This window comes from Cyanidioschyzon merolae, chromosome 14 (assembly GCF_000091205.1).
Source record: "Cyanidioschyzon merolae strain 10D DNA, chromosome 14, complete genome".
Taxonomy (NCBI): Eukaryota; Rhodophyta; class Bangiophyceae; order Cyanidiales; family Cyanidiaceae; genus Cyanidioschyzon; species Cyanidioschyzon merolae.
Genome location: NC_010140.1, coordinates 1 through 852,727, shown reverse-complemented (window position 1 = coordinate 852,727; position 852,727 = coordinate 1). Strand labels below are relative to the sequence as shown.

General features: G+C 56.0%; 253 protein-coding genes and 30 non-coding genes across 283 annotated transcripts, besides 64 other annotated features; 152 read left to right on the top strand and 131 right to left on the bottom strand.

The window, feature by feature from the left end:
• Positions 1-3,324: 3,324 nt before the first annotated feature.
• Positions 3,325-5,514, bottom strand: CYME_CMN340C (similar to hedgehog protein; the record flags this gene model as incomplete). Its single annotated transcript, XM_005537383.1, has 1 exon — positions 3,325-5,514. One exon carries the CDS (start codon positions 5,512-5,514, stop codon positions 3,325-3,327), a length of 2,190 nt encoding a protein of 729 aa, XP_005537440.1.
• Positions 5,505-7,383: a sequence feature (pseudo-gene of trefoil factor).
• Positions 7,384-7,961: 578 nt separating this feature from the next.
• CYME_CMN338C (NADPH:protochlorophyllide oxidoreductase, chloroplast precursor) lies at positions 7,962-9,173 on the bottom strand (the record flags this gene model as incomplete). The annotated part of the gene is made up of 1 exon (XM_005537382.1): positions 7,962-9,173. The coding sequence occupies one exon, from the start codon at positions 9,171-9,173 to the stop codon at positions 7,962-7,964; it is 1,212 nt and encodes a 403-aa protein (XP_005537439.1).
• Positions 9,174-10,946: 1,773 nt separating this feature from the next.
• Positions 10,947-12,711: a sequence feature (repetitive element).
• Positions 12,712-13,076: 365 nt separating this feature from the next.
• On the bottom strand, positions 13,077-16,157 carry CYME_CMN336C (acetyl-CoA synthetase; the record flags this gene model as incomplete). The annotated part of the gene is made up of 1 exon (XM_005537381.1): positions 13,077-16,157. The coding sequence occupies one exon, from the start codon at positions 16,155-16,157 to the stop codon at positions 13,077-13,079; it is 3,081 nt and encodes a 1,026-aa protein (XP_005537438.1).
• Positions 16,158-17,300: 1,143 nt separating this feature from the next.
• Positions 17,301-19,507: a sequence feature (repetitive element).
• A 73-nt stretch (positions 19,508-19,580) lies between these two features.
• On the top strand, positions 19,581-20,789 carry CYME_CMN334C (hypothetical protein; the record flags this gene model as incomplete). The annotated part of the gene is made up of 1 exon (XM_005537380.1): positions 19,581-20,789. One exon carries the CDS (start codon positions 19,581-19,583, stop codon positions 20,787-20,789), a length of 1,209 nt encoding a protein of 402 aa, XP_005537437.1.
• A 1,525-nt stretch (positions 20,790-22,314) lies between these two features.
• On the top strand, positions 22,315-24,681 carry CYME_CMN333C (phosphatidylinositol-4-phosphate 5-kinase; the record flags this gene model as incomplete). Its single annotated transcript, XM_005537379.1, has 1 exon — positions 22,315-24,681. The coding sequence occupies one exon, from the start codon at positions 22,315-22,317 to the stop codon at positions 24,679-24,681; it is 2,367 nt and encodes a 788-aa protein (XP_005537436.1).
• A 1,194-nt stretch (positions 24,682-25,875) lies between these two features.
• CYME_CMN332C (serine hydroxymethyltransferase, cytosolic) lies at positions 25,876-27,273 on the bottom strand (the record flags this gene model as incomplete). Its single annotated transcript, XM_005537378.1, has 1 exon — positions 25,876-27,273. The coding sequence occupies one exon, from the start codon at positions 27,271-27,273 to the stop codon at positions 25,876-25,878; it is 1,398 nt and encodes a 465-aa protein (XP_005537435.1).
• Positions 27,274-28,460: 1,187 nt separating this feature from the next.
• Positions 28,461-30,063: a sequence feature (possible transcribed region).
• A 626-nt stretch (positions 30,064-30,689) lies between these two features.
• On the bottom strand, positions 30,690-30,971 carry CYME_CMN330C (hypothetical protein, conserved; the record flags this gene model as incomplete). The annotated part of the gene is made up of 1 exon (XM_005537377.1): positions 30,690-30,971. One exon carries the CDS (start codon positions 30,969-30,971, stop codon positions 30,690-30,692), a length of 282 nt encoding a protein of 93 aa, XP_005537434.1.
• Positions 30,972-32,552: 1,581 nt separating this feature from the next.
• On the top strand, positions 32,553-32,903 carry CYME_CMN329C (hypothetical protein; the record flags this gene model as incomplete). The annotated part of the gene is made up of 1 exon (XM_005537376.1): positions 32,553-32,903. The coding sequence occupies one exon, from the start codon at positions 32,553-32,555 to the stop codon at positions 32,901-32,903; it is 351 nt and encodes a 116-aa protein (XP_005537433.1).
• Positions 32,904-33,977: 1,074 nt separating this feature from the next.
• CYME_CMN328C (probable phosphate/phosphoenolpyruvate translocator precursor) lies at positions 33,978-35,162 on the top strand (the record flags this gene model as incomplete). Its single annotated transcript, XM_005537375.1, has 1 exon — positions 33,978-35,162. One exon carries the CDS (start codon positions 33,978-33,980, stop codon positions 35,160-35,162), a length of 1,185 nt encoding a protein of 394 aa, XP_005537432.1.
• Positions 35,163-37,709: 2,547 nt separating this feature from the next.
• Positions 37,710-38,500: a sequence feature (possible transcribed region).
• A 1,269-nt stretch (positions 38,501-39,769) lies between these two features.
• Positions 39,770-42,167: a sequence feature (repetitive element).
• Positions 42,168-43,038: 871 nt separating this feature from the next.
• Positions 43,039-45,513, top strand: CYME_CMN326C (similar to MAP kinase phosphatase-1; the record flags this gene model as incomplete). The annotated part of the gene is made up of 1 exon (XM_005537374.1): positions 43,039-45,513. The coding sequence occupies one exon, from the start codon at positions 43,039-43,041 to the stop codon at positions 45,511-45,513; it is 2,475 nt and encodes an 824-aa protein (XP_005537431.1).
• A 1,329-nt stretch (positions 45,514-46,842) lies between these two features.
• CYME_CMN325C (ATP-binding cassette, sub-family B, member 10, mitochondrial precursor) lies at positions 46,843-49,434 on the bottom strand (the record flags this gene model as incomplete). Its single annotated transcript, XM_005537373.1, has 1 exon — positions 46,843-49,434. One exon carries the CDS (start codon positions 49,432-49,434, stop codon positions 46,843-46,845), a length of 2,592 nt encoding a protein of 863 aa, XP_005537430.1.
• Positions 49,435-49,609: 175 nt separating this feature from the next.
• Positions 49,610-50,737, top strand: CYME_CMN324C (developmentally regulated GTP binding protein; the record flags this gene model as incomplete). The annotated part of the gene is made up of 1 exon (XM_005537372.1): positions 49,610-50,737. The coding sequence occupies one exon, from the start codon at positions 49,610-49,612 to the stop codon at positions 50,735-50,737; it is 1,128 nt and encodes a 375-aa protein (XP_005537429.1).
• Positions 50,738-52,554: 1,817 nt separating this feature from the next.
• Positions 52,555-53,979, bottom strand: CYME_CMN323C (probable aspartate aminotransferase; the record flags this gene model as incomplete). The annotated part of the gene is made up of 1 exon (XM_005537371.1): positions 52,555-53,979. The coding sequence occupies one exon, from the start codon at positions 53,977-53,979 to the stop codon at positions 52,555-52,557; it is 1,425 nt and encodes a 474-aa protein (XP_005537428.1).
• A 1,126-nt stretch (positions 53,980-55,105) lies between these two features.
• On the top strand, positions 55,106-55,618 carry CYME_CMN322C (hypothetical protein; the record flags this gene model as incomplete). The annotated part of the gene is made up of 1 exon (XM_005537370.1): positions 55,106-55,618. One exon carries the CDS (start codon positions 55,106-55,108, stop codon positions 55,616-55,618), a length of 513 nt encoding a protein of 170 aa, XP_005537427.1.
• A 3,501-nt stretch (positions 55,619-59,119) lies between these two features.
• On the top strand, positions 59,120-59,821 carry CYME_CMN321C (hypothetical protein, conserved; the record flags this gene model as incomplete). The annotated part of the gene is made up of 1 exon (XM_005537369.1): positions 59,120-59,821. One exon carries the CDS (start codon positions 59,120-59,122, stop codon positions 59,819-59,821), a length of 702 nt encoding a protein of 233 aa, XP_005537426.1.
• A 224-nt stretch (positions 59,822-60,045) lies between these two features.
• CYME_CMN320C (NADH dehydrogenase I iron-sulfur protein 13kDa subunit) lies at positions 60,046-60,504 on the bottom strand (the record flags this gene model as incomplete). Its single annotated transcript, XM_005537368.1, has 1 exon — positions 60,046-60,504. One exon carries the CDS (start codon positions 60,502-60,504, stop codon positions 60,046-60,048), a length of 459 nt encoding a protein of 152 aa, XP_005537425.1.
• Positions 60,505-62,578: 2,074 nt separating this feature from the next.
• On the top strand, positions 62,579-64,138 carry CYME_CMN319C (hypothetical protein; the record flags this gene model as incomplete). The annotated part of the gene is made up of 1 exon (XM_005537367.1): positions 62,579-64,138. One exon carries the CDS (start codon positions 62,579-62,581, stop codon positions 64,136-64,138), a length of 1,560 nt encoding a protein of 519 aa, XP_005537424.1.
• A 2,988-nt stretch (positions 64,139-67,126) lies between these two features.
• On the bottom strand, positions 67,127-68,962 carry CYME_CMN318C (folate monoglutamate transporter; the record flags this gene model as incomplete). The annotated part of the gene is made up of 1 exon (XM_005537366.1): positions 67,127-68,962. One exon carries the CDS (start codon positions 68,960-68,962, stop codon positions 67,127-67,129), a length of 1,836 nt encoding a protein of 611 aa, XP_005537423.1.
• Positions 68,963-70,318: 1,356 nt separating this feature from the next.
• Positions 70,319-72,379, top strand: CYME_CMN317C (hypothetical protein; the record flags this gene model as incomplete). The annotated part of the gene is made up of 1 exon (XM_005537365.1): positions 70,319-72,379. The coding sequence occupies one exon, from the start codon at positions 70,319-70,321 to the stop codon at positions 72,377-72,379; it is 2,061 nt and encodes a 686-aa protein (XP_005537422.1).
• Positions 72,380-73,631: 1,252 nt separating this feature from the next.
• On the bottom strand, positions 73,632-74,528 carry CYME_CMN316C (hypothetical protein; the record flags this gene model as incomplete). The annotated part of the gene is made up of 1 exon (XM_005537364.1): positions 73,632-74,528. The coding sequence occupies one exon, from the start codon at positions 74,526-74,528 to the stop codon at positions 73,632-73,634; it is 897 nt and encodes a 298-aa protein (XP_005537421.1).
• Positions 74,529-77,605: 3,077 nt separating this feature from the next.
• Positions 77,606-77,884, bottom strand: CYME_CMN315C (60S ribosomal protein L37A; the record flags this gene model as incomplete). The annotated part of the gene is made up of 1 exon (XM_005537363.1): positions 77,606-77,884. The coding sequence occupies one exon, from the start codon at positions 77,882-77,884 to the stop codon at positions 77,606-77,608; it is 279 nt and encodes a 92-aa protein (XP_005537420.1).
• Positions 77,885-77,921: 37 nt separating this feature from the next.
• Positions 77,922-80,820: a sequence feature (repetitive element).
• Positions 80,821-83,150: 2,330 nt separating this feature from the next.
• Positions 83,151-87,215, top strand: CYME_CMN313C (similar to histone methyltransferase Set2p; the record flags this gene model as incomplete). Its single annotated transcript, XM_005537362.1, has 1 exon — positions 83,151-87,215. One exon carries the CDS (start codon positions 83,151-83,153, stop codon positions 87,213-87,215), a length of 4,065 nt encoding a protein of 1,354 aa, XP_005537419.1.
• Positions 85,807-87,701: a sequence feature (possible transcribed region).
• A 490-nt stretch (positions 87,702-88,191) lies between these two features.
• CYME_CMN311C (similar to phosphoglycerate mutase) lies at positions 88,192-89,145 on the top strand (the record flags this gene model as incomplete). The annotated part of the gene is made up of 1 exon (XM_005537361.1): positions 88,192-89,145. The coding sequence occupies one exon, from the start codon at positions 88,192-88,194 to the stop codon at positions 89,143-89,145; it is 954 nt and encodes a 317-aa protein (XP_005537418.1).
• Positions 89,146-89,824: 679 nt separating this feature from the next.
• CYME_CMN310C (hypothetical protein) lies at positions 89,825-92,176 on the bottom strand (the record flags this gene model as incomplete). Its single annotated transcript, XM_005537360.1, has 1 exon — positions 89,825-92,176. The coding sequence occupies one exon, from the start codon at positions 92,174-92,176 to the stop codon at positions 89,825-89,827; it is 2,352 nt and encodes a 783-aa protein (XP_005537417.1).
• A 1,302-nt stretch (positions 92,177-93,478) lies between these two features.
• CYME_CMN309C (hypothetical protein, conserved) lies at positions 93,479-95,302 on the bottom strand (the record flags this gene model as incomplete). Its single annotated transcript, XM_005537359.1, has 1 exon — positions 93,479-95,302. One exon carries the CDS (start codon positions 95,300-95,302, stop codon positions 93,479-93,481), a length of 1,824 nt encoding a protein of 607 aa, XP_005537416.1.
• Positions 95,303-95,983: 681 nt separating this feature from the next.
• Positions 95,984-96,175, top strand: CYME_CMN308C (hypothetical protein; the record flags this gene model as incomplete). The annotated part of the gene is made up of 1 exon (XM_005537358.1): positions 95,984-96,175. The coding sequence occupies one exon, from the start codon at positions 95,984-95,986 to the stop codon at positions 96,173-96,175; it is 192 nt and encodes a 63-aa protein (XP_005537415.1).
• A 2,201-nt stretch (positions 96,176-98,376) lies between these two features.
• On the bottom strand, positions 98,377-99,414 carry CYME_CMN307C (hypothetical protein; the record flags this gene model as incomplete). The annotated part of the gene is made up of 1 exon (XM_005537357.1): positions 98,377-99,414. The coding sequence occupies one exon, from the start codon at positions 99,412-99,414 to the stop codon at positions 98,377-98,379; it is 1,038 nt and encodes a 345-aa protein (XP_005537414.1).
• An 899-nt stretch (positions 99,415-100,313) lies between these two features.
• On the top strand, positions 100,314-104,591 carry CYME_CMN306C (hypothetical protein, conserved; the record flags this gene model as incomplete). The annotated part of the gene is made up of 1 exon (XM_005537356.1): positions 100,314-104,591. One exon carries the CDS (start codon positions 100,314-100,316, stop codon positions 104,589-104,591), a length of 4,278 nt encoding a protein of 1,425 aa, XP_005537413.1.
• Positions 104,592-104,636: 45 nt separating this feature from the next.
• CYME_CMN305C (hypothetical protein) lies at positions 104,637-105,776 on the bottom strand (the record flags this gene model as incomplete). The annotated part of the gene is made up of 1 exon (XM_005537355.1): positions 104,637-105,776. One exon carries the CDS (start codon positions 105,774-105,776, stop codon positions 104,637-104,639), a length of 1,140 nt encoding a protein of 379 aa, XP_005537412.1.
• A 289-nt stretch (positions 105,777-106,065) lies between these two features.
• CYME_CMN304C (gamma-tubulin) lies at positions 106,066-107,634 on the top strand (the record flags this gene model as incomplete). The annotated part of the gene is made up of 1 exon (XM_005537354.1): positions 106,066-107,634. One exon carries the CDS (start codon positions 106,066-106,068, stop codon positions 107,632-107,634), a length of 1,569 nt encoding a protein of 522 aa, XP_005537411.1.
• Positions 106,179-108,094: a sequence feature (possible transcribed region).
• A 173-nt stretch (positions 108,095-108,267) lies between these two features.
• Positions 108,268-109,266, top strand: CYME_CMN302C (similar to Sm protein D2; the record flags this gene model as incomplete). The annotated part of the gene is made up of 1 exon (XM_005537353.1): positions 108,268-109,266. The coding sequence occupies one exon, from the start codon at positions 108,268-108,270 to the stop codon at positions 109,264-109,266; it is 999 nt and encodes a 332-aa protein (XP_005537410.1).
• A 197-nt stretch (positions 109,267-109,463) lies between these two features.
• CYME_CMN301C (similar to oxysterol-binding protein) lies at positions 109,464-111,428 on the bottom strand (the record flags this gene model as incomplete). The annotated part of the gene is made up of 1 exon (XM_005537352.1): positions 109,464-111,428. The coding sequence occupies one exon, from the start codon at positions 111,426-111,428 to the stop codon at positions 109,464-109,466; it is 1,965 nt and encodes a 654-aa protein (XP_005537409.1).
• Positions 111,429-114,172: 2,744 nt separating this feature from the next.
• CYME_CMN300C (similar to hedgehog protein) lies at positions 114,173-115,954 on the top strand (the record flags this gene model as incomplete). Its single annotated transcript, XM_005537351.1, has 1 exon — positions 114,173-115,954. One exon carries the CDS (start codon positions 114,173-114,175, stop codon positions 115,952-115,954), a length of 1,782 nt encoding a protein of 593 aa, XP_005537408.1.
• A 2,251-nt stretch (positions 115,955-118,205) lies between these two features.
• On the top strand, positions 118,206-119,699 carry CYME_CMN299C (similar to hedgehog protein; the record flags this gene model as incomplete). Its single annotated transcript, XM_005537350.1, has 1 exon — positions 118,206-119,699. The coding sequence occupies one exon, from the start codon at positions 118,206-118,208 to the stop codon at positions 119,697-119,699; it is 1,494 nt and encodes a 497-aa protein (XP_005537407.1).
• Positions 119,700-119,791: 92 nt separating this feature from the next.
• Positions 119,792-121,704: a sequence feature (possible transcribed region).
• A 621-nt stretch (positions 121,705-122,325) lies between these two features.
• On the top strand, positions 122,326-123,507 carry CYME_CMN297C (hypothetical protein; the record flags this gene model as incomplete). Its single annotated transcript, XM_005537349.1, has 1 exon — positions 122,326-123,507. The coding sequence occupies one exon, from the start codon at positions 122,326-122,328 to the stop codon at positions 123,505-123,507; it is 1,182 nt and encodes a 393-aa protein (XP_005537406.1).
• A 1,179-nt stretch (positions 123,508-124,686) lies between these two features.
• CYME_CMN296C (hypothetical protein) lies at positions 124,687-124,962 on the top strand (the record flags this gene model as incomplete). Its single annotated transcript, XM_005537348.1, has 1 exon — positions 124,687-124,962. The coding sequence occupies one exon, from the start codon at positions 124,687-124,689 to the stop codon at positions 124,960-124,962; it is 276 nt and encodes a 91-aa protein (XP_005537405.1).
• A 448-nt stretch (positions 124,963-125,410) lies between these two features.
• Positions 125,411-127,936, bottom strand: CYME_CMN295C (ATP-binding cassette, sub-family G; the record flags this gene model as incomplete). The annotated part of the gene is made up of 1 exon (XM_005537347.1): positions 125,411-127,936. The coding sequence occupies one exon, from the start codon at positions 127,934-127,936 to the stop codon at positions 125,411-125,413; it is 2,526 nt and encodes an 841-aa protein (XP_005537404.1).
• An 882-nt stretch (positions 127,937-128,818) lies between these two features.
• Positions 128,819-129,535, top strand: CYME_CMN294C (hypothetical protein; the record flags this gene model as incomplete). The annotated part of the gene is made up of 1 exon (XM_005537346.1): positions 128,819-129,535. The coding sequence occupies one exon, from the start codon at positions 128,819-128,821 to the stop codon at positions 129,533-129,535; it is 717 nt and encodes a 238-aa protein (XP_005537403.1).
• A 1,268-nt stretch (positions 129,536-130,803) lies between these two features.
• Positions 130,804-131,190, bottom strand: CYME_CMN293C (hypothetical protein; the record flags this gene model as incomplete). The annotated part of the gene is made up of 1 exon (XM_005537345.1): positions 130,804-131,190. The coding sequence occupies one exon, from the start codon at positions 131,188-131,190 to the stop codon at positions 130,804-130,806; it is 387 nt and encodes a 128-aa protein (XP_005537402.1).
• A 289-nt stretch (positions 131,191-131,479) lies between these two features.
• Positions 131,480-132,199: a sequence feature (possible transcribed region).
• A 1,770-nt stretch (positions 132,200-133,969) lies between these two features.
• Positions 133,970-134,275, top strand: CYME_CMN291C (hypothetical protein; the record flags this gene model as incomplete). Its single annotated transcript, XM_005537344.1, has 1 exon — positions 133,970-134,275. One exon carries the CDS (start codon positions 133,970-133,972, stop codon positions 134,273-134,275), a length of 306 nt encoding a protein of 101 aa, XP_005537401.1.
• Positions 134,276-134,432: 157 nt separating this feature from the next.
• CYME_CMN290C (photosystem II oxygen-evolving complex 23K protein) lies at positions 134,433-135,194 on the bottom strand (the record flags this gene model as incomplete). Its single annotated transcript, XM_005537343.1, has 1 exon — positions 134,433-135,194. One exon carries the CDS (start codon positions 135,192-135,194, stop codon positions 134,433-134,435), a length of 762 nt encoding a protein of 253 aa, XP_005537400.1.
• A 393-nt stretch (positions 135,195-135,587) lies between these two features.
• Positions 135,588-136,170: a sequence feature (possible transcribed region).
• A 1,953-nt stretch (positions 136,171-138,123) lies between these two features.
• CYME_CMN288C (hypothetical protein, conserved) lies at positions 138,124-139,785 on the bottom strand (the record flags this gene model as incomplete). Its single annotated transcript, XM_005537342.1, has 1 exon — positions 138,124-139,785. The coding sequence occupies one exon, from the start codon at positions 139,783-139,785 to the stop codon at positions 138,124-138,126; it is 1,662 nt and encodes a 553-aa protein (XP_005537399.1).
• Positions 139,786-140,045: 260 nt separating this feature from the next.
• Positions 140,046-140,276, top strand: CYME_CMN287C (hypothetical protein, conserved; the record flags this gene model as incomplete). The annotated part of the gene is made up of 1 exon (XM_005537341.1): positions 140,046-140,276. The coding sequence occupies one exon, from the start codon at positions 140,046-140,048 to the stop codon at positions 140,274-140,276; it is 231 nt and encodes a 76-aa protein (XP_005537398.1).
• A 901-nt stretch (positions 140,277-141,177) lies between these two features.
• CYME_CMN286C (sodium/hydrogen antiporter NHE8) lies at positions 141,178-143,469 on the bottom strand (the record flags this gene model as incomplete). Its single annotated transcript, XM_005537340.1, has 1 exon — positions 141,178-143,469. One exon carries the CDS (start codon positions 143,467-143,469, stop codon positions 141,178-141,180), a length of 2,292 nt encoding a protein of 763 aa, XP_005537397.1.
• Positions 143,470-144,007: 538 nt separating this feature from the next.
• CYME_CMN285C (phosphoenolpyruvate carboxykinase) lies at positions 144,008-145,833 on the top strand (the record flags this gene model as incomplete). Its single annotated transcript, XM_005537339.1, has 2 exons — positions 144,008-144,825; positions 144,903-145,833. 2 exons carry the CDS (start codon positions 144,008-144,010, stop codon positions 145,831-145,833), a joined length of 1,749 nt encoding a protein of 582 aa, XP_005537396.1.
• An 803-nt stretch (positions 145,834-146,636) lies between these two features.
• On the top strand, positions 146,637-147,731 carry CYME_CMN284C (probable cinnamyl-alcohol dehydrogenase; the record flags this gene model as incomplete). The annotated part of the gene is made up of 1 exon (XM_005537338.1): positions 146,637-147,731. The coding sequence occupies one exon, from the start codon at positions 146,637-146,639 to the stop codon at positions 147,729-147,731; it is 1,095 nt and encodes a 364-aa protein (XP_005537395.1).
• Positions 147,732-149,536: 1,805 nt separating this feature from the next.
• On the bottom strand, positions 149,537-150,184 carry CYME_CMN283C (hypothetical protein; the record flags this gene model as incomplete). The annotated part of the gene is made up of 1 exon (XM_005537337.1): positions 149,537-150,184. The coding sequence occupies one exon, from the start codon at positions 150,182-150,184 to the stop codon at positions 149,537-149,539; it is 648 nt and encodes a 215-aa protein (XP_005537394.1).
• A 916-nt stretch (positions 150,185-151,100) lies between these two features.
• Positions 151,101-152,707: a sequence feature (possible transcribed region).
• Positions 152,516-155,145: a sequence feature (repetitive element).
• Positions 155,146-155,199: 54 nt separating this feature from the next.
• Positions 155,200-156,321, top strand: CYME_CMN280C (hypothetical protein; the record flags this gene model as incomplete). The annotated part of the gene is made up of 1 exon (XM_005537336.1): positions 155,200-156,321. The coding sequence occupies one exon, from the start codon at positions 155,200-155,202 to the stop codon at positions 156,319-156,321; it is 1,122 nt and encodes a 373-aa protein (XP_005537393.1).
• A 2,166-nt stretch (positions 156,322-158,487) lies between these two features.
• On the top strand, positions 158,488-159,063 carry CYME_CMN279C (similar to thioredoxin f; the record flags this gene model as incomplete). Its single annotated transcript, XM_005537335.1, has 1 exon — positions 158,488-159,063. One exon carries the CDS (start codon positions 158,488-158,490, stop codon positions 159,061-159,063), a length of 576 nt encoding a protein of 191 aa, XP_005537392.1.
• Positions 159,064-159,717: 654 nt separating this feature from the next.
• Positions 159,718-160,780: a sequence feature (pseudo-gene of 3-oxo-5-alpha-steroid 4-dehydrogenase).
• Positions 160,569-163,938: a sequence feature (repetitive element).
• An 86-nt stretch (positions 163,939-164,024) lies between these two features.
• On the top strand, positions 164,025-164,774 carry CYME_CMN276C (hypothetical protein; the record flags this gene model as incomplete). The annotated part of the gene is made up of 1 exon (XM_005537334.1): positions 164,025-164,774. The coding sequence occupies one exon, from the start codon at positions 164,025-164,027 to the stop codon at positions 164,772-164,774; it is 750 nt and encodes a 249-aa protein (XP_005537391.1).
• Positions 164,775-165,996: 1,222 nt separating this feature from the next.
• Positions 165,997-167,982, bottom strand: CYME_CMN275C (hypothetical protein, conserved; the record flags this gene model as incomplete). Its single annotated transcript, XM_005537333.1, has 1 exon — positions 165,997-167,982. The coding sequence occupies one exon, from the start codon at positions 167,980-167,982 to the stop codon at positions 165,997-165,999; it is 1,986 nt and encodes a 661-aa protein (XP_005537390.1).
• Positions 167,983-168,028: 46 nt separating this feature from the next.
• Positions 168,029-169,366: a sequence feature (possible transcribed region).
• On the bottom strand, positions 169,169-179,683 carry CYME_CMN273C (hypothetical protein; the record flags this gene model as incomplete). The annotated part of the gene is made up of 1 exon (XM_005537332.1): positions 169,169-179,683. The coding sequence occupies one exon, from the start codon at positions 179,681-179,683 to the stop codon at positions 169,169-169,171; it is 10,515 nt and encodes a 3,504-aa protein (XP_005537389.1).
• Positions 179,684-181,594: 1,911 nt separating this feature from the next.
• On the bottom strand, positions 181,595-183,054 carry CYME_CMN272T. The gene has a single exon (XR_002461487.1). It is a non-coding gene; the product is annotated as a hypothetical transcript (transcript).
• Positions 183,055-183,803: 749 nt separating this feature from the next.
• CYME_CMN271C (hypothetical protein) lies at positions 183,804-184,169 on the top strand (the record flags this gene model as incomplete). The annotated part of the gene is made up of 1 exon (XM_005537331.1): positions 183,804-184,169. One exon carries the CDS (start codon positions 183,804-183,806, stop codon positions 184,167-184,169), a length of 366 nt encoding a protein of 121 aa, XP_005537388.1.
• Positions 183,842-185,718: a sequence feature (possible transcribed region).
• Positions 185,719-186,178: 460 nt separating this feature from the next.
• On the top strand, positions 186,179-187,180 carry CYME_CMN269C (hypothetical protein; the record flags this gene model as incomplete). Its single annotated transcript, XM_005537330.1, has 1 exon — positions 186,179-187,180. The coding sequence occupies one exon, from the start codon at positions 186,179-186,181 to the stop codon at positions 187,178-187,180; it is 1,002 nt and encodes a 333-aa protein (XP_005537387.1).
• Positions 187,181-188,580: 1,400 nt separating this feature from the next.
• CYME_CMN268C (probable carotenoid cis-trans isomerase, CrtH) lies at positions 188,581-190,947 on the bottom strand (the record flags this gene model as incomplete). The annotated part of the gene is made up of 1 exon (XM_005537329.1): positions 188,581-190,947. The coding sequence occupies one exon, from the start codon at positions 190,945-190,947 to the stop codon at positions 188,581-188,583; it is 2,367 nt and encodes a 788-aa protein (XP_005537386.1).
• Positions 190,948-192,141: 1,194 nt separating this feature from the next.
• Positions 192,142-192,816, top strand: CYME_CMN267C (hypothetical protein; the record flags this gene model as incomplete). Its single annotated transcript, XM_005537328.1, has 1 exon — positions 192,142-192,816. The coding sequence occupies one exon, from the start codon at positions 192,142-192,144 to the stop codon at positions 192,814-192,816; it is 675 nt and encodes a 224-aa protein (XP_005537385.1).
• A 766-nt stretch (positions 192,817-193,582) lies between these two features.
• CYME_CMN266C (hypothetical protein, conserved) lies at positions 193,583-194,515 on the bottom strand (the record flags this gene model as incomplete). Its single annotated transcript, XM_005537327.1, has 1 exon — positions 193,583-194,515. The coding sequence occupies one exon, from the start codon at positions 194,513-194,515 to the stop codon at positions 193,583-193,585; it is 933 nt and encodes a 310-aa protein (XP_005537384.1).
• A 1,178-nt stretch (positions 194,516-195,693) lies between these two features.
• Positions 195,694-197,694, bottom strand: CYME_CMN265C (hypothetical protein; the record flags this gene model as incomplete). Its single annotated transcript, XM_005537326.1, has 1 exon — positions 195,694-197,694. One exon carries the CDS (start codon positions 197,692-197,694, stop codon positions 195,694-195,696), a length of 2,001 nt encoding a protein of 666 aa, XP_005537383.1.
• Positions 197,695-198,663: 969 nt separating this feature from the next.
• CYME_CMN264C (phosphoribosylformylglycinamidine cyclo-ligase) lies at positions 198,664-200,019 on the top strand (the record flags this gene model as incomplete). The annotated part of the gene is made up of 1 exon (XM_005537325.1): positions 198,664-200,019. The coding sequence occupies one exon, from the start codon at positions 198,664-198,666 to the stop codon at positions 200,017-200,019; it is 1,356 nt and encodes a 451-aa protein (XP_005537382.1).
• Positions 200,020-200,796: 777 nt separating this feature from the next.
• Positions 200,797-202,182, bottom strand: CYME_CMN263C (beta-tubulin; the record flags this gene model as incomplete). Its single annotated transcript, XM_005537324.1, has 1 exon — positions 200,797-202,182. One exon carries the CDS (start codon positions 202,180-202,182, stop codon positions 200,797-200,799), a length of 1,386 nt encoding a protein of 461 aa, XP_005537381.1.
• Positions 202,183-202,528: 346 nt separating this feature from the next.
• Positions 202,529-203,400: a sequence feature (possible transcribed region).
• Positions 203,401-204,111: 711 nt separating this feature from the next.
• Positions 204,112-204,846: a sequence feature (possible transcribed region).
• Positions 204,847-205,102: 256 nt separating this feature from the next.
• CYME_CMN262C (dynamin-related protein involved in chloroplast division CmDnm2/DRP5) lies at positions 205,103-207,991 on the top strand (the record flags this gene model as incomplete). The annotated part of the gene is made up of 1 exon (XM_005537323.1): positions 205,103-207,991. One exon carries the CDS (start codon positions 205,103-205,105, stop codon positions 207,989-207,991), a length of 2,889 nt encoding a protein of 962 aa, XP_005537380.1.
• Positions 205,378-208,332: a sequence feature (possible transcribed region).
• Positions 208,333-208,523: 191 nt separating this feature from the next.
• CYME_CMN260C (hypothetical protein, conserved) lies at positions 208,524-209,363 on the top strand (the record flags this gene model as incomplete). The annotated part of the gene is made up of 1 exon (XM_005537322.1): positions 208,524-209,363. The coding sequence occupies one exon, from the start codon at positions 208,524-208,526 to the stop codon at positions 209,361-209,363; it is 840 nt and encodes a 279-aa protein (XP_005537379.1).
• Positions 209,364-211,156: 1,793 nt separating this feature from the next.
• CYME_CMN259C (similar to phospholpid scramblase) lies at positions 211,157-212,722 on the top strand (the record flags this gene model as incomplete). Its single annotated transcript, XM_005537321.1, has 1 exon — positions 211,157-212,722. The coding sequence occupies one exon, from the start codon at positions 211,157-211,159 to the stop codon at positions 212,720-212,722; it is 1,566 nt and encodes a 521-aa protein (XP_005537378.1).
• Positions 212,723-213,707: 985 nt separating this feature from the next.
• CYME_CMN258C (dihydrodipicolinate reductase) lies at positions 213,708-214,709 on the bottom strand (the record flags this gene model as incomplete). Its single annotated transcript, XM_005537320.1, has 1 exon — positions 213,708-214,709. The coding sequence occupies one exon, from the start codon at positions 214,707-214,709 to the stop codon at positions 213,708-213,710; it is 1,002 nt and encodes a 333-aa protein (XP_005537377.1).
• Positions 214,710-216,849: 2,140 nt separating this feature from the next.
• On the top strand, positions 216,850-218,358 carry CYME_CMN257C (similar to DNMT1 associated protein 1; the record flags this gene model as incomplete). The annotated part of the gene is made up of 1 exon (XM_005537319.1): positions 216,850-218,358. One exon carries the CDS (start codon positions 216,850-216,852, stop codon positions 218,356-218,358), a length of 1,509 nt encoding a protein of 502 aa, XP_005537376.1.
• Positions 218,359-221,292: 2,934 nt separating this feature from the next.
• Positions 221,293-222,372, top strand: CYME_CMN256C (reverse transcriptase; the record flags this gene model as incomplete). The annotated part of the gene is made up of 1 exon (XM_005537318.1): positions 221,293-222,372. One exon carries the CDS (start codon positions 221,293-221,295, stop codon positions 222,370-222,372), a length of 1,080 nt encoding a protein of 359 aa, XP_005537375.1.
• Positions 221,980-222,663, bottom strand: CYME_CMN255C (hypothetical protein; the record flags this gene model as incomplete). The annotated part of the gene is made up of 1 exon (XM_005537317.1): positions 221,980-222,663. The coding sequence occupies one exon, from the start codon at positions 222,661-222,663 to the stop codon at positions 221,980-221,982; it is 684 nt and encodes a 227-aa protein (XP_005537374.1).
• Positions 222,664-226,050: 3,387 nt separating this feature from the next.
• On the top strand, positions 226,051-229,347 carry CYME_CMN254C (hypothetical protein; the record flags this gene model as incomplete). Its single annotated transcript, XM_005537316.1, has 1 exon — positions 226,051-229,347. One exon carries the CDS (start codon positions 226,051-226,053, stop codon positions 229,345-229,347), a length of 3,297 nt encoding a protein of 1,098 aa, XP_005537373.1.
• A 671-nt stretch (positions 229,348-230,018) lies between these two features.
• Positions 230,019-231,702: a sequence feature (possible transcribed region).
• On the bottom strand, positions 230,782-231,573 carry CYME_CMN252C (similar to CpcE-related prtein; the record flags this gene model as incomplete). Its single annotated transcript, XM_005537315.1, has 1 exon — positions 230,782-231,573. One exon carries the CDS (start codon positions 231,571-231,573, stop codon positions 230,782-230,784), a length of 792 nt encoding a protein of 263 aa, XP_005537372.1.
• Positions 231,703-234,230: 2,528 nt separating the features above from the next.
• CYME_CMN251C (ATP-binding cassette, sub-family C, member 1) lies at positions 234,231-239,621 on the top strand (the record flags this gene model as incomplete). Its single annotated transcript, XM_005537314.1, has 1 exon — positions 234,231-239,621. The coding sequence occupies one exon, from the start codon at positions 234,231-234,233 to the stop codon at positions 239,619-239,621; it is 5,391 nt and encodes a 1,796-aa protein (XP_005537371.1).
• A 3,808-nt stretch (positions 239,622-243,429) lies between these two features.
• Positions 243,430-244,845, top strand: CYME_CMN250C (chloroplast signal recognition particle receptor FtsY; the record flags this gene model as incomplete). The annotated part of the gene is made up of 1 exon (XM_005537313.1): positions 243,430-244,845. One exon carries the CDS (start codon positions 243,430-243,432, stop codon positions 244,843-244,845), a length of 1,416 nt encoding a protein of 471 aa, XP_005537370.1.
• Positions 243,805-245,708: a sequence feature (possible transcribed region).
• Positions 245,709-246,484: 776 nt separating this feature from the next.
• Positions 246,485-247,888, bottom strand: CYME_CMN248C (hypothetical protein; the record flags this gene model as incomplete). Its single annotated transcript, XM_005537312.1, has 1 exon — positions 246,485-247,888. The coding sequence occupies one exon, from the start codon at positions 247,886-247,888 to the stop codon at positions 246,485-246,487; it is 1,404 nt and encodes a 467-aa protein (XP_005537369.1).
• A 1,192-nt stretch (positions 247,889-249,080) lies between these two features.
• Positions 249,081-249,698, top strand: CYME_CMN247C (coatomer protein complex, subunit zeta; the record flags this gene model as incomplete). The annotated part of the gene is made up of 1 exon (XM_005537311.1): positions 249,081-249,698. The coding sequence occupies one exon, from the start codon at positions 249,081-249,083 to the stop codon at positions 249,696-249,698; it is 618 nt and encodes a 205-aa protein (XP_005537368.1).
• Positions 249,699-250,592: 894 nt separating this feature from the next.
• Positions 250,593-252,929, bottom strand: CYME_CMN246C (hypothetical protein; the record flags this gene model as incomplete). The annotated part of the gene is made up of 1 exon (XM_005537310.1): positions 250,593-252,929. One exon carries the CDS (start codon positions 252,927-252,929, stop codon positions 250,593-250,595), a length of 2,337 nt encoding a protein of 778 aa, XP_005537367.1.
• A 2,151-nt stretch (positions 252,930-255,080) lies between these two features.
• On the bottom strand, positions 255,081-255,767 carry CYME_CMN245C (similar to mutator MutT protein; the record flags this gene model as incomplete). Its single annotated transcript, XM_005537309.1, has 1 exon — positions 255,081-255,767. The coding sequence occupies one exon, from the start codon at positions 255,765-255,767 to the stop codon at positions 255,081-255,083; it is 687 nt and encodes a 228-aa protein (XP_005537366.1).
• On the top strand, positions 255,277-258,282 carry CYME_CMN244T. The gene has a single exon (XR_002461486.1). It is a non-coding gene; the product is annotated as a hypothetical transcript (transcript).
• CYME_CMN243C (propionyl-Coenzyme A carboxylase, alpha subunit, mitochondrial precursor) lies at positions 256,343-258,361 on the bottom strand (the record flags this gene model as incomplete). Its single annotated transcript, XM_005537308.1, has 1 exon — positions 256,343-258,361. The coding sequence occupies one exon, from the start codon at positions 258,359-258,361 to the stop codon at positions 256,343-256,345; it is 2,019 nt and encodes a 672-aa protein (XP_005537365.1).
• A 4,978-nt stretch (positions 258,362-263,339) lies between these two features.
• Positions 263,340-265,095: a sequence feature (possible transcribed region).
• Positions 264,011-264,594: a sequence feature (possible transcribed region).
• CYME_CMN240C (hypothetical protein, conserved) lies at positions 265,082-265,576 on the top strand (the record flags this gene model as incomplete). The annotated part of the gene is made up of 1 exon (XM_005537307.1): positions 265,082-265,576. The coding sequence occupies one exon, from the start codon at positions 265,082-265,084 to the stop codon at positions 265,574-265,576; it is 495 nt and encodes a 164-aa protein (XP_005537364.1).
• A 347-nt stretch (positions 265,577-265,923) lies between these two features.
• Positions 265,924-268,846: a sequence feature (possible transcribed region).
• A 266-nt stretch (positions 268,847-269,112) lies between these two features.
• On the top strand, positions 269,113-269,239 carry CYME_CMN238R. The gene is made up of 2 exons: positions 269,113-269,149; positions 269,182-269,239. It is a non-coding gene; the product is annotated as a tRNA-Arg (tRNA).
• Positions 269,240-269,690: 451 nt separating this feature from the next.
• CYME_CMN237C (ATP-dependent Clp protease proteolytic subunit) lies at positions 269,691-270,470 on the bottom strand (the record flags this gene model as incomplete). Its single annotated transcript, XM_005537306.1, has 1 exon — positions 269,691-270,470. One exon carries the CDS (start codon positions 270,468-270,470, stop codon positions 269,691-269,693), a length of 780 nt encoding a protein of 259 aa, XP_005537363.1.
• A 378-nt stretch (positions 270,471-270,848) lies between these two features.
• On the top strand, positions 270,849-272,214 carry CYME_CMN236T. Its single transcript, XR_002461485.1, has one exon. It is a non-coding gene; the product is annotated as a hypothetical transcript (transcript).
• Positions 271,169-272,940: a sequence feature (pseudo-gene of chlorophyll a/b-binding protein, CP24).
• A 629-nt stretch (positions 272,941-273,569) lies between these two features.
• CYME_CMN234C (similar to chlorophyll a/b-binding protein, CP24) lies at positions 273,570-274,238 on the top strand (the record flags this gene model as incomplete). The annotated part of the gene is made up of 1 exon (XM_005537305.1): positions 273,570-274,238. The coding sequence occupies one exon, from the start codon at positions 273,570-273,572 to the stop codon at positions 274,236-274,238; it is 669 nt and encodes a 222-aa protein (XP_005537362.1).
• A 1,013-nt stretch (positions 274,239-275,251) lies between these two features.
• On the bottom strand, positions 275,252-277,573 carry CYME_CMN233C (dihydrolipoamide S-acetyltransferase, chloroplast precursor; the record flags this gene model as incomplete). Its single annotated transcript, XM_005537304.1, has 1 exon — positions 275,252-277,573. The coding sequence occupies one exon, from the start codon at positions 277,571-277,573 to the stop codon at positions 275,252-275,254; it is 2,322 nt and encodes a 773-aa protein (XP_005537361.1).
• A 3,883-nt stretch (positions 277,574-281,456) lies between these two features.
• On the top strand, positions 281,457-283,190 carry CYME_CMN232C (hypothetical protein, conserved; the record flags this gene model as incomplete). The annotated part of the gene is made up of 1 exon (XM_005537303.1): positions 281,457-283,190. One exon carries the CDS (start codon positions 281,457-281,459, stop codon positions 283,188-283,190), a length of 1,734 nt encoding a protein of 577 aa, XP_005537360.1.
• Positions 283,191-283,762: 572 nt separating this feature from the next.
• CYME_CMN231C (probable tRNA splicing endonuclease subunit Sen2) lies at positions 283,763-284,503 on the bottom strand (the record flags this gene model as incomplete). The annotated part of the gene is made up of 1 exon (XM_005537302.1): positions 283,763-284,503. One exon carries the CDS (start codon positions 284,501-284,503, stop codon positions 283,763-283,765), a length of 741 nt encoding a protein of 246 aa, XP_005537359.1.
• A 2,582-nt stretch (positions 284,504-287,085) lies between these two features.
• On the bottom strand, positions 287,086-288,012 carry CYME_CMN230C (hypothetical protein; the record flags this gene model as incomplete). Its single annotated transcript, XM_005537301.1, has 1 exon — positions 287,086-288,012. One exon carries the CDS (start codon positions 288,010-288,012, stop codon positions 287,086-287,088), a length of 927 nt encoding a protein of 308 aa, XP_005537358.1.
• A 340-nt stretch (positions 288,013-288,352) lies between these two features.
• CYME_CMN229T lies at positions 288,353-289,949 on the top strand. The gene has a single exon (XR_002461484.1). It is a non-coding gene; the product is annotated as a hypothetical transcript (transcript).
• A 40-nt stretch (positions 289,950-289,989) lies between these two features.
• Positions 289,990-291,933, bottom strand: CYME_CMN228C (anthranilate synthase component I; the record flags this gene model as incomplete). Its single annotated transcript, XM_005537300.1, has 1 exon — positions 289,990-291,933. The coding sequence occupies one exon, from the start codon at positions 291,931-291,933 to the stop codon at positions 289,990-289,992; it is 1,944 nt and encodes a 647-aa protein (XP_005537357.1).
• Positions 291,934-293,908: 1,975 nt separating this feature from the next.
• Positions 293,909-295,090, bottom strand: CYME_CMN227C (S-adenosylmethionine synthetase; the record flags this gene model as incomplete). Its single annotated transcript, XM_005537299.1, has 1 exon — positions 293,909-295,090. The coding sequence occupies one exon, from the start codon at positions 295,088-295,090 to the stop codon at positions 293,909-293,911; it is 1,182 nt and encodes a 393-aa protein (XP_005537356.1).
• Positions 295,091-296,411: 1,321 nt separating this feature from the next.
• Positions 296,412-297,476, top strand: CYME_CMN226C (similar to N6-adenine-specific methylase; the record flags this gene model as incomplete). Its single annotated transcript, XM_005537298.1, has 1 exon — positions 296,412-297,476. One exon carries the CDS (start codon positions 296,412-296,414, stop codon positions 297,474-297,476), a length of 1,065 nt encoding a protein of 354 aa, XP_005537355.1.
• Positions 297,477-300,811: 3,335 nt separating this feature from the next.
• Positions 300,812-301,976: a sequence feature (repetitive element).
• A 2,416-nt stretch (positions 301,977-304,392) lies between these two features.
• On the top strand, positions 304,393-305,421 carry CYME_CMN224C (hypothetical protein; the record flags this gene model as incomplete). Its single annotated transcript, XM_005537297.1, has 1 exon — positions 304,393-305,421. The coding sequence occupies one exon, from the start codon at positions 304,393-304,395 to the stop codon at positions 305,419-305,421; it is 1,029 nt and encodes a 342-aa protein (XP_005537354.1).
• Positions 305,422-305,677: 256 nt separating this feature from the next.
• On the bottom strand, positions 305,678-305,929 carry CYME_CMN223C (mitochondrial F-type ATPase F1 subunit epsilon, precursor; the record flags this gene model as incomplete). Its single annotated transcript, XM_005537296.1, has 1 exon — positions 305,678-305,929. One exon carries the CDS (start codon positions 305,927-305,929, stop codon positions 305,678-305,680), a length of 252 nt encoding a protein of 83 aa, XP_005537353.1.
• A 2,407-nt stretch (positions 305,930-308,336) lies between these two features.
• CYME_CMN222C (hypothetical protein, conserved) lies at positions 308,337-311,033 on the bottom strand (the record flags this gene model as incomplete). Its single annotated transcript, XM_005537295.1, has 1 exon — positions 308,337-311,033. One exon carries the CDS (start codon positions 311,031-311,033, stop codon positions 308,337-308,339), a length of 2,697 nt encoding a protein of 898 aa, XP_005537352.1.
• CYME_CMN221T lies at positions 310,140-311,916 on the top strand. Its single transcript, XR_002461483.1, has one exon. It is a non-coding gene; the product is annotated as a hypothetical transcript (transcript).
• Positions 311,602-313,067: a sequence feature (repetitive element).
• A 545-nt stretch (positions 313,068-313,612) lies between these two features.
• On the top strand, positions 313,613-314,803 carry CYME_CMN219C (hypothetical protein, conserved; the record flags this gene model as incomplete). Its single annotated transcript, XM_005537294.1, has 1 exon — positions 313,613-314,803. The coding sequence occupies one exon, from the start codon at positions 313,613-313,615 to the stop codon at positions 314,801-314,803; it is 1,191 nt and encodes a 396-aa protein (XP_005537351.1).
• Positions 314,804-315,850: 1,047 nt separating this feature from the next.
• On the bottom strand, positions 315,851-316,495 carry CYME_CMN218C (similar to maf protein; the record flags this gene model as incomplete). Its single annotated transcript, XM_005537293.1, has 1 exon — positions 315,851-316,495. The coding sequence occupies one exon, from the start codon at positions 316,493-316,495 to the stop codon at positions 315,851-315,853; it is 645 nt and encodes a 214-aa protein (XP_005537350.1).
• Positions 316,280-318,331, top strand: CYME_CMN217T. The gene has a single exon (XR_002461482.1). It is a non-coding gene; the product is annotated as a hypothetical transcript (transcript).
• On the bottom strand, positions 316,501-318,398 carry CYME_CMN216T. Its single transcript, XR_002461481.1, has one exon. It is a non-coding gene; the product is annotated as a hypothetical transcript (transcript).
• A 298-nt stretch (positions 318,399-318,696) lies between these two features.
• CYME_CMN215C (phosphatidate cytidylyltransferase) lies at positions 318,697-320,325 on the top strand (the record flags this gene model as incomplete). Its single annotated transcript, XM_005537292.1, has 1 exon — positions 318,697-320,325. One exon carries the CDS (start codon positions 318,697-318,699, stop codon positions 320,323-320,325), a length of 1,629 nt encoding a protein of 542 aa, XP_005537349.1.
• A 74-nt stretch (positions 320,326-320,399) lies between these two features.
• On the bottom strand, positions 320,400-322,134 carry CYME_CMN214T. Its single transcript, XR_002461480.1, has one exon. It is a non-coding gene; the product is annotated as a hypothetical transcript (transcript).
• CYME_CMN213C (similar to molybdenum cofactor biosynthesis protein C) lies at positions 321,771-322,325 on the top strand (the record flags this gene model as incomplete). Its single annotated transcript, XM_005537291.1, has 1 exon — positions 321,771-322,325. One exon carries the CDS (start codon positions 321,771-321,773, stop codon positions 322,323-322,325), a length of 555 nt encoding a protein of 184 aa, XP_005537348.1.
• Positions 322,326-322,383: 58 nt separating this feature from the next.
• On the bottom strand, positions 322,384-325,134 carry CYME_CMN212C (similar to diaphanous-related formin; the record flags this gene model as incomplete). Its single annotated transcript, XM_005537290.1, has 1 exon — positions 322,384-325,134. The coding sequence occupies one exon, from the start codon at positions 325,132-325,134 to the stop codon at positions 322,384-322,386; it is 2,751 nt and encodes a 916-aa protein (XP_005537347.1).
• A 2,017-nt stretch (positions 325,135-327,151) lies between these two features.
• On the top strand, positions 327,152-328,447 carry CYME_CMN211C (hypothetical protein; the record flags this gene model as incomplete). Its single annotated transcript, XM_005537289.1, has 1 exon — positions 327,152-328,447. The coding sequence occupies one exon, from the start codon at positions 327,152-327,154 to the stop codon at positions 328,445-328,447; it is 1,296 nt and encodes a 431-aa protein (XP_005537346.1).
• A 3,138-nt stretch (positions 328,448-331,585) lies between these two features.
• Positions 331,586-332,560, top strand: CYME_CMN210C (eukaryotic translation initiation factor eIF-2 alpha subunit; the record flags this gene model as incomplete). The annotated part of the gene is made up of 1 exon (XM_005537288.1): positions 331,586-332,560. The coding sequence occupies one exon, from the start codon at positions 331,586-331,588 to the stop codon at positions 332,558-332,560; it is 975 nt and encodes a 324-aa protein (XP_005537345.1).
• Positions 332,561-333,808: 1,248 nt separating this feature from the next.
• Positions 333,809-336,342: a sequence feature (repetitive element).
• A 319-nt stretch (positions 336,343-336,661) lies between these two features.
• Positions 336,662-337,501, top strand: CYME_CMN208C (20S core proteasome subunit alpha 1; the record flags this gene model as incomplete). The annotated part of the gene is made up of 1 exon (XM_005537287.1): positions 336,662-337,501. The coding sequence occupies one exon, from the start codon at positions 336,662-336,664 to the stop codon at positions 337,499-337,501; it is 840 nt and encodes a 279-aa protein (XP_005537344.1).
• Positions 337,502-337,854: 353 nt separating this feature from the next.
• Positions 337,855-339,558, top strand: CYME_CMN207C (similar to ribulose-1,5 bisphosphate carboxylase/oxygenase large subunit N-methyltransferase, chloroplast precursor; the record flags this gene model as incomplete). The annotated part of the gene is made up of 1 exon (XM_005537286.1): positions 337,855-339,558. The coding sequence occupies one exon, from the start codon at positions 337,855-337,857 to the stop codon at positions 339,556-339,558; it is 1,704 nt and encodes a 567-aa protein (XP_005537343.1).
• Positions 339,559-339,563: 5 nt separating this feature from the next.
• On the bottom strand, positions 339,564-341,432 carry CYME_CMN206C (hypothetical protein; the record flags this gene model as incomplete). Its single annotated transcript, XM_005537285.1, has 1 exon — positions 339,564-341,432. The coding sequence occupies one exon, from the start codon at positions 341,430-341,432 to the stop codon at positions 339,564-339,566; it is 1,869 nt and encodes a 622-aa protein (XP_005537342.1).
• A 602-nt stretch (positions 341,433-342,034) lies between these two features.
• Positions 342,035-344,104, top strand: CYME_CMN205C (hypothetical protein; the record flags this gene model as incomplete). The annotated part of the gene is made up of 1 exon (XM_005537284.1): positions 342,035-344,104. The coding sequence occupies one exon, from the start codon at positions 342,035-342,037 to the stop codon at positions 344,102-344,104; it is 2,070 nt and encodes a 689-aa protein (XP_005537341.1).
• A 153-nt stretch (positions 344,105-344,257) lies between these two features.
• CYME_CMN204C (hypothetical protein, conserved) lies at positions 344,258-344,674 on the bottom strand (the record flags this gene model as incomplete). Its single annotated transcript, XM_005537283.1, has 1 exon — positions 344,258-344,674. One exon carries the CDS (start codon positions 344,672-344,674, stop codon positions 344,258-344,260), a length of 417 nt encoding a protein of 138 aa, XP_005537340.1.
• A 99-nt stretch (positions 344,675-344,773) lies between these two features.
• On the top strand, positions 344,774-345,736 carry CYME_CMN203C (cytochrome c reductase Rieske iron-sulfur subunit; the record flags this gene model as incomplete). The annotated part of the gene is made up of 1 exon (XM_005537282.1): positions 344,774-345,736. The coding sequence occupies one exon, from the start codon at positions 344,774-344,776 to the stop codon at positions 345,734-345,736; it is 963 nt and encodes a 320-aa protein (XP_005537339.1).
• Positions 345,737-349,568: 3,832 nt separating this feature from the next.
• CYME_CMN202C (hypothetical protein, conserved) lies at positions 349,569-350,810 on the bottom strand (the record flags this gene model as incomplete). Its single annotated transcript, XM_005537281.1, has 1 exon — positions 349,569-350,810. The coding sequence occupies one exon, from the start codon at positions 350,808-350,810 to the stop codon at positions 349,569-349,571; it is 1,242 nt and encodes a 413-aa protein (XP_005537338.1).
• A 114-nt stretch (positions 350,811-350,924) lies between these two features.
• CYME_CMN201C (GTP-binding protein of Era family) lies at positions 350,925-352,076 on the top strand (the record flags this gene model as incomplete). Its single annotated transcript, XM_005537280.1, has 1 exon — positions 350,925-352,076. The coding sequence occupies one exon, from the start codon at positions 350,925-350,927 to the stop codon at positions 352,074-352,076; it is 1,152 nt and encodes a 383-aa protein (XP_005537337.1).
• A 291-nt stretch (positions 352,077-352,367) lies between these two features.
• On the bottom strand, positions 352,368-353,399 carry CYME_CMN200C (hypothetical protein, conserved; the record flags this gene model as incomplete). Its single annotated transcript, XM_005537279.1, has 1 exon — positions 352,368-353,399. One exon carries the CDS (start codon positions 353,397-353,399, stop codon positions 352,368-352,370), a length of 1,032 nt encoding a protein of 343 aa, XP_005537336.1.
• A 2,699-nt stretch (positions 353,400-356,098) lies between these two features.
• CYME_CMN199C (DNA polymerase delta, catalytic subunit) lies at positions 356,099-359,353 on the top strand (the record flags this gene model as incomplete). The annotated part of the gene is made up of 1 exon (XM_005537278.1): positions 356,099-359,353. The coding sequence occupies one exon, from the start codon at positions 356,099-356,101 to the stop codon at positions 359,351-359,353; it is 3,255 nt and encodes a 1,084-aa protein (XP_005537335.1).
• A 30-nt stretch (positions 359,354-359,383) lies between these two features.
• CYME_CMN198C (galactokinase) lies at positions 359,384-360,622 on the bottom strand (the record flags this gene model as incomplete). The annotated part of the gene is made up of 1 exon (XM_005537277.1): positions 359,384-360,622. One exon carries the CDS (start codon positions 360,620-360,622, stop codon positions 359,384-359,386), a length of 1,239 nt encoding a protein of 412 aa, XP_005537334.1.
• A 2,052-nt stretch (positions 360,623-362,674) lies between these two features.
• CYME_CMN197C (hypothetical protein, conserved) lies at positions 362,675-363,148 on the top strand (the record flags this gene model as incomplete). The annotated part of the gene is made up of 1 exon (XM_005537276.1): positions 362,675-363,148. One exon carries the CDS (start codon positions 362,675-362,677, stop codon positions 363,146-363,148), a length of 474 nt encoding a protein of 157 aa, XP_005537333.1.
• Positions 363,149-365,315: 2,167 nt separating this feature from the next.
• On the top strand, positions 365,316-365,942 carry CYME_CMN196C (CDP-diacylglycerol--glycerol-3-phosphate 3-phosphatidyltransferase; the record flags this gene model as incomplete). The annotated part of the gene is made up of 1 exon (XM_005537275.1): positions 365,316-365,942. The coding sequence occupies one exon, from the start codon at positions 365,316-365,318 to the stop codon at positions 365,940-365,942; it is 627 nt and encodes a 208-aa protein (XP_005537332.1).
• Positions 365,943-367,032: 1,090 nt separating this feature from the next.
• Positions 367,033-367,962, bottom strand: CYME_CMN195C (probable glycosylasparaginase precursor; the record flags this gene model as incomplete). Its single annotated transcript, XM_005537274.1, has 1 exon — positions 367,033-367,962. The coding sequence occupies one exon, from the start codon at positions 367,960-367,962 to the stop codon at positions 367,033-367,035; it is 930 nt and encodes a 309-aa protein (XP_005537331.1).
• Positions 367,963-368,440: 478 nt separating this feature from the next.
• On the top strand, positions 368,441-369,868 carry CYME_CMN194C (cathepsin D precursor; the record flags this gene model as incomplete). The annotated part of the gene is made up of 1 exon (XM_005537273.1): positions 368,441-369,868. One exon carries the CDS (start codon positions 368,441-368,443, stop codon positions 369,866-369,868), a length of 1,428 nt encoding a protein of 475 aa, XP_005537330.1.
• Positions 369,869-373,144: 3,276 nt separating this feature from the next.
• CYME_CMN193C (pepsin A precursor) lies at positions 373,145-374,839 on the top strand (the record flags this gene model as incomplete). Its single annotated transcript, XM_005537272.1, has 1 exon — positions 373,145-374,839. The coding sequence occupies one exon, from the start codon at positions 373,145-373,147 to the stop codon at positions 374,837-374,839; it is 1,695 nt and encodes a 564-aa protein (XP_005537329.1).
• Positions 374,840-376,384: 1,545 nt separating this feature from the next.
• CYME_CMN192C (mutS family DNA mismatch repair protein MSH5) lies at positions 376,385-379,093 on the top strand (the record flags this gene model as incomplete). Its single annotated transcript, XM_005537271.1, has 1 exon — positions 376,385-379,093. The coding sequence occupies one exon, from the start codon at positions 376,385-376,387 to the stop codon at positions 379,091-379,093; it is 2,709 nt and encodes a 902-aa protein (XP_005537328.1).
• CYME_CMN191T lies at positions 377,038-379,562 on the bottom strand. The gene has a single exon (XR_002461479.1). It is a non-coding gene; the product is annotated as a hypothetical transcript (transcript).
• Positions 379,510-380,247: a sequence feature (repetitive element).
• A 1-nt stretch (position 380,248) lies between these two features.
• Positions 380,249-381,373: a sequence feature (repetitive element).
• Positions 381,374-381,560: 187 nt separating this feature from the next.
• On the top strand, positions 381,561-382,049 carry CYME_CMN188C (similar to steroid binding protein; the record flags this gene model as incomplete). The annotated part of the gene is made up of 1 exon (XM_005537270.1): positions 381,561-382,049. One exon carries the CDS (start codon positions 381,561-381,563, stop codon positions 382,047-382,049), a length of 489 nt encoding a protein of 162 aa, XP_005537327.1.
• Positions 381,936-383,580: a sequence feature (possible transcribed region).
• Positions 383,580-383,663, bottom strand: CYME_CMN186R. Its single transcript is given in 2 exon segments — positions 383,580-383,615; positions 383,628-383,663. It is a non-coding gene; the product is annotated as a tRNA-Trp (tRNA).
• Positions 383,664-383,789: 126 nt separating this feature from the next.
• Positions 383,790-385,310, top strand: CYME_CMN185C (hypothetical protein, conserved; the record flags this gene model as incomplete). Its single annotated transcript, XM_005537269.1, has 1 exon — positions 383,790-385,310. One exon carries the CDS (start codon positions 383,790-383,792, stop codon positions 385,308-385,310), a length of 1,521 nt encoding a protein of 506 aa, XP_005537326.1.
• Positions 385,311-388,380: 3,070 nt separating this feature from the next.
• CYME_CMN184C (hypothetical protein) lies at positions 388,381-389,289 on the bottom strand (the record flags this gene model as incomplete). Its single annotated transcript, XM_005537268.1, has 1 exon — positions 388,381-389,289. One exon carries the CDS (start codon positions 389,287-389,289, stop codon positions 388,381-388,383), a length of 909 nt encoding a protein of 302 aa, XP_005537325.1.
• A 1,527-nt stretch (positions 389,290-390,816) lies between these two features.
• Positions 390,817-391,329, bottom strand: CYME_CMN183C (similar to histone H1; the record flags this gene model as incomplete). The annotated part of the gene is made up of 1 exon (XM_005537267.1): positions 390,817-391,329. The coding sequence occupies one exon, from the start codon at positions 391,327-391,329 to the stop codon at positions 390,817-390,819; it is 513 nt and encodes a 170-aa protein (XP_005537324.1).
• A 2,129-nt stretch (positions 391,330-393,458) lies between these two features.
• Positions 393,459-394,628, top strand: CYME_CMN182C (queuine tRNA-ribosyltransferase; the record flags this gene model as incomplete). The annotated part of the gene is made up of 1 exon (XM_005537266.1): positions 393,459-394,628. The coding sequence occupies one exon, from the start codon at positions 393,459-393,461 to the stop codon at positions 394,626-394,628; it is 1,170 nt and encodes a 389-aa protein (XP_005537323.1).
• On the bottom strand, positions 394,574-396,013 carry CYME_CMN181C (branched-chain-amino-acid transaminase, mitochondrial precursor; the record flags this gene model as incomplete). Its single annotated transcript, XM_005537265.1, has 1 exon — positions 394,574-396,013. One exon carries the CDS (start codon positions 396,011-396,013, stop codon positions 394,574-394,576), a length of 1,440 nt encoding a protein of 479 aa, XP_005537322.1.
• A 2,099-nt stretch (positions 396,014-398,112) lies between these two features.
• Positions 398,113-398,787, top strand: CYME_CMN180C (similar to methyl transferase; the record flags this gene model as incomplete). The annotated part of the gene is made up of 1 exon (XM_005537264.1): positions 398,113-398,787. One exon carries the CDS (start codon positions 398,113-398,115, stop codon positions 398,785-398,787), a length of 675 nt encoding a protein of 224 aa, XP_005537321.1.
• Positions 398,788-400,161: 1,374 nt separating this feature from the next.
• CYME_CMN179C (mitochondrial presequence translocase subunit Tim50) lies at positions 400,162-401,376 on the bottom strand (the record flags this gene model as incomplete). The annotated part of the gene is made up of 1 exon (XM_005537263.1): positions 400,162-401,376. The coding sequence occupies one exon, from the start codon at positions 401,374-401,376 to the stop codon at positions 400,162-400,164; it is 1,215 nt and encodes a 404-aa protein (XP_005537320.1).
• Positions 401,377-402,539: 1,163 nt separating this feature from the next.
• On the top strand, positions 402,540-403,970 carry CYME_CMN178C (serine--tRNA ligase, cytoplasmic; the record flags this gene model as incomplete). Its single annotated transcript, XM_005537262.1, has 1 exon — positions 402,540-403,970. One exon carries the CDS (start codon positions 402,540-402,542, stop codon positions 403,968-403,970), a length of 1,431 nt encoding a protein of 476 aa, XP_005537319.1.
• A 1,578-nt stretch (positions 403,971-405,548) lies between these two features.
• On the top strand, positions 405,549-407,678 carry CYME_CMN177C (arginine--tRNA ligase; the record flags this gene model as incomplete). The annotated part of the gene is made up of 1 exon (XM_005537261.1): positions 405,549-407,678. One exon carries the CDS (start codon positions 405,549-405,551, stop codon positions 407,676-407,678), a length of 2,130 nt encoding a protein of 709 aa, XP_005537318.1.
• Positions 407,679-408,262: 584 nt separating this feature from the next.
• CYME_CMN176C (histone H3) lies at positions 408,263-408,673 on the bottom strand (the record flags this gene model as incomplete). Its single annotated transcript, XM_005537260.1, has 1 exon — positions 408,263-408,673. One exon carries the CDS (start codon positions 408,671-408,673, stop codon positions 408,263-408,265), a length of 411 nt encoding a protein of 136 aa, XP_005537317.1.
• Positions 408,674-410,067: 1,394 nt separating this feature from the next.
• Positions 410,068-411,066, top strand: CYME_CMN175C (similar to cyclin C; the record flags this gene model as incomplete). The annotated part of the gene is made up of 1 exon (XM_005537259.1): positions 410,068-411,066. The coding sequence occupies one exon, from the start codon at positions 410,068-410,070 to the stop codon at positions 411,064-411,066; it is 999 nt and encodes a 332-aa protein (XP_005537316.1).
• Positions 411,067-411,298: 232 nt separating this feature from the next.
• On the bottom strand, positions 411,299-411,934 carry CYME_CMN174C (histone H2A; the record flags this gene model as incomplete). The annotated part of the gene is made up of 1 exon (XM_005537258.1): positions 411,299-411,934. The coding sequence occupies one exon, from the start codon at positions 411,932-411,934 to the stop codon at positions 411,299-411,301; it is 636 nt and encodes a 211-aa protein (XP_005537315.1).
• Positions 411,935-413,334: 1,400 nt separating this feature from the next.
• CYME_CMN173C (histone H2B) lies at positions 413,335-413,691 on the top strand (the record flags this gene model as incomplete). The annotated part of the gene is made up of 1 exon (XM_005537257.1): positions 413,335-413,691. One exon carries the CDS (start codon positions 413,335-413,337, stop codon positions 413,689-413,691), a length of 357 nt encoding a protein of 118 aa, XP_005537314.1.
• A 2-nt stretch (positions 413,692-413,693) lies between these two features.
• Positions 413,694-414,771: a sequence feature (possible transcribed region).
• Positions 414,432-414,830, top strand: CYME_CMN171C (hypothetical protein; the record flags this gene model as incomplete). The annotated part of the gene is made up of 1 exon (XM_005537256.1): positions 414,432-414,830. The coding sequence occupies one exon, from the start codon at positions 414,432-414,434 to the stop codon at positions 414,828-414,830; it is 399 nt and encodes a 132-aa protein (XP_005537313.1).
• Positions 414,831-415,442: 612 nt separating this feature from the next.
• CYME_CMN345C (histone H3) lies at positions 415,443-415,853 on the bottom strand (the record flags this gene model as incomplete). The annotated part of the gene is made up of 1 exon (XM_005537255.1): positions 415,443-415,853. One exon carries the CDS (start codon positions 415,851-415,853, stop codon positions 415,443-415,445), a length of 411 nt encoding a protein of 136 aa, XP_005537312.1.
• A 2,672-nt stretch (positions 415,854-418,525) lies between these two features.
• Positions 418,526-418,837, top strand: CYME_CMN166C (histone H4; the record flags this gene model as incomplete). Its single annotated transcript, XM_005537254.1, has 1 exon — positions 418,526-418,837. One exon carries the CDS (start codon positions 418,526-418,528, stop codon positions 418,835-418,837), a length of 312 nt encoding a protein of 103 aa, XP_005537311.1.
• A 192-nt stretch (positions 418,838-419,029) lies between these two features.
• Positions 419,030-420,559, bottom strand: CYME_CMN167C (RIO-like serine/threonine protein kinase; the record flags this gene model as incomplete). The annotated part of the gene is made up of 1 exon (XM_005537253.1): positions 419,030-420,559. One exon carries the CDS (start codon positions 420,557-420,559, stop codon positions 419,030-419,032), a length of 1,530 nt encoding a protein of 509 aa, XP_005537310.1.
• Positions 420,560-421,254: 695 nt separating this feature from the next.
• On the top strand, positions 421,255-422,043 carry CYME_CMN148C (40S ribosomal protein S3; the record flags this gene model as incomplete). Its single annotated transcript, XM_005537252.1, has 1 exon — positions 421,255-422,043. One exon carries the CDS (start codon positions 421,255-421,257, stop codon positions 422,041-422,043), a length of 789 nt encoding a protein of 262 aa, XP_005537309.1.
• A 2,536-nt stretch (positions 422,044-424,579) lies between these two features.
• On the top strand, positions 424,580-425,854 carry CYME_CMN344C (MYB-related protein; the record flags this gene model as incomplete). The annotated part of the gene is made up of 1 exon (XM_005537251.1): positions 424,580-425,854. One exon carries the CDS (start codon positions 424,580-424,582, stop codon positions 425,852-425,854), a length of 1,275 nt encoding a protein of 424 aa, XP_005537308.1.
• A 920-nt stretch (positions 425,855-426,774) lies between these two features.
• Positions 426,775-427,239, bottom strand: CYME_CMN147C (actin depolymerizing factor; the record flags this gene model as incomplete). Its single annotated transcript, XM_005537250.1, has 1 exon — positions 426,775-427,239. One exon carries the CDS (start codon positions 427,237-427,239, stop codon positions 426,775-426,777), a length of 465 nt encoding a protein of 154 aa, XP_005537307.1.
• Positions 427,240-429,634: 2,395 nt separating this feature from the next.
• On the top strand, positions 429,635-430,261 carry CYME_CMN146C (hypothetical protein, conserved; the record flags this gene model as incomplete). The annotated part of the gene is made up of 1 exon (XM_005537249.1): positions 429,635-430,261. One exon carries the CDS (start codon positions 429,635-429,637, stop codon positions 430,259-430,261), a length of 627 nt encoding a protein of 208 aa, XP_005537306.1.
• Positions 430,262-431,098: 837 nt separating this feature from the next.
• Positions 431,099-431,455, bottom strand: CYME_CMN145C (histone H2B; the record flags this gene model as incomplete). The annotated part of the gene is made up of 1 exon (XM_005537248.1): positions 431,099-431,455. The coding sequence occupies one exon, from the start codon at positions 431,453-431,455 to the stop codon at positions 431,099-431,101; it is 357 nt and encodes a 118-aa protein (XP_005537305.1).
• A 1,764-nt stretch (positions 431,456-433,219) lies between these two features.
• CYME_CMN170C (histone H2A) lies at positions 433,220-433,573 on the top strand (the record flags this gene model as incomplete). The annotated part of the gene is made up of 1 exon (XM_005537247.1): positions 433,220-433,573. The coding sequence occupies one exon, from the start codon at positions 433,220-433,222 to the stop codon at positions 433,571-433,573; it is 354 nt and encodes a 117-aa protein (XP_005537304.1).
• A 606-nt stretch (positions 433,574-434,179) lies between these two features.
• CYME_CMN169C (histone H4) lies at positions 434,180-434,491 on the bottom strand (the record flags this gene model as incomplete). The annotated part of the gene is made up of 1 exon (XM_005537246.1): positions 434,180-434,491. The coding sequence occupies one exon, from the start codon at positions 434,489-434,491 to the stop codon at positions 434,180-434,182; it is 312 nt and encodes a 103-aa protein (XP_005537303.1).
• Positions 434,492-436,822: 2,331 nt separating this feature from the next.
• CYME_CMN165C (histone H3) lies at positions 436,823-437,233 on the top strand (the record flags this gene model as incomplete). The annotated part of the gene is made up of 1 exon (XM_005537245.1): positions 436,823-437,233. One exon carries the CDS (start codon positions 436,823-436,825, stop codon positions 437,231-437,233), a length of 411 nt encoding a protein of 136 aa, XP_005537302.1.
• A 1,665-nt stretch (positions 437,234-438,898) lies between these two features.
• On the bottom strand, positions 438,899-439,834 carry CYME_CMN164C (hypothetical protein; the record flags this gene model as incomplete). The annotated part of the gene is made up of 1 exon (XM_005537244.1): positions 438,899-439,834. The coding sequence occupies one exon, from the start codon at positions 439,832-439,834 to the stop codon at positions 438,899-438,901; it is 936 nt and encodes a 311-aa protein (XP_005537301.1).
• A 594-nt stretch (positions 439,835-440,428) lies between these two features.
• Positions 440,429-442,021, top strand: CYME_CMN163C (similar to variable flagellar number protein; the record flags this gene model as incomplete). The annotated part of the gene is made up of 1 exon (XM_005537243.1): positions 440,429-442,021. The coding sequence occupies one exon, from the start codon at positions 440,429-440,431 to the stop codon at positions 442,019-442,021; it is 1,593 nt and encodes a 530-aa protein (XP_005537300.1).
• Positions 442,022-442,261: 240 nt separating this feature from the next.
• Positions 442,262-444,133, bottom strand: CYME_CMN162C (similar to oxidoreductase; the record flags this gene model as incomplete). The annotated part of the gene is made up of 1 exon (XM_005537242.1): positions 442,262-444,133. One exon carries the CDS (start codon positions 444,131-444,133, stop codon positions 442,262-442,264), a length of 1,872 nt encoding a protein of 623 aa, XP_005537299.1.
• A 732-nt stretch (positions 444,134-444,865) lies between these two features.
• Positions 444,866-447,118, top strand: CYME_CMN161C (similar to vegetatible incompatibility protein HET-E-1; the record flags this gene model as incomplete). The annotated part of the gene is made up of 1 exon (XM_005537241.1): positions 444,866-447,118. The coding sequence occupies one exon, from the start codon at positions 444,866-444,868 to the stop codon at positions 447,116-447,118; it is 2,253 nt and encodes a 750-aa protein (XP_005537298.1).
• A 298-nt stretch (positions 447,119-447,416) lies between these two features.
• On the bottom strand, positions 447,417-448,451 carry CYME_CMN160C (hypothetical protein; the record flags this gene model as incomplete). Its single annotated transcript, XM_005537240.1, has 1 exon — positions 447,417-448,451. One exon carries the CDS (start codon positions 448,449-448,451, stop codon positions 447,417-447,419), a length of 1,035 nt encoding a protein of 344 aa, XP_005537297.1.
• A 1,482-nt stretch (positions 448,452-449,933) lies between these two features.
• CYME_CMN159C (unknown kinase with aarF domain) lies at positions 449,934-451,448 on the bottom strand (the record flags this gene model as incomplete). Its single annotated transcript, XM_005537239.1, has 1 exon — positions 449,934-451,448. The coding sequence occupies one exon, from the start codon at positions 451,446-451,448 to the stop codon at positions 449,934-449,936; it is 1,515 nt and encodes a 504-aa protein (XP_005537296.1).
• A 1,595-nt stretch (positions 451,449-453,043) lies between these two features.
• On the top strand, positions 453,044-453,592 carry CYME_CMN158C (chloroplast ribosomal protein S15 precursor; the record flags this gene model as incomplete). The annotated part of the gene is made up of 1 exon (XM_005537238.1): positions 453,044-453,592. The coding sequence occupies one exon, from the start codon at positions 453,044-453,046 to the stop codon at positions 453,590-453,592; it is 549 nt and encodes a 182-aa protein (XP_005537295.1).
• Positions 453,593-456,198: 2,606 nt separating this feature from the next.
• Positions 456,199-458,022, top strand: CYME_CMN157C (hypothetical protein; the record flags this gene model as incomplete). The annotated part of the gene is made up of 1 exon (XM_005537237.1): positions 456,199-458,022. The coding sequence occupies one exon, from the start codon at positions 456,199-456,201 to the stop codon at positions 458,020-458,022; it is 1,824 nt and encodes a 607-aa protein (XP_005537294.1).
• Positions 458,023-460,774: 2,752 nt separating this feature from the next.
• Positions 460,775-462,448, top strand: CYME_CMN156C (hypothetical protein, conserved; the record flags this gene model as incomplete). The annotated part of the gene is made up of 1 exon (XM_005537236.1): positions 460,775-462,448. The coding sequence occupies one exon, from the start codon at positions 460,775-460,777 to the stop codon at positions 462,446-462,448; it is 1,674 nt and encodes a 557-aa protein (XP_005537293.1).
• Positions 462,449-463,845: 1,397 nt separating this feature from the next.
• CYME_CMN155C (probable beta-alanine synthase, closer) lies at positions 463,846-464,832 on the bottom strand (the record flags this gene model as incomplete). Its single annotated transcript, XM_005537235.1, has 1 exon — positions 463,846-464,832. The coding sequence occupies one exon, from the start codon at positions 464,830-464,832 to the stop codon at positions 463,846-463,848; it is 987 nt and encodes a 328-aa protein (XP_005537292.1).
• A 100-nt stretch (positions 464,833-464,932) lies between these two features.
• CYME_CMN154T lies at positions 464,933-466,615 on the top strand. The gene has a single exon (XR_002461478.1). It is a non-coding gene; the product is annotated as a hypothetical transcript (transcript).
• Positions 466,616-467,832: 1,217 nt separating this feature from the next.
• Positions 467,833-468,597, bottom strand: CYME_CMN153C (hypothetical protein; the record flags this gene model as incomplete). Its single annotated transcript, XM_005537234.1, has 1 exon — positions 467,833-468,597. One exon carries the CDS (start codon positions 468,595-468,597, stop codon positions 467,833-467,835), a length of 765 nt encoding a protein of 254 aa, XP_005537291.1.
• Positions 468,598-468,905: 308 nt separating this feature from the next.
• Positions 468,906-470,217: a sequence feature (possible transcribed region).
• CYME_CMN151C (probable ribonuclease R) lies at positions 468,923-471,709 on the top strand (the record flags this gene model as incomplete). The annotated part of the gene is made up of 1 exon (XM_005537233.1): positions 468,923-471,709. The coding sequence occupies one exon, from the start codon at positions 468,923-468,925 to the stop codon at positions 471,707-471,709; it is 2,787 nt and encodes a 928-aa protein (XP_005537290.1).
• Positions 471,710-471,824: 115 nt separating this feature from the next.
• CYME_CMN150C (probable adenylate kinase) lies at positions 471,825-472,817 on the top strand (the record flags this gene model as incomplete). Its single annotated transcript, XM_005537232.1, has 1 exon — positions 471,825-472,817. One exon carries the CDS (start codon positions 471,825-471,827, stop codon positions 472,815-472,817), a length of 993 nt encoding a protein of 330 aa, XP_005537289.1.
• A 1,789-nt stretch (positions 472,818-474,606) lies between these two features.
• Positions 474,607-476,353, top strand: CYME_CMN149T. The gene has a single exon (XR_002461477.1). It is a non-coding gene; the product is annotated as a hypothetical transcript (transcript).
• Positions 476,354-477,473: 1,120 nt separating this feature from the next.
• CYME_CMN144C (similar to lysyl oxidase) lies at positions 477,474-478,754 on the top strand (the record flags this gene model as incomplete). Its single annotated transcript, XM_005537231.1, has 1 exon — positions 477,474-478,754. The coding sequence occupies one exon, from the start codon at positions 477,474-477,476 to the stop codon at positions 478,752-478,754; it is 1,281 nt and encodes a 426-aa protein (XP_005537288.1).
• Positions 478,755-480,423: 1,669 nt separating this feature from the next.
• CYME_CMN143C (similar to t-SNARE SED5) lies at positions 480,424-481,509 on the bottom strand (the record flags this gene model as incomplete). The annotated part of the gene is made up of 1 exon (XM_005537230.1): positions 480,424-481,509. The coding sequence occupies one exon, from the start codon at positions 481,507-481,509 to the stop codon at positions 480,424-480,426; it is 1,086 nt and encodes a 361-aa protein (XP_005537287.1).
• On the top strand, positions 481,070-482,780 carry CYME_CMN142T. Its single transcript, XR_002461476.1, has one exon. It is a non-coding gene; the product is annotated as a hypothetical transcript (transcript).
• Positions 482,781-483,877: 1,097 nt separating this feature from the next.
• CYME_CMN141C (hypothetical protein, conserved) lies at positions 483,878-486,184 on the top strand (the record flags this gene model as incomplete). Its single annotated transcript, XM_005537229.1, has 1 exon — positions 483,878-486,184. The coding sequence occupies one exon, from the start codon at positions 483,878-483,880 to the stop codon at positions 486,182-486,184; it is 2,307 nt and encodes a 768-aa protein (XP_005537286.1).
• A 704-nt stretch (positions 486,185-486,888) lies between these two features.
• Positions 486,889-488,292: a sequence feature (transposon).
• A 433-nt stretch (positions 488,293-488,725) lies between these two features.
• CYME_CMN139C (CDK-activating kinase) lies at positions 488,726-489,712 on the bottom strand (the record flags this gene model as incomplete). The annotated part of the gene is made up of 1 exon (XM_005537228.1): positions 488,726-489,712. One exon carries the CDS (start codon positions 489,710-489,712, stop codon positions 488,726-488,728), a length of 987 nt encoding a protein of 328 aa, XP_005537285.1.
• A 2,492-nt stretch (positions 489,713-492,204) lies between these two features.
• Positions 492,205-493,863, top strand: CYME_CMN138C (probable AAA protein spastin; the record flags this gene model as incomplete). Its single annotated transcript, XM_005537227.1, has 1 exon — positions 492,205-493,863. One exon carries the CDS (start codon positions 492,205-492,207, stop codon positions 493,861-493,863), a length of 1,659 nt encoding a protein of 552 aa, XP_005537284.1.
• Positions 493,864-494,816: 953 nt separating this feature from the next.
• Positions 494,817-496,361, bottom strand: CYME_CMN137C (hypothetical protein; the record flags this gene model as incomplete). The annotated part of the gene is made up of 1 exon (XM_005537226.1): positions 494,817-496,361. One exon carries the CDS (start codon positions 496,359-496,361, stop codon positions 494,817-494,819), a length of 1,545 nt encoding a protein of 514 aa, XP_005537283.1.
• Positions 496,362-497,771: 1,410 nt separating this feature from the next.
• On the top strand, positions 497,772-498,080 carry CYME_CMN136C (hypothetical protein, conserved; the record flags this gene model as incomplete). The annotated part of the gene is made up of 1 exon (XM_005537225.1): positions 497,772-498,080. One exon carries the CDS (start codon positions 497,772-497,774, stop codon positions 498,078-498,080), a length of 309 nt encoding a protein of 102 aa, XP_005537282.1.
• Positions 498,081-498,557: 477 nt separating this feature from the next.
• Positions 498,558-500,469: a sequence feature (transposon).
• A 274-nt stretch (positions 500,470-500,743) lies between these two features.
• On the top strand, positions 500,744-501,709 carry CYME_CMN134C (hypothetical protein; the record flags this gene model as incomplete). The annotated part of the gene is made up of 1 exon (XM_005537224.1): positions 500,744-501,709. One exon carries the CDS (start codon positions 500,744-500,746, stop codon positions 501,707-501,709), a length of 966 nt encoding a protein of 321 aa, XP_005537281.1.
• On the bottom strand, positions 501,185-502,915 carry CYME_CMN133T. The gene has a single exon (XR_002461475.1). It is a non-coding gene; the product is annotated as a hypothetical transcript (transcript).
• A 259-nt stretch (positions 502,916-503,174) lies between these two features.
• Positions 503,175-503,738, top strand: CYME_CMN132C (box H/ACA snoRNP component NHP2; the record flags this gene model as incomplete). Its single annotated transcript, XM_005537223.1, has 1 exon — positions 503,175-503,738. The coding sequence occupies one exon, from the start codon at positions 503,175-503,177 to the stop codon at positions 503,736-503,738; it is 564 nt and encodes a 187-aa protein (XP_005537280.1).
• Positions 503,739-508,059: 4,321 nt separating this feature from the next.
• Positions 508,060-509,448, bottom strand: CYME_CMN131C (similar to monooxygenase; the record flags this gene model as incomplete). The annotated part of the gene is made up of 1 exon (XM_005537222.1): positions 508,060-509,448. The coding sequence occupies one exon, from the start codon at positions 509,446-509,448 to the stop codon at positions 508,060-508,062; it is 1,389 nt and encodes a 462-aa protein (XP_005537279.1).
• Positions 509,449-510,220: 772 nt separating this feature from the next.
• Positions 510,221-515,671, top strand: CYME_CMN130C (hypothetical protein, conserved; the record flags this gene model as incomplete). Its single annotated transcript, XM_005537221.1, has 1 exon — positions 510,221-515,671. The coding sequence occupies one exon, from the start codon at positions 510,221-510,223 to the stop codon at positions 515,669-515,671; it is 5,451 nt and encodes a 1,816-aa protein (XP_005537278.1).
• Positions 515,672-516,365: 694 nt separating this feature from the next.
• On the bottom strand, positions 516,366-519,440 carry CYME_CMN129C (fusion protein of aspartate kinase and homoserine dehydrogenase; the record flags this gene model as incomplete). The annotated part of the gene is made up of 1 exon (XM_005537220.1): positions 516,366-519,440. One exon carries the CDS (start codon positions 519,438-519,440, stop codon positions 516,366-516,368), a length of 3,075 nt encoding a protein of 1,024 aa, XP_005537277.1.
• A 419-nt stretch (positions 519,441-519,859) lies between these two features.
• Positions 519,860-520,609: a sequence feature (possible transcribed region).
• A 1,778-nt stretch (positions 520,610-522,387) lies between these two features.
• CYME_CMN128C (hypothetical protein, conserved) lies at positions 522,388-523,266 on the top strand (the record flags this gene model as incomplete). The annotated part of the gene is made up of 1 exon (XM_005537219.1): positions 522,388-523,266. One exon carries the CDS (start codon positions 522,388-522,390, stop codon positions 523,264-523,266), a length of 879 nt encoding a protein of 292 aa, XP_005537276.1.
• Positions 523,267-524,344: 1,078 nt separating this feature from the next.
• Positions 524,345-524,902, bottom strand: CYME_CMN127C (mitochondrial F-type ATPase F1 subunit delta, precursor; the record flags this gene model as incomplete). The annotated part of the gene is made up of 1 exon (XM_005537218.1): positions 524,345-524,902. One exon carries the CDS (start codon positions 524,900-524,902, stop codon positions 524,345-524,347), a length of 558 nt encoding a protein of 185 aa, XP_005537275.1.
• A 257-nt stretch (positions 524,903-525,159) lies between these two features.
• CYME_CMN126C (40S ribosomal protein S26) lies at positions 525,160-525,558 on the top strand (the record flags this gene model as incomplete). The annotated part of the gene is made up of 1 exon (XM_005537217.1): positions 525,160-525,558. The coding sequence occupies one exon, from the start codon at positions 525,160-525,162 to the stop codon at positions 525,556-525,558; it is 399 nt and encodes a 132-aa protein (XP_005537274.1).
• Positions 525,559-525,802: 244 nt separating this feature from the next.
• On the bottom strand, positions 525,803-526,273 carry CYME_CMN125C (40S ribosomal protein S27A, ubiquitin fusion protein; the record flags this gene model as incomplete). Its single annotated transcript, XM_005537216.1, has 1 exon — positions 525,803-526,273. The coding sequence occupies one exon, from the start codon at positions 526,271-526,273 to the stop codon at positions 525,803-525,805; it is 471 nt and encodes a 156-aa protein (XP_005537273.1).
• A 3,341-nt stretch (positions 526,274-529,614) lies between these two features.
• Positions 529,615-531,009, top strand: CYME_CMN124C (hypothetical protein; the record flags this gene model as incomplete). Its single annotated transcript, XM_005537215.1, has 1 exon — positions 529,615-531,009. One exon carries the CDS (start codon positions 529,615-529,617, stop codon positions 531,007-531,009), a length of 1,395 nt encoding a protein of 464 aa, XP_005537272.1.
• Positions 531,010-531,450: 441 nt separating this feature from the next.
• Positions 531,451-537,567, bottom strand: CYME_CMN123C (eIF-2alpha kinase GCN2; the record flags this gene model as incomplete). Its single annotated transcript, XM_005537214.1, has 1 exon — positions 531,451-537,567. The coding sequence occupies one exon, from the start codon at positions 537,565-537,567 to the stop codon at positions 531,451-531,453; it is 6,117 nt and encodes a 2,038-aa protein (XP_005537271.1).
• Positions 537,568-538,185: 618 nt separating this feature from the next.
• Positions 538,186-539,590: a sequence feature (possible transcribed region).
• Positions 539,591-540,471: 881 nt separating this feature from the next.
• CYME_CMN121C (hypothetical protein) lies at positions 540,472-541,695 on the top strand (the record flags this gene model as incomplete). Its single annotated transcript, XM_005537213.1, has 1 exon — positions 540,472-541,695. One exon carries the CDS (start codon positions 540,472-540,474, stop codon positions 541,693-541,695), a length of 1,224 nt encoding a protein of 407 aa, XP_005537270.1.
• Positions 541,696-541,931: 236 nt separating this feature from the next.
• Positions 541,932-542,600, bottom strand: CYME_CMN120C (similar to vacuolar protein sorting-associated protein VPS28; the record flags this gene model as incomplete). The annotated part of the gene is made up of 1 exon (XM_005537212.1): positions 541,932-542,600. One exon carries the CDS (start codon positions 542,598-542,600, stop codon positions 541,932-541,934), a length of 669 nt encoding a protein of 222 aa, XP_005537269.1.
• Positions 542,601-542,937: 337 nt separating this feature from the next.
• On the top strand, positions 542,938-544,023 carry CYME_CMN119T. The gene has a single exon (XR_002461474.1). It is a non-coding gene; the product is annotated as a hypothetical transcript (transcript).
• Positions 544,024-544,464: 441 nt separating this feature from the next.
• On the top strand, positions 544,465-546,528 carry CYME_CMN118C (hypothetical protein, conserved; the record flags this gene model as incomplete). The annotated part of the gene is made up of 1 exon (XM_005537211.1): positions 544,465-546,528. One exon carries the CDS (start codon positions 544,465-544,467, stop codon positions 546,526-546,528), a length of 2,064 nt encoding a protein of 687 aa, XP_005537268.1.
• Positions 544,762-546,719: a sequence feature (possible transcribed region).
• A 2,169-nt stretch (positions 546,720-548,888) lies between these two features.
• Positions 548,889-549,788, bottom strand: CYME_CMN116C (hypothetical protein; the record flags this gene model as incomplete). Its single annotated transcript, XM_005537210.1, has 1 exon — positions 548,889-549,788. The coding sequence occupies one exon, from the start codon at positions 549,786-549,788 to the stop codon at positions 548,889-548,891; it is 900 nt and encodes a 299-aa protein (XP_005537267.1).
• Positions 549,789-551,106: 1,318 nt separating this feature from the next.
• CYME_CMN115C (similar to Na+-driven multidrug efflux pump) lies at positions 551,107-553,269 on the top strand (the record flags this gene model as incomplete). Its single annotated transcript, XM_005537209.1, has 1 exon — positions 551,107-553,269. The coding sequence occupies one exon, from the start codon at positions 551,107-551,109 to the stop codon at positions 553,267-553,269; it is 2,163 nt and encodes a 720-aa protein (XP_005537266.1).
• A 558-nt stretch (positions 553,270-553,827) lies between these two features.
• CYME_CMN114T lies at positions 553,828-555,871 on the bottom strand. Its single transcript, XR_002461473.1, has one exon. It is a non-coding gene; the product is annotated as a hypothetical transcript (transcript).
• A 153-nt stretch (positions 555,872-556,024) lies between these two features.
• CYME_CMN113C (cullin 4) lies at positions 556,025-558,283 on the top strand (the record flags this gene model as incomplete). Its single annotated transcript, XM_005537208.1, has 1 exon — positions 556,025-558,283. One exon carries the CDS (start codon positions 556,025-556,027, stop codon positions 558,281-558,283), a length of 2,259 nt encoding a protein of 752 aa, XP_005537265.1.
• Positions 558,284-561,437: 3,154 nt separating this feature from the next.
• On the top strand, positions 561,438-561,782 carry CYME_CMN112C (mitochondrial ribosomal protein L23 precursor; the record flags this gene model as incomplete). The annotated part of the gene is made up of 1 exon (XM_005537207.1): positions 561,438-561,782. The coding sequence occupies one exon, from the start codon at positions 561,438-561,440 to the stop codon at positions 561,780-561,782; it is 345 nt and encodes a 114-aa protein (XP_005537264.1).
• Positions 561,783-562,640: 858 nt separating this feature from the next.
• Positions 562,641-563,915, bottom strand: CYME_CMN111C (similar to protein disulfide isomerase-related protein P5 precursor; the record flags this gene model as incomplete). The annotated part of the gene is made up of 1 exon (XM_005537206.1): positions 562,641-563,915. The coding sequence occupies one exon, from the start codon at positions 563,913-563,915 to the stop codon at positions 562,641-562,643; it is 1,275 nt and encodes a 424-aa protein (XP_005537263.1).
• Positions 563,916-565,328: 1,413 nt separating this feature from the next.
• Positions 565,329-566,636, top strand: CYME_CMN110C (hypothetical protein, conserved; the record flags this gene model as incomplete). Its single annotated transcript, XM_005537205.1, has 1 exon — positions 565,329-566,636. The coding sequence occupies one exon, from the start codon at positions 565,329-565,331 to the stop codon at positions 566,634-566,636; it is 1,308 nt and encodes a 435-aa protein (XP_005537262.1).
• A 374-nt stretch (positions 566,637-567,010) lies between these two features.
• CYME_CMN109C (similar to AhpC/TSA family protein) lies at positions 567,011-567,748 on the bottom strand (the record flags this gene model as incomplete). The annotated part of the gene is made up of 1 exon (XM_005537204.1): positions 567,011-567,748. One exon carries the CDS (start codon positions 567,746-567,748, stop codon positions 567,011-567,013), a length of 738 nt encoding a protein of 245 aa, XP_005537261.1.
• Positions 567,749-569,472: 1,724 nt separating this feature from the next.
• On the bottom strand, positions 569,473-570,027 carry CYME_CMN108C (similar to 60S ribosomal subunit biogenesis protein Nip7p; the record flags this gene model as incomplete). The annotated part of the gene is made up of 1 exon (XM_005537203.1): positions 569,473-570,027. The coding sequence occupies one exon, from the start codon at positions 570,025-570,027 to the stop codon at positions 569,473-569,475; it is 555 nt and encodes a 184-aa protein (XP_005537260.1).
• A 1,814-nt stretch (positions 570,028-571,841) lies between these two features.
• CYME_CMN106C (similar to regulator of nonsense transcript stability) lies at positions 571,842-575,783 on the top strand (the record flags this gene model as incomplete). The annotated part of the gene is made up of 1 exon (XM_005537202.1): positions 571,842-575,783. One exon carries the CDS (start codon positions 571,842-571,844, stop codon positions 575,781-575,783), a length of 3,942 nt encoding a protein of 1,313 aa, XP_005537259.1.
• Positions 572,298-575,132: a sequence feature (possible transcribed region).
• A 2,183-nt stretch (positions 575,784-577,966) lies between the features above and the next one.
• On the top strand, positions 577,967-580,216 carry CYME_CMN105C (ATP-binding cassette, sub-family B; the record flags this gene model as incomplete). The annotated part of the gene is made up of 1 exon (XM_005537201.1): positions 577,967-580,216. One exon carries the CDS (start codon positions 577,967-577,969, stop codon positions 580,214-580,216), a length of 2,250 nt encoding a protein of 749 aa, XP_005537258.1.
• A 4,047-nt stretch (positions 580,217-584,263) lies between these two features.
• On the bottom strand, positions 584,264-585,790 carry CYME_CMN104C (hypothetical protein; the record flags this gene model as incomplete). Its single annotated transcript, XM_005537200.1, has 1 exon — positions 584,264-585,790. One exon carries the CDS (start codon positions 585,788-585,790, stop codon positions 584,264-584,266), a length of 1,527 nt encoding a protein of 508 aa, XP_005537257.1.
• Positions 585,791-588,303: 2,513 nt separating this feature from the next.
• CYME_CMN103T lies at positions 588,304-590,343 on the bottom strand. The gene has a single exon (XR_002461472.1). It is a non-coding gene; the product is annotated as a hypothetical transcript (transcript).
• Positions 590,314-593,498: a sequence feature (repetitive element).
• CYME_CMN101T lies at positions 592,922-596,199 on the top strand. The gene has a single exon (XR_002461471.1). It is a non-coding gene; the product is annotated as a hypothetical transcript (transcript).
• CYME_CMN100C (unknown hydrolase) lies at positions 594,997-596,049 on the bottom strand (the record flags this gene model as incomplete). The annotated part of the gene is made up of 1 exon (XM_005537199.1): positions 594,997-596,049. One exon carries the CDS (start codon positions 596,047-596,049, stop codon positions 594,997-594,999), a length of 1,053 nt encoding a protein of 350 aa, XP_005537256.1.
• Positions 596,200-596,812: 613 nt separating the features above from the next.
• Positions 596,813-600,127: a sequence feature (repetitive element).
• Positions 600,128-601,003: 876 nt separating this feature from the next.
• Positions 601,004-601,308: a sequence feature (pseudo-gene of 3-oxo-5-alpha-steroid 4-dehydrogenase).
• A 166-nt stretch (positions 601,309-601,474) lies between these two features.
• On the top strand, positions 601,475-603,529 carry CYME_CMN097C (probable trehalase; the record flags this gene model as incomplete). Its single annotated transcript, XM_005537198.1, has 1 exon — positions 601,475-603,529. One exon carries the CDS (start codon positions 601,475-601,477, stop codon positions 603,527-603,529), a length of 2,055 nt encoding a protein of 684 aa, XP_005537255.1.
• Positions 603,530-604,171: 642 nt separating this feature from the next.
• CYME_CMN096C (hypothetical protein) lies at positions 604,172-606,892 on the bottom strand (the record flags this gene model as incomplete). The annotated part of the gene is made up of 1 exon (XM_005537197.1): positions 604,172-606,892. The coding sequence occupies one exon, from the start codon at positions 606,890-606,892 to the stop codon at positions 604,172-604,174; it is 2,721 nt and encodes a 906-aa protein (XP_005537254.1).
• Positions 606,893-606,924: 32 nt separating this feature from the next.
• Positions 606,925-607,428, top strand: CYME_CMN095C (similar to splicing factor 3a subunit 2; the record flags this gene model as incomplete). The annotated part of the gene is made up of 1 exon (XM_005537196.1): positions 606,925-607,428. One exon carries the CDS (start codon positions 606,925-606,927, stop codon positions 607,426-607,428), a length of 504 nt encoding a protein of 167 aa, XP_005537253.1.
• Positions 607,429-608,492: 1,064 nt separating this feature from the next.
• On the bottom strand, positions 608,493-609,407 carry CYME_CMN094C (probable short-chain dehydrogenase; the record flags this gene model as incomplete). Its single annotated transcript, XM_005537195.1, has 1 exon — positions 608,493-609,407. One exon carries the CDS (start codon positions 609,405-609,407, stop codon positions 608,493-608,495), a length of 915 nt encoding a protein of 304 aa, XP_005537252.1.
• A 180-nt stretch (positions 609,408-609,587) lies between these two features.
• On the top strand, positions 609,588-611,052 carry CYME_CMN093T. The gene has a single exon (XR_002461470.1). It is a non-coding gene; the product is annotated as a hypothetical transcript (transcript).
• A 259-nt stretch (positions 611,053-611,311) lies between these two features.
• CYME_CMN092C (similar to calcium-activated potassium channel) lies at positions 611,312-615,691 on the top strand (the record flags this gene model as incomplete). Its single annotated transcript, XM_005537194.1, has 1 exon — positions 611,312-615,691. The coding sequence occupies one exon, from the start codon at positions 611,312-611,314 to the stop codon at positions 615,689-615,691; it is 4,380 nt and encodes a 1,459-aa protein (XP_005537251.1).
• A 1,343-nt stretch (positions 615,692-617,034) lies between these two features.
• CYME_CMN091C (similar to iron-sulfur cluster-binding protein) lies at positions 617,035-618,705 on the bottom strand (the record flags this gene model as incomplete). The annotated part of the gene is made up of 1 exon (XM_005537193.1): positions 617,035-618,705. One exon carries the CDS (start codon positions 618,703-618,705, stop codon positions 617,035-617,037), a length of 1,671 nt encoding a protein of 556 aa, XP_005537250.1.
• Positions 618,706-620,619: 1,914 nt separating this feature from the next.
• Positions 620,620-624,507, top strand: CYME_CMN090C (similar to syntaxin binding protein; the record flags this gene model as incomplete). Its single annotated transcript, XM_005537192.1, has 1 exon — positions 620,620-624,507. The coding sequence occupies one exon, from the start codon at positions 620,620-620,622 to the stop codon at positions 624,505-624,507; it is 3,888 nt and encodes a 1,295-aa protein (XP_005537249.1).
• Positions 622,328-624,048: a sequence feature (possible transcribed region).
• Positions 624,508-627,515: 3,008 nt separating the features above from the next.
• CYME_CMN088C (hypothetical protein, conserved) lies at positions 627,516-629,258 on the bottom strand (the record flags this gene model as incomplete). Its single annotated transcript, XM_005537191.1, has 1 exon — positions 627,516-629,258. One exon carries the CDS (start codon positions 629,256-629,258, stop codon positions 627,516-627,518), a length of 1,743 nt encoding a protein of 580 aa, XP_005537248.1.
• A 214-nt stretch (positions 629,259-629,472) lies between these two features.
• CYME_CMN087C (hypothetical protein) lies at positions 629,473-630,390 on the top strand (the record flags this gene model as incomplete). The annotated part of the gene is made up of 1 exon (XM_005537190.1): positions 629,473-630,390. One exon carries the CDS (start codon positions 629,473-629,475, stop codon positions 630,388-630,390), a length of 918 nt encoding a protein of 305 aa, XP_005537247.1.
• Positions 630,391-632,783: 2,393 nt separating this feature from the next.
• CYME_CMN086C (hypothetical protein, conserved) lies at positions 632,784-635,093 on the bottom strand (the record flags this gene model as incomplete). The annotated part of the gene is made up of 1 exon (XM_005537189.1): positions 632,784-635,093. The coding sequence occupies one exon, from the start codon at positions 635,091-635,093 to the stop codon at positions 632,784-632,786; it is 2,310 nt and encodes a 769-aa protein (XP_005537246.1).
• Positions 635,094-636,143: 1,050 nt separating this feature from the next.
• CYME_CMN085C (fructose-6-phosphate 2-kinase/fructose-2,6-bisphosphatase) lies at positions 636,144-638,825 on the top strand (the record flags this gene model as incomplete). Its single annotated transcript, XM_005537188.1, has 1 exon — positions 636,144-638,825. One exon carries the CDS (start codon positions 636,144-636,146, stop codon positions 638,823-638,825), a length of 2,682 nt encoding a protein of 893 aa, XP_005537245.1.
• Positions 638,826-640,216: 1,391 nt separating this feature from the next.
• CYME_CMN084C (ADP/ATP translocase) lies at positions 640,217-641,200 on the bottom strand (the record flags this gene model as incomplete). The annotated part of the gene is made up of 1 exon (XM_005537187.1): positions 640,217-641,200. The coding sequence occupies one exon, from the start codon at positions 641,198-641,200 to the stop codon at positions 640,217-640,219; it is 984 nt and encodes a 327-aa protein (XP_005537244.1).
• A 458-nt stretch (positions 641,201-641,658) lies between these two features.
• Positions 641,659-643,357, bottom strand: CYME_CMN083T. Its single transcript, XR_002461469.1, has one exon. It is a non-coding gene; the product is annotated as a hypothetical transcript (transcript).
• Positions 643,358-643,602: 245 nt separating this feature from the next.
• CYME_CMN082C (similar to GTP pyrophosphokinase) lies at positions 643,603-646,524 on the top strand (the record flags this gene model as incomplete). The annotated part of the gene is made up of 1 exon (XM_005537186.1): positions 643,603-646,524. One exon carries the CDS (start codon positions 643,603-643,605, stop codon positions 646,522-646,524), a length of 2,922 nt encoding a protein of 973 aa, XP_005537243.1.
• Positions 646,525-652,786: 6,262 nt separating this feature from the next.
• CYME_CMN081C (hypothetical protein) lies at positions 652,787-653,419 on the top strand (the record flags this gene model as incomplete). The annotated part of the gene is made up of 1 exon (XM_005537185.1): positions 652,787-653,419. One exon carries the CDS (start codon positions 652,787-652,789, stop codon positions 653,417-653,419), a length of 633 nt encoding a protein of 210 aa, XP_005537242.1.
• A 1,773-nt stretch (positions 653,420-655,192) lies between these two features.
• Positions 655,193-656,374: a sequence feature (possible transcribed region).
• A 42-nt stretch (positions 656,375-656,416) lies between these two features.
• Positions 656,417-657,034, top strand: CYME_CMN079C (hypothetical protein, conserved; the record flags this gene model as incomplete). Its single annotated transcript, XM_005537184.1, has 1 exon — positions 656,417-657,034. The coding sequence occupies one exon, from the start codon at positions 656,417-656,419 to the stop codon at positions 657,032-657,034; it is 618 nt and encodes a 205-aa protein (XP_005537241.1).
• Positions 657,035-657,463: 429 nt separating this feature from the next.
• Positions 657,464-657,763, bottom strand: CYME_CMN078C (hypothetical protein; the record flags this gene model as incomplete). Its single annotated transcript, XM_005537183.1, has 1 exon — positions 657,464-657,763. The coding sequence occupies one exon, from the start codon at positions 657,761-657,763 to the stop codon at positions 657,464-657,466; it is 300 nt and encodes a 99-aa protein (XP_005537240.1).
• A 3,445-nt stretch (positions 657,764-661,208) lies between these two features.
• Positions 661,209-662,778: a sequence feature (possible transcribed region).
• A 494-nt stretch (positions 662,779-663,272) lies between these two features.
• Positions 663,273-665,077: a sequence feature (possible transcribed region).
• A 131-nt stretch (positions 665,078-665,208) lies between these two features.
• CYME_CMN075C (similar to DNA damage checkpoint kinase RAD3) lies at positions 665,209-674,034 on the top strand (the record flags this gene model as incomplete). The annotated part of the gene is made up of 1 exon (XM_005537182.1): positions 665,209-674,034. The coding sequence occupies one exon, from the start codon at positions 665,209-665,211 to the stop codon at positions 674,032-674,034; it is 8,826 nt and encodes a 2,941-aa protein (XP_005537239.1).
• A 920-nt stretch (positions 674,035-674,954) lies between these two features.
• Positions 674,955-676,025, bottom strand: CYME_CMN074C (box C/D snoRNP rRNA methylase component fibrillarin; the record flags this gene model as incomplete). Its single annotated transcript, XM_005537181.1, has 1 exon — positions 674,955-676,025. The coding sequence occupies one exon, from the start codon at positions 676,023-676,025 to the stop codon at positions 674,955-674,957; it is 1,071 nt and encodes a 356-aa protein (XP_005537238.1).
• Positions 676,026-677,993: 1,968 nt separating this feature from the next.
• Positions 677,994-679,861: a sequence feature (possible transcribed region).
• On the bottom strand, positions 678,497-681,202 carry CYME_CMN072C (similar to mitochondrial distribution and morphology mutant Mdm38; the record flags this gene model as incomplete). The annotated part of the gene is made up of 1 exon (XM_005537180.1): positions 678,497-681,202. One exon carries the CDS (start codon positions 681,200-681,202, stop codon positions 678,497-678,499), a length of 2,706 nt encoding a protein of 901 aa, XP_005537237.1.
• A 287-nt stretch (positions 681,203-681,489) lies between these two features.
• On the top strand, positions 681,490-683,173 carry CYME_CMN071T. Its single transcript, XR_002461468.1, has one exon. It is a non-coding gene; the product is annotated as a hypothetical transcript (transcript).
• CYME_CMN070T lies at positions 682,008-684,380 on the bottom strand. Its single transcript, XR_002461467.1, has one exon. It is a non-coding gene; the product is annotated as a hypothetical transcript (transcript).
• Positions 684,267-685,361, top strand: CYME_CMN069C (hypothetical protein, conserved; the record flags this gene model as incomplete). The annotated part of the gene is made up of 1 exon (XM_005537179.1): positions 684,267-685,361. The coding sequence occupies one exon, from the start codon at positions 684,267-684,269 to the stop codon at positions 685,359-685,361; it is 1,095 nt and encodes a 364-aa protein (XP_005537236.1).
• Positions 685,362-686,021: 660 nt separating this feature from the next.
• On the bottom strand, positions 686,022-696,611 carry CYME_CMN068C (similar to U3 snoRNP protein Utp20p; the record flags this gene model as incomplete). The annotated part of the gene is made up of 1 exon (XM_005537178.1): positions 686,022-696,611. The coding sequence occupies one exon, from the start codon at positions 696,609-696,611 to the stop codon at positions 686,022-686,024; it is 10,590 nt and encodes a 3,529-aa protein (XP_005537235.1).
• Positions 696,612-696,785: 174 nt separating this feature from the next.
• Positions 696,786-696,859, top strand: CYME_CMN067R. Its single transcript has one exon. It is a non-coding gene; the product is annotated as a tRNA-Val (tRNA).
• A 1,287-nt stretch (positions 696,860-698,146) lies between these two features.
• On the bottom strand, positions 698,147-699,484 carry CYME_CMN066C (hypothetical protein, conserved; the record flags this gene model as incomplete). The annotated part of the gene is made up of 1 exon (XM_005537177.1): positions 698,147-699,484. The coding sequence occupies one exon, from the start codon at positions 699,482-699,484 to the stop codon at positions 698,147-698,149; it is 1,338 nt and encodes a 445-aa protein (XP_005537234.1).
• A 2,461-nt stretch (positions 699,485-701,945) lies between these two features.
• On the bottom strand, positions 701,946-702,929 carry CYME_CMN065C (hypothetical protein; the record flags this gene model as incomplete). The annotated part of the gene is made up of 1 exon (XM_005537176.1): positions 701,946-702,929. The coding sequence occupies one exon, from the start codon at positions 702,927-702,929 to the stop codon at positions 701,946-701,948; it is 984 nt and encodes a 327-aa protein (XP_005537233.1).
• A 1,181-nt stretch (positions 702,930-704,110) lies between these two features.
• Positions 704,111-706,147, top strand: CYME_CMN064C (hypothetical protein; the record flags this gene model as incomplete). Its single annotated transcript, XM_005537175.1, has 1 exon — positions 704,111-706,147. One exon carries the CDS (start codon positions 704,111-704,113, stop codon positions 706,145-706,147), a length of 2,037 nt encoding a protein of 678 aa, XP_005537232.1.
• A 705-nt stretch (positions 706,148-706,852) lies between these two features.
• CYME_CMN063C (hypothetical protein) lies at positions 706,853-708,340 on the bottom strand (the record flags this gene model as incomplete). The annotated part of the gene is made up of 1 exon (XM_005537174.1): positions 706,853-708,340. One exon carries the CDS (start codon positions 708,338-708,340, stop codon positions 706,853-706,855), a length of 1,488 nt encoding a protein of 495 aa, XP_005537231.1.
• Positions 708,341-709,387: 1,047 nt separating this feature from the next.
• Positions 709,388-710,641, top strand: CYME_CMN062C (hypothetical protein; the record flags this gene model as incomplete). The annotated part of the gene is made up of 1 exon (XM_005537173.1): positions 709,388-710,641. One exon carries the CDS (start codon positions 709,388-709,390, stop codon positions 710,639-710,641), a length of 1,254 nt encoding a protein of 417 aa, XP_005537230.1.
• A 372-nt stretch (positions 710,642-711,013) lies between these two features.
• CYME_CMN061C (hypothetical protein, conserved) lies at positions 711,014-713,848 on the bottom strand (the record flags this gene model as incomplete). Its single annotated transcript, XM_005537172.1, has 1 exon — positions 711,014-713,848. The coding sequence occupies one exon, from the start codon at positions 713,846-713,848 to the stop codon at positions 711,014-711,016; it is 2,835 nt and encodes a 944-aa protein (XP_005537229.1).
• CYME_CMN060C (hypothetical protein) lies at positions 713,576-714,583 on the top strand (the record flags this gene model as incomplete). The annotated part of the gene is made up of 1 exon (XM_005537171.1): positions 713,576-714,583. The coding sequence occupies one exon, from the start codon at positions 713,576-713,578 to the stop codon at positions 714,581-714,583; it is 1,008 nt and encodes a 335-aa protein (XP_005537228.1).
• A 465-nt stretch (positions 714,584-715,048) lies between these two features.
• CYME_CMN059C (similar to COP9 signalosome subunit Csn5) lies at positions 715,049-716,320 on the top strand (the record flags this gene model as incomplete). Its single annotated transcript, XM_005537170.1, has 1 exon — positions 715,049-716,320. The coding sequence occupies one exon, from the start codon at positions 715,049-715,051 to the stop codon at positions 716,318-716,320; it is 1,272 nt and encodes a 423-aa protein (XP_005537227.1).
• A 494-nt stretch (positions 716,321-716,814) lies between these two features.
• On the bottom strand, positions 716,815-718,131 carry CYME_CMN058C (hypothetical protein; the record flags this gene model as incomplete). Its single annotated transcript, XM_005537169.1, has 1 exon — positions 716,815-718,131. The coding sequence occupies one exon, from the start codon at positions 718,129-718,131 to the stop codon at positions 716,815-716,817; it is 1,317 nt and encodes a 438-aa protein (XP_005537226.1).
• A 1,116-nt stretch (positions 718,132-719,247) lies between these two features.
• CYME_CMN057C (hypothetical protein) lies at positions 719,248-719,772 on the bottom strand (the record flags this gene model as incomplete). Its single annotated transcript, XM_005537168.1, has 1 exon — positions 719,248-719,772. The coding sequence occupies one exon, from the start codon at positions 719,770-719,772 to the stop codon at positions 719,248-719,250; it is 525 nt and encodes a 174-aa protein (XP_005537225.1).
• Positions 719,773-720,154: 382 nt separating this feature from the next.
• CYME_CMN055T lies at positions 720,155-721,896 on the bottom strand. The gene has a single exon (XR_002461466.1). It is a non-coding gene; the product is annotated as a hypothetical transcript (transcript).
• Positions 720,179-721,318, top strand: CYME_CMN056C (hypothetical protein, conserved; the record flags this gene model as incomplete). The annotated part of the gene is made up of 1 exon (XM_005537167.1): positions 720,179-721,318. The coding sequence occupies one exon, from the start codon at positions 720,179-720,181 to the stop codon at positions 721,316-721,318; it is 1,140 nt and encodes a 379-aa protein (XP_005537224.1).
• Positions 721,897-721,955: 59 nt separating the features above from the next.
• CYME_CMN054C (similar to cell cycle checkpoint and DNA repair exonuclease RAD1) lies at positions 721,956-723,077 on the top strand (the record flags this gene model as incomplete). The annotated part of the gene is made up of 1 exon (XM_005537166.1): positions 721,956-723,077. The coding sequence occupies one exon, from the start codon at positions 721,956-721,958 to the stop codon at positions 723,075-723,077; it is 1,122 nt and encodes a 373-aa protein (XP_005537223.1).
• Positions 723,078-723,767: 690 nt separating this feature from the next.
• Positions 723,768-725,009, top strand: CYME_CMN053C (similar to DNA repair and recombination protein Rad57p/XRCC2; the record flags this gene model as incomplete). The annotated part of the gene is made up of 1 exon (XM_005537165.1): positions 723,768-725,009. The coding sequence occupies one exon, from the start codon at positions 723,768-723,770 to the stop codon at positions 725,007-725,009; it is 1,242 nt and encodes a 413-aa protein (XP_005537222.1).
• Positions 725,010-727,858: 2,849 nt separating this feature from the next.
• Positions 727,859-728,730: a sequence feature (possible transcribed region).
• A 1,019-nt stretch (positions 728,731-729,749) lies between these two features.
• Positions 729,750-730,427, top strand: CYME_CMN051C (similar to 6-pyruvoyltetrahydropterin synthase; the record flags this gene model as incomplete). The annotated part of the gene is made up of 1 exon (XM_005537164.1): positions 729,750-730,427. One exon carries the CDS (start codon positions 729,750-729,752, stop codon positions 730,425-730,427), a length of 678 nt encoding a protein of 225 aa, XP_005537221.1.
• A 1,974-nt stretch (positions 730,428-732,401) lies between these two features.
• On the bottom strand, positions 732,402-733,019 carry CYME_CMN050C (eukaryotic translation initiation factor eIF-4E; the record flags this gene model as incomplete). The annotated part of the gene is made up of 1 exon (XM_005537163.1): positions 732,402-733,019. One exon carries the CDS (start codon positions 733,017-733,019, stop codon positions 732,402-732,404), a length of 618 nt encoding a protein of 205 aa, XP_005537220.1.
• A 2,967-nt stretch (positions 733,020-735,986) lies between these two features.
• On the top strand, positions 735,987-739,238 carry CYME_CMN049C (similar to formin; the record flags this gene model as incomplete). Its single annotated transcript, XM_005537162.1, has 1 exon — positions 735,987-739,238. The coding sequence occupies one exon, from the start codon at positions 735,987-735,989 to the stop codon at positions 739,236-739,238; it is 3,252 nt and encodes a 1,083-aa protein (XP_005537219.1).
• Positions 739,239-741,387: 2,149 nt separating this feature from the next.
• Positions 741,388-742,662, bottom strand: CYME_CMN048C (N-acetyl-gamma-glutamyl-phosphate reductase; the record flags this gene model as incomplete). Its single annotated transcript, XM_005537161.1, has 1 exon — positions 741,388-742,662. One exon carries the CDS (start codon positions 742,660-742,662, stop codon positions 741,388-741,390), a length of 1,275 nt encoding a protein of 424 aa, XP_005537218.1.
• A 93-nt stretch (positions 742,663-742,755) lies between these two features.
• Positions 742,756-744,636: a sequence feature (possible transcribed region).
• CYME_CMN046C (sporulation-induced transcript 4-associated protein SAPLb) lies at positions 743,362-746,448 on the bottom strand (the record flags this gene model as incomplete). Its single annotated transcript, XM_005537160.1, has 1 exon — positions 743,362-746,448. One exon carries the CDS (start codon positions 746,446-746,448, stop codon positions 743,362-743,364), a length of 3,087 nt encoding a protein of 1,028 aa, XP_005537217.1.
• A 759-nt stretch (positions 746,449-747,207) lies between these two features.
• Positions 747,208-748,079: a sequence feature (possible transcribed region).
• Positions 747,501-749,018: a sequence feature (possible transcribed region).
• On the bottom strand, positions 748,931-750,490 carry CYME_CMN044T. The gene has a single exon (XR_002461465.1). It is a non-coding gene; the product is annotated as a hypothetical transcript (transcript).
• A 281-nt stretch (positions 750,491-750,771) lies between these two features.
• Positions 750,772-751,482, top strand: CYME_CMN043C (hypothetical protein; the record flags this gene model as incomplete). The annotated part of the gene is made up of 1 exon (XM_005537159.1): positions 750,772-751,482. The coding sequence occupies one exon, from the start codon at positions 750,772-750,774 to the stop codon at positions 751,480-751,482; it is 711 nt and encodes a 236-aa protein (XP_005537216.1).
• Positions 751,483-753,583: 2,101 nt separating this feature from the next.
• On the top strand, positions 753,584-756,058 carry CYME_CMN042C (hypothetical protein; the record flags this gene model as incomplete). Its single annotated transcript, XM_005537158.1, has 1 exon — positions 753,584-756,058. The coding sequence occupies one exon, from the start codon at positions 753,584-753,586 to the stop codon at positions 756,056-756,058; it is 2,475 nt and encodes an 824-aa protein (XP_005537215.1).
• A 46-nt stretch (positions 756,059-756,104) lies between these two features.
• CYME_CMN041C (hypothetical protein) lies at positions 756,105-758,327 on the bottom strand (the record flags this gene model as incomplete). The annotated part of the gene is made up of 1 exon (XM_005537157.1): positions 756,105-758,327. One exon carries the CDS (start codon positions 758,325-758,327, stop codon positions 756,105-756,107), a length of 2,223 nt encoding a protein of 740 aa, XP_005537214.1.
• Positions 758,328-758,802: 475 nt separating this feature from the next.
• Positions 758,803-760,021: a sequence feature (possible transcribed region).
• A 420-nt stretch (positions 760,022-760,441) lies between these two features.
• On the top strand, positions 760,442-762,586 carry CYME_CMN039C (probable endopeptidase IV, signal peptide peptidase, SppA; the record flags this gene model as incomplete). Its single annotated transcript, XM_005537156.1, has 1 exon — positions 760,442-762,586. The coding sequence occupies one exon, from the start codon at positions 760,442-760,444 to the stop codon at positions 762,584-762,586; it is 2,145 nt and encodes a 714-aa protein (XP_005537213.1).
• A 624-nt stretch (positions 762,587-763,210) lies between these two features.
• CYME_CMN038C (hypothetical protein, conserved) lies at positions 763,211-763,768 on the bottom strand (the record flags this gene model as incomplete). Its single annotated transcript, XM_005537155.1, has 1 exon — positions 763,211-763,768. One exon carries the CDS (start codon positions 763,766-763,768, stop codon positions 763,211-763,213), a length of 558 nt encoding a protein of 185 aa, XP_005537212.1.
• A 33-nt stretch (positions 763,769-763,801) lies between these two features.
• Positions 763,802-766,046: a sequence feature (repetitive element).
• Positions 766,047-767,257: 1,211 nt separating this feature from the next.
• Positions 767,258-769,438: a sequence feature (repetitive element).
• A 119-nt stretch (positions 769,439-769,557) lies between these two features.
• Positions 769,558-771,786: a sequence feature (possible transcribed region).
• On the bottom strand, positions 770,187-770,822 carry CYME_CMN035C (hypothetical protein; the record flags this gene model as incomplete). Its single annotated transcript, XM_005537154.1, has 1 exon — positions 770,187-770,822. One exon carries the CDS (start codon positions 770,820-770,822, stop codon positions 770,187-770,189), a length of 636 nt encoding a protein of 211 aa, XP_005537211.1.
• A 230-nt stretch (positions 771,787-772,016) lies between the features above and the next one.
• On the top strand, positions 772,017-772,442 carry CYME_CMN033C (thioredoxin-like U5 snRNP compornent dim1; the record flags this gene model as incomplete). The annotated part of the gene is made up of 1 exon (XM_005537153.1): positions 772,017-772,442. One exon carries the CDS (start codon positions 772,017-772,019, stop codon positions 772,440-772,442), a length of 426 nt encoding a protein of 141 aa, XP_005537210.1.
• An 884-nt stretch (positions 772,443-773,326) lies between these two features.
• On the bottom strand, positions 773,327-774,496 carry CYME_CMN032C (similar to isoamyl acetate-hydrolyzing esterase; the record flags this gene model as incomplete). The annotated part of the gene is made up of 1 exon (XM_005537152.1): positions 773,327-774,496. The coding sequence occupies one exon, from the start codon at positions 774,494-774,496 to the stop codon at positions 773,327-773,329; it is 1,170 nt and encodes a 389-aa protein (XP_005537209.1).
• A 21-nt stretch (positions 774,497-774,517) lies between these two features.
• Positions 774,518-775,171, top strand: CYME_CMN031C (similar to glucosamine-phosphate N-acetyltransferase; the record flags this gene model as incomplete). The annotated part of the gene is made up of 1 exon (XM_005537151.1): positions 774,518-775,171. The coding sequence occupies one exon, from the start codon at positions 774,518-774,520 to the stop codon at positions 775,169-775,171; it is 654 nt and encodes a 217-aa protein (XP_005537208.1).
• Positions 775,172-775,812: 641 nt separating this feature from the next.
• Positions 775,813-778,296, bottom strand: CYME_CMN030C (hypothetical protein, conserved; the record flags this gene model as incomplete). Its single annotated transcript, XM_005537150.1, has 1 exon — positions 775,813-778,296. One exon carries the CDS (start codon positions 778,294-778,296, stop codon positions 775,813-775,815), a length of 2,484 nt encoding a protein of 827 aa, XP_005537207.1.
• Positions 778,297-782,137: 3,841 nt separating this feature from the next.
• Positions 782,138-785,540, bottom strand: CYME_CMN028T. Its single transcript, XR_002461464.1, has one exon. It is a non-coding gene; the product is annotated as a hypothetical transcript (transcript).
• On the top strand, positions 782,912-784,357 carry CYME_CMN029C (hypothetical protein; the record flags this gene model as incomplete). The annotated part of the gene is made up of 1 exon (XM_005537149.1): positions 782,912-784,357. The coding sequence occupies one exon, from the start codon at positions 782,912-782,914 to the stop codon at positions 784,355-784,357; it is 1,446 nt and encodes a 481-aa protein (XP_005537206.1).
• A 701-nt stretch (positions 785,541-786,241) lies between the features above and the next one.
• On the top strand, positions 786,242-789,292 carry CYME_CMN027C (probable chromosome segregation protein CSE1; the record flags this gene model as incomplete). The annotated part of the gene is made up of 1 exon (XM_005537148.1): positions 786,242-789,292. One exon carries the CDS (start codon positions 786,242-786,244, stop codon positions 789,290-789,292), a length of 3,051 nt encoding a protein of 1,016 aa, XP_005537205.1.
• On the bottom strand, positions 789,278-791,015 carry CYME_CMN026T. The gene has a single exon (XR_002461463.1). It is a non-coding gene; the product is annotated as a hypothetical transcript (transcript).
• Positions 790,340-794,831: a sequence feature (repetitive element).
• Positions 794,832-794,860: 29 nt separating this feature from the next.
• CYME_CMN024C (hypothetical protein, conserved) lies at positions 794,861-800,170 on the top strand (the record flags this gene model as incomplete). Its single annotated transcript, XM_005537147.1, has 1 exon — positions 794,861-800,170. One exon carries the CDS (start codon positions 794,861-794,863, stop codon positions 800,168-800,170), a length of 5,310 nt encoding a protein of 1,769 aa, XP_005537204.1.
• A 738-nt stretch (positions 800,171-800,908) lies between these two features.
• On the bottom strand, positions 800,909-801,583 carry CYME_CMN023C (manganese superoxide dismutase; the record flags this gene model as incomplete). The annotated part of the gene is made up of 1 exon (XM_005537146.1): positions 800,909-801,583. One exon carries the CDS (start codon positions 801,581-801,583, stop codon positions 800,909-800,911), a length of 675 nt encoding a protein of 224 aa, XP_005537203.1.
• Positions 801,584-802,133: 550 nt separating this feature from the next.
• On the top strand, positions 802,134-803,411 carry CYME_CMN022C (hypothetical protein; the record flags this gene model as incomplete). The annotated part of the gene is made up of 1 exon (XM_005537145.1): positions 802,134-803,411. One exon carries the CDS (start codon positions 802,134-802,136, stop codon positions 803,409-803,411), a length of 1,278 nt encoding a protein of 425 aa, XP_005537202.1.
• On the bottom strand, positions 803,377-804,312 carry CYME_CMN021C (similar to UDP-sugar transporter; the record flags this gene model as incomplete). The annotated part of the gene is made up of 1 exon (XM_005537144.1): positions 803,377-804,312. The coding sequence occupies one exon, from the start codon at positions 804,310-804,312 to the stop codon at positions 803,377-803,379; it is 936 nt and encodes a 311-aa protein (XP_005537201.1).
• A 348-nt stretch (positions 804,313-804,660) lies between these two features.
• Positions 804,661-806,796: a sequence feature (repetitive element).
• A 263-nt stretch (positions 806,797-807,059) lies between these two features.
• Positions 807,060-808,976, top strand: CYME_CMN019C (probable inorganic phosphate transporter; the record flags this gene model as incomplete). The annotated part of the gene is made up of 1 exon (XM_005537143.1): positions 807,060-808,976. The coding sequence occupies one exon, from the start codon at positions 807,060-807,062 to the stop codon at positions 808,974-808,976; it is 1,917 nt and encodes a 638-aa protein (XP_005537200.1).
• A 1,167-nt stretch (positions 808,977-810,143) lies between these two features.
• CYME_CMN018C (hypothetical protein, conserved) lies at positions 810,144-811,394 on the top strand (the record flags this gene model as incomplete). Its single annotated transcript, XM_005537142.1, has 1 exon — positions 810,144-811,394. One exon carries the CDS (start codon positions 810,144-810,146, stop codon positions 811,392-811,394), a length of 1,251 nt encoding a protein of 416 aa, XP_005537199.1.
• A 951-nt stretch (positions 811,395-812,345) lies between these two features.
• Positions 812,346-813,806, bottom strand: CYME_CMN017C (dihydrolipoamide S-acetyltransferase; the record flags this gene model as incomplete). The annotated part of the gene is made up of 1 exon (XM_005537141.1): positions 812,346-813,806. One exon carries the CDS (start codon positions 813,804-813,806, stop codon positions 812,346-812,348), a length of 1,461 nt encoding a protein of 486 aa, XP_005537198.1.
• A 617-nt stretch (positions 813,807-814,423) lies between these two features.
• CYME_CMN016C (hypothetical protein) lies at positions 814,424-815,344 on the bottom strand (the record flags this gene model as incomplete). The annotated part of the gene is made up of 1 exon (XM_005537140.1): positions 814,424-815,344. One exon carries the CDS (start codon positions 815,342-815,344, stop codon positions 814,424-814,426), a length of 921 nt encoding a protein of 306 aa, XP_005537197.1.
• Positions 815,345-815,808: 464 nt separating this feature from the next.
• Positions 815,809-818,083: a sequence feature (repetitive element).
• Positions 818,084-819,567: 1,484 nt separating this feature from the next.
• Positions 819,568-821,484, top strand: CYME_CMN014C (probable serine palmitoyltransferase; the record flags this gene model as incomplete). Its single annotated transcript, XM_005537139.1, has 1 exon — positions 819,568-821,484. The coding sequence occupies one exon, from the start codon at positions 819,568-819,570 to the stop codon at positions 821,482-821,484; it is 1,917 nt and encodes a 638-aa protein (XP_005537196.1).
• Positions 820,507-823,433: a sequence feature (repetitive element).
• A 60-nt stretch (positions 823,434-823,493) lies between these two features.
• CYME_CMN012C (mitochondrial ribosomal protein L35 precursor) lies at positions 823,494-823,802 on the top strand (the record flags this gene model as incomplete). Its single annotated transcript, XM_005537138.1, has 1 exon — positions 823,494-823,802. One exon carries the CDS (start codon positions 823,494-823,496, stop codon positions 823,800-823,802), a length of 309 nt encoding a protein of 102 aa, XP_005537195.1.
• A 313-nt stretch (positions 823,803-824,115) lies between these two features.
• CYME_CMN011C (similar to ubiquinone/menaquinone biosynthesis methlytransferase family protein) lies at positions 824,116-825,507 on the bottom strand (the record flags this gene model as incomplete). The annotated part of the gene is made up of 1 exon (XM_005537137.1): positions 824,116-825,507. The coding sequence occupies one exon, from the start codon at positions 825,505-825,507 to the stop codon at positions 824,116-824,118; it is 1,392 nt and encodes a 463-aa protein (XP_005537194.1).
• Positions 825,508-825,593: 86 nt separating this feature from the next.
• Positions 825,594-829,691: a sequence feature (repetitive element).
• Positions 829,692-830,369: 678 nt separating this feature from the next.
• Positions 830,370-831,176, top strand: CYME_CMN009C (hypothetical protein; the record flags this gene model as incomplete). Its single annotated transcript, XM_005537136.1, has 1 exon — positions 830,370-831,176. The coding sequence occupies one exon, from the start codon at positions 830,370-830,372 to the stop codon at positions 831,174-831,176; it is 807 nt and encodes a 268-aa protein (XP_005537193.1).
• Positions 831,156-831,898: a sequence feature (repetitive element).
• A 631-nt stretch (positions 831,899-832,529) lies between these two features.
• Positions 832,530-834,067, bottom strand: CYME_CMN007T. Its single transcript, XR_002461462.1, has one exon. It is a non-coding gene; the product is annotated as a hypothetical transcript (transcript).
• A 510-nt stretch (positions 834,068-834,577) lies between these two features.
• CYME_CMN005T lies at positions 834,578-838,536 on the top strand. The gene has a single exon (XR_002461461.1). It is a non-coding gene; the product is annotated as a hypothetical transcript (transcript).
• CYME_CMN006C (dTDP-glucose 4,6-dehydratase) lies at positions 835,966-837,096 on the bottom strand (the record flags this gene model as incomplete). The annotated part of the gene is made up of 1 exon (XM_005537135.1): positions 835,966-837,096. The coding sequence occupies one exon, from the start codon at positions 837,094-837,096 to the stop codon at positions 835,966-835,968; it is 1,131 nt and encodes a 376-aa protein (XP_005537192.1).
• CYME_CMN004C (similar to dTDP-4-dehydrorhamnose reductase) lies at positions 838,307-839,542 on the bottom strand (the record flags this gene model as incomplete). Its single annotated transcript, XM_005537134.1, has 1 exon — positions 838,307-839,542. One exon carries the CDS (start codon positions 839,540-839,542, stop codon positions 838,307-838,309), a length of 1,236 nt encoding a protein of 411 aa, XP_005537191.1.
• Positions 839,543-839,886: 344 nt separating this feature from the next.
• On the bottom strand, positions 839,887-841,182 carry CYME_CMN003C (similar to high-affinity iron permease; the record flags this gene model as incomplete). Its single annotated transcript, XM_005537133.1, has 1 exon — positions 839,887-841,182. One exon carries the CDS (start codon positions 841,180-841,182, stop codon positions 839,887-839,889), a length of 1,296 nt encoding a protein of 431 aa, XP_005537190.1.
• Positions 841,183-845,187: 4,005 nt separating this feature from the next.
• On the top strand, positions 845,188-845,703 carry CYME_CMN002C (hypothetical protein; the record flags this gene model as incomplete). Its single annotated transcript, XM_005537132.1, has 1 exon — positions 845,188-845,703. The coding sequence occupies one exon, from the start codon at positions 845,188-845,190 to the stop codon at positions 845,701-845,703; it is 516 nt and encodes a 171-aa protein (XP_005537189.1).
• Positions 845,704-847,199: 1,496 nt separating this feature from the next.
• CYME_CMN001C (similar to dolichyl-phosphate-mannose:protein mannosyltransferase) lies at positions 847,200-848,897 on the bottom strand (the record flags this gene model as incomplete). Its single annotated transcript, XM_005537131.1, has 1 exon — positions 847,200-848,897. One exon carries the CDS (start codon positions 848,895-848,897, stop codon positions 847,200-847,202), a length of 1,698 nt encoding a protein of 565 aa, XP_005537188.1.
• A 476-nt stretch (positions 848,898-849,373) lies between these two features.
• Positions 849,374-851,971: a sequence feature (repetitive element).
• Between the last annotated feature and the right edge of the window lie 756 nt (positions 851,972-852,727).

Sequence of the window (852,727 nt, the reverse complement as noted above, 5' to 3'; positions counted from 1 at the left end):
CCCCCCATTCCAGTATTAATGTCTCTAGCGATTGATCCGAGGGGAATCTTTTCCATCATTGGACTGTGTGTGGCCACCTGGATACTCCAGTACGCGCAGTAGTATCGATGCATTTTAGCTTGACCGCCTCGTCGTTTCCTATGTTTTGGGCCCCGGCCTTCGCGCGTGGTCTGAATCGCGCGCTCGCTTGTGTTGGTTTCGTGTGTGTCGTTCTTCAACATTTTTTGTCTCCGTTTTCTTCTCTCAACATCTCACAGTACTTAAATGCTGCTTTTTCGGTGCTAGGTTGTCTCCATTGTTACACAAATATCTTAACTGAACAAAGAAAGTGCTCTTTTCATGTTATTTTCGATATATTTCTGCTTATATTCTTGTCGAATTGTGTTCCCATCGTACCTAATGAATGGCCTTTTATCTGCACATGGCTTGGTATTGTTGAGCTTTCAATTATCTGCGACTTCAGACCAGCCCAATGGCTGTGTGCGTTGTTTGCTCCGCTTAGTAACTCTGCTATCCTCATCGTTTTTCTTCACACGATTTTGATGGTTGTTTGCAAGCCCTTCGTCCATACATTCATATCCACCGCGTTTCAGAGCTTTCCGAATATCCACAGTAGTCATCATTGTTCGTATTTCTTTCATTGTTATGAACTTGCTGTAAGTCACCCTACTCAGCTGCAAGCACAAAGCTACATATCTTTTTTGGAACATCTTCTCAGTTGCAACTCTATCTCTTCCCTGTCAGCGTTCCTAGCACTAGCCGTAACTAAGCTCAAATTTGCTAGTGGCTAGCTTCCAGGCGACTCTGGTGCGGTTTCTTCGTCGACAGCTTGTAGGTCCGGGACCTGTTGTTGCCTGCGTGTGGATCCGATTCATGGATGATCCGAGAGCAATGTTGGAAAAAAAAGACGACCCGGCCCTTGGGTCTCAGGCAGCAATACAGTAGCGGTGGGCACGTTACTTCTATTAGGAGCTCCAATCTCCTTTTCGGCCTACCGATCATTGTGTAGGAGGCGCTCGTAATCACTTTGCGCGGTCGCTATGCAGCACGCAGCACACCGGAATAGGCGCCACTGCGAACAGCAGCTGCGCGTCGCACGTCGACAGGGCAGGCCTCCGGAGGAATCGCCGTATACGGGAATGCGACCCTACGTATCGATGCGCGTGCCGTGGTTGTTCAGACAAAGTACATGGATATAATTTGTTGGGTCTATTCAGGATTTGAATGTACGTCTAGCTTCGCGTCCTTACCATAAGCATCCACAGGCGCTAAGCGTACGTTATAACTGTTTTTCTGCTGCCGACCCGTATTCAGCATTCCGACTCGGATACCGTTTTCAGTGAAGTTGAGAAGATCCAGTACAGCTGATTACCCTCCCCCATGCCCATCAATACGGTCTAGCAATGCACCTCAGTCTATCGCTTTGGCAGTGCTTGCGGTACCAGGCATATTTTCATACAAGCTGAGATCCAACATTGTTTACCATCAATATAGATTGTTTACAGGAATGAACACATTGTCGCAGGGCAGCATGCAGGGAACTACATGTGCACTAGAAACAGACCATGATCGAGGCCTCTTTTTCTGGTCTGTATTCTGATTCGTTGGATTCACGCACAACATTGTTCCCTATGCTCTTTCTTGTACGCGTACACTGAATTCACGCACCACTGTTCACTAATCTATCTAGTTATTGCCCCTACACATCTCTAGAGTAGCAATAGCAATGTTCCGCGCTACCGTTCCTGGAAGGCGGAATCAGCCACCGCGCCGCCTCGGCATCGAAGAGCAGCTGGCCCCGATATGACAATGAGCTTTTCGCCCATACAGGTCTGCTTGCGGCTGCTTCAGGGATGCTTGGTTGGAGGCAAAGATCGCGAGCACCCAAACTCTGACCTTAGCGTCCTTGCTTCTTGTTTATTTTTCAAAGCTTGCTGCTTGGCGTCTCGCCTTCATTCCTTATGACCCAGAGTTTACCGGATGCAGCTCCTGGCACATGCTGGCTGCACCGTATCCACAAAGCACAGACTGGCTTCACCTGTAGCTCACTCCGGACATGTAGCGGTTTTTGCCGATAAACGCACTAGAGCCAGAACTCGAACAACTCCAAACGCGTGTACCGCGGCAGACTCGGAGCTTGTCAGGACGAGACTGTAGCAAACTCCAAGGTACCAGTTGAATGTCGCGCGCCCACTTGAGCTTCATCTAGACTTACATCATGGACTTTCTGACTAGCTCCACTGTATGCAGGATTCGCTCTGCGGTACGCCTCGTCGGTCGGAGTCGTGGCGACAGGCCCAATCAGGTCGATCGTTCCATAAGCACCGGTTTGTTGCTACCAGTAGGCTGCCTTGTGCGATCAGCAGGACTGGCACGACTGAGCTCATCAGCACGGGAACTTGCTTTACATTAATTATGAAGTATATACATACTGTGCACCCTCCAGGGCACCAGAACATAAATATAAACATCTTCTTACACAAAGTTTGGAGCAGTGTGCAGAGCCTCTGGCACAGTACACTCTGCCTTATAACTATGGGGATCAGGCTGTGGTTACGTTCTTTCTAGTGAAGTCTACTGACAGCCAGGTTCATTTCACTGCCGATATTTTTCCTGGTAGTCCTTCTCATCTGCAGTGCATCAACGGAATAACCGTGAGATATTTACTCCTTGGCCTTATAACTTTCCGTTTTCATGCTTTCCACTGCAGGAGCTGTAGAATTGTACGACTATAACCAATTCTATTTCTCCACATTCAGTCGCGAATCTTGATCATATTGCATTCAATACAGCTCTTCTTTCTTGAAAAAATTTTCATAGATTTTTCTCGTATCTTCCCAACTGTGAAATCCTTATCGCTCTCACTGCACCGTTCCAAGAACCACGCCCCAGTGCTAAGAGCCAATTTTCATATCTGAATATATGTCCGAGCGGAGCGTTCCACAACTACCCAGCCACAATACTATTTCGAAGCATAGATGCATGCAAACCTCTGCTCACTCAGTCTCATGTAACCGGCAGCTGCTGCTATTGCTCTCCGCAAGTATTAGCGCTACAGTACATCTTGGTACATAAAACTGTATTTCGCGGCGTGCCTCGATTACACACACACACGAATACTTCTTTGCAACTCCGCTCGTTTATATAAGTGGATCTGGTACCATCACATATCAAAAATGCCTGGCAATATGCTGCGGGATGCTTTTTCGCGATAGAGCGCGTTTTACCATCATTGCTCAAACACTATCCTATGGCAGAAAAAGCAGCACCTAGAGTGGTACCATCGGTACTGTTCGCCCCTGTCCTGCAGGGCAGATTGCCAGCTCAGCAGGCTGCAACTACAACACTTACGCGAGCCTCCGTTAAAACACGTGCTGCACTCGTCCAAATGTGATAGAGCCTTTCTGCATACGGCATGATACCCACAATACCCTCTGTGCCGAGCCCTGATCCCCATACCTTGCGCAGAGCATCGACCCGCGCAGGCCACAACACTGCATGTGCCACGGCATGCGATGCGTACGTCCCGTAGCAGCTCACGAGAACACCGTCGACCGCAAGGCGCCCTGAGCGAGTCAACGGCGCATAGAGACCATTGTGCGTTACTAAAGTCTCGATTGCCACAACGGGGTCCGGCAGCTGCGCAGCAACGTCCAGCAGAGCGTCGCCAACGCGGATATCTTCCGCGAAAACTGCCACAACGGCGGAGGTACCCAGCTCAAGGCTCTGACCTACGTGCTTCTGATGCTGCTGCTGCTGCTTCTGTGAAATACACGAGAAAGCGGTCGTCATACTATCAAAGTCTCTAGAGTGTTCGATCACTCGATATACCAGATGCTGTCTCGTCAGACGCAGCTGCTTTCCGGAAAGCGTCTTGATCGCAAGAATCTCTGCAGTAGCGCCGGGCTCGTTATGCAACCATCCTAGTACACTGTCTTCGACCAGTTGCCCACGCCCATTGACGCCGATCACGGCCATACCTGATCGAAGCTCGCTTATAAGCAGACTGTTGCCCAGACCATCGATCAGCACCGAGGCATCCGCGGGGAAGCAGACCGCAGAACCTTCGCCTACAGCGGTCTGCGTCACATTCGTTGTTGCCGACGGTGATGCAGTAACGGAGGGCGTCGGTGATGCCGTCGGAGTCGGTGTTGCGGTCGGCATAGGCGTCGATGTTGCGATGTATAATGTGAAGAGGTCGTTATAGCTACCGGAGCTGCCTTGGCCTCCGAATAGGACCGGGTCGTTTTGATCGGTATTCCAAAGAACTGCACCGTATCGCGGAGGTGGAAGCGTTGTATTGCTTGTCTTGTTAACCTCGCCGTAGCTATAGGCTCCATTCGTTGTATCGTCACCGTCTACCCAAGTCCATTCAAGACTCGTAATATTGAACGTCCACAGGTCGTTGCAGACACCGGGTGAACTACCACCGAAGAGATACAGAGTGTTTGACGAGTCTACAAATCCAGAGGAACCGGATCTGTACCCCGGAGTGTTGCTCGATGACGGCACTCCTTTCTCGCCGTATACCGACCCATTCGAACCAACACTGTCATTTCCAGACATCCAAGTCCATTCTTTGGAGCTGACATTGTACAGCCATAAATCATTGAGAAGATTGCTAGATCCGACAATCTGTCCGAAACCTCCAAAGAGCCAAAAGTTCCCATCAAGGTCTCGCCACGATGTGGCTCCGGCACGTCCAGCGGGATAATTGTTCGGCGATGCCTGGCGAAACGTACCATAGCTTCCAGAGGGAGTCTGCTGTTGAGTGCCACCTATCCAGCTCCATTCGTTGGTCACTGTGTTGTACTGCCACAGGTCACCGTAAAAATGACCAAAAGGATAAAATCCACCAAAGAGATAAAACTGGCCATCTAGGCCAACCCAGGTCGCGGGTTGGTAACGACCGCCAGGCGTGTTGCTTGAAGACGACTTCCCAAGAGGACCATATGTCGGGGGAACATTGGTCTCGTTGGATCCCTGCACCCATGTCCATTCGCCCGACGATACATTATACATCCACATATCACTATAGCCCAAGTTCAAATTCCAGCCTCCATATAACCAAAGGTTTCCGTTGCTGTCACTCCAAGCAGCGGATTCCGTCCTCGAAGGCGGATAGTTGCTCTTGTTGGGAACTCCGAGGGAGCCGTATACCCCTCCAGAGTTGAGGGATGAAGAGCCTCCAACCCAGGTCCAAGAGAACGTGCTTAGATTGTAGTTCCAGAGATCACCGAAGACGTCTCTCAAGTCGCTGCCACCTCCAAACAACCAGAGCACCCCGTCAGCGCCGTTCCAGAAGGCCGCACCGAACCGCGCCGGAGGCACGTTGCTGGTGTTCGGCACACCCTGAACACCGTAGCTACCTGAACTGCCGTTAGAGCTACTACCACCGATCCAGGTCCATAATACAGTATTCTCTGCGGACAAAACTCCACGAACTGTGTGTGTTCCCGACACAACCAATACTATAACCAGGAGTCTCACAATAGAAAAATACCTTTTTCGCATATAGGATAAGAAAGGGGTTCTGCACCAGTGAAAAGTAAACGCCTCCCAGAGAAACAAGTTGCTTACTATCTATTGGGATAGGGGAGCCTCCAGCTGCTGGTACTGTTGTCACTGTTGTCTCCGTCCGTACCCCTACGAGCCTCCACGAAGTATTCTGAGGTAAGCAGTACGGGAGCGGGTCAAGCACCGCCGTCTGAATGACGCAGATCTGCGCACGGCGCTCCCACAACAGGACATTTCTATAATAAACGGACAAAGATATTTTGCAGCGTCTTCTACCGAGTTTCATGAAGGCGCTCTCGTAATGGCAATACAAAGTAGCAGTCTACGCCGCAGTCGTATTTCAGATACCCATGCAGAGTCCAAACATCCAAAAAGGCTAATGGCATGCCCGTCGCACATTCGGACCCGACCCGCTATGACGCAGTACGAAAAACTCCCTCTTTCTGCAGGCCATCTGCATATTTGTTGACATCCCGTCTAGGGGTATGTTTGGTGTCCAGATACCCTCAACATTAAATTATGGGCCCCCAACCCGGACTGAAAGGTTGCTTGCATGCACGTGCGAACTATATTGTACACCCACGTTCCTCATGGAATGAGTATATCAATAACTGAAACATATATTTAGTTCTGGGTTCGCGCGCGCGGGGCCGTACAGATAGCTGCCGTCTACGCAGTGGTTCATACTGAAGTACTTGCTGAGGCACGCGTCGAGGTCGACACCAATACCAACGCACTTGCAGACGCAGTTGCAGTCGCAATAACGGCACTCGGAGACGGCGTAGGACTAATCATCATACACTTGTTGTTGATGCACTCCTCGCCAGAGCGGCAGCAACGCACCTTGTGCACAAGGTTATCCGAAGCGATCAGGTACGTCCCGGACTGAACTGTAGGGTCCTTGCACACACAGAATGACGGCAACAGCACCTGCTGTTGCTGCAGTTGCTGGTTATTGTTGTTACTGAACGGGTTTTACGTGCAGTTCTGCGTCTCGGCGTTGCAGCACTCGGAGCCGCATGGAATATACGTCGAGTTCGACACTTTGCCGGTCGTGCCGCTCAGCGAGTTCGACGCATACCCATAGGTCTGGCAAACATACTCAGTAACCGGCTGGAAGCACTCGTTGCCGATCCCCAGGCAGCAACCAGCCTCCAGACACTGCTGCGACGCGTAGCTCGTGCGCTGCGTCCCGTGCTGCTCTCCGTAAAGGACCGTGTTCAGCAGACGCACAAACTGGCTACTGTTGATGTTATTGTTGCTCCGCTGCTGGTTCTGATTCACCACGTTATTTCACGGCTGGCGCTCAAACTCGCCCACCGCGCACGTCTTCTCAGGCTGGAAGCAGTACGGGTTCGACGCAAAGTCGCTCTGCTGCTTGCCGTTCTGCACCCACTGGTTCTGCGCCTGCGAGTCGTAGCAGGAGCCCTGGGCATAGTAGGTAAACTGGTTGATACCCACGTCGCCGCATGGCTGGCGCTGCGCTCCCGGTGATGCGCAGACGGGAACCGGTGCCTGCATCTCCTGCAGCGCTACGGAAGCCTGCGGTGCATGGTTGATGTCGTAGTAGCACCAGGGTGCCAGGATGCCGTTTGCCGTTGGCTGCCAGCAGCATCCCGGTATCGCAGTGCACTCGTCGGGGTAGATATAGTTCCAGCCGCAGGGGACGCGTTGCGTCACTTCAACAGCGCTGCACGCCGCTGAGACGCTCTTCAGGATGCACGCGTTTGTCTGGGAGTTAAAGCAGCACCCGACTTGCTCGCATGCGTCCTGGTTGATGCACTGTCCTGGAGATCCGCAGAGCTCATTGGAGCAATGGGGTGGGTGTCCGCGTAGGTTTCGGTGTTGGAGTAGGGAATGTTTTCTTTAATGCAAAGACATCATTGAGAAAGTCACTGCCGCTCGTGTTTATGTATCCATTTCCAACAAATACGATCGGATCAGTCCTACTAGTGTCCCAGAAAGCTGATCCATAGCGAGTACTTGGTACACTATTCGGGCCTGACTCGCTCAATGCCCCATATACTGCTAGAGTATTCACTACCGAGCTTCCATTAATCCATGCCCGTTGACCCAGTTTGATATCGAATACCCACAGAGCGTTCAAAAGTCTGCAAGTGCGCTTCTATTGCCGTATTCTTCACCGCACAAAATTACCCAAATAAACGCGCTCTGCCCTCTTGAACGACCGCAGTTGGCAGTCTCTGGCGCATTCGATGCGAAGTAGGTCATAGCTATAGCTATATTAATCACTACTGCAGTACGCTTTATGACTTGCGAAGCAATTTTGGTTCTCCACATCAGGAGGAGTGCCCACCCATCCGTCCGCTATCCGATTGTGACAGTGGGGTGTCGTCTCATCGTTACGCTGTTGCTCTTACATCTGTTCTTGAAGCAGCGGTCTGCGCTCCGAAGCCGCATCTCATTTTCATCACTAACAAACCTTAGACAGGGGCCAAGATAGTCGACTTGAGGCCTCGCCTCCGTAACGCCTGGTCGATCAGATCAAGACTCAGTTCGTAAAGCTGATCTGCCTTGTCGATTTCGTAAGTTGGTTCAATAACCTGCGGTTTCGTCTTCTCTCGACCTTCAGTATATTTGCCACGCCACTGATAATACGAGCCCGAGTCAGAGAACTGTCCCTGGGTCGCCACTTCGGCTACGCGGCGGCCGGCCTCATCATTCGGAACGTATTGCCGAGTGATATACTTCTGAAGAATCGGGAAGAATACGTGCCGGAACCAGCCACGCTTTTCGCGGAAGAGGTTGCTGTCGGCGACACATCCCGGGAAGATTGCCACAGAGGTCACCCCGTCGCGGCCGTATCGATCACTGAGCGCCTTCATTGTCAACACGTTCGCGGCTTTGGCGTCTTTGTAGGCTTTTGTGGGCTCAAACGGGCCACTGTCCACCATGCCCGTCGTCTGCGGACCAAGCCCCGCGGCTAGACCAGACAAATCACCGAGACGAGCCTGCGGGGGGATCTTTCCCGGCAACGAATTCGGCGAGTGTGTCTGAGTCGTCAGAAACACAATGCGCCCGCGCGATATTTTCAGCTTCGGCAACAGCTCCCGACATAGAAGCAAATGGCTCAGATGGCATACCTGCATGGTTTCCTCGATGCCGTCCACCGTGAAACGCGGTTTCTTGTCCCGCGGATGCCAGATTGCGGCATTGCAGATCAGGGCATCCAGGTGATCGACGCGCGCCACACTTGACAGCTCTCTCACAAACTTTAGTACAGAGGCGAAATCAGCCAGATCACAATGCAGCACTGTATAGGCGTCCTTTGGGAGGTTCACGCTGTCTGCTGCGCGCTCCGCCCGATCAATGTCACGACATGCCATGACGATGTGCCAGTTGCCCTTGTTGACCAGAGCGCGAGCTGCATACAGACCGACCCCAGAGGACGCGCCAGTGATCACAGCGATCTGCGACTGTTTCGGGCCCATACGAAGATGCAGCGCGTGGTGCCGGCGCGCTACAGGCAAACGCTGCACCACCAAAGGAAGCGGATGCTGGCAGTGGTGACAATGTCCAGCTGCGAAGCACCCGTTACGAGGCGTACGCAGCGGGAACGGTGCTCGAGTTGCAGCGCGCGCGCGAACAATGTATCTTTCCTGGTACAACGGGACAGAAACGAAAAGGGCTTGCATTTTCTTGGATTAGGTTTTCTCCGGTGCAAAGCTGCCGAGTGCGTCACCACCTAGGAAGGTTCGCGTAAGCGTGCGTATCCAGTCAAAAACCTCTGTTGTGTAGCTGCACGAGTGATCGTCCGTCAATTGCACAGATTCTTACCTAAGCCTCCTGTAGAATTTCAAGCTTTGAGTGGAACTAGCACAAGTGGTCTATGTCCTTTTCAGAAACTAGGTAAAGCTCCCAGTTTTCCGACCAGTAACCTCGCAAGTACTTCGCGCTAAGCGCTGCGCAACGTTCCGCTCGGAGATCACGACGATCGTGGATAAACTTCGCCGCTGAACGCAAGGGCTCGGCCCAGCGGAAGTATAAGGGAATTCCCTCCGGCAGGATGATATCAGCGCATACGCACTGCCAAGGCGATGCTTCGAACACCAGAGCCATTAAGGAATTCCCTCCCGCGATATGCTTTCTTTAGTTCGACAGAACATTTCCACTGACCATGTATCCCAGCTTGCCGGATCGATATTGCCTTTCGGGAAAGCGTCCATCATGCTGAGCAATATCTGTACGTTCCATCGCTTTTACCAGTTCTCGAATGCACTGGCCGTTTCATACGTTCTCTCGTGCGTCGAGTGCCAGTCGTATGCACCCACCGTCGCGATTAAGGCGCTGGTGCGGATGCGCTACGGAAACAGAACAGCCTTGGTATACCACTGAGCGCGTCAGAAGAGGCTTGGTTCACGCAAAACGGAATCAGGGCTATTTATATTTCTGGGAGCCCCCAAGCTGTACATGCAGACCATCAGCCTGCGGTTGCGCGAAGCGGTATACTAGGAGTCCACCGCGACCAAGGTGACGCCCAAATGCAGCACACCCGCTCCTAGTCCCAGAACCATACGCGATTCGGACGAGATACTCAGGTGCGTCACATTCTCCACCACTAAGAGTCACGCGGAGCAAAAGCAGGTAGCGTCTTCCGGTTTGTGGGACCCTCCACCTCTAAGGTAATCGTTAGACCATGAGCAAAAGGTTCCTCTTTTCAAGGTCTGCAACAGATGTGGAAAGGAACCGTTACCTCGTTGCTAGTAATCGGCCACACTCCGTTCTTTTTTTGTATTGTGTGGCCCGTACGCGAACCACGATATGTGGCCGTCACAACACGCAACCTGTCTCGCCGGTGAAGAGAAATGCGATAATGGCTACTTTTTGACCTGCGGCTGTATCGGGGCCAGTTGTGTTTGCGATCAAATGGTAGCAAAGTGTCGGTATTACTTCAATCGTGTTTCAATATTCAAGTTAAAGTATTTTACTGCTTTGCCGCCGTTTAAACTAGAAGCGTCCATAATGTTTTTTATAAAATAGAAAACTTATGGAACTGGAGGTAGAAGGTTTTTGGATGACCGGTATTGCCGGCCGCCGGAAGAGAACAAAGGACTGTGCCGAGTGTAGAGGAATAGCATAACGCAAAGAAGCAAAAAAGGGAGGCCCTACGTCAAATGCTGCAAGAAAGACGACAGAGCGATGAAATGGTGATGAAATCGTGTCTTCTTGGGCATGGTAAGGATCCGTACAAGGAAAAGTTGCGAGAGGCCTTCAGAAACGATGGCGATTCGTGCTCAAGCTATGTTTGTAACGCGTCTTTTGGGACTGGTGCATTTGGAGAGGGAGAAATTTTCAACACGACCTTTGTCAGCCAGTTGATGTTTGGCACCTGGGAAACTTCGTGGAGAAATGGGACAGTCCATGCTCTCCGAAAAATTACGCAAACTCGCGCTTTTACGGTGCCAAATACAAGGGTGGCGCAGATACATACGAATACAGGGCAATGAGGTGCCTCACGAATGTGAGGAAAAATAAGATCGTATACCTCGATTGTTTCATGGTACGCGCCGTCCTTGCGCTGTATCCGGGCCTGTTTCGTGAAGGGATATGCGCAATCATCGATGGTATGAAAAACGATCGCCAGCATGAACAGGAGATTGAATTCATCGACAAGGGTACATCATGCTGTAGAAAAAATAGGGCTTCTGTTATCCGCGCGACTATTCAAAAGCATCCTTCGGTCTTGGGGCTTGTCAACCCAAGAGGAGAATTGTCAGATATGAGAAAAAACGAAGAGAGATGTTATCCCTTATTCTCCCCTACTTCATGTTTTTGGACCAATTTCGGACGCATGGCCGAAATGGAGCTGAGTATGGAAAAAATGAAGAGTTGGAGAGATGATATTCAATCGCTTCTACGGTTGCGCTTCATTGGTGTTCGGTTATGCGAGTTCAAGTCACATTTTGTGAATATCTACTCCATCGTCCTTTACAACTTCATGAAGGAGATCTGTCCAGAGCTCGATGTAACCAACAAAGAGATCATCAGCGAAGACCGGGACACCTACTGGCAGAATATCTTCGATTCCAAGCGTCCCAAACCGGGCAAAAAAAGGTATTCACTGGGACAATCGATAACGATGGAGTATACATATGTGTACACTATCAGCGGATGAAGGCAGGTCGTCCTATCCCGTCTTCATTATCTCACTTGCCGAAGCACGAAAACAAGAAGACGGGCCATGGGACGTATAATCCCAACGAAAACAACTTTGTCTTCGGCCTTAGTCCCTGGAACACGAATATCATAACCATCGCTGTACCCAAGCGTCGGGAAGATGGCACTGAATGAAACTTACGTAGGTAAAACCTGCGTCATTTGAGGTTCTCGAGAGCGAGATACAATCGAGAATCGGGAATCATGAATGCAAGGAAGAAAATCGGGAATTGGAATTCAGGAATGAAGGATCAAATGGAAGCTTTGAGCGAGGTGACGATCCGTGGAGCGGACTTTGAAGCTTTCCGGAAATTCATGGAAGTTCGTGTTGTCCATTGGGATGCGCTGTGGGAGGAGTATACCAAGCCCCGGTGGGCTCGTCTGCGAATGAACTTGTACTGTGGGAAGCAGCGTGCATTCGCGAATTTTTTCAATGAGTTGAGCGCCTTGAAGGAGGATGAAAGTCAGAGGCTCGTAGTAGCGTACGGACAGGGGCGCTTGAAGACCCAAAAAGGGACTACGCCAGCTCCAACGACAAGAACGTACAAGGAGTGCGCAAGGCGTTTTGTTACAATACCCGTAGATGACTTCCGAACGTCCCATACACACCATGAACTGGGGTGCGCACTTCAGATTGTGGAGATGGAATAGCGCCAGCGGAGCCCCGAGGATATACAAAAGTACGGACCGCTGACGGAGGAGCAAATGAAAAAGATGGCGAAAGTTCGTGGACTACTTGCATTAGTAAGTACAACGAATGATGGCAAGAAACGTATGGATTTCGTGAACCGAGACTTTAACGCCGCAATCATTATACGGAGATGTGCGGTGATGGAGAAAAGACCTCCACAGTTGACAGGCTAGAATTTTGTTGGACAACCTCTCAAAGTGGAACTATATGAAAAAAAGTTGAAGTCAGTAGTAGGTGGCCGGTCGAGAAAGACGGGGAGGCGTCTGCACGTCAGTTGGAGACGTCATGTCTAGGACGCGTTCACCGCTACCACTGTACACCGCTGCGAAGGTCGCACCGAAGTTGGATAAAAAGCGATGAGGCAAGACCATTGACAGATCTTTCCCCAGCATAATCTGAATACTCAGGCAGCACCAGCTCAAAAGTTTGTAATGGATTTACGCGTACCACAGCGATCTTTCCAGTACGCGGCAGGCTATTCGAAGCGCGCAATCAAGTCGTATTGTAAAAGCGTCGCGAAGCAAAACATGCTTTAAACCGTCCTTCCTATAAAACTGCATCAAACGTTATACGCTTTCCCCGTTCGGCTTCGTCACCCCCCTCCCCCCTTCAGGCAGTCGCTCGAGCCCGATACTCCGCACACGCTTCGCAGTAAAAAGCTGGACACGAGCAAGCACCTCCGACAAAACCTTCACGCGCTCAAAACGTACTCGGCGAGAATATTGCCATTCTCCTGGTCTGGTAATGGTCCCAGCTGGAAACCGAGTTTCTCACAAATGCGCTGCATAGCCCGATTCTCCGGTGCGATCTCGCTCCATATTCGAGTCAAGCCCTCGCGACGCGCAATATCCATGAGTCGGCGGAGCATCTCTGTCCCGAGGCCGTGCCCACGGTCCGTGTCCAAGACGTTAATCGCAAAATGACCGGGGTCCGGCTCCGGCTCCAAACGCAGCTGGGCTAGAGCGTGGATTGCAGCGCTCCCTTCGGCATCACGGGCCTCGGCGATGATCACCATTTCCGAGTTAAAGTCGCAAAAGGCTATGCGAAGCAAACGATTGCGCAGCCATCGATCCCGTAGGTTCACGTCACGAGTGGGCGCTGCGGCAACGACTTGTGGCACTAAATAACCAGTGCCTGTTGTTGACAGAGCGTCCCAGAACTCTAAAAGCTTTGGTGTATCCGAGGGATGGATGGGCCGAATCACCACCGGGAGGTTCCCCATACTGTCGCCGCTCCAGGGGCTGACATACTCCGAGGGGTACGGGCGGATGGCCGGCTGCGGTACAGTATCCAGTGACACGTGCGGGTCATGCAAGACGACACGGGCATCAATTGCCACAATACCGCGTGGAGTCACAAACAGCGGATTGATATCACACTCTTTGATAAGGCGTTGTTCGCACACCATTCGAGAGAAGCGAGATACCACTGTTTGCAGCTGCTCAAGATCAGCCGGGTCATGGCCCCGCACGCCCTTCAGTGCATTGTAAATGCGAGTTCGTTCCATCATTTGACGCGCGAGCGCAGAGTTCAGCGGCGGTATGCCGAGACTGACGTCCCTGTAGACTTCCACAAGGGTTCCACCGGTGCCAAACGCCACAATAGGTCCTGCTTGCGGGTCGAGTGTACTCCCCAACAAGACCTCGTATCCTCCGGGGCGAAGATCGATCATTCGTTCCAGAATAACGCCCTGGAAGTGTTCTGCGCCGCGGAGCTTGGTGACGCTCTCGCGAATCGAATGGAAGGCTTCGACAACTTGATCCGGTGTGTGGAGATTCACCTTCACGCCACCAACGTCGGTCTTGTGTGTGATCGTGTGGCTCAACAGCTTGGCTACGACCGGAAAACCAATACGTTTCGCGATCTCAACGGCTTCATCCTCCGAATGCGCTAGCTTCGCCTCCAAAACTGGAATTTCGTACATGCTGAGAAGTCTCTTGCTCTCGTACTCGTTCAGCACGATTCGCCCTGCTTGGCGTGCTTGCTCGAGCATTTCTTCTGCAGAACGCTTAATCTGGCGCATCCCTGCAACACGGGTTGAGGGGCCCTCTGGTACCTCGTAGAGGCTCTCGAGAATCGAATTGTAACGATGAAGATAGTTCCAAATGCGAACAGCCACGTCCGCGAACGCGAAGTTGGGGATCTCGTTGCGTTTCAGAATTTCCTGGCCCGCTAAAACATCAATGCCCCCCATCCAGCTCGCAAGCACTGGTTTGTCCTCGGCACGCGCTGTGGCTGCCGCGCGTACCAGAATATCTGCGGTTGCAGTAGCATCGGTCATGACCTGCGGCGTCAGAATCACAAGCGTGCCGTCCGTGTTCACATCCTTGGAGCAGATCTCAAGCGCCTTCGCATACGTTTCTGGTGTCGCATCTCCAATGATATCAACCGGGTTCGCATGCGACCAGGCTGCCGGGAGCACCTTGTCCAGTGCATCCATGGTTTCTGATGAGAGCTCGGTGAGCGCACCACCACCCGAAACCAACTCATCTGCCGCTAGGATCCCCGGCCCTCCCGCATTCGTTATGATCGTAAGATTTTTTCCGCGAGGTCGAGGTTGCTGCGCCAGCACTCTTGCAGTGAGGAAGAGATCATCGATTCGATCCACGCGCAGCACTCCGGCACGGCGCAAGACCTCCCCAATCACTTCGTCCGACCCAGTAAGGTTGCCGGTGTGTGACGCTGCTGCCGCAGCCGCAGCGGGCGTGCGTCCAGCTTTAATCACCACAATTGGCTTCGTGGTTGCAACCTCTCGAGCAGCCGAGATGAAGGCGCGAACATTCCCAATCGATTCAACGTAGGCAACAATCGACCTCGAATGCGTATCCTCACCGATATACCGAATCATATCCGCCCAGTCGACGTCGCACATCGTTCCTAACGATGCAACTTTGCTGAAACCAAATCGTTCCTTCAGTGCCCAGTCGAGAAGCGAGCAGACCAAAGCTCCGCTCTGACTCAGCAGAGCCACATCGCCTTTAACGTACTCTGCCCGTGCACCAAACGACGCATTCATCCCTGTCGAGATATTGAGGATACCCAAACAGTTTGGTCCGATGATACGCGTGCCTCCACGCCGAGCCTCTGCGAGTGTCTCATCGAGAAGCTTTCGACCCTCGCCACCAACCTGCGCCTCGGCGAAACCCGCCGAAATAATCACACAGCCTGGAACGCGGTTGTCAGCGAGTTCGTGCATAATCGACGGCACTGTTCTCGCGGGTGTCGTGATAACAGCGAGATCTATTGGCTCCGGAATTGACGACACATTCGGATATGCGCGTATACCCAAAATGTGGCTTCGTTTGGGATTCACAGGGTACACGGCACCGCCGAAAGGCGAGAGCAGGTTCTGGAAAATATTGCGACCGACGGAGCCGGGCTTTTCCGTCGCACCAATCACTGCCACAGCTCGTGGTTTGAAAATTGCGTCCAGCTGCTCTCGGACGCGAGTCCGACGCGTCACGATGTGCACAGACGGATCGAAGCGCGGCACGCTCGCGCTGCGTTCGCTCGCAGCAGTGCCCGTTTCTCCAGCGCATGACGAGGACAGTCTCTGCACCGAAACCGCCGTCGGTACCCCCATTTTCCGTGATCCCACACTATCGGCAGGTGAGATGAGCTGCGTGATCAAACGTTTGCCTCCTAGGCGGTAACCCCCGGCAGCATCACAAGCTGTAACCTGTGCGTACCACGCCCGCAAGCCCGAAACTTGCCCCTTCTGCCAAACAGTCGCTAAAGTCGCTCTTCCAAGCTCTCTACTGCAATTCAACATATCTGAGTTAGTTGTGGATTGCCATGGCCAAGCAGCACAAAGCAGCTATCCCACGAAACTCCTCTGACGCTGGCGCTGCCGCTACCACAAGTTCCAGGGCCGATACCGCCTCGCGCTCGCTATTTAATTGACGTGAGCGCTTCGATGCCGTGCGTCGCTCTGGTGTCCGATTTGTTTTCGAAACCAAAACGTTTACATGGTCCATACATTCCAGATTTTGGGATGTATGGATAATGGCTATTGAGAAAGCGTCCATCATGATGGGCTTATCTTCAAGTTCCATCACCTGTACTCAGATGTAGTGGTCGCTTTGTACGTTCTATCGTGAGCCGCGTGTCTATCGTAAGTACCCAGCATACCGCCTATCTTACTGGAGCCGATGCATCGCGGCGACAGGACGTTTTTGCCATACCATTGAGAGCGTGGGCTCTAGGGGTGGTGCACTCGACACGGGGTCGCGATTCATAAGCACTCTGGGAACCAGCAAGTTGCGCAGACAGGCGTACTGCCTGCGGCAGCGGGAAGCGATTTACAAGGAGTCCAGCGTGACCAGTGTGACGCCCAGACGCAGCCTATCTGCCCGTTCTACAAGAATAAACTACGTTGGGGACGAGCAGCTCAGGTCGCGTCACGCCACTCGCCACTGCAGAGTTGCACGGAGCGCAAGCCCGGCAGACACCCTGATCCCAAGACCCTCTGCCTTGAAGGTAAACTTTCGATAGATGGAAACCTTTTCTCCGTTCAGCGTTTATCGTAGAGGGCAAAGAAATTGTTATCTCGGTGCTAGTTAGTAGCTGGTCTCTGTTTATCGTGGTATATAGTGCGGTCGGTCAGCGCACCTCGTGATCTGGCAGTCACGAGCACGACGCGCATGTTACCGTTGAGAAGAGCGACGCTATCATGATCACTCGTTGACTTGTTGTTCTAACGGCCCAGTTGTATATGCGTAAAAGTCAGAGCAAACTATAGTCTTTCAATTCAGTCGTGTTTAAACCCTCAAGTAAGTTAATTCAATTGATTTTTCGCGGTTTACAGCAAAACCCTTCCATGTGCGTTCGTCTTCAAAAATAAAGAGAAGATAAGTTATGGAAATGGAAATGGAGGATCCTGAAGCGCCAGTAACGCTGGCTGGCGGAAAGAAACGAAAAACAGAGCCAAGCAAAGAGGAACGAGACAAGGCGGAGAAGCCATGGCAGGAGGCCCTACGTCACAGGTTGCAAGAAAGACGATCATACGACGTTATGGTGGTGAAATCCTGTCTTCTCGGCCATATCAAGGATCCCTGCCAGCAAAAGTTGCGAGAAGCGATGAGAAACCGTGTCGAGTCTTACCCCATGAGTGTTCACATCGCTTCTTTAGCACTGATGCATTTGGTGAGGAAGATGTATCGCGATATGAAGGACGTCAAAATAGTCGGCGTTCTGGGAGAGTTTTTCAACAAGTCCTTTATTCGTCACTTGATGTTCGGCACTGGGGAAACGTCGAGGAGAAACGATCGAGCGCATGCCCTCCACGAAAAATACCCCAACTACCGCCTCAACGGTACTCGCTAGAAGTATAACACGGATATTTGCGCATAGGGGGCGATCAAGTGCGTCAAGAACCTGAACGAACATTTGACTTTGAATCTCGAACGTTTCATGATAAGCGCCGTGATTGCACTCTGCCCGGGCCTATCTCGCAAAGGGATATGGGCCATCATCAATGGCATCAAGAACGATCGCTTCCATGAACGGGAGATCGAATTCTTCGACAAGAGGACATTACGCAGGAGAAAGAATGAAGCTTCTGTGATCTGTGCCGCTGTTCAAGAGCGCCGTGCAGTCTTGGGGCTGGCGAATACAGCGGAAAAGGTATCAGCTACGAAAAAAGATAAGAAAAATGTTATCCGTTCTTCCTGCGCTATTTTGTGTTTTTGGACCGGGAACTCGAACGCAAGGCCGAAAGGCAGCTGAGTGGGGAAAATGAAGCGTTGTTGGAACGGATAGCTGCCCGGATGGGGAAGTGCTTCAACGTCGTTCCGAGGTGCGAGATCAAGTCGCATTTTATGCCAATCGACTCCAGAGTCCTGTACAGCATAATGAGAGAAACCTGTCCGGAGTTCAATGTAAGGATGACAGAGTTCACCGGCGAGAACCGGGAGACGTGCTGGAAGAATATCTTTGATTTCAAACGTCTCAAAGTGAGCAAGCAAAATGTATTCACTGGGATGAGCGAAACTGATGGAGTAGCCATGTGTGTACACTATCGGCGTTTGAAGACAGATCGGCCATTTCCGACCTCGGCTTCGCCCGTGGCGAAGCAAGAAGATGAGAAGGAGGCGGGTCTTTCGGAACAGAAAGTGCATGAGAGCGACTCTGTCGTTGACGCGGACCCTGGGAATACGAATGTCATCACCATTGCGGTACCCAAGCGTGTGGAAGATGGTGCTGATGGTAAATTACGTCAGAAAGCCATGCGTCTGTTGAGGTTCTCAAGAGCAAGATTCTATCGAGAAGTCGGTATAATGAATGCGAGGAAGAAAATTGCTGCATGGAATGCAGGAATGATGGATCACCTGGAAGCTATGGGCGAGGTGACGAGCCGCAGAGCGGACTTTCAAGCTTTTCGGAAATTCATGGAAGTTCGCATTGCTCATTGGGATGCGCTGTGGAATGAATATACCAAGCTCCAGTGGACCCGTTTTGTGTATGAATTTGTATTGTGGGAAGCAGCGGGCATTTGCCAACTTTTCCAATCATTTGAGCGACTTGAAGGAGGATGAAAGTCAAAGGCTGGTTGCGGCTTATGGGGCAGGGCGTTCGGCGTCGAAAAATGGGACCACGCCAGCTCCAACGACGAGGGCGTACAAGGAGTTTGCACGGCATTTTGTTATGATACCTGTAGATGAGTTTCGAACGTCGTATACACACCATGACCTGGGTAGTACACTTCAGAGAGTGGAGATGGAAAAGTGGCAGCGGAGTCCTGAGGAAATAGCAAAGTACGGACCGCTGACGGAAGAGCAAATGGAAAGGAGGGCAAAAGTGTGAGGGCTACTTAAACTAGTGAGTACAATCAATGGCAAGAAACGGATGGAAGTCGTGAACCGAGATTTTAATGCCGCCATTAAATATATGGAGATGTGCGGTGCTGGAGAAGAGACCTCCAGAGACGCCAAGAACGAACTTTGTTGGACAACCTCTCAAAGTGGAACTATATGAGAAGAATATGTAAGATGTAGTCGGTGGCCGGCCCAGAAAGACAGGGAGGCGTCTGCACGTCAGTTGCAGACTTCTTGGCCAGGGCGAGTTTCTCGCCACTACTGTACACTGACGTCGGTCGACGTAGAACGGCGTTGTTGGTGTGTGTGGCCGGTGTCACTTTCGACTTGAGCAGCGAGTCTTGAAAAACGGCTCAACTAGTGCAGCTAGTGGCTGCATCATGCAAGTTCGGTTGCGATTTCTGGTACCACGGCCAGTCGCCAGCTGCGAAGGTGGGGACGTAAGCGTGCTACTCCAGCGGAGTGAGCGTGCTTCACCAGACGAGCAGCCGCAGACTTGTGTGCGAGCAGCTGACGCCTCAGAGGGTGCGCTCACAGCTGAGACGCTCTGGGGCTACCCGCACCATGGGCGGCTTTCCTACTGCTATGGTTACCAGGATCGCCAGAGTTGCCGCCTTGAGCGAACTGTACCCGTGCGGTGGCTGGTTGCCGTGCTCGGAGATAACACTGAGCCCCACGCAGCTCCGCAAGTACCTGTATACAGTTTCGACGATACGATCGTACGTGTTCGCTTCGCTTTGAAGGTTCATACAGCTTTTGGACGCTTCGTAGTGGTAAAGTGCTGCGAGAGTGTCTGCGTCTTGCAGTGGTCCGCAACCGATATCTGGCGTGGCGAAATGACTATTGACAGCTCAGAGGTACTGTGGGGCGACGATCTTGCTTATCAATGGGCGGACCTTCCCGAGGCCGAAGCGATGACGGTCACCGCGGCGGACGCGTGCTGGAGCCGGAGCACCATGCAGCTCCTGAAACTTGAATCCAACACCGCCGTTCGAGAGCGCCCTGAGGAGCCCTGCAGGAGCGCACCAGACGATGCCATACCAGAGCCGCCAATCAGTCTCTCTCTGACTCCAGGTGTGCCCGTGACGCCGTGGCCTCAATATGTTAAAAATGTAGGCGACCTGCGCATCGAACGTCTCTACACTTCCTGGTTGCAACTGAGGATCGCCCCAGCAAACAATTCAAATGGCGAAGGCGACGCTTCACTTGATAGCGAACTCCATGGTCTGGTGAGCGAAGAGGAATGGAGGGCTTTGAGTCGTTTTGGACAGCGCCTCTCGCCTACTTCAGCATGGAGCCAGGAGCCGATGATGACGATTCCACGCGAAAAAATCGATGAAAATACCCGTTTAATGGACGAACCGTCCTTCAGTATCGGGCAGCCTCCGAAAGCATCGAAAAAGAACCAAGCCGCAGAATCGCCTTCGGGGCCACAACCGCATCAGCAACAACGCCCGCGTCGATGGCGTCTCCTGCTTTTCTGTCTGCTCTGGTCGTGGGCGGCGGTGGGAGCGTTATACGCTTACAGGCAGAACTTTGCTCCAACTGAAAGGTTCGCTGGAAAGCGCCACTCGCTAAAGCGGCAATGATACCGCACCCGCGTGCGAAACGGCAGGCTCGCACGTGACCGGCAGCCTCCGCAACGAGCGCTCACGGGGCTTTCTCAGGTTGGCACACTACCCTCCCCCAGTACCGAAGCATAGGATCTGGTGCGCCTGGATCTTATGGAACGAATCGCAAACGATTAGCGGGATACCTGCTAATGCGTCTGCAGACTGAACAGCCCCAGCGACGCTGAGCTCAGACGTGGCGTGGATACAGGCAGCTGGCCACCACCGGAACTTCAGGTTTACTGTTTGATCATGTAACATCGATGAACCTAACGAGAATGCCCTGAATGTGCGTTTGCTGTCGTCAGCCTGGAGAACGAGCTTCAATCTGATCGAGACCCTCTGCGTACCGCCAACCGTATACCGGAAACAGGTTCATGGCGAGCCATTTGCGATGCAGTCGATCGCCTCGCAGGCGGTGACGCCTGCGAGGCGATCTTTCCCTGTCGCCTCTGCAGTAACGCGCGAGGGCGAAGATCGCCGTATTGCATACAAGTTAATGGCCATAGCATCATGTTTTGGGTGCACCCCAGGATCACAAGTGGGATTCAATGTTTTTAAACTGCGGTTTTCTGCTCGTCAATGACCCTGAGCGCATCTGTCAACAATGCGCTCTCTAATCTCGCAGCTAGATGGAGTGTTGATGCGCTCGAAGCGGCTACGATCCCCTGCATCTGGCCTGCTGCGGTTCCTCCGGATGTGCATTAGGCCAGTTGCCTCCAGTACCGCAGGTCATGGGATCGCTTCTCAGACGACTACCCGCAGCTTCGTATGCGCCTGCTGAGCGCGCAGCACGCGCTGCTCCGACACTGTGAACGTATGGTGCAGGTGCGCGTCAAAGCGGCATTGCGGGCGAATACCACACCAAATACGCTGTTGATCGCTGTCAGTCTTCTAGCCGATGACGACCAAAGAAGTTTCGCTTCCTTTTCGGAACACTCAGGCGGGGGCGATATGTTTCCAGAAGCAGCAGGAAGGCTTCAGCACAAGATTGAATATTCGTATGCAATGCCTGCTCAGTTCTCAACCTTTGACCCGAAAGTCTGCTTTACGAGATTGATAAGTCTATGAGCATCGTTCGTAGTAAGTGAACTTCAGGGCCTCGACACCAAAAGAAACAAATTTCTACATGTGGCGATCACACACAAAAGTACGTTCAAGTTTAAAGGTGCAGTGGCCCAGTCACTCCGTCATACAGACAAAATACCTGCACAGAAAGAACGCTGTCTAGCAGAGATCAAACATACAAAAAAACCTGCTCTAGGCCAGAGTTGCTGTAACCTGCTCACTTATAAATACAGACACAACATCTTCACAAGAAAAGATCCACCCGAGTCAAGCGCCACAGCATAGACTGCAGCTACAAAACCCCAGATTTACAAGAGCACCAGCAGCGTTCGCCAGCGGCGCCAGCGGCATTCGTCGACAACCGTTTTGTCTTTCAACTGGATTTGAGCTTTCTCCGACGCAGTGCCATGATTTCCGGACGATTGTTGTAAACTTTATGGGCGTCGCTCTTTCTCTGGAGGATACTCATACTGAAACCTCTAGATTGTCCCGAACATCTGGCAAAGAGAAGGAGCAGCATGTGTCTATGGCGCGAACACTGACGACCGAGCTGGGCGCTGCCGCTGAGGACGCCAACAACACTGAGGAGGTCCATTTCACCGACCCCAAAAACAACAGCTCGTTGTCTAATGATGCGGGAAGCTATCTAGCTACCGTTGAGGCAGCAGAAAGCTTACAGAAAGCGGCCGTTGCGCCTGCAGTTGCTGGTTCTCTTTTGGTGTCCAGCGCTTGCGCAGCGCCTGCCTCGGACACACCCGAAAAGCAGGGAACAATGGAACAGGGCGGCAGCGACCGCAGTGGTAGCGGTAGCGCTGGCACAACACTCGACGACGCAACAGACGACTCGGACGCACGCAAACGTGCGGAAAGCAGAACTGAAGTGCGAATGTCGCTTGGTAGACGACTTCGACGACCGCCACCGCTTCAGGTCACTGTTGCAGCTACCGAAGAGAACGCCGAACCAACAAAGTCAAGGCTAGTCTTGTTGACGAACGCCGAAAATAACTCTGTACACTCCGGAACGACCAATAGCACGTATTCACAGCAATCGGGTACCCTGGAAGTAGCGCCCCTGAGCGTCTCGACAAGCGCTACCTCGCGCGTCATGCGCGCCGAGCACGCTATGGGTACCGCGCATAGCTCATCCATTGAACCACAATCATCTTCGAGTGCTAGCAGTGGGCAGCAACTTTCTGTGAACGGATTCGCCTCGGTGCCTTTTTCCGAATCCAGGCCGGCCACCATTGTAGGTGCTGCAGGCCTCGGGGACGGCAGTTTCGAGCATGGCGCCTATGCCGCTGTGCATGCCGATGCGCGAAGTACACACCGCCGACGCGACGTGAGACGCGGATCCCATACGGTGCTGCCGCCACCGTTGCCGCCGCTCGTTGTGGAACCCGCCGTGCACCTGTACATTGATGCGCTGCCGGCGATGCCGCCCAAGTCGCCGCTTCCGGGGTCTGCACGGGGCGCGCTCCAACCGGTTGGCCATGCGTCAGCAACTGGATCGTGCCATTCAGCCGGTGTCATTGGCACCTACAACCTACTGCATCCATTCACCAGGCGCGGCAATTTCCAAATCCGCCACGGCGAGGTCATCTACAAGGGTCATCGCTCTTATCATTTGATGATGCAGATCAAAGCTGGAATACGCTACACGGTGGAGCGACAGAACGCGTTGGCGCCGCGGAACCTCTGCATGGCTGATTTTCGGACCAGCAACACGATCCGCTTTCCGGCAGTGGGCTCATCAGACACGCCCCCCATCGAGAAGTGCTTCACTTTCAAAGACTATGCCCCGATGGTATTCCGCCAATTGAGGCAGCGTTATGGGATTAGTCCTACATCGTATCTGCGCTCGCTGTGCGGCGAGGAGGCCCTCAGGGAGGCGACCACTGCCGGAAAGAGCGGCTCGCTCTTCTACTACAGCAGCGATGACCGTTTCATTCTGAAGACACTGTCCAAGCAGGAAGCCAGTGTCCTGCTCAGCATTCTTCCCCAGTACTACTTTCACATGATGAAGAATCCGGAATCTCTCATCACGCGCTTTTTCGGCCTGCATCGTGTAACGACCCACCGTCTTGGATTGCGGCGGCGTCGCATCCGTATGGTCGTCATGAGCAATTTCCTGCCAACCCGAACACCAATTCATTTGCGCTATGATCTCAAAGGCAGTACGCATGGCAGGTTTTCACGGACTCCGGCGTCGCATGTTCTCTCAAACGACGACGAGCAGCAGACGGCCCCGCAGCAGCGGTTTCGACCAAGCCTTCTCTGCAGAGCGTCCCAGGAGTTGGATCCAAGACAACCCCGAAAGGACCTAGACCTGTTTCGAGACGGTGTGGGTCCTATCGCTATTGACCGACGACTGAGACGCAGAATGCTCAACCAAATCGATATGGATTGCCTGTTCCTGGAAAGCGTTCATATCATGGATTACTCTTTTCTGCTCGGCTTGCAGTACGTGGACACATCGGCAAACTTGCCGGTTTCAGCAGAATCATGGCGCCGTCTGCGCGAACGGGACGCCCGACATGCAAACAGTTGGGTCGGTTTGCTGGAGAACGGGGAGGAGGCGCGGCTCTTTTTCGGTATTATCGACGTCCTCGATCGATATAATGCAGAAAAGAAACTCGAACATTTCGGGAAAGCGCACCTACTCTGTCTTCACGATAGCATTAGTGTTATCGAACCGAGCTCGTATGCGCGGCGATTTCGCCGCTTTCTCGAAAAAGTATTCGTGCCAGTGCCGCGTTCACCATACGCGGCCGTGCAGGATGACGCGAGCACGGGGCTGCGATAGCGCCGGTTGCCGAGTCGCGGAGTTTGTCACCGTATGCTAGCGACTGGAGGATTGCTCGCTCGCCAGCACAGTGTCCATGAAGAGATTGGTGCATGCGATTCATATCATGGAACACAGACATTCAGAGAAGAGCATATTGTAGGCGATCAGGAAATCTGTTGCTGTATGTTCACGTGTTTATGCGGTTACCCGATGCATTGCTGTGCGATGTGTACGTTTCGAGCACGGCGCATCGAGCGGGACTGCACATCTCATAGAAGACGAGTGTACCGGGCCATTCGGTGCTGCCGCGCTACGCCTCTGGCGCCCTAATCGAGACGTTCGTCAAGGCATCCGAACAATGCCGGTATGCCCGAACAGCCCTCGTGATGTGCGCTTGACATGCGCATGGGGTATTCCCGGAAAAAGCACGATGGCCGGTGGGAATGCGAGGCCGATTTGCGCACTGGACATAGGTACGTTACCTATCCAGATCCGTTTCCGACGGAATAGCGGCCAAAATGCGCACGGTCAAGTGACGATGCCTCATGATAGCGACAGGTTACCTCTGCGAGCAGTGAGTCACTACAGCCTCGCGAGACGCGTCCGAAGAAGCGCTGTTTAGCGCCATTCTTGGATGCGAAACGGTGTGGAACGCTTCACCCGACGACACCATGCGTGTGTCGCTGATACCCATCACATGCGTGTCGTAGACGCGTCATGCGTGTCCATTGACGCAAATGACGTGCACAGCGAAGACGCACCAGGCGTGTCTGGGAGAGAACGACGCAACGCTCCGAGTGCCTCGTCTAACCGGCTGCGATGGCAATCGTCTCTTGTGTAAACTGTGCCTCCGGCGCTGATATTGGTACGATAATGGATGAAGAACGCCAGGGTCTCGGCATCTGTCGCACGGCAGCGCTCCATGGATGCCGATTAAAGGCAGAATACGCGGACTTTGTCCACTGTGGAGAGTGGTCTAGAAAACGGAGGTTTCCGCGCAGCTCGAGCAGACTCCATTAGGCCATATCTAATGGCAATGCGGAATCCACGAAGATGCTCAACACCAGGTCTCTTGTTTAGAATCCAAGCAAATGTACACTGGGATTGCATTTGTCCGCCCAATGGTATTTGCGCACTGTGCAGATGAAAGCGAGAGAGTCTCATCGGAATAAGCGCATGACCAGCATGTTCTGCTTCGAGGTATAGTCCACATTAACGCGGCCCGCCGGGCATTGGAAACCGCAAGGCAAAGGCCCGCACTTGGTCGCGCAGCGTTGCGAGCTCAGGACGACCTTCAAGGGCACGCTCGAAATCTGCAAGCTTCTTTCCGGAATCCTTTTGGATTTTGAGACAAAGTTGGACGGCCTGGTGGAGAAACTCAGCCACCTGCTCAAAGTCCTTTTCCCTGAAACCACGGCTAGTGAGCGCAGGCGTGCCTAGACGCACGCCGCCAGGAGAGAGTGCGTTCGTATCACCAGGAACCGCGTTCATATTCAGGGTTATGTTGATTTGATCGCAGAGCTTCTGAACTTTGTTACCCGTGAGGCCCTCTGGCCTCAGGTCCCAAAGCACTAGGTGGTTATCCGTACCACCGGTGACGATTGTATAGCCCCGGGCCTGCAATGCCCCGGCGAGTGCTTTCGCATTTGCGCGAACCTGCTGCTGATAGGCGCGAAACTCAGGCGTCATCGCTTCTTTCAAAGCAACACCAAGCGCTGCCATTGTTGCATTGTGAGGGCCTCCCTGACACCCCGGGAAGACCGCCTCATTTATATCCGCTTCGTACTGACGGCGACAGAAAATCATGCCCTGTCTTGGCCCGCGCAGCGACTTGTGCGTAGTTGTCGTTACAACATCGCAGAACGGAAACGGCGAAGTGAGCTCCCCTGCAGCGACGAGACCCGAGTAGTGCGCCATGTCGCACATGAGCATCGCGCCGGCCTTGTCGGCGATCTCGCGCATCCGCGCATAGTCCCAGTCGCGTGCGTACGCCGACGCCCCACAGATAATGAGTCGAGGGCGGTACAGCAGTGCCAGCTCTTCTAGACGATCGTAGTCAACATAACCTGTCTGAGGATGGACCTGGTACGGAAGGGACTCGAAGTATATCGAGGTTGCGGAGATCCGCTTTCCTTTCGCAGTGTAAAAGCCGTGCGTCAAGTGCCCACCCGAGGGTAACCCCAGGCCCATGATTCGATCATGCGGCTTTAGTAACGCGGTGTACACTGCAAAGTTGGCCGGCGACCCAGAGTACGGTTGGACATTAACCGCCCACTCTTGTGGGTCGAGCCCAAAGAGGCTCAGCGCACGTTGCTGCACCAGGCGCTCCAATTCATCAACAACCTCCGTGCCACCATAGTATCGCTTTCCAGGATACCCTTCCGAGTATTTATTTGTGAAACATGATCCAAGTGCTTCCATAACGGCCCTTGAGGTAAAGTTCTCGGAGGCTATCAGTTCCAAACCGCCGGCCTGACGTTGTTTCTCGGCCCGGATGAGCGTCACAACCTCGGGATCTACTTCTTCCAGAGGACGGTTCCCAATGAACCCCTCAAACTCCGGTCGATAGTGACTGTCATCATAGCACTCTCTATACACAGAGTTAACCATGTTGATAGCGCAAAAGTGAACAACTGTGGCTTGCGAAAACTGTGCTTCACACCGAATCGTAAGCACTAGTGTCGTGGATACGATTCTGGATTGGCACGGCCCACGGCGCGTACCGGCATCGGCTGCGGGGCCGGTGCCGAGGGCAGGCCCCGAGGCCGTGCGCCAGCTCCCCGCGGCGACGATCAGAGCAAGTGGCCAGTAGTGTCCAGTTATGTACATAATCGACGCACGTTCGCAAGCACGCGGATGCGTTGCATACCTACACCCATATCAGACGAAACGGGAAGGCCTACAAACAGATGACTCGAGCGTCCGTTCAAAAGTTCGGGTCTATTGCCAATGCCTTCCAACATGGGCCTCCGCGTGCCTTTGAGCTGCCTGCTGTTTTCGCTCTCTCTTACCTTCGGATTTACATGCGCCTGTCGCTCATGAACCTCTCCCAGCTGCGATGTCAGCCGTCGACAGATGTCGACGGGAGCGTTCAAGTCCCGACTGCGCCGTTCCCGGCAGTTGTCGACGCATTTCGTGCACGAGCGGAAGTTGCAATGCACAACCCGTCTGCCGTTTTTCATCCTCTCTGTACTCGGACGCAGACTGCCCGTCACCACGATGACATTTGATCGCACTCAGGTGTTTTCGCAGGTTAAGAACACGTGCCTCTCTGAACGCCGCTCTGTGGCGCGTGAACGCTTGCCTCAGTGCTCGGTAGACGCCCTTGGCGGGTGCAGGAGGCTCCACTCGATGCACTCTTCCATATCCCCGCCCAGTGCCGTACATCTGAATCACGGGCTTGTTCTGGGCGGTGCCTTTGGTATCTACGTTGTTCGCTGTATGTGCACGCGCACGGTGCTCGCTCCAATAAAGGACTTGCGGGACGCCTTCTTGCCCATATGAAACAAGTGCCAGAGGGAAGTCCGGCCAGACGAAGAATTCGCGGCGGTGCGATTCGCCCACGCGCGCGTCTTGCACAGCGCTGACGCGTTCTCCAGTGGAGGCGCTCGCTGCGATAACTAGGGTCCGAGTCCAGTACACGGTGCTGTGTAGGCACAGGAGCCGCGATGCTCTGTGAGCGTACTCCCTGACAGGCGACATGCTGCTGTTGAATGCCGCTGGGTCGATGGCCACGAACCAAAGAGCATCTGCCTTCGGAACCAGGTCAATGATCTCAGGTGACAAGCACAGTGAGCTTTAGGCATCGTGCTGTGAGCAAGATGTCGAAAGCAGACTTTGAGCGTTTCTCGGCGTCCATAAAGCAGCGCAGGCCTCTGCGCCAACGTGTTGCCTTGAAACAGAAATGCAGGATAGCTGACGCATATGTGATTTGAGCATTCTGCACATAAGGAAAGGAGAAGTGTGCAGGCGTGAATGTAGGTATTGGATCATGGTATTGGTTTTGCTACAAACCGCTGTCCCATGATGTCGCGAGTCGCCTAGAGTCCGGTGAGCCACCGAATACCAGCGCCAGAGTGCCGAGGGAGGCATTCCAAAAATACTGCCGACGATACTGAAACGACGTCTGACTTCGTCTGCGCGTATTGCTGCACTTCAAATGCCGAGGTTGCAAGTCTAAAAAAGTATAGCAAAAATAGAAAGACAGGAACAGAGCGAGCAGATCAGTGTTCCATTTTCATCGCACGCAAGTACAGTACGTAGATGCGACGTGTCTCAGGCGGTCGCTGAATGCCCAATCGTTCGTCCATGGCCCGATCCGGCTATAGAATGCACCAGTTGGACAACCAGGATAGAAGTCAGAGCGAGCTTCTCTCCACGGGACGAGTGGGGTAAATGCAGCGCCGTGGGCACCAAGCGCTCCAGTTTCCAAAGATTCGAAATTCCTCCATCAACAGGTACACTCGAGGCTCACGCGGATTGCATTTAAAGTGATAGCGAGGCTCCGACCCAGTGTCCCGATAGTTTGAACGAATCCAAGCCAGCAGCGTCACCATCAGGATGATACGGATCTGTACACTCTGCATCATCGGCTGGTGCATTTCCTTTCCGCAGCGACGTCCAAAAACTGGAGACATGTTCGGTAACGGGTCGCTGTTCCGATTCGAATGCTGCAACATGCTGAAGATCAAAAGAGTAGCCATTTTTGCATAGGAGTGCACGAGCTGTGCTCAGCTTGGTTCGCAAACGTGCAGGATATGCAGCAGACTCACTGTAGATTCATGCGCTGCAACGCGCTGGATGTAGAGGACAAGAGCTGTCTTGAGCCCAGGAGCCGAAAGCGGTTCTGTAGAATATAGCGGGAAAGTGTTCTCATCAGACGCCAGGGATAACGTTCCGCTCGGTAAGGCAGCAGCGAGCACGCCGGGTACGCCTCATGAAAGGGGCGTCGCTCTGTAAACGACGCCTCGTGCCTTGTGCGAGGCGAACGGCCTCGATCGCTCTGGATCCCTCTGTTCAAAGGTATACATTGGTGCAGACCCTCCCCAATCGAAAGACTTAGCTGCAGGATCACTGATCAGGTCCGTGATGGAACAGACGGACACGTTCCCTCCCTGCTTCCCGTTGGATCCCTTGCCGCGCCGCCTCTTCTTTTATATGTCAAGAGCCCGCTCCGTGTCAGGTCGAGTCGCCTTATCCGACACGACTGGCGGCCAAAACAACGAGTAACAGGCACGTCCAAAACTAACCGGGAACTCTAAGTCCTCTCGACGCACCTGTGGCTCTAGGGTGAACGGCTTCGCTCTAACGAAGAGCGTGCTGGTATCGAAGAGCCGTTGGCAAGTTTGCTCTCGTGTGGGGCATTCCTTACGGGCGTCAGCAGCTTCTATCAGCAAGAGTGTCCGATCTTCGCAGCATAAATTAATCAGAATTGGAAACCCTTCATTCGGAAACCCTCAGGCCGCAAAATGGAATACAATCAAAACGAGCCCCAGTATTCGTCGTGGAACACATTCCAGAAAATCCCCTGACCATTCATTTGACCGGGAGTTCCAACCATGACACGAGAGAACTATTTAGGAACCATTCGGGATCTTTACTTCCTCTGGTACGGCTGCTAGTCACGTTGAGTCCGATGCAAGCGGCTCACAATTCGTTGCTGCAATATCTTTGGCTCAAACTATCTTTCATCACAGAGAACGTCGATTCTATGCATAGTTTCGGAATTAGAGAAACCTGACGGACTCATCGATCCGCCACGAACCCTCCGCGTACGGAGAAAACTTCGGCCTGCCTCTGGAGACCCTGCACGTGGCCTGCAAAGTATCAGCTGTGGCGGCCGAAACAGGCGACGAACCGTGGGAAGGCTCAGGACGATGTCCAGAAAACAAAACCAGTACGAGTTGCGGTCATACAGGAGCAAATAGTTCAAGGGCGCGGACCTCAAGAGCCTGAACGCTTACCGATTCAACAAATACAGCACGAAAAAGCCATCGTGGCTTAGCAGCGCTCCGGTGAAGGAAAGCTCACTCTCCCATGGACACTTGGTTGTCTGCGCCCAAACCGCCACCCCCGCCGCTGGTTCGAGCGGTTTTGTGCTCCTGCTCTAGCTGCGCCTTCGTCTGCTGAATGAGAACACGCATTTCTTGTGCAATTTCTCGCAACCTTAAAAGCTTCTTACGAGCACGAACGGCTGCGGCCTTGTTCCCTTTCTCGAAAAACTTTGTCGTGTCCTCATACACGTCCTCGAAAGCTGCCTTTAACTCCAGAAACTTCGCCATTCCTGCTTCCGTATTATTACCAACCATTTGATGACCTTTCCAATTAAAATACTCACGAAACAGTGAAAACTATGAACTTCACTTCAGTTCCCTGGTGTTTTGCCGACCTGAGCTAAGCAGCGGGTAAAACGTGGCGGCGCGAACCGGATAACGGACTCGTCAGGTTTCGGTGGCGCGACTCCTCGGTTCGAGAGAGAAACACTTGTTCTATGCGCTGAATCCACTAAGATATCAAGGCGGTAAAGTCGTCCTTGAAAGTTTCTATCTAGTACGTACGTAGACGCCTTGCGGAAACCTCGTTAGGTTAGCCTCTGGGTCAAAGACACCAAACAACACGTTTGCGCGCTCTGAGGAGGGTGCGCGCGCACGAACTGCCGCGCGCGCAGACCCGGATTCAAATCGTCTCAATCTGAACGGCGCAGCGTCCGGGTGCGGCTGCGGAAAACGCGCTGAGCGCCACCATGCAGGCATGCCGGCTGGCGAAGCCATGCGGCGATCGCCGGTCGATGGATCTGTGTCCTTTTTGTCTCAGAAAAGAGGTGGTGTCGACGGCCTGCGACGCTGCCCGGTGTGAAGCGCCCGCGGAGCGCGGCGCAGGCGATGATCGATGCGGATGCGTTCTAGCAGCTGGCGGTGCGCCCTGGTACAATGTTGTCTCAAAAGCTGTTGTCTGAGACGGGCGACGAGACGCTTCGCCGGTGCCGAGCCCATCGCACGCAGCGTATGCGCGACACCCGTTTCAGATATGGATAGAACACTGATCTGCTCGATCTGTTCCTGCCTTTCGATTTTTTCTTAACATTTCTTGGGTGCACCGCATTGGTATTTAAAGTGCAGTATGGAGGGCCTGCAGATGCATGCAGAATTCCGGGAGTCTCGGTCGTGTTTTAGGAGTAGCTTCTTCGCGTGTTTTTTTTTGTTTGAAATTGGTATTCGGTGGCTCACCGGACTCTAGGCGACTCGCGACATCATGGGACAGCGGTTTGTAGCAAAACCAATACCATGATCCAATACCTACATTCACGCCTGCACACTTCTCCTTTCCTTATGTGCAGAATGCTCAAATCACATATGCGTCAGCTATCCTGCATTTCTGTTTCAAGGCAACACGTTGGCGCAGAGGCCTGCGCTGCTTTATGGACGCCGAGAAACGCTCAAAGTCTGCTTTCGACATCTTGCTCACAGCACGATGCCTAAAGCTCACTGTGCTTGTCGCCGGAGATCATTGACCTGGTTCCGAAGGCAGATGCTCTTTGGTTCGTGGCCATCGACCCAGCGGCATTCAGCAGCAGCATGTTGCCTCTCAGGGAGTACGCTCACAGAGCATCGCGGCTCCTGTGCCTACACAGCACCGTGTACTGGACTCGGACCCTAGTTATCGCAGCGAGCGCCTCCACTGGAGAACGCGTCAGCGCTGTGCAAGACGCGCGCGTGGGCGAATCGCACCGCCGCGAATTCTTCGTCTGGCCGGACTTCCCTCTGGCACTTGTTTCATATGGGCAAGAAGGCGTCCCGCAAGTCCTTTATTGGAGCGAGCACCGTGCGCGTGCACATACAGCGAACAACGTAGATACCAAAGGCACCGCCCAGAACAAGCCCGTGATTCAGATGTACGGCACTGGGCGGGGATATGGAAGAGTGCATCGAGTGGAGCCTCCTGCACCCGCCAAGGGCGTCTACCGAGCACTGAGGCAAGCGTTCACGCGCCACAGAGCGGCGTTCAGAGAGGCACGTGTTCTTAACCTGCGAAAACACCTGAGTGCGATCAAATGTCATCGTGGTGACGGGCAGTCTGCGTCCGAGTACAGAGAGGATGAAAAACGGCAGACGGGTTGTGCATTGCAACTTCCGCTCGTGCACGAAATGCGTCGACAACTGCCGGGAACGGCGCAGTCGGGACTTGAACGCTCCCGTCGACATCTGTCGACGGCTGACATCGCAGCTGGGAGAGGTTCATGAGCGACAGGCGCATGTAAATCCGAAGGTAAGAGAGAGCGAAAACAGCAGGCAGCTCAAAGGCACGCGGAGGCCCATGTTGGATGGCATTGGCAATAGACCCGAACTTTTGAACGGACGCTCGAGTCATCTGTTTGTAGGCCTTCCCGTTTCGTCTGATATGGGTGCAATGTCCGAGAGACCAGATCGCTGACCAAGAGATCCGAACACCTGCCAGTCACCCGGCCTTGTTTTGGCTACGACGGTGCTAATCCTCTGCTGTGAACGAGGACTTTCGTACACATACTTTATGTTTTCCGCAGAACGACCATCGGGGCTCAAAGCCAACGCCTACCAGGTGCACTATACTTGCTAGGAATACAAATGTGCATTATTTAGTGCGCACCAACGAAGGTCGTATGCTGCCTGTCACGTCGTCCCGGGTAGGCGGATCTACCCAAATTCTTGCAAATGCGTAAGTGCCGCTTGTAATCGGGCGTGCAGGGATCGTTGCCGATCTGCACCAATTCCGCCGGGAATAGACTATGCGTCACCCCTGCTTTAATGATGGAAGCTCGATGCACTCCATCGGAATCCCAGCGCATACGCGAGTTCTCCCAGCAGCCGCGAAAAAGATCATCTAGTATATCCTGTACCTGTTTCATTCCACCAGCCTCAGACTGGTCCGATCGTTAGGGATCCCAGCTCGATCATGCAACGCTCCAGGTACCAAGCTCGCGATCAATGAACAACACGAATCGTCCACAACATCCCTATGTCCGTCTGATCTCAAAACTGACATAAATGTACAGTCTGTACGAAATGCCCCTCTGCTCTTCAATGCAACGACGATCGGCGAATATACGCGGCCTGTGCTGATGGCACAACTGCGGCGGCGACGGCGGCGGCGGCGGCGGCGGCGATCCGTTTCCAGGCACTGCTCTTATCCGCCTTCGCAGCTCGACGGATACGAAACCCTCCACTGGACGCGCAGCTTGCCGGCCACGCAACTGGGTAAGCGTTGTGCGAGATCGTAACTAGTTCACAGAATCTTGAAGCCTCGTTCATCATCAACTCAATTTAGGAGAACAAATAAAAATGGAGCCAGCATTTGTGATGACGTCGCCTGCGCCGTGCTGGCGGCTATCGGGTGCAGCCTTTCGCTCGAACACGGCACCAGCGAGCACGAGGCGCTGGCAGTCGATTCAGTACAAGCGCTGTAGTCTTTTTCCTGGAAAGACCAAGACCCACGTGATTGAACGTCATACTCAGCATTGCTCGCCCGCAACGCTGCAGATGACGGCATCAGAGCCAGCGGCGAGCGGCACGAGTGCGCCGACTGATCTCAGCGCCTCACTTGGGCGCCGTCTGGCCCTAGGAGCATACATCGCCTGTTGGTATGCTGCAAACATTGGTTTTAACATCGTCAACAAGACGCTGATGAAGTCATTCCCGCTCTTCGTGAGTGTCACCGCCGTACAAATGCTCGCCGGGGCAACTATTTCGCTTTTTCTGTGGGGCACGCGCATGCATCGGTTTCAACGCGCGACACCCGCCGACTTGCGGAAAATCTATCCGCTGGCATTAGCGCATCTCTTTGGAAACCTCTTCACGAACTTCTCCCTGCGACAAATGGCGGTTAGTTTCACCCATGTCATCAAGGCAAGCGAACCTTTCTTCTCCGTGGTTCTGGCGAAAATTTTTCTTCCCGGTACTACCTTCTCCTGGCCAATCTATGCATCGCTGGTTCCAATTGTATTCGGTGTTGTTCTCGCCTCCGTGAGCGAAGTCAGCTTCAACTGGCCCGGTTTTCTTACTGCAGTTGCGAGCAACGTGTCCTTCCAGTCCCGCAACGTCCTAAGCAAAAAATTCATGAAAGGCGTGGAGTTCGATGACGTCAACCTTTTCGGCTGGATATCCTGCTTAGCTGCGATTACAGCTATCCCATTAGCCATAGTCGTCGATTACACGAAGTATGCAGGTGTGTGGAGTGCTGCGAATGCGTCCATTGGAGGTCTTTCATTGCTAGGGATGCTTGCGCTCTGTGGACTCCTGCATTACCTCTACAACCAGTTCTCCTATGTGGTCTTGCAGCGCGTCTCGCCGGTGACGCATTCGATCGGAAACACCGTGAAACGTGTCGCGGTTATTGTGAGCTCCGTGCTCTTTTTCCGAAATCCCGTTTCACGACAGAACATCATTGGGACTGTCATCGCACTCGCTGGAGTTGCCATTTACTCCCAGGTGAAGACGCTGCGAGGCGGTAAGGTGAAAAAAGCCTGATCCATGAAACAAACTCTTCGAGAAAAAGCGCGACGGCGAAATGTAAAAGACCATAGTTCACTCCATCTCTTGACAAGGTCCTGTATCCTTGTTGTTTTCTTGCCGCTATATCCTAGTGCATTCTGGTGTATACTGCTGCGATTTTGGCACTCATGCGTTGAACCGGTCCGCTTCTAAGTCACATCGAAACATGGAGCACCATAATCGTCTATCGATGAACCAGGAATCAAATTCCAGGTATATGCATGCGGCGGTCCAGCGCCTCTGGCTTGTCGAAGCGGACTGTACCAGTGCCTTGCTTCGGGTGCGCATCCAACTGCCACTGTACTGGCGACTGGTTTTTTCATAACAAGTTTTCAGCGTTTCCGCATAACGTCTACTCAGAGTACTCAACGCTTCCGTCCAAGGCTTGCTTGAATTAAAGCGTGTGAACGCTCCAGAAGCACGAGATATTTTCGGATGTTGATTGAGGCGCTGAAGACTTGGTGCATAAAATGCTTGCGCGCATCGTTGGTGGTGCTCGCACACACCCCCGTGCAGGCCTGTCTTATTCTATTGTATCCTCATTTGACGTCTGTTCGTCTTCAAGGACACCATCTCGTGCATTCAGCTCTGTTTGAAGCTTTCCTGCTCAGCCTGCTTCAGCGTCTTCCTCGAATCTTGAAACGTGTACGTCATCTAGAGCGCATCGATGCGAATCGTACAGAAGAGATTCCAGCACTCGATTCGGGTGCTGGCGGGGGCCCCAGGAGTGCAGCCTTTGCGCGCTACAGCACGTCCAGCGCGATTGGCTACGAGCAAATGACACAACCAGTGGGTCATTTCTTTTTCCAAGTCATTAGAGACGTTGACGAATGCAAACGTCGCGAATCCTTGTAACCGAAACTGTTGGCGGCCCAGGCGCGCTCTCACGTATTCTCCAGACGAGGCGTTCAAAGTGTCCGCGCCTGCATGGCATGGTGCCCAGAGCATCAAGGTAGGCCGTGTCGTCGTCATTCCAGTTGGCGATGTGCTTCCTGGGGTCCATCAAGCCCGACTCTCGATGATACCAAGTCCATGAAGAGCTGAGCGGCGTCATCTGGTTACGGTTCAGGTATTTGGCTCCGCCCTCGTGATCTAACGGTAGGGCGAAGGCCTTGACGCCTTTCAGCAAACAAATTCCCTTATTCTATTACGAACGGTTCAGAATACGGGGTGGTTACTCGAGCCTGTCCTGGTGTTCGAAACGTGCATTAATCGTGATATTCCATCGGGTTCTATCGTTCATGTCCATTTGTTTCTTATTTTCTCAGTGTGTAGGAAAAACCACAAATGAGTCTCGCCAACGCTAATCGTAAAGTTGTTCGAAAGCTTCATATCTGCTCGCAGAGACCAGCTCCTTCTATTCCTTATCGTCCTCCTGACGAATTGGTATGGTTATGACCGCTACACGTCTTATTCGTTTTTCGCACCGCACGCATATGCACTAGGTTCACTGTGGAACGGCTGCGCACCTTTTCAATATATGTATCTTCAATTCGCCAGTTACTTTTCCGTCACCTCCTCCGTCCCGAGGACGCCCGCGAACCGGGACGCGTCGTTTCGCTCCTTTCCGCACTCATACTGACGAACAACGGACCAGTTGCCAACTGGTGAAGATTCAGAACGACGTGCCGAAGCATATTTACTCGAAGAACGGTATCACTGATGCCAACGACTCGTCTATGGATCCGTGGGCGCAAACGTGGCGTTTGACAACGTAGAAAACGCCCGCGATTGGATTGACCCAGAGAGCAATCGCTGGCACGAAGAGCAGATCTATGCCAATCTGAGCTGCGTATTCTTTAGCTGCATTTGAATGATGAAAAACCGAATTGTGTATGAGCAGGACGGAAGAATGTGAAGAAAGAAGCCAGGAATTGCTTCGACATGGATTGGGTGTTACAAAATTCGGTCCGTTTGCGACTTGTCGTCGACGAGACGACTGAATTGCCGCTGAGTCCAACGTTTTCGGAATGCACGCAATGCGCTTCTCGACGAACAATGGTCTCCTCTCTTTGATAGCCTATGTAAAGGTCTACCTCTTCTGCTGAATGCGATGTCTTCGAGTGACGCGAAAACCCGTTGCTCTTGTAATAGACATTCGCGTTTCAGCACAAAGTAGATTGCGTCGTATTCAACGCGCGATGGTCTCCCATACAAACGCGCTATTTTCTTTGCCCATCCTGGTCTTCATCTCCGTTCGTATCAACGATACGCAAACTTCAACGCCTGCTGCTTTGGTCTTTTTTGATAAAGAACGAATGGAGTGGAACGAATTGGCGAGGAGACGATCGTAAAGAAAGATTTTGATAAAACATGGTTTAGGTGCACGATGTGCAGGTTACCCACGTCGAGAAGGGCGGCTCATCGTCCAGCTGACCGTTGATCGACTGACCTGAATGCATAACGAGATAATTTTCCAGCTAGCACAGACAACATCGACGCTTTCAGCAACACTTCTCCAATCAACACCATGAACGCCGTCGTTGAATTCCTTCAAGAAAACAACAAAAACAAACAGAGCGTTCTAGTGCAGATACTCCAGGATTCTCTGCTCTGATGGATAACGGCAAGTCACATGCAAGGTCGTTCGCAAAACGCTGCATATCGTATAGCACTTATTCTGCCGCCAAATTCTGTGTCGCGGTGTGAAGCTCCTAGAATAGCAAAACCGCCCGATAGACGTCCTCCACTGCATTTCAGGGTTCATGGCAGAGCGTCGGTGTTAGACGCTCGGAGGAGCGGAGCTAGTCTCGAGTTCACCGACTGCCGCACAGACACTCTCGCGAACACTGCATAGCAGTGCTTCCTGGACAGATTCTGGAATTGCGAGGAATATTTGCGAGGTAGCCTTATCAATAAGTTCGTCAAGATCAAGTTGACTCAGGAGAAAGGGACCCTGGGCTTGAGGCGAGGACGAGTCTTCGGCGAGCGTCGCTGTGGCTCCAGCACGCTGTTCGGCTTCACGCACAAGTCTACGGAAGCGCCGTTTCACCGCATCACGCCAGCCACAGTCCTCAAGCTGCTCTCTAAAAAGTCGACGCAGTCTCCACCACTCGCCGCTCGCCTTCAACGTCTCGAGCACGTCTGCCCGAACGTCGTGGGCCAGAGGAGGCTCCACCACCTCGTCAACGGCGCCCATGGGAAACGCACGCGCAACACTCGGTTGTCGCTGCTCCTGCGCCGAGCACCTCTGACTACCGCTTACACCAAGACGGAGCGCCCGAAAACAAAACCTACCTAACCCGAACGGCAACAGGTAGGCGTAACACTGTGGCGCTGCACGACAGCGTACGCGTCATCTGCGTTAGGACTGCGCAAGCCGGAGGCGCAGCAGGTGGACGGCTACAGCACCACCGGCGCTTTGGGGATCGTCTACACAGGCAAGTTTTATCACTCATGGGGAACATTTCACTAGGATTCGGAATTCAGGGATGATGGGCGCTACGCTCACAAGTGCATCTGGGTGATCGAGTGATAATCTACGTGACAAGAGGTAGCAGCGACCACTAACCGTTCCTGTTGTTCGCGCAGCGTGCTCGCTGGCAACGCTCTCTCTCCTGCTGATTAGAGAATTAAAAACCATCGTCTCTATCCTATATCATACAGGATTCTGTCATGCTATGCTTACGTTTCCGGACATGGCCGGTTCATAAAGAAATAGCCTTGCGGAGACGGGGTGTTGTCCTGTTGACACCAGCAAGTCAGCATTGGAGCGATGGCCGTGGCTGGGCATACTTGGACCTTGAACATATGAGCATCATAGCGATGTGCCAGGGGTGGCATGCATGCTCGCCTGGCACTGCGTCGGGAGTGGCTCAGGTCCATAGTCCTCGCCTAGCAGACAGCGAATCTCGCAAACCAGCCACGGAATGCTTGGCGCTCCTCTGCTGCGATTTCCGAATACGATGCCAACAGAATTGTACGGTATCGCCTTTTAAGGTCCGCAACGAGAAAACCCGCTCCCAGAGGCTTTTTGATCGAAGCTTTTGAAGGTTAGTCCGTGGAGCGAGAAGCCTGTTCGCCGATTCACCGACGCCCATAACGCAGCATCAGTGCATGGCCGCAGCGCTTGTGCATGAATCGATGAGAGTGGTACCTCAGTTCGCGGGATACATACAGCGGCTGCACCTGCACCATGAAGTAACAGCGATGCAACCCGCTACCGCCAATCGTTGCGTTACACAGTTCCAAGTCATTGTAGAAGCGTGCATCGCGCTGCACCCAATGCACAGCCACCAAATGAACCTGCACCGCGCAGACATGACAGGCGGGATACTCGTAGGCGCCTGCTCCTGCCCTGACGTATCTTTTCTCCTTGCGATGCAACGACGCAGGCCGGAGTTTGTGCGTCCTGCGCATCGCAGCACCACCACCACCAGCACAGGCATGCCGTTCAATCATCAAACGCTGCATAACCGGTGCACATTAGTGGCGAGTGACCGCCATAGACAATACATCTCCAACTGACGTGCAGACGCCTCCAGTCTTTTTGGACCGGCCCTCTGCTACTGGTTTCAGTTTCTCGTTGTACACCTCGACACTGCACGGCTGCCCTGCGAATTTTAGATCGTGTTAGCGCGTCGGGTCTCTTCTCCGGGACCGCATATCTCGTTCTATTGATTGCGGCGAGAACAAGTCACCGTTCTCGAACTCCATGCGTTTCTTGCCCCCGTTGGTTGTACCCACCAGTGCAAGGAGTTCTCGAACCTGTGCCCTCCGTTCCATTTCCTGTTCTTTCAGCGCTCCGTACTTTTTTACATCCTTAGAGCTCCGCTGGCACTTTTCCATCTCGACCCTCTGGAGTATACACCCCAGCTCGAAGTGTGTATACGACGCTCAGAACTCATCTACCCGTATCGTGAGAAAACGATGTGTGCACTCCTTGTACACTCTTGTCGATGGAACAGGTATGCTCCTTTTTTGGAAGCCTAGCGTCCTGCTCCGTATGCTGTTACAAGCCTCCGCCTTTCATCCTCTTTGAGGGCGCTCAATTCATTGAAGAAGTTCGCGACGCGAAGCTGCTTCCCACAGTACAGTCTCATACACTTACGAGCTAATCGTGACTTGGTGTACTCCCCTCACAGCGCATCCCAATGAGCAATGCGAACTTCCATGAATTCCCGAAAATAGTCAAAGCCCGCTCCGCGGTTCGTCACCGCGCTCATAGCTTCCAGGCGCTCCTTCACTCCTGCATTCCAAGTCCCAAATTTCTTCCTTGCATTCATTATTCACGATTCTAGGCGATACCTCGCCCTTGAGAACTTTACAAGACGCATGTCCTTCTGACGTCAGTTGCCGTCGTCACCATGTTCCGCACACTTGGGTGCTTCAATGGTTGTGATATTCAAGTTCCCGGGGGCCGCGCCAACGACAAAGTCGTTGTCCTGCACTTTCTGTGTCGCAGGATCCGCCACCTTCTTTTCTTCATGCTTCGCCGAGGGCGAAGCCGAGGACGGAACTGGACGATCTGCTTTCAAGCGCCGATGATGTACGCAGATGGCTTCTCCATCGGTTTCGATCATCCCAGTGAACTGCTTTTGCTTGCTCACTTTGAGACGTTTGAAATCGAAGATATTCTTCCAGTACGTCTCCCGCGTTTCATCGGTGAACTCTATCTTGCTTACATCGAACTCCGGACTGATCTCCCTTACGATGCCATGAACGACTCCGGAGTCGATAGTCACAAAATGTGACTTGATGTTGCACAACGGAACCACGTTGAAGCGCTTCCACATCAGGAAAGCCTTCCGTTCCAACGACTCTTCATTTTTTCTCACGCCCAGCTCCATCTCTGCCTTGCGTTCGAGTTCTCGGTCCAGAAGCACGAAATAGCTTAGGATGAGGTGATAACATCTTTTTTCATTTCCGTTACCTTTTCTGCAGGATTCGCCAGTCCCCGTACCGCACGATGCTCCTGTATAGCCGTACGCAATACAGAAGCTTCATTCCTGCTCCTGCGTGATGTCTTGTCGTCGACGGATTGGATCCTATCTTCATGCTGGCGATTGTTCGTGATACTTTCGATGATGCCCCATATCCCATTGCGAGACAGGCCCGGGTACAGCGCAAAGATAGAACGTAACATGAAACGTTCGAGGATACTGAGCATATTGTTCTTCAGATTCGTGAGGTACTTCATTGCCCCGCATCCGTAAATATCCGCATCACCCATGTATCGAGTACCGTCGAAGCGGAATTCGGCGAATTTTTCGTAGAGGGCGTGCATTCCCTCATCTCTTCTCGACGCTGCCCCTGTGCCAACAATCAGGTGGCGAAAAAAGGTCTTGTTGAATAAACCTTCCGGAACCACGCGTCTTTTGATTTCCATCAGGTCCCGATACAGCTCCTTCACCAAATGCATTAGCCCTGACGAAGCCTTTATACCACTCATGGAGTACGAATCTACACAGTTTCTGATGGCCTCTCGTAACTTTTGCTTGTACAGATCCTTGATTTATCCAAGAAGACAGGCTTTTACAACAATCTCGTAGTATTGTCATCTTTCTCGCAGCCTTTGGCGTCGGGCCTTCTTCTTCTGCTTCTTCGTCATGTCTTGTTCCTCTACGTTTGACTCTGTTTTTCGTTTTTTTCCACCAGCAGGTGACACCGCGCCTCCGGGATCCTCTACTTCCATTTCGATTACTTTTCTTTTTTATTTTTGAAAAAGATCCTATTTCGAATGCGTCCGCTATAAATCGTGGAAAATCACTTGAATGTACTTGCTTGAGGGCTGAAACACGATTGAATCGAGAGAGCATACTCTGCTATGACTTCAACCATAATACAACTTGTAGGTTAGAGCTGCACACTAAAGGTCAGGATCTCGTTTCCCCTCAACAGCGAGATGCACGTCGTGTCTCATGCCTGCCAGATATGGAGATGCGCGTATCGACCGCACAATACGGAAAAAAGAAAAGAGACTAATCATTAAATAGCAAAGATGTAACGATTTCATTCCCCCTCAACGATAAACATGAAAAGAGGGAAAATCTTCCCGTATTGTCGAAAGGTTGCCGCCTGTGCGGAAGGTCCCGCACGCGAGACGAGTCTCCCACGCTCGTGCTTGATGCTCGCCCCATTTGCACGTGCTTTAGTGAGATCTGAGCGACTCGTCCCCAATGCAGTCTACGCTGGGACGAGGAGCGGGTAGGCACCGTCTGGGCGTCGCTCTGGTCGCGATGGTCTCCTTGCATATCGCTTCCCATTACCGCAAGCTCTTGGTCTGTCTGCGCAGTTTGCAGGCTTCCACAATGATGATATACACCGACCCCGTGCCGGATGATGCTCGCCTCGAGCCAACGCCCTCAGTGGTACGGAAAAAGCCGTTCTGTCTCCGTGATGCATTCGCTCAAGTGGTACAGGCGCTACGGCGGCTGCTCAAAGCAGGAACTCAGCGCACGATAGAACGTACTAGACGAGCAGTACAGCCGAAAGGAAGCGTGAATAATGGAAACTGAAGATAGGGTGCAGCGGCATGATGGACGCTTTCCTGAAAGCCAATATCCATCAACTCCGCATTCTGCGATCCATGGTCAATGTGAGCGATCTGTCAAACCGTAAAAATCGTCGCAGCCGTCTCCGTGCTCCGAGCACATCCAGATGAGGCTGACGCTTCTATTTCATTTTTGTATCATTTAATACATTTAAATACAATTATTGGACGTTTCTCGTTAACACCAGTCAACAGACGAAAGCGTGACGCTGCGCAATGGCGCGCGCCGCCTCAAGCCCCTCCCGGAGATCGCGTCGCCCGGGTCACCAGCCCGCGAGCAATTCTCCGTTATACTCCCCCGAGGCGTACCAGGAGCGTTGCAGGCACTAGCGCACACACACACTTTGGCCGGCAGGAAGAATGCGCGCCGCTGAAGCTGCTTCTGACACTCAGAAGAGCGAGGCTGCCCCGAGGCTTCAGCTAGCGACGTGCGGTGCGCCCCTAGACTGGAAGGGAGCAACAGAGTCCGAAACGGAGGCAGGCGCAGGGCGCCTATCGACAAGTCTGTGTGCGCCGCTGACGTCCCCGCGCCAACACTCGTCGAGCCGCTGGTGTCTGAAACATTTATCTGCCGCGGAGCGCTGTCTAGGGTTCGAGTCAACCTCTACCGGTAAGTCGCTATGCCTGAATTGGGGACACGCTCCGCACGGGTACCGTTTCGTGAGCTGCACTTCCAGCGCAGGTAATGCGGCGGCATGCACTTGGCACGGAGCCGTCCGGGAGCAACCGGGCAGCCGTGCCGTTTTGACGGCTCCCGAACTGGAACATTGGTCCGTGACAACGCTGGCGGAGGCGGCCGGTTCTGTTAGCTTTCTAGCACCTCAGGCGGAAACCAGCGAGCACACAGCCAGCACACCAGCGGCTGCACACCCTCTGGGACGTGCGGCTTGGTCTCCAGGACTTTTCCATAATACGGCACGTCTGAGTTTGCTGAGCGACCAGCATTCAACACAGAACCCAGAGTTCGTTACCATCCAGGCGGCATGTGACGTGCCCGAGGGATGTGGTGCTGGGCGCTGGGGCGAACCCCCTGCGTGCAGTCTTGAGCTCGCGACGAGCCCAGTTGATGAACAGCCACCGCTGAAGCTCGATGTTCAGCTTGACACGGAGACGCGAAACATCGCCACAAGCTTCATTGAGGACAGCTTTCTCGAATCTGAGCAGGTGCCTCCTATTGAGGGATGCGTCAAAAAAGCAGACAGCGCGTCGCATGCATCGGCACTGGAGAAACGCCACCAGCCCTGGACTGCGTGCTCGCGTGCGTGTGCACGTTCGATGCACGCGGAAGAAGCAACGTGTCCTGAGATGCTTTTCCCGCGCTTAGCGGCGCAAGCTGACACGGGTGACAGGCGTGCGGATTCGGACGCAGGGCTGGGGGCTCGGACGCTGCGCATGATGCGGCCGCCAGGCGCTTTCTGTGAAGAGCAGAAAGCCCAGGATGGAGATTCGACAGAGGAATCGACAACAACAACAACAACAACAACAACAACGGTACCGTCGAAACCGGGAGCACGCTGGAATCATCGGCTGGGATCACCTGAAGACGATTCAAGAGTCATTAGCAGCGGGCAGCTGAATTGGTCCGACTCGAACGGCGTTTCCGGCTATTGCTGTGCTGCGGAGCAGCAACTGAAACAGCCGAGGAGTCCGGCATCATCAGCACTATTGGAGCCGTGCGAACTAGCCAGTTATCTGGATCGCATGACTGAGCAAGCTGACAAGGAACAGCGGCGACTGACCGCGCTTTCAGAAACAGGTGCCCCGATCGAATCACCACGCGAAGCTGCACTGCAGCAGGAGCAGTGCGCAAGTGCAGCGTCTTCACCGGAAGAGGCTACGAAAGGTGCCGCCTCGCAAGGCGTCGTACACGGAGGTACGCACGAACAGCAGCGTACCGCGAAGCAGCTCTTGGTGCTCGATGTACGGCCCCGGATGTCGTTCGTGTTCGAGCATATCCGCCACGCGGAGCACCTCTGGGTCGAACCTGACCGCTACTCGAGCGACGAGAAACGGGAGCTGGCCTTTGTGAGACATGTCTGTAAGCGCGTTCGGCAGGAAAGCGGTCCGCTGGACTTGGTGGTCCTCTACGACCACTGTACAGAGTCGATGGACAAACCGCTGTCGATCGCTGCAAAACTTGTCTGTCTGCTGAACGCAGAGTTTGCGCTCCGCAACCTGCAAGTGCGTCGCGTATGTCTGCTTAGAGGAGGATTCACTGCGATGTCTCGCGCACACCATCAACATATCATCCGCGTCTGCGACGATGATATCGGTATGAACCTCTGTGCAGCGATGCGCACTCGTGTTGGACCGCTGTTCGAGCGGCTGCTACATCAGTTTTTACACGAGCGGGCGCAGCCTGCAAGTCGTATACTGCCCTATCTCTATGTTGGTAGCGAGCGCGATGCATCGGATTGGAGTTTCCTGCAGTTCGCTGGTATCACACATATTCTCGTTGTGGGCAGCGAGCTGCGGCCGCACTTTCCTGGAGCGCTCACCTACAAACAGCTGCCTGCTCTCGACTCGAGTGATGAAGCGCTCGACAGCTTGTATCCAGCGATATTCGCCTTTATCGATGAGAGCCGTCGCGACCCGGACAGCACTATACTGGTCCATTGCTACGCTGGAATCAGCCGCAGTGTCAGCGCAGTGCTTGCCTACCTAGTTTACAGCGGCTGGACACTATCTGCAGCATGGGAATTGATGCGTGAGCGACGCTCCATCAGTCGACCGAATCTTGGATTCTGGCGCCAGCTCATGGCTTTCGAGAAGCAACGCCACGGCGTGCAGACGCTGTTGGAGCCTCCTTGCGTCTCTACGTTAGGGTTTTGCTGATGCTGCTGGTATTGAAGCTGCGGGGCGCAGCGCTTCTTATGCCGCGATTCCGACGCGGAACGAAGCTCATGAAACACTCCACCGGGATGGTCTTCTCAGTGACAACCTGCGTTCGAGCGCCTTTTCCTTTTCTGTCCGGCTGCTGAAGCGCGGCCTCGCTAAAACAGTTTGCCAAGGGCTTGCGCGGGCGTGCAGTGCCCTTGAGCGCCGCCACCAGTGCAGGCAACGAGCAACAGACGCGACGAATACAAGCGGCCTGCTGGCTACCGTTGCGTGCTGGTGAATTCATCAAGGCATTACGAATAGTTGGCGTTGCTGCTGCAGTTGAATCCGACACATGCCGACACGAATTCAAACGTGTAGACCGGAATGAAAGCGCCCCCGAGCGTCGCATGGTTGCATGGATACTTCATTCATCACGCTTCCGTTGTCGACGCGGGGTAGCGCTTGATAGGTGCACGTCCGGATCGGAAACCTGCGGGATGTCGTGGGCGGCAGAACGATTGTCTGCCGCTGCTGGTACCGCAGCCGCTTCGCCATCCACAGCATCTTGATCAACGCCGACGATCTATACAGCAAATCCATGACCGAACACGACGTGCTGAAAGAGCGCTGGGGCACCATCGGCGAGCACTCGTCTGCGATAACCGCCGCACCATCCACGGCCTTTCAGCGATTGCAAGATTTGAGTGGACCATTTGTCGACTTGGAGCTCCGTGGCAGCTTCTCGAGTCCGTATCGCTCTGAAGAGAACAGCGTCCACGAAATCGAGCGCTCTGACAAAGAGCGCCTCATCTATGTACAAACCATTGCCAACTTTGACTTGCGTAAAGCTCGTCGCCCGAACAACATATCTGGAATCGGTACAGGATGCCCTCGGAGATGGTATGCAAGGCGTTGGAGGCAGCGGCGGCAACGCTACCCACGAATGCAACCTATGCAAGCAGCAGGAAGCGGCGCTCAGCCGGCGTCCAAGACCATGCCGCAGCTGGCGCAGTGGCACGCCAGCAACGCCGGTCACACCATCTCCTGCCTATCGCCAGTTGTCTCCGCGACGTTGCGCAGCCAATCACCGCTACTGCTATCTTCGGGACGGTATCCGTTGGAATGCACACTGCGTCCAGCTGGTACCCAAGGTGCGCTGATATCTCGACCAGATGCACTACAAACCCACGCCCCGCAAACAGTGAGGAAAGTCCAGTTTCGAAGCGGCAGAAGAGCGCTACCGCCTCAGCAGCTGGCGTCCAGTCTCAGACGCCAGCCATAAGCAATGGCGTCTGCGCAGTACGCAACTGCCTTCAGCGCCGCTTCCATGACCCCGCTGACCTATCAGGCAGTGGCGCTCGCAATCGAAGCTTTCGAGGCTCCCGTTCGTCCAGCCAGAAGCGACTCCTGAGCCGAGAGCAGCATTCGCGGCAGGACGCCGTGCGGGTTCTGGATCAGGGTCGCGAACGAGCCCTGCTCAGCGCAGACGCCGCCTGCGAGCACCACCACGCGGTCGGCAACTTTCATGATCGGGACCCGGTGGGTTATCACCAGCGTCGTCAGTCGACGCTCTCGAATCACGCGCACGAGGTTCTCGAGTACTCGGAGCTCGGTCTCCAGATCAAGCGCCGAGGTGCACTCGTCAAGCGTCAGAGCAGTGGGTTCGTGAAATAACGCCCTTGCGATCGCAATACGTTGAATCTGGCCACCAGAAAGGCCCGCGCCTCGCTCACCAATCCGAGTTTGATAGCCGCCCGGGAGCTCAGAGATGAACTCGTGGGCAGCAGCCGCCTCAGCAGCGCGACGCAGGGCGTCAGCATCCAGCGCAGAAACCCTGTCTGCAGCTGCGTCGGGCGCCGCGGGAAAACGTTGTGCATCTCGTCCGTAGCTGATGTTCGCAGCTATTGTACCAGCGAAAAGCACCGGCTCCTGCTGCACTATTCCAAGTTGTCGCCGAAGCCACGCAGTATCCAAAACGCGCAGATCATGGCCAGCAAAGCGTATTGTCCCGTGATCCGGGTCGTACAACCGGGCCAGGAGCATGTGCAATGTCGACTTGCCGGATCCAGAGCCACCCACGAGGGCGCACAGCTCACCAGGTTCAATGGCTAATTGAAAACCGCGCAGTATGGGTGTATCGGGGCGAGTCGGATACCGAAAATGCACCTTGTCGTATTCAATGGCCGGTGGGGCGTACCCCACCGGCAGCACGATGCCTCCTGTACGGCATCCGGCGCTACCGCTGCGATCGTTGGGATGCTCTGGACGCGCGCTCAACGAACGCTCAACAGCAGCGACTTTCCCGGACGGCAGAGGACGCTCTGGAGCGGGCGTTCCCGTGTCGCTGTCTGGTTTCGCGCTCGTGGTTGTCGAGCCTGCATCACAGGAGTCACGATCGAGGACTTCAAAGATGCGCGCTGCCGCGCCCTGGGCTCGCACAAGCTGCCCAATAGCCGAGCTCAGCGATGTGACGCCAACTCCCAGGTTCACAGCATACATCGCAAAAGAGGTGAGTGCGCCAACCGTCAGGGAGCCGTGGTAGACCATTGTGCCTCCGTACCAGAGGACCCCAAGCAGCGATGTCTGCGCAGTCAGGAAGCCCGCCCCCATGTAGATTCCTTCAATGACGGCTACCCGTCGGGCAATATCATAGGTGTCATCGATACGACGGTCGTATCGGGCCTGTTCCAATTGCTCTGCTGCAAACAATCGAACAGTTCGAATAGCTGCGATGCGTTCCGCCGCCACTTGATTCGCTGCTGCCAGCGCGTCTAGTAGTTGGCGACTCAACCGCCGAGCGTATCGGCCGAAAAGAGCAACGCCTGCGGCAAAGGCCGGGACCATGCACAGTGAAACTGTGGTGAGTTGCGGCGACAAATACACCAGGAAACCTATCGCTGATACAGTCGTAATAGAGGCGCGAATGCTGCGTGCGAGATTGTCCGTTAGGGTTCGCGCCACAGCAGAGGCATCCGCCGAGAGGCGGTTAACAAGCTCACCCGTAGAACGCGCATCGAAAAACGAAGTATCCTGCCGAAGCATCGCACTGAAGAGGTCCTTGCGGAGCGCTCGCGCGACTCGCTCGCCGGTGATGTTCAGGAGCAGCACCCGGGCACCGACGGCGAAGGCGCCCAGCACGAATACCACCGCCATGATCACAGCGACTTGTCGGAGCTGCTCGAGGCCGTCTGCTGCAGTGAGAGCATCAATCATGCGTCCAACAGCGAGTGGAAACGCCATGGTGGAGAGCGCCGAGGCGACCTGCGTCGCTACTGCTCCCGCTAGAAGCCGGCTATGCGGCTGTGCTAGGCGCAGTAAGCGTCGAATGGACACTGCGTCTGGTAGCTTGAAGCGGAATTCGAGTTCGCTCGCACCATTCGTCGAGGCGTTGGTGCTGTGCTGCGGACCTTCTGCCGCTCGTCCCGTTGGTGTCGCCTCGCTGGTGCTGCGGCTGGTCGACAGATTCTGGCGGCGAACGCGTGCCTCGTGCGCTCGCGAAGCGTTGAAGCGCCCTTTCAATCCCTGCTCAAACCGAGTCCACCCTGACGCTACCTGCGTCCGGTAGTCCTGTTGCAGCGCTCTGGACAGTTCGCTGTGCAGCGGTGCGCTCGCGCATGCTCGGAGCCGAAGAGCAGCGCTTGCCTGTAGCTGGCGCTCAGCAGAGTCCTCAAGCCGTGCATTTCTAGGCCCGTACTCCGCAAATCGTAACCGCTGCCGGTGCACATTCCTAGGAGTTCGTCCTATCGCGTGCACCAGGCTTGCAAGCCGACCACTCATGAACGACTGCACGTGTAGCGCACGTACCGAGGACAAATGCCCCGCAACTCCGCACCGGTGAACGCAGTCTGCAGACTCCGCCAACCCAAACCGCTGCAAGTGCGCACTCCAGGTTGTTCGTCCTACAGTGTGCACCAGGCTTGCAAGCCGGCCTCTCATAAACGGATGCTCGTTTAACGCAGCTAACGAGGTCCGGGAAAGCTTCAACTTCGCTTCGCTGCGCTGCCTGCAGCTGGCGAATAGCTAGAGCCGCAGCCACCATGGCGCAACAATGCATGCAGGCTCCGCGTGAGCATCAATCCCTCCCTCGAGTTTTGTTGAAGCGTAACAAACCATGGGCATCCTGGATCGAATTCGTGACATAGAGCTGGAGCTCAAGCGGACTCAGGTAAATAAGGCTACCATGGGCCATATTTGCAGGCTAAAGTCGCGCCTGGCGCGCCTGCGAACACAGCTGCTTCTGGACGAGGAGAAGGCACGGAAGCAGGGCGCCGGCAGCGCCGAGGGCTTCGAGGTCCCCAAACAAGGTGACGCCCGGGTAATCATGCTCGGTGCACCATCCATAGGCAAGTCGACGTTTGTATCGCAGGTAACCGGTATCGACAGTGCCGTGGCTGCGTACGAGTTCACGACTGTGGACTGCATCCCCGGTGAGCTGCACTTGCGCGGAGCTCGCATCCAGCTGCTCGACCTGCCCGGGATCATCGAAGGCGCTGCACAGGGGCGCGGCCGTGGACGACAGGTTATTGCGCTGGCACGCTCTGCGGACCTGGTACTTATGATGCTCGACGTCGGTAAGGACGTGGACGCGCAACGGCGGTTCATCGAAAGGGAAGTTGAATTGGCCGGTATTCGCTTGAACAGGCGCCCGCCGAACGTCATGTTCCAGCTGAAGAAAGCGGGCGGGGGCATCACCTTTAACGCTACCTGCCCGCTCAGCCATTTGGATGAAAAGCTGGTGTACGCTATCCTTCAAGAGTATCGAATTTATAACGCCGACATCCTGGTTCGTGAAGATGTAAACGTGGATGAGTTTATTGACGTCATTGAGGGGAACAGAGTGTATGTTCCGTGCATCCACGTCTATAATAAGATTGACTTGATCACCATAGAGGAGCTGGACCGCCTGGCGCGGTCGGATCCGTACCACGGCGTGGTGCTCAGTTGCGCACTTCGCTTGAATATGGATGAGGTCTTGGAGAAAATATGGCGAGCGCTGAAGATCGTCCGAGTCTACACCAAGAAACGCGGAGAACCGCCAGACTTTGAGCGACCTCTGATTCTGCGCTCCAGCCAGGCGCGGGTAGCGGACGCCTGTCGCAAGATCCATCGATCCCTAGCCGACCCGACACAGTTCCGCTACGCACTGGTCTGGGGACGCAGCACGAAACACGACCCTCAACGAGTAGGTCTATCTCATCAGCTTGCCGATGAGGATGTCCTCTGTGTAGTCACGAAATAGACGTGGGTACTTGTTTTTCATTTGTATGCGATGGGTCGATGCCAACAGACGCATCGGGACGCTGCGCGAGCGGTGCCCTTTGCCAAGGATTTTCCTCATGGGTTACCGCGGACGCTACCACGCTCCACAGTATCCAGTACGGTGTTCGCTCATCGATCACAGACATATCTGATCCAGTGAATGAACGGATAATGCGCGTACCGCAGACGTTCGTTCTGACGCTGAGCGTGCTACCTAGCGTGTGTGTCGCTTACGGATGGTGCGGCACCCCTGGCCGTACGCCTGAAGGAGGCGATCTGCTGCGCGAGTGGTATCGTTGCGCGCTTCGCGAATACGCACCGCGGATATGCACCCTATGAAGTCATGCAGTGGCGCGCATGGACACGCACGCTACGAGCATGCGTGCGTGCATGCGTGCATGCGTGCATGCGTGCATGTCATCCGAATGCCTTCGAAGGCGTCGTGTGCGAGCGCATGCTTCGCTTTTACGTGTGCGCATGGACGTATCACTTGTTGTAGGTGTTATGTGCGTTAGCAAAGCGGTAGCGTTTTCCAAGAAACGGATAGATCGAAGCAAGCAAGCTTCGATCCGCGAACGACTGGACCAGCTTCGCTATGCGCGTCGTGCTGGTGCCATTGGAGCGCGCGCGCGCTCTTTCTCTCTCGTGAATAGCGGGAACCCCGGAACGTTCCGTGAATCTAAGCGCTCGTGACGCACTGCATTTTTTGCATTTACGAGACTCTAGCGAGAACAGGGACCTTTGCGGTAGGCTTCTTCGTAGCGCGGTCCGCATTCGCTATACAGCAGTGTGAGGCGGTGAACGCATTTCCATGGTAAGGGCACGCGATAACCTAGCGCAGCCGCTCTTGCGTAGCTGAATCGATGGCGAGATTGCAGGAGCGGTTGTGCAGCGGGCTGCCCGCGGGTACGACGCCCGACTCACTGCCCATTTGCGGGTCGTGCACGAGCGCTCGATCCCTCGCGGTGCGCCGGCGCGCTTGCCATCGCATCCCTTTCGATGGAGCTCTGGTTCGGAATTACTGGATGTCAATGGCAGGGCGATACGAAGCCAGCGTATGACTGCGATGAAGACGCAAACTTCCTGAAGCTTTGAACAGAAAACCGTATCATATTCTCGAATGATCAATTGAAACGAGCCACGGCCGGAGCGGTGAGAAGAGCATCGTGCGTGCACGATTTAGAGGACCTTCTGCATCTTTATGCGTCTTACGGAGCCAATTTGATGTCGATTCATTTCGGGGAATGAACCGGTACTGCCGCGAGCATCCCGCCACCGCCGCGCGAACATTGCCAGGAGCCTACAATCGGGTACCCCCCGAAAGCGCTCGACCGTCGCGTGTGCGCCTCGAAACTCGCACAAGCGGCCGTCGAATTCCTCGAATACCGAAGCGGCTACGGCTCGAGGTGGTCGTGAATCACACCCGAACTCGATGGGAAACGGACCACTCCACGAAAGCTGTGTGAGCGCGTGGGTTACGGCTCCGGAGCGCCAACGGACTGCGCCAAGAAGAGAGGCAGCGCCGCAGTTCTGGCCCCCAAGCACCTCGGCATGGCGATATACAGAGATCAGAGGAAGAAATTTCGGATGAGATCGAGGAACTGCACGACGAGCCACAAGAAGGATTCAAGCTTTTGACAGTGAGGCACAGGTTTGCGGGCCCCCGAATCTGTAAAACAGCCGGCCGGTGTGTCGTACGATTCCACCAAGTGTGTACAGTCCATGATCTTTCTCTCCCCTGCTAGTCGCTGAAGCGCCTCGACGACGGCGCGCACGGAGTCCAACCCCGATGACCAGTCACTGGAATGATGAGGCGGCAATCGGGTCGGCAGGGCGGCCCCCGAACGCTGTCTGGATGCGACGCACAGCCTCTTGGCAGGCCTCGCGCGGCGCAAACGCCGACAGACGCACATACTCGACGCCTGCTGGGCCAAATCCTGCCCCAGGGACCGTAACGACCTGGCACTTTTCCAAAAACTCGGTGAACACGTCCCAGCTCGAGCGACCGGGAAAGCGGACCCAAATATAGGGTGCATTGCGGCCGCCGTAGACCGAGAACCCAAGCGATTCCATACCCTCTCGCAGGATGCGGGTGTTCTCCAGGTAGTAGGATATGAGTTGCTCGATCTCCGCGAGACCTTCATCATCTAGGCACGCCATGCCTCCTTGCTGTGCGATATTACTCGCACCGTTAAAAGCCGTGTTCATGACTCGCCCAAAGTCCTTCGCGACTGGTGTTCCGTCAGCAAAACGAAGCGCTGAAGGCACAACTGTCCAGCCGAGGCGTACACCCGTGAAACCCGCGTACTTGCTGAATGAGTTCACTTCAATAGCGCATTCAAGTGCTCCATCGATTTCCAGAATAGAGCGCGGGACGGCGGGATCACGAATAAACGGCGCATATGCTGCATCGTACACAATGATGCTGCCGTTGTGTCGCGCGAAGGCCACCAACTCTGCCAGTTGCTCTCTCGTTGCGGCAGCTCCAGTTGGATTGTTCGGCGAACAAAAGAAAATGAGATCCGTGCGCGGTGTCTTAGACAAGTCCGGGAAAAAGTCATTGGCAGCGTCGCAGCGCATGTACACGATGCCGGCATACTGGCGGGTATCGGCATTGATACGACCAGTCTGGCCCGTCATAACCGCAGTGTCCACGTACACAGGATAACTGGGGTCCTGCACCGCCACAGTGACCTCGCTACCGAAGACCATCTGGAGACGGGCGATGTCGCACTTGGCACCGTCGGAAACAAACACCTCCTCCGGCCTGATGCGATCGCCATAGAGACGTGAAGCGATGCTTTTTCGGAGCGCATACAGACCCTCGCCATCGCCGTAACCGCTATAGCCTTCTTTCGTGGCAAGTTTCTTAGCGCCTTGCGTCAATCCCGCGCAGATATGCGGAGGTATAGGCTGCGTCGTATCGCCAATACCTAACGAGATAAGCGCTGCATCTGGGTGCTTCTCCAGGTACTCTCGTCGTCTTTGAGCTATTTGTGGAAACAGGTACCCACCCTGGAGCTTCGAAAAGTTTTCGTTGCGCGGCACCCGGGTATGCATGGCGAGGAAACGCCGCAGCGGCGACGAAGCGCGGCAGTTGGCGTGTCGCGCTACCCGGCACACACCCACTTGGTGGAAGCTCGCTCCAGCATCTTGAGACCTATTACCTAAGAACGATGCTTTCTGGAGCCAACCGCTTCCACATAAGGAGTTTACGTACATGACAAGTTCCGATACAGGTGCCTGCTTGTTCCACAACAGAACGCTGAGAAACGCTCCGCATTACCAAGACGTCCGCGACGACGGGCCGCGCGCGCTCATCCAGCTATAAGGGCGCCCCGCCGACGGATCGCTGCAGCGACGCCATTTCGCGCTGCGGCATGGGAACACGGCGCTTGAGTACGGAATGCTCGATCCTGGATGATAAGATATTCTTCTACCGATGAACGATGTATGCAAGGAGACGCATTGCGGTATGTGATCCGTGAATGCTACACGATTGCTCCTTGTGTAATCAAAAGTGCACTCAATGATCGATCCTGGATCATAAGATATTCTTCTACCGATGAACGATGTATGCAAGGAGACGCATTGCGATATGTGATCCGTGAATGCTACACGATTGCTCCTTGTGTAATCAAAAGTGCACTCAATGATCGATCCTGGATGATAAGATATTCTTCTACCGATGAACGATATATGCAAGGAGACGCATTGCGGTATGTAATCCGTGAATGCTACACGATTGCTCCTTGTGTAATCAAAAGTGCACTCAATGCTCGATCCTGGATGATAAGATATTCTTCTCCGGTCTGAGATCAGTGAATGGCACTGCACTTGTCCCGTGTGCTGAAGCGCTCACAGCCATTGGTACCTACGCATCCCAGACTTTAGACATTTGGAAAAGGCGCATCTGAATAGGACAACTCGAAGAAGCGGCAGCGACTGGATACAGTACACTCGAGCGACGTTTCCAGTGCGGCTGGTGCGAGCTACTCGACGCACGGCGCTTCCGCGACAGAACTTGCACTGCTCTCTGTGCTGAAAGCGTTATCCCGTGAACGCGCGTCAAGTGTCCCGCTCTTGTGTTCGCATTGACGTTGACTTGCCTTGGACTATAGTTTGCTTCGGGGAACTCTATTCACGGCTCTCTTAGAGTTGCCTGCACTGAGTCAGCGGTCCACGCAAGGCCGTAACCTCAACCGGTGACCCGGCGAGGTCGTTGCCGCTGCCTCGTGCACGCTCCAGTATCCGGCTACGTACAGACGCTGGGCTGTCTGCGCTACCCGTTCTTCAGCTACGCATAAGGGGCGTAGACTGAGCGACGCAACCGATTGCACAAGTGCTTATGCTGAGGTTGCCCCGGCTGCTCCTGGCTCCAGGCAAGCGAACGATAGACTTGATCCTGCGCCACGAACCTCGGGGGATCGTGAGAGAGCTCACCGTTCGAGTTCGCTTATCGGGACCGCTGGGCCCTGGTCCAGTCATCGTACCAGCGACAGAACAAGGTAACTGGTTCCGAGAAATCCGGGGGCTTCCGCCCTACGACCCCGTGGCGGACGCGCAGTTCCCCAGTGTTCCCGCAGATACCGAGACAGAGACGCATCTGCCGATCCATCTGCGTTGCTCTAGCGGCATCGGGCTGGTTCGCGTCTATATTCAAGAGTGTGACGCGGATATTGGTATACCGGTCCATATTCCGCGTCCCGATGCGGAGGTGACCCGAGGAATCCCGTCGATCGTGCCGTATCCCGTCGAGCTGAAACACGTGGAACGCACCGCCACCGCCACGACCCGCGAGGACTTTGACGGTGAGGCTTTCACGACTGTCCACCTGCCCCCCGAGGAAGAACACTCATGAGAAACGCTCGCAACCGGAGCCTCCTTGGGATCGATGATGCGATCGGCACCAGGGATGCCTTTTGAACTTTCCTGGAGCGCGTAGGCCAGCACGTGGCGGATGCTCGATGGGAAATCGGCGCGTTCCTTGTTGGCTAACTTCAAGAAGAGTCTTTCCGGTTCACCTTTACATTGCCTATTTGCCCACTGTGTACGCATCGGCGAGCGCGCGCATATCCAGTCACGATGGGGCCACCTTCATGCTATCGCTGAAAGCAATGCTCGAGCAGCGTCATGTATGCATCACCGCCTGTCACACGATTATGCTTCGCTGCTGCGCCTCGGTGTCGCGGAACATCGTAACCTGGTCCCCGCTGGCGCCACGATTCATGCAGCCGCATGGCCCTTGCTGCCTGCAGCCTGACAGCTTTCGCTCTGCAGGCGCACGCCGTGTGCAGTCGTCGTCCTGTTCCAAGACCTGAACGCGCCGCAGATTAGGTTCCAAGGCAGTGCTGGGTGCTATCCTTCCCAAAGAATATGATTATGTAAAGGTTCGTTGCGGAAGAGTTCCCTGCAACTGGCTGCAGCGCGCTGCTGATGCCTGCCAGGCCATCGCTATGAAACAGCGCGGCCGCGCGCTCTACTTCTGGTTTGATGCGCTCAGCAACTAGCTTGGCGATGCCAATCAGAATGTCGTAGTCGCCAGGACCAACCCCACCGGATCCAGTCGAGTTCAGAGAGTCCAAATGGAACGGGAGCTGCGACGCCTCAGACAGCACTTCGATAGCCGGACTTGTCCAGCCGCGATCAAGGAGAGCTCGATCAGCAGCTCCCTGCACCACATCGCTGCAGTTTCCGTCCTGAACGTCTACCGGTGTGCACTGCGCTTCCACGGCCAATACGACACGATCGGCGGCCTCTTGAAGAATACGCGTGAAACACAACCCCTGCGCAACGTGGTCGATGGGGTGGCTGGCGTTCGCTCCCCCGCTCTCGCTCAAGTGCCGCGTGGTGTTCACCCAGGTTTTATTGACCTCTTGTAGCAAGGCAGAGTCGAAACTCGTTATGTTTAGAGAAACGCGATCCACTGGAAAAAGGAGCTCCTTTGCCGCAGCTATTTCCAAGTCTCCAGCGGGCAGAAAGCGGAGGTCAACTGCAGCTGCGGTAGCCGGCGCGACGGCACCGTAGTGGAGCAGTGTGAGCGTCACCGACACCAGTAATAGTACCGTCCAATCGCGCATTTGCAACGAGAGCTTATTTGGACAAAGAAAGCGCATTGCAATTCGAAGAAAAACGAGCACTACAAGTGCAGCAAAGTGCAGGGTGGATGCAGTGCGTGCAAGCGCTCAGACACGTGGTAGAGAAAACGCCACGCCAATGGAAGCAGTGCGCTCGCGCCGCCCTCTCTGCGAGACACGCGCCCCGGCAGGGGTTGCGCTCTGACACGGCGACATTTTTTTCGTTTGACAGTTTGCAACGCTCTGCTCGGATTCAGAGCGTAGATACTCCAGAATACTACATCCATGTCAGACAAGACCGAAACAGGGATGCCTGGCTAACTCGGGGTATACACTAAAGTTTGGGTCTTTTCTACGTGTAACCAGCACAAGCATTTGTGGGCAAGTTCTGCGAATGCTCCCTTGTCCTTTGTCTTAACTCCGGCTTTCATTTCGCAGGTTTCTCCTTGGCCCCAGCATTGTTATACGCAGAAAAAGATGCTGATGATAGCATGAAAGTCGCGATTTCCCTAATTCTGGCTGTTGTCAACACAGGGTATGCATAGGTGGTCGTTGGAATGTGCGCTTCGCTTGCCATTCTTATCTTATTTGTAGACTGATCGGTGCGCATTTTGCCTCGGTGACACTTGACTATGGTCAGATTGTCGGGTATGTTCACCGCTTCTCGGCGTCCGAGGTCCGGTCTATGACGCCTGAACGCTTGCTGCATCGCTCGGTGCATGCGGTTGATGGGTACACAAGGCTCGTCTCGATGCCATGCTTCGTTTCGCACATGGTACAGTATTCCACGATCACGGGATTCTCCAGGGTGACCCCGTCGAAAGAGTGGTTGCGGTGCACGAACAACAACCCCTAAGCACAGTCAAGGGTTATCGATGCGAAGAGCGCACCGTCGCTGTCTACGGCAGAGGACCGAAACGGCAGCTGAAGCTTAGATTGAAGCTTCCGACTGGGGACAATATGCGTCGACCACACCTCGAAGCAGTGAAGTCGGGACCCTAACGCTGAAATCAGTATTCTTTGACTGCGAGCAACAGAGCTGGAAGGAAAGGAGAGACCCCGTAGTAAAAATCGGATATCGCAGACCGGAAAGCGAAACAGTCGCACGAAAATTCCGAACAGGCTGCTGTTCACGACTTTGGAAAGAGACCCATACATTATTCTTTACATCCAAGTTACTCCACCTGGTGCGTTTCTTTCTTACAGTGTAGTGAGATGGCTGTTGCACGCACCTGTTCACCGTTCGTCGAAGAGTGCGCCTCGTCCAAGTCGCCGCTCTCTACGATGTTTGCATCTGTGCTGCCGATCCACATCGCACAATCGGACACCCAGTTCCTATAAACGTTCTGCCAGTCAAAAAAAGATCATATTTGCAGGGTGGGTGCATCCGCGGCTGCGTCTGCTAGTGCCAAACGCTGCCTGTAGGTAACCGGTGGCAGCGAATACCAGTAAGGTTTCAGGACTGCGTCACAGACAAATGAGGATGTATCTCGGCATCGCCGGGTCAAGACTCTTTGTTCCAAGGGATAGCTTTCGTCAAAGCCCCGATACCATGGAATCGGAACGAGCACTTGTGCTGCGCATCCAAAACCTGGGTGCGTTGCTCACCTCTTCGAATGCAGCGTGTTGTTATCATTGCTACTGCTGAGGTTCAACGTATCTACGGCACTTTGATCGCGACGCAGGAGCCCGTGGAACGCGTTGGAATCCGGCCAACTTTACAAATGCACTTCCCAAGAGGGAAACACAGCTGATCGAGGGCATCACCAGCGCATCTCGAATCGATGCCCCTAGAGGTACCACGTACCCGCGCGTGCGCGCTCTCTACAGCAACTTGGGCAACGATACATCCAGCACCGCCACGAGCATCCTCAGAAGACTGGCAACAAGAAAAAGTCGCCGGATCGATCAAAGCTCTATCGCAAGGCCTAAAACCGGTCTGGAGCTATTGGAATGCGAAAGGGATCACGAACGAACGCTAGTCGCTTCTCTGGTTATCGATCCTGTTTCGAGCAGGGAAACGGCACCGATGCATCTGAGCAGCCACCTATCCCGCTATGGCTGGTCGCGACGGCAGGCGGCAAGCCGCTCTTGTGACTGTGGAAAGGGCGCTACGCAGCAACCAGGTACCTCTCAGACAACCTGGGTGCAGTGCAGATGTCTGTGCGTTTTTCCCGACGAACACACTCCTGGCTTACTTCGTGTAACCGCTTGAAGGCGTAGGTGCTCTCAGGGGCACCCGGTGTGTACCAGCGCGTCTGCTGCGTTCTTCGACAAGAGCGAGGATGAACGCTCAGGCCACGAGTGAGGGCGCACCAGTAGTGCTGCTCGACTCGGCCGTGCTAGACTTTCTTCTTATGGAACTGGTTGCCGAAAATACCGCATCGCTGTTGCCTGCTTCAGCAGCGGGTTTTGGAAAACCGGACGCACCAGTGCGCCACGGGTCGGTACCAGCACCGCTGTGGCAGCGACCACGAAAACCTCAGCACCTCCACACGACAAGCGAGAACGACCAGGGCACTGAAGCACTCACAACCGAGACCCTGGCGCTCGCTCGAGTCGAGGAGGCCGGCTTCTACGTCGGCGAGCGACTTGGCCCCCGAGTGCCAAGGGTCGGGGCCCTCGCTGGAAACCCCGTCTCAGAGCTCGATGCCTTGAAAGTACTTTGTCGTGACCTGTGGCGAACTGTTTTCGGCAAACAAGTGGACAGCCTGAAAACAAACCACCGTGGCGTTTACGTGATTTTCGATGCGAGCTTTCGCTGGCTTCGCCATGTGCAGGAACTTCCCGAGAGCGTAGGAGCACCATCCTGGTACTGTGTGTTTCCAGCCGGCCTTATTCGGGGCTTTCTCGCCCAGCTTGGACACCCGTGTACGGTGCAGGGCGTCTGCGAGCCGGCACCACCGAGTGCGGTGTTCACTGTTCGCATGCACTCCTCATCCGCTCCGGATTCAGAGACTGTAGCGAGCGAGCCCAGACAAACGTAAAAGCTATCATTGAGATGCCTGTGTGTTTCAGGGAGCAACCGCAGCAACGGACAAGAGCGTGCCGAATTTTCCAGTCGAGCGTTTGCGATAGGCGTTGCCGAGTGAACCGTCCGAGTTGGAGCTTCCACGCAGGTTCATGAGCAGTACGCACCCATCGTATGTGAAAAACCGGTGCCAGCCAGTACAGGATTCCCGGTCTGCTTTCCCGCTACCGGAAGCAGACTTTAGGGATGCTCGGATCCAGCCTCTGCGGTGGCAGCGTGCCGATGGATGTAGCGCAAACCGCAGTACTTGCACACGCTGGGTGCTGGATCCGCAGCATCCACACGAATGTATTCGATGGGATGACCCATGGCAACGTTGGGTCCACCGTTGCATGCGATGACCTCGCGTTCGACGACAAGCGGCGGAACCTGCTCGATGAGCTCCATGGCGTCGGAGTGCCACTTGGACCTCACAAGGTTCCGGTCAACCTTGGGCGGTACCTGTCCGTCGGGATAGTGCATTCGATACCGAATCAACCCGTCTTTGAGTGCGAGGGCGTCGGTTGCAAAGCTTCGCCCCAACAGCGGCAAAGGCGTGGTCAAGTGCGGGGTGCTCGGCACGAGCCCGGGCAACGACGGGGTGACGGCGCGCCACACCAGCGCGCCTGTGCTTCCACGCACCAGTACAGTTCGCCACATGTGCACCAGTACTATGTAAGAATACTTTTATAAAGGCCACTCACTGCAGCGAAATCGATGCCAAGCCCAGTTTCTCGGCAAGACGCCCGGTGGTAGCGACGACTTGCCGGTGCCGAGTCCGAAGCGCGCGTTTTGCCGCGTATAAACTCCTGAATGGGACAGCAACTACGAAAACGCTGGCAGTGCCCTGTATGGCGACTCGATGTCGTTGCTCAGTACGACCCGTCGAATACCAACACCTATCGAGTCCCAGCAAATGCGAACTGGGCGCAGCTGAAGTGCACCAGAAGCTTGCGGTTGAGACACGATGCGGCCCGATTGGGCGTTGCGCCTGTTTCTCTTCATGGACGGAAGGTTTGCCCGAGTCCGCGGATCCCCGACTGCGCAGTTGTCATCGACCTTCGGGAGAGCGTCCGCGGTTCCCGCACCATATCTTCAGGGCCCACCCACTGCCACAAACCATACGTATTTTCGAAACGGAGCGACAGTGTCGTTGCGCTAACGCTATGCCGGGCTGGGTGCCACCGTAACGCAAAAGCACCCGTGTCGATGGGAGCCTCATGCTTAATACGTCGCGTATGTGGTGCTTCTTCAGCGAAGAACTGCGGCATTCGTTTAACGCTTTAGATCCTCGTGTGCTACACACACACACACAGCACACACGTGTCGATGGCGCTGGGTCGATGCGTCGAGGCACCCACCCTGGGCATATGCAAATGCTCGCGGTTCACTGGACGTAAACCTCACCTCTTCCGCGTACGATGCTGCTTCAGGTTACATCCCGACGACTAGAGCGTGGTGTAGTCAAGGCGCTCGTTGGATGCCGAGGTCACCGAAGACCTTAGAAGCAGGGACAACAGAAGCGCGCCAAGCGCATGCCGAGTGGCTCCCCAAGTGGCATCGCGGTGCGACCGACAACACCCTGGACGGTGATCCGAGCACCCCGGCAGCCAGAGGACATTCAGCGCTGGCAACAGCACTGTAAAAGCACTATTGCGAAAACTCATAGGAGAAACGTCGCACGATGGAACGTACGGAATGACCAGTATCGTCGTGGGGAAGTACGAAGAGTGGCTTCCAGAACTTGAACCAAGGGTATGGACCGACAGATGCATTACCGGTTACCCGAATCCATACCGCAATACAGCGTCCCTGGTCATGTTGAGCGTTCTGTCCATCAAAAGGAAAAGCACCCTTGTGTTCAATGAAACGAAAAAACTGTAGATCCATAGAGTGTAAAGAAATATACTCCCTCTCAGACGCCTCCCGGCCTTTTTTGACTGGCCGCCTGCAGCCGTTTTCAGTTTCTCCTAGCACACTTCGCATCTGAGAGGTTTCCCAACAAACATAGATGGCCTCATATCGTCAGCAGTCGTCTTCAGCACCACACATCGTCTGGTATTGATGGTGGCGTTAAAGTCAAAGTTCACGATCTCCATGCGTGCATTGCCTCTGGTTGAACTCACCATCGCAAGGATTGCCAGAACTCGTGGCCTCTATTCGACTACAGTCTCGTCATCATCCTGTCGGACAAACATCTTTTGTCATCTACCTACCCTGTTCTTCTTCTTCTTCGTCACTTGCACTTCTCCCTCGATGGTCGGCGAGAAGATCGAAATTTTCGTCCTTTTTCTCTGGCATCCGGCGATGACGGCCTCCAGGATCCTTCACTTCCATTCCCGTAAGTTTATTTTTTAAAAAGAACACACTCTGAATGCTCCAGCTACAAACCCTGAAAAATCACTTGATTACACTTACTTGAGGATTGAAACACGATTCAAATGAAAGACTCTAAGAACCTGAGAGGCGACCCGAGGTACGGCGCTGTCGCCTGCAGCACCGGCGCATGCTCGGGCAACAATGTGGGGCTGCAATCCGTCCATCCACTCGACACTCGTTCCTTTCTTGGTAAAAGACTTTTCTGTTTACCAATAAGGCGTTTCCTGGTGTTTGAAGGTCTTTTTCTTTGACTCATCATTTTGGCACTTTGATACGCACCAGTTGTTGCACGAGTCAAGGACTGCAAGTGTGAGTCGCCGTAGAAAGCAGGCTCGCTGAAGACTTTCGCCACAGTATGCCTCAGCGGCGGTTCACTGCAGCGTCAGAGAACAAGCCGCGGAAAACGATCTTCGATGGTCTCGAGTCTGGGCCTCTGCGGAGCATAGCGCAGAATCCAGCGAGTCGACTCGCCAGCTCCGTCGAGACGCTCGCGAGTGCCGGCGCTTTCCCTGGCGGAGTTTCGGGGCTCTCTGCCGTCGGCCAGGAGGCACTGCTCGTGCTCAACTATCGATTTCACGAATACAGAGCGTCGGGCTATCAGGGACAGGTCATCTGGTCGCGAACATGTTACTGCGAGACGCAGCCGTGCGCCGGTCTGTGTATGTTCGCGGAGCATCGCGTTCCTCGAGCCGGTCGAGTCGAAAGCAAGCAAGGCGCGCGCGAACATTACGAAACGCTTTCGTGCTCAGCGTACAGCTCAAAAGATCCATGTCGCAATGACGAATGCTGTATAGCTTCAGCGACGGCAAAGACGAAGAGGACGACGACGCGGATACCCCACTCAAACTCGAGCGCATCAGGCGCAGAGATTCGAAACATCTTCATCCATTCGGTGGATCGTCGACTTTTCATGCCGGTGTACCAGATGCAGCCGACCATTCGAGTTCGACCCCGTATGATCATCGCAGCGCTTCATCGTCATCTCTGCGCTGTTCTGGAACCCGAACGCCTGCTGATACAGGATTTCGACTGCGAGCATGCTCGCATCCTGCATCGAATGGTGTCTGGTCGGCTCACGGGGCCAGAAACAGATCCAGGAGAGGCGTTTGGATTTCGTGCCCTTGCAGCGATGCTCCATACCTGCGTTCAGTCGAATGAGCGCAAGCTGCAGTGGATCAAACAGCAGCTGCAGCACGGCCAACTGCACATCAATACCGTGGAAAAGTCCGCGGCTCCGCGGCTTTTACAAGGCGCAGCACGACAAGTGGCACTCGTAGCGCTGCGAGCCCGGAACCTCCGTGTCTGCCTGGAGGAGAGCCTCGACGACGGTATTGCGGAAACCGTCGCAGCCTGGGTCGGAGAGTGCATCCCCGGCGATGACGCTGGGATGCGGGCATCATTTGCCTCGACTCAAGAGAGCGTCTACACGCTGATTGAATGGGCGCTATGGCAGTGCCATGATCATGAAATGTCTGCAGCTGCCTTGCGGAAGCAGCTGCACAACATTGAAGAACTGACAGTGATTGCGCTCGCAGCGAAACAGACTCGGCTATGGACAGTGAACATCAGCTGTCATCTGTGGTTCTGTACGATCCTGATAATGCTGATTCCGGCGGATTTTTTCGGAATGAACATTGCGATTCCAGCCTATGAGGAAACGGCTCCCTCCTGGCCGTGGTTTGTCGTCGTTGCCGTCTCGCTGGTCCTCGGTGCTGGATTTTTGATGATGGGGATTCTTTATTGGAAGCGGAAAGGGATGATGTCGATTCTGTTCGCAAAGAGCTCGCCGCCGCCGCCGCCGCCGCCGCCGCAGCAGCAGCAGCAGCAGCCCAGATGCTCGTTGTGTGAGCGAGGCGATGAAACGGTCACTTCTGGGAGTACGAGTGCAGCGATTGATGCTGCAGAATGCTGCTAGGGTATAATGCTTGTACGTGCTCGGTTGGTGCCCCGAAGACCTGCACACAAACACGTACGCAGCCAGAAACGAGTGACTTGGTGCTCGCGCGCTTCGCGATGCGAATACAATATCGCCGTTCAAGTATTGCAGGTTTGTATGCAATGTGTGCTCGCTTTCGAGACGCAGCTGAATTGCGAACAATTGGAGGAAGGTAAAATTTTGTGGCCTACGGCCGGGTTTATCGGAGGCCCAGATGGTGATCTATCTCCAGCGTTGGTGTCCTGGATTCTGGAGCACGCCTGCACCTACCAATGGCATCTCTAGTTACCCTATATACAATCGGTGCCGTTTTCTCGGCTTTGCAGAAACTCGAATGTGACCCGAATCGGTACGTCGTTGCTTCGCGAACACAGTATCCGTGAAATGGGATCCTGCCTCGAATTCGTGTCACTGGAAGGTTTTCCTGAGTCCATGGTAGGGTAACATGGAAAGGGTCGTCTGACTCGGGCGTTCACCCCAAAGCTCTGACCTCCTCCCAGTATCATCGATACCAACGTAAGTGGGCTGGTTCCGTGAATGCTTCCTTCTCGTCGCGCTTCGCTTCCGCCTTGAATACATCGGTCTCTGCATTTGCCTCCAGCTCCGTTGCCAGCAGTCAAAGGATGTCGATGACGGCATTGAAGACCCGATTCCCCTGATTCTATCTGTTATCAAATCACTCTATGCATTGCGGGGGCCGTTTCGATCTACACCTCACTTGCGATGCTCATTGTCGTTGTAAACAGCTCGGTGTGCCTCTTGTTCAGGTGACACTTGATTGTTGTCAGGTTTTCACGTATGTTCATCACAATGACTCCTGCAAGGTCCGGCCTATGGTACGCCAATACTTGCTTCACGGCTCGGTACCTGCACTCGACGGGCACAGACGTCTTCCATCTTTGCCCTGCTCGCTCGAAGCACCCGATGCAATGTACTGCGAATATAGTCGTCGTCTGCGTGATCCCCCGGAGGAGTACCCTGTCCGTCGCACGCGCGAGCCCGTGCTTTCCCATTCCATAAGGCATTGACGGAACCAGATTTTATCGACAGTGAAACATGTACCAGAATGAAAATCCGGGCTAGAGATCAAGTCGAGGGTTGGCGAACCGTCTGGGCTTTCTTCGTGCAAACCGGTGACGCCCTCTCGACTGGAAGCGGTCACTAGGATAAGTCCGATCCCAAGCGGATTTTCGGCGCACTCTGAAGACATAGGAGCCTCTGGGAGCATATCCCATGAGAAGTATTGTGCAGGTATCGAATGCAGTTTCGTCGATGACCACAGAGACTAGAGTATTCGTATTTCTAACAAAGTCTATCATCGAATGAAGTGACATGTTTCATGAAATTTCGACATGAGCGTATGAACAAGTCATTACGGGACAACATCACGTTTCTTCTTTCGTCGTCAATGCAACGATACGCATGGCTGCGCCCACGACTTGCCTCGAACCAGAAAAATCGAAAACTCGAAGCAATCGTGATTTGCGCATGTTCCACATCAGGGCATGAGAAGATTGAATACTTGTACGTATGCAGTGGACAATAATGTCGATTACTTTACAAAGCCCTGTTCACGTGCTTCGAGAATCATCATCATTCTGATGACGCATCGAATGCCAAAGGCAAAGCGTCGAAGACTCAACTTTGAAACCCTGATCGAGAATCCGGAAACTACGTATGCATTCCTAAGCCCCTATTGCTGGGCTTTGCATCCCGCGTACGCATATCTTAGCAAGTTCGGAAAAATGATCAAGGTGCTTGAACAGAGCGAGCAGTTCAGTGTTCCATTTTTATGTCGCACAGGTGAAGCTGGATCGTCTATCGGGTACGCGCTGACTTGTCACGCGCGCTGACGCATAGGCAGCGCACCTGACGGACCCGCGTTATACCATGAAACGTCGCATATATGCACACGCGTCGGTCAAAAGCCACCTGCTCGCATTCACCCGAGCGATGCTTAACGGGACAGGAAGAAGCAACACAGTAATGCGTCGGCACTCAAGCTCATGCAAAGCGTGGCATCGGAAACAGCACTTGGAAAATACACGACCCCGCGTTCGGGAACCGCACAAGCAGCGCAATGATGAGGATAGGATTCCGTTTGTATGAAGACGTCTGGGTCATGGCGGGTGATAGGACGCGAGCGTCTACGTTATATCGGTTGCAGGCAATCCAGAAGCGTTGCACGCACTGAGAGACTACCATGGACGCGAGGAATGCCGCAAGCGCAGCTGCTCAGAGAGATTACAGTCAACGTGCTTTGACTGAAGTTGTTCGGGCCTTGGCGAGAAGATCACCAGATACTACGACTGAACCGCTCGCTACGGTATGCCCGTACTGAAGCAAACGAATCACCACCGCGAGAAACTAGCGTCATCGTTACTCGTTGCGTCGTTACTGAGGCTCTGCGCTGACCACAACCGTTCGCTGAGGCAAGTACGTTGCAGTGCTGTCGCTGCTGCTCCTTTGTACCTGATACAGGACTAGTCTGAAACACGAACGCAAGTCGTCTTGCATAGGAGTGTGCTGGACATGGGTCGCCAGCGCGCGCATACGCAAATCCCTGCAAATTTTTCGCATAGAGCATTGGGCATCCATTGCAAGCAACGGACTCATCTCCTTTGTCAGAAAGAAGCGCTGAATCTCGAAGAGGTGCTTTCCACGAACACGCGTATGGAGCGATCCGCTACCCAGATACGATAACAGGAGAGGTTCCCGACTAGCGCTCTATATGCAGGACGCGCGAACTACTGCACTTTCAGGGCTACGTTGCTGTCGGCCGATGTACGTCACTTGCACCGATCGTGCGTACCATGCACCAGCAAGGCGCTAGCGACGCCCTAGCCGAGGCAATGTACTCTTGCAAGCGATGCCACGCACTGTCCTCCAGTACACGGCCTGAATTCCCGTGCAAGCGCATTGGGTTCACAATCTCCGGACGGCTATTTTAGCAATACAGAGCGACCTTCATCGCCGAGAACGAGCGTTCGCATTCTTTGTCGACTCGGTTACCGAAGAGTGGCCCCGCTCGAGGCCATCCAGATCGGTAAACTCTTCGGACGCTGCAGCGGCCGTATCTGTGGAAGACATTGCAGCGTTCCGATCGATGGGTGCACGATCAAGGAAATCGATAAACAGCAGCGGTAGCAAAGACGATAGATTACAGATCGTGATGAGCGCCCAAAGGTTCGTAAAGTTTTGCTCTGTCACCCCGAGCACCTGCGTCAGCAGCGCGCCCATTTCGGTGCCCAAGACCCCGCTCGCGTTGTACAGGGACATGAGCGTCGCGAAGACGACAGATTCTGCACCTGGGGGACACAATCGAGCCGCCAGCACCAAAGTAGGCATGAAGGCGACCTGACCCAAAGCGGTCAGTACCGCAGCATCCCCAAGCACGAACCAGGAATTCGGGATTCCCCATCGGGTGTTCAGACCTGTTACGAGAATGAGCTGCGAGAGACCCAGCGGTACGCTGAGGATGGTGCTCCAACGAAGCATCGATTTGATCGGCACGCGTTGCAGGAAACGATTATAAACGAAAACGCCGACGAGCATTGCCGCACTTGAGATGATGCGAATGCGGCCGAGGAATTCTGGTCCAAAGTGAAGCTCATTTGTCATGTAGTAAAAGAACGCGGTCTCTGCGGAAGGGGTTGCTTGCCACAGGAAGACAAACGCCGTTGGATAGAGGATGGATGGCTGTCGAATAGCATTCCAAAGCTTGCTCAGCAGTTCCCTGGCGTCTCGCGCGACCTGCTCACTATACCGGGACCATTTTGTCGCCTGGTGGACGCGGCTTCCATCTTGACTCGCAGCGCTGCCGGTCGACCGCTCTTGGACGAGCGCTTGCTCGCTATAAGACGGTCGCTCATCGATGAAGAAGGACACGGTGCTAATCATGAGGGGAAACGTTGCCGTCATAAGAAAAATCTGACGAGGCGTGAAGCGTTCCAGTAATGATCCCGAGAAATACGAGGTCACGAGACCTCCGAACGCCGATATGCCCCAGCAGAGACTCTGCAGTGAACCGGCACGTTCCTGTGAGTTCTCGCGGACCCGCTCAACAACGAGACCGTCGGCAACAACATCACTGATGGCTACGGCGAGCGATGCTAGTGTAGAGCAGAGCAGCGCCTGAGCCGGCGTATGGGCCCAGGTTGCAAGGCCCAACCAGGACGCGGCTCCTAACGCCCCTGCGAGGCTAAGATAGGATCGTCGATGATAGCCGAAGAGCGGCACCGCATCAGAGAGAAAACCATAGAGGGGTTTGATGGTCCACGGCAACGTCTGGACACCACTCAGCATTGCGAGTTGTGAAGGTGACAGCTTCAGCTCATCCTTGAAGTAAAATACGGTGGCTAGTCGAGCCAAACCAAGGACGCCTTGTACTAGATACACGAGCAAGATAGACGCGAGCTCAGGCGTTGGTTCATAACCTTGAAGCAGTCGCTCGAGAAGGAGAGTTCGGAGTTTGGCCAGCTTTCTGCGGCTTGCAGCCACAAACCGCACAGAACGACGGGAAGCGAGAACAGGTCGCTCACGCTTCATCAATAGCCGAAACCGCCCATGGCGCCACGCAGGCCAACGCATGCGTCGAATGCAAGGAGCAGGCTTTGAGATGTGCAGGTTTCCCGGTGTGAAGGTGTCCAGAGACAAGGTCTCTTGCGCTGCTTCAGGCGGTGCGCTGCGCGTCTGCACTCCGCACGCCTGCTGCTGTGACCGTGCTCGCCAGGGAGCAGCAGCTGTGCTGAACGCGAGTCGGTAAACTTGCGGCGCAACCGGGCCCTTAGCCCGTGCATGCATTCACGTTGGCAGGGCCTTTCCCAGTCGACTCTGAACCAAAGAGTATGGCCTCCGCCCGCGGCCGACGACAAGCCCAGCGTCTCACTCGTCCGCAACGTGCACTTGTTCAGTAAGCGTCCGATAGCACGCTAAAAATTGGTCCAGTGTTTCTGCTAGCTCGTGTAGCGTGCAGAGTCTAACTGAGACTCCCGAGGCTCAGCCTCGTGTCCGACCGACGGAAGCAGAAGGCCAACTCCCCGTGCGCACCGTCACGAAGCCGCGTCCGTTTGTATTTCGTGTTTGACGCCGCCTCACCGAGACCTATTCGATATTGAGACAAGTCCAGGCTGCTAAACTTGCCGCACAATGGGCATTACGCCAAAGTCTCAGAACCGTTATCGTTGAAGTGTGTCAACCAACTCCAAACCGCATTGTTTCTGGTGTGTCAATCCGCAGATGACGTTGGACGGCAATCTGTTGGTACGGTTGCCATTGTGGCGTTGATGCGATCCCGAGGATGTACGCAAGAGAAAGCATCGGTACATGAAGGCGAGCGGTCGATAGAGGACGCTCTTGATGCACGGATCAAGTGCATGCAGGCCTATGCACATACATACACGTGTCCTAGAATGCGTGCACCTGCGGATGCGTGCACGAGTACATGTCGCATGGAATCTTCCAGAGTGCTGCATCGCAGTGCTCTTGATGCACGGATCAAGTGCATGCAGGCCTATGCACATACATACACGTGTCCTAGAATGCGTGCACCCGCGGATGCGTGCACGAGTACATGTCGCATGGAATCTTCCAGAGTGCTGCATCGCAGTGCTCTTGATGCACGGATCAAGTGCATGCAGGCCTATGCACATACATACACGTGTCCTAGAATGCGTGCACCCGCGGATGCGTGCACGAGTACATGTCGCATGGAATCTTCCAGAGTGCTGCATCGCAGTGCTCTTGATGCACGGATCAAGTGCATGCAGGCCTATGCACATACATACACGTGTCCTAGAATGCGTGCACCTGCGGATGCGTGCACGAGTACATGTCGCATGGAATCTTCCAGAGTGCTGCATCGCAGTGCTCTTGATGCACGGATCAAGTGCATGCAGGCCTATGCACATACATACACGTGTCCTAGAATGCGTGCACCCGCGGATGCGTGCACGAGTACATGTCGCATGGAATCTTCCAGAGTGCTGCATCGCAGTGCTCTCAAGTCTCTTGCTCTGCGCGTGCTGGGACAGCTTGCTATTCCTTTCTCTGTTCGCGAGATAAATGCTTGCCCTGCGCACGGGCAAGCACTGAGCGTTTCCCAAAACGAGAGCATCTTTTAGGGGAAGCGTTTGTCGCTGCGGTTGCTAGTGTTGGTTTATGTGGCAGACGAACTGGGTAGCACGCCCAGCGAGCGGCTTTGGAGCTACCAGGGCGTTGCCGTCACGCCACGCACAGCTAGCTTGTTCGGCAACCGCGTCGCCGTGCCGCACGAAGAACCGAACAGGTCCCGGGTTGGCGAAGCTGCGGCTCGCTAACGGCCAGCGGCACACATACAGAAACGCACTATGTTCCTGCGCTTCATCTGGGCCCGAATCCGGCAGTGATCAAAAGCTGCCACCTCAAACCAAGCTTAGCGCACTGCTCGAGCAAGCAGAGGAACTCGGCTTGGATACTGCGGGCCCTCCGCTCCTGCCGGAGCTTGTTCGACATTTCTTGGACATTGAGCCTCGCGTCTGGCGTCGAGGACAGTCGCTTCGAGATCGTTTACGGGAACACTGCATATTCCCTGGTATGCCGATTCCGGAAGACGTGGATCTCAGTGATACGCTGGGCGCGAGAGACCCATCAGCAGCACCCGCGGAAAGAAAATTCGACTACAACCTCTTTTTGAACTGGCTCGGCTTTCGGGACAGAGACGAGGCGGTTGCATACATGGACGAACGCCGTCTGTATCGAAAACGCGTCCGCCGGTTCAAACGGCGGCTCGGCTTCGTGCTAATGCTACTCGCCGTGACAGGGCATGCGGGAAGCCTGCTGCGGGCTGCGAGCCGCACACCCGGCGGATACGCTATAGCCCTGACGATTGGTGCCACACTGGACGCATTTCTGGTGACGGGGTGTATCATGGTAGCGATACCGGTCGTGTTGCTCGCGTGGGATTTTCTGAGCGCCCCAGTGGCGCGGCGCTTTGATCCGCGGCGTCTACCAGGATACCGCGCAAGCGATGCAGTGCGGCGACTCCTCTTGATGTATGCTTTCATGGTCTGGCCACTGCTCGGTTCAGCAGCCGCAATCGGTAATGCATGCACATTCGTGCACGACCCCGTCATTCTCACCTCATCGTGGATACAAGGAGGCTTAACCGAAATCGGTATCTTTTGGCTGCTTGTGGGTATTTCGGCGCGGGCAGCGGCCATTCCGGCGCTGTGGCAATGGCCAGACCTGAATCAGGAGGTACGCATCATGGCCAGCGGTCGCCAGAATCGACTAGTGCACGCGTTCTGTCTCTGGCGCTGGCTCGTCACGGCATCATGTCTGTGGGCAATACTCTTGCGTTGCAGTGCTCTTGTGCGCCCTCGTACAGGACTCGTAGCCATGCAGTATCCGTGTTGCTGGGGCCTCACACTGCTGGCAAGGCATCGCCCATTGTGGTTGGGTGCATGGCTGGAACAGGGGCTTCACCAGATCGTCTTGGTGGTAGCGGCATGTACCATTGTCGCTTATCTCTGCTACGCCCTCTATTACTTGAATTTTGTGGTTCCCAAAATGCCGGATCTGGACCACCCCAAAATCGACGATCCAGACGATCTGCTTTCGATGGATCCGCTGAACAGGGTCCTGGCAGAGTGCTCGCCGCCGGGCGCAAGGCAACGCTTCTCGCCGATTCGGGCACTGCTCGTGCGATTGCGGCTCATTGATGACGATAGCCCCGAGAAAGAATACAGCCCGTTCGGAGAGGGGCTTGTTGAACGGCCAAGCAATCGGTCTGCCCTCTGTCGACTGGCGTCTGATCCGATCATTCTCGATGATGACGATGAGCTTCTACGTGCTCTGGACGCGCTGCAACCCAACTCCTACGTGAATCGTCTTCTAGACGCCGAGAAGAGAGCTTATGAGCAGGCGGGCCGCCCGATAGACTCGCTTTTCAAACCGCGCTGGGAATGGCTTCAGGTTTCCGAAGAGGAGGCACGAGCGTTGACCAAACGTATTCGCGCGCCGCCCCCGCCACCGGACCAACGTCCACTGGTTGAGCTCGTCGAGAGCGATCCATTCGAGCAGGCAACGGAGTCTGCGACTCTAGAGCCAAGTTTTCTCGACGGGGCCGGTAGCGGAATACGTCAGCGAGACTCCCCAGCCGATCCTGAGTCGGACACCGAAAGTGACAGAGACGATGATGGCGAGAGCGGGCCAGCTAGATCTGATATTTACCACGCCTAGGATGGGTCTGGTCTTGTTCCCGCTGCGGATCGCAGCAGGAAGCTCCAGAGCGCTGCTTGCGTCATAACGTGACCTTGTTTGCGTCTCCGACCCGGCACATGATGACTGTGTATTGCTGGTGGTGGTGCGGCGAAGACCGCGAAACCTGCATGCCTGCAGTACATGCAGACGGTACGCAAGGGCACGGCTTGCGAAAAATGCGCAAGTCCCAGATTGCCATCAGCGACGCACGTGGCAGTTTGCGTTCCTGCTGTTGTAGCTTAATTGCGTGCGGCCCGAGATTCCGACGGCAACCAAGAGTTATCATATCGCAGTGGTTGTCCCGGCGATGACTGAAACGTTTTGTGAACAAGTCTCGTCCGTTCTGACCCCTCTGCGGGCGGCAAGGCTTGCACCAATGCAATACCGGGACCTTTCGCCGGCGCCTTGGGAACGCTGCCCATGGTCCCAGTCGACACGAACGCGCCTCAGCAACGCGTCGTCCCGCCAGATGAAACCCGTGGTCTTCAAGTGCTGTTACATTATATCCGTTGCCTTGGGAATGTTCACGGGAAGCACTTGATTGTCTCATCAAAACGCTATCTGAGCCGGACTCGACAGCGAAAAAGAGGCGCGAAACTGGGTAACGGTGCGCATGATCCATACGAAACGCTCATCGATGCATCGCGCCTTGCAGAGGCGAGACTCGAAAAGGTTGTTGATGCAAGTTTGTACCTGTGGAGGCGCCGGCGCACGGATGAAGCGCTGTGTGTTTCCATTCGGACCCGAATGTGTTAGCACGAAACCTCTCGTTCGAGCTTCCTTCCACTATGTTGATTCAAAGCCAGTGCTCGAAACACAACGAGCACGAGCGCATCGCTTTCCTGTCCCTGCGCAATTTGTCGTATCATGGTGTCTGTCTCGAGCGAGCGCCGAGACATGTCCACTCGTGAGAGCCGCGCTCGCATCTATTGACTCAGCGTTGATCTGGTTTACAGCGCTGCGGTATCCTAGACACGTCACGCCGCTGTGACGCCCATTTTGCGCACGGAACGCAACCTGTGGGACGCACGTATGCTATCATCTTTTGGCAGTGTCTCGGTCCAAGAGATTCCGACCGATGCCGGGTTGGTTTGTGCTTTTGCATGACCTTGCAAAGCCTTTCCGCTGCCTTTTCGTGAACGCAGAGGCCGTCGGCCCCAATCATCTCGTTTCGTGAATCGTCGCCAAATGCGCAAGGCGGGTTGCTGCTGCTGCTGCTGCTGCTGCGCCTTCACGGGCCGCTAAGCGGATCCAGCATCGAGGTCACTGTGCCTATGAGCAAAAGCGTCCCGATGAGTGCCGCTAACACCAACAGCTGTCGTTTGCGCTCCGCTTCTGATTCGAATTCTACTAGAATCTGCGATAGGTCACTCACCTCGCCACTATTATCAATGTCGCTTACGCGATAAACCCAGGTTCCCGTAGCCTCTGGCGGTGTATCGATGAAGCGATAGGCTCCACCTTGTGCGCCCTTGCTTCGCAGCGTGTCGGGGGCGCTTTTGTAGTCTGCGATCACTTCCCAGTCCGTGGACTTGCCACGCCGCCGTGAAACCTGAAATCCCGCGTTATTGGTCTCACCCTCGGTGCGCCACAGTAGCTCGACGTCCCGGTCGTCCACAATCCTGGCGCGCAAGCCGATACCCGCAATTTCCTGTGCTTGAGGGTCACCAGCGAGTCGCCCTCGTGCATCTGTGCGTGAAGCGAGACCCTTCTCCTTTGAGGGTTCCTCCTCCACTAATCCAATCATCCAGGGTGCGTAGGGCGTTCCGTCTGGCCGATACAGCGACGCCTTGCCGCCAATTTTCTTGTCCTTGGGTGGCCGTTTGCTCTCAAGCTTCTCACGCAGCTGTGCAACTGCCTGCTCACGTGACACGCCCATGCGCTCCAGGTCCCGAAAGTATCCAGGATATGGCTCTTTGACAGGCGGCAGCTCGGATTCCGCAGACTCGTCCTCAACGGCACGTAGGAAAAGCGCTCCAGTGCTCCGCGACGAACGTCGACGCAGCTGCGCCCAGCGGCGGCTACGTGAACTGCGTGCTTTGCACCCTCTGGACGTGGATGCCAAAGCGCGCCCTTTATAGAGTGCAACATCACTCAACAAATTATACGTGAATCCAAGCAGAGTCATCTTCGAGGTCGGAAGTGTGCACCTCGTGCCTCGGCTCCAGACCAGAAAAGCGCCACGAGTGGTGCAGCGATGCGCATAGCATCGTATACGGCGCTTTGACGCGCCGTGCGTCTCTAGGCTTTCTGGTGCGTTGGTGCTCGTGCGCAGCGCAGCGCTGCGCGCTCGGTAGGGTATTTCCCTAAGGGCGCGTCGAACGAAAAGGGAATACCGTAGTGCTCGCGCTGTTTCCGCCTTGTGATTTCGTTTCGAAGGATTTTTCGATGCATAGCCTCTAGATGGAAAAGAGCGGCGAAAAGAGGTTACGAATTCCTATGGAGTTCGAGGATTTTCGTGGATTTTGGTTATTCGGAATGGCTCCTCCAAGGATTTTGCCGCTGGATTTCGATATGGCACCGGAATCGAGATGATTCGCGACGCCCTCGAACATGGGTTCCCCCGCTGACCGACTTTTGAATCCAGTGCATATCTATAGGTTTCGAGTCTTCTCGTTTTCCTACAGTTTGCATTCTCAAATCACATATTCTTCATGGTTCTGATCTTTCCGTTTCGAGGCAAGGTGTGGGGCCAGCAATACGAAAGGGAAAAGCTCGACATTGTCCGTTGATGTTCTGTTCACGCGCTCCTGCTGAATGTTCACTGAACTGCTCGAGTGCAATACTCGATTTCGTTACAAAGGCAAATTCGCCTCCGCTCATGTCTATCGACGAGGCCGGATTCGACAGCACCAATATGATCCCTCTCAGGAGGAAACTTCCCAGTGGCTCCCGTTTCTTCTTTTTGCGTGGAAAAAGGTCTTGGCCTGGGACTCTAGTCATCGCTGGGATCGCTTCCCGTGGATCATGCATCGGCGCTCTGCACGAAGGAAGTGAAGACGGATCAAAATTTCATATCTTGTTGATCAGCGTGCATTTCCTTCCGAAACTCTCTCTACTATGAACAAAATCGATTTCCACAAATCCTCAAAAGAATGGAAGAGCGATCGCTTGCGTGTGCGACGTGCACCAAGTTCGCTTTGGGTAACACCCCGAAGAGGCCCGTGAGCGCAGGGTACGGTATTGGGCATGAAAACAGATAAGCGCAAACAGTTAGGCCCTCTCTACACGTCGCCGACGAGCACCAATGGACGAAGCGAGCGTTCACGCGCCCCAGCGTGGCACTTGGAGAAGTAGGCGCTGTGGACATATCTGCGTATCTGACTGCAGTCAATGGACATCGCTGCGCAGGGTGCACCGGTGCACTAGACATAGTGGGTGCAACAGACAAACGAATTTGGATCGCAACTTGCGTCTGTGCACGAAATACGTTGACACCAGACGGAAGCAGCGATATCGGCACAGTATGGCTGGCATCAGCATCAATCGACAGCAAACAACGAAACGGGAAGGACGCAAGAGGCCAGCGAATTGAATGCCGGAGTTTATGGAGGGTAAGAGGAAGCTGTTGCTGAAAAAGCCCACGACGGCTAATATTGATGACCTTGACGACATGTCCAGGCTTGAGAGTGCGCAGCCGAGATAGTGTACCTGTTCCATTCTAGTCTGACATGTGTTTAACCATCTAACGCGGGGCTGCGCTCGCTCGCATTACGATCCGGCCTTTCGTGTGGGCCCCAGCATCGACACGACGACTTGCGCTGTTTCCGTGCGGCGACAGTGGCAACACATTCAGCACTGTAGCAAGCGTTCATCGCAGTCTCGCGCTCCATTTTATGGCTCCCGGCTGCATGATAATCCATGCGCACTGGAGCATGACGATGGACTGAGCTCGGAAAGCCACCACGTGTTCTGGGCGATACCTACAACTGCGTCATCATCGGACGTATCGAGAACCGCGCATCGCATGCTGTATCTCCGTAGTGGCAGTTCTGGCGTGCCTGCAGCGTTGCAACAGCAGCGTGCGAGCATCCGAGTGCAACGTACTTGGCGCCGCTGCCTCTGCACAGTCCAGACAGAAAGCCATATCCGCTCAGGGAGATATGGTAGCTTCACGTGAAAAGCTCTTCGTTCGCGCATGTCCAGTGAATCGATGTGCTCAGCGAGCCGGTAGGTAAGCAAATCTCAATCACCTGCGTTCAGCGCTGCTGTCGTCACGAGCACACGCACTGGTGCCGGGCGACTCTGGGTAGTCGCGCCCTGTAGCGAACACAGGCTCGCAGCAGTCATTCAAAAGTGAGCACTCGCGGCAAGGCGCACACCGGGGTTGCCGGCAGGTTTGCTTACGTGCTGTGGCAACCTAGTCAGCAGGTAACGACAGTTTCGATGCCGAGTCCCATTTGACTGCATCTAAATCGTCTGCAGAGAAGCATGACGCATCATCGATGCAGGGGCTCGATCTTCGCCCCTGCCACCGAGGCCGCCCGTGAGCGCCTGCAAACGTCGGCAAGTACGCGTTTCCACAGGCATCCCGATCGCTCTGACCAGGCGTCCGCGGATGCTAATCGTGTCGTAGATCGCTGTCCTTTCAGGCGGGCCCAGTTTTACACAAACCATCGAAGAACACTGTGGTCGTTCATGCGCTCGAGACTGACACCAAGCCGTGCGCTCTTTACTGCGTACAGTGTTTAGGAGCGAAAAGCTACACGCGTCTTGTACGCTAGATACTCGCTTCTTTACCGCTAACGTTTCGACAAGCTAGTCGTTCATGTATCATCGGATAATCAAGCTCTAGCGGGCGGAATGCGCGGGACTCTTATCTCGCGCAACACCTTACGAACGGTGGACGCTCGACAGGCGCACGCTACACTCAAAGCGGCATGCGAAACGTATCACCACACAGGACCAGTAATCTCCAAGTGATGCGCGTGGCGGCGTGCCACTCCGAATATCAATTCGACAAGTGCCCACAGTACAAGCTCGAGAGGTCGCGCGCGCTCACTCGGAGCACTCTCGTTGGGTGTCGAACGCGCTGCATACCTCACGCTGCTATCTCGTGGCGTTCATTACCAAGCGAACCGCGCGTAGGCGATACGAATTAGCTAGTGCTCCCAGCACAGGCCGCATTCGCCTTGAACTAGACACATCCTCGCCGACTTTCATCCAAGACGCCACCCAGTGCTCGTTGTCCTTCTCCGAACAGCCTCACTGCTCCACGGTCTCGCGCAGACGACGAATCGTCGTGCGCACTGTTGCCGCTGCGGTGGTGTTCAGGACCCAGGCGCCACCAGCTATCCGCTTCCGACAGCGCTTGCACTCCCATACGCCGACTGCCTTCCGCTTCACTGCATCCTTCGCGCAAAACGGACACGTGTACTTGGCGTGCTGGGTGATTTCCATCTTCTTCACGGTTTTTCGCAGTGACGCTCCATACCTCGTACCGTACTTGCCGCAGATGCCCACTTTCCGTGTGCGTTTGCCCATTGCTTGCAACTGGAACTGCAGACTTGTCGCCACGACTAAACGCCTTTCGAGAGTCGAACGACGTCGGCGGCGTACAGTAATGGCGGCGAACGCGCCTTAGACAAATCGTCTCTGACTGATGTGCAGACGCCTGCCCGTCTTTTTGGACCGGCCACCCACTACTGCTTCCAACATTTTCTCATATAGTTCGACTTTGAGAGGTTGTCCAATAAAGTTCTCTCTTGTCTACTCTGGAGGTCTCTTGTCCAGTACCGCACATTTCCGTAGATTGATTGCGGCATTAAAATCTCGGTTCACAAACTCCATACGTTTCTTCCCGTCCGGAGTTATACTCACTAAAGCGAGTAGTCCACGAACTTTCGCACTCCTTTCCGTTTGCGCCTCCGTCAGCGGTCCGTACTTTGCTATTTCCTCAGCGCTCCTCTGGCACTTTTCCATCTCGACTCTCTGAAGTGTACAACCCAGTTCATGGTGTGCATAGGACGTTCGGAACTCATCTACAGGTATCGTAACGAAACGCCGTGCGCACTCCCTGTATGTTCTTGTCGTTGGAGCTGGAGTAGTCCCTTTTTGGGTCTTCCAGCGCCCTGCTCCGTATGCTACGACGAGCCTCTGATTTTCATCCTCCTTCAAGGCGCTCAAGTTATTGAATAAATTCGCGAACCCCCGCTGCTTCCCACAATACAAATTCATACGCAAACGAGCCCACCGGGCCTTGGTATACTCCTCCCACAGTGCATCCCAATGGACAATGCAAACTTCCATGAATTTCCGAAAAGCTTGAAAGTCCGCTCTTCGGCTAGTCACCTCACTCAAAGCTTCCAGGTGATCCTTCATTCCTGCATTCCATGTAGCAATTTTCTTCCTCGCATTCATTATTCCCGATTCTCGATAGTATCTCGCTCTCGAGATCCTCAAAACTCGCATGTCTTTCTGACGTACGTTACCATCAGTACCATCTTCCGCACGCTTCGGTGCTGCGATGGTGATGATATTCGTGTTCCCAGGGTCCGCGCAAACGACAAAGTCGTTATCCTCCACCTCCTGCGTCTCAGGATCCGCCTCCTTCTCATCTTCATCCTTCGCCGCATCAACGACAAGGTCGTTATCTTGCACCTTCTGTGTCGCAGGATCCGCCTCCTTCTCATCTTCATCCTTCGTCACTTCAACGACAAAGTCGTTATCCTCCACCTCCTGCGTCTCAGGATCCGCCTCTTTCTTTTCTGCACCCTTCGTCACGGGCGCAGCCGAGGGCGGAACTGGCCGATCTTTCTTCAACCGCCGATAGTGTACACACAAGGCTACTCCATCGGTTTCGATCATCCCAGTGAACAACTTTTGCTTGTTCACTCTCAGACGTTTGAAATTGGAGATGTTCTTCAAGTACGTCTCCCGGTTTTCGCCGGTGAAGTTCTCCCTGCTGACACTGAACTCCGGACTGATGTCCCTCATGATGCCGTAGAGGACGCCGGAGTCGATAGTCACAAAATGTGACTTGATCTTGCACACTGGAACCACATCGAAGCGCTTCCCCATTAGGGCAGCCTTCCGTCTCTCCCACTCTTCATTTTTTCCTTCACTTAGCTTCGTTTCTGCCTTGCGTTCGAGCTCTCGGTCCAGAAACACGAAATATCGCAGGATGAGGCGATAGTATCTTTCCTTATCTTTTTCAACGCTGATATCTTGTCTGTTGGATACGCCAGCCCCAGTACCGCACGATGCTCTTGTATAACCGCACGGATTACAGAAGCTTCATTCGTGTTCTCGTTTGGCGCTTTCTTGTCGACAAATTCGACCTCATCTTCATGCTTGCGATCGCTCGTGATGCCGTTGATCATCGCCCATTTTCCATTGCGAGAGATGTCCGGATACAGCGCAAACACGGCGCGTACCATGAAACGTTCGAAGTTCTCTGTCAAATGGTTCTTCAGGTTCGTGGGGTACTTCATCGCCCCGTAGCCGTAAATACCCCGGTCACCCTTGTATCGAGTACCATTGAAGCTGTAAAAGGGATATTTTTCGTGGAGGGCGCGCACCCGCTCATTTTCCCTCCGCACTTCCCCTGTGCCAAGCATCAGCTGACGAATAAAGGTTTGTCGAAAAACTCGTCTGGAATCTCGACCGTTTCCATGTTCGCGACGTCTTCGTACATCTCCCTTGCTAAATGCATCAGTCCTGACGACGCCTTTATAATATTCTTGGAGTATGACGCAACACGTTTTTCGATAGCGTCTCGCAACTTTTCCCTGTACGGATCCTTGATATGTCCAAGAAGAAAGGTTTTCACCACCATCTCGTCGTACAGTCGTCTTTCTTGCCGCCTTCGACGTAGGACCTCCGCCTTTCGGTCCTTCTTCTCTTCCTTTTCTTCTGGACTCGGCACTATTTTTTTCTGGCAGCCGGCGAACCTGGGCCTCCAGGATCGTGCATTTGCTTTTTCATAGCGTTCCTTTTTCCGTTTTTTTATTTTTATATTTCTTGAACGCTCTTTAAACCCTTCTGTTATATACTGCGAAAAAACATTTGACTAGACTTGTTTGAAGTTTGAAACAAAAACGAACTGAAAACTATATTTTTGTTCGACTCCAGCGCGAATACAACTTTTACAGCTGAACAACACACCAGAGATCAGGATCGCGTTTCCCTTCAGCGGCGGCACGCGCGTCGTGTCTTATGCCTGCCTGATCTCCCAGGAACGCTCACTTAGCGCACTGCGTGCACCGCGCGAGACGCCTCACCGATCGATGAAGGACACGTGTCCGACACCCCGCACTCGCACGTGCGTGTTCGCATCGCACTGCAGCGAAAATCAGGTGTCGTAGCTCGGAAGCTCACGTAGAGTAATCTCTTGCTGCAGGCTCTGTCGCTGGTGCGCGTCGCGGTGCCGCCTTTGACACACAAGGTAATATTGGGGCCTGGCACGATACCTCGCGATGATTCCAGCTGGCACGCTCCGCCATGATCGATCATCTGGAGCACGGCGAGGCGCCCGGGCGAACGCAGGCGGAACCCAGCAATAGGAAGACGTCATGGTAGAGCATTGTTGAATCTAACGAGGAATCCCCGAGTGTCGGATGGTTACCAAGTGCTCAGGACCGCGAGTGTGATTCCTAATGGTGTAGGATTTTGGAATCTAACCTCTGATCCCCAATGATGTGATGGTTATCGGCATCCGGGAAGCAAGCCTACATGGCGCACCAAATCCTCCCAGTCCTCTTTACCGTTATCCAAGCATTGATTCGGGGATAGTGGTCCGCCCACACGATCCTCCGTTCCAGCGACAGCATGGCGTCGCAGTGTCGCTGCGGATTCCCAGGCCGAGCGTTGGCGAACGCAGCGACTGGTCCGAGACTGCGATTCGCCTCGTGTAGTGAACACTCTCGAACTGGGCCAACCGAGCCCTACGAACGGATACGTTGATTCGCCAGCGCGCGACGGCGTCAAGGCGCTCGCACGCTCCACGACACGCGCTTTGTCCATGGACTGTATGTACGGACAAAATTGTACCCGCAGGTTCAGCACCGCGCAGTCCGACCGTCGATTCCAGTCGGGATGCTGCACCAGGTTCTCCGTCTGCGAGCAGTGATTCGCATGCGAACAATAGACACACTGCTCTGGTCGAAGGTTAGGCGCAGTAGCAGGCGAATGGCGTGCGGCTGTGTATCGATTCCGCGCGGAGCGCTGCTGCAGGAACATTTGCCGGGTTCAGCGCGCTGGTCAGTACTCTATGCAAAGTTTTAGATGCTGTGCCTGCAGGAAGCAACTTGGCACTTTGTAGACGACCGCAACGTTCAAGCTATTTTTTCATCCTTGCAGAGCAGCAGAAACTGAGGCTTGATCGCAGCGATCAAGCCCCAGTTTCGCCACGTTCGGTTGGTAGGAATGCATCGCTTGCGCGGACGGAAGCTGAGATCTGCGATCCTTTTCCCATCGCCTTCTTCTTTGCATGGTACCCTCGGTGTGTCCTGCGCAGCAGTGACACTCGGTGGAGGTCAAGTGCCCAAATGTATCCGCAATACTTTCTCTACCAACGGCCGTTCTCTGGCACATGAGCGCATGTTTCACTGCACGGTACGTGCCCTGGACGGGTAGAGAAGGTTTCCCTACATGCTTTACTCCGTTTCCGCGCTCGGTGCTGTACCCCAGGATCACAAGCTCTATCTGCGAGATATCCTCGGAGAGTCTTCCGTCAGCTGCGCACGCAAGCGCACGCTGTTCCATTCCATGGAGGATTGTCGGAACGCGATGTTGTTCATGATGAAACAATGAACGGGACGAAAATCCGGGATGGAAATCAAGTCGAGAAACTCCGATCCGACAGCGCTGCCTTCACGCAAAGCGCTGACGCATTCTCCGCCAGAAGCGATCGCCCCGATGACGCAAGCGCGAGTCCAGGGCGCTTTACCGTGCAAAGAGAAGTGACAGAAGCCGCTGCGAGCAGATCCCGCGACTGGTATCCTACTGCTATGGAATGCAGTTTCGTGGGTATTCAGAAAGACTGGAGAATTTGTTTTTCGACAGCATCGATTATTCGACCTGCCAAGTTCCATCAACTTTCGGGATAGGCTTGAACAGCGGTCGTCAATGCAAGACTGTACGATTTGATCCGCGGTAATCCGGAGCGACGCGCGAGCAGCTGCACCCGCGAGTTGCCGTGGACCAGGAAGACCGTAAAAAACTTGAAGAATGCGTGATTTGAACATGCTACACGTAAGAAGAAAAGACTCATAGAGGCCCGTATTGATGAATCCATTAATTTTGTCGCTCATTTTACGAACCATTCTTTGCGAGCTTCCGCGAATCACCACGATTCGCATGACGTAACCGATTCCAGTGATCGAGGGTCATCTGTGCCATTCCGAAAAACAAATTCAACCACGAATCCTAGAACGACGTATGCATCCCTAACCTCTCATCGCCACGCTTTGAATGTCAAGGCTGTACAACTAAAACAAGAGCTGAAAAATACAAAATCGGAAACAGAACGAACAGTTCAATGATCTCCTCGAATCTGAGACACATGGAGGAGCTGGATTTTGGCTTCATTCCATGGTAGTGGCGCCAAACGTGGCTATGCTCCGCCACGCCCCGACACGCTGAGGCGTACGTCGGCCTCGCAGGAATCCACTCTATCCTTGGCTTTTCGAACATCGACTCGGCAGATCCCTGGGGTGCCTTTGCAGCGTCCTGATTAACGAGACGCTCTCCAGAGTAGCGGTTTGTGTATACGTATTCGTGGGTTGCTTCATGCTCGCGGGCCCACCTGATGCTGGGGCGCAAAACGTCAACCCCGACTGACGCTGCCGTAGCGCTTCCAGTTTGGCTGAAGCGAGGTCGCTGCGTCGAGGTACGCACCGCAGAAGGACTCTGGGAGAGCGGCACCGTCCAATCCATTCGAGAACGTGACGGTGAGATCTGGATTAAGCTGCGGCTTTTTGGGAAAGAAGCAAGTTATCCGCTTCGTAACGTTCACTTGCGCTGTGGTTCCCAGGAGTTTCCCACAGCTATCGCGGACGAACGGAAAAAGACTGAAACCCTAGGGTGCAAAAACGGCACGGTTTCGGTAACCAATGGTCACGCTCCAGAGTGTACGGGCTCGGTGTCGAGTTCGCCACAGCAACCGACACGTCCTTGTTTTGCAGCTGAACTTTTGTCCCAGAGGCGCTCTCCTGGCCCTAACGCTGAAAGCGTCCCCGTGCTCGCACCGAATACCCAAAGCCTCGACGAGGTGCTGCTGCAGCGCTCGGACTGGCAAGAAGCTGCAAAAAAACTAGTGGAGTTGTTCGCGCTCAATGACTTCACGCTCTATGCCTCACTGCTGAAGATCGACTTGACAACAGATGCGGTCTGCTTTCAAGTATCACCGTGTCTCGACCGCGTTGACTTGCTGGAACTCATTGTCCACGAGTGTCGGGCGCAGCGCTCACAGCGCCTCAACGCGATATCATTGCCGTCCGCTGGGGTAACTGTGCAACAGCCCGCATTGCCAGAAGCTGTATTCGCAGAGCTGCTCTCGACAGTCACTTTTCTCTGTGATGGCGAGCACCCAGAGACAAAGCACTTGCTTGCCTGCCTGCAGAGGCGCGGCGAACTGCTTCCGACGCTGCAGGCATACATCTGCGAGCGCTTGCATGACTTGGTTGGTGCTGCCCGAAAAGCCGCACGCGCACCGCAAGAGGAACGGATGACGAGCCCAGAGAAATCGTCGAGGCTGGTAACCGATGCATCCAGTGGCGCTGCGGAGCATCTGAAAGTACCGCAGACCCTGGGCGATCCCTCTTTCATCGCTTTGAATTTGTTCATTACTGCATCAAATCTTCTCGATACTGCAATCCGTGACCTGGCGAAGGAGCAACGAGCGCTTCCACCTGCGACCTCTGGGCAAGAGCGGAACGCTTCCCTGGCTCGTGGCGTTCTGGAGGCGCTCCTCCCGTCGCCTGCGTTCATGCAAAAGCATCTCGTGACCGTACTCGATTGGGTTGACCTGCTCCAGCAGGAGTCCTCCACGAGTCCGAAAAGCGTCATGGGAGAGCGACTCGCGGAGGAACTCGACGAGCATCTGCGGCTATTGCTGGGTGGCTGGATGCTCATGACCGACTCCGACCTGGCGGCGCTTTCGGTTGTGGTCTCGGATCTGCGGATTGCGCAACACTTCTTCCGTCTCTACTCAGTGGAGAGATTACTTGACTCGCTGAGCCGCAGCGATCAAGAACGACTCCGAGGTGAGACTGATGAGGTCGATCCGGCGCTCTGGGCGATGGTGCGCATCTGGCCTGATCTTGTAGCTGCCCAGGAGCTGTGTTGGTTGCCCAACAGCGGGTACACGCTGCTTCTGCACTGCCAGAAGATCTGCAAGGAGGCCTGGGGCACCAGTTCGGCCCGGCAGCTGGAGCGCTACGGCGCAAGCACCCTCAGGCATCAACTTTTGGAGACCTTCACCCGTCTGTGTTGTGCGGATTCCAAGCTCCTGCTTCGAGCGCTCAGCGAAGCGAGTGCAGTATCGACCTGGGCAGACCTGCTGAGGCGTCTCTGGGAACTGCTGACAGAGGGCCTGCGCGAAGACGACATCGAGGATTCGTCCAGCGACGAGACTCTCACCGAAGACGCCCTTGCACAACAGACGATGCGCGTCGTTCGAGATGCCTTCTTCCCAGCGGTGATGCGCTTTCTGGCCAGCTGCCACGTAGCCTGTTTGCGCGAATCGTCCGAGCTGTTTCTGCAACGAGTCTGCAATGCCTTGGGCTTCTCCAGTCGCCGCGGACTCGATCGACTACTGGCGGTTCTCCGGCGACTGCCGCTTGTCGCTGGACGCCTGACCAATACCGACGATCGCGCTGCCTACATGGTGCTCCTCCACGGATTGGAGAATCGGCGACGGGAGGCGTCGGTTGCAGCGGGCTTGCACCCTCTCCACACCAGTGTAGAAGCAGTAGACGTGTCGCAGGAAAGGCCGTCGACAGCACCTGACGCCGCTGAGCCTTCCACTTGTCTCCGACTGCCAGACTGGGACTGGTCCCGTTTGTCCGCTGGAGACTTTGGCGAGCGTAGCTGGTATACGCTGCTCTCCTACCGACTGGCCATTCTCGAGGACAGGAAGCAGCGGATGCTGGATACGGATGACGGGAAACCGTCACCGTTTATCCATTTAACGGCGAACGAGTATCTGGTTCCACCGTCCGTTGCACCAGCACATGCCGATGTGTGTCAGTGCATTGGAGCATGCGTACCCGGAGTCTGCCTGAACAGCACTGTGTGCGTGGAATGCAATCCGGCGACATGCCCAGTTGCTCGGTCGCGGAGCAGTACGGATCCGCAATGTGGCAACATGCGATTCCAGCGACAAGCCTATGCTCCCGTGGAGCTCTTCTTCAGTCCAAACGGCCGTGGTTGTGGTATCCGCAGCCGAGCGCCGCTCAAGAAAGGTGACTTTATCGTGGAGTACATGGGTGAAGTGATTGGCCCGACGGAACTTGCTCGCCGGAAGCGCGATCACGCCCTCGAACGACATGTCTATTTCATGACGCTTGACCAGAGCACGTTTCTCGATGCAAGTCGCAAAGGAACCTGGGGTCGGTTTCTGAACCACTCGTGCGAGCCGAACTGCCACACGCAGAAATGGCTCGTGCTTGGCAAAGTTCGCGTCGGTATCTTTGCCAGTCGTGATATCGCGGCTGGCGAGGAGCTCACCTTCGACTACCGAATGGAGAGACGCGCTGCTGCTGCTGCTGCCGCCGAGGAGACGTCGCTGTTGCAGCGGGTATCACCGCGTCGCGACCTGGATCTTAATGAGAGCGACGCTTCTGTTCCGATTCGATGCCTCTGTCAAGCAGCCTCGTGCAGCGGTTGGATCAGCGGGGGACCCTTCGCCAGCGCGCTCGACGAACAACAGGCGATGGAGGCGGTTGAGCATCGCCGTGCTGCCTCGTTGCAACACATTACCGAGCAGATTGCGGGGATCAGAAAAGCCCTAGGGCCTCGTCGACGATCAGTTTCAGCGGAAGAGGATACCGGGGCGGCCGTCGACGCCGCCGCCAAGCTTCTCCTCACCGCCTGGGACGACGGCGACGACGACATGAATCGCGAGACACCAGCAGCAGGGGGTCAGCAGGTGCCGGCTTCTGCATCGGTGACATCCGCTATGCTGGTGGATGTATCCGCTGTGCCGTATATTCCGCGGCGGAAACGAGCGTTTCCCCAGGACGACACCACGGACGCGAAAAGGACGCAGCGCTCCGAGGGAAACGTCGCGTCGTCGTCGTCGTCGTCGGAAGAACGTGCAGCAATGCAACAGCATGCCGCGCTTCCCGACAGGAACGGTGCTGATAAGCACTCGGGTCGCGAGTCTGCGACAGAACAAGCGGCTGCGCCCGCGGGCACCAGTATCATCGAAAAAAGCGCTCCGGAGGGAGTCGTTGCCGGTGTATCACATCGTTCCGCGAGGATCACTTGTTTTGCTTGCGGCAAAATCGGCCATAAGCGGCGAGACTGCCCTGCTTCGAAAGCAGGTATTCCTCGTCTGCCGTCGATCGGTCGCATTGCATCGAACGGAATCACTGAGCAGAAGCAAGCTGCAGGTCAAATGTTTCAGGGACGAAACATGTGCTCGACCATACATCCGAAAGACGCCGCGGGAAGGCCGGTACAGCACGACCCCAGCGCACAGTGGGCACGTTCAGCGGTTCACGCGAGTTCGGTGCCGCTGGAGACATCTCTGCAAACGCTACAACAACAGGGCTCCGCTTATGGCATGTTCCGTTTTGAAACGAGCACGTATCGAGGTGTTCTCGACGGCTACGCGAGCGACGCAAGCTGTGGACAGGAGCATCGTTGATACTGGGCGCTGGTCAAGCGCTGGGAAACGTGTGCCCCGCCTGCTTGCGTTCTGTAAAGCGACCGTATTCAGGAAGGTCGTGAAGGCGTTCTCTGTGTGTGCAGACGCTTCCGTCGAGAGCAGGCGAGCGTCAACACAACCCCGTTGCGGTAGCGGTGTGTGTGTGTATGTGTGTGCTGTGATCCTCGACGGGCCCGCTTGAGCGCGTTCAGTGTCCCAGTGCCGTGAGACGCGACGCCACTGTGCCTGTTGGCTTGCAGGACCCAAGACGGCCTAGGCACACAGGCGATTGACTGCCGGGTGAGCGACGGATGCGAATGTTCGCCGACACCTCAGAGTGGCAAGTGCGCACACGGCTTACGAGCTTTGTTGAACGCGGTAGAGGAACGGCACGTCCAAGTTGTGCTCTGAGAATTCAGACAGACCCATTTGCGTATACTGAGTATCTCTCTCTGGGAGAGCGCTCTGCTCAGGAGATACGGCAGTGGAGCGTCGATGCAGCTTTGAGACGATTCCTTCATGGGCGCTCCCTTGCACCCCAGGGCGTTGCGGAGCGCTCTGAACGAGGCCCCGTTTAGAGATACCCTCTGCAGTCCTCGTTTTTATCGTATAAGATCAGAAGGTAAAACAAGCGCATGCGAAGGTGCGCGAACGTCTCCGGTGAGCTGGCAAATGACCTCAGCTTACCGTGAAACGTTTGTATTCCCCATAGAGTATAGTCGCGTACGCCCGTCCGAGATACACACCAGACAAGCCAGCTGCTCAAGACATACCGTGAGATTCCACAACACCGGATCCATATTTAAACTATCGAATAATCGTTCGTTCGTTCGTTCGACACTACAGGTGCAGGATGCAACGCAGGCTTCAGCTGCTACCGCTCGACCATCGCTGAAGCGACCATATGCTCGTGGGCGAGCGAGCTGCGATTACCGCGATACACGCGTGGACTCGGAGCGTTCCTTGCCAGTGCTTCATGTTCATTCTTGTGCTATCCGGTGCAACACTTCTCATTCGACACGGTGAAACTGACTGGAACCGAAGTGGTCGGGCCCAGGGTCAGAGCAACGAACCACGCCTGACGAGCACTGGGCACGAGCAGGCGGCACAGACGGCCAAGTGGGTTACCGCGAGTGCTGCGGAGAGAATTCACACCCTGGCGGTGTCAACGCTCAGTCGAGCACAGGAAACTGCCAAGTACTTCGACACGTTTGCAGCGAAACGGAGGAACTGGGTACGTTGGGACACCGAACTGCTCTGGGAGGTTTCCGTGCCCTGGCAGGGTCAACAGCGGGGCGACATTGACGACAAATACGCTGAAGCGTATCGTATTCATCGCAAGGAGCCCGAGAACTGTCCACATTTTGCGGAGCTCTATGCAAGGGCCCAAAAGTTCTGGGAAACTCGAGACTCGGCAAGCGTATCCGCAGTGTCGCCCGCAAACCACTGGGTCGTGATCGCGCATCAACAGAGTATTCGCGCTTTGTTGAACACTGCTATTGGCCAGCCACGTTCGTACCATCGCATATGGAAGATCTCGAACGCAGGTTGCACGCTCTTAGATCAGCAGAGGCGTGTACACCTCGTGAACGGACCCGCGAGAAGCGCACACGTTCCCGATGATCGCGACCTGGAACTCTATTGCGAGTCGGTGCAGACACTGCACGTGGAGCGTGGTGAGAGAGGTCAGCTCCAGGTGTATGGTCCAGTAGCCGCGTTGCAGGAGTATCTCGCGAAAAATGTCCCAGGAATACAAGCGCAAAGGTTTGTATGGTACCCAGGCGGTCGGAGCTGTTTCCGGATTTCCGCAGGAACGCAATCTCAAGCTTCTGGTGCGGTCTGGTATCATAACATTGAACCAGTCGATGTGGATTGGTCACTTGCTCAGTATCTGGAGGAATGCGAGCGAATGGCTGCCGCTCAGGTTTAGGAGAGCGCGATCAGGCTTGCTAGGAAATGATACGTACCGGCACTGGACGCTAGTACGCGAAGCTACCCAGGCAATACTTACGGAAAGCGTGCTCCCCTGGCAAGCGATACTTGTTCGGAAATGAGCCGTCCAGTGCCGCTCGATGCCGAGACCTTTACTTTGCTGCAACGCACGCTGGCCAGGTTCCAGATGATAGCGATACCGCCGAGCGTTGTGGTATCGCGTTGGCATTATTTTGGCGCTATGCAGTTACAATCTGGGCATCGTCTGCTTCGGACTGACCACAACGCCAAAGCGCTTGTCGAGCAGCGTTGAACGGCTGTGGCTGGCAGTAACCCGCGAGAATCCGCGAGCGAAGCAGCGGCCGCTGCTATTGCGGTACCAGGAAACTCGCCAGCGGCGGCGGGTGCTCCTTGGAAGCTGCACTAGTCCTGCTCCCCGTCCGCTGGTGCCTATTTCCAGGTCCCAGCGTACCATCGCTTCCGTTGCCGATCTATGCACAAGAATGTGCACCTTCGCGTAAAGCGAGTCGAACAGGAATCAGAGCGACTTGTTCGTACGCTACCAAAGATAACGAGTTCTGCGAATGGCACATGCTGCCTCCTTATCAATAGTTGAGAGCATCGCTGTCAAGGAGCTGCCGCCTCTGCTGCGCTGCCTCATACGCTATCTCGCGTGTCTAGGATGCTGGTAGCGCGTCATCGGAGACCGCACCATTACCCTGAATCTGCTGCATTCGCTGGCGCAGCTGCTGGAGTTGACGGCAAAGTGCGCGACCGTTTCGATCAACAACACTTGGGAGCTGAAGCTCAACCTCAAGCGCCGCGATTTTGCTCCGAAGCGTTTTGAGGCGACGATACGGCCAGTGTGCAATACCGTTGCGACGAGCAATCTTTTTGAGGAGCGTCACGCAGATTCCAAGATGCCTAGCCACCACGTCACGGGGCAAATGAAAGAAAGAGCGCAAGTCGGAGAGCGTGATTGCGTAGAGCGTGAAACGTTTCGATTTGCCACGAATTCGTTCACGAACCCGGGCAAAAGCCTGCGCTGTGTCCGGGTCCACTGCAGGCTGCGAATCAATGCCATGTGAATCGCTGGAAGCGTGTCCGGGCGTTCCGCTCGCCGACGAGTGCGGACTAGTGGCTGATGGTGGCTTGCATGCAACCCCTACGCCCGGGAAATCTGGCTTTTCCAGGGGGCAGCATTCACGTTCAGCGACAAGCTGCTCTGTCGCTAGCGAAGACCTCGGTTCCACAGCGGCAACTGGCTCGAAAGAGTCCAGCGAAAAAGACCACAGTGCATACGTTTCTGCTTGTTCAACGCTGGACCAGGCGTCTGTAACTGGACTCACTCGAGAGGCTGCTGCGCGGGCGCTGGCGCCCTCCAGCGCACAGCAACTCTGGAATGGAGCATCGCTCTCGATACCGAGAGCGGCAGCGTTCACACCGGATGCCCTGCGCGGGTGTACCGGAGCATCGGGAGCGTGTTTGACGCTCCTCGGGCAAGGCTGCGAAGAGGCTCGAGATGGAGACCCTGCGAGAGCGCAGTTCGCCGCAGGTCTCCAGAAGACATCGAACATGTCGAGCGGTGCGGCGAGCTCCGTTTCATTGGGCGCCTGCGAGAGCCCCGCGGTGACTGGATCGTGAAGTGATGTCGGAAGCAACCAGGTTGCGCGCTGCCAGGATGCTTCGGGGATTCCACGCATCCGCTCTCTGCTCCAGTTGCTGGCGCGCTCACAGGTTACCTGCAGACGACCGATTGGGTTGTTCCGGTCTGTAACGTTTCCCCCAGAAATGGTGACATACACAAAGTGAGGGCTTGCCAGGGGCGTCCGTTGTTGATCGAAAGCGAACAGCGTGCAGCCGAAACGCGTCTCTGATGCCACCTTGATGCGCATATGCAGGTAGATCTCCAGTTCGCAGACGCCGTTTGATGCCAGGCGGCATCCGCAGGGTATACGGAGTACGTGGAGCCGGCTCTCTGCAGCGCGAGGCTGCTTTGGGCGACTGTGTCGTGCGGTCAGCGCCACCGCCGCCGTCTGTCTCAGCGGTGGCGATGCTGGTGCGTCGCTGCCGAAAATCGTCACCCTGGCAAATGACGCATCCGGAGCATCTTGGTGAACTGGTTGCGAGGCGGTATGCCGCAGGTGCGTATTCCGATCTGGGGCCAGCGTCGTGTGCCATTCATGTGCTGGGCTGCCTTCGAGGTCGTGATCAAGATCAGGACAGATGCTCTGCCACTGGGTACCGTTTTTCGCCCGAATCTCCAGCATTGAGTGTTGTGCAATCTCCGCAGGGCAGTCTCCGTGGAGGACCGCTTCAACCCAAATGCAACGATGCAGTACAGGGCCATGGCGCTCTGGTATCTCGTCGGTGCTGATGTACCCGGGCGCCGCGTCGATGCCGGGTGCCGTTTCAGAGTGCGAACAGAGCGAGAGATCGGGCATATTCGAGTTCCGTTTCCCAGCGATGCCTTCAAGTCTCTCGGTTGAAGCTTGAGATAGGACTGCTTCGTCCACGGGAGCCAGGTCATCTTGCCGTCTGTCGGAATGGAATCCAACAAAAGCGCGCTCCATCGAATCGGTGGAGCGCGACTGCCGCATCGCATGCAAACAATTGGATCTATCCTTCGTTGTTGGCATCGTTGATCCTCGCAGGCCAGCACCCGATGAGGGCACATAGCGCCCGTCGTGTAGCGGATACGTCGTGCTACAGCTCGCAGTTTCCGCAGTGTGCGAATGTGAGCACGCAGCGATGGCCCACTGCGGATCCACGACCGCCCCGTAGCTTCTCCGCTCGCTGCTTCCGCCGGGCTTGGGCGGCCGCCGCTCCCCCAGTCGCCGCTTTTGGATGACTGGGTCACCGGTGCCGGTACCTGCAAGCAGCCCCGACAACCGAAGCGGTGGCCCCGGCGGAGGGAGCAGCGCCTCCGCCGAGCCGCTTTCGCAAGCCGCATCGTTCCCTGAACCAAACGAGGAGTCAAAGTCATTCCACGCTAAAAATAACCCCGCAGACCCTGGGAAACGTCTCATCGGAACCCAAAGCCGCAATCTTCGACACGATATCCAACAGAAATAAGAAAACGTGACCGCCAACCGCAAGCACCTATCCCAACGGAAAAATCTCGTTAGCTGATTTAGAACACTGACTCGGGTAGAAGCTCAACGTTTGATCTACTGAGCATCCAGAAGATACAAGCACGAGTGTAGCCTGCAAACGAAACGCCTCCCCCGAAGAGACGCGTTGCACCGGCGAGATCGGATGCTCAGCGCCAGGCAGGCAGGCAGGCAGGCAGGCAGGCAGGTTGCAATTTCCGGTGCTCGACGGAGGCGACGTCACGCATCGCGCCACCGGCCGGGTGATACGCGGCATCCGAGAACCCCTCGTGCGTGCGTCCAGGGCGCTTTTCTTCGACGTCGATTTGACGATGGACGCGGGCGGCGTGTCCGCGTATCTGCCGGGGATGCGGCGATCGCGGACAGCACGTGCCTCCGTCGCTGGACAGAGCGCCACGTGGCTGGAACGGCGTGCCTGTTGCCGCGATCTCGCAGCGTTGCCATCGAGATTCTTGACCGATGCGTGCGCGACGCACCTACGCACGAGACGGGCAAGCACAGAAACGAATCACGAACTCGTCAATCGATAAAAATTTCATTCCAGGCGTACGGTACGCGTTAAAAGGGGGAAAAGGTCTCTGTATTGTCGAAAGATTATCTCAGAGACGGAAGGTCCCGTAAGCCGGACGAGAATACCGGGCTCGTGGTTCGTGTTCGCGCCAAGCGTCTAGTGCTGTCGTGAGATCTGAGCAACTCGTCTGAAACGCTGCTTATGCTGGGACTAGGGCCAGGTATGCTGCGTCTGCGTGTCGCCGCCCTGGTCGCTGTGGACGCCTAGTATATCGGTTCGCGCTACAGCAGGCGGTACATCCATATGCACAGCTTGCAGGCTCCCTGCATGATGATGTCCTGTGATCCCGTGTCGGATAAACGACACTACGAGCCGACAACCTTGTGGTACGACCAAGCCGTTCTGTCTCTGTGCTGGATCCGCTGCAGCGGTATAGACGCTACGGCGGGTGCAGCAAGGCAGGCACTTGGTGCACGATGGAGCGTATAAAATGACTCGTACGTACGAGAGGAAGCAGGAGTGATGGAACTTGGAGGTAGGATTTAGCACCATGATGGACGCTCTCCCGAAAGCCAATATTCAGCCTCAACCTGGGATATTTGGTCCGTGTAACCGATCTATCAAACAGAGAATCTATGCACGAGCTGTGTACCATCGCATTCCGGGGCCTTTGCGTCGACCTTTACAACAAGAGACGGTCACCAGTGTTACTGGGACGCCTTGCCATTGTGCTCTTCCGCTAATGCATACTCAAATGCGAGATCGAGGCGGCTGCTCGGAGCAGCGGCAGTGACGTATTTGACGAATCGCAAAACGTCGTGATCCCGAAGGACTAGGCTCAAGGCATTCGATACCGGTGGTAGATTCAGCAGTTGGTTCGCGTTCCCGTTAGCGTCATCTGCATCGTCGACATCTCGATAAACGCTGGGGTCACCGTCTCCGTCGCCACTATCCATGTAGCATTCATAGCCGCCACACTCGCCGCTCCGCCAAGCTTCCGCACTGTCCTGCTCTCGGTCGTCGACGAAGCAGAGCGTTGCGTCAAGAAGGCAGGGCTCTGTCCGCGGCACCAGCGTCTCATAGGTTGCTAGTGTGTAGTCGAGTCCCGGTCGGAATCGGCGGATGTTGCAACGATACCCCCGAATACGCCCGTATGAGGCATCCAAGCCAGTCAGGACCATGAGGAAGCGAGCCATGCTTCGAGATGCAAAGAGTGCCTGGAAACAATTCAGGGTTCCCTCTAGAATCGAAACAGGCGGCCCAGAATCCAGATATCCCTGATACTCCAGATATCGCTGGCGGTGTGGCGGGCCAACGGTTCGCCACCCAGACGGATCGTCACTGCTTTCGCCGCCAGCTGCAAGTCGTTGCCATCTGACTCGAGCGTCGCTATCGGTCTCATGCAAAGCTGCCACCAGCGCCGAGGCCTCTCCGCTAATTTTCAGAAAATCATGCAGTTGAACGCTGCTTTCGCGGCGAAATCGTTTCCGAATAGCTCGCACGTGGGCGTCCTCAAAATACACTGGCTGTATGTAGGTGCGCAAATACTCCAGTTCAGCAGTGGAGAGCGCCGCATCTAGCAGCGTCCGGGCGCGATCTGACCCCTGAGATAGCACAGCACAAGACGCTGACAACTCGGCCGACAGCGGCAAAAACGGTCTATGGGCGCCCGTCTGCAGCTGCCTCAACGATGCCGCCGGGTCCACTGGAGTCTTATCGTCGGGCGCGCGGACATGGTACCAACCACTGATGCTTAGGCGTGGCATCTCGTCCGTGCGCACCTCCTCTACCGCGTGAAAACTGCGCCCCGGTAATACCTGGAAAACTGCTAGCGTGTTCCACTCCGGCAACAGCGAAGTGTGCGAGTAGTTCTCCGGCTCTGGTATCGCGCCCTGAACCGGTTTCCCATCTCGAAGCCGAAACAACTGCAGGGATCCGCCATCTTCCTGCGTCCATGTATGCTCCGGTTCCGTCAAATACAGGATATAGCTCAGACGTCGCGTCCCGATGGCGTCGTCGTGGCAGAGCAGATGGCATCCTCTCGTGTACACGTTGATCGAGCAATCGATGAGATCCCCGTCGAGGCATTCGCCACACGACTCATCACAGCAACCGGTAAGCGCCATCAAAAATTTTCGGAAGCGCTCTGAATAGAGTATATCCCGGAGGACCCGCAGGTTGCGCAGACGTCGCTGCTCTTCAGTGCTGAGGGCGTCGAGATTACGGAGCTCTCCCGTTTGATAGACTTTGTAAATATCGGTTTCTTTCAAAGATCCGGTACAGTTGCTAATGATCTCGTTACGCACTGCATTAAGAAAAACCTCATCAAAAACTTCGCGCAGCTGGATATGTGAAAAAGGTTCTGCGCTGGTGTATTTCTCGCGCAAGCTGATCAGACGATCTGACTGGTCCAGCAGTGTGCACGGGACTGACACCTGGCCTGCGTCCGACGAGCCCTTAGCGTGCGTGGACCGTTTCTTTTCGTGCTGTGTGCTCGTCGCGCCGTTGCCCTGTCGCTTGGAGCGCTTCATCTCAAGCAACTGAACAGCGGCCTCACGAGTGCCTTGCCCCAGAAAAAATCGAGCTTGTTCCACGCGGGCGAGCACTCAGGGCGTGCGTGGTAAGCAATTTCGGAAAGCCAGCACGGTCATTCCTGATCTTGGTTCCGACGACAATGAATACACAGCAAAAAAGAGTGCACTAAGAACTAGTCTGGCACACACAGCTCAATAGAGAAAGTACCGGGTTCGCGGAGATGTCTCGTACGAGCGAATCGCCGAGGCAGGCGCGGCATCGTTGAAGCCCATGGACGAGGCGCCGCGGAAACGCGACGGTAGAATGGATCGAAGGTCCATTTTGAATATCATTGAATACTATCATATAGAGATGGATAGGATCAAAGATCGCACCATTGCTGCACCATGACACCATCGACGTGACTAGCACCTTCGCCGAACGCAGAGGCGCACCACTACTAATCTGTACAATCATGAATCTTTTGCGTAGAATTTGCATAAAGCAGTCTCATGCATTCGGTACGATCCAAAGCGGCGCATCACTGGTCAGCAGAGTCCGGATACATCGACGGAAGCACTGCCGACCGATTCCTTGTGGTCATCGGGATGTGAGCACGTGATTCTGCTGCTGCTGCTGCTGCTGCTGCTGCCCAGAACTTTGCAAATACCAACGGAAAACTTCACATACTTTGGAAAATGAGTACACACAGGATAGTGGATGGGCTGTTCTACTTGACGAGCGGCTCCCTTGCAGCCTTTGGGATCGGAGGCGCCGTCTTCCTTCTCGCGAACTTTGCCCGCAACATGGGGCCGCGACCTCGAGCAGGCACGCCAGACTCGGAGACCGTGTTTTCCAGGCCGCAAACTAGTGGCTCCGCGGACTCTTAAACTGGCAGATGCTCGACGGAGTCGGTCACTGTAAGAACGAGTACGCTTACAGACGAGACGCGAGGCGCGAGCACGCCGCGACGGCGTGCGACAGCAGGGGAGCGGTCGTCCTCCTCTGCCCGCGATCCTTACGCGGTTTCTCTGCAAGGTTTGTGAGGTCAACTCTTGGATTGCGTCGGAGCTGGCGGCAGCCAGACGACTAGGACGTGAGCACGAACGTGAATATGGGATTTTCACTCTACCCGTGTCAGATGAAACTGAGGACTAGAGTGGACGATCTGTTCCAGCCTGTGGTCTTTTTTTGAGTTTTTCTAGCTGTACAGTATCTAGATTCGAAGTACAGCAATAAAGGCTAAAGGTTACGTAAGCAGGTTTAGGATGCTTGGCCATCGTACCGCAATGACCCCAACGACGCCTTGTCACTGGACGTGGTCACGATACCGGAATCATGACGCTTCGCGATGCCGACCAACAAGCTCCCGTGAAATAGCGAATACCATTATCCAATTCATTCGCGTAAGCCTGCATGCTTCTCATTTCCTTATGTTTGGCGTACGCATAGCGCAAGCATGCTTCAAATCCACGATCTCTCCGTTAAAACGCAGCTCGTTGGCGCACCGTTTCGATCGGCCGGATTGACGATTAAAGAGACTCAACGTCTTACGTTGATGGCCGCTTTGGATGCTCATGCCAAACGTTCACTGAACTTGTCATGTCAAACAATCGAAGCCGTTCGGAAGACAAATCATTCTCTCTCTTCGTAACTATGAACGAAACGGCACTCCACAGCACCATGGTACCTGTCATGGGTGCGCTCGCAGCGGCTCGCGTCACTTCTGTATGCATGAAAGCGGGTCTTGGACTCGGACTCTAGTCATCGCAGCGATCGCGTCCAGTGAACTGTATGCCACCGAGTGGCATGAAAGGAGCGCGAACTGATCGAAATTTCTCGAAATCCTCCCAGGACTAGATTCTCCTCCCGGTACTTGTTTCACTATGGACAATATCGCGTATGACACATCCCGTATCGAATGGAGCAGCATACGCATGGGCATGCTGCCGGCAGAGTACTTGACCAGGGGATCGCCCAGAACAGGTCCGTGATCGAGGGGTACGGCAGCGGGCGCTGAAACGAAGGAGGTCATTTGTATGGGCTCATCTGTACCCGTCAAGGATATGTACTGAGTGGTCAAACAAGCTTTCAAGCGCCACAGGGTAGCACTCGGAGGGCGATATGCAATGCACCTACAGCAACAGTTGACAACACCCAGGTGTCATCACTGCGGAGGGCCCACTAAGGCTGTATCCAAAGAAGATCGACATGGAAAGCGAAGTGTAGATCGCAACTTCCGTCTACGTATCAGAGGCGTCGACAACAGCCGGAATCGGCGGTATCGGGAATGCAACGCAACCATCAACATCCCGCGAAAGCGAATGACGGCGCCAGTGGGAAAGCAGAGTCCGGTGTACGTAAAGCCACAAATGAGAATGATGAAGAGGAAGCAGCCACTGCGAAAAACCCTCAAAAGGTTGATGTTGATGACTGCTCGAAGAGATTTAAATTTTAGACTATACGCCCGTATTCCATGAACTCCCTACTCGTACTCTTGCATGGGTGAAGTCAAGCATTGCGCGAAGCATCTCTGTCTGAGGCAGGCTGCTGTCGAAGCGCATGTGGCGTGCGCCGAGTACCACCTCGCACACGACATGCCTATTCGACAACCAGGGATCCGGAAATCCCATCTGGCTCACAGATCACACTCATCGGGGAGAAAGCGCGTGTACTGCTCGCCACAAGCTTGGGGGGTTCAGTCACCGGCAACATACGTTGCCACGGCGGTGTCCAAGTCGCTCGTTCGCTCGCGCTTCGACATCCCTCACCAAACGCGTCATCCGATCGAGGCTCAAGTCAGTGTCGGCGTTTTCGCTCAAGGAAGCGCTTTGGATGCTGTCGTTGGTGGCGTTCAGATCGCATTGAACGTCACCCGCGCCCTGCCGTGCACTCGCCGAAAGCATGTGCGAATGGTCCCATCATGCACGCGTATCCAACGTGTTCCACCATAGAGACAAGCGTGGTCCACAATTTCCCGCGTTTCCAGCATGTGACGAGTCCACGGTTCGCGCGCTGGCGCTTTTAGCGCCGGCTCTGCTTCCGAGATTGCACGGTAGACGATTCGTCCTGGGCGATGACGTGCACTCAGCTAATCACCAGCGTTGTTCCGTGGAGCAAAGCGAAGTCGGACGCTCTTCCAAAAGGCGGTATAGTTCTGGAGGGTGGTCCAAACACCGCCGTCACTACGTCGCACCTCGAAGAAGCGCCATGCTGCTCGGCGAATTCGCACATGGCCCACTCGAATGTCCATCATTCGGGCCCTGCCAATAGGGTTCATCATTCGCGTCTCCTCGGTCTCGATGAGGAAAGTATCATTGACGGAACCAGGCGGAAAATAATACCGACCATCCGTAAAAACGTAGTCGTAGGTCTCGGCAATCACTTGGCCGCAAAGTATTGCTTGGAGCGCTCTTCGTCTCCGCTGGCGAGAGACATTGTTCTGATTGCGCTCGAACATCCGCTGTCGAGTAGAAACCCGGTTGGGACGCGTGAAATAGCGCGGGTTCGTCTGCATATCCGGTTTCGCAGGATCAAGCGGGGCCGACGAGTCATCCGCCTGGTCACTCGCACAGCGAACGCACCGGACCGCTCCTAACCGAAGCTGTCGGTTCGGATGCGATCGCACTGTGGTTCTAGCTCGTGATATCGGAACTAGTGCGCCACAAGTGGTCAGGCCCGCCACGAGCGGACGCCACGCGGCAACGAAACACGGTGTACTGGGGTGCACGCAAGGGGGCGGCGGCGGCTGTCGGCGCGCTTGTAACCAGGAGTACATCGCTTTCACGAGCAACCTCCGTTCCCTGTTGACAAAATCTTCACAATGAAGTGGAAAGCGTTGCGCCAGTGGCTCCAAAACTTCCGGAGCAGGGGACGGAGGCGCGGGTTTAGTTTCAGTGTTTGAGTTACGAACCTGCTTTCGAGTAAAGGTGCTCGTTCCAGGCAACCTTGGCCAGCACACGACGAACAGCAGATCAAACAACGGTTCCGAGTGCGCAGCCTTTGAGGTTTCCTCTCTTGAACTGGAGAGACAGCGACCCGCGGCGTCCGTGCGACGTACTCGAAAAGCTCGTGGTTTGTCTCCCTGAGCGGAAGCGCACCAGTGCCCGTGCCGGACGCACTGGTCCATGAACGTCGTGCGATCCTTCCGATCCGCAGGGCATGTAGAGTTACCAGAGATCCTCGATTGCGCAGCTGATACCAACACCCATGGGAGCGTGTATCATTTTTTATCTTACCTCCGATTTCGGCCAGCTGCCTCCCATACGTGCTTTCAGATATGGCGTTCATTGGCCAGCGATGGCATCAAGGCGCCACTGGACAGCGATGCGCTACGACTGAAGGTTGTGCTCGGTTCATGGGAGTCGAGAGAGTTCGGGAACAGGGCAGGGCGGGCGCCACTTTGCCACCACAGAAGCTCACTGGTAGAGAACGCAGCGACCTGGCTCACCTGTCCGCAACGTCGCACGCAATCAGACCGGTCAGTCCGACAGAAACGTCAACGCCAGACCTTAAAGCAGCGTTTCCCCCTGATCCAGAGCATCCGCTTGTACGGAATCCGTCTGGCACGAGAGCGGCATCGCCAACTCGTCTTTGCACATCAGGTTCAGATTCATCGGTCAACCGTGAGAAGCAAAGGGCACCGTCGCCTGGAAAACGCTTCGCTGGTCGTGCGTGGCAAGTCAATGACGCCCGAGTTGGTTCGGCTGTGCGGTCGCCGTACGCACTGCATGCAGCGCCAGTGCAGCGAGCACATCAACCCACTGAGCTGTAGGGGTGTCGAAGCGAGCGCCCACGCTAGGCGCGGCATACCAAATAGCATTTGCACGAACCGTGATCTGGAAAGGAAAGAATGCAGTATCACTGGCGCGCCTTGAAATTCTGGTGCGACGTGATGGACGCCGCCTCCCATGCCAATAACCATCACGCAATCGGAGATCCCCGGGTTCCTTGCACCGACCGTATACTCCAAAAAGAAACTGAGCAGTTACCGCAGCCTACCGGGAGCCGCTTACTGAAACTGAACGCATGCGTGCTCTCCAGTTCGATGCGTGCAATGCACGCATGCACGCACGCATTGCACGCACGCATTGCCGCAGCGCGATCGATCGTCGAACTGCGGCGCGCGAACACGTTCATTGCAATTGCCGTTGTTGCGTACGGGAGCGTCGCAACAGCACTTGCATGGAACCTAACGCGCGTATCCTACCACTTGACGAGTCGCAAGACCCACTGGTCTGCTATCTTCCGGCTACCTTGGTGGTCAAGTTAAACCAGGTTGGGCTTCGGCTGCTTCACTGGCCTGGGCGTGGGGGCTTACACGAGACGTGTTATGTTGTGGAGTCCGTGGCTGCGCTGGAGCGACTCTGCACCGCGCTGACGGCCGAAATTGAAGCACCCGGTGAGTCCGACCCGCAAACCTCAACAGCTCAAGAGGAAACTGCTTGTCGAGCTTCCAGACTGGTTGATGCTATCGAAAAGGCATGGAAAACGGACGACGCAGCACTAACGCGCTCGCTGACACCCATTGCCGAGCTGCAGTTTCCGGCGTCTGATGATCGCGCATCAACGGTCGTATCCCTTGACGCGAAGCGGTGCGAGCTCGAGCTCAGGTCAACTGGCGTCAGTTTCAGCTGTCTGCTGTTGCGGATTCGAGGACTTCGTCTCGGAGCAGCTCGCGCACTGCTGCAGGAAGCGCTGGAGCGAGACCTGGGCTCCTCGTCCGTGGATCCGAGCGAAGCCGCCAAGTCGACGCTAGCGCTGAGCTGTGCGTCTGCGTTGCGATGGTTGAACTCTGACCTGTCGCTGTCGCATATCCTACCCATGCAGCTCGGCAGCGAAAGAGTCATTGCGCACCAGAGCGCTGCGGAAGAATCTGGCGGCTTGGGCGCATTGATCGAAAGTATTCTGGGCGCGCTTGGCATCGTGTCGCCCGATTTACAAATGACGCTCCTCGAGATACTGCCAGAGCTGGTGCAGCAATCGTTTGACGCAGAGCGCCACGAGCTCGCTTTGGCCAACTCGCTTCCAGGTCTCTTGCAGGGAGCTGCTCGAGGAGAAAAATGCAACGTGCGCCTCATGAATACGGTTGTAGATACAGCAAACGCTCTGCAAACGGCGACAGCCAGACGTGCTGTGCGCAAATCGTTGCTCAGCGAGATCCTGAGCATCGTCCCTGGTTTGTACAGCCCAGAGAGCCTGGCAATGGGGTTGCAGTTTCTGGTAGGAGCGCTCGAGTCCCTGGGCGCTACCTCCGATGCGGAAAGCGCTCTGCTGACTGGGAACGAGGTCGATTGTCTTGAGACATCCGCTGAAAATGCGATTATGGCGGCGCTTCGCGAAAATCTTCTAGCAGAGCGGCAGCAGCTGCATCAACAGCAGACAGCGACATCGCATGATGCGGTCATTGTTACCAGTGCGGTTGCGTGCGCGCTTCAGCACAGCCAACAGGCCGTCAAGCGTATGCTTGCCTGGTATTCTCAGAGCGCCTACGGCCTTGTCTGTCGAGCGCTTCAAGAGTGGACCGACGGGGCCAGTGCCGACGCTACCCCTCAACCGGCAGATCTTTTCCTGCTACTGGCTTTGTATCGGGCGAATCCAGAGAGTTTCGAAATGAAAGCACATCGGGCGAGGCCAGCGACGGGTACGCATCGCATGCCGTGTCCTCTCGAAGCCGCGACGGCATACATCCTATGCGGTGATCAAGGTCGAAGAGCGATACTTCGCTGGGGAAGCATTCTGCATACGCACGATGGATCCGCACTGCTTCAGCTATTGAATCTTATCTGCCGGTCCGGACCGAAAATGACCGCGCACGCACCCCTTGTTGGTCATGTTGAGACGCTCGCTCAGCTCATAGCCGCGTTCTTCAAGGCCGTGCCCGCGCTCCGCCAAGACTGTCTGTTGAGTTTCCTGGAACTTGCACACAGCGAATCAGAGTACTGCCGCCTTCTCAGTCTGCATGCGTTCGTGTGTATCGCGCGGGAGACGCCGGCAGAACTGGCTCCATTCGCTCCGCTTGTGCATGGACTCGCAGAGCTATGTGAGAGCCTGGCACCGTCCACGTGGCAACATGATTTCGGGCGCGCTCCTTCGCCATGCGCCAACATTCAAGGCGCACTCAAGACGCCCGGCGCGCTCCCTCTGACCCTGATGTATAGCACCTTTGCGCTCATGCATCGCACCGTGAATACGCATGCGTGCGCTTCCATAGAAGCGCCGGAGCGCCTCGAAACGTTCTTGCCTCTGATGGTTCGGAAGCTGCTGACACACCCCGACGCACTCTATCAACGTTGCGGATGCCTGGCGACAGCGATCCTCGTCGAGACCTGGAGCCAGCGTGAGGCAGACTACTCCAAAGCCCAGGATTTGCTGGAACTCGCGCTTCAGTGCACGGCGAGACGCCCCGCGATAGCCGCGCAGCTATATGCAGAACTCGCTGCAGCCTGGATGCCATCGCTGGGTACCGCTGCCAGCAGCAGTTCGTCAGATTTGCACAGGGCACCCGCGCCCGCTCTGTGGCTTTTAACACACACATTGCAACAGTTTGCCAGTCTATTCATCTGGATGCCATCGAGCGACGCAGAAGCGCATGAAGCGTCGATCCCATCAGAGGCGCGATTCGGCCTCGCCATGGAGGGCTCCCTGGACCTCGTGATTCCGGTCGCAAATCTCGTGCATTCGAAGAAGGACGGCTTTGCAAATCTCGTGCTTCTGGTACCTCTACTACGCTTGATATGGTGCATTGGTGTTGGCCAACACGGCTACACAAGCCATTGGTTTCAGAAGGAGTTGTGCCCGCTGCTGGGCGCAGCAGTTCAACTCCCGGTGGCGCCATTCTCGAAGCCGACCGCTTCGATTCCATGTGCGCAGCTCCGAGACCAAATGCAAAGTCTCGCGATCGCTTCGAACTGGTTGGGGGCGCAAGTGCATTTCTTCGCTGTGCTCGCAAAGCAGGATATGCACGGCGCTCGATCGCATTTAGTAGAGAGGATCAGGCATTTGATTGCAGTGGAAACAGCTGCAGAGCACTTGGCGATGGAGGCTGCGGCAAACGCTCTCCCGATCGTCCTGGAGATGCCGCAGGAGCCCTGCCTACCAGGCTCCCTGCTGTCGTGGCTGCTCGCCGAGACCGCTGCTGATGCCGCCGATCCAGAGATCCTACTGTGGACGCTCCGACACGTCCGCCGATGCGATGCTGCGGTCATTGACGCCAACCTCAAAGTCCTGATACGTATCGCAAAGGCGCCCCCAGCGTGCAAGGCTCGCGACACTCTTCACCAGGTGCTGCGGGTGCTCGAATCGGCGTCCGGCCTTGATGCCGAGCTCTTCTGTGACGCGTTCCTGACGCAGACATCACCCCTGGACTGGAGTGATGACGAGACCTCACTGCTTTTACTGGCAATCATGATGAGGCTAGAAGGAGTGTCGTTCGATAGAGCCGTAATATTGCAGCAATGGCTCGAGTCAAACTTGTACAGTCAGGCTTTCGAAGACCTACGCTTCACAGAAGCCGTTCTCAAAGCCGCATTGCATCTCATTGAAGCAGCTGTTGATACGGCTGCAACGGAACCGACGTTCGAATGGGCGCTCGCCACCTTGGAGCGCTACATGCCGGCTCGTCACATTTGCCAGAACCAGGGGCCGCGTTGCATCTCGTGCTTTTTGGACGCTCGACCTGCTCGATTCGTACTGGTTGCCCAGGCACTGGAGCGATGCTTTCGAATCTGGTGTCAACAACAACAACAACAACAACAAGCACCTGGTCGGCGCGCTGCCCGCTCGAATGCAGCGGTATGCGTGACGGCGCCGCTGGACTCGGCCCATTTCAAGCTCTTTCGCCGATTTGCGCAGTTGCTCAAGACGCTGCTTGACAAGGCTGTTCGTGGAAGGGACCATCGCGCGCTCGGAGCGAGCATGCGCCTGGGTCGAATCTTTGCCGACAGCCTGAATCGTTCCCTCGTGCCGTTGTGGATCGTGCACTTTCAGGTCTGTGCGGCAGATATAGCGAGCGCCTGTGCAGCCTTCCAAAAGAGCACGAGAATTCTCCAACGTGTGTGCGTCTTTGCGAAAGAGCAACGAGATCGGAGTTTGATCGCGCTGACGCCGCCCTTGAAAAGAGCCCTAGAGCTTTTCCTCTACCGGGTGAAGGAGATGCTAAGCGCAAACGCCTCTCTTTCATCGTTTTGGATGGGGACACTACGCCACAAGAACCTGGATGGCGAGGTAGTGAGTAGCCAGCTCCGCATCGACAGCGATCCGAGTCAGAGCGATGATGACGCTGAGGAAACCCTGTCAGCGGCTTGAGCGCATCACACACGAGCGACGGCTTCGAAACACGTTCTCTCGTTCTCAGCACGAGCGGTGCAGGGCGCGACGAAGCGCGTCCACTGCATCCAGACTATCGACTCGGGTGGCTTTCGTGTGCGCATCGAAGATGCGCTCGAGCTCTAGCGGCGGACGCACCAGTGCGCCCTGTGCACCAACATCGGATCCGCCAGCAGCTGCGGGTACCGTTCCGGACGGCGGAGCGCCACCGCTTGCCGCCGAGGAACGATCCCCCAGGAATTGGTCTCTGCACGAGCGCACAACCGCCTCAAGCTCAGAGACCGCGCGGGCGATGGTTACAACCTGCTTTGCAAGCGCGTCGCAGTCACCGGACGGATCTTCCGGCTCCGTTGGTATCAAAGTCGAAGCCAGTCGCGACTGCAGCGCACCCTCCAGCCGATGAAAAGCGCCCTCCAGGACGGATCGCTCTCTGCACAGCCGTTGTAGACGCTGCCGCGCAACCCGAAGGGATTGGCGCAGTGCGACGAGCTCCTGATCAACAGCATGCTCATCCTCTGCGTTGGCATCGATCTGCACACTGGAAGGGTCGATGCCGAGTGCCTGCTCCCAGTTCTCGACAAGATCCTCGGAAGTATTCACATTGGGAATGCGTAAACCGGGCGGAATGTGGAAAACATTGCGCAAAAGGTATACTTGCAAGCGATCCATCTGGTCGTAAAATGCGGTGAAGAGCGCATCTCGAAGACGCATGAGACCTTGCTGCAGCAGCAGGCGCTTCGCATGCTCGTGCTCGCTGGTAACCGCGTTCTCCTGTAAAGCGTCAAACGCTAGCGCACACTCGCGGAATAGGCTCGTCTCGAGGCCGTCCAGCGCGTCTTCCAAGAGGTCGCGCACGCAGTCTTCGACTTGTTCAACGAGTTTGCATGGGTGGAAACCAAAAAAGCGCTCTTCTAGCGGCATGGATGGATACGCTGTATCAGCACAGTCATCCAGGGTTTCTACGGCTTGAGCGGAAACCGTAGCAAGCACCTCAGGCTCCGCAGCTTTCGACGACGTCGGCACACACAGTGCATCCATGTTATTCCTGGTGTTCGTGTCGATTGCCTGAGGCGTGAGCGTCGGTTCCCCTTTCCGATTTCCTGCTACGTACCCTTCAATCAACTCCGAGTGCGCCGGGTAATCGTTCTTTCCTCCTTCACTCATGAGTACGGCTGCAGGTCGCACGCCCCGGGCCCCAGTGCCTCGCGCACTGCCTACGGGTGACGCACGCACGACGTGCCGAGCGTCGACAACGCTATCGCCGCTATCGCGCCACCGCAGCTGGCATCATCACGCGGCGATTCAGGAACGCGAGCGAATTTTGAATTTCCGGCGGGGCGCGCGCGCGCATCGATCCGCTCGACGCACGCCGGCACGCAGCGCTGACGCGCGCGGGTACACAAGCGCTGCGCTTCCGCAGTGAGGCGGCAGCGGCTTCGTACCTGAAACCTCGATGCCGCGCGAGGTGCTTACGCTGCAAGTAGGACAGTGTGGGAATCAGATTGGTCTCGAGTTTTGGAAGCAGCTATGTTTGGAGCACGCCATAGGGCCGGATGGGCGGCTAGAACCTTACGCAGCCCCGAACGTGGACCGCAAGGACGCCTTCTTTTATGAAGCGGACGATCGCAGGCACGTTCCACGAGCACTGCTTATTGACCTGGAGCCTCGCGTGATTCAATCGATTAAGAACTCCGCCTACGGGTCACTGTTCAACCCTGAAAACTATTTTCTTGACATTCGGGATCGAGGTGGCGCGGGCAACAACTGGGCGAGCGGCTATACCCAGGGACAGATGCTCGACGAGCTCCTCTTCGATATGATCGACCGTGAGGCGGAGAACGCCGAGTGCTTAGCAGGCTTTCAAATTTGCCACTCGGTTGCTGGCGGGACCGGAAGCGGTCTCGGCTCCTACGTTATGGAACAGCTTCACGATCGCTACCCGAAGCAGGTCGTGCAGACCTATTCTATCCTTCCGAACCAGTCGTACGCAGTGGCCTCGGGCGAACGCCATGCAGACGCAAGGGATTATGCGAACAGCGGCAGCGCCGCCACGGGGCTAGCCAGCGGTGGCGGCAGCGGCGCTGAAGAAGACGATGCGAACGCCATGTTCAGCGATGTTGTTGTGCAGCCGTACAACTCGCTACTGACCTTGCGACGACTCGTTGAATTTGCGGATATGGTCACGGTGCTCGATAATGCAGCACTAAACCGCATCGCGAGTGAGCGTTTGTACGTGGACAACCCTACCTTCGACCAGACGAACGCCCTCGTGTCGATGGTCATGGCAGCGTCGACCACGACGATGCGATTCCCAGCGTACAGCCACCAAGATCTGCGGGAGCTGATGTCTACATTGGTGCCGCTCCCGCCTTGTCACTTTCTGGTGGCAAGTTGTACACCGCTCACGATTTACACAGGCGCTGGCGCCAACCAGATGAACGCCAAACATGTGGACACTAACCAGATCGCGTCCGGTGTCGACTGCCTGCCGCAAGTGCTCCCGGTCGCTGAAAGCCGTATTCGAAAAACCTCTGTATACGATGTGATGCGACGCCTAGTCCAGCCAAAAAGCTTGATGGCGAGCTGCCCGCTTCGTCGTGGCTCCTACCTTTCCCTGCTGGGTGTTCTACAGGGTGAAATCGAGGACCCCTCCGAAGTGCAGAGGAGCTTGCAGCGACTGATGGAGCGTGAAAACCTCGGTTTCACACCACTTACATCAGCAAACGTACAGGTGACGCTCGCTCGCAAGTCCCCCTACTTGAAATGCACCCACCGCGTCCGCGGCCTTATGCTCGCAAACCACACTGGCATCTCGACGTTGTTGGGACGCACCATCGCTGCCTACGACAAGCTTCGCAGACGCAACGCTTTTCTGGACAACTACTGCCGAGAACCGCCCTTTGCGTCGAACTTGGACGAGTTTGATCTCGCGAGGGAAACCGCTCAACAGCTTTGCGACGTCTACGCTCAGTTGGAGAACCAAGTTGCAACGCCGCAGGTCAGCGACGATACCCGGTTATGATCTCCGGCTTAGGTCGTCGCCAAAGCACCACCACCGCCGCCCTTTCGGCGCCTCCAGGCGAAAGCAGTACGTCTGTTGAGCTGCGGCACGCAGTGTGCGCTGCTTGTCACGGCCAAGGGGCCTTTCACGTGTGCACTCCTGAAACAGCAAGTCCGCTTCAACGCGCCGACAGCGTAAACACTACACCTTAGCGTGGTGCATACCTCGGATTCAGACGCGTTTTCAGGTTCAAACCAGCACCCAGTACTAGATCCGAACCCATCCCGCCAGACTGGTGCCCAGCGACAAGGCTTCGAGCCCGTGAAGCAGCGGCGCCCCCTCTCGTGGCTAACTCAGAGTTCTCATTGTGGAGAACAACACGACCTACCCAGTGCTTACCTGTAAGCGTCTCGTCTGCCCAAAAACAAAACAATGACAACACCAGGAGCAACTGTTCTACAGAGGCGTGAAAGCCCCGCACCAACAACGCTTGATCCTAGCTGCTGCAATGCCACCTGGGCGCGGCGTCGGAACACGCGTTTCTGCGAACGCCCTGCGAATGGATCGCATTCCGTGACGTTCGTTGTAAAGCTGGTGCAATCGTCAACGCTGGTCGTTTAATGACGCCCAAATAAGCACTCTTGGCGAGCAGGAATGCCTCCAGTTGATCAGCCCACTGCTTTAGAAGCGGGGGCTGTAGCGGGACTGACGGTGGCGCAGCTCCGTCGGGAGCTTGCCGCGCGAGAAGCTCCAACCAGCGGTAGAAAGGCTGAACTCCAAAAACGTTTGCTGGACCTGTTAGGTGTGAAACTCGAACAAGAGGCTCGCGATGAGGACTCTAGCGTCGCGCCTGGAGCCACACAGGGAGAAGCTGGTCGGGCTACCAACCTTGGAGACGCAACGACGACATCGTCCGCGCAGCAGCAGGAGCAGCAGCAGGAGCAGCAGCAGGAGCAGCAGCAGGAGCAGCAGCAGGAGCAGCAGCAGGAGCAGCAGCAGGAGCAGCAGCAGGAGCAGAAGTTGGCTCAAACCCTGGACCCTGCTGCTCTATCGCCGTCACCGATCCAGTCTAGCGCGTATCCACAGAGCACGACCACCACGCAACGACGAAAACGACGCTGGGCGGAGCCGGCCAGCGCCCCGCCTACCGCGCCCCGGAAACGAAGACCCCTTGATGCACACGACACGCACTTGGATCAAGCTGGGGCAACGCCTGCCGCATCAGAGCTCAGCGCTGCAGCAGAAGCTTCGACATCCTACCAAACGCTAATCGCAGCGACGACCCCAGCAACGACGCAGAGCATTCCGAATAGCAGCGAAAGCGCTGCGTCAGCTCTGAAGCCAGCAGTGCATGCCGCAAACGGCTCGCCGCGAACACCGTTCACGCTGCTCGACCGGTGCATCACCGATCGAGTGCCGTGTCTCGTGAGCTGTCGTCATAATAAAAAGCTCTACGGCACGCTGCGCGCCTATGATAAGCACTTTAACCTCATTATGGAGCATGTACGGGAAATCTGGCAGGAGTCACAACCCGATCGGCCTCCAGACTTGCGCGAGCGATTCATCTCGCGCCTGTTTGTGCGCGGTGACGGCGTGATTTTTATCGTTCGACCCTGCGTATCTGCAACGAGTACAGCGCGCGCACAGCCGTAACGCTGCAGCAGCCGGCATCAATCGGGCGGTGCCGCACGCCTGCCAATGGCTGGTGCTGGTAGCGTCGCAGCGCCTCGATGCATGCAGCGCATGGATGCACGCATGAATGCATGGATGCGTGCGTCCGAAAAGCCGATCGATGCGTGCTCGTGCAAGCCCTGGAGCGTCGAACATGTGGCACTTTGCATACAACCTCTTCAAGGCCAGTAACACGTATCTTCGCGGAGAATGCGCTCAGGAACAAATGCGTTGGATTCTTTGATGCCACGCTCGCGGCGACCTCGTTCGCGAAGGACCCGATCTGCACGCTGTTGATTCTCCACGCGTTCTTTTGCTGCTTGCGCCTTCATCATGCGATCGCTTTGCTCTCGCTCACTTAACCCAGGCTGCAGTGCGCCTGCAAGCGCCCGCGCATCTTCGCGGAAACGGCTATCGCTGGGCAGCGCCTCCTCGAGCGGCACCGGAAGCGGCGCCTCACCTGGCATATCACGAATATCCCAGTATCGTTGCCCATCAAAATCAACGAATCCGAGGTATGTGCCCTCGAAACTACATAATACAACGGGATCGAGGGCGCTGTGGGAACGCTGGCGTCTGCCGGCGCCCCGGTACGGATCGTTGCGTGCCGATGAAGCCAATGAGGACGACGACAACGACGAACGCTGCAGGTTTGCATCGGAGACGCCATCGGTGACCGACAGACTCGGCGCTTGCTCTCGAACGGCAACCTGGTCCACGTCTTGGCTCGCTCGCCAGTCCATGGACGACCATGGACTGGAGGCAAGCGGACCATTACGCGTAGCAAACTCTGCCAGAAGCTGCTTGACCTGCCGGCGGGTAATTCTTTTGCGTCGCTGTGCGTTCAGTATGGGTTGCCCGGGCCTGCCTGGCTGACTTGGAGTCGTGCTCGAGTCGTCACCGGCAAGATAGCCAGCGTTCGGTGTCTGTGGTGCATCCACACTAGCGATGATGCCACGAAACACATCTGTTGGTATCGGACGGCTCGTATCCAACCCCGATATGGCGCCATTCGAAGCTCGCCCTGTCGGGTAGCTAACGGGACGGCCACCTGCGACTGGGGTTCTCTTGCTGACATTGGCATTGGTGTTAGCGTTAGCGTTATTGCTGCTGCTGTTGTTGTTGTTACGACCGCCAAACATGCGACCGATGCCGCGTGCAACGCCACGAAGCGTGCCAACGAATCCAGTTTTTTCGCTGTTCAGAAGCATGACCGCAACGAGCGCTCGATCCGGCTCCGCAAAAGTCTCGCTGCTTCGCCGTTGTTCGGTGTTTTCACCGTCTGAGAGCGAGGCTCGGCTCGGTATACCGGATGTCGTGAAATTGCGTGGCGGTTCGTACAAGAACACCGCCTTTCCTAGATATTCCAAGCGCCGCTCGCCAAACACAATGCCATGTATTTTCATGTAGGGTAGCCAGAAAATAATGCGCGATCCATCGCGAAAATGGACAACGTTGACGCCGAGGCGTTGTGCGCGAATCGCGTTCTCAAATAGCTGCACGCGAGCGCTGTACGCGCCGAAACCGGTGAACTCATAGGATCGGTCTGCGGCACGGATGCGCCAGTGCGTCACCGGCGGGTGATGACAAGTTTGCTCCAGATAAATCCGGGTTCCATCACTAGGCATACACGCTTGAAAGGTCTCCCCAAGCAAAGGATTGAACGGTTTGAACATGGTTGCCGACTTGTGTAGACCCGCAATGGCAAACGCAATCGTTAACTTGAAGCGATCGAGTGTGTCGGTCGCGTGCGCAGCTGCTTTCAATAGCGTTGAGCAATACGCCCAATCATCGGTTAGGCGCTGAAGGAACGAGCGCGGCTCAAACAGACGAATCGGTAAACTTACGTTCACGAGGTCTTTGCCTTCAATGAAGCTAGAACCAACCTGCCGAAGCATATCCCGGACAACGTGGCGCTGTCGCTCGAGCTCTGCTCGATCAGAGAACCCGACTCCGCCGGCGCTTGCCGCATTCGGAATCCGGTACCAGTCACGTCGCTTCGGGAGCTGAAGCTGCGCCTCTTGTGGCGCGGTTCGCGGTGAGGTATCCACTGGCGACACACTACTGCCGTTGCTGCGTGTTTCCGGCGAGTCGTCCTTCCGTATGCGGGAGGTCGGTGTCGGTTTGGGCCCCACGAAGCTCATGGTGCCTCACGGCGCGGCGGCTGGAGTAGTTGTTGGTAGTCACCAGCCGCCGTCGTTGGCACGAAAGCCCTTGCACAGGATCGTACACTAGCCCGAAGTTTCAAACTTCACCCACAGGCTTTCCACGTCAACTACAATGGATGAATACTAGAGGAACCGCAACCAATTTGCGGGAAAACGGCAGCTGCGGTGCAACGGCCTCCAAGCGACCGCGTTGTTCGTTCGAGTGCTTGCGGGTCGCTCCAAACGCGGTAACGGAGCGGAACTCTGTTCCAAATCCCGTTTAAGTGGGCCTTTCGCTCGTTTGCGTTACTACCCTTCGTCCGCCGGGCGTCCCAAACAACTCCACAAAGCAAAATAGATTCACCGTACGTTTCCGCTGGTGCAACGACTTGTCTACCGCACCTGGTACCCGGCAATGATGAAGCGCTCGGGTAAACGCTACCAGCCAACGCGTCATCTGTGGCCGCTGGGTAATGCGATGCCGCAGCGCCATCCCTGCAGGGCCGCGGGCCGGGCCTTCACCGTTCGTGTGACGGAATCGAACGCATCGCGTGACACGCCAAGTGTCTAGTCTAGCGCCCAAAGCCGCAGAGGTTGCAACGGGCGCGAGTTAGCGCAGTCGCAGCAGTAGGAGCCCCCATATGAACCTTATAAAGTACTGGATTTCTCGTTTGATGGAAGATCCCGAGGAACGGGAGCGAAAGCTAGAAAGTTATGTAATGGAAGCGTCCAAGGGTATCACACTTGCTATGGAGCTCGGCAGACCGACGGAGAGAACGGCGGGGAGTCTGGGAACCACACAGTCGTCACGAGGTATACGTGGCGCGACTGGTGCTGTAACAGAGAGCCGGCCTACCACGATGCAGCGTGTGCTTGCTCTTCTGAAGGCATACGATGAAAAAGCCTCGGCGCCTTGACGTTTCTGAGAAACGCGTTTCGCAGCAAGTTCGTGCAAAGAAGCCAAACGTACTTCCGAGTAGCAGAGACGCTTTGTCTTTACAAGCTTTTTAATATGGGACTCACGAGAGGCCGGTCGACGATGGAGTGTGCGGATTGTAGGTTGATGCGAACCTCACATGCCGAAGACGTTTTCCAAGAGAAGAGTCGTTGCTCGCGAGCTGTAAGCGACATACTGTACGTTGCTGTTGCCAGGATTCATCGGCGACGAACGGCCTGAGAAGCAGAACCAACCAATATCATGCCCTCACTGGCGCCGCCACAGAGAAATCAAAGTCAATGCAACGAAAAGATGCTGTGAAGGCACTGCGCTACTCGGTGCCTCGCACCTCATTGGTTGAAGCAGGCATCAGGTGCATGTGCGCAGCGTTCTACAACAAACAGTCTCTGGTATTTTCACGAGAAATTCTTCCCGAAATCGATGTAAACGCAGTGCACATTCCTTGCTGAGGAATAGCGGATACGAATTCTAAAATAGGGCGCTCGCGACGCGTTCTGTGAAAGACAGAGCAAAAGCCTTTGCTTTGTGTACGCATTGACGATCCCACGACTGGTCTAGACGGAGCTCGTCGAGAATCAGCGGGTGTTGTTGGTGGCGGGTTCTTGACATTCCGCTGCGCAGACCCGGATGTCGAGGATTCACGGCATGCAGGCGCGGTTGCGGCATGCACATCGTCCGCTGACACGTGGAGTGCCATTCCGCGCCATGCGACTCCATGGCGCCAATGCTCGACCTCCTGTGAAGCGAGCCCGATGAACCATGACATTTGCCAAAGGAATGCCGCCCGCAGCGCCCCTGCAGATCCGGGAGCTTTGCATGCGCATTCGAGCATGGCCAAGTGATTGAACCGAGCGACTCTCGCTTGCCCGCTGGCGCACAGGTTTTTTCACAGGCGGGAGTTTCACTGTAGATTCTGATGCCGCAGACGCTCGAAAATGACTCTGGCATTCGTGGCATGTGTGCATCGCGGAAGGAGAGCAGCATATCTGGCAGCTTCAACAGCCTAGTTTTCAATCGATGTGCACCAAGTTCGGTTCTTTGAACCCAGCGCTGGGCATCTTAGACGTCGGTGTTGCGCCTGCAGTGAATGTGGTGCGCGTATGGAAGCACATTCACAGCTCCCGGTTGCGAGAGATTGTCCACGATGCAGGAGGATTGTGCTGGCAGGATTTGAAATCGGTGCCAATGCGTCTCCGCTTGCGTCCAGAAGCGCCGTTCCTCGGCGCTCGCCATGGCTCGCGCCCGATTCCGCGACCTGAATCGCTACGAGCGCACCCCGAGCTCAGCATGAACAGTGATGCTCGCGTCTGCTCACAGCAGCGCGAAGAGCTCCCTTTTTACAGCTTTTCATCGTCATCCTGATCAGGAAAGGCTTTGGCGGCATCTCGTAGAGTCTGGGCAAGGAGCGAGACCAGCTGGTCTGTCAACGCTGAACTCGATACCTCGGCAGATGGTCGCTTATGCTCGTGTTCGGGGCGTCGCCTTCGTTCGAGCGACGCAGTTCAAAGAGGCTGCGGGTACGGGAACGCAAGCACCCCGCTACGAAGCACCCCCGTCCGTACAATCGTCCAGGAAAATCGCGAAAACGCATGCATGCACGACGGACACGTGTCCAGACACGTTCGAGATTCTGCAGACACGCACGCGCATCCATGCGTGAACGCTCGAACATCCGTCCGTGGGCATGGCGGGAAACATGCGTGAAACGCATGTACAACTTCACCGACAACGCAACATGGAATTTTCGCCTCTGTGAAGTGCTTTACCAACTAGAGCAGTCCCCATGATTTCAACGAGAAGGTTTCGCTCGCTTTTGATGCTCTGGTGGCTCTCGAGCAGTGCATTTGTTCAGCACTTGGCAGCGGCTCAATCACGCTCTTTCTCCGTGAGGCAAACAGAGTGCAGTACCGGGTCGGGATGGACACGTAACGCAGAATCCGCACGCGTGGTGAACGCATCGTTTCGCACAGAGACGCCAAACGGAACAAGCTCAACTTGGTTATCCGCATTGGAGCATGGAGAACGATCCGTGGGCATGCTCAAATTCACGTTTCCGTCTCTGCCTCCGGTTTCTTTTGGGCAGATTCCCTCGCTCAATGCGCAGATCCCGAGCATACCCACCATTGGCTACCCGTGCTGTATGTCGTGCTGTACTCGCGATTGCTGTTGCTGTGGCTGCTCGACGGTACCGACACCCACGCTGGTTCAGACTCCATCTCAGCGGCAATCGGACACGCCATCGACACCTTCGTCACAGTCGAGAACAGTCAGCGCGCCTCCATCGCCGATTTCGAGCCCGACCAGCACCGGCTTCTTCTGTCAGAGTGGGCGTGGAATCCAGGTCCACTGGACTTGGGTGGATCAAGCAGCGGGCTTGGTACGCTGGACGTTCCAGAACCCTACTGAATCACAAGGCGTCGTGGTGCTCACCCGCGGTGTTCTCGGCAGCGGCTGGTACGCATTCGGGAACGCCTTCTGGCCAGCGTACCTGGAAACCGGCCTGACACACATTGGCACTGGGCCGTACGCCCCAATTGAAGGCCCCGTGCAGAACTTGCCGCTGGCGCTCGTCGGCATCCGCCATCCGGGCGTTGCCTTCGTGTTCCCGATTCGCGGGGGCGCAACAATCACCGTCGACGAAGGCGGCTATGCGGGCTCCGAGCCGTACTGCCACGAGCTCGTCGATGTGAACTTCATACAAAACAGCGCATACCAGATCACGTACAACGTGGCGTTCCAGTGCCACGATTTTGCGGGAACGACGCGCTGCCCGCCGGATCCCTACCTGAACACGTTTCCCGTGTATGCCCCGATCGACGGATCCCTGGAGGGTGCGTTCTGGCCCTCGGCGGGTGACCTCATTTTGCCGGCTGTGGTCGTGCGCGAACGGGCGACGCTACCGCGTCGAGGCAACTGCCTCTCGGGAGAAATGCAGGTGCGCTTGCGCAACGGCTCGATGCGAGCCCTTCGAGAGCTGCGTGTCGGCGAATGGATATGGACACGTGCCGCCACTGAGCCGCACGCTCGTCTGCTGACGCAAGTGTACGGATTTGCAGACTATGAACCCGAGGACTATGGAGTCTTCTATCTCCGGATCACTACGGATCATGGCACATTGGAACTCTCTGCGGATCATTTGGTGGCGGTGAAATCCCCCTCCGATGGCCAGATCAAGATGGTACCAGCGTGCAGGTTGGAGGTCGGCTCCAGGCTGCTCGTGGAGGCGCTGACCACCGCCATTGTCGTGCGGATTGATCAAACCACTGTGCATGGTGCATTGGCACCACTCACCGATACAGGGACGCTTCTCGTGAACGATCATCTGGTATCTTGCTACAGCGGCCGCGTTTCGCAGGTATGGGCGCACCTCGCGTTTCTCCCTCTCCGCGTCTACCATCGGGTCAAGCGGTACACTGCGAGCGCCTGGTCGATCGCGCCTCATGCGCAAACGCAAACCCCGCCCCAACCGACGTTCAGCAGAAGCGGAATTCATCCGTATGCCCGCTTCCTCATCATGATTTGTCGTGCGTTGGGACCGCTCTGCCCCGCACGCGATGCGCTCTGATCGAGATACTCCAGTCACGCACCTTAAACGCTCTCATCGCTTCGCATTTGACGAATACATCACGACTTGAATGAGGAAAATGCTGTGAAAAACGACTGGGTTCGGATCCTATGCGAGATGTCCTCGAGGTGCTCGTGTACCATGAATGAAGCGTGCGACCTCAGGTCTGTGCTGGTATCCGGGTACGGGGTGGTATCGCGCTCGGCGCGTGCAACCATGCAGCCTTGCCAACAACAACGCACAGGTTTGCACGCGGAGTGTGCGATAACCAGGGACTAGGCGCGTCTTGCAGCCGAAACTGCGCTTGATTTCGTCCGGGACGTGTCGCCGCAGCGGGTACGGCTTCTTGAATCTGGTAGTCACTGGGACACAACCCGCTAGGCGTCTAGGTGCAAAGAGGATGCCCGTCGGAGAGTGCCGATTGCGCGGCACGGTTGCGTAGCGATTCACCAGCGGCAGAGGCAGAGCTCAGGTCCAACACAGCCATCACGGGACGTGGTACCCGCTCCACAGCGTTTGTGTTCCGCGTCGACGCCTGATACGCCTCCACGCATCCCAACAGACAGGATCGGTGGCTCTCTAGTCGGAAGTCTCGCCCTGGAAGAGACTCCCTGCAAGGTTGCGTTCTCGGTTCGCCCTGGGCCGACACGATCCGCTTACGGACCAGACACCAGTGGGCGTAGCGGACAGCCTGTTCCGACGCGCGCACCGCAGTCACCACGCCACAGACTGTGCAACAGACGACTGGACACGATCTCGGTGTTCGCGTTCATCTAGAACCAGCTCTCATGTCTTCTTGATCGGTACGGATTGGACGCGTGGACTGGTTCTTGCATCGAGGCTGTACGTATCTCCGGCCAGTCGTAGCGCTGCGTCTGCAGCAATGCGTTTACGGCCTCTGATTTTGCTTCGATTCCACGAGAATACTGGCATGCAGAGACCATAAACACAAGTGTGAGACCGCTGTTCTGTGATCTATTGAAGAGGGATTGTCTAGCGCATAGCAAGGCGCTATAACGATTACGCGTTCCAGGGAAACGGCAGGCGCTCCCGGAAGCCGCACGGCAGAGGTCCCGACCCCGGTCCCAGACTTTCGTAAAGGTTCAAGGTGCTCGGCACACGGACATGCTTTCCAAAAGTGTAGGTGCTATGAGCCAAGACCATCAAGACTCGATCGAAACACTCGCCTGGAACGCTTCTGATGCATCAAGGCAGGCGTATTCCATTTGGTCGACGGAAACAGTACTGCATATGTCGCTGCCCGAGCTGCAGTGCTGGTACGCGTGTCAGCCGCGAAGGCCGCGTGGTGTTCGCCTCATGCCCCCAGTACGACAAAGCAAAACGGTTTCCGCTCTGCAGACCGAGGATCCGATGAACGACTTGAAGAGCGTGCTCCAGGGTGCGCGTCCGCAGAGCGCTTCAGCGAACTCGTCATATGGAAGCGAACGTGCTTGCAGTCTGCAGTCACGCTGATGGCGCAGCAGGCGTCGAGAGTGCCGTCTTCCATGACTCGAAACGCGAGTGCGTACTTCAACGGACAAGAGCCTCGAGCTGACGCCCTGAGAAGCACCCCAAAGCCGTTGTATCTGTATCAGAAGACCGTTGCAGCGGCAGCATCAACAGCAACAGCGCACGATCCGAGAATACGGTAGGCAAGTATATCAGGCTCCGATGCCTGCGAGCCCCTGGATAGTTCCAATTATTGATGCAGACAGCAAGTCTGGTGCGGGTAACGTGTACGTCGCGGTGCGTCGAGACGAGTGGTGGTCGCTTCTATCGTGTTACATAGCATTCGCGCCTGCAGAGGAACTCAGGTAGACTCGGACAACTTGCACCAAAGGAGAGCACCCGCTGAATCACTACATCGATCCGGCGTCTACTCGCCGTAGAAAGAATGGACTGGACTGGACTGGACTAGTATGGGCATTGTGGATCGTAGAAGCGCCCATTGAGAAACTGCAGGCGCTTCTCTGATCGAGAACGGCAAATACATATCCGAGCAGCACTCCACGATATACCCGTATACCATCTTCGGACAAAATCTGAACATGATGAAATGTCGCTGCTTCATCCACGCCAGGCGAGCGCGCTGGCTGGCGGCGCACTAGCCATCACACGCGTGAAGAGTTTTCTCCTCAATGGACACGCGTCAGATTCTCGACCGTCGCCTCGACAGCTTGTGGCTACGTGTCACTCGTGTAGGCAAAAAATTGGATTGTAACTTTAGGGCCTCAGCGGCTTCTTTCACTTCATGACTAGAAACGGTACGCAAATAGTACTGGCGATAGTACTGGTTCTGAGCCTCAGCAGCCTCGTCAGTAGTGCTGTCGTTACTCGTCGTGAAGTGTTCGGTGCGGCGACGCAACCCGAAAGTGGCCGAGGGCGTACCGGGCGGGGCTGTGCAAGCCGGCTCGTATTGAATGTAGACGCGGAGCTGGAAACCCTTGGGAGATCAGCGCCGGCGCCGTCTCCGGTAAGCCCGCCACCGGCTCCGCTCGAAGACGGTCAGGAGTGTGTGAGCGACCAGGGGCTGCGTGTGAGCTGGAAGTGGCTCAACCAGAACGAGGGCGTTGTCATGTGGACCTTCGAAAACCCGACGAACGAGAGCGGTGCTGTTGCTCTCAACCGCGGCATTCTCCAGCAGCCGGGGTCAACGTATTGTCTCGGTGATGCGTTCTGGCCCGCGTACCTGGAGGACAACCTCGCTTTCATCGCCGCGGGACCGTACCCTGCGTTGACAGGCTCGAGTGCGAGTTTACCAATTGCTGCCATAGGCCAGGATAGTCGAGTCATATGCTTTGTATTCACACTGAATCCCGGTGAGAGCTATGACTTGCCGGAGGCAGGTTTCGTTGGCATCTCGCCACAGTGCACCGCACTTCTCGACCTGCGATTTGTTTCCAATATCAACATGACGATCGCCTATGACACTCAAAACCAGTGTCGAGAGTTCAACGGAAACTCGAAATGTCCCCCAAATCCGGTACAAACCGAAATTCCGCTGTATCAGCCGCACAGCGGTAAGGCAGCGGGTGCGTTCCAGCCCTCGTATTCGAGTGGATCCGGATTTGTCTGTTTCCCGGGTGATGCGCTGGTCGAGCGCCCCGACGGCAGCGCTGTGCGTATGCGCGAACTTCGCGTCGGAGACCAAGTCATGACCCTGAGCGCGGGTGAGCACCCATCGGGGACGCCCAGGCGAGTAGCCACTCGCGTCTACGGCTTCGTAGATCGTATCCCACACGGTAGCGCAATTCCGTATTTGCGCATCACGACGACGAGGCAGCTGCTCGAGATCACGGAAAATCATTTAATATGGGCTACAGATGCACCTCTGGGGGCTGGGGGGTATCGACTGGCCCGGCGCCTGCACCCGGGCGTGTACGTGCGCAGCGCGAACGGACACCTCGAGCGCATCGAGTCGATGACGCGCGTGCGGCACGCAGATGCCTATGCGCCGCTGACGGAGGCGGGAACGCTGCTGGTGAACGGCGTGCTGGTGTCGTGTTATGGGAACTTGGAGTCGCATGAAATCGCTCATGCTGCGTTCGTACCGCTGCGTGTCCTCGAATGGATATGGAACTTGTATATAAGCAGGTTTGCGGGCACGCTGGGCATTGGGCGCGAACGCTTCCTCGTGACGCCGCCGAGGCAGGGCCTTCATCCATATGCTCGGGCGCTGGTAGGGATGTACGCTGCCATCAGGCACCTTTCCGGAGGTGTTCTGGCCCCGTTGCAATCCAACTGAATAGTGCTATAGCCGCGTAAGAATAAAAAGTGGAACAGGTTTTGTGACTCGGGCGCACACGCTAAAATTTGGTGGTGTTCCAGTGTCGTGAATGTAGGTCTTTACGGGCTAGTTTTCTGCGTCTGCTTCCTGTCCGTATCTCTTATTTCCGGTTTTCCATGAACCAGTCTTTTGTCTTTGTCCTACTGATACGCTTTTGGCGCTCGACGGATCGTGATGGTGGCTTTCAAGTCCCGATTTCGCTGCTTCCAGCTGTAGTTCGCGCACGACATGCACACGCGCACGTTGCGATCAACGCTTCGCTGCCGATTTTCATCTTCCTTGCATTCAGCCTCGATGTGCTGTTTGCAGCGCCCACACTCGACTGTGTTCTGTTGGTGCTGGATATTCAACATACCGCTTCCCCATCGAGGGGCGCGCCCTGTGGCGCGTGAACGCTTGCCCCAGCGCTCGGTGCATGCCTCTGGCGGGTGGTGAAGGCTTCGATCGATGCCCTGCTCCGTTTCCATGCCTGATGCCTCCGCCTACGATCAGGGGCTCGCTCTGGGCGATGCCCTGGCCAAGTTATCTGTCCGCTAGACACGCAAACGCACGCTGTTCCATTCAATAGAGGACTTGTGGCGCACGATATTGTTCATGATGAAACAAGTGCAGGGAGGAAAATCCACACTGACGCACGAGTCGATAAATATCGACCCGTCTCTACTCCATTCGCGCAACGCGGTGCGGCACCATGTACCGGACGCGATCGCTACCATGACGCAAGCCCGTGCACCTGACCTTTTTCCATGCAACCAGAAGAGACGGGTTCCTCTGCAATCATATCCCAGGATGGATGACAATCCGCTTTGGAGTGCCTTTTCTTTGATGGCCTCAAAGAGAGGAGGATTTGTCTTTCGTTACGTGAACGGCTCCGGAGCTCTGTACATCGATCCGAGGTCGCGGTCTCTGATCACCAGGCGATGTCGAGTCTGCGTAGGCTCCTGACCCTGTCGGACGTGCGACGCGTTTCCCACGGAGCCCAGCATCCGCTGCGGAACACCCGTTTGCGACTCAGCGTTACCCTATTCTCAGATGCGCGTGCATCCAAGTGCCATCGGATGAGAGGCACGGAACTGGAACGCGTGGCGTCGCGAGCATTTGGCGTCAAGTCTCTAGCCCTGGATGCGGGCGAGGACCCGTTTGTAGCTAGTGCCTGCTGCCTGCGGCACCAGACGCATGACATGAATGCAGTTGGTGTATCCGTAGTGATCGTGCCGGGGCATTGGCCTAATCGACTGGACTTGGGCGTCATCTTGTGGTACATGTGGTTCGGCGCCCGTTTTCGACACGGAATGAGGCAAACGACAAGCGACTCTCGGCTTCGGCGACGGACTGGAATCTGCCAACGATGACCCGCACCTCAGCCATTAGAGAATCCGTCGGCATGCGAAGCGTACCGGCATCGAGTACGCGCCCCGAGCGACGCAAATGCCTGCCTCGAACGCTGGACGCATGCGAATGACTGTTACGTCAAGTGGCGGCTTTTGCAGAGAATGGTCTTCGGAGGGTGGCCCTTCTGGAACCCGAGACTGCCCTCTGGGCCTGTCTCGCGCCGCCCTGCCTCGCGTCACTACAACGAAGGGTTGCTCGCACGATCCGAACAATGATGAGGCACGCGGGTGTCGGTCGTTCTTCGACCAGGACTTGGTGCTTGGCAGAACCTGAATCCTAGTCGGGCACGGATGCTGCGCGATCGCTGCAGTATATCCTCCTGGGCAACGCTCGAGCCTGAACAAATGCTCTTCTGGCACTCCGACGCCCCGAGATGCACGAGAAGCCGCCGCCGCCGCCGCCCTCAGTGCCAGCCCAATCCCCAACCTGCATGCACAGCCGAGATAATCCAGTTCTCTTTTTCATGGAAAAAACCTGAACACAGACCCACGTTCCCCGCCTGTGCGCTTATGATCGGCACGCGGTGAAGCAACCAACGTTCTACGCCCTGCTCCCAAGTTGCATATCCCAAACTTCTTCTCGGATATACTGGTCGCTTCATACGTTCTATCGTTCGCCGAATGCTTGTCCTGCTGCATCCGCAACGGCGCCTCTGCCGCTGATACCAATGCATCACGGAGACAGAACGCTTTGCCATATATAGCAGTGGGCATCGGCGCGAGCAAAATCCCCAGTGTCCTTCACGCACTATCAGAAACAAGCACGCAGCGGCTGTGCACCCGATGCACACTTGACCCATCGAGTACACCCCAGCCGGACAGAAACACCAGCACCTGCTCCAACCGTCTGCGCTGTTTCCCGTTCCCAGATGCATCACACTGACGCAGTGATCTCGGGCCCGTGCGGCATCCTCCTACTCCTACTCCTCCTACTCCTCCTCCTCCTACTCCTACTCCTCCTACTCCTCCTCCTACTCAGCACCGCAGCGCGCTGAGCGCAACTAGGCACCGCAAGGCCCGCACCAGAAACGACTGCAGCAGCCGCAGCAGCAACGCGTTGCCCGACTCCAGCGCCAGCTGCGCACCGGCGATCCAACGTCAACCGACATGCTGCTCCAGCAAGGGACTGCGGCGTTATACTGCGAGCCAGCGGAAACCTGAACCGGGTTGCATGCTTCCTTCCATTCCTGTCTATGGCCCGGATAATGGCAAACGCGCCGACCTGGGCAGTCGTTCTGGGAACTATGCGCACGGACGAGTTGAGCGGTGCAGCCTGGAGTGCGGTGCGCCCGTGGGTCTCGTCTGCGGCATCGGCGCTGGTGACACTCGTGCAACTGGGGCAGTTTATACCGCAACATATTGAGTTATATCAACGCAAGAGTGTTGTAGGGCTTTCTGCGTGGACGATCTTTTTCGGCTCCCTGTACACGTACCTGACCATGATCGACTACCTCGTGCAGAGCCGCGGAGTATGGCTCCGAGCGTGCACCCGAGGTTGGCTGGTGTGCTTCACTGAGATCCAGCCGTTTGTGCAGGTCGTTGGTTCGTGGCTGCTCGTGAGCCTGCTCTGGTTCTGGTACCTACGTTACGAGAAACTGGATGAGGCGCGCGAATTGCAGCGAATCCGAGCCGGCATCGTGTTCTCTGACTCTCCAGCGGACGCTCACTGGAAGAGCCCACGGACGGAAACCGTCTCCAAGTTGACGAGTCCGCGTCCAGGGCCGTCGACGCCTCTGCTGAGCACCGATGAGAACTCGGCCAGCGACCCCGAGGCCGACGCGACCCCCGACCCGCAGTGGTGGCATGCAGTCCCGCGCGAGCACCGTCGGCACGCGCACTATCGTCACCACCGCTATTATTTCGACGATTCCGCACATGCGGCGCTCTTTTTCAAGATATTCTTGCTGGTAGTGGTGCTGGTGGCGGTCCCTGCTGCCGGTCTGATTGGCGGCTACGACACTGGGTCGGGCTGGCTCACCGTCCTGTTCGCTGATGTGTGCGGCTACCTGGCGACGCTTTTGTGTACAGTGATGTGGATACCCCAGATTATTACCACTTACACCTACGGACATCGTGGAAGTTTGTCCACGTTGTGGGTTCTCTTCACGTTCATATCGGACGTTGTCTATAGCTTGTATTTGGCTGCGCTGGGGGTTCCCTTCAGCGTCTGGGCGAACAATGTTCCGGACGGGCTCTGCGCAGTCTTTCTCTTCTTCCTGATTCGGGTCGAGGAACGACGGGAACGTGAGAACACCTCTAAGTTGCATGCACCTGCAGGTGCTAGCGTAGAGCCCAATGAATCTCCGGGCGGGTGCAGTGGTGTCTGTGATCGGTTACGGGACAGTCAAAGGTCCAGCGAATGCCCGTCAATGTGATGGGTGATTCCTGGTAGTGCGAGATCCACGGAACATACTGGATGCCGCGGATACGCACATGCTGCGCTCACCCAGGAAAAGGATCTCCGTACACGCACGGGCGCTGCTGCAGTCTAGAGGGCCCGCGCCACGTTTCTCCATAGGTATAGAGATCTGTGCGTTCCGGTCATTTTCCACGTGAGGCCCCGCGCCACGTTTCTCCATAGGTATAGAGATCCGTCCGTTCCGGTCATTTTGCACGTGCTGGGCGTATCGCAGGCGCTTGCGACGATACTGGATGTGCAGCTGTGGTCGCTGCACCGAGCCAGAACGGCATTGTGGTGCTTCTAGGGGCATCGGCACGAGGCCGTATGTTCCCCGGCGCCTCGAGTGATCTCAGCGTGAAAGCGGGCACGGCTTTCGACGCTGCCTCTTCGATCACGCCGTCCTGTGCATTGATATGCCGTCCAGATATACAAGCGGGCATGCAGCGGGGTGGTCGCTTGGTCGGGAGAGTCGCGTTTCCCTGGACGCTACTGGCGGGAATCTCGATGAGCGCTCGGAGACCCGGGCTGTGCGCCTCCACGTCGCACTCCCGAGAGATACAAGCGGAAACGATCAGAGGCGGCAGAACCTCTGTGCACTGGACTGCAACTTGTATCAACGATTCATGAAAGCATTGCTGGTACCGGACAAACACCGATCACGAGAAGACCTTTCATTGCAGCGCGTAGCACGGCACATCTCCCGAACAGTAGCATCCATGCGGCATAGCACGCACGAGGCGATGCGCAATCTGGAATGCCATTTGCAGGACAATAAAGAGTTCAGCGGTCATCAGTTCCTTGCCACCGCTTATCGCTTCCAGGAACCATCTGTCAGGACCCATGCTGGACGATATCGTTCCTCTCATGCATAGACTGAAGCGAAGAACAGGCAAACGCGCATGGTCCCTGTATCCACACGTGTGTGTGTATGTTTGTTTGTTTGTGTGTACGCGGTGAAAATCGAACAGCAGCGCGGCATCGAAGGCATATCGCAGAGGGCATTTTTTTTCATGGACAAAACGGTTACTTAGGCCAGCGTTCTCCGATGATGCGCATTTTTCTTTTCTTACGTTTCTTCTGTATCGCAGAGCACATGGCGTGCATGCGGCGACAGCAGCGCACGCCCAACGCAATTATCCGCTGCGTTTCGTTCATGGGAAAGTCCGCAAAGATCAGTAAAGTTTCTCGCACAGGGCGTTTACCGTTTAAGCAGAAAAGGCTTAAACGGGAGCTGTTGAAGCGTCGAGCCCAAAATCAGGACACGAAGGAGCCAGACTTGTGGAGTACTACCGACGAGCTGACGCATCTGCGTGCGTGGCGGCAACGGAAAAAACAACGCGCACTAGATGTGAAAGAAGCGGCACCCACTACTTCAGATGCAAACGCAGGATCAAAGAAATCGGAAGAGAGCTGGGTTTCGTCTGACTAGGCGGCTTTTCGATAGTAAGACGCTATCTTCGACGCGCGCCGGCGCCTTGACGCCGGGAATAGGCCATCAGTCGGAGACGCCCCAGCCAAGCTCTCGGTTAACCGGGTGATGCCAACGCGAGACAGGGCCTTGATCAAGTGCGCTTGGGTATGAAAGCCGTGGAAAGGGAGCACTGGAAACGACCTGGTGATGGAACGCTGCCCGTGGTCGTGCGGCTGCCGCTGCGAACGCTCGCTGAGCGCATACCCGCTGCCGCGCGATGGGGCATCGCTCCAGCGTCATGCCCTTGAAGGAACGCTTGCGACTCCTCACTATATCCGTGTCTTTTATCGATGATCTAGGATGCGTTCCAATATCCGGCAGTGCACGAGTCAGTACAGTGCTATAGGGTTCAGGCGCGGGGAGCATGGCCGCTAGACCAGCAATGATGGCGCCAAATGCTGCGGCCTCACTTGCGTACAGCTTGAATGTACTTCAAACTCAAATACGCGAAAAATCGCAAAACGACGAGAAACATGATCAACATGCCGATACTCCCTCCGATGCCGAACACTGTGTTCACACTGTATGCCTGATAGACCTCGTGCGGGGTGATGGGTTGCGGCGGCGATTGCGCGCATGACGGGTACGACTTGGCCGTGGAGCTGTCGCTAACACATGCGTACGTCGAGCCCTGGAATTCATTCATCACAAGACCCACGTAACCGTAGTATACAAAGGACACATAACGAATCCATCGGATCCACACCGGAATCTGCGATTCGCTGATATAGAAACCAGCGACCAGCATCGAAGCCAGCATCCAGATGGACGCGATAACCTGAGCTTGTTTGAACTCCATCACCATGCTGCTGATCCAGTAGCCCATGGACTGCGCAACGAGCGTCAAGAGCGAGAGCAGGATCACGAAAAGGAAGAACGCTCGGGCCGTTCGTTGCAGATCCGTGGCGAAATAAACAATGAGTATGTATAGGTATGGGTAGATGAGCTCGAGTGGGCTCTCCACGGATGTCTTGGCGAGAAAATACGCGGACAGCATGTAGCTACCGGAGGATCGGTCTTTGGCGAGCACCGCCCGCTCTGACGGGAACGAGGTGATGCTGTTGAAGAGCGCGAAGAACGCCCAGAATATTCCCGAAAAGAACGCCAGACCGAAACGCTGATGAATGCCATTCGCGTTGTTCGGTGAATTGATCCAGATTAGCATCACTAGCACCGATATAATGACGCACTGGATAAGCGTTGGGAACGTAAACAAGACACCCTTTCGCTGATGCATAGCGCGGATAGCTAGTGCGCGGAACTGCTGCAGCCATGAAACTGGATACTTGTGTCGTTCGATCTCTTCCAGTTCCGCGGTATCGTCTTCATCGAACTCATTGATAGCTGAATCTAGCTTGATTACGACGTGGTTGTTCTCGTCGTCGTCGTTGGTGCGCGCTGTTTGACGATCCGGACCTGTTGGAAGGTGCGAGCGGATTCTGTGCAGCACATTGCGCAGCGACTCTGTTGGTCGCGTCCGCTCAACGTCGTTTGCTGCGCGTTCCATTTCTCGTTTGGAGGCATCTGCAGCTCGAGCGATTGTGGAATGCTCGCGAATTCTTTCCTCGTACAGTTTCCGTTCGCGTGCAAGCATTTCCTCCTCGTGCAGCCGCCAAGCCGCTCGGAGCACCATCGATGCAGTTAAGTTATAGTCGTTCTCTACTGGATACATGGACGGGTCTTCGAACTGATCGAGACCACCGAAAAGGCGTCGAGTCTCCCACCGAACCTGATCCGGAACTGTGGTCCACCGCTCCTCGGTCATCCGACCTCCACTGTGCACGCCGCTCACGAGCAAGTCCAGCAGGTAATCCGCCGGGTTGTACCCGTAGGGCAGACGGAAACCTTGCTTCTCAAAATAATCCGTCGCATCTCTGGCTTGTCCAAAGTAGACCACACTGCCTTCCGCGAGAAGCAGAACCTTGTCGAATTCAGCCCACATGATGGAGCTCGGCTGGTGGATTGTCGCGATGACGGTGCGCCCTTCAGTGATCGCTAGATCCTTTAGCAGCCGCACTACTGCCAGCGCAGTTGTTGAATCGAGACCGCTGGTCGGCTCATCCAGAAGCAGAAGCGATGGATTCGTCAGCAGCGTTTCCGCAATATTGGTTCGCTTCCGCTCACCACCGCTGATGCCTTTGCGGAACTGCTGGTCACCAATGATCGTGTCTTTTGCCTTTGATAAATTAAGGAACTGCAGCACCTCATCGACGCGTTCCCGCTTCTCCTGGGCAGACATGGTTCGTGGCAACCGGATGTCGGCCGTGAACTGGAGCGTCTGTCCAACAGTCAGATTGCTGAAGAAAATGTCGTCCTGCATGACATAGCCGATAAGGCGTCTCGTCGCATGGGTTCGCGGTCTCCCATTAAACAGGATCGAGCCTTCCGATATGGGTACCGCCGATCGACCGGCGAGAGCGTTCAACAGCGTGGTTTTCCCTGCCCCCGAGCCGCCCAGAATAGCGCAAAATTCTCCGGGTCGAACGATGCCGCTGATGCCGTGCAGAAGCTCAACGCTTCCGTACGTACGCTCGGAGATGGATGCGGGCAAGAAGGAACGCAACGGCCGGGTGACGTAGCGCTCCCAACGGCTCCGTGGCGGCGGCGGTCGCCGGAGAGGAACCTTGTAGTGGATGTTGTGAAACTCCAAACTAATTGCCTTGCGGCAACGAGCTAGCCTCAGTTGCGTCCTTGTGGATGCACCCGTGAAAAGTTTCGCGTGGTTACGGTCCTTTTTGTCGTCCGCGTCGTCCGGCGTCACGTCGGGTGAATTGCTCTCCAGCGACCCAGTGCCGGGGCTAGTGCCCCTTGTACGTCCTTGAAGCAAGTCTTCCGCTGAAAAAGGCAGCTCTTGGGCGCCCTCTCTTGTCTGAATGCCCTGATGCAACGAAATTGAAGCTTCTCTTCCGATGTTATCTGATGTATCCGCCATAAAATACAATACCCCCTTCACGTTTCACCCTTGATGGCAAAAGGCGCAAGATGTGTCTGGAGCGGCGCGTCGCGCGCACTGACGTACGTGACGGGGGAATGCGGGCGTCTCGAACGAGGGCGATTGCCGCGACGCCATGCTGTTTTTTAGTTTGGAAAAACGTTGACACGGAACAAGGATCCATACCTCCTGTGCTGTTGTTTGGTTTGACGAAACCTAGCCTCTGAAAAGGGATCCGTAAAATCCCTGTGAATGCCAACAGAGCGATGCGTCGCGGCTCCGACCAGGTCGCGGCAGCGGTGACACGACTCGGCGAGCGGGCACCCGCAGGGGTACCACAGAGACGTTCTGTTTCCGTTCGGCATTCACGTCCATCGTACACGCGCTGTTCAAGGGACTCAAGCCAAGTTCGGCGCCCGTAAATTCTTTTGAGTGAAACACGATCCCTAGGTTCCGTCCGAGACGCTGGTACCTAGCGCTACTTGGAGGTCTGATGCGGCATGATGTATGCTTCCCTGGATGCCGGTAAACATCGCGCACCTAAGGATAACCGCTTGCGCTCTCAACCAGCCTGCGCACCACAGAAATTCGGCACGCATGCACGTTCGCTCCATCCGTGAGGTACATAACTGTACAAATAAGAATAATCTATCCAATACCGTACCACTCGAACGCGTACGCGAGCAGCAGCGGGACCGTATACCGATGCGAGGCGCAGAGCGAGAATCGCAGCGCCCAAATTCTCACACCATTCCGTCCGGTTGGTGGCGTGTGGTTGGAACAAACGTTCGCAGAAGCGTTGTCTAGTACCTGATAGCCAAGCTCGAGGCCGGGCTAGAACCTGCTTGACGCCCGGTACAGCAACGGGGGCGCTTTTTTCACATGGCTTCCCTCGCCGCTGTTGTGCGGGCGCTCCTGCGCCGAGAGTCACAGCGGGCTACAGGCTACGCACTGCGCGAGTGGACGATGTTGACGGCGCGGCACCTGCCGTACCTTCAAGGTCAACTGACACTTGGACGCATCGCCGCTGTGGGACATCTTCAACGTAGCACGCTCGGTCGCTCCGAGTGGCACACGAGCTCCGCACCGCTGTTCGGTGAAGGACGCGGACGTTGGCACTGGGGGCTGTCCACCAGCGACGTCGTCGACGGGAGCGACCACGAGCACCACTCTACGGAAACTGGCGGGCGGGAGCTGCCGTCCTTCAAAACCGGGGAGTTGGGCTCCGACGTCGACGGCGACCGAGCCGCCCTGGAAGCATGGCTGGCGCAGATCCGCGACGAGACGAGCGGCTGGCCGGAGCTGAGCTTGGACGCCCTTCGCGACGAGCTCGACGAGGAACTCGAAGGCGATGATGATGATAACGACGACGACGACGACGAAACGTATGAGAATGAGGAGTTGCTGAAAGCCCTGCAAGAGGCGGTAAACAGGCATCGAACGCCGGTTGTGGCCCTGGTATCTGGAAGGGTTGTGCATCTTCGGCGGACTGCAGCCCCGAAACGGAGCCCGCGCGCCGGCCGCGTACCACGAAACGAACCACAAACCACGTCGCGAGACACCACCAAGGCCGACGCTAACGACAACGAGTGCACATGAGCGCTGCGTGACCAGGTTATCCATACGGTCAGGTCCCTGGAGTGCACAGTCGGAGAAGGCTCAGAGCCATGATGCAGCGCACTCAAGGCATACGCTCCGACGTGAAATCCTAGCTGTACTGAGCACCGTGCGATACGTACGCGCAATAGCCAGCTGCTCTAGAGGCAACATGCTTTGGTATTGTTATGCTGCACGATGCGGTGTTTGCCCCAGGGCAATCCTATCCCGAGTGCGAAGCGCGACGCCTTGCAAGCATCACGAGCAGAGGAATCGTCAGCTCAAACAGAGATGTGGTAACGCAGCAAACAGGCGTCGATTGCCCCCGTGCTTTTGCTCAGATGAACGCGCTTCACGCCCTGCGGGCATATTGATGAGCGCGCTAAAGTTCCAAGGACGTGTCGTTTTTCCACAGACTCTCAACAGCGAACCGATTCGGTTGTTTAACGTTCGCGTGCTCGGGAATCCGTAACCGATCAGCAACGCAGCATCTGTCCAGGGACACCTCTGCGCTCTGCAACGCTATCCGTGCCAAGTCGACGGTAGAAAATCAGTCAAAACTGTGCGCCGTCGAGCACCACGAGGACCCGCTTCAGAAGTTTCCTTACTATAACGACCCCGCGGCGGCCGAGAATAGCGACAGGTACATGTTCAAGCTGGACATGTGCCGAAGTCGTACCACCCCTTCGAATCGTGAGCCCGACGCCCCGCCGCATCTTCCATACGAGCGCCGATTCGAAAGCCTCGCAAGGCCTAGTGCGTCACTTGATACCATTGCTCGTTGTTTTACAATCAGCGGTGGAAGCAAATCCTGAATGGATGAAGCGATGCTCCTGGGCAGGTGTACAGCGGTGCTTTTGCGAGAACGCTTGCCGATGTGCCGCTGCACCGGTATTCGACGCCGGCGCCGTCATCGAGACGCCTGCCCACTGCGAGATGCACTCCACGCCCTGCAGCAGACCCCGATCGACCACGCGACTTTCCTGCTTCCGCATACACAGACCAGTGATGTTCGGAAACCTCCCGCTGATCCCCCTTGAGCGACGACCGCATGGCTCGGGTGCAGACCGTGCGCTCCTGGTCGACGTCGCGTCCACCAGCAAAGCCGCGCAAAGCCTCGTGTCGCTCGTTCAGGCATGATGATTCGTCGGCGCGTCCTCGCTACGCCCTTCAAGGCCAAGTCGTGCATAGGCTTCGCGCGTACCAGAGGCCAGTCACCTCAGCGTCCTATCAATCGCTTTATGTTTAGGGCACCGAAGCGCGCGCGGGTGCTATCGTTCGCTCTTTGGTCGCTTGGCAGGTGTCGCTGCTTGGTGCGTTCCCAGCTTATCCCGTTTCCGTCTGTCCCGTTTCGTTTTCTTCATTCTGTGACGTCTCTCGTGGAGCTTGCGAAAAACGTCATCGAGCGAGAGCTTACTCGTGTCGTCCATAACCTCTGTCTGGAGCGGTTCTACCCAGGTTGGCAGCTGGGACAAAACGATGCTCAGGTCTGCGGGTGCTGCGTCCGAGGCCTTGGCGCCAATGCCACAGGTATCGAACTTCGGCTGTGCCAATAAAGGTTTCTGGCGGCCCTGTTCGAGAGCACCGAGACCCTTGCCCTCTGACCAACCGAGCTTGCGCATTAGCGACGCCCCGACAGGGCACCGATCCGCGACCATTCCGAACAGGGATCAGGGTCTCGACCACGCGGCAAGGCAGAGTTTGCGCACACGTACACGTCGAGCGGCAGCGTCACGGTAAGGGAGGCTCGCGGTTCCCTATCAATGGCCCTAGCGTAGGCCCCTAGGCAGACGTAAGGTTGTTTGCTTTTGCTGTTGCTGTTGCGGTCGCGGCGACGCAAGGAACGCCTCGCAACGCCGGTACGGCGATCGTCGCGCTGGACACCCGAACGACCTGATTCGTTCACGCAGGCGCTTTTCGATGCTGGTGTACTCATGATGAAATGAACCTGGTTTACGAGGTAGCTCGGATATGTTCGGTAACCGGTGAAGAGATTCCAGTGCACTAATGTCGAATGCCATGTCGTTTGCGAGTCTGGCAGTCGGGCCAGTCGATCGTGAATCTTTTCCCATATCTGTGCCGATCCTCGGTGTCGCAGACTAGAGCAGGCACATATGCGAATGAGGCGCTCTGCTCGCGTTCGCAGCAATACTTGCGAAACCTAACCAACCATAAACACATGAGATGAACGGAGACAACTGGTAGGATATGAGTATGGCTTGCAAGCCCGTAAGCAAATCACGCCTCGAACGAGCACTAGCCCTGATGTGCTGCGAGTCGCCGCGGCTTGGGGTGCACGATCGCGTGCGGGTACCGTGCTCAGGTGGGGCGCGCTGCTGAATCCCAACATCCGTCACTTCGCTGCTATGTCTCGTGATTCTAGTCGAGAAACCATTTCTGGTTTACCCCGAGGGGCGTCACAACCGACGCGCTAAGGTGATCCAGTGCGTTGGTAATGTGGGCGCTGCAACGAGCGGCGACGCTCGTCGACATCAGTCTTGTACGTCTACGCTTCGAACTGGCTTGTGAAATGCCGCCGAAAGACCCCGTATGTTGGTATTCGGTATGGAGCTACAAGTAAAGTTGTGTTTTGATTTTGTTCATGTTTGTGTTGCGAATTCGCTTGCATAGCAGCAGAGACGCTCTGGTAGAACGCGAGGAGCACATGCACTGCCCGCCAGCTCCAGAAGGATATGGTGATCGCGCGGAACGCTATGCGCAGAGGTTTCGGGCGCTAGAGTTCCATAGACCGGGTTGTTAGTCCATCGCGGAACACTGCGCTGAAGATGGTAGAACGTACAAGTGCTTGCAAAAGAGTCGAGGACTTGGTGCGCGCAGCTGAAAAAGTTCAATCAGGCTCATCGATTATCCAGTGCTGCACCTGTGCCAGATTAAAATGGAAAACTGAACTGTTCGCTCTGTACCTGCCAGGCGAATTTCCTCGTACTTTTTTCTATATGTACACCGTTGACATTCTTGGTTCGCGAATGACGCTTTACGGACTCGCACGTAGCCTGAGAATTCTCGGTCGTGTTATCGGAGTGGCCCGTTCGTGCGACACTTTGCCGCTACCACACGGTACGTCGTCGTGATCAGCATGATTCGCGACGCACGCGAACCTGGCTCTCTCCAGCGACCCATATCGTGGCCCAATTCATATTCAGAACGCTCCATTCTTCGCCGTATCTTCGATACCAGATGCTTGAATCACATGTTCTTCAAGTTTCCGATCTGTCTGTTCCAGGGCATCTCGTGGGCGCAACAATTCGAGCTGCCGGCCTGGCGACGAAAAATCCTCGACGCTGTCCCCGGACGACTTGGCCAGCTGCTCATGTCGTATGTTCACTGAAATTGTCACGCCACTGAATCGATTTTGAATCGAAAGACAAATCCGTCTCGCTTTGCGGCTACGAGAGAAACGCCATTCGACTGCATTAGCAAGAATCCTCTGACTGGATATACGCTCAGAGGCTGCCACCTCTTCTGTTTGCATGGAAAAGGGGGCTTGAACACGGATTTCAGTCATTGTAGCGATCTTTTCCAATGGAAATTAGGCGGATTCAAATTTCCCGGCTTGTGCTACAGCCCGAATTTTCCTTCCGGTACCTATGTCATTATGAGCAACATCGCATTCCAAAAATCCTCCCTCGAATGGAGCAGCATCTGCATGCGTGAGCAGCAGACAGCGTACGCGCCAACTGCGTCGCCCAGCACGAGCCTGTGTTCCTGGCGAATGATACCCGGCCCGGAAACAGATGACGGTATCGATGAGCGCCAGCTTTACCTGTCAAGGGCATGAACCAAGCGTTTGCTGAAGCCGTCATCCACCACAGCGTGAATCTCGATGCATCCAGTGTCGTGGCTGTATATGAAAGCAGACGACCACAGCATGGTGCCAGCGCAACGATGCGCGCACCGATGCTTCATACAATGAAAATGATAACGGCAAGAGGAGCGTCGACCACAACGACCATGTGTGCATGAAATGCGTTGACATGAACTGCATACCGTGAAATCGGGACCCGACTACGGCCTTCATCAATATCCTCAGACCGCTGACACCAGAGCTGGAGGCAAAACCGCGGATCAGAAGGAGAAGAAGGAAACAATCACACACTATGCCCACGAACGTTGATGTGAATGACCCTTTAAAAAGACACATGCCTATGGTACGTACGTAACAATGAGAAGACCTGTTCCATTTCACATTGACCAGGGTGTCGACGACCTCATCGATGACTGCCTCCGTGGCAGGCTGCCGCCGAACGCGCTGCAGGCGGCGCCCGGCGAACGCGTCGTACGAGCGACGTGCTGCCTCACCAGCGCGTGTCAGCGCTTGTGTGTGTGTGTGTGTGTGCGAACGCTGTTCGAGTGCTTGCAGTGCATTTCGTAAAACCTGGACAAGCACTGGTTCAGAGGCAAGGCTTTTAAGTCGCCATGCGAGACTATTCACCTTCAGAGCAGGTTCTCGCGGATGCATGGGACCGTGCGCTCGAGACTGGCATCAAGTGGGCGGTGTACGGGCTCGCCGCTGGCGGTGCGCTTGGACTGCTTCTCTTTCGCGGTGGACACGCCCGCGCCGGCATCGCTGGACTCGGCAGCGGCATCGGTATGGGTATGGCGTATGCTGACGCTCGTCGGGAGTTTCAGCGGCTCGCCAGCGGCGCCAATGAGCGCTCACTCGCTGCCGCCTCCCTGGGGACAACGGACAGCACCCTGGCACGGATCGGATCTGAGGACTGAGACGTTTTCGCGCCTGCCACAAACAACCACAATCTAGTCCATAGGCGCTGACGAACGACCCCTGGATACCGTTTAGACGCCAATCCTAAACCCCTCGGATCTTAGACGCTGCCGCGTGGATCAGTCTACGATAGAAGCCACAGCTCTCTGTTACGACCTAGAGCTGTGGGACGAAGCTATCAACAACTGCTCGCAGGAGCTTTTCCAGCCTTTTCCATCTCGCCTCACTCGCACAGGCGTTCACGCTGAACAAGCGGCCGCGGTTGATCGTTAGCAGACTCAGCTGATGTGCAGGCTCTCGCACGTACTCGAACACGTAGTAAAGAATACCGTCCGACTCCTTCTGGTTGGCAGCGACAAGCGTTGCGCCGCGCTGCTCCGCAAGACGCTTCCCGACAGCTTCCGCATCGCCGAGGCTCGCCAGCGTTTTACCCGGTTTCACAGGGATCGAGAACACGGTCACAAACTCCAGGGGCTGAATGATGTCTTGGAATTTTTTCTCGTATTTCGTATTCCCTGGGTCTCCGTCAAACTCGTTCCAGCCCTTCGGGCGATACATCTTGTAACCGCGCTGAAGATCCACGTACAGCTCGAGCTGGTTGCGAACGTCCCGCGGAACTGCTGGTGCTTCCGCTGTCGCCTTCTCCGCGAGAGCAGGTGAACCCGCCACACAGCCCGCAGCCAACAACAGCGTTGTTTGAATCAGCGAGCGCCGGGTCCAGTGCAGCGCTCCAGTCGTTGCACCAGACGACGGAAGCGCAGACGCAGGCCGTTCCGTGCGTTCGCCGCTGCAGCTGCTGAACAGCCTCTGAGAAGGTGCTCCCGCAGCCACCCAGGAATGCTGCTTCCTCTCTGAACTGGTTGAAGGACGCAGGGCAGCCACACGACTTGGCGCCGGACTTGTCTGGGCCAAAAACATGGGTTCGGCCTCCAAAAACGAAACCAGTTCACGCCAGTACTGCGACTGCGTACAAATGGCGCACGATACGCAGCATGGCGCTCATTCATCGGCTGGGGCGCGCGCAGGCGTCGCCACCAGCAGTTGCTGCTCCCGGTGCATACTGCTCGACATCGTGCATAGCTCCAATAGCGAGTAATCATGCTATGCAGCGTTCGAATGAGCGTGCTGCCACGTCTGCAAAGCATCCACAGGAACTCGGTGTTTGTCATTGTTTCTGGTGGTGCAGAGCGCTTTCTAGTTGGGATGTCTCTTTAGTCGCATAAAGTACATAAAGTTCCAGATTAGAAACATGCCTGCTGCTGCGCAGTGTGCGTACCTGGCTCCTAACCGAGACGCCCCGCGAAGCGCACTGTCGTAGACGCACGAGACACTGGCCCGCGTATCGCGTCTCTCAGCGGACCAGCTTCTGAACCTAGAAGGACACCCGGAACCCTCCTGATCCGTTGCCGGGCTTCGAGCTCCCGGTGCAGTGGCACGTCTGCGCTCGGAGCGGTCGTTCGTTCGGCGCGGCGTCTAGTGTGCAGCCACCTCAGCCGAGTATATGGCTGCACCGGTCTCCCGTTGGAGTCCATGGATCGCTTTTGGGAGCGGTTTTTTTCTAGCATTTGCCTTCCTTGGTAATATATACGTGCCAGATCCCTACGTTTTTCATGGAGATAGGCGATACTCCCGCTTAGATCGGGTCATTGAGTCTCTGCTGGATCCCAGGAACCAACGGTATTACGGAAGTCTGCAGGTTGCGGCTGCCACGGCTCGCAACGACCCTTTTAACTGGTTGGTGCTAGCAGCGCACTTTGATAGTATCGGACGCGCGGATGTGGGGTATCTGCTGAAGGAGCAGGCCTATCTGCAGAGCAACGGCAAGCTCGAGTACTGGGGCTCGTTGAAGCGTGCGTTTACCGAGCTGTGACGAAAGGGCGCTGGAAACCGGCAGCGCTTCAATATTGGTATTGGTCTGAGCCCGTGATCCCGCCATGAAAGACTCAGGAACGTTTTATTGTACATGAATGCACAGCATGGTCGCTATGCATCCATAATGTATCGTTCACTTGCGGTCATCGGTGCGCTGCGTCGACGGCCTCCCGACCTGGCATTGTGTGACCAGGTGCCTGCTCGCGTGTTCGAGCATACCCCAGAACTCATCGATGTACAGATGTAGAAACGCATGGATAGATGAACAGGGGCGCAGACCGTTCGTTGAGGATACGTTCTCAGGGCCGGGGGGGACGAATCCCCTGCGAGCTGTCGCGCGTCTTGGTGCCTGGAGGGCACGCCAGTCGCCATCTGGGCGGAAATGCGTCACGGAGAACGACGATGCAGCCGTGTGCGACATAAAATCCTGTGTCTGTATACAAGTCGCTCCCTGGAAAACGCAGAAACCGGCTGCACACAGCAGCAGCAGCAGCAGCAGCAGCAGCAGCAGCAGCAAATATTGCCCAAGGCCTTTCAGAGACCAGCGACGCTCGTCACGATAGCGCATACGAGTGAGGACGTTCACGATCCGCAGCAAAGCCCTGGGTTCATTCGATAATGAGCCCGATGCCTCTGACGTTGTTGAACCAAAAGCAACACCCGCGCGCTATGATGAATCCACTGGAATCGCGGTTCCAGAACCTTGTTCGTACCAGACAGAGAGCGTGCGGTATCGAGAAGGTGCCGCTCCTCGGGGACGAATCTTATGAAACCTTTTCTCTGAGCGCGCACGCAGGCGTTTATTCCAGGGGCAAGTGCACGATTTGCGGTGTCGCACTCGCTTCTCGTTCGCGACTTGGTCTGAAACGATGGATCGCACGTGATCTATGCTGCGGCGACGGGTTCTCGATTCTTGAGCGTCGGAAACGTCGTCCGATGATACCGCCAAAGTGGCGAGGCAGCTCCTGATGCGCATGACTTGGCGTTCGGGGCATCGTGGGGAATTCGGACGCTTCGAAGACCGTGGATCCACTGCAAAGAGGCTGTTCCGAAGGATGCCCATTCAAGTACGTGAAAAGTGGCGCACTGGAATGGACGGGTATCCGCACGAAATCCAGAACAGACCCAAAGTCGTCCATGTCTTTAGGACGCTCTTGCGTAGCGCGATCGTAGAAACCTCTAGCATCATTAGCCTATAATCCGACGGGTTCGCGTCATCATCACCATCATCATCATCATCATCATTGGATGTCTGTTCTGGGATTCCATTCCCCTGTGCCCAAATTGAATACAAGGCGGCATTCCATGCGCTCGACGAGCTGTAGATACTAGGTGCGCTTGGAACACAAGCTATCCTGGTAACCGGGATAAATCCTTGGAGATTCGATACCGCTTGCAATGCAGACGAGAACCAGCCGCCGGGAAACACGCTCGGGTGATCAGCGATCAACGTGGAAGATGCCAGCCTCCTGCGATCCGATACCCATAAAAGCATCGCAAAGCAGTGCTGACTGTGCTCGGCGACTTTTGGGTCAAGCTCGGCATTCGGGGGTCTTTTGTTTTCTGCTCTATCGAAGCGCTATTCCCGACGCGGAGACCGGTCCGGAATTCGCACCATACAGAAGCGTCTGTATATGATCTCAAATCGCTTCAGCGATGTCTGGTCGCTCTCTTGTATCCGCAGAAATCTCATGATACACATCGGTATGACAGCGTCCAAAACTTCTAGCAGTTAGCGTGCCGTCGGGAGTCAATACCCCGCTCGTCATTGCACTGCATCCAGTAGCTTGCGTTCGAAAACGATCCTGTACCTACAAGCCAGCAACCAGGTCTGTTGCGCACGACCTCATCGCCAACCTTTCCGAAAACGCCAAGTGCAGCGCTTGGTTGCGCGTTTCACGGTTATCGTCACCATTGCCACCGTTCCCATCGGTAGAGAGCGGAGCACTCATTGCCCTGGACCCGTGCAAAACGCTCAGGATGAGCTAGCGGGCTGCTGTTGAACTGAGAGGCGAGCTCGTTGCCGCTCCAGCTCCGCTAGCGCCTCCTCGAAGCAACCCAGAGGCCCCTGGAGTGTCACGCGGTACTTGCATCGTTCAGTCTCTGTTACGGTCAGGATGCTCAGGTTCGGGTCACACTCGACGATCACGGTAGCTTCGCGCTGGGGTCCATTCCAACACATATCCCCGCCCAGGTACTGGAGGGCCAGTTTATCAGGTGAACCGCTCCAGTTCACCGAAACGTGCTCCGCGTACGCAAAACTTCCCAGCACGATGCCGGTGTGGCTCCCTCTGCTCACTCGTTCATACTGTTTCACGTGTTGCAAAAGACACACTTCGTAGTCGTACTGTCCAACAGTCTTCCGTAAGCAAGGATGATCCCGCATACCCAACAATACATCCTGAGGGCCCAGATAAGCATCTTCGAGGCGCTGCGCTTCCTCGAGCGCCCGCGCAGCCTCCTCGCGCTCTCGGTGGGCGCGTGCAACGCCCCCCTGCGCTAGACGCAGACAAGTGCGGATGTGCCGATGCTGAACACTGCGTTTCAGCAGCGGAGCTGCAAAGCGCCCAACGCTTCGTCGAATGCGTTCCATTGGTGCCAGGTGTTGTCCCCAGAGTCTTTCGAAGCGCTGCACGACCCAGATGGGCGCCTGCAGTCGCATCAGTCGCATACAAGCAGTGCTCTCGAGATCGACCGGCTCATCCAGTTCAACGATGGGTGCGCTCGAGTCGGACGCCCCGATGAAGCGTTCCCAGAAGTGGTGCCGCCGCCACGACCACCACCACCACCGTCGCCAGAGAGGCTTCGCCTGGGGTGCGGTGGTAAGGTCGCGCTCGCTCGGAACTGCCGCCAACTCGCGCTCGACTTCGGAAGTGACCATTTCTGCCAGCCCAGAAGGCGATGCCTGCTGCTGTGCATCCTGTTGCTGTGCAGGTGGTCGTTCTCCAGCGTCAGCAAGCGCTTCCGTAGAAGTATCGAACCAGCGGAGCCAGGTTTCAAAGAACCTTCGCTTCTGTTCGATGGCGGCTAGGGTGCGTTCCGCTTCGGCGAGTCGTTGTCGCTTCGTCACTACGAGCTGGTTGCCTTCCGCCTGTCGGATCCGAGCTGCCTCTTCAACAAGCTCGGCTCGCTTCTCTAGGCCTTGTCGGTAACGAGCTAACTGCAGCTCGAGCTCCCGAAGGCGTTCCGAGCGCAGCACGTCGCAAACGTTCTCACATTGGACACCTGAGAGCCACTCGTCCGAGCCGTCGCAGCAGTCGCACTGGCCGTCGTTCACCCAGGAGAGCGGCAGCGTCTGCTTATCGTTGTCTTCTCCGGGGCAGAAGAACTTTTGGGAGAGCGGAGCGAGGCCAGCACAGGCTGCCGTGCCCGGTTCATCAGCACCGTTCGGGCAGTCGCAGTAGTCATCGTTTAAAAAAGAAGGCGGCAGCAGCGTTCCGCTGTCGTTCGAACACCGGAATCCTCCCAACGAAGCGATCTGGGCGATGAAACGTCTCTCGGTTTCAGGGTCAGCGCCAATAACCCGCTGAATCGTGCCTGCAGCAACGAACTCCGTCAAGAGTGCGCAGAGCCACAAGAGACACCACACGTGCAAAGCGGGTCGCATGACTGGTGTTCCTAGCCGCCCGAGCTTCATCCTAGACTGCTTTATCGTGACAGAGAGGTTTTTCGGTTTCAAACTGCCACCAAAACGCCGTCCGCGACTCTCTAGCAGTGCCGCTCCCGTAACGCCCCGCAGCAAGCGCGTTTGTGATGCCGTTGCGCGGGCTGCAACTAGTCAGTCAGTCAGTCGGTCGGTCAGTCAGAGACGTTCGTAGTCAACGCTTGCAGCGTTGTGCAGGTTATTATCACTGTTTGTTGAGTTTAAATTTTGTTGCTGGATTTGCAGCCGTGCACATGCATCCCGTGTTGAAAGCCAGTGATCACCCGTTGTGTCGGGAGCTGATCAAGCAGTTGGAAGATTGCCACTATCATCACAAGGTCCTCAAATTCTTCGGTAAGTGCAACGCTTGCAAGCGTGAACTGGATCAATGTCTTGCAAAAGAACTGCTGGTGAAACGTGAGCTGAACTATCTCGCAAGTGAAGCACGACGACCACGTTCACCAGCCTCCTCTCAATCAAACTGAACGCTCCTCACTTATACTGCAGTGCTTGCACCTGGCCGCGAGAGGTGCCTTCGAGTACGCAGCGTCTACACGGGGTCCCAGGCGGGTGTGGCGTTCAGGAAACCGACTAGTGGACGCAACGCGCGGCCTCTCGGTTATGCTGTGCTCCATACTGCACTGGGTACAACACTGGCTCGACGGGTTACAGCGTGCGGCCAGCGAAGCAATGGGACGTACTCTTAAAGTCGACGATGAAGCACCTTGCAACGTGGAACAGCGACGCTTTCGTGCTCAGTAAGCACAACGCAACGACGTATGATGTGTTTCGCAGGCGGCATCCGAGTGCTGCGCATCCACCTCTCCAGTCGATGATGACGTTGTTGTTGTTGTTGTTAGGTTGATCATCGCTGTTCAGCGTTGCATGCAGCCGAGCTGCCGCAAGCCGACGTACCGGCTGCAGACGGGCGCTGACTTGTCTCGAGGGGAACGCAGGCGCCGCGCTTGTTGCGAACAGGCCCCAAGGGGTTTGCCTGAACGACCCGACCTCGACGGCACGTGCATGCTCTTGCGATGCCGGTTTCCTGCTGTGTACCTATCGCCCAGAACATGAAGCGCAGCGCGAGTTCCATAGCGTCTCTGTGAGCACTAGAGACCGCCGTCACCAGAGACGCATTGTCTCTGGAATTACCTGGGCAGCTCGTAAACTGTGACGGATCGCTCGGGAGAAACAGTGCAAGCATTGCGTTTATACGATGAGTCCAATGCTGCTCCCGGCATGCCGCGTGCCCTGTCGCTGGTCGTCAGGGCCACACACGAGAACGCCGAACACCAACAATAACGAGCAAACTCGTGAACAAATGTATATATGCAGCATCATGTGCCCGCTAAACCGCAAGGATTGCGCACAAGCGAGTGCGCGCGGTTACCGACCCGATGTCGAGCCATCTTCCAGTGTCTGTTGCCCCAGTTGACCCATTTCCGCATGTTCTGCGGTCTCGGGCAGGGACGATCCGGTATCCTCGTCGCTCTCATCCCAAGCAGCTCGGGAGACGATCTGGGCAAGTTCCGTGGGCGACAAAAGCCGACGTTCCCCGTCCTTGAGAAACCGCTCTATACCTTGGCGCCCAACTTGTCGATGCTGCGCTCGGAAGAATGGCTGGAGGATTCGTTCATCCAGGCGCTGCAGCCACGACATGCTCTCCTCAGCAGTCATCGATGCAGCATGCCCAGACGCAACGGGGTGCTGCAAAGACGAAGCACTCGCCGCCGCTTCTCGGTGCGCGTCCATGGATGTTTGTATCGTCGGGGCGTTCCATGTCGCCGAGCCGTCCCCTGTCGTTGTCGCGTCTTGTGCCGGACGAAAAACAGGCGAGTCTGTTTCAAAGCCCACAAAGATAGCGGTTCTTTGGCCAGCAGCATCAGCGTCCGCAAAGCTCACCGTGGTCGCTGCCGCCTGATCCGTTGAACTTACGGCGTCGGCGTGCACCCGGGACATTTCATAGTTGTCTGCGGACTCTGCTTGCTCGACGCGAAGCAATCGAAGTAGGGGCAAAGTTCCACCGCCCAGCACGATCACTGTGAAGATCACAATAGCCAGCGTTGTGGAGATAATCGCTCGCCGGGTTTCCAGATCTCGGGCAGGGTCTCCCGAGTCCGCCGACGGAAAGTTCAACGACAGCGCGAAAGCGATCGCGCCTCGGAGCCCGGAGAACCACAGCACGAACTGATTCGTGGCGTTGATCTTCTCACGGCGATATCGGTTGAGAATCGCCGATAAAGGGAACACGTTCACAAACCGGGACAGAAGCGTCAACAGGATACCCCAGAAAACAGTCATGAAATGCCAAGAGTGGGCGAAGAGCGTCAGCGCGAGACCCAGGTAGATGAAAATAAACGTCTCCGTAATGAAAGCGATCATCTTAAACGATTGCTGTGAAGTCAGTTTGGTCACTGAGGAAAGGTTGTGGTGCGTGTAGTGGGCCATCATGACACCATTTGCCAAAATGCTCATGATGCCGCTCAAGCCGAGTCCCTCGCAAAATGTATAAGGCAAGTACGCTACCAGAAGCAACGTACTCAGTTCCAGGACTGGATAGCGGTAGAGGCGGGTGTACTTGAACATGAGCGCTGAAAGCATGCCAACCGCGGCGCCGATCGCTGTGCTCCCCAGAAAAATATACACGAAATGACCAACTGGTTGCCACCAGGAGGTTGCGCTCTCGCTGCCAACCATGCCCCCAAAAGTCTGGAACAACACAATCGCGACCGCGTCATTGAGCACCGACTCGCCGAAAACCAAGTAATGAAGTGTACGGTTCACCTTGAGGGCATTGAAGATCGCAATGGTGGCCACCGGGTCCACAGCCGATATCAGAGATCCGAAAGCGAGTGCCTCAAATAAATACAACCGGTACGAGAGGTGGAGCACGCCTAGGAACCACATGCCCAGTCCAAACGCTAGAGCGGAAATGATGGTTCCAAACACCGCGAAGCTAATAATGGAACCAGCCTGTGCAAAAAAGTCGCCTTTGTTCAGCGAATACCCAGCTTCGAAGATCACAGGGGGCAATATGAAGAGCATAAACTGTTCCTGGTTCGGGAGCGCTCGCGATACCGCTGCGTAGTCGTCTCCAGCGAGCCGCAAAAACCCGCCAACAGTCAGACCAATGATCACATACACGATGCAGTCTGGTAGAGCGTGAAACCCGTATTGCAGCAGAAGATAAGAGAGCAAGATGCCTATCAGGAGCGCCACTATCGAGTAGAAGAGACCGAGGCCAAGGTGCTTCTCCGCGTGCGGATCCGTGCGCGGTGGCCCCGTTGCCCCGTCAGCAGCACTGGTGTCCGGCGGATGCTCTGGAGACGACGCCGACCCAGCCGCCTTGGCCTCATCCGCCGTGACCGTCTCGGCCAGCGACGCTACACCACCCCAGCTGCCAGCGGCCGCACCGCCAGAACCCAGCATTGCGGCCGGTACCGCCTCTTCCGGCCGTGACACAACGTTCTGCGCTTCAGGAGGCCCATTTGCAACTGCTTCCTGCACTGAATGTAAGCAGACCAGGAACTGGCCAAGCGCCAAGCCCATCAGGAGTGTCACCAGCACTGGGAAGCAGCGTCTCCTGTAGACAGCGACGTCCTTTGACCGCTCTTTACGCCGTACACTTCCAGCAGACTCAAGTTGTTGCGCTATTGTTGCCCTTTTAGACAAGTCCATGATGGTGTGCGTGGCGCGTTCGTCTCTGTGGCTGACGCTGCAGTCCGAAAATACCGTCCAGCAGGCGAGGTCATTCAGCTATCGTCTGGAAGATGTAGTCGCTTTTCGCTGGGGATGGCGCACTGCGCTGCGCGCTTCCATGGACCTCTTGCACCAACGGTACAGAACTATATAATATTAAATGTTTTGCGACAATATAGACGGAGGCAGTGCGATCAATGCGCGCCAGCGCACTGTATGGCTGTTCGGCGGATTCCACGTGCGACATCGCGCATGCGTTGCATGCATTGCGATGAACGACCAGTACATCCGAGAAGAAGTATGTGTAATGCAACTGGGAAGTAGGGGACCTGATAGATACGTCATCGCGCACTGAAGAAAAACAAAAAAAAAAGAAAAGCACACAATCGGAGAACGCTGGCCTTGGTAAACGTTTCGCCAATTGAGCAATCTGAGGCGCGAACATCGTTATGGCCGCCTCCATCGACCTAGAGCGCTCGCTGGACACGGACGCTATCCAGGAGCTCAATAGAATATAATGTGGTTTCCTCGCCTTCGAACCAGCTTGAGAAGCGGTCCACGGTTGCTTCGCACTTGGCAACGCCGCCTAAGCAGCGGCGGAACGTCTCCGGAAACCGTAGAGCAGTTCTTGGTGAGGCAGCTAGGCTTCCAGCGTGCGCCTGGTGCCATTCACCGGAACCTGCCGTTCTCCGAGGCGAAAGCACTGGCGTTACAACGACGTGAGGGCGTTGAAGCGAGAGACCCACCGGGTGCACTTTGCGTGGATACCGGAGAGTTCACGGGCCGGTCGCCGCGTGACCGCTACATCGAACGTCGCGAGGGCTCGCCCCTAGCGGAACGCATCGACTGGGGCGAGGTCAACCAGCCAATAGAGCGAACAATCGTCGACGAACTTCAGAAACAGGTTGCCAACTATTTATCAGCCTTGCCTGAGCTGTTCGTCTTCGACGGGCTCGTATCCAGCGGACCGAACCGTCTCAAGCTCCGCGTCGTGACCGAACTCGCCTGGCATCATGCCTTCGCCAGCAACATATTTATACCGCTATCGAGTCCGGCGGAGGCAGCGAGCTTCGGCGAGCCGGACTTTACCGTGGTTTACGCTAGCGGCTTGCGCAATCGACATTATCGGGCAATGGGACTGAACTCGGATATATTTATTGTGCTCGGTTTCGAGCGTCGCTTGGCGCTTATCGCTGGCACGAGCTACGCGGGTGAAATGAAAAAATCGGTGTTCACCATCATGAACGGAATGCTGCCGCTGAAAGGCATTTTGCCGTTACACTGCGCAGCGACGCGCTCCCTATCGGACACGAATCCGGACACTATTTGTTTTGCGTAAGTTTGGAACATCGCAGAAGCACGCAGCAGGCCGATTCAGCAAAACGGAACACTAACCATTGCGTGAAATCTAGCGGCTTGTCGGGAACCGGAAAATCAACGTTATCCGCGGACCCCGAGCGGAAACTCATCGGGGACGACGAGCACTCCTGGGACGAAACGGCGATCCGCAACATGGAGGGTGGTATATACGTCAAAGTGATCCGCCTGTCGCCGGAGAAGGAACCGATTCTTTACAGTGCAATTCGAAAGCCGTCCACGATTCTCGAAAACGTCGTCGTGGATGGACACGGCGTTGTCCAGTTTGATGACGCTTCCAAAACCGAGAACACCCGAGCGACCTGCCCAATCCACAATATACCGCAGTGGGAGGCATCACGCCAGGGTCCACCGCCCAAGGCATTCATTTTCCTCGTATGCGATGCTTTTGGCGTCTTGCCCCCGGTGTCTGTGTTGACACCACTCCAGGCTGCTTATCATTTTATTCTAGCGTACACTGCCAAGGTTGCTGGAACGGAGCGTGGTGTGCTGAGGCCGACCGCCACTTTCAGCACCTGTTTTGGAGCAGCGTTCATGCCGTTGAATGGTCAAGTCTATGCACAATTGCTCAATGAGAAACTGGAGCGTCACGGCACCCAGGTGTACCTGGTGAATACCGGTTGGGCGGGCGGCGGCGCTGCCGACGGTGCCGCACGCATGGACCTGGAGGTTTCGCGGGCAATCGTGCGTGCCATCGCCACGGATGCGATCCCTACGAGTCAGGTGTCCGCGCCAGATCCGATTTTCGGATTGCGGGTGCCGCGTGCGATTCCCGGGCTCGATTCGCGCCTTCTGCACCCGGCTACCTACTGGGCAGATGCGCGCCTCTACGAACAACGCGCGCGCTATCTCGCGGAACGCATGCATGCCGAGTATCTGCGGAAAGGTTACAATCCAGAATGGGCGGCTGGTGGGCCACTTTGGCCCTCCAGATTGGCGAGTCATCGGGGAACGCAGGCAAACTAGGTCTGTTGATAAAAGATAGTCGACAACTGTGGTGTTTTCACGTTGGCCGCAACGGTGCTGCAGTGATTCAACGCGGGTTGGCCATGGAGCACTGTCCAGATTTTGGGCAGCTTTTATCAACGGCGCGTCAAAGGACTTGTGTCGGTCTCTGAGGTCTGGTGTGCACGTCGTCGCTGATGCGGCGAACAGGCGGCGCAAAAGCTGTGTGTCGCCACACTAGCGCGTATTCCCGGCTGTAAAGCATCTCCTCGCTCCTGTGACCGAGAATCCAGCGATGCATTGCAGGAACAACAACAGGAAGATGGGCGATGTCACTGGATGTACGCCGGCGCCACAGCACCGATAGCTGCTGCATACTAGAATCCCGACAAAACACGCACACGCCTAGCGCATGAGACTCGGAGATGCTACCAGCATATGCAGAAGCACTTCACTCATAGCGTTCCGTTGATCCATCGCCGCAAGCCAAGCGCGCTGGGCACAGCGCCCCGTTAAAAACGCGCAAAGCCTAGTTCCCCGACACTGGTCTACCCGTCGGGCAAAGAGGCAAGGCGCAAGGCTGCTGGCGGCGCGAGCGCTTGCGCCCGGGTCCGAGCTCGACCTCCGCGACCACTGGGTCAGTCTTTTCTGTGCTGGGTAACGTGCCTCAGTGAGTGCACAGCCTAACGCGTTTGCGTAACCCCGAGTGACGCGCACCGCACAACAAATCTGCCGCGTGTAGGGCGGCAACCCGCCGCCGAACGCTGCTGCACCCCAGACGGCAGTACCCACGCGCTCGAGTCGTGCACCTATGTTTGCTCCAGATGACTTCTTCTGCAGATAAATCGGTCTGTGTCACAGGTGCAAGCGGTTACATCGGATGCTGGCTCGTAAAGTACCTTCTAGAGCAGGGATACACCGTTCACGCCACAGTTCGGGACTTGAACCGGAAAACAGAGCCCCTGAAGAGGCTCGCAGAGGAGCACGCTTCGCAGGGCGGACAACTCGTCCTTCACCAAGCGAACCTGCTGGACGCGGAAAGCTTCAATGAACCAATCAAGCAGTGCTCAGTGGTCTACCATACTGCGTCACCTTTCCAAATCAGCAAGTCTCGAGAAAGTGGTCAGAAACGCTTTATCGACCCGGCTGTCCGGGGAACGGAGAACGTGTTGCGTGCTTGTTTGCGGCCTGAGACGCGCCGGACTCTCCGTCGCGTTGTGGTGACGTCGTCCATCGCTGCCGTCACCGGCTTCTATGATCAGAAGCACGGCAACCCGGTGCCTACCTATGACGAGACCGACTGGAACACCACATCAACGCCGCAGAATGATCCGTACAGCTTCAGCAAGACGGCAGCAGAGCGGCGCGCTTGGGAACTCGCGCATGCCCCTGAGAACCGGGACAAGAGCTGGGACTTGGTCACCATCCTGCCGGGATTCGTCCTGGGGCCTTCGTTAACCACGGAGACCGAGTCCGGTTCAGTCGAGTTCATGCGAGAGCTGCTTGGCGGCCGCTTGGCATTGGGTGTGCCCGCCTGGCAGCAGTCCATCGTGGACGTTCGGGACGTTGCGCTGGCGCATCTCCGTGCTGGCAGCGATAAGAAGCGCGTCCCCAGTGGCCGGTATATTGTCGTTGCTGGGTACAAGTCCATTCTGGAAGTGGCGTCTGCGGTGCGAGCCGAATGGGGTCAGCGCTTCCGATTACCACAACGAGAGCTTCCCAAGTGGCTCATGTACTTGGCGGGTCCATTTATCGGACTGCCGTGGGAGATGATTCGTCATCGAGTTGGTATTCCGATTTGCTTCAATGTCGCGAAATCGAAGACGCTTCTTGGCATGGAGTATCGCGGTGTCGATCTGACGATTCGAGAGCATGTTCAGCAGATGATTGCGGATGGCCTGGTTCCGTTGCAGCGCTAGTTTTCGTGGTAATGGTGATAATGGCGAAGGCGGTGGCAGTGTTGGCATCCCGGAAATGATCTTTGCCTGCGGGAAAGCGGCGCTCTTTGCATAAGCGAGCTGGGTCAGCAACGCGACGCGGTCGGTAGCGCGTTTGCGCAGCGGTTCACGCTGCAAAACTCGAGCAACGAGACCTCTGCGCCCGCGCAGGGCGCAGCATGCACTACATTCTTTGTCTGTGAAACAAGCTGGATCCGCCTAATCAGGATTCTTAGGATGTGCGAGTGGTGCCTGTTACCACGGAAGCGATCTCGCATCAGCCGCAGACGCTTCTATGTGCTACGAACCCGAGACCGGTCTCGTCGTCGGGCTTTGACCTTTGATTGACCAAGCAATAAAAGACCTCGAGATGCCGTGCCTGAGATAAAAGTCGCCAACCGCAGATCGCACAGTATTGCGGTGCCGTTGCGGCTATCGACCCGAAGTGCAGCGCCTTCGTCGCCGCTCCCATCATCACTGCATCGATGCGGTGCGACCGTCGATAAACGCGTTCGCACATGGACCTGACTGGGGTAGACCTCGTGGACCGCGTCTGGAATTCAAGGACCTAGGTATGCGCGCTTTGCAAAATCAGAAGCGCTGTCGCTTTCCTGACAACGATCGACGAGGGCGATACCCCGTAGTGTCATTTTTGGATGGCGCGGGACGCATGCGACGGAGCTGCACCCCTCGGATGCGCATGTACAGTCCACGAGAAGGCCGCACAGACACGGGATTCATTGCAAAGCCGTCGGGATCGCTTCACTGGATCGCAACTCTGTTTCTGCGATTCCTGTTCCGATTCACAGGCGCAAGCAATGGATTCGACGAAGGTATCCAGCATACGTCAGGGTTTTCACAAAAATAGAGTATGTTTGTGGGGAAACGCACAGGCAGTCGATATGATCATCATGCAAAATGCGTTCTGCAGTATGTCAGGGTTTTCACCAAAATAGAGTATGTTTACGGGGAAGACGCACAGGCAGTCGATATGATCATCCCGTAAAATGCGTTCAGCAGCCGCTTCAACTTGACCGCATGCATGCATGCATCGAGCTGCATGCCCGCCAGTGCGTGCAGCCGAGTCGCGACGCGCACGCCTCGGAATCGATGCTGCCTCATCCTGCCGAGAGACGGTGCGCATCAGTGGGCTGCTAGTAAAAGTGGGTGTCCCAAAAATACCCCAGAAATGTGATAGGGAGCATTCGCGTCGACGACATAGAAACGACATCCGACTGCAGCAGACAAAAGCTAATAAACACACGATGCGGATCCCACGTCACGTCCACCGCTGGTTTGCACTCGAATGCCGTCCGTATCTCCCGCAGCACGCTCTCGAGAGCGAGCACCATTGCGTGCAGAACATGCCCCGATGCGCTTTCCGTCGGCGGCGCCTGGTGCCTGCAGAAGGCGCCAAGATACCAAGGATCGCACGCTAGCCTTCGTGGCGCTGTCACAAGCGTCGATGCACGGACACGTCTGCACGCACGCGTGTCCCGTATCCGCATAGCTCACATGGCGATACTCCAAGGTGTCGAGTTTGTCGGTGCTCCAGCACCGAGGATTCCAACCATACACGTTTCCAATACACAGGCAGCAAAGCACAGCACGGCATGGCACGGTGTCTGTCGCCGGCACTCGCTGCGTCACAGCGCGGAGCGAGCATTCCCATGGGGTACCGCTGTGCGCAGTGATGGGCAGCGCCTCGTACATCCCGCTCACCGTGCAGATCGACACCATGCGCCCGTTCGCAAGCCCGATGCCTGCATGCCACGATACGCCGTTCACTAGCTCGCTTCGTAGCAGTGTTGCGATGGATCCCCGCCCAGGGCAACCATCGCGTACACGTAGTCTGTGCGGAGAGCCACTGCACCTACCCCAACCAGGTTGAGTTGTCCACTATGTAGGTAAGGCCGCAGTTGGTTCACAACGTATGGTGCAGCTTGAAGACCGACGTGGTACGCTTGCAGACCCGAGAGCCCGTCACTGGTCGACCAATTGAAATACCTTGCTGGCACCTTGGCTGCGAGGTCCACGAGCTGGATATTCGTGCTGGTCCATCCCGCAGCGAGCAGCGTCCGAGCGATAGCACCGGGCGTCAGAGCGCTACAGCTGTTATTCCCAACCTGATCTGGCGTGCAGTAGGTGAGGAGATCCGCCAGGTTCGCTGCCGCAACTGACAAGGCATAGTTCAGGCATATATGCGGGTTGATTTTATACAGTGAGTTTGCGAGCGTGTACTCGAACTGCGTGTAGTTGAGCGCCGCTGCAACGGCATCGGGGAGGTGGTGCGTTCTGTTCTCTGCAGCGCGTACCTGGGTGCTCAGCGGCAGCGCTGAGGTTCCCCGATAGACAGCAGCGTCCCAGATCATAGTAAAGAGTATCAGCGCAAGAGCGAGCACGGCTAGCCTAAACGCAGACCTGTTCGAAACCATCGGAATAATAAACGACTTGTAGTCGAAGACACAGGTTAGCCTTGAAGTATCTGCTACAGTCGCAAAAAAACATGCAAATGCGTTCGTGTCGATACACACCGAGCGTTTCGCACCGCATCCACATCCCAATACAACACACAGCGCTGCCAAATTCGGCACGTGCACGTCACCGCGCCGCTGTGGGACACGTGTCACGCATTCCATGGTGCGCGCGCTCATGAGCCGCTCCGAATCCCCGTCTTTCGATGCCTTTGCTGCACGCGATTTTGTGAAGCAAACACCGACGCGTTCGGGTCGAGGCGCGCCCACAGCAAGGCGACGTCGTTCAGCGCGCACAGTGGCTCCTGTCGATGGCGCGATGATTTCCGCCGCTGGCAAATTGCCGTGCACGGCGGCAGGCGATGGATGCGCGCGTCGAGCTCATACGCGTGCCAGGCTCTCAACTGGAGCACTGAACTGCTCACTCTGCTCCTGCTTTCCGACTCTATTCCGAACGCGTTCTTGGGTCTACAACCGCGGTATTCTAAGCGCAACAATACGGGCGTACGGATGGATATGTAGGTCAGTGATTCTCGGCCATATTTACTTTGGGAGGCTCTTTCGATACAGTACAGAGCTGGAATTCGTGACGTCCGTTGAATCGCGATGATTTGCGACGCCCTCGAGCGAGGGTTCGTGAAATAACCGATATCGTTATCCAATGCATACCTGTGTTCCTCCGTCCTTTTCCGATCCCTACGTGCCCCACGCTCAAACCATGTATTCTTCAAGTTTTCGATCAATATCCTGCATGGAAACTCGTGCGCGCGGCAACTCGCCCCGCTGGAATGACGCAGAAGCATCCTCGACGTCGCACCATGACCTCTTGATCAAAAACTCTTGCCAAAAGACCACTGAACTTGTCATGTCAATTTATCGATTCCGTTCGAAAAACACAAATCCGCCTCTTTTAGCGGTCGTCTACGAAAAGAAATCTCACACCTGTACGAAACATTTTGCGGGAACTGCTCCAGCGGGCTCTCGTCCCGTGTGTTCGCATGGAAAATCGTCTTGGATTCAGAGTGCGACTTGCGTCATCGAAGCGACCGCTCCCTTTAGAGAGTGCGTCATTGCTGTGCGCGAAGGGAACGGAGACGGATCGAATGTTCTCAACTTTTCTCTAAACTGGATTACCCTTCCCGCACTTGTTTGATTACGGACGATATCGGGTGCCGCTAATCCCGTATCGAGTGGAACAGCCTTCGCTTGCATGTGCGGTGGACAGAGTACTCGCCGAGGGAATCGTCTGACGCGAGCCGTGATCACTGGGCACAGCACCGGGCGCGGCGCCTGATGAAAACATCGAAAAGAGCCATCTGTACCAGTCGAGGACACGTACCGAGCGCTGATGCAAGCGTTCATGCGCCACATCGCAAAAAAACCTTGGAGGAGGAGGAGAAAGGGTCTAGTGATGGATATACGAAAACACCTCACCACAGTCACGTATGACGGCTGTGAAGAGCACACCGACGCTCCATACAATGAAGCAGAAAAAGGAAAGCGAATCGTAGATAGGAACTTGCGCCTCTGCGTAAAATGCTCCAACAGCAGTGGGAAACAACGAAACGCGGGCTCCAACGCTGTCATCAACATCCTTCCGCTGCTGACACCGCAGCTGAGGCGAGACACGGCACCGGCGTATTCCGAGGCCGATATGCGAGATACGAAAAGGAAGCGGGCGCGGAAGATGTCCGCAAAAGCTGGTGCGCATCACAAGGGAAAGAAATCAAAACTTCAGCGAATACACCCGAATCAGCACACCAGCTCCATTTCTCTCTGACACTGGAGCAGCGCATGATCATTGAGCTCCGTTGCCGCTAGCGCCTAGCGAAAGCACTGTATTCGGTTCGAGCAACCGTATATGGGCACTGGTGCCAAAAATCCAGAAAGTAAAGCGGACTGCATGCTTCTTGAACCTTGCGCGGTTTCGCAACGCACCGATACCAAAGCGCCCGATCTATCAGCCTCTATGCCCGGTATGCTGGACAGTGCACCTCGAAGCGATATTCGTCCATTCGTACAGCAAAGCTGTCCCTTCTGCGCTCAGCAACCGCGGGGAAACGGAAACGGTTAAACCACTATCTCTGAGAGGAACACCAGTCCGGCACCAGTGGTTCACTTGGAAGCATCCGTGGAGGTACGAGCGTCGTGTACCACGTTGCCCGCGCCTGCGGTGCACACACACCCGTGACGAGCCCAACTCGACTTGCTAAATTCGCACCTTCAAACGCGCATGAGACAAACGGCAAGAGCACCACGAACAACAAACGCTTTCCAAAAGAACAACGCTGCCGCCAGCGGTGTACAGCAGTGGCGGCGAACTCGTCCTAGACGAGACGTCTCCAACTGAAATGCAGACGCCTCCCCGTCTTTCTCGACCGGCCACCTACTACTGACTTCAGCTTCGTATCGTATAATTCCACCTTGAGAGGTTGCCCCATAAAATTCTCTCTTGTCAACTCCGCAGGTCTCGTCTCCATCGCCGCACATCTCCTTCTATTGATGGCGGCGTTAAAGTCTCGGTTCACGAATTCGATACGTTTCTTGCCATTGATTGTACTCGCCAATGCGATCAGTCCACGAACTTTCGCTTTCCTTTCCATTTGCTCTTCCGTTTGCGCTCCGTACTTTTTTATATCCTCAGGGCTCCTCTGGCGCTTTTTCATCTCGACTCTCTGGAGCGTACATCACCGTTCATGGTGTGTATACGATGTTCGGAACTCATCAACAGGTATTGTAGCAAAACGCCGTGCACACTCCTTATACGTTCTTGTCGATGGAGCTGGCGTAGTCCTTTTTTGGATCTTCCAGCGCCCTGCTCCGTATGCTACTACGAGCCTCTGACTTTCATCCTCTTTGAGGGCGCTCAACTGATTGAAAAAATTCGCGAACGCGCGCCGCTTACCACAGTATAGTTTCATACGTTGACGAGCCCACCGAGGCTTTGTATACTCCTCCCACAGCGCATCCCAACGAGCAACGCGAAGTTTCATGATTTTCAGAAAAGCGTTAAAGTCCCCGCCGCGGCTCGTCACCTCGCTCAAAGCTTCCGGGTGATCCTTCATTACTGCATTCCATGTCTCAATTTTCTTCCTTGCATTCATGATACCGGATTCTCGATAGCATTTTGCTCTCGAGCACCTCAAAAGTCGCATGTCTTCTGACGCAAGTTGCCGTCAGTACCATCTTCTGCACGCTTGGATACAGCGATGGTTATGATATTCGTGTTCCCGGGGTTCACGCCTACCACAAAGTCGTTATCCTCCACCTCATGCGTCGCAGGATCCTCCTCCTCCTCATCTTTATGCTTCGCCGCACCAACGACAAAGTCGTTTTCCTGCACTTTCTACGTGGCAGGAACCGCCTCCGTCTCATCTTCGTGGTTCGCCGAGGGCGGACCAGGACGATCTTTCTTCAAACGCTGATAGTGTATACACATGGCTACTCCATCGGTTTCGATCAACCCAGTAAATACCTTTTGTTTGGTCACTTTGAGACGTTTGAAATTGAAGATATTCTTCCAGTATGTCTCCCGGTTTTCACCGGTGAACTCTGTCTCCCTTATATCGAACTCCGGACAGATCTCCCTGATGATGCCATGAAGGATCCTGGAGTCGATACTCACAAAATGTGACTTGATGTTGCACATTGGAACGAGGTTGAAGCGCTTCCCATTAGGAAAGCCCTCCGTCTCTCCCACTCGTCATTTTTCCCATTCAGCTTCACCTCTGCCTTGCGTTCGAGCTCTCGGTCCAGAAACACAAAATATCGCGGGACGAGGCGATAGTATCTTTCCTTATCTTTTTTTAAATCTGATATCTTTTCCGTTGGACTCGCCAGCCCCAGTACCGCACGGTGCTCTTGTACAACCGCACGGATTACAGAATCCTCATTCGTGCTCCTGCGTGACGGCTTCTTGTCGACGAATTCGACCTCATCTTTATGCTTACGATCCTTCGTGATGCCATTGATAATCGCCCGTATTTCTTTGCGAGACAGGCCCGGGTAGAGTGGAAACACGGCGCGTATCATGAAACGTTCGAGGTTCACTGTAAAATGGTTCTTCGGGTTCGTGATGTACTTCATTACCCCGCATGTGTAAATATTTCCGTCATCGCTGTATCGATTACCCTGGAAGCTGTAAAAGGGATGTTTTTCGTGGGGGCCATGCACTAGCACATTTTCCCTCCGCGCTTCCCCTGTGCCAAGCATCAGGTGTCGAATAAAGGTGATGTCGAAAAACTCGTCCGGAAGCTCGACCGTTTCGATGTGCGTCACGTCGCGATACATCTCCCTCGCCAAATGCATGAGCCCTGACGACGCCTTGACAATACTCTTGGGGTACGAGTCGACGCGTTTTTCGATAGCGTCTCGCAACTTTTCCCTGTACGGATCCCTGATATGGCCAAGAAGAAAGGCTCTCATCACCTTCTCGTCGTACAGTCGTCTTTCTTGCCGCCTTCGACGTAGGACCTCTCCCCTTCGGTTCTTTTTCTTCTCCTTTTCTTCTGGGCACGGCACTGTTTTTCGTTTTTTCTGGCAGCCAGCGACACTGGGCCTCCAGGATCGTCGACTTGCTTTTTCATAACTTTCCTTTTTTTAGATTTTTTTTTGAAAAAGAACGTTCTTTGAACGCTTCTGTTATATACCGCGAGAAAACACTTGACTACGCTTGTTTTAAGGGTGAAGCACAATTGAAATAAAAACTATACCTGGATACGAACTCAATGAAATTACAATTTTACATTGCGGCTACACGTTACTGATCAAGATCACGTTTCCCCTCATTGGCGACATACGCGTCGCGTCAATGGACTGCCTGATCTCCGGGGTGCGCTCACCGAGCGCGATGCGTGCACTGCACGAGACGCTGCTCCGATCGATGAAGCACACGTGTCCGAAGCCGCATTGGCACATGCGTGTTCGCATCGCACTGCAGCTGAAATCAGGTGTCCTAGATTGGAAATTCACGTAGAATGCACTCCTGCTCTATGCTATGTCGCTGGTGCCGACGCTCCTGCCCATCTCAGTACCGCCCTCACCTAAGTGGAGATGCAGGCGCCCGCAGCCACCACCACCGACATCGACGCGTCGACGCCTGGAACGTCGGAAACAGCGCGCGCCGGCACGCATCGCTTCCTAATCTGGCGCCGATCGCTGATGCTGGTGGCGCCGCCGACGTCCCGAACGCCCATTTTGGCGCTGCCGCTGGGCCTGTTCGATCGCCACGGATCGAGTGTGCCGGCTCCCGAGGCGTGCGCCGGTGGTGCCACCGCGGCGTCTCGCAGGGCCTGCACCGGGGCCTGTTCGCCGCAGGGCGCTCCGCGCACAGACGCACGCACACGCGGTGCGCCTTGATCCCCAATGCAGCACCACCCACGATAGAGACATTGCTGTTTTTCCTGGAACGTGGCTCTGTTCTGATTAATATGCGAGCGTGGCTTCTTTTCGCTTTTCTTAGCCTGTGGGGGCTTGCGGGATGTTTGTCTCGTTGTGCTGCGACAGTGGTTACGCCGCTGAACCTCGAGACGCTCGAAGAGAGTATCCTGCGGGTGCCGAGCAGGGCGCTCGGTGGCATCTACATCAACGAGACCGACGCTATGGCCCTGAACGTGTCGCAATACGACTTTACCATCATGAATGCGCTTGCAGACCTTGATCATGACCTGTGTCTGAACAAGGGACTGATCATTGGTGCTGCGAACGTCGTGGATAACATGGTGGAGTGTCCGATAGCAGACGTGGCCGCTGGCAACTGCAGTGCGCTCGGACGGGCAGCTGTCGAGTCAGCGCTCGCCGTGGGCGGCTGGACCAGCACCGACTATATGGGCGCTGCGCATGCCACAAAGTTGCCAGCGCACTATTTCAACTGGTCGAGTCCGTATGCATACGGCGGCGAGGGCCTCTTTGGACGGGAGGCCTTTGAAGCTGCAATGCTGGTGGTTCCAGAGATGGAACGGGTATTCCGTTCAGCGCTGACCTCTGGTCGGTACAAGTTTATCGCATCGTATACCGCACAAATGCTGAACGACGAAATTTACACCTACGTCATCTTGGGCTCGGATCCCAGCCAGCATTGTTACAGCGCTGGTGCTTGAGCGCTGGCTTACCGACGGCCGCGACAGCGCCGGCGCGTCTCAGGACAGAAGGCATAGAACGGTGGCAGTGAAGGCTCATGCACCTGCCATAGGGGCTCGTCATTTCTAGGCATTTCCCGATAGGCTCCCTTGAATGACCGCGCGTTCAGCAAATGACTTGCCTGGGGAAATACCGGCGATGTCTGGTTTCGCGGATGTGTGCCTCCGGTTGTCTGCGCAATAGTCAGGCGGCGCATCTGTTAGAGCTGGGCGCGTCGTGTGAGCACTGAGCGTGGATGACGCAGCACTATAGTGTGGATGATGTACAAGGAACGACGCGCTCATGCTGGTTAGGGAATCACGATCTCGGACGGTACGCACTGATCGCTGACGATCGTCGCGATGCACCCGGCAGCGGGCCTGTTGACTTTTGATGTGCGCAAGGCTCAAAAGACCCGAGGCAGCGTGCGTGTTTATGATAATGCTGTGTTTCCTGCGACGATGCATGACGGACTCTGTTCGATGCAGTTTCTCTGGTGCGACTTCGCGTCGAACGAGCACGCATCGGAGCATTCGCGGACTGGAAGGAAGAAAGCGATCGAGCGACGCTCAGCAGATGCTGTGTATTGGTCACGAAAGAGCGCGTCCGTTTGCCTGCTTGACATGGGATCCAGTTCGTGGTCCATACAAGCCGAGCATACGGATGCATCCGTGGTATATGAAGAGAGGCAGTTGCTTCAAGCGCGAAACGCAAACGCTGATCGATACCCAACACGCTGATGATGACTGGGAACGGGTACATGCGAACGGCTTCACCGAGTGACCCATGGGCAGTGGAATCCGTTCGACCCCTTTGATCGACACCTCTTCCTGCGGCCGTAATGTGTTGCGCTCGCGCAGGTCGCTGCTCACCTCACAGTGCCGAGTGCCGCGTGCCCGCGATGCTCAGCGCCAGAAACAGCATCGAGCGGAAGCTTGATGCGGGCCGTCTATGGATGCACGCAAGCAAACCCCATTGGAACATTGAGTACCTGCTTTCCGTTTTGCATGTCACTAAAGTGAAAATGACCCTCATGACCTAATGCGTGACTTTCAGACTCGAATAGACTGCCATCCAGACCAAGTCGCAACCGAGCAGCAACATGCGCAATGGTTGCACAAAAGCGCTCCGCTGAGCAAAGCCGAGCGCGTCGCATCCAGATACCCACCGCCTACGCGTGTACACAGAGGCAGTGCGCAGCGTCCTAGCAGCGCTTTCAGACGATTCGTCACTAGTCTCGCTGCTGAGCCGGTCGTTGAATCCGAAAGGCAGCGCTCGAAGGCGGGGATCGAAAACCGGAGCTGGGCATCCCGCGGCAGCGCGAGCCCTCGGTATCAGGTGTCGAACCGTGTCAAAATAATACTAGCAGACCACAAACGGCACAATCGCAGCGCCAGGACTGCAGCATCGTCGTTGCTTATGAATAGGGGCACGCTGCGACGCTTCACCACGAGGCCGATGTCGCCCAGTGAGGCGCTCGCTCAGTGGGGACACGTGTTGCGAGCGCTCGCGTACTGGGGTGCTCCTCGGTTCCAGTATTCGCGATTGCAATCTATCTGGTACACGAGACCGATCATGCTTTCGATACCCGAATGATCTCTCGATCATTGGCGTATCATCAACAGCATCCGATCCGAAGTCGAGATCACCCTGGCCTTGTCAAGCAACGGACGCATCCATACAGGAAATATCATGCGTTAGGAGGTGTACATCCGCTTCTAGAAATGCTTCATCTGGCAAACGATCGCAATCGACGCTCATCCAATGCAGCGCCCATCGACACACCGTATGTTCACTGATATACGTCCGCACCCCGTGCGCGTGACACCCAAAGCAGCGCCCATCGACACATCGTATGTTCACTGATATACTTCGGAACCCCGTGCGCGTGACACCCAAAGCAGCACCCATCGACACACCGTATGTTCGTTGGTATATGTCCGCACCCCGTGCTCGTGACACCTGCTGCCGCTGCCGCCGCTGCCGCCGCTGATGTCCACTTCCAGGCGCCGCGATCTCGCCTCGATGAGATGCGGCAGTGCGCCAGCCGCAGCGCACAGGCGCGGAGATCGTTGTGGCGACTGCTCTACGCTGGTGCTTTGCTGGGCAACGTGTACTCCACACAAGCAGGACCCTGAGAGACGGAAATGGTAGGAATCAGTTGCTTTGTATCAGTACCTGTTGCGGGATCGGTCGGGAAACGCGCTGACCTCGGTAGTGGCGCGGTGTGTACACGGGCCTTGCTTGCTAGTGGCAGTAAAGCGCCGCTATGGCGCCGACACGCCCTCGGAACGGTGCAGCAGGGCGTTGGGTCTGGACACCACCACCACCACCACCACCGCTGCAGCTACAGCTACAGCCGCCGCAGGCCTCTGGGTTCGCTTCGGCCTAGGATGGCGGTTCGGGAAGTTGATTCACAAGAGGAAATGGAACGCATCCTGTCGGAAGCGGGGAACAAGCTCATTGTTGTCGATTACGGGACCACCTGGTGCGGGCCGTGCAAACTCATGGAACCGAAGATGGAATCATGGAGTGAGGAGTACACCGACGTGGTGTTCTTAAAAGTGGTGGGGGATAAGTCCAAGGAAACATCTATGATGATGAAGGCCGCTGGTATTCGCAGCGTACCGAGCTTTCATTTCTACAAGAATGGTGACCGCGTGCTCACGATTAACGGCGCCAAGGCCGAAGAAATCCTCCGTGGCATCGAAGCGCACATGTGAGCGCAGAGTCGCGGCGGTTGGATATTGCGCTCAGGCGCCGCGCAATCGATACCTGTGTCAGCAGCACCTGCGCGAGTAGCTACTGCGGTTTCCGATACCGAACCAGAGGAGTACGTATATTTTGCGGACACAAGCTGCGACGCAGCGTCGTTTTCCAGCCCAGAGCGCGCATCGTTTGTGCACGCACACACTTGCTCTGCAGTTCCCTGGCGAGGCGCATGCCGAACCGTGTTGCAGACCGATCAACTACGAGCTCTACAGGTATCCGTGTGCCTTGCAGTGCCGATATCCGATGACGAGCGCAACGTCGTATCGCCTGCTCGATTCGCTGCCAGCGGACTCGTTTGCAAGAGATGCTGTCCGGCCCTGCCGACGGGCTACTCGACACTGACGCGCGCTCCCGTGAGGCAAAAGCAGGTTTCCCGAACGCCGCCCGTAAAGCGCATCACAGCAGCGCACCGCACGCAACGATCCATGCAGCTATCTGCCGCATTCAACGAAAGCACATCGTAGCTGCGCAACGCATGCTCACCATCCACGCACACCCCTAGATGCACTCTGCTGCTGCTACTGCTGCTGCATTATATGAATATGCGCGCTGCACCACTCGTTTGCCCAAATGGCTTGCGGGAGCGGTTTGCAATCGGGTTTCGCGGCCGCTGCTGGTGGCGGATCCCATTCGGCTTGCTTTTCGAGTTCGTGTCGTATCCGAACTGCATATTTGAGGTACTGGCGTGGGTAGGATTGATCTCGATGATGCGAACAATCGCAGGCATCCTGTGTATGCTCGTGGGCACACTGCAGATGCTGGTCTGGGTTCGGACGAAACATCGGCAGTATCTGAAGGAATTCGGAACCCTCTATCCCTGGTCGAGGAAACGCATGTTTCCTTTCGTTTTTGGTGAAAGCACAGCAGGGCACGAAATTTGTTTGCGTGCTGGTGGGCACGTCCTGACCTGGAGGTGCGAGCCCGGTACGCTTGTAAATTTTCGTCACTTTTGGATGATGGTGGATTCGATGATCGTTGCAACTCGTGCAGTGAAACGCACCCATACACGTGATGATGCTCGATGTTCGAACAACCATAGCGCACTCGGATGATTTTCCCAGAATGCCGTAGCGGCGACTCGTCATCACACTGAACCCGAACGTTTCGAATACGTGCTTGGTTTACGTACTAGGAAACCGTGGCATGCTGTGCGACTTCGTCACGCACTATTCACGGCCAGCATGTAGGCATCAGAGCACCTGGTGCCGGCTGCAGCCCTCAGCTTCTGGTACCGCTCGTTTGATAGCGTCGGTCAAGATTGATCGCTTCTTGACCTCAGCTCTATCACGAGCGTTTCAGACAAAACGCCATCAATATCAGATGATGAATGGTGATGAACGCGCGACCGGCGGAGCTGACGCGGTCCAACTTTCTGGGGGAACCTCCCAGGCCAGAGGTGAACAAGGAGAAGCTGAAACCGATAGCAGGGGGCCGGTCGAGTGTGCTATGCCTCTGCCAAGATCACCGGATCCGGAGGACGAAGCAGGCACCATAAGTTAGACAACGACAGCAGCATGGAAATGACTTGAACGGTCATCAGTACCAGCCTATGACGCAGGATAGAAGCACAATTCAGGTCAGTTCCTCATTCCAGCGTCAGTGTAGCATGCGTGACAAGCATCGGCATTAAACGTATGTCCGTGTTCAGGAATCCCACCGTACCTAGTTTGGTTACGATGAATAAAACTAACGAAATTCCTAGTGAGAAGAGTGATGCATACGTCATCCACACAACGGTAAGCCGCAGAGAACGCTACGCTTTTGATAGAAGCATCACGAGGTATCGCGTTAGGTCCCAACATTTCCATGTATGTCCAGGCGGTACTGCGATGGGCAGTAGCTTCGGCACCAGCGACAGCGTCTATAGCAAGAGATCGTTCTACGTGAGTTTCCTATCTACGATACTTTAGTTTGGCTGCAATGCGATGCGAACACGCATGTGCCAATGCGGGGTGTCGGACACGTGTCCTTCATCGACTGGAGTGGCGTCTCGTGCGATGGACGCATTGCGCTTAATGAACGCATCTCGGAGATCAGGCAGTCAACTGACGCGATGCACATGCCGCCGTTGAAAGGAACCGCGATGCTGACCAGGAGCGTGTTGTTCAGCTGTAAAAGTTGTATTTGCGTCGGAGTCGAACAAAAATATAGTTTTCAGTTCATTGGTGTTTCAACCCTCAAACAAGTCTGGCCAAGTGTTTTTTCGCAGTATATAACCGAAGCATTCACAGCGGGTTCATTTAAAAAAACTGAAAAAGGAAAGCTATGAAAAAGCAAGTCGACGATCCTGGAGGCCCAGTATCGCTGGCTGCCAGAAAAAACGAAAAACAGTGCCGAGCCCAGAAGAAAAGGAGAAGAAAAAGAACCGAAGGGGAGAGGTCCTACGTCGAAGGCGGCAAGAAAGACGACTGTACGACGAGAAGGTGATGAGAGCCTTTCTTCTTGGCCATATCAAGGATCCGTACAGGGAAAAGTTGCGAGACGCTATCGAAAAACGCGTCGACTCGTACTCCAAGAGTATTGTCAAGGCGTCGTCAGGGCTGATGCATTTGGCGAGGGAGATGTACAAAGACGTGACGCACATCGAAACGGTCGAGATTCCAGACGAGTTTTTCGACATCACCTTTATTCGACACCTGATGCTTGGTGGAGAGAAAACGCGGAGGGAAAATGTGCTAGTGCATGGCCCCCACGAAAAACATCCCTTTTACAGCTTCAACGGTACTCGATACAAGGGTGACCGGGGTATTTACGGCTACGGGGCGATGAAGCACATCACGAACCTGAAGAACCATTTGACAATGAACCTCGAACGTTTCATAATACGCACCGTGTTTCCACTCTACCCGGGCCTGTCTCGCAAAGGAATATGGGCGATTATCAATGGCATCACGAACGATCGAAAGTATGAAGATGAGGTCGAATTTGTCGACAAGAAGGCGCCAAACGAGAGCACGAATGAGGCTTCTGTAATCCGTGCGGTTATACAAGAGCACCGTGCAGTCATGGGGCTGGCGAATCCAACAGAAAAAATATCAGAGTTCAAAAAAGATGAAAAAAGATGCTATCAACTCATCCTGCTCTATTTCGTATTCCTGAATCGAGAACTCGAACGCAAGGCGGAGATGAAGCTGAGTGAGGAAAAATGAAGAGTGGGAGAGACAGAAGGCTTTCCTAATGGGTAAGCGGTTCAACGTGGTTCCGTTGTGCAACATCAAGTCACATTTTGTGAGTATCGACTCCAGGATCCTTCATGGCATCATGAAGGAGATCTGTCCGGAGTTCAATGTTAGCAACAAGGAGTTCTCCGGTGATAACCGGGAGACGTACTGGAAGAATATCTTCAATTTCAAACGTCTCAAAGAGACCAAACAAAAGGTATTTACTGGGTTGATCGAAACCGATGGAGTAGCCATGTGTATACACTATCGGCGGTTGAAGAAAGATCGTCCAATTCCGCCCTCGACTGCGCCCATGACGAAGGATGAAGAAAACAAAGAGGAGGATCCTCTCATGCAGGAGGTGGAAGATAACGACCATGTCGTTGATGCGGCGAGGCATGAAGATGAGAAGGAGGCGCACCCTGCTACGCAGGAGACGGAGGATAACGACTTTGTCGTTGACGCGGCGGAGCATGAAGAAAAGAAAGAGGAGGATCCTGCGACGCAGGAGGTGGAGGATAACCACATTGTCGTTGACGCGGCGGAGCATGAAGAAAAGAAAGAGGAGGATCCTGCGACCCAGAAAGTGGAAGATAACGACTTTGTCGTTGGCGCGACGAAGCATGAAGAAAACAAGAAGGCGGATCCTGCGGCACAGAAAGTACAAGATAACGACTTTGTCGTTGGCGCGGACCCCGGGAATACGAATATCATCACCATCGCAGCACCGAAGCGTGCGGAAGATAGTACTGGTGGTAACTTTCGTTAGAGAGACATGCGTCTTTTGAGGTTCTCGAGACCAAGATACTATCGAGAATCCGGTATAATGAATGCAAGGAAGAAAATCGAGAAATGGAATTCAGGAGTGAAGGATCACATGGAAGCTTTGAGCGAGGTGACTAGCCGAGGAGCGGACTTTGAAGCTTTTCGGAAATTCATGAAAGTTCGCGCTGCTCATTGGGAGGCGCTGTGGGAGGAGTATACCAAGCCCCGGTGGGCTCGTTTGTGAATGAACTTGTATTGTGGGAAGCAGCGGGCGTTCGCGAATTTTTTCAATCAGTTGAGCGCCCTGAAGGAGGATGAAAGTCAGAGGCTCGTAGTAGCGTACAGAGCAGGGTGCTCGGCGTCGAAAAAAGGGACTGCGCCAGTTCCAACGGCAAGAACATACAAAGAGTGCGCAAGGCGTTTCTTCACGATACCTGTACATGAGTTCCGAACGTCCTATACACACCATGAAATGGGTTGTACACTTCAGACAGTGGAGATGGAAAAGTGCCAACGAGCCGTTCGGAAATAGCAAAGCACGAACCGCTGACGGAAGAGCAAATTGAAAGGAGAGCGAAAGTTCGTGGACTACTTGCATCAGAAAGTACAACCAGAGATTGCAGGAGACGTATGGATTTTGTGAATCGTGACTTTAACGCCGCTATCAATATCCGGAGATGGGCAGTGCTGGAGAACAGACCTCCAGAGTAGACAAGAGGGAATTTTGTTGGACAATCTCGAAAAGTAGAAGTATATGAGACGAAATTAGAAGAAATAGTACGTGGCCCGCCGAGAAACGCTGGGAGGCGTCTGCACACCAGCTGGAAGCGTTACGTCTAGGCCGCCGGTCGCCGCTACTGTACACGCCCGACGTCGTTCGACTTTCGAAAGGCGTTTGGCTGCGGCGCCCGTACGTACTATCTACTGCGCATAAGTGTTGCTGAAAGTTGCACATCGTGACGCTCGACTCTGGCGTAAACACCGGTATGGTTTTCGTCGTGTGTACCTTGCAACGCCTACAACCTGGGCACCGTTGGAGCGTCAGCGGAGCGCCCGCGGGCGTGGTTGCTCCGAAGCGTCGGCGCTGTTCGTGTTACGCTAGTACAGCGGCGAGCGGCAGCAGTGACGACGGTGTTGATGAGGAGCGTCGTTTTGGGCAACCTCCTGAGCAGCACGCAGCAACGCCCAATGGGAGTCCTCACGGAAACGCACAACCGGCTCGACCTGCGCCTGCAGTTGTTCGCGTGCAGCTGATGGTGCTGTTGGAGACCACGGCAGCGTGGCTTGCTGCCCGACGACGAGGCGCTCCGCGCGCCTCTGCTCGCGAGTTGGAACGCGTCCAACGCTTGCCGTCTTTCTTCCGTGATACTAAGGGAGAGTCCAGTCGCAGCGCTCCGGCGAACGCTGCTGTCGCCGCTGCGCCCAGCGCCGCTGGAGCCAGCAGCGCCCAGCCGTCGACCACAGGCCCCGAAAACTGGACGATACGCGCGCCGGTCTATCGAGTTGTGCTCTTCCGAGCACAGACGCTCGAGCAGGGCCACTCCACGGAGCACGTTGTGCGCGCTCTCGTAAGCCATGTCCCGCAAATGGGCTTTGGCACGGCCGTGGCGACCGCTCGAATACTGGAGCGGTGCGGACGAGCCGAGGTGCTCATGCCGAGTGAGCGGCTCGCCGAGTGCTGCTGTGGACGTCTGCTAGCAGAGGGCATCATGGCCAGCGTGGAGCCTGTATCCTAACCCCAACGATCTGGACTCTGGAGCATGGGATCACGGGACACCATTTTTGTTCACGAAAATTCCAGGAACTCCGTTGCCGGTGTATCTGTATGGTGCCCCAGCCTTGCTTGGCTGTTGACCGCACCAGAAGAGTGCCTCGATCCAAGCGAGATTTCAACGCCTCGATTCTGGCAACTGATACTTTGCATCGAAACTCTGCAGCGTTTCAGCGCAGGGCCCAAACTGAGTACTAAACGATTCACTCGCCAGTTCGCTCCACACAAAACCGACGGGCGCTCTCGAAGCACAATACATTTCCGGTGTTCGTCGGGGCATGCGATTCCCCATATAGAACGTACATGGGTGCTTCGTAGCTGATGGAATCACACAAACACATACACACACACACACCTGTGCAAGCCCGTTGGATTCACTTGGAACCCATGCTGACGTACGCTCAGCATACCGTACACCATTTCATGCATCCGTCTCTGTTGCGCTCTCTTCTTCTCTACGTATTTCAATTTTGACCAGAGCTCGTGATGCCTGTACGTCGTCCTGAATGAGTTGACGTGAATCTTGCAGCATCGATTCCTGCACTCGTTCTACGCGCTCCTCGAAGCAGCAGAGACCAGGCAGCTCTTGCGCGCAACCGCACATCCATCGCTGGAGGCTACCACCACATGACGCGAATTGGGAGTCATTTTTTATTTTCCAACGCATTGAACAAGTTAGCGAATGCACGCCTCTTGCCTTCATGCAGAAGAAACGCTTTGCAACCCCAGTGCAGCACCATGTACACCTACCAAAGATCGTCCGCGTGTGCCACTGGATCGCTCGTGTGCTCACGGCATGAAGTGTGCCAGGTATTCCGCGCTTCTCGATACGGCCCTGAGAGCGCGCATGCCCAACGCTCGACAATACCGAGCCCTGGGATAGTCAGGTCGCTCATTATCGCAAGCCAATAGCGACCACAACATCAAAGCTTTCCGCGATCTCTGTCCAGTCCACGAGACACATTCCTTTTATTGAACTCCTTGCACGAGAAACAAACGAAAACAATAAGGATAAACTGGTACAAGCATTCCAGCATGCACCGCTCTGTACAGAAGAGGTGTCCGTTGGTGCCAAAGACACGAATCTACAAGTCCCGCGTTTACAATGATACATCGAGAAATATCTGTGCTGCTCATAGAGCGCCACCTCCACCGCCTCTCCCGCGCGATGAGTGTCGTCATTGCTATCAGGGCGACAAGCGATCCCGCAATAACGTGATATCCGTCGACGTGAAGGCAGCGGCAACCGCTGGCGTCATCAGGTGCGCTTTCGCCTGCGGAATCGTTGACGCTTCGCCAGATGACGCCCATGCTTCGTCGGCAATGGTACCCGCGGAGATGGACGGCAGTGCCCAGGAGCGCTGCCAAGCATCGCTGGCTCCACGGCTCTCGACTCGAGTGACCGCAGTTCCGTGATGCACTCTCCACGACGACTGCCGTCGAGTATCGTCCGTGGAGGTAGCGGAGCGCCACCAGCGCATCCAAGCCTGGCGAAGCGAATGCAGCCCCAGCCCCGCGTCCAGCTCCTCGAAGGAGGCGCGCATCGAATGTTGTTGTTGCTGTTGTTCATCGACGGCAGTCGGCATGCTCGACGCGTACCGCAACACATGTCCCAGTGCGTTGCGTCGCAGCGTCGCATGTGCCCTATGCAATGAAGCGTGCCAGCGTCGAAAATGCGTTGTATGACGATTCCAGTGCTGGAAAAACGGGAGACCTAGTTCATCGATCAGAGCAGGTTGCTGTTCAGCGGGCATGGGGGCATCATCACCAGCCACTGCAGCTATCAAGGCAAGCTTCACGATGTACCATTGAAGGCGTGCTCGCACTGCTGACTCGTTCAGTGCTCCGCGTGCAGTCGCATGGACCAGCTCATCTATGAAACGTTTCTCTGAACGAGTTAGCTCTAAAAGTGACGCGAGTTCCGGCGTGAAATAGACCCGACCTCGCTCAAGGTGCACCAGTGCATCTGGCGGCTGCGGGAAGGCGTTCATCGGCCGCCACGAAGCCTTGGCTGGCCTGGTGTCGCTGCGCTCCGGAGACATCGACTCAGGTACCGAGTGTGGTGTCTGCGCAGACGCCGAGCGCCCTGTTACGAATAGGGATCGCACCGGTGAGCGTTCAAAGACCCCAGCAGACCGACAAGCATCCGCAAATAGTCGACCGACAGGTGTAGATACCCCAACGATCCAGCGCGTTGTTGTGGCAGCAGCAGTATCAGCGTCTCGTTCGGCTAACGTTGGTTGTAGAGACGCCAGCGGCACATACGGTTCAACACGAATCACGCCCGTGCTTCCATACAGGTCGAACAGACCAAAAGGAAGTTGTGCTAGTGTACAGCACGTCGCTAGGTCAAGTGCAGCGTCCCGCCCCGAGTTCGGTGGCGGCTCCAGACACTCGGCCGGGAAAACGCTGACCAGCGAAAGCACTGCCTTAGCCACGAGCTCGACTGGTGACCCAACGACCAAAACGCGCCTTTCTAATAAAACGAGTTTGATCAGGCGCAACAAGTCCCGTCGAAGCCGCGTCACCAGCTGTTGGAGACACGTGTCGCCAAAGACGTAGCGATCCAGGCACGCTGGTAGTCGCTGCACTGGCACTGGTGTCGATACCGGCAGTCGTTGCACTTCAGGGTCGCCCAATGCAGCCGCTACCTCTTCATTCAGCGTCGTAACCAAGGTCCGGAAGCAGTCTACCTGCCCAAAGTTATGTTTCGCAAAGTAACTGGCAACCACCGGCTCTAGTCGACTCGCTAGAAGCGCATACAGAGGCCAGCGACTCAACAATACCACAGACTTTTGGACGAGACCTCGGGCTGTTGCAGCAGCCTCCTCAGCGCTAGCGATGCGACTGCAGTCCACCTGACGCTGTCGGTAGCAAGCTACACCGTACAACGTGTCGACAGTGACGCAGTGTCGAACGGTGAAGTACACGATGTCGTGGTCGCGTTCATGGGCACCGTCGGGAAGCGCTCGCACGGCCACCTCGCGAAGCCAGTCATTGCTGAGGTTCTGCGCTGAAGCTCCGGAGCGTTCTTCTGGCTGGTTCACTTGCCAGTTCACCGACAGCTCATCCGCTAACTCTGCACATTCAATTTGGTGTCCATGTTTGGCGTGAAACCCGACGAGAACCCAGCTCAGAACCGTCGGCGAGTGCACGGTCCAGCCGGTGAGCATGCCCTCTGCCACGAGCACCCCTTCTTCGGTGCTTCTGCACACGCCCACGCTACGCCCTTGGGCACGTTGTGGAACTCAACTAGCAGCAGCAGCAGCAGCAGTCTTCTAAGATCCAAAAGAGCGGCTGAACACTTTACCACTCCGGTATTCGACACGAAAACAAACTCAAATGGCCAATAAGCGTTGTCAACGTTCAGTTCGCGTCCAACAGAAGCGCCGACGTCGGTGGCGGGTCGTTTTTGCGCTATTGCGATGTCGACGTTGGGGTTAGAGAGGATCTGTTACTGGCAAGTCCACCTTGACTAGTACACTTTATTCAGTACTTGGATCCGTTTCCAGCATTCTTTGATAAGGAGCAACTATCTAGCAACACGATCTATTGCATGCGAGAAGAAAGAGGTCAGCACGTTGGGGTTAGAGAGGATCTGTTACTGGCAAGTCCACCTTGACTAGTACACTTTATTCAGTACTTGGATCCGTTTCCAGCATTCTTTGATAAGGAGCAACTATCTAGCAACACGATCTATTGCATGCGAGAAGAAAGAGGTCAGCACGTTGGGGTTAGAGAGGATCTGTTACTGGCAAGTCCACCTTGACTAGTACACTTTATTCAGTACTTGGATCCGTTTCCAGCATTCTTTGATAAGGAGCAACTATCTAGCAACACGATCTATTGCATGCGAGAAGAAAGAGGTCAGCACGTTGGGGTTAGAGAGGATCTGTTACTGGCAAGTCCACCTTGACTAGTACACTTTATTCAGTACTTGGATCCGTTTCCCGCATTCTTTGATAAGGAGCAACTATCTAGCAACACGATCTATTGCATGCGAGAAGAGAATTCCAGTACATCTACTCAAACAAACACCAGTTCCTCCTAATCTATTCTCGCTTTGGTAACACAAAACCGGGAAAGAGCTCGGACTCAGAGTTCAGGATCAATGCCCGCGTCTTTGGCGTTACTGCTTCACGAGTCTAGTCTTGAATCTGGACTAGCGTTCCGGCGTCTACGCAGCGTTGCACGACTGATCCCAGAACACACAGTCTATTTACAAGAATCACCTTGGACGCGCTGTACACGTCGCCTTGTGCCACCATGACAGCGAGAAAAACCCCGCGAGTCTCCGTCAAGTACAGGAAATGAGCATCGAAGCCAACGTTCCCGTTCTCAACATCCATTCTGATCCGGTTAGCGTTCAGGTACAGACCAGCACAACCATGGCGGTGGCGTCCTCGTCGTCGTCGTAGCGTCTTTCATTCCATCGAAGACGCTAGGTCCAGCGGTCCGCCAGATATCACCGGGTCGCCGACGCCAGCAAGCCGCTCTCTCCACTACGTCATTGACTTGTATCACCAGCCAGTTTCGACAACAACTAGGATGGGTAAACAACTTGGCGTCCATCGCTTCCTTGCGAGCGAGTCGCTCCAGATGATCCGTCCATACCGCGTGTACCGCTGCGCAGGCAGAGCGTGCTCGCTGTTCCGCCAGTCGACGACGTAGCAACTGCACGCGCTCGTCAGACGATATCGATGCCGGACTTGGATCGTCACCGCAATGTGGACATGAACCGGCACTGACATGTGCAGCTAGCGCTTCCAGCAGCAATGCCAACGTCTCCTCGCATGTCGCTTGAGCGGGGGCATCCACTCGGGTGCTTGCCGCGAGCCACTCCATTAGAGCAGCAGCCAAGTCGACGCTGTTGCGAAAACGCTGTGCAAATCGTCGGCCCGAGCACTGGTCGCTGATCACTTCCGTCGCCACTCGGTCTGCAGGGCGCAACGCCGCCCTGTGTTGTTGTTGTTGTTGTTGCTGTTCTGGCGTCGTCGTCGTCGTCGTCGTCATCGATGGTGAACCTGCGTGATTCAGACGCACAGCAACGTGGCGCATGCAACCGGACCACCAGGCAACGGCAAGCGTTCTCGCCATCGTTGCGTAATACACAGCACCGCTGAGATGCGACAAGCACGACTGACGGGTACACGTCAAAAGCCGACCTTGGAGCCAGCGCTGCAACAGGTTCACACAACGCTCGGACTGCGCCTGGGCTAGGCACCGGCTGCACAGATCGCTTAGCCACTCCTGTTGAAAACGTTCCAGTCGCTGCAGAGCAGCAGTGCCTGCAGGGAACAGCGTCTCCGGTCGACAGTACCAATCGAGCAGGGCGAGCAACGCAGTCGCCTCAGCAGCGGCATCCGACTCGCGAACACAAGCACCAACCGCTGGTCGTTCGGACCTGGCAGCCGTGCTCTCGCCGACCGGCTGCTGCAACAAAGTCGGTGACAAACCAGGCCATAGACCCAGTACAAGCGCATCCAGGGCATCCTGGGCGAGGCTTGCCGCAATCAAGTGTCGCCGAAAACTCGCATAGTAGCTATCGTTAGGCACTAGATCCATCTGGGCGAGACCTCGCAATACCGTAGCGATCCAGACACAACGCAAGTGTTCCAGGGAACGCGACCTACCAGGCGCATAGGACGTTTCTGTCTGTAGCAGTTGCCGCCGTTGACCAGCAACGATGTTTGCGTACTCCTCCAGCGCTCGACGACCAAGACGAATCACTCGCGACCAGAACGGAGCGCGCCCTGGTACCCGCAAAAGGCGCGCACACAACACCAAAAGAATACCAGCAAACTCCACGAGGTACTGGAACAGTTGCAGAGCAGCTCGCGACAGAGCAGGTGTTTCATCACCCGTGACTGCCGCACGCCGCCCCTGCAACCACATATGATTCCAGGCGAGCGCACTTGTCAGCAGCGCCTCCAGCTCGTCTACCAGCTTGGCCAGCAGCGTCGACACCTGGTGCCGGCGCCAGCTTGTTTCGCTGTTAACCGTCGCAGCCGAAGCTGTAGGCACCAGCTGCCGCAAACGCGCCAGCAACGGTAGCCAGAGGTGCCGCACATGCGTCAGCGGTGCTGCAGCCGCTATTGTTGTCGATGTTGCTACGCTTGTCGCTGGATGCCGCACCAGCCCGTTGCAGAAGCGTGCTGCATACCGCGCCAGAAAGAGCGGCCACGACGGCATTGCTGCTGCTGCTGCTGCTCCTGCATCCTCGTCTTCAACATCGCCGCTCTGGCAAAGGGCGCGCACAAGCGGCTCCATGCTCGACCATAGGCGACTGGCCGGTCGTTCACGAGCGCCGGCCTGTTCCGAGGCCCAAAGCAGCGGCGAGGCTACCAGTCCATGCAGCAGCGTCTGTGTCAGAAGATGCTGCAACGCGGCCGCCAGTCGCAGTGCTGCCTCCTGGTCGCTACACAGAGCGTTTGCCGACGACTCGCCCAGCGCTCCGTAAGCGTCAGCAGTCTCGCTGCATTCGTCGCTGCCGCAGCAGTGGATTTCGGACGCTGATACGCCTCTGGGAGCGTGCACGTTGCCAGGTATGCGTACCGGCTCTTGCAGTTTCGCCAAAAACACCAGTCGAGTGAGAAATCCGATCGACCAACGCCGTTGACAGGCCCGAATGCCCGTCCAGCTTTCCAGGTATTCAGAGCGTCCTCCAAGGAGAGGCGTCAGCCGCGTCAAGAAACGATGGACCGTCGCAGCGCCTTCGACCTGATGCAAGAGACGCACCATATCGGCAACGAGGTGCGCGTGTGCCTCCTGCAGTGACGCTGGAACAAACCAGAGCAGACCAGTCGAGTTACCAGCAGCACCAGACTGGTTTTGCGGAAGCACCAGCTCGAGAAACGCGGCGAGGCGCTCACTCGACGGGCCAATCGCGTGTAACAGCAGTGCGCGCTGGGTGTGTGCTGCCCACCAGTCGACCGTTGTCGTTGCCGTCATTTCTGGTGCCCATATCCATGCGTCTGGGTCACGCGGTGGATCCCGCGCATCATCCGACTGGGCGCCTGCGCTCTCTGCACAGGGCGTCAGCTCGAGCAGCGCACTCGCCAGTACCACTTGAATGAAACGGGCGACGCGTACAACGACACCGCTGGTGACCATGCTTAGTGCAGGCGTGATCGCGTACCGCGTGCTGGGCGCAGTCGATCCGCTGCTCCCAAGCGCAGCGTTTTCCAAGACTCGCGTCAGCCATGTCCAGTACCAAGGCAGCGCTTGCCACAGCGTCTCCCAGCACGTCCAAGTGGACGCGCCAATCGCACATTTGCCGACACTCGGGATGGTGTTGTTCGTGCGGCTGTTGCTGCTGCTGCTGCTGCTGTTGCTGCTGCTTGCCACGCAACGCTCGACCCATGCGGTCACATGATCGAGCGCTGGAATCTGTCCAAGCATCACGCGGTTGGTCTCGAGCCGCTGCGCAAGGACGCGTTGCGCCAAGACTGCCGGCAGGGGCGCGCGTTCCGATGCATACGCCATACCCGCTGACGGAAGCAATCCGGCTGGTGCCGCACCAGCCGTCTCCAGCCAGCGCAGCAATTGCTGCGAAAGCGTCACCCATTCCGTCGCATGCACATGGACAAGTCCATGCAGCAGCAGCAGCAGCAGCGGCGGCGTTGCACTGCCTGGAGACGCCATCGCCGTTTCGTTTGCAGATGATGCCGCATGCTGCGACGTCTCGAGGAATCGCACACGAGTGCAGCACCATATCATAAACGCCCCGTGTAGACGCAGGAGCGTCGGCAGTATCCAGTTAGGGCAGCGATGCCGCACCTGTCTGTAGAGTGCCTGCCGTTCTGGATCAGGGAGCATCTGCGCCAGCAGCGCTGTCCCGTACAGGTAGAACACATATGGGCCGTAGCTACGGTCGATCCAGTGGCAGACACCATCGCCTGCTGTGTCGTCTGCGGGCCCGCTGACCTGCCAGAGACGTGCCAACGACGCGCGTAGCAACTGCAGCCAGCGTCGTTCGAGTGTGCTGGCTAGCAAGCGCGCTCCAGCATGGGTGGCGTTCGCGTCGTCCACCACCACGCTGCATGCTGCCACCGGACTCGATGCATTGGTGATGAAACGCTGCCAGCAGCTTGTTCTCCAGACGGCCAACATCTCCAGAGCAGAGCGTAGCACGCCAAATAACGCGCCAAGAGTGACAGGTGCGCTCAGCGCCGCAGCGCCCTGGACATAGAATCCGTCGACTGATGTGGACGGCTGCGAAAACGGCGCACCCAGCGTATTCGAATGCCATGCATTGGGTACGCCCGCCAGGGCAACTACAGCGGTTGACGAGTCAACATTGCAGATATTTTGGAGCGATGCGGGTGTACCGTGATCATCATGACCGTCGTTATGATTACCATCATAATCGGCGGCGGCGGCAGCAGCAGCAGCAGCAGCAGCAGCAGGACGCAGCACCGTGCAGCCAAGCGCGTCACTTTCGGGACTGAACGGTCGCATCAGCTCCGTGGCCCATTCGTCCAGCGCCTGTGCCTGCAGACGCCAATCATGACGACCAAGCCGACGCTGAGCAGCATGTCCTAGTGTTGTTTCAGCGTTCGTGGTGGTTGCTAGCGGAAAAGCGATCCAGGTCGCGGCCTCAGCGCCGAGGTGAAGCGCCTGCTCCAGCAGCGGAGCACAGGTGTCCAACGAGAAGCCGCCAGTATGATGCGTACATGCCGCATTCACAACCTGGCGCCAGTGTCGGGTGCAGCACGCAAGCACCCGCTCATGCCAGCGTGCGAGAAGCGCCGCCAACGCAGGCATCGTCAACGTTGCTGACCCCGACGACGACGACGACGACGACGACGACGTGCATTCCTGACGCAGTGTCCGCCATCCTTGGAGGCTTTCGGCCAGCGCCGATGCTCCAAGGCGCCAGCACATCGGACTTGTCAGCAACACGGGCGCACAATGAAGCGCTTCGCTACAAAGCAGGTGCCAGCAGAAAAGACGTAGTGCCGAACGTAGCTGCTGCTGGGCATTTGCTTGCTCATTCACGCTTTCCGCCGCGTTTGCAGCGGTTACCGGTATCGTTTGCGGAATCGTCAACGGTAACGTCGGGAGACGAACATGCGCTGCCGATGCTCGCTCAAGACCAACAGCGACGGCTATCCACAGGGCGTCTCGCGCGCAACATATTCCCGACGACGAGGCACTGGTGCCGTCGAGCGCCTCGTGCACACACGTCGCCAGCGAATGCGCCGCCACAACGACTTGCGTGTCGGCATGCAGCGCCGTCAATCGCATCACCAGCTGTATGAGGTGCGGGAGAGCGGGCTCCGCTCCCTCTTGACCATCGGCGAAGCGAGAACCCGATTGTCGCAGCCACTGTCCTAGCACTGGGTCCGCGTCCGTGTACAAGAGCACCACGTCGTTCGCCAGCCGTTCCAACAGCGTTTGCAACATCGGCCAGAGCGTGAACTGGCAGCTCGTGTCGCGTGTCGAAAGCGAACAGCTCCACGCTTGCGACGCACCGGTTCCAGAAGCATGCTCGTCGTGCGCGTTCCACGCACCGCTCACATTCGTTTCCGCATGCGGATCTGCAGGAGCATCCCCGCAGCGCCGTTGAAGGATTCTCTGCAACATTTGATTCAAGTAGCCACTCCAGGCTGCGTAGAAGCTAGAGTCTGGGTTATCGCCAGCATACCGGCTGCGTCCAGCTGCGTCTGTAGCGGTTGCTGGCGGCGCGCTGTCCTGCTGCAACAACGACGACGACGCATCCACACCGTCCAAGCCGTCAATAAAAGCGTCAGCAGCATTCCACGAATCTGTAGCCTGCGAGCGCGTCCCTGCTGCCGTCACAGTCGAACGTTCCGCGACAATCAGCGGTAGAGGGTGTGATCTGCCAGCGTCGAAGCACTCGGGGTGCGCGAGTGTCGCCCGTTCGAGCGGCACCCCGGCTGGTGGAAGCCCGAGCGCATTATCGCACCACGCATTCGATAACGACGACGACGACGACGACGACAAGTCCAGCAATCGACAAAGTCGCAACAAATGGTCCGAAAGCGTCTGCGGACGCCATTCCGGGAGGCGTGTCTGTTGCTTACTGGCTCTGAACGCAGGTACGATGCTCGCGGGTGAACGCTGCTGATGCTGGTGCGCCCAGAATCGACTTGTACGCTGATGCGCAGCGTCGCCTTCATCACCCGGCAAGTCGTTTCCTGTCTCTTGTACAATCTGTTCCGTGTAACAATGCTGTGCGACTGCTGACCTCTGTGCAGAGCGGGTCTCCGTTTCCATCGGCGGCACTATTGCACCAGATGCGTTCATCGCTGCTGCTGCTGCTGCTGCTGCTCCTGTCGTCGTCGTCGTCGCCGCCGTCTGTCCAGCAATGAGTAGTCGTTGTGGTTGGCGGCGTTTGCGGCCAGAATGCCCCTCTGCTGTCGCCAACGGTGCCGGTAACCTCTGCGATGTTCCGCCGACCGCTCCAGAAGATGCCTCCAACGCTGGGAGTAGCGCGGTGCGCTGAGGCTGATCAGCTGCCCCAACCAGGTGACGCAGGCGCTGTACGCGCCAGTCGGGAGCTTCATGCACTGGTGAAGTGCTGCCCGACAAGGACGCTTCTTTGCCATCTGACATGGACGCCTGCAACAGCGAATGCACCGGCGCAGGTGCTGGTCCCCGCGTGGACGCCTTGCCTGCCCGAATCCGTTCCAGAATGCTTTCTAGTCGCTGCCTGCGGGCAGTCATAGAGCGCATGGAGCGAACGACACCAATAGCAACCTTGTCGAGGTTTGCATTGCAGCGGTCGCTTCTCTGGCCTGATGGTGCACCCAGCGAGGTGCCAGCATGCTCTGCCTCAAGAACGATACGATTCGGGCGCTGCTGATACCGCATCGCTGTTGCATTATGGCTCTCTGGAGATGCCACAGTAGGACAGCGCGCGTCATCGACTCCAAATGCATCCTGGTCAACAAGGTCGGATTCTGGTGAGGCGAGACGTCGAAGACGGCGCCGCTGCGGTACAGCCACTGGGTCTGCGGCGGGCGCTTGCATCACTTCCATCAGCGCGCCTCCGTCGACCTCAACAAAGGCCAGTTCGGGCGTTTCCGCTTGCGATCGAGAACGCAAAGTTTGGCGGCTGCCAGTGCGCGACTCAAGGCGTCGCTGATCAGGTGCAGGTGCGACCACACAGCATCCTGTCGAGGCGACGGAGGCGGAACGATACGCGAGTCTGCGTTCGCGTCGATGCCGCACATCCGCTTCTTCGTATGCTGCATCAGTTGTGGTGATGTATGCGTCGGGGTACGACCCAAGCAGGTCGATGTGTGTCGCTGGCAGTGAGCGGCGAATACTGCGCGCCTGTCGCTGTCCACCAGAGGCAGCGCGCACGTTGCGTCGTTGCGGTTCGCCTGCAGGGCGCTGCTGTCGATACCAATTTGCATTCAGAGCCAGGCTCGGATGCAGTTCCCGAATCCACGTATCGACTTGCCGCTCCATGGACTGGATCTCGGGCCACTGCCAGACCTCGCTGAGACAATTCAGCGCGTCAGGCGGAGCGCGCGTGTTCGGGTCCTCGCGCTCCGGATAAAGTCGCTTCAGCTCTCCTCGGGCATTGAAGCCGTACGTTGGATCGTGGATCTCGCCGCTGCGGATACATGCCCGGTAAAAATTGGAACACTGGTAGCCGCATCGTGACGGAATCGCTTTGCTGAAAATGCCCCAGCAGGTGCCTAGGCGCCATTGGTTGGCACGCCAGCGATCTAGTTCAGCGAAAAATAGGCGCCGTTCCGCAGGCGTCCACGTGTGGAGCGACTGCGTCTCCTCGCCCTCAAATTCACCAGGATCGGTATGCCGGTAGTAGTAGGCATTTGCGTTCTCGTGGCGATCTCGCCACGCTTTGAGGGCCGCTTCTGACCAGGAGGCAACGGCCTCACGAGTCCACTGGCGACTCACAACGCGGCGCAGGGTGTGCACGCGTCGTTGCGCATCCGGAGCCAGACGCAATAGTTGTCGATGCGGAACGCGAGCGAGTCCGACAATCGCCTGAACAGGTTCAAGGCGGTGAAGCTCGCTGCGCCCGCGAGCCCGGATGCGGGCACTCTGCACGAGACGCTCCCGGAATTGCCCCATATCCCTGGGCGGCAACAGCGACGAGCGACGCAAGCACCATGCTGCATCATCAAACGAGAGCCACGATGCTGCCTGCAGTCGATGCGCGTCTGTAGCGCCGCTGTCATACCACAGTCGTCTGCCGTACGACATGGGCACCCGCACACAACCCGACTCCATCAACAAGCGAAGACGGCGCAAGTTCCGCGCCGCCACCCGGAGAAACAGCGGAGCTTTTGTCGCTCGTGAATACCCAAGCGTCAGAACTGCACGTCGCCATTCGTTCGTATCACGCTGAACGGCGCTCTCGAATTCCTGGATCAGGTCTAGCAAATGGGAAAGATTCAGGACACTTGGAGCATCAGAGGCTGCAACGTGGAACTTCGGGCTCAGGGCGGGCGCTTGGCGCCGTGGCGGCCCTGGCGAGACTCTCTTCTCCAGGTGTGTTCGGGGCAGCGGTTGCACCGCATCCCACGCTGTTGAGCCATACGTTCCGAACTTGGCATCCGGTGAGGAAATCGAACCCGTCTCCAATTTCGTTGCGGTGGAAGCGCCAGTTACGCGAGTATCCGTCTTTGGAGTGGTCCCAGGGGAGCGCGTTTCTGGCCATGAACATGGCTCATGCTTGATGCGCTTGCCGCAGACACTTGCCATCATCGGACTGGAACTTGTGGAGACATCATCACAGTCTAGCGAGGATCGCGGAGACGCTTTGCTGTCCACAGGAATTCGTTCGGGCGATTCCACTCGAGTTTCGACGCGCGCTCGAGACTCTGGAAGCGCCCGGTGCGAAGACGCTCCCGCTGTCTGCGCTTCGACTGAATGAGATGCCACTCCCTCTGGCGTCGTCGGGGACGCTATCGAGCCGAATAAAACCCTTCTGGTGGTGCAGCGTGAAGTGCCGTCGTGCGTTTCTATCGATTGATGAATACGTTGGCGCTTACGTGGCGACAGCGTCCGCGTACCGTGCGCCGGCAAAGCAGCCGTGGCTCGTTCGCGCGCTTGCCAAAGGCCTTTGAGATCGAACTCATCAAAGGGACTTGCCGACCCGTCTGCAGCTGCATCATCTGGAGTCTGACGGTACGGTGGCCAGCAAGCGTTCTCAATAGACCCGCTCGGAGAGTGGTCGCTCAGCGGCGCGCAGGAGCGGTTGTCTTCGCTGAGCGTACCCAGGACTCGTGTGAACGACGCGCTGCATGAGTTGTCTGGGTCTTGCCGAGTGATCCCGTCCCGGCGAATGCCAGACAGCTGCTCGAGGGGGGCCTCGTCCTCGAGTGCCGTGAGAGTCCCAGAATCTGCTGCAGGCAACAGCGCAATCTCGCCGCTACTTCGGGATTCTGACTCACCTAGAGCGTGAGCCGCGGCGAATTTTGTCGCCACGATTCGAGCGGATCGGGTAGAGCTGCCGCTGCTGCTGTTGTTGCTGGAAGCAACGGGCGTCGAGCCATATGATGTAAAAATTCCGGTGTTGCCAGTTGTGTCGGGATGCTTCAGAGTGACAGCATGCGTCTCGTCTTGCGAAAGTAATGAGTTTGAAGGGAGCCTCTGTGCACCGACCCCGTGCCGTACCTCTCCCAGTGCATCATCATCATGGCAAGCTGACTCGAGCACGCTCCCATCTGGAGATAGCGTGCCGGATAACGCTCCGCTTGGTCGCTGCTGGAGGCATTCAGCGCGTTGAGCCGCAAGCACGGTCGCCGGCGCTGGCGCATCCGACAATTCCTGCCGCTCACCCGGACTTTGTCGCAGGCGACCCGCAGACGGCGACGGGTCACTGGACGGAACCGCCTCGTTCTTCGTGGAAGTCGCCGTCTCCGTCCATGCCAGCGCGGATACGCACGTGGAATTCTCACCGCCAGAAGAGCCGAATCTGCAACTATTTGTAGCATGATGACTCTCCGAACCTGGGATGTTTCGAGTCGTTCGCAATTGAGCAAAGCGAAGCTGCTCGTCAGCGCAGCCAATGAGGCCCACTACAATATCCAGAGCGCTAAGCCATCGGCCTTGTTGCATCTCAAGGCAACTGGTATTTGGTGGAATTCTGTTTTGCCCATTCTCGCTGTACACTTCGACAACGACATCGATCGAGTGATCAGACGCTGTGCAGGTTGACCCGACGCCGCAGAGCTCGGCACCGGTAGCCCGAACAATGGCAGCAACGGCGCGCGCATTGGAAGCAACAGCGACCATCCATGAGGCACACGTCCTCCCCCGCGATTCATTAGATGCTCCGTTGACAGCTGGGCAGAGCAAATAAACCCGCAAATCTTGCAACAGGCGTTTGCACCGACCGCTCTGTAATGACTCACGCCACCATCGTGCGGCAGACGCGACGCTGCGTTCTGCATCGCTCAGCGACTCTAGTGAAGCTGCCCATTCATGGTCGATCTCATTGTCGAGCCAACAGCCCGCACTCGCGGATGCCCGCAGGTATGATGCCCGCAGGATCCAGTGGCCAGTCGCTATCGCACACAATAAGCGAGCGCCGTGTGCTATCTCAAAGCGCGCGGGTAGAAGCTCAGTGACGATTGTATGGGTGACCTGGGTGGCTTCTTCAAACCAGTCGTTGCTGTGAACAGCACTTTCGCTGACCGCTCCGGTTTTCCGTCGGTCCGCTGAGGCTCGCTCCGTGACGCTCGATCCGCTCCCGTCAGGATAGATCCACGTTCCGTGGATAGAGCGTGCCGTTCCTACCCACGCCGTACAGAGTTCCTGAAGTCCCAGGGATCCTCTTCGTGTAAGAATGAAACTGATTCGCCGCGAACTGGGATCCCCAACGGTTGCTGAACCGCACACCGCGGCGCTAGCGCTTGACTGCATGCATAGGCGCGCTTCCCGTTGCTACAAGTTATATCCAATCAACGTGCTCTTTCACTGCAACTGCTTCGGTAACCTCTTCAAAATCAACAACCACACCTATTTCCCTATGACTTTTGGTAGAGAACGGCACTGGTAGCCGAGAGCGCGCTCCCGAAGAGGAGCCAAAACGGTGCGCTGCGCACTGCCGCTTCCGGACCCCGCGTGCGCGCCAAGGCAGCGCAGTGACGATTTCGGGCGAGCACGCAGGGCGCCGAACAGCGATGCGTGCACGGACACGTATGCATAGCGATGCGTGCACGGACACGTATGCATAGCGATGCGTGCACTGTATGAACGTATGCATAGCGATGCGTGCACTGTATGAACGTATGCATAGCGATGCGTGCACGGACACGTATGCATAGCGATGTGTGCACTGTATGAACGTATGCATAGCGATGCGTGCACTGTATGAACGTCGATGCATGCACAGGTACACGTTTGCATCCGCAGGGGCGCACTCCATTCAGTGCAAGCAGCGCTTTCAAGATCAACTAGAACGTCGCAAGACGCGTACCAAGCACGGGTGCCCGAAGATAACGTCTGCCACGAACTGGGATAGAGTTATCGCCAACCACAAGCTCTTTCTGTCACTCCAGAATAGAACCTATGTATGTAAGTCAAACGCAAAATGTTCTACGGTCATGTGGATGAAATGGATACCCTCGTGCTGACACCACCCAGCCTTTTTGGATCGCTCACCTGCTATCGGCTTCAGTTCATCCAGGCGCAATTCCTGCCTGAGAGGCTGCTCCACAAAGCTGGATGGCGTCAGCTCTTTAAGTCTCGTCATCAGCACAACACATCGCCTCATATAATTCGTGGCGTGCAAGTCTCGGTTCACGCACTCCACGTGTCCGTTACCTGTGGTGGAACTCATCAATTCAAGAAGTCCTCGAACTTTCGCCTCCATTTCGACGTTCTGATGTGTGCACCCCAGCGCATCCACTTATTTTCGAAATCGAATACACTCCATTGTGCCGGTAGGCGAGGACGTTCCTGGAGGAAGTAGGACTTGCGGATGGGAGACGAATTGTGTCTCCGTACGTCACTGTGTGATGAACGCTGCAGCGATTCGCCCAATGCAGCGATCATTGCGTATCACAAGAGAAAACTCTGCTTCGATGGGTTTCAACCGCGGGCTGTACAGAGGAATGAAAAGGAGCTCCATTAACCGCCAGAATCGGCAAAAACTCGGACGCAATCGGAATGGTGAAATGTCTTGTGGTTCAGCGGAGGAACGTAGCCAGGTGTCCGGTGAAAGTCATCAATAATTCGACAAAGTGAATGCTGTTGCTGCTTGGGCCTCGCATTCGACTTTCGGTCGTACATACAACGGGCTCCCTCTCCGCGCATACCCATATACGCTCCGACGGTTTTATCCGAGCAGAGTCTCGTCGAAGAAAAAGGAAACAACCCGACGCCCCCATGCTTCATCCCGATTGCGACGTTCCAGAAACGCTGGCGTTGCGATTTCGGTCGAAGATGGCCGTGCTTGAACTAGGACGTTTTTGCGATTTTATCCCTGTTTTTTCAGGACCACACGAATAAGATATAGAGTATCAGACACACCCATGGTGTCTATTATCATCGCTTTTGGTTTCCGTAAAAGGTTATCTACGGATGTTGTTCTATCGTTGACCGCAAGCACGCTTTGAGAATATCGGGTTTTGGCGCGGAGCGCATATTCTTGGTTCTTCCAGTGTTCCTCAACCGTTGGAGCAAGGTGCTATGACTGACCTGAAGGAGAAATCCATTCCACCGTGCACTGTTCAGTTAAGAATATATCTCGTACGGGCAATTCGTCCACGATCTATACTATGCATTGCATCGTGATGTCGATCTCCTGCAGTGCACCATAGGGAGAGTGGAATAAATTTTATTCTTGAAAAACTATGATTCGCTGCGTTTCTAAGCGTCCGTGAAGAGCACTAGGCACAGCGACTAGCAGCTTGCGCAAACGGTCTACAGTACACATAGCACCCATTGCAAACTGTTCATGCATCCGTGTCGGCGAATGCGTGTCGTGCACGATGCGTGCATCGCGCAGCGGCATCGACGCCAACAGACACGCTCGCAGTGACATGTTGGACAGCACCCCAGCAACAGGCCATAGGGCACTGATTGCCTGGCACGCACCCAACGGCGAGCTGCGAATGCGTGCTCTCGGGCAAGGCTGCGGCGAAACTGCCCAGAGCCGCAACATCGGCCAAGCGTCCACGTTACGTCGATGCGGCATAGAAGCCCCCAGGTATGGCTGATGCGTGCCTCTTGCTGGCATGGCATCTGAGATGGAAATTGGAGCGTAAAGTAGGTGAAAAGGCGGCTGCGGCACCTTCACGGAAAGCGCTGTGTTGGGCGCTCCGATTTCCGTCCCACACGGTGCCACGACAGAGGCAACTCCTCGAAATGCTTCGCACTGGTACCTGATAGACTCGCTGGAAGAACAATATTTCCTCCAACCGACACCATGAGAGTCATCGCAAAGTCGTCGCGCCTCTGTAACAAGTCTACAGCAGCACACGCACTGGCGATTCCCTCTAGCGCGGGTAGTCAACGCTACTACCGTAGGAGCGCAAGATGGACCAGGTCGCTTTTCCATTCGGGTGCACTGTACTGTGAGCGCGAGAGCATCGAAACGCCCATGAAGAAACCAAAGTGCCTGTCCAAACGGCTGGTACAAGTAGCCTCATCGGGGTATCCTGCTTTGATCCATCGGTTCTGCACCGTCAAACGGAAGCAATATGCAGACGTCGGTGTAGAAACTGAGAACCATCCCATGTGCCAGAGAACCTGCACCGTGCAGCGAGGAACGAAGCATAAGCTGGGTCCTCATTTCGGGTGTCAAGCACCTGGAAGTGTCACTGGCCTCTGGTCGGGTGCTCTGCGATGCGTGAGCGTCCCCCCGCTGGCGATGATGCCGTCCTAGGGCGTCGTCAACGTCGCGATCGCGCAAACAACCTCGCCTCGGAGTCGCCCTCAGAACTGAGCAGGGCGTGCGCTTGGAGTACCTGTATCGCGGCTGGCTTCGCTGCTGCACACCTGTCTCGATATCTGTTGCCAATTATACTTACGATTCATATACGTTTCTGTACAAGCAGCAGCGGCTGAGTACCCCGCACTCGATGCCGCGTGCCGGCCTCGCGCCTCGCCAAGTTTTTGGTGGACAGAACAGTCATACTGAGCAGAAAACCCCAATCGCTCGTTGGACAGCATCATACAGGAAAGCAACCATTACTGCACACCATATCTCCAAGATCTGGTACCCACCGCCAATACTTCGGAACGGAGCTACTGGTCGTTGTGTGCACGTCCCAGGCCAGCGCGTCCTCGAGCAGTCGCAGTCGCAGTCGCAGTCGGCGAACGTTTCGAACGGCACTGCACTGCACTGCACTGACAGCGTTCGATACTCGCTGTAGCTCGACCGAGTTTTGCTTTGAACAAATGCGGCGAAAACGACCGCACAGTCTCCGCGACAGCTCCTCAGAGGATGGTTCGGAAAGTTCTTCGGAAACAGCGTCCACAGAGAGTAGCGATCCAACGACCTGGTTGGCAACAGCTCGAGAGCTGCGTGCTCGGATTGACGCTTTGTTAGAGGCCCGCGCACGCTTACACAAGCCACTCCAGACTGCAGCGAAGCTTCCGCATGCCCCACTGTACAGAGCTTTCTGCGAATCCAGTCCGGAAACTCAGGATTTGTGCGTTCAGTCTTCCACTGCCGCGCGAAGAGTGCTCGAGTTGTGGCTTCGCGAGGCGGCGGGCCAGCAGGCGCAACAGGCACCGGCGAGCAGCCAAGCGCTCGAGGCGTCGCTGGCCCAGAGGCACCAAAAGCTGCTTGGGCTGCGTAAAAGCGTACTGGAGCGCATACATCAAGAGATAGTGGTACCTGAACAAACACCAACGACGACTGGGCGAAACGAGGCGCTGACGACCTTGGGACAGGGTCTTGAAAGCCAGCTGCAGCGCCTGCTGTCGGACGTGCACTCTCGCGAACGCATTCGTCGCATTTTCCAGGCCCGACGCAAAGGAAGTGAGCCGGTTGTCAACAGAGGAGTCGCACAGGCGGGAAATTCCGGTAGGTATGATCCGGAGCATTTCGATGACGCGGAACTTTTCTATCGCATCATGCAGCAACGAATCGCTGAGAATGACTGGGACAAGAGCTCTTTGCCGGCCGAAAGATCAAAAGGCACCATGGCGAGCCTCATACACAACGAACATCTGGATCCAACAACAGCGCTCATCATTGAGCGGGCAAAGCATCGGCTGCGCAAGTATGCTGCGGAAGAGCGCCACGCTAGCAAGGGACGGCGGCTCGTGTATACCGTTCACGATCGCTTGGTGGGATTCATGGCACCGCGACCACTGCCACAAGTCCGTCCGCTACCAGGTGCGATGCCCATGGAGACCTGAACTATTCCCGTGTCTTGCATGGCGGGCGAGATGACCGCAGCGAGCACTGAGGAGTTCGATGGCAAGCAGGCGAACCTGGTGGAAGCGCGCCATCGTCCCGGTGCTACCGCGAGGCCTAACACAGTGCCTGCCGCCTGGAATGAGCATATTCGGACATGCCTCGTCGCAGCGTGCTCCGCACGCTCATAGAGAGATGTTACGAACCGACGTCAGCAGAGCGTGAGCCAGTAATGACGAGCCTAACAGTTGCTCTTCTGATGCGATTCCAGAAGCCTCTGACGATCGCTTCGCAGAGATTCGATGTCCTTGCCCTGGAATCAGTCTCGTGTTCGAATTCGGTGTTGTGTATTCCATAGCCAAGAGCTGGCGAAGCGTTCGTAGCATGAGCTCGTCAGCTCTCATGTCTAGCGGATGGCAACGCTGCCGTGGAGCGGCGACCTGATCTTCGGCGTTCGCCCAGGAAACCTGTGCTAGTCGTAGGATTCGTCCTTGATACCCATTTCAGAGTCAAATGGAAGGGGCATGCTGACTCGAGCGTGCACTCTAAAGTTTGGGTCTGCTCCCATTGTGATGAATACCAGATTTTGCGAGCTCTTTCTGCAGCCTCTTCCGTTTCTGAACGCTTATCTCCGACGTTCAATATATCGGTATCTCCTGTCACTCGAGCTCAAATGACAGCAGTCGATGGAATATTGCTGGGAGCGTTCAAGTCCGGGTTTCGCAGCTTCCGTCAGGTGTCGACGTATGGCATGCTCAGGCGGAAGTTGCGCTCTCGGCTTTGCATGACATTTTCACCTCCTTTTGAACACAGCGCCGGTGCATCCTGAAACTTGCAGGGAAACAGGGCATGAAACATAGACGCATGCACGATCTGGTATTCTTCATGCTGACTGAGCATCACATGGCGAGGCAATGGAAGGCAAGTGACTCGCGATAACGTGAAAACACTAGTAAGCATGCGCGAAGGCACGTGCTGCACCGAGACTTGAACGCCTCGACCAGCGTCCGGAAACGTCTCCTGGTTCGGAGCGTGCAACAGCTTTGTGTCAAGCGAACTTTCGAGGAGATCGTTTTGTGTTTCTTGTGTGTATTGTGGTGAAACGCGGAAGACTTGCGCGATAAAATCACTAGACAGGAGGTAGGGCATCGGACGCTCGAAAAGACCAAGGCACTCGTATCATACAGTTCAGAAATCTAGCAGGGCTGGAGCGCCTTGAAGAAACACTGGTAAAGACTTTTCCCGGCAGTCGATAGACAATAATGGTTTCTCCTAGTCTGATATTACTGAGAACATTCCGCTGCGTACTTCTTTGGATAGCCGCATCGAGAGTTTTTTCAAACGTCTTGTCCGCTGCTGATGAGGCCGGCTTGCCTGTGGCACCATAAAGCCTGTCTCTCTGAGCGCACACACGTTTAAACCGGCCGAAGAACTGGACGCTGTACACCGCGCAGCCTCTAGAAAAATGCCGGCGTTCATGACAGACCCTATACAACGTCCGGAGCGCAGCACGAACTTACACCCACGAGTGCGTGGACGGATTGCCGGCGCCTCTTCTCGATACTACCTATGAACGACAAACTAACGTCCCTTTCGTACATGGATCTCGTTGGTAGCAGCTGCACCACGCGCAAAATAACCTGAAGAGCCGTGGTTGGAGGTACCTCGCTCGTTGCAACGAGTCGGTGCTTCCAACATACTTCTCGACGCCGTCTCCAGTGCTCGTCTCTACGCGTGCTTACGATCCCTATTTCCCTAAAACCAAGACATGCACCTTATGTATGTACTGTTTAGCAATCAAAACAGAGATTCGTCTCCGCTATGGTGCACAGACCCTGGTCTTCATCTTCCAACGCAGTCGAGTGCGCAGCCGGTTTCCGAAGAAAATCTGCCTCGTCTTTGCAAACAATCTCCGTTACGGTCGTACGTCGACACTTGCACAGACTATGTTTGCGGTGACCCGCGGAGCTCAGTCTCTTCTCTTTCGGAACGTTATGTGCGCTTGAAAGGTGTTTCAATTCCGCCACTAGCCACTTTTTCTCGGCATGCAACACCAAGTATGTTGCTTGCGAGAGGTGCTCGCAACGACCGACGGTCGTGATAAAGTCTACCGCCTGGTTCAATTTACTGCAAAGTTCGTGCGCGGACCCTATACTGAACTGCTTATAAAAGATCCGGAGCGTGTTCCACTACTTGCACAAAAAGCGCTCACTTTGGAACTGGTGCTCGCAGATGGTCGGAAGCTCTTTCGTTTGGCTCGCGGCCTCAACGTGCTTGCAAAGTACTGGAACCACCAACGCACCACAAAGGGCGGCACACTTGAACTGATCTTTGGAACACCAATTTTGCAGCTGCTGGCTGATTTGGGCCTTTTCTGTTACTTTGGTTTTGATCATCTCGTCTGGTTATACAGAACGGGACTGTTTTTGGAACCTCCTGGCCAAAAGCGCGCACGCTTCTGGGGTCGCTGTGCGGGATACAGCCTCCTCCTATCCAGCCTTGCCTCATTTGCGCTCTATGTTTATCAGCTCTGGTCTATTCTTAATCGGAAACGACGCTCTGATGAAAAGGGTGCCAAGGACTCGATCTCAGCACTGGCAGCTACTGCGTTGGAGCCTGAGCGACCACCTCCCGGAAGCTTTGAGACTGGCGTGCTCGCCAGAGCTGTGCGTTACGGATGTGACATCCTTGTAGGCTTGAATATGGCCGAACCAGGACAGCATTCTCAGACACTTGTAGGGGCTGCTGGCGTCCTGTCCTCTGTGCTCCAGCTCGCCCAGCTCTGGCCTCGGCGTCGTTCGCGGATCACGGAAGGCACACCTACTGCTGGAATGGACAAACTAGGAGCGACAGCTACGGTGCATGCTACAGCAGAAACGCTACCGACAACAGGGCCCGCTACAGAAACCTCGCACGCGGTTCCTAACTCCTTGAATGCCGCTGCTGAGCAGCAGTCCAGCGAAAGCGGAAACCATTCGCCCAAGCCGCGTCATCGCAGTCGCCGCAGGGGTCCCCCACGAGCATCGCGACCGTCGACATCTTCGTAACGAGGACATTTACGTTCGAGACCAAATCGAGAAGCATTTGGCGTATTCCATGCGTTCCAGCGACAAAGCTCATGACGTAAGCCAAGTGCATACCCGCCTGCTTTGCGATCGTTCAGCATGGCGCAGTGGGTTTTTCTCCCGCCCCGAAACGACGCTGCTCAAAAAGCGGACAAGTTTTCACAGCCGAGTAAAGACCTGCTGTTCGTAGCTACTTCAGAAGCAGTTGTGCTGCGCGACCAGGGTTGCGCTCTCTGGTGTGCGGCGGAGGAACGTAGAGAGAGCCACATGATTCTTAGAGAAGCGCATCCTACACAGCGCGGGAGCCTCCACGACAAGGAGCTATGACGAACCGGCAGTCTTGGATCTGGCAGCTGATGAAGAGCTCTCTAGTTGATATGCGAATGCGCAGAAGAAGCGAATGAACGTCCCGAAAGCAGGTTTGGAATGCACTGCACGTATGCACCCCCGAGAGCGGGCGCATTACAAGCCAGCTGCGAGGATGAAAACTCGCCAAAACGCCTGTTGCCGGTTGCAGCGAAGGAACGTTTCTTTCGTGCACTTTTTATAAAAGGAATACGCAGACACCCGCCAATGTGCCACATGTAGCGAACAATGAGCTACATGCATAGATGGATATCTAAATGCTTCCATATCTAAATGCTTTCGTTGATGCATTTACCTATGCAGATATAGTTGCTTGTATGGATACATAAACTGGTGCTCGCGTTGATTCATGCAATCTTTTCGAAATACAAGACCCTTGAGTCCATCAACACGCTCCCAGAGTCGTAAACACTGCTGTTTATCGAAGCCGCAACTATAACCCCTCCACAGATACTTTTATTTCCAGCAAGCAAAGTCGAGCTTCTTCCTGGGACATTCTGACTCGCTCGTCTGCTCCTCTAGAAGCCATGCGCTTAGTGCTTGCCCGCAACTGCGCTGAACACACCACTGTGGGCAACTTGCTTTTAAAGAATAGCAACGCTGGATCGCTTCTTCTGGAGGGTGTCGGCATGAAACGTGGACGACTCGACGCCGGTGCATGTAGGCGACCACATTTCGCTTCAGAGCAGCATGCGCAGCAGCACATCATATGACCAGAGCTGTTCATAGAGAAACTTTTGTTTCTCAACATACCAAAGTCTACATCGCCACGACGGACAGATGGCGCTCGCGCGAGGAAGCGGTCGTAGACCTTCATTGCACCGTTCCGCCAGACTCTTCATCGGATTCAGCGTTTACACGGACTCTGGTCAGCGTCAAAACCTCTCAACAACATGAATGCCCGTTTATGAGATCGAGCACATATCACTTTCCGAAGCAGTGCACTGGAATCGATGTCTTCCGTTTACACACACGAAGCGAAAAAACTTGTGGCTTTGGCAGTAGCAAACGCTGACTCAAGTGCGAAGCATTCTGCGACTAAACCAGTTCACGCGCTTGATCGCAATCAAGTCAACAAGCCAATCGTCAATGAACTTCGGTAAACGCGGCTCCAGGCCCAAGTCGGCAGCGACTCGGTGCGCAGCAGCGAAACCGCTGAACGCTACCGCATTGAGACCCTGGCCGGGAAACGAGCTATCACCGACGCAGTACAGACCACGCACTGCAGTACAGTTGAAAGGCATCGTGAATAAGCCTTGAAGCAGGCGATGCGTCATTGGACCGTAGGTTCCGTCTTGCCTACCTAGAAAACGCCGGTGCGTGCGAGGCGTCCCCACATGCATTTCCTCGATGCCTGCAGCAAGTCCAGGAAAATGGGGCTCGAGACGCTCCAACAGTCGCGCCGCATAGCGCTCCTTCTGCTCCCGGTACGCGGTCGGCGATAAATGTTTCCACTCCTCCATCCACGATGGCGTAAAGACGTGAAAGATGTGGCGGCCCTCGGGGGCAACGCTCTGGTCGAGAACTGTGGGTATCGAAACAAACAGCGTGCCCAGCGCGCCATGCGCTGTCTCCATATCCTCCCAGCGCTCCAGAATGATATGATGGCAGTCCTCGAGGTTGCCATCCTTATTTGAGAGCGCATCTCTCCTAACGCCGATATGCACCGACAGGAAAGAAGGTGCTTTCACGTAGAGTTGCGACCAGAGACGCTCTATTTCCGGAACGTGTTCAGCGTTCACGAGTGCCCGTCGTCCTGGCCTAAACTCTTGCGCGCCTGCTCCAGAAACAGCTGCAGCAGCTCTAAAGTGCTCTCCAGTCTTGCGATCATGCGAAGAAACTGTCGTCGTGGGTGATGAAAATTCCGGCGATACGGCAGGTTCATACGAACGGCTCTTCTGAGGCAGCAGCGCTTCTAATACCGTTCCCGAGTTGTCCGCGACGCTGCCGCGTGTTGGTGTGTCAGCAACGACCGCTGCTGCTACCGGAAGCGAGGCATGCGCTGCGGTGGTCGCACTAGCCACTTCCTGCACCGTCTCTGGCTCAAGGCCAAACGTGTCCCAGCGTGTTGCATTCGAAATAATAGCTCTGGCTCGAAAACGCCTGCCATCCGCGAGCCGAACGCCTACCGCTCGTTTGCCACCTGGAGCACTAGGATCCGACATCATCTCTATCTCGGTCACACGAGCACCGTAAAAGACCTTGCAGCCTGGAAAGCACCTCTCGAGACCTGCAGCAAGCCGCTGGGCAATCTGGCCTACACCGCCACGAGGGTAGTTGACGCCTCCATAGTGGCGATCACAGAAGACCATACCGGCATTGATCATTGGGGTGCGATCCGCGGGCATCACCGACCATACATAACAATCAATATCGATAAAACGGAGCAAGGTCTCATCGCGGATGTGCCTGCGAGCGATCGTACCGACATTGACCCCGAGGTAGCGCAGGAGCGTGAAACAAGCACCAGGATTTTGGCGAAAAACTCGCAAGAGGTAACGAGGCTCCTCGAGAGAGCGCAGCTCCAATGCATTGAGTGCTCGAAACACTTGCCAGCACTCGCCGTAGAAACGATGAATCCCCTCTTTTTCTGCAGGAAAGCGCTCCGTGAGCGCTTGCAGCCATCGCTTTTCATCTCGATAGACAAGGAGATGTTGCAGCACAGGATCAGGGCAATGGTAATGAATCTGTACCGGGTCGGGGATGGTTTCCAGGTGTTCGCCAACTGCAGCGAGTGCCTTAGTTAGCAGGTTCGTGGAGCCAGGCTGTTCTCCGAGGCCAAAGATCATGGATGCTCCCACGTCGAAAGTGTAGCCACCGCGCCGAAAAAAACCAGCGGAGCCTCCTGGAATCAAATAACGCTCAAATACAGCGACTTTGGCGCCTCTCTGGGCCAGCTGCGTCGCTGTGACCAGTCCACCAATCCCGGAACCTATGACGAGTGCGTCAAAAGCTGTGCGTATCTCCGGAGCTGCAGTAGCAACTGCAGCTGCTCCATCGTCTACGTTAGCGCTCAGCTGTGGTGCTCCGTGCCGCTCAGGACGCTGACGAGCGGTCTGGTACTGGCGCCCAGCCCCGGAGCAAGTCCGTTGGAAACGACGTGTGGGCTGTCTCCAGCCTCGCTGAGGCGTGAACCGCCTTAGATGAGATAGACTCGGTGACCATGACGTCAAAAAAGCATAACCTCTATCGTGAGCTGCAGGCATTGAAGTGCTCCGAGCTGCAACGTATACCCGAGGCGGTGTTGCTGGCCCCGCAGACCGCAGTTCAGTCACTCTGGGCAAAGGAGGCGACCAAAGCTGCGCATAGCTCTGGTGCATCTGCAGCAGCCGTTGCGGCTCTTGAGGCTCACGTTTTTGATCCCGTCCACGATGCTTGGACATGTTCAAGCGTTTCCTAGGGAGCTGTCAATGATAGCGGCCGAGTGCCCAGATCAAGGCCCCCGAAACGCAAACGGCTCGATATAGCTCCTGAGCCTCGACCGCCGTGTTCCGCCTAGCATGACGGAGGCTCGGATGTATCGCGGTTGGGGCGTGAGGCTCTCTCCTCGGTTTGAAAGAAAGACGAGCACATTGGAGTGTTCGGCACGTTTCCAGACGCGTTCTGGCATCTCTTATAAAGTTTGAAGCACATCGTAAAGACCAAGCTCTGGATACTCACTCTGCAGGTACATGAGGAATGACTCTATCATATTACCGTACGGCTGCATTGGAACGAGTGAGATGGGAAGAGTTCTCTGCTGATCTAGAAAACGAATCAACTTATTCCACAACCTCCGAGGTGAATCTCTGGCCGTCACCGCTGTAACTTTTATAATCACGGGGAAGTTCCTCAGGATGACCACTGAGCGCTATCCGCTAATGGCTCGCACAACCAACTGGACGCATGCTGAGGACTATCCAGATATTTCCTACTCTTCGGTGTCGAGACGAGTGCCTCTCCAGTGCACTTGTCAAATAAGTGCCCTCAGACTTGCCGCTTGCTCAGTGACTCAGAATATTGCGAGTCACAAGTTTCTGTGCTGCGCTTGCGAGTCTGCCATCGGGGCGAGCGCATGCTGCAAGTGAGATGTACATCGTCTTCCGAGGAAGATGCTCAACAGGTATGCAACCGAGAACTACTCCATGCATCGACATAGACGAATATCCTTGCCTGCTCTGTGCAGCATCCAGCAAGCAGGTGTACCGCAGGTGCGCTACGAAGCCCTCACCCATTCACCGGTATATCCGTACATCGCTCTCCAGTCGGTGCATCGTGCAGCGAATATTGCTGTTCTCGACCTTCAGGACAATGACGCGTAGGGTCGTCCAAGCCCCGCCGACTTTAGATTAGCTTTGACGGCGCACGAAACGACAATACCTTGGCTGCCTCTGAGGTGACTTGCTGGACACCTCCGCCAGTACGCACACCTGCTGCGTGTGAGCAACGAGCCGCACTGTAGACAAGCTGCTTCGTCGCCGTTGCTGAGGACAGGATTTCAGAGTTTCTGCGTTCATTGTGAACCCTCGCAGGGCATTATTTACTATGCGAGCGCTCGACGCATGTAAAAATTGTGTTCCAGACGACAGATTTCGGACATGAACGCAGAGCCACCTGGCACAGAACGTAAACGGGGAGCGGACGCACAAACACCGTTTTCGTCCGTTTCGGAACGTCACCCGCACCCGGTGCTCACAACGACCCAGCAACGGAAACGACTGGTACTGCCCTACACACTGCAGTGTTTACGGTGTCAGACTTATATACAGCGGGGACGCAAGCTAACCGTTCGGCGAGAGTCGAGTACTGCGGTGCACGCTCCATCGGAGCACCGCAACTGGCGGTACCTGCTGTGCTGTCCTCGGTGTCGCGCTAGGTTCGCCCTCCGACCGAGAAAAGATGCCCATCTATATAGCTTGGAGAGCAGCGACTCAACAGAACCTCTGCTCGTTCGAAATGCAGACCTGATAGCGCCACAAGCGCACGAGAATCCGAGCTCCGTCCCGGACGAACTTGACGCAGCTATCACTGGGTTTATGCAAGAGATGCAGAACCCGCGTAACGTCCGCACAGAGCACGAGACACTTCCATACAAGTTGACAGATACAAGCGCAAAATCATCTGTGGTGAAGCGAGCTCGACGTGCATCCAGGTCGCTGCCGGGGCCGAGCCTCGCCCAGTTCCTCACTTCGGCTGAGTCCATCTTCGATGAGGAGCCTCTCTGGAACAACAGCTCATCTGTGGATAACTCGACTAGCAATTTCAACGTGTAAGGCAGCGTGATCCACTGCAAAGTAATGCGACTAGCCAGCTGACTTGCATGCTCCCCGTCACAGAAGCGCTGTGCTGACCGCGGCATAAGTTTCGCGAGCAGCACCGACTTCTAAAGCAGGACCCAACTCCATGCCTGCTGAAGCTCGTCAATCGAAGAAAATGTTCTGGAAACAAGTCAAAACTCGGCGATATATCGCCAGTGTCCAGAACCTCGCTTTGTGATGATGCCGCGTAACACGCCGAACATGCGAGTTTTCGAGACGTCGCTACACTGCGACAGTTACCGCGTTTCCCGCTGAGATCTGCTTCGTAAAAGCTTCATTCGATAACGGGAACCGCTGCAAGGCACAGAGGCTCGTATTGGTAGAACAACAAACCGCTGCGGAAAGAGGCCATCCCGAGCGTCGCCATTCCTAATGCCACGTAGAACGCCCCCTAAAGTCTTTCCTGAATGCAGCATCGAACAGAGAAGAAGCTCGCATTCGCGTCCTTGACCAGCGCTCGGCGCTGAGCGGCTCGGATCCCGAGCAGGTGACAGGTCGCAGCATAGTCATCCTTTCGTGGACACCGCGTGACTACGAAGATGAAGGTCGCAGCATAGTCATCCTTTCGTGGACACCGCGTGACTACGAAGATGCAGGTCCTTGCGGTCGGCAGAGAGCTTTGCGGCAGTCTGGAGGATTTCGCGCCGACGCCTCACCGTTCACAACGCCGTGCCTTAGTGCTTCCGAATAGTTGCACAAGAACGACCTTCCATACACTAGCTCAACGTCGATCAGTGCTCTCGGCTTCCGTATCCGGGTCTCCGGCTACTTTGTACCTCTCGTTCCTGAACGCAACACCAGCGAGTTTGTAGTCAAACAACGCATCATCACCTTGTGCGAGCAGGAACTGCGCTGTTGCCTCCATGACAGACGGCGCATACAATAACATGTGATGAGGCAGCCGCACCCGCAGGAACCAATGTCGACTCGGTAGCCAGGTCTCATGAACGCCCACAATACCATCACTTGGTGCAACCTCCGACGCTGCACTGCTGATAATTTGTCCACGCCCCCATGCAGACTCTTGGGACCGGACCTCGGGAGACCGCGTTCGCGTAATAAGTGGGTTAATGGGTCCCATGTCGCCGGCAATCACCAACACAGGCATGGAATCGGGCATGCCTCCTCGGCGGAGAAACCATTCGGCAGGCATTTCGAGCAACTCACGACCCGCGGCAGGCCCCAGTAGTGTCCTCGCAAGCCGTTCGATAATTCGATACGGCATTCGGCCGTGAGCCTCACGGTGTCGAAGCGCTCGGGCAAGTGCAACACCACCAAACGGTGGTCCCAGACAGACTGCTCGCCCTCGACGTGCAGCCTCTGGCGTCAAGCGTGCCGTGTGCCAGGCGGTACCCGTGAGCGCCTCCCGCAGCACCACGCCACCGAAGCTATGTGTTACGAAGGAGATGGAACCGAGTCGTGTCGGAAAAGCGTCTGATCTGAGACCGGACTCAGTGGCAATAGAAGCGAGGAACGCTGCCAAGTGCAGTCCATGCTCCTCAAGCGTGTGCTTTCGGGCAGCGTAGCCGTAGTTGTACACGTTGAAGCCGCAGCGCTTGAGGGAGCTCGCGAGCGGTACGAGTTGCCAGCGGAATCCGCCAAACCCATGAATGCACACGACAATTCGTGAAGGTTGTGCTGCGGCTGGGTGCATGCAGCATAGAACCACTTACGGAGAACGCAGTCTCGCTTGTGTGCAGCGCATAAAACAGAACAAGGCGTCGAGCGGCGAGCGCAGCGGTGCAAGTCGACAGCCCCGAACAGGCTCGAAAGGTCCGGTGAACTTGCTCCGGGTTTTGTGCTGGGCTTTGCATCCGGTGACACGAACTTGACAGTCAAGAATAAACCTGTTGCTTCCAAGGAATTGACACGCTTGTTTGCGAAGGTACGACTTCGGAAACGCCGAGTAGTCCACGAAAACTCGGCACTGTAGAAGAACACTGTTGCTTTCAGGGACTTGCTCGCGCGAGAAGACACATCGTCGAAAACAACACACGGTTTACCACATCGCAGCAGCGTGAGAGAGGGCTTTTGCTTCCGAGGAGTCGAGTCACATGTCAGAGGGTCTCTTTCGTCTACCCTGTACAATAGCTCGGGACGGTGCGCTGACCGCGCACTCCGTGGCATACTGGGTTGTGCGGAAGAGCGCCACGGACACCGGACAGCAACAGGGACCAGAAAGTGAACTCTGGGAGAGTTCGTTCCGAGGTCACCGCCTCTGTGGCGAGCAGGTCACCCTGAACGAGTCCGTTAGCCCGACATGCGGTCCGTGTCCGACAGACTGCCCCCAGTTTACCGTCATCGGTCCAAGCAGCGCTGCTCCTGGCTCCGATCATGACTGGAGACGACTGAATCTAGTATACACTACCGATAACGTCATTGCATTCGGATGGGATACTCCAAGTGGACAGCGAGGTACCCTGGAAGCCGTTGCACTGCGCTGGAGAGCGTTAGCGGCTTTGGCGAGCCTGCCCAGCGCGGACACCAGTGAAGAAGCGAGCGATATCGCCGTACCGGAAGAAATCTAGGTTTCATTCGTGCTCACCTGTGAAAGGTGTGCCCGCGAGAGCAGATCATTCCAGGTCGTTGAAGGATCAACGAGCATGGCTCACTCGCGAGCGATGCCGCTGCTCGCCGAGAACAGACTGCATCAGCGATCGAGAAGCCGCGTCTACTTCCCAAAGAACGCAATTCATGTCGACAAGCTGCATCCCGTGCTGAAAATTGGCACCTTGCCCGCTCGAGAATGTGCTTCTTCCGTCAGCAGACTACAGGGGCGATTGCTGCATATGAAAATTTCTTCGGAAAGGATCACTCGCTCTCGAGACTCGCCTAACACAAAGCTGCGGTAACGCTCGTAGACTCCGCGCGAATAATCCGGACTGCCTGTTCGGTCACAAGATATCGCTCAACTTGCGTCATCCAATCCTTACAGATTCGCGAGACCAGTGAGTCTGCAGGAATCTGCTGAAGGTGCTGGAGCGCGTGCCGAAGATCACCGCGTTCCACGCAACGGCGAGCCCACAGCAGCCGCTGCTCCATCGTTAGCGCCAAACCTGTGCCTGGCTTTGTTTGCTCTTCCGCTCTTGCGTCTTCGGCGTCCAGAATCTGGATGACGCTGACTTGGTCAAGGTTCTCTTCAAGTCGATTGGTCTTCAACCAGGCAGCTATTCTTGCCAGCCAGTAACCCCAGACCCCTCGATTGGCCGGCATGAGCGCTGCGACTCGGCTCTCCGGAAAGACGTGATTGAGGAAACGTTCCTGGAGAGCGCTCGCTGGTGGTATACCCTGCATCGCAATGGCAGGGGCCAAACCCGAGAGCACGCACTCAACCAAGGCGGCGGACTGTTGCCAAGTATCGAGCGAACTTTCAGGGTTTTCTTTGGAGGTTGCTAATGAGCGCCAGGCTTGTTGCATAGCCGAAAGTTCAGCGAAAAATGGCTCTCCCCGCGTGAGCCGCACAGCGAGAGCCTGCCACAACAGCGCAGTCCGTTGCGCCCAGTGTGCATACTGTTTGTAGAGGCGGTCGCGGAGCGCTCGAGCCTCCACGCGCTCCATCAACATTTGCAACTCTAAAAGTCGATCGACCTGCTCACGCTGCAGTGCCAATCGTTGTGTATCGAGCTCATCTTGCATCTGCTGCCGCAGCAGAGCCTCGTGGTCGCTCCAGGCCTTCTCGAACTGCGGACGCAGTTGGGCAAGGATTTGGGGCTCCAGCGCTTGCCGTAGGTGCTTTTCCAGACGCCGCAGGGCCCGTTCCAGGTCCTGCTGGAGAGCGGTTTCCTCTTTCATGAGCATTAAAGCCAGCTGACGTCGTTGCTCCACCGGATTCGCTCCGCGTCCGCCAAGTAACCCGGACTTAGACTGCGACTCTAGGGGTTTCACAAGTTCCCGTACACGTAGGGCTTCTGCCAAAACTAGCACACTAAGTTGCTCGACAAGCGCTTGCATTTCCACGGCAGTTGGAAGGATATGTTCCCGCGACGCGGACAACTCGGATGTGTCTGGGGCATGCTGCGCAGTTGCCTCTGCTTCTGTGGACGCGCTTAACGTGGTGCTCGTCGATGTCAAAGCGCTTGCTTGCTTTGTGCTGACCGGTGAAGCCTCCTCGTGCTCGCTCGACTCGGCTGCAGTCATCTGCTGCGTCGTGGAGGCATGCGCTGAAGATGTAGCAGATCCCTCATCTGCAGCTCCCTGGAGTTCAGCTGATTCAGAAGATTGTGCTTCTTCGAAACCAGCCGAAGCGGAGATGTTCAACATGTCTTTCTCATGCGAGGCGATCTGCGTCGCAGCAGTTTCTGCGTCTGCTCGTATACTATCGGTTGACTCGTGACCTATGAACGACTTGTCCGTTGGCGGTGCCTCCTCGAGACGCAACTCGTTGTCCAGCTGCGTAGCAGCCGCGTGAAGCAGCCGGGAACGCTGGACCGTCGCTTTGTGAATCCTATCTTTCTCGCTTGATTGACCATACGGTTTCCCGGTAAGCTGGCTGAGCCAGCGCGTCGTTCCCGGCAGGAGCCGCTCTGCCCGTGCTCGAAACGCATCGTTCAAGTCCAGCGCGACGAGCACACCACCCAAAGTCAGGGATGGCACCACAAGCGCGACGTACCATAGCGAGAGACGGTGATTCCGTGTGGTAGGCTTCACGGTTGAACGACTCGGAGTCGCTGTGGAGGCCGTTGTCGACGCAGGCGGTTGCTCGGAAGCGGCGCTGCTCGAGCGACGAAGCCACTGCCTCCTCAAAAGCCCTCTGTAAACGCTCTTCTGCAGTGATCCCGCACAAACATGGGTCTTTACGCTTCTAATCAAGTTCATCAGTCGAGCCTGATTCATGAAGAAAAAGGGATACAAACAAGGAAGGCCTTTGTCGGTAACGCTTGCGCAACGTTAGCTGCGATGCCAGGATGTCGACGTTCGGTGCTAACAGGAATCGCTTCGCAGGCTTGCGGACTTGGCGAGACGATGCGCGGAGAGCTTCAAAGCGACTTTGGCGGGAGGAGAGACCGCTCTTAGCCGCTGATGCCTCGCCTTTCTACCCGTATCAGCATACAATCAACGAGGATGTCGTACACGGGCATACGCACGAAAGTGTAGTTCTTTTCCGACTGTCGCCTCGTAGGGCTTTTCTGCGGGAAGAATTTGTAACTCGGACGGAATCGAATACAAGACTTGACACGCTCAGTAAGGTTTCGGCATCAGCTTTTGAACAAGTCCTCTAGGGAACGAAGTTGACTTTCTTTTCGTCGTCGATCGAGCGGCACAAGTTGCTGCGTCCGCGAGATGCCCTGAAACAGAAAGATCGAAAACTTGAGGAATGCGAGCTTTGAGCATCCACACGCAAGGAATTCAGAATATTTGGGGCTTGTGCGCTTGTTTTGGATAATGATTTCAGGTATGTTACGAATGCGTTATTCGAGGTCGTCGCAAATGATCTGGAATCCGGAGCAATAACGAATTCCAAAACCAAACAGCGAAAGGAGCAACTTCGAAATAACGCCCAAAATTCCTATTACCGTGTATGCATCCGTGAGCCCCTATTGCTGCCTTTTTTTGACGATCAAGGCCATCCACGCCCAAAAAGTTCGGAAAAGCGATCGAAATGGATGAAAAGCGCAAACAGTTCAGCGTTCCATTTCAATCGCAAACGGGTGCAGCTGATACGCCTCTTACCATGTCGCTCGGTTTGCGTTGCACACAACGCTCTATTTTACGCAGTTTGAAAGTTTGGCGCACCAGAGAAATCAATTAAAGGCGTTTTCGGGATTCCCCAGACAGCATAACACTTCACGCGGTCGCTTCGCAATGCCCTCACGTCAACGCTCGATCGTGGCCTTCAAGAACGCGCTCTTCACGCCTGGTCTTCGAGCAGCGGCCAGCACGCGCCAAGTGAAAGCGCGAGTACGTCATTCGCAACCTTCGAGATCGTCGGTGCGCTTTGTTTGTCGCAGAAGAAGCGGTCTGGGGACACGACCTGGAATAGCTGCTGCTGCAGCGATAAAAGCAACGGCTCCGTCGCCGAGCTATGCAGAGTCGGGCGTGGATCTGGACGTCGAGTCTGCCTCTGTGAGAGCGCTTGTCAAAGCGCTGGGTGCACCGGGCCGAACCCCACCTGCGCTAGGCGCGCCAGCCGACCAACTAGGGGGCTTCTCCGGTTTGATCGACTTTGGACCAAACACACTGCTCGCCCTATGCACTGATGGTGTTGGCTCCAAACTCGTACTCGCTACACAGCTCGGTTTGTATGATGGCATCCCGTACGATTGCGTTGCCATGAATGTGAACGATCTGCTTTGTATCGGGGCGGAGCCACTCGCCTTTGTGGACTACATCGCAGCGCCGCATCCGGAACCAGCCCTCTGGGCTACACTGGGGAAAGCACTCGGTGCAGCGTGTCGACTTGCTCGCGTTACCCTAGCAGGCGGCGAAACCGCTAGTCTGCCGGATATGGTGACCCACTTGGACATGAGTGGAACAGCGCTTGGTTGGCTCCCACGCGGAGCGCAGCTCGACGGTAGGCGCATCGAGCCAGGTGACTTGCTCCTAGGCCTGCCCTCATCGGGCCTTCACAGTAACGGGTATTCGCTGGTTCGCAAAGTTGTGGCGCGTTCAGGCGCTGACCTGAACGCACCGCCACCCTTCGATGTAGCTACAGAAGCGTCAGCATGCATGCGTTTCATGGTATCCGGCGAGGAGCACCAACCGACTTGGTCGATGACCACGCTGGGGCAGGTGCTCCTGTACCCAACGGCAATCTATGTGAACCCAATAGCCGATCTTGTGCGTCTCTGCAGAGAGCAACACGCGCAAGCACCTTGCTCCTATGAGGCGCTCCACGGGCTCGCACACATCACGGGCGGTGGCCTCAGCAACCTCCTGCGTTGGCGATCAGATCTTGGTTTTGATATTGAGAATCCGTTGCCGGTTCATCCGGAGTTCCGCTGGCTGCAATTTGCTGCAGGATCTATCAGCGATGCGGAAATGTATCGTGTATTTAACATGGGCATGGGCATGGTGTTGGTGGTCGAAACCAGCGCTGCTGCTCAGGTCTGTGGCTGGTTGGCTGAGCGTGTTCCCGGTGTTCAGATCGTCGGTAGGGTAACCGAGAGTGGTCGGGTACGGCACTGCCCGAGCGGTGTAGAGTACGATCAGTACGGTTAAGTAGTCTAAACTGAGAACAGCCCTTCTATTGGAACTGTTTCCTGTAATGTAAAGTACCACACGAGGACAACGCCAGGTGGATGTCGGGATCCTGCCCGGCTACAGGTCAACGCTCGAACGGAGATGATTCTGTAGTTCAGCGGAGGCGTTGAGGTTCCATGCAGCTGAGCGGAGCCTGCCTGGACTCGAGCGCGGTGGTCTATAAAAGCTCTGTAGGCGCTTGGGGAATGTTCTATACGTGCGCTGCAAGTGCTGAACAGGAGTTCCGGACTTGCTCTGTATGAACTTCAGGAGCGCTGTCCAGGTGCACGCTGCGTGTTGAGCGCGAGCCCAGTCGCCTTTGAAAGTGGCTCTGAATAGTGCCTTGTGCAACTCTACTGGACGACAAAAGCGTCTCGCCATTCACAGCCGTGGCCCAAAGATGCTTTCGCACTGGAGACTTTGGTAACGCCGAAACCTGAACTTGAATTATCCGTTATGGCGAGGAGCTGATCTCAGGTCAAGAGCGTCCGGCGCGGTGTGCAGCGGCGGCTCCGTACGCTTCCTGATGCTGCCTTGTACCGAGCATGTCGCGCTCCAGACACTTTTTGCCTGCACAAGTTTTCGTACGCTCTGGTCAATACCGCAGCAACTTCTCCCGTATAAAGCGATGTTTTGTTCGAGAGCTGGTCGATAACGTGCTGGTTGCAATTCAACACAAAACGTCATGAGTGTTTTACCGGGTTTCAACGCAAAAACATGTGCTTATGAATGATATGTACCAGATAAATAGCTAGTTTAACTCATGATCGAGCTTTCGATAGCTGTTCTGTCCTCTTCGCCAGTTCTGTAGGCTCCAAACTCCTGCTCAACGTCTTCATCTTCGTCCTCTGCTACGGCCTGCTCGTACTGTTGGTACTCGCTTACGAGGTCATTCATATTGCTCTCTGCTTCTGTGAACTCCATGGGATCCATGCCTTCGCCTGTGTACCAATGAAGGAAAGCTTTGCGCCGGAACATGGCAGAGAACTGCTCCCCGACCCGTTTGAAGATCTCTTGCACGGCAGTCGTGTTGCCGACGAACACGCAGGACATATCGAGACCCTTCGGTGGAACGCCGCACACGGAGCTCTTGATATTGTGCGGAATCCACTCGACAAAGTACGCCGAGTTCTTGCTCTGCACCATGCTCATCTGCTCATCGACATCTTTGGTCGAGATACGCGAGCCGCGGAAGTAAGCCGCTGCTGTGAGGTAACGACCCTGGCGTGGATCACAGGCCACAAACTGGTTCTTCGCATCAAACATTTGTTGCGTCAGATCCGCAATAGACAGGTGACGGTATGCAGTGCTTGCAGTTGCCGTCAGAGGCGCCAAGGAGACCGAGAAGAAGTGTAAGCGCGGGAAGGGAATGAGATTGACAGCCAATTTGCGCAAATCTGAGTTGAGCTGGCCAGGGAACCGAAGGGAACAGGTGATTCCACTCATCACACCGGAAACCAGCTTGTTCAGGTCCGCGTATGATGGATTCGTCAGTTTCAGCGTGCGCTGGCAAATATCGTAGAGTGCCTCATTGTCAATGCAGAATACCTCATCAGCGTTCTCGACAAGTTGATGGATCGAAAGCGTTGCATTGTACGGTTCCACAACAGTATCACTCACTTTTGGGGACGGCATCACGCTGTATGTGCACATCATCCGATCGGGATACTCCTCGCGAATCTTGCTGATAAGCAGCGTCCCAAGGCCGGAACCAGTGCCGCCGCCGAGAGAGTGCGTAACCTGAAATCCCTGCAGACACTCGCAGCTCTCACACTCCTTACGAACAACATCCATCACTGCGTCAACAAGCTCAGCACCTTCTGTGTAGTGACCCTTCGCCCAGTTGTTCCCAGCACCGGACTGACCGTAGACAAAGTTATCGGGCCGGAAAAGCGTACCGTACTCGGAAGCGCGCACTGCGTCCATCGTCCCTGGCTCAAGGTCAACGAGCACCGCTCGCGGGACATAGCGACCAGTGCTAGCCTCGTTGTAGTAGACGCTGATCCGTTCGAGCTGCTGCTCCGAGTCGCCGTGATAGAAGCCTTGGGCGTCGACCCCATGCTCCTCGGAGATCACTTCCCAGAACTTGCGCCCGATCTGGTTTCCACACTGACCAACCTGAATATGCAGTATCTCACGCATGACCTATTCTTTCTTCACCAGCAAGAGAAGGAAACGTTTGGGTCGCGGTTTCGGTAGCGAACGCCAACAACGTAGCGCACTACCTGCACAGCAGTGCCGCGCAACGGCCGCAGTGCACAGCCCGCGCTGCGCGCGCGCGAATCGCCCCGCCTGCTGCGCGACACGCGGGGGAATTTGAATCCAAACGATCGTGCGCTGGCCGCTGCACGGCGCGTGTAACGATCGCGTCCTAAACGGCACGAATGTCACAGAAGCGCCGCTCGCGATCGCAGATCCTTACAGCATCGTAGACGCGCCGCCGGCCGCATGCGTGCGTGCGCGGCGATCGATGCACATTCGCACGGCCACGCTTTGACAACCAGGTAACGTTGTGGGTGCGTGGCTAGGCGGCTGCGGACTGCACGAAATGGCTAGCATAATGGGAATCCGTAAGCGTTTGAGGGCGAATGTTCGCTCCCAGTGTGAACGGTGAACGGGAAATGCGTCCCGCAGATCGTTCAGGTGTCCGATGAGGCGCACGATCTCCAAGTCGCGGCTGGGGCTCTGGCGCGACTCGGTGATCGAGCAACGGTACATTGCACTCCTAGCGTTCCCATGCCGCGTGTGACGGGTGCGGTTGGCGTGCGCTCTGCTACACACGCAGACATCGGGAAGCGCCGGGATCACTGTTGCGCTGGCGATGCCTCTTTGGTATCAAATTCTGCGAAGCGGGTTCACTGTTCAAGGATGGATCGGCCGTTGGCGCTGAATGCGAGCCTGTCGTTGCACAGCGCAGCGGTGGACACGTATGCGCTGACGGACTTGCGCTGTGGAAGCGCCTAGCCTAGCATTTGACAGCGTCCATGCCGATTTTGGGGTCGACACCTCGCATCGCGTGCGTCGTCCGGGGCATCCTGGGCAGACGGCAGGAAACCCAATCGAGCCTTGCCTGTCCGTTTGGTAAAGTATAGCACTTCATTCGGGGACATATCGGAACAGATGCCGCAGTGCTGTGTTGCGTGCACGCATGCGATCGGGTGAGGCGGATGACACGCATCGCGCTGGCCAGCAACGCTTCTGTCGTGATCGGCTGGAACAGCGCGAAGCAGTACGTTCACCAAAATATTGCTCGATGCAAAATATGCTCCATTTGTGGACTGGGAACGAACAGCTTTCGGTCCGCCGTCAATCTAGGTACGGAACCAGTTCAGTAGTATTCGTCGAGGCGTCAAACTTTTACGGAGGTCGGAGATACTCTCGCACGCACCTGCCGCGCGATAATCATGGAGATGTAAAAATTTCTGGCTCCCAGGCCAACATATTTCTAGTCTGAAGAGAGAGTCGGTAGCTCGTGGGCGAGCGAGCTGCATGCTTGCACACTGGCTTCAGCGAGCCTAGCTGCCAAGAACAATGCGAACGCGAATTCAACGGGAACCAGGGTCCAAGCTGAAGTGCATTGCGGGGCCCAGTGGATTCCAAACCGATCCCTTTTCTGGGGGCAAGGATTCAGGTCTTCCGTTCCATCATGAAGGATTGATATCCTCGCCATTGGTCGATGATAACCGAACGGGCGAGTGCATATGATAGAAATCGGGCTGTAGTACGTAGAGCTCAAGGACGGCGATTCGATCGCCGACATGCGAAGCACGCAGGAAACTGACTTTAGGAGAGCGTTCAAGTGGGTGTCTAGATCCGCAGGTTTCGGGAGCGCCACCGCGCCATCATACAGCCCGCAGGCGATTCACCGGCGACTCGCAGTGAGGTACTGGAATGCTCTGGAAACAAACCAGCGGCATGCATGGTGAGTATGGCGAGAAACGTTTTTGTTCCCGAAAAGAAGCTGTGGATCATCTGCTGAGCAGATCTCCACGGCCGCGTAACCGTTCCATCCGCGGCATTCGAATACGATGGCGTTGCCCATTACTTGCTCACCATTCGCTACAATTCATAAGAGGTCTGTCTGCATCAGTACGGATACTGCTGCCTTTCACTCAATGGTAACGTGTACATTCCGCATCGCTTTAAAAAAATGGTGAGCAAATTCGAAGACCGCACCACAAAAGCAAGAGTACCCGATCTGATCACTGCGGATGCAGAGATGGTGCCCGGAGTCAGAGCCGAGCATTGCACCCGTTTTCACGGCGGGAGCAAACTTCATGGTCTTGGAAACACTGGCTCCGCACGTTGCCGCAGAGTACCTGACCTGTGCCAAAGAGTGAAAAATCACCCTAATGACAGCGTTCCAGTGCTTCTCAGGCATAATACTCTTGGAGCTGCATCAGCGGATCACCTCCAGGCGCCAGCCCCGAGGCCTTCCATGAGGCCCCGCGTGACGCTAGACGCCTCGCGCAGTCCGTACGCTTCCGCCACTCGCTGGCTCGCTGCTGCAAGTATCACCAAATTCCACTATGAGGCGCCAACCGCACGAGGCCGGCTGTGAGAAACCCGTATCGCGTACGTTTCAGCGCTCGGCGTGTCGCTGGATCGATAGGGGATCAAGTCACTTGGCGCTTACCGCCCCGAACATGGTAGAACCTGAAGGCGCCCACGTTCGTTACAAGCTTTCCGCCCGGCATTCTACATCACGCGTGTATGCAGCAGAGCCAGCCGGCAGGCCACTGGTAAGCGCTCTTTCACGAATCCGAGCGTTCTCTGCGCCTCGCACTTGGAAGACGCACAAGCCTTGTATATAGAAGGCGCCCCGCTTGCGGGGACCACGAGCTGGAGCTTCAGATCTTCGCTGCTGCACACAGGCATCAAAATTTGAGACAGAACGAACTTTCGACGATGGCTGTCGCCTCCAGCGCTCGCGCCATCTGTCGATGGCAGCCGCTGCGCTTTCGAAATTTCAAATCGCCAAACATGAAGGCGCCACAGCGGATAGGGCGGCGCGCATGCCAGGAGGCGCTCTCTTGTCGAAGCGTTTGGCGCTGTCCCGGCCATGACCGCAAGGCGTTTGAATCTCTCTGGAATGGAAGAGAACTTTGACCCCGCATGGGAAAACTTCGGTACAGGGAGTGGTGGACTGAGTACATCAAACTATGCCAACGAAGCCGCTTTGAATTCGAGTGGAATGCTCGGGAGCCGTCGTCAGCCGCGTGTTGCCGACAACTCGCTTGGCGGAGGTCTTGCCGCGCCGCGTACACCACTCGCCGAAGAGAGAACGATGAACCGCACGTCTTTCGGCACGACGTCAGGGGAACACGCGGATCCTACGATTTTGAACGCCTCTGCTCACGAGGAGCTTTACTCGGCATATAACTTGCTGCATGCACTGGCGCAGGACTTCAAGAAACCGTTCGACGCCCCTGCAATCGTCGTGATCGGCCACCAAACGGATGGAAAATCTGCACTGATTGAGGCACTCGTTGGGTTCCAGTTCTCGCACGTCGGTGGCGGCACGAAAACGCGTCGGCCAGTCACGCTTCATATGCAGTACAATCCACGCTGTGCGCAGCCACTCTGTTTTCTCTCCACCGATCAAGGCGAAGAACAGCGATCGCTTGCCGAAATCCAGGCCTACATCGAGGCGGAGAATCTCAAACTAGAAACTGATCCGTTTCGCTCCTTCGACCCAGAGGAGATCATCATCCGCATAGAATACAAATACTGCCCAAACTTGACGCTTATTGATACACCGGGGTTGCTCTCACCACCGCCGGTTGGACGCCGGGCAAATCCCCAGCAACAACAAGCTATTCAAGCGAGCCGCGAAGTCGAAGACCTGGTGCTGGCAAAAATATCGCGCCCCGAGTACATCATCCTTTGCTTAGAGGACACAGCAGACTGGCATACGGCAACGACGCGACGTATTGCAATGCAGGTCGACCCGGACTTGTCTCGGACGGTGCTCGTGAACACCAAGCTGGACGCCAAGCTGCCACAATTCGCACTGGGTGCCGACCTTGAGCAGTTTCTTCTCGCTCGCCCGGTTCTGAACGCCCACCCGGAGCTTCTCGGAGGTCCATTCTACACGGCAGTTCCGGCAGGGCGGGTTGGCCATACACGGGAGCATGTTTTTGAGAGTAACGAGCGCTTCCGTCAAGCGATCGCCCGCCGTGAAGCTGAAGATCGTGCTTATATCGAGCGCAAAATCGGCAAGCCGCTTCCTCGTGCGCTCCGTGATCGCATAGGAGTCAGTAAGTTACGGGCTTTTCTGGAAGACCTTTTGCAGACTCGGTACATGCAAAGCGTGCCATCTATAGTGCCTTTGCTGCAGGGCGAGTTCCGCAACGTCGACCAGGCGCTCCGGCGCACGCTCGAGGAGCTCGAGTCCATGAGTCTCGAGCGCCTAAAAGAAAAGGGGCGCGTCTACGCAGAAGACTTTCTCCGCCGGCTCGCAGCCGTCATCAAGGGCACGATTCGCGCACCGCCTACACTCTGGGGCGAATCTCTGGCCGATGAGCGCATTCGTGGAGGCTCTTATCATGACCTGGGAAGTGTTGGTACCAATCTTCAGTCCGCGCAAGCTGGCGGTATAGCACGACTGGCCATTTCGTCCCGGGGCGAGTCGCGCGTGGAAAACGAAGAAGCGCGGCTCTTTGGTGGTGCCCAGTACTACCGCGCTCTCCGAGAATTTAAGACTGTTGTCGCTGAGATGGAACGTCCACCAGTCACACCCGAGGAAATCGTCAACGCAACTGGTATCGACGACGCTCACGACGGTGCGAACTACATGCGAGCGGCTTGCGTCATTGCGGTGGAGAAAGCGCGCGATGCCTTCGATCCGCTCCTTGAGCGCCTAACCCTGCGTTGCCTACATATTTTCCGACGCATGTTTCCGGTCGTCGAATTTATCATGAGGCGTGATAATCTCACCCTCAACGAGGCACTCGATATCCCATTCAGGCGCATTATGGAACAGATCTTCTGTGAGTTTTTGGACCGAACAGCCGCGAACGTGCAGCGCATTTGCCGCGAAGACCTCGAGAGCATGACGCGTTTTGTTACTTGGAACCTGAGCCAGCCCAGCAAGGCTGCACTGCGGCGCTTCCTTCAGCCCGTCGCTGAAGAGCTCGGCGCCCCGGCTGCAATTCAGGAGAGCCTATTCGGATCACCGGTTAGTCCCGAACAGGCAGCTTCCGAGGCAGTGGATGAGTTTTATGCGAGTCAGCAATATGGAGCGCATGACTCCGACGGCACGAGCGCAGGTGCTGGAACTGCGAAAGCGTATGCGCATCCCGCTGCTGGGCGGTTAGCAGGCAGCGCTGGGTCACGGGTTATGCTGCCACGGAAACTAGAACGCGGCAAGGATGGTAAGCTGATCCTTCCCAGCCGCGTTGCAGCTCAGGAAGTCATCCTGCAGTTCATGGACGACCTCCTCCTGAGTCGCGTCGTGACGCCCTCCAGCATGGCAGTCGTGTCCTCGCTTGTTGACCATATTGTCGACGCCTGGCGGATGCACTTTGCCAAAGTTGTAGAACTCAAGTTCAATTGCTTCTTCCTGATGCCAGTTGTAGAGGAGTTCCCACGTTTCTGCCGCGAAAAGCTCGACCGTCTCTATGGCGGCGACCTCAACGATGTCTTCAATATCGCTGAGGCGCGGGCAGCTCTCGAACGTCGTCGCGAGGAACTACTCCAGGAAAGACGACGTGTCGAGAAACTCCAGGAGATGTTCAACGCGATCAACTCTCAACTCACTGGCTACCACGCGGGATTGCCTTACCCGCAAGACTCGGCAGGTGCGGGTGCTGCGCTATCGTCTGCGTCCGCTCCGGGAGCAGCGGCGGCAGCTTCACAACCAGGTGGTGTTAGCGCTGGGCTCGGGGCCACTGTTCGTTACCCCGATCTGCGGCGCTTCGAACAAGGAAGCCTTCAACGGGCCTGGTAGCACAACCATGGGGAATAAAAACGTCTATCCTTCGCGACAAGCAAAGCCCGCAAAGCTCCCACCCCAACTGCTCCGTCATCGCTCCTCAGTAACAGTCTGGGTGAGCGCCATGCCCCCCAGTACCTTGTCCAGAAGCGAGCCTCGCTAGCCGCTTCCAGGTACCCGACTACTGGGGGTTATCGGAAACAGCTCGCGCCTGGACGCACTCCTTGGACCCAAACCAGGCTCAGCGACCTGCACCGTGCTGCTCCTCCACAGAACCGTCATCTGCCGCTGCACCTGCTATCCTTCTGGTTAACGAGTCGTACGCGAGTCTCCCTGGGCGCTCTCCGAAACGCACACGCTGTCCGGGGTATCGGGAAGAAGCGCATGGGCTTCCACTCCGTGCCCCAGAAACGTGCTCCGGACCATGCGCAACGCGTTCAGCGCACCCGAGAGCGCTCGTCGACCCCCGAGCCCGCTTTATTGGCGTTCACTCAAGCGTCCTCCTAGACTGCTTTACGTTCTTCGCGGACCGTGAGTCCCGATCTATATGCGTCTTTCGTGCCAAGTAACGAGCACTGCTTATCTGACGCTACCGAGCCTTTCGAAAGCGATAGTAGGCAGACCAGCGGTAACGGCAGCAGCGACTCCCCGAGCCTGCACTGGACGGTATTACGGATTTGCGCACACACGTGCGTGGACTAGCGCTCACAAGCTATTATCGAAATCCTTGCGTATCGACATTCGAATGGCAGCGACCAGTACAGCTACACCGCTACCCAAGCGGCCGGTGACGGTACCGTTCTATGGCGAGCGCCCGTACCCGCAGGTACTCGTCGAAGTGTTCCTGGACTACAACTGCCCCTACAGCAAAAAAGCTTTTCTAACGCTCTGGCAGGAAGTTCTGCCACACTATCGTGCTGATTCGCGGGTGCAGTTTGCGTTCGGCCTCGTGCCGCAACCGTGGCACGCTCAGACCTGCTACATGCACGAGGCAGCGTTAGCAGCGCGGCAAGTGAGTGGTGATGCGGGTTTCTGGAAAGCGAGCGCTGCACTCTTCGCGCAGCAGGAAGACTGGGTCGATGAGAAAGTACTCGACAAGACACGTCGCCAAGTTTACGAGGAGTTGGCACAGTGCTTGGCGAAAGCCGGCGTTGTATCGTCCGCGTCGCTGATTACGGAACGCCTGCTCACTGCATCCGGCAACAGCGGGAACGCAGTCGGTGCTGATGTCAAGTTCGCGTGTCGCTACCATCGTGTTCGCGGGGTTCACGTGACGCCCACAGTACACATCAATGGTATTCCGGAATTAAATGCATCAAGTTCGTGGACAGTGCAGGAATGGAAGGAACGTATCGATTCGCTCTTGTCAAGCGAGTTGTCGCAGTGACTCGCGCGGACGATGCGGGAGCGGTTTTTGTTATAGGAGGCGCTGCACGCCAGCGTCCGCTCCTGAGAGTGCTGCTGCGGATATTCCAGTTGGAAACCCGATTGCATCGAGTCGACGGCATCGCGGAGGCGGTTAGGATCCCAAGCGGTATGGATAAAGTCTCTGTGCAAGTGGCGGCTTCGCGCACTTGTGATACGGATCATACGAATCGGCGTCTTGGTGACCATACCATCGGTGGGTTCGTTTCGCAGAAGTTTGACGTTGCGGTAAAGGGAAACTTTGTGCGCAGAGCACAGAAGATCGCTTCTTGTGTGGAAGCACATAGCCTCGGTCTCTCCGAGGATGCACACTCGAACGCGCCCCCGATGCCTACAGCCGGAACGCGCTCAGAAAACAAATGACGCATTCCAGTGAAAGTACTCGCGCTGTGCATCAAAAAGTGCGTCGCATGGCAGGTCTTGGATGCAGGTACTCTGAATGACCCGGTGCGACGGCCACGGTTGCTCACATTGGAAACGACGATCAGGCGCGAAAGCGGACAACACCCAGCAGCGCCATGGCCTTCAGCGACAATGTCAGAGCCCACACGAACGGCGCTACCGTTAAAACTCTGGAAACGAGAATGGAGAATAAAGCCCAGAGCAACCAGCAGCAGCCTCCAGATCCTACTCTACCTTTCAAGCTCTAGACACGACGGTCGCGAAGAAAGCTATAGAACAATCAGCAGCAGTGTCCAGGTCTGCTCGAGTAGGTGGAGAGGCATCCATGTCGCCGCCTGTAGGCTCGAGGGCTCGAATGCAACACTAACGTGACATCGGCTTGTCATCGCAGTACGCTGTGCTGCCAGGTTTCAAGCTTTTCACGCTATGTCATTCATGTTTCGTGTTCAGGTACTCTCCATGCATTGTTCAGCATGTATCGCGTATTCCGAAACGCTTCAGCAACCAAGGCACCAGGCCCCACGAACTGCTCTTCAAAGTGCACCTTGCGTTTCCAGTCGCGCTCTATCGTAGTCACTTTCTCTCTCCGGGAAGCAGTTTGATCAGCACTTCATCGACTGAGCAACTGCTCAAAATCCTGAACCGAACCGCTCAATACCGAAAGAAAATAACTGGCAATCTTCCTGGGCATAGCGCCGGGGGCACGAGTTCGCCACTGGGCCTCCAGCACCGACCCCGAGAAGCAGCCAACAGGCTTCCGTTCCGTGTTCGGTGCACGCCACAGCTACCGACTACCTCCGTTCGGTTGCACACACTTGACACACATAGCGATCGCAAGAACGTTCTCATCAAGTCCGACGCTTGCGCTCTAGCCTTGTTGTCCGGGCGTGCGTCGTGAAGCTTCCGCGGCCTCGCAATATCCCGAAGTTATGTGTGCGCCACGAGTACAGGTGCGCTTAGCAGCGACTTGTTCCGGACCTGTGCCCAGACTTGTGGCTAGCGCACGACTCGCTGCCCAGTGCTCGTTCACGTGCAAAGCTTGACAGCGGAACAGTCCCGAAAAAGTCAAGGTTTCACCAGCGCTGCTATAGCACGCCTTGGCGCCCCGTGCTCGTTCAGGTACGTTGACTTGACGGGTGCTCCGAAGGTCAGTTTTGTGGTACCGCTGCTGTTACGCGCCTTATTGCCCAGTGTTTTTGTACACCCGAAGCTTGGCAGCGGCTGGGATTCCGGAAGGTAAACGTTGCGGTTACGCGATCATTCAAAGAGGTTCGAGTTGAGGGCACGAACTTTGGCAGGGCTCGTTACCGGTGCGGTAACGCTGTTCTGGAGGCCGCCTGACGCAACCCAGCCATGCGCAGCTTGAGCTCAGCGTCGTGGTTGCTGAGCAACGCAAAGACTTTCACTCCGCCAGCAGCGAGCGTCTGGGGTGCTGCACTCTGGAACCTGGTCGTCCAGCGCCGCAAGAGCTCCCTGGAGCCGGCCCGGACGCCTTCGGTACCTGCAGAGAACGGTGCGCAGCCGCACGCTGCTGCTGAGGCGGATAAAGCGGCCGACTCGGTTACTCCAGAGACACAAGCGGATATTTCGCAACTCGCCTCGGTGCTTGACCATCCACTTCTTGTCGTGACTCGCGAAATTGAATGGGGAAACCTGTTGATCGGATTCGAACAAGCCAATAAGTATGCCATTCGACTGGCGGATGGACGCATTGTTGGCTTTATTGCAGAGGAATCATCGCTTGGGCGAGCTATTTTACGACAAGCACTCCGCACACATCGCGCTTTTCAGGCGACGGTCATGGACGCAATGGGAACGCCAGTTCTTCGGGTGCATCGACCGGCGTACCTGATTTCCTCATCGATTTCGGTGTATCGTTTGTTTGGAGACACGGTGGGTCCACTGCTTGGCGAAGTGCATATGAACTGGCACCTGTGGCGTCGTCGCTATGATCTGTTCGATGCCCAAGGTCGTCAGTTTGGCGAAATCGACGCGCCTCTCTTATCGGTTCAGTTTCCCATTCGAGGTGAAGGTGCGGGTTCCACGGAAGGGCCAGGTGTTCTCGCTTCGATTGATAAGGACTGGACAGGCCTCGGAAGAGAACTTTTCACGGACGCCCGGCAGTACGTGATTCGAATGGACCCAGCAGTGACACCTCAAGGCGTTATCGCAGATGCGCAACGTAAGCTCGGTTTACCGGAGGGCGCCCCGCTAGCCTCGGCCTCAGGTCCGGTGGAGCCCGCTCAGGCGGCCGTACCAAGCCGCCTAGAGACTCCCGCGGAGGCTCTCCAGCGGGAACGAGAACGTCATCGTCAGTCACTGGAGCATGACGGGCACGCTGGACGACTCTACGCGCCGTATGCATCGACAAGTACCGCTTCGGACTGCAGCCTGAGCGAGCTGGACATGGCCAAACGCGCAGTTATTTTAGCAGCAGCCATTAGCATTGATTTCGACTATTTCTCGCTACACAGCGGAAGTCCTGGTATGTTCCACATGCCTTTCTTTTTCCCGATACCCATTCCCGGATTCGGAGGTGCTGCCAAAGCAGAGAACGATGCGCCGCCCGCGGATACATCTTCGTCGAGTGCGACTAGCACCGGAACCAGCGGCGCTGAAGCGGCAGCAGCAAGCGGCAGCACCGAAACACCACCATGGATGCAACGTGGTGCTCAGGATGGATCAGGAGGCGGAGCAGCGTCTACTGGCCCGAATCCGGACAAAGCAGCAGATCCCTGGGCAACGTTCGAGCCCGGAGTCGAGGACCCATCGCAAGGCAACAGCTTTGATACCGATATCGACGCTGGCTACGACGAGGGCGCCTGGGACACATCACCCGACGCGGATACCTCTGGTGGATTCATAGAATCTCTCTGGGGGGCACTTTCGGGCGACGACGACGACGACGACGAAGACTAGCAGAAGCTGGACATGATGCCTGGCGACTTGCTCCGGGGGTCGCCTGAAGCGCAACGTTGCACAATCCGTTGTTGATGGTGATGCGGCCTGAACTGAACGAATGTATCCCTGTACCATGGGTAGAGGAGCATTGCACGACTGTTGCGTGCATCCGCTTGTCTCGAGCAATGTAAAACAAAAGTCTTCACTGGATCTGCGGGGCAAACTCCCGGGGGCTTCCACAAGAACGCGAGACAGTAATGCAGTGCGAGGAAGCTCGCGCCGTCGGCATACGCCTACTGCACGGCAACAGCTGCCCAGTACTGCTGCTTTCTTTACCTACATCTGATCCATGCATCCGAAGCGGTGATGTTGTTGCTCGCAAATGTGCGCGACGGCACAAGCCTAATGATGGATAGAACGCTTTGGCTGCAAAGTTTGCGCCTGCTTTTTCCGATACAAACTTTTGGGTGGGTCTGTGCACATCGCCTGGCTAAAATATCGCTCGGCAGGTCTGGGCATGCCCATGGACGCATGCCCTGTGCAGTTGACGCTTCATCGTGGTGATACGGTTGCCGTGCTTTTCCTCAAGAGTCGGTCACAAGTCGTAGTTTGCAGAAAGTGACCGTCATCGGTGACAGCGCTAGCCGCGTCGATCTGTAGCCCGAGGCGGCAATGCGCTGGAGCTTGCGCGTCCATAGCGCAGTGGCACAATCTGCGACTCGACAGAAAACACAAGCGAACAGCGGCTACTATATCACCGTTTCTCGACCTAATTGCCCGTCAAGTGCTGGACTCTCGCAGCAGCATGAAAAACAAGGCAGCCTACATTATACAGATCACATGGAAAACATCCGATCTTGTCCAGGGTTTTCAAGAAACGGACCCGCATCCCGCCGGGGCACCATGTGTGAACACAACCGATAAGCGGCACGGCGTCTTTCCCGGTGCAAATCTTGACACGATATACTTAAACCTCTACCACGCGACCGCAAAAGCATACGCCCTATAACATACCACCGCTACGTAGTACGTCGATCATGTCGTAGATCTTCTGATCGGCACCAGCCCGGCGCTGCCGATCGAGAAAACACACTGCGTCAATCGTGCCTTCAGCGTAGACTCGACGTCCACATACGTTGTGCTGAAATACGAACCGCACACTGCCGTCTGGACTTGTCAAGCGATACGTGTGAAAAGCATGGCCTTGCAGGCACGACTCCGGAACACCCATGCGCGAGACCTGCAACGCTGGATCGCGAATCTTCTGAATATCCTGTTCACCGCCAAAGCCTGTAATTCCCCAGCTTTGCAGCATGGAGGCTACTACTGCTTTAGCAGTGCCACTTGTGTCCAGCTTGGATGCCTGATGCGACTCGATGACCTCGAGTCGATAGCCTCGGAATGCGTTGGGAAACTCGCGCCCCAGCAGCTCCACCAAGGCTTGAAAGGCAACAATCTGCTTCGCCATGTTCGGTGCGATGACGGCGTAGCGAGCGCTGCGCGCTACCATCTGGTACAACGCTGAAGTATCACCGCCAGTGGTGCCCATGACGAAGTCGAACCCGTTCTCGACGTACCAGGCTGCGTTCGGAATTACCGCCTGCGGCTGGGTAAAGTCAACACAGATTACGTTCGGATATTCCTTCTTCAACTTGGTAGCCAGTTGTGCGCGCTCGGCTGGACGAACCAGCTGCACCTGGACACTGCGCTCCGTTCCGGTAGTGTCGTCACGAGCGGTGCACTCCACGGCGGCGGTTGCAGTGCGCTCACCAGTGAGCGAGAACGGGACCAGCTCAAGACCCCGTCGCAGAGCTGCCTGGGCGACTTCCAGCGCCATACGGCCCGGCAGACCGTTCGAGACTAGAGCCAGTCTGCTGGACACACTTGCATCGTCTCCGCAAGCAAACAAAACAGCGCCTCCTCGGGTACGCGTGGAGCGTCCCGCGCACTCGGCGGTGCCCTGGCGCCTGCACAGACGCCAGCGCGGGAGCGCACCCACGAACATGATGCGTAAACTACCGTGGAGATTCGCGTCAGCGCAGCTGCACCTTGTACCTCACCACCCACAACCAAGTAGCAACCGGCAATAGATCGCTTTCTCTCGTCGTCAAGGTCAGTGCACAGACGAAACGCTGAAAGTCTGCAGCAGAGTTTCGCACCAGGCAGGCGATTGATCGGCTCGAAGCCGCACCTGCCGCTGCAGCGAGCATGGCGGTATCTTGTTCTAAAATGGACAATGCAGACATGATTGAAAAAGCACCTCAAAGCTGCCTGCTGCACGTTGGACACCTATGCGGATACGTCGCACGGGGGAGGCGGCGACCCCCTATGATGCGCTCTCTTCGCTTCTCGAGTAGGACTGTGGCATCATGAGGGGCATTGCAGGAGATGTGCGCGCTGCGGGCTTTCCATGTGCAGCGCTCAGCTCCCTGATGGGCGCATCCAGCTAGGCAGCAGCTGCAGATCGGCGCTGGCGTGTGATTTCCTGTTGCCGGATCGATGCCCCCCGACGGATATCTCTTGAGCCGAGCATAAGGCCAGTAGCCAAGAGGGCTACGTTTCTGCTTTGGTGGGAGCGTCTGCATTTCACCCTGCTAGGAATTGTATATGCCTGCAGAATTGGGGCCTATCGATTCGGTCATGCCGCCGATGCTCGGCTTATGACGAGCGCTCGCCCCAGCGTGTCGCCCGCATGCCTAGAGGTTGCCCAAACGCAAGACGACAGCTCCATGTCGTTGTTTTCATACGCAGCGGCGAGGCATGGGCAAGATGGCGCGGGGCCGGGACTCGAGTCCGCGCTGGACCCGAGTCCAGCAATAGGAACTGATACCTGCGATCGCAGGCAGTGGGTGCAACGTTTCCAACGGCGAATCGCAGCAACCTTGAATCTGTGTGAGGCCGTGGAGAAGCCGCCATATGCGCGCTAAGGGTGTACGCTCCAGCTTGCAGTCGATCAGAGCCTGAGCATCATACGGCACTTGGGCGTACCTGCGCTGCGTTTCCGAAACTGGGGCATCCATTGTAGCACCAAACGCTTCCACTCGTCGAGAGCACGCGCAGCGATTGAGACGCGAGCGTACGGAATCCGCATATATGGAGCGTGACAGAAGGTCGCTCCACGCAATCACTGCGAGCCTCGGAGCCTAAAAAACGTTGTACCGGGAAACATCTATCGTAGAGCACACGCTTCTTACAGTCACATGATTGAATCCCGACGAGTTTTCGAGACTATACACGAAAAAAGACGATAATTCTTGTGCTGTACTGAACAGCGCTCGTCGCTGAATCTCATGGATTGCTAGCTTTTTTCCATACCATGTTGATGGCTTTCAGCAGATTCATGAGGCGGCTCTCCACAGCTCCCAGTAAAAGTGTACTAAAGAATCAGCAGCGTGCTGGGGTGGCATGTTTGCAGGAGCGTGACGCATTCGTCTACCTGAGCCCGCGCTAGTCGCGGACTCTCAAACGAAGCTCAGAGCAAAAGCATGGAGAGGCTCGGACGCAGCAGCCAACCCCGGAGCGCGCTGTTGTATGGACGCGAATGGAAAAGCTCGCGAGCCTCCATGGCAGTGCTTGCAGGGATCCAGTCGCGGGTCTTTTATAGAAGCGTAGCATCTTCTAAACACGAACCGGGAATCCTCGATTCCGGGATGCTTATCGGTCTCCTGGGGAGCATCCATTCTTCTGCACCAGGCGTTCAAGCTCCATCCGCCTCTAGAAAGGCGTCGGTGAACTGGGATGCATGTGGCGCTTCAGCGTTTTTTCTTCGGCGCGAGTACTCGCCTGGGAATGCGCACACTGCACACACCGATCGATAAAGCGTACGAAATCCCGTTCTTCCTGTTGTTGTTGTGGCTGCTGCTTTGAGATCACGTGACGCGACAGCTCCAGTGGAAGCGTTGAGGTTTGCACGCCGTTTCCCGACAGCTCTCGCGTATCCCAGAGCATTCGTTAGAAATCATTCATCCCGTCTGCGCTAAAAAGAAAACGTCAGTGTAGTCGTCTTAGAGTACGATAGCGTGCGCAGCATCACTCGGAGTTCTGGCGGGCTGGAGACGATGCACGTGTAGCAACAGGACACGATTGCGAGTTGGTATCGTCGTATCATTCCAATAAGAGCGATACGAGCCGGAACTCCGCAATCTATGTCTGCGAGGTCTCCGGTTGAGAGCCAAGCGCTTCCAGGGACTGTGGGCGCGAGCACTGTAGCTTCCCTCGCAGAGCTGGTGACTGGGGAACCAACCCCAGAGAGCTCGGCGCCGAACTCACGAGCCCAGCGACTCGTGCCATACTCAGGCGCCGCAGAGCCTCCCGACAACACCCGGCAAGATCGACCTGCAAAGCTCAGAGGGCTCCGTCGGGAAGTGTACGCGCTTACGGGCTCTGCAGCGCCGCCGTTGGCGCCTCGGGTTGCGCTACAGTCGCGACTGCCGGCGGCAAGCGCTCAAGTGCACTATGCAAAACGACCTTTTTCGAATCCAGCGCATCCTGCTGGTGCTGCCTTTCAGCTCTGGCACTGGGAACGTCATTCTCTGACGCAACGGAAAGACGCAGAGGCTTCTTTGACCCCTGAGGAAGGCGAGGCGGCATCTGCCGTTTACCCATTCGCACGTTTCGGCAAAAAACTGGAAACGCTTCGGTATACCGACGAGGAGTACAGCCGCTATCTGGCGACAATGCCTGTGCAGGGTTCTAGAGAACCATGGACGAAGGAAGAAACTGACACTTTGTTCCAGCTTGCGGAACGGTTTAACTTGCACTTCGTCGTCATGGCTGACCGTTGGTCGGTTTTTAGTCCCTCCCCGAAGCGGAAACGGTCTGTGAATGAGCTCAAAGATCGATACTACACCGTTGTGCGTTCGCTGGCCCAGGCCCGTGCTGTCAGCGACCCCGGGTTCCCGCATTCGTCCCAAGATGCACTGCAGAAACACTGTCGAGCAATGTTGGCAAATCCGTATGATATAGAGTACGAAGACCGACGCAAAGCTCAATACGAAGAGCAATGCCGTCGACCTCGTTCTGAGCTCTTGCGCGAGGAAGCGGTTGTGCAACAGGCGCAGGAGATACTACGGGCCCGAAGGCTGAAACAGCGGGAGCGCCGCCGCTTGGAGCGACTCTTCCGTCGAGCGCTACCCGCACCACCAACGATACCATATGCCGAAGCAGCGGCATCGCTCGAGACCGTACAGCGGACCGAAATCCCAGGAGGGCAGTCGGCTTCGTGGGCGTCGACGGCTGCTTCGTCCGCGGGCTCGCAAGAAGCACCGCCCAACATCGCCAGGACGGCGAGCAATGTCGTCTCTGCAGCGAGTGCAGCCGTGGCCTCACGTAGGCCGAGGCGGGCTTCGCATCTCGCCGTCTTTGTACGGAGCAGTATGATGTTGGCTCCAGTGAGTCAATCGCAGCGTGTGCAGCGCCAGGTCGACCAAATGCTCGACGAATTGGGGGTGGGTATCCGTCCGACGCCCACCAGGGAGATTTGCGAAGCATTCGACGTGCTTCGCCAGGAAATACTCGTCCTGATTGAGCTTCAACGTCTGCTGAAACGGAAAGAAGACGAATTGCGAGCTGTGCGTCAGCAGAACAACTCCGCACCCGCTGAGCATCGAGCTCGAAGCAAGCGTCGCGGGAAACGCGACCACTCCGCGGAATGAAGCGTTCTTTAATGGAGATCACGCTCCTGTCAATGCTCTAGGCGTATCCCGAGCAGGCTGGAACCGCACGCGAGGAACTCGTCAGCAGCAAGTTGCTGGCTCGCTGCAACCCGAGCTTGTTCACGAATTTGGCAATGGGTATTATCCCGTACACGAATGGGTCCCTCTGCTGCACAGCGCTTTGGGTATGGTGCAGCTCGATGCCAGCCGCTGATCATATACCGACCCTGTGCTGGGCCTGGTACTAGAGAACCCACGAGGGAAACCCTCAGGCGCTATCTGTGTTGCCAGATGGTATGGTGTCGCTCGGAGAATGCGCGCGATCGGATGTTCTGCTGCCTATAGAGATTGAAACATGAGCTCACCCGATTTTACGGAGCGGAATGGATGAATCTTACGAGAATCTTTCGAATGCTCAGTGGGTGCCAGCAGATATCCCAGCGGTATTTCCGCTGACGTCGTTGCACAAAACGGTACCAGAGCCGCATCGCCGTGGACGCATCTTTGGCGAAAGCAGTTCCATATGCGCTTGGTCCCAAGTGGTTTGTTCGCCGCGCACCTTTTCAGTTTGCGAGCCGAGCCACAGCATCACCGGGTCGCAGTGACGCTCGGCGTCTAGTGGCTTCACCGGCCGGAGCGGTCCGCTGCTGCTGGGGACCTCCCTGCTCTGCATTCTTTTTGACGTGATTGACGAGATCCAGCTGTCTCATTGCAACTTCAAGCGTACGGGCTACTGCTTTTGCGCATCCGGCTTTCACAGGATCCGGGCCTGTGATGACTTCACAGAACGCTCGATAGAGAATACTTCGTTTGCGCAGAATCCTGTCCAGGTGCATCGCAGAGAGCATTAGCAACTTCGACAAGCTGCATAATTCTGTCTTCGATGTACGGACGATCGTCCTCGTACCTGATACCGGATCGATCTTGACGGACGATCGGCAGGCTACGGCCGAATCATGCAGGAAACCGCGGCAAGCATTGTCTGAAGCTGGCATGATGACATCGAGTGGTGCATCCGGCCCGGATTCCCCGCAAAACCGCATTGTCCTAATGATCGCTTCTAACATGGCCTCGCTCATGTTCTTGAGTGTTTCATGGAATCGCAGGAGTTCAGCAGCTGCTTGCCATTCCTGTCCGAAAGTTCGCCGATTGGTAGAAATCAGCGTCAGGTGCGATATCTCATATCCGTCTTCCAAAAACAGCTCAATGCTTGACCGAGACGCGTAAAATCGGATCTCATCCGGATCTTCGGAAACTGAAGACTCACGGATACGCGCCAGATATTTTTCTTGCCTGAACGCTTGCGAGACAAGCAATCCACCCTCATCGAATGATAAAGTATTTATGTCCTACTGGGATGAGTCGGGATCTGCAATCCTCATGAATTCTCCGACAATACGCGTAAGTTTTTTCTCCATCTCCTCGGTGTACTTGGAGGGTGAGCCCGCCTTCAAGAAGGTCTCCATATCGTACAAAATGAGCACTCCGAACACAGACTCAAACGCATCTTGGCCCATAGCGTCCAATGCCGACTCCAAGACCGCTTCCGGATCAGATATGAATACCTCTGTGGCTGCACCAGGATGTTTGCTGCAATGCTGTGGGTTCTTTACCACGGCTTGTTTCCTGGGCGCCGAAGCAGGCGTCGCTCTGGAATCGATCGGCTTTGTCGCCGCACCTGTGGTAGGTGCCGTATCCGCGTCATACCAAAGTTCCCAAGTCGCATCGCAAAGGAGGCAGATCTCTTCGCCTCGCGGATAATCATCAGCGAGCTCGTGACAACACGGACGTGGCATGGCGAGCCTTGCAAACTACGCTACCGGCAAGCAGATACCGTATCCGCCGTTAAGCAGGAATACAATAGCTTGCCACGACTTGGTGCACAGGATGCAAAAGCGTCTCTGGTAGACGCGCAATCGAAATTCGATCGTTTCTTTACTTGAAACGATTCGTTAGATAAAAAGGATAAAACGGATCATTTAAAATTCCCACAGGTCGATGTCGCATGGCGAGATGACCCTCCGAAGCATCGGTGCAATGGTGTGCGCTTCAGCACTCAAGCCGCCGCATCAGAACAGAGCCGTGTATGCTATTTATTCATGAAAGGACTCCCAAAACAGTCCACTGATCGGAGCACCGTAGCGCTCTGAGCGAGAGGCTCCAAAGACTTTGGATATGAGTTCACAATTGAAGAATCCGGCAGTTCCCCTGGGAAACCCCTATTGGCGAGCTCCGAGGCGGGAGCTCAGGAGAACCCTCAAACAGTCCACTGCCGAGGTCCCAAGGCTACACGCTCGAGCAGCCATGCACGCGAATACGCAGACCAATGTGCAGGTGAAGTCGTTGGCAAGACCCATGAGATCTGCAGAAAACCGGGACCTGTCGGACCAGAACGCAAAAGCAGCAAAGCGTTCCGATTGACGCGACACACGAAGGCACAGATTGATCGGCGGAACGAGCTTCGGAAGGTCCTCGTGAGTATCTGCACACGAGCCGAAGCCGGCACCACTGCAACAGCCGCATCTCTCAAGGCACTGGAGAAAGCATACGACGAGTTGCGCAGGGAAACGAAGCAACTCGTCCGAGCAGACAAACGATCGTCAGCGAACAGTAAAAATGCCCATAAGGTCGAGCCCTTACACGAAAACAACAAGGAGCATGCGATCTGGAGCAAGGCCCGGATAGTGCAAGACGCCCGGTGCCGCAGCGCGACGTAGAACCGATCTACTACAAAGAAAAAAAATAAGAACGGCATTATCCCAGGTGCAGGAAGCGCGGACAAACCGCCGCAGCGAGCTCGTCGCGGAGGTCACTGCACATCGTCAAGATCCAAAATACTTGCACGAATACGCCGTTGGAGTCTCTCAAAAGGACCCTCTACCAACAACGAATAACCAGATCACTGGGCAGGGGAAATGCGAGGCCCAGCGCTGCATGAGTGACAGCCGGGCGCCGGGCACCGACGACGTGCCCCCTGAGTTGCTCAAACAGAAGCTCTCAGAATCTGATGCATCTGGCTCACCAGCAATGTCAGATGAGCCCGCTAGAGAACTGGCCAAGCGCTCGCTGGAGGTCTTGCAACGCATGGATGCTGAAGCGGCCATTCCAGAAATTTGGAACACGGCCGAGGTCGTGCCCATCCCCAACGGATATCCGCTAACGGATATGAATAACTATCGACTTGTTTACTTGATCCCGTCGATGATAAAGCGAATGTGCAGCATTGTTGCGAATCGCATTCATCGAGCTCTCGCTGAAAGCACATTCTTCGTTCCGGAGCAGGCCGATTTTCGGAGCCGTCAGGAGTGCATGAGCCACGTACTGATGGTAGTCGACGCAATGCAACGCCGCTTCATTCGGGAACAACAACCAACTTACGCATGCTTTATCGATTTCGGAGCGACTTTCGTCACGATTCCGCACGAGGCGTTATTTCTGAAAATGTATCTAGCTGGTATCCGCGATCGGAACCTCGCTTTCTTCCGCGCACTCTACCTAGACTCATGGTTTTGTGTGCGCCTGGGCGACGGCGCGAGAACCCCAAAGATACGGATGAAACGCGGTATGCGCGAGGGTGATCCTTCATCACCGCTTCTATTCAAAATTTTTATCAACGATATCTTAGATCGGTGCCGAGAGTACGGTGTAGAGTTTGATTGCGCAAGCGCTGACAAGCCAGAGAAGGAGGGTCCTCACGGGCGCCGCCTTGCGGGGCTCATATTTGTCGACAAAGTTCTGCTGCTGGCGCCGAACCCGGAGGCGCTCGCTGCAAGTATGCGCGAGGTCAGTTCCTGGGCCGACCGCTCGGAGTTGACCATCGGTGCATCCAACTGCGGGGTCATGGTCATACACGGAGACTCGAAGAGCACCCGCGACCGCCCATGGCGTCTGCAGGATAAGGACGTTCCGATCGTGGACAAGTACCGTTTGCTGCGGATGCACATCACGCCTACGCTCGACGTGCGAGCGCAACTTCGAGGGATAATCGCTGAGATGAAAAGCGCAGAGCACTAGTGCATCTCTTCCTTTGGAATTCGTCGATACCACTCGAGGTCTGGGGAAAGGTACCCGAGATTCGTACCATCTAGGCAGCGACCTCGAGCGGTGAATGGTGAGCTCTGCGCACGTCGTACCCGCATCGCGCATGCAGACTGCAGCCAACGTCGTGATGCGTATCTTGCCTGTATGTTTAGAAGGGCAGACTGCACCCAGTCCGCTCGCACTCGGATGTGAAATACAAAGCGTCCCGAAGGAAGCGATAGCGATCGGCTGCCGAGCACCTGTATGGTCTAAAAGGCTCAGCATGGACAATCTAGTTCAACCGGAATGTCACATTCACCGCGAAGCATGCAAAGCATACGTGGGTCAGGTGCATGCGAATGTAGATGAGTCGACTGCGCGGTGCGGAGAGACTCCAAACACTCGTTAGGAACGTAGAAGGTCTCAATACCTCCAAAGAACAGTTCGCAAGATAGTATGGACTTGCCAGTGAGGAAAGTGTCGAGTCTCCTACGTTGGTTGGTCGCTATTTGTAGCATACAATCGAACATGTGCGAACAACGACCGGTGCAAGGTGCTGGCGCCGCCTTTCGTCACCCGATACACACTCTGACTCGCTAAGGCGCACGTTGGAATGCCGCTGACCGATCCTGGCCCCGTGTCATATCCGAACGCCACCCGGTTTCCTGGGAATTCACTGCAGCTACTGTCGGGAAGCGAATGCTGAGACTCTGACATACTTACGCGTGCAGTGCTCACGTTGTCAAAAAGTGCGAACCCGCTGTTTTGAATGACTGCAACTTCTACACGTAGTTTTCGTTGATGAGGGGCGAGCGCTCACACTGAGCGCAGCGCCTGCACCCGTTGGCTCACCTTCCGAGCAACGTCGCTCGCGAATATCCTCACCAAATACACAAACCACTCTCGAGGCGGAAGGTATCGCGACCCGCGGGAGCATGCAGGCCCAGCGACTCGCGCACCTCCTTCTGTTTTCCGCCGAGCACAGGTTCGTGTCTCTAAACGGTGACGCGTTCCAGACTTGATTCCAAAGCTGAGACTCGGTTACCCGGACTCATTCTAAAGCAGATATTCATCAACAGCGTCCTGATGAGAAGGCAGTCTTGCATGCAAAGATTCTCGGAGAACAAACTGATGATGATCATGAGATACGAAACTGCGTCAGTTGAACCATGACACGAGCCGATGTCCTCAGGGATACGGAAAAAACGCTCTGTCTCGATGCGGTGTCCGTTCTGGCGCTATGGGTACGCTCAGAATGCTCGGCTCGTGAATGATCGCATGGATGAGTCACAATCCAAAGGAAAAACTCTGGGTTGCGTTTCGTGGATCGTATCGTGACTGGAATGGAATGATGGATGCTTTCCTGAACCCGTGGCGAAAAAATCGAATAGGTCTGCTTTGCTAACTTGGGTATAGACGCTAACGTTTGGATGCCTTGCAAGTGTCATCGACAGAAGCGCTTGCACGCGTTTTTCGTCGATGACTGTTTCAGTGTGTGTGTGTGTGTGTCCTCTCTGTTGCCCGTATATCCGGATTCCAGTACACTGGTCTCGATGCATCTGCGTCCAGTTCTGTCGCCTTTGGACGACAAATATTGATGGTAGCGTGCAGGTCCCGGTTGCTCCGCCTCCGGCTGTTGCCGACGCATACCAGGCTCATACGAATGTTGCGATCAGCACTGCGCTTGCAGTGTTCTTTTTCTGCGTTTACAACCTCGGTGCGCGCTTTGCAGCTGTGACAAATGACTGAGGTCAGGTGTTTTCGTATGGCCACCAGACCGTCCCCTCCGAGATCCGCGCTGTGGCACGTGGACGGTTGCATCATCGACCAGTACGTACACCTGACGTGTCCAGCAGGCGCCCGTCGACGCCTTGCTCTGGTGCTGTGCTCGGTACCGTACCCAGCGATCGCGAGGCTTGTTCTGGACGATCTCGTCGACGAGTGCAGTGTCCGCTGCTCACGCGTGAGCGGTCACTGCTCCGTTCAGTGGGGTATTGGCGGCAAACGATGTTGTTTACGATGAAACAAGTCCTCGAAGAAATATCCAGGCTGGAGATGGAGTCGAGAAATTCCGATCAGTCTCCGATCCCTTCGTGCTAAGCGATGACGCATGCCCCACTGGAAGCGATCGCTACGATGACGCAACTCGGTGTGTCCCAGACACTTTTCCATGCAAATAGAAGCAACCACAGCGTTCCAGAGCATATCCGCTTTGAGGTATGATGTTCTTGTCGAACGCGGTTCCGTCGATAATCTCGAAGCGGGGAGCATTTGTCTTCCAAATCGGAGTCGATTACTTGACGTGACATGTTCTGTGAACTTGAGGCATGAGCGCTCGAAGTAGTCGTCAAGCGACGACACCCATGATTCCGCTTTCCGTATGAAAGTGGCGCGAATGGCAGCGCCCGTCAGTTGCCTCGGGATCGACTGATCCAAAACCTGAAGAATGTGTGCGATTCGAGCATGCTGCACGCAAGGCAAGGCAAATGCTGGAGTCTTACGCGTCTGAAAAGGATAATCATATCTGTTATTCCGCGAGCGCTTGTTCGTGTGCATACCGAGTCATGTTGCTACAGGTGACGCTCCGCGTGCCAAGCGCGGTAGACCCGAACGCGCCGCTCCGAAAGCGAGTCACAGATTCCGTAAACGACCTCTGAAACGGTACGCCTTTACTGCTGCACGTCGAACGTCGAGCATGCTCATTTAAAAAAGCACCCGAAATAGCTCAACATCCAGGTATAGGGCGATCAATTCAGTGTCTCGTGTTCATCCGACACGAGTGAAGATGAAGCACCCTTCGTTGGTATATTCTGGAATCCCTCATAGGTCTCGGGGGCTCTCTCAAAAGCTCCCATACGAAAGCATGCCAAAAGACTTGACTTCTGCGAGGTCTCTAGCAAGCCGCTTTGTAAAGCGAGCTGGAAAACAGCCTTGCCAGGCGCTTCCTGCGGCTGCCGCACTCCCTTCTCAGCGGCACTGCCTGCGACGTTGCTGGGCATGCCGCTGCGCCGACGACGCCGACGACGCCGACGACGCCGACGTTACCGAAACGTTTGACTGTCGAAGAGCGCTGGCTAGCGACCACAGACGCAGCGCAGCATAACTCTAGCGTCGTGGTGGTGTCACCAGTGAACCTTGCTTGGGGTGGTTGCTGAACAACCAGCCACCAGCGACTGCAGACGCAGCGCAACGTTACCCTAGTGTCGTGGTGGTGTCACCAGTGAGCCTTGCTTGGGGAGGTTGCTGAACAACCAATCAGCACAGACGGCCAGCTCTTGAGCTCTAAACTGGACAACCAATCACCAGCGACTCTAGACGCAACGCAGGGTTGCCCTAGCGTCGTTGTAGTGTCATCAGTGAACCTTGCTTGGGGAGTTTGCGGAGCAACCAAACACCGCAACGGCCAGCTCTTGAGCTACAATCTTGGAGTACACTCGGTTAGCCTTTCCGGGAGCGCTGCAGAGCGCCCTATCACCATAGACGAATTTTATTTGTTCCAAGCGCTTCCAAGTATAAGCAGAAGACGCACTCAAGTGCAGTGCTCGCGTCTGCTGTACCAGAGGCGCCCGCTCCGCAGCATCCGTGGGCGAGAGGCCCTAAAAGGGCCAGTGCTTTCGGACCCAGCGTGGATCCTAAGCCAGGCGCGTCCTCTCTACCTCACGGTCCAGAGGAATGATCGATCCATCAACAGGCGACCTCGAACTGGCGGCATTCTACGCGCTGAACCCACCGTTGGGGATCGCACCGAGCCACGCCGAGGAGGCGCGGGCTGTTCTCGAGCGAGTCACCGCCGCTACTGAGGACGGTGGCTTTACGCTCTGCTGGTCACTGGCGGTGTCCGATGAAAGGATTCTTAGGCCAGAACTGGTGTTTTGGTGTCTACAGGTGCTGCTTTCCACGAGACAACGACTGAGTTTGCAGCAAGTGCTTGCGCTTTCACGCTCACCGCAGACCAGCGGGCACGCGCCTGGCTATGTGAAGAACAAAGCTGCACAGCTGATCGCAGAGCTTGTTGTAGAGCGATATCCGCTGAACTGGCCGAATGCTGTCGTTGATTTATTGCAAGCATTAGATGCGGATGCCATGTTGCGTTTCTTACGGGCACTTCATGAACAGGTGCTCGCCCGCGAAGCCCAGCGGCATGTTGAAGCGTCTCGGTTGAAGGAGGCCATGCGTGCTGACGGCTCCGCTCTGCTGCTGCTAGACTGGTGGGCATATCTGCTCCGAGCTGCGCTGCAGACGGATGCGGAAGGTATCGAACTTCCCGAGGCTGTTTCAGCGGTGATGCGCTCCTCAGGTGAACCGAAAAAACCGGGCACGATGCTATCGACAACGGAGCTGGTAGTTGGGGTTCTAGAGCTGCTCGCGGACTATGCATTCTGGATGGATCTCTCGGCAATTGTGGAGCGGTTTCAGCAACCGCTGCTCCAACTGGTATCAAACGCAGCGGGGCAACACTGGCCAGTGACGGTGGTTTCGGCAGCAGTGACAGCTCTAGAGCGAATGCTTTTGCGCAAAGTTGCCCATCCGGGAGAGAAAGTACATGTCTGCAAATCGTTGCATCTCGTTGAGCTCGTTATGAATGCGTCAAACGCTGATTCGGATGCTTTGCCTTCGTGGTCATCCTTACTGGGCTCATTGCTCATGGAGCTGCTTGAACTTTACGAAACGAGTGAAGCGACGGTCAGCAACTGGGCGGCAAACGCGTTGCGAACGCTGCTGGATGCGCTTCTGGGCGCGACAACATCGCCAACAACGAACGCACAAGCGCTGCTGTTCAGTGCACCTGTACTCTCGGCAATGTCGAGTTTGACGCGAAGACTGCAAACTGTCGACTGGGACGCTCTCAGCAGAAGGCTGTTAACGGCGATCCTGCAACACCTTCTGGCCCTGGAAACCAACGAGCGCGATACTTCAGACGCCGCCACCAGTGAACCGAACGGCGTACGCACCGACGTGCCGTTGGCCTCAGTCCACGAGGCACCGACTCTTGCGAGGGATCAGGTAAGCGACGCGGTGAGTCAGCTGAGTACCAGCAGTGACGATTGCTCCACCGAGATCATGAGCGTACTGGGTCATGTGGTGAAACGTTCCCCGACATTGGTGCTAGAAACACTGCAACAACTGCCGGCCCGACGGCTGCAAGCACGTCTGCTGCTCGAGCTCGCGAGCAGCTTCCCGGAAAACGCCCGCGAACTTGTGCTGGAGAATGCTCGCCAGGTGCTCAGTGATCCGGTGATGGATTTGGTCTACTTTGATGTGGTTGCACGTTTCGGTGCGGTGCTGCTACCAAAGTCGCCCCCGCTGTATGCGTACGTGTTGCCGATGCTCGTCTCTTCGCTCCAGTCGGAGAGCACTCGTCTGCGCGAGCATGCTGCGAATACCTGTGTGCGACTGGTGCAGGCGCTCCGCGATGTGCTCCCGCGCGACCCTGAACACATCCGCGAGCAAGCCGGGGTCGTTGCCGCTGCTCCGGTCGCTGCAACAGGAACACGCCGCGAACCCTCGCCCGCAGACAGCGGCATCCCAGCGGATAGCGCGACCCGCGTGGCGACTGGCTGGAAAAGCTTATTGCCAGAGCGTGTGCCTTCAGCAGCGCTGTCGTCGATGCTCATTCAGAACGGACGTTTCCGGGTAGAGTACCTGCTGCACCATTTCCAAGACCTGGTGCATCTGGACGGCCAGGACCCCGATCTGAACCTGGTACAGTTACCACTGGTGGAGTGCATCTCGCTGCTGATTTCCAGTGAAGCACTCTCCGCCGATACCCGCCTCCATTACCTGGAAAGTTGCCTCGTTCCCATGCATAGCAGCGGCCTCTTTCGCAGCGCATCCGGTTTGCGTGCAGTACTCCACCTGAGCAAGGGCTTTTCTCCGGCCCAGTGCCAGCAGGACGTGCGTCTGAGCCAGATCTGGTTGACCTGTCTGGACTGGGTCCTCGAAGCAGCTCCAAGTCCAGCCTATGGGCTGGACGCAGACGCACGTCCGCTGCTGCACCGACTTGCGGAGCTGCTGTCGGAGCCGCAAACAGGCGACCGCATCGCCACATTCATCGAGACGCGTCTGGAGCTCGGCAGAGAAGCGCTGCCGCTTGAACAGGATCTGCAGGCACTGGTGCTGTTAGAGAATCAACTATGTGATCGCTTTCAGACGGCTTGTGTTTCCAGTCAGCGACGCCTTTTCGAGCCGCTCGTGCGAGCACTGCTCTCCTGGTTTCCGCTGCTTCCAGCGGATGCGCCCGCAGAGTCGACTGATGGACGATTACCTAACGTGAGCACTTCTCGAGGTGCTCCCAGCGGTACTCCGGTGCTTTCGGAAGAGGCACGCGAGCGCTACACATTGCGCAATCTCTTCTACACGTACTTGGGCCAACTACTGAACAACGGCCTCGCGTCGATCATTGTGGATGATACACACCAAGGGCTGTGGCCGTGTCTGCTGCACGTTGTTGTCGCTGGGGCGGTTGGCATCCATTTCCAGTCGATCGAGCTGGTTGCTCGTCAGTGGCAGCCGACGGGGCCGCCAGCGATGCTCCCCGAACCCGAAAGCGCAGCACTAACCCGAGCGGCGTTGAGTGTTCTTCGGCGCTTCGCTGAGCACTGGGCCGGAAGCGGCACGGTCCCGTCGCTCGATGCGGCACTCTTGCAGGCGCTTCCCGAGTTGTTCCGTTGTGCGCCCGCTGCAGTCTGTCGCGAGAATGTTGAGCTCCAGATCGTGTTGCTAACGCGTCTCCCCCAAGTTGAGCGCGTCCTTGAGCTGATTCTGGAGGAGGCAACTTCCCGCGGTTGTGCAGCGTCCACCTGCATGCAATATCTACGCATACTCTCGCAGTTCTCACAGCTTCGCCGCGAACGCGAGCGACGAGGAAGCGCGTTCGACGGCATCGACAGCAAACAGACTGCAGCGGTGTTGCCGCTACTTCGACAGCTGGTTCAGACGTTCAGCAGTTCGGACACGGATCAGGCGTGATATCGCTTTCAAGCAACAGATGCGCTCTGGGTCACGAGCATCGAACGGTACGAGGTTTCTTGCAGACCTGTGTATCGATGCCGTGCACCAGGCACGGACGCTCGCGGTGCGGTGCTTGGCGAGCGTCAAGTTGAGCGGCGTTGGTCGTCGTGGGCACGAACCGGATGCACCTCGTGAGCAGCCAGCGCTTCACTGGAGCTGGTGCTGTGGACTTGAACGCGCTGCGGCACGCTGCAGTCCCCTGGATCTTGCGTTTACGTCGACTGGGAGCGCTGCGACGTTCGGTGCTGCGGCGGCAGGCATTCAGCATTCGGAGGACTGTACAAACGAACCATAATTGCCAAAGGGGAGTACCATTGGTTACCGCTGGGGCTCGGAGGTCTCGTGCATGATCATGGCGGACGCTCTCCCAGATGCCGTTAACCATGGTGATGCTACATCGGGGATATCCCTGGTTCATGTAAACAGAATTCTATGCTGCGCCTCGCCGACATGCCTACTCGAAAGCACTGATTATGATCATCATCTTTATATTCATGATGGTTGACGGGGGCGGTGATTCTGTAAACAACGATTCATTCAGTTTCATGAAAGATAGGGCACTGGTCGAAGCGGGTATCATCTGGGTCTCAGCTCAAGGTTGTGTGTTTTCTGGCTTTCGAATCCGAAGGATCGCTTCTACGTTGGTCCAGCACATGCAACTCCACGCAGTTCGAGGCGTTTTCTGAAGGCAGTTACCAGGAGCACGAGAACTAGCACCACAAGCATCGGTTATACATCGTGCGGACGCTCTCGAGGCTACTCGTGGGGACACAAGCTGCTTGACACTACGGTGGTCGCGTGTCGTGCCGCCGCAGCACGGGTAGGTCTCGTGAGCGCGAAAGCCTTCGAGCTCTGGCTCGAGCGAAGCGGTGCAAACGCCGCCCCAAAATCTCACGAATGACTTTCAGTATTTTGGATGAAGCCTCGATAGAATAGGAGCTCGCGACATACGCACTCTCCAGGTTATCGTCAGAGCGCAGTTGAACCTGTCAATGCTTGCTTTTTTTTGTGGAGCAGGAATCTGCGTCGCTCGTCTGCCCGTCGCCTCTGCTGCCAACAAGCACGATGTGCAGCGCTCTACCTATGCAACTTCGCGCTCTTGGATGTGATGCTTCTGTGGGGTTCACAGGCGACGTTCCACCTAGCTCCGTTGCGTCTGCCTTTGCCAGGTGCACTGCGCAGAGCACCAAGCGTGCTTTGCATGTTCAGGGAGCGTTTCGTGCCGGTTTCACAATCCATTCCAAGTCAGTAATGCCCAACTCTTTAAGTAGAAGGTCTCTTGTCTAGAATCCAAGCAGCGCTGACGCAGTTCATGACGCCCGGCTGCTTAGAGACCGTTCACATTTCCCCGCCAACACCCAGCGCCTCGTACTGAAGACGTGGTGTTGCGTCCTAAGTGCGCTCGCTGCCTCTTGCGTCCAGGGCATCCAAGGCGAAACGCGCTCGCTCCACAATCGAGGCATCGGAACTGTTCACGAGCGGTTCGAGGTAGACCCGCGCTCGTTCATCGCCGAGTTCACCGAGCGCACCAATCGCTGCAAGCTGGACCAGCGGCTCTTTGTTCGCATGCAATGCCTCGACCAGTATAGGGAACGCTTCTCGAACACCCATTTCCCCTAGAGCAGCGATGATGCTGAACCGCACCACCCAGTCCTTCGACTCGTGGAAGAGCTTTTCCAGGTCTGGGAAGGCCTCGTGGAACCGGAGACCGCCCAGCACGTCAGCTGCTCCAGCGCGCACAGATGCATCCTCTTCTGTGTTCCATAGTATCTTGCGAACGGCTTTCAGGGTCCTTTGGCGATCGTGCGAGCCGACCGTTGCAAGCTGCGTAACAGCAGCATAGCGAACTTGGGGATCGGTATCCTCCATCATCTCCAGAAGGATATCGTAGCGAGTGCTCTCGTCCAGGTAGCGTGCATAGTTGATACCCAGCGCTCGCTCTGCAGGTGAGTTAGAGCGTAAGTGTTCACGTACTTCCGCTTCAGACTTGGGGTCCAGCGGGTCCGCGAGGCCGCTTTGCAACTGAAGCGCGTTGACCCGCACCCGGCGAGGCCGCTGCGGGGCTCCAGGACAACAGCGCCGGCGCTGCCGACACCCGCTCGAGACCGAGTAACCGGTGCAGCCCTCCGCGAGACGTCTGAAAACCTGCGTACCTGAAAGGCGTTGCGCGCTGAGAATGAACATCGGGCATCCACTGTCTTGATCGTGAGGCGAGGGCGTAAGCGCTCGTTTGCAGAGCGTGAGGGCGTCGGGCGATCTGCGCCAGCGCGCACGCGAAGTGGCCATCACCGAGGCGCCATTCATAAACAGTACATTTATGTATATGATAGTACAATAAGGATTCGTGCTTTAGAGCGTCCCGCAACACACGCGAACCCCAGGCGACGCTGCATCCGTGGATGCCCTGCTCCTTTGGGCTCCTGTTGCATCTGTCTGTTGACGCTGTGCATCGGAGGAGCTATGGACGCTGACAGCATCAAGCTACTGTGCAGTTTAGCAGAGAGCATCACGGATCTTGCACGAATCTAGTCGATTTGAAAAGTTTTGTACGCTATGGAAGCGCGTAGAGTCGATGAGTGGCGACGGCGCATGCGAAATGCATGCATCAGCTCAAAAAACATTTATCCACACGGATGACGACCCCGGTGTTGGTGCCGCCTTCTCCACGGCTGGAGTAGCGTGGCCTTGGGTTAGTTCGCATTCGGTGGGGAAAATGGCGTCTCCAGGTTTCATCTACCTGCTTGTTGTATCCTGATGCATCTCGCTCGCATACGTTGAACTTCAAAGCATGTGGCATTCAGCACAGCCTGGAACGACCGTAAAAAAGCGATTCTCGCTGAGCGATGCACCCGTATAACGCTAGGCTCGGCATGCTCAATAGCTTGAGGAAACAGAACTGGTGGCTCGTGCGTCTTTTCGCGGACAGTTTTTGTTCTGGCGACGCATGCGCTGGTACCGAGTATAATGCAACTGTTGACGCTGCGGCTGACTCTCGTGCATATTTAGCCCTCTCAATTCGTTTCGCTTCGTCCGAACAATTGACCCGATCTGAATTCGATAGCGAGAATACGCCATGATCATTGTCATCATCGGAGAATGCACAAGGCAGGTGTGATATCCCAAAGGCGGCATGTTTCCTTTTCGCCAGCGTAGCGAGATGGCGTCAACTGGTACTAGCGAGCCGTTTCGTCACCTCAATATTCCCTGCGGATTGCGTACAGAATACGCCCTTGCTGCGTACACAATGATTCAAACTCGTCAGCGAGTGCCAAAAAAGAGAACTCTTTTTCGGTATTTCATGTGTCACATGGAAAACCTGAGTTATAGCTTTCATGCTCGGACGCATACGAGGAGACACAGCAAGTAAACTAGTCTGTCGAGTTTCTTCTTCGTAAAGCATGGAAAAATCTGAGATGCTCATATCCCGCTAAGAAGCATGCGACGACACGTACCAGTCGATCGAGCTTGTTCTTCAGGCACGCTCCTGCAAGAACATGCTGTCTCAAAAGCCGCCGAGTCTCTGTACGAGGTCCAGTTTGGCGGCGCATGCAGCAACGCGGCGAGTCCTCGGGACAGCTCTGGATGCACGTCGTATCGCCAGATCGATCGAGCGTCTATTCCTCATCGGTAAATAGAACTTGGGCCAGCGGAACTTGGAGGCGTCTATGGAAGCACTGGAGCACCTTTGTTGGCCACTGACAGCATCTGCGTGCGTCTCAGGAATGCTTTACAGGTTCCTAGATCCTCCGACGTGAAACAGAGGCACTAATTTGAATAGGCGCTGGGGCACCTTTCATGGCAGTGACACCGGCACTGCCGCTCTAGCGAGGCGGTGCGACTGCTGGTTTTTTTCCAGGAACTTGGAGATCCTCTCCATGAACCAGGCATCTTAAGCATCGCTTCGGGTATTTCCATCCAGGGAAGTAGCATGCAGAGAGCTATCACATGCCTTCTTAGGGACTTGGAGATCCTCTCCATGAACCAGGCATCTTAAGTATCGCTTTGGGTATTTCCATCCAGGGAAGTAGCATACAGAAAGCTATCACATGCCTTCTTAGGGACTTGGAGATCCTCTCCATGAACCAGGCATCTTAAGCATCGCTTTGGGTATTTCCATCCAGGGAAGTAGCATGCAGAAAGCTATCACATGCCTTCTCAGGGACTTGGAGATCCTCTCCATGAACCAGGCATCTTAAGCATCGCTTTGGGTATTTCCATCCAGGGAAGTAGCATACAGAAAGCGCTTGAAAGTACGCTTGTGATCGCGCGATACCTTCAACACCTGCCCTGGCTGAACGGAGCGCTGGGCTGGCGGCACGTCGTCGCCCGGCGCAGGCGCTGATTCACGCCGCACCGGTCATTCATCGAGGAACGCCACCGAATGCCACTGCTCTACAGGCAGCTGCATAGAAACGCGGGCCGAGACGCAGTGAACCATTAGAAAGTTCAACTTTCGTCAGGTTCTTGTGACTTGTGTGTGTGTGATACATTGGAGCGTGATACAGTCTACAGAGTTGCTGCTTGGTAAAAACCGGTGGATTCACTTTGAATAGAACGTGCTTCAGGGTCGCCGCTTCCAGCGCTGCACCACGTCGAGCGTGAAGCGGCGCCTCATTCACCGAAAAGCGCATCGCCCAAGGTTTCAAGTCATTTAGGCCTACTACGCATTTTTGACATATACACAGTACGTTACTGGTGGACTAGCACCGACGTGAGCACCATTGTCAACGAGCCCCGGTTCTCGCTGACGCTGGCTGTGTACCGAGAGGCCTCACGAGACGCCTCAGTCCGGCGACGTGTCGCCGCCGACTGGACGTGCAAACGCGAAACACGACTTGGCTATGGACACACAACCAGGTCAAAACGGGGAAGGCGCCGCTGATCGCGAAGGTGTTCAAGAAACAGCAGCACGACATGGGGCTGACGCATCCGCTTCCCGTAGCGCTCAGCCGGAGTGGCCCTATTCAGGGCAGCCTGCAGAAAGTGTACACGAAGCACAGCCATCAGTACCGGACGATGAATTCGCCGAGCAGCTGGATATTGCTGTCGCGGAAACAGCCGAACAGAATGATCTGACTCTTGGACGGGAGCGGATGTCGCTGGTGCGTCATGAAGTGCTCTCTACACCGCTCGCAGCTGAAGAAGATCCAAATGTGGACGGTGTGCCTCGCACTGCGGTTCAGGAAGCAGCGCAAGCAGATGGTATTGGGATTGATCCGGCGTCGCAGGAGAAACACCCGAAGCATGCAGCAGACGCTTTAGAGAGCCAGTCCACATCAGCCATTGCCACAGCCGGCTCTGCATACTTTCAATACCAGGGACGCCAGGCTGGCGTTACGGACTATCACCGGTACGCTCAGGACCAAATGCGAAGGATTGCTGAAGCGGCAGCATTGACGGCAACAGGAGACTCGGCATCGCGCAAGCCGCTCCCCGAATTAGAGGCATCCTGGCTCTCGCGGTGGACATTTTGGTGGTTCGGCTCCCTCATATGGCGTGGTTGGCGTCGAACCCTGGACGACTCCGACCTGTATGAACTGGCACCGGATGATCGCGCCCAGCCGCTGTCCGAGCGCTTTGCAGTGGCCTGGGTGGATTTCCTGGAACGTCAGGAGGAACGCATTACCAGAGAGTTGGAACGCGAGCGTCAAGCTCGAACAGCGAAAACTGGTGCACTCGACGGAGTTGCGCCCCGCAAAGACGACTCTCTGGACCATGTTGATGAGGAGCAGCTCCGCATCCAGCGACGTTCGCGTTGGCCCATGTTCTGGGTCATCCTGCGGGTGCACACGCGCATTATCATTGTGTCCGGTATCCTGAAATTCTTTGATGTCGGTCTAGGTCAGGTTTCTCCAGTCTTCCTGAACAAGCTCTTGATCTGGCTGGAAACGCCCGGAGCGCCCACATACCAGGGGTATCTCTGGGTGCTTGCAATCTTTCTGGCCCCGTTCCTGAAAGCGTTCGTGGAGAACCAATACTTTTACCTGACGTTTCGGTTGGCGGTGCGAATTCGTGGAGAGGTTCAGTCCGCGGTCTACGACAAGTCGCTGCGGTTGAGCGCAAGTGCGCGCGCGCAGACCACCACAGGTGAAGTCGTGAACCATATGCAGCTCGATGCTCAGCGTCTGAGTGACTTTATGCAGTATGCCCACGTCCTCTGGGCTGCGCTCTTGCAGATCGGTGGAGCACTTGCCCTGCTCATTGTATACTTGGGCTATAGCGGCCTCATTGGCTTCCTCGCGGCGGTGCTGACGGTGCCGCTTCAAGGATACCTGGTGAAGAGACTGTCGGGATTTCGCAGGCTAACCTTCGGAATCACTGACCGTCGAGTGAAACTCTTGAATGAAATGTTTCAAGGCATCAAGACGCTGAAATTCTATGCTTGGGAAGAGCCATTTGCCGTCAAAGTTACGGAGATTCGGGAGCAGGAACTTGCCGCTTACCGCAGGACTGTTTTTGTTCGCACCCTCTTCTACGTGGTGCTATTTGTGACGCCAGTGCTCGTCTCTGCGGTGACGTTTGGGTTTTATGGTGGCGTATTTCACAACCAACTGAACCCAGCGTTTATTTTTGCTGGACTGAGCGTGCTGAATAATTTGCGTTTTCCGCTGATTCAGTATCCGTTCGTATTTACTGCGCTCGTGGATGCCCGCATCGGCGTTCAGCGTTTGCAGCGGTTTTTCGCGCTGGAGGAAATCGAGCCTTCTCCAGCGACGGAGCGTCTTAGCACGGATGCAAAGAGCTCGAGTTCAAGCTCCGACCTCATGGGCGATCCCGCTCAGAAGCTAACAGACAAACAGAAGCGAACACCGTCTGCTGAAGATGCGCAGGTGCCGCCTGCACCGCACCAACCCGAGTCAACCCGCTCCCGTTGGCGTTTCTTTTGGCGGAAACCGGTCGAGCGAGCCGCCAAGCACTCCGCACCATCGTCTGAGCATCCAACAGATGCAATTGATGGTGCTGATGCCAGCGGTAGTGTTATGACGCGAGCTCGCGAACCCTCTGGAGCGATTCCTGCCGAGGAAGCATCATCGCTGCCTGGCGCCTTGCACTGGGGTCCGTCCATTGAGCTCCCAGGCGAATCAGCGGCTTTTCACGAGCAAGCTGAAACGAGTACAATCCTGATGGACTCTACAGATACAGCAGAGAACGGCCAGGGCACCGGAATGCTGCTCGATAAGCCTAGCAAGGATCTCAGCTCAGGACTGGGTAGAGCGTCGTCGTCGTTTCGGAAGGAGCCCATGTACGTCATCGAGATCGAGCACGGGTGCTTCGACTGGACGCTCAGCAAGGAGCAGCCAGCTCCGGCTTCTGCCTCTGCTTCTGCCACAGAAGGACAGCAGCTGCCCAAGCGCCGCCTAGCGCTTTTCCAGCGCCTCTGGCATCGACGCGAGCTGCGCAGACAACCTCCCCAGCCGGAGGTGCGATTGAAACCCGTCGAGTTTGTACCCGCTCTGGAAGATGTGAACCTGCGGATACCGCCACGCGCGCTAGTGGCTGTTGTGGGGCGCGTCGGCTCTGGTAAGTCATCGCTGGTGTCCGCCATACTCGGCGAACTGCAACGACGATCGGGCACGGTTCGGGTTCACGGCTCTGTGGCTTATTCTGCACAAGCAGCTTGGATCTATAACGGGACAGTGCGCGACAATATTCTCTTCGGGCTTCCATATGAACCAAAGCGATACAGGCGAGCCATATACGTGAGTGCGCTGAATGCCGACTTGGAGATTTTACCAGCTGGCGACTTGACTGAGATTGGTGAAAAAGGAATCAACCTCAGCGGTGGACAGAAGCAACGCGTCAGTCTGGCTCGCCTCGTGTACGCAAATGCAGATGTGAACATTTTGGATGACCCGCTATCCGCCCTGGATGCGCATGTCGGAGATCACGTCTTTCAGAAGATTCTCTCCAACGAGCACGGCGTCCTACGACGTAAGACGCGAGTGCTGGTCACCAATCATCTGCAGTATGCCTCGCGTTGTGACTGGATTGTTTTGATGGAAAATGGCCGCATCGCAGGTCAGGGGACGTTGCAGCACTTGACAACGAGCTCACCGCGCTTTGTGGAGATGCTTGCGGCAATGACAGCGACGCGTTCCACGCAATCCAAGACGCAGGTCGGGGATCCGAACACCGAACCCGCCGAAGACGACCTCCACCGGCTGGACGCAGACGACGCAGACGGGCATCGAGAACGCTCGGAATCAACGAAAGAGAGAACGAGTTTCTTCTCAAGCAGTGGCGTCGGCAGCGGCGACCCGAGCGTCACTGGACGTGAAACCCAGAAATCCACTGACAGGGGTCAGCTGGTCGTTACCGAGGAAATCAACAAAGGTCACGTAGCACTCTCCGTCTACTGGGGCTATGCGAAGCGCTGTGGGAATCCGTATCTCTTCATCGCGATCTTGTCGTTATTCTTTGTGTCGGCCGGCGAGGCAGTGGTCAACAACTGGTGGCTCAGCTTCTGGAGCGAGCACGAGCAGCAGTACACATTGGGCTTCTTCCTCGGCATCTACTTCGCGCTTGCCGCGGGTCACGCGATTATCTCTTTCTTCCGCACGTACTGGTTTCTGCTGTTGACGCTGGTAGCGGCGCGTTACCTGCATGCAGAGCTGCTGGACTCGGTGCTGCGAGCACCAATGGCCTTTTACGATGTGACACCTGTCGGACGTATTCTGGTTCGCTTCAGTCGCGATATCATGCAGATTGACTTTCAGTTACCGCAGCAGTACATCTCATTCCTGCAGCAGATCGCCTCGATCATTGCCGCCTATGTTTTCATCGCTGTTATATTTCCGATCTTCGTGGCGGCCATGGTGCCCATTACTGTGCTGTATTTCGTGCTGCAGCAGATCTATAATCCCGCGAATATTCAGTTTCGGCGGCTGGACAGCATCAGCAAGGGTCCCATCTACAGTCACTTTAGCGAAACCCTGAATGGACTGACCACCATCCGCGCCTACCGTCGACAGGCTTACATGCAAGCGGTCAACCGCTTCCGCATCGATATCAACCAGCGAGCTTACTACCACCAGGTAACCGGCAACCGTTGGCTTGCGCTGCGTCTCGAGGTGCTCGGCGCTCTTCTGGTCTTTATCACGGGGATCTTTGGAGTGACCTCCAAGAACACCACCTACGTCGGGTTGACTGGCTTGGCGCTTACCTACGCGCTCCAGGTGACGTCGGCGCTGAGTTTAGCGGTGCGATCGATCACCGAAGTCGAGCAGCTGATGAACTCGGTGGAGCGCAACTTTTACTACACGGACTCGATTCCGCACGAGAACCTGGACGGCGAGGAGCCGCCTCCCAGTTGGCCCCAGGTGGGCGAAATCGTTTTCGAGGACGTTTCGCTGCGGTATCGTCCTCAGTTGCCGTTAGTGCTGCAGGATGTGACGTTCCGCGTCGCCGGTGGCGAACGTGTCGGTATCCTGGGACGCACGGGTTCCGGCAAGTCCTCCATCATTGTCGCGCTCTTTCGACTCGTCGAGATACCAGTGAATGAAACGACAGGCAAGCCGATGGGTCGCATCCTCATCGATGGACTCGATATCAGCAAACTGCGAGTGCGCTCGTTGCGTTCCCGGCTCACGATTATACCGCAGGATCCGGTGCTTTTCTCGGGGAGCATTCGACTCAATTTGGATCCGTTTGGGCTGTACACAGACGCGGAGCTCTGGAGTGCGCTGCGCTACGCCCATTTGGACGACGCAGTGCACGCTATGCCCGGTGGCCTCGAGGCCCAGGTCGCCGAGTACGGAGAGAACCTATCCGCTGGCCAGAGGCAGTTAATCTGTCTGGCTCGGGCGCTGTTGCGGCATCCGCGGATTCTCATCAGCGACGAAGCCACCTCTAGTGTGGACTTTCAAACCGACAAGGTCATTCAGGACGTTATTCGGCAGCAGTTTGAGGATGCAACCTTGCTGGCGATTGCGCATCGCCTCTTTACGCTTGCCGCGTTCGACACCTGCCTCGTCATGCATCATGGGCGCGTGGCGGAGTACGGCGATCCCGAGGAGCTGCTCTCCACACGTCCAGACGGTCAGTTCAGTCGACTTGTGTACTCTCTGGGGCCACGTGCTAGCGCTCGATTCCGTGCGCTCCTTCGTGAGCATGCACCCCAGCGACGCCATCGTCAGTCAAGTCGGAAGGGCCGCGCACTTTCAATGACGGCAACCAGCGGCAGCGCTCTGGAGGCAGAACCCGATTCTGTGCATCCTGAAATCGATCCGTAAACTCAAGCGGAAGCGCTTTTTTTCTAAGTGGGGAATGGCTTTTTTGAGCGGCTGCGGTGTGCTGTGACCTGGCGCTGTGCGCTCGGTTCCATGCAAGGCATCCATGTCTTTGCCGGATGAACATGGAACACTGACCCGTGGACTCTGTTTCAGCACTTTGATTTTGTGAAGTGTTTCCAGATATGCACGCTCAGCATTTGAAATGTAACGGCCACTTGTTACGGAATCATGCGAGAAATTCGGATTCTGAGTCCGTGGTATCGGAGTGGCGCTCATTCGACGATTCGCCGCTGGAATTCGTTTTGATATAGGAACCAGGATCATTTGTGGCGCCTTCGAACACGGATTCCGAAACTATACGATATCGGTATCCAGTTCGTAAGTAAAAAGTGATATGCGTCGCATTTTCACACGAAAAGCATGCCGAAACTATGCATGCTATACGTTTTCAATCGTTCTGGGGTACGGCGTATCGTGGAGGCAGCAATTCACGCCGCTGGATTGACATCGAAAGAAACTCGACGTGGCTTCTCGGCAACGTGTTCACAAGCTCATGCCGAAACGTCACGGAGCACCGAACGGGATGCTGCATTCCATAGATTTTGGTAATCAAATCCTACTCCATTTGTTTCCATCGAGGAGACGGCGCTCGCCAGTAACATGACACCTGTTAAGGGATTTGCCCTCAGAGGTGCTCGCCTCATCTGCTTGCATGGAAAAAGGTCTTTGACTCGGACTTGAGCCATCGTAGCGATCGCTTCCAGGACAGAATGCGTCAGCGCTTGGAACGTCAGGACCGCAACCGAATCGGCATTGCTCGATTCTATCTCCAGTCCGGATTTTGTTTGCGGTACTTGTTTCACCATGACCAGCATCGCTTTGAACAAATCGTCTATCGGATTGGTAAGCGTGCGCTTGCGTGTGCAGCGCACGGTGCACTTGCCGAAGGGAATCGCCTTGAAGAATCCCTTGTTACTGGGTTATGGCACTGGGACCGGAAAACTGAGGAGGGCATCGAAGACAGCCCCCTCTATCTGTCAAGAATATGGACTGAGCGTTGACGCAAGCGTTCAAGCGCAACAGAGCACGGCTCGGCGGAGCAGGCATGCTGGACGTACGGGAACACCTGGCGGCGTCCCAGTGTCGCCGCCGCCACGGGGGCAACAACACTTTCTGCAAAGAACATGGAACCGGGAAGCGAGACGTAGATCTCAACTTCCTTCTATGTGCGTAAAACGCATCGGCAACATCCGCCTGCGGCTTTATCGGGACCTGAACGCTGCCATCAACATCCTTCGACTGCTGGCAAGTGAGAGCCCGGGAGACAGGACAGACTCGCGTATTCAAAGTCTGAGAGAAGAGAGAGAGGCAAGCAAAGCAGTCGCATCAACAGGCCCGCCAACGCTCGTTTTGTAAACAGTGGAAAAAGCGCCAAAATTGAGCGTTTATGCCCGAGTTTGTAAATCTGACCAGTTCCATTTTATTCCGAAAAACGTCTCGAGTGATTCATGCGAGCTCTGGAGGAGAGCGTTTCAGCGATCCACCCTGCGCGAGCGGTTGCCTCTTCCTAAGTTGCAGTCCACGATGAAGTCGATCCATGCATCTGTGCTACGCTGGGCGCGCGGCAGCGTGTACCCGCCATGACTGCCAACGTGCCGCAAAGCGATCTACTCGAAAGCGTCCAGCGGAAAAGGCAACGGACAACGACAGCAAGCGTATTCGCAGGCAGCCAAGCGTCCATGCCTTAGATGCATGATAACGCAGCGACTCTCCTTAAGGTGCACACACTGCGGGTTGCCGTTCACGGTACCCAGCTGCGGTGCCTGTAACCAAAAGACGTGAGCTGTGCATAGGGTGCCACTGTGCGGTGGTACATTTGCCACACAAGCGCCTGCCGTTCTCATCGAGCACCCAGTGTCCGAGTGAAACGCGCTCACTCCGAGGCCTGTTGCGGCTCTGGAGTCTGCAGTGCAACTGTTGACAGGTTCGTCTCATCGAGGTAACGCTCGTAACTCCGTCGTGCAGCCTGGAGGTACTGCTCGCGTCGCGCGGCGTCTTGTGTACTGCGCGCTTTCTCGTAGCTCTGTTCGAGCTCATCAACCAGCGCTCGTAGCTCCCGTGTTTTAGGTGACTCGTAGTTATTCGAAAATGTTCCAGCGTATATGCGCATAGCTCGCAGAAGACGAGCCGCGTCCGACCGCTTGTTGCTCAGGTCCCAGCGGCCGTTCGCGTCCCTGTTCCCCGCTTTGAGTGCGCTTTCCAGCGCGCTCAACAGCTCTCGACCCGAGAGAATGCGCGGTGCATACCGCTCAAACGCACGTTTTGCGGACTGCGGTGTGTAGTCTGCTCGAGCTTCGGGAAGGCGCTGCCAGGCAGTCACCGCTAGTAAAGCACACTGGGCAAGCTGGTGTAGAACTTGCCGCCGACTCCATTCGCGCACCGGCTTTGCGCTGCTGTCCATATGCAACCAACGCCTTCGTTGATAGCAACCAGCACGCTGATAATGTACGAGTCCAGTCTGAATGAACATGAATGCAACTCCTGCACGTGTCTATCACTGGTGACGCTCAGAAGCGACGCATCCGAGTGCCGCGAGTCGTGGACGCATTGCCTTTGCGCGCCGCAGATTCGCAGCGTATCACGAGCTGCGGAAAGAACAGAAACTATTCACTAAATGGCAACTCGATAACATTTGCGCTCGACCTTGATCGTAAGCGTTGAAATGGGGAAAAGTTTCAGTATCTTCGAAAGTTTACCTTCTTGGCGGAAGGTCCCGCGAGCCGGGCGAGTCTGCCGGGCTCGTGCTTCAGGCTTCCATTGGCAGGTACTGTGGCGAGACCTGCGCAGCTCGTCCGCAACGCAGTTCATCCTGGGACTAGATGCAGCTTTGCTGCATCTGGGCGTCGCCCTGCTCGCAGTGGACTCCTACTATATCGATTCGCGCTACCGCGGGCAGTGCGTCTGTCTACGCAGCTTACAGGCTCTCAGAATTATGATGTACTCCGACCCCATGTCGGATGAATCATCCTTCGAGCCGACGCCCTCAGTGGTATGCCAAAGCCGTTCTGTCTCCCTGCAGCACCTGCTTCAGCGGTATATAAGCGCAACGGCGGGTGTTCACGGCAGGCTCGGCGTACGATAGAACATACGAAACGACCAGTATATCCGAGAGGAAGTCTGGGTAATGGAACTTGAAGTTAGGCGCCTCATCATGGGCGCTTTCCCGAAAGCTATTATTCATTCCGAATTCTGGGATCCATGGTCAATCGAAACGTTTTGTCATCAGATAAATCACGAGCTGCGCCCTGGGGCCTCCACAGCGGATGCGGCGGCGGCAGCAGCAGCAGCAGCAGCAGCAGCACCGTGGTGCCTCACTTGCCTCCGCGTATCATGCTGGTGCCTATCGGCTAGCATCATCATGATCAGCTTGAACCTTACAAGCAGCAGCAGCAGCACCGTGGTGCTTCACTTGCCTCCGCGTATCATGCTGGTGCCTATCGGCTAGCATCATCATGATCATCTTGAACCTTACAAGCAGCAGCAGCAGCAGCACCATGGTGCTTCACTTGCCTCCGCGTATCATCCTGATGGGTAAAGATAAGTATCCTCATCATCATCATGAATCTTAAAACCAGCAGCTCTGCGGCATAGGCGGCTCATTGTCTGGAGTCCAGCGTCGATCCGCGTGTACGACATTGGTGCACTCAAAGCGCGTCGGCTTTCGTGGAAGCGGCAAAGCTAACGTACCGAGACCGGGGTTGCGTTCTCGTTCACGGGGGTATCAGGGCTGGTTTATCGACAAGGCAACATGCCAGTGCTGCGACGACCAACCGTTCGTGAGCCGGTATTGCACACGGATGTTACCGCGTGTGTGCAGGTCGACGAACATCGTGCTCGCACTCGCACTGCACCGTTCGCAATGGTGGTGAAGGGCCCGCACCGCCCAAGTGGCACTGAGCGTCCGATGCAAGCGTTTTCCTTCCATGTACCTCGAAACTTGCACGGACTGTCGTTTCGAAGCGACTGGCGAGTCGCGCGTTACTTGAAGGTCTGCAGGCGCAGCACAAGCCCGGGTTTCCAGGGCCCCCTTGGTGTCCGTGCCGGAGTCTTCGACTTTCTTCGCAATTTTGGCGAGCAAGCACGACAGGAACAACAGGCTCTGGTCGATGCAGTGAAACAAGGCAAGTTTATGGACTACGTTCGAGACAAGGCAGTCCGAGACGCTGCGCAAGTGAGCGCGTTTCGGGAGGGGCTCACCAAGACGCGTGAGCGACTCAGCCGCGAAATCGAGACCATAGTCGAACGCAACATGGGGCGTTTGGACCAGGTTGACCAGGCTATGCAGGATATCGAAAATGCACTTCTGGGAGCTGACCTCGGCGTCTCCGTCGTCGATCGCTTGATGGAGAACTTGCGAAAGGACATTGCAGAGCAAAGGCTGCGGAGCGGTGCAGAGGTCAGGGCCTCGCTCGCCGCGTCACTGCTCGCGCTACTGACGCGCGCCCAGACTGACGCGCAGAAACGTATACAATCACAACGATTGGCTGCGCAGCAACACAGCGGCTCTCCCCAGTGCGAGGTGCTGATGCTTGTAGGCACGAACGGCCATGGAAAAACGACATCCGCTGCGAAGCTGGCCTATCGACTGCGGACACAGGACAAGAAAAAAGTGTTACTCGTTGCAGCGGACACTTTCCGAGCAGCGGCGGTGCAGCAGCTGGCAGAATGGGCTCAGCGAGCCGGAGTCGATATCGCGATGCCGCTCGAGAATCAGAAGAGCGCCGCATCGGTAGCCTACGATGCCCTGAAACGGGCTGTTGATGAACGCTATGACGTTGCAATCATTGACACCAGCGGTCGTCTCCATACGAATGAGAACCTCATGGAGGAAATGAAGAAATTACGCCGTGTCGTGGAGCGTCAGATCCAAGGCCCCCTGGCTGAATGCCTGCTGGTACTCGACGCTCCATCTGGGCGCAACGCTGTGGCAGCTGCGCGGCAGTGGCTTCGCGATGTCCAGGTTACTGGCCTTGTTCTGACCAAACTGGACGGAACCGCACGAGCGGGCTTCCTTGTCAGCGTGGTGGAAGAACTCGGCATTCCGGTGAAGTTTGTGGGTGTTGGCGAGAAGCTCAACGATCTGCGCGACTTTGACCCCGTTGCGTATGTTGATGGGCTCCTGCTGAGCGACACGCCTGCCGCGGCACGCAGGGCGGCGCCCTGAGCGCAGCACGCCGTCCGCGAACCGGGTGTCGCAGTCGGTGTGCTGCTTGACAGCGCTTCCACACAGGGAGTGGGATTTCAAACACTGGACGGCGTTTCGGTGAGAATGCGACACAGCGATGGCGGTAGCAGTGCAGCGCAGAGCGCCTGCACACAAACGAATGCCTGGTATATCCGTGTGTGGGCGTATATGAAGTCGAACAGGTCTGCTTTGCTAACTTGGGCGTACACGCTAAAGTTTGGATGCCTTGCAAGTGTCATCGACAGAAGCGTTTGCACGCGTTTTTCGTCGATGACTGTTTCAGTGTGTGTGTGTCCTCTCTGTTGCCCGTATATCCGGATTCCAATACACTGGTCTTGATGCATCTGCGTCCAGTTCTGTCGTCTTTGGACGACAAATATTGATGGTAGCGTGCAGGTCCCGGTTTCTCCGCCTCCGGCTGTTGCCGACGCATACCAGGCTCATACGAATGTTGCGATCAGCACTGCGCTTGCAGTGTTCTTTTTCTGCGTTTACAACCTCGGTGCGCGCTTTGCAGCTGTGACAAATGACTGAGGTCAGGTGTTTTCGTATGGCCACCAGACCGTCGCCTCCGAGATCCGCGCTGTGGCACGTGGACGGTTGCATCATCGACCAGTACGTACACCTGACGTGTCCAGCAGGCGCCCGTCGACGCCTTGCTCTGGTGCTGTGCTCGGTACCGTACCCAGCGATCGCAAGGCTTGTTCTGGACGATCTCGTCGACGAGTACAGTGTCCGCTGCCCACGCGTGAGCGGTCACTGCTCCGTTCAGTGGGGTATTGGCGGCAAACGATGTTGTTTACGATGAAACAAGTCCTCGAAGAAATATCCAGGCTGGAGATGGAGTCGAGAAATTCCGATCAGTCTCCGATCCCTTCGTGCTAAGCGATGACGCATGCCCCACTGGAAGCGATCGCTACGATGACGCAACTCGGTGTGTCCCAGACACTTTTCCATGCAAATAGAAGCAACCACAGCGTCCCAGCGCATATCCGCTTTGAGGTATGATGTTCTTGTCGAACGCGGTTCCGTCGATGATCTCGAAGCGGGGAGCATTTGTCTTCCAAAACGGAGTCGATTACTTGACGTGACATGTTCTGTGAACTTGAGGCATGAGCGCTCGAAGTAGTCGTCAAGCGACGACACCCATGATTCCGCTTTCCGTATGAAAGTGGCGCGAATGGCAGCGCCCGTCAGTTGCCTCGGGATCGACTGATCCAAAACCTGAAGAATGTGTGCGATTCGAGCATGCTGCACGCAAGGCAAGGCAAATGCTGGAGTCTTACGCGTCTGAAAAGGATAATCATGTCTGTTATTCCGCGAGCGCTTGTTCGTGTGCATACCGAGTCATGTTGCTACAGGTGACGTTCCGAGTGCCAAGCGCGGTAGACCCGAACGCGCCGCTCCGAAAGCAAGTCACAGATTCCGTAAACGACCTCTGAAACGGTACGCCTTTACTGCTGCACGTCGAACGTCGAGCATGCACATCTCCAGAAAAAAACCTCGGAAAAATCAAAAGGCGGGAAAATAGCCTCCAGTTCAGTGCCGGATATATCAGCCCGTCGCGGGTTTTGCAGCGCGCGCTGGAGCCACAGCCCCGGAAACCTAACGCCAATGACTACCGCGCCTGTGCGGATGAACCCCATGCAGGACTTGCGTCTCCCGAAACAGCACTGCGCCGCTCTGAGACACGCCCCTGTTCGGTCGAAGCCTGCGGAGCCGAACGTGATGAACGCTCGAAACGAGCCAGCTCCCGCTGCACCTGGTCTCGTAGGACAGCAATGCGACGATTTCGTGCACCCTCGCTTTTCTGAACCAATGCTTCAAGTCGCTTGAGACGTTCCATGTGTGGCTCCAGAGAACGCCGGCGACGTTGAATGGAAGGATAGCGAGCCCAGGGCAGCGCGTCACGGTTCCAGGTTGCAGCGTGCACCGCATGACGGCCGCCATTGTCATCGCTGGTGAGCCGCAGCGTCGTACCGGCCTCGGCGTGTCGCAGAAGCTCCAGCATGCTCGCAGGATCAAGGCCGATACGAGCTAGTATCGTTGCAGCGATCAAGTCGGCCTCGAATTCGTTACGCCGCTGCACAGGTCGCATGCACAACGCCACAAGGGGCGCGCGGAAGCGCTGCAAGGTGTCGACGACCCAGTGGGCAGCGACGGCTGTGCCGCCTCCCCAGCGAGCAGCCAGCGAAGCAGGTGCTATCATGTTCACAAGACATCTTGGACGCCAGGCGCTCAACGGGACTGCACCATAAAAGAGCGCACTAAGTGCCTCAGCCGCATGATTTGCCACGCCATGCGCCAAAGCATGCGACAATGCCGCGGGAATGAGTGCAGGCTCCATTTCGGCTGAGACGTACACGTCAAACGAAGAGGGGTTCTCGGTCTCGGACGATACCGGTCCAGCTATGCGCTGGACGCAGCGAGTCTGGAAAAGCGGCCCGTCGTCGATGGCAAATACAAATTCGGGCTCGTTTGGGTAAGCCGGTTTCGCAGGTACGCGCTCCACATGGACCTGAACCTGCAGATCAGGCGGCATACCCGGTGTTTCGAGTAGCAGCTTCAGCACCGTATCCGCAAACTTTTGTTTCGCGCGGTGCACTGCACCCAAGGCGTCCTTTGAGACGGCAGGTGCCGGCTGCGATTGTTTAGTCTCCAGGTCCGGGTGGTCGAGGGCTAGCGCGTGCAGTCGGCGCTGCACACGATACGTAAACGGAACGAGCGCATAGAGTGAGAAGCTCGGTTGCAGCGTGGCGAGCCAAGTCAGCATGCTTGTCGCTCCCGCGACGGCAGCATACGCAAGCGTTGAAAACTGAAGCAATTTCCATACCCGTGGTCGAAAGTGTTGTATCGACTTAGAGAGCGCGCCCTTAATCTTCGACAGGTTCAACCAGCGGCTTGGATCGACAGTAGCCAGCACAGATGAGCGCTGCGCGGAGCGCTTGGTGGTCGCCTTTCGACACGAGCAAGCACACGAGCACGGCTTCCAGGGGCCATCTGCAAAGCGTAAGCACCGCATCTGTCGCACTGCTAGCACACCAGCGGAGGACGCCACCGAACCCTCGAGCCTGTGCGTCTGTGGGTGGCGCTTTCCAAACGCGCCGGCACCCCTCAGCCGGTCGCGCGCGGACTGCTCACGCCAGCTTTGCAGAAACTAGGCTCCGTTACACTTGCCGAGTGTGTTTAGGGAGGCGCGATGTGCGCTCACGTGCAGCTTCCCAGCGAGACCGCGTACTAGTGCCACGTTCATAGACACGCGCACTCGACGGCGCCCAGCGTGCGGTCTCGTACAGGCGCCGACGCTGGAGATCATCCGTAGGACGCTCCCCGCAGACAAGTTGGCGTATGCTGGGATTTCGCCACATGACGCCCAATATTCGTGCCTCCAAAGGTTCGTTTTCTTGTTCAGTGAATTGCAGAAGATGCGTCAACGTGATCCGCCCTGTGCCCGACACCCACAGAGGCACTGCAAAGCGTTTCGCAGCGGCGGCATATCATCCAGCATCACTGCAGGCACCCGTACGAGATCCGACTACCGCATGATGGACGCCAGGTGTCTCGTGCTCATCATCTCGGCCGAAAGTCAATAGTGGCGTTCGTGGAACACAGCGGAATCTGAAGCGTCGCTCTGATCGTTGCTTTCCCGTTTGCCGCCAGCAAGCACGCACCTCCGAAAACATCCTGTTGGATGCATCCATCGTTCGTCACGAGAGCATGCGTCGCTGGATACGTTGAATCCATATTCCTGAAGCAGACACGTTTTCGCAGCTTGCCGAATGTACAAGCGTCTTTGCGGAATGCGTGTCGCGTGCCTTGGGCACCAGCAGCACTCGCTCGTCTGAGCGCTACACCGCACCCTGTGTTGATGCATCGATGCCGTTTGATCGGCAGGAAACTTATTGTCCACCTTATACCATGATATACAGTAAAATATGTTTGTGTCCAAGAGTCCTGTAAGCGACTGCGCGCGCCTACCCGCTTCTCCTGAAGCGCGCCGCATCTGACCCGCGCACACTTGACCGTTTTGCCTCTACTGCCGGAAAGTACGACGTTGCCGTTGTGCTTGGCTGCACAGGTGATCGCAGTGCCTGCATATTGGTCGTTCGCTTTTTAGGGAAATCCCCCGGAAATCATCTCAGGTGGCAGCTGATCACTGCCTTGGAGAGACGCTGCGGAAAGGCGGCGCTTGTCTCCCGAGTAACGCAACCATAATGCCGGTGCAGCAGCCACGAGCGTCGGTACTGTTGGTGCAGAGCGCACGGGGCTCACGTTTGCTGGCTCGCTACTATGACGAGGAACGCTTTACAGACGAGCGCTCCAAAAAGCACTTTGAAGAGCAGCTGCATCAGCTCTGGCGAAGCGCTGGCAGCTCCGAAGCCGCTGCAGACAGCTACTGGACGGCCGGGCTGGACCCCGGTACCTTCGCGGCAGTGGGCTCTGCGGCGGGTCTGCTGGGTGATAACGACGTGCTCGTGAGCGATAACTTTGTCATACTCTACCGCAGTGGCGTTGACGTTTGTTTCTTATTGGTCGTGTCACTTGCGGAGAACGAGATAGTCTTTTCGCAGGTGCTGAGCTGTCTAACAAACGCTCTGGGAGCGCTGATCGGAGAGCTCAGTGAGCTGCAAATTCTCCGCAACTATGAAACGCTGCTACTAGTTGTAGACGAGGTTCTAGACGACTCTGGTGCGATTCTGGAAGTTGACCCAACGGAAGTGCGAGAGCGGATCGCACCAGTGCTGCCACGGGTGTTGAACCTCAGCGAGCAGGGTTTCGCCGAAGCCTTAAATTATGCGAAAACAACGCTCACTCGCAGACTGCTCAAGTGATCCTCGAACAGCACGCATGCTATCGAATACAAATGGATCTTGGTGCCTCTGGCCAGATGCCTTCGAGCGCGACTCAGGGCCAATGCTCCCACCGATCCGATGCATCCACGCTGTGTGGCGCTGCTTGGTCTGTAGGGCGCCGAACGCTACGCCATGTTTTGCTTGCAGCATGTTTGCGGGGGCCGAAAGCCGCTGCCGTGCTGCAGGTCACGAACAGGTGCGACGCGAGAGCGCGCGCGCTTGCACACGCAAGAAGCTGCAGCTCGCATGCCCTGGCTTGCTCTCGAGGAGGTACCGCGTCGCTGTGCCCAGCGCAGGGCGTAGTTGAAGACGGATCGACCATATGCGACAAGTAGGAATTTCGACGGCAGAGCGGCTGCGTCTATGTTCGCAGAGGTCGATGCTGCGGAGCCAGCAGCCAGCCTCGATGCCGAGAGCTCCTTTAACCGTCAGCAAGGCCCGAAATCGGCGCCGCTGCTACATAAACGTACGAGCGAAACGAGCGCTTCCCAGGCCGTTTCGATGCTCCATAAATGCAGAGTCCATGCACCGCTGCGATCTATATGTTGTCCTCGCTCCATAATAACCAACTTGCGATTGCGTTCGCCGCTCATTGCCAGATGGAGTACCCAAGCCAGAGCTCACGCTTGGCGTCTAGGGAAACCAGTCGATGCTCGCCTGACGCGAACTGCTCGCCATCGCTGCCCGAATGGCTTCTCGGTGATCTCTTTGCCGCGTTTGCGCTGTCGCTCGGTACAGTTGGAGAGCGTTCCTTCACATCTTCCCGATGGACATGACGTATTCACAAGGTCCATGCACAAACAGTGCGCGCAATGACTCTAATACGCGAGCACGGCCCGATATGTGTCCTCGGCATCTCAGAGGTACAGCCAGTCACGTATTAGCGGAGTCAGCAGGCGCTGCGCTTGACTCGTCGTCGACGGCCGCGGCAGGCGTGTCAAGACACCAGCGTACGCGTGCACTGCCGAGCCACTCGAACCATGTGCATGTCTGGCCCTGCTCCATCAATCGTTGGCGTCTGGTACTGAAGAACGCAGCTATTGTCATTTGCGGCGTTTTGCCTGTGGTGACGAACCAGCCTCTGCGTAAGAGTTCAAGCGTCAATTCCGAGAACGTGACCGGCTTTCCATTTGCGCTTTTCAGCGCCGCCATGATTCCAACGACGGCACCTGTATTTCCTTTTTCGTATTTCTCGTATTCCGCTCGAACATACTCGAGGGCGTCGATGTACTCCCCGCTGCGTCCCTGGACAAGAGGGACATCACCACGCGCTTTCGCTTCCTGGATGCGCGCTGCGCCCTCGTGAGCGGCCTGGCGAATCATCTTTGCAAAGGTTGCTGCGGATGGGGCGCTCGGCGCTACCGAATGCCTGGATGCCGGACTTGGTGCTGTTGCGAGGCGCTGTCGCTTATCGTGTCGTTGTGTCGCCCGCTGGACACGCGTCGAAGCACCTGCATCTTTCCAGGTAGCTGCGACGCACGCTAGCTCCGTCGGATCTTGACCTTGGGGAGGTTCCAGCCAAACGCTACACGAGCAGCAGCTTATGATACCTGCATCCCATACGTACCATTCGGAATGGTCTTCTGGCCAACCTGCTTGGTTGGGAATCGAGCAACTGAACGGGCACGTGCGACACTGAACCGCTCGAAAAGGCGGCACTTGCGTGGTCGTCAAGGTGCCCGAACTGTGCCCATCTGTCGATCGATCCACTGCCGCGTGCTCCGAGGCTGCCGACTCGTCAGCGGGTAACCGCCAGCCATCGCTCCGTGGAACGACACCCAGCCACGGGATACGTTCGAGCGTATCGGACGGAAGCGCTGACGCATGCGCTTCCAGCAAGCTGATAAAGTCGCTCGGATAGGGCTCGCTGGGCAGGTACCATCCGGTAGATCGGTCGAAATGCCAGGGGCAATACCAGTGTCGTCGTTCCGTCAAATCAGAGCCGTTCGTGAAATAGGGTGCCCGCGAGAGACAACTGACGCACGAGGCATGGTAGACTTTGCCGCAGCCGGGAATATCGCAGCGGTGGAGCAGCTCTCCGCTGCCGCCTGGACGTCCGCAGCGGAAACATATCGTCCCGTGTCGACTCCAGAGATCATCCCATCTGAAGGGAAGCGCTTCAAGAACGTGGCGCTGGACCGGCAACCACAACTCCGGCACCACCGATGCGCAGACTAACCGCGACCACGCAACCGCCACGAGCAGCTCTCGAATCGCGATACACAATATGGAGTAGACTCGATACCAGTCATGCACCAAGCCTGAATCGTGTTCGGTGCAATCAAGCTGTAAAGCGTCTGACTCAGTAGGCCCTGTCGGGTACCGTTCGAGCAGTTCCTGTGCACGCGCGTTTAGCCGGAGCGGCTCCGCCATGCCCCTTCGCATGTGGCGGAACCGCTGCTGCCGACTCGGGAAAGCTCCGCCAGACGCCATATGCAGCTCTTCCAATGCGGTTAAAAGCTTTCCATAGTCTTCATGCACTGTCTGGACGCGCTTCCAGTCGCCAGAAAAGGCCGCGTCGAAAAGCTGAGTCAGCTTGCTCCCCGCGCTGCACTGGGTCCAAACCTGAGGCAGCTTGAGCGAGCCGCACCACAGCCACCACGGGTTCCAGCTGCGATAATCGTATCGCTCTCGGAAAGTCGTCCATTCCGCTAGTCGTCCGCGTTGTGGTGCTTCCGGCAGGTCCTTGAGCCAGCTTTCAAAAGCCAGCCTCAAACCCTGCTCACGACAACAGAGGGGGCACATCCAGGCTGGTGCTGGTAGCAAGGAAACACGCTCATCGAGCGGTTCCACTCCCTTTTTCCAAAGAATCGCGTTCAAACGCTGCACAATTCGCAGGCCTTCGCTACCGAGAGCGCACGGAGGAGTACGCCAGTCGCCCAGCGTGCAACCGAAGCAGCGATTACAGAACGTAGCACCACAGCGCTGACAGCATAACTGACGCCTACCACTGTCTGCACAGACAGCACAGCGAACTTCAGTTGCAGGCAACGGTCTGCCGTTGCGTTCCCGTTTTCCCGGTGACGAACGAGCACCACGCGATCGGAGCTGCTGCACGGTTTTTCGGCATCGCAAGCACAACCAAACCTGCGACCAACGCGAACCCAGCAGTGGATGCGCCAGCGCCTCTCTCTCCGCTTTATTCTTGGCGAACAAGAGCTCTTCGCAGTATGAACAGACCCCTCTTTCCACTTGTTCGCTCGTTTTCATGAAGAACGAGCGAGTACAACCCGGCGCTCGCTCAGCTGCGATACCAAGTGGCGCGAAACGTGTCGGTCACTCGCGCGCAGCGTCTCCGCCGGTTCGCTAGAGGCCAAGAGGTCCCTGTTCGTCGGAGCGACTGCAACCGGAACACTGGTTTGTACCTGGTCTAGTGAGGTACGCAACTTTGACGCAGTCCGCAGCGCGAGCGCATGCGCAGAATATTGGGGCTTGACTTTGGATAACGAGCAGCGGTGAGCAGTCAAACGGAGCGCTGCTTGGACAGGTAGGAGCAGCCCGTAGGACGCTAGCGGCAGCGACATTGGCAACGGCGGGGGAGCAGGACGCAGCGGGTGCCGCTTTCGCGTTTGGAACGGTCGAAGTTCTCGAGAACTGCCTTGAGTGTCCAGACGCTTCTTGAACGCAGCGTTTCTTGCCTGCAGTCGAGGAAAGCAGATGAGGCACATCGGCGCCGCCGGAGCACGGATGCGCGCTTCGGCGCTCTGCTTTGTCCAGTTCTCCACTCGCAGACGAATATGGAAGATCGGGAGAGTGGCAACCGATTCACCGGAGGTCTGGTTAGCTCCACGGCGCTCGATCCTGGTCAACGAATAAAGGAAAAGTTTTGTCCAACAATGTGTGATGTGCGCACGCCACGCTGGTACTCAGTATCGTTGCTGGGAGCGCCTCGCGCTCCTTGGATGCACGCTAAACAGATGCATTGGCTGCGATGGGATCCAGGAATGACGTATTCGAGGCACCAGTACGGTGATCGACCATTGTCCAGCGGCGAACGGGCACGTAGAACGCTACCGTTCCGGGGTTTTAGGCGTTGGCGATCGTATGTTGCGGCTTCTTGATGCCGCCGGGAAAGTGTCCTTGATAATCCTGCACGGAAAAGCATCGGTATTTTTTATGATTGAGAAGTATTGAATTTGATGATGTATCCCCAGAGAAACGAATGTTACGAGGAATCAGGGAACAGACTCAAGTTCCTGCACAAACGTTTTCACTTCTATCTATCTATGCACGTGCTTTACTCCGGTGAGGGGGAGACGCTTACCTGAACCAGCGACCCTTTGGGTGCTGAACCTACCTCAGACGCTTGCTGCGACGTCAGCAAACCTTCGTAAAGAAACAGGGCGCCTTGATGATGCTTATTCCGGATGCCGCCTCGCGGCAGTCGCAGTGCACATCGATGGCGGGCGCCTCGTTCCTGCAAATCGACAATCGGATTCGCGCGCGTTCTTCGCGCTGCCCCTGATCCTGTACGTTTCTGCATGATATCGCTCAAAGCAAACTGCCCTTAATCTTCTATGTTTCTGTACGTTACCATTCAAAGCGCACATATTCGTGGTGTGATGTTCGCGCTGCCCCTGATCCTGTACGTTTCTGCATGATATCGCTCAAAGCAAACTGCCCTTAATCTTCTATGTTTCTGTACGTTACCATTCAAAGCGCACATATTCGTGGTGTGATGTTCGCGCTGCCCCTGATCCTGTACGTTTCTGCATGATATCGCTCAAAGCAAACTGCCCTTAATCTTCTATGTTTCTGTACGTTACCATTCAAAGCGCACATATTCGTGGTGTGATGTTCGCGCTGCCCCTGATCCTGTACGTTTCTGCATGATATCGCTCAAAGCAAACTGCCCTTAATCTTCTATGTTTCTGTACGTTACCATTCAAAGCGCACATATTCGTGGTGTGATGTTCGCGCTGCCCCTGATCCTGTACGTTTCTGCATGATATCGCTCAAAGCAAACTGCCCTTAATCTTCTATGTTTCTGTACGTTACCATCCAAAGCAGACATATTCGTGGTGTGATGTTCGCGGTGCCCCTGATCCTGTATGCTCTTTCGATATCGCACAAAGAAACCGGACCATCGTGCGCGGCGCCCGCCGAGTTCCGTCCGCCATGCTGTTCAGCAGCGTCCAGTGCCCGGGCACTGCGTCGCATCCTACGCTGGAAACAAGGCTGCAGTCGATCGATGATCCTGCCATTCCTGTGTTTTCCCGGTCCATATTCATGTGCAGCAGCAGCAGCAGCAGCAGCATCGATTGGGCATGCTCCAATGACGCCCCGGTTGCATCGCGACAGTCCTTCCGAGGTCTTGCAAAGCGCATCGCTCTGCGGATGCCCGCAACTGTTTTCCAGTGCTCAGCGTCGGTGTCGCTGGTCAAGCCACGCTGCCAGTTGCGCTAACAGATCCGCGTGATCAAACGCAAGGCGAGCACGGCCCTCGTGGCTCTTCAAGAGCGTCTCGACGGCGTACCAGCCGGCGTTGGCGGCATCGTCGCCTGCGCGAGGCTCATGCTGTCCTTCAATATCCAGTTTGTAACATACAGTTACGACATGCTGCCGCGGATCCCTGGAGGGGTGTCCTCGCACCGCCACGAGCTGCGGGTTCTTGGCCTGAATACCACATTCCTCGGCCAACTCGCGAACCACAGCGTCCTGAGGATCCTCGTTGTACTCGACGAAACCACCAGGGAACGCGAGCTTACCCTTGAAAGGTTCTCGAGCACGCGTCACAAGCAGGATCTCGAGTGCCTCCCGCGGTCCACGAAGCACTGCCGCATCAACTGTGAGTGCTGGTGAGCGATAGCGACTGCCGCGAACTTCGTGATCCACCGAAGGGCTCCTTGAGGAAGGACGCTCTCCTGCGACCTCCGCCGGTACCGGCTGTCCACTGCGAAGTGCGCCCAGGAGCGCGTTCAGGCGTCCGCGTAACGCGCTTGCTTCCGGTGGCGGTGGCAGACAATCAATCAAAAACTCAACCTCGTCCAGCGTAAGCACTATTGGGCCACGGTTTGCCCCGCCACGGAGGCGTAAGAAGCGAGCCATGGCCGTAAACGGTCGCCAGAGCGTCGCAAGCAGCAGCACCAGCACACGCTCTCGGAGTCGTTTACCGGTTGGCTCGCGCTGATTGATCCACATGGAAGCGCGGCACTGCGTTGCTTCTGCCACGCAAAGCTGCGCCCGCGTCCGTGTGCGTCAACGCGACACCTCAACAAACGAGACAGTCATACGCGTATCCTGTGAAAGTTTAAACATTCAAGAACTCGGTATCAACCGATGAGCGTGCGGGCACTATAAGTCCTCTGAAGCTGACGCTATCCTCGAGCGTTCCAGGTGTTGCACGGCGTGGTGACTCTCCCAGTGAGGCTCCGCGCACGACAGACCTCACGGTAACGTTTCACGGTCAAAGAGAGTATTCTCCAGTCGAGGGCGGCGGACACCACTGCCAGCTGCTGTACGCGCTGGTAGTTGTCACCTAAGCGGTTCGTTGGCTTTACCTGCGGCCTACTCTGGTTGCGCTGGGTAGCAGGACGTCCCCGAAGGGGTACCAGCAGAGGCCGGCAGCGCACGTACCGCTGTCACTTCTAATGATGCCGCTGCTGGTGGGGCGAAGCACGCCTCTAAGTCGTAAAAGTCGGTAAGGAAAACTCGAGGATGAGGTCACCCTTGCGCAGCACGGTGCCTACAGCGGCGCGAATCGAACCAACGACAAGTGTTTGCGCACCTGGAGGCAAGGATGGAGCGTGGAGCATGTTCCGCATTTTCATGGATTCCAGTATCGCCACCGGCTGCTTTGGCTGAACCTCGTCACCCACGGAAACTAGGACTGCAACGAGTATACCGGGCATGGGCGCATGCAGGGCTCGCCAAGCATTCGCCTCGACTGGCGCTGCTGATACTGGCTTTCGGATGCGCTCCCAAAGCATCAGCTCGTCTTCATCGAAAAGGCGCTGCACAGTGATAGGCATACCGCGAAACAGCAGCCGAGGAGCTCTGCGTGGTGCCATCACGAACAACGGCGACTCGGGCGTGTCCGACAGGGCGTCAAGTCCGTCGCTGTCCTGCAGAGGCAGCGGCGCTGTGGCTCCAGAACTCGCAACCGAACCTGCCACCGTGTCATGCTCCCGGTCAAAGCGCACTAGTCCATATTCGACGGTAAGCGCTGCAATCGGTTTCTTGGTCCCAGGATCGACCTTCATTCGATTTGCCATGAGCTGGAGCGCTCTGCGCGCATCGGACTCGTTGAAATGCAGAGCGTAATCTTTCAGAAAACGGGTAGTGTATATCCCGTTCGCAAAATCTGCATCCTTGGCGACAATATCCCGCAACAGACCTGTTGTGTGCTCGACGCCATCAATGAGCAACGCGTCGAGCGCCAGAGCCAGTCTTCGACGTGCCGCGGTTCTCGTTTCTCCGTGAGCGATCACCTTGGTCAGCAGCGAGTCGAAGAGTGGCGAAACCGAATCGCCCTCATCGTAGCCGCTGTCGACGCGCACCCCAGGTTGCGATACGGGAAGGCGAAACTTGTGCAGGCGACCTGTACTGGGTACCAGTGAGCCCGCAGACCAGCCCTCTGCGCAGATACGCGCCTCCAGGGCCCAGCCTCGCGAGCGCAGCATTCGGCACGTTTCAAACGGTGGATCGTGATCCAACTCGAGTCTGGTGATGTTCTCGGGTTCATCTAGATCGACAACCTGGTTCGATGCCGCCCGAATCATGTGTTCGATGAGGTCTACACCGGTGACCGCCTCACTCACAGCGTGTTCAACCTGGAGTCGCGCGTTCATTTCCAGAAAAAAATGCTCTTTCGTGTGCGCATGCACGAGGAATTCCACTGTCCCCACCGAATCGTACTCGATAGCACGCGCAATTCTGGAGGCATCGTGGAAGAGTCGCCAGCGCAGGCGCTTATCGACGAGCGGACTCGGCGATTCTTCCAGTAGCTTCTGGTTATGGCGCTGGATGCTGCATTCGCGCTCTGGAAAGACAACCAGATTCCCGTGGCGATCACCGAGTATCTGCACCTCAATGTGACGTACTGGCTCGAGGTATTTCTCGAGGAGCAGCCGGGAGTCGCCGAACGCCTGTTTCGCCTCGGCAGCACAGACCTCAAACTGGGTACGCAGCTCCTGTTCGTGGTGGATGACGCGGAGCCCTCGACCGCCGCCTCCGGATGCAGCCTTGAGAACAACCGGGAAGCCCAGCTCTCTGGCAATATAGCCTGCGTGGTCAACATGCTCAAGTGGATCCACGTAACCCGGCACGACAGGGATGCCGAGCGCTTTCACGAACTTTTTCGCTTCAATTTTATCGCTCAGTCGAGCAATGGCACGTGCAGACGGTCCTATAAACGTCATGCCTGCCTGCTGAACGGCATCTGCACAGTCGGCTCTCTCTGCGAGGAAGCCATAACCCGGAAAGACCGCGTCTGCGCGTGCCCTGCGAGCTGCAGCAACGACCTCGCTTATGGAGACGTAGGACTCGATTCGCTGCTTTCGGACTGCTTCTCGAACGTGTGTTCCTGTTTCATCCGCTTTGGTATAAACAACAACAGGCTCGATATTGAGCTTCCGAAGCGTTTTGGCTGCTCGTCGCACAATTTCCCCTCGGTTTGCGATGAGCACTCTCCGAAACGGCATCGAGCCCAGCGCTGCTGCGTTCCAGGTAGCCGCTTCGTCTGGAGACGCCTCAGGAACGCAAGAGACAGCGCAGATGCTCTATGTAGGGTTTTTGTACATTGAATGCCCGTTTCGTGGTCCGTCCGGGTTGCCTGTCTCTGACTATTCCCCGCTGCCGCTTCGCACACGTGTACCCGAGCGTGAAAGCTGTTCTCGGGAGCGCTGCAACGACCTTGCGCGTCCCGCAGTTTCCAAAGGGTCGTTAGGGCGCTCCTCGTCGTCAGATAGGTTACGTGTTACGATCCAGGTACGCGCTTCGTACCGGAAACGCCGGGCCGTCCACAGCGCAAACCAAGTTCTTTGGCCAGCAGGCGGCTACCATTTGCATGCGCTGCACTTTGTCCGGGAACGAGCTCGTTGTAGGTCAATGGACGTTCTCCAGGATACACGGAGGTTGGCAGTTGCGGGGTCATCGAACTTACCTTATACGCGAGGATTTCCAGGTTCCAGCTCTAGTGCAGAAGCTCCGCATGCACTTGCTTCTTCTGGAGCAAGACTGAGGAGTCTCAGCGGGTGCTCCCCTGAATCCATGGGCGTTGGCAGGCGCCGAGGAGGCATTTGCACTAGACTACTTCGGCGAAAACTTCGACTTCAATATATTCCCGATTGCATTCAGTCAGAAGGAGGTGTGCTGTTCGACCTATTTCGTCGAAAGAGGTAGAACGCTTCCGAAAAATCGAACGGACCTGGTCTCTCAGAGAGAACGGGATACCAACGGTTGGGATTCACTGGCATTGTAGGCGCAGAAGTTAGAGCGAAAACGTTGTGGTATTGCAAGTAGATGTCATTTTGGGGGGCGGGAGGTCTATGTTGAAGAAAGCGCAGCAGGGAAAACGCAACTCGCTCCTGGATTCTCATAGGATGTCTCTGGACTAGGTACTCAACACGCTTAGAAAAGTGCACAGTGTTGCATCGATCCGGGCAAGCACGAAAATCTCCACATGGCTATCGAATGCGTCCGGTTTGTATATTTGCGACGGCTGGAAACGGGCACTGGGCAGCAGGTTCCGGAACGGTCTCCAAATCCTGCCATACAACGTCATATCGATACCAGAATTCCTGATTAGAGGATGTTGTACTCACGCAAGCTATGACCTGAACCATCCGCCTCCTCCGCGTGCGGCTCATTCGCAATCAGGCACTCGCTGACGTCGACCCACGTCCATCGGTTCCGCATGCCTGTTAAAAAGCACAGTGAAAGATTCAAGTCCCGCACCCTTGACTGCGCTTTAGAGAACATATTCAAAGGTATACTGCGCTCGGGCCGCTCTTACACCTGGATGACGCGTCTACGTAGAAGCTTCCTACAAGACAGCAGTAGACATCTGCGCATACAGTTGTATTCTTCCCAGTCGTCGCAGAGGTTGTCTCCGTCCTCAGTATCATTTCTTTTTCTGCTCGAAGGGGCTAACTGCGGATTCGCTCACTTGCTTCTTGCCCTGCGGTGCGGCCCGTCGTCAATTGTCCGGTTCACCGAGCGCTCTATCCGTCCAGGGACGCTACGGCCTACGCGACCGCACTGCTGCACGCCTATACTCCGCGATACGGGACTCAAGGCCCGGGGCGTGCGTCGGGGCACCACCAGCGGGCTGGCATCTCTGTGCCCAGCTCGAGCTTCGCACCCAGGAAGCCCGCTGTGATCCTAACAGCAAAAACGACCCAACTGTCGCTTCAGCTGACGACCATGCGTCTGAAATACAAGAGTCTATGATGAATGCCTCGGCCGTAGGAAGGCTACTGCGTACGCAAAATCTGCATATGGAGGCAGCACATGGTAGAAACGTTGTCCAGCGCTCTTCCGAGGCAATGCAGATCACACGCCACGAGGCCGATCGCCGAGATGCTTTGTAGAGCGAGCGGATACGGTTAATGCTCTTCAATAGACAATAGTCTTCTCATATTCACTTCAACAGTAACCTTATAGAGAAAAGTATGGTGAGCAATACTGCAGCGGCTTCGGCTGTGGAAGGCAGGCGACGTGGGCGTTTCTGGGTCCTCTTGCCGCTCCTTTCTAGTTTTCTCTTCTACAGCGTTGTTTATGTTGAAAGCAGCTCGTGTGTGTTCACCTGTGGAGGGTCACCTGCTCGTTCCCGCGAAGTTGGATCCTGCCTCAGCGACTGTCTCCCATCGAATCTTTGCGCTAGCGGAAAGTCGTTTTCAGGCCTGTGTTTAAGCTCAGAGGGAAACGGAAGCGTATACCTGAGTTTGCAGGGATCGCTGGACGCTGCGCTCAGCACCGGGACGTCACATTGCCCAGGGAGCGTGCACACCATATTTTCCCTCGACAGTTTAAAGATTAAACCCGGGAAGCTCTGTCTCGAGCGCTGCTGCGACAAAGAGGTCACGTTGGCGGCCACCGCGGTGGATATTTTGCTGGGGTCGTACGAGCTAACGGCTGACGGGACGCTGGGTGCGCTGCTGCCGGAGACATGCGATGCAGCCACCAATCTTTATTATGCGTTTGCAGGTCAAAGCACGGTCAATGGTCAAGATATGAATCAGTCGTTGGTTGTGTTGTACAAGCCGCAGCTCGCGGCTTCCTGTGTCTACACGCTCCCAGCATTGGTTGCCGCTTCCTAGCCATCTCCCACGATCTCGGCACCGTAGCCGGCTCTACGCTACACGTCCACGGATGCAACATCCGTAGCATCTTGAGCGAGGTCAAGGACGAAGCACTGTCATCGGAGCAGATTGAATAACCAGTGTTGGTGCTCGGGTGTTGGCGCCTGTGTGTGCGCTAAGTTGGGAATGCCTTACCGACGGACTCGCAAGTGAAAAAATTCCCTCCGAGGGAGACAGCGCCCAGTTCCAGAGGAGCGTTCGATTGCGGCTGGGAAGGATCCAACCAGCGTGATGATCCCCGGCTTGCATTGTTGGGCTCTGTAGCGCTGACCCCATCGATGAAAAATGATGTCGGATCGGGGCGTGTCTCGTGCGCGGGTTTTTCCAAAAGCGCAATACCCATAGCCCCCGGGGGCGAGGCACGAGTGCTACCACTGGACTGCCGGCTTCCGCTCCTCGCTGCATGATATGTCGAAGGCGGGGCTTTGGCCCTGGATCACGTTCGCTGCATCGCGAAGCGACAATCATGCGGGTGTGAGAAGAAGACCATTCGGCATTATCGGTCAGGGTATCGGAGAACCATTTTGGAGCTGGGCATGGGTAGCGCTTGCGTCGCATACACCGCTGCAGCTGGTGTCCGCGGATTTCTCGGCATCTAAGGCATCGCGGGATCGATGGAGCCTCCGCTTCCATCGGCTAGATCGAACTGGAATGCACGGGACATGGAAGCGATACAAGAAGAACGGCGACCTATGCTCTGCGCCCGTATAAAATTAAAAGAGAACGCTGAACTGCAGGCTATTTTCCCGCCTTTTGATTTTTCCGAGGTTTTTTTTTCTGGAGATGTGCATGCTCGACATTCGACGTGCAGCAGTAAAGGCGTACCGTTTCAGAGGTCGTTTACGGAATCTGTGACTTGCTTTCGGAGCGGCGCGTTCGGGTCTACCGCGCTTGGCACTCGGAACGTCACCTGTAGCAACATGACTCGGTATGCACACGAACAAGCGCTCGCGGAATAACAGATATGATTATCCTTTTCAGACGCGTAAGACTGCAGCATTTGCCTTGCCTTGCGTGCAGCATGCTCGAATCGCACACATTCTTCAGGTTTTGGATCAGTCGATCCCGAGGCAACTGACGGGCGCTGCCATTCGCGCCACTTTCATACGGAAAGCGGAATCATGGGTGTCGTCGCTTGACGACTACTTCGAGCGCTCATGCCTCAAGTTCACAGAACATGTCACGTCAAGTAATCGACTCCGTTTTGGAAGACAAATGCTCCCCGCTTCGAGATCATCGACGGAACCGCGTTCGACAAGAACATCATACCTCAAAGCGGATATGCGCTGGGACGCTGTGGTTGCTTCTATTTGCATGGAAAAGTGTCTGGGACACACCGAGTTGCGTCATCGTAGCGATCGCTTCCAGTGGGGCATGCGTCATCGCTTAGCACGAAGGGATCGGAGACTGATCGGAATTTCTCGACTCCATCTCCAGCCTGGATATTTCTTCGAGGACTTGTTTCATCGTAAACAACATCGTTTGCCGCCAATACCCCACTGAACGGAGCAGTGACCGCTCACGCGTGGGCTGCGGACACTGTACTCGTCGACGAGATCGTCCAGAACAAGCCTTGTGATCGCTGGGTACGGTACCGAGCACAGCACCAGAGCAAGGCGTCGACGGGCGCCTGCTGGACACGTCAGGTGTACGTACTGGTCGATGATGCAACCGTCCACGTGCCACAGCGCGGATCTCGGAGGGGACGGTCTGGTGGCCATACGAAAACACCTGACCTCAGTCATTTGTCACAGCTGCAAAGCGCGCACCGAGGCTGTAAACGCAGAAAAAGAACACTGCAAGCGCAGTGCTGATCGCAACATTCGTATGAGCCTGGTATGCGTCGGCAACAGCCGGAGGCGGAGAAACCGGGACCTGCACGCTACCATCAATATTTGTCGTCCAAAGGCGACAGAACTGGACGCAGATGCATCAAGACCAGTGTATTGGAATCCGGATATACGGGCGACAGAGAGGACACACACACACACACACTGAAACAGTCATCGACGAAAAACGCGTGCAAACGCTTCTGTCGATGACACTTGCAAGGCATCCAAACGTTAGCGTCTATACCCAAGTTAGCAAAGCAGACCTATTCGATTTTTTTGGTTGATATTTATATTCTGGCAGCAACATCGCATCTGAAGAATCCCACTGAATGTATCGATCTCGCAACACCATGATTCGTGGCGTTTTCCACTGAACGCGCATCCTAAACAGATGCGTCACACAGATGAGGATGCTATTGCCGGTTTCATACGATCGAGTACGTACTCTTGGCTGACGATTACCTTGTCTTGGTTTTCTGATGAACCCCTGCAGTCCAAAACTTTACAACTTACCTTGGAAGAAAGATGCGGTCAGTTCCGGGACAAGGTCCGGAGCTCGCCTTCACCCACTCTTTCTCTGTACACTGCTGACGTTGGTGCTCCTAAACTGTCTGCCTCAAAGCTGCAGTGCGTTGGACCTGTGCACGTACGTCTGCGGGACGACAGAGAACGCACATATCGTGAGTGACTGCAGCACTGAGTGCACTGTGGAAACCCTCTGTGGGGGACGAGGCTTCGGGCTCGCCGTGTGTGAGAACGCAGCAGGCAGCACCGCAGGGATATCGGTGCGGGCAGAGCAGGCGCGCGAGACGGGAGCCCCCTCGAGCGGGTGTGCTTCGCACTTGCTAGCGTACATCAACGCGACCGCACTCGTTCCGACGGTAAAACTCTGTCCAGGGACTTGTTGCGACTTGGATATTCCGATTGTGTCTGAGAACTTTCAGTTCCATTCGGTGAGTTTCAATATCACGGCGACGAACGCGATCCTGGCTTTCCTTCCCAGGAACTGTAGCAGGGGTCAAACGTTTGCCTTTTTCATTCCAACCGTCAGCAACGTGAGCATCAACGGGGTCGCGTCGACCACCGCTCTTATGAGCGTCACAGGCACTGATCCGGAGCAGGTGTGCATTTATGGACTGTGATCCGCGTCTGCCGGGCCGTGCCTTGGAATGCGACAGTTCGCACGCCGAGAGCGCACGACGCTGGAGCGAACAAAGTATTCAATGAAAGTACAAACTGGTCTCAGATTTGAAGACGTACAGCCCGCAGACTCGCTTGTACTTGACCGGAATCGTTGCTAGAGGAGCTAGGGATGTCTCCGAGAATGGACAACGTTGCAACTCGGCGTTCGACATGCGACAACTGTTTCCCGTGTTTTCAAGCAAACCGTCTCCAGAAGCGTCCGAGCTGGACGGCGAATTGTAGCCACCGGAATCACGGATATATCCGAGGGTTGAACGCATTCCAGCCTGGCCTTCGATAGGCATGGCACGCTCCATATAGGCAACACGTAAATGTGGCCGGTCAGGCGGGCTTTGCGCCAGTCGGCGACGAGGCTCGAGCCCGACCACCATGCGAGTCCCAGTAATGGAGAGGGCGCAACCTCAGAGTCGAACTGGCACTCTCAAAACACTCATTGCACGCAGTTGAAAGAGAGGAGCGCGCAGTCATTAGGACTCGCTGCCTCAGTCGATAACAAGCAGAGCTCATGCCCAGAGAACTGCTGCTTCGTACGGCTCTGTCCTGACCAGGGATCTAAACTCGATGCGACGACGCTGATGTTCGTATCATTGCTAGGAATGAAAATTACGGGTTGCGCTGCAAGGTACATGTTTGTTTCCCGCATCCTATACAACTGAGGCTATCCACGACTGAAAGCTGCGTGCACGAAGCCAAGGCGATCCTGTGCCGCTCCGCTGAAACCAGCGTCTGCGTGAAGGCTTAGCGTCCACGGCGACGCATTTGCTGTGGATACATTTCAACGCTAGACTGAGTCAGAATGTTCATACGCTTTGCCTGGTAGCCGGCGGCTAGAGCATCCGCAGGCGAGGCTTCCGCGGGCCCCCGGCTACGCTGCACCGTTTCAGGCGTTCCAGCGAACGACTCGCGTCCAAGGACACTGATTGCCCAATACGAGCAGTGTTTTTCGTCTTGATCCTAGGCGACGAGGAGTGCTGGCGTTTTTCGGGAACTATACAAAAGTGTTACTGAAGTAAATGGATTCACTATGGGCAGCTTTATACCTCCGATAAACTTTAGCTGGGTCGAGGAGGACCTCTACCGCTCGGGGGTGCCAAACGAGCTAAACTACCCGTTCCTGGAAAAGTTGAACTTGCGCAAGGTGCTATACCTCTCACCGGATGAGCTCCCGCCGCAGTTTCTCAATTTTCTAGACGATCACGACATCGAACTCGTTCCTGTTGGCTGGGACAGCGATCAGACACCTTGGATGCCGATCTCTGAAGAGGTTGTGCTCGCTGCGCTGGACGTTATTCTGGACACGGAAAACTACCCGCTCCACGTTATGTGTAACCTTGGTCGACATCGGACGGGAACCGTGATAGGTTGCTTGCGCAAGCTCCAGCAGTGGAACTTGACCTCTGTTCTGGAGGAGTATCGCCGATACGTCGGAGGAAAAGTGCGCCTTCTCAACGAACAGTTCATTGAACTCTTCGATGTCGACCTCGTGCGGATACCGGAAAATCCACCAGCCTGGCTGTAAGGCTCTCTAAAAAGCCCCGCGGCTTGAGCGTACCGTTCACGAATCCCGCAAAGCTGTCATCTGTGGACTGGGATCGTGTTTCCGTCGTGCCTCGTGGTACAGGGTGCAGCGTTGTTTCACATGGGATGAGGGTGCAGCGCACGGCCTCACAGCACTGCCGCCGTCGAAACGCGGGCAGGAATGTGTCCAAAACACGCGGGCTCGGGAAGGTCCACCCACGACCAGCACCCGCAACCCGTGGAATACTCAGAGCAGTGAATTCTGGAGCAGGTATGCAAACATTACTTTTTTGTTCGTTTTTCTCGCAGGCATTCGACAAAAAAAGTGGATCTAGTAGACTGAAGAATGGTCGTGGAAAGACGTGATGCTGTCACCACTAGCTTGCAGTAAACGGCCTTACGATGACAAGCTAGTCACGCTGTTGTCAGCAGGTGCATGAACCAGCCCGCTCGTTGTCCTTACCCTGAACGTCGTGCACCCGATACGGAACTTAAAGTCCGTCGTAACGACTGCCTCCTCGTCAATCCATTCCACTTCATACATTCTCCATGAAATACTGCGAAAGAAGCACCGGAATGGCACGTTTTCGTACAGTTCGTACGGACGGTGATGAAGACACGGATGAGCCAAGAAAAAAGCACTCGTCTTTGCGAGATCATCGTGCATTCGATGACTTGCGATCGATTTCGTACTGGAACGCGAAAGCTTGGTAAAGGAGCGACAGTTTTCGTTTCACTCGACGAGACATGTCTCGGGAAAAAATGGTAGGCCTGCATGTAGGTGCTCCGGGAGAGGCAAACCGCTGTTCGTAGAGATGAGATCAAGGAATACGCAACTCGGATTCGGGTCGAACTGGTGTTCGTGCCAGACTGTTCTCCCTGGTTCGATCCATTCGAAGGCGTGCTCTCTGTCGCCAGACACCATTTGCCGCCCATGGACCAACAGACCAATCGTTCGCCTCCGCGGCACAAAAAAGGATGCAGCACGTCACCAGGGATTGCGGAGCTTCCAATTTGAGGAAGGCTCGCTTCGCTTCACTCTCCTTGACAAACATCTCGTTGCGAAACTGTTTGTATGGGGTCTGGACGAAGGACAGCGAGCTGCCCTCCTTCCTCTGGAATTTGTCAATCAAAGACTCTTGCGACGATGTAACGGATGATCTGGACAGAAGGCGCAATACGGACTGATAGTAAGATCCAGGATTTGTGCACATTCTTCCCAGCAAATGTGACACGTCGCTCCGCCTCCTTTGCGATCGGAACTCGTACGGCGCATATGCCAAAAAGTATCAAACCAAGCCCACAACTCAAAAATGTGTTTGGGTTAATGATGACCGGATTACAAGGCGCACATTGCTGGCGTTGTACTTTCGCCTTACTGACCCCGGAAACTGGGTACTGATGGAAGCGCCCCGTCGGGTGTCGATCAAGGCAAATAGCGAGCTGGCGGTGGCGAACGAGATCGAAATGGTAGCGCATTTCGAAGAGAGGTACCAGTGAGAACGACAATTTCTTCAGAGCGTCCAGGCTCGCCGCATTGCCCTCGGCCGCGGACCGACAAGCGTTGTATCCAAAAGATGGCAAGGACGTGATATCCGCCTTGCGTGCATCTTGCACTACTGCTCGCCTCTGAATAGATGCCTCGTCAGCAAAACAGATGCGCTCCCGGAATCCGAGCGCCCTCGCTTCCTGAGGCGTCTATTCGACATGGTTTGCATCTATGAGATGCAGGCTAATCATATCAATAGAGACCGTTCAGTACTGTATGGTCCCATCGGAGGGTCACGCCCAGTCTTTGCGAGCGTCTGTGCAGCATTTGAACAACTTCACGGAGGGCATTGGCGAAACCCGTCCAAGATTTCTCGTTTGCAGGACAGAAATGGAAAGGAGTTCACAAGGGTTTCGATGTCTGACGGGATATCAGTGTAGATGCACTTGGTAGATCCGAGGCCCTGTCAGGCAAAGAGATGCATTTCGAAATGGTCAAGGTAGATGGAGTGAAGGCTTCGTGATGGGCGTCGCATCCGGTCTGCAGTGCGTCGCGGCCGTCGCCGTACCTCTACATCATCAGGACGTAGCCAAATACCTGAACAAAAACCTGATGGCGCTGACCAAATTTTCCGGGACTTTGTGATCATCAAGAATCGGGCAAGATAAACCCCATTCTGCGTATCAACAAGTGGAATGGCGGCGCGCCAGGGCCCATCTCAACGCTCAGAGCATCGTACCGAGCAGCATGGCACACTGTGCACGCGTCTCTCCGAGAATACATGGGCGTCCAAACGGCTCACGCTGATGACCTCTGACAGCACTGTACGAAAGCTTGCTGGAGTCGCAACTGGTCTCGGTGGTATGCAGGCAAGATGCATGCATTCACCAAATCCCTCAATGGGGCGAATTACGAAATCACCGATGAATCGCGCTGTTTGGGGGTGGTCCATGCCGCTCGATGTGCCGTAACGCGGAATGGCTGCACTTGCGCTCCTTCGACGGGAACGTATACAACAATGGTGCCGGGATCGACGCTGCACGATTCCTGTCGATGCGCTGCCTACGAGACACAAGCATCACGAGCACGGACGAACGCTATAACGGATTGGGAATGAGAGGATGACGCAGACCCGGATGCACGATATGGTGCACGGTAAGCTGAACGAGCGTCAGATGGAGAGGCAATCGAAGGCGAGCGGCCTGCAGTGGTGTGATTCCTGCGGAAAGAAAGCGCGCGTGCACCCTCTGTATCAAGACTTGAACGCCGCAATGAACATCCGGAAATGCCTCATGCTTCGGAAGAATCCGGTGGTTTGCGTCGAAGGAACTTTCGACGGAATCGTTTAGTGATCAGCGTGGGCATTGCTGAAACGCGGAAGACTTTTGATGAAAAAAATCAGGAGCCAGGACAAGTGGAAATGGATTCTCGCCAGGATCGAGGCGATGGCATCATAAGATTCAAAACTCAAGCTAGGCTAGAGCACCTTCATATATATACACCAGGGTAGGTTTTTCCGGGCAATTCCTGAACGATAACGGAGTAGCGTCATTCGATAGGACAGCGCATACTCGTGTGACGCGATCCCGCGCATCCTCTGTCCGTAAGGCACACAATTTTCCTTACTTGAAAAGCGACCGAGCCAGTTTCTACATATCTACCCCGAAAGCTACTCCTGCAGTCCTGAATGACGGCAAACATAGCGACTGCAGCAAGCATCGCTCATCCAACAGGCTCACTTACGGTGCTACAGGTGCGCCCGACCCGACCTGACTCCCTACTGCAGGCTCCAGAGCGCGCTCCGCCACCGCTACCCTATCCAGATCCGGGCGCCGCAATCGCGTGGTGGCCGCGCGCGCCTCCGGTGCCCCAGCGCCAGCCCCAAATCACAGACACGGAAGGGCGGCGACCGCTGGGGTCACACGCCGTGCGCGCCAACAGTAGCAATCGCTTTATATGCAATTTCCTGCATGGTCTCTCTGTGCTCCCGACGGAATCGCGTCTGCATAGATCATCGCAGATGTCTTTCGTCTAGGGCGCGTGCGCACACGGTGGTGGCCAAGTGGATAAGGCGTCTGCCTACGGACCGGCTAGCGACCCGTCGCTGGACGGCAGCGAGCAGAAGATGGTGCGGTACGCGCGCCTTCCGTGTGGGTTCGACCCCCATCCACCGTGGTTTTTTGCCAGGCACGAAAAGCCACAGGCCGCCGAACTCCCAAAATCGTAAACGGCACAAGCCCAAACAGACTCTACCCAACAACAACCTCGATCGCCGGTAAGGTGCAGCGACCCCGCCCGGATGCGTGCAACACCAGTACCCTGGCCGGGCTCGCTCGCTGGAGCACCTTCTCCGAAACGCAACCCCCGTTGTGGATCGACGGGCGGAAGCGGCCGGTGCGTGCGTCGCAGCGACACGGCAGACACGAGCCCGCTGCATTCGCGCCGGACAACGACTAGACAATACTTGAGCAAGAACGCCTTTCACTTTACGATGCCGTGCGGATACGGCTTCCCGCTGACGACCCTCGGACGCGATCAACGTTGGTACTTAGATCTGAAACCTACTGCAGCCTTGGTGGCCAAAGTAAACAACAAATCCTCCAAACTGGCAAGCAGGCGCAACCCCTCAGTACACCAGCGATGGTTTCTTCGGATACGGGAGCATGTTCTTCGTTTTCACGACCTCGTCAATCAAACCATAGGCTACCGCCTCCTCGGCATTCATGAAAAAGTCACGATCAGTGTCCCGTTCAATTTCTTCCACCGCCTTGCCTGTCTGCGCTGCCATGATCTGATTAATTAGATCCCGCACGTAGAGAATCTCGCGTGCCTGAATTTCAATATCCATGGCTTGACCTTGCGCCCCACCGAGCGGCTGGTGAATCATGATGCGCGCATGCGGCAACGCCCGACGTTTGCCTTTAGCCCCGGCACACAGCAGGAACGCACCCATCGACGCCGCGGTTCCGAAACAGACCGTCGCAACATCGCACGGTACGTACATCATGGTGTCGTACAGCGCAAGTCCAGCGGACACCGAGCCTCCCGGTGAGTTAATATAGAGCGTAATATCCTCCTCTGGGTTCTCCTGTGCCAAAAACAACATCTGCGCGACGAGCTGGTTGCAAACCTCATCATTCACTTGAGTACCTAAAAGCAGCTTGCGATCCTTCGCCAAGCGAGAGTAAATGTCAAGCGTACCCTGGTCCGTTGCAACCTGGGGCACCGGGATCGAAGGCATCCGACGCGGCGACGGATCCCGTCGACCCGGCTCGTCGGGTTCGTCCGGGTTATCTGGAGCCATAATCCAAGTTGCCATTTTCAGCGAACGCGCCGACCGTCGACGGCTACAGCAGACCCTGCTCGGTTGCACGCGCAACTGCGAAAACGCTTGCGCCACGAACATTCTTTGTGGTTTTTTTCTCAAACACGTGAAATAGATGCCCCGCCAAAAAAGTCCCACTGCGCACGCCTAGTCGATCAAAGGGACTCGTATTCCCTAAGAAAGATTCTGTGGTAGAGTGTGCCTCGGAACGTCGTTTTGTGGACGAGGTGAAACACGTGCCAGCACCTGGTGTGCAGCTTAACTCCCCGGGGCGTCGACGGTGGCGGCTCGGCGAGACGGGGGCCGCAGCCGCGCCCAGCGCGCACGCCATCAACCGCAGCGCTGTGCGACGCTGTGCTGTTTTCCGTACTGATTGCGCATGCAGAATACGCAGGGTGAATATTGACACGGTATGCGTTGCGGCAGTGGCGGGCGATGCCTGGTGAATTGCGCCTGCCTGTGCGTCTGTGAGTGTATGCTGAAAGAACCTGTTTCGGATATGGAACTGGAGGGTTAAAGTGCCCAGCTCATGGATCTTGACGTGTGCGAGAGAGAGGCACTTGTGCACTCGACTGGGTTCCGTTTCAAGTTGTTGGACTAGTGGTCGCAGTAGGCTCCGTGGTGCTTGGCAAAGAGCTTGCTGCGTCCTAGTTCAGGGTGATGCGCTGATCGCCACTAACTGCGAGCGAGCGTTTTGACGATCTGGGTTCCTGACGGAACGCTGGTCCGCTTTGCCTGCCGAGTAAAGTCGGAATCACGCTACGATCTGTGAACGAAACGGGCGTCTGGTAAAATTTGCAGGAGAGCGCTATCCTACCCTGTACACACCCGGCAACTTGGGAATCACAGTATAATCCGCGAACGAAACACGTCACAAGAGCGTATGCGTCTTAATCAAAGTCCCTACCATGCAACCGCGATCAAACTGACGCACTCACAGCATAGGCAGGCATTCGGCGCGCTGCCGTCATGAAAATGGCAACTTGCAGCGATGCAGCTTTTGGTAGACGCAGCGATCACTCCATGTACGTAATGACAGCATAAGCGTGGCTAGCCGCGGCAAAAGGCGCCCAATGGTGAGCGCTGGCTTGTCAGGGCGCGCCCATGTCTCATTGCCGCATTCCGGAGCAGCGGCGTTTGTCGCCTGCGAACCCTGTGGCGCTGCACCTGCTCAACGAAGCGTCTGTGCAGGCGTGTTCGCGATGAATTCTGCTTTTTCCTCTGAAGCATTTCTGGCTGGGTTTGGACAGAACGACCTCCGCGGTTTTCACTGCAGCAGCTCAGCCGGTGATGGCGTCAGCGACGAGATGCCTCGCGACCAGCTCGAATGCATGTTTCGGAATACGATGGTAACGCTTGGCGTAGCCGCGAGATGCACTCGCTGCAGCAACTGCATTTCGAGAAAGCCATGCGCGGTCGTGGTGCAGCATCGGCGAACGTGAGTCTTGCATGGCAGCCGCGTCGCGTAATGCGAGGCGTTATATCGAGTTCTACGCACCACGCTAGCGTACCGTATTCATGAAACATGTAGCGGAGCGTCGCGAACACGTGTCTGTGCCGGTAGGCTTACCAGCCCACATTAGCGTGCATTGTGCGTGCGAGGCTCGCGTCTCGCCCTGCCAGACCAGGCGCGAGGAGCAAGCAGAGCGAACGCTCAACGCCTAGCGAGCGGGTGATGCAGAGCGGGCGCATTACAGAACGTCACCTGCGCCCGTAACGCCCCCCGATGCTCCTCGACACGCTCGATTCTCGCGCTCTGACATGGTTAGGATCGTCACCAAAATCGGTTTATACGCTCTGTGTTCGTCTAATCATACCCAACAGTACCTTTTTCTCGACAGAAGCACAAACTCAACGACTTTGGGGTCACGGAGTGAATTTCTGTTTCACGAGCTGTTCGATGACGCCCATCCCACCGGAGAGCACCTCCTGATGCCAGAGCGCCAGCATCGCAATCATCGCCAAGCGCCCGTTCTTAACCTCTGCGAGCTCCATCCTCTTACGCGAGGCCTCATCTTTGCCCCAGAAGGCCCAGGCGGTTCGAACCCTAATAGCCCGGCAGACGTCCAGAGCCGCGGACGGTCTGGATAGCTGCCGGCACTCCGGCAGCGATTTCAAATGCACTCGTGAAGAGGAGGATTTGTGCCAACGCCGTTGTCACAAAATGATCATGTGCACCGACTAGGGTCGTCGGCGCGCCCTTGTACCATGGAAACTGGTATGCCTGCTGGGCGAGTGTGCCCACGAAGGCGAGCATTGCAATGCGCCCGTGCTTGACCTCGGACTCGCGCATCCACGAGATTGGTAGGTAGGAGGTTACCATCAGGGGATCGAACTCCGCTTCACTGCCGGCGAGCCCCGACTCGCGAACTGCTTCCGGGACTGGTGCAAAGGGCACAGAACGCGAGTTGCCACTGCTTCTCGCAACGTTGGTCATACACAGCTGCCGCCGCAGGCAAGCTCTCGTTTGACGGGTGCCCGCTCTCGGGAGTCCTTTCGCAACCCAGGCGCTTGTCCACACGAACATAGTTATGTTAATTGTGCTCAAAAGAACGACGTCCAGGCGGTCGAACAATACACAAACGCTCAGGCGCTCAGTTCCGCGAGGAACTCGGATTCGGGGAAGAAGCCCTCGGTGCGCTCGCTGCTGCGCGATCAGCGCTGCGACGCGATGCACACCAGGGCGCACCGCGTCCTCCCAGGGTGTGCGTGCGTACCTGTGCCTGTGTGCGCCTCGCGGCGCTAGCGCCTCGGAGGCCAGCTCCAGCGCCTGCTCCCAGGCAGCAGGCAGCATCGGCGATGATGCCGAGCTCAGCGCACGCACGCACAGCGGCTGCGCTCGCGCGTCATCTCCAGGTCGCCTGTGATGAGCGCGTATTCGGGGCCCTCGCGGAGCACGCACGCACGCACGCACGCACGCACGCACGCACGCCGCAGAGGCTACGCGTGCGTGCGTGCGTGCGGCTGCGGAGCTCGCTGCCGCCGCCCCCTCATCGACAGCAGCCAGCAGCGGATCTGGGCGGGTTTCGAACGTCTGGCGAGCGCTCGCCGCAGCTCGCGTCGCTGGCGGAGCAGGGCATTTCTTACGTCGCAGGTCTGGAGGTGTGCTCAGCGACGTGCGACCTGGAGTCTTTACGCCGTACCCGCTTCGCCTGTACCGTTCGCTCGTCTTCCGAAACCATGGCCTTCATTTCTGCGCTCTCTTCTATTGGTCTGAAAACAGGTACTGTTACCCGCGTTGCATGCGTGACTCGGGTACCGGCGCGTGGTCTGCGAATGCAGGCACCGTCGGGAGCGACGATGCCCTCTATGCCGTTTCTGAAACGCCCCTCGAAGCTCGATGGGTCGCTTCCCGGTGGAGAAGGCTGTTTCGACCCGCTGGGTTTCACGGAAGTGTTTTCGCTCGAGTGGCTGCGCGAGGCAGAAATCAAACACTGCCGGGTTGCCATGCTCGCAGTTCTCGGGGTTATCGCGCAGGAGTTTGGGACGTTCGATTTTTACAACGCAAAGTCGAAGCTTCAGCTCTCACCGGACTTGCACAACCAGTTCGTTCAGAATGGGGCACTGCAGCAAATTCTGCTCTTCGTTTGTGCGTGGGAGTTCATCGTCGGACTCCCGGCGCTTATCGAGTCTGTGAACGGGAACCGTGAGCCGGGCTACTTCGGCTTTGACCCGTTGAAACTCGGTGGCACCGTCGGTAGTGCTCAGTGGAAGCGTATGCAAGCCGGTGAACTGCGCAACGGAAGGCTTGCCATGATCGCTTTCGGCGGCTTCTTCCATCAACAGTTGCTCACAAAGCAGGGTATCATCGAGCAGCTCGCGCACTTTAACGCGATCAAACCGAACTGAAGCTCTGGGAAATGCTTTACTTCGGTGGAGGGACCAGGCGGAAAGCAAATTTTCTAATAACAGATGATCGTTTGATGATGGACAAGCAAAAGTCGTTTCGCATATTGATGCGGGTGGGTGAAGAATAGTTGCCGGGTTGTAAACAGCGAGTCAGGAATTTTTGCATCCATGCGCTACCGCCAGTGTCTGGGCGACAACCGCGTCGAGCACGGTCACCGACGCTCGAGCCGGCACCACTACACCATGTTCCTCTGCGTCCGCGCGTGAGCGTCGTGTCTGGTATACGCCAGCTCCTATACGTTGCCGTTGCCGGCAGTGAGCGCGCAGCATCTCGAGGCTGGCGGAGCGCGTCCCCGGTGCCGCACACGACCGCCGAGTGCCACCGTCCCGTTCACACTGGTCCGCCCGCCCGTGCATCCTTCCCCGACGCAACAGCATCGGATAACGAGCGAAGAGGCGGTGCGGTGCTCGCTACCGCCCGGGCCGCCGGGCCTACACCCGGTCTCTTATACACAGGCGGCTCAAGTCGAATACCGTGTTGCAGGCGGTTCCATTCAGAAGCTTCTATTGCAGAGCTGAGGGCTCTTTTCCGGTCACTGGAGGCGCTCGTACATCCGGGGTACGCTGGTAGGACCCATCGATGCTGTAGCATGAGAAAGAGAAGGACCCGTAGCAGGTGCTATCCGCAGCGCACACGCACATGGCGTAGCGACGTTCATGTCTATAGCAATCGCCCTCGTTGACCGTGTGTTTTATTGTCGAACAGGTCTCCGGGACGCGTCATGGTGGCGTATTGATTGACGCTCGTATGCTGCAATCAGGTGCAGAGCAAGTGTCCATCATTCAGGCTGCAGCCTGTAAGCATGCAGGGCGTGTGCTCTGAGCTCGCTGCTCGTTCGAGTCTGCATCGACCGCAGGTGTGTCAAATGCATAGCTTTGGCGTGCACCGTGACCCATCGAACGCGCTTTTCGCAAATCGATGATGCTCGTCAGCATACCTAGCTCATACGCGTCTACAAGAGCAGCTCTTCGACGCGCTTCTCGAGCAAGTCTGCTAGATCACGCAGGAACTCCGCAGCTTGCGCACCATAGATATGGCGATGGTCGCAGGTAATCGTGACCTGCATGACTTTCGAGACACCTATAAGCCCGTTCGATTGGAGTCGGACCTGCGGCTGGCTCGCTGCTACAGCAAGGATGGCGCCGGTGCCTTTCGGCAAGATTGCATCGAAGGAACTGACGCCGAACATGCCAAGATTGCTCAACGAAAACGTTCCAGACTGATAATCCTCTGGTTTGAGCTTTTTCTCCAGCGCCAAGCGAACAAGGCTCCGCCATCGGCGACTCAGTTCATAGATATCCGTATCCGCGCAATCACGCAAAACGGGTGTAATCAGGCCGCCGTCGGGCAGCGCAACCGCCACTGCGATATTCGCTCCCGGTTGATACACGATGGTGTACGGCTCTTCAAACCGTGCGTTCAGTAGTGGATGCTTCCTCAAGGTAAGCCCGAGCGCCTTAGCCAGTAGCGTCGTCATGGTAACGCCTTTGGATTTGAGTTTGGACAGGAGTGCGTCCACCGCATCTGTTGTGATGCTGTACGAAACACGGAACACCGGCACCTGCAGTGACGCATTCATGTTGTTCACCACGGCTTTCTGCATGGTGCTCATTGGCACAGGTCCCGACAAGGCCGCCTTCTCTGTGGCTGGTGCAGCATCAGCGGATGATGCTCCGCGCCGCGCTTTCCGCTCAGTCTCTGCACCCGCATCGCTCCCGGTGGAGCGCCTCTCCGATGTTACCGCTGCTTCCGCGGACGCCGTTGGTGCACTTGTTTGCGAGTCGCTGGACGCTTCACCTAGGGCGCGCTTCACGTCGGCCTCAGTGATGCGGCCGTATGGACCAGTGCCCCGAACTTTGGCAAGATCTACGCCCCGTGACTTGGCAAGCTTCTTCGCCCCAGGAGTCGCTATCATGCGGCCACTCACTGCAGAAGCCTGCAGTGGCTTCTCGGAGGCTACCGAGGGCGTCTGTGCTGCAGAGCGGGCTAGCATGGCCGCTTGGACATCAGCAGCCAATATGCGGCCGCCAGGACCCCTTCCGCGCAGGGTACGCAGGTCAATTTTGTTCTCTTTCGCGAGCCGCTTGGCATACGGCGACGCAATGACTCTCCCCGTTGGAGCTGTCATGGATTCCCCGCCAGGTGCCAGATCATCTTCCTGAATTTCTGTGCTCGTCGGCGTCGGGGTCGGCGTCGATATAGCAACATGTTCTGGTGTCGTCACAGGCGCTGATTCGGACCCGGGCGCTGTAGAGCGCACTGCGGCCGATGACTCGCCCGGAGCCTGGTCCAGCTCACGAGCAGCGCTCTTTGCCCAGGCCTGCACGAGAGGCACTGATGCCTTGTCGCGAGCAAGGTATCCGGCAACCGCACCAACCGGTGCTGAGATGCCAGCTTCAAGTTCAATGTGCGCGAGAAACCCTGTCTCAAAAGATTCTACGTCCATGTCTGCCTTGTCCGACTCGACAACCATGATGACGTCGCCGCTCTTCACCTCATCGCCAATGTTCTTGGTCCATTCTACGATCTTGCCTTCTGTCATGGTCGAACTAAGCGCTGGCAAGAAGACCTCAACTGTGCCGGCCGGTTTCGGCACCAGTGGAGCGGCCGCTGCAGGTGCAGTCACTATGGCGTCTCGTCCCCCGAAGGCTGCGGACCGCTCAGCAGCAGACTCTCTCTGGTGCGTGGACGGAGCAGGTGCTGCATCGCCAGGTTCCACCGCCGTTGTTCCATCGTGCCGCGACCCGCTGCCATCCACAATGCAATCCAGTCCACAGGCCTGAATCGCTTCGATATCTTCAACGTTTTTGGCGATCAGGCCTATCGTCGCCCCTACGACGGCTGTTTCGCCCTCTTTTGTTAGTATATGCGCCAGATAGCCTTCGTCGAATGCCTCGACATCCATGTCCGCCTTGTCCGACTCGACTACCAGGATTACGTCACCCTTCTCGATGCGGTCGCCGACTTTCTTCAACCACTGAACAACTTTCCCCTCGGTCATTGTCGAGCTCAGCGCCGGCATGAAAACCTCATGCGCCTGGACTCGCTCGCGAACCTCAGGTGAAACCTCCATGCGCAAAAAGCTACGCCCAAGCTGCCGAGGCGCCAAGCGCATCCGCGCGCTCCCCCATCGCCAAGTGCACGGGAAGTTACTCCAGAAGGGCGGTGACCCTCGAGGACGGGACCCCGGGCGCACTGCCGCGCGTCTCTTCGAGGTCGGAATTCCTCCTACAAAAGCCAAGCTTAGGGCGTGTCCCGCGCCGTCCAACACCATGACTCGTAGCGTGCACTGTTCCAACAGGCCCAAGGACCTGCAACCGTGGCACTTGCCACACTGTAGCGCCTCCTCGGATGCCACGAGTGCGACTAGCACTGCCACTGGTATGCGCAGGAGCGTTTCCGCGGCGGCGGCGATGCGGCGGCGGCGGCGGCGCGGCGGCGATCCGTGCACCAGCGAATCGCTTTCCTGTCGTAGTCTTTCGACTCTCTTTGATTTCACTCAAGATGTGGTGTGCAGCAGGTGATCGACATCGCGATGCAATGTATTCTATAGATCTTAGACGAACTGCCTATGGGCTAGATTATATATGGAATAGTGCAAAGAGGAATGTATTCCTCGTTGAGGTCAGTCATACAAGAGGACTTTGATGGTTCAGGTACGCTGAGAGAATCAGGTAGATGCACGATGCGTCAATAACCGATATGCCGTGTGCATGCTTGCGGCGATTCGTGGATAACGACCTTTTGGACGCATTACGAAGAGCAAAAAGCGACGATGGCAGTCTCCAGGGGCGTCTCTTTCTCTCAACAGCTTGTTCATTTTGGCCCTGAAAACACCGCGATACAGTCTCAAGGAAAGAGTCCAAGTTCAAGCACCGCCATCTTCCACCGACATCATAACTGCTACAACATTCTTGGAACTTTGGGATCGGAATGAGGCACAGGCACATCGGTTTTTCTGTTTCAGTTGACGAGACTTGCTTCGGACGAAACGGTCGGAGTGCACCTGGGTTGTCGCGCAGCCGGGAGCCCGTTGCATGTGAAATCGAACCCAGAGAGAAGGATGACATCACCATCTATTCTTGGCGTGGTGGATTCATTCGGCGACCTCGGTTTCTCAAGTGGAAGAGCGTCATACAACAGCACCGTCAACTTTGCCGAACCATTGGAGACTCCTCCCTGACGTCTGGCGACGACCTCCTATCCGACAGCGTGGTATTTGATCATTCCTCTTGCGTTCGAGCTGTTGCCGATTCTATCCGGGGAGTAGAGCTGCTTTTCATTCCTGCGTACTCTACGAGGTTCAGCTTCATCCAAGGAGTGCGTTCTACCGTGAAACGTAATAATCGGTCCACTGGGCGAATCGCTGAAGCGTTCCGCACATGGCGCCATACAGTGGCACATATCGTTTCTCTTCCGCAAGCGCTTACCCCTCCGGAATGGTTCTCGCCGAAGCCTCTAAAGGAATGTATTCGTTTTCAAGAAATTAAGCGACGACCTCGGACGCATACTTCAGACGGTTTAGGTGGAGACAAGCCAGCAGTGCGCTTTGTCGATCGTAAAGTACAGTGTGCTGCCAGAACAGCACATGTCACGGAGGGCACGAGCTCTAGCAATCCTTACACTGGTGAGTTCCCGCAGCCGCAATTAAAGCAAGGAATTTTGCGAGCCGAGACTTCAATGCCGCGATCAATATCAGGTGATGTGCGGTGCTGAAGACGAGACGCGCAGAGCTGGCATGAACCAACTTTGTGGGTCAGCCTCCGATGCTCGAGGTGTACACGGAAAAGCTGAAATCGATAGCAGGAGGCTGGTCGAAAAAGGCTGGGAGGTGTCTGCGCGTGGGTAGATACATTTATGAACCATGGTCGCAAACCGGTTTCATTCCATCGACCCCATGGTATACCCGGCGAGTGTGGTGCACAGTTTGAGTGATGCGTTCCGCTGATGCTCGCACATGCTGCCGTCTGCTAAAGCTTCGGTCTTTCAGGGCTTCAGGTCGCGCGGGCGTCCCTGCTATCGCCTACGCGAAATGGAGAAAATTAGTTGGAAAGCCATGCTGACCAGACACGTCGGCTGAGCGAATGCGTATTGCATCACCGCAGTGCAGGGTGGCGTGGCGACACTCACGGGGCGTGAGCGCGACGCAGTCGCCTGCAGACTGTGAAGGGATGCCCAGCAGTACCGCGCCGCTGTCGTGTACGAGTTCCTTCATGGAATCGTTCGGCGCCGCTGCACGCAGGCCTGGGCCAACCAGCTGTGGGCGCTCATGCCAACAAGGAGTCCCGGCTGGTGTGCCTTCTCTCCACGCGTCGAGCTGAGGTCTGGGAAGGCATCGCGAAGCCGTTCTATCTCTGTGGAGCGCTTTTGACTGCACATTCGGCACGTGAATCGAGACACGCCCGTGTCAGACCATGATGGAACAGGTCACTTTGTGAACTCGGGTGCATACACTAAAGATTTTGGTCTCTTACGAATGTCATGAAGACAAGCGTTTGGGGCGCTTTTTCGGTGCTTGCTCCCGTTCCAGTACGCCTATCGCGCGCTTTCAACACACCGGTGTTTCCTGGCTCGCCGGCGCCGTTGTGTTATCAGTCGAAGGATGCTGATGTTATCGTTAAAGTCATTCTATCGCAGCTTCCGGTTTTTTCTTCGCGTTTCATGCAGGGGCGTTCGTTTCGATCGGCGCTTCGCACGCCTTCTGCATCTCCTTCGTAGACAGCCTGGGTGCGTTATTCGCATCGGTTGTACTTGGCTGTGGTCAGGTGTCTGCAAATTTCCATCGCACCTCCTGGTCAGGGCACAGCTCTGTGGCACGTGAACGCTTGCCTCATCGCTCGATACATGCTGATAACGGGAACAGAGGGCTCCTCTCGATGCCCTTTCTCCGTTTCCGCGCCCGATGCCGTACCCTGCGGTCACAGGCCTTCTCTGGGCAATGTTCGCCGGGGTGGACGCTATTCGCTGCACGCTCACGCTGTTCCATTCGATGGGTATTTTTGTATAACGTGAGCTTGTCCATGACGAAACAGATATGGAACGCAAAGCCAGGCTGAAGAAGCCGAAAAAATTCTACCCGTATACGCTCCCTTTGTGCAAACCAGTAAAATACGCCCCGCAAGAAACGATCGCCCTGATGACTGAAATCCGAGTCCAGCACGCTCTGGCATACAAACAGAATAGAAGGAAACCTCTCGGAGCATGTCCCGTGATAAGTTTCATGCTGCCAGTGTCGAGTGCGATTTCGTCGACCGCAAGAAAGAAACAAGGATTTATATTTCGATCAGAGTTCATCATCTGACGTCACAACTTCCGCGTTCTTTCCGTATGAGCTCGTGAACAAGTCATCACGAGGCGACATTCATCGTTTTGCCTCGCCACACCAGCAGCGCCCAATGCTGCACCAGCGAATCGCCTTGAAACAGGAAGGTCGAAACCCCCAAGAATACGTGATTTGAGCGTGCGACTCGTAACGAAAGTAGAAGCGTCGAGACTTGCACATGTGCAATGGATCAGGGTGTTGGTCGTGATCCGGGTGCTTGTTCGGGGGCATCGCGAACCTTCTTGATTCCCGTGATGGAACGAGTTCCAGCGGCAGAGCGTCATTGGAGTCACTCTGGAAAACACACCAGAGAAACCTGAAACCATTCACAAATCCCAAAGCCATTTACATTCCCACGTCGAATCTCGGCGTATTATATCCAACGAAAACTTTGGAGAAAACTTCATACCAGGAAGAGACCGAATAGTTTCGCGTTCCATCTTCACCTGGCACTGGTCTAGCGTCTACTGCAAGCCGGGTACCCGCAGGCTCACCGCCTCGATCGCGTTCCCCAGCGTCCAGCAAACGCTGTTCTCGTTTCGCAAGCGTCTCCTAGTGTCTGAAGCACAACTCACCTGAAATGTACCTCGCCTCTCCGCAGCGTTGCCGACTCACCGGAACACTGCCTCCATCCGCGGACTGCACTCCAGCAGGCAACACGACTGGTGTTGCGCGCTCGAGGTATGCGCTTGGGCGCGCGCGCGCTGCAGCCGCACTGGCCAAGCTTTCGCTTCTACTCGCGTACCCGCTACCGCTACCGCTACCGCTACCGACACCGACACTGTCTGGCAAGGCCGTCGAGGGAGTGTGGCCCCAGTGAGGCGTAACGGTTCCGATGGACGCTTCTGAGGACACAGATGAGAATCGAATTTTCATAGAGCGTTTTCTTCCGAGATTCTCGGGTGTTCTGGCGGAACTTGAGCTACCAAACTCGACGCCACTGCACCAACAGCCGGGTACACCCTCTGGCGTGCTACAGCCACCGACGATTCCCGGCTGGTCCGCTGGAAGCGTTCTCGTGAGCCAGCTTCGTCTGGTTGCACGCCGGCTTCCCAGCTCGGCGTCGGCTGCGTTTCACGTCGGGCTATGCTACTTACGCCTTGGTGACCGGAAGGCCGCCCAGAGTTGGCTTGAGCTGGCCGCGCAGCGCCTCGGCTCCGCAGGGCGCAAGCATTCGCTGTACTTTGGGGTGCTTCACGCGCTGTGGATCACCACCCGGGGCCTAACGCGACTCGACGGGAAGAGTGGTACCTCATTCTGGGACTGTAACGTCGAGGAAGACCAGGCCTGGCTAGAGCTAGACGCAGCCAGTCGCGTCCACCGGATGCAGGATATCGTTGGGCGCGGTTGTGACGATGCCGACCACTGGAACAACCTTGGCGTGGCGTTCACCCGCGATGAACACTATCTAACTGCCGCAGCATGCTTTGAGCAGGCTATTCTACGCGGATGCACTGCACCTGCGCTGGGCAACTATGCGCAGCTCATGGCACTGTCGCCGCACGCGCGCACCAGACATGAGCACGAGCGTCGACAATGGCTGCAACTCCAGGCTGACAGCCGCCTGCCCTCGTTCGCGCTGCTGGAGGCCGTCTGTGAGACGCAGCTTTCGTCGGTCGCACATGCGTCGACGGAATCACCGGAATCGCCCCTGTATCCTTTCCTGGCCTTCACATGGGGCGGTCTTGCGCTTTGGCACAGTCTCCGTAACGAGCACGTGCTAGCGCATGCTGCTGCTTGTGTGTCGGTTAGTAGCTCGCCTGATGAATTCCAGGCGGAATTTGCACTGCTCGCACGCATTCTAACAGCGTATGCAGACCTCTCCAGAGACGCGCTCCGGCATTCGGAAAACGTCGACCGTCTGCGACGGGCGGCATCCAGCCTCAAGCTGCTTTCTGAACGGGTGAGCCGGTGCACTGTGCTCCTGGAAGCAGCGCAAATCGTTATGGGTCTATGCGCTCGACTTCGCAGCGAATGCGGCGATGAACATGGACACTCTCGACTCGCTGATAGTAGTGCTCGTCATTACAGCCTGGCACTGGAGCGCCACCCAGACCATGCATCGAATTGGATTAGCCTGGCGCTGCTGCTGGTAGACATCGGCGAGTACGCTGACGCTGTTGATCTGCTGCTGCAGGCCTGGGATCGCGATCAGGATAATCCCGTAATCTTGAACAACGTCGGTATCGTGCTCGGTTTGTCAGGGCGCCCAGAAGAGGGCTGCCATGCCCTGTGGCAGGCGCTGCAGCACGCGGGCGCATTGCGGTGCCCGACGCTGTACGCTGCAATTTGGACCAATCTCGGATCCCTTTACCGTCAGCGAGGGCACCATAATGAAGCGCTTCGTTGCTACAAGCAAGCGCTTGTGGCAGGCGGTGAGCAACCATTCGTGTACAACAATCTCGGCATCCTGTTGCTCATGATGGACGCCACCCAAGAGGCCAAGGCGATGTTCACGCGCGCTCTCGAACTCGACGCTCAGTACGATTGCGCCCGCTCCAACTGGAGGCGAGTCGATGAGCTCATTCAGTGGAAGTCGCAGCGAGCAGCAGTCCCGACATCGAATTAGCTCGCAAAGCGCATCGAAGGTTTTACTGCAGTGCAACCTTGCGAGCGCGTGCACAGGGCAGCGTTTCTAACCCGGTGCGTGCTCCAGTGGGTCCGCAGCATGACGCATTCGGCTGTTCGGGCGTCGCGCATGTTTTTCAGGTTTGGAGGTTTCCGCTCTTGCACTTCGATACTGGTAACACTACACGAGGCACTGCTGCCGAGTCCGCTCAGAGACAGCCAGCGACGGCCCCGATGTCGACAGTCATCGTGCACCAGTCAATCCACTTCCAGCAGCACGAACGCAAAACTGAGGCGCGTGCCCTTGTCGGTGTGAGAGCGTGTCACGAGTGCGTTGTAGGAGCTCCCGCTGCAGCCAGGGTGCAAACTTGCGACTTGTTCTCGTGCCCCTGTCGGTGAGAGAGTGTGTGTCATGAGTGCGTTCCAGGTGCTCCCGCTGCAGCCAGGATGCAAACCCGTGACTTGTTCTCGTCGCACTTCTGGTGTGCGTTCCCGTTGTGCAGATAGATGCTGCTGTTGCGCCGCCTTTGGACTTGCGCTGGACGATGCCTTTCAGCAGGCTTGCCGCACAGACTACTTCGCGGCACGCTGTTTTGCCTCTTTCGAACGAGTGCGAATGGATGGCGTCCAGCGATCGACGAGAACCTCATGCAGACACACGGTCTGGAGCCAGCGTTCGCGATGCTGGAGATGCTCCATCGCTGTGCTCATGGACACCTCCACGTAGACAAGGCGCTTAGCCACTTGTTTGGTGAGCCTCAGCTGATTCTGGACGGCAATCCAACGCTGATGGATGCGCTCGTTTGCACTCCGAACGAGAACCGCGTACGGTGCGTGCGAATGACGACCTTCTGACGCTCGGAACCGGTAAAGTACAAAGTCCGCGCCATACTTGCATCCGGAATGCGGTGCCCAGCCTGCGTGCCGATATGCTCGATAAACTGCATACTGTCGCAAGTGCTCTTTCGGTAGGGATACGAAGTACGTCCAGAGTGACTGGGTGTTCTCGAAACCTTTCACGGTCAGAAATTGTTCGTCAAAAGCGAGGTAGGCTGCTTCGAATGGAGCTAGGTGCAGGTGCTCCACGTCCTCCTTGTCAGTCCGTGCTGCAAAGTGCCCGGCACGCACCAGGCTGCGCAGCGCTCGTCCCAAGTGGACGTGATCGACCGCACCCCGGACTAGCTCCCCGTACACAGGTCGACTACGGCTCAAGTTGCCTTTCCCGAACCCCATGAGCGACTGCCAACACAGTCGTGCGCTCACTGGGTCAGTGACCCAAAACTCCCCGCCAACAAGTTGCGCTTGAACGCTCATGAACGCTCTGGGACTCGCTGCCTAGGTGGTACGCACGCACGCTCGCACACACCAAGCCCGTCAACGTTTTCTGGAAAGAAAAGCGCCTTCTCGAAGTGCCTCGACTGCGAACACGGCTCACCGCCACTGGACGCTTGTGTTCTATCCCGAGGTGCCTGCTGGAAGCGACTCGTGCGACCTGGATGCTCGCTGCGAATCTTTCCTTTTGGAGTCTTTCAGCTCTGTATGATTTCACCCCCGAAGTGGTGTGCAGCAGGAGATCGAAATAACGATGCAATGTATGCTGTAGATCGTAGACGCATTGCACATAGGATGTGTTCTTTAATGAAAAGCGCAAGGAGGACAGCATTCCTCTCTCAGGTCGGTCATATCGCAGTCCTCACATGATTAAGCCACAGCGACAGAAAGAAGCCTATGTGCGCTCTGTGCCAAAAACAGGTATAATCAGACGCTGTTTGCCGTCAATGGTAGAAGACGACCTCTTGGACGCATTACGAAGAGCAAAAAGCGACGATGGCAGTCTCCAGGGGCGTCTCTTTCTCTCAACAGCTTGTTCATTTTGGCCCTGAAAACACCGCGATACAGTCTCAAGGAAAGAGTCCAAGTTCAAGCACCGCCATCTTCCACCGACATCGTACCTGCTACAACATTCTTGGAACTTTGGGATCGGAATGAGACACAGGCACATCGGTTTTTCTGTTTCAGTTGACGAGACTTGCTTCGGACGAAACGGTCGGAGTGCACCTGGGTTGTCGCGCAGCCGGGAGCCCGTTGCATGTGAAATCGAACCCAAAGAGAAGGATGACATCACCATCTATTCTTGGCGTGGTGGAGTCATTCGGCGACCTCGGTTTCTCAAGTGGAAGAGCGTCATACAACAGCACCGTCAACTTTGCCGAACCATTGGAGACTCCTCCCTGACGTCTGGCGACGACCTCCTATCGGACAGCGTGGTATTTGATCATTCCTCTTGCGTTCGAGCTGTTGCCGATTCTATCCGGGGAGTAGAGCTGCTTTTCATTCCTGCGTACTCTACGAGGTTCAGCTTCATCCAAGGAGTGCGTTCTACCGTGAAACGTAATAATCGGTCCACTGGGCGAATCGCTGAGGCGTTCCGCACATGGCGCCATACCGTGGCACATATCGTTTCTCTTCCGCAAGCGCTTACCCCTCCGGAATGGTTCTCGCCGAAGCCTCCAAAGGAATGTGTTCATTTTCAAGAAATAAAAAATCCAAGCGAAGGGTATGGACATGGAAGGCGGGGATCCCGGAGGGCCGTCATCGCCGGCTCACCGAAAAAAAGAATCGATCAAATCCTCTTCTAGCCGACCATCAAGTGAAGAAGCGCAAATGACGAGAAGAAGAAGAAGAGGATGTGAGATAAGCGAGAAAAGGTGTTTACTCAACGGGATGATGAGGAGACTTTGGTGGCACAGAGGGTGCGAGCTCGAGCACGCTCTCCCTCGGTGAGCTCAACCAGAGGCAATAAACGCAAGGAGATCATGAAGTGGGACTTCAATCCCGCGACCCATACCAGAAGATGCTTGGTGTTGAAGACGGGACCCGCGGCGCTGACGCAATCAAACTTCGTAGGGCTACCTCAAAGGCTCGATGTGTGCAGAGAGAAACTAAAACCAATAGCATGCTGCCGGTTGGGAAAGGCTGGGAAGCGTCTGCGGATGGTTGGATATATTTATCTTCCATGACCGTGAAACATTGTTCGTTTTGCTGATCTTGTCTAGAATGCGAATACGACGCAGCGCACTGCACGGCAACGTTTTCGGCTTGTTCTGCACAGCGAAGATGCCTTCGGCGCTCTGCCAAAGCCAGACGTACAACTCCCCGTGGAGCCTGCAACGCGCTTGCACGAACGGCAGCAAGCTAGGCCAGTGCAAACGGCAGCTATCCGCAAGCGCTACCATGTGGCGAATGGTGCTGCTCTGCATCACGTTTCATGAGGCTGGACTGGTGCCTGGTCCTGGCCCTGAGCGAAAGCGTCGCAACGCCCCTTGAACCGTTCTGGGAAAGACGCGAATGGATGGATGGATGGATCCGTGTCAGCGCTGAGCAGTCTCGAGGGCATCTGAATGTATCCAGCCGCACCGGGGTGACGGGGGTCGACTTTTCCTTGTCAGATTCCCGGATTGCTCACCATTAGAATTTAGTCTAGCCATGCAAACGCCCCCAGAAAACAATCCAGCCTGCTCCAGGATTACAAAGGCAGCTCCGTCGAGCCGAACTTCGCGTATGAGTCTCGGCAGGCGGGCAGCTCGACGGCCGACACAGTCGAGCGGGGATCTTGGGCACCAGTTTCTTCGACTGCATGGTCGACGGGAACAGGCCATGCGCCAATCTGCAGTGACTGGACACCGACGAAAGCTGAATGGCATTCGTTCGCGTAACGCCGCTGCAATGGGCATTAACCAATACCAGCGTTACCGGAATGTCATTTCAGGGTACAGCTAGCGTCGGAACCAACTATGAAATGCGTACGGAACAGTGTCACTGCTTGCAAGATGCCCCTTAATCATCCTCTTATTTTCGAAAACGGTGCGATCGCGAACGTCCGCACATCGCTCCGCTCAGATGTCCAATGCGTAATTCTCGAATCCATACATAGCAAACTCCTGCCAATGCGGAGAATTCCCAATGGTGCTTTTCACATCGACACGCTCTATCGCGATTGGTGGTTGCAAAACGAATACCCTGCAGCGCGGATGCACTGGGACGGTGACCTTGGTGTCCGCAAAATCAGCGTTCAAGACAAGTTCGCTCGTGATGCTTAGAAAACGATTTCGAAGAAAACGCACGGGATGGTCGACGGTATCTACGGCTAATTTCGCGAATTGTTTCGATATCATGTACGCTTGGGCACCCGACCAAGTGCCATTAAGCTGGAACTCGGCCTGGGTTCGCGGGCTGATATGCTTGGCGTGATCGAGATACGAGAGCCGAACCACATCAGCGTCGTTGAGCAGTTTGAATGCGTCGCTGATTCGCTGCCAAAGCAATTCGACGTCGCGCAAGAATACGACATCGTCCTCGAGAATCATAGCTGCCTCTGCATCGGGGTCATCTATGAGCGTTTTCAACGCTTTGAGGTGCGACAAAAAACATGCCACCACAGTTTGCCACGGACCAGCAACGTATCCGCCAGCACCTTGCTCGTGGAGGTGTACCTGTTCACTCGGCACGATATGCCAGTGGTACCATGATACCAACTCAGAGTCCGTCAAGACCGCGTCAATGATGGTGTAGTTCGCACGAATTCGCTGTAACGCTCGCTCAATAGTTTTTCGCCGGTTCTTCACTGCTATCGCATAGATACGAAGCCGACATAGTCCGCCTTCTGGACATTTTTGCAGATCATGGATTTCGGCCTTCCAACCTGCTGGCGATAGCCTCTTGAACCGAAGGCGAAGGCTCAGAGCTGATGCTGCAAACAAAACGAGCACCACCAGAGAGAGAACCCTGGAGCGACGGAGTCTCTCGTGAAACGCCCGCCGCATACACACGAGAAAAACGAGCGACCAGCAGACAACTAAAAGAGTAAACCGTCCAGAGGCTCTCTTTAAGTCGCCTTGGAATCCAAGCAAACGTCGCTCACACGCAACTGGAGTGTGGAGCACCAGAGAGGCATCGCGAGCGCCGCTCCCTACGGCACGCTCGGGTACCAGCGCGCACGCATGCAGGCTACGGAGTCGTCGCTGCATGTGCGTCACGCCAGAATCCGATGCGTCACACAGCGGCGTTCAGCGCATCGCGCCCATTCAGCACCCCGGAATCGGACATGTTGATCGACCTCCAGCGGAGGCGCAGCAGGGCAGCCTGCGCTTTCGGCGATGTTGCGGGTACACGTGGTGAGCACTGCACCCAGCGCTTCGCTCGAACGAACGTTGAATTCCAAGTCAAGTCTGGTTTGTGGTTGGTGCAACTTGGAAAACCTGGTCTATGGTGGTGGTTCATTTCCCGGATGCCGATAAGCATCACGGATCTGGGGCGGATCCCCGGGGGGCTCCTGTTATCGATTACAAACCATAAGGAGAATCAGAGCGGGACTGGAAGCCGAATACTCCTGTTTTCCCGATCTCATCTGATACGCGCTGCTCCAGGTACGGTACCCGCCAGACAACGACGTACTCTATTCAAAATACAGCGCAAACGCGATGTTCCTGCACCACGGCGCTAACGATCCATCTGCTTCTACGACGTGCATGCATACTTGCTTGCACCGAGCTTACCTGAGGATGACCGGTTGGAGTCATATCGAGAGCGCCACGCACGACCTGAGCTGCTGCACTTTGGAGCTTGGCGAACATGGCGGCATGTCATGATCGGGCTCGCGTCTAATGCCGTACTGGCGCGCCACAACATACATCCCGCTTCCTGGGCGGTATCGAGCGCTTCGACAACCCGGGATACGCATGGTCAACGCTGTTGGAGACACGCAACGGTGCCGCACGTAATGCAAAAAGCCTCCCGGCGCATGTCGAATCCTTGCAGCGAGGCACTCGATCCCTGCCCGCGTCGACACCGGTGCACAGCGCACTCGTAGAGCGTCTCCATGGTCATATATGGCACGCCTGCGACGCAGTAGCGCTTCAGGCGTGGACGGGTGCATATCCCTGGATCGTTGGCGCGCGTAGCCGCGTTCACCGGGTGCGAGGAATATGGTGTTCCGTTGCAAACGGTCGCCCGACTTTGTCTTACGGTGTTTATCCAGACCTTGCGAGACATCGAGATAGAATGTATCGGTTGGCGACCGAGATAACCAGTGACCCCAGAGTCGTGCGTGGTAAATGCAACATGGAACAATTGCGGCATCGAGCGGCGCTGGCTGGCCTCCCAGACCATACGAGCAGCGACGCAGCATGCGTATGCGTCGCCACATGGGTTCAGTGACGCACCCGGCATATCCTTTACCCGCAAGGAGTGACGATATCGTGAGATCCGCGGGTTCTGGAGCCCCGGCCCCAGCCCTGTGATCGCCGTGAAACAGATGCAAGCAGCCGCTCGCCAAGTCGCAACGTCTCCCCATCTAACCTACACATATTACGAGGCCGTCCGGGTTTGCTTTTGTGGTGACAGCACTCCGATCGCTGACGAGTCGCTCAGGCTGGTACAACGACTGGTGCGGGCCGACTCGGGCCTCCTGTAAAGAAATTGTCACAGATGCGCGCACAACCTGACAAGCGGCGTCGTTGTGTCATAACCAATGAGCCCTGGTGCACGCCTCGATATCCCTAGCATACGCTCATCGCTGAGCAGCACCGCTCCATATCCTCGCTGCGTGAGACTCCGGTGCGCAGTGCCGAGCACGCGTTCGCATGCAGTGAACTCGTTGATGCGAGTTCGCGTCTCGATCGCTGGACGAAACTCGCGCCGCACTGCGTCCTGTTGCGAGTCCGACTATGCGCAAACACATAAACATATGCGAACACGCAAACACACACGTGCCCAGCTGTTGAAGCGGATGCGTCCAGCCTTCAGTCCCGCGACGGTGCAACGCTTGCTGCATCGGGTGAGCTGTTCAGCAAGTCCTCTGCAATCTGCTCGGTCGGTGATTGCACGAAAGCGTGCTCTGCAACGTCGATGGCTCGACCCAGCGCCGCAGCCTTGTTAATCGTTTCCAAATACTCTGACTCGGGGTTCGAGTCCAGAACAATACCGGCCCCGGCCTGAATATGGACCCGCCAGGCACCATTCGAGCTCCGCATGGCTGTGGGAATCACCATGGTACGGAGCGCGAGCGCCACATCCATCTCGTTGCCATCGAATGATACGTAGCCAATGCCGCCACCATACGGACCCCGCTTTGTCGGTTCCAACTCGTCGATAATTTGCATACTGCGAATCTTTGGTGCTCCTGATATCGTTCCTGCCGGAAGCGTCGCTCGTAGCGCGTCCCAACAGGACAGCTCGGCTCGCAACTTCCCAGTCACCGTCGAGCTAATATGCATCACGTGACTGTATCGCTCAATTTCAAATAGTTTCTCTACTTGCACAGAGCCCAGTTCGGCAATCCGCCCAACATCATTGCGACCGAGGTCTACGAGCATCACATGCTCGGCGCGATCCTTTTCGTCCGCAAGCAGTTCCTGCTCGAGCCGAGCGTCCTCCTCGGGTGAGGATCCGCGCGGCCGAGTGCCAGCCAGAGGTCGGTTCCAAACCTTGCGACCTCGAGTCTTGCAGAGGATCTCCGGTGAGGATGAGATCAGAATGCAGTCCCTGGCCCGCATGTAGAGCATATACGGCGACGGATTCACAATGCGGAGCGCGCGGTACACCTGGAACGGGTCGGCGAACGTATCCCTCTCGAAGCGCTGACTGAAGACCGTTTGAAAAGTATCACCAAGGTAGATATACTCTGAAATGCGTTCGAGTGCATGGAAAAACTGCTCCTTGGTCATGTTGCTGCGCATGGGCTCGGGTTTCTCGACTGGATCCAAGAGCACCTCACTCGATGGCAACAAGAGGTGATCCCGCTCGGCGCAGGTGAGTACACGTACCAGCTGCTCGGACCGAGACCACCCGTGGGCACGAGCCGCTTCTATTGAACGGTGATCCTCGAGCGGTACCCACACAACAATGTACACAGTCTTGGTTACATTGTCAAAGATGACCACCTCTTGGTACAGTGCAAAGTGCAAATCAGGTAGGCCTCGATCGTCCCGCGGTGCCGCTGAGAACGGCAGCTTCTTTGGTTCCGAGTAGCGCACCGTGTCGTAGCCGCCAAAGCCGACCCAGCCACCGCAAAACGCCTCAGGCACTGGGCCCTTCTCTGCGACCTTGATCTGCTCCGTCAGCTGTCGCATAAATACCCACGGATCCGGGACGTGTAACTTGTGCTGCAGGTGCTCGCTGCTATCAATAATCTGGATATCGTTTTGATAGGCAATGATCTGCATACAGGGCGAAGAACCCACGTAGGAAAAGCGTCCGATTTGGTCGCCACCGACAACCGACTCAAAGAGAAAGGACGGCCTCGGGTCTCCGGAGGCATCATGAACAAGCCGTCGATAGGCCATCACGGGTGTGAGGTCGTCCGCGAAAATCCGTCGATATACAGGCAGCAGCGTTTGTTTGCCGATGCCTGCTGGCAGCGTCACTCGATTCCGCTCGTAGTATTCGATGAACATGTCCGAGAGTCGGCCGCTGCCCTGCGCGCGAAGCGTGAACCTGCGAGCGCTGTTCTTGCGTCGCCCACACAGCGGAAGACCTTTCGACGCGCTTGATGCGGGCGCCAGGATCGATTTCGAGCGCCCCCAGGAATCTCTGCGCTGATCCTTGACAGATATTGCTCGGGGGTGAGCGCAGCGGCCCTCAAGCGTGCCACATGACGCTCGCGTTTGTTGCACGCGGGCACAGGCGCTGCCGCCCAGTATCGGGCTGGTGCCCGTTGCTGCCGAAGCAAACGCTGCCAGTTCCATCCAGGCGAGATCCAAGTACTGCGATAGAGCGTCGGTGCTCAGCGCATAAACCGAACCTCAGGCAGTGTACCCACAGGCACGCGCTATGCTACACCAGACCGTGGCGGGTGTAGTGTGTACCCAACGCGCCGACGCTCCTGTCGTCCGTTACGCTGCAGGTTCGTATTTGACGCGCCTGCGCATCGCGTTGAGTCTCGGCGGGCCGGCGGCTGCAGCGGAGGCGGCATACGCTTCCACACGGCATGTCCTTTTGATACATACAAGGCCCTAAAAGTTCTGTTTTATCCATGCACTGGTTTGCCGTAGCTTCGACGCATGTTCTGTTTGGCAAAACTTGTCAGTGTTCCCCTACTATGTGCGTAGTATCAGCGCGTGGTGAAGCATCCATCTTTCTACCAACATCCAACTTCCATAACCCATGAGTCTTTTCGGCTATATTGGTCGTTTCATACGTTCTCTCGTGCGCCGAGTGCACGCATTGATGGATTCGCAATAGCGCCTACAGCGCCCGTGCTGTCGTGGCACCGAGAGATAGATCGGCGTTGCTGTACCGCAGAGGGTGTCGGCTCGAGCTGGTACACTAATACCCATGCGAAGAAGCCTCCCATCAGTTTTTGACCGGCCACGGGTTGACGGCTTCAGCTCCACCGTGTACACTTCGAGTACAAGAGACTGCTCCACAAAGTGTTGGATCGCATCAGCTCCTCGTGTCTCGTCTTCAGCACCATCCATCGTCTGATATTGATGGCGGCGTTGAGGTGTCGTTTGACAAACTGCTTACGTGCATTGCCGCTGGCGGAACGCACCTTTGCATGAATACCTAGAACCCGTGCGCTCTGTGCCATAGCAGTCTCGTCATCGTCCCGTAGGGCAAGCACCTGTTCTCGCGTACAACCCTTCTGCTGCTGCTTCTTCACTTGCGCTTCTTCGCTCGATGGTCGACGAGGAGAGTATTTTTTCGTTTTTTCGTCGGATCCGACGATGCCGGCCCTCCGGGATCCCCGACAACCACGTCCGTACCTTTCCCTTGGATTTTTTATTTCTAAACATGAACGCGTCTGCTACAACCGCGAAAAAAGCATTCGATGGCACGTACCTGAGGATTGAGCACAATTGCGTTGAAAGACGATAGGATCAAGATATCGAATCCGATGACTCTCCCGGCAAGCAAATTGCCCGCAAAATACGAAGCGAAGCGATTGCTGTTCCGTTGCAACAGGTACTCCACTCCGTCATTCTCGGACCTGTCTTTTCCTAAAATTTTGGTCCATTCCCGGGACTAGGAATGCTTGGAGGCAGACTTAGTATATGCGACGGTGAACTTGTAACCCGAAACCGCGAGACCGGGAATTCGACATCATCTCGGGGCGTTGAGTATCTTAGGTGGTCGCAGCGACAACTCTCGAAGCATCTAGACACGAACTGCAATGCGTGGCGGCACCAACTACTTGAGAGAAGGTGCCGCGTCACTGGCAAGCGGCCGACGCAGCTGTTCTGTACCTCTTCCAAGCTGCGCTGCGACTGACTGCAGCGCGTTGTGCTGTCGTAGGTGGTTTCCAGCTTGTAACACAGCAGCAAATGGATATGCGTTCTTCGAGTGTCGCACCTCAAAAAATGCGCCGTAAACACATCATCATGAAAGCAGAGAGGAGCGCAAAGTCATGTGATCATTTTTTGAAAATCGTGAACTGTTCACGCACCGTTGTGTAGATAATATCAAGTTTTCTGGCACGTTTACAAAAACCTCGGCTCATCACGTCCGATGCATGCGCTGCAATCGAAGCTGCAGCGACTGCATGACGCGTCTGCAGCGAGCACTGTACTCGCTCTATAAGCAAATGTGCTGTTGCGCATTTGGTTTTGCGGGCTGGCGTCCAGCACCGCCATGATGAACGAAGCGCTGAACTGCAGTTGACGCGAACGCCGTGCAGCTGCCGCACATGACGAAAACAGCCGCCCATCCTCCGAATCTTGTCTAGTCAACCTGCAGACGCTTCGGTATCTCCCAGGTAAAGTCGGGATCATCCTCACGGCCAAAGTGACCATATGCAGCGGTTTTGCGGTACTTGGGCTTCAGTAAATCTAGCTCGCGAATGATCGCGCCAGGGCGGCAATCAAAGTTCCTCTCGACAACTTTCAGGATCTGGTCGTCGGTCCAGTCGGGCTTGGCTGTCCCGTATGTGTCCAGGAAGATGGACGTCGGCTCTGCGACGCCGATGGAATAACTGAGCTGAATGAGACAGCGTGCAGCGAGGCCGGCCGCCACCACGGATTTGGCCATCCAGCGCGCCATGTACGCCGCGCTACGGTCGACTTTCGAGGGATCTTTTCCGGAAAAGGCACCTCCTCCGTGCCCGCCCCAGCCTCCGTACGTATCGATGATAATTTTGCGCCCGGTGAGACCCGCGTCACCAGCTGGACCCCCAACCGTGAAACTCCCACTCGGGTTCAGCACGTACCTCGTTCGATCATCGAGGAACTCGGCAGGCACTACAGGTCGAATGACGTGTTCCCGCAAATCCGCTCGGAGCTTCTCCTGCGATGTATGCGGTGCGTGTTGCGTTGAAATCACAATCGTATCGACACGCAGCGGTTTCAGAGCGCCTCCACGTCTTTCGTACTCTACTGTGACCTGCGTCTTCCCGTCAGGTCTGATGTACGGTAGAATGCCTTGCTTACGCACATCCGTGAGTCTTTTGCCTAGTTTCGTCGCTAGAGAGTGAGAGAGTGGCATCAGCTCTGGCGTTTCGTTCGTAGCGTATCCGAACATGATGCCCTGATCACCCGCAGCGATATCCAGCGTGTCCCGACCTCCGTATACGCTCGCTGCGATTTCGCGTGACTGCTCGTGGATCTCCTGCAGCACCCGGCAAGAGCGAAAGTCGAGACCCTTTTCTTCGTCGTCGAAGCCGATCTCCCGAACCGTCTCACGAACAACTTTCTCATAATCGACAGTCGCTTTCGTTGAGATCTCCCCAAAAACCATTATCAAACCTGTTTTCGTTGCTGTCTCGCAGGCCACTTTTGAAAACGGGTCCTGTGCCAGGCAGGCGTCTAGAACAGCGTCAGAAACTTGATCACAGAGCTTGTCCGGGTGTCCCTCGTTCACCGACTCCGACGTGAAGAAAAAGCGACGAACCTCCTCGGTGGCTGTCATTTTTTGCTAAGTACTAATTTGCGTATCGGAGGCTTCAGAAACTGTTTGAAGTGTATCAAAGCGACGCCTACGTCGTCGTCTTTGTCGTCGTCCACAATGCGCTAACCTGAAGGCATCACACTGGCACCGCCGTCGCCACCGCATCGTCCGCATGCGCTGACGCGTGCGGTTCTTGGATGGACGATGTGCGTGTGCGTGTGCGTGTGAGTGGCGCGCGCAGCGGCCGCTCTGCCCTCGTGCGCCGTCGATCGCCGATGCTCGCGATGCCGATGCCGGTGCCCTCTGATGCGTGTGCCTGTGCCGATGCCCTCTGATGCGTGTGCCTGTGCCGATGCCCTCTGATGCGTGTGCCTGTGCCGATGCCGATGCCGGTGCCGATGCCGATGCCTCTGCTCTGTGATGCGTGTGCCTCTGCCGGTGCTGCGTTTTACGGTAGAGAAGAAATTCATAGAATCTGAATCCGCAGGATGCATGATTGCTGTCAGTAGAAGGGACATCGAGCGTCGTTCTCGCTGGCACTCTAGCAGGCATGAACAACGCCACATTAGTCGCCCGGTCGGAGGTGCCGTATTGACGGGAAATAGGGACGATTCGGATTTTGACTGGGAAATGTCTGAGTTGTCGTGCAGCTCGATCACCGTGCAAGCTCGGGGTAGCACCAAACGACAAAGGCGGAGCTGTTTCTTGGCATTCGGATATGCAAGTTGGAAATTGGGTATGCCCGGGCACCTGTGCGTTCCCCATTGTTGGTAGCTGCGTTCACGGAGCAGGTCCACACAGCAGGTCCGTTCGCAGGTTCGCAGGCGCACCGCCACTGGAATGTGCCTGCAGAGTCGTTCGATTCCACGCCGCATCCGTCGCCGTTGCCTTGGTGCCGCAATCCATCGACCGCAGATGCATTCGCTGAGCATCCCCGTTCGATTGCGTGTCCTTTTTTGGAGCCACAGCAGGCGCCCTCTGTAGGCTTTATGCGCTGAAGGTCCTTAGAACCAAATATGATACCAGAAATAATGAAGCCTGATCAGCGATTCATGGCACGCAGAAGGTAAAGAGTGGGGTGGTTGTCGCTTCCCTGGCTGCCGATAGCCAACGTACACCCGCAGGATCCCTGGTTGTATTCATCGATCTCGCAACATACCAGAAACTCTGTGTCACAGCAGCAGCAGCAGCAGCAGCAGCGCCCGTTGGAGGGTTCGGAACGCGCCCATTGCGGAGCTCCTTGATGTGCGTACATCCACCGCATGCGCCTCCCGACGCTTCATGCCGCTGCCGTTGAGGCTGTGCAACACGAAACGAAGCTGCAGCTGCAGCGTCACTCGTGATGTCTAGTTGTGGACTGTCGGAGAGAGCGGCGGGGTTCATTCCTGCGGGGCCGGTCTCATGTTCTGCGCGACAGCTTTGTACACTTCGGGAGGTCTGCAAGCAGCATCCGCCTGGGCAGCAGGCGCTGGTGCCGCTCGCTTTGCGACACGGCCGAGCGAATGTTGCTCGTCACTTCGTGGTAGGCAGGCAAGGGCGGCCTCAGCTTAGGGACTTTTGGCTGCACATGGCCGTTTCTGCCGACCCGAGCGGGGATGGGGTGCCTGCTGAGGAGCCCGGCGCCCCGCAGCAGGCGAAGCCGAAGCGGTTTCCTCGTGGACGCTACGAGCAGATGCGCAAGTACAAAGTCATTCGGCAGGGTGTGACGCTCCCTGGCGGAAGACGACGCTGGCAGAAGGTTGCCATACCGCTGGAGCCGCGGCTACGCATCACTGGTGGCACGGCACGCGGGCGACGACTCGAGTCGCCACCCGTGTATGTACGTCCAGCCATGGCTCAGGTTCGGGAAGCGTGTTTTTCTATTCTGCGGGAGTTGCAAATTCTCCCATCACGACAGCCTGTTCGTTTTCTGGATCTTTTTTGTGGCGCAGGCACCATGGGCTTCGAAGCGTTGTCGCGAGGCGCTTCCTCGGCAGTCTTCGTTGATCGTTCCCCGGAGTGTTGCGCGTGCGTTCGGCGCAACATGAGCAAGCTGGGAGTGGGCGAAGGAATCGCTCTTGTCCGCGAGACAACTGTCGAGGAATACTTGGCGACAGCGCCGGATGGCGTGCTTCAAATCGTTGCGCTCACGCCGCCCTATGAGGAGATAAGTTACGACGAACTGCTGAGGACACTGAGTCAGAGCGCCGTGATTAGTGAACGAACAGTTGTTATGCTCGAGTACCCGTATGAACTGGGCTCGCTGCCGCCAGTGATCGAAAACCGGCTCATTGGGATGCGCAACCGTCGATACGGGCGCACCGTACTCGGAATGTACGCCTGCCAACCGGACCCCAACTGGGATATGCGGACCGAGGAATTCACGGACGCGTTTATTCGTCGTCGGCGGAACTACTTGACATCATAGGCCAAAACAGATGCCAAAGGCGCGCTGTCGAGTAACGAGGTCGTCGCCAGAATCGAGTTGTTGTGCCTCGTTGGGCACTGGAATGAGACCATAGCCCTTTCGCAACCTCGAAGAGCAGCGCATAGAGGCATGTATTTCCCAGGTACAAATACGCTGTACATCTACCGGAGCTGGAGCCGCGCTGTGCCTCGACCAGAAACGCAAGCGGTACTATGACGGACTCCAACGCATGGACACCGGCATTCTTGTGCGAGCGAATGCTTTTCAAAAGTTCTGGAGGGGATTTTGGGTACGCAGGCCTGTTGGATGAGGAGAGATGCACCGACTACCTGGTAGTCCGTACAAGTGTCCAGAGACGCATGGTAGTCTCTCTTCTGGCTGCCAGTGGCGTTTGCGCTTCTAGGCAATCCCATTTGCATGCATCGATCATACACGATAAGAATGAAACAAGTGCCTGGGCTGGTTCGCTGCTTGGCGAAAGCACCACTCGTCTGGATTGCTGATCATACCATACCAGTGCATTGGTTTAGGCGGGAACCAAGCGTCCTCTATCCTGACCATTGATTGTTGTCATCGCAGGCTTTCATTGTCTCAGTGTAACACCCATACTGAGTACAAATTGAAAGCCTCAAAGGTTCGCTTGTAACACAGTCGATAAACGCTCCGGAATCACGAGCCGTTTTCGGATATTATTGGAGGCGTTCGTGTCACGATGCGAAAACTGTGTGCACGCCTAGTTGCTGGTGGAACCGCATTATAACATGCCTCTCAACTTCGATTGCCTCACCATCCGACGATCGGTCAGCTTACCGTGCACCATGTAACCCATCTGGTTCTGTTTTACGCACTTCTTTGCCAGTATCAGCGCGCACCCGTGCTCGTGATTTGTATTCGCAGACCTGAAGTTATCGATGGGAATCGTGTAGAATCCATTCCTGCACTCGTTGCACACTCTGGTCGAATGAGATGGAGTGCAGCCGTTGCACGGTGCGGCACGGCCAGCGCCGTAGGCTACCTCAAAACGACGCTGCTTCTTCGTCTTTTCAGATTCATTGAACAAGTTGGTGAGTGCAAGCCTCCTGCCTTCGTACAACGGTGACCGGTGGATGCCCCGGCGCTGTCTCATATCCTCCCGCAAAAGATGCTCCACATAAGCGATTCGGACGCTGATCGATTCTCTGAATGAAGCCGACAACGTATGCTCGTCTGCTCGATACCGTGCTCAATGCGTCGAGGTGGGTCCCGACGCCGCCATTCTACCTGTTGAGATGCCTCGTGGAGTCCATCAGGCCCAACTCTCGAGAATGCCGATCCGTGGGAAAATTGAGAAGCAGTGCCCGCTTTCCGTTCAGATCTTCGGCTGCGTCGTGCTGATTCAGGGACAGGCAATAACCACGATATTCTCAAAAAAAACAGATCCACGCGAATTCGTGAGCGTTTCTTTTAGTCGATTTTGAACGGCTGAGAACGAGCGTCGTTACTCGGCACAGGCCGCGGCTTTACAGCTGCGTGCACACTGATATGCCTTGAGTCACCGTATTCCCTGTCAACGGATTTCCATTTCCTCCCTGAAAACGAGGATCCTTGAACGAGCTCCGCCAACGCACTTTGTGGAGTGCTCTGAATGTTCAATGATTGCTCGCAGAGACCAGCTGTGGCTCACTGAGCAATCCACATAGCACGAACGAGTCTTCGGTGATTCTACGAGCCTTGATGTTGCACGTCGAAACCAGTTCTAATACGCGCCTGAGGAGGGGATTACGTTCAGATTCGAGAATGGAGTTTGCTGCGCTCCGGAGGGCTCTGTTCAGGAGAAAGTAATTGTGCGAGATGCAAGCAAGTCGTGCATTGCGTTTCAAACATCCTTTGGACACGACCTCTGTCAGTTCGATGCCGACGACCACACAATGAGTTCCGACGAGCTACAGCGACGCTCGCTCACACTGCGGCATTTCTCCCGATCCCGGTACCAGCTCGCTCTCCGCCGCAACCAACTCGTCATTCGCCTTGATTGAAACCCCAAGAATCCCTTCCATTCGTCTCCACTTTTCTGGTCCTCTATGATGAAGCCCTAACGCCCACAAGGCGATTTTCATGAAGCGCTCTACATTGACCCCGTGCACGGTTATTGAGGATGGCTTGGTACTCGTTTGGCACTGTCGCTGCAGATCATCCCATCGCCTGGGTTGCGCGGCATCGCGTCTGGTTCTTCCGGAAAGCGTGTATGCAAATCTTTGAATTCATAATCAGGCTGTGTCCCGTCTTCTGTCACGAGCATCAGTTCTCAGACAAAGGACTGATCAACGTATTCCGGTGGAATATGGACGGCTTGCAGCCTTGCACAGAGAGCTCCGATCAACATTTGCCTGAGGAAGTGCGCCAACGCAAGGGTAGATGAACAAGTCCTGCTCGGGTAAGAAGTTACCCCATCTGAAATGGGGCCCTCCGTGCTACGTTTCGGAAGATTCTCTCTGTTGACATGTTTTAGTACAGGGGCAATGACAAAATGACTTCAGACCGGGCATTCCGCCTCGACAGTCTCTCCTTGTCGTCCTTCATCGTCGGCTTTTAAGAAGAGTCTTTCCCTTCATTGTCCCGTTGTTCCTTCTTCTTATACTTCTCCGCCTCCTTCTCTACTTGAAGGAATCGAATGCAGTCGGGCGCAGTACCTCATATCCGTTTCTGCTCTGGGTTTTAGACGCAGTGGGTAGACCACGGCACCGGAGCTGGCATTTGCTGTCTTCGTATCTAGTGCTTCTCAAGTACATTTGCGTCACCTTACGCGTCATGACCACGGACCGAAGTACACCTTGCTCGCTCTTTCTCGCACATGAGCGGAAACGAAACAGGGCAGTTAAGGGTTGGTGTAAATAGGGAGCAACTCGGCAAAGAACGGAGTGACGGATGCATACAACTCGAGAACTGGTGTGTGCGGGTAAAAATGACTCTTTACAGCAGAGGAACGCCTTCGGCTGGATTGAACCAGGTAGATTTCGGGGGCACAAAGAGCAGCTCAACGCCAACCTCAGCTGCATACTCTTTGATTTTTTCAGGGATAGAAATCGAAGTTGTTCAAGAACAGGCCAGAGGAATATGGAGCGGAGCAGCCGCGAAGGGCGCTTGTACGAAAGATGAGGAGCCGTGCGATCCTGTCTTTTATGGCGACTTGTACGCGAGCAAGCAACTGAATCGTTGCTAGGGCGGATGTCTTCGTCATTCTCGCTTGTCTCTTCTTTAGCAACTGCGGTTGACCTCTCTTTGTGTTCCCATATGCAGGTGTACCCTTTTCCACGAATCAGGTCCCCTGGCGTCTACATGTGTAGCTTAACGAAAACGTTTCACAACCATGGAGGATACATATCTACCCACTCGCAGACGCTTCCCGGGCTTTCCCGACTGAACGACTACTATCGGTTTCAGTTTTTATACGGGCATACTTCGAGCCTGGGAGGCTGCCCCTGGGATTTTGGATCGCGTCAGCTCCTTGGGTCTCGTCTTCAGCACCAAACATCGTCTGATATTGATGGCGGCGTTGGTGTCTCGGTCCATGAACTCATTACGTGCATTGGCGCTGGTTGAACTGATCAATGCGAGGAGTCCTCGAAATTGTGCCCTCTGTGCCATTACAGTCTCGTCATCGTCCCTTCAGGCACACACTTTTTCTGGTTTATCTCACCTCTTCTTCTTCTCTCGATCGTCGGCGAGGAGAGGATTCTACCCGAATAGAATCGGCAAATACTCGAACTCGAGGGGAATGGTGAAATGCCACGTTGTCCAATGGAAGGACATTGCCAGGTGTCGTGGAAAAAGTATTTGATGATTCCATGTCATGGGTGCTGTTTTATGAGCCATCTCGACGAGCGAAACTAATGTCGCCAAATGTATCCACCGCAGCTGTTACAGATGATGTCATGGTTCTCTTGGAGTTCGATCGGATATACAACGCGCTATTTGCTCCGCGAATACCCAGATGGGCTCCGATCGTCTCCTTCGAAGCAAGTCACATCAACTAAAACGAGAAAGCCGACGTCCCTGTACTTCATTCCGATCGCGACGTTCCAGTGATTCCGTAATTGCGATTGCGGTGGAAGATGTCCGTGAATGATCTATGACCTTCTTTACGACTGTATCCCAGTGTTTTCTGGACAATATGAACGAGCTGTTGACAAACGGAGATGCCTGTGGCGGCTACTGTCGTCGCTTTTCCTTCCCGGAAGGTGTGCAATGGGTCGTTTACCACGACAACCGGCAATCATTCTTAGAGAATATCGGTTTTTGGCGAGGGACGCATGTTCTTGGTTCTTTCAGTGTCTCTCAACTATCTGAGTACTGTGTTAGTACTGAAATGAGGAAAAAATGCAGTCCTCCTTGCAAAGTTCATTAAAGAATATATACTACAAGCGATCCGTCTACGATCTACACAGTGCATTCCATCGTGATTCCGACCTGCTGCTATACAACGCAACACTTGTGAAACAGAATTGAGTTCAAAGACTATAAAGCGTCCGCGTTGTAGTCCGAAGTGGATCGCGTACCGGTCAACGCGCAATGGCTTTTCATAGAGGCGCCCTTTCTTCCTTCGTCGATCTCTGCCGCTTCATCACCGTGCTTGTTAACGGTATGGACTCTTCGAATACGGTGGCCTTTTTGGTAGTCTTTCTCAGAGCACGTATGAAGTTGAATCGGTTATCGAGAAGGCCGTCGCCCACAAGCATTTTTATAAGTTCTACTCTGGATGCTCGAGCTTCACGATATGGACTGCACGAAGAGCGGCTCATCCGAGTGCAAATCGAAGAATGAAAGACTTGTAGAAGTTTCGGCATTTTCGCAAGCTAGCCGTCATCTCAAAGTCTTTCCGTCTCCTTTCCGCAATCCACAAAAACATTCTTTGTGTTGAATATCTAGCAGAAAACGATTCAAAAGGGCGTGCTTGGGCAGGTGTTCCAGAACCCATTGCACCCAGTATATAATCCACCGCTACGAACGTCCTCTTACTTTATGTAACATCATCTCCGAGGCACTTACAAAGAAAGCGCATCAAGTCTTTCAACGTTGATCAGGATTGGCTGCTATGAACTATCAAAAGCGCTGCTTCACTGAACGAACGGAAAATTGGAAGAATCATTCGATCAGCCAACGAGCCAGAACGTCTCTGAAAACGATCGTTGGTTCTGTACCCGCTCATACCAGCAGGCCTGAACGCCGCAGCGTTCAACGGCACTGAGGTGCTCCTAAACTGGAAACTGTCTGGACTAGTGGGCGCATGAGTTTTGCTGGCGCGAAACTTGGAGACCTGCCGGAGGACATTTGGCGCTCAATTGTTCTCAAACTAGATGGCCGCACTGCAGCAAACTTGCAGCGCACCGCACGCTTTCTCCAAAACGTGCTCGACGATTCTGCCCTATGGCATACGCTGTATGCTCGGGACTTTGGATTTTCAGTCCTTCCACCTGCAAGAGTGCTTGCGACCGGGTTTCTGGACTGGAAAGGGGCGTATGGCTTGCGCTTTCTGCGTGAGCAACGACGTAAGGACCAACTCAGGGGGTCGACTGCGTTGACGCTTTACAAGTTGCTGGACCAAGAGAGAACACACCTGAACAGTCGAGAGCATACTGAAGCAGAAGCCTGCGCGCCACTTTGCAAAGAGGGTTGGCGCGGCACTATTCATCGGTACGACTGGAAAGCTTTCCAGCGCACTCGTCGCAGGGTCGTGGAACCCGAGTGACAACCGCCTTCGAGCGGGCTGTGCAGCCTGGCCTCCGAACCTGTCACCAGCGGACAAAGCGGTTCCACTGGAAGTGATGCTCGTGGAGGCCGCCTTAAGCGCTAATGAAACCACATCCACTTGAGGGTCGGGTCGGGTCGGGTCGGGTCGGGTCGGGTCGGGTCAGTGAAGTCACATGAAGGCGCCCACTGACGTCAGCTATCGATGCTGCCCAGTCAAGCCGGCGGCCAATAGACTCAATGCCCTTCGGTGTCTTTATGCCCTTCCAAGCTGTGAAGCGCGTCATAATTTGGAATGTATGGCTTCACGTCCACGACCTGCAGCGCTGGCTCTGTGCTCGCGCCTTGTCCTAGTGTTTCCAACGTGCGCAAATGAAGAATGCATTCGTCAGCAGGCAGCCGCTCAACCCTTAGCAAGTTGTATAGCCGGAGATGCAGGCTGTGGGTGACGAAAGGCGTTGTCGGCGCTTCGCCGGCACTACCCCAGAGCTCATGGGCCTCAAGCACCCACACAGCGTCGAAGCCGTCGATGCCACGTAAACCTCGTGCATAAGCTCTAGAAACGTGCAACTTGTAGAGCGCAGAACTGTCGCGCTCCCCGACGCGCTGGAGCAGTCCGATGCAACGGAAGGCTATCCGCCCCTCATGGTGCGTGCAGGGGTCGCTAAGATCCCGAAACTTGGACTTGAAGTCGGCAGCCTTGCGTGCTCTTTCGTGCCACTGGCGTTTTGCTTCCACCTCCTCCTGCCGTGCACGCTTCAATGCCAGCTCTGCGTCCCGCCTTTCGCGTAGCAGCTCCATATACGTTGCAGCTGCCGCAGTTAGAGCAGTGTCATCGCCGCCGAAGTACTGGTATGCCATACCCGCGTCTGACGCGGACGCGCGATCGGTTAACCGGCTAAGAACGCAGCGACGGAGCCACGGCGCCACTTTGCTCAAGAACGAAACCCTAAAACCGAATAAAAATGGATCTCGAGCCACTTTAGCCGCCTAGAGTTGTTTCAATAAGTCTGAGAGGCGTTCCGCTTTCGCGTTCCTTTAGGAAACGAACGAACGCCGCTCCATACCGGGACCAGCGTAAGTCTACACCATAGCGATTGTCGGCAACGAGCGCTGATAGCATCGCAGGCGGCATTGGCTCGTCGGACTGCAGGCGACTGCGGTGAACATGCGCTAGAATCTGCCAGGTAGCATGATATCTGGGGCGAGCGCCTATGAGCTCCAGCGGCAGCAACGCATAGAGAGGAACAAAGAACTCTTACACCAGTTTGGTATTCACGATCTGGGCTTGCAGCGCGTTCGGAGCGTGACTTTGGCCAAAAGGCCGTGCAAGGCAGCGTGCGAAGCGTCGCCCTCGCACGTACTCGAGGACAATCCAGAGGCAAACGCAGAGTCCACAGAGACCCGGAACACGAGTTTCACTCTGCGTCGGTCCACACGGCTACGGGAACGCGAACTGGTGGCGTGCACCAACCAGGAGCAGCCATTGAACTCCCGTATCGTTGCCCGCCTACATGGCGTCCGTTGCAAGCGTTTGCGCACGTCCGTGTCGGATCCACGAGAGACGGCTTCTGTAAGCCTGTCGGCAAGCAACTCCACAAAATACTTGAACTGCGACGTCGACAAGCTTTCTACATACCTGGGAGGATTCGTTCCGGTACCACCGCGTCTGGGAGGCCAAGTAAAACGCTCCGTCATCGAAGCTGCATGCGCAGCTGCCGTGCGGCCAGTTTTCAACCGCATGTCAGGTATCTGTGAATGGTGGAATGCAGTGATGTTGTTTGTAAACCTGCCCGCTGGTGACCGTGCGCTGCAAAATGACAAACCGTCGATTCCGAATGCTTCGCTGGGCCGCGGCTACGTGAATGTGTTTTATGGATCTGGTGAGTACATCGTCTGGTACGCGCAGCGCACCCAAGACCCTGAACACCCGACATTGCGCAGACTGATTGTTGATAGCGAACGCCGTGGTGCATCAGAAACCAATATACTGCTCTTTTGTCGTATGCCCAAGCCGTACGACTCGCACTATCTCTACTGCGGACGGCTTCGTTATGTAGAGCATAGCAACAAAACCCATCCAATTCGCTTCAATTTCCAACTGATGGACTTTGCATCGCTCATCGAGCCGAAGTCTTCATGTGGAACTCCCGCGTCCGCGTATAGCACAGCAATTAGGGGCGACTATGCTGCTGCGTGGGAGCTCGCTTCACGGCGCTAGATACGTTTCGGTAACAGCGACCCGCAACGCCATCATCCTGAAGCTGGGAAAAGCAGTGCGACCCTTCGGATATTGGCGGTGAAGCCGTGCCTCGCGCACCGTTCAGTCATGCGTAGGAACATACTCCATACAAGGGGCGGAGTCCGCGCTTACGCTGCACATATACGGGCTGATCCAAGGCACGAGCTCCCGTGCGCGGCTTCCGCTGCCATGCGTTGAGCGCTGCATCACCGTGCCAGTGGCAGCGTCAAGCGGCTCAGGAGTTGTTCTTTTCAGAAGCGGCAGCAGCGGCTGATATGGACTTTACTGGATCATCGAGCAGTGCCGACTCCAGTGTTACGCGCGAGGCCACTTTACCGTCCTTCCAGGTCGCCTTTATCATCGAGTAGCCCGCTCGGGAAAGCGCCTTCGTACGCTCAGGTTCTTTCAGAACACGACGCACATACTCCGCACAAACATTTGCATATTGTAAATACGAAAGTCCAGCAACGCGCCAGTACTGAGGCATCCTGTTCGCAGGACGTGTATTCCCGTTCTCGAACTCGATATGGAGCAACGATAGCGCATGCGCAGCGCGGGCAGGGATGCTGATGACGCCGCACCGGCCGAGGCCCTCTGCGCGTTTCGCGAGCAGAAACGGCGGTACGCGGCGCATGTCCGTGATGTACCTAAAAGTCGTGCTTGCGATTACCGCCTTTCGGAACGATAAGGTACTGCGATGCGGCCGAATTTGTAATTTATAGAAACGAGTAGTTTAGCGCTCTCTTTGAAGCATTGCAGCAAGCGACACAGAGCAACGCGGACATCCAGTTGAGAACCATGAAAAACGCCCATTGCGCGAATACGGGCGTGCATACTAAAGTTTGGGTCTCTTTCCACGATTATCAATACCAGCGTTTGTGGACTTGGTTATGCGACTGCTTCATTTGCTTGTCTCTTATCTCAGGGTTATTTTACGCAGGTCTCTTCTGTCTATCCAGATTCATTGTTTGCTGGCAAAAGATAAAGGAGACAATGTTCAAGTCGTGGTTTTGGTACTTCCGGATGTTGTTCAGGCATTTGATTCAGAGACGGAAGCTGCAATCCATGCTTCGCTTCCCATTTTCATCTTCTTCGTATTGAGCCTGGATACACTATTTGCACTCTCAATACGTGAGCGTGATCAGGTGTTCCCATAAGTCCGCTGCAATATCCCCTACTCTGAGCACCGCTTTGCGGTAGGTGAAAGCGTGCTGCGGTGCTCGATACATTCCCGTGACGGGAATTGAGGGATGTCGTCGGTGTCCTCCTTCGTTTCCGCGCCAGGTGCCGCACCCTAAACGATAAAAAATTCTGTAAGGCGATACCCTCGACCAGTACTCTGTCTGCTACTCACGATAGCGTATGCTGTTCCGTTGGATACAGGAATTGTATAACACGATATTGTCCACGATAATACGAGCACCAGAAGGAAAACCCAGGCAGGGAAACAAGTCGAGAAAGCTCGAGCCATGCACGCCTCCGCGAAACAGAGTGGCGCAGCCTACACCGGAGGCGATCGCTGCGATGACAGGTCCGAGTCCAGCACCCTTCTCCATCCAAACAGAAGAGATGTAAGCCTCTGGGAGCATATCCAGTAAGACTTATGATGTAGGTGATGAATTCCATTTCGTCGATGACCATAAACATAGGAGGATTCATTTTTCAAACGGAATCAATCACTTGTCGTGGCATTTTCAGTCACTTTTCGTCATCAGCTTGTGAACAAGTTTTCAATAGGCGACATCGAGATTCGTTGCTCCTCAGTTCAGCGGCGTCAGTCGCTGCGCCCTCGAATTACCGTCAAACAGAAAGGCTGGCAGGTTGAGAAATGCGTGGTTTGTGCATGCTACATTTGAGAAAATGCGAAGATTTGAGTCTTTTACGTATGAATGGGATAATGATATCCGTCATTTTAGGAACCCGCGTTCGAATACATCGCGAGTCATCTTGGTGGCGGTGAAGGAATAAATTCCAGCCGCAACGCGTCGAAGGAGCATCTCCGAAAAAAACGAAAGAGAACCCAGCAACCTCGTACAAGTGTATAAACTCTTACTGATGATCTTCGAACGTCAATAACCTAGGTCTAAGAAAAAATTCGAAAATAAAAAATCCAGGCAGAGTGCGCTTCGTTCTTTTTCTATTTTAACCTGAGATGAGTGTGGTAGCGCGTGTGCATCTCGCAGGCATAGCGGCCGGGCGTGCGCAAAAGCCCACACATCATTCGGAATTAAGTTGGAAAGAACACTTGGGGCCCACATGCAAGCAACTCTGAGGACATTTCAACGGGCGCAGCATGTTTGAACCACTGCTGGATGCGCGCGAGGTCAGGTCCTGATTGGCGGGCGCTCGCTAACCTCAGCGCAGCACGCTCGGCGCAAGGCAAGCCAAGGCGCAACCAGAACCACACAACCAATCCATATGCTCAGAGGACGTACCACGTGTGGGCATTCGACCGGACCCGGCATCTGGAGCAGTATCCGCCATAGGTGCACGAGTCTCTTGGGCGCGGCGTGTTCGGAGACCTCCCTGAAAGCCTCCATCCCATACGACACCCTCGCCGGCTTCCGTCCCTGCTCCGCAATTTCCGTATCCAGCGCTCAAGGCAGCAATGTTGGCATCGGCACGTATCCCTCGTGCTTCGCTGCCAGGCGACCACTCAATTTCACCACTCTTTCTACGGAATCGATGTCGCGTCATCGCTACGAGGCCCGAGGTCGCTGCTCTTTAAGCATACCCGAAAGCTGCCTCTCTACGCATACGCACAGCATGCACTTCGTCGGTATAACTACATCGAACATAAAAAGCTTTCGCAATACAGCATTAGATGTATTTAGGACCCACTTGAAACACCATTGGGTGGTGTTCATGCGGCGAGAGTCCGCGGCCATTGCGCCCTATATCTGCGCCGCCCGTGCATCGACCAGGTTACGAAACGCGTTCCGCAGCGTCTCCATATCGTCTCCGCTTGCCGAGCATCGAAACACCGCCTGCCGGAGTCGACGAAGACTCGACCTCAATGCCAAGCGTGCATGTTTGCTCTCTAGGAGCCCAGATTGAGCGGCATCCGTGAGATAGATCAGCACCGCATGACGGTAGTCGCCCACGTCGCAGGCGAGTTCCATCATCGTGCGGAATATCTGCACTTGCTGCGACGCTAAGGAATTCGTACCGTCTTCGGAAGTTTCCGCAGTGCGTCGTTCCCGAGCAAGCTCCGCCCTGAGCGCTTGGTAGAGCCAGTGTGCCACTTGGAGATTCTTACAGCGCCTGCACGCAGAAAGCAGCGCACTCGCCGTACGCAGCCGCGGCTCAAAGCCGCCGGCTCGCATATCTCTCCAGACTCCGAACGCTCGATCAAGGCGCTTGATGCGCGCCCAGGCGTCGATAAGAGCACAGTACGCTGACTCCGATGGAGCAACGCCATTCGACTTCATCAAGTCCAGAACCGCCATTGCGTACTCTGGTTGGCCACTGCGTCCACAGGCATTCATGAGATTCACGTAAATGGGATGCGTGGGATCCCTACCCCAGGCCCGCATCTCCCGGAGAAGTGCAAAGCCGCTTAAATAGTCCCCATCCGCCGCACAGAGCTCCATCAAGTTGGCAAACACCGCAGTCGTCGGAGCAAGGCCACGGCGTCGCATGAGTCCGCGAACAGCGAACGCGAGGCGACGGTCTCCAGAGCGGGCAACTGCCGCGAGCAGAGCTCCGTACACCGCACTGTCTATCTGCTCGCCCTTGCGCTCGATTTCTTCAAAGACGTGCAGCGCGAGCTCCGTGTTACTGCACCTAGCGCAGGCATCCAGAAGAGCGCAGTATGTATGGGTATCCGGCGAAAAGTTGTCAGGAGGACTCTGTAGGCGTTCGAAAAACTCAAACGCCTTGTCCAGACGCAGGGTCCGTGCGCAGCCCCCAATAAGTATATTGTACATCACAAGGGTAGGATGCACTCGACTAGCGCGTTGATGCCGACCGCCGCAGGGTGCTCCATCCTGGGCGGCCCCACGAACCACATAGTTCTCAAATATATCGATGGCGGTATCAATGCGCTTCGCCTTGCAGAGGGCGTCTAGCACGAGGGTATACGTGCGATTGTCACGTGGAATATTTCGCGACTCCATCAGTTCGAGGACCTCCTCCAGCTCGTCGAGGAAACGCAGCCCCGCGAGGCAGCTCAGCAGATCGTTCATGTCATTGGTAGTCACGAGTCTTTCGGTGCCCGCTTCTCCCAGAAGCGCGATGGCACCCTCCAGGGTCGAGCGGAGACGACTCGTGAGCCTCTCGCGTCGATTCCACCGTTCAGCGTTGCACTCCGATACCTCTCGAAGTGCGAGACTTAGCATCCCTCGAAACTGAGCATAATACATTCGGGCCAGCCTGAAGACTTCCTCATCCGTTGCGGAGTCATGGGCATCTTTCGCGAGCCGCTCTGGCAGGGCGCGCGATGCCGGAGGCTGCTCCGGCTCGGGGGTCGCTATCCCGACACGTGTCCCGTTCCCAGTTCGCCGTCGATAGCGTTTCCCAGGGCGCATCGATGCTTGCGACACAGGCTGCTCGGGGCCGATTCGTGCATCTTCGCGCGCGCGCTGCGTGTCGTTGCCAGGCACATCCATGCGCATTTGCGTGCGTGACGCTGGGCGCAAGCGCTGCTGCATCCGCCCATACGCATCGCGTGTGTCCAGGGTACGATCGTCGTTGGCATGCTCGACTTCCGACAATTCTGAGAGGATTTCTCGATCCTCGGTAGCGTGGTGCGCGGACTCCTGGGCTTTGATATCTCTTTCAGAGGGGTCTTTTGCACTCCCTCGTATCGGGTTTGGCGTATCAGAGTTGAGTTGTTGTTCGGGTCTGTATTCATTCGCTCCATCAACCGGGTCGTACGCGCTATCATCTGACCAAGTCCACTCTTCCGCGTGAACGGAAACAGTGCTCCTTCTGTGTACGGCAGTGGGCGGACACACTGACCTTTTCTCAGGGCTGTCCACGCCTGAGGTATTGATGCCTGCAAGGCGTTCTTGGCCGTTTTGATTAAAGTCCGCGCCTCCGGGCTGAGAAGCGAGCCGATCTCGCGGGCTTTGTGTGAGGCAGTCAGCAGCCGGCCCAAAACTCGATGCACGCCTGGGCTGGGTGGAGCGAACCGCGTCCGACGGTTCGTTAGGTTCAACGAGCTGCCACTGACTGTCGGGCGCTAGGGCCTCATCCTTAAGTGCGAAATCCGCACTTTTCAGATCGTGCACTGACTGACGCTGCGCTACCTCTTCTACAAATTCCCTTATTTTCGACAAAAGCTCTGTCCTCAAAGGCTGTGGAAGCTTACCTACGGTTTCAGCTTCGCTCACGTCGCGCTCTAACGCCTCCCACAGCAACCTTTCGTGGTCGCCTGAGGTTCCTGTGCGGTCTGTTCCACCAAGTTGCACCAGTCGTGGGTCCGTCTCGCCCGAGTGCGACGCCCGCACCGACCAGGAGCCACGGCCTCTACGCCACGACAGCTTCCGGGTCCGCTCGCAGCGAAGAGGCCTCCCTTTAGGAGACGCCGTCCAACTCCATAGCTTGCCGTTGAGCGGAAACGCGCCACTTTGCAAGAAAGCAACCATGCGCCCGTCAACAAAGCCACACAACTTTCACAAACGCTCAGTGAAACGAAAACTTTCTCTCGGCCGTGTTGGATAAATTCATACCAACGCGCAGGCGCCTTACGGCCTATTTTGACTGGCCCGCTGCTATCGTCTTCAGCTACTTGTACACTTCGACCCTGATAGGCTGCACGACAAAGTTGGATCGCGTCAGCTCCTGGGGTCTCTTCTCCAGCACCGCACATTTCCTGATATTGGTGGCGGCGTTGAAGTCTCGATTCACCGACTCTTTCCAGCATTGCCGCTGGCTGTACTCAAATATGCAAGGATTCCCCGAACTCGTGCCCTCCGTTCCATTTGCTCTTCTGTCCGCTCTCCGGACTTTTCTGTCTCCGAAACGCTCGGCTGGCTTCTGTCCGTATCGACCTTCTGAAGTGTACACTCCAGCCCATCGAGCACGTACGCTATTCGGAACTCATGTATCGATATTGTGACAAAACGCAGTGCGCACTCCATGTCCGCTCGTGCCGATAGAGCTCGTATGCTCCCTTTTTTGGACGCCCAGTTCCCTGCTCCGTGTGCCAATAAAAGCCTTTGACTCTTGTCCTCCTTGAGGGCGGTCAACAGATTAAGGAAGTCGGCGAGTGCGTGCTGCTTCAGTCTGTACAGGTTCATACGCTGACGAGCCCAACGCGGCTTTGTGTACTCTTTCCGCAGCTCCTCGTAATGAGCAGCTTGGGTTTCCATGAATTCCGGAAAAACTCGAAAGTACACTCCGCGGAGCGTTACATTGCTGATCGCTTCCAGATGCTCCTTTACTCCTGAGTTCCATATCTCAATTAGTTTCCTCGCATTAAATACCCCAGAATCTCTGTAATATTTCGCTCTCGATAGCTTTAAAAGATGCATGTCTTTTTGGCATAAGTTGCCGTCGATACCATCCTCCCCACACTTGGACACAGCGATGCTCATGATATCCTTGTTCTCCGGGCCCACGCCGACGACAAAGTTGTTCTCCGGGGGATTATACGTTCCAGGGCCCGCCTTCTTCTTTTTGTGCTTCGCCGAGGGCGAAGCCGACGACGGAACTGGACAATCTGCCGTTAAGCGCTGATAGTGCACACGCATGGCTAATACATCGGTTTCGATCGCCCCGTGCGTACCCTTTTCTTGCTCGTGTTGAAACGCTTGAATCGAATCTATTTCTCCAATAAGTTTCCCGGTTTTGACCTGTAAACTCCTTGTTGCTGATAAAGAACTCCGGACACATATCCCTCATAATACCGTAAAGGACGCTGGAATCGATACTCATGAAACATGACTTTATGTTGCACAACAGAACGACGCCGAAGCGCTTCCCAAGTAGGGAAACCTTCCGTTCCACCGACTCTGCTTTTTCTTCCGCACGCTGCTCCATATCGGGCTTGCGTTCGAGCTCTCGGTTCAGGAGGACGAAACAGCGCAGGATGAGGGGATAGCGTCTTTTTTGTATCTGTTACCTTTTCTGTTGGATTTACAAGACCCAAGACCGCACGGTGCTCATGAATAGTCGCGCGGATTACAGAAGCTTCATTCTTTCTCTTGCGTGGCGTCTTCTTACCGACAATTTCGATCTCCTCTTCGTTCCGACGATCGTTCATGCTGACATCGATGATGGCCCATGTCCGCTTGCGAGACAGGCCAGGGAAGAACGCAAAGATGGAGCGTATCATGAAGCGTTTGAGGTTCACGGTCATATGGCTCTTCAGGTTCGTGATGTTGTCCATCACGCCGTATTCGTAGATTCGCCAGTGTCCCTATATCTAGTACCGTTGAAGCGTTATTCAGCATGATTTTCGTGCGGGGCTTGCACTCGCTCATTTCTCCTCGACATTTCCCCTGTGCCAACCATCAGGTAACGAATAAAGGTCCTGTCGAAAAATTCCCCCGAAACCTCGACTGTTTTGATCTCCGTCACGTCGTGATCCATCTCCCTCACCAAACGGATTATTCCTGGAGAAGCGATACAAACACTCGTAGAGTACGACGCGATACGGTTTCTGATGGCCTCTTGCATATTTCGCTTGTGCGGATCATTGATATGTCGATGAAGACTGGCTTCCACTACAATCTCTTCACAGTCTAGCCTTTCGAATTGCTGTTGACGTCGGACCTCCTGCTTTTGCCTCTTCATCTTCTCTTGGTCCTCTGAGCTCGGCATTGTATTCCGTGCTTTTTCCAGCAGGCGCCGACATCGACCCTCCAGGATCCTAGACTTCCATGTCCGTACCGCTCCTTTGGAATTTGTACTTCTTTTAAATGAACGCACTTGTGCCGAATCTGCTATAAACTGCGAAAAGCATTTGATAACAAGAACCCCGGGGATGGAACACAATGGAGATGAAAGACTGTACCACAACAACATCCTGTATCGCCCGTCAATCCATTCAGATGTGCAGCACGGCGGCGGCGGCGGCGGCGACTTCCAGCTGAGCACCGTCGCGACCCGGTGCACGTTCGCAGTTCATTCCGAGAAAACTCTCCTCGATTCGCTGCTGCAAGCGGTGACACCGTTGGAGTTTCTCTGAGCTGCGCAGAGATACGCGTTTATTTTTGTGCTTATGATTGGTTTTGCGTATCCCGGTGCCTGGAGTCTGTGTCCCTCGGTTGCCGTGGCAGCGAGATCAAGCTCCAGGGTCGATGCTAAGGGCACCGGCAGGCGACGCCGTGGCGCGACGGCACCGCTGATAACGCTCCAGGAGTCGTCTTCGATACCGTCCAGCGATTCAGGCGAGTCGCATGCGGATATTCCCAGCGTGCTTCCTATGCGGCCGCGGAAGACACAGGAGCAGCTTAAGGCTGAGCTGAGGGCAATCAGCGAACGAAGGGAGCGGATGCGCAAGCAGGCGATGAAAGCACTGGACGATTTGCGCTCACAGCTCGACGAGCTGCTGCAAGAGGTGCGGGCAAAGATGCGCCCAGAAGAGGGCAAGGCGGCGTCCGGACAAGAGGCAGTTCGCGCGCAAGTCGGAAGGAAAGTTGCGGTCTCCGATGCGGAGCTGTTTGTCGAGCCCGAGCAGGACACTACCGGCTGGTACCAGCTTCCTCGGACGGGCCTGAACGATGCCGGTGACGACTATGCAAACAGCGTAACCTACACAGCAGCGTCGACTCCAAATCTGGACGAAATGGGGCAGCAACTGCAAGGCGATGAATACTCTGCTCCTGCCATGGAGCTCCCAATCCAGAAAAGTGAGCCTGCGCAAATGATCGTGGAGTGCGATATCAATGGCTGCTGCTCGCTTATAGTACGCGATGGCGATCATTCGGCACCGCGAGGCGTACGTCCCCAGTATGTTTTCAGCGGGCCAGGTTTCAAGATCGGCCACGATCCCGCGGCACCGCCGTCTGACTGTGCTCTCGTGGGCGATGATCATTGGACGATTGCACTCTCGCGCGAGGAATTCCGGCATTTTCGGAGGCTGGTGCAGGCCCTACAGTACAAAATGGGCGATATAATGAATGGCGTGGCGTCGAAACCCACCGCGCAAGGTGTACCCGTGCATTCGGGGGATGGGTTTTGTAAGGAGCGAATTTCGTGGAACGCGTCTGACGGAGAAAGCAGCAGAATTGTTGCCGAGTTCGAGAGCAGTTTGATGTGGCTAGGCGCCTCGGGCAGCCCCTACAGTTACGACCTACGCTTGATCCTGCTCGGTAGGGAGCGAATCGTCGAGGGTCTCTGGCCTGCACAGGTTGTGCCGTCCTTGTGCGCGAAGCTGATGGAGCTGGAAGAGCCCGAAGCGCTTATGTAATCGCGATTAACGCACCACTTCCTGGCAATCATAAAGTCGAGATGAAATCGGAACCATTGATCTTCGATTAAATGTTCAATTCCCGCGGACCTGTCTAATCCTAGTGACGCATCGACGTCCGGTGGGCCCTGGACAGTCGCTAGTAGCTCTGGATGTGCTCGGGAGCCTCGCTTCAGCGCGTATCTCGTGTATAGAGCTCGGGCTGCGGTGCAGCACGCTGGAGCGTAGCGCTCTTCTCAGGTTCCTATCTGTGTACTTGACGCGAAATGTCCAGCAAAGACTTATTTGGATCTGCTGTGTTGCATTGCGGTTCGCTGGAGTGGAGTGCTCTTGTCAGGTTCCTAACTGTGCAACTGACGCGAAATGTCTTGCAAAGACTCTACCTGTATCTGATGTGCTGTATCGCCGCAGGTTGGAGCGGAGCACTCTTTTCAGTTTCCTACCTGTGCACTTGACGCGAAATGTCCTGCAAATATTGTATCTGGATCTGCTGTGCTGCATCGCCGCAGGTTGGAGTGGAGCATTCCATCCAGTTTCCTACTCGTGCAACAGATGCTAAGTGCTCTGTAGTTACGCTTTATGGATCTGCAGCGAGCACGGAAGCCCCGAGGAGCGGTTTACAATCCGGAGATCGTTCAGGTGCGCCATTTGGGTCATTGCAAGACCTCGTCATGCCCAGCGCCTTCTGTCGCATATATGAAACAGCCGAAAATGGAGCCTGCAATCATCTACACACACTGCGTATTCCAGGATCGTGACCAAGCAGCGTGTCGTTCGGAATCAGCCTCCGGCAAGGAGCCTCTCACGTCGAGGGCATTGCAATGAAGGCAGCTTCCACAATCGCACTAATTTGACTTATTACAGACGGAAACAAACATACTTATGACTCTAAGCGCCTGTGCAAGAGAAAACAAGTCACAGACGCCAGCACAGGCGAACATTTCGGGAGCATAACTTCTTCGTGAACCTATCCCAAACAGGTTGCGTACTTCTAGCGGCATGCGGCACGGAGCACGTTCAAGAACTGCATCCTAGTGAGCCGTCATCTTAATCCAGCATTTCTGACAGCACTTTACAGAATTCATGCATGGGCAGCCCCATGACGCAGAAGAAGTCGCCTTCGATCCGACGAACCAGAGCACCACCGTATCCTTGGATGCCGTAGGCGCCGGACTTGTCCATGGGTTCCCCAGTCCGAATATATGCCCAGGTCTCTTCGGGCGTCAGTTCCGCAAACTCAACCTCAGTTTCCATGTGGAAGGTACGGCTCTCTAGGTTAATGACATTCAGCACTGTAACCGCGGAGATGACCAAGTGCTTGCGTCCCGATAGAAGCTGGAGCATTCGAAAGGCGTCGCCTTCGTCCGTTGGCTTCTCCAGTATATGCCCGTCCAGGACGACGATCGTATCGCTGCTCACGATAAAGTCCGGTTTCAGCGGCTCCGTTTCCACTTTCAACGCGTTCCGGTCTTTCAGCTTTTCCAAGACCGCGAATGCTTTTCGTCGGGAGTTCTCTTCTGCGTATGCCGCTGGCGTTACAAAGACTCCTTTGTCAAGAGACTCCTCATCGAATCCGGACGGCACGACGACAGGCTCTAAACCTAGTAGACGCAAGATCTCTCTCCTTCGTGGCGATTGACTCGCTAGCAAGATAGTTTTCTTCCGCAAGTACTCCAGTTTATGCAAGATCATGCCCACGCGCCTACAGTCGCTCACCTTTCCAAGAACGTGCAAAGGAGGTTCTTTGCAGCTCGCTGCGTACGGCTCAAGGGCACTGCCAGCTGCAACAGCACTGGGATGCTGGCGCTACCGCTCCGTCGACGTGGAATGTACTTGTTTGTACGCTTTCGAGCTCGCTGCTAACGCAAGACCCTCGTTTTGGAGGCCTTCATCGATACGTAAATGGAAGCTGGGAGCCAGCAATGGTCGCAGAGCCAGCCGGCTGCTCTCGCAGAAGCGCTGTCCCGGCTAGAAACTCGCGGTGAGCTGGTTACAGAAGACATCTTGAGCGCTTTCTGCTTCCTGCCCAGAGTGGCGCGTGCCTTAGAGCTTGCACTCGACACCCTGCACGTAGACACCGTACCGGAGTTGGAACTTGCTCGTGAACAATCTGGTAGAGAACCCTCGGATGGAGACGAACGTGCAGATGACGCTGCTTCTTGGCAGCAACGTGCTGACGAGGTCAGCGCTCTGATGCTGCGGGAAAAGCGTCGGGAGTTGGAGCGACTGAAGGATGCGCTTCTGCTCGAATATTTTCCGAGAATGAAGAAAGTTGTAAGCTCCTGTTTCGGGGGCAGCGAACTCTCAGAACTACGCCTGCAGGATAGCATAGCTAGCCTCGAGCAGCGGCTTGCTGAACTACGCGCTGAGCGTCTCATTCTCATGCAAGAGATGCATGCAGTCAGGGACCCACAGCCCGAAATCCAGTGTGCTCTGATGGATGCAGGAGATAACCCTCCGGCAACAAAACTAGCGAAATACCCCAGACACTGAGCGATACGCTGACGGAGCTAGCACCAACGCCTCCGACATTGCAACGATCCATTGGAGTGTTGTGACAGAAGGCGGAACCCCGCGCTACTGGACACCCAGTAGCTGCCGGGTACAGTGCCTCAAATTATCCGCCTCTGCGAATACTTCCGCGACTGTGACGATGCATCCTTGAATAGGTGAGGTCCAGGAACGCCAAACTGAGCAGTGCATGCGCACGATACCACTTCTTCGTGGCTAACCTCTCGGAGGTTGCAAGTAAGGCAGAGGACCGCAATTGACGGACACACAAAATAATGACATCGATATACACAAGGCATACTGCTAAGCGGTCGCCTCTATGCACCGCGAGATGAGGAACCTCTCGTGCATGTATGTAGAGTTTGCAGTGCTGAAAGCATGCGACAATGTGCATGCCTGCATATATAGCTCAAAGTGAATCTTCCAGGCATGTAAAAGCATGCGACAATGTGCATGCCTGCATATTCTGCACAAACAGATCCGTTTAGAATGACGGTGGAGAACGGCTGCGGGGAGCATTTGCATCGGCTACGGGAAGGCGCCCAAACACCTTGAGGGAGCAGCAGTCTTGTCGGCGAAGCGTTGCCCTGACGGTTGCATACACGTTCCCTGAGTAATACTCGTACGTGCTCTAGCGACGCTAACGGCTATCGGCGCTCGCCCAGGGCACCACGAACCGAAGAGCGAACCTATGGACAGAGGACCCGTTACGCAAAGCGAACATCAAGCAGAGCGCCCTTGAAGCGGCGCACCACGACAGCGCCAGCCACGCGAGCCCCACACGCTAGGTTCGGTTCCCCAACACCTCTGAAAAATAGTTGCAAGCCATGTCAGCATTCGGGTAACGAGACACGCCCGAACCCGTGAGCAGCTACCCGCTATGTGTTTTCCACGCGTGGTCAGTGTAGAGCTCCCAGTACCGAACACCTTATTGTGTGTTTTTGATCCGGTTCTGGTGATACTTGTACCCTAAACGGCTCCATAAAGTCTCTTCATTAAATGGTGGAACTCAAAAGCTCCACGATACTGAAACACAGCAAAATTTAATAACGCTTTCCCAAACGGCTTCTTAACGCAGCTTCCTGTCCAGTCCAGGAAGCGCAGCGCATTACTCGCGGTTGCTCTCACGCGCATTCGTAGCTGAAGCACACCCGTACGCATTCGTAAGCACTTGTATAGGTACCAGACTGAGCTCCCACAACTCTGAAAGTTTGCGGAGACGTTCAGGACGCTCGGTGCCCTGCTAGGAAACGCTGTAGGCGCTCCGCTGGCTACGAGAGAACACGAGCCAGCGGCTTGGCCTCTGACAAAGGTGGCGGACTGATCGCCCTACGGCGACTGGGCACTTGGGAGCTGCCTGCTTTTGGTACGGAACTCACGAGATGCGCAGCGGAGGACCGGACGCTGCTGGCATGGAAGCTCGTCGAACACGAAATGGCAGAAAGGAGCTGTCCCAGGTGCCGAAAGCTTTCGTAAACCAGAGTCTGCACATCTGCTCAGAAACGGAGCCGGACACGACGAGCGGCTCGGACACGGACGACACCGCCGAAACGAACGAGCACAGGCGCCAGCCGGAAGTCGAAACACCTTATTCGGCACGCAAGTTGCACACACGTACTGCTGAACACGCTTGGGAAGCTGGCGAAAGCACGCCTCCTGGCAGCCTCCGCAGACAGGCGCTCCCCTGGGAGCAGAGGCGCGTTCGGAGCCGACCAGTCGACACAGCAACCGGCGACGGAAGCACTGCCCTCCAGGGTTTGCGCGGAGGACACAGCCTTAGGGAAGTCCGCGCGAAAAGCGACGGGTTACTTCAGAAACTGCGCTCTTTTGCAGTCAGAGCGGTTTTTACGCTCGTCATGCTCACGATTTTCACTCGCATTGTCTACCTGGGGCACCAGAAAGTTGCCTTGATGGTCTTTGTGCTGCAAGCACTCATTGCGAAGGAAGTGCTTTCCATTGGATATCTGCAGGCCAGCAAACGCCGCATTCCGCTCTTTCGGACGATCAATACATGGTTCCTGCTTAGTGCGATGTACTTCATTTACGGGAAACGCACGCTGAGTCACTTTTACGACAAGAGATTCGCGTTCATGACAAAGCGACCGCTCGTATTCTTACTCATGCACCATACGTTCGTCTCGTTTTGGCTCTTCCTTATCGGCTTCATGATGTTTGTGCTCTCACTCCGCCCGGGATGCTATCGCCACCAGCTGAATGAGTTCGCTCGTATGCTTATGCTGCTTTTAGTGGTCGTTGCGCAGGCGAACTTCATCATCTTCAACATCAAAGAGGGTCTCATCTGGTTTCTGCTGCCGGCACTGATGATCATCACTAACGATATCATGTCCTATTGTGTGGGGTTCTTTTTCGGCCGCACACGATTGACCGCGCTGTCGCCGAAAAAAACCTGGGAGGGCTACATCGGGGGCGCCATTTTCACTTTCGTTGCCGGTATTCTGCTCACCCATCACCTCTCACGCTTTGAGTACATGGTCTGTCCCAAGACTGATTTTGGCGATTGCGATATCCTTCGGCCGGATCCACCGCTCCACTGCAGTGTCCCGCCGACGTTTCTTCCCCAGCCTTTTGCGGTTCCCAGCTGGGCTCGACCGTTTCTCAAGCGTGACGTTCTGTTGATCAAACCGATCATCATTCATGGGATGGTGCTAGCGGCATTTGCCTCGACTTTGGGGCCATTTGGGGGATTCTTTGCCTCAGGCGTTAAGCGGGCCTTCCGAGTGAAGGATTTCGCGGACCTGATTCCCGGCCATGGTGGAGTAACGGACCGCATGGACTGCCAGCTTCTCATGGGCGCTTTCACTTTTGTGTACCGACTCAACGCGGTTAGTGTCTCGGCACCAGACGTGGGAAACTTACTTGCCTATATCGCGGACCTGAGCTTCCAGGAACAGCTTGAACTGCATCGAGCACTATCCTCTATGCTTGAGAGCCGCGGTCTCATCAGGTCCGCGCAATGGAGCGTGCCTTCAGGGAACGCTTCCGTAACATGAACGTGGCGACGACAGGCACTGAGAAAGAGACCTAGTTGAATGATCGTCTTCTGAGAAGACCCTGGACGCAGAGGCATCCGCGTTTACGACCGCGCGATGGTACCAGAGCTCAGCCCCGGAAGGATTAGCTTGCCCTGCGAGCGCCTCTTGACACCGGGGGTCTGCGTCTGACTCACCGCAAATCCCTGATGCCACGCATGCAGAGCAGCTGTGCATGTGTTGGCGTAAACGCAGGAGTGCTTGTACCTGAACAAAGCTGTAGAGGATCAGGCGGTGCGTCGCTCCGTTCAGGGCATTTGGTACAAGCACTCCTCGTTTCTGCCAACACATGTGTGTATCTCCAGGCGGGCACGAACAACACGTGCATAATACAGGCTCAACTCGAATACGATGAAAAGGTTCCGAAATGCCTTATCGCAAAAGCGGATCTCCAGCGGCCGCATAAAGCACATGAGGGCTGAGGACGGATGCTCATATCTTTGTGGCGTCGCGTCGCGTCGCGTCGCGTCACATCCTTCAGTTGCCTATTTCATCTAGATACCCGTCTCCGGAGGTTCCAAATTCATAGGTCCACGAAAACGCCCCCAGTTTAAAGGGGACAGGCCGAGTTTGCACCTCGTCTCGCACCACACCACAGAAAGGCGCTATCAATATCCATCGACATTCGATGGAGAAAAACTCGAAGAACCCTTGTCAGTGGGATGCTTGCCGCAAATCAGCGACCAGCACGGACACGAGTCAGTAAAGTCAGTCTCATGAGCAGGGATGCACCCGTGTCATGCTCCTATACGGTATCCTGTGAAGCGGTGACGCGCTATAAGTTAGCACCGCATCATGCGCTCAAACGCCGCTCTATGCGTGAGGGATGCTCCCTCCTCGCACGAAGCAAGTGGATGCACTTGTGCTGCTGAACGAGCAATAAAGCCTGCTGCAGAGCCTAGGTGTACGGCTCGGCACGTTGAGCATGCGATGCTCTATGCAAATGGTACTGCACCCCGAGCGCCGTCCAGAATACATGCTTTCGATCTGCGACTTGTGAGTTTCCCCGCCAGATTCGTTTTTCTTGGATGCGCTTTATTCGAAGTTAGCTACAGAGACGGAGCTTGACGCGTAGCATAGAGAGCTTCGTCTGGTCAGTCCGATCCATCACAGAGCGGGTCGATCAAAAACAACGGCGCACACTTTCTGCGGTGCGTACCGCTGGTATACTTGCCAGTTGGTGCGTGCTCCCCTAGCGTAACGCGAGCAGCGGCGACCAAAGGACCGTTACCCGGCGCTACGGACTTACACTGCTGGAAGAAACCTGGCTGAGAAGCTTGCCAGCTGCCTGGAGTATCGGGTTCTGTGTCGCCCTTGGCCTGACCGAGAAGCCAGATTGGGTAGGGGCGGAGGACTTTGCTGGCAGGCACTTGCACTGCGGAAACTGATCGAAAACCTCGACTAGTATGCTCCGGCACTGGGCGTTCGCAGGGACGTTCGGCTCCTTGCGACAAAGCCTGAGGCGTTATTCGGTGCTCTCTCACCTGAATGAGCGCGGAGAAGCGCGCATGGTGGATATTAGTACTAAGGAAGCCTGTTTTAGAAAGGCCCAGGCAGAAGCGAGCCTGAATATCGGCGACCAAGGCGTCTTCACTGCTCTGCTCCAAGGCGCGCTTCCCAAGGGGGACGCTTTTGCTGTCGCGCGACTCGCCGGGATTCAAGGAGCAAAGCAAACGAGCACGCTCGTCCCGCTGTGTCACCCGGCGCTACCCCTCGACATGGTCAACGTGGAGCTGGACCCCGATCCTCAGACACTCAGCGTTAGAATACGCGTCCAGGTTTCGGCAACTGCTAAGACTGGAGTGGAAATGGAGGCGTTGACGGGCGCTGCTGCTGCGGCGCTCGCCCTGTACGATGTTTGCAAGGGAGGATTCAAGGCATGTACCGAGATTCCTCATGGAACGCTGTGCATCCAAAGGATTACGCTCTTGTCTAAAGAAAAACGAAAACAATACGAGTGAACGCCGCTCAGCAGCGAGCATTGCTACTGCGGAGATGGATCGCGCTGAACCACATGGCTTACCTGCCTGTTACGGCTTCTTTCCTGGTGAGGCGCCCACCGAGGCAATTTCGAAACCTCTCCAGAAAACGACTGAGCGGTCCAAAGAATTCCTCCGGTTGGATGGACTGGGCCTCTGCAGAGCTGTAACCCAGAAAGCGGAGGGTACGTTGGTACTCCTGAACAGCCAGTCGCACCGTTTCCTGAATATCATGGAGCGCCTCTCGGGCTTCCCGCGCGAACGCTTCCATGCAATGTGCGAGTTGACTGTTTTCGTGAGCATCTGAGCTGCCTCGAGGACACTGTTTAGTGTCGTTGACCGCCAAATGGATCGAATCAAGAAGAGCCTCCAGTTCAGTTCGCATTCCAGCTACCTCAGTCTGAACGTCTTTGAGCGACTCCCGCGCGGCAGCGCGGCACGAACGCTGGAGTTTCTCCAACGATGAAAGAGCTTTGCACTCGCCATCGGTGTTTGTGCGCTGCCCTGCCCTGCGCTGCTCGCCGCGAGAATCATTTGGTGGTCGTTCTTCGGCAAAAAATCGCCCACAGATGCACGCAACGTAAGTCAGAAGCGTCATTTGGCCATCAAGCGCCTTGGTGTCTCCGAGCTTGTCGAGAGCGGATATCAACTCGAACCCGTCGGCTTGCCCGCGACTGGTGCCGCCGTTCATGTAGTTTCCCAGCGAAAGCATAACCGCTAGAATCGTCCGCAACGCATCGGAAGAGCGAATGGAACGACATGCCGTTTGAATGGTCTCCAGTGGTGCTAGAATCTGTTCAGCGCGCTCCTCAAATGACTGCCGGTAGATCAGGGCCCGTAGTCGGATCGGAGCAGACCTGAGTCTCGCGAGCTCCCGCAGATACTGCTCGGTTTTGTTCAGAGCACGGCCCGGATGGACCTGCAACAACCTGGATGCCTCCTCGTCCGTTGGAATGATTTTCATTAGCGCATCGCAATCTCCACGACTGAGAGCCTGCTCGTCCATACGCAGCAAGGCCTCTTTGACGCGCTCTATAGGCGGCAGCGATGCAGTGAGCAAGCCTATAAGATGCGCTCGCTTCGGATCCAAAAGAGCGGGCTCATCTGCGGCAGTCCGTCGCGATCCAGTACCAGAGGACGATGCATTCAACAAGCCCGAGTGCTCCAACAACACCGAAGACTGGTCCAATGCTCGGGAACGTTGATCCCGATTGCCCTGGAGTGGCATCGTCTTCTCTGACCCATTTCCTGGAATGACTGCTTGCTTATTTTTGCTGGGTGGTTTGCGAGCAAAAAGACTCTCAAATTCATCGAGATCGAAAGGTACTTCGTGAATCTGGGACCAGATCGTCTCATCTGGTTTGTTCGCTGCTTGATCATTGGAAGATCTGCTAGAGCTGCTAGCCGGTAGAATAATGCGCTTCCAGAAGAAACTCCGCATTTCCACCCGGGGATGGATGGGCGGTTTTCGCGGTTGGAGCGCATCCATAGAACCCGACTTTCGTACGAAATGTTTTTCTTCATTCTGTATGCTTTTGGGAGCATCATGCAGCGGTGGCGGCGGTGGCGGCGGTGGTGGCGGTGGCGGCGGTGGTGGCGGTGGCGGCGGACCCCCTGCACTTTCCACCTCTTGCCCGCTCAATCGTCCAGCCTGTGCACCCAGGGATGTTGGCGGTGGTGGTGGCGGTGGCGGTGGCGGTGGCGTCGGATCCGTTGCGGAACAACTCCGGATATCCTGCGGACCCAGAGAAGATCCCGCTTCTGGGCACTGACCTTGCGGATTCTCTTTCTGCTCACTTGGAGCCTCCTGCGAGAACTTGTTGTGTGCTCCAGTCTGTGTCGTATCTCTTGTCGGAACATCCGCGGTGGCACCAGCACTCCGGATATTGCACACCGGAAGCCGCATGCGCGCACCACACCGCTCGCAACGAATGCACTCTTCTCCGAACTCCTTCTCCAGCATCGGTTGCATCATATGATCTAAAACGCTAGCTGAACCTACCTCCTGTTGCGCGAAATCCTTAAGTGCGTGAGCTTTGCCTCTTTCATGTGGACCTCCCGCTTTGAGCTGTTGTGCGGGTGCGTCTCGCTTGCGGGCCTCAGGTATCGATTGGTGCTGCTCCTGCAGAGCGTAGTGTTTCAGCTCTTTCCGCAACGAAAGAATGATCTGCTGGGCTGATTCGTATTCATTCAAAAGGAGCTCGGTGTCCTGTTGCAATGCCAGGGTCTCTTTCTGGAGCTGTCGGTGCTCGCGCTCAAGGCACTGGAAACGTTCTCGTTCGGCCTCCATAATAGCCTCCTTCTGCCGCAGGCGCGCCCGCATCTGGCGAACATAGCCGTCATCGGAGGTCCGCTGTACGAGCTGCCCGTCTTTGCTATGAGCGCGCTCGATTTCCCTCTCGAGTTGTGCGTTTCGCTCGCGCAGCTCCTGAAGTTCCAGCGTCACCGCGCGCAGCTCCTCGCGACCCGAACGCCTACTGTCGGGTGCTCGCGACTCTCCAGGGCGCCAGGTATGCCGAGCAGAAGCCACTTTTCTAGACTGGTCTATCTCCATATCGCGAAGGACCCGTTGCAGCACGGATACTTCCTGCTGAGAGGCTGCAAGCGCAAGCCGCAGTTGACGCTCCGCGTCGCTAGGGTCCGCCGTGGCTGTCCCCTGTTTCGAAACTCCCCGCTCACCTTCGTCCCGCACGGTAAGTGCATTCAAGAGTGCAGATTCCGTCTGCTGAGGCGCTAGTTGCTGTTCATGCTGCCGGCGATTCGCTTTGCCGCGGACCGTACGAAGCCACATAGCGAGTCGAGTCTGGCTTGTGCAGTCTGTTCGAATCGCTTGTCTGCGTTCGCGCCATGTCGATTTTTCTGCTTCGCAGCGATTTGGTTTCTATTTTCCGGGGACATCATCCACTGGAGTTTCGCATAGGCTTCAGTATAGCACAAGGAACCATGATCTCAGATGATTGCTCTGGTATCTCGCACACATCCAGGGGGAACCGTTAAGGTTCATAGATCTTACATGATACCGAAATCGCAGCCTGCCGGGGTCTAGCCCGGAGAGCAAGCCTTCCGCAGCAGATCATCGAAAGCGCACTGCAGGGGATCCCAGGGAGGTCCATCGCTAAAATGTCATGAACATCAATGCGCAGTGCAGGGGATCCCAGGTAGGTCCATCGATAAAATGTCATGAACACCAACGCGCTTTAGGGGATCCCTGTGATGCGGCTGGATCATGCTGCATGGAAATGAGAGCGTTGAAATGGACCTCAGGAGGCTACCGATCACGCTCTCTCGGAGAACACAGGCACCGAAGTGGATCCCATTTTGTGTCGCTCGTTCGGTCCATCATCGATTTGATCTCATGGAAAGGACGGCCCTAGATGCCTATTTCAGAATTAATTCGAAGCACCCCATTACGCTCACTCGGGCATACATTCTAAAGTTTGGGCCTCCTCCCATTGTCATCAACGAAAGTATCTATGGGCCTTGTCTGCGACTGATTCCTTTTCTTCTTCCTTATTCAAGGCTCTAAATACACCGTCCTCTGCTTCACCTCCAGCTCCATTTTCTGCACTGAAAGCATGTTCATGGCAGCCTTAAATTCCCAATGGAGTTGTTTCCAGCTGTTGTCGGTATATTTCCTGCGCAGGCGGAAATTGCGATATGCGCTTCACTCTCCAATTGCATCTTCATTGGATGCATCCCCCGGTTAGCTGTTCGCAGCGTTGACAGTTGACGGTCGACAGGTGTTCCCATATGTATTCACCAAAGATCCTGCTCCAAGCTTCGCACTGTGGCGAGCGAACGCTTGCTTCATCGTCAAATATATGGCGTCGAAGGCTTTAGCAGACTACCCTCGATTCCTTCCACCGTTTCCGCTATCGGTGTCGCATCCTGCGCTCACGGGTTTCTTCAAAAGGATCCCCTTGGCGACCAATCTGTATGCTGAACGCGGAAACGTCCGCTGTTCTTGTCGATAGTGGATTTGTGGAATGCGATATTGTCGATTACTGAACGAGTACATGATGGAAAACCAGGGCTTGAGAACAACTCGAGAATTTTCGGTTCGTCGACGCTACCGATATGAGAGACGGTGACGCACTCGCCTCGGAAAGCAATCACTGCTGTGAATCAAGTCAAAGTCCAACACTCTTATCCACTCAACCAGAAGAGACAGGGAGCGTTTGGGATCATATCCCCAGACTGGAATCAAGCAAATGTCGAATTCCAAAAATCACAGGTGACGATACAGATCGGAGCATCCGTGTTTTGAAAGGAATCAATTTTTTTGGCGTGATGAATGCATTGAACGTTCGGGATGATCTCGTGAAAATATCGTCAAGGGACTAGGTCAATTCATAGGTTTCCTCGTCAATCTATTGGCAGGAGTGGCTGCATCAACGTGCTCCCTTCAAACGAAAAGGTAAAAAGCTTGCAGAAGTTGTTATCTGTGCGTGCTGCACATAAGCAAAGGAGAAGAGTTGAAGCCTACACAAAAGCATCATATAATACATCGGTTATTTTATGAACCCTTGTTCGATGCTATCGTGAATCATCTTGAACCAGGGTGACGAATCGAATTCCAGCTGCAGTGTCGAAGGGGCCACTCTGAGAACACAACCGAGAATCCTAGAACTTCGTATGAATCTGTAAGCACATATACCTGCGTTTCCAATGCCAAGGCTATGTATCTAAAAATGCACGGAAAACGCGACATGCATAAACGTAACGGAAATACAGCGTTCCATTTTTATACCTGACGCTGGCGCAGAGGAGTATCGTGTCGCTGCTATCGTGAGTTGTCGACAGCTTGTATGGGCGCCGTCGAGCAGCTGGTTTACGCTGAGCTGCAGGCGCGAATAATCAGGAACAAGTATTCTCCCAGTCCAGAGGAGCGTGAGACCTTGGAAAAGTGTCGCTCGAAAGCGCTACGAAGCGCCTTTTTCGGAGGAGGAGCAGCGGCCGTAATAGCGTGGCTTTTCCTTTCGCGGCCGTTGAGCACAAGCTGGGGCGCTCTTGGCCTCCTGCGGTTTAACCTATGGCGCCAGAGTCCACTTGGCAGAAACGGCGGGGGTTGGCAGAGTAGATCCTCTGGGTCTGTCGCGCCTGACTCGCTAGGCAGGTCGGGATTCGGCGAAACCGGTGGGTCTCCGAGCAGCGGCCCTGCTGCCGATGCCGGACCGCATCCTGAGGGATCACAAACACTTCCGCACAGCGCTGCTTCCAGAGTGACTAGAGCGGATCGAGCCCCCGCCTGGAGGAGAGGCGTCCTCGTGACGTGTGGCACCTTGATAGGGGCTTACTATGGAGCCCAGCGCACCGGCACGTACTGCCTGGAGGACCTGCTTGCTCTTGGCCCACGCTCTGCTATGGCGAACGAGATTCGCTTCATTCTCCAGGATGCGAAGCAGTCCCTGGAGCTCGTTGGCAGCAGCCCAAACTACTCAAGTACGGCCGCGGAGTCTGGCGAACTTGCGGACGGAGCGTCGTCGCCGGAACTTGCCGCGAATGAAGACGCTCCCATGGCCGGGCCAGGGCGCACTGGTGCGGGTCTGCTTACGGAGAGGGCAATGAAAATCCTCCAACAGAGTATTCGTCGCGACGAGATTGAGCACTGGCTGCGGCAACATGACACAACAGCTCCATTCGACAATGATCAAGTTTCGCTTGAGATAGAGACGCCGTGGCAGCTCGAGACAGATAGAGCCAGCGGCTCTGCATGGCATGCGACCGATGCACCCGGGACGCTCTCGGTGGAAGATACGCCAAGCGCTCGAGCTGAGGATTCGCTAACTGTGGGGTTTGGCAGAAGCCGCCCCGACGGAGGTGCTGTGGCGGGTTTGCGCCCTCGAATCGGTCCATCGTTGCCAGAGCGACCGGTTTCGAGCGTTGCACCCAAGAGACGAGAGGCAGTCCGCGGTGGAGAGTTACCGAACCTTGTCGAATCCCAGGTGCAGAGCCGTACAGATATATTAAGCGCAAGCGATGCCCATGCGAACGACGGTGTGGACGATTCTGTTGAAGACCAGGTACCGGGCCGTGTCCCGTGGTCAGTTCAAACGGCGGAACCGAAGCCTTCATTGGCCGACGAAGTGCGCAAAGCCGAATGATAGAAGAAGTAGATGGCGTTCTCTGGTGCTTGCATTGGTGTATCTAGACGAATGAGTTCCGGTATGCGTGTATGATCAGACCCTTTTTCTTTTATCTGTGTTTCTCGCCTGTGTCCAACAAAGGGAATGTTTCCTATAGATTGGAGGAAGATCCTGGAAGGACTATATGCAGCCATCGCTATCTTGCGAAAAACTGCCTCACCTCTTTAAGTCAGTCATTCTGTGGGCAGCAGGTGGATGAGCTGCGCATCTCAGGGTCCCTATCCTGAAGGGCTTTCATCCCGAGTAGAGCTCATCGCACACTGCACACAAGATTGCCAATTCGTAAATTCATTCAACCGCATGTGTTCTCTCGCAAGTACTATCAATCTAGTCAGAGGATTTGAAGTTTCATGCCCTTGACATGAAAGGTATTGAGGAGACACGTATGGAGAAAGAATAAAGCAGGTTTCTGTGTCAAATCGTCGCCACTTGACTAGAACATTTTTGATATCGCACTGAAACGCGAACTCCTAACATAGACAGCACTCGTATTTGTTTCGCCGAAAGAGACTTGAGTCTGGAGAAATGCTTGACCTGTGTGTGGGATTCTCCAAGACGGACGAACCCGCAGTTCACAAAGAAAAGGGAGGAGAATGACAACAACATATATTCTTTCGGCGATTCAGTCATGCGGTATCCTACGCATCGCCGGACGGGTACCAGCGTTCAACGAACCATTGTTCGATAAAGTACTTTTCCAGGCTGCTGCTTCCCATATCCTTCTGTACTGCTCATACACTAGATAGCTATCCATCATTCAAAGGCGGTCGGCGGAACGCGCTTCGATTCATCCGTCAACTCTCCTTGTACCTAGCCAATAGCGGGCGCTTGCTGCAACATTGGATTCTCCGCCGCTGCTGCAGTCGTCATGCAGAGAAAAAGCGACTCCACTAGAGTCGCATTATTGGTTGCAGTGCATCTCTGGGGCGAAAGCGTCACTTTCTGCCGACGAATTGCAACCCCAGTACCAATCTAAGGGCGCATATATTCTGATTCACAAGTAGAGACATCGGTTCGCCCGAGATTCTCACACGGCATTACAGTGCATGGGGATCCAGAACGCGTTTTTCAGACCGCTGCGCTATATGTTGTCTTGGTCGAGTCCATGCGGATCGGATGCTCGTCGCGATGGACGTCTACCGCGTCCCGGAAGGTTAGCGCCGGGGCCCAGTTTCTTCTGAACACGCTAGCACCTGTGCTCACATCTCCGCCTCTTGGACTGCACTTCAACGTTTAAGGGCGTCGTGGCTTCCTCACCGGACCTATAGCGGAAAGCTGCAACACTTCTAATACCCAGTGAACAAAGTGCCGCCCCGTCGATGATGCGCGCTTGCGTGGCGCATGCCCCAAGCGCTCCAGTCGAGCGGCACACCCAGAAGTCCAGCGCTCGCCATTGCATTCCCAGGTCTATTGTTTAGGTCAGTGGCTCGCGGTTCAACTCATTTTGGCAGCAACAAGGCGCACCGTGGGCGTCTTGAACTCCAACTGCAACGCAAATGAGCGACGAATACAACCATGACACACGAAGCGGGAACATTCCTTCCTAGGTAGCTCAGGCGTGCATTCTAATGTTTTGTTTTCTTCCCTTTGCCATCAACACAAACCATTCGTGCTTTTTCTGAGTCTGCTTCATTTTCCTCTCTCTTGTATCTGGATTCAAAAATGCCGGCCTATCCTTACCCTCGAGCTCCGTTGTCAGTGCTTAAAGGAGGTTGATGCCAGCGTTCAGGTCCTGGTTTAATCGCTGTCCGATATTGCCGGCACAATTCACGTACATGCGGAAGTAAGAATCTATGCATTTCTTGCCATTTTCATCTTCTATGGATACAGCTATGACGCACCCTTCGCAGCGCTGATGCATTGCTGTGGTGAGTTGTACACATATGTTCACCAGATCTCATCTTCCGAGCGTCGACCGGTGGCGCATGAACGTTTACTTCATGTCAGTATACGCCCTTGACGTGTACAGGGGACATCCCTCTATGACCTCCTCCGTTTCAGCCACCAGTGCCGCACCCTACAAGGACGAGCTGCTTCTGCGCGATCCCTTCGACAACTACTCTGTCCCCTGCTCACACAGGTGCACACTGTTACATTCAACAGACTACTTTTCGGACGCGATGTTTTCCATAGTAAAAATAACAACGGAAGCACAATACAGATTCGATATCAAGTCGGGAAATTTCGACTCGTCTAATCCTCTTCTACTGATGCGGTGGCGAGCTCTTCAGTGCAAGGGATTGCCGCAATGACTGCAAGCACCGTCTATGACCATATTCCTTGTAGTAGGAAGACGCAGAATCTTGTGGAAGCAGATCCCATTTGAAGTAGTATGCTGCTGTCGAATGCCGTTTTGTCGAGAGCCACGAAGTGAGGAGTAAGTGTTTCTCGAAAGTAATCAATTACTTGACATGAAAATTTCAGAGAACTTTCGGCATGAGCATGTGCTGAAGACGTCAAGGGACAGCGTTCACTGTTTTGTGTCGCCAATACTGCGGCTCGAGTGGCAGCGCACACGAGTTGCGATGAAAAAGTCGCAAATTAAAACAACACGTGATTTGAGCATCTATACGTAAAAAGGCGAGGAGTGGAGGCTTGTGCGTATGAAACGGGTAATGCTATCCTTTATTACAGGGACCTTTTTTGGGGTAATTCGAATCATCTTAATTCCCGTGACGTAACGAAATTCAGTGGCAAGTGATCGAAGAGGCCACATTGAAAAGACGGGTGAGTTTCCTCAATCCGCGTTTGAGTCAGTACGTCCCTATTGATCTGCTGCGAAGTTTGAGGCTGCTCATCCAAAAAATTATGGAAAATTTCGAAATACATGATCAGAGCGAGCAGTTCAGTGCTGCATTTTTTGTGAACGAGGGTCGAGTACATCGCTCGCAAGCCGTCGATGCGCATTGCTTGTGTCCAACTTCTTTTACTCTTGTCATGAAGTATTCGCATAAGTACATATTCCTACATATCAATACAGTCCAGCTCCCGCTGCGCTGCGTATAAGCGGTCGTCGCATTCGAGACAGCCTGCAAACGGACGAGCATAGGAACAAAGGCCACAGAGCTTGGGTTCGAGGCTCAGGCTACGTCCAGGATGGTGAATCTGCAATGTCGTATGTACGAGAATCCCTTTCCAGACCCCGACGATCTCGTAATAGCAGTTGTGCGAGACATCCAAGAAATGGGCGCGTACGTGACACTCCCCGAGTACGCAGACTGCCAAGGCATGATTATGCTGAGTGAAGTTTCAAGGCGAAGAATACGTTCGATCAACCGGCTTCTTCGTGTTGGCAGGCAGGAGGTTTGTATGGTTGTACGTGTTGATCAGGAGAAGGGATACATCGACTTAAGCAAGCGGCGCGTCTCTCCCGAGGACGTGCAGAAAATGGAGGAAAAATGGTCCAAGTCGCGCACTGTGCACTCGATCATGCGGCACACTGCTGAATCTGTTGGAGTAGACCTAGAAGATCTTTACAAGCGCGTAGGTTGGCCGCTCTACCGCAAATATGGCCATGCGTTCGACGCCTTTCGCCTCATGGTGGCCGACGGGAACATTGACAACCCCGTGGCCGTCGAGGCGAACGTATCTTCGGTGCTGGGCTCTCTGGATATTGGTCCCGAGGAGAAGGAGGAGCTACTGAAGAGCATTCGTCGAAAGCTTACTCCGCAGGCGACGAAAATTAGAGCCGATATTGATGTCACTTGTTTCGACTTTGAGGGTATCGACGCTATCAAAGAGGCATTGCGCCTTGGCACTGAGTGCATCACGCAGACGTCGAATTCCGTGAAAATTCGTCTGTTAGCGCCGCCAACGTACATACTCACAACGAGTGCGCTACAGCGGCAAGAAGGCCTGGAAGCGCTTGCGAAGGTCATCGAAGTCATCCGCAATGAGATTGAAGCCCGTCGGGGCAAATGCGTAGTGAAAGTTGCTCCCCGCGTCGTGAGCGAGCGCGATGATCGCCTGCTGTCGAATCTCATGGAAGAGTTGGAGCTGCGTAACCGAGAGGTGCCCGCGGACGATGAAGGGGACGACGATAGCGAAAGCTCTGCTTCGGATTCAGACTAAGAAACCGGTTAGAATCACCAGGCATGCCCGAGCTCGCATGCCTGTGTACATTCCACGCATCGATCATGACACATTACAAAGACCTTCTTGTGTTACCTGCTTTCGCACTCCTTGTTTCCAGAGTGGAGTGATCGAAACAAGTGCGAAATCCTAATCTAGCGCACGAGTTTTGGGGTGCGCATCTCGCCGGTGCAACGAGCTCGGGACAAATGCTGCGGCTGTCGCCAGCTACCGGGCGACAAATACTCCAACTGCATTGCCTGCGGTACAGCGCTAAGGCGCACGCGATCAACTTGAGACAGGTTCCGTCTCTCAACTGCAGCGCTATGCAGCCAGTGCTCTGTCTCAGAACCCGCTGGACATGGCGAGCTTGCAACACAGGAGACGCAACGCCCTGCTTACCGCTGGTGAAAGATCGCCCGCAATCTCAACGAGAACGTTGCTCGCACGTAACAGGCGCCTGCAACAGGTTGTTGGCAGCGCAGGCGGACAGTCAGCTGAAGCCGCTATGCGTTGTCGTCTTCACCGATAGGCCCGTCACATAAAAACAGGGATCACTGGGACCTAGTAATCATTTTCGAATTCGAGCTCTGAAAGCTTGAAGCCTTGCACGAATGACGGGACTCGAGGCCGATGCGCCGTCGCTGTACAGCTGAACTTCGTTTCAACTGTGCTACCACGAGCAGCCGCATCCACCAGCATCCGCAGACTGCACAAATCCTTCATTCAGTAGCCATGATAAATTTGGCGCCACCTCGGATGCCATTGCTCCCTTTATTTCCAACTATCTTCATCTCCAAAGTTCCTCAAACTACCGCTCCTGTAGCCAAGCGAATCGCAGGGAGAAGTGCTGTTGATTCTCATCGTCATGGCGAATACATACCGACGAGAGAGTCTATATATACACAACCACCTGCAGACGCCTCCCGCCTATTTTGGCCGGCGCCTTGCCATCGGCATTGGCTTTCCCTTGTACGGTTCGAACCTGACAGGCTGCCCACAAAGTTGGATCGCGTCAGCTCGGCGGGTCTCGTCTTCAATACCACACATCGTCTGCCATTGAGGGAGGTGTTCAATTCAAGCTTCACAAAATCCATGCGTTTATTGCCGCCGCTGGTTGTACTCTCTGGGGCAAGTCGTCCTCGAACTCGTGCTCTCTACTCCACATCCTTCTCTGTGAGCTCTCCGTACTTTTCTATATCCTCAGGGCTCCGCTGCCTTCACTGCATCTCGATCCTCTGGAGCAGGCACCCCAGCTCGTGGTGCACATAGGTCGTTCGAAACTCATCTATCGGTACCGTGACGAAACGAATGGCGCACTCCTTGTACGCTCTCGTTGATAGAGCTGGTATGCTCTTCTGTTGGGCCTCCAGCGCCGTGCTCCATAAGCTACTACGAGTCTTTGACTCTTGACCTCCTTGAGGGTGCTCATCTGATTGAAAAGTTTGGCAAATGCACGCTGCTACCCACAGTACAAGTTCATAAGCAGACGAGCCCGCGGGGGCTTTGTGTACTCTTTCCGCAGCTCCTCGTAATGAGCAGCTTGAGTTTCTATGAACTCTAGGTAAGCTTTGAAGTCCGCCCCATGGCTAGTCACCTGGCTGATCGCTTCCAGTTGCTCCCTCACTCCTGCATTCCATTTCTCACTTTTCCTCCTCCAATTCATTATTCCCGATTCTCGGTAGTATCTCGCTCTTGAGAACTTCAAAAGACGCATGTCTTTGTGACGTAAGTTGCCGTCGATACCATCTTCCCGACACTTGCGTGCCGCGATGGTTATGATATTCGTGTTCCCAGGATCTGCGCTGACCAGGGAGTCGTTCTCTTGCATCTCCTTCGTCTTATGGCCTGCTTCCCTCTCATCTTCATGCTTCAGCGAGGGCGAAGCCGAAAACACAATAGGACGATCCGCCTTCAAGCGACTATAGTGTGCGCAAATGGATACTCCATCGGTTTCGGTGATCTCCGTGAATAGCCCTTGCTTGCTCGTTTTGAGACGTTTGAAATGGAAGGTATTCTTCCAGTACGTCTCCCAGTTTTTGCCAGTGAACTCCTACCTGCTTACATCGAACTCCGAGCGGATCTCCTTCATGACGCCGTAAAAGATTCTGGAGTCGATCGTCACAAAATGTGACTTGGTGTTGCATAGCGGAACGACATAGAAGATCTTCTTCAAAGGCATAGCATTCCGTTCCACCGACGCTTCATTTTCTTCCATATCCTGATCCATCTCTGCCTTGCGTTCGAGTTCTCGATTCAAAAACACGACATAGCGCAGGATGAGGAGATGACATCTTTCTTCATCTTTTTTCATATCTGATACTCCCACTGTGGGTTGACAAGCTCCAGGACCGAACGGTGCTCTTGAATAGCCACACATATTACATAACCCTGATTCTTTCTCCTGTGTGATTTCTTCTTGTCGATGAATTCTATCTACTGTTCATGATGACGATCTTTCGTGATACCGTGGATGATGGCCCATATCCCTTTGCGAGACAGTCCCGGGTAGAGTGCAAAGAAAGAGCGTACCATGAAGCGTTCGAGGCGCACGATCATGTGGTTCTTCAGGTTCGTGAGGTACTTCATCACCCCGTATTCGTAAATATGCGAGTCATCCTTGTATGACGTACCGTTGAAGCGGTACTCCGCGAAGTTTTCCTGGAGGACGTGCACTCGCTCGTCTCTCCAAGACGTTTTCCCTGTTCCAGCCATCAGGTAGCTGGTGAAGATCCTGTTGAAAAACTCTTACGGAACCCGAATCTTTCCATGTGCAGCAATTCGCGATACAGATCTCTCGCCATACGCATCAGTCTTAAAGAAACGTCACCCACACTCGTGGAGTACGACTTGACAGGCTTTCTGACAGCCTTTTGCAACTTTTGGTAGTACGGGCTCTTGATATGTCTCAGAAGACAGGCTTTCACCAACTTCTTGTCGTGGTGTCGTCTTTCGTGCAGCCATTAACGTCGGGTCTCCCCCTTATGCTTCCTCGTCTTCTCTTGTACCTCTTTGCTCCGTCATGCTTTTGGTTTCTTCCGCCAACCAGCGATACTGGCCCTCCAGGGTCCTCCCTTTCCATTTCGATAACTTTTCTTTTTTTTTGAAAACGAACCCGCTTCGAACACTTCTGTTATAAACACCGAAAAACACTAGAATATGCTTGCTTGCGGTTTGAAATACGATTGAACTGAAAACTTTCTTTGCTACGACTTCAACGCAAATGCAACATGCCCAATAGAGCAACAAGTCAACTAGTGGTAAGGATCGTGTTTCCTTTCAACGGCGAGATGCGCCTCGTGTCTCATGCATGCCAGATTTGTATGTACGCATATCGACTGCGCTCTATAGAACAAAGAACAGAAACTGACCACTAACTAGCGCCAAGATAACAATTTCGTTCCCCTCTAGGATAAACGTTGAACGGGGAATAGGTTTCCATATTGTCGAACTTTTACATTCTAGTCGGAAAGTCCCGCGAGCCGGCTGAGTCTGCCGGACTGGTGCTTCATGCTACCCTCGGTGGCAGGTGCAGTGGAGCGTCTTGAGCTGCTCGTCCGCAACGTATTTTATTCTTGGATAAGGGGCAGGTAGGGTGCGTTTGGGCGTCGCATCGGTCGCACTGGACTCCTTGTAAATCGCTTCCCGCTGCCGCAGGCAGTAGATCTATCAGCACAGCTTGCAGGCTCCCAGAATGATAATGAATCTCGACCCCGTGTCGGATGAAACACTTCTCGAGCCGATGCCCTCTGTAGCATGGCAAAGCTGTTCTGTCTCCGTGCTGCTTCAGCATTGGCGGTTTGGGCGCTTTAGCTGGAGCTCAAAACAGGCACTCGGCGCTCGATGGATCGTGTGAAGCGACCAGTAAATTCGAGAAGAAGTTTAAGTAATGGATATCGGAGGTAGGATCCAGCATGATGAACGTTTTCCAGAATGCCAATATCCATCTCGCACCCTGCGATCCATGGTCAATGTGAACGTTTTGTCATCAGAAATCGTCATGGCGAAGATTCAGCGCGGATGTCTCGTGCACTACGCCGCTGCGAACTTCAGCTACAGTTGCACGAGGCCCGCTTCATAGTGGAAGACGTAAAACGCGTGATGAGTCGCGGGACTAGTGCCGGCTATGACCGGCATATAACCGTGTTTTCACCTGAAGGACGGCTGTTCCAAGTAGAATACGCCTTCAAGGCGGTGAAGCTACCGGGCACAACGGCGGTTGCAGTTCGGGGCACGCAGTGTGTGTGTGTGGCAGTTCAGCGGAAGCTGCCGGATCGTCTTGTGGAGCCGGACTCGGTGTCGAGCGCTGCGCGAATATCGGAGCAGCACGGTGTGGTGTTTGCTGGCCTGGCTACAGACGGAAGAGCGCAGGTTCAACGACTTCGTGCGGAGGCCTCGGAGTTTCGCTACGAGAACGGCTACGAGGCGCCCGTGTCGTATCTGGCGACGCGGCTTGCGGACATCAACCAGGTGTACACACAGCACGCGTATATGCGCCCGCTTGGGGTGACGCTGCTCTTCCTGGGCTGGGATGATCACGAGGGCGGCTACAGTGGACCACGTCTCTATAAGGTTGATCCAGCCGGCTACTGCATCGGATACCGCGCATGTGCCGCCGGGGCGAAAGATGTTGAGGCCCAGAATTGGCTGGAGAAACGGTTGCGAGAGAAACAAGAAGAGCTCAGTGAAGAGCAGCGCGATCGGCTTGCCGTATCAGGAGCTGCGGTGCAGGCAGGATACGGTGCACCACTCTGCGACATACCGCTCTCGGACGACGAGACGCTGGAGCTTGCGATCGGCGCACTTCAGTCCGTCACGAGCGCCGAGCTCAAGCCCTCCGACCTGGAAATTGCCATCGTGACCAAAGAGAAGAAGCGCTTCCGGGTCCTGACCGAGCAGGAAGTGGATGGAGTGCTTCATCGCCTATCAGAACGCGACTGACGCTCGTTATGCACCGGATCGCCGCTGGATGCCCGTGCAAGCCATAACATGCAGCCTCTCAGAGCACGACGTTTAGACTCGATTGACGTCCTCCATGTCGGTGGTACATGCATCCCAGTTATGCGCAGATGCACGAGCGACCACGCTGTATCGGTAAAATAGTGCGCGGCTGTTTTTTCCAGCAGCCGCGCTGCGGTTCAGTCGTGACGCGATTCATCGCCTGGAGGTGCACACAGTACTTTTTTCGACGCTGGAGGTTGTTGCACGAGTGGAAGCGTTCGCAACTGCGGCAGCTCCCTGTTATTGTAAACGATTAGGACTCGTTTCACAGCGTTTTGCTGTCTGTTAGTGGTATGGTGTGCGCATTTGCACCAGCGGGTGGCTGCCACGGGAGCAGCATAGTTGGCATACAGCAACGCTCTTCGCTTTGGCGGAGCAACGACAGGGCGCGCTTCTCTGCGGGGAGGCACTCGAGACCCACGGAGTTCTTTAGGGCTGCTCGAAGCAAGCGATGGCGCAGAGAGCTTCGAGCTGTTGCAGAGATGCCCGGAGCGAGCAAGACGAGTTCGCGCCTGGAGGCCTTTGTTAAATGGCTCGCTGCGAACGAGGTTTTTGTGTCAGATAAGGCGACCTGGGGGCGAGCATCGCATCCGCTCGTTGTCGCAGAGCAGACGCTAATCGAAAGCGAGCCGGCTGGACGCGGTTTCCTTGCTCGTCGCGACATCCAGGCCGGCGAAGTTCTCTTTCAAGTTCCGTTTCATCTGTGCTTCACAAAGGATGTCGCAGTGCGGCGGTTCGCCGCCCTCAATGTTCCCGAGCTTGCAGACGAGGAGGAGTTTTTTGCGCTTGCTACACTTCTTCTCTATGAAAGAGGGCTTGACGAGTCATGGAAAAAGAGTGGACGAGGGCCAGGCTCCTTCTGGGGACCTTACCTCGACATCCTGCCACCCGTGCCGTGGGAATTCAAAGGGGCAGAGCCTGCCGAGTCCCTGTCGATGGATCCACTGGATGCCCTTTGGCTCTGGGCAGAGGACGAGATGCAGTGGTTGCAGGGAAGCCCAACGCTATTGTCCGCTCGCGCACTCCGATCCAAAGTCGAGCGGGAATATGCAGAAGCGTGCGAACGTTTGTATCGACGACATCCGCATATCTTTGATTTAGAGGGTGCCTTTCGCCTGGAGCGTTTCCTCTGGGCTTTCGGAGTCTTGTTCTCAAGGGCGGTTTCACTTCCGGCGGAGAATGGTATGCTCGCGCTGGTTCCATACGCGGACCTTGCGAATCATTCGGCGTTCTGCGTTTCGTTTATTGATGCCCGCACCGCAGCGTTCCCGTACGCTTTTCGCGCTTCCTCGAAACAAAAGCGCGGTCAATGGTGGCAACGATTCCTGGCCCCGAATAGCGACGATGCCGGCGCAGTCGCGAACACAGACTCTTCCCATTATCGCGAAGACGCCCAGCGAGAAGTCGTTGCATATGCAGACCGCTTTTACGACAAATTCGAACAAGTGTATGTTTCCTACGGTCAAAAATCCAATGCTGAGCTTCTTTTGCTCTACGGCTTCGTATCGGACCGCAACCCATACAACTCAGTTGAGGTCTGCGTGTCACTCTCCGGATCAGAGGCCGCGGGTGCTGGGCTTCTCGACCGGAAACGATCGTTTCTTTTAGCTTGTGGGCGCGATCCGGATAAGCCGGAATGCTTCCCCCTGTACGCTGACCGATATCCGCTGGAACTTATGCAGCTTTTGCGATTCGCCTCGCTTACCGAACAAGATGCGGCGGGATATTCGGATCTCGAGCAGATCGATGTCGCGCAACCGGTAAATCGAGAAAATGAAATCGCAGCGAAGAGCGCTCTGCTCCAAGCGTGTAAGATTGCGCTTCAAGCGTATCCGACTTCCGCCGATGAAGACGATGCTGCGCTCAAAGACAAGTCCATGGCGCAGCTTCTCTCGCGCAAGCAGCGACTCTCTGTGCGTTTGCGTCGAAGTGAGAAACGCATCCTAGAGAGAACGATTGCAGGTCTTGAGCGAGAGATCCAAGATCTCAGGTGCTAGATGTTTCATCGACCAACAATGCGGTGTGTGTACTCGTGGATGTTTTCATGCGTGAGCAGCGTCAAGTCAGCAAGTCGAAGTGGCTTCTTCGTGAATGGACATGTGTTTCGGGGGTGTTGCTGAAGAAGTCGCCTCCAGGTTAAATAGCCTAATACGTGCCCCGATGGGGATATCGCTGGTCGACGTACGGGCTCCATTGTAATGACATCGATAAAGTCGGGAAGCGGGTTGTCCGAATCTCGTGCATGAGATCTCGAACGGAATTCGTTCCCATTGAGTTCGCACAGAGCTCCGGCCTTGTCTGAATACTCGGACGGCGTCGAACTGTCTTTCAAACTCGAGCGCAAAGATGATTCGCCAGAATCTGAGGCAGATGCGGTAACTTGGGATATCATCCGTAACTCATTGTTCGGAGCACCTGATTCCGTATCCCGTCGCGATCGCTTAGGGTTCGTGCCGGACCCAACAGCAGCGGTACCATCCGGATGCATCTCCATTTCGCCAGCATTTGCAGGCGCCCCGTCCTCCACATCGGCGTAGTTGACTATCCTTCGCGACCGCGCCGAGCGGCGAACAGACTGCGCAGACACGGCATGGTTCGGAACGTATTCAGTCTCGTCGTCATCGGCGGCAGAGTCCGAATCGTCCGAGTCCCAGAGAGATTGTTTTCGCTTCGCCAGGCGGCGCTGGCCGCTGCGTTTCGTAGCGACTCTGGCAGCATTGGAAACGGCACAGCTAGTTCCGTTTTCGTCTGACGTCAACTGGACACCGCTCTTGGTTTTGAAACGAAACTTGGGTTCACCCTTCTCGTTGAAGTAGTAGTTATCATCTTTCACAATGCCCCTCTTGAGGAGAGTGCGGTAATAGTTGCTGCACTGGTACCCGACCCGCCCAGGCAGTGCCATCGAGAAGATTCCCCACTCGTAGTTCTCTCCGATGTGGCATTCTTTCAGTCGCTGCATGAAGCGCTCGTGTTCCTGCTTGGTCCACTTGCCGTTTCGCTGCTCTTCTCCAGGGTCGTTAAATCGGTAATAATACGCATTCGGATTCGCATCCTTGTTGAGCCAAGCTTTGATCCGAGCCTCACTCCAGCCATCAAAGCTCCCCGTTTGCTGCATCCTTCGCAGAGCCTCGTCCAGGCATAAGCGACCATCTTGCCTGCGCCCGATGCGAACCCCTTCGAGCATGAGCTCGCTGTTCGACTTCCTCGATGTTCCCCGGTTGGACGGCTTGCGCCTCATACCGCTCCCGCCGGCTCTCGCATCGAGAGGTGGTCCTGGTGCTAGGGCACCTCCACTCGCTGCCGCAGCGGAGACCTCCTTCATATACCGGAAAGCGACCTCCTGTCGCACCACCAACTCGAAACCGCGATCCGCAAGACGAGTCACGGCCTCATCCTCCACGCCGAGCACGGCAATGTTGTCGTCAAGCTCCCTGCGCTCTTCAGATATCAGGTTCATCGCAGCAACACACTCCTCGTGGCATAGGTAAGGATAGACTGACTGAATCTTCGCAACTTTCTCGCTTAACTCTCTTTGCGCATACTGCACAAACCGCCGCTGGTGCTCCACCAAACGTTCCAAAAACAAACGCCGCTGCTCAGGATCGAGATCACCAAGGTCAAGCTGCGCAGCTACTCGACCAGCAACGTCGTGCCCGAGCCCTTCCGGCACCGCACTAGCACCGACGCCTGCAGCCTGCGGCCCCGAGTCCGTTATCGTTTCAGCCTGTCTCAGCAGCCGATCGCGCAGCGCCTGCTGCAGCGCGCTGAGCACAACAGCCGCCTCTCCGGCAAAACAGCAGATCTGCTCGCTCGCCGCGGATCCCTCATTCGTTCCGGAACGGTAACCAAACGTGCCTTGAACACAAGCCATGTTCCGCAAGGAACAAACAGGTCACCCGCTGCAACCAGTCAAAGCGCTGTAAAGGTACCCAGATAGAATGCTGCCGCGTGACGTAAGCGCTTCGGACATGGCAGCATGGCGGGAATCGAATTCGAAATCCGGACGGCACGCATGGCGTACCGTGCATGCGTGCGTGCGTGCGTGAATGCATGCGTGCAACGGCTTCCATTTGGCCGCAGGCGGCGATGCGCTGCATCTGGGGCATGGCGTCGATGCCGCTACCGCCAGAGGGCACTGCCTCATGGGGCTTCCGATGCATCAGGCGCAGTTGGCGCGCCTTCGGTGCCTGCAGGCGTCGACTGCGCGCCATACGCTCGATGAGCCGTTCAAGCGTGTCGGTGTGCGGTAGTAGGGGCGGCGCTTCGCATTCAACACCCCTGTAGTTGGAACTTGCTTGGTTGTTGCTCGTTTGGGTGTCGGGGGTTTTGTTTCTGGATCTGTTGTTTGTGAATCGTATTCGCAGTTCTGTGTCTTGGTCGACGGGGTGTCATAGGGTGCTCTGTACTTCGACACGCACTCAAGTGCGAAGACTGTCTTTTGCGGTTTAGCACAGACTGAGGATCACGCTTGAAATGGACTCAACTGCCTTGGGACGCAGAGGTACACAGACGTATCTCGCTGAAGCTGGGAGAAATATTCCCGAGCTCGAAACTGGCACGCGGGCTGCGGAGGAACTCGGAACAGTGTCACTCTCGCCATGGGTAGCGCAGCTCGGGAACTCCAATGGAAGTCTGTTTGGTCTAGGGCTCGATAAAGGTTTGAGCCTCCATCAGTTGCCCTCGCTGCTTTTCGGAAGCAGTACGCTGCTCGGGCATACCCAAACAGGCGGAGCAGTGCAGAAGCTAGGCTCTGATACTGGCACGGACTGGTGTCTTGCGATAGAGGGGACAAGCAGAGATCACCCTGCGCCAGGATTAACCAGAGTCGCTGCCCTTCCGCGCACAGAGAACAGCAACAATGCCAATTTTGGGACCGGTTCTTCACTGAGACCGGATATGCAAGGTGCTGGAACCGCTGGAAGCACGTGGAAGAGATCGGCCGGATGGATGCGGTGGCGAGGAGCGGGCCTAAAGCGCCAGGAAGTCACTGCTGCGCACAGGTCTCCAGCAGCGGCACGAGCCGCCACTACGGCCTCCGAGCTTGCATCGGATGGCACGAAACATCTGCCAAAGACGGACGGGGCGCCATCCGTTAACATCGGCGTCTGGAGCGAGCATGAAATAGAAATGTTTTACAAAGCGCTTCTGCAGGTGGGGCGCGACTTCCAGGCTATGGCTCGCATCATTCGTACAAGATCAGCATCCCAGGTGACAGGAGTTTTTCATCGATGTCTTCGGAGGGCAATCGATCCAGTCAAACGAGCAGCTATGATTAGCCCGGAGATAGCAGAAATAGCCGAATCCATGCACTTATTCGACCGCGTTTTACAGCCGGATCTGCAAATTCGCACTCTACTCGCCGCTAGGCAGCTGGAAACCAGAGGCATCCAAAACAAGGACGGCGTCCGTTCCATCGCTGACCAAACCGCCACCGCATTCGGTAAGTGCGCGTCGACGTCCGATGCCTGCAGCTGGGCCGCTGCGCTTTTGAGCCTACTGCGACAAGAACCTACAGCAGAAACGGCAGCCAGCGCCAGGCCGGAATCAAGCGCTGCATGGCTGAACCGCGCCGGTGCCGGGGCCTACGCCGCGCTCCGCGAAAGAGATAGCCATCATACGGAGCCTGGGCACATGGTTGATATCGAACCAGATCGCATACTTCGCAAGGCGCTCACGAATACTCGCGATGGCAAAAATTTGAACATGGAAGTCAGTCTGCAAATCGTGCCGTTGCCAAGGAGTCCTGAAGAAATCAAACTTGAGCAGTGGAACCGCAACCCTCGCATCCTCCTCACGCTTCGCTTGAAGAAAAGATTCGCTGCAGTGTTCGACCATCTCGCAGAAAAATGGGCATCCTGTATCGCATCTTCTGTGCAAACCTCAAATGAGATGCGGGAACAACTACCGCCTGCCCATTTGCTCCGCCTACGGGTGTGTACCGACGAGGCTTACCGGACCGGAACAGCTGAATTTGACGAGCTCTGGAACGCGAATGCATGCCGCATGGCGCGGGCAAACGGACTCGGACATTGGATGCGTAGGAGCGACGAAGGTGAGCAGCTCCTCGTGTCAGAAATCCATCGGTTGTGCGGTTCACCGAGCCACATCCGCCTCCAATATGCATGGATAAGTGCCTGCGGTGACAGCGAATCAGCACTTGCTCCAGAATCGTTTGAGCCTCGGACTGCAGTTGCCAATGCATGCGATGCAGCATGCGTCGCGTATTCAAAGCCGCCCGCCGTGTGCACAAGTTGCACTCCGCCACGATTTCCGCAGGATGCGGTGGAAACCGGAGCAAAACTTGAAATGAGCAGCAGAGAAAACAATCAACAGTGGGGGCGTAACGATGTTCACCGAGAGGGTCGCGACGGTGTAGGCTCGACTTCAATTCAAACTGCTGGGCAGCGAACACTCGACGATGCACAAGCCAGCACAGACAGCTTGCTGCGATCGCTCTTATACGGAGTCCAGGCTAGTGAGAGCAACTTCACAAACGATGGATACACCAGCGGAAACGCCTCGAATATGGTATATGTGCCATAAAAGCCATAGAGCGCACCTCCAGACGCGAGGTACCCTGCGAACCCTGTTCGGCGGACATTTATCACCGGGCGAACGCCATTACCCGTCTCCGCGGTTCGTCGCGGCTGTTCACCTACCCGTATTGGGCCAGAAAAGGCCAAACACGAGGACCTCCTATCCCTCGGGGGACTCTTCTCTAGACGAACCCGGCCGCTGACCCTCCTGCTCTCGATGGCGCCGCCTGCTGCGATGGTACCGCAAGCCAGCGACGTATGCCCCGTCTGAGACTTTCAGTTGCTCCTTACCATCATCACGCTCATTAACAGCAGACAGTGCTCTGTCGTTTTCTTCATCGAAGCCAAGATCTGCCGGGCTCTCCGGGGTCATTAAACCGTGATTCATGCGACACTCGAGATAGGCCAGCTCTTCACCGCGGCACGCCGCTGTCCGGCCCTCGCGCTCCCGCAGGCACCGAATCACAGCCCGGGCAAAGTCTGCACATAGCCCTTCGCGGTCTAGCGGAAAAGAGCCCTTCTCAGGCGGGGATGGCCGTGACGGCTTCCCACCGCTCAGTGCGTTCGAGGTCGTCATAGCATATCCCAAGCCGTTCTGCGCCGTCGGCGGCGATCCGTTCGCGCGAGCAACGCACAGCGTCGCGTTTCTTGTCAGCGTTTTAGAAGCAGTTCACTAATGCAGACGACAGCTGCGCTTCTAAGAGCCTTTCGACGAAGCGTACAAACTACGCACATCCTTTCTCGCTCTGGGTTCTTAGGCTGCGTGGGGCTCTGCGCTGTGGAGGCGCCCCGCGCTGCAAACGAGCCAGTGCGCTGTGGTCCAGAACGCCGACTCCTCTACGAGGCAGCAGCGACAGCGAGGTTGCTGTCAAGTTCGGTAACATGCGCAGGTTTGCGGTTAAGCAGCCCGGAAACTTCATCATCTCATCTGAGTTCGGTGCAGAATGGTGCACTTCTGGCGGCTGAGGCGCTGCGAAAGTCACAGCGCGCGGCGCTCACGAGTTCAAGCTCGGATAGCGTCGCGCCCCTGGCTGGCGACGGGGCCGTCGCCAGTCGCGCACCGCAGTCGACCGCTTTGCCTGTTGGGTACGCGGACGAGTACTTTCGAGAGCCTCACTTGTTACCTCGTGGCGATCCGACCAGGCGGGCTTTCACATATATGATGCTTGGGTCGGCGAAGCTTGTCGCTGCTTCAGCTGTGCGTGTTCTGCTCTTAAAGTTTATCTACACCATGAGCGCCTCTGCGGATGTGCTTGCGCTTGGTACGGTCGAAGTCGACCTGTCGGCTGTCCCGTTGGGCCAAACCGCGACGATCAAATGGCGCGGGAAACCTGTGATGATTCGGCATCGCACACCAGAGGAGATCGAGGCTGCTCGACGTGATGATAATGCTCCGCTGCGGGACCCCGAGACCGACGCCTCAAGAGCCATCAACCCGGAGTGGCTCGTGGTAGTTGGCGTGTGCACCCATCTGGGATGCGTTCCAATCGCAAACGCTGGCGACTGGGGTGGATTCTTCTGCCCGTGCCATGGCAGTCATTACGACGTTAGCGGGCGAGTGCGGAAAGGTCCAGCTCCGTTGAATCTTGAAGTTCCAACATATTCATTCACAGATGATGGCAAGATTATAATTGGCTGATGAATGAAAGTGTGCGCCGCGGCAATCGAACGGTGTCGACGGACGCATGTCTCGTACGGCATCCGCGCAGAGTATCCGTCGGGCGAGAGATCAATATCGGCGTTGCTTTCTGTTTTTTTTGTGTTGTAACGGTTTCGAACGCATTGCTGGCGCACTTGTAAACGGCTGAAGTCTCTGAACGCCAGGAAAGCGTGCTACGAAAACAAGTGTTTAAAGTACAGGCGCACATAGTACTCATAAGCATCGATGTATCGAATCTTTTCGTTATCAAGCGCCTAAAAGTCTTCATTCAGTAACCACGATAGTGCGCGGATGCTGCGAGCAAAAAGTCGAAGCAGCTCAGCAGCTCAGCGGCTCCCCGGGTTCGGCAACCGGAATCTCTTTCTTTATAGTACGCCGATACCGTGTCAGTTTTAGATTCAAAGACTCAGTTTCTCTCTCTTCGGGGATCCATGAATGCGTCGAGTTCCTTGCATACTATGGAGTCGCTTTCCTTCGGAGACCGCGCCGTGCAGAATCAGAAATGGCCGGAGACGCAATAACCGATAGACTTTCTGCGTCTCAGTAGAAGACGGCATGCAGTCAGGGAAGAATCAAGGAAGCAATGGAAAGAATGCAATGAATGCTCTACGATTAATGTTCCGATTCTCCCGCTTTTTCTGAGAACATGCATCGCCGGCTTAAGGAAATCAGACCGTTGCGTCTCGTTTCGGTGTGGCTGTATCCCGTCGAGAACCGTAGAGGCGCTGTGGGGCCTTTCTGTCTCTGTGCGTGGCGACCGAGGCTGCGGCACATCATCCAGCATCGCTCCAACAACCAGTGTTAGGCTTGGCTCTCGGATAGTCGCTGGATAGATCAAGCGTCCAATCCCGAGGCGATTTCTTGTCTAGAAACAGTGGAACGTTGAGTATTTGGCGAGGTGCTCAGGTGGTTGCTTCCCTGGGCTCAGTTTACAAACGCGTTTCCACGAAATCTCTGCTTAGTCTCATCGATTCCCAACCATAAAGCATCCCGCTGCCCCCGAATTCGACCGATTAATGCGTTGGTTGGTAAGGTGCAGCTACTACGCAGTACAGCGAGCGCCGTGCATGTGAAACCCGCGACTCATACGGCCCCCATGACACGAAGAGCTCGATCTCTACTCTCCAACGCTCCAACTGCGTTCCTCGGAGTCCGCTGCGCCCTTGGAGCATGAAACATACTGAATCTTAGTATAACAGATAGAAGGAAACCGAAGCGCAGCTCATCGAGCAACAATGGGGATAGTCGCCGTACCTTCAACCCACACGACGCGTGGCATATTACATGAAATCTCTATACGGGAAACTCTTTACTTGAAAATATGAGTTTTCCAGGGAATTTAGGACGGAGATTTAAGTTTGGGAGCGCCGATCCGCGCAAGGCATTCGCCTTTAGAAAGTAGAACTTCTGAAACAAGAGTTCGCTCTACTCGTTAAGGACATCTGCATGTACAGAAGCAGGCGCAAAACTACCAATTCCAGCGCTGCGACCTGCGTTGACACACCGATACCAGATTGCAAACTAGCACCCATGCGCTAAGCGGATTCCGGGCAGTGGCACGGATGCATTCGAAGGACTGCGCAACCATTTACAAGCACCGGGCTGCATCAGTGTTGGAGCGAGGGCGCCGTACACGGGCAACTAGACATCCGAAGCCGCGACACGCGGATCGAACCACTGCCCGACTAAGCGGAGGCCGGTTTCGCGGTCGCGCGGCATGCGTCAAAATTGAATTTCAAGAAATCGAAATTCGTCCTGAGTTATTTCGCCAATCGCGGATTCCGGAACAGCAAGCGAAATTCGATTTCTGCACGCCACGCCCGACCGCGCAGCAGTACAACACCTATACCAGAATACAATCGAACCAGTCTTTTATACTTAGAAGACTCACACAATAAAGTATGGATATCTTCCCACTGTCATCAAAGTCAGCTTTGTTGGGAACCATTCCTGCGGCTGCTTCCATTTTCTCTCATTCTCATCTCAGGCTTTAAATTCGCAATGCTTTCCTTTTTCCCGAGCTCTGTTACGAGCAGTCGAAGTGTTTCCACACTTGCGCTCAGGCAACGATATAGATTTTCCAGCTGTTTTCGCCTCATTTTTATCACATGTGCAAGCTACGGTCCCCGCTTCGCTTGGCACATTCATCGTATTTGAATCCAGCATTGTTGCACCTTCCGAACAGGTGAAACATGGCTGTGGTCAGGATTCTCCACTGTTTCACCACGAATCCGCCTCCGAGTGTCGCTTAGTGGAGTGTGAGCGTCTACGTCGACTTTCGGTGCATGCCCTTGACGAGTACAGGATGTCCACTTCGATGCCTCCCTCTCTTTCCGCAACTAGTACCGTACCCTACGAGCACGGGATTCTTTCTCGTCCACTTTGCGAGCACTCTGACTGCTGCACGCCCAAGTGCACGCCTTTCCGTTCCAATGAGGATTTGTCGGATGCGATGTTGGGCATGACGCAACTCGAACTGGAAGGATCAAAAAGGCTGGAGATCAAGTCGACATGCTTCGATCCAATCCCGCTTCCTTCGCGCAAAATGGTTACGCACTCTCCACTGGAGCCAATCGCTAAGATGACTCAAGCCCAGTCCAAGACCCTTACCGATTCAAACAAATGAGACAGGAGCCTATGGGATCGTATCCCGTGAATGTAATTTGCTGCGCTGGAATACTGCATCTTCGCGGTCACTTCGAGAGATGGATTTGTCTCTCGAAGAGAGTCAAATGTTTGACGTTACAAGTTCAGTGAACCTTTGGCATGAGCCTGTGTACCATTAGTCAAGGGAAGACGTCAAGTATTTTTCCTCGCCACTCCGCCGGTGCGAATCGTTGCGCCCACAATTTGCCGTGAAACAGAAACATCGAAAACGAGAAGAATGCCTGACTTGCCCATGCTACACGTAAGGGCAGGAGAACAATGGAGACATGTTGGTATCAATTGGAGATCGTGTCGGTTTTTTACGAACTGCAATTCGGATTCGTCGCGAATCATCTTGATTCCTATGAAAACGCAAGCTCCATTCGCAAATCTCCGAAGGAGCCGCACTGAAAAGACGACGAAGAATCCTAAAACGAAACCTGAATCCATAAGCCCTATGACGGCAATTCGAATGCCGAGCCTAAGTATCTGAAAAAATTTGGAAAAGCAATCGAAAGGCAGAAACAGAGCGTGCATGTTATTAAACAATGTCAGCCTGACCCGAAAGTAGTGTTGCAACGCGCCACGCAGGATCGCATGAATATTCTCGACTCGAACCATACGCGCTATCGTTCACATACTGAGCAGTGAAGGAACGTGACCAGGGGGCATTTGGCCTGCGACTGCTTGACGAACAGCCACACACTACAATATCTGAGCGAGCAGTTACTGGAATATGGTAACGCGCGGTGGGTAACCTGCATTCTGGTGCCCCGCCAGCCAGGAGCTAGTGGAAAACGGAATGCTCGTGGCGAGATTATGAAAAACGCGCAGAATGAGACTGGAATCCCCGTACAGTTTGTGGCAGGCACCGGCGGCTCTCCGTCTACCCTATGAAGCGCCCCTGTCAGGATTTCATTTTCAAAGTTTTGGTCGAATTAGCGATGTTAGCCTTTCGCGTTGCGTCTCGCGCACCAATTGGATTTGGCTGAAATTTTCAAATTCGTCTGCATGCATGACTCGCAGAGAAGGCTTTGATTCTAGGCTTTATAAGATGGACCGATGCTTCCCTAGATAGCATGTGCGCTTCCGAGGGTTCGATCAACTAGTGCGATCTTCTTAGGAGGCACTGGCTCCAGTACGGAAAGCACGCGGCCCGCGGAGCTTAAAGCAGTAGAGGTAGAACTACATATTCGAGATAAAAGAGCTTCCAAATGTCCATGTAAAAGTTGTACACCACCTCGCTACGATGCGCTTCCATCATGGAGGCTCTCGATCTCCACCGCAGCCAAGCAGCAGCAACGAAGTGAAAACCGCCTGCCGCAAATGCTCGATGCCGCGGGACCGTCGCGAGCGCCGACGACATGCAAAATATACCGCCAGCGATGAACATGAAGATCAACATCGTGACGCAAAAGCGGAAGATGTTCCGTTCTCCGAACTGAAGCGTGAAACTGCTGAGTTGATGCTGGTTATCACCTTTCGCATCGGGAATATCTTTCATTAACGCAATCACGATCCCGTACGCAGCAAAGAACACCGTCGTGAACTTGATCAGTGGGGAAAGTTCTGCTAGCCATGGGCCTCTCAGCGACATGACAGCTGAGCGCGCGTGCAAGTAAAAACCAATGTTCACGACCGCACCTCTTACGACTAGAATGCAGAGCGACGCCAGCAGTGGGAAACGCTTCAACCGAATCGGTGGCAACGAGTATAACGTCCCTAGGATGCAGCTTGCGACAAGTGCAAAACGTAGGGCCGCGGTGCTCTGTGGAAGCCAGAAGCCTAGGCTAAACGATCCCAGAAGACACATACCTACGAGGGAAACTGCAGCGGGAACCGATAGCTCTCCGCTTGCTAGGGGCAAGTAAGGCTTGTTCACACGGTCAACTGGAATATCACACAGTTGATTCAGACCGACGATATAAATGTTCATCAAGAGCGCTGGCACGAGACCCACAAGAAGGACTGGAAAAAGTTGAGTCCAAAGTGGTAAAGTGGCTGCACCTAGAGCCTGCCCGGCAGATACGCTTCCCATCAAGGAAAGCGAGCAGATGGAAACCGCACTTCCTAACATCGTATGCGGGCGAGTGAACTTGAGAAAAACGCGCAGTGCACGGCGGACCGCGAAGCGCTCGCCTTCCGTTTGACGGCCTACTTGGTGCACAGGGCGGCCCTGATCAGCGTCGCTGGCTCGTTGCCCGAAGTTGTCCCCAGCCCTGACTGCGTCGGAGCTGGCATCCAACTCGGAGCTGCAGGCCCGCAACGAGCACCCTGTCGCAGCTCTGAGGCCGCAGTTCCCACTGCGGAACGCACATCCGGCACCAGTCCCCTTCCAACAGCGTCCTAGAAAGGAGCGTGCTTGTCTCTTCCCCAAGGAGCAACATGTTGCGGAAACGATGAACATACAACTAGCCAGCAGCTGAGCCAAGTGGATGCTAGGGCCTTGACGCGTTCGCATTGTCCGAAGCCGATCGCTCATGCGTGTACGGCGCCCAGCACATTTAGCCTTCTGACCTCTATGATGTTTCTGCAAGCGTCCGGACTGCTTCTCGGGTTCCCGTATCGGCAATCGAAAAACAAGTTTCTTTGCATTTCACGAGTTGTGCCGGTGCGGGGGAGTCGGTTCCTACGACCGCAGCGACACCCTGGAGGCGTCCTTAAAGTCCGAGGCGAAGGGAGGTCGGACCTGGAGGCGAGCGAAACCCGTCGGGGGGACCTCAGCGTCGCTCCAGAATCGCGCTGCTGCTTCGTGTCGATTCTTGGTCCGTCGAATACCGGGAAGTCGACCTTGGTGAACGCCATGGTGGGCAGCAAGGTGGCAATTGTGTCGCCGAAGGTGCAGACGACGAGGTTCCAGGTAAGGGGCATTGCCATCGAGGAAACGCTCCATGCACAGATTGTGTTTATCGACACCCCTGGCGTATTTCTGCCGAAGCGGAAGTTTGACCAAGCTATGGTAAAAAGTGCCTGGGAAGCGAGCAGAGGCGCCGACATTGTGCTTGTCATGCTCGATGGGAACCGCTATCATCATTTCCGCAAGCTGAGTCATGCTGAAACGAGCATCGCTGAGAGGCTTTCCAGGATCGACAAAGAAGAGCTAGCGAAAACGCCTATCCTTCTTGCTGTGAACAAGATCGATCTGATCCCCCGTAAAGACTTGGATGCCGTCCGCGATGGTCTTCTACATGAAATGGGAGGCCCTGAACGGATCCGTGAAGTCCACCAGATCTCCGCCCGGACTGGAGAGGGCGTCTTCGAACTACGCAGGCGCATCGCGGAGCTAGCACCATTGGGGCCATGGCACTACGATCGTGAGCAACTCACCGATATACCCGAGCGCCTGCTAGCAGCGGAGGTGGTGCGCGAACAACTGTACCTGCAGCTGCGCCAGGAGCTGCCGTACGAGTGCGCGGTAGAAACGGAGCGGTGGGAATCAAAAGAAGACGGCTCCGTGGTCATTGGATGCGTTATTTACGTCAAACGTCAGAGCCAGAAGGCTATAGTCACCGGCGCTGGTGGAGTTCGCATAAAATCCATCGGTGTCAAGGCACGAATGGAGCTGGAGCGTCTTCTCGGCAGGCGTGTTCATCTTCTGACCTTGATCAAGTGCCGCAAATGGGACGAAAACCCTGTGCTCTATCGCCAAATGGGTCTCGACTTCCGAGCTTGACTCCAATCTACCTCTGCGCTGGAAAAAGAATCACGAATCCAGAACCAGAATCACGCGGGTGCTTGCCCCAGCGGCGGTACCTGTCTACAACGAGGTCGCAGACGGGAAGAACGCGCTCGCCACTCGACTGAGCGCGACCCAATATCTCTGCGGGGTGAGCGATCGAGTATGTCCACAATACTGATTCTTGTGAATCGCTGCCTTGTACTGCTGCAGGAAAATTTGTGGATTTGGTCTCGCTATACGACGGTGATCGCTGAAAGGGCGCATATGCGCCGCCGCGCCCTTCACTCATTGCTCGATGAAGCCTGCGTGTCCAGTGCTGCGTGCATGTTCGAGAGCTCCCGCCTCACCGCGAAGCTGGGCTCCGCATTCTCGACATGTGACGAGAAAGTTTGCTGTGTCTGTGAAGGAACGGCTCGCGTGCAGCGTTTGAATCAGCTCGGCTGCTAGCGCCTCTGATTCGCCGTCACTACTGGGAAATACGGTTAAAAGGTCGTCTGTGGACTCGTCTGGGTGGGACCGCAGCGCCAGAGGATCGTAGTGGATGCCGTCGTAGCAGAGATATACGCGGGATGGATACGCTGCAGCTTCGCCGAAAACATCCATTCGAGTTGTCCGAACATCAAAACTCGCTATCTGTACTCCAAAATGATTCGCAAATATGCCAAGCTCGATAGCTCCGCCCCAGCTCGTTGGGCGCTTAATCCAGTCCTGATATTCCTCATTCGTTTTACCAAGAACAGCATCATTGTAGGTCCAAGGATCGGCCGCAACTGCCTGGGCGACCAGCTCTCGGAGCTCTTCCGGTAACAATTCGATGCCTCCCAGCAGCTGTTTCAACACAAACGCGACCGCCCGAAAGAGGCAACTGTTGTCATCGGGGACCACGACGCGTTCAAAGCTCGGCGCTGTCGCTGCAAGCGGCCTGTGTGGTGACGCGACTGCTGAACGTACCGGGCTGGGGCCGGCCTGCGTGGACGCTTCCTGGCAAGCCGGGTCGTGTATACTACGATCAGCGCCATAGGCACCAAAACCACTACTGCCGGCACTACCGCTACCACTGGCGGCGCTATAAACGTCCTGCTCCTGCTGCTGTGCGGCCTCGATAGTAAGAAGGTCACCGCTTTCCAACACGTTGCCGACTCGCTCCTCAGGCGCTGCGATCAGCAGGTTTGGTGGAAAGCCCCGCAGTATCCGGAACGACTTCAAACCGGTCTGCTCCTTGAGAAGCGCCTTCAATCCTTCCACAGTTTGGTTCTCATCGATCTGCAAGACCCTGGTTCCCCGGGGGTCCCGCAGGCGCACAGTTACCGACACCATGCCGGCCTCAAGTGAACCCGCCAAAAGCTCTTACTTAGCGCGGCAGATGCTTCTCCCGGTAGCACTGTTGCCAGCGCCGTTTTCAAAGCCCACACCCACGTTCGAATAAAATGGGACAGATCTCAGAGCATAGCCGTCCACTCTTAAGTTTGGATCTCTTCCTATTGTCATTGACAAGAGCATTTACGGGACATTTTAGCGAAAGATTCCTTTTCCTCTCGCTCTTCTGCGAACGTCAAATATGGCGGTCTCTCGCTGCCCTGCAGCTCGGTTATGAGCAGTTGGAGGATGCTCATAGCAATATGAAGGTCAGGATTTCGCTGCTTGCGCTTGTTTTCGACGTACTTCATGCACAGAAGGAAGCTGCAATTTCCGCTCCGCTTGTCATTTCCATCATATTTGTAAATAGCATAGTTGTGGCCTTGGCGGCGTTGAAAATTGGCTGTGGCCAGTTTTTCACACCTCTACACAACAGCTCCATCGCTGCGAGCCGTCCTGTAATGCATGAGCGCTTGTTTCACCGCTCGAGACGCGTTCCTCATGGCTACAAAGGGCTTTCTTCGATGCCCTCTGCCAGTTTCGTGCCCACAACCGTACTCTACGATCAGGTACTTCTTTTGAAAGGTCCCATCCTAGAGCACTCCGTCCGCAGCAGGTGCAAGCACACGCTGGTCCATTCAATAGCTCACAGTCGGCGTCCCTGCATGCTGTTTGGTTCCTGAGTGCCCTCCCCACAAAACGTGCCTACCAGGGTAACGGTCATTGAAGAAATATATACAGTCATGGGCACAGTTTCCACATGGTCCACTCAATTGCGACATTGCGGCTAAGGAGCCTGTGACGCCCTTCCGTATCACTTGCCTGCTGGTCGAACTATTTTCTAGTTTGCTCCCGTTTGCTGAGACGAAGATGCTAGGCACACGCTTAGGACCTAAGATTGTAGTTGAAACACGAATAGGACGGAATTCGAGCTTCCAGTAAGTCGTCGATTATCCCAGGTGAATCGGGTTTTTCTTCGAAACTCATGAAAGCACAGGTGTGGAGGTTCGCTCTCTCTGGGTCCAGACCGATGCAAATCGCTATGGAGGCCAAGTTCGCGAGGCCACACTTCTGTATACCTCCTTGCTCCACGGCGTGATTCCTCTTGGGATCAGGGGCTCGTCTCAGGTCGGACGGTTGCAAGACGTTCGCTATTGATCATGATGCCTACTCCCACACCATCAATCTCGAGGAAGGACACCGCGCCTCTTCGTCGCACCGAGGCCGTCTCGTTCGTCCCCTTCTCTTCCCATTCGCAGTTTTCTCTGCCTTCCGTCGCTTGGCTTTCCTGCAGCGACTCAAGAGTTCCGCCGAATCTTTGGACGACGTGTACGCGATCCGCTTCATGAACTCCATGCTATCAATCAGCTACTATTCTTCTTCCACGCTACTTTTAGAGCCTCGAACGCATCTACGCCGCCTTTGCACAGGCATTCATCTCCACAATGAAGCGAAAAAGTCGCGAATCGAGGTTGTCGTAGCAGCGACCCGTAAGTGCGTTCAAAACTGGAGAAGATCTCTCCCCTACGGGAGCTGCGGAGCATCAATTCAGATGCGAAAGTGTAGAATCGCTCTCGTTGGCGGGTTACTCGAAGGCGCCAGATCCATCATCTTCTCGCCATCGTCTCCTTTGGGAGGTACTCGACTGAGGCTTCTCACTGTCTTTTCATCCGACGAGCCTATGATCTGCGAAGAAGCACCTGTCACAGAGAGAACCTTCACGTCGTCCAGGCTGATGACTACGTCCTCGTGCATTCACTTTTACGTCAACGACTCAATCACGCGCCGAGAGAGATGACGCTGAGATGGTTCAGAGTCGCAATGCGTACTTTTCCGCTCATAGACCTCCCCGGCGAAGAAGTCGAGGATTTCTATCAGTCTATGCTCCCTTGGCAAAGCGGTGAAACACTTTGTACTGGGGGCCGTCGCTAGAATGACTTAGGCACGAGTCTGTGGTGCTTTTCTGTGCAGACAAAAGAAAGCGCAACCTCAGGGAGCATATCACGTGAGGGGTATCAGGCTGCTGACAAATGCCGTTTCGTTGCGAACAACGATACGAGGAGGCTTCGTCGTGCGAACGGAATCCGTTGCTTGATATGAGGATTTCGATGAACTTTCTGCAGGAGCTTGCGAAGAAATCGTCGAGTGACGATGCCGATTACGTTTCCTGACCTATCCAGCAGCGCGCATCGCTGCACCATCAAGTTTCCTTGATACAGAAAGCGGAAAACTTGAGTAAAGTCTGATTTGAGCACGCCATTCCTAAAGAATCGAGAAGCGTGGAGTTTTTTACGTAAAAATTCGATCATGATATCGGTTATTTAGAAACCCTTTTTAGAGGGCGTCGCGAATCAGTTTGATTCCGGTAATGTAACGAGTTCCAGCGCCAAAGAGTCGAATGAGCCACTCCGGGAAGAAGAACCAGACTTCTAAAAGCAGATGTTTATCCGGAAGCCCCTATTGCTGTGATTCGTATGCCGAGTCTGTGGATCTAGAAAGTCCGGAAGAAAAATCGAAAGTTAAGAACAAAGCAAGTATTTTCGTATTCTATTTTCATCTGACACGAGTATAGCCGCCACTGCCGCCAAGCCATTGCGCAGCAGCGGAACGAGCGCCGCCACCGGCATCTTTTTGAAAAGCCTCGTTGCTGCCGTCCAGCTATGGTGCCGCAGCAGTTCTCGCCGGATCCCTACGAACCGAACGATGCTCTCGATGATGACAGCTTTGAGGTAGACGTCGATGAGGCGGCTTACCTTACGAATTGTGAGCCTGTGTTGGAAACGACCGGGGGCGCGCTCTCGGGTCACGAGACGGACCAAGAGTCTATCGAGTTCTTCAGGCGGCTTTGCGGTCGCCCTGCTGCTCGGACGAGCCTCCTGAGTGCCTCCGAATCGCTTTTATTTAACCAGGTGACATGCGACTATGTGGTAGAGCGGCATCGCGCTGCTGAGCCGCACACAACGGTTCGTGTCTACGGTGTTACGCTGAGTGGCGAGTCTGTGCTCCTGTGTGTGCAGGGCTTTGCTCCGTACTTCTATGCATCGGCGCCGAAGGGTTTCGGGGACGGCGCTCTTGGCGAACTTCGAGCCGAACTGGAGCACAAGTGCCGAACAATGGGCCGCGTTGCCGACTGCTCCGGGGATTGTATCCTGGGTGTCGAGCGGGTTCGACGCCGCTCCGTCTTGTACTACAAGCCGGGCGAAGACGATAGCGAGTTCCTGCGCATTACCGTGCGTACTCCAGACCTGGTGCGCGTGGCGGCAGGACTGCTCAGTCAGGGCTCTGTCTTGGGTCGCGTGTTCGATGTGTTCGAGTCATCAGTCGACTTCGTGCTGCGCTTCATGATCGATACCAAAATGATGGGCTGCTCGTGGATCGAAGTACCTGCTGGTTCCTATACAGTGGTCTCGAATGCGCTGAGCCCGAGTTATGCGCAGATCGTTGCCGAAGCACACTGGCAATCAGTGGTGTGCCACCCACCCAGCGGGGAGTGGCTGCGAACGGCTGCGTTTAGAATACTCTCGTTCGACATCGAGTGCGCTGGAAGAAAAGGAATCTTCCCAGAACCCGAAAATGACAGCGTCATCCAAATAGGCTGTCACCTCGGGGAGTACGGGAAGACGGAGCCTCTCGTGCGCGCTATCTTCACGCTCGGCTCCTGTGCACCAGTCGCCGGTGTGCAGGTGATTTCCCTCAACCGCGAACAGGAGCTTTTGCAGAGCTTTCGGAACTTTCTGGTTGCTGCCGATCCAGATATCATTACAGGATACAATATTGTGAATTTTGATCTACCCTACCTTTTGAATAGAGCGTCTGCAATTGGTGCGAGTCGCTTCCCCTACCTGGGACGTATATGTCGCGAACGCACAACCATGCGTCGGACGCGTCTTTCATCGAGCGCTTTTGGTACGCACGAGAGCATGACGTTCTCCATTGAGGGTCGAGTCATCATGGACATGCTGCAGGTGATCATTCGCGATCACAAGCTGCGCTCGTATTCGCTGAACTCGGTGTCATCAGAGTTCCTCAACGAACAGAAGGAGGACGTCCATTACTCTATCATCACCGATTTGCAGGCAGGTAACGAGCATACGCGGCGACGTCTTGCGGTTTATTGCCTCAAAGATGCCTATCTACCGCTGCGGCTGATGGACAAGCTCATGTCGTTGACGAACTATATGGAGCTCGCTCGTGTGACTGGTGTTCCGCTGGACTGGTTGCTCAGCCGGGGTCACATGGTGAAAGTTGTGTCGCTCCTGCACCGCAAGGCGCACGAAGCTGACCTGCTCGTCCCTGACCTGCCCCGCACGGAAGCTGGGGGGCGCAGTGGCGACGGCGGTCCGCAGTACGAGGGCGCCACGGTGATCGAGCCAAAGAAGGGCTTCTACCGAACACCAATAGCCACCATGGACTTCGCCTCGCTGTATCCCTCCATCATGATGGCTTACAATCTCTGCTATTCGACACTCGTGCACGAGTCGGATGTCCCGAAGCTGAAACCTGACGACTACATCCGCACGCCTCTGGGCCACTGCTTTGTGAAACCGTCCGTACGTAAGGGCATTCTCAGTGAGATGCTCGAGGAGTTTCTGGCATCGCGGAAGGCAGCAAAGAGGGACATGCAAAACGCGACGGATCCGTTTCTCCGAGAGGTTCTGAATGGCCGCCAACTTGCGTTGAAAATATCGGCAAACGCTGTATACGGGTTCACGGGAGCCTCCGTGGGTAAGCTGCCCTGCATGGAGATTTCAGCCTCTGTCACGTCGTACGGCCGCAATATGATTGAACTAACGAGGAGCACGGTCGAGCGGCTCTATCCGGGTGCCGAGGTGATCTATGGCGATACGGACTCAGTGATGGTCAAATTCAACGATCACGCGACTCTGGAACAGGTGATGGAGCTCGGCCGCGAAGCCGCAAAGCAGCTGACAAACATCTTTCCGCCTCCTGTTAGACTGGAGTTCGAAAAAGTGTACTATCCGTATCTGCTGATTTCAAAGAAACGCTACGCTGGTCTCTACTGGACGAGACTCGAGCGGCACGATAAGATGGACTGCAAAGGCATCGAGTCCGTGCGGCGCGACAATTGCCGGCTTGTCGCGAACGTGGTGGACACCGTGCTACAGAAGTTGCTTATTGAGCAGGATGTGGACGGAGCGATCGAGTTTGTGAAGAAGATCGTGTCCGATTTGCTGCAAAACCGTATCGATCTCTCCCTGCTGGTTGTCTCCAAGACGCTGACTCGAGCCACAACTGACTACGAAGCCAAGCAGGCGCACGTTTTCCTGGTGGAGAAGTTGCGGAAACGCGACTCAGGCTCTGCCCCGTCCTTGGGCGATCGGGTTCCGTACGTCATTATCAAGGGAGCAACAAAGAACGAAAAGGCCTACACCCGTGCTGAGGACCCGATATACGTTCTCGAGAACAGCATCCCCATCGATGCTCACTACTACCTAGAAAATATGCTGCGAAAACCCCTTGAGCGCATTTTTTCTGCGGTCATGAAAAGACCAGAGACGCTCTTCAGCGGCGCGCATACTCGCAGTATCCAAGTCGCAACGCCGAGAACCGGAAGCGGCATTATGAAGTTTGCAAAGTTCCGCCTCCAGTGTGTCCGCTGCCGCGCCGGCATCAATGAGGCCGAGTTACAGAAACGAGGCCTCAAAGGAAGTGCCCTCTGCGAACACTGCAGGGACTTTGAGGCGGAGACGTATCTGCGTCATCTCAAGCAGACAGCAGAGCTCGAGCAGCTGTTCAGCGCGCTATGGACACAGTGCCAGGAGTGTATGGGTTCTTGTATCCAGGACGTGCTCTGCAGTAACGGCGACTGTCCGATATTTTACCGGCGGCGAAAAGTCCAGAAGGACATCACCGAAGCGCAAACTATTCTCGGGCGCTTTGGGGATGTCTGGTAAACGACGAAGCGTATAGCTCGCCTTACGTTCCTAGGAGTGTTCAATCGCCAGCGGCCGTGAACCAGGACCGGGTTTGCTTATGAAGCTAGTCGGATGCTTTCCAGTGCGCTTCGGATAAAGTGCCTCAATACGTTCAAGGAGCATCGCTACCGCGTCCGCACGTACAAGCGTCACCGTGCATCCGCCAAAACCGCCTCCCGTCATGCGGCTGCCGTAGACTCCGGGCACTTGGCGAGCTATCTCCACAAGAGCATCGATTTCATCGCAACTCACTTGGTAGTTGGTCCGAAGCGACTCGTGACTCTCGTACATGAGTTTTCCGAAGCGCACGTAGTCGCGCTCCTGGAGAGCGCTCACAGCATGCAGGACCCTGTTGTTTTCCTCAATCACGTGGAGCGCTCGCTCGTAGACTTTCTCTTCGGGTGGACCCAAAATACCTCGCGTCCGACTCGCCTCGAGCTGCTCTCTAGTCGCATCGCGCAGTGAAGCGACATTCAAGGCCGCTGCCGCCTGCTCGCATGTTCTTCGCCTTCGCCCATACTCCCCGTCCGCTAGAGAATGCTTCACGTTGCTATTCACAACAACAATAACCATCTCTGGGTCATCCAGAGGGATCGCTCGTGTTTCCAAGGTCCGGCAGTCGATCAGGAGCGCCGAACCTGCGACGCCTGCAGCGGAGATCAGCTGATCCATGATACCGCTGGGCACACCGGCATATAAATGCTCTACCCGCTGACCCATGCGAGCACGCTCCACTGGGTCGAGGGAAACACCTGTTATCTCCTGGAGAAAAACCGCGCACGCCATCTCTAGCGCAGCGGACGACGAGACTCCACCTCCGAGCGGCACCTCCGACACCACGACTGCGTCAAAAGACGGCACCCGCACAGATCGCTCCAGAAACTGAGCGACCATTCCTCGAATATAGTTTGCCCAGGCCGGGCCAGCGTACGCCTCTCCTGGAGATATGTTTCGAAGCGCGAACTCCACAGGCTGGTCAGGACAAAGCTCGGAAACCAGGCGTGCCCTTGGAAGGGACCCAAAGCCTGAGTCCAGGAAAGAGGTTCCCACAAAAACGGTTTCACGGTCCTCGAGTGCCATAGGTAGCACGAAGCCCTCGTTGTAGTCCGTGTGCTCGCCAATGAGGTTCACACGGCCCGGTGCGGCGCTCGCGACAGTTGGTTCCCCAGAGTTTGGAAAGCACTTTCGAAAGAGCGTGATGCCGCGCTGCACCAACGCCTCTGTACTGACGGTTTCTAGCGTCGGCATGGAAAAAACACTCACCAACCAAACGCACTGCAGCGACGAACAGCGTAACCGAGGCTGGACAAACGCACGACGCTACTTGCAAGCCCGCAGCCACTGGACTTCGGTTAAATTGAGATGGAATAAAGAACGGCACGCTTTATTGTTCTCTTTCGATTTTTCTCAAACTTTTCGTAGATGCAAAAGCCTCTATAATTGAAGAGCATCAATAAGGGTTTACGGATGCAAACGTAGTTTCAGGATTCTCGGTCGTCCTTCTGGAACGGCTCCGAGGCTCTGCCGCTTGAATTCTTTACGTCACCGGAAATAAGATACGTTGCGATGCCCTTGAAGAAGGATTCGTAAACATGAACGATATCATATCAAACTCATACGCATGAGCCTACACTCTTTCCCTGTTCTTACGCGAAGCATGTTCAAATTACGGATTCTCAAACCGTTCTATTTCTGTTTCAAAGCAGACTGAAAGCGCAGCAATGCGGGTCGCTGGATTGACGATGAAACGAACTCGACGTTGTCCCTTGACAACTTGTTCACAAGCTAATGCGGACCGTTCACTAAATTTCTCATGCCAAATAATCGACTTCCTTCGAAAGACGTATCCTACTTTCCATGTAGCCATCGAAGAAACGGCATTCGACATCAACAGCATGATAGCACTTACGGGATATGCTCCCAGGGGCCCCTTTCTCTTCTGTTTGCATGAAAAAGGGGCTTGGACTCGGACTTGAGTTGTCGCAGCGATCAATTATAGTGGAGAACGCTTCACCGCTTTGCACGAAAGGAGTGTACACAGATCGAAGGTCCTCGACTCCTTCTCTAGCCTGGATTTTCGTTACGGTCCGTGTTTCGCCATAGACAACATCGCGTTCCACGAAACCTCAACAGAATGGCACTGCGTGCGCTTCCGCATGTGTAGCGCACAAGTCCCTCGCTGAAGGATCGTACAGAAGAAGCCTTGTATCGTTAAGTGCGGTACCATGCGCGGAAACGGAGAAATGCATCGTGTCGATCTCTGTGTACCTCACAACGGCATGTACCGAGACATCGAGCAGGCGTTCACGTGCTACAGAGCGGCCCTTGGATGAGAAGCTATGGTGGACAAATGGGAACACCTGACGACAGCCACGCGTCGCCACAGAAAAGTGCACACCAAGGTAGTATACGAAGAAGATCAAAGTGACAAGCAATGTGTAGTTAGCAACTTCGGTCTGTTGATGAAAGGCCTAGACAGCGACCTGAAACGGCGAAATCGGGACTTGCACATTGCCGTAAACATCCTTCGGCTGCTGTGAACCGAGCTGTAGAGAAGCGAAAGACCTGTGCGTTTGAAGCCGGAGACAAGAATGGAAAAGGAAGCTGTCACAGAAAAAAACTGCAGAGGCTAATGTTGATGGCGGTCGGAAGACCCATATTCTAGTGTAGACACCCGAGATAGATGAGTGGGCTTGTTCTGTTGTACTCTGACATAGGTGTAGAGGCTTTCTGCCCGAGTCGTGTCGAATGCAGACAGCGCGGCTGCAGACAGACTAGCTATGGAACATGTTCACTACTCGATTATGTGCTGCTTGAAGAGAAAAGATTCGGTCCAGCGTCACTTCGGACACTGAGGCCGCGATCAAAGAATCCCAAAGTGCGGACTGCTTGCACTACGGCAGGATCCATCCGATACCAACAACTGCTGAGCATATATTAGAGTTCTGGAACGTTTTTGCTTCGGGACGCTGCGCTTGCCTGTGCATCTTTACGTAAGCGAAACCTGTTAACCACAGAGGTCGGTTTATTTTAAGGTTTACAGCGGCGTAGACGCTGCCGCTGTAGAGCATAATTTCACTCGACGAGCTCCACTAGCTTTAGGTGAAAAAAAGCGTTTGAGGAGCACGTCCTGCCTCGCTCCGAAGCGTTGGAGCATTTACCTTGCTCGTTGAATGCGTTACAGGAGGCGTTCTTGGCTTTGTCAGACAAGCTGGGAACAGAAGTGGGAACAGTACTCGAATTGAGTACTCAGGGCTTCCATTCGCTCCGGAAGGCAGCCAGATAGTGCGCTGTGAAAGCATGCCGTGGACGCTGTTTTTCGGGTTCGCTGTTGCAGACTGTGCGGCTCACCGAACCTCATATGTTCCAAAGGCTTGTGCCCGCCTAAAACGGCTGAGATGTCCTGTAAAGCGGCTGTCTCTGAGGTGCCGTGGCAAGTCACGGGGCTCTACCCACCTACATTTGCAGCTACGTGAACCTCCGCTCCGGCGTCGCACAGTTCGTGCAGCTGCTCAGGATGCTCTGCAAGTTTACCGAGCACTGAAACCTCCCTGGTGCCAGCCGTGGACTATTTTGCTTTTTGGTGAAGCTTGCATCACATTTTCTTGGTGCCTGTTACCATTCCGTCCATACTCAGCGATAATCACATCAGTGCTTATTCTGGTATGGTGGTACGTGTTCCTTTGGGAATACCCACGCATCGCTAAAGCAACGCTCCACAGTTTCCGCTCGACGGCCTCCCGGGGAAGAAAGAATCCACAAGATGATCCTTGATGGTTTTGGAAACAGCACGCTCGTCACTGTGAAAGACCTGCTTGCGCTCTGGTCGTAGGCAACTGAAAACTCAGTCAGATTCATTGAGCTGCAGTCATTCAGTGAATTTTTGAGAGGGGCCGACCCTTTAACGACTTTGAACCCCAGACGCTGTTCGCGCTGATTTTTATACAGCGCTTCCGTATGGAACTGATCGGTTGAGTGATAGAGACCAGTATCACAAGGTGTTCGCGGATGGTGCTTTCGATCGGATGAAGCACAGGATACTTGCAATGCCGTTCGAAAAAAACGAACTGCGGCACCCGCTTCGGAGACACTCGTGGATGCGCTCCGTACTTTGTGTAGGCAACGCATACCCAGGTGAGTGCGAACGACCCAACCTGTATAGTAACCCTGCCGGGCGCGCATAGTTTCGCTCTATACTGCGCGGTAAAGACAAGATAGCGGCACAACTATTGGAAAGACCCACGGCAGAATAAACGCGAGGCGAAAATCCCACCTCTAAACAGTCCAGCGCTCCCGGGAGGAGGGCCATGGACGTGCGCTGCTGTTTCCGGTCATACTGACCCGCCTGTTGCTCCTTGGGTTCGCGATGCCGTTCCTGTAGCCGATTTGCAATATCCTCCTGAAATCGATGGCGTATGCATTGAGCTATCATGTTCACAGACCGGCAGGGAAAGGCTTCCATTTCGAGCTGCACGCTTACCTGCATACAAGGGCCAGCGAACACCATCGAAGTGTCCTCATTGAGCGGATTCACTACATGCATCGGAGCCGCCTTGTTGCTGGCAAAATGTGCGAGTGAGTCACCACATAGGACAGCATTTCAAGGCGCGGTCTGGTGCCTTCTACGGATGACGTAAGCGTACAGATTGCATGTTTTGTAGTGTAGGATTGTTGGATCGAGCGGCTTGCACAGATGCCCGTGCCGCTCGGACCGTGCTAGCGGCGGCCAGCCCAGTGCATCAGTTCCGAGTGGAGAAGCGTCCTTGACAGAGCTCGTCGAGCACTCTCTGTGAATACTGCGGTGCTGAACTTGTTCTGCAACTTCTCAATGAAGAACACCGTTGGTGCTCTGACAGTCGTCGCGCTCCAACCACGGTGCTGTCAACGTCCCTTGTTAAGAGGTCGTATGGGAGTCTTCGGCGGCGTTCTAACAGAGGTCCCTCCATCCTACAGCATTGGACAGGAGTCGTACGACCTATTCGCATCGTAGCTCCCTATGGTGGACTCGGAACGCTCGCGTGGAGACTAAAGGGGGTCGAAAGTTGATGTACTACAGCGAAACTTGCCAGCCTTAACGTGTCATACGAAAACCAAGACATTCAAGAAAGTGCCTCCTGTGGCGAGACGCGAGTTCACCATGTGCTCAGGGCATTATATAGAGCCCAGCAACAGTTGGCCACACCTTTTGCTGAGGAGAACATACTAGGTAACACCCTGCTCTCTCTGCGATATTGCCAAAGAGATAACGCTCGTTGCTGCTGTAGCGACCTCGCTGCTGGAGTCTGATGCTTCCAGCCCTTGAACAGGACTTTTGGATATGCTTGTTTCGATGCATCGACATTACACCATAAAACCGCACATAATCCCTCAAAGCGTCGCTCGCAATCGATGTATCGGCACGGCAGTTCTGTTCCATGCGGAACTTCTGTGGGCACCAAGCACGGCAGAGCAAGCTGTTTCCCTCCAGATTCCAGCATCCTTCAAAGCATCGCTCATTATCGATGCATCGACAACGGATCCTCCAAAGTATCGCCTATTATCGAAGCATCTATACTGCATCCTTCAAAGCATCGCTCATTATCGATGCATCGACAACGGATCCTCCAAAGTATCGCCTATTATCGAAGCATCTATACTGCATCCTTCAAAGCATCGCTCATAATCGATGCATCGACAACGGATCCTCCAAAGTATCGCCTATTATCGAAGCACCTACACGGCATCCTTCAAAGCATCGCTCATTATCGATGCATCGACAACGGATCCTCCAAAGTATCGCCTATTATCGAAGCACCTACACGGCATCCTTCAAAGCATCGCTCATTATCGATGCATCGACAACGGATCCTCCAAAGTATCGCCTATTATCGAAGCATCTACACGGCATTTCTATTCCACGTGCGATCCCGAACGCGGATAGCTATCGTTCGAAGCTCTTGCCATGCACGCCGCAAACCTGGTTTCTCTGGCTCGACTTGTGACGGCGCCTGTTATTGGGGGCCTAATAGTAAACGATTACTATAGTATAGCTGCCTTGGCCGTAGCAGCAGCAGGTGTTAGCGACGTTCTGGACGGATACTTGGCCAGAAAGTACCAAAAGGTGACGACGCTGGGGTCCATACTCGACCCCGTGGCGGACAAAGTAGTGATCAATGCAACGGCTGCTGCCCTGAGTGCGAAGGGTGTCCTCCCGCTTGGGCTTGTCGGTGTGTTTCTGGCTCGAGACTCGCTCCTCATCCTGGGTGGAGCCTACTTTGCAGTGAAGCTCTATCGTGAAGCGCGTCGTCGGGACGCCGCAGTTGGGCAACCTGCGCGTTCGCAGAGCAGCGACGCCTGGCCATATCGAGTAGCGCCGCTGTTTATCAGCAAGCTGAATACTTTCGGGCAGTTCTGCACCATCTCGTATGCGAGTTTGGGAGCAGCAATGGGTACCGGTGATGACGACCCTGTTCTGCAGGCGCTCTGCTGGGTCGTGGGGTCCACCACCGTTCTCAGTGGAGCGCTCTACGCTCGAGCAGTATTGAAAGCTCCGTCGGGATATCCGTCATCCATTCTGCGCAAGGTATGAGGATGGGTGGTGCGTGCCGCTCCCGCCGTTGCCACATGCTCGTCTCAGCGTCAGGGTGGCCTTTTCGAGACGACACGTGCGCGGGCAACGTGCACGAATAGTGCCTCATGCAGAAGCGCGTGCCGCGTTTCCGCACAGGATGCAGAGTCGTCCTCATTACAGGACGTTCCTGTGACGCATTTGGATCATAAATCACGCCACCTAGCCTTTTAATATAACACACTCGCAGAGGCTAGTCCGTAGAAGCGATGAATAAACTTTGGCGGAGCCATCTGTGCCAAACTCAGCGGATCAATTCCTTAGGGAACAACGCGCTTGTAAACGTAGGGTTTTCGCGGTTGATCGGATGCTCGCGCTTCTGAGTTCATGAACGTCGTAATTCTCGTGTGAGCGTCCCGTGTGCAAATTGTGAGCTGCCGCTCCATCAGGCGGAACGGCGCTCTCGAAGTGTTGCTGAAAAAGTCCACCGGTATATCGCGAGATGCCATGCATATTCTGAACGCTTTACAGAAGGAAGCACACAGCAAAGCACGGAACCCTCGAGAGAATGATTGTATGCGGCAGCATTGCGTCACAGATGCATCGACGCCACATGCTTTGAGTCGACGCCCGTCATGGCGACGAAAGGCCGTTCTGTCTCTAAAACGCGACAGCATCGTTCGTGTTTCCGGCGGTGCAGTGAGCACCTACGCTTGCAGACGCACCGGAATGATCTCTGGACGGACCCATTCTCTGTTCCGAGCTGTACGACTGCTTTGCTGCGTGCGCAACGTGGAAGCATACATACATGAACGGAGCTCCTGTTTTCGGTTGCAGATAATTCTCATGCAGCTTAGGATTCAGGTTTGATGCATCGATCTTGCACCATGAAAGATACTGACCCCACATTACGCGGCTCAAACCTAGACACAAATGCGTCGCCAGGGCTTGTTCCTCGCCTCGGGTACTTCAACAGGTACAAGCAATGCATGATTCACGTGTCGACCATCCGCAAGCCCAGACACAGACGCGTCGCCAGGGCTTGTTCCTCGCCTCGGGTACTTTAACAGATACAAGCAATGCAGGATTCATGTGTCGACCATCGGCAAGCCTAGACACAGACGCGTCGCCAGGGCTTGTTCCTCGCTTCGGGTACCTCAACAGGTATAAGCAATGATTGATCCATGCGTCGACCATCGGCATGGGCAACCACGAAGCCTTCGTGCGTCGCATGTGCACCCCAAGCGAGGGCATCACAGCGCACGGCAATGAACGCGCCACGGCAATCTCGACCTGTCTGCTCACGGTATCTCATGACCCGCTGAACGGCCTCTTCACATGCGCGCTGGGGACTCTGTCCATTTCGCATGAGTTCGACAATGAGATGCGTCGGGCACAGACGCATGAGGTCGTCACCATCACCAGTAGCTACCGCCGCCCCCAGCCCCGATTCACAGAAAAGTCCGCCGCCGGGTAGCGGTGAGTCGCCCACTCGGCCGGGTCGCTTGAACGGGTATCCCGAAGTGGCGCAGCCGGCGGCAATATCACCTGTGCTTTGAGCCGCTATCATCCCTACGGTGTCATGCGATTCATTGGGCCGTCCTTGGAACCTGCCGGCTCGGTATTCCGCCAGACGGCGTCGAGCGTGTTCGGTTAGCAGCTCCGAATCGGGCAAGGGTGCTTCACCGAGAACTTCCTGGGCAAAGTTCACAGCGCCGTTGCCCGCTAGTGCCGTATGCTCGCTGCGCTCCAGAACTCCCCGAGCGATCCCGATCGCGCTGCGATATCCCCTCAAAGCAAACACAGCCCCGAAGTGGGCACCGTCCGTGATGGCTGCGTCGAGCTCTAGTTCGCCGTTCGCGTTCGGCAGGCCTCCGTATCCGACTGAGGTCACAGTCGGTTCGAGTTCTACAACGTGTATGCCAGTTTCAACTGCGTCGAGCGGTTTTCCACCTTTCCGAAGGCAGTCAAAACAGCTTTCGACTCCGCTTTGCGAGAACTCCCAGGTTGCGACAACAAGTGACTCGTGTGCAGTTCCCATCCGCAGCCTCTGAGTCAGAAACAGCGACGAATGTGCATACAGTGCGGCAATATACCTGCTTTTACGTCCGCAGTCAGCTGGAATGCCTCCTCGGAATGCGATCGGAGCGCTCTGAGGCTGGGTTCGTTTAGTACAGGAGACTCCATAAATGTTCAGAAAGGGAATCGCATCAAACTAGAGGCTCCTAGGATGCTGTCTGTGATCGATTTGCACCTGTCCGCTTGATACATTTGATTACATAGTTTTCTCAAAAGGTGATCATGCCCTGACGCCCTCGCCGCGGATCACCAGCACGCCTACAGTGATTCTGCAGCAGCAATACAAATCTGGTCGTATAGTGTGCGCCACAAGTGCCGGATTCAGCGCATCTCGCCGATGTAGCATACTGTATTTTCTCTCATACGATTGCTTCATCGTGACGCTTCACGTTACTGGGCGTCATAGCTTTCTGAACTTAAGCCTCTCTGCATCAGTTATCATGCACTTGACTAGTAGCGCTGTGCGGCTGGTGTTGGCCGTTCTCTTATGGGCAGTGATGCTCTGTGAGGCGCTGACTCTTGCGGCCGCTGCAGCAACACGGGTGCTACCCCTCGAGAAACGCCACCAGAAAGTTGCCGAAGTGCGGCCCGCTTTGCTCAAGTACCAGCACGTGCGGGCCGGGCTCGAGGGTGCGCTTGGTTCGAGTGCAGGCGGAGCGAACTTTGCTCCAGCGGTGCAGCGGGCCTCTGCGGCTGCGGTATTCCGCGCTGGCGCCGTTGAGCCGCTACACGGCGAGCTTCTTCCACTTGGTGAATACTACGCCCGGTTGGGTGTAGATGGTCAGGAGATTGGCGTTCAGATTGACACGGGGAGCGCCAACCTGGCCTTCGCAGTGTCACGATGCCTAGACTGTCCGCGGAGTGACGGCATTATACGATTATCGGACTGGAATGCCACCAGGGTTCCCTGCAGCGACTCCAGCGTGTGTCTATCGGGGACTTGCAGCGCGCTCTGTGGAGCATGCTCTCGCAGGAACGAAGCATGCTGCTCGTTTCTTGATCCTGAAAGCTGCGGCATGATATTGTCGTATGCGGACGGTTCCTACGTGTTTGGAGCGTTGCATCAAGGCCCTGTGAGTTTGCCCGGTGCAGGGCTGAGCGTTCGAAAAGCATTTTACACGGCGATTTTGTATGACTCTCCAACGTTCGAACGGCGCAATGTGGGTGGCATTTGGGGGCTCGCATTCCAGGAAGCAGCATGCTCTCCATCATGCCCGAAACCGCTGTTCGACATCATGTTCGAGGAGGGCGTGGTTGCGAGGAATATCTTTAGTATTTGCCTATCGGATACCGGTGGCGCTCTCATTCTCGGCGCAGAGGCGGACACGCGTTTTCGACGGGGACCCTACTCTTGGGTACGGTATCTTCCTCGGAGCCTTGTCCCATATTATGCAGCCAGCGTCAAGGAGTTCCGTGTTGGCCCAAATGGATCCAACTTGCGCTCATATGCCGATCCAGTGGTCTTCGACTCTGGCACAACGCTTATGGCGTTAGGTGGCGAAGCATTCACCAAAGTGATTCAGGAAATCAAGTCAGTTGTCTGTGCAGCTGACGCCCACCTGTGCCATAGCAGGTTCTGGTCGGAGGCACCTAGCTGTACGCTCCTCTCGGATGCCGCATACCGTAGTTTCCCGGACATAACAATAAGATTCGACAGTGACGCGACGCTGAACATCTCGCGCGACACATATCTAATAAGAGTGGAACTCGCTGGAGAGCTGTACTATTGCTTGGGCCTAGAGGTTCTCTCGCCCACAGGTGCACTTGTTGTGATTGGCGACCTTGTCCTCCGGCGTTTTACAACTGTCTTTAATCGCGAGAATTCGTCCATAGGCTTCGCGCCCTCTGTTCCGGGATGTGGACAGTGAGTTTCTCTATGTAGTGACGGATGAGGTGTGGTGTTCTTTGAATTGCTGATTGCAGAGCGTTCGTTGCGCTATTCATTGAAGCAGTGGTTGTGGGCTTGGTTGGTTTTTCGGTCGTGGAAGGCGTCGACAAAGATCCATCGCCCCGACGCAACGAGCGGTCAGTTTCCTTAAACTTCATCCAAAGTGAGCATCGCTTCACACCTATTTCAGAATAAAGTGGAACCGGTCCAGTCAGCTGACTCGGGTGTAGAAACTAAATTTTGGGTCTCTTCCCATTGCCACGAACATTAGTCGTTGGGGGATAATTCTGCGACAGCCTCCTTTCCGCTTCGCTGACCTTTGGCTTTAAATACGCCGGTCTTTCCTTTCCCTCCAGCAGCGTTGTCAGCAGTCGAAGGGTATCGGTGGCAGCGTTCAAGATCTGATTTCTAGATTCCGAGTTGCTGTCGAACGATGAAATGGACTGGCCCAAGATGCGATCTTCGTTTCGCTTCCTATTTTCATCTTCTCTGTGTGCAGGCTCGGTGCGTCCCGCGTACGGGCGCCCTTGAACCTGCTAAGGTGTTCCTATATATCATTTGGACCTTCTCCTCCTCTGAGGACCGTCACGTGACGCGTGAATGCTTGCTTCATCGCTTGGTACAGGCCCTCGGCGGGTAAAGAGGGCTCCTCGCGATGAGCCCCTTGGTATTCACGCCTGGTGTCGTGCTCTTCGATCGTGGGCTTCTTCTGGACGATCCCCTCGCCGGGTAATCCGTCCGCAGCATAACTAGGTGCAGTTGTCCCATTCGAAATCTCTCCATCTGCTTCATTTCACGGCCCCGATGACGTCCTCTATCGGTTTGATAGATGCAGAATAAATGGGGTTGAATATGATGACTCACCCTCCGTTCTCTGCTGTTTTTCGAACAGAAGAGAGTTTATGGGACGCGATGCTGTCCATGGTGAAAAACGTACCATGAGGAAAATCTAGACTCGAGATCAAGTCAAGAAACGTCGACTCCTCCCTACGCACATTTCGAATACAGCGGAAACGCACTCTGCACGAATAGCGATCGCTACGATGACTCAAGCCGGAGTCCAGAACCCTTTACCACGCAAAGAAAAGAAACGGAAGCATCCGAGAACATATCCGTTGAGAGGCGTCGCGCTATTGTGGAATGCCGTTTTGTCTATGGTTGCAATGAGGAAAGGATTTGCGTCTCAAACGGGATTCATTATTTCACACGAATATTTCAGTGAACTCTAAGCATATGCATGCAATGAGCTCGACCATGGACGAAGTGGAGAATTTCTCCTCCTCTTCAATTCAGCAGCGCGCATTGTTGCGCCAACGAGTTGCCTTACAATAGAACGACTGTGAACTTGGAGCATGCGTCATCTGAGGGTGCTACACGTAAGGAAAGAAGGGGGTACAATCTGGTAAGTACCTACTGATTAACGATATCGCTTAATTCACGCATCTTTGTTCGAGGGCGTCGCAAAGCGTTCTAGCAGTAAGGCCTCGAAAAAGTGACTCCGAAACTATGCCGGAGAATCATGAAAATAAGTACGCATCCGTAAGTTCTCACTGGTGCACGTTGAGTGTCGAGGCTGTATATCTGGAACAAGCCTAGATAAATAGGGAAGTGCAGGGACCGAAGCGCGCGTCAGTACTGCCTCCTAAAGTGTCTCAACTCATTTACGCTCCAACCCAGCTGCGATGTATAGGATGGGATCGAAATCATGCTGGAATGTACTGTATATATCCTAGACGAATTGCATGTAGGATATATTCTGCACTGAACAGCTCAAGGAGGACTACTTTTCTCCTTCAGATCAGTCATGCAACAATACAGAGATGATATAGGAACACGGAAAGAAAGAAGCATATGCGCTCCGCGCCAAAAACGGGTATTCTTATTGCGTGCTTGCCGCCAATGGTAGAAAATGACTCGTCGATGACTTTACTGAAAGCGAAAGCGACTAAAGTAGCCACCATGGGCGTCTCTGTTTCTCGATAGCTTGTTCCTGTTGTCCTAAAAATACTGGGATACAGTCGCAAAAATGGGGTCCAGTTCCACGCACGGCCATCTTCCACCGAAATCGTAACTACAACAACGTGCCTGGATAGGTAGTATCGATATGCAGCAGAGAGACGTCGGTTTGTTTCTTCAATCGATGCGACTTCCTTTGGATGATACGGTCGGAGCGTGCTCGGATAGTCCAGGAGCAGCGAGCCCGTTGAATATCCGATCGAACTCGAAGATAACTCGGAAATCATCATCGATTCTAGATGCAGCGGATTCTTTTGGCGGCCGCAGTCTTTCTCGTAGAGAAGGCTCACACAATCACACTCGCTTTGCCAAATCACTGAAGGCTTCTCCCTGAAGTCAGGTGACATTTCACCATTCCCCTTGCGTTCGGGATTTTGCCGGTTCTATAGGGATAGAGCTGCTTTTCCTTCCTCGGTGCTCTACGTGCTTCAATGCCATCGAAGGAGTGTTTTCTATCGTGAAACGCAATAATCGCTGCACTGGGCGAATCGCTGAAGCGTTCAGCACACGGCGACACAGTGGGGCATACCATGTCTGCCGTCCGCAAGCCCTTCTCCCGCAGGGAATGTCTTCATCTAAGGGCATAAGCAAGTGCGTTGATTTGAAGAAATAAGAAACCGAAGGAGAAGGTATGGACATGGACGCCGAGGATTTTCGAGGCCCGACATCGCCGACTGCCGGAAAAGAACGAAAAAATCCTCTTGTCGACTAAAGCCGAACGGAGAAGATCAAATAAAGAAGCAGAGGAGGGGAAATGGGTCAGGAACAGTGTTTGCCCAACAGGACGATGACGAGAGTACAGTGGCAAAGACGGCAAGTGTTCTTGGAATCCCTCCATCGGTGAGCTCAAGCAGCGTCAATGAATGCAAAGAGATCGCAAACTGATACTTCGCCGCCATCAATAAGAGAAGATGTGCGGTGCTGAAGATGAAACCACAGGAGCCGACTCGATACAACTTTGTGAGGCAGGCTCTGATGCTCGAAGTGTGCAAGGAGAAACTGAAGCCGATAGCAGGCGACTGGTCCAAAAACGCTCTTAGGCGTCTGCGCATCGGTATTAGTTTATCCTGCATGTCCACGAAGCATTTTTCGTTTTACAAAATAAGTATTGGCGCGTTTTGCCTGCTACAAGCCCTGCATAGAAGCGAGGCGCTGCCGCTCAAGTCCGCTTAGGAGGATCCAAACTCTAATTCTGTTCCAGGGCAAGAACTCTGTGCAGAAACTTCAGTTTAAAACCTAGATGATACGAGCGCTTGCTGTATTGCTGGTGAGCGTCCTCTGCCTTGCAGGCGCCGTAGGCCTGCTCGACAATATGGTTCTTGGCAGGGGGCCTGCAGCTGTCGCAGAGCTCGCTGGACGCGACGGCATTGTACTGCCTCTCGAAAAGCGTCCTGGAACAGTGGAAAGGATCTATTCGGCGCCAAGGAGGCACGGCGAGCTTGCCGCGCTTCTCCGACCAGCGGTGAGTGGCGTCCCGGGCGGCTCCTCTCAAGAAGATAAGCTGCCCGTAAACCCGCTCGCTGGAGGAATCGTGAACGTCGGTGAGTACTATGTTGCTATATCGGTGGATAATCAGACAGTTCACGTCCAGATTGATACAGGAAGCTCCGCAATAGCTTTTCCTCTGAGCCAGTGCAAGAACTGCCTCAAGGGCGATCGTCGGGTGACTCTAGCGAACCCCGACTTGACACGCATATCCTGCTCGAATGAGTCTATTTGCAAACCGTCGACATGTAATAGCCTGTGTGGTGCGTGCTCTGAAGCGAGCAAGGCCTGCTGTGCTCCAGTAGACACCAAAGCATGTGGCTTTCGACTCATTTACGGGGACGGCAGTTTTGCCATTGGGGCGCTCCATGTTGGCCGTATAACGCTTACGCAAACAGGGTTGTCAGTGTATCCCGCATACTTTGGTGGGATCCTCCTGGACTCTGCATCATTTGAGCACGTTGATGTGGACGGTATCTGGGGTCTCGCATACCCGTCGCTGGCGTGTAATCCATCATGTGTCCCGCCAGTCTTCGACACGATGGTACGCACGGGGGTTGTCCCGCGCGATATGTTTGCGCTGTGTTTGACGGACACATCTGGGGCTTTGGTGTTCGGCGGTGCTGCCGGCCCGGAGATGCGCAAGGGCGAGTACCGCTGGGTACCTATGGTGAATCGTGCGGTTCGCACGTACTACGAGGTTGGCGTCGAGTCGGTTCGCTTCGGCACCGATGAGAGCGCTGGTCTCCCAGAGATCCGATCCGCCATTGTCGACTCAGGCACAACACTGATCGTGATAAGCACGAGCGCCTTCGGCACATTGCGAGAGCACCTCCAATCCCGGTACTGTGACCAAGTACCAGGCCTATGCGGCGAAAAAACCTGGCTCGAAACCGGTCGATGCGCAACGCTGACCGACAGGCACGTTTCGCGCCTTCCACCGATCAATATCCGGCTGGCAGGCGGTGTCGAACTGAGCGTTCCTCCGGAGTTGTATATGCTGCGTGCCCAGAAAAATGGCCGAACATTTCGTTGTTTTGGCATTCAGCACGTTACGGGGGAACTTGTCAATGGACGGGTCATTCTTGGAGACACATTCATGCGAGCTTATGTCACAGTGTTTGATCGAGAGAACTCCCGGATCGGTTTCGCGCCGGCGGCAGAGAACTGCGGAATGCCTGCAGCCGGAGATCGCGGTATTGTGTACACCTCGTCGAATGCGACCGACATGTTGCCACGCGCTGGCTCGACTAAGGACATCGCTATCTTTGGATTTCATGTTTCGCGCAGTGCGGCCTTGCTGTTTGGCCTGGTTCTGGCAGTGGCTCTATTGTTATGCCTTGCTGCTGTAATAGTTCGCTGCATACGGTCACGCCGAGCGGCTGCTCAGACGGACGACCCCGGCCCTCGCGCGGACGGTTCGAGGACTGCCCTCCTGTCGGATGTGTAAACGTGCTGCTTACCGCCTCCGACTTGACTCGCCTGGAGCGCTGAACAGGGAGTCTCTGTCCCTTTTCAGGCGATTCGGGTTCTTGCATTGTTCCGCGATGTTGTGGAGGTACGGACTCGCAGGACCATGAAAAATTCGACATTTGACCACTTTCCGAGGAAGCAGCACATCGCACCCGCGCCGTCGCCGAACTCCACAGAGGTACGAAGGAGTAGCGGAATCGCTTCCATCGCCGCGATGATCGGGAGAGACGGCGTCCGATGCGGCGCTCCTGGTGCAGCACTAGTGTTCCGCGCTCGCTGACATGTCGAGCACTGCGCATCGGAGCGACTCCAGTCGATGTCATCGATCTCCCATTATGATAAAAATCCCGAGTGCCCTTCGCCCGTCGGCGTGGGGAAATCACGTCCATCTTTGGGATGGAGGTGTCTGCAGCGCACCCGAAGATTGAGCATCATAGAACTGCGTAGCCTGCGCGTCTCAGCTCTAGCCTTTGTGTGCTACTGCTCCAGAGGCGTGTTTGATAGTGCACTGACGCTGATGGCTGGACAGCAACGCTCGACTCGCATGCCCGATCGTATCGGGAATCCCTGACTTGTTGCAGCGCCCGTTGAGCACGATTCAGCGACGCGCTGAGCGATGTAGGCTGATCACCTGTTGTTTCGATTTCGCGGGCTGCGCAGTGGCTGCCAGGCGAGCCCAAAAGACGCTCACTCGAAAAAGCGCGACTTGCTCGACAACGCCAGGAAACTGTACAACCTAAAATGTGCCTGGTTCAGTTTCTGAATCGAATTCTTCGGTTTCATGTGTCGCCATGTGTATGAAAGGTGGAATCTAAACATATGCGAGCTTTCACGACATCATACCCGTGGGGCATCTGCGCACGGGCACACGTGTCCTGCGATGCATGCGCTCCAATCGGATCTATGGCGGTAGGGCGTCGATCGTCAGAGGCATCCGCTCGGGCATCTGCGCACGGGTACACGTGTCCTGCGATGCTGAGCGCTCCTCGACAAGGCAACCCATACCGAGGATCGGTGCTGTCCGCTGGGTACACGCATGGACGCAAACATGGATGCGTGCGTGCACGGAGGAATGGATGTATTTATGCACGGATGCATGCAGGGTTTCATCCACAGAAGCGCGAATATGTGCATATAAGCACGAACGTGTGCATATACGCACGCTCACACTCATGCAGGCACGAATGCATGCATTTGTACAAGCAGGAAAGTTTGCACACAGGCACGAATGGATGCATTCATAGGAGCGCGAATGTCTACATATTCATGCGCGATTATGTGCATATAAGCATGCGTGCATGCACGCATGCTTATATGCGTGCATGTCGACCGTGTACAGGACACGCACGGTCCACCAAGGTGCACTGGCTTTTTCTGGTGTTTTCTGTGCGTTTTGTGCTGGACTCAGAGGAGCCCCCTGATCTGGTTGGTGACGAGAATTTTCCAGGTTCTGTGCAGGGTTACCGGTTCTTGCTCAGCCGAGATCACTGTCGGCGGCGAGTCAAAGTAAGTAATCGAACAGATGAGCTCGACTATGCATTCTCTGGGTTGCGGAGCCCCAACCCGTCAGAGTTTGATCGATGAGACTGACGGAGGCGAAGAGATCTTCCTTATGACGACGGTGCGGAAGCAGCGTGTTGGCATTGCATGGTGCTCGACGATATCGCTTGTGATACGCTTTTGTGAGATAGGAGACTCGGCGCCATTTTCGCAAACCGAGCGCACCCTTCGAGCGATCGAGCCGAACCTTATTTTAACCCCCGCAAACGCCATCGACGAGTTCAGGGCGATGCTAACGCGGGTAGCGTCACAGGCTGTCCGCGACATGCACCGCAGCGAAGTCCAGCAAATCGAAGCTTTCCCCGCTGAAAGACTCACCGCCGTTTCCGGTGGACTGGGCGATTGCCTCGAACTCGCTGATGGCGGCGGGCCGCTGGTTCTTCTCGCCGCGGATGATGTCGCGCCTCAGCGCATAGAAGAAACTATTCGCTGGTGGCAAAATCCTGTAGACGCCTTCGCTCAGCATCAATTGAGCGTAGATGTAAGCGGGAGCTCGTCTCCGGACCGGCGAGCACCATTGGATGATCAGGGGCCGGTCGGGCAGACCTGCCTAGGGGCGCTGCTGTCGTTTCTAGCGATGCGCTGTGATGTTGATATCCACACCGTACGCGCAGAGCCCTTTTATATGGAGCAATTAGCTATATCGCCGATGAGTCTTCTGCGAGAACTGAGGGTCCTACCGGCCAAGGTTTCCGCGCCTAGGTCAGGCGCTCGAGTCCATCAACACGGGCTCACGCTTTACCAGATCATTAGCAGCTTCGGGGCCTCGGCGCCCGGACAGAGAAAAATCCGCGAGATTCTAACGCAGCCAATCTGTGACCCTGCGCGCATTCGAGAGCGTCTCGAAGTGGTTCAGGCCCTGGCCGGCGCCTTGGCCAGCATCGACATGATATTGTTCAGAAAGCTCCTGAAAGCTGTGCATCATCCACAAAATCTTTGGAGGCGCTTGGTTTCGGGCGCAGCGACTGCGGAAGACTGGGCAGCGCTCCACGGATGCAACGTGGCAGTCGCGGGGCTCTTTAATGGATTCTCCGACTTGGTTCAAATCGTGTTGCCTGTTTGGCGCGAGAGAAGCGCTTTTCTGCAAGAAAATGCGCAAGAGTTGACACCCGTGCTCGACCCGGAATGGTACACAAGCGTCGCGACACGAATCGGGGCATGTATCGACATGAGTGGATCCAAGTCGGGCTGGAATCCAGCCGTCAAGACCGGCTTTGATGAAAACCTTGATAATATGAGATTAGCCCTTGAATCTCTGGACAGTTTTCTCGAGAGCGTGGCTCAATCGGAGAAGAGCAGGTATTTTGGGTCGTCCGCCACGGAGCGGTCGATCTGTGTACAGTTTCATCCGCGCCTCGGCTATGTGATGAAGATCTCCCGCTCAGACGCTGCCCAGATGGAATCCGATGCCTCTCTGGAGCACGCGCTCGACACCGATACTGATGCATATGTGAAGAACGACAGAACGCGTCAGCTCGATGAGGAGCTCGGTGATCTGCCCGGGGCCATCAACGACCTCGAGAAGAGCATCATTCGAGATCTCGAGGCCGCCGTGATACCCACGATACCAGTGCTTAGTCGCACATGCGACTTGCTGGCAGAGATCGACTGTTGGCTCAGCTTCGCCCTCTCTGCGATGCGCTATGAGTGGACTTGTCCACAAGTCCTCGGGGCAGAATCAGCCTGTCACATCGACGTAATCGACGCTCGCCACCCGATTCAAGAGCTCACCGTGGACTCTTTCGTTCCTAACAGTCTCTCTGTTAGGCGCGGGGATGTCTGTGTCGTCACAGGGCCAAACGCAAGCGGCAAGAGCGTGCTTCTGCGCCAAGTTGCGTTGATTGTACACATGGCACAGGTTGGCTCCTACGTGCCGGCGCGTAGCGCCCGAATCGGCGTGACCGACCGGATATTTGCCCGAGTGAAGAGTTTCGATTCCACCGGCCGCGAGACATCAACATTCATGAACGATTGCATCCAAATGGCGCAGACGCTCAGGTACGCCACTTCCAGGTCGCTCGCTATTGTTGACGAATTCGGCAAAGGCACTTCCGATGAAGACGGAAGGGCACTTGCGGCAGCGGTGCTTTCAGAGTTGGCAACCAACGTCACGGGGCAAATGACGGTGCTATTTGCGACCCATTTCCATGAGGTGACCGGGACACTCTACGCGCAAGCTCACGCGAACTCGCGGCTGCGCTTCTTCAAACTTGAAGTGCTCGTGCAGGAAAACCGCCAGACCGGTGATGCTCCAGATCAGAACGACGACGTGGTCTTGACCGCGCTGTACAAGTTGTCTGAAGGGGCGCCCTGCTTGGACTCCTACGCGCTGGCCTGTGCCCGCGCGAACGGGATGCCCGACGCCATCCTCTCCCGTGCACGAAAGATTCGGCGCTTTCTGCAGGCGCGAGCGCTTCCACCGGAGGCCTCTCTGGAAAGCGCTGCGACGCTCCAGCTCCCTATACGCGATGCATGCCCTGCGAGGCGCTATGTGCGACTGCAGCATATCGTGCGCCAGGTTGGTATCGTGGCGAGCACCGCTGCAGCTGGTAGTCCCAATCAAGCCCACGCAACAAGTCCGCGTGTTCTCCATGCTGTTCAACAGCTGCTTCAGGATGTCAGCACTGGACGCATCTGGGCCTGCTCCGAATCTCGCCCGGGAAATGTCTAACCAAAGTGCGTTCGAATAGACGCAGATTCAACTTTTCCATGCGTGGTGTATTTGCTTATTATCCGAGGATTTCAGGGCACAAGTAGCTCGGACCAACATATTTCGCTTTCGTAACGTGTAAGACTCTCTGCAAACTTTTTGCTCAGGTTGTGTTGTGTAAAAAAACGGATGCGGGTGTCGGTTCGCGGTCAACTGTTCAAAAGCTGGAGGTTGCGTCGGAAGAAACCTCGTAAAAGGGCCACCGACACCGAACGCCGTTCTAAAGTCGGACGACGCCGACCGTTTACAGTAGTGGCGAGAAACCCGCCCTAGACAAAAAGTCTCCAACTGACGTGCAGACGCCTCCCCGTCTTTTTGGACCGGCCACCCACTACTGCTTCCAACTTCTTCTCATATAGGTCGACTTTGAGAGGTTGTCCAATAAAGTTCATTGTTGTTGACTCTGGAGGTCTCTTCTCCAGCACCGCACATCTCCTTACATTGATGGCGGCGTTTAAGTCCCGGTTCACGAATTCCATACGTTTCGTCCCGTTGATTGTACTTACTAATGGAAGGAGTCCACGAACTTTCGCCCTCCTTTCCATTTGCTCCTCTGCCAGCTGTCCGTACTTTGCTATTTCCTCGGGGCTCCGTTGGCACTTTTCCATCGCCACTCTCTGAAGTGTGCAACCCAGCTCGTGGTGTGTGTACGATGTTCGAAACTCATCTATAGGTATCGTGACGAAACGCCTTGCGCACTCCTTGTACGCTCTCGTCGTTGGAGCTGGTGTACACCCTTTTTGGGTCTTCCAGTGCCCTGCTCCGTACGCTACTACGAGCCCTTGACGGTCGTCCTCCTTCAAGGCGCTCAACTGGTTGAAAGAATTCGCGAACGCCCGCCGCTTACCACAATACAAATTCATTCGCAAACGAGCCCACCGGGACTTGGTATACTCATCCCACAGTGCATCCCAATGAGCAACGCGAAATTCTATGAACTCCCGAAGAGCTTTAAAGTCCGCTCCGCGGCTCGTCACCTCGCTCAAAGTTTCCAGGCGATCCTTCATTCCTGCATTCCATGTCTCGATTTTCTTCCTTGCATTCACTATATCGGATTCTCGATAGTATATCGCTCTCGAGAATCTCAACAGATGCACGTCTTTCTGACGCAAGTTAACCGGTAAGAACCGGAAGACGTACTGGAAGAATATATTCGATTTCAAACCTCTCAAAGTGATCAAGCAAAAGTTTTTCACTGGGATGATCGAACCCGATGGAGTAGCCATGTGTGTACACTATCGACGGTTGAAGGCAGATCGTTCAGTCCCGCCTTCGGCTTCGTCCGTGAGGAAGGATGAAGATAAGAAGACGGCGGATCCTGCGACGCAGAAAGTGCAGGATAACCACGTTATCGTTTACGCGGCGAAGCATGAAGAGAAGAAGGAGGCGGAACCTGCGACGCAGAAAGTGCGGGATAGCGACTTTGTCGTTGGCGCGGACCCTGGGAATACCAATATCATAACCATCGTAGCACCGAAGCGTGAGGAAGATGGTACTGACGGCAACTTACGTCAGAAAGACGTGCATCTGTTGAGATTCTCGAGAGCAATATACTATCGAGAATCCGATATAGTGAATGCAAGGAAGAAAATCGAGACATGGAATGCAGGAATGAAGGATCGCCTGGAAACTTTGAGCGAGGTGACGAGCCGCGGAGCGGACTTTAAAGCTCTTCGGGAGTTCATAGAATTTCGCGTTGCTCATTGGGATGCACTGTGGGATGAGTATACCAAGTCCCGGTGGGCTCGTTTGCGAATGAATTTGTATTGTGGTAAGCGGCGGGCGTTCGCGAATTCTTTCAACCAGTTGAGCGCCTTGAAGGAGGACGACCGTCAAGGGCTCGTAGTAGCGTACGGAGCAAGGCGATGGAAGACCCAAAAAGGGTGTACACCAGCTCCAACGACGAGAGCGTACAAGGAGTGCGCAAGGCGTTTCGTCACGATACCTATAGATGAGTTTCGAACATCGTACACACACCACGAGCTGGGTTGCACACTTCAGAGAGTGGCGATGGAAAAGTGCCAACGGAGCCCCGAGGAAATAGCAAAGTACGGACAGCTGGCAGAGGAGCAAATGGAAAGGAGGGCGAAAGTTCGTGGACTCCTTCCATTAGTAAGTACAATCAACGGGACGAAACGTATGGAATTCGTGAACCGGGACTTAAACGCCGCCATCAATGTAAGGAGATGTGCGGTGCTGGAGAAGAGACCTCCAGAGTCAACAACAATGAACTTTATTGGACAACCTCTCAAAGTCGACCTATATGAGAAGAAGTTGGAAGCAGTAGTGGGTGACCCGTCGAAAAAGACGGGAGGCGTCTGCACATCAGTTGGAGACTTCTTGTCTAGGGCGGGTTTCTCTCCTCTACTGTAAACGGTCGGCGTCGTTCTACTTTAGAACGGCGTTTGGTGAACGCTTCGACGCTATCATGGATGCAGTTGGACTCTGGTTACTTTTGGGTGGCGGTGTATTCGTGCTGGGTGCGCTTCGCTTGATGGGTAACCACGTTGAGAACCCTGCAGTGCAGCCGCCGCCACGGCACCATGAACGGCCGGCACCGAGGGCGTTCACTGGCGAAGAGCTTGCTCAGTACAACGGAACAAAAGGGCAGCCGATCTACGTGGCCGTACAGCCACGGCCTGGGGCGCGGGCTGAAGTTTTCGACGTCTCCGATGCGAGGTCTTTTTATGGGCCCGGTGGGCCGTACTTTGTCTTTGCTGGGAAGAACGCGAGCAGAGGACTCGCAAAGATGAGCACGGAACCTGGCGAAGTCTGTGGCGCTATTGATGATTTGACGGAGCACGAAAAAGAGACGCTGTACCAGTGGTTTGAGAAGTTTCTCCAAAAATACGAAGTAGTTGGTCATCTGCGCGAGGATCCGTCGGGCTCTGGCAGTTCAACGAACTGCACAGCTTGAGAACTCTGTTCATTACTTTTTTTCGTGCCAGGAAAGCACCCTTGTCAAATATACGGCTACCAGAAACGCGCTTGTAGTATATGTCCATCGTGCGGAAAGTGGGATACGGTTTTGAGACCAGGTAAATTTCAGTGTAATAGACAGCGGCTGTTGCTGCATTGCAATGGTGTAGCGTCGATCTAAACTCCAACGGTATCATGCGTCCCGTGCGAGGGCTAGTAGCTGAGCCAGACGGGCACGCTGACGGGGCGCCCACATATCCCTCGCCGTGTGCAGTGAAAGCTCCAGTAAAGGCATGAGGAAACTTTGTTAGACGTTGAACACGGTCACCATCATCTGCTGCTGCTGCTGCTTTCCCTTTGTATTCCAGTGCTTTATTGCGATCACATCGAAGGCAATGCGTCTTCGGCTGGACAGAAAGGATGGTTGTGTACAGCGGCCCCGGGGTGGAGCAGCACACACTAAATACCGAAAGTCAGAATGGGGAACAAGTTCCTAGGCGTTGCGCGGCGCTTTCATTAGCTCTCAGCCCGCGACGAGGTTCAGGTGTTTCAAAGATTCAGGACTAGGCAACGCGCGCGTTTCGATGCAGCCGTGTTACCGAGCGCGGATGGATATTGCGGGTTTTGGCAACCCCGAGCGCATTTGGATACATACGTAGAATCACAGTGACGCGTGTGCTACCCGAGCGCTGTCCGGGGTTTGCAGGGTTGGCGCTGCCGCGTTGGATACCCAGCCACGGACAGGGCGCGTCACTGAAGGCTGGCCACTCGACGTCATGTCCGAGTCGCTTGCCGCGCTGCCGTCGAAGCGGCCTCGCGAGTGCGTTTCCCTTCAGCATTCTTGCAGATCCAGGGGCCCTGCGGATTCTGCCCGAGGGCATTTGGTTTAAGAGCTTCGGCCCGACACCCGCAATGGCACGGCGGGGCTGCTCTGTTCCAGTGCGGTCACCGTGGTGGCGTCGCATCCAACCTCGGAGCAAGTAGTATCGGTAGACGCGGCGCTATACGGACACATGCCGCTGGATCGATTGAAAACCATGCCCCAATGGAAAGAAAAGTTTTGGGCCACTGGAACGCAGACGCATCTGGAGAGCAGAGCTGCTCCCTCCACTAGTTATTGGCTGCTCTCGCACAACCGGAGGAGTCAGGCTCTACGCAACAACATTGAAGCAGGTGCCTAAGATAGCTTGGCTCCCGGTTGTTCACTGGGTCGAACAAGCCTCTATGCCGTGGGCATTTCACAGTACCGTGGCTGGCGGAAGGTCCAAGCGTCCGCAGCGAAACGACTGTTTCTAAACTGACCGCTGGTAACGTTCGCGCACCCGAGCGAGTCTGGTCAGTTTCAGCAAGCCTAGACCGTAGCAACGAAAGCAACCTCTGGAGCGTTAGTCGCCCCCGCTAACAACTCCATTGAGTGCAGTATGCGCGGTACACAGCTCTGAGGCTGCGAACCGCAGGAAGTGTCCCCGAGCGTCTTGCTGCGTAGTGCAGTACCTCTAGTGCCAAAGCGGCACGAGCTTGCAAAATGTGAGGGACACCGGATTTGAACCGATAACCTTTTGATCGCCACTGCGGACTGGAGTCAAACGCGCTACCGTTGCGCCAGCCCCCCGAAATCGAATGAGTCAATTCGCGAATCAGTATATAAAGACTTAGCAAAAATCTCCATGCGCGCTGTTTTCGCGCGCTTCCCAACGGTTGCTTCGCTGGGTGGATACAAGCGACTAATACAACGCCCATGTCGGGCGTTTCTACGTATACGTTTTATGGGAGGGATTTCACACCGACGAACCAAGCCCGACTCCTGAGCCAAGCGCGCAATCAGAGCACCGGGAGCGCTCGTGCACTTTTCCGGCACTTTGAAGTGCAAAGTTCCGCACTAGCTTTTTCGGAGGAACGTGAGCGGGCGCTGCGGCACTCTGGCCTCACGGAGGCTCTGTTTGTTTTCGCTCGTGAGCTAGACGCAACGGGCAGACGGGACTACTTCGTCGGCACGCTCGACTCGTTTCTTTACAAGAGCTGGCGTTACGTTCCGCGTTGCTTCAGCGAAGTACTCAGAGAGGGCTTCGCGTGCAAGCTCTTCTTTGACCTGGAACAACGCCTTTGCCCGGACTGGGCGGACGAGCACCGCAGCCGAGTTGTTCAGCAGCTTGATGCTGCGGTTGAGCGTCTCGTTCGAGTTGTCCGAGAGGCTGTGCGAGAGTGCGCAGGCGCGGACGTTGGGAGTCGGTTTCTCGAGGTTCTGGAACTGGACTCTAGCATACCGGCGAAGTACTCACGGCACCTGATATTTCCCGGAGTTTTGCTGCATGATAACATGGCTGTTGGCTGTTTTGTGAGGACCAGAGTTCTTCCGCGGCTTGAGAACGAGCTGCCAGAGGGTTTCATTGATATCAGTGTTTACTCGCGGAATCGGTGCTTTCGACTACCGTATTCTCAAAAGTTTGGACGCGATAAGGTTTTCGAGCCGACCGCAAGATGGATGGGCTCGATATTGTGTGCCTTGTCCACCGAGGAGCAGCGGGCCCAAGTTCTCCGCACTGCAATGCTGACGAATGCATTTTATGAAACGTCGTGCTCGCTCGAGCTGCCGCTGCCGCGGACGGGCGGCACTGCCCCGCCCGTGCACTCTGCGAAGCATACGCCGAGTGCACCAATGCCGGTTTCTGGTCTGGAACCAGGCCGTCTTCGCTCTCTTTTTCCAGCAATTGAAGACTATGTCATCGAGTATGCGCGCTCGAAGGATACCTCCACGTGGCCCCGTATCCGGAACTGGATGTACTTCGCCTCCTCACGCACGCTGCTACTTTCGATGGCGAATCATCGCTACTGCGCACGCGTTCGTCGGCAGCACCAATCGAATCATGTGATCTATGTTGTTGATCTGAATCAGAGCGTAATGTTTCAGAAGTGTCTTGATCCGGAGTGTGCAAACTGGCGTTCCGAGCTGCATGCGCTCCCGCTTGTCGTGCTTGGGCCCAGCTGCGCTGCAGAAGCTGCTAGTGCAACCGGAGCTGAAGACGCGCTTGATCGAGCTGCGCTCGAAGCGCTCACTATCGTCGAGGCCTGCTCTGGGTCAGAAGACGCGTTGCTCTACGATTTGGTGACTGCGGCGGAGGTGCAGTACGGGGGAGCAAAGCAGTGGGAACGCGCGACCCCTGTGAATGATGATGGGTTTCTTGGCCTCGTCGAGGTGTGCGAGTTGAGCGAGGATCTCTGTGCCATACAGATGCACGTGAATGCTGATGAGTTTTCGTGAATTTGTGGAGGAGTGCGAAATCTGCCAGAATCCTTGTGCCGTACAAATGCTTACGGATGCTTGCTCTTGACCTGCGCTGTGTGCATCGCAGGAGAAACGGAGGAAGTTGAACGTTTCTTCCAATATCTAGAGTTCGCCGTTTTATGGGCCCAAATGGGGCCCTAAAATTGAGACTCCGCCTCACGAGCACTGGCTTGTGCCGACGAAGAGATCTCCGCAATCGGTTGACCGTGTACTCGCTGAGTTGCTTTTCGGCGCGGTGGAGCGCACTGAAGCGGGGCAGAACGCGCGAGTGGCGCCCCTTTTGATGATTGCCTCGGCACGGCATTACATGCCAGTGAAGCGCGGGCCTTCACCTATGGCCTTAGCTCGCAAGTTGGTTAGTGGATTTGTGTGGTAGGCAGCAGTGGACATTCAGTACGGCTGAGAGGCATTCACGTGCCATTGAGACTCGCGCGGTGGGCATGGTGCTCCATTGTCGAGGATATATCTAGAAGCGCTCAAAGCAGAACTTTATGGCGGACGCCGCGAGAGTGCTGCGCATCTCCAGCACAAGCCGCACCAGAGGATGATCAGGTACAGCACACGTTGCTCGATAGATGCTGCGGATAGACTGCGTACCGATTTGTTTAGGGCCTATTCCGGAGAATACTTCGATCTAATCTCTTTCAAGATTGTTCGTTCTCCTGCACGAAGGCCACTGACAGAGCATGAAGAGCCGTATACCACGCGTCGGAGTAGTTCGATCGTATGCACAAGATACGGAATCGGGACGTCGCCCCTCTCGTTTCTTTCACGCCGAGGCTGCACGATGTGATTCAGAGCGGCTCCCTCGTTGGCTTTACGTTCACTGTAGGTTGGCTTGTTCCGAACAGTACGCATTTTCTTTGCACTTCGCGTCGAAAATGAGTGCATCTACATCGTTGGACAGTTGCAAGATCGATATGCTCGCGCGCCGGGGCGAAAACGAACTGAAACAGCATGTGCACTTTGGCAGTAAATTCTGGCGTACCTGTAACAGCACGCCCTTTCCGATTTTGTTTGTTTTTCTTGCACTTATCCAATACAAGGAATGTATCATGTAGATCGGACAAAAGTCGCGAAAAGACTCTTTATGCTCACGGAGAGCTTACGAAAGGCGGCCTTAATGGAGCACGTCGGTCACTCACAGGGCAGCAGGTGGATGAACCATCCTTCTCGGAGAACAAGCATTATACGTCGTGTGCCTAGAACAGAACGTAACAAACTCTATGGACAGGTTAATCTCTTCGTCAGTCTGTTCCACTGCGTATTTCTCTCAGAAAAGCTTCCAGAGAAGCTACGGGATGTGAATTTTTGGGACCTTAGATGCGAAAGGTGACGAAGGGTAGATAAACAACAGAGAAACGTGCGTCTCTGAGAGAGGATAGCTTGTTGTGCAGTATACTCTCCATTTCGTGCTGGAAATCGAACACTCTGTACTGGAAGCAAGGGAGCTCGTCTCACTCAATGCGACTTCACTCGGATGAAATGGTACACCTTTGCATACGGGTACGCGAAGATGGGGCCAAAGCTACTCTTACAGAAGATTCTAGCGCAAATGTCGACAAGATCAGCCCCAGCGGCGACTCAGATGTGTGTTCAATTTAGTATCCCCAAAGAGACGGGCTTTCTACATCTCATCGTTCGCTGGAGCACGCCACGTGCTTTCATCATCCCGTATTCTTTTGTTATGCACTTAGACAACGTCGCTTTGTAGAGATCCAAGGCGGTCTGGGTGTATGCTGCAGCAATAGGTAGTGAGCTGTTCTTCGTGCTAGCCTGAACTCCTCGGTCCACAACAGTTGAAGGTAAATTTTCTGTCGGCAGACTCCGCTTTCATGCTCACAGATCAGTCGAGAAGTCGTTCGCTCGACCGTTCTCGGACGAGTGTTTTTCTATGGTAACCAGCTCTGAGCTGATGGTTTGCTCCTCCGCTCGAGCGCATCAGGGAGGGGAAAGCGTGCCCCGCACCGCGAGCGCGCTGCCCGCAGATACGGTGGCAAAGAGGTGCTTCAGGAGAAATCGACACTCACGCAGAATAGATGAGCTTCATTGCCATCTATCGCCGAGACTGTTTCAGCCCAGAGAAAAAACAGATATGAAGTATATCGACCGCATCGGTACCAACACCGCTTTGTGGAGAGGGAGAGGAAACCACTAGACGAAGAGGGGAAGGATCCTTCCGAAAAGTGGGCGAGGAGGGACAAGAAGAAAAAATTGTGGTAGCGGATAGATCAGTCTGCACTCGTTGTCGAGGCTTTCCACAGAAAACGTATCAAGCTGGTGAGTCTTCCAAAAAGGATGAGGCAGCTGGCCGTTGAGGTTCGCGCAGCTTCCACCTCGGCGGAAGCTCGCCATGCTTACCTCTCCTTGACACACCTCGCCAAGCAACTGCTCAGGGGCGCTGCGGACGCTGGGCTGCCAGTTGTCCGCATTCCTCAGGAAATCTTCTGTCAAACCTCCTTGCAGCAACGGATGCTTCGGATAGAAGATGCCATTCGGCTTGTTCATAGGATTAGAGATTTGTACACACGCTTCCAAAACTACCCCGACGCCTCGCCGTTACACATCATCCATCGGAACATGTACGCCGCAGTTGCCAGAAAGTTTCAAAACAACCTCAACAAGCAAAACCATGTTCAAGCCAATGACCGGGGCTTCATGAAGCGCACGCTGTGGTCATTATAGCGTCACTATTGAGGCTCAGAACAGTGAGGATTACATGAAGGGATTCTTCGGGTGCGGACGTAGGCAAGTGGCTTGCTGGCTACGGACGAGATGGAGTTTGTCGCGAAGTTCAAAGAGATGCGTTAACGAGAGCAAGAGACGCTTCATGCTGTCCAAGCTCATCGTGTTGCTCTCTGCCTCGGACCAGCGGACGTCGTATCCGATGTATAATTGAGACGTGATATCTACCTACCTACATTCCATCTTGAAGCACTACGTGTTCCTGAGCAGAGCCATCCAGAGCGCGGTCGACTCCCTTCCCGAATTCGAGAGTCCTCGTCTCCTCTGGTGTTTATTTTGGATGTGGTTTCCATGTGTGACATTAATGCTCATTACATCGCCATAGATGAGTGTCTACAATGTTGTGTGGCCTCCTCAGCGGGTTAGGGCGGACACCCGGAAGCAAATGTGAAGAGTTCAAACGAGTCCGCGAAATGTATTGGTAGAGCTCGCTCAAGATTTCTCCTAGACCGGGCGAAAACGGAACGAAGCATACAGTAACGTTGCAGACCAACGAAGGCTTAATCTCCATCGAATTCATCGGAAACCGAATCATGAGTCGAACAATGCGAGTCGTATCCAACTGTTCACGGTAGGTGATAAGAAACTCTTCGTGGTGGGCGTGCATCCAAGGTCCAGCAATATCATGAGCGTCGACGTACCTCCAAACCATAATGAAGGATCCAAAGATCCGAACGGATATCACAGGAAGCTGCTCATGGTTTCCAGCGTTCAGTATCATCTGCAGCTGGGCATCATAGACGCCGCGGGACATTCCAACAGATTGAGGAATGCCGTCCGGACCTGTGCCGACGCTCTGGGCGCCGTATCGTGCAGAGGGCGTACTTTCATCACTTGATTCAGGGAGTATGCGAGCGTCAAAATTGCATATGAGAATGAGATTTAGCAGGAGTTCATGATACCGTACTGGTGTCGTCAGCGCTTCGGGTTGCACGTTCGCAAGATGCGTGCATTCACCAATTTGCTCACTGTGTTGAAAAAGGAAATAACCGATACGTCGTGTCGTTTGGTAATGGCCTATGACGCTGAACGTGCTGTTCAACACAAAGGCTGGACTCATGCTCCTTCGCTCGGAGCGTAAAACGAATGCAGGAGCCGATTGTGCAGGATTCCTTTGGACAAGTTCAGGACGACATGAAAGCACCACGAGCTGAGGTGCACGATGATGCAGCTTGAGAAACAGAGAGGAACAGGTCCGAATGTACGACATGGTGGACGTGAAGCTGACCGCACGTCAGCTGGCAAGGTAGTCTATGGTGACAGGTTTACTGCGGTGCGCATTTCCCAGCAGTCATGGGCAAAAGCACTTTCTCCACCGGGAGTTCAACGCCTCGACCAACATCCGGAATATGTCTCGTGCTTCTGCAGCGCCCAAGACTCTGTGTTAAGCGAAGTATCGAAAAAGTCGTGTCGTAGTCATTGCGGGCATTGTGCTGAAAATCGGAAGCCATGCGATGAAGAAACAGCGGCCAGGAGGGAACGTTTGGATCCAAGCATGAAGCAAGGCACTGGTGTAGTGCGGTTAAGCAATCCAGTGATGCTGGAGCGCCGTATAGATACACCGGAATCGGTCTTCCTAGGCAACTTGTAGACGATACAGGTGTTCCATTATTCGATTTTACTTAGTGTATCTACTTCGTAATCGATACTGTTTGCAGCGTGCAGTGACTGGAGCCGATAAAGCTCTGCTCAAGCGATTCTGCTCTGCCACCTGGAACGTCTTTTGCTGGGCAACAGAACTTGATGGCGGACGTATCAGTCTTTCGGCCTAATTATGACATTGGATAAGGAGGACGCTACGAATACAGCATTCGAGCTGAACACGTATGTGAAGGTTTCTTTCGGATGACGTGGAGCAGGCACCAGGCAGGCCTCGAGACGGCGTCCAATTCTTGAAGCGATCTGTTTCACCGAAAGCACGCGCTCCGCTGGGCGCTCTGACGACTATGACTCAATCTTCACATACACACACACAGTGCGCTGGCGTGCGAACCTGCGCCCAACATCATCCACGAGCGGTTTAGATCACAAGCGACCCTGCGAAAACGCTCTCTGGGTACGAATGAAAAAACCAGAACGATACTTCCCCACGTAGTATCCCAAGCAGTCGCAGATGATTTGCTAGCGTATCCGAACGGCTCTTGGGACGAGCACAGGGCCTGCGTTCCCAAGCACTGTACACGAGTCGAAAAGACTTGCACTGGGAGCAGTTGGAGGCACTGCGGGAACGAATAACAATTTTGCCGGCAGCAGACGGGGCGAAGATCTGTTTGCATACGCGACTCGAACACGGCAGAGCGTCGGGAGCCATTATCGTGCCACACGTATGTCCCCCAAGCACTGAAAAAGGCATCGCATTTCGCTCTTGACGACTACTGGCTCATCTGGGCCGTGCGGCGCCATCTACAAGCTTGAGCACACACCGCAGCAAGCGTCGCGAACGCGGCAGTCGATTTTCGAGCGATGCCGAAGAAGCTCTAGTGCAAGGCGCTGTCTGCTGCTGCTGCTGCGGCGGCGTGTAAACCGCTGGTGGAAGCACCATGTGGTAGAATTCGAAAAGAGGGGCAGTTCTCGCAGGTTAACCGGACCCCACGCGGGACTTTTTTATCATGGATCGGAGTGAGAAATTGAGAGTCCGAGTGCAAATGACTGTTGAGGAGAGGTCGCTGAACGCCGGCGGGATTGTATCGTCGATGCCTCTGTGAGGTGAATCGCTGGGTCGCGAGCCCCAGTTGTCTCACTTGCTCGGCTTGGGCGCCTTCTTCATGGAGACTTTCTTCGCCGGTTTCGCAGCGCTCTTCTTCGTCACAGCACCGCTTGCTTTCTTGGAAGGCTTTGCCAGCTTTTTCGCTTTCGGAGCCGAAGTCTTCTTCATAGACGGCTTGATGACTTTCTTAACTTTGACGGCCGCCTTGCGCGGCTTCTTCGCTTTCGAAGTAGTCGCCTTCTTCACCGCCGACTTGGTGACTTTCGCCGGCTTACGGATTTTTTTCTCCTTCTTCTTCTCCATGGAAAGGCGTCCTTTGCTCGTGAGTCGGTACCGCGAGCCGTCGCTCGTCTTCTCAATTACCCCCTCTGTCGCAGCCTTCTCCAGTGTTGCTCGCAGAATGCTGTTCAGGGCCTGAATATGGTACGTCTGCTCAATAAACGACTTGATTTTCTGTCGGCTTGTGCCCTTCACAGAATAATTCTTCCGTATCGCCTCTTTCACCATATCAAGATATTTCGGATGACTCGCTTTTTCCGGCATTTTGAGCGCAACACAGGTTCAGGATATCGCAACCGCACGCGGGCTACTTCTGCGAACAAGCAAAAACACGAATCTCCGCTGATCAGGCGCCCGTTGCGCACGCATGCGCCAGGGCGCGCTGGCGCGTGCGCAGATCGATGCCGGCGATCCGACATCCCAGCGTGTGCCATTTCCTTCAAGATCGCGTACCGCTTGCTCATCGCAGGGATCGCGAAACGGACAGCACGCGTTCGAAAGCGCCGCGAAAAGCGTAACGATATCGATCAGCCGTGAGGCAGACGTCCGGGGTCAACGAAACTGTGCCTGAGCGAGCAGCACGCGCTACACGTTGCTGTCCAGTCGTGCCGGGCATCGAGCGATTCGCCTCGACCGCAGCCCTCGATACGGCACTGGTGGTGCGGTTGAAGCGCGTAGTCGGGGATCCTAGTATAGCTTCGATTGTCCTACACCATTAAGACGGATACCGCGTTTCAAACGCGCACCTGGGGATCCCAGCTTAGCTTGAATTATCCTACACCATTGAGACGGATACCGCGTTTCAAATGCATTCTTGGAGATCCTATCTTAGCCCCGATTATCCTATACACTATAAAATAGATGGGTAGCGCCTTTTAAGCCGGGGCCACACCTAAACAAGTGGCATATCCGCGCGACGCTCAGAAAGCGGCATTCCTGTGGGATTTGCTGACGACCTTGCGCCTATCGCACGGTCTCCGACGCGAGCGGCACACACACCAGGAAGAGCAGCGTGCTTCACTGCAGCATGCACGCTGCGATATCGGGAGCACTTGTGAACCCGAGAACGCTGGCTACCAGCGCCCCTTGTGTGTCACTTTTAGACACCTGATTCCGCCGGCCATGGGACGTCCACAGCATCGGTCGATGCTAGTGGAAGCCGTCGCTGTCAAACGGCTCGCAGCGCATCTTCCAGTGAGAGTGATTTATGAATACAGTTTAACTGCAGATCAAGGTAGAGCGCGAGCGCTTCCCGTAGCCAGCCTTGCAAACGGTCGACCGCAGTTTAACTGCAGATCAAGGTACAGCGTGAGCGCTTCATATAGCCAACCTTGCAAACGGTCGACATAGCGTAGAGCGCTCATCTGGCCTTGTCACGCCGCTCCAAGCGCTCCGTTGCCAAACACGTTGCGTCCGCAGGCTCACTCGCTGGACCGGGCCTCTTCCGGGGGCAGTCGCAAGCGAGACAGCGCCGCCCACACACTGCAGCGCGTGGCATCTAAAAGATTCTCATTACATGTCCAGGTTGGCCGCTAGTCTGCCGAAGTTAGCGCACACTGATCTGCGGTTTGCAGACCAGACTTGTTTGTCCTCTGTCTCCTACTAGTACGGACGCGTCTACAGCTGGTCCGATCCTTCAACTCCACGCCGTAAAATACCTCTATCGCGAAGCGCCCTTCAGTTACGCCGCCCGAGTCCGTCTCGAAGGAGAAGTTCTCATTCATCTCCGTTGAGACCGTCTCCAGTGCAGCGCGAAAAGCCGCAGAACTGCCCCACTTCGCTGGTGTATGTCCCCGAAGCCGTCGTCACTACGAGTAGCGTAACCTGCCAATTTCCTTATGCCCTCCGGAAGAACGACTCCAGTACCCTGTTCGAGGCAGTTGCACGCTGCTCTGTGCGTCCAGCGTCTGCGAAACGACTCCTTGGACAAAGCTGGTGCCTTCGTCACTGGGGCACACGAAGCTATCCTGTTATGTATACGCAGTGCGCTGACTGTCTGTGCAGCCTGAGCACCTCCTTAACGTTTCGGGTCGAGAGGAACCGACCCAGAACCCTCCTGATTCGCGTTCACCAACCACTGCCTGTTGCTGCTCGGGCACTATCCTCAACTGGTCCGCAGACAAACCTCTACTCTCGAGCTCCAGAGCGTGTCGAACGACTGTGTCCGTATCGTCAGACGTAGCACGCTGCGCTGTCGGGTGGCTTCGGAACCTCTCTCGAACAGTTCGGCGTTGAGGCACGAGCCAGCGACGTCGATAACCTCGACGAGCGGCTACAAGCTACCGTGCAGCCAGACGTGGAGTACCGGGCACCCGGCGTTTGCGTTCGTGCTCGTGCAGGACCAGCAGGCCTCTGGACGATCTGGGCTCTTGCACTCGGTCTACTGTAGCGGGATGTTTACCTTACAGGCAACGGACGGAAGTGCTCGGGCCGGGGTCCTCCACCTGCGACACGGCACGACGCGGACGCCCGTGTTCATGCCGGTCGGTACCCAGGCAACCGTGAAGGGCCTCACCCCGGACCAGCTTCTTGACCTCGATCTGGATATTATTCTGGGAAACACGTTTCACCTGGGACTTCGACCCGGCGGGGAGGTTCTCAGTGCGCTCGGTGGCGTACACACGTTTGCACACTGGCCGAGAAACGTGCTCACCGACTCGGGAGGGTTCCAGATGGTATCTCTGCTTCGTCTTGCGACAGTTTCCGAAGCTGGTGTCCACTTTCAGTCGCCAGTCGATGGGTCGCAGGTCCTGTTGACCCCAGAGCTATCTATTCAGCTACAAAACCAGATTGGAGCGGATATCATTATGGCCCTCGACGACGTGGTGCCAACGACAGCCAGCAACGTAGAGCGCTTTCGCGAGGCAGCTGCTCGAACGGTGCGCTGGCTAGACCGATGCATTGGCGCCCATGCAAGGCCCAGTGAGCAGCTTCTCTTTGCGATCGTTCAGGGCGGGCTCAGTCCCGAGCTGCGGCGGTACTGTTTGCGGGAGCTCGTCGCGCGGGAGCTACCAGGGTACGCCATAGGCGGGCTCGCAGGTGGCGAAGAGAAGGACAAGTTCTGGCAGGTGGTGCAACTCTGCACGAGAGAGCTACCGCACGACAAGCCGCGCTATTGCATGGGGGTTGGTTATCCTGAGGATTTGCTCGTATGCGTTGCGCTGGGTGTCGACATGTTCGACTGCGTGTATCCCGCGAGAACGGCTCGATTCGGGAGCGCCCTGGTCGATGCAGAAGCACCCGGTATGCTCAAGATCAAGTCAGCTGCCATGTTCAAGGACTCGCGACCGATAGAGCCGCAGTGCCCGTGCGAGTGCTGCCGCCACTACTCCAGAGCGTACTTACACGTGCTCGTGAACCGGGATCCGGCAGTTGTTGGGCACCTGCTTACGGTCCATAATATCTCCTACCTGACGCGGTTCATGCGCGGGGCGCGGGAGGCCATTTTTAAGAACACTTTTGCAGACTATGTACACAAATGGTTCGCCCGGCGGTACCCCAGCGGTGCCTATCCGAACTGGGTGTGCGATGCGCTTGCGTGCTGTGGTATTCGGCTGACGTGAACTGTATGAATCCACGGATGTGCTGCGAAATGCGGATCCGGATCGAAGAATAGGTGCTCGAGTGCCCGGCTGAGCTGCCAAGTTAGCCGTCGCTTGGCATCAGAGGCTTCCGGAAGGCGAAAAGTGCGGCCCCGGTACTTGACAGCTGCCACGGGGCATATCATCGCCGCAGTACCTGTTCCGAATGCTTCCACAATGCGGCCCTGCTCAATCCCCTGCACAAGTTCATCGACAGAGAGGCTGCGCTCGACAAGCCGCCAGCTCGAATGGTTCGCACCTGGTGGGAAACGGCCCTGCTCGATGAGCTGGATCACCGCGCTGCGCATGACACCAGGCAGAATGAGGCCTTTGCTCAGCGGCGCCGTCACCACCTCCCCCGAAGAAGTGACAGCGAAAAAGTTCATTACCCCTGCCTCTGTAACGTTCCGGTCTGGATCTAGCCAAAGCACCTGGTGGCATCCCTCCGCGTGTGCAAGCTCTTGAGCCACGAGACTCAGCGCGTAATTGCCTCCACATTTCGTGTCGCCAACACCGCCTGGCCATGCGCGTACGAACTCCTCTGTAGCGAGCAAGGTGACGCCAGCGTTGTTCGCTGCGCTATAATAACCGCCCAGGCTTGGAGAGGCGATCACATAGAAGAGCGCCTCTTCCGCGCGTCGTACACCCAGTCGTGCGTCCGTTGAAATGAGGCAAGGCCGCAGGTACAAAGACACCGCTCTGAAGTTCTCGTCTGGCGCGCGTACTGGTACCCAGTCCGCCTCGATGCGGACGTACTCCTCGATTAGCCTCAGCATGGAGCCGGTGTCAAAAAGCGGGAGTGCAAGGCGCGCTGCGGAGCGATACATACGCTGGAGGTTCTCTTGGGGCCTGAAGAGCCGCACAACGTCCTCGGTCTCGGGCCCAACCGGGTCAGGCCGGTACGCCTTCAAACCCTCAAAAATCTGCAAGCCGTACTGCAGGCTCGAGCTCGCCGGATCCAGCTCAAGCGGGCGACGACTGGTTATCAGCGGATCCATCCAGTGGCCACCGCGATAACGAACAAGGAGCATATGGTCAGTGAACGTGACCCCAAACTCCTGCGAGCCAGCGGGTTGTCGAATCTGGAAGTTCGACCCCCGCGCGTAAAAGCTGTGTACCCCAAGAACTTCCCGAGCACGCACCGAATGACCGGAACTGTCGACCACGGGCGCCCGGTCTACTACGAGTTTGGACGCGTCGGGCCCGCACAGTGCTCCGTCCGTCCGTTCCGCTAGCGCGAGAGCGCGCCGCATCGTGGGCGACAACGGCACTTCGGTCGCGAACTTCCGGACCCATTGCAGGCATCCGCCGAACGAGCCGCGAACTGCGCGGAACCCACTGTACAAGCCTCCCTCACTTAGCGGCATTCGCAGTTGTTGTTCTGGAGAAACGCAAAATCGCTGCAAAGTCCCCCGCTGTACAAGCTTTTTCGCTGAGCAGCTTCCAGAGTTACTGTCTACAGAAAACGCACAATCGCTCCCCCAATCCCCCACTGTACAAGCTTCTCGCGTCGATCACTTTCCAATGTTGCTGGTAGTGGGAAAAGCACAACTGCCTGGGGGCAGCCCGCGCTACGAAATAGCCTCAACCTATGCGTGAGCTAGAGGAGCAGCAGCATTCGATATCTGCCACGTGTCCCTGAACAGCGTGGCTCCACAGCGTTCGCGACTCGGCGATCCAGACAGCAGAACGGTGGTGGTGGGATTGCGATCCGCGATCTTTTAGGCTTTCAACCCATGGTTACTCGACACGATCTGCGATGTATAGCAAGAGATGGGAATCACGTTGTAATATACTGTATATATCGAAGTCGAATTTCATGTAGGATATATTATATACTGGATATTTGAAGGAGATCTGTATTGATTCTTGATGTCAGTCATGGAACAACACTCAAACGGTCGAGGAACACTAGAGAAAGAATTAGATGAACTCCGCGAAAAGAAACGGATATTCTCGACGCGTGCATGAGGTCAGTGATAGAACACGACCCGTTGCCGACTTTGCGGGAACAAAAAGCGACGATAGCAGCCATCACCGGTGACTGTTTTTGTCTACAGCTTTTTCGTATGGTCCTGAAACCAGTGGCATACAGTCACATAAAATGTCCTAGATCGTTCACAGCCATGTCCGAACGAAATGGCGACTAGAACACAGTCCCTGAAACATCGCGCCGGCTATGAGCCACAAGAACGTTGTTTTTTTCATTCCACGAGATTTGCTCCACACAGAACCGTCACAGTGGATATGAGTATTCGCGATGAGGGGCGCCCGTTGGATATACAATCGATATCGAAAATACATAAGAATTTCTCTACTCCAGCTGCAGTGGATTTCTTTTGCGGCCTCAGTTTCGACTCCAGAGAACGCTCATACAACAGTTTTCACATCGTAGAATCTTTGAAGACGATTCCCTGACGTCTGGCTGTGTTCTTCTGTTCGACTTTTTGGAATTTCACCATTCCCCTCGCATTGAAGCCTTGCCCAATTCTACCGGAGTAGGGCTGCATTTCATTCGTCAGTACGCTTCCGGTTCAACCACATTGAAGAAGTGTTTCCTATTGTGAAAAGTAAAGATCGCGCCACTAGGCGAATCACTGAAGCGTTCAGAACACGGTGGTACACAGAGACACATGACGTCTTTCTTCCGCAAGTCCTACGCGCTCCTATAAGGTCGTCACCTAGGGGCATAAAGAAATGTGTTTAAAAAATCTAATGGATGTGCTGGGGTGTATCCTTCATAACGTCGAGATGGAGAGAAGGCAACGGAGCACTTTGGGAATAGGAAACCTTGGAGAGGTGATGGAGCACCAAATGGCACCGAGGGCAGCATTTCGAGGGATCCTTGCATTGGTGAGTTTAATAAGAGACAATAAACGCATCCAGTTCGTGATCCCAGACTTCAACGCTGCTATGAACATTAGACGACATACAGTGCTCAGTAGAAGACCCAAGGAGCTGGTTTGAGCCAACTTTCCGGGCCAGCCTCTCAGACTCGAAGTGAACAAGATGAGAGTGAAAGCCCATAGCAGGCACCCGCTCGTATAAGTCCTGCGGAAAGCGTGTGAGTGAGTCTATCTATTCGCTCTATGCTCATCTTAGAAGCAAACGCGCCGATGGTCCATACGAAAGCGCTGCGACGCATCGGGTAACAGAAATGGCTTCGGGTGCTCGTCAGCTGGGGAGCACTGCGACGCGCCTGGGACAGTGTTTTATCGACGATTCATTCAAACGCCCGCCGCTGGCAGGAAAAACAGCTTCCACGGAGGTAGCGGGGGTGCTACAAGCAGCTGGACCGACCGTCGGCAGCGGGGCGACACACCCCGCAAGCCCGAATTACAACCACAGGTCCGCTGGAACAGCGTGTTGGAGCGTGCGCTGCGTAGGCTTTAAGGAGCGGACCTGCTAGGCCCTGCGAGCGACGTGTACTCGGCATCGCAGCGTGCTGAAAGTCTGCCGAACTGGGATGCGTGGCTCGGTGCCGAGCGTTCGTGAGATCGAGACGCTGCTTTCACAGCTTCCGTGGCGCCAGTTCCAGTCCCCGCGTGTGCACCTGGAGCAGTACACGACACCGGTTCATCTGGCGGCAAGAATCGCCCACCATGTTGCCCTATGCATCGACGAAGATGAGCGGAGGTCAGTGCAGGCAGTGGACCTCGGCACCGGGACTGGAATACTCGCTCTTGCACTGTGTCTCGCTGGACTCAACCACGTGCTCGGAGTGGACGTCGATAGCGAGGCCCTGGAGCTGGCACGGGCCAATGCGGCAGCGCTCTGGGAACTGTGTCCCCAGTCCGTCGGAGCAGTCTTGGAGTTTGCTGCGGTGGACGTCCAGCCCAACTCGTTGGCATTGGCACCAAAGTCATTCGACGTCGCTGTGCTTAATCCGCCCTTTGGAACGCGACAACGATCCGCCGACATCGCCTTCCTCGATGTAGCATGTCACTTGAGTCGCCGATTTGTGTACTCTCTGCACAAGTCGAGCACGCGCAGTTACTTATCGAGGAGGCTGGAGCGTTTCGGGTGTACGGCCCAGGTGTACGCTCGCTTGCGTTTCGATCTCCCCGCAACGTACGTGTTTCATAGGGAACGTGCCGTGGACATCGACGTCGACCTCTGGCAGATAGAGGTGAAGAGGTAGCACAGCGGAGCCAGGTGCGGCACACATTACTGGGCTATTAGCTGCGCAGCCGTTGACATTATCACGAGTGTTATCGGCGTGGAGCCTACGCGAGCGCTTCTCTTCAATAGGGTGTCGTGCCGGTGAATGCGAATAGACGCTGCGTTCCGTCGAGGGAAGACGCCCCGGCAAAGACACCCGCTGAGGCGGCTGAGTGGCCTTCGCCCGGAGCCTAGGTGCCCCATGTTTCCTTGCGTACTTTGCTGATCACATGGAGTTCGTAAGATATTTGTCTCGCACGATAAGAGCCATCTCTGGGTGTATCGCTCAGGTACAGGAAACCTGCGCTGTTTCACTGCACCGAGTGCGTGTGACCGCGGCTGCTGCCCCTGCACACCCGGGTACAATGAGCGTTTGTGCGCTTTGTTTGCCCGGAGGATGCGGGTGTACCACTCGTGCACGTGCGTGTTGGGAGTCGCCAGGTGCGGAACCTCTGGTGACTCGTGTAATCAGGCGCTTGTCGTTACACGGCAGGCCACGCGAACCTTGTCGTTTGAAGAGACTCGCCCAGTCATGCATCTCTGCCGCCACTGGCATAAACACGAAATGGCAAACATGAACGTCCTCTGACATGGATGTGGACGAGCCCTCTCGACAATGCCCCTCGGGCTGAGGTGTGCCTTTACCGCCATCTCCCTAGCATACTCCTATTGCGTGGATGCTCCAGCGGCGAGCTACCACGGCCATATGTGACGCCTCGTCAAGTCTTGGGGCAGCGCCAGACCCAGATGCACAGCGACGCCCGCTGGAAAGCAAAGTCTCGCAAAATCTCATCCACCAGCGTGATGATCAAGTGCGAAATCGTCCCTTCATGATATCTAGCTTCCGTAGGCTGGGCAGCACCTGCAAGCGTGCAGACAGAGTTCCCGAAAGGAGCGCGCTCGTCGCGGCAGAAACGAGCGCGCTGTACCTGCACTCGACTAGATGACAGTTCTAGAGCCAACGCCCTCAGTGGTACGCAAAAGCCGCTCTATCTGCGTGCGGCGTCTGCACCGGCTCTAAAGGCGTCACACTGGACGCTCACAGAACGCACTCGGCACCTGGGCGACCGTATGAACGATCCATTATACGCGATGAAGAGTGTGGCTAGTGGTGATTCGAGGTACGTGGACGTCTGAATTCCGCAATGATCGCTGCTGCTCTCCTTGATGCTGATATCCATCGCACAACGACGGATTCTCTTATTCGTGTAAACAATCCTAGACGCTTGCCCCGCGCCCCCGAGAAAAAACACAGACGCGTCGCGTGCCGCAGCGAACTCACCAGCTCGATACGGGGACGCAAAGCGCAAACTTTTCGCATGACTCGCTTCCGATCTGAAAGTTCGTGAAAGCTCTATCGTCGCAAACGAGTCCAGATACTCTGATCAGGAACCGGCTGCGCTGGAGCCGCTGGCGAAGATGCCTCGGATGTTGTAGTTGCTGACTGCTCAGCGGGATCGCGGCGTGGAATGGCGAAGATCCCCAGACCTCGAACAGGAGCGCGCACACCGTTGCCCGATAGATGACCGTCCGCGGAACTTGAAGACGCGGTTGCCGCTCCGGCTACTGCCGCGAGCTTCTGTGACGCAAGGACGGACTCGACCTGCTGGCGACAGGCCTCAAACCGCTCGGCAAAGCTGCGGCTTGTCGTCCGATCACAGTTCCGAACGGTGGCGATGATCGGTCGTACATCAGCGACATCGTTGCGAACGACCCATTCGAGGAATGCAGTAAGACGAAGCAACTCCTTGTCGTCGGGGTCAGTGCCGTTCCACGGGGCGATTTCGATGCCGTTCTCGGATTGCAGCGCGAATACTCGAGGGTCATTATCGATGATGATGGTGCGTCGTAGATCGCGGTTGAGCTTGGCAAGGTCCTTCATGTGCAGGCCGTCGCGGTATTTGGTTTCATGCCTATACAGGCGGTGCGTGATGTACCCGTTTGGATCCATCCTGTCTAGAATGGGATCCGCATAGCCGGGAAGGGCGCTCGTGAAGACCACTATCTCGTAGAACTGCGCCATGTACGCCAGAAAGGCGTCTACGCCCGGCCTTTTTGAGGTTCGCCACCCCGTCGATCGCGTCCAGTCTGAGTGCACAAGGGTCTCGTCGAGATCCAGGACCAACGTTCGTGGCGGCAGACTGCCGGGAAACGGAGCAACTGGGTCCGGTAGGAGCTTTTCTCGACTAGGCTCGACGTAATAGCGGATGCGCGACTCCAATTCGTGCCGTAGCCGCTCGAGACGTGCTACCGTTCCCTCGGGGTCGACGACCCAGAAAGTCAGCACTGTCGCGGCTGAGCCAAGCGCAACGAAGCCGAGAAGACGTCCAGGTCGAAAGAGAGCTCTCCATCGCGAGTGCTGTGGGCGCTTGGACTCTGCCGCGCCATCCGAGGCTGCCGCTGCTCCCTCTTCTGGGTGGATCGGCCCCGAGGTCGGCTTTGACCCTGCTTCACCAGCTGCGCGGCCACCGTTGCCCGAGGTGAGACACCGGAGCACGCGCCCAGGCCGGAGCAACGCGGACCCTATTGGCCGTAGGGCACGCAAACCCGCGTATCGATCTACAAGCATGTCCCCCGAAAGCCACTCGAAGTGGACCGCACAAGGGTGGGTCCGCGAACGCTCTGAACAAGGCACCTGGTGACGTTCGCAGCCTGCCTTGAACGTCGCTGCTGTGGAGGAGGGATCGAAGCGCTCCCGCGCAGACGGCCGAAAAAAATCGTAGAACGAAAGGGATAAGCTTTTATGGAGCTTGTATGGAGCTTTCAATGAGGTTGCCTATCTCTATACGATTGAAGGGATTAACTTTGAAGAAGCTTTCAGTGAGCTTGCTTACCTCTATACGACTGAAGGGATAAGCTTTCAATGAGCTTGCCAATCTCTATAAGATTGAAGGGATAAGCTTTTACGGAGCTTTCAATGAGGTTGCCTATCTCTATACGATTGAAGGGATTAACTTTGAAGGAGCTTTCAATGAGGTTGCCTATCTCTATACGATTGAAGGGATAAGCTTTTATGGAGCTTATATGGAGCTTTCAATGAGCTTGCTTACCTCTATACAATTGAAGGGATAAGCTTTTACGGAGCTTTCAATGAGGTTGCCTATCTCTATACGATTGAAGGGATTAACTTTGAAGGAGCTTTCAATGAGGTTGCCTATCTCTATACGATTGAAGGGATAAGCTTTTATGGAGCTTGTATGGAGCTTTCAATGAGCTTGCTTACCTCTATACGACTGAAAGGATAAGCTTTCTTGATGCGTTTATGGGACTCTCAGTGAGCGATATCAAGGAAAGCACTGCCGTTTACGGTGACCGTCTCTGATCTCTATCCCAGTCAGATGAGGTATCAATGTCTGTGCCCAGCTGTAACGAAGAGCACGTACTTATCGGCAGCATTGCACCGCACAGAAAAGCATCACCTGGAAAATAAGGACCATAAAAGAATGATCTTGAGCGATCTAGGAACGGTGCCGAACGCCTGACCAGCACCCACTACTAAGGCCTACCCCCCGGTGTGGACGTGTCGTCGTCTTTTTGTTTTTTGGAGTGAGCCCCAGCCGCAGGGCCTCAACGCACCCGCATCGTCGACTCGAGGCGTCGCTGCGCTTCGCCGCTCCCAGCTCCAGTCCAGTCATTCGGGATGATCATCGTTGCCACTGTCGCTGCTGCACCACACTGAACTCTCGGTTACGAGCGCGTTTAGCGTGTGTATAGGTCACTGTGGCTGGTGTTATGTTAGACATTCGTCTTTTTCGTGCGGAACAGGGTGGCAATCCCGAGCTGGTTCGAGAGTCGCAGCGCCGTCGGTTTGCGGACGTGAAGCTCGTGGATCGCGTCATTGAGTTGGACGAGCGCTGGAGGCAGGCCCAGTTTCGGGTGGACGCGCTCAGGCGCGAACTGAACGAGTCCTCGAAACGGGTAAGTGGCCTCATCAAGTCTGGTGCAGATGCGAGCGAGCTCATCTCGTCTGTAGCGGACTTGAAGCGTTCTATACCAGCGGCGGAACGAGAGGCCGCTGCTCTAGAGCAGGAGCGGGATGCTTTACTGCGTGAGATCGGTAACCTTGTGCATGAAAGTGTGCCTGTTTCTGTGGACGAGGCGGACAATCGAGTCGAGCGTCTCTGGGGCTATCCAGAACTCGCTGATGAACGCGTGAAGAACGCACACCGTAGCCACGTAGAGCTCCTGTTGGCACTCGGCGCTGCAGACTACGAGCGCGGAGCTCGCGTTGCCGGAAGCCGGGGCTACTTTCTGATAGGCCCTGGCGTTCGCCTCAACCTCGCGCTTGTGCAGTATGCGTTGAACTTTTTACGAGAACGCGGCTTTCGTGAAATGCAACCACCATATTTTATGACAAGTGATGCGATGGCACGCTGTGCGCAGCTCTCTGACTTTGACGAGCAGTTGTACAAGGTGACCGTTCGCTCTCGCGGAGCCGCAGCGGGCGAACCAGAAAGCTCCGGAACTGGCGGCACGAATGCAACGGCAGCCGCGGCCGAAGACGACAAATACTATCTGATCGCGACCTCGGAGCAGCCAATTTGTGCCTACCACACTGACGAGTGGCTGGATCCGTCGACATTGCCACTATTGTACGCAGGGTTTTCGACCTGTTTCCGGAAAGAGGCCGGCGCTCATGGACGCGACCAGCTGGGAATTTTCCGAGTGCATCAGTTTGAGAAAATAGAACAGTTTGCGGTGACATCTCCACTGGACGGGGCCTCTTGGGAGATGCTCGAACGCCTCCTGGGGAACGCGGAAGAGTTCTACCAATCCCTGGGAATACCATACCGAATCGTGAGCATTGTCAGTGGAGCGCTTAATAACGCCGCTTCGAAAAAGTACGATCTCGAGGGTTGGTACCCTGCCAGCAAGGCGTGGCGCGAGCTCGTCAGCTGCTCGAACTGCACGGATTACCAGTCTCGTAGGCTGCTCACTCGTTACGGTATGAAAAAGGGCGGTGACCGCGAAAAGAGGTTTGTGCACATGCTGAACAGCACTCTGTGCGCGACCACCAGAGTAATATGCTGTATTGTGGAAAATTATCAGCGAGAGAACGGGGTGGAGGTTCCGGCAGTCCTGCAACCGTACCTTGGTGGCGAGACGTTGCTGCCGTTTGTCAATTTGCCACAGAAAGGCTCACTTGCCGACCAGTCAGGCTGATACGCTTGTACTGAAGTCATCTTTGATGCACGATAGGCTCCACCATGTATACTCGTCTGCATGCTGCGGTGTTTCCTTGCAGACTTTAGGGTATAGGCGCCGCACTGCATCCTTTTGTGGGTCGCGATGCAGCCGGCAACTGCGAAAGCACCACCTGAGCCCACAGTGAGTGCTCAGCATGTGCGCGGGCTCCTACTGCGTACACCGGAGCCTACTGCTCATGCTTCCATTTACAACGAGAGCGGCACGTCGTCACCAGAAACGACTGCAGTGTTGCGGGCCCTTTGTTTCTTCGGAGCGCCCGGCCGATGGACGCGACCGTATCGAAACCTGTTTGGCCCCAGTACCGACGCCGACCCTCCGAGCTAGTCTATGGGTCGAAAGCGTCAGTGAAAGAGAACTGCGATCCAGTGACGAGGGTAACGCATGGCGTTGGCGGGAATCCAAGCCGCTGAAGCTTGCTAACATTTGCCGGATTATCCGTTCTCTATGCATGACCCTACAGAGGAAAACTCGTGACCTGCGCACACCAGCACTTTTCAGGTGTTTACAATGGTTTTGCGCCAGAGCTTCCCGGAATGACGCCAGTTAGGCAGTAGACGCTCCTCAGAAGGCGGCAGCAAGCAGGGGATTGCCTAAGTGATTTCCGACGGCCGGTGCAGCCGGGTTAGCGAGCCCATAGCGCATTACGCAGGAGACCGCGGATGCAGCAACACTTGCACACATTCTATAAACGCTGATGAAAATCTATCAGCCTAGCCAGTAGGGTATCAAACGGATATACGGAATCTATACTCGTTGATCACAATCTATCAGCCTAGCCAGTAGGGCATCAAACGGATATACGGAATCTATACTCATTGATCACAATCTATCAGCCTAGCTAGTAGGGCATCAAACGGATATACGGAATCTATACTCATTGATCACAATCTATCAGCCTAGCCAGTAGGGTATCAAACGGATATACGGAATCTATACTCGTTGATCACAATCTATCAGCCTAGCCAGTAAGGTATCAAACGAATATACGGAATCTATACTCATTGATCACAATCTATCAGCCTAGCCAGTAGGGCATCAAACGGATATACGGAATCTATACTCGTTGATCACAATCTATCAGCCCAGCGAGTCGGGTATCAAACGGATATACGGAATCTATACTCGTTGATCACAATCTATCAGCCTAGCCAGTAGGGCATCGAACGGATATACGGAATCTATACTCGTTGATCACAATCTATCAGCCTAGCCAGTAGGTTATCAAACCGATATACGGAATCTATCACTTACATATGCAATCTATCGTCATTGATCCCCATCTATCGGTCAAGCAAGTAATCGATGAAAGAAACTGCTCGAGGAGGCATCGCCCTGAGATCGACGGCGACAGTGCAGTTGCGCTGGCCGGTGGCCGTCGACTTGTACCGCCGACGTACGTCGCTGCACGGGCGCTGTGAAGCCACGACTTGTGAGACGTTCGCGTGCAAGCACCTTATCCGAAAGAGACCAGCAGCGGAACAGACGTTTAACCGGAACGCGTGTACGCTTGGTGAAGCATCGGCAGATCTGTGCATGCAACGCACGCTTGGGTTTGCCTGTGAAGCTACTCGAGCGTCAGCACGGCGACATCCGACAAGTCTTTATTGCAGAGGGAGAGCTGCTTCTGTTTGTTATCGTCATAGCGGGCTGAGGTCGCTGATCAGTGCTCGAGCCGGGCGCAGGACTCTGGATCAGTGCTTTGGTGTCGGTGCGCGCGGTGGGCCGTTTCGAAAGCAGGTGCGACGTCTAGAAGGTCCCGTCAACCTGCGCATGGCGCGAGAGGTGAAGCATTCCGCCGGTTTGGCGGGGATGGCGCCAGACGCCCCAGCCGAGTCGTACCGCTTGGGGCCGTTAGAGTATCTGCGGCGTAGCGTTATTGAGGTCCTTTCTAAGGAGTACGGGGATGCGCTCCCCGAGGTTGTCGATCCGATGGTCGTCTTTTCGTCGCGTCCGGAGTTTGGTGACTTCCAGTGCAATGTCGCCATGAGTCTCGCGCGACAACTCAAAAGCAAACCGCGAGACGTTGCGGAGCGTCTGCGGGTCGGCCTAGAGCAGAAAGTTGCGGGCATGTGCGCGACCCCACTGGAGGTGGCGGGCCCGGGCTTTGTGAACTTTCGGCTGAGCGATGGCTACCTGGCCTCTGTCATACGACAGATGATGAGCGACCCGCGTGGTAAGCTCAACGTTCCTGAGCCGCCGAAACTGCAGCGTATCGTCGTGGACTTTTCTTCGCCGAATATTGCGAAGGAAATGCATGTGGGGCATCTCCGAAGTACGATTATCGGGGACACGTTGTGCCGGGTGCTGGAATACCTGGGCCACACGGTGATACGCTTGAACCATGTTGGCGACTGGGGCACGCAGTTCGGGATGTTGATCGCGTACCTCGCAGAGGTGGCCCCCGAAGCGCTCACCGGAGAGCGTCCACCGGACCTCGGGGACCTTGTAGCATTTTATAAGCAGGCGAAAAAGCGTTTCGACGAAGACCCAGTCTTCCAGAATGCGGCACGAGCTCAAGTCACGAAGCTGCAGTCCGGTGACGAGGCGTCGTTGCGGGCGTGGCGCCTCCTTTGCGAGCTTTCGCGCCGGGAGTTTGAAAAAATATACCAGCTTCTCGATGTGCAGCTGACGGAACGTGGCGAGTCCTTCTACAACCCATATCTGCCCGATGTGATTGAACGCCTCGAGCGAAAAGGACTGGTGCAGGTCGACCAGGGCGCATTGTGCGTGTTCCTGGAGGGCTTCAAGAATCGGGATGGCTCTCCGCAGCCGCTCATCGTTCGGAAGAGCGACGGTGGCTACATGTACTCGACAACGGACCTGGCGGCAATTCTATACCGCGTCCAGGAGGATCGTGCGCAGCGAATTCTCTATGTAACGGATGCGGGACAGGCGACGCATTTCGCTCAGGTTTTCCAGGTCGCTCGTCGAGCGGGGTTCTTCGACCCCGCGGAAGTCTCGCTGGAGCATGTCCCCTTTGGCCTCGTTCTCGGGGACGACGGCAAGAAGTTCAAGACCCGATCCGGAGACACGGTGCGTCTGATGGACCTGCTCGAGCGAGCTATCGAGCTGGCACGTCACGATCTCGAGCAGCGAATCGCTGAGCAGCCGGGACGCACAGAGTCGCCCGAGTACCTAGAGCGGGCAGCGCGGGCTATCGGTATTGGGGCTGTCAAGTATGCGGACCTACGCACAACACGTACAGCGGATTACCGATTCAGCTACGAGAAGATGCTCTCGCTGAACGGGAATACAGCTCCGTATATGATGTATGTCTTCACGCGCGTGAGCGGGATAGCGCGGAAAGCCGCCGGCCTCCCAGCAGACGCGGAGGTGTGCATGCAGGAGCTGGTTGCGAACTGTGCCTCAGAGCAGCAGTTATTGCTGTGCGTCACGGAGCCTGCTGAGGGGGCCCTCGCACGGCAGCTGCTCCGCTTCCCGTACGTTCTGCTGGACCTGGAGCGGGAGCTTATGCCGCACGTGCTCTGCGAGTATCTGTTCGAGCTCTCGCAACGCTTCAATCAGTTCTACGAGCACTGCCCTGTTCTGGGTGCGGAGGACGACTCGGTGCGGCATTCGCGGCTTGCGCTCTGTGCGCTGACTGGATACGTCGTGGAATCTGGCCTGCGCCTCCTCGGCATTGAAGTGCTTCCTCGGTTGTGAGTGCAGCTTAGACTGGCATCCGAGCGCCGACGGACACGGAGGGTGCTGCGGTGCCTGTGCTGGCAAAGGCGCTGGACAAGAAGCGCCTGTCGAGGTTGGTGATGATGATGATGATGGTGCTCTGCGACGCGTTCGCTTGCAGGTGACTGTCAGCGCCCGCGCTGAGGCGCCTCGAAGGCGCGGCCCTGACCTAGGAGACGCCCCAGCGTGGGGCTCTCTCAGCCGCACAGGTTGCAGCATATCCCGTGCTGGTATCCTGGCACAGGCATGTTGCTGCGCTAGCTGTTTTCCTCCTTCTTGATTTGCGGATCGCGTAAACGGACTCTGTAGGACAAGCGAACGCGTTACTTTGGGGTACTTGATCGGGTGCTAGTCCCTGTGAGGGACGCAAGGGCAGACGCCCACCCCGTCCTGAGGCCACATATCCTTGCCATAGGCGGCTAACGGACCATTCACTGCCAGATAATGCCTGAGCTCCAGTTACTTCCGCTGCTGGGGCCACGTCGCGGTCTCCATTCCCGAGCCAGATCAACAACGCTTCTATCTAGACAGCTCGGCGGCACCAGTTGTGAGCAAGCACCGCCTTAAGCCCGTTCACCACGGATGCGGCGTGCCAGCTGGATATCCTTCGGCATAATCGTCACACGCTTCGCGTGAATCGCGCACAGGTTCGTATCCTCAAACAGGTTCACGAGGTAGGCCTCGGCAGCCTCCTGCAGCGCCAGCACCGCAGACGACTGGAAGCGCAGGTCCGTCTTGAAGTCCTGCGCTATCTCTCGCACCAGGCGCTGGAAAGGAAGCTTCCGGATAAGCAGCTCCGTAGACTTTTGGTAGCGCCGGATCTCGCGAAGCGCCACCGTACCGGGGCGGTAACGGTGCGGCTTCTTCACACCGCCCACAGACGGTGCCGACTTGCGTGCAGCCTTGGTTGCCAGCTGCTTCCGAGGCGCCTTGCCACCGGTCGACTTGCGAGCAGTTTGTTTCGTGCGCGCCATACTAGTCAGAGAGCTTTGGTCGAGAGCTAAGTCACCCAGCAAGAACGTCGAGAGCGTGCACTATGGCGTCGTGTAACGGTGGCAACGAGGACGATGACGCTATGAGCGGTTCGTTTACAAGAGAGCGACGCCTCCTGGGTGCGGAGTTCTGGTGCCGGGCGCCTCACAAGCGAACGGCGATGTACAAGCACTCATAGTATGGGGGTCTGCGCATCCTCGCGGGAATGAAACAGAACGTATCCAGGAACTCGGGTGTGTAGACGCTCACGTTAGGGTCTTTTTCTATGTTCATCTATACCATCCTTTGCGGACTTGAAGACGAGTGTTTCATTTTCCACGCTCTTTTATTCGGCTGAAAAATAAGGCGGTCTCTACTTTCAATGTAGCTCTGTTGGCAGCAGTCGAGGGATGTTGACGGTAGCGTTCACGTCCCGACATCGCTGCTTCCGGGCGTTATTGACGCATTTCGTGCGTGGATGGATTCTGTGATCTGCGCTTCGCTCGCGCTTTTCATCTTTCTTGTAAACAGCCCGGTGTGTGCTTCGAAGCAGTCATACTTGGTTGTGGTTTGGTGTTCCCACCGGTCGATACGGCGCAAAATTCACCGCCTCCTCCTCCTCCTCCATCACAAAGGCAGGGCTTTTTAGCGCGTGAACACTTGTTTCATCGCTCGCATCATGCCCTGGACGAGTACAGGGGGCTCCAATCGATACCCCCTTCCGCATTGAGGTGTTCTGGGCTGTAGTCAGTGATCGTGGGCTTCTTCTAAGCGATCCTCTCAGCGAGTGCTCTATTCGCTGCGTGCGTAAGCGCAGAGCGCTCGATTCGAGAGAAGAATGATGGATTGCAATGCTGTCCGTGGTAAAACAGGTACCGTACGTAAAATTCAGATTGGGGAACAGGTCAGGAAACTTCGATCCGTCTACCCACATTTCGTGTAAAGCGGAGACGCACCCTGTACCGGTAGCGATCGCTGCGATGACTCAAGTCCGACTTCAGCAGCCTTCTGCCTTCTACACGAGGCGTCTCACGACGTCCCGTTAGTGGCGACGAGGCGACGCCTGCGCTTCTGACTAGCGCGTAGGCTGGGATGCGCCAGGTGCACTTGCGGGCGCACTAGGTAGGCTCGGCGCTCGACAGAACGTACGAAATGATGATGATCTCGGAAGGGACGTATACGTCATAGAACTTGAAGGTAGGATGAAGACTGATAGATACTTTTCCGATTGCTGATATCAAGCGAGCAGTCTGTACTCCGTGCTCAGTACGGAAACGTTTTATCGATCAAAGACGATGGACTGCATTGCCCGAATGGAGCATGTCGAGTGCAGCAGACCCTCCACTGAGAACGATCGCGGTAGTCGCCGGGAGTTTGCGCGTTTTCAGCTCCCGCTATGGACGTTGATACTGAAGAGGCGGACTACATCCAGAGACACAGGCTGCCGCCGAAACCGAGACCCGAAGACTGGCTGTTGGAGTGGGATGTCATTGAACGGTCTCCGCTGGGGTTAGCGTCGAACCGTGCTGTGCACGTTGCAGTTCAGCAGTTTCTGGTGGAAGTTGCGAAGCAGCTGGGGCTGGGTTCCTACGTGCGTGCAACGGCCCACGTGCTCTATATGCGGTACTATTTGTACAGCGATCACATTGTACCGGTCACGAGGGCGGAGTTAGAGCCTGGCTCTGGCCGAGGTACCAGTGAGTGGACGGCGCCGGCCGCGGTGCCTTTCGACCCATACCAGATGGCATCCGCGGCGGTTTTCCTGGCCGCCAAGGTGGAGGAGTGCCCCTGTTCTCTGAGCAAAGTGATTTATCTGAGCGTGAAGACGCGCACGCGGAACAGTAGGACGCATCCAGGGGGCCTCGAGGTCTACGAGGGCACCGAGCGCTTCGTGGAGGAGAAACAGCAGCTCTTGTTCGCTGAGCGGGCGCTTCTCCGCGCTACGCACTTTGATCTCCGCATGGATCATGCGTATCGGTATCTTGGCGCTGTACGCGACCTTTTGCAGCGATCCGACTGCATCGGAGAGTGCCCAGCCTCATGGTGGGAGCGAGTGTACGCACGAGCTTGGGCGGCGGTGACGAAGAGTTTCGGGACTGTGGGCTGCTTGCATTTCCGAGGCCGAGACCTAGCAGCTGCGGCGATGGCCCTCGAGGCTGTGGATACCGCAGCCCCTGAGCGGGTGGACGAGGCTGGGCTCGAGGCACTCGAACGGTGGGCAGGTTGGGAGGTTCTCGGGAGACACGAGCACCCCGATGTGAAACGCCACCCATACCAAATCCTGAGTTTGGAGCATGTTCCTCTTTGCGATTATGGCCTCGGTATCAGCCGCGAGGAGGCTATCGAAGCGATCAGGAGGGGCGTCATTCGTCGGGTCTATGAACAGCATACGTAGCAGCGCGTCTGGAACTGGGAGCCCTGCTCGATGCGATGCATTCGTGTCGCAGGGCTGGCGGAGACGCACACCGTCGAATCCTCTTTGGTATCAATCTGAGGCCGTATACTTGGAGCGATTCAAACCGTGCGATAGATGCGGAGCGGGAAACGCGACGACGAACATGCACGGCGGTGACCAGGGACTCGGACGCTGGACGCAGGAAACAAATCGGGTTAAGCAGAACACCAGTTTACTCGCCTTTGGCTTTCTTCTTCGGGAGAAGCACTGCGTGGATATTCGGCAACACGCCGCCAGACGCAATGGTCACGTCCGCCAGGAGCTTGTTCAGCTCCTCGTCGTTGCGGATCGCCAGCTGGATATGACGCGGGATGATGCGCGTCTTCTTGTTGTCGCGCGCAGCGTTGCCCGCCAGCTCGAGAACCTCGGCGGTCAGGTACTCCATGACTGCAGCGAGGTAGACGGGCGCGCCAGCGCCGATGCGCTCCGCGTACCCGCCGTCTCGCAGGTACCGGTGGACGCGCCCCACCGGAAACTGCAAACCTGCTTTGCTGGAGCGTGACTTTGCCTTGCCCTTGGGCGCCATGGTGCTGAAAGCTTCGAGAGAGAACGCGAGAGACCGACCGCGAGAGAAACAGCAGCCGCAGCGGTATACCCGTCGACGGCAGAGAAGTGAGACGAGAGCAGGAGCGACACAGAGCGCTGTGTCACACGGTATCAGTCGCGAGTACGAGAACGCCAAGTGTTGCAGCAGTGGTTGCGAGCGGCACAGGCGCGCCGTACCGTGGTGGCGTCTGCTGCGGGAGCCAGGGGCACGCGTTTGTTCGCGATCCGCGGCGGCTGCGCGCGATGCGCAGGTGTCGATCATGGATCGCCATCGCGCTGGAATACCGGACTGGCACCTGGTACAGAGCGGGTGATCGAGCGATCTGGCGATCTGGCGATCGGGCGATCTACGCGGCGACACCGCGCATCGCTGCCCTGCTTCAGTCTTCGTACATCGTGTACGATCTGGCGATCTGGCGAACGACCCTGCAGCGCTATGTTTTGCTCGTGCAAGCGAATCGCTGGGATGCGTCACTCCTCGTACATCGTCTTCGATCGTCCGATCGACTGTGCGATGCTGCGTGGCTGCTGGTGCCGGCAACTCGCCCCTGCGCCATTCGTGGTCCTTCGTCAGCGATCGGGCGACCTCGCAATGGATTCGGCCAGCTCTACTGTTTCCCGGTACTAGAGACTCGCTCCTTCACCATACATCATCCTTCGTCAGCGATCGGGCGACCTCGCAATCGATTCGGCCAGCTCTACTGTTTCCCGGTACTAGAGACTCGCCCCTGCGCCATTCGTGGTCCTTCGTCAGCGATCGGGCGACCTCGCAATCGATTCGGCCAGCTCTACTGTTTCCCGGTACTAGAGACTCGCCCCTGCGCCATTCGTGGTCCTTCGTCAGCGATCGGGCGACCTCGCAATCGATTCTGTAGCTCTGCTGTTTTCCGGTACTAGAGACTCGCCCCTGCGCCATTCGTCGGCCTTCGTCAGCGATCGGGCGACCGCATGATTCAGTCTTAGGCATTGACGATGGCGCAGCACGGAGCGGGCAGGCGATAGATCTTGCTTCGCAGCCATTCTTGCAGATCACCCGGTGTCGCGCGGTCGCCAATGGCAGTGATCGGCACTGCTTTCGCACCCGATCCTCCGATGCCTCGTGAGCACTCGGGCACGCGATACCGTGCCCTCATCCGGCGCAGGTCCGCGAGTCCAGCGATCTGAAGGGCTGTCGGCAAGCGGACACTCCCGCCGGGGACCACGAGCTGATTCTTGAACGCGCGCAGGTCCGCGAGTCTCTCGATCTGCTGACAAGCGCGCTTGCGATCACGCGATCGCTGTGCTACATTCCGTGCGCACGGATCGCGCCGCTGCGCGTCCGCACCGCGCGCCAGAGATGTGCGCCGGCAGCGCGAGCACCGCCGATCGCGGCGGCTCAGATCGCGCGCGCCAGCCGATCGCGATCCGCCCTTGCCGAACGTGCGTACGCGTGCCATCCGCAGCGCCGGATGCGCAGGTGCCTCTGGGCGCTTGGCAGGCAGCGCGCCCCCGCTCTTCCGCCTTGGCGCTGTGTTACACGGTACACGCGGGTCTGCCTCGACAAGTGCCTGGCCTGTGTGCGTCTTTGTGTCCCTGCCCGCGTGTGTTTGCGCGTGCCCAGCTGTTGTTGCTCTGTAACCGTGAGCGCTATCGCTCGAGTGTGTCTGACTGCGAACCCGAGACATGGCTATGAAAGGGAAGACTGTTGCGAAGAAGGTGGCGAAGGCGCCCGCTAGTATCGACAAGAAGAAGCGCAAGCGCCTCGAGACGTACAGCATCTACATCTACAAGGTTCTGAAGCAGGTGCACCCGGACACGGGCATCAGCTCGAAGGCGATGTCTATTATGAACTCTTTTGTGAACGACCTGTTCGAGCGGATTGCGTCGGAGGCGAGCAAGCTTGCGCAGTACAATAAGACGAAGACGCTGACGTCGCGGGAGATCCAGACTGCAGTGCGCCTGCTGCTGCCGGGCGAGCTTGCGAAGCACGCCGTCTCCGAGGGCACCAAGGCTGTCACCAAATACACCTCAAGCCAGTAAAACGTTTACGTCGCCTGTGCATGTCTCGACTGCTGGGTGCGCTCCTGGCGGGCCGGCTGCCCGTACCAGTCCGAGTACCGGTATCCGCGTCGCTTCCAGCGTCCATGGTTCTTTGCTGCCCGTGCCGGTCCGAGTACCGGTATCCGCGTCGCTTCCAGCATCCATGGTTCTTTGCTGCAGGTTCCGGTTCGAGTACCGGTATCCGCGTCGCTTGCAGCGTCCACTCTTCTCTGCTGCCCGTACCAGTCCGAGGCCCGGTACCTATCAGAGGGTGCTGCTGATGGTGGCTGCACAGGGGCAGCGTCAGCTCACAGTTCAAGCCGCCCACTTGCAGTGCATAGCCCACTGTCGATGCCGGTGCCGCGCTCGAGGAGATACCTCCACACGCCCTTTGCGCTTTTTTGTTCCAGACACTGCAAGGTCCATGCACGCCACGGCGGCTGCCCCGCGCACGAGCGCGAAATGTCGTAGCGACCTCTACTGGATGCATCGCGGATACCCGCTCGCACGACCAGTGGAAGCATCAGTGATGGGGGGCGGGCGCTGCACGGCCCGTCCAACGCTTCTTCGCTGCTTCCATACACCCATCCCGTGCTCTGTGACCGCAACTTGGGTATTTCAGCGGGCGCTGGCGGTGTATGAACAGCGTTCCGAGTACAAATCAAGACTGGCGGCAGCGGATGCGCTTGAACCTAGAGACGACGTGACATTCTGCTTCGCACGCTGCCTCTTTAAAGGGTATGGCAGCTTGTCATTTCTATAAAATGTCCCTGCTACTATTCAGCGCTGACGTCACTAGTGCGGGATGGGACCTGTCGGTGAGCGTCGGTGCCGGAGCGTGCTGTTTCGCAGACGTAGCTCGTCGTGAAACAGGGAGCTCAGGCGCTTATCCCGTGTCTCGTTCCGAGAATCTGCCGCTGTACTTGAACAAAAGCCGGTGCACCTGGCATCTTCCGCGACACCCTGCCCAGCGACCCCGAGCAGCAGTGCTTGCGCACTACAGCTCTACAGCGGGAAACCGGTACTCGGCAGCTGCGTTTGCACGATATTTTAGAGACCAGAGCGACAGCCTCTTCCACAAGACTGAGTGCACAGAGACGCGTACTTCCGTTCCTCCATTCCGACAGAGGGCGCTTTGAAGCGCCTCGCCGTGTACAAGCACCGGAAGCTCCGTTTCCTATGTGGATTGCCAGACGCACGGCAGCGACGCACTTCACGGACGTAGATGTAGATGGATACAGGCCTGTTTAGCGGGCAAAGTGTGAAAAAGACGCAATGTATGTCGGTTCATATAGACGCGTGCAGCGTCCGGGACTCCAAGGGATGTTCCTGCAGTGCAATGATTGCAAATAGCAGTCGACATTTACGATACGAATCAGTGGACAAGCGCAAGGCAAGCCGCCGAGTGCGCAGAGTCGTGACCTACCACACAGCGGTGGTGCGCTTACACAAACATAAACACTTGTCGAGGTTTACAAGTCCGCCCAAATAGACGCCCCTGGGCGCGTTCCACGTAGACGACGGGCGCGTCAGCCGCGCACCAGTACCGCAGGCGGACCCAGGCGCCTCCAAAGTCACACATATGCGCTCGGGTGTGTAGCGTGTCAAGAGCGACGCAAGCTTTACGGAGAGAGTTGATGCAGTGCTCGCACACTGCAGGCGAGGCCGCGAGCGCCAACGAGCGCGACGCTCGTCGGCACCCACAGGACGCTGCACCCGCTCGGCGGCACCAGTTGTGAGCAAGCACCGCCTTAAGCCCGTTCACCACGGATGCGGCGTGCCAGCTGGATATCCTTCGGCATAATCGTCACACGCTTCGCGTGAATCGCGCACAGGTTCGTATCCTCAAACAGGTTCACGAGGTAGGCCTCGGCAGCCTCCTGCAGCGCCAGCACCGCAGACGACTGGAAGCGCAGGTCCGTCTTGAAGTCCTGCGCTATCTCTCGCACCAGGCGCTGGAAAGGAAGCTTCCGGATAAGCAGCTCCGTAGACTTTTGGTAGCGCCGGATCTCGCGAAGCGCCACCGTACCGGGGCGGTAACGGTGCGGCTTCTTTACACCGCCCACAGACGGTGCCGACTTGCGTGCAGCCTTGGTTGCCAGCTGCTTCCGAGGCGCCTTGCCACCGGTCGACTTGCGAGCAGTTTGTTTCGTGCGCGCCATACTAGTCAGAGAGCTTTGGTCGAGAGCTAAGTCACCCAGCAAGAACGTCGAGAGCGCTGCGACTCGATCGACAACGGCAAACGGAATCGTCGTGGCAGATGTAGTCGGCGGCGCCCGTAGGCCGCGCCATTGGCGCTGCGGCCGCTGGCGCATGATCAGGCGTCAACGGAGGAGATGGTGCCGATCGCCCGCGTGCGGGTGGTGAGTGCGATCGGCGAGACGCGTGCGCGCCACCAGCGGGGTGCACGCGTGAGCGATCTTGCGATGCGGGCGATCTTGGTGCTTCAGCGATCTCGCATGCCTCGGTAGTGGATCGCGCGCCGTCTCCGGCGACGAGACCAGGAGACGCCCGGTGCAGATCAGAAAGTTCAGCTGGCGCCGACGATAGGCTCATCACCCGACTAGTGTATATCGATAGATCGGTCTGGCATGCATTTGGAGCGATGAGCCGAAGATACGCACAGTGCAGATCAGAAAGTACAGCTACTGTTGACAGTAGTCTCATCACCCGACTAGTGTGTATCGATAGATCGGTCTGGCATGCATTTGGAGCGATGAGCCGAAGATACGCTCAGTGCAGATCAGAAAGTACAGCTACTGTTGACAGTAGTCTCATCACCCGACTAGTGTATATCGATAGATCGGTCTGGCATGCATTTGGAGCGATGAGCCGAAGATACGCTCAGTGCAGATCAGAAAGTACAGCTACTGCTGACAGTAGTCTCATCACCCGACTAGTGTATATCGATAGATCGGTCTAGCATGCATTTGGAGCGATGAGCCGAAGATACGCTCAGTGCAGATCAGAAAGTACAGCTGGCGCCGACGATAGTCTCATCACCCGACTAGTGTATATCGATAGATCGGTCTGGCATGCATTTGGAGCGATGAGCCGAAGATACGCTCAGTGCAGATCAGAAAGTACAGCTACTGCTGACAGTAGTCTCATCACCCGGATGGTGCATGGCGATACATCGGTCTCGCGTGCATCACTGCTGAGGACATACCTGTGAGTCTCCCAAAGTCCGGGAGCGCCCGCTGAGGAGACGACATCGCGGGGCTGGGTTCCGGCGAAAATGCGTCTCGCGGAAGATTCCAGTCCTTCTCTGCGAGCTTGCAGCGGAGAGAGCGCACGCGATATCACGGCTCCAACGACGGGCAGCTTACCGCAAGCTTTCAAGGGTGCAGCATGGGCTTTACGACAACAGGTGTCATAGCATCAGCGATGCGGAATGCGAGATTGGCGGGATCCGATCGGCAGCGCCGCCTCCCACATATCCGGCTTGATGACCGGCGGGCCGCGAGCGGTACATGTGCTTCGTAAATGGACACTCTGACGCCTCGTGGAATGGAGTCTGCTCAGCAGCATGGTGGGTAAACGAATGGGCGATTCACAGGTTCCGCTCAGCACTGATGCGAGCAGTGTGATGACAGACTGGACAATGTGCGTGCCCCAGCCAGCACTGCTCTATATGGTGCAACGCCGCTCGACGAGTGTCGCCCTCCGATTCCGACCGGTCTATGCTGCATTCCCGAATGCACCACTGAAACGACCCCAAGCGCCACTGATCTATGCTCCATATCACCGATACCACCACCGCAAGCTTCCGATCAGCCGTGCTGAACGCGTCATGCCCGATCCACCGACGCAGAGGTGCCCGGCGCCAGTCCTGCTTCCCGCGTTACCTAGTCGTCGGGCGGCGAGCTCCGGTTGGCTCCTGGGCCTGCGGCATCACCGCCCTGACGAGCGCCATGCGCCAGCATCCACCGCTGCCGGGCACCGCTCCGGACAGCTGCGCGCACGAGACCACGAGCGCCACGGCGGCGCCAGATACACCGCTGCCGGGCACCGCTCCGGACAGCTGCGCGCACGAGACCACGAGCGCCACGGCGGCGCCAGATACACCAGCCGCCGCCCAGCGCCGCGATCGAGCAATGCGCGCACAGGGCGCCCGTGCGCCGACGTGCTCATCGGATCGCGCGCTCCGTTTCAATGCGCCGCACCGATGACGCGCGCGCGCGCCAACTGGCGCGCACGATCCGCGCACCAGCCGGCGCCAGATCGCGCCACCCGCCGGTCCCACGATCACAGCCTCGCGCTCCGTGTTCGAAACCGATCACACACGCACCAAGCAGCGCGTACCGGCTCGCGGCACGCAACGCACACCATCACCCGGAACACCCGCCGCACGCACCGCCAGCGCAGCGCTCAACGCGAACAAGCGCGCTGCCGGCGCTGCAGCAGGGCCCCGGCGCCGGTCGCACACAGGCGTCACCTCCGGCAAGCCTTGGCGCTCTCCGCCCCGCATAGAGTCCCCAGGTACTCGCAGCGATCAACCACCGGCCAGAGGCGCGCATCCGAGTTTGCGTGCATCCCCGGCCTGTGTCTGAACCCGTCTCTCCCGCTCTCTCTGTGTGCGAGCTGCTTGTGAGCGTGTGTCTCTGTGTGTGTGCGTGCGCGCTACCCGCAGCATTTCGTCTGTGACGTTCGTGTACCGCCGCCGTGCGCATCGCGTGCTTGCGTCTGTGCGTGCGTTCTCGTTTACGATTCTCTTCGCGCGTGTGCTTGCGTTTGCGTTCTCGTTTACGCGCGCGCACGTCTACGGTTGAGCCTGTGTTTGCTCTTCTTCTGCGTGTTTGTTTGCTTGTGAGCTAGCTTATCTTTTGAAACAATGTCAGGTCGTGGCAAGGGCGGCAAGGGTCTCGGGAAGGGCGGTGCGAAGCGCCACCGCAAGATTCTGCGCGACAACATCCAGGGTATTACGAAGCCTGCTATCCGGCGTCTGGCGCGCCGCGGCGGTGTGAAGCGCATCTCCGGCCTCATCTACGAGGAGACGCGGAACGTTCTGAAGGTATTTCTGGAGTCGGTGATCCGCGACGCGGTGACGTATACGGAGCACGGCCGGCGCAAGACGGTGACCGCGATGGACGTCGTGTACGCGCTGAAGCGCCAGGGCCGTACGCTCTACGGCTTTGGTGGCTAAGCGTTGTGCTCGCTGCAACCGAGTACGTAAAGACCACTTACACTGTGCGGCAAATAATCCCCAGTACATCCGCTACCGTCCTGCTTCCGGTAGAGAGCCTTTCACAGGCTCGCGCAGTTCACCTGAACTTTGCATGGAGAAAAGTTCTCCAAGTCCGCAACAGTCGGGCGCGCCGCGTGCTGGGCGGCCCCCTCAACTCCAGTCTGTGGTGGGTATCGCGCGCCGCGCAGCTCGGGGGTGTGCCTTACCAAGTCGCGTTGCTTCGCGGAGCAACAGTTTCCGGTGGCATCGTGCATGCTCCGCTTGGAGCTGCCTCGATATGGCGCGAGTATCGAACTTGCGCTCGACTCCAGCTGAGCGCGCACTCGCAACGCCAACGTCAGCCTCTGTAACGGAAGCAGCTCGCCCATGCCAGCCCTCTCGCAGGGGGGCGCTCGCCTCGTCTGCACTGCCGTTCGCTGCACTAAACCGAGTTGGGTCCCGTGCTTCGCGCAGACCTGACCAAACCGACGCACTAGCGCACTCAGAAATGTAAGGCGCATTCCCGAGAGTCCTCATGTGTGCCAGACTTGCCAGCTGCGACACCGCGTTCGCGAGCTGCTTGCCACAGATCGTGGCCTCGTCCGATCCAGCGGTGTCGGGGCGTGACGCGGCCTCTGCCCCGGAATCCGCTTGTCGCCATAGACTCAAGGTCGCGTTCGAAGCATCAGTGACGTCCTCAGCGCGCGCGGTCACTAAATGCTCGCTGACGGAGCTTGCTTCCGCGAGTAGGCCGCGTTCGATGCAGAGCGGCAACCCAAACCGGTTGTAAAAGAAGCTGACTAGGCTGCGCCGATCGCGCTCCAGCATCTCCAGCGCGTCTCGATGCCCGAGTGGCACCATTTGCGGAAAGTCGATCACAGTGATCTGTTCCGTCTCACAGTCGACCAGGACGTTAAATTCATTCAAGTCGCCGTGGACCAGGCCAAGCTCAGTCAGGCGCTCCTGAAACTCCCAGATTCGTTCGAAGACTGCTCTGGGATCACGCAGCGATCGAGCGTGGCTGAGCGGCAGCGCACCCTGTACAAGCCGCTGGACGACGCAGTGGCGATTCGCATCGATAGGCTCCGGCACCGGCAGGCCCTGTCCATACAGAAACACTAGAGCTTCGTACTCCCGCTGGGCCGCAAGTCGGCTCAGATACAGCCAGTTCGCTACGACCCGTCTGTCGCTCGACTGCGACGTAAACCTAACAATATTCCCATCGAGCCGGTCTGCGGGGACGCCCTCGCTTGCGCGTTCGCTCTCGGATACACCCTCCACAGTCGGTAACAAGCGTCCTGAGCTCCCCGCTGCAACGTCGGAAGTCGCTTCCTCGGGCACAAACGGCGTCCGTTCACAGTAACCTCGCTTCGTTCGCGCCCGCCGGAAGCTCGTCCGGCCCAAACGGTGAACCTTCAGCACAAACAGCTCCGAGCCATCCACGCCGCCGAGAACCTCGTGCACGTCACTCTCCTTGCCCGTTCCGATGAGCCCGCCCACAGAGCAGACGCTCGAGCGCTCCCGCAGCGCGCGCAGCGCCAAGTAGTCATACCCTAGCGGAGTCAGCCGGTACGACTCGTACGGACGCGACTCGTGGTGAACGAGCTTGTGCCGAAGGAGTACCTGCAGCGCCCGACGTGCACCACGGTTTCCCGAGAGCGCTCCAACAAGCTCCACGGGCACACGCTCGTGGTTCCGCATACCCAGCTCCACGGCCGTTAAAGTGCGAAGCTCGCCATCCGTGAGATGACGAAGCTGCGATGCGTCGAGATGCATCGACCGCTACACAACGAGCACGCCCCGCACAGTCGCAACGTTTGTCAATGTATATCTGTTGGAACACACAGTGTAGGCACGTCCCGCACAATAGCAACGCCAGCCAAAGCAACTCCACACGACTATACTGCAAGGACGCTCCAGGCGCAGGGGCTTCGGCATACAGGCGTCGACGTCAATGCTCGAGCGCATTGCCCAATGGCATCAATAGGTCACACGTGACATCGTGCGCGGCGCTGCACGGCGCGGCGCTGCACGGCACGGCGCTGCACGGCGCGGCACGGCGCTGCACGGCACGGCAATGCCATCAACGCCTGCCCGCATCGCATGGCCTGCACGCGTGCACGCATCCCGTGCGCACGCATTCGTCGCCGCACTGCCGCGTCGCGCCGCGCTGTACAGGCTCTACGAAGCTCAGTTCGTTACCTGAGCGCTTCTCACCGTCGTGACAGACTCGGTTTGCTTGTTTGTTGGCGAATCAGCGCTTGTAGGTGCGCAACTGAGACGGTGTGCGACCTTGTGGTGCTGGGTGTAGCTTCCTGCACGCTGTCGCTCTCTTGCTTCGTTCCTGTGCTTTTTTGAGGTTCTCTGCGTAAGCGCGTGAGGGTGCTGCTTTAATCATGGAGGCTGGTCGTAGACAGGTTTCTTGGAAGCGCAAGTTTGTTGCGGACGGCGTTTTCTTCGCGGAGCTGTCTGAGCTGCTCACGCGTGAGCTGGCGGAGGACGGGTACGCTGGCGTTGAGGTGCGCGTGACACCTCGAGGCCACGAGGTCATTATCCGAGCGACACGGACGCAGACTGTGCTCGGCGAGAAGGGCCGGCGCATTCGTGAGCTGACTGCGCTTGTTGAGAAACGCTTTGGCTTTCCGGAGAACCAGGTGTCGCTGTTTGTCGAGCGCGTGCCGAACAGAGGTCTGTGCGCGATGGCACAGGCCGAGTCTCTGCGGTACAAACTGCTGGGCGGGCTCGCTGTGCGACGTGCGGCGTACGGCGTGCTTCGCTTTGTGATGGAGTCTGGGGCCAAGGGCTGCGAAGTGCAAATCTCCGGGAAGCTCCGGGCGCAGCGGGCAAAGACCATGAAGTTCATGGACGGGTACATGATCTCGACGGGGCAACCGAAACTCGACTTTATCGACCGCGCCGTGCGGCACGTGCTCTTGCGGCAAGGCGTACTCGGGATCAAGGTGAAGATCATGTTGCCGCACGATCCGACAGGCCGTCAGGGCCCGCGGAAGCCGCTTCCGGACTCGATCGTTATTCTGGAGCCGAAGGAGGAAGACACGCTCGGCAAGGTTGTTGCGACACACACGACATACGGCCCGGCGGCTATGCCGGCAGCACCCGTGGGTGTGGCGCCTGGTGTCATGGGTGGAGCGCCTGTTATCGGTGTCGGAGCGGCGCGACCGTGAGCGGTCAGGCGCGATACAAGGTAGCTGTTCATTTTAGGGGCACGTTGCCGAGCTCCGCCGGATCTTTTCCAATGGGCTCGTGCAGAGGCCTTTTCTACGGCGAGTTCTACGCTCATGTCGCTGTCGTCTTCGATGCCTCTGAGGCATGTGTTCCCCTCGTGTTTTGCGCTGCATTGGATGCAGTGCTCTACCCTGATGCGACGTGCATTAAGCGGTGCCCGCCGCGCGGGAGACCCGACCAGAGTTGAACGGGACCGGAAACCTAAACGCTGAGCTATCTGTGTTGCCTCTTCGAGTGGTGACGGGTGCCTGTTCCAGGCGTCTGTCTTCTTCGAAGCCTCGCGCTGATCCATCTCGGGTACTGTATTCGACAATTTCTGGAGCGACAGGCGTTCTCGTCTCCAAGCTGGGGTGCAGTGCTCGTCCAGATGCTCGCCAAACACGATAGAGCATGCCTGCTTGCCAGCGCGCACTGGAGCACGTCAGCGCACTGGAGCGCATACGCTACTCGAGCTGGCGAAGGCGCTCGTCCGAGTCTCAGCCGCTCCTTCGTGAGCGCTGACACGGGTCAGCACAAGTCCCAGGCGCACAGCGCAGTCGTATTCCTGGACGGTGCGCTTCCTGTGGACCCAGCCGGTGGTTGCAGCGTCGATTCCCGAACAAGCAGCCCAGCGGTTTCGTCCAGGGGGAATGGCGCGGCATGTCGAGAGCTCTGTGCCGGGCCTGCTCGAAGCACTTCGTTCGCGCGGACACTCGTGTGTGTATGGGGTAGAGTCATTGAACCCAAATAGGGATCACAGCATCCGTGGCAGCATGGACGATCGCTCGAGCCGGCTGCCTACCTTCACCACGTCGATGCCCGCAGCGGGCAGACTGTCGTCTGGAACTAGAAGCCGAGGGCGCGCATGACTGGTGCTTGCCAGTCAGAGGTCGTCGGACATTGTATCCTCAGTGCCCACACATGATCGAGTGAGTCGAACACCAGTAGCATGGAGCGCTTTCGCTATCCAAGGACGCGAACGCAGCTGCTCGAGTCGGAGCGCCCGCGACTCCCAACTGTAAATAAACTCCACGGCAAACTATTCGACAGCGCCGCATGAGACTCTGGACGACCCCGGGCAGAGGCTTTCTCTGTTCAGACGTTAGGAATAGTATTAGCATATGCGCAAACCAGCATGATCAGGTCGCAATACGCAGTTTGTGAGCAGGAGCAATTCCCGTGATATACACACTGTGTCCCCGACGTCCTATGACTCTTGGCTGTCTACACGGGAGACTCTTCGTACCGCTCGGCGGGAGCAATTCCGGTGATATTCACACCGTATCCCCGACGTCCTATGACTCAACGTTATCCATGCGGGAGGCTCTTCGTACCGCTCGACGGGAGCAATTTCGGTGATATACACACTGTGTCCCCGACGTCCTATGACTCTTAGCTGTCTACTCGGGAGACTCTTCGTACCGCTCGGCGGGAGCAATTCCGGTGATATACACACCGTATCCCCGACGTCCTATGACTCAACGTTATCCATGCGGGAGACTCTTCGTACCGCCCTGTGGCAGTGAGTTCGGCAATATGCACCCAGGGCGCGCAGTGTCCCGCCTACACACGTCTCAGGCGGTCTTGGTGCTCAGAGGATCCCCGTTCGTCACCAGGTGCCTCCAAGAAAGTGCCACGCCCACGAAACGGCAGAAAGTGCGCAGGAGTGAAACCGTCCTGCAACCGAAGCGCGCACGCTGCCTAGAAGGCCCGGCCTACACGCGACGGAGCAGCGCCCTAACCGTCGCCGAACCGACGAGCCTCTGCCTCGGGGGATATCGCAGCGTGAGAGGTCCAGCAATGGGAAACGCCCTCGGATGTTCCGCCTACAGCCGCCACAGCGGCTTCGCAGCAGCGCTCCTACGGATACGACCCCGAGGCGACCCTTGTGGCAGACGCTGCTCAAAATTCAACCCCAGCTAAAGCCGAACGTACCGCGGCTGGCAACAGAAGCCTCAGCAAACGCTGCTCCGCAGCTGGCCGGCAGGGTGCCGCGTTGCGTTGGAGCGGCCGCTCGAACCGCCGAACTTTGCGCGTTGCTTTGGCTGTGCGCGGATATCGCTGGCGAGTCGCACTGAGACTCTCACCGGTGGTGGTTGACGCCATCCAAAAGAATCGGTGTGCGGGAACCAGTGGCTCTGTTTGCAGCGGTATACGTTGTGCTTTCTGGTAGCCAGCTTGCGATAGGGCTTGCAGAGCCTGGGATACGTGTCCGGGACTCGCGACGTGCACTGTAGGAGCTCGTGGTGGCTGCAGCGTGTCGAAAGGAGACTCTATCGTTGTGGCGACTGGTGCGAGTCGGAAAATCTTCTCTCGTGACGGACCTGGTCGCACACTTGCTTGCTTTTTGGTGCTCTTGCTCAGAGTCGCGCAAAGCTTCGTGCAGCTCAGTGCAGGCGCGTGGACTCGGTCACAGTTTGGTGCTGTAGTTCGCAGGTTGGTGTAAGCACTTCAAACGGCGCACAATTGGCTAAAAGTAGGGAACAATAGAGCGGGATGTGGCCATCAGTATCGGAGGAAACAACAGGATGCGGCTCGTCTGGGACTCGTCTAACGCCAGTGACGCGCCGACCGCGCAAGCCGTACCGCCTCATGAAGCCACGCGAAGCGTGGACAGCGGAGGAGCACGAGCTATTCGTGGAGGCGCTGCGGCTGTATGAGCGGGATTGGAAGCGCATTGAGCAGCACATAGGGACGAAGACGGTTGTACAGATCCGGTCGCATGCACAGAAGTATTTTCTGAAACTGCAGAAGAGCGATCAGAGCGCGTGGATTCCCCCAGCGCGCAAGCGACGAACTGCGGGCGGCGGCAGCAGCGCCGCCAGCACCGAGGCAAGTGACGGCGGAGCGGCCTCCAGCACGGGTTCGCGACCCGAGACGCGCGCAACTGCGGCAACCGTCGACAAGGCACCAGTACGCACCACAAACGAATCGGACAGCGCCCTTTCGCCTCAAGAACGGACCCTATTGAGACCGCACGCCGCGGAGGATGTGTCTAGCGTGTCTGCTTCGGGCGGAGGCGCAAACTTCTCAACCAGCGCATCGCTAGCGCATGCGGCAGCGCGCGATCGAGGCTGGCGCTGGGCATTGGCGGGAAACGCACGCATACGCGCAGCATCAGCGGACACGTGTGCCCACGCATCGCCACTGGACAGCGTGGCGCTGGACGCAACACCAGCAGCACCAGCAGCACCAGCAGCACCAGCAGCACCAGCAGCACCAGCAGCACCAGCAGCACCAGCAGCACCAGCAGCACCAGCGGAATGTGGTGCTGGAAGTGGTGGAGGCGCAAACGGTGTGCGCGCACTGAAGCGGCGGCTGCCGAACGTATCGCTGAAGGGCGTGCCGGACGCGGCACCTGCGGGAATCGCTGAGCTGCACCGGGGTGCATCGCATGCGGATGCGCTGGGCTCGGCAGCTAACTTTCGGGCTATCTACGGCTTTTTGGCATACTTGCTGATGCCATACGAGGAGACTGGTGGCGAGAGCGCTCGGCATTCGGATCTGTGTGTGAACGCTAGCTGGAGTGATGCGCAAGCCGCAGAGGCTGGCACTGGGCCGCCTTTGGGCCGGGATCTACGCGGATGCGCTGAATCCCGCAAGGACTGGCGTGAACGCTACCGATCTCTGAGCGCTCTGGAGCAGGACATCGTGCGGCAGATGCTGAGGCGTCTGTGTAGCAATTTGTTGGACCGGCGGTTTGTGGAGGGCGCTCTCCGCAGATTCCGGGAGGCTGCCCTCGAGGAGAACGCCTTGGCGATGCGGAGATAGTGTTGCCCCGTGTGTGGGCGCACAAAACCGGGGGTTTATAGAGCACCGGCGCCGAATGGACTGGTTTTGGGGCGCTCGGCTCGCCTGTTGCTAAACATTGGTGGTGACATGGGTGGCCGGGCACGTGGTACCCCTGGCGGTTGCCGCTGACTGAACGGCTTGTTGGCCGCTCTTGTCGCAGTCGATGCACAGCGGAGAGCAATTTGGCAGGTGTTGTCGCGACTGCACCGCGGGGGTCAATGCTTGCAGTGCTTGCAGTGCTTGCGTACATTTCCAGCCTGGATAGAGCCGGTGAAAGTGGCTGCTGCTGGGGGCTCGGGCACACTGGCCCCCGAGGGGCCGCGAGCTGCCGACGCCACGGCGTGTCCGCGCGGGCCTTCCTGTAGCGTTCGTAGCGCCCCAGGAGGCGCTGTTTTCCTCAGTGTTCTCAGAGCACCGGTGCGTGCCAGTGAGGTACGCTCACCAGCCCAAGGGAGTGCACCCGGACGCCCAGTCTGATGCAGCTTGGGCAAGGACGCCTATGGCGGATCGTTTAGAGGCGATACTCGGTCGTACGGGCGGCCTGAGCGTGCGCACTTGGAAAAACTGACGCGCTCAAGTTGGTACCGCGCGTGCGTTGTTGGTAACGTGGACATTCTGCAAGATGCTCGTACAGTGCATAGAAGCCATTTTTACGTTATTGCGGATTCGCTGCGGGCGAAGCCGGTGATGTCGCCGAGATTGTGCCGGGAAGAGCCAGAGCGAGCCCTACGTTACCAAGCTATCGCAAGGGGGCTGCGAGGTCACTGCAGAGCGCTCGGCGCCGACATGAGGCCAGCGCGCAACAGCAGGAGCGGCTGCCTGTGAAAGAGCGAACGCGCCGGGGCCCAGAGAGTCGGACAGGCGCCGCCACAGCCGTCAGCGTTTCTGGCGAAACCCGCCTAGCGCGCGGATGACGCGAGGCGCACCTGCGACTCGACCCATGCATACTCGAGTTCCTCCTCGTCGGTCGCCTGCACCTCCTTTTGGACACCGTCGAGAACTGCGACGATCGCTTGCCTCGAAGAAGTGTAAACCATCTTTGACCGGATCGGTGCGCTAGCGGGGGACCAGAGCAAGAAAATTATTTTGTTCTTCTTTCCCGTCTCCGCAGTATCGAACTCAAAGTCGTAGACCGCGTACCGGCAATCGTCCCGGGGTAGGTACTTGTCACTCGTAAACTCCTTCCAATCTTCCACGGCGCTCCGACCAGTGATGTTCGACGACGGCAGAACGCGGTCCACTATAATCGTACGAAGGTCAGGCGACACTCGGTAAATAACCGCTCGGTACTGGCGCGGACACGCACGGATAAGGGTCAAAAGCTCCGCAGAGCACGCTGGATCAACCGAAACCCCAGACGCCATCTCTCTCAGCAACACCAAAAAGCCCACAAGTGTTCGAGCGAGGTCCCTACAGGTAACCGCGAACAACACCGCTCACCGAGATGGGCGCAAGGCGTACTCGCCGCGAGCGTCGAGGCTGCAGTTGAAAGCAAAACGCTTTGCGCCGGCGCCTACGGCGGGAATCTGGTGGCGTGTCCTCGGCGATCATCGCGCAACGGCGGCTGCTTTGCATTTTTTTCCATAGACAAAACGTTTCCATAGGCCAGCGTTCGCCGATTATGCGCATTTTTCTCTTCTCACCTTTTTTGCGTGTTTTTTCCTGTGTGCGGTGAAATATCCACCAAACCCGCTACCTCCAAGTTACATTACCTATACTTCTTCTCGGATATTCTGGTCGTTTCATACGTCCTATCGTGTGTGCCTGGCACCTGTCGAGAGCATCCGCAATGGCGCCTATAGCGCCGGTGCGGTCGCTGCACGGAGACAGAACGGCGTCGCCGTACCGCACGGGGGGCGTCGGCTCGAGGCGGCTGCTTGCAGTGCGCGCTGCGATCAAGCGCACATTCGGGGAAGGCTGACTTGTATAGAAGTTTTATCCGTGAGAATGAATTCGCAATGCCGCGTCTGGAGCCAGTGCAGAGTACTCGACAGACACGACACCTGTAGACTGGGATGTTATCACGAGTCGTTTCGGAAAAGTCTGGTCAGTAAGCAGTGGAACGCACGTCTGCGAATTGGAGACGTAGTCGATACCCATCTTGTCGAGAATGAAATCGCGCGTTCGAGAATCCCTGGTTCGACTGAGCAGTGCTTGTGCATAACGCAGTCCAGACTAGAATGGAACGGATCCAATGAAACAACCCGGATATACTTTTTCGAGTTTGGGTCTCTTTCGATTGTCATGCGCATCAGCCTGTGCGGGATTTTTCTGCGACTGGATCCTTCTCCTCTCTCCTATATCTGGAATGAAATGCGCCAGTCTATCCTGTTTCTCCAGGACTGCTGCCAGCGTTCGAGTGATTCTGGCGGTGGCGTTTAGGACCTGATTTTGCCGCCTCTGGCTCATGTCGACGAGTTTCGTGCGCATGTACGAGTCGCGATCGACGCATCGCTTCCCGTTTGCATATAGGTTTTATAAGGCCTCGGTGCGGATGCCGTATCGGCGACAAGTAAATTCGTTCAGACGGTTCGGTATGGGCACCACCAGCACCACCAGCACCAGACCTCCTCCTCATCCGCTGCCGAGCGCTGCTTCGTAGTGGGTGAACGCTTGCTTCGTGGCCTGCTACATGCCCTCGATCCGTGCAGAGCGCACCACTCGATGCGCTTCTCGATTTCCGCACCCGGTGCCGTGTGAATCGATTCCGAGATTCTTCTGGGGATCGTTCTGCGAGTTTGCTGTCTTTTGCATGCGCAACCGCAGGGTGCGCTATTAGCTAGAGGATTTCCAGCGTGCGATGTTGTATGCGATGAAGGAAACACCGCGGGGAAAACTCATTCTGGAGATGCTGTCGAAAGCTTTCGATCCGTCTACGCTCCCTCCGTGGAAAACGGTGGTGCATTCCCTCCTTGAAACGGTCGCTTCGATGACTCGACTCCGAGTCCAATGCAGTTCTTTATGCGAATAGAAGTGACGGGAGCCTCCGGCACCAGCTCCTTTGAGAGATACCATGCTGCTCTCGAATGTCGTATCGGAGGTAGCGACGACGAAAGAGCGATTTGCGTCTCGAGCGCAATGGATTATAGACCTAAAAAATTCAATGTACGCTCGACATGAGCTTGTGAGGAGCTTGTGCGTCGTCGGGAATTCATCCGCGCCAATCCAAAGGCGCGAATTGCTGGGTCTATGATTCTCGTTCCAACGGAACGACCGAGAACTTCAAGAGTGTGCCTTTTAAATTTAATATACCCGGGCAAAGAGCAACCACAGAGGCCTGTACGCATGCACTGGATATCGATATCGGTTCGATTGCGAACTCCTGCTCCAGAGCGTCACGAAGCATCCTCACTCAAGGAACGCTACGAGTTCCATGAGTGGGCCATCGAAAGAGCCTTCCGGAAACACGACAAAAATTCATCAAACTAGGTATCCATCCGTAAGCTCGTGTTGCCCCAGTTGGAATGTCCAGGCTATATGCCTACAGAAACCCTCGAAATACAGATCGAAAAGTAGGAACAAAGCGGGTAGTTCAGCGTTCCCTGTCGATCGGGCATGCGTGTGTCGCGCAGCCGCTTTCGCCCTGCACGAGGACGGCACCGGCAGCAGCGCTCTTGACTGTCACAGTACCTCTGGGACGCGCTTTTCGGAGGAGTCGCTGCGCTGGGCTAGGCTACGCTGGGCGAGGCCGAAACTGAGCCCCAGCAGGGGAGGTTCACCTTCCGTAAAGCTGGGTGTGTATATTTTGGTTGAGTGCTCATGGATCGGCCGCTCGTGGGTCTGAGGGTGCGCCTTGTGCTGGACGAATGTGTGCCGGACGCGCCTACGGAGCCGTCGGTACCTGCTGGCATTGAGGGTATTGTTTTCGCGTATGATGAGCGTCGGAACCTTTTGGTGGTTTGTACGCCTTCGTCATCGGGTGCAGATCTGTACGATGTGCACGTTCTACGGGCTTCGCACGTGGCAGAAGTGCAGGTTCTGAGCGAGGGCATCGAAGCGAGTCAGCGGCAGTCGCGCTGGCGGAGTGGACGCGAGCGAGCGCTATTCTCTGGCGGTTCCCTTCCTGCACTCAGTATCGAGGCACTCCGGCAGCGCGAGAGTCGGAGTTTAGCCCGGGCGCGTGAGCGGTCTTCGAAGCTCGGGCGGGGCGTGAGTGTGCTCGGCCAACTGGTCTTCGACGCCCTCGACAGGACGCTGCCGTGTCGCTGGGACGAGCCGAACATAATCGTGCTTGACTCTGTCTATGTGCCGCCGCCGTATACAGCGGAGGGAGTTCGCTCGCTGGACGACGACGAGGCTGCGGCGCAGCGGGTACGACTCGTGCTCGAGCGCGAGCTTCCACGACTCGTAGCGGGCTCAGCAGCTCTGGACCCACAGGACGGGTAACCCGTCCAAGGAACGCTGTTCATGCACCGCCAGCGCCCGCTGAAATACCCAAGTTGCGGTCACAGAGCACGGGATGGGTGTATGGAAGCAGCGAAGACGCGTTGGACGGGCCGTGCGGCGCCCGCCCCAGTCACTGATGCTTCCACTGGTCGTGCGAGCGGGTATCCGCGATGCATCCAGTAGAGGTCGCTACGACATGTCGAGCTCGTGCGCAGGACAGCCGCCGTCGCGTGCATGGACCTTGCAGTGTCTGGAACAAAAAAGCGCAAAGGGCGTGTGGAGGTATCTCCTCGAGCGCGGCACCGGCATCGACAGTGGGCTATGCACTGCAAGTGGGCGGCTTGAACTGTGAGCTGACGCTGCCCCTGTGCAGCCACCATCAGCAGCACCCTCTGATAGGTACCGGGACTCGGACCGGCACGGGCAGCAAAGAAGCATGGATGCTGGAAGCGACGCGGATACCGGTACTCGGACCGGAACCTGCAGCAAAGAACCATGGACGCTGGAAGCGACGCGGATACCGGTACTCGGACTGGTACGGGCAGCAAAGAAGCGTGTATGCTGGAAGCGACGCGGATACCGGTACTCGGACTGGTACGGGCAGCAAAGAAGCGTGTATGCTGGAAGCGACGCGGATACCGGTACTCGGACCGGCGCGGGCAGCAAAGAAGCGTGTATGCTGGAAGCGACGCGGATACCAGTACTCGGACCGGTACGGGCAGCAAAGAAGCGTGTATGCTGGAAGCGACGCGGATACCGGCACTCGGACCGGCACGGGCAGCCGGCCCGCCAGGAGCGCACCCAGCAGTCGAGACATGCACAGGCGACGTAAACGTTTTACTGGCTTGAGGTGTATTTGGTGACAGCCTTGGTGCCCTCGGAGACGGCGTGCTTCGCAAGCTCGCCCGGCAGCAGCAGGCGCACTGCAGTCTGGATCTCCCGCGACGTCAGCGTCTTCGTCTTATTGTACTGCGCAAGCTTGCTCGCCTCCGACGCAATCCGCTCGAACAGGTCGTTCACAAAAGAGTTCATAATAGACATCGCCTTCGAGCTGATGCCCGTGTCCGGGTGCACCTGCTTCAGAACCTTGTAGATGTAGATGCTGTACGTCTCGAGGCGCTTGCGCTTCTTCTTGTCGATACTAGCGGGCGCCTTCGCCACCTTCTTCGCAACAGTCTTCCCTTTCATAGCCATGTCTCGGGTTCGCAGTCAGACACACTCGAGCGATAGCGCTCACGGTTACAGAGCAACAACAGCTGGGCACGCGCAAACACACGCGGGCAGGGACACAAAGACGCACACAGGCCAGGCACTTGTCGAGGCAGACCCGCGTGTACCGTGTAACACAGCGCCAAGGCGGAAGAGCGGGGGCGCGCTGCCTGCCAAGCGCCCAGAGGCACCTGCGCATCCGGCGCTGCGGATGGCACGCGTACGCACGTTCGGCAAGGGCGGATCGCGATCGGCTGGCGCGCGCGATCTGAGCCGCCGCGATCGGCGGTGCTCGCGCTGCCGGCGCACATCTCTGGCGCGCGGTGCGGACGCGCAGCGGCGCGATCCGTGCGCACGGAATGTAGCACAGCGATCGCGTGATCGCAAGCGCGCTTGTCAGCAGATCGAGAGACTCGCGGACCTGCGCGCGTTCAAGAATCAGCTCGTGGTCCCCGGCGGGAGTGTCCGCTTGCCGACAGCCCTTCAGATCGCTGGACTCGCGGACCTGCGCCGGATGAGGGCACGGTATCGCGTGCCCGAGTGCTCACGAGGCATCGGAGGATCGGGTGCGAAAGCAGTGCCGATCACTGCCATTGGCGACCGCGCGACACCGGGTGATCTGCAAGAATGGCTGCGAAGCAAGATCTATCGCCTGCCCGCTCCGTGCTGCGCCATCGTCAATGCCTAAGACTGAATCATGCGGTCGCCCGATCGCTGACGAAGGCCGACGAATGGCGCAGGGGCGAGTCTCTAGTACCGGAAAACAGCAGAGCTACAGAATCGATTGCGAGGTCGCCCGATCGCTGACGAAGGACCACGAATGGCGCAGGGGCGAGTCTCTAGTACCGGGAAACAGTAGAGCTGGCCGAATCGATTGCGAGGTCGCCCGATCGCTGACGAAGGACCACGAATGGCGCAGGGGCGAGTCTCTAGTACCGGGAAACAGTAGAGCTGGCCGAATCGATTGCGAGGTCGCCCGATCGCTGACGAAGGATGATGTATGGTGAAGGAGCGAGTCTCTAGTACCGGGAAACAGTAGAGCTGGCCGAATCCATTGCGAGGTCGCCCGATCGCTGACGAAGGACCACGAATGGCGCAGGGGCGAGTCTCGAGTACCGGGAAACAGTAGAGCTGGCCGAATCGATTGGGAGGTCTCCCGATCGCTGACGAAGGATGATGAATGGCGCAGGGGCGAGTTGCCGGCACCAGCAGCCACGCAGCATCGCACAGTCGATCGGACGATCGAAGACGATGTACGAGGAGTGACGCATCGCAGCGATTCGCTGGCACGAGCAAAACATAGCGCTGCAGGGTCGTTCGCCAGATCGCCAGATCGTACACGATGTACGAAGACTGAAGCAGGGCAGCGATGCGCGGTGTCGCCGCGTAGATCGCCCGATCGCCAGATCGCTCGATCACCCGCTCTGTACCAGGTGCCAGTCCGGTATTCCAGCGCGATGGCGATCCATGATCGACACCTGCGCATCGCGCGCATCCGCCGCGGATCGCGAACAAACGCGTGCCCCTGGCTCCCGCAGCAGACGCCACCACGGTACGGCGCGCCTGTGCCGCTCGCAACCACCGCTGCAACACTTGGCGTTCTCGTACTCGCGACTGATACCGTGTGACACAGCGCTCTGTGTCGCTCCTGCTCTCGTCTCACTTCTCTGCCGTCGACGGGTATACCGCTGCGGCTGCTGTTTCTCTCGCGGTCGGTCTCTCGCGTTCTCTCTCGAAGCTTTCAGCACCATGGCGCCCAAGGGCAAGGCAAAGTCACGCTCCAGCAAAGCAGGTTTGCAGTTTCCGGTGGGGCGCGTCCACCGGTACCTGCGAGACGGCGGGTACGCGGAGCGCATCGGCGCTGGCGCGCCCGTCTACCTCGCTGCAGTCATGGAGTACCTGACCGCCGAGGTTCTCGAGCTGGCGGGCAACGCTGCGCGCGACAACAAGAAGACGCGCATCATCCCGCGTCATATCCAGCTGGCGATCCGCAACGACGAGGAGCTGAACAAGCTCCTGGCGGACGTGACCATTGCGTCTGGCGGCGTGTTGCCGAATATCCACGCAGTGCTTCTCCCGAAGAAGAAAGCCAAAGGCGAGTAAACTGGTGTTCTGCTTAACCCGATTTGTTTCCTGCGTCCAGCATCCGAGTCCCCGGCGAATGCCGTCCCTTCCCTGCGTGCCGAAGACGATCGCTCGAACTGTCGAGGCATGCAGTTGCCCGGCAACCGATACTTCATACGGTGAGATACACTGCATACAGAACATGCTTTCTGTGCAGACGTCTATCACTGAGACGCTGTCGTCCGCTATGGTTTGTATACGTTTCCAATTCAACATATACAGACGCTACGCAAGGCCGTTGCGATGGCGCTCGACGGCTTGGTTCCAGGAAGGTCGCTGGATACTCCACGTACGGCCATCGGCGATGCTAGCAGGGCTACCAAGACGTTTCGGACAGGATACCCACCTGAGCGCTTTATTCAGGGCGCTGGGCGATGCGGCCGCGCGAGCGTTCGCACGACTGGAGTCCATCCAAGGGGAGGTTAAAAAACAATGACGCTATGCGATGTCCCTCGCTGCATCTATGTTTTCAGGGCTTACACAAAAGCGAAGATTGCGGTAAGTTTGTGCATAGAACTGAGAGTTTATATGAAATGTACGCAGAAGCAAAGGTCTTTACGTACTCGGTTGCAGCGAGCACAACGCTTAGCCACCAAAGCCGTAGAGCGTACGGCCCTGGCGCTTCAGCGCGTACACGACGTCCATCGCGGTCACCGTCTTGCGCCGGCCGTGCTCCGTATACGTCACCGCGTCGCGGATCACCGACTCCAGAAATACCTTCAGAACGTTCCGCGTCTCCTCGTAGATGAGGCCGGAGATGCGCTTCACACCGCCGCGGCGCGCCAGACGCCGGATAGCAGGCTTCGTAATACCCTGGATGTTGTCGCGCAGAATCTTGCGGTGGCGCTTCGCACCGCCCTTCCCGAGACCCTTGCCGCCCTTGCCACGACCTGACATTGTTTCAAAAGATAAGCTAGCTCACAAGCAAACAAACACGCAGAAGAAGAGCAAACACAGGCTCAACCGTAGACGTGCGCGCGCGTAAACGAGAACGCAAACGCAAGCACACGCGCGAAGAGAATCGTAAACGAGAACGCACGCACAGACGCAAGCACGCGATGCGCACGGCGGCGGTACACGAACGTCACAGACGAAATGCTGCGGGTAGCGCGCACGCACACACACAGAGACACACGCTCACAAGCAGCTCGCACACAGAGAGAGCGGGAGAGACGGGTTCAGACACAGGCCGGGGATGCACGCAAACTCGGATGCGCGCCTCTGGCCGGTGGTTGATCGCTGCGAGTACCTGGGGACTCTATGCGGGGCGGAGAGCGCCAAGGCTTGCCGGAGGTGACGCCTGTGTGCGACCGGCGCCGGGGCCCTGCTGCAGCGCCGGCAGCGCGCTTGTTCGCGTTGAGCGCTGCGCTGGCGGTGCGTGCGGCGGGTGTTCCGGGTGATGGTGTGCGTTGCGTGCCGCGAGCCGGTACGCGCTGCTTGGTGCGTGTGTGATCGGTTTCGAACACGGAGCGCGAGGCTGTGATTGTGGGACCGGCGGGTGGCGCGATCTGGCGCCGGCTGGTGCGCGGATCGTGCGCGCCAGTTGGCGCGCGCGCGCGTCATCGGTGCGGCGCATTGAAACGGAGCGCGCGATCCGATGAGCACGTCGGCGCACGGGCGCCCTGTGCGCGCATTGCTCGATCGCGGCGCTGGGCTGCGGCTGGTGTATCTGGCGCCGCCGTGGCGCTCGTGGTCTCGTGCGCGCAGCTGTCCGGAGCGGTGCCCGGCAGCGGTGTATCTGGCGCCGCCGTGGCGCTCGTGGTCTCGTGCGCGCAGCTGTCCGGAGCGGTGCCCGGCAGCGGTGGATGCTGGCGCATGGCGCTCGTCAGGGCGGTGATGCCGCAGGCCCAGGAGCCAACCGGAGCTCGCCGCCCGACGACTAGGTAACGCGGGAAGCAGGACTGGCGCCGGGCACCTCTGCGTCGGTGGATCGGGCATGACGCGTTCAGCACGGCTGACCGGAAGCTTGCGGTGGTGGTATCGGTGATTTGGAGCATAGATCAGTGGCGCTTGGGGTCGTTTCAATGGTGCATTCTGGAATGCAGCATAGACCGGTCGGAATCGGAGGGCGACACTCGTCGAGCGGCGTTGCACCATATAGAGCAGTGCTGGCTGGGGCACGCACATTGTCCAGTCTGTCATCACACTGCTCGCATCAGTGCTGAGCGGAACCTGTGAATCGCCCATTCGTTTACCCAACATGCTGCTGAGCAGACTCCATTCCACGAGGCGTCAGAGTGTCCATTTACGAAGCAGATGTACCGCTCGCGGCCCGCCGGTCATCAAGCCGGATATGTGGGAGGCGGCGCTGCCGATCGGATCCCGCCAATCTCGCATTCCGCATCGCTGATGCTATGACACCTGTTGTCGTAAAGCCCATGCTGCACCCTTGAAAGCTTGCGGTAAGCTGCCCGTCGTTGGAGCCGTGATATCGCGTGCGCTCTCTCCGCTGCAAGCTCGCAGAGAAGGACTGGAATCTTCCGCGAGACGCATTTTCGCCGGAACCCAGCCCCGCGATGTCGTCTCCTCAGCGGGCGCTCCCGGACTTTGGGAGACTCACAGGTATGTCCTCAGCAGTGATGCACGCGAGACCGATGTATCGGCATGCACCATCCGGGTGATGAGGCTATCGCGAGTGGTAGCTGCGCTTTTGAATGCACTGCGTATCTTCGGCTCATCGCTCCAAATGCATGCAAGACCGATCTATCGATATACACAAGTCGGGTGATGAGACTACTGTCAGCAGTGGCTGTACTTCCGAATGCAGTGCATATCCTGGACTCAGTGCTGCAAATGCATGCCAGACCGATCTATCGATATACACTAGTCGGGTGATGAGACTATCGTCGGCGCCAGCTGTACTTTCTGATCTGCACCGGGCGTCTCCTGGTCTCGTAGCCGGAGACGGCGCGCGATCCACTACCGAGGCATGCGAGATCGCTGAAGCACCAAGATCGCCCGCATCGCAAGATCGCTCACGCGTGCACCCCGCTGGTGGCGCGCACGCGTCTCGCCGATCGCACTCACCACCCGCACGCGGGCGATCGGCACCATCTCCTCCGTTGACGCCTGATCATGCGCCAGCGGCCGCAGCGCCAATGGCGCGGCCTACGGGCGCCGCCGACTACATCTGCCACGACGATTCCGTTTGCCGTTGTCGTTCGAGTCGCAGCGCTCTCGACGTTCTTGCTGGGTGACTTAGCTCTCGACCAAAGCTCTCTGACTAGTATGGCGCGCACGAAACAAACTGCTCGCAAGTCGACCGGTGGCAAGGCGCCTCGGAAGCAGCTGGCAACCAAGGCTGCACGCAAGTCGGCACCGTCTGTGGGCGGTGTGAAGAAGCCGCACCGTTACCGCCCCGGTACGGTGGCGCTTCGCGAGATCCGGCGCTACCAAAAGTCTACGGAGCTGCTTATCCGGAAGCTTCCTTTCCAGCGCCTGGTGCGAGAGATAGCGCAGGACTTCAAGACGGACCTGCGCTTCCAGTCGTCTGCGGTGCTGGCGCTGCAGGAGGCTGCCGAGGCCTACCTCGTGAACCTGTTTGAGGATACGAACCTGTGCGCGATTCACGCGAAGCGTGTGACGATTATGCCGAAGGATATCCAGCTGGCACGCCGCATCCGTGGTGAACGGGCTTAAGGCGGTGCTTGCTCACAACTGGTGCCGCCGAGCGGGTGCAGCGTCCTGTGGGTGCCGCCGAGCGTCGCGCTCGTTGGCGCTCGCGGCCTCGCCTGCAGTGTGCGAGCACTGCATCAACTCTCTCCGTAAAGCTTGCGTCGCTCTTGACACGCTACACACCCGAGCGCATATGTGTGACTTTGGAGGCGCCTGGGTCCGCCTGCGGTACTGGTGCGCGGCTGACGCGCCCGTCGTCTACGTGGAACGCGCCCAGGGGCGTCTATTTGGGCGGACTTGTAAACCTCGACAAGTGTTTATGTTTGTGTAAGCGCACCACCGCTGTGTGGTAGGTCACGACTCTGCGCACTCGGCGGCTTGCCTTGCGCTTGTCCACTGATTCGTATCGTAAATGTCGACTGCTATTTGCAATCATTGCACTGCAGGAACATCCCTTGGAGTCCCGGACGCTGCACGCGTCTATATGAACCGACATACATTGCGTCTTTTTCACACTTTGCCCGCTAAACAGGCCTGTATCCATCTACATCTACGTCCGTGAAGTGCGTCGCTGCCGTGCGTCTGGCAATCCACATAGGAAACGGAGCTTCCGGTGCTTGTACACGGCGAGGCGCTTCAAAGCGCCCTCTGTCGGAATGGAGGAACGGAAGTACGCGTCTCTGTGCACTCAGTCTTGTGGAAGAAGCTGTCGCTCTGGTCTCTAAAATATCGTGCAAACGCAGCTGCCGAGTACCGGTTTCCCGCTGTAGAGCTGTAGTGCGCAAGCACTGCTGCTCGGGGTCGCTGGGCAGGGTGTCGCGGAAGATGCCAGGTGCACCGGCTTTTGCTCAAGTACAGCGGCAGATTCTCGAAACGAGACACGGGATAAGCGCCTGAGCTCCCTGTTTCACGACGAGCTACGCCTGCGAAAGAGCACGCTCCAGCACCGACGCTCACCGACAGGTCGCATCCCGCACTAGTGACGTCAGTGCTGAAGAGTAGCAGGGACGACTTGTGGCAAACAAAACAAAACGCTGAGCGATGCCTGCTGAAGCCCCTTGTCATCCATCATGGATATTCCTCGCTTGCAGCGAATAAGCATGTATTCCTGGTCATGCCAAGTTCGATGATGCTGTCTTCGCATACATCATCGCTTAACTGCTTTGTTCTCGCTATTTTTCCGGCCGGTAACAACACCCAAACACCGGATTTTGTAATCCTTGTTCCAATACGTGAACCGCACCCCAACTGCGTCAGTGAGTGCGTTACTGACGTGATGCACATCCACGAACAGAACACACTCGAGCATCGTCGCGGTTCAGGGCGGGAATCGCCTCCCGAGACTCCTGTCTGGGCTGGTCTACGCGCCTCCATATAAATGTCACTGCAAGCTCCAAGAGCGATATCGTTCCCCAGCACTTGTTTATGGATTCCGGAGCATAACCTTGCCCGCACCCTCAAGTATTCCTCACGCTGCATCGCACGACGGTGATGCTCAAAGGTTCACTCACCGACGGTCGTCAAGCCTGCGAACTCGACCAAGCGCCATACCCTGGCAAACACTGAGGCGCTCGCTCCGCCAGACAGGTTTATCGATTCAGTTTATTACACACGATAGCGCAATGGCATCCAGCTCCAGCGCAAAGCAAAAGCCCATGTGTTGGCATCGTGTTCGAGACACCGAACCGCTCACCGTCGCAGTGTTCGCGATCCAGTGCCCTGGCATTCTGCACACCGTGTTCGCCGTAATCCCACACATACATAACACATCAGGGTCGCGGTCGATTTTCCTGTGCCTTCACATGCCTCGCAAACGTGTTTCCCGGTTCCTTTGCATTTCTCACATCGAACCGTGCGTGGTCGTGCAAACGGGTTTGCCGGGTTCATGATAGCCCGCGGCTGGGCGCCCGCCTTGTACTCAAAGTCGATATTGTCGAAGCGATTCAAGGCCCTCAGCGTCGAGCTCTGATACGCATCTCTGGTAGCGCTCTCCTTCATTCGATACACATCGATCACGATCTCATCAATACCGGGAAAAGTCGCTACCTTCGTGCTACAGACGCGGACCGTTTGCCGTCCCCCAGGGAGTGATGGATGAACCATGTCGCAGGTGCACGCTCCACACACCCCGGAAGTGCATCCGCGCGGTATCCGCAGACCGAGCTCATCCGCTACCGCGAGCACAATACTGCCTGGGGGTGCCATGGTCTCAAGCTCAAGACCGCCAGGTGTGTTGATGAAACGAACCTTCACCAGGGAAGCGGCACCGGCACCGACAGCGGCGGTTTCTACTTTCCCACCAGGACGGTTTGTCGCTGGCGAACGCTCCTCGCCCGCAGTCGGTTCCTGTTGGCACCAGCAGCGAAACGCTCCAACCGTGACACGCCCCTGTCTCTCGAAGGTCGATCGACCTGTTCGCCGCGAGCGCTCGCAAAGGAGTCCAGCGTTCGGCAACCAGACCTGCCGCGTCGGACGCGCTGCTCCGCAAACAAAGGCCGGCTCTCTGGTGCATTCAGGAGTCCCAAGTGTCCTCAGTGTTCGCTCCAAGTTATCGCCTGACATTTGAGAAGCCAATTTGTTCAGACGCTTTTCCATAGCGACAGTGACGCTCCAGTCGAAGCGCATCCCCTTTACCTGCGCCGACGTGGTACCACTGGGATGCCTCTTATTCAAGGAACCTGTTGACCAGCCACTCTGAGTCGCTCGTCTCCACTCAGAGCCCTCACAACACCTCACTCGTTTCAGCTTAACGACAGTACACGCTCGGAAAGACCCAGCGCCTTCAATGAGCGCCACCAGGAACACAGGAATGAACACTGTGCGCTAGGGTATGCGAAGGAGGCAGCGGGAACGCGTGAACACAAGTGTGCGGCTGACACCGGGTGCGCCCACGGCGTTCAGCGGAAGGTTGTTACTGCCGTAGAGACTTCATCAGCGTCCCGCAAGGCGAGTGACGTGCTTGGATTTGCCTCTAGTTGACGGACTGTGCATTCACTGGAGTGGATTTAGGAAGAGAGTTCGCTAGACTGGAACCTAGGGTCGGGTATCGCTGGCGTCGTGCTCCGGCGCCCGGTGAAGCGCGTCTGGCTGCTCGACTCGGTCGCGTGCTCGATCGCACCCGGAAAGAGAGCTTTACCAGTGGGTGTGCTTCGCTAGAGCGTGTTTTCTGGGACAGTATTCACGACCTCTGCAAGCGTGTTTCGAGGGTCCGTTAAACGCATGGACAGTGACGAGCGGCAGCTTCGGGCTGGCGAGCACCGAAACCCCAGTGCGGACTGGGAGGACTTTTTCCGTGCACTAGAGCATGCTCTGGATAGCTGCCAGCAGTGCCTCACAAAAGAACGCGACCAGAAGCGTGCAATCATGGATACGCTTCGGGCGAAGCAGGAACGTGAGCGCGCGCTCGAACAAAGTCTGCTTCGCCTGGAGGAGGAGTACGCACGTCTTGAAGGAGCCTGGCTGAATGCCGAGACATCTGCCGCAGAGGCTTCATCGCGTGCCAGCGAGCTGGAAAAACTTCTTGCGGAACAAGAGTCTGCCCTGGAAGACCTCAAACGGCGAGAGGCAACTTTGTTGGCGCGCACCTCGGAGCTGGACGTGCACTCTGAGGTTACAAGTCGACTCGCTGCAGCTGAACGCGAAATCGAGCAGCTGCAGCGTGCGCTCACCGAGCGGACGCGTGAACTTGCTGAAGTCCGAAAAGCGCATATACGGAGCACGGCGGATACGGAGGCACAGATCCACACGCTCGAGTCGACGTGTGAACAGCTGGAAGCACGTCTTGCAGAGGAGCGCTCTCGAGTCCGTATCGCACGCGAGGAGCAACAGGAGCTTGAGCGAGAGCGCGTGCGGCTCGAGGGCGAAGTCGCTGCTGCTCGAGCTCAGCTCGAAGATGTGCTCAGCAAGGCAGGTGAGGAAGTCTGCGTGTGGAAGGATACGTGTGCAGCGCTGGAGAAAGAGCGGGACGCCTTGCATGCTCGCGTGCTAGCGTTCGAGAAAGCGTCTTCATCTTCGACGACGATGAATGCTGGTGCTGACGCTGGCCCCACAACGGGACCTGCGACCATGTCGCCACTGGGGAAGCGGCCTCGACGCTCCTTGCTGGCATCACCCGCACAACGGGTCCCGGTGGAGACGAGGGATCCCCGGAGCGGACGCCCGTCGCCTTTCTTTGGCTCCGTCCAGAGGCGCCTGCTGCAGACGCCGACGCTTCGCTCGCCCGTTTCTTACGTCTTTGCTGAAGACGGCATTGCAGGTGCAGCGGCGGACAAGGCCACACCGGCGACGGTGGCGGCTATTCCGTCGGAGGCATCCTGGGAGCGGCTCGCCCGCGAGGGCCGTCACCTCTCCTACATGCGCTCGCTATTGGGCGAACTTGAAGCGCGTCTGCCGCTGTTAGAGGAGCAGAAGCGTCGGTTTCAGTTTGTCATCGCACAGTTCGATCGGATGCATCGGGCACTGCAGGAGTCGGAGCTTGCAACAGAGCACTGGAAACAACGAGCCGCCACTGTCGAGCGCGAGCAAGCGCAGCTCAACGAGCAGCTTCAGCAGTACAAAGACGCTTTTGAGCACCAAAAACAACGCATCCAAGAGCTGGAGGGTCTTGTAGCGTCCACAGAAGCATCGACAGGCGCCACTGCGTCGATGACGGTACCAGCGCACCAGCTTGCCCAGCTCGAAGCCGAACTCGAACACATACGCCGACAACGCCAGGAGTTTGAAGCGGTGGTGAACGCTGTCGTGAAACAACGTGATCTCTATCGTCAACTGCTCCTGCGATCCCTGCGTGGTGAGCAGGTAGCGCCACCCTAGGCTTGCATAACCCTGTTTATGACACTGTCTAGAAATGGATGTGAAGGCGTTGCTGTAGGTTTCGCTCCGCTCCCAGCTCTCACGTAGAGCGTGCGGGGAAAGCAGCAATGATCCCGGGAATGCCTTGGATCGTGTCGCTCCTGTGGAGCAGCCCGGATACGCAGGCAACCTTGGGCGCAAGAGACCGGCATTCTGGTGCAGCTCACGTTCCACGCTCAGTGCATTGCCGACACCACTGGCCTAGCGGCTGGAGGTGCTTCTCGAGTGGACGCCAAACGCCTTGGCAATACCGCCAGCAACACGATAACCCGAGTGGATCGCTCCGTTCGCAGTCGGGGTATCGCACCAGTCGCCACAGACGTAGAGTCGACCAGCGTCCAAACAGCCGTCCTCGTTGGGCATCACAAAACGCTCCCCGTTGAGACGCTGTCGCGGCTGAGCGCCGCGCACACGATATCCTCGAAGGAAGCTCCAGTCATCGAGAAGGTGTCGTTGACTAGGATACCATTTGTAGAGCTGGGTACGCACGAGCGCTTCCAGCTCACCGCCTGGAAGCAGGTCATTGTCTTTTGGATCGAGTTGCTGGTGAAGCGCTGTCTCCACGACTGTGCAGCTCACTAGGTACTTGTTCGATGGAGCATACGAACGAGCAACCGCCGACGGGAAGCACAAGTTGTTGACGAGCGGGCGACGTGGCATCCCCGAAGGACTCGGGGCGTCTGCCGCGAGCACCAGGGATCTCGGTCGGGTTATGAGCGCTTCTGGTGGCTCAGCGCCCTCTCCTCCAAAGTAGAGGCACGTTGAGACGCGCTGCAGCGTCTCATGGACACCGTCGGCACCGGCAGCGAGCCAGCCACACAGCAACTTCCGTATATCTGCCTGCGCTTTCGGCGAGAAACGGTTCGCGACGCTCGCCTGCTCCAAGAGTTTCTTTGTCGAGGCAACGTCGGCTGCCAGAACAAGCACAGCTCTGTCCGCCAGCGTCGACAAGTCGGTCACTCGCTGGCCATAGTGAATCGTCAGGCCGTGCTCGTCTCGCAGCCGCTGGGCGAGGAAACGCGGCAGTGCCCCGATACCGTGACCATTATCGGGTAGCGATGCATACCCGACCGCAAGCATGTGGTAAACGTAGCGAAAGAGACGAGACGAGATGTTGTACAGTTCATCCAAGAAGATGCCTCGATAGAACGGGGAGAAGAACGATTGCCGCAAGCCAGGTGTCAGTGCGGCGAGCGCCTCCTCTGCCGTCTCCTCCCGGTTGCCGTTCATGTTGACTTGCTCCAGAATGCTGTTCGGGTTCGAAGTGTATCGCAACTGCGTCTGAAGACGCATCCAACCGACTCGTGCCTTGTCTTGGATGGTTCCCAGAGGCGCTAGCAGCGTTGTCCAGACATCCCCGAGGTCGCTGCGCAACGGGTCTCCCACATAGGCCCAGGTACCGTTCGGAAGACGTACCGTAGCACCGGGCAGAAAGCGCCGCAGTTTCAGTTCGTCGGGATATGCTGCTCCCGTCACCCGAAAGAGCCGTTTCTGCTCGGGGTATGCCTCGAGCACCACCTGGAAACCGCGGTCGAGAAGGTAGCCCTCAGGGAGGCGGTCCGTGCGAACCCTCCCGCCAACAGTGTCCGATGCTTCGAAGATGGACACGCTGGCTGGATCCCAACCGTACTCCTCGATGAGTGCAATGGCGGTGGTGAGTCCGGCAAGGCCGGCCCCGACGATGCGCACCTGCGGCAGCTCGACTTGTGCCTGGAGCACCTGCCGACGAAGACGTTGCCTCCACGCTGGTGATGAGAAACGCTGTAGACGCCCTCGTCGCTCCGGTTGCCGTTTGCGTACAAGGCACCTCGGGTGCTTTCTCGATGCCGAGAAACTGCTGCCCAACACCTGAACGCTAGCACCGGCATCGGCACCGGCGTGCAGAACAAACAAGGTCGTCGGGTTCATATGAGAATCACAGTGAACTCGGAAGGCATCACCAGTACGCACGCTGAGAGGTCGCTCCTGGAAACCTTCGTTGATCTCGCTCCCTAAAACGAGGCTGTAAAGTAGAAGCGATCGCCTCTCGAGGCAGCCGCAGCACCTATCGCTCAAAGCCAAGACTTGTGCCATTGCCTGGCTACTGTGAATGACAGGACGCTGTTGCAGTTTGGTGCTGAGGCCTGCACACCGCACCGTCCCAGCAGGAGCAACAGAAGCACTAGTCGTGGACGTCGTAGCAAAGGAGCGCAAGAAGGTTTCGTGGTGGTGGTGGTGGTGGTGGTGTAACTCCTGTACGCACGCGCTGAGGTACTGGGTCGCAAACGTTACGACCCGGTAGCGTTCTTTTCTCAGGGGGCCAGCTGCTTAGACACAACGATCCCGGACCTTGGAGTGTTCGGGTACGGAGTCACCTGATCGACCAAAGTGCCCGGTAGCGTTCTTTTCTCAGGGGAGCAGCTGCTTAGACACACCGATCCCGGACCTTGGAGTGTTCGGGTACGGAGTCACCTGATCGACCGAAGTGCCCGGTAGCGTTCTTTTCTCAGGGGAGCAGCTGCTCAGACACACCGATCCCGGACCTTGGAGTATTCGGGTACGGAGTCGCCTGATCGTTTACCGCGGAAGCACAGCTTGACTGAACAACGTCCCACGAAAGGGTTTTGGAGTCGCTTGGGGCAAGTCACTCGTCTCTGATTACCGGTGGCGTTTACGTGTTAAGACGAGCTGCACTGCACACTTGGAGCTTGGACTGCGAAAAGCAGGCCAGCTCGCGAAACTAGCGAGCACAGCGTTCCCCGAGGGTGTTCGCCCAGAAAAGCCGACCGTTGCAGCGTTAGCGTGTTTGCTGGGGTACGAAAGTGGATGCAGCAAGCTGCGAACGAGCAAGCCGCCCACGCTGACGGCCTCGAGCCTGCCACACAGACAACAGCGTTTGGTGCACTCCAGCCTGAGTCTCAACCTCAACCGCAACCTCAACGACCTCTGAGCGTTGTTGCTACAGAGTCTGTGTTGATTGATCACGGGCCGCGGTACACTCGCGGTCTCCGGGATGCACTGGAGTTGCTGGGAGCTCGTCGGCTCTCGTTGCCGACCCAAGCTGGGTTCACTGCACCACCCGGGCGTCGACTCGATGCAGGCGAGCAAATGATCTCTCCGTCGCGGATGCACTGGACAGACGCTACCGAGTCTGCGACGGGCTCACGTGCGCTATGGAGTGGTGTGCCGCAGGGCCCGGCACTCGCGGGGGTGCACGTCGGCAACAATACCAGGCCGCTCGTTCGCGAGGGTGCTCCACGTTTGGGGCTAGTCTTCGACCCCGAGGACCCGTGCATCCAGCGCGACATGCTGCGCATGATTCGCCAGTATCTCGAGGACCATGGCTACGTGTTGTCCAGTATGGTGGTCAACGACGAGGCGAACCTAATGGAACGCGAGGCACGTAGCCAGCAGTGGCAGGCACGTCGAATCCGCAGTGCAATTCTCACTGGTGACTGGTCCGAGGTAGAGCGGCTCTGTCAGAAGACCCCGCTGAAGAATCTGAAAGTGTTTCTCTACGCCCTCTATAGACAGCAGTTCCTGGAGCTCATTGAGCGCCATGAGACAGAGAAAGCTTATGCGGTGCTCATGAAACGTCTCAAGCCGCTGGAGGGACACGCGCCACGAGGCCCCGCCGAGTTTCGAGACCTCTGCTACCTGCTGACCTGCAAGTCTGTCCATGAGGCGCACGCGGCGTCCATCCCGCTCTCTCTGGACTGGGGTGGCTCCCAAGCGGGCCGTGAGCTTCTGGCGGAGCAGCTGACGCGCCTACTCGACATGGAGCAAGAGGCAGAATGCGTTTTCGGCGATCCCCAGGGCACGTCGCCACAACGCAGAGAGGTGCCGCCCCATCGACTCGAGCAACTGGTGCAGCAGGCCTATGCCTATCAAATAGAGTTCGCTCGATATCACCCGCTCGTCCTGCCCCGGATTCGGACGCTCCTGGAAGACTACCACTGTTTCGCGATTCCGAATGCGGAGCGCCCGCCACGACTCTGCGGCCACGAGGCGAACATCAAGTGTGTCACTTTTGTCGGCAAGGAGGGTCTCATGCTGGCGACGGGTTCCAGCGATCGCCGTGTAGGCCTCTGGGATACCGACTCCGGGGCGCTGCTCGGTATGCTGAGCGGGCATTCGTCGCGGGTCTGGGATGTGAGTGCTTCGCCCTCGGGCCGCGTCCTTGCGTCGGGCTCGGCGGACGGGCGCATTGGCCTCTGGGTAAGCGAAGCGCATGCGCCGGGCTTTCGACTCGGAGCGATGCTCGCACACCATCCGGCCGTGGGGCACGGCTCGGTAGCGACAAGCGCAGCGATGCAAGGCAGCAGCATCAGCAGTATCGGCAGTATCGGCAACAGCACCAGTGTTCGCCCTGGAGGCGGGCTCTCAGGAGCTGGACCCGGCCATGCGCTGACCAAGCTTCCAACCACTGGTGGCGATGTGTATACGGTCTGCGTGCATCCGGCGGAAACGCACGTGCTCAGTGGCGGCTACGATAAGACGTTGCGACTGCACGACATCCGCACGGGTCAGATTGTGCGCAGTTTCGTTGGTCACCAGGCTGCGGTTACGCGAGCAGTGTTCAACCCGCATGGCAACCTGATTGTGAGCGGGAGCAAGGACTCCACCATCAAGTTCTGGGATATCATCAGCGGCGTATGCGTTCGGACGTTCAGCTTCCATTTTGGCGAGGTGACCAGCGTTGAGCTCAACTCGACGGGGACGCTGCTCTTGAGTTCGAGCAAAGACAACTCGAATCGGTTGTGGGATTTGCGGGCATCACGGCCGATCCGACGCTTCAAGGGCCACCAGAACACGAGCAAGAATTTCATCCGGGCCTGTTTTGGCCCGAACGAGCTACTTGTGGTTGGTGGCAGCGAGGACGGCCAAATTTGTATCTGGGACGTTGAGAGCGCTACGCTCATCCAGCGCCTTACGGCGTGTCGACGGGGGCCTGTCTTCAGTGCAGTCTGGTCCCAGCAGCAGAGTCTGCTGGCCAGTTGCGGTAATGACGGGGACGCGCGCCTCTGGTGGTACGATCCGAGTCGACCGCTGAGCGTACCCGACGGAGCTGCTGCGTGACTGGGCACTCCTGACGACTCGCTTGCTTGCCGTGTACATGAACAGCTCATTGGTACGAGGACGCAGGACTGCTCCAGCCGATTTGCACTGTGCGCCGGTGCCTTCCAGCGAATCGCAAATACTGCCATCGTGCGATACGCAGACGCGCAGAGATATACCGCAACCGCGCCCCAGGTGCGCGGCATCTTATAGACAGAGAGCGCTCACCCGAACAGGGCACCATCGAATACCGCGTTTACGCTATTCCTGATAGACACAATGTCATGATGCACTTAAGCGGCGACGCTCGCCAGACAAGCTAGAACTGGAGGCCTCGCCGCACGCTCTGGGAACGAAGGTTCTTGCGTCGCAGCGTCATCGGAGTCGGCACTCGCGGACGACTCTTACGCGCCGTCGTTGTCGTTGCTGGTGTGCGCGCTGTAGATGCCGCCTTGGCTGGTGTCAACGCCCCAGCAGGCGTCTTCAAAGCACCAGCGAGCCGTGCCTCCTCTGCGGACGCTGCTGCGAACTTGCCGTGGCAGCGGGCAAGCACCGGCAACACCGCCACGATGTAAACGGACGTAAGCAGGAACCCGGCAACGATACACCCTACATGGAGGGCGAGGTGAAAGTCGCCTTGGCGCGCAGCACGCATGACAACTTCGAGCGCACGCATGATCTGTTGACTGGATGCGTGCGCGGATTGCTGCAGAAGCCGGAGGAAGAAATTACGCCCCAGCTGAAACTGTAACTGCCTTTGCGTCAAAAGTGTAGTCCATTCGAGCACCCTTTCAGCGAACGCGAAGGGTTCCCAGACGATTCGCTGCAAGAAAAAGGCCTGGGCGCCAGCCAAACGAGCGAGAAGCAGCAGGTTCATTGCTAACGGGAACCACGTGTCGTAGATGATGACAAGTTCGACAGCTGCGTTCTCTTGCTCATAGTTATGATGCACGAGTGCGTCATAGATGTGACCACCCGCACAGGCCATGTACAGCATTGAGAGTAGGCATACGATGGTGCTAACCTGGGCCCAGTGGTGGTCGGCACGGCCCCGGGCAGCGACGAGCGCGACGCAGAGGACGTTGAGCACCACGGACACCGCTAGATGCGAGAACGACATGAATTCGACGACGCTTTCATTTTGGCCGTTTTGCTCGAAGCAATCCTCGGTGACGTGATCCCAGAACGCACGGAAGGTTACCACCCCGAAACCGAGGAGTAAAGCGACGATCACTGCCTCCAGCGGAGACGCGAGCACTTCCAGATGGATCAGGATAGCTGCCACAAGTCCTATGAAGGCACAGACACTGACGAGAAACCTTGACGGCCGGAAGACGCCAACCCAGTACAACATGTCTCTTCTCGGAGGTCCTTATTTCCGGAGAAAGTATCCGTACACGATGAACAGTAGCGGTTGCGTTGCGAACACCCGTTGGAGCCGCGGCGTTGTGGCGTTTCAAATTCGACGGGCAGCGCGGCACGTTCCCGGGGACGGCGCATCCGCAACGCCTGTCACGCGGTATACTGAGGAAAATTGGGGTATCTTGGAGAACGTCGCAATTTTCATGCGATATACTAAAGTAAGGAGGGGTATGTAGGAGAACATAGCAATTGTCACACAATGTGCTTCGAAACCTAGCGGTACATTCGAGAACGTTGCATTTGTCGTGCGATACACCGACGTAAGGAAAGGTGTATAGGAGAACGTCCCATTTGTCGCAAGGTACACCTGGGAACAGAGGGCTACATAAAAGAACGTCGCTCTGATCACGCAGTGCGCTGGGAGAGGAGGGAACGTACTACTTCGGCGCGGAGACAATGGTGTTCTCGAATAGCGTCCGATCGATGCATCGAGTTAGCGTCCGCTGGATGCGCGGTTGGTGCAGGGCACTCGAAAAGAGGCGACACCTCGTGTCTGGATGCTTCTGAGTTGCACTACTCCCGGATCAATCCTTTCGTCGTGCATTGAGGATAGATTGATACAGAGACGCTCCGGATGCCGCGTCTGCTTCAGACGCTCCCTGCTATGCTGGATGCGTCGCTGCCGTGGTCGCCGGCCAAAGACAGAACAGCTGCGAAGCGCCGTTGTGTGGGTCAGCTCGAAGACGCCTAGACGCGAGCGCCGGCGTACCATCCGAGTCCTGAGTGATCCTGGCGATTGCTCCCGTAATATGCTCGTTTCTGCAATCGAAATCCGAATAGGCTTTGTTCGGGTTTACCACACAGGAAAGTTCACCGCTGCGACAAGACGTTGAAGCTCGTGGTACTGCACAGAGCCTCCTCCAGCGACAGGTGTTCCACGGCGTGCCGCACCACCACGTGATCCTCATGAGCGGGCTGAGACGGCACGGTTCGAGGTGTATGCACGCGCGTCAGCCGGAGCTGGACGAGGTGCGGATGCTCCACGCCCCAACGGATGGCCTGCTCGAGCCGGCGCCGATATCGTGCCTCCCGAGCGTCCGCGGCGACAAGGTTCATGCCTTGTGGGATACGTTTGGGGTCGCGCTCCAGACGAACACCACAAGCTCGCCGCCAACCCTGACGCAGTTCGCAAGTCTGAACGTCTTTCCAGTTTTCCGAATGCTTCCATGCATCCTCCAATGCCTCTAGTCATGACCATAAGAGGAGCAATTTACGATTGTTTTCATAGCGGCTTGCTGAATCCGGGCAACTGACACGCTCGATGCCGGCCAAGGTGCTCCACACGCCACGTCCTAGATTGTCGCTCAGTTCCTCGACGCTACTGTGGCTTCCGCGCTTGCTCTGGTATCGCTACAAAAGTGCAAATTGCTGCCAGTCGAAATACCTCGGCCACAGAGGTGGCGCAGCACGGCTGCTAGTCCGCGCAAAGGCCCCAGCGACCGCACCATTCCTTTGCCAGCGAAGTGTTCAGACACTGCCGGCTCTGCATGCGGCTCTGGAGACCGCGCAGGATCTGAATCGTGCGCAGTACGAAGAATAAATCACCGGGAAGATGCCGCACAGGCGTCTGCTTCAGCGGGCAGTTCGGATCGAACGGCGAAATGCTCCGGCCCGCAGGCAGCGGCCGCGTATCAAACATAGAATACGCTAGAATGGCAACGTCATTCGGGTCGTAGAATTCGGGCTCCCGCTCCAGTGCGATACCCAGATCGAAAAAAGCGGCTGCAACGTGGTGCCCTCTGTACATCGCCCGCATGAGCGCGCGCAGCTGACGCAGTCGCTCTGGAGTCAGCTGCTTGCACTGGCCAAAATCCAAGAGGCCTAGCTGGATTGTCGGCTCAACGAGGCCGAGATAAGCCAGTGTACCCTTAAAAAAAGATCGATTTCCGCTCCAATTCCTCTGGAGGACGAGCATATTTCCCGGATGGGGATCCGCCTGGAAGAAACCCTTCCCGAGAAGCATCTTGCCATACACGAGCGCAATCGAATCCATCAGGTTCCGTTCCAGCATTCGCTCCAGTCGGGCGGGTATTCGGACACGTCGGCGTCGTAGTTCCTCCTCCAGCTGCGGGATCGGCACTCCATCCAAGTACTCCATGATGATGAGGCGCTTCGTCGCATGATAAATCCGCGGCACCTGGATGCGGGCTCGCAGTTTGCGGCTTCCAAGCACAAGTGAGCGGATGCGCTCCGTGTTCGCTGCCTCGCGAATGAAATCGAACTCTTGGCGGATCTGACTTTGCAGTTCCAAAACTGGAGACTCCAAGTCGAACTTTAGTTCGTAGCGCTGCAGGAACCGCGCCAGAATGAGCAGCGATGCGAGGTCGTTCAGCATCATGTTTTCAGCGTCCGGGTATTGGACTTTGACGGCGACCCAGGTGTCGCGATGACGCTTCCCGAGCGCCGCGCTGGCAATGCTCTTTCGCAGCTTTGCACGGTGCACTTGCGATATCGATGCCGCACCAAGCGGATCCGACTCGAAGCACTCGAATATGTCGTCCAAGTGCTGAATACCGAGCTCGCTCGCAACGACTCGCTGCGCAGCAGCTGCGGTGATCGGCTCCACATCGTCGTGTAGCTTGGATAATCGCCGAATAAACGGTTCGGGCAAAAAGTCGGCTCGTGTTGCCAGGAACTGTCCAGCTTTGATCAGGAAACCACGCATTTCGCTGCACATGTTGTACATTGCTTTCGATGCTCGTTCGTGTTGTGAGGACCAGGCCGCGTCACGATTCAGCGCTCCCAAGCGCCCGAGAGCACCAATGAAAAACTGAGACCACTTGTAAGAACAGTATATGGAACCGGCACGCCACCAGAACTCAGTTGACCGGCGCCAGAGTCTAAAACGTACGTCCCAAGGCATTCGCGACTCCGGGGGCTTGCCCGTAAAGCGCGTCAGCGGACGCGTCTGCTGCCTCACCTCAAACATGAATTTGAGCTCTCGCTGCCCGTGCACTTCAGGAACGTCGATAGAGCGCTCGTCTCGCGAAAGATGTGTCGCGAGCACCAGCGAGATGTTCGCAGCCGAGAAGCTCGCGACCCCCTTGTCGTTAGACGTTCGCGGAAAGAGCCCTCCTCCAAACACACGACGCCCAGAGCACGACCAACGCTGTTACTGTCGCTCTACCATATCCCGAGTAAAAAAGAGGTCGCGTTGGCCACTCTGGTTCACTGCACTGGTTTACCAACACTGTGCTCGCTGTCGCGCTCTCAAGTCACGAAGCGTTTGCGAATACTTCCCAGAAAGCGTTGTTGGTATTGCTGTCGTTGTACACGTACGGCACGCGGGCTACCAGCGATCACGAAGCCGCAGCGTGCGCCGCGTCGCCTGTGACGTGAAACGCCTTCCGGCTCTGTGGAGTACGAAGAAGCAGTTCGTGGATGCTTCACGATACATGCATTTCGTAAGCGTCTATGCCTGCACCCGCGTCAGATGAAATTAGGGCACGGAAATCTTCGTCCTGTCCCTGATTTTCCAGGTATTTCCGAACCCTTCTTAGATACACAGCCTTGATGTTCCATACGCAGTGATAAGCGCTTGCGGAGATATACGGAGGTTCAGGATTCCCGGTTGTCGATACTGGGACAAGCTCTTAAACAGGGCAGGGCATCGAAGCGAGCCTTGTGTACCTGCCAAGGATACGTATCGAGCGACGAAGCAAGCCTTCTGGGGCCATGAAGTTGCCCTCTGGGGAATATATCAGTTGGACATGTGGGAATCTATGGCCAAAGCCAAGCATCAGCGCTGCGAAGAGCGCACCGAGACTCTATACAGACAAAATGAAAATTGCAATCGAACCTAGATCGCAATGTTCACCTGCGCATGTAGCGCGTGAACAACACGCGCAAGCACAGGACTCGAGATTTCGAGACTGCTGTCTACATCCTTCGACTTTTGGCCTCGGAACTGGATACAGAGAAGAGACCTGCGTATTTGAGGCTCCGAATAAGATAGAGGAAAAGCTGCAGTCACAAATATTGCCCATAAAAGCCAGTGTCGATGAGCATGCGAAGAAACGCAACATTCAGAGTGCACGTCCGAGTTTGTCCGTTGCATCTGTTTCCACTCGATTCTGGTACAGGTACAGCACCGGCGGACGGGCGGGCTGGCGCGGCACGGGTACGCGTGCATACCAACGAAGCTCCTGTACTTCATTGTACGTAAATGTATAGGGTGTGTCAGAAGGCACTGATGCACCTTCGTGCGCACGAAGCTTACTGTACCGTTTGGTTCATAAATATACACGATCTACCACCGCGCATCGTCGTGCGTGCGTGCATGCGCTGCGCTCGACATTGCGCTTCTCGGATCTTGGCGAGAGCAGCAGCAGCAGCAGCAGCAGCGGCGCGGTGATCGCTGCCCTCGGCGCACGCGCACGCTCGAAGCGTCGCCTTGAAAAGTCACACAGGGCACTTGGCTTTGTTGGAACACACACAAGTCGCAGTGGACCGTGCTGCAACTTGTGTAGGAGCGAACTGCGCGTTTAGATCGTCTATTACTTCTCTGATAGCTTTGTAATCGAAATGGCGTTCATACTACCGAGCACGTGCAGTGCGTTTTCTGTGTTGGGGTCGAAGCGTGTGACGTCGCCGCAGTGCGCAACACGGCGTGCTCGAGTCTGTGCGCTGGCCGGGTTGCGTCTCCAGACCGGAGAAGATACTTTCGACTTTTTCCTCGGCAAGTCCGAGCGCACTACGGAGAGCCTGCTGCCCATGGATGGTTCTGATCTTCCCGAAGGAGGCGGCAATAAGACGTGGCTGAACCTCCAGCGGGTGCGGGCGGCCAGCGCGCGGTTCCGAGTGCACGAGCGGGACACGGGGTCCCCGGAGTACCAAATTGCGGCGCTTACAGAACGTGTTAACATTATCACGGAGCACCTGAAAGAGCACCCGAAAGACTTGTCTTCGACGCGAGGGCTTCAGTTGCTGAACTCACGGCGGCGGCGTTTGCTCCGGTATCTGCAGTCTCAGGATCTGGAGCGTTTCGACCGGCTGGTCAAGGCTCTGAACATTCGCGTTCGCCGTGGCGATACGGCGCTATCGCGCCGACGTGACTTGGCCGGCGGTCGCTAAAGGTTCGCACGGCAGCTGCACGGCGTTCCGTTGGTGCGGTTTTGGGTTCAAGTCTGCTGTTGACGTTTGGCGAAGCTCGTGTGGTCGTCCGAAGAGCGTGCACGAGAGACATGGATTCTTTACAACGATTGGTATCATGCGTGTGATGCTTTGGTGTTGAGGAACGTGGTCATGGAGCGGACATCCCGCCGCCTGTGCTCACGAGCCTGCGGATCGTGTCGCCTTCGTTGCGCCTGCTGGATGCTCCACAAACGAACTTTCGTCGATGGGAGCAAGTCCTTTGCGTCCGGTGAATGGGCAAGGATGCACGGCTGCTGTACCTTGCTGGAGCAGTTACGGGCAAGCGCATTGGTGATGTGTGTCGTCGGGCGACGAGCGTCTAGCCGCAGACTCACAATTGTTCGATCGTAGAATGCCATGGTTGACTACCGCAATGGCCCCGAGTTCCGATGTTCGCAGTTCACTGGCTACAGGCGGTACCACTAGACTGGGCTCAGACGCCCTCTGCAGGCACATGATCCATTTCGAGCGCACTCGCTGACATCGTGATGAGCGGGAACCCGGTCGCCAGCGCTCGACTTGGGCCCCCTGTTCGCGCACCTGGGTTCCGTGATCACTGGCTGCGGGAAACTGCCTCGAAATAGCACGTCGAAACGCGGGACAGAGAACGGCAAGGGCGCGCGTCCGCACAAGGTCGATCAACCTCACTGCGTTGCTCAATGGCACTGAGAAGCGAAAACGAGTAAAGAATGCTAAGCACCATGATTCCAGATACCATGTAACCCGGTTCGAAACGAGCCGATACACGACGACGCTGAGCCAGCATCGAGCAAGCGGCCGCAACTTTGTGTCCCTGCGCTGCACCTAGACGCTCACCGCTGCGGGCACGTCTCGCTCAGCGTACGTGCAAGCACCATCGCCGATAAAGGTTGCGTCGTAGCCAGCGGTCTACGCACTGGGGTCCAGATGCTGCTGCTGCTGCTGCTGCTGCTGTTGCTGGTGCTAGAACCTCGCTTGCCGATACACCGACAGGATCAGGCGACTGCGGGCCTATCGCTGACGTGCAGCGCTCGGCAAGCGCAACCCTCATGCCGATTTTGTTTATGGTACAGGATCGATACGTGGAGCTGGGTTCTTCGTATACTTGGGTGCCGACGGCACTCGCGGCAGAGGCCTCTGCGCCCCATGCAGACGCCAGGACGTCGAACAGTTGTCTGACCAGTCTCCGCGTTGAGGACCAGAGGTTTCTCGTGCTGGTGCCCGCACAGGTTTGAAAAAAAGCCGTATCCTCTTCCTACGACGTCCGCAGCGACGCTTCAGAGGCCGCAGATAGCGTTCTCGAGGTAGGGAAGGCACCAGGAGAACCTCGTGAACGAAACATCATGCCGAAAGCCGCGTATGACGTGTGTTCCTAGTGGAACCTGGAGCGTGTCATACGCGAGAGCATTGCTTCCCGAATTGCCGATACCAAGTGCAACTCCATTCGTCTCGGGTGAGAATCGGGGAATCTGGTGCACCAACACCGGCTCATTGAGAGCATTGCTTCCCGAATTGCCGATACCAAGTGCAACTCCATGCGTCTCGGGTGAGAATCGGGGAATCTGGTGCACCAACACCGGCTCATTGAGAGCATTGCTTCCCGAATTGCCGATACCAAGTGCAACTCCATTCGTCTCGGGTGAGAATCGGGGAATCTGGTGCACCAACACCGGCTCATTGAGAGCATTGCTTCCCGAATTGCCGATACCAAGTGCAACTCCATGCGTCTCGGGTGAGAATCGGGGAATCTGGTGCACCAACACCGGCTCATTGAGAGCATTGCTTCCCGAATTGCCGATACCAAGTGCAACTCCATTCGTCTCGGGTGAGAATCGGGGAATCTGGTGCACCAACACCGGCTCATTGAGAGCATTGCTTCCCGAATTGCCGATACCAAGTGCAACTCCATGCGTCTCGGGTGAGAATCGGGGAATCTGGTGCACCAACACCGGCTCATTGAGAGCATTGCTTCCCGAATTGCCGATACCAAGTGCAACTCCATGCGTCTCGGGTGAGAATCGGGGAATCTGGTGCACCAACACCGGCTCATTGAGAGCATTGCTTCCCGAATTGCCGATACCAAGTGCAACTCCATGCGTCTCGGGTGAGAATCGGGGAATCTGGTGCACCAACACCGGCTCATTGAGAGCATTGCTTCCCGAATTGCCGATACCAAGTGCAACTCCATGCGTCTCGGGTGAGAATCGGGGAATCTGGTGCATCAACAACGGCTCAACGATGCCCTGATTTTTTTCATTGACAAAACGTTTACCTAGGCAAGCGTTCTCCGATTATGCGCATTTTTCTTTTCTTACTTTTTTTGTGTGTGTGTGTGTTTTTCAGTGCTCCGTGAGGTATATCGCTGCCCTGATGCTGCCGCGATGCGTCGAGAATCCTGCGCGAGCGCTGCACTGCGGCAGGCGGGCCCCAAACGCCACCAGCTCCGTCGACAGGTGACGTAGCGGGAGGGGCGACACCTGAAAAGCGCTCACGCTGCCACACAGCGTCTCTGGTAGTGGTGCTGGTGCTGGTGCTGGTGCTGGTGGTAACCTACCCGCACAGGTTCCATGCGGAGGCTTCACTGCAGTGCTTGTGAGCGAAAAAGCGCGTTTGTGGCAGGCTTTCCCAGCAGCAGCGCTCGCTCACAGCGCTGTTTCGTTGTGCCTTTGGTGTCGCGAGGTTGCCGCTCAAGCTTGCGGAAACGACTAGGGACACAGCGCGCACTGCTCGTCGGTGTGAACTCGGAACCAGCGATAACGAAAGCGCAGCGCCAGCGACTTGAGCGCATCGCGTCGTGGTCTGCTGTACCAGATGCGACATGCAACTTTGAAGCGCTCACGGAGTCCCTACGCACAGTGTACGCGGATACCAGTTCACTGCCGCCGTGCCTGCCCCAGACCGTGGAGTTCTCTATCCTGCAGGCGCAGTATGCGACGCTGCACGTCTTGCGCAAGGTCCCCGACTGGGGGGTCTGGTCCATAGAGCTGCCCATGGGGCGCACCAAAGACAAGTGGTACCATGCCGTCCCGGCAAACGAACTGCGTCGCTACTCTCGTGATCTCTTTCATGACTATGTGGAAGTGTTCACGCAGCAACGCGGAGCGCGGGTGTGTGTTTGTGTGGCGCCTCTGGACGCCACAGCTCGGCAGCTTGGGGGTGGAGCGCTCATGCCCCTGCGGCGGTGGCGAGGGACACAAGCTCGTCACGGTGTTGCAGCGGACTCGCCCGGCACACGTGATGCCGACTCGCTTCGGGGCTCAGCGCCCAAGTTGCTAACCTATTACGAAGACATAGATCCCAATGAGGAAATAGCACGTTGCCTCATGCGCGCTGTGTTCGACTCGGCCCGCAACGTGCTGGAGGCGAGCCATACCGCCGACGATGCATCCTTTCTGGATGTGATTGGTATTGCCGACGCGGCTGCAGACCCGGAACGCAACCTCCTTGGACTTACTGCGTTGGATACGCATCCAGAGGCAGCGGTGGCGGCCGGGAGTACCAGCCCCTGGATGCTGGTGCCTCGTGATCGACGTTGCCGACTACGGACGCTATTTGCTGTGCGAAACGCGCTCTTAGCCGATGCAGGATGCACCCATGTCGCGCAGGCATTCGACGGAGATTACGGCGACGACTTGCTTGCAGCACTGCCGGATGTGGTTGTCATTACAAATGCGGTTGCGTCGAGGCATCTGGGGTCCGTGCTGCGCATTGTGGATGCTTGTCGAGCGGTCGGCGTACCTGTCGTGCTGTTTAATTGCTTTCTTGACCTTGCACGTCTTACGGACGTGAGACGTACGCGGCTCGCTACCCACGAAGAGGCTGCTCTCGAGGCTAGCGCCCACGTCCAGCTGGCACGACAGCAACTGGGCGAGCCGAAGCTGCCGCTTCCCGACGTCTTGCGGCGAATCCGAGACGGATCCGTTCTCGGGGCCGAAGCATGTTACGTTTGTCGGTGTCTGCCGCATGTGGGCGCGCTTTGGCGCATGCGTGGCGCTCACGAGGTCGGTCTGGGTGCGTTTCACGGCTCAACAGCGCTTGGCGAAACGCGTCCGGCTGCGTCGCTGTCGGGATCGCTTGACGCGGACCCGTGGCACCTCTTCGCCGAGGTCGACTGGCTGGAGTACGAGTACGCTACGAGCGTGTCGTACACGCTGCGCCCAACGCTGATGGCTTCGGAGCTGGAAGACATCCTCCTTCACGACTGCGGGTATAGTCGTCGTCAGCCGGAGCGCTTGTTATGGAGTCCGACGAATTCCGACTCGGAGCCGCTCTGGTCGCGACGAGGATCTGTCCACCACGCCGGCTACTGGCCGAGTATGGTACCCGCCATGGACTTTGACCAGTGGGCACCTCCACTGGACGCCGGCATCGACACATGGATGTGGCGGTAGCTCGATGTGAAGCAGCGACGCATTTTGTTCCCTCGCGGGCAAGGTGGCATCTGAGCGCTGGTTTCCAAATGCCGGCTGCGACGCGCGGAGACGACAAACGAGCCACATCGACATAGGCAATGCTTCAGAGCATTGCTTCATACAGTGCCATACAGTGACTGCTGCGAATCTACGTGACCTTAGTGCCGGTAAACATGGTCTTCATCCATGCATCTGTTTCGAAACGTGCTGATTCCTCACATGAGGTTGCGTGAACGTTGCGAACGTGAGCGGTGAACCCGTACTCTGATCGTGACTCGGAAAAGCGCATGTGGAAGCTCCCCACGGTGGACGTCCGCTGCCTTCGGCTATTGCCAGCGAGTGGCTCCCGTCTGAACATAGACAAGTGTGGGGAGACACTGATGGCGTGCAGCGCCGACCGCAGCGCTGAACGGGTCTCGTTCAGGCACTGGAATGTCCGAGCCAAGCGACATGTATTCCGTCGAGAGGGGCGGGTGCTGGCTGCGGAGCACCGCCTCCTCGTCTGGTGTACGCAGCAAAGTACACTGGCAGGGCGACGGTATTCGGGCATTGAAATGCAGCCAGCTTGCGATACGCGTTAGTACGGATCCTAACCAGACGCACAACCACTTCGTGGAAGAGAGCGCGGGTGCTTTGTTCGGCGACGAGGCAGCATCGGACGCATCAGGTGCCCTGATCCTCAGCTGGAGAGTGACTGTACGATCGAGCTTCCTCAGCACGCCTGTAGACGTTTCCGAATATGACAGGATCGGTGGCTCGTTTGTTTTGCGTCAATGGGAGCTCGCAGTCAAGCGAACCTGTAGAGCCCGCCTCTGCCGGATGAGAGCGTGATCGCTCTGCAGGCAGCGTCGACTGGCTTCTCGCTGATACGACCCCGCACACTGGTATAGGGTGCAGCGGCGGAGATGGGGTACTCGGCCTGCAAGTGCCAAAGCGCAGCGTCCTGTCGCGTATCATGTGCAGGGAATCAAGGGCGAGGGCCGCGGGCTCTCCATAGACCCGTGCATGCTTCATCCGTTCTGCAGGAGCGCTCGTGTCTGGAATAGGGGCTTGATCCCGTCGGAAACGAGGCTAGGGCGGACCCGCTGGCCAACGTGTCCAAGTGGAGAGGAACTAGCCATAGGACAGCTGCTGCCACGGACAAGGAAGAAAACGAATCACGAAATAGCAGTGATTTGACTGGGTAATTCCTGTCGACGGGATGGGATGTAAGAATTAGCAGCTTTCCGTGCATTCGGAAGTTTACCTTTGAGACATGAGGTCCGGTCCCCTGACCCCGACGCTTCTACCAAGCTGGTGTGTGACGCTCGCTCCAGTGCCGGGTGCTGTGGCGAAGCCCGAGCACCTCGTCCGCGACAGACTCGCTTCCGCGACGAGATGTGAGAGGTCAGCATCCGGGCGTTGCCCTGGTCGCTGTGGTCACGTAGCACATCGCTTCGCGTAGTCGCAAGCAGCGGGTATGTCTACGCAGCTTGCAGGATTCCGGAATGATGATGCGTCCCGACTCTGTGACCAATGAATCGTGCCTCGAGCCGATGCCTTCCGTGGTATGGCGAAGCCGTTTTGTTCAACGTGCTCCATTCGCACTGGCGCTACAAGCATTGCTGCGGACGTTCAGGTCAGGCTCGACGCACTGTGGAACGTTCGAAATCGACTAGTATCTCGATGAGGATGCATGGATCATGAAAATTGGAGGTAGGGTGAGGAATGATAGACGCTTGCCCGAATACCTGTATCGGACATATAATGTAGCATTTATGGAACGGTAGTAATGTCTATACACGTCAGCAAAACGAACATCGTTTCACGACCATGGAGGGTAAATATGTACCTATTCACAGGCGTCTGCCAATCTTTTTTGACCGGCCGCCTGCTATCGGTCTCAGTTTCTCGTTGAACACTTATAGCCTGAGAGGCTGCCCCACAAAGTTGGCTGGTGTCAGCTCCCTGGGTCTAGACTTCAGCGCTACACAGCGTCTGATATTCATGGCGGTGTTCCGTTCTCGGTTCTCGAACTAGATGCGTTTATTGCATCCGGTTGAACTCATCAGTACGATGATTTTTCGAACGCGCACTCATTGTGCCATAATAGTCTCGTCATTGTCCCGTCAGGCAAACACCTTGTCTCGCCTATCACCGCTCTTCTTCTTCTTCTTCGACACGTGCTCTTCTACAATCGATGGGCAGCGAGACGAGGACTCTTTTTCTCGTTTTTTTTTTCTGGAATCCGGCGGCACCAGGCCCTCAAGGATGCCCGTCTTCCATGTCCATACCTTTCTATTGGTCTTTTTATATCACCAAGTGATCGCACTTTGAACGCTTCTGCTTTTGACCGCGAAAAAGTACCCAATGGCATGCCATTGGAAATGCTGCACCACAGAGAGGTACCCGCATAGCGCAACGCCTTCCGTGCGCCATCCGTTCAGCAGCGGCGCAACTTGGATCAAAGTGATATAAATTGTTCATTTAAGATCAAAGGTGCCAGCACACCACCGACAGCTATCCGTGCGCTGTCCGTTCAGCAGCAGCCCAACTTGGATCAAAGTGATCTAAACTTGTTCATTTCAGCTCAATGGTGCCAGCACGCCACCGACAGCCATATCTGCCCGATCGTAGATATTTCTGCTGCGCGGCAAAATTTTGGATGGAACAGACGCTCTCTCTAAGCGACTACACGGCAGTTGAACCGTGTACACGTCCATTCGCATACTGGGTTGTGTCGTTGGACCCTATGGACTCGTCCCAGACCGGGCGTTTGAACAGCTCGGCCTCCGGGCCTGGGGGAGCGTACGCTTTTCACGTCAGAGACGCTTTTCTCGGCGTTGGCGTTGTGAGCAGCGTGCGTGACGCCTGCGAGACCTCGACCATTCCCGCAGTGCCGGAACAGAGTCTCGTGCACTGCGCGAGCACTTCGGAAACAGCTAGCTTGAATGAATGGACATCAGATGGATACACTAAGCTGTGGGGGGGTTGCGAGAACTCGAGAATCAACGAATATGGAACTTTATGTGTGACGGCACCACAGCCGCACAGCGCGCCAGCAGACGATCGCTTGCCAACAACGCCCATATCGTCTGACTCGGAGGGCGGCGAGCGGGGCGTTGCGCTCACCAGCGGTCCGACTTCCGTCGTCCGTCGCTATACGCACACGGACTCGGCACCCATGAAAGGCGGTAGCGATCCATTGGCTGCGATGGCCGATTGGCTGCCGAAGCTCTTCCGCACCTCATTCTACAGCATCTGCGGCGTGCATAAGAGCGCGGGACACGATTCTCGGAAAGTTAACCAACGCTGGATTGAGCGCACCGTGTTTTGTCTGCACTGCTGCGAAGCGGTCTGCCGGCTCTGCGTCGACCGACAGCGCCAGTTGGAATTCGGTGATGCACCACACGCCTCGCATCCACACATTGGCATTTGTAGATACATGTATCACGACGTGGTGCTCGCCAAGGACATCTGCAAAGAGATGGACGTGAGTCAGGTCCAGAGCTATTTGAACAATGGGCAGCGAGTCATGTATCTAGTTCGTGGATCGGGCTCGGACACTGGCGCCGCCCACGTTCCAACTTCGTGGCAGGGGGCATCGAGCAGCGCTAGTCGCTGTCGAACGTGCTGGCGCCCTCTTCAAAAGGATTACGCGTTTTGCTCCATTTTTTGTCTGGTGACCCAGCCAGATGATTCGCGCAAACGCTTCGACCTGAATCCGTCATTTCGCCGCGAGACGCTCAGCGAGTTTTGTGCACGGGCAAAGCGCGAGGGTCGCCTGCGCCACGTGAAGCCTGGCAATGTCCAGCACCAAGTGATGTATGAGCGCGCGTTTCAGGATGCACCTGGTATGCGGGATAGCGGCACAACATCTCAGTCAACGGAGCATCATTCGGCGAGAGGTCGGCGTATGCGTCCACCGCGTTCAGTGGCAACGGGACGCGCGATCAAGTCTCTCGCCAAACGCGTCGCCAATGGCCGGGGATCGAAACGCGTCCAAGACAGGACTAGTGGCACGCCCGGTGGTACAGTGTGGATAGGCAGCAGTTCGAGGGGTTGCGGGCGGGATGCAGGTGACGGGCACGAGCTTTCGGTATCCTGCTGTACCAAGTCAGGTTCCACGAGCGCCGAGCGCAACTGGCTCCCGCAATACTCTCCAGGCAGCGTGTTCGGTGTGTTTCATTGGCCTTGGCGGAGTGCAAGTGGCAGCGACACCTGGACTGGCGGCTGTGGCGCGAACCCGGCACACGCAGCAGACGACCGGCGTACTGGTGGCGACGCTTCGCTCCTCGCTATGGATGGATGCGATCCTAACTTGAATTTCGAGACTCGCTTGTTGCGTCTCTCGGGCGTCCGCAAGAGTCGTCGGAAAGCCTGGCCGGTTCCTGCAGTGTCTGTTTGCAACGTTCTGAACGCATAATCGTAGAGTAACAGTTTCATCGGGTCTAGTTCGGATTTTTATCCGTGTAAACTTTATGTTGTTGGGTTCGATTCGACCAGGGCTCGGCGCTAGCTGTGGAGCACCTACTGCTTGGGGCGCCCTGGCAGCGCGCGAGCCACGACATTGACTTGGTGCTGATCAGCGACTGGTGCCGCCAGGCTGCCGCTCCGCTGCGGCGACAGCGCATCAGTGGAGGCATTCGAGCGGTGACACCCGCATGGCGCTACGACAACAATTTGTCGCCTTCGTGTGGCAATGCCTGGGCGCGTGAGCGAGCGCTCACAGTAGGTTCGCATCCAGACAATCCGATGGACGCATCATGACTCGAGAAGCAATGCGGATTGAAGCGTAGTGGAACTCGTCCACTCCGGTGCGTACAGACGGCAAGTTGACGGGGTAAGCGATCCCTGTCTCGCGATGGCAAGTCCATGTTTAGTTTCAATGACATTTCTCCGTCCCAGGATCGATAGCGATGCGATGAATCAGGTGTGCACGCTAGCCACGGGGTGTTCTAGTCGATGAGCCGAAGCCCTCTGACAAGCGGCAAAGTCGTTCGTTCGCCATGCAGCGTCTGGAGTATCGCTAGAGGCGCTGTTGCGGGCGTTCACAACAGACTCGGCGTACGGTGGAGCATACGAAATGACCGGATTGTCGCCGACACCAAGAATGGATCATGGAAAAAAAGAGGTCCGGTAAAGCATGATACACGCTTTCCCGGATTATCGCCGACACCAAGAATGGATCATGGAAAAAAAGAGGTCCGGTAAAGCATGATACACGCTTTCCTGGATTATCGCCGACACCAAGAATGGATCATGGAAAAAAAGAGGTCCGGTAAAGCATGATACACGCTTTCCCGGATTATCGCCGACACCAAGAATGGATCATGGAAAAAAAGAGGTCCGGTAAAGCATGATACACGCTTTCCTGGATTATCGCCGACACCAAGAATGGATCATGGAAAAAAAGAGGTCCGGTAAAGCATGATACACGCTTTCCTGGATTATCGCCGACACCAAGAATGGATCATGGAAAAAAAGAGGTCCGGTAAAGCATGATACACGCTTTCCTGGATCATAGCGGTACCATATCGCGTGCACGATCGAGGATTCCTGGTCAGTCTGCTCGATGTGTCTATCGAAAGAACAAACCGCTTGGATTCTGTGGTATCACGCGATGGACTGCTGCGCTACACTTCCGAGAGCGGCCTTGACAATCCGGTTGCAGCGAGCCGGCAACAGGTCCAGTGTCGTAGCGCTACCAGTGTCGTCGTTTTCGCGCTCCACTCGAATAGCGTGCCCAAGTCCCGAGATGAGCATGCTTACGCGGTACTGACGGGCAGCTTTTTCCGCTACTCATGCTTTCTTTGTTCGCGTTCACACAGGCGCGCGCTTCGCTACACCGTCCAAGGCCAGCAGCGACCCATACATATCGGGCCGACGATCTCGAAACACGCCCCAGGCGAGTCGCGCTTCCCGATACGCGTCCAGGTCCATAACGGGGCTGAAGAGCACCACCGGGTCAGCGTCTCGCGATGCCTCTGCCACGATAGCACCCGTATTGTCGGTGATGAACGAGGAGCCGTAGAAACGAATCTGCATTGAGCCGTCCTGGGCAAGCTCTATTCCGGTACGGTTCGCAGCCATAAGCGGCATCAGGTTCGCAGCAGCATGACCCTGCTGGGTGCGACGCCAGTGCTCCCGCGAGTCCAACGTCGGATCCTGGGGCTCGCTCCCAATAGCGGTCGGGTAAAGTAGCACTTCTGCACCGTTCAGCGCAAGGCATCGTGCGAGCTCGGGGAACCACTGATCCCAGCAGATACCGACGCCAATGCGAATGCCCCGACTTGTCTGGTACACCGTGGGCGGGGTATCGCCAGGCGAAAAGTAAAACTTTTCGTGGTAGCCCGGCGAGTGCGGGATGTGAAGTTTTCTGTAAACAGGCTGAACGAAGAGGTCAGCAGCGCCCGGGTCCAGCACCGCCAGCGAGTTGAAAAACGTCCAGCCCCCGGCCTGCTCGAAGAACGACACTGCCAACACGACCTCAGTCTGTCGACAGAGACTCGCCATCTCGCGCCAGAACCAGTGTTCAGGCTCGGTAAACGGCGACGGCACTGCCAGACTGTAGTGACGCGGTTCCCCGCCGTCTACAGGAAAGTACTGCGCGGCAAAGAGTTCCGGCAGAAGGGCTATCCGTTGCACACCAGCTGGTGCGGCACCAGCCTCGGTCAACGAGCTTTGCAACGTTTGCACTGCCCGAGCCACGTTCTTCGCAGGCTCGTTTGGCACCATGGACATCTGCAGAGCAATCAGCTGTACTTGACGATTTTTCATGGTAGTAGCAGTCGTTCCCAGGGACGACATGAACTCGTTTGAAAGACGCGTACCTAGGATGGCAACAGCGCGCTGCAACGCTAACGCTTCTGCATGGAATCGGGCAACGCTGATGGTGCGAACGTGCTGCGACTATCGGGAACTGTGGACGTTATGCACCAGGACTGGGGGAATCTGCGTAGATCCATGGATACGACGGGGTAAAAAAGGAACTCGACAATCTGATGCATCTGTATCGGGGGTATCTCACGATTCGTATGGTGCTATAGATTGAAAACCAGCAAACTACATCGTTGTCTCTGCGGTGTGTTCGTTGACGCTGGTGCTGGGGTGTGTTGCGCTGGCTCCTTTGTTCACGCTTTGAGGGGAAGCTGCAGTTTATGGCATCAACAACGAGTGGACCGCGTGAATTCCGTGAGAAGCACGGAGTCGTTGAGGCTCCGATGAGTGTGCTCGCTTCGAGGGGCTTTCAGCGTGCGCGCTGTTACGCGTCCTCCAGGGGCGCTGTGCTCCCGTAGAGACTTTTTCTGCGTTAGGATGGAAGTCCAGCGCGCAGTACCCGAAGTATTGCTTGTGTGCGGTGCAGACAAGGTCGTTGCCCCGGGGGAAGCGCAGCCAAACAGGGGCATTTACTTGCAGCATGTCCAGTAACAGGTATAGCGAGCTTGTCGCGCAGAAGACTCGGGTACAGTGCCGAGCGCTCAGTGCCTGGTATCTGTCGCAGCTGCCACTCGGCTGGCGGAACAAATGGAGAACGTCGCAGAGAGGTGCCTCATGGTGTCTTTTGTGGTCGCACTGGGAAGCGCTGCAGCGCTGCATGACGCCGAGGTGAAGCGCGTTGTATCGAGCTGCGGTTCTAGTTGCGTTGCACGCCCTGAAACTTGATCGTCCTCACAGGCACCGAGAACGTTTCTCTGGCGGACCGCTAAAGAGAAACACCCGGCCAGGCCGTACGTTGCATTTCTATTGTGGATAGGTCAGGATACATGCATGACACCGAGCGTCCACGCAAACCGGTTGCAGCGCGAATGCCGCCGCCCCCGGGTGCACGTCCAAACAAAAGCGTTCCTCCGCAAAGATGCTACTGGAAACGCGCTTGCTCTACCACACTTGTTGGGAAACGCGTGAGAAGCGTTTCTCCACAGAGACGCCAGGGTAAGCATAGTGGCAGCCTCGGCTCGCTGCACAGGTCGTCCTCTCGGATACTGGTAACTGCTTCCGGCACCCGCGCGGCTTTCAAGTTCAGTGCTGTAGAAGCCGTCTTGTTGGAGCATGATTGTTCTCGCTGCTCGCGTGATATGAGCGGCCCACGACCGTTCTTGTACCTACTGCTGCTTCGGAAGCCCTTGCAGATACCTCTTGCACGAGCGACTACTCTTCGTAGTGCCGTATATCCGAGCAATGGCTCTCGAGACAACGTGCTGCAGCGACAAGAGCAGCATCACGCTCCATCGCAGAGTCCACCAATATCCATAGCGATCGCAAGCGTCGTAGAGCGCTCTGCAGACGCAGACATCAGCACCTGCTCGTAGCGTCCTGCACTTGATGCATCCCGGTAGCACGTTAGCTAGCAATCTGCCACATACATATACACACCCACACACCCAGACAAGCGCTATCTAGGCCTTGAGAGACTCGACCGCTTCGCCACACACTCGATGAGTCCACGAGGAATCCACGATGCGACCGAGGTGCTCGGCAGTAAGGCCCTCGGCAAAGCGCCCAGTGAACTTGCCAGTAATATTCTATTCGTGTACACTGAGCGCATCGAGGGTAGACCGACAATACAGCACCCAGTAAAATTACCAGTAATGTTCTAGTCGTGTACACTGAGCGCATCGAGAGTAGCCCGACAATACAGCACCCAGTAAAATTGCCAGTGATGTTTTCGTCGTGTACACACTGAGCGCATCGAGAGTAGGTTGAGCGCATTCTGCTGCATCGCCGCGAGGTCCCTGACTCACTCTCAGCATTCCTGGCGCTTACAAGGTAGTCTGTGCATGCCAGTCGGGTGCATTTCAAATACAGTCCCGCCTCAAAGACGCGACGGCAGGCACCAATTGCTAGTGTATCAGCGGCAGACGAGTTCGAGTGCCTCGCTCTCGCGCCGTTCACAGGGAACTTCCCAATAGCCAAAGCGCTGCGTGAGCACCTCTCGGTCGACAGTATCGGCAGACAACGTCAACGGCTGCGTCGAGGTCCTCTTACCAACTTTTCGACACACGCTCAGCCCTTCGCAGGAGCAGCGGTAGGACAAGCGCGCACCCCGAGGGCGCAGCGCACACGACACACCTCCGTTGTGCGAAACAAGACTCCGTACTCGTCGCGCGTCCGGGTAGAGGCTCAGCATACGCACTCGCTGCGTGCCGCAAAAGCAATGCGTCCGATTCTCGCAAACACCGAGGGCATGGTTCAGCTCCAGTTGCGCTGGTACCAAGCGCTGCGAAAAACGCCCTAACACGGACCAGTTCAAGCGTCCACTGAAGAGGCGTCGGCACGCTCGGGCTCCTGTCAGCCGCGCTGAACCTGACTTTGACGACAAGAGCACAAGGAGCAAGATCAGCGAGCACAAACCTATTCGAAACCAATCTTTGCCTGATCGAGCCAGGCGAACTATCCACATGTTCCCAGACTTGTGAGCACAGCAGCGGCTGGGGAAACGGCTCGAGCAGTGCGGCTCGGAACGCGCGCCCGCTGCGGCGTTGCCTTTCAAGCGCTGACCTGCAACCGCCGCCTTGTTGGACGTTTCAACCAGCGTTATGACTCGTGAGGCGCAAATCGTCCGACCAGAACGTTTAGGGCGTGTTGTCTGAGGCGCCTACCGTCCGTGGCAGTTAAGCAGGTAGACGCTGTGCGTCGTTGGCTCGCTGTGCTTGGGCCAGTCCGGGTGGCAGCACCACCGGAGACGCGGGTCTACGCTTTTTACCAGCAGCCTCACGACGCGACGAGTACGCAGTCTGCTGGGTACTCGGATAGCTTGCAGAGCCGCCTGGAAACGTCCGCATATTTTTGTAAAAGCTGCAATCTACCTCAGTCCGGATCCGGCTCGAGCGCGGTATGCGACGATGCAGCGCTGGTGCTGGTGCTACTGCTGGTGGTAGACTCGGCAGCGGAGCGCATCGGCTCCGCACCGTTCTTGTCGGTTGGGAGCAGTCCCAGTTGCACTCGCTGCTGTTCAAGCTCAGCCTCGATCGCTAGGCATCGATCAATGAGTTTCTTTCGACGCCCGATGAGCGCACTGATCTGTTTTGCCTGCGCAGGCCGCCGTAACTGGTGCGCGAGCAGCAGCGCTTGTCGCGAAACCCCAGGCACAGCGTCCAGGCCCAGAAGCATCGTTGTCAGCTGCTCGTCAGCCCAGTCTGCGCGTTTTCGATACGCCTCTACAGCCAGGTAGCGCGTGCGGCACGCCTCAGCGAGAGACTCCGGGGCGAACGCCTCTCTAACGAGGGGCAGTGCTGGTTTCAGTGCATCTGCAACACGTCTCCAGACGCTCATGTCGGACGCCTCGGTCGCTCGTTCCTGGGTGACAAGCCGGTCGAGGTGTGCACTATGCTGCTGGTTCCACTGGAACACGAGCGGTTGGCCTGTCGACGTCTCTGACGTTCGCTCCAGGTGCGCTGCAGCAGGCACCTGCTCGACGAGTGCCCGTAACGCGTGAACGTCGCGTTCCAAGGCCTCGCTCACACTGTCAAACCGCTTCAACTGCGATTCCGCTTCCTCCAGTAACTGAGCGACCTCCTCGACAGAGGGCACTGTCATGTCCCAGGTCACAGGGGCGCTCGACGGGGACCTCATGCGCAACTGTGCTACCAGGAACGCTACAAGCTCGACGAGCACGTCATACGCAGCAACAAAAAGCAGGAACAAAAGTGACAACAAACGCTGCTGCAACAAAAAGCAACAAGAGCAATAACCAAAGTAGCAGTAGGAGCAACAAAAGTGGCAACAAATGCTGCTACAGCGAGCGCAACAAGCACAAAAAGAGAACAAGTCGTAGCGCCGAACACAGGGCGCAGTGCAGCGGCAGCGGCGTCCCGGCGGCGTCCACGGGCAGACGCTGTGGGGTGCTGCAGTTTTGGGCAGCGCTTCAGCGCGTTAGGGACCTTGTTCTTTAAACGAAATGTGGGTCAGTCTTGCGACTCATACGCGTGTTAGCTTTGTCACGGTACCGACTTGTGGCTGGACATCAAAAGCACGCACACCTCGAGTAAGTGCGTCGACCTGGTGTTCGGTACCGCTGGGGCGGTCGAGGCGGAAGCCGCGCGCCCGACTGGTAGCAACAGCAGAGACAGCAGCAGCTCCTGATGCGCACGCTGCTCCGCTTCCGGGTACTGTCCAGGACTCCGAGTTTGAACGTGCGGAGGCTTGTAGTGTTGTGGAGGTTTTTCACGACCGAGCGGTGCACATTGGTGTGTTGCGCACGACACCAGCTGAGGCAGCGTGCGCAACGAGCTTTCGAGTTCACCTGGTTAGCGCCGATAACCAGGAGGTAAGTGTCGCCCCCGACCAAGTCATTGCGAACTGGAGTGAAACTCTGGTACCGCCGTTGCTGTTCGAGGAGCTCAGCACTGCTGGTGAGCAGCCTGAAGCGTGGCTACCTCCAGTGCGTTTCTCGCAGACGCGTCTGCAGCACGCCTGGGATACCGCCCGACTCTGGCTGCAACCGCACTCGACGGAGTCATGGCTCGCACTCCAGTCTGCGGACCGTCTCGGAATCCTGGCGTTGTTGTCAGAGGGGCTGTATGAGCTCCATCAGGAGGTGAGTTGTCGAGGCGCTCGCCGCGGCGGTCCATTCACATCCGCTGTCGAGTTGGCAGCTCGATACCAGTTGCGTTTGCGAGAGCGTTTTCGTCGTCGACTTTGGCCCGCGGATGAGACCACTTCACCGGTAGCCAAGTCGCTGTGTGATCCGTTCGTATTGCGAATACTCGCAGCGATAACGCTCGGGTCCGACAATTTTCGCTTCCGACGGGTTCCCCGGTACGGTGGCGGCTGGCGAGCGCTACCTGAGCCGATGGTACGCGCACGTATCGTAGAGTCTTTCTGTGAACGTGTACATGCAACGAGGCAGTCACTGGATCGGACATGGCATCCGGAGCATCTCGCAGTTTTACGCGAGCTGGAAATGTTGGCGGCCTCTCGCTCCGAGCATCGCCGCAACCTCGAGCCGTCGCTTCGCACGAAACGGCAGGGAATGTCGGCGCCGTCGACACGACTGGAGCGCCTCTATCCTTTGGCGGCTGCAGTTTGTCGTCGGGTCGCTTCGGAGGTCTCACCGAACACGGCTATCTCTATTTTGGTGAAGCTCGGTCAGTGGACCCTCTCGGAGACGTCCAAGGAAAGCGCCAGCACGCCGCCCGCGACACTGAAGCGCCGACCGAACGTATGCCCCGAGCCCAAGATCGGACAAAAGATCATCGCTGCTTTTCCTGACGCAGTGATGACTGCGGCTCGGGCACTACGTAGCCGGATCCTGAGCGGGCGTACGCGAAATCAGCGAAGCGTCTGGAGTCACCAGTTCGCGTTCTGTGTGGATTCCTCATCAGCGCGAATTCTGGACGATGCTTTCTCCGTTGAGATCGAGCAGCGCTGCGACCCGTCGTCGGGGGCATCGGGTCATCGCCCGGGCGACTTGCAGGTGACCTGGCACGTCCATATCGTGGATATTGGGCGCTGGCTACCTGCAGGCCACCCAGTAGACCAGATTGCCTGCCAGCGAGCACAGTCACTGTATCTGCCGGGGCGACCTCTGCACCTGTTGCCGCCACCGTTGGCAAACGCGGCCTCTTTCTCAGAGCATCTGGCGACTGACGCGATCACCGTATCACTGCGCTTCCGTGAGCGCAGCAACGACCAGCATACCGGGTCCGACGACCTCGGCGCCATCGAATGGTTCACGGTACGTCGAAGTGTGATACCGCCTGTGCAGCGCATATCATACGAGGAGCTCGATCGTCTGATCCTGAGTAATCGACGCGTGCGGGCATCATCATCATCAGCAGCAGCAGCAGCAGCAGCAGCAGCAGCAGCATCTGCATCTGCATCTGCATCGTCACCTACAGACACCAGCACCGAAACACTGCTGCAGAGAGCGTCGAACCCGTTGACAATATTACAGAAAGCGCTGAATTCAGCAGCGCTGGAGCAGCGCATGCGTGCACGCATGCATGCGCGTCAACGCCGCAACGCCGGGCGCATTGCGCGGGTGGCGCATCGACGCGACGGCAGCCTGGCTGTAGCGGAATTTGCACTCTCTCCGGGATACTGCCTCGTGGATGCGCTACTCGCTGCCGCTAGTGAGGCACTTATTCGATTTGCTGCACAGCACAAGATCCCTGTACCCGTCACTAGATGGACACGAGTCCAGAACACGGAGCTGGGGACGCTGGCGGCGCAAAAGGTAACCGCCAGTGAACCAAACGCAGTGCAGGCGTATCGGCCGCAGCGTTTCGGCACTGCACCTCTCCGTCGATACCTGGACCTCATGACACTGCGTCAGATCTCGCTCTATCTTGAGTATGGGGCAGAGGCGCCGCTGCTGACCAGAGCACAGGTAGCACGCATTGCTGCGCAAGTTCAGCGAAATGCGTCTGCGGGGATGCAGAAAGTGGTGGCATCTCGGCAATCGCTCATGCTGGATGTACTTGCTGAGCGGCAGTCACAAGTGCAGCGTCTCGGTCCGGGGGAACTTGTTTTGAACGGCTTGGTTGCATCCGTGTCGTCGAATGGGCGAACGGCGCTCATCATTCTGGAGGATGATCAAATGGAGGCGACGGTGACCCTAGAGCGCAGTCAGCGCCTTCGTATTGGCGAACGCCGTGCGTTCCGTCTGGTACGCCTCGACCGGACGCAGTGCGGTGCACGAGCGATCCAGTTGGCACTGGTTGTCGACTCGGTGTCGGTTTGAAGGGCCCACTTGTTGGCTTTTGCGATTCTGCGAGGCAATGCAGTGAGTTTGGGTTGTTTTGGGAGCGCTCATCTGCAGTCATGGTTTCTCAGAACGCGAGCGCATCGCGCGGCATATGATAGACAGGCAGCTGCCTGGCTCGCTCGCGATTGCATCGAAAATGCGGTTCAGGTGGGTATCGCTGGCGTTTCTATCCGGTGTTCACGCTCCTATGAGTGTCTCTGTCCTTCGCTGGGTTATTCTAGGAGCACCAGGAGTAGGTAAAGGGACATACGCATCCCGCCTTGCTCGCAAGTTTGGTCTGAAGCATATCAACTTTGGAGAGTACCTCCGAGAGTCGCAGCTCAACGGGCGCGGAGCGACAGCGGCTGCGGAGGCTATGCGCGTCCTTCAGCAGCAGGGCGACCTCCTACCAGACTCGTTCGTTGAACCTCTGGTCAAGGATCTGCTGTCTGATCTTGAAAGACGGTCTTCCGCGCAACAAGGATGGATTTTAGACGGTTTTCCGCGAACGGCAGCACAAGCTCGCTGGTTGGACGGCGTATTCCCAGTGCAGGGCGCTCTACTGCTGACCTTACCGCGCGAGGTTCTGATCGCCAAGTTGGCTGGGCGACGAGTCTGCGTAACGTGTGGCAAGACCTACAACTTTATGTATATTAACGAGGCGGGCATGCGAATGCCACCGCTGCTACCACCTGGGTGTCGCTGGGCGCCTTGCGTTTCACCCGACACAACGGTCTGCACGTGTCCGCGAGACGATACGGAGAACGGGGTGCCGCTGCTCTGCGAAGCGTTGCCAAAGGGCTGTGAACGAGGAACTGCGTGTTCTGGACGTTTGCACTGTCGCGACGATGATCGACTGGCAGTTGTCAGGCATCGCCTAGAGGTCTACGAGTCGCAAGGGGCAAGCGTCGAACACTACTACGATACGACCGGCCGATTGCATCGTTTCGCCCTGACTGGTGGTGTTGACGCGATCATTCCTCATCTCGAGGCTTTCTACGGGGAGCGAGCGATTGCATCTGTTCGGGGATCTCGGCACCAGCACGCTGCACATACGTCCATGGGGCAAGCGCCAAGCGCAGCGGCGACCAGTGATGAGCGCTGAACGTGAGCCTCCGCTCCTATCGCCGGAGAGCGAATGCCTTGTCCCAGTGCTTGGCGTCAAGGAACGCTTGGCAACGGACTGAATCGGTCGTGAATTGTTGACTGGTATCTACGTACGAGACAGATGCGAGCTTTGGATGATGCTGGTCGGCCTCAGGTGCAGTCACGTGCTGATTCGCTGGTTGCATTGCTCGTGCGCAATGATCTTGGACGCATTCCCTGTGCGAAGCACACGAACTTGGCACCCGCATACGGTCCAGTTGAATCGGATATGGGCTTCATGTTGCAGAGCAAGAGACCTGCGTGCCATGCAGCGCTGATCGCACAAGATCAATGTAAGGTACGCTGCTTGCGGCAATCGTAAGAATGAAGTGAACGGTGTTCAGGCAGAGCGTGCTCTGCAGCGCGTCAAGTGTTGCAGCTGATTACGAGTCAAAGACGGGAATATTGATCGAGGAGCAAGGCTTTGCGGGCGTCCAGCATGCACCGACTGAACGCGTAACCACCTGGCCGAGAAGGGCGCACACTTCTCGCCGATCGGATCCCGGTGCGCTGCAGCTCGACGGGGAGTATCAGCGGGAGGCGGCGCCTCGTTCGCTGCAAACCCTAACGCTCCGCTGCTCTCAATGAAGCACCACGTGATCAAGCGTTGATGACGCAATCACAGCGGTGGGCGCTCATTGGAAGCACTGGTCGGCATCAGGTCGGCACCAGGGTTCTTCAATCAGACTAGATATCGCTGCATTCTGTGGTGCGTTGCAGCTACTATCCTAGCCAGCAGTAGCACCGTTAGCCCGCGATAGCCGACTGCAGCTTGCCCTTGTTGGGCATTCTGACGACAGCCCGCGGCATACAGCGCTCTAGGGCTGGTTTCCTTGCTGCCGTAAACGCGAGATACGCTTGCTCCTGGGTAGCGGCACGCTGCAGTGGACTCGCGGCCGACCTGGACACTGCATCGTACGGTGCTGCCTAGATGAGCGACGTGCATACCGCTGACCTGGAGTACTGAAAGCGAATACCTTGTCCACCCGCTCGACGCCAGTCCGTTTCCGAAAAGGCCTTGTGCTGCATTTCGCTAGGTTTGGCGGCTCACCGATCAGGTTGTGCTGCTGCCGCGGCTGTGCACGTTTTCCAGGCCTAATGTGTTTACAGATGCAGCAGCATAAGATATGGAGATGATGCTGGTCGCGAAATTCGCATGCTGTGCCTCTGCATGGACTCGGGTGATCGTGTCGATGTGCGCTCGCCAGCTTGTCATCTTTCACCTCAATGGTATTTCATATGTGGATGCATGTCTTCAAATGCTTCTTCGCGGTTTATAGACGACGCGCCCGAGGTGCGTTCATCTGAAGGAATCCAAAATTTGATGGCTAGGTATCGATGTGCAAGTCGGGAATCCTGGGGGACGCTGATCAGCGGGTGCCTCAAAACAAAACGAAAAAGAATCCTCTGCTCGCTGACCATCAAGCGAAGAAGAGCTAGTGACCACGAAGATGAGGAGAGACAGGCGAGAAAAGGTGTTTACCCGACGGGACGCTGACGCGACTGAAGTGGCATAGAGGGTGCGAAATAGACGACTACATGCATTGGTGAGATCAACCAGCCTCAAGAAACGCATGGAGTTCGTAAACCGAGACTTGAACATCGCCATGATTATCAGAAGATGGCTAGTGCCGAAGCCGAGCCCCGCGGAGCTCACACGGTCCAACTGTGTGGCGCACGCTGTCGTGCCCGTCGTGTGCAAGCAGAAGCTGAACCCAATAGCGGTAGGCCGGTCGAAAAAGACTGAGAAGCGTCTGCGAGTGGGTATTAAATTACCCTACAGCTGCGAAACCTTGCTGTTTCACTGACGGTCTGGGCAAACACCCCGTACGCCAGTGCAGCTGGGAACTCTGACACAACGCGCAGCATACGCGAGCGCCTCAGTGAACCTTCTTCAACAGTCGACGTACCCGAGCGGACTGGGGCGTAACCATGGCTGGCGCTCTGAGCGAATGGAGTGCACCCACTGCGTACCGACGCTTGCTGCGTGCTTGTCGAGTTGCCTTTGGTGACGACAGGCGCACGTTGCGTGCAGCTGCGAGACTTGTTCGTCACGAGTTTGAGACCAGACCCCGAGTTCAGCAGCCGCTGGAAGCAGCGGAGGCACTGGCCCAAGTCCAAGAGGCCGAGCACGTGCTCCGCAACGAGATCAAAAGAGTCGCGGTTTTTCGAGACTCGGGGTGAAAGTTGCCGGAGCACCACGGCAAGTGCTGTGGGAGCGTCCGGCTGGGGTTTTTCCGAGAACCGCGGCTTGCACACGCGTTCCTGGCGTACTCCAGTGAGGCCAGTATATGGCGATGTCGGGGCGTGCCGCACGACTGCACTGTAACCGGCGCCTGTGAGCAAAGCACTTCCCTGGTGCGCTTCGCGTACCCACGAGAACGCGGGCTCAGTGTCCTCGTAGAGCGGCTTCCGTAAGAGCGTTCGCGGGGAACACAGCGTTGATTCAGGAGGAATACGCTCGGATCCTTGCTTCCCGGGCCGCAAGTGTATCCTCATATGTGAGTCGAGGTACAGTGCCGGCCTCGTAAGGCCTCTAGTGCTGCATCGCTGCGGCATTGGCTCGTCAGATGTGACGCAGCGTTCAGTGCACCCGATCCGGCATTGGAGCTCGATGAGAGGCCACGGTTGCACGACATACCCGCTGTCACAAACCTCGGCGCTATGTTCCGCAGACGACCAGTGGCGAAACGGCGAGAATGCGCTTTATGGTTCGCTCGCGAAAGCGGAGCACGCTCGAGTGCTTGCCATCAATGAACGGGGACTCGAGCGTGCTTCGTTTCGGGTAGGGCGCTCCTTTGCTCTATTGGATGGTACAGTACGAAGCATGGACAGAGCAGGTGCCGTTGCCGCTTGAAGCATAGACGCACATCCGACCGGTTCGTGGTGCGCCAGCGTCGGGTCCTGAGCGCGGCATGCACTGGTCGCCGCGCCTGAGTCCTCTTGGTGTGCACTGTCGACGGAGTACCGCATTCGTAAGGTTGTTGATACTTGCCGCTGGTGGCCCGTACACAAGCACCATCAAATCTGCGGCTATTCTAGCGACCATCATGTTATCGAATACGAGGCACCTCGCAGGCAATCGGTTTCTCGCTACCACGAATGCGGGTGCTCAGACACCGACCAAGCACCTGGTTTTGCGTGTGTTCGCAGACTGACAATGGATGCTGTGCGCACCGACTCGTGTCTAGTGTGTCTGACGCGGACGATGCGCCCTGGTAATCCGCGGTCTGCCATATCGAGCACTGCGCTGCGCCGAACATGGACCCTTGCTCAATTCTCCGCAGGGGAGCCTCTTCTTCGTCGAAACGTATACGCAGTGGCACGATAACCAGCGATTAAGGCACCGAATTCAGACTGCGTCGGAAAGGGTCCAGTAACGCGGGCATACAATTTATCGATTGGATCTCGTTTCAGTGTCTGGAATACTGACCTATCCGGGCTTTTTCTTTCACTGCTTCTTTCATGTCTCGTATCTTCGGCTTTAAAATACGCTGGTATCTCGCGTGCCTCCATCTCCGCTTACAACGCCCAAAGGGTGTTCATGGCGGCATTGAAGTCCGGATCTCGTCGCTTCCGGTTGTTGTCGACACATTTCATGGACAGGCGGAAGTTGCGCTCCATGCTCAGGTTGCCGTTTTCATCTATTTTGCACACAGCGTCAGTGCGCCTTTCGCCGCGGTGCGAGCTGGATGGAATAAGGTGTTTCTATAAGCCCAACACACCTCATTCCTCAAGGGCTATCTTGTGGTGCGTGAAGGCCTGCCTCATCGCTCGGTACATGCGCTCGGCGGGTACCGCATGCACCGCTGGATGCACTTGTCGTGTTGTGTACGCGTCGCGGTACCTTAGAATCATTGGCGTCTTGTAGGCGATCGACTCGACGATTACGCTGTACGCTGGAAGTGGAAGCGCACGCTTTCCCATTCGCTCGGAGTCTTGTGGAACGCGATGCTATTCATGATGAACTTTTGCACTGCATGGGAATTCAAGGCTGCGAAACAAGTCGAGATCTCTTGATCCCTGTACGCTCGCTTCGTGAAAAGCAGTAACGCGCTCCCCAGTGGGCGCGATCGCTGGCTTGACTCGAGTCCAAGAATCTCTCCTACGCAAACAGAGGAGAAAGAATCTGCTGAGCGCATTGCCCGGGAGAGCTATCATGCTGCTGGTGAGGAGCTCCATTTCGTCGGTAGCCTTAAAGAAAGACGATTTGGCTATCGAACGGAATCCATTATTTGAGGTGGCGAGTTCACTCGCCTTTTCGTCATGCGCTCGTGAACTCGTCTTCAACGAAGGACGTAAAAAATTTCTCCCCTCGTGTCAATCCTGCTGCGCAAATCGCTCCGGAAATACGACGCCCATCGAACAGAGAGATCGATTGCTTCAAGAACGCGTGATTTAAGCATGCCACTCGCAAGTAAAGGAAAAGAACGGAAACTTATACGTACGAATTTGATCACGATATCCGATATTTTACGAAGCATTTTTCGAATACGTCGCGAATCATCTTCAGTCCGATGCGGTATCGAGCTCAAGCGCCAACGCGTCGAACGAGCAACACCGAAAACCCTTCGGAGCGTCTTCAAGCTATGTATGAATCCCCAAGCCAGTACTGATGCACTTCAAACATGTAAGCGGTACATCTAAAAAAGGTTCGGAAAAAAAGAGCGCAATTCAAGAACAGTACCTACAGGTTTTGATGCCACACGCTCACCTTCCAAATCTATCCACCACACAGCGCAGATCGACGACGACGTGCCCACCACATTTGGAAGCGGCCCTGCAGCGACTGGTGCCGGGGCGTCGAATGCACGCGACGCGCCGCCACCAGCGCAGCTCCGTTCACCAGCTGACGGGATTGCGGCGCGGCGAGCGGCCGTCGCCAGGCGATCGCAGGCCTGCACGCCCCGTCCAATTGGCGACTGCCGCGCAGCAGGCGCGCGCCATCGAGGATCGCAGGTCTGCGTGTCGACGCGCTCGCAACGCAAATACCAATTTGGTAGCGCGAGATGCATGCGTGTGCGCGCACAGCGCCGACGATGCCCAAATTTGGATGTGGCCCGCGGGTGGCCCTGCGCGCGTCGGCTCGAAGTGCCGATTCTGCCATCGCTCGATCGGTGCGCCATGGCATCGCAGCGGATTTTCATCTTCGACATCATGTCAATCGCAATTGGTGGTTTCACGAAAGCAGCGATTGTGGGCATTTACCCTTAATAGCGGAATAGGTCCACTAGCCATGTACAAACGTATTAGCACGCTCTTTGCTCTATGCCTTGTCTGCCTTGCAGCGGTGGCGTCTTCGGTGCGAGCTCAGGCGAAGTTCGACCTGGAGCCTTCCCTAAAGATTCTCCAAGGTAGTCTGATGATCAAGACGGAGTCATTCACGCCACATGACTGTGCGTTTGAAATGGGCTGCGTTCTTGGAACTGGCCCGAGAAAGCTGCTGAAGCTTGCAGGTGCGATCGGTAACAACGGCCCCGATGATTTTGTGGTCGGCAACCCGGCGGATCATCCCAATATTTACACCTGGGATACGTGCACTGGTCAGTTCATTACGCGCAAACCCATGCTGAACTATTCCATCTGGGATTCGGCAGGGAACCTTGTGCGGAGTGGCAAGAAGGAGAGCTTCTGCATGGAGGATCTGGCTCGTTTCCCTGAGTACACTGGAAACCCAGCGCTCGTGCCTGCGGAGCCTGTCCATACCTGCACATTCCAGGGTATCAGCGTCGGCTGGTGCGATATCTACGATGACTCGCTGCCGTGCCAGTGGATTGACATCACGGGCGTTCCTTCAGGTCACTACACGCTGCGTCTTGAATGCAACGCGTATCACATTTTCAAGGAAACGACCTATGCGAACAACGTCGTCGAGACACCAGTGACGATCACCTAAGCACGCACGTCGAGGAGCAGCACTCCAGTGTGTTCATTGGCTCGTATATGGAAAGACCGGAATATGTCGATAGCGTTCGGATTCGACAGCAAGCAGCATGTATTGCGTCGAGTGTAGTAAACAGCATGTAATGTTCACAACCTCACTTGTTCCCTTACTGAGATCGGCTGAAAGCGTTTCCGAAGCGCAAGGTCATTCTGTGGTGAGCGATACGGAGCCGTGTAGACTGGCATTCCAGCTGGTGTCGTGGGAGGCTCTCCTGCGGATACTTTTTACACAACCAGCGGTGCGGGGCCCTGGGTCGATAGCGACCCTCCAAGGAAACATCACGGGGTGACTAGCGGAAGCCTCTATCCCCTGGTGAACAGTATTTTGGAGGTACCGGCAGATGCCCGCGTCTGTCGAGGAGCTGCGGTCTCTTCCCTGGCTATCGGCAGCTTGCACAACTCGAGTGATTCTGACTAGATGCATGAATCCTAGATCACAAAAAGGTGCACCAACAGCGTTTAGCGCGATAATTCGGTACACGACCACTGTATGTAAAGCACGACGCACGACCTGCTTTTACGAGGCGATAGGGTACTTGCATCCTCGCAACGCTGCGCTGTGGCGTGCCACTGCATACGGATGAAGCGCGCAGCGCTTGGGTCCACAACGTGACCAGAGGTCATGCGCACACAAACAGCGCTCGAGTGCAACGAGCGGTTTTCCGCAGATGCTGCTGCTGCTGCGAGGCGTTCGGCTCTCTCGCGCAGCAGCAGCAGCAGCAGCACCTACGACTTCAATGAGCTCCAGTGCGAGTATCGGGTAGCACGGTGCAGACAGCTCGCTACCTGCGCGATCTCGCGCCTGGGCGTATAGCGTTGACCATCGTCGGTGTCGTGCGCTAGCGCTCGTCGTGGCGGCAAAGTAAACGACTCGAAAGAAATCGCTGCAGCATGCTGCACTGAGTGCATCGTGCGTAGGCGCCGCATGTCGAATGAGGAGGTCGATATCGCCGAGTCACGATAGCGACCAGCGAGACGCTCGATATTGCAGCTGAATCTCGCGCTCACAGGAGACCGCCTCATGCACGGCCATGTTCTGCAGATGAACGGAAAGGTTTCGGGTGCTACACCAGCATTTCGTTCTCGAACTGCCGGTTGCGAGACATGAAACACGGAATGCCGGGAACGCGCAGGATGCCCGGGTGCGAACCTCGCCCTGACCGCGCCTTGACATCGGAAAAGGCTCGTATTCCGTCAAGGCGCAATACGTGGCTGCAAGGAAACCAAAACAGAAGTGCGCCAGCGGGAAAGCTGCACGATCTCACCGAGGCCTGCATACGGTGCGAAGCATCGCTGGCACGTCAGCCGGACCCTGAACTCGATGCACCTTTGTTGCACCGCTGCGAGAACGGAAGCAGGTTGATAGCAGAACGGTCATACAGGGAGCGAATAGATCCCGTCGACCGCGCTGCTGCCTAGGAGCGCCCTAAACACCACTCGATGCCGTGCGTACACTCGCGTTGGCGACTGCTAGATAACCGCGTGCGCTACGTCGATCCTTCTGGAAACACATACGATTGCGTTTGATGATTCGTATTCATGGAAGCGGATAGAGTCGCAGAGCGCTTCCGAGAAGCTCTCGCATGCCCTTGGAAGTGGTGAATGCTGCTGCATGCGCGCGCTCAGAGAATCAATACCCACAGCACAATAAAGAGACTTAAAACGCCGAACAGTTTGAGGATAAGACCGCGATTCGAGCGCAGGCTCTCAAAATAACGCAGCAGTTGACCATGCGCACCTTCTACGTGTGCCAGGGAGTCCTCAATGTTCACGTCGATGCGCTGAACAAGCTCGCCTTGCTCGGCTACCATTCGCGACAGCTGGTGGAAGATCTGGCCCAGCTCTACAATCGTTGCCTCCACGCGTTGAACTGCATCTGTTCGTTGCTGGTAGTATCGTAGAGATGCTGCTGGTGGCGCATGCACCAGCTGTTGCTCCTGAGGCTGGTACCATAGCTGCTGCTGCTGCTGCTGCTGCTGGGATGCGCCGAGGGAGCCACTACCCAAATCTAGAAAGCTGGAGCCGCGCTCTAGCTCGTTCGGCTTCAGATCGAAGATCGAGTGTGACACACTGGGAAGTTTCTGTGTTGCTGCCTTGTGTTCCGGGCGAACACGTAAGGTCGCTGACCGCTCCTGCAGCACTGACTGAAACGTTTGCGTCGCATTCAAAAGCCGCGCTCGCAACGAATCCACAATAATTCGAGTATGCTGTTGAGCTAGGGCGTTGCTGCCTGTAGTAGTAGTAGTAGCATCTGTCCGCTTGTCGCCTGTGCGTCGTTCGCCGTTGCTCCCCGGGTCCGCAGTTCTGCGAGCCAACTGTTGCAGTTCGTCGAGCTGATGATTAATATATCCGATATCGCTTTTGATTTGGCTGGTTAATCGGTCGATCTCCTCGCTATGGTCATCGAACAGAGAGCGCTGCCGCGCCAGTCGAGTCAGTTGAGCGAGTTTTGCGGACGTTTCGTGAATCCTTCCGCCAATCTGCGCTGCACAGACGGCAAAGTTGCTACGTTGCCAGCCGGGTGAGTGTTTTACGGCCAGCTCTGCAGTTCGTTCGGGAGTGAGCGAGGTCTGCGGGGCCGCCGCCCCAGCGTCCCCCGGACGTGCTGCAGCGGTGGCTCCACTGGTACCCGCTGCCGAGTCTCTCTCGAACAGTCGCGCGACAGAGCGCAACTCCTCTGTCCTGTCCTGAAGCGCTAGGAAACCCATGGGAGAGCTCTGCACACGATGAACCACAGTTACCGGGGCGATGAAGAAACGCTCGCAACGCTCACGGAGACCCCAGGGGTACGCTGCGGGGCCCGCTCAGTCACAGACGCTCGTGCGAGCGTTCAACGCAAGTTCTGCACAACGCAAGTCAGTAGGGTACAGCGTAGCGCAGCACAGCTTACTACAGCAAGAAAGGTGGCGTATTGCACCCGAAAGACGCAGTTCAACAGCGTTCTTGGCCACGACAATGCATCTTCGAGAACAGACTCGAGCGTGGGCGCGTTCCCGTCCCAGTTCAACGGTCTATCGTGCCGTGATCGTTGCCGCAGCATACCGCTACAATATTCGAGTGCAAGTTTAGCGAATGACCGGACTTTTATAAGGTGCAGGCACGGAAATAGTGGTTGACAAAACGAATATCTGCTTACGATCTGACTACGCGTCCGATGCTTCTTGGAAACAGCGGGATACTTGAAGGCAGTGGCACAGGCTGCTGCTGCTGCTGCTGCTGCGCGTTCTATGAACAAGTCTGTGATCCTATGCCAAGCAAGGAGGCCTATGGTGACTTGTTCCAGACCTCAACGGAGGCTGTTTCGAACTAGCGCTGTGTTTCTAGTATGCTGCTTGAGCCTCGGACAGGCGTTCACCGGTCTTATGGGATGGTGAGCTGTCCCAGACCTCAACGGAGGCTGTTTCGAACTAGCGCTGTGTTTCTAGTATGCCGCGTGAGCCTCGGACAGGCGTTCACCGGTCTCATGGGGTGGTGTTTCTCGCGAGCAGCCTCTTCGGTTGCCGCAACGCACCATACAGTGTCAAGTTTCTGCCTGCTACCTCCTGCGAGGTTGCAACCCCCACGCGATTGCAGCAGCTCCTTGGAAAAGGAGTGCACCTGCCCGCTGGCAGCCAGACCAGTAGCCTCAGAGAAGTGTGAACGTCAGACCGGCCGCTCGTCAACATCCCGCTCCTCGTGTTGTGTACATAGGATCCGTCAGCCGAACGGAACTCCTCACGTCCTGTGAATGCTGTCGCTTCCTTCACCCGTGTCAGATGGAACAGGGACATGGAAGTGGTCTTTCTGTCGACGCCTTGCGATTTTTCCGGAAATTTTTTCATTTAATGCAAATCCTCGACATTCCAAGTCCAGCAGTAGGGGCTTGCGAAATCACACGTAGGTTTTGGAAGCTCGATCGTGTTTTCTCAGTGGTCCGGTAAGTGACCGCGATCAAAATGATTTGCGACGCTTTCGAACAAGGATTCGTAAAATAACCAGTATCATGGTGCAATGCGTGCCTAAGAGCTGCCGCGCTTCTTATTTCCTTACGTGCAGTATCCTCAAATCCCGCAGTCTTCTCGTTTCCGATACTTCCGTTTCAGGGAGATTCGTGAGCGCTGCAATTAGCATCGCTGGATTGCCGACGACGAAACACACTCGACACCGTCACTTGTCGGCTCGTACACGAGCTCATGCCGAAAGATCACTGAGCTTGAGAAGCTAGATAATCGATTTCGTTCCAGAGAGAAATCTTCATCCCTCTGTTGCACGATGGGTGCGTTGACGGACCGAAAACTCTCAACTTGTTCTAAAGCATCGATTCTTCTTTCGGTACTAGTTCCATCATGGACAGCATCGCGCTCCACGAATCCTCTGTTCAATGAAACAGTATGCGCTTCCGCATACAGCGGACGGAGTATTCCCCGACGTGATCGTAGGGTACGGAACTCGGCACGGAAACCGGCGAGGCGTACCAGGGAAGCTCGCTGTTCTCGTCAAGTGCAGGCATCGAACGATGAGGCAGGCGTTCACGATCCACAGTGCGGTGATCGGCAAAGGAGACGTGGTTGATATTCGGGAACACCTGACCACAGGCAAATGGCATTGCGACGAAGGGTGCGCAGAGGCTGTATCCAAAGAAGATGAAAATTGCAAACGAGGTGTAGATCGCAACTTTCGTCTGTGTACCAAACGCATCTACAACAACCGCAAGCTGCGTAATCAGAACTTGAACGCTGCTCTCAACGTTCTTTGACTGCTGACAATGGAGCTGGACGCACACGAGGGACTGGTGTGTTTACATCCGCAGATGAAAGAGGGGGCAACGGAAGCAGTCATCGACAGAACCCGTATATGCAGGTGTTGATGACTGTGTGAAGAGCGCCATACTTGAACGTGTATGCCTGTGTTCGTGAACGTGTTCCATTTTATGGTTACATGGGTCTCGGGTTCGCAACCCGGCATGAAGCCGCGGAAATCGTCGGAATGGAGATGTGAGGCTGCTGCGCAGTCGACAGCAAGGCGGCAACGTCGCAGCAAGTACGCAACGCCTCTTTTGGGTGTTGCGCGACTGGTTCGAGTGCCCGACCCGTTGCCATGGACAGTAACCAGAACAGGAGTTCTTCTGGGCTGGTGGAAATCATCTCGTACACCGAAGAGTTCCACCGAGAGGATTTACTCCGGTTTTTGCACGAGCATCGCCTGCATGAGCGCGGTCTCCAGTACCACACGGTTGCAGTGCTGGGGTGTCAGTCTTCGGGCAAGTCAACGCTTCTGAACTGTCTCTTTGGGACTAACTTTCCGACCATGGACGCCAGTATCGGACGGTATCAGGTCACGAGAGGCATTTGGCTGGGGGTTGATGCACGCAGCGGCGAGATCCTGGTCCTCGACCTTGAAGGCACGGACTCGCGGGAACGGGGCGAGGGCGCTGCATCGTTTGAGCGGAAAGCGGCGCTCTTTGCGCTTGCGCTTGCGCAAGTCCTCATCATCAATGTTTGGGCGCAGGATATTGGTCGGTATAATGCAGCGAACCTAGCGCTGTTGCGTACGGTCTTCGAACAGGACGTGGCGCTTTTTCATCGCGAAGCGCACCGAACGCGGCTGCTCTTTGTGCTCCGCGACCACGTGAACACACCGCTCGCCCTATTAGAGAAGACGCTTCTCGAAGATCTCGAGCGCATCTGGGATAGCATCAACAAACCGTCATCGGTTGAGGGCGCGTCGTTATCGACTTTTTTCGACGTGGAGTGCACGAGCCTGCCACACAAGGAACTCGCTTCCGGAGCTTTCGAGCAGGCTGCAGCCGACCTCCGAGACCGGTTCTATAAGGGAGCCTCTGGTATCTTCCACGAAAGTTATCATCGGGGAATCGCGGCTGACGGGTTCGCTGTCTTCTGTCAACAGATCTGGCAAGTCGTTCGCGAAAACCGCGAGCTCGATATCCCGACCGAAAAGGAGGCTCTAGCTAGGATTCGCTGCGAGGAGATCGCCCAAGAGGCGGCAAGTACATTCGATGCGGATGCTGCGGACTTGTCAGCAGCATACGAGCGAGTGATGATGCACTATCAGGAGCGCTCCGCGCGCTACGTGCCCGTAGTTGCTGCAGCAAAACGAAAGCAGCTGCACGATGTGCTCTCGTTGCGCGCTCGCGAAGCCTATCGCCGTCGTCTGCAGCGCCACCTGGAAACACTGGCTGAGCGGTTCGATCATTTCGTGAACGATCAGCTGGCAGTAAAAACTGCCGCGCCTGAGCGCAGCGCGTGGAAAGGATTCATGGATCGCCTCCAGAGGCAACGGAGCGAGCTAGAGACTGCCTGGAAGGATGTCGCTGTGATTCCCCAATGTTTCGTTGAGGACGAATGCTGGAGCGAGCTGCTTGCCGAGCTCAGCCAAATCTACAGAGATCGCCTGGACGCAATCAGCGAGGCAGCTGAGCACCGTTTGGCAACGTTGTTGCTCGAGGAGGCAGCCGTTTTATTCTCGCATCGCCTCCAGGAGCCGCTATGGGAGGTACTCGATCGGGCCTCCGCCGAGCAAGAACCAGAAGTTTTCTGGAACCGAGTGGAACAAGAGGTTGTTGAGCGTGTTCGAGACGAGTCAGCGCAGCATCTGCACAGAGCGCTGATCTCGACTGGGATCACAGCGCCTGAGCAGGAGCATCATCAGCAGCCGGGCGGACAGACACAGTCTGCATGCGGGGACGATGCGCTGGCCTCGAACCTGCTGAAGCTGCACCGAGCGCAGACCATGGAATGTGTTTGGAGGTTCCTGCGAAACCAGGCGCACTCACCTTCGGCGTTACAGCTTCACCTGATGAAAAGATTCGAGGACGCGTTTCGATTCGAGTCCAGTGCGCACCGCATTCCGCGAGTCTGGCAAGCGAGTGATGATCTGCGCAAGATTTGGCTGGATGCGCTCCAACACGCTATGTTTCTCGTTGTGTTACTGCAGCACGTCCATCTCAATGGCAACGAGTCCTGCCTACTGGGCGAAGCCGAAGTCAAGCTGCTTCGTCAGGGCCTCGAGGAACGCGCTGCGATGGCCTACTCAGAGGCGGTTCGAGCACAACAGGCCGCTCGCGTGCACCGTCAGGTTCCCGCATGGATGCTGGTGCTTCTGGTGCTGCTCGGCTGGAATGAATTCGTAGCGGTCCTACAACGACCGTTTTTACTGCTGTCAGTGCTCATCGTGCTGGGCGTTGTCGTGACACTGGGACGACTCGGGTTGTTGGTGCCAGCGCGACGACTGGCCCGAGTCGCGACCGGACGTCTGCTTGCAGCAACGATACATTCATTGCGAGAAATGGGTGCACCCGGGGACTGGGGTGTCCTACAGGTGCCACCTGCTTCCCATGCTTCAGCAGCATCGCCAAACCGCGCACCCAAACATCATCCTGAATGAGAACTACAAGTCACCATGAATGCACGGTGCTCGGAATCTGTTTTCAATGGTGTAACGCTTTGGAAGGCAGATTGCTGGCACGATTGGACAGCGCACGGCGCTTTCGCGCCCAGTCGAATGATCAATGCCAGCGCGGACGCGCACGCGGAGAACTCCAGAGACGTTGCGGGGTGCCAACGAGGCAAGCGTTCATGGAGCGGGCGCTGTGCATGTAGAGCAGTTCGAATGCGAGCGTTGGCATGTCATCCAGGATTTGCACTAGTTTGTACGATTCCCGAAACAGAAACGCGTCGACTGGATTCTCTGAGCGGAAACCTGTGGGCACTCAATCAACCGTCCGGCCGGTGCATTCTCGGGAGCGGCTCGATCAAATACCGCCTCGCTGGAGATTCGTTGCGACCATGGTAAGTGGTCGCCTGCACGCAGGCCTCACAAGATGCACAAGATAAATCCTTGTCTGCAAGCTGAACTGCTGTCGATTCAAGTCAACAGACAGCGGTGTGGATCGTGCTAGATCTTTTGCGGACACGTGTTCTGCAGCAGAAAGAGCGTGCTACCCCAGTGCATGGAATTGCTCACCGCCTTATCGTGATGTTTGTTGCATGCATGCATATTCGTGTCATGCATGTATGTATGCATGCATGTATGTATGCGCTGTCCCGGCCTGATGCGTGCATCACGAGCTGCGCGGAGTGCCTTGACAGGCTTTCAACTCAATTTTGTTGCACAGGGCCGATGCAGTGCGGAGCAGGCGATCGACATCACGATGTCATGTACCGTGTAGATCGTAGACGAGTTGAATGCAGGGTATGGGTTTGGTACGGAACAGAGCAAGGAGGAGTGCATTCGTCTTTCATGTCAGTCATTTCACAGGATTCAGATGGTTGCGGAACACTGAAAGATAGAGGTCCATGCGCTCTGTGCCTAAAATCGATATCCCCAATGCGCGTCTACTGCCAATGGTAGAAAGCGACCCAATGATCACCTCACGGGAAGCAAAAGCGACGATGGTAGACGCCACGGGCGTCTCTGGTTCTCAACAGGATGCGCATGCGGTCCTGGAAACGCTGGGATACACCCGCAAGAAACGAGTCCAGGTTCACGCACCGCTGTTTTCCACCGATATTGCCCCAAGAGCGTTCCTGGCACGTCGCGATCGGTATGAAGCACCGGGATGTCGGTTTGTTTTTCCAGTCGGTGAGACTTGCTTCGGACGAAACGATCCGAACATAAAAGCGTCTTCGCGGAGCGGCGCGCCCGTTATATGTATGATCGAACTCGAAGAGAACGACGACGTCATCGTCTTGTCTAGATGCAGTGGACTCGCGTTTGGCGGCCTCAGATTCGCAAGCAGAGAAGGCTCATACAAGAGTATGAACCACTTTGTCGAATCATTGAAGACTTTTCTTCTGACGCCTGGCGACGTCGTTCTGTTCGACAACGTGTTCGTTTACCGTTCCCGTTGTGATCGAGCATTTGCCGATTCTATCGCGGTAGCTCTGCTCTTCATTCCTCCGTACGCTGCGTCGTTCAGCCTCATCGATGCAGTGTCTTGTACCGTGAAACGTAATCATCGCTTCGCTGAGCGAATCGCTGACGCGTTTAGAACATGTTGACATCCGAGCGCATGTCGTGTTTCTCGTGCGAGTCGCTCCTGCTCTGGGGAATTCCTTACCTAGGGGCATACAGAAATGTGTTCATTCCAAAAAATCTACGGGATGAGCTTGGGTGCACACTTGACAAGGTCGAAATGGAGACAGGCCAGCGGAGCGCTTTGGCGATAGAGACGAACAGAGAGAGGAGAGAGCGCCAAATAGTGCAGAGAGCGCGAGTTCGAGGACTCCTTGCATTGACGAGTTCAACCAGAGGCAATAAATGCATCGAGTTCGTGAACCGAGACTTGAACGCCGCCATCCATACCAGAAGATGTGCAGCGTTGAAGAAGGGACCTAGGCACGTGACGCGAGCCAGTTTCACGGGGCAGCATCTCAGGGTCGAAATGCACCACGAGGAGTTGAATGCGGGAGCAGGGAACCAGCTGAAAAAAAACACTGGAAGATGTCTGCGGGTGGGTACGTATATTTACCCTCCATCGTTGTAAAACATTTCGGTTTCACTGAAATGTTCAAGAATCAAACTTGCATCGTATGGATGCGCCCGTGATCAAGGGAATCTAGACAAGCAGCGGCGTTCATCGCGTCCTCGTCGATGAACGCTTGCGCTTTCTTCCATTGCTCTCGACAACACAATGGGTACGCCCTGACATCCAGAACTTGCCCGATGATTCCTAACTGGCAAGTTAGGGACACGCGCGTTCCAAGGTATCCATCATCAGTGCGTTGTGGTACGCAGGGCGAGCCCGTCGGATCGAAACGGGAGACCCGAACGCTTCCACAGCGACGAGGCAGACCACAATTCCTGCCTATGCCGCCGATCATGCACGAACAGGTAGGCATGATCGCACCGATGCTGCGACTCGGAGCGACAAAGTTGTGCAGTTCACAGCAAGATCGAACCGCTGTCCGGATCGTATGTGTTCTACTAGGAGTGTCGCTCCGTTTTCGCCGCTCTTCGATGGGCTTGTGCTTTCCGCCATCGAACCATAAGCTCGCGCGGGTCGCTCTCCGCTGCACCCGTATGGAAGAATGCATGTTCCAGCGCATCTCGCGCTGAAATACGCTCGTTGGGGTTCAGTGCAAGCATCCGCGACAGCAGATCAATGGCTGAGGGCGGGGCTGCGCGAAACAAGTCCGCCAGCGGCTGTCGCTGGACCGACTTGAACGGAAGGTACGCGGGCAAGGCATCCACTCCGGGCCACTGGTCCGGAGTGGGCGCTCCCAAGGTTGCCGCGATCTTCCCCAGCTGGTCAAGGTCATTCTGTCCAGGCAGAAAGGGTACACGGCGCATGAGCTCCGCGAATATGCATCCAACGGCCCAGATATCGACCGCGGGCCCGTAAGCGGTCGCCCCGAAGAGCAACTCTGGTGCTCGGTACCATCGCGTCACCACCTGATGGGTCATTCGGCGCCCGCCCTCTGTTCCGAGGTCCGGTTCAGCATAGACGCGAGCGAGTCCAAAATCAGCCAGTTTCAGCACCCCGTCGGTAGTAACCAGTACGTTGCTCGGCTTGAGGTCCCGGTGCAATACCCAGTTTTCGTGGCAGGCCGCGACGCCCTCCAGCAGCTGCCGGAGGCAGCTTTTGATGTCGCCCTGACTCAACATGAGGTTACGCTCGGTGATCAAATGCTCCAGATCGGTTTCGCAGTACTCGTAGACCAGGTACAGCTCCGAAGATTTGGTGCTAAATACGTCCAGGAGCGCGATGACGTTCGGATGGCCACCCAGTTCTGGTAGAAGGCGCAACTCTCGCCACGCTGTCATCGACAGACCTGCTGTGTAGTCCGCGAGGCGAACTTTCTTGAGTGCCACAGGCTGCGCAGTACAGCGATCGATCGCCAGATACACCACACCGTAGGTACCCTGCCCAAGAACCCGTTGCTTTTCATATCGTTCCACTGGTTGAAGCATCACGTCCAGGGGCTGCTTTTTCCGAAGGCGCCACGTCGAGACGGGACCCTCTCGCGTCCACCGCTGTCTTGGCTGGTCTCTGCGTCGTTCTCGCCAGCGTCGGACGCAGTCTGAAGACGCGCAGAGTTTCGCTGCAGCAGTGGCCCAGCTGCTTCACGGTGCCCTGACTAGAGCAGGCACCGGGTCCAGTCAAACATTCCACGGCGACTGCTACCTGGAACTTGTCCAGCTGCTGCGATTCGCGGGGCGCAGCGGTGCCTCTAGTGCTGGGCAGTGTGCCGACTTGTGCGTTTCGGTCCGAGACGCTCCACACGGGCGAGGAACGAGTGCCCGTCTCCATATCCAACAGCAACGAATCTATCTTCGAGCCGACGTTCGCCAAGGTATCGTCAACACGTGCTGTCTCTGTGCAGAGCAACCGAGAATGTGGTGCATGAGTCCTCGTCGCAAGCATTCATGGTAGAGCGGGGAATCCTTGGTCATGCTCACAGATTCTATAACATAACAATCCATCGTGGAACTTGCTACTCAAAAGTTCTCTAGATTCAGCTTCTGTTCCTGCGAGAAATGGGGCGCTGGGCATCATCGTAGGAAGAAGCGAATCTGAATCGATCCAGGTGTGTATTGGATTTTCCTCCTCCTCATGCTCCGGTAGCACCTGCAGATCCCGGTACCACGCGGTTCAATGCCGAGATCTGGTACCGAAAAAGAAATGTATCGACGCACATATGACCTGTACCCATGCTAGAAGGCAATGGTACGCGTCAACGAACGCGGGTGTGCACGCTAAAGTTTTGATTTCTACCCGCTGCGACCGACGCCAGCGTTTGGTAGCTGTATCTGTGATTGCCTCCCTTGTTTCTCGTATCTCAGGGTTTCAATACGCTGGTCCCCTCTGAACCTACAGCTCTGACATCAGCAGTCGGAGGATACTGCTGGTAGCGGTAAAGTCTCGATTTCGCCGCATCCAGTCACTGTTCACGCACGGCATGCGCTTGCAAAAGTTGCGATCTACACTTCGATTGCCATTCATGCTCATCTTGTGTGAAGTCAGCCAGGCAGCGCCCTTCGCAGCGGTTGCAGTCGACTACAGTCAGGTGTTCACGTGTGTACGTTACAGCGTCCCATCCGAGTCGCGCCTTGATGCCTGCGAATGTTTCCTCCAGCACGCTCTACATGCTCATGACGGGTACAGGGGACGCTCCTCGTAGCGTTCCTCTGTTTACGCGGCCCGTGCAGTACGCTGTGATCACAGGCGTCTTCTGGGCGATCCCATCGACAAGTGCGCGCTGTGTGGTGCACCTGCCACCGCGTGCCGCTCTAATCGATGAAGGATACGGGGAACGCGATACAACTCATGATGAAACAAGTAGCGGAAGGAGAATCTAGTCTCGAAAGGAGCTAGAGACACCTCTACTGGTCTGCGAACCCGGCGTTCAACGCAGTGATTTGTCCTTTACTGGAAGCGATCGTTGCGATGGCTCAAGTGCGTGCTGAGGCCGCATTTTGATGTATCTAGAAGAGACGAGAGCCTCTGGGGACATACATTCCGTGACAGACACGATGCTGCTGTTACGTTCCATTTCGTCGATAGCCACAGAAAGAGGAGGATTTTCCTTTCGACAAGAACCAATTCTTTGAAGTGACGAGCTCAGTGAGCTTTCAGTATGCGCTCGCGACGGAGATGAAGTCGTCAAGAACGGACGTCGAGGTTTCGTTTTCATCAATCCAGTGGCGCGAACTGCTGTACCCACGAGTTTCCCTGGAGCACACAGATGAAGGACGTGAAGCACGCGTGCTTCGGGCGTGCTCCATGCACGGGATTGCGATACGTGACAGCTTGTACGAATGAAGTAGATCGTGGTATCTGTTCTTCCAAAAAGCCTTATTCAAGGGCGGTGCGAATGATCTTGATGACAATGACGGAACGGATTCCAGTGGAAAAGCGTCGAGCGACGCCGCCCAGCCCCGAAACACTGACCAAGTCTCCCGAAACGATGCGTGACTCGTGAGCCCTCATCGCTGCACATTGAACCTGGAGGCTGCACATCTACATAAAACTCTGGAAAAATTCTAAATACAGAAACATAAGCAGGCAATCAATAGTCTATGTTGATCTCTCATGACCTGTATCTTGTCATTCAGAAGAAAAAAACAAGCTTCGTCTACGAAACATTCCTTGCACGTTCGCCGCCCCGGCCCGAAAGGGAAACGCGCCCGGTACGCGCGCAAAGAAGCGCGCGCTTCGGAGCTGCCCGCAGGCAACGCTGAACGCTTGACGCGCTCCATAGCTGGGCGGGTTTCTGGCTGATCCGTCAGCTGGTGCCGCGGTCTTGCACTCCTGAAACCCGAGTGCGGAACTGGTCTCTCTCGAACTGTCTACTGCGAGACACTGGATCGCGGAAAACACCGTCGAACCCGGTCGCGCTCGACACCGGGCGGCCTGGCGGGCGACAGGTGCAGCACCCCGGTGAGGCGTGTACCAAGGACGCATGCGCGAAACCTGGCCTCGATCGCAACCGCAGAGCGTACCCGACTCCGTGACCGAACCACAGGTCTGGGAGTGCGCGCTTCTGGAGCTTGAGGGAGAGCACGTGCAGTTGGAGCGCTGGGCGCTTCAGCGCCTCCCCGCTGATGCCGCCTGCTGGGCAGTTGCGAGACGCGAACGAGCACGTCGCCAAGCGGTCCTTCGGCACGCAACTGGTCTTGTAGAGGCGTTGCTCGGGTCGCTATTGCCGGACGCTGAATCGAGCACGAGGCTTGAGGTGCTGACGACCTCGGAGCTGGTTGCTTTCCTGTCCGACGCCAGTGTATGGCAAGCGCTCTCGCTGCCTTCAAACGCGGTTGAGGCAACGCAAGACCGGACCGATGGATGTGCTGGAGAGTCTGGGGTGATCACCAGCGCCAGACTGCGACACGGGTTTGCAGCAGCGCTCCAAACGCGAGCGCGAACCTGGCACCGCGACAACGCTGGCACCCCGACAGACGCACCTGTCGCCTCCAAGGGCACTGCGCCTGAGCGAGTCTCGAGCGAGAAAACAGCGTTCCGCAGCGCGAGCGGGAATGCGCTCGATGAGCAGCAGCCAGCCCAAAAGGCGCCCAGTCGGTTTAGCGTACCGCGAAGGCTGGGGGAGTCAGCCCAGCCGACGCCGAGTGCGAAGCGTTCGCGAGAGCCGTCATCACAAGGACCGGCTGCCGATGGCCAGCGACCTGACCCCAATCTGCCCAGTGTACCGAACGTCGAGCCTGCCCTCGTCGAGACGGTGATGCAAGAGATCCTCGACCAGTCGCCTGGCGTCAACTGGGACGATATCGCTGGACTAGAGTATGCCAAACGCTGTGTTATGGAAGCAGTCGTTTGGCCGATGGTTCGCCCTGACTTGTTTCGAGGAATACGGGGTCCGCCACGGGGCGTCTTGCTCTTCGGGCCACCTGGCACCGGCAAGACGATGATCGGTCGAGCGATTGCTTCGCTCTCTGGGGCTCGCTTCTTCAACATTTCAGCCTCATCGCTCATGTCGAAATGGGTAGGCGAAAGCGAAAAACTGGTGCGAGCGCTGTTCGGTGTCGCGCGAGCTCTACAACCCTCCGTCATTTTTATCGATGAGATGGATTCTATGTTGAGCGCTCGTTCCGAGAATGATGCGGAAAGTTCACGTCGTATCAAGACGGAGTTTCTGGTGCAAATGGACGGGGCAGCGACCAACCGCGATGATCGAGTCCTGGTTATCGGAGCGAGCAATCGGCCTCAGGAGCTGGACCAGGCATGGCGTCGGCGCATGGCTCGTCGACTCTATATACCGCTGCCGGATCGCCAAGCGCGACGCGGCATGCTGCAGAGCCTACTCCGCGACCAGAAACATGCGCTCGGTGAAGCCGAACTCGAGCGCATTGTGGACCTTCTGGACGGTTACTCTGGAAGCGATGTGTATGCAGCCTGCGCAGAAGCAGCCCTTGGTCCTGTCCGTGATCTCGGCGCTGATATCGCCAACGTCTCAGTCGAGCAGGTTCGAGCCATCCACGAAGACGACTTTAAACGGGCTGCAGCGGTTGTTCGGCGGAGCGTCAGCGATGATGAAGTTCGTGCCTATGAGCGCTGGAATGCAGAGTACGGATCGTTTCCATATGATCCAGCTCCCGCTGCGAGTTGATCTCCAGTGAAGTCTCGGGAGCAGGTGCCGAGCGGCTATCGCCAGGCCAGCCGTTGCCGTGGTGGCCGGTGACGCGGCCGATACACCGCTTCGCCCTAGTCAACTTGCGACAGTCTCTAAACGGCAATGCGCTCGCTGGGACGGGGTCAAAAGTCGTTCGTGTCAGCTCGGGGCGGGTGCGCGTCAACCAAGCCATATTCGACCAGCGAACGAATCGACGACGTTTGGATTACTCTGAAGCGTGCCTCGGAGGAAAGCGCTCGTCGAAACGAGATGCATGGATGTCCGCGTATCCCTCTATTCGTGATGTAAAGCGAATGGTTGCAGGCACCGGAGCACTGCTCTGATGCGGTAAGAGACAATGCTGGGGCGCTAATGGCACTGCTGTTCGTGGTACTTATATCCGGAGCATTTCACCGCTCTACCGATCATGCGTGCAGATCGAAAGCCTGAAGTGTGCGACTAGAAGGAGAACCGCCGTATCAGGCTCAATCGCGAGCATTGTCACGCTCAAACAAGCGATACACCCAATCAGGGTATCGAAGCTGGGGCAAGTGCGTATCTCACTCTGGGAGCGCTGCAGTGCGGTTCCGCCGTCCACCGATGCACTGGCAGGACACGAGAAAGCGTGCAGAACGCTATGCTGCAGCTCGCCAAGCAGCCAGTGTCAGCGAATCCGTACATGTTGGAAATGTTCGTCGAAGAATCGCCAAGCTTGTGTTCTACGAAACTCGCCTCAGAAGCGCGCACGTTATCATTACCAGTCCGCCAGGACACGTCACCGATTCGGCTGCATGCGTGCAACATATCGCATGCATGATGCGTGCGGGGAAATTCCCGAGTGACCGCTACGTGCTCAGACTGGAATCTTTCGCCCTGGAAGCGTGAAAGCTTCCAGAAGCATCTCAAAGATGATTTTCGATGCGTGTACATCACTACGGTCGATGCCAGGTCTAGCCTTGAAATCGAGCGACCGTGCTCGGATCTATTTTGTGCCAAGAATTCACAGCGTTTTCCTGGGTGGCATAGACGGCGCCATTGCTGCATTTCCACAGCGTGCTGATGCGTGGAAGCAGTGGTTCGGCGCGTTCCTCTAGGATGCATCTGGCGAGCGAGCTTGCGTATCGATACAGCTCGGGTACCCTCACGATTAGCGTTTCCTCATCATTCACATTCAGGCTGACAAGCGCGCTTTCATCTTTCTCAAATCGAATAATGGACACGGGATTCTCTACTAGGTTCACATGGAGCCGATAAGGTTGATGTGCATGTCGACTCTGTTCTAATAAGCAGCGATGTTCGCGTCGGCGTCCCGAGCGAGGTCGCTCTTTCTCACGCCCGCCTGGAACATAGAGCTTCAGCAGCGACGGATAATAAACTGCTTTCCATTCTCTGGAGCTCAGATGAACGAGCACGGCAATTGCAGCCTGGTAGCTGCATCGATCGTAGATACCACAGCGACGCGCGTGGACGAGTGACACGTACGCACGACCCGGGATGATCTCTTCGAACTGCGTCGAGCCGCGAAATATTTGAGAATCTCTGAAGAAGGTGTTGCTCGAATTGAAAGCGTTGAATGCCTCGGGACAGTGTGCCCTGTGTGCAATAGCGTGTACTCCTTGCGCAAAGACCTGATCTTTCCTCAATGTGCAAGGCCCGAGCACACGCAGCGGTTCAAAGCTCGTGACGATGTACAAATCGTCCCCATTCACGCAGAGTGGAACGTAATTCTTGTCAACCAGAGGTGAGTCCCGCCCAGCATGCGTGAGCGCTCGCGGCTCATCGATCCAGTAGAGTTCATTGCGCTCAATATCCAAGATATACTGGAAGCGTTGGTGCATTGGTGCGAACATCCTTATGTCCGGCTGATGGAAAAGCGCCAAGGTCCGCATGCCGCAGCGAATAATCCGTGGATCCTCTGGCCCGTATGAATAAACAGCATGCATTTGCTCCGAACCGAGCCTGAGCTGACGCGCAGAGCCGCCCTGGATCTGGTCCAGGCGATTAGCAGTAAAATTCACAGCTGCAAGCGTCGAGTTGGCCACCATGGATATGTCCCAATCGTCCTTGCTCGGATTGTAAGTACGGTGCGGCGCAAACGGATGGCGAACACGAAAAATACCGGCAATATATCCTTGATCCTGCTCACGCACCTCGATCGCGGCCAGGAACATGGTCTTGGAAACGTTTGGCGCCTTTAGACTCTGATTCAGCGTCAGCGTCAAGTTCGATTCGAGAAACATAAACGGGCAACCAACAGTCGTGTGCAGCAGGTTTGGGGCTTCCCATAGGCTCGCTCCCGAGCGAATGACACGAGGAGCCAGCACAAATACCAAACCTATCAGCAGGAACGAGCAAAGCCATAGCGGCCACCGACGGGTGCAAATAACGTTTCGCACTTTGTACAGGCGCTTGCGCAGAAAACGAGCCCGGCCAGCACCTGGGGCATTTTCAAAAACAGGTAGGTGCATCGTGTTCCTGGAGAGAACGCTGAACATTGGCCTCAAACTTGAGTCATACACCGTTCGTACGCAGCCCGAAGCACCAAACGCTCTTACGCGCCGTGCACAACGGCAGAGACTCGAAACGCACGCCGCTGCGTACTGGAGCGCGATCGATGGCGGCCAAGCTTTGGCGGACAGCGCGGCGGAACTGCGGAACTTGCGTCCCCAAACGTGCGGCGCGCGCGTTGCGGCCACTCGGTGTATCGATTGTCACGTGGCGCACGCTGCGTCCGACACGTGTCCTTGCAGTGCAACGCGTCCGTGACAGATTCGTGTCCTCTGTATCGATGCGTGCCGTGTCCGGGCCTCCGGTGCGAAATGATCCCAGATAGCATCGCGCTTGCGCGCGATGTGTGCCCCGGCCTAGCGCAATGATCGCGGCCTGGTGCGCGAACCTCGAGTTGGGCGCGTGTCGGTATCGTGGGCAAGGGTGCTACCCATGGAGAGACATCGCGCAGTAGCGAGCGGTCGGCGATGACTACACGCGCCTGTGCGAAGAGCGCTCTGACGGGAGGGATTCTTCTACTAGAATCCGGAACCTGCATCGGCGCGTTCTTCGTCCACGAGGGCTCAGCGGAAGCACCACGGATTCTAGGCGAGGTTAAGGACCTCCGCGCGAATAACCTGCTGCTGTGCGTGTGCACAGCGCGTACGACAGCGTCATGGAATGCCCACCATCGGTGGTTTGTTCGCAACGATTGCATCCGATGCAAATAAATGCATTGATCTTGTCAACTTTGGACGTATTTATTTAGTTCAGTCTGGACGCTACCAGCGCCACTGAATAGCCGGACACGGTCTAGGTGTCGTCATCATCACCATGCTCTGAGGGCGTGGAAACCTCATGAAGCAGGTATGCATGACGGTTCCTCATCGATTCCATCACGAATACCTCAGAACAGAGCATGCAAGTCCGCTATCGTCAGGGTTTCGACTAGTGCTTCGGATTTGAGTCAACGGCAGAGTGCCCTTGCTGCTGCTGCTGCTGCTGCTGCTGCTGCTGCTGCTCTGCCTCCAGACGAAGTTCACGGATAATGCCCGCACGCATCCGCGCTGTCTGACTGCGTTGGCGCTCGTGCACGAAAAGGATGATGCCGGCGGCAAACCCGAGCGATATAGCCAAGGCTACTTTTCCCTTCATTGGTACTTTCAAGATGCCCGCACAAGTTCCTCAGGGAGGTACCTCCTTGTGAGTGAGCCGTTCGAGTTGCCTACTTGTTTCGTTACGTCGAGGAGTGATCCAGCTGCGGCCAGCGTCCACTACTCTTGCGGAGCTGGTCGCGTGGGAGCGCGTTCAGCGTTTGAGGGTTCTGCGCTTGCACCAGGCGAAACGACGACGTTTCTTATCAGGCGCGTGTTCCGTCGTTTGGAAAGGGGTTTCTCAATTTCTGCAACTGCGTTACTATGCCGGAGACACGCTTCCAAGTTTTGCAGCTCTACCGAGCGCTTCTACGTGCGTGTGAAGGTTTCGCAGACACCAACGTTCGTGCGTACGCCAAGCGCCGCGTTCAAGCCGGCTTTCGAGAGAACCGCAACCTGCAGGACCCCCAACGAATCGATCAGCTTCTCGAGAAGGCCCAAAAAGACCTAGAAATGGTGCGAAGACAGACCACGATCAGCAAGCTCTACCCGCCGCCTCCGTACGTTGTGGAGGCCACGACAAGGGCCGTACGCGAACGAGGAGCGGCGGACGTGTCGCGTGAGCTACCGTAGGTAACGCAACTTGACCGCGGCTCTCTGGTCCGGTGTGTGTGTGTGTGTGGATGTTTGATCAGTTTCTCTGAGCCTTTGGAGGAAGCGGGTCAACACACCAGTCTCTGGAACCAGAGCTCAGGAGGCATGTAGTTTCGTTCAGCGAGGTGCTGCGCTCGCGAGCGGCATGGCTCTGGAACCGTTATCCTGTGCGAGCACCAGCTTCACAGTCTTTACCGAGAAGATTCGGTGCTCACGCGGTTTTTGTGAAAGTTCACCGACCTCTGGCGGCTGGAACGCTGTTCGCGGACACGTTTTCAATGGTCGCTTGAGGACAAATTGCTTGATCCACCTTTGCCATGCATCTCTTGAATCCGAGAGCAATGAGTGAAACAGGGTAATCCGCGTCAGGGCGCTAGGACGCATGCAAGGTGTCCCAGTTTACTCGAAGCATGAACACGTGCATAGCATGTGAAGCTGCGCGTCGCTATGGAGTGTTCAATGAAACAAAAAACGTTTTACAACGATGGAGGGTAAATATACGTACCCACCCGCAGACATCTTCCAGTGTTTTTTTTTCAGCTGGTTCCCTGCTCCCGCATTCAACTCCTCGTGGTGCATTTCGACCCTGAGATGCTGCCACGTGAAACTGGCTCGCGTCACGTGCCTAGGTCCCTTCTTCAACGCTGCACATCTTCTGGTATGGATGGCGGCGTTCAAGTCTCGGTTCACGAACTCGATGCATTTATTGCCTCTGGTTGAACTCGTCAATGCAAGGAGTCCTCGAACTCGCGCTCTCTGCACTATTTGGCGCTCTCTCCTCTCTCTATTCGTCTCTATCGCCAAAGCGCTCCGCTGGCCTGTCTCCATTTCGACCTTGTCAAGTGTGCACCCAAGCTCATCCCGTAGATTTTTTGGAATGAACACATTTCTGTATGCCCCTAGGTAAGGAACTCCCCAGAGCAGGAGCGACTCGCACGAGAAACACGACATGCGCTCGGATGTCAACATGTTCTAGACGCGTCAGCGATTCGCTCAGCGAAGCGATGATTACGTTTCACGATACAAGACACTGCATCGATGAGGCTGAACGACGCAGCGTACGGAGGAATGAAGAGCAGAGCTACCCCGATAGAATCGGCAAATGCTCGATCACAACGGGAACGGTAAACGAACACGTTGTCGAATAGAACGACGTCGCCAGGCGTCAGAAGAAAAGTCTTCAATGATTCGACAAAGTGGTTCATACTCTTGTATGAGCCTTCTCTGCTTGCGAATCTGAGGCCGCCAAACGCGAGTCCACTGCATCTAGACAAGACGATGACGTCGTCGTTCTCTTCGAGTTCGATCATACATATAACGGGCGCGCCGCTCCGCGAAGACGCTTTTATGTTCGGATCGTTTCGTCCGAAGCAAGTCTCACCGACTGGAAAAACAAACCGACATCCCGGTGCTTCATACCGATCGCGACGTGCCAGGAACGCTCTTGGGGCAATATCGGTGGAAAACAGCGGTGCGTGAACCTGGACTCGTTTCTTGCGGGTGTATCCCAGCGTTTCCAGGACCGCATGCGCATCCTGTTGAGAACCAGAGACGCCCGTGGCGTCTACCATCGTCGCTTTTGCTTCCCGTGAGGTGATCATTGGGTCGCTTTCTACCATTGGCAGTAGACGCGCATTGGGGATATCGATTTTAGGCACAGAGCGCATGGACCTCTATCTTTCAGTGCTCCGCAACCATCTGAATCCTGTGAAATGACTGACCTGAAAGACGAATGCACTCCTCCTTGCTCTGCTCCGTACCAAACACATACCCTGCATTCAACTCGTCTACGATCTACACGGTACATGGCATCGTGATGTCGATCGCCTGCTCCGCACTGCATCGGAGCGGAATCAAATGCTTTTACGCTATTCATAGCAGATGCGTTCGAAATGCGTCGATTTTCAAAGATAAAAATCGAAGAGCAAGGCACGGACATGGGATTTTGGGATCCTGGAGGACCCTCTTCGACGTGTCCGGGAAAGAATCAAAGAATCCTCTTCTCGCCAACCATCGAGCGAAGAAGAGCACACGACGAAGAAAAAGAAGAGGATTAATGATAGGCGAGTAAATTTGTTTCCCCGACGGTCGATGACGAGACTGGAGTGTCACAGAGGGCACGAGTTCGAAGAATCCTTCCATTGATGAGCTCAACCGGCGTTCATGCACGCGAGAAAATCGTGAACCGAGACTTTCGCGTCGCCACCAATATCAGACGATGTGCGATGCTGAAGAAGAACCGAGGAGCTGACGCGATCCAGCTTTGTGGGACACCCTCTAATGCCCGTGGTGTGGCAGGAGAAGCTCAAGCCGATAGCAGTAGGCCGGTCGAAAAAGACTGTGGCGCCCCTGCTGGTGGGCAATAATTTTCCACATGATCGCGAAACATTTTCGGTGGTTGAATCTTCTTGTCAGACTCTAGTGGTACAGACGGAACTCGAAGCGCGTATACGCCGATAACACCTTGCGGTTGTTTCGGCTCTTAGCTGAGCACGATAGACGTGTACCTAGAGAAGAGGCTCGGGCTTCGGGGTTTGCCGCGGCACGAACTGAACGGCACCCGCTCGCGGCTGTGGAGCTTTGAGGTCTAACGCTCTTCGCAAGCTTTCGCATCGCGTTTCAAGACCAGTGGTACCAGCTGCATGGACGCCTCCTTGCCTAACGTGTCGGACGTGGCTGCACCAGCTCTCACTGAAACAGAAAACGACTCAGGCGTAGCGACACCGTCAAGTAGTGTGAGTGCGCAGAAGCAGGGTCTCGAGACGTCGCTAGCACACGTACTGGAACCACTTTGTGCCGAGAACTCGAATACCGTTACGTCAAAGCCCGATGCGTGGAGCAGCGAAGAGCCACCAAACACCGCAAAGAGCGCAGCGGTGCAGAACGGTGAGCAGCAAGAACGAGAACTCGTGCAGCGCGTCTGGAGTGAACTTTGCTCTATGCACAAGTCGCTGGACAGAGCGGTGCGACGGGGAGAGGCTTCGGAGACTACCAACGATTCGTTCGAACGGGCATGGCGCTCAATGAAGCGGCTCAAGCAACCAAGTCGGAAATCCACGAGTCAGCTGATGCGACGTGAGACACGCTGGCAGGCGTTGCGGCGCTGTCAGCATCCAGTGGACGCCACTGGTTTAGATACTGCAACCAGAACAAAGGATAGCGCCGAATTAGACATGCTCCTGGGCCTCACTTCAAGTGCGGATGCCTCGACAAGTCACCCTGAAGTAAGTGACAGGCGCGTTCGTGCCGCTGTGGTGTCCAATCGACAGGATCCTCAAACCTTTTCTGCGCCCGCCTCGACGCTGATGAAACGTCTCCCCAAAATAGCAGCCGAGCGTGGGCGAATGCATCGTCCAAGCACCTTCGCCCTGACGCAACGGCAATGGGAGCGCTTCAAGAATGAGAAAGGTCTCTCTGAGGAACTAGAACACTATAAGAAGAGCGAGCAGCGCTATACAGATCGCTTGGAGTTTCTCGTGCAAACCGACTTTAGAGAATGGGCTCACGAGCAGGCTCAGAAACGGCGTAACAAGACGGAATCCGCATCAGGACGATCAGAGCTGGGTGATACTGATGCGATTCTTTCAAGTTCATCAGACGAAATGTAGTGGGTATGTTAAGGAATCTCCAGAAAGATCTTGGTGAGGAGCGCTCCCATCGGATGCTTTTGCATACCCTGCCTGGCGGGTATTTTGACAAATCCACAGAAGGATCTTGATGAGGAGCGCTTTCATTAGGTGCTTTTGGAGACCACGAGTGTGCGTCGATATGTGCCTGGCGCTCCGTGCACAGGTCTGCAGCTCCGCAGAGACTTCAACGAGTCTCCCTTGAAACACAGAAATTTCGCCCGCCGACACTGGTAGAATCCATATCGCCAGCGGATGCTGTGCTCGATTTCGCGTAAGCGAGACCTGATGAAACAACCAGCTTGTATAGAAACAGGCACTCGATTTCGCCGTGATCCCTTCGCAGCGGTGCATGTACATGCCCAGAATAAAATGAGGCGGTGCGCCCTCTGCCTGCCTGAGGCACAGCCACCCTGAGTTCAGATGCACGGCAGTGGGCGTGCTCGCTTCCACTGTACGGGAAAATGCAACTCCTTGAAAGCAATGCTTCGCTATGCGTAGCTGTTCGAGACGGCTTGCTGCAGCAGACCGTCACCATTCACCACGTTCGGACTACCGTAACTCGAGGCTTACAGGCCTTTCGCAGGCTTCTCGATGCGTGCCGGTGCACCGGTAGGCACTGGTGCCCGGGTCACGCGTCATGGCGCCCGAACACGAGACGTTCCGCTGCAGCGGATGGTTCACGAGACTCGCTGAAGCGGTCTCTCTTGCTGGCACCGCATCCTCCACGAGATCTACACGAAGCGTTTGTGACGTATGCCAGACGAGGTATCCTCATCTGCGTGGCGAGCCTCCACGTGCCCACACGAACGACTCGAACAGTCTTCAGAAGGACCCCGTGTGCTCATACTGGGTATCGTGCGGCACACGCGCTTTTCGTCAACGGTTGAAATAGTGAGTCTCATTTGAACACGGAATTCCGTCCCCTTTCAATGATTTTGTTTCTAGAACGCCGTGCAGAAGCTCAATAAAGCATGCATTTCGTTAACTTTATAGCTTTGGCTCCCAGTTTGAACCAGCAACCCCAGAAACGTTCGATAGAGTTCGGACACTTTCACCAAATTGTTCAAGGCTAGGAAACCCCGCCTGCTCACAGATGTAATACAACACGATTTTGGAACTTGTTCCGAACGTCTGTCTGGTTTTCCGAACGCCACCCCGGTACGGCCGAGAGCACTCCTCGATGCCACCAACCAGTGCAGCGGCTTGGTGTATGAAATGAGCGCCTCGATGGTGCGCTGGCGTTCGCTGCGGCTGCGGCTGCGGCACGGCACGGCACGGCACGGCACGGTGGAAAACTTGTGTCTAACGAGGCTGCAGGGAAAGCGCTTTCCTTTCCGACGCTTTCACGCTCGAGGCAGGGCACGTTTTTGCTTTGAAAAAGCAAAGAAATATCATTGAAAAGTTTTCCCCCAGGTATCCCCTGGAGATCGCTGCCGAACTTTCTATGCCGGACAAGAAGCGTCCTCGTTCGGCACTGGGCTCCGACACCGAGGACGTCGGCGCAGATTGCACTCTGACTGCTGCAGTGACAGAGGGGCACGTTTTCAACCAGGATCAAACAGCTGATGAGGTTGCAGAGGAACTGCGTCAAAAACTGCAGTGCTCAGTGATTGCGCAGCCGCTTGCGGGGCGTAAACTTACGAAACGGATCCTGAAGCTAGCGAAGAAACTAGCGGGTAAGAAGCAGCTCCGACGCGGTGTCAAAGAAGTAGTCAAGAGCATTCGGAAAGGTGCTCGTGGCTTCTGTGTGATGGCTGCGGACGTCGCGCCCGTTGATGTCATTGCTCACGTCCCGATCCTCTGCGAGGAGACGGGCATCCCTTACTGCTTCGTGCCTTCTCGTGAGTTGCTGGGCAAGGCGGCTCAACTCAAGCGGCCAACATGCGTCCTATTCCTGCCGCTCATCGAGGATACTGATGACGAAGAGGAACTCAAACTGCAGCGCAAGTGCTGGCGAGATCTCGCGACTCTGCAGAAGTCGCTCGATGATGTGTTGCGTGAACACTGAGACCCAGTGAGGAGACTCGAAAGCGACGCAGTCTCCGGCTACAGCATGCCCGCTACATTTTGCTCGAACGGAATTATCTCAGTAGAATTTCTGAGTGAGTGACAAGTTGTGATTTGCGTTCATGGGTTCGGGAGTTCCACCCAGAACCCTGAAGTCTGGACTGCATGCGCCGGTACGCCTCTAGTTGTTTGCTTCTTTCGCATGTGTTCAACAAAAGGAATGATTCCAGTAGGTCGGAGAACTTTCGTATGGAGGCCTGGTTCTGCCACTGCTGGCTTGCGAAAAAGGACTGACTTAAGATTGCAGTCGTTCTAAGATAAGCAGGAGGATGAATCCACCTGCTTTGAGTCCTTGTCGTGAGCTTCGTGTAGCCAAAACAGAACGTCTGAAACTCAGTCTGCACGACTGTCACCCTGTCCATCGATTCGACTCCACAGATTCTTTAGGAAACAGCACCAGAGATGGTACACAATGTGAGGTATCCATACCGGTGATACGAATGGTCATGAGGCGACACGTTTGGACCGAGAAACGAGCGCGTTGCTACAGGAGACCACCAGTTCACGGATACTACACGAACGGTTCCCAGATGAAACGCGAACCATGTCTACAGGAGCGACATGTGTTCGCCTCACACCATCAGGCATTGTTCAGGAGATATTGTGGACCCGTATATGGGCACTCAAAGAGCAGCATTCCGCTGTTCGTCAAAAAAGACCAAAGGAATGACGACAAATCAGCCCTACCAGTGATTGAATCGTGTGTTCGCCTACGAATCGCCAAGCGGACAGCATCGTTCGACACCTCTGCCTTTGTCGACGCATTTCACTGCTTCTAACTCCCAAATTCTTCCGCCCCGATGTGTGACGACGTAGCTTTCCGTCACGCAAAAGCGCTCGAGGAGTACGCAACCGCGACTGTCGTTGAGCTGTTGTTCGCGCCAGCCTATGCAACATGGGTGCACCAAGTCAAAGTCGTCTTTTCTGTTATCGAACGCCATATCCACGCCCGTCGATCAGCAGACAAGTCGTTCGCATGCGTAGCACTGTTCTTCGACAAGCCACTCTCTTCCATCACGAGCCCTCAAATACGCTGTTGCTTCTCTGTTCTAGAGCAGGAGGGAGCCCAACGGCGCGCTTCGTTCCGCAGGCATGCTCGTGACGGACACCATAAAGCAATGTTATGCGGAGAATAGGAGATACATGCACATTATAGGCGAGATTCTGGCGCGCTGGCCATCCAATGCGTCTGAATCCCAAGGAAAAACCGGATATGCGGGACAGGGACCACACCAATGCCAACTCAGCGAGTGAACGAAAAGTTGAGGATGTAGCAGAAGCCACCATTCAATGACGACAAGGATCATCCCGAAAAGCCTCCGAGAAGGGACAGGAAGGAACAGCTGTCGGGGCGGGCGGATAGATCACTCGGAAAAGCGCTTTCAGCTCGTCGCTTCGAAAACGCTTCGACAGAGATATGCTTCGAAAAAGCGAGATGCAGGACGCCAATAGAGGTTGCGTAAGTTTGTACGCATGGAAGTCTCGCCTAGCGTCTGTCTTTGTGACGCACCTCATCGAGAAACTGCTCATAGAGGTTTGAGTTGCAGGGCTGCAAGCTGTCCAAATTTCTCTGAAAGTCTCCATTCAGACCTTTAGGGAGCTGCACAGCTGATGCTCGGAACAGAAGATGCACTACGGCCTGATCATGGGATCAGAGATTTGCACCCATGCTGCTCGGAATACCTGGGGACGTCGCCATGCCATATCCGAGACTAACGCTTCTACAAAGCAGATGACAACAAGTATAAAAGCAGCCTAGGAGACCAAGACGACCGAGTTGGGGCTACTGTCGAGCGATTCCCGAGGCACGCACTGCGAGCGTTGTAGCCTCGTGTTTCCAGCCCAGACAGGGTACACTGGTGGACGGGAGTTTTCGGGTGTCGATAGAGTCAAATGGCCAGCTGACAGTGGCGGAAGCGATGTCGCGACAAACTCGAGCGTCACCTCAGATCGTCCAAGGCAGCGCTTCCTGCCTCGGACCGACAAATGTCGTAGCCAAACGATTGTTGAAACGCCTTCGCTGCATTCCTTTCATCTCGAGCTACTACGTATTCCTGGACTGAGCTTTTCTGATTAGATCAGACGCTCATCTCGAATGCGAGCTCGCTTGCCTTCTCAATGATCCATTCAATCTTGTCCCATGTGTCCGATCAAGGCCCATGAAATCACCGTAGTCACTTGGGAACGATACCGCAACATCAGTGTGTTGAGGCTGGTCTCTGCGGGCAAGCATGGATCATTTGAACAATCACGCGAATAGGACGCACGGAGCTCGCTCAGGGTTCCCAGTTTGCAGCCAGGGAATGGAGTCAGGTGCTCAGTGACGATGGACACCGACGAAGTTTCACCCTGCAGGCAGTCTGTGATATCGAGGCCAGATTCGAGCGTTGAGACTAGGGTCTGTCTGTCCAGAATGGCTGACGCGGATGCTTTCTTGGCCGGCATGGATGCTGCGTTCAAGGGCGTCGGGGTTGTCGTCACACCTCTACATCAAAACGACGCAGCCAAAGACCTGAAAGACAAGCAAATGAATCTGCTCAACGCTTCCAGGGCACAGTATCATCCGAATTCAGTCATCGTAAACGCCTGGGGGCAGGCCAGCACCACGAATGACGGCATCAGGGATGATTTCGACGCCCGCAGCATCGTATCGAGCAGAAGTGGATGCTTTTGCTCTCTTCATTCAGAAAGCGTACGTGAGCATCCAAGTAGATGATGCGGACAGTGTTTGGCATGGGGGTGTGCGAATCTGTGCTGCGGCCGCCAGTAGTTTCGGTGTTACGGAGGCGAAAAGTGTGCATTCCCAAAATTTTCGATGACACGGAGAGGGAAACGTGGACTCCTCGTGTCGTTTCGTGGTAGTCTGTGACCTTGGACTTGCTGTTGCGCGCAGCAGCTGGGCTCCTGCTCGCTCGACGAGGACCTCAAAATTGAGGCATGGATTCTGCACAATTCCCATGGATGCGTTCATGACGACATGGGCACCTTACCAGCAAGGGCGCACAGCGAAAGAGATAAAGAACAAAGGAATGATACAGTGCTGGACGCTCGAGATGATGCACGGCATGGTTACTGGAGGCCCCATGGTAACACAATCGACAGAAAGAGGCTTGACACACTGTGATTCCGTCAGAAACGATGTGTACGGGTTTTTCTCTCCATCGACCTTGGAACGCCTCGATCGACATTTGGAAATACCATGTCTATCGGGAGCGTCCAGCGGCTTTGTATGTCGGGCGAATGTCAGAGCGAGCCGTTGAGTACGCCGTCTACGCGTTGTGCTAGAACGCTGCAGACTCGCGATGGAAAACGATCAGGTCCGGGGGAGAGAGAGGGCATCGAGTGCCTCGCCTGCAGGCGAGGCACTCTTACGGTAACTTCAGCAACGCTGCCGGGCAGAGGCGCCGTAGCCATACGCAGAGAACGCTTTCGCGTGTGCATATGTGAGGCGGTACTGGTGTTCCATGATTCGATGGGACCCAGTCTACCCCAGTCGTGCTGCAACGCAAGATGGTGTCGATTGATATTCCTTTAAGGACGGCAACGTAGCGACGTGCGACAACGGTTTCTCCAGCGCACTGGGGGCATCAACGCTTCGCGAAAAGTACACCCCGGCGTCGAGACTGCCAGCAGCGAACGAGCAGCGAAGCAATGCACGGAGTACTGCACTGGTCGATGGCATGTACTCGTTTTCAAGTCCTGCTCTGAGAAAGAGCGCACTGTATGATATCCAGATAGATACCTGTGCGCACGAGAGAGTGGCAGCACATGGTCGTCCAGACGTCTGCAGTGTGAGCGTTTTTCTCGCGTGGGTTTCGATTCTGCGTTCAGATACGCGATTGGAGAACGCCGCAGCATTTGAAGCAACCTGCTCGCTCGCTTCCGTCTGGAATGCAGTGACGATACCCACGGTACCGTCACTCGTTGTATCACGTAGACGATTATCAAAGTGCTGTTGCGGGGTATCCAACGAATAACGTGACACACGTCGCAGTCTCCATCGAGCAAGATGCGGTATGTCGCTCTGCCAGTGATTCCGCTCAAGTGGAAGCGTTCACCCGAGCCACGAGGACGAACACGGCGAGACTTGGTGCATGACAATCCGTCACCAAGCCAGTTCGCTTATCGCGTAGCGTGAAGACTTGCTCGTCGGATACTAGTCCTGGTGAATTCCCGACACTGCGCATATCATCAGCTTCGTGTCGTAGACGCTGCACAATCAAAAGGAGCGCATATACTGCGTTGCCGCTGTCGCTGTGCGTTCAGCCTCTAGCAGAAAAGTTTGCATGGCTCACGAACCAATGAGGTTGTAGAGCCAGTGGCAACAAAATGCGGTTTCGAATCGTCACCAGGGTTGAGGACGGCAGCGGGAGTTGCAACACCGCACCAGTAGCTCGGGAGCGGAGCGCGAGTACGCTAGCTCGCCAGCGTCTTCGCTGCCGGTATTTTCGCCGAACCCGAGCACTCCAGTGCTCCTGCCGCTGCTCCGCTTGTTGCTCATCACGGTTGCCGTTGCGAATGTAGGCGTCCGCCAAAAGATTGGCCAACATCCAGCCATCTTCCAACGCTAGACCAGCGCCCTGTGAGAGATTCGGAGTGATCGGATGAGCTGCGTCCCCAACGAGCGCCACAGGAACGTCATCGAACCCCAGCGTACCGTCATAGACAGGCGGGAAGAGATCAGCACAAGCGAATGTATTCGCGGCTTCCGCTGGAGTTTCTCGAAACAGTTGTTCAAGTGCATTCCAAAGCACCCCGTGTGGACGTGCTACAGAGCGTGAGACACGTTCCCAGGCGCGTTGCTTGGTTTCGGAGCCGCGCAGCATGCGCAGCTCCTTTGACTTGTTTGCTGGTTGATTTGAGGCCGCACCGCAGTTTTCACAGTAAAACCAAAATACTTGATGTTCGTTGATTCTTTGCACGCCTAGGCGCGTGCCGTCCCCGCGGCCAAGCAGAAGAAGCACACGACCCGGTTTGGTGAGTTCGACGCTCCCCAGCGCGTTCCCAGGGTCCTCAGCGTTGCATCCAGGCAACGGAAGCTGCGCAACGCCTGTGTGGGCTACGTAGCCCGCATCGCGTAGCGGTCGGTCGTCTCCAACTAGTCGATGGCGAACGACGGAGCGAGCACCATCGGCTCCAACAAGAAAGAGGTCTGGAGGGAATGCTGGTGACTCCCAGAGCCCCAGTTTCTCACGACCTCGATCCATCTCCGGTGTCGAAGCAGGCTCTGAGACTGCCGCTCTCTGCCTGAGCCATTGCTCCATATCCATACCATAGTGCAGGTGCTCCGCAGGCAGGGACGCAGCCAGCGCGTCTGTCAGCGCTTGAAGCGGAACTCGGCGGAACTCGTGACCCCTGGGGAGTGCAAAACGACGCAGGCACGCATGCGCTGTCAAGTCTGCAGTTGGCAGGTCCTGGACCCAGAACTCTGTCGTATTCCACGGACTCGCTTGGCGAAGTGCAGCAGCGATCCCCAGAGCGTCCAGAACTTGCCAGGCGTTCGTCCAGAGGCCCACAGCTCGACTGGCACTCGCTCGTGCCGATCGGTTCGTTGCTTCAATAACCTGAAAGTTAGTCACGCCTCGTCGTTGCAGTTGGGCGGCGGTTGCGAGACCACCTACACTGGCGCCAACGACGAGCACCTGGAACATGGCGTCTGACCAGTGCGTCGATGAAAGCGCCGCAACGTATCCGACCTTCAGCAAGCGAACAGTCGATAACGCGAAAGCGTTGGAGTCGGGTTCCGCTCCGAAGGTGTCGAGCACGAGGAAACGCTGGTGAAGCACTTGTCCTAGTCGAGTCCTTCTCTGTAGACTCGTGAAGCACGCGAGTCGTTTGACGCACACGACTCCAGTTGGTGCGTTGCGTACCGGTCCGAGTGTCGCAGCACGACCCGAGACTACTCGACGTTCAGTAGTCTCCAGTGCACGTCCACCACCGCAGCCTAGGAGGTCTGCTTTGGTTCCCGTTCCACTCAAGTCGCGGCCTTGATTAGAAGTTCGGTAGCCTCCAGTGCACAAGTCGACCACGGCAGCAGAGCGTAGCGCTTCAGGCGACTTGAAGCGTTTTCCGTTAAGGCCACCACGGCGATGCTCCAGAGGCAATTGCGAGCCAAGTCGCGATGTTTTTCTCTGCAGGGTTTTCGCTTTAGCACAGTCAGAGGCTTAGGAATTTCAGAGACATTCGCTGTTCCGGAAAACTGAACGGTCGAATGCACTGAGAACTTATTGCAACAATAGCTGGTACTACAGGGGAACGTACCGTTGACCGCTGAACGGAGCCCGATAACAGTTGTGTTTGTACTGCTTGACGACGGCAGCTGCTGAGCTTCTCTTCGAGCACTGGGACTTGTCGACAGAGCTGGTCATCGAAAGACACCAGAAACGGCAATACGGGAACTCCGAAGGCTCCATTTTGTAGCTCATGACGTATAAGGCAGCCTCAACGACGGAGTTTGATGTGCGAACGTCAGACGAGGCGCTCCCGCGGTTCACGAGTGCAGCCTCTGAAGCAGTGGGCGGCGACTACCAGCCGCTGGATCTGGATCGGGTCCTCCCTCAGAAGGAGCAGTATCACGTGGAGGGAGAACCAGCAGTGTTCGAAGCGCCAGCGGCTGACGGCCCGGAAGTGTTCGGAACGACGTATGACCTCCTGCAGACGGAGGAATGCGAGGTTGACGAAGAGTTTGGCGCCCTGGTTACCGCCTTGGACGATACGGAGCGAGAACTCTTTCACGTGGATGCTGATGCAGTTCTGGAGCGCTTCACGGCGCTGCAAGAGGACCTCCCTGCGACCGATGAGCAGCCCGTCCATCCAGGGCTCGAGACGCTGACCCTCGAGCAACGTTACGGCCTGGGAGCGTTTCTCGTAACCCTCATTGCGGAGAAGGAACGAGAACTGCGACATGATGACGGACTTGTCATGAGCACTTTGCCCAGCGTCGTCACGTCTGCAGACGCGCCGCAGTGCGACGTGGACGGCGATCAGGCACCGGCTGCTGCTACCCAGGAGCACCGTACAGCGACCTCGCCCTCGAAACGGATACTTGAGCGTGATCTTCCAACGAGCAATGCGATCGAAGTGGATAGACCAGGAGCTGGGGATCGCGCTCCAGTGTCAATCGAGGGGCACTCTCCGGCACCGGAGCCACACGAGAGACCTTCGACAGCATCCACTGAGCGTCAGAGCGCTAGTTCACGGCGTCCAGCGCTCCGCAACCTACCCGCATATGACACTAGCTTTGCGGAACGCTACGTGCAACTGCTGCTGAGTGGCCTCGGTCTCACATGCAGTCAACGAGAAGCGCTCATGTATCTGTGGCGAGCCTGTCTAGAAGGTGAGCTCATTCCCGCGCAGCGCTGTGCCTTGGTTGCGTCCACGGCGGCTTTGGTTGGTGCTCCAGCGGTTCGCTTTGCAGCGCTCCAGGCCATGTTGACGCTATCGCTCGCTCCTGGCGGATACGACGCCCGTTGCCGCGTGTTCTTGCGGGACGCTGCACGCGAGCTCCAAATACCATGGCGAAAAATGGCGCTGGTCGAGTATGCGATAGCCGCACTTCTCCAGCAACAGCAACAGCAACAGCAACGCATCCGCGGCGTCACGCTCGACGCTGCATCCATCCTGAGTCCATCGACGCTCGGACAGCCAGAGGAAAGCAGAGCACCCACTTGCCCCGAGTTGAACGGCGGGAACGTGGACCCTCAGATATACGCTACGCTTGCCAAGAAGCGCTACAAGCGCAAGTCTCGGCGGAGAGCATTCAAAATAGCTGCTATGGCGATTGGCGGAGGGGCGCTCTTTGGACTAGCTGGAGCGCTTGCAGCGCCGCTTCTTCTACCGGCTCTAGTTGGCATTGGTATCACTGGTGCGAGCGCACTTGCCGCTACAGGCACAGTTGCATCTGGCGCAGTAGTGGGCAGCTTTTTCGGTGGCCTTGGCGCAGGTTACGTTGGCCACAAAGCGCGCAAACGGACACGGATGCGCTTAACGGAGTTTGAACTCGAACCGCTCGGTATCGAGGAGGCAGCTCGCAGCTGGCATCAACAACACACAAAGGCAGCAAAAACGACGGCATTGTCGGGTGAAGCAGCAGCGCCCCCTTCGACGCCTCGGTACGATATCGCAGTTGGCGCAGCGCACGTCTCGAGTCCCGTGCAAGGCGAGAGTGCTTCGCACGGGCCAGGCTGGACGGAGGCAGAACAACAACTGGCCGCTGCTATCCGGGAATCCCTGCAGGTATCGGAGCAGCGAGCTTTACCACATCAGCATCTTCGTGCGCTGGATAATGGTGAACGTGTGCGCCTCACAGCGGGCATGTACACGGGTTCGGGGTCGTCTTCGCCGTGTCGCCCGACACCAGTCTCGTTCGATGCAGCGAACGGCGTCGAAACACTGCAGTTGACTGCACTGGATGATGATGCCGATGGCAAGTCGTCAGAGCACTGGGGCGAATCCACGATGGAAAGCGCTGCGCAGCGAGGAGCGCGATATCCAGCTGCAGACACGAGCGAGCAGGTAGAGTCGCTGGAGACGTCACGATCATCACCGTCATCGTTGTCGAGAGCGAATTCTTCTTCACCACGGGAAAGCGCAGTGCAACAACAGCGTGCTCACTTGCATCACAGCATTCAACAGAGTACAACGGAACTCGGGGCGAGGATGTCAGGGGCCATCGAAGCCACGAGAGACGCTCCAGCAGAGAAGCTAGACGTGAAGCGAAGTGCAACCGTGCAGGTACCTGAATCTGCGATGGAAGAAACAATCGATACGGTTGATGATGCATCGGTGCCGGTGCCCGACCCGGTGACGTTCCAAGAGAGGCAGCAAACGCAGCGGCAGCATATCGATGACAGCGACTTGGCGCGGAATACTTTGTTTGCCGACAAAAGTCACCGTTTGCGCCTACCTGAAGAGCCTTCCCCGCAACAACCACAGCTACCGTTTGCGTCTATTCGAACGCTCAAGTCGTCTTCACATCCGGGTGGGTTGGCGCCTGCACCAATGCTCCCCGAGCCGCCAACACGCGGGACAGCACCGCTCGTAGCAGCGTCCAACGAGGATACCACTGGGTTTTCCGGTGAGTCTGTGGGCGCGCTATCGACGACATCACTGCGAACAGCGTCAGGTCAGGGATTCCGACACGCAACACCGGCAAGCATCCTGGAGAAGCGCCTTGCGGAGCGCACTTGGACGCTGAGGCCGCTGCATCCGACGACAGAAGCACACCGCGACGATGCTGCGGCAACCGAGAAAGCGTCCGGTACGTCCGCAGCATCCGATGGTGGTGCTGGTGGTGCTGGTGGTGCTGGCAACCAGGGCCTCACACGCGCAATTGCAACGGATGCTGCAACTGCAGATGACATCGACTCCGCTGCGGTACCGTCGAGCACCCATGAAACCCAGAGCGGCACTGAAGACAACGGCGCAGCAGAACTTGTCAAACAGGAGCACCCGCTCATGGCAACTCGTATGGTGCGGAGTCGAGGCCTTCACCTGGTGATTTTCGTTCCCGGCTGGCTAACGCGTTCTCGCCAGGAAGGAGCCTGTGCTTCGCAGTTCTACAGCGCGCTGGGGAATGGCAGGCTCTTGCCGTACGCAGAGCGCTATGCACTGCGTTGGGAACCCGATCAGCTCTTCGAAATGGGGAGAGCGTTTCTCAAGTTTTGGACAACAAAAGCAGCCACGACGGCAGCGCAGCAGGCTGCACCGCATGTGCTTCAGGCGGTCTCGTTTGCAGCGGGAACGCTGCTCTCATCTATCGCTTGGCCTCTGTTCGTCTATTCGGCAGCAGATATCGTGGACGGCCCCTGGTCTGTACTTTTGAACAGAGCGAACGCTGCTGGTGATGCCTTAGCGGACCTGTTGGCTTTGCGAGAGCAGGGCCAGCGACCTGTCACCCTCATTGGCTACTCGCATGGTGCTCGAGTCGTTTTCAAGTGTTTGGAAGCGCTCGCGGACGCTGGTGTCTACGGCGTCGTCGACGATGCCTTCTTGGTCGGTGCCCCGTGTACCGGCGACAGTCGACGATGGCAGCGCGCTTCGCGTGCAGTCTCGGGTCGTCTCGTGAATGCGTATTGTGGAACCGACTGGGCCTTGGCCCTATTTCACCGCGGTTCGAGTGGTCAGTTCCGGGTGGCTGGCCTCTCTCCCATTCGGGGATGCGGTGAACGCGTCGAGAACGTCAACCTGGCGCTCTTGGGACTCGAGGGTCATCGCTCACTGCGGGAGGCATTACCGCGCATCCTTACCGCGCTCGGGGTCGAGACCGGCGGCCTTAGCTTCCCACCGATCCTTCCACGGGATGTCGCACTGCTCGGGGAGACCGACGCACCGTCGCTCAAGCGTCCGCCGCGTGGCGTCTCGACAAGCGCAACGACAGCAGGTACCAGTGACGCAGCGACGATCGATGAAGTGTCCAGCGGAAACGCAGAGGCACGTCGAAAAGGCGCCCTGTTCGACAGACACCGACACTCCAGGCGTCGTGACGAGATGCGCTTTGGCGCTGACCAACGCGGTCGACTGTCGAAGCGGGAACTGTATGAGCAGGATGAGGACGACCGTCAACTCAGTCTCGACGAGGATGCGCATCTACATCTCTTGAGGTCGTCCACGGAGGGCTCGGTACCCGCCTCCGTAGCCAAACAATACTCGGGAAAAGCGGCAGTATCGCGGACATATGGGTCAATGGTGCAGCAGTCAGCGCTGCCGCTCATTGATATCGAGACTAGTTCGGATCTGTCGAGTGAAGAGCGCGGAAGCGGGTCAGCGCCACAGACGCGACCGCTACTGCCCTCGACTAGAGGCACTTGGGGCGGATCCGCGTCTGCATTTCCATCACGGGCAGGTAGCAGCGATAGTCTCAGCGGTTATCACGATAGAGAGAGCGGCTGCGAGGAAGCGGGACGCACGTTATCTGGGGTCTTTGCCCCTGGCACCACTGCTGCTGGTGCTGCTGTTGCCGTTGCTGGTGGCGGTGGTGGTGACGTCGCTCACGCTGCTTCGGAAAACACCAGTCCAGCAGTCCAGTCCAGCGTAGACGCTGCGTCGGCATCGACATGCTCCGCAGACTGGACAGAGTTCGTGGGTGTTGCCCCAAACCAAACCGAGGATCAGCCCAAAGCCCTAGTTCATGCACTGGGCATCGAAGTTGCCGGTGGACGCTTTCTACCGCTGATCGAAGCCGGCACCTGCTTTCCTTGCGAGCGGACAGTGACGGTAACCACATGTGTCGATCGACAGGATGCGATCGCCTTCTTCATTTATCAGGGATCACGACTCCGGTTACGTCCGCTGGGTGCAAAGGACGCACATCGTCACCATCGTCTGCTGAAGATCGTCGAGTTCCATGGATTCAAGAGTCCCGTACGACATCGGGCTGGCGGTGCTCGGGTCGAGCTCGCGTTCACGCTTGACGAGCACGGCAACCTCGAGGTCAGCATTCGGGATGTTCGTGGTGATGCCGAGGAGACCCGTTGTACCATCCCTTCGACGATGCTGGTCCAACGGCGCGACGCTTTCGATTCGGATACGGAAAGTAACGCTGCAGACGAGGTATCGTTCGCTGAACTGGATGATACGCTGCCAGGAGACCACTCGGAGATGCGTTTCCAGCGGGAGGCAGCGTCTCTGTCGACGTTGCGGCCTTCAGAGCGAACCGCGGAGTACACTGCACATGCCGCTGAAGCCTCTGCCACGGCACCGGGGACCCAGTGGCAGACACAAGGCTCCAGCGCTGAAAAAGCAAAGCGATCCAAGTGGTGGTCTTGGCGTCGCAGTCGACGTCATCGCCCTCATGATCATCCTTGTCAGCCGTCTGCTTCACGTCCACGAGCACAAGATGGATACACGACGACCACGTGGCACTCTGGAGCGTAAAGCAACTCCCCATACCATCGTTACCCTACGCATCCTGGATTCCCAGTGGAGACGAGCACGTTCCTGGCATTCAAAACGCTTGACATGCAAAACGATCCCTGAAACACCAAGCGCGTCGCTGTAGACGAGACAACTGCACGATACCGTTTTTTTTCGTGCTGTGCGACACGCTCTTCGTAACCATGCCACCTGGGGTGCAACGCTTCGGCAGACCTGTTGATCAGTCGTGTTCAGAAGGAGCCGCTGGTGCCGGGCGCGATACCCCTGCGACACGACCTGGAAACCTCGCGCAGGTACGAGTCCTGCATCGACCGGGTGTATGGTACCCGCAGCTGACAAACCGCCGAATACCATGACGAACGATAAACCTCGCTCCCTGGTGCCTTCACCAGATTTGAGGCGGTACCCAGAGCGCGCCTTGCTGGTACAAGCACGCTCTACGCTGTTGGTCACGCGTGCATGTCGGTGTCGTTTATCACGTCGCTGGTAGAACGTACGGTATCATGAGCTCCGGCGTGGAGGCGTCTATCGAAGCCGCTGTGGCAGTTGCGGGTCCCGGAAACGCCATCAGCACAGCGAGTGGCAAAGTGGGCACTCCCGTACAACCCAGCAAGCATCCGTCGCTTGAACGTCATCGACCGGTCCACAGACTGTTTACGAAGAGTCATCGTTCAACGAGTGTAGGGAATCTGCGTTAACCGCTTGGTGCACCAAAGTGTCCGGCTAGACGCAGGAGGTCCGCAAAGACACCAGCGGCGGTGACCTGAGCCCCAGCACCCGGTCCTCGTACAACTAGTGGCTGCGCATCATAGCGAACAGTTCGGAAACACACGATATTATCGCTGCCTTCGAGGCCACCAAAGGGATGACTGCGTGGATACGCGCGCAGTTCCACAGCACACCGCCGGTTCTGAACATCGACAACGCCAACATAGCGGAGTACTTGGTCACGGGAGCTTGCCTCCTGGACTTGACGGTTGAGTTCGTCATCGAACTCGGGCAAGCGTTCCATAAACTCGGCGACTGATACGCCCTGGCTGGCGTCCAGTGCGGCCGGTACCAGACTCTGGACGCTAATCTGATCGAGCTCAATGTCGAGCCCGACTTCACGTCCAAGAATGACGACTTTTCGCGCAACGTCTGCACCAGCGAGATCCTCCCGAGGATCCGGTTCCGTGTACCCAAGTTCCTTGGCCTGCTGAACGATGCGGCTGAACGGGGTACTTCCGTCGAAGCAGTTAAAGATGTACGAGAGCGTGCCACTGAAAATGCCTTCTATGCTGAGAAACGAGTCTCCAGTACGCAGCAGATCCCGGACGGTGGATATGATGGGTAGTCCAGCACCGACGTTCGCTTCGTAGAAGAAGTGTGTGTTCCGTGCGCGCATTGCGTCGCGAATCTCCCGATAGTACTCCATTGAAGCAGAGTTTGCCTTTTTGTTCGGTGTCACCAAATGGAGTCCAGCCCGCAACCAAGAGGCATACTTGGCACCAATCTCGCCAGAAGCAGTGCAGTCGACGAGTACCGCGTGTGGTAGGGTTCCGTCGTTCACGTGGCCTACAAAGCGATCGAGATCGAGCGTTTCCGCCCGTTTTTCAAAATCGTCCATCCAGTTGCGACCTGGTGCACTGAACTCATCGAAATTTTCGCCACTGCTGAGCAACCACATACGACTGCTGGACGCAATGGCCCGAATGCGAAAGTCGACTCCGTACTGGTCGTGGAGCTTGGCTCTCTGTTCACGCATTTGCTCGATCAGAGTACTGCCGACAAGTCCGCGCCCGATAATACCCACGGAAATGGTGTAGTCGCCGAGGTAGAAGGCAGCGTGCGCTGCTCGAAGTGCTCGCACCTCATCACCAGCCTGGATCACCACTGAAATGTTGTGTTCGCTGCTGCCCTGGGCGATCGCTCGGATATTGACACCGGCGTTAGCCAATGCGGTGAACAGGCGCGAAGAGACACCGGGTGTGTTCTGCATGTTTTCACCAACCATGGCCAGAATACAGCAGTCTGCCAGCAGTTCAACAGAATTGATGATCTGGTCTTCGATTTCGATACGGAACGCTCGCCGCAACGCCTCGGTAGCCGTGGTGCCGTCTGTACCGGGCACTGCAACGCAGATGGAGAACTCTGAGGACGCTTGTGCGATCAAAACAACGGAAACATTCGCAGCGTAGAGTGCGGCGAATGCACGGCTGGCAATACCAGGTACGCCGATCATGCCCGCTCCCTCTACGTTCACGATGGAAATATCCCGAACGGAAGTGAAGCCTTTGACGCCCGCAGTGATACCCATGGCCGCTTTCCTCGCTGCCAACGATGCAAAAGAATGTGCAACCCCGATCGATCCGTTCACTTGGTTCGCTGCATCGAGAGCCGCTTCACCAGCAAGCATTCGCGCTGACGGCAGGATCTCTGTGCCACCAGCATCCGGGCGGAACGTATTCCGAATGCGAACGGGTGTTCCGCTGATGACGACCGGTGTCAGCGTATCCGGATGGAGTACTTTGGCACCAAAGTACGCCAGTTCGGCTGCCTCTTTGAAACTGAGTTGTGGAATGATAATCGCATCCGGGACGCAACGCGGGTCTGCCGAAAATACGCCGTCCACGTCAGTCCATATCGTGCATGTGGGCGAGCGTACCAGCCGAGCGAAGATTGCTGCAGAGAAATCCGAGCCGTTGCGACCCAGTGTGGTAGGTACTCTCCGGTCTGCGTCCAGAGCCAAGAAACCGGTTGCTACAACGAGTCCTGAGCCCGCGTGTTGGCTCATCCACTCGTCGAATAGCTTTTGCGTCATATCCCAGTCCACGGACTTGCGCTCAGACGGCATGGTTGGTATACGTCGCACAGCGATAACGTTGCGTGCGTCGAGCCACACGACACTTCCTGGGGTATTTTGACCCGCAGCCACATGCAGGCGCTGTTGCTGCCGCAGGCGTGCCCACATAAGCTGTGCCGACCACAACTCCCCGTAACCCAGCACAAGGTCTTTCACTGCACTGGATGCCGATCTAGAAATAAAGGCAGCTCGCAGCAGGTCCTTCAGGTCTTGCATGGTTGACGATAGCATGGCAAAAAATGGCTGCTTCGCTTCGTTGCTGTCTAAGAGGGCATGCGCAAGCGTTTCGTGACGTTCCTGGAGCTTCTGTAATACTTCCAGGTAGTGCTCGTCCTTATTGCGCTCAATCGCACACTGCAGCGCGTGCTCAAGCGTGTTGGTGACACCGCTCACCGCTGAAACGACCACGAAGAGGCGGCAAGGAAGCGCTTCCCGACCAGCGGCCTCTGCTAGCTGACGAAGCGCAGCCGTCTCCGCAGCCAGTTCTTTCTCGAGTACGCTCACAACCTGTTCGAAGCATGGCGCGTCCGCAAGAGACGACCCTCCAAACTTGTGTACAAGGTAGTGCACACCGCCATAGTGGCGATCGAGCGGCGAAAAAGCACCGGTGCCTTCCAGAGAAGCACCAGCGCTACGTCCCCCATCTTTTCCGAAATTATTCATCTTTGGTGACGAAGCCTGTCCTCGTTTGTTTGCAGCGGCTGTCGCTACTGGACACAGCGTCGTCAGTGTTCCCCGTCGAGGGCGTCTTGGGGAGCGCGTCAGAGAGACAGCAGGCGTCCACGGTGAGCGCTTCCAGCCACACGAGTCCCGCGGTGACGCTACCCGAAGCCTAAAGCGATCGTTTATGGGTGCAGTGAATCCTAACGCACTCCATAGTCTATGCTCGGTTGAACTGTTCTCTAGTCTGCGTACGTTGCCCATGGTCGTCTATCGCCACTCCCGATACCACTGCTTCCGCGATGCTCGTCGCCGGCTCAAGTGCATATCGACGGCGGCGGCGAACTGCACCATCCCCTGGGGCAAGGCGTGTACCGCTGGGTTAACCTGCGCGGCTGACGCTACCAGCGCTCTTTCTATGGATACAGTTGGACGCTGATGGAGATTGCTTTCGCTATCATTGAAGGATGCGGTAGATTGCATTCGGGATTGTTTCAAAGCACGAATGTGTATTGCTTTCGGTATTGTGTAAGTAGATGGTAGGATTGCTTTCGGGAGCGTTTCAAAGCACGAATGTACATTACGTTCATTATTGTTTAAATATGTACTAAGTAGCTTTTCAGATGCTTCCAAAGCGCGAATCTGTACAGTGCTTCCACTGCTCCGCAACGATCTGGTACGTTGCTTTCGTTACGGGGCAAGGCTTGTTCGTGACGCTCTTGCATTCTGGGCCAGAGACAGAGCAAACGCGAAAGATGAAAAATTTGGAATCCGTGCAAAACGCGAGTTGTCCATTTCCGAGCACGTGTAGCGTGCACGCCTCACCGCGACTGACTCGCTGAGCGTACCACCTGCCGTGAGACGTCCAGCTTTTGCAGTGATGCGTACTCGGATATCCGTTGTGTTCTGGTGGAGCGCTCTCCATTCATGGCGGTATGCAGAAAAAGACGCGTTCAAGATCGCTCGGGAGGATGCGTTCATCGCTTTCACCCTCTGGTGATGACTTTTTTGGGAAAGCGTTTCCGGTCGGGGCGCAGCCACCTGGAACTACGCCTATTATGACCAGAGCAGGAAGCAACTCGCGGTACAGAGCTGTGTGCGTCGGAAATCTCATTATGGAAAATGTTGTTCTCGCTTGACATTGGTATGCGCATGCCACAGGCACAGCACACCTGGGAGATGTACGCGTCACGGGGCATTCGTCGTCTATGATTCCATAGAGGCAGACGCGCTCGCCGAGGCTTGCTCCATTCAAAAAGACCACGAATACGGGCTTGCGATGCCCTTGGCGGGCTCACTTGAGCCTGGTGCGTCGACGCCTCGAACCTGTGTGCGTTCATCGTTCGATGAATGCGTCACCAGCCGAACCTCGCCCGGCAAACATATCGATACTCGGTGGTGTCAGCAACAAGTCAGGGCATGGATATGCGCGATCACCGGGATGGGTTTCCATTGGTGTATTCATTGCGCTGGACGTTGTACTCGTGTGATGCACCGCATGCCAGCAGGAGCGAACTCGGTCTAGCAGGCGCTTGCGGAACGCCTGTTTCATGGAATGGTGCTCGCGATCAGAACCCGTGTACCATGGATATAGAATACTGAGCTGATCGCTCTGTTGCTGCTACTCGACTTCTTTCTCGAACTATTTCGTAAATGCGGTACCCTGGTATTCGAAGTGCAACAAGAAGGGCGTACGCATGGGAACCTATTTCTGAGATTCTCGGCTGCACGTTCCAGATGGCGCTTTCGAATCCTCGCCGATGGAAGTCGTGGCGGAGCGGGAAACAAGATGGCTCGCAGCGCCTTCGAACATGAATTCGTTAAATCATTGATATCATTTACCAAGTTCATACATACGAACATCCACGCATCTTATTTCCTTCGGTCTAGCATGCTCAGATCACACACTCCCCGAGTTTTTGATCTCTTCTGTTTCAGGGCAACTCATGGGTGCAGCGATTCGTGCCCCTGAATTGGCGAGGAAAAACCTCGGCGTCATCTCTTGACGAATGGTTCATAAGTTCATGGAAAATATGTCCTGAATTTGTCACATTAAGTCATCGATTTCGTTCGAGAGCCAAATCCGGCTCTTTTTTCCCGATCGATGAAACGGAATCCGACATCATCATGATATGTCTCGCGTGGAATACGTTCTCAGAGATTCGCGTCTCTCCTGTTTGCATGCAACAGGGCCTTGGACTCGGACTTTAGACTTCGCCAAGACCGCTTCCAGTGGCGCGTGCTTCACGACTTTGCATGAAGCGAACAAAGACAGATCGAAATCTCCGGACAGGTTCTCCAGACCGGATTTTCTGTCCCGTACTTGTTTCATCATGGACGACACCGCGTTCCACAAATCCTGTATCGAATGGAACAGCGTGCGCTCGTACCTGCAGCGAACAGCGCACTCGCAGAACGAATCACCGAGAACAAGAGCGTTACTAAAAGCCGCGACTCTGGACGTGGAAACAGAGGAGAGCCTGCAGAGAAGCCGTCTCCATCGGTCAAGGACATTTATCGAGCGATGAAGCAAGCTTGCGCGCTGCACGCGTCAACCCTCGAAAGAGGAACAGTGTTAGACATTGTGGAGCACCTGACACCAGTCGAGCGTTACCGCTGCGAAGGGCGCACCGAGGCTCCCTAAGAAAAAAATGAAAATAACCAGCGAGCTATAGATTGCTATTGCTACCCGTGTACCAACTGAGTCGATCTTAACCAGAAGCTGCGTCCTTGGGACTCGAATGCTGCTATCAATATCCTTCGACTGGTGACAACGGAGCAATAGAGACAGGAGAGACAGGTGTCGTTACAGCCTAGGATCACAGAGAAAACAAGGATGCAATCATGGGAAAAGCCCGAGCACGCTGGTATCTATAATGTCCTTCGACTGGTGACGACGGAGCAACAGAGACAGGAGAGACAGGTGTCGTTACAGCCTAGGATCACAGAGAAAAAAAGGATGCAATCATGGGAAAAGCCCTAGCACGCTGGCGTTCATGACACTGGGAAGAAGCCCAATTGCTAGTATGTACACCCCATGTATAAAAGTGTGTCTCGTGCTATGCTCTTCTGGCTTTGCAGTATCGACGCTGGATGGGAGAACAGCCAAGTGCCAGCCGCTGCGCGTCCCGCCACACACAATCTCCGTACGCGCAGCAATGCTGCAGCGCTCACTGGAAAGCGCTTCGCTACTTACAAGAACGTTCCTCTAATGGATTTGGCGTTCACGACGATATTTTCTGCAGTGCCAAGGGCGTTTCATCGACAGGCTGTCGGGGATCGACTGCCACGACACCTGATTACCACCAGTGTACGGCGGGTTCGTGAACGGCGCACGTCGTGCTGGTGGCGGAGTCTGCGTTTGCAGGGCAGGAGCGCGAGCGGCGCCGACCCCAGCCGGCCTGCACACGCTGCCCGTGAACCCGACGAGGACATAGACGAGAGTTTTTCGCCAGATATTGGAGACTCTGGGGAGTCCCCTAATAGTCTGGATGTGACTCGTGTGAGCGCTGCACTCTATCGCCTCGGGGCGGTGGCCTGGTGGGCGCAACTACTGCTTTCGATAGTTGCTGGAGGCATTACCCTGTTTGCGGTGGCCATTCTGCAGGGAACTCGCGGAGCTGGGACAACAACGACGACTGCCGCATCCACTGGCCTGATATTTGCCGGCATTGGCCTCGTTTTTGCGTTTATATCGGTGTTTTGGGCTTATGGGTACATCCGCCTTGCCCGGCGTCTGATGCGCGCGGGCAAGATGGGCTACGGCATACGCAGCGAAAACATCTTCCGCACGCTGCGGATAGGTGTCTTCATCAATATTTTAGGGATGGCGCTGACGCTTATCGGGGCGCAGAGCATCAGTGGAGTCCTTTTAGCCAAGGCGCTGAGCCAAGGCGTGGCAGGGCCGCTACCATTCTACGCGACCGGCAGTATTCAGGCCGGTGGTGGTACTGTCGGCTACGTTCAAGCGCTGGATATTTTCGTGGTGCAAGCGAACACCAACGCGCTTTTAAGCCACTTTGTGGGCCTTTGCGTAGCGCTGTGGATGCTGTGGCGCTTTCGAGGTTCGTACCAACGTCGCACATCCTGAATACTGTTGCCAGCGACCAGTCCACGGTATCAACATAGAGTATGATGCGCGTATATCGAACGGGGCGTGATCTGGGTTCGGTTTGCTCTGGAGTTAAAGGATCAGTGGGAGCTCGCACACAGATAAGTTCAGTGTCGAGTAGTGCGTCGAGATGTCGTCCTGCTCGTATGCGGGATTTCTGCACCGATACTGAAATCGCGTAGATTTTTGTGCTTGAATCCACTGCACTAAGGGCCAGTCGCGCTGTCTGCTCTGCGCTCGGGACGGTGAGCGTCTCGAAGTCATGCCGGTAAACCCATGCACCTGGACTCTGACCACCATGTCGAACTACGAAGCGCGCAAGTCGTGGCGACAACAAAGAAGCTTTCCATGTATTCGCTGCACGGCTTTATCTTCGATGTATGTTGCGCGGCGTCACCAAGGATTCATCTGCTGCTGCTGCAGAGCAGATTTCCTGTGATGGGTGCATAGCCCGGTACGAGCCATCAATACAGTGCTGGAACGTGGGCCGCACCGGTATTCTCGGGCTTCGTGTTGTACCACTGGCAAATGTCGGCAGCTCGCTCGTTCGAGCGATCGCCGCATACGTCCGTTGATAACTGCAATCTTGATTTGCACCGCCTATCAATGCCGTTCTTCGGCCCATCGTACCGATCAAACGGGCGAGGGTCCTGCCATATGAGTGGACGCTCTCGCACACGAGCAGCGATGTTCTCCGCGCGAATCCCCAGAGTTCAAAGCACCGCGTACTGCACCAGCGCTGTAAACTGCGCTGCATTAGCTGCATGCTCACCGCCGAAGCATCAACCGCAGACCGGACAACCTACTCGGAGGCTCATGCTTCCTCTTGACTTGGACGCGAGGCATGCGCAATGCACCAATGCCTAACGTGACACAAGCTCGACAATAAAACGCCAATCCGAACCGCGTATCACTGCCTGAAGCGAAGGCGCAAAGTCGAGCGCATGCGGGCCTACGAATCCCGCCGTGGACGTTCCGTTCGTGGCGCCATGCTCTCGTCGCGTTCAACAGCACGAACCGAGCGGGACATCTTCATTCAAATTGAACGCTCTCATGCCTAGCGGGTTCCGGAAACCACACCCTGCATAGCCAGGTACACGTCAACGCCGATTTGCGCGACTGCAGCTCGCTGCGCCTCGGCAGTGCCCGCTGCTGCCGACGACGACGACGAAGCCAGTTTAGCCTCGCAGTCCGCCAGCGCCTTGGATACCTCCTCTGGATCAATATCTGAGACTCGCACAGCCTCCACGGCACAAATATCGGTGCGATCCGGGTGCACAAACGTAAAGCCGCTACTGACGAAATATCGCTCCTCGGCGCCGCCGTCGCCGATGATCGTCACCACACCGGGGCGCATCTGCGCCACAGTCGGAACGTGGTTCGGCAGAATTCCCATCAAACCAGACGCAGCCGGAACAATCACGGAAACCACCTGTCGATTTTTCGCTATCACCTGGTGCGGGCAGAAGAAGTTGAGTGTCACGCGTCCGGCCTCTTCACTCGACGGCGAACTGGCCCCTGTTGACACAGACGCACCGCTTGTCGCTTCCGCGCTCCATTGGCGCCGCCAGAGCCGCAAAGTCGTTCTCAGCGCTGGACGGAGCCACTTGTTCATAGCTCCCGGTCACAGATACGGTGCTGGTCGACGACAAGTACACCTGGGCACCCGGTGAGCTCCAGTGCAAAGCGCTCTACGAAAGCGTCGCTTGGAAGCGTGCGCGAAAGCGTTGTGCGATGCGTGCAGGATGTCACGTGACATTGCAGGGGTGCGCCGCGCCTTCGCCCCGCAACGCCGGTCGATCCGCAGACAGCAGTGCTCGCCAAACTGGAGTCTTTTATTCGTTCGTATTTGTGGCATTGTAACGTTCGAACATGGTGAAGAAAAGGAGAAATCACGGTAGGAAAGGCGGTTGTCATGGTAGAGGAAAAGCGAGGCCGGTTATTTGTGACGGTTGCGGGGGTCGTCCTCGGAAAGATAAGGCCATTCAACGCTTCGTAGTGAAGAACCTCGTTGAGGCGAGCGCGCTGAGAGATCTCGCGGAGGCGTCATGCATAGAGAACTACGTGCTGCCCAAACAGTACATGAAGATACGCTACTGTGTCTCCTGTGCAGTGCACCGGCGAACAGTTCGGGTTCGGCCCAAGGAGGAGCGTCGAGTGCGGACTATTCCCCGGGCGCCGCGGCGGGGCGACCGCGACGTCGAGGGCATCCTTCTCGGAACGCGCACAGAGGCTGGTGCGGGCCGGCCACCAGGCGAGCGGCGTGCATAGCGGCAGCGAGTGCAATACGATGCACTGCCTGCACGCTAACGAGGTCCTCGTGAGCTGCAGCGGGCAGCGGGCGCGTGGCTGCACCTGCCGCGTGGCTGCGGTCGGAGCTTGCCGCGGGTGACCGTACGCAAACCTGCCAGCGTCAGTGGCGGTCTCTCTAAACGAAAGTCTGCAGTTTTACCTGATCGATAGGCGTGCACGTGGTAACATGCTTCTTCCTTCGAGTGCGGCTAGAGCGCCGTGCTTACGCGTTGTCCTCCTGGACGTAGGTAAGTCCGCATTTTCCACAGTAGATGCGGTCCCGATGTTGAGCCATAAAAACGCCTGCCCCACAGCTCTCGTTTGGGCATTCTTTCCGCAGCCGGGTCACCTTGTTCGCATCGTCCACTGCGTAATATTTCAGTGTAGCGAGTTTCACTTTCTTGTGCTTGTGTTTGATCTTCTTCGGCGTAGTGTATGTCTTCTTCTTCCGTTTCTTTCCACCGCCAAGCACCCGCACATGAGCTTGAATCACGATGGGCGCCTCTGGATCCGTGAAGTTTACCAGCGCGTCGCGTAGCGTCGCTACTGGTCGGCCACCAGCCACGGTGCCGTAGACGGCGTCGGCGTCAAGACCGGTGACTCGCGACAGGACAACCGCGAGGGAGTCCGTCGCCAACACATTCGTGGAGACTATACGTCCGTTCGGACACTGTACGAGGAGCTGTCGACGCATCGAACCTGTGGGGCGTCACGCGATCCGTGCTTCCGATGGCGTTGCAGCAGGGGGTTATCGCGCGCTTGAGAACGCCTATCCGGGGTAAAGGCGTTATGAAGTAGACAGAAACCAAGATGCTCACAGATTGCAGTTTCCCAACAAGTCGTGCCCGAAGCAACAGCCGTGGCAGTGGCAGTTGCTGCACAAAGTGTGCTTCTCGACGTCCTGACTTTGAAGGTGCGCAGCGCCAGCAAAAGTCTGCAGAACCTGGCCAGTAGGCGTATCGATCAGCGGCTGGATTGAGGAGAGGGCGAGCGCCTGGGGACGCGGCCTGCACCCCGTGAGCATCTGTTCATAAATGTACTTGAATGAATATAATGGGACGAATATGGTATTTAGGGACAGCGTCGCGCGCTCTGCTCCTATTGGCCGCTCGCCGGATCGAGGAGGCGGCAGCGCTCGCCCTGGAACAGTATGTCGGGGCAGTATGATTTTCGGTGTGTGACGACCCGCGAAACGAAATATATCCCAAGATCATACAGTCTAAATTCATGCTTATTCACAGGAGTTTCCCAGTGTTTTTAGACCGGCCCCCTGCTATCGCTCTCAATTTCTACTTGCACAGTTCGAGCATCAAAAGCTGGCCCAGAAAGTTGGATCGCCTCAGCTCCGCGGGTCTCGTGTTCAGCTCTGCACATCTCCTGATACTGATGGCGGCGTAAAAGTCTAGGTTCACGAACTTCATGCGTTTATTGCCGATAGTTGAACGCACAGGTGGAAGCATTGCTAGAACTCGTACCCTCATTGTCATTACAGACTCGTCATCGTCCCGTCCGATAAACTTCTTTTTCTCGCCGATCTCTCCCCCGCTTCTCCTTCATCTTCCTCGTTGGCTGCTCCTCTCCGCTCAATGGTGAGTGAGAAGGCATCTTCCCCCGGTGTTTTTCTCCGGCACCCGGCGATGACGGTCCTCCAAGATCTCCGACGTGCATCTCCATACCTATCCCTTGGATTTTGTATTTTCGGAAACGAACGCACTTTGAAAGCTTCTGGTATACCTAATGAAGCGGCATTTGATGACAAGCAACCTGGAGATGGAACACCAATGAGGTGAAAGACTATAGGATCGTTTCCACGAACCATGGATCCTCTGCGTTCCAATGGTTATCCGTATCCGGGAGTGCGTCCATCGGTCCGAGTCAGACCTTGAAATCCACAGGTCACAATGATCGGTTCGTCGATTCGGAGACTCTGGCGCCCTCAAGCGGTCCTGCAGGTGCCGAATGCCGCCCGTGAACGCCCTGTGCGGCACTTATGGCGCCGTGCGGACGCCCGGGTCTCGCGGACTGCGAGGACCAGCGATCAGGCGCGACAGACTCTTTCCCGAATGCCGCACCAGTGGCGCGCTTTCGGTGCGCCTGAGCAGAAGAACCATTTCCATACAATGCGAGGAGATGCATATCACTTTTAGACTCGAACGCCTACGCTCGATATCGTCAGAGCAAACTAGCATCATGGAAGCGCTCTAACGCGTATCTATTCGCAATCCCATCGGTTTGTGGAGCGTCAGACACTTCACGGAACCGAGAGCGATGCAGCAGAAACGAAAATCCGGAGCTTTCAGCACTTGCTTGCGTCATAACGTTCGCTTGTGCCCGTTATTCCTCGAGACGTTGCTCGGAAAACGACGTCATTGCGTCAGCAACGGTGACGCAAGCATCGGCGGCTCGGGCACCGGTAACACGAGCAGTCGAGCAAAAAACGCACGCACGCACGCACGCATCTTGGAGGCGTTCGAATACTCCCAGCAGCAGAACGTAGCTCCGAGGTCTTCGCAGCGACTCGGAAACCAAGAGGCACCGGCTGCGGCCCTGCTCAGCCATGCAAATGAAAACGCCGGCCTTCGTAAATCTCCAGGTGCCGATCGTGCTCCATTCGTCTGGTAGAGGGTTCACGAGTGAAATGAGACCGCGGCGCACGCTAATGCTCATGCTTGTGATCGATGCACGCGATCAAGTACCACATCCAGCATGGGGCGTACTTGCGACAACGCCTGCGTCCGCCTGGAGCAAACGTTATTTTCATTGACGCCCCATCGGATATCACCTGCTATGCGACACACTTACTGGGATAGATAAGCAAAGCCAGATGTGCTCGCTCGCGTTTCATGCTGAACTTGTCACGAGACGTATGGACGCAGCAGAACGATTCGTACCATACCTGGCCCTCTGTGGAAGACGGCGTGCAACAGCAGACAACGGCCTGGCGGATGCGCGAAGCAGCAAGCAGGCTCGCAGGCGCATTAGCAAACGAACGAAGTACCCAGCAGGATATTAGGCAAACGGATATGGAGCGAGCCTCGCTGGAAGGCCTCAAAGCGCTACGCGACACACATCCTAGCGTCACGTTGGCTGCATCCATCGATACATACCTCCGACTGAACGTATGGGTAGCAGTACTTGGAAGTAACGTGTGGAACAATGGATACTTTTCCATTCGTTGGTAGCAAGCGCGCCTTCGGAGATCTCTGGTCTGTATACGTGACGTATGTACGTATATATTCTATGAAACTGAGGAAAATCTTATCAGTCTATTTCTGAGATCGCAACCGCAGCACTGTCAGTCTTGAACACATATGTATATGGACGTATATATTCTATGAAACTGAGGAAAATCCCATCGATCCATTTTTGAGATCGCAACCGCAGCACTATCAGTCTTGAACACCTATGTATATGGACGTATATATTCTATGAAACTGAGGAAAATCCCATCGATCCATTTTTGAGATCGCAACCGCAGCACTATCAGTCTTGAACACCTATGTATATGGACGTATATATTGTATGAAACTGAGGAAAATCCCATCGATCCATTTTTGAGATCGCAACCGCAGCACTATCAGTCTTGAACACCTATGTATATGGACGTATATATTGTATGAAACTGAGGAAAATCCCATCGATCCATTTTTGAGATCGCAACCGCAGCACTGTCAGTCTTGAACATCGATGTATATTTACGTACATATTCTATGAAACGAACGAAAATCCCATCGATCCATTTTTGAGATCGCAACCGCAGCACTATCAGTCTTGAACACCTATGTATATGGACGTATATATTGTATGAAACTGAGGAAAATCCCATCGATCCATTTTTGAGATCGCAACCGCAGCACTGTCAGTCTTGAACATCGATGTATATTTACGTATATATTCTATGAAACTGAGGAAAATCCCACGATCCATTTTTGAAATCGCAACCGCAGCGCCAGCCGGCGCGTCGATCCGGCGCGCATTTCCTTGTCCCCAGTACGACTCCTGCACTTGAAGGCACGCGGTAGTTGTGCAGCGCTCATGTCGCGCACCGTACCCTGGCGCTTACCCCAGCTACGTGGAACGAATCTGCTTCTGCAAGATTTGATTGAAATACCGAGTAACAATGGCGCTGAGGTGCCTTTCGAATCGTCTGCGAAAAGGCGTCCGCGTTGGAGTCTGGTGCAGCGCTCAGCTGCAGGAGAAGCTGCCCCCGAGACTGCGGCGAAGGACCCTTTCACCACGTTGCCCGTGGAACTGCGGCTGCGCATTCTCTACCACCTGTTCGTTGACGTTGACGATAGCTTTAACTGTGATGATAATCACCCACAGTCTGAATGTATAGTTCCGAGCGCTGTGGAAAGTCGACGTGCAACCGAGCGACTCTGGCTGGCACAGCGCAGCGTGTACGCCCTGGTGAGCGCCTATCCTACCTGGGCAGAGGTCCTGGAACGCGGACAAGGCAGTTGTGGGAAACGTGGCGCATGTGCAGCGGCTTGCGAAACGCTTCCCTATGCTCGATGGTCCAGTTTCTGGACCACACTTGCCGCGCAAGTGTTCGGATGCTCCCTCAGCCGGGCGCTCTACACGGTGCGAAGCTGGTCACGGATCGGCGGAACACGGGTCCGCGCTGGCCTTGGACGCTCTCCAGCGAAGCTGGCCCAAGACGGCTTGTTGAGATACCACGAACCTTGTCACTGCTGCGGCGTTCGACAGAGCGAGCCAGACCTCTTCTACATCTGGGACGCATGGTGCATCGCCATGGCGACGGATACCTCGTCACCACCTTGTCGTGACTGTCCAGCGCAGCGCGCGCTCTGCTTCCCAGTCTGTCGAAGTTGTTTCCTCGGTGGTGCGGATAGCGCCGGCGACGCGCGAGAAGCCCCGAGCCCCGCCGCACCGGATGACTGGATCCACGAAACTGCACTGGCGGATCATGCGTATGCGCAGCATTCGCTTGCCCGTCCACACTGGTGTCGATCGATGAGTGCACATTTTGGACTGCGGCAGTCTGCTGTTGCATCGGTGTCGTCGTTCGCTAACCAACCTGCGTTTATCACAAAGCAACAGCGCGAGCCGGCTGCCGTCGCGCAAGCTCGTCGCACTGCTCTGGTCCAACTTTTGAAGCAACACCGCGATGGTCGCTCCGACATGGGCTACACCTACGCCAAAGCCCGTGACCAAGTCCATTTGTTTTTCCTACTAGTCGCGGGAAACCAGAGCGCAACGAAAGGGTCTGTTGTATCGAATCGCTCCGTTCGCGAGCTGCACTGGGATTTGAACGATTTTCGCGAGTACTTTCGATCCAAACGAGCGCTTTATCGAGTCGTCAGTGATGCCGCGCTGCCTGAAACCTCCTCCCGTTCCTCTACGCAACTTCCACTGATTAACCAGCGGGACCTATTGACATGGGTCCGACGCCAACGCCAAACTTGACACCAATAGGAGTGTGAACGTTCGTGACGCGACGCGACGCGACGTAGCAGCAGCAGCAGCAGCAGCAGCACCCTGCTTTTGATATAGCGGATTCTGCGGAACAATGCAGTATCGCCTCGGATACACCAGGTGTTGCCTGTAACCAGGGGTGCAAGCTCGCGAACCTTGCCAGCACTTGGAGGTTTCACGAGCTCCATATCAGTGTTTCTCAGAGACCTGGAGCTCATGTCCATGCAGAGATGCAGCAGCAGCTGCGTTTTCCATCATTGCCATGCGAAGACAGCATCGTTTGGTGATGCCTCTACGGACGACGACGACTCGATGACTGAGCAGGCAGCGAAGAAACGTGGATCACACACACACACACACAGACAAACGCCCGTAGCCGCACCTCGAGCAGCAGTGCTTCACCGCCTCGTCAGCACCCTGTGCGGATACCGCTTAACGATCCTGGCGCTGTAGCAAGTCGTGTAACGTCTGCGCTACCCGTTGCGCCACGTTTGTATACTGCCCAGCTTGCTCCAGGGGAAACCAAACCTGCCGTGCTTTCTCGAGGCGCCCTGTACCCGAAAGTGAGTCGCCTTCGGCGCCGCTGGTGGCAACCAAACATTCCCGTACGAGTACAGACGCATCGTGAGCGCGTATGAGCACCAGAAAACGACATGAGCGCGCTCCTGCTCGCTGGAGGTGTTCGTGAAGGCTTCGCCCCGCTAGACCATGGGTGTCGTTGCCGCTGTGCTCGTCATCGTCATCATCGTCATCATGATGATCGTCTTCATCACCGACATTGTTATCATCAACCTCATCACCATGATTGTCGTCGTCGTCATCGTTGTCGTCGGGGATACAGCACCAGCCTTGACGCCAGAGATGCCCCAGGAGCACCAGATACATCACACTGGCGGATGCTGCGCGTGCGACTGTCGTCGCTGTGGACTCGCGCAGCATCCCGACGTACACCGAGGCGAGCAAGCGGCTCGACAAGTCCAGCGAAGACGTCAGGCCCATCGTGGCCACGGCAGCCAGCAAACTCAAATCCACAACGAAACCACAGCCGTATAACTCGGGTAGCGTCAGTGGTGCCGGCATCGAGAGCCCCTTGGATGCTTTAGTGGCTGCAGAAGCGGGTGCCGGTTGTGGCGCCCGAAAGCCGCGTTGCCAGTGACCGCCCCAGAGCACTGGACGTACATGCCGCGTGCCCGTCTCTCCAGTGGTGATTAAAGACGCCTCAAAGCACACCTGATCCGAGCTTGTAAACCGCTCGAGACTCGCTGCCCCAACAGGCCACAGAAATGGGTCCACCAGTACCCGCACAGGTCCCTGGGGCGGCCACGGCTGCGCGACGGGCGCCTTCGACATGCCTGGGGTATCGGCTGCGTCTCTCGCTACTACTACTGTTGCTGTTGCTGTTGTTGTTGTTGTTGTTGCTGCTGCTTCCAAAGACACCCCAAAAGGCGCTAACCATTCGCCGTGGTCCAGCAGCAGCGCCCACTGGCAGAGGACGCGTTCGAGTTGAACCAGGGCGGCCTGCACGAAAGCCGCTTGACCTCCGGTAACCAGCACCGCCGTGCTCGTGGCCAACTGCTGGAGCATCGACAGCGGTGCAAGTTGCTGGCAAGCATGCACCAACTGCTCCGCATGTCGACGAGCAGTTTGGGCACTGGGCTTGTTCCACGGATGCTCCGTTGCCGTCGCCAACAGCCGTAAGAGTCCGTTCCACCCCAGTCGCAAGTGCTGGTGCAGTGCGGCACGTAACTGCGCAAGCGCTCCAGCCTGGTCGCCGACGTCCTCATACTCCAGCGCACGATACACATTGCTATTGCTGCAGCTGCTGCTGCTGCTGCTGCTGCTGGAACTTCCTGTGAGCAGCGCTCGGGTGAGTGCCCGCGTCAGACCCGTATGTCCGATGCGGATGAGCACCTTTTCAACACTCGTTGTCGACACGGACGCACTACCAGAAGCAGCAGAAGCAGAAGCAGAAGCAGCACCAGTGGAAGCTGAATGTGTGCCGCGGCGGTTCTGCCGCTGACGCGCTTTGCTCCCGCGACGTCCAGTCGACGTGCTCGTACCACTCGTTCGCTGTTCCGCTGTCGAAACCAGTTTCATTGGACCTGTAGACGGACAATAGGGCCAGAGCAAACTCGTCGCCATGAAGAGAAGCTCAGCATCGACGAGGAGCAGTGCGCTGGTTGTCTCTTGACCTCGTCGTTGTCGTTGTCGTCGTCGTCGCCGCCACCGCCGCCGCCGTAACTTCAACTGCAGCTCATCGAACTCAAGCAGGGTCGTCGCGAAAAGCTCGTGCCGCTCGGCTGAGGTAGAGTGCCACCATAGAGCGCTCGCAGCGCCATGCAGCTGCTCGTCGCTAGCGACGGTACCCATCGAAGAGGAGCGCGAAGCCTGCATCGAGCTCTCGTTCGAGCGCACTCGGCATGCCAACGACGACGACGACGACGACGACGACACATGAACGCTTGCCGCTGCAGACATTGCACCCGAACGGCGCTGGACGAGACGCTCACCGCTGCGGATGTTTGCAGGAGCGCTTTTGCTGAGCCCAGGCGCCTCGAAAAGCGCCTCAAGGTATGCACAACCCGCCAGCGGGTCGTCAAAGCTCCTGGGGGCATCCAGTGAACGCCAGCCCCAGACCGTGGCGACTCGATGGAAGCGCAAGGGAGGTGCAATGCTGGCTCGCGTCAACGCTTCCACAGCTGCACTGGATGACATCCACTGCTCCAGAAAGTCATGAAATCGTTCCGCAGGCAACCAAACGTATTCGCCAGTGGGCAATAACACCGGCGTGGCGGCTCGACGACCTGCTGCTGCGGCCTGCGAATACCCCGCCACACCTTCGGTACCCGCTCTGACAAGGCGTTGTGCACTCTCGACGCCACCGGTACCGTTGCTACCCAGCTGGTGGCGAGTCCGGTGCGCTTCCGTGGTGTTCACTCGACGCAGTCCGTTTGCGATGCGCGAATCCAGTACAGAAGCGTCCACATGGTGCTGGAGCACGAACGCAACACTCTGATGACGCTGCAGTACGGCAACAGCCTGGTGGAGGCAGTTCCAGGCTACAGGTGATGCCTCGAGGCAGCTGTGGACGATACCATGCGCTGCACCAGACGACGCATGTGAGGATTCACCCGGCGCCTGGTGGATGTCGCGCTTCCGCACAAGTGGTGCCGCTCCACGCAAGGCGCCCTCGAAAAGCGCCCCAATGACGCGTGTTCGGAGTCGCCGGTCCACAGTGGACACTGGATCTGCAACTGCCTGTAGCAGCTCGGACCAGTACTCGTGTTCGACTTTCACCGGAAGCATCTTCAACAACTGCTTTGCACTGGGGCGTTCGTCGGGGTTCTTTGCCATCAGGAGGCGGATCAAGCGGGTTTGACGCGGGAGCTTTTCCGCGAACGCTGCAGGTACTTGCAGCCTTTCGCGCAAATTCGTCAGTATCACAAAACGTTCGTGTTCGGTTACGGAGCTGGAGCCATCTCCACTGGTCTTGCATCCAGGAGCGGCTGTGGCAGCAGTACGCTGCATGGGACCGTAGAAGAGTTCGAACAAGATGACGCCGAGCGCGTAGATATCGACTTTGGTGTCGTAGGTGGGCGATGACGATATCGGCTGCTCGGTATCCTGCTCGTTGCTCGCTGGCCTCATGGATAATTCGGGTGCTCGATAGAAGGCGGTTCCAACTGAGCGCGTCAGCTCCAGGGCAGCACTTGTTTCACCAGCACCATCAGCACTAGCAGCATCAGCAGTTCCGCGTGCATTCGTCGCTTCGGCAGCGCCCGGGGCACGTCGGAGAGACGCCACACTCAGCGTGGTCGCCAGCCCAAAGTCTCCTATTTTGATCGAAATGGACTCGGTCTCCGTCCAGGTGTGCGACAAACGATCACCAAGCGTACCTTGAGAAGGAGACGACGAGACACGAGGCCCGCCAACGAAAATATTGGTTGGCTTCAAGTCCCGATGGATGAGCATCAGCGAATGCAGGTACTCAACACCTTCGACAATCTGTCGAAAGACTTGCCACAGATCGGTACCAGCGTCCAAGTCTTGATCGATAAAAGCGCGCAGTGTGCGTGGACAGTACTCCATCTGAATGAAGAGAAAAGCGACGATGGCACTCGATGACTCGGGGCCAGCGGACGTTGCTCCAGTTGTATCGCTGGAAGGCATCGAATACGAGAGCTGCTCCCGCAACACAAGCGATGCCAAGGATAAAGATGGCTGCTGCTGCTGCTGCTGTGCTTGGTACTGTGCAGCGGATGTATTCGCTGCAGACGCAGCACCAAGGGCGCGTTGCGAGTCTTGGGCACCAGTGCGAGCACTCGAAAGGGCCTCTGAGAACCGCAGCACATCGATAGGCTCCACCCAGCACCCATAGTAGCGTACACAACGTGGGTGCGCTAAGCGGCTCAATGTGGTGGTTTCTCGCAGGATCCGCGGATCTTCAAGGTCCTTGCGGTGCAGCGGCACGATCTTGACAGCGTAGATGCGCCCGTCAAGTCGCTGTCGGACCTTGACCACAGCGCCAAAACCACCACGACCGAGCAGCTCCAACATGTCAAAGTCTGTTTCGAAGCGGGAAGTACGTTTTCGAGTGCCAGCAGGCGGCACATTGCCCTGCAGCAGGGATCGATGTCGCCGCTCTTCTCCATGGCCGAATTGTAGCGTGTGCTGTGCATGTGTGTGCGACGTTAACGACAGGGGCGCTTTCCGTTCTTTCTCCTGACCTGACTGCAACGACTGCTGTGCACGTCCATGTGACGTCTTGCGAAACCGCTCTCCATGGACAAACTGGCGACAATAATGCCAGGCAGTGCTGCCCAGAACCCGTTTCACCGTCGCCTCTAGCCGATCAGGTGCCTTGCGGGTCAAGGCTTCCCCGAACGAGAGCAGATTTGTGACGCTACCATCCACGTCGCGATCATCGTTGAGTTGGATCATTAGTGGAGCACTGGGAATGCCCTGGATACGATCATCGTCGCAGTCTTCTGACGCTGATGCCGCCGCTGCCGAGCGCTCCAGTACAATGCCGAGTTTGCGATGCCATCGCGCACAAGCCGCAGCAGCCTCATCTGGTGTCATCTGGGCGCAGAGGCTCTCGAGAAACCACTTCAAGACCTGTTGTTGGTGCTCTTGTTGAACGGTATATGTGCTCGACGGAACTCGGTCGTGGTGGTGGTGGTGGTGGCGGCGGCTGCGGCGGCGGCGGCTGCGTCGCGCTCTTTCAGAACCGCTTTTAGCAGCGGTTCCAGGTAGCGTCTGCTGTGCAGGGCTAGTCTTCGTCGATGCAGAGGCACTGCAGCCCGACTTTGACGCCGATGATGCGTCTGTGGAGGTACCGCATGCCGATGACCTGTGTGGCTTCGAGTGGGTCCAACACCAGTCGGCAAAGATGCCAGTATTCTCCGAGGTCGACGGCGATCCGCTTACGCTGGCGGACTGACTCGGGTGCTTGCCTTTCCTGAGCGCACGAGGGAACTCGGCAACGGCGATACTGCTATCGTCCGAAGACGCACTACGCATACTATGGGATAAACTGGACGACGGCGATGATGATGACGTTCGCAGAGACCCCAACGATAACCAAGAGGAGCGAATGCCCTGCGAGACACCGTACGATGCCGCTTCCCAGGCGGCTACGCTCGAGACCCTCTCATACGCAGCAGCAGGCTGTGCGGTGGCATCACCGTCCGAATGCTCGCTACGTTCTGCATCGAGATCATCTTGGTGCCCCGACCATATCGACACATCATCCAAATCACGCGCTACACGCCTCTCTGACTGCTGTTGCAGAGTTTCCCGCAACGCTTCCAGAATCGTCCACGAAGGTGGAACGTCCCAGGGGTGTGCGTTCGTGGCAATGCCCGAGCCTCCTTCCGCTGTGCAGTGCCCGTCTTCGTCGACTGCTGTCGATGACTCCGCCATCCGCTGGTACTGGAGTTTGCGCGCAAGTCGCTCTTCGGCAGCGAGAGCCTCCAGCGTCTGAAGCCGCTCGGCCTCCTCGCGCTGCTGCTGCAACCTCTCGAGACGCTCTCGCTGCTGGGCGGTTCGTTCCAGTTCAGCACGCTCTTGTTCCTCAAACTGTCGCTGTTCACGCTCAAGCATGGCCTCGTGGAGTGGACGAACAATGGTCCCTGCTTCGCCGAGATCATGGCTTGCCTCGAGGTATTCGCGGAGAAAGGTTCGCGCGAGCTCTACCACCTCGTAGCCCACAGATGTTCGCGCTCTGGCGGCTTCCTCACAGAGGCTCTGGATCTTTCTCCGCAGTACCTCCAGATCATTCGGCGATAACGACCATTTCTGTGTCGATGCTGGACCAGCGGAGACACCAACACGGGCTCGAGCTCGCCAGCCTCCACTTGGATAGCCTTGCGGTAGATGAAAGCGTAGTCGCACGCCTAGAGCGTCGTTGGCAGGTTGGTTTGCACTCGCCACATGGACGTCGACCTCGAAGTGGAGTTCGTCGTCGTCGCTTAGGATGCGTAGCTCAGACCCGTAGATAGCTTGGAGTGCTTCAAGCTCTTCTGAACGAGCTTCGGCAGCGCCCATTGCCAAGGCACAATGTTGTGTGTTGGCGCTTGCTCACCGACTCGCTTACCAGTAAGCTCGAGCGAAGCACTCTCCGAGCATGCAGCGCATCCAGGATTTGGACTCGGAGCGTGCTCGCTCAGCTGGTACCGAGAAGCGGCCGTCACTTTACGGACGCTCGTATCAAAGTAGCAGTGTCGTTCGCAAACGAAACGAATCACAGACGTTGTCGCTGACCGGGATGCGGTCCTGTTCAACAACAACAGCAACAACAACGCCCCGGCAAGCTGGGTACTACGCGATGACGTTGACGTTACGCTCCAAGAGCGCTCTTGGCTAGCAGTAGAACGACCAAAGGCTTTCGTTTTCCAGCGCTTCAACGGACGAGGAACGAAGCGGTATCGTCGACGCAGCGCTTGAAAAGCGCTGTTCGCAACCTAGCGGACAGACCAATCGCCAGTGTCGTGCAGGTCTCCGTCGAAGACCAGGATACCTCGTTCAAGCAGTTTTTCTAACGTTAGCCAAAAGAAAGAGACCAGGCCAAGACCCAAAGTGCCTGCTCAGACAGTTTCGCACCGCGAGCTGAACGCCCAAGCCAACGTTCGTTGATACGGAGCTCCCAGAGGGATCGTTTTTGTTGTTGTTGATACGCAGACGCTCAAATGAGGACTCGTGGACGCACCTTGGCACTCAGACGACGTCAAGGTGCACGGTTGAGAAGGCTCTCCTATGAGGTAGGTGAGCGAGCTTCAGCGACATAGTATGATGGCTATGATTGCAGCGTTGTTGGCTGGTCTGAAAGATACGTTCCGCTGGAGCCGTTCACAAGAGTTTGGGTATTCTTCTTTGTACCGCAACTGGTGAACACGTAGGCGACACCGAAGCTAAACTATGACTCGAGTTCACCGTCTATTTCCGTTTTCTACGACCTGTGCTTCTCCTGGTGGTTCCACGTACCGGACCGGGTGCGAAAGGTATTTCGTACCTTGGACGCAGGCTAGGCACGGAGACGACCTCCCGGCAGGCGAGCGCTTCTAGTCACCTAGCGAGGCCCTGTCGAGCAACAGTAGGTGCAGGCAAGCGTGTCCAGGAGAATCGTCGTCCGTCTGAGGATATGAGACTCGAGTTTCACCAGCGTTTCTCGATGTTCCACTAGGTCGCCTCGGACGAGCGCATGCACCTGTCTCTAGCGGGTAGGTTATTCGGAGAATTCTGTCCGCAGACAAGACGCAACGGGTAGAGGTCTCGTCGGCTAACCGCGTGTCCCATAACGTCATACCACCTGAGGGCTTGACGAGGTACACCCATGTCAGAGGAATCGAACGGGTTTATTTACCAATCTGGGTCGGAAGAGCTCAGGTTTTGGTTTGTTTATACTGTGGTCAGTGTCAGGGTTGTGCGGGTGTTCGCTGTGACTGCGCGCTCTTCATCTCTCGCGTGTGTCCGGCTTTACATATGCAGGTCTCTGCTGTTGCTCCAGCTCTGTCGTCAGTATTCGAACGCTGCTGATAACAGCAGAAAAAGTCCGAACTCAGCTGCTCTCGAATTTTGCTCATGCATTTCATGCACAGATGTATGTCGCCAGGTACGCTTCGCTTGCAGTTTACGTACTTTTCATCACGGCCTCGGTACGCTCTTTGCAGCTGTGACAACTGAATGTAGTCAGATGTTCGCAGATGTACACGACGCCTACCGCTGTCCCCGAGGTCGACCCTGTTACGCGTGACCAGCACGACATCGCTTGCTCCATGCCGTTGACCGGTACGGGAGACTCGTGTTGTTGCCGTCCTCGGTTTCCGTACCCGGTGCCGTACCGCACGATCACGAGCTTCTTTTGGTCGATGCCCTCGAAGAGTTCTTTGTCTGTTGCACACGCAAGCGCATGCCGGTCCATCCGATGGACGATTTGTGGAACTCGATGCTGTCCATGATGGAACAAGCACCGGAAGGAGAATCTATGCTCGAGAACATGTCGAGAACTTTTGATCGATCTATGCTCCGTTCATGCATATCAGTGAGGCACGTTCTACTTAAAGCGATCTACTTGATGACTCAAGTCAGACTCCAAAAAGCGTTTCCATCCAGAAAGGAATGATGGAAGCCTCCGGGATCAAGGCACGTAGGCAGTATCATGCTGTTATCGGATGCAGTTTCCTCGATGATCGTAGACAAATGACGACGCGACTTTCGATCGACATCGATGGTTTGAAGTGACGTGTTGAGTGAACCGGGATCAAGTCACGTAGGCAGTATCATGCTGTTATCGGATGCAGTTTCCTCGATGATCGTAGACAAATGACGACGCGACTTTCGATCGACATCGATGGTTTGAAGTGACGTGTTGAGTGAAGTTCCGGCACGAGCTTGTGAACGAGTCATCGAGAAACGACGTCGAGTATGTCCTCGTGGTTCATCCATCGGCGCGAATCGCTGCGCCCACAAGCCGCCGTGAAACAGGAACATCGAAAACTTGAAGAACACCTGATTCGGGCATGCTCTACCTAAGGAAATGGGGAACACTGGGGACCTCTGCCCATGCCTTGGATAACGAACGATGATGCTGCGAGCCACTGTTCCAGGGTGTCGCGTATCATCATCTTTCCGGTGGTGCAGCGAGTTCCAGTTGCGACGAGCCAAAGGCGTCACACCGGAAAGACAACCGAGCATCCTAAAAGTACGCATGAATTTGACAGTCCCGATAGCTGCACTTGGATATCGACACTGTACATCTAAAACAATTATCGAATGACAAGAACAGAGCGTACACATCAGTGTTCCAGTTTTATTCAACGCGAGTTTAGGGCACGAACGAGTGCTGAGGCTGTCGCTCGACGCTCGACGCTGTGGGCGACCAGTTTCAGAACGAGAAAGCGGCTCTTTACTCGATAGTCGAACGGAAGAGCTCCGTCTAGCTACCGTACGAGGATGACGTCCGCTCCGGCGGATTCGTTTGGCGGAGAGCATTCGAAAACGTTCGTCTCGACGCTGGCCGGAAGCAGCGGGGCGGCTCCTGCACCCTTGTTCGCGGAGACTGGAGCTCTTGTGAGCGGTTTCGACCTCTCGCGTGAAGCAGAACAGCGAGAACGCCCTCTGTGGGCGCAACTCTTCGACCAGCCCGCCACAACGTATGGGTTTACGGACGTGGATCCGTTTCTGCTCCCCGAGGGCGCCGTACTGGTGCCGTTTGAGACGCTGGAGAAGCCTCGACACGTTGCCGAGGGAGAGGCTCCGCGCCCTGAGGCGTTGCACCTCTACGGAGTGGATCGTTTATCCACGCGAGACTTGAAACGTTATTTCGTGGAGAACGAGTGCATCGAGCCGAGCTGGATAGAGTGGATCAATGACTCCTCGTGTAACGCTGTTTTTGCGGATGAGCATACCGCGAACTGGGTGCTCGCTCGGCTCAGCATAGGTCCTCCGATGGAACCCGATGTTCTGCGTGCGGAGGAAGAGCGCTGGCTTGGTATTCAGCAGTCGTCGATGGCGGAGCATCAGCGCCGAGAAGAAACTGCGCAGCATGATCCTGAGCTGAAGAAAGACGCAGCGGAGGTAGAGGCGCCTGTTTCGCGGATGAACGACGATGCGGAGCAACCGAGCATGCTTGCCGCTACAGAGCCGCAGCAACCTCTGCAGGATGCCGCAGCGTCAGCGAGCAACGAGCACTCCCCGAAACAGGGCGCGTTGACTGCTCCTCCGGCGTCTGCAACAAACCTGAAGCCAGAGACGGGTTCGGTTTTCATGCCTGCTGCTGATCCGCTGCTGTGGTGGCGACCTGCACGACCCTTCCCGTCATCGCATAATACCTGGCTGCCTTTACGTATCCGCCGAGCGACGGTAGTCGACGTGCGGCCGGAGCGCCCAAACCCCCAGAGCGCCTGGAGTCGTTCGGTGAGGCAGCCCCGAAAGCAACAACGTCGTCGTTCGTATCCGGAGGAGTCTCGAAAGCGGGTGCCTCGAGAGCGGCGTTTTTCTGCCGCAGGAGCTGCTGGGCGCATCCAGGGCCGCATCCAAAAGGGACACAGGCGTCATCCGGGGAAGGCAAGGCGACCTCTTCGGTCGAGCATCTCTCGGGCAGATGCACTGGAATCCAGTGCGAAGCAGCGTGAATCGAAGCCCTCACAGCACGCGCGAGAGGATGCCTCCTTGTAAGGCAGCATGCGGCTCGAATATAAAGCTTGGATGCGCTACTACTACTACTACTGCTGCTGCTATCGCAATTTCGATTGCCTTTCGCACCAGGTACCAGTCCATGCAGTACGTAGTACGCTTTGATTGAACCCATCTGGGTACTTTTCGCTGGATCATCAATGATGATAGGCGTGCTGCATCAGGCCCGTATCCCGTTAGGGTCTCCGTTTCCATATGACGTCGCCGTGCCGCACGACCTACATTTCAAGCTCGCCTACTCGGCGTCGGAAGGTATCGTACAGCGTATCGACGTCGTGCGCGAGTTGTCGTTTGTCTTCCTCAGTGATCTGCTCATAGGCGTGCATTGCGTCTAGACGCCGAACCCACTGCACAATGCGCTCTCTCTGGACGGTAGCGTCACCGTCGGCTGTCCCAAAAACCGCGCCCATTCTGCCGAGGACCAGCAGGATTTCTCGCAAATACGGGAGCAAACGGTCGACCGAACGCTCGCCGAGTTCCAACGCGTCACGGAATGTCAAGAACGCCTCGGTTGCCTGTATTGCAGCCGCTGTAAAGTTACGCCTTCGCGTCTCATCGCTGCTGTTTGCATGCTCGACGGTGGCAGGCACACCGACCTGCAGTCGATTCATCGCCGCTCGGGCAGCGAGGTGGTACTCCTCAAGAAAGGATATCACAGACGGCACATCGTCCATGACGAGCTGACGCGTTGCCCGAAACTGTGCGATCAATCGTGAGCAGTTGCGTGTGTAGTCTTCATCGGAGACGGCGTTAGCGCGCCACGCCCGCTCCAGGTACTCCACGCAAGTGATGATAGCGTAGAGGTCGGCCATGGCGACCAGTGTCTCGTGCTCCGCCGGAGACTTTGCCTGCGTCGCTGCACTTATGCTATCGAGAAACCGCTGCATAGGAAACGCGGTGCACCAGAGGCTCGAGCTCTGCCCACAAACTAGTTTCGCGGACCCAGACAGGGTCTGATGAGCGCACAACGAGGTCAGCGCTACGCACTAGCGTGCGATGCCGCGCACGCTCCACCCAGTTGCGGGAGTACAGGCGAAACAGACCTGGAGCTGCACGAGCAAGCGAAACGTATGGAGTGCTCGTGCGCACTGACCGGTACGCGAGCGAGGTTCTGTGCTGCACCGTTGCCCGGCTGTGTGCGCCTATTGGGACATTTATTGACACGTGTTGTGGGGTCCATCCGATGAAGCACCTGCTGCAAAGCGGTATTCGCGATTGCGTTTCAGCGCAACATGATCGCTGGGGTACGCAGTGACGGTGACTCAATGGGGTAACGGATGCCGTTTTTCTCGAAAGATGGCGAGGGTCCACTGACACCAGGCTAGCCTTGCCGTCAAGAAAAGGCGCGCGCTGCATCCGGTGACGATTCGGGTGCCGAGGCTTCCACAGGCACCCGCAGCGGCGCTGGATGAGACGTTGCTGCCGCGCACACCCAGCAGGGACAGAACGACGTTGCGGTGCTCTAGTGCCGCTTGTGTAGATGTCAGCCCGAGGTCTTGAACCTGCGAGAGAGAGAGAGGTGAGGCCAAGACGATCGCCTGGACACAGAACGACACGCTGGAGGAGGTGGTCGACTTGGAGGCAGCGTGGACGCTGAGCACGCTCCTCAGCCTCTTTGCTGGACTCAGAGAGAGAGCGGTCCAGCTGCGCAGACGGTGCTGAGGCACTCGCCACCGCGTGGGTCTAGAACGCAGTGCCCGCGTGATTTCGTCGGACATGCGGAACGTTCTTCCTCCAAAATAGCCTCTGGAAGTGGAGGCTTGGGCATTCCACAAGAGCTATTTTCTTGATCGAACCTTGCGAGACACAAATCCGAGCCGAGAAACCCCCCACGAGCTACCCAGCGCTCACGGATACAATGCATCCGCGGCGCGTCTGCGGCAGTACCAGCACCACCGCTGCCGCCTCAAGCTCGTAGCGCTCGAGCGATATCCGAATCCGCTCATGTTGCTGCGCGATCCCGAAACAAGTCATCTTGAAGCCTTGCATCTGCGCTTCAGAGACAAAGACGGATCAGCCGTTCCATGTTGCACACGGAGTATACTGCCTGTTAACCATAGCCCAAGGTCTTTGTCGAAATCGACGCCATGGTTCAAGAGATACCAGAAACCTGATGCTTGACTTGGGCCGCTACCGCAACCTCCACCAGCGCGAGCTGCCCAAGACCAAAGAGCCGTCCTGCTCTCTGCTTGTCACTATGCCCAAGTGCATGCCGCCTTTCTTCACGAATCGGGACTGTTGCTATCACGAATTCCGTTCCAGCCTGCATAATCGCCCCAGCTCCATAAACGATAGAAACGCATCCGGAAACATGTCGCTTCCAGGTAACTGCGGTACGCGAGACTGCCTCGCTGGCCTCTACGGCGTCTATCGTCTGCCGCCCGTCCTCTGGCCCCGACATCTGTAAACTCTATCGACCGCTGCCCGACACTTGCGGTGTCTGCGGCACACACGCGAGCCTGTGGCAGGTGCTCGTGCGCCACAAACACGTGTCCCTGGGTGGCGACGATGCGCGACGCCCAGACGGAGAACGTTTGTTTTATACATTTTTATACCGATATATCCCGTTCTGTGTGCGATGGTGCGCGCTCGCAAGCAACACTGGCCGAGTGCAACATTGTACCTGGCGCTGGGTACCGTGGCTGCAGTGCATTCGACTCGCGTTTGCTGCCCGGTTGAAGCGCGTGTGTGGCGTTGCTGCTCGGAGCAGTTGCCCTACCTGAAGTATCTTGGTGCTGCAGCACCAGCTCCATGGGTTCAGACCTCGGGGCCAGCCGAGCTGCAGCTTCGTTGTATGCAGGGCGTGCGGCGAGCGGCCACCGACGCCGTGCGCGCCACCACGCAGAGGCGATGCAGCCACGGCAACGGCTGTGGTCTGAACGACGTTTACCTGCTCCTAAAAGCAACGGCTCTGTGCAGACCGGCCCGCAATCCACCCGTGAGCGCAAGAAGAGCTTGCTCGGGGTCGAGGACCGCGCGACCGAAGCAGTTTCGGGCAAACAACGGCGATTGCTCCCCGGCACGCTTGGCCTGGCAGTTTTGGTCTTCTTTGCGAGTCGAGGTTTATGGCGGTGGGGCTCTCGAAGACGGCAGCGACGGCGAGCCGGACGAGAGGGTGCAGAGGCGCGGTCTCATGAACGGCGTCGCTCGAGCCAGGGCGAAATATCCGTTGTTGAGCCGGCGCCGGTGACGGCACCGTCGCTACCAGAACTGCCCCAGCGCGATCCGCTTTCGATGTTGGTCGAGGCAACGGCACAGGACGTTGACGCCTCAGCGCTGCACGTGTCATCACATGAGGAGCCACCCGTGAGTGCGCAGCCAGCACCGCCGGCACCAGAACCCAAGCTCCCGAGCAAAGCGCGGCTACCAGTGACAAACAGTGAGAAACGCAATCCCGGTGTCGTCTCGGCGTTTCTATCGCTCGGGAGAATTGTCACAGGGGGTGCTTCGAATCGAGCACATCGACAAAACGAGCGCGCGAAGACGACGAAAGCTGCGGACAGAGCGGAGACCGCCACTCCCGTGTCCGAGAAAAACGCATCCGCCGCTGCTGTCGAGTCGGCAGCGGCACCGGTCGCTCGCGACGCTGAGCGCTTGCCCACAGTGGAGCTTGCTGGAGTCATTGCCGAGGATGCACGGTCCTGTCCAGCAGCAACAAACGAGAACGCGACCACAGGAAGCGTCCCTGGCGAGTCCGAGGTATCCAACGGATCACGAGCCTCGAACGCGAGCACCGACGCGAACACGAAGGCTGCAGGAGAACGCCCTCCACTGGCGCAGGTGCCCCAGTCCGCAACGGAAAGTCGATCTGGACCACAACTGAGAATCCAGAGCGCCCATCCGCTGTATAGCATGGTACGTGCTTCGCAGCTACTTGCGGCGGCGCGAGCATTGGAGCTGGAACTCTACGGCGAGCAAGCGCTTGTTCGCGATATTTTTGCGGAAAAGCTAGCCGGCGCTCGTTTTATGGCCGCCCAAAGGGAGCGCGCCCGCACCAGCACCACCGATCAACTATCCCGAATACCGGTCCGAACGCGCTACTTTGACGACTTTTTAATGCGATGCCTGTTCGGCAAGGAGCAGGGCTCGGCATCGAACGAACCACCTCCACGCCAGGTCGTCATCTTGGGTGCTGGGCTCGACATGCGAGCCTACCGGCTGGATATACCGCGGGATACAGTCGTCTACGAGCTCGACATGCCCGTCGTGCTCGAATACAAACTGCGGATCTTGCGGAACGATTTTCCCAGCTACAAACCAAAATCTCTGGTGAAATATGTGCCCAGCGACTTGACCAAAGACTGGAAGCAAGATCTCCTAGCTGCTGGCTTCGATCCAGGCAACAGCTCCGTGTGGTTGCTCGAGGGCCTCACCTACTATCTCCCCGAGTCTCTGTGTCGCGCGCTCTTCAGCGACATGCGCAGCCTCATGCCGGTAGGTCGAGCATCCTGGACAGGGGCGAGTTTTGTGCAGGAGGCCCTAGTCCGCAAACTACAAGCCCGAACAGCCTCAACGCCACGAACGAGCGAGGAGTCCACCGAAGAGACGCTCCAAAGTGGTGAACTGCCCCAGAGGCCTGGGCTCGAAGCCCACAGCTCCCGAAAGCGTGCAACACCGTCGAACAACCACAAGCAGAGTGAGAACAGTCACACGAGGCAGACGCTTGTTTTTGGTACAGACGATCCAGAGGGTTTCCTCAAGTCCTTCGGGCTCTACACCACAACGATTGTGTACCTTGGGGAGAAGGGAGCCAACTACGGACGCTTCGCCAAACCCTTCCGTCATACCATGTACGTCATAGCGTTCGCTGGATAAAGCAGCCACGCAGGCATTCGCTACCAGCAAGAGCGACACGCCTTTCAAGCGACAAACGCTATACAGCCGGTGTACAGTGGTGACGAGCGGCGCTATGCCCGCCGTAGGCTCTATGTCTGCCCACTGACGTGCGGACGCCTCCTGGTCTTTTTCGGCGGGCCCCTGCTATCGACTTCAGTTTTTCCTTGCATATTTCGAGCGAGAGAAACTACCCCACAAGGTTAGATTGCGTCAGCTCCGCGGGTCTCGTCATCAGCACCGCACATCGTCTGATATGGACGGCGGCGTTAACGTCTCAGTTCACGAACTCCAGGCGTTTCTTGCCTCTGTTAGATGACGAAAAGCCGCCTGAGGAATCGTAGAGACATACATAGAACAGTAGAATTCTGGTCCCGTCGTCCACCGAATTCGTTTGAATTTCGATGAAGAACACGGACGAAGAGCATAGCGACCAAATCCATGCCGCCCTGCAAGGTGCACGAGGAGGACACAATTCCACCAGTGAGAGAAGTGGGAGATCCTCTCGAAAAGAGTACAATAAAAATAGAAGCACACTCGAAACCGGCAGGCCAGTATGAGGCTATTGTCACGGGCTTCCGATGGAAGCATATGAAAGGCGAGCATCCCCCGAAAACGCGATGCAGGATGTCGTTCGGGATCGCTCAGCTTCGTACTTGGAAGAGGCTCGACGAGCCTCCCTCGCCATGTCGCACCGCTTCAGCCAACTTTCCATAAAAGTTCTGGAGGCATGGTTGTCCGCTATCCGTATTCCTCTGGGATCTTTCAATCAAACCTGCGTGCGGGAACACTACTGATGCTCGATGCAGTAGATGAGATGCGGCTGGATCGTAGGATTACCGCCTTGCACACACGTTTCACGGGATACATTGATGGGTCGCCATTTCCAATGACCATCTGACCAGCTACAGCGTCGGTCCCAGTACGTATACAGCCAAACGAACACATCATGTGCGAGGCACTGTAAAGCGCTTAATGAGGGACACGCTGTGGGCGTTGTAGTCTCATCTTGCTGGCTCAGAAATGTAGGGATTGATGCAACGGAGTCTCCTGTGGTGCCTGCAAAGGCTCTATGTCGCCTCAACTTTCGACGTAATCGTCAGTACTCAGTGTTGGCATGGTGTTGGATTGCTGCAGCCTTTCGATGAAAAGGAAATCAGCAGCCCGGAGAGCCGGTGTTGAACTCTCGCCTGGGGCAAGGCGCTGGTATAGTGCGGTTCCGTCATCCAACACGATTGGATTGCTCTATTTTTGAGTCGGATACCATGCTTCTGAGCAATCGGCGAAAGATATGGTTGTTTCTTTCTCCGATATTACTGGATATGCCAGGGCACCGACAACGGCTCCACAGGCGCTTCTGATACTTTTTTAGCGTGAAGAATCATTGCGTTTCAATGAACGCTCCCAAATACGTGAATGCTGCCGTCTGTCCGGCAAGCAACCGCAGCGCCGCTTCTGATACTTTTTTAGCGTGAAGAATCATTGCGTTTCAATGAACGCTCCCAAATACGTGAATGCTGCCGTCTGTCCGGCAAGCAACCGCAGCGCCGCTTCTGATACTTTTTTAGCGTGAAGAATCATTGCGTTTCAATGAACGCTTCCAAATACGTGAATGCTGCCGTCTGTCCGGCAAGCAACCGAAGCGCCGCTTCCGATGGTTTAAGGGTTCACCACCAGGTCTGGCACAGCTTCCATCTGGAGCATCAGCGCGGATGTCGAACAATCCATACGACCCTAAAGAAGCAGCGCGTATCGCCGGCGTCAGCCTTTGGCGGCACCGCAAGGCTACACAATGTCTAGAACGGGCGATGCCCGCATGTCCTGCGTGTAAACCTTCGGTACATCGCAGAACTGGACTCAATCCGGCCATCCAGGTGTGGCTCTGGATGCCGTTGCGTACCATGCAATGCATCACGGTGAGGGGCGTACCTCGTACGCCGTAAAGGACCGCGACGTCGATCCCGCACTGCCTCTGGCATTGACATAGACTCGTCTAATTACGTCGATGCGCCTTTCGAGCCGTTCCCTGCTTCCTAGATTCGTTCCAATGGACCAGGTCAATGATTATAGAGGAACGCGTTCATGAGAAGCCGCCGTACGTGCATTCGATACCGCAGACTCGGTGCCTTGGATCGCACACTGCAGCCGAGCTGGACTGCAGGGACGCCTCCGTAGTGCCTCCGGCACCGTTTCGTAGTCGCCAACTGGTGCCGCGTTTCCCGTCGTTTCCTGGGCTCGCTCACGAGCCAGCTCCAATGTGGCATGACGCTGACTCTGCTTTTCGCAGTAAAACTGCACAAATGCATACAAATGTGCTGATCGGGCATTCCTGTGCTTGTCATTCACGAGCTAAGAAGCTTGTTTTCGCGCAGATACTCCACAAATCCGTCTAGGAGTACAGGCCAGGCATCCCCCTGGTTGTAGTTCGCAAAGAAGCTGGATCCTGCGACCTGGGTTTCGCGCGCAAACATTAGCACCCAGTACCATGTATCACGTGAGATGATGGTGCCAGCCATTCCACAGCGCGACTCGAGGTATGCGTCAAAGTGCTCGAGATATCGCCATGGCTGATTGGCGACTCCCGCTGGCGTTCCCGGGGAAGCAGGCGTCGCGAGATAGCACGATTCGCTGAGAAACTGTTTCCAGAGGTAACGGGCGTCAGTGAGCGACAGCGAGCGCCGGTATGGGCTCTGGCGGTTCAAGTCAAAGGCGAAAAGGTAAAAATCAAGAGCGGCTTCAGCAGAACGCTGCGTGTAGGACAGGACGGCGTCCGGAAAGGCCGATCGGAGCCGTTCAAACAGTGCTGTCGATTCCCTTGGCCAGATACTGGTTTCGAGAAGCGTTGAGCATGTCGCCTGGACTTGTTCCCAGCGTCTGGGCTCATTGTGCTGCCGCCGGTCTAGTGCCCAGAGCGCGTAACGCACGCCTCGCGCAAAACCCTCTTCTCTGCAATGACAGGGGTACTGCCAACGTCCGAGCCAGGCAAACGCTAAGGCAGCCAGCGAGCGCATGTCTACACCAAGCTCAGTAAAGAAACGAACCAGCGCTCTTGGGCCAAGGTACCTGGGGCCACGTTCAGCACTGAAGATGTTCCCAGGTGCCGTAGCGCTGGAGCTGTTCGTTGCGTCGGATGATTGCGGTGGTAGCTGTACACTCTCGATGGATGCGTATAGTTCGAAAAGCTCACAAATTGCACGCTCAGTGAAGTCGGGTATCCGTGGAAGCTCTTCCAAAGCGAACATTGCCCATCAGCTGCGAGTTGGGTCCAAGTCAAAGGCACCGGGCATGCGGTCGCTGCTTCTTTGGTCCAGAGCTGGAGCGGTCGCTGCGTTCTGCAGCCTCCACTACAACGATGCGGCAGCGGACGTGTCGATCTCTCGGAGCTGGGGCGTAGACAACGCCCAGAAAGCGTGCCACTGCGACGAACTAGAGAGTATCTGCGGCTTCCAATGAGGCGTCAGATGGCGTGTTGGAGCAGTCCACTCTTTTCTACCACGCTGCTGCGCGTAGATGATAAGGGAAGAATATTCAGAAACGGAGGGCTTCCCGTGACCTGTTTCCTATGATGAATGGAATCTTCGGGAGGAAACGCTTCTACGAAGCGTGCTGTATCAAAAAGCTTTCGAATTGTTTGCTTCCTCTATTCAAAACCGAGGCCAGAGAATTGGCAGAGCAAACGAGTCTGTGATATGCGCCGATGCGGCAGTTCCGGAGGACACACACCGTCTCTCGCAGTCGCAACAGCTTTGATCTGCTTGAATGAGTTGTCGTTAGTCTAGCACAACCAGGAGAAGTACCGATGAACCAAGCGACATACTTTGCCACCGCGCTGAGAGAAACTGTGTATACAGGATTCAGGCTGTGGTCAGAAGGGAAAACAACAGACACCTCGTAAGCGACCTGCACGTACCTTGTTCCGCCTCCGACTCTGATGAGGCAGCACTTGGGAGTCCTCTTTCTCTGGATTTATCGTAAAAGCGTTATCTGCTGCTGTTGCTGCTGCTCAAACTGAACGCCTGAACCTGAACAATCTTTACGTGCTCGCGGAATCTCCCTCAGGTGAAGAACGAGCACAGAACGCGTACCACTCGGATACCCTCTCAGTGAAATAGATAAGCCACAGACTTTTACGACAAGCGGTGTTTTCAGGATTTATTGGTCGTGAGGCAGCTAGGAGCGGTAGCGTTGCTGGCGTTTCCGAGGAATCTTCCAGTGCTGCTGCCGCAAATTTCGCTTGTCAACAAGGCAGACGCGTGCTTTCTTCAATGATATCTCAGCATCCAAACAATCAACAAATACCTCAGACGTAAATCAGCTCGGAACTGGTCCAATGAACGTCTAGCGTCAAGCGTTCCTGCAGAAAAGCGGTCATGACACCGCCACCGTCGCAAACGGTGTCCGCCATGCGCCTTTTCTCGAACTGCATTCTGGAAAGGACTCTATTCACAATAGCAAGGCGGGCGCGACTGCCCGATTCAACTGAAACTAACGACTAACAATATACTCGTGTTCGAATAACTGTAAAGCCGGAGACCTCTCAGGTTTGAGTACGAAGGAGGCATGGGTTTCTTCACGAGCCTCTACGGAGGGCGAAAGCTCCGCGCTGCCTTTGCGACTTCCTGTAGCGACCCCTGTACCAGCACGCTCGCAAGCGCTTCGCGCACATACCTCAGCTGTCAACAGGGGAACTTGAAGAGGCCCCAGGGCAGCAGCTACGCTGGCCTGCGTTGCGGTTTCCACCCTTGTTCACGCTGGGCTTGCTTGCGTGGTTGCAGCTCGGGCAGCCAGTGGCTGGCACCTGCGCGCTCTGGGCACCAGCAGCGACTAGGCCGCGCACAGCACGGCGACCTAAACTGGAATCCTAGCCGGCGAAGAGGTGCATGGACAGGACTTGCCCAGAGCGGGCTGTTGCGTCGACCCTGGCGAGCCTCTCACTCGCCCAGTAGCATCCGGGAGCGTGCACATGCTCAAACCGCGGTTGTATTGCGCTTCCTGCGGAGCACGCTGCAGCAACTCGTAGGCAGCTCTCCATTGGATAAGGAAATTTCACGACTAGCACTGCCGGCTTTGGGTGCCCTAGCACTCGACCCGCTGATGACGCTCGTGGATACGCTGTTTGTGGCGCGGATTCCACGCTCCTGGACAGCGACAGTGTGGACTCCGGACCCAGCCCCATTAGCGGGCGTTGGTGTCTCGACCATGGTTTTCAACTTCTCCATCATTCTCTTCCAAGCACTGGCCATTGCAACGACACCCATCGTTGCACGGGCTGGCGCGGCTGGGAATCACGCTGAGGCGAGTCGAGCGCTAGCTCGGGGCCTCTGGTTAGCGTGCTCGCTCGGTTTGGTGCTCGCAGTGACGATTTTCCTGGGTTGCCCCTGGTTACTGGGGAAGCTCGGAGCCTCGGGCAGTGTCCTACAATATGGCGTCGCGTATATCCGCACCCGAACGCTCGCAATGCCCTTTGTCGTCGGCAGTATGGTCTTATCGGGGGCATTCCGTGGGTATCGCGATACCGCGACTCCCTTCCGTATCTCACTGGCTACAAACGTGCTCAACTTTTTCGGTGATGCGCTGCTTATATTTCCGCTGAGACTGCACGTGATTGGGGCGGCAGCTGCAACCGCTCTCGCACAGATTCTCACGTTCTGTTGCATGTTCCTAGTGCTAACTCGAAGACGACCTGGAACTGCGCCTGTGCCCCCACAAGCGCATGGACCGCAGCCTCGGTACCTGGTACATCGTTCCTGGACCGGTACACTGGAACGTTTCCAGCACTGGCTCTTTGCACAATCGCCCGCGGCGGGTATACTCGACTGTCGGGATCTGCGTCGACCTCCGAGTTGGGCACAAATTCGACCGCTTCTATCCGCTGGCGGCCTGGTGACGATCCGCACGGTGTCGATTCTAGTAACGCTTACTTATGCAACCAGCACGACAGCGTACTACGGGGGGCCGGTCGCCTCGTCCGCTTTCGAGGTCCTCCGACAGGTCTGGGTGATGACCGCTATGCTATGCGACTCGCTGTCGGTGGCAGCTCAGTCCATGGTAGCATCAGCTCTTGGCGGTGCGCGGCTACTCACGGAGAAGGATTGTGTGGCGTTGGGTGTTCCGCTTGACGCTGAAGTTCAGGACCCTTCGGATGTGGCGAGGATACAAGCGCGTTTGGCTGCAAACCGAATCGTTCAATTGAGTCTGCGCGTGGGCCTCCTGTTCGGGGTGCTCTGGTGGTCGCCACTGGGTCACCAGCTCATACCACATATATTCTCCCCGAATGCAGCCGTGCGGGAGGCGACGCGTCAGGGCACGCGGGTGATCGCTTTAATGGCCCCGCTGAATGCCATTACTTGGGCGCTGGATGGTGTTGCTATTGGAGCGATGGATTATGCGTATATAGCGAAGGCGATTTTTTGTGCTAGTGCGAGCTCGCTTCTGGCGCTGGAGTTTATCCGGCGGCAGTTTGCTGCTGCCTTGACTTGTGGGAAGACGCTGAGCGCACAGCACGTTGTGGTACAGGTTTGGCACGGCCTCAATATGCTGATGGTTGGTCGAGCGACTGCCATGCTGTTGCGCTTTCTGATGCCTCAAAGTCGTTTGCCACCATTACGAGCGCTGCTGAAACCGTCGAAAGCGAACTCGGAGCCGGGCGGTATCCAGCCGGAAGTCGAGGAGTCCTCTGGACGGGCTCGCAATGCGGCTGCCCAGCGGGATGCATCTCACTGACGGCCCGCTAGTGCTGGTTGCGCGGGCTCGCAGTCACGTCGACGTAAACTCATCTGCAGGGTCCGTTGATTCAGCCTTCAGTAAAATATGGCTTTCAGCAAGTGCTCACGCAAGTTGTAGGCGCATCAAGTTGTTTTCCAGGGTTACCTACCTGACGCGTCATCGCAAAGCGCTGTTCGTATACCCAGTCCTCCAGCCGTCGTGGACGAAAATGGAACAGGGACGTGCTCGCTCTGTTCCTCCTTTTCCATTTTTCCTGTCTTTTTTGATATACATCCTTGATATTCGAAGTACAGCAATAAAGGCTATCGACATCGTACGTAGTTTTGGGACTCGCGATCGTCTATATGGGGTGGCTCTCTCGACTTCGTTCTTCTCGCCGCAGCAATACGTTTCGTTAACGGAATCAAGATGATTCGAGACGCTCTCGAAGATGGGTTTCGTCGAACAACCGATATCGCGATGCAATATGTATGTAGAAACCTCCATGATTCTCGAATGCTTACGTGTATGAAACCCAAATCACGTATTCTTCAAGTTTTCGATCGTTAAGTTTCATGGTGATTCGTTGGTGCATTTATTGACGCGGTTGCATTGACAGCGAAAAGTGCTCGATGGCGTTTGTTGAGGAATTAGTCATAAGATCACACTGAAAGTCCACTGAGATTGTCACTACAAATCGTCGATTCCGTGCTAAAGAAGAATCCCCATCGCTTCGTGACCATCGACGAAACCGCATTCAACAGCAAAACAATACCTGTCATCGGGATCTGTTCCCAGAGGCCCGCACTGCTTACGTCTGCATGAAAAGCGTCTTGGATTCGGACTAGAGTCATCGCAGCAATCGCGTCCAGTACGGACTGTGTCACTGGTTTGCATGAAAAGAGCGCAAATGGATCTAGATTACCCGAATTTCTCCCTAACCTGGATTTTCCTTCCGGTACTTTTTTTCATGATCATGAACGTCACGTTTCACAAATCCTTCATCGAATGGAACAGTTTGCATTTGCGCGTGCTGCGGACAGCGAAGTAATCGAGGCGATCATCCAGCAGAACTATGTGATCGTAGCGTACTGCAGCCGGTTTGGAAACGGAGGAGTGCATCGGAATATGCCTCATGTACCGCGCAAGTGCACGAACCGAGCGATGAAGCCGGTGTTCACGAGCCACAGCGCGGAACTCGCAGCACGACGTGTTATGGATAGACAAGAACACCTGATCGCACTCAATTGTCACTGTTACAAAGAGCGCATCAAGGCTGCACATAAACAAGGTGAATATATGGCAAGCAAAGCGCAGCGCCCGACTTACATCGTGCGTGAAATGTGTCGACAACAGCCAGAAACATCGTCCCAGGGACTTGAACGCAGCCATGAGTATCCCTCGACTGTTGACAACAGAGCGGTCGAGACAGAGTAAAGCAAGAAAGAAGCAGTCGCCGAAAAAGCCCGCACGGGTTGTTATTCGTACCACTGGGAAGAGAGCCAGGCTTTGGCGTGTGTACGCCCGAGTCCGTAGACCTGTTCGGTTTCATTCTCGTGTGAGTGTGCCTATGCGAAGAATCGGCACGACGTATTCCGAAAATACCAGCGACGAACGAGCCTGCGGTATTTCCCTACGGTTCATTCCGCGCTCTTTATTGATGGAGCTGCTCTGTGCTGAGAGCCGACTCCAGTCCGATGTCTGCGGCCTAAGCATCCTTGCGTGGTCCGCGCGGAACCTCCGTTTGCCTGTAACGATAGCAACTGCCAGCGCGCATGAAACTGTACTCGAGCCAGCAACTCTTTCAAGAGCGTACGCCCAGAAGCGCCCACAAACGTTTCACGAATGCGTACTAGGGGCGACTGCCGCACGCCCAGAACAGCAAGTCCCGTACTCTTTTGTTCCTGATCGAGAACTGGCGGGGCATCCCGTGACATACGCTGTTGAAGGTCTCGCGTGATGCACGCTACTCGCAACGAGGGGCAAGCCCCAGTGGAAGACAAAGTAACCACCAAGGTCAAATACTGGGAAAGGCTTCCTTTTGAAGCGATCCAACCGGCTCGATGGAAACTGTGTGGCTTCCCGGAAACGTTGCGGGGCGTCTCAGTTGCCCCTGGTTTTATTCCCGGGACGCTGCACGCGAGCGTCTCTGAATACTCGTTACCAGCTGCACACTACGGTGAGTGACCTCGTTGTCGTCAATTAATCACACCGTCGCTCCAGTCACTTCCCGCTCCCCTGGCACTTGGCTCGGCTGTGTCGTACGTTCAGCGCTTCCAGTACCAAGAACCCTGAACGCTCCATCCCTACTTAACAAGACAGTGCGCAAACGTGCATTCTACAGAAAACATGAGCCCTGAATGTCGAACTCAAGCAAGTGCTCACAAGCTCTGGTGAGCAACCAGCCAGCGTCCCAAGTGGCGGTGTCGTTTTCCTGTGGCACCCAGGAACGTTCCGAGCCAGCTCCCTACCCTTAGTAGACCAGAACAGTTACCGAAAGTCAAGCGCTGGTAGTCTGCATTGCTAACAACAGCCCCCATCGCCACTATTTCACCAATGACTCTTGATTTCAGGGTCACTTGCCCTCCGGTAGTGGTTTCTGTCTTTCATGGTGTCCGCTGCAACACCCGCTTTAGGTTAACCGGTTGCCAAGCGTACCGCTGCCAGCGGTGCGCTCGCGTACGTTCCAAGAGGCGCTCGTTTTGTGAACGCTGCGAACGAGGAGTTTGGAGCTGGTTGCGAAGCGCCTGGGACCCGCTCAGTCACAGAGGAGATGGAATCAAACCAGCGAGCACCCAAAAAGCTCATTATTCGGCCGCTCCGGCGGGAGCCGAAACTCCCCCAGGAGTTCTATCAGGAGAGCTGGACTCACCTGGCACGGGCACTCGACCAGGTGTTCTCGCCTTCTTCGCGGAGGCCGCTCTCGTACGAAGAGCACTATCGCCGCGTGGAGGACTTGTGTCTGCACCATCTCGCAAAGCAGCTGTACGCGGACTTGCAGCGGGAGGTGGACGGGTATCTCGAGCGCGTTTTTCGGGAACAGCTGAGCGATCCCGTCCTAGCGGCTATGCTGCACGTGGCACAGGGTAGCGCTCAGGCAGTTGAACCAACGGAGCGGCCCGCTTTTGCTCCTGTGCTCGATGTGTGGCGAGCTTTCTGTGAGCGATTTCGGGATATCCAGGCGATTTTTCTCTACCTCGATCGGACTTATGCGGCGGAAAGTCCTCAGGTGCCGTCGCTGTGGGAGATGGCGCTAGAGCTGTTCGCGAAGCACATGCTCGCGGAACAACAACGCGTCCTCCTGCCGACGCTCGGAGCAGTGCTTCTGGAAATCGAGCTGGATCGCAAAGGCAAACAGCGAGGAGATTGCTCAGACTTACGCGCTATTCTTAGGGAGATGTTCGCACCGTTGGGTTTCTATCGCACCCACTTCGAGCCGCTCTTCTTCCAGCAGACGCGCGCATTTTATGTGGCGAAAGGCACCGAATTTGTCACACAGGGAACTCTATCGGACTATTTGGCCTATTTTGAGCACAGTACACAGGCCGAGGCTGAGCGCTGCCGCCTCCACCTCGAGCCGAGCACGGAGAAACCGCTGTTCGCGATCCTGCACGATGTGCTCGGTCGCCACTGTGTGAGTGTGATGATGGATCGGGGCCTGGAGAGCCTCTTAGACGCTGTATCTCTAACGGATTTGCGTCGTCTCTATGTGCTGTTGCGATCCATAGATGAATTGTGGCGTCTTGTGCCGCGCTACAGTGATTATATTCGTGTTCGAGGGACACAGATCGTGAACGATCGGGCGCGTGATCACGAAATGATAGAGCGATTGTTAGCGTTGCTGGATCGTGCCGAGCAAACCGAACGGGAAGCGTTTCAGGCAGACGTTCGTTTCCATAATGCAGCCCAGACGGCTTTTGAGGCGGCGCTGAACACCCGCCAGCCTACACCGGCGGAGCGCTTGGCTCGCTCTTTTCACGACCTGCTGCGCGTGAGCAGCACCTCGATTCCGGAGCCGGACATACGGCGCAAAATCGGAAAGCTTTTGGAGCTCTTTCGTTATCTTAGCGGCAAGGATAGTTTTCTGGCCTTTTACAAAAAGTATCTGGCACAGCGCTTGCTATTCGATCTCACTGCGTCGACGGCCTGCGAGCAGTACGTGGTGGAACTGCTACGCGCCGAATGTGGCGCAGTCTATGTCAATCATCTCGTCAATATGCTCAAAGATATGGATCTTAGTCAGGACCTTTTGCAGGAGTACCGAATGGGTCCGGGATCGGGTTCATCTCGATTGCCGTCGTTCACCTGCAAAGTCATCACACAGGCATACTGGAACAGTAGCGAATCTTTCTTGCTGCAGGTACCACCGGGGCTGGAGAGTCAGCAGCGCTCTTTTCATCGCTTTTATCACGCACGATTTTCTGGAAGGCGCCTTATCTGGGAGCCGTCTCTGAGTTCCGCAGAGCTACGGGTGCAGTTTGCTAACGGCGAGAAAGTGCTTCACGTTACGCTGAGCCAGGCCGTGGTGCTGCTGCTCTTCAACGAACGGGATGCTTGGACGCTTGCGGAACTACAGCAGCAGACCGGTATCGCGGACTCTGCGGAGCTTGAACGGATTCTGGATTCTCTCTCCTCATCGCAGTGTCCGGTGCTGATTCGAGAGCGTGGTGCAGAAGCTGCCTCATCAGGGCCTGTGACCGCTCCTGCACGCTATCGTTTCAACGCCGATCTGCAGACAAGTCGTCGTCGTTTGCGACTTTTGGACATTGCCTTGTTGGAGCGGCCGCCCGAGCAGGTACCGAGCGGCCCGGTAGCGAGCCCTGATCGACAGCACCAAATCGATGCAGCCATCGTGCGGTTGCTGAAGAAACAGAAGAGTCTGTCGCATGCAGACCTCGTGCAGCAGCTTGGCGCCGAGCTCTGCTTCGGACCGTCGGTTTCGGATGTGAAGCAGCGCGTTGAATCGCTCCTCCAACGTGAATACATCGGCCGCGATGAGCGGGACCCTAACCTGTACCACTATGTGAGTTGAACGAGTGTTTCCAGTCGCCTGCACCGCTGTATGCGGTGATCGGCAGTGGTGCTTTGCGCGCGTACGGCGCATATGCTAGAGATCACGTGCCGCTGAGGGATAGCGTACGGATACAAACGCACGCCTGCACAAAAACAAGCCCCAAGGCGCGTATGCGCTCAGGCGAACATGGATTCTTCCACAGACAGAGGCGAGTGCGGTCCCGGTTTGGAATGGCTTTGTATTTAGGGACGCATTTCGTGCAGTCCAATGTTGCTTGCGCTGCAGCTTGTTCGGAGAGGTAGCGCGTTGGCGACGTCTGGTCATTGTCAGTGGTTTGATTTCCGTGAACAAGCGCCCGATTCAAGCCCAGTTTGCTTGATCATGCGTAATTCTTTGGGCATTTCCGCGTGCTGCACGAATCGAGGCCACGGTATTCGCGTTGACCCGCTATAACACCGAATGAGTCCTCGCTGCTGCGAGTGCTGAAGCCATAAGACCGTTCCTGGCGTTGCCCGACAGACCTCGACAGTGAAAGCGAGTTCGCATTGATCCTCAGATATGGCCATGGGATGCTCATGAAGCGTGCGCTGTGCATACGGAGCTGAGCATGTTCATCTACGTCCCGGTGCATTTCAATTTGAGGCACCGCGGAAGCTGTTCTCTGGAGCAGTGCCTATGTTCCGCTACTCGTAGAGAGCAGCGGTTCAATCTGGTTCGTCATGCGTCCGTACACGGGGCGCTCCCTAGTGGCGGACTCGTCCTTGGAAGCGTCGCTGGAGTTGCAGTTACAAAACGTACAATGTTGCGTCAATTTCCAAAAATGAGGAGGAATCCAGCGGCACCGAGCGGCACTGGCGCGAGGTTCCATCGTCCTCTATGTCCATACAAGTCGAGTTTTGATGAGGTGCGTGGATCGTGCTCGTAGTCCATCGACGGCAAGTCACGAAAGTCGAGGGTGGCGCTTTCGGCCGACCAGGAAATGTTCGAAAACGAGTCGACAAACACTTGAGCCGCACTTTGGGGTGCTTACATTGCGAGCGCTTTCCGCATATGCATCACGTTTTATGTCATGAAGGGAAGTTGTTGCTGGTATCTGAGCGCGGTTCCTTGGAATTTTTCAAGTTCTTGCGGACACAAGCTGGTGTTTATTGGAGGCTTCGAGAGCAGATGCGCGTGCGATACCCTTTGAACGGGGCAGAGTGCGGAATGGCGTTCCAGAAAAACCAGAGCGACGATTGGCGCACACGAGTTGCTCACCGGGCTCGCACTTTGATACCCGTCACGCGAGGCACATCAGCAGCGCCCTATTCTCAGACGCCGGCGGGATAGAGACTATCAAGACTAAATGAATGCTTTGAGGAGCGCTCCATCACTACAGACCTGTTCGGAGCGCGCACGGCGGCAGCGACGGATGCTCAACTCCTCAAGGAACCGGACACAACAGTGTCGACGAATCCTACCGTTGCTGACTCGGATGTCGCACGAGCCCGTGCTTCCCCGAAACGCGAGAACGCGCATCGATAACGGCAAAAGTTTATCGGATCCTCCCTGAAAACGCAATGACCAGATGCACAACCACACGACTTGACGTTTCCGCCTAGTTTAGATCCATGTCAGACTGGGATGGTGCGGGTCGCACTTAGCCAACTCGTGTGTACACGCTAAAGTTTTTGTTTCTTCCCCGTGTCATTCAAAGCGCACTTTGGGCGCTTTTTCGGCGACTGTTTTCTTTTCCTTGCGCTTACATCCCGCGTTACATACGCCGGTGTCTCCTGTCCTTACAGCGCCGTTAGCAGCAGTCGGGGGATGTTCGTGGCTGCGTGAAACTCCCGACTAAAATGCTTCGGGTAGTTGTTCACGCATTTGATGCACGGAAGATAGTGGCGAACGATGCTGCTTGTGAAAATTTTCATCATCTTTCTCGATCGTCTCGATGCGCCGTCCGCAGCGTTGACGCTTCAACGTAGCCAGATGGTCACATATGTCTACTAGTGCTTTTCATGCGAGTGTCGCTCTGTCACGCTACAAGATGCTGAACATGGCTGGCGCATCCCCAAGACATACACGGAAAGATCTCCTGGATGTTCTCATCCGTTTCCGTGCCCGATGTGGTGTACCAGGATCACGGCCTGCTTCCGGGCGATCCCCAAGGCAAGTCCTTTATCCGCAGCACACGCGGATGCACGCTTTTGCGTTTGAGAATGAATCTGCGGGGCGCGATGTTGTCCATCACGAATTACGAATTCAACATAAAGTTCTGATCTAGAAAGGGAATCGAGAAGTGTCCAACCGTCTATGCTCCCTTCGTGCCAAGCGATGACGTATCCTTCACTGGACTAGATCACTGAAATGATTCAAGTCCGAGTCAGGGACTCTTTTCCGGGCAAACAAAACAGACGGGAGCCCCTGCGAGCATTCCCCCTTCGGAGGTATCGTGCTGCGTCGAATACCATTTTCACGGTGGCGATTAAGAGAGGAGCATTCGTGTTTCGAGCGGAATCGATTATTTGATGTGCCGGGATTCGTGAGGAGCTGGCATGAGCTTGCGGGCAAATCCTCAGGAAATGACACCGAGGATATTTCGTCGCCAATCCAGCGGCTTCAGTCGCTGTGCACACATGAAATGCCATGAAACATAAGAATAGAAAACCTGAAGCGTATGCGGTTTGGATATCGTACACGGTACGAAACGTCAAGGTTTATTCCTACATATTCAAGAACGATATTGGTCTTTTTTTTGAAATCCTGTTCGAGTGCGTCACGCATCGCCTTGACTCCCGTAACGTCAAGAATGCCCGTGGCAAAGTTTCAAAGGAGCCACTCCGAAAAATACGACCGATGATCTTGAAAACACGTACGAATACGTCACCAGTTAGAGTTGTACCTGGAATTTCAAGGCTGTTCATCGAAGAAAAGTTCGGAAGAAGTTCGAGATGTGGGAACGGAGCGAGCAGTGCAGTGTTCTGCTCGAACCTGACGCGGGTGAAGCGGAAACGATGCGACACCCGTCTCGCCGAGAAGGACACAATCCTTGCTCACAACGTTGTCGCTGCGGCGTGGCTTGCAGTGCGGGCGAGCACCTACGGTCAGTCTTACGGTAAGGATAACGATTTTAGCACCGGTTCGGGAAAAGAAACGCATATTTTCAAGGGCATTGGTTGCAAAGTTACCGATGCCACCCCGTCTGTACTTCCCGAACTTTAACCTTCGTCTTCGCTTTGAGCCGGCCCTGCGTGCCGAGCAGAAACAGCTCTCCAAGTCCACAGCGGACACTTTCCGCACGCGCTTCATCAAACTCAAAACCGTCCCCAGCTTGACACGAGTGGAGATTAAACAGATTTTGGAGAAGCTATATGGACTTCCAGTGGAGCGAGTGAATACCCTCAACGTTTACGGGAAACGGCGACGCTACCTCGGCCGCTACGACTGGCGAGACCAAGACTTTAAATACGCCTACGTTAGGTTGGCTGAAGAAGCTGAGGTACCCCGCGACCCGCGGCCCCCGTCTTCAGGGTAGTAAGCGTAGAAACGCAGCAATTGCGAACGCTTCCCAGCCGCCTCACACTGGGTCGCGTCCATACCGCCTCGGATACGTTGCCAGTTACCGAGTCACTGAACCATGTACGCGCATTATGCCTCGACAGCGCTTTGTGCATATAGTCGTATCTGTAGCCAAAGCGTCCCGAATTTCTCTACCGGTTATAGCTTTGCATGCGCAGTGAGCAGCTCTTTGCAACGTGTACGGAAGCAGAGTCGCCAGAGCAACGACTCAAGACACTATCCTCTGTGCGTCTGTAAGTGTGTTGGGGCCTCTTGCAGAGGCGCAGAATACCACGACGATGCGATGATAAGCGCGCATGTAAACATGGTCGTGCGCTGCATAGGGCTATTTCGTGGGAAAAAGTGGAAGCGAGCAGTACTCGTTCTCGTCCGAGTTTCTCGAGTCTCTCATTGACGCATGTCGCGAATCGTCGACGGCACACGCGCTCGCTTCCGAACTACGACGCTGGCCGTTGCGACCCATCAATGGGCAGGAATCTCAATACGAGATAGCGTGAAAACGGGACAACTTCAGGGCACGAGAGCGGGCATGTTTCCGCAAGCGGCGACGCTACAACACGCGGAGAGACGGTAGCGACCGGGCGGTACGAAGCGCGCGCTTCCGATAAACCGCGATACCTCTGCAGGGTACTCGTGGTACCGCGACGTGGCCATCAGGGTTATGCGGCCGCTGCTCCAATATCACTCCGAGCAAATGTGAGTTTGCCTAGCAAGATGTTCCGAATGGCGCCTCTCACTAGCATAAAACGACAGCATCAAATCGTTCAGGGAGTCGCACTGGTGCAGACGCCGGTACGCGAACGAGGCTCATCGTTTATAACTCATCTCTGGTTGCATCCGTCGAGGGTTCTAAAAGGTCGCTGAGCGGTCGGTATCGCAGATCACCTCCCAAGGCGCGATCAATAAAAGCGCTGATCCCATCCGCTGCGGGTAATGCGTTAACGACGTCGTGTTCTAGCACAGCTATGCGCTGCTTACGCGGTCGAATCACCAGCGCCAAGGTATTTGGGGCGAGTTTGAGTCGCGAGCGTAACACACGTGCCTCTCTCATGGCTACGTGCACGCCATCGTGTACGTATTTCTCATTCAGTGCGTCGACAAGCTTCTCTAGTTCTGGTTGAGCTAAGATCACGCAAAGTCGGACTGAATCCCGAGCGGTGCACTCATTTCCGAATAGATCGTGCCAACTGTTTCCGGCCGCCTGCGCGGTCGTGCTGGAGCGTTTCTCTATGTTTGCCGTCGCCGTCGGCTTTGTCGTCGGTTGGCGGTTCGTTTTGTTGACAAGTTGCCTCACCAGGTCATCGAGAGCCCGGATGCTCATTTTCTCTCTATCATTGAGGACGAGTACCGTATTTGAGTCCAGGTCTGCTCCAGCCGGAACACCGATGACCGCGGGGAGACGAGGTTGCGCCCCCAGGCGCTTCAAGAGCGCGCTCATAGAGGCCTCATCATGCGCGGCAAGCCGCATAACACCGAAGAGTGCACGGTCGACATGGCGCTCAGAGAGCGCTCGATAAATCGCACTCGTGCGCTGGTTCGTGGTCACCAGAAGCACGTGGCCTTTTGAGGATTCCTCTCGGAGGAAAGCGTCCACACCGCTGGGATCCACTGTGTGGACATACCCGACGAGCGAGCGACGCGCGAAACGTACAATATCTTTCAGTGAGCGGCCTCCGTGGTAGTCCAGAGGCTGGCGGCGCTCAGTGGTGCGTTTGCGTCCGGTGAAAAGCTTGATCGTTGGAAACGCTTGAATATTGTACTCCTGGGCCAGCGCCCTGTTTTGCTCGCAGTCGACTGCACCGACACGCACGAGACCGTTCAGTCTTCGAGCCGCTTTTTCCCAGTTTGGTGCGAGACTGCGACAGTGGCCACACCAGGGTGCGTAAAACTCTACCAGCCAGGTTTCTGACGAGTCCAACACCAGTCGTCGGAAGTTGTCGTCTGTGAGACGGACAACAGGCGAATGGTCTGCGTACAGCGCTCTTGAGACCGCGAAACCCTGGATGATCGACAGACTTAAAGTGAGTAAGTGCCAGAGAAAATGTCTGTGTATGCAACGCAATCGGTCAGGACTTGAACACCAAAGCATTCTTTGGAACGTGCCTACAAAGGAAAACCTATCTGACTTGCATCGAGAGCGCAAATTCGCAGGAACGCAGGAGTTGCCGCGGGACCCAGCGGGTCGCCAGCATCCTCGACTTTTATGCACGTAACTTTCCCATAGATTTTTTATTTATGAACATGAAGGCACTGGTTTATGGCCTGAGGTGACGACCTTCCCGGAGCGCGAAGGACTGGTGGAAGCAAGAGGTTATGTGCCCCGGTGTGTCACCTTGCGCAGAACGCTTCAGCGATTCGCCGAGTGGTGCGATCCTAACGTTCCGCGATAGAAAACTCTCTTTTGATGAAGCCGAAACACGTACAGTACGAAGGAATGAAGAGCGACTCTGTTCCCAGATATCATCCGCACAAGCTTGAACACATTGCGAATGGTGAAATACCACGTTGTCTGATAGAAGGACATCACCAGACGTCAGGGAAAAGTCTTCAATGATTCGATAATATGGTTGGTGCTGTTCTGTAAGTCTTCTCTAGGAGCCAAAACTGAGGCTGCCAAATGAATCCATTCCAGATAGAACGGATGATGATATCTCCGTTCTCTTCGAGCTTCACCAGACGTACAACGAGCGCCCTGCTCCGCGCATACCCGTATACGCGCCGCCCGTTTCACCCGAAGCAAGTCTTATCGACTGAGAAAACACACCAGCGTCACTCGGCTTCATATCGATAGCGACTTTCCAGAGACGCTGTTGTTGCGAGTTCGGTGGAAGTTGGTCGTGGGTGAAGTCGGACTTTTCTGCGACGGTATCCCAGTGATTTCAGGACCACACGAACAAGCTGGTGAGAAACAGATACGCCTATGGTGGCCTCTATCGTCGTTTTTGCTTTCCGCAAGGTAAAAGATGGGTCGTTTTCTACCATTTCCCGCAGGCACTCTTTGAGAATATCGGTTTTAGGCGCAGAGCGCTTATACTTCTTCCTTTCCGTGTTCCTCAACCAGCGTAGTACTGTGGTATGACTAACCTGAAGAAGAGACGCAGTCCTCCTTGAACTATGCAGTAAAGAGTATATCCTACTGGCAACTCTTCTACAATCTACAGGGTACATTGCATCGTGATTTCGAGCTCCTGCTCACCACCGCAGCTAGGGTGAAACAAAATTGAGTTGAAAGATGTGTCGAGCGTCGCTCGCGCGCGCGCATCTTGTAGACGGCTGCGGTGATCGCTGCATCGCCTTCACGCCGCTGCATTGCCTTCACGCCCGCTGCATCGCCTGCTCTTCGCTGCATTGCCTGCTCGCCGCTGCATCGCCTGCTCGCCGCTGCATCGCCTGCTCGACGTCCGGAGATACCGGGCGAGAGCGCACCCGGCATCAACACTAATTCCCATAGAGCGATTTACCTGTACGGCGTCTCGCAAGAGTGTCGAGAGTGTGCACGACCATGGCATTTCAATGGACAGGAGCACTTGCTCAACCTGGTGCTCGCTTTCTGCGCCAGAGCTTCAGTGGTTGTTGGCTGCAGTCGCGTTTGCGAGACCGTGCTGCATGCGCTCCCGGTCGACGCCGCGGTACCGGGGTAGAAGCGAACGTGCGCCATTGCTTTCGAGTTCGGCGCGAAAACGGGTTGCGACGACCGGCTGCTTTGGTCGGCTGCAGTACCAGCTCTGAGGAGCTTCATACACGAAATGTCGAGCGAGCGTGGCACGAGAACCGGCACCAGCTTTCTACTGGTGAGCGAGCGCGAACTGTGCTGCACGTCTGCGCGACGGGTACCCTGTGTACGGCGTCGTTCAAACACGGTGGACATCCGTTTGGGACCCACGTTGACTTCATCCTTGATGAGTGGGGGCGTCCCATCTTTCTCCTCGCGAAGAACGCAGCACACTCGATCAACCTGCGTCATGACCCGCGCTGTTCGCTCTTTGCGCAGCCACGTGACAGTAGCGGCCAGGGCGGGCAGCGCGCTACGCTTGTGGGCGAGCTCTATGAGCTCGAGGGCAGCGAACTCGAGGAGTACGCGTACCGCTATATAGAACGGTTCCCGCACGCGGAGCAGGCACTGAGCTACCCAGAGTTCAGGTTCTACCGGATGGAGGTACAGGATGTGTACTATGTGGGCGGTTTCGGAGTGACCGCCACCTGGGTCGATGTCGAGGAGTACCGCAACGCAAAACCTGACCCGCTTGCTTTAGACGCCCCAACGCTTCTCGTGCGTTTGAATCGCGAACACAAAGAGGAACTTTTGCGTTTCTGCCGGGTGTTCCTGGATATTGAGCCGCTGGACTGTTCGATCGTGAGCCTGGATCGGCTTGGTTTCGATCTGCGAGTTCGGCTCTGTCCTTGTGAAGAAGACGCGGAGCCGTCGCGCCCAGATCGTGCTGCGAACGGAGCCCAGCAGCGAAACGTCTCCAGTTCGAGCAACGGGCGAGCTTCCGAGCTGCGCGACAAGCGTGTATCCGGGTCCGAATCGAGCGCGGATCCAGACTGCAACGAGTATCGCGAGTACCGTGTGGCATTTCGTGAGCCTGTTGGGAACACATTTGATGTTCGTAGTGAGCTGGTGAAGACCATGCAGGAGGCCTGGGAGATCGAGAATGGACTTGAAGACCTCTGGATCCGTCCATTTGGCAGGCGCCCCACCGTGCTGTATTACGACCAAGAGTCTCGCAAGGTGCGCTCTATTCAGCAGGAACGAGAGGAAGCCGAGATCGTGCGCCGGCGAGAGCTGCAAGTGAATGCGGATTTATAACCAGCTTTCCTGCCGCGAGTCCTGGTAGCTTCTAACATACGCTGGCCGCGTTCCGCAGAAAGTGCTGCGCCGGTCGCGGAGGCCGGTGACGCGTTGCACCGCCCGGGGCGACGACCGATTACCAGCCTGCACGTGCGCGCTCTATGTTTTTGTGGCTTGCGTAGACGGTAAGTGCGGGAGCCTCGTGAGGCGGGCGCGGACGTGCGCAAGGGTGAACATGTGAGCGGGTTGCGAACGACAGCACCCGATTGTCAACCAGCACCGCCCCCGTTGCCATGGGTTCATCCGCTCGTGCTGGCGCTACGCTAGCGTATCCTATTTCTCTCTGCTGGAACGCTAGCCCGCGCTGTCGCTTCCTGGCGTATCCATGCCGCTCATGCCGACTTTAAAGCTTTTAACTGCTCCAAGGCAGTTTCCGCAGCGCTTTTCTCGGTGAACGCTCCTCCCTGCTCTACATTCAACGCCTTGACGATACCGTCCTGCACAATCATAGAGAATCGCACCGCGCGGACGCCACCGAACTTGGCCGTGTCAAAAGTGAGGCCCATTTGACGCAGAAGCGAAGCGTCGCCATCGCTGAGTGGAATCACTTTGCCCTCGGCGTTCCGCATCTTCATCCACGCATCCATGACAAAAGCGTCGTTCGTGGCCAGGCACGCCACCTTTGCACCGAGCTCGTGGAACTTGTCCGCCAGGTTCACGTACCCTGGTAGGTGACGAGCGTTGCACGTGCCCGTAAAGGCGCCAGGGACGCCACAGATCACCACCGTCTGACCCTTGAAGACCTCATCTGTGGTGATCTCTGAAGGAGCGCCATTCTTCATTATCCCAAACGTACCCGAGGGAAACTTATCCCCTACCTTGATCATCATGTGTGTATTCGTGTACTCACGCCTACTCGTGGGGTGTCGACGAGTAGCTCCTATCGCTGGACGTGCAGAGGGATCGTGAAGGCACGGACGATTCGCTGCAAACGGCCGCCGCAGACTCTGAACCCAGCGCGCACTCGAACCTCCAGTGAACGTAGACGCTGGTGGTTGGCAGGTATGCGTCGACACCCGAACGGCAAGTGCACTATGTAGGCGCAAAGATACAATAACGAACGCGTTCATTTCGCTTCCCACGTCCTCTTGTAGCTTAAGGCGGCACCCGGTGTGCATCGTTGCTGATCGTTCATGACCTCGCCGCTGGCGCCTGGAGATCTGCGGCGGCGGCGGCGGCGGCGGCGATGATGATGATCACGGGTGTTTTTTCGACACATTCTCCAGATGCCTCGTGCTCGACAGCTCGTCTACACATATAGACCAGGGATCTCTGCCATTGTGCGCTTGATGCCAGCGATCAGAGGAAGCATTCGTGGTTTCACCTGCTTCCAAGTTCCAGTACCCGTACGATCCCCCAGCGAGACTGGTTGTTTCTTACGTTGCATCGTGGGCCGCGAGCCTCCGCGATAGTGCGCTGATCGTGCCGGCGCGCATGCAGCACGGAGACAGAACAGTTTTGTCAAGTCGATCAAGGCGAGGGACCAAGGCGTGATTCACCGGTACCAGTCGATATTCTCAATGGTCAGCAGAACGAGAACGTTTCACAACCATCGATGGCGGATACATCTACGCACGCGCAGGCGCCTCCGAGACTTTTTTGACCAGCCGATTCCGATCGGTTTCAGTTTCTCAGTACTTGCTCCCCGCTACAGTTTACATAGGTCTCGACCAGGGGAGAGCGAGCTTCTACTGCTGCACTTTCGTGAGACCTGCGAGGTATCGTAACTCTCAAGTCGTCATGTTCTGTCACCCCTTCCCTGCGAGCAGCGTTTTACCACTCTTTGAATGCTCCTATACATGTCTAGGGTTTCTTCCGCGTACACGCTCATCGACTGGGACGAATAGCTGTAGCTCGTATCGTATGCGGTCGCGTTTCAGTGCGAATTCGATTGTGTCCGGTTCAACGCGCCACGGTCTGCCATGGAAGCTTGTTTTTTCTTTGTCCATCGGTGTCTCTTCATCTCCGTTCACATGTGCGGCACGGAATCTCTGCATCTTATGAATGCTTGGGTAGCGTTGCTTTGAGATCGCATGGATTAGAATGAAACGATCAGGAGACAGTTGTGCAGACAGCGTCTGATATGTTCTATTTCTGGTGCACGGCGCTCAGCATATTGCCAACGAGGGACATGACTCATCCGGCTGATGGGCGTAGAATTACTGATTTATTGAAGTGAGGCCATTTCATTCCCAAATAGTGACATTTTTTTCGAATTTCCGTGACGATTCTCTAGTCTAGAGGATACTATCTGTTTCTTTAATACCCGCGAGAATGACATGTACCAACAGAAAGAGCGTGCTGGTACAGCTGTTCTAGAATTAACTGCTCTGTTTATAAGGCTGGTTACATCCCGTTCCTTTCGGGATAGGCGTCCACATCGGAACCAAGATCATGTTTCCGAAACCTCGCCCATACGTATTCGGGACAAACTACTCGCATGGCCTTGAATCCGCATTTGGTTCGCAAGCTTGCGGAAACGAACGTACACAATCTACTCAGGGACGGTGATGCGTGTGTAAAAGAACTCAGGGTACGACACACAAGGTCGCTGTGCTGCGGCAGACTGTAAAGATACCATGTTCTATCGCCTAAATATCATTTGCCCCAGATGTGGTGCATGCGTTTCCGCTCCGAATGCTCCCGCCGCCATCTGTTATTTAGCAACTTCAAAGCGTATATCATAAATTCCTCGGGCCGTAACTCCAGCAATCCCCTGTTCACCAAGACCGAATGCAATCCGATTGGTACTCTGCACCGGGCAAGTCGCGGTGCAGTCGCCGAAGTCACAGTTCTAGGAGGCTGCAGCGGAGAGCGTCCCCTCTTCGCGCAAATACATCCCCAGGTCCGCCTGGTTCAGAACAACAAGGTCTTCGGGACCTGCCATGCCGCACTCAACAACAGACCGGGCCATGACCCCGAAACCAAGAGGAATATCGTCCTCGTTGTACACGACCACAGCTTGGTTCTTGACTGCACCCTCGGTGAAACGGGCCACGCCGCCTTTGACAACGTGGTTCCCATAGAGAAAACTCATTTCGGAACTCTTTTTCAGCCAGACTTTTCCTAGTGCATAGTTGCCAAGATAGTCCAAAAACGTCACTTCGACGCGGAACTTGCCAGAATGCGTGAACTTGCCTACACAAACGCCGAAACAAATCAAATCGTCCTTCGGCACGCGAGTTGCCTGGCGGATCAGACGTACCGGCGCGTAGTACACCCGGTTCTTGTGTAAACGGAAGCAGTGCTCCTCATCGGGTCGATCTAACAGCAGCTTTATATTCTTCCCCATATATCGGGCAAGTTTTTCGAAAACGAGGCGAGTCTGGTCCTCTGTAAGAGGCCGCATCTTCTCCCGGATCGCGTTGAAGCGAGCGTCCGGAGAAGCAGTATCGACGTCGACTTCAGTGCGAAGACAGACACCGCTTCATACAACGTGGCTCGCGGTACGCGATTCGTCCGCCCGCAGCCGACTGCGCGACTCGTTGCATTGTGAACGGAACAATATGATTCATTTACGTACTCCGACCTGCCTGCTAGGCTGCATGGGTTTTCATAATCTTTCAACGCAAGTCTGTTTCACCCAGAGTGTGGCACGTAGGAGGCTATCGAAATCACGATGCAAAGTATCGTATACATCGTAGACGAATCGCTTGTAGTATATATATTCTTTTCTGGACAGTGGAAGAAGGACTGCGCTCCTCCTTCAGGTCAGTCGTACCACGGTACGCGGATAGTTTAGGAACAGTGAAAGAAGAAAGGAGTTTAGTGCCAAAAACCGATATTTTTAAAGACTTTTTGCGGTCTACGGTAGAAAAACAACCGATCGATCTCTTTGCGGAAGGCAAAGAGCGACGATAATAGTTCCCACAAGCGTCTCTGTTTCTCAACAGATTGTTCGTTTGACCCTCAAAACACTGGGATCCGGGCGCAATAAAGTCCAGGTTCACGAAAGCACAGCTTCCGCCGAATCCGCAACAACAGAATTCACAGAACTCAACCATCGGTATGAAGCACAGGCAAGTCGGTTTGTTTTTTCAGTTGATGAGACTTTCATCGGATGAGACGGTTGGAGCGTATACGGGTATTCGCGGAGCAGGGTGTTCCGTTGTATGTACAATCGAACGTGAGGAGAACTCGGAAATCATCGTCTGGTCCAGGTGGAGCGGATCCACTTGGCGGCCTCAGTTTCGCTCACAGGCAAGGCTGATACAACAGCACGTTCTTTGTCGAATCATTGGAGAATTTTCGATGCCGTATGACGACGCTCTTCTAAAGGACCACGTGGCATTTCTAGATTACCGTTAAGTTCGGGGTTTTTGCAAATTCTGGCGGGGATAGTGCTGATTTTCATTCCGCCGTACACTCCGTGGTTCATGCCCATTCAGTGTATGTTTTCCATCGTGAAACGTAAACATCGCTGCACTGGGCGAATCGCTGATGCGTTCAGCACACGGTGACACACCAGGGCGCATGACCTGTTTCTGCCACCAGTCCTTCTCTTTCAGGGGAATTCCTTACCTACGGGCATAAAGAAGTGCGTACATTTGAAGAATCAAAATATGTAAGGGATGTGCTGGGATGTACACTGCAGAAGATCGTGATGGAGAGAAGGCAGCGCAGCGCTGACACTGCAGCAAACGGCACAGAGAGCACGAGTTCTAGCAATCCTTGCATTGGTGAGTTCAACCAGAGGCAATAAACGCAAGGAGTTGGTGAAGCGAGACTTCAACGCCGTCATCAATATCATACGATGTGCGGTGCTGAAGACGAGACCCGAGGAGCTGACACAATTCCTGCTTCACTTGGCAGCCTGTCAGGCTCGAACTGTGCAAGGAGAAGCTGAAACCGATAGCAGAATGCCGGTCAGAAAAGCTAAGAGGCGTAAGCGCGTAAAAATGTACGCATACCCGTCGTGGTCGTAGAACATTTCAAGTTTTACGGACATGTATATGGAGCACCCGCCGCCATGCTCGGGCACTGCTCCACGGAACACGTATGCCCCTCGGGCATGCGTACGCATAGAAGATGTAACTTTTGAAACATTGCATCATTTTATGGACAACGCCACGCATCGAAGCGAAACGACGTCACCAGTCGCCTGGCAATGGCGGGAATGCATGCGTGCATGCAGCGTTGCTGTCTTGTCTGCTCCGCGCGTGCATGCCCACGCGGCTGACTTCTGCGGGACCACAACGCTGGTCTGTGCTTTATTCGTTCGATGTTCATCGCAAGTCCAAACGCTGGAAGGACGGTATTCTTCAAAGCAGTGCGGTGCCGGGCAACGAGGCTCGCGTTCGGTTGCAGCTGTTAGATGAAACAGTGCCTACGGACGAGTCTCCCGAGTCGAGCTCCAGCGCGTGTGCGAGTCGTGCACATCAAAGGAGACGTACAGTGTTCAGCGAGACGGTGCCAAGGACGAAAATTGACGTTAGCGGCGAGGTTTTCTCGCTCGGTAACCAGATCTTGGTGCAGGTTCTGGAGCCCGTGGAGTCAGTCGAGGAGGACTGCAAACAAGCGCCGCCAGCTCTTCGGGATAGCCTGTCACCGCGTGCAGCGTCAAGTGACGGTGAAAGCTTACAGACGGGGCTTCAAGGTACAGTCAGACCGGCGAACAGCACCCGTCGACCTCTCGGGGTGACCGGTTTACGGAGGCTTGGCCGGTTGCCAAATTCAATAAATAGCGCTCGGAGCGCCGGCGAGTCGCACGCGGAACCATACGAACGTGTGCCTCCAGGTCCCGCGTGGCGACAGTCATGCTTCGACAATGCACAATCGTTGTCGAGCACAGGGCTAGACCTGGACCAGCGAGAACGTAGCGTGCAGGCTTCGAAAACCGCGGCGCAGTTTTCAAGGCCAAAGTCATCAACAAACCACAAAGCTGGTGCGTCGGTTGGTGCGGTCAAAGGGGGCAGTGCGCATGAGGACTCGGCACCAATGCAGGGACCGCAAAACATGATTGAGAATGGGAAGCGTTGCCCCCGAGTCCAGCTAAGCGACGAGCAACTCCTGTCCATGTTGGCAGAGGATAGCCCGCTCGATGCGTCCGGGACAGCGGGAGCACCCCAGGGCTCGTGTTTTACACGTCCCCAGGTAAGCGGCTGCGGTATCGGCCCTAGCGCGTTTGCAAAAGACGCTGACGCGTCTACAGAGCCGCCTCGGTTTCGGGTCAGCGCGTCGCATCCGCGACTTGCAACGTGTCTCCCTTCCTCGGGAGCAATCGACAGCGTCGGTGTTTCGGTGAGACATCGCAGCAGCGCTAGCCGGCAGATCACGAATGCGCAGGATCTGACGCTCACGTTCCCGCGCAGGAGCGCTTCGAGTCGCAAGGAAACTGCGGATGTTGGCGAGCTGTGTCCCGGTGGCCGCAAGCCAGCTGGATCGTCTTCGAGTACTCAAGTATCGCTCCAAACAACCAATACATGGAACTCGATTCCCGCATACCGTCAAGAGATGCTCCTTTTGCTTGCTGCACAGATACAAAAGCAGCTTGATGCTCAGGCTGAAGTTCTGGAACGCGCCTGCGAGCAACTTCTGGACCATTCCTCAAAACAGCCTGCATATGCACATATTGCACTTCCGCATCGGCAAGGTTCTGCTCTCATCGTGCGACATGGCGTTGAAAGTTTCGCTGTGATGTCGCGAACAGCCAAAAACGCCCAGCGAACTCGCCATGGCTTGCATGACGAAACCAAACAACCGCCGGACGATCAACTGGTTCCCGGTACGAAGTACTTTCTGCGCTTTCGACCCGAGAGCAGACTCGATGAATTCGCCACTTGCCTGGACCGTGACGCGCTCTGGGCCCTCGGAACGCGCACAGCTTGGCGGGAGCATTTCCGTAGCGAACATTCATCCGCAGTCGCTGATGGAGTTACGTTGGTGCGCTCCCTGTACCATGGCGTTTCGACGGTATCCGGCCTCTTGGAGGTCCAGCCGCTAGGACGCTGCAACCGTCGTATATGGCGAAAGCAGCCTTGTAGCGTTCTCGTCATGTGCTGCGCATGCTTGCCCACAGAGCTGCTGTGTTTAGACGCGTTTTTGAACGAGGAGCCGTTCGGGCGGCTCCATGTCTTGCGCCAGCTCGTCGGTTCTCCGGTAGCAACCACCAATACCAAGCAGCCACAAGCGCAAAATGATTGTCTCCAGCAAGTCCCTCTTCGGAATGAGGATCAAAAGTCGCTAGAAAGTTGCGGCGGGCAACCATTTGCAAATGCTGACATTCCACTTGTGCCGTCGAGTGCCGAACCGGGTACACGTTCCGATTCAAAGCCTTCTTCCGATCCCGCTGTTCAGCTTGAGGGACGGCAGCGCACGCTCTTTTCGCTCGACTCGCCATGTCCTAGCAGTGGTGGCGTTCCAACAGAGCTGGCGTCAGCATGCGCTGCGCAGCACCAGCGGTTGGAAACCGTTTCATCCGCTTGGAACTTGGAACAACAACAACAACAACAACAAGTCATCCAGGCGTGTTTGAACGGCGTCGCTCTCATTAGAAGCAAGGACTCGCAAGCGAGAGGCGTTGATCGACCTCATTTGGTTGCCGTGCACGGAGCGTTTGGCACTGGCAAGACCCGAACCTTGGTGGAGAGCATCCTGGCAATGTTAGAGCAACAACCATCGCTTCGTATCCTCGTTGCTGCTGGTACCAATGTCGCCGTCGACAATATTCTACTTGGGCTGTTGCAGCGCGGCTTCAAGGACTTTGCTCGCGCGGGTAACGAAGGGCGAATGCATCCAAGTGTGTGCGAATTCACACTAAAGGGATTCAAGAAACGCTTCCGTCGAGCGACAGTAGACAATGGACGAGACTCCATGCAGGTCCATCCAGCGTCTGCTGGAACGAATATCGCTCAAGCTATGTCGCATGAGGCGCCCACCGTCGCCCCCGTGGACGGTGAATTTCCGTCTCCTCGAGACAGCACGCAGGTGGAGCAATCAATGTCGGCGCTGCGGAAACGCGTGTCGGGAAGTGGATGCCGCACCGGCCTGATGAAGCTCGTCAGCGCCCCGCAGATCTGTTTCACAGGGAATGCAACCTCGACGAAGCTATGTCCGCAGCGAAGACGCGACTCATGTCTCGATCTACGAGCACCAGCTGAAGAACTGGATTCTGAAACAGTTGAGAAAGCAAGTCGAGAAGCGTTTCGGAGTCGATCAGTAGTCGGTGTTACCTGCGCTTCTGCAACGCAGGCCATTCTGCACGGACTCCGCTTCGATGTCGTTCTCGTTGATGAGGCCTCGCAGATCATGGAGCCGCTTGCTCTGGCACCCATTCTAGAACTCGGCGCCGATCACGTCTTTGTCGTGATCGCCGGCGACGAGCGACAACTGCCCCCATTGATGAGCGGCAGGTCCTCGGAAGACGTTCCCGACCAGTGCTGCATAAGTAGGTCGCTGTTGAAGCGCCTCGGTGAACGAGCCGATGTACTGAACCTATATCTCACTGTGCAGTTCAGATGCCATCCCCAGATTGCTCAGATCGCATCCGAGCTCGCCTATGGAGGCGCCGTACGAAGCGCGTACCCGATTACCGCATTTCCAGCGGCGGTGCCCAGGCTCGCCCCGGTTACTTTTGTGCCAATCGATGGTCATGACGAAGCTAGCCTGGATAAGAGTCGTTTCAATCGCGTGGAAGCGCAATGGATTGTGCGTTTTCTCCAGCGAATCGCGCGGTGCTCTGCCATGGAACCCACACAAGTGGGGGTTATCTGTTTGTATCGGGCCCAAGCCGCCATTATCCAACACCTTGCAAACGCCTCGGACAACGCCGAATTGGGGCACAGGCCTCGGATATCGGCAGCGAAAATCGAATCCAGTCGCTGGAGTATGGCATCCGTCAAGATCAGCACCATCGATGCTTTTCAAGGCGGCGAGCGCAAGCTGATTGTGCTCTCGACGGTTTGCAGCTGCCGGTCTCAGGGTCGACAACTACTGGATTCGCTGGAACGTGTGAACGTCGCGCTCACTCGGGCCAGTCATCACCTCATCATTACTGGCCATCGACTCACATTGACCTCGAATCCCATATGGCGACGAGTTCTGGAGCATTGCGAGCCGCTGCCGCCGTCGCTGGCAGGCACGGCACTGAACACGCTCGACCATTAGCTCGGGATATACCCGGCTGATGCTGATCGGGTATGCGTTTGAGTCAGTGCAAGTCCGGTGCGCGAAACGCTGCGGCTCATGCGCAGTCGAGTTCCGTGCGCTGAGCAGGCGCGCGAGACCACTGCCATTAGTGGATATCGCACTCGAGCATACCAGAGCGAAGCGGACCGTAACAGAGGCGGCATGATGCATTGCAGGGACCAGAGCCATGCTCTGATGTTTTCACGCCCATGTCAGAATAACGCTGAACCGGGATACTCGTTCGGATGGAAACCCTCAAGTTTGGGACGCTTCTCATTTTCATCAACACCAGCCTCTACGAGATTTTTTCTGCAACCGCATCTTGTTCCTCTCTCTCTCGTGATCAGCTTTCAATGCGACGACGGTCTCACCAATCCCTCATGTTCCATTGTCCGCTGTCAACGGATATGTACGGTAGCGTTTAAGTCCCAGTTTCGCTACTTGTGTACGTTTTGCACGCATTTCATGCCCAGACGGTCGTTGCGATCGACGCCTCACTTCTCATTTTCATCTTTTTTGCGTTTCGTCTCAGTGCACGCTTTACAGCAGCGACTCCTGCGTGTAGCCAGTTGTTCGGATATGTCCACCGTACCTGATTCTCCGAGGTCTGCTCTGCTCCACGTGAACATTCCCTTCATCACTCGGTACGTGCCGATGACGGGTACGAAAAGCTCGTCACGATGCGCTCCTTCGTTTCCGTGCTGGGTGCCGTACCCTATGGTGACGGGCTTCTTCTGGGTGATGCCCTCTGCGAGTATTCCGTCTGCTGCGCACGCAAGTGCACACAGTCTCATTCGATAGAGGATTTACGGAAAGCGACGATGACCATAATGATACAAGTTCGGGAAGGAGAATCCAAGCTGGCGGAGAAGGCAACAGCTTTCGACCCGCCTAGGCACCCATCATGCCGAGCGTTGGCGCACCTTCCACCAGAAGCGATCACTGCGGTGACTGAAGTCCGAGCCTAACACCCATTCCCGTGTGAGCAGAAGAGCCTGCCGTCTCTGGAAACATATCCCATGCGAGGTATCATGCTGCTGTCGAGTCCAGTTTCGCCGAAGGCCGCAAAGCGATGAGAATTTGTCTATCGAACGGAGTCGATCACTTGATGCGACAAATTCATGGAACTTACGGCATAAGCGTATATGAGGAAGCTGTCAGGGCTCGTCGTCGGATTCTTTTCCTCGTCAATACTGCAGCGCGATTTGCTGTTCCCGCGCGTTGCGTTGAAACAGCGAGACCAGAAATTTGAATAGTGCATGATTTGAGCATGGTATACGTCAGGAAAGGACGAGCGTGCAGGCCTTTACGTATGCATTGGATGTCTATATCGATTAGTTTAGGAGCTCTTGTTGGAGAGCGTCACGAATCATCTGTAGTCTCGGATCGTCACGAACTCCAGCGGGAACGCGTCGAATGAGCCATTCCGAACTGACAATCAATAATCCCAAACTAAACTTGCATTCATTAATCCTTTTTGTTGTACGTCAAAAATTGAGGATGTACATCGAGAAACATGTTCGTAAAAATCTCAAGCATAGAACAGAGCCTGTATCTCAGTGTTCCACGATAGTACGACGCGTGTGTCGGTACGTCTGAGCGCAGCCTGTGCATACGAAAGCACCGTCAGCTTCTTCACCGACACCTGTGTCGAGTCTATTTCTTTGCTAACCGATGGAAGCGTCCAGGTGTGCCTTCCAGCGAATCCTGAGCGTTGCGGCACGGCACTTTTCGATTTTCATGTTCGCAGAATGAAGCGTCCTCGGCCGCTCGCCTCGGGCGTGAACGATCCGGTGCCGATCGCACGAAACAATCCCCGGAGCTTCAGGTTGCACCAGGAACGATATAGGCTACGAACGCGTGCTACGGAGGCTTTGGCACGAAACTTGCGCTTTTAGACGGATACGGCGTGGTTAGCTGCTCCCTTTGGATAGAGCGCTCGTATTTTGAAGAAACTGTAGCGTCCGCGTGGTTCCATTGGTTCCACCGTCTCGGCAGGTGTGGGCGGAACGCTCAACATTCTTGCTTGTGGTGAAGCTAGCGAGAATTTCTCTCGCGTCAATTGACTGTTTTGGAGGTTCATTGGTCAATTCAGAGGACATAGGCTTCAGCTGGGCCCGTCTTCTCTACGCGGTGCACTGGTGCGCACGTTCGAGCCAAGCATGGCTTTCGTGTTCGCTGTACCTCGCGTGACGTTACACAGAACCAGTCTGCCAAGGCGGTTTCCGGGTTGCGCGCCTCGAGCAAAGTGCACGCCGTACCAGCAGTTGCTGCGAAAACCGACCAAGGAGCCGCTGGCCCGCAGCTGGCGCTGTTCAGCAGCAAACGCCTCGAAACCGCCGACCGGGTCACCAGAGGTCTTCGAAAAGCTCTTCGTACCCGTGCATGATATCGATGAGTGTTGCATTGACAGAAGGCTCTTGGAACCCTACAGTCTCCAGAAACAGTCTGCTTTTGACGCCGAATACCGGACTGCGGAAGAGCTTTCGCTACCAGGCGCCCAGTCGACGTTCCGGGTATTTCTGCGGTACTTACAAGCACTGTTTCGCCACGAACCTGATCTGCCCCGCCGATTTATGATTGCCCTGGTCCTTATGGTGCTGTCGAAAGTGCTGCTAGTCTGTGTGCCGTTTCTATTCAAGCGTGGTATCGATGCACTGAGCAGTGGGGCGGCAACCGGAGAGCGCTGGGCACTCATTGCGATTATCCTCTTCTGCATGCATGGCATGCTGCGAACGCTAGGCAACGTCCTGCATGAGTTGCGGAGCATTGTCTTCATTCGTGCTGCGCAGCGCATAGGTCGACAGATCTCGCGTGCGACGTTCAAGCACCTCCTGGAGCTGGATCATTCGTTTCTGTTGACGGCCAAAGTCGGCCAGGTCACGGCTATTGTGAATCGTGGCACCCGCTCGGTGATGACGCTTTTTCGAGCGCTCTTCTTGAGTTTTCTGCCGTCGATGTTCGAGTTGTTGCTGGTGTGCGTGATCATGGCAACGCGGTTAAGCTGGAGTATGAGCGCAGCCACGCTGGCCTTCTTTGTATTTTACGTGCTCTTCACGCTGCGGGTGAATCGATCTTTCATTCCTATTCGGCGGCGCTTGAATGACTTGGATAATGAGGCCAACGCCAAGGCCACTGACTCGCTGATGAACTTTGATACAGTGAAATACTTTGACCGAGCTAATTTTGAGACTGTCCGTTTCGACAAGGTTCTTGCTGCGTACGAGGAGTGTGCCGTACGCAACGAGGGCATGTATGCGCTCCTGAATGCAGGGCAGGCGACGATCTTCAACGTCGCCTATGCTATGATCAATGCTTTCGGCGCCTGGGGTGTTGTCCAGCAGGCGCTCACCGTCGGTGACCTCGTCATGGCTGGATCGCTGTTCCAGCAACTCAGCGTGCCGCTGCAGTTCCTCGGATGGCAAACGCGGGAGCTCAAAGCCGCTCTTGTCGACTTGGAGAATCTATTCGATTTGTTACGAAGGCGACCTACTGTCTGCGATGCTGCTGACGCAGTCGAGCTGGAACTGCGTCAAGGCGGCGAGATCCGCTTCGAGCGTGTGAGCTTCGCCTATCCCGAACCGGTAACTGGTCAGCTGCGTCCTGTTTTATCCGATATTAGTTTCCGAGTGCCACCGGGGAAGAAGACGGCTATCGTCGGCGGAAGCGGCGGCGGCAAGTCGACCATCCTACGTCTCCTGTACCGCCTATACGATGCAACAGAGGGCAATATCCTGATTGATGGTCAATCGATTCGCAATATTCGCCAGTCGTCGTTGCGGGCAGCGATCGGGTTCATTCCACAGGAGGCAGCTCTTTTTAACGACACGATATTTTACAACATCGCCTACGGCAACGTAACCGCGAGCAAGACGGAGGTAGAGGAGGCCGCCCGCCTTGCCAAAATTGACGAGACGATTCGTGCGATGCCCGACCAGTACGATACGCTAGTCGGCGAGCGCGGCATTCGCCTCAGCGGTGGTGAGAAACAACGGGTAGCAATTGCACGAGCGATCCTCCGGAACCCGCGGATTCTCTGTTTGGATGAAGCAACTTCGGCGCTTGACTCGAAAACCGAACGCGAGATAACAGCTGCGTTGGATGAGCTGGGCCAAAATCGAACGGTTTTGGTCGTTGCTCATCGACTCGCAACAATCGTCAACGCCGATGAGATTCTGGTGCTACACCAAGGCCGTATTGTGGAGCGAGGCACGCACACAGCGCTTCTCGCGCTGAATGGGCACTATGCAGATATGTGGCGACGACAGACGGAGCACGCTCTCGATGACCAGGATGCACCGACAAATGGTAGTGTATTCGCGCATCCTGCACCAGCAACACCGGGGTTTGTCTCAGCTTTTGCCGTCGATGCCGAAGAAGTGGATGCCGTATTGGATGGGCAGCATGCGTAAGATTTGCGGTCTGGAAAATGTTTTCCAAGGCGCTTCCCCAAGTACCAATATTTTGGGCCATCAAGCGCATTCTATGCATGCATGTGCAGGGTGCGCAAAGCAGCTATGTTGGCGGCGCTGTTTTACGGGGAACGTTGCCAGCGTTCTCGGGATGTGTCGTTTTCTTCCTGCGCTCACATACCGAGGAAGTAATCATCGGTTTAGTCTGGTTACTTGTCGCCACAAAGAAGATCTCTTCTATGATACTTGTTTGGGTATTTTCAGCATGCACGCATGCCGCTTACCTGATATCCGCCTAGGTCGACGCGTTGCGTACGTGCGTGCATCGAGTATTTCTAGAGCGCGGATGCATGATTCATGAATAGGCAATCTATGATTTGTATACGATGCATACATAGAACATACACAGCGCATGCGTACATGATACGCGGTGCTTCCAGTGATGTCATGTCGTTCCCGGGTCATGATGGCGATTGATGCATACAAAGTGCGCTCAAACAGAGATTTGCTTTGGTAATGGTGGTAAGGTTATCTTTAGTGACTTCATTGCTGTCGACGTCTCCAAATATCTTTTGAAGTGTAGTGCAGCATTTCAGAGGAGTTAAGGGCGTGCACATGATCACCTGGAGTGATGAAAGAGGAAACTCTGGACTGACACCGCCGAGCACATTCGGAATCCCACGTCTAATGAGCGTATTTGTTTGAATGCGCACGTATGCGCTTCTCGTTCCGAGTCTTGTGGATCGCATGCTGTTCGTTGTGCAACGACCATTGATCTGCAACGGAACCGGACACTCCTGGCAAATGCCAGGCGTTAACGAAAATGGCGAAGTACCGGATCCGCTTGTGTTCGGTAGCGACGCTTCGACCATTTCTCTAAACTCGATGCAACGAACCATCAGAGATTCCGGACCTGGCTCGTGTTTGTTCTCTTCACATTCCCTGAAACGCGTGGAGTCCGTTGCTGATCCCAGGGCGAGCGAAGCGCACGGTGCGCCGTTCCCCGGCATAGAGCATCCGACTTTGCGCGAGGTGCCGTCTTCCAGGACTGCAATCCCATTGGTGTTTTCGAATGTAAACAGGTACTTTGGTATCGAAAACCAAGTGCTCTGTGAATACTCTCGTCGCGTGTTGGCTGTACGGGGTGCCGGCTGCATGCCAGTCACCGCCCGATTGTGATGCACTGTGGGTGATGTTTTACGAGTGTGGGAGCGGCTTCGGTGCGCAAGGCGCTTTTCCGGCCGCAGTACACTACGGATACACGATCTATGTGGAACGCTCTGGATACAAAGCCTGGACTGTCGACTAGGTATACCGTGGCGCTACACTCAGAGCCTTGAGTGTTGAAACGTCTTTGTGAGCACACCCGTTTTTGTTTTTGTGATTTCGTCTCGCGGATATTCAACAGAAGAATATAACTTGTTGATCGGAGGAGGGTTCCTCAAACACATCATACTGACACTGCTCGCGCGAGAAAACGTCCTCACTTGTGAGCGTCATTATATATACGGCCAGCAGGTAGGTTCATTGCAAGTATTCTGGTCCTTGAACTGAATGTTGTGCACCCAAAGAAGAACTTTTCAAGCGTTGTTTACATGCCTTTGTCCTCGTCAAGGCATCCTACCCCGTAGGTTGTCTGCGAAGTACTGTTAATGAAGTCAGCGCATGTAAAGTTCTCTGCATTTTCGATACGATACGATGATAGAAGAAACGATATCGCGCTTCTAGACCGTCATTCCATGAACAACACATCATCGGTGACGTACTGGAATGCGACCGCCTATTCCAGCAGTAGCAGCAGCAGCAGCAGCAGCACGTGTTCGGCTCACTCGACGAGACTTGACATGACAGGCGTTTGCAGGGGAACTCCAGTAGGGGCAAACCGCTCTTCGTACAGAGGCGGCCATGCGCGCGCGTCCACAACAGCTTCCCGAGCGACGATGCAATCATGCGGTCGTCTGTTCGTCGCCAGAGCGGCAGTATGGTAAAACACTGCATCCTTCATCGCAGTACTGCTCGCTGATTCTCCTGCCGACACGATTCTGTCCTGGTCATGGACGACTTCGGGTTGCATCACTCAAAAGCGGCCGAGGGATTATGCAGCTGAGATTGGCGTTGAGCTGCTCCCTGGGCCAGCCTATTCGCCCTACATCAGTACAGTCCAAAACAACACTGCTCTGTTCCATGTAGCGTGCGCACCGGCGCCACAAGTGCTATGACGGACGTTCACGGCAGGTTTGAAGCACGATGAAACGTACGGAATGGCCAGAATCTCCATGGATAAGTATGGGTTACGGAGCTTGAATGTCGTACGAAGAACGAGAGACACGCTCCGCGATACCGACGATAATCGCGGAATCGGCGATGCCTGGCTAGTGTAGAAGTTCTGTCGATCCAGGTAAGTGCAGTCGCAGGTGTCTTGTCTGTTATCGAACACCGTTTTGAAACTCGCATGTTTCTACTCGAGTTGTTCTCTACCTTCAGCACCATTGGACAGGTACGCCGCTTCTCTACTCGAGCTCGGGCCGGGGCAGAAAGGTTCGCTTCTGCCCGTGAGCGTGCTCACGACGTAGAGGGTGAATGAATTGTAGTCGAGGAATGGTGGGTAAATACATAGAAAAGACGTGATTCTGTGTTGCTGCGCATCCAGTGCGTCTGAACTAACCGGAAGTAAGCGGGTATGAAGTCTAGAGGCGACATCTATAGCAGCATACCGCGCAAGAACAAGCGATGTAGTCGGTACCTGTGATCAACGATGAAGCATTCGACAAAGTTCGCAATGGGCATTGGTGGAGCTCGATCAAGGTTCCCCGTAGACGGGCAGAAAATGGAAAGAAGTACGCAAAGACTTGAGAGACCGACAGAATATCCATCTGCATGATCTGTGTAAAACTCCTGAAATCAAGGCCTGAGTTATCTAACGAGACTCGTTTTCACCCGTGCAAGGCAGCTGAAGAGGAACGCTTCGTGGTGAGCCCGGATTCCGGGTCCAAGATCGTCATGGTCGTTGCTGTACAGAAAAATCGAGCGCACGGGGCGAAACGCAGGAACGGAAAGCAGTTGGAGCTGCTCCGTTTGTCGAGGGATCTGTATGATTGAGCGTCGGACATAGGAACGCTAAAAGGAATACGAACAGTTGGCATGACGGTATCCGAACACATCACCATGCTCTGAGCACCCTACCAAGCAGAAGGGACGTTTTGGAGGCTTTATTCAGAGAGCGTAGATGAGCGTCCAAGCGGCTCATGCGGGCGATCTTTGGCGGGTGCCCACGAAACCGAGCCGACATCTCCACAGGTCTCGGTTCTAAGGAGGCAACATGCGTGCATCCATGATACATTGCAATGAATTGAAGATGGAAATCGCCGATACGAGGCGCCGTTTCGTGGTATCCAATAACGCTGGACGTAGTGCCACGCACGAAAGCGGCACGCCGCATCCTTCGACGACAACGTGCGACGGGTGCAGGAATCGATTCTGGACCACGAACACCGATGCGTTTCGGACGAGGTACGCTTATAAAGAGCACAGGTGCACCTGGAATAGATCGGGAAGATGGGATTGCAAACAAATTCATATGCATCAGAAGATGTCCGTTAAGATGAGGAAACGTCGGATGGCCATGCGATCGATGGAGCGACGCTCGTTTCCGTGTGATTCCGCCAGCGACCATGCGCGCAAGCACTCTCTGGACACAGACTTGAACACCTTGGTCATTTTTCGACGATGATGTCATGCCTCCGGGGCTTTTAGCGGCTCTGGGGTGCGTGGACTTGGAGGGCATTGTTTAGAACACAGTCTAGGTAATGCACTGAATTGCCGAAGACTTGCGATGCAAATACATCAGTGGTCGGGTGAGAGCGCGTTGGACTCTCGCCGATCGCGAGACACTGGGGTTCCACGAAGCAGGCGTCCAGCAAGCCTGAATCGCTGTATACAGAAACCGGGACCGATTCTCCCAGGCAATTCGTAGAAGATATTGGCGTTCCTGCATTTTGATCTTGGTCAGTGTACATGTTTTACGCGAGCAAACAAGCGGTTCTGCAATCAAGTTAAGGTGTGCACGTCATCCAAAGACGTACCAGTTGACTTTGCCAGCTCCAGCTGGAGATCTCCACGGGCCTGAATAAACGCTGGTAATTCTTTCGCAAGTTCTCTGAGCTGATGCATAATATCCACCATGCTAGGTTCTTCGATCATCTTGATGGCTTTCAGACGGGCCATGGGAAATTCGACATGAATCTTTCGAGCAGCTTCCATTTCATATTCACTATCACCGATCACGAAGAGGTCAAAGGGGATTTTCGTCAAACAAGCTCGGGAGGCGACGGAAGGCATACGAATACCTCGCTGCCGTCGATCGCTTTCGAATTGCCGATGTGCATCCAGACAGCGTTCGCAGGGCTCCTTCTCGCATACGGTCTCGAACGCATCGTCCCAGAGTGTGCTTCCGTGCAGGACTTGCTTGCGGAGCTCCTGCTGCTGCTGCCAAAAAGCCCATTCACGCCTTAGCGCATCTCGTTCGCCAAGAACTCTCTCGATTTCGTCGCGAAAACAGGCCACTTTCCAGTCAGTCGGGTCTCTGCCGACGGCCTCGGTACCGTCATCACGCAGGTCACCATACCGCCCGCGAGCCGAAATGCAAGCACATGTACGGCTCGTGCTAGTGCTGGTGTGAATGGCACCAGCCTCCGCGTCGAAAACGGTTTTGTCAAATAGCAGACGATGGGTACGGGGTAGCGCGCCCCTACTCGAGGAAAACACCCAACGCAAGTCAGCATTCGTTACAATAGAGACGTGATGGTTCCGACCCGAGTCAAGACAGAGAGTTAGAAAGGCTGAAACCGTTTCGTCGAGCTCAACGCATAAGGCGTACAGCTCAGCGGGAGCATACGCCAACTGCGTGAATATCGACGTGATCTCGCTGGTGGCGTACGGGGTCCCCGGGCTCCTGCCAGGGCGAATGCTCGGCACGGCCGACGGAGCATCCGCATGCATCTCGTCAGCCGCCTCCGATGGGTGCTGGTCCAGCTGCATGGAACTCGGATAGGGTATAGAGTCATCCAAAACAAGCATCACTGAGGAACGCGTGTCAGGACTCGGCGGCAGTGAGGAGCACCTCGGGGAGCGCGGAACCTCCACCGCACGCTGTGAAGCTTCGCGGGTAGCCTGCGCCTGGGCCAGCTCCTCCAACCTCTGTAGCTGAAGCACAGCAGACCCCAGTTGACTCGTTGGATACAAGGTGTCGTCATAGTCAATGATAAACAAAACCAGACGCTCGCAAAGCGCAGCTGGTGGCTTACTGACGTGCCCAAGCTGCGCAACGCAACGCCTTGATTCCAGCCCTGTGCAGCACGCACTGAGACCCTGCGCTGCCGCGCCCAGTTTCGGTAGCAAACTTCCCGAAAAACTTCGCTGCCGCACCTGTCCATCAACAGGCGGGCGCGCCAGAAGCGCGTCCAGTTCTTCCCGAAAATAGCAACCGCTGGGCCGTATGCAGGGTCCGAATCCCTCGGGGTTCTCGGCAGCAAGCCGCAGGAGATCGCTTTCGCTGCCTCGAACTTGGCACAGCATAGTTGCCTTTTCTAACAAGGAACGGCAGGCGTTGGCCTTGGACGCTCCTGTGTCGTTGGGGTAGGCGCCTCCGCAGCGAGCCTCTTAATGGACAACCCCGCGTTATGCGTGAGATCGTTGAGGAGAAAATACACGTGTAGCCGTCACGCATGCGCCGGCGGCGGTGCGAGATGCACGCACGGCGAGTATGCGGTGACGGCCTTCTGGAGGCGATCTGCGGCACGCATCGCATCCGGTGTCGTGCGTGCACGACTTTTCATGGTGTAGGATTGATGCATTTAAGCAGGATTCCTCAGGATGAGCCATTGTCATCGGCATCAAGCAAAAGTCAATCGTAATCTGTTCCAGACTCATAATGTTCTGTCTGCAGCACACCAGACCGTGCTTCGCGGGGTAATGTTCCGTTGAAGCGGTTTCCCGGATGCCCATTGTCAGGTGCGTGTCTGTTGTCGCGTTGCGGCTACCGCACGCAGATAGAACGGTTTCGCTATGCCCTTGCGGGCGCCAGCTCGAGGCGGGGTTCAACCATGCTCCGCGAGCCATGTCGCCGTCAAGAGGCGGGCGCGGATCAGGTTCACGGGAGGGGCGGCATCACCGCTAATGCGCAGGCGGTGCGCCTGCATGATCTGTGCGGCGATCCTGCGGCATAACAGAGTCGCCCATGGCATATGCCGAGCGACAGGTCTGTGTTCTGCTGGGTCTAGTGCTGGTGGCAATTCTGCCACAAAGGAGCTTTGTTACGGTTGAGTGTTTCGAAAGGGTCACTGGTGGTGGCCGTGTTGGTAGTGGTATGCGTGCTCCACGGGAATCTGGATAGCTTCATCGATCCTACCTACACCAAGTGAACTGGTGGACGTGCACATCGGAGCCGACTCCGAATCGCTGCAATACACCTGCTGGTGCCAATGTCCGACGATGAGCTGAACTCGTCGGGCAGTGGACTGCGGTCAGTCCGTCACCATGAGGGAAACTTTGCGGATTCGGGAACCTCCCGATACTTCGTGGACGAGCTCTGCTGCGAGCAGCAGGTTGTCGACTCGCAGCCAGCTGGGACGCCTGGCGGGACGCCTCGGTGCCCCTCATGTCTGCACGAGCACTCGGATGTGGCCTGTTCAGAATCGAGATGCGTAAAGGTTGGATCGTCTTCCGCTGCGCTGCAGCGCATCCATCGATGCCTGCGATGTAGGGGAATGCCTCGTGCTTGGTAACGCAATGCGGACACGTTTACACGACGATGTACAGTTGTGGGGCGTGCCAAAAGGTGGATCTTGTCATTGGTCAGGTTCCTGATGCAAATCCAGGATCCGGGGAGCGTTGCGCTCGTATTGAGGCCGGCAGCAGGCAACGCCAACAATATACCAGATCTCACAAATGTTGGCGCGTATGCATCGCACTCGACGCCAGTCTGCGGTCACACAAAAACACGCGCTCCATTAGGGATCAAGCGATACATACGAGGAGATTGGTCGGTTTTCGCCACGCATGAACAGTCTTGCTACGCAGGCGAGGTTCATGATCATGGCATTGCTCGACACCGTACTGGCTGCACTCAAGCCCCGGCTGCGTGTTTGAGCCCCTGGGATTCCGCCTAAGCAATGCTGCGCTCGCATCGCTGGGGGCGCGTACGTGCGCCCCTATCGCGCTACGACACTAAGATTGCATCCATTCCAGTGCATTGCCAGCGGATGTAGGTTCTGTAACCGGATTGACCTCTTGCCGCGGCTACGTGGTACAATTTGCTGTGGACACCGCTTCTCATTGTGAGCACTGCCACACAGCGGCGTGTCTCGTGGATGTTTGTAGAGCCAAATATAGAAGATGGAGGGAGTCACGTTCTCGTGCCTTGCCGATACGAATCGTTCTGGGTCAGCGACAGCAGGTCGCCCTGTTCGACTTAGATCGCTCGCTACCGCTGAAACGGCATATCAGGAGCTATCAATACGTTCGGTTGCGGATTTCACAGAAAAACGCTCTCTTTCGGTGTTAAGCATAGCCACGGAGTCGTCGCTCCCGAGAACGCCCGCCCGTTCCCGAGGACTCCAGCGCGGTAGCCACTCGCGGATGCGTCTCTGCAGGGTTTCCCAGCGTTCCTCCCGCAAAGCGTAAAGGTCCCCCGGGTACAAGGGCCGGACTTGTTGCAGTTGTCGAAACTGCTCGTCTGTAAGTTGTGGCGACTTGCGCAACGCCTCCGCCTGTCGCTCTACTCGCCGGCGTCGCACCTTCTCCTCGTTACGCACGTCGTAAACTTGCAAGGCGTATACCACAGCAACCATACCAAGTGACACCAGAAGAACCGCCTTCGGTGAAGACGGGACACTGAAGCGTGCTTCCGAGACCATGAGAGTCCCCGGCGTTACGAGCGTATCACGCGCTCGTCCATCCAAGCCGGTGTCGAATCGAGCCGGAACACTGAACAGATCGGTGTGTTCCTGCCTTTTGATTTTGTGTTCGAACGATTCATTAGAGGTGCAGCCTTGACATTCGAAGTACAGCAATGAGGTATAATGGATGCATACGTAGGTTTAGGATGTTTGGTCGTCTGTCCGGAGTGGCTCCTTCGACGCATCGTTCCTGGTATTCGTTACGTTACCTTCACCAGGATGATCCGCAACGCCATGAGACAAGCTTTCCTACACGATTGGGCATCATCAACCAATACATACGCGCAAACTTCGACGCTTCTCTTTTTCTTTCATGTGGCACGCTCAAATCTTGCGCGCTTCAAGTGGTCGATTTTGCGGCTCCTTTGCAACTGGTAGGCGCACTACCGTTCCCGCCGCTAGACGTACGAAGAAGAACGTTCGGCATCGTCCCTTGATGCGTTCTTCATGTGCTCATGCCGAAAGTGCACTGAACGTATCCCATCAAATATTCGATTCCGTTCGAAACATCAATCCTCATCTTTTTTGGCCTTTAACGGAACTGTATTCGACATAGGCACGATATTTGTTCTGGGAAATGCTTCCAAAGGCACTCATCTCTTCTGTCTGCATGGAACAGGATCTTCGGCTTGCACTCGAGTCATCACAGCAATCGCTTCGGGCGATAGTTGTGTCATTGAACCGGATGAGAGGAGCGTCGACGGATCGAAAACGCTCCACTTGTTCACGAGCATGGGTTCTCCTTCCGGTACGTGTTTCATTACGAACATCATCGCATTCCACGAATCCCCTATCGAATGGAAGAGCGTGCGCTTGCGACCGCGACGAACAAAGTACATGTCAAGGGGATCGCTTGGAAGAAGCCCGTGATCTTGGGGTACTGCACCGGACGCGGAGAGGCCGCAGGGCATCGAAGAGGGCCTTCTTTGCTCGTCGCTGACTCGTGCTGCGTGCATAAGCCAGCGCTCAAGCGCCACAGAGCGGCCCTCTGAAAGGCAAGCTTCGTAGACATTTGGAAAAAGCGGACCATCGTCCAATGGCAGCGCTGCGAAGAGCTCACGGCGGCTGCATACAATGGAGATGAAAGTGACATTAGTGGCATAAATCGCAATTTTTGGCATGTGTTTCAAATGCGTTGACGACTGCCGGAAGCACCAAGTCGGGAGTTGAAAGATGCCATCAACATCCTTCGACTGCTTGCAACGAGGCCAGAGAGATCAGAGAGTCGAGCGTCTTGAAAGCCGGAGAAGCCTGCAACGAATGTTGCTGATGGCTCCGGGCAGACACCCAAACTTAAGCGTGTACGCCCTAATTAGTGAGTCCGTTTCATTTAATGCTGACACGGGCGGAGAACGATCCATTCGCAGTGCAGAACGGTGCGGACATAACGCGCTGCACCATCTTTCATTGCGCTGGCTCTGCCCTGTGCGACTGCAAGCGCCAGCGTCCGCTTGCAAATGTACCCATGCTTGTACGCTGCACACGAGTTCAGGTCAACGTCGCTCAGCAAATAACTTCACAAGGGTCGCGCGTACCAAAGTGCGCGCTCGTTCGGAGCAGCGTGCACAGACGCGGCTCCGACCGTGTCGCCTGACCAGAGGACTCGATCGGTGCACCCTGTACCAGACGCATACGTCCAGGGGTAGCGCTTCTCAAGCTCGGTGTTACTCAGTGGCCGCTGGGTTGCCGTTCACCGGCGTTGCTGCTGACGCTATGGTAGTATTCGTGACCTGGGTGCGGGGGCTCAAAACCGCCTCTAGACTGCGTACCAAGTGCCGGATCCGATACTTGAGGCGTTCGTTTTCGTGGGTCAGCGATCTAACCTGTGACTCTAGCTCCGAGACTCGTGCTAGCAATAGTGCTTGCGTTTCTGAGCCCGTCTCTCCATCAGCATTCTCGCACGACGGCAGCGCTCTTTCAAGCTCGTTGACACGCAGAAAGAGGTTCGCTGCAAGCCGCTCCAGAACAACGAGATTGTCAGACTCGGTTTGCGAAACGTTCTCCCCGGGCACCGTTTTCGTACCTGACGCAACGTCCATATTGGCGCTGGTCACAATCTCACGCAGTTCGGGCTTTTATCGAAAAATTGGCGGTTCAGAAAGGACGTACACACACCACACCACCACCGCCTTTCAAAACAAAAACGATGCCGACCTTGTACAATAGTGGCGCGAAGCCCGCCCTAGACAAGAAGCCTCCAACTGTCGTGCAGGTGCCTCCCGGTTTTTTGGGGGCGGCCACTCACTACTGCTTCCAGCTTTTTCTCATATAGTCCCACGCTGAGAGGTTGTCCCCAAAGTTCTCACTTGTCTACTCTGGAGGTCTTCTTTCCATCACCGCACATTTCCTTATATTGATAGCGGCGTTAAAGTCTCCGTTCACGATTCGATACGTTTCTTGCCGTTGTTTGCAGAAAGCGCTAGTGCAAGGAGTCCACGAACTGTCGCCCTCCTTTCCATTTGCTCTTCCGTCAGCGGTCCGTACTTTTTGTATCCTCAGGGCGCCGCTGACACGTTTCCATCTCGACCCTCTGAAGTGTACAACCCAGCTCGTGGTGTGTATACGATGCTCGAAACTCATCTATCGGTATTGTAACGAAACGCCGTGCACACTCCTTGCATACCCTCGTCGTTGGAGCTGGAGTAGTCCCTGTTTGGGTCTTCCATCGCCCTGCCCAAGACGCTACTACGGGCCTCTGACTTTCATCCTCCTTCAGGGCACGCAACTCATTGAAAAAATTCGCGAATGCACGCTGCTTCCCACAGTGCAAGTTCATTCGCAAACGAGCCCACCGAGGCTTTGTATACTCCTCCACAGCGCATCCCAATGAGCAACACGAACTTGCAGGAATTCCCGAAAAGCTCGAAAGTCCGTTCCGCGGCTCGTTACCTCGCTCAAAGCTTCGAAGTGCTCTTTCACTCCTGCATTCCATATCTCGATTCTCTTCCTTGCATTCGTTATACCGGATTCTCGATAGCATCTCGTTGTCGGGAATCTCAAAAGTCGCATGTCTCTCTGACGTAAGTCACCGTCAGTATCATCTTCCCCAGGCGTGGATGCTGCGATGGTTACGATATTCGTGTTCCCGGGGTCCGCGCCAACGACAAAGTCGTTATCCTGCACTTTCTGCGTTTCAAGACCCGCCTCCTTCTCATCTTTATGCTTCGCCGCGCCAACGACAAAGTCGTTATCCTGCACTTTCTGCGTCTCAAGACCCGCCTCCTTCTCATCTTCATGCTTCGCCGTACCAACGACAAGGTCGTTATCCTCTACCTGCTGCGTCGCAGGATCCGCCGCTTTGTTTTCTGCATCCTTCGTCACGGGCGTAGCCGAGGACGGCACTGAACGATCTTTCTTCAACCGCGGATCGTGTACACACAAGGCTACTCCATCGGTTTCGATCATCCCAGTGAACAACTTTTGCTTGCCCGCTTTGAGAAGTTTGAACTCGAAGGTATTCTTCTAGTGCATCTCCCGATTTTCACCGATGAACTTCCCGTTGCTAACATCGAACTCCCCACTGATCTGTCTCATGATGCCATAGAGGATGCTGGAGTCGATCGTCACAAAATGTGACTTGATGTTGCACATTGGAACCACGTAGAAGCGCTTCCCATGAGCGAAGCCGCCCGTCTCTCCCACTCTTTATTTCTCTCCTCACTCAGCTTCGTCTCCGCTTTGCGTTCGAGCTCTCGGTCCAGAAACACGAAATACCGCAGGACGAGGCGATAGTATCTTTCCTTGTCTTTTTTCAACTCTGATATCTTTTCTGTTGGATTAACAAACCCCAGTACCGCACGATGCTCTTGGATAGCCGCACGGATTACAGAAGCTTCATTCACGCACTCTTTTGACGCCTTCTTGTCGACAAATTCGACCTCATCTTCACGCTTGCGATCTTTCGTGATGCCATTGATCATCGCCTATGCACCTTTGCGAGAGATGCGCGGGTCGAGAGCGAACACGGCGCGTATCATAAAATGTTCGAGGTCCATCGTCAAATGGTTCCTCAGGTTCGTGAGGTACTTCACCGCCCCGTATATGTAAATAGTCGAGTCACCCTTGTATCGATTACCTTCGAAGCGGAATTCCGCGAAGTTTTCGTGGAGGGCATGCACTATCTGAGTTTCCCTCCGCGCTTCCCCTGTGCCAAGCATCAGCTGACGAATAAAGGTCTTGTCGAAAAACTCGTCCGGAATCTCGACCGTTTCCATGTGCGCCACTTCGCGATACATCTACCTCGCCAAATGCATCAGTCCTGACGACGCCTTGACAATACTCTTCGAGTACGAGTCGACACGTTTTTCGATAGCGTCTCGCAACGTTTCCCTGTGGGGTTCCTTGATATGTTTAAGAAGGTTGAAACATAATTGAACTGTAAAGTATACTCTGCTATGACTTTAACGCAAATACAACTCGTACTTGAGAGCAACACGCTAAAGATCGCGATCACGTTTCCCTTTAACGGCGACATGCGCGTGGTGTTTCATGCCCGCCAGATATGGAGGTGCGCGTATCGACCGCGATACCTCCTGGCACTCGGACTTGAACTCCAGAAATCCTCGACAGAAGCGATAGCAGCAGGATACCGGGCACGTATATGGGCCAAAGGGCCCACCATGCACACCTGGTTCAGTCGCATATCCATGCAAACCCCAATGCACCGCAAGATCACTTGGTTGAAATCAACGCAGATTTGGCTGAAGCGCCCCCTAGGCGAAAACACGCTCCCCAATCGTTCCCCAGAAATATAGAAGGCTCCCGCCGCCTTAAGCGAACGGTCCAAACAACAATATGGGAACGTAGCCACGGAACCAGTCGCGCCCTCAACGCCGGCTTGACTCTGTACCGGAACTACAGCCTAGCCTGTTCATGCACGTACTGGTGGGAGGCGCTGGAGTTCCCGGGACTAGCTCGAGGTACCTAGTGGCTCGCCACAATACGCGTCGGTGGCTTCTGGCGAGCAGCACCGTCTCTAAGCCGTATAGGAACACTGGAATCGCACTGGGAATAACACTGTCCCTGCTATCGAGACGAGATTCCGGAGACGCTGGCATATTTAGGCTTACAGTGCCCGCGCTGGAAACAGGAGCGAACCGAGCTCCTTGAAGGACAGCAGCAGCTGGGCTTCACCGTGATAGACGAAGGCCGGACACTCACTCTGAGTGTAGCACTGGCAACTGATGGTCCATTAACCGAGCCTCAGCGCTCATCAGTGGCGAACAAACTCACATGCTACCTTCCAAGCGGAAGGTCCAGCGAATCGGATGCGCACACGGGCCCAGTGCTCTCTGCGCCTACCCACTGTGGTGGGTGTCAAGCACAAACCCGCATTGCCAACCAAGAACGCATTCCATGCATGATCACGAAGGAGACAGACGACTCCCAGAATTCATCCTAACAGCCAAGTTCCTCCAGCGTTTCGTGCAGCGAAGGCAAGCCTGCATCCGCAGACTGACTGAGCACAAACTGACGATGAGACCCGATTCTACGTCGGGTGAAGCACGCCTCGAGCCGACGCCCGCTGTGGTACGGTAACGCCGTTCTGTCACTGTGGTGAACCCGTTCCAGCGGTTCAGGAGCCTTTGCGGACTAGCAGGGCGCGCATTAGGTGAGTGATAGAACTTATAAAACCACCAGAATATCCGAGAAGAAGTATAGGTGATGTAACTTGGAGGTAGGATGTTTGATGGATACTTCACCGCACATTGAAAAAAAGTAAGAAAAGAAAGAGCGCACAATCGGAGAACGCTGGCCTATGCAAACGTTTTGCCGATTGAAAATATGCAAACGCTGCTGCATATTGCTCAGAAGGTGTGCACCCATCTGGACGGCAATGGGACAACCTGCCACCACAAACCCGTGTACAGAGATTTATCGTTGGAAGCTGCATTTGATGGTGAGCGTCGCATCCTTTTAACGGGAATTTGCAGTGCGATCTCGACATGCACTCGAGACTCTGAGCTCGCGTCGCTTTCATGGACACATACACGCCACGGGAGCCGTTCAGCACGGTGTTGATGATGCGGAGCAAATACGGAGCATCCGAATGGCTCGAATACCAACAAGTGAAGCAACAGAGGTATACTTCACAACAAGCCCCTTCCAGATCTGGTTCAAGTGATGCTGCGGATAGCGCTGCCGCATCCGTACGCACGTCGACCTCCAGTCCTGCGTCCGCGTTCTCGATGAAGCCCGTTGATTTACTGAACGAGTCCGAATGCGTCCTTGGAAACACAGAGAATACCTTTCAGCCTGCTTTTTTGACGGCCAATGCCGATTCTGGCGTGTGCACGCAGTCCAGAAATACACTTGCACGCTTCATAGTCTCTGTTACATGCTGCATGTCTCATGGAACGATTCTAACCTATGGCCGAACAAAGCTGCTGCCTTGAACGTACTTGGCTTCGTAGACACTACAGCGTGTTTCGTTTCCTTGCCAGACCGCAAATCGAGCGTATCCGTGCCGCCTTGTCCATGAACGGAACCAGTTTTACCGATCGCTGGCGCCGACTCACCAAGAGAAGTGGTGTCCGCAAAGTCATCTGTCGCTCGATCCCTGCGCTTTGCGAATACGTATTCTGGCAGTTGTGGGCAATCCACTGGCAGGATCCAGAGCAGCGCTGAGTACTATTCCACGCGGCGATCTCGCTCGACACGAGCAGGACAGGCTTGCTCTCTCGACTGTACTAAATTGGATCGAATCGCGTCGTTACGAACGTTGTTCGAGGCAGCCTCGGAGCATATGCTGGTGTAAGCGTCTGCATTCTCCGATACCCTCGAGTTCTATGCAAAATCTCCTTACAAAACACGCATCCAGTGCATTCAAAAGCCCACCTTCTTGCCGACGTTGTTTCCATCTAGAAACTCTTCCAGAAGAGAGCGCAACGCCGAACTCGTGCCGGGATAGAGGATTGCCGCCCCAAAGCCAGCAGCCAGAGCACCGTCAATGTTCCGCTTTTGGTCATCGATCAGAACGCATTGTGAAGCTGACGCGCCAGCCCGCGTTGCCGCCTCGGCATAGGCCCGAGGATCAGGTTTCCGGAGGCCGGTTTCACAGCTGACCGCCGTCCACGATAAGTACCTCGATAGACCCAACTTCTCTTCAATGAATCGATAGTAGCAGGGGTAGTTCGAGAGAATATGCAGCGTGCCAGGAGGCTGTCGCGATGCAAGCCACTCGAGCAGCGGTTCTATGCCTTCATCCATGAATCTGTAAGACTCGCGAAGATACGCTTCAAAGCGACGGGCATTGAACCTTGCATGCTTTGCCAAGTGCAATGGGAGCGTGTGCAGCGGTCTGAAGAAGAGGTGCTCCAGATCGGTAACCGAGAGTTCACCTCGCTCGAAGCGAATCCAGGTCTCCGGGTGCTTTGCGGCGAGAAAGTCCTCGCGTTTGTCAAATCCAAAGTGAAGGTGCATGTCCTTGAAAAAAGGGTCACAAACAAGAGTATCCATCACATCAAAGAAGAATACAATGGGTTGGTCTCGCGATGTCGCAGCGGTCGTCGCGGAACTAGCAACACGTTGCAATCCGGGGGACGTTTCCGCAGAGTGCCGGTGCTCGTACGGTGACGAACACATCACTGTCGCTGCTGTGACTGCTCGTGCTGCTGACTTTCGTGAAAGTTGCGATGGAATCGTGCTCGACACCCTAACGGGCAGTACTGTTGCAGCTGTACGAAAGTGCCCTTCTGTAGCGGCAGCCGCAGTGGCGGTTGCTCCGTCGAGAGCTACCAAGTGCTGCCTGCCGCGACACTGTGCTGCTTGGGCCTGGTGCGTGTCGGACTCACCAGCAGCGCTAGCCCAGCGCTGGCGACCTAGTCTTGACATGGGACGATGAGGCGCTGGCGCAAATGCTTCGCCACCGGTGAACATGCCTCCACAGTGTCGTCGACAGGGCCACTTGCCAGTACTACCAGGTCCTCGTTCACCGCCAAGTTGACCTATTTCCAAAACGTTTTTGCCTCAGGCAGAAACTCGTCTGCATCACCACGGGACGTCCACAACTGCTTGACGTAAAAGAGTTTGAGCGGTGGCTCGTTTGGAGTCGCTGAAGTACCCAGCACGTGCGGCTGCAGGCGAGCTCGTGTCTCGCCCTCGTGGAGTACACTGGCTCGCTGGTTTGCCCGACTGCTGTTTTAGCCAGCAGACTTCCTCGCTCGCTGGCTTCTTACACCTGCGTGCCTCGGGCGCTTACGTCGGGCAAGCCCGGTTCGGAATCCGAAGCATACAAGAGCGCTGACATATGAAGGCTGCTTACGCAATATATTTTTTCCGATGGCTAAACCTGTACATCGACCCTGGATCCGTTATTGCGGGGATGGATATTGGTAGTCCCAAATGCGTTCATCAAAGTGAAACTTACGTTCAAGTTCCATAACTTAAACTTACTTTCGGATGTACTGGTCATTTTGTACGTTCTATCATTCGCAGAGTAATTGCTTCAAGCATGCGTAATAGCGCTGACACCGCAGGTGCGGATGCAGTGCGGATACAAAACGGCTTTGCAATACTACAGAGGATGCTGGATCGACGGTCGGTTCACTAGTCACAGAATCGGGATTCCTTATCATTCTGGGAGCCTGAAATTGCGCATACAGGACTAGTGCCTGCGGCAGCGCGAAGCAATATACTAGGAGCCACCCCTGGAAACAAACGTCTTTCAAAAGAAAAACGATGCCGACCTTGTACAGTAGTGGCGCGAAGCCCGCCCTAGACAAGAAGCCTCCAACTGTCGTGCAGGTGCCTCCCGGTTTTTTGGGGGCGGCCACTCACTACTGCTTCCAGCTTTTTCTCATATAGTCCCACGCTGAGAGGTTGTCCCCAAAGTTCTCACTCGTCTACTCTGGAGGTCTTCTTTCCATCACCGTACATTTCCTTATATTGATAGCGGCGTTAAAGTCTCCGTTCACGATTCGATACGTTTCTTGCCGTTGTTTGCAGAAAGCGCTAGTGCAAGGAGTCCACGAACTGTCGCCCTCCTTTCCATTTGCTCTTCCGTCAGCGGTCCGTACTTTTTGTATCCTCAGGGCGCCGCTGACACGTTTCCATCTCGACCCTCTGAAGTGTACAACCCAGCTCGTGGTGTGTATACGATGCTCGAAACTCATCTATCGGTATTGTAACGAAACGCCGTGCACACTCCTTGCATACCCTCGTCGTTGGAGCTGGAGTAGTCCCTGTTTGGGTCTTCCATCGCCCTGCCCAAGACGCTACTACGGGCCTCTGACTTTCATCCTCCTTCAGGGCACGCAACTCATTGAAAAAATTCGCGAATGCACGCTGCTTCCCACAGTGCAAGTTCATTCGCAAACGAGCCCACCGAGGCTTTGTATACTCCTCTACAGCGCATCCCAATGAGCAACACGAACTTGCGGGAATTCCCGAAAAGCTCGAAAGTCCGCTCCGCGGCTCGTTACCTCGCTCAAAGCTTCGAGGTGCTCTTTCACTCCTGCATTCCATATCTCGATTCTCTTCCTTGCATTCGTTATACCGGATTCTCGATAGCATCTCGTTGTCGGGAATCTCAAAAGTCGCGTGTCTCTCTGACGTAAGTCACCGTCAGTATCATCTTCCCCAGGCGTGGATGCTGCGATGGTTACGATATTCGTGTTCCCGAGGTCCGCGCCAACGACAAAGTCGTTATCCTGCACTTTCTGCGTTTCAAGACCCGCCTCCTTCTCATCTTTATGCTTCGCCGCGCCAACGACAAAGTCGTTATCCTGCACTTTCTGCGTCTCAAGACCCGCCTCCTTCTCATCTTCATGCTTCGCCGTACCAACGACAAGGTCGTTATCCTCTACCTGCTGCGTCGCAGGATCCGCCGCTTTGTTTTCTGCATCCTTCGCCACGGGCGAAGCCGAGGGCGGCACTGAACGATCTTTCGTCAACCGCGGATCGTGTACACACAAGGCTACTCCATCGGTTTCGATCATCCCAGTGAACAACTTTTGCTTGCCCGCTTTGAGAAGTTTGAACTCGAAGATATTCTTCTAGTGCATCTCCCGGTTTTCACCGATGAACTTCCCGTTGCTAACATCGAACTCCCCACTGATCTGTCTCATGATGCCATAGAGGATGCTGGAGTCGATCGTCACAAAATGTGACTTGATGTTGCACATTGGAACCGCGTAGAAGCGCTTCCCATGAGCGAAGCCGCCCGTCTCTCCCACTCTTTTTTAATTCTCTCCTCACTCAGCTTCATCTCCGCTTTGCGTTCGAGCTCTCGGTCCAGAAACACGAAATATCGCAGGACGAGGCGATAGTATCTTTCCTTGTCTTTTTTCAACTCTGATATCTTTTCTGTTGGATTAACAAACCCCAGTACCGCACGATGCTCTTGGATAGCCGCACGGATTACAGAAGCTTCATTCATGCGCTCTTTTGACGCCTTCTTGTCTACAAATTCGACCTCATCTTCACGCTTGCGATCTTTCGTGATGCCATTGATCATCGCCTGTGCACCTTTGCGAGAGATGCGCGGGTCGAGAGCGAACACGGCGCGTATCATAAAATGTTCGAGGTCCATCGTCATATGGTTCCTCAGGTTCGTGAGGTACTTCACCGCCCCGTATATGTAAATAGTCGAGTCACCCTTGTATCGATTACCTTCGAAGCGGAATTCCGCGAAGCTTTCGTGGAGGGCATGCACTATCTGAGTTTCCCTCCGCGCTTCCCCTGTACCAAGCATCAGCTGACGAATAGAGGTCTTGTCGAAAAACTCGTCCGGAATCTCGACCGTTTCCATGTGCGCCACTTCGCGATACATCTACCTCGACAAATGCATCAGTCCTGACGACGCCTTGACAATACTCTTCGAGTACGAGTCGACACGTTTTTCGATAGCGTATCGCAACGTTTCCCTGTGGGGATCCTTGATTTGTTTAAGAAGACAGCCTTTAACCACCATCTCGTCGTACAGTTGTCTTTTTTGCCGCCTTCGACGTAAGGCCTCCCCTTTTGCTTCTTTTTCTCTTGCTTTTCTTCTGGAATCGGCACTGTTTTTGTTTTTTTTTTCTGACAGCCGGCGACCCTGGGCCTCCAGGATCGCCGACTTGCTTTTTCATAGCTTTCCTTTTTTGTTTTTTTGAAAAAGAACGCTCCATCAACGCCTCTGATATAAACCGCGAAAAATCACTTGAATAAACTAAACTGAGGGTTGAAACATAATTGACCTGAAAAGTATACTCTGCTATGACTTTAACGCAAATACAACTTGAGAGCAACACGCTAAAGATCGCGATCGCATTTCCCTTCAACGGCGACATACATGTCGTGTCTCATGTCTGCCTGATCTCCCAGATGCGCTCACCGAGCGCGATGCGTGCACCGCGCGAGACGCCTCACCGATCGATGAAGGACACGTGTCCGACACCCCGCCTTGGCACTTGCGTGTTCGCATCGCGCAGCAGCAAAAATCAGGTGTCCTAAATCGAAAACTCACGTAGAGTAGTCTCTTGCTATAGGCTATGTCGCTGGTGCCGACGCTACTGCCCATCGCAGTACCGCCCTGACATACATGGAGCTGTTGGGGCCTGGCACGATACCTCTCGACGCTTCTATCAAAAGCGTAGCGTTCTCTGCGGCTTACGCTTGTGTGGATGAGGTATGCATCACACTAGCCTTGAAGAGTTTCGTTAGTTGTATTGATCGTAACCAAACTAAATACGGTAGTGTTCCCGAACACGGATGTAAGTTTATTCTCTATGCTTGTTATGCATGCTGCACGGACGCTGGAATAAGGAACTGACATGAATTTTGCTTCTTTCCGGCGTCATGGGCTGGTACTGATGACCGTTCAAGTCATTTCCATGCTATCGTCATTGCCCAAGTTATGGTGCCTGCTACTGTCTCGGACCCGGTGATCTTGACAGAGGCATAGCACACAGGTAGCGTCCATATCTGCCACGACGTTCGGCCGACGCATCTCGCCTGGCACGATCGAGGCACCCGACAAAAGCACATACTGTATTCTTATCTACTCTATAAGATTAGTTTCAAGAGCCTAACTTGTATGTAGTTGTGCAAGCACCAAACCGTAAACTTATCTGCACCCCCTACGCCACCCGCCATTCCTTAAGCACGCGGATGTTCGTTAGCCACCTGCTGATTTTTCCCTTCCAGTAGTAAAACTGCTCGAGAGACGGATTTTTTCTCTATCCCTTACCGTTCAATGGAAAGAAAACGTTTCACGACCATTTAGGGTAAATTAATATCCAATCACAGACGTCTCCTAGCCTTTTTCGACCGGCCCCCTGCTATCGGTTGCAGCTTCTCTTTGTACAATTCGACCCTGAGAGGATGTCCCAGAAAGGTGGACCGCGTCAGCTCCGCCGGTCGCGCCTCCATCACCAGTCGTCTTCTGATATTGATGACGTTTTGTCGAAAACGCTAGTGATAGAGCTGAGGTCAAGAAACGATCCATCTTGACTGGCGCTATCAAACGATCGGTACCAGAAGCTGGAGGCTGCAGCCGGCACCAGGTGCTCTGGTGACGGCATGCTGGCCGTGAATAGTGCGCAACGAAGCCGCACAGCATGCTACGGTTTCCTAATACGTACGTAAAACAAGCGCGTACCCTAAACGTTCATATTCAGGGTGATGTCTAGTCGCCGCCACGGTATTCTGGGAAAAATATCCGAGTGCACTTTGGTTGCTCGACTATCGAGCACCATCACGAGTATGGGTGCACTTCACTACACGGTTTCCAACGATCACCGAATCCACCATCATCCAAAAGTGACGAAAAGTCACAAGCGCACCGGCCTCGTACCTCCAAGTCAGGGCTTGCCCATCAGCACGCACACAAATTTCGTGACCCGCTGCGCATTCACCAAACGAAAGGAAGCATGCGTTTCTTCATCCAGGGATAGAGGGTTCCAAATTCCTTCAGAGACTGCCGATGCTTCGCCCGAACCCAGACCATCAGCTGCGCAATGCCCACGAGCATAAACCGGATGCCTGCGATTATCTGCGTCATCAATGTACATCCTGCCCACACCAGTACCTCAAATGTGTGTCGTTCGGACACGACACAAGCTCGAAAACCAAGCCGTATGGGGCCTGTCGCAAGCGCCAGTGGCACACCAGGTTGCCAAGCTCACAAATGCCAAAGCACACCACGCCTATCCAAAAAAAGGCGGCAGCGTCAGCAGCGGAAAGCACCAGCTCTATTGATCGAGAATCGCATCGATGCGCTTCTCGATCGACGAAACGCGAGCTCCGCGAGACGCATTCGCCATCAGTTGACGTATAGAACGTGTGGTACTATGCAACTGTTCAGTACCGTAACCTGAGCACCATGACATTGAAAGTCATCGAAGCGTACGTGCATATGGCTTTTCGTCTGGGCGCGTTGGCGCCTGCATTTCCGAGTTCGGTTGTATACTGTGCCGCCAACTGCGCTGAAACTAGTGCCGGCTGTGAAAAGTCGCTGCTCGCAGTCGTTCAGCGACTGCGCATTTTCGCTGACTCAAAACACTTTGTGGATCTGCCTCTGCTACCTGGGCGAATACCGGAGCGGATCATAGAGTACTGGGACGCTGAGTTCGGTCGCCGCGTTGTTGAGGAGCCGCTGGCGGGCCCAGGCGAAGCAACCAGCGGGCTCCGCGAGGCCGAGCGCGAGCCCCCTGTGCCCACCTTTCGGCTAGCACGTGTCGAGGGACCTGACACCGACTTCGAGGAGGTACGTCGCTTTCTGTTAGAGCACTTTGACTACGCGCCTGGTGGCGACTTGCTTGCCTGGATCCCGCGGGACTTGCCGCAGTTGGAGCTGGACCCTGAACCTGGAACGACAGCGACCGGTTCGCCACCGTTGCTGCACCAGATCTGGCGCTGGATGAAAGCACAGGATGTCGATGCGGGAAACTGGCTCATGGATATGGTCGCACGCTGGCGAAAACTCGGTCGCGAGACCTCGCCGATGGTGTTCAGAGAACCTGAACGCTTCAGTCTGCTGCCCCTGAAACATCCATTCATCGTGGCTGGTGGTCGATTCCGCGAGTGCTACTACTGGGATACCTACTTCATCGTTCGCGGCCTTCTGGTCTGCGGTATGTGGGAGACTGCGCGCTGCTGCGTTGAGAATCTTCTCGATCTGGTAGAGCAGTTCGGCTTTGTGCCCAACGGTGCCCGCATCTACTATCTGAATCGTACCCAACCACCACTACTTTCGGATATGGTGCGCTGCATCGCAGAGCATGCACATGCCGGATGGGACGTGATGACATTTTTGGGGCGAGCGTTGCCGCTTCTGGAGCGTGAATACAGCTTCATGATGGAGCAACGGACGGTAAAGATGCGCGCAGGGGGAACCCTAAATCGTTACCATGCGCCCGCAGCCGAAGGACCGCGACCGGAATCCTTCTACGAGGACTCGAAACTTGCAAGTGACTGTTCGATGGAACTTCTCGGTGATCCGCGGCGGAGTGAGCTCTTCATCGCCTTGACTGCAGCAGCGGAAAGCGGATGGGACTTTTCGTCGCGCTGGCTGCGCGACCGGCGAAGCATGTGCTCCATCCGAACGCAGTTGATTATTCCTGTGTGTTTCAACAGTTTCATGCTTCGCATGGAACGCAATCTCGCTTTTCTCTACCGATGGTATATCAGCGGTAGCCGACCGGAAACGGAAAAAGGTAGCATTTTCGAACAGCGGTTACCCGGAAATGAGGAGGTCCCCAATGACCCAGTGACAAGAGACTTGCTTGATCGAGTCCAACAGCGGGTCTCTACGATGCAAAAGTATTTATACGTACCAAGCCGGGATCAATGGATCGACTACGACCTGGAGGCCGATACAACGACCCTGCAAACGGTTGCAGATTGGCGGCAGACGGTGAGTTCGAGCAACTTTTTCCCGCTCTGGAGCGGCATCCTCGAGCATATCGAATCGGAACAAGCGGCTTCCATCGCGCGTGGCGTGCTCCAGTCGTTCGAGGAGAGTGGTCTCCTGCAAAACGGAGGCGTTGTTGCAACATTGGTGACCGATTCGGGTCAACAGTGGGATTACCCGAACGCGTGGCCACCCGTGCAACTCCTGCTGCACGAAGCGTTTGCGTCGCTAGCGACGCAGTTTTCCGCGAATGAGCAAATCTCCAACCGAGCTCGCGAACTTTCTTTGCAGATAGCCATCCGATTTCTGCGTTCTGTATACCAGGGCTGGCTTCGGAGTGGTGATCTTTTCGAGAAGTATCACGCGGAAAAGGTCGGAGAGAGTGGCAACGGCGGTGAATACGTTCCCCAGGTTGGATTCGGATGGACAATTGGGGTGAGCCTTGCGCTCTTGTCCAGTGTATGGCAGCTTGATCGAAGCCTGCTCGCACAAGTCTGGCAGAGGGTATCCGATGAAGCCACATAAACCGTGCGGGTCCTGATGCTGTCATGACCTCTGCGTTTACCTCAGCGTAGATTGGCGCTCGACGATAGATTTTTGTTTATGAATGTATGTTTATTTATGTGTATGTGCTCCAAGTTTCCCGCGCTGTTCATTCGCGAGCCCGCGATAAACACAGCCTCCAACGAGCGACAAGAATCTTGATTTTATTCGAGACGATTGGCGTATCGCATATTTGATCGATTTGAGGCACTTGAAGACTGCAGAAGTTTTCCATCAGCCGAATACATGCATAAATAGATGTATTGTCTCAAGGGAAGGGCAGTATCCCTTTCTCAATGATCCGCAGCTGGCTAGCTCGCTTTTTCTGAACGAGGTACCCAAAATCAGTCACCGAACAACGTATCACCGGGTCAGGCTCGAAGCGTCGACGCTGCGTCCGGCGTGAACGTGCCTAGACTTGCTCTGTCCCGGATGCTGGACCGTGGTAGGCCGTTGAAAGCACTCGAACCGTGCATTCCGCCTCGGATACGCGTTCAACAACGGAGTCGTATGTCGTTTCATCAATCTGCCGTCAGCAAGAAGGCAGCGGTGGCTGCGCTCGTACAGACTCGGCATAGCGAGGTCGATCCCGCATCGAGTTCGCCCGAGTATTCACGATTCGCATCAGTTGCTGTCGTGGACAGTTGCGAGCACACAATGTTCACCAGTCAGTCGGTAGAGGAGGCGAGCGCGCTCCTCATTGTCTTCGGTTCGCGCTTCCAAGACATATTCCCGCATGTGCGGGGTTTCCAGAACAGCCGCCTCATCGAGGTCAAAGATCGAGCGCGTCAAGTACTCCAGAAGTGCTGTTTGCACCGGTGCTGCTGTTGGCGAAGCATACGGCCCCGGAAGCGTCAGCTGCCCATGCTGAAGCAATTCATCTAAAAGCTCCATACGATCCTGGAAGACTCGTCGCAAAAGTTGCACGTGCACCCAAAGCGTCAGCAGTTGATCGATCTCGTCCATGCTGTGCTGCAGGTGCGCACCCAGAACACCAGTCTCTGGCACAGAGGACTGGAAAAGCGCAGCACACGCAGCCGCTGTGGACTCGAAACAGCGACGAAAGCCCGTTACATACTGGCGTTCGATGCTAGACTGGCAGCAGATCGCTTGCCAGAGCGCTCTCACACACTGCATTGCCCCGAACTCGAGCAGTCTCTGCCATTGCTGTCGACTTGGTTCCGAGTCATCCGGAAAGAAAGATGCCTCAGCTTTGGCAGTCGCGTTGCCCGTGGGTGTCCCGTTGGCCCCTGGATTTGCGTCGTATAGGGATGCGCACCGATGTGGATCGTTTTCAACAGAAAAGATGCCTTCCGTCGAGGTGTCATCCGCGGCAACCGGCATTTGCGCATCAGAATCCACTTCAGCCTGGCCTAGCGCCTCAGGATCCGACTTTACAGCATGCTCGCTTGCCGCACCATGCAGTTGCTTTCGTGTGCCGGCCGTCTGCAGGTGGCCCGGTCTACTGGGTACAGGCGCTGGCTCAGGTGACGGGAGCGAAGCTGAAGCAACCCCTTGCCCAGGGCTGACGGAGCCCAAAGCGCGTCCCGGCACCCGTACTGTGTATGCCTGCGATCCGAATGCATCGGACGCAAACGCTACTGCCGTTTGCTCAAGAGCTACCGCACCGGCCTCTCCGCGAATTCCAGCGTTCAGCGCATAAACAGGCGTAGCAGAGGGAGCCTGTGCTCCAGCGCTCTTTTCAGATGCGACGGCTCCTCGATTCCTGGCAGCTGGGCATGTGCTTTCCACTGGAACCCGTTGAGATTCTACGCTAGCCGCTGCGGCGTCAAGAGGTGTCGCCTCCGGTGTTGATTTCTGCAGATTCGCACTCGCCAGTCTATTCAAGCTCTCTAGTGTCACACGAAGTTCTGCCGCAACCGTCCCGTCGTTCTCGCTGTGCAGCCCTTTTGGCCATGAATTTGCAATCAAGGCGTCGTCGACGCACGCTCTCAACGCTTCCAAGAGCGGACAAATCAGGTGCCTTGACGTGAACATCCTGCTGGGCTGCTCTAGATCCAGGTACTGCTCAGTATCACTGATCGATACGGAGCGGAGGTTGCGAATCAGTTGCACAAGTCGTCTGACGAGTTGTCTCAACAGTCGCATCTGTGTCCAGTGCGGCACCGACAGTACTTTCCGTGGCATGCTGGACATGGGTTCGGCGTCCAGGCTTTCGCTCGGTAACCAGAGGATCCACTCTGGTGCATCCAGCAGATCCATGCTTTCGTAGGCAGCGAGCGACCTCAGTGGCCATCGCAGCATCAACGCAAGCCGCAGGGCATCCGCATCTACAAGAGGCGATGTGACTAAGCCCTCGGACTCGACCGCTTCGGGTTCCAGCACCACCTCATAGGTCAGGGCAATCTCAAGCCGCTCTTGTGTGATGCTCCTGTTCGTCTCCGTGGCGCCTGGCGAGAGCGAAGATGTTACGATATGCTGGCGAAAGAATGCCAACAAGGATTCCAGATCCTCGATATTCGCAGGAGGTGTAGATAGCACGCGCATTTCGTAATGCCGCAATGCAAACCCATCACCAATACCTAGTCCGCGGTACTCGGTTGCAGCTTCCGTCATCGTAGCGCTTGTTTCAACGAAAACTGTCGTGGGCATCATTGTCATCGAGACGCTGGTGCAGTGCTTACGGTCCTGGGGCTCAGTCGACTCTACAGAGTGTGTGCTTCCGTTTCGCTTGTTGAGCGTCGTGCACTTCCTCCTGGGACCAGTCTCGACGTCTGAGGTACAGTCGGGTGTCATACACTGGCGCCCCGCTCCGCGAGACTGCCATAGAACGCACGCGCTTTCACCAGGCTGGTCTTGATCGGTCTGTAGACAGGTCGTGGCAACGAAGAAAAGTGCGCCAACTGCAGCTTGAACCCAGTCACGATATGACGATAGTGCTGGCGTCAAACGGAGTAGCCAGTACGCAGGAACGCCAAAGAGTCTCACGAGCCCCAGAGGTTGCGCCACCTGCCAGGTTTCATCGCATACGAGGTAGAGCTCTGCAGACACACGAGTGCTTGTCGATGCGTCTTCCCTGCAGGTCGTCCAAGGTGTCCAGGGTGTCCGGTCCAGTGCTGGTGGCAGTGCGACCGTCAACGACTGTCGTACGGCTCCGGGTACGGTACCACGAGTTGCCACCTGCGTAACCAAGGCCTTTGCGGCTTCTTCTAAAGCGTACACGAGGTCCTCCCAGGGCGTGTTCCGACTAAAGTCTTGCGTGACGCTGGATTCTTTTGGTGATAGCAGGCGGAAGCCCGGGATACGCAAGTTTGGCCACTGGAAGTCTGCTGGCGTGCCACCGCTGGGCACGTGTTGCTCCTCAGCGTCGGAGCGGCCTGCCATAGGCACCTGACAGCCTTGAGGCTGGGCCCGGAATGGACGCCTACGCACTCAAAAACCGGCTGGGTGCCGTCGAGTGCAAGCTCTGCCGCACCGTCCACCCCAGCGAGGCGAACTACCTCGTACACACTCGGGGGCGTCGTCACCGTCAGGCTGTGAAGCGTCGCGAAGAGCGCGACACCCTAAGACGACGCTTTCCCGAAACAGGAGTCGTCTCTGGGTCGGTTGTAAACACAAAACTCGAAAGCAGACGCTCGGAAGGAACCGAAGCAAGCCCGCATACACCAAAAGTCGAGTGCTGGCGTCTCCCGGGGAACGCGGGGTTTCGGATAGCCACAGAGCTGTCAGCAAGTGCGGACGTTGAGGTGCTGGTTACCCCGCAACCCAGACGTCTGGGTCAAGAGATCTGGCTGATTCCCGATGTCGCTTGTATGCGGCTTGAGAAGGGGAGTTTTGTGACACGCGTACGGACACGTAGGTTCCCGGTTTGCTCTGGTGCTGTGCGTTTCGAGGTGGATCTGTATGTGCGAAGAGACTAGCGCGTGTTCCGTTCACTGCGCCTTGGGGTATGCTTCGAGCGCATTCAGTATCGAAACGATGAGTTAAGCCAGCGAAAACGGCTTTTGTTTCGATGCGGAGGCATCTTACGTGCACACAAGAGTGATTGCACCCAGGAGGGAATGAAGCATGGAGCGCTACAGCAGCAACATCTCCGATCATGCGACTGCTGTATGAGCTAGTTAGCGAAGGACGGACGCTCGCCTCTGCTGCACTGCTGTGGTTGGCGCTGACGTTGAGCCTTCAAAGGTGATGATGAAGCGGGAAGCGTTTCGGGTCCAGCGTTCGATAATGCGCTGGAGGTTGCGGGTACCTCGTCGCCTGTTTCCATGCTGTATGGAGTGGGCATCAGCTCAGAGGCTTCCAGTGGAGGCGCGTCATGGTTGCCTCTCCACTGCCACCTGTGGTTTTGTATGTATCGAAAGCATCGGCAACGAATGCAAACGAGTACAACATGTCATAGAGTGTTTATGAGCATGCTCGCACCATGAAGCAAGCAGGCCGTCCGACGCTGCGTTGCCTATAGAGATTGTCGGTGGCTGTGAACCAGTCCTCGCTGACGGATGCCTCGCGACTCTTGAATCCTGTTCTTCTACATCTCCGTTACAGAGCTGGCGTTTAGCTTGCCGAGTGCATATCCATTAGCACGTTTATCAGCTCCGTATCTCGAAAATGGAGAACGCAGTCATCTGGACTATGGACACCTGAGCGAAGGATACACAGCGGAACTCGGTACTGAGGAGAGCTCAGGCGCTTTCAAAGGCTGCTGGTGACGATTGCCGCGCTCTGCAACCGAATCAAGGTTCGATTATCCCCGTTTGTCGTTCGTATCTGGAGGTATCCGGGTGAGCGCATTGAAAAGAGCGCAGCGCTTTGTAGATAAACACCTGCTATACCAGTTGCCAGGCGCGATGCTCCAGCGCGATCACTGCACATGTTTCGATGTGAAGGCGCACGAGGCTTTGATACCTGACCCAGCGATCTCGACCTGTGCACTACGTTCGAGATGCTAGCTTGCGCATTCCAGTGCATGCTTCAGCAAACCTCATAATTTGGACGGTGCTAGCGAGACACCAGGTGGTAGCGCTCTGGGGTCCTTCGCGGTTGATGCCCACGGTTTGCGTGGAGGCCAGGCTCGCTCTGGCTCCACATCTGGATCGCAGCGGTACTGGGAAAAGTCTCGGATACCGCGAGAGCGCATGTAGTCTTCGTCGATGAGCGCACGACCGCTCAATGCGTTGCGCTCAGGGTCATGGAGAAGCATGTGGACGCAATCAGCGATAATGCTGGCTTTTCGCCATTGCGAGCGATCTCCGAGCTGGAAGTTCTTCGTCGCGAAAGACTCTACCATCGTAGCTGGCCAAAGAGCCACCGAGGTGACGCCAGTGCCGGCAAGCTCGCCACCAAGCCCGTGAACCAGCATGGTCATTCCGAACTTGCTTATCAAATACCCGGTCATTCCGGGAAGCGCGTCAAGCTCTACCGGCGGCGACATCGTTATAATGAGGCCGGTCTTTTGACGCACCATAGCGGGCAGAACTGCGCGGGCACAGGCAAACGAGCCTCGGGCGTTGACACCATGGACGAGATCGAAGCGCTCGAGGGGCGTCTCGGCCACCGGTTTCCACCATAAAGCACCAGCGTTGCACACCAGCACGTCGATTCGACCGAATCGCTGTAGCGTCTCGTGCACCATTCGCTCGATCCCTTGGTCGTCACGGACGTCAAGCGGGAACGGGAGAACCGCAGCAGCACCACGAGCCAGGCACTCGTCAGCGACGCTCTGCACAGTTCCAGGCAGGTTTGCACGAGACACCCGGCTCTTAGCCGCGAGTACGAGAACCATGCGGTCCCTCTCGGCAAGGGTCAAGGCGATAGCCCGACCTATCCCCCGGGATGCACCCGTTATGATAGCTACCGGCTGGCTCGAGCCGAACGATGCCTCTTTGGCTTGGAGCATCGCGCTGTTACGACTGTTGCGGGAGCTGTAAAACAAGGATTGTCGCCGACTTGCGTCTCCACTTCCGGAAACACACGAACGTCGTCCAGTCCCGACTTGGACGAAGCGCTCTTTCGAACCGAACGTGATACGTATGAAAGCGCTTTTGAACGGTATCCGGTGCCTGCACTTGCTTCAAGCAACGAACGGAAGCTGTTTTGGGATGCTTTGCACCCGTTCCGCCACGTCGGGAGATGTAGCTCGCCCAGCGCCACGCTTCTCGACGGGCTGCTTCCCACACGTGTACCCAGCTGACTGCGTTCGGTATGCTCCAGCATATCCTGGACAGTGATGAAGCGGGTTCGCCAATGGACCCTGACGGTGAGGTGCGGAACAAGCGACACGCTCTCGGATACCAGTGAGCGTCGTGCAGTGGGGAATCCCTGGTCATGGTAAACGATCCTCTATTCTCGGGAAAGATTCTAGCGGGTAGGCATTTAACCATGGCGCTTGCCATCGATGGATGCAGTGAGAAAAACATCAAATCCTGCGAGTGAAGTCTTCTTTGCAGGCACGATACGCGTGTTCTGTGCTGAGATGCCCGCGTTTGCTGGTGCTATGTCCGGTGCTGGACTAGGATTCAACGCTTGGAGGCTCGTTTGGTGAATGAAACGCTCATTCTCGACAGTCAGACTGGAGCGTGATTCACGTGACCCAGAGGTCTCCGAAGCACATGAGGGCTCGCTTCCCTGGGTATAGGCAGCGGTTGCATATCCCGGGGATTGCTGGTCAGATTCGTGGATCAATCATCAAAAGATATCTCGCCTTGACGCTATTTGGAAGCAGTGCTTCGCGCGGCTACCCGCACAGCATCGCGCCTGTGTTTTTGATCGACGGAACCCCCAGAGGAACCGACGACGCGCTATTGTACGCGAAAGGTATCGACATAAGTGAAAACGCCCATCATGCCGCATCCGACCTCCAAGTTAAGCTAGTCACTGAACATGCTTCCCTTCGGAGTGCATGCCCAGTTCATATGTCACTCGGGGTGCTGTGTGCCTGCTGCTGTGCCCGGCAATGCACGGAGAGAAGACGCAGCGGCGGGTAGAATCGTGTGCATGAGCAATCTCGAAGAAACGAAATGCGCACTAGCAACTCGAGAACCTGGTGTTTGAATGGATATGGTGAGCGATGAAAGGGGAAAACATTCCCTGTATATTCGACCATTTACGTCTAAGAGGCAGGTCCTGCGAGCCGGATGAGTGTTCTGGGCCAGCGCTTTGTGTGCTTCTGCACTGACGGGTGCTGAGCCAATACATGGCTGCTTGTCCGAAACGCATTTCATTCTGGGACCCGTAGCTGGTAAGCTGCGTAGGGGCGTCGCTATGGTCGCAGTGGACTCCTAGCACATCGCTTCGCGCCTCCACAGGCAGTGCTTCCGTATGCGCAGGATTCAGGCTCCCAGAATGATGATGCATCCCGATTCTGTGACTAGTGAAGCGTGCCTCGAGCCGACGCTCCCGGGAGTATTTCGAAGCCGTTTCGTCTCCGTACTGAATCCGCACCGGTTGTATGGGCGTTATTGCGGGTGCTCAAGACAGCCTCGGCAGTTTTTTGTCGCAGGAAATGACCAGAATCTCCGAGAACGAGTATAAATAATCTAACGTGGATGTAGCGTCAAGAATGATCTGCGCGTTCCTGGATGTCACTATCCATCGCGGAATCTAGCATCCCTAGTCCATACAAGCATTCTGTCCAATAAACGATAATCTTCGATCAGCGCCGAGGCCGACGCCCCGCTGTGGCGGCAGGCCAGCACTTGACCCGTTTGGGTTCCGACTTGGAACGAGCACCAGAAACCGCTGAGCACCTCAGTTGTCAAGCCAGCACCGCATGGACACCTGCACATCGCTATTTGATGGACAATGTCTTCTTCTGATCAAGATAGTGTACGGTTGAGCGACGTAAAAGGTTTGCTCTTTTCCCTTGTTTGGGGCTCTATTATCTTCTGTGTAGTCGCTCTCAAGCCTTTTCTTCTGCTGCTCCTTTTTCGTGCGCTTCGCCGCCTCCGCCTGTTGGCTAGACGTCGGGCCCGCGGGCGTCTGGCGGCACTATGGTTACGCTCGCGGCTCAACAGGCATCTTTTACCGCCAGCCTTGACGGATCGGAGCGTGTTCGCGTGGCTCAAACCATATGAAGACGCGGACGAGGGGCAATTCAGCGGGTCTGCAGCGGACACCGATGCCGTGTTCGAACAACCTGATGTCCTTGAGCGTCTGCTGCAGCGCGAGACTGGCAAAACGAACCGCGCGTCGAGCCCGCTGCAGCTGAGTCGTGGCGTTTTGGAGGCGGCTTCGCAAAAGCCGGACTTTCCAGTAGACTCGTCGTTAGCCCAGCTGGACGCTGGACGAGTTGCGACCGCGTCGCTGCATGAACCAGACCTAGAAAGCGTTGAAAGCACTGCAATCCCGGACGGTCCCGTAGTACGCCATGTTGGCGCTTCGGGTGTTGTCGCAGAGCGTGTCGCTGACGCCAACGACGCTCAAAACTGGGTGAATCGAGCCCGAGCTTTGCATCTCAGTATGAAAGTCATGACACCCTGGTGGTCTCGAATGATTCCTCCTGTAAGCGATCGTCTACCGATAGTCACTGAGGACTCGTTGCGATATTCGCTGCTCGTCGAGCGCCTCGAGATGACCATGGAACGCTCTCGTGTGACTTTGGCGTTAAGCTGGATTCGACTCCTGATCGATCTGGCTACTTGTGTGATCTTCTATGTTGAGGGCGAGCTTCGTCGTGATTACATTGGACGTGTTTACTATTGGCCTGTAGGTCTATGGTTCGCCGTGGATTACGCATTTCGAGTCTTTCTGCTGCCGCACCGGGGTCCGTACTATCGAAATCACGTCTTCACCCTGAGTGCGATTGCAGAGAGTTTATCGATACCATCGGCTCTGCGATCCGCCGCTGGGAACGTTTCTTTTGTGAACTTCAATTTTCTTCGTTCAATCACGGCAGTGCAAGCCTTTTTCTATATATACAATCGGGACATGTTGCGCGAGGATCACATGTACATCGGCCGTGTCGGGCGTTATGTCGTCTCTCTGAGCATTCACCTCTTTGCCATTGTCTTCAGCATCGCTATGCTCATGTTTGACATCGAGTACGCGAGCGGATCGAACCATTTCACCCCAACATCCTCCATATACTTCACGATCGTGACGGTAACGACCGTAGGTTACGGTGACTATGTGGCCACCAATGTCGTCGCTCGCATCTACGTCACCATTGTGATCGTAATTATGGTTGCCTACTTTGCGTACGCCATTGCGAATATTGTGAATATTTACAAGATGAGTCAGGAGGGTAAGGGCTCCTTCCGGGCTGGTGGTTACCGGCGACACATTGTGGTGACTGGTCGTCCTTCTCTCCCGCAATTGGAGGCAGCACTCTCTGTCTTCTATGCGGAACAACGCAATGCTCTGGCGTACTTTATCATCTTCCTTGATGATCTCTACCTGAGCGAGCCCCAAACACACGTGCTCCAGCACACTGAAGCCACGGATCGCGTTCGTTTGCTCGTAGGCAATGTCTATGAGGCTTATGACCGCCGTCGCGTGGACCTCGGTCACGCTGAAATGTGCCTGTTATTTTCGGGCGTTGAGCCGCGTGACTCCTATACCGAAACGCACCGTATCGCTGACGATGCTGCGCTGGTGCTTCGTGCGCGCACAGTTCGCATGCACTACCCGCGACTCCCGCTGCATATCCTCTTCCAGACGCCTTATGCAGTTCGCCAGCTGGAAGATCTCTTCATCCAGACTCAGTGTCTGATAGATGCTGATGAGCATCCGCGGGATACGGAAGATGCAGTACAGGCGGGACTCTTGGAGTACGAAACTCGGACGCTCTGTCAGCTGGAGTTTGCAGCGTACTTGTTGGCAGCCAATGTGCATTGTAATGGGGCGTCCACGCTTGTCCGGAATATGCTAGCTGATCCCCGTATCGATCGACCGTTATGTTTCGGCGACTCGTTGTCTATTCTTGAGTACAAGACTGGTGTTCGGCACAAGTTACGGCGAATCTCGTTGCCAGAGCGGCTAGCTGGGGTGCGTCTCGGCGAACTGGCACTTGAGCTGTACCTGCGCTTTGAAGTGGCGGTGGCGGGGCTGCTGATACTCGATTCGGCTGGAGCATGGCGTGTGCTGTACAATCCCCGGCACAAAATAGGAACCCGAGGGTTGCTTTTTATTCTGTGTGCTCGGCATCAGTTTCGTCCTGTGATCTCCTGGCTCTACAGCACCAGAGCCGTCGATGATCTCTGGGAGCTACGCAAAAGCCTCGATCGGGACGACGCTGACACATCGAGCAACAACACGCGGTTGAGCAAGCAGTCACGCTCCAGCGGGTGGACTCGTTTCGGCCTGGTCGAGGTTGCGTTGCCCGAAGTGGAGCTGGGTACCGGGCGAGGCCGTCTCAATACCGCTGCATCGGCGGAGAAGCTTCGTCTCCAGCAACGCAGAGCACGCAGCCGCAGGAACACGGCGGTATCCAACGACTCGCAAAAGCGCCAAGAGGCCGTGTCAGCGTCTGCGTTTCCGTCTGTGCTGTCGACCGAGCGCGCTCATGACACCCGAGCTGCCACTGCTGGTGTCGTCAAGCGGACGAGTCTGGATGCCACTGCGGAAAGCCGCCCTTTGGCAGATTTCGCGAGAAGGTCTGCGTCCGAGTCATCGGAGCCCGGCAGCGAGCAGGACGCAGGTGATCAACTTCGAAACTCTGATGATGACGTTGATGAAGACGAGGCACCGAAAGAGGCCACGGTTATTCTCGCGACTTGCAGCTCAACGCTAAGCACGGTCTTTTTGGAGCTTTTTACCAAGGCACTGCGGTCGTCCGTGAGTTACGTTCGTGTCAACGCAGACTCGAGTGCGCCATCGCAGGAGCCGGGGTTCTCGGCACCGAACGGCTGGAAAGTAGCGAACTTTGAAGTGCTCGTTCTGGTCCCGTCGCTTTCCAATGAGTCCCACTTTGCTGAGATAGCAGCCAAGTATGGTCCGCTCAGACATGTGGCGGGTTCAGTGCTCCGCATATCGGACCTTGCGCGGGTGCAAGCTGCCCATGCGCATGCCATTGTACTCGTGAGCAACGACACCGCTCAGGGTTTCGTGGAGCCAGAAACAACCCTCTCTGGCCTGGAAGTGTTTTCCATGGTGAACTTGGATCTGCTACTGCGCCACTATCAGTGCGATGTATATGTGACCTCGGAATTGTCTCGGCATCAGGCGCTAGAGATGGTGCCAGCAGCCGCACCCCGACGAGTCTACTTGCGTCTGGGGAATCCGTTCGAGCGTCGTCCGATTCGGCATTTGCAGGTGTACCATCCCATTGACGTGCTACCCACGATGCCTCCAAACGATGATCTGCACACTCCACGCGAGCACGGGGCGTACCGAAACCACGCAACCCCGTCTTCGGTACCCAGCACCGTTGCCCTTCGCGTCTTCGAGGCACACGTCGGTGGTGACGAGGGTTTTCGGTATCGGAATCGCTTTGCTAGCGGGGAACTTACAGCAACCTCCATCTTTGCGACTGCGCTCTTGACGCGGGAACACGCGTTACCGGGTGTGGTACTGCTCACCAAGTCCTTGTTCGGCATGCCGGTGAGTCGCTTTGATCATCGCGGACGACGAATCCGGATTAGTCGAGCGCATTTGCATCTGGCCAATGTACCAGCGGAAATCCACGACATTCGTTACGTCGAATTACTCGAAATCGTGATAAGAGCGGGTGCGCTGCCTTACGGACTGTACCGCGGTTTCCACCATAATGTGCGGGTGAGCGTCGCTGATCTCCATCAGATGTTGCTCAGTCGCTTTAGTTCCAACGATCATAAGGATGAAGGCTCCATGAAACCCTACGAGTCCATACTCGACTTGGTCAGCGATCTTGCACGGCGACTGGACATCGATTCCGAAGAATTCATGGAGCGTATCCTGGAACCGTTGACGGAGCTGGATACGGGCGTGGACGGTGCAACCCCGGGACAGCGTCGACAACGGACATGCTTTTCATGGTTAACGTTCTGGAGTTGCGGACAGCGTCGTCTACCGTTTCCGAATCGAATCCTTAATCTGGGCACTCCACAGAATAGTCTTCCGTACGTTCTGACAAATCCGCCGCCGTACGTTCGTGTATCAAGGCATGATGGTGTCTATGTTGTAACTGAAAATTTCGAGCGTTTTCTGAAAAAATTTCATGCGATCTGTGCACAGAGCTTGGACGATCACAAGGCAAACGCTTGATGAGAGGCGCGGGTTGTTTCGTGGCGAGTTTCTCGATACGAGGAGCGATCACAACTGCAACCTGACGTGAAGCGACTCGTCTGCGATACATGCCAAAGCTCCGCAAACATAAAGCATGAGCCATGTACTTGGCGGGCATACAGGTTCAGCGCTATGCGCGAGCATCATATGTGTGTCTCGAATGACGAGGCTCGTGCTGCAGGTTCAACAGAACGGTGTATCGCGCGCCCAGGGCAGCGCATTCAAGCTAGGTCTTGGAAACGTGCACCCTCTGCGATGGTGAAGTCAGCGTGGCACGTTCGCTTTCACTTGGAAGGTAGGCTCGCTCGCGAGCGTCACGTGAGGCGGCGCTTTCCGTAACGCATCAGCAGCTGGTCGGGAATCGATGATGGTACTGAGGATGAGCGCTCGATCACCGTGGCGAACACAGTGACCCCTGCTGTTGCGTATGGAATGTTTCGCAAGGCGCAAGCAGCAGGTCCAATGAGAATGTCCGAGGAAACGCATGGCATACGGAGAGCGATTAGCGGCGTGGACAAAAAGGGGACGTATCGACAGCGACAGCGACTAGACGAGTAGCCGCCCATGGCTGCTTGCTGAATCCTTCTTTCAACGCTGATCATCCAATGACATTGTCGTTAGTCACCGATTTCACGACTTGATCTGAATGACTTGAAGAGGCACCGGAATCTCCAACAAGCATGGGATGTACGGATATCCAAAGGGTCGCGAATAACCTCGCTGAACAGTTGCACATACGACAGCGTATCCACACATCCGTTGCTGCCTTGAATAGTGCGCGTGTACGCACGACGATATTGCTTGTTGATGTGTATCCGCACATAGACATGCACATTTCTATGAGTTTATACATGGAGCGCAGTATGTACACAGTCCACGACGCCCTGCACACATGTATGAGTCTGTGCGTACACGGTTCTCCGCGTAAATTCCTAAAGCACAAGAATTGCTTCAACTTTCCAAGCACAACAAGTTCAAGATGAGGCATATGCCCTGACTGTCGTGGCCCTGGGTTTCGGTGCCAAGTGGTGCTGCAGCTGGACGCCGATTCAGCCTGGTTGATACAGAGAGCAGCAAACACGCACAAGTCCACCACGCTGACGCTCGATGTTTGTTCGAAAGCGGCAGCGGACGCCATGCGCATCACCGGCTAGGCGACACACAGAAAAAAAAAGCAGTCTCTTCACGTCACACTCATCGAGGGCAAACAACATTCGCTGGTCTGCGTCTGCTTCAGTTGCTTCGGTGCTAGTGGCTGGCGTCGCCGCCGCTCCTGTCCAACGTGATCAGAGGCGGATTTCGGGGGCAGGCTGCGCAAGACCTCAACCTGCAAAAGGCGCAGCAGCTTTTTCTCGCCGTTCAATGCGATCAAGCGCCCAACGGGCATGTTCTCGCAGTAATTCGCTTTCATTCTCCTCAAGAAATCGAACGAGACGAGCTCTTGACTGGTGCGGATTCCCCACATTACCCAGCGCTACAAGCACGTTCCGCTGGAGGCGCTCAAGGCCGATCCGCCGTATCGGTGAATCCCTGAATCGTTCTTGAAAAGAAACCTCGTTCAGGTCCAGTAACGCCAAGAGATCCGGTTCGCGGACATCCTGGGGTACCTCACCGAAAAGCGGGCTCGTAGGTGATCCCTCCCAGTCGAATTGATTCCAGGGACATACCTGTTGGCAGATATCGCAGCCGTAGATGAGGGAGCCGATCGCTTCGCGGTATTCTTCCGGAATCGCATCTTTCAGTTCAATCGTCAAGTAAGAGATGCATCGTCGAGCATCGACAACTCGGTCTTCGACAATCGCTCCAGTTGGACAAGCCGTCCGACATTTTCGACAACGTCCGCAGCCACCGCGTCCAGAGAGATCCGGCCGTTTGCTCGGAAGCGGCAGCGTCGTTAGGACCTCCCCAAGAAAGAAGCCACTTCCGAGCTGCGGATGAATGAGCAGACTATTTTTTCCCACAAAACCCAGGCCAGCACTTTCGCCGATATGTCGTTCCAGCAAAGCACCGGTGTCCACGTAGTAGCGCCCCTGACCTCCTGCGTATGCATGAATCTCCTCTGCGAGCTGCTTCAGCTTTTGCCCCAGCGTGCGGTGGTAGTCCTGACCCCACGCGTAGCAGGAGACGGTGCCTCGGTTCGGTGTTGCGGCGTCTGCGGGTGCGGTGAACCCCGACTTGCCCGGCCAGTAGAACAGTGTCGTTACAACGATCGCTCGAACACCAGGCAGGATTTGTTCGTAGTTCAAAGCCCGCCGTATGCGATCCGTCCGGGCCATGTACTCCATACTGCCGTGATACCCAGCGGTTAGCCACGAAAGGTATGCATTTTTGGCTTGTTCAGTCGGTCCAGGATGTTGCGGATCCAGCGCGAGCACTGCCGTCGGCCCAAGACCGAGCCCCTTGACGATACGGGGTAGCTCGTCGTCGACGAGTGCTCGGTAGTCCACTTCTGAGCGCACCGGTCGATATGGTGTCATATTCCGTGGTCGTTTCCGCGACGTGCCGCTCGGTGACGCGGGAGCACGCTGCGTATGCTCTGTGCTGGTGGAGCGCTCCGGGTCCTGCACTGCGGCATAGACGCCCGTGGAGACAGGGTCTTTTGCAAGCGCTCCTTCCAACGATACGGTGGCGATGTGCTCGCACTTGTGCTGGTCCGCAGGGGCGTGCTCGCTTCCAGCCTCGTCGTGTCTACTCGCTACAAGCTGTCGTTTCGAACTGGGAAAACGAAGTAGCGGCACGCATGGAGCCAAGACGTCAAAGTCTCCGCGCCAGGGAAACCGTTTTTGTCCGCCGGCCCACAAAGACGCAGTATGCTTTACGGCACGTTCATGATCCCGCGTTTTCCAGTGAGCAGTAACCGGTGCTTTGTGCGTCCCGGTCACTGGAGACCGCAACCCAGTGCGTTGGCAACCTGGCCGTTTCTGCGGCCACGACAACAAACTTCGGTGTAGTCCTATGCACCAACGCAGACTGTTTCGATAGTGTTCGCTCATTGGAAGTGCAAGAAAAGCATCTGTGAGGTTAATGCGCGCTTTTCGAGACGTAGCGTTACCGCAAGTACAAGCGCAACCAAACTGTACTCGCGTCAGCGCGTGTTCAATGAAACGCAGTTCTTTGCACTATCATGGGGCGTGTATATATCCTCTGAAGCCTCTCAGTCTTTTTTCGACGGGCCTCTTGGCATCGGCTTCAGTTTCTCCTTGAATACTTCGAGCTTCAGAGGCTACACTACAAAGATGGAACGCGTCAGCTCTGCGGGTCTGGTCGACAGCACTGCACATCGTCTGGTATTCATGGAGATGTTGAAGGATCGGTTTACGAACTCTTTGCGATTTGTTGCCGCTGGTGGAACTCACCGTTGCAAGGGTTGTGTAGAGCTCGCGCCTGCTGTGCTTCGACAGTCTCGTCTTCGTCCCGCTGGGCAAATACGTTTTCTCGACGATCTCCCCTCTTCTCCTTCTCCTTCTTCTTCGTCGCTTGCGCTTCTTCGCTCGATGTTCGGTGAGAAGAGGATTTTTCCGTTTCTCTTCCAGGCGGCTGGCGATGACGGCCCTCGTGTATCCCCGACTTTCATGTCCATTACTTTCACGTGGATTCCCTTATTTCTTCAAAATGAATGCATTTTTTATGCCGCTAGGTTGAGATGTTCCCGAAGAAGACCGGGGTTTGCGCAAGAAAGCTGACCTGTGCTCCCGGTTTGTCGCTGTGTGCAGAACGCTTCTGCGATTCCTCCAGTGCAGCAATCATTACGTTGCATGATAAAAAACACTCCCTTGCTGAGGTTGAATCACGCACCGTACGGAGTAATGAAAAGCAACTCGACCCCGATATCATCGGCAAAAGCCCTAACGCAAAGGGAATGGTAACATGCAACATTGTCCATTGGAAGCACGTCGCCAGACGTCAGGGAGAGGTCACCAGTGAATCGACCAGGTCGGTGCTGTTGTGTGCGCCTTCTCTAGGAGCGAACGTGATTCTGCCACCCGGGCCCACTCCAGATAAATCCGATGAGGATATCATCGCTCTCTTCGAGCTTCAACAGACGTACAATGAGCGCCCTGCTCCGCGAATACCCATATACGCACCGCCCGTTTCACCCGAAGCAAGTCTCATCGACAGAAAAAACACACCAGCGTCACTCGGCTTCATATCGATAGCGACTCTCCATGAACGCTGTCGTTGCGATTTCAGTGGATGTTGGTCGTGCGTGAAGCTGGACTTTTCTGCGACGGTATCCCAGTGATTTCAGGACCACACGAACAAGCTGTTGAGAAACAGAGATGCCCGTGGCGGCCTCTATCGTCGCTTTTGCTTTCCGTAACGTAAACGAGGGGTCGTTTTCTACCATTTCCCGCAAGCGCGCTTTGAGAATATCGGTTTTAGGTGCAGAGCGCTTGTACTTCTTCCTTTCAGCGTTCCTCAACCATCTAAGTACCGTGGTATGACTAACCTGAAGGAGAGATGCAGTCTTCCTTGAACTTTTCAGTAAAGAATATATCCTCCAGGCAATTCTTCTACGATCTACAGGGTACATTCCATAGTGACTTTGTTCGCTTGCTACACACCACTGAGGTACTAGGAGAGGTGGAACAGAATCGACGTCGAGCCTGGGGTGCGCCCTCCAGAGCGAAAATGGCCCCGATGCGGATCGTTGTGCCGCGCGCCCCTAGAACGCGTCCGTTACGCGCTGCTGCTGAGCAAAGCGTACCTATCCCTCGGGGAAAGCACCGTTGCTTTGGATGCGTCGTCGCTCAGGTAACGGTGTTTAGCGTGGACGCAAGTCGCATATGCCAAGTGTCGTCCTTCTGGCTCATTCGTTACCCTGGTGACGAGAGCGACAGCGGTAACGCTCACATAGGAGGCAACCAACACGAGGCTTGTTGGCAACTCATGCACATTGGCCTCCTATGCGACGCTGGTGTCGTGGCTGGGTAGCTATTCTCTTTTGTTTGTTGCTTGCACTTGTATCCGTTGAGTTGGCTGGAGCGCTGATTCTTGATCTAGAGCGCCAGGCGGTTCAAGTATCAGAGCTTTTCTCTCTCGATTCGTTCAATTTCAGTGCGTGTCCATGCAGTCTGCCGTTCGAGAGCCTCCGCTCGTACCTTGTGCTGAGCGAGGGTTCGTCTGCGTCTGCTGAAACGAGCTGGTCGCTTCTCAGCGATGGAACGTTACTATACGAGCCTGGGCCTGCGGGCAGTGGAAACGCAACATCGAACACGACGATCCTGGAGTCAACAGATTTCGAAGGTGCCCTTGCGCTGTTTGTTAACAGCACCGCTATAGCGCACTGGACCGACTACACCGTGACAGCCGCTGTTAACGCTTCGGCCAACAGTAGTACTGTGGGTATCGTTGCACGTGCACGGGATGTGAGCGATTTTTATCTGCTGCTTTGGACGGGTCCGAATCAGACACTGACTCTGGAAAGACTACGACCCGGCTTTCAGGGGCGTACGCTCGCGACATCGAATGCCACCAGTGTTCCGAGCCTGAACGCCAGCGACTCCTTCATCCTAACACTTACCGCCATTGGACGCGGATTCCAGGCGAGTCTGAACGGTTGGAGTCCATGGGGCACCCTTGTGGATACAGCTACAGACGCAATGCTCTCCGGAACCATAGGATTGTTTGCCTCCGGCGATAGCCCACTGCTTTTCCAGAACTGGACCGTAGACGGTACCGTGCAGGTTTCAGCGGCAACACCGGCTGCATCTCCGCAGAGCATCAATCCTGTGCCCTCAGTGGAACCGTCACCCGCATGGATCACCCCGGTGAACGAGACGCACGGCATTCGTCTCGCCTATACTCTCTATTTCCCAGCGATGAACCTGAGCGATTACGCTGGTGCTATAGATGTTGTGATTCGGTCGGCATTAGATACTCGCCTCGGCTTCCAAACGACGTGGCTTGTGGGCGTGCGAGCGGGCTCCGTCTACGCGTCCTACTACAGTCTCGTTACGGACTCGAGTCCGTACGCAAGCGCGAACGGTACAGCGCTCGCATCCGCTCGTTTGCAGTCGTATGTGTGTGGTGGTAGACTCACGTTCGATACCGGCATACTGGCGACTTGCCCCAGCGGGACGATAGACGTAGCAGAAGTTGCTCCTACAGCGGAACCAGCACCGTCGTCGTCGTCGTCCTCGCAGCAGCAGCAGCAGGGATCTTCATCCTCTAGCAGCAGCAGCAACGCTGGTGTCATCGGCGGTGTGGTTGCCAGCGTCGTCCTTGGTTTGGCAGCCGTACTCGGGGCGCTCTACTACGTCTACCGACGTCGTCAGCGGCAGCGAAACAATGCCAAACGGAGGCTTCAGAGAGCAGACGATGAAGAAACAGAGCTCGAAAAGCGAACAACCCTGTCCATCGCTGCGCTTTCCAGTGCCTGTGGCACCGTTGGCGGTGGCGGTGGTGGCACGGCCCCCGACAAGCACTCCATACCACCGCAGCGTAGCACTGGTCCGAAGCGTCCACCAGAGACGCCCGGCGTCTCACAGACCCTACGATCGACTCCCAGTCTGAGAGAGGCTCTGCGTATGCGCTTCGTTGGGGCCACGTTCGGGAGTATCCGCCCGCGACACGGCTGCTGGGAAACGCTCGTTTTGGATGCACGTTGCACACATATCCTCGCCGCTGTCTGCCGTTTATCGGATCTTGCTGACCACGGGATCACTGGCGTTGAGTCCCTCGAAGAAGCGGCACAGCTGAAGAACCTGCCGTCGCGAACGAACACCATCTTCCTGGTTACTGGGGACGATACCTCGCTCGCACAGGTCGCACAGGTGTGCACAGGGCTCTCACCGCGAGCCTCATCATCGACGCCAACACCAACGTCGACTCGACACCAACGCCGTTTCGACGTATTGCTCTTGGCTATCCGGTCGATAACGAGTCCGTTGCTCGATGTAGTCCGAACAAGTCTAGGCGGGATGCACGCCAGTTTGCAAGTTAGGGAGCTCCATGCCGACCTAGTCCCAATCGATGACTACGCGTTCTCTTTCGAGCTGCCGGAGCTTTTTGGAACGTTCTACGGTCGGAACACCGGACCATCCGGTAACAGGCCGGAGCAAGGCGACTCGAGTACCCAATGGAAGCGGGCATGCAAGCAACTGGGTGATCAGCTCGCCTCGGTATTGCAAATCCTCGGGCTTGAGCTGCCAAAGATTGAGATCCATACCACCCATATTGCCAGCAGCGTCGCCATGGGTATTGCGGACGCGCTTCGTGCGGCTATGAACGCGGAAACGTCCCGGTCTACCGCTGAAGCCGTCTACGTTACGGCTTCTGTACCAAGCGCTTGTACAGAAGCACCGTCAGACGAGCTGCGAGCAGCAGGTACTGGTACTTCTCGCAGCCGGTATCGTCGCCGCAGCGTCCGTCTCGTGCTCATTGATCGAGCGACGGACCCGCTGACACCACTGCGACATGATCTCGCGTACGATGCCTTCTTGCACGACATGTTCCCGGTTCCGGTCGATAGTCATCCAACGAGTATTGTGGTCAAGCCGCAGCGTAGTTTGTTCAAGACAACGTCGATCGGGAGCATACCGCTGACTTTGAATACGCCTGACGATCCAACGTGGCTGCGTTTGCGCTATCTCGATATCCACGAGGCAGCATCGAGTGCACATGTTGAACTGGACAGGTTTCTCATAGAGACTGGACACGCCAGTCAGTCGAGTCAGCGCGAGTTCGCGCTGGGCAGTGCTCGCTCCAGACCTCGAAACGAGGGGTCAGCCAACGCGACTCTCGGTGACAAGTCTGTAGTCGAATATCAGCGAGTGGTCGAACGACTCAGCTTCCACCTGGATCAGCTTGAAAAATGCACCGCCTTGTACCAGTCACGCTACATGGCGAGTATCGTACAACTCGAGGCGATTCTGGTGACAGGCAAGGATCCCCGGAGCGGCAAAAAAGTACGACGCGCAGAGCAGCAGCAACAAGTTGAGGCCCTGCTCCAACAGCCCAACGTTGAACCCTCCGCCAAGTTGCGTCTTATCCTCCTCTGGGTAGCGTGCCGCGGTGCAGACGCGAACCTGCTGGTACGCTGGATGGCCAAAGCCCAGATCGACGACCGCGGTCGAGCCAGCCTTCGTGCCTTTATCGAGTGCCTGCGGGCAGAGCGTCACAGTGCAGAACCAATCAAAAGACAGCGACGAGCTCGTGATGGTGCACCGCTGTTGCTCGAGATTCTCGGTCGCTGTGCAGCCGCAGGAAACACATCTGAAAACCCAGTGTCGCCTTCGATCGACTCGAGTCCAGGAGCAGACGCTACCTCGACGAGCACGTCGACGGCAGCCCGTGCCTTCATGTCGACGACAGCGGCGCCCTCAACCACACACACCAGAACGCAACGGTACCAAGAATATCTCCCGTCTGGACTGCAAATGAGGACGCCTCCAGTACGCAGCGGACAGCCGAGCCCATTACAGTCGATAGGTAGCGTCCTTGAGCAGGATGCGCTGCTCCCGACAGGCGCCCATGTCTCTCAGTCCGCTATGGAGATTCGTTCGGCTTCGAGCGAACATGATGCATGCCGCAACTGCGCTGCTTCGTCGACGAGTGCGTTGGTGGAAGCACGCCCCGTGAGCACCCAGTCGAGTGCACCATCCCAGGATGTGCTGATGATCTTTTTTATTGGCGGCCTTACGCGCACAGAGTGTCGGATAGCGGCTACGTTCGCACGGCAGATGCCGAACCTCGACGTCTACATAGGCGGTACGCATCTCCTGACGCCGAGTCTCTTCCTCGACAACTTGGCTGACCTCGTTCACAAGTCCAAAGTCGCCGAGTCCATTTGAGGTCATACGCGACTTTGTCATCGCGTTCACGATACGGATGTGTCTGGCGGTATGGGGTACCCCTGGACAAACGCTGATGCGATGCTCGGTATCGAGCATACCCCAGGGTGAGCAGGTCGCACTCGTTCGTTGATTGTCTACGCGAGCCTTGTTCTTCTGTAAACGTGCTGCAGCTTGTGGACCGCGCGCTGCATCCAAGTTCCGTCGACCCGGTTCAGGAGAAATCTGCAGTGCCAGCATCCAGTTGGCCTATGCTGGGATGACGGGGCGCTTCGAACAGTGCAAATCACCTGGTTTCAGCACAGAAAACGCAACGCGAACGTACTCACTGGCATTGCTACCGTCGCAACGGTACAGTATCCCATGCTGTAAGAGAGTTCTGCTGCATGAACGTGGAGCCTAGGTGAGCGCTATCTCCGGCGAGCAGCTGAAAGCAGCGTCTGCTTCTCGACGCTTTTGGCTCCTGACGGCGCTGTTGGCGGGCATGACGCACCCTGCTTCGTGAACTTGCAGTTTGGTCGTCGTGCCTGCGCTCAGCGGCATATGCCGACGACAACAAGCTCCCAACTGCCGACGAGACGCTCCCGCATAACGATATGGAACGGTGCAGCGTCGCTCCGACGAGCGGCTTTCATTTCAAAAATGCAGCAATTGTCGGCAAATCACGTCGTGCTGTCGCCGTTCGAGTTTGATCGTCCGTTGACGAACCAGATACATTCGTCCATCCGAAGCGTCTGATCTGCGCATGGTACAGAACATTTGGACAAAACGCTACTTTCTCGCCATACTGCATCAGCCAGCGCCTCTCCCGAATCATCCGTTGCGGTATGCGTTGGCTCGATAGGGCGCCGTTCTGTCAGCGGATACTCGTCAAGGCTCTGTAGGGCAGTGCTGTCTGCGCAGCATGACCCCAGTGACGCTGGATGTGCTGGTGGTGAAGGTGCAGCGACCGTTCGAGACCGGCTTGATGCCAAGCAAGCGTCTGAATCGATCCAGTCGCTGCTGCCGGAAATAGCATCATTTTCAAAACCGCACGACGGGATCGCACCGCTTGAAGCGCTGAGATCCACAGCCTTCTCTCTGGAAGCGCCCACGCATTCTGGAACGTTTCGTTGAACTGTTCGATCCTATTCCAACAAACATCGTAGCACGAGGGGATTTCGCTTTGGAGCCAACGTTTCTACCTACGATCATCGTGGCAGTGCAATGCGGATTGCGTTGAGTGATCGATGCATCTAGATGTGCTTGTATGCAGGCGCACTTACGTTGATATCTACGATCACCGTGGCAGTGCAATGCGGATTGCGTTGAGTGATCGATGCATCTAGATGTGTTTTTGTACACCGGCGTAAGTACGTACAATTATAGAACCGCCGATCACGACGCGTCCGAGTCGCTACACGAATGACGTAGCTGCTGCGTGCTGGAAACATGCAATAGCCCCCGCTGAATCTCCAAAGCTCACGTAGAGAGAGCGAGGTATCCAAATGCTTTCTCTTTATGGTACCGTTTGAGGCAGATGCTTGCTTGGAATTCGCCCAGACAAGTAAAGGAATGTAGAAGCTTTCAAAACCGAAGGCTGCAATGCCAATGAATTTGCTGGACGGCATAGCCATCATCATTATCATGATCATCATGATCGTCATTGCACGTGAGCGACAACAGCCGTTTTTCCCGCCGTGACGTCGCCTGCGGCCGCAGACACGCATCGCAGCAAATTCGTTTTTCCCGCAACCTGCACACCTGACAATAGACTCTGAAAACTTCTATCCATGTCCCAACAGACTTTAAACTCAAGCTTAAGCGTACGATCCGCGAAGGAGTTTTTTGAGACGGTTAGTAAGAGTGCGAATTCTTCAATCGAACAAAGCGTCAATGATTCTCTCGATACTTCGTCCGGGACGGTTCGGGAGAAAATCGCTCACTACACAGCACTCCACGAGAAACATAATGGACAGAACTTGAACGAAAGCGACGGTGACGTGTCGGCCAAAGTCCGGGCTTATGAGCTCAGGTTGAAGGGCGTCGCTCCTGGAAAGAAGGAGACTCCAAGTTCGTCTCGGGACGGCGCCGAGAACGCCCAGCGTCGTGCCGGTGCGCGTACGCCACACACTGGTGCCAGTACGGCGCCTGTGCGGCAAGCACCCCCTCCGACGACAGCAACGGGGACAAGAACAACAGCAATAACAACAACACCGGGATCGATGGCGATTTCTCCAGACTTGTCGCCCACGGGAGATCCACCAAAGCCAACTCCGAGCAAGAGGCGCGATCTGGTGCGCCTCCCCGGAGACTGACGCTGGCGCGGCGGGTACTTCACTCATCAGCGATGTTGCGGCAGTGGCGATTCACGACGCTCGTTTGAACTCGAATGGAACGAGAGTCATCTTTTGCCCACGCACAAGCAACCCGGACTCGGTATGACTGAAGTTGCTTCGTTTACCGTACCGAATCGTTGCCCGTCGTCTGGTTGGCCGGCGCATTTGTTGTCCAGGATACGCGTCTGCCTGCTGCTGCACAGCGGACGACGAGCGCATGTAGCACGAAACGCTCGCGCTACCCATGCAACCAATACGAATTGCTCATATAGGCATCGACCCTGACCACGGAAAGGAGGATTGTTGCATACGCTCGCCAGAAAGCGTGATGGAGTCGTCAGCAATGCCCGTTCCTGGTCCAGCGCCAGACATCCGCCGCGCCCTCTATAGCACGTACTCACGCGAAATGCAAAATCGCACCGTCACACGGTGGTCTCGCATGCACCAAAGTGGTACAAGTGCTGGCGTTTCTGGCATGCTTGCAAGTTGTCCAAGCGTAAAGCTGCCTGAGACACCACGCAAGCGCTGTGCATTACCCGTCGCAAGCCAACCAAGCAGCCATTCGCACCGATGAAGCTGCAAACAAAACCATCGAATCAAGAAACACTTTTCAAGGAGCGCAGCACGTTATACATGGTACCCGCGCATCGCCAAGCATGCAGTGCGCTGCGTCCTAGTCCCGGGCGCTCTTCATCGCTGCGTTGTTGCCTCAGCGCGAAGCCGCGGTGACTCGAACCGAGAGAAAACCAGAAAAACAGTGTGCTGCATGAACGCGGCACAGGTGAAGAGCGCTAACCAGCTAAAACCCAGGGGAAACGAGAAAAAGTAAATATGAAATGCTAACAAGTACGCTGCAAACGCCCGCGGAAGGATGTAGATCGAGAGGCCGCTCCGCCAGCCCAACATGACCGTCACCTCCGCAATCCATGCGACAACGAGCACGCAAAACGCAAGCAGCTGATTATCGAAGAATTCAAAAAGAAAGAAAAGGATACCTGTAATAATCGGAACCAGCACCAGCGCATGAATCGAACTGCTAAACAGCGCTCCGGCATATGGCGTGCGATTCCGAGCATTCTGGATCTCCAGTGCTAACTTCATGATCCTTGACTGCACTTCCCGTAACGCAAACGCGATCAGTGCACCTATGGTGAACATCACATATGCTGACGTTAGTAACACGCCCGTTTTCAACAGAAAGACATCGGTAAAGTAAGCGGAGCGCGCGTATAGTTCCCCGATAAATACCCGACCGATGTTATAGATATCACCGCTCTGCACGTTGAGCACGTACCCATCCGTGCCGAGCGACCGCTGACCACTACTGTGGCCGTGTCGGAGGCCATACTGCAGCAGATACGCAAAAGCGTTCAGAACGACGGTTTCACTACCGACAATGTACTTGAGAATACCGCGCATGAATGGTGACGCACCATAGCACGTATCTTTCGTCGTCAGCTCCAGATGCAACTCGGAGATGTTGTGGCTTCGTCTGGCCTGTTCACTTAGTAGCAAAAATCCCTTTTCTGTAGCGAACTGGTACCGTTGCGGACGAGGCAACAACCGCTCCCACAGTGGCTGCAGGCCAGACCAGGTGTTGTGAAAGTGTTGCAGCGGGAGTGGCGTCGGCACTACTTGTACTTGGACGAGGTCGTAGCGGCGCAGGAGCAGAGCCGGATCGTGTCGTGCTTCCGGGTGGAACTGAGCCATTTGCTCCAATAGGGTCGGGGCACAGCCCGCTCGATTCACATATGTCAGGTGCAAGTTGGTCAAGAGGCCGAGGAAAAGCAGCGCATTCAAGAAACTGGCGAGTTCGAGTTTCTTCCCTCCGTGCGATAAGAGTCGACGAGCGATGGTGAACCACGAGAGACGCTGCGAGCGCGGGCGACTCGGTTCTGTGACAGGGGCTCCTCCAGACCCTGAGGTGCTCGGCTGAGGCGATGACGCAGCAGTAGCAGCAGTAGCAGCAGTAGCAGCAGTAGCGGCAGTAGCAGCAGTAGCGGCAGTAGCAGCAGTAGCGGCAGTAGCAGCAGTAGCGGCAGTAGCAGCAGTAGCGGCAGTAGCAGCAGTAGCAGCAGTAGCAGCAGTAGCGGCAGTAGCAGCAGTAGCAGTAACAGTCGTAGTCGTAGAAGGTGGACGAGCAGGGGCGCCAGCAACACGAACAACACCTACTGCAGTGCCCAGCGCGCTTCTTGTCGAGGTCTCCGCGTTACCCGAGTCGTTGCTTCGAGACCCCGTAGGTGTCAAGGTAGCAGAAAGCAGTGCGGTGCAGCCAGCCGCTCCGGAAGGCGTTCGAGGTACCTCCGGAGCGGAACTCGACTCAGCGGCGGTCGAAGAAAGCTCTCCACTGGCCCGCAAGACGTACCCTGAATGCGTCGCCTCACGCGAACTAGCCTCGACGACATCACGCTCTTGCGCAGACACCACAGGCATACCTCCGCTTGGAAACGTACCTCGCTCTGCTTTGCCGGTCTTCCGTCAGACGAACCCCAGGTCGCTTGTAGGAAACGTGCTCGCACAGAGCGCACTGGGAACAGCGGCAGAGGCGTTGTGAAGCACCCGCGCTGCTGCTCGATGCCGAAACGCACCAGTGTGGTGTTTCGAACACCAGCCTTCGCTCCGACAACAACTGGCACTGGAAACGTTTATGTCCGAGGATGAGACGTCCTTGGAAACGCTAGAGGAGCGAGTTTCCAGAGCAGTGCTCTCATTTAGCCGATGGCAGCGGGAGCACCGCAACTATTTCGACGCAGACTCGGGAGCGTGGCTTGTCTGCGCAGCGTCCTCATCGTGCGATGAAGCCGCTTCAGAGGGTAAGCGACTTTGTATGGAGGCAACGAGCCTTGAACGTGAGACTGCGCGTACAGCCGTTCGCTTCATAGAGCTATTGGAAGGTGCTAAAGGGCTCGTTCGAAATGGGAACCAATGGTTCGCGCTCTTTGCGTGTTGGCGCCGACTGAAGCACGCGTGCAGGTACCGCGATCAACTAGAGGCGCCTCTTGCAACCCCACTAAAACAGTTCGTTGGCGCAGTCATGCGACAGATAGACGAGTGTCCGCTGGTGATTGCCGCTCTAGGTGCAGCAGAGCCACTGCCTGCCGGCTTGACTGGCGTGAGTGCGCTCTACCAGCTTCATCCACATCGACTTTGGATCCGAGTCGCGCACCTGGTGAAACGCATTCAAGCAACAATGAGCGAGAGCGCAGAGCGTTTGGAGCCTGGCGTTGGTGCCCTCCGACGTACCCGAAGACGCTGGGTCTACGCAGAGACGCTGCATCAGCGGGCGTTGGAAGCGCTGCGTCAGCTGTTTTCGCTGCTTCAGGATCGAGCGGAAACCATTGCGCACTTCTATCGACCAACGTATTCGAGTGGGATAGAGATTGGCGATGAGGAAACCTTTTCGCAATGGCTAACCAATGAGGAGAAACTCCGAGACGAAGCGACCAGGGCGGCAGCGTTCCTCTGGGCGCTTTCCGGCGACGATGCTTTGTACGCGTTCATGAACAGACAAGACGATGCAGCATCTGGTGCGTTTACATTGCACTGGCTCCATCATGTCGAGTAAAGACGTTATGAAAGCCCATGTTGAGCAGGAATGTTGATAATGATGAGCAAGACCTCCTCATGGATGCATGCATCGCTGTCGCAGTTACGACTGGATTGACTGGTGCTGATGCCTCCGAACTCGCCTCTCGTACATTCGTTTCATAGCTTTTCATAGTCTTGTCTTGGTGTCGATGTGTGTCTGTTGCGCATATGAACGAAAAAGCTCTGCTGCAACACCGTTGTGGAGCTTGCTCTAACCAGAATCAAGTTCTTTTTTGAGGTCTGCGACAGCATGCGCTCTGACAACGTCACATGCGTTGTCATTGTTGCCGAGAATCACCGCACATCCGAAGTATCCGTGTTTCGAAGCATCGCTCGTACACTATGAAAACGCGCATCGTCGTTCATGATGACGTTGTTTATCGTATTTCAACCCAGATTCGTTTCACGGCTGCTGGGGTGTGTAGCAAGCGAACAAAGTCACTATGGAATGTACCCTGTAGATCGTAGAAGAATTGCCTGGAGGATATATTCTTTACTGAAAAGTTCAAGGAAGACTGCATCTCTCCTTCAAGTTAGTCATACCACGGTACTCAGATGGTTGAGGAACGCTGAAAGGAAGAAGTACAAGCGCTCTGCACCTAAAACCGATATTCTCAAAGCGCGCTTGCGGGAAATGGTAGAAAACGACCCCTCGTTTACGTTACGGAAAGCAAAAGCGACGATAGAGGCCGCCACGGGCATCTCTGTTTCTCAACAGCTTGTTCGTGTGGTCCTGAAATCACTGGGATACCGTCGCAGAAAAGTCCAGCTTCACGCACGACCAACATCCACTGAAATCGCAACGACAGCGTTCATGGAGAGTCGCTATCGATATGAAGCCGAGTGACGCTGGTGTGTTTTTTCTGTCGATGAGACTTGCTTCGGGTGAAACGGGCGGTGCGTATATGGGTATTCGCGGAGCAGGGCGCTCATTGTACGTCTGTTGAAGCTCGAAGAGAGCGATGATATCCTCATCGGATTTATCTGGAGTGGGCCCGGGTGGCAGAATCACGTTCGCTCCTAGAGAAGGCGCACACAACAGCACCGACCTGGTCGATTCACGGGTGACCTCTCCCTGACGTCTGGCGACGTGCTTCCAATGGACAATGTTGCATGTTACCATTCCCTTTGCGTTAGGGCTTTTGCCGATGATATCGGGGTCGAGTTGCTTTTCATTACTCCGTACGGTGCGTGATTCAACCTCAGCAAGGGAGTGTTTTTTATCATGCAACGTAATGATTGCTGCACTGGAGGAATCGCAGAAGCGTTCTGCACACAGCGACAAATCGGGAGCACAGGTCAGCTTTCTTGCGCAAACCCCGGTCTTCTTCGGGAACATCCCAACCTAGCGGCATAAAAAATGCATTCATTTTGAAGAAATAAGGGAATCCACGTGAAAGTAATGGACATGAAAGTCGGGGATACACGAGGGCCGTCATCGCCAGCCGCCTGGAAGAGAAACGGAAAAATCCTCTTCTCACCGACCATCGAGCGAAGAAGCGCAAGCGACGAAGGAGAAGGAGAAGGAGAAGGAGAAGAGGGGAGATCGTCGAGAAAACGTATTTGCCCAGCGGGACGAAGACGAGACTGTCGAAGCACAGCAGGCGCGAGCTCTACACAACCCTTGCAACGGTGAGTTCCACCAGCGGCAACAAATCGCAAAGAGTTCGTAAACCGATCCTTCAACATCTCCATGAATACCAGACGATGTGCAGTGCTGTCGACCAGACCCGCAGAGCTGACGCGTTCCGTCTTTGTAGTGTAGCCTCTGAAGCTCGAAGTATTCAAGGAGAAACTGAAGCCGATGCCAAGAGGCCCGTCGAAAAAAGACTGGGAGGCATCTGCGGGTGGGTATTCTTGCACCCGATAGTTGCGAAACGTTTTCGCTTCATTGAGCCTAAACAACGTGAGCGACGGAACCTATTGACGAGGAGATAGTCTTATGCATATACTTTGATAGCTGCTCCGACCTCTGACGAGCGATATCTTCAAAGCGAACGGGCAGGACTGTGCATGCGGTCTCGATTCATGTCATGGGCTCCAGCTCGTCGATTTTTCAATAATATAGAATCACTTCGTCTGATAAAGGATCTGCTGATCAAGTGCCGGATACTGACATCCAGAAGCCAGGCACATCAGCGTCCTGCTGCTCCGACAAGATACGCTCGGCAAGGCACCGCAGCAGCTAGCTGGGGATCAATGTCGGTCCTCATGAACCTGAGGCGGATCGCGAACACACAAGCTCCCGGTGCGCGCTATGCCTATACATCGGTATACCGCTGTTTACGTAATCGCAGGGATCTCGCTCTATGAACCGCAGCAGCTTCGGCAGCGTCGCAATCGTGATCGATGCCAGTCGTCTCCCGCGTCCTAGTCGTTTTCTTCGTCCAGCTCGAAACGGGATTCGAGACGCTCTCCAGACGCTCTCCGTAGAGCCGACGACTTCGCGGGAAGCGTCATCAGCTGATTAGGTGTAGTCGGTGTGCCTCCGGTACCGAGCAGCTCCTCGTGTCGGGTGCTTGTGGGGAACCAGATCCACATGATGGCAGCCAGTATCATGACGGAAGCGGTATCACCGAGTGCCCCTGTACCGAGACCGGGGTAGGGTCCAACCAACCAGAAAAGATGCCAATTTGCATCAGTGATACCTCCTCGACCATTTGCCCCTTTCCAGAGAAAAGCAAACGCGAATCCCACGTACGCCAAAACCGAACAAGCATAGGCGACAAGCATGACGATAAAGATGCGAAAACGTCCACGTTTTTCAGACAAATCGCGGCGCTGGAGGGCAATCCAGGTCTGGCGCAGGGCGAACAACATCCAGAAATAGAAAAGTGTTTCGAGGATTGACACGAGTACTGAGACCGGCACGACGACCATCAAGCCAGATCGACGACCCTGTGATACCGTTTCGAGCATTTCCAGGGAGCCAGCGCTCAACGTATACACGAGAGCGAACCATTTCAGGAGCAGTGCTTTCGGGGGCATCAGTCTCGGAGAGAGCAGGAGCAAACCCATGCTCGCTGCAAGCACGAGTACGCGGGTCAGGGTGCTACGGACGGTTGCAACGAAATCTCCGATCATGACGAGGCCACCCGGTGGACAACAGATACGCTTGCCTGATTGATTCGCCCAGTGATATGCCTGAAAATGAAGAAAAGACTCGAACAGGCCGAGAACTAGCAGGAACGTGGTCACATGCTGAGCAGTGTAGAGACGACCTAGCTGGACGTAGCAGGCGAGTATCCACACAGCCCCGGCTGCTACATAAAGCACTGTCATCCAGCCGTAGAATGGGAGTAGCGGATAGAGCTCCGCTGCCAGGTAGCCGTGTGCACTCTGCCATTCGGCAACGAGGTGCATGCTGATATTCGTACCAGTACACGAGGCCACCAATAGCTCGTGAATGCCGCTCTCTCGGACCGGGAAAATGAGCACTCCGAAATCCATGCGCGAACTGGACCGCGGCAGCGTCAATCGATAGCGGTAAACGGGCGTGGCGGTTGTCTGATTCAGTTGCTTTCGCTGCTGCAACACAGGAATAACTCTGAAGGGCGCCTGCTCGTGTGCCTGTACATCGCGAGTCTCTGTATGCCTCAAGTATTCAAATTGAACGCCGTTTCTCTGATCATGATGCGCTTGTCGCTCTGTTTGCTGCTGCTGGCGTCCTGGGGCGGCAGCTGGAACTGTTGGCTTTGCCTCGGCGGTATCAAGCGCGACCCCGGAACTACCTCTTTCCATGGAAATGGGTACCGCCAGTGCCAAAGCTGCGTCACGCGAGACACGAACTGTGGCGAGCCCCCGTTCGACGCATTCCAGTGTCTCCTGTGCCGCTGATCGGTATCGGAGTCGATGCCAAACACCTGCGATGCGCTCCACTGCTCGCTGTCCAACAACAGCGCTCAAATCCAATGGCATCCGGGGCTTCATTAGCTCCTCATGCTCCTGCCCTTGCTCCTGAGCGTTCAGTTGCACTGCATCATGAAGCGCTCGCTGCTGCATCGGATCGCTAGCCTCGTCCCGTAACCATTCCATACGTTGCTGTGCCCCGCAGATGCACGGCCGACCCCGATCGATGCTTTGTTTGCCTTGGGGAACGTTTTCTCGATGTTGCTTTCGATTCGTTTGCGCTTCAGAGGGCCCAGCAGGTGCGCCATGTCGTGCACGTGCGCGCAGGAGCGCTCCCCGGTGCCAGTCTGTCCGCATCTTGCGTTGCGGTAATGTGAGCGGTGTTGCGACTGCCGTGGCCACCAACACGTGTCCTCCGGTAGCTGCATTACACCCTGGTGGAGTCGAGGCATCCAATTCTGCGTCTGCCTCCAGCGGACAACAGTACTGAACGGTCGAGCCTCCGTTCGGCGCGTGATACCCTACATACTCGCGCTGGGTCGAAGGATAAAAGATAAACTCGACCTCCTCAGGTGCCAGGGGTTTCTGCTTATTAGATACAAGTCTCGAAAGCGTCCCATAAATCCGCAGCTCTGCTTGCGCAGCGTGTTCCTCGCGATGTGGCGTTACTGTTAGGGCGCCGTCGCGAAGCAGCCAGCAACACCTGCGCCCTTCCTGTGCGGCAGCGTTTCCAAACAGAAGCGTCTCCTCGAGGATCGATCCGCATGCACTTTCAATTATCGACAGAAAAAGGAGCAACCAAACCGTGACTATCCAGAAAGATAAAGCCATATCCCGGGAAAAACGAGAAACACAGCGTTCTCTTCCCTGTGCGTTTCGCGGGACTAGTCGCGAGCACGCCAACGCTGACGTCAACTGCGACCTGAAACCCGTTTCCTTGGCAGCCGCTTCGTGCGCCGAACACGAATACCGAAACCACAACGCCAACAACCTAGCGTGCTTTCCCCTATAGAATCAAGGCGTGAAGGCGCCAGCAACCCTGCTACAGATACCAGGTTTATCGCAAACGCCTGCCGCTGAGGCTGCAATGCAGCAAAGCGCAGTCCCGCCCTACAAAGGGGCAACATTTCCGGTATGAAGGCGCACAGAGGCTGGGTCTCTGGATTGTTCTCGGATGATGGAATCGCACCAGAGACCCCGAGTACACTAGGGTAATCGACGTCTAGAGAAGCAGCCACCACGTTATTACGCATGCTCTGAACTGCACGAAGTGCGACCCCGACTCGTCTCTGGGGATCACGCTATGTCGATATGATGATCCGGATACCGAGCCCGGCGTGAGTACCTGCTACGACGCTCACTGAACCGTACTGGTGCTCGATATTCCAGCGCTCTCTGTGTTCGGTCTCTTCACGTGCACTCCGGCAAGGATGCATCAAACGAGATGCTGCAGCTCGGGGCACTTGGTGGCGCCAGTCTGGCGAAAGGCGGCCTTCTTTCCGTTCCTCTGCGAATGCATGTGCATGTCAAAAGCTCCAGACTAGCTTTTTTTCCTTTTGGGCATGGAAGCTTGGTCGATCCTAACAAGAGACCTCATGCAATGCTACGCGCTGTGCTGATACTTGCTGCAGCGCGCCGCATGCTTATTCACAGTTCCCGAACGGAGACAGCGCAGTATTTCCGAGCCGTTTCTGACACCGGCTCGATCTGAAGACCTTCTTTCCAAATGCGCAGGACGCTGGCTTGGTCCAGGCTTGGAAAGGCTGCAAAGGCAACCGTATTTTATGGTGTGAGGTCGATCATGCAGCGAACCTGACCCCTTCCACAGGCGCGAATGCTGACGGCATCCAGGGATGAAACCACCGCTCCGCTCCAAGTTTCATGACACCTCACCACTTCTCAAGCAGTCTTTCTGTCAGAAGCAGGTATGAAATAGTTCGGGGGAGCGACCCTTCGAGTAGCGCAGTCAGGCGAGCGCTTCGCATGACGTTGTCTGGCCTGCGCATCAGTCAAACAAGGCAGCGTTTTTATGGGAGTAGCGCACGGCTGGAACAGAGGTTGCGGGTCTCGCGCTTCCCCGCTGGGGCTATCATGAAACGCATAGTCTCCTATAATGACTCGCTTGCTTTCGTTGCTGAGATCCAGAGTGAATTATCCAGACGCCAAAAACATACTGGGGAGGAACGAACGCTAACGGAAGCGTCGACGGACGCTGCTGCCGGGAACGCTCGCTCGTTCAGCGGTACGCTTGCCACAGCGCCAGAGCAGGGGGCCGTAGCGTCCGCAAGTTCTTGTTTAGAACAGTTAGACTTGCAAAGGGTGGCCTCGGAACCGTCTCCACCAGGTGTTGTCCCTGAGACACACGTCGAGCGAAACACCGTGGCTTCGGAGCCGGCCAAGAAAGCAGAGCCCCCAGCTGCCGAGGGTGCACCCGCCACGCATTGGACACCGCTCTCGCCTGCGCAGCAAACAAATCCCTCAGGCAGCGGAACTGGAGACCAAACTGCTGAAGCATCTGGTGCTTTTCCAACGTCTCAATATGACACGAGTGCAGCGGGTTGGCGCTCGCGCTGGAACGTCGGCTCAGAGTCGCCGTCTTTGGCACCGCTCGCTGCTGCTCCGAGTCCCAGAAGCTTTTCTAACGAGCGCGAGGAAGACGCTGTGAGCGCAGATTCGTCATTGCTTGCAGGCGGTGGACGGGTGGAAACCGAGCGAACGCCGGTGCTCGCTGAGGAATCATTCCCATTGGCTGTAGACTTCGACGCCGACAACTCCTCTGAGGCCTACGGCGGTATCCAAGATGCCTTCATTGACCGGCACCGTGCGGCTCGACCGCAATACCATCGAACACTTGCGTATAGCGGCGAGGGCGAGGGCACCGGCACCGGGAATCGTCTCGCGGACATTGACCCAGGTGCCTCGTGTGAACCGCCACAGCACCTGGCTACATCCCGTGCGCTACCGCCCGATTCTCGCCACGTACCTGAACGAGAGCAACAGCACCACGAACACCAAGAGCAAGAGCAGTGTACCTTGGTGGAAGCGCAGGCCGCCGCTGGATCGATGCACTCCGGAACAGGCGACGAGGTCCTAGCAGCGTCTTCGACTCTTCGTCGCATCGAGTCTCAGGCAAAGCGCGTTTCCAGCGCACTCGACCTTCCAGAAATGGCGCAACCAGCCGGCCAAACAAAGTACATGGTTCGCAAACTGGTGATTGTGATGGCAGGGCTACCTGCCAGGGGCAAGTCCCATATCGCCCAACAGGTTGCGAGGTATCTGAACTGGCTCGGTCACCGTACAGCGATCTTTAACGTGGGCGTCATGCGACGCCGCCTCATGAAGAGCAGCGATTGCGATGCATCTTTCTTCTCGCCCGAAAACGATGAGGGCATGCGCTTGCGCTGGGAGTTTGCCCGCCGTACACTCCATGAGATGAACCAGTGGCTTTTCGGTGAGAACGGCCAAGTGGGCATCTACGACGCCACCAACAGTACCAAAATGCGCCGACGTTTTGTCCGGGAGTACCTCGAAAATCTGGGTATCCGAGTCCTCTTTCTTGAGTCCATTGTGAACGATGAACGCATTGTAGAACAGAATATTCTCGCTACGAAACTGAATTCACCGGATTATCGCGACCGAGATGCTGACTACGCGGTCCGCGACTTTAAGAATCGTCTGAGAAACTACGAACGCGCCAATGAGACGATCACCGAGGACGAGGGGTGCAGCTACGTCAAAATCATTGACGGCGGCAAGAAGTTTGTATTGTATAATCTCAAAGGTCACCTCCAGAGCAAAATTGTCTCCTACCTCACCAGCGTGCATATCGTTCCGCGTCTGATCTACCTCTCCCGACACGGAGAGAGCGAGTGGAATGTCACCGGACAACTTGGCGGTGATCCACCGATCACGCGTCGTGGTGAAGCGTACGCCAAGCGACTCAGTGAATTCCTCCAACGAGAGTTCCAAGGCAGACCGCTGCCCACGGTCTGGTGCTCTCAGTTGCGACGCACTTGGCTCACAGTGCGTCACATTCCCACCGATATCTGCATCTGCTGGCGCTCGCTGAACGAAATCAACGCGGGTATCTGCGAAGGCATGACCTATGAGCAGATCAAACGCGAGCTTCCCGATGTCTGGGAGGCGCGCAAGGCCGACAAGCTCCGCTATCGGTATCCCAGCGGAGAATCGTATCTTGATGTGATCCATCGAGTCGAACCGATAATTCTGGAAATTGAACGTCAAACCAAACCTCTTCTTATTGTTGCTCACAATGCGATTATTCGGAGTATCTATGCTTTCTTCAAGGGCCTCAAGCAGGAGCAGGTGCCGTACGTCGATATTCCCCTGCACACCCTGATTTGTCTGCGAACACGTCCATACGGCTGCGACGAGCGACGCTATAAGCTGCTGACTGACGAGGTCCCGATCGATCGAGCGCGAACACCTGAACCGAGCGACTCGGAGGGCCACCCCAGAGACCACCGTGATGCAGCGGAAGCCGCTCCGAACTGTGCGGTAATCGAGCGCGTCTGGTTCGATGATATCGAGACGATTCCCTGACTGTATCGTACGGATATGGTGCGGTCATCGAGCGTGTCTCGTTCGATGATATGAGGCGTATTCGTTGGTGATATGCAAAGGTAATGCTGGGTCAGTTGTCTTTGCTTTTGGGCAATGCTGAACAGCATCCTGGCAAGGCGTCGTGCTCTTATGCTTTGGAAAGGATGCGTATCGGATTGCGGGAGCGATGGATTCGAAACCCGATGTCCAGTGCAGCATCCAGAGGTTCCGGGAGCAGCACGTCGATGCTAGCCTGTCGCCAGACAGCACACATGAACGGAGTCATTGACTTGTGCGCTTCATGCCGTGTTTTTCCATCTTTCGGTGCTGTTCGACTACAACTAGCGACGGTTGGCGAGTCTGGATCGGTATTGGATGAAGAGCGGGTGTGCGAGGCACCGAAGGAAGATCAGACAGCTTTTCCGCAGGCGTGCTGACGCCGTCTGTGGTTCAGTCGAGTGCTGCACCAGGTAGAAATCTTTGGAGAACAGGGGCTGAGACGGCGCTTCGACACATTTATGGCGCAATGGCAGGTGTCTCAGGTGCTGTAAGCCAAATCAAACTGAAGAGAACGTTTCCTACGCGGAGTCGTACGCAAGCGCTGTTGCCTGGGGCTAGCCAGAAGAGCAGCAGCAGCTGCTGCTGCTGCTGCTGCTTGAATGATGGATGAACTCCAGCGCAAAACGACTCTATGCATGAGGTTATGCATCTGGTACCTGCTTCTGCGCGCTGTTATCACACAAAGTCATCAGCGACATTTCAAGTTCACGCAACAGAAACCCAAGCACCGTTCTAGGGACGTGAGCCTGTCCTCCGGAACCAATAGTCTACTCGGAGGCGTTCATGCTTCACGAGGATTTCTGGGAGCCTGCCCTGCGCCGGATAGTAGTTGCGATGCACTGCGCTGACCTGATAAAACGCCCTTGTGTACGCTATGGTTTTCCGCTCAAGTGCCAGCAGCGTCGCGGGAGCGTCAAGCGCTTGCCCAAAGACAACAGGTATGGTGCAGCTGGCGCACAAGAACCTGTTGCGGACAGGCAACCAGGTCTAACGGCTAGAGATCGCTTTTCCAAACTTGCCAAAGTTTGGTGTGGCTAGTCTGCTGGTATGATGCACCACGGATTGCGTTCTCAGAGAAAGCGTGTGGTACGGAGTACCTCTTCCGGACGCAATGCGGTGCTCGCAATGAAAAGCGCTCGAAGGCAACGTCGGCGATTCCTAGGTTTGAATTTAAACCAAATTTACGTTTACAACCAGGACAGTTCATCTCGCATATGCCACCCCGTCTAGCTGCGCTTTCAAGCGCCGGCGTTACGCCGCTTGCATCGCAGCAGTTACGAAGGCGGAAACATCTGGCCTTTGGTGCATCCACCCTTGACGTCAGAGCTTGCTTACTTGTACATCACAGCTGTTGGGTTGATGATTTTCTTGAACTCATCGTAGAGCACCAGAACAAAGGCGCCGCCCGTGCCTCGGATAACATTCGAGAATGCACCTCGGAAGAGGGCGCTAGTGCCTTCATTCTTGATGATCTTCGCCCAGCAGTCCAGCGTGCCGGTGTATTCGCGCTGGCCTACGCGACCGCTCTGCATCATCATCCGACGGCGAACAGTGTCGAAGGGATAACTGATAATACCGGCCACGGTGGTGACGGTCTGCGCAATGAGCCAGGACTGCCACACAGGCGCGTTGCGTGGATCCTTCAGCAGCAAGGCCTTGGCAGTGTCGAAGAAGCCAAAGAATGCCGCCCGGTACACAATAATGCCTTGAATACTTACGCCGAATCCTTGATAGAGTCCCCGAAGGCCATCGCTCCGGTAGATCTTCATGATGCAGTCACCAAGGCCGGTGAATGCTCGATCCTTCCCCTTGCCGACGTCAGCAGCCAGGCGCGTTCGCGCAAAGTCCAGCGGGTACACAACGAGAAGCGAGGTGGCGCCAGCAGCTCCGCCACTAGCCAGGTTACCCATAAAGAAACGCCAGAACTGTTTGTCCTTATCTACGCCGGCCAAGAACATTTGCTTGTACGTGTCCTTGAAAGCAAAGTTCAACGCCTGTGTCGGGAAGTAGCGCAGTACGTTCGCCATGTTCCCACGCCATAGCGACCAAAAGCCCTGCTCTCGCACGACACGCCGGAAAGTATCGAAAATTCCATTATAACGGTCCTCTGGCTTTATTTGCGGGTTGCTCAACGAAATCTGCAACAGCAGCTTCACACGCTCGATCGGTGCCACCGCCGTTTTGCTGATCGCTCCCGCAACACCACCCGCAGCCAAGTCCTTCAAGAAAGATGTCACGGAGGTTTTCGCCTTCTGCTTCGCCTTCTGCACCTGCTCCGTGCTTACCGCAGCCTGCTGTTTTGTTGCCTCCGACATGGACGATCGCGAGCGTAGCTAACCTGCAACAAAACACAGTACTGCACAAACTCGCAGCTTGTCGGTACGAACGGATGCGTTGTACGCGATGTGTGCCGCACGGGCTGCTTTGTGGCGTTGGCGCGTCGATCGCGACGGCGGCGACGACGGCGACGCGCTGTGCCTGTGCGCGGTGCTTCGCGTAGATGGACAGAAATAGAAATATAATGACACATTAACATATGGACATGTATTGAAGTATAGAGACACTGGTGTCGGTGTGTGTGCTTGCGTGCGTGCCGCGGCGGCAGCCAGCGGCGGATCATGCGCATCACGCCAACGGAAGGACGCTGGGGCCGCTGCGCTGCGATCGAACGGGGTACCGAGACCCCGTGGCGGCGCAGAACGCGACAGGTGCATTGATCGAACTCGGGCGTATATGCTCGAACTTGAATCTCTTCCTGTGGTCATCCAGACAAGCCTTTGGGGATTTTATGAGACTGCTCTCGTTTACTCTCATCTGGGTCCGGCTTTCAATACGCGGGTGACTCCTTTCCCCTCCGGTTTCGTTTGCTGATAGTAGTGAGGATGTTGATGGCAGCGTTCAACGCCCGAATTCCCTGCTTTCCGCTACGTTCTATTCATTGAGCCGACAGACGCTACATGCGATCTACGCTTCGCATACGATACTCTTTTCTTCTGTATACAGCCTCGGTGCGCACGTCGCACCGTTGACAAATGAATGCACAGGGGCGCTCCCATGCGCCCACGAGACGCGCTACTTACGGACAGCCGCTTTGTGGCGCTTGGACGTTGGCGTCATCGCCCGTTACACACCCTTGGCGCGATAAACAAGGCTGACCCAGAAATGCCCTCCGCCGTTTCCGCACCCGGTGTTGTGTCGCAGGTGCACGGGCTTGGTCTGTGCGATGCCCTCAGCGCATGCCCTCTGAACCGCACGCGCAAGAGCAAGCAGCACCACTCGATACAGGGTTTGCGGGACACTTTCTTCCACGTCTTGAGACCAGTACCAGACCGAACATCTAGACATGAGAGCAGGTCGAGAAAATGCGATCCGTCTACGCCCCCGTTCATGGAAAGCGATGGCGCTCGTATCGCCAAATGCGATCGCATCGATGACTCAAGCGCGAGTCCAAGACCCTTTGCTGGCAAACAGATGAGCCGCCAGCCCCTGAGTGCATACCCCCTGAGAGGCACCGTGCTGCTGCCGTCGGATGCCGAATGACATGTCGTCGACGGCCACCAAGAGCGGAGGGTATGTGTTCCGAGCTGAATCTGTTGCTTGATGAGACAGGTTCAGTGAACTTTCGGCATGAGCGTCTGGGAAAGTCTCCAAAGCTGATGTAGAGTTTTTCCCCGTCGTCGTCCATCCAGCGGCGATGCCTGCTGCGCCCTCGTGCTGCCTTGAAGCAGAACCATCGAAAACTTGAAGAATTCGGTATCTGAGCGTGCTGCAGGCAAGGAATGTTGAAACGCAGAGTCCGCATCGTATGATTCGGATAGTGCTCCCGTTCACGTTACGAAGCGTAGATCGAGGGCGTCGACACTCCCCTTGTAACGTGCACATAACGATTTCCAGCGGCAAGGAGTCGAACGAGCCACTCGGAAAACTCGACCGAGAACCCGGATTCTATGAATGCATTCGTCATCCCCTATCGCCGCAATTTCTCGGTCCATTCGTGCTTCTCTATCATCGTTTCGTATCAGCGGTGCGGAAAACTTCTCAACCTGTGACATCTCTTCCAAAAACTCTCAAACATCGCTCGGAATGCATTGCAATAAGAAGGAGCGAGTCCTATACATACCGTTGGATACTTTCCGTGCTGTCTGCAACAACTTCATGACCGTGACCACGAAACGCGTGGTTCATCGCCCTGCTGACCTACAAACGACTGACCTGTACAAGTGCAGCCGTTCTTCGCAGGCTAGCAGTGACAGCACCAGGTCCCTGCACGAACGTCCCCACACCAACAGGTTCCAATCCCTCCTGCGGATACCTGTGATAAAAACCCCGCAAACACAGACTCGGCGTCTTGGACCAGGTATTCCAGCCAGCGTGCACCGCGTTGACTAGAACACTGCACAACGACTGGGGCACCCTTCGATGACTACTCTTGCCAGCACTTGTTTCATATCTGGATGGAGGTCCAGAAGACTGGGAGCGCCAGCGCATCAGCGCGTTCCCGCCATCGCGAGATTGTCCGGATGTCCGGATTACCGGCACGAAACGGCCTGCGAAGCCCCGAGCGCAGATGACGTGTCGGTAGCGCGCTGTGTGAAGGGAGCGTCACGGAACGTACTCGATAACCGAGACATACGGGTCGGGTGGTCTGCATTCAACGACAGAGAGCGTGTTCCAAGAATAGAATTACTTTACTATTGGTAAGGAAAACAGTTGGTTTATGTCAACTGGGCGCTCATCGAGCTGCTTCGTTGAGCCGAGTCTGCAGCCTGTGCGAATAGAGCGGGTTCACGGCTTCGTTGGGAGCGCGGCGGCACTATGTGCGGCAAACAGAGCACTCCTACGCGTTCCGCCTGTACGGAGGGTGTTTTGTAGCGGCCGCTTCGAAGGGCGGCGCTGCGCTCTTCGTCTGGGCATCGATCCGGTCGAACAGGGGCTGCTTCCTGAGCGAACTCCGTTCTATGGCGAGGAAGGCGCTTCTGCTGCACCAAAGTGTGTCTGGAACGTGCGACACAAGACTGGTGATGCTCAGGTGGCCACGGGTGATGAAAACACCCGCAGTGAACAGCAAGATGTTCCGGAGCGGCCTCCGTCAGCGACTGGGAAACCTGTCGGCGTGCGCCTTTTTCTGCACCGCAGCCGCCGCCAGGGACTAGCGACCACTCCCGCAAGGCATGGAACGTATGAGTGCTTTGGTGCGGCTCGCGAATCAGGAGCCCTGAGCCAGCGACGTAACGAGCACAGGCGGGCACCAGAGCGAGTCTCGAAAGACGTCTCCAGCTCAGATTTTATTCAGGTTTCATCGCAGGTTAGCCGGGCGCTCCAGAACCTGGAAAAGCAGCGAAGATGCAGTGAGGTTGCGGAAGGCCCGGGCTGGCCATCCTCCACACAGGATTTGCAGCGCTTCATTGAAGATGTCGAGCTTCGCTGTGCGTACCTGGGACCCATCGGTTCATCCCTCGTGCGCATTGCTCTGGAACGTTCGCTACAGCGTTCCGCTACGATGCAGCACTCGCCTGCTCGACAACCGCCAGATGCTGATGCAGGCAGTACGGCAGACCCAGCGAATGCACCACCATCACCACCAGACATGAACTTGCGCACAAGCGCGCGAGGGGAACGCGAACGCCTGTCGCCGGACGCAGCTAGCGCGCCAAGTACAAGCGACAGGGCGGCACGGCGCATAGCGGCTGTGTCGACTACACCCTGGGGTGTCGCCATACACGAGGAGCGCAAACACCGCAGCTTCGCTCGCTGTCGTGCTGTTCTGAATACAGTCATCGACTTGCAGATGGACCTCGAGGCTGTGCTGGCAGCTGCTCTGCTGGACACACCACTGGCTACGCGAGAGATCGCCAGCGAGTTCGGCCGGTCGGTTGCAGATATTCTGATTCAGGAGAGGGCGATACGTGGCATTATCTACGCGACGAGTATGGATTCGAATCCCGCAGGTCTGCGGCAGCTGCTTATCGGTGTCGCCAAAGACTGGCGCGCGTTGGCGCTCTTTTTTGCAGGGACGCTGCACGAGTTGCGCGTGTACAGCGAAGCATTCGGCCTCATGGATGATATGGACGCTGCAACATCGTCGCCAGATACGTGCGCAGCTGAGGGAAATGCACCACAAAGAAGCTGCGAGGCAGCGTCGTCAATGGACGAGTCGGTGGCGACGTCTGTCGTGAGGGGTACGTCGACGGCGTCCGGGGCATATGCCTCTGGTGCTCCTGCAGTTTCGCATACGCCTGCTGATCGCTCACTGAATTCGATGCAGGAGACCGCGGAACAAGCACCCACGTGCGTATCACCCGGACTCTTGACACCACGAGAGGCGTCTTGCGAGACGCGATCCCATACGGATGGCGCTGATGACCAGCGGGCGAGTCTCGCGCCCGCTAGGCAGCGGCTCGACGCAATGACGCATGCGACTGCCCAGCGATTGGCTCTCTTGACGCTGGAAGTGGTAGCTCCGCTCGCAAATCAGCTCGGCATCTACTACCTCCAATGCGAAATGGAGGAGCTGGCGTTTTTGCTGTTGTTTCCAAAACAGAGTGAGGCGCTGCGACGGCAAGTTGCACTGCGCTTTGATGCAGGTGCCGATATCCTCGAGTACGCTCGCCAAGCGATCGAAAATGCGCTCAGTCTGGAGCCTCAGTTGCACAGTTACATTTGGTCGTGGCGCATCAGAGGTCGTGTGAAGAGTCTCTACTCGACGTACCGGAAGATGATTCGTCTCGGGAGCGGCATCGACAGCATTCTGGATCTGATGGCGTTGCGGGTTGTTGTGCGACCGGTTCATCAGAGCAGCGAGCTGGAGGCATGCGACGCCGTCATGGCCATCATCGAGCGACTCTGGCCAAGTGTGCGCGAAAGGCGACGCGATTTCATACGTTGGCCCAAGGAGAACGGGTATCAGAGTCTGCATACCACGGTAGTTATCGACGGCTTCCCGGTTGAGGTTCAGGTGCGTTCGGAGCGAATGCATCGGCTGGCGGAGTACGGCAGGGCCGCGCACTGGCTCTACAAGCAGAATCTGAATCTGTTCACGGATCGGGGCTTTGCGAATACCACAGTCTCGCCGTCTGCCATGAGCGAACGGGAGAAAGCTGTTGCGTGGAACGCTATCGCGCATGCTGCGGCGTTAGCCAATACGCCCTGTGCTCCTTCTGTTGGTGAGTTCGAATTTGAATCCAACGTCGCAGCGGACTCGGATGCTGCTGTAGCCTCACTGGCGGATGCCTCGGGTGCCGTAAGCACACCGACGGCAGCAACAACGGCAGCGGGTCCATCGGATACACCCGCTCGTGTCGCAGCGTTACCGGCAACGCAGCCGCCCTCAGGCGAGACGCTCGCCTCGGAAACACTGACGCATTCCGAGTCGCGTCGAGCGGATGTTATTCTCGATGATACCGTCACAGCTTCGTTGGGAACAACCAGTGAATACTTTCGCGTACTCTATCATCAAATCGTTGAACTGGAACAGCATGTCGTCGTATTCGATAAGAGTTCGGGCAAGTTGCTCCGACTTCCTCGCGGCACCACCTTGGGTGATGTCGCTGGTGTACCTATGCTGAATGGCGACATTGCATCGCCAGGGACGGTCCTTCGAACCGGGGATCAGATTGGCGGAGCTGCGTTCTCCTCGTGACCACGCTCGCGAGTCTGCGCAGAAGGCACCCTGGTATCGATATTCGAGTAGTACTTGCACAAAAGGGTGTATCGGTCATCATCTATCCATGGAGTGCAAGGCAAGCGCGCGATCCAAGTGCACAGCACAGGCGACACAACCTCGAAATGCTGGCGAAAACGCACCCGCCTCGTACTTGTTGTTATTGTTGTTCTCGTGATGATGATGATGATGATGATGCGGCACCGATGCTCTCGTGATTTCCTAGGTGCGCGGCTGGCCATGGATGCGCGCTTTGTATTCCGGGATGCATACGCAGCGCTCGCGTGCATCATAACACGCGACTACATAGAAGTGGTGCATGCTAGACGCAGTTTCGCACTGGTGAACGGAGCGGATCCAGCTCGCAGGAAGCTCCAGCGGCATTGTGTTGGGTGCTGATGCGGACGCTGAGACCGAACGGACTGGATCGGGTGGCGCTCTTTGTACAGAATATAGATGTATAGACGTGCAGTGATGTGAGCATCGAGCGCTTGTGGATTGCTCTGATTGGCATCACTTTCACAGTGTGTAGCCTTGAACAATGGTGAATTTACGAATAATGGCTGGACATGGACGCTGTTTCTGTTGTGCCCGTATCAGCAAGAAATGGAACAGATGCACTTTGTAAAGTCTGGCACATGTACAAGATTCATCTTAGCATTGACTCAAAAAAGTCGACTCTGCTAATACAGGCGTAAACGATAAAGGGAGGATGGATATCCATTGTGATCAGGCCAAGCTATTGGGGGGCTTTTTTTTCTCGGCGACAGCTTCCAGCCGTTCTCTTCTTTACTTCAAGATCAGTTTTCAGCAGTCGAGGGATGGATGTTGATGGCAGCGTTCAACGCCCGAATTCCCTGCTTTCCGCTACGTTCTATTCATTGAGCCGACAGACGCTACATGCGATCTACGCTTCGCATACGATACTCTTTTCTTCTGTATACAGCCTCGGTGCGCACGTCGCACCGTTGACAAATGAATGCACAGGGGCGCTCCCATGCGCCCACGAGACGCGCTACTTACGGACAGCCGCTTTGTGGCGCTTGGACGCTGGCGTCATCGCCCGTTACACACCCTTGGCGCGATAAACAAGGCTGACCCAGAAATGCCCTCCGCCGTTTCCGCACCCGGTGTTGTGTCGCAGGTGCACGGGCTTGGTCTGTGCGATGCCCTCAGCGCATGCCCTCTGAACCGCACGCGCAAGAGCAAGCAGCACCACTCGATACAGGGTTTGCGGGACGCTTTCTTCCACGTCTTGAGACCAGTACCAGACCGAACATCTAGACTTGAGAGCAGGTCGAGAAAATGCGATCCGTCTACGCCCCCGTTCATGGAAAGCGATGGCGGTCGTACCGCCAAATGCGATCGCATCGATGACTCAAGCGCGAGTCCAAGACCCTTTGCTGGCAAACAGATGAGCCGCCAGCCCCTGAGTGCATACCCCCTGAGAGGCACCGTGCCGCTGCCGTCGGATGCCGAATGACATGTCGTCGACGGCCACCAAGAGCGGAGGGTATGTGTTTCGAGCTGAATCTGTTGCTTGATGAGACAGGTTCAGTGAACTCTCGGCATGAGCGTCTGGGAAAGTCTCCAAAGCTGATGTAGAGTTTTTCCCCGTCGTCGTCCATCCAGCGGCGATGCCTGCTGCGCCCTCGTGCTGCCTTGAAGCAGAACCATCGAAAACTTGAAGAATTCGGTATCTGAGCGTGCTGCAGGCAAGGAATGTTGAAACGCAGAGTCCGCATCGTATGATTCGGATAGTGCTCCCGTTCACGTTACGAAGCGTAGATCGAGGGCGTCGACACTCCCCTTGTACCGTGCACATAACGATTTCCAGCGGCAAGGAGTCGAACGAGCCACTCGGAAAACTCGACCGAGAACCCGGATTCAATGAATGCATCTGATAGCGCTCAATGCGGCATATCTACTGCCAACGCTCTACATCTACAAAGCAAGACTGAGAATGCAATCGCAAGGCAGCAATTGATCGAACGGTTCAGTGCTCCATTTTTATGCCGTCGCCAGTGTAGTGTCGAAGAATATTGACATAAAGCAGGGAGCCCTGATTCTGTGACGGTTATCGGTTTCAGCGTGAGCATCCATGATACCGCTCTGTAGATTCAAGTTCGAACCACTACTCTCCATATTTCCCTCCGGAGGTACATGCGTCTTGGATGAATGTTGATCGATATTCACGACAATATCCTCCTGGCAGCACCAACTCGATGCAGGATATTCGATGAACACGGGCGACGCCGCACACCCGCCGCATTATTTCTTTCAGACCGTTTGCGAATAAGAGCCATTCTCGACTCTGGCATAAAGAGGACGTTTCGAACAGTGCTCTACTCGGACTTGAGATTAACATGGTGTAATTGGTGCGTTTAGCGAACGACTGTGGCTCGGCGAGCAAGTTGCAACACAGCACACAAGCGTCCTCCAAACAGGGCAACGAGCGGGCTCCAGTGTTACCTTTACGACACGCCTGACGCCGGGTGCACTGACGGTATGGGCGTGCACGAATCGAATCGTGGTCTGTGTGAGGCTTTGGAAGAGTTTTACGAACATTGTTTACGGAAAACTCGCGCTTGCAGCGAAGCCAAGGGCCCCCAGACCTTCAGAGCCTGGGGCCACGAGCTCAGCGCCACACCAGGGACTGATGGAGAGGTAGCTTTGCCAGTGCCTCGCCACGGCGTATCGAAGACGACACAGCGACAGCTATCGTACGAGCCGTTGTGCGATCGGGTCTGGTTCATGCTTTTAAACCGTGAGTGCCTGAAACCCTCTGAATAAATAACCTCGAACGCGGGAGCGCCTCCGCAGGCGTTGCACACTGCAGCGACCGGACCTGTTGGAGAACTTTCAATCTTCTGTTCGGCAAACATTTGTATTCCACATGCTGTGGCAGACACGAAACAGACAAATTCGATTGTGGAACTCTCTGGGCAGCAATGCATCGCGCCGAGGATGTCGCGCCAGCATCTGCATTCCGAAGTGACAACGTTCTCCTCGGCCAGCGAGAACGCCGGACGACTAGGGTTACTAGGCAGATTCATATGTAAACGCCGTATAGCAAGCTTTTTGGCGGGTTTTCTAGCAGAAACCGTCTAGCACTTCAAGTTGCCCGAGCAGCAACAATAAACGGACTGGCGGTATCAGGAAGATGCCCGTAGTGCCTGCGGGTCAGTTCACGAAAAGGAACTTGGGGCAATGGAGGGAGCGCACTGCTTCTCTCCACGCTGCATCACGAACGAAGCATTCTGTGAACCTTTGCATCAGAGAATTGCGGTTCGACTGCAGCTCTTTCGTCGCGCTGGTTCCGGTTCTCCGTCTGCAACCAGAGCACTTCCCGATAGTGTCAGAATAGCCGCCAGCTGGAACTTGTAACGCCGTAAGCGCGCAACTAGAGACGGATCATGTCGATGGTGAGCGTACTCTGTTGCGGGAATTGTGTAATACACGAGGTAGTTGCGGTCGCGGTGCAGAGCCACTGCTGGAGAGCGCGCGCTGCTTATGCGCCAGGTTGTACACAATGCACAACAAGAAAAATGTCCACTATCGTCAAAATGATCAGCGTTACTTGTACTGTGTCGCTTGCAGCGGCTCGTCAGATGAGTACAGTCTTGGCTTCATGAATACTCGTACATCTAAAATTTTCTCTTCATGCCGCGACAATCCGTTACATTTCGTCATCCATATTGCGCCTTAAACCATATCCTAGACTCTATACACCTGCCACCATAAAAATGGAGCACTGAACCGTTCGATCAATTGCTGCCTTGCGATTGCATTCTCAGTCTTGCTTTGTAGATGTAGAGCGTTGGCAGTAGATATGCCGCATTGAGCGCTATCAGATGCATTCATTGAATCCGGGTTCTCGGTCGAGTTTTCCGAGTGGCTCGTTCGACTCCTTGCCGCTGGAAATCGTTATGTGCACGGTACAAGGGGAGTGTCGACGCCCTCGATCTACGCTTCGTAACGTGAACGGGAGCACTATCCGAATCATACGATGCGGACTCTGCGTTTCAACATTCCTTGCCTGCAGCACGCTCAGATACCGAATTCTTCAAGTTTTCGATGGTTCTGCTTCAAGGCAGCACGAGGGCGCAGCAGGCATCGCCGCTGGATGGACGACGACGGGGAAAAACTCTACATCAGCTTTGGAGACTTTCCCAGACGCTCATGCCGAAAGTTCACTGAACCTGTCTCATCAAGCAACAGATTCAGCTCGAAACACATACCCTCCGCTCTTGGTGGCCGTCGACGACATGTCATTCGGCATCCGACGGCAGCGGCACGGTGCCTCTCAGGGGGTATGCACTCAGGGGCTGGCGGCTCATCTGTTTGCCAGCAAAGGGTCTTGGACTCGCGCTTGAGTCATCGATGCGATCGCATTTGGCGGTACGACCGCCATCGCTTTCCATGAACGGGGGCGTAGACGGATCGCATTTTCTCGACCTGCTCTCAAGTCTAGATGTTCGGTCTGGTACTGGTCTCAAGACGTGGAAGAAAGCGTCCCGCAAACCCTGTATCGAGTGGTGCTGCTTGCTCTTGCGCGTGCGGTTCAGAGGGCATGCGCTGAGGGCATCGCACAGACCAAGCCCGTGCACCTGCGACACAACACCGGGTGCGGAAACTGCGGAGGGCATTTCTGGGTCAGCCTTGTTTATCGCGCCAAGGGTGTGTAACGGGCGATGACGCCAACGTCCAAGCGCCACAAAGCGGCTGTCCGTAAGTAGCGCGTCTCGTGGGCGCATGGGAGCGCCCCTGTGCATTCATTTGTCAACGGTGCGACGTGCGCACCGAGGCTGTATACAGAAGAAAAGAGTATCGTATGCGAAGCGTAGATCGCATGTAGCGTCTGTCGGCTCAATGAATAGAACGTAGCGGAAAGCAGGGAATTCGGGCGTTGAACGCTGCCATCAACATCCATCCCTCGACTGCTGAAAACTGATCTTGATGTAAAGAAGAGAACGACTGGAAGCTGTCGCCGAGAAAAAAAAGCCCCCAAAGGCCATGGTTCATGAATGCGGGACGAGACCCAAACTTTAGACTGGACACCTGATTCACCAAAGTGGATCATTTTCTACTTGATTCTGACATGAGTGCCCATATCATGGATCGATATCCATTGTCGCGGGATGAGGTCATGCGACACAACCGCTCTAGCGGTTAGTAGTCTTTACCGATCTCGTCATTTGATGAAGACGCTGGATTACTGACCCTAAATAGACGCGCGTGGAAGCGCAAACGCTGCCAAATGTCGAAGTATAGACCGGGTATGTTCAGCGGACGCTTCTGTCCCGCAATTTCAGTGCAGTGTTCATCTAGGGAGACGTAGACCCGCTGCAGGTATGCTTTTGCAAAGCGCACCATCCGAGCATGTTGCATCTAACCTCAGTGTCGAGCTGTGTGAGCAACCAAGATACCGGATGATAGATTCCCTCCGCTTCTTGTATATTGCAATGGCGATGAAACGATCGCATTATCCGTGCGCCCAATTGTATGAGCGTACATGGAGGATACATGGGCTTCCCCGAGATACCGCAAATTCGGTTCAACACCAGCGGATTTCACATGTCTGGTACCCCAGTGGACCGCCTTGGACGCGTGAACCTCCAACTTTCAAGCATCTCGTCTTGTCTGTAGTGACTGCGTGCTTCTACCGCTTGAGCTACATCTGCTGGGGCGGTAACCTATCCCGTTCCAGGAACCCCGCGGGTACCGAGCCTGCAGTAACTTTTGGTTTCACAGAAGCCTCCTGCAAAACGGCAACGGGTGCTACCTAAAGACCGTGCGGCATCGCCCGTGTCGTGCGGGCGCGTTCTACAGCCCATGATAGCAATTCGTTTCTGATCGACAGCATAGAGTGACATGCACCAGGGATCTTAGATTCCACGATGGATATCGTCATCTGGGATGGCATGATCATTCCGCAGTGTGCGTTCCGGGAACCACCAGCATCTACCCAAACGTATCTCGGAGATGCTGGTCACTGCGTACGATCTACGTTTCGCAAAGTCTACCTTCAGCATCCGCCGTGGCGCCTCTATACTGAGCGACGCCTGCGCTCTGGTACCGCACAAGGGTTGCCGGTGCTGAGCCTCCGGCGAATGCGAAGAATCTTCCGGCGCAGGTGCTGGCGGGAACGCGAAGCACCGATGCCGGGGTGGTGCAGAGCCACAGCACCTTTGCACTTGGCTTTGCTTTCAATAACTTATTCTCCTGTGTCTAAGCCTTTATGGAACAAGCGTGTGGACTTAACTGTTTCGCGAGGAGCTTGAACTACCAGTTGGACGCTGGTTCGAGCGTGCTTCGGTCGACCTGGGTGGAGCCGCACGCACCTCCAAGCTGGACGCTTGGCACAGGGACTGGTGCACGGCGGCGGCTTTCGGGTGCGAGCGCTTGGAAGCACGCTGCAGTTGCGGCGGTGCAACTGCCATCTTTTTTGCCTCCGGCCGGTGTAGCGATTCTCGGCTGTGGCACCGGCTGTTGTTTGCTAGCGCTTGGTTGGTCGTTTGAGAGCGTGCGTCGCTACGGCATCCAGGCACCGAGGGCGTTCACGGGTTGCGGCGTAGGCATAGGGTTCGGCTGTGTCGGTGTTGGTCAAGGGTTTGGTCGCTATGTGCCCTGGGCAAAGGATACACGCCCGTCATCGCTTCGAAAGGACCTGAGGCAGAGCATGGATGATGTTGTCCGCTTTTTTCGCGAACGCTTTGGCCACGAGTCCAAACAGAAAGAGGAAACATCGCAACCGGCAGAACTTGTTCCTGAGCCCAACGAAATAGTGGTTGCACCAGAACTCGAGCAGGAGCCTTTACCAGCACCTCCGGAGCGGCCTCGTCCGCGTCGTTGCATCGAAGTACGCGAATAGACGAGCGGGCTGGCTCCTGCTCCCGTTGATTTTCCTGAGGATGCATACAGTGACGAGCGCCTCAGAGGCAGAGACAAGAGATGATCAGGTCATGGCGTATACCGCCGCATAGCATAGCATCACTCTTAGTAAGGATGCAGCGCAAACAGTGCCGTCTGTTTGCTTGGTGCATACCTCAGAAAACGCACGAGATGCTCAGGTCATGGCGTATACCGCCGCATAGCATAGCATCACTCTTAGCAACGATGCAGCGCAATCAGTGTCGTTTGTCTGCTCTGTGCACGAAGCTTTTGCCTTTCTGGTATGACGCTATGTTGCAGAAACGGCGCATCGGTGTATGCCTGTGCGATAAGAACGGATTTCATTCTCCGGCACCATGCAAACCATCTCCAGCTTGCGATATCTCTATCGAGAACCGGATGTCCGAGGTATGTGCCTTTTGCAGCTGAACGGATCGTAATTCAAGCGTACCGTTCGCGAATCCAGGGATAGACAGCGTGCTGGGCACAGCTCGACATGCGCTCGAGTGCGCTCTGCATCGAGTCATATGCACACCATCTGTTGCGTACGGGCATGCGCTCGACTGCCAGACCTTTTCATGACTCGTTCGCTCGAGCACGCGCTTACACTGCATGAACAACCAGGTACAGCATGGAGCCTGTTCAATGAAAGTTAGGACTGGGGATTGTTGACTCGATTTAAAGGCTCCGTTTATAAATCTGTCTCCGGAATCAGCGCGAATGCTCGGCACACTGGTGCGATGTGCGTCTGCCGGTGCGCTGGGCGTTCGAGCGTCACAGCAATGACGCACGCCAGGCGAAGCACTGGACGCTGGAATCCCCAAGGCAATGAAACGGTGCTATTCGGAGCGTGTACGTGCTCTCATATCTGACCCGAACCTCCGAGACTGATCACAAACTGCTATTTTAGGTGGCAAATGATACGAAAAAAGGATCACACTACTTTCGCGAGCGAGATCTCGTGCATGTGCACCGTAGCGGCGTACGTCGGATCCGGAGCTCGAGGCGCCGAGATGCCGTCGTCACGGTAATTTTGCCCAGATGTGCCTAGCAGGTTTTTGCTCCGCATATGAAGCCGTCAGCGATCATATTCAAGAACGCTGCGCAGCGAGCGTTATATCCGCAAGTCTCGCGAACAAAGCATTTGGAGATGCGATGGATGCTGCACGACTGCGAGTTGAATCAAGTTCCTGCTATACAGCAGCGAACAAGGCTCACGATCCCTGCGATTGCATGCGGAGAAGCCTCCGGTGCATCGCAATTGTTGACGCTACAGTGCCGTGGCTACGTGGCAGATGCAGTTGCTTTGTCCATGCAGCTTAGGACTCTGGATTTTCCTCGAACGCTCGGCAGGCCTGAATACTTGCTCATCTCCGCGCGCTGGATGCAGTCACGTCGGTCAGAAACGAACAAGAAGCATGCGACGATCGTTGCGGCTGCTGCAAATCAACTTGGGGTTCGCTCTCAAAACAACCTGGGTTCGGGTTCAACGAGGCTGCGCACATCTTCCGGACACGGAACCCGGCGCTGGCGCTCTTGCGTTGCATATGCAGAAACACTGCACTTCAGGTTCGTGGTCCGTCTGCCGGATCTTCGAGGTATCATGACAACAAAATAGCTCGTTTGTGTCGATTTGTTCCGCTTGGTAGGGTACAAGCGAGCAGCACTGACGTTCTCGCCGATCCGCCATACCCCGTGACTCAGGGCATGCGCATATCGCGCCCTCGGAGCGGCGACGTATTACCGAACTCATTCTTTACTTGTGATCGATCTGAAGAAACAGCTGTGGCCCCGGACTCTGACCAACTGATCGACGTATCTCGCAAGAAACCCCACAGAAGTCATGCGATGCACATGCACGGCTGTTCATCCAGGGTCATGTGCCATACGTTGCAGCAGACGCATCGAATATCTCGACTCCCTGCCGACGTTCTCCTGGACGTGGTGAAGTTGCTGTATATCAACGCAGCATCCTCAGCGGCGCTCTCCGCGAGCGCACACTATACGCCCGGTACCCTGAGGGTCACGTCAGCGAACTGTTAACCTTTGACGAAAGTCTGATTCGCGGTTTGTGACATTGACAGGACCAGGTGCGCATCGATCGTACCTCGAGATGCGCCACCTCGTTGCAAAAGATCCTGAACCTAACATTCAGCAAGGCACACAAACCGAAGCCGCCACGTGCTACCGACCGCAGTACGTCTCTCTGCACAGCTTGCAGGATTCCAGAGTTACGGTGTAATCCGACCCGGTATCGCGGCAACCACGCCTCAGCCCGATACCCTCAGCGGTATAGCAAAGCCGTTCTGTCTCCGTGCAGTATCTGCTCGAGCGATCCCAGAGTTACGATGTACTCCGACCCGGTATCGCGGCAACCACGCCTCAGCCCGATACCCTCAGCGGTATAGCAAAGCCGTTCTGTCTCCGTGCAGTCTCTGCTCGAGCGATCCCAGAGTTACGGTGTACTCCGACCCGGTATCGCGCCAACCACGCCTCAGCCCGATACCCTCAGCGGTATAGCAAAGCCGTTCTGTCTCCGTGCAGTATCTGTTCCAGCGGTAGCGGTGCTTGTGCTGGGGTTCAAAGCAGGTACTCGGCGCACGATAGAACATACGAAACGACCAGTATACCAAAGAGGAAGTATGGGTCATGGAACTTGGAAGTAGGGTGTCGCAACATGATGGACGCTTTCCCGAATGTCAATGCCAATGCCAATGCCAATGCCAATGTCAATGCCAATGCCAATGCCAATGCCAATGCCAATGTCAATGCCAATGCCAATGCCAATGCCAATGCCAATGCCAATGCATCCCACAATCTGGGATCCATGGTCTACGTAAAAGTTTTTGCAAATCGAGAAAAATCTGCGATCGCGCACGTGCAGTGCGCTCTGCGCGCAATTCGCGTACCAGGAACGTTCTGAATAAGCGGCTGCTTGTTGACTTCCAGAACAGCACACACGACAGTTCCGTGAACCATGACGGGGGAGCGGAAGCGACATACAGCAGCAGTCTTAAGTCTTGACTTTGCTGAACAGTATGGATTTTATCTAAAATATCACGCGCACCCTGTCAATCAGTTGGTCCACGTGGTGTTCGTTCCGTTGCTGCTTGGCAGTGCGCTAGCAGCGCTAGCGCAGTGGCGCGTTTCGCTCGGTGGTGTGAAGCTCGATCTCGGACTGATAGTCGCTGTAGCCTATGCGCTGTATTATATCGTGCTTTCGCCGCTTCTGGGAGCAAGTGCAGCGCTAGTGATGGTCCTGCCTCTGTACCTTGCGGGCAGAGCGCTTCTGCTTCGCGCCCCTGACGCACAGGTCGTTTGGTCTGCGTTTCTCGTCATCCAGTTGCTGGGGTGGTCTGCTCAGTTTGCTGCTCATGAATGGCTGGAGAAACGTCGCCCGGCGCTGCTGGATAACCTCATTCAGGCGTTTGCGAGCGCACCGCTCTTTGTTTTCGTGGAGGTGCTGGCGTTCCTCGGCCTGGACCAGGGGCTCAGGAAACGTTTCCAACGGCCGCAGCGTGCGCGCAGCACTAGTCGAGAGAGGCGCACACCGGGCGGTGCGAAAACACCAAGGAGGCGCATGGCACATGCGTGATAGAGGATGCGAACAACGTATCCCCGTCAACGGTAACGTTCCTGGTGCGGCAGATAGCGCATCGGCATGATCGCTCTGCTGCGTACAATCATGGACGCCATCATTGCGGTATTGATCTGTTTTACAACGTCTAACCGAGAGGCATGCACGAAGTGCGCACGCGTGCTTGTGGGCAACGCCCCGCGCGAGCCGGAGCTCACCATGAAGCTGGATTCAGGTGGATGAGAGGGCCTCCAACGCAGGACCCGCTGCACACTTTATCTCGTATGATCATACCCAGGTCATCCTCGTAAAACTCTGAATCAAAAAGACCTTCCGCACGCATACTCGCGCCTGTAGACTCAGAAGCAAATTGATCGGGGCACGGTGCGTGTCACGGACCCCAGGCTATAGAGCGCTGCACAGTCGTGGGGCCGGCGCAGCCGGTGCTCACGGCTGGAGGGAGCGCGCCCCGATCACGACCCCCAAACAATAGAATGCATACAGCTCAACACAGCGCACGCCGAACCACCCGGCCTCTTCGACGGTGACCTGCTTCGCGCGCATCTTGTCCAGCAGCGCCCTGAACTCGTTCTGTGCGGCCTGCCAACGAGCTGGCAAAGCGTTTAGGTGTGTGTACAGAAGCTTCCTGCGAAGTTCAGCTGTCGTTTCCCACGCCTCGGGAGACGCTGAAGGTTCTATCCAGGAGCTACCGCGCGTAAGCAGTTGTTTCCATAGCGAACCTGACATGGTATGCGTCGCGCCTGTACCCACTGGAGCAAGAGCTGCGTACAGGAGAATAACACTCAACAAAGCCGCGGCAGACGACGAAGAGTCTCTTATCAGACGAGGCGGCGTGCCTGCGCGCGCGCGCGCGCTTCGAGTGGGCATCGGCGCGCCTCGTATCGCAGGCGGTGCACCAACTGCTCACGGAAACACGTAGGCTCTTCTGGCAATGTATGCGGTTTCCGACTGGCGGACTCAAGCCTCCATACATTGTACATTGCACTGACGCTATCACGTTGTGTCTATTATTGGGACCGGATTTTGCGGGCACGTGTTTGTCTGGGGCAATGGACCCTGCACGCCGTTGTTCGGGCGTTCTCAAGCCCCCCTAGCCTTGCGCTTGGAGGCAAGAGATATTGCATAGAGTCTCTGGGACTCTGTGGCGGTGCTCGTCTTTGCCTTTTTGGTGCCTCGTTAACGAAGGAGCCTGCTAGGTTAACGGTATGCAGCGGCGCGGTGTTTGGTTGCATCGCTCTCTGAAAGTGGAGTTGCGGGGCTCTTCTGGAACGGGAGTACTACGTCCTGGATTACACAGTTTTATGGATCTGGATCAGGGATCAAATACGTCGACCATATGCAAGTCACAGGTTTTACCTCAGTGCCGTAACCCAGAGCCCCGGCTGTACGCGTGTTGACGACCCAGTGCCGTGAAGTTTTCAAAGGAAACCGACCCGTCTCGTTGCAACAGCGGTCTTTTAGAGTGTGCTCACCGAGCTGTCGCTTCTCGCGAGCGGCTCGAAACCATGGGGTTTCGAAAGCGAGCGCGCCCTCGACGCCAACCCGGTCGCACGAATGACGCAGTTCGTGGAAGCGAAATAGGTGCCCGAAGAGCCGGCTCTGCAGTGCGCAATGCAAAGCCCCGCTGACGCTATGTCGTGCACGCGGTACGCCACGTCGACGAATTCCTTCCCTCCAGTCTATGTTAAGCGAGAGCGACGTGGTGAAAATCCAGAAAAACTGACCGGCATTCAACGTTTTGAAGCTGGATGCATGCTCTGTAAACGCAGAGCTTGCGACCCACTGCCACTGCGCACCGAAGCTCTGCGACGCTTGCCGCCTATTCAGGTCATGATCGTTACCGAGGAAATGGGCCCGAGGGTGCACGCTACCTCATGCGCTCTGCTGCGAAATCCGGAGACGTTAGACTCTGAGCAGTGGGTTCTGGAACACCCGTACTCACACACCTGTTTTTATTTTTGTTTATTTTTTTCGTATCTATTCAACAAAAAGAATGTAACCTGCAGATTGAAGGAAGGTGCCATAAAGACTTGACTTTGTCGCTGCTAGCATGCCTCAAACGGTCGCTCATTCATCAATCAGTCGTTCATAGTTCATCGGCTAGGTGAGCCGCCGCTCTCCTGATCCCTAATATTAACATTTTGCGTCCACGACAGAACCTGGCGAACCCTATCTGAACGACTATGTTCTCGTCAATCCAATCCATGCCTTGATTTCCCCAGGAAGCACTATAGAAGAAGCCACAGGATGTGAAGCATCCGGACCGCTATTGCGGACAGTGATGAAGACACCCTATCGGACCGAGAACAACACAGATTTCTACGCTAGACGCGTCACGCGTTGAATAACGCACGATCGATATCCTGGTGAAATGCGAACGCTTGGCACTGGAGGGCCAGGTGTTCACCTACATTCATGAGGCTTTATTTGGGAGAAATGGTAGATCTGTATGCGAGTGCGCAGAGAGGACTAAGCTGGTGCTCGCATAGAAGCGAGAAGCGAGTATGACGACAACGTCAGCCATACGGCGACGCCCTGGTCTGGTCGCCCAAACATCGCCAAACGGTCAGGATCCTTCAGCATCTTAACCCTCGTGTTGGCACTCTTCGTAGCTTCCTCTTCCCGCATTCCTCTGTCCACCTATTAGAGAACTTCGCTTTGGATCAACCAAAGCAATAAAGGAGTACGCAGCTATGATTGGTGTTCTGTTGCTCTTCGCGTCGTCGTGTTCCCCTGATTCAATCCAGACGAAAGCGTCTTCTCTGCTGTTTGATACCGTAGTTACGGCCATGAAACGCTAGACGAGTCGTTTGCATCCGTGAAACGAAAGGTTTTCGATGAATTGCTGCTTGGCAGGTAGTTCTCTACCTTGACCGGCCCTCAACTGCGCTGTGACGCTACAGTTCGTGCGCATCGGGTGGTGGCAATGCCTTTGTCGGCCTGCAGAGAAGCTCGCGACGGAGAAGTTCACCAAAAGTTATCTGAGGAATAGTAGATACATACATAGAGAATGCGGATCCTGGTATCACCCGTAATCCAGCGCATCTGAATCCCGACAGAAACCAGGTATGGAGTACAACAATCGCATCCATGCCACATCGCGAAAGAAACGAAATGGAGAAGGAGTCATCGGATGAAAAGGAGAAATCCTCCCGAAAAGAGGACGAGAAGGTACCGAAACGAGAAACTTTCCGAGCCGGGAGATCAACCTGAAACCGTTGTAAAAGCTTTTCTACGAGGACGTAGCGCCAGGACAAATCTTCCAAAAAGATATGCCGGACGCTATTGGAGATCGCTCGGTTTGTCCGTTGACGAGGGTTTACCTCGCTTTGCACGTCTTGACGCACCTCGTCGAGGAAGTTTCCTCACGAGATCCGTACGCATAGGTGCCAGTTGTCCTCGCTCCTGTGGAATTCTTCGATCAAACCTTCGTACGACGACACAACATATACCCCGGGCAGAGGATGCAGAATGGCGTGATCGTCGGAGCAGGGATCGCAAAAAAAAACACACACGTGCCAGAATGCCTTGTCGCGTCGCGTTGCCACGTCTGTGACCGTCCTAACCGCAGGATAGATGCGACAAAGTATCGAAGCATTCTGAAAACCAAAAGCATATGCGAGCCAATGTGGAGCGCTTCACGGGGCACGCCCTGTGGGCTTTTTACCCCTAGTAGACTCATCTCACTGGCCGGGATCATTGGACACTGACAGAAGGGATACTCGCGGTGTCGATGGAGGCATATGTTGAGCTGGTGACATACGCGTTCGAAGCGCTGGCGCACTCGCAAAAGATATCGCAACACGAGCAGGCGTCCTTCCAGATCGTCCAAGGTTGTCGTGTTGCTCTCTGGGCCTTGGACCAACCCACGTCATATCCAAATTGTGACGGAAACGTGATGCCTGCCTTGCATACATCTCGCATTACTGCGTTTTCGGGAACAGTGCCGTCCAGGCCAATGCAGACTCGCTCCCCGAATCCCAGCATCGGTGTCTCCTCTAGCGTCTATACGTCATGATCGCGATCAGTCATTCCAAGGCATATGCTATCACCAAAGACAATTGTGCACGGTAATGTACGACCTCTTCAGCGATCAATAGCTGGTTTCTGTGTGCAAGCAACCAGCATTCGACCAACGCGACGTGGCGCATTGGCGAAGCTCGTTCAAGGATTCTCGTTTACCAGTAGAGCGTGGAGAAAAACTGTCTCGAGCACGGACGACGCCGCAACATCCATCTGCATGCACTTTGCAAAACCTGGTTCAGAGTCGCGCAATGAGACTCATTTTCAACCGTCCAAGGCAGGTCAAGAGAAAGATTTGTTGGTCGTCGTCGACGTCCGAATGAGGGACGTCACGCCCGTCGATGTGTCAGTCAGTCGAGACGACGGAGACAACGACCCAATCGGAAGTGAATGCATCTGCGAAACTTTTCCAGTGCTCGGTATAAGCGCACGTCGGGCATCATAGACATCAGAATGCACACCAGCAAATGGATGGATTGCGTCAGGACCCGTCACCACACCCTCTGCACCGTATCGAGCAGAGCAGGACGCTTTGTACACTTCATGCTGAGTGCACAGCAGCGTCCAAGCGGCTCATGCGATCGATGGTTGGCACACGGTACAACAGACCGCGCGCTGAGGTCGCCAGTCGTTTCTATTCTACGGAAGCAAGAACCATGCATTCGCCAACTTGTTGGATGCGTTGAGAATGGAAACGGTCGACAAGTCGCGTCGTTCTTCGGGTATCCGATGACACTGGGCTCGCTTTCCAGAGCAAGGGCTGTAGTCCTGCTCTCTCGACGGCAGCGTGCAACGAACGCAGGAATCGATTCCGTACGATGCTCGCGAATCAGTTCAGGACGAGACATACGCGTCATCTCGACACATGCACGCTGAAACCGGTAGACAAGAAGAGCGTGAAACAGAGACAGTTCTACGAGATGCTGTACGATACGTTAACCGAGTGTCAGATGGCGAGGTAATGGAAGATGAGCGCATTGCTGCGGTGTGATTCCACCAGCGACAATGCGCGGAAGCGCGTACTGAACAGAGACTTGAACGCTTCAGTCAACGTTCGGAAATATCTCGTGGTTTATATCGTCCAACGGCTCTATGTCGAAAGTCCGTTCCGGGATATCGTTTCGTGCCCAGCGGGGGTATGGTACTGAAACGAAGAATATTTCTGATAGAAAACCAGTGGCCAAGAGAGCATGCATTGGAGTCCGGCTGGTACCAAAGCACGAGTATGATACGGTTCAGCAGTCCGCAAAGTCCAGACCACTCTCCACGTTCATCGAACGCGATTCACCTCGGCGATTCATGAACGATTCTAATGTTTCGTCCTTCGCTAGTCCTGAATACAGTTGGGCGCATGCCGAAACACATAGTTTCCGCGCCCAAAACCGAACGCTAGACCTCCGCTTGTTTCGAGAACTTGTTTTCGCACACGACCTGGTGACAGCTTGAATCCCTCACGCCGGTCGCTGTCGCTGGGAGACGCACCTCACGGCGTCACGTTTGTGTCAGCCCGAGGTTCCTGGGCCCGCGTCCGCTTGACGGCTCCAGCAGCGTCTCGGGTCACTGTTGCCGCCAGGTTCGGCAGGGTCAAGTCTGGGCGCAACCAGTTATGCACAAGAGAAGCTCCCGCAAGAAGCGAACTGAACGCAGCACCGTAGAGGATCACGTACTCTCGCCAGCCGACACCGGGCATACCCGTCGACGGCAACAGTTTACGGCATGCGGGAGCGAAGGAGCTCATGAATTGTTGGATGCGCATACGCCATCCAAGTTTGTGCAAGGTTCTTCTCTCCTTCACAACGGCATCGATGCGCCGGGTATCGTAATGCTCCTGCTGCGTGAGCGCTGCACCCGATTGACATGAAAATAGAGCATTAAACTGCTCGCTTTGCTCCTGGATTGAGAATAGTTTTTTGAACTTGCTTTCGATGCACTGTCTCGACACTCCCAACGCAGCAATGAGCACTTACAGATTCAAACGTGGTTTTAGGATTCTCGGGCGTGATTTCGGAGGCTTTCCCAGCGCTCTGCTACTGGTATGCTTTGCGACACCGAAATCAAGATGAATCACGACGTCCCGAACCAGAGTTCGCAACATCACCGATATCATTATCCAATATAGGCGTTCAAGCCTCCATGCTGCTCCTTTGTTACGTATGGCGAGCTCGAATCTCGCACGCTTCACGTTTTCGATCTCCCTGATTCAAGGTATCTCATGAGACAGGCTTTTCGTGCCGCATTATTGACGAGGGAGAATAAGCGAGCTCGAACCTTGACGAATTTATTCCATATTTATGCGGCGCGTTCACTAAAACTTCGCACGCCAAATGCTCGATTCCGTTCGGTGCACAAACTCCTGCGTCTCTGGCATCGATGCGAGTGCATTCGACAGCATCATGATACCTCTCTCGTGATCGATAAATGTGATTGTGAAGGAAGAGAGGTGGAAAGCAAGGTTTGCTCCACGACGAAAACACATGGTGACTTTCAACGAGACTGACAGCGTTCGCGCATCCAGCATCATCATCATCATCATCAACTTCAACTTCAACTTCGAACGTCATACACATGCTTCACACCATCGTCAGCGCTCAAACCAAGCCCTGCTCAATATCTGAGGTCTTACGCGGCGGAACAACGATCAACACCGATGCATGGCCGCGAGAAGGTGCTCCCCAATGCGATCTGCATCAGCCTGGACCCACGGAGCGCGAACCTCAACACTTGCGCTTTCCGTGAGCCCCAAAGCGCATTGCAACCTCCCTGTGGTTATCGCCGATGCTCTGGAGGCACGAGGTTCGAGCCCTGCGCCTTCCCGCCACAGCGGTAGCTTCTACTCGCACGCCTCTTATCTTCGTCTCAGCAGAGTGTGCGAATTGAAAGCATATTCCGATAAGCCTGCGAGCGAAACAGACGAATGTACCAAAAGCTGCGGCTGAATTATCGCAGTCGACTTGTACACGTGGATACAATACCGAAGACTGGCTTACGTATCTTGAGGCGTGTTGCGCCCATCGACAAGTTTTCTGGGCGGCGTCTGCAGAAAACAAAAGGCGCGCTAGGAAGCGGATGTTGAGCTATTGAGCTGATTAGCGCACGCCTGTGCATCTAGAGGACAGCGTACTCGCCGAGGATATCGCCCAGAAGAAGCCCACGATGATCGGGTAAGGCAGCGGGCACGGCAACGGAGCAGGGCATCGAACCGTGCCTTCTGCATCCACCAAGGGCGTGTACCGAGCGATAAAGCCTGCCTTGACGCGCCACAGGGCAGGCCTCGGCCCTCGGAGGAGAAAATGCAGCGCGCATCCGGGAACGCTTTACCACAGTGAAGCGCAACCACTGCGGCGTGCGCACAAAGGCTGCGTCCGAAAACGATGGGAATTACCTGCGCCCGCGACATCCTGGAACAACGAAATCAGTACACAACCGCTGTCATTAACGTCCTTCGACTGTAACCAAGAAGGCTGGAACGAAAGGAGTGCCCAGCGATTTGAAACCCCGAGATCACAGAGACAGAAAAGGAGCAGTCGTAGAAAACGCCCGCAAGGTCTTCTGCTGGCGACAGTAGGAATACACGAAAACCTTTGGGTGTACGTCCTTGTTTGCACAGTGTACTCGTTCCGAACTTGTTCTAATCAGTTTGTATCCGCAGTCAGCGAGAGCGATCTTCGTTCAGCTCCCGACGCTTCGGAGCTCCCCTGAAGACAGAGCAGCCTTCCCACCAAGACTGGCCGTTCGCATTATCCACCGATCCGTAGAGCAGCGGGCCCGCCACAACGACAACTGCGCCACAGCCATACTTGCTGTACGCCAGACAAAACAACGTTGTGGTGCCGTACGAGCTCCTCCATCCTCGAACTTCATTCAAGGAACGCGAATGCGTGCGCATGTGCCGCTGCCGTTCGCGATCATGCATGCACTGTCCTCAGAGTCCACCATTATACAATCAAATACAATATCCTCCCTATTCATTCCCAGCCATCGATGCCTCACATGCGAGCGCTCGATCCATGGCGCGAAACGAGTCGGAGCGGCACGGACTCGCGTCTGTTCGGGTTGCTTCCACGGGGGGAGAAACGCTGCCTCTGGGGAAGCTCTGTGACGCCATAGGCCTCCTTGGACGCGTCCGTTGATACCAGGGTAACCTATTCATGGCAGCGTCGTTGGAGACTTCAGTTGGTGTTCGCAACGAGCAGGTGGGCACCTACCTTGCAAGTTTATTAGAGCACGTGCTTTCGACCTTGCAGAAGCAGACAGCGGGCTCTACAGCGGGCGCTAGCTCTCTGGAGCAGGTTGCGCTGCCCGTCTTGCGTGAATCTGCGAGTAAGTGTCCAGTGGAATTCTTCCCAGCAAGTCTTGGCCGTTCCTGTGAACAGATTGCCGATATTTTGGAATCTGAAGCGACGCTACGTCGCGTCTTGGCCCCGTTGTTATGGGTGCTCGCTCGCCGCGCTACGATCGCCGACTGGCGCTCGCTGGAGGCGCTCTTTCAGCGTTGGCACAAAAATCGGCACGAGACAGTCGTAGCTCCCGAGCTGGAAACCATCTGGTGTAATGTTCTTGGTCATGTTCAACTGGAGCGTGCCGCGTCATTTCGCAAGCAAGAGGATCTTAGGGTCTGGCAACTGGAACTCGCAACCGGCGCACTCAGCAGTGCCGAGGATGTGAGACGCTGGCTCGACCGCGTGTATATCCTCGCTCTGACCGGATGCAGCGATGATGCGCTCCTCATTCTGCAACAGGTGATGCAGCGCTCCCCATTCCATTATATAGTGGAGATCGAAAAGTCGCTGTGGATTGTGGTCCAGAGCCTCTGCGATCCTGGATCGAGCATTCCTCAAGGGCAGAGCAATGAAGCTCCGCCTGATTCCCGGGCGACCAGGAGTCGGGCTCCCACGGCGTCCACGATAAGCATCGAATGCGAACGCAGTGGTCCGAAGCGGTCCAAATGCAGCGGATGGCGGGAGACGCTCAACGAGTACATCGATGCAGCAGCCGCTGGCGAGCACTGGCTACTGCTCGCAGCGCTGCTGCTTCTCCTCCGTACATGCGAGGGCCCCGACCAGACTGCCGTCATCGCTGGACGAGTCCTTGCGGCATCGATCGACGCTGAACGACCAGCAGCTGCGCGCTACGGTGCGTTATTTGCAGCCGGCAGACATGCACCGTTTTCTGCTCGACTTGCAGTCGCTGCACGTGCTGCACAGGAGAATGCATCTACAGCTGATCACACGATATCCGCAGTATCGACTGTAGCCTGCATTCCATGGCTAGTCCAACCTGAAAGCGCTGACGAGCATCGTCAATTCGGTGAGTTTGTCGCAAAACTCAGACAGGATCCGGCCCTGGCGCCCCATCTCGCCCGATGGCTCTGCATCACTGGAACCGGTGCCGCATACGTGGACCCTGAACGAATTCTGGATCATTTGACGTTCGCAGCAGAGCTCATCGGGTCGATCCGTCCCCGTAAGATGCCGCCTGATGTCGTGGACACGCTCATTCACAAGACGATAACCCTCGCAGAGCCAAGCTGGCCACAGATGCGCTTGCTCGCGCTTCTCCTGCATACCCAGGAACGTGCAGCTGCGCAGCGGATGCTTCTCGATGAGCGTCTAGCTCCGTTTCTGGCGAGATGTATTTCGTGGGCATGGCGAGCACCGGCAGCAGCGCTGTCGCCGGATACAGCTTGCGTCATGCGGGTTCTCGCGACACTCATTCAACACTGTTGTGGCGATGAGCATGCTCCTGTCGTGATGGTACTCGTCCAGGAGCTGGACCAGGCCATGCATGCATCCCTTGGTGACTGGCGATTCATTCAAGCACTCGGCGTGATCGCTCGCAACGCTTGTTCGCGACTGGCTACCGTGGCTTTGGCGGCGCTCATTGAGCAAGCGAGCACCCTGGAACGGCGTCGTCGGAGGCGAAGTCCGCAGAGCGTTACAGTACCCGCCATAGATCAGATCTCCTGGGAGCTGGAGCGCACTGCGAGCCCACACCACGTGTCGCGACTGCTCGGTGAGCAGGGCCCGCGACTCTTTCCGCTTCTGCTGCACCAGCTGCTGCATCACGAGGAGCTAGCAGATCTCTTGCAGAGCTGGTTACAGCTATCCGACTCGGACGCGGTGTTCACATTTGTTTATCGTTGTTCGTTTGCTTTTCTCGTCAGCCACATCCATGAGCGTAACTTGGAAGCACTCTCGGCTCGCGTATCGGCAGCAGCTGCAGCCCTGGGCATCGAAGAGCAAGTCCAGGCTCTCGCCGATTCTCTGCTGCTCTCGAATCGAGTCAAGCGCGACAAGGCTTTTGCGCTGCTCGCAACATACACCGGATCGACGATTCATGACATTGCTCGCACCTATACCACACGCGTTATCCTTCGTCTTCTGACAGCGTTGGATACCAGACCGGAGGCGGTTGTTCGAGACGCGCTCGACGAGTTGGCGATTCTGGTTGACGCCAGGGACACGGTGACGCTCATCGCGCACGATCTTCTCCGGATCCTCGACGCTTTGAATCGCCGCATCTTCAGGCGACAGGATCACCAGGCGATTCGTATATTGGACCTGCTGTTTAAGGTCATCGCACCAGAGCTTCATTTATTTGTGCCCAAGGTTCTGGCGACGCTGAAGAATGCGTTAGAGATCCCTGACCTGCGACTCCATGCGTTGGTCATTCAGTGCTGGGTTACGTTCCTCGAGCAGCTGGGCTGGGAGCGCGCCGCACCGCACCTAGGTACGGCATTTGCTGTGCTGGGACCGTACCTGGAAGGTGAACCCGCTCTGGCCCAAGTACTCCTGGATTTAACTAGGGCTTGTGCGGCGTCACCTGCCAAAAGCACCTATCTCGATGAGATTTTCCTGCCTCCAGCTGACAGCACCAGTAGTGCGAGACCAACGAACTGGGCTGATAGTGCGCCTCTCGAGGCAGCGCACCCTGCTGAGACCTGTGCGTCGGCGGCAGCAGCAGCAGCAGCAGCAACAACAACAACAACAACACTGTGTCCGGAGCGCGAGCTTCAAACCTTGTCGATCCCAACCGGTGAAAGCAGCCCAGATACACACCGACCGGCGCCAGCACGTACAAACGAAGTACTCGGCGCCATTCGTACGCTGCTGAACGAGCGCAAGCAACAGCGCCAACCCGCAGAGCAGCTGATCCGCCTCTTACCTATCGCCACAAAACATCACAGTCGACTGGTACGCTTGCTGGCTCTGCGAGAGCTCACCAGTGTACTCCGGCAGTATCGCAACCAGTTGTACGTTGACATCGTCTTGCATCAGCGTACCCAGCTCGTAAGTGAGCTGCTTCAGGAGGGCCTCTTGCTCGCCGTCACCGACGGTGATGCCAACTGTCGCGATGAGGCGCTTCTGGCGCTGGCGCTCCTGGGGGCGGTCGACCCTGCCCGCCTCTCGCTGGAGCACCGCCAACCGCCACCGCTATCACTGCCGTCGTTACAGCAGCATGCAGTCGTGTCGCAGTCGTCTGGCTCTGAAGGCGAGTCCCTACTCGATCAAGTCGTCATTCCGACGCTGCTGGAGCAATGCCTCATCCCGGCACTGCGTCGAGTGGAGTCTGCACAAGCACGTGAGTGGCAGAATCGGATCGGTTTTGTCATCCAAGAGGTCCTGCGATTGGCGCTGAGTCTCGAAGATACCACCGATATCACCAGCACCGCGCATCCTCTGCCGACTTCGCCGTCGTCGTCACCGAAGCGTCCACAAACACGGTCCACGGAGGAGCGCATCCAGCAGCGTGCCTTCTGGCGAGCTCTTTCCGAACACACGCGCCAAATTATCCGCCCATTCCTGTACTCCCGCTATATTTTAAGAACAGTCGCACAGCGGAAAACGAGCAGTGAAACGATCGGTCGTGAAAATCAGGGCGTCGCAGCGTCGCTATTGCCCTGCACCTCATCGGGAACAACAGTCGAAACAGGTGCGCCAGCAGCAACGCTCCTCAAGCATACAAATACCGAAGCACATGCTGCTGCATCAAGTGACGCGGTGCCGGCTTCCATGGAGTGCACCGCATCCCCCGCAACGTCCCGAGCAGCGTGTGCTCGCTGTGCCGTAGCACCAGGCAAGAGTGCTGCTCAGTGGATCTGCGGCTTTGCAGTGCATCTTGTCGACGTGCTGGATCAAGTGATGTGTGCAGTGGACGTAACCTTCATCCATTCCGACGACATGCGAATGGATTCCGGAATCGGCCCGGAAGCATCGACTGTCGCTGCAGCCGGCATGGAGCCAGCAGCACCAGAAGCGATACCAAGCACAGGATCAACAGGCGTAACAAGCGCTACATCCTCGACGGGGGCAGTTCCCGAGTCGGTGTCCGCAGCTGGCACGAAACAAAAGCCAGAAGCAGCAGCTGCTATAGCGCCGACTGGTAGCCCTACCCCAAATGCTACCCTGAGTCGCAAGTACCGGTGCTGGTGGGGCCTCTTTCGCGCGTGCCGTACGCTCACAGGCCACGATCAGCATACCGCGATCTACTTGCTACCCTACCTCGTACAGACGATGCTCCAGATCGCTAGTGATCTCGATAGCATCAACATGGACACACAGCTGGCGATATCCGACCTGGACGTCGAGCCAAGCGCAACCGCACCTGAAGCACTAGCTGCATTGAGCGCGCCTCGAGATGCGTCTGCACAGCACCAGACGACTGCAGCGCCAGATTCACTGCCGCTTACCGGAGGCCATACACATGCAACAGCAGCAGCAGCTACAAAGGCGAACAGATCAAAGCACTGGATCACCAGGATAAGCGCCTTCCTCCGATCGCATCTGGTGGCAGTACTGTCCAGCGACCTGACGGAGGCGATTCAGTTGGTGTTCCTGCTCCTCGATCGTCTGGCGGAACAGCGTGATCACGACTGGATGAGCCGAGTTCGGGGCCTGGATCCATGTGCATTAGCCACCTGCGAGTACGCGGCCTTGGCGGCGGCGGCTGCACAACAACCCGAGCACATCTGTCCCTTCAATGCTCTGGAGCGCGCTTTACCTGCAGCACTGCTCGCTCGTGCAGCACTCACGAGCGGTGCCCTGCATCGCGCATTACTGTACCTCGACCAGTGTACCGGTTCTTGTTCCGAGTCACAGCGACGCGTCCTGCAGCGTCTCTATCGAGAACTAGGTGATCTGGATGCCATGCAAGCGATCACCACTCGCCGAGCACCGGTGGTGGTGGCTTCGGGCGGGCGCACCCCGGACGCCTCGCCATCGCTGCTCCCTGGGACGGCCGCTAATGGCTACGAACAAGGCCTCTCTTCGCCGTCGTCTTCATCCGCATTCGTGGACTGGGAGTCATTCACCCTAGATGCCGAAGCATACCACGCAACCGAAGAAGCGCTTATCGGCTATGAGCGGGGACTGCGGGCGTTTCCCACAGACCTCGCTGCAATGCGCGGCTACCTCCAGAGTCTGATGACGCTCGGCCTCTGGGAAACGATGCTCCATCCGATTCTGACACATCCAGAGCGCAGTGCTGTCGCTGACCTGGGCATTGAGGCAGCACTGCGGCTTGGTCGCTGGGATGCGCTCGAAACCCTGAGTGCGTCCGTTGAGGACCCCGCCGCCCGAGGTACCCGCTCCGCCTTGGCAAACATCGCCAAAGCGCTGCACCAGGCACAACAACCGGGCCATGAGTCTGGAGCGCAGCTCTCAGAGACGCTGCGTCGAGCGCGCTCAGGGTTATCCGACACTGTTGCAACCGCTGCTCTCGAGTCATATGCGCGAACCTATCCGGCGTTGGTGCAACTCCATGCGGTAGCGGATGTCGAGTGCATCCTCGGGGATCACGCTGACCTGGAAGCAGTGCTTCAGCGTTACGCTCATGACTGGCTCGCTGGTGGTGCTGATGTGGGCGCTGCAAACTGGCTTGAAGCGCGTCTCCAATGCGTTGCATCGAGCTGGCAAGCACGTGAGCCCATTCTCGCGATCCAGCGGGCAGCTTTATTGGTGCAAGTAGAACGCGCTCGTCACCTGGTGGCTCGTAACGAGTCCGCTGCTGCTGCTGCTGCTGCTGCTGCTGCTGCTGCGCCTTGCACATCCTTGCGCGTTCCGTGGACGCTTGCTGGTGGCGAACGTGCAAACGGGTCGTCCTGGGCAGCGCCAAAGAACGACAACGACACCAGCAGCAGCACCAGCAGCGGTGGTGGCGGTGGTGGTATCGAACGACCTGCCCCAGCGACAGTGCTTGCTGCTGGGCGCAGTCAGCCAGCGAGCGTCCAGTTTCCTGACCAAACTTGGCTCGTGAGTGCGTCAACGAAACCTGCAGTGCTGGTCCCCGGAACAACGCGTCCACCTGCGTCGTTCGTGACCCCAGAACGTTCAGCACAGCAGTTCCTGGAGCGCGCACTTGTCTTCCAAGAAGCTGCCGATGCCGTCACGCTCCGACTCGCTCGACTGGCGCGCAAGTCGGGTCACCACGCAGCCGCTATTGCGTACCTGCAACAGCTTCCGCGTGCGTCGCTTTTCCAAGGCCCGGCCTGTATCGAGTTGGCCAAAATCTACCGTGCTCGCGGTGAAACACGTCGTGCGCTTGCCCAGTTACCGCTCTCGCTAACTGACCTTCAGCTCGGACGCAAGACTGCGTCCACCAGCAATAGCAGCAGCACCGGCACTTGGCGCTCATCAAGTGGCTCGGCTGCAAGGCTCGTGAGCAAAGCGCTCTGCCTGCAGGCCCAGTGGATGCAGGAGGATCGCTCTGCACAACCTCAGGAGATCATTGACTGCTTCCAGCGAGCTCTTTCCATACAACCAGAGACCGAGAAAATTTACGTATTGCTGGGGCGTTTCTACGATAGTCTGACGCCCGAACGCGATGCTGAACCCCGTATCCAGGCTCGCCAGCAGTGGCTGTATCGGCAGTCGGCACTCGAGCACTATGCCCGCTCCCTGCGTTACGGATGTCGTTACGTCTACCATTCGCTGCCGCGCATCATCACGTTATGGCTCGATGAGGATAGCGAGCCCGTCCTTGAGGAGCACACGAACGACAGCAGCAGCAACAGCAGCAGCAGCGATAAGCGTATGACGCCAGATACAGCGTCGCATATCGAGCGATCCAAAGTGCTATGCGCCATTCGCACGAATACCAGAGCATTGGATAGCAACAACAACAACAACAGCAGCAGCAGCAGCATCAGCAGACCCGACATCGACTCGTACGAGGCACGTGATTCGCCGTCGATCGCTCGTCGCTCTGCCGCCGAATACTTGTTGCCTATTGTACGCAGACTGCGAACCCGTCTTCCGCTCTATATCTGGTTTGTCGTGCTGCCGCAGCTGCTCTCAAGGGTCACAGCACATCACTCGGCCGCAGTTCGCGCTGAACTATGCAGCCTGCTCGCTGATTGTGTCGTTGCGTATCCAGGACAGGCCGTCTGGTACGTCGTGCCGCTCGCGGGGGCGCTGGACGCCAACCGCGCCGCTACCGCCCGAGCGATACTGGATCAAGCGCGTCAGCGCGGTGACCTGGGCCTCAGCACGCTCCTCGATGCCGGGTTGGAGCTTTGTGCGCAGCTCGCACGCGTCTGTACCCAGGTGCCACCACGCGGTCTAAAGCAGATGACTGCCTCGGTGCATTTGCGTGCACTCCGGCGGTTGCTGCGAGAGCGTCTCCAGGGACTAGCGATCCCGGTGCCCTATCAAGCGTACTTGCGTCTGTTCCTGCCGACGAGTGGACGCTTTCGTGACGACCTGCACGAGGGATTTGCGGTGAGCGTCCCGACCCTGGTCGATGTCGATGAACCCGTCTGGGTTATGAACTCGTTGATGCGTCCGAAGCGCATCGGACTGCTGGCCTCTGACGGCCACGTGTACCCGTTTCTCTGCAAACGCGAGGATGCCGGCGACATGCGCAAGGATGCTCGAATGATGGACCTCTTGAACGTGGTGAATCGTTTGTTAGCCAAGACTGCCGACGCTCAGCAGCGGCGCCTCGTGCTGCGGACGTACGCTGTGCTGCCACTGAATGAAGAGTGTGGTATTCTGGAGTGGATGCCACATCTGGTGCCGTTGCGCGCAGCGGTGGCGATGCTGCATCGGGCCCTGGGTTACGAGAAGACGGCCACCTCCAGCACCGAAGAGATCCGTCTGGCCTATGAACGGCATGCGAAAGCGCGTCCCGAACCAGATCAGGTGCGCTGGTATACCGAGTGGCTCTTACCCCGATTCCCGCCTGTGCTCCGTCACTTTTATAGCATTCATTTCGGGCGGAGACATTCACCGGCTGCGTGGTTCGCGGCGCGGCAGGCATTTGCACGTTCATGCGCGCTCTGGTCCATGGTTGGTTATGTGGTTGGCTTGGGTGATCGGCACGGCGAGAATGTGCTCCTCGATACCAGGTCCGGCGAGTGTGTGCACGTGGATTTCGCTTGCCTGTTTGATCAGGGTCTCCGTCTCAAGGTGCCGGAGACGGTGCCGTTTCGACTGACGCCGAATATGATCGATGCCATGGGCACCGCAGGCTACCAGGGTGTCTTCTATCGTAGTGCCCAGATCGCGCTTTCTGTGCTGCGGAATCACCGGGAAACGCTCTTGAGCGTCCTTGAAACGTTTTTGCACGATCCGCTTCTCGACTGGGCGGCTGCGGCTCGCGATGCACGCACCGCTGCGGCCATGGAAGCGAGCGCAACTCGTGGACCGGTGTTGCTTCCGGGGCCGGCTGCCGCTATGCGGCTGCCACGCGAGCCCGCGGATACGGCGCGCCTCAGACGTCCAGCAGACAAACGCGGGAAAGCAGCGCACCCCGGGAACGACATGCCACCGCGCCAGCAGCGGCAGCAATGCTGCGAGCGCAACGCCCAGGCTCTCGAAATGCTCCGCGTTGTCGACCGCAAGTGCCGCGGACTGCACGGCGCTCAGAGCGGCACGCCCTTATCCGTCGAAGGCGACGTGGCTCGTCTGGTTGCTGAGGCAACCAGTGCGCGGAACCTTGCCCGAATGTATATATGGTGGTTACCCCATGTCTAGGTTGAGGCCCGCTATTCGATTGCGCGTAAAAGCGCCTACGTATGCGCATTGTGTTGATGCTTGCAGCGAAGCGCAGCAGTACCGTGGATCACTGCAACACACAGGCGTGACAACCTGTGCGAGGGCATGCGCTGCACGGTGTTGAATGCAGTCCACGGAGTCTGAACGTTTCGTCGCATAAGCGCTGCTGCTACCTGCCCGGTATGCGGTCCAAGTTGAGGCCAGACGTCACGGCGCCAGGATCGCCCTTGTTCGCCATGCGCATCCTGCGTATTGGACTGCGGCGATGAAGCGAAACGCTCCCATTTCTCGGGCGGTGTTTTCGGGCGAAGCTCATCATCAATGAAAATGCTGGGCATTGCCACATCCACGTGCACATAACCTGCGAGCGATCATGTCAGGTCGCGTTCCTTACACCGAATACCAACTGGAATCGGCAGGCTAGCATGGTGCCACCAGGGCGTCACGCCGTGCGGCAGCGCCATCACCGCCCTGTGCCTCTACAAGGTATCGGGCAATGCCATCCTTATATCGGCGTGGTCACGCCTCAGTGAACCGATCGGTCGCCTGTGGATACGCGGCATGCGTTCCTGTGCCAACAGCAGCAGGTACGGCAGCAGGCGCCGGCGAGTCTCCTTGGGCGACTTTTGCCGCCGCGCTTGAGCAAATTCTATATCAGGCCGCTGCCTTTCACCGGCTGGTAGCATGCGTAAAATCCGCCGACGACCTTGACCCAACGGTCGAAAACTTGCCCGATCGTGCCTTTCTCCTAGACGCTGATGCTGGAGTGCCGAGTTCGAACGCCAACGCGAAAGCACGTGGCGCTCGATGAGGGCGCTGGTGTATCTCGAAGCCGCCAGCAGCGGCGGAAATCCGGGCGCTCGGCTCCAAGGGCAGCGCACGCGTTGACGCACGCTCTCTTACGGTTTGCTTTTCGGTGGTACGCGGTACGTGCCGATGACCACCGCATGATCTCGTTCGTACGGCTCTAAGGTCAACTGCTCAAGCGGTCGAAATCGCTCTTTCTGGAGGTTTTCTACCTCGCTCGCGAAGACGGCGGCGGGTGCCGCTGTACTGTCAATGCAACTTGCCTTGATCGAAATCATAAAGTATCCTCCGGTTCTAAGAAAGTACGCTGCATTCATGGCTAGGATACGAGACTGATCCGGTTGCGCGACATCGGCGAAGATGGTGTCCACCATGGGCACCAGCATGCGGTATCTCGCTGGGTAGCGGGCATCTTCGACAATGGGAACAATATTGGGCCGACGCTGTGCCAGCGCTACCAGCTCCCGCCCCGACCGGTGCGAGAATTCGACTGCGTAAACAACCCCGCTGGCGCCTACAATGTCCGAAACATGTGATACGGTGGTTCCGCTCGCTGCGCCCAGGTAAAGCACTTTGGTACCGGGCCCGATGGGGAAGCGCTCAATGCCACCGAGAATCGCCGCCGCCATCTTGGACCGGAACGGGTTCCATATTCGGTACTCGATCTTGCGCTTTTCGTCGGTGTTCGGATCGACGGCCTCAACGGACACGCGTTTCTCACCGTAAACCGTGTCGCCGGGAATCAGGTTTCTCGTGCAAAGCGCATCCTCTTTACCGCGAACGATGAAGACACCCGGGAGACGGTGCGGCTCAACAAGAACCCGTGATCCACCTCTCAACGAGCGACCCGGGGCGCCACGACCTGCAGACCCGCCACGTCCTCGACTAGCGCGGCCTCGACTGGCGCCGCCTCGCCAGCTGCCGCCGCCGCCGCCGCCGCCGCCGCCGCGTCCCCTGCCTGGACCACCACCTTCACGACGAGCGTTCGCACCGGGCTTGAATCCTCCACCGCCCCGCGGTGCCAGTCCACCAAAAGATCCGCCGCCACCACCACCACCACCAGCACCACTATTCCCACCACCGCGACGACCTGCGCCTCGACTGTAACTACCACCGCGAGAGAAAGCGCCCCGGCCGTAACCACGGCGGCTGTCGCGCTCCATGGAACCTTCCAAACACCGGTGATCGTCACAGATCACGCCCGAGACAGCACGCGTGGACGTAGAATGTGAGGATTGAAAGCGTTTCCAAATTGGTTAGCAGGTCCAAAGATAAAAAGTTGAGTGAAACTCGTGGCAGTTTCAGACGCAAGTACGCATGCACGCACGCAAGTGTCCTCGTACACGTATCCGCGACATGCACGGATATCCGTGCGTAGTGCACGCATGTGTCGTCGACGCCGCCGCCGCCGCCGCCCAGCGCCGATGCGGCGACACCCTCGAAACGCAATCGCTGCTGTTGCGTTGCAACGGGCGCATAGCCGCGTCTTCCTGGCGACGCTATACCGTGTCCGATGAACATGGGGCACTGAACTGTACGCTCTAGTCCAGGCTCGAGACTTATTTCCAAAGTATCCCTCTGATGTACAGCATCGTTGCTTAGCGAGCAGCAGCGACGGCTCGTCATTTCCCAGGTCGTTCTAGGATTCTTGGTCGAAGTTTGGAAGTGGCTCCATTGACGCGCTGTTCCTGGAACTCGTTAAAACCGAAATCATTCTCAATCGCGACAATCTTGGGCAATGGTCGCAAAATAGACGATATCATTATGTAAATCATACGTAAAGCGTCCACGCGTTTCATTTCTTTATAAGCAGCAAGCACACATCGCGGATGCGTCAAGCTTTCGACCTACGCACAGCAAGTATTGGGTGCAGCAATGCGCGCCGCCGATTGGATGACGAAATCATGGGGTGTTCTCTCTTGGGCGCCTGTTCATAAGCTCATTCCGAAAATTGATTGGGATTTTCCCAGCACATTATCGATTCCGTTCAAAAGACAAATCGCCTTCTAGTCAACGCATCTCGCAAAGCAGAATTCCACAGCAACTTCATCAGACTGATCATTGATTCGCAGTTGAGTCATCACAGTGATCGCTTCCGTTTCAGCGTGCGACTGCGCCTTGCACGAGGCGAGCGTAGACAGATCGCAATTCCGCGCCTTGTTCCCCAGCGTCGATTCGCCTTGTGGCACGTGTTTCTCCACAGACAACACCCCGTTCCACGAATTACGTATCGAGTGGAGAAGCGTGCGCCTGTGCATCTAGCGGACAGCGTCCCCGCCCGAGGGATTGCCCAGACGAGGCCTGGAATCGTAGGGTACGGCGCCGGGCGCGGAAACGAAGGTATGGGCGTCGGAGGTGCACCCTGCGTAGGCGTCAGCGGCATGCGCCGAGCGAAGAAACAAGCGTTCATGCTCCAGAAGACATGGAACGGGAAGAGGAATTTGTGATGGGTGAACGGGAGCAGTTGATCGTCGTTAGGAATCATCGCTGCGCCCTGTGCACCGATGCTCTACGCATCGAAGATGAAAATGGCAAGCGAGGCGTAGCTTGCAACGTTCGCCTGTATGTGGATTATGTCGACAATAGCCGAACACATTGAAATCGGGACGCAAACACTGCCAACAACGTCCGGCGACTTTTGTCAAAGGACTGCGAGAGTGAGCAGAGACCGGTCTAATGAGGATCAGGGTGTCGAAAACGATGCAGTCACAGTACGAGCACGTCATCGCTGATGTTGATGACCTTTCAAAGAGAGACCCAAAAGTTAGTGTGCCCACTCGAGGTCGCCAGGTGACACCTCCTCCATTTCGTTCCGCCATGTATGTGGTAGTGCGCCCAGCGTAAGGCGTCCGTTGTTCCCCGCAATGCACAGTCAACGGAATGAACCAGATGCATCGAGGTCCGCCGAACGCTCCCGGTAACCGGGAAAGAGGCCTGCATACCTCGCTCTATCACTCCAGACACTACAATATCCATTGAGCCTCTGATCAGGATTCGCAACATAAGCAGAGGCACGATCCATCTGGCAATCCGGAGCGAGTGGTGCTTGTCGCAGGCGCTTCTTCAGGCGCTAGATACATTGCCGCGATCACCGCTCTGGGACAGACCAAGTGACTGCTCACCTTGCACACATTGTCTCGTCGTGTGCTTTTCCCCTCACCCCGCAGGAACGCTCTTCCTACTTGCATGTAATACGGTACCTGGGTATCGCTGGCACACTTGCGTGGCGGCACACAGCACGCGCCTCCACCGCAGCGTCGGTTTGCCCTGCGCGTCCGGTGCACTGGACGTGCACACTTGCCACCAGCACCGATACAGGCGTGGCGCTGTGCACTGCCGCTACGCATGAACGGGGGAAGGCGTCGAGAAGAGGCCTGGGAGCACCTCCAGAGGACCCTTCACCAGAACTGCACCCGCCTGGTTGACGCACTTGGACGGTCGATTCGAGCTAACCAGCGCAGTGCGGAACGCACACTTGCCGTCCTGGAGCAGCCACAACGTTGGCTGCCGCGTGCACGGCTCTGGTCGCGACGAATTCTAGCACACTGCCAGCGACAATGGGCAGCACTCTGGCCCTGGAGTGAACGCAGTGGCGGTTGAGCAGCCGTCCTCAGATTTGAACGTGGTCGTTTACTCATTCGCTCTTCGATGCAGCTGCTGAAGCAGCTTGTCTATGACCAAGTCGCTCCGCAGCAACCTGAGCTGCCAGTCGGCGAATATCGTCCGGCTGAATGATACCATCGGCGTCCAGGTCAAGCCGGCGGAGCACTTCGGCAGCGACAGAGTCGGGGTCGACTCGGCTCTCTAGGCCTGGCGGTCGAATGCCCGCTGCACTTCGGCCCGCAGTGAGCGGTTGACCATAGCGCAGCTCAGCAATCGCATCGGCGATCTCCTTCACGGAGATGAAGCCGTCGTTATCCCGGTCGAGAAGCTTGAGCGCGTCGCCCACCTTTTGCTCTACGAGCGTGCATTCCTCCTCCAGGCGCGCGATGAAGCGCTTCAAGCGTTCTATTTCAGCTGTCGTAGCGGCATTGGGTCCGGCGCTGTTCGCAACAGCTTGGGCGAGCTCCATTTTCAACTGTTCTATTTCCTGCCGCTCTTTTGATACGATCGGATGCAGCATTTCTTCCAATGCAGTGCTGATCATTGCCACCGCCTCTTTCCGATCAGCAACATTGAGCTCGGCCAGGTGCCGGTCCAGAAGCTTGTCCGAGGAGGTGGCGGGCCCGGTGCCAGCCTTGACAGCCTCGGTTTCGACTGCAGACGCGGCAGCAACGCTGCTTTCACGTGGACTTGGCGGCACAAGCTCTGCTTCGCGTATGCGTTCGATCGCAGCTGCCTCGGGAGCGGCGCTAGCTGGCAACGTCACCGCAGCCGCCTCGGACTCGTGATCCGTTGTTGGCTTCGCTGAAGCAGCAGCAGCTGCTGCTGCTGCTGCTGCTGCCTGCTCCGCAGCGTTTTGCTCCTCAAGCTCCATGAGGCGTTCGTGGCGTCGTACCTCAGCTAGACGCCGCTCCGATTCACTCCGGTGTTCGGCTCCAGTTTCAGATGTACCAACACCTTCGATGGCGTCATCCGCCGCCTCAGCCGAGGACTGCATGCCTTGCACGAGTTCATGCGGTAGCGAAGTGAGCGTCGCCTCCAGTGCCTTGTCGGGATCCATGGTGTAGAAGAATGCGCGTGATAGGATCATGAGCGATCCGGGGATCTCGCGATTCTGCGACATTTCAATCCATTCGGCAAGCATTTGTCGCTGGTGCTCAATGGGCAGGCCCTCGGTTCGGATACCGCGATCGCGGCACGCCTGTGTGACCTCGTCATCGGTGAGGCTCTTGACTCCGCCTTCCCACGCAATGAGCATGTCGTCGTTCTTGATGGACGCGAGCTTGGCCCGTAAACGATAGCGCAGAAAGCTGTCACTGCCGTGCGGAGCAATGCCCATGTATCGACACATGGCCACGAGCTGTTCCCGAGTGGCGTTCTCAAGCGTGATCTCATCCTTGAAAAGCCGTGCGAAGCGCAGCACATCCCACTTATCCACTGGATGACCTTCGCGGAGCTTCTGCAGAAACTCGGAAAGCTCACTCGCCAGTTTGCGAACATCATCACCGGCTGAAGCTTGGTTACGAATCATCAGCGCCTGTGCCTCTACGACATCTTGCAAGTACTTGGCGAGTTCAATACGCGCCTTGAGCTGGCGTTTCATATCCTCTTCCTTCTTTTTCTTGTCTTGAAAATGAGAGGGAATCATATTTGGGAAGAGTTTCAACGCCAACGGCAGGGCAAACTCCATAAAAGGAACAATAATAAAGAAAGAAAATGGAACCAAACGCGCTAGATCACTGCCGGTCCCGATCAGAATGTTGCGCTCTCGACGAGTGAGCTGTTTGCCTTGCGCCAAGCGTTTGATGATGCGCCAGGACAAGCGAGCATCTGCCGCAAGCAGCTTGGTACCAGTCCAGAAATGATGAATAAAGTCGGTTATCGTCTGCTTTGCGTGACGATAATGCATGACAAGGCGTGATGGCTGGCGAATGCAGGCCACGACCTCTCTCCAGAGCCGCTTTGCGAACGACTCGATGGTCTTCAGCGTGCGTGCTGGAAGCTGTGCTAACCAAGAGCGTACCCTATGCAATGCTCTGTGAAGTCGCTCTCCTAGGTATTGTGAGCGCCCTCGTAATCGATTGGTAAAGAGACGCGACGAACCCCCGGTTGTGCCTGCAGCAGACGACGACGACGATGACGACGACGAGGACGAGGACGAGGACGAGGACGAAGACGAGGATGGTGATGGCGACGTGCTTTGACATCGCTGGGGTGCCTTTTCAATGCGAGGTCGCGCCCGCCAGCTGCAACGCCAGCGCTCTGCGAGCGTTGACGTCGACCTCCCTCGCGCTACCCGCTCCGTCCAGTCCAGGGTGAGCAGTGGCGGCTTAGGTTTCGCCTGCAGCAGCGCTCTGAGGCCGGCAGCGTCTACCACGGCACACTTGCGCGTCGCCGTGCTGGCAGCACGATGCCTTCGTGGAAACACTCGAAGCGAGACGCCGGCCAAGTCGTTACCAGTGACGCTCGTGCCGCTTTGACTGGAGCTCCACCGCTCGCAAGTTCTTCGGCACGTGTCGAAAAGCCTCAAATGGCGCTCATCTGCAACTTGTACCGAGCTCTGAGCGTTTGCTTCCAACGGCAGACGCGCCTGCTGTACAGCTGGACTCCAATCAACCACAGTGCGAACAGCAACGCGCCGTGACGATCCGGCCCCCACGTCTACCGTGTGCAAAAGTGCTGCTCCAGACCGAGCAAGTTGCCCCAGCAAACCCCTCCTACAAACTATATTCACCATACTATGTGGCTCCGGCCTAGGCTACGGAAGCAATGCCACAGGCTGCTGTCCGCAGACGTCCCCTGTTTCCACGTGCAGCTGGCGCTTACGCGTTCGCGTCTCAGAGGTTATGCTCTGAGCACCTAGCCGACGCACTCAAACCTAAAACCTCAACCAGCACTCACCTGGGTAAGCGCACACAATAGCTGCTACACTGGTGTGCTTTCCGCCGGGCGCCTGCACCTGCCTCTGCCGCAGCCGCGTCGTCCACTAGCGACGTTCTGCTTCGGGCTTCGCGGAACGCTGCCAAGCCTGGAACGCGCTCAAACAGCCGCACGCTGCGCTACTCTGGAATAACTAGATCCAGCAAGCTACAAAAACCCAAGTGCAGTGCACCTATGCGAAGTAGACGTTGCTTGAGGTACGCTTTGCATACCGATGCAAGGGGCGAGTGCCAGCGTTGTCGGGCGCCCCGACACCGTCGCCGCTGTCGACGCTGCGGGCTCGTACGGCACAGCAGCGCTCGTTGGCCTGCAGTGGCGCTTGGGGAAAGCGTAACGCGGAAATGCTCAATCGATTCGAGCACTGAGACTTTGTTCTGAATTGATTTTAGATGTATTGACGAAATGTGAACGTGGAGCAGCAGAAGGCTTATGGGAGCGCACGTGAGATGTTAGGAATCCCGGACGTCTTTTCGCGAAGGCACCTTCGAAGCGCTGCTCCTCGAACTCGTTATTTCACCGGAATCAAGGTGATTCGCGATGCCCTCGACCTCTATTTCGGAATATAAGCGATAGTATTGTTTTGTTCACAGAACAAGGTTCCAGTCTGCTGCTTGCTTTAGGAGTAGCGTGCGCGATTCACGCATGCTTCAACGTTTCAATCTATCACGGCAAGTCGTGTGCGCAACAAGTCGCACTACTGGACAGGCGGGTGCGTCAAAGAACACGTCGTCGTCGTTTGATGGCCTGTTCATAAGCTCAATCCGAAAGTTGATTGGGATTTTCCCAGCACATTATCGATTCCGTTCAAAAGACAAATCGCCTTCTAGTCAACGCATCTCGCAAAGCAGAATTCCACAGCAACTTCATCAGACTGATCATTGATTCGCAGTTGAGTCATCACAGTGATCGCTTCCGTTTCAGCGTGCGACTGCGCCTTGCACGAGGCGAGCGTAGACAGATCGCAATTCCGCGCCTTGTTCCCCGGCGTCGATTCGCCTTGTGGCACGTGTTTCTCCACAGACAACACCCCGTTCCACGAATTACGTATCGAGTGGAGAAGCGTGCGCCTGTGCATCTAGCGGACAGCGTCCCCGCCCGAGGGATTGCCCAGACGAGGCCTGGAATCGTAGGGTACGGCGCCGGGCGCGGAAACGAAGGTATGGGCGTCGGAGGTGCACCCTGCGTAGGCGTCAGCGGCATGCGCCGAGCGAAGAAACAAGCGTTCATGCTCCAGAAGACATGGAACGGGAAGAGGAATTTGTGATGGGTGAACGGGAGCAGTTGATCGTCGTTAGGAATCATCGCTGCGCCCTGTGCACCGATGCTCTACGCATCGAAGATGAAAATGACAAGCGAGGCGTAGCTTGCAACGTTCGCCTGTATGTGGATTATGTCGACAATAGCCGAACACATTGAAATCGGGACGCAAACACTGCCAACAACGTCCGGCGACTTTTGTCAAAGGACTGCGAGAGTGAGCAGAGACCGGTCTAATGAGGATCAGGGTGTCGAAAAGGATGCAGTCACAGAAAAAGCGTGCAGCAGCTGCTGTTATCGATAGTGGAAGAGACCCAATTTTCAACGAGTACACCAGTGTTCGGGAACCTGCCCCAGTGCATTCCGACAAGGGTGCAGAGCGCATCACCGCGCACCGGCTGCAATAGTGCATAAACAGGAATCGTAGAATGCAAAAGGAACTTGCTTGCGACGGAGATGCAAGCTTAGAATCAAGCACCGACAAGGTACGTACATAAACACGAATCACAGAGAGCAGAGTGCATGGCATGCAACGAAGCTGCAAGGTTATAATCAAGCATCGGCTACAATGGTGCATAGACGGAGAATCTCGAATTCAGAGGAAACCTGTTTGCGAAGCATCTGTTCGGGCAAACCATGTTGTCTGGAACTGCAACACCGGTTCATGTTGCTCAAGACGATTAGCAGTGCTCGTTGCTTTCACAAGAACTCTCGCTGGCTCAGCCGATGCCGGGGATATTTCTCGGTAAAGACGAATCTATGGTTGTTTGGGGCAAGTCGCCTGGGATAGTTTTCTGATACGTGCAAGACGCAAGATGCAGCATTCGAGAAACCACAGCGACCCGACTGACACGGACATTCGGAATCAACACCATAATCGTCCAAGTGGTGCGCACGCTACGAAGGGCTGGCCCACGGTACCCGTTTTCCTGCGGAAAGGCTGCATAGCTGACAAGCGAGTCGCCCCGGTGTTTCCGGTAGCATACAAAATGTTGCACAGGTAGCGTTCGGCGGTTTCCTCGAAAGAGCCCGAACTGCTCTTGGTATCTACGAAGCCTCTGTGATTCACTTGCCTTTTAAGAGTGGTTCGCAAGTATCACCATCTACGTCATCGTCCTTATTTAGGTTGCAGGAATACACGGGCGGCAACGTGTGACGCATGCTGGTAGAGGCCGCCCCGAGGTCGAGCACTCCAGCCAGCAGACATTTTCCCTGGTTCAGGATACGTTTCGGTGTAAGCGAACACGCAATCATCAGGACTGTAGGTAAACTGCGTTTGATGAAAGACTGAACCTTCCGTCTCTTTGCTTGTATCATCGGGTACTCGTGTTGCTTTGAACTCGAACCAGGCGCACGAAGCACGAACCGAACGACGATATCGTCGGGAGCAACGCGCTCTGCCTCCAACGCCAGACTCGTTTGCCGAGTCGTTCAGCGTTCCTGGGAAGCAACCGGTTTTGCTTGTCGTGCAGCGATCCCGTTTTGCGCGTTATCTGGGTGCACCCAGCAGCTACCTGACCCGAAGCGCGCAGTACCACTCGGACACTCGAGCGTAGCGAGCGATCTGCGTAGCAACCGGCAAGGCTGCAGCCGCGCTCTGGTGCATGTCAGTTCCAGGGGCTCGTGTTCCGGACCTCGAATCGGATCGGACACCTTCAGCCTCAATACCAGAGTCAAAGAAAGCAAGAAAGCGTCGTCTTCGACACGAGCTGTACCTTGCGAGGCGAGCGGAGCGCCGAACAGCAGCGAAGCAGCGGAGGCGTCAGCGGCGTCAACTGGAGACCTCACAGACGCTCGCGGGACTCGACACAACAGGCGAACGACAATCTGGTGAAACTCATGTAACAGATGCCTCAACAAGAGGTCTCGAACGCCTGATACGAGACTATCTCCAATGCACACATTCTCAGCAAATATCTCGACGCTTTCACTGCATCGTTGATCTGGGAGCGAGCGCATTGCTCACCTCCAAAGAACTGCGCAAGAGCATCATCCAACTTCGTCAAATGTACGTTGTGAACAGACGACTCGTACGTGAAGCCCTGTTGCGGAAACAGGAACACATATGTACCTTCCAAGTGACGATTTGCGGACTAGATACGCGAGCGCTTGATATCCGGAGCCAGGTCTTCGGTGAAGAGGCACTGCGTTGGCCCAGCATCACCTGGACCAGCAGCGACTTGGCCTCGTATCTCGCTGAAACCGCTGGTGCTATCGACGCAGTGGTTCTTACAGCCGATGCAACGCAGACGCTCATGCAGGTAGAACCGAATACGCTCTACATCCTGGGCGGCATCGTAGATCGCAACCGCCTGAAAGGACTGATGCTCGAGCGAGCGCAGACACTGGGATTGCCAGCTCGCCGTCTCCCGCTGGAGCTGTTACCTTCGTGGCGAGGCTCTCCGGTGCTCACTACTTGCCATGCGTTCGAGGCACTCGCTCGAGTGGCTGCAGGTCAGTCGTGGTCCCAGGCGCTGAACGAGGTGCTTCCCCAACGCAAACGTTCGCCAGCTGCGTCTCGGGCAGAGGTCGCGTGCTTGAATGCGACAGGTTCACAGGTCAATTGTGAACGAAGCACGTCACCAGATTCTTTGCCCGATGGCAATGACTCGGTGCAAAGTACGCGAACGCGGGAACAGGCGGTGGTATCCGGAGGCACCTCGTGGACCCTGGACCCGTCGGATACCTCGGCAGCATGAACCGGATACACATATATACATGTCCGTGTGTGTAGGGTCATGGGCGCGTCACAATGAACGGTGCAGCACCGGATGACTAGACCAACTACAGCGTCACGGCAAAATGCCTCTCAGCCAGACGCGCGAGCACCTGTGCGCTTTGTAGCGAACACGTTCAAACCAGAGTCGTGCTCAACTGGTGTTCAGCGGCGTGTCCGCGTCCAACTTTCTAGCTTTCAACGAGCAAGTTTCCTCTGGTATAAAGCATTCACACAAAGTGCGCACTTGCTTCATGTCCGAGCTGAATATCTCGTTCTCGCTAGTCAAGAAACTGCCGAGCGCCCAACATGCTATCCACATACAGCGACATCATGCCCTTTGGTAGAGCGATCAGCGTCCAGCCAAGGCAAGTGGAGCTCACCAGCGGACTTTGCCAGCGGCGTCAGTTCGCTGCTGTCGAGTAGCATGCTGCGTCACACGAGGGCGTTTCCTAGACGCTCGGATGCAGCGCGCTCTCTTCAAAAACGAAAACAAACCCTATCCGGTCTGACCTTTATCCCCAGCGCCGATGCCTGTGTCTAGAGGCAGCGACGCGCCCTGTTCCGCCAAGCACGGAAGCCCGGTATCCCCTCAACCGTACCAGAAGTACTGCACGCCATCCGACTGGGCATTCGATTTCTTCTATACCTTCTCCAAAGTCCGCGCTGTTCGCGAAGCACCATGCCGTCGACGTTTCCTTTGCGCAGCTTCCACGCTATCGACAAGCGCCAAGCGCTTTCGTTCCGCGAGGCGTGCAGCTCGCTCTTGGCGATCGCGAGCAGTCACACGGTGGTAGACCTCCCAGAAGCGCACCGCACCGAGTCGATCCGGTTGCTCAAGTTCAGAACGAATGCGCTCGGCTGAGGCCTCTAGTTCAGCATCCAAATGAGCGTTTTCCGCGTTTGCCCGCAGCCGATCCAGGCGATACACGGGAAATATCCAGGCAGCGAGGAACGGCTCTATCGCCCGAGACCATGCTAATTGACCTGGCTTTTCGCGAGACTCACGCTGATGCTCAGTAGACTGTGCAGCCCGTGATTCCGTCGTGCTCGCAGCACCGGTGTGTTTCCGGAGCAGCTGCTCGAGAACGCGAAGCGCCACTCGACGTGTGCTGGTCTGCTCTCGAGCCCGAGAAGCAAGTCCCGACAAGCGCCGCAATAGCCAGCGCCAACTGGAACCCGCCTCCTGGCCCAGCACAAGTGCCATCGCGATCAGGAGTCGCTCTATGACCGCAGTTGCTTCGGTATTGCGTCCCTGGAAGGCGCTCAGCTGTCGACAGAGCGCCGCGGCAATAGCACTCACATGTGCTGGACTCCATTCGGGAGCAGACGCTCGCTCTTGCGGATGCTGTTCGCGTTGCCACATGAGTTCCATTAGGCGGGTAAGCGAGGCCCGCACCCATGGATGCGGATGCAGCAACAAACTGACCCGATCGGTTTGGGGAAGCCCAAACGCCAACGCATCCACGAGTCTGGTTGCGTCCGCCTTCGTCCAGGGCGAGCACTGCACGTGTTCCGGCTGCAGCGTCTGCTCCAGAGCACGACTCGCGGCATAGGCTAGGCACCAACGCGAGATGCCCCGGTGTACGTCGGCAGCCGCGTTGTTGGCAAGCGTTTCGCCCTGCTCCTCGTACTCAGAGTACGAAGCGCTCAGTGGAAGCGCCTCGTGTGCTGGTTCCTTGTGCCGCATCGCCCGCGCTGTCGCCGGGGTCGAGTCGTCGCGCTCTGCGGACGCATTCCCCCGGATGAAGGGCTCCATGGCTTCAAACAGGAGCGTCACCAGCTCCCGAGGCGAACCAGCCGGAACCAATGTGAACACCAGGGCGGCAGCTAGTCGCACACCGGGCTCGTGTCCCGGTTCCAGCCAGCGTGCTACCAGTTGCTGGAGCGAACGCGCTCCCGGTGTCAAAGCGACAGGTCGTTCAACACCCGTGCCTGTCGAACTGGACGGCAATGGCTCGAAGAGCGCCCGTACACATGCCCTCAGCACCTGGTATGCTTCGCTTCCGTGCTCATTCACCAAACGCACCGCCAGCGGCGCGAGCAGGTACTCACCGAGTGCAACGTTCGACGCAGTCGACTCTAGGCGAGCGTGATCATCAGCGCTGCTGCTGCCGTTACTGCTAGTTCGTGCGGATTCTACAAGCCGCTGCAAGAAGAGCAAGCAGGCGACGCGACCGTCCTCGTACGTATAGTCTAGATGCTGCACCATCAGGTCCAAGAGACGCTGCCTTTCTGTCTCGCTGGTTCGACGATTCCAGCAGTAACGCACCAGAAGCGAGATGCACTGATCTCGCAGCGTTGCATCGGAGCGCTGGATCAACAGTTGGCTCAGACGCTCGACCAGGGGCCACAGCGTTGACCGGGTGCACCAGTCCACCGCAGTCGATGCGGCATTCGTTTCGGGAGCAGCACGTAACGCCAATCGAAACACCGTCATCCCCGCCGACAGACGACTCGGAGAACTGTCCAGGGTGAGCGCACTGGCAGCCGCCTTGGTGAGCAACTGTTGCGAGCGTTTCCGCACGCCCATGATCGTGGGTAGCGGAGCGGGAAGCGTCACGAGTGTTGCCATGACGCGCAACAACGTCGTAAAGAGGTCGCGGTTCGAGGCAGTACCAGAAGCCGGCAATGCATGCGAACGCCAAACCGAGTTCGAGCATGGGAGCGCCGCACCCGCTTGCTCTGCACTACTCGAGACGATCTGCCGCTCCAAGAGTTCCTCGAGAGTCGGCGCAAGCCTCTTGAGGTGTACGCGAATGCTCTTGTCTTGGACCAGATGCGGAGCGCGCCACAAACGTTCCAGCAACTGCAGGGAACGAATCACCAGTTCATCGTGACGTGCTCGAAGCGTCTCGAGCACCAGAGGCTCCACCAGCAGGCGCCACACAACAAGTCGGGCACGTTGCCATGCAACCTCTTCTGGTGAGCGCCCCGGTAAGGATGCCTCGGAGGCCTCGACGGATAGGCTGGCGTTCCCCGGTGCCGTTCCGTCTAGCTCCACCGCCTCGTGCGCCTCTTCCGATGCAGTCCGCTGCCTACGAGTGACATCCACACGAGGCGAGCTAGAGCGTCTGGTTGTCGCGCCACACGACGGACGCTGTTCCCGCAGCAGTCGCCAATGCCAGGCCCAGTACAGCGCAACTTCGACGAGAATAGCGGCCTCGGAGCGTCTCGTTTGGCGAAATGTCTCAAGTTCGGGGCTCAGCTGCTGCACTTGTTCTACAATGGCTAGTTGCCCGGCGTCGAGTATTCCAAGGCCCAGCGCATCCGCTCGAGCGCTGCTCTCCGTTGTTGCGTTCTTGTCTCTGTGGTGATCAGCGGTTAGGCGCGCTTTCCGTTCTCCTTGCAGCGCCTGTCGGCTCCGGTGCTCAGGTGGAACGTTCTCTCTTACGTACTGGTGTTTGGATCTCGCTTGATCGATCGATAAAGGCGTTTTTTGTATGTGACGCTCTCCAGATGGTGACTGTGCGTCCTTGCTCGCCGCGACTTGCGTACGTCCAGCACTCGTTCGATTCCTCACAGACAAGTGCGCGCTTTCCCGCATGGTATCCCTAAAGCCGATCGTTTCAGAGGTGCCAGACCCAGTCGTCATTCGAGGCGTCTTTTCTGCAGCAGCAGCAGCAGCAGCAGCAGCAGCAGTAGTAGTAGTAGTAGTAACAGTATCAGCTCCCGGATCCGTACGCATCCGAGGGGACGGCTTCGTCAGCAAATATCGCAGAACAAGTGCTTGGGATGCGACTGCTGTCTCGGCATCCTCAGGTGCAACTGCATGCAGTTCCTGTCGATGGATGCCGTCCACAAAAGCGTGCAGGAGACGGCGCCATTGCTCGCGTTCCGCTATAGAGGCAGCACGATACCGCTCGGCACTGCTGGGCACGCCCGTCGTTGTCGTTGTCGTTGTCGTTGTCGTTGTCGTTGTCGTTGTCGTTGTCGTTGTCGTTGTCGTCGTCGTCGTCGTCGACCCACTGGTATCAAACGCGAGTCGTTCACGAAACGCCCGCACAAAGAGCTCCAACGCAAGCACCATGTTCGCTAGCCGATCCATCGGCCATACTCGACCCAGCAGCGTGAGACAACGCTCCGCGCTGTGTACATGAACCTCGCGGATATCCGCATAGAGCTTGGATACGCGCTTCTCTGCTTCGAGAACGGGATCCCGAAACTCCACCAGCAACACTAGTCCGAGTACACGTTGGAGCGTATCCAGATCCAGATGCCAAGTGGGGTACGCATCACACTCCAGCGTTGTCTGCAGCAACATGTGCAACGTGTACGCCCAGACGTGAAGTCGCCAAGTGCCTTCCGAATGCTGCAGCGCTTTTCTCGATGCGGATACCTGCACCGTCTCCGTTAACTGGCGAGCGATGCACCAGAGCCATTCAGGTCCCAGAATCCGCAGCAACAACTGAAGCGCTTCGCGTGCGTCGTCTCGCCGTTGCTGGTTGCGTAAACCGAGCGTACGTATCCAGCGGGTAACGAGACGCGGTACCCAGACTGCACGCTGCTGCTGCTGCTGCCTCGGAAGCGCTTGGAGAAGGCGCAGCACGATTTCCCAAACGATTCGTTCCAGGTGCCGATCACTCGCTGGGCAGTCTGCCTCGACTGCTGCGGTGTCACGGAGACTTGTCGCCACCAGGAGTGCATCCAGTCGCTCGAGCAGCTGCTCGGGAGCATTCCCCGATTTTTGTGTCTCTGGTGACACTGTTCGATGCTCGTTTTGCACCATAATCGGTGCGTGTTGTGTATCCGGTGCTTGATCTATTTGCTGCGCTTCCGATACCTCCTGCGGTATACTCGGCAGCGCAGCGAGCGCTCGGGCATAGACCACCAATACCTGCGCTTGCCCGAGTCGTCGTGCATTCGCGGACATACGCGCGTCTGAATGGGCATCTTCACGAGTGCTTGCGCTCCTCTGGCTGGATGCTAGTCGTTCGAAACGATGAAGATGCAGCGCAAAGCGTTGCCAACACCAGCTTGACGGCAGCGATGCCAGGAGGCGCTCCGCCAATAGCGCCTGAGCGCTCGCCAACCAGCTCGTCTGTAGTTGCTCTATTTCGGAATGCACACGACTTGACGTACTCGCTAATCCGATCAATTTTTCAACGAGTGGTACCAGGAATGCTTTCCGCACAAGCACCGGAATACTGCCCGTTGCCAGGACTTGATCGAGGAGTCTGCATGCGCGGATACGCGTAGCCAGTTGCTGGTGAACCAGGCACTGGAACACGTCTTCGGACTCGTCGACGGCTTCGGTGAGCGGACGCAGGCCATCGAGCCACACCGGGTCGAGTCCCGGTGTAGCGAGACGGACCAGTTGGCCGTAGGTCTTCAGTATGGTGTCCAGCTGCCTGATAGATTGCGTCGTGAGCGCTCGTTTCCGCAAGCGACTTGCAACGGGCGACACCAGCGCTCTCGGCGACGTCGCGACACCTGACGCCAAGACAACCCGGGATGCCTCGCTTGCACAGGGCACTTGCCGGGTAGCTTTTGTCGGGGCTTGTGCCTCTCCAGGTGTCGCTGACGCTATTCGTGTTGCAGGAGCGGCGACGCTGGTGCTCTCTGTCCCGCTACATGTCCTTGGTGTTGATACAGCGCTACCAACCAGTTTGATCAGTGCCTCGCTTGCAGCGCTACGAATAGCTGCATCTGTGAACTGCATGCCTGCCATGAGGTGTGGCACCAGGAGACGCCAGTCGGCGTCATGGTGCTCATCAAAGCGCTCTGCGTACGCACCCAGAACACTGTCCCAGTCTATCTGTCCGATGCTTGTGGGCGATATGCGATTCAAGCGCTCCAACAGGCTCGCTACAGGGCCTACGCGTGCTCGCAAGCTCGGGTCGGGAATATGGTCGCAGAGTGTCACCAGACGACGAGCGAGTTCCCAGCGCATTCGACTCGCCAGCGGGAACAATTCTGCACGCTCAAAGAGTTGCACGAGCAGTACCAGGAGCCTTTCCCATTGTTCGGGAAGCAGCCGATGCTGCAGACGCACACAGACGCTGTGGAAACTGTCCAGCAGCGTCCACCGCGTTGCCTCTTGGATACGTTTGCGTGCCATGAGCATCAGCAGTGCCTCCAGGAGTACCAGTGCTGCCTGCTGCAATGTGCATGGGACGGCCTCTCCTGGGACTTGTACGGCAGTGCCTTGCCGAAAGACGAGCCCAGCTTCTGCGGGTTCCGCTAAAGCGCCTCTGCCGGTAACGCGAGCAGTCGCTGCGGTATCCATTGGAACGCCTTGCGTCGGGCTGGACTCCGAGGACGTCCCGGCAAGCGACTGAGCATGCATCGCTTTCCGCGTCTCTGCAGGCACTGCTGCATGCTGCTCTTGAGCGTAGCTTGGCAGAAGAGACGCGCTTGCGCTTACGTCCATGCACTGGTCGATAACACACGACTCGTCGATTGCCAGCTCGTTTCCCAGGCGCTCCGCAAGCTGCAACAACAACTGGAGTGCAGCTTGCTGGACCGGGCCTTCCGGTTCGGGTCGACGCTTTGCAACTCGAAGCTTCGCATCAGCTTTCCAAGCCCGAGGCGATGACACGAGAAGGCAGCGCACGAGGGCCTGCACGAGCACTGGTGGCCACTGGCCTCGCGCTGTACGCTGCAGCAGTGCATCCATCAAGCGCAGCAAAAGGCACTGCAAATTCTGCTGCCTAACCTGAAGCAAACAGTTCACCAAGTATTGCCAAAGCATCGCTGTTTCTACTGGATATCCTCGGACAAGCTTTTGTACGTAGCACTCCGTTTCGAGCAATACCTGCAACGGTGCGAACAGCGACGGAGCCGACTGCGTCTCCTCGCCGAGACTCAGCCTCGCCAAGGCGTTGTTCAAGAGCCGCAACAGGTCCGCAAACCATGTTGGCGGTAGCATCTGGGTCCACTCAACTTGCCCTGGAATGGAAGATTCTTCGAAAGCGTCCGAGTGCTCGACCCGCTGGCCAGTTACCGCTCTCAACGAAGCGGATTCCGCGCTTGCCTCGACGTCGTCCACGACCATGACGCCAGGCTCTTCCATCCTGGACGTAATTGTCGTGCTCGCGTTCTCTACAAATGCCCCGATGCCGGATGGTGCAGTCGAGTGCGCTGCTTCAGCAGACGCAACCGGTACCCATCCGTTGACACGTCCGTGAACCTGGTCATTCGCCAACAAGCAGAGCATCCGCTGAAGCAGTCTAGCGGCAAGTCGCCTCTTGCCCTTATTCGCCTCGCGCTCCGGAGCATACCAACAACAAAACGATGCCCACGCAAGTGCAGTAATGCTAGCGAATAGGCTCCAGGGCGTTTCGAGGCCACTCTGGATCAGGTCCGCTACTGCGATCGCCAGAACAAGCCGCGTCTCTTCGCGTTGCTCTTGCTGGATCAGCCGGGCCAGATCCTGCAGTATCTGTGGATAGCGACCCATGAAACCGTAGCACTGCATGATCGCTTGAAAGAGCGCACGATAGCGCTTTTTCTGCGTACCCTGCGTGGACCCGGTACCCAGAAAGCGGGCGAGTGCTCTCGCTCTGCCAAAGAGCAGGTTCGCGACCAGCGGCATGACCACTGGTGCGTCATTGGGTAGAATAACGATCGACTCCACTGTAGCGGCTGGAGGTACCTCCCTGATGCGAGCCGCTCTCTTCGAGCCGCTCCTCGAGTACGTGAAATCCCCCGGTGAGTCCGCTGAGGCGGCCTGGTGTCGTTCCAGTGTTATCGCCGACGACCGTGACTGCAGGATCTGCTGAAAACGCTGCTCCAGTTGATAGAGCAGCGGCTGCTTCGGACCATCCTCGGCGGCCGGCTGCCTATCGTCCGAAGGCTTCGTTTGTGGCGCCTGCACCGCAGCGAGGTCCACCAGCGCTCCATAGAGCATGGCGACCTGCTCCCGAAGCGTTGCCAAACGAGTACCCACGAGTCGCGTTCGATGCGCTTTGGCAGGCGCGTTATCAGCTCTGGGTTGCAACAGTACCAGCAACGGAGGCAGGTATGCTCGACGGTGCTGCTGGTGCCAGGTCGATGACTGGAAGAGCGCCTCGAGTGCTGCTCTCTGCAGAGCCGCCTCTTCCGATCGAAGCGCTTGTTCTAGGAGAACCTTGTAGCGCACTCGATCCGCTTCCGGAGCATCCGACTGTGTTTGGGCAACCAACAGGGAACCCAGTTGACGCCAGTGGAGCGTCTCGATACCCGCTGGAACCGGATATGCGGTAACCACAGCAGCTAGTACCTTTTGATGTGCTTTGCTCACATTCGATTGCTGCACCGGTACCACCAGTTGCAGCAGATTCCTGTAAAACGCGTCCGCTGGAATGATCTGTCGAGCGAGAGCCAGACGACGAGAGCTCCATTCGTCATCCAGACAAGCGTTCTGAACTGGTGCCGGCGATACACAATAGGGATATGATCCTAGACCGACGGACGAGCGCGTCAGGCATGTATCGGTCCTGGGAGAAGAAGCAACGGTAGCAACGGCTGAATCAGTTGAAGCTGCATTCGTCATCGTGGCAGCGTTCAGCGGTGCTGCCCACTGACCTGCTGCTTCTTCTGCGGTTGGCTGAAACAGGTTCAGTCGCCGCCATATTCGGTCACTTGATGACTTGGTATTCGCGAGCCACGGCCATAAAGGCGCGCTCGACAGAGCGGCTCTCTTGGCCGGATCACTGCGTCTCCGTTGGGCGAGCGACGTATGCGTCGGTGCAGATGTTCCCGGTCGTGCAGCTTTTGCCTCCAGACGCGCCGTTTTGGCGGTTCGGAGCAACTCCTTCTCGCCAGGTTGCGTTCCAGAGCTGGGCCCGCTTGGCTCTGCGGCTGGTAACAAGCATGCAGCGCTCGACTCGGGTGTCGAAGCAGCATCTGCAGCACCAGCAGCAGCACCAGAAGCGGATTCATATTCAGGTGAACAGACCGCCCCCGATACAGTCGTTTGGAGCATTGGTGCAGCGCTCGACTCGGGTGTCGAAGCAGCATCTGCAGCATCTTCATGTGATCCTAGGGCACCAGCGCGTTCTTCACCAGCAAATCGCTCACTGCGCTGGGATACCCAGCTGCAACGAGCTTGCGTAGCCTGAAACACCGGCAAAAGCACCTGCTCGAAGAGTGCTGCTGGATCCACCTGCTCCATAGCAGCTCGCCACAATGCGGGAACCTCTTCCCAGTACAGCGTCAGTGGTAATTGAAGAATGCCCAGAATGGCGAAAAGCTCCAAGCGCACCAGCTGCTGGGGCATGTTCGCACGTCCTTGCTGTCGCAACATCATCAAAACACGTCTCAGGTGCAGACGAGCTGCGTCAATTCGGTCTATTTCCCGAGTAAACGAGGAAGCGACTTGATAGACTTCAGCCATGGCTTGGAAAAACGATTCCAGCTGCGGATGTGGACTGCTCCTCGCCAACCTCGCACACAGCTCAAGTTCCGCTGCGCTGAACAGAGCATCACGTTGCAAACGGAAGCGCTCTGTCTGTGTCGCCCAGAGCACCAAGTCGCTGCCTTCAGGGTCCCGGTCAAGTAGCTGTCGTACAAGTGCGTCAAAGCCAGCCTCTGTACCCGGCGTTACTGGGTACTGACTTGCGGCCTCGAAGCAGCGGTCTAATAGGGGCTTGTCGGCTGGAAACTGCCGACACAGAGCCAGGAGCGCAGCTAGAGAGGTATCGTCCTGCAGGATGCATCGCAATCGATCCTGCTGGTCGTCATCCATACCTGTGAGACGCACCATGGTTGCCAGTTGCAGCGCAAGATAGCGGATTGATGAATCGTTGTCTTCTAGGTCCGAGACTTGCCAGATCCCTGGACAGCGTTGCAGAGTCGATAACAGCGCGTCACTAGCTGTTTGGTCCGTCTCCCTGATACTCGTGACAAGTCGCAATATCCAGGAGAGATGAGCGCTGCGCGACAGGCTGGTTCTGGATAATCGCTGGTAGACGCAGCCAAGCACTTCGCCGAGCAGTGGAACCGCTTCTGGGGAGCGCCAGACCTCCGTCTGTGTAACCAGCGATTCGAGCACTGCTGCGGCAACTCGGACGTCCGCCAAGTCATCTGTGAGGCTTTTGAGGAAACGTCGTTTCTGCGCCAAAGAGCCGAGGCGGGCAATAGCATCTCCGTAGGACGCCAGGAGCCACACCAGCGCAGGTTCCGAACCACGTCCCAGCTGCAAAGTCGAAACGCTTGCAGCGAACGTCCCGCTCAGGAGCGATGCACGCTCCGAGGACGACGATACCGCGTTGCGGCAGCATCCGTAGAGGCAGGCGCCCAGTGCCTCCATGACATGAACGAGACGTTTCGGGTGCGCGTGCTCCAGGGAAACCAGCAAAGTGGATTCCTGCAGCTGTGCAAGGGCGCTGGGCGTCAGCGCTCGCCCTAGTCGCCACCAAAGCGCAGCGAGGAGCATCTGCGGAAAGGCATCCGATGTGTCATAATGCGCTTCGTGGTGCAAGATGCAGTGTTGAAGCTTTTCAAGCAGGACGGGGGCCTTTGAGTGTGGCTCCCCTCGAATGCCGCAGCATCCGTAGAAGAAAGTTGCCGCTAGGCCGTCTGCCATCCTCCGCTGCGTCTCGGTGGTGGCGGCATCGGTGCCCGACTGAGTGACCAGCGTTGCAACCAGCGGCTGTATGTCCTCGATCGGGAGTCGACGCAAAAGCACGCCAGCGCTCTGTGCGGCAAGTAGACGTACATATTCGCTGCGATGACAGAGCAGCATCGCCGCCCATGAACGCAACACTTGAGGCGCTTGCTGCTGCCCAAAGCGCCGTTGCTTGGTCCAGCAGCGAAAGAGCCGCGCTGTTGTCGAGAAGAAGACACTCGTCTCATCCGCGTTTTCCAAGTCCAAAGCGCCTGCTAGAACCTCTAAGGACGGTCGTATGAAGGGTGTAAACTCTGCAGCCAGATCCAGTGCGAGAGCCTCCCAGCAAACTATCAACGCCGCCAACGACGACGGCGATCGCTCGCGAACAGCAAGCACCCACTGCCGAAAGACTCGCTTCCGGTTTCGAAGCAAAAGCGGCAGTGAGATCACCCAGTCTTCCACGGACTTTGCAAACGCCTGGAATGAGCGTGTTCGATCACGATCGCTCCATTCGGCAATGGCGTTCCGCAGGTACGTATCCAACGCCGACTCGTGCTTTCGTGACGCGTACGCTTCGCTGACCAAGACTGGTCTGCGAAGTCGCTCCGCATCGCTTGTGTTCAGCTGACGCAGACGATCGCGAAGCGACAAGAACTTGAACTGCCGCTCTCCGCGCCCGCTTTTATTGAGGACTTTCATGAGTGAAACCCACAACGCTCTTGGGTCTGTCTGAGACGCTCCGCTAGTCAACGAGGACGTCCAGTACCTCGGGGCTCGGAGCAGCGCCCCTGCGAATCCGAATCATACTCGCCATCCTTGCGCACAGATTCCAAAGCATTTATATATCAATTGTTGTGCATGCTTATTCGTCGCGCGGGCGTGGTCTAGATGGTTATGACGTGTGCCTAACACGCACAAGATCGCGCGTTCGAGTCGCGCCGCCCGTACTGCACGCTTTTGCCATGAGAGCACCGCAGCGCATGCCAATGAATAGAAAAACACCTTGTGCGCTTTTTTGTGTGCGAACATGGTATACAGGTCGCTTGTTCAGGCGCGATGGCTGCAAGCAGCATCTGACCCCGCTTGCAAGCTGGACGGCAATCAGTACCGTCAGAAACTTTACATGGTAGGTCGTGTGAGATCGATGAATGCATGGAACTGGAGCGTTATGAATGGACGGAGCCTGCGAAGCGACCAGGAACAGACCCCAGCTCCGCTGCCGACGCTTTTATGCTCTCGCTGTTTCCGGGGAGTATCCTCCGATAAAATACGGGTCTGAGCGATCCGCGAACGCTCCAGGAGGCAAACCCAAAACGGACGCCTACCCCGCTATTGAAAACGCTGCCAGAGGCGCGTTGCAGGGTCAGCGCGACCTCATGTTTTACCCCGACGGACGTCTACTCGAGGGCGCTGCTCTGCGTCGCCTGTTTGTCCATGGCGCATGGCATCCCCGAGGCTTGCAGACTGACCACTGGGCGCCGTTCCGCGGCCTGTGGGATGCCTAGAATATCCGGCAGATACTATGTTCTACCAAGAGTCGATCGTGGCATTGGATATCTCTCGTGTCGGGGTTCCGTGTACACACAAACCCACACATGTGCGCCATGCCCGCAGGTCCTGGAACGAGTCCGCGGACCCGCCAGGTCCCTGGTGCTCGCCGCGCCCGAAGCATGCCTATTAGACAAGGCGTGCTGCTTAAAACGAGCAGCGCGGCGTGCTATAGGACCAAGCCAGAGGCCATAACTTCGGCGCCACATGCGCTCGGATACCAGGTGCCCAGCATGGTTTGCGGCCTTTCCATCGCGTGCTCAGTGCGCAACGGCGTTAGGTACTGGAACACCAGGCTGACCAGCAGGGTCACTGAGCCAGCCGCATTCAAAGGACTGCGTCTTTGGGGCTTTCCGACCTTCGGGGCGACGTTACACGGTAACCATGTTCCCGCATTCGCTCGCCTGCTGTGCTCGACAGGCACACTCGCCGAGAATGTTCTGCAGCTTCAGCGCCAAGTGACGGACCTGCTACCGACGTGAACCCAGCAACTGCAAAGCCAGACATTCGCGGCGATTACACACCAACAGCGTATGTAGCGTGGTCGTTCCATCGGAATGAAACATCCCGTGGGTCTCGCTTTTGCAAATGGTCGTGATGCAAGTGCAACCAGCGGGCGGGAATGGGTCGAAGCCTCCAGTTGAGGTCACCTCTGACAGGAACGCGATTACGAGGTCGTGGTGTCTTTACGCGTAGCATGGCGGTTTCACGGTCGCAGCGTTGAGCGACTCGGCGCTCGAATGGTACGCGCAAGAGACCGGTGCGAGGTTGATGCGCTCGTGTCCAGTACCGGGGTGACCCTCCATGTCCGCGACGAATTTCGCGCGTTCTATCAGATACTGCACCATATCCGTCATGACATGCAGTTGCTCGAGCGCATTCGGCCGGAGCGGGTCCCAGTCACAAAGGCAGGGCGCCATGACCACCGCCAGGTTGCGACTCGTCATCTTGTTGATGTCGTTGAGGCGACTTACCTCGTTGAGCAGGAGTAAAATCTCTACAAGTACATCTCGACAGTAGGAATGCGGTTGACTCGCACTAATACGTTGCCAGAGACGGAAAATATTGATGGCCTCATCCCAGGAGGTACCCGGGCCGCTTTTCCTTGCCATTTCGAGGAAGCACTGGTAGCCATCTGATGACAACAGTGCAGGACGCGTTCGCCGGAGCGTGTCCTTCAGGAGCCCCGCGATCGAATGCGGGTCTGCCTGCGTCGGAAGACTCCCGGAATGTGCAGTCTGCAGTCGGAGTCGTTCGACTTCTCCCGCCGATCCGGACGCTCCGAGAATACCAGGTGTTTCACAGCCGCGACACTCGCGAAGATGGCGAACGCAAAGCCTGATGCGGTGCACGGCGGAACGATTCCAGGGTTGCTGTGGGTCCGTCCCGAATAGAACACAGGCAGCAATGGGTGCTGATTCGTCGTCGACCTGGGACGCGCTTGCTGGCGCCGACACTGCAGGCTTTGGGGTGCGGTGCGCACTGCTACTTCGTCGACAGAAACACCCGTGGGGAGCTTCCGGCTCGTTCACGACCAGGCGCTCAGTATGCGATGCCGCAGATTTGTGCCCACCTCCAGGATGAATACCGTTCTGCAGCTGCTTGAAAAGCAACACTTTCACCCGGTTCGCAACTTCGGTACGCACCGGTGGGCCGCCCTGCCCGGGACCCTTCCCTTCGGGCCGCAGGCTATCGCGCCCAATCAGCGTCACTCGGAGTGCTGACGACGCACTCGCAGTTGGCTCTGTTCCATCTTCGATATTTTGAAAGCGCCCCGCTGTCGTTGACGACGTCACAGGTAATGTGCTTCCAGGGATCACCTGGTGATCAGATTGTGTCAAAGAGTCGGGGGTTGCAGCTACGCCCGCCACTGCGCTACCCGCCACGGGCAATGCAGTCGCCAAGACCTCAGGTACTTGGGACACAGCGCTCATATCTCTTGTCGTCGCGTTGAACGCTTCAGCATCACAAGTGCAAGAGGTTTCTCTACGTATCTCTGCTGGAACGACAGTGTCTGGCAACATGCTCCTGATCGACACCAACAAACAGCTGAAGCAGCACGAGAGACGTGCCGCTGGTGAAGCTTCGACTGAAGGAGCGCGCGCGAACGCACGCACGCACGCACGCACGCACGCATTCGATGCTGCGTGCGTGCCGCGGCGATGTGGCGCGTCCCGCGAAGGCTCGCCTGTGCCTGCATCTGGAGGTTCGAATCTCGCGAGCGGCGCTGTCTGTGTGCCTGGTTGCTTGTTTCCTTCAATGGTGCTGGGGACCCAGTACCGCCGATTGCTTGCTTGGTGTCAACGATCAGAAGCGCATTCATCGTTCCACGTCCTATTTCCAAGTTCTATGTCCCATGCTTTCCCTCGGAGATACTGGTCATTTCGAATGTTCCATCGTTCGCTGAGCTTGCCATGAGCGTCTGTGAGAGAAGCTCCGTTCGGTACCGTTCGTAACGATGCGTGCAGGGCGGCGGACGCACCCGTGGCACTGCTGCAACGCAAATGGCGTCGTTGGGGACGCTTGAGTGGTCGCTGCGGCTTCGTGTGTTGTGGTATCTGACAAGTTTTTATACGGAGTGTCTCAGGGGCGGCGCACTGTGGTGGAATCCGGGCACCGATGCTCTGCATGGTGGCCTATGACAGGTACCGCTGAGAATATGGGGTAATCTCCAGGTAACCTGACCTATGGGGTTCACTGGGTGCATACCAAGGCCAACAAGGCTGCTGAATCAAGCTGCGCATTGCTGTCTCTGGCGCATTCCAAATCGAGGCGCTGCGCGCAGGTGCTCGAGTGCGGACCCCAGCTGTCGACGCAAACCGAGATTCGGCTCGTTCGCGATCCACAGTGCATACAAACGCACGTGCGCTGCACGCGCTGGGCGCTGAAGATTGTCGAACTGCGACACAGCGAACGTGTGAACTTGGTGTCAGGGTGGAACCTGCGCCTCACGTAGGGGCTTCCAGCCTCTTCCTGAACGCCCAGGAGGCACCCCGAGTAGCAGAAACTCATTCAGAACGTGAAGGATGTGTCTGTGGCGCCCGTACGGGAAGTTACCACCGAGCTTGCATCAGCACCGATTCCTATATAATCAACAGGCGCGATGAAGAACAGCATCAGGGAGCTATTTCCCAAGCGTTCATCCATGTGTGTTCGCAGAAGCGCGCGGGTATCATGGAGTGAATCTGGATTTTTTACTGATCGCATATCTCGCGTAATATAGAGGTGTTTCTCAGTGCAGATACGATATAGATCCATGAGTGGAGCGAAAAACGCTGCTTGTCGCTCCAAGCAACTGCCACGCTGGGAACTGCGTTCCATGCGACGCTTCCGAATGACTTGCACATTTCTGGTTGTGGCAGATGTGATGAGGCGGCTCCGAGAGCTCCGCCATACCGCTCTGCTCGAATTCGGGGCATTGTTGCATGTGGCTCTGGAGCGGTACCGCTTCCGGTCCGCAGAGATTCAACGCTGGCGAAGCGTCACATCGAAGCTCGCACAGAGACGACGAGACCGCATCGTGTCTGGACGACGTTTCCAGGGTGCCTGCTCTACAAGTTCTCTTCACAAGTGGAGCATATCGCTGTGGAGGTGGCGGAATTCGTAGTTAGGTCACAGGTGCGCGTGCTGGTCCAGCCCTGTCGATCAGCAGCGCCTGTGTACCCGTGAGATTCAGACAAGATTCAGCGATGCTGCATCATCATGGATGGGTGGCGGTCGTTGGAGGTCTCCGGGAGCCCGCCTGTGCCCTTGTCACGCCATTGAGTGCCTGGCAGAGGTTCTATGATGCTGACAAGGCTCTTACGCGTGGGACGATGCCAGCTCTCACTGACGCGTCAACCTTCAATTCTGTGCAAGTGCCTTTGCCTTTGATTCAACGGTTACTTGTGCGGAACACGCTCGCATCCTCAGGCGGCCGCCAGGTATGTGCGCACAGGCTGCCGTGGTGGATGATAACCCGATGCAAGGCCGGGTGCGTGCTTCGTTGCCCATGAAGACAACAGACTGTGCATATGGATGTACCTGGGTGCATGCTGCGGCGTCCACTTTTCTTTCGAGGCGCATCGGTTGCAGTTTTCCTTACTTTCAGACTCGTAGATGGATCCTAGATATCGATGAAAAACTACAGCACGATCTAAATCAAGGCATGCAAGATCCAGGTCTTGGCGTTTTCCCTGTAGCAGCAATGTATGACTCGCAGAACCCGCGCACGATGACAGGGTCTACTGTCCTCATGTTTTTTTATAGCCGGTGCATACTGGGCCCATGAACGACGACCAGCACCGCGCTGCATACAGTGCCAAGTGTATTGTACGATCGTGCCGGGTTAAAATGGAACGCTGAACTTGTCGATCTGTTCCTGCGTATCGATTGGGTTTTCCGAACGATTTACCAGAGACAGAGCTTCGAGATTCGCAGTGCAGCAATACGGGATTACGGATTCATAGATAATTTCAGGAGTTTCCATCGTCTTGTCGCGGAAATTCAGGATGCCAAGGATATCGGGGTGATTCGCGACACACTCGAACAAAGGCACCTCAAATAGATGATCGTATCTTCCAGTGCATACGCACGAGGCTCCGCTCTCCTCCAATCCCTGCGGTACCAGCATGCTCTAATCAGGTATGCTTCGGGTTTTCGATTTCTGTGGTCCAAGGCAACTCGCGGACGCGACAATGCGCGCTGTTGAATGGACGAGGAAGACAACTCGGCGTCGTCGTTTGAAGAGTTGTTGCATGGAGAAGGGTCCTGAATGCTGACTTGAGGCATCGCAGCGATCGACTCGAATGGAGTGTCGAAGGAGCAACCCATATCGACCGGATTTCCATACTGGATTTCCGTCTCGGTTCTTGGTTGTGCATGGAGAACATTGCGTTCAGCAAATCCTCTATTGATCGGAAGGGCGTGCGCTTGCTTGTGAAGCGAACAGCGTACCCGCCTATGCGACTGCCCAGAGGGGGCTCGTATCGGAAGTGTGCGGCACTCGGCATTGAGACTGAGGCAGATATCATGGGGCGCCCTCTCTACCAGTCCCGGGCACGTACCGGGCGAAGAAGCGAGCGGTGACGCACCCCAGGGCGGCGCTCGGAGGCGGAGGCGGCACGGGAGGCCCACGGGAATACCCTGCGGCAGCCGAACGATACCCCGACGAATTCGCTCCCCGGATTCATACAAAGCAAAGGCACGTAGTAAGGGAAACATGTATCGATTGTGACGCCAATGCATACACTGCATGAAGAACTGCTGCAGGCGGCGACCTTGCGACTCGAACGCTGCCATCAAAGTCCTTCGACTGCTGCAAACGTAGCCAGTTCGAAAGGAACGACCGAGTTGTTCACAGCCGGCGCTCAGAGAGAGTCTAAAGGAAGCGGTTGCCGAGAAATCCCGCATATATCTGTGTTGATCACAGTCGAAAGAAGCCAAACCAGTAGCGTATACACCCGAGTTGTCAAACTGGACCCATTCCATCTCAGTCTGACATTAGCGTAAACCCTTCTGTGCACTGATTCACTCTCGCTGTCTTTCCTTGATCTGCCTCTGAATGGAAATAACAGAAATGCCCCTGTTCAGAAGACGGATACATGTGCAAAGCGAATCACAAGAGGCAGGGAGCTTCTGCATATTGGCGTTCGGGTAGCAGCTGAAGCGGCCCAGTTGACCCACGTGCCATCAGTTGCGGGATCCCCATGCACACTGAAGCTGCGCGCTAAAGCTCGCACGAACGCGGGCGCTCTCTCGTGCCACCTCGATCCCAGTACCTCGTTGGACGCTGCGTAAAGGTCGCAGGACCATGTCGAGGATGTATATCTACCCAGGCGCAGACGCTTCTCAGCCTTTTGCGACTGTACACGTGCTATCTGCTTCAGCTTCTCATCGTATGCTTCGAGCCCGAGAGGCTGCTCCATAAAGTTAGATAGCCACAGCCCTGCGGGTCTTGTCTTCAGTACCGCACATCGTCGGATTTTTATGGCGATGTTGAAGTCTCTGTTCACGAACTCTATGCGTTCGTTCTCGCTGGTGGAATTCACTGATACAAAGAGTCCTCGGACTCGTGCCCTGTATGGCGCCAAAGTCTCGTCATCGTTCCATCGGGCAAACGCCTTTTCTCGACGATCTCCTCATTTCTTCTTCGTCCATTGTTCTTCTTCTTCGCTCGAGAGTCAACGAGAAGAGGATTTTTTGTTGTTTTTCCTGCACCCGGCGATGACGACCCCCCTAGGATTCCCGACTTGCATGTCCATACTTTCCCCTGGTTTTTTCATCACTTCAAACGAAAGCACTTTGCATGCGTCCGCGGTAAGCAGCGAAAAAGCATTTGATGACATGCACCTGAATGCGGAACACTTTTGAGGGCAAAGACTGCGATGCGATAGCGATCAGCAACGCGCGGCGCACCGCCGAGGCGTTACGCATTGCGGAATCGCGCACGCACGTACGCATGCACGCATCGTATGGCGGCTTCCCGCCAGGCGATCTCGCTGATCCGTGCATGCCACGCGTACGGCACAGCCGTTATCGCCACATGCAACTGGCATTCATATTCCTTGCGTTTCTAAGCAGTGACCAACGAAACTGCTCTATTGACGCTACAGGAACTATTGGTGACGTGTACTAGTAGACACTTTTTCTTTGAATCATTGACAGGGGATATGCAGCGATCTCAGCGCGAAACCTGGTCGGAAACCGCCCCGGATATGCATCCGTACGGCGTCGGAGGTCGTGCAACTCGAGACGGTCGCGACGCTGCGCTCTATGCGCCAACGAACGTGAACGAAGACCATTTTCGGCTGCATGAAACACGCGCACCGTATAGGCGGCATTCAAAACGCGAGTCTCTGAAACTGCGCGAGGCATCCGGGTCAACCGGAATAGAAGAGCATACAGCGGGCTCTGTTTACGGGATCGGGGATGCTCCAACAGGAACGAAAGGCCGCACACTCTACAGGCCTTTAGAGCCGCAGTCTGGGTGCGTGCTATCGGTGGACCTGCATGAACCTAGCAGCTTTCCAGCTTCGGAGGCGTTCCCATCGGGAGCGGTCGCTGCTCGACGGGACTCTTGGCTCCCATGGTGGAGCGCTTCTGAGCGATGGCATTCGCAGCACGCGCCGCTCCAGCTCCCAAGAGTGCCTGTTGCACTCCATGTAGCTGGTTGGATGGTCGTCTGGGTGCTGGTGCTCATCAGCTTGCGCAGACGCAGCCGAGAGCGTGAGGAGCGAAGCGCGCTCTTCGCCCGCTCCTGCCGCAAGCGCACTCCTGCGAGAGGCAGGTTCCCTGAAAGCCCTGCATCGGCTGCTTCTGTCATACGGCATGTGCAACCGTGCTATTGGCTGCTGCCGCTGCTGCCTCTACCCAAGCCAGTACGGCTGTACAGCGCGCGTGCATGGCCGACACTCAAGACAATCGCGTGCCGGAAGCTGCACGATCCCGACCGTCTCGAGCGTCTGTGGTACCGACGCCATAGTCGCCATTATGCGAATCTGCATGATCTATCCCTCAGCGCCACTTTCGTCGCCTTGTCGGATTCCAATGACGACTCCGAAGACGCGGCGATACCGACGAATGAAGAATACACAGCGCACCGCAGCGAGTTACCTGCTTCAGAACTGATGGACCATCGATCCGCCAATGTCCATACAACTGAGAATCTCGCATTCCCTACAGTTTTCGGGCAGATAGAGAAGAATCAAGCGCCATTCCGAGCGCGCCTGGAAAGCAAACCACAAATACAAGTGCTGTGCGAAAGGAATCAAGATGTACCCGAGAAGCAATCGAAGTCAGGTCCCCGCAAAGGGCCAATGGGCAAACGCGCATCTCTGCCAGCGTCTTGGGATGATAGCATCCAGTATTCGTTGCCGATGCCTGGAGCTGAATTATACGCGCCCGTTTTCGAGAACGTCAGCAGCAGCAGCAGCAGAAGCCTATCGGCGCTTGGCTTCTCACTTGCAGAGCCCGAAAAGGAGAACAGCGATTGCCCCTGGGAGCATCTGGCGTCAATCATAGGGACCACTTTTCCCTCGGGATCTCCTAGTGCGCATTCTACCCGTAGTTCCCACGAAGCGAACGAGCATCCGCTGGAAATCGAGGCCTGCGGACATGCACGCCACCCCGATCGATACGCCGGCGCGATGACTGCACTCAGTGCGCTTTCGATCTCTGAACATGAAGGCGCCCAGGATGGCGTCCATGCGGCGCTGCCTTGCCAGTCGAGTACCGCTGCCGAGTGCAATGCGAAACCGGTGGACTCGTTCCCCACAGGACCGATGCAGAGTCTTCCGTTGCTCTCAGCGCTCATGTGGCAGGATGCCCGCGTACGACGTAACCCAGACGGCAACTGGTGGCTCGAGCGTCATGGCGAGTACCGCCTCGAGAACCAACCCCAGGTCCTATTCCGTTTCGGGGACAAGTTCGGTGTGGATGCACGAATCTTGCCACACAATCACGAATCCCAAGTATGGTACGAGTGGTACTTTGAAAGCCGCCGCGCCGACTCATCTGCCGAGCATCCGCAGTACCACGGTTGTCGATGGGGTCGCAACACCGCCGGCGAGACCTGGCATGTTCGGTACCACACCGATGCTGATGGTCATCACTGGGAGGACCGTCTCGACTCGACTGGGCATCGTTTGCCGCCAGATGCGAATATATGCATCGTTCAGCGGCTCGCGGGCTCCTTGTCATCGGACTAGCGAAAACGGGCGGATGCCCAGTACTGGATCACGGGCGCGCCCGCTGCCGTGCTGCTTGTGTTCCCCCCTTGCTTTCCATACTTTCAATACAGGCTTTTACGAATCCCCGTCGTCGATAAAATCTTGCGATAGAGAGGTGCGCAGACCCCGACGATCCCAGAGGCCGCTCGCCAAGACGCACTGCGGGTTGCACGAGCACCAGCATCGAGCCCCGGGTTCAAGGATCGTACCCGGGGACTGCTGTGGTTCCGAAACACCCCGACCCGTATGAGCGACTTGAGGCACCCGCAAACTTTTCCAGTCGGTAAGGCAGTGGCACCCTTCCACATCCGCATGCAAAGGTGCCAATTTTATCTTTCTACTGGCGTGTGGCGCACAACACAATGACCTGTTTGTCACAAAAGTCGCTTTCTTTCGCCTGTCTCTTTCGCAGCGCACTTCAATCTTCTGCTCAGTACGCTTCGTCGAAAAGCGGGTAACAACATGTGTGACGCAGGTCGAGAGCGATCGGTCAGTGACTTTTCTTGGAACGAGTATGGCGCACTGGGCACTTGATCAGCTTGAGTTAGGCGTAGTGAAGCTGTGTCGCAGCGCCGCGGTGCCTCCTCCAGAGACGCTTTCGCCATGTCCGCAACGATGCGATGCAGATATCCATGAATTTTCGAGTGCTTTGATGAGAACGCTGCTCCGTGCCTCTGCGCTATTTCAACTGCTTCGTCCAGAAGGAATCTGCCCCAAAGCCTGCAGACTGGTCTCCAGAAGACCCTTCAGACGCTCTGCTAGCGCTTCCGAGCCCCATAGCTCTGGCGTTAAGGCGTCTGGAGCCAGCAGCTTCCACCGATTTGCGTCCATCGCCTCCCTAGATATATCTATGCAGGTTTCGATGAATGCTCGCAGGACTTGGACCAGTCGAGCCGACGCTTCGCGTTCCGCATCGTTCAAAATCGGGCCAAGCAGGGCTTGACGTGCCGCATCCACGTAGTGTAAAAGGTTCGCAACGAACTGGCTCATTCCAATCACCTCTTTCCGCAGGTACGCAAGAACGAGTTGGGCTGCCGCCGCGAAAACCTCCGTATAAGGTATTTCTGATGTGAACTTGCACTCGGCAGCCGGTACCTCTGCTTTCGTGTTTTCCACTGCGGATAAGGCGCTCCGCAAGATGGTGCTCTTCAGACGCAGCGCATGTGCGTCACAACGTTCCCGAAGCGTCTCACTGGCAACGTCCAAACGCAGGAGATAAAACGTCTCGACCGTGCGGCGTGGTTCAGTGCATTCTGCCCAGATTTGCTCGACGGTTTCATCGAAGCTCTTCCAGAAAGCAGCGGACGGAATCGACGCGGCTCCATTCTGGAATCGCGGGCAGAAACGCAGCCTCTGAAGCAGGAACTCCATCGAGCGGAGAGTCACGTCGGTCCACTCGCGTGTCCCTGTCGAGGACGCTTCACGTTGAGCAAGCCCGTTGCGTGCCTGAGCTCGTAATTCTATCAATGTATTATAGCTCACGGCGGCAGCAGCAGCAGCAGCAGCTGCTGCTGCTGCATCGCTCTCGAACAGCGCAGTCAGAAACCGTCTGTACATCATTCCGATCTCGGGATCGATACGCATCCGCACAGAGGTATACTGCCAAGCGCTCAACGAAACCCCAATGTTGTGGTAGGTTTCGAACAAATCTCTGAGCTGCGCGCACGCCCCTCGAAAAGTTGACTCTAATTGCTCAAGTGGATGCGTTCGCCCTGAGGTTGAACCGGACGGTTCCAGTTCCGGGAGTAGCGTGAATATTGTCGTCAGGTACGCAGGAAGTGAGTGCACTGCCGCTTGCAGGTACGCTTTCTCCAGACGCTGCCTCCGCTGCGCTAACTCCTCTAGTCCGCGTTCCAGCTCCTGATAGGACGTGTCCACGTGAACCTCGAACAGATAGCTTCGAGGATCAAACGCTGGGTGGCGAACGTCCCATTTGACACCGGTATTTTGCCCTTGAGTCGCACTCGACTCTGGACCCTCAGCTTCTAGATCCTGCCGCAGCCTCGTTAGCGCCTCCAGAGCGGCAGCGTGTTGACGGAATCGCCCTCCAGGTCGCAAACGCGGCCCCGAAGACGCCCGTTGCATGAGCCCTCGAGTGAGGTCCAGCTGACCACAGCCCAGGACGTCTGCAACTAGAGGATCGGACGGATCAGAACCGGTGACAGCCTCCATGGCAACGAGCAGTTATCTGTGCACCAGGCGCTACCCCAGTGCACCCGCAACCCCAACAACAACAGCAACTGGGCTTCCGACGCCAATCCCGGGCACCGTGCTGTTTCTCGACCGGCGGGCGCCAGCACCGGGCATCAAACCGCCAACGGTGTGCTACTCGACTTCGCATTGCCATTCGGGCTGCAGCTCGTAAGCCTGGACTGGGTTACGGAGTCTGAAAGCTGCCTCTGTTTCTGAGAAAAGACACCGCTCGGGGTTATTGGAGCACGGAAGCGTCCCCTGAGGCACCGAGGTCTCTGGTCTGAGGTCTGGCTACACACGCTCGTACCCAGGCAAGGCTAGCTAGACGCACTTATAGTGCGCCTACACACCCGGAGCCTGGGAAGCACACACGGGGTCCTTGGACCGGTCTCGGGCGTCAGCTTGGTCTGTATTTGTATTGTACACAAGGGTCGCAACTCCTGCCAGGGCTTGGAAACTGGTCAAGAAGACCACAGTCGCGAAGCCGCAACGCACCACGAAGAGAGCGTGGCTGACGCCCTCAACCGCGACGCTGGTTGTTCGGAGCAAACTGCCAGCCTGGCCGCATACCTGTGTTTTTGAATAGCGATACACCAACAGGTGACCCGGGACTGGTCTGAACGAGGAGCCACCGCGGAAGCTACGTGCAGTACCTGGCGCTTCCGCGAAAACGCCGAACTCGCTTCCAACAGCGGTGATATTTACACCTGACTTACCGAATAGCGACCTAGTATTGATTAGAGGCGCTGCATCGTACACGGCGCTCAGTGCGTCACGAATCTGCCGAGTCGACGAGGAGGCCTCTGTCGTTTGGGGTTTCCATCCCGCCCTGATTGGCTCTCTTGCCCCAGCACCTGCTGAATCCGCACACTGCGACTTCACGCCTAGCGACGTCCTCTGTACCTGTGGCAACTGGTGCGAAATCCAACGCCGTTCTCCGGTGCTGGTGGTCACTGTTCCCGCGCGGGAGCACGACGATGAACGGAACTCGCCCTGGACAGTGGCAGGCTCGCTCTGAAAGCACCCATGGATGCGGCGAAACAGCGGGCGCCTAGACGCGTTCCGTCCCTCGTGGAGCTGCAGGCAGCGCTGGGGTCAGCGGATGCGCAAGCGACAGGCCCGGACATCTCCAGTATCGCTGGAGATCCGCCCACATTAACCCTTCCATCTGGTTCGTACGAAACAGACCCCAGTACTTTCCGCAGAAAGCATCTGTATAATACTTGGCTCCAGAAAGAGGCCGAGCCAGAAACGCTTGCCCTCTATCAATATGCCGAGCGTCTCTACACAGCGACTGCGAAACAAGAGCGTAGCGGGTTCAGTCTGCACTCATTACAGCGCCCAGAAACGTTGGACGAAGACAGAAGCGGCACCTCCGTGCCCGAAACCGGAACGTCTCCGAGCGGTGGTCAGCTCTTCACCTCCGACTGGTACGCTCAGCAGATTGCAGAGATGCAACGTTCGAACATGGACTCGAGTCAGGTTGCCGCCAAGCCGGTACGTTGGCGCGGAAGTCAACTCATCTTGCAGGATTTTTCCTGGCGACATTTTGCGGGGAATCTCAAGCCCGGTCGCCTGGGCCGCAACGTTGGCGACATGCTGGGTCGCTTTCACCAGCGCCATCTCTCCAGTCGCGAAAACCTGAAGCGTCTGCTGCTGTTCGCCTTTGGGGTCACCATGTTGGCATTGGCCCTCTTTGTCTGGCCCTTTGTCGTCATTATTATCATTTCTGCGGATCGTTATCGTCACGCGACTCCGTGCTCGGTATCCATGGGGGTGACCCTCTACACCACCGCAGTTCTATGGCTCTCGGTGGGCGGCTACGGGCTCATTCTTGTTGCTTTCACAAGAATCGCAAAGCGACCAGTGGAGGCGACCGGCCTCGCCGGCATCATCGGCGCCGCGGTATTGTTGTCGTATTTCCTTTCACTCATCATCACTGAGGCTATTTTCATTGTGAATGCCGTGTCGGGCAAAACGCCTTTTGGTCGTTGTGGTCCCGACTGCACCTGCAGTGCAGCGGCGGTCGCGTCGAAGCTGCCCTGCTGCAGTAACGTGCTCTGGTGGACCGACCTGGTCATGCTGCTGGTGTCCAACGCGGCTGCCTTTCTCCTGTGCTGTCTGCCGTACTTTACACTGCTACGCGAGAATAGGCGTCAGCGTGCCCATCGTCGAGCACCGCGATATTTTGTCCAGAGACCGGCAGCATTCTGGAGCAACCTCCCGGCAACGTCCTGGGAGGAGCGAACCAAGCATCACAGTGATCAGTCCGATGCTTGAACCCGCTTGGGATTTGCTACGAACGAGGGCGTACTGATGGGTAGCAATGCTCAACCCGTGGCTATCTGCGTTCTCAAACAGTTGCAGCATTGCGTCGAGAACTTGCCTCGGGGATACATCGACCAGTGCAAGATTCCTGCGTTGCGCAGCGCCACGCTTGTGGCCAGTGTGTGCCCAGACACTGAACCAACCAACCAACCAACCTTGGTGGCGCCTCTCAACCGTCTCTGGACGACAACGAGCCCATTCAAGTATCGCAGTGATCAGGCAGCCCGTACTGCGGTTATTCGATAGCTTCGTGCTCAGCGTGCAGCCGCGCATCGACCCAGAAGCGTCCAAGTACAGTCCGCAGGCAGGAAAACATCCACCCATCTACGAAAAGAAACGCGATACAGCGTCGCTGCTACTTCCCGTCGGTGAATAGGGTCGCTTCCAATACTGATAATCATTAAAGGCATGCGCTTCGTGAACTTCCATTACTTTCTGCTGCCCAGAAACGGTGGAAATGTCGGGAAAGATGGAGTCAACGAGTTTCTGCAGCGCGTTGAACGACGAGAGCGCACTGTATACGTGGTTACCCACCTGCAGCTCGCCGCGAGCGTTCACAATAAAGACGCGCTCTGGTGGCACCCCAACGGCCGCATAGGCGATGCGGTCAGAGTCGCGGTTCCCGAAACCCGCGAAAAACGGATTGTAGTTGCCCGGTGGAAAGAGTCGACGGACCTGCTCCAATGCTGCAATCTTAAAGTCTTGCGGACGCCGTCGAAGCACTTCGCGCGTGAAAGACTCGATCACCCGATCCGGGGAGAGCAGGAGCGGCCCGTCGGGAAGACCAAGACCCCCCTCTTGCTGCAGCGTTGTCAAGTAGCTTCGAGTAGCCGACGCCTGTCCTATCGCACGCGATGTTAAATAGAGAAACTTGTACCCGTTCCGAGCGATGGCTCGATACAAACTGGCGACGCCCTGATGACTCCAGTCCTTGCCGACACGCGGGAGAATTTGTCCAAGCACATCGCTACGTGTAATGGTACCGTCGACGTCGCTGATGCATAGACGCACATCATGGGGCCACAAATAGATTCGACTACAAACTCGTTGAACTCCTTGTAATCGACTCTGCACTGTGAACGTGATCAGATTAGTTCCGGGTCGCAGGCCGAGTTGCGCCAACTGCGCAGAACTCGGATACAACGACTTGCGCATGTATCGCGGTCGGTGCAGCGGCAGCAGATGTTGCTTCGCTTCGGCGGTGCTGGTCGTGCTTGTTTCCATCGGTGGCTTGAGTTCAGTTTCCGCTTCCGTGAGTGGCTCACCCAGCTGCAACAAATCGGTACTAGAGTCCTCTAGTTGACTGCTTCGAAGCCCGAACCAGGTAAAACGCGCTCTCGGCGGTCGCGCTTTTGGTGCTGTTGTTTGTCGATCGACCGCATGGGGATCAAGCACCGTGTTAAAGGCCAACATGCCGTACAGCAACGGTGTTGCGACTCGTAGCGGGTAGATTTGGTCATGAATGCGTACCAGAATATCTGGATGATTGAGAATGGTAACATGACCCCGAAAGTAATCAAGGGATATGCGGTTTGCTTCGAATACCTCATGTACTTGTACAGGGGTCATTTGGGGTGTGATCAAGTGCCCACATAGCGACAAGGCAACGGGGGGCTTGCCGACAGCATGCACATCCGTGGCGCTCGTGAATGCTGCGGGTGCGGGTGCGGTAGCGGCTGCAACTTCCGGTACACTGGACTCAGTCATCGCTTGGCCACTGTCATCCATTTCAAAGACAAGCGACTCCACGCCAGCTGCGGGAGACCTCTCGCCCTCTAGTGAGGATCGCGATGAAGCCCGCGATGCCAGCAGTTCAGCTTGTTGCTGTGCAGCGGCCGGTGGCGATGACGTCAGCGACTCTATCCCCAAAGTTATGACATCTGTCGGAGTGCTCGATGAGGAGCGTGTTTCCGCCCCCGTTTGACGTTGCCTTCGTAGCATACTGCCGAAGCGGCTGCTCCATCGCGACTCTGGTTGCGAGGATGCCCTCAGGTCTGCGGAGTCCGACGGAGGCAGCTGGAGGCGTTCGGCTCCAGTGGGCTGCTCGCTATCGCTAAAGGCGCTCTGGGACTCTTCTCGGCAGCTTGACGCGGCACTGGGCTCAGCTGCTGAGCGCCAGTCGCGGAAGGTTTCGCTGCAGGGTGAAGGTGGCTCACTGGGGGCGCGTTCCACCCATATTGCCTCGCCGGGGGTTTGTCCCTCGAGTTCGACGGTAGACTCCGAAGATGTCTCTTCTACAAAAAAAGCCTCACCAGCTGAGCCAAGCAGCATGGTAAGCGGTGCCCTGTACGTGCCCCGTGATGTTTCTAGGCTCTGGGGTGGCGGTGGCCCGGTGCTCGCCGTGGAGGAGCGCTCCAGCTGCTTTGCTACCGCTACCGCTTCAACTTCATCAAGCGGACTAACTTCAATCTCCACGACCTTCTCGCGACTTTTAAGTAACTGCAGTTTACCGAAACGGACGTGAAACGGAGTCGACACCAGGCGTCCGTCGGGCTGTTGGATGACGATGATATCCGCAGCACCGCTCAGCGTCGCTGCATTAATCTCGAGCGCTGAAGAAAGCGACGCCAGCAGCCGATCGAAGTACGTCGTCATGAGCCATGCGCGTCTAGTCAAGAGAAACGAGCCGTCCTGGTACCACTTCCCAGACCCGCTACCTACTACGATTACAAAAATGTTGCATCTCCGCAGGCTGGCCAGCGAGAGGCGCATCTGCAACGCCCTCGCCAGCGAAAACGTACGCCAAGGGCGATCGCTCCATCGACTTGCTCGCTGGTATTGAGCTGAACACGGTTCCAGGATGAGCAGCACCTGGCGACGTCTAAAATGGAACTGCGGTCTCCCGATGGTTATTGATAGCACACGCACACCCGGGGGTCCAGGGTTATGATGGAGCCATACCAGACTGAGATGGAATGGGTCCAGTTTGACAACTCGGGCGTATACGCTACTGGTTTGGCTTCTTTCGACTGTGATCAACACCGATATATGCGGGATTTCTCGGCAACCGCTTCCTTTAGACTCTCTCTGAGCGCCGGCTGTGAACAACTCGGTCGTTCCTTTCGAACTGGCTACGTTTGCAGCAGTCGAAGGACTTTGATGGCAGCGTTCGAGTCGCAAGGTCGCCGCCTGCAGCAGTTCTTCATGCAGTGTATGCATTGGCGTCACAATCGATACATGTTTCCCTTACTACGTGCCTTTGCTTTGTATGAATCCGGGGAGCGAATTCGTCGGGGTATCGTTCGGCTACCGCAGGGTATTCCCGTGGGCCTCCCGTGCCGCCTCCGCCTCCGAGCGCCGCCCTGGGGTGCGTCACCGCTCGCTTCTTCGCCCGGTACGTGCCCCGGACTGGTAGAGAGGGCGCCCCATGATATCTGCCTCAGTCTCAATGCCGAGTGCCGCACACTTCCGATACGAGCCTCCTCTGGGCAGTCGCATAGGCGGGTACGCTGTTCGCTTCACAAGCAAGCGCACGCCCTTCCGATCAATAGAGGATTTGCTGAACGCAATGTTCTCCATGCACAACCAAGAACCGAGACGGAAATCCAGTATGGAAATCCGGTCGATATGGGTTGCTCCTTCGACACTCCATTCGAGTCGATCGCTGCGATGCCTCAAGTCAGCATCCAGGACCCTTCTCCATGCAACAACTCTTCAAACGACGACGCCGAGTTGTCTTCCTCGTCCATTCAACAGCGCGCATTGTCGCGTCCGCGAGTTGCCTTGGACCACAGAAATCGAAAACCCGAAGCATACCTGATTAGAGCATGCTGGTACCGCAGGGATTGGAGGAGAGCGGAGCCTCGTGCGTATGCACTGGAAGATACGATCATCTATTTGAGGTGCCTTTGTTCGAGTGTGTTGCGAATCACCCCGATATCCTTGGCATCCTGAATTTCCGCGACAAGACGATGGAAACTCCTGAAATTATCTATGAATCCGTAATCCCGTATTGCTGCACTGCGAATCTCGAAGCTCTGTCTCTGGTAAATCGTTCGGAAAACCCAATCGATACGCAGGAACAGATCGACAAGTTCAGCGTTCCATTTCATGCTGAACCAGGAATTTTAAAGATTCATTGCTCATGAACGATGACTCCTGAACACATTGTGAATCACTAGATACCTGGTACGAAACAAAGCCCACGCAATACGATACCAGCGTGCACTTATTCGGCTGCGCGGCGGCTCTTTCGACTTTCGAGTTCTCGCGAGAACGCCCCGCTGTGGTGGCGAAACGCCGTACCAGACGGCGGGCGAACACTACGTTGCAAAGCTTGTCCAACGAATGAGAATGCTTTTCGAACAAGGTCCGGTGACGACGCTCGGACCCGTCGAAGCTTTCTGCACCTAGTCGACTATGCTCGAGCGCGTCGCATACCCTAGCGGTTGGCGTCGCCTCCGCGAGACAGGCTCCTTGCTGGAGCGCACAGCGACGCTACTGCACGAGTCCGAACAGGGTTCCGAAACGACAGCGACCACGTTTCGCGACGTGTACGTTTCGGTGCTCGCGCTGAGCGAAGTGACAAGCCACTGCTTTGAACAGTGTTCCGCAACAGAAACACAAGGGGTTTTATGGGGTTTCGTGCCGCCAGGAGCGTCGAGCCGAGCGGTCGTCGTTTGGGACGCGACACCTGCTTGCGCGCCTCCAGGTACAGTGCCTGTACCAGTGTCACCAGCGCGCGACGCTCAACTGCCCGAGAACCGCTCGCAGCTACTGACGCCGGGCATCGCCTTGAACGCTGTCGGCTGGTACCGCTCGCATCACGGATACGGCTGCTGGCTCAGCCGAAGTGAACTGGCAAGTCACGGTGCTGTTCAGGAAAGCGGCCAAGGACCCTGGGTGATCCTCATCGTGGACCCGGTCCGGAGCCGCCGAGTCGGGCAGGTTGCGCTGCGCGCTTTCCGCGTCTATCCCCAGGGGTACCGGCCGTTCCCGCGCAGCAGACCTTCAGTGCAGGTGCGCCACGAGCGTGTGCCTCTCGACTACCTCCTCGAGTTTGAGCAGGGCGCCCCAGCGTACTACGAACTAACTGTCCACTACTTCGGCATGCCTGCCGATGCATCCATGTTATCCTGGATCAAACAGCGCGATTGGCCATGTATCCTGTCGACATCGCAGACGGTTGCAACCCGAGCGAGTACAGTGCAGGCGCTCTCAGATGCTGTCGCGAAAACCGAGGCCTTCGAAGTCGCCCTGCGGCAAATGCTGTGCTCACGCCGTCACGCTGCTGCTGCCGGCACGATGCAGCGTCTCCGCAGTCGCTCCGCAGCGTCGTGTAGCGCACATGCGTCCACTGGTGGCGACGAGTTCGCCTCTGAGGCGAACGCCCAACGGACCCAGCAGGCTACTGCCGGCACGAGCGCCGTCAATATGAGTTTTTCGCCGCCCCCAGCGCCAAGCAGTGCATCCAGGCGGCCACCGCCATCACCAAATCATCGCGTACGCAGGATGCAGCGCTTGTCTGACCAGGAGCACCCTCAAACATGTGCCGTCGTTGACGAGAACGTGAGGAATGCCGCGGAGCGCGTCAGGTGCTTGCTTGCAGATACACGTGATCTGCAGGCAGACGATGCCCGCATTCTACTGCGTGATATTGTCAAAGAGTATCTTTTCCCGCTCATGGACTGATTCCTGGGTGAATACAGGTGTCCAGCGGTATCATGTAGGCAGGCGGTGGACGCATACGCTACTGCATACCATTGTCCACGAATTCCTCAATCCATGTGCAGACTGCTCTTGTGCATGATAACGTTTGCATCATGCGCTGAATCTGCACGTTCCATCCGTCACTTGTGTGTGCGTTGCAGTAAATCTCGGGATCTTGGAGCGTCGCGTCTGCGTCCAGAATTACGCATCTGCGACGCACAGCTGCCAGACTCGCAACTCATCATGAGACTCTAGATGGTATAGACACCCATCTGCCAGCATGATGACCATCAGGCAGGCAAGCAGACCAGTAGGCAAGCGGTTACCGGCATGTGCATATGTCAGTCGCTCTACGTGCAAGCAGCAGTGAAAATGCCCCGCTTCATCTGCAACGACAACAGCCTCCATGATCGACCGAGGATGCTTTGACCCCTTCTCCCGGCCCGCTTCGGGCAGACGTCAAATGTCGGTGTAACTCATGTTGCATCGTACGAGCTGTCTCCGATGCGAACATCGAGCGCTGTCCCGAATAAAGCGTAAAAGATAAAGCTGCCAACAGCGAGCCAGACGAATGTGCGATTCGCCAATTGGCGTTCTTGGGCTGCGTCCTCCTCTGGCGTCGAGCTCATTTTGGACCGGTTGCTCGACCTTGCGCTACCGGTTGCCTGCCACGAAGCATGCGACGGATGCGGTCGTGGCAAATCACCAGCGGATGCGACCCTGGGTGGCACACCTTCCGCCGCCCCAGATTGCTCCTCAGCACACGAATGTAAGTGCGTGTCTCGCATTCGTGCCACATAACGCTGCAGTGTCGGTCGCTGTGCTACGAGCGCCCGTAAGCGACTCGCAACTGGTAGCTCCATCTGTAAATATACGAGCAAATGGCCGTATACCACTGCGTCCACGTAACCTGGTGCAGTCGTTGGTCCATTCTGCGATTCCATCGCAGTCGTCGTGGGCGCTAGCGTTTTGCTGCACTGGAAATAGCGATGCTCACCCAGCATCGCAGCGAGAGCATCAAGGACAGGTTCAATCTCCAGAGACCAGAATTCAGCATCTGCTGCGGCTTCCAGCGCGGCCGCACCTGCTTCCCCTGCCGTCGCTGCGGGCGCCGCAGACGCGTCAGACCACGACGCTGAATGAAGGTCACGTTCCTGACCCTGCTGCTGCCGTCGCTCCGGTGGAAAAGGACTGCGGAAAGTAGCTCCGCCACTGGACGAAGTCGGTCGAGTCCGACGAAGCACCTGTCGATACGCTGCGCTCTGCATGAGCAGACGTGTACGCACCGCGTCGCGTTCCTGCCGGGGCATCGTCCATCGCGCCATCCACGGCAGCTGGTACAACGTCGACCAGTAGCGCTTCGTGAAGCTAGAATAGTTCGCATCTATGTGCCACCATTCATACAAACGACCAAGATCCAGTCGATCGCGGACCAGTGAGACCAGCGACTCTGCGACCGGCGTGCACTGCCCTGGTGAGAGCACCCCCAAGTCGAGCAACAAGCCCCGACAAGCGTACCAGCCACTAACTACAAAGTCCTGAAGCGGCGCTTCACCACACTGCTCGGCGTTTCGACGTATGTGAAGCACCGGAAACACCAGTCGATCGGTCATGTAAGGCGTACCGCTGGAAAGCGTCTGCACAGCACTGTCGGGTACGCCGCACACTCGGAGCAGTGTCTCCAGGGCGACAACGTCCGGCTCTCGAGCCCACTCCGACCAAGTTTCTACACAGCCCTGGTAGATTGTGAATGAAAAAGGGTATAAAGGCGTCTCTGATGACGTCATTTGCATAAAGTGTGCAAGTTGTGTCGAGCAGCGCAGTCCGGCAGGCAGCACACGATCCTCAGCCAAGATGCCCAGCCGGTACCGCTGCGCTGCCGAATGCGGACGCCGCGACGACGTGTCCGCGCGAGTGCTCACGAGCACCTCCTCCGCACAAAGCGCTCACGAGCCGCAACTCGATGAATGCTGGTACTGAGAAGCCGAGTGTCTATGTCACGAACACAGACCTGATGTTGGACATGAAAGCAGCGACAAGCATTTTCGCTCCCGTGGAGCTGATGAGACCGGATCGGAGAATCGATCCAGACTTCCCCAGAAGCGTGAGCGCTACATTTCCCTTCTCGTCTTCCGATTCGATTTGGTTGCTGCGCCCCCGCTGCGGTGTCCAGCAGGCGATCGACATCACCATGCAATGTGCTGTATAGATCGTAGATGCATTGATTGTAGGAGATATATATGCTTTACCGGATAGTGCGAGGAGGAATGCATTCCTCTTTCAGGTCAGTCATAGCACAGTACGCTGCTGGCTGACGAACACTGCAAGAAACTCGTGTATGCAATCATCGCCAAAAATGGATATGCTCAAAGCGTGCGTGCGGTCAATGGTAGAAAAGCGGTCCGTTGATCGCTGTGGAGAAAGCAAAAGCGTCGATCGTGTTTGCCAGGCGCGTCTCTATTTCTCTGCGGGTTGTTCGTGCAGTCCTCAGCAACATTAGGATGCAGACGCAAAAAGAGAGTCCTAATTCACGCTCGGTCATCTTCCACTGATATTGTACCGACAGCGTGTCTGGAAAGGTACGATCGATATCAAGTAGGGAGGTGTCGGTTTGTTGTTTTCATCGATGAGACGTTCATTGTACGAAACGCTCGGAGCGTTTATGGGCATTCGCGGAGCTGGGAGTCCGTTGTACGTACGATCGGTCTCGAAGAGAACGACGACGTCATCAAGTGTTCCAGATGCAGTGCATGGATTCGGCGGCCTCAATTTTGGCTCGTAGAGAAGGCTCCCGCAATAGCATCTTCATTGTCGAGTCACTGAAGACTTTTCCCTGAGGTATGGCGACGTCCTTGAATTGCACAATGTAGCATCTCACCATTCCCCATGCGTTCAAGCTTTTGCCGATTCTATCGGGGGTAGAGCTGGTTCTCATTCCTCCGTAGGCTCCGTGTTTCAACCCTACCGAAGAAGTGTTCTCGGTTGCGAAATGTAAGGTTCGCGCCACTGGGCGAATCGCTGAAGCGCTCAGCACACGGCGACACATCGGGACACATGTCGTCGATCTTCCACAAGTCATTTTCACGCAGGGAAGGTCCTCGCCCAACAGCATAAGCAAGTACGTGCATATTGGAAACATAAAAAATCCAAGGGACAGTTACGGACATGGAGGTCGAGCCTTTCGGCGGCCGTTCATCGCCGAGTGCGGGGAAAAGATCGGAAACAATCCCCTTCTCGCCGACCGTCGACAGACAAAGAGCAAACGACGAATATGAAGAAATGGCGAGACAAGCGAGAAAAGCTCGTTGCCCGACGCAATATAACAAGACTGTGGTGGCACAGAGGGCGCGACGTGGAGGAATCCTTGCAAAGGTGCGTTCCACCAGCGGCAAAGCCCGCAAGGAGTTCGTGAACCCACACTTCAACAGTGCCATCAATAGCAAACGATGTGTGCAGCTGAGAACAAGACCCGAGGAGCTGGGGCAATCCAACTTCGTGGGGCAGCCTCTCCCGCTCGAAGTGTACAATCAGACGCTAAAGCCGAATGCAGCCGGCCGGTCAAAAATGACCGGGAGGTTTCTGTGAGTGGGTGCATACACGCACTCGATCTCCGTAATGTATTCGTTCCGTCGTCCACACTTATCAGTGCAAACGTTCTCCAGAACATAAGAAAGCCTTTGGCATCTGCTTGCCGCTGTTCTGCGGCGAGTTGCGCGCTAGGAACCGTTGCTGGCACCGGACTTGGGCACAGCCTCGAGACGCTGAGCCATAGGAGATTGCTGCCGCTGTGCGAACTGAAGCTTTTCGCTCTAGACGTAAACCGTTTACACCGTGTTCACAATGTTCAGTTGCGGAGGAGCCCCAGGTGCAACGAGCGGGCGTTTTGGTGCAGCAGTACGCACGCTCGTACCGGTTTCTCCTCAGGAGGAAGGCGTGCACTTCAGAGCGCGCAGAACAAGAAGAGCGTCGCGTTTGGGTTGTCAACCACGCCGGGGGCTGTTGATGACTTTTCCGTGGCTGCAGCCCGTGCCGGCGCAAGTACTGTTCGTGCAAAACCGTTCCGGAGTGGCGGTTCAACAAGTGCTCGCCAGTCGAACGGGCGGCAGTGTCGGCGGTTGGAGCCGTTCAGAGTCGTCTGGCACTGGTCCCAGTGATACAGTCCTCCCTGGTAGACCAAGTCGCCAGGTGTACAGACAGGAAACCACTGGCGACCTGAGCTTTTCTGACAGCGAAGGAACAGTGAGCGTCCAAGTGCCTACGGCTCGTGGTCCACGAACCGGCAACTCGTTTCCATGGGAGATAGCGATTTTCGGTAGCGTCATAGCTGCTTCGACCCTGAAAAGTCGCGGTGACCGGACCAAGCGTGGGATAAGCTTCCAGCCGGGAAGCATAGCCGTCGCTCGACTATTGGTCGCGCTTCGAGGCGAAGCTCGAGACTTTGTCCGTCCCAAACTGCAAGCCCTAGCTGCAGAGCTAGACACAACGCAACCACGAGATCTTTGCCATCTTCTCCGCGACGCTACGCTCTTGCTTGAAAGAGCCCGCGAGACCGGCGAGGGATGGTACGCATCTGCTCACGATGTGCTAACCTTCGATGCATCTGAAGAATCGGCTGCTGAAAGCTCCTTTCGTCGAATGAGCGTGCAGATTAAAGCGAATTGGCGTGAAGACACCGTCCTGAACTTGGACGGCGTCCGCCGAATTCATTCAGATGAAACTGGAGATGCAAATAATGCGCCTGGGGAGGAAACAGAGCCTGATAGCTTCCTCGTGGTGGCGCTTCTTGTCGCGATCCGGAACCTCACAGGTGTTGCGCGCTCCAGCGGCCATGTCTTGGAGGCGCTTCATGGTGTCACGGAAGACGACCTGCTTGCGGTGGAGGTTCTCTGGACCCCTGATCGACCGAACGACACGCTCACGGAGGAAGATATGATAGCGCAGTTTCCCGAACTAGTCCGGCTCAGCGTGGCGCCGCTCTAGTTTTACAAGTTTGTGCGTATCTCCAACGGTGTGCTTCGATCGCCGTGTAAAGATGGGTGCAGTACGCGCGAATAGATAGACCCGACTCGGTGCCGCTCGATTTTCCAACGCAACGCAGAACGCTTGATGTAGCACGCAACTCAAGCCTTCTCTCTGTCCCTGGGATGCAACAATTGCTCGAATCGAATGAGGATACTGCGGGGTTCGCGAGACACTAGTGAACCAGACGTCTCCATCGTCATGTGATTTAACCAGACCATTTTTCTGCTATCAAGAACATTATTGGGTTTGCGAGACACGTTCGCGACAAGTACCTCCCTCGTGATGAGCTTTCACCAGGCCAGTCGAACTTTAGAGCAGCTTTGGCGGCGCTCAGACCCCTGAGCGTGGCGCGTGCTTCCCGAACGAGGTTTCGGAACGCACGAAATCCTTCTCATCAACGTACTTGTGTCCCACCAGAACGTTTGCCAGCTCTGCAACCAAAGTCCCGCAGCTCAGGCCTCGTGTCGGAGAGCACACACGTTTTCATGGCCGCTGCGGCTGCTCGAAAACGACGCCGCCGAGTCCGCACAATACACAAAACGGCGGGAAGTGATTTCGCTAGACCGCTCCCGAAACTGGCGTCCGTAACCTATCTATGGTGGACAGCGCCATCGAAAGCCCGAATCCGTTGCTTTTATGCAAGTTACAAAGCGGAAAGTTTCTGGTTGACGCGCTCCAAAGTCTACCTTCGGCAGCTTCTCTCTCTAGCGACCTGGTTCTTGTGGTGGTTCCACGCAACCAGAACGGACTGCGCTTTGTCGTACAAGAGTCTGGTTATTTTCAGGCGTGTGTGACGCTACCGCGGGAGCTGTTCACCTTATTCGAGTGTCACCCGCCGGCAGATGTCGTCGAGGACACTGCTTTTCAGGTTCCACGGACAGAGCTACTGACCTGTCTGCAACTGTTCGTGGGTTGTACAGGTCCGGTGGATAGGTCTGCACTCGGGGCACCGCTGCGGATGCTGTACCAGCGACGGGGAAGCCCGCTGCAGTTGTTGCTCCAGATCGATCCAACAAGCTACCTGGACTGTGAAGTGCAGACAGCAGCACAAGTTCCGCTCCATGACTTTGAGTTTCTTCAGGTGCCGATTTACAATGATGCTGTAATCATGAGTCGAGTACTCGCGATCTGTCTCGCCGAACTCGACTACACCGGAGCGGCTGCAGCGCAACTAAGTATGGTACCCTATCCTTGCCCAGGTTTGCGGATGCAGGCGCTCGGCGATCAAACCGTGTCCAATGTGCGCGTCCAGATACCTTTTTTTGGCACAGGAGACGACGAACCCGCTGAGGACGTTGCCTTTCTCGAGTTTGAGTGCGTTCAGGAGCAGACTGTGGCCTATAGTGCGCTGCTGCTCAAGAGATGTCTGCGAGCACTTCAGCGCGCCGATCTTGTTCGTCTCCGAATGAATGCGAATGATGTACTTCATATGACAGCTCGAGTGCCGCTGCCAACAGGGCACGGATTCCGCAACTCTGTGAACCGTAAGACAAATGCTGTGGTGGAGGTGGCGCTGGCGGCCTCAGAAGGCGCCTTCCCTGCCTCACAACATTGTTTTTTTGAGTTTTTAGTCGCACCGTTGGCTTTCGTTCCCGGTGCACAGCCTGGAGCGAGCCTTGCGGCAAACGAAGAAGATCCGCATGATATGGCGGCTGCTCGTGAATGCGCACCGGACTTGGGAGCACCCGGGAGCAATGAAGCGCTTGACGTCTCGTAAAAGAGCCTGCTTCTGAGCACAGATGTGCCCGGACTCTGGGAAGCAACTGTTTATCGCTCAGAAGACGCTGTTAGGGACCAATGTTCTGCGGGCAGTGCACGTGCACAACTGCGGTTTCCGCGCTCGACGGACTTGCTTGTTCATGTATTTGAGCGCGACAGAGCTCACGGCAAGATCGCCAGGTTTAATGCATCGCCAACTGGGTGCACAAAGTCGCTGTCTCTGCCTCTTCCTCTGTACAAAGCTGACGAGTTCATGGGAATAGCGCTCGAGCCCGGAACTCGAATGCGATCCAGTCCCTGTATGCGAAGCACCCGCTGTTTCATGCATGAATATGGCGTAGGTGCGCAGTTGTGAAGCCTCCCAGAGCATGACCGCATCACGAGGTATTCCTCGAGAGAGACCCACTGGTAACAAAGCCGGTACTGCAGCACAAGCGCGGGGCGAGTATCGCGCTGTAGACGTGTCGCTCGCGCCCGACGCTGCACTAAAGGTGCGTTCTACGGCAAGCGCGTGTCGCTTTGACACAAGCCTTGGCGGCAAGTACTGCGGAACGCCCCTCTGGTGGACGCAGTTCGGGCTCAGAACGCTTGATATATGGTCGCTTTTAATTGGTTGCGTTAGTAACCTGGCTACCGGCACCTGATGCTGTGAACGGAACGGCAAGCCTCCACTTGCAGACGTTGCTCGATGGACTGTGCAAGCACTGACGACGCAGGTTGTGCAGACGTCAGACTCCCGTGTGAACTGGACGCTGCTGTACAGCAGACACCACCTGCAGATGCTTTCCCCTTGGCGCTGGCAGAGCGTTTGATTCGTCTTGCCCCGGAAGGTTCGGAAAGTGCGCTTCAACGGCTTGTCGCACGAGAGCGCGAAAAAACGCGCTCCGGGGTCCGCACTGCGGGTTCGAAGCCGTTTAACAGCGACTTGGATGCAAAGGCCTTATTGGAACTGGCAGCGTGGAGCTCTACGCACGGCGACATAGGTCTGCGAGCTTCGTTTCTGAGCGCGTGCGAGCGCGTCGCGCGGGAAACCAGCCTAGTGGCTCGGCACGCAGCGAGCGCCCTGTGCGGCAAACTGGAGGGTGAACGCTTCGGTGCCCTGGAGGGATCGACACCCGCACCCGCACCCGTCACGCTTTCACTGGGTTGTCCACTTCTTGACCAAGTTGTGTGCATACGTTGTGGTGCAGTGACAGAGGTTTACGGCGAGGCTGGAAGTGGGAAGACACAGTTTCTCCTCCAACTTGCTGCTCGAAATCGTGGAATGACACTATATCTGCACACAGAAAACGGTCGCTTTCCGTCTGAACGCCTCGTTGATATTGCACGAGCAACAGCTTCTTCCGCAGATAACGATGGCAACGACATCGCTCGTTCACCGGAAAGCATCCTGAACCGCATTCTCGTGGAAACGGGTGCGCATGTGGCGCGCTCACCGCTCTCGCTTTCACGTTACATTCGCGGGCCGTTTCGAAAGTTCCTTGAACACTCTCCGGATCCAAAGCTGCTAATTATCGATAGTATCGCTGCTGTGATTCGGCATGCGTATGAAAATCGGAAAAGAGGAGCGTTATCGAAGCGTGCTCGTTGGGTTTTCCGCTTCGTGAATACACTTCGTCTCCTCATGCGCGAACACCGTTCACTTGCAGTGGTGGCATCGAATCAAGTCGCCCAGCGAGCTGACGGAGAGCTTGTGCCGGCACTCGGCGCTGTCTGGTCGCAATGCGTTAACACCCGTATCCGGTTACAGCGCAGTGTTCGCGGAGTCTTTCCATCTCAGTCAGATGCGGCATCGACTCCAGCAGGTGCACTGCGCTCTGCGAGCGTTTGTTTCAGCGACTGGGGTCCGGAACCCGGCACACTCGTAACCTTCCAGATTGATGAGTCCGGTGTACATGGACAGCACCGAGGCTTCGTTCGGTCGCACTAGGCACGTACAGCTGTATCGGGGATCATACTCGGTGCACGTGAGTGCGCCTCGCTTCCGATCCAGCGATGATCGCACCGCAAGAGCGCTGTCAGTCTCAGGTCCTCTGAGCGAGAGAGCCAGTCGCCTTTGGCACTCGTTGGCCAGACAGGAACTCTGGTCTAAATGAGTAGCCGTTCTGCATTGACCGGATCGCGTTCAACGGAACGTTCTGATGGTTCGGATCCTGTATGCGGTGCAAGAATACTCCAGCGCCTGAGGACGGGCGGCGAGAGTCTTCCTCGTGCGCAGTGGCGCTTTGCATATACCATCGCCACTGCGTCTCCAGTCGGCCCGACATTTTTTGCAGACTAAGCTTGGGTCGTGAGCGTTCACCTCGTTCCACGATTGTCGAATAGTTCTGCAACTCGGAAGATTTTAGCTGCTGTCTCTGATTTTTGCTTGGACGACATTTCTTCCGAGTGAGCGGATCCAAGCGGTGACAACGAGCGTTTTTTACGGTTTGAAATCGATATAAACGGCTTGTTTACCTTGGTTGCGCGTTTGCTGCGGTTCATCGGGTAGAGGGCTGGACAGGAGTTTGGGGCTTTGCGTCAGGACTTTCGCGGTATGACAGCGCTGGATGGATCCACGAGGCGAACAACGTCGACATCAGCCCGGTGCAAGATTGCGGGTCGCGAATCTCTCCGCATAGTCGAACGCCCTTCTTGACCGCGACTCGCCTTTAGCATCGGTGACGCCTTATTCTCACAGCGCTGGACCGGCGCTGTACCCTAAGGGTTCATGTTACGAGTCAGTGGCGCCGTGGATCCGCGATAGCAACGTCAGCTGCCCGCTCGCGACTTGAACCGTGCAATATGCGTCCATGCTGTCGTGGACCATCCTCTATTCAATCTGTACTGCCGCAAAAGACGGTGAGTGGTAGACTCGTGGCGGATTGCAGCGCAGCACTGAGCTGCACGCTCTGTTCCTGCCCTTCGATTTTACCTAGCTTGGTTTAGATGTTCATTCTAGATATTCGAGGTGCAGCCATAGGGCATTACTGTTTTTTGCGTGGTCTCGGAGTCGCTCCTTCGCCGTTTTGCCACTGAAATCTAGAACGCAACGAGTGTCATGATGACTGGCGACGCTCCTGAACAACAACCCGTAAAATAACCGATATCATTATCCGATTCTTCTGTACAAGCCTCGTTTCTTCTCCATTTCCTTACGTGCAGCACGCTCAAACCACATATTCTTGAAGTTTTCGATCTTTACATTTCAAGGCAACTCACGGGCGCCGCGATTGACATTCGTGGACGGACGAGGGAAGAGATAGGCGACGTCGTCCCATCAGGGCTTGTCAGCGAGTCCATGGGGAAAGTTCACTGAAATTCTCACGCCAAACAGTCGATTCCGTTTGGACGACAAATCCTCCTGTCTTCGTTGCGGCCGACGAATCGGGATCCGACACCAGCCTTGTACCTCTTCTGGGGTGCGCTCCCAGAGGATACCGTCTGTTCGGCGTGCGTGGGTATGGATCCTGTACTCGGCATTGAGTCATCGCAGCGATCGCCTCCACTTGAGCGTGCACACATCCGAATTTCGTGGCATTTTCATTCTGGATTTTCCTCTCGGTACTTGTTTCAAAATGGACAGGATCGCGTTCCGAACATACTCTACCGAATGGAGCATCAGGCGCTTGCGCGTATGGCGGACAAAGCACTCGGTGACGAGACCATCCAGAAAAGGCACATGATCGTGAGGCTCGCCACCTGTCGCCGTATTGGAGGAGGGCATTTGTGGAAGCATTCTGTGCCCGTCAAGGACAGGTACCGAGCGATGAAGCAAGCGTCCGCGAGCCACAGGGTGGCGCTAACAGGAGAATGCGTCATGCACATATGGGAACACTTGACCACATGCAAGTGCCGTCGCTGTGTCGAGCGCACCGTGGCTGTACATAAGAGAAATGAGAGTGCGGAGCAAAGCAGGGATCCCAACTTTTGCCTCTGCATGAATTGCGTGGATAATGGACGGAAGCGTGGAATCAGGACAATTCGGGAGCTACCCCCATTCTTCGACAGCTGACGACAGTATCGGAGGGACCGGGGAGACTAACCTACTCAGACCCTGAGGTAACTGAGTCAGGATGGAGTCAGTTGCGGAAAAAGCACGTGGAAGCTGGTATTGATGGTCATGGCAAAAGACTCTACCTTTAGGGTTTAGATTCGATTTGGTAGATAGACTTGTTCTGTGTTGCTATGACGGTAGTGTCAAGGCACTGGGGGGTCTCCTTCGATATTACCCACAGAAATGAAGGTGGCTTTATGTGTGTAAGCTGCTGGATGCGTGGCAACGCTGACCCATGACTCACCAGTTCGCGCTCTGCTGCTTCGCGACACGAGTGCACAGCTCCGGGCCGACATCTTTTCCATTTAGAGCAGTACCTTCTGTACCAACTTTACCAGCACGTCCGGTTTTGTTTTTATCTCTCACACGCATTCAAGAAAACGGAAGGTATCCTGCAGAATGGAGACAGGAACAGGAAACACAAGGTGTTGTCACCGGTAGTTCACGAGAAAACAGCCTTACTTGGACAAGTCAGTCAGTCCAGGGTCAGCGGCTGGATGAAGCTACCCACTCGTATTCTGCATGATGAACGATTCGCACTCAATGCGGACGGTACCAAACCCTGTGTTGATCAGTGTGTCTCCTCGTCAATTTACGCCACTCCATTTCTTCGATACGGAATTCCACGGAAGCAGTCATCGACTGTGATGATGCCGTACCGTCTGTACGAGCGGCACCAAAGAGACACAGACGGATACAGAAGGGAATGCACTTGTATGGGAGACTGTTTCGTGCTGAACGACACAATTTATCGATTTCGCACTGCGGCGCCAATGATTCTCACATGAGGTGCTCGGTTTCCGGATTACGCCACAAAGGGACTTGTTCGGGAGCGATGGTGGACCCGCACAAGGGTACCCAACGAGGCGCGAACGACGGATCCCAAAGCACAGATAAGCGAGCATTCCGACACCATCAGGCCCAGAGGCAACTTCATTGCAGAGCCACCTAGTGATCGCCCAGCAGACGGCTTCGTTCAGCACCTCATACTCCGTCGAAGCGCTCCGTTGCGTCTCTATCACGCATTCTTCTGGGTTGATCGTTGGGTACGATGCGCCCCCTTACTCGAAAGCGCTCAAGGCGCGCGCAGCCGAGCGGACGCAAAGGCGAAGAGGCCGCTCCGCCACGAGCAGGAGGATCCCTCAGACGAAGAGGATGTACAGGGACAGGAAGGAAAAGCTCACGGATCGGGCGCATGACGCCGGAACCACTCTCGACGCCTCCCTGCTAAGACACGTCAGCAGGGAGAATATTCAGTAAAGCGAGATACAGGTCGCCAATTGGCGTCGCGTTGCTTCGCACTCGATGAGGACTCTCTCAGTTTCGCGCGCTGTGACGCAGCTCGTTCACCAACAATGCGTACGTGTTGCGGGCGCAGGGCTGCCAGCTGTCCACATTGCTCTGCGCTTTTTACGGCTGAACCCGCCCCGAGGGACAGCGTGAATGAAGCCCGGTACAAAACCCGCAACACGGCCTGATCTTCGGGTCAGAGACTCGCACCCACAGTCCGCAGAATACCTTGAAAGGTCGACGCACCACGTCCTTGATCGGGACCTCGACAGCGCAGGTGCCGAAAAGTATCCTTTCGGGCAGCGCGACGCATTTCCAACTGTTCAAGCTAGATGCGGGGAAAGGCTTCGCTGTGCGCGTGATTCCCAGGTCAGATAGCGCCATGGCCTTCGCTGTGCGTCTAGAGCGCGGGGACGGAGCCGAAGGCCTCAATGCGAAGCAGATGAAGCTGCTCAGTTTTCTTTGATAGGTAACCCATGGAGCAGGGCGCGCTATAACGCAGAAATGCTGGACGCCTGCTCATGCAATGAGCATGCCGAAATACAGAAGTAAATACAGAAATGCGCGCTGCACGATGCCCGCCGATGTGTTCAGGACGACATACACGTGTCATGAGCACGGGCGCGTGTCGAATCCGGTAGAGAATCAGAGAGCGAAACTGAGGCAGACGCACGAGATGGCGTACGGTAAGCCGCTCGACCATGAGATGCAGCGGCAATCAAAGGCGTGAGGCTCGCTTCGTCGTGACGCCAGCAGCAAGTACACACACATACCCGTCCATACTGCATCGAGACTTGAACCCCTCGATCAACCTCAGGCAATATCTCGTGCTTCCAGATCGTCCACCGGCTTTACGTCGAGCGAGCTTGCCAGGGAATCGACTCTTACTGATGCAGACGCTGCGCTGCAACGCTGTGGAGTTCGGATGCAATAAAGACATTAGGAAACAGGGGGAAGATTCGGATCCTCGCCTGCGCCAAGACACTGGTATGGTACTGGTCAGCTGTCGAGCGAGGCTGGAACGCCACAGGCCGACACCACATACGATCTTCCCATGCCATCAAGAAAGTATATTGACGTTCCAAGGTTCAATATCCCTGAGTACGGACAGGCGCAGCTCCGTGCTGGTACCATAGAGTAGCCTCGCGGCGGCGGAGGCTGCGCATCCAGCACCTTCGCGAGCGCCTGCAACACACGCTACAACCAGCAAGACGCTGGTTCGTTGTGTGTGCTAGCCCTGCAGTGAACACTGGACCGGGATCAGCGTCACATAGACACGTTTTGAGAGCCACAATCGTCTTGGCCCTGGTCCCGAAAATACTGCTACCGGATGATACCAGTTCGATGCCTCAATGCCAGTCCTCCAGAAACGGTGCCTGGCGCTACTGCGCAGGCTCCTCTTTTGGCGCGATTTTCGGGAGATTGATCGGGCAGCGTCACGAAACCGTTCGCGAGCTTTGTATCCGTTGCAGGTGGGCGCTCTCGCTCCAGAGTCGCTCGAGACCAATGGTTCATATCCAGAGGCCGGTTGTGGAGTTAACACGCGCTGTGACGTTTTCCGCATGTCATGCGCTGAGAGCGGGCAAGCTTAGTCCGGAAGAAAACGAGAGGCTGTTTGGGCCGTGCGCACGACGCCACGGACACAACTATGTTCTGGAGGTTACGGTTCGAGGTCCAGTCGATGCTCAGACCGGTATGGTGCTCGACATGCGTCTATTGAAGGAAGTAATCGAGAAACATGTGCTCGAGAAGCTCGATCATGCGTCGATTGACGAGGATGTAAATGAGTTTGCTTCAGAAAACGGCGGTTATGCGCACGCTCTACCGGCAACGACTGAGAACCTCGCTGCGGTCATTTGGGGTTGGCTTGAGCCACACCTTGGATTATTGCTGTACAGAATTCGTCTCTGGGAGACTGAGAAGAATGTGGTCACGTTTTACGGGGAGTACGAGGCGGAGCGAGGTGCGAGCCTGCGATCGAGTCCCGCGGAGCATCTCGCACGAAACGGCCGCCATCACTGAGGCCTGCCGCCACCTCCGATGCCCCTTCTGTTCAGTCATGAATGGAAACCCTCTCGGTACTGCTGGCGGGCATCTGGAACTCGGGATGATCCCGTGAATGGCCGCGATAGGCCCTGTCTGCAGAGAGGCTCCCGGCAGGCGACACGCTGAGCAGCGAACGGACGTTGCGCGTGCCGCAGTTTCGCGCCTGGACGGGGTCCGTCGGAGGCGCCTCGCTGCACGCTGCCTCACGGACTCATCGAGGATCGACAGCTTATCCATGATATTGTTGTTTCAGGGTCATGAGGGCAGGTCTGCGCAGCGTGGCGGCACTCAGGAACGCATTCAATACGATGGAAGAACGGGAATGTGTGCGTGCTCGACCCGTTGTGCTTATCACCCCTTTTTGGCTACAGAATCGTTCAACGAACCTGACGTGCCCGATAGCGCGATTGCTATCGGTATCGGGGAGAGCGTCTTCCATGCCGCGCGACACGTTCGAGTTCCATCGGTCAGCAGTGGATGTGCCTGCCTTCGGAATTACATGCGCATTCATGCGATCCTCCGGGTGCCTAGTGCCTGCGGTGAGCGCCCACGACGGCGCCAGCAAGGCCGGCGCCAGCGCCACATGATGACTGCACAGCGTCGTCTTACCTGTATGGGCATCGACTCGAGGCTGTTCGCATCTGCGCCCTGGCGTTGCGGTCCATCGTTTCCACACGTCATGTGCGCGTGTTGGCACCGCGCAAGGCCACGCGAAGCTGCCATATGTTTCCTATGCAGTGTACTATCGAGGGTGTAGATCTTCGTAAGCAGCAAGTCCTTATTTATGGGATGGAGACGGGTGCGCGAAGAAGTTTGGATGCCCGGCTCGCTTGCTGACGGGATAACATGCGGCATCTTGCGACAGCAACGAGGGAAAGCCGTGGCGCCCTGGTTGTGGTGAGCGTCCATCAATGCGCGTCGCACTTTGTGCTTGGGCGCCGAACCGCATCATGAACAGGGACCGATTCGAATGCACTCGCTTCCGTCTGGAACGCGATCGCGTCTCATGCCTAGCAGTGTACATAGGTTAGATGCCAGCTCTGGACATAAACTCGGCACGACTGCGCTGTGTCTCGGGCGCTTCCAGTACGCGCTGGGGCGTGCATGAAACGCAACAAAGGCGTGCGCGTTCGCTCTTCAAGACGAGCTGGATGGGCGTTTACAGTTTTCTTCACAAGGCGCAAAGCAGGTTACTCCAAGTCTTACAGTCGGTACTGGCCAGTGGAACCGAGGCTCACATTTAGTAAAGCATGTGTACAGCTCAAGTCAGAATCCGGATAGCTTTTGAAATGACTTGAAACAATCACGATACACCAAAACAGCGCACGCAATCATGCAAATACTCTCGAAGCGCCACCGAAACGCTCCCATCAGTGAAGGCTTTGCTGCCAATATCCGCAGCGCTCAGAGATTTTCATCGTCCGAAAGTGCTGGCGAAACACTCTGGTGCAAACCGAGCCTCTTTTTGATCTCTGATTCCGTTGGACCCCATTTGCGACGAAAGCCGCACCGTAAAGCAGAGAGAAGCGGTCACGAAAGGCGCTTCGCCAAACTTACGCCTCTTACAGGGATCTTGCTGCCGCACCAGAATGGAAACGCACATTCCGAGTCGCACCAGCAGCATATCGGCACATGTGTTTCAACGTGCGTTGATATCGAGCTGCAATGCCCGTTCCCGCGTCCAGCACCGGCAGAGTGCTTTCACGACGCGACTGGCCAGTGGAAGCCGCCTCCGCTGCCCCGGATGCTGTCGTTGGGTTCGTTTCCTGGACCCGCTACACCGGTGCCCGATTTCCGTTTCGCCGGCTCATGCTAGACGCAGGGAAAACGGCTTTGCCGACGACGTTACACGCAGCGTGCGGTGATCGTTTCCAAAGCCGAGTCCAGGTGTCGCACGCGTACCCGTTGGTGCTGGCAGTCGCACCACAGCTCGCTCCCAGCGCCAAGGTTTCAGAGGCGATCGAGCGCCTTACTCACATACGAGCGATCATACGCCATAGCGTCCTTGTGTACCATGTATTCAAGATCAAGATCGCGCGGCAGTCCGCCACTAGACAGGATTTCGCGCCACCTTTTTCCAATAGAACGCCGCAAGTCCTCCCGTAAAGCGCTCTTGTTCCAAAGCGCCAGTCGGCCTCTGTCTTTGCGAACACTCACCACGAGCCCACAAATGTCATCACTCGCCTTCGCTTCAAAGTGTTCTCCCAGAATCCCAATGAGCGAGTTCAGCCAGAACTCATCGATTCGGGGGAGCTCCTTCTTTGGCAGGGTGACTACCCACTTGCCCCCGGCCTCGTTCATGGCGTCTTCCCACTCAGGCCTGATTCCGTGCTTGAAAACGTGCAGGTTGGAACCAGGCGGAAGCCGAGACGGTTCCACGATATTATTCATGACGGCCCAGAACTTTTCCACCGTGTCGACCTCGGCAAACGGCTTGACGTTGTTGCTCCAGTTCTCCTGGGAAGGCTTGATTCCCCGGGGCATATCATACCAAAACGTCCAGGAAAACTGAAGCGGGTGCACGGATTTCTCGGGCCCAGCATCTGCGGGACTCTCTCTCTCACTCATAGCCGGAGCAACGTACGGTCTCTAGAGTGCGGTGCCAGCGCAAACGGTGCTATTGCTGTTTCGTAAACGAAGCAGGTGTCACTAGACACCTTGCTGGGATGGGTGTACGTTTGGGGCAGTGGCGGCAGCGGCGGCAGCGGCGGCGCCGACGCTGCATCATCAGGCGTGCGATGCCCCTTTTCGGGTATCGACGTGCAACGCATCTTTTTCTTCGTTTGATAAAACGTTTCTGTTGATCGGGGATCCTCGCCTGCGGATTGGAAACTGGTATTCGGGAAAGCGTCCACCATGATGCACTCTACGTCCAAGTTCCATGGCCCTTGCCTCTGCCTGGATGCACTTGCCGTTTTGAATGTTCCATTGTGTTGCGAGTGCCTGTCTTGCTGCATCCGCGATTGCGCCTAAACCGCTGATGCGGATGCAGCACGGGGACAAGAACGCTTTGCCATACTGCTGAGGGCATCGGATTGCGGGCCGCTTCACCAGGTACGGAATCGGATTATGTAAGCATTCTGGGAGCCTGAAAAATGGGTAAGCAGACCTGCCGCCTGCGACAGAGCGAAGCGATATGCTAGGAGATAATTGCAACATGGGCGACGCCCAGACGCAGCTTAACTGCCCCTAGTCGCAGAATAAACTGCGTTGCGGACGAGCTGCTCAGAACTCGCTACTGGCCCGGCACCTTAGAGGCACAGCGAGCTCTGGCCTGACGGACTCATCCGGTTCGCGCCAAATTCCACCAACACGATACACTTTCGAAATTACGGAAAACTTTTTTCCCTTTCAACGCTCACCGTGAAGCCGGGAAGAAGCTGTTCTCGAGTTGCTAATCACTCGTTGATCTCTGTTCTTTTTCGCATCGTAGGGATCCATGCATGAAATCAGATGCTTCTGACAGCAGTGTAAGCTGCCCGTAGCCAGAACAAGATTTCTGTTCCACTAGAGACGCTGTCGCGTACGAGCGACTCCAGAACACCTCCCCAGATAAGAATAAACAAATTGATCCACCATGCGACCGTGCCGATGCCCTAAAGGTCCAAAACAGATTCGCCGTGCCCCACGAAGTGTCGCCTCGAGGTATACCCCGTTTCCCGCGACCCCACAGTTGACGCATCATCGAGAAAGTTTCATCAACAGGCAATTGACGGTTTTCGCGCATTCGGAGGATCCGGTCGTGATTCATCCTCGCTTTCCCGCCCCGAAATGATCACGGACATGAGGACACCTCGTAGCGTTCCTCGGCTCTGAATGATAGGGAGATCGAGAGCACAACGCATGATTCCTCTTTTGTTACGCTCTCTTGTCTCACTGTATTCGTGGGAAATAAACTACAGCCTTTGGACATAATTCATCAAAACGCTCAGCTGGTGCGCGCTCCGTATCGGATGATGCACGCGGGCAGTCGGGTATCTCTCGTGTGTGCGCCTGAAATCCCAGGACGTTACAAGGCGTGCATCGAGACGACAGCGTCGCGAGTTGGCGTCCAGGTAACATAGGTTTGTGGGCCTGCCTCGCTGGGTCTCCAATGAATAATGACATTTGCCGTAAGCTGGAAGCTTGACGCGCAGTACAATCCCTCGTTTGCGAGTCTCGGAAGCGACGAGCTTCGATTCCATAATGGAGTACAATCGTGAGCCTTGTGACATGGATGATGGCTTCTTCCGGTGAATGTGAATCGCAGACGCGTCTGACAGGGACCTCGGATCAGGGAATGATGCGCTCCGAACACGCATCATGTCTCTAGGTAACGACCCGGGACATCCCGCTTCTGTACCGTTGAACAGAGACGAGCATGTTCGGGGCGCACGACGTAGGCTTTGGCGGATTCCGTGACCGATCCGGACAGCTTGGCGACGTTCCGCATCCATAGAACCAGACACCAGGATATAGATCTGCAGCAAGCGGCTCGCTGGTCTACGTACGTCGTCTACATCTACTGGCACACAAGGCAGCAGATCAATGGTCGGACGGACGTTCGGATGGATAGATGGAGGAAAGTGCTGCATCCGGTATTCGGCCCCAGAGCCATGGTGACACCGCTAATGAACAGGGTCACCTCTGCACGGCGGCAGCGATACTGTGCACGACGAGCGTCTCGTTCCCGAGGCATGTCTGGACAAGCCGATGGCATGCCTCCGCAACGCAATGCGCGTCCTTCTAAGACCGGCAACCCGCGCGATAGATGGAAGCGCTCCTGCACACGAAAGCATGGCCGCTGTCGCGCGAGACGCCTCGAAACATGCTGAAAACGCACATCCAGCAAGGCTTGCCCCGAGATGGTGCGCGCAAACAGCATTGATGGCTGCTTCGAGACCGCGGCTGGGCGCAGTTTCAACTGTATTGTGATAGAACGTGAATGAAAGCTTGAATTCCGCACAGAACCTACGGACCTATGCGGGTCGCAGCGTACGTTTTTTCGAAATGGAGTTTATGCATCATGCGCTCCTGAAACGAGCACGAACGCGCGACGCACCGCGTTCTTCCGCCTTGTCCGAGCGTCGTATTCTGGGAATCTCAGTGGAAATGCCGGGATCCAGTTAGCCCATCCAAGAGTTTTGATATGCTGCGATGCTTTCCTCCGGCGCTCCGTATATTGCGGTGTCAACAGCATCGATGACCATAGACACAGGCGAACGAAACCACCCGATTATCTTCTTTGACGAAACGTTTACGCGCAGACCAGCGCTCACCGATTGCACGTTTCATATCGGTGTACGGTAAAGCACCCATCGTTACACCTAGGTCCAAGCTCCATAACCCATACTCCCTCCCGGGTATACTGGCCGTTGTGGTACATCCTATCATGCACGCGAATGAGGCCGCCATCATACCGCCGCTGGCGAGCGATCGCGCTGCGCGGATTCAAATTCCCGGGGCGGATCGGTTCGCTTCTCTCCTTTCGCCTGCAACGTGAGTCTCCGTGGCTGCTCGGTAAACTCTGGGCAAGCACGTTCCCTTTCCATTGAAATGGAAACGAATGCTTTGGCTCTGGTTACGCAGCGGAGGCTCTGTATTGCTGAGGCAGTTGCTCGGGCTGCGTTCCAACCTGAAACCTCGGTTCTACTCACTGTGGAGCGCGGGGACGGTGTTTCCGGCACGACAGTCGCCACGAACGCGTGCGTGAACTCGACCTTGGATCGCGTGCACTTTCATCATGACAACCTGTGTTTACGTGTCTCGAAGCTGCATATAAAGCGGATTTCTTCGACGTCTTTACGTTTGCTTCTCGTCAGCGGCGTTGCGGCGGAGCGAGATTTCCCGGTGGCCTATCGAATAGACTTTGCTGAAGCGCTCGAAGCCGAAGCCTGGCTGCGACTTCTCCATCGAATGCAACGAGTTGCAGCGCTGAGAGAAGAGTTGGTCCTGTTGCAGATGGATTCAAGCAGTCTGGCTTCATCGATGAAGGCAGCGGTCGGCTCGAGCGCTGCGTCCGTCGCTTCGCAGCGAGCTGGAGCGTTCGCGGCCACCGACCCTGTCTCGCCACCGAACGTCCTCCGTGGACGCACCGAAACAGCCGCGTACCTGTACTGGGACGGTGTCGTGCAGCAGTGGCGACGGACCCTTCCGTACAGCGACACCGAAACCATCGTGGAACGCGCCGACCTCGAGTACGGACCTCCGCAAGCACGCTACCCAGTCACTGCAGACGACGTCGGCTGTATCATTGCAGCCGTTTTGGACACTGGTGCTACGGTTCGTACGGCATCCGTCATTACCATTCACGAGGAACTGCGCGTCGATGTCGAAGCGGTGCTCCAGCGTGGCACCTGGCGCCTGCCTCGCTCCTGGATCCAGAGACCGCCGGGGAAACCCAACCGGCGGATGCGCACCACGCTGACGCTATCGCAGCGCGGCATCATCGGCCTCTACCCCAAATGCCGCCCGTGGAGCGAATCCCTTCATATAGACATGCGTGCCGAGGACACGTTGCAGCTGGAGATTCACGAACGGCCGATGCGTGCCGAGGACACGTTGCAGCTGGAGATTCACGAACGGCCGATGCGTGCCGCCTCCGCTCCGATGCGTGCGCCGGCGGGCGTGCACCTGTGCGTGCGCACCCCGAACGCATACCAGCGGGATAGCGTGTTGCTGGTATTTCGAGCGTTCAGGGCACTCGCTCTTATGGGCTGTACAAGGCTCGCTCCTGAACTAACGTCCACGTACTTATCCGCGGCCTGTTTGCCAATCGGTTGCTTCGGCATCGGCCATGGACGCCATCGGACGGTGCAGCCGAAGCGCACGCGTTCCGTCCAGGTCCAGACTTCGATGCTGGATCCGCTTGCGGTAGCAACAGCGCGCGATCACCAGGCCGCTGACGCATTCGCTGCCGATCATTCGTCAGAGGCCGTTGTCATACTCGCACCGAATGGTGATCTCTCTGTTGTGGACCATGGTGGACAAGTATCCATTTCACGAGCCGCCTGCACGAACGTCGCTGTGGAGCAGTCCCTGGTGGAGACATCGGCCATTGCGCCCCAGCTGGAGGCTCCGGACCAGAGTCTCACGGTGCTGCACTTTGCAACGAATGTAGACGTGATCAGGGATACGGGAAATCCGCCCCCAGACACCATCTCGGAAAGGATCTCGAGGTTCGAGCAGAGACCCGTCGGGCTGTCCATCTCCTCGGGTAAGGCACAGCAGCCTGCTGCAGTTGCTGCTGCAACGAGATCAGACGCCAGATCCCCGGTACGTCGGCCGGGACCCCGTTTTCCGTCGGTCTCCCGTGCGCCGCTGCCACCGCTGCCGTCACCGGCTCTCGACCTGGCGACACCAGCAGGTGCCAATGGCGGCAATGGGCCCCGAACGCGTGTCTGGAGACGCTTGCACTGGAATTGTGTTCCATTGCACCAAGTACCGGGCTCCATCTGGTCAGATCTGCGTCCACTGCGCTGGATCCCGGATATGGACGAAATGGCGAAGCTCTTCAGCCAAGAGGTGGCATCCGGTTTCGGCGCTGCTGCTGGCCGGTCAACGGCACCAGCTGACGCACCGGAGAGCTTCGCAGTGCTGGACGCGAAGCACGTCCGCAACCTCGATATTTTGCTGGGCAGATTCCGAAACGTTTCTAGCGAGGCTGTAGCCGATGCGTTTGTACACGGTGATCTCGACGCCCTCGATCCAGACTTTTTCGAAATTCTAGCACCGATGCTTCCATCAGCACCAGAGCAGGCGCGCCTGCTGGAGGCCTTCCAGACCCGAAAGGACATTGCTCTGGAACGGCTGCTGTATCCCGAACGGTTTATGCTCACGATGCTGCAGCGGGTACCGCGTATCGCTGCAAAGGCCGCGGCATGGAGCACCATGCGGCGCTTCACGGAAGCCTTCCAGGAACTGGACGCTGCGGTGACCAGCGTGACCCGAGCGTGTCTGGAGATTCGCCAGTCCAGGCGCTTGCGTCTTGTTTTGGAAGTGCTTCTCGTGATTGGAAATGTTCTCAATGCCGGTTCTGCGCGGGCGAATGCCGCTGGCTTTACCATCGACTCGGTTCCGCAGCTCGCTCGCTCTCGTTCAGTGATATCCTATGCGGGCGCAGTGCTCCGGAAAAGCAGTGAGCATCAGGCTGCAGATTTGGAGCTAGGAACTGAGCTCGCCAGTGTCCAAACTGCGTCTCGAATTGAACTCGATCACATATCCACCGGTTTCAGCGAGCTAGAGCATGATCTACAGGAGCTCACCTCCGAGTGCGAGCTCTCCGCAAATGAGCCGACGGGGCGGGCGCTCTCAAGGTGCTTTCGTCGCTGGCTGGAACCGGCGCGAGCGAAGTTACAACAGCTTGCGCAGCGCCTGCGGGAAATGAACGAAGCAGTTGAAGATACGCTCCTGCTTTTACCTATGACGGAGCAGGGTTTTGTGGGCGGCCCGGAAGTCGCGACTCGACGAGCGAGTCTTCGTGATGATCTGTTTCGTTATCTATGGCAGTTCGTAGAGTTGTGGGATCAATCACTCGCTGAGACTCGCGCTCTGAATGAAAATACTGCTTGTACCTGGCGACAGCGCGTTGGCGCTGACTTGGACGAGGCCGAGAAAGAAAACGCGCATCTCCTGTGGTGGAAAACGGGTGATGGTATGGCACCTCAGATAGCGACGTTTCATGCGGGTACCACCGACTTGGCGACCAAGGCCCCAGGGGCGATCGTTCCGCCTCCACCACCTCCACCACCTCCACCACCTCCATTAATTCCGAGTCCAGTGCATGGCCCGCTGCAACTCGGTTCGTGACTCGCAAGGCTGAGCTGACGAGGGCGCCACATGAATGCAGCGTCAATCTGGCAGTACTTTGCCTTTCAGGGGAAAATCTGCGCGCAAAAGACTGCGTTCTAGATGATATAAGGCTCAAGCGCAGCTGCGAGGCTCTGCAGGTCGTGCGCTTCGCCAGCAACACATTGCATTTCATCTCATACGCCATCCCGGTGTCGTGCTGCCAGCAGGGAGGTACCATGTGAGAGAGTCCGGGCCAAATGATTGAAGCGTGAGCGAAAAGAGTGCCCGCTAGTGGCCACATGCTCCAGCCCCTGATAGCAATACCAGTGATGCGCCCGTGATCTGCCCGACACTGATTTTGGAAGAATGCGCATGTCGCGCTGCAGCATCGCGCTCATAGCAGACCATGCTCTCGCAGAATACACTCAGAATCTTTAGACACCCATTCCAGAAGAAAACGGAACGGGTCTTCTACTCCTGAAGTAGACCATATAGGTTGGTCACGCTTGCCACTATCTTCAACACGAATCGTGGCGGGATTTTCTGAGGCTGCTTCCACCGCCTCTCTCTTATTTCTGGCGTCAGGTATGCTGGTCAAACCTTTTGGTCCAGCACTGTTGCCAGCTGCAGAAGCATGTTGATGGCAACTTTAAGATCCTGATTTCGCTACTTCAGGCTGCTGTCGACACATTTCATGGAAAGGCAGATGTTGCGATCCACGCTTCGCTTGCCAATCTCATCTTCCTCGGATAGAGCCTCGGTGCGAATTATGCAGCGGTTACGCATTGCTGTGGTGCGTTTGTTCCCATGCAGGCACCAAAATTCCTCCTCCTTCTCCTCCTCTACATCCGAGGCCGGCTAGTGGCGCGTAAACGCTCGCTTCATTGTCCAGTACATGCTCCTGGCGGGCGCAGAGGGCTCAACGCGGTACCCTCCTTCGTTACCGTGCCCCGTGGCGTATCTCACGATCACGGGCCTCAGCAGAGCAAGCCCGCTGGTGAGTACTTTGTTCGCGACACGCGCAAACGCGCACTGTTTCATCCAGTAAAGGATTCATGGAACGCGATGTTGTCCATGATGAAACAAGTACCGAGTGGAGCATCAAAGAGGAAGAACTAGTCGAGAAATTCCGATCCGTCAACGCTCTCTTCGTACAAAGCGGTGACGTGAATTGCCCTAGCAGCGATTGCTGGGCGAACTGAAATCCAAGTCCAAGACCCTTTCCGATGCAAACAGGAATGCCAGAAGCATATGGGAGCGTATTCCGAGAGCGCTAGTATACTTCGGCTGTTCAATGCCGCAGCGTCGATGGCCTCAAGCGGTGGAGATTTGTCTTTTCACCCGAATCGATTATCATCTGGTACGAGAACATCCGTGAGCTTCTGGTATTTGCTTAGGAACGACTCGCCAAGGCACGATATCGAGTTCTTATCGTTCCCCATGCAGCGGCACAAATGGCTGACCTCAGAAATCGCAGTGGTGGACCAGAAACCTTGAACATACGACGCATTCGTGATGTGAGCACGCTAGAATTGAATACAAGAGACGCGCGGAGGCTTGTGCGTATGAATTGGATGATGGTATCATGTATTCAACGAAGCCTTGTCGAAGGGTGTCACGAATCATCTTGAAAACGGTGACGGAACCAACTCCGGTGCCAAAGCCGCCAAGGAGCCACTCCAAAACAACGACCGAGAATCCTAAAACCACGTATGGATCCACAAGCCCATACTGCTGCACTTGGAATGACGAGGCTGCAGATCGAAACCAAGTTCGGAATAGAATCGAAAGGCAGAAAAAGAACAGACAGTCCAGCATTCGGTTTTAAAAACGAACGGCTGCAGTGGCAGCTGCGGTGACGCGATCCGGACATCCACACAGACATGCTGCTTCCCGGGAGACAACGTCAAGGGAAAGAACATTCACCCTCTCCATGCGGTCCACAATCACGTCTATTTCATTGCTTTCGCACGGAAAGGCGGCCGCTCGGCAGCAGTGGCATCTCCTAATGGACTGCACCGTGCAGGTGCAAGCGCAAGCTCGCCAGAAAGCACGGAATGCATACCAGCTAGCTGCGATTGCGACAGGCGCCCTGCACGCGCTCCATGATTCCTAAAACCCTTACCCAAATCCAAGGAGGAATCATCCCGTGGTCGATCGAACAGCGTTAGGGAAAGAGCGGGCCCTGCTCCAAAGCCGTGTGTTCCGGTATACCCATCATCACGTTCATATTCTGCACTGCTTGACCGCTGGCACCCTTCACGATGTTATCAAAGGCAACGACTAGAATCGCTCGCCCTTGTAACCGATCCGGAAAGACATTCATCACGACGTGGTTGCTTCCGCGCACATAGCGCGTCTGAGGAACCTGCTGTGGATCTGCAAGCACATGCACGAACTTCTCCTCGCCGTACGCCTGTTCGAGACATGCGCGCAAGTCGCCCGGTGTCACTCCGGCCTGACATCTCACGTAGATCGTTTCAAGAATGCCGCGTGCCATAGGCACCAGATGTGGGGTGAAGTTGACCACCACACCGCTGTTCCCGAGTCCCGCTGCCCGACTGAGGCCCTGTTCGATCTCGGGAGCGTGACGATGGTTCGCCACTGCATACGCGTGCATACCCTCCGTCACTTCACAGAATAAATTGGCTTCCTTTGCCGAGCGACCTGCTCCAGTCACTCCAGACTTGGCGTCGATTATCACGTCGTCAAGCGCGATAAGCTGGGCGCGAATGAGCGGGACCAGCGCCAGCTGGGCACCCGTTGGGTAGCAGCCAGGGTTGGCCACCAAGCGCGCGCTCCTGATATCAGCTCGGGCAAACTCAGTGAGACCATAAACTGCTTCAGCTTGAAGATCTGGTGCCCGATGCGGCGTTCCGTACCAGTGGGCGTATGTGTGCACGTCCGCTAAGCGAAAGTCTGCCGAGAGGTCAATGACGCGTGGGGTACGCCCGACAGCGCTCTGGAGAATGCTTGTGACGATGGACTGCGTTGTCGCATGCGGCAAACAACAGAAAACAGTGTCCACTTGACTGAAATCAACCTCCTCCGTTAAACACAGCGGCGGCAACGAGCGCACTGGGGAAGGTCCCTGCTTCCCGTTCGCAGAAATGATGCTCTCGAACGCGTATTGCGGATAAACCTGACCGTAGGGACGCCCTCTGGTACGTTCCGTGCCGCTCAGAGCCTTGATCTCAACGTGCGGATGCCTGAGAAGCAAGCGCACGAGCTCCGAACCCGTATACCCGGCCGCACCGAGGATGGCTACCGCCTGCCTGGTGCCTTCCGCAAACCCAGTCGTCGCGGACTGCAGGTCAAACCTTTTCGCCGACCGAAAGCGACGGCGACTCGAAAGAAATCCTGGTGTCTGGCACTGATTCCTTGTTGATCGGACATAGTCTCGTTCTTGAAAAGAACTGCAGCGCGTCACGTGAAGGAACATGAGCGGCACCAGCAAAACGCAGGGCGGTATCCGTTGGGGTCCGCTGCCGTACCGATTGGTACGGGTGCTTTGGTGGCCCCCGTTTGTTGCAACCTAGCACCGAGCAGTTGCGTTCGGACGCTGGTTGCCGGTGTTCGGAGGCAACCACGCATACTGGTTCGATACTAAGAGCACAGATAACGTAAAGCACAAGTGGATGGTGGCAGCCTTTGCCAACGGCGCTAGGACGCTTTCGTTCGCTTCTATGGAACCGGGTAGACGCATCGATCGAGGCACTCGAAGAGACGCAGATGCTGCGGGGCGCCCGGGACTCCACCGCCGCCTTCACACAAACGTTTCCGCGCTCCGTGAGTCCCATCGACGGCTACTCGAATCATGGCAACAACGATGACGGCTGCTGCCGCCGCCGCTGCTGCTGGAACCGCTTTTGCAGTGGCTGTTGACCGGGAGCTCGGGTGCAGCAGGCTTGCCTCTGGGCAGAGGCTATGTTGCTACCGGCGCTGCAGTCAGAAGGAGTACGTTTACCCCAGAGGAACAACGTATCGTATTTTCCATGGCGCTAGAAGCGATTCTAGATGTGGAGCAGCGTCCGCAACGTCGTCAGCGAAAGCTCAAGCTCAAGCGCAGCAAGCCATTGCGTTCACAGTGCAACGAGAAACACCGGCTGGTGCAACGCGGCACGGACTATGACCAAACTCATCAGTCGCCAGATTCGTGTTGATCATCAGCAAATGCAACCCAGTCGTTATCGGGTGCTTCACTCTGCCTGAAGGCATTCAATTGGGATGCGTTCCTAGGCGCTGGTTGCGATGCTGACTCGCGTTCGACAGCGCCACTGCGAGACGCTGCGGTGGGGAGGTCGAGCGCCCCGGCGGACGTTACGGAGTATTCTTGATTATCCCGAGCATCTTTTCGCTGAGAGCGCTCTCCACTTTGATTGCTGTTTGCCGGTGTTCGTCGTGCGCGCTGTGACAGATAATCCGTGAAGTGCGTGAGCGACTCCTGCTCGCCTTCGCTGAGACCCGTCATCATGTCATCGACGCTGAGTTCCGGTGCCGAACTCGGCCCTGTTCCCGCATCCTTGGCGCCGCAGGATGCTTGCTGCTGTTCGTTATCTATGAACGGTGGTGCCGGTAAATATTCATCGCGATCCTCGTCCATATCCTCGAACAGTGGATCCATTCGATCATGCTGCTCCACGAACGAACTCGCGTCCTCCTGGAAGACGGCACCATCCGGGGGTCTGCCTTGTAGTCTCGGGCGTCGGCGATCTTCGAGCACATCCTGGCGGTCTTCGACACCACCTATCATGCCGACGTCACCGTCCTCGTCGTCGCCCTCGCCCATAGAGGTGGCGTTGTCGGTCGTGAGTGTCGGCAGCTGAGCGAGATCTTCACTCAGGCTGTGCGAAGAGAGACCGCTAGGTCGACGGCCACCCAGCTGCCGGTGCTGCTTGGATTTCTCGGCATAGACGGGACCGGTAGCAATCGCCTCGAGGGCAGCCCAAGCCGCCAGCATCGTGCCGCCCTCTTCATCTAGCCCGAGAAGCGGAGACAGGAACGCCAGAAGCGGTACCTTCGAGCGTTTCGTGCGCTGGAGCAGCGGCACGACAGTCGCTGTTCCCGCCGTTGCCTCTTTGGTCGTTGCTGGTTGCCAGCCAGGGGCACCGGTTGCCAGCGCAGCGTCCTCTTGTCCCGAAGTGCATGTGGCAGTCATTTTGCTGAGCGGAACGAACACCTGCTCGTAGATTTCCAGTATCATCTCCGCGAGATGCGCGGAAAGTGCCACTCGTATGCGCGAAGGCGGTGCTCGAGCCGCGTGATCCGTACACTCGAGTTGGGGTACAGCGCGCACAAGCGCTCGCATATCTTCGGGTGATATGCGGCCGCTTTCCGCATTGAGCGCAACCTGCTGGAGCTGCACGAAACTCTGGACTATATTTGCCTCGAGAAACCATGCGCGTAAACGGTCGGGGATCAGGGTACCATCCGCGATAGCCTGCAGATTTGCCTCATCGAGCGCCGGTTGAACTGCTTGAAGGAATGATTGAAAGGGTGTAAGGAGTGTCTCCTGAAGCGCACGATGGTAGAGATGATGGAACACGGAGACCCATGGGTAGGCTCGTAGCAAGCGAGTCAGCGTTGCAGGGATTCCCATCGCAAGAAGCCTGCTGCAAAGCTGCGGCGATACATCCAGCATCATCTGAATCAAAAACTCGACGAGCTTCAATCGAATCACCCCGAAATGCCCCGATTCAGCATCATCCTCGAGTCGCGACAACAGATACGGCAAATGCGCCTGCAAAGCGGTTTCAAATTCTCCCATCTTGCTTCGTATGGAGTGTGCGGCCGCAGGCGTCCGTCCCAGTTCGCTTGAGGACGTGCTGCTCGTGTCGCTGTCTTCGGCGCTGCTGGCAAATGCAGTCGTTTCCGACGATGGACGCAACAACGACGACGATGGCAAAGACAACGGGGCTCGCGCTGTGTCCGCATCTTGTCGTTCATTGGCTGTGGATAGGCGCAAGCTCGTCTGTTCCCAGTGGTGCTGCACTGTTTCGTACTCATGAGAAAGCTCCTTATTAATAGACACGAGCTCCGTGAGCATACTTAGACCATAGAGCAGGTGCGCATCGCTCTGGCGAAATGCGCTCAGCAAACGCGCGAGAAGCTCCGGTTGCCGCAAAAGGTCCAGAGATTTGAGCGCTTTGCGTTCCTGGTTCATGGCCGTGGCGCTCGACTCGTCGCGCTCATCGGGGCATATCGAGGTCTGCCCGCTCGCCGCCGTTCGAAGCTGGTGCTGCTGATTCGCTCTTGCAGCGGTCTCGAGGATGGATCCGCCCTCGAGTTCATCCGGTATGCCGCCAACCGAGTGGAAGATATCCGCGGCTTCGGCAAGCGGCACCGCTCGCCCACTGAGCGAAACAATGATACTCATGACATTGCTGAGCGTTTCATCGTCAGGCGATTCTGTTTCATTGACAAACAGATCCACGAGGCGTTTCAACAATTCAGCTTGTGCGTATATGTGCACGGCTTTGCGGGAGATCACGATCTCGTTCTGGATCAGCAACTCAATAATCAAATTGCTGAGCGCAGAGTGCTGTAAATGTTGTAAAATGCCCTGCGAGAAGAACCATGACTTGTGCTCATCGACTGCGGAAAGCAACTCTTCCGATTTCGCTCGGAGCATACAGAGAAAGATCTTTGCAAAATTCGACACCAGATCCGCCGCGAGTGGTGGTTTGCGGCGCACGAAGCCCAGGAACAATTCCAAAACATCCACGTTTGAGATAAAGGCCTCGTTGAGGCGCTCAACATCTGAGCATAGAACCTCCGTAGCCATGCCAGCGTACTTGTGTTCTTCATCATCATCACAACCGATTGCGAACTGGACGAGCGAGCGCAGCGCAGTCGGTTGCGAGAAATATTCGAAAAGACGCAAGTTCATGGCCTTGCACTCCGGAATGAGGTCGTCTTCCGCGAGAATCGTCCGAACTGTACGCCTAATCCGCGATTGTTGCTGTTCATCCGCTTGGAATTGCCGTACAGGGTCGACTGAGGTTCCACCAGACGCCGTTGCGTCAGACTCTTCAGACACGTCGCCTTGTCGCTGGCTTGAGGCCGCACGCCCGTCACCAGCACTCGGACTTGTCCTATCCTGAGACGCTTGCCGATCCGAACTATGGAAAATCGAACGCTCCTGATCCCCAACCCTTCCTTCACGTTCGGCTTCATCGAGAATCTCATCGATGCGGGACGAACCTAGATACGGCGGTCGAAAAAACATGAGTATCTTGAGCGAAACCGTCGCGTATGCGTCGTCGTTCGCTGCTCGCCCTTCAACAGTGTTGCTTGCTTCGCACAGGGCCTTATGCGCACTGGTGCCAGAGCAACAACCCCAAGCGCTTGCGTCAGAAAAGGGGACCTTTGAGCCCCGCTAGTCGTGCTCAGCTAAGGGACGCGAACAACGCTGCGTCCAGCTGGCTGGCAGTCTCCGCGCGCACCGGAGTACACGTTCTCCCGCTGGCCTGTGCTGCAGAGCCTCAGGGGTGTGTTTAGATCTTCGATATTTAGGATCTTTACGGACAGGGGCATCAGGGCATCGCTGCCTACGCAGATCGCGTATGCAGTCGCTATATCAGCACGTTCTTTTTCTCTACATCTCTCACACGCATTCAAGAAAACGGAGGGTATCCTGCAGAATGGAGACAGGAACAGGAAACACAAGGTGTTGTCACCGGTAGTTCACGAGAAAACAGCCTTACTTGGACAAGTCAGTCAGTCCAGGGTCAGCGGCTGGATGAAGCTACCCACTCGTATTCTGCATGATGAACGATTCGCACTCAATGCGGACGGTACCAAACCCTGTGTTGATCAGTGTGTCTCCTCGTCAATTTACGCCACTCCATTTCTTCGATACGGAATTCCACGGAAGCAGTCATCGACTGTGATGATGCCGTACCGTCGGTACGAGCGGCACCAAAGAGACACAGACGGATACAGAAGGGAATGCACTTGTATGGGAGACTGTTTCGTGCTGAACGACACAATTTATCGATTTCGCACTGCGGCGCCAATGATTCTCACATGAGGTGCTCGGTTTCCGGATTACGCCACAAAGGGACTTGTTCGGGAGCGATGGTGGACCCGCACAAGGGTACCCAACGAGGCGCGAACGACGGATCCCAAAGCACAGATAAGCGAGCATTCCGACACCATCAGGCCCAGAGGCAACTTCATTGCAGAGCCACCTAGTGATCGCCCAGCAGACGGCTTCGTTCAGCACCTCATACTCCGTCGAAGCGCTCCGTTGCGTCTCTATCACGCATTCTTCTGGGTTGATCGTTGGGTACGATGCGCCCCCTTACTCGAAAGCGCTCAAGGCGCGCGCAGCCGAGCGGACGCAAAGGCGAAGAGGCCGCTCCGCCACGAGCAGGAGGATCCCTCAGACGAAGAGGATGTACAGGGACAGGAAGGAAAAGCTCACGGATCGGGCGCATGACGCCGGAACCACTCTCGACGCCTCCCTGCTAAGACACGTCAGCAGGGAGAATATTCAGTAAAGCGAGATACAGGTCGCCAATTGGCGTCGCGTTGCTTCGCACTCGATGAGGACTCTCTCAGTTTCGCGCGCTGTGACGCAGCTCGTTCACCAACAATGCGTACGTGTTGCGGGCGCAGGGCTGCCAGCTGTCCACATTGCTCTGCGCTTTTTACGGCTGAACCCGCCCCGAGGGACAGCGTGAATGAAGCCCGGTACAAAACCCGCAACACGGCCTGATCTTCGGGTCAGAGACTCGCACCCACAGTCCGCAGAATACCTTGAAAGGTCGACGCACCACGTCCTTGATCGGGACCTCGACAGCGCAGGTGCCGAAAAGTATCCTTTCGGGCAGCGCGACGCATTTCCAACTGTTCAAGCTAGATGCGGGGAAAGGCTTCGCTGTGCGCGTGATTCCCAGGTCAGATAGCGCCATGGCCTTCGCTGTGCGTCTAGAGCGCGGGGACGGAGCCGAAGGCCTCAATGCGAAGCAGATGAAGCTGCTCAGTTTTCTTTGATAGGTAACCCATGGAGCAGGGCGCGCTATAACGCAGAAATGCTGGACGCCTGCTCATGCAATGAGCATGCCGAAATACAGAAGTAAATACAGAAATGCGCGCTGCACGATGCCCGCCGATGTGTTCAGGACGACATACACGTGTCATGAGCACGGGCGCGTGTCGAATCCGGTAGAGAATCAGAGAGCGAAACAGAGACAGACGCACGAGATGGCGTACGGTAAGCCGCTCGACCATGAGATGCAGCGGCAATCAAAGGCGTGAGGCTCGCTGCGTCGTGACGCCAGCAGCAAGTACACACACATACCCGTCCATACTGCATCGAGACTTGAACCCCTCGATCAACCTCAGGCAATATCTCGTGCTTCCAGATCGTCCACCGGCTTTACGTCGAGCGAGCTTGCCAGGGAATCGACTCTTACTGATGCAGACGCTGCGCTGCAACGCTGTGGAGTTCGGATGCAATAAAGACGTTAGGAAACAGGGGGAAGATTCGGATCCTCGCCTGCGCCAAGACACTGGTATGGTACTGGTCAGCTGTCGAGCGAGGCTGGAACGCCACATATATTCCGTGATAACGATTTTCCTGGGGATTCAGCGACGCTGATGCTGTTCCATGATTCGATATTACCGAGTATTTGATCGGGTGCGCATGTCCGGATGCAAGAGCGCTTGAAGATTTATGATCACCACCGCTGTCGCCTCCAAAAGTGCGCATCTTTCCTTGCAGACTTTATTCGTAGATTTTGAGCGCGTCTGGAGATCGCATCCGGACCGTGATTATGTCTGGTGTTACAGTGACTAAACTCTCAGTGAATACGCTGAGCTAGCCACGAGTGCATCCGTAGGCGGCAAGTTGGAGAGTCTTTCCCGAGCAACAGATTCACATCGCGCCGCTAGTTTCGCGCTTTCTCTTTAAACTCTATGGTTCAGAGCTCGCTGTGCATGAGATCATCCAGCAGCTGATGTCGTGCCTGCATACACCGTAACTGCTCAGCGATCTATCAAGGAAGCACAAGCTTTATCCTGACGTGCAGCTTACCACCGAATACTCAGTCTTTCTATCCTGTTACCTCGCGTATAAAACCGCGTATGGAGCGGTTCTGTCAGTGTTTGCGCGGCCTGCATGCCTGCAGTCGTGCAAAGTTCGTCCCCGATATGATTTCTCGGCATTGTACGACATCCAGGTAAAGGCTCTCCGAATCTCTTCTTTGGACGCAAAGTTTATCGTGTCGATACGCGGAAACCGAATGTCCCAAGTTGCCGCAAACATTCAGTACAGAGCATGCTCCGCTCTGTAAATGGCGGGACTGCAACCCAAAAACCCCATCATCATCATCAACATCATTATCGTAACGAGCAACAAGTCCAGAGGCGAGTGTCCCTGAGCCCTGTGTAAAACGCGGGGCATGCCGTCAAAAAATTACGGTGTGTGTGCAGGCCTCGCAACGACGCCTGCAAAAGCATCATGTCTGCGTCCTCTTCACCAGACTGAAGAGGATCCCCGGCAACCAGAGCGTCGCAGCGACGATTCTCGCACAAATCCCCGACGATATTCTTCTGCCGCCACGCATGCAGATCGAAAACATGAATCCGCCGATAACAATTGCGTCCGAGGCCTCTCATCTTATACGCAAAAGATCGACTGCGAAAGGTATCAAAAGTGCTTGTTCCGGTGGAGGCGGGCCGCTGCACCGACCCCACTGGACCTGTGTGGCGTGTGCAGGTCGCACAGGCGTCGCGGGCTTTGCAACCAAAGCCAGCGCGGCACCTGCAAAACCTCTCAGAGAGTTCCCAATTTGTTGACGGCACCAGCGATCGCTGATGTAGAGGCCAGCTCGCCTTGGTCGCGGGCGCTGCGGCAGTCCACGTGCACACGGTCCTGGCAGTTCGGACTCCCGCTGCAACTCCCGTCCACAGGGTCGCTTGTGAGTGAGGCGCGCGGCCCCAGGATGATCATTACCCGTCTCGGAGACCACCTCAGTCGTTTTTCGAGAACGCACCGTACCAAGGCTCCTCAAAAATCTTGATCAGCTCTTGTACGAGGCTCCGGCACTCGGAGAAACGCTCGAGTCCAGCTCGCCGTGAACACTCGCGCAGTTCATCTTGCAACTTTTTTATTTCCTGCTCTCGTTCATAGAGCCGAATTGATCGTGCTCCATCGCGCTTTATCCGCTGTATCGCCGCCCTGCCTATCAGTTCATCGCTAAGTCGCTCCTCCATAGCGTACGGCCGAAAAATCGTCTCGTCCGTACACCTGCTTCTGCGTTCGACACGCTGGTGCCCGTCGTCCAGCAGCGGGGTGCGCAGATCGCGCGGCTCGCGGATGCATTGCATGCCCGCGCCGCACTGCACAGGCGCGTTCCCTCTCAGGAACGCGTGTATCCCACTGATGTCTATTATGTCTGATATAATCCATTTTGTTTCGCACCTGCTGCTCCCGATCGCGATCGCGTCGCACAGCGCACTCGCCTGCATTTCGTAGGAAGCGTTTATGGTTGCGAGGCGAGCAGTCGGCTTCGGCCGCTGCACCGGGCTATAGTTTTACGTTATGCGTGAGGACTGGGTCCAACGGGCTGTGGAGTTTCTGCAAAACGACGTTGTGAAAGACCCCGTTCAGGCTGCGCAGTTCCTCCGCGCCAAGGGTTACACGGAGGAGGAGCTCGCTGAAGCCTGGAGACGGGCGGGTAACAAGTTCGGTGAGGAATCGAAACCGCCGCCTCCTTTGGATTTGTCGCTGGGGAACGGCTACGTTCCACCAGCTGCAGTGGGTGTTGGTGTGCAGTCAAAGCGCGCAGTACCCGGAGCTTGGACGTGGGCCTGGCGCCTCGCGCTCACAGTTGGCGCTATCTCGGTGCTTCGGGAGTTTCTGCGAAAGTATGTCGTACCTGCGTACTTTCCTCAACAAAATAAAGCTGCCAAAAAACCAGCGAGTGAAGCAAGTGTGCTTCGCAGAGAACTGCGGCAGTTGCGCCAGTCCATTGAAGACCTGAGCGCGACGATTCGCACGATGAGCGATCAAGCCCAGCAACAATGGCGAGACACGCAAGAACAGCTGCGCGACTTGCGCACAGAAGTTCGGCAGTTGAGGTCTGCAAAACCCGCCGTTTTTTCATCGGCAGCGACGGAGTCGACAAGTGCGGGTAACGGGCCAGCGACGCATGGCACGCAGCCCGTTCTGGGAGAAGCGCAGACCGCTGCCCCGAACCCATGGACCTTACCTGATTTTGATAGCATCGAGCCGGCGGATCTGCCGACGTAACCTGTTTGTGACCTTGAAGGTCGACGAGCCCCCGCGCTATCAAGAGAGCTTCCAATGGGAACTCGGTGCCCGACGCCAAGGAGCGTTCCTGGTCAGGGCCTAGGGTCTTTGGAGATTTCTCCAAACTTGTACAGAAGTATCGTCAGGGCGAATCCCTGCATTTTTGCACTAGCACACGCAAACGATCTTGAAACATAGCGCCGACCCGAGCAGACGGGTTACGCATGGCCTTGCAGCGTTGACAAGCTGCGGAATATCCGTCTCAGGTGTGAGGCGATGGAATCGCAGTCGTGGGCGCCCCGGCTTGCAGGATCGCATCTGCGGGAAGCGAAGCCGACTAAAGTTTGACGTGTGCGCGCGCTCTCCTTGTCTGCGGTTTTCTGGACGAGGACGTACGTTAGGTGCAGTGCTCGACTCACTGCAAGCGAAGCACAGATATCTGCGTTTTGCCCGGCCAGGATAGGAACCAAGGACCTGACGCTCTTGGCGATCGGCATTAGCGGCGCGTGCACTTTACGCGGATGGTCGGTCGGCGCGTTTGCGGCGTCGCGATCACCCAGCACAATGGCGCTGCTTCGAATGAAGGAAAAGAACAGCGCGAACGAGGGCACGAAGAAGCTGCGATTCGCTTCGCATGCGCGCATCTGAGCCACATCGGTGACGGGGCTTGTCGTCGAAAATCATTCACTGCGGCACACAAAGCTGACGAGGCAGGTCCGAGCGACAGCATCGTTGTCTGCGTTTGCACAAACACACACACACACACAATGCCCAGGCGGGATGAAGCCCGAGCGGAAACGTGCGCTGCAACTGAACACACCGCTATCAACACCCCCGCATGATTGTCAACTATGTCGTGTTCGATAATGCCGTACGTCTTCGTGATCGATCCGTGAGACATAAAAGACGCGTATGCGGCAGGTAGTCAGTCGTTCGATATGCACGCTCGCGAACAATCATGACGTTTTATGGCCCAGACTCGGTTTGTCCTATACCTCGGAACCAAACCAAGGGAAAAATGAATGGCATTGCGGGAATGACGCGATCAGGGCAATACGCCGGCCTCGTATAAAGAAAACTGCCGTTTTGTCACGTTTACACCAGCGACCCTTCAGCCATGGCGATCGTACAGCTGCGGGACGTCCGCACTATAACAGCACGTCAATCGCTGCGTGTGCGATAGGCACAGCGCTATGCACAGCATACCCTTAGGGGAACGCTCGCTATAAGCGATCGCGCGGTGTCGGATCATCGATGTACAATAATTGGAAACTAAATATATAAATAGCTAATTTGATACTACGTGACCGATGAAAGAACGGAGCCCCTGTCAACAGCGCGCAAACGGAGGCGGTTTGCTAGCCCGCCGCCACCGCAGCTCGACTTCAATTCGCGGGGCCGTTACCTGATCCTCCTTTCATTTGGCTGGGCGACTGGCTTCCATCGAAGGCATCGCTGGCGCCTCGAAGAGCAATTGAGGCCAGGCGTCGAAGCTTACAGTTTCCGTGCAACTCGGGGTACGCTCCCGGGCGTTTCGTCTTTGTGATAAGCTGGGCTGATATTCTGCAGGCATCAGGCCGCAGAAACTCCAAGCGTAGTAGTAGTCGTTGTAGTGGTGGTCTCTGGATAGGCAGGTCAACGACGTTTGCGGCGCTTCGTGGCGTTCCCCTGAGGCTGGCAGTGCACGCTCATCTGGTGTTTAGACGCTTGAGAGACGCTCACGTTGTTGGTAGATCTCTATCGGTTGAAGCTATTTCGCTGCAAATCTTGGTTTAAGGTTGCAAGGGTGGAACTAGTGCTGCTGCACAACCCCGAGAGCAACGCAATTTGTTACACTGTTGCGAGCGCGCGACGCTGAACGTACCAGAGGGCAACCTCTGGTGATCCCAGCGGCTACTGCTATAACGCTGACCGCAACACGACTGCGTTTGCCCGCTCACCTCCCTTGAAATTTCGCTCTGCAAGGGAGCGCGAACAAGCGTTTTGTCTGTCCGTCCAGGGACTGGAAGCTCCTGGGTCACGTTCTGCGACTCCGCAGAGAACGACACACATTGAGAGCGGATACGCCCACAATTATTCGCGGAGTACACGGTGAAAACCCATGAGTGCTCCGTCGAGAACCGAAAAGATGATGGAGTGCGGCGTTCTGACCACATGGAGCGCTGGGCAGATCCGACAGACAAGGACTTTAGCGGTCTCGCCGGAAACCAGCGATACCGAGTGCCCGCCGTCACCGAGCGGTGACTCGATGCTCGCGTATGCTTGCGCGGACAGCTTCGCCCGGACCAAGCGAGCTCAATGGTATATCGAAGTTGACTCGGAGGCGAGGCGATGGAGTCTGCGGTGCCACCATAGGTCAGCTGACGAGCTTCTCAGTAGGATCATTCACGTTCTGGAGGACATTTCGCTGGAAGTTGAGGGCTTTGAGTGGAAATCTGCGGCACTGCAGCACTCTCCTGAGCCAAATGAAACCGCTCATGGCATGTTACAAGTCTTTGGAGGATACCAAATACACAAACAACGTGCTGGGGTTGAGCGAATGTTACGGCTAGCTCTCTATCGTACTGACAGTTTCGACGACGTATTATTGGATGACTACTTTGCGGGCGAAGACGATGACGACCGCAGCGCATCCGGCGTTCAGGTCAGAGATGATACCGCATGGGTCCACTTTATCGACCAGTGGCGACGACGGGGTGAATGCGTTGTGACCGTGCGAAGCGCGGCCTGCACAGCAACCGCCCTTGAACAAATCATAGAATATTTAGGTCAGGAAGGCTTTGTCGTGCGCAGCGCTGAAATCATTGCGGGCGGCTATAATCGTCGAGTCGTCACTCCCGAAACACCTTCCTGTCCCTGTGCTGAATGCCTCGTGCAGGCGCAGCAGCTGTGGGCCGCAGCGCAGGCCGATGCTCTGAATGCCAGAGTCCCATTGACGTTACTGCTTGGCCTGACGGGCTCTGCAAGCCACATAGCCCACTTGATTGGTGTGAGACTGGATCGCTTACGTGCACTTTGCACAAAACTGGCCGGCCCCGAGTGCTCCGTTGAAGTCTATCCACCGCACACGGCGGTGGTCGTGGCCGCTCTGGAAGATGGGCCCGGCGTCGGCAGGGGCATTAGTCTCTACATCCCGCGCGTCTCTGATCTGGAGTCGTTCTCAGAATATGATGATACACGCTCGATTAGGACGCAGCGCATGACGCCATACGGGGTCGAGCATCCTTGTCGCCGGTCGTCTGACGGCTCTGGTACGGAAACAACTTGCTTGAGCGCGTCACCGCCCCGCTACTGCTTGGCCACCACTGGCGCCAACGGCAGTTTTAGCCAGACAGCGGTGAAGGTTCAGCACTGCGATCTGGGGCATGCATCGGAGGCATCGGTTTTATCCATGGCGGGCCACGAGGCCTGCAACGAGCAGACAGCGCAGCGAACAGGACCCGTGCGCAGCGACTCGGAGGCGGAGCTCGTCACAAAACGTCGCCAAACGAGCGCTCGAATGCGCATGCCCGATGAGCCCGTCGCTCGGATTCCAGTCGAGAAAGTGCCAGTCTTGAAGACGGACGCTGTCGGAGCTGGGCGAGACATTTCGCTGGTGTCTGATGACACACTACAGGAAAGCGACACAACACGCTCCTCTTCCGAAGAGCAGGAGGTGATGCGAGGCGCGGAGCTAGCAGGGGTTTCGTTCCGTTCGCCTTCGGCGTTTGCATCAAGCGCATGGTCGCCATCCGAGACGCGAACACCCGACACGATCACTGCTGCGGAGGCATCGGCTGCGCTGCGCGCACCGCCTCCCGGTATCGCTGCCGTCAGCAACAGCGAAATAGCCGGCACCACGCTGAACCAAGAACACTTGGCCGATGCGCTACGCTATCTGTTTGCGCCGGACATACCCCGTGTCTCAGTGGAACATGAAACCTCAACGCAGTTCCGCGTTGTCGTACACACCCATTCACGCCCCGGCATTGGCCTTGACTTGATCAGAGCGTTCCGCGCACTCCGTTGCACCATTGTTCGAGGGCGCCTCTCCGACCCGCGCGATACACGGCCGCCTCTGAAACGCCTCGGAGCCAGCAGCGCTACCGACACACCCCAGGCCGTTGTTGCCGAGCTCCTGCTCCAAGTGCCTGCTCTAGCAAGCGCCGACATGCTGGACACCAAAGGCGGCAGCTCGGGCACCGCTGATTCAGGCATTGAGCGCTGGAAAGCGCGTTTACGAAACATCGTCTTCGACGCCGTGGCGAATCCGATTTGCATGCGCAATGCGCGAGACGGCGCGGTCACCTGCGTGGCGTTGCATGCGTACGCGCACACGTGTCAACTCGGCGATCTGCTGCGCTTTATGCATGCTGCGCGGATGCGTGTACGTCGCGCACGCATCCGCACCTTTGGAACACGCATCTACGAATGCGTGCAGTTCACGGATATGGTGATGCAAAAGGCGGTACCTTCGATGCTGTGGGCAGATTTACGGGCGCGCATGTTGGCCGCGCTCTTCCACACGGACTGCACTGGACTGGTGTTTCCGGCACGCACGAAAAGCATTCACTCGCGATCGTTTCCCGCTAATTGAGGATATGCTTTGGTGCGCGCGTGCGTATGTGCGTGTGGTGACGCTATCAAGGCGTCTCGGGGGTGCGTCCGAGCGCACACAAAGGCCCCGGTGGGCACGGCACGTCGGCTGCGAGGCGGCGAAGCGCCTCCGAGGGGCTTGCGTCGAGAGCGGCTCGCCATTTTGGGCAGGTAACGCGCTGCCATTGACGAAACTGTCGTCGTAAAGCGGCATCAAGGCAGGCGAGATCATCGTTGGGGCATGTTGGATCGGCGTAGCCAAGCGAGCGCACATACCCATTCAGACGCAGGCAGATGCCCTGATTCAGTGCAAGAAACTGCCGAATCATGACACAGAGCGATGCAATGGCCGGTGTTGTGGCGGCGGTCGACGACTCGAGTCCACACGGCGCTGGGCGACAGCAATGCGGAACGGCGGCGGCGCTGACGGCCTGCTGCGGCTTCCCGGGCGACGGACGAGCGCCAGCGCGTTCGGTGGCGTTATTCGCGGGGGATTCCAAATGGTTGACGGGTGCCAGCACCTTGGAGCGCTTCTTATCAGTGGTGTTTTGGTCGGCGGGCGTCAGCTCGTGGACCACTTGGGCAAAGTAGGCGTCGAGCGCTTCGATGAGGGTGCACCAGGATGCGCCCTGGGCATGCTCGCCGTGTAGATTCGCAACGCAGGTACGCCAGGCTGGGTCCACGACATCCCGGTAGAAACACTGGATAACAGCTTGCAGGCATTGATGAAGATGTGCACGAAAGAGTGCACAGTTCGCCAGCGGCGTTCGAATGGCGGCGCTTCCGGCACGGTCATGCGCTGCTGGGGCCGGCATTCGACGACCTGGGGCCGCCCAGCGCTTGAGGTCCTGATAGAGGCGGCTGTGCTCGTGCGCCGCTACAGCAAGCTGGTACTGGGTAAGGCGTAGTTTCCAAAAAACGCCGTAGAGGCGCTTGTACTCTCCAAAATGGGGGCATTGCCGAATAAGGTAATCAATCGGATCCGGAAATAGATAGGTAAGCGTAAACGCATTGGCGATACAGTCCTGATCGCGAGTCTGGGGACGCGCGAGATACACATCGAGGCGGTCGAGCAGGTGCTCTGTGGCAGCTCGCCCCGCGCGATGCAGCCCAGTGTGCGTCAGCGCTTCAACCAGTGCCTGCAGAAGGGCACTGCGTTCAACACTCGCGGTTGCACGCAGCATGACAGGCTCCAACTTTTCTGTCAAATGCAGGGCGAAATCGCCGTCTTCGAGCAACACGAAATGGCGATGGATACTCAGATGGTGCACGAGATGATATTGGTCCAGAAAGAGCGAGCGAACCGGGACTCCGCTGCCAGGTCCATCCGATGCGCACAACGATCCGAGCCATGCAAGGAACGATGAGGTACGGGCAAGCGTTGCGGGCGGACTGTATTGCGAATCAAGAAGCACCGCATCGTTCTGGAAAGTTGCGCACTGTGCCCATTTGTCCCAGAGAAACCGCGAGAGTCCCGCGTGGAACAAACGCTCTACAAGCGGTTTTGGTATCCAATATGGTACGCATTCGGGGTGCAAAGCAGGGAATTTTCGGTCATCAAGCTGGATGAAAAACTCGAAGCCCGCATCCTTGAGATCGCCGTACGCGACCCAGGAAATCACCATTCTTTGTAAGGGCTGAACAACTTCGGAAAAGATTCGACCCATGGTGTGAATGACCGCGGGGTCGCCATGGTTCTGCAACCTCCCCACGAGGTTCAGAATGGAAACTGCATCGTTTGCGGTATTTGCTGCCTCAGCGGCAGCTTCAGCGATCATGGCTAACCAACGCAGCAGCGTACAACGATGAGGCTCAATGAGCATTGCCAGTTGCTGGAGACAGAGTCGATTCTGGAGAAGCATGCGTTCCGCTTGATCCAAAGTCAAATGGTAGGGCTGGAGCTCTGCAACGAGCGCACTTCGTAGAGCAGCTCGCGTTCGACTCTCTTGCGCAGGGGTTGAATCCTTGCAGACACGCCAGCGCTCTTTCATCGATCCCGGGAGTGGATGCGGCTGCACAAACGGCCGGATTCGGTGAGCATACAGCCAACCAGCCTCGGCAACCGACCGCACCAAGTGTACGACAGAGTCATCAATTGCGTGGCTCAAGTTTGCGACCTGAAAGAAAGACGTTTCTCCTTCATGCCGAAGAACTTCACTGGGTGCGCCCTTGAGAACTGCAAGTAGCTCCGGGAGGAGCCGCAACTCAGCCTCGGTTGCTGGCGGCTCCATCGCAACACGCTCTCCGACAACGCTCACTCCTTGCGTCATGGGAATCTGTTGAAGGCGGTCAGAGGCTCGCTTTCCACACACACACACACACACCGCAGTACTGGTTACTCCGGAAACGCGCGCGCGCACGAACTACAGTGGCCCCGACGAGCGCCCGGGACTCGAGCCAGGTGCTAAAAACAAGTACCGCAAAAGACTTTAGCAATCTATGGCGGTGCTTCGGTACACACAGCTATCCCTTGCTCTGGCTTTTCGAAGACGTTACCAGCCCTGAAGTGTCACCTGGAGGCGCTGGATGCCTCCGGCAGACGAGCGTACGCCCGCAGCAGATTCACGCATCGCGCCGCCGCCTCCGCGCGCACCGATGCAGTGCACAGCTGCGGTTGCGATTGCGCGCTGCTTCTGGGGATCGCGTTTGAATACGGTACGATGATCGCGCGGGTACCTATGTACCGACGTGCTGACGCCGCTCCGTCTCTATCGACCGGCCGCCTGTTATTGGTTTCAAGTTCTCGTTTTACAGTTGGACTCGGAGAGTTTGTGGCACAAAATTGGATCGTGTCAACCCCTCGAATCTCTTCTCCAGTACCGCACATCACCTGATATTGAAAGCGGCGTTAAAGTCTCGATTCACGATCTGCATGTGTTTGTTGCCGCTGCTTGAACCCACTAGAGCGAGGAGTACTCGAACTCGCGCCCTTCGTGCCATTTCCTGCACCGTCAGGTCTCCGCACTTTTGTATATGCTCAGCCCTCCGCTGGCACTTTTCCATCTCGACCTCCAGAAGCGTATACCACAGCCCCTGGTGCACGTAGGACGTTCAGAACTCATCTGTCGGTATTGCGATGAAACGGTGTGTGCACTCCTTGCGCGCTCTTGTCGATGGAGCTGGTACGCTAGCTTTTTGGACACCCGGCGCCCTGCTGCGTATCCAATTACGAGCCTTTGACTCTTGTCCTGCTTGAGGGCGCTCAACTGATTCATGAACATGCCGCGTACCCGCTTCTTCCCTCTGCGAAGGTTCATGCGCTGACGAGCCCACCGGGGCTTTGGATACTCTCTTTCCACAGCTCCTCGGCATGAGCAGCTTGAGTTTCCGTGAATTCGAGAAAAGCTCGAAAGTCCGCTCCGCGCGACGCGACTTTGCTCATCGCGTCCAGGTACTCCTTCTGTTCAGCGTTGCAGGGTGCAGTATTTCTTGGGCTTCATTATCTCCGACTGTCGGCAATATGCAGCTCTCGAGAACTTCAAAAGACGCATCTCATTGTGGCGCAGGCTGCCGTCAATGTCATCTCCCAAATATGATGGTGTGCGTATCGACTGCGCTGTAGAAAATAATCACGGAAACGAACGCTACCTAGCAACGATATACGAATATTTGCCTCGACGGTACGTGTTGAAGCTGGCAAAATTGTTTCGCATGGTCGAAAGTTCACCTTTTAGTCGGGGCGTCCCGCGAGCCAGACGACTCCGCCGCGCTGAAACTTCATGCTCCACCAAGTGGTGGGTGCAATGGCGAGACTTGAGCAGCTCGCCCGCAACGCAGTTCAGTTCGGGACTAGGAGCTGGTGCGCTGCGTCTAGGAGTCGCCCGTGTTCGCAGGATTATCCTGGTAAATCTCTTCGCGCTGTTGCAGGCAGTAGGTCTGTCTGCGCAGCTTGCAGGCTCTCGTAATGATAGTGAATCCCGATTCCATGTTGGATAAACCAAGCACCGAGGCGGCGTCCTCATTAGTACGGCAAAGCCGTTCTGTCATTGAGATGCATTCGTGCCAACGGTACAAGCTCCACAAGGGACGCTTGCGGCATGCGCTCAGCGAACGATACAGCCTATGAAGCGATCAGTGTATCCGAGGAGTAGTATGGGTTACGGAGTTTGGAAGTAGGGGGTTTGATGGATGCTTAACCGCGCGCTGAAAAAAAATGAAAAGAAAAAGAAAAAAGCAAAAGCGCACAATCGGAGGACGCTGGCCTTGGTACGCGTCTTGGCAATGGGAAAAAATTTGCAGCATCTTTCGTTGCGCGTCTTGGTGAAACGTGCAACGACAGCTGCGTTGTGGACGCAGTTGCGAATTCCACCGCTTTCCGCTTGTCGTTTGTTCGCTGGAACGAAGGTTTTCGCAGTCTGCCAACGTGTTTGGAACGGAGCCCGCGATGCTCGTGTCAGCGGCGGCGTTCGTAGCGGCGCCGGCCGGCAGCGCTTCGCGTCTCCGTCAGCGCTCGAACAGGAGCGGCGTGCAGCGCCACAGAGAGAGCACTTCCCGTGCTCCTCGTTTGGCAAGAACGCGACGCGGGCGTGCTCCACGGCTCCCGCTGTCCGCGAGTCTTCACGAGGCTGGAGCTTCGCGCGACCCGCCAAACAGCGTCGTCAGCGAACTCGGCGAGGCCGCTGGCACGGTGAACTTCCCTGAGCCGTCCGCGGTGAACCATGTGCGCGTGCCGGGTGCGCTGGAGGCACATCGTTTGGAGTTCAAGCCACAGACGGGTTGGCTATGGCGGGTATGGCTTGCATGGAAGCTCGTGTTCGTGCGCGTCCGCCTTCGTCGCTATACGACAATAACCGTCGATCTCGAGGGCCCGTTTCCCGACAGCCACGCGGCTACCTTCCCCGCCGCCAGCAGCATCTCGCTGGAAGACTGGAAGCGAATATGCCGGAATGGAGCGCATGATCCGCGAATCTGCGCCATGTACGTCAAGATAGGTCCACTGGCATGCGGCTACGCTCGTTTGCAGGAAGCGCGCCGCTATCTCGACTACTTCCGACAATCAGGCAAACCGGTGATCGTTTACATGGCGGTAGCTTCCGAACGAGAGTACTATCTGGCGCTCGGCGCAGATGAGATCTACATGCCTCCGGAGGGTATCCTGTCGCTTCGGGGCATGAAAGTCTCCGCGAGCTTTCTACGCGGCGTCCTTGACAAGATCGGCATTGAGCCGCAAGTGAAGCGCATTGGCGCCTATAAATCAGCAGGCGATCAGCTTGCCAGACGCACGATGAGCGACGCCCAACGTGAAGTCCTCACATCGCTTCTGGAGCAACAGTATGAACATCTGTGCAGCGAGCTGAGCACACGAGTGGGTTCAGAGCCAGACCCTGCAGCCGTCGTGCATCGCATCCTGGACGATCCGCCCATGACGGTAGCCGAATGGAAAGCGCTCGGATTCGTAGATGGTATCTCCTATGAGAATGATCTTCTAGACAAGCTCAAAATGCGGTTTGTCGGCAAAGCCTGGGGTCTATCCGAAACCAGCGAAAAGGAGAGCAGCTCGAGCAGTGCAGACCGTCGCCTGCGACGATTGTTGGTGCGTCCATTGCGAGCAGTGGCCGCTAAGCGCTATCGGCGGGTGCGTCCGTCTGTGTTAGGCCTGCCCGAAGGGCGTCGCCGAGGTGTCACGAAAATTGGGGTGATTCGGGCGTTGGGCGCTATCCAAACGGGACGCAGCTCGTCGAACCCGTTATTCAGTCCCAGCATAGGCTCGGACACGCTTGTGGAGCAGTTGGAGCGAGCGAAAAACGATCGAAGCCTCGCAGCTGTGATACTTCGTGTTGATTCGCCCGGAGGCTCCGCGCTAGCATCGGACCTGATCTGGAACTCCATCCGCGAGCTGGCCAAGCGCAAGCCGGTCATTGCGAGTATGGGCGACGTTGCCGGTAGCGGTGGTTACTACATCAGCATGGGATGCCAGGCGATCGTGGCGGAACCTCTCACCCTAACAGGCAGCATCGGCGTTGTAACTGCCAAACCGTCTCTGCAACAACTCTTTGAGCGCATTGGATTTCGTCGAGAGGTTTTGAGTAGGGGGCGCTATGCGGAGCTCGATGTGGATTTTCGGCCCTTCACACCCGAAGAGGATGCCTATTTCACGCGGAGTACGGAGCGAGTCTACGAGTCGTTTGTGCGCAAGGCAGCGGAGAGCCGTGGTCGCCAACATCACGAGTTCGATCGCTACGCACAAGGACGTGTCTGGTCGGGTACGCAAGCGCTCGCCGTGGGGCTCGTCGATGCACTCGGCGGCTTTGATCGCGCTGTCGAGCTGTGTCGGGAACGTCTTGAACTAGCCGCAGATCGACCGCTGCGTTTCATGGAGGTGCGTCCACGATCGACAGGGCTTCTTGCGAGCCTCCTAGAGAATATGGGGGCGCTCCTGCTTGAAACGGGGTTTGGATCCCTGCTCCAATCGTTGGGTGCAAATCAGATTGCGGAAGCGCGTCTTGAAACGGCGTTGCCGGATGCATCGACGCCCCGGGTGGACAGCGTTCTCGCTGCTCTTTTACGATTCCTGAATCGCATGGAGTAGGGATGCGATTGGAAACCTGGCGATACCATGCTAGGCATGAATGGGCATCTTTAGAAACGCGCTCGTTATCGACAATGAGGGAGCTGATTGGATCGCGTGTAGACGAGTGCGCGCATGGAGGCAAGCCTTGCTGCTGAAGCTGCACGCTTTCACAGCAACGTAAAGCATAGCGCCAAGTGTGGCTGCTAACGGGCAAAGGAGTGGATACAGGCTCAGCTGCTGTATCTAGTGTTTTTATGTAGAACGCAACTCGCGTGAATACGCGTCAGCGCGGCACTTGACCAACCAAAATACCGGGCAAGTGCTAGGCTATGGCATGCGGCACAAAGGCACGGCCAGCACCGCGCTCCGCTATGATGGCGATAGCCTTGCGTGACGACGCGCTGCAGCACGGAGAGTGCATCGACATGCACTCAGATGCAGCCTGCCGCCCGTTCTCGTAAACTGCCGACTGCACTGATTCGCGAACTCGAATCCTGGTGTGCAGCGCGATACTGCGAGCCGCGTCTCGCGCTGCCGGCTTCTCAGCAGCGGCTCCTTGGCGTCTCAACACTGGACGCTAGCATCAGCGCACGTGTTCTGGCCCCTGGGTGTCGTCTTTATACTCGCAGCACTTCGATGTTTTTAAAGTAGCTTCAAATGGCCGGTGATTCTCTGGAGTTTGGCACTCTCGGCAGGCCCAACAGCCAGCACCGTAATCGTGCCCGCCACGACCTGCGTTCTCCCCGCGTCGCGTACGGCAAAAGTCGGTATACGAAGCTGCCGGGCCGCCCGTTCGATCGCCAACAGCTCTTTCAGTGAGCTGCAGCGCAGCGCAATTTTCGGCTGGCCGTTTCGATCCCAAGCAGCCAGCAGCGCGCGATCCGTACACCCTCTAAAAGCACCGACAGAGGCATGCCCGCATTGAGCGGCAATTTTGCCAGGGCTCATCTTCAGGTCACGACGTACGATGAGCATCAGTTTAACGTCAGCGGTGGTCCCTGACGGCGCCGACGCGAGCGGCACCAGCGAGGCGAACGGTGCATCAGCGGGCGTGCTGTCGATCACTGACCCAGCAGGCGCGCCCGATGCACTCGTGTCCAGCCCGCTGGCACCAGTTCGTTGGTGCTTGCTGCGGCGCCCTGCGAAAAGCCCCAGGAGAAAGCTAACCACGAGCGCTGGCCAAGCTGCGTCTGCCGTCATACCCAGCAGGCGCACCAGAGGCGTTGCTGTAGCGCGCGCCCCTGGAAACCAACGCCTTTCAAAAGAAAAACGCTGTCGCCAGTGGTACAGTAGTGGCGATCGCCGCGCCCCAGACTAGACATCACCAACTTACGTACAGACGCCTCGCAGTTTTCTTGGACCGGCCGCCTACTACTGCTTCCAACTTCTTCTCATATAGTTTGACTTTGAGAGGTTGTCCAATAAAGTTCATTCTTGTCCAGTTTGGAGGTCTCTTCTCCAGCACCGCACATCTCTTGATATTGATCGCGGCATTTAAGTCATGATTCACAAACTCCATACGTTTCTTACTATCATTGGTTGTACTCATTAGTGCAAGTAGCCCTCGAACTTTCGCCCTCCTTCCCATATGCTCTTCCGTCAGCGGTCCGTACTTTTGTATATCCTCAGGGCTTCGCTGACACTTCTCCATCTCGACCGTCTGAGGCGTGCACCCCAGTTCATGGTTTGTATAGGATGTTCGGAACTCATCTACAGGTATCGTAGCGAAGCGCCGTGCGCACTCCTTGTACGTTCTTGTCGTTGGAGTTGGCGTAGTTCCTTTTTTCGACGCCCAGCGCCCTGCTCGGTATGCTACTACGAGCCTCTGACTTTCATCCTCCTTCAAGGCGCTCAACTGACTGAAAAAGTTGGCGAATGCAAGCCGCTTCCCACAATACAGGTTCATAAGCAGACGAGCCCGTCGAGGCTTTGTATACTCCTCCCACAGCGAATCCCAATGAGCAACGCGAACTTCCATAATCTCCCGAAAAGCGTTAAAGTCCGCTCCTCGGCTCGTCACCTCGCTCAAAGCTTCCAGGTGCTCTTTCATTCCTGAATTCCATGTAATGATTTTCTTCCTTGCATTCATTACGCCGGATCCTCGGTGGTATCTCGCTCTCGAGAACCTCAACAGACGCATGCCTTTCTGACGTGTGTTACCGTCGTTACCATCTTCCGCACGCTTGGGAGCAGCGATGGTTACGATATTCGTAATCCCAGGGTCCGCGCCAACGACAAAGTTGTTATCCTGCACTTTCTGTGTGGCACAATCCGCCTCCTTCTCATCTTCATGCTTCGTCACGGACACTATCGAAGACGGAACTGGACGATCCGCCTTCAAGCGCCGATAGTGAATACACATGGCTACTCCATCGGTTTCGATCACCCCTGTGAATACCTTTTGTTTGCCCACTTTCAGACGTGTGAAATCAAACATATTCTTCCAGTACGTCTCCCGGTTTTCACCGGTACTCTCCTTCCTGCTGACATTAAACTCGGGGCTGAAGTCTTTCATGATGCCGTAAAGGATTCTGGAATCGATAGTCACAAAACGTGACTTGATGTTGGACAACGGAACGACGTTGAAGCGCTTACCCAGAAGCGCAGCCTTTCGTTTCCCCCGCTCTTCATTTTTTCCTCACTCAGCTTCATCTCTGCCTTGCGTTCGAGCTCACGGCCCAGAAACACAAAGTAACGCAGGACGAGGCGATAGTATCTTTCGTTATCTTTTTTCAACTCTGATATCTTTGCTGCTCGGTTCGCCAACCCCAGTACCGTACGATGCTCTTGTATAGCCGCTCGGATGACGGAATCCTCATTCATGCTCCTGAGTGATTTCTTCTCGTCGATGAATTCAATCTCATCTTCATGCTTGCGATCGTTCGTGTTGCCATTGACAATCGCCCATATCCCCTGACGAGTGAGACCGGGGTAGAGTGCAAAGATGGAGCGTATCATGAAGCTTTTGAGGTTCATTGTTAAATGGTTCTTTAGACTGGTGAGGTACTTCATCGCCCCGTAGATGTAAATATCCCAATCCCCCCTGTATCGAGTACCGTCGAAGCGGAACTCGGCGTAAATTTTGTGGAGGGCATGAACTCGCTCATTTCACCTAGACGTTTCCCCGGTGCCAAGCATAAAGTGATGAATAAAGGTTTTGTTGAAAAATTCACCCAGAATATCGACTGTTTTGATGTCCGTAACGTCATGATACCATTTTCTTAGGAAATGCAACATTCCTTGAGAAGCATCACGAACACCGCTGGAGTTCGGCTCGACACGGTTCCATATTGCCTCTCGAACGTTTTCCCTGTACGGATCCTTGGTATGTTGAAGAAGACAGGCTTTCACCGCCATCTCGTCGTACCGTCGTCTTTTGTGTAGCCTTTGACGTAGGGCCTTCCACTTTTACTTCTTCTTCTTATCCTGTTCCTTTGCACTTGGCACTGTTCTTCGTTTTTTCGGGCTGCCGGCGACATTGACGCCCAGGATCCTACACTTCCACTTCCGTAACTTTCCTTTTTCAATATAAAAACCGAAACCACTTTGGATGGGACAGCTATTACGCACGAAAAAGCACTTGAATACACTAGAGTGAAGGTTGAAACACGATTGAGGACAAACAATGTATTTTTCTACGACTTGAACATCGTTACAATTTGTACGTTAGAGCTACACGCTTCATTTTTCCGATGGAAAAACACTTATATTGACAATGGATCCCAGATTGTGCTATAAATGGGTATCGGATTCAGCGAAAGCGTCCATCATGCTGCATTCTAACTCCAGATTCCATTACGTATACTTCCTTTCAGATGTACTACTCGTCTCGTGCTTCCTGTCATTCGCCGGGTGCATGCGTTGATGCACCCGCCTTAGCGTCTAATCCGCTGATGCCGATGCATCACAGATACAGAGCAGCGTTGCCGTACTACTGAGGGCGTCGGATCGAGGAATGCTCCACCTGACACAGAGTTGGAGTATAGGATCATTCTGGGAGCCAGCAAGCTCCGCAGACAGACACACTGCCTGCGATAGCGTGAAGCTCTATACTAGGACTCCACCGCGACCGGATCGACGCCCAGATGCAGTTTAACTGCCGCTAGTACCAGAATAAACAGTGCTGCAGACGAATTGCTCAGATTTCAGTGCAGCACCCGCCACTGGGAGGCGAGCACGAAGCACGTGCCTGGGGTACTCGTCTGGCTCGCGGGTTTTTCCGTCGAGAAATTCAACTTTCGACAAAACGGGAATCGTGTTTCCTTTTTATCGTTTATCGTGCAGGGAAGATAAATTGGTATATCGTTGCTAGTTAATGGTTAGTCTCTGTTCTTTGCTCTGTATGCTGCGGTCGGTTAGCGCGCCGGGGAGATCAGGTCGTACGAGACAAGACGCACGTGTCGCCGTTGAAAGGAAACGCGAAATTGTGAAAATCCGTTTTCTTATTGTTCTACCGTACAAGTTGTATTTGCGTTAAAGTCGTAACAAATTAAAGTTGTTTAATGCAATTGTGTTTCAAACCTCAAGTTAGTGTATTCAAATCAATTTTAGCGATTCATATCAGAAGCGTTGAAAGAGCCTTCTTCTTCTTCAAAAATAATGAAAAAGTTGTGGAAAAGAAACTGGAGGATCCTGGACATCTGGTGTCGTCGACTGCCGGAGACTAAGGAAAAACATGGCGGAGCTAAAAGGAACATGAGAAGACGATGGAGCAAAAGAGGGAGGCCCGAGGTCAGAAGCTGAACGAAACACGACAGTACGACCAGATGGTGGTGAAAACCTGTCTTCTCGCACATATCAAGGATCCGTCCCGGCGAAAGCTGCGAGAGGCCATCAGAAACCGTATCGAGTCAGACTCCATGAGTGTTATGATGGCTTCTGCAGGTATAATGCATTTGGTGAAGGAGATGCGCGACGACGCAACGGGCATCAAAACAGTCGAGGTTCTGGAAGAATTTTTCGGCAAAACCTTTATTCGTCACCTGATGCTTGGTACAGGGGAAACGTCGAGGAGAAATGAGCGGGTGCATGCCCTCCACGAAAATTACGCCGAATTCCGCTTCAACGGTACTCGAGACAGGGGTGACTCGCGTATTTACACCGTCGGGGTTATGAAGCACCTCACGAACCTGAAGAACTATTTGACCATGAACCTGGAACGTTTCATGATACGCGCCGTCTGTACGCGCTACCCGGGCCCCTCTCGCAAAGGGATATGGACCATCATCGATGGCATCACAAACGATAGTAAGAATGAACAGTAGATCGAATTTGTTCACGAGAAGACATCACGCAGGAGAGCAAATGAGGATTCTGTAATCCGTGCAGCTATTAAAGAGCATCGTGTGGTCTTGGGGCTGGCGAGTCCAGCAGAAAAGATATCAGAGTTGAAAAAAGATTCGGAAAGATACGATCGCCTCATCTTGCGCTATACCATATTCCTGAACCGACAACTGAAATGCAAGACCGATATGGAGCAGGGTGTTGAAGCAAATGCAGTGACGGAGAAACGGAAAGCTGCGCTTCTGGAGAAGCGCTTCAACGTCGTTCCGTTGTGCAACATCAAGTCACATTTTGTGAGTATCGACTCCGAAATCCCTTACGGCATCATTACGGAGATCTGTCCAGTGTTCGATGTAAGCAACAAGGAGTTCACCGGTGAAAACCAGGAGACGTACTGGAAGAAGAATATCTTCGATTCCAAACGTCTCAGAACGAGCAAGAAAAAGGACTTTACTGGGATGATCGAAAGTGATGCGATAGCCATGCGTGTACATTATCGGCGCTTGAAGGCGGATCGTCCAGTTCTGTCTTCGTTGCCGTCGCTGGCAAAGCGTGAAGAAAACAAAGAGGCTAGCCCCACGAAGCAGGAGGTGCATGAGAACCACTTTGTCGTTGGCGCGGGCCCTGGGAACACGAATATCATGACCATCACAACACGCAATTGCGGGGATGATGGCATCGACGGCAACCTACGTCAAAAACACATGCGTGTTTTAAAGCTTTCAAGAACGAGATATTACCGAGAATTCAGTGTAATGAATAAAGGAAGAAAAGTGGGGCGTGGAACGCAGGATTGAAAGAGCACCTGGAAGCGATCAGCCAGGTGACGGGCCGGGGAGCGGACTTTCACGCTTTCCGGGAGTTTATGGAAGTTCGTGTTGCTCATTGCGAGGCGCTGTAGGAGGAGTATACAAAGCCCCGGTGGGCTCGGTTGTGTATGAATCTACACGGTGGGAGGCAGCGTGCGTTCACGAGTTTTTTCAATGAGTTGAGCGCCTTGAAGGAGAGCGACAGTCAGAGGCTAGTAGAAGCGTATTGGGCAGGGCGGTAGGCGTGGGAAAAAGGGACTAGGCTAGCTCCAGCTACAAGAACGCACAAGGTGTGTGAAAGGCATCTCGTTACGATACCTGTAGATGAGTTCCGGACGTCGTATACACACCATGAAGTGGGTTGTACGCTTCAGAGAGTGGAGATGGAAAAGTACCAGTGAAGCCCTGAGGATGTAAAAAAGTACGGAGCGTTGACGGAGGAGCAAATGGAAAGCAGGGCGAAAGCTCGTGGACTACTCGCATTACTGTGTACAAACAAAGATGGCAAGAAACGTATGGAGTTTGTGAATCGTGACTTTAACGCCGCTATCAATATAAGGAGATGTGCCGTGGTGGAAAGAAGACCTCCAGAGTTGACACGAGAGAACTTTGTTGCGCAATCATTCAAAGTGGAGCTGTATGAGAAAAAGTTGGAGGCAGTAGTAGGTAGCCTGTCCAAAAAAGCTGGGAGGCGTCTGCACGTCAGCTGAAGACGTTTTATCTAGGGCGGGTTTCTCGCCACTACTGTACACGGCCGCCGGCGACGTTCGACTTTTAAGGCGCTCCTTGTGTCGGCGATACCACGGACCAGCAGCAGGCGACCGCGCCCATCGCCCGAAAGAAGCGACCGGTTTCGCGAGCTGGACGCAGTACGGCGCTCTGCCCTGTGCGCCTTTTGTGGCTTTCAGGTACGCGGTCTACTGCACCGGACACTGCTCCAACGGTCTGGCCGGTCCTTAATTACGACAAGTAGCGCTGAAAGCAAGCCTTTCGTGCACGGAAACAGAACGCGACACGGAGCACTGTTCGTCACACAAGTGCTGGGTGATCCGTTCTCGTCCCTATCATAGATGTGTGTGTGTGGGCGTGCGGGCGGCTCCGCTTTGCTCCTCGAGATTTTCCCTTCCGTGAAACGGGGACGTGTCTGCAGAATTATATGACGTACGCGAGTTTGCTCGGAAGACAGTTACTGTCAGGAAAGCGCTGGCTGGAGCTGCCCGCAAGACGACTGGTCGCAGGAGGTGTTTTCGTGGTAAGCGTCACCCTCGCCGGCATCACGCTTCACCACGGGTTGTATTCCAACACACAAACCATTCAAGACGATCATGTCCGGAATGGCTCTGTGGAGACGTGCGACTGCGCCCCGCTATGGAGATGCATGCAAGCGTTCGGTAGCGAGCACGCACCAGAGTGCGCAGCGGAACGAAGCAGCCTCCTGCGCTGCATGGCGCACAGCAAGCCTTCTACATCATAAACATGAAGGGGCACCATTGGCGGCCTTTATGTGACTGTGCAAAGAAGTGACATCATGAAACTTGCTCATGGAGAATTTGGTCAACCATCCAGTACAAACGCGGACGGCGTGGTGCACGTGGAGCGCCTGGCAACGCTCGGCGGCTGAGGCAAAACCTGAAAACGGCAACGTCGTCCACGCTCGAGAGAACCTGGATACGGCAGTGGTAGAGGTATGGGGTGACTCGCATTGAGCTAAGCACGCATCGACACTTGTGACGGAGCAGCGCGGAATACGGCCTCGCCATCATGATGCGCTTAAAGCGTTCAAACTGACCCAAATCAATTCGCTTTCCGAAGAACTCATTCTTGATCGACCAGACGTCAAAGTTCGCAAAGGCATACAACGCTTCAATACCCTCATCACACTCCTGCGCGGTGGTGAGTGCCTGTCGACGCGAGAGACCTTCGAGCAAGTGCTCCACAGTTTGTTCAGCGGAAAGCTGTGCATAAAGCGCAACAGTATCACGCCAGCGAAGCGTGTCGCCCCCGGCCGGTCGAGGTGCACACGCGTCAAGCTTGGCGGGACCTGCACCCCGGCGCGCGTTTGCGAGGCGAAGCCGTTCACAGCGCGTTACCCGCACTGCTTTGGCTGGGTAACGCAAATAATTCAGACCCAAAGAAGGACTAGAAGCAAGTGATACCAGCATTGATGGCGGTTCACGCCTCCAACAGGCACCCTTTTGGAGTCGACCTCAGTGCAGCAGCGTAGCGGTACCTGGGGGGGAGAATTCGCTACACCCCACACAGGATTCCGTTGCGCGAGCTGTGCGCGCACTTTGGCGAGCATTCGCGCTACCTCGATGGCCAGCGCGCGCAACCGAAAGCGCAGCAGCGCCTCTGGCACGAATGGCGCCACCAAACTGCCTTCCGCAGCTTGCATGGTGGATGGTGTCGGATTGTCCAGGTTATGCGCTTATGCTAATGTGCGCGACGCGCATCGGCATCAAGGGTACCTTCTGGGCGCAAGGTCCAGCGAATCGGATACGCATACGGGGCCAGTGCGCTTTCTGCGCCTACCCACTGTGGTGGGTGTCAAGCACAAACCCGCATTGCCAACCGACAACAACGCATTCCATGCATGATCACGAAGGAGAGAGGCGGCTCCCAGCATTCATCCTAACAGCCAAGTTTCTCCAGCGTGTCGTGCAGCGAAGGCAAGCCTGCATCCGCAGACTGTCCGAGCACAAACTGACGACGAGACCCGATTCTACGTTGGGTGAAGCACGCCTCGAGCCGACGTCCTCTCGGGTATAGAAAAGCTGTTCTAGCTCTATGAACTATCTGCTCTAGCATTTAAGGTCCAAAGGCGGATACGGAACGGCAGGCACTAGGCACACCCGATGGGACGTATGAAACGACCGGAATATCCGAGAAGAGGTATCGGCAATGTAACTTGGAGGTCGGGGGTTTGATGGACACCTTACCGCCCACTGAAAAAAACCACAAAAAAAGTAAGAAACAAATGCGCTTAATCGGAGAACGCTGGCCGAAGTAAACGTTTTGTCAGCGAAAAAATCCGAACGTGCTGCTGTGGTGGCATATAGATACCTAATGATATATTTATGTATATTCATAGTACTATAGATTCATGATGGTGCGTAAATGGAGAGGTGCATACCGTTTCAGATTGCGTGCGCGCAACTGCGCCAGCGCAGGCGGCAGAAAACGTGCGCCTGTGCGGACGCTGTCCATTGAAGAGGAAAGGCTGGGCGTGCGGACTTGCGTATGCGCGTGTGGTATCACGAGCGTCAGACTCGAGCGCTCGTGTGACGCCAAACGTCAGCCGATGGACTTGCAGTGAACGATAGCTGTTTGTTGGGGTTGCATACACCTCCGATGGTATGGACAGTGCACCGTTGGTGCCGGTACTGGGCTCCATGGCGGCGATTCAACAAGCACTGGCTGAGGAAACCGAGCGTCTGGTTGCCCTGCGCTTTAGTAGCGATCCAGCAGCTGTAGATTGTGTCTTCATGGACGAAATCCTCGCAAGATCAGCAGCGCGCGTGCGGAGGTTCGCAGTGGTGTACGGTGTGGACTTGCGGCAGGTTCCGCAGGCTGCGCGGCGCTTCGGCGTTGAGGCGTGGCGACCCCTGTCGCTCCAGTTCTATTATCGAAAGCGCCTCATCAAGGTGGACTGTGGTACTGGAGACACGGCGCGTCTGACCCGTCCGGTGCCGAGCGTGCAGCAGCTGGTGGACCTCTTCGAAGTCGTCTATCGACAGGCGTTGCGCGGAAAGGGTCTCGCGATGGCGCCGTTCCGACTCTAGCGCGGACCGTGGACGTATGCTGGCGGCCTCGGAGGTGTAGGATGCAAAACGTCAGCCCCGCAGCTTCAATGCATGGCGGGATTCGCTCGTACGTCATTCATGCAGCATTCCATATGCTTTGATGGCTGCTGCGAACGTCGACTCATGCTATGAAGCTCCCGAGACCGTAAGAATGCCAGGTCCAGGGCGCTGCATCGCCCAAGTGGACCGCAGTTGCCACTCACGAGGGAGCGCGTGTCGACCACGTATACCGAAGCGCGCGAACGCAGAAAGCTCCCCGTCTGTGGAACAGCTGGAGCCACAAGGGTGGACACGGCAGCGCGAGCCGCACCTGGCCACGAAACGTTCATGAGTGCACGGGTATGGCTCGCTGGTGAACGCCCGCTCACCGGTCTCGCGGCAACTGACATACTGCGCAAGGCGTCGTAATCACTGGCCAGTGCCTAGACGTATGTATGCATGGATACATGTGCGCGTACGTGCGCTCAAGCGTCGCTCACGCAGTCTCCTGGATACATTCGACACCAGTCTGAGACCAAGAAAAGGCGTCATCGACTATATCAACGGGAACGATGTGCGGTACACTGCACGCAGACGGCACAGCGTGCTACCACATCGCCGTAGTGCGCGCTCAGAATGAAACCTTCGGATGCTGCGTCAAATTTTGGTGTCTGGATTTACCCCGGATACTTCAAATGCTTTGTCAGGTGCGCCTGCTTCCTATTTGTCGCACGTATCCACATTCGAGACTCGTTTCCTATTCATACTGAGAACAGCGTGCTTCTTGTCCTACCATGCATCAATCGGCAGTGTAGATGCGCGTGCACCTTCCTCGGCTTCCGTTCGGGCTCGGAGCCCGTCAGCGGCACTCATGCAGGGTAGCGCTACCACCATCGCTGCTGGTCATACACAGCCAGTTGCTCCTGTGGGCGAACTGGATTTATATCGCACCACGGGATCGCAAACTGACCCAGGCTCGACGGTGACAGCTCCGGTGCCTCGCGGGCGATGAGCTCCAAAATGGCATCGTAAACGAAGCGCTGACCTCGATCACTCAGGTGAAGTCCATCGATGAAGAGGCCGGAACGTTCCGCTGGAGGCAGCTGCTCGATTTGCGTAAAGAGATCTAGGAGCAAGACTCGATCTCGGGGTCGAATCTGCGCAGCAACACGGCGACAAGCAGCCGCGTACTGTCTAGTTCGTGCACACATACGATCAGACTCAGTTCGTTGACCTGAGTCCGATGGCTGGTGGGCGTCGGGCGCAGCGCGCTCCGCTGCGAGACTGCTTTGGATATGGCGCCGCCGAGCTTCCTCGTCTACCCACGGTGGCGTCATCAGCAGAACACGAGGGTATCGAACAGACTCTATCTCATTCGCCTCCGATGCATCAGGTGCCGGTGCCGCTGCGAGCGACGGTGGCGTTCGACCGTGCTGCTGCCGCCGCGGATGCCTCTCGCTGGTCAGGGTCAGGGATGCGTCGTGCGAGCGCTCCAGTATGAGCCGAAGCATCTCGTAAAGATTGCTTGCGTATTCATCCAGTGGAATGCACTGTGCAGTACCGGGTGCTGCGGCATCATTCGCTCCAAACCAGATCCCAACGAGCAGCAGACGCTCCTGTGCCACATCCGACAGGTGATGCCGGACCACTGGCAGCGCCCACCGCGTGTTATAACCCGACAGACCACGAAAGATGCAGTCCGCCGCACCGTTGTATGCGTGAACGAGTCGCAGACCCCAGCCAACGGAGGTGTATCCAGCGTATTCGTTGATATCGAGGCCGCGACGTGTCAGCGAGTCACCCAGAAATAGCAGCACTGGAGTGGCAGCGGCCATCCGGCGCGCAAAGAGAGCCCGAAACTGCTCGGTAATACCGCCGTGAGCCCTGGACACGACGCCGCCCAGTGCGTTGAAGGTTCGTTGCCAGCGTAGCTGCCATGGTAAGCGCTGCTGCGAAGCTAGGGCGCTGACTGGTCGCTCCTCCGACTGGTTGAAGGTTGCCGCGTCGTGCGCTTGCGCGGGGTCTTCGACGCCCGCAGGCTGCTCGGATGCCATTAGCCCAGCTCAGTGTACTCAATGACAAGCGTACAATCCATAAAGCGCACCAGCATAGCAGCACTCGAGTCGCTGAGCGGACAGTCGGACCTAAGGACGTTACGCTTGCAAGGCGGATGCGCTCGCACTCGACTGCAGTTGGTGCTGGCGCTGCGGCATGCCAAGCGGCATGCGCTGCGTACCTTGCTCGAGCGCACTACGTTGAAGCAGCGCATGGACGAGACTGCTTCATACGAAGTACGTGAACTATGCGAAACAGATCTTGAGCACGGGTTTCCAGAGTTGCTTGCCCAGCTTACACAGACGGGTACGCTGCCGTTGTCCTTTTGGCGCGAACGCTACCGCCTTCGCCAGCAGCTGCCGGGCACGTACGTGACGCTGGTGGCCGTCGAAAGCGCCACAAAGCGCGTAACAGCGACAGCAACGCTGCTTATCGAGTACAAATTCACGCGAAGCTGCGGGCAAGCCGGTCACATTGAGGACGTTGTGGTTGACGCAGCGCATCGACGGCGGAACCTGGGCTCACGCCTCGTTCGAGAGCTGTGTGCACGAGCGCGGGACCAGTTCAAGTGCTACAAGGTTACCCTGGACTGCGTCGAAGAAAACGAGGCCTTTTATGCGAAACTCGGTCTGGAGCGGAAAGGTCTCCAGATGGTGCGCTATTTCCCTACGTGACGGACGCAAGCGCGCGGGATGGGAAACGACCTTCATGCCTACCATTCCGTTGCACGTGAGCGCGAGCCAGTTTACGCTGGAGTCGTATCGCTTCGATCGAAAACCGTTCGTTGATCAGTGCATCCTAGACGCCTCGAGAATCGCCGGTCACACATATCACAACTAGAAAGGGCGCCTCGCTGGGTTGGCACGGGCACGCTGTCTCGGGAACGTCTCGACGGACCGCACCGCCACTGCAGAGGCGTTGGTGCTTGGTCGATTCTGGACGTACTGGGTCCAACTCTTACCTGCGATTGTGCAACTCTCCCTTGGATCTGCGATGATTCCGCTCTACTGTGTCGTAAAGCCTCTGGCCTTGCAAATGATCGCGGCTTCTGGAGGGACTGCTCCTCGTTTCGCTGCGCAACGGAAATCGTGGGGGTGGTGGTGGTAGCGGTGCTTACCCACAAAATCCCCCGCAAAGGTGCACTTGGTACGACGCGCTCGTATCCGTAAACCGCTGCGAAAGCACGTGCGTCTTTCGGTTGCCGCGGAGGCTCTTCGCGGCCCTCGTGAACCGCATTCGTGACTGATGCCGTAACGTACCACCAAGCGTTCCTGCGGCCACGCTCGTCAAGATCCTGGCTTTTATTCAGCGGACCTCAAGATACGATATCCAGTTCGGACCCGAAGGACACTTCGGGGAACGTAGGGCCCCATGGCGACATGGCAAGCGACTCCTCCGCTGCCGTCGCCTCTGCTGATTCCTGAACGGTCGTGAGAAGCTCGTACGAACCTACCGATGAGGGTTGCTTCGTGACTGCCGGATGAAGCAGGCGCGTCAGCGCAGACGTCGGGTGCTCGACGTCGGCAGCGGCTGTGCCGAGCTGTTCGATTTCCGTTCCCCAGATGGCTCTTGCCCGCTCTCCGCCTGCGTGCACAAATTCGTCCACATTCCAACCGACTGCTCGCATGCGCTGAACCAGGACTGGTGTCTCTGCACATGCCAGCAAGTAGCCGTCACGTACCCTGTCTATGGACATGTCGGGAGGCGGGCCCCAGTCAGCACGCACCAAGTAGGTCGCATGCATGAGCGCTTGCAGCTCATCTGCAACTTTGGCGTCCCGGTGCAGGACAACGAAGACTCGGCCACGCTTTGCATCTACGCCGAGCAAATAGCGCTCATCGAGTACATCATCCGGTACACTGGTGAAGTCAGCATCTGCATTGCCGTTTCGCTTGCTGACATCTGTTTGTTGGAGGTACTGTCCTCGCCATAATCGCTGCCTGGCAATCGCTTCTTCGAATTCGCCTACCGTTCGAAATGCTTCCCCCAGCCGACACCCGAAACGCACTCTGCGGGCGGGCCCCAAACGCGATGGCAGTAGAAAGTTCTCCGCCTGGTTCGCCATCGCCACTGAGCAGGTTTCAACGCCACCCGAGTTCCAGTAGCGCCTCATGACAATGAGCGTTCGCTGCAAGTTCAGCGTCCGCATCCGCAAAACGCGAAGTGACCAGTAGTTAAAAAGAATGAACATCTGTACATAAATGATGTAGAATGCAAAGAGAGCCTTCAGACTATTGTCGATCATGTAGGATAGGCCGATGCCTACAAAAGTACCCAGCAACATGCTGAGAACCTCCTGCGAATTCGCCTTTGCAGATAGATCACCAAAGTTTTCCCGTAAGGAGAAATGCCTCCGAATGGCGGCAGCTGTTGGCAATCGCATCATATAGGATACGGACTTGATGGCATTTGCCATGGTGCCTACCAGCAGAAAGTACTGCGGTACCAGGCGCGTGGCGATCTCCGTGCCCACACCCAGCGTGTACAACATATCGCCGCGCATTCGCCAACGCTTCGGATCGGCGTCGTAGCGGTTCCCCAGAAGCGAACCGAAGATGATCGCAGCGATGCGCCCAAGCCCGTCCTTGAGAACCCACTGCACTGCAGCGGAGACGCCGATGGTGGCCTGCTTGGCGACGCCGATGGCAATCAGCATCGACTGCGTCGCAATGACTGACGCTGCAGCGTGGACGAGGTTCTGCATAAAGTGAAGGACGGTATACGGCAGGTAGTCATCTGAAACAACGGGCGGGAAGCGTGTCTTGTCGCCGAATCCCTCCGGCAAGAGCGACCCCACGAGAGCGCGCCATACATTTCTTCCGCGTGCGCGAAAGGAGCTTGCGTCCGATATAGCCAGCAGCAATCGCTCTGAGGCTGTTGTATCCAGCGGGCCCTTGTCAACATAGAGTGTTCGGCTCGAACGTCCTATCTCTATTGCTACTAGTCTAGCGGTCGCTTTATCTGAGAGTCCAGGTGCATGCCGTTGAGCGTGGCCGTCGGTTGGCCTGTTCTGCGCGATTTCGGCCCGGCGTGCTTGGTTAACGTGCAACGACAAGTACACGGAGAGACAAACTATTGCAGCGGTGACAACAGCAGCGTCCGAGCTGCACGCGACCAGGAGCGTCGTGAGCACTTGGCGCACTGTCTGCAGAGCGCTCCCTGGATGAATCACAGCCAGGGACCGCTCCGTGAGCCTTGAAACACAGTGCATGTGCTGTGCGCCCCGCAGTCCCGCACCAGTGCCATCCAAAGGGTGCCGCAAGCGCCTCGACGGTTGCCGAGTAACCCTAACACGTGGCTGACGAAACACCAGCGCTTCCGAGGTGGCACGCTGGGATGAAGCGCGAGCGCTCCAGCGCGTGACGCTCCCGACGCCCGACACAAGGCAGACATTCTCAACGAAACCTAAACTGCTGCGTCGTTTCCGCATCACACACAGAGGGAAAAGCAGCACGTGCAGTGTTGAGCGACAGGCCTCCAGCAAAGAGCCTACGCAAAGCGCATACGTCTGTGGCTGGTAGAGGCGCGGGCGCCGTCGGCGACCTGCGCACGATTTTGTTGTTATTCGGTAGAATGATCCCTTGGACCATGGATCGCAGATTGTGGGATGGATATTGGTTACCGAGAAAGCATCCTTCATGCTGCAACCTACTTGCAAGTTCCCTGATCCATAGTTCCTCTCGGATGTACCGGTCGTTATGTACGCTCGATCGTGCGCCGGGTACCTGTCTTGCTGCATCCGCAATCGCGCGTATGCCGTTGAAGCAGATGCTGCACGGAGACAGAACGGCTTTGCCATACCACTCAGGGCGTCGGTTTGATGCTTGGTTCATCCGATACGGAATTCAGACTTGTCAGCATTCTGGGGGTCTGCAAACTGCGCAGACAGGCCTACTTCCTGCGACAGCGCGAAGCGATATTCCCGGAGACCTCTGTGATTATGGCGACACCTGGATGCATCCTACCTGCTCCTGGTCCCAGAATATAGTGCGTTGCGGAGGAGCTGTTCAGGCCTCACTATAGCACCGGGCACTTCAGAGGTGCACGGAGCACGAGCCCATCAGACTCGTCCGGCTCGCGGGACCTTCCGCTTAGAAGGAAAGCTTTCGAAAATACGGAAATCTTTTCCCCTTGTAAACGTGTACGGTAGAGCAGGGAAGAAATTGTTATCGAGTTGATAGTGAATGGTTAGTTTCTGTTCCTCTCAATGAATCAAGGAGAAACTTACACCGACGTCTCCCAGCTTTTCCTGGACCGGCCGTCTGCTATCGATTTCGAATTATCTGGGTACAAGTCGAGTCTGAGAGGCTGCCCCATGAAGTTAAATCGCCCGGGGTCCTCGGTCCCCGTGTTTAGCACCGCAGATCGTCTGATCCTGATGGTGACGTTGAATTCTCGGTTCACGAACTTCATGCGTTTATTGCCGCTGGTGGAACTCACCAAAGCAAGGATTCCTCGAACTCGTGTCCTCTGTGACATAACAGGATCGTCACTATCCCGTCGGCCAAACATCTTTGCTGTGCTGTGTCCCCTCTTTTCTTTTTCTTCTTCGTCACATACTCTTGTTCGCTTGATGTTTGTCGAGAAAAGGATTCTTTCCGTTTTTTATCCGGCAGCTGGCAACACCGGGCCTCAAACATCTCGGACTTCCGAGTCCATAACTTTCCCTGGATTTTTTAATGTATTCAAACGAACGCCCTTGTTTATGCCCTTAGGTGCTGACCTTCCCAGAGACAGACGCACATGCAGAAGGAAGATTTTATGTGCTCCGTTGTGCCAGCGTGTGCTGAACGCTTCAGCGATTCACCCAGTGGAGCGATCACTGCGTTTCATGATCAAAAACATTCCTCTGATGGGGATGAACCACGCAGCACACTGAGGAATGAAAGACAGCTCGTTCCCCGATAGAATCGGCAAATGCTCGAACGGAAAGCGGATGGCGAAATTCGACACTGTCCAATAGGATGGCGTCACCAGATGTCAGGAGAAAAGTTTCCAAGTAGTAGACGAAGCAGGTGCTTTTCTTTCAGCCTTCTCCACAAGCGAATCTGAGACAGCCAAATGGATCGATTGCAGCAAGAATGGATGACGTCCTCGTTCTCTTCGAGTTCGATCGTACATACAACGGGTTCCCAGCTCCACGAATACTCATGTATACTCCAACCTTTTCGTCCGGAGGATGTCGCATCAACTGAAAAACAGACTGACGTCACTCTGCTTGATGAAGATCGCGACGTTCGAGGAACGTCGACATTGCGATCTCCATGGAAGATGGCCGTGCGTGAATTATGACTCTTGAGACTATCCTACTGTTTCCAGGACCATACAATTGATCTGTTGAGAAACAGTGACGCCCGGGATGGCTCTGATCGTCAGTTTTGCTTTCCGTAGTTTGATCAATCGGAAGTTTTCTAGCATAAACGGCAAGCAGTCTTTAAAAATATCGGTTTTTGACGCAGATCGCATATACTGGTTCCTTACAGTGTTCCTCAATCATCTGCGTCCTATGGCATGACTGATCTGAAAAAGGGACGCAATCCTCCTTGAACTATTCAGTAAAGAATATATCCTGGAGTCAATTCGTCTACGATCTATACGGTCAGTTGCATCGTGATATCGATCTCCTGCGATATAATGCAGCGACGATGAAATATTCGTTCCTAAGCGATGACGCGTGAACCACACATGCTTGACTCGAGCGGGTGCATAGCTATGAGCGGGTGCTTGCAGTGACCACAGCGGCAGCCGGTAATGTCCGCGCACCTTGTCCTCGGCACACAGCGCATCATCGATATAATCCGAGCAGCGAATTTTGTACCAACTGTACCAGCAGGTCAGGTTTCGTCTTTATCCATGGTTGTCGCATGCCTAAGACAAAGAGAATGGAGCCTATCGATTGGAGAGAGTTGGCGTAAAGTTTCTATGGTGTCAGTGCTGGTGTACCAAAGGCGACATGATTTGTACAAGTCAGCCAGTCCAGGGTCAGCGGCTGGATGCAGCTACCCACTCGTATTCTGCATGATGAACGATTCGCACTCAATGCGGACGGTACCAAACCCTGTGTTGATCAGTGTGTCTCCTCGTCAATTTATGCCACTCCATTTCTTCGATACGGAATTCCACGGAAGCAGTCATCGACTGTGATGATGCCGTACCGTCGGTACGAGCTGCTCCGAAGAGACACAGACGGATACAGAAGGGAATGCACTTGTATGGGAGACTGTTTCGTGCTGAACGACACAATTTATCGATTTCGCACTGCGGCGCCAATGATTCTCACATGAGGTGCTCGATTTCCGTATAACGCCGCAAAGGGACTTGTTCGGGAGCGATGGTGGACCCGCACAAGGGTACCCAACGAGGCGCGAACGACGGATCCCAAAGCACAAATAAGCGAGCATTCCGACACCATCAGGCCCAGAGGCGACTTCATTGCCGAGCCACCTAGTGATCGCCAAGCAGACGGCTTCGTTCAGCACCTCATACTCCGTCGAAGCGCTCCGTTGCGTCTCTATCACGCATTCTTCTGGGTTGATCGTTGGGTACGATGCGCCCCCTTACTCGAAAGCGCTCAAGGCGCGCGCAGCCGAGCGGACGCAAAGGCGAAGAGGCCGCTCCGCCACGAGCAGGAGGATCCCTCAGACGAAGAGGATGTGCAGGGACAGGAAGGAAAAGCTCACGGATCGGGCGCATGACGCCGGAACCACTCTCGACGCCTCCCTGCAAAGACACATTAGCAGGGAGAATATTCAGTAAAGCGAGATACAGGTCGCCAAATGGCGTCGCGTTGCTTCGCACTCGATGAGGACTCTCTCAGTTTCGCGCGCTGTGACGCAGCTCGTTCACCAACAATGCGTACGTGTTGCGGGCGCAGGGCTGCCAGCTGTCCACATTGCTCTGCGCTTTTTATGGCTGAACCCTCCCCGAGGGACAGCGTGAATGAAGCCCGGAACAAAACCCGCAACACGGCCTGAGCGTCGGGTCAGAGACTCGCACCTACAGCCCGCAGAATACCTTGAAAGGTCGACGCACCACGTCCTTGAACGGGACCTCGACAGCGCAGGTGCCGAAAAGTATCCTTTCGGGCAGCGCGACGCATTTCCAACTGTTCAAGCTAGATGCGGGGAAAGGCTTCGCTGTGCGCGTGATTCCCAGGTCAGATAGCGCCATGGCCTTCGCTGTGCGTCTAGAGCGCGGGGACGGAGCCGAAGGCCTCAGTGCGAAGCAGATGAAGCTGCTCAGTTTTCTTTGATAGGTAACCCATGGAGCAGGGCGCGCTATAACGCAGAAATGCTGGACGCCTGCTCATGCAATGAGCATGCCGAAATACAGAAGTAAATACAGAAATGCGCGCTGCACGATGCCCGCCGATGTGTTCAGGACGGCATACACGTGTCATGAGCACGGGCGCGTGCCGAATCCGGTAGAGAATCAGAGAGCGAAACAGAGACAGACGCACGAGATGGCGTACGGTAAGCCGCTCGACCATGAGATGCAGCGGCAATCAAAGGCGTGAGGCTCGCTGCGTCGTGACGCCAGCAGCAAGTACACACACATACCCGTCCATACTGCATCGAGACTTGAACCCCTCGATCAACCTCAGGCAATATCTCGTGCTTCCAGATCGTCCACCGGCTTTACGTCGAGCGAGCTTGCCAGGGAAGCGACTCTTACTGATGCAGACGCTGCGCTGCAACGCTCCAAACTCTCGTTGGAAAAATCAGTGCCCAATATGCATTGCATAGTATTCCGTCCGGATCCAGGCACGTTCATGGTGCCCTCAACACTCCATAGAACATCAAGCACCGCATATATCTATAGATAGAGTCGGAGAAGTATTCCAGTACAAGTGGTAGACCATCAAAGTGTTCCTTCAGTCGATAGCATTGCGCATAGACGCCCCGCTGGCGCTACGAGCGCGCGCGCACGCCAAATCGAGCCTGAGGTCGTTGATGTGCCCGCATGGGCGGCAACATCGCGCGCCATCGACAGAGGCGCTCGTGGAATACCGCTCGATTCTTGTGAGCGGAGGGCAGCTGCACGCCTCAGACTCTCTTCAACGAGCCTATCGCATCAAAAACATCACGGGTGCAGGCACGCTTACTTCTACGATTCTCCTCAATAATTCTACAGCATAAAAACTTCGCTGGCGCGGGTCGCGGTAGTGCAGGTGCAGGCACTCGGGTGCGCCGCGCTCGTTTGTGGCGCTCGAGTCGTGTACGCTCTTGCAACCGACTCTTCGCACCGATCCGCAAGTTCTAATATAAACTCCGTTCTTCGAGGCACGCACCTGAAGGAGTATCAGGCTCGACCAGGGCCACTTCACGCCTGCTCCGAATTATCTTACATTGGCGCGCGCGACTCGCTTTCTGGCGGTGCTGCAGCTCACTGTCGCTTCAGCGCAGACGAGTACTATGGGCAGTTTACCCGAAGCGCGCTGTAACGCTCTCCCGCTTTTTCTTGACGGCAATGTGGCAGAGAATGAGTACCTGCTCCTGAGCCTCGATATGCTTCTGAAAACCGACACACCGCCCGGCGATACAGCGAACTCGGAAGATCCTCTCGCAAACTTTGTTCACGGCGCTTTCAGTGCGGGCGAAGGACTCGTGTTCGATGGTTTGCTGCCGGACGAGGTGTCGTTTCTGGTCGAGCGGATGAGGCACGATATGGGCGCGACCAGCCGAGGCCGCGGTAACTGTGACGGTCCAACCGCCCCAGATACCATATCTTCGGACACAGGTTTCACCGTGGACGACGAGGAGCGCCGGTCTGTGCTTTGCAGCAAAAATGCGGTCTTTTCGCTCTGGCGACAAGAAACCTCCAACTCGTTGTTGGTCTTTGAGCCTTGCGAGTCGGCGTCGGGCGCCAAGCAGTCGCGTTGCTTGCGCCTGCGCGCTGCGCTTCACAGCGTCTTGCAATGCCAACGCATGGTACCGCGATTTCGTACCCTAATCAAGTTCATGAAGACTTTCGCGGTGTACGAAATGGATCTCGAAGGAGTCTCCTGGGAAACGCTCCTGTGTTTGAGTCATGCCTCCGAAAGCGAACTGCGTGCCAGCATGTCAGAGATAGGCATCATCTTCGATCCCGTTTCGTCCAAGTATTGGATCCTCGACCCCCGGGGCCGCGAGCGTCTTCTAGAGCATCTTCTTGACACAATCCTCGTGCACCGTTTGCCGGTCACGAATGTTTCAAGACCGTTGTTGGAGACGGCTCTCCTCGAAATGGACATTATTGACGGAAATCTCGCGGCCTTTGCAATCGCCAGATGGTTCCGCCCGAATCCACAGACACCAGATATGCTCGACCTGCACATTTCGGATGTCGTTCGCGACTTGGTCCCATGTTTGCTGCGACGACAACGCAACGCCTCAATGGATCTGAAAGAACTCATGGAGCAGATCCAGCGACGACTACCATCCGATACATCTTTTGACACCGAGCATGCGCTGCAGTCGCTCCATGGGGTGGCAATCATGCTCCCATCGCTGGAGCGCTTCCGCAACTCTAGCAAATCGTCGCCTGCACCTGAGCACTTGGTTTCGTCAGAGCAGAGCTCGCTGTTATCTGACCCCGCAACACTTCTACCATCATGCCCGAGTGCATCCATGCGCGTGCAGCTCTTGGAAGCCGATGCTTTGCCACAGAAACCAGAAACGCGCCTCGCAATGCTCTTTGGTCTCAAGAAACAGTGGACACGCACAGAGCTTGACCCGTACATAGCTGATATTCCCGAATCGGATTTGCAGCGTTTCCTGCGGCCAGTTCGAGGTCCGTTCGGCGCTCTCGATCAACTGCAGCGCTTCGAATGGCGAGGTCTCGGGAAGCCCTCTGAAACCTCCGTGCCTCATCGGAAATGATAATAACTAACTTGCATCCGTACGCGACAAGCTGCAGAACGACTGCACGGTGATCACAGGTGTGCTGCTTGTCTCTTGCAGAGCGCAGCGTCGTGTACATGGCCACTGGATTCCAGGGTTGCGTGCCAAGCAGCCTTCGCAGCGCAAGCATGACGCGCTCATAGACACCCAAGGCTCCAGGCGGCTCTCTGGTCGAAGGCCTCTGTCCCGACGCATGCTCTGAATGAGGACGCGGTGCGCGCTGCTGGCCGACCGGAAACCAGACTGCCGTGCAGTCGCTGCAGGTCTGGTCCAATGCTTCGCCGCCAGCGTCACAAAAAAAAGGCGATAGAGTCTATTCCGTTTCTCCGGAAAATTCGGTGAAAAAATGGCACCCGAAATCCCGCTTACCTTCCTTCAATGTTTATGTGGCAATCCGGCCCGCGAGACTAGTCCCTCGTGCACCTTGCATTTTCGATCACAAACACTGCGCTGCGTGTCGACGCGTTCCCTCTGCCTGCCTTGGGCGTTGAGCCGCATAGCTCACGCCCGATGTCCACATATCCCCAGCAGCGAGTGCGACTACCGCCGCCCAGTTCGGAGGGTTTCGCTGGCTTGCCGGCGCCGTCCCGCATAGCAAGCGGCGCGAGCGCTCCCTTCAGACACCGTGAGAGACTGCTTGCGTTCGCCCGGCAGACTCCTCGCCCATCGTAGGATACCGCCCAGCGTCCAACTGGGTTTCCTGAAACCAGCACTGATCTGCTCACAGTCGTCTGTGAGAGGAGCCCCCCGTCAGCTGGACCTTTGGAACGCGCACAGCTGTTCTAACGCTGCAAAACGACACTGGAACAGGGTTCAGAGCAGTCACCAACAACGGCGGCAGTGCAGCGTTCACGAAAGCGAAACGAACGCTCTCAAGCCCAGGGACCCGGCTCGAGCGGAGGAATAGCTTAGACACGCGTTCCGAATACTCTGTCCAGCCAAGCAACCTTGTCTGTTGTCAGTGCTTTGTCCTGCCTTGGAACGCTGCCTGGGGCCCGAGCGCCACCACGAACGTCAATACTTGCAGCACAGAAAACCTGCTCACAGGTGCGCGTGTACCGATATGCAGGTGCAAGTTTTGCAAAGAAAGCGCTCTTCGGAACGACTGCACTCAACCGAGTAGATCCCAGAGACGTTCAGCATGGAGCGGTTAGCACTTGCTGCCGCCAGCAGTCAAGCCTTTTTTATTACAGTCGATGCATCAGTCATGCATCTAGTTCGCGTCGAGTCTCGATACATTGAGAAACACACACCAGTTTCAGCTCATTTTCACGTTACGCTAGAGTCCAATGGTTAAGATAACGTCACCAGTGTTAGCCATGGATCGTTCCAGCCAGTGTATCCGAAAGTAGTCGTGTCCTCAATGCGCCTACCCATTAAAATATGCCGAACCATCGCACGTGGGAGAGCGCTCACTCGATGATCTAAACGATAAATTCATCCCTGACGATTATCTATTTTCTATCTAGGATTTAGGATTGACCAATATACAGGGCATCCTGGAGTGCGCGATGCGTATCGGCGTCTGCGGAGGCATTCTCCATATTCCATGCAAAACCTCTCAAGTTCTCCGATCCACAGACCAGACATGCCTTTGCCTCGTTCATACGCTCGTTTGAGTGTCGAGCACACCAGCTGCTCCCGGTGACGCATAGCATCTCCTGGTTAAAGTTGGCAAGGCGTCAACTAGACCCACTGCCGCACTGCTGTGTTTCTCTCGCTCTCGCTCTGTGTGTGTGTGTGTGTGTCCTGTCCCGCCGTGTGGCGCTGCGCGCGCGGCGCCTGCCGTGTCTACGGCGTACCGCCAGTGTGCGACCCGACAAGTCTTTGGACTGCCAGTTCCGAGTACGTTACACCGTGAGCATGGATGATCTGTACAGTTATGTGCTTGCTACGCTCTCTCCTGTAACGGAAACGAGACGTGGCGCGGAGGCGGTGCTAGAGTCGGCGTCTAGCAAACCGGGCTTCCTGGCACAGCTCCTGCAACTGATCGCTTCTGCGGAGGCCGATCCAGTTGCCGCGACACAAGCGGGCTCAGCAGTGGCTGTACGCCAGGCAGCTGCGATATACTTTAAAAATGTGGTGAAGAGACGCTGGGAGGACGAGTCTCCGACTGATCGGGCAGCGCTACGCGCTATGATACTGCCGCTCACAACAGTGCGTCAAGCGGCAGTGCGTCGTCAGCTGATCGAAGCAGTGGCTGTCATCGCGGCGCAAGACTTTCCGCACAACTGGCCAGAGCTATTGCCGTTCGTTAGCGGCGGCCTGGAGCGCTGTGTGGAACAGCCTTTCGAACACTGGGATAGCGCTCTTCTGCTTGGTTCACTCGAGACGCTGGAGGCGCTGGTTGAGCGGTATCGACACGAGACACGCAGCGATCCGCTTTTCCAGGAAATTCTGCTCGTTCTGCAGGCAACGCAGTCGCTCCTGCTACGTCTTTTCCAGCGCTTGTGTATGTTTTGGCGCAGCGGCTCGAATCCATTGGAGACCGCAACGGCGACGCTGGTGCTCTCCGCGATGCAGCACATTACCGAGATATTCTATTCATTGAACTACCAGGATTTGCCGGAATTTTTCGAAGATCACATGGCGGAATGGATGAGTGAATTCGGGTGGATTCTTCAGGCCGATCAGGCACTGAGCGACGCACCTACGACCGCAGGATTGTCAGCGCCGGCAGCGTCAAGCGCTGCTGGTGCCGCCTACAACCTCGACAGCGACGACGAGGCGGAGCCAGCACCGCTGGACACGCTCCAGGCCCGCATCATCGAATGTCTGATTCTTTATGCTGAAAAGTATGAAGAAGAGTTTCGCTCTTTGTTGCCCAACTTTCTCACGACGATCTGTGTCTTGCTGGTTCATCGCGGTTTGCGCAGTCGCTACGACAGCGTTGTGATTGCGGGCATTCGGTTCTTGACAACGATCGCGCGGGGCGTGGATCATCTGCTGCTGCTGCATACGTTGATTGAGGCTTCAGAGAGTGCCAGTGGAACGAGTTTACTCCACTATGTTTGTGAACGCGTCGTAGCACCGAACATGCAGCTTCGACAGGCTGATCTCGATCTCTTCTCAGAGATGCCGCGAGACTTTATCCGCCTAGAGCTCGACGGAAGTGACGTGTCCAATCGGCGACGGGCGGCCGGTGAGCTTCTGCGGGCCCTGCTCGAGCGTTTCGAGGAGCGCATCGTACACGTGTTCTCGGGGTACGTGCGCAGCATGCTGGAGGCATGTGAATCGGACCCCAGGCACAACTGGCGACAAAAGGTGAATGCCATATTGATTGTAGCGGCTTTGAGCTGGCGAGCAGGCACCCGTACATCCGGTGCGGTCAACACCAGCGAATTCATCGATGTGGCAAGCTTCACCAAGACACATATACTTCCCGAGATCACCCAGGTTGTATCACAGACGAAGCGCCAACGTTCGCCACCGCTCCTCACTGCAGAGGCGTTGAAGTTCCTGCTCATGTTTCGTACGCGACTGACGGCTGCGGATTTGAAGGGTCTGGAGCCCTACCTCGTCCGCCTCTTGGATGACGCGGATCCGGTCGTGCACAGCTATGCGGCCCGTTTCCTGGAACGAGTGCTAGCCAGCGCTCATCAGGAGCCGCAAATGCAGCAGCTGAAGATGGACAGCAGCCAGATCAAGCCCTGTATCGAGGCGATTGCTCGACAGATGGTTCGGGACCCCGAAAATGAATACCTCATGAAACTGTTGCTTCAGCTGGCGGCTTTTGTACCCGTCAAAGAGGGTCCGGCAGTTGCGCAGTTGCTGGTCATGGATCTAGAACAGCATCTCGGGGGCTACGCGAATGCGCTGTACGCCCACAACCTCTTCGAGACTCTGGTGCTGCTGCTGCGTCATGCAGGCGTGTCGGCGATAGAATCGCTGCTCTTTCCAGTCTTCGAAAGGATCCTTCAGCAGGACATCGTCGAGTTAGCGCCGTACGTATTCCAGACGCTGGGTCAAATGGTTCTCTGGCGCGACGAAGGTCTGACGCCCGCCTACCAGCGATTGGTGCCGCCGCTCCTGGCGCCGCCTCTCTGGGATCGACACAGCTACATCCCCAGCATGGTGTCGTTGTTGGTTTGTTTCCTACGCACCAGCCCTGATCTGCTCTGCGATGCAGAGCACCTGCCTCGCGTGCTTGGCGTCTTCCAAAGGCTGGTTGCTTTCCGCGCTCACGACCATGATGGTCTGCGGCTGCTGAGTGCGATCGTTGATGCCTGTGCTTCCGGTGACCGTCTCGATGCTTATCTTGGTGCCATCTTGCAAGTGCTCTTCCTTCGGTTGCAGAACGCTCGCACACCCAAGTTCGTGCGCCACCTGCTCCCATTCATGGCCAGATTTATCGTCCGGCTTGGTGCTGCGAAGATTTTACGCGCCGCAGATGCCCTGCAGCCAGCGCTGCTTGAACATTTCCTCGAGCAGGTCTGGGTTCCGGAACTCGCCGCCCCAGAGCGGAGCCCAGTGCTCTGTGATCCGCTCATGGGGAAGACAATATGCTGCGCGATGATTATGACGGCGGACGCTCGCCCTGCGCTTTGGGTCAAGTTACTGGACACCATCCTGGCCTGCTGCCTCGTCGTGGAGGCGCAACTTGGACCGGCATCAGCGCCGCCGAATAGCCGGGTGCAGGCGCGTCACGCAGAGCGCAATCTTCACCCAGACGACGCAGCAGATGTCGAGGAACAGTTCATCCTTGATTACTCCGTTGAGCACGCCGAGCTGCGCTGTGCCCAGATTCCGCCTCTGGATCCGTGTCCGGAGGTTACGCATCCCCTGCGCTTGGCGTTCCGAAGCCTGCACCAGCACTGCGGATCATCTATCGATACCGTCAAGTTTGTAACCACGCACTGTCGACCAGAGTGTGCGCGACTCGCCCTAGAACAAATGCCAAGCGATGCAGTTTAGGTTGATAGGGGATCGGGAAGCCTACCGCTCGCCGTTCATCGTCCGGATACGAGGCAGCCGCATGTACGTGGAAGCGCGGACGACAGTACGAGCGTCGCTCGATGCACATCCACATCGACGAGGTGTGTGTGCTCACTCTCTGTAGCGCGATCATCGAGCATGTTGCAGCGGGGGCTCTCGGCAAGCCGTCTCCTCGCGGTGCTTGCGTACCCGATCCAACAGGGCAGGTTCACGGGCTGCGGGCGGCTGGGGGCTCGCACTCGCCATGGCTGCTCTCCTAGCGCTGCTCGATAACGTCATACCGCGTTTTTTGCCCTTGATCCAAGGGATACAGGATCGAGACCAGAGCGCCGTGTGCGCTATCCCCGTCGGACGCACCAAAGCGAATCCCTTCTGGTGCTGCAGCGATGTGCCGAGTGCGGCGAACACCGGCGGCGTCGACGTGGACTTGCAGCGTTTCCAGCCAGTATACTGGTCGTTCACTGTCTGCAGGGCGAGCGACGCCGCGTCTGGCTCCATACGAACCCGACTTGGAGCGCATGGATACTCTGGCATGACCGTATGCCAGGTATTCTAGACTTTGATCACGGGTTGTAGCTGCTACACACAGTATCCCGGTGTTGTGTGGTTGTGTGTGTGCGCGCATGACGCCTCCAGGACTGCGACCCCGGATAAAGTGCGCATCTCACTGCGCTATCGAGTAGGTGGCGTGTGCTGGCACGAGCCCGCAACGCTCAGTCGATATGCAAGCTCTGAAACAGGGTCTCCAGTTCAGCATTCAACGCTGCTGGCGCGTGCATCCCAGAATCCAGTTGTGCGATGCTCACGTCAATGATCTCCAGCATTCTCAAGCAACAAGCTCTACGTTCTCTGTAGTAGGGGCTTTGTTGAAGGACAGGCGCCTGTAGTCGTTCCAGTTCTCGCTGAAGCAGCGCTCTCCGAGACTCGAGGCGCGCCTTCTCGTTCGCCAGTTCCGCGAACGCGCCGGGGCTCGACTCGTCCACCAGTACCGCGGGGACGCTCGGCAGAAGCTCGTCTTCAGACTCCATGCAGGTTCAGGGCGTCCGTTTTGGGGTCGTTGCTTCGTGCCTATGCTGCGCTCGACACAACTTGGAAGCGCTACCAGACGCGCGCGAACAGCTTTGCGCAGTAGTCGTAGCGTGCTGCTGTTCACTGCAACCCTTCTCCCTGGTCAAGTGCTGCAATAAACCGCCCAGTATTCACGGACCCGCCGCACTTTTCTCCGACTCGGGTAGTAAACGCCGCCAAAGCCTCAGTCCAAAGCGGCGAAAGGCGCTGATGTCCCAGTGAGCATGTGTACGTGTGCGACTCAGTCGACGGCAGTTCAGTCGTTGGGCTTGACGCTGGACACGTTGGCGACCTGCAAAGTGCGCGCCCCTTCCCCAAGAGCGTGAAACTGCCTCAGCGGAGGCGCTCGCTGTGACTACCGTCCCGAAACGCTCGGCAGCCCGAATAACGAACCCGGCAAGCAGCACGAAGCTGTCAGTGCGCTAGGGGCTAGTGCCAAACGTCTCTGGTACGGACCGTTGGACGGATAGTCGCGGGTGCTTCCCCAGAAGCAACAGCAGCGCCTTTCGGTGTCGTTAAGAGGTCCAGCGTCGAGTCCTCCGCTCTGCACTGAAGAGAGAGAGGCAGGTCGGCATATGCCGCGGTAGCGCGTACGAGGCTCGAGACGTACTCGGTACCGGTAGGTGCGTCGCAAGAAGGATGAAATGGACGCATATTTGGTTGAAGCGCCTCTTAGGCGAAAATGCGCTCGAATCGTTCCCCAGAAATGTAGAAGGCTCCCACCGCCTGAAGCGAACGGTCCAAACAACAATATGGGAACGTAGACACGGTACCAGTCGCGCCCTTAACGCCGGCTTGACTCTATACCGGAACTACAACCTAGCATACACATGCAGGCACTGGTAGGAGGCGCTGGAATTCCCGGGACTTGCTCGAGGTACCCAGTGGCTCGCCAAAATCCGCGTTGGTGGCTTCTGGCTACCAGCACCGTCTCTAAGCCGTATAGGAACACTGGAATCGCACTGGGAATCACACTGTCCCTGCTGTCGAGACGAGATCCCCGAGACGCTGACATATTTAGGCTTACAGTGCCCGCGCTGGAAGCAGGAGCGCAGCGAGCTCCTTGGAGGACACCAGCAGCTGGGCATCATCGTGATAGTCGAAGACCGGACACTCACTCTGAGTGTAGCACTGGCAACTTATGGTCCGCTAACCGAGCCTCAGCGCTCATTAGTGGCGAAGAAACTCACATGCTACCTTCTAGGCGGAAGGTCTAGCGAATCGGATGCGCACACGGGCCCAGTGCTTTCTGCGCCTACCCACAGTGGTGGGTGGGTGTCAAGCACGAAGCCACATTGCCAACCGACAACAACGCATTCCATGCATGATCACGAAAGAGAGAGGCGGCTCCCACGATATATCCTAACAGCCAAGTGTCTCCAGCGTTTCGTGCAGCGAAGACAAACCTGCATCCGCAGACTGTCTGAGCACAAACTGACGGCGACACCCAATTCTACGTCGGGTAAACCACGCCTCGAGCCGGCGCCCTCTGTGGTATGGAAAAGCCGTTCTGTCTCTATGAACTATCTGCCCCAGCTGTTAAGGTCCAAAGGCGGGTACGGCACGGCAGGTACTAGGCACACATCATAGGACGTATGAAACGACCAGAATATCCGCGATGAAGTATCGGTAATGTAACATGGAGGTAGGGGGTTGATGGATACCTCACCGCGCACTGAAAAAAACACAAAAAGAGAGAAAGAAAAGAAAAATGCGCACAATCGGAGAACGCTGGCACAAGGAAACGTTTTGTCCATTCTAAAAATCGCGCTCGGTGAGCGCACCCGGGAGATCAGGCAGTCACCTGACACGACGCGCATGTCGCCATTGAAGGGAAACGCGATCCTGATCAGGAGCGCACTGCTCTACTGTACAAGTTTTATTTGCGTTAAAGTCGTAGCAAAGTACAGTTTTTGAGTTCATTTGTGTTTCACCCTCAAATAAGTCTAGTCAAGTGTTTGTTCGCAGTATATTACATAAGGGTTCAAAGAGCGTTCTTTTTCAAAAAACTAAAAAAAAAGGAAACCTATGAAAAAGCAAGTCGACGATCCTGGAGGCCCAGGGTCGCCGGCTGCTAGAAAAAAACAAAAAACAGTGCCGAGTCGAGTAGAAAAGGAAGAGAAGAAGAAGCAAAGGGGAGAGGCCCTACGTCGAAGGCGGAAAGAAAGACAACTGTACGACGATATGGTGGTGAAAGCCGGTCTTCTTGAACATATCAAGGATCCGTACAGGGAAAAGTTGCGAGACGCTATCAAAAAACGTCTCGATTCGTACTCCAAGAGTATTGTCAGGGCGTCTTCAGGACTGATGCGTATGGCGAGGGAGATGTATCGCGATGTGACGCACATGGAAACAGTCGAGATTCCAGACGAGTTTTTCGACAATATCTTTGTTCGTCACTTGATGCTCGGCGCAAGGGAAACGCGGAGGGAAAATGAGCGGGTACACGCCCTCCACGAAAACTTCGCGGAATTCCGCTTCGAGGGCACTCGATACATTGGTAACCGGGATATTTACGAACACGGGGCAATGAATTACCTCACGAACCTGAGGAACCATTTGACGATGAACCTCGAACGTTTCATGATACGCGCCGTGTTTGCGCTGTACCCGGGCCTGTCTCGCAAAGGAGTATGGTCGATTATCAATGGCATCACGAACGATCACAAGCATGAAGATGAGATCGAATTCGTCGGAGAGAAGGCGTCACGCAGGAGAAGGTGTAAAACTTCTGTCATCCGTGCGGCTATTCAAGAGCGCCGTGGGGTACTGGGGCTGCCGAGTCCAGCAGAAAAGATATCAGAGTTGAAAAAAGATAAGGAAAGACACTATCGCCTCATTCTTCGCTATTTCTTGTTTCTGGATCTAGAACTTGGACGCAAGGCGGAGATAAAGCTGAGTGAGGAAAACACTGAAGAGTGGGGGAGACGGAAGGCTTTCCTAATGGGGAAGCGCTTCAACGGTGTTCCAATGTGCAACCTCAAGTCACATTTGGTGAGTATCGATTCAGGCGTCCTTTACGGCATCATGAAGGAGATCAGTCCCGAGTTTAATTTCAACAGTGAGGAACTCTCCGGCGAAAACCGGGAGACGTACTGGAAGAATATCTTCGATTTCAAACGTCTGAGAGTGAGCAAGCAAACGGTATTTACTGGGTTGATCGAAACTGATGGAGTAGCCACGTGAGTACACAATCGGCGTTTGAAGGCAGATCGTTTAGTCCCGCCCTCGGGTGTGCCCGTGACAATGGATAAAGAAAAGGAGGAGGCGGATCCTGCCACACAGAAAGTGCAACATAACGACCTTGTCGTTAACGCGGCGATGCATGAAGAAAAGAAGCAGGCGGGTCCTGAGACGCAGGAGGTGGAGGATAACGTGCTTGTCGTTGACGCGGTGATGCATGAAGAAAAGAAGGAGGCGGGCCCTGTGACGTAGAAAGTGCACGATAACGACTTTGTCGTTGGCGCGGACCCCGGAAACACAAATATCATCACCATCGCAGCACCGAAGTGTGCGGAAGATGGTACTGACGGTAGTTTACGTCGGAAAGACATGCGTCTATTGAGGTTCTCGATAGCGAGATACAATCGAGAATCGGGTATAATGAATGCGAGGGAGAAAATCGAGAGCCGGAATTCAGGAATGAAGGATGACCTAGAAGCTTTGAGCGAGGTGGCGAGCCGAGGAGCGGACTTTGAAGCTTTTCGGAAATTCATGAAAGTTCATGTTGCCCATTGGGATGCGCCGTGGGAGGAGTATACCAAGCCCCGGTGGGCTCGTTTCCGAATGAATTTGTATTGTGGGAAGCAGCGGGCGTTTGCCAACTTTTTCAATCAGTTGAGCGCCCTGAAGGAGGATGAAAGTCAGAGGCTCGTAGCAGCGTATGGGGCGGGGCGATGGAAGACCCAAAAATTGTGTACACCAGCTCCAACGACAAGAACGTACAAGGAGTGCGCACACCGGTTTGTTACACTACCTGTAGGTGAGTTCCGAACGTCCTATACATACCATGAACTGGGGTGTATACTTCAGAGGGTCGAGATGGAAACGTGCCAACGGAGCCCTGAGGATATGAAAAAGTACGGACCGCTGACGGAAGAGCAAATGGAAAGGAGAGTGAAAGTGCGAGGACTAGGTGCACTAGGAAGTACAACTACCAATGGGAAGAAACGGATGGAGTTTGTGAACCGAGATTTGAATGCCGCCATCAATACAAGGAAATGTGCGGTCCTGGAGAAAAGACCTCCAGAGTGGACACGAGAGAATTTTCTTGGACAACCTCTTAAAGTGGGACAATATGAGAAGAAGTTGGAAGCAGTAGTGGGTTTCCGGTTCAAACAAACTGGGAGGCGTCTGCACGCCCGTTGGAGACGTCTCGTCTAGGGCGCGGTTGCCGCCACTACTGTACACCGTTGGCGCCGTTCGACTTTCGAGCGGCGTTGATGGTGCGGGTCGTCTCAAGCGGGCACGCGTTTGACCATGGCGACCTCCTCCCTTCACTCGTCTCTAATCGAGTCTTTCGGAGGCAAAGACGACGGATGGATCCCGCTGCTAGCAGTCGCGCCTGTGCGCGGAAGCGGAGCTCCGCCCCGCAGTTCGTCTGCAAGCCGCCAGAGCGGCTTCATCTTCTGCACACTTGGCACCTCCGACAGCAGCGGCAGGTGTCACGCCACTCTGTGTCGTCGCCGTAGGAACGATTCGGTTCTGCTTCTTTGGAGGCAGTGCCTGGACAGGGCGCCTGAGAAGTCCAGTTTATCGCTCGTGCGATCTGTACGTAGGAAAGGTGCTGCTACTGGGTCCTGCATACGACTGGTGGCTAGCCTGGAAGCGTCGGCGCCAGAGGAGCCGCTTCCAGCAGCGGAAGCACCTCCGGACGTGCCAGGCGCGCCAGCTATTCAGCGAGATGAGTCCACGGACGTGTGGCAGCAGCTGCTGCCATTACCACCAACGATGCTTGCCAGATTCACCGAATCGTCTTTCGAGTTCCATATGATGCTCGTAGATCGAGTAATGAATTTTCGTTTTGGATACAAGCGTCGCCATGCAAGACGTCTCGTCTTGCAAGAGCCGAATGCGCACCCCAGCGACATCGCTTGGGATCGAGCGATTCGCCTCTCTGCGTACCTGCAAAGCCGCCTCCAGCGGGGCACGCCGTCGGACTCGACGCAGCAGGCGTCGGTGCCGTGCTTGTCGAGCTTACGCCCCCGAGCGCCCATTTTGAAAGGCCTTATTGCGGGTGGGCGTGAGTTTGAGCAAACGCTCCTTGAGGCGCTGCGACAACATGGTCATGAGGTTGTCTGCTGTCACTCGGTGGCGGAAACGCTGCGAGCAATGGAAGCTGGGGTTGCGATCATCGCGCAAGCGCCCCTTGAACACGGAACCTTGCATGGTCGCAGTGACTTGCTGGTTCGAGAATGGGTCCAGCTCGGCGACCAGCGCGGAATCTGTCCTGCGGACTCGCCGTGGAATCCGTGGGAAGAAGCCAGTTTGCCCTCAACTGCACTACCACCTGAAGCGCGCTGGATTGCCTCCGTACCTGCGGCGCAGTGGGATCGATATCGTCTGTACCGCTACACTGTCGCTGAATGCAAACTAGCTCGCAAAGCACAGCCGCAGTTTACAATGCAGGCGATGGCGTATCTGTGGATCGTTCGGGCTTTGGAGCGACGTCAGGAGCAGACCCTTGGCTACTGGCCTCGTTTCTATCTGTGTCTGGACAGCGAATCGGATGCGGTTGTTGCGCAGGTTCAGTGTTGGCGTACAGCGGATTGCTCGTTTTACTTTGAAGCGAAACTGGAGGAGTTACTGTCCGTGGTTCGTCGTGAGGGCGCACGTCTACTGAAGACCAACCTCGCGGAGCTTTCGCTGCGCATTGCGGAAAGCGCTTCCAGCTTGGACATGCTCATTGCCATGCGTGAGTGCCGCCGCCGACTCACACAGAACGCCTACGCAGCATGCGCCCTGGAGCGCTATCATCAGAGCCCGTTGCTCGTTACCGAGATGCGCCTGCATGACATGCGCCAGTTATGGGAAAGAGGGTTCCGCAACCTCGAGCAGCTGGCGAGCCTGCCTGCCGCAGAGCAGCTCCAGCTTGCCGACATTCCCCCATGGCGACTTTCGGAGTACATGCTGCAAGCGCGCCTTTTACTGCAGCGTTATCGCCATGGCGATGCGAGCCGACTGCCCTATGAGCCACGGCCGCATGCGAACGCCGAGCCTGCTCGACTGTTGCCACCAGCTTCGCCTTACGATATGTACATCGCCTACATGACTTCATACGATGGTTCGTATTTTCTGCTCGGAATATGGTGCCCGGGGCAGTACGCGCGGCCGACCTCCTTCTGGGCATACACACCAGAAGAAGCCACATCCATCCTCCGGCGTTTCCTGGTCCACGTTCGCGCGGCGCTATTTGAGGATCCCCAGCTGCACGTCTACCACTTTGGCGAACTGGATCGGCACGCCCTGATGGAGGTAGCGCTCGCGACGCACGATGCCGGCGTGCAGGCAACCGTGGATCAGTTACCGCTAGTCGACTTGCGGCAGGTTGTACGGGCCAGCTTCCTCATCGGTGACCACGACCCGTACAACTTGCGATCACTGAACAGTCTCATTCGTGGTAGCGCTATCGCCTGCAGCACTATAGTTATGGCGCCCCAAGCAGAAGCAACAGAACTCTATGAGCGCTATCGAATCGCCAGTCGATACAACAACGCTGAGCGTGCGCGTATCGTGCGCAATCGCCTGCTGGCGCTGAGCGGCTCGATCTGCAGATCGTTGCACGCACTCGCCGGCTGGCTGCGCACGCACGACCACGTCTACAGCGCTGCGTGCGCTGGGATGCGTGCACCAGTGCTTTTATCATCATCGGCAGCATCAGCATCAGCATCAGCAGCAGCAGCAGCGTCGCAGGATTCGAATGATACCTTATCGAACGAATCTGTTCAAACAGGTTCAGATGTGGAGCTCGCTGATCACCGCGAGTGGCGTGCTGCTGCGGGATCATCGGAATCGGGTGCGCGGCGTTGCGTGAACGTCAACAGCAGCGATGCTGGTGCTGGTGCTGCTGCTGCTGCTGCTACTGCTGGTGGTAATGGTGGTGATAGTGATGCTGACGACGAGGACAACGACGAGGATGCCTCGGGATCTGCGCGATTTCGGCACGCTGTGGCGCCGAGTACACCGTACGCTACCATGATAGAGATGCTACGCACGGAACGAGCTGCAGGGATACCGGAGCGGGACGCGATGCTGCTGTCCCTGCACGTGCGGCAACGGCTGCCGGTCGATGATCCCATGCGGGATCTGGTCGATTACATCCTTCGAGAGTCCAAAATAGAGTTGCAGCATTTGGCATGGCGCCAGCGGCCGCAGGTAGCGCTGGATCGCGACCTCTACGATCATCCTGATGTGATTGTGGACGCGATCGTAGTTGACTGGGATGCAGCGTCCCCGGAAACGTCCTTGTCCGCGAGCGACGCCTCTGCTGGCGATCGGCGGCGACGTACCAGCTCCCAAAAGACATCTATCGTCTCTGGACGAGACGTTGATGCTGCAGAGCGCCTGGCGAGTACAACCCGATCCCAAACAGCGCCATCCGCTGCGCTGACACCACCAGCACGACTGGAACAACCGATGGGGGTTGCGGGTGGCGACTCGGTCGACAGCATCGCGGGTATGCACCACGACGACAACGGGTCGGCTGGGAGCGGCGTGCATGTCCAAGGCAGTTCCATATCGACGATGCAGGCATCCAGTGACCTGTCTGGGTCGCCAGGAGCCGCTCCTCGAGTCCAGTATGCGGATCAGGGGCCCGATCTGCCGACGCATTCCAGTGCATCGAAAGCGACGCGCCCACAGCGCAAAAAACTGCAGGCATCTTCGATGAACGGTCCGCCCGCTGAGACTCCCGCACGACCGGATCGTGTCAACTTGCGCGTATGCTTCCCCGCTGAGCAGCGAATCTACTCGGATTCCGGCGAATGGCAGGCTTGTTTGCTCATCGGTGAGCGCTACCTCATGGTACCGCTGGCGCGTCTGCGGTTCACAGGTCCCGATTCGGCATCCATTCAAGTGGACCGGGCGACAGCCGAGCGCTTTCTCCCTGCGGGCACGCGTCTGCCGCGCATCGTTCGACGACCGCCCTTCTTTCGTCGTCTGTCGTCCATTCTGGGTCTCTGTGCAGCAGCGATGCACTCGCGACAGACACCGCTGGTTGCGCGCTACTTGCGACGCGAGTGCCCATTTCCTTCTCTGGTGGCGTCTGACGAACCTTTTCGAACTGCCGAGCAGGTACCACAGGTTGTCGAATCGCTTCGTCAGATCACGGATGGGCGCGTTCTGGTGATACAGGGACCGCCTGGTTGCGGCAAAACGCATACCATCGCCGAGTGTATCGCGGAACTGGTGCTGGGGCCACAGCCGACTGGTCGCCATCGCTTTTGTATTGGCGTATGTGCGAGTAGCCACGCGGCCATCGACCAGGCACTGGGCGCCCTGGTGCAACGTCTTCGAATTCGCGGATGTACGCATACCGCAGCGCTGATTTGGCGTATTGGCCAGCACAAGCAGTGCAGTTTACCGACGGGCGCCGTTCACGTAACCACTCGGGTTCCGAGAATGGCGCCGACGTCGTCGGAAGCGGATCCCCCGTTCAGTGTGCTCGCGGGTACGGCATTCGCGCTCTCACACGAGCACCTGCGGGAGCGGCTCGACTACCTCTTCGTAGACGAAGCTGGTCAGATGGCACGAGCGTATTTCGTTGCCATGCTGCCGAACGTTCGGCGTGCTGCGGTGCTGGTTGGTGATCAGATGCAGTTGGCGGCGGTATCGGCGAATAACTCGCTGCTGCCGAGCGGGCGACCCCTCGTCGGTGGCGAGTCTTCGCTGACGTACCTGCTCGGAGCTGACACGTCGGTCGCTGGGCCCGCCTGGGGCTGGTTCTTGCCGACGACGCACCGCCTCTGTCCTGAGCTCTGCCGCTTCATCGGTACGACCTTTTACCAGGGGCGGCTGCGCTGGCATGCCCGTACCGAGCAGCATCAGGTCTGGGATCACCATCTGGGGCGAGCGCGCTCTGGGCTTGGCTTCCTCGCAGTAGATGTGTCGTCGTCGTCGTCGTCGTCGACAGCGACGTTCCCTGGTAGTGCTACCGTGCGCTCGCGCTGGAAGCGGGAAGTCGCTACAGTCCTGCGACTGGTTGCGATGCTGGTGCAAGGGACGCGCTTCGAACTGCGTCTCGGTCCGCAGGCGGCAACGGAGCAGTCAGCGGCACCGCGCCATGTATCCGTGGACGACATTCTGATTGTGGCACCCTACAACGAACAGGTGAATGCCCTGAAAACTGCCTTTACGCTCTGGGCTGCATCGCGCACTCCACAGACGGGCGCAGATGCAGCTTCGAGCAATATACCGCGTATCGGTACCGTCGATAAGTTTCAGGGCCAAGAGCGTCCCATTGTCATAATGAGTCTCTGCGCACCCGAGCAGGATCGCACCGCGGCATCTGGAGGCGACGCTGAGATGCGCACACGCGCGAGCCACGAGGGTATTGCCTTCATCCTGGACGCCCGACGCTTGAATGTGGCGCTCTCTCGGGCGCAGTGTCTGGCAGTTGTCGTTGGTGAGCGTCATCTGGGACTCGGAACGGTTGACGATGTACAGGCAATGAAGGCGATGAACCTTTTCCTGCGTTTGCGTGCCGAGGCGGAGCCATGGATGCTGGAGGAGGACGTTGCCGATGTGCAGTTCAGTAGCGCGTCGTCGACACATGGCCCGTCGCGGCTGTAAGAAGGCCTGGTAGTGTCTCCGAGTGCGAGCAGCGGGACTTGTGTTTGCTCCCCGCCCAGAGTATTCGGCAAAAGATTTGTGTCGTCTTTTTTTCAGGGCCGATGAGCGACGGCCTGTTTGGCATACGTCGCACAGTAGACACCGAATCCGTATCGGTGATGGTTCGGCTATTCAGTCAGACACTGCAGAGGTATCAGTGCGGCTAGTAAGCGGCGTATCCGAAGCGCCTAGACAACAGTTTCCTCGTTGTGCGCGTGCAGTGGCTGCTATCGGGATGCGCGCGCTGTTCGGAGCAACGAGCGCTCGACACCATACCAAACACCTGTTCGTATGACGTTGTCGCTGCGGCAGTACCTAGATGCTGAACGCCTTGACGAAACGAGCGTGTTTGCAGGTGATCCTTCGGCGCCGCGCAAATGTGCAGCACACCAAACACCTGTTCGTATGACGTTGTCGCTGCGGCAGTACCTAGATGCTGAACGCCTTGACGAAACGAGCGTGTTTGCAGGTGATCCTTCGGCGCCGCGCAAATGTGCAGCACTGCAGTGCTTCTGCTTCTGCTTCTGCTTCTGCTGCTGCTGCTGCGCTGAAAACGAAGCGCTGCTGGTACTTCGGGCGAATAACCTGCTTCTGGAGACGCATGGACCAAACGACCAATACGCATTCCTTTTAAGACATTCCTTATCAGACCTAAAGACGCCCACGGAACGCCATAGGGTAAGATGTGACGCTGTCTAGTCACTGCAGAGGCACATCGAGTACCGGCGCTTTCCCGGAAGACGCTTCGTCATAGTACTTGGCTACAGTGTCCCAGTTCACAACGTTCCACCAAGCAGCGATGTATTCCGGTCGACGGTTCTGGTACTTGAGGTAATAGGCGTGTTCCCAGACATCGAGACCCAGGATAGGCAAGCCGGGTTTCTCCGCAATACCGCTCATGAGCGGGTTGTCCTGGTTCGGGGTGCTCGTGATGAACAACTGCTTATTCTGGTTCATGCAGAGCCAGGCCCATCCGGATCCAAAACGTCCTGCAGCCGCCTTGTTGAACTGATCCTTGAATGAATCCACGCTCCCAAACTGCGACTCGATGGCGTTCTTGAGTGCCCCGCTGGGCGCCGACGCCGCTGTGCCGCTTGGTGCCATAATAGTCCAGAAGAAGGTGTGGTTCCAGTGCCCGCCACTGTTGTTACGGACCGTAGTCCGGACTGCCTCTGGAGCCGAATTCACGTTCCGGCAGATGGCCTCCAGGGAGAGACCTTTCAGCGAGCCGCCGTGCTCACCCTGGATAGCTCCGTTCAAGTTGTTGATGTACGTGCCATGATGCTTCGTGTGGTGAATCTGCATCGTCAACGCATCAATATGTGGCTCCAAGGCCGCATAGTCATAAAGCAGACTGGGTAGCGCGAACGACATGATACTTGCACAACTGCACTGCAGACACTGGACGAGCTGCACAACAACAACGTGCCTCACGAGTCCGATCGCTACCGCTACGGCGGATCGCGAGGCGCACGCTCCGACTGCGGGAGGCGGGGCAAGCGCTCGCCGGCGATGGCAGCCGCCGCAGCCGCCGCAGCCGCCGCAGCTCGCTACTGTGCTGTGCAGCGGCGCCGGCCCCGTACCCGGGGTATATGCGAGGCACCCAGCGCCAGATACCAGCGCTTGCGGTGCGCACATGTACGTGCGCGCGCCGCTGAGGAGCATCGATGCGCGCATCGCGCCGCAGCCATGCCGCACTGCTGGAGGCACCGCCACTTGGCGATCGATCCAGTTGATCTGCATGCGCCAGTGGGCAGCATCGGCGGAGAGCTCGTGGTGGCGACTCGCATTCTCTGGGCTTCTCGTGGACCAGCGCTCGCAACACGTTTGTGCCGGTGCGGTGCGGTGCAGTGCAGTACGGTGCAGTGCTCAGTGTTGACGTCTACAGGTGTTACGAATTCAAGGCGGCTTCACACACGATAGGATGTTTCTTACTTGCTCAATCAGCAAACTACAACTGACTTTTGTGGGTGCAAGCACTGGGGCGCGTCTGACGACGCCCTGCTTGGGAGCGCACGGGAACGACACCCCGACACGCACTCGCTTCAGGCCGCACAAGGCTCGTGGCGGTCGCAGGCGTGCGGACGTTGCCGTAAGCCGCCGTTTGCCGCTAGACTGGTTTCAGCTGGTAGCGTCGAGCGGCTGCACGGCGACAACGAGTGGTGTTCGCACGGGCGGCGACCCGGCGCTGCGGCTGCGGGACTGGCTACAGGTTGCACCACCGAGTTTCGCACCTCTTCCCCAAGTCGGCAGTGGTGCCGGCAACGCTCGCGTTATCTGGTGGGTGAATCAGGACCAGCGCGTTACGGATAACGTTGCTTTAGCGGAAGCCGCGCGAGCGACTCGGGACCGTGCACGTGGCGGTTTGCTGCTTGCGGTGTACACCGGCAGTGTGCGCTCGTGCGAGACGCGTTGTGCGCTGCGTGACCTTCGCGAAAGACTTGTTGCATTAGGCAGCGAATTGTTGGTCATTCCCGAAGGCGGTGGAGCCGCTCTGGTGGCGTTACTTTCCCGTCTGCGGAACGAGTTCCAGATCCAGATTGATCGCATCGTTTTCAATCACGCAGTCAACTGGGACGGGGCCCTTGCCGAGCGAGCGATGGTTGAAGCAGTCGAACAGGCAAACGAGCTAGCGTTGACTCTCCAGGGTTACTGGGCAGGCAACACGCTCCTCGACGAAGGTATGGTGCAGGAGCTTTCCGCCCAGGCCGGCAAGCGCAACGTGTCCTTCCTAGCGGTAGCGGGCACCATCCGTCAGAGACGCACAGGGAAAGAAGTCTCCATTAAGCTGGAGCCTGCTCCCGAGCGCCTTAGTTGCCCCGAGGCACTCTGCGCGCTGGCGGCTGACAGCTGGCGACAAATCGGAACAGGTATGGAGCACGGGACACACCGATGCCCCAGCGAGGCCGAGGCGACGCGCACACTGCAGGCTATCGTGCGACAGCGCAACGAATCGGTCACTGAGCGTCTAGCGCGCTCGGATCATGCCGAGCTGAGCCTCGTCCTGAAATCGGCACTTGATCTCGGTTGCATCTCAGTGAGGCAAGTTCTGAAGCGTATCGCCGAGGTCTACCAGGGCTCCTACGAGGGCTACACGTTCTCTGAAATGATGTGGCGCAGCTATTGGGCGTATCATATGCACTTGAAGGCGTTCGGTGGGGCCGGCGTTACGTATTCTGGAAAGGTTTCGGTGTTTTCATGAACTTGGCATGGACGAACATCGTGGAACCGATAGCGGCGAGCGCTAATCCGAAAGCGTTCAAAGCCGTAAAGTGATATTCCCACAGGATAAAACCTAATGCGGTTTGGAGAAGGTTCTTGGTCTGACCGGCGATCGCTGTCACCAGTGGCGTATTCGTTGCGGTGCACCAGAGTGTCGTAACGTTCACCGCCAGCGCCGACGCCGAGGACAAGAGCAGTGCAGCGGCGAACGCCAAACCGCGTCGTTCCAGCTGTGTTGCCAGGGCGTCCAGGGCACTGGGTGCATCGGCAGTGCGCCGCATCTCCAGAAACCAGGCAGCGACCAGCGCCATTGGAATCGCGAACAGGTTGGTGTAGAAGGTGATCACCAGACTGTCCAGTTGCCGACGCCCCAGCCGCGGGGTTGCACGTTTCAGCGCCACCAGGTACAGGGCCGTGGCGCAGTTGTTGAGTATCACGTAGCTGTAACCTAGCCAGTCGGCGTTGATCTCTCCGATCGCCGCCAGCACCGACCCAACCGTCATCACAGCGACTGCCTTTTCTACCGCAGCCGTCTCTCGCCGGCCCAAGAAGATGGCCTCGAATATCATGACTGCCACAGCGGAGAGGCGACGGAACGCGCTGAACATGGGCAGGTTCGCAGTCTCGAGCGCCACGAGGCCGGTGAAGACGTTCAGAACGAAAGTTGCTGCCACGAGAAGCAACGGGACCCAGTTTGCGGGTAGTGGTGGAAATCTGCGCCACACGAGTAGTAACGCTGTGCTCGTGACAACGAGCTGGGCCAGCAGGATTACCAGTGGGTACGCGAAGTCAAAAGACGAGAAAACTGCCTTGTTAACAATCACTCCTAGCAGAGAAGTGAGCGTATAAAGCGCCGCACTAGCCCACGGCGCGAGTGTCATATGCAAAGACCTTCGACGCTTGCTCTGCGATCAGCATAGGGTCGGCATCTTGGACCAGTGTTCCCTTTGAAGGGAAAAGACGTAATGTTTGTCTGGATGTTATTTCGCAGGGGAGGGGGGCGGCATCCGCAGGGCGCTGCGATCGATTCTCTTTCGATGGCGAAATTCGTTTACATTGACCGGGGATCTCAGCCGGCGAGATGGATATTGGTAGTCGAAAAAGCGTCCATCATGACGCATCTACCATCAAAGCCCATTACTAATGCATCATTTTGGATACACCGGTAGTTTTGTACGTCCTGTTGTGCCCCGAGTGTCTGATTTGAGCTCCAGCGAAAGCGCCTGTAGCGCTGATGCCAATGCTGAACGGACACAGAACGGCTTTGCGATACCACTGAGGGCGTCGTATCGAGGAAGGTTTCACCTGATACGGAGTCGGAATACGTAATCATTCTGGGAGCCTGACAACTGGGCAGCCAGATCTGCTGCCTGCAACAGCGTGAAGCGACGTGCTAGGAGTCTGTTAGGACCAGGGCGACGCCATGACGCAGGCCGCCCGCTCTTAATGCCAGAGTAAATTGTGACAGGCCGAGTACGCACATCACGAATCTGAAGAATCATATGATCGTGAACCTGGAGCGTTTTATGATACGTGCCGTGTTTGCACTGTACCCAGGGTATCTCTTGCAAGTGGCTATGGGCGATTATCAACGGCATCACGAACCATCGTAAGCATGAAGATAAGATTGAATTCTTTGACAAGAGGTCGTCAAACGAGAGCACGAATGAAGATTCTGTAATCCGCGCGGCTATTCAAGAGCGCCCTGCGGTTCTGGGGTTGGCGGATTCGACAGACAAGATATCAGAGTTGAAAGAAGATAAGGAAAGATACTATCGCCTCGTCCTGCGGTACCTCGCGTTTCTGGACCGAGAGCTCGAACGCAAGGCAGAAATGAAGCTGAGTGAAGAGGCAAATGAAGAGTGGGAGAGACGGAAGGATTTCCTAATGGGGAAGCGCTTCAACGGCGTTCCAATGTGCAACCTCAAGTCACATTTTGTGAGTATCGACTCCAGAGTCCTTGACGCCGCATGAAAGAGATCAGTCCCGAGTTCGATGTTAGCAGGGAGGACTTCACCGGCGAAAACCTGGAGACCCACTGGAAGAATATCTTCGATTCCAAACGTCTGAGAGTGAGCAAGCAAACGGTATTCACTGGGTTGATCGAAACCGATGGAGTAGCCTTGTGTATACACTATCGGCGGTTGAAGAAAGATCGGCCAGTCCATCCCTCGGCTGCGTCCGTGACGAAGGATGAAGAAAACATTGAGGAGGATCCTGCCACACAGAACAGAAAGTGCAGCATAACGACCTTGTCGATGGCGCGTCGAAGCAGGAAGATGAGAAGGAGGCGGGTCTTGCGACGCAGGAGGTGGAGGATAACGACCTTGTCGTTGACATGACGAAGGAGGAAGAAAAGAAGGAGGCGGATCCTGCCACGCAGAAAGTGCAGGATAACGACTTTGTCGTTGGCGCGGACCCTGGCAATACGAAGATCATCACCATTGCTGCACCCAGACGTGCGGAAGACGGTACTGACGGTAACTTACGTAAGAAAGACATGCGTCTCTTGAGATTCTCGAGAGCGAGATACTACCGCGAATCCGGTATAATGATAAAAGGAAGAAAATCGAGACTTGGAATTCAGGAATGAAAGATCACCTGGAAGCCTTGAGCGAGGTCATGAGCCGGGGAGCGGACTTTCGAGCTTTTCGGAAATTCATGGAAGTTCATGTTGCCCATTGGGATGCGCTGTGGGAGGAGTATACCAAGCCCCGGTGTGATTGTTTGCGAATGAATCTATACTGTGGGAGGCAGCGGGCATTCGCGAACGTTTTCAATGAGTTGAGCGCCCTCAAATAGGACGCGAGTCAGAGGCTCGTAGGAGCGTATGCGGCAGGGCGCTTGGCGTCCAAAAAAGGAATGACGCCATCTCCAACAAAGAGAGCGTGCAAGGAGTGCGCACGGCGTATTGTTACGATGCCTGTAGACGAGTTCCGAACAATGTATACACACCACGAACCGGGGTGTGCACTTCAGAGAGTGGAGATGGAAAAGTGTCAGCGGAGCCCTGAGAATATAAAAAAGTACCGAGCGCTGACGGAGGAGCAAATGGAAAGGAGGGCAAAAGTTCGTGGATTGCTTGCACTGGCGTATACAATCAATGGCAAGAGACGGATGGAATTCGTGAACCGAGACTTTGACGCCGCTATCTATCTAAGGCGATATGCGCTGGTGGAACGAAGACGCCCGGAGTTGACACGAGAGGGCTTTGTTGGATAACCGCTCAAAGTGGAACTATATGAGAAGAAGTTGAAAGCAGTAGTGGGTGGCCGGTCCAAATAGACGCGGAGGCGTCGGCACGTCAGTTGGAGACGATTTGTCTAAGGCGCGTTCGCCACCAGTACTGCGCACCGCCGGCGACGCGTCTTTAGATAGGCGGTGGTGACAAGATTCGCGAGATGCGATCGTGCGCTGGAATCTTGAGCTCGGTACGTCGACGGTGCACCCTCCGTCGGCTTCTGTTTTTCTATATCTTGTATAATACGTTTCCTGTTTTTGTTTTTAGTCGAAAAGCCTTATTTGCAACGTCGCTGCGCAGGCTCGTGGCGTCGATTAACTTTGCACGCTTGGCGGATCACGTTTCTCTAGCTCGTGTGTGTTCCGAACGCAGTGCACCGCGGATAAAATGGCTGATGCTGAAGAATACGGCGTGGCTGAGGAGGAGCGGCAGCAGTACGCTACGGCTGTGCGTACCAGTTTCCGCGAGTCTGCAGCGTACGCACCAATCATGTTCGGATCCGGCGTGATCTTGGCGTACGACACTGACATGGAAACAGACGACACCGGAAAACCCATCGCCTCGACCCCGAAAGATATTCCACCACGGTCGGAGAACGGTATTTCCGGTTTTATCCAGTACTTGGCTGCTTCTTTGTTCACAGGCATTGGTATCTTTATCGAGGGATACTTTACAGTCAACACGGGCCAGGTGAAGACAGCCTGGACGAATGCGTATCCGACCTGTTTTGGCACAAAACCCATATCAGGGACGACCTGCCAAGGACTTGCAGCGTCTAGCTGCACGAAAGGAACCCAAAAGGCAAATACGTATTCAATATTCGCCGGGTTAATTGTCGGTATGCTGTTCTTTGGCCTGCTAGGCGATCGAATCGGTCGTCGCTTTTCGATGCTGTTCACGGTTTCGACGTATTTTATCAGCGCGATCATCATTACTTTCTCAATTTCGGAGAGTGCGGATACGATATTCGTTCTATTTGCAATTTTCTACGCGCTTACTGGCTTCGGCATCGGCGGCGAGTACCCGTTGACCGCGTCAGTTGCATCGGAGAAGCGCGCGACACGCATCATGCAGGAGACGGGTGGCGAGGGCGAGTCAACGATCTACTTCACAGACGCGCTTGCACGCCAGCGTGCACGTGCTGACGAGCGAGCCCGCACCGCGCGTCGCGGAGAAACGATAGCGCTGGCGTTCGCCATGCAGGGCGTGGGTATCGTGTTTGGCAGCGTGCTCCTTTTGATCGAGTTTGCGATCTCGAAGCAGACCTCGCCAAACACGGATACGGCCTTGATTGCGACCAATGTGAACAACTGCGCGGGGTATTCCACCCAGGCACTGGGCTACGTTTGGCGATCATACTACGGGATTGGAGCATTTCTGATTCTGCTCATACTCCTATATCGTTTCCTGATCCTTCGTGAAAACGAGATCTATTTGAGTGCCAAGCGGCGGCGTGACACGAACGAGAGCGCAGAGGGCCTTTCCGTAACTGGACGCATGAGACGTCATTTCGGCTACATCTTTAGGTTCTATTGGTCTCGTTTACTGGCGACATGCTTGGGATGGTTCATCAATGATATTTCCTTCTATGGAAACGGACTCTACTCGGGACCCATTTTCACCGCGTTAGTTCCCGACAAGAATCTCATCGTCATCAACGGCTATATCCTGCTGAAGAATACGGTTGCGCTCATTGGATACTTCATTTCTGCTTTCATCATCGATCGCAAGTGGTGCGGCCGCGTTCGCCTTCAGATCTTTGGATTCTTCTGGGAGGCGGTGTTCTTCTTCATCACGGCCGGTGCCTACGTCCAAATGCAAGAGCACTCTCCGCGCGCGCTGCTCTTCTGCTACATCATGACGAGCCTCTTCACGCAGATGGGCCCAAACGTGACGACCTATATTGTGTCGGCAGAGCTGTATCCGACTGTTATTCGCAGCACGTGTCACGGCATGTCGTCATTCAGCGGTAAGGCCGGTGCCCTCATCTCGACTGCAGCGTTCAAAACAAAGACCACGAACGATATCAGGACAGTGTTCTGGGTGAATGCCGCACTCTGTGTTTTTGGCGCCGTGTTCACCTGGGTCTTTCTGCCGGACACGACGAACCTTTCGCTGTACGAGTATGATTTACAGTGGGAGCTTCTCATTAGTGGTCGGCTGAATGAGTATGGCGGCGAGGGCATCAATCCGAAGCATCTCTCGCGGTTCGAGCGTTGGACTGGCCGCGGTAAGAATTATCAGCCGGGCTGGTTGGTACGTTTCCGCAACGAGGAGCTCCAGCGGGGTGGAAAGAGTGTCTAAGATGGCTGCCTGGCGGCAGCCAGGCAGTTTCCATGTTGATCATGTCTTACTTCGTCACAGCAGTACCAGGTTTGTGTCTCGGCGGATCTTTTGACCATTGGATGAGAAGAATCGGGCTATTGGCGGAGATTTGCAGCTCGAGATTCGTTGCCAGCGAGGATATTGAAGGAACGACTATTTTTTAAAGGTTAGTCCTGAATCTAGTCTATGTGCTGCCTGCTCGAGGTGTGAGCTGCATGTCTCGGCGATAACCGTGCCTAGTCGCTTTCCAGGGATGCCCGCTTGCCTGAGCGCGTCACCCTGGGACATGCTGCTGGCCGGCAAGAGCGACACAGGGGCGGGCGCGCACGCCCCACTGCGCGACCTGGCATCCATGGCGCATGTGCTGACGTGCTTCTCTATAGAATGTTGCGCTCGAGGCGGAACGCGCGATATGCCGCACGGGTGCGCAAGGTTACACCCATGATAGGCTATAATCCAAGGAGTATGCATGGGTAACTCGAGTGAGAAGCCTGCAGCCTGGCTCGCTCCCAGAATACATCAACACCAGCCTTTGCGGGCATTTTCTGCGACTGCTTCCATACCCTCTCAATTATCCTCGGCTTTGAACACGCCATTCTTCGCCTGCTCTCGACCTTCATTGTCAATGGGCGAAGGATGTTGTTGGCTGGGCTAAAGTCCGGGCTCAGATGCTTCCCGCTGTTGTTGGTCACGTATTTCACGAGCGGCCGATAGTTCCGAACTCTGGATGCTAGCGTTACCAGTAGCCTCCTTCGACAATTGACAACTGGTCTAGACCAATAGCTCAGCGTATTTAAAAAACGAATTTTGAGCACGGGGAAGCCGAAGCATTTGCAAAAGCTGGACTGCATACGATTCCGAAGAGACCAAGTTCTGAGCGTGGACACCCAAGTTCGCCAAGTAGGCCTCTATGATCCTATTAGAACATATATGTATAAAATATACCCACGCGCTGCGCCACAGAATATCCCTGACTGGACGAGCCCGGATGCGGCGCGCTCCCGAATCCGTTCGTATCGTGCGCGCGCCCTCGATCGCGCAATCAGCACATAGGGCATTCACGCTCTATAGTATACAAATGCCCCTGGACGTTAATTTCGTTGTTTGAGACGGTATTGTCGGTATTGGTCTGCAGGGAAAAGCTTCATGTTTGTACCAGCGGTGCCAAATTTACGCCGAAAGCGCCGGAGCGCTTGGTGTGCGGGCAAACCACAAAGACCTCCAGTACAAGCGCCGCGTCTTCGCGCACTATCACTGAGGTCTGCAAGCACGCGCCTGGTGCCGTTGCCACAAGCTACGAGGCGCCTCTGGCAGGACTGGTCTGCGCGTCTGTTATCCGCAGAACTGTTTGCACGCCTCGCGCTCGAGCGCTTTCCTCAGGTCGTGGAGACGAAGCTCCAGCTGAATAGCCTCGTCCGACGGTTCCGGCGCTTGAAAAGCACGCGTGGTACGCTGGTTGTCGTCCACGGCATTAATCCGCGAGGCGCATTCGACCCTCGTCTGGAACACGTCGCCAAGGCGTTCGCGGCTATTGGCTTCGATGTGTTTATGCCGAACGTTCCGGCATTGGAACAGCTGCTCGTACAGCCATCGGGAGTCGACCAGATCGAGCAGCTCGTTCTGAACCTGACACGGCAGCGTGAACTCTGCCCCGATGGTCGACTGAGTCTCTTTGGCGCGTCCATAAGCGGTGCCATGTCCTTGATTGCTGCGACGCGTCCGAGCATCCGAGACAGGATTAAAGCTATCTGCATTGTGGGCGGTTTCGCGAGCACCGCCACGGTGAGCGAGGAAATCCTCAAGCTTCCGCCCGATGCGGACGATTACGGGCGCAACGTCATGTTCTATAACTTTGTGGAATACGCTCTGGGTCCGAACGATGCCCTGAAACATGCTTTCTATTTAGCTATTCATGACAATCACTTTTTGCGAAGGGGCACTGCTGCCGAGGCGCTCCCCGGATACCTCGCACAGGTCGATGCAGAGGTGGCGTCCACGTACTGGCGCCTCCAGAATGACGTCCCGTACCGGATGCACATCGCCGAGCGCGTCATGGCGGAGACCGCGCATCTGATGCGCATCCTGAGTCCAGTCGAGTATGTCCACGATTTGCGTTGTAGTCGAGTTGTTCTCGTGCACGGAAAATTTGACGAAGTCGTCCCGGTATCGGAAGCCGAGCTTTTGTACGCCAAATTGCGAGCAGCGGGCATGGACACAGCGCTTTGTATTACCGGTTTTATCGGGCACGGAGACAAAGTGCTTCCGCCCGATTCTTTGGGCGTCGTTCTGCAGGACGCTTTACGAATGGTGGACACCTGGGCGTCCTTTATCGAAGCGGCTGCGCAGCGCGATCGTCGAAAAGACCTCCGCGTTCACGCATTCGATACCACACTGTAAATCAATGCTCGCGGATGAATGAGCGCTTTGGGAACCTGTGGCACCGCGTGGTACGCGTTGTTCCCCCGAGTACCGCGGCAGCCGGCGTCGCTCATGCTATGAATCCAGAATCCAATCCGGTACGCTGCGAACCATACCAGATTACTTGTTGCAGCATGCCGTCTCGCGCGAACATCGTCCGTGTTCGGCAGGATAAAGCAGCAGTGCCTGATGGTCGCCTACCTCATTCTGTATTGATTCCGCGGTTTCCGGGGCATTTTCCGGGATCTGGCGACCCTTCGGCATGCGAGCTCTAGCTACAGACTCGGTATATCGATCAGCGTGGCGACGGGTCGAACTTTCAATGCACACTTCCAACACCACCAGAGATAGAGATCTAATATAAGAGTAGCACTGGGCTTGTTCAGCTATCCGTCGTGAATCCGCGTAGCGACACGCAGCGGACGCGCTATGCGCACACATGCACCATCTTCTTGGGGCTGGATACCAATCGGCCTTTGAGCAGATCTCCAGCAATATGCCCCGCGCGTACTGTACCCAGCGCCGATCCTTCGTGACCAGCACCCCCAAACCCGCTGAATCGATCTTTTTTGCAGTCATGACGTGAACACTGCCGTGGAGTTTTTTTCTTGAACGTGGCCACAATTGGAGATAGCGTTCATCCCTTCCGTGAGTAAAGGCAGCACTCGCACACCCGAGCGCAGCTCTTTTGACGCCTCGAATCGACACCGTGAGAACACCTGCTTGCCACCGTGCCTTCGATGGACATAGCCGCGCAGCTCGCACTCGACCGGTTCATCGTGATGTACCGATGGCCGAGTACTTCGCCTAGGATCGGATCATGTACACCGGCCCCGGCAGCTGGCACTCTGAACCCATGCAAGGCGCGAATACGCCGCTGTGAATGCCGTGGAGAGGGTGGTAGTCCTCGTGTGCGAGTCCCCGCACGATCTACTCGAGCATCGACAGGGGATCTCGCGTATACTCCGCGAGATGCGCCATGAACTGAGCGCCAACAGCACCATCGACAACGCGGTGATCAAAAGAAGCCGTCACCAGGGCGAAGGTCCCGATTTCGAACGTTCCATTTGAGCCGGCGATCACACGTTGATCTGGTTTCCCGAAGACCACTATCGCAGCATGCGGGGGGATAATGATTGCCATCTCTTGTAAGACGTGGGTATTCAGCGAAAACCCGATGGTGCCCAGATCGGTGGCATCATTCTCGCGGGTTTGTTCCGAACCTCCACCAGTTCGTATGCGGTGAATTTCCCGTAGACCGATCGCTTGCGCATTTGGTATCACGCGGTACATCGAATTCGGGTCGCTCGGGAGCACCAGCACATTGACATTTGCATACTCGCGGATGCTCGATCCCATAAAGGACGCATTCACCGACGGTACACGTTGCGCAGCCGTCGCCAGTGCTTTGACAAGGAAATCCTCCAGTTCGAGAGCATCGTCCGTGGAACGCTCTTGCTTCTTCTGGAGCGCAGTCAGCCAAGCTTGCGCGCTGTCCAGTCGAACTTCAGACACGAGTTGGTAGTGCGGAATCGTACGCTTCGATTCAACGAACAGATCCAGGGGTAGCTGCTGCACGGTTTGTCGTGTTGCTGTTCGGAGCGCGGCTTCGAGGTCAGCAGCCACAATGCGGCCGTCGGGCCCCGATCCCTGCACCCTGGACAGATCAACACCGCTTTCCTCTGCAAGCTTCCGTGCATACGGTGAAGCCTTGAGCCGCTGAGCCGCCGTCGAATCCGCGGCATGCCGACTCGCGTCTACCTGCGCACGACGCGAGTCTGGCTCAGGCGTGGCTCGACTGGGAGCACTCGATGTCTCGTTTCTGGATGCCTCAGTGCGAGGCTTAGCTGGGCCACCCCCGTGAGCGGTAACCGTACGCGCCTCTGCGGGTGCTCGGGGGGTTTCCTCAGCCGGCTGCTGTTCCGGCGCCGGCGTTTCCAGCTTCTTCACAGAAGCCGCTTCGCTCTCTCCAGGTTCAATAGGCGCTTCCCTAAGTTTTGCAACGTCGGCTTCTTCTTCCGCCAGCAGTGCAATAAGAGTTCCCACTGGAACGTTCTGTGTTCCAGCAGGCACCAAAATCTTGGCCAGAATGCCTTCGTCCTGAGACTCAAACTCCACTGTAGCCTTGTCCGTTTCAATTTCGGCAAGAACGTCGCCCGCCGAGACCTGTTCGCCCTCCTTTTTCACCCAGTTTACCAGGTTTCCCTCTTTCATCGTCGGTGATAGAGCCGGCATACGGAGCTTGATGTGAGGCGGAAGCTCTGCGCTCGCTGCAGCAAAGCACCTCCGAAAGTGACGCTGCGGTACGAGGGCTTCGAGGTACCACCATTGACCTGATTTCGATAGCACATGCACCGATCGAGCAACTCGGGCAAGGATCTGAGCACTCATCGTCGAAAGATTGCACACACAGGGACGCTTTTCGCGGAGACGTTCGTGAAGCGTCGTGTACTGTCCCTGGACGGTGTTTCGTTTCGGAGGAGAACGGTGGGTATCGTGACGCGGGCCGCAGCGCCGCGTACCCTGCCCGCAATGGTGCGGCTCTATTGCCAGCGGCAACGCTGAACCGGGGCCAGTGCGAGCGCCGCGTTGCTGTGCTCGTAACGCAACTTGCTTTCATGAAGTTCAATAGGCAGGACAGGTTCAAGAGCAATGCAGGCAAAGTTATAAAGTTGGACGAAAAATGCGTCCATACCACTCAACGAACAAGCTAGTCGTGAACGAGAGCACTCGTCCGCGGAGGATGCATGCTTATTTCGTACCAAGGTACTGCTAAACACAAATTTAAACCTCATTCGAGACGTCCTAAAGCCAAAGATTATGCCAATGCGTCGGTTGGATTGTTCCGAAACGCTGGTTTTACGGAAAGGTCACTACCCAATCTGCTGGTGCCCGGGGTAACACACCGCAAGTGGCGCCCAGCCGTCGCCTCCTGTGGATCCCTACCCGCTATTGCCTTGTGTGCACTGATCTATCCATCGAGCAGGCGGCGCTCCACCTCACATGCTCTATGACGATGGAAGACCGCTGAGTGCATTCTGCAGTCCAGAAAACACGTTCCCACTGCTCAACTGGCTGGTCTGGGTTGTATTCGAGCTGCCAGACGGCGCATCGCTCGTGGAGTCCGTCTTCGCGCTCGTTGCTTTAACGAGCGGCGTCTCAGAGACGCCCTGGCCGCCGGTAAGATAGGCCTGAAAGTTACATTGGAGATTGCAGACCGGAGCCCAGATCGCTCGATAGCACGTGGGCGCCTTCTGCGACTTGATAGGTTGCCAGCAGCAACCAATCTGTTCACACGTAAACTGGTCAATGTTCTCGCCCGTGAAGCATATCTGCCGATTGATTTCCTGAATATTACAATTTTTCATCCAAAAACGGCAGATAACTTTTTGCGGTATGGGTGTTTGCGTCACTGATACTGCTGCGACTGCTACGGACGCGGTCACCGTAACAGCCTCAGTTGCGAGAGCCGTCACTGTGACATGCACGGGAGTCGGCGTCGGTGTCTTCGTGACCGTAGCAACCGCTGTAACTGTCACGACGACCTCGGTCGGCTTGACAATGACTTTCGGGGGAGCTGTCACGACGACTGTTTTCTTGACCTTCTGCACTTTTTCTGGTTTCTTCGTTGCCTTTTTTGTAGCTATTGCTAGCGCGGTGGCCTTCGGTGTTACCAAAGGCTCGACAGTCTTTGTGGCTTGGGGTTTCGACTGCGTGACATAGACCTGTCCACGTTCCACCAGGTGCTGAAGACTGTGCTCCTCTTCGGGGAGCCAGCGATATCCAGCGAAAGCAGCTTGCCGTGGTGCGCCGTCCTCCCGCACCGCTGCGTCTCTGGCCGCCCGAGGGATCAGAAATCCGTTGCTGCAACTGCTTACGACGGCAATAACCGTGAGTATGCACAGGAGTGCTTTCAATATATATTGCATTGACTAAGACTTTATCTTGTTATGGGTTTTGCCTCTGTGATTGGTGATAGAGAGTGTTCCCTTCAACTTGTCAGAATTGATCCTGCAGCTCGTATTAACCATCTGAGCCGATCGCGCTGTGTCGCCGTCGCGCCGCCTCCGCCGCCGCCGCAGCTGCTGTTCTCGTCGCCGTTGATGCATCGAGCGCGGAATCGTCGTTGCGATGCGCTGTCCGTCGAAGTGTCTTGTTCTTGGCGCCTGGAGATCTGGCAACAACCGGACAAAACGCGCATCTCGCCGTTGCTGGGAAACGCGATCCAGGCCATAACTTGACATGCTTAGAAACACGCGATGCTGCTTTCGGAGCGTCTACAATCGCTGGGGGCCTTGTTCCATGCACGAGTACGGCATGGCATGGCGAGAAGGAGCTAGAAGTGAGACACCAGTAAGATGAGAGGATGATGAAAGCCTGTTTTCTACGCCACATCAAGGATCCGTGCAGGCAAAAGTTGCAAGAGGCCATCAGAAACAGTGTCGAATTGTAATCCAGGACTGTTCGTAAGGCTTTTTTAGAACTGATGCATGCGGCGAGGGAGATGTACGATGACGTTACGGACATCAAAATAGGCGAGGTTCCGGACTGGTTTTTCCACATGACCTTTATTCGACGCCTGACGCTTTGTACAGGGGAAGCGCGGCGGGAAAATGAGCTAGTGCATGCCCTCCACAAAAACATACCCCTTCTAGAGCTTCAACGGTACTCGATACAAGGGTGACCGGGATATTTACACACACGGAGCGATGAAATACCTCAAGAATCTGAAGAACCATTCTACAATGACCCTGGAACGTTTTATGATACGCGCCGTGTTTGCGCTCTACACGGGCCTGTCTCGCAAAGGAAAATGGGTGATTATCAGTGGCATCACGAACGATTGCAAGCGTGAAAATGAGGTCGAATTCGTTGACAAGAAGGTGTCAAAAGAGAGCACGAATGAAGATTCTATAATCCGCGCGGCTATTCAAGAGCGCCGTGCGGTTCTGGGGTTGGCGAACCCAATAGAAAAGATATCAGAGTTGAAAAAAGATAAGGAAAGATGGTATCGCCACATTCTGCGCTATTTCTTGTTTTTGGATCTAGAACTCGAACGCAAGGCGGAGATGAAGCTGAGAGGCGAAAAAATGAAGAGTGGGAGAGACGGAAGGCTGTCCTAATGGGGAAGCGCTTCAACGGCGTTCCAGTGTGCAACCTCAAGTCACATTTTGTGAGTATCGACTCCAGAGTCCTTGACGCCGCATGAAAGAGATCAGTCCCGAGTTCGATGTTAGCAGGGAGGAGTTCTCCGGCGAAAACCGGGAGACCCACTGGAAGAATATCTTCGATTTCAAACGTCTGAGAGTGAGCAAGCAAACGGTATTCACTGGGTTGATCGAAACCGATGGAGTAGCCTTGTGTGTACACTATCGGCGGTTGAAGAAAGATCGGCCAGTTCCGCCCTCGGCTGCGCCCGTGACGAAGGATGGAGAAAAGGAGGAGTCGGATCCTGCGATGCAGGAGGTGGAGGATAACGACTTTGTCGTTGACGTGGCGAAGGATGAAGATGAGAAGGAGGCGGATCCTTTGACACAGAAAATGCAGGATGACGACCTTGTCGTTGGCACGACGAAGCATGAAGAAAAGAAGGAGGCGGGTCTTGCGACGCAGGAGGTGGAGGATAACGACCTTGTCGTTGACATGACGAAGGAGAAAGAAAAGAAGGAGGCGGATCCTGCCACGCAGAAAGTGCAGGATAACGACTTTGTCGTTGGCGCGGACCCTGGCAATACGAATATCATCACCATTGCTGCACCCAGACGTGCGGAAGACGGTACTGACGGTAACTTACGTAAGAAAGACATGCGTCTCTTGAGATTCTCGCGAGCGAGATACTACCGCGAATCCGGTACAATGATAAAAGGAAGAAAATCGAGACTTGGAATTCAGGAATGAAGGATCACCTGGAAGCCTTGAGCGAGGTCATGAGCCGGGGAGCGGACTTTCGAGCTTTTCGGAAATTCATGGAAGTTCATGTTGCCCATTGGGATGCGCTGTGGGAGGAGTATACCAAGCCCCGGTGTGATTGTTTGCGAATGAATCTATACTGTGGGAGGCAGCGGGCATTCGCGAACGTTTTCAATGAGTTGAGCGCCCTCAAATAGGACGCGAGTCAGAGGCTCGTAGGAGCGTATGCGGCAGGGCGCTGGGCGTCCAAAAAAGGAACTACGCCAGCTCCAACAACGAGAGCGTGCAAGGAGTGCGCACGGCGTATTGTTACGATGCCTGTAGACGAGTTCCGAACAATGTATACACACCACGAACCGGGGTGTGCACTTCAGAGAGTGGAGATGGAAAAGTGTCAGCGGAGCCCTGAGAATATAAAAAAGTACCGAGCGCTGACGGAGGAGCAAATGGAAAGGAGGGCAAAAGTTCGTGGATTGCTTGCACTGGCGTATGCAATCAATGGCAAGAAACGGATGGAATTCGTGAACCGAGACTTTGACGCCGCTATCTATCTAAGGCGATATGCGCTGGTGGAACGAAGACGCCCGGAGTTGACACGAGAGGGCTTTGTTGGATAACCGCTCAAAGTGGAACTATATGAGAAGAAGTTGAAAGCAGTAGTGGGTGGCCGGTCCAAATCGACGCGGAGGCGTCGGCACGTCAGTTGGAGACGTTTCGTCTGGGGCAGGTCACTCGCCAATCCTCTACACTGCCGGCGTTCAATACCTGCTAGAAAACAAACAACAACAAGATGGGATCATGGTACACTTGTCCAGAATTCGCTGCTCTGAGTAGAACGGGAGCCCCGAACCAGGAGAGGCACAGCACCCGCAGATCCATCGTCGTACGCCTCGCAAATCGGCCTGATGGGCGGCAAGCGCTCTGCTTCCTGACGCCAATTCGATCTGTAAACGAATCCTACCAGAGGTTTCGATGCATTGGATACCCAGCGAAACGCCGTGCTTGCGCATTCCGAACTCTGGGCGCTTGGCATCATCTGTTGCACATGCTATGCCCCATGTCTAATATTAATATTCACGGATTGTACTTCCGATTTGTGGCATGAATATTATTTCTCGCAAGATCCGTTTGATCCACGCTGCGCTGCAGCGAGCTCGTATACTCAACCCATTGTACCTGTCTGGGGCCATTTCCCGTTTCGCTGCGCTCTCGCTATATATGGCCGATTTCTAGCTGCCTGCACACTATGAGAAACGGCTCTGAGATCAGGTCGCCGAGTCTCGTATGGATTTGTTCGCGGAGTAACCAATAATAGGATCTTGTGCGTGAGTGGTAAAACTGTATCACGCTCGTACGTCTTCACGGGAAACCGACTTGTCCTGGAGCACACCGCACAGGATCGTCGTCTCGATATGCACCGTACCCTGCACAGGCTCGAATGCGGGTCCTCGGCCTCAGCATGCACAGCGAATCGTTCTACACGAGATTCTACCTGCAATCGCTTTCCTTTCCGGAGAGCTCGTCTGATGCATGGACTTGTCTCGATCTGCAGTTTACTGCAACGCACGCAGATGAAATGTGTTCCTTGCCAACTTTTCTGCGAAAATTGCCCAAATCAACCCCAACCAAACCTGTCCGGCACGTATCCCCCGATTGAAAACTGAGGTTATCTCTGCTGTTGCCGAAACACTGCGCTCGCGCGGCCTACAGTGGTCACCGACTCGATCGCCCGTTCATAAGTGGCATTTGCTCGGTACCAAGATTAGCGGATGCACGACTCGCCACTAGGCGTGCCGCTCCCGGCGCCATGACCACGCATCTGTTGCCGTTGCGCCGAGCACCGTCAGACTTTAGCGCTCAGACCCGATACGCGGCGGGTGATGGTGCGTGGATTCAAAGGACACTTTTCAGTACAAAGTATGACTACGTCGCTGTTTTCTGGCTTGACACGTCTGGATGCGTCTCAGGGTTCGGATGGCGAGGCGGGAACTCTGAGTCTCACTGGTAGTGGCGGCACAACGTTGCACACAACGTTCTAGTTTCTTCACTGGAAACAGAAATAGCGAAGAGGCATTGGCATTTCTTCAGAGTTTCAGTGGCGTCTTTGCGTGACGCGTGTTGCCGAGTCGGCCTTTGGTTGTGCTAGTGGCACGACTGCGCTGCTTTCACGGTGCACAGGCGGGCCCCCGACGACGAGGCTTTTGGGCTCAGGCAGCCTCTCAGTTAGCCCGGTCTCTCTTGGATGATGGAGCTTCCCACATGGCTCTCATCGGTTCTCTCCGAGCTCAGGGGAAAGGTTACATCCTTTCTTCTCTTTCACGTTGCTTTGGAAATTAGCCTTGCATTGCTTCTTGCCTATTTTTTTCTGCAAAAAGCGTATGCACCGGGTCAGCGACGCGAACGTGGCACGCCGAGTCGCGCGGCTGCACGGTTCGCTCTGAAATCGCGCGCGGATGATCTCACGGAAGAGGAAATCGATGCGCTCTGCGACGAATGGACGCCCGAGGCGCTGGTTCCTCCGAGTACTGAGTCCGCAATTTTGAGTCCACGTAACGGCGCGTCGACCGAAGCGACTCTAAGTCTGGTTCGTACGAGTGTTTCCATTGCCCTTGGCAGCGGTGAACTCGCAGACACCGAGACATCTGACCTGCTAGAGGCGCCCACCGTTCATGCCTACGAGCCCGGTGGGTACTGTGTCGTCCAGATCGGTGACCACGGCCTGAAACGATGTCTGAACTTTGCGTCTGCAAATTATTTGGGCTTCCAGAGGGAACCACGAATCGAAGAGGCATGCAGACGCATACTACTCAAGTATGGCTGCGGTGCTTGCGGGCCTCGCGGTTTTTATGGAACGATGGATGTCCATTTACGCTGCGAGTACGAAATTGCAAAGTTCATGGGTACACATGAGGCCATTCTTTACAGTTTCGGGTCAGCCACCTCCACTAGTATTGTTAATGCCTTTGCGAAAAAGGGCGACATTATCTTCGCTGATGAATGTTTACACTATGCTCTCCAGAACGGCATGCAGTTAAGCCGGGCAATGATTGTTTGGTTCCACCACAATGATCCCGCTGATCTGGAACGCAAAATTGTGGCCATTGAGTCAACACAGCCGAAAAGCAGATCAAATCTTCTGCATCGTCAGTTCATCATCGTTGAAGGCATTTATCAAAATACAGGGATGGTTGCTCGATTGGACGAGTTTGCTGCGGTGAGGCGTCGGCACAGCAACTTGCGTCTATTTGTGGACGAAAGCCACTCTATGGGTGTTCTTGGTGCAACCGGGCGAGGTGCTTGCGAACATTTCGGTCTCCAGCTCGGTCGTGATGTCGACATCGTTGTCGTCGATGTGGCGTTTTCGCTCGCCTCTGTTGGTGGATTCTGTGTCGGAGCCGAACTTTCTGTGGTAGATCATCAACGTTTGAGCAGTGCGGGGTATTGTTTCAGTGCATCTCAGCCGCCGTTCCTAGCGGAGGCAGTAAGTGTCGGTATCCAGCTGTTGTGCGAAGAGCCGAATCGGTCTGAGCGCGTGCGCTCAAACGCCGCTTTGTTGCGCCGTACACTGCGAGAGCATCTACCCGCGAATGTGCTTGTCGAAGGCAACGTTGACGAATCGCCGCTGATCTATCTGCGGCTCAGTAGCCGAGGAGTGCAGTCGCTTCTGGCCCGAGTGCTCCAGCTGGTGCAGGCAACTGAAAAACAACTTCGGAATCGTGCTGATCAGCTTCGTTCAACTGAGATGAACGAGGACGGTGACGCCGACAGCCTATCGGATTCGGGCTCGTCCATCTCCGCGGAAGCAACGGAGGAGCTCGGCTCCATGGTAACCGATGCAGCTATTCGGCAAATCAACCATGCCTCTGCGGTGGCTGCAGCTGCCACAGCGCACGAGATGGTCATCCCAGGCATGTACCAGGCCGGGGCTTTCGAAGAACTCGTGACGGAACGCTTCTGGGTACTAGCTCGAGAGCGCTTAATCCGCCACGGAATCTGGGCATCTGTGCCCGGCCAGGTCTTGACCGAGCACCTGAGACTGCCACCCGCACTAGTGCTGCATGTCAGCGCCAGTCACGAGCCTTCGGAGTTGGTCCAGTCGGGGCACACCATCAGCAGAGTTCTGGATAGCATGCTCAGTGCTGTAAAAAGTGAGCAGTAATGAAGAGGTCGTTGATGGTGCGTCATCTGTGGACTGAACAGCGCACGAGTGAAGCGCGAAGAGCAAGAACTGACCCGGGCGTTTGGTGTCGTGTCCCCAATGACGCAACGGAAGCAGTGCCGAAGCACCTTGAAGCGCCCGATTCAGAATCAGTAGGAAAAGCCGCATCTGGTACTATCGCCCCACGATAGCCCGACTCTAGCGAAGCGTTTTGCGTTTCCCAACTTCCTCGGAGACGATCGATTTTGTGATAAGAATATTTTGATAGAGTAGCGTCGAAAATAGAGCGAGGTTTCCGAGCTGGTGCTGCTGGAGGTCACTCGGAGCGACGGCTGGGACAACAAACGCCTTTCAAAAGAAAAACGTTGTCGCCGGCAGTGTCCAGTAGTGGCAAACGCGCCCTAGACAAAAAGTCTCCAACTGACGTTCAGACGTCTCCCAGCATTTTTTTGGACTGGCCACCTACTACTGGTTTCAACTTTTTCTCATATAATTCCACGTTGAGAGGTTGCCCCACAAAGTTCTCTCTTCTCAACTCTGGAGGTCTTCTTTCCATCACCGCATATCTCCTTATATAGATTGCTGCGTCAAAATCTCGGTTCACGAACTCCATCCGTTTCTTCCCGTTGGTAGTTGTACTTACTAGTGCACCTAGTCCTCGAACTTTCGCTCTCCTTTCCATTTGCTCTTCCGTCAGCGCTCCGTACTTTCGTATATCATCAGGGCTCCTCCGACGCTTTTCCATCTCGACCCTTTGAAGTGTGCACCCCAGTTCATGGTTTGTATACGATGTTCGAAACTCATCTATCGGTATCGTAACAAAACGCCGTGCGCACTCCTTGAACGTTCGTGTCGTTGGAGCTGGCGTAGTCCCTTTTTGAGTCTTCCAGCGCCCTGCTCCGTGCGCTACTACAAGCCTCTGACTTTCATCCTCCTTTAGGGCGCTCAACTCATTGAAAAAATTCGCGAATGCACGCCGCTTCCCACAATACAAGCTCATACGCAGACCAGCCCACCGGGGCTTGGTATACTCTTTTCACAGCGTCTCGTCATGAGCCACGCGAACTTGCATGAACTCCCGGAAAGCTTTAAAGTCCGCCCCACGGCTTGTCACTTGGTGGATCGCTTTCAGATGCTCCCTCATTCCTGCGTTGCACACCTCACTTTGTTTCCTCGCATTCATTATTTCCGATTCTCGGTAATATCTCGCTCTCGAGAACTTCAAAACACGCATGTCTTTCTGACATAAGTTGCCCTCGTTACCAACTTCCTCACACAGGCTTGCCCTCTAATTGTGTCCGCCCGTGAGCAGCGAGCATTCTCCCAGAGAGAAAAGAACAGAAACTAACCTCTGACAGGCAACTCGATAACAGTTTCTTTCTACCTTGATAGTAAGCACTGAAATGGGGAAAATTTTCCGTATCTTCGAAAGTTTACCTTCTAGGCGGAAGATCCAGTGAGCCGGACGAGTCTGCGCGGCTAGTGCTTCATGCTTTCTCCAGTGGCAGGTAGTATGGCGAGACCTGCGCAGCTCGTCTGCAACGCAATTCATTCTGGGACAAGGAGCGCGTATGCTGCGTCTGGGCGTCACCCTGGTCGCAGTGAACTCCTCGTAGATCGGTTCGCGCTTTCGCAGGCTTTCATAATGATTAAGTACTCCGATCCCGTGTCGGATGAACCAAGCATCGAATCGACGCCCTCAGTGGTATGGCAAAGCCGTTCTGTCTCCGTGCAGCATCTGCTTCAGCGGTATATAAGCGCTATGGCGGGTGCTCACTGCAGGCACTTGGCGCACGATAGAACATACGAAACGACAAGTATATCCGAGAGGAAGTATGGGTAATGGAACCTGAAGGTAGGTGCTTCACGATGGACGCTTTCCCGAAAGCCATTATCCGTCCCGAATTCTGGGATGCATGGTCAATCTAAACGTTTTGTCGTCCGAAAAATGTCTGCCGCACGCTCGTGTGCTACTTTAGTTACAATATTCGTGTTCCCAGGTCAAACGCATGAACTTTTTACGGATACCCGTCTTGCTTCACCCTGGATCTCTTTGGCTGAAAAGCTTGTGCTTATATAGGAGCTCAGCTTTGGGGTTTGCTTGGCAGTACAACCGCTGGTTCGCTGGAGTGCCTGGTAAGAGTCACAGTGGCGCGGTGAAGCGCTTCCTTGTTTCGAAGGAGGGACTTGTGCGTCATACTGCCTCCGGAAGACAGCACCTTCTCTCTGGAAAGAGCGCAAAGCGACGGATTCGGTTACGTAGACCGCGTTTTCTTTCCGGTGCGGATGCACGGCGAGTTCTGAGGCTTCTCGGTTGAGGACAGCGGCAGCGAGGTCGCCAAGTGGTCTGTGGAACAAGTTTGGGTGCATTTTTTACCCCATGGTGCAGTGTTCTCAACGAGATCCTTAGAAAAGCAAGTCTCTTTGTTCATTTAGGGTCTGTGGACCGGCGAATCTGGTGTAGCTGCTGGATAGACGCAGTTGCCTGTTCAGCGACTGGGCTGTACCGATGCAGACGGCCTATTTGGTAGGGCAGAATACCACTCAACTGCTTCTTTTTATGAAAGACATAAGGACTTATTCTTGAGATTCTTTCACAGGAAACCTTCACAAAAACCACTGAAATGAGGATCAAATACCACCTTGTTTTTCAAACACACAAACCTTTGTAAGAAACGAAATGTCTTGCTCACGATTGGACAGCTGGCCGCCGCTGGCTTGCTTGAAAAGCTGGGGCAAGTTGGTTTCTATGTATTCTAGGTAGTACGGTTCATGGTAGTTCACTCGAAATCGATTCATGGCGGCTTCCATCCGTGGATTGTCCCCGGTCTGGATGGAATCCGCGAAAACGATTCTTCCACCGGGTCGCAGAACGCGCGTCCATTCGGCGATAACGCGCTCGCGTGCCGACATCGGTAACTCGTGAAAGAGGTATATGCTGACGATCGCGTCAAAGGATGCATCGGGGAAAGGCAGTGATTCTGCATTAGCATGGACAAACGCTGCGTTTCTGCGCGGGGTACTCTCTGGGAGTGCCTGCACACGAGTCTGCGCTCTTTGTAGATAAAACGGACTCAAGTCCAAGCTGGTCACCTTCACGTTGCGCAAACGCTCATCTGCAGCAAGGTTATCCATGAGGTCGAGGAGAAAGCCACCCGGGCCGCAGGGCACATTCAAGACGCTCAGGGTCGGATGGCCGTTGCTACTCGGTGTACGTTTTGAGACCTCTGCGCGCAAGAAACCCAGTAGAGGGACCAGTGCTTGTCGACGCATCATGTCTGCGAGACCTCCGAAAAGGACCTCGACCTGAAAATCGTATCGGGCCGCTGATTCAGCGCTGAGGTAACCGTCCGTTTGGTAGTGAAAGTTTTGTTTGTAGTACTCAGGGTAAAAGGAATTCAGACGAAATGCCTCCGGAACAGCGTCGACGATACCCGCCTCTCGTAGTTTCATCGAGTCGCCCAGGTTCTGAATGAAATCCACCAGTCTGGGCACAAGGTCCAGTGAGTGGCGTGTGGGCACTGCTGGCATGATATACGTTCCCGCCTGGATGTGACGCCACTCCTTGCTCGCAAGCAGAGAAAGCTCCCCGAAGAAGAAGTTCACAAACTCCAGCTGCGCCCTCCAGTCTCGTGAGAAGAAAACGACTTGCTGCGTATTTAGGTTCGAGGACCATTGGCTTCCAGACGCAACTAGCTGCAACATAGCAAACCGAAAGAGCAGGAAAAAGGCACTACGGAGAGCAGTGCCGGTTGCGTACTTCACAAGGCTTACCCCACAACGAACCGCCTGCAGGGGTGATAAGCGGTATCTTTCGATACGTGTGGTCGACTGTGCTTGCCGGTAGCTAGGATTTGGAACTGAAGCAAGACGCAGATCTGACAGGCGCCGTACCAAGCGCTGCGTCCCTGTCGTGCGTGACCTGGACCGCTGCACGAGCGTTCTCAACGGTAAGTGCTTCGCTAGACTTGCGCGCTGGAGACCGTGACGTCCAAAGTCCCGGTACCAGGCAGCAGTCCACATATGAATTTCGTTTAAGGGCAAACCTGCTGAATATCGTAGGTGCTTTGTAAACACAGAGTAGTTTTAATTGCGCTGCGGTCGGCAGAAAAAGTAGTGGCGGCAACCGCGCCCTCGACAAAAAATCTTTAACTGACGTGTAGACGCCTCCCAGACTTTTTGGACCGGCCACCCACTACTGCTTACAACTTGTTCTCATATAGTTCAACTTTCAGAGGCTGTCCAGCAAAGTTCTCTCATGTCTACGCTGGAGGTCTCGTCTCCAGCACCGCACATCTCCGTATATTCATAGCGACGTTAAAGTCTCGGTTCAAGAATTCCATCCGTTTCTTGCCGTTGTGAGTTGTACTCCCTAGTGCATGTAGCCCTCGCACTTTCGCCTTCCTTCCCATTTGCTCTTCCGTCAGCGGTCCGTACTTTGCTATTTCCTCAGGACTCCGCTGACACTTTTCAATCTCCACTCTCTGCAGTGTACACCCCAGTTCATGGTGTGTATAGGACGTTCGAAACTCATCTACAGGTATCGTGACGAAACGCCATGCGCACTCCTTGTATGATCTTGTCGTTGGAGCTGGCGCAGTGCCTTTCTTGGGCGCCCAGCGCCCTGCTCCGTATGCCACTACCAGCCTCTGACTCTCATCCTCCTTCAAGGCACTCAACTGACTGAAAAAGTTGGCAAACGCCCGCTGTTTCCCACCGTATAGATTCTTACGCAAACGAGCCCACCGGAGCTTGGTATACTCCTCCCACAGCGCATCCCAATGGGTAACACGAACTTCCATGAATTCCCGAAAAGCCCGAAAGTCCGCTCCCCGGCTCATGACCTCGCTCAAGGCTTCCAGGTGATCCTTCATTCCTGAATTCCAAGTCTCAATTTTCTTCCTCGCATTCATCATTCCCGATTCTCGATAGTATCTCGCTCTCGAGAACCCCAAAAGACGCATGTCTTTCTGACGCAAGTTGCCGTCAATACCAAGTTCCGCACGCTTCGGTGCAGCGATGGTTATGATATTTGTGTTTCCAGGGTCTGCGCCAACGACAAAGTCATTCTCATGCACTTTCTGCGTCACAGGACCCGCCGCCTTCTTTTCTTCATTCTTCGCCGCGTCAACGATAAAGTCGTTACCCTCCACCTCCTACGTCGCAGGTTCCGCCTCCTTCTCAACTTCATGCTTCGTCACATCAACGACAAAGTCGTTTTCCTGCACTTTCTGCTTCTCAGAACCCGCCTTCTTGTTTTCTTCATGCTCCGCCGCGTCAACGACAAGGTTGTCATCCTCTACCTCCTGCATCACAGGATCCGCCTTCTTCTCATCTTCATGCCTCGCAGCGTCGACGACAAGGTCATTATCTTGCACCTCCTGCGTCGTGGGATCCGCCTCCTTCTCATCTTCATCCTTCGCCACGTCAACGACAAAGTCGTTATCCTCCACCTCCTGCATCGCAGGATCCGACTCCTCCTTTTCTCCATCCTTCGTCACGGGCGCAGCCGAGGGCGGAACTGGCCGATCTTTCTTCAACCGCCGATAGTGTACACACAAGGCTACTCCATCGGTTTCGATCAAACCAGTGAATACCGTTTGCTTGCTCACTCTCAGACGTTTGAAATCGAAGATATTCTTCCAGTGGGTCTCCCGGTTTTCGCCGGAGAACTCCTCCCTGCTAACATCGAACTCGGGACTGATCTCTTTCATGCGGCGTCAAGGACTCTGGAGTCGATACTCACAAAATGTGACTTGAGGTTGCACACTGGAACGCCGTTGAAGCGCTTACCCATTAGGACAGCCTTCCGTCTCTCCCACTCTTCATTTTTTCGCCTCTCAGCTTCATCTCCGCCTTGCGTTCGAGCTATCGGTCCAGAAACACGAGGTACCGCAGGACGAGGCGATAGTATCTTTCCTTATCTTTTTTCAACTCTGATATCTTGTCTGTTGGAGTCACCAGCCCTAAGACTGCACGGTGCTCTTGAATAGCCGCACGGATCAGAGAAGCTTCATTCGTTCTCACTTTTGACGCCTTCTTGTCGACAAATTCGACCTCATCTTCATGCTTGCGATCTTTCGTGATACCATCGATGATGGCCCATATTCTTTTGCGAGACAGGCCCGGGTAGAGTGCAACCACGGCGCGTATCACGAAACGTTCGAGGTTCGTTGTCAAATAGTTCTTCAGGTTCGTGAGGTACTTCATTGCCCTATATTTGTAAATACGCCAGTCACCCCTGTATCGATTACCCTCGAAGTGGAATTCCGCGAAGTTTTCGTGGAGGGCATGCCCTAGCTGAGTTTCCCTCCGCGATTCACCTGTCCCAAGCATCAGCTGACGAAGAAAGGTCTTGTCGAAAAAATCGTCCGGAATCTCGACCGTTTCCATTTGCGTCACGTCGCGATACATCTCCCTCGCTAAATGCATCAGTCCTGACGACGCCTTCACAATACTCTTGGTGTGCGAGTCGACACGTTTTTCGATAGCGTCTCGCAACTTTTCCCTGTAGGAATCCTTGATATGTCCAAGAAGGAAGGTTTTCACCACCTTCTCGTCGTACAGCCGTCTTTCTTGCCGCCTTCGAAGTAGGACCTCCCCCTTTCTGTCCTTCTTCTTTCTCTCTTCCTTTTCTTCTGGACTCGGCACTGTTTTTTTGTTTTTTTCTGGCAGCCTGCGACCCCGGGCCTCCGGGATCGTGGACTTGCTTTTTCATAGCTTTCCTTTTTTTGTTTTTTTTTGAAAAACAACGCTCTTTGAACCCTTCTGTTATATACTGCGAAAAACACTTGACTAGACTTGTTTGAAGTTTGAAACAAAAACGAATTGAAAAACTGTACTTGGTTATGACATCAACGGAAATCTACCTTTTTTTCCGGTAGAACAGCACGCTCCTGGTCAGGATCGCGTTTCCCTTCAACAACGCCACGCGCAGCTTGTCAGTTGACTGGCCGATCTCCGAGGAGCGCTCACCGAGCGCGATTCTTTTTTTCATGGACGATACGTTTACTTGTGCCAGCATTCTCCGATTTTACGCTTTTCCTTTTCATTCTTTTTTGTATGTTTTTTCCAATGCGCGGTGAGGTATCCATGAAACTCTCTACTTCCAAGTTACATTGCCTGCACCTCTTCTTGTATATTCTGGTCGTTTCATTCGTTCTACCTTGTGCCTGATGCCTGCCCTAATTGTCCGCAGTAGCGTCCTTACCATTGGTGCAGATGCATCACGGAGATAGAACGGCGTTGCATTACCACAGAGGGCGTCGGCTCGAGGCGTGGTTCACCCGCCGTAGAATCGGGTCTCGTCGTCTCTTTGTGCTCGGACAGTCTGCGGATGGAGGCTTGCCTTCGCTGCACGACACGCTGGAGACACTTGGTTGTTAGGATATATCCTAGGAGATGCCTCTCTCCTTCGTGACCATGCATGGAATGCGTTGTTGTCGGTTGGCAATGCGGGTTTGTGCTTGACACCCAACAGTTGGTAGGCGCGGAAAGCGCACTGAGCCCGTGTGCGCATCCGATTCGCTGGACCTTTCGCGTGGAACGTCGATTTAGACGCAGCCTCCACGGGGTGTGTGAGCGCACATGCCACCAGCGCCTCCCGCATTCCAGTCGTTCATTGAGTGCTTGCCGCAGCGCTGGCGTAGAATCAGAAGTACGTTAGTCAAGGTCGATTCGAATGCGACCCTTATATTACCCGACGCTTTAACCTCCCCTCAACCACTGGGAACAGTCTGCAAACCACCCTTTCAGTGGCTACGTATCCGCTGCCCAAACACATAGGCGGGCAAGTCGCTTACTCCAGCTTCGACCGCGAACATACCGCCAGCCGTCTTCCAAAGTATCCGCCGAGACTGTTTCCAAAGTTTAGGCAGGTACCCATGGTAGGAGGTACTCCTGAGCCCGAGTTCGAGGATGGGTCCAAGATTTGTGCACGAACCTGCAGCGTTGTTTCGGGAGCAGCGGATAACTACTCAAAATTCTCGTCAATATAATCTGCTGCCACTGCCTCCGCCCCTCCGTTCGTTGCGGTCAAGGTCCGTGTCGTGGGCTTGCTTCGTCGTCGCCCAAGCACCCCGGTTTAACCCACTTTCAGAGCTTCTTCGGAAAAACTAGACCCCATGGGCGCGCGTGGTGTGTGGGTCTTTAAGATAGTTGTTCTTTCATAAATAGTTTGCGACTAGTCTGTTTTGTTGTTTTTTTTTTTGTTTTTTTCCGCACGACGATTTCTCTTTTTTGGTTACGAAGAACGTTCCATAGACCACGGCCGTGCGATCATGGCGGCGTTTCATTGGCTGCGGATGGAACCGCCTCCGCGTCGTTGCACCATTCGATTCGAAACGTAGGGCATACGCGACGCCCGTTCCCGTCGGATGGGGACGCGTCCCCGCGCCGGTGCGGGTACCGCCCCGGGGATCTGGGCACCCAGACCCCGCGAACGGGGACGCACGAGCAGTCCCCTCGAGCGGCCCCGCGAAATCAACAGACGACCATCGATGCGTAATACGTGGCGTAAATCAGGTATGCAACCGATCGAAAGGATACCAAGTTACGACGGCGACGGTTTATTCACTGACGCCTTCTCCAGACCTTGGCGTTTTCCTGCTTCAATCCAGTTTAGACAGGGCGTTAGAGTTTTCACGGAGGGAACCTCGTCTATTCGGACCAGTCTGCTCTCTTTTTGGAGGGACAGGTCAAGATCCAGCGTTTTCCTGGCGTGTTGTGTTTGGGAGTGCGGAGCGCTTTCTGCTTGTGCAGTGGACGAAAGCGGCTTTTGGTTGTCTCGTCACTTTGGACGCTACTGGAGAATAGAAGTCACTCGCTGTCTTCTATAGCTAGGAAACGCACTTATGTGATTTCATATACCACTTAATAGGCCAATCATGCAGTCGAATATGCAACGATTATGGAATATTTTTGCTCTCGGGCTTGTGCTGTTCCTTCTTGCGAGACTTTCGCAGACGCTTTTAACAACAACCGTGAGGGACGGTGAAGCTGAGGCTTTAATACGTTCCACTGCTCGCCATGAGCTATGGGATGATTGTTCTTCGTTCAGACGCATAAAGGGTTCTTGGGCGCGGGGATGGCGAAGTGTCGTTTGCCATGGGGAAACTTGCGCTCGCTGCCGTGTGACGGACAGAGAACTGGTGAGCGTCGACGGGGAATCTGACAGCTGCGGCATTTCAGGAGTATGCGTTAGCCCATCCTCCGAACTCGAGCGACGGTCTCAAATACCGGGGAAGAAAGTAGCGGGACACGGGGAAGTGTTGCGTTTCTCGAACGTTCCAACGCACTGGAAAAGAATGGACTGTGTCCACGGTTCGCTGAAAGGCAACAGCATTCCCGTTAACGTAGAAAACGGGAAATATTGTATTTTACCCGATGGACAGGGGTTCAACGTGTTATCGCCTGCCGCGGAAATCGAGCGGAGTGAAAGTCCTGCGGAAAGAGCCGCGGACGAACTGGGATCTCATGAAGGTACTTATTCAAGCCAGCCTGCAAGGCAGGTAGTGAAACCATGCAATCCCGAAAGAGGGAGACTGGTAATGAAAGCTTCGGGAGCTACCAAGACTCTAGGCTTGAAACGGCTCAAAAAAGGCGATCCACATATAACTGCCGGGCTTGTTAGCAACAATCGCAGAGTAGCGTCAGCCACAGCCTCAGCATCACTGCCTCCGCGTCAGCATTAGCATCTGCGTCGGTCTCGGTCACATCTAGCCAATATGCAAGTGCGTCTGTGAGCGCGTCCGTTTCTTTCTCCAGTTCTTTGAGTGCATCTGCTTCTTCTAGTGTGTCTGTTTCGAGTACTACAACCGGCAATCCTGTACATCTGATACTGAATGAGGCGTTTTTCACGGGTGTTGCCTCTGAGTCTGCGTTGGCTGACGCGCTTCGCCATGCCATGGAGGTACTCTTCGGTATTACTCCACTGAGTTTTATTGTGAATAGTACGCGTGAGATCACTAAGTCAAGTATTCGTGAGTCGGACTTCAGGTTGGACGCAGACGAGTTTGTAAGTTGCATTGGCAGTGCGCAATCTCTGATACTTTATAATACGACGAGCGTCTGGGATGCCGATGGTTCAACGGCTTTGCAGATCGCATCGGAACTTCGCGAAGCGTTGAAAAATGGCACACTCAGCGCTGAACTATCCAAGTTTTACGGCTCTCCAGTCTGTGTAGCGCCGAATGGAACAGTAACTATAGCCGGATTGGTCACTTCGAGCTCGAGTCCGCTCCCTGTCTGGGTGATCGTTATCATAGTGGTGCTTGGAACTCTATTACTGTCTAGTTGCTGTGCGCTTCTTGTATTCGCGGTGCGTCGTCGGAAACGACGACATGCCGCGGAGAGCGAAGCGCAAGAGGATCAGACAGACGCTGAAACGGCCGACACCGGAATAGATGACTTCGGTTTGTAGTATTTATTTACCTATTCGTAAATTGTACATTGACTGACGTAATCTCAACGTACTCTGCCTGCGAGCCAGAGCTCAATATAACATAAGAATTATCTCCAGTTGAGAGCATTCCCTTCAGAATCCAAGATTCTTTGTGCGCGCGGGTTTGGACGACGTCGATTGCCACGGTCACAGAGTACTTGACCCGTGTCCGACAACAATGAGACTTTGAATTGCTCGTTCTGTTGTTGCTTTTCGATCCGTTTTCCAATTTCTACCTATACGGTTTACGCAACGCATGCACCACAATATTTGATTGCAGATTCGTTGGTAGAAAGAGGTTCCTCCGGGGTCGGTTTGGTGCGTCACTTTCGAATCTTTCCCACCGAAATCCGTTGAATCTGCAGAATCATGATTATCGCGGATCTTCGGACGACGGTCTACAAAGCTAACCTCACAATTATCCAATTCCTCAACACAAGGGTACATAATTCTGGTCTCCTTAGATGTTGTCTGCAAATCAGACGCATTCTTCAAGTTTTTGATTTTTATGCAGAAAGAACTCCTTATTGCAAAAATCCGTGCAGTTTGATTGACAAAGAATAGGACTTCCATGTCGTATATTAGCGCAAAATTCACCAGCTCATTCCGAAAGCTTGTTTAACCTTTTATGATACAAAACAGATCTCGTTCGAAGAACGATACCTTTTCGCCGAGGGGCAACACGCGAAACGGCATTCCACAGAAGCATCATTATTCTCGCGGGATTGGCTTCCAGAGGCTCTCGTCTTTTCATTCAGCTCGGCGAAGAATACTGGAATCGGACTCGAGTACTCACAGCGACGGCCACGTGTGGGGCGTTTATTGCCGATTTGCACGAAAGGAATATGGGCAGATTGAAATTCCTGTACATTTTCTCAAACTTGAATTGCCTTCCGGTACTTGTTTGATCACAGAAAAGACCCCGATCGAAGGCTTCTATCCGAAGAAAATAAAAAAACAGAGGAAAGTCCTGCTAGATAACCAAAGCTCTTCTTCGTGTGTCAACCGCGATTGAGCACGTCATGCGGGGCCTTGAAGAACAGATTCATGGAAGTGAATGCACGTTTCTATCCCTGAAGTCGTCCTCGTTACGAGCTGGTGCTCGATGGTGATAGCGCTGTCACTGAAATTGCCGTGCGGGTTGGTGCTCGTTTCGTAGGCTTCGTATATTTGTGGATCGCCGAGTTCCGGCGAAACGTGAAGAATAAAGATGACCGAAGCATAAATCGTAAATATTATATATACTTCTTGTTCATCAAACAAGCCACAGCACGCTCATGTGCACCAGCTACGCCTTGGGATGTATCCCGTCGGAGTACCAAAGATATTCTGCAGCATCTCGGAAAAAGGTGCACTCCGCTCCCACCAAGGGGCGCCATTCCCTGACAGAACGCCTTCAAGCACAGTTTCATTGGGTGGGCGCCCTAGCTTGCGATACGTTGCGCTCAGCGCTACTCTGGGACAGAGATAACAGACAGGTACCCTGGATTTTACTTGCTCCGACTCCATATGCAGGAGCCTATGGAAATCGAAAGACTCGCGTACTCAAAACCGACAATGAGGGGGAAGAAAGCGAAGCGGTTGCAGAACGAGCCTCAAAGCTTGATATTGATAGAGGTGAAAAGCGCATCGAAGTTTAGCATGCTCGCTAGAACCAGATGAACTTGTTTTCTAGCATAGATGGGGCCATGCTAGAATGATTAGAATTCGGACGTCAAGTCACCGTCCGTTTGAGTGAGCCGCTCAGCAGATGTGTGATACCCCCCGGGATCAACACATGCTAGCCATGGGCGCTCTGCACGTGACGCTGCGACGCTTGGGTTGCATGGCCCTCGCGCGTTCTCCTCTCGGCCTCCTGGGCTGGTGCGATGTGTGCGCGCTGGACGAGCCTGTCCATTCGAAACGCGCCTCGAGCTCACGAGTGTCGACCCTATGCCCAGCCTATCGCCACGCTCACCGCTTGAAGCGCGTTCTGACGCTTCCGGGCGCGTTCGTGCACCAGCTGCTGGAGACAGCAGCAGCCGCGGTGACGACACAAAACCCGGCTGCGGAGCCTGCGCTAACGCAGATACGCAGCACCCTCGAGCCGTTCTGGCACCTGCTGAAACGCAACCTGCGCGCCGCAGCATGGAATGACGAGCAGCTCCTGGCGTTTATCGACGACGTGCTGGCGATCTACACATGCCAAGCAGCGATGGCACGTCATTGGCGCACGCAGCTGGCAGAGGTCATCGGCATCGCAGCGGATCGCGTGTCCACTGATGCGGCGATTGCGTGCTGGTGCCGATGCGTGCGCGACGACGTGCCGCATTGCCGCCTCTGTGGGCACGATCACTTGACACGATGCTGGCTGCCGGCGCTCGTTGCCTTGATTTGGGTGATTCCACCACGAGGGCGCTCGCGTTGGCTTCAAAAGTGTCTATGTGCGCGTCTCCTGGAGAGCTGGGTATCGCGTCGTACTGAATTGCAGGTTGAGGCACTGGAGTCTGCAGTTGCCCGCATCGATGATGGTGCGTCCGAGGCGGATGCAGGGCACGCGTCGGTTATGCTACTTGCACGTGTCGCTGGCGCGCTGTGCCTGCCACGCTATGAGGCCGGCCGCACGTCGGGACGCGCTTCCGATGCGAGTGATCTAGAGTGGATGGTGGATGCGATGCACTTGCTCCTGCTGGATTGGAATGTCGTTCCCGACATTGCCGCGGCGATACATTCGATGCGTCGGCATGTCTTGCAACAGCTTCGCACGGTGCTTGCTGCTTGGACGCAGGTTGCGCGTACGGTGCCGGAGCCGCGGGGTTACCGGCTGCGTACGCAGCTGCACCTGCTTCGTCGGCAGCTCTGCGATGAGCCCGTGGATGTGTTTGGGAGCGGTACGGTTCCCTGATAGTTCCCAATTCTCTAGCCGAGTACTGTGAACGCCACGAAAACGAACACGGTGACGACGGCGATGACGATGAGACTCAGCGAAATTCCCAGGATAGCACTGATAAAGAGCCAAAGGACGCGCAGGACGGCGAGAGCGACGAGCACCACGCCTGCCCAGAGGATCAGTTGCTCCCAGAACGTCCGCGACGGGTCGCTTGTGTAAACGCCCTTGGCAGGCTGCGCAGGCGCGTCGCGCAGGACGCGTCGGAGTGCCGGCGATATAAAGTGCCGCTCATCTGACTCTGGGAGCAGCACACTGTCGAGGTAGTCATCGTCCAAGGGCGGTGGGTCCGCGGGGGCACCACGCGCCCGCGCGACGGCGCTCCTAAGCAGGTTGGGCACGTTGCCGGGGGAGAGGCGCTCGAGGCTTCGCCTCAGTCGGCCGAGCAACCAGCGCTGTAGCGCATTCAGCCGCAGCGACCGCTCACCAGGTCGTACACGCACTGTCTGGGTCGGCTGGTCGCCACTGGACGGTGACGCTGGCGACGGCTCTGACACAGCACAGCGTGCCGGTGTGCGGCTAGTTCTTGACGCCGAATGCTTCACCCGCCGCACCCGTAACAACGCGCTTCCAGACGCAAACTCGACGAAAGCATACCTCTGCAAACCGCGTGGCATGGGACATAGGCGTCTTGCAGGTTATTGGAGCACAGCCTCAGTACACGTTTATGCAACAGAAGCGCGTCGAGCGCAGAGCGTATCGGTGCAACCGACGCCGCCCAGAGCTCGCTGTACCTGCCGCGCGCGAACCTGTGCTGCGTCAACTGCCCTGCTGCTGTCGTGTGTTGTAACATACGCTCTGCAACCGGCACAAGATCATGAGGTCGCAAGCCCACGACCCTCGGTCGATAGAGTATGCGCGCTTTCGTCGGTGCGCATCGCTTCAGATGCGTCCTGTGTTGCAGGCGACACGAAAGCGCCTCGTATTACAGACTTGTCGAGAGAGGCGCACCTGAGACACGCTTGGAACCGTCATACATGTACAAAAGGCGCATCCGCTGGCGATCCTATGCCACGCTGCTCTGCGGATCGCCGTCTGCGATGCACAGACCAGCGGCAGTGTCGCTCGAATTCTCGCCTGCCGCATGCTCAATGCGTACGCGATGAATGCCGTCCTAGTGCTTCTCCTCGGTGAGACTCGGATGCGGTACGAGGCCACTGAGATAATTCGGCCAGCGCTTCAGGTTATTCGGATCACAGTACCAGGTCTTGGTTCGGCGCAGGCCCTCTTCCCAGGACACCTGCGGCCTCCAGCCAAGCGCATGCAGCTTCGACGAGTCGATCCTGTAGCGCATATCGTTGAGGGTGCGATCTTTGACAAACTCGATGTGGCGGTTCGCCTCGGCAGACAGGCCGAAGAGATCGATAATGTCGTGCACAACGTCAATGTTGCGTTTCTCGATCTCAGAGCCTACATTGTAGACCTCATCGGTCTCGCCACAATGCAGGATGGTGTCAAAGGCGCTCGCCGCGTCCTCGACGTACAAAAAGTTGCGTGCATGCTCACCAGAGCCGTGTACAAAGCAGGGCCGGCGTTGCGCCAGCAGACAGATACTCTTGGGAATGAGCTTGTCGGGGAACTGGTGCGGCCCGTACACGTTGTTGCCGCGTGTGATGATCACCGGCAATCCGAACGACTTGACGTAGCCGCGGCAAATGAATTCGGCGGCGGCCTTGCTACATGCGTACGGGTTCGTGGGTGCCAGGATCGATGACTCTGTCTCCATGTTGCTCTCGCCGCCGTACACCTCATCGGTGCTGACGTGAATGAAGCGCCGCACTTTGCCGTACTGGCGTGCGCACTCCAGGAGGACGTGCGTTCCCAGCACGTTGTTCTCCGTAAACAGGATCGAGGACGTGAACGAGTTGTCGACGTGCGTGCACGCCGCAAAGTGGAGCACTGTATCGATGCACTCCTCCTGGAGCACGTAGAGCACCAGGTCATGCGAGCGGATATCGCCGCGAATAAACTTGAAGTTTGGTCGGTTTGCCACCTGCGCGAGGTTGCTCAGCGACGAGCAGTAGTCGAGCTTGTCCAGTACCGTCACGCGGTAATGGGGATATCGACTCACGAGCCGTTCGACAACGTGCGAGGCAATAAAGCCGGCACCGCCAGTCACAAGGATATTCCGCGGCACGAAGCGCAGACGGTCGCCGTAGACGACCAGCGCGTCCGAGTTCCCGTCGGGCTGTCCACCGGTTACCGACTTGGCACCGTTCGAAAGCGCCGTGCTCTGCGAGGACATTTATTTTGCCAACGTGCGCCTTTCGACTCGGACACACACAACCACACGCACCGGCTACTTCCGCGCTCTGCCTGCACAGGCGGTAACGCCACGATCGTGGCGCGCGTTTCTGTTTCAACAGGATCCATCTCTAGCGAGACACGTGTCCCAGGTATGCGACCGATGATGGCGGCAGCAGCGTCGCCACCGCGCACGCATCGCTGATGCGGCGGGCGGCGATTGCGCGCGCACTCTGTGGATCGCGCGCTTCCATCATGGTGTAGGGCAGAAGGATCAACACAGAGGCTGGCGGCATGAATCCAAGGAGATATGTGTGCATCATTCGCGCTGTGGGCAGCAGCGCGATAGCGACCGACAGTGATGTTGCTGGCAGGTACGGAGTGTGGGCGCTTTCGGGGATCTGTTGAAACTCGCCTTGCCACTAGGACTTGTTTGTGTGTTCGTTCCTGTGTTCGCGCACGTGAATCCGCTCCACTATGCAATTCATGAGCGCTGTCTCGAGCGTGTCGGCCTTGACGGACTCTGCTTATGTGGCAGCATCGACAGCACGTTCCCATCGCTCAGACATCCCAGCCAGAGCGTGGCGAGAACGCTGTGTTCCCATGCTGCAGCGTGCGCGCGTGCACATATTCGCGCAGTGCTCACCAGCATTCACACGTTTTTACGTATGGAAGCATGCACGAATGCAGTAATGCACGTATGCACGTATCGAGTCCCTTGGATCCCTGTAATCCTGACCGCTGCTAGCAGGCAGTCGTCCAGCCAATGCCTGCAGGCCCCTGGATGCTGCATTCGAAGGCACACATGAACGCCAGGAACAAATGCCTGCGCCACTTTGATGTACTCTCTTCAGAAGCTTGCGTCATTTACACGGATCACTATTAGAAGGGCGCTGCAGTTGGATCATCCCGGTATCCGATTTCGCCTGTAGCGGATGCCACAGCGGAGCTAGCCTATCGGAGCAAGTCTTTCCAGAACGCCTCGCAGTCAGCCTTGAGGTCCGCGTCGAAAGGTGCCTTACACGGCAATAAGTGCCCTGGTGCCAATGACGCTTCCGTTCCTTTCGCCCAGTGCAGGATTGTGCTAGCGCGCCTGCAGTCGCAGTCGCTTCCCTGCACGCAAAGCGAGTCGTCCCTGGGAGCGCACGCCATCGACCCGTCACTCGGTGCGTAACCGTTTTGCCGCAAAGTACGCCACCTGCGGTGCTATACTAGGGCGCAGCCAGCGGCTTGACACCCTTCGCCTGCATGCGCCGAAAGACCTCCTCCATGGCGGCGTGGACCTCGCGGATCTGGGCACCGGGATTGTCCCGCAGCAGTTTGCGGACGTCGAGCTCGCAGTTGGAGCGGCCGGCCTTGAGGATTTTTGCCTGCTCCTCGAGCGTAAAGTTCTTCCATTGGAACTTTGGATCGATATATTTTCTGTAAAGCTCCAGGACCTCGTTATGCGAGATGCTACCCGGATTGGTAAAGTTGTACACGCCCGTAAGGCCGCGCTCGCTCATATCCAGTGCCACTAGCAGCAGCTCCGTCAAAACCGTCATGCTGTTGGGGATATTCACAACCTTTTCGTAGCGTGCGATTTTCGTGACAAAGCTGCGCGGCGACAGGTCGTCGCTCACGGGCATGCGCAGTCGCAGGATGAGCACATTGTCAAAAGCGCTGCGCAGCAGCTCCTCCACCATGGCCTTGGTGCGACTGTAGTAGCTACCGAAAAAGTTCGGCGGATCGTCCTCCGTGAAGGGTCTGCCGCCCTCAGCCGTCGGCCGGTGCTCGCCGTCGTCGTAGTGGTATAGACAGCCGGTAGCAAAGTTGGTGAGGTGGATCCCGCGCGACGCGCAGCAGTCCGCCAGGTTCAGCACGCCCAGTACGTTACTGCGGACGGTCTCGCGCCGGTGGTCCTCGCACCAGTCGACGTTCGGACGCCCAGTGACCCCAGCACAGTTCAGGACCCGCTGTGGGCGCAGCGCGTCCAGTTCGCGCTCACAGGCCTCGCGCTGCTCGAGACGGAAGCTCGCAAACGCGTACCGCTCACCGCGCTGCTCAAGTAGCTCTGCAACCATGTTGGCGATCCAACCGGTGCGTCCGACTATCAGAAAACGAACTTGAGCGATCTCGTCTGGCATACTTGAAGCGACCTGTTGGCACTCGTGTCCACGCTGCGGGAAGTTCTGGATATCACTTGAGTGCACCCTCCTACTTGCAGGCGAAACAGTACTGCCCCAGGTTTCCCGCGCATGGCGTGTCTCGGGTATTTGATCGGGGCGCGCCCCAGGCGTTTCGTCGGGCAATCGTGCAGGGCGCTGGAGCCGCTGCGCTGCTTGATGAGAGCGTCTCGACTCCTGCATGCTGAGATATTGTGTGCTCGAGGAGCCGTTGTCTTTCAGGATAGCGAGAAACGGGATACGCATTGCACGAGCGTTCTTTACTGTACGGTAGCAGTGCATGCTAGACGAGTCATCGGTATGCGGTACAGCGGTGCGCAAAGTATTCGACGTGAACTTGTCTATGATCGCACCAGAGCAGCGCTCGACGCATGATCCATTCGCTGGTACGCAACGCTGTGGCAACCAGGGGCGCGTTCTTGGCAAAGCACCATAGCGCCACGGAGTGGGTGTCAGGTGATGCCGACGCTATCACCATGCGAACGGCTCCGCGACGGGTAACCACAGGCGCTGTCATTCTCTTTGAATCGGCAAGTGCGATACGTCGCGTTGCACATGGATTGCGCTCGCTGTTATGAGTACCGCCTAGTCGTCGGCGGTGACCTGGTGCCGCGCTGCGCCCTGATTCAATCCGCCAGCATCCGTCTCGCCGAGATCTCGATCTGCGACGCGTGCTGCGGAGGCTGCGTCGAATCGAGCGCTTCCCAGGTAAGCTCATCGATCGAGGAGTCATCGAGCGGCGTGGATTTCCCGCCTTCCAGATCCGAGGATGTATTCGCCTGTTTGGCGAGAGCCGCTGGCGCTTGTCCAGCACGCTGCATCGCCAGCGCTGAACGCTTCCACTCGTAGAAGCCGACCAGGCCCTGTCCGAGGCAGAACAGCATCGTGAAGCATATCGACACGGTAAGCACCGCGAGCGCGTGGAAGCTGTTATCGTCCCGTGTCTTTGCGATCCAGTCCGGGGAGAAGATGACGAACCAATAGTAGAAATCGGAGATAGAGCAGTACTGCGACGCGCCAATCTGCGGCGAGCAGATCGCCTGTGCAACCTGCAGCGCCAGCGCCAGGCACGCTACCAGCACGAGGCCTATCCAGCAGGAGCCCTGGAGGGCGAAACGCGCACGCGGCGGTAGCGCTGCATGGGGTGCGCTGGCGGCACCTACACCGATGATCGCCAGCACCAGAGTCAGGCACGTCACCAGGATGCCGTTCCATGTCGGGCTGCGAGCGGCGACGACGAGCCCCACCACGGCAGCTACCGCCAGGAACGCAGTCGATACGAGGTACCCGGTGTGCATTTGGCAGAGTTTGCGCTCCAGGGTGCGTCGCTCAACGATGATCCAGAGCACGCCAGCCAGGGTCCAGTAACCGAAGTAGACGACAGTGGAGACGAAGGTCGGCGCATCCACGTATCCGAAGAGCTCGTGCAGCAGGTTGAAGAACTCGTTCCCGTCGTCCGCGCAGCAGGCCTCGGTGGACCAGAGCGCGGCATTCCACCACGGCCGCTGCGTGGATGGAATCGACTCGTCCTCGTTGCCGTTGCGCGTGAATGCCCCGAACAGGTTCGCTTTCTGGAGGTCCAGGAAGGCCGTCGACAGGAAGCCCGCAGCGAATGCGATCAGCAGCAGCGACGAGAGCGCGAAGAAGAGGCGCAGATCGAAGGCGAGCGCCCCGCGGTAGATTGCCCAGGCGACGACCAGCGCAACGGCCACGCCGACGGCTGCGGCGATGGGAATCGAGCTCCACGAGACACCGCCCGTGATTCCGAACAGGAATACGATGAGCTCGACGCCCTCACGCAGCACGGACGTGAAGACGAGCAGCGCAACGCCCCATCGGCCGCGCCTCGACAGCGCCCGCGCTATCCCGCCCTCGAGGTCGCGGCGCATGTGCGCGGCCGTGTTGAGCATCCAGAAGATCATCCACGTGATGAGCACTACCGCCACCAGTCGGACAATGGCCTCGAAGAGCAGCTCAGTGAGACCCGTATACAGCTTCTGGCCGCGCGTCCAGAAAACGATGCCGAATGCGATTCCAATGACGATGAGCACACCGACGCCGGCTGCAACGCCCAGCCAGACGTCTCTGAGGTAGCGCTCATTCTTGGTGCGCCGCAGTTATGCCAGACAGATCGAGACCACGATGCAGGCCTCGAGGATCTCGCGAAACGTAATGATAAAGCCTGCCAGTGAGAAGAGCTGTACCATGATAAAGCAAGGACTAGCACGGTCGGGGATGGTATGCAAAAGCCCGTGAGAGTACTTTAAGAACACCGAGTGTGTTCTTTTGCAGAAAACGACCTAACGTGAGTCTCTACGCCTACGTGCCTCTGCAACGGGCAAGAATGAGCGGGAGAACAAGTTGGCGGGTTCCACGACGCTACGACTACCGCTACTGCTGCTGCTGCTCGTGCTGCTTCCTCCGATATTGATGGCGCACGCGCATGCTGCACGCCAGCCGCCAATCGGCACTGGACTGGCACGGGATCGGCACGGGATCGGCACGGGATCGGCACGGGATCGGCACGGGATCGGCACGGGGCGTGCATGCCGGCCTGCTGGCAGCGAGTTTCAGATGAATAGCTGCGCACTCATTGATGGATGCGCTGCTTGATACGACAGAGACATGCCAGGCAGGTGGTTTCGCAGTACACCAGGTGCGTTCGATGGCGACGGAACGCCAGCGTCATGCACGGTGCGATTCCTGTGGTGGACGATCCTGCCAAGCCGTGCAGGGCAATATTCCGACAAAGCGATTCCACAGGGGTCAATGTGCTCGCTGATGCTTTCATGCCACATCGCTGGTAACAGCACATTGATTTCGTGGTTGTTCGCTGTACTGCTCATACATTCGCGTATCGAACAGAGCGTATCGGTGAACGAGACCGGTTCACGTGGTACAATTGGATTTCCTTTCGGGGTGCTTTCGGGATGTGTGCATACGGAAGCAACGCACTGGACACGTGTACTATGTGCGTGCGCTGGCAATCACTCGCGCTTCTCTGTGATGCGCATGGATGCGAGAGGCACCGGACACGCACACGCTGCGTCTACGAGAGCCTCGGGGGCAGCATGTCGCTGTGATACACACCAGGGACCTGGACGGAGCGCTCTGGTATCGGGAATCTGCAGCCGCTTGACCGCTGCGCTATGCTCGCCGTCAGGTGTCATGCACGGCTCGTCATACAGCTTCGCCAAGTCTTGCGCTGCAACGTGCGGGCATCAGTGCAACGGCACACAGGGGGGCCCGAGACGCGCCCCATGAGTGAACTGCGCCCTTCGTGGGTTGCAGTCACCAGTGGCGGCGCCAGCGCCTCCCAGCTCGATGCCCGGAGCGGCATTCAGAGCGCCTGACCTCGTTCGTGCGCGGCGTGTGTCGCCTCTACTAGTACTTCTGAACGTTTCGTATCGGTGCAAGCTGCTGCACCGTCTAGCGTGTACTTCATTGTCGGTGGAGTAGCTTTTATTATCAGTTTCGGTCTTGGTGCCACTGCCGCCGTTTTAGTGCGGCGTCCATGACCGGACAAGCCGTGAGCGCTACACCGGCTTTCGCGTGGCTGACTGTCGAGCCTTGCTGCTCGGAGNGAGTGTGACTTTGGTGTGCGGGACGGCCGTGTTTCAAGCTTGGAACGCCAGATGGACGAACTTCCAGAGCAGGTACTGGTGGAGTTCCGCGCAGGTCGCGCGTACCTGGACAGTGGTTTGGTGCACTCGGACGGCCGCAAGGGCTGCGTCCGTGTCGTGCGAGCCGCGGACGGCCTCGTGCACTTCCAGTGGCTCGACCGCGCAACCCGTGCAATCGAGGAGGACCTGATCGTGTTCCCCGGCGACGCGAACTGGCGGCGCGTGCACGCCTGCCGGACTGGTAGAATGTTCGTCTTGGGCTTTGCGTCGTCGGATCTACAGCTGTTCTTTTGGCTGCAAGAGCCTCGCTGCGACGCGGACGTGCGGCTGGCACAGCGGCTGCGCAACGCGCTCGAGTGTCGTCCCCTGGACGACCCTGCTGGCTTGGATCACGCAGATGAGGTGCGGCTCAGCGACGCAGAGTCCCGACCTGGGCCAGGCCTCAGCTCGCAGGTACCTGACGGCGCGACGCGTCCGTCGTCCGCCGCGCTTGGGCAGTCGCTCGTAGACGCGCTGCAGCGTCTGGGGGCCAGCGCTGCTTCCGATGCTGTGCATGCTGCGGATGACGCAAGTCGACAGCCGCAGGCGCGCGCCGATGATACGCCTGACCTCGGGGCGCTTCTGCGCTGGGGCCCCGCGCTGGAGCGGCTTCTCCGCGAGCCGGGCCTCGGACCTGCATCCGCTGCCCTGTGCCGCGAGTACCTGCCATCCAGCATCGACCTGGAGAGCGTGCTGCAATCTGCCGCGTTTCGGCAGCAGCTGGAGGCGCTTTCGACTGCGCTGAGACGCAGCCGCGGCGATGCTGGTCCCCTGTTCGCAGCGTTTGGCATCGAGCCACCACCAGCGGGCGACTGGCGGCACGATCTGGAGGCGCTGCTAGAGGCGCTGCGCCTTCGCGCTGAGGAGTCTGCGCGCAGTCGTTCTGAGGGCCCAGCGCCAGAATCACGGCATGGTGGTGGTAGATAAACTCGAGTGGGCGAGCTCGGGTTACCTGGAATAGAAACTCAAGTTTTATGCAGAGTAAACTGTATAGATACGTGCCATTGCCTATAATAATGCGGATATCCCATAGACTCGCACCTGGAGCATCGTGCTATCCTCTATAAAACTGCTGAAAGTGGATAGAATCTTCTGCGCTGACTCGTGGAGGCACGCATCAATCGACTGATCGTTGCGAGACTGTACAGCCTGCACTTGTGTGATTGCTCACAGATCAGTATCGGCGAGCGTGCGGTTTGCGACTGTCCTTGTCGGGACAGGCGGCCGCTACGGGTCGTGTGCCTTGCGCGGACGCCCTCGGATGCGACGCTCTGTGCTGGCGGTGAGCGCAACAGTGTGCAGCACTTGCACTTGCGCAGGCGGGCTGCACAACGAGCAGCTGCAACTGAGCAGCACGAGTCGCGTATCGGCTAGCGAATGCGTCACGCTGGACCCGGCCGACCTGGGTGGCGCTGCAGCCTCTGATTCGTGATCAGGGTGTGGGCGCTTTATTCACATAGAATATGCTCCGGTTCGGCGGTGAATGCCGACGCTGCTCGTATCCGCTGGTAGAAGTGCATGCACGATGCGTGTGCAGTGTGCAGGGTATCTACCGGTGCATCTGTGTGCGCAGCAGGATTCAGAAGCAGAACGTTCCGCAGATTCTATGAGGCACCTTGTTGCTGGAATGACAGAATGGTGTACGCGACATTGCCCAATGATGCAGCATTCCATTGGATTTGGCGGCAGTTGGCTAGGCAGCCTCTAGCAGCGCCACACGTCACTGTATCCACACACACGCGCGATGCGTGCTCCCATGACACTACTGCGGCATGTGAATTGCGTTTCGCGGAGATGCAAGGCAGCCCTTATAAAGGCTCGCTGCGATCGACGCACCTGTAACCGAAGCATCCACGGCGACGGCGTTGATGTTGACTGCGGCACCAACGATTGCGTTCCGCACATGCAAACAGATGCGAATCAGCGCTAGACACTGATCTGTGCTTTACACAGCCGTTGCCCATCCGCATACGAACACGCACGCGCCTATGCCTGCGCATGCATCTATCTATGGATACACCCCGTAGACTACGGGTACGGGCGCTGAACTTGGAAACATCACCCAAGTGCATGGATCGCAGTATGCATGCATGCGTGCGTGCATGCGTGCATGCGCTCCGTGCAGCGCGTCGCCAACGCGTGCTGCGCTACGCCCGCAGATCGACAACAGGCCCAGAATAGGACACTGCCGTGAAGCGTGTGCAGCGGTGCCGGTGCCGGTGCCAGTGCCAGTGCCGATACCGATACCGTGCTGAGGCCTCTGTTATGGCAGCGCCAACGAGCTGCTCGGCCGGCAAGGGTCGGGAAGCGAGTGCGTCCTGTTGCCTCGGGGTACTGCCCGTGGACGTGGCCTTTGTGCAACTGCATGCTTTCTCTGTAGTTGGCGAGAGGCTCGCTTCGGGTGCCGAACGAACGCCGCTGTCGCAGGTGCTGCCTCGGCGCTGGACACCGCTGCACCCGGCGAGCCTGCAAGATCGCAAACGAGCGTGGGTGCTCGGGCAAGTCCTGCAGAGACACCGGAGCTCGAGTGCTCTGCAAGGGTCCCGTGTTGGGCGCCCGCAGGCTGCGATTGTGCAGCTGCGGGCGTCGCTTGACCGCAGCGCACTGGCAGGTATGTCCTTGGCTCAAGCGGGCTTCCTCGTGATAGGCGCACGTGAGCCGGTCCTCCTGGACGTGGGCCCACTGCACCAGGTTGACGTCACTATGTTGCTGACGGGTGTAGCGACGGTTGGCGGTGTTCTCGTAGGACTCTTGATCGCGTTCATTATCTCTCGGCAGTGATGTCGCTGCACTGCGGCTGCACTGCTGGCGCTGCCCGCTGCGGTCTGTGCGATCCGCGCAGCATACGTTTGAACGGCAGAGGGCTTAGAACATTCGTTTGGCGTCTATTGCCGTGCATCACGCTTTGTATGCGTTTGCGTATGGATTCTGGGCGCACTCGGCGCCTGCGCATCTCTGGAATTGATAGGATTTAGAATGCTTTCCACTAGACGGGAATTGCCGACTGCGGGATTGTTGCATCATTCGAATACGTATGCCGCACGGCCGCACGCATTGCAGGTGACGCTCAACGGGGAACACGGCTGCCGCCTCCAGGTGCCGGCACCCATGGCGTGTCGGCCCTGGCCGCAGACGCCATCCAGCTCCGGAGTGAGGGCATCGTCGATGTCAATGCCGGGTCCGGGCGGAGTCTATGTGCGTTACCCTTGAGCGCACGGCGCTGTAACGGAATCAGATTGCGCGTACTGGACAGCATAGCCGGAGGTGGCGCGGTCATATCGAATCAGCCAAGAACGTGGGTGCACGAGCAGGTGGCGGTGTGCTAGAAGCGGAGCGATGCCGAGTCGTCTATAGGTGCAGTGGTTTGGATGGCGGGCCGATGGACGCGAAGCCACGGAGCCACCTGGTATCGCAGTGCGAATCGGCCCCGACGTGCGCGGACACCTAGATGGCGCTGGCATGGACGGCACTCCCGTGCATTCACCGAGCGCATCAGCTGCTACAGCATGGCTAGAAGCGATTGCTCATCCGAATGCGGAGGAGCGCGCGCGATGCATCTTGCGGATGGTGCTATATCCGAGACACCAATGCACGGACACCGCCCCTTTATGACGAAAAACGCGTTCGGTGGCGTTGCACACCAGTCGTGGCGCACTGAGCCCTGCTGATGAGCATACAGTAGCGTCCATTCTCAGCGAGCGACTCTAGCGTCACGCTTGCACCCCGCTGTGGCCCCCCATACGGGCGACAGCTGCCAGTCAGTAAAGTCCACGCATCCAGTCGCCAAGAGATTCGAGTTCACAAACTAATCTATGACGCAAGCCTCTTCACCTCAGTCGAGACTGTGCGCTCTATTGCGTGCGCTGAGCACGCTCCCAGTGCCGACGTGCTCGACAGTACGCCACTTTGCTGCCTACAAGTCCTAGGAAATGCGTTTTCCAGGCCTGCGTCTAGTGGATGTCTTTGGAAGAACAACACGTATGCGTTCCCAGCGGTTACATGCACAACCAGGCGTCACAAACAAGGATCGTTCGAGGCACGCACGTCACAAATGCACTTGGAGCATGCACACATGCGCATCCCCAGCGGATTCGATCACATGGAGGCGTCAAGGGTGTCGATGCACGCATCGAGGTGCGTGCCCGTGACACGCATGGGCGCGCGCGATGCGTGCGCCTCGGTTAATTTCCCGCTGGCAACGCCGCTGCGCACTCGAGGCGCTCCTTCGAGGGCACGCTGCTGAGCTGTGTCGCCTGCATATTCCCATAACGTCGTTTTCAGTGCCATCCCTTGTTGTCGCCTACGCTGGACGTGTACTTGATCCAGCGCATGGCCTCATGGTCGTCGGCGGTGAGCGCGATGTGTCCATAGACCCAGGCGCGGAAGTACCAGAAGCACCAGAAGACAACGATCCAGACGATACCGGCGAGCGGCAGCTGCAGCACCGACGGTAGCGCCGGCAGATCGAGGACCGCGTGCGCAAAAAGCAGCTCCGCGAACAACAGCGACGGCAGGTAGTGGTAGATAAACGTACTTCGCTGGATCGGCATGTACGGGAGAATGCCGAGCGCATAGCCAAGCAGAAGGAATGTTGCCAGCCGCAGGTAGCGCTCCCATGCGTCCGTGCTCGTTCCACGCTTTTTCCGCTGGCGAATCAGGCGCAGCAAGAACGGCATTGCCGCCACTGTACCAAGCACCGCTGCCAAGCACATCCAGAACAGCAGCGGATTCCCGATCAGATAGATCTGCATGGCGTGATGCGGGCGCAGCGGTCGCCCGTCAGCATCCAACGTACCCTCCTGCCAGCGATTCCAGTAAAGGAGGCCACGGCCTACGTATGGCCATGTGTGCCAGCGCGCTTGCCACTGGTGCTCATCGAGGATGCGCGCGTTCGCCAGCAGCATCTCCTTGTTGAGCTGCCAGACGAGCTTGAGGAAAGGCGGCTTTCGGGCCTGCGGGTCGTAGCCGTCGCGACCAATGAGGGTCCGCTGGAACTCGGCGCTCATAAAGTCACCGCCTGGTCCATTATAGATCAGAATCCGAAAGTGCGGGTACCAGAGCGCCACGTACAAGAGCAGGGCTGTTGCGGCGACGATCGCGCAGGTGCTCCACTCGAGCGGCTCGGCGGCGAGCGCAGCGCCGGCAACCGACTCGAGGCCGAAGAGGCCGGGCACCACGAGCGTGGTCCACTTCACTGAGAGCGCTGCACCGCTCGCGAGGCCGGCGCGCACAGCAGCCCAGCGTCGAGCGCGGCTCGCTGGAGGCGTGCGCCACAGCCGCACGAACGCATCGATGCATAGCGCAGCGTAGAAGATGAGCTGCGAGTCCGTGAGGATATGGCGCGCCTCGATCAGGTTCAGCATGTCGAAGAGCAGAAACACGCCCACACTAGTGGCTGCGATCCGCGACATACCCATCCCGCGGGCGATGCGGAAGCCTAGCGGAGGCAGGAGCGCCCCGAAGACGCCAGCGCACGCGCGCATCGCATAGTACCGGCTGTCTGGTGGGTAGACCTTGTCGACGTACCAGTCGCGATTCGGGACGTCACCAGCGAGTTTCGCGACTGCGGCCAGCGTGAGCTTCGCCAGAGGCGGGTGGATATCAAAGAAGTAGGTGCGGTTGAGGTAGTGGTGTGCGAACGACGCAAAGTGAACCTCATCGAAGACGCATTCGGGTGGCCAGCGGATCCGGTAGAGGCGCGTCCACAGTCCAAGCAGCACGAGCGCACCCGTGAGCCAGGCGTCCGGGTTCGCGCGTACGTGCGCAGTCGAGCGCAGCACTAGTCGTTCGAGTGGTGATGCCTGTTGTTTCTGCGGGTCAGCGCCCGGGTGCTCATGCTGTGGTGTGTCCTCTTTGGTGCGGCCCTGATGCATGACGTCCAAGTCTGCCGCCTGCACACGCTCAGCTGACGGCGACGAGGCGGGTAGCGAAGCGGCGGTGGCGTCCGCGGCTCTTCGCTTGACAGCAGGCGCCATTTTAGGTCCGTGGGAGTACGGCCGGCCCGGGAATCACCAAAGTGTCCCGCCTCGGGGGTCACCAGGGGCAGCGGTTAGGCGTGTACAGTCGACTGCGGACAGGCCGCTGTCAAAGGCAGGCGCTCGACGCTGCCGCTGCTGCTCCGCGCTTGATTGAAGAAGGTAAACTACTCGCCGACTAGCTAGCTCTTTGAACGTTTGACGTGCTTGACAGTGCGTACGCTCCGACGGCGATACTGCGCGTGCAGGCACAGGAGGTAATAGCTGCCTGGACCTGAATGCACTTCGAGTGCCGGGATCACAGCGCAAGATGACCTGCTCGTTCTCGGCGGGTACGCACCGGCTCGTACACCAGCAACTGCAGCGTTTCCCGAGACCCGGTCGTGTGCCTGGGCGTCGCTCCTGTGGCAACTGGTGCAGTGCTTTGGAACCGCTCGGCTACTGTTCGGCTACTGTTCGGAAACGTCTGGTGCTCACCGACGACGAGTCCGAGCGTCCAGGCCACCACCGCCTTTTACACTCGAACGACGCCAGCGGTGTACAGTATTGGCGAGAAGCCCGCCCTAGCATAAAGTCTCCCATTGCTATGCAGACGCCCCCCGTCTTTTTGGACCGGCCACCTACACTGCTTCCAATCTTGTCTCATATAGTTCGAGTTTGAGAGGTTGTCCAACAAAGTTCTCTCATGTCGACTCTGGAGGTATTTTCTCCAGCACCGCACTTCTTCTGAAATTGAGTGCGGCATCAAAGGCACGATTTACAAACCCCATCCGTTTCTTGCCCTCATTCGTTATACTTGCTATTGCAAGTAGTCCAGGAACTTTCGCCCTTCTTTCCATTAGCAGTTCCGTCAGCGGTCCGTACTTTGCTAATTCCCCAGGGCTGCGATGACACTTTTCCATCTCCACTCTCTGAAGTATACAGCCCAGCGCATGGTGTGTACACAATGTTCGGAACCCATCTACAGGGATTGTAAGAAAACGCCGTGCACACACATTGTATGTCCTCGTCGACGAAGCTGGCGTAGTCCGCTTTTTGGAGCCCAGCTCCATGCCCCATAGGCTACTATGAGCCACTGACTCTCATTCTCCTGGAGGCGTTCAATGCATTGAAAAAGTTCGCGAATGAACGCTTCCTACCACAGTAAGGACTCATAGGTAGACTAGCCCACCGGGGCCTTTTACACTTCTTCTACAGCGAATCCCAGTGGACAAAACGAACCTCCATGAATTCTCGAAAAGCCTGAGAGTCCGCTCGTCGGCTCGTCAACTCGCCCATAACCTCCAGATACTCTTTCACTCCTGCATTTAAAGTCTCAATTATCTTCCCCGGATTCATGATTCCCGCTTCTCGGTAGTACCTCGATCTCGAGAACCTGAAAAAGACGCATGTCTTTCTGACGTAAGCTACATTCAGTAAAATCTTCCGAACGCTTGGGTACAGCGATGGTAATCACGTCAGTATTCCAGGAGTAAAGGCCGACGACGAAGTCGTTCTCGTGTAGACGATACGTCCGGTGGCCTTTCGTCTTGTTTTCGTGCTTTGGCAAGGGCGGTAACGGAGACGGGATAGGACGAAGTGCCTGCAACCGCTGAAAGTGAACCAATATGTATACCCCGTCGTCATCGATGGCCCCCGTGAATACCTTCTTTTGGCCGGTATCGGACGCTTGCAATCGAAGTTATTCTTCCAGTAGGTGTCCCGGGCTTCGCCAGTGACCTCTTTGTTGCTTCTATCGGGCACTGGATAAATCTCTTTCTTGACGGCGTAAAGAAATCTAGAGTCGATATTCACAAAATGTGACTTGAACTCGCATAACCGGACGAAAAATAAACCGCAACAGGAGAAGCTCTTCAGTGCCATTTCTCCAGCAATTCATTATATCCATACTCAGCTCCATTTCGGCCTTGCGTTCGAGTTCTCGGTCCAAAAGCATGGAGTAGGACATGAGGAGGGTGTAACAAATCTCTTCGTCTTTACTCATATCTGAAAATAATTCTCATGGGTTGACAAGCCCCAAGACCGGACGATGCTTTAAACTAGTGGCGCGGATAAGAGAAGCGTCATTCGTTAACCAGCATGATATGACCTTGTCGACGGATATGGTCTCCTGTTCATGCTGGCGATCGTTCCTGATAATATCGATGATTCGCCGCATCCCTTCGCGAAACGGGCCCGCGTAGAGGGCAAAGGGGGCGCCATTCATGGAAAAGATGACGGTTAAGAATTTTTGGTTCCTCGCGTTCGTGAGGCAACCCATTGCCCTGTATTCGTAAATATCTGCGTCACCCCTGTGTCCAGCACCGTTGTCGCGGAATTTCTCGTAAATTTTGAGGTAGGCATCCGCCCGCTCTCTTCTCATTGATGCTTCCCTATTCGGAGAAATCAGGTGGTTGATAGAATTCTCTTTGAAAAACTATTCCGGAAATACCACTTTTGCGATGTGCGTTACGTCGCGATGCTGCTCGATCTGCAAATGCGTCCCTCCTAAAAAAGATTTACAAGCATTCCTGGAGTGCGAATCGACGCGGTTTCTAATAGCGTCTTGAAACAATCAGTCGTACGGGTCATAGATATGTTGAAGAATATAGGATTCCACCACCATCTCGTCGCACAGACGTCACTATGGCAGCCTTCGATGTAAGGCCTCACCATGTTGCTTCTTCTACTTTCCTGACCGTCTTCGCTAGACACTATGTCGCGTTTCCTTCTGACATCCGGCAACACCGGCCACCCAAAACCCACTACCTCCAATTACAAATGTCTGACATTTTTTAAGTGAACAACTCATCGGACGCCTCTGCCTTGAACGCGAAAATCAGTAGAATACACATACTGAAAGTTAGAAACGCCATTGAATCCAAAGCAATACTTTGATACAATTCGATCGCAAATGCAGGCGGCCCCGAAAGAGCAGTCGCTCCAGAACAGGTCAATACCGCGTTTCCCATGATCGGCAACAGGAACGTGGAGTGAAGTGGCGGACAGAGTTCGCAATGCGTTAGCAGGGCGCACGATATGGAAAGTACAAAAAAAATAATATACACGAACGGAATAGCAAGTACTAACGCCACCTACTGTAGACGGTATAAGGAAGAAGTCTTTGCGTATGGTCAAGCACTGAAATTTTGGCGGAGGGTCGGCAAGCAGCGAGACTCTCGCAACCTCTAATCCGAGAGACCATACAGTAGCGAGTGATGTGACGCACCTTAGCACCTCCTCTGCAAAAGTAGAGATTCTGAACCAGGAGTGGGTATATTGCGCTAAAGAGTCACCTAGATTGCGGTATACAAATGGTATAGCGCTTACCGCTACCGCAGGCAAAAGGTCTGCAAGAACAACTTGAAGGCTCCCTAGAAAATAAACGTCCTTGAACCTATGTTGCATGAAGCACACCATTTCCAACGCAATCCGTGGTACGCCAGCGCTGCTCTCTTTCCAAACTGCATCCGCAGCAGCGACGGATACGCCACTGCGAATGCACATGGCAGGTACGCGACGCAGGGTTCAATATCCGAACCGATCAGCACAGCCGAGATAAAGCAAATGCGAGGAAGGGAAAGAAACTGGTCAGCGGGATGGACGATTTCCCGAAACCAGTATCGATACAGCAATTTCGCCGGTCTTACCAGTGGGCAAGTCCGCAAGACCAAAAAAATCATAGCGCCAGATATAATTCCCTATTGGCTCTAGTTTGCTAGATGGAAAGAATGACATATGCATAGGAGCTCAGACCGTACCACCGAAGGAAAATCCCTAACGAGTCTGGATTGAAAGACGTCAAAATCACAGACGCTTTCGAGCTGGGATCATCGCTGTAATGGGGGGGG